This window comes from Rhinolophus sinicus, linkage group LG02 (assembly GCF_036562045.2).
Source record: "Rhinolophus sinicus isolate RSC01 linkage group LG02, ASM3656204v1, whole genome shotgun sequence".
Lineage (NCBI taxonomy): Eukaryota > Metazoa > Chordata > Mammalia > Chiroptera > Rhinolophidae > Rhinolophus > Rhinolophus sinicus.
In genome coordinates, this window is record NC_133752.1 from 81680518 (window position 1) to 82833950 (window position 1153433).

At 38.6% G+C, this 1153433-nt stretch overlaps 1 protein-coding gene across 18 annotated transcripts; it reads left to right on the forward strand.

Annotated features, from left to right (window-relative positions):
- The first annotated feature begins 107511 nt into the window (after window positions 1-107511).
- On the forward strand, window positions 107512-719595 carry PARD3 (par-3 family cell polarity regulator). Of its 18 annotated transcripts, none has more exons than XM_074324693.1 (25): window positions 107512-107915; window positions 207833-207934; window positions 346227-346407; window positions 381976-382154; window positions 403246-403377; window positions 444410-444501; window positions 446755-446838; window positions 463625-463750; window positions 464873-465255; window positions 469131-469270; window positions 472496-472624; window positions 474939-474977; window positions 487755-487943; window positions 489252-489425; window positions 499922-500072; window positions 506378-506567; window positions 512026-512177; window positions 513228-513272; window positions 518399-518626; window positions 532320-532551; window positions 562585-562695; window positions 580388-580630; window positions 701475-701595; window positions 711067-711194; window positions 717566-719595. In XM_074324693.1, the coding sequence occupies exons 1-25, from the start codon at window positions 107796-107798 to the stop codon at window positions 717960-717962; spliced, it is 4068 nt and encodes a 1355-aa protein (XP_074180794.1). In that variant the 5' UTR covers window positions 107512-107795; the 3' UTR covers window positions 717963-719595. The 18 variants fall into 18 exon arrangements, with proteins under 18 accessions (XP_074180794.1, XP_074180808.1, XP_074180793.1 ...); XM_074324692.1 differs by having other exon boundaries at window positions 107531-107915; window positions 499922-500081; window positions 512026-512174; XM_074324701.1 differs by having other exon boundaries at window positions 107531-107915; window positions 499922-500081; window positions 512026-512087.
- Window positions 719596-1153433: the final 433838 nt, after the last annotated feature.

Below are 1153433 nucleotides of genomic sequence, written 5' to 3' on the forward strand. Positions count from 1 at the left end.
TGGTTCCACCACTAGCTGGCTTGGTACTGAACAAGTATCATAACCTGCCTGGGTGTCCTCATCTGTTAAATGGTAGAGAATTGATCCAGATTAAATTTCAGTGTTTACTTACACTGTACCTCATTCCATGAAAAACTTGAAGTAACTAGTTGAACCAGATGATTTCTAAACTTTTTATGCTCTGAAATTTAAAATGTGTCATTTGCTATCTATGGCAGAAGTGTAAAAACGCACTTGCTTCACACATCCTTACAGTACATGACCACAGATTTGGGAAGGAGCAGGGCATGGGAGGAAGAACAAGTATCTCCTCATCTGCTTTTCCTTCTTCCCTCCCGGAATTCCTTTGCTTTCCTTTTGACAGCCCCTGGAGACAGGAAATCCTAGGAGGGCCAGCCTTTCTCTTACTTCTCCTTGGGCATACTACTAGTCCTCCATCTTCTGTGTGTATGAGAATCACCCAGGGAGCTTTTCAGAACTGAGAGTCTGATCCTTTCCCCTTCCAGTCTGATTCTGTCATCTGGGATGGGAACCAGAGATGGAATCAGGAACCACCCTGGGGGAATCTGAGGTGGGTGGTCTACAGACATCTTGACTTAGTTATTTGTTCTCCCCAATATTCTTTGTGCTGCTCCCTCTGTTTTTTTTGTTTTGTTTGTTTGTTTTGTTTGTTTGTTTGTTTTTTGATTCTGGTTCTCGATGGGACGGAAGAGGAGGCCCTTGCTGACTGCTCATGAATGATACCCTGCTCACTGGAGAGGGCTGAATAATGTCTGAATCAACGCCAACAAACATTTCATGATTTGTCATCTGGGACACCTGAGGGGGAGAGAGAACAGCATTGCAAACCACAAAGAACAAAAGGTGGGAGTAGCTCAGAGGTAAAGGAATCAAGTCAGAGACAGGAAAATGACGGGTTACATTTCCAGCATGTCCCATCATCTCCCAGCATCCTGTTTTCCTGGACGGTGACTGACGACACCGGCAACTGTGTCCTAGCCTTCGGTGGCGCAGTTGGAGCAAGTGCCCTAGGTACGACAGGAAAGCTCTCCTGGGGATGCACAGTCAGCCCATGTCCAGGTTGGCACCTGACTGGGAACCCCTCTGAAGTCAGTCAAATAATAAGCTCCTGTCAAGTTGTGCTCTTGTAGTGTTTGACAATGCTTTTCCCTGAAGGAAAGACTGGCCTTTAAAAGAAAAATGTTTCTGGCATTTAGTGAAAATTTTGTAACTGGATACTTTGTATCAGAAGAAGATGTAAATATTACTGGATCACAAGGGAAAAGTTAAATTCAATTTTACTCATTTCACACAACCCAGCAAAGAGAGTGCAATGGAAAGGGCTCAGATGGCTGTGATTCAGGCCTCTCTCAAAAGTATGCAAGCAACAGACACATCAGAATGGACAAGTCACAACGGCACATAACACTGGTGTTAAGATACTGTTGGGAGACCATAAGATATGCTGATACGGATGGAGGGAGCTGGAGAAGAGAGGTGAGAGAAGGGTCTGAAAAATAACTGCAGTTTCTTTCGCCTGAGTCAGTCAAGATTAACAACATGAGTTTCAGATATGACCTTCTTGGGCTGAGGCCCTGCTCCTTCTGCACAAACTTAGACAATCACCTAAACTCTCTGTGCTCAGCTTTAGCACCTATAACTTAAAGGCAATAGTATTAACATTCTATAGGGTTTATCTGAGTATTACACCAGTTAACAGATGCAGAGCGCGGCAGAAGGTTAGCATGCCATGAAGCGTAGCCCTCATGCAGAAGGAGTGGCAGCACACGACAGAAAAGTTATAATGAGGCCTTTAGTTGCAAAGCTTGGTTTTGAACAAGCCCAGATATGGTAGGTGAAAGGAGAGAATAGCTTCTGTCTTTCAATCAAGAAGGGAAGGTTTAATCAGCAATCAGCTAGTGAGAGAATGAAAAAACTGTTGTTTTCATCATCATTCTTTCCTTTTTTCAACATACGAGTTTAATGGATTTTTTTTCTCCAGAAAAGAATCCTCCTTTGGCCCACAAGCCCCCTTGGTTATTGTATCGTTTCTTTCTTCCATTTATAGCACAATTCTGGGGAAGGGCACATGCACCGTCCTCAGTGTGCTTCCTACCCTTCTCTACTGAGCGTGCTCCAGCCGGGCTCTGTCCCACGAAGGCCACTGTTGTCAAGGTCCCCAGTCACCTTCATGGGGCTACATCTGACCCTCAATTCTTAGTTCTCTCTTTCTTGATCTATCTATAGCTCTTGGAACAGTTGATCACTTCCTCTTCGTTACATGATTGTTTCCATTTCCTTTGGGGACACCACACTCCCTGATTTTCCTCCTGTCCCTGGCTGCTTCTTTTGTGTCTCCTGTGTTTTTCCTCCTTGCTCCCAAATTCCCTCCATTTGCTCAGGATGCTCAGGGCTGGTCATTGGTCCTCCTCACTTCTGCTGATTTGTCTAGTCTCCTGGCCACCTATAGAGTGATGCCTCCCACTTTCAGATCTCTAGCCAAGACCTGCCCCCCTAATTCCACACTGTATGACCAACTGCCTAGTTGAACATGCATCTCAAGCCTCCAACTTTTGCTCTTTCTCCCCAAACTTGCTATTCACATGACTTCTCATTTCAGTAACTATAACTCTATCCCTTTAGTTGCTGCTTTGGCCTAAATTGTGTCCCCCTTCTCCGCTCCCAATGTATATGTTGAAGCCCTAACCCTTTGTGACTGTATAGGAGATAGGGCCTTAAGGAGGTGACTGGGTCATAAGGGTGGAGCCCCTGTTGTCCTTATAAAACAAGAAGAGACACCAGAGATCTCTCTACCATGTGAGGACCCAGTGAGAAAGCAGCCATCCGCAAGCCACGAAGAGACCAAAAACCAACCCTGCTGGCAGCTTGATCTTGGACTTTCAGTTTCCAGAACTTTGAGCAATAAATGTCTGCTTTTTGAGCCCCCCAGTCTGTGGTGTTTTGCTATGGCAGCCAGAGCATAAAGTCACTCAGATCCAAAACCTTAAACATCACCCTTCATTCCTTTCTTTTTTTCACGTCCTATATTCAATCTGACAGCAAATCCTATCGAGTCTATCTTTAAAATGTAGACTTTTCCTACTACTTATCACTAACAGGATTCAGGCCGCTGGATAATTGCAGTATCAATGTAGCTGATCGCCTCGCTTTGGCTTATACCACCCCGACCCCAGTCTGTTAAATAGCAGCCAGAGCAATGCTTCGAGTGCTGAAATAGATTGTGTCACTTCTGTGCTAGACTACCTTCGACTGGCTTCTCATCTTGCTGAGAGAGCAGGATAATCTACAGGCCCTGGATGATAGCTACACTCTCCTCTCCCGCCATATTTACCACCTCCACCCACCGCTCTGACTTCCCTCACCCTACTTACTCTGGCTTTCCAGCTGTTCTTCGTGTGGATTTGCACATGCCTGTGTCTTTCCAAGGCTCGGCTCACATGCTGTCCTCTCAGGGAGGCCTTCCCTAACCACTGTTTAGATTTGCAGCCCCTCGCCCCACATTTCTCATCCCTGTTCCTGTTTTAATTTCTCCTCCACACTGTGACCATCTAACATTGTGTATAGCTTGCTTGCTTGCTTGTTTACTGTCTGTATTCTGCCACTAGACATGGGAACACAGGTTCCAGGAGGTAGGAATCATTTTCTATGTTATTCATTACTGTGCCTCCAATACTGAGAATAGGCCTGCCATAGTGTATCACCATATCTATCTATCTATCTATCTATCTATCTATCTATCTATCTATCTATCTATCTGAATGAATGTTTCTTTACGTTTTTTTCAGAGAGCTCAATTTTTTGAAGTAAAGTAGTTTTTAATATTAGTTTACATAACTCTCTTTAAATGAAGATTTTTCTCTTTAAAGAGTAATTAGCCCCGCAGGTGGCTGAATCCAGGCAGTTTGAGCCACAGGGTCACCTTGTAGCAGCAAACTCTTTGTTGCAGGCGAAGTCCTACAAGCAAAAGAAAAATCTTGAATACTGTGTTTACAAGCCTTAAGAAAAAATATTATAACAGTATTTTTTTTTAAAAAAGGTTGTGAGTATTAAAGGATGTTTTTATAACAAGTTAGTTGCGGCACTTAGTTATTCAGAAAAAACTCAGCCTTTTTACCTTCCACCTGGTCCCTGAAAAGTCTCCCTTAGGAACATGGAAAGTTTTCATTCTTCTGGGGTTGGAACACCTCTTAGAGAAACAGTATCTGGGGTTCTAACAGTCTCAGTGCAGTTGGGGGGTGGGCAGGGGAGGGAGGACTTACCTGTAGGAAAATAAAGGAAAATTACCCAGGAAAGCAGGGATTATGATTTCCTCCCCATGCCCTGCTGTGGTCCTGCTGAGAGCACTCTCCCAGGAGGCCCCTCGCAAGCAGTCTGGCTCAGGGCTTCTTCATCTGTCCACCAACCCCACTCCGACCCCTAAGAGGAAGCCTAACAGCTCGACACTGCAGCCAAGAAGTGTTCCTGGAACACCACGTGCTGATACGTTCTGCAGAAACCACTGACATTTTTTGTTTCAGAATCCCCCCTCCAGGAAAAGCCTTCTACAAAACAGATTTAAAATTATATAAAGTCACACACACAAAAATGTTCTTTCTGAAAAAGAGGCAGGCAGAGCCGGGGCTGCCTGACCTTTGTTGAGGGACGTCCTTAATTCACCCCGCCTGGACCTGCTTTATGAGTACAGGAACTGACCCTGGCAGCTTCTTTCTCTAAGGCCAGACGGTCCAGTGTGCCACCTGTGATAAGCCACCCTGCCTCCCATATTCCCGACTGAAGCTGGTTGTGGAGAGGCAGGCAGTCTCTGAGCTGGCTCCTGCCAACCAGCCCTGAGCTCTGAGGGCTGACTGACTCCAGTACACCCCTTTAAATGTGCTCTCTTGATGAATGCCTGTGCTCATTTCTTAAAACTTTCTGAAACAGGCTGTTAAAGTAACTGGTGACTTTAACCTTAAATGAAAAGGAGTATGAGAAAATATAATGGATGTTTATGTAGCATCTGTCGTCAAGAAACACGAAGCACTTCATATCCAGAGGAAGTCTTGAAATACAGTCCACAGACTCCAAAGGCCCAGGTTGCCTTCTGTCTCTTGCTATGGGACTCTGGGTGGATATAACTGATTTGTTTCGCTTCTTTACTATATTACTTAAATTTGTCACAGTATTACATGCATCTGGTTTAAATGATTCCAACAGAACAGAAGGGCTTCATGGAAAGCCACGGGGCCTTGCTCGACCTCTCTCCACCCTTCCCTCCATCTCTTCTCTCCATGCAGCTTATTGTCAGGGTACTTTTACACCGTCATGGTTAACATCCATGTTCTCCTTTAGAAAGTCAATGGCATCTGCTGTGCTCTATCTGTAGATTTATTTATTCCAAATATGTAAAACCAAGTGTTTGATATGCAAATGTCAATGCCTTTTAAGATCCCTAGGGTCTAACTCTTTGAGGACTGTGTCCTGTGATCACAAAACACAACCCTGGCATGGCCCACCCAGTTATCTTCCCATCATCCCCTTGGGGTGGCAGGAGTCTGGCAATGACAGATCCCATCATGTAAAGACTCTTCACGTATCTATGGCTTGTGACCAGGCTTACGAGGCACACAGAGCCGTTGTGCAATTACCCGGGAGGGAATTACTGACTATGACTTGCTTGCTGCCTTTCAATAAAAATCGGGAGAAGGAGTCCAGAGCTCAGTCTGGTTCAGGTCACCAGAATGGCCGGTATAGACTTCTGAACATGAGTTTGAAGCTGGGAGAGCTGGCAAAGGTAGAAAGGCAGGCTTCTGTTTAGTTGTCAGTGCCTGTTGATATCACCCTGCATTGGCAGCAAAAATAAAATAAAACAAAAAACAAAACAAAATAAAATAAAATAAAATAAAAATGGAAAGATTTCTCAATGCGCTTGATAGAAAAAGTACCTTTTAAACAAATGCAGAAATCCTTTTCATCACATAATGGTTATCAAGCACTCACACGCAGGCCATAACACAGTGAATACCAGCAAAGCAGGCGTGCTCCTGCTTCCAGTTTCACAGACTGGACCCCGAGCCACGCTTGATTCTTGGCTTTGCCCCTTAGGAGCTGCGGGCTCCTGTCAACTTAATCTCTGTAAGCCTATGTCCTAAGGTGTAAAGGGTACCTGCTTTATGTTTCTTGTGGGATGGTGAAACTAACATGCCCGCACCCTGTGCTACAGAGAGGGATGAAATAAATAGCTGTTCCTTCTCCTCTCCTACTCTTTCTTCTCTTATCCCAAGTAAATTTTCAGGGTTTTTACTCTAGTCGATCCTATTTCAGGCAGGGTTGGGCCAACAGCTGCAGACTGACTTTGCCTTCAAAAGCATTTTTTTCAACTAGAATTTCTGGAAAGAATTCCAGCTCTCTCTCCGTTCTGCTTTTACTGACTGGAATTTTTAAGTTTCAAGATATTTTACCTTTCCTAGGTGGGTTAAAAATAATAGGATTCTTTTTAATTTCTTGACTTGCAATACTATAAGCATTGAGAGATATGTGACTCTGAGTCAGTGCAAGCCTAGTGAGTTGGAGCGAGATTGAGATGGTAAAAATCCTGGTGTTTTATGATTATCTAGTAAGATGGAGATCTAGACTATGTGTATGAGGTCCACACGAGAAAGCATAATATCTGCATGGGCCTCATTTTAGTGTTAGGATTACTTTCTTGTCCAAGTTTTTAAAAGGTTTCCATGAGTAAGAAGACCTTTATATGATCCTTCCAGTTTCTATTGAGAGTGCATAAACAGACGTGATACCATGATCTCATCCATTAAAATATAGCTATCTCATCCATTAAAATCACACACATTTCCATTTAAAGCCTAGTGACCCTAACTGAAAGAAAGAAAGAAACATTATTGGTAGGTATGAATGTAGACAAAAATTACTGTCATCACTAAATAAGTCGTGCATTCAGAATTAATGAGCAATGAAATTACTCTTGTGCTTTTTCACTCACTTGATGTTTTAAAGTTCCATTTCTAGTTTTACAAACTCACTGAAGTACTCACAGGAAACTTTCAAGGCATCTTCAAACTTGCTTTTGTTATAACAATTAAAGGAAACATAATAGCCAGTTACTCAGAGTTCGGACCTCCAGGCATTGGGTTATCCTGGCGTTTTTGATTCGTTTCCTTTTATGACAATAACTGAAAATCTCTTTTTTTCCTCAATAAACTTTTTATTTAGAAAGTTTTAGATTTATAGAATTATTGCCAGGATAGTACAGAGAGTTTCATATACCCTTTGCTTAGTTTCCTCTGTTATAACATTTTATATTAGTATATTTTTCACAAATGATAAACTGATATCAATACATTATTATAAGATAAAATCCACACTTCATTCAGATTCCCTTATTTTTAAACTGATGTCTTGTTTTCTCTTCTAGTCCCATCAGGATACTGTAATATTATATTGTCATGTCTCCCGGAGCTTCTCCTGGTGAGTGTCTCGGACTTTCCTTGTTCATGACCTGGACAGTTTTGAGGAGTGGTGATCTGGTGTTTTGTAGAATGCTCCCTCTATTGGGGTTTGTCTGATGTTGTTCTTATGACCAAACTGGGGTTATAGGTTTTGAGGAGGAAGGTAAAGTGCCATACTCATCGCATCATGTCAAGGGTAGACACTAGCGACATGGATGACCAGTGTTGATGTTGACCTTGATCCTCTGGCATGAGGTAGCTGGTGTTTATCAGGTTTCTCCACTGTAAAGATACTCTTTTTTCTCTCTCTTTCTCTCCTCTTTTTATTTTTATCAGAAGAAAAACATCTCTCTCCTTGTTAAACTCATCCATAGCATTGCCTTCCTACCCATGGATATTTGTTGTGCTGAAGTTCTCTTATGGAGTTAAGAACAATTGTCTTTGAAAATTCCTGAGGACAATCTTTTTAAATACTGATCGTGTGTCTTTTAGCATCTTCTGGCTAAGACTTGGTGGATAGTAATGGTCATATTTTGGTGAGAAAATAGTGGAAAAAAATTTCTCAATAAATATTTAGCAAGTATGAAAGGTATTCTTGTGGCAGTTTGAGGTTACAATTATCATTATAATTTACTCCCTATGCTGGAAATGAGTTCTCTCATTCTAAAAAGAAACAATTCTCTTTAATAATAAAAATATGTTATTTAAGTAGCCTTCTGTGTTCCTCTGTATTAAATATATCTTCCTGCTAATGGCTGCTAAAAACTTACCATATTTCCTTTCTTATCTGTGGTAACTAAACTCTCTGGTGTGGCCCACTCTTTTTAGCCCAATAATTTCAGAGAGTGGAAGCCTGTCAGATGGAAGAACCAACAGGAAGATGGTTGGGAAGTACCCCATGACTGCACCCTATATCTGTCGTGTTCAGAGTAGTTTAAGCAGGAAGGGATTTATCATAGAGCATTAGATGACTGAAAGAGGCATTGTGGGGATGCCTAAAGTAGCAGGCTCTATGCTGAGCTTCTAGCTCTCAAGGCCACATTTCAGGAGGGGGTGCCAGGGGAGCCATTGTTCTTGTCACATAAGGAAGCCACCTGCAGAACTGGAAACCCTCCTCTGGAGTGGCTTGCACCAAAACCACCTGGCTGGGCTACCATGTGCACCAGCATTTGGAGGTCTTGTGTCCTGCCTCTATCCTCACATAACTCTATTCTAAATTCGAGTTTTGCATGACTGCATCTAATTAGCAGAACCTAAATCTCATCTAAAACTCTAGCTGTTACGGAGCTTGTGAGGGACCCTTTCCTGTTCTAGCTTCCAGTAAAGGAAGCATACTAGAACAAGGTTGGAATACGAGGTCTGATAATTAAGTTCGCGAACTCATCCTAGAAAAAGTGCTACACACCTCATTGCTGGATATCACTACAGTCATATTTAAAGTACTCCCCTTGGGAAGCTATGCCCTGACTCCAGCACCTAGTCCACACTTCAAAGCAATTTTGGAACTCTTTTTCTGGAATGGCCCTCAGAGCTGTCGTCATATTACCCTTGATGTCCCGAATGTCATCAAAATGTCTTCCTTTCAATCTTTCCTTTATCTCTGGGTAAAGAAAGAAGTCATTGGTGGCCAGATCAGGTGAGTTGGGAGGGTGTTCCAATACAGTTATTTGTTGACTGACTAAAAACTCCCTCACAGACAGTGTCGTCTGAGCTGGTGCATTGTTGTAATACAAGAGCCATGAATCGTTGGCGAAAAGTTCAGGTCATCTAACTTTTCCAAGTAGCCTTTTTAACACTTCCAAATAGTAAACTTTGTTAACTATTTGAACAGTTGGTACAAATTCATAATGAATAATCCCTCTGATATGAAAAAAGTTAGCAGCATTGTTGCAATAAGTTCGCAAACTTAATTGTCCGACCTCGTATATATGGAGTGAGCTCTAACAACATTGCTTCTCTGATGGGTAGGGCAACATGAGAAAAGATTTCCTAGGGCTACTGAAGGGATGGCGGGGATGGAGATGTCAATCCCAGAAAACTCTTCTTGATAAATGGAAGGTTGGACTAGTAGGTAGAGTGAGTTACACAGTTAAGGTCTTAGATCATGTCACAAAGGGTAAAGCACTAAGCTGAGGAGTGAGTGTCTGGGGCATCATGTGGTGGGAATCTAAATCAAATGAAGGGCAGACAATAAGTTTTCTTTTTCATGTTCTCTGTGATTAATTGGTAATGGCTTCTTGGAGCACTAAATTAAGAATTACTAAGTTCAATGGAGAAGAAAGTTATGATTTATTAGTAATATCTGCTATAGGCATAGGTAGGGGTGACATGAGTGTAAATTATTTACCATCTTTCTCATGATGGCCCCAGGACATCAGCACCTAGAAGCAGCTTATGATTTTCAAGCTCCTTGTCTATGTCCAAGAAGAAAGAGTGGGGTGGTCCTTGCACTGAGAGCCGGAGGTAGTTAGAGATGACTCATTCAGAGTGAGAGAGCAAGAGGGCAACACAAGGTCATTCCTGGGAGGAGGAAAGTGGTAGTGCTTGGAGGATGTCTAGACATTTTAACTCTTCAAGGAACACCATAAATGTTACACAAAATTATATGGAACCATTCATTTCAAAGTCAGCAATTTAAGAGATTTTTTTGGCAATGGGATAACTGAACTATTTATTTATTTAAGCACCACATGAAAGGGAGTGGTGGTAATTGACTTAAATAACAGAAATATCCATTCTGAGTTGATTCATAGTCTTAAATGATGTCAGCCAATGAAGAAGCCATGTTGGCTTCATTTTCAAACCCCAGATAGCAGCAAGATGGCTCTAGCAGCTCTAGTTTCACATCCTCCTCAACAATTTTAGGCTGTGGTTCAGTGAGTTCAGAATTCTGCACACACCAATCCGACTTTTAAATTCAATTAAGCATAAGAACAATATGAGTTATAATTTTTTTTCATATATCTGGACAAAATTACTAAAAGTAAAGTAGCCCAGAAATGGTACTATAGAAATTAAGTCTAAATAATTGTGAAGGATAATTAATAGCTGACTATTTCCAAATTGTTTTAGGATGTTAAAAGTTGTTCTTTAAAATTGCTCAAACAATCCACTATCAACCTAATTTTTACTTTGTATTTTCTCTTTTCTCGCTCATTTCTCTTCACTTTTTCTGTCCTTCACTCCAATGTCACATGACCACAATTTACAAGAGAAATATATAATGTTATTTTCAAAATACCATTTCCATTTCAAAATATACAATGTCATTTTCAAATACATGCTTGAGACAAAAAAAAAATCAAACTATAGAAGGAAATAAAGAAATATATAAAGAAAAACATGAAACCTCCTCCTCATACTCATTTCCAGAGGTAAAAACTTTAATAGAATATTTTTTTTAAATCTTGTCTATATGTTCCTTCATATCAATATAGAATTTACATATTTCTCTCAAAGAAAAATTAACTCAACCGGTTTGTTATATTATCCAAGAACAACCAAGTGAGAGAATACTTTTTAGGAAAATCAAATTTACTTTTAGCTATCTATCTATCATCTATCTATCTATCTATCTATCTATCTATCTATCTATCTATCTATCTATTATTTATCTATACACACAGAGATATGTATAATACAACCTTAAAAATTAATTCATTTAAACCTTTTTATGAAGGGAGAAGCAGTTATTAAATCATAACATATTATTACAGCTACTCTCACCAGTCACGCCCACTTTTCTTCATGGCAGGATGGTCGTCATTCACATCCCTAAGTAGCCATACATCAGCTCAGGCTTCTGAAGTCTTTTCATACTTCTTGATGGCACTGCTATTGCTAACTGCTCTAATACCTACTTTGTAATCAAGTGTTTGTTACTTAAATAATAATTTGAATTATATGGAAAATTATCTTTTGAATTTAATTTTAAAGAAGACTGCAGGGTGTGAATGACAGTGTCATAAGTCATGCTGAACGCGTTATCCAGGACAAGCCCCAGGCATTGGCGAGGCCATTGGGAATGAATGCTCTGTGGGGTAACCCCTGTTTTCCGTACAATTCTGGGTGAGTTGCCAAAGCCCTGAAAATGAAAAACAGCATACAGCTAAATCTTTGAAAGTGTCTCTAGACCACAAATTTAATTAAGTCCCAGTACAGCCCCGCCTCTTCCTGGATGATCCAGAAGGAGACTGAGTTCTCTCCCCATTGACAGGGACTTCCACAGGCTGCGGCTGCCCGCCCGCCCAGTGCCTGACCTCCCTGCATTTGTTTGCATCCTTCCACAGACATGTGCAGCTCGCTGTCAGGCCTATATCTAGGTTGGAAGAAGTACGGGTCCTGACAATTAAGTTCGGGAACTTCTTGCAACCATGTTGCTAACCTTTTTTTGACATCAGAGGGATTCTTCAGTATGAATTTGTACCAAGTGGACAAACAGGTAACCAACTTTACTATTCGGAAGTGTTAAAAAGGCTGCATGAAAAAATTACACGACCTGAACTTTTTGCCAACAATTCATGGCTCTTGCATCATGACAATGTACCAGCTTACACGGCACTGTTTGTGAGGGAGTTTTTAGTCAGGAAACAAATAACTCTATTGGAACACCCTCCCAACTCACCTGATCTGGCCACCAATGACTTCTTTACCCAAAGATAAAGGAAATATTGAAAGGAAGACATTTTGATGACATTCGGGACATCAAGGGTAATATGACGGCAGCTCTGATGGCCATTCCAGAAAAAGTTCCAAAATTGCTTTGAAGGATGGACTAGGCACTGGCGTCACCATATTTCGAAGGTGACCATAGTGGTATTCAGCACGAGGTATGTAGCACTTTTTCTAGGATGATTTTGTGAACTTAATTGTCAGACCTTGGTATGTGTTTCAATAGCAGAGCATTTTGAAAGTTTGAGGGCCAATTTCTTGGTAATTGAAATTGGTCTGTTTAACTTAATATTTTATTAAAACATTTGTTCCTACCTATATATTTTGTTAGGAGAAGGCTCCTCTAGCCGCCAAAATGTTTAATTTGTGGCTAACCTGGATAGTTGAAGTGATCTGTCAGCTTTGGCTTCAGTAGCTCCTTTGCCTTCCTGTACACCCTGGGGAGGTCGTGAGGGACCTGGCTCCTCTCCCTGAGAGCTCTTAGAGTCAGCTGGTTGGCTCTAACAGCAAACAAATGGCCATCAGGGCCTCCATCATGGGATGACCTCTGTTTGTTCTGGGTCCTCCTCACCAGGATGCCACACATCATGTAATCACAGGGCTGAGATTAGACCAGGCTTTATAAACCAAGCTCTCATCCAAGGCTTAATATTCGTGTTAAAGAAAAGGCAGAAAAAGAAATGGAAATACAGTGCAAGGGGAAATATCTAGTTACTTGTTTAAAGAAAAAGAAGTTGGTAAGATGGAAATGAATTCAGATTCTCTTCTTAAGACTTCAAGAATATACTTTAGAATCTTTCTTTCTTGGAACACATATTTCAACAGTTTCTTGTAAGATCTCATTTTCTACGTCACCATGTGACATCCTATAGAGTCAGGATTCGAGAAATTCAGCCAAACAGGTATATTTTAAATCGGATCCTGGGATGTTGATCAGAGCTGACTTTAGTGCAGGGAGCTCCGATTGCCTGGGGAGAGATGAGAGGCCTGGAGGCCCATCCAGGCGCTTACATTACCTAGGCACAGATGACATCAGGGGCTGGGGAAGGGGGAACACATTCCAGAGGCACCTTGCAAATGGAATTGACAGAGTTTGGCAGCTGATGGATGGGGAGGTGAGGGGTGAGGGGATGAGTAGTGGGGGGTGGGGAGGTGAAAGGAAGTACAAGTCAAATGTGGGGCCAAGGCCTTGGTGACCAGAGCACCTGTTACAGCACTAAAGCCCAGCACAATGGCGCTTTCATCAGATTCCATCCTCGTTGCTAGGATGTCACACATTGCCTAATGACAGGGCTGGGATTAGACCAGGCTTTCTAAGCCAAGCTCTCTTCCAAGGCTTAAGTGCATCTTTGAGGAGTCGCTCAGCATTGCAAACGTGCTGTATTATCTCCTACCCTTTAAAGACTCTGGCATCCCTCCCCCTTCCTTACTGGTACAAACATACGTCTCCGAAGGCTACTGCCCCATTTCCTCCTACTGTATACACCAGCCACACCACAGACACTGCCCCAGTAAGGTTACCTGGGACCACCACATGGCTAAATGGAATGGATCCTTTCCAGGCTCCTCTTGAATGACTCCTCAGCGTCAATCAGCAGAGGTGTGCCTCTCTCATTTATTCTCTCCCCCAGCCTCCCTCCCTCCATGTCCGAGGCAGCAGTCTCTGTCTCTTCACAGAGACAGCTTGTTGTCTGTGGGCAGCTTCTCAGAGCTCAACTGCAGACCATCTTTTCTTCTTACTGCACCCTCACCCCTCAGTAATTTATCTGCTTCCTCAGCTTCAAATGCCATCAACACACTGTCAAGGCCCAAAATATGTGTCCCCAGTTCCTCTTCTTTGAGCTCCAGGCCCACACAGCCAGCCGTCTCCTTCACATCTCTCCTTGGCTGTCTCACACATTTCAAACTAAACATGTCCCACATTTTGCCCTTGTCTCTCTACCTCACTCGCCCTGCACTCTGTTCCCTTCTGGTGTTTTCTATTTCTCACGACATCAATACTGGAGTTGCTCTTAACATTTTCCTCTCCTCCTATCCTGTACATTAACAAGTCCTACTGGTTTCATTTCCAAAATCCCCTTATACCAGACAGCCATACTCCATTTCCACCGCCACCATTGGTGTCCAAGAAACCATTTCTTGCCTGGACTATTGCATTGGCATTCTAACAGAGCTAACCTGGTCTCTTCTCCTGGCTGTATCACTATCGTCTTTATAACACAACCAGAAGAACTACTTAGGAAACAAATCTCATCATGTCACACCCCTTAAACCCTTGATTTAAAACACCAAACCTTTCACCAGTGTTTCAAGGACGGAATGCATTCTATTCCTGCGTCTGCAGCCTCTCTTTGAGCCACTTTCCCTGTGTGAACCATGCTCGAGCCACATCAGCCTCCTCCTGGCTCTTCAACTCAGAAACCCTCCCCTCCTTGAGGCCTTCGCACATGAGGCTCCCTATGCCCAGGACTCTCTTCTCCACACTTTGCAGGCAATTGGTTGTTCATCCTTTAAGTCTCACTTTAAGTGTCAGAGAACTCTCCCTAACTCCTCTGCCACTCCCCACATTCAATCCCCATGTAATCTCTCAGCATACCTTTTTCTTTTTCTTTTTTTTTTAAAGGTTTTTTATTAAAATATAGCTAACATAAATGTTATATTAGTTTCAGGTGTACACAATAGTTAGTCAATATTTATCTACCTAAAGAAGTGACCACCATAAATCCAGCAACCTTCTGATACCGTACTATGCCATCATAATATTACTGACTATATTTCCTATGCTGTACATGACATCCTCATGACTTATGTATTTTATACCTGGAAATTTATTCCCCAGTTGACATTCAATATTATTTTATATTAATTTCAAGTGTATAGAATAGTGGTTAAACATTTATATAATTTGAGGAGTGATCCCCCTGACTAGTCTAGTACCCACCTGGCCCTACAGATAGTTATTACCATATTATTGACTATATTCCCTATGCTTTATTTTACATCCCCATGACTATTTTGTAACTACCAGTGTATACTTCTTAATGCCTTCATCTTTTTCACCCTGTGCCCCAACCCCCTCCCATCTATCTCTCCAATAAATCTAGTAATCTAGTACTCATCTGACACCATACAAAGTTATTACAATATTATTGACTATATTCCTTATGTTATATCCTACATCCCCATGACTACTTTGTAACAACCAATTTCTACTTCTTAATCCCTTCCCCTTTTTTACTCATTTCCAACCTCCTTCTTGCCTGGCAACCATCAAAATGTTCTCTGTATCTGTGAGTTTGTTTCTGTTTCGTTTGTTTATTTTGCTCTTTAGATTCCACATATAAGTGAAATCACATTGCATCTGTCTTTCTCTGCCTGACATACTCCACTCAGCCCAGTACACTCCAGGAACACCCATGCCACTGCAGATGGCAAGAACCCATTCCCTTCCATGGCCGAGCAATATTCCATTGTATACATGTACCACCTCCTCTTTATCCATTGTTCGATCACCAGACACCCAGGCTACCTCCACATCTTGGCCATTGTAAACAATGCTGCAATGGACATATGAATGCACACGTCTCCTCGAAGTATTAAAAGCATTTTGGGTTTCTGTGGGTAATTATCCAGAAGTGGGATTACTGGGTCCTTCTTTGTCACTTGTTATAGACTTTGTTTTAAAGTCTGTTTTATCTGGTACAAGTATTGCTACTACAGTTTCCCAACCTCCCATTTTCATGAAATATCTTTTCCCACCCATCCCTTTACTTTCAGTCTGTGTGTGTCTTTTGATCTGAAATGAGTCTCTTATAGGCAGCGTATGTAAGGGTTTTGTTTTCTTATCTATTCAGCCACCCTATCTTTTGATTAGAACACTTAATCCATTTATACTTAAAGTAATTGTTAATAGTTATGTAGTTATTGCCATTTTATTGTTCATATTTATTATTGTTATTATTATTTTGTCTTAAAGAAGTCTCTCTAACATTCCTTGTAATACTGCTTTGGTGGCGATGAACTCCTTTGGCTTTTTCTTGTCTGGGAAGCTCTTTATCTGTCCACCAATTCCAGTAAATGACAGCCTTGCTGGGTAGAGTAATGTTGGTTGTAGGTCCTTGCTTTTCATCACATTGACTATTTCCTGCCAATCTCTTCTGGCCTGCAAAGTTTCTATTGAGAAATCAGCAGACAGTCTTACGGAATGTCCTTGTAGGCAACTAACTGTTTTTCTCTTGCTGCTTTTAAGATTCTCTCTTTGTCTTTAATGTTTGCCATTTTAATTATGATATTTTTTGGTATGGGCCTGTGTGGTTTCATCTTGTTTGGGACTCTCTGTGCTTCCTGGGTTTGTATATCTATTTCCTTTGCCAGGTTAGGGAAGTTTTCTGTCATTGTTTCTCCAAATATGTTTTTGATTCCTTGCTCTGTCTCTTCTCCTTCTGGTACTCCTATGATGTGAATGTAGATACGCTTGATGTTGTCCCAGAGGCCCCTCAAACTCTCCTCATTTTTTCGGATACTTTTTCTTTTTGCTATTGTGATGGGGTGTTTTCTGCCACTTTATCTTCTAAATCACTGATTCTATCCTCTGCTTCATCTAACTTACTGTTGATTCCTTCTAATGTATTCTTCATTTCAGTTATTGTATTCTTGATTTCTAACTGGTTCTTTTTAATGTTTTCTATTTCAATTTTATGTTTCTTATCTCTTTGTTAAAGTTCTCCCTGAGATCATTGAGCATCCTAATAACCCATGTTTGGAACTCTGCGTCGGTTGATTGCTTGTCTCCATTTAGTTTAGTTCTTTTTCTGTAGGTCAGTTTCGTTCTTTTATTTGGGACATGTTTCTTCGTCTCCCCATTTTGGCTGCCTCCCTGTGTTTGTTTCTATGTATTAGGTAGGGATGCTATGTCTCCCAGTCTTAGTAGAGTGGCCTTGTGTAGAAGGTGTGCTGTGGGGCTCAGTGGTGCAGTCTCCCTGGTCACCAGAGCCAGGTGCTCCAAGTGTGTCCCATGTGTGGGTTGCACGTGCCCTCCTGTTGTAGTTGAGGCTTGGTTGCTATTTGCACATGAATGGGAGGGATTGACCCTTCGGCTGATTGGTTGTGAAGACTGTGATTACAGTGGAAGAGCTGTTGTACAGGGGCTGACGCTACAGAACAGGGTTCACTTAGTGGGGCTCTGGTAGCTGCCCAGCCTACCCTCTGGGTGTGTCGTCCTTCAAGATGGCTGGGTGATGTTCTGGCCCAGTCCAAAGCTGTCCCCTGGGCCTGCCAGCCCACGGGCCTCCTGGGAGGGAGCCTCCAGCAGGCCAAGTTCAACCACAGTCTGTGCCCTGCCCAGGGCCACCTGTCATGTGCCACAAAGCAATCCAGAGAAGGCTGCCATCTGCTCTGCGCTCGGAGGTGCCTTGAGAGGCCAAGCTGTGAACCAAGCCAGCTGCTGTTAGTGCTGGGCTTAGGGCTATTCAGCCAGAGGTACAGGATGTGCTGAAGCCAGATGCTGCTTGTCTGGTTTTTCTGAACCTTTGAGAGATTTTAGGAAAGTACGTAGCATAAGCCAACACCGGCAGTTTACATGGAAAAGCCACTGGAAGCGGCTTGGGTGTGCCTAAAAGCTGAGTGGGGCAGGGTCTCAGGGAATTAGGGCGGGGCAGACTAAAGGTGATAGCCAGTTTGATGGACACTCAGATATGAGGTCTGCGTGCGTATGTGCGTCTGCACGCAGGAAGGGGGAGGGCTCAACAAAGAAACAATGGCTTCCACCGCCTCCTCCATTCACTCCATTCAGGAGAAAGCTGCCCCTCCATCCCTCAACCTTAAGGTAGGCAATTTGGTTCCTCCCTGTCTGTCCCTGGCACCTTTCGAGATGCTGTCTCAGCGCTGGAGGATAGAGGGATTGAGTCCGTCACCAGGTAAGTCCATGTGCGGGCCCTTTAAGAGCAGCGGCTGGGAGTGCAGCGTCCTCCATCTCACTCAGTCACAATATCCGCTGGTTTTTATGGACAGAAGATATGGCGACTCTTCTCCCTAGCACTGAAACCCTGGGCTATGACCCCTCGTTCCTCAGGGGGAGCCTCTGCAGCCAAAATATCCCTTCTGATTTTTAATGTTCACATGCAGCTGTGGGACCAGCCCATTCCGTGTCTCTGCCCCTCCTACCAGCCTTGAGGTGGCTTCTGTATGCTCATAGTTGTAGGGTTTCGGTTCAGCTAGACTTCAGGCGATTCTCAATGATGGTTGTTCTGTGGTTTAGTTGTAATTGGTGTGGTCCTGAGAGGAGGTTCGCACAGCATTTACCTACTCTGCCATCTTGACTGGAAATACCTTTTACTTTTTTTGGCAGCCCTTATCATATTTTGCAACTATATATTATGTGATTTTTTTTATATCTGTTTCCCTCATTAATTCCCTCTAATTAATAGATTTCTGTGTACTTTGTTCATGCTCTTGTTCACTGATAATAGGGATACAAAATTTTGCTAAATGAATGGGTAGTAAATGATTACTAATATGACTTATGTTTCACTCCAAGATTCTAGGAATAAGCTCATTTGTCTGAATAGGTGACATGGCACTCTACTGTCTGTTTTATTAGAATGGCTAGAGCAATGTGGGGCTCTATTTCAGGGCCAGTATTTTAGGAACGTATTCCCCCAAAATTACAGATTCACAGTTACCTCCAAATGTTTGGCCTCTTATCCCAATCGGTCGTTTTAATCCAGACACCTGCAAAATGGAAAGTAGACTCTCAGGGTCATTATGAGGCAGCCAGATGTTTAAACTAAGGTCATCTACCTGTAAGACCTTTCTTGCCATCTTTAGTTTTCCTGTTTTAGCTAAACTATTTCTTAGAGTTCTCCAGTTATCAGTTTAAAAAGTCCCAAAAGTAACATTAAAGATACAAACCTCCCAACAACATAACCTTACTTGGATCATCATAACTGATTTATGTGCTTCCTGACAGCAAGTCTTTTAAGAACGTTGTTGCGCTTTACTCCCTGGCTGTGGTACTGAGCGCTTCTGTATACAGGAATGCCAACATCACACAGAGTAATGTACCAACCTGAATTTACGAAACTTTACATCATTTATTTGATCCAACACCCTGAATTAAAATTATAATAAAATTAAAGGGAAGAGATGGCACCAGCTAAATGGGGAATTCTAAGCTGGTGGGGAAGTCAAACAAGTACTGGGCCCATTTCAGGGATGGTTGTTATACTTCTTGGCAAAGTCCAGTTCTCTGAGAGATTTCTTTCCCCATTTCATTTTAAGGTGGGTGAGCAAAATCAGGATTCCAGGACCACATTCAAGAAGGCCACAATTTTATCTACCTCTCACAGTAATTATTTTCTCTCCAGAAAGTTATCAGAGCCTAGGGCTTTGGCCTGGGCTGGGTCACAGTGGCTGGAGCTGGCCTGAAGCTTCAGGGCAGGAGCTGAGGAACAAAAGAGAGTGTCTAGGGACAGGTCGAATGAGATGGTTAATAAAGACCTCAAAAGTAGATAAATAAGGTTTTTTGTGTGCAGGAAGGTGGCTGGGAGCAGAGGCTGAGGAAGGACCTGAGGTACTGGGGCAGATGTGGAGCCTGGTTAGTTAGGACTCCGAGGCTGGCAGCCGCCTCCCTGGGAGTCCACCGTTAGGAGTCATGGTCATCAGCACCATGTTCTCTCAGCCAGTCTCCGTTTCCTCACTTGTGAAATGAGCACAGTACATCAGTTGGATATTCCTATGAGGGAGGAGTCCTAATGTCCTGTTTCATGCATTTGAAAGGTATGAAAGTTCTAGCCTGTGTCCCTGGTGCTAGAATTGCGGCAGGGGCCGAAGGAAGAACAAGTCCAAGGACAGAGTTGGCTATGAACATCCCCAGACATTAGACTTCACCTTGATGTCGCATGCTGCTCAGCACTCAGACAACCACCACAAGGGCAGTGTCTATTTGGACCAATGTGGGAACACGACCAGATCTGCTCTCTGCGGCTTTATCTGCCTTTGGTTGAGGCTGAACTGGCTTTGTGCCGCACACTTGCTAACAAGCCACAACTTCGAAAGCTGCAGGCAAACAGGACTGATTCATTTTTTAGCCTATTGATCAAGAATTATGAAAAAGTAGGCTACCGCAACTTTGCCTGCAATGCACGAATTTTAAAGGGGGAGGCTGCAAACTTACTGAACTTGAAAACTGCTCAGAGAATGTGTTCGGGAGAAATTACAGTCCTTGCAGACAAGGCTGTCTAGATTTCCACTTCCCACACAGTAGTGGCTGATCAAGTATTTGGGAAGGGCATCTTCATCTTTGGTGTGCTCCAAGGAGCTACTGGAATAGCAAATGCTTTTTGGTTAATTAGACTGTTTCAAATGAATTCTAGCAGGAAATTGAAAAGCCAGTGCCCTCTTTTCCTTCTCCAGCCTTCTCTACCCCTCAGTCAAAACTTCCAGCCTCTATCAAACAGAACTGCCCTGCTATTCATCACTGCTTGAAAAGGCAGCTGCCCAGCTTTGGTGGAGCCAGTGTTCCCAATCCCTTACCCACAACCCCATCAAGCGTGGGGAATTCCACCATTAAGGAGCTTTCTCTGGGGTTGCTTAGTCGCTCTGGAGCCGGTGTCTTAAAAGCACCGATGTGTGGCCAAAGGAGGATAATATTCAACACATCATTTTTGTTAGTCTAGGTTCAGAGATGACATTCACTAGCTGTTACCGGGAGAAGCAGGCAAGGGAGCAGGGAACACCTACTTACTGATGGGGTGTGGGGAAGGCTTAGGTGTATATGTTCCCATGGGAAGTGCTGAAACAGAGAGACAAATAGAATGTTGGGTAAAAAGACACGCAGAAAAACTTTATGGTGGTGGTGAGTCTCCCAAAGGATAATTTTCTTCTTAATTTTGCTTAAGGCCTCTAAATCTAAAATACAAAGTGGCAAATTCCTTGAAGGGCTGTTGTAACTGTGATGTAATGCACTGTTTAAAAGAGTCTACTGGTTGTAGTTCAGTTTGAATAGGATTCAACTGCTCATCTGTTTGCTGTTAAAAGTGTCATCTCCATCTTAATGTTCTTCAGCTTGAAGGAAATAAATTCTGGGTATGAAGGCAGATATACAAGGATGGCTTATGTACAATTGCTTTGGCTCAAGTTCAAGAACATTATGACTGCCTAATAAAACCCATGGGCTGTTTTCAGCTACTATAATATGTTGGTTTTCCATTTGGTTTTCCATTTAATCTCCTATAAATTTAGAAATTTAACATCTTTATTTTCTTCAGAATTTTTATACATAAAGTTTAATTACATGGTGTCCACATATTTTCAAAAACTGCTGTCATTATGTCTAGCTGTTGGAATCCAAGTGTAGAAATAAACAGGGTCAATATTATTTGGCATTTGCAAATCAGCAGGTGTATGCTCAGCGGGCTCAGTAACTAGGAAAAAGACATGATTGCTCTTTTGACCAATGGCACCTTCTTGAGTGGTAATAATGAACTTGATCTGTTGATCTGAAACTACACACAGAAAAACAAATAGAGAAAAGTCTTGGTTTTCATACATGGCACCCAAAGGACAATGGTTGATTTTTTAAATTCCTGTATCCGTTCTTCAAAAATCATTTTTAAAAGAGTTTTGCAATGAAAGTGTCTCCTGCAGTGAGGATCTTCCTGCAGAGCATATCTCTGAACTGGCCCAGCTCAGGGTTTGCAAGTGTTGGACGGGTCCCCCTCTGAGTAGCTCCCAGCAGGCTAGTTCTCACTGTCATCAGCGCATGTGCTGTGTTCAATGTGTTCAGCATGGTGTTATAAGCATTCATGAACCAGCAGGGTGTATGCTCAGGGGGGGCTGGGGGTACTAGAGGTCAAGAACTTGAAGTTTTATTCGATGATCATGGAGTGCCTATTTACTGAATGTCTATTTGTTGAGTGCCAGGCACTTTCTAGACACTTGAGATTGGCTGTGAACCAAAGAGAGATGTTCCTGCCCACGTGGAGCTTACATTTTAGTGAGGAGACAATAAACAATAAAATAAACTGAAAGGGCTAAATGCTATGGAGAAAACTATTAGTGAGGGGAATGGTGATGTGGGGCATGTGTTTACTAGTGCAGAAAAGTGAGTTGTTTCAATAGGCGTGACTACTTGTCCAGCCTGGCATAGGTAAACCTACCAGCCCTGGGGTCACAGCACTGTCCTTCCCTGCCTCTGGCCATCATCACGTGAAAGGTGCAGGGGAAGGTAACAAGGCAAGGTGATTTAGGGCACAATAGCCAGGAACTCCTGTGCCTCTCGACACCAGAAAACCCAGCAACATTTGTGGTCATAGTAGTTATGCATATTTTCTATAGGTTAGTAGCTTCTGAATCTGAGAGAGAGAGAGAGAGAGAGAAAGAGAGACCCCACTGAAAGACAAAATGGGTCAGTCGCAGACCTAATCCCAGTCCACATCACAGCATAAGTGTGATTAGGGTGGGCTAGTAAATGATTAGCAATCAGCTTTCTGAAAAAAGTTTGTATACATAAAGACTTTATTATAAACTTTACTGATATAAAGGATGTGTCACACACAATTTACAAATAATAATAAAATTTATTAATATTTATAATTTTAGTTATAAATTCCATATAGGCAATTAATTCTCACAGAATGGCTTCATTGATTTTTGTTAAACTCTTATGCAGTCTAAGGTTACAACTAATGAACAAATGTGGTTCCATTATGAATGTTGATTTGTATTTCCTTTATATAAACAAATAAGATGAAAGTGAAATAATGAAGCTGTATGTTGGAATGCCATTTATCTGTTCATCAATGATATGAGTGACTTATTTGCTGAATTGAATAATACCTCTTGAACACTGAAAAAATATTTCCTCAATTTTCTTTGCTTCTGACAATGTGACAGTTTTTTTCCTGTCATTTTCTTAAGTCTAGACAATCAACAAAAACATCAATCAAATCAAGCCCCAAATTGTAGTATTTGCTAATTTCCCAAGAGTAAATATGCCCACCATGGCTGATTTCAAGCTACCAAGTGGTCTCATTGAACATGACGTTGAGAAAATATGTGTGGTGGTATACCATTATATACCATTTCCACCATATGAATACAAAAAATATAGATAGCCTTGAGAGCATAGACAATAATAAAATGTAGTAAAATAATTAAGAAATGATGAATTTTGAATATTTATTACCTCTGTTTTTTATCTAATTTATTGAATTTTTTATATTGTGGTAAAATACGCACAATATAAAATTTGCCATCATTGCCAAAATTTGCCTGGAGCGTTTTCCCTTATGTTTTCTTCTAAGGTTTTTATAGCTTTAGGTTTTTGGTTAAGGTCTTTGATTCATGTTGAGTTAATTTTTGTATATGTTATAAGGTAATGATCCAACTTTATTCTTTTGCATGTGGATATCCACTTTTCTCAACATCATTTGTTGAAAAAACTGTCTTTTTCCCCATGGAATTGTCTTGGCACCATTATAAAAAAATTATTAGACCATATATACAAGAATTTATTTGTGGGCTTTTTATTTTATTACGTTGGTCTATATGTCTGTCTTTATGCCACTGATACACTGTTTTAATTATTGTACCTTTGAAATAAGTTTGAAATCAGAACATATGAGACCTCCAACTTTGTTCTTTTTCAAGATCATTTTAGCTATTTGGGATAATTTGAGTTTGAATTTTAGCATAGATTTTTCTATTTCTGCAAAAAATGACATTGACATTTTGACAGGGATAATATCAAATTTACAGATTGTTTCAGGTGGTATTGACATCTTAACAATCTTAAGTTTTCCAGTACATGAGCACAGGATGTCTTTCCAATCACTTGTGTCCTTTTAAATTTCTTTCAGCAACATTTTGTAGTGTTCAGTGTACAAGTCTTTCACCTCCTTTAGTAAATTTTTCCTAAGAGCTTTATTCTTTTAGATGCTATTGGAAATGAAATTACTTTCTTAATGTCTTTTTTGGATTATTCTTTTTTGGCATGTAGAAACACAACTGATTTTTGTGTTTTGATTTTGTATCCTGCTACTTTGCTGAATTCATTTATTAGTCTGAACAGGTTGTGTGTGTGTGTGTGTGTGTGTGTGTGTGTGTGTGTGTGTGTGTAATCTTCAGAGTTTTTAATATGTAAGATTATGCCATCTGTGAACAGAGATAATTTTACTTCTTTCCAATTTAGATGCTTTTATTTATTTTTCTTGCTTAATTGCTCTGGCTACGACTTGCAGCACTATGTTGAATAGAAGTGGTGAAAGTGAGCATCTGTATCTTGTTCCTGATCTTACAGGAAAAGCTTTTGATCTTTTACCATTGAATGTGATGTTTACTGTGGGCTTTTCATAAATGGCTTTCATTATGTTGAGGTTGTTTCCTTTTATGGAGTGTCTATCATGAAAGTGTTGAATTTTATCAAAGGCTTGTTTTGCATCAATACAGATGATCATGTTAATGTGGTGTAGCACATTAATTGATTTTTCTTATGTTGAAACATACTTGCATTATAGGATAAATTCCACTTCATCATGGTGTATAATCCTTTTAATGTGCTGTTGAATTCTCTTTGCTAGTATATTGTTGAGGATTTTTGTGCCTATATTCACTAGGGATATTGGTCTGTAGTTTTCTTTTCTTGTAGTGTGTTTGACTTCCATATTAGGGTAATATTGGCCTCATAGAATGAATCTGAACGTGTCCTTTCCTCTTTCAATATTTTTGGAATTAATTGAAATTTATATAAATTAACTTTTAACAGTGTCTGTGTTTAGCAATGAGTTTGAAAATTCTTGAAAACTTAACAGTGGGCTCTCCTGAGCAAGTACCAGAGCATCCATAGGCACGATCATGTCTGAAGTGTCCTAAAATGTTTGTTTTAACAAAATGATACATAGAAAAAGGAAAATAGACTAATGAGAGAACTATCTCTTATTTCCTGAGAAAAGAAATGCTTTTCCTAATGAGTACATATGCCCAACAAAAGATATGTACATAAACCCAACTAAACAATGTTTATTGCAACTATATTTATAATGGTTGAAACGTGAAAACAACTCAAATCTCCATCTGGAGTAGAATAGATAAGTAAATTGTATTGGACCTATACAATGGAATACTAACCCAGCCATGAAAATAAATGAACTTCAGCTGCATGTGACAATATGGATGAAGCTTATGTGTATAATCTTGAGTGAAAGGAGTAAGACATATAAAAAAAATACATATATTTTGATTCCATTTGTATAAAGTTCACAAAACTAATCCATGGTGGTAGAGTCAAGATACAGGTTACCTTTAGGGAGAGGGCATGAGGAAATCTTCTGGTTAACCAGAAATGTTCTGTATCTTGATCTGGGTGATTACATGAGAGTGTACATTTGTAAAAATTTGTTGAGCTGTACATTTAAGCTTTGTGCACTTCCCTGAACATACGTAATATTTCAATAAAAAGCTAACAAAATATCTTTCTTATTTCTTAATTAAACTTTTAAATTTGAAAAACTACAGCCTTATTCTAAGAAGCTAAAAACCAGAGTTCAAAGAGAAACATAACCATCCCCCTAGACTTATCTCTATCTTCTTTCCAGTGTTTACAGTTTTCTGTCTTCCTTCCACTCATTCTTGATGCTCATGAAAACTGGTACAAACATGGTCCCATCTAATTCAACTTTCAGAAAAGGAGCCTGAATCCAGCTTCTTCTCACCATCTGCACTAGTGTGACTGCAGGCCAAGCATGGTCATCTTTTGTTGATACTATTTCAGTCACTTCCTATTATGCATGGAATTGTATCCTTCCAAAATACATATGTTGAAGTCCTGCCCCGCTTCCCCATGTGACTGTATTTGGAGATAGGGTCTTTAAAAAGGTTAAATTAAAGTTAAATGAGGTCATAATCTAATATGACTGGTATCCTTATAAGAAGAGGATAGATGCGAGGGATGTGTCCTGGCAGAAGAAAGGCCACATGAGGGCACAAAGAAAAGGTAGCCACCTCTGCAAGCCAATGAGAGAGGTCTCAAGAGGAACCAACTTGCCAACACCTTGATCTTGAACTTCTAGCCTATGGAACTGTGAGGAAATAAATTTCTGTTAGTTAAGCCACCCAGTCTATGGTATTTTGTGATGGCAGCTGTGACGGACGACTATACCTGCTGACTGGTCTTCCTGCTTCTGCCTTTGCCCCCAGTAGTCTATTTGCAACACAGCAGCAAGGAGAGCCTGTTAAAGCGTGATCATGTCATGTCTCTCCTCTGCTGAAAACCTTATTTATTTCTTTTTTAAAAAAGGTTTTTATTAAAAATATAGCTAACACAATATTATATTAGTTTCAGGTGTACACCATAGCTATTCAACATTTATATACCTAAAGAAGTGATCATCATGATAAGTCCAGCAACCGTCTGATACTGTACCACATTATCACAATATTATTGATTATATTCCCTATGCTGTACATCACATCCCCATGACTTATTTGTTTTATACATGGAAATTTGGACCTTATTCCTCTTTACCTTTCCCCCCTTTTTAAATTTTTCAACTACAGTTGACATTCAATATTATTTTATATTAATTTCAGAGGTACAGCATAGTGGTTAGACATTTATATAATTTAAGAAGTGAACCCCTGACTAGTCTAGCACTCACCAGGCACTATGCATAGCTATTACCATAGTATTGACTCTATTCCCTATGCTTTACTTTACATCCCCATGACTATTTGGTAACTACCAATTTGTACTTATTAATCCCTTCACCTTTTTCACCCTGTCCCCCACCCCCTGCCATCTATCACCCCAATAAATCTAGTAGCCATCTGACACCATACATAGTTATTATAATATTATTGACTATATTCCTTATGCTGTACCCTACATCCCCATAACTACTTTGTAACAACCAATTTGTACTTCTTAACCTGTTTCCTCCTTTTCACCCACCCCCCCCCACCCCCCAACCATCTGGCAACCATCAAGATGTTTTCTGTATCTATGAGTTTGTTTCTGTTTTGTTTGTACATTTTGTTTTTTAGATTCCACATATAAGTGAAATCATATTGCATCTGTCGTTCTCTGATACTCTACTCAGCATAACACCCTCCAGGTCCATCCTTGTCATTGCAGATGGCAAGAACCCATTCGTTTCCATGGCCGAGCAATATTCCATTGTATATATGTACCACCTCCTCTTTATCCATTCTTTCATTGACAGACACCCAGGCTGCCTCCACATCTTGGCCATTGTAAACAACGCTGCAATGAACATATGGATGCACACGTCCACTTGAAGTAGCGTGTTGCGTTTCTTTGGATAAATACCCTGAAGTGGGATTACTGGGTCCTTCATTGTCCCTTCTTATAGCCTTTGTTTTAAAGTCTATTCTTTCCGGTAAAAGTATTTCTACCCAGCTTTTTTTTTTTTTTCCATTTTCATGAAATAACATTCTCCATCTCTTTACTTTTTGTCTGTGTGTGTCCGTCAAGCTGAAGTGAGTCTCTTGTATATAAGGGTTTTGTTTTCTTATCCATTCAGCCCTCCTATGTCTTTTGATTGGAGCATTTATTCCATCTACACTGAAAGGAATTGTTGATAGATATATACTATTACCATTTTATTATTTATAATTTTTGATTTTTTTTTTTTTCCATCTTAAGTCTTTCTAACATTCCTTGTAATACTGCTTTGGTGGTAATGAGCTCCTTTAGCTTTTTTTTGTCTGGGAAGCTCTTTATCTGTCCTTCAATATTACATTATAGCCTTGCTGTAGTCTTGGTTGTAGATCCTTGCTTTTCATAATGTTGAATACTTTGTGCCAATGTCTTCTGGCCTGCAAAGTTTCTTTCAAGAAATGAGCTCACAACCTTATGGGAGCTCCCTTAAAATTTACTGGTTGCCTTTCTCTTGCTGCTTTTAGGATTCTCTCTTTGTCTTTAACCTTTGCCATTTTAATTATAATGTGTCTTGGTGTGGGCCTGTTTAGGTTCATCCTGATTGGCACTCTGCATTTCCTGGACTTGTACGTCTATTTCCTTCACTAGGTTAGAAAAGCTTTTTAGTCATTATTTCTTCAAATAAGTTCTCAATTCCTTGCTTTCTCTCTTCTTCTTCTGGTACCCCAATGATGCAAATGTTGTTACACTTCAGATTTTTCCAGAGGTCTCTTGAACTGTCCTCATTTTCTTGTATTCTTTTTCTTTTTGCTGTTTTGATAGGGTGTTCTCTGCTACCTTGTCTTCCAAATCGCTGATTCAACCCTTGGTTTCATCTAGTCTGCTGGTGATTCCTTCTAGTACATTCTTCACTTCTGACTGGTTCTTTTTTATGGTTTCTGTGTCTTTTTTTGTGCTTGCTATCTCTTTGTTGAAGTTCTCACTAAGTTCCTTGAGCATCTTTATAACCATTGTTTGAATTTTATCTCTGGTAGTTTGCTTGCATTCATTTCTTTTTCTGGAGTTTCTCCAGTTGTTTTTCTAGAGTTTTCTCCCATTCTTTCATTTGGGACACATTTCTTTGTTTCCTCATTTTGGCTGCCTCCCTGTGTTTGTTTCTGTGTATAAGGTAAATCTGCTATGTCTCCCAGTCTTGGCCAGGTGGGCTTATGTAGTAGGTACCCTGTGAGGCCCTGGCACAGGCTCCCTGGTCACCTGAGTAAGGTGCTCCAGGACTGTCCCTTGTGTGGGTTGTGTGTCCCCTTCTGTTATAGTTGAGCCTTGATTGTTTTTGGCACACCAGTAGGTGGGATCAACTCTCAGGATGACTGGCTGTGGGGTTTAGCCACATCCACAGATTATGGGCTGCTGTGCAGGGGGCTTACCTCACTGAGTGGGATGTGCCCTGGCTGATTCTGGTGCCTGTTGCAACCACCCTTTGGGTATGTCACTTGTGGGACTAATTGGGCAGTGCTCTGTTGCGGTCTGATGCCAACCTCCAAGTATGTTGGTTCTGGGGCCTCTTGGGAGGGGCTCTGGTGCAGGCCCAGGTCATCTACTGCCTGTGACCAGCCAGGGGCTACCTGGTAGGAATTACAAAGTGATCTGCAGTTGTTTGCTGCTTGTGTTAAACCTGCAGGCATGTGTAAGAGGCCACACTGTGAACTGAGGACATCTGCCACAAGTACCAGACCTTGGGTAACTCTGCAAAAAACCAGGACACACGGAGGTCCTGCAGCCATCTGCCAGCTCCCTTAAGGTTCAGTCACTGATAGAGCCTTGTGCAGTATGCAAGTTGGGTGAGGCAGGGTCTCAGGGAGTCACTAGAGTGGGAAGAGCTATGGTCACCAGGTTAATGTAAATTCTTGTTTGGTGCCAGTGCTGAGCCTGGAATTACTCAGCAAAAGTCTCAGAGTACACCAAGGCCAGTTGCCACCCACCTGGGGCCTCCTGGGCTCTGATAGTTTTCCAAGAAAGAGTGCAATGCTAGTGGGGCTAGCTCCTCCCTGAGAAAGTGCCTCTGGCATTGGGGGAGTTGGGTGGGGTGGCGTCCCATTGGAGCTCACCAGACCAATCAGAATCAGATTTGGCCAAGTGGGAGAGGGCCCCACACCAGCCTGCTGCCTGCATGGGAGGGGAGGACCCCTGATAGGGAAAATGGCGATTGTCGTCTAGCCCTCACCTCAAAGCCACACATTTCAGTTTGACATCCATATGCTTCTGACACCCCCTGAGTCACTGTCTCTCCTCTGGGGTCCAGGGTGAGTGTCTGTGAGCAAGTGAGTCTGTGCGTGGGCTGTTTAAGAGGGCACCTGCGTTTCCCACAGCCTTCCATTTCACCCAGATGGTTGGAATGCCCACTGTTTTTCATAGCCAGATGTTGTAGGTACCCCTCTTTCTGGCACCAGTACACTGGGCTTGGGAACTTTGTTCTTTGGTGGGGAAACTTTGGCCAAGATATCTCTCTGGATTCTCAACTGCCGTGTGGAGGTTTGGGACCCATTCTGCATCTCTGCCCTTCCTACCAGTCTCGACATGGTTTCTTCATAGAACTTATGTTTGGCTAGACGTCGGATGATTCTCCTCGTTGATTGTTCTATGATTTAATTGTAATTTTAATGTGTTCATGGAAGAACAGAGGCACAGTGTTTACCTACTCAGCCATCTTGAATCTATTTCTCCTGCAGCTCAAGCCACAGCCCACGTCCTCACGCTGGCCACAGCCTTTGTTATTTGGCTCCTGCTCTTTGACCTCATCTACTGAACTTCCCCTTTTTTTCACGGGACTCCAACCACTGTGGCCTCTTTACTCTCTCTCAAACATGACAGCCATGTGCCTGTCCTAAGACTCTGGTGATGTCCTTTTGTCCTGAACACTGTTTGCCCAAATATCAGCGTGACTCACTACACATTTATCCTTCTCCTTCAGGGCGATCTTCAGTGACATTCTCTCAGTCAAGCATTCTGACCAAGCCATATAAAATAGCACACTCTACCCTCAGCCCAACACTCTCTGTCCCCTTATCCAACCTTATTTCTCTTCCCGATGCTTACTACCTTGTAACAATGTGCACATTTGCTTCCTTATTGTTTATTGTCTCAATTTGTTTATTCAATGAACAAAAGAATGAATGAGATTTCTTGATGTTCTTTCTATCTGTAAGTATCCTGCTGTAGTCTGATTTTACTCCAGAGGACTTCTGATGCAAGTCTAAGGGGGATGTTTATACAAAGCATTAGGAATGAAATCAGAAGATCAGGTTCCATGAGTTTCAGTGGGGTTTTATGAGACTGTGGGGCTCTTAGGACCTGGGAAGCAGCAAAAGATAACAGAGCATGAAAACGGTCCCTTCTTACTGCCTACGTATGTTTAAGTCGTATAAGCCAAGTAAACTGACTACTGTGCTCCCATCTTTGAGTAGGAAATAAATTTACGTGAATTGCACATCATTAACAAAACGTTGGTGCTGTGAATAGGGGACCAGCTGCTATTGGCCATAATTAAAATGGAGTGTTATGGCGTTATAATTCTGTTAAATGCAAATCCATCTTGCAGTGAGTGGGAACAAATGAAGAACGAATCTCATTAGACACAACTTCTTACTCAGACTGCTCCTTCCAATATAAAGAGGCCTCAAAGGCCACTTACTGTGTGCCTGGGAGATGCGGATGGAATTGCACTTCCTTTGACGTGTGTCACAGACAAGCAGCTGCACAGAGTGAAATAAAGCTCCTACCTCATCATATTTTCAGTGCTATTGGAAAATGAAGGAGGATGCACACAAGACACAGCTGTATTTCTGAGCAGTGGGCATTTAGCAACATCTAAGGGAGCTTCTTTGCCTTGTAAGCTCATTAGTATCTTCATAAGACTGATTATGCAATGATTAGTGGGTGGATCTGACGCCTCAGGAAAAGGGAATGAGAAGAAAGGGTAAGGGGGGCTCCTTTCTGAAGCAGCTGGGAAGTCCTATCAGGAGGCAGTAAACCCTGGAGAACAACTGATTACACAAAAGGAGAGCAGCTGAAAAGGAGCCTCTGGGGGCCACTGTCCCAGAGAGCCACCAAGCTGGCAGGCCTGAAAAGGCAGGGCTCCCCAAGCTGAGCTGTCAGCTGACAGCTGCAGCCACAGCCCCAAAAGACCTCCATAAGGTTGTTTTCCAGGGCCAAAGCTGGAAAAGTGTGTATGGTGGCCTTGAATCAGCTGTTTGGGTAATTCTGAGCATTTGGCATCACATCTGGTGTCAGTGATTTGGTTACTGTTTTACATATTTCATTTCACGTTGGGTATTAAGGGATGAAGCCAGTTGCCCACAGAGGCAGGGAGTGTGGAGAAAGAACCTGCTTCTGAGCAAGTCTTAGAATCACACGGTTAATAGGCTTCTGTTGCTCCCATCAAAACTTTGCTAATTGAATGTGGCTCAAGTCTGGGAATGCAGGGCTCTTCCTTCCTGTAATCATCACTGTATTCAGCCCTCTTGGTGGTGACCTCCTTGCTCTGACTGCCTTCCCATGGATGCTACGGAGCGCCAGGAAGTGACTGTCAGAGCATTACATTTTTTATGTCACTCGACCATAATTCAGTCCTGGCTCTGCAAAAAGAGAAACTCTCTAATGAATCTGAGTCATTGACACGTGATCATTTCATAAGAGTAGACGGTTAGATGAAAGACAGTCCGTAAATAGGAAGCACGGCTGTTATTATTACTAGACTCCACACGGGGGAGGGAAACTGTGATATTTAAGCAGTGGGTCTGAAGCAAAGAGTGTGGAATTCGGACCTGGGTTTGCCTTCAAGTTCTGCCTCTTGCAAGCTCTGTGGCTGTGACGAATCCCACAACCCCGGGTCCTCACCTGTGAGTGGGGAGAATGCTGGACATCAGATGGTTGCTGTGAGGTCCAATGAGCTGGCCTATGTGGATGCGCTTTGACAGCTGTCCATTCAATACACTCCTCATCCTGGAGGACTCCAAGGCTCTCCGTGGTGTGGGTGCTTGCTACGTGGCCCCTATTCTTCCTCAAACTATGTTGTTCCCCAACATAACTCTTCTCTCCCACCTCCACACCCTTCCTCACATTATCTTCCTCACCCATTTCCTAGCCACCTTCCAGATCCTACTCTCCCTAACCTTCAGCTGCAATCCATTCCTCCAGGAGAGGCCTCACTGATGTCTGAAGTTGTAATCTGTACACACCATTTAACACTCAGGAGTGACAGCACATCCTTCTCTACCCACCCCTGTGCATAATCCAAGTCCCCTTGAGTAAACTCCTAAGCCCCCAAAAGCAGAACTGTTGCTTGATGTACGCATCTGGCTGCAGTGGCCAGTTAGGAGGCTCCACAGAAACCAGGGCGTCTACTTTTCTGATGACAGGATTGAAATGGTTTTGTGGTAATTATATTAGAGTTTCACAGGGTTTCCTGTTATTCTCACCCAAGTTGGAATTAAAGTGACTACATTTGATAGGTGGCGGGACTATTATTCCCTGAAGAAAGCGAAGGCCCCAGGCTGGCCAGATGGCAGGGAAAGGAGGCTCCTTCCCACCCCTCTGCCAGCCCCAGCTGAGCTGTTTGCAGAGCTCCCGCTGAGTGGAGAGTGGGACAGCGAAAGCCAGAGAGCTCTTTTGTTTCCAGAGACAAGGGACTTATTGTGACTTTTCCTCTAATTCTAAAATATCTATTAAGCTTTCACAATGAGCCAAATACTATTTATAGGATATCTGATAAGATGGTTCTTGCTCCCGGAGTCAGTTTTAAAAGCGCAGTAATCATAGTTTTTTCGATAATAAAGAAATTTGTTTTCCCCATTGCAAATGGCTGAGCCCCGCCCAGGCTGTGGTTTCCAGCTGTGTGGACCCACAGGGGCTGCCTTTGGCAAAGTGGGGGAAGTAAACAGTGTGGTCTTTCCAGCCCCGGGTCTGGCAGTCAGGCATCCTTCCTGTTAGTGCCCTGCTGCTGGCCGTGCAGCCCCACCCTGTGCTCTGAACAAGCCTTTCCTCCCTAGGAAGCACTCTACACCCACCTCTCTCCAGACCCCTTCCATGGGTCATATTCTAAAAAATGAAGCTTTTCACTAATAGGATGAACCAGACAAAATGTAAAGCAAAAATGGTCAAATATCAGCAGTCTCACCTAATAGATGTCAGATGGAAAGAAACAGACGTACTACATAAGCTTAAGGGAACTTAGCTGTGATTGGGAACCCAGGCTTCAGAGTTAGGTAGGCCTGAGTTCGAATTCTGGTGCTACCTCTGTGGCTGTCCAGGATGAGTTTATTGTGCCCCTCAGTTATCAAGTGGAAATAATAATACCTACCTCAAAAATTTGCTGTGATCATCAAAGTTTGCAACTTGGAACGCTCTCAATAACTAATAGGCATGTACTACTGGTAAGTCTTGATGATATTTGGCAATGGAGCAGATCTTAGGTTGTAAGTCTTCCTTTGTCTGTTCGGAAGGTATGCTGAATGCTGAGTGCACACTATGTCAGCACTGTTCTAAGTCGTTGACATGCATTAATGTGTGTAAGCTTCATAATAATCCTCTGAGGTAGACACTACGATTGTTATTCCCATCTCACAGATAAGGAAATGGAGGCACAGAGAGGCAAGGTAATTTGCCCAAAGTCACACAGCTGGAAGGGGACAGGTCTGGGATTCAAATCCAGCCAGTCTGCCTCCAGAGACCACACACAAAATCTCCCTGCACCTTACTTCTCTCTGGTGCCTGTAATCTACTAGGATACAAACTTGATTTCAAAAGACTGTCTTATTAAAAAATGGGGAAAAGACCGTAACAAGCCTCTCATCAAAGAAGATATACAGATATATTTATTTAGTGGTAAATAAACATACGATAGGGTTCTGAGCATCATATGTCATTAGTGAATTGCAAATTAAAACAACAATGTGATACCACTATGTACCTTTTAGAATAACTACAATCCAAAACACTGATACTACGAAATGATGGTGAGGATATGGAGCAACAGTTACTCTCATTCACTGCTGATGGGAATGCAAGATGGCATAGCCACTTTGGAAGACAGTTTGACAATTTCTTACAAAACTAAACATACTATTACCAAACAATCCAACTATTGTGTTCCTTGGTATTTATCCAAATGAACTGAAAACTATGTCCAGAAAAAAAACCTGACCATGTGTGTTTATAGTAGCTTTATTTAACTGCCAAAACTTAGAAGCAATCAAGACGTCCTTTAGTAGGTGAATATATGAATAAAATGTGATATATCCAGACAATAGAATATTATTCAGCATGAAAAATAAATGTACTATCAAGCCATGAAAAGATATGGAGGAAGCATAAGTGCATATTTCTTTCCTTTTTTCAAAATTTTTTTTATTGGGGAGCAGTGTGTTTCTGTAGGGCCCATCAGCTCCAAGTCATTGTCCTTCAGTCTAGTTGTGGAGGGCGCAGCTCAGCTCCAAGTCCAGTCACTGTTTTCAATCTTTAGTTGCAGGGGGCACAGCCCACCATCCGATACAGAATTGAACTGGCAACCTTGTTGTTGAGAGCTCTCACTCTAACCAACTGAGCCATCCGCTGCCCCCTAAGTGCACATTTCTAAGTGAAAGAAGCTAATCTGAAAAGGCTCCATACGATGTGGTTCCAACTATATGACATTCTGGAAAGGCAAAACTATGGAGACACAAAAAGATCAGTGGTTGCCAGGAGGAAGGTGGAGAAAGGAATGAATAGGTGGCACACAGAGGATTTTTAGGGCAGTAAAACTATTCTGTATGATACTGTGGTGATAGATATTTGTCATTATACATTTGTTAAAATCATAGAATGTACAGCACCAAGAGTGAACCCTGAGGTAAACTACGGACTTTGGATAATGATGACATGTCAGTGTAGGTGCATCGATTGTAAAAAGTAAAAGTGTACCCTCTGGTGAAGGCTGCTAATCGTGGGGGAGCTTTTAGGTGTGTGTGAGCAGGAGTAAATGGGAAATCTCTATACATTTGCTCATTTTTGTTGTGAACCTAAAACTGCTCTAACAAATAGTCAATTTTTATTTTTTACTAAAAAATACTGCTTGGGGGATGCAAAGAAGACCACCATCCTGTTAAGTCCTCTAGGAATTAACTTCATCACTCAGAAAAAAAAAGAAATCCCTAACCCTAACTCAGAGTTTACAGTAAAAACATAACACCTTGCCAAAGCTATTTGCATGTTGATAAGTGAGAATTCCACGTTAATACATGATATTGAAACATGGAGCTGAGAAATGAGGAAGTTTCTAGGTATTAGAGTGGTCAGAATAGCTTTCTGGTAATCTAGGTCCAGGCTCTTTGTGTTTTAGTTATGTCTTTGACACACTTGTAAGCAAAATGGTGCATGGGTTCCTGTCAGGCAACCACATGTGAATGACTCAGAAGAGCTTTCTAAAAATCCAAGCTGTTAGTGAAATTAAGAAATTGAACACGTGTAGAAACATCAACACTGTGCCACTCAGAGGCAATCTTTAGGCACGTCTGATGTGGAACTAATAAACTCAGATGCTGAGTGCTGAAATATTCATTCTGTCCTTGGTTTCTTTCTTATATTACAGTATCAAAACTCAGGCGATGTAAGTCTGCTCAGTAAATTGATTTTGACTAACAATTTTAGGGCCTTAATGAAACTGGGCCACGCTTAAAAGAATTCAAATTTGAATAAAAATGGAAAATACCATGTAGATAGGATGATTCCAGGGAGTACCTCTCTTTGCCATCAAATGCTACTTCTGTTGTACCTGACGATACAAGGGAAAAGCTGGCTAACGGTTTATAAGCTAAAGTTTTTAAGTTCTGTCTTGAAGAATCTGAGAGCATCTTACTTAATAAGTCTGCTGAGTAAAAGCTCTTTCATTGTCTGTGTAGGAATACTGGCATTCAATCAGAGGATAACTCACTTTGTTATCTTTGGGATTTCTATTTTCTTTAACAGGTACTTCTTTCAAATCCTTTTACCCTTGTGAAGTAGTCAAACATAGATGTGGAAGCAAACTCACCATCCAGGACCCACCTTTTTTTTTTTTTTTTTTTCTTAAAACACCACAGAATTCTGAGGGATTTTTTCTTGTTTTACAATTCCTTTAGATGTATGTTGCTTGGGGTCAACATTTGCTTCCATTTTAATCCACATTTTACTAGACTGTTTTCCATGCTGACATGTTTGGTGCTCCTTAAGAGCCAGTTATATTCTCTTTCCATGAATAACTACTTTTGGAATCTAAAAGAATGTGTATAAATCACTCATATTCCTTTGACATCTTTAAGAAGTACTTGCTGTTTCTGAGATTTTCCTTCTTCTGGGGGGTCATTTGCATCTGAGTGGTGAAATATTTATTCTGTCCACTGACATTTGCATCTCAAAGCATTCTTGGCAGGCAGGGCAAGAAAACTCAATTACGATATGAAGAAAATTTATCTTACATATTCTTTAACAGGAAAAATAATACAAATTTTTAGTCTGGCATCAAGAGGCAAGTAGACATCATTAATGTGATTTTCCTGAAAATCTAATACCATTTCTCTACATACTACATTACTTTCTCTATTAATCTCATTAAGAAATGCTTAAGGAAATGGTTATCATTTCAACTACTTAATCATCTTCTCAAAACAATAAACAAGAATTTCCAGTCAAGATGGCAGAGTAGGTAAATACTAAACTTGTCTCCTCTCACGACCACATAAAAATTATGACTAAACTGCAGAACAACAATCATTGAGAATCACCTGAAGTCTAGCTGAACAGAAGTCCTACAACTAAGGACATATAGAAGAAGTCACGTCAAGACTGGTAGGAGGGGTGGAGATGCAGAACAGGCTGGTCTCACACAGGCTGGTCCCATACCGGATTAAAAACTGGAAGGCTGGGGCTGGCCCGGTGGCTCAGGCAGTTAGAGCTCCATGCTCCTAACTCCGAAGGCTGCCAGTTCGATTCCCACATGGGCCAGTGGGCTCTCAACCACAAGTTTGCCAGTTCAATTCCTCGAGTCCCACAAAGGATGATGGGCTCCGCACCCTGCAACTAAGGTTGAACACGGCACATTGAGCTGAGCTGCCTCCCAGATGGCTCAGATGGTTGGAGCGCGGGCTCTCAACCACAAAGTTGCTGGTTCGACTCCCGCAAGGGATGGTGGGCTGTGCCCCTGCAACTAGCAACGGCCACTGGACCTGGAGCTGAGCTAAGACTGAAAGAACAACAACTTGAAGCTGAACAGCACCCTCCACAACTGAGATTGAAAGGACAACAACTTGACTTGGAAAAAAGGCCTGGAAGTACACACTGTTCCCCAATAAAGTCCTGTTCCCCTTCCCCAATAAAATCTTTAAAAACAAGCAAACAAACAAACAAAAAACTGGAAGGCTAGCTTGGCTGCAGAGGTGCCTCTTGAGGACTGAGGGGTCCCACCCCCCACACCAGGCCCCCAGCCCAGGGATCCAGTGCCAGAAAGAGAAGCCCCCACAACCTCTGGCTATGAAAACAGCAGATATTGTGGCTCAGTGAGACAGAGGGCAACTGGAGTCCCAGATATTCCTCTTAAAGGGCCCATACATTGACTTACTCGCTGATAGACTCACTTGCTCTGAGCTCCACTGTTGGGACAGCAGCTCGAAGGGTGCCAGGGAAATACAGAGAGGAACTGAATTGTCTGGCCTAGGGCGAGGCCTAGGTAGGCAGCCTTCTCCCAGAGAGAAGTGCTGGTAGAATCCATTGCCTCTGTTGACCCCTCCCCCTTGCCAGTGTGCCTCCATAGCTGAATCTCCATCAACCTGGCTAAGGTTGTTTGCCCTCCTCTGGTGATTCCCTGAAACCCCACCCCACCAAAACTGTGAACCCATCCAAGCCACTTCCAGTAGCTTTTCTATCCGAACATCCTGCCTTCACCCCTGCTGCAGATTATCCTAAAATCTCTCAAAGATTCACAAACCTCAAACAGGCACCATCTAGCTTTGGCATGCCCCCCTGCCTCTTGCTAAGCAGCACCAAGCTCAGCACTAGCGGCAGCCAGCCTCAGTTCACAGCTTGGTCTCTTAAGGCACTTCCAAGCCCAGTGCAGGTGGCTGCCCTCTGTGGATTGCTTTGTGGCTCATGCCAGTGGCCCTGGGCAGGGCAAAGGCTGTAGCTGGACTTGGCCTGTGGCAGAGCCCCTCCCAGGAGGCCCAGTCTGGCATTCCCAGGGGCCAGCTTGGGATCCAGTGGAGCACCACCCATTGCCTCTGTGGGTGACACACCCAAAGGAAGACTGAGCAGGCACCAGTGCCCTGCTACAGTGAATCCTGCTCCATAGGTTCAGCCCCTGAACAACAGCTCCTCTACTGCAGTCATGGCCAGTCCTCACACCAATCAGCCAGAGGGTCAGTTCCACCCATTGACATGCCAACAGCAACCAAGATTCAACTATAACAGGAGGACACACACAAGCCACACAAGGGACACACCTGGAACACCCAGCTCTGGTGACCAGGGAGACTAGGATGCACAAAACACCTACTACATAAGGTCAATCAACTAAGACCAGGAGACATAGCAGCTCTACCTAATACATAGAAACAGACGCAGAGAAGAAGCCAAAATGAGAGGACAAAGAAACATGTCTCTAATGAAAGAACAGAACAAAGCTTCAGAAAAAGAACTAAACAAAATGGAGATAAGCAATCTACCAGATGCAGAATTCAAAACAATGGTTATAAGGATGCTCAATGATCTCAGGGAGAACTACAACAAAGAGATATGAAATATAAAAATGGAGATACAAAACATAAAAAAGAACCAGTCAGAAGCCAAGAATACAATAACTGAAATGAAGACTACATTAGATGGAATCAACAACAGACTAGAGGAAGCAGAGGACTGAACCAGCAATTCAGTAGTTAAGGTAGCAGAAAACACCCCATCAGAATAGCAAAAAGAAAAAAGAATAAATGAAAATGAAGATAGATTAAGTGGTCTCTGGGACAACATCAGGTGTACCAACATTCACATCATTGGAGTACTATTATAGAAGAAGAAGAAAGAGAGGAAGAAATTGAAAAGCTATTTGAAGAAATAATGACAGAAAACTTCCCTAACATGGTGAAGGAAATAGACATATAAGCTCAGACAGCACAGAGAGTCCTAAACAAGGTGAACCCAAAGAGGCCCACACCAAGACACATCATAATTAAAATGCTAAATATTAAAGATGAAAGAATCTTAAAAGCATCAAGAGAAAAGCAGTTCATTACCTACAAGTGAGCCTCCATAAGACTGTCAGCTGATTTTTCAACAGAAATTTTGCAAGCCATATGGGATTGGCACAAAATATTCAAAGTGATGAAAAGCAAGGACCTACAACCAAGATTATTCTACACAGCAAAGCTATCATTTAGAATCAAAGGACAGATAAAGAGCTTCCCAGACAAGAAAAAGCTAAGGGAGTTCATCAACACCAAGCCTGTATTAAAAGAAGTGTTAAGAGGATTTCCAAAAGAAGAAGGAGAAGGAGAAGAAGAAACAAGATCAAACATATGAATGATAAAATGGCAATAGCTATATATCTATCAACAATTACTTTAAATGTAAATGTATTAAAGGCTCCAATAAAAAGATATGGTGGCTGAATGAATAAGAAAACAAGACCCTTACATATGCTGCCTATAAGAGACTCACTTCAGATGGCACACATAGCCTGAAACTAAAGGGGTGGAAAAAGATATATCATGAAAATAGAAACAAAAAAACCAAAAGCTTGGGTAGCAATACTTATACCAGACAAAACAGACTTGAAAATAAAGGGTATAACAAGAGAAAAAGAAAAACCCAGTAATCCCACTTCTGGGTATATGAAGAAACCCAAAACATTACTTTGAGGGACATGTACATTCATATGTTCATTGCAGCATTTTTTACAATAGCCAAGATATGGATGCAACCTAAGTGTCCTTCATGGATGAATGGACAAAGTAGTGGTACACGTACGAGGTCTAACAATTCAGTTTGCGAACTCATCTTAGAAAAAGTGCTACATACCTCGTGCTGAATATCACTACGGTCACTTTTGAAGTACTCCCCTTGGGAAGCTATGCACCAACGCCAGTGCCTAGTCCACCCTTCAAAGCAATTTTGGAACTTTTTCTGGAATGGCCATCAGAGCTGCCGTCATATTACTCTTGATGTCCTGAATGTCATCAAAATGTCTTTCAATATTTCCTTTATCTTTGAGTAAATAAAGAAGTCATTGTGAGCCAGGTCAGCTGAGGAGGGAGGGTGTTCCAATACAGTTATTTGTTTACTGGCTAAAATGTCCCTCACAGACAGTGCCATGTGAGCTGATGCATTGTCGTAATGCAAGAGCCATGAATTGTTGGTGAAAAGTTCAGGTCATTTTGGTCTGAGTTTTTCACGCAGCCTTTTCAGCAGTTCCAAATAATAAACTTGGCTAACTGTTTGTCCAGTTGGTACAAATTCATAATGAATAATCCCTCTGATATCAAAAAAGTTTAGCAACATCGTTTTGACTCTTGATATGGACTGAGAATATTTTGGTTGTGGAGAATTGGCTGACTTCCATTGTGCACTTTGATGCTTTGTTTCTGGGTCATATTGGTATACCCATGTTTCATGACCAGTGATAACACGGCCCAAAACATTGTCTTGCCTCTCCAAATGGTCTTGGCAAACTTTGACTCTTCTTTGCTTTTGTTCATTGGTGAGCTTCTTTGAGACCATTTTTACACACACCTTTCTCATGCCAAGATTTTCAGTTAAGATTTTCTTAACTGTTTCTCTATCGATATTTACTTGGTCTGTTATGCTTCCCAGTTAGCCAATGATTTCAATGCACAGTTCAATGAATTTTTGCAATGTTTTCATCAGTTTTGCTCGTTAACTGGCCGCCCTGACCTCTCTTTATCAGTGACGTGTTCTCTCCCCTCAGAAAAACGTTTAATCCATTTGTACACTGCTGTTTTCTTCATAGTATTATTCCCACATACTTGGACTAACATGTCCCTGATTTCACTTCCACTCTTGCCAAGTTTAATGAGAAATTTAATGTTTGTTCACTGTTCTAATTCAAGCTCTGACATTCTCATGACGACACAAAAATATGCAACAACAATAATGAATGTCACTCAGCAAGACACCGCCACACATTGACACGAACACAGCTCTGAGACACTGATATACCAAGGTTATGAAACCTTACTGAGCTGTTTGTACAGTGCTGCCAATGTAAGTGCACAGTGGCAAGTTTGTGAACTTAATTGTCAGACCTCATATACAATGGAATATTATTCAGCCATAAAAAAGAATGAAATCTTGCCATCTGCAACAACATGGATGGACCTAGAGGATATTGTGCTGAGTGGAGTAAGTCAGACAGAGAAATGCCATATAATTATACTTATTTGTGAAATCTAAAGAACAAAATAAACAAACAAAACAGAAACAAACTCAGAGATAAGACACAGAGAACATTTCCATGATTGCCAGCTGGGAGGGAGTTGGGGTGGGATCAGTGAAAAAGAGAAAGGAATTATAAAGTACAAATTGGTAGTTACAAAAAGGTCGTAAGGATGTAGAGTATAGCATGGGGAATACAGTCAATAATATTGTAGTAACTATTTATGCTGCCGGGTAATGTAGTGATTTAACAGGGTGATCACTTTGTAAGTTACATAAATGTCTAATCACTATGTTGTACACCTGAAACTAATATAATGTATGTCAACTATAATTGAAAAAGTTGTTTAAAAAAAAGAAATTAAGAGACATAAAAAATGACAAACAAAATCTATTTTTTTATGAGACCGGGTCATGTTCTCCATGCGCATTTCTTATTGTGCTAGAATAATTTGGACAGATGGAGGCTAATTTGAAAATATATTCAGATGAAATTATGAGATGATAATTTTTAATCAGCAAGAGAAATGAGTTGTCCCTTTCACTCTTCCAAACCATACCACGAGAGAATCCCTCCCATGTGGGACAGGTGGTGAGCCATCAGGGGTGAGGTTGCACTAATGAGCTGAAGGTCCAGATTTGCAGGCTGTGGTCAGTGACGACAGTGCACGAGCACTGTCCCCATGAGTTCAGTCTGAGGAGTTCATGGAATGTCAGCCAAACAGCCTCAGTCGGTAGTTGGAATGAAACTTTTATAGTTGACGCAGCAAGATAGTCTTCTCAACTGTCACCTTTCCTAGAACCTCACAGGTGTGACACCTCTTCGCCAGGGTTCAAATCCAAGTAGTATATGGGTCTTACTACTTTGTGGCATGGAGCAGAGTTCCCTAAGTCCCTCCTGGCTGGGGTTGGCCTGGAGTGTGGAGCTTAGAGGTGAGAGGAAACTAGAGAGGTTGCAGCTGCCCGGGATGGCTGGGCCAGGAGGGCCTCCCTGCTCTGCCTAGGGCAGAGGGAGAGCTCTCAAGCCCTGCTCCACTGGTTTCAGGCTGTGGCTTCTCTCGAAGCACTGTGCCCATTCACTCTCTCCTTTGAACATTTACCTTTCCCAGGATGCCTTCCTGACATTGCACTGTTTCTTGTTACTTTTGAATTAGGCTGTTGACACTAAGTCAGCAAATACTGCTTTTTGTTTCATGGTGATAGAGTAGACCCTCTGTCTGCTCACTCATTTTATGTCACCAGAGATGATATTTAGAGAACAAGTATTGGGCACTTGGCAAATGCTTAGTAAACACAGATTGATCAATTGATTGACTGACTAACTGGTTGATTGATTGTAGACCCTGCTCTTTGCTTAGGTTACTGCAGCGCGTCCCTGTGAGGAGGGGGTGGTGTGCACCATGCATTTCATTTGAAGAATGGGCTGTACTGCAACTGGCCGAGTCTAGAAAATCTCTTTGTCCAAGAAGTCCAGCTCTGAGAAACCCACATTTGCATGATTACATCCAGAGGAGCCTTAAAGCGCTCAAGCCTCAGGGTTAAAAAGTCATGGGGAAAAGAGAATTCACTTTTGGCAGGCCCAGAGCGCTTGCAATCTTCGGTGGCTCAGGATCTTAGGCAACAAAACAAAAACTAGTGTTATAGGCTAGGTTCTGGCTGAATTAGCTAGTCAGAAACACGGTTGATTCCCCACCCCCCATGAGTTTCCTAGGTTCCTACTACAAGGAACTAGCAAGAGTGTGCATTTGAACAGCACAGAGAAAGTATAACTCTGTAAAAGAAACCATTGGTATTCTTGAACTTGCAGTGTTTATCTTTGTCTTTAGGTTTAATGTCAAACATTGAAGATCTGAATTTCATTGAAAGTCAGAGACATTTTTAGCTGCCATTTCTAGGCTCAAAGCTGATTCAATGAATGTATGGTTTTTGATTTTTGTATTTACAATGCCTGGCAAAAATAATTATACAGAGGAATGTTCTTTATTATATTTTTCTTATATAATAAAAGACAATTTGGTCAGGCTAATTGCTAAATTGAGCTTGTCCCTAATGAAGCTCAGCTGATTAATTTTAAAGGTTATTGACAATAAACATTTTTAGGAGTGTTTAACCAGGCTAATAGGTACTTTTAAAATAGAAATTTTATGATAACCACACTCTAAGCCTAATAAGTAAAAATATGCATTGTAAAGCCCCACCCATTATCCACAAAAGGAAAATTATAGCATACACACACACACACACACACGCACACACACGCACACACACACATCTATACACACATATTTATCTCTTTTTAGCTGAAATCCTGTAATTTGCTGCATTGATGATAGAACAAGAACAAATAAGGAAATGGTTTAGGCTCTGATGAAATTTTAGCAATAAAATATGTTAGAATGGCCTGTAGCACATTTAAATAAATTTTAAAGGAAAATCGCCCTGCTGGATATTGTAATTGATATAGATACATACATTCTGTTTTACTCTGTTTTCAAATGATTCAAATTCAGTTGCAGAGGGCTTCACCTCTAAAGAGCCAAGGCCTTCTTTAGCGATAAAACTATCATCCTTTTGTCAGGAGATACCAAAATCCATGTCACATATACCTGAAAAACATGAATGCTCAATTGGCTGGTTTTCCTGACGTAATAATAAAACGATCTGTTTTATAACATCTCATTTTTATCGTTTGCGGGATTGAGACTGGACTCGAACCAGAAAGACATCTGTTAGCAATTTGCAGGCTCTGCGTGGCCCATGGTTTTATAGGAGCTTCATCTGAAACTGATTCATTTGTTAAACAGTTAGCTAATGTAAGTGGGGGTGGGGGCAGCCATCTCCCCACTGGGGATCTGGAAAGAGTCTGGTTAGAGTTCCGGGCTCTGCCTCATAGCATCTGTCCTGATGAGCCCAGGGTTTAGGTGTTAGGCGGTAGAACTGCCCACTTTGGACTTGAGAATTGATGCTGAGAGTTTGGTCTCTTGCTTTGCCGTCCTATGTTTTCAATCTTCTCTTACTCTGACAAAGGGGTATATTCTGACTTGCCCTAAGAATGTTTCTCAAGTCATAAAATTGTACAACACCCATGCTCACATGCATGCTGGAACTAAATGGCAAAGCCTGACCCTTGGATTCCCACAGACCTGGCTTCACATCCAGATTGTTACAGTTCTGTGACCTTAGGGAAGTTAATTAACTTTCTCATTTACTTGTTTATAAAATGAACATAATAATGCCTGCATTGAGGAAGATGACGTAGGTAATGTTCGTGGAACAGAAAAGAGTATAATAAGGCCAGGGGACCCCCAACCCTCATTGCGCTGCTATGTATCAGAAGATCTATTTTAGGCCCTGGTGTTTGCACAAACCCATTCAGAGGACAAACTTCGAAATTAAGAGTTCGGGTAATTTCTTTTCCTTGATGCTAGAATGAAAACAGATGATAAGCCTGTTTTATACTTTCTTACTTGTGCAGCTCTGCTCCACCTAAAGAGCTGCACAGGCTTAAGGAGAAAGAGGGACATGGCAGAGGTACCTGTCACCTAGGTGAGTTTGAGAGAGTGGCTGGATTTCTCCGAGCTTTGATTTGTTTATCTATAAACTGTAGAGATTGACATCTAACGTGCAGAATCATTTTGAGATGACAAATAACATACAGACCATGAGTGGTTGCTGCTATTTTAACCCTCACATTGTTTCCTATTTCCAAGGACAGTTGGCCGTGCCTCAGAGGATGCTCCCTTGAGAAGAGAGGACAAACTAATCATGTGAAACAGTGACAACCTCCACAGGGAGCAGAAATACCAGCCAGCTGGACACATGGTCGTTTTCCAGGAACACATATTTCCAAATCATTGCATGATCTACTTTTGTTTGTTTTTTCCATCTACTCTCTGAGAGGGACAGGAAATTTAAACTCTGAGCCATACTCCTCTTCCCCAATCATCTGAATCCCCAGGAAACGCAAACACATTTTAATAAGCAGATCATTACAGCAACAAAAAATATATTTCAAGGCTAAATAAATATTCTCTTAGGGCTATTTGATTTTGTTGACTATAGTTTTCCCTTCTCTCCTATGTGATAGGTTGTATAAACTTAGGGCAAATCATAAAGTTCTTACTTAGGAGTCAGTAGCGCTCAAGGGAAATAAGGGGAGAACTGATTTTCTGAACAGTTAGCTCTGACGAGGCATGAATGTGTCTTTCAGCCTGAATCCACTCAGGACAAGACGGGTTTACTGCGACTGGCGTCCCGGCGTGTGTGTGCCAACTTGTGATACCCATTCCTCCGCGAACCAGAGGTCAGACATACCTAGTTTCTGTTCAGACCTATCACTCCCAGAAAGATTGTGAGAACAAAATCTGTACCTCAAATCGTTCTGACTCCCAGCAAATATTCTCCTAACTCAGCAGTTTCTCTGACTTTTCCATCAGCGCTTGATCTATTAGAAAGAATACGAGGTGAAGCCCCCACAGAGGGAGATCTGCCAGGTCTCACCAACACTGTAAGGAAAACAAATTCTTAAATGCATTTCTTGTCCTCTTAGAGGAAAGCCATAGAACGTTCAAGTCTCTTAACATTTGGTTTTTATCTTCACTTTCTCCTCAGTGCTTTACTACTCTTCTCATGTCCCCTGCCCCTATCCCGAGCCTTCACCTCCTTCATTTTATTTTTAGTTCCTCTTCTTCTGCTCTATTATCCTATTCCAATCAAGTTCCCCAAACTCTTGATGATGAAACTACCCACCAACTATGGCCACAGCCACACGTGCCCACCGAGCCATTCCCGCAGACATCACGCTCCCCTCAGATTGGCTCAGCCAGCTTGTTCTTTTATGGAGCCCTTATTGCCCACTCCCCAGGGGTAAACACTTCAGTTTCCTCTAGCTCTTTGTTCTAGTATTTACCTACTATTCCTATTTTTTTTTTACCTAGTATTCCTACTTTGCTATTTTTTTCATTTATCAAGTTTATGTGGAATCCCATTTTCTGGGTTGCATGTAGTTTTTCTTCATTTATGCTCTTGATTTGGAGGGAAAAGTCCTTTATTCTTGACAAAGAATGAATAGGAGATAAATTTGAGTCCCTGCAAAACTCACATTGGAGTCTTCTCTCAGATAGTATCATGCTCCTGGCCTGTCCATTCATATTGAAGAGCGAGGCCCTCAGGAAGGTATTTGGAAGTTCTCTGTATGCTCACGGAGCTTGTCTGCCCAGGAGCTTCCCTGTTGGATGACTAGGTGGCTTGTTCATTGGAGAGATGGCACCTGTCAGCATGTTCAGTGTATTAGGAAAAGAATCCTGCACTTGCTTGCCCTCCTCCCCGTTTCCAGGGGGCAACAGGGCATACTGCTAATATATTCTGAAACAAATTAGGAAAGAAACTTTTCAATCAATTTGAAAAGTTTCATTAAGTATTTCTGTGTTCAAACCTAAGGCTCACCCCTGCTTTCTCTCTGATGATCTCTTCCAAAGAATAGACTTCTGGTTTCTTGACATTTCGGTGGTGAGGATGGTGCCTTGGGGGTGGGGAGGGAGACAGTCATCTGATTTTTGGGTGGGGCAGTGAACTCCACCTTTCACTTCCTTGTCTTCAGGTTATAAGCCTTTTAGGGGTTCCGTGGAAAGAACCGGTGCTCTCTTTAGTAATTCCTCTGAAAACCCAACTATCAATCAAGTTTGTCACCTCTCACTTCTGCTGAATTAGCTCCACTCCTTCATTAGCTCTTAAGTGTGTTCAAATATTTCACCCACTGATATCTCCTCTACCAAAATATATAAACCCTTGTGGCTTTATATATATGTTTATTCCGAAAGGAGAAAGGACACATGTGTGTGGCTAATTAATCACCTTTAACCAGAAGCCTTAGATCTATTGACCTTGCAGAAGAAATTTCACCAACACTGGTGGTGACAGGATGGAAGGGGCAGAGGCTCCGCCACTTTGCCTGGTGAGCTGGAGAAGTTATTCTTCCAACTGAGGCAGGACAAAATTTTGTTTGTGGAACTTCCTTTCATTTTTTAGGCCTTCTCCTATTCAATCAGCCACGTTTATGGCTTTGGGCAAAGACGATCCAACAGAAAGGCAGAGAAAAGTCTTTAGGCTTGTGGTTTTCTAACCTGGGTCCAGAGACAGCTTGGGGCATCTGTGGGTAGGATTCAGAGTCCATGAAGTTGGATGGGAGAAATGTCGTATCTTTATTTTCAATAGCCGCTAACTTAAATTTGATACTTCCTTCCCTTATGAATGTTGCAGCAGACCACAGTGGTAATGGAACTATGACTTTGTTACCAGTAGAAATCACATACATTGGCATCTCTCATTATCATTTACACTTGTTCAAAATTGTAATCATTAGACTTGTTGCTGGATCTTATTATTCGATGGGTTAAAAAAGAAGCATTATGTAACAATTTAAATATTTTGATAAATATATTTCCATGTATTTGGCTTATTTAGTAAGCCAAAATCCTAAGCATTTTGTTTTTACATTTAAAAACATTTTCTGAGAAAAGGTCCATAGGTTTCACCAGACCCCCCGCCACCAAGTGTTTAAGAATCCTGCTTTAGAGTTTCAAGCGCTTCGCTTTTGGGGCTGCAAGAGTCTGAAGGGAGTCGAGCATAGAGAGTGCAGGACTGTGATTAGAGGAATGGGGGCTCCAATCAAAACTTGTTTGATTATAGAAATAAAAAAGTGTTACATTTCTTAACACCGAGTTAGCAAATGCAATTCACATCTAATGCTTTGCGACTAATGACTTTGGTTCATAATATGCAGGTCTGAATGTGTCCAAAAAACAGGCAGGAAGGCCTACAAAGGTATCTTTTTTGCTGAAGCTTTGTTTTGTTTTTTGTTTGTTTGTTTTGCTTTTGAGGGGTTGGTCGGTTGGCTGGTTGGTTTTTTGCAAGTGAACAAAATGAACAAGAGCACGGGATTGGCAGGCAGAGACCTGGGTTCTGGTTCCAGAATAGGTGGTCTTGTGGAATCATCCGACCTCAGATGGGAAGTTGGACTGGATGACTTTCAAGGTTCCTTCCATTTCTCCGGATCTATGAGATTGTAATAGAGCAAGTCACCGGTCAGGCCCCCAGGCCCATAAGAGCACGGGGCTCCAGCCCTGGCTGAGGATCCCAAGCCCCTTCATAAATGTGTCTCCTGGGGACAAGGTATATCCTAAATCAGGTGGTTCCCTATGTTCGTGAATCAAACTTGGGATGTTCCAGTGGAATAAAATCAATTTTAGTCCTAATTTATTTTGTGGCTTAAACTCAGGTGAACATTTCTTTATTTTGAGTATGCTGAGGAGATGAGGATAGTAGGGCTTATGACGTATGCCCACCAATCCTGAAGTGTCTTTGGATTTTGTTGTAAAGGTTGTACGAGCCATCAAGTACTCAGAAATAAAGCAATTCTCCTGTTGCTTTAAAAATGGCATTTGCCTCCTGCCACAGCCCTACGTGTTCTGATGCGATTATAACTCCAGTTTATGCCTAGCCCAGATTCTGAAAATTGACTGTCCAGGACAATCTGATCTCCTGTTTGTCTCATTTGCATGGCTTCTTTCTTCTACCCCAAGTGGAGGTGGTTGTAATCTGCCAGCATCATCTGAGGAAAGGCCCGTGCAAGTCTGAGCTTGCCTTCTGCGAGCTGCTGTTCATTCTGTGTCTTGCCTGAGGCAAACGAGAATGAACCTTCCCTAATCCTGGCATAGCCGAGATCTAAGAAGAGGTTACCCTCTGTTCTTTATAACACAAGGCTGAAATCTCCCAATTCTTTGCTTTCTCCCTTGTTTCTGTCTAAAAACCTGATTTTTTTTTCAGTGAAAATTCCCTGTGAAACCACATCTTTCTCCCCTCTCTTCTCCATGCACTTAACACAGGTAACTCTTTGCCACAGCCCAGGTGAGAGGAAAGGTGAACAGAATAACTTAAAAACAAACCAACTGACAAATCCAAACATAGTTACTGGTGAATATTCAAATATTCACATTTGTCCACATGCACACCTGTCAGAGGCCTGACGCTTTGGGGTGACAGCACTTCCCTGAGGCTGGACCCAAGCCAGCCAGGAGCAATTCTAGCCTGAAACAGAAGAACTGCTCAAGGAGGCTTCTTCCAAAGGGTAGTTCTGTCTGCAGGGTTCTCTTTTGAGCTCATTGCACACGTTCTGACCAGGTACAGGGCAGGGAGAGGGCTGTGGGCTAACCGGTAACTCTTGGCATGAAGACTTAGGCTTACAAGCACGTATTCAACCAAGTGCAGGTGAAAAGGGAAGCAATCCCTGAAATACTGGACAGGCAAGTGTGGACTGAGAGCCTGGCAGTCATGATTCTTAGGTGCCCCTGAGAATATGCTGATGTTACAACGACCCGCCACTGGTAGAAATACCAGATGACACTGATCCGCAGCCTCAGTGCTAACAGGCTGGCTGCTAACACTGTTGAAAGGCAGTCAAGCTGTGTAACACGAGGGACCCAGATACTTACAAGTCCCACCAATGTCCTTCTTCTTAACAGGTCACAGAGCCTCAGATGCCTTATTTGGTCTAGAAGTGAAGGAAACCCAAAATTGAAACCCACATATGTTACGCTGAAGGGCATCATCGTGCAGACACTGTAATCACCCACTACAGAAAGTTCATTTGTCTGAGTAGGCAGCCTGTCAGAGGCAGGCCTGGTGAACGAGGGCCAGGAATCACCCAGTTCTGAGGGCAAGTGCCGAACTGTCTGAAACTATTGGATACCACTTGAGGAGAAGAGGCAGTAGGTGCTGCCTGGCGAGAAAGGAATCCATGAGGGAATATGCTTCCTGAGAGTTTCAGGAAGGGTCCAGTGTTGGATCAGGCATTTGGAGAGTAATAGGCCAACAGCTGTGTCCAGAACAAACACCCAGGATGCATCTGAGATAACTGATCCAGAAGTAGAGTATTGTGTCAGGTTGTATTTTTCTAAACAGTGACCACAGAATCATTCTCAAATATTTTATATATTTAATTCTTTGAAAGTTGTTTGTTTTTATGATTTTTGCATTAATAACTGAGATCAAATTGAAATTTTCTTTGTGAAAAGATACAATCTCAGGCTTCAAAATCAAGGTTATATTTCCTAAAATGATCCCACAGTTTTCCTTCTTTTCAAAGCTTTGGGACTATTTAAGCAGAATTAAACACCACCTGCTTTTTAAAGATTTGGTAGAATATCCCTGTGAAACTAGTGGGGTGATTTTGAGGAAACTCTTTGACAACTTTCTGTCTTTCTTGTATGAAAATCAGTTTGTTTTGATTTTCTTTCTCTTATGGGGGTCAATTTTGTCAAATTATATTTTCCAAGAAAATTATGTTTCATCTAAGTTTTCAAATATACTTTCATGGAGTTAAGTAAATTAGTTTCTTATGCTTACTTTAATATATTTTTGTGGTTATTTTCCTCTTATTGTTTCTAACTTTGTAAATTGCATTTCTACTTTTTTTCCTTATTAGGTTAGCTAGTGCTTTATCTATTGCTTTTTTTTCTCCCCAAAGATTAAGCTTAGTACTTACTTGTTAAACTCTTTTGTTTTGTTTTCTAATTCAAGTTACAAAGTTCTGCTTTTTCTCTTATTGATTTCTTGTTTCCACTTTCCTTCAGATGATTTTGTTGTTCATTTTCTAAGCTAGATACTTGATTCGTTTGTTTTTCATTTATTTATTTATGGTATGTATGTATGTATGTATGTATGTATGTATGTATTTGTATGAATTTCCCTCTGAGTAGTGCTTTAGCAATATCTCATAGATTCTAATATGTAGGACATTTTTTAAAATTATTTTTTTATTATTGTCATTTTCTAGGAGTTCTGCAATTTAGGTTTATATTATGTGTTTATCCAGGAGTTGAGGGCTTTTTAAAAAGATTAAAATTCATTTAAGATAATTTTTAAAAATTTCTAGGTGGAAGGGAATTTTTGTTATCTGATTTTTTTTTAATTTATTGGGGTGACAATTGTTAGTAAAATTACATAGATTTCAGGTGTACAATTCTGTATTACATCATCTATAAATTCCATTGTGTGTTCACCACCCAGAGTCAGTTCTCCTTCCATCACCATATATTTGATCCCCCTTACCCTCATCTCCCACCCCCACCCCCTTACCCTCTGGGGTTATCTGATTTTTAAGATTAACCTATAGCTTTATTGCATAGTCATCAGAGAATGTTGCCTATGTTATTTCTACTTTTTGGAATTTATTGGTTTTCTTTGTGGCCTAATAATGGCCTTATTCATCAATATTCTTGAAAATAAGAATACTGTTATGTGCAGAGAAGAGAGTTTGATACATATATTAATTGGAGCTATCATAGTTAACATGTTATATGACAATTCTACACTTCTAATTTTATTTTACCGGCTTGATTTGTCATAAACCATAGAGTCAGGAATGAAAACAGTGTATTTCTGTTTATTTCTCCTTTTATCTCCTATTATTTCAAGTTTATGAGTGCTAGCCTTTTATTATTTTGGGCTTAGCAATTTATAACTGTTATATCTTCACTGTGAATTATACTCTTTAGCATTATAAGGTGCTTTTATTGGTCTTGCTTAACCACTTTTTTGGCCTGTATTCAACTTACCTAAAAAACCATGACCCCTGCTTTTTTGGGGGTGCATTTTCCCCTAATCTATCTTTACTTACCCTTTCATTTTAAAAATTCTGATTTCTGATTTGTTATAGTTGTGATAAGCTTTTGCTTTACAATTTAATCTGAAAATATCTTTCTCTTAGAACACTAACCCCATTTGTATTTGTAGCTGTGACTAAGTATATTTAGTCTTACTTATGTTATATTGTTTTATGTTATGATTTACTTTTAGAGTTTCTTTTTAAGTCAACATAATTCTGTTTTGTGTGTCTATTTGTTTGCTTTTGCTTTGTTTCTTATATGGAGTCTTTCTAATATTTAGGAAATAAGTATATTTTCTGGAAGATACCTTTATAATGGTAACTTTATATAATACCTTTAACCTCCTATTTATTTAGAAAGTATCTATTAGTTCCCTACTCTAAACAATACTGAAAATTAGTATGTTTTCTCTTTCTCCCCACCTACTACCACCTGATTTGGGACAATAATATAATATTTATTACCATTAATCTTTGTTCTTTCAATAGGTTTACAGTTTTGTTACCTGAGTTGTCCGTTGTTATGTCAGTTGTGGTCTAGGGAAACAGAAAGCATCCTAGAAAGTTTGAAAGAGAGAGAAATGGTTACACAGGTGGTAAGACTCCCTGAATGGAAATGGAAATGCTAAGAAGAGAACAGGACTCAAGAAACCCTGAGAATAGTAACAGCAAAAACTGCTACTTTCCCTAGGTGGACGGGAGCAGGTGGTGTTACTGAGTTAGGGGACCAGAGTTACCTGGCAGCAGCTGCCTCCTACGGGGGAGGCTGTCTGCTGGGAGCTCAAGCCCCAGAGGAGATGAAGCTGCTGCTGGAGATATTGCCCGAGGCTTCTGTCCTGCGCTGCCCTCCATCCTTCCACGTGTGCCTTCTCCTGGCTGGCCCAGCTGAAAGTCAGCAGGCACAGGAGTCAGAGCAGCACAGCTTGTGGGGATCAGCCCTCTTGTGATATGGAGCAGAGTAGCAAAGGGGAAAGGAGTGGATCTGAGAGCCAGCAGGCCAAGGACGGCGCAGCTTTAAGGGCATCCTTTGACTACTGCTTACCATGGATGGAGTAAAGTATTCAGAGAGCTTATTCTACTTCCCACTTATTTCTCCATTCCCTCTCCATTTGTATTGGTGGGGTCATTTCTGCATCGTCATGCATATAACATTTGCAGACTGCCCCCTCACCTCACCCCCCACAGTTGGTTTAGTCTTAGTTCCACGGTTCCATATAATACCCAGTTCTCACTGAGGGACCATTTGCCCTAGTTTTCCCAGTTATCTCTTACTTGACTAATGTTGTACCTTTCATCAAGGGTGTCTCAAGGCAACAATATACCTTGGGGTTTTTCACATTTAAAACAGTGTCTCTAGCCTCACACTTGAGGATAGTAACAGGCTGAATATAGCATTATTGTCCCTCTCTTTCCTTAAATGTCTTGCTGCTGTTCTGCTGTCTAATGGCCTGAAATACTGCTGTAATGAAATCCACAGCCAACTTGTCAATTTTCTCTGCTCCGTTTTTGCCATTTCACCATATAGATTCAAATCCTTTTTTATTTCAGGAAGGCTTGCTGAGTTTGTCTCGAAACATTTATTCCTTCCTATTGTTTTGATTTTCTTTCTCAGGAATTTCACTCTTGTGCCAGAATTCATAGAGTGGTGAGAGTAAGTTGCACTTCCAGAGTTTGGCTAAAGTCCTACGTTCCTAGGGCATAAGTAGACACTGCTAAAGGTACCTTGGCGAGATCTGTATCTTAAAGCCCCTTCCCAAGAGTCTGTCTGCCTGGGCTGGTGACCTTTACAAACAAGTCTATGTGGGGGAATACCACTAGATTTGGGAACTCAAAACGGGAGGGTCAAAAGTGACTGGTAAAGGTCGCATTGCCTGCTCTAAACTGCACCAACACCAGATTACAAGTGCTAGAGTCAAGAAAAACTTTTGTCTTGTCCACTGACCCCCACTCTGGAGGAGTCATGGGCAGCATAGTGAATGGGGGAAGACAAGGTAAGGTGGAGAAATAGTAAAAACACCATTACCCCTAACTTCCATGTAGGTTTCATAGACTGAATCAGGCCCAAGCTGTGGGGGAGGAAAGAAAGCTTTTAATTGGATGACATATTGCAGAATTTAATTTAATTTTTTTCTTTATGGATTTTTAAAGTATTATTTACATATAAAAATACCTGTGTTAAGTGTGCAGTTTGATAAATTTTGGTACTTGTACACAATCTTGGAATCATAACCACAATCACGGTGTAGAATGAATCCCTCATTCTAAGAAGTTTTCTCTTTTGCCTTCGTGATAATCCCCTCCTCTCACCTTTGGCCCCAGACAAACACTCATCTGCTGCTGTCACTATAGTTTTGCTTTTTCTATAATTTCATACAAATGGATCAGCCCCTACATACCCATAAACAGTTGTGCTTGATTTCTTTTCCTAAACCTAGTTTTGAGATTCATTGATGTCGTTGCATGGATTAAGGTTTCATTACTTTTTGTCACTGAATATTGTTCTATAGTATGAATATACAACTCACAGTTTATCCTTTCACAATTTGGTAGATATTTGGTTTGCTTCAGTTTAGGATTATTATGAATAATGCTACTCCAAATACTCATGTAACCATCTTTGTGTACTGCTTTATCATTTTCCAAAGTGGCTCTACCATTTTGCATTTCTACCAGCAAAGTATGAGATTCCAGTTTCTCCGCATCTTCACCAACATTTGGCATTGTCAGACTTTTATAATTCTAGTGGGTGTGTAGTTAGTTGTATTAGTTTCCTAGAGCTGCTATAATAAACTACCATAATCTGGGTGGCTTACAATAATAGAAATTTATTCTCTCACTGTTCTGGAGGTGAGAAGTATGAACTCAAGGTGTTGGCAGGGCCATGCTCCCTCTAAAACCTCTAGGAGAGGATCCATCCTTATCTTGCCCAGCTTCTGGTAACCCCAGGAATTCCTTGGCTTGTACTAGCATAACTCCAATCTCTGCCTCTGTCTTCACATGGCTGCGTTCCCTCTGTTTCTGTGTCTCTTCTCCTCTTTTTATGGGGACACCAACCACATTGAATTAAGGGTCCATCTTACTCCAGTATGACACCACTTTAATTATATCCATGACAAACATATTTCTGAATAAGGCCAAATTCTGAAGTACTGGTGGGTTAGGATAGGACTTAATCATATTTTGGGAGGGAACACAATTCAACCTATACAGTTGTAATATATTATTCAGGGTTTAATTTTATTTCTCCAATGACTAGTGATGTTCAGCATCTTTTTATGTCCTTATTCATTCTTTGTAGATCTTTGACTATTTTTCATTGGGTTGCTTGTCTTCTTAATATTGAGTTGTAAGAGTTCTTTATTCACACTGGATATAAACCCTTTGTTGGGTCTGTACTGTGCAAAATTCATCCAGCCTTTGGCCTTACATTTTTTGTTTTCTTAACTATCTCTTTTGAAAAGCAAGGTTTTATCCCTTTTATCAAGGTTTTCTCTTATAGTTTATGCATTTTGTAGCCTGTTTAAGAAATTTTTACCTGCCTCAATGTGACAAAGATTTTTTTTCCAGATATTTATTAGTTTTAACCAAGATTTAGTTTGGATTTAGTTTTAGTCAAGATTTCTCAACCTGGGCACTATTGGCATTTTTGACTGGATCATTCTTTGTTATGAAACACCTGAACATTGTAGAATGTTTAGCTGCATCCCTCGCCCCTACTCACTAGATGCCAATAGCATCTCCCCACTTGTGACAACCAAAAGTGCCTCCAGACATTGAAAAATATCCTTTGGGGGGCAAAATTCCTCAGTTTGAGGACTCAGGACACAGTTTGACTTAGGTCTGTGGTTAAAAAATTTCAAGTCAATTGTTATGTATGGTGTGAGGTAAGGATCGCGGGTTTCCTCTGCGGGCAGGCAGCCAATTGTTTCAGAACTCTTGGTTGAAAAAAATTATCTGTTTCACATTCAATTACACTGGCATCTTTGTCAAAAAGAAATAGACCCGGTCTGGCATGTAAGGAGTTTGGAAGTTGTCATTCTCATCCTCACAACATGAAAAAGACTAGACAAACCGAAAATCAACAGTTTTTCTTAGATTCATCAGATAATTGAAATCACAAGGCAAACTGCTACCCCTCCCCCTCCCAAATTAGAGACACAGACAGACAGAGGGATATAGAGAATCACATTTTTACTGGAGCAGAAGCCCAGCAGCAGAAATTGCTGCTGAAACCTATATCCAGGTAGGCAATTTTTATTTTATTATTTTCTTAAATTTTTTTCTTTTTAAAATGTTGGTTTTTATGATTTAATATCAAGCACTTCAAAAGTGTGTGAATGACTGTCACTCAGCTTTAGGAAACCCAAACCGTCCTCGCATCTCATATTTTTGAATGAAGTAACACAGATATAGATACAATTGAAGCCTCCCCTGTGGACTCCTCAACCCCATTTTCTTCCTACCTCTCCAGAGGAAAACAAACCAGATTTTGATATTTATCATTCTCATACGTGCTTTTATACTTTTAGTATATGTGTATATATCAGTCTTTGTTTTGCATGTTCTAAAACTATCAAATTTTGTCACATAGCACATATTGCTTGGCCATTTTAACTCATCATTATTTTTGAGATGTAGTCAAGTTAATACATACTTTGTATTAATTCATTTTAATAGCCAAATAACTACAGATATACCACAATTTATTTATCCATTTTCTAATGGACATTGGTTCTCAGTTTTCAAAATTAAAAACAATACTGCAATGAACTTTCTGTACATGTTTCCTGGAGTACACATGCAAAGCATTCCTGTGGAATGTAGTACCCAGAGATTGGGTTAGTGTACAAGCATCTTCAAGTAAATTAGCTGTTGCCAAACCACTCTCCAAAGCATAAGTTAAATTTTACTGCTGCTGGCAAAGGGAGCCCGTTGCTCCAGACCCAGCAACATGTGGAAGTGTCAGGGTTATTTTGTTTGGTTTAATTTTGATTTTTGCCCATCTGATGGCAGTAAAACTATATCTCAATGTTTTTAAATATGTAATTCTTTGATTACTAGTGAGATTAAGCACCTTTTCATGTGAATGACTACTCAGGGGTCTTCGTCTGTGAATTGCTCATGAATACCCTTTGATCATTTCCTGAATTATATGAAATCCTTTGCAAGAAATGTGGCATGTAAACTTAAGTTTGAATTTTACTGTACACAAATTTATCAATCTTTCCTTTTTGTATTTATGTCTACTCCAGTGTCATATTGTTTGCTTTTCTATAGCTTTAAAGTTCTTTTTTTTTTTTTTTTAATTTATAGATCTTTAATCCATTCTTCCTAACATAAGGAGTCTAGATAAACTGACAGCACAATTTGTGCTTCCACATCACTTGTACCATTTCATTGCAGGTTACTTTCACCTTTCAAAAGTGATATTTTTACCAGGAAGTTTGATTTTGATCTTGTGTCGCTATTCTAAGTACCTATCAGCTATAGCATGAGTATTTGTGTACCACATTTCTCTAAGAGTTTCAGAGATAATAATTTTCTTTCCCATTATCTTTGAATCTTAGCCTGTTAGCATCATCTACTCTAAAACTAATTTGAGGGCCGGCCTGGTGGCTCAGGTGGTTAAAGCTCCATGCTCCTAACTCCAAAGGCTTTAGGTTCAATTCCCACATGGGCCAGTGGGCTCTCAACCACAAGGTTGCTGGTTCAACTCCTTGAGTCCCACAAGTGATGGTGGGCTCCACCCCCTGCAACTAAGATTGAACACAGCACCTTGAGCTGAGCTACTGCTGAGCTCCCGGATGGCTCAGTTGGTTGGAGCGCGTCCTCTCAACCACAAGGTTGCCGGTTCGACTCCTGCAAGGGATGGTGGGCTGCGCCCCCTGCAACTAGAAAACGGCAACTGCACCTGGAGCTAAGCTGTACCCTCCACAACTAAAACTGAAAGGACAACAACTTGACTTATAAAAAAGGCCTGGAAGTACACACTGTTCCCCAATAAAGTCCAATAAAGTCCTGTTCCCCTTCCCCAATAAAATCTTTAAAAAAAAAAAAAAAACCAACTAATTTGATACTTTTATGTAATAGAAGAATCTTAATCTAAAGAGTAGTTTTCATATTCTAACAGAAGTTATAGTTGCATTGGTGTGATTCTGGTATAAGCATGAGTATTAAATCTCATTCCAAAACAGTATAGCAGACTTCCAATATTTGGATGTGTATTTTATATTCTTGGCATGTTTAATATACCCTCATGGATATAAGTACAATATATTGGGCAAAAAATCCCCTGTAGTGTAATTTAGCCAAAACAATTGAGAATATTTCAACATTAAATATAAAGCAGAACTAATAACTTTTTAACCATACTTGACTTGTAGTATGTACAATTTAGATCAATGGTAAATATCCAATAAGACTATAAAATATTCATAATAAAAGATTTCTTATTAAATATCAGTAAGCTTTTATATATCTATTCCTCTCAAACATAGGTTGTTTTCGCACCCATTCTTTATTGCCTCTTAACAGATAAGCATCATAATCAGATATTAAGAGTTTTAAGTAGACTCATTGGTACCCAGATAGTTTAATGTACCTAAATATATATTTTACACCAGAGTCAAAATTTAAGTCCCAGGGGCGGCTGGATAACTCAGTTGGTTAGAGTGTGGTGCTCTTAACAACAAGGTTGCCAGTTTGATTCCCAGATGGGCCACTGTGAGCTACGCCCTCCATAACTAGATTGAAACAACTACTTGACTTGGAGCTGATGAGTCCTGGAAAAATACACTTAAATAAATGAAAGCTTGTGCTCACTTCAGCAGCACATATAATAAAATAAATAAAAGTTTAAAAAAGAATTTAAGTCCCAGTGATTCCATGTCACTGTCTTGCTGAAATTCCATTAAAATGGTTGCCATTTTCCAGGGATTTAAAAAAAAAAAATCAGAGGAGATTTTGATTCACTTCAAATGTTTTTTGAGTATGTATTCTGGGCCAGGCATTAAGGATAAGGAAGTTATCCTGCTTTCATGGAGTTTACAATCTAGCAAAGAATCTAAGAATGATAAAATATTTTACTCTTTTCCTTTACTGCCTCTTACATTTTTCAAGTTGATTCTATAAACCATTTCTGTGGAGAAAAGTCAGCTTCCATCTTTAATTTGAAGAATCGTTTACCTTCATACATAAAAGAAAAGTGTTGGCATCAGCTATTGTATATCCAGAACTTACAGCACCCAAGAGTTACAGGCTGGGAAAGAAAGAAACTTCTTTCCCAGCCTTGTATTTCTCTGTTATCAGATGAATCCAGCATCTATTTGGGAATGAAGTTGAACTACAGACTCTATCAACTGCCTAGCAGCATCTCAACCCAATACCAACCAGAGAGACAGAGAAGGTAGGAAAATTTTAAACGTAAACAATGACTTGCTGGAGACTCAATGTGGACAAGTTTTGAGAGTTAAAACCTGTAGGACCCAGTCTTGGAGGGGACACACTTACATGAGTTTATTTCCAGGAACCCTACTAAGTTCTCACAGTGACGATCAGAGGTGAATCTCCTGGGGCTTCCAGCAGGGGAAGGGGAAGAGTAACCATTCTGAAATATGCTCAGACCTTTCTGTTCTTCTTAACAAGGACTTCCCTCACTGGAAACTAACCAACTAACCAGATCCTAACCAATCCAGGGGAAGGAAAATACTCAGCTTCAGCCTTCTACATGGAGACATGATACCCCTCTCAAAAATTAAATCAAATGGATCATAGAACTAAATGTAAAATGCAAAACTATAAACTCCTAGAAGATAACATAAGAGAAAATCTAGGTGGCTTTGGGTTTGGCCATGACTTTTATATACAATACCAAAAGCACAGTACATAAAGGGAAAAATTGATAAGTTGGACCTCATTCAAATTAATGAGGACCTCATTAAAATTAACTTCTTCTTTGAGAAAAATGCTATGAAGAGAATAAAATAGCATGCCACACTCTGGGAGAAAATATTTGTAAAACAGGTATCTAATAAAGGAGAAATATCCAAAATATACAAACTCTTAAAATTCAACAATAAGAAAACAAATAACCCAATTTAATAAGGGACAAAAGATCTGAATAGACATTTCACCAACGAAAATATACAGATAGCAAATAAGCACATGAAAAAACCCATGACGTAATATGTCATTAGGGAATTGAAATGAAAACAACAATGAGATACCACTACACTCCCAGTAGAATGGCCAAAACCCAAAAAACTGACAATACCAAATGCTAACAAGGATGTAGAATAACAGGGAGTCTCATTTTGCTGATAGGAATGAAAACTGGGACAGACACTTGGGAGAACAGTTGGCATTTTCTTACAAAACTAAACTCTTACCATATGATCCAGCAATCATGCTTGTTGGTATTTACCCAAAGGAGTGCGAAACTTATTTCCACACAAAAACCTGAACATGGATGTTTATAGCAGCTTTATTGATAATTGCCAAAACTTAAAAGCAACTAAAATATTCCTCAGTAGGTGAATGGATAAATGCACTGTGGTCCATCTAGACAATGGAACAATATTCAGTGTTAAAAAGAAATGAGCTATCAAGCCATGGAAACACATGGAAGAAGCGTAAGTGTATATTACTAAGTGAAAGAAACCAATCTAGAAAGGTTACATACTGTGTGATTCCAACTAAGTGACATTGTGGGAAAGGCAAAGTATGGAGACAGTAAAAAGATTGCGAGTTGCCAGGGGGAAGTGAAAGGAGGAACGAATAAGTGGAGCACAGGGGATTTTTAGGGTAGTTGAACTCTTCTGTGTTTTATGAAATGTATACGTATCATACATTTGTCAAAACCCCAGAATGTAGAACACAAACAGTGATGTAAACTGTGAACTTTAGTTAATAATAATGTATTAATACTAGTTCACAATATCCAGCTTCAGAATGGATAAGAAGTTTCATTACCCTTTGAGTGGGAGCAGATGGTTCTATCATGAAGTAGACAAATGGACCAGGTTTAACACCCACAACACATGAAGAGTAAATGTTTCTGAGGATAAAGGCAGACATTCTCTATCTTTACAGCATGTCGATTTCTGTTGCTCAGAAAGCTGGGACTGTACAGGAACACTGAGAAATCCAACAGGTATAACCTTACACAGTGTAAGTTCTCTTTGTTCTTTTCAAAATTGTTTTGGCTATTTGATCCTTTGCGTCTCCACATAAATTTTAAAATCATCTTGTTGATTTCTTCAAAAACGTATGTGAGGATTCTAAATGGGATGGCATTTAATCTATAGCTCAATTTAAGGAAAATTGACATTTCAACAATATTGAGTTTTTCAAAATATTAACATGGCATATCTCTCCGTTTATGTAGGTCTTGAGTAATTTCCCTTTGACGTGATTTGTAGTTTTCAGTTATATGTCTTCCATATATTTCTTTAATTTTATTCTTAAGTAGTTTTGGATATTATTTTATAGTTCTATAAATTGGTGTATTTCTTCATTGCCAATTAATAGTAATGTAATTGACTTTTAAAAATTGACCTTGTATCATGCAATCTTAATATCCACAAGTTCATTTATTAATCTACTGAATTTTTTAGATTTCATAGAGTTTTCTTCATTTTCAATCTGTGTGTGTGTGTGTGTGTGTGTGTGTGTGTGTGTGTGTGTGTGTGTGTACAGGATAGGATCTACAATACAGTGGAGAAGTATGAGAATGAACAAACTTGCCCTGGTCCTAATCTTCGGTAGGAAACCTTAAGCTTTTCACTATTGAATATAATGTTAGCTGTAGGTTTGCCACAGATGCCCCTAATCAGGATGAGATGAGTTCCCTTCTATTCATAGTTGGCTGAGAGTTTTCATTTATTATTTTGAAAAGTCATGAGTTAGAGTTAAATTTAGTCAAATTTTTTTTTGCATCTATTGAAATGGTTATATTTTATCCTCACTTCTATTAAAATGATGAATTATATTGATTAATTTTTGAATGTTAAACAAACTTGAACTCTCAGGATAAACCCCACTTGGGCATGATATATTATCCTTCTTATTTGTTGGATTCAATTTGTGAATATTTTGTTAAGATTTGTGTCTAAGAGTATTTTCTCAATCCATTGAGATTTTGCTTCCCGGCAATTGTCGTCAGTTTGGCTCAAATAAACTCTTATAAACTTTCAAAAAAAAAAAAAAAAGATTTATGTCAATATTCATGAAGGATATTAGTCTGTAGTCTTCTTTTCTTGTGATGTTTTTGTCTGATTTTGGAATCAGGTCTTTTGCATGTAACCCAGTATCTAACATTTCCAATGTTCTTCATTCTGGTTTTTGTGGTTTTTTTTTGTTTTGTTTTTCACTTTTTCTCCTTTTTCTTCTCTTCATTCTGTTTTGAAGAGTGGAGTTTATTTCATTTCTCTTCAGTCTAAAAAACTTCTTTTAACATTTCTTATGGTGTAGGTGTGATTGTGATAGATTCTCTTGGTTTTATCTTATCTGAAAGAGTCTTGTTTTCACCTTTATTCTTAAAGGATAGTTCTTCTGAATATAAAATTTAGGGTTGATAATTTTGTATTTCAGAACTTTAAAGATGCTCTTCCATTTTCTTCTGGCCTCCAGGGTTCCTGATTGGAAGTCAGTGATTAATGGAGTTCCTATTCCCCTCTATTTAACATATTGTTTTTCTTGTGCTGCTTTCAAAATCCTATTTACTTTTGTTTTTCAATATTTAAAAAAGGATTTTTATTAAAATATAGCTAACATACAATATCTTAGTTTCAGGTGTACATCATAGTTCAGCACCCACCTGACCTATACAGAGTTATTACTACATTATTGATTATATTCCCTGTGCTAAAGAAGTGATCACCCTGATAAGTCCAGCAACCATCTGACACTGTACCACGCTATCACAATATTATTGACTATATTTCTTATGCTGTATATTATATTCCCAAGACTTATTTGTTTTATATTTACTTTGAGCCTCTTATTCTTATTTCCCCCCCTTTTAAATTTTTCAATTAGACTTGACATTCAATATTATTTTATATTAGTTTCAGGTGTACAGCTTATGGTTAGACATTTATATAATTTAGCAAGTGATTCCCCTGACTAGTCTAGTGCCACCTGGCACTATACATAGTTATTACCATATTATTGATTATATTCCCTATAATTTACATCCCCATGACTGTTTTGTAGCCTTCCGTGTCTTTCAGCTTCCCACTGGACTGAACCAATGCGGGCACTGCCAGGAAGTGAATGAGAGGGTAGATGGAGGCCAGGTTACATGGATTCACCATGGCCCTCTACAAAATGTCACAGCTCCCATCAGAAAGCCCTCTCCATACAGTTCCGCACTCCTATTTCCGTAACTGCCTCTTTCCCCTGACGCCTCAGGCTTAGGAATAATAACAGCTCTTTGTGGTTTGTACCACCAAGGTAGTGTACTAACTCTTACTGATTTCCTTAAAACCATACAGGTAAACAACCCCTTTACTAAATTATCCTCACCACATAATTTTGAGTGTATTTTCACTTCATGCTAGGACTCTTGTAGACACATTCTCTTTCTCCTAAAAGGAGGTGAGGCTGAGTTTGCTAGCAGATACCAGACAGGTGAGCACAAATAGAGCCAAGAGGTAGAGATGAACCTGATAATGTCCTCTTAGTATGTGGACTCAGCTTACTCTGTTGCTCCCTCTGTTGTATCCCAGTCTTTCCAGAAATACGAACTAATAAATTTTCGTTTATGATTAATCTAATTTGAGATAGGGTCTATAGAATTTGTGGGGAGCCTGCTGGCTGCCTGTGAAGCACAGGAATATAATTCTCATCTTGACTATGAAATTGTATGTGGTCAGTGGCAAGTTACTTCATTTCTTGGTTTCTTTATCTTTATTACAGGTAAATGTTCACCTGCACCTACAAGACTATCATAGGGTATATTTAATTAAGGTCTTTGAAGCACAATATGTAGTATTATTTTGTGTTCAAGGTATTGGCAATGTAGTTCAAGATTTTAAAAGAAAAATTATTGGAGGAGTATTTATCATATTCCCTCAAGAGATCTAGAGCATTACATAGAAATTTCATGTATGTCTCCATGTGAGGGTATTGCTGAGGCCTAGGTACAGAGGACATGTTGAAAGAAAGAAAGACAGAAAGACAGAAAGACAGAAAGGAAGGAAGGAAGGAAGGAAGGAAGGAAGGAAGGAAGGAAGGAAGGAAGGAAGGAAGGAAGGAAGGAAGGAAGAAAGAAAGAAAGAGAAAGAGAGAGAGAGAAAGAAAGAAAGAAAGAAAGAAAGAAAGAAAGAAAGAAAGAAAGAAAGAAAGAAAGAAAATGCTCTCCATCTGAGTCCCTGGAAACTGGGTAGATCTTCTTTGATATATACCTGTTGCAGACACTGTGGTTTGCAAACTCAGTACTCATTCCCCCTTCTTCCTTGCTAACTTCCTTGCTTCCTTCTAATTTTGTTGGAAAACCAATATGCCCAGCCCATGTTATGGGGCATCATAGACCTAATCTAATCATTCCAGTCCATGTTTCCTACTACTCTACTCTCCCTAGAAGCTCAGGATGGCCACACGCCCAGACCTGGCCAATGACACTTAAGTGAAAATCTACAGGGCTAGTATAGAACATGTTTGCTCAACCTGGGCACGTTTGACATTTTGGACCACGTAATTCTTTGTTGTAGAGAGCTGTCTTATGCATTGTAGAATATTTAGCAGCAGCATCCCTGGCCCTTACCCACTAGACGTCAATAGCATCCCCTTAGTTGTGACAACCGCTAATGTCGCCAGACATTGGCAAGCATCTCCTGGGTAGTAAAATCACCTCCAGTTGAAAACTACTGTTTTAGAAGAAAGATCTTGCTTTGCTGAGTAAAAGGAACTAATGTGCCTGGTATGCCTTCTCTGTCTTTCCTCTTGCTTTGAACAAGGGTGTGAGGCTTGCAGCTGCAATAGTTATCTTGCACCCATGAGGAAAAGGCTAAAAAGTTCACCTTGAAGCCATTGCTAATTAACAGTATTTACGTCACTACACACGATTTTCTGAACCTTTAACCAAACACATTACTAAGTGATTGTACATGGGATGAAGTACACGTAGTGAATTAGGGAGAAGCATGCTCCTGTTTCAGTGAGCATTCAGCACTGAAAGTTGCCATATACAAGACCAAGATGTAAAAATTAATTGTATTTCTGTATACTAGCAACAGACAATTAGAAATTGAAATGAAAATTACCATTTATAATAGCATGGAAAAATATATAATACTTGAAAATAAATATGAAAAAATTATGTGTACACTGAAAACAAAACATGGCTGACAGGAAAGACTTGAATAAATGGAGAGATAAACTATGACTTCAGAAAACTCGGTATTGGTAAGATGTCAGTTGTCCTCAAATTGATCTGTAAGTTCGATACAATCCCTAAAAATCCCTGTAGGCATTTTTATATAAATTGACAGGCTGATTATGAAATTGTATAAAAATGTAAAAGAGCTAAAATAAGCAAAACATTGTTGAAAATAAGAATAGGTTGGAGGCCTTATACTACTTCATTTCAGACCTACCATAAGACGGTCAAGGCAACGTGGTGCTGGTGTGAAGACAGTCTTATAAATCCATGTAGCAGAGTAAAGAGTCCAGAAACAGATCCACATATACAGGGTTAATTTATTTTTGACAGAGGTACCAATTTAATTCAGTGTGGAATGTATAGTCTTTTCAACAAATGGTGCTAGAAAAACTGGACATTCCTATGGGAAAAAAAAGAACCACAACTCATCTCACACCATATACAAAAATTGACTTGAAATCCATTATAGACCTATCTGTAAAAGCTAACATGATTGAAGTCCTAGAAGAATACATAGAAGAAAGTCCCTGCTTACTTGAGTTGGGCAAAGATTCCTTAGGGGAAAAAAGCACAAACCACAAAAGAAAAGAATGGATAAATTGTACTTCATCGACTAAAAACTTCTGTTCCTTGAAAGACGTTATTAGAAAATGAAATGGCAAAATCCACAGTGAGGAGAAAATATTTGCAACCCATATGTCTGACAAAGAACAAGATCCAGAGTATATAAAGGACTTGCACAACTCAATAATGAGAAAGAAAAAAATCCCTAATTTTAAAATGGGCAAAAGATTTGAACTGACATTTCACACACACACACATAGACATAGGAATGGTCAATAAGTAGGGGCAAAGATGCTCAATATTATTAGTCATCAGACAAATATAAATTAAACCACAACGAAATACCTCCGCACACCCCCTAAAATGGCTAAAATAAAAGGACTGACCAAATCAAATGTTGACAAAACTGTAGAGACATAGGGACGTTCATGCCCTGCTGGAAGGGATGTACACTGTGATACGACCACTTTGAAAAACTGTTCAGCAATTTCTTACAAAGTTAAGAATAAGCTTATTATGTGACCCAGTAATTCCATTCCTAAGCATTGAACCAAGAAAAACAAACACATGTCCATAGAGACTTTTACATGAATAGTCCCAGTAGCTTTATTCATAATAGCCCCAAACTGGAAATCACTCCAATATCTATCAACTGGTAAATGGATACACAAATTGTGGTATGTCCATACAACAGAATATTACTCCGCAATAAAATGTAAAAAACTTATGATACACAGGGCATGAATTAGTCTCAAACGGAGACAGATGAGTGCAAAAGCAGACAGATGAAAAGAGTACATGCTATACGATTACATTTATAAGAAATTCTAGCAGAGGCAAAACTAATCTATAGTTGCTGTCCAGGTTTGGGGGGAGGATAGAATTTTCTGCAAAGGGGCACGAAAAAACTATTTGGAGTAATGGAAATATTCTATATCCTGATTATGGTGGTGATGGATACACAGATGTATAAATTGGTCAAAACTCACCTGTACACTTTAAATGGGTGCATTTCATTATAATTGATTTAAGAAAGATGATCAGATCTGGACTTCCTTCTGCTGTCTGGTCAGCTATAGGGAAAACTCTTGCCCTAACATGATGGGGGGAGGGAAGTGTCCTCCAGCCTGTGACTAGATGAGTAAGTCTATCTTATTAGGGGGAAATAGTAGGAGGTTGACCTGACTGCTGATCTAAACCATATTTTCTCATTATCAGCACTAAAAGAGATACTTTCTAAAGCACAATATAACTTACAAATTTAAACACATTTATTTCTGTCCTGATGTCTCATCCCCCTCACTCATGCTAGGATATAAGCTTTCATTTGCTTTTGTTCCTTGTGCCTGGCATATAGTTGGTATCTGTAAGATATAATAGATGCCCACCTGTCCTCATCTGTGTCTTATTTCTCCATCGTGTCCAAACTTAGAAGGGAAAGATGGGGTTGTTGCTTATTTGTCTCCTAAAGTGCCAGCAGCCTTCTCCTCCTACTGAAAATAATAACAATACACAGTAATAAGCCATACATTTGCCAACGTTTATTGGGTGTTGACTCTGTGCCAGGTTTACTATGTGTGAAAATGCTTATTTAACATTTTATCATTCAATCCTCGTAATAACCCAATGAAAAGGTGCTATATTTATTTGCATTTTGGAGTTGATAAAATCAAGGCGTAAAGAAGTAACTCACCCACAGTCATACAGTTAGAAAGTGGCAGAACTGGGTTTCGAATCCAAGCAATCAGATTCCAAATTGATGGCCTTATCCACAACTGCCTCCATTCTTGTCTGGCTCTAATCCATTCTCCACACAATAGCCTGAGCAATTTTTTTTTAAGGGAGATTTTATCAGGTCAGTTCTCTGCTGTAATTCCTTCAGTGGATCTTCATGATCCTAAGGAAAAATATAAACAAACAAAAATAAAAACAAATAAAATCTTCATATGGTTCATAGGACCCTGCATGCCCTGGCCTCTGCCATCCTTTTCAGTCTCATTGGAACCATTCTCTCCTCACTTACTAGTCCAGAGCCACACTCACCTTATTTTGGCCCTATTTGTCAGCTACGTCAAATGGCTTCCTGCCTCAGGACATTTGAAAATACTGTTTTCATTACACGAGAGGCTCCCCCCCTTCTGCTACCCCACACCCTTGGTTCTTCAGGCTTTGTTGAAATACTACAATTTTAGAGAGGCTTCTCTGCCCTCCTGTCCTTCAAATCCAACCATGTCTTCTAATCATTCTCTCTCATTTTAGCCTGTGCTTTACAGCCATGGCACTTACCACAAATTGAAATTATTTTCCCATTTCTGTGTGTAACTGGTATGACTTGTTCCACCAGCTTGGGGTTAAAATTAAGTTACAATGCTTTATTCTTCAAGTCAGAACTGGCTCTAGTGTCTACTTGCCAGATTTCCGGGACGCTTACTCCCTTCCATCAAATTGTCCAACAACTTCAAGGATTTACACTGAACTTGAAGGGTCCAGTCCTGATCCCAAATACCTGACAAGAGAATAAGCTGGTGCCTCTGATTAGTTCTGTAGTTCACTCGTTTGTTTGTTTGTTTTTTAAAGTGTTACTGCTTCCTTTGTTTTTAAAAACTGACGCTGTACTCTGAGATGGGTCAACTGTCCACTGGCCTTGGTCCACCTTTGTTGGCCGAGAGCTCACGCTTCAGGGGTCACTGTGCCAGGGTGAGCGTGTCCCAGGTAGCTCATTGGCTTAGCCCCAGGCTGAAGTAAGATTTGCTTCCAGACCGCAACCACCCTGTGACCGTAGGTCCCAGCACTGCACCCTCTCTCCAGCTGGTACAACCCCTTTGTGGCATGTGGTGACAGGTTCTGCTGGGATTCATTAGGCCCCCCCATCCGACGTCAGAGTGTAGACAGCTTACACTCTAGAGTCCTCAGTGGAATTCAGCGGCAGCTACCCTCTGGGAACACACCCTCTCTTTCCCTGTCAGGCTTACTTCTCCGTTGCCTCCACCTCTCCCCTGGGACAGCCTCCTTAGGAAAGCACCAACTGAGGAACCCTTGCTCATCTCAGGCCTGCTTCTGGGGGGGATCGAAGACACCCCGCCTCACTATGAGCTTCAGCATTCCAATATTCTCTCTGCCAGCAGATCTTTTGAAGCCGCCTCCATCTTAAAGGTTCTAAACTTCGCACCCACCTCAAGGTTTCCTTCGCTTTCATTCCAGGAAGTTTCTTGGTCCCTTTCAAGTCAGCCCACCTCCCCCACTTGCCTAAAGTAATTGGGAAAAGCAGCTTCCGTTAGACACACATTCGCCCTCCCATCAGGGCCACTCAAGTGACTCCTTCCAACACAAAGACAATTTGTTCCCAAGTAATTGAGTATGTTTAAAACAGAAACTGTGATAAACTTTTACGCTCATTTCAGATTAAAAAGAAATTAGCATTCCATCCCACTGCTTCCTATCTCCCGGTTTAAGTCTCACGTCCTCTGCTTTCCTATTGACCCAGGGCTTCCCACCACTCCTGGCATATGGTCAACGTTCAGTCAGTGTTTGTTGAATGAATGAATGAATGAGTCACCAGCTCCCAAATAAAACCAGTTCTATCAATAGGATGAGAAGTTTGAGAACCAAAGGATTAAGAGAATTATCTAATCTTATTAAAAGCTGATCATTGCTAGATATGTACATGCAGTTTTATATGTTGTCTTCTTCTTAATTTAAAGAAGAGTCCCTCTTTTTTATTTTAAACTATCAAGAAGGATTTCAGACATTCAAAATGGTATAAAAAACCAGTATAAGAAATACTCAGGAAATCCACCCTAGAGTTTAAGAAATAAACCAAAAGTAAAATAGGTGAAACCACTTGTGTACCCGTTCCCCTTTCCTTCCCACCAGAGGTAACCACTGTCCTGAATTTAACAAACTGCCACAGATCTAGAACCTTCACTCAGCTTGCCCCTCCCCAACCAGTCACATGTGATGAAACAAGGTGGATGCTTGACACACCTGGGACACAGCTGCTGCTTCTCAGGAATTTAGGATTGAGAGTCTGAGCTAATTTGCTGTGATGAGCACAACTGACAGGTCATGACAATTTTAGAGATTAGATCGTTTTTTGGGTGTGGCCATGATGAGAACCCTGTGTAAGAAGAATAGTGTGAAAAGTGTGGAGGGATGAAAACACAGAGTAGAGGAAAAGCTAAGGAGAGAGAGGGAAGGAGGGAGGAGAGAGTAGAGAAGGAGGAGGGAGGGAGGGAGAGGGAGAGGGGGAGAAGAGAGAGGGGCGTGGGGGAGAGGATTTGCCTTATTTTCAAGTAGTTTTCTATTTCCCTGTTCCAGCCTGCCTGCTTTTCCTAGTTTTCATTTGTGACAGTTCTTTACAAGCGTCCCATGATCTCCATTTTACTTGAACTGGTTTGGATGGGTTCTATCACTTTTAACTAGACAGTCCTTAAGATAAGCTTTCCCCAGAAGGAGAAGGAGAAGAGGGAGAAGGAGGAGGAGGAGGAGGGGGAGGAGGAGGAGGAGGAGGAGGAGGAGGAGGAGGAGGAGGGGGAGGAGGAGGAGGAGGAATTTTACTCACTAAGAATATAAGAATAAATGGGCGAAGTTCCTAGAATCATAAAATTTGGTTCATTTGCCAGATCCTCACTGAGCAGCTCCCACGTACCAGGCTTTGTGCCAATCTTTGATCCAACTTTCCAACTAGGTGCCCAAGCCGCTTGGTTTACGGGGACTTTTCCAGTTTTAGCACTGAAGTACTGTATCCTGGGAACCACCTCAGTCTGGGCAAAGTGGGGCCCTGAGTCGTGCTACTGCCTCCAAAGTAGGAACCCCACTCCAGTGTCCCTTATTGGTCTTCCAGCTGTTGATGTCACACAAGCATTTGATATCACACAAGGCTAGACTTGAATGGCTAGACAGTTCCTTGTGCTGAGTGTCATTCCATCTTCATATAGTCGCTACTGCCATATTCTGCTCTGGTTCTTCTTTTATAATATTTTATAGTATTTTTATATTTTTTTCAGTGTACCCTGAGATTAACTTATTCCTTTCTGACCAGGCATGTGCTGTAATTTAAGCGTGGATTAGTTATTTAGGTAATTAGTTATTACCCATCCCAGAGCAGACTCAAATAGGGTATTTTCCAGGCTCCAGCAATCCCCCTGGGGTGGTGACTGCATCAGTCTCTTCTTTGGGAGGAACTTTTGAGAACCCCCTTGATTTTTGGCCAAGTGATTCCAAAGTGGCAATACATGTGCCTCAGACTCCTTCATCTGTTCACCAAACATATCCACTGAACATCTGGCCCATAGACAAGTGGGGGAGAGGAGTCCTGAGTCATAAAAAATATAATGCAATGCCCTGAGGGCTAAATTCTACGAGAGAGGGACCCAGCGCTAATGGACTGAGGGGAAAGAGCAAGCGCAGGCAGCGGTGGCACTCAGCTCCCTGAGAATAAAGCACTGTCTGAAAAGCAACTGCCACGAAGCAGTCTTCTAAACTAGCAGACCAAGCACACTGTCGTCATTTTCCAATTTGACCAACTTTAACAAGTCAAACTTTTGGAGAGAGCATGAAGGCATTTTTGTTTCATTGTCAAGGCAAAGCACTTAGAGACCTCTGTCTGCACGTCCCTCCGGCCGTCTTCAGGCAGAGCTCTGCCTAGATATCATCTTGGTGGAGGCCTGCTCAGACCACCCTGTCGAAAATAGCACCCTGCAGCCATCATCCCCTCTCCCTTTATCAAGCTCTAGTTCTCTTCTTAGCGTTTCTCATCACCTAGTATATAGTTTTTGTTGGTTTAATCTCTTCCTTTGTCTCATTAGGAAGTAAGCGCCAAGAAAGCAGTGATATTATCTATGTTACTTTCTGCTCTATCTACAGGGCCTAAAACAATAGAAGGTATTCAATAAATATTTGTACAAGAATGAAGGAAGACAGATAAGTTTTAGTGGGAGAGGAAAGGTCTGGCATTGCTGAGGCAGAGCAAGGCCACGCAGGGTCTTTTACTTAGTTCCGCCACTTACTGGCTGAGTGACCTGAACAAGTCACTTAACTTCTCCGAACCTCAGTGTCCTCATCTGTCAAATGGTGATAATAACGGTACTTGTGGGCTTCAAAAAGTTGTTGGATTACAGGATGTCCTATGTAAATGGCTTAGCAAAATGCCTGGAGATGGGACAATGTGCCAAATAAATAGTAGCTATAATGATTGTACATAGTGTTTGCAGGTGAAGGGGTCAAAGCTCAGACTGGATGCTCTGGAGAAAGGTGATCCTCTTGCAGGGAGAGAAGGTGGGGGTCTTGGTAAAGCACAGAGTTGGGAGGCAGGGGGTCCAGGCTGGAGGTGCAGGTTGGTGGTTGATGATGGTTGGTGACCCAAGTCAAGTCTGCTCTGAAAACCAGTTTTTCATACCTGCGGACCTTACAGGGTTTCTTTGAGGATCAAAAGAAGTACTGTATATGAAGTTCCTTTTAAACCATAAATTGCTACATAAAGGCTCTTATTACGATCTCCCACTTTTGCCTGAGGCTGCCTATATAAACACTCGTCTGTCCTGTCCTTCTCAGTGAGGGCGTCCTGTCCTCCAGGGACTGGTATTCTAAGGGACTGTCCAAAGAAGAGCATTGCTCTATCTGCATCTATCTCTGCTCAAAAGACTCAGTTTCCCCAAAAACTTATTTTCTATTATTTTAGCCTATTTTAACACGAGCTATTAGAACAACAAATATACTTTTTTATTATTCTACTTTATCACATCATAATTCCTTAAGTAAATATTATTTGCTTTTGAAAAACGCCTAGTTTTTATAATGTAAACATTATCTTATCTGTTAATGCAATCCCTTTGTTCAGTTTGTTCTGTGTGTGTATGTATGTGTGTGTGTGTGTGTGTGTGTGTGTGTGTGTGTGTGTGTGTTATTACTTGGCTCATTTTTATTCCCGTAATGCTCTCCCTGGTCTCCACAGCATGATTATGAAATGGGGAATATTTTCCCTTTATCCATGATTATTCGTGCATTCATTCAATCATTTATTCATTCAACAAATATTTATGCAATGCCCACTATGTGCCAAGCACGGATGTATTGGAGGTAATGCAGCAAATGAAACGGATTTGAAACTAAGAACTATTGAGGAAAATAAAGCAGGGAAGCAGGTTAAAGGGATTTGACTGTAGGGGATCCCAACATTCACTGAGGGTGGCCTGGACAGGCCCACTGAGAAGGTGATGTTTTTGTAAACACTCAAGGGAGTCAGGGGACCAGTTCTAGTACATTGCAGAGGACCGCTCTGAGAAATGGGAACAGTAAGTGCAAAGGCCCTGCACAGTGACTTGGGTCAGAGATGGAGTCAGGGAGCAGAACGAAGAGGGGGAGTAGTGAGAGATGGGGTCATGCATGGGTATGGTGCAGGGCCTTGGGGCCACCGTCAAGACTTACGGGCAGCCATGGGTGGCTTCTGGTGAGAAGAAGGGCACAGTCAGGCATCTATGGGGACAGAGTCACCTCGGCTGCTCCATTGGCACTTGTCTGCAGCAGAGTTGTTGTTCAGCCAGCAGGCACTGGAACCTGGCGTGCGTTCTTGCATATTTTTATGTCACCTGTTGTGAAGGAGGCAAGGGTGTTGAATTCTGGATATCTGTAAGAATTGCCTTTTGGCACTGTTTAAAAACTGTTAGTGGTCTATACTGGAAATGTGATTCATTAGTATGACATCAATTAGTTTAAGTAATTCTTTTTCATATTAAAGGACCCAGGAGGCTAGTATTCCCTGTGGAAACTTCTCTCTAACGTTTCATCCCAAATTCCTCCCTCTGTTTCAACTAAGTCACTTTCTCCCACATGCAAACTCATCAGCTCTCCTTCTTGAGTCAGCTTCTCTCTGTGAGGCCTTCCCTTTCTTGAAGGCTGTGGCAGGACTCCTCTTTCCCAAAGGATGCCCCCCCCATCCCACCCAATCTTTGGCTCCCACCTTCATGGACAGTATACATGCAAATCCTCTGACTTGAAATGAAATAAAAATACTCTTTATGTTCTCTCCAAAAGTTTGACTTATAAAGTTGGTCAAATTTGAAAATGGCATTTAAAAAAGTCATTGAACTAAGTATGTACCCTCAGTGATTCCATCTGCTCCTTCAGGTGGGGTTTACGTAACACTGCGCTAGGTCCAGGCTATGTGCCTGTGGGACCCACAGCCCTGGGACCCCACCTGGTGTTCAGTTCTCATTGTTTGAAGTACCTTAGTAATTGGTCTAGCACACCTCCTTCACAAGTACTATTTTGCTGCTTTCTTTTAAAGTTCTTAGTAATAGGAGTGCTTTTTTCTTTTTCCTAAGAACAAATGCACAATCCACCTCGTGTCTCTTTTTCTCGTGTTGCATGTATTATATGTTGTTATGCTTTGTGTTCTTATTTTTTAAATACTTAAAAACAGAATAAACAGATCTACAGATTGTAGATACATGGCTATGAAGCCTTCTATTAGCCTGATTGTGGATGACAGTAATTCTACAAATTGATCACGTGTCACTGAATTTTGCCAACTTTCTGATACTCCTTACATTTTACTTCAGCATGTTTGTTCCTTGAATAAAATCAGGACATTTTGAAAATACAGATTAAACAATACTTATTTGCTGACCCAAACCAAACTGAGCCTACTTTTCCTTTTCCCCAGAGAATATAAAATGAGAGGGCCAAACTGTTATGGAAACTATATGGTTTTTCAAAGTTTGGGACAGGAAAAAACAACAATAAACCTTTTTCCTTTTCAGTTATGCTTTGCTCTCTTCACATTTTGTTATTGTTGTTTTTGCTTATGGTAAACAAAAAACACCTGAGAACAAACAATCACCTACAATGCACACAGGTGAAGTAGGATCTTGGAGGGACTTGACACAGAGGCCCCCCTCCAATCCCACTTCATTGCTTGATAGTTTTTGACCTTGGCCAAATCATATAAAGTCTCTGGACCCTAATTTTTTAAAAAATATAACATATTGTTTCTTCTTTCTGCAGAGCTACTGTAAGTTAGTGGTGGGGTGTGGGGAACCTGTGCTCCCAGTGGAGATAGAAAGGACTTACACACTGTAGCCGGAAACCCTCTCCTCTCCTGACTGGCAAGCCTGTACCTACTCCACACCGACTGCTAGAATGTCTTCCTGTCTTGTCTGTAGTCAGCAAACCCATGTTCATACTTCACGAAGCAGTATCACTTCCTTGTAAAGGCTCTGTGCAAACTACAAAGAGAAATAGTGTCAGGGATAATTAATACAATATTTTTTAACTCTTTCTTGAATTATATGAATTTTTCATCATTATCAGTTTCAGTTTTTCCAAAATTTATAAAAATTTTTAATATCGCTTGGTAAAGAGCTGCCCTTGCTAATTACTGTTGAAAATGTTTTTCTAACAAATACCAAACTAACATCTGCCTCTGTACTACCATGATCCCATTGTAAATCAAATTTAACAACCTGTAGAATAATCAAAGGTATAAGTAAAATAGCTGTACATTGTCGAGTGGTTTAGCAAGTTAAAAGTGGATCAGATCCTAGTAGGTGGCAATATATTGCTTGGGAACGTGATCTATCTTAATTGTACTTTAGTTACTATAATCCTAGGGAATTTTCTGGTCAAAAAATCTCCCAGGTTTCAAATTCTTCAATCCCTGTCTTACTAATAACTGTATTTATAATTTTTTTTTCTGTAAATAAAGAATATGATGAGGGAAAGCATTTGGAACATGATACATGCTTTTACAGAAAAATTACCAATTTTAAGCATTTAACTTGAAATGAAGATTAAACACCTTAGATAACTGTCTTCAATGGTCAGGAAGGTTATTTTGTTTTGTTTTGTTTTGATGTCATTCTGTCTTACTGCAAACTCAAAATCCTCCTGTGGGGTACTTTTATTAAGCAGGAAAACAAGACTAGATCTGAATTGATGCTTCCCTCTCAGCACCCTTCCCTTTCTTTATTTCAATCTCTTCAAATTCAAGATGCTTCTGAAGCACATAACATTTAATTTCTTTTTAAAGTCCACAAAATAAGTGAATTCTTTGCTGTTCAAAATTTAGCTTTTTGAAAGCAAGTGCTTCTACCAGGTTTTCCATAACTGTGGCTTTAACTGCATGAGACTTTTCCTGTTCTATTTGTGCTGACACGTTCTGAATTGACTTTTACATATGAGCTGATCCCTGTTCTCTCAATTTTACCAAGCACCATTCATGTAAAGTGATACTTTCACTCTGAAGGACTTCACATGGCCCAAGATTCCTACAAAACATGATACGAGTGTACCCCATATAGCTTTTGGACAGGTAGCTGCAGCTGTTGTATTGATAGTTCCTGAGAGAAATTAGATTTCTTTCCAGGTATAGAGACTAGAGATGCAAAGATACACCAGAAATTATTCATTTAGGTAATACATAAGCCATCTTCTCATTGATGCCAAAACTACCCAGATAAAGCAAGTGTTAAGAGAAAAGAAAACACTAATGAGCTACTTACTGTAGTATCTTGTCACTCACGTGTATTAGGCTTTCTTCCACCTACAGACTATCCCAGGCTCTGTTTTATGGTTTCTGAACACATGTGTTCTAACCTGTACTTGCTGCTATTTAGAATACAGATATTAATTACCTTTTGAACATTTCCCTGCTCCTTGATATAAGTCTCAAAGGCCCCCAAGCATTTCTCAATACTCAAGGCTTTTCTCTGGTTTTTCACAGCAGCAAAACTCAGGACTCTTCTTTCGTCATCATTCTGGTTAGAGGGACATTGATTAGTCCTCTAGCGAGAAGTACAGGAATGATGCTTCATCTGTCTGTACTTCATTCCCAGCTAGTGCAGACTTTCTCCCTCTGAGTTGAATAAAATAATCTGAATTCTAAACATCTTAAACATCTCTTTAACAGGATGGGTTCACACATGTCAGGGAGGTTCCTTCCCACTCTGAAGTCTGGCCAGTTCTTCTTTTGGAAACTACGGTCTACCTCTGTGAGGTAAACCCGCTGGGCTTATTCCCAGGACTAGGGTGAAGTGTGTGCTCTATTATGTTTTATTTTCATCTGTGGATCCTATCATTTTCCCCCTCTGATTATAAATTCCTCTAGGGGCCCTAAAATTGGCTCTGCAATTGTTATTGGTTTGTCAACTAATTTATTTCCTTCTTCCTTGTTTAAGGTTCAGGAAGTTGCTATTATAACGAATGAAATGCAGCCCTCAAAGGGTCTCTGAGAGCAAACAGAAGCCCCATTGAGAATGAAAATATCTCTTTAAGTGTTTGTGGAGGATGACTCAATCCTACCGCTTAAAAACAATTCATTTTAATAGAAATCATTATTTGTAACTTCATACATGTTATAGGACTTTTTGCTAATTATAATTTGTCATTTTATTACTGAAAGCTGCAGAGGGAGGGGTGTCTTATACAGTGGGAAAGAACAGAGTTGTTTAATTGAGGGAGTTCTTTAATTTCATTATTTTACTCATTCCTAGTAGTTGATCATTGAGCTAAAAATAAGTCAGAAAATAGTGGGAAAAGAAGAGAGCATAGTACCAGGCAAGAATAGATTTTCAGCAAATGTTTGCTAAATCAATGAATGAAAAAAGAGAAGAGGAACCCTGAAAATTTTAAAACAGGGTTATGATGGGCAGGATCTCAGAGCTTCTGGGATCAAATTCAATTTAAAACATTCAGACCATCCAGTTTTGAGCAGGAGCATGATTTTGTCATGGGGAAAATATGTGTTTCTTTTTTGAATACAATTCTGGAGAATGAAAAGATGGATGTTGAGAGAAAATGAATGAGATGAACAGAAGATGAAGGCAAAGAGGAAAAAATAGACTCTAATTTACTAAAAAGAAAGCTGACAGAAATCATTTAAATTTGCTCAGTTTTCTGTTTTTCTCTCTTCTTACTCCCTTTCCTTCTTTCTAGTATTTATACTAAGACGTCCAAAGGGAGATTTAAGAGCAATTTGGAAATATGTTAAGTAAGACAACACCAGGTGGCAAATAGCAATTTAATTCTCCTTGCCAACAGAGCTAAAGACTTAGAATGCTTTTTATTTGAAGAGCTTGGTAGGAGGACGGCCGGAGGTGGCTGAGGGAGGAAAAGCCAGTAAATGTGCTGTGGAAAAGGCAGCCCAGCGATTGATGAGGCTCTTACAAGACCTTTTAATACGTTCATTAATTCTTCCTTTCACCTGCTAGAAATTGGTTGTGCAGGCATTTAATGTGTTTTCTTTGAAGCAAATACTCACACAGGAGTTGTGTGCTGACATTGTGTGGCTTTGGATTTCAGGGAGGAGGCAGATGCCTCTCGGGAGGCAGGGCCTGCCATACCCATGAGAAGGTAGCTGGTTTCAGAGGCGGCTCCAAGAGCCATATTTGCCCTCCCAACCAAGTCAAGGGTGGTACTTGTTAATTTGCAAATATCATAAGGGATCTGCTTCTGAACTCTTTCTTGCATGTGTGTCCTATTTGATTTTTATCCAATGGGAAAATTGAATTTTTTGGAACCCTAAGCACATATTGTTGAGATAGTGGTAAATATATATCATTTAAGACAAACCAGAAGATCTAGCTGTTGATACTACTATTATTTCAGCTCCTCTACCCATTAGAACCTTCAGCCCCTGTCCTACTGCAGAGGCCAGTGAAGTTCTATATCTTCCCTCTCGCTCATAAGACTCCTGTCGTGCGGGGAAGCCTGCGGGGTCTCTGCTCCCGCTCCCCATACAAGAACGCAGGATATGGTGAGGCCAAAAAGGAACACCCACGGAGCCATAGGCAGGGGAGTCATACCACTACGGTCTCACTGGAGGCTGGGTTCACTGGACGTGCGACCTGCTGTCCCTTTTGTCTGCAACCCACCGATGACTCTCTTTCACTCTCCTCCACTCTCCTCCGTAGCCGCAGCAGTTATATTAGCGGCTAATTGGCTAACTGGCTACAGCTGACGGCCAATCAGCCACAGCTGACGGCCATCTACTACCCGAGCCAGCACTCCTCCACGTGAGGCCGAGAGCCTGTAAACTACTCTCTGGGGCTCTGTCCCCACAACTCCAGAGCCAAGTTCTCTTCCTTAGACCTCCTTACGCAACAGACAGTGAGACGATGAGAAAAGCCCAAACCTGAGTGCACTGAACTGAATTGTGAACTGGTTCCCTCTCTTTTGTGAAGTTCATTAGGTGGGAATTGAAAAAGCGGGTAGAAAATACCCTGCCACACACACACATACCAAGGGAATTGAATATAAAGAGAGAAATGTGCAAGTACAATGAAGAGAATTTCATAAGATTTGGACAGTGGGCAGTTGGGTGTCTGACCAAACCCTCCATTGTGAGAAAGGACGTGGTCTGACAGAGTGGTCCTCGGACCATCCAGAAATGCTGGCAGTGCTTTCCTCATCCACTCTGCTCTGTGGTCACACGGATTGTGTTGTTCTGGTTATGGGAAGACACCCCTCAGGTCTTAGGACAACTTGTGCCTGCAGGCACGCCGCCTGTCCCTGTGTGTTAGCGGGGAGTCAGCCTTGTCAAATTTTAGGCTCCACAACTCTAGGTCTGAAGATCTCACACTGTTTGGAATTTTCCTTTTCTGAAAAAGCAATATTAAGACTGATTTTAAATGCAGTTCTCAAAAGCCTTCCTCCCTTGTTTTGTATAAGCAAGGCACTAGGGATCCAACTGGAATCAAATCCTGTGCCGGTTGCTCAGTTTGCTCATCTATATGTGGGGTTAATAATAGAACTTCTGTCATAACTGAGTTTATGCATATAAAGCACTTACAATGCTTTTCTCCTAGTAAGCATCAAATGTATTTAACATTCGTTTATTATTATTAATATCATTCATTACCATGAGGTTTAAAACCTCTTGCTCTGCACTGTCTTACTACATTCTGTTGAGGAAGGGCCACAGCTAGAAATTATTCTACATTTCCCCAGAGATTTGTTTTCAAGACCTCACTTTGTTTCGCTAAAGCTGTAAAATAGCAAGAACTTCTGCATTTTACGGAGTCAGCCCAGAGCTCTACACTCACATTATACAATGACTGTCCAAGGCTCTAATGTAGCTGGCTCTTCTGTTATTTACGGAATGACGTGGTCGCTACACACAAAGCCAATTAGAGAAGGAAACGTTCATATAATTTAGGTTTCCAGTGTGAGATTTGTCTGGAAAATTGTTTCAAATCCCTAGGAATTTGCCTTTGGAAAAGAACTATTTTCTACTTTTCCAGAATTCTAGGTCTTGAAACTGTAGCTTATCCATAAGGAAAAAAAAACAAAGAGAAATACTCCAGCTTTCACTCATTTATCAATTCATCAAATATTTGTTGAGAACTTACTATGTCGTTTGCTAGGGGTTGGATGTCAAAAGATGAACAAGACATAATCAATTTTGAGGAACTTAAAGTAAGTTGGGGGGAAGCTCTATGAACATCAAAATATGGTGACGTGAGCTGTAAGCCAGACCTGAGGGCAGGGACGGGGGCTGAAAGGCTACATATTTCTTGAAGGATGAGTTGGAGTTTGCCAAAATGAAGACAGGAGAGAAGGCCATTCCAAAAAGAGGGTATAACATGTACAAGGGTTAAAAAGCAAAGACCTTGGATTATTGAGCAGATGGGTAAGAAGTTGGGGGTGACCAGGGCACAGTATCCTCTTTCTCTCTTCTGGCTAGGTTCATCCCACAAGCCATGCTCCTCAGGGCTGAGAGCAGTGATACCCACAACTCTGGTGCTCAGACCTACAGGGGTGCCACTAACTCATTTCCAAGAAGGACCACTGTGGGGACAGAACCCCAAAGTGCAGTTTCCAGGTTCTCGGCCTCATATAGAAAGGTGCTGGCTCAGGTAGTAAATGGCCATCAACTGTGATTGCATGGCCATCAGCTGTGGCTAGTTGGCCGTCAGCTGTAACCAGTGAGCCATTGGCCACTAATATAACTGCTGTGGCTATGCTAGCAGCAAATGGGGGCTAGCAAGAGGATGGTGGCTGAGCTATCAAGAGCAGATTGCAGAGAGGCGGATGCTGCCAGAGAGAATATAGTGGTATGACTCCCTTACTTATGGTTCCATGGGTGTCCCTTTTTGGCCTCACCGTATCCTGCGTTCTCTTGTGGGGAGCGGGAGCTGACACCCCGCAGGCCGCCCCGCATGACACCTGTGTTCTTGTGCAGGGAGCGGGAGCAGAGAACCCGCAGCCCGCCCCGCATGACAAATGGAGCAGCAAGCAGGGTCTCCTGCATGACGACCACCAGGGTTCAGGCCCCAGAAGCTTATAAACGATTCACCGGTGTGCAGTCATAGCATAAATGCCGCAGAGCTTGGGATGGTGGGACAGAGAGGAGATATTTGCAGGAGCCAGCGAGATTCACTGAAAGGGCCTAGGAGAGTGCAGATCCTAGGGGTGCACAAGAAGCTCTGGGGGTGAGAGGTGCAGGTTTGGGGCTGCAAAGTGCCTGTCATGTCTTTCCAAGGTTTTGAGTTTTGCCTTGTCCTGCAGGCGGGGTGAATGGTAGACTGTCTTTACACCTTTGCAGTGTAGAGAATGTTCAGGAAGAAAGAGGTCAAGACAGGAATTCATGTTTAGTTAGGATGTGGTTGCAATGCTTCCATGACTGTGAAGGTCTGAAGGGAGACGGTGGTACTAAAGATGGGGAGAGGGGTAGATAGAACTAGAGGTGTTTCTGAACCAGAAATGGCAGGGTCTTGTGATGTTGGAGGAAGGTGAGGAAGAAGGAACAGTTTTGCCAAGGATGGTGCTTGAGGAAAATCTGGGTGGAGTTGACCTGTTGGCGGCAGGAATCTCGGTGTGGAACTGGTAACAGCTGCAAGCAGCAACACAGAGCAGCCATGCGCCTGGCACTGAGCTCACTGCTGTTCATGGTTGGCGCAGTCAGCCCTGACTGCAACTCTGTGGGGGGCATGGTTATCCCCATTTATGAGAGGGGAACAGAGACCCAGAAAGGTGGAACAGCTGCACACGTTGGTACAGCTGGAAGTGACTGAGCCGGTGCTGGGACCTGCGACTGTCTTGCTCTTCCCTGCCCTGTACATTGGCTGCCCTTTCAGAATATCGAGAGGTAGTCCCGGTTTGAAATCCTGGACCGTTCCAGGATTTGGGGAGGGCAGGTCGGGCAGATCCACTAGGTACTGCATGAGTGACTGAGGAACCCCAGGCAAATGACTCACTGGAGAAAAGACACTGGGTGAGAGAAAAGGGTCCAGAAAGGAGGGGCTGGGTGCTCCTGATGTCCAGGCCTCACTGTCCCCAGGAGCTTGTACCAGTGCACTGCGCAGAGCAGGTGGCAAAAAGGAAAGGCCTGCTTCACGTGGGTCTCCATAAGACACTGTAGAAGGTTGGTGAAGGGAGGACATAGTGGTGGCCTCAGGCGGACTGGAGGCCTGAGGTGCAGGGTAGATAGAAGCATGGTGTGGCCCTTGTCAGGGCATTTGGACACCTGCGCATTAGCCCAGATGGCTTCAGCGGACAGCCAGAGGAAAACGACGTCTCCTTTCTAGCAGCCAAGAGGGTTCACTTCTTAAACAGACCCAAGACATTCTTGGGGGCTTCTCTGAACCAGTGAGGAATAACCTACCAGAAGCTGGGTTCTGACAACTCTGCCAGTGGACGGGGCCATGGACGTCATGCTTTGCTCCTGGAACCCTTCTTCCCCCTCAGGCGCATGCACGTGGCATAGCTGCTCAGTCAATAATAATAGTAATAATAATATCAATAATATCAATAATAATAGCCAACACCCCCTGAACATTTGCTCTATTTACATACATTATGTTGTTAACCCCCCAAATAACACTGAAAGGTAAATGCTATTATTGCCCCATCCACACAAGAGAGAATGGACAAGAAGTCCCTAAGTTCTGTCCTGAGTTAAAAGTTTATGAACCAAGAATCCTAAGCGTCATGTGATCATCACCCTGTTCTTATCGGAATACATGTTACAAATTCTAAGGCTGCTTTGAAGACAGTTAGTATGTTCTCCTTTTGTTGTCATTTGAAATTTGTATTCTCAGCTGACTGGATTTACCTCAAGCACTCTTGAGGTGTGAAGTGACATCACCACTTGATCAGCATCTGAAAACATGTTGGCTAATTTAAAAACTGGAGATTTCGAATGTGCTGCCTTAATTAGGTTTGACCTTTTGAGCACGCTGCGTGAGCACCCCGGGGAGACAGCCTGTTCTGCAATTTGTTTTTAAAACAAGCTCTGCAGTCTTGCGGGCTGAGAGGATTCTGTTTAGAGAGTGTACACTGTGAATCACAGTTTCAAAGGCAGACGACAATACGTATGTCAGCCAAGCAATTTGTAAAACTGGATTGTTGACAGAAATCCAGGAAACAGCAGAAAAACAACCAAACACAAAAACAGTCGAGTGTCTGTGTGGAAGCTGCAGTAACCAAGTGGAAGGAGCCCAGGGTGAAACGGATGACACGAGGGCACAGAGATTCCCGGGGGCAGTCTTGTTTTGAGAAGCTGAGAGGGCCGATGATCTGAGCCTTGAGAACAGTTGAGGAGCCCAGGCTGGGGGGCTCCCCTGCATTTGGTATGTAAACTGCCTTCACCTGCTGCTAATGTGGGTTACGTTCAGCATGGGAACAGGGAATGGAATGTTTCTTCAATTAGATTCTATGCGGTATTATTTTCATTAACTCGATCAGTACAAATCTCTTTACATCATTACTTTCATCTATTTCATGGTCTTTTTAATAATAATAACAGCAAAAACTAGCACTTATTGAGTTTCCTACCTTCAAAATGTATCCGAGTCTTCACTTGAAACCTATGTAATTTTACTAACCATTGTCATCCCAATGAATTTAATAAAGAAAGAAAGAAAACGTCAAAAAAAGAAACGTATCAGAGCCTCTCCATTCCTGATGGGAATGGAAGCGCCACGAGTGCAGGGATTTTTACCTATTCTGTTCGGTGATGTATTTACAGAACCTCTTAGAATATGCCTAGCACATGCTCATTAAATGCTCATTAAATGTTTGGTGATGCATGGATGGGAGAATCAATCTGTTTCACTTTGGCAGGCAATATTCTAAGTCCTTTAATTGATACATTTAACCTCCATCACAGTCCTATGTGGTAGGCATTTACTATTAGTCCTATTTTACAGATGAGCCAGCTGAGCCCCCCCCCCCACACACACACAAGTTAATTAGCTTGTCCAAGGTCACATGGTTGTAAATGGCCGAGGCAGAATCAAACCCGGGCAGTATGACTCCAGAATCCACTTTTCCATTCTGTTGGTCTTCAAGCTTCACATTTTCACTTTCAGTTTTTCCTCCATTTGCTTACATTGAGTTTCCTATAATATTCTTCTAACAGGTGGAACTATTTTGTATCAAAGCCTTCTTAACATGCAAAAGAAAACTTTATTTTGCTCTTTTTAAAGCATGTATCATTCAGTGTTCTTATGGTTCAAGCCAAAGGGCCCTGAATTAGTTTAGATGTAGAAAATAAAGATCAGAGAGTGATAATATTACCTGAAATTTATTTTTTCTTTTAAGAGACAATATAAGCCATTATGATTTTTTTTTAAATAAAAAACATTTATACTCAAGTTTTCTCTGTGGCACAATATATAAAATCATTTTTAAGAAGTAAGTAATATGAGCCAAAATTACCCAGGCCATAAAATTATAAATGTAAGTTTTCAATCCTTAATTTTTATATAACCTTACTAGTTCTTCAGGGCAATTTTATCTCATTAAAACAATCAGATATACGTAAGTGATACTGTGTTTAGAGAAGTACAGACTCATAACTAAAGAAAGAGATCAAAATATATTATTTAACTAAAAATTGCAGCTTGTGCTGAGTTATTATTTTCTCATGATACTCCTTGTAAATTGGATATGTTTCAGTTTATTTACTCAAGCAAAGGAAAATCAAGGACAACTTCTGTTTTACCACTGTTTTCTGTTGAGTTTGCTTAAGGAATTGTTCAGTTCAATTTTCAAAACATAATTAATTTACATTAGAGCATCCCATGTGAAAAAGCTCCACCCTTTACCTTCTCACCCGATTTCCTGTCATCTCCTAACCCTGGTGCCCACCCAGTTCATGAAACTCATTTTCCAGCTGTCACCATCCCCACAGATTTGTCATTCCTTTTGTATTTTGGAAGAGGATGGTAAGAGGAGGGAGCAAAACTTTTCTGAGTGTGTGACCATCTCTTTTACGTTTCTTGGGTCTTCTGACTACAATCCAGTCGCATTGAAAGCTTTTAAACCAAGCCCTTTATTAGTAGTAATTTTTGGAAGTTACACCAATTCCTCACAAAAAACTCACAATTTAGAGCCTAGACTTGTAAGAGAGATCTTAATAATCATCTCATACAATCTCTTAGGTAATTCAGAAATTGCTAACTCATTACTGAGTTATATCTGTAGAAAACCAAAGTTACAATTGCATTCTTAAGTTCTTGTAAAAATATTATTTTTCCTATTGGAAAATCTTTTATGATTAACATGGAAAAATATGGTTATATAATTGGTGTCTATCTCAAATTTAGCTGAGTTAGTGGAAACAACTCTTATGGAATTAGACGAAGGCTTTCTTGTTTTAGACAACCTCTCCCTTTCACTAGGTTTCTCAGACAGCGCCAATGTGAAATCTAAATCTTATTTAAATATGTGGAAAAATACACCATGAAATAGTCATATCCAAAAGCCCATTGCTATCCTACATGCTAATTTAGAAGGATCTCTCCCAGGAGAAAGCACTTTATCTCCTACTTTGGTTTTTCAAACAATGATCATGAACCCTGGTTGAATATTTATGTCTAACTTTAAGAGAAGGCTCTTCAGCAATTTTTTTTTTTTTTTTTTTGCAAGTGTAGTAGATTCTTCCTTTTTAAATGCAGACACTTCAGAAAAAACACATTTTCTTACTTGACAATGTTCATAAGTTTTGGTTCTGTCAAGTTTTCTTTTTAAAACCATTCAATTTTTATCTTTGATTTATTTTATGTTCCTTTGATTGGGTCTAAGGATATTTAAGTGCATGCAGACCTCAAATTTTCTAATCCAGATCTCTACATCTTTTAATTCTTAGGGGGAAAAATCATGTTCCTCTTCTGTTTCCCTAATTAACTAGACAAATCATGCCTGCTCTAAGGAACATTTCCCAGTATCTGCTAATATCTCTGCCCCTTCACATCCTGGGGTCGCTCTCTCCCCATCACTTAAAAGCTTATCTACACTGATCTAAGACTGATCCCCTCCTCTTGGCCCACATTGATCTTTCAGCTTTCCTTGGGAGGGGGAATTTTGATCATTGAAAATTAAATACCTCCAAATATGTGTCACTTCAATAATGAATATATTATAATAATTCACAATTTTTAAACTGGCTTAAGTGATGTACTACAAAGTTCTAAAAAGAGACCTGAGAGTAATATGGTGATAATAATACTGCTCATTTATTTTCCAAAGCTCCTGGGAAAATCAATCCACATGGTTACATTTGATAATATTGTACTTCGCAATCACAGAATATGGAGTATTGACTGTCATTTATAAAAGTGGATGATGGTAAAACTAAGGGCAGGATTCCATTCTATACAGGTTAACAATTCTATAGAGATTAAAACAAATTTAATTTACCAGCCTGTGTCTATTATTTCCTGTTTTGTTTTTTAATTTAATTTAAGGTATTTTTCCTTTTGTAGTCTTTCAGGTAGGGATATCATGTACAGACTTTGAATGGTGAAATAGCCTTGATTCTTCCCTTTCTTTTACTCTTTTAACCCAACAAATCTCAGGGATCTCGGATCATAACTCCAAAATATTTGTCATTTGTTTCCCACATGAAGGTTAGAAAGGAAGAAATACAGCTTTTATTGTGTATTGATGATATTGTCTACATAGAAAACCCAAAAGAATCTACAGAAAAGATATGGAAATCTATCAGACCATTTGGCTAGGTTGCAGAATACAAAGTCAAAGTACAAATGCCAATTGCATTTTTATACATCAGCAAAGCTAGTTAGAAAATACAATTTTGAAAAAAAAAAGATACCATTTACAGTAGCAGCAAAAGTACAAAGAGAGAAATTTTCCAGAATGAGCGAGCTCTTTATGAAAACATTTTAAAACTCTGTGGATTGACATTAAAGAAAGGCTAAATAAATAGAAAGATGTATTGTGTTCACAGATGGAGAGATTCAATATCAATTGTTCCCATACTCATCAAATCATTTTAAATAAGGTCCCAACAGGTCTCCCCAAATCTTTCTTCCTGGAACTTGACGAACTGATCCTAAAATGTATGAAGAAGAGCAAAGGGTGAAGAATGATCAAGAGACTCCTGAAGAAGTGCCTTGGTTTGTTATATCAAGATTTATTATAAAGCTATGGTAAAAAAGAACATTGGTATTGACACAAGGTTAGACAGACCAATGGAAGAGAATAGAAAACGCAGGAACAAATTAATACAAATATGGAAACTCTACTTGTGACAGGGCAGGTACTGCAGATCAGATCAGTGGGAAAAGGATGGATAATTCAATCAGTGCTGTTGAATCAATTGGCTACACATACAGAAGAAAATAAAGTTGAACTGCTTCCTCACACATTAAAAATCTATTCAAGATGAATGAAAGACTTAAAATTGAAAGATGAAACTAAAAAAATTTAGAAGACAAATATGAGAATGTAATTATAAATGCAGGGGAGATATAGATTGTTTAAATAAGACGCAAAAAGTATAAACTATAAGGGAAAATGATAAATTCAACTACATTAAAATAAAAATCTTTGCTCATTAAAAGGCAACTTAAGAGAGTACAAAAAACTCTGAGAGTAAAAAAACCCAACACAATACGAAAAAAACAAATAACACGATAGAAAATTGAAAATGGGCACAGGCATGATGATATACTTTACAGAACAGGAAACAGAAATGACCCATAAATATACGAAAAGTTGCACACTCTCATTTAGTAATCAAGGCAAGGAAAACTAAAACCAATTATAAGATACTAATACACACCCTCTAAAAAATAAAAAGTCTAACAATACTAAGTGTTGGAAAGAATGTGGAGAAATGGAAAATTCCATTTTGGAAAATAATTTGGCAGCGACTAGTGAAGTCAACCTGTGAAGAACCTATGACCAACGAGCTCTACTCCTAAAAATATGTCTTAGAGTATTTCTAGCACATGTGCACCAGGAGACTTATACAGCAAATCTATAGCAGACTTGTTCCTAACCAGAATACTGGAAACAACCCCAATGCCGTAACTAGATGGACAGATGGTAATTTGGTCATATAATGGTCATACATATCGCACAGCAAGAAAACGAACTACTGCAACATGCACCAACATGCTTGAATCTCAGTAATATATGTGCATTGAAGGGAGTATGTTATATACTATACACTATAAAATTTCATTTCTATAAAGTATAAAATAGGCAAAATTAATACGTTGCTTAGGGGTATGTACTTATTAGGTAAAACAAAGGAAAAGTGGGGAGGGGAATTTGACATTAAATTCAGGAAAGAGGAGTGAAAGCAGTTAAGAGACTTACTTAGAAACAAAGTAACTGGAAGGATCCGTTTCTTAGGGAGCAGTTACAGAGATGGTTATTATTATTCTTTAAGCTGCATATGTATATACAATTGCATAAAAGAGAAGCAGAGATGGAAGAATGAGAGAGAGAGAGAGAGAGAGAGAGAGAGAGAGAGAGAGAGAGAGACTTATATGCATTTTGCAACCTTGTCATGTGACATTCTGATATATTTATAATAAAATTTCCTTCTTTGTTTTCTAGTGTAATGGACTGAATTTTGTTTCTCTAAACTTCCTAGGGTGAAGTCCTAACCCCCCCGTACCTCAGAATGTGACTGTATTTGGAGGTAATTAAGTTAAAATGAGGTCATGAGGATGTACCTTAGTCTAATATGCCTAGTGTCTTTATTAGAAGAGGAGATTAGGACACAGACAGGTACAGAGAGAAGACAGTGTGAAGATACAAGGAGCTAGCCATCTACAAGCCGAAAAGAGAAGCCTCCGAAATGAACACTACCCACACCTTGATTTCGGACATCTACCCTCCAGAGTAGTGAGAAAATACCGTGCTGTTGTTTAAGCCACCCACCCTGTGGTACTTTGTTATGGCAGCCCTAGCAAACTAATACATCTTGTCTGAGTTGATTTCTGTTGTTTGCAGAGTACTGTAAGTGCACCTGCTGTGTAATTCTCAGGTGGTCATCACTGCTCCTGTTGTCCCTCTGCCTGGTATGCACCTTGCTCACCTGCCTCCCCAGCTCATGCCCATGGAGGCAGCCTTCTTTTTCCACCTCCAGGAAGCCTTTCATGTATTGTATGGATGTGTCCCTGCCTGGGGCTTTGAAGTTTCCCGTGCCTGCTTCTAGCATTACAAGGACCACCTTTGACTGGAACCTTTGTTTCTGTGTCTCTGTTCCCTAGACTATGAGCTCTTTGAGGACAGGCAGAGAACATTCTTCTCTGCCTTTTTAGTAAGTGCCTGGCACACGGTAGGTGCTCAGCAGCTGCTTCTTGGGTGCTGCAGTAGAAGAGTACAGACCATACCCAGGGAGGACTGTTTGGAAAAACACTAACAAGATCATCTAATGAGTCAACCCCTGTGTTATTCATTGCATTTGTATTTATTTGATTTTTCCTTGAAATATTGTATAAATTCTGAGGGGAGGGGGCATATTATACTAAAATGACTTTGCTTTTTTTTTTTTTTTAGTGTATTTTCCCTTAAAATGAAAAGCAAATGTCACCACTAATACCCTCTATTCCAGTTCCCAAAAGAAAGTACAGGATGAAAATCCTATGACTGATAACACATGAAGAGTGTATCCTTACACAGATATTTGACAACTGGTTATTCGATGATGTTCTCATTCAACAAATATTTACAAATGCCTACTCTGTACTGTACTGGGCACTGGGGATAGAAAACAAGACATTTCCCATGAAGCCCTGATTCTTGTGAGACAATGAACAAGAAAATATCAGATAATAATATGTACGTGCAGCGCAAATACTTAACATAGGTTATGGGGGTTCCTCCAGCCTGGATGGTCAGTGAAGCCCTGTCTGAGGAGCTAACATTTGAGCGGCAGCCTGATGACAAGAAGCAGACACATGAAAATCATTGGGAAGAGCCTTCCAGATGGAGGGGATAGAAAGTGCAGACAGAAAGCGGAGGCCAGTGCCGCGGAGTGCAGCGGGTGGTAGGGAGTAAATGTGGCGGGAGGTGGTAGGCAGAGACTAGATCATACAGGGTCTCTTGGGCTACCTGAGGCTATTCTAAGCGGGATGAAAAAACTCATTTAAAGAGTATTAAAAAGAGGAGTGGCAAAATGTGACTCATTTCTTAAAAGATCACCTGGCTCCTGTGTGGAGAATAGATGGCTGGGTGGGGGGGGCGGTTTGGGGAAGGCAGGTATGGGAACAGGGAGACGGAGCTGGTGGTGCTCCCAGAGAATCTGGAGAACACTGAGCAGACTCGGGGAACTTTGCAGGTGGACTCTGTACACTGTGAGGGGGAGGGGAATGGGGACTCAGGGTGATTTTCAGATTCACCCTGAGCAACTGGACATATGGTGGCGCCTTTTACTGTGACTCAGCCTGTGGGAGGAATGGATCTGGGGTGAGGGTGGGGTGAGTTATCCAGGGTTGTTTTTCGATTTCAAATGTCTTCTCTACATCCAGGAGGCAATGTCTTGTGAGCAGGTGAAAATAGGGGTCTGGGAATCAGACAAAAGGTGGGGCTGGATAACTATTCCCATCCCTCTATCTACCCATCTATCTGTCTCTGTCAGAGTCAAAGACATGGAGGCCATTGGAACCCATAGGACTGGCTGGGATTCTCTAGGCAGCCAGAGAAGAAAGACTTCAAGAGGAAGGAACAGGGTGAAGTGTTGTTGACGGTCAAGTAAGAAAAGACCATTGAATTTGGAAACATGGAAGTTATGTGTGACCTTGACAAGAGGGGTTTCAGTGGAATTGTGGAGACAAACATGGTTTGAGAAGGTTTATGAGAAAACGAGAAATGAGAGAGGATGGCAGGGCCAAACAAATCCTTCACAGAGTCTTGCTCTAAAGAGTAGCAAAAAGTGGGAGTGCTTTCTGGAGGGAGATGTGGGGACAATGGAAGGTGGTTGGGTTTGTGTTTCTTTGTTCAAGATATGAGATTCTGGAACTTGTTTGCATGCAATGGGAATGATTCCATAGAGAGGGAAATACTGAAGATGAAAAATTTGGAGACTCAAGTTCTTGAGACAAAAGGAGACAAAGACTATAGAATAAGAGTTATTGTCCACAAGAGTGTTATTTGAAATTCATTTTGAAAAAAACACAAAACAAAGTTATTCCATTACTTTAGACTGTAAAATAAACATTAATAATAATGACAATGGTAAGATTACTCATTTTATGAAGCAGGTTTTATTCAACTTACCTCAATGTCAGGTACTCTTTTGCTTTATGTACTTTATGACTCACACAACACTAATGAAAAATTTATTGTTTTAAAACAATTTTTACAAATCAGGAAGTTGAGGCTCAGAGAGTTTCCTTGGCTCGTGATGAATGGGTGACAGATCCAGGACCCGAATCCCAACTGGTCGATGCCAAAGAGCTTCTATTGCCAGTGATGCTCAGCCTCAGGTTTGGCCAAGTCCCCACCTCCTGCCACGCTCCGCCCACAGCCCCTCAGGGCTCTGTGGTTTAGTGTGTGTGATGATTGTCAAGATACGGGAATCTGTCACACTGTTCCGTTCTGTTCAGAAGCAGCCTCATATTTTTTTTCCATTTAAAATTATTATGTTTTCTCTCCCGTGACTAAAATGGTTACCACTGTTAATGCAAGTGCTATTTTCACATACCAGCCATTGCCGGAAAACAAAAAGTCCTGTAAAAATAAACATGATCTGTTTAGGACAAATTCTAGCAAGCTGTGTTTAAGGTTATTTATAGTTTCTAAAGGCTCTTGATTTGGACTTCCTCAATAAATCTGTATGTTTGCATTGCATCTGCTTGAGAACAAAGATGGTGTTTTTCGCTACTTCATATTTCCTTTGTAATTCTCTAAGAACTTGGTATGCAGGAAAGATGTTCACCAGAGGATCTGCTACCCAGTTGATGGAAAGTGTTTGTGGAAAGCTAAAACTCTCACTGAGTTTCCTCCTATCTAGGTCATGGAGAGCTGCAGGGAATGAGAGCTTTATTGAATTGGACCCTTGATTTAAAAAGCCTTCCTTCCATTTTTAACACCAATCTGGGGGATGACCAATTGCTAAGCTGTGAAAATGCGCTTTTCTTCTCGCGTGTATGCCACATAAGAGACTCTCGTTACCTGAGCATAAACATCTACTTGAATGAAACTCACTTCTAATGGGGAACAAAATTTCACAGTAATGAAATTTTTAGGTGTTGGATTGGGATTTATTAGGAAAAACGAACCTAGGTAATGTGGAAAAACTCTAAAATTTTTAAAACTTATATAATGAAGGTTTGGGTTATATCACGTTGTGATATAAGCTAAGTCTTAGACTAGACCAAGAACATATGATTCATTGGTTTGGGGAGAGGGTGAACTCTCCGGGCAGAGTTCTATAATAATATAGCACCTTTTGCTTTATGGCTGATTTTACCGTCTGATCATAAAAAGAATTGTGTTTACAAAAATATCCCCTAGCTGTAGCAGTTTTCCCAAGGGCCTTTCTTAATCTTTTGATGTTGAAATCATCCTTTTGAAGCACCTACCTGTCTTGCATCACCCTTCCAGATTCTTTCTTGAATTCTAATCCTGGCAGGTCCTCCCTGGTCAGAAGCTCTGCCTCTGACAAGAGCAATTCTCCAACATTGTTTCCATGAGATTTCACGTGATTGCAGTTCCACTCTGTGCACATCTGCCCCGGATGTTTACAACCTCCGATAATCAGATAGTTAACAATTATGACCTCGATGAATTGCATGGCGACAGAGACGTGAACCTTGAACAGAAAGACGTTATAATGGGCATGCAGGGCGCTTCATTACTGTCCTCGTGTTTGTTTGTTTGTTTTGCTTCCCTAAGCTATGTAATTTGGGAGCTAAGATAAAAATGTTTGCCCGTCCCTATTTAAAGACATGGGTGGAGGGAGAGGAGGAAAGAATTAGAATGATTTAAACTATTTGCTCTTGCTGCCTTTCCCATTGAGGTCTCTCGATGTTCCATATTTCTCCAGAATAACATCTTCCCTGCTGCTGCAACATGAACCCCATTCGTAACATTTCTTACCCACCCGCTTTGTTCCCCCAACCCCATGCATTGAGTGGGGAGGAAGGGAGACTTGCAGGGTCTGGAGGATAAAATTGCTTCTCCAATAGGCATTTGGACTCTTAAACAATGATGAGATGGATTTAGGCCCTGAGATGAGGTAGGAGGCTTGCACCTTTAGTCTCCATCCCATAATTTAAATTCTCAGGGCACCCTAGGGAGCAGGGTGTAGCTCTGCAGAGCAGCTAATTACAGCCCTTCAGGGAATGCCGTCCTGCTACCTCCAATCTCCCTCTCCACCACCTACCACCCCTCCACTCCCTAACCACCCACCGAATCACTGCAGCCTAGCCCAGGCCTGTAGTCACCATCTCCATTTCTCGGCCAAAGCCAAAACCTAGGTTAGAGGACCATTCTGTTTCAGGAGCACTGTCTTAAACTAGAACAGAATTCTTTTACATCTGCAAGTTATATGTTACCTGTGTTACCTGTTAACAATCTGTGTTAACAAGGTGGATCCATTTGTACTGACATGAAAGCTGTCCAAGATATATCAAGTGAAAAAAAACTGCAAAACTGTGTCCCTCATATGATAACATTTTGCTAAATTATTTATGTTTTCCTATATATTAATTCATGGAACTAGACATTAAATCAAGTTTCAAACGAATCGTCCAGGTATGGACACCAAATGGAGTGTGACACAGGCTGCCCTGGAGAAATCTTCAAAGTAGATGCTGCAAACTGGTTCTGGGATCCTCTTACTTATTTAGACAATACAGGAAAGTGGAGCCTACAGGGCTTTGGGAGGAAATTTATTTGAAGAGTTCTGCACCTGAGGGCCGGGAGTGGGAAAGTGCTAGTTAGGTCCTTCATCTGAAGACCGAAGAGGATGAGCTTCTGCAGACACAGAGCTTGGTTTGTGTTTCTTGAAGCTGGAGACTGCCATGGATTGGTGCCTGAGTCACCCCTGAGAAAGCAGATGGCGCTTGTGGCAGGACACAGAGAGTGGAAGGCTGTGTTTGAGAAGTAACTGTGCTCCTCCCATTGATCTGCATTCATGGACAGGGAATGGAGGACTGTTTCTTGTAGATCCTGGCCCAAGAGGGAGAGAGAGCCAGACTGCAGCCACTTAAAGCCCATTTTGGTTCCAAAAGGAGTGCTGGCGAGGGCCAGGGGCCTGCATCAGTGAGAGACCTGAGGCCTGAAGTGGGCTCTAGCCAGTTGTAGGAGAGGTGTCACCCAGGCCTGAGGGCCTAGCACGGGTCCTCCAAGATGCCTCAGAAACACTCTGGAGAGAAGGTGTTGGCTCTAAGTATCTGCCCTCTGAGAGAATGCCAGTCAGCAGCCAAGTAAGGAGGTCATCTGTGCCCCTCACCCCTTGATGTTGCCAAGTGAACATGTGGGGAAGAGGAGAAGAGAGAAGGAAAACCAGACCACACCACTTCCAGGAAAGGACAAGTCTTTCCTTTGAATGAAGGCTGAATCAATGAATAAAATCTTGGACAGGATACCAAATTTATGATTTGATAATATACACGTATTTCGTGATGGCGTGATAGTGTAGTACCTAAGAACTGAGGAAGAAAATTGAGAAGCCAGCTAGGTTTTAAGCCAGTGGTAGAGGAAAATTTCCAAACTGAATAAACTTGAATGGGTAGAAGGAAACAAAACATGGTGGAGTTTCCCTTACATTCTTTTGTTGTGCTTTATGGAAAGACTAGTTTCATAAACAAGGTGAGATGTCCGGAAAGAGGATGCACCAATGCTGGTTATCTCTGGAGGTGGAGACATGGGAGGTGTTCACTTTTTCTCTCATCTATTTCCATTATGTTTGATTTATAGAAGCAGGGCATGGTTACTTTTGCAATCAAAAAGCCATGATGATAAATGTGCCCATCTAAAATATTAAGGGGGAAGGAAAAATCACCGCCACCAGTGAAATATTATTGGCGAGAAAGAGAGCAAGCGGCAAAACAAAACAGCAATCATCATAGCGAACATTTGTAGACTGCAATGCGTTTTACAAAACATTTTCATTTTAATGATTTCATTTGATTGTTACAGCAACCCTAGAGTTACCGGTTTGAATTATTTACATTGTATAGATGTAGCAACAGTGTCACATCCCTTGGCCAACAACACTGCTAGTGAAGAGAAGGCTCAAATTCAAGTCTTCTGGCTGCACGTCCCATATTTTTCCTATTTCACAACACCAAGTGCTGCACTGCAAAGATATTTAGTTGTCAGGCAATATCCTCCCGGCCCACTCCCAATGGACTGCACATGGCGCCCTAGTGGACATGACATAATGAAGCCATGTCAGCACAGGCACGTTGACAAGACTCTTCTGAATCTTATTCCACATCCTTCTGTAAACACTGGAATCCTGACGTGTTTAACACCTCACCTTTCTCCCCACCTCCGAACTGATATTACTGCCGAATTCCAAACCTGTCAGTGACCCCATCATTTTGCCAAATGCACAGGTTCAAACTTCAGTTTTCTTTAATTTTTCTGTGTAATTTTATTCCATATTTGGTCATTTTTAAGTCTTTTTGCTTCTCTTTTAGAGGAACTCATGGATCTGTCCATAATCCATTTCCATGGATTGGACCCTCCCTCCTTGGTTTAGCCATATAATTTCCTAAGTGGCTCACTGCCAGCCATTCATTTTGTTTTAAAAAATCACTTTTTTCTGGAAGCTTTCTCTGACCACTTCTGACCACAGAGGCTTCTAGCCCTTGTGTTCCTGTGGGAACAACACACTGTATTATAATGGCCTGTTTATACCAGTCTCCAGCCAATCCCCCAGCAAGAAAAGGATATCCTTGAGGGCAGAGATTATGTCTCACCTTCTTATCACCATATTTAGCTTGGAAAAATACTAATTTCCCAATAAAAGTTGAATGAGTGAGTGAATAAAGTTTTCAGAAGACCCAAAGATCTATAGGGACACCTTCGGAGCATGTGAAATCTGGTTGTGCAGAAGTGGGCACAGGGGTGCTGGGTATCAGGAGAGGGAGGGAGATGGCCAAGGCACCAGGCCCTGGGCTGCGATCCAGTTATGCGGAGGGAGAGAACAGGCAGCCTGAGTATCGTTTCTTGACAGGTGAAGTAGAGACACCAGGAAAAAGAAGCTGGTTTCCGTGCTATGGCCTACACATTCCCACTCATTTCTGACTCTGGGCAGCTGTAGCCCCGTGGGAATGTTTCTGAGGGACCTGGGAGAAAGCATGGCTGCTCCATCTCTAGCTGTGGTAAGGGAGGTGGGTGAGCAAGCTCTGGACTCACCTCAGGGATTGGGGAGCAACCGGATGTCCCAGTGAGGATTGGGACAGGGGAGCTTCAGCAGTGCGGTGGAGACAGTGTGGTTACGTCCCAGAGGCAGTGACCACAAGTGGTCATAGCTGTGAGGGCAGCAGGGTGAGCCCAAGGCCCAAGCAGCTGCTGATGCTGCCGTCCCTCCGGGGGCAGATGCTCCCAGCTCAGGCGGAGGGTGCTCTCCCTAGTCCTAGCTGCAGGGGAGGGCAGTGCCATGCCATCCATGCCTGTCACCGTTTTGCCAGGATGGGGAGGCAGGGACCCGCCCACCTGACCTGACTCCTTTCCTCACCAGACGTTTTTCATGTTCCCCCTTAAAAAAAAAAATTATTTATTTAAGTGTATTTTTCCAGGACCCATCAGCTCCAAGTCAAGTAGCTGTTTAAATCTAGTTGTGGAGGGCGCAGCTCACAGTGGCCCATGTGGGCATCTAACTGGCAACCGTATTGTTAAGTGCACTGCACTCTAACCAACTGAGCTAACGGCCGGCCCCCCTCCTCGCCTCCCCCTCCCCATGATCCCACTCTTGTACTCTAAATCCTTCAGACTCCTCACTGACCACTGAATAAAAAGGAAATTTTAGCACGAAAGGCCCATCATTGGTCCCCCAACATACTTTTCACCCTTTACCTCCAGCCACTCACTTCCAACAATCCTCCACTTTCACAGGCCTGTCTGGTCATGACAGAGCTTCACAGAAAGGCTCCTGTGGCCCTGCCTCCTGCTCTCACTCGGTGGGACCCCCCACCAGGATGACTCAGCACCCACCCTCGGGATGCAGGGAAGGGAGCCCCACACTGGCGGAGCTGCGCAGGGACGCGGGGCAGCACAGGGAGGGTGCACGCGCACGTGCACCACACAGATTGCAACAGGCTGGCGTGTCTGAAGCAAGGAGGTCCTCAGTCCCCCTTCCCTGAGCCACCTCTCAGGTGCTAGTCAATGTTCATTTTGAAACTTCGGACACACTTTCCTTTGCCTCAGATGTTCTCTTGACGTTAATTGTAACTTGATTTCAATGACATAAAACTGGGTGGAGCGGGGTATACAATTTATTTTCTGTTACTTCTCCAGTACTCTGGGCCCCACACCCTAAGATGACCCAAAGTTCACTCATCCATCATGTAATTTATTCAATACATGAATGAACTTTTTCTGTGCTGGTTTCTAAGGGCTAACGTTAAGTAGGGTTATTAACGCCCTGGAAGTCAGTCCTGGGTCTCATTGGGAGACAGACCTGTGAACTAGTGGTTCTCAAACTTTAGCGTGCATCAGAATCACTAGGATGGCTTCTTAAAACACAGGTGGCTGGGTGCCATCCCCAGCATTTCTGATTCTGTAGCTGTGGCGGGGGGCCTGAAAGTCTGTCTCTCTACCGAGCTCCTGGTTGAGGCTGATGCTGCTGGCCCAGGGACTCCCTTTGAGGACCACTGCTGGAAACTCACACTCATGCTAAGAGTCTAGTTTGAGATACTAGAACATAAGCTGAGTAAGGGGACGGGTTTGTCCTCATTTTGTTCATGCCTGTGTCGCTAGGGCGTAGAACACCTGGCACATAGTAGACACTCAATAAACTGGTTGGATGAATGATAGAATTGTCTGCAAAATGTAATGGGAACCCCAAAGTGGAAGAAGTGTCCTTGCTGAGAGATTTTGATGACAGCTTCCAGAGGAGGTAATGCTAGAGAATGAATAGGAGTTGGTAATTCGAGAAGAGTGTTCTAGCCAGAGGACACAGCGCGTGGAGGCAGCCTGGCGTGGAGGTGTGAGAGCAACGCGGTGCTTGGCACACAAGTGTCTGCGCTTCTTTCTGACTCACCCCTTCCCCCGTCACTTCAGTTCTGACTTCGGCCTATGGTGACTTTTCCTCTTTCATTTTCATGACAACAAAGTGCTTTCTAAACTTAGATAGTGATAAGAATCAATCAGGATGCTGGCTAAAGATACAGACTTCAGAGCCCCGTATGACACCTACTGAATCAGAATCTGAAAGGGAAAGCCACGGGACTCTGAACGTTAAGAAGCATCCTCCGTGATTCTGGGTGATTAGCATTAGGCCACACTGCTTAAGAGGAACCTTAGAATTTCAATGTATTTTAAAATACAGTTCAAGGACTCTATTGTACAGATGCATTAGTTTTCTATTGTAATGTGACAAATTGCCACAGATTTACTGGCTTAAAACAACACACATTTATTACTACACAATTTCCGTGGGTCAGGACTTCAGGCCTAGCTCAGCTGTGTCCTCTGTTAGCTCAGGTCTCACGGGGTGATTTCAAGGTGTGAGCAGGGCTGCATTCTCACCTGGAGCGCCGATTAGGGAAAGACATGTTTCCAAACTCCTTCACTGTTGGCAGAATTCTCTTGCTTCCTGGTGGCTCTATGATGGAGGGCCTCAGCTTCTCACTTGCTCAGCTATAGTTGACCTCAGCCTTCAAAGGCACCCACAAGTCCCGCCTACCGGACCTCTCCATAGGCCGTTCTAAACCTGGCAGCTTGTTTCCTCAAGGCAGTGAAGAAGAGTCTCTCTCGTGTGCCAGGATGCAGACTTATATGATGGAACGTAATTACAGGAGGGACAGCCCATCACATGTGCCATACTGTATGGATTAGAAACAAGTTACAGGTTCTGCCCACATGCAAGGGGACAGGATGGTACAAGGGGGTAGCTCACTGGGGGTTGCTTTGGGGTGTACCTGCCCTAGAACATAAGGGAATAGAAGCTCTGAGAGATTAGCTTGTCAAAGTCCTAGAAGAAGGAGAGGCAAACGTGGAAGGAGAAATCTGATTTCTTGCTTCCAGCCAAATGTTATTTCTTCCCCACGCTGCCTCTCATCTGCTAATCACCATACATTGCTTTAAACCAGGGGTGTCAAAACTGCAGCCTGTGGGCCAACTGTGGTCCACAATCCATTGTTAATTGGCCTGCAGCAAATTCCAAAAATATATTTAGTTTACCTAAATAAACCAGGTGAGGCAATACGTACTTCACCTCGAGTGAGTGGCCCAGCTGTTTGTGTATTTTACCACATATGGCCCTTGGTAAAAAACGTTGAAAAAAGTTTGGACACCCCTGCTTTAAACCATGGTTAGCAAACTTTTCCTGTAAAGAGCCAGATACTAAACACTTTAGATTTTGTGGGCCATATGGTCTCTGTTACAACTTCTAGATTTTGCTGATGGTGCACAAAAGGCAGCCATAGATAATATGTAATAGGTGAGTATGCCTGATTTTCCCTAAATCTTTATTTATGGACACTGAAATTTGAATTTTATGTAATTTTCACGTTACAAAATATTATTCTTGTTTTGATTTTTTTTCCCCCTCAGCCATTTGAAAATGGAAAAACCATTTTTCGGTTCCAGGCCTCACAAAAAGAGGTGGTGAGTCAGATTTGGCCTGTGGGCTAAGCAGACAACTGTGCTTTTACAAGTACATGACTTTCTCTGTCGTGGAGCGGGCAGGCCCACTCCCCATAGATGCATCTGCCTGAGCAGCGCCCAGCACAGAGCCATGCACACAGGTGGCATTTACTATTTTAATAATAATAATAATAACTTAGGAATCATAATGACATCTACCTCAGGAGACTGCACTTTGAAGATGATGCCATAGATCTACGAGGTGAAAAAATTTTCCCCAAGTGATAAGTGTTTTGCTGGTCATTCGTGATTTAATTTATTTAACAAATTTGTGTTGAGCACCTGTTGTGTCCTAAGCACTGTCGTAAACACTGGGACCATAGTGGATAACAAAGTTGAAGAGATCTCTGCTCTCATGGAGCTTACGTGACTTAGAAAGAGATGCACAGCTAGTTAATAAGTAAGTAACTATAATGTTACCACCTGATATGTACTATGGAGAAAAATAAAGAAAGGGACAGGGGAAAGCTGTAGCCATTCTCTGTGATACAGTCAGGAAATGCAAAAGTGACGTTGGGCAGAGGCTTGAAGAAGGTGAGGGAGGAAGCCAAGCAGTTACTGGGATGAAGAGCATTCAGGCTGAGAGGAGGCGAATACAAAGGCCCTAAAGAAGGGAGCCTGTTTAAGGGGCCTGCAGGGAGGCCAGGACTCCTGGGGCAGAGTGAGCAAGGGAGAGTAGTAGAAAAGGCTGGGGATGAAGGACGGACCACAGAGACCGTTGCAAAGTATTGTAAGGACTCTGGTTTTATCTCTGAATGCAGTGGAGAGCGTCGCAGGGCTCTGAGCAGAGAAATGGGATGGTCTGGCTCACAAGATCACCCACTTGAGAGAAGGGCTAGATGAGGCGGGGAGATCTGGGATTGTTTCATCAGCATAAAGATTTCTTGCCTAGTTAGGGTTCTGTGGGTTCTGGGTCCAGGTACTCACCGAGGTAAAGCTCCCCAGCTGACACAAGCTTGTAGCTTAGATACTGAGCAGATGAAATTCCAAAGCACCAGAGCAAGCTTTTGAAATTGAATTCTGAGGTTAACAGAGTAATTTGACAGAGGAGGGAAGGATGATCCAGCCATTTAAAGTGAGGTACAGAGGATTAGCAGGGCTGGATGTGCACTGGCCCAGCTCACCTGAAATATTACACAAAATAGCATGGGCCCTGGACTTTGTTGCAAAGTAGCCTCACCACCACTCACCTCCTTTTCACATGAACAGGTCTGGCTCTGGGGGAAGAGGACTTTCCTCCTTCAGCGGGACAGGGTGGTGGGGGCCCTGCAGGGTTTTGGGCTGGTCACCCAGGTAGGCCCACAGCCCTGGAGGCACTCTGGGAGGGTCCTGCAGGGTTTGTTTAATTTCATCACAGTGACTCCGGGAAAAGCGTTCCCTTTACTCATCTTCATTATTTCAGGATTTGAGAATTTCAACCCTTTAATCTTGACAGGGTCAAGAAAAAGTATATTGTTCCAATTATCAATGAATTTTTTTCCTTTTCCTCTTTACTGAAGGAAACTGCTTAACCACATTTGTTAAATAGTCTTTAAAAGCTGATTCATATCCCCTTGCCAGAATTTCTGTAGAACTCAGATTTGTCTGAGCATTGGTGTGAGGTTCTATGTGAATTCATTTCATCCTTTTCCTTTTAATCATCAAAGGTTAAGTATCCTCTGGGAGAGGAGAGTCTCACTTCTTAAGAAATGATTAAAATCATTTCCTTGATCTGCTCCCATTCTCACATCATTTTCTCAACGTTTTTTAGAGTTAAAAAAAAAAAAAAGAAGAAGAAAAAGACGACTTGCAGTACTTTGTATTCCTGGTAGAACCCTGCCCACCTTGAAAAGAAAGCAGAATGCTCTTCTACCCAGCAGAGAGTCCTGATTCAGACTCTGAAATTCCACCAACAGCAGTCATTTCACTGCCTACACCTCTGGTTTCCTCAGCAACTTAGAAGGTCAGCACTCTAGGCCTCTCTAGAGAACTTGTCTCTGAACTTGGCTCCCCAAGATTCAACTGAAAGAACTGGTGTTTATAATGAAAGTATCACATGGAGACACCTCTCCACACTCCTGGATGCTCTGAGTACTGCTGGACCACTAGCGAGCAAGCGGCGTGGCTGCTTGTTTGACCTTCTTGCAGATTTGTCTTCAATAGAGTTAAGTTTTTAACATCACCAGCTGTACCAGCCTCCACCCTGAAAAAGATGGGCTGTCTCAGCAGGCTGATGCCACGCTGTCCTGTTGTTTCTGGGCATTGGAACAGGAGAGCAAGAATGGGGTGCACACTTTGGTGACTGCAGCTAATTTGCCAGTTGACGGCGACCTGGAATATTTTGAAAGTGGAGAATTGAATACATATGGTCTGTTGGGGGGGGGGATAAAAGTAAATCCTACCCCATCCTGTAATCGCAAGCTGGTGAGTAGGGTGCCACTGGATTACATTAGCCTCGAGGGTGAAGACACAGCATTGGATGCAGGGGAAAGGAGATGACCTGAGGAAGTCTGTTCTGTACAATTACTCCTGTTTTGAACCAAGTCACTCCCTGTACTTTTCATGTCTGATGACTGCTTTCAGCAAGTTGGGGGATCACGAAGGCTCCTCCTCTTTCTTATTCTTTTCCTTTCTTGTTTTTTTTCTCTTTCTTTCACTGGCATTACTCTTACCCATACAAATCATATGAGCTCATGCTTCATTAGAAAAACCACTGTTTTTAGACTTATGTTTAATGAAGCACAACAGAGAAGCTGTACTGAGCCTGAGTGCAGTTCTTATTCCCTTCAATCTTTGCATTGCATCCCAAACAGAGCTATACTATTATATGATTCATATCTATGTATGTCAGGAAGCCATCTTTCCCCTGCTCCTCCATATTCATTCACTCATGCATGCACTCATTCGTCAAACACTTACTGAGTAAATAGCAGGCGTCCGGATTTGTGAGAGCAATTCTGGGGAAGTTCTGTGAACAGCAGTCTCTGCCCTCAAAGAGCTCAATATATTTGTAAGTTCCTTGACAATGCATGTGGCTTCCAGCCATTAGCAATCCCATTCCCCGAAGCTCTGATGTCCACTATGGTAGCCACTAACCACAAGTAGCCATTGAGCTCTCTTACAATTCAGTGTTCGATGAATGAGTGAATGCATGAGTGAATAAATATGGAGGGCTGGTTCTGATCGAGATGTGCTATAAGTATAAACTACACACAAAATCGGGAAGAACTAGTAGGAGGAGTAAGTGTATAAAAAGTATTCATCAGTATTTTTAAAATGTTGATTATATATTGAAATGATAATATTTAGGATATAATGGGCTAAATAAAATAGATTATTAAAATTAATTTTATCTGCAGTTACTGGAAGATTTAGTTACAAATGTGGTTCGCTTTATGTTTCTCTTGGACAGCTTTACTCCAGGTGACTTACTTCCACCTCTCTCCCTCTATCTCAGAAGGAGTGAACATCTCCCCAGGGTACCCCCACTATCCCTAAGATGAAACACCTATCACACTCTGTTCACATTTGAAACCTTTTCCAGACTTGGCACCTTTTGAGGGAGAAACTTACGTACCCAACCTACAGTTCAGTGCTTGGTATAGCACAGACAGGCAGTAATTATTCGGTGAATACTGATGCAATTCTTTTTTTAGACTGAACTTGTGTGAGGTTAAGCATACAAGATTGTTAATATGATATTAAGTATAATATTTATGACTGTGTGAAATATCCTAAGGATAACTTCAATTTTCAAAGTATGACTGAGTTTTAAAAATTCCTGTAAGGATAAGACGTTGGGTAATAGAATACCACTCCTACACATGTGGGGTGTGCATTTATTTCATGGCGAACCTGAATGCTGCTGGATATCGTTGAAATTATAGTCCACGTTGTCACACCTGCCCATTTGCAGATGGGCACAAAGGCCAGGTGGATCCTGGAATGCTCTGGGGTTTTCACGGCCAATTGAATCAATCAACTGTAAAAGAGTACGGCAAGTAAGATAAGGGTCATAAGTTTTCACCTGAAATACGAAGAATTTAATAAATACGCAAGAAAATATTTATGTAACATTTGCCTCTTGACTTGAATGATTTTGCTTCTCTTTGGGACTAGGTTTGCTTTGATGCTTTTATCAGGCCAGAAGCAATTTGGTAAAGCTGAATACTTTGCAGATGTGAAGGTAGCCTGGCCCCAATGTAGCTTTATGGTTAGATGTTGGGCGAGTATATTAGTGCAAGTAAATTCATTATTTTTGAGGAAATTTTATGAATTTGACTCAAGACACCAAAGTGTCTATTACCTAAAATTAACACAGCATTACTTTTCCATCAATTATTAATGTAAAGGGAATCACTATATCTAGATAAACGGGGTAGATTTATATAAAGCTTTATCTGGTTAGTTGAGTAGACATTATAATTATTAATCCTATGAATCATAGTTTTGAAAAATTGTCTAAATCTTTATTAGCTATTGAATAGTGGAAGGAAATGATGTGAATAAGTGGTACACTTATATTCTGATGCTGCCTTTTATGAAGGCAGGCTTCCCTCCCCAGGAGTGTCATTAACATTTTGCGGGAACTTAATATTTAATGTCTTGAATTAGTTATCGGAGCTACCTTCTTCTAACCTCTATATTGTCTTTTTCTTACTCACTTTTATAATTCTGTAATATTTAGCCGGTGCTTTCCACATGGAAGGCCTTCTTTAACTGCATGTGGAATCTAACTGAAGTGAACTGAGTACAGGCCTGAGAACCGGGAGTCCTGGTGCAGTCACCGGACAGTTGTATCCCCAGGCCAGTTGTTTCTCTGAGCCTTGGCTTCTGCTCCCACTGTTCTCCCTTCCCCCAACATCATCACGCAGTTGCCCTGTCCTGACTTTGTTACCTTTCACCCACATTATGGTTACTGGACTCAACTACACTACACATTCCCATGTGGTGGCATGTACTAAATGTCTTAATACATTGTTTTATTTAATGCTCATAATTTATTAGGTGGAGGTCATCAACTCCACTTTTCAGGTGATAAAACTGAGGCTGGAGAAAGATTGAACACCATGTCTAAGGCATTAGTAAATGGTAGAGTCAGGATCGGAACCTAGATCCGTGTTATGTCTGATGTACTCTGGATATTCCCGAACTTGCCTTCTAATCAGAATTATTTTGAGAAAGCCCCACTCTAAACTAGTGCATTCCTTCCTCCCCAATGCATTAAAACAGAAACACCTATAATTAGCAGAAACTGTTGTTGTGAATCCAAGTATTAATACAAGAAGCAAGAAGACCTCGACAAGAGTTGTTGTCACAAACTTAACTATTGGGTTGAAAGGTTGAACATTGCAGCCACATGGAAGAGGAATATGATGAGTCTTTCCCCTGAATGTGTGGAAGGAAACCTGGATTTTATTTTTGGGTCTGTGTCAGCTTTCTCTGTGGTGTTGGGCAAGCGACTTCAGCATTCTGTCCTTATCAATATCCTGGGGTAAGATGGGGATGACGACACACAGCACTTTCTTATTGCACTGGTTTGCTAGGACAGATGATTGACTAGATTAGAGGAAGTACAATGTTTCATATCACATATCACACTGTACCTGGGGCAGGGAGAGGTGCAACGATTCTGGAGAGCAGATGGATCACTTTGTCCTGCTTCCTTATTTTAACATGAGAGGTGGAGTGGGATGCATGTATGGTCATCAGCTCTTCCTGCTCTAAATGCTGAAGTTCTACCTGAGCTCACAGAACTTGTTAATTGCTTTCACATATTCTAGAAACAACTGGCAAAATGAATTTACTATCGTTTGGGACACACACATGGGCCAATGGCACTTGACTGTCATTTGCTATTCTTGATACACAATAGCATACAGTTATTAAGGAATCACAGCCTACAGCTAAGGCAGAGATGAGCATCAGTCACTTTTCTTGGCTTGGTCTACATTCTTTTGAAATGTCCTAGGTCCCAGAGGCACTCGTTTTTCTTTGGGGGTGAGGTAGTGGTGCAGCAGGCGCATTGTGGAGATCCGCTCTCACATTTATATTGGTCATAAATTTGCATTAGGGTTGCTTGTGTTGCAGATTTTAAAGAAATAAAATGATTAGTATTGCTGATGTTTGAGTTCTACCTGTGGAAGCGGGTGGGTCACCACGAGCTCACAGGTAACTTGAAGGTAAATAGTGGACTCAGGAGCTAGGCCGATCGAGTCCGTCTCACGAGCCGCTCCGTAGAGCAGACGATTAATTTTTGCTTTTAGCGCTTAACAAGCTCTTCCAGGCCTTGTAGCCCAGGGAGCGAGCTAGTGCAAAACACTGCCAGGCTGCGGGAGTGGATTAGGGGTGTGTCTGTGTGTGTGGGGTCGTCCGCGGCGCAAGGCCCCGCTGGGGGAAGAACCTCCTGTCCCAGCCCTGTCCTTCCCTGTCCTCTCGGGGGACTTGGTGACCACTCCTCTCCAAATATCTCGGCACCCTGAATAAACAAACTGCTTTCTCCAGAAGCGATTTCACCCGGAACCCTCAGTCCGAGGAAGGGGATTAAAAGTGACAAAGAAAGGGGGACTTCGGAGAGACTCGGGGGCAAGAAGCAGGCATCCCCGAAGAGGGCTGGTGGGGGCGAGAGCAGCTCGCAGCACGCCTGGGTCTCGAGGGGCTGGAAGGGACCAGCGCCAGGACCGAGGGTCCGCTGAGCAGAGCGCGGGCGCCCGGGAAGGGGCGGGCCGAGCAGCGGGGGTCCCGGGGGCGCGCTCCGCCCCGCGCGGGGAGCGGCGGCCTCCCGCCGCACGTGCGCGGTGTTGTGCGCCTCCGCTCCTCCCCTCTCTCCTCTCTGTCTCTCTCTCGCTCACTCTCTCTCACACTCCCTCCCTGTCTCCCTCCCCTCGCCGTCGTCCCCTCCCCCGCCGTCCGAGCGCGAGCGCCGCATCGCCGGGGCCGCCGCCGCGGAGCGCGCGAGACGCCGAACAGGTGGCCAGAGCCGCAGGCGCCGCGGCGGGAGAGGCGAGGCGAGCCCGGGAGGCGAGGGCGGCCGGGCCGGGCATGCGAGCGGAGCGGCCCCCGGGCGCCGCCTGTCCGCGCCCCTAGCCGCCCGTCCAGTCGGCGGCCCCGCCGCGCCAGCCTCTAGCCTCCGGCGGTAGTCGCTCGGCGGCCGTCTGCGAGGGGCGCGGGGCTCGGGCTGGCCCTGGCGGCGGCGGCGGCATGAAAGTGACCGTGTGCTTCGGGAGGACCCGGGTGGTCGTGCCGTGCGGCGACGGCCACATGAAAGTTTTCAGCCTCATCCAGCAAGCGGTGACTCGCTACCGGAAGGCCATCGCCAAGGTGAGGGGCCGGGGGCGCGGGGCGCTGGATGGGGGCGGGAGAAGGAGGGGGAGGAAAGGGGGAGAGGGAAGGCGCCGGGATCAATATGGCGCTTCCTGGAAAGGGGAGGAGGGAGACGAGGGAGGCGGGGAAAGGGAAAGTGCGGCGGCCGCGGCGGCCTCGAGGCGCCCCCCGCCCCGGGCTCCTGGCCGCAAAGTTCTCCGTGCGGCAGGGCCCGCGAGCGCAGCCCCGACGACCGCGCCGGGCCCCGCGCCCCTGGGCGGGACGTCGCCCGCCTCTCCCCGGGGCTCCGGCCTCCGGGCCGGCGTGGTGACAGGCGCCCCTCGAGCTGCCCGAGGAGTGGAGCCGAACCCCGCGCGCGGCGCGGGCGCAGCCGGCCGGGACGCCTCTTATCGGCCGCAGCTGCTGCAGCGGTTGAAATCCAGCCCCAGGCCTCTCCCCGCTCCCAGGCCCGGCGGGCAAAGCTGGGAGAGGGAACTTTTTTGGTGGGAGGAGAGTTTAATTATTCCACACTCGCCGGGGAGTGGCAGCGTGTCTGCTGCTTCCACTGCCTTGGGTCCCGGCCGGGAAGGACCGCAGCGACGAACCCTTCCTTCTTGCCTCCGCGGGCGGCCCCGTGTTTGGGGGCTGCTGGTGGGGGTCTCCCGCCCGCGGTTGGAAAGGCGGCCGGGATAGAGACGCCTGCTCCTCCAGGTCGCGAGTTTCTTGGCTGAGCACAGGATCTCGGCGATTCTTGTTGCTCCTGTGCAAGACTCCTTTCAAAGTACAAGCCTGAAATCAGTTACTGAATTAAAAGTTTTCCTGCAAGGGCCTCAGCGTTTACCTTTCTGGAACTAGCTCCATATGGTGCCCACGCTGCGCAGCCTGGGCCTGATTTCGGAGTTGAGTAGATTTCCCTTTTTCTTGGTGGAGTGATAACATTGTCTCCACTTAACTGCATGCCGATACAATGTGTCAGAAGTGAAAAGGCATTTTGTTAATTGTTTTATCTTCTGTGTCTGTTTGACAACAGCCCATGCCTCCGAAATTTCTCTCAAGCACCTGAGGACATGTCCTTTGCAGTACAGTAATGTTTGGTGGAAAGCATATTCAACTTAAAAATTTTCCATTTGTTCCTCTTGATAGTGGAGAAGCCTGGCTCCTGGGGGCATTGGTTGGGGCAGCAGGTGAGGGAGAAAAACGCTTTGTCAGCCCAAGTGTATACAGGGCACTCAGAGTGACATTCCCCAATTTTCTCTGATATTAAGGGGGAAAAACTTTTTTACACTATTGTTTTTAGTATTTATAGAGAAAAAAACATAAATATAGTCTTTTAAAGATAATCTTGGGGACATTTAGGAACCTGACACAATGATGGAAAGTGTTGACTTTAACAGCTCTAAAATGTTCCTTACAATTGGTTAAACTCTTAATGGAAAATCAAATAAAATTAGTGGAAATTGGGCACCTGTTTATCTTGCAGTGCTGACCAGGGGGGAAATACACTCTAAACCTACATTTAGCCTTTTAAAGGGTTGTTTGTGAATGACAGTGTCTCTGAATATTCTAAGTCAGAAATCAGGTTCTCAGGAAACGAACAAATAAGTTTGAAAGGAAAGAGAAATACAATATTATATGCTTTGCAGTGTTGCTAGGTTCCTGATTGACATTTCCTTGCTCACATGCTTGAAATTTACATGTTTAAAATTAAAGTTACTTACATGATTAAACAAACACATGCTTAAAATCTGGCGTATTTCATTATGCATACAATGAACATTGCTTGAATAGCCTGTTTGGGAGACACAGATGTGGTTGTTTGATTAAGTCATTTGTTTGGTCCACAGAAATTATTAAACATTTACTATGTCCAAGGCATTGCTCTTGTTGCTGGATATCTAGGGGACCCACTGCTGGCTGCTTTCTGGAAATTGGATGTAAGAGTCTAGGACAAGAGGCTCCATGGCCAGCCCTCCAAGTGAAAGGCCAGTGGTGTGGACTGGCGTGTTGTGGAGTGGGGAGAAGAGGATAGATACCTCCTGGATGTTGGGTAGATGGAGTTGAGAGGTCTCGGTGATAGATTAGGACCTTTTAAAAAAGTATTAGTGGTGGTTGTTTCACAGTGCCCTGTGAGCACAGGAAAGGAAGTGCAGTTTTCTTGAGTGAGTCTGGGAAGCACTCCAAAGAGAAGGGGCATATGCACTGAGTTTTGAAGGAAAATACCGGGGGTGCCAAAAAAATGTACACAAGAGGACACTTTGGTCAACGTTGCTCAAGCAGTAGTTCTCCGTAACCAGAAGTGTCTGGACGCTGATGGTAACCACTTGGAGCACCTCTTGTAATTGCAGAAGTCCAACGTGACTTGTATTCATCTTTTGTTATAGGCATATATTGAGTATTAGAATTTTAATAGTTTTTCCCTTTCTTAAAATGAGCATACATTTTTTTGGCCCCCTTTTTATGATATTACCAGGTTGGGAAGGAAGGGAGAAAAGAAGGAAGGAAGATAGATTCTCAGGGTGGTGGTAGCATTGGAATTGGATAAAGTGAGAGGGAGGAGTCAGATGATTCAGGGGTTTGCAAAATTATGTAAACACTCTGTAAGTGCAGCTCGTTCAGCAGGTGAATTTTAGGATGGGCTTTGCAGCATACAAAGTTCTGTCATTGGAGCACAAGACTGTTGAACCTCAAATGTTGCAAGAACCTGAGTATCTTGTAGGTACATTTGTATTTTTTCCTTGTATCAAGTAATGGTTACAGTTAAACTTTAGTCCTTCTTTCCATTTCTCTTATCCCATTTCAAATGATTACGAAGCAAACATATTAACACTTGTTTTAACTTTTATTCTCTTATCTCTTCCTTACCCCCTTTTGTTTAATAGAACAAGATAAATTTTGTATGAAGAATTGGGTATCTGGGAAGCTGTAGAGTGGTGTTTAGGTTGCTAGGTGACATGTGGCATGACGAACTTCCATCTGGTGGGGAAAAATGTGGGAAGATCATGTTTATGACTTTGTATAAAAACCAACTAAGCCAAAGGGAGACAAAAAGGATAAGAAAGAAAGATCCCAAGTCGCTTTGGCCTTCTCTGCAGTAAGCATTTTGGGCTAATTTTTTTTGGCATTATATTTGAGCTGTTTTTCTCTTCAGGTTTAACAAATCAATTTTTTCTGGACAGTGGAGTGGCATGACTTAATGCCAGAAATGTCCTCAATAAGCAGATATTTGAAGGCTTATAGTTAGTCATAGCATTTTTTCTTCCTGTAGTGAGAAAAGGGTATTTCGCCTTAGGATCACTGACAGGTGAAAATACTTTGGCTGTTATCTCTATCCACCCATCCACATCCAGACCCTTTCAGGAGGGTGCTCAGCTGCCTGCTGAGAGCCACGTTACCTGGACTTCTCTCCAGTGCTTAGAAATGGAGGAGTGATTGCCTGCGTGAGTGTCTCTTCAGCTCTTGCCTGTGGCCTTCATGGTTCCTGGTGGACACAGTGCGGAGCGCCAGCTGCAGAGGCTTGTTAGTGTGGTGTCCTTGGTTTCTGAAGGCGTTACTAGATACTCCTTAATTCTGAGTGACTCAAGGCTGGTCCTGAGTGAAGCTTCCCGTTTTTCCCCTTGAGCATCTAAACTCTGCTTAGGAGGAAGATAAGAAAACCTCCATCTTTGTTTTAAAATAGGCCGCTATGTGCAAAATGTCATGCTCTGTAAAGAAATAGACTAAATTCTTGCCCTCAAGAAGCATATAATCTAGGAGACTGGAAAATTTTATAAAACTATAAATAACAGTAGGTGTTAGCATTAATTGGCAGCTGGGTGGTACTGATAGTAATTGCTTTTGGATTTCAGAGATGGGAGTGGTGATTATGGCAGTGGGGTGACCCCATTTAGTCAGGATGGTTTGCATAGGGTTTAGTGAGTGGGAAGGGTGGCCTTGATTTAGGGTAGTGCTTCCTAACTGGGTAGTGGAGTGACCTCACAAAGCACCTTCCTGGCTAAAGATGTTTTGGTTCTGTGAGTGCCGTGGAATCCAGGCATGGGAAATCTGGAAGAGAGTCTGCTTTCATTCTGAGAAAGGAAGGGGGAGGGCCGTCTAGGATGGGAAACAGGTGAACAGTGTGAATGAAGGTGTTTTGGGCTTTCAGGGCCCTTTTGGTTCTTGTGGAGCTTTCACGTCAGATGGTGGGTCAAGATCAAGCTGAGGAGGACTGGGGGTGCCAGGGCAGTGGCTGGGACTTTGTACAGTTTGGTGGTTCAGGAAGGACTGAGGTATTTGTGCAGGGCAGCGGCGTGGACAGGTGGTGCTCTGGGAAGAGAACTGGAGCAGCTGTGTCCAGGGGACCCGCCTTCAGTCTGAAGTAATGCTGCTGGTCGCTGAGTAATGTGAAGGGAAGAAGGGACTGAAGGGGAAAGAGGGAAGGAGGGACGGGAGTTGCTGGAACCTCTTAACTCTCTGGGCTGAGGATCGGGTTTGGAGACCTAGGTTTTTTTCACCCTTTAATCTTGGGTGAACCAACTCCATAGAGCCTCATTTTCCTCATCTCTAAAGTAGGACACTCCCTTGCAGGGTCAGAATGAGTACTGAGCAGGGTGATGAATGTGAAATCCCGCAGTACTGGAGCTGAGTCACTCATGTGTTTTTACTCACCAAAGAGTTTTACTCGCTGGGAAACTTTCCCAAGTATCCCGCCATTCCTGTTTGGGTTTTTCCTCTTTGCTTAAGCAGATGGTGTGTATTTTAATTAAAGAATAGGTAAAAATGTTACTATTTGCCCAAGCAGCACTATAATCAGAAGAGCAAATTGTGTGCGCATGTGTGTATATGAGGCAGGGAGTGTGTGAAAGCTGTAGATACTGGCATTGTTCTAGCTTGCTTATCTGGGCCTCTGGTTTTTTTTGGGCCACTGCTTCTGTCCCTCAAAGCATGTTAGAGTTAGTTAATAATTTGTTGTTATATTTTTAAAAAAGGTATCACCTTGAGTTTATAGACAGTAACTTATGAAAATGTGCTTTCCTTTTTTTTTTTTTTTTTGGTGGGGAGAGGACTGTTGATTACTAAAAATCATAAAAGTCATGGTTTTTATGAAAAATCTTGTGTCTGGTGTAAGATTTTTCAGTGAGTAGATGTATAACTGCATGTTGTTACACATTTACAAACTTACTGAAACTTTTAGGAAAATACATTGTTGCGGAGTTTGACAATCGAGGAAGAATAAAAATAGTGAGACAATAAATTTTATTAGCATTTTTTTGTCCTCCCTCTCAAAAAAAAAAAAAAAAAAAGAAAAAAGAAACATATTTGAAAGGCTGGTCTTTCCAAACTGCAGTCTCATTGTACTCTTCTGCTTAAGTGCCCCCGTGCCCAGAGGCCAGTCCCGCCACCTCAGGAGGACTTCCTGTCCTTGCAGGACCCCTCCTGCCTGCAGCCTCTCCCTCAGCAGACTCCTCCACCCCACACTCCATACTCTAGAACTTGCTTGCCCCTTCCTCACCTTGTTCTGGCATGTTCTGTTTCCTTTGCCTGGAATGCTTGCTTGCTCCCCCCATGTCTGTTGAACCTCAGCTGGCCCTGTCCCCGTCTGGCTGAGATTCTGAACTGCCCTTGGTCCTCTCCTGGGGACTTCCCGCACTGGCCTGGATGAAGGCGCTCCGTGGTATGGTACGATCGTGTGTGTAGATCAGAAGTGCTCCTTCCACCTGCAGGTGAAATGGGTGAAGACGATGGTCCTGCTTCAGTCTTACTTGGACAGCCAATATCCGCTACATAGTTGTCTTACAGGTTACATAGATACAAAGTTGCAAATAAACGCATTGCACATAGTCCTGCACAGAGAATACACTTTTATTAGGTTGGTGCAGAAGTAATTGCAGTTTAAAAGGTTAAAAATAATTGCAGAAACCACAATTACTTTTGCACCAACCTAATACTTCGATTACAACCTGCACTTGCTCATTTTAAGGACTTTCATGTTTGGTGTATTTGGTATATTGGCACAAAGCGCTTGTAATTGAAGCTAAGATTTAGTGTGATTTGGAGTACCTGGAGTTATTCTTCTGTGTCAAGTATTTTGAAGGAGCTCAGTCTGTTTTTTCAGACCAAGCAGAGGATAGTCCTGGGGTTTGAACTGGGTTGGGTTCAAGGCAGGTGGCCAGGGCAGTGTGGGAATCTGGCCCAAAACACACCTATACTCCGTCTGGCGCCTCTAATTCTGTCAGTTGGGATCCTTGGGAAAGGATCCAGGAGTAAATAGAAGAGTTTAGGATCTGAGATTTTGCAGAGAAAGTCTGGCTGAGGTGAAATGCTTTTTGGCTCAAGGTGAACATGGATAGATTGGTCATGAGGTGACATTTAAAGTCCCACGTGCACCACTAAGCCATAGACGGATCCTCTGTCTGTCCTGGGAGCTTTTACATCCTTGTGGAAGTGCAGGCAGGTTGGCGATTGCAAACACTCGGTAGATGATGGAGCCCTCTGCGTTTTTTCAAGGATGGAAAGAAATATGAAAAATTGGTCCAGGAAGGTACTTTCCAAGATTATTTTACATGGAGGGAGAGGGTGGTGATGGTAAGTTACACGGTGTGCTTTCCTTCTGTATGGCCACTCACACAACTGTCCTAGCTGAGACCAAAGTCAATGACAGAAGATAGCGCAGAGGCTCAGTATATTTTTGCAATTTTACCTATTTTGGGTATCTGTGCTATTTACATGGAAAACGGAAAAACAATTCTTTATGAAAAGAAATGCAGAGTTCTGCGAACATAGTAGAAAGGTGACTATTTTTGTCTTTTAGTCATTATTTTATCCTGTTTAAAATTTTTTCCATTTGGAAGAATTATGTAAAAATAACTTTTCTTCACAGCTTTGTGTCTTCTTGTGTCTGGCCATCTTTATGTGGTTTATGCCATTAAGTATTACTTTTGCTTACTCTTTTTTCCTCCATTAACTAATATGGGAACTTAGAAATAAAATTTCAAGCTTTATATTTAAAGGATGTGAAATGTCCATTACTTAATTTTTCTCTTAAAAATAGACTATAAAAATATGTAAACAAGATAAATGAAAACACATCTACACAAAAAAATGTACGTGAATGTTTACAGCAACATTATTCATAATAGCCCCAAATGGAAACAGTTTATATCTATCAACTGAACAAAATGCCGTCTATCCATACATTAGATTTTATGTAGCCATGGCAAGGACTGAAGGGCTGATACATGCTACAACATGAATGGAGCATGAAAATATGCTCTGGGAAAGGAAGCCAGTCACAAAAGCCCACATACTGTACGATTCCATATATACAAAATGACTAGAGTAGGCAAATCCATAAATACAGAAAGTAGAGTAGTGGTTGCCTAGGATTGGGGGTTCGGGGTACTGGAGAGTGACTGCTCATGGCTATGGGATTTTTGGGGTGATGAAAATGTTCTAAATTTAGATAGTGGCAATGGTCGCATGACTATGAATATACTAAAATCATGGAATTGTACACTTTAAATGGATGAATTTTATGGTATGTTATTATATCTCAATAAAGACGTTAAAAAAATAGACTGCATGAGCCACTGTGAATAAAACCCCATTTTAAGGTATTTTTATAGTTCTGAGAGTCCCATAAAACATGTACTTCTGTGTCAGATGCTCAGAAACCTCAGATGAAAGCTGGCTGTTTCTAGGAGTTTTCCATACAGTGTGTAAACCTGCTTTCTGCAGCCTACCCAGTCTCTTCTGTTGCTGTCTGGTCAGCTCTGGACTGCTGAGGCTCCACGTCCCCTGCTCTCTCCTTGTTATCCCCACTCCCTCCTTAAATGCTTCACCAGCTGTCCCCCTGTTCTCTCTCAGCCAGAGATTCCTTCCTGTCCAGCTCATCAGCTGACTTTGCCAAATGAAGGGTGATTAGGATGCCCCTTAATGGGAGAAGAGCTTTTACAGTGTTTGGTTTGGGTCCTCTGTACTTTTGAGCTTTGGCAAATCTCACAAGGTCTGTGAGCCTGTTTTCCGGTCTTCATCTTCCCACATGTGGAAGTTCTGGGCTGGGCTCCTGCTGTCAGTCCACTGAGTACAGGCACTCCTAGTCGGCTCCGTTGGTGATGGTGCTCGTGGGACTGTGACGCATGAGGGATGTGCACTGGTTTTCAGAGGAGCTGACAGGGTACATGCAGAATCTCTTACTCTACCCACCCTCCCCTTGAGACTCCTTTGCTTCCCTTACTTTGAAATGATAGGGCTTTCCCTCCAGGTCAAGCACATGCTGTTGAAAATTAGAGTATATTTTGCCTAGGGGTCCTTCAGAATTCCTGATTGTCTCAAGATCAGTATCTTTTAGGATAAATTACATGCTCAGAAATCTTCCCTTTGTGAAGTATAGCTAACTGTCGGTTATGTGTATACATAGACATACACATACATTCATGAAGTTGTTATTTTTATAGTGGTATAAATTTAAGTGGTTTCAGGGATGACAGATAGTATTATTTCCCCCACTTTTGATGTTTAATATTCAGATGCCGTAAGACAATGTTTTGGAACTCAGATTAATTTTTTTCTGGCATATGGCTTTTCTTGTTATTTGTATAGCATCTCTTTAAATTAGAAAACCAATCTGTATTATAGTGTTTACATTTCTGAAAAGGCCTCTTTGAGATATTTTTTAATAAAAATCAAAGTTTCCTTCTCTAACACTTCAGAAAACAACTCACTGTATATCTCAAAAGCCTAAGCTTGCTAACTACTAAAGATAGGTTGTGTTAACAGATTAAAAACACAAAGAAGTGAGGCCATTTTTATGTAGGTGGTTGATATGAGAATGGACTTTTCTATTTCTTTTAAGTATACAGTAAAAACTGGAAATAAATTTTTGTGTCTGTTTTGTAATTTTCTAAATTCATAATATTAAATCCAGAATTGAAAATTAAACCATTTTCCAGGGAACACACTTTCTTATACCACAAAGGCGTTTAAGATGTATAACTTATAATTCTGAAATGCAATGTGCAAAGTCATATGTGAACAATAGTTAGCCCAGTTCATGCCCAGCAGGGTTATGCTCTAAACTGAGATTGCTCTTGTTACAGCGAACAGCACCTGCGGAAGAGGGAGGTAAAGTGGACAGGATATTGCTTCCTGATGTACCACCACACAGGATATGAGTAATCACTAAATCCATTAAAGTTGAATGTAGGATTTGGTACCTATATCACTTTATTACAGATGTGGAAAAAACCTTTCAGACAAATCAAGAAGATCTATAAGTGAAAGTGCATCATTTGGATTGATATCTATGTAAACAACTACATCTGGAAGATGGTGGTATTTCAGCATTTGTACTGTCTGAGGGGTATGAAATCAGAATATTTTAAATTATGAGGGCACTCGCTATCAGGGATACTTATTTCAAGAAAACCTGGAAAGCTAATAAAACTCTGAATTTTCTATTGTGGGGTCAGTTTTATCTTTCATATTTTCTGATCCACTTTCTAAAACACAGATGTTTGCAAAAACACAATTAGCTGAAGGTAGAAAGCTTGGTGGTTTTTTCTCCTAGGAGGCGGGCTCGTAAAGAGTGACATACTCTGGACCAGGGTTCAGAAGAGCAGATTCCAACGTTTGTGTGTCTGAGCAAGAAGAATAACCCCTGTTAGCTCAGGATCCTTGGCTTCTAAATACCACCTCTTTCATGGGATTATTGTTAGGGTTCCAACAGAGGATGTCAAAAAAATTGTAGGAATTAAAATGGAGTTGATGTTAGCTGTACTGTTCTTTTGTTTTTGCTAAGGGTGGTTGCCAGTGATTTAGGCTCATTCGAATAAACTGTTCTAAATTGTTCCATCTTATTAGAACTGGTGTAGATGTGGGAAATTGAATGTGTGGCAAAACTGTTCTCCCTTACAAGATCATAGAAACATTCTTCCGCAATTTATGGGATAAAATCCCACTGCCACTCATTTAGCTGCTCCACAGATGTCCACAATGGAAGTGCTTTTCCAGTTTTTGGGTTTTGCCTCTAGTAGTTTTGAACTTCGGCAAGTCCTGTAAGTTCTGTGAGCCTCAGTTTTCCCATCTGGAGTTTGAGAATGTTCTCTTTTCTTGGCCGTAATAAAGATTAAGTGATTTAAGTAGATAATGCCACGGTCATGTAATAGACTCTTAGCCAATATTAGATCTTTTTCTTTAAATATAGATTAGGCACAATTTAATGGTTAATTCATAAAGTCAACTTGATTTTTATTTGATTTATGTGCCAAGTGTAATTATTCAAGGTGATTTGTTAAAGGTTACTTTTTTCCTTCTAAAAGTACTATAGAAATTGCAGTATTAGTATTTACTAACAAATCATTTGGAAATAGAGGAAAAAGAATGTTCTGATCACCTAAGAGTTAAAGCTGATTCTTTTGCAGATCAAGGAGAATTGTATTTGTGCAACTGTCTAAGTTGTGTGGCTTTTTTTTTTTTTTTTTTTTTTTTTTACGATTAGCCCTTGTTACTTTATAAAATAATTGCAGCTGCCATACTGCTAGATCAAAGGAAATTATGTAAAATGTCTTTGCTGTATTTACAGTACTTTAAAAGACATTGGTTAGGCATTTTCCATTAAAATCTCTTTTGAAATTTGGAAAGAATAAAACTAGAAACTGCAAATACTATTGATATCTGTAAAATGCACCGGTGTTTTAAAGACCGTTAGCACTTATTCACTAGTGGTTCTGAGAAAAACCTGAAGCTCAAAGAGACAGTCTGAGTTATGAAATAAAATGGGAAAGTCGACATTTTTGTGACCTCACTAACCCTTTATTATGTAGGCCTCTGTAATTCATGTGTCCATACACTTCTTTACCCTTCTGTGGATCTTAAGATGGTGATTTCGGGCAGCTAGAGCAGCAGTAAATGAACACAGAACATCTTTTGCTTAGGTAGGTGGTTGTAAGGGTTGACAGATGGATGTAAATTTTAATACCTTGAAGGTTCAGCTAAAGGCACCCAAAGCCAGTCATCCAAAGACCTCACTGAAGAAGTGACCTATTTATCATACGAAATAGGGTGTCTTGAAGACTTGCTCAGGTCCTGGGCATGGCACGTTCTTAGGACAGACTTGCCAAGTTATCAACAATGCGCTGGCTCTGTATTCGAGAGGACCACCTCCACTCACTCATGCTTTCCACACCACAATATTGAAAGTTGTTTTCCTTTCTTTGAGGGTCTTAAACATCTTATTAATTAAAATGGTGCTTTTTCTCCTTCTCCAATGTGTGTAGGGAAGTTGCTAAGTAGTGATTAAAATAATAAAGCTTATCTAGTTGTGCAGTGTTCACATTTTGACTTTGATCCCTTCCAGTATTTGTTTGTAAACATTGTTTCACATGTGTACATTTGAAATCCAAAGCTTTTGTTTAAGACTGGACATGAAAAAGGGATATATCAGCATGGGAGACTGGAATTTATATATATCTCTTCCCTTCACAACTTCCTGTGCTTTGCTAATGAAAGTGATGAATGGTGCTTTCAAAAACTTTCCAGAACACCCCAGCATTTTATAACAAAACTAGATAAGTAACTGTGGGGGATTTTCCTTTCCAGCTTTATTGAGGTGTAATGACAAATAAAAAGATTTTTAAAGTGTACAGTGTGATGATTTAATGTACTACATATACAGAGGGTGCCAAAAAAAGTATACACATTTTAAGAAAGCAAAAAACTATTAAAATTGTAATACTCAATATATACCGGTAACAAAAATGAATACCAGTCACGCGTGTACGTTTTTTTGGCACCCCTGGTATATACATTGTGGAGGGCTTCCCCACTGAGTTAATGAACACATCCTTCACCTCACATATTTACCTTATTATTTTATTTTATTTTTTGGTGAGAATGTTTACGTTTCCTCTCTTATCTGGGAGAGTTTTAGGCAGGTCCTAGTGTGTTTGACATGTGGGATTTTACGCTGAAGCAGAAGACTTTTTGGTCCTGGAGGAATGGTATTTTCAGCTCAGTCTTTGCTTCTGGTGCCATTACGCTTTTTAGGTCAGGGCTGATGACTAACTCTTGCACAAGAGGTGTGGTATCGGGGGCCTTGTGTATGTGCCCAGCAGGTTGGGGAGTTGTTGAGAAAGTACCTTTACTAGGGGTGCCTATCATATTTTCTCCTCCCAATTCATTGAGGGGCTTCAGAGAGGCAGGAGGAGAAGCTGGAAACAGTGATGTCAGGAAACAGTCACGGAAATACCATTATCAAGAGTAGTGGTGCACAGTCACTGGGCGTTTTGTGTATCAGGCTCAGGGCTTTATGTGTTTACTTCCATCCCACGGAGTGTGGTATCCATGGAATCCTGAGTGTCCAGGTGAGGATGCTTGGGTTAAAGAGGGTAAGAACTTTGCAGAAGGTTGCACATTTGATGCATGACTTGGCTTTCTCTGACTGCAGACCCTGCGCTGTGACTCTACACCGTGCCACGCTGATGTGGCGCATGCGTCTTTAGATGTTGCGAGTCTACAAGAAACGTAAACTGCCCATAGGAGAGGACAGGTTGTGTTCTGACTTGGGTTTGCTTGAATGGCTCGTGGATCTAGGGAAGAAGTGCACCTTTGGGATGAGCTAGTGGGGAGTGTCCTGCAGGTGACATGCAGGGTCTCTGGTCCCACTCCCCGCATAAGAACGCAGGACATGGTGAGGCCAAAAAGGAACACCCACGGAGCCATAAGTAGGGGAGTCATACCACTGTATTCTCACTGGCAGCATCCCCCTTTCTGCAATCCGCACTTGCCAGCCACCATCTTCTTGCTAGCCCCCCATTTGCTGCTGGCGTAGCCACAGCAGTTATATTAGTGGCTGATGGCTCACTAGTTACAGCTGACGGCCAGCTAGCCACAGCTGATGGCCATCCAATCACAGGTGATGGCCATTTACTACCTGAGCCAGCACCTTTCCATGTGAGGCCGAGAGCCTGGAAACTGCTCTCCTGGCTCTGTCCCCACAGGAGGGTGAAGGAGACTGGGCGAGCTGTTGGAGACCCTGCTACTCAGGTGTGGTTGCCACCAGCACCACTGGCATTGCTTGGAAGCTCGTTAGAAGTACAGAATCACGGACCATCCCACACTCTCTGTTACTAGAATCTGTGTTTTAACAGGGTCCCCGAGATGGTATCACAGCAGTTGCTCTTAACCCTGACGGCAAGTAGTAACACCTGAAAGATTTTTCAAAAACTGATGCCCGGTGTCCACATAAACCAAAGGAGTCTGATCTCCAGGGAGGGGTTGGATATTGGTGTTTCTACACAGCTTCTCAGTTCTCTGTGCAGCCAGCATGGAGAACTGCTGGGCTGCAACAACCTCCAGACCCTCTTGAGTTATTGTGTTAAGTGATGTGGGACCATGCTCCTCCTTTTAGCTGTGCACAGAAATGACCAGGATAGGAGCAGAGAGGATCTGCCAGGCTGCTCCAGGGCTTCTCGCTTATGTGACATTGGCTAGTCTGTGCGTTTTCATTTCTGGCTTTTGAAGTCACTCAGTTCTCCTGCCTGTTCATTTTGGGTTTTATTTGTGGGAACAATTGACAGCACCTATATTAGCTATTCCCTAGGTTTTATCTGTTCACTCTTAATGATGTCCAGTCTGAGTTTAATAACCACTCGACTAACAGAACTGGGTTCAGGCGTCCAGGAGGGGCAGTAAATAAGTGCGGTGGGATAGTAATGAGTGCGGTGAGCGGGGAGGAAAAGGTCAAGTCGAGTAAAATATGTGAGTGATTAACGTGGATCAGATGAGGTCCGCTGGGTGCCTATGACATACAGAAACAGGACAGCTAAGATCTGTGGTTTGAGGCAGAGCAGGAAAGGGCTGCTGAGCCGTGGGCTAAATAAATCCTCCTCTTGCTAGGGTTTCTTTTCAGCTTGTTTGCGGATACACATCTGTATGTTGGGGAAACAGTGCTGTGAGACACGACTGTAGGCTCCCTTTCATAAGGCCAGTAGGGGATTCCTTTTACCCACTCTTTTATGCATCTGGGAATATTCCCATTGACCAATTCCCACCCCCACACCAGGGCCGCCTCGCCGCTGCTGGCAAATTTGAGTATGTGCTTCTGGCCTGAGGCCTCTTGATCCTGAACGTGGGTCAGAGGATTTGCTTGCCCATGGGTCATTTTTATCATCTTCAACACAGCATTGTAATCTTTGTTTTTCCTGGCGACATGGCTCCTTATGGCCTATGTTTTTATATGTTTTATGTATTACGAAAAGTAGGGCACAGAGGACAGATGAGCAAGCTGCCATTCTTCGCACGGTAGACTGGGCTCGTGTGGCCACGCCTCCGCAGGCTTTTCCAGTTCTCCTTCCCTGCCTTCCGCCCGCGGTGCTGTCCACACAGCAATCTGAGAACCCAGCGCAATGCTCACAGTGTTGGTGCCACAACTGGCAAGAGCAGATTACAACAGGAAATAATTTCCCTCAGGGTGCTTTCAGAGCTGCGAAGTACAGTTCTTGGTAATGATATTTAAAACGTTGTCTTCAGATATACTGCAGCTATAAGAACTTACTAGTACTGAATTTTATAGACTTGAGAGAAATGCCCATGGAAGGAAGGATTTTCTTTCTTATTCAGCATTTTCCAGTAGCGTATAACCATGAGTTGATTAGTAGAGTTGTTGCTTGAAAATTAATGTGTGTTTAGATATTGGTTTATCACAAATCATCCAAACTTAAGGGCTTACATCAACAAGTATATAATGATAGCCCACGATTTTCTGGGTCAGGAATTTAGGCTGGGTTCAGCTGGGTGATTCTTCTGTTGCACTTGGGGTTACTGGGGGACATTCAGCTGGCAGATGACCTACTCTGGAGGGTCCTAGATGGCACCACTCACATGTCTGGTGCTTGGTGGGGGTAGCTAGAAGCTTGGGAACAGCTGGGGCTTATAGACTACAGCACCTACATGTGGAGTCTCCAGCATGGTCTCAGGGTGGGTGGACTTCTTATGCTGTGGCGCAGGGCTCCTAGAGAGTATGTTTGCAGGAACCAGGAAGAGGAAGCTGTCACTCTCTTCTGACTCATGCCTGAAAGCCAGCTCAGCATCATTATCCCTGTCTTCTATGTACCACATCAGTTACTAAGTGACCTAGGTTCTGGGGGACAGGACAGCAACTCTACTGCTCAATGCAAGGAGCGTCAAAGAACTCGTGGCCATCTTTATTCCTTCTTTGATATGTGTGCATGCAAGTGTGTGCATTGCATGTAACACCAAGCATTTCCTCTTTTCATTGTTACGTGTCGTTTTAAAATTGTCCTTTTCTTGATCTGGCCATGGGTAATAAAATGTATATCCTGAACTTTGGGAGCCAAAACTAAGAAGTAGTTTGTATTCATAATTCATGAGTCCAAAGATCTGGTGGCTTTCCTAGGCTGTACCGTGTTTCCCTGAAAATAAGGCCTAGCCAGGCAATCAGCTCTAATGCGTCTTTTGGAGCAAAAAATAATGTAAGACCCGATATTGTATTATGTTATGTTATGTTATGTTATGTTATGTTATGTTATATTATATTAATGTTATTTTATATTTATATTATGTTATGTTATATTATATTGTAAAGACCTGGTCTTATAGTAAAATAAGACTGGGTCTTATATTAATTTTTGCTCCAAAAGATACATTAGAGCTGATTGTCCGGCTAGGTCTTATTTTCGGGGAAACACATGGCATCGTAGAAAGAGATAATGAGAGATTTATGTGGCATCTTCTTCTGTGGTTCAGAGTGGTTGTGCCACTCATGATCCCTTTATTGGAATGTCCTGGGAGGTATAAGCTGTAGTTCCCCCGAGTTCATATCACGGATAAGGAAATGAGGTAATTCCATCAGTCTGCTAATGAACAGTGCTCAGAAGACAGCTCTTCTATGGACCTTTGTACTGATCAGAACTTGAGTTCTTAGGTAGGATTCTGGAAAATGGCGGAGATCGACTTTTATACATCTGGTGACATTTTAAATTATACACCGTTTGCCAAAGAAGTGTCATGTTCAAAGAACAGTGATTTTTCTAATGTGATTTGTTTCTTTCTTGTTTTTTGTTGGTAGATGCTGATAGGTATTGCGTCACAGGGATGTTTCCCTTTAATGGATTAAATTCTATGGACTCAGCAGAGACAGTGGAAAGGGTAAAGGTAGTTATGTGGCCACCCCTGTTGATTATGTGGCATGGACTGAGGGTGACGTTTGAAGTGGGAAGCCATTGTCCCCTGTGTGGTGTCGGTTCCTCCGTTCCCCCGTTGGGGGAGTATCTCCTTCTGCTTATCAGTGATTACATGGAATTTTCAAGGATAGTTTAACTATATGTTAAGTTACTTCGCCCTTGCTGTTTAGCGCCTAGTAAGGTGCACCTCCACTGTATACTCCAAATGTGGTATTGCTCACATTCATTCAGTTGTACTTAAAAGGAGATACTTTCCATGTAATTGAGAGGTATCAGGCTTTGGGAATACCCGGGTCCCATTTGTTCTGGCTGTCTCCTGGTTCGTGAGCATCTCCCCATGTGAAATGAACGTTTCCCTCAGTAAACTACCTAAGGACAGCTTTCAGCCCATGCTCTCCAGGACAGGGCGGTCCATGCTTCTGCGTGGCTTTGCAGGTCACATTACATTTATCAGCCTGCAAATGGACCCGGCCTACCTTTTCCCATTGGTCTTCCTTCCACCCCTTCTCTTCACTCCGCCCCATATGGTGACAGAACTGACTCTTGTGTTTCCCCAAAGTTGTACGGAGTTTCCCAGTTCCCTTTGCTGTGTGCACATTGTCCCCTGGCCTGGAATTCACCTTCGTTTTCCCTCTCACTGTGGTTTTTCCATTCTTTCCTCGGTACTGTTGCCGGAGCTATGGTTTTTGGCTCAGAAAGTTTAAGAGGCCTCCTGTTGCCACCAGGGCGGTCTTGTTCCCCTTCCCCCAATCCAGGGGCATTCAAGGCTGTGCTCTGGCCAGGCTTCTCTCCACCTGGGCACCACAGCCATTGCCTGAGCCTCTGCTGGGCCATCTTTCCACAGCCCTACGCACAGCCTAAATGGTGCCTTCCCGACCTCCCCACCCACAACCCAGAGATTCAAAAATAGATACTTTGAGTTAAAGGGATATAAATAATCACTATGCAAACATGTACTTTGTGACAAGAAGTTACCCCAATACTTTTGTCTGTGATATTATGTGTTTTATTACTTGTACATAATTAAAAGTGACTAATCTCTTAAGAGACAATGAGCTGATAACATCGAAAAGGATTTCTTAAATGTTCTTTAGCGTGAAATCATTCCAGCAGCCACTTCCACAAGAAACCCATAATGTCCCCGCCTTACACTGTGGACAGCTGTGGCTTGATGCACTGGATTTACTGTGCTCAGATGTCACCATAAAGATTATGGGTGGATATGCCAGTTCCGGGTGGTGGATGACTTGTCCATAAGGTGGATAAAGGAGAATGAAGTGTATCCTTTGTGGAAAATCAGGGAAACAGGGTCCTTGAAAACTGCAGGGCAACTATGACTAATGCTGTAGTTAATTAAGAAATATGCCTCTGGCTGTGTAGAGCCAAGAGGATTTTTTCTTTTTTTTCCCCTCTTTTATAGTTAAACCTAAATGAATATTGAGGTGTTTTTTCCTTTTTGCATTAGCCATACTCTGAGGAGGGGGGTCTGTGAAACATTGATAGTAGGAGAACAGGTGCTGTTATATTGATGAAAACATTATTGAATTGAGTGAGGAAAGAGAACTGGAGGCTTGAAACACCTTCACCTGCTTCTATAAATTCGGTAGACGCTTTGGACTCCATTCTGTCATCACAGGTCTTCTCGCTCCCAGTGTCGGGCGAAGCAGGAGATTGGGGAGAGCCTGTGAGAGCAAGTGCTTTCCCCAGATGTATCCCCCCGCTGCCCCAGAGGTGTCTGGAGAGGTTCGGGGGAAGTTACTTGAAGCTGGGAAATTGGGAAGCACAGGGGGAAGTCCCCACGGACCCCAAGGATGGCATTTCCGAGTGTGCAGGCTCGGGCGTCAGGCTGGGTGACATCACCATTTTAGCTCCCCGAGAAGGTGCGGAGGGGGCTTGCTGACAGGTGGGAACCTGTGCTGTCCTGTCTCCTGCTGCCTTACCTCAGTGTGTGTCCCTCATTCTTGTCTCTGACCAAGGAGAAGCAACTCTTTTGAAGAACTTGTCCTTTCAATCAGGGCACGGCATTGGCTTAGCCCACAACTTCCTGAGGAAAAGTGCCAGCCCAGGCCACAGGCGATGGCTGTGCTGATCGTTGCCTGCAGTGAGTGGGGGCTGGGTCGCCTTGTCACTGTCACTGCTATGAGGACCGCGTGCTGTTGCAGGCAGCAGGCTCCATGTCTTGGGAGCTTTGCAAGACTTGGTCACCAGCAGCACAGTGGAGCATTCAGGCTGACTCAGGTCGTGGAGACTCAGGCCAGCTGCTTCTGTCTATGCCTGTCAGGGTCATCCAGACTTAGCTTAGGGTGGTCCGATGCGTCTGGTGGCCTCCTGTGTGGCTGCTGCTCTGTGGTGACAGGTACACATTTTTATGCCTCTTAGAGTGGCGCAGAGTGTCTTAAAATGATAACGTCTGGCCAGATTGAGGAGTGCTCTTAATAGGAGTTGCATTTTGTGTTGCCTACAACACAAAATTAGAGGAGGAAGCATTTTAATTAGGTTGGTACAAAAGTAATTGTGGTTTAAAAGGTTAAAAATAATAGCAAAAACCGCAATTACTTTTGCACCAACCTAGTAGAATAGTTAGGCTCTCACTTGTTTTTGTTCCTTCAGTGGAGCTATTTTGTATTTTGTGATGCTTTCAAATTACCAACCGAAAAGTGTGCATGTGTATGGGCATGTCTGTGTATATGGTACGTCATCTGAGTGTGTGCGTGTCCGTGTGCACTCCATGTACATGAATGTGTGTCCGCATATGTGTGTGCGTTTGGGAAGCTGAGATGGAAGGGATTGTTGTTGCTGAACTGTTTGAGTTTTCCACTGAAAGACTTGGGATACATTTTACAGTCATAGGCTTTCTTTTGGTGTCTTTCAAGGAATACATTTTCATATGTAAATGTAGTTAGTTTTTGTATGGCTCAATAAATCTGTTTTTAAAAAAAATCCGTTTATATTGGTATACATTGTTGGAATATTTACAAAAAATTAACAGTAAAACTTTTCATCTTTTTATTATTATTATTATTTTTTGGATTAAGTCAGCTATCACGTGATTTTTCCTGCTTCGTTTTAAAGCGGGTACTGTTTACCCCTTTCCTGGTATTCCAGCTTCTCCTTTACTTAGACCCACTGCATTGCATTAGTGCTGGTTCTTCAGCAGGGCTGGCTCTGAGGGAAGTGTGTCTGATGGGGCACTTAAACCAGGGCAGTGAAGAGCTTGTTAGCCTTATCCTGGGGAAGGCAAAGCTTCCAAGTTTCCATTCTGTTACCTTCAGCCACTCTATCTTGGGTGCGCTGTGCTATTGCCAGTGAAATGATTTTAGCATCTTTCCCCCCGCCCCCCACCCTTGTGTATGCAGCAGCAGCATTGCTGCTGTGCATGCCTCCTTGGGGATCTGACTGATTGGTAAATTAGTGCCGGCAGAGGAAGTGGAAGACTGTGCAAGTGTGTTTTATTTAAACAAATACACTCTACAGTTTAATTTATTGGATTTTGTCCTTTGAATGAGAACACCACAAGAAATCCTATCACAGCCCAGAAATTGCTTGCTCATACCAGATCACAGGCTTCAGAGTGTGTTGCTGTTGCCTTTGAAAGCACATAAGTCTTTAATAAATGAGGCAATTTCCAGATTCATCAATAATTAACCAGGAATACGACAAGTTTTATCCCCACCCAAAGCTCCACAGTGTTTTAGACAGTCTGCTCCTGCAGATGAAACCTCTTTGTAGTTTCTGACTCAGCATCGCAGAGCACAGCCTTCTTCCACAGGGACTGGTTTGAGCGAGCATAATGAACGTTTTCCTGAAAAAAGGTTAAGCATTAATTGTTTACAATAAATACATATTATAGGAAATTTGGAATGTATAGACGGTCTTTACAGAAAAGGATAAGTCACCCATAATCTCGCCACCCAGAATAATCTCAAATTCGAGTATTTCTTTTTAGTCTGTCTTTCTGGTGTTTGTGTGTCTGTAAATACAGATACTCTTTTTTATATAGTTGAAATCATGATGCATATACAATTGTTCCCACTTTTCGTGCTGAATATATTTGCATTTTCCTGTGTCTTATGAAACTTACCACAATACATTTTAAAGGCTGTTTAATACTTCATTGTGTGGATATACGAGTATATACATAGTTAACTATTTGCCTGTTATTGGAAAGTTAGTTTGTCTCCCCATTTTTCACCATTTAAAAAAATATTGTAATAATCTTAGTGCATAACGTTTGGCCCACAGTTGGGGTTATTTATTTAAATTAAGTGCATAATTATTGGGTAGAAAGTCATGAACATTTTTAAGGCTCTCTGTTTATGCATTTTGCCGGTTTGCTTTCCAGAAAAGTTGCGCCAGTGTACACCTGGCCGGCCTGGGAGATTGCTCTCTGCTTTTGCCAGGAGACCAGCTAGGTCAGTGGGTGACAGTGCTGCTTCTGCTTGGCAGCTGTGCGTCCCTGGGCCCAGGAATGAGGTCTCCAGCCTCATTTTGATCATGTTAGCTGGGCTGTAATACCTACTTCTCCCTGAAGATCTAATGAGATACATGTATAAAGGGCCTGACCTCATGTCCACTGTTCAGATTCTTCCATGTTATGGAGAGAGTGATGCATTGCGAGATAAAAGGTAACTAACTACATCAGCTTGTTCTACACTTCTAGGGAGACAAACAAAGTGCCTCTTTGAACTGGGATTGTATGTAAAACAGTTTGAAAACCAATGTTTAATGTTCAGAAACTTTTTTTTCCCCTTGAGAGTGTTACATGAGGTGGAATTGAAAGGTTTCCTAGTGTCTAGATATTTCCCATCTGTCCACATGGCTGCCCATGACTTACAAGACACTTCTGAGAGTCTGGCTGGTTGGTGCTTTGTCAGTGTGTCAACTGGCCCTCTCCTCTGTGCTTTGATTGTGGGATGACATTTTTCACCACTGGATTATGACTGTGAAGGTCATCTTTTTTCAACTTTTAAGGTTTATACATTTTTTTTGGCTCCTTAGTCTTCAAGGATTTTTTCCATCTTTCGTGTGATACAGAAATGCTGAGTATGTGTAACATTGTTCATCCAGCTGCTTAAATGCTCTCAAACTTGATTTAGACTAGTTGTAAAATACATCTGCTCTTAGCAGTTTCCTTGACAATTCTTATTTGGCGACTCACCTTCTCATTGAGATAGATAACTTCCTCTGATTATCTGGTCAATGTTTTGTCTTCTGCTAAGATTATGCCATTTTTGGAATCATTAGTTTCTCCTTTTCTTTTGAATGTGTCACATTTCTTCCATTGTGTATGAAAACTGTGTCCTTGTTACCTGTTGTGTTTGAATTCATCTGTCCTTGTTTAGTACTGTTTACATGAGCTGGGTTTTATTTTGTATTCTTTAAGTGAACAACAGATTTATAGTGATTTTTGTTAAGTCTCCAAGGAATGAGAAAAGAATATAAGAAACCTAGAAATTTTTTGGTTACTTTACTCTGAGCTGGATGCGGTGCTAATTTTTAGACTAATTGTTTTAGAGAACTTTTAAAAAGCTTTGCAACTGTGTATGCCCTTTTTTTGGTGTTTTATCTGTCCGAAATAATGATGTGTTTTAAGTCATACCTTTTCTTTGAAGTCTACATGACTTTTTTTTTTGCACTTCTATACACAAATGTATATGTATGTGCATATTGGAAAGCAAATATATGTAGGATATTAAAACTCATTTTTAAGTGTTTAAAATGCCTGTAGGAAGCAGTGAGTGTCAGAAATGGATACGTTTTAAGTGGATCTTTTTATGTAAATAGAAACAGTCACTGGATCAGTGTGTGGCTCTCATACTCTGTTCCCTGTCATACACTGGCAAGTGTGCTCCATTCCTTTCTAATCCCCAGATGTAATGAGATGCCTCTGACTATAGTAGTTACTTCCAATTGCCATTCATGAAATTGTTGGTCAGCCCTCCCAGGTGGCCTTTGAGAATGTCAGAGCACTCCTACCATTCCCTGATAAGCCTATCTGCAGTTTCCCTTAGAAGGCCCATCCTGCCAGAAACCTTGTATTTTAACATCCAGTGCGATGTTGTTTGTTTATCTGGCCTAGTCCAGCATTGAATGCTGTGCTGTCACTTGGCCACTTTTAGTCTGTGATTATAGGTCAGAGCTTCGACCAGAACTCAGAGTGGTTGACAGAAGGTTGTTTGGGACACCCTTAGCTTCCACAGGATTATGGATTTCAAAGTGGAAAATTAAGGAAATAAGGAGAAAAGTATTTAAATCATGGTTTCGATTTCTGGAGTTTCAAAAGCATAACTAATACTTGTGCAAGTTTTTGGAGATTGAAGTCACTTGAGATTTGAAAAACCATTCATTGTTAAAAGGATAAAAATCATTCCTCATTTGTGTGTTTAAGTAAAAATACAACTTCACATCTCAGATAGCTTTGCTATGATGGACTGAAAGATTAACAACATTAGTATGAAACAATACTTTTTCTCATAAGTGTTCTTAGAACTCTTTGTTTAGTATTGAACAGTTTAATATTTGTTCCTATAAATTAATTTAAATAAATTTCAGTATCCATTTAAACTATTTCCCTCAGTTCTAAGGCAGTGATGCAGGTTAGTTGGTGATTAGATTTTTGATACCAGTGTTTTGAAGGGACATTAAGAGGTGAAAATTGACCTGAAACTAATAAAATAAAAAAAATAAAAAAAAATAAAAAAAATGAAAAATGCATTCAGTATTATTTTTACCATGGTTAAACCAGTTATATTTATAAAGTAAATAAAAATGCTAAGATGCCAGGAAACACATGCTATTGGCACAAAGTAGAAAATATGTCTTCCTTTTTTGGAAATATTAAAATGTGAACCTTTCTTGCCTTATACATGGTCCAGCTATTGAGTTCTGTATGGTTCAGTTAAGATAAAATGTATGCTTATTGTTCTATTATATATCAGTTAATAAAAAATTACCCCCCCCCCAGAAAAAAGGTGAAAATTGAGAGGAATGAGTACTAGCAAAACTGTTATTATGCATTTAACAGGGTTTTCATGCCAATCAACAGTAATGTTCCCAGCAGACAGTGTGGGAAAGTTTAAGATACTTTCCCAAAGTTCCACAAGATTAGATAGAAATGAAAAGACAGAAAAAGAGAAGGGAAGAAAATCTTTAAAAAAGTATATTTGAAAATACCAGAAGAAAGCTTATCTGCTCTGTGACTTGCTCTTTTGTTATTATCCAGCTCTTCACTGGGGGAAGTAAAACATCTAAGACAGTTGCTCCTTTTACTTCTACTAACTCATAGGGGTCGAGAGTTTTCTTTCTTTGATTTTTATATTTTGCTATTTATATCGTATAATTTAAATTACTATTAACTTTATACATAAATATTAGAATGAAAACTGTAGCTGTTTCAAAACACAACATGCATGTGTTATATATAGCCTGCTTCCAAATAGTAATTAATGTGTTGATTTGAAAACATGCTAAACCAATGATAGTGTTTGTTATAGACTGATGGGATATGGTGGGTCCCCTTTTTTGTTTTTCTAAAGTTTTTAGAAAGAAAAACTTTCTTGTTGATTGGTTACGTTTTTGTGATAAATTGAAACTGTGTAATCTCTTTTATTTTAAATGTGCTAGAGGACTTACTATAATCTTTAATAACATACACCTGAAGCTATTATTTCAAATAAAATTGAAGTCAATCAGAAATATTTAAAAGTTCAAATAAATGTACTTTAGAGAGAATATTAGAAACCAAAATTTCTGTATGGGAGTTTATCTTTTAATGGGAGTTATCATTTAATCTTTTATACTCCCAAATTAATGCTTTTTACCTGTCGTTCTTTAGATTTAAATAAGTTCAACTTGATTCAACCAAATCTTAAGTTTTAACACACTAACAAAGATGGTATTCTTAAAAACGTTTTAAACTAAACAAGGTGTAAATGCTTACTTTAACTCCTTCTTGGAGTGAAGCTGGCATATGGGGGAAAAATAAATTAACCTTTGTAAATTGTTGGATAAAGGAAACAGCATTTTTAAGTGTAGGGGAGGTAATTCCTAGTATTGCAGGTCTTCTCATCAGTCAGAAGTGGAGCAGTCAGTGCTTATGTTTTGATGTCATTGTGAGAACTGCAGTTATTTGTAAAGAACAGATGCAGAGCTAATCTTACCATTTTGAGATTATGAAGGATGGAGAGTTCCTAAATGAAGATTTTGCTCTGTGCTGCAGGGTTGATTGGGTATGTCTGGGTCCCTCGGAGGGCGTTGTGGTCCTCCTCCAAGATCCCATAGGTAGCTTTTCTAAAACTTGACTCCAGCCCCCAGTGGAGGAGGCTGGGTGCTGCCTCTGCTCAACTAGATGGTTTCAGAATCCTTAATGAATACAAGTACAGCTCTCCTCACACCGCTTGATCAAAATGCATTGGGGTTACACACTGTCTTTAAGTCAGGCCTCCGTAATATATTCATGACTTCTTTTGCTGTGATGCAGTTGTGTCCAGAAGCTAGTTAGGGTGATAATTGAAGGAAAATTATATAGTAATAGTCGAGTCAAGGTGCCTTCTCTTACTCTGCTCTCATTGCAAGTTAAAAACATCTAAAAATTACAGCATCCGTGTCACAGTTTCTCGCTTAGTGCCAGATTTAGGTATCACCTTTTAGAGTGCTTAAGCACTGCGAGAAAAAAATTCCGTTAATTATACAGTTTTGTTTTTCTGAAAAGTTCAAAACATCTCCACTGCTTAGGCCAGACAGTTCAGTTCTGGATGATTTAGTACATAGCTTGGTATTCTCCCACTGGGGCAAGTGGTGCTTGTTTTACTCCCCGGAACTATGAACTCAAGGTCAGTGAGGATGTTTTGTGTCTCTTAACACCATGTGTAGTACGGAAGGTGCTGAGCGCTGTACAGTTGAAATTGTTAATTTCGGTTCTACTCCATAAGGCATGGTATAGAGAATCCCATCCAACTTTGTTTTACATTCTATTCCAGAATCATACTAACCTATTCCTAAAAACACTTTCGGACTCTTGGGTTTATAAGTGTTTGCCAATTAGTTTTCCTTTTGAATCAAGTATTAGCTGTAAAAGACAGCTGCAATCCGGTGGGCCTCTTATTCTGCTTTTTGTTTTCCCGAATGTGGGAACCACCAGAAACCAATAGATGGGAAATGACTGAAGAGCCGACAGGAAATACCAGTTCCCCTCCCACCGCAGCTCATCCGAGGACTGTGGTGGCCCTGGTGGGGGTGGGGCGGGAGGGGCAAGTAACAGACCACCACAGCTGCCTTCTGCACAGGGTGTCTCTGTTACCTGACTAGCAATATCTGCAGCTGTGCAGGCTCTCAGAAATGGTTGGTGTCATCCAGATTCCTTCATTTGTGATTCTGTGAGCCTCTACACACAGGGGTGCTCATGCTGGCTTGGTGGAGGAGGGGTGCCCCCGTTCCCAAAGGTGTGAGCTTTGTTCGGATACTGAGCTGGAACTGAGAAGCCTGGGATGGAGCAGTGATCTGCCCCAAGTTCAAGAAGAGTGCAAAGTAACTGGAAATGTAGAAAACCCCGAGTTACTTTTATGTTTCCCCTCACAGCTATGTGAAATAGTATCTTGCAATTTAGCCTTAACATTGAGTTTCAGCTCCTTTTTATGCGCGGCCTGGTGAAGGTTTTCAGTATTTGCTTATTACAGTGTATTGTATCTCACATCTGCACTGGTTATCGTTCTTTGTTAGTTTATAAGTCATATTTCACCCAGAGAAACAGAACAGAAAAATACAGCAATTTTGGAATTGCAGCCCTCCTCCTTTTTATTTTAAAAAATACAGCTTCTGTAAAATCTATGGCAGGAGAGGAGATGTACCATCGTTCCTGGGGGTAACGCAGGCAGGAGACCAAAGAAGACTACATTTCTACTTTACAGCGATTTCATTAATGAATCCCAGTAGAGTTTTAGCAGCACACTGCAGGATTTCCTCCTATTGTGATTCTCAGTGACCTCCAAGAAACAAGTCCTTAGGCTAGCGTTGGTATGACATCTGTCTGATTAGAGGCTTGTAATAATTAGATGTTTATCACCAGAAAACATTGCCATAAAATTCATTGCTAGTGCAAGGGAAGTGCTGTGTACCTTATTATGTAATTGTAATTTTATAGTCCACAGCATTCCAAACTGTGTTGCGACTGTTGAGCTAAGTCCCGAAGAGGGCTACCATAAACCAATACTTAGACTTCAATAGGGAATGTTCTCAAAGCACCTAACAAATTATACCCACACTTCCATTGTTGAAAAGCGTATGGGTCTAGTGGAAGAAATGGAAAACCAGGAAAGTATTTGGTGATTGGCTTTTGAGGTTCAGTTAGGTAAAGGGCAAAATATATATTGTATAAAAGATGTAGCAGCAACTTTAAAACCATTCATATAAAAAATACAGAAGGAAAATAAATTCCACAGTTTTCCCCTGGGGATTACCGACAGGTGTAAGGCATCTTCTGTGAAAAAAAAGCTGATGGCGAGAAGAGAAGCAGGAGACAGTGATGGGGAATGTTGATGTCACATGTCACTCAGTGGCATGAAAGTCATTGTTTATGTTTAAGCATCTGGATCCAAAGAAGACAGGGATCCAAGAAAACCACTGAAGAATTTCCCTGTGTGTAGGAATGTTTTGGAACCGGCATGTCTTCCCCCAAGTGCAAAGTGAGGTAGCCATGTTGGATTTTTTTGTGTGTGTGAATCTCATCTGGATAATATATTCAGTTCTGCATTATATCTAATTGAAACACTACAGCAAATGAATGTCCTACTGCTTGCATTGTCTACACCTCACTTTAAGCCAGTGGGTTTCTTGTAGAAAATTCAGAAACGGGTGGTAGCTGCATAGTTGTGTTGTGTTATTTGGATGGTGAGTGCAACTTTATGCATATTAATGCTTATTGATTAAATATACTGTGTATGCTATAGGATGCTAGGTTGTTCTAAGTCAGAATCTGACAATTTTATTTGTCCGTCAGCTGTGGTGTGGCTATCTTTGTGAACAAAAATGCTGGTCTCCCTCGCTTGAAGGAAACTTGATGGGTGAAATGAAGATGCATTTTTAAAAAAGATGCACTAAGAAGAAAATCACACTAGGTCTTTTAAATAGAAAGCTCTTCATTAAAAGTGTGATTTTGTCCTTTATGTTAGTTCATATACGTACAATTTCTCATATAATTCATAAAATAGAATTCAGAGTAGTAAGGAAACTAAGAAGTTGTTTCTAAATGGTACCTTCTGAACAGTGTAGACAGATTTTCTTCACCGTATGTTTGCTAGAGGATAATCCTATAGTGATACACTCATCATCATTCAAAGGAGTCAGTTCTAAGGGTGAGTAGCTCTTACTGGAAAATACCTGGTTGGCCTGTTACCGTGTTTCCCTGAAAATAAGACCTAGCCGGACCATTAGCTCTAATGCGTCTTTTGGAGCAAAAATATAATAGTCATAGTAAAGTAAGACTGGGTCTTATACAATATGATATGATATGATATAATATAATACCGGGTCTTATGTTAATTTTTGCTCCAAAAGACGCATAAGAACTGACGGTCCGGCTAGGTCTTACATTTGGGGAAACACGGTACATGCTTCATTTTTACCTTCTTAGCAACACAGACTGAGTTGCTTCCCCTTCGTTTATGATACATAGTCCTCGCAGGCAGGAGCCTAAGGTGAGAGTGAGGCGGCACAGTGATGTTGCTATGTACGGGCCAGACAGGTGGGTTTGAACCAGCTCTTATCTTAGGACTGTCCTTGGCCCAAGGGGTTTACAATTAAACTGGCTGATAATCAGACCCAGAGATCGCCTGGTCCTCCTTCCCTGACTCCTCTGCCCATGTACAGATGAACACTTGGAGACCCTGCTAGCTTAAATGTATTTCCTAAAGCCACACACATTGGCTTTGAATTAAGTGAGTTTTGTTTCAAGTCTGGGTTCAATAATGAAAGGGTACTTAGATCTCCAAAAATTGCTAGTTCTTGTTTTTGAGTATGGTTTTGACCACATTGAATACCCAAAGATATTTGCTATTCGTTCACAGTTTCATTCACTACCTAACATAGTAATAGTAACTTGGGAAACTGTGAAAAGTTCCTTTGCTGACATTTCGCAACCATATTATAAAAAAAACAAGAGGCTGATTTCATGAGCCCAACTGTGAGGATTCCAGGGTAGGTAACAGTGTCCCTTGCTCTTGCCTGATGTTCATATTAGTCACTGGAATCTGCTTCTTTTCCTCCTCGTGACCCCCCTTCTCCCCCCAGTTTGATAAGATGGAGAAGGAACGAGCTTTGGAGGCATGTGGACCTGGGGTTTGGAACCATTTCTTGCCTGTGGGGCCTTGAGCAAGTTTATTCAACCACTGAGTTGCAGTTTTTTCCCTAAAAGGGCATGGCACTACTTACCTCCAAAAGATACTGGAGAATAAAGCTCTAAGTCAGAGCCACGCACGCCATGGGAGCCTAGTAGAGGTCTCTCACGTCCTTGGTGAGGTAGTGTTTTAATTTTCTGATCTTCTATTTTCATTATTGTTCTTCCGGAATCAGTAGCTGATTAACAAATGAACATCACCCAGAACCCCCATGTTGGTCTTCCCTCAGAACCCCCAATTCAGTGAGAAACGATGGCCACAGCGGTATCCTGGAGACGCTGGGAAGGCCTTCTTAACGTATCCCAGGCTGATGACAAGTAACAGCCTGGAAAGAAAACTTGACGTTGGAGGTGGATTTGGGTGAATGCTCCCAGAAGAGGGTCTGACAGTGGAGGGAAGGGCCTTGAAAGAGAGGTTTATTGTCTGGCCAGGAATTTGTACTTGCTTCCACGACCTGTGGCGAGTCTTTGAAAATTATCAAGTGGGGAAATGACGCCAGATTACGGAAAACACGTTGGGAGTTTTCTTCTTATTTATAATTATTTTTTGGAGAGACAGAGAGGCTACAAATTTTCTGCTCCTACCGTTGTTCCTTTTCTAGCTTGAAGGCTTGAAGTTCTTCGCTTATAAAAAAACAAAGAAAAAATGATTGGTTAATAGTAGCCTACATTCTCCACACCGAGGTTTTTCTCTTCTGTGCTCCAAATACAGTTTAGAACCTTACTTTCCTCCTCTATTTACTTAAAAAAAAAAAAGAAAAGTTCATACACATCAGCTAATTCTGGGGTTTATTTTCCTGATGAAGTTCTCTGTAGTTCATACAACATTTTTTGTTTCCTCCATGGCCACGTACCTGCCCCTCCAATTTGATACATTGTTTTAAAAACTGAGCTATCCAGTTAGATTAATTGCTTTGGCTGGTGCTATCTTATCTTTTCTCGGATTTTAGTGTCTCCTGTGCCACAAAAGCAATAATCTCTTTTAGGTGTGTAATTTCTTACACTTCTCAAAATTAGTTCTCTAGAGCCTAGAGATGGTGGTGTGCTGAGCTGATTATTCCTTTGTCTTGTTATTAGTTGCAAAATTATATTCTCAGTTTCTTCCAAGGTTCTTGATTACCTGACTGGTGGGTTATTTTTTGGTCAGAATTATTGATGAATGTGATTTTCTTCACACTTTTCCAAAATTTCTACAATGAGCCTATATTAATTTTGTTGAGGAACAAAGTTTTATTAATTAAAAAGAATGGAGTTGAGGATGCTAACTTTTCATATGGCTTCTTCAGACGTAGGTCAAGGGCTCCTAGGGCATGCTTTTAAAGTTCTCGAATGATCTCATACTTAGAGATTTTCCTTACATCATGATTCTGTGCAAATTTGTGGTTAAACAAATAAAAACAGTTGCATACATATCTTTGGTTTCTCTGGACAGTAAGCGGCAGGCTGTCACCACAAGGCTGTGTCTGTTTTGCTTGCCCCTTGTTTGCATCCAAATGTCTTAATGCTGCCACATGTATATACAGCATTTCCTCTTTTAATCAATTTTTTGAACAAAGGTTTCCTTTAATTGGCAGCCTTGTGTTCTGCTTGCCTGTGCAGTCTTGGTCTTGTAAAGAAGTTTGTTCTTGATGGTTAGTTTTGGTGTAATGGCATATAAAGGTTAGAGTACTGCTGTATTTTGAGCAGCTTCTCTGTCACATAACCTTGAACTACTGGGTACTATGCTACTTCTTTATATGTTGTACAAGTCTCCAGAACAAAGGAATTTTGGAGTTTAAAAGAAAAAAATCCCTGTTCTTTTTCCTCAAAATAGGTTTCCTTTCTCTTCCTGTCTGGCACTTACCTTCCAAGCAGTGATTTTTAAAGCGTAATTCTGAGAAGCCTTAAATGTCAATGCAAATCCTCTCTTGGATTCTTTTGTTTCAGGTACTTCCATTTTTGAAAAACTAAGCAAAATTTTAAGTTACTAAAATTTGGTATCTGTAAATGAAAAGTTAGTCTGAGGTTTGAGTTCAGTATTCTAAAGTCTGGATGTCACTTAATACTTGTCAAGATGGCAAAAACAATGACAAGCATGTACATGCAGCTAGTTTTAATTCAAGTAAAATTTGAGAAGAATGTTTTATCAGCATAAGATCAGTGTGGTCTATCGTTGGCCTTGGTTTTCAATTGCTGCTTTTGTTTTGCTTTTAAATTATAAATTCGTTCATTTACCTTCATCATTATCAATTTACAGTGACATTGTAGTATATACTTTTAACTTATGCCAACGTGACTCTAAATCTTTGCTTAAAAATAATTACCAATATGTATTTTTTTCATGCAAATTCCCTTAAGTATAAGCCAGACCCATTTATTCTGGTATTCAACCAAGGAAATAGCAACCTTTTCCAGCACTGCTGGAGAAATGGGCAGCATTGGGCTTTGTGAGAGAGGATGCAGTACTAGTCAGAAAACCACATCTGCTGTATTGTGTGGTCTGTGTAAGTCATTTTCAAGATAATTTTGTCTTTACCTTAGCATTGACTTTAGAAGCCAGGCCTTACATAACAGGTGACTCCATATATCGGGGGTGCCAAAAAAAAGTATACAAGTGGACACTTTGGTCAACGTTGCTCAAGCAGTAGTTCTCCGTAATCAGAAGTGTCTGGACGCTGATGGTAACCACTTGGAGCACCTCTTGTAACTACAGAAGTCAAACGTGACTTGTATTCATCTCCTGTTCTCGGTATATATTGAGTACTACCATTTTAATACAGTTTTCCTTTCTTAAAATGTGTATACGTTTTTTCTGGCATCCTTTGTACTTTGTTGTGAATTCTTTGGCTAAATCTACAGGGTGTAGTGATGTACTGTATTGTCTACAGTATTTTGGGGTTATAATTTCTAGTAATGAGAATTTAACTCAGATATGCTTTGTTGTTTATGAATCATCCATGACCCCACTTCTAAGTAGATGTATATTTTCACCCTCAATTTACGTAGTGACAGTCCGTTTTTGTCACTGAGTTTGTTCTCTGTTGGAAAGTAGTAATGGTTCAGAAATGTGGGCTGTGTTAAATAAATGGGGGGAGCCACAGGTTTAGAGTAAAGCAGTTTATTTCCCAGAAGTCGGAGTCCAGGGGCATGATGATAATGTTGTTTACTTACGAACATTCACCCAACTGATCAGTGATAGAATTAAGTCTCTTTTTCTAATATGAAAACTTCTAATTGAAAATGCAAGGCACTTACGGGGCACTTTGACTGTCAAATTAATGAGAACATTAAGAGCCCAACAGATGCTTGGCCAAAACATCCAAATGGGCAATTCACCAGGGAGGGAATTGACTAGTAAAAAGCCCTAGTATTCAAAGACTCACAAATGAAAGTGTTATCTTTTATCCTATTAAATTGTCGAAACCAAAAGTGCTCTACATGCCTGATGCTGCCAAGTCAAAGTGACCATTTGCACTTTGCTGGTGACATTGTGCAAGAGCGTATACGTCTTTGGAAAGCAATTTGGCAACATTATTAAGATCTACAAAAATGTGCCTTCCGCTGGCATAGTGTCTTCTGGGGTATTGTTTATTCCTAGGATACGGAAATTATGGGTGAGAATATTCAGCCAGCATTATTTAAATTGTGAAATCATCAGAAAAACTCCGAAGAGCCAACAACAGGAAAATTGTTATGTAAGCCCCAGTTTATACAGTAAAAGAAATAGTATGTAGCCATTAAATAGATATAAATAAAGACTGTATAGCAAAGTGAAAAAAGGTTGTGTTAGGTTAAGTGGAAAAAGATAGAAAAGTAAATGTACACTATAATTAGAACAATGTTAAACATGCTATAACTAAGGTAATACTTTAATGTTAAATAAACACTGTATAGCAAAGAGAAAAAAGGTTATGCTAGGTTAAGTAGAAAAATACAAAAGTAAATGTACACTATAATTAGAACAATGTTAAACGTGCTATAACTAAGGTAATACGTAAGTGTTACTTGTTGAGTGGTGGAGAGTTTATAGATGTAGTATCTACTTTTTTGTTTATAATTAAAGTCATCAAGGTAAAGAGAACATTAAATAATTAGATAAGGCTATGGTAGGATGAAAATGAGATGCTAGAATGACTTTATTTTGAATCCAAGGGAATGTGTCAGTTTCCTTTGGTGTGCCGCCTGTTTCTACTAGCAGTTCATTTGCTGTGTAAATTGATACAGCTTTCTTAGATGTCTTGGTATGAATGAGAAGTAGTTTTGGTAGTTACAGTAACATGTTGAAGCCATATTTTAAATCTCCAATTCCATCTGCTGACTGTGTCTGTATTTGCAAAAGTATTTATTGCTGTTTCACTTGCTCTATTGAGAATACAAGCTATAGAACCATGTAGAAATAGATTTTTTTCCTTAAGTATTTAGAGCAAATCTTTGAATCATCAAATGTTTTGACTCATACTTCTCATTGTAAGGCTTTGGATCATTTTTATTTTCTTTGTTTGCAAAGGTACTACCCTACCTTTGATAGAGTGTCAGTGGATATCAACATGTAAAAACAGAGTTGTAATTGATATGTTAATGACTCATGCTTTTAGGGCGTGTAAGGTATTTACTACATTTTTCTATAGTATACAACTCTCAAAGCTATCCAATCCTCACTTAATACCTAAAACCACACATGTTTGGATGATGGCTGAAATTTGCACAGATGCTTATTCATGCAGTCCAGGTAGATCTTTGCCAATAAAGAGGCATACCTACTCCATACATTGGTGATCTCCCAGTTATGTTTTTTATTTGCACATATTTTCCTTATTGTTCTAGAAGAAAGTTAAAATTACTTTACACAGCAAATGTAATGTTGATCAAAATACTTGGAAACGTTCAATAGCTGCTTGTTTTTCTCTATTGAGGAATTAGTGCATGAATCTTGAGCAATACATTTTCTGCATTTCTGTTTGCATTTGCTTTTGTGTATTTTAAGGCAGAGGTCCTTCATAGTTTAGTGACAGTTTTTCTATTTAAATTTACATTTATTGAAGAACAGCATCATTGAATGAAATTTGCTTTTTGGGAGATGAGGAAAATAAATGGAGGAGGAGCTAAGTTCTACTTGGGGGAGATTCTTTCCTGAGTCTTCAACTCTTTTTTATTTGGCTTCCTTAGTTCTTTACTTACTGGAGTCTCTCTGCGAGATATATGAAAAAAAAAAAAAAAAAAAAAAAAGGAAACCTGCATCTCCTGATTAAGCAAATATTTGTTGAGCACTTAGTAGGTACTTATACTTTGCGAGGTACTTATAGGTCTGTGGTGTCCTAGCACTTGTGTATTTTACAGGGTTATTTAGAAAACGAGATTAATCTTTGCTTTTAGAATGTAATAATTGACATGTTATATGTTACTAATACTAATAATTGGCAAGATCTAAGCTTTAAAAATTAGTGAGGGATATACTAACCTTATAAATAAAATATTTGATATAAAAAAATCTCAGTGAAGGACCTTTTTTTCTTCCCTCCCTCCAGAAAAGAAATAGTTTACCAATCTAGACTTGGATTGGGTGGGTCTAGGTACCAATTCAGAAAAAATTCCTTTTGTTGCAGGCTTAATCCATCATTACTTACTCTGCAGTGTATTTATTGATCTCCTACTGGGCTTATCATGTTATTTTATTCATTTTTCAATTTAAAATAAACTTTTAATAATTGAAGTATATGTACAGGGAGATGCACAAGTCTTAAGTGTACAGCTTGATGGAGTAACAAAGTGAATGCAGATGTATAATCACTGCGTAGATCAAGAAATAACGATAATGATGCCAGGAATAGAACTGCACTCAAAAAGTCCCCACCCTTCCCACCTGGTGTTCTTTCCAAGTCTTTATCCCACCATCTTTTCTCCACGGGCTTGCCATTTTAAAAGGCTTCAAAGTATAGTCATTGCCCTAATGGAACTTATGGTAGTTCACGAACAACAAGCGAAGAAGGCAAAGTGAGTGTCAGTGAACATGCATTCTCGGGAGTTTTGAGGACACGAAGAAAGTGGGACTTGGCCTTGAAGGTTAGGCGTTATTTGAGTAACAAATTCTAGGTCAGGAGACAAGTCTGAGCAAGTTGGAATATGCCAGCTCTTGTGAACTACAGCGAGAAGACCTGTGGCACACAGGGTAGTTGTGTCGGCAGTCATGGAAGGTGAGATGTGCAGATCTCACGTGCAGACTTGGAAATTTCTCCCTTATTCGCTAAGAAATGGGGGTCCAGTGAGGTTTTTGAATAGGTGAGATTTCTGATGATATTTTGGGAAGACAATGCTAGCAGGGACCTGTAGGATAAATTTCATTTAGAGAGGAAGGAGGCAGCAGACCTGTGGTAGGTACTGTTATGTCAGGTAGTGAGGTGATGGGCATCTGAACAAAGATGCCGGCGGGAATAGTAAGGGCCAGTGCAAGAGCATGGATGAGGTTTTTAATGCAACATGAGAGGAAGGAGGCAAAGAAGCATGTAGAATTTAGGCTGAGACAGGCATGAAGAATTATTCAATAATAATTACATTCCAGATCAGCAATCATTTTTGTAACCTTACATATCAATTTTCTTATCTGTAAACTACAGAATTAATCTGCAAGTTTCCTTAAACTTGAAAAGATTATCCCCTTTTATGTAGCCATGTCTTGTTTTCTGAGGACAGCCCTATTGTCAATTGGATATTATAGTACCATGTTTCCCCGAAAATAAGACCTAGTTGGGCAATCAGCTCTAATGCGTCTTTTGGAGCAAAAATTAATCTAAGACCTGGTCTTAATAAGACCGGGTATAATATAATGATATGATATGACATAATGTAATATAATACTAGGTATAATATAATATAATATCGGGTCTAACATAATATAATACTGGGTCTTATATTACTATTTGCTCCAAAAGATGCATTCAATCTGATTGTCCGGCTAGGTCTTATTTTTGGGGAAACATGTTAAGACAGTTGGGATTTTATCATTATGTGGGAAGTCCTAGTTTTGAGGGTTTTTTTTTCTGTCGATATTTTATTAAAAATTTTTTTGTTTGTTTTAAATGCCATACTGTCCTAGAGCAGTGCTTCTCAAAGTTTAACGTACACACTGGGGATCTTGTGAAAATGCAGGTTATGATTCAGCAGGTCTAGGGTGGGGACTGAGAGCCTCCTTTTCAAACAAGTTCCTGGGTGATGGCAGCGCCTCCGGACCTTCCTGGTCAGGAGTAGCAAGGCTCTGCAGAAGGGATGCTTCTGCTGAGGCTGCAGACTTGGAACATTTTATTTGGACAGTGGGAAGGAACTTCATTGCTCCAGATTTTTAGGGTTATTTTAATATTGCTGTGAAAGCAGATTTTGTTTGCACCGTGCTTTCCAAATTGCTGAAATATCAAAAAGAATACCTCCCCCTTTTCTTGAGCTTACACGATAGAACTATTAACATTTAGAAAAAGTTTTACCTATTAAAATAAACGTGACATTCGAATAGTGAGACTTTCTAATGTTGAAGAAATCTACATTGATTCATAATAGCTGCAAAATACAGTATGTTTCCAAATGTCTTTTGGCAATCTGCAATTCAGGGTAGACCCAAGAAAAATTAGGGTTTATTTTATAGTTTCAAATAAAATGGCTTCCTTTTGTTCTGAATCATGACAGGACAGTGGAATAAATTATCTTGTGAAAAATATTGGAATTACATTAGTGAACTGTTAAACATCAGTGTGTATCTATCATATTTTGCTGCCAAATGATTTGAAGTAAAAATGATTTTAGCTGCTAAGAAAGTAATCATGGGTAATGAATGAAAGTGTTCTTTCTTTGGGAGGTTGGCTCCTGAATATCTTTTAGAGCAATGCCTGTAAAGAGGCATTTTAAGTAAAGAAAGGGAAATACAGGGAAATCAATTTTAAAAACCGGTCACGAAAGCATTAAATTAGTCAAACTTTTAGCATCCATTTTCATTGAGTTGTCTGTGCATTTTGGAAAAATTTACTATGTTTATTGCTAACACTTAAGGTACTTTCATATATTTTTTTAATGTATTGGTAGTCTACCTTAAAAAGGCTGGCCTTATTAAATTAATTGATTTCTGCTTTTTTATTGTAGTAAGAATTCTTAAAGACGTTTGAAGCATGTGCTTCTTATGGAGTGTACATCCATTTCTGAAATGTGAAATCAAATATTTTGAAGTTCTGGTAATGTAATCACTTAGATTGTTTCCATTCACATTATTAATATAATTGAATTTCTCAGGGAACAGCTTGCGTTTTGCCAATTTTAGCATACTCGTAATTTCCTTTGTTCAAACATCGAGTGTAGTTACATTTGTCATGGCTATTTTAAAGAATTACTGGCTCAAGTTGTGCCATACGCCCTCGTGGCCACCACAAAACTGTGTGTATCCACATGAATGTCATTTGTTTACTGTAGTGAAGATACTCCTTTCACCCCAGTGCTGTTAGCTCTGACAGCTGCTGATGGTCCCGACTGCCTGCCAACTGCTTTAGCCACTCCTTCAATAGCAATTGTGGGAAATTTGGCCCCAACACAGGGTTTTAGAGAGATTAGCTGTTTTGAGAGCATGGACTTCAAACCTTGTGGTATGCACTGTGCTAACCCTGTTTTTTATCTTCTGATCCTGTTTATATCTAACCGTATTCACTTGGTTTATTCATTCAGTGCAGAGGGGCCTGAGAAAGTCTGTTTTGTGCAGGCATTACAATCCAATGTGACTTGAGCTTGGGTTTTGATATATTGCTGCTACAGTAGTGGCTGACGCATTATGGAGTAGGAGAGAGCAGAACCCCTTAGGAGCACCTTGTGGCACTTTGCCGGTCGTGGGGATGGATGTAGCCGTCCTACCGCCCAGACTGTTCCTTTGTGAAAGGGTTCCATGCCTTCTTACCACTGCCAAGGGCTGACCTGAAGTTGTTTCCAGGTATGACTGACCTTTGTTGGCTTATCTATCCTGAAACAGTGCCATTTTAATTTGCTGTATTTCTGTGAAGCTCCATTATACAAGGTCTGAGCTCGCCCTATGGAAAAACTCTTTTGTTTTTACCTAAAAAGGACAGGATGTTCATTTCTATCAGAACGGTTCTTTTAAGTATACCAGCCTGGGCATGTGTGTGTCGTTGCCTAAGCACCTATTGCTTCATAAGATACACCACAAAGTTGAAAAGAGGTCGTGAAAATTGTTTTTGGCTGCCATCAAAACCAGACGCCAAAGAAAAGCCAGCAAGTATTTGTCAGACTTACATGGGCAGGACTGGCTGACATTTTTCTTTCTTAGTTCTGTGTATATTTTGTTTTAAAAATCATTTTGCACTGTCAACACAGGGACACTAATACCCTGTAGACTGCATGGCAGTGACCTTGATGATGGTGATAACAGTAGCAGCAAACGTTAATTGTGCACACCCTGGGTGCCAGGCACAGTGTTCCACACGAGACCCCTTTAATCCACAGCAGTGCTGTGTGGTGAGTACCACTATTGCTGTTGTCCCCAGAACATGAACCAGGGAGGCTGCACAGTGGTGGGCGAAACAGCTGGAATGGGCAGAGCTGAGCTGTGTCTACCTTTGGGTTGTAATTGCCGTGTTGCATGGCTCCAGTATCCTCAGTACTTTGTCCACATAGGCTTTCAAAGGCCAGAAGATTTTAATCAAAGGAGTATAAGCTTTTAAACAGTATAAAATTACTTGAGAGTCCTGATGAAAATCATGAGTGCTTGCCTGTTTTAAAATGACAAATTTATTTATTTATTTATTTATCGGGGTGACAATTGTTAGTAAAATTACAGATTTCAGGTGTACAATTCTGTATTACATCATCTATAAATCCCATTGTGTGTTCATCACCCAGAGTCAGTTCTCCTTCCATCACCATATATTTGATCCCCCTTACCCTCATCTCCCACCCCCCACCCCCCTTACCCTCCGGTAACCACTAAACTATTGTCTGTGTCTATGAGTTTCTGTCATTAAAATGACAAATTTTAATACCCGGTCTCCCTTTGTTTCTTTCCTCCTTTCCCGCTTCCCTCTTCGCTTCCCTCCCTCTCCGTCTTTCAGAGGATCACTTCGGCTTCATTCCAGATAAACCTCATAGAGTTTTGGGGTTTTGAGTTCCCAGAGGAACATCACAAAGCTTCCCCCAATCCAATGACGTCAGACCTTAAAGATCACAGGGTCTGGGGACGGCATATCCACGGCCTCGTGCTGCCCAGATTTCCATCTCTGTGCTGGGTACTGAGGATGCGTCTCGCTCTCTGCCTGGAGTCTCCATAGAATCTCCGCAGTTCCAGGCAGCTAGCACCAGGCGATTGGAACTGGAGATGTAGTTTCGTTGCCCTGTCTAATTTACTCTCACAGGAAAACTAAATTAGGTTCCTGTGGTCTGTCCAGTTACATACCTAGTGTGTAGGAGGCGAGTTTGGACTCAGTGTCTAGTGCTTTCCACTCTGGTAGGCCACCTTGGTCCCCTTGGGATGAATCTCCAGCCATTTGAGTCGCCTGCTCATAAATGTCCATGGCTCCCTTTTACCTACAGACTGTTCCTTCTGACACTCAGGGCCTCTACAATGAAAAGTTGGGTGAAACACACTTGATCAAATCCAGATAACCTGTTATGTGCTGGGTGTTTGTAGGGGGTGCTGGGATGAGTCAGATTTTAAAGCTCTGTCTTCAAGGAGTTCAAGGTATAATAGTAACTCAGGAATGCTTAGAATACCAGGCAAAAAAGTGACCCTTTTAATCAGAGGTAGGAAGTGCTTTAGCCATTCAAAGGCATCAGGGGTGGTCATTGGTTGGTGATCATCAGAAAGACTTTTGAGGGAGATGGCATTGAGTGTATCTTAATAAAAACAGATATGTGGGCACGTTGGCTGGGACAGCTTGGGGGGCCACAGAGGTGGAGAGATGGCTTATGTTTGAGGTGCAGGAAATATTAATACTTAGCTGGGTAATGTAGCTTCAGGTGGAAGACTGGGAAATGACTGGTATCGTGTGATCGTCCTGAACATCGGCCTGTTAGCTGCTACTTCATTTAGGAAGTGATTGGGAGCCCTGGAAGATTTTTGAGCTGGGGAATTAAGTGACGGGGGCTGTATTTTAATAAAATAAAGCTGGCTGTGGTGGTCAGGGTGGATTCGAGCAGGGGGCTCCCTCCCGCCCATTTTGAATAAATGTCACTTTAGGAAAAAAGCTTTGGAGACTCAGCAGCTGGAGGGTTAGGTAAAGAGGCATGTAGAGCTCATAGGCCATTTTAGACACATGGATAGTCTAGGAAGTGGATGTACTGAGAAGAACTAGTGCATTTTGAAAATAAATGGCAGCAATTATAAATGACAAAGCTCGCATCTACTGAGTAAATTAGGAGGCACATTACAGAAAATTGTGTTTATAAGTGTGGAATGGTTCTGGGGTGTGTGCATATGTGCTTGTATATGTGTGAAGTTGATAAAAGTGGAACCGAAGAACACGATGAAGTTTTATACAAAGAACCAATTTATACTAATGATTTTTGTTCAATGTAATTCTTTCCAATTCTTCATAATCAATCTGTCAGGGTTAATGCCTGTGCTGATGTATTAAAAACAAAAGATCTTTGAGTTCTTTGGAGCATTTTGGTTGATTTTTCATGTTATGTAAAGTGCTAAAGTATTGTTCTATTTTTAACCTCAGAGAATTGAGAAAAATTGAAGCCAGTTCATTTGTATAATTGTTTTGGAGTTGAAATGATTTAATGGGAAGAGATCAATTCTGTATTCTCTTATTGCTGTTTTCCCCAGTTAATCATCATTATTGCTTGGTGAACAAGTCTCTGGTGACCTAAACCCCTCTTCCCAAATGCCTGCCTTCCTCCTTCCCTCTCTTTAGACACACACTCTCTTTTTCTTTCTTACCCTCACTCGTCCAGCTCTGTTATTTTTTAGGGAACCCTTAGCATCTCCAGTGTGCTTGTACTATAACATGTTGCTCTATGTATTTTAACCTGTGTCTATCCCTGTCAGACCATGAGCTCCTTGAGAGCAAAGGTCCTGTGCATTCTGACTTCACTGTGTGTGTGCTCAACAGATGTCCAACAAATAGATGACCTAATACAGATCCACAGTGACGTTTGGGTGGGCTTTTGGGAGTAAAATGAAAACTATTGTAGTTGCTGTAATATATGCAAACAACCCCGCTATGAGGGAGGCAGATAGTCCTATCCCTCCCCTATTTTATAGATTAGAAATGTGAGGCTTAGAGGGGTGAAGTGACTAGCCCATGTCACCCAGAAAATGTCAGAGGACTATAGAAAGGGTGCTGATGACCTGTTCATTTTCATACCTTAATACTTGTGAAACACCTTCAGCTACATTATTTCAAAGCACTGGTTGAGTACACAGTGCTGCATGAAACATTTGAGGGTATCCGATAAAGGTGACTCACGTGCTGGATATCAAGGGGCTTTCAGTGAAAAGGTAGCAGAATATGCAAATGTAGAACCCATAATAATGACAAGAGTCTGTCCCTAATGGAGGCAGTCTAATTGCAAAGTAGTTGTTGAAATTTTGGAGGGTGGGCAAAAGGTGGACCTAGTTCTTTTTCACCAGCACAGAATGGAAGCTATAGATGTGAATATGATGAGAGGGGGCACAGAATGAATGCGGGGCTGACTGCATTCTTTGGTGATGCTCAGTTTGGTGTTCTGTTTTCAGAGACTTTAAGTTAAGCCAGTTAAGGGCAGTATTTTAACTGAGAATGTGGTTGAGGGGCTGGGTAAATAACATTTGGTCAGGGCGGGGGTCTGAGAGCTGGGGCAGGGGCTATGTATGTGGTGTTATTGGATGTCCACCAGCTCTGAGCATATAGAAATCCTGAGATTCATCTGTGCCCTCAACACCAAAGCATGACTCAGAGCAGTACGTGGGCCAGCTTGGTTTTATGGAGAGTGAGGGTTTGTTGCCAGTGACATCAATTTGAGGTTGAGATAGGGTGGGAAAATGGCATTCATTGAGCTTTGGCAGGAAGCAGAAGTCAAAGGAATTTATTGATGGAAGCCTTGAAAGGGGAGGTGGTGAGCGTGAGTGTTCTCAGTTGCGTTGAGCGGTGTGTGCACCGAGGATGGTAATGAACTAGAGTTCAGTATTGAGAACTGGGTATTTACCTTTTGCTACCTGTGGGAATGGCACCCATTGCAGCTCTGTCACCGTGCTTGGGCTTGGCGCCACACCCTGATTGTGCTCAGCAGGTGGTGGCATGTGTGCAGGGCTTCAGCCAGGACTGGGAGTCGGGGACCATGCCATTTACCTCACTGCCATCCGGGGTGCAGAGAATGGAAGTGGGCCAGGTCTTTGTCACTCCGTTGTGACACTCTCAGAATAGCCATTCTAGGGCTGCATGTGGGAAACATGGACTTTTGAACGTCCTTGGAGCACTTACGTCCGGTTGAGTGATGGGACTGACAACATACGGAGACTAAGTTGAGAAAAATTTTGCATGTGTGTTTTAAAAATGAATTAATGCTTATAGAGATTGGAATCTCATTTATCATTTTATATTTTCATCTTTTTTTCTCACTGTCTTATGAATTTGGAGGTCACACTAGGATCATTTCCTGCTTTTAAAAGCATTAATGTTTTCTTAATATTATTTCAAGCATTCTTTTAATGGCTTTCATATTTCTTTGGATATATGTTTATGTAATTTTTCTAATTAGATATTTAATTTGTTTTTACAAATAACCCTGCACTGAACTTGTTTATATGTAAATACTTATCTAAATATACAATATTGTCTTTAGATTCCAAAAGAGGAATTATTGGGTTAAGAGAAATAAAGTTTATAAATATTGCCATGTTGCTTTTAAGGAAGACTGTACTTTTATAGTCCCACCTGCATACCAGCATTGTGTGAAAGTACATGCTTCATTCCACCTTTATTTAATGATATACTTTTTAAATTTTTGATAAATTTGTTCAAAAATTGTAATTTTAAAAAGTCTGCCATTGCCCTCTGTCTGCTTCCCGGAACTTTACTGAGGGAGGGTGTCCCCTGCAGAACTTGTATCCAACAGTGTTTTGGATTGCAGCAGTAACAGGGCTAGAACTATTTGTCAGCCAAAACCCCAATGAGACCTGGATGCCACTTTTCAAGATATTGCTTCTACTTGTATTAACAATAACTTGGTACTGAAGTTGCCTTTCATGAGCTCACTTAATGAGGTTCGATTTAAAAGACACAGTCAGTTGATCCTTCTCAGGCTGCACAGTGTTCTGGAGCATTCTGGAGGGCCCTCCAGAGCCGTGCTCCTCTCTTCCGTATTCCCTGAACACACCTTTCCAGAGGAAAAAGATGCAGCATTAACCAGCTGCTGTGCTAGCTAAGGGAGCAGCCCATCTGCCCCTCTCTATCTTGATATCCTGTTTCATTTTTTTCAGTGCACTTCTTGCCTGCTGAAGTTATCTTGTATCTTCGATTCTGTCCTGTGCCCCTAGAATCCAAGCTCTATTATACCTAACAAGTACTCAGTTTTTCTAATTCATGCTGTCTCCCCAGGATCGGGCCTGTAATAGGTGCTGAATATATATGTTCACTGAATGAACTCCATAGGCTTTCTGTTGTCTGTGGAAATGAGTACAGATTTTCACACCATCTTAAATTTGTCCCATGCTACTTTCGCAGACCATCTTCATGAATTACACTACTCTGAATCCCAGGAGCTGCTTCCTGGTGGCTGGGGTGCAGCTGCCGGGGTGGGGGTGGGGTGGGGGTGGGGTGGGGGTGGATGTCCTTGTCCTGGAATGCCTCCTTTCACACTGAGTCTCCGTCTGTGGAAATGTTTAGTCTTTAGGACCCATTTCAATTTTTTGCGTGTTTCTTCTACAAAATCTTTCAGAGCATCCTAACTAGCTGTAGCTCGCCTTTCTGAACTCCTGAAAGTCATGTTAATTGTCTGACAAATGCCTGTAACAGTAGTTCTCTCTCTGTCCCTTCATTTCAGGGACTCTTAGCTCATCCATAGCTCCTGGCCCAGTGCTTTACCAAAATGCCATTGAATGTTTCACTCAAAAGTCTTTATTTTCCACACTCCTTTTTTTCCTTTGAAAATTTTCTCAACATCTTCTCTCGTCTTACATCTTAAGTTGTATATACGTAATTTTGGTCAATTACATACTTAAAATCTTGGCCAAGATCTCGTCTCATTAGAATGCATACCTGTGTTTTTCCATTAACTTTTGCCCCAGGAGTTTCAAATGAGCTTTGGGGCTAGTAGCAAATGTAGATAATTGTTTCCTGATTAGGAGTCAGATTTGACACTTCCTATTGAAATATTTTGCTGTCGGGATATGAAGCAGATGGTCGCTTATGGCAGAACAGATGTTTGTGTTGAATCAGAGCATTTTAATCTGCTCTTGTCTCCTGAAGTGTTTCCCTTGGCAAATAACCACTTCTGACCTACTTGTTTCAGCTATGGGTGATCTTTTTCCCTACGAAGGGATTACACGAGCGTTACAAAGATATCGGATAAAATCTGGTGAATTAAACAAATAATTGAATGTTGGTTAATCCACACGCTTATTCCATGCAAGTACAATGTTTTGATTAACTAGTTAAGCAGTGATTCATTAGTAAGTATGCAGTTAGCATGAGCTATTGATTATAACATGTTAGTAAGGTAATTTCAATTAAATATAGTTTGATTCTTCAGATTATATGTTGAGTGGTGGTATCGGTGGTTAAAAGCATGGACTGGAGGTGGGCTGCCCAGTTTTGAGACTCGGTTCTGTCGTTTAAGACCTGTGTAAGCTTTAGGCAAAGGACTTAACACTACGTGCTTAGTTTCCTCATCTGTAAAATGGGAGGGCGAGGGAGGTAATAATATTTACTTTAAGGACTGAGTGAGGATTACCTGAATTAGCAGATGAAAAGTGCTGAGTGCTTTCTGGCTCATAATCACTACAGAAATGTTAGCTCTGTTGTTAATAATGTATCATCATTATCATTTGAGAAATAAGAGCTCTCACTGCCCAAGTACAAAGAACAAAGACTGGAGGAAGTACCAGATGTTAATAAGTGCCCTGCTGAAACCGATGCGTGGTCTGTTTACCTGATTTGGCTTTGTTTCTCTTTCTAAGGAGCTGGCTGGTTGAGCCAGCTGTCACCTGGGATGCGTAACGTCTGTGGGCTGCTTTAGTTTGAAAAGGTTTTTGGACATCTTGTTTAGGTTTGAGCCATTACTCTCAGACTGTATGTTATTTTTTGTTTGAGAATAGAGGTGTTGAATAAAGATATTAGAAAACCACTGTGTTGAAGTTGAACTGTACTTTTTTGGGGGTAGATATGCGTCTTTTTTCAGCGCTTGTGTAACTCCTTTTGGCCCGTATAATACCAAACATGGAGGAGAATGTGAAAGTCTTATAATTGGGAAATACGTGTTTTTCATCTTGAGGGTGGAACCTAGAACGATGAGGCCTGACCGCACCCTCCCAAACTTTTGAACCTGCTGGGAAGGTGAAGTGTGGTGTTGACAGTGTAGGCTATTTGGGAAGACACGTGTATTCTTCTGTGATAGCACTTTGACTGAGTGCTGTGTGTTGGCTAATAAAACACATGACAACAAGGTGCTCCTCTGGACGTGTCCTGTCTCAGAAGGATGTGGTACAGAGCCAGCATTGAGAAGGAGATGCTGCCCCACTCCCAGGCTCAGTTTTGCCTTCACGTTCTTTCCAGCAGCAGTTCTTACCATTTACCACTTCACATGCTGCCCTCAAGACAACCCAAACTACTATTTATTTCTTTATGGTAACTTTTCATGATGGAAATTTTCAAACCTAAGTAGAGAATAGAATAATGAGCTCTCGGGTACCCATCACCGAGCTTCAATAGCTATTAACACATGGCCAGTCTTGTGTTATCTGTAACTCCTTTCCCCACTCCTCTCTGCTCCTGCTGGATTATTTCAAAGGAAATCCCAGAAAATACATCATTTTTTCCCCTATAAATTCTTCTGTATGTATCACTCAAAGATAAGGATGCTTACAAAGTTTTTATTTTAAGCTGTGTTTTCCAGCCACCATTTTTCATTAATGGGGATTGCATTCGCTGGCTGAAGTAGATATGCTGGCTGTAACATGGCAAATGATTATATCATCTGTAGATTTTTGTAATTAGCAACCCAGATTTGGATGACATTCCCTCAGAAGCTTCAAAGGAATCCCAGGTTGCTCATTCTCCTGAAAGTTGGGCAGATGTCTGACCCCTATTGATAAATAAATTTCTATTGATTTCTTGAGAATTCTAAACCTGCAATGATATGTGACCACTGACTGGGGTAGCTCAGAGCTTCTTAAACAGAGTATAAGATGGGGAAGCCCCTCCTCAGGGAAGCCATGCATGAGAAGTCTCAGCGTGTTGTACAAATTTCATTTTTCAATTGTGAAATGGGGCGAAAATGGTCAGTCAGGAGCCATAGCCGATTGGTGATGGCCACTTGAACTGAAAGTGCAAATCTAGTGAGATTACTCCATTGACATTTTTTTGATCTCTTGACATTTAAAATATGTGGCTGGAAGGGATGAAGTCAGTGGAGGTGATTTAAATTCTGGAAATAAGATTCCACTGGAATAGTGGAGTTTGGAAGTAGTTCTGCACAGCAAACATGGTGCCACAGAAGCATACATTTGGGTTCCAGCAAAAGCATTGAGTCGGGATCTAGGAGATGTGGGTTCTAGTATCCATGTGTCGTCTCCTGAGTACCTAAGTGTACCGTGGCTACATACAGCTTTAGGTTTTCGCTTCCTCATTTGCAGGAGATGGGTTAGGAATGCGGTATAAATGAGATGAAGAGTCTTTGGCCTTCCTTGGCAAAGTGGAGTGGAGGGGATAGCGCGACAGACTTCCTTATTTTAAGCTGATGAGTTTAGAGTGGTGGGTCTCAACCCGGTGTGATTCAACATCTTTCTTTTTTCTTTTAATTTTTAAATAACTATCGATTCACAGGACGTTGTGCTGATAGTACAGAGTGCCCTTGTATTCTTCACCCAGCCTTCCCCGGTGGTCACAGGAATGCGATGGCTGACTGATGACTCATGAGAAAGTGTGTGGCATTGGCCACTCACCAGCACACACAGCATTGCTGCAATCATAGGCTCTTCCAGAAGGATAACCAATTCTTCAAATGTGCCAGGCCTCCTTTGCTCAGTTTATATGGTAACAGCATTTCTGAAACATTGAGTGCTATTAAAACTGGGAAGTAATACTTTGTGTTTATGTGTAAAACAGATTTCAGCTCAAGGCCTAGAAATGCATAAATAATTTCTGACTGTCGGAAATTAAAGACAGTTCCTTCCTTCTGGGAGACCGTCCACATGTTGCAGGATTTCTAGCGTTCTCGGACCTCTTCCACTACAGCCCAGCGGTGCCCCCCATCATTGTGACAATAGAACTTCCCAAACGCCTCACCAGGAGTAGAACCACTCCTCTGAGAACCACTAAGATAGAGGGACAAACAGGACTTCTCATGATGGCATCTATCCCTTATTGCTGGTGTTGGAGAGAAAATTCTGTGTATAGAGTGTTGGTTTGAACTGGTATGATGATATTGATGCTCTCATGTGCAGTGTTTTTTATTCTTAACAGTAATAATAGACCCCAGGTGGATGTTGTTTTTGCAAAGGAACGAATTGAGTGCTTTGAGTGGTAGTTGGCAGGTTTGCCACTTGCTGGAAGTGAGAGCTCTAGGGGGCCTCGCTATGGCTTGTCTTCTGTGAGGCAGAGCCTTGCCAGTTTCACCACAAATAGCCAGGGTCTCTTCGTCAGCAGCAAGGTCTTTTTCCTACCTCAATTACCCAAACTATTTCGTAGAACATAAAAATGTTTGCCAACTATTTAGTATTATATAGATGGAAAGAGACTTTAGAAAAGTAAAGTGTTTAGTAAAACAGGTTGCTGCTGCTCTAGGGTTTGGGGACTGAAATCTATTATAGGGGTGAAGTGGGTGACTTTTAGAGTCAGAGGCAGAATTAGAGGTTTCTACTTTTATGATTTTCTTTTTCAAAGATGAACGTTTTCAATGTCATTAAGAGAATGAGTATAAACTAAGGCAACGGAAGAGGCTTATTAAGTGAAATTGGATTCACCTTTATGGATGTGTGTACATGTCATGTATATGTATATGTCATGTGAATAAGTTCTGTGGGTTCTCAAGCAGCGTGTGAAAGCGACTGATTTGTGTGGATGGACTTTTCAAACCCCATCCTTGAGACCTCTTTCTCCCTAATTCATGTATCAAGACGTATGTAGTTCTTTTGGTGGCAGCACTTTGATCCTTTGGGATCCATCCTTTTCTTAATAGAAAGCAGTAGAGCCCTCCCCCCACCCAGTTTGGAGAAGAACAGTGCACAACAGCGCATAAGACATTAATAGTACGAGACATCATAGAAGGAAGGTATTTGTATTTGCTTAACATTGAGTCTTCAGCGAATTCTACTCATTTAAGTGTCGTGGAGGAATTCTAGAACCATTTCGTGTGAATTAGTAGAAGAAATGTGCCATTATTTGCCTCTGGAAATCTCTTAGGAGTTTTATAAGTTGGCTATATTTCTAAAAAGTCTCACTGATCATTTTTTAGAGTTAAAAATCATAAATCCGTATTGTTTAGTTTTAAACTACCATCAATACCAGAGTATGTATGTAACCTTTTTTTTTAATGTTTGAAAAATAGTCCAAATTAATTTGTGCTGTTTTTGTTTTCAGTAAGCTAAATACTTGAATACATCTGTGCCTTTGTTTTAAAGGTTGGTTGAACCTTATGCCCGAATAATGTTATATCTTCTGTGATGGGGTCCTATATAAAAATAGGTGTATTAATTATCTGTTCTAAGTTGATCTTTAAAGTCGAGGGAAAGCAGAAAGCTCAGCAGTATATGTGAGCTTCTCACTATGCTAAAACAGTAAACCACAGACTGTTCTTTTTTATGTCATACATGACACAAGTGACTTCTGAGTTGATACTGTGGGTGAGCCTCTGTTTAGTAATCCTCTTTAATACTAGTTTTTACCTCCGGTTATTATGGTGGCTGAAATCCTTGTACTTGTTGCTTGTTCAATCCATGGTGTTTGCTCAGAAGAATTTTGCTTTGGCCTTGGGTCAACTCTCGTTCTTTTTCTATGCTAATAATTTTTCTTTGCCTTCTTTTCTCTTGCCTTAAATTGGAATGTTTGATTGCTAAGAGTATCATCTCTAAATGACATGTTTGAGGCAGAAAGTTCTAGTTTATTTTCTCTTTTTGCTGAGGTGCTCTATAGATGGATGATTCTGGATGATTCTGACCAATGGTGTGATATTTTCCTTAAGTAGGATCACTTGTGAAACAATTCCGAAGAGTACATTGTATGTAGTAGACACTTAATTTTTACTGATTAAATTTATACATAGGTTTTCTTTGACGGTGATAGGATCATTTAAGGCCTAAACTTAGAGATTTAAAAGTGTTACTAAAAATCTTTTGCCAAATCTATACTGTATTACTTTTCTATACAGGTAGTATATTTCTTTGGTTTCTTATTAAAAATGAATAGTTAAGTCTTTAATATCCAATGCTCATTGAATTATTTCTATCCTCAGTATTGAGTTTTGATTAATGGGAGCCAGTAGTAAAGTATTTTCCCTTCTTCATTTATCTTAGTTTTCATTTATCTTCAGTGCCTGTGCTTTTATAGCTTTCTTTTTTTCCCTCTCTGCTCTTTTTGGGCAGCAGTGAGTATCAAAAGTCATCCTAGATGCAGAGAACAAACTGGTGGTTGCCAATGGGGGTGGCGTTGGGGGACAGGGTGAAAAAGGTGAAAGGATTAAGAAGTAAAAATTGGGAGTTACAAAATAGTCACGGGATATAAAATACAGCATGGGGAATGTAGTCGATAATATTGTAATAACTATGTATTTTGCCCGGTGGGTGCTAGACTTATCGAGGGGATCACTTCGTAAATTACGTCTAACTACTATGCTGTACACCTGAAATTAATACAAAATATGATTGAAAGTCAACTGTAATTGAAAAAAAAAGTCATCCTTAGTTTATCCTCTGTTTGCATAACCTATTCTGTCTGACACAGCCATCCATCAGGACTTGACTTAGCTGTTTCGGTCACACCCATTACAGTTTATACAATGGGGGATTTCCAGTGTTATTAAGCCTTCCTTGTCACCCATCACCAACCTAAGTTTGCCTAGGTTTAAGGTGTGCCCTCCCAGGGCATGGTGCTGGGACTCTAGTTCTTGCATTTTAGGTAGGACATGCTTTTAGGGATTTTTTTCTTCTGTGAATGAATAACAGTAAAATGAATTCAACCTCAGTGCTCCCAGGCTTAAAACACATTTACATATTATACTGCGTATAAGTTGAAGGTGCACAGTACTTGATTGCCTCAATTAGAAAATGATTCATAATTAGGTGTAGTTCTGTAGAGAGCATGACATAATAGAGGAAAAAGGAAATTGCAGGTGAAACAGTGACTCTCTTACTTAAAATTCGTTTGGCTCCCCTAATAGCCTTCATTTCAAAGCTCCTCTCCTGCAATTATGAGATATGATGTGGGGAGGTGGAGAAGCTGTGGAATAGTGCCACTTTCTAGCTGTATTACTTAGAAAATTTGCTTAGTCTCTCTGAACCTGGGTTTTCTGATTTTTAAAATGGGGAGAATACCACTTTTCTGGAGAGTTGCTGAAGGTTAATAAGAATGTATGAAATAACGTCTGGCATATGCGTGGTCATTGGTGGGTACTCCGAAACAGTTGGGGTGATTTTAAAACTCTTCATTCAGCTGACGTTTTCCATTGTCAGTGCTCAGCCCTGATTCTATGAGGTTTCGTTCAAGTGGCCCATGCAGATTATAGCTGTAGCATTTCCCAACATTTCATCCTTTAAGCAGATATTGGGCAACAGAGAAACAAATGAGTGCTTACAAAGGGGTCAGGAACGGAAGCAATTTAGGAGTGAAGATCAAAGGTAGGCTCATACCTGAGTTGCTAATAAGGAGGCTGGTTTAGGAAATTATATTTCATGCCTAAAAATTTAATGTCTAAAAAGGAGGCTTTGTCTTAAAAGAGAATTTTAGAACAGCGCAGTGAAGCACCCACAGGGAAGCAGTCAGTGCAGGGACAAAATGAGGCGTCATTTATTTGGTATTTTCCAGCTGTTGTCAGAAAATTGTGTCCCTTACAAGGTTAATTGGGGACCACAGTCTTGGGCATTGTACTAATTTGAGTGGGATTTACAGTGGTTTTCAGGACATACTGTTTTCTTAGAGATGATTTCTGTCTCCGTGAGTGGATAAGGAGACAGGAGAAGGGCAGGTTGTACCACGTCTGAGCTCATTGCTATAGCGAATTTCATTAACCAGATACTGTGTCACATGAGAGTGTAAACTTCAATTTCTTTTTTTTAGTTATGACTGATAATTACTTACAGAGTTCAGTCATGAGAACTCTATTTGAATCTATCACGCAAACAGCCTAGAAATATGTATTTTAGAAGTGAGGAAGTTTTAATGTAAATGAAGGCGCAAAGTAAAGGATTCAGAATGGCATCACAGACTTTGAAAATGGCTTTGGATAAAAAAAAAAAAAAGGTTGTAAATTCCAAAGGAGTCAAAGAAAAGCATTCGTTCACAGATATTCAAGAAAGTATGTCATTTGTGTTGTTTAGAAGCCTCCTTTTGGGAGAATGGCAGTACCTTTTTGTGACTTGAGTCTAAAACTTGACACTGAGATTCATGCAGAAAGTCAAGTAGAAGAATAAAATTTCAAGAGGAGGATGCAATAGATGAGAACCTATTACAGGTGTTCCCATCTGTTTTTTCAGCCTGGCAGTTCTTCAGAGACTGGGAGCTTTGCACTGTAAACGTTTTATTGGTTCAAAAGGTCAGAAATTGTCTTTAAAAAGATGCGTTTGGGGAGGGTAGGAGAAGGGAAGGAGTACGGTGGGGAGTACCCTTTCAGGGGTGTCCAGATGAGGACCCTGGTCCTTCTGCTGGTTTTGCCTAACATGGCACTGTGAGTTAGGTGCTTGCTTCCCTTTGAGCCCCTGATGAGTGACCGTGCTTATGTCCTTGATCATGGAGGAGCTCTCAATTCCCAGGACTAGAGCAAGAGGGACCCATGGATGCAATTCTCACTGTTCTCTTTGAGGCAGGTGAACACAGCCTGTCTTGAGTTTTGAGGTTAATGACTATTTGATGGAGTTGATTTGTCATCCTTATTTCAGTTTTGTAATTAGTTGATCAGGACAGAAAGGGGAAGAGCGACAAAAGCTTGCCGTACGTGTTTACAGTGGGAGTCATTTGATTAGAAACTGCTGACCTCAGAGGCCAGTGTAGGTTATCTGTTACCATCAAAGGAGCAGGTCCGGTCACAGTGGCGCTGAGTCCAGACACGCTCTCCAGTTACGGCTCTCACGAGCTACCATGTGAGCCTCGTGAAGGGAGGGTTCCCTATGTCAGCTGTGCCCTTAACCTGACCTCTAGTGCTGGACACAGCAGTTCTTACTGAAGCCGCCAGTCCCTTCTTTGCATCGGAAAACTTTTGTCTTTGGCCCACTCCACTTGTTTTAAGGACCTTGGGAGAATGACAGCACCACCATGATTGCAATCCTCAATTTGTTTATAAGCTTGAGGGATTTTTTGCATAGGATCCTGTGTCTTTGCAGTCAAACATATAGCTCTTTGCTAACAAACCCAACCCATGTTCTCAGTACTGTTGCTACCTTTGGCTTTAGTTGTCTCTTCCTGCTGTTAGCTAGCTACTCATGTCGTTTATTAAAAGGGGGAATTGCTTCTCATAGAAATGTTTATATGTGTGCTGTTTAAGTCTGTAATCCAACACAGTCTGAAATAGGTTTTAGAAGTTGGTGTGGTTTCAGTATAGCCTGATTCGTTCAGAGAAGCCTTGAATGTATAGATGTTAGTAGAAGATGGAAAAAGAAAATCTGCCTGATTTTGAAATCAGTGACTTTGAACAAGTGTGTATGTATAGGTAATGTGAAAAGGACAGATCCATTGCAACAAAACAGTCTTTATGGCACATAAGGTATTGAGTATGTTGTGTAGCCTTGTAGATGTATAGAAAATAGGTAAATATAAAATATGGTCTTTGCTTTCAAGGAACTTGGCTTATATTGGGAGGTATGGGACAAGATACAAGATGTCACCTACAGCAGGGGTTGTAGAAATAGCCATTATGACTTGGAAGACTTTTTATTGCTTTTATTGGTGAACAGATGCTTGTCTATTTCTCAATATATCAATGATTCAGCAACATTAAAGGAAAAAGAACACACACATTTATATGCTGTCTTTCCTTGGACAACTAATTTTTATTTCGTTTTCCCACAATATAAAAGCCACTTAGAGTATACTGTTCAGGAGGAGCCACTGTGGAAGGTTTTCCTTATAAGCGTGACCATTTTTGTTTTATTACCATGCTGTAAGTCTAAGAAGCACTCCTATTTTCAGATAGTCTCTAAAGTGTCCTTGCTTATAAATATCTGGTCCTGTGTTTTCAGTATTTTTTCACTAGCTCCCTCCTCCACCCCTGCTCCATCCCTTCCATCCCTTTTCCCTCACACTTTGAGGTCACTATTGTGCCCTGCTTTTCCACAGCGTGCTCTCCTGGGATTCTCTATTTCTCTCTAGGCTGGATTTGCTGGTCTAGAGATAGCAGGCGAGGATTTGAAGCAAAGGTCCTTCTGGATGTTATTAATGAAACATTTGAACGTCCAGATTTCACACAACTCTCTGCCATGCCTTGTGGGGATGGGCTCTTCTCAGGGAGTTCTCACGGGTCACAGGACTGGACTGAGACACTCGCCATGGAAAACAAATAGGGGCAGTGAGGAGGGAGGGGTAAATAATCTTGTTTTTAGGTGAGGCATGCCACCAAGTAGTTCAGCCCAGATCACATCGATTAGTAGAGGATTTTCTAGATTGGCAACTAAAAATGCTCATTCAGGGAGATCCATATACTTTAAAAGTATATGGATTAAAGTACATTCAATAGAACTTGCATTTTATGGTATGAAATAAAATGATGCATATGTTTCATTCAAGTGGGTAAGGATTTAAGGGAGAGGGGAGGAGAAGAAAATTTCCAAATTGATGAAAATTTAAAAATTTCCTTTTATGTAACCTTTGAGTCTTGGTCTGAAAATTTACTTGCAGTCCTCTGTGAAAAATTCATCATTCTCTAACTGGTATCCTATTGCAACTATTGTAAATAGCTAAATATTTACTTTGATCTCAATTGGCATTTTGATAAGCAGCAGTAAAATACAAAATGGTATTATTTGAAAAGAGTAGGAGTTACTTTATGTAGGTGTTACCACTCCATGTGATAAGGTCTTAGAAACTCTTGTCTGTGCTTTTGACGTTTTAAATGACTACATTCCACGGCCTCATTGGTGGTGATCTGGCTTACCTAGGAGGGTTTTGAAGGTAGTCTTAACTGGTGTGTGCAGTCAGCTGTGGCAGCTGGTGGGTTCACGGTTGACATCAGTTCACCTGTCCTTTCCAGGTTTGCCTGGAGCTTGCCGGCAAGCTTCTCCGTGGGTGTGCAGGCACTTGGTTTGTGTTTCCATTTGTCAGTCCAAGTGCCCTTGGGTCATGGGCAGTGTGTTATCCAGTTGTGCTCCTCAGTTGGATGTAGGGATTCCAGGTGGGAATTCCCGCCTGTTCTCAGGAATTCTTTTCGCTTCCCGTTCCCAAATCCTCAGATATAAACTGTTTTCTGTTCTCCACGATGAATCGTTTCCACAAAGTGACAGCTGGTACTACCAACCACTTGGGTTCAAGGAGCCGATTTTCCGACCAACTTCACTTGGGATTCGGGAATGGAAAAGTGAAAAAAATTCCCAAGAAAGGGGGGGAATTCCCGCCTGGAAACCCTAGTGATAAATAGGAAAAATGTCTAAGAGATACATTGTGAGTAGTATGTTTATTTCCCATTGTGGGTATTACTGGGTTCAAGGAGCCGATTTTCCCAATTTACCAACCAACTCTTCTTGGGATTTGGGAATGGGAAAGCAAAAAAAATTCCTGAGACCAGGCAGGAATTCCTGCCTGGAAACCCTAGTTGGGCGTGTGTGAAGAGCAGAGGATTCATTTGGACACAGGGCCAAGCTGGATTCTGAGGACTAGCCCTGAGGGCATATCCTTGGGGTGGGAGACGGCAACAGGCCGAGGATTCCCGGTGTGTCAAGAGGAGTTTTACCTGCTATTTTCTTCTACTCTCAATCATCTCAGGATGGAACATTTGGAAAACTAAGGAGTGGTAGAAGAAGAAAGAATTTCCACTCACTCTGAGCCCAATCCCTGTTAATATTTTGGTGCAGTAAGGATGGGCTTCCTTGCCGCAAAAGCTTTTGGCTGAAGTATTGTTCTCAGACAGCTCCTGGCTCTGAAGATGGAGAGAGTACCACACATCAAAGCACTGTCTTCCGGCAGTTACCGAATACCTATGTTTTTAGTGTGAAAGATAATAGTGTCCCCTTCCGATTAGGAACAGGTGTCTGTTGTAAGACGTCATGTACAAGATCTGGCACTTGCATTTTGTTTGAATTTCTTGTAAAGAGATTCCATTGATTTGAGGGACAGTAAGTATTTGATGTTAAGTGATTACACTTGATGACATAAAACAGTAAAATGCCACGACTGGTCTTCCTGTCAGTCACCTCCAACACACACACACACACACACACACACATTTTTTGCAAGATTTTATTAACCTTTGGTATGGCTTCAGGAGCATTTAAATGACTCCTCTTAAAAGTTTATCATGGAAATAGTAAAAAGGAACTGACTGAAGTTAGTAGTGCAGCGATCTGTGCTTGCTGCCGAATTGGGAATGCTGTCTGCACAACAGGCTGGCCTGAATATTTTCAAGTTGTCTTACAAAGATTTAAACTTGGGATGGAAAGGAGATAGCCCTTGTCATACATTTCTTCTAAGTGTGATTAGAAGATGAATCGTTCTCTTGTTAGCTCGTCCCCACTAATGCGTTACACTTTATAGGCACATTGAAAGCTGGGTTTTTCTTATTCCACGGGAAAATGTCTCATGAGAATAAATTGTTATTCTCTAAGAAAATGTGACTAAAATGTAGTGTACTGGGAATAGCATGATATTAGGGAATTAGGAGAGCTGCATGTCTCAGATGTGTCCCCGGCTTTATCTCCCTGCCTTGCAAGCACAGTGCTATGCCCATTAGAGGTGGTGGTGCTGTTTTAACCATCGTTAAAAGCCTCATCAGCACAGCATCCACACCATTTTTTATGGAATTATGTGCCTGGTACAAGGCTGAGTGTTTCTATTACATTTCACACTTACAACTCGGTGAAGGTGTCATCATCGTTTTGCAGGGGAAGGGATGGTCTTACAGAAGATAAGCAGCTTCTTCAAAGTCTTAGGTCAGCAGTGGGTGGCAGCCGTCTCTTGTCTGATAGCAAAACCTGTGCTTCTCTCTGGCCGCCCATTCGCAATTTACAGTACAAAAGAGTATAAGGACTGAACACCGATTCTTACGTCACTACCAAGAATAATCCAATTTGACATAAGAAAGTGTATAAACATTTAGACAACTTAGTACAGACAAGAAGTATAGGCTCTGTGCCCCCAACTCGTCTCCTCCATGTGTAAACATGTCCATTGTGTCGTCTGTATAGCTTTCAAGTTTTCTAGGCTTTTAGGAGTGTGTGTGTGTGTGTGTGTGTGTGTGTGTGTGTGTGAGAGAGAGAGAGAGAGAGAGAATGAATGAATGAATGAATGTCTAGTTTTCTAGAAGTGGAATTGCTGGGCCACTTTTCTTTTAGAAATCACTCCTTTCTGCTTTTGCTTGAACTGTCTTATCTTCTATAAATTAAGATATGGTTGACTCTCTTTCTGTATTCTATATTCTATTCCATTTGTTTATTTTTTTCTCCTTTCCTTCCAAACTTTTTAATTCTGATAAGCACTTCCAAATGGCTTTTGGTTTCCTAATTTTCCTGCATTTTCTGTTTGTTTTTCAAGATTATAACTTCAGACTCATTTTGTCAAAGCTGACTCATTCTACAAAAATAAAATAGAAATTCTGTTAATATTTAATTGGGAATGCATTGTAATTATAAATTATTTCAGAGGGGAGTTGATATCTTTAGCTAATTCTAATTAACTAACTAAAAAAAAATAAAAAATCCAAGAATATATATATACAGAGGGTGCCAAAAAAGTGTGCCAAAAAATGTATATACATTTTAAGAAAAGACTGTTGAAATTGTAATACTCAATATATACTGATAACAAAACATGAACACAGGTCACGTTTGACTTCTGCAGTTACAAGAGGTACTCAAAGTGGTTACCGTCAGCGTCCAGACACTTCTGATTACGGAGAACTACTGCTTAAGCAACATTGACCAAAGTGTCCACTTGTATACATTTTTTTTTTTGGCACCACTGGTATATAACTTCCCTTTTATGCCTTCTTTTTAGTCACTTCTTAGGGTTTTAAAGTTTAAATATCATGTAAGTTCAATACATGTATTAAGTGTTTCCTAGGTATTTAACCGTTTTGATTACTATTGTCAGCTTTTGCTCAATATATTTTTAGTCTGGTTATAGTTTATGTATAGGAAAGCAATTATTTTATTAAAATAATTTTTATAACCTTCATGAATTATCTTAGTTTTGTAGTAATTCATGTTATTCTTTTGGGCTTTCTGGCTGTACAATTTTATCATATGCTAATAATGATCATTTTGCTTCCTTCTATATTCATACTGTGTATTTACTTGTCAGTTTAGTTGCACTGGCCAGCACTTCCAGAATCGTGAAATAATAGGGTGTTAATAAGAATCGATACGTTAGATTAATGTTTGGGTATAAAGATCTCAAGAGCTACCATAAAAACATGTGACTGTCATATTTATAATTATTGAAATAAAGAAAAAATAAATTAAAAACAAAAATACATGGGTAAGGTAAGAGAGTAGGACTAGAGTTTGTGAGTAGCAAATAAAAGGAAAACCTAATGGAGGAAAATGAAAGTTGGTCATTATTGACTGGCTGCGCTCGATGCTGTGTTGCTACCTGTTGGTTCAGTTCGTGCTTCATCGTCAGTTAAACATCAGGCCCAGTGTCATATCTGACAGTACTACGAAGATAAGGAAGATAACCTCCTTTCAGGAGGTGCCTGTGACATAGAGGGTACTCTGTAAATGTATGTGAAAGGATAAACGAAGGGAAAATTCCTAGTAATTAGTGCAGCAGAAGTCTGGATGTTATGTGTCATGGAGGTACAAATTGTCGTAGGATTTTACAAGAAGGCCCCTCGTCCACCTTCACGGCTGCATTCCCTGCAAGAGAACAGAGCCTGGCACAGATTAGGTGCTCAGGTGTACGTTAATGGAGGATAGAAATCACTGCTCATGTTGTGGGTGGGGGGGAGGGTGCAGGGCGGTGAGCTAGGTTTTTGTTGGTAAGCAGTGGACGGAGAAGGAGAGGCTGTTACTTGAAATGGAAGAGTTTGATACAAGTGAACTATGAGAAGCAGGGTTGAGGGCAGATCTGTTTGATACAGAATGTTTGCAGAGGAGCGAGGGGTGGGAGTGGGGGGCACAGATGTGGCGGAGAGCAGAACTTCCTAACCCTAGCCGTGTGCAGGCAGTCTGGAGGCCACGGTGCAGATCGCAGCCTTTGTGTGGCTGGCTGGCTTAGGCACCTGGTCCCACATTTTCTACATTTTTCTATGATGTGCAAGACAGGACAGAGGGTCGTCTAGGTGATACCGCTACTTCCCGCCCTCCATACCTGCTGTTTGACCGAATTTGATTTAGATTTCATTGGTTATAGAACTATCTTGTGGCCAACTCAGCTACAAGGGATCCTGGAACGGCAAGAGATTTTAGCTTTTCCCGCCCCCTGAGGCAAAAACAACTAGAGACAAAGGGGCTTAGGAATCCATGTGGAGGCATTCAGTTGCAGGGACAACCACAGAACTATCCTAAAAAGCTGTTTTTGTAACTCATGTTCTTTCACTCAACGTCTTGGGAACATGTTCCAACATGTTTCACAAGTGCTTTTTCAGTCGTTGTTGGTTCTGGAGCCTTTGTTTTCAATGAACACTTGTGAGGGAGCCTGGTTTGAAGAACTGATGAAAATCACTGCTTTGGGGTGGAGAAGGTGTTCAGAGGAGAAGAGCCAAGATCGTCTGTTTGAGCCCCAAACTCTGTACCATAATGCCTCCTCTCTGGGACTCAGTTTGCGGGAGATGGGTCACTTATTGTGGAAGCCTCTTGAAGCTCAGTGAGAATCTTAACCAAGAGTACTTGTGACAGGAACATTGTGAAGTTACTGTTAGGGAGATTTGACTTTGCATTCATAGCTTCCAATAGTTTGCTTTTATTTTTTTGATAAAGGAGGAGAATAATATGTCCTTGAGCATATAAAAATGGTCTCCCTTATTAAAATACAAAATCCTGCAGGGCTTGGGCTAGTGGGAGACTCTAAAGAAGAATATCCAGGTGGGAAAGGATTTGGCACCTTAATCTTCCCCAGAGATAGTACCTCTTTCTAGAGTCCTCTCTGCTTTCTGCAGCCATGGTCACGTCTGCGTTTTGCAGCCACAGTCACACCCAGTTGCTGGAGCTCTTTAGAATCATAGCTCAGGTGATATTCCTTGTCCCCTTTCCTGATTTCTTAAAGCTAAAGGAAAAAACCAGGAAACTTAGTCAGAGAATGTAACCAACAGAAACCTTAGTTTACAAAGAACGGATTTCTGTCCAGTATCAGCGGAAAGCAGGAGTGAGAACCAAATTCTCTTTAGTGAAAGGTGCTTGGTTCCCACCAGAGCTTACCTTCTAATTCCTGCAGCGAAGGGCTGAGGATCAAAGCAGAGACGCGGACCGCCAGAACAGCACATCTCCTGAGCATGGCTAAGAGTTATTCTCCTCCTTGAAAGAGGAGATGGTTCCTTTTTAGTAAAAATGTCACTGAAATTTATTAATGGTGTATAAGTTAATTTCCCATTGACTCATTAATAGAAGTAAATAAGTTATTGTTTGTAAGAGGAGATTCCTAAAAACCTAGAAATAACATAGAAAGGAAATTGGGTATGTAGGTAGCCATTTTTCTGAGTTTCTTTCATAGTTTTTCACCTTTTTATAGTTAAAATCAATGACGGTGGCAGTTTTTATTCATTACAGATGTTTGTAATTATTTTTCTCTAGTTTATGTGAAGTTGGCTAAAATTTTGGGCTACTTATGGGCGTATTTGCAAAAGTACTTAGAAACCTAAATTTGAGACATTTGATTTTCATGGTTTTAAAAAATTATGTTGCCAATATTTTGAAAATAGTACTAAGACATTATTTTAGATAGTAGAGTTATTCTTATAGGCCGCTGTGCTATTTCCTTTATACACCAATAACAGTTACATGTAAGATCGTTTCTTCTGTGTGGGAAAAGAAGCCCGGCTCCAGTATTCCTTCTAAGTTGGAAGAAACTATTAAAGGAATTGTATGTTTTACCATGAAATTTATGAATGTGGGCACAGGGTATTTTTCGAATCCTTAATCTTTTAGAGCTTCTAAAATGCCCATGTGCCTGGGAGTGTATCTTGTTTTTGTGTGAATTTTTAGCACAGAGCTGCTTAGTGAAGTACTTTTAATAAACAGACTTTTGATAGGTTGTTATGGGTGGACGCTGGTTGCTTTTTGTTCAGTTATATCACAGTCTAATTTTGTATACATTGTTAAGTCCTCACACTGATGCTCTGAGGTGGGCGGTGTTATCCCTATTTTGATAGAAGACTGAATTGAAGCCTGGTGAGGTTAAGTAACTTGCAAAGTCTCTCAGGCCCTCTGGGTGAGAGAGGCAGGATTGGCTCCCAGAACCTGACTCTGGAGTTCTGGCTGGGAATGAGGAAGTCAGGTCCCTGGGCTGTGAGGGGAGGTGACCACTGATTGGATAGCACGTTGTGTAGAGGGGCTGTCAGCGTTGAGGGGAAAGGGAAACTGGGATTTCAACCTATTTGGGAAATTCAAGGTTTTATTACCTATTCTCCCCAAATGAGATGCTGTGTGCAAAAGGTAACATTTGTGGGAGCTTATCAGAGGAATTGCAGACCACACCTGACCTACACTATCAAAAACAATGTTAACAAGACTTTTGTGTTGGAACTTGCAAATCTTTGTAAAATGGGAATATTGATTGCTAACTCCAAAGTGATTTAAAAAAAATTAATTCATTTTACAGTTCTTTCTTACAATGGGAAACAAAAAGGGAGAAACTTTGGTGCTTGAAGAAAAACGTGTTGGATCTCCTTAAGGTGGTCATATTGGGATAGAGAGAGCATTTGTGGGTCCTGGTGATAAATACTTGACATTTGCAAACTGTTAGGAAGATTTGCTGACATTGCAAAACTGTAATCTGGTTTTTACAAAGATGTGAAGCTTTAGTTCTCTAGTTTTTAAACTACAAGTATAATATGGAATGGTCACTACATATGACTATTACTGTGTTAAAATATTAGCTAAGTTTGAAAAAAACTTAAATTTTTAAAAGTTGCGTGTATGGATTCTCAAGGCTATTCTTCTGGATCAGGGCAAATAATTGTGTTAGAAATTACATTATATCAGTATTATTTTTGTTACTGTTCCAGCTTTGATTTTTGAAGAGTAATAATCCCAAAAGGAAAAATGAGAGCTTTTTACGTAGAAAAATTTAAAGCTTAATAACAATCACACAATTACATATTTAAAATTTTAGAGATGTAGAAATGGCAGGCTTGCCCATGATTGCCGAGTCCCCTTGGACGGTACAACTCATCCCAGGATTGCCAGGTGCGCTTGTAGCCTCAGGTGGGACTTGGAGGTTTGGGTCCTCATCCCAGCCTCTCCACCAGCAATTTGTCAACTGATGGTCGTTGGCACCAATACAATGGCAACAGGACCCCCCAATTTGGAGTGTGGTGAAGAAGGAAACAGTGCAAACAGCGCAGCTGTGATCCAGCATGGCTGTTGGGCAGCTCAATAGTGTTACAGTTCAATTATAATGCAGCGTGGCTGTGGAACAGTACCGCTGCAGGCGGACCTCTGGCGATGAGGCCCCTCTCCAGATAGACAGTTCTGCTCGGTTCTCGTTTACTCTGGTCCATTCTTCTCCGCTCTGCCTTGCTCTGTTGTGTTCCAGTCCGGTCTGGTCCGCTTTGTCTGCTCTGCTCCAGACAGCCGTCTTGGGTGTTTCAGCTCCAGCCTGGGAAGCACAGCCCCCAGTTTTGTGTGGAAAGGAAAGTGCAGTCTTCTAGCTGGAGGGGACCTGACTTATGTAGACAGAAGTCCCCACCCCTGATCCCTGATTGGTTCATCCTCATATGGCCCAGGACTCTAGAGTCTCAGTTTGATGGGTCCAACAAACACTGTCCTGATTGATCTGAGTTGGGCAACTCTACTAAGATGTTAATGGGGATATAGCTATGCAGTTCCAGTTGGAAAGGGAAAGTCGCAATCCTGTTGGCTGAAATGTGATTCCAGGAACTCCTTTATAAGCGTTGTCTCAGAAGGCAGGAACACAGTGCAGGCAGGCAGTTCAGTGCACGCTTCTAGAACCCTGAAGTGTGGCTTGTATGAGAAGCCCCTATTTAGCAATAATTGCTAGGCTCTGTTTGTAAGCCCAGTTAGCCCCACAAGCCCTTCTTGGTCGATGGCTTCTTTTCTGGGGTCAACAAAATGATGGGCCAGAGTATGTGTATTCTTTTCTGAAATTAACCTCTTTGAGTCTTGCTTTTTTCCTCATTTGTACAATGGCAAGGTTGGTTTCTTGGTTACTGCTGTTAACTTTATGGGGTCAAGACAGAGACTGGGTGTCTGGGAGACACACAGCGTTCTTTTTACCTCTGCTTCCTTGAAGCTGACTCTCCATCCTGTCTGGAGGTGGAACATTGAGCTGAAGGTTGAAACGAAGAAGCAAGTGATAGGTATGGCGAGGTTTCTAGAAACCAAAGGTACCTGAGCTCCCTGGTGTGCAGAAATTTCTTCTGATCTCTGAGGGGAGTAGTGTGTCCTGTGATTATGATGAACATTTGGAGAAAAATTTTCTAAACTCTTTATCAGACAGGACCCTCAAATGATGCTGTTTTTATTTACATTTTTGACATTTTATGTGTTGTGGATTTTTGACATTAATTTTGATTTTTTGAAATATCTTGTTAAATACTTCTCATGACTACTGAGATTTTGGTACCCCTCCCCACCCCCACCCCCCTTAAATTTTGTTTCGGAGGCAGGTACCTCTTGTCTCACCCCAGTCCTGGCCCTGCTCCCATCATTGCCTTGTAAAGACTATAATTCTTTGTCGTTTGTTGTAAAAAGCAGTTATCAAAGCCAAGTAATTTGGAGGCTTAAACATGAGATTCCAGTGATATGCTGTTAAACAGATGCCTGTTTATGCCGATTTAGTGGCTGGGCAATAGCAGTTGTAAAAACCTGAGGTAAAGGCAGAGCCTCGTCTCGTCCCTTGGGGTGAAAGATGCCTTTTAGCCTTTCACTCCTGGAATGTAACTAACTATACTAAGCCAAGCCCTGGAGTTAACTTTTTAAAAGTTTTGTTCCTTTTGAGATGGTAAACGTAATGTCCTTGGTAGTAATTTCCTCCTAATGGTGAACCTGTTTTAGAACGGATTTGTCATGGAAATATTTCAAGGTTTACACAGAACATGCAAGTCTCCCCCAGCATGGTTAATGTTTGGAGAAAGAGAGCTGTCTGGCTCGTTGCCTTTAACTATAAAATTAAATTGCTGTGCTATCGATTATTTCTGAGTGACACCATGGAGAGCCATTAGATCGGGGTGAGATCACAGGAGTGAGGCTCACGTTGACTAGTCTGAGCAGCTGAGATTTCTGTGGCTCTGTCTGTCCTCTGGATGGGCCCAGGCCTGGCTGTTTATTGCTGCTTCCGCAGGCTCAGTGTCTGGGGATCTCTTCGACTAGCAGAGACATGCTTTTACTCGGAGCAGTTTTACAGGCGGCCGTGAGCATTGAGGGTGTCTGCCAGGGCCCCAGTGCGGCTATATATGGCAGGGAGAGGGTGGCAGTGGGAGGGGTACGGAGTCATCCCAGGTATTCACGTGGCCTGCTTGCTGGTGCTCTCAGACCAGCTAGCTGTGGTCCTCTTCCCTCCACCCACCGCCGCATTGATTTTTGACAGCTGATACACAGTTTGAATCTTTTTTAAACGGAAAAAGTCACTTCGACTTGACTCATTTGCCAGTCAGTAGTGTATGTAGACTTTGTCAAGGCTGTTTAGGATGTCTGGGTGGCTCAGAGAAAGTAGATTTTAGAGTGGGGAGAATTTGGCTATTTGCTTTTGTGGTTCTGTGCTCTGCTTTAGCTGGCAGAAGGTCTCAGGGTCTGAAATTCAGTGTAGATTTCAATCCATTTTGTAAGGCTCATGTGAAGTGTGGCCTTCTGTGTGGCAGATGCTGATTAAGTTGGGGCCTATTAGGATAGATTTATCTTACATTCAGTTGTACATTCACTGGGTCTGTCAAAGAAACGGGTCTGAAGTTGTGCCACCACCTTCTTTTTCAAGGTGACCAAGCTGTATTGAGTCTTTGGTTCTGAGCAGTGCAGACAAGAGAACTAAAGCCATCGACAGGTTGTGTGTCTGGTTCCTAGAAAAGCGCTCACATGGTAAAGACAACAGCAGACAAGCACCATGCCCAGGCGTGGGATTCTGCCATGGCTTTGGTTCTTTCTTGCAAATGTGGTCATGGGCCCTAGAAGTTCTCAGAGGTTTTCTGGTTGGGAGAAAGATACAATGGAAAAATGAGATGATGATAAAATCTGACTGCATATCTGCAAATATACCAGTTTCATTAAGCCATGATGTTTGTTTTGGGGAAAATTTTGTGTTAATAAATTATTTGCATTTATACTTCAATGTGTTTTTTTTAAAAGTTGAACACAAGAGTCGATGATATGAGACACCTACAGTATTATGTGCCCACCACATTGTCGATGTAGTGATGTTTCTACATAAATTGACTTTTAAAGTCCTTTTACATTTTAAACATTTTAAACCACCGTTTACCAATTATACTGTGAAGCCTGGATCCAAAAAGAAGATATATGTTAATTTTTAAAATATTTTGAATAAAGATTCTGTGTTTGAATCAGTAGGAGAGGGGAGGGAACATTCTAATATAAAAGAGGCTGGTAGGGAAGACATTTTGAAGCTTCAGAACAGATTGACCTGAAAGTGGAGGCGGGCTGGGGGAGGTGACAGGTGGCAGGAGTGGGAGGTGTGGGACTGATCCCCGGCTCCGAAAGAACAGTTCAGTTCTGAACGTACTTTTTATAGTCCTGTCAGGAACTCATGGTAAATCTCCATTTTGTTATAACTGGCAAAGGTGATTGACAAAGGAAGTTTGCTGGTGCCACTGCCACTGATTCAAAAGGCTGGGGGTGACTTTGAGATACTAGGGTCATGAAAGAAGCTGAATTCTAATGGTAAAATTTGTTTGTAAGGAGACCAGATCCTTTTTTAAAAAATCATTTTGCATTCAGAGCATCTGTGTCTCCTTGAATTAACGACTGTCACAGAATCGAGGAGGGCACTTAGAGTCATCTCCTGCCACTCATCTGAGAGCTTTTCCCAGTTTGATGCATCTGCCTCCTGGCTGTAATCTTGGAAGAGACACTGATGGTGGGAACCCTCTTCCTTGCTGAGTGCGTCCCTTACGCAGTAGTTTCATGTTTCCTTTTCTTCTCTTGGGGTGGAGTGGGGGGGGTGGGGGCTGCCTCTCAGCAGCGCCCCCTTTGTCTTTTCTCTCTCTTTAGCTAAAGTCAACTGACATCTTCCTCCCCCTTGTTTCTCTGTGAGTGTGCGCGCTGTGTCAGTGTGTGGGGTCCTGAGCCCTCATGGGGTCACTGCCCTCTCCTTCCGTGATTACCATCTGCCCATTCTGAGGTCTGTTCTGCTCTTATCGTTTCCCAATCCCTCTGAAAGAATGTAGAGAATATTTCCCACTAAGGGTCATGAGTATGTTTTGTGTTGTGTGTACAGTGACCCTCTATGTGTCAATTCGTGTTTAGTTCTAGGAAATCAGTTAAGAGAACAGTGCATGGACTTTTTATTTTCTGCTCTCACGTCAACATCATAGCACTAGTGAAATCAACTGTTCAGGATGCTTCCCTCAGTTCAGGGAAAGCTGTCAGACATGGTGTTGGGAACAGTGGGAGGTGGTGCCTGTAGGACAATCTCTAGGAGTCTGGCACAAGAGGAAGGGTTGTCAGGGACAGAGGTTCTGATGCCTTTTCTAACTCAACACAATTCCTGATATTGTTTCCCTTCTTCCCCTCTCTACCTGCACCTGTGGGATTTTAACAGTTTAACATAAAGCCAGCCAGTGGACTCTAACCTTGCTTAATCCTTCAGCCATACTTAAAAGGGTTGATTACTTCCTCTTTCTTGAACAGGCTTTGGTCCAGTATTTATTAACTGCATTTTAGAAATAAACTTTTAATTTTGGAATACTTTCAGATTTATACAAATGTTGCAAAGATATTTATTAGTTCCCTGGTGCCCCTCACCCAGGCCCTGCTGCGTTACCCTAGTGCATTTGTCACAACTAAACAGTGGCCTGTTACTTAACTAGACTCCATACTTCATTTGGTTTTCACCAGTTTTTCTGTTGAAGTTCTCTTTCTATTCTAGGATCCAACCCAGGGGACCACATTACATTTGGTCATCAACTGTATTTTAAGTAAACATTTACATACATATCAATGATTGGTGATTTTGTTTAAGGGGGTGGTGGGCAGAGTGAGATATCTTCTAACTAAAGTGTTTCCTTCCTTTTGTAGATATTTCATTCAGATATATCACTCATAACCATTCACTGAATAGCCCCGTTTGTACTTTTTCTGCTTTGATGTTTTGTAGTGCTGTGCAAATAAAATGAGCAATACTTTGTATGAAGTGGCAGTAGGTTCCCTTCCATTTTAATGGGGTTTTGAATACATAGCAGTTTTGATGGGCTAGGGAGCTGATTCAAAATGGGATTCTTCCTGTATTACCAGATGGGTCTAGTACCAGCTTTCCCGGTGGTACTTGTAAAAGCCTGCTCATTCTCTCCGGCTAGCTAATCAAAGTATTTTTCTTAAAATTATAGATGTGTGCATCACATAAGAGGGTTAGTCAACTGTGTGTGGTGGTGGGGGAGAGACAGTTGTATTTCTTAGTGACTTAAAGCTGGCATTAAAAAAAGAGAATAAAATAGAAAATATTCGAGTGCATTGCATGCAGTAAGACCCACAGCCTTTAGGACACAATTCAGAGTCTCAGCTTATTCAACAACACATTTGCATCGTCTTGCCTTCCTCTGGGGCCTTCGCTGAGGTGCAGCCTGAGGTCTGCCTTGATCACTAGTCTGCAGCCTGCTGTCTGTCCCAGGCTCCCTGGCTGTGACACGCCTTGTACTGGGGCCCTGTTTTCCTGGATGTGTATCAGGTGCCTTGCTGTGGTTTTCCCTCCCCAAATATGAGCTTGTTGAGGAAGGGGAAATGACTTTTACCTCTTTGGCCCAGGGTGAGTGCTGCTCAGTAGTATTTGTGGCAGATGTCTTCCCGGTCCCTGGTGGGGCCATGGTTCACTGCACGACTTCACCTGTCTTGAAGGCAAAACGTAGCCAGTACCTCGAGAAGAGCTTCCCACTTTTGACTATTGTTAGTGCAAAAATTGGAAATCCTCCTGGCCTGACCACATAATCACAGAATAAACTTGGGCTTCTGTTAAAAAGTGAAAAGCAAATTCTATGAGTGAGGTACCTTTGACCTCACAACTATTAGCTCAGCCACCTAAATAAATACGCTGTAGAATGAATTCTTGGGAGCAGGTTACACCATGCACCCTGTCCTCTGCTCCCACCCCTTCATGTTTCAGGACCAGATCTTGATCCCAGCTGGGTATATGCAGCGTGCCAACAGTAAGAGGGGAGGGAGACGTGACTTGTTGCCTCCACCCTTCTGGAATGTTGGAAGTAACCTGGTTTCAAAATAGTTCTTAAACTTTGTTTTCCGTAGTTGTCATTTTTTATGAATATAGACAATAGTGCAGATTCCTTATTTAAGCAAATCTATTTCTATCTCATTTCTTTTGTAACTTAATAAAAAATATCAACTCTAAGTTGAGTTGGAGCACACACATGTTATTAATGCCTGGGGGTGCATGGAAGGTGAACCTGCCTATTAAAGGAAACCATTTATCTATTCATGCATTTCTTCCACGACTCTTTATAAAGCATGCACTCTGTGCGAAAGCCTCATTCTAAGTGTTGGGGCTCTAGCAGTGAAGAGGAAACACAGCCCCTGATCTCATGCACGTGGCTTCTAGTCCAGCTGTGTGGACGATGGTGTCTGTCCCTGAGATTGCATGTCCGGGAAGGAGCAGGTTTGCAGGGGGCTCACGGCTGCATTTGGCTACATTGAGTTTCAGATACCAGCAGTGAATTTTTTGTTTTTGTAAAGGCCAAAATTCTGTGCTCATTTTCTCATGACCAGAGAAAATCATTACATCCTCTTAATTTTCTATTTTTATAAGTTTTGAAGTTTTGTTATTTTGTTGCAATATAATGATCATCTGTTTTTCTTTCTTTAAACATCATGTATGCATTAAATAAAAATGAATGTTTTGTTCGTCTCCTATTCATTGTGAGGGAGCGAGTCCTGCGCTAGGGTTATGGGGATGGCCAAATACATGACACCGGACACTGGACAGACGAGATTGATGGCAGTTTAATAGCCACATACACTCCGAGCGCAGGGGAGGAGAATGCCACGTGCCAGTCAGGAACACCTGGAGCCTCTCCTCGGGAACAGAGTGAACAGCAGGGGCTGTGGAGCAGGCTTTGTAGGATCTAGAGGGTGGGGTACTGTCTGGTTCCCACAAGAGGATGGGATTGGCTGGTTGGAATAATTCCATGGGCTGGCAGGGAGCTGAAGCCTGCTCCTCAGGGATAAGCAGGAACTGAGCCCTGTCCCTGTGATAAGGAGGATGGTTTGGCTGTAAGTTGCCTTTCCTGGATCAGAGTGGGAAAGGCAACAATAGTTGGGCCATTTTCAACCCTCCTGGTTTTCCAAATATCGAGGCAGCATATTATATCGGGCCTTATACCACATACTTGAATGAAAACATGCTTTATACTTAGTAAATGCTATATAGAATCGTTCCTACATTTTAGAAGGCAGTAAACTATTTGAGATCAATGCACAGATAATTACAATATCACGAAATATGTGCATATCATGGGAATGATGTAAGCTAGTGATGAGTGACAGGTGGTCCATCTAGCTTCTTGATATGCCGTGGCTTGTTCGGGGTCCAGAGGACTGATTGATTGATGGCCAGCAGCTCTGTGTGGCTGGATGGGAGGCCAGGGCTGAGGTGGCCTCTGGGAGCAGCCCCTCAGTGTGCATGGCTGACTCTAGATCTCTATGGGCTGCAGTCTGTTGTGGTTTTCCCTAGGGAGAATGTGTCCTCCTTGTGGAGCAGGCTCTGTTATGGGCCCAGGGGACTTTTCTTTCTGCATAAAATTTTAATTCATTTTATGGTTCTTGCTAAAAGGAAGAAAACATGCCTGAATAAAAAACTTAGTGTTTCAAATGTTGGTCTCTAGTTAATGATATGCATGCTGAAGTAATTAGGGATGAAATGTACTGATATCTGCACCTTACTTTGAAATGCATCACAAGTTAAGATGGAATAATGAATGGGTGGATTGGGGGATGGATAGATGGCTAGATTTGTGATACCGCAAACATGATAAACTGTTAAATGGGTACACGGATATTCATTGTACAGTCCTTTCAACTTTGTGTATGTTTGAATCGTTTTCTTAATACAATAGTGGGAGAAAAAAGTTTCAGAGTAAGTGGGATGTGTTTCATTAGTGGATAAAATTAGCATTAAAAGAGTCAACTATTTGAGTGCACATGTAGTTAACCTGTACAGTAGAATTTTTAAAATTTATGTTTGTGTGTAATACAGGGTTTCGCTGTACAAAATATATTTTATAGTTTGAATACACTAGCCTTAGGTACTTTCTTTGTAATAAAGAGTGCAGTGGTGTGAGGCTCCAGAGAGACGGAGCACATTCTGTAACCCAGCCTCCACGTCCTCAAGAGAAAGCTAGAATAAGCAAATGAGATCCAAAGTGTCTTACCTAACAGTGGAGTTTTGTTCAAGGGATTAATGTTGAAGAATTTAGCACAAGGATTAGTTCATACCTTAGGCACCAACTATTTCTGTCTTGTTTTAAATTTTAGGGAAAAGAAAGGGAAATCTTTCATTGATGGGTCAAAAAAATCAATGTGTATATTCAGTTGCACATACTGCATTTTCTTCAAAAAATTTTTTTTAAAGGGAAGAAAGAGAAAGAAGATGAAAGTAACTCTCGGTTATATTTTAGGACTTTCTCTCAAAAAGATAACTTTTGGGTATGATTTCAAAAGTCTTAACTGCATGTGTAAAATATTTAAGAAAACACACAGGAAGAAAAAAATCTATAATCTTATTACTCCAAAAAAAGTTTCTATTACACGCATGGGGTGTAGGCCATATTTAAAATATTTCATTAAAAAAATTGGGATTATACTACATATTATTGCCTTGCTGAGGTGATTACAGGAAAAGTATACTGACATCTGCCACTTAGTTTGTAATGAATAAAATAATAAAGTGGATTGTTTCAATTTTTTCCTGTTATAAGATATGTGGTGAGAATCCATCTGAATAAATAATTTCATACATTTAATTTAATTTCTTAGGCAAATTCTTTGAAGCCTCTTTGGTAAGGTTAGATAGCATTTTGATAGTCATTGCTGATGAAGTCATGGAGATGGAATGCTTGAAGTGTAAGCCAGATTTGCGGACTCCAGGCAGATTGGGTGAATTGGAACAGATCCTTTGAGGAGGAGGAAGAGTGGGAGATAAGGCAGAGGGTTTAGGTTGTGGTTAGTTATGTTGGCGTTCAATACCAGATTGAGTCTGGATTTCAGATTGCATCTAGTGAGCAGTCTGAGCAGTCTTGTACTCATCACGATATATTTCGTAATATCTCCTAGTATCCAGGTATCATAATTTATGTAACCATCCCTCTAATGATAATGATTAATTTCCCCCCAATATTCTGTTACAAATAACTATTGCTACGGAATCTTTACAGATCTATTCTGTGTGTGGGAGTGTTTCCTATAGGTTAAAGATGAAATGCTTGGAGCAAAGGAAATGCACATTTTATGTTTAAGATACTGACAAATTATATTAAAAAAGATAATTTATGCTCTCCACCTCTTGTGAATACTAAGTTATGTATGAATTTTTTTTGTTGATTTGGTAGTCAAATATCATCATTAATTTCCCTTAGTATTTGTTAGTATCATTATCTTATATGTTTATATCTTTTGCTCAGAATTTCCTGTTTATCCATTTTTCTTTTGGGTTGTTTTTCTAATGAGCCCTTTGTAATAGTAACTTTGTGATATGTATTGAAAATGTATTTTCTGTCTTTTCTCTGTCATTTATCTCTTTTTTTGATGGTGCATAACCTACTCTACAGAAATTTTAACTTTTGGCTTTTGGATTTTACATCTAGAGTCTTACTTGAAAAGGGCTTATTCACCCAAAATTGCAAAATTATTCTATATTTCTAAATCTAATAGTTTAGAAATAATAATAAACTTTTGAAATCTAATCTTGAATTAATCAGGAATCGATTATGTGTTTGGTAAGGTGGCAATCTCAGTTCTTTCCTGTATCACCTCTGCCCCCCCAAGTGTAGAGCCAATCATTTTAACACAGTATCTATAAAGTTTTTGTTTCATGTCTGTTTTGTTTTTAAAGTGCCCATGTATTTCTTATGTACAGTCAGGGCAAATCTTCACCAATGGGAATTTGACTGATCTTTAAGTTCAGAAGTGTATTGCCCAAGAGCTATTGTGAAGTACTTTGTTGATAGACTACGATGTGTTTACTTTTTTTGTGTTGTGTAATACTGATGCATTGCATTATAAACGTTTTTAAAAGGAATTTTTCTAAACCTGAAAAATAAATTGGAACTTTCTAAACCATAAATTTTTGCAGTTCATTCTTTATTATTTTTAAAATCACATGGTTTGCTTACATACTCTACACTTCTTTTTTTTTCTGAGTAAGTGATGTTTTAGCTATTTATGAAGGTCATTTTGTCTGTAGGAAATAAGTGGAGAATGGCTTTGATTTTACCTTTACAGAAGCGCAATTTATTTTGTGGATTGTAGTTAGTTGGATATTTGGGATTTTGAGAAAGAGGGTTTATATTAAGTTTGAATCTGCTTATTAGAACTGACACCTGGTAAAAACTGATCATACTTGTCACTAGTTTTTTTCCTAAGCTGGTTACTTTTTCTTATTAGTGACAACATGGAAATATGTTTGCATTAAAATCTTAGCTGGTAATGAACAATTTTTTTTCCCCCTCAAGTTTTGTCTTAAAGAGAAAGAACTCTTTGAGGAGTGGTTGGTTGTTATGGGATTTTCAATGCTAGCAGTTGCTGGCAGTGGTACTGGGACAGTTCAGATTCCATGTTCAATCAGGAAATGACTGGTTAGCAATGACTTGGTTAGTCATACTTTTACATGTGATTAATGGTGTTATCTTTGAACTTTGGTATAAAGTCTAAGTATCAGGGAAGCAAATGTTTCAGTGTAATAGTGAGACTTATGTTTGCGTTTGATAGAGACGTATTGCTGAGCACCTGTGTTTTTCCTGAGAAACTTTGCTTTCCTTGTCTAATCCCAGGGGACGCCTTTCTTGCAGTGTCACTTCATTTTCTCAAGAGAGCAGGAGACAGGGAGGTTCAAAGAATGGGTAGGAAGTGGGGTGACACTAGACCAGCTCTTCTAGAGGACCTTCTCTTCCCAGGAGGCCCTTGTCGGCCTGGTGCTGAAGGCAGGAGTGTTCTCGCTCATGCCCTGAGCTGTTTGTACTGAACCTCACCCACCTCATGCCTCACTGTGGGTCTGAGTACTGCTGAGGGAGGTGTGGGCTTCTCAAGGATGCTTGTCCATTTACCCGAAGGCTCAGCTCTGTTATTAAGACACATACAGATGTTACAGAGTATGAAATAAATTTTATATGCATTTTAAAGATAAAATTAAGATACTTCAAAGACTTTTTATACTGGGGGAGAAAAGAGTTGTGCATTCTTCCAGCATAGAATGTCCTCCACTTTACTGCTTTTCACATTTTCTTGAGAAGGAAAATGTGCGCTACATTACAGACCTGACTATTCTTTTATTGATGTTATTGGTGACGATTCGGTAGTTTGCATATCTCTGTGGTGGCATGTTGCTTGCCTCCAATTGCTCTTTGGTGGTGGTGGTAGGGCGTCTTTAGAATTAGAGGTAGGGAGAATATCCTGTGATCTAGTTTTTCAAGGAAGGATTAATAGCTGTGCTTTATTTTGCAAATAGCTATTCTTTTTGAGATTTAGTCTTGCAAAATATTTTTTCTCTTATTCTTACCAATTTTGAGAAGGTGAGAAAACGGTTTTGGGATTATTTCTCATTGTACTTGGCATTTAACAGGATTATTTCTTTGCTCCTCTCCTGTAAATATTTGCAAATTCATTACAGTATTAACGTCCCCTGTGGTTTAATTTTAAAATAAAGATTTAGGCAAAACATGTGTGGCATGCTGAAAAAAATATTGGACCAGTAATTAGGAGATAGAAATTTTTAGATCTTTGCATCCAATTACTATTTGATTTTGAGCCTTAACTTTTCTCAGTTGTTAGACAAACTCCAAAGTCTTTGCATTCACTTAAACTTCAGTGATTTTAATGGCAAATGATTGCTTTATATTCTTTTTGGCCTAAAAAATACTGTTTTATGAAGAACCTTAATTATATATAACTTAATCGCTATAGGTTTTTGTGTTGCTTCCAAACAAACTTGGAATAATAGTTCAGGTCATGTGATACCTGCTTAGCACCTAATTTAGTCTGTATGGGAGCAGAAAGTGTAACTTCAACAACTGTCTGTATGAGCAGTTAGTGTAAAGGACTCACGTAGAAGACTAACGTAAAAGAACAGTTCTTCAAGTAAGAGTTGAGTGAAATTTATAGGGCAATTGAGGATCTCATCCCAGATGACATGTTGTTTGCGTACAGATTGAAACAGCCCTGCCCTGTAGAAGAGCCCCTAACAGAAGATGATCAGTGATGGTTTCATATCTGACAGTTTTTGGATCAGAAGACCATGATAAAGCAGAGTGAAATACAGTAGGGTAAAGAAAGAGCTCATATTCTATAGATGTTTATAACAATGACTTAATCATGGACACATTCAAGGAGATAAAGTATCTTTATAATCTGCAGACCCTGCCTATGGAAATTTGTAGCTGTAAAATTCTTAAGTTTGGGGAACAAAGTTTGTGTAACTTACAATACTAGAGCTGTGTAACCAGATCAAATTATAGGCTGCTTTCCCCTTCTGCATTGCCTTTGGCATTAGGTCATTTTCCTTTAATGAGGAGATGTTAAAACAAGCATGCCTTTGAAATGCAATACTGGATTTATGAAAGAATGATTTTGAGAACATGATTTACTATGTCTCACACAGCATTCGTTTGGAGAATTCACCAGAGTAATTTCTTTCTGGTAATAGATATAGTTGTGGTTCTCATTTTAGGTGTCTGCGTGCTATGAAAGAGATCCCCTCCTTGCCTAGGCTGCTAGGACCCTCACATAATTATAGAGGACACTGCATAGAGTAACTTTGAATATTGTCTTTGGCTTCATCTTATTTTTCTAAATTTAATTTCTCTACTCTTGATTCATGATTATTAGAAAATAATCCTGTTGCATCATGCAAATTTGTAGCTGCATAGTGTAATATATATATAGGGTGCCAAAAAAAAGTACACACATTTTTAAGAAAGGAAAAAACTGTATTAAGATTGTAATACAATGAATGACGCTAGCATTCATTTGATTAAACGACATCTGTTGAGCGAACGGCAGACTACATATTGCTACCAGAATTCAATTCAACTTAGAAAAGTAGTACATAGATAACATCTCTTAAAATGTGTACATTTTTTTGGCACCCACTGGTATGTTAGTGAAACATTTTCACCCTGTAAACTAAACTGGTTAATTCTTTTTATATATTGCTGGATTTAATTTGCTATTATTTTGTTAAGGATTTTTGTATTTGTGTTCATGAGGGAGAATATATATGCCTATGATTTTGGTATGAGGTTTATGCTGGCCTTTCAAAATGAGTTGAGAAGTGTTCCCTCTTAGTTCTTGAAAGAGTTCTTATAAAAATTGGTATTAATTCTTCCTTAAATGTTTATAAGAGAACTCAACAGTAAAGCCATGTGAGCTTGGAGTTTTCTTTGTGGGAAAGTTTTAAATTATGAATCTATATTTAAAAACAAATATAGGGTTATACAAATTTTCTATATCTTCTTGCATCACTTGGTAACTTGTGTCATTGAAGGAATTGGTCATTTCATCTAATTTGTTAAATTTATCAACATAAAGTTGCTCATAATATTCCGTTATTATCCTTTTAATATCTGCATAATTTGTAGTGATGTCTCTGTTGCATTCCTGATACTGTAATTTCTCTTTTTCCGTGATTAGTATAGCTAGGGGGTTTATTAGTTTTATTAATTTTAATGGACCCAACTTTTGGTTTGGTTGATATTCTCTATTTGTCCATTTTCTATTTCATTGATTTCTCACTTAGCTTTATTATTTTCTTCTACTTAACTTTGGTTTAATTTGTTTGTCTTTTTTTTTTTTTTAAACTTCTTAAGGCAGGAACTTAGATAATTGTTTTTAAACCTTTCTTCTTATATAAGCCTTTAGAGCCACAAATTCCACATCAAACTTTAGCTGCAATCCACAAATTGTGATATGTTGAATTTTTATTATCATTTAGTTCAAAATATTTGTAATGTCCCTTGTGAGTTTTTTTAAACCCATCCAAACATTTGGAGATTCTCGAAGTATCTTTATTATGGATTTATAATTTAAATCTGTGGTTAGGGAGCATATGCTGTATTATTTCAATCCTTTGAAACTTGTTAAGACTTGTTTTGTGATTCAACATGTGGTCCTCTGAGTGAATGTTCCATGTGCATTTGAAACCCTTTTTGCCTCTTATTCTAGCTCGAAAAGGAAAGACCAGTTGAATTGAGAACAAAATGGCATTTTTCACCAGGCTGGAGTGTGAGAGTGATCAAGGCTTTCATGTCCTCTGTGACTTTGCTGCTGTATTTATGTGGGAGGTGTCCAGGACTCCCCTTGCATGTATGATTGACTGCAATGCTGTCATGATGAAACAGGAGGCAACTGTAGTCTACAGAAGGAAGATTACTTAATTGGTTCCCTCCTCAATGTGCAAATTCACTCACATTCTTTGGGCAACTGCAAAAATGATGAAAACATGATTTACTGAAATTTCGCTTTTTAGCAGTAGGTCTTTATGTAATACGTATACATGTTCTAAGGATGATGATTTCATAGGTGGATGAACTCATTTTGTTGTGAAATGACAATTTATGCATTGTACATTTTCTTCTTAAATACTAAAATTTGCTGCCTTGAACCCTTTCTGTTGTAACTTAGAATTTTGTAGCTGGAGTGAGGCAGGTAGACTAAATCACCCTGGGACAGTGAGGACGAAAATTATCATCATACGTTCCTATAGAAGTTATACTAGCAAGGGGACTCTATGAACAAATACAACCATTTGGCAACATAAATTAAATTTTGTTTTCTAGGGATATTGACCCAACTAAATTTCCCTAATTCCTAGACATTGTATTTTTTAAAAAGTACTTTCCTTGTCCTGGATTATGATAGATTTAAAATGACAAATCACAGCTATAGCCAAAAGGTATCACTTGTTCAATACTAATGTATTGTTCAGCACACATTTGGGCGAATAAAGGGCAAAGGAGGTACTTCTGTGAAAATTTGATTTCAACCCATCGTTGATTTACTAAGTAGTTGAAAGTTTTGAAATATTTACTATATTTTTTGGAAACCTTGGTAACTTAATTTTTTTTTAATTGTCTTTCAATGTAGGTTAATGTATTTTCCAGGCTCAGAAATTCTCACTTTCAACAGTCTGGCATCCCCACACCTGTACATTTATTTGTCCAGAAAGGCATTTTTAAAAGACGAGCCAAAAGTTTACAGGTGATACAGAGGTCAGAAGTAGCTTACATTTCCTAAGATAAGCCATGGTATTTCTGTATGTTATAAGATGCTCCATGAGTGATAACACTTAGCTTAGGTCAGGATATAGCCCTGAGAAAAATTTTTTTTTGAGCATTGCAAGAAACACACTACAATTCTTTATGAATTTCTTTATAGTTCAGATTCAGGCTATTAAAACCTATTAAAATTTTCCAAAACACATATTGACAAGCCCTTGATTGTGACAAAAGGGAGGCAAGGGGTTATGTTGGATGTGGTTTTTATCAGAAGGATCCTCCCTTTTTTCCTCCATCCTTTTAAATTTAATCTCTCCCTGGGGATGGATCACAGATGAGTCCATAACAGCCAGAGGGGAGCACAATGAGCTTCTGGGCTGCTGTCAGATTACTTTCTGGCTCCTCCAGGAGAACAGTCAGTGCATAATGAAGTTAATTTGTTGTGTGTGACTTTTTTAGTGTATTTTTAATTAAGTGGGAATGTTTTTGTCAAGGATGTGTCAGATTGGCTTATTGTCAGATTGGCTTATTGTGGGTGATCCTTCTACGTTAAATCAAGTTTTACTATTTGAAGATGTTTAACTTTCCTTTCACGTGTCGACTACTTCAGGTCCTCTCAAGAGGTTTTTAGTGAAAGCATTATATCTTTCAAAAGTAGGCTACTTTCAGCATTTTAAGGAATTCCATATGAGGATAATTTGATAATTTTCCCTAATGTGGGAACCCAAAATATTACATTCAATGTGACAAACTGTTTTAAACATTAATGAAATTAATGTACCTCCTGAAAATTTGGAATCTTTGCTGCTTCTAGGTAATGAGAAAGAAAAGTGGTATTCTGCTGGATAATAAAAACATTTTACTGTAGACTGCAATGACATCGTCTGATTTGGGAGCACTTAAAAATGCGCAACAAAGTGACATATTTACTGTCATCTGGTTAGTATTAGAACTGATGCAAGCGAATCATTTTAAAGTGGAGAGGCACCTTTAGGTGAGGAAATAATTTTCCATTCTTTTATTACTCATCTTTTAGTTTATGATTAAAGGGGGGGGCTACTAATGTGACTATTTTTCTAATCTGTGGAAATGTTCAGAATGACACTCACCCTGTGTCAGTCTTTTATAATAGAAATCTTTGCTGTTTTAAAGCATAAGTTTCCTAAAGGGTATTTGTGTGTATTTGAAGCACTATATAATTTTGTTAAATATCTGAAAACTAAAGCTTGAGAGCTTTTTCTAAAGACTATATTTTATTAATTATAGTACATTTTTAACTAGACTGAGGAAAAGGGAGAAGGAAGGGTGTTTCTCACCTCCGATTCATCATACACATTACTTAAGCCTCAAAACGCCGGTAATCTAATAAAATGCAGACTGAATGAACTTGGGCCTTGATCCAGAATGCATTGGGAAGGTCTCAGTGTTGTTGTCTTGTTGAACCTCATTTGTGAGCTATCAGGTGCCCACAGGCTGAGGCTGGAGGGGTTGGATGGGGGCGGTATGTGCCTGGGGGTGGGGTGAGATTGAATATTTTTGTCCTACTCCATAAGAAAAACTTTTAATTCTCAAACAAGAGTGTTTAACAACAGGGCTGGAAGAATTTTATTCTGGCATCAGTGTGTAGGATCAGGAATGGAGAAAGGAGAGAGACCAGGGACAGAAAGAAAAATCTAAAAGTCTTCAAGGTGCCTCATAAATAAATCATCATGTTTATAAACTTGGATAATTTTTGATTCAGAACACACACACACAGCAATCTCTCTTGTGGCTGTGTTCAGACTTGCTTCAGTGAAATGAATTTCGACCTCTTTACAAAGCACAGGGCTTTCCGGGAGGACGACCTGCTGGGGTCCTGTGGGGCTCACTCTGCCTGCAGAGAGGTGGTTTGGCCAGCATGCTCTGATAGTGTCTGTCATAGCCAGCCTGAGCAAATGAGAAGAAGCTGCCTAAAACACAAGAGGGTGCAGCCTCTCCTGAGGCCTGGGTGCCCAGGCAGGAGCGAGCTCACAGCCTTGCTCGCCTGGAGCAGCTGCTCCTCAGATGTGGTTTTTGCTCTCCAGTTTGCAGGAACCCACCCATCCTGCCCCTTTCATTTACTCTCTCGGTTCCCAAAGGCATGTGAACTTGGGACTCTGTGCCTACGTATTAAAGTCGACTTCTCAGAATGATGGAATGGCCCACCACACTGTGTGACTTGGGAATGAGTGGTCTGGATTTTGTGGGCTCAAAGGCTGGTATAATGCTAGGGGTAGTGGGGTCCTTAGATCTTGTACTGCCCCTTTATTATTACAGATGGGGAAACAGTCAGAGCTCTTAATTGCCAAATTCACATGCTAGTTTTTGGTCAAGCAGGGACTAGAGTTGATTCCCAGTGTGCAGAAAACACGTGCCAAGTTGAGACACTGTGTGGTGGGAGAAGCCCCTCTGAGACCTGTGCTCAGGGAGGAGCATATGAAGACGCAGTGCTGGCCTGTCTTACACATCTAAGAGACGGGAGCTTTTGTTTCAGAAAACACTGCTGAGAACGCAAGCAGTTATAACTGCGAGCTTTCAGAAGTTACACAGCATCTGGCTCAGAGACACTTGCCTGTTGATGGTTAAAACATTTAGGCAGAAGTCATGAGGTGCTAATTGATAACCTACACTGATCCCCTATAGTTGGGAAGAACTTTGACTCAATCCCAGTCTAGAGAAATTGATGCTTCAATACTGCATTTAGCTGCTACATGGCTTGGAACGAGGTTTTTGATTTTTTAATGAACCATGAGTGTGCTCACCTAAGACAATCAGTCCAAGCAAATAATGTCTTAGGTGTGCTAGAGAATTTGCATATTGGCCAAGTAGTGTGTTATTCAGTTGCAGTCCTAGTGCCAGGCTGTCCATCTGCATCCCTGGGTGGCTCATCCCGTTGGTCTGGGTTGCGGTGGCGGGTAGCTCGTTCAGAAAGCTCCCCAGGTGTTTATGATGAAGTCGGGATTGAGAATCACTGCTGTAGACCCTCATTCCATTTTGAGGTAGACAGACGCTAGGTATTTATGCCCCTAACAGAGTAGATTTTACAGTGTACAGTACTAGTCTGTGCAGTTGAGGGAGTTTTCTGAAAATCCTGGCTAATAATAATAGTAACTAATATTCACGGAGCAGTGACAAAATGCCTTAAGCTATTTTAAGTGCTTTAAAAGTTTCAACTCATTTAATTCTTTTAACTACTCTCGTTACATTTCTCAGATGAGGCAAGTAAGGTAGAGAGGGGTTACTTTTCTCCAGCGAGGTCCAGCACCTTCCCTCTTAACTCGTAGGCTCTGCTGCTGTGCTCAGTGAGCTAACGTTTTTGTGTGTGAGTAGCACAAGCCATACAGCCCGGGAAGCTGATGGTAAAGCTTTGGCGTTTCTCCCGTGTGGGCATTTACTCCACAGCACATCTCTGTCCCTTGGGTTTATGGTGTTCAGTCCAGAGGGTGATGTGCGGGAGTCCTGGAAGCCTCTGCTGCCACTGATAGCACAGCGAGGCTGACTCACCCCCAGAGCTCGTCCCCACCCCGTCCCCCACCCTTTGGTACCTGGTCTTCAGGATCAAGAATACAGCACAGCAATAAAGAGGAAAACAAAAATATCTCATGGTCTGGTCAGTTCTGATTTGTGGGTTTAATGCAAACTGGCCAATTTAGCTAATATATACATATATATTTACTGTAGCATTTTCTGTGGTTTGTGTAGTGTGATGATAAGCAAATTATTTTAAATATTTTATTGAGATTAGGAGCAGGGCAGTTCATTATATATAATTTATTTTTGATTAGCAAATTTGGAAAGGTATGAGCTTTAAAAACAACAACAACAAAAAACTAGCCATGTGAGAGAACTGAAGGGAAATAACTGCTCTCTCCATAATTACAAGCGAGTGCATGCTCACACATGCTTTTAAAAATGGGCATGATTTGGAAGTCCATTGTAATTTCACAGAGAAAGCCATGGATCTTAATGCAGCTTCCAGCTGTACTGCATTGGTTTTTTTTTCTTTTAAAAAGTGTATTATGTTGAAAAATATTTTAAACAACATAGGATTAATTTTGCAGCATTTTCAAATTGCCTGCTTAGTTTCTCACGAACACATGAGTTCCTCCTACTATTGGATTGCACTGGTCCCATCCTGGATGTGAAGTGCCAGCTCAGAATGGGCTTTTGCCTTGATGGGGTAAAGCACTGCTTTCCTCTCGAATAGGAACCTCCGTGCTCACAGAGTGCTCTCTGCTGGCGGCTTTGGGTTTTTAATTGTGGTCACACAGCCATCATGGTATAAGGGTAGAAGTAGGAACATGAACTTGAGAGTCAAAGGAGCCCCACAGCCTGGCCCCTACCCCAGCACCCCTCTGGTGTGTGGCCCACAGCGTAAGAAGGCCCCTGAGGAAAAAGCTGGGCCCTCTTCCTGGTCTGCAGAGTCGTCCAGCCTGGGGTCCTCCAGTCCCTCTCTGCTGCATCACTGTGGTCGATACTTGAGCATATTTTAAAACACGCTGTATGAGGATCATACAGAATTTATGAGGTGGTTGGGTTCTTTCATCCAAGCAGGGAACTGGCTATGGGAAGTAGGAAGTTTTAAAAATTTTTCTGAGATAGTAAAGCTGAGACTAATTATTATGATCTGATTACTGTCTAATACATTTTGGTTTTAAAAAGATTGTTTGAATGATACAGTAATCTGAGCTGAAAGAAGTTTATTTATCATGTTATCTGTGACAGACACTGAGTTTAAAATTCGGGGAGTCAGTAAGACACCATGTTCCTTCAAGGAAGGGGGGGAACCCAGATAGTCACAACAGACGTAATGACTTTGCTGGAGTGTGTGTGTGTTTAGTTGTCGTTGATGACTTTTCCTCCTAAGGTATTATTAGATACTTATGAATGGAGGGCATCCTCTACCCCTTTAAGTGGATGTACAAGGTGTGATCAAAAACTACGGTGAATGCTGCTGCCGAGTGCCATCCAACAGAAAGGCAGGGATCCTCAATATGGGAAGCGGTGCGTTGAACCTTGGTAACAGTGTGTGATAGGTTTCAGCTTGTTCAGTGCAGTCAATTGGGTGTGAGCTACGGTTGAGAGAAGGTGTGTTTTAAAGTGTGCCGTAAATCATCCTCCATCATGACAATGCTCTGTGTCACACATCGCTTCTGGTATATGGCAATTTCTGTCAAATAAAAACATTATGGTGTGTCCTCATCCATCTTATTTACTAGATCTAGCACCATGTGACTTCTGCCTCTTCTTCAAAGTCAAAATGATTCAGGACATCGAGGCAGCCACGACAGCACAACTAAAGACACTCACGAAAGAGGACTTCCAGAACTGCTTCAGAAAGTGGCAAGAACAATGGGATAAGTGTGTTCAAAGCGAGGGGGAATATTTTGAGGGAGATTAATGGCAATGTGTCTTTTACTGTAACGATTTTTTAAAAAAAATTTAAACATTCATCATATTGTTTGATCACAGCTTTTATATATTTGGCAAAAGGGAATATTGAATTAACATGCTAGCCATGGTTTGTCAAGATGACTCTGTGCTGGAAGTGGGTTTTAAAAATACTTTGTGATATCCCAAATGCAGAGGCAAACAATATGAATTTGAAAGTTTTTCAAATTGAGACCTTAGACAGCTTTTAGAGCTTGGGCAAGAAGACTCGTGCAGCAAATGTACACAGGAAGTGTGAGGCCTGATGTGTCCTGACATGAAGAGGGAGATGGAATCACCATGGGAGTACCATGTTAAATATCAATTTTAAGTTAACCTGCTCCCACTTGAGGTTTAGCAGCTAGCTCGTCTTTCAGTCCTTACTAGTCATAATACCTCCAAGGATGCTCTCTCTGTAGTTTACAGGGACCCTATGCAAAAGCATCGAGTCAGTTTATTTATTGTTGAAACTTAGAATAGGTGAACTGTAATTTGTTTTCCGTGTAGGTGATTTCCGTAGAAAGTACAAGGGTGAATGACAGGAGGGTGGTGGGTGAAATCTTACTTATTGCTATTTAGAAAATAATAAAGCCAGTGTTTTCTAGAAATAGAGTTTGTGTATTTGCATTTTAAGATATGCTTAACTGAACGCGGGTACAATCCAAATATACATTGTTTTTGTATAACTCAGATAAGCAATGATGCTTAATGCTTTATTTATATCTTCCATCAGATACTGAATCAACCTCCTTACTGGCTCTCTCATTTTCTTCTTTAATTTTGCCCTAATTGGTAAATGCTTGGAATTTGACAACTCCAGGACACGCCAGCCCACCAGTATCAGTTTGTGCTTTGAGATACGGAGCAGTGATGCCTTGCTCCCTGGTGACCCTGAGTGTAGTGACCCTCGTTACGTAAGCCATGACTTATGGACTGCAGACACTTGCAGGGAGGGCTCCCCTCCTCACAGTCTCCTCTGTCCAGCAGTGTGCTTGAGGGGGTGCCCCTCTGCAGAGGTGGGGGTGAAGGAGAAGGTCAGGTTCCTGCATTGTCCCAGCAGGTCACGTGTGCCTCTTAAGCATTCCTGCAGTGTTAGCTTCTATTATTGTTCTTCTTTTCACATGGTTTACTTTGCACTCCGTTCTTTCCATAATTGTTTAATTCTTTTCAAAGACAGCATGGAGATTCAGGAAAAAACAATTTGAAAATTAGACTTCTGTTATTTTTAGAACGCAATCTCCTCAGCTCTAGAATTGCTTTCTTTAGGTTGCCATTGGTCTTTCTAAAGTGTGACGTTGCTCGATGTTTGTGTATAAACCAACTCAATTTTGCTTCAGTATCCTACTCCCTTAGGTGAGTTTTTTCCAGGGTACTTTGAATATTTGGTGTAGATTTAGAATAAATTAATCACCCTTGTCAAGGTATTTATATTGCCATTTTGGAATGATGCAGCACAAAGTTTTATCAAATGCCCTCTAATTAGTTTGAAAGTGTTTTCTTTTACTTCATAACATTGTGACTTCTCATTAAATGAGAATGACAATTCTTAAAGATAAGTTATTTTATTTAAATTGGGATAGATTTCACCTTGCTAAAAATTTGGAACATTTTTACGACTTTAGTTGGGAAGAATTCTTAACACAGTACAAAATGACATTATTTCCAAGGCAATTTTTTTTCAAAAGTAAAAAAAAACACCAGAAAAAAATGAGTCTCAGTAATCCACACTGTATTTATTTACTTGAGGGAGAAATTGTTTTCTAACACACCTTGTATCACGAACTGAAATGTTGGTGCCAATCCCCTTGTTTGTTGGTCCATCCAAAATAGAAACAAGTTTTTGCAGGAATGTCATGTGACTGTGGGGCAGGCCTGTACCGGAATGCAGCTGAGGCTTTGAATCAAAACACATAGTCACCTGAACCACATGGGCTCTGCCTTTTGTGTGGCATCATAGATTTTCAGTACGAATGGTTTCTGTAATTCTGTTTCACATCATAGGGATGTACTAATTTTATGCTAATTAAGTCATATGTGTAGTATTCATTATTCAGCTGTGAAAGTTGGAAGTCTTGAACTTGCAGTTAAATTCTTTGTCCAAATCTGAAGTTGGCTTGAAATGTCTTAGCAGGAAGGAGAAGGGAAGAGGGGTCTATGGAAACACCTGATTGAGCAGATCTAACTAAGGAGGTGGGTTGTTTTGCACTCATATGAACACATTCGTGGCCTCAGCTGTCAGACGAATTTTGTTTTCTTTGTGTAGTCCTGTTCACGAGCTCTTTAGTCTTGATAAGCAGGAAGAGCTGCTATAATACTCTGAAGGAATGTTTGAAGGAACTGTTAAACAAATTTGAGGAATGAGAGTTTCATACAGAAGGGATTTTACCTTTAAGCAAAAGGAGGAATGGGAGGAGACTCACGATAATCACATAATCCTTAAAATTTTAGAATTAAAAATACTTTGTTTTGCGGTCTTCTAAAATGCTTTTTCCTCTTCAAATATCAAATTGTGGGTTCACATTTGCTGCTTCGGTTGGTGACATATTACCTTGTTTTAATAGTTGTTTAGAACAAAGGTGACACTTGAGATGACGTGAAAGGTAGGGCTTGTGCACCATCAGTTTTCACACAGGTCCAAAACATCTGCGTCAGCCTAGCCCTAGCACGGAGCTGGTGTGTAGCCAGCTTAGCTCACGGTACCAGCAGGAAGGCGAATGCAGTCAAAGACACGTGTGACGCTACGTGCTGTGTCCAGGCTTTACTCCCCGTTGTTCAAACATGCCATGCATAGTTTGGCCTCCTCACCTTGTGCTAAGATTTTCTCTGATGGAGATGAAACAATTCCTTCATGAAGTGTTCTTTGTCTTTCGTGTTTTTTGACTTTTTATAATTTCTGTACCGCTTGGTTGGAGTTTAATTGTGATAATTGGGTATTGTTGGTGAACTTTCCACATACCTACGGCTAGCCTCCCAAAATTGATCTTAAAGTCTCAGAGAACAGAGGTGTCATCATAGACTGGGCTGCACTCTCTTTATTTCAAAACACAGTGACTTGCAGTCTGAGTGGTAAGGTCTTCGTTGGCTGGTTGTGTGGAACGTGCCAGCCTGTCGTTATCTCCAGTAGCTGCAGTGTGCGCTCAGTGAGGGGATGTTTGTAGTCATTACAAGCTTCCGAGTGGATGGTCTTCCATATCAGTGGCTGGCCCTGCAGGCAGGACTCTCAGTAAGGTGCCTGGGGGCTGTGGCCCTGCCTCCTGCGTGTGCTTTTCTCCTGTGGGTGGAGCAGCCTTGTGGTTCTAACACCATCACCAGACTCTCTGGTGTGGAAAGCTGTTCCAGGCCCGTGGTATTTACAGAGCTTAGAACTCTGCTACTGTGAGGATACATGTTTATAAACATACATTTAACAGAGCTTGTTGTAGGAAAGGTGAGGCCGTTTTAATTTTGTATTACGAGTTGTTTTCAAGATCAAATTATAGTGGTCGGGGGAATGGTTACCTTATTTCCACTTAGCAAAGGGAAGCAGCCTGGAGTGTGTTTAACTTTCTTGATATAGCATCAGGGACTGGCTGAAAAGTGGATGAACTTCAGAGATAATCTAATCCCTTCATTTTACACACAAAGCCTCAGTGCCTGCGAAGAGGAAGTGACTTGTGCCCTGTCAGCCCACTTAGCAATTTCATTACCCTTTGTTGTGGCTGCTGATAGACAGGATACATGACAGGATAGATGCCTTTGTCATTAAAGTCCTGGTTTTCTTGGTGCATCTGTTCTATCTCTGCATCTTTAAAGCTTCACAAACTAGCTTTGCTTCTGTTTAGTTACCCCCACCCCTGTCCGATAAGTTTATAGTTACAAGTTTTATTGTTGTTTGAGGTAGTCCATTTCACACTTTAATTACCAGTTGTATAATTATGTTTTGCCTGAGTTCTCATAGAGCTAATCTGTTTCTTTGCTTCCATGAGTTTTTTCTTTTTAATTTTTTTTATCAGAAACTGCTTTTAACCATGCTACAGAATAGTAGCAGTACAGACTACTGTATTTGTGCTTGCTATGTTTTTAGTGCTTAATTTTTTTTTTTTTTTTTTGAGATGCTATGTAGCATCATTTCTTAGATGGAATAAACTGAAGGCACAGCTACCTAAATTTCAAATACTTCATAAGGGAAAACTTTGTAAGGACGGAGAACTAACCATGTATTTAAGGAATTAAGCAATTACATGACATTAGCATATGTAATCTCCTTTACATATATTTCATAAAGTATCTTGCAATCCTTGTTTAAATATTCCCCATTTCAAATGCATTTGAAATTAACCAGATGGGCCCAGATAAAGTCATGAGGCACATTAGGGACTTTTAGGAAAAATCTAAATGCCAACAAATTTTGAAACAAATAAGAAAGGGTACAGATTGGTCTTTAGTTTGAGATAACTAGTAATGTGTATTAATGAATGCTTTGGGGTGTGGGGTTATGTTTAAGAGTCCTTGTTGTGTCATATGCTAGACTGAAGATTCTAGGAGGGTAGAAACAATTTACTGCCGAGAACTGCCACAGAGTAGATGCTCCATAAATATTTGAATAAAGAATAATCTCCACAGTCCCATTGATGTGCGTGATGTTGGATCTGCCCGCAGTATCTGAGTGCGTGCTGAGATCTTGTCTCGTGAAGCCGAAGAATGGAAACACGGACCAGGGAGAGGCAAAAAGTTTTAAAAAGAGGATAGTTTATTAGAGGCAGGAGAAGAGGCTGCAGCTCCCAAGCGGGAGGGGGTCCCGAATGGGGGTGCCCATGACTGAGGCAAAAGCTCATACCTTGATACCTTCCCTTTGCCTGTTTGGGGAAGGGGAGCTGTTTGGAGAAGGGAACTGTTTGAAGAAGGGAACTGGTGCCTTCTAATGAAATTTGTCTACCAGGTTTATTCTGCTTGCCCATCCTGAAGGAATTAGCAAAGCAACCCACTCTTATCTATCAGGTCTGCTCCATTTGTCAGGCTAAAAAGAATTTTATGATTAACCTCAAGGCCTTGTTATATTATGTCCTGGAGCAAAGGAGTGATTTCAAAACCTGAAGTTTTAGGATATGGCTGTCTTTTGTTTGTTTTACCAGGGACCTACCTATCTATCTAGCAATCATACTAACTAACCTGCCTTACCATTAGGGTGATAAGTTATAACATGATAAACTTGCACGTCTTCAAGACATTGTTGTAAGTGCAGCAGAGATGTGGGGCAGAAGATAAAGTAGGATTGAAGACTGATATTGCTAAGAGATAGATGTTGTAGAAATTGAGATTTGGATAAGATTTCCCCAAGTGAAGAGATGGGGATGGCTTTCCAGGAGGGCACAAACAAGCGGTGGTAACAAGTTTGTGCAATAAGCAGATCTTACGGATGACTGGCTCATACTTCGGTGTATACGAATGTACATATATGTGCCCTTTGTTTGTATTGTTCCCTTTCCTGCTGAAAATCGTTCCTAACAGCTGACGCACGTTTCTAACAGCTGACGCACGTTCCGTGGTAATAAGACTCAGGTGCCTTATCTGGTCTTTGACAAATCTTTTGAAGATACCATCATGGATCCTGGTGTGACTGTGGTAGGAGTATCCTGGGAGGACAAGGGAGCCCCACCCCTGGCATCAGCAGTCCTGAGGAGACACTGGGGACAGTCTCCGGCATCCTTCCAGTGGTCTCAGTCCCATTCTAAGCACCGCTGTCTAGTGTACACTGCGTGGGGCCACCCACGCTCGTATTGCGATGTCGTGGTGCTGTGGGATATTCCGCCGGACCCCACGCAGTGGGGGATCTGCTGGATTTGGGAATAGGAGCAACAGGGGAGAGCCGGAATATCGTTTGCCCAGGCTTCCAAAGTGGAAGTCGGAGGTAGGTGCAAGTCCTCTGGCAAAACACACTGTTTCCTTACAGTCTCCTCTTCTGTATTAGTTCAGGAATATTTCTTCTGATGGTCATGTTGAGTATGGCCAGGGGTAAGGTATTAACTGTGTACTTTTAAGTAGCTTGACATAATTTCTTTAAGCAATATTGGGAGGTGGTTTGGGATTAGGTAATATGAGGGGAGGAGTGGAGAGCTTTAGGGTCAAGTTTGTGTTGGTTTGTTTGAAAATTCCAAGCTATTTAGAGTTTATCATGTTTTAGTGAGGTTTTCTTTCCAGGTCAGAGAAATTCCTTTTGATCTGAGTCAGCCTCTCTTGTTTGCTAGTTGAAAAGTAAATATGAGAGGGTAGGCTGTACTTTTGTTAAGCTGATTGACTAAGCTTAAGGATCTCTTAAGTTGGTTACTTCTTTTGTAGATACTAGAAAAACATTCACTGTTTTAGTTAGCTTTAAAGGATCTCATACAATAAAATAAGTAGTTAATGTCTTAGCTGCATTGTGCACTATGCCCCTGAAGGCGCAGGATGGGTCCCTACCTTCAGGTGCCTGAGGCCCTATTTTAATGTTCATGCATTGTTTTTTCTACAGCTTTGAATCCAGCACTGCCTAGTGCATGACTGAAATGAAATGCTTCTTAAATCTGTATGTCTTTGATAGGTAACATGATGTAAATCATTACTTCCTCATGTTAAAGTTAGTCAAATGTATTAGCTGGTGGGTGATACATTTTTTGTTATTTTTTTCCTCCAATCTAAGCCAAAGGAAAAAAAAAAAGGAATAAAAGAATAAAAAGGACTTAATCTCCATCAGTTTTTTCCTTCCAATTTGTACCCCTGCCTTTTAAAGCTGTTTTGATCCTCCTGCACTAGGCAATGCATCCAAGGGCATAGCACGAATTTAGAAGTTGGAGTGATGTCTGAGCTGAAACTGCCTTTCCTCTTCAGCTTTGTGTGTGATGGTCTCAGACAAGGTAGGGGTTCCTGTTCTTTAGTCCTCTCATCTACAAATGGAGCTGAACACATTCACCTTGAATGATTGTTGTGGAAACAGTCACATGTGAATGTGAGTGACCCACAAGAAAGTTTCCAGTAATGGATGTCCCCACCACTGGCCCCTTTGTAGAGTAAGGGCGCAGGAATGGAATGGGTCAGGAAGCGGGCACAGTGCCAGCTGCCTACTTCCATAGTGTTGATCGTGGCAAAACTTGGAGAGATTTAAGTCCTGGAGCTGAATATCCCATAGGTCCACATTGTTTTTTAGGGACTTGGGCTTGGATATATTGCATATGCACTACCTCACATTTTCCTTTCCGTTAGTATAACCTTCTCTTCACTGTCTAGTGGCTCATCAGGTACCAACACCCCTGTGCCCTTGCATGTTCTTACCAGGAATAGAGAGGGAAGAACTTGGTTGGCCAAGGTGAGCTTTTGTCTCGCCCTCTCTTTGCTGGGTAATAGGCAGGTTCACCCAGGCCTAAACTCATTTCTGCCGGGCATTCCAGGCCAGTGATGCCGGGCACTCAGCCTCTGGGGGTAAGATGAAGGTGCTTTTACTGGGATTCGGGTTCCTTTTCATTGCAGGGGGAAAATACCTGGATGTCTTCTTTCCCTACATCTGACATGTTGTCTGGAATGTCAGCTAGAATAATCACACAGCGTTTCTTGAGCCAGCCCTGGGAGTCAGAGGATAACAGGTGGATGGGGGGGTGGAGGGGGAGGCATTGATCCTGACATGGCACAGCACGTCCATGGCATTTCTTTGGGCAGTTAGGAGAGCACAAACCTGTGTTTGTGATTGTATTCTCTGAGAAACTCTTGTTTAATTGTTTCCATTTATCCAATAGGGTTATTTATTATAAAAACACAGTATTTATACAACATGGTGCTTTCTTCTTTGTTCTGTGCTAAAAAAAAAAAAAAAAGCAGAAGATGGATGGTCCCTGCCGTTGGGGAACTTATCTAGAGATAAACAAAGCTACACATGTGCAGCAACATAGGCTATTAAGTGACAAATATGTGGTCTGGATAAATTCTTTGGGGTTGGAGTACATTTCATAGAGGCTGTGGTTTTGATCTAGATTTGGAAAGGTACATACAGTTTGGGAAGTTGGAGCTGTAGGGATGGGAGAAGTCCAGATGTGTGGAATAAAATGAATAACAACAACAAAAAAAAACCCCAAGGATTAATCAATTCACTGAGCCAATATTTACTGAGCATCTACTCTGTCTCGGGGTGCTTGGGGTTTGTCAGTGAATAGAACAGTTGAAAACCAGATATGGTAAGCCAGCGCTAAGGCCTGTGATGGGAGGTGTGGAGAGCCAGGAAAAGCAGGCTGGGGAAGAGTGTTGAGTACTTGGCCAAGGATGTGGGGTTTTGACCTTTAGAATGTAGTCAGTCACTGAAAATTACTCATGTCACAGGACAGTGACGTGATGCAGTGGGTATTTTGTGAACATAGATGTGGCAGCAGGATGCAGGACAGGACTGAAAAGATAGGACTCTAGAAGCAATAATGAGTTAGAGGGCACATTATTGAGAACAAGAGATTAAGGAAAGGGAAAGGAAGAAAGGTCTTCACTAGTTATGCTGTTTAAGATGATAAAAATATAAAAAACGTACATATGTGTTTGTTATGGGAAGTCAGAACATATAGGCAAGGATTGCCCATTGTGTAGGCAGCTCTTGTCTTTTGTCTGTACCTATAGGTAGCACTGTCTTCAGACTGAAGATGATGCTTCCTTCACAGCATCCTGTGCACAGCGTTTTAATTGCTGTATAGTGTTTCACTGATTTAATCTACTCAGCCTAATTCTTATTGTTGGATATCTAGTAGTAGGTTTTCTACTCTCTATTTTGTTAAAATATCTGAGTTAACATATACATCTTGACTGTGTGTACACACATTTTACGTTCCTGGGTCAATGGGTATGTTCAATTTTAAGCATTTTGATGATATCAAATTCCATCTCCTTGTAGCGCCCACCCCCATCAAAATGTGTGTGACAGTTTAGAACTCAGGAGCAGCATGTGAGAATGCTGGCTTCCTGTACTCTTATGAACCCTGGGTCATTAAATTTGTTTAAAAGTCATCTGTTTTCCCAGTTTGTTAGGAAAAACTCAAACAGTGGTTGAGAGAGTCATACAAAGTACAGTTGTGTCAGTTGACTTCTGGTTGGATCTGGCCCGTGGGAGGTAGAGTGGGAAGTGGGTGATTATATCACAAGATAAGCCCTGGCATCGATTTTACTCTCTCTGCTTAGGCTGTGTCTCTGTCGGGGGCGCTGAGTCTCTTTCCTGAAGGCCCCTCTTCTGCCACAGCACCCTAGCCCTGGGCTCTGGGGACACCTCCCTTTATTCCTTTAGACAAGAGGTGGTGGTAACTTCCTGCTAGTCTGCGGATTTCCCCCACCCGACTGCCTTCCTTGTTTGAGTCTCAACTCTTACATTTTGTAAATGATTCTCTATATTAATTTCCCTCTGCTTAAAGTAGTTTGGATGATTTTTATTTTATTGGTTGCACTCTGAATGATACACACACACACACACACACACACTATATGCTACTTTAAAGTAGCAGGCATCATGACACTTTATCTAAATACTTTAACGTACCAGGATATTCTCCCACATATCCACAAAACTATTATCGTACCTAGGAAAATGAATGTTTTGCTATTAATAGTATTATCTAACATCAAATCCATATTAAATTTCCCCCAACTGTCTCCAAGATGTGTTTTACAGTGATTTTTTTTTTTTAACCTCAACAAAGATTCTGTCAAGGCTTACACCTTGAATGTGGTTATGCCTTCTTAGTCTGTATGCCAACAGTGCCTTAGTTGGTGTTTTTAAATGATATACTTTGAACATTTTCTCTTGGTAAAACGTTACAGAATAATAAATTGAACCCCTTTATCTAGATTTACGAATTTTTAACATTTTGCTAACATTTGCTTTCTTCGTGTGTGTATTAGTAATAATACTGTGCGTATGTATATATATTAGTAATACTACTACTATGACTACTAATACTAATTTCTGTGCTGAACATTTGAGATTAAACTGCAGATATTGTGACACTTTTCAACCTCTAAAGACTTCAGCGTTTATTAAACCCTAAATACAAGAATATACTTTTATATAATTACTGGATAGGAAATTTCCCAATTATTATACAGTTCTGTCACCTAATACAACAGATTTCATCAGTTGTCCCAGTGCTGTCGTTTTCACAGTTTTTTTCTGCAGATGCAGGATCCACTCTAGGATTTCCCATTGCGCTTAGATACCCGATGATATGAATCCTTTTTTTTTTTTTAAAAAAAGATACCAGTACAGTTGTAGTGTTAAAAGTGTCACGTTCTGGAGTTGTCCGATTGCTTCCTTGTGGTATCATTTAACTTGTTCTCTTTCCCCTGTGTCTTCTGCGGAGAAAGTTAGGTTTATGAGGTTTATGATTTGATTAGGTTAAAACAGAGGAGGATGGGGCTGCCAGTAGGAATGAAGTCAGGAAGTTATTTTTAGGGGGAAGATAAGGAAGATAGGTTTAATAAATTTGAATTAAAATAGGACTTGATGAAAACATCGCTCAGTCATCATTTATTCTCGCATGCCCTTTTACTCATTACATTAAAATGTCCCAGCAAGCTGTTAAAACTAGTTTCTTGGGGGGATTCAGACAGCTCCCAAGGTGACGTGCAGTGAGAGGTGGATGTTTGAGGCTGGGGTGTTGGGAGGGCTTTGGTCTAGAGATGCGGGTTTTACAGTCCTCTGCGTAGAGCTTGGAGTTGAACCGGTTCTGAGAAGCAGACTGACAGTCAGCACCAAAATTTATCTATCTGGTTATCACTGGAGACAAATACGCACGTGTATGTCCATGGTAACCATTTTTACGATGCAGTTACCAACATCTGTTTTAAGAAGTGCGAGTGAAAGCACTAAACCCATGGATTTATGAGCGGAACTATAATATGGAATAATACGCAGACGAAATGCCAAGTATTCCAGGCCCCGCCCCCTTCCCAGTCAGACTCCGAGTTCTCAGACGTGGGCGTCACGTGGGTCAGGATCGCCTGGAGGGCTGTTTGAACACAGATTGCAGGGGGGGGGGGGGCCCTCCTTGAGGATTTTCATTCAGAAGGACTGGGGTGGAGCTCAAGCCTTAGAATTTCTCATTAGTTGTCTGGTGATGGTGATGCTGGAAAGGAATCGCACTTTGAGAACCACTGTGTTAAATCGTGGATGGCATTAGGACATGTAATATTGTACTTTGGTGAGCAGTTTTTCAAACGTGATTTTTATATAACAGTCAAAACCTTTTTTTAAAATTAAAACTATTTTATGTACCGCCCCATTATGCAAAATAGAAAGAGATTGGGAGACGAGGCTGTAGCGAGAAGACAAGCAGCTCTGGCGCTGTTGTTTGAAAAGCGTCTGTGTGGGTCTGAGAAAGGGCGGGAAATGAATCTGCAGACCTAGGATGGATTTCTTGCTGACAGCATTTATTAACGTGACGTCTTGTCAGCAACTTCCCACTCTCTGAGTCTCCGTTTTCTCATCTGAACATAGGGATTACACATCCTCCCACCACATTAGATAGTGCACACGAATGCATCATTAAAACTGTAAAGCACTGCGCATGTGATTGGTGCGTTCTCCAGATCTTATTCTGGCCTTGGCTCTGTCTCGAGCCAGCTCTGTGATCTGAGGCCGTTTCCTCAGCGTATGTGCAGTGGCGCAAGAATTGTGGTGCATCCGTGACGAAAGGAATCTATATGTTGTTGCGACAGTTATGTAAGGCTTAGAGCTCAGTAATGGGCTGATTGCCCACATTACCAGGCTATGGGAGCTGATGTGCCAGTTGAAATAACCCAAAATGCCAGGAAGTTATTTCTTTGAGGTTGGAATTAACCTTTGGTGCCGTGCTGCCTTTTTCTTCTTTGATTGGCATATTAAATAAAGCCATCGTCGCTTCCAGGGAGGTTGCAGGTTTGTGGTGTGCTCTGTGTTCTGTTGTGCTGAGGTGTTGGTATGGGTGCTGGGTGTGGTTTGGAGTGGAAAAGTGAGGTGCAGAGGAGTGCATTTACTATTAAATGTTAGTAACTTTTCTCATGGTGATCGAGGCCATTATTTTATTGTTGAACATCAGCTGTGATTTCTGACTATCTGTGTATTATGCCTTTATTGAGAAGCAGCCCCCCCACCTCCAAAATCTATTTAATGTTCAGCAGTGTTGCTGTAATAAAGCTGATTAAAAACTAGGCATTTCAGAAATGGAACTGATTAAAGCATGTAAAGTCAACATTGCATGTATCACATCTATCTTGAAATACCAATGATACATTAAAAAAAGAGAACTTCAGAGTATATTTTTAAAATGTTTTGGTTTTGGTTTAAGTAAATTGGAGAGATACAAAAGAATCTAGAATGAGGCTCAATTCCTATCGGTTGTGCTTGTCTATTGACTTTAAAAATGAAATGTTTTCTATTTATGTCATTAACAGTGACTTTGTTTGTCTTGGCAACGTCATTATCCTTTGGCTGAGAGGCTGGACAGAGGCTAAACTTTAAGCTGTGTGCCATGCCCATGATTCTAAGGAATTTTTCAAACTGTTTCTCTTTGGTCTTTCTCTTCAGTATTATTATGTGCATAGTCAGGTGGTACAACTAGGATTGTGATGAAAAAAGCAGCTCTCTGAGACGTCACCTTTCCCATCTCTCGTGCCTGATTCTTTCGATATTTACCTCCACATTTCTGTGTAAATTGCTTATATTGTTTGTTTTTAAAATTTAGTTTGCTGTCATCTTTTGACTTAATGCAGAAGATTTAACCCTATTTTACTGCCCTGTGTATGCTTTGCCCCCACTCCTCTCACAGCCGCTTCTTGTATCTCTCGATCCGTCTGTCTGTCACACCCACACCCATCCTCGCCCCCCCAAACACTTTTTAGACTTCTTTCCCCCAAACATAGTTATAATTTTGATTAAATATTCGATGTTCACATTAGTTTCATTATTAAAAGTTACTCATACCTGAGCCATGTATGACAGAAGATACCTTGATTACTTTTTCTTTATTTCACAACTTTTATGTCTTCCCTGGAATGAACAGCATTTTTTCCTTTGGTTGGTCTTCTATGAATTTACAACTAATTCCACCACAGCTTTGCCAGTTGTTAAAGTAGCGTTTTATTATGTTCAGTTATGTTAAAACCTCTCTTGGCTTCGTCTTGAAGACACCTCACGTGGAGCATCTGGCCTGCTCCGATCTGGACGGCCGCCTTCACCTGGTGCACAGCCCACAGCCTGGGATCCATCTCTGCGACGTCTGGGGACTTTCTTCTGTGTTAGGTCCCCTGTTTTCATATGCCACCCATTCTCCTTCATAGTTTATTTTCTTGTTTTGTTAGAGCACTAACCTGAGGAAGTCACAGTGAGGGTAATTTTTTTTGGGTGGAGACATTGCATTTTTTAAACTGTCTTTTTTCTACTTCTACTCACACGTTTCTGATAGTTGTTGGGCAAGATGTACAGTCCTAACTCCTGGACCATTTCTCCTAGGAATTTTGAAGTCAGTGTTCCATTTCATCTAGATTTCAGTGTTACTCTTGAGAAGGTCAAACCCATTTTGATTCCTTATCCTTTCATTGTGATGCCTTGTTTATTGCTGTCTGGAAGCTTCCCTCTTTCCCTCACCCCCCAATCTTCTGTTTGTCTTCTGTGTGCTGATGTTCTGACCTGTCTACTCAGTTCGTTCACCTGTGAGGATCTGATTCTGCTAAAACCTCATCTCAAATCTTGTCTTCCCCACGTCTGAACTCACAAGGCGTTTTTATGTCTATTTTTCTGAAGACACGTGGTCTCCCTCTTTTTAACTGTTTGTCTTATCTGATCAATTTTAATTTCTCACAGTAGGGAATGATTGTTACTTTGCCCAGTCGGTGCTTTGTACATAGTAAACACTCAGTTGTTTTTTTTAACCAACATAAGATTTTCAGTTTTCTAGGCTTAGCATTTACACGTATCTTCTCACTTGAAAAATCTGACCTTTTACTGTATGCCACGGTCATGCAAGAGTAGGGCGCTGTTTCTAACTGCAGATACTTTTCTTGAAACTTGCGTGGGCGTAAAATATGCAGAGCTTTTGTATTGCCCAGGTCACAACTCACAAAAGCTCATTCTCTTGCTGTATAATGTGATGATTCTCTTTATGGAGAATAAGAGCTTTCCTGACGGTGGGAGAGGAGTCAGTTTTTCATTCGGACTTTTCCTGTACTATTTTCTCTTACTGTGTCCTGCAATGGAGTAGACATCAGGTCTTGCATCTGATCAAATAAACTTGCATCTGATCAAATCACCTATGCTTTCATTCTCAGCAGGTCTTAGAAATGTTCCCTCCACTGCCTTCCCAACCCGTTCTTCATCTGAATGAGGAACAGTGATTCTTGGGTGGTTTGTCTGTAGATTTCTTCTCGGGGCTCTGACCCATCTTTGGGGAACTTTGCCTGACTGGGACATTTGCTTCTTGGTAGATCTCTCTCCAGCCACTTGATGGATGAACTTCTTTCCTTGTTTATTGCTCATGTGTGTGATGGACTTTTGTTCATCATAATGTCAAATTATTGTTAGTGTTCACATCTTTGATTATTTTAAATGTGCACATCCTAAATGAGAAACATTCTTTTTTATTGAGCATTGTGTCATGTTTTTTTTTTTTTTAACCCAACGACAAGTATACTGATTGTAGAATTTGTGTTTTTGCTGTTTTTAAAAGTGGCTTGACGTCTTTTTGTTCAATTACATTTTTAAGTTTCTGTAGCCAGGGCAACTACGATTCTAGTATTATTATTTCAAACTTTCTAGTGTAAACTACCACGAAGTGTAATCAACATGGATGCTCTAACTTTTAGAAAACAATTTTCCCTGATGGGTACTTGACTATTCCCTTGAAAATACAGCAAGTACTCTATCTATTGAGAGAGATTAGTGTTAATGAAAGCTGCCAGTTAAAATCTCCTGAGAGACTGCTGTTCCAAAGAGTGTATTTCTCAAAATATCCTTCCTGGATTTTGTACTCTTGTGGGAGGAGATCATTTTTATGTGGCTGTCTCAAATCTGACTTTTTGTTGTTGCTGTGTGTGTGTGTGTGTGTGTGTGTGTGTGTTTAGTATCTTCTCTTGGGATTACTAATGATTTCCCCTCTGGGTTCCTTCTCTCCAAATAGTCATTTCCTTCCATTCAGCATGTTTTGTGGAGTGACATTTATTAACTGTCAGCCTGATAATTTGCTTTGGCATGGTGTTGTCATGGCTACTTGGCACAGCTGACCAGTGAATCAAGACCCCTCAACAACTGAATCTCAGAATTAGATAATTCTTGATCAGACAGTTGAAGGATTATAAGCCAAGTATATGGAGGATTTCAAGGAGGAGGGAGTGATATTAAATTCTGCTGATAGATCAAGGAAGATGAGTCTTGTGCACGGACCATTACACTCAGCAACATGGAGGCTATTGGTGACCTTGATGGACAGTTTGGGGAGTGCGGTGGGGAGGAAGCTGGATTGGCCTGGGGTTATGGGAAGAGAAAAATCTGAGAAAACAAATCTTTAAAAATTTTTGCTGTAAACAGGATCAGAGAATTGGTGTAGACATTAGATGGCAAAGAAGGGTCAACAGAAGGTTTTGTACTATTAATTTAGCATGTATAAAAATAAAATATTAACAGCCCTTAATGGCTCGCAGTTGACATCTGAGTACTGTTTTCCATACAGTGAAGCTGGAGATGGACTTTTAAACCTGTTTTGGGGTGTTCCGCTCAGGTATAGCTCTTGGAGAAGAGGATGATTGAGGAGACTTAATGGATAGGAAGGAGTAGCCTGGCGGATAAGGTGGGGCTCCAGGCACTGGAGGCACTGGGCATGGTGGGGAGGGCGTACCTTTGTGCAGGGCTTAATCCAGGCCACGTTTTAGAGGTCAGTCTTCTTCTGTGTGCATGAAAGTGTTTTGGAAATGAAAGCTGATATTTAAGTTGATTAGGCCATCCTACAGCTTGCTGGAGGGCAGGGAGAGGCAGGTGGATCTGGTCTCAGTGGCTGGGGAATGGTAGTTAGGGGATGCCTTTTCTTTGGTGACCCTCAGGGTGTTGATTATTCCCACTTTCCCTTGGAGAGTTAATACCATTTGGTACGGAAGAGTAGGAGTATAGTTTGCTTGGGACTTCGTTCTTTGATGGCTCAACAAATTTAGAAATGACAAATTCTGGAGCACTCAGACTCACAGCAGCTGGCTTCCCGTGGGCTCTCTGCGTGACACTGTCATCTGGGAACCATGCGGAGTGAGGCCCTGTGATCGAAAGGGACGCTGAGGGAGATGTGTAGTGTGGCATGTGGTGTGTCACACGTGTGTGTGTATTTACTCTCTGCATTTTGGGTGAATGAATGATTTGAGTGTTGAATCTCCTTTTAAAGAAGTCCAGATAGATGAGGGTGCAGAGTAACGATAGGTTATTTGCTTGGTAGTTTTTATGGTAATGTTTGGTGAGTTTGAGAATTAGAGTCTGAGCTGCTTTCTGTGCTGAATAAAAATGGCAAGGATTGGTAATTATGCATTTTTTATGAGAATTCCATTTTAGTAAGTCTTAGGCTTTAGAGATTCTCCTGGAGGGCTTCTTAAGGGGATGGATCCCCTCAACTCACCTGTGGTATGTCTGAGTCAGTAGATCTGGGGTAGGGTCTAGGAATCTTTATTTAACTATCATTACTGTTTCGTCTCCTCCCTCCCAGACGTTTCTTTAAGAAAGAACCATACTTAATATCACAGTTTAGATAAGAAAAATGGACTGTTAACTTGAACTTTTTGTTAGTAATTCTGTATTGTAGCTAATTGAGCAGCTAGCTAGTGCCAAAACATGCAATGTAGTGTATTTTCATTTGAGTGTACAAATGAGAACGATTATGAAAGTTTAAAAACAACTATGTTCTTCTCTTCAAATAATTTTAAAACATGTTTTGTTATTGTGTGTGTATATATATGCATGTACACATGTACACATAATAGATACCCCATGTAGAAGTGTATGAAATTGAAAATGAAGTCCTTTACTTCTAATTCCACTTTTCAGAGATAACCACTGCAAATTTTGGTGTGTATTTTTGTGTGCACATTTTTATATGCATGTATACAAGTGTATGTAATTTTGCTGTTACAAAAATAACCTGAAACCACACACATTGTTCTGAGCTTGCTTTGTTCACTTCCAGGCTTGTCCACGTTATCCCATGTCAGTGTGTTCGTGCCTGTTAGTAGGGAGTACTTTGAGCAAGCTCCGTTTATTCAGATAGGCTGTGACATTCGTTTTTCAGACATACACTGTGCATTGCTTGCTTATTAGAATATTTCTGTGGATTGGATTCAGAGGTGGGCAGTAAGGAGCCAAGCATACTTTAGAGAAATCAATATTTCTGAGGCAGTGCATTTTGCTGGTTTCTGCAGTTCCTATGCTAATAGTGTAGCAACATCTGGGCCAAAGGAAAGAGTGTGTATGAGTGACTCCATCATAAAGGAAAAGGAAAAACCACTCAACAGCAGAGATAGGGAGCGACCTGAATTTTCCATCAATTGCAGTGTTGTTGATGGGGTCGATTTCTTTCCATGGCAGGGAGTTCTTGCAGTTAAAATGGTTGCGTTTCCTGTTGGTGATGCTCACTGCCTGTATTTGATGTCTCTGTTCTTTTGTACAGGATCCAAGCTACTGGATACAGGTGCATCGACTGGAACACGGAGATGGAGGAATACTGGACCTTGATGACACCCTCTGTGATGTAGCGGATGATAAAGACAGAGTGAGTTCAAGTCCAGGGGAAGCTGCTCCGAGTGCATTTTGTGAAGGTTGGGGAGGGAGTGGATAGGTGGGAATACTTTCCTTTCTGTTTTTAGACACACACATGCATGCATGCACACGCTTTAAAGAACATTTGGGCCACTCACTCTGGTGTGTTTGTTTTATAACAAGTATCGTGAATCTTCTCTACCCTGAACTGTAGGGTATAATGTTTTTCTTGATACCTGGGATTCAGTGCTAAGTTTGGGGATTTTAAAATTGAAACTTTTAAAATGGAAATATCTTTGAATGGTTTTTTTGTGCCGTTTTTCTCCCTTATTTTAACCAAACGTAACATCTTCCCTGACAACTCAGGTCTGTCATGAAAATCACTGTGTTTCGATGGTCTCTGAGTTCTGATCCCCACACTGGCCCATCCAACCGGTCGGCCTGTGCGGTGCACTGCGTGGCTGCCAAACTAGCGTGCACCCCAGGGATCTCCCTTGTGTGCTGGGCTCTCAGGGCACCTTCCTTTCCTCCATGTTGCTCTGGGGGTGCTTTTACTGGAATGCCATCTTCTGTGTAGCCTGTGATTTTGGCATCATGAACGTGGCCTCCCACAAGGACTGGAGCGTTAGCCGGTACCCACCTTTGTGTCTGTACTCTTTGAGGGAAGGAGGAAGAGAAGAAGGAGGAAGAGGGGGAGGAATGACTCAACAATTTAAGAATTTGTGATAGGGTATTTGGCTCTGCATATAGAAGTCAGCAAATACTTTATTGTAACTGAGGTGATGAAACTTGAGCCAGCTTTGGCCACACCCTCTTTTGTGTTGACTTGCAACGCAATGATGGAAGGGCCCACAGCCCCATACACAGTTGTGTCATCAAGGCTGTGTAATCGCACAGGGTAGGTTAAACCAGAGCGGTTACATCATGGGGTTGGAAGATGGTAAATCGGCTGTGCTGTGGAGCTCCCCTTACTGGCCCTTTGCCTCCTCCTCCAGGCGTCCTTTCCTTGGCTAGGAGCCTGGTCAGCACAGCTGTTGTCTTGTTTCCTCCCGCATTAGCACAGTGCCTGCCTCAGAATGGGCGGATGTCTTATGTTTTCTTGAAACGTTAAGACAAACTTCAGGTACCAAATATTGTGTACCCTCAGGGATGTTTGATTCACTAACACCTGCCATGGTGGGATTTGTCCTTTGTAGCTTCTGTGGGCCAGGAGCACTTTGTGTCAAACATGCAGAACTTTTCTGCCCATTTATCATTTGCTGTTATTTCTCTTGGTGCCATTTGTCTGTTTCGGGTTTTTCAGTGAGCCAGGAATAGGTGACTGTCAAATCCTTTTCCTGCAATCCACATGAAGAGTGCCATCCAGAGACTTAAATTGTTGTCAATTTATTGTGCAGTTCAGCTCCAAAGCTTAAGACAACTAGAGAGATTTATGAAGGATTTAAATAGACGCCCTGTCTCAGCCGTAATATTAGTAAGAGATGAACTAATGTTGTATTGATCTTTCAATATTTCCCTCTCTCCCCTCCTTCCCTCCCTCCCTCCCTCCCCACTCCTTCCTTCCCTTCCTTCTTTCTGCCTCCCTCCCTCCCTGGGGGGGGGGTTCTGTAAAAGTAATATATCCTCTTATGAGAAAAAGTAAACATATAAAGAAGGAAATAAGCACCTGTAATCCCATTCCTGCCCAAAGCTTATAACTGTTAGAATTTGAGTGGGCTTTGCATCCTGACCCTTCTTTTTCTTTAGATATAGATACACACATTCTTTTTATTTTAAATAAAAAGGATTGAATAGTAGCTTGCTTTTTGTCTTTGAGTTGATTATAAATATATTTCTGTGTCCGTTAGCATCTAGAAGGCACCAAAATCTTTACATAAGGTTGCCTCTGAGATACGCCCAGCTCTGCTGTATTGCTTGGAATATCCTGCTGTGGGTGTTGGGTGGTTGTATGAGTGAGATTGGTGAGGCTGGAACCAGCGCTCTGAGGACACTGAGCTAAATGGACCCCTTCCGTTCAGCACCACGCACCAGTGCCTGAGAGGTGTATGAAATACAGGCCGCTCTTTCTCAGCCTTCTTCCCTGCGCTGCAGTCTAAATTGAGGTTACGTTGTGAGTAAGAAGAATACTGAGATACAGATATGCAGCAATATAATTAAACAAAAATCTTGTAACATGTATTGAGACTTATGGCCCAGTAAACGTCAATTTGGTGGCTGTTCCATGTGTACTTGAAAATAATGTGTATCCTGCAATTGTTGGGTTTGGGGTTCTATAAAGATCAGTTAGGTTAAGGTGGTTGATGTTCTTGTTTAGATATTTGGGGTAATTTGTTACTCAGCAATGAAAAATAATACAATTTACTTTAACACAGTTGTTAGATCACACAGAAAAACCTACGATAAGGCAAACTGTACAATCTTCTAAAATAGTTGCATATTAAAATCATAGGTTACTTATTAAATTGTGTTTTAGACTTTGTATTCTTGTGTAAATTTGACGATGAATCTATGTTTTCTAGAACCTTTTATTATATTTCCTATACAAGTTAAAAATCCTTTAACCTGAGAAAAATGTTTTAAATATTATTATGTGAAATAAGTTTTTAGACAGTTTTATATCATGTAGATTAAATTCAGTTTCCAAGTAGAAAAGCGCTCCAGAATACAGTCACCACGGACTGAAATAGCTTTAAATCATGATTTTAATTGCCCAGAAATTATATATATATATATATATATATATATATATATATATATATATATATGATTAATTAGAAATTTTTGAATGAGTTTTCTAGATTAAAGGGCCCATTTTATGTTGTAACTGTAAAAAAATAATGAATAATCCAGAATCACAATATCCAAATTCACAGGTATCGTTGGCTGCATTATTCAAACTGAGTGATTGTGTGTAGTCAGGTGTATGGCCCTTTTCCATGGCTCTGAAATTTGATTCTGACCTAATCATCCTGCAATGTTTTTTACTGTTTTTGGCAGCACCTCAGAGTAAAGATTTGACATCCGTGTTGCTTTTAAAATGGCTTTTTTTTAAATTTTAAAAAAATTACAGTTCTCCTAAACAATAAAATTCCTAAAAATAGTGTTCCGTTTTATGAAAACGCCCCGGACACTTGTTTAAAGTACAGATACCCAGCCCAGGGTAGTAGGATCTCCGTGAGCCAGGCCTGAGGGTCTGTGTTTTGTAATCTTCCATGTGGCACTGAGGCCATCTGTGCTTTGAAACCAGGGCCCTGCCATCAGTCTCTATAGTGGGGCAAATTCTCTCAAAGGTGCAAATTTTATACTTAGTCACTGTGACTTTGTAAAATTACAAAAAAATGTTTTTTTTTTTGTTTTGTTTGTTTTTGTTTTTTTTGGTTTTTTTTTTGTGGAGCAGAAGTAGGATTCAGAGGCAGTAATTCACATGATAGCAAAAGAAAATTCAAGTACTTTATCATAATTTTGCTCATGATCCTTTAATTACTGGAGTTCAGTGCACATCACTGAGAAAGTTTTCTTTCAGTGCCTATATAATTCTGATGACCAGGATTTACCCAAATTTGTTCAAAATGGTATGAGTGTGGGTTGTTTTGGGTTCTTAGAGTAGTTCTTGATTTTCTAAAATATAAAATATTCTAGTTTTACTTTGGGCATAAAACTGTGTCCTTTCTTAGTTTGTTCCCTCTCTACATTGTTGCTTTCTAGTAAGAGAAGAGAGAATCAGAGTGCATGTGTTGTCATGTATTTTATTTATTCTTAGTCCCTAATTCTCAGTTTTCTCAGTTCACACTTTGCCAAATTATGAAATACTGAAATGGTTTCCAAGTTATCTCTAGCACCATTTAGAACAGCAGTCATGCATTTGTGCTTGCGAGCTTTCCGAAGTGCTGAACTGAATTTTGTCTGAATTTCTTTCTAGTTCGGTCTTCATTATTTATTACTTATAATTTCAGTGAACATTCCCTCAGTTCTCCTCCGTAGGCTGGGTCACTCCTGTGTTTCCCTCTGGCTACTACAGTACATTTAGAAATTTCCAAATAAATTACAGAATAAAAGTACGTACTATTCACTTCCCTCTGTAGCCAGTCACCTGAGACTGGAAGGGTGTAAACAAAGATTCAGGCATAACTGAGCAGGAACTTAGAGTTGGGGAAATGCCATTGTGTGTGGATGATGAGCAAGAAGAAAGTCCTTTTCTTACACGTGTCATTGTCTTCTTTTTCATATCTTCGGTGCCGAAGACAATTAAAGATGAGGTATCAAGTATTTCCTTTGTCGTAGTTGGATGTAATTTTATTTTGACCAAAAATGATGTTATATTTACTATGTTTTTGCAATGACCTTGTGAAATATCTTCCATGTTTCTTGCTCTTTGTGAAGGAAGGGTTGAATGGAATAGCAATTCAACTCTTTTTGAAGGATTTGTACATGTAGACTGGGGTACAGGCACCGTGAAGGAGTGTTGTGGAGACTCTTGGCTGCTTTGGTTGGAAAGAACCGAGGATTGCCTGGGGGACAATCTCGCCAGTGTCCTGAGAAGAATGTTGAGAAAAAGAAACTCTTAAAATGCATTGGAATCGTGGGCAAGCAACAGTTTGCACATGCTGGATTAAAGCTAGCACAGAGGCATTTTATCACATTTTTTCATCATTCCTCTTGTTGATAGCTTCTAATAACTGCTGTAGTTTTGTGCCTCCAATGTTAATAATATTACTGCCCTGTCAGACGTTTTATATTACAATTTCTAAAATATGTGCTAATACAGTTTGCTTTTGAAATACATGAATGCCAGAAGTTTAAGGTAAGGAACACGCTTTAATTTGAAAAGCTGGCAATTTTTCCTTTTTTAGATGTTATTATTACCTGTACGTAAATCATTATGTTACTTGTTTTAGCAGCAAGTCATAAAAAAAGAAAATAATCGATGTCCAGCAAAGTGATGGTGTGAGTGAGTGTATCCTGCTTGTTTGTGGAAAACACGCGTACATATATACTTTAACAAAGGTGTTAAAGAATCTGTGCCCTCATTATTGATCATGTGGAGAGAAGCACTGTGTTATTTCTGTTCTGGAGACAGTCACAGTCTGTACATTTGTGGATGAGAATCCACATACATGTTTTTTGTATCTGGAATAAGGATCATTTAGGTGAATTTATTTGGTGATATTGGAATGAGCTCATAAAACATTAACAAGCCCTAGTTTGTTAAGGAATGGATTGCTGCTACAATTACAGTGCGAGTTAACAGCTTGTAATTGGTACAAATCTAAGTTAATTTCTTTAAAGGCTCTATTTTTCTCCTTATTTAGTGCATGACCACGTATGTGCCCGATAAGAGAAAGTTTTGAGATTTAAATTCCTTTGTTATCAAGACCAAAGCACTAAATTGCAGCATAGGGGTCAATTATTTTTAGCATGTCCATATTCTGGAGGGTAGAAGTGGTTGGGGAATTCGTGGGCTAACTTCCTTTTCATCCCCCCTCCTTTTTTGGGGACCTAATTACTTGTTGAGGACTTGGTCTATATACAGAAGACGATGCTGTTTTATTTTTGTAAGGGTATTCTTACTACTGTGAACTGAAGTTTCACAAAGAGGTGCTCTTTTGGTAAACAGAATTTTCAAAGATGCCCAACTTCCTGTAACCTTGAAATAGACAAGATTTTAAAACCAACTAAGTTATATGTTAATTACATCTCAGTGAAACATAAAAAACAAAAACCATAAACAACAGAAGTGAACCAACTAGAGTATGTTGTGAAAGACAGAAAAAAGCCATAGGAAAATGAATGCATCAGGCCCTATTTTATATATTATTGTCACGGATACTAATTTGTTAAGATTATGTATTGTAGTCCTTACAACGGTCGATCTGTAAACCCCCCCCCCAAAAAAAACACCCCAAAAATACCCAAATAAACCTACTGAATGAAGGAAAATCTCTGATCTGTGTGATGACTGTAGTTCACACTTGAGGCTTGGAGTAAATTATGTGTTAGTGAAAAGCAGTGATAACTGAAATACATAAGGTATTCTCATTTCACATAGATTATTTTACTAAACATGAGGAATTAAGTTAAATGTTTTACATGCCAAAAAGAATGGGTTGCAGAACAGTGCTTCCAGAGATATGGCATCATATACTTTTTCCAAATTTAAAATGATTGCAGAAATCATGTGCATTAGGTTGTGAAACCTCTTAGAATGTTTTAGTCTGGACAGTTTACACTGAGTTTTTTCCTTTGGGCAAATTCTGGTTTAATTTCCATAAGTTATAATGAATAATGATGTCTGCCTAAGATGTTTCATGGTCACCAACCTATTGGTGTTTACTCATCAGGTAGGTTAGTCATAGAATCTTTTATTCCTTGCTTCTCTTTAGGTGAAATGAATGCAGCCTTGGAGACCAGGCTTTTAATGTAGACATCTTTATCTTTCAGTCTTGAGGAAATGTACGTTTTAAAGAAGCAATGCTTTCTGAAAGCATACCCCACCATATGAAACCTCTCTATTTGCAGAAAAGTACATTATAGTGAAATACTTGTGAAAATACATTGTCTGAATCAAAAGGAATATGTTCTTTATGTGTAAGTACATACCCTAGTGTCTTTTGATGAACATTTGAGATTGAGATTAAATGGAATAGATGAATTAAAGCCTCAGTGTTGAACCAAAGCTAAGAGCCCTTTGTTCATTTGCATAAAGGTTAAGAAACGAATTTTTTCAAACCAGGGTGACTGAATAATAATAATTTAAAAGACAGCACGTATAATAATTTCCTTTGAAAGATAATAAGACTTTTGTCTCATTTTTAGTATTTCTAGTTAATTTAACTTGTTTACTGAGCACCAATTATGAGCTAGACATCGTGCTTTGTGCTATTACACAACATCAAATAAAGACAGACATGGTTCCTGCTTTCTTGGGCCTTATGATCTATTGTGAGAGAATTAAACAATCCCAGAAATTGAATGTGGAATTACTAGCATAAGAAAATGAATGGTCCTAGGAAAGATGTAACTGTATATCCTGACCAAGCTCAGGGTTTTGCAAGACTAGCCTGAAAAAAACAAAACCAAAACCAAAACTATCAAACTGAAATTTGAAGTACAGCTAAGTGAAAATTGAAGGGTTTTAGGTGATCAGATTTACATATGGGAGCAGTGTCCTGGCTGCAGTGTGAAGAATGAATGGGCAGGAGGCAGAATGGACAGAAGAAGGCCAGTTAGTAGGTTTCGTAATAGGAGGTGTGAGAGTGGAGGTTGGGCTAGGTGGAGATAATGGTGGGGAGTAGGCTGATTAGAGAGTGATTTAGTAGGTAAAATCAGATTGGTGATGGGGCCATTCAGCAAGGCAGGAAGAGCTGCAAGGTGGCCAGATTTGGGACAAGGTGGTAGGTGAAGGATTCAGTCTCGACTTTAGTTAGAGTTTGAGTGCCGTGGAGGTGTCACTTTAGGCAGTTGGATATTTGGAACTGAAGTGCAGATCAATTCATGAATCAGATAAAAATTTGTTAAAAGTCAGGTTAAAACGACATATAAAATACAGTCTAATTTTAGTAGAAATAATTAGGTACGTTGGAAAAAATTTGAAGAACAGACTGAAAAGTGTTGATAGTTATTTCTGAAAGTGAAGTGTCTGATTAACTGAGGCTATTTTTACTTTCCAATTAAACATTTCTCCTTAATTCTACTTTTGCCTAATTCCAATATGAAGAAAGCATTAGGCATTTGTAATGGTAGCTTAGAATAGAAACATTTTTTTTTTTTTTTAACTTTAGTATGAATTGGCATAGGGAAGGAATGATTAAGAGTTTGATAACCTGGAATTGAAATAATTTGTATAAATAGACTTCATTAACTAGATGACTTGATTAATTTCTTCCTTAATGGATTTACTTTAGATAGGCTCTAAAGAAGAAAATATTTAAATTAAATGCCAAGTAGAGCACCAAATGACTAATTAATTAATTCAAAGGGATTGTTTCCCAACATTTACACCTGTTATGGGTACTGGTTTGCCCACAGCTCATCAGTCTGTGGGTGGCTCTGTCGGAGATGCAGTACCAGCTGTAGCAGAGGTGTGGTGGTGAGGGCTATTAGTGGTAGGGCAGAGAGGAGAGGCTGGTCTCCCACGTAAGCATGCTGAGTGGTGGGGCTACTCAGAAGCAGTAGGAGTATTGAAGTTGGGGTCAGCCTGCACAATATCGGTGGGTCACAGCCTTCCTAGGAAAGGCAGTGAGGGCATGGCTTGTTAGGACCACCCACTGTGTAGGAAGTGGGGGACAGAGTCTCTTACACTTTCAGTTATCATATTAACTGTAGGCTTGTGCTCGTTTCCTGGTTTGCTGCACTGGTTTATGTTTCTTCCTCAGCCATGGGCCACTGCCTGTGTTTGTATCCTGGCTCCAGGACGCCTCTGCTTTATGAGCTTTGGCACAGTACTTAACTCTTTCTTACCTCAGTTTTCCCATTTCTAAATGGGGGATAATGATTGTACCCTACTTTGTAAGATCGTATTAAATTTAAACTTGAGAATTTGTGTTACGGTTTTAGCATTGTGCTTGGCAAAAATAAGTTCCAGCAAATGGTAATTGCTGTCACCATGATTGGTCACCATCAGTACCCCCGCCATCATTGAATTAGGCTGACTATTCACTCTTTTAACACCAGTTCCTAATGATTTAAAAACAACCCAGCCAGGCCATCTCATGTATTTGTTTTATAAAATGAGGTTCTATAGATAACTATTTGCTTATTTTTACATTTCTATCAATTGGAAGAGAGCTTGGCACATAATGAGTGCTCAGTAATATAATTAGAAAAAATACATTATTTATTTTCGACATCCTTAGAATTTGAGGGTTCCCAGTGTACTATCGATGTGTATATGCATGTGAACCAGAATAGAAGCAATGATCCCAGTTTTGACTTTTGGTATTTGGAAGACAACAGGGACTGTATCATTACAAAACAAAACAAAAATCAAAAACAAAGATTTGAAACCAGAAACAAAGGCAAAAAAAGCAAAAATAATCAAATGGAACGACATTAACTTAAGCTATTGTACAGCAAAAGAAACCATCAACAAAATGAAAAAGCAACCTAAGGAATGTGAGAAAATATTTGCAAACTATATGTCTGATAAGGGGTTAATATCCAAAAGATATAAGGATCTCAGACAACTCTATAGCGAAACACACAAACAAAAAAAGCAAACAACAAAATCAAACCTGATTAAATAGTGGACAAAGCACCAGACATACAAATGACCAACAGGTACATGAAAAGGTGCTCAACACCACTAATTATCAGGGAATTGCAAATCAAAACCACAATTAGGTATCATCTCTCACAGTTAAAATAGCTGTCATCAAAAAGATAAGAGATAACAAGTGTTGGCAAGGATGCAGAAAAAAGGGAACCCTAGTGAACCTGTTGATGGGAATGTAACTTGGTACAGCCACTATATAGGAAACAGTATGGCGATTCTTCAAAACAAAAAATGGAACTACCATATGACCCATCAATCCCACTTCTGGGTATATATCTAAAGGGAATGAAATCACTGTCTCAAAGAGATAGCTGCATTGCCATGTTTATTGCAGCATTATTCACAGTGGCCAACACATGGAAACAACCTATGTGTCCATCAATGGATGAATAGGTAAAGAAGTTGTGGTGTGTGTGTGTGTGTGTGTGTGTGTGTGTGTGTGTGTAAAATGGAATATTATTCAGACATGAAAAAGGACATACTGCTATTTGTGACAACATGGAATGTCCTTGAGGGCGTTATGTTAAATGAAGTAAGTCAGAGAAAGACAAATACTGTATGATCTCATGTGAAATCTAAAAACATTGAATTAATAGAAACAGAGACTAGACTGGAGGCTGGGGGTGGAGTGGGAGAAAAGGAGAGATTTTGGGCAAAGGATATAAACTTAAGATGAATGAATTCCAGAGATCTAATGTACAGCATAGTGAGTATAGTTAATAATATTGTATTATATAATACCTTTAAAAGTTGCTAAGAGGGTAGATCTTAAGTGTTCTCTACACAAAAAAGAAATGGTAATTGCTATGGTTGTACTCATTTTTTAATATATCAGTGTGTCAAATCAGCACAAAGAACATCTTAACAGTGTTACGTATTGATTGTATTTCAGTAAAGCTAGGGGGAAAGGGTAGGCCTTGTTTTACAGTTTTAAAATATTACCTGGTCAACAATGATAATTCTTTAGAAAAACAACACATTTCAAAACAAGTGCTCAGAATAAATGCCACCAAAGCTGCTTTATAATAAATTGCATCTTTAAAAATCTTTAGCTCAAGTCTTCCTTCGTCTCATCTCTTGAGTGAAACACGTAAAATCCAACTTTTCATATATGTAATAAAGCATTATCATCGTGCAAAGAAAAAAGAAACAGAAGAGGAGGGTAGATGACTGTTGGTTTCTTCTTCATTAATATTTTTTGAATAATATTGGAGATCTAATTTTAAATGATAAACAAGATCATGCTATTTATTCATTCACACATTTATTTATAGAGGATAGAAATCATGTAAAAAGTAGCATTTTTTTTCTCCTGGATTTTATAGGAAAAGAAGCAGATTCTGTACCTTTTGATCCTCCTGTAATTCCAGAATAAACCTACAAATATAGTAACTAAATTTTTGTTCAACCTTGTATGCTGCACACCTTTGTATCAATCCTGTAACATTAGGTGGTAGTGTCCCCATTTTTTAAAAAGAAGGAGAACCCAATATGTTTCCAGACTTACAGGTCTTTTTTACTCCTTTGGGCTACTGCCTAGCACTAAATAACAAACATTTTTTAGTTGGGGTTGGAGAAAGAAACTAGTTTGGCTATTAAAATATGTGGATTTGAACTTTCATTTTGTCAGATTACTCTGTTGTCTTATATGACTATTAAAATGTCAAAAGCTTAGTGTCATGTATGATTTGACCACAATTCACATTTATTGATGCCCCTTGTTCATATATATCAAACTAAAATTATAGCACTTTTTTGAGGAAAGTTTAAGCAGATCTTATGGATTCACTGATTCCTTCATTCAGTTCATTCTTCTGGTATTCATTCAACAAATGCTTTTCATTTCCTAATGTACTTGAGAAATAGCTGGAGGTACTGAGGATGTGTGGGGGGTGGAAGGAGTTCTCTAATATTCCAGTGCTTTCTTTGCAGTGAGAAAAATAGACTATGAAGGAAGTAAGTCTGGGATGTGCTAGAGAATAGGTGGCTGGGTAAGGGGTGGTACTTTCAGCTAGTTGAAAAGGACGTCTCTGAGCAGGAGACAGGTGGTCTGGACTTCAGTGGATAAGAAGGAGCCCAATCTTGGAACATCTGGGATCAGAGGACTCTAGGCAGAGGGAGCAGCTCATATAGCAACCTGTAATAGAAAAAGGTTGAGGTGTTCATGGAGCCACAGGGAATTATTATTGCTGATATGCAGTGAGCAACTGGGAGGGGGGAAATGTGTGAAATTGCCGAGGAAGATGTTGGGGTGTTATTAAAGGCTACACCAAGCAATTTCGAGATTTGATAGTAAACACAACAAAAAGCCACTGAACTGTCAAACTATAGAGTGATATAATTAGATGTATACTTTTAGAAGATTGCTTTGGGAAGAGTGCATTGTAGATGAGCAAGAAGGGGAGAAAGACCAGTGAGAAGGCTGCTGTCTAGTGAAGAGATGATGGTGCCTGAGCCTAAAGTAGACTTGGGGAAATATGAGTGGAGTTGAGATATGTTTTATAGTTAGAATTTCCAAGAGTTCAGGCTGTGAGGAATGAAGGCAGAGGGTGACTTTTGGCATTTTAACTGGAGCAAATTGGGTGGGGATATGGAGGCTCCCATTTATTACCAAAGGGGACAGGGAGGTTCTGTTTACTGTGGGAGGTTCATTTAAATAGAAAACTTGAGGAATGGAGTAAGGGTACAGGATTGAGGACAGTCAGTCTCTTTCCTATTGGAACATTTAACTGATCTCGAAATGCCTTTGAGACATCCAAGAAGAGATGTCAATTAGGTCATTGGACATGTAAGTCTGAAAGTCAAGGGAAAGATCAGAGTTGGAGATGGGAATTTGGAAATCACATTATATAGAACAGATGGTATTTAAAGACATGTGACACATAGTGTTTCCACATGGCAAAGATTTGCAATCATTCTAACCTAACAATCTTTGTTAGTTCCTCTGATGGTGGTGCACCCTTGACTCAATATTAGCCTTGACTGATGGAAAATACCAACAAATTTTAAATAGGAAATTAGTATGAAATGTGGAAAAGGAAGTCCTGTATCAAGACATTTGAATGAGAATAACATAAAATTTAGATTTTTGAGAAAAACTGAATTTAAAAGACTAAAAAGAGACAATGCAGGAATATTACTCCTCAGACGTGAGGCAGTGGTAGTATTATTTCTAAAATATGTACAGAAAACCACACTTAGAAAGCCCCTAGAAATGAATGAGTGTTATGGTAGACGAGTCTGATTTTAAATGGCAAGCAGTTGATTGCCACCCAGGAAAGACCATATTTAATATGATAAAGTCACATAGTGTAAAATTGGAAATTCACTTGGAATGAGGGAATTGTAGAATCTGTACACTGTATTTCAGAATTCTGATATTCCTTGCGTTGGAATGTATAGTGTATTGTTTGACTTATTTTCTTACTGAAAAATTGATAAACGATCCTTCCTTCTAGGGGGATAGTCAAGTGGTGACTGTTTGCTCTCAGGCATTTTGTGATTAGCAATAATAGGTAGTGTCAGTAGAGACTTCTCAGTTTTAGGAACTTGAGACTGAAGTGAAGTTGCAGCATCATTTTTGCAACAGCATCATTTTCTGTAGCCCATGTGCTTATTAAGCATCTATTCCGTTCCAGGCAGAACTTGAGATGTCGACGTGAGTATGGAATGCTTACCTTTAGGGAGCCCTTGTAAAATAGGAAGATGAAAACGCTAACACCATACTGGGGTGCCAAAAACATGTATACACGTGACTCGTATTCATCTTTTGTTCCTGGTATATATTGAGTATTACAATTTTAAGACAGTTTTTTCCTTTCTTAAAATGTGTATACATTTTTTGGCACCGTCTGTAGTTTTCAGCCACACAGTATTGTGCTATGTTCTATAATTTGGCTGTCTGTCATCTTTTTTTCTTTTTCTTTTTCTTTTTTTTTTATAGAATAAAAGTAATTCCAAGTACTTTTAAAGCAAGCAATACTCCACATACGGGTGGGAATATTCAAGCTGGATACGTGAGCAGGTCCAGGTCAGCTTCCCGGCCAGAAATGCTTCCCCACCTCTCATGCCAGTTCTGACTTTCCCTCTCTCCCAGAGAGGCAGTCTGATGTGAGGGTGCTCTGCCTTCAGTTAGATCAGCAACGACTTTGCTGAAGGACTACACTTGTTTTTTATTCCCAATCTGGAGCAGACCAATACTTTTGTGAAACACAAAGCAAATTAATTACAAGGAAAAATTGGCTTGTGTTTTGCTTCCTTTTATTTCATCTATAGAGTCAACAGACAGAATTATTCTGTCAGATTGCTATAAGAGTTTCCAAAAGCATACTGTATTTCTGTACTTAACTGGAGACGGGGTAATAACTTTCAGCAGCACTGTGATATGTAATTCTTTGTTCAATATTGTTGCCCTTAAACTTCCCATTTGTATTGTTTATCAGCTAGATGTTCTGGTGTAGGCTAATGTTTGGTTATGTATTTTCTTCAGTTTTGTAGTTTCTTTAATGATTGGTGGGTGTGTGTGTTTTAAAAATAATAATAATGGTATGTCTCTTGTTAAAAAAAATAGTAAGCTCTTAAGATCATTAGCTAAATTAAAAAATACTACCTTGAATGTACTACCTTTGAGTCCTCGGGTTACGCTTATGTATGTTCTAAAGCATTGAGTTTTGTGGGGCTCTAGTGTTGAAAGTATCATGAGCGTTAATTGTGTTGTGAATATTCATAATACTCAGTACTCACTAGAAGCCTAGTTCTCCATTTTCTCCTGTGTCTTACTTTCATGATCTCTCTTCACACTCAGCCTCAGTTCAGTTAGACCTGAGATAAAGTGAAGGGGAGACGCTCATGCTGCCTTTTAAAGGGACAGAAAAATTCCCTTCCACTCCTTTGTGGGACAGAAAGGCGGTCCAGACTCCTAACTCATTTTCTTGTGAATTTTGTCCTATATTTTTATGAGTAAAAAGTGCTTATTTGAGCATTTGATCACTGCATTTCTCATTCCTAGTGAGAAATTCATTAGACTCCTAATTCATTTTCTTATGAACATTTTTGTCCTATATTTTTATGAGTAAAAAGTACTTACTCGAGCATTTGATCATTGCATTTCTCATTCACTGGAAACAGAACATATTCACGGAGCTTAAAAAATGGTCCTGCGAAGAGGGCTCCTCTTTTGAAGTAGGAGTTGTGATTTGATTCTATCCTGTCACCTCTGTCTGTTTTGGCAGGGAATGAGTTAAAGAGACTTCTTTGAACCTGGTGTGTTTACTCACACCCTGCTAAGTGCAGGTGTGTTGTTACACCCTATTTTACTCCTGAGGAACTACCTCTGGCCTGTTGAACTGGTGAAGGTTGTTTTTATTTCGTGTGGTTGAGCCCTGCCCTGGTCTCCCTGGTGAGCCTGGATCACAGTTGTCAGATGCAAAATCCTGTGTCCACTGAGGGTTACTGATACGGGATGGGTTCTGTCCTGTATTTCCCACCGGTGTTCAGTTTATTACCCTTCCTAGAGGACTAAGCAAACACAGGTCGTACATATGTCAGGGTTTGAGGGCTTTATATTTGGAATCACTTTATTCTGTGGTTAGTTTGGGAATCAAGTCACTGTGGATTTTGCCCTTCTAATGGATTGAGATGGCAGACAGATTGAAGAGGAAACCTGCAAAGAAGTTTTACTCTCTTTCTGGTTCCTCTCGGAAAGATTCAGTGAAGGCGCTGAGATATTCAAGGTCATTGAACATCAAAAGAGCCACTTCAGAAATCAGCAAAAAGCAGGTTGGTGCAGAAATTTCTCATCCCTTTAAATTTCCTTTGGAGTGAAAAGTAATATCTTCTTTGTGTTTATTTCTTAATACTCTTCTGGATAATTTTCTTGGTTAATTTGAATATTTTTTTATAGCTTCATAAACATATTGATATTTTCTGTGCCATTAGTCTATTTGTGGATGTTTATTATTTATTTTTGTGTGTGTTTATTCATTTATTACATGGGTTTAAATTACTGTGTCACAGCACAGGCAGTCATAATGTTATTAGCAGATTCTGATTACTCATATGAAATCTACTGAAACTTTGTTTTAATCAGGACCCTCATGTTACCCAAATACCTCACTGAAAGCATTAGCTGACTTTTATGCATAAACAAAATATTAGAATAAAAGCTAATTAGTGTTTATATAATTTCATAGGTTTATTGTTCCATGGGACTATTTGGAATTAGACTTATTTTACCGAGGAAACAAACAAATACATTGGAGCTACTGAATGGAAATATAAATGGTTGTGTGCTTTCTTGATGTTTTGTTTCGCTATTTATGTGCTGAATACGTAATTTTAGGCTGTTCGAATAATGTATAGCATGTCTTTTAATAGTATTGTCTGTTAGAAATTAAAAGATTCCTTTTCTTAACATTAATATTTTTGGAGCTCTTTTTCAGTTATCAAACAATAGTAGGTATAAAGTAAAACTAACATCACACACAAAATGTGATCTTTTTTCCTTTATAGTCTATTTTTGGACAAGTGCCATGGTTGTATATACACCCCCCATCCCCACCCCCCCCACCAGTGGTCTTTTGGTAGAATGGTTACTTTTGACTTTCACTAAGAATTACTCATGAGATCCATGTTCCTACTGGATGAAGAATTGTGCTTTCAACATTACAGAAATATACCTCAAACTCTTATTTCCTTGTTATAAATCAAATCCAGCTCAAATATGTGGTATTTATCTAGCTAGTTTATGAATGATACGTGTTTTGGAACATCTCTCAATGGGTTCTAGAAGTGGACCCTGAAAAGTAATCCGTGTCTTCAATTTTACACTTATTTTTGTCCTCACATGTCTGCTAAATCGTCAGTAGTTTTAGTTTCATCTTCTTCCCTTCTTTTCTTTCTTATCATGGAGAATGTTGACATAGCAGAAAGAGCTCAAGTCTGAGAAATTCCAAATCTATTATATTTTCTCTAGCAGAAACCACATCCTTAGTAGATGTTTGTTGTTTAAGAATTCTCAACAATCTCGATTTATTTCAGTGTGAGTGTTTATGTTCAGATCAATGTAATTTGAGTTAAAGGCATAGTGTAAAAACCTGTTTTTAAGAAATTGAATCTTCTATGTAGAATATACAGAAAATAATACCAGAAATAAATGCGGAAATTAAAGATGCTGCTTTAATTGGTAGTTGTTTTTCTCTATCCACTTGAAGAAGCATCAAGCTGAAAACTCTGCTTGCTCTTGAGGATGGGGCCCTATGTGTTGGCATTTGATTGTTGAGAATTTAGATGAGTGTGTTGTCATTAAAACTTTCATGGCATTGTTTCTAGAAGTAGGGTGTTCACCTAGAGCTCTCTGCCCAAATCCAATTTGTTTAATTAAATTCTGCTGAGCATTTCTAACTGCCTGCCCTAACCTACTTCTAATTGCTGATTACTGTGTGCTGTTCTTGTAAACATGTTATAAAGGTTTGATTTCTGAGCTGTCGAATAAAATGATACGATTTTTTTTATCTGAAAGGTGAGAGGTGGTCTTTTGGAGGGTGCCCTGGGACACTTGCTCAATGAGACTTCCTTCCTGCACAAACTGGTCCTGTGTGTGGCAGTGTGTACACTGATGAAAGAGCAAGGCACTTCTGGTTTTCTGAGCAAGATGCAGCCCCTCTTTGGAGCATTGTTTCTCTGCTAGAAGGCAGTGTGTAACATTTGAGCAGCCATACAAGTTCAGTTTTGTGCATCTCTTTGCTTGAGGAAAGGTTTCCATAGACAGTACAAGTTTCAAAATTTTTGTTTTGTATTCTCTTTGGGTGGGGGTAGGGAGATTATAGAGGAAGTATAATTATAACCTCTGAGAGTTGTGAAGAGAATTGAGATCATGTATTAAATGGAAAAAAACAAACAAACTGAAAAGAAGCTGAAATGTCATATATTGGACAGTTCGCTGGGGCTAAGGCGAGGGATTCAATTTAAAGCTTGTATGATTGAAAAATTTGCCTCAGCAACAATGCAACATGGTTTTTAAAGTCAAGTGTTGAAATTCATGCATCAGAATGTGTGCACGATCCAGTGTGTGGATTTCAGTCATTTACTTCAACACCAACGCTGTGATTATTTATCTATATATCCGTATCTGTATGCTGACGTCTTCATCTTGATTATAGTATAGAAAATCACCGTGTGTGTGGAAGTCAGCAGAATGACACGTTCTGACAAGGTTGCTTAATGGTGGAAAACAATGATGCTAATTCAGAGTTAGATGATTTTTTAAGTTAAAGTAAAAGAAACCTTAAGAGCTTTAAGTTAGATACACAGTTTACAATTTATCTCTTAAAAAAGCCTTCCCTTGTAAGTAGAACACAGAACTCAAAATAATGCTGCCTTGATCTTTTAGGGCCTAAAGGTAATTATTTTGAACCTCCTTGATAGTTTTCCTCAGGTAAGAAGCAAAGGAAATTCGGTGGATTTTGTATTTAAAGTCTAGAGACTGGTAGTATCTACTGTGTTTCCCCGAAAATAAGACCTAGTCAGACAATCAGCTCTAATGCGTCTTTTGGAGCAAAAATTAATATAAGACCTGGTCTTATATAAAGACCCAGTCTTAACATTATAGTAAAATAAGACCGGGTCTTATATTAATTTTTGTTCCAAAAGACGCATTAGAGCTGATTGTCTGACTAGGTCTTATTTTCGGGGAAACAGGGTATCGTGGATGTGGTGTATTGTGTGTGTGTGTGTGTGTGTGTGTGTGTTTATGAAGATAACATACTAAGGTGTTTTGTCTTATAATTTTTTGTATTAAGAGCTACATGAAGAAGAATTACAGTTAATTGAAGTTTAGCTCTGTGTACACCAATTTGCATTTTTATACCGGTCATTCTCTCCACTGTAGACACTGCCACTTCTTGTCAATGAGAAAGTGCAGATATATCCAGGATAATTTGAAGTACATCACTGTTTGTCACAAAACACTAAAACACATGTTCTTGTTAAGTGCTGTGTTAGGAAACTACTTCCGAGTATGTGACAACTTAGGAATATAGAACACGTCTCCTGTTCTATAAAGTGGTTATAATCCAGGTTCCTTTTCTTTCCTTCCTTCCTTCCTTCCTTCCTTCCTTCCTTCCTTCCTTCCTTCCTTCCTTCCTTCCTTCCTTCCTTCCTTCCTTCCTTCCTTCCTTCCTTCCTTCCTTCCAATAGAGAATGACTTAAATTCTAAATAGAAAGTAGAATGTGTATGTGTGGATAACTTGGAGGAGCGTTTTATTTTCTTCGTTGCCAGAATAGCTTCCTAATCACAGCAGAAGTGACAGGGTGGGCTACTAATGTCACCCAGACGTAAAGGAGACGTGTGTCCTTGGTAAGTTTTGTGACATTGCTTTGTTGTGTAGATACTAAAATATTATTGAATTTGATTTCTTGTGTTGCAGAAATGATAATTCTTGCTTTTTTCACAACTTCGATGAGAAGTTCCTGAACTTAAATACAATTTATATTTTTAAGAGTAGTATATCATTTTTTAAATATTAAATTTAGCTTTACCCTATGTAATTAGGTGAAAATGTGCATATTGTAGTATTCAGACTATTAGTTTAAAAAAAAAAGAATTTGCTACTCTCAAATTATCCTATGGCAAAAAAATTTTCTTCCAAAACCATGCTCTGCTCAGACTGAGAGATTTCTGATTTGGATTGAAGCAAGCGCTCCTTAGTCGTTTTCAGGGAAATGTGCCGGGCATTAGGCGTTCATTGCCCTCCTCACTTCTCCGCTGCCATTTATTAAGTCATTTCATCTGAAATCACAGTCAAATTTAAACTAGGCTGAGATTATTTTGGATTTAATAATAGATTAATCCAGAGCGTTTAATAGCTAAATAATAAAAGGGAGTGAAGTGCATGCAGGTGATAAATTTCTGTGATGGAATTTATCATTCCAGAGCTATTCAAAAAAAGGCTGAATGCAGTTCTTTAGAAAGAATCAAGCAGGGCCACGTCTTCAGCTTTATTCTGTTCTCCATCTCTTACTCCAGATAGCAGTCTCACCATGTCACAAAACTAAGATAGGCTTTGGCAATCAAAGCTCAGAGAGTAAACAGTATGAAACATTGCTCATTTTGAATGAAACTTTAGATCACATAGTTAGAGCATTAATGTATGTATTTTTTGAAAGGCATCAGTTCTATAAGGGAGTGTATTAAAACAAAGTGGGTACTATGCAGTTGATCAGGTAGGGACGGTGTATGTAGTGCACTATTGTTGGTTATATGAGGTCACAGGGATGAGCTGTGTAAGGTTACAAACAATGACAATGCGTGCCAGCCGCATGCGAACATGGAGTTGCTTGGTTAGAGTGACTGGTGCTCAGCTGGTGGTAAATTTTTTGTTTACCTTTTTGGTTGTGAACTAAGTACACTGTAATTTATGTTAATTTGTGCTTTAAAAGTCTTCAATTTTGTACTTGATCATAAGGGTGGGTGAGAAAGATGAAAACTATGCATAAATAGTAGTGCTAGTGATGAAAGGGAGAGAGGTTAACTTTTGAATAAAAGCCATATGTAACTAAATCCTGGAAGTTTTCAGTGATATATCGATTTAGAGCTGTATCTTTAAAACCATAAAACATGTTGTTTTTTTTTTGTTTTGTTTTGTTTTTGAAATTCATGACCTACTTCTCTTTCCCCTTAGGAATACTACTTCTGAATTCTTATAGTAGTTACAGCTTGTGCAGTTAATGCTGATCTTTATAATGGTTGGAACGATTGACATTAGCTCTTAAAAGAATCAATTTTCTTTGATTGGGAAATACATATAATCATATTTTGGCAAGCCTTTTGCCCTTTCAGTTTCTACTAACCCTGATGTTTAAATTTATCTTGTAGCTTTATATGGTAACCATAGTCCCTTAGTATTTCCATTTTTCTTGAATTTAATTTTCACATGGAGTTTGAGATACTTATTGCTATGATGCATATGGTAAAATAATTTTTTTTTTACCACCACTATATTTTAAATATCAAGCACCAGACAACTTTAAAACAATTTTTAAATTGTTTGAACATTATGGAAGAGACAAATACATTCCTTGAGAAAGTAGGTTTTAAATTTGTCCTCTTCAAAGTTTGACTTGTGTGTATCACTTTGTATTTATTTTTCCTTATTGGAATTGGTATTTTTAATATAATTTGAATATCTACCTATACATGGGAGTTCTCTGACTCAAAACTACTTCTGAAAAGCAAACAGTAGTAACCTTTACTTTATCATTCATCTTCCCCTTTCATTGGAACCATGACTTCGTTATAGAAATAATATATATAGGCAACCCCAATAGCAGCTGTCTTATGCTATACCATGTTCCCCTAAAAATAAGACCTAGCTGGATCATCAGCTCTAATGTGTCTTTTGGAGCAAAAATTAATATGAGACCCAGTATAATACAATGTAATATAATTAATATAATATAATATAATATAATATAATATAGACTGGGTCTTATATTAATTTTTGCTCCAAAAAACGCATTAGAGCTGATGGTCCTGCTAGGTCTTACTTTCGGGGCAACACGGTATGTGATGCAGCCTAAACACTTCTTTCTTTTGATTTGAAGATTGTAATTCTTACTGAAGTATCAGTAACTTCTGAAAGCACGGCCATTGACAGGTGCCCTACATTCATCTAGCCAGATGCCTTTCGTATGACTTTCCGATGATTAGATGATTAGATTCATTCTAGTCTCAATTTTGTAAACCTTAATGGCTGCCCACATATTGTTTAACCAGTTGAAAAATGAGGAGACAGAAATGAATTATTTTGTAAGGTCTGGTTACACAAAATGTTAGGTTGCTAATGATCTCAGCCCTTCCCTGTGTTGGGCTGTATCTTAGAAACAAAGTTGAAAGCGTAAACAAATAATAAACAGAATTCCTTATGGATCAAATATTGTTGGGTTGTACTAAAATTTTTTATAGCTTGATTTGTGTTTAGATATTTAATCTAGGAATTCTCAACCTTGGGTTCAACCAGACATTTATAGGTACTCTAAAACATGCATCCCATCTGCCCGCCCCACGTACACTGAGACTACTCAGGATTTGCTGAATCAGAATCGCCACTAATGGGGGCTAGTTGGGTCCCTCACTCAAAAGTCCCCAAGAGTCTGGCCTAAACCACGGAACATTGCCAGGTGAAGAAACTGAGCTCTGGAGACGTCACTGGACTTACAGAAGATAATAGACCTATTTCGTGGCAGATGAGAGAGTAGAACTTAATGGTACTTGAGCATATTTCATGTGCTGAACCTGAGGAAGAAATTCGAAGCGTATGGCTCAGGGACCCGGGAATGACTGCAGGCTTGGTGAGCCAGTGCTCATGTTGGCTGATGTTTATGTGTTAGTCTTCCGGAAGGTGTCCATCATTTTCTGAGGCAGGTGAAGGAGCATCTACAGCTGTGTAGGTGTGACCAGGAGGCGAGGCACTCACTGTTCCTTACATCCCCATGCCAGAGGTGGTCTGTATCAGCAACACCAGCACAGGCATGCTGCCGTCCTGTGCGCCACAGTTTCAGAGTCAAGACTGAAGTACTTAACCTGGTTACTAATGAAGAACCTCTTAGCCCCTCTGATACAAAGTATGACTTTGTTAATAATAGTCGTTTTTTGGGTTATCTAACTTTGGGTAGCTTTTTCGTATAAAGCTTTGAGTAGGATATATAAGTAGCGTTGTGGTATAGTAGTATACATTTTTATTCTTCACAATAGAATTTTACTTGCGTCCTAGGACTGAAAGCCACATTTTAAATAAATCACTTGGGAATGTTTTTGTATCTATATTAAAGACCATCTGAGGAGTCAGATACCTTAGGTAAAATATTAAAAAAAATCATGTTTTGGTGTTGATACAACACTGAAATCATCAAAATATGGGAAAATGGGCATTTTGTCAAGGAACCCATTCTTTTTCATGAGTTCCCAGCTAATTATCACCTGCTTTTCTTACAAAGCATAGTTTCATTACTAGTAGTTACAGATATTTTTTCCCTTCCCTTTTTCTGTCTCCCTGTTTTCGTCTGTTGTATTCACTGCTGTAAAGCCACATTTGGCGGAAGAGAATTTTTTGTTTTTCTTCTTTCCCTCTCTCTTTCAGCTTTTCTAGGACTTTGAATTCTCTTGAAGCTACTCAAATGGGTATGAACTCTGATAGGTACTCTCTAGTGCAAATCTTCCATGGGAGATACAAGACTCCAGGGTGACCATGAAGCAGTTATTCTGAGCAGGTTATATCACAGAGAGGGCACCTATAAAATACCAGTAGAGACAATATTGCAATGAAGAGGGAAGGGTTCTTTGTAGGAAGGTATTTCCATGCTGGTAGAAACAGAAGTTTTTGATATGGCTAAGGAATGTACCTGAGCTGTGATTTATCTGGGCACTGGCCTGGAGCCTCGTTGTTGTAGGTTAGGTCTTAAACACTTATTTGTTGCTCAGCTGTTTCGTTACGTTTGATCTATGAACAAATAGCAATTACTCTTAAATGCATCTTTCCACCTTAACCATCTTAGACCACCTGGGGAAAATCTATATCCATTGCTAATCCTGTCAGGAAATTAAAAGGATGAAGGAGAGATGGGACAACATTAATGTACTGCAACTCCTTCTTTCCTTGGTTTTCAGAAAATTTTTGCTCCTCACTCCCTTATATGAAGGAGCATGAGAACACTACGCAGCAGATATTTTCTCTCTGAGGCCCCGCAAATGAGAGTAGAGCTCATGATGCATTGCTTTCAGCATTAGCCACAGCAGCTAAGATTCACGTTTTGTTTTATTTACCAAGACAAAGTCCACCTAAGCTGGGCGTTTGGCTGTCAGTCTTTGGGCTCATCACATTGGACTGGATGGAAAGGTAACTGTCTGGGGTTTGTCCCAGGCCACACCACCCATACACGCGTCCTTTAATGCTTAGATTTATCTGCAAATATTTCTCGAATTTGGCTAAGTACTGTACCATTACATCATTATGCATTTTTCAGTGCCAAAAATGCTGTCAGAAATCTTTTGTTTCATAATGTTCTCATGGCTCAGTGATTATAAGGTGACAACACGGTAGCCTCAGGTTTTTGCCCCACTATTGGTGTAGCCACAGTGAATGCCATTGCAGAGCAAGTCTCCATCAGTCTTCTCACTGTCAGCTTCTCGGTAGCTTTGGATGTTGATAAGTGTGTTTTATGAGACACTACAGTGTTTCCCCGAAAATAAGACCTAGCCGGACAATCAACTCTAATGCGTCTTTTGGAGCAAAAATTAATGTAAGACCCAGTCTTATTTTTGGGGAAATATGGTAGGGCTTATTTTATATTACGAGCATCCTGAAAAATCATGCCACGGCTTATTTTCCGGTTAGGTCTCATTTTCAGGGAAACACGGTATGGAATGACACTTGACGTGCAGTCCTTTGTTTAGAAGTGGAGTACTCCTTTCTGACCTATCAGCATTACTGTAACAGAAAGATTGCTTCTACCAGCTGGTTTGCCTTTGATGACTTTTTTCATTTTCATGTTTGGATTTTCTTCTTGGATTTCCAAACCAGTTTCTCAACCCATCTGTCAATAATCATGTTACGGACTAAGCTATTTATAATTAAGTTTAGAATGTTTCTGAAAGATCTGGAATAGATTTTTTCTTTCTTTCTTTGAGGTGGAGAATTCATGATGCCAGTTTGGCTTCAAGTTAGGTCCAAACAAGGTCTGATTCAAACTTGCATTTAGTTTTTGGACTCATCAATCCCATATTATGTGTGCTTGCCATACTCCCCCTCTTCCTGCCTTTAAGGATGAGGGAAGGTGAGTGAACCCAGAAGCAGAAGTAGGACAGGTGAGGAAGCCTTCAGTGGACAGCAGGAAGTGAAAACAAATCTAAGTATGTATCTAGTATTGAATTCATTCTGTTGAGTCATTTCTATAGTGCCACCTAGAGTCTAATAGCAATACTGAATTAACTGAGCTTTGACAAAGAACACAGAGAAATTGAAATGCTTAATTGTATTGTATTAGGAATCAGTAGTAACTGGAGTCAGCTGCAGCTTTTTGCTACTAGATTAGCCACATAATTAGTCAGTATATATTGTAGGAACGCACATTTTAGGGTTTCTAAAAAATCATTAATGCCTCAATAATATATCTTTTATATTTAAACATGGGTTTTTTGAGGACTGGCTTTTCAGATAAAGAAATTGTGTGATTTATGATAATTTGTTTCTTAGATGATTATCCTCTAGCTTATTTGATTTGCATACCTATTTTGAGAAATAGATTCTAGACATCTTTATTATTAATAACTTTCATAGGTTATACGAAGTACAGGAAAAGTTTATAGGAAAGTTTTCTTTTTAATTAAAAATATTTTTCCTGGTAATTGTGGTTTTACTTATGTTTTCCCTACATAGTAGGATGCCCTTCCTGAGAGGTGCTCATTTTCTCTTTGGGTATTCTCTCTCTCTCTCTCTCTCTCTCTCTCTCTCTCTCTCTCTCTCTCTATATATATATATATATATATATATATATGTATTACATACATACAGACATATATATATACACACTCAATATATACACACACATATTGCACATAAACACATGTAATTCATGAAGCAGTTCTGTACTACCTGCACATTCTGTATATACCACTACAGAAGAGTAGGTCAGAGTATGCTAAAGACCTACCGTGTTTCTCCAAAAATAAGACCTAGCTGGACAATCAGCTCTAAAGTATCTTTTGGAGCAAAAATTAATATAAGACCTGGTCTTATAAGACCAGGTATAGTATAATATAATACCGGGTCTTATATAATATAATATATAATATAATATACTACTGGGTCTTATATTAATTTTTGCTCCAAAATACGCATTAGAGCTGATTGTCCGGCTAGGTCTTATTTTCGCGGAAAGATGGTGCTAGTGAATTAGAAAAGGTATTCAGTGTTTTGCACAGAAAGGCTTACTTGGGATGTACCTCCGGATAGACAGCTGCAGCAAGCACTAATGTGGCTAAGAAAAAGGTTTTGATTGCATTCGTTATTGGTACAGCCATTGACATAACTAAATATACTAGCAGATTTTAGAATTGTTTTTGGGGAAAAAAAGTGGAAAGTACAATGTTCTGTGGAGGAATATAAGAATGATACAACTTCTTTACGATGTTTGACATGGCTGGAACCTCTCAGGTGGGGTGGGTCATAAATAGTGAGCTCATTTCCTTTTCAGAGTGCCAGTCTGTTACATCAGCATTTGCCTACAATCCTAGATGTTTGGAAGTAGAGAGAGGGGCATTTTGAGAATGAGAAACAGTGATTATGGAGAGAGAAAGGAGCCAAAGGTAACTTCTGCTATTCCAAGATGTCAGCTGAGGAGCTGTCTGAGCCTGTCTTAAAGAAAGTGAGCATATAGAGACAGTGGAAATGTAATGGCTGTATGCCACGTCAGAGGGGTAGTAGATTGGGGGAGGGGGGTTATCACTTTGTAAGGGGTATAAATGGTAAATGTCTATTGCAGTGTTTTGTACACATGAAACCATTAAAAGAAAAAAAAAGGTGAGCATAGACAAAGAAACATCATTCCCCTGACAGACGTAGCTCCCGTCAAGTGTTGGAGGCAGCACTGTGCCCTGCATTGTAGGCACTGAAACATGCCAACTGGTCAAGTGGCCTGTCTGACCCTCTCCCCAGGGGTGTGGGGTCTTCCAAGGACTTGCAGGATGCAAGCATGCCTCTTCCTTTGACTGCACTGCTCCGTGGTAAGGAACCTCTATGCAACACTGATTGTGCAAAATACTCCACCTTCCATTCAGAAGGGCTTATCTGAAGGTCATAGCCTCTTGTCTATGTTGTCACATTTCACTGTCAGCAGAGTCTCACCATTGGTTGAGCTGTTTGTCCAAGCTGTGGTAAGAGCTCTCATCTCTGTGATTCTGTGTCACTAAATCTGGAAGAAGGCCTAGATCATAATCCAGGCCCAATTTGGCTGTAGATGAATAAATAGATCACGTCTATTGTCTGCCTACCTCCTCCACCCCCCACCCCGCCTTTACTCCCTGCAAAGATTAGGCTTAATAGCTGTTACTTCCTGTTCTACATCCAAGAAGACAGGTTCCCCCTGTTTCTCTGCTATGACTTAACTCCTTCAGGGCCCTGAGTGGTGGTTAGCAACTCATTTTCCTTCCATCAAATGCTAGCAGTTTGGGGAAAAAACCAGGACCGTCATCAGTCCTGTTCAGTAAAAAAGTCGCTACATTTGCACTGTATGAATGTCCCAACTTCTTTATTTGTTATAGGATATTTGAAAGTAGGTTTTATTTCATAATGAGCTGTTCCTGTCTTAGTAACATACAAATTAGCTTTGTCAGCATGTTGGGTACATGAAATGTATCTTTTCCCTCCTTGTTTCTCAGGTAGAGGTATTATAGCTTCAAGTAAAAAGTTTTCACTGGCGATTCTCAGTATGTCTAGAAGGGCTATGTTATGTAAAAAGGTGAAAAACGTTTTTGTTACACTGAATCCTCGTATTATTTCCACCAGTCCAATTAATCATAATCCTAGCCCTTCTGCCACATGTAAAAAGCAGCTTTTGGTAGGTCATTTAATGTGTAGGAGAATGCCCATTATCAATTAAATTTTTAAAAGTTATAACTTATTTAAATTAGTTCTTTAGATCAGCAGATTCAGTTAAGTGCTAGCATTGGGCACGAAGGGCAAATGGGGATACAACAACAACAAAATGGTTTAAAATATTATAAAAGAGCACAATATTTCTGTATCCTGTTTTAAAATAATTTTCCACTCTGGAAACAGCTGAGCACACCTTTGTTGAGTGACTCACCTACCTGCATTCTCGCGGCACAGGAATGGCTGTCATATTTGGTACTAATTGGATCTGGCGTTGGCAGTTTTAGCCAAGGTATGCCTAATGGTGGCTGAACCTGCAGTTTATAACCCTGAGGGTCGTTTGTCCGGATGGCCGCTGGCATGTATTTGGGTCAGTGAGTGAATGATGACTACTTCTCACCTGTATCTTCATCGTGCCCAGGTGAGCTGTGCATTTCAGCCGCTGTGCCTTCTGGGTCTCTGTGTATAGAATGGCCTCACGGACCTGCCCTGTGCAGCTCCGTGGGAACCACCCCATACGCTACAGTGCCATGTGGCAGCCCTGTGTGCAGTTCTTTACATCTGTTTAAGCTCCTTTGGAAATACCTCATGCTTAAACTGTGCTCTGTGTTCTAAAGTTTTATTCTGCTTTAAATTGTCCATGTTTTGAGAAAAATAAACATATAGTATAGGCATTATGTATTAGTAGATATTATGTGTGGTTCAACCAAGCTTCTCTACTGTGGTAAACCGTAATTAAAAGGATTTTTAGAAATTGCTTTCAAATTTGAAATTAAACTACAAAGAGGTTTTATAATTATTAAAATTTTAAGTACTGGGAAGAACCTTAGAAACAATTGTTATCTGACTCCCTCATTTAATGGAAGAAATGCACGCCGGATGGGGTGTGTCGATTTGCTTGTCGGAGGCAGAGCCTTCTGTGGGGGGCAGATCTCCTGGTTCCTCGCTCTTTACTGTGTCTGCTTTTTAGGATCAGATTCCTTAGGGTGTAGACCAATGCTTAAATGTGCTTCTGTATTGCATTAATATCAACCAGTGAAGTGCATTTTTTGGGGTAAATTCTAACTAATAAAACTGTAGAAATTATGGAAGCAACTGAAGTGTCCTTCCATAGATGATTGGATAAAGAAGATGTGGTACTTATACACAATGGGATATTACTCAGCCTTCAGGAAAGATGAAATACTGCCATTTGTGACAATGTGGATGAATCTTGAGATTATTATGCTAAACAAAATAAGTCAGATGGAAAAAGTTGAGAACCATATGATTTCACTCATATGTGGGATATAAAACTGAAAGCAACACATGAACAAGACAAACAAACAAAAACTCATAGACACAGACAACAGTTTAGTGGTTACCAGAGCATAAGGGGGTAGAGGGTGGTAGAAGAGAGTAAAGGGGTCAAATATATGGTGATGGAAGGAGAACTGACTCTGGATGGCGAACACACAAGGCAATGTACAGAAGATGTATTATAGAATTGTACATTTGAAACCTATATAATTTTATTAACCAATGTCACCCCAATAAATTTAATAAAATAAAAAACAAAAAATTGTAGAAATTAAAATTTGAAAATAATATATATAACTTTGAGTTTCTATATGATATGATTATAATGGTGGCATACACGATTATAAGTGTTTTCTACATTATAACAAACTTGGTGTTCACCACTCTGTGAATGAATGGGTCCTGGTATTTTCTCCATTTTCTGGATTGAGGCACAGTGATGATTGGATTAGGCCGTAACCGCTCACCTCCTCAGCAGCCCTTTTTCCTCTGCTTTGCATGGCACTTCTGCCTGACCAGTTGCTCCCTAACCAGTGGGCTCTAGAGGTAGCCTGGAAGGAAGGAGGTGGCACTCGTTTTTTCTTGTTTGCTTGCTGTTCCTGTGATTGCCCCGCAGTGGCCATGAAGTGGCAGTTGATTAGTTTTCAGCTTTTTGTCTGGCAGCCCCCAAACCAGCCTCATTAGGCCTTCTTGGAGGTATCAACACCAAGCACACCCCGGCTCAAATATCCCAGCACCTGCTCTGCTTAGGCCCCCTCCTCTGGGCTCCTAGGGGACCGCACAGCCTGGCAGTGGCCCTGTCCAGGAAGTCCCTCTGCTGAGCTCCCCACATCTCAGCCCCAGCAGGCAGCACCCTTTCCTCTGAGGCTGGGTGCCAGCTGTGGGGACCCTCCTTCAAGCTCTAGGTTCTGCTAACCCCAGTCCCCTTTTCTGTTCTCCAGCTCCAGTGTTGCTAGGCGCTTCCAGTGTTCACCTGTTTCCCCCAGTCCTTATATTAAATTCTCTGTCAGGATTTCTGTTTGCCTTCCTGGATCCTGACTGTACTTTTGGTGGATATTAAAAGGTGTTCAGGATTAAGCAAATTAGATAATAAAATAATTCTGGTAAATATATCCTAAGTAATGTTGTGATTTAAACTAGTATCTAGTTATTAGTTAGTACTAGTACATGTTTTCAAATATTTAAAAAGGGTGTAAAACCCAAACAAAAAAAATGAAATGATGCCATTTCTTTTATTGATCTCCATAAAAGCTAAATGAAGCTGAAAGTAGGAGGTAGTCATGATATATTAGTAAAATCTTGTGGCTTTTGGGAAGGATGCTGATCTAATGAGAAGAAATGGATATCAGTTGATTTAAATGAGATCCAAGTGGACAAAAATTCTTTCATTACCAAATAAATTTCAAACTACTACTAATCTCTTTGTCTTAGTACCTACTTTTCTGTCCCTTTCTCACTCCAAAATTGATGGAACCGTGAAATGGACCTTGAAAGTGTGCTTGTTCTTTCTTATTCTGGCTTTTCTTATTTGTGCTGCTGCCAAGGATCTGAAAGACCTGGTCATTATTTGCAAAAGCTTAGGGTCAAAGTTTGCATCAGAACATAATTCCTCAGACAGAGAAAATGCAGAAATGTGACCGGTTGGCCATCCTCCCCCCCTCTGAGACACAGTTTTGAATGTTTAATAAAAGGCAGTTTCCTCACAACATGTTACATCCAACTTGCATGCATACCTTAGCTTGGTGCTTTTGCAATTTTCATGGAGCATCTGTTCTCCAATCGGAGAGCGCTAACAAGGCTTCAATACAGAGAGCAGTCAGGACAGTGGGGAGGTGCTGCTGTCAGGCTTTGACTTCTCCTGTGCTCTTGACTTATTATTCAGCACGTTAATTCTCAGTTCCCAGCATGTACATAATTAACGGGAAAGACTATCCAAAGAAGTTCAGCAGCCACAAGTAGGTCACCGTTACCAGATGTTTAATTATTGTCATTAGGAAGCATTTGGAAATACCTGGTGAGCTTTCTAAAAGCATAACAATAAGCAAATCCCTTTGGATTTTGACGGATTGGTTGTTTTGTATTGAACGATGATTAAAGTGATTACAGGCAAGCCCTAGTGCCTTCTTCGGAACGTCTTTATCAAAAAGAGGTAATAATTATGCTACACTCAATATGAAATACACGTCATCTTCCTTTTCATGTGTTCCCTGATTTCCTGCAACTGTGCCAAGTTTTAATTAATGTGCTTCAATAGTATGAAAACTTGAGCATCTATAATTATGTCTTTAGTAGGAATATTTAAATCTTTACTGACAATATATTTATCATATAACATTTCCTGGAGTTAAGGTCAGTTATCAGGAACCTTAAGAAAATAATTGGAGTGAAATGTTTTCCAGATTATTTTTTTAAATTTGAAAATTAAAACTAAAATATGAAATAGAAGATGCCAAGAGAAATCTCATGTTAGAGACTATAAAGAATTGGTTTACAACCACTGGGTTATCATCTGAGAGCAGTGGTGGTAAATCATTTTGGCAAAGGAAGAGAATCTTAAGGAAAGTATTCTTGTTTTTTACCTTTTTTTGCAATCTCAATTTTCTCATCATAATTTTTGACTTTACTGCTATGTGAGAGGGTTGTATTCAAGCTGTCCTTCTCGAATGCCTGTTTTTCAGCTTGCATTGAAGATTACACTAAAAAAGCTTTTGGTTTTTGAATTCAGTTGAGAGGAGCATAGGGAATCTCTGTATCTCTTTACTGCTTCCTCTCACTGCTTCTCTTTTGCCCTTAATCTTTGTTCATTCCTGTTCTTGTGGTTCATCTTCATGGAACTTAAGGTTTCTGTTAAGTTCAGTTTTGGTTAAGCCAAATTTCCTAGTGTCCAGTTAGCGTTAAGATGGACCCACTGGCTCCCCCTTGTGTCTACTCTGTGAATCGTCATTCCCAAGGCTCTGTGCCAAACGGCACAGAATGTAACTTGATCAGGGCTCTGCATTCTACCCTCTCTTGCAGGTTTCATAGTGCTATGCTGCACATGACACCCTCCTCCACTTCCATCCTGTGTGCTCGGGACAGACACAAGCTAGGATAATGCCTGTTGTCTTTTACAGATAAAAAGCACAAAATAAATTGATGTGCGCTAACATGTTAAAGAGATTTATAGACAAACACTGTGCAGTGTGAAAAAGTTGAACAGGTGGCCCTGGAAGAGATATTCATGTAAAGTCTTTATATTATATACAATTCCAACTCCAGTTTTTAGGAGTTTGTAATGGTTTGTAAGAAGCTAAGTTCACTTTTGTTTTGAACCGTATAACACAGGTAAGATTGCAGAGCGAGCATGTTAAAACATGCAAAAATCCCTTGTTTATTATATAAATGGCTCTTTTCTTAACAACAGGTTTGAATTGCAAATATTGTTCAAAGTTGTGTTCAAATGTTGGGTGGAGTGTTAGGTTCAGAAAAAGCATTTGTTGTATGCTCTTTATTTTCATACTAGGAAAGAATACAAGGTGATTTTTAAGCAATTAATTTTATTGTTCTTATTATAAGGCAGTTGGCATGTAGAAGGGGGAAGTAGATACAGACGTGAGCAATCAGGGACAGACTGTGACTTTAGAAAGAAGAGGTGAGGGTCAAAACATGTTTTGGACATCAGCGTGAAGGAAAGCATGCATGTGAAAAGGAGCGTCACGTACAAGGAATGACAGTGTCTTCATTAGAGAATAGCCAGGAAAGAGCCATAGAACGGGAGACCTTGAAAGCCAGACATTGGAGTTGAGTCTTGGTGTACCATGTGCTAGTGAGGTGAATGGCATGAGGGAAATGGAGAGAAAGGAAGTAAACAGACTATGTGATTGGATTTGGTGTGCAGTTTGATATAATTTAGCAGTACAGGAGTTCTCACGGAGCCATAGAGCTCTGTTTCTGCTTTTCCTCAATGAAACATTTGCTTTTCCACTGAGAGTCATAGATGTTTTTCCTTAGAAGGCTAGCAGTCCACCTTGGACTCGAGCACAGAATATGGGTTCAAATGTCTTAGGTTCAAATTCAGCCCAGCTACTTATTGGCTGTGTGACCTTGGGCAAGTTGCCCAACCTTTCAGTGCGCCTGTGAAATGGTGATAAATGTTTATTGCATGGGAGTTGTTGTAAGGGTGAAAACAGTGTTTGGTAGATGGTATCACCTTATACATGTTAGCTATTATTGTCATTTTTTTCTATTTGCATATCCTTTCCCAGAAGCCAGTAGTGGAGTTATTTTTACGGTGCTTTGAACTGTTTTTCCATAATTTTACTGGCACCAAATGTATTTGTCTTCATATAATCCCTATTTGAACCATGTACTCACATTCATATTTTTATAAGTTGTCAGGTTAATAATAGAGCAATGAATAAATATAAGGTGTGAATTGTTCTGTTAACTCCTGCCTGTGTGTTAATGAGAAGCAATTTATAAGGATCCTTCTATAATTGTGTGTGTGTGTCTGTGTACAAGGGCACAGATGTTTCTTTCCTAGATTTCGGTTCTTTCTGCCCTGTAATCATGTCTCCAGGTAGGATGCCACCGAGAGCAGAATCTTCCTTCATGGACCAGGTACTCAGCCAGCCCTGGGGTTTGCCAAGGTCACAAATTCAGTTTCCCTATGTATTTTCATATAGAGGGGTTCTCTTGGTTTGAGTCCCTTCCGCTCTCCCTTCCAAACTTCTTTTCATGGTCTCATGCTACACATGCTATTTTTATGTTCCTTTGTGGGGGGATTTTCTTTTCAGAGGAGGGAAAGTTTATCAAAACAGGGAAAAAGATGAAAAGATACGACTTTTTTGTCCTTAAACATGATGAACATATCTGTGGGGGATTGACGAAGACGTATTAAGGAGCATGTTGTGAGGGAAAATGTTTGGTGGGATTTTTCCACTGACCAAGAGGTCACAACGTTTAATTAAGGGTTTCAGAAGCACGTCAGACAGATATTTTCAGTGTATGTGAATCTGAAGGTTTTTTGCTTAAGTGGGTCTACTCCTAATTATCGTCTCCTTTTTAATGTTTGAACATAATTTGTTCCCTCCTAAAGAATGCAGACCTTATAACCTTGCCCAAAATATCATTTTTCTGATTATTAATCCTTATAGAAGAGCCTTCAAACCTTTCTCTTCCTTAAAAGTGATCTAGGCTAACACATGTTGTTTCCTCTTTAATGTGTGATTCATCTTTTTTTAATTTTTGCCATGCAATGCCTCTTTTCCAACTTTAGAGCGCTAAGGTTTGTCATTTAAATGAGCACTTCCACTTTAAGACTCTGCATTCCATTTGCTTAGCTCCCAAATTTTTATTGGAAATGCAAATCTCTATGTAACAAGCCAAGTCTAAGCCACTTACACAGTTTGTTATTTTATATATGAGCTCCTTGTTACAACCAAAGAGTTTGCATACTTGTTGGATGTAGTTGCAATTAGTTGCAATAAGCCTTGGGCATTAATATATTTCATTCTCTAGAATTTATGTCTGTCTGTCTTTTCCAAGTGTGATCTTCTGGTGACGGTCTGGGCTCACTGAGAGCGACGAGGCTCCGTGCCAGGTGAGTGGGAAAAACTGCATCCCACAGTGAGCACACACCGTGGACAGTGCACTGTAATGGTGTCAGGTTGTCTGCTGGATCCTTCCATGTCTGTAGTACTGTTTATTACTTGAAGGATATTGGCCATTTTGGAGTGTTACTGTTCTATCCTGTTTCCACCTCTGGGCTCAATATCATGTGGTTCTTCTGCAGAAAGTTTTAAGGTAGATGTGCTCCCTTTTTTCTGGGATCTAATGTTTGGTTTGGAAGAAAGTGAAGAGAGACCAAGTCTTCAAATGCTATAAGGACACAAGATTTGAAAAAAAAGGCATGACAGCATCTTGGGCCATCATCTTGTTCTCAGCCATCAGCCCAGACCACTCACGTATACGGACATGCTCCTTGATGCTCGTAGTTGGCGAGCAAAGTGGCTGGCTTGCTCTGAAAGCATGCACGTGTCTCCACGAATTTCAGCCAGTTGCTGGGGAATGCAGTGAGAACCAGGAGGAAGAAAGGCCGGTGGTGTGGGCCAGGCCCTGTGATAGACACTGGGGATTATTTGTTAAGCAAGAGTGGATACTGTGTCTGCTTCATGAACTTACTTCTACTTAGGCACTAGCCATGAATCGAATGATTGCACTTTGCATTACTAAAATTTGCAAGGAGGATGCTAAAGTCTAAAATGTGAAACAGGTTGTAAGTAACGAGTCAGTCCACTTTATTTTGCCAAGGAAACAAAACCCCAGAAAACCAAACGAAAAAAACACACCAAAACAACAACAACAAAAAACCAAACAAAATTATTATCCAGAATGAAGAGGGGCTAAAGACTTTAGTACGGTATGATTTTCCTAAAACCCGTGTCTTACACGGTATTAAAATTGCTCACAAAAGTCAACTTGTTGAGCTTTGCCTTTAGTGACCCCTCAGAACTGTTTGTCCTCAGAAGATGCAGCTGTTGGCATCGTCATTTCACATGTCCCTGCCAGGAGGCTGATCTCAGTGTTGTGCCAGTCCCAGAATCTGGGGAGCTGGATGTCTCCCAGCTGGTGTGCAGGCTTTGTGGGGCAGACACGTGCCGAAGAGGATTTCCTGAGTCACCCCTACCAGACGGGTTCCCCAGGGCACCACACGGGTTTGGCTGAGGAGAGCTCGAGGTTCAGTCAGGACACTACCCCTTCCTGAGCTTGGTGGGGACACCCCTGCATCTGACATCTGGCTCTAGGGTGGAGAGGGGACTTCAGCGATTCCTGGTGTAAGCCTTCTTCCTGTACGTGCCGGCGACTTCTCTCTGTGTAGTTCCCTTGTGTGCGGGTTGTAGAGCTGATTTGTGGGAAGATGTCCTCTGAACAGAGAATTAGCTGGTGTTATGTCCTTTTAGAAGGGAGTAGTGAGGGATTGTCATTGCTCAGTGGATAAGAGAAAGACTCTGATCTTACGAGAGAGTCGTGTGTCATTCTCTACTCAGACCATCACCACCACCAACAAAATACATGGGAAGTCTTTGGCTGTATCGATTTTTGCCATTTAGGGCAAAATATCTAATTTTTGGGAAAGGGACACGAGGAGCATGCTGTTTGTATTCCAGGGTTCTGTGCACACTGGTAGTCACCGTTCCTTGTATGCTCTGAGCATGTGTGACTGTGGTTACTAGCTAACATAAGGTTGAGTTTGCCAAAGTGTGACCAAGTGTGCTGATTCTTATACCCTTTTTATTTTTCATTTTAGTGTTCTTTTGTGCTTTCTAGCCTGAGTGCTGGCAGCACCTACGTTAATAAGTGCCTTGACTATGGAGACAATTTCTAAGAGTACAGCCAAAGACTCAGTGTTGGCGAGGTTTTTTCTGATCATTTAAGTAACTTAAGAAAATTCCGTCTCATCTTTAGGCTTCTTCCCCTGCTCAGGCACTCAGCTGCCACTGCACTTTAACTTGTCACCCATAAGATGTACTTGTCTTCTGGGCTTCACAAGTCACGTGCAAAGACGGGCTCATGGGGCGCCTTTGCACACTGCTTGTACAGACTTCTTTCAGAGGTGACTCGCTGGAGACTGTGAATCTTGGAAGCTCAGGAATCTGCTGAACTTGGTCCATTGAATACTTCATATACATAGCTCCACAGCCATCTTTAAGGAAGATTCACTTATAGTGACTGCAGTAAGTTGATCCTGGCCGTTCCCCAGAGGGCAGCAGGAATCTCAGCCCATCTAGGAAGTGGTAAACGATAGGCTGGGATAACCAGGCCTCTTCAAAGCTCTCTCTTGTAGGGACATAAATTTCCAGGTTTGCGTAGTGTTCTTTAGATCTCGCAGTATCAGGAGGTGCTCTTGGTCTTATCAGCAACTCCTCACAGCATCGCCAACATGAAAAGAGGAGCATTCACAAGAGCTCTTGGCATTTCCTTTAAGATGAAATCCATCAGCATTAAAAAAATCAACTGTAAAACATTCATGAAAGTTTTTGGAGTTCCTTTTAAGAATTTCTTTGAAGCTGACTTAACATTGTTGCATTTATTACAGTCACTCTGCAGTTCAACTTGGCTTTATGGGTTTTTAATCTTGGGTTCACATATGTGTTTTAAGATGATATAGTATTACATGAAGTTTTAGTCTGTTTATAAAAAGTCAGATGCAGTCCTCAGACCCATGTGCATGCCACATGGCAATATTAGGGTGAAGAAAGTGTTTCTATTGATAAACAAATATATTTGTGAATATTTGAGATTGATTTGCATATAGAGCTTCTATAAAGGTTTGGTGTAGCTCTACATGCACAGAGAAGAATAATGAACCATCGGGTCTCATTGTACCCTATTTGACGCTATTCTTTGAGGTTTATTTTAGGCTCCTGAAGCTGTGCTTAAATGCTCCCACCCGGACTGCCAGTTTCAAACACTAGGAAGTTAGGGCCCCAAATATGTTTATCATTGCTTGATTGAATATTTTCAGAAGCTGACACCTCCTAGGATTTCTCTCAAATAAGTGTTAGCAACTACTAATACTGGTTAGAAGACAAAAAGCGAAGCAATGCCTGCTTGTATAACAGGGAAATTAAGACAGAAGGTCAGTCTGGTGCACGGACTGCAGTAAGAACAGAGGAATTTTCAGAGTTGCTGATTTTTCTTTCTGGTATAGATCTGCTCCTGTGGGTTTGAAGAGAAGTCTTTCAAGTTTCCATTCTTACTGCCCCGGTACTATTTATATCCTGGTGTAGGACACCTTAAACCTTGTGGAATTGTATTGGTAGGACAGTTGACTTTGCAAAAGCTCTATGAAACCACCTCGTTTATTTAACCCATCCACGCTTCCATTCGTAATTGTAGATTACTGGATGCTCATAGTGTCCACGTCCAGGTGCCGGGCACAGAGAGAGGAAAGATGAGGGCATATGTCCTCATCAGCTGCACTTCAGCTTGTCGCTCGCAGTAAGTCACGGGCAGTGCAAAGGCTGAATGAGGGATTGTTCAAAATGTGATTCCCTTAGGTACAGACAAACCCGAGTGCCATGTGTAACACACTGTCTTGCTTCGTTTAAAGGGACTTACCCTCCCCTCCTTCCTTTGAAAGTAAACGACAGCAGTCAAGGTGAAAGGGAAAATTCATAAAGTGCTTTGCTTAAATAAAAGCACATGCTTTTACATTCCCCCCCCAAAATACACACCTGAGTGGGAGGTGATGTCAGAGATGTGAGGTGTATGGAAATTGGGAGAGGAAGACAGTGATTGTATAAAAGAACGTGCAATTATTGAATTAGAGATGAGACTGGGGAATGTTCCCATCTAAGTAATGACCAGTGTGTGCTTATGTGACGACTGGCCTGCGAGTGACATAAAGTACTAGGAGGACCTCCCTCACAGGCTATTAGTGGATGATGATCGTACTTGGTTTTATTGCCAAGTTACTGTTATGCTCTCGGAGGTATGAAGTGATATTAATGACCATGTTCAATGAGAAATAACACTTTATAGCACTGCTATCATTTAAACATATTAAAATATGTTGTAACGGGGAAGAACACCCTCGGGGAGAGAGATGAAAACTTAGGAGTGTAATGGGAAATGCAGTTGGGAAATTATTTGGACAGCAGAGAAAGCTTTAGGGCAAAATTTCAATAAGAAAGTACATTATTTTCTAAACTATTCATGAGGGAGGAGAGTTTCTTTTCATGTACCTGGACTTAATTATGGTTACCAAAAAAAAAAAAAAAAAAAAAAAATGGCTAAGTGTGGCCCCTCATCTGTACAAAAACAAAAATAAAAAGTTATTGATGATAGTTATTTAGGAAATACATAACTTATTTTTGGGCTGTAAGCATTTAGATAGTATAACCATGTTTTTAGTATTTCTATCTTGCTTCTTTCATAAAAACTGTTTTTGCACAGTGACTGTGTTTTGGGGGGTTATGTCCTCGTTACTGTAATGTGTACTCAAGGTCCAGTACTGTCCTACTGATTCTCCAGAGAGCTAATGAGTTAAATAGATTTCCTTTTCCGATTTTAGTCTAATGTTTTACACTCACTAGTAAAATATTATCTAACTATGTAACAGGAAAGAATTAGAGCTTGTCAAGTATTATAACACATTTTTATAGCTTGCTCTAAAAATCTGTTAATCAGTTGGTAACCTCCCCCTAATTGTTTCTACTTTTTTCCTCCCATGTTGTAGAGTTTTTATTCATTCATTGACCCAATATTTACAGAGGCTGCAGGAGTCAAGCTGTGCTCAGCCCAAAGAGAGGCAGCTGCCGTTGCCTGCCAGGGCCCCCTCCGATCCCCCCACCTCAGGTCCCTATGTACAGATAAGGGGCCTGTCTGGATCAAGTGCAAAGCCATTTGACAGAAGCAGTGGGGCTCTGTTTGAGGCCCGAGCTCCAGAGGCGGTGCTGGGCCCGTTACCACTTGGCACCAGGCCCACTGGGAACAGGGGGGCTCCAGGTGGTGGGCTTGGTCTTGCTGTCTCCCCACCCTCAGCACCTTGCAGAGGCTGAGGATGGCCACGTGGCAGGGAGAACTGAGTGGTGGCAGGGAGAGCTGAGTGGTGCCGGCGTCCTCCCTCCAGCCCTGTCTCTGCTGTCTCTCAGGGCACGGAGGCATGGTAACACTGCCAGGTTGGCCAGAGGCTCCGCAGAGTGCCAGGCTCCAGGGACGGAGCCCGGAGCACATGGCAGGCCCATGGCCAGGGCTACTGGTAGTTCTGCTCCTTTAAAACGGTGTTTCTTAACGTCTTCGTCAAAACATACGTTTACAAAAAATCCTTAGTTGCTTTTAGTGGCAGCATTGAGACTAGAGTCCTATTATCTTGGTTCTTCATTTCAGGGAATTTTCTTTCAGTCCTACTGTCTGCTTGCCTGATACCCCTCTGGGAAAATCAGGGACCACAAGGAAACTGAGTGTAATATGCAGGCTTGATTTTACTCATTTAAAATACGTATTTTTACCCTCACTCATTCAGCAAAGAAATTTCTTAAAATTCATAAACTATGTCAGAAATTGAATTCCAGTGTCCTTGTCACTGAGAACACGGTTGCACGAGCTGAGCTCCCTCCACATGCTCGTCAGTCAGGGAAGATTGTATGTGGCCACATGCAGAGACCACATAGTTCTTGTCCTACCCCCGAAACAACGTCCTCCAGAAATGAGCCAGACTGTCAAAGGGGTAGGTCTCTTAGTCTGTAGATTTGTTTTTGAAACAAGCTGCCAGGAAGAAATTCCAGGATTCCGTGTGCACTAGTGATGTGTGAGGCACTTAGTGTGCCTGGAACGTTGGATGTAGCCCCCCCCCCCCCACCAGCTGCCCTTGGCCATGTCAGCCTGCACCAGCCGCGCTGGGGCACCAGAAAATAAGCCTGCGCTCATGTCACAGCAGTCAGAAGATTATTGGAGCGCAGAGCTGGGCCCTCAGGACTTAGCTGCTACTTGTATGAAGCAGTTTTAAAATATTAAGCTTGGCAAACTCCCACTGAGCTGGGTAAAGACTTTGTGTCCTTTGGGTCCCTCCATGCTTTATGGGTTTCCAGCTGCAGGGCAGATGTCTCCCTTGGGCTGCAGTCTTAGGCAGTGGGATGTGTAGCTGGCAGGCTTGACTCTGGAAGCCCCCAAAGACACAGAGAAATGTTTTTCAATTTTGTTCTTTTGTCTCAGAGTTCAACATCCAGTCACTGTGGACAGCTTTGCAATGTTTTGCTGCCTAAAAAAAGTATGCGGGCAGTGAGTAGAATAAAAATCTGAAACACACACACGCGCACACACACACACACACACACACACACAGCTTTTTACTTTTGTATGTTTTGGAATTCTTTTTTAGATTTACATGAGAAATGTTATTTTAAAGTGTGGAGCCCTGAAGTCAGGAAGTTCCAGTAGTACTATATTTATAAATGTCAAAGCACAAATAGAATTAGAAAAGGCCTTTGTGCCCAGTTGACTTCTTTATTTTTTATTTCTGTTTGTAATGGACACTTGAATGTATTTAGACTATCTAAGACTATAATATACGTACATAGAATGTCTTGTTCCCTCACGGTACAAATGCATATTGCTTGAGCCCTTTCTCCCCCCGGCCCAGATTTATTGAGGTATAGTTAACATATAACATTGTGTAAGTCTAAGGTGTACAGCGTGATGTGATACATGTATATATATTGTGTAATGATTACCACACTAAGGTTAGTTAATATCCCTCACCTCACAGAATTACTTTTTTTTTTTGGGGTGGTGAGAACATTTAAGATCTACACACTTAGCAACTTTCAAGTATACGACATAGTATCGTGAACTATAGTCACCGTGCTGTACATTAGATCCCCAAAACTTATTCATCTTATAACTGGAAGTTTGTATTCTTTCCCCCATTTCTCCTACTCCCCAGTCTGTGCACCCACCAATCAACTCTGTTTCTCTGAGTTCCGCTTTTGTGTGTTCCATATCTAAGTGAGGCCATACATAATTTGTCTTCCTCTGTCTGACCTACTTCATTTAGCATAATGTCCTCAAGGCTCATCCATGTTTTTGCAAATGACAGTATTTCCTTCTTACTCATGGTTGAATAATAATCCATTTACATATATACCATATTTTCTTCATTTATCTGTCAACAGATACTTAAGTTGTTTCCATGCTATTGTAAATAATACTGTAATGAATATGGGAGTTCAGATATCTCTTTGAGATACTGATTTCATTTCCTACAGCTAAATACCCAGAAGTAGAATTGCTGGATCATATGGTAGCTCTATTTTTAATTTTTTGAGGAACCTCCATACTGTTTTCCATAGTGGCTGCACCAATTTACATTCCCACCAACAGTGCACAAGGGTTCCCCCTTAGCACATCTTCAGCAAACACTGGTCTTTTTAATGAACAGATGTGAGATGATATCTCATTATGGTTTTGATTGGCATTTCCCTGATGATTAGTGACGTTGAGCACCTTTTCATGTACCTGTTGGCCATCTGTATGTTTTCTTTGGAAAAATGTCTATTCATGTCCTTTGCCCATTTTTAAATCAGGTTTTTTTGTGTGTTTTTGTTTTCATTACTGAGTTGCATGAATTCCTTCTATGTTTTAGACATTAAACTCTTATCGGATATATAGTTTGGGAATATTTTCTCTCATTCTGTAGGTTGCCTTTTCATTTTGTTGATTGCTTCTTTTGCTGTGCAGAAGCTTTTTAATTTGATGTAGTTTCCCTTGTTTATTTTTTAATTTGTTGTTTATGGTGTCATATCCAAAAAAATAGTTGCTAAGACCCATGTCAAGGAGCTTTTTTCCTTATGTTGTCTTCTAGTAGTTTTATGGTTTCAGGTCTTACATTTAAGTCTTTATTCCATTTCGGGTTAATTTTTGTGAGTGGTGTAAGGTAGGTGTCCAATTTCATTCTTCTCTGTGAATTTCTGGTTTTCCCAGCACCATTTATCGGAGAGACTGTCTGTTCTCCATTGGGTATTCTTGGCTCCTTTGTCTACTATTAGTTTGAAAGTGCATATGAGGGTTTGTTTCTGAACGTTTGATTCTGTTTCATTAGTCTGTGTGTCTGTTTTTGTTTGGGTGCTTTACTATTTTGATTACTGTAGCTTTGTAATATAATTGCAAATCATGGAGTGTGATGCCTCCAGCTTTATTCTTTCTAGGATTGTTTTGGCTATTCAGGGTCTTTTGTGGTTCTACATGAATTTTAGGATTATTTTTCTATTTCTGTGAAAAATACCATTGGAATTTTGTTAGGGATTGCATTGAATCTATAGAGGACTTTGGGTGGTATGGACATTTTAACAGTATTAATTCTTGTATTTTATTAGGGTCTTTTTTCATTTGTTTCATCACTGTCTTGTAGTTTTCAGTGCATAGCTCTTTTACCTCCTTGGTTAAGTTTATACCTGTTTTATTGTATCTGATGCTACTGTAAGTTGGATTATTCTGTTTGTTTGTTTTTCAGATAGTTTGTTGTGAAATGCAACCAATTTTTGTATGCTGATTTTGAATCCTGCAACTTTATTGAATTTGTCTGTTAACACTAACATTTTTTTTTGGTGGAGTCTTTAGGGTTTGCTACATATAGTGTCATATCATCTGTAAACAGAGACAGCTTTACTTTTTCCTTTCCAATTCGGATTCCTTTTATTTATTTTCCTTTCCTAATTGCCTCAAGCTCTTTCTGTATAGGGATGAGCTCTGTATGTGTGGGGGCACCAGGCAAATCCCAGTCAGTGCAGAGGACACAGACAAGCCACTCACACTGTGACCATTGCACAGCTGAGTGTCACCGTCGTGGGGCTGAAGCTGTACAATTAGGACACATAAATGAACACTTGTCAGTGAAGCTGTCCCTGATATGGCTATTTTTAAACCAAAGAAACAGAAAGGAGTCACCAGGTGAAGGATAAGGGAAGGGAGGCCTGGGAGGGGGAGGCGGCTGAGGCAAGAGGGCTGTCCTCCTGCTGGAGCTGGGGAGACCGGCAGGGTTGGAGGCAGAGGAGAGCTCTCGCTCAAGGTGAGGCAGTGATGGCGGCTGGGCTGTCCATCCACTCAGCAGACATCTGAGTGACTGCTTGGCCCAGTGCCTTTCTAGGTTCAGTGAAAAAGCCACATTTCTGTGCTTGTGATCTTTGTGTTATAGAGGTGGGCAATTGGGCAGTTATCAAAATTGACATGCAGCATTTCAGGAGGGGAAATGTGCGGAGGACATGCGTAAACACTAGGGAAGGAGTGACTAGAAGTGTGGATGCTGTTTTAGATACTAGGTTGATTAAGTCCATTTTCTCTGATGGGAACGCATTTCAGCTAAGGCCCCTCTAGGCATATTAAGGTTGCTGGATCAATTAAAAGAGCACAGAAAGCCACTGAGGGGGTTACCAGGGAGTGACCAGATGTGTGTTTTAAAAAGGTAATATGGCTCCATTGTGGAAAGTCAGTGAAAAGGCTTGCAGAATCTAGGAGACAGAACAGGGTTGCTGTGACTGGCAATGGAGAGGGAAGAGGTCAGATTGGAAAATGATGCCATTTAGGAGGTAGATTGACTGGCCCTGGTGAACGACTGCTGGGGCCTCGGAGAGAAGGGTGTCAGCCTTCTGGCTGGTACAACTGAGACAGAGCGGAGCTTGGGCCCAAGGGTTTTGGATACATAGAGTGGATATGCCGTGTGGCACTCAGGTTACCCCACTGAGCAGGTAATCAGATTTGGGGCTCAGCGGAGAGATCTGGGCTGGAGAATGGCCTTGGATGTGACTGAAGAGCCGATGGCATTGTTGAGGGAGAGTGTGGGGAGGGTGAAGGTAAGACGGCCGCCAGCGTTCACTGCCAGCCCGAGGGTGGGCACCCGCTGCGGCGTGGGGCAGGAGAGACTGGACTGGGCACAATGAGAACTGAGGGCCTGTGGAGAGCAGGAGCCACAGGCTGCTGGGGACGAGCCAGGGTGGGAGGGGTGCAGAGTGAGTGGCAGGTGGGGAATTCGAGATTGCTGGACTGGGATTTGGCTGTGAAGGTCAGTAGCTGGGTTGGGTAGTGGCTGAAGAGGGAAGAGGACCCAGGGCTGTTTCTTTTGGGAGGTAGTAGAAAATTAAAGCATTTTTAGGAAGATCGGGGACAACTGAACATGTTTGCAGGGTAGTTGGAAGGATGGGTGGAGAGATAGAGGGGAGGACACAGAGCCTCGGCAGCGGGGTCGAGCACTGCCGCTCAGGGCTAGGACCTGGTGCACAGTGTCGTTTACTGTGTTTCACAGCCATTTGAGAAAGGTCTTGTATATGCCTGACAACCAAGGACACTTGCTCTTGGAGGTGTCTGCCCAGCTGGTAGGTGGGACCTCAGTGCTGCTGTTTCCCTTAAGCACTTGACCAGCATGTCTTGCCCTCCTTCCCCTCATCGCAACACACCATGGACATGCACTCAGTGCCATACAGGACAGGATTAAGGTTTAGTTAGCGGTTACCTGCTGAGACATTCCTAGGAGGCACCTGCCTCCCAGCAAGCGGGTCATTGCCCCGCTATACAGACGAAGGGACAGTCTCAGGTGGAGAACCGCTAGCACCGATCATGGCTGTGCACCTGTGGTGATGCAAGGCCCGGGCCATTGGAGCCAGGGATGTGGGGTCAGAGGGAGGGATGTGTGCTGAATGGGCCTGCTGTACCTCCCGCCTGTTTCCTGCCTGCTCAGGAGAGTCTAGAGGCGCCGAGACTCTCAGGTGGTGCCTGTTACCATTACTTAACCTGCCGGTAAAGGCCACTGTTAAGTGAAGGATTGGACTAGGCTGCAGAACTAGGCTGTCCACCTTTGCAGAGTTAGGCCCGAAGACAAAGACCAGCCAAAATCTTATCCCCCTGCGACAGCCCCTCCAGGGTCGCTGCTGGTTCCAAGTGCTGGCAGGCGTTTGCAGGATGGCTCAGCCGATTTCATTGCTTTGCAGCTTTGGCCTCTGTGGTTTCCTTGTTGGCTTCGGATGTGTGTTTAACACAAGTAAGAATTCAATATTGGAGTTTGTTTAATTATAAAGTACAGCATGCTCATGGCAAGGAAGTTATCCATCACAGGAGAATAGAAGGAAGATGCTTAAGTGCCCTAATCGCCACCCCTACGTCACTCCCCAGAATTATCATGGATAAGGTTTCTCTTGGTGTTTTGATTCAGAAATTTTACATGTACAGACAAGGCTACAATGTATAGTTTCTGTAATGAAAAAAATTTTAACATGTAATTTGGGTGTTTTTCTTGAGGAGCACATGTTCTGTTCTTTTTCTTTTTTTAAAAAATTTATTGGGGTGACAATTGTTAGTGAAATTACATAGATTTCAGGTGTACAATTCTGTATTACATCATCTATAAATCCCATTGTGTGTTCACCACCCAGAGTCAGTTCTCCTTCCATCACCATATATTTGATCCCCCTTACCCTCATCTCCCACCCCCCACCCCCCTTACCCTCTGGTAACCACTAAACTATTGTCTGTGTCTATGAGTTTTTGTTTCTCATTTGTTTGTCTTGTTCTTTTGCTGTTTTTGGTTTATATACCACATATCAGTGAAATCACATGGTTCTCTGCTTTTTCTCTATGACTTATTTCGCTCAGCATCATACTCGCAAGATCCATCCATGTTGTGTTCTGTTCTTTTTAATGATTGCAGAGTATTCCATGTTTATTTATCAGTTTCTGTCTTCCTCCTCTTTGTTTTCCATTAAAAAAAAAAAAAAAACCACTGCGTTGAACTTGTTTGAATATATCCCACAGAATATGTAACTGGCAATGGAATTGCTGGATCAGAGGGGGTGTGCGTTTAAAATTCGGATAGGTGTTGTCAAATTGTCCTCACTGCAAATGCCTTTCACCGGAGGACTTTTGAGGGCATCTAGAATCTAGCTTCCATGCAACCTCCTGGGCCAGGGATGAGGCAGGAGTTGCCGCTAAGTTTCTGTGGGATCCTTACTGCCCTGTGCAGCAGCTGGGCTAATTGCAGCCGCCCTCCCTTTTCTTTCTTAAACTGTACAAGAGGAAGGACATTTACTTCTGCCCTTAACATTGGAAGGTTTTGTTGAGGGAAGTGGATGGAAAGCCCAGCGTCTGTCGTCTCTCTGTATGTATGTCTTCATATAAACTCTAGTGTTGATCGAGTATGAGACATGTGCTTGGCAGGGTACGTACGTGGATTCTCATAACAACCTGCTCTTTCATTGCCGTTTCCCCTGCTTTACAGTCGGGGAAGCTGAGGCTGCAGTCCACTCTCCTGCTAAGTGGAGAAGCTGAGATCTGATTCTCACTCTTCCCCATGCTGATGGGGAGAGCTGCTTCAGGGGCTGCGTCAGTACTGTTTGTTTAAACGCATGTATTGTATTTTTTCTTGTATGTGTATTGAAAAGAGTGGTGGTCATAATATATACTGTATTTTCCCATGCACACTTTCAGGAAGAGGTTGTGTGTCATTTTTATCGACCCACTTTCATGCCTAATCATACCTTCTTTTGTAGATTAGAATGAATTTGAAACCAGAGAACATTTTAGATTTTATGCTAAAGACATGAGTACATTAGGCATCGTAAGAAATAGTATTTGAAATAACGTTGCAATGGCTATGTATTTCATATTTTATATTTCTTTTGTAAGAATTATGGCAAAATTTAATTTAATTTTCCCTGGTGGGAGAACTATAAATCATATAAATACTAACAAAGACAAAGATGTTTGTAGATGGCTGGACTCAATTTATAACTTATTTCCAAGTCAAAGCAAACCCACAGAAAGCCTAAGCTTTTAAACTGTTTTGGAGAACCAGGGTAAGGGGGCTAATAGAACACTAAATAGGTGAGCTGTTTTGTGGTGTTTTTATTTCAAAATACCCAGAAATGAAAAGCAGTCCTTTTGTTTTTAGGGTGTGAGTCACGCATGTTCCAGCAGAGGTCACTGCTGGTTTGTGATTGAGTGTAGTTACAAGCCTATGTCTGCAGTGCTTTCCAGAGGAAGTAGGTCTGAGTGGGATGAGAAAATAGTTAGATTTTATTTTCAAATGTTGTCATGAAAATTATTATAGGTGTCATAATAATATTTGTAAGGTATCTTAGAAGATAACTGTTTCATGCCTCCTAGATGTACTGAATATTTTACAGTTAGCTACTCACCACAGTTTCACACAACATGAGGATTAAGCCTAAAACATGACTTGATTCCCTACTTTGTCCCCCTCCCCTGAATTTGAGTTTTATAAAGGAAATTTTACTAGATATGAATTTGGGGGACAAATTTAATTTTTGGTATGATTTTAATACGTAGCAGAAAAGAAAGCATGACAAATCCTTGTTGATGGTTTCATGACTTCTTGTTGATTTTTAATTATTCCTAAATTTGAAGTATTCCTTAACCAGCTCGGAATCCTGGTAAATGGCTACATTTTAAATGGAGAATCATAGAGCTTAGTTAATTTTACTCTCCACCTTCCCTACTCCCCACAATGTCCGAATGATCTTTCTGTATATTCTTTGTCTACCCGGCTAACGTAGTCATTATAATCTGTGGACTTGGAATTGCCACTGTTTTCTTCAGTGTAAGAATACTGGGGTGCAATAAGTGTGTGTGTGTGTGCGCACGCGCACGCGTGTGTATGTGTGTTATATGTACACATATAGATCCTGTATATTTCTGCTGAAGTTTTTCAGTATGGAAAATTATTAAGTAATGTGCGAACATTCTGCATTTCTGAGATTTGAGTGTATTTCTTGCCTGCAAACTTGATTGTTTGATGCCTATAAACTACCACTGAATTTTTAGAAGAAATCACTTTATATTTTTATAGGTTAGCTTGTTTTTTTTTCTTTCATTAATTTCTGCCATGCTTTTTCTTACTTATTTCACATGCTTTTTTTTTCCCCTCCCCACTTGTTCTGTGCTTCTTTAGAAATGATGTGCTGGCAGCGTCCCCTAGAGGGCAGCACGACCGCGCCGCATGCTGCAGAGGTCCGCCTCGCTCGCTTTGCAGTTGGCAGGTGTGAGGGGCACTTGTGAGAACAAAGCACATTATTACTGAAGGCAGAAACCCCCAGTGACAGAGCATTGTAGTGAATTCAAATACACAATCCGGGAAATTCTCAGAGTCCCAGTGACTGGTCTCCACGGCAAGGCCTGATACACACGATCACTTGTAATTAAAAGTAACACTTGTGGATGGGGGTGAGCTAGATGTTAATGGATTCCTCACTGTGGAACTTCCAAAATCTGTGGCAAGCCTTTGGTAGTGAGTTCTTTTTTATCCCTTGAATACTTATGAGGCATAAAAATAAGAAGAGTTGTTGGGAGAAAGCTTGCTCTGGCTTCATCTTTGTTTTTGAAAAGAATGGAAAATACTTGCCAATAAAGGCATATGGATTACTTTATCCACCTTGCAAGGAACAGTGCTCATAGCACCTGATGGAGTCCTTGCTAACAGCTTTCTTTTATTTATTGAGTTCTGGAAAAAAACAGACACAAAACTGGACCATTTAATTGTTAAGTCTTTGCAAGAGGGTGTAAGTATAGTATTAGATTTGTTTTTATATCATTTGTGTAACTTGTGTCTTAGACATTATCTTGATTTTAAGTTCCTTTTCTTCAGGTTTTATGCCTTGTTTTCAACTATCTTATTGCATAACATAGAATTTTGAATGTGATGAGGTTTGGCAAACATTTGTCTAATAGGTTTTTATAATATGAGCAACTGCAAAATTCCTCCACCCGCCTTAATTTTCATGTTTAACATGCTTTTTCCAAATGGATGTGCCTGGCTTCTGATCTTCCTGTCTCCTGCCTGTCCAACACAGCAGCCACACCACCCTGCCCCACCTTTTCTTTATGTCCGAATCCTTGACGGGAGCATGCAGGCAGAGCATGCAGGCAAATTAACGCAGAGACAGAGCCCATTATGAAGTAAATCAGTTTATTCTGCTAATTGGTTGACAACATTGGGTTTGATGGGAACTGGCACATTATCTTCAGCATCACTATTCCTTTGACTCTTGGTGAGATTTTTATTTTTTATTCTCCTGCCTGGCAGAAGCAGTTGTGCAGTAACTGTCTCAGTTATTTGTCTCTTCCTTTCAAAGCCTCTCATGAGCGGCCCTCACAGTCTGGGTGGTGAGATTGGGCAAGGTGCCAGCAGTGAGTAAGTGTCAGGGGCGAGTGGGACTGCCACGGAGGGTCAATAAGAGGGGAGGTGTTGGCCGCAGGCCCTGATGGAGGGAGGGGGCCCCATGTGGAGGGGTGTGCGGGCTGGCGTGGCCTTAGATAACTGACGTGAGGTGGAGACGCCAAAACCCTGTTGGAGGGGAGGGGGCAGGGCTTGTATGTGGAAGTCCAGGGACCTGGGGCTGATTGTTGGTTTCGCTTAAACTGATGAAGACTTTCAACACATGTGAAGGCTGAAGTTTGTCTTTCAGTCAGAGTAAGAAAAACCATTTTCTTTTTTAAAAAAGAAGAACAATAAACTAGTAAAATAATTCTTACCATCATTAGAACCAAACTGAGAAACTATGATGTGATGTGGGGGCACGGGTAGTCTCTGTACCCACCAAGCCTGGGCTTGAGAGTCCGGTTTGCCACACGCTGTCACATTGGTGACCTCGAGTTCTTCCAGAACCTTCCCAGACTTGGTCCACTGATCTGTATAGTCTCCTCACATAGCTCATGTGAAGATTATTAGATTGTATTGATAAAAGTCCAGCACAGTATCTGGTACATTCCAGCAGGTGCTCCCACGTTTGTTTCCCTTTCACATCATCCTTTGTGACTGGATTAATAGCAATACAAAAGAATTAAAAGAAATAAATTGAGTATTTCCTGCATGCGGATTGACTGACCTCAAAGAATGAACAGTTGAGCAGACTTGATGGACGTATTCAGAATAATAGGTAACGTAATTTTGAGCCTTGGCTGTGTGCTAGGTACTGTTCTAAGTACTTTATTATCTCAGTCTTTTTCACCATCCTGTCAAGTTGGGACTCCTTACCACTGTTAGCCTCAGTTTACCTCTGAGGTCGCTCAGGACAGAGAGAAAGGGTTAAAAAACTTTCCTATGTTGGGGAAAGAAAGACTCAGGACTCCCCTGTCCCGCCCCAGGACCCAAGCCTCAACCATCATGCCCAATGCCTCTCGTTCACAAAGAAAGTGCAGAGCTGACTTGAGCAAAATTAGACTTAACTAATGCTTTCTGGCTACCACAGCTTGAAACACTACGCCTTTAGCATTTTTTCCTGCAAATCTAATGAATATAGGCCATGTGGTTGGGTACAAGTACCCATGAGGAAGCCTTTATTTGGTGTATGATGCTTCAGCTTGAGCAAATCACGTCACGTCCGTGGTCCTCAGCTCTTCTTCTGTTTTGAGCAGTGTATTAAATAGGGACATTGTGAAAGTATCTGAGCTGCTCTGCAACTACAATTGGGGCACTCCGTGGAGGACGTTAAAACACCTTTGTGTACGTTACCTTTAGTAATGCCATCTTAGCTTTGCCCTCACCTCGTGCATCTTCAGGAGTGAACCTTTGGCTTCTTGATGCCTTTTGTTACCAGCACGACAGCTTTAATCTTAACTAGAAATCACCCAACAAACTGAAAGGCTCCCAGTTCTGGAAATGGTATTTTGTGGCTTTCATTCAATCCGTAATGTATTTGAAAGCACCATCTTTAGGGTCTCTGCAAAAAACAAAGCTTCTTCATGTTTGATATGGAGTATTTTTTTTAAAATTTCAGTTACTCATTGTGAAGGGACTTTGAGCCATGTTTTTGTTTTTGTTTTTCCCTTCTTATTAAACAGAACAACTCTTAAAAACCTTGCACCTGTCCTGCTCTCAAAACTGTTTGTTCCGTTAAAGTCTGAGGTGTTTTTAAAAAATTATAAAAGTAGTACATGCTCATGGAAAAACAAAGAGACGTATGTAAAGTAGAAAATAAATTAAAATGCCTTAGTACCACACCCCTTCCTTAGGGAAAACACAATTATCGTTTTTGGGGTTGGGGCAGCATCTGTCTAGAAATCTCTGCACATATATGAACATTTTTAACCCACCCACACACACGGTTTCCTGTTATACATACTGTCATGCCAGTGCATCTTGGATATGTTTCCACATCAGCAAATATAGATTGATTTCATCTGTTAACAGCTCCTTAGTAATTAGGGGATAATTTCTTACACCCCTCCGCCCCCCTTATTCTAAAACAAGATGCTTTGGACACATTCCCATAGTTCTCCCACACCAGCTTCCTATGTTCAGTGCTCTTCCAATTCTGCTTCCGTTAGGAAGAGTTTCATCTCCTAATATCATCCACCTAGCATTTCATAGCTTTTGATTTGCCTGGGTGTTACCAACTACCTTTTTAATTAGGTCGCAGAACTCGAGCTGGAACTAGACAGGCAAATGCATTGAGTTTGGAATTGGGAGGTCAAGACACACGGAATAACCTTTTATTCAGCATCTCAAAACTGGAGCCTCCGTCTCAGGAGAACTTCTGGGGATGAAAGTTCTGCCCACTTATCTGGCCAACAACCCGGGCTCCCCTCTTGTATCCCCACTGTCCTCCTGGGCTCTTCGCTGAGTTGTGTCTGGCTACAGGACTCTACTCACCATTTAGATTTAATAGGAAGTGAAAAGATACTCAAACAACACGTTAGAAAAATCACAATCAAAATTATAATGGACTCCTTATATTTGAACCCATGTAAACATTCTAAATGTTTTGATGACAGTATAGCTTGGCAGGTTTATTTTCTAGAGCTGTATGCTACCAACAATTTGTATTTGTTTATAATCAGTACAGTTAGCTTTGGACTGCATAAGATTCTCATTTTCAAAATAGATACCTTTACGTAACCCATTTCAAATTTCTTTCTGAAAGCAGCATTTCTGAGTTTTATCTACCTGGGATAAATGCCATAGAAGCTGGTGTTGGCAGCATTACCTGTGATTATCTATGTCAAACTATTCATACCCCTTTGATTTACTTTGGTTTTCTGTATATTTTGTGTCAGCCCCTTCAAACCAAAGTGAATTCCTTTATGATAAGTAAGTCTACAGTGCTTATGGGACTGGCCACCCCTCAGCCTCCTAACTGACGTGAAGAATGTGATGGACCCTTTGACATAGGTTATGGAGTTGGATTCTGGGCGTGGGCAGATGGAAACAGGAGAAAACCCAGGAAATGAACTAGGTAGTCAGCAAAGAGCTAGTTGCTGTGCTTTTAGCAGATGAGTTTGTTTTCTTTTTTAACTGACAGCATTGTGAATTTTTAAGTCTCTTAGATTGATGTTTAAATATAAGTGCCCAGTTTAAATATAAGTGCCCAAGCCCAATACCAGCCCTGTGCTATGTGAAGTCAGAGCAGTGGGATGTTTTGTCTGTGTTTTTGCAATTCCTGTAATGCTGTATGTGTCAGTGACCTGGGCAGGCAGCTGGGGGAAGGTGGGGTCACTGGCACCATAGAAATAGAGAATGAGGCTCTCAGACCCTCTCTTACCACCATCCATCCCCTCCTCATGGTGAGGCTGACTGGGCCTTGGGAATTCTCTCTCTGTACTGGGGCCTTCTCATCTTACGCTGATTAGTATACTTGCTTTGACATCATTTACCTGTTCAGACCATACATGATTGTGTTTTTATACCAGATTTAGAAGATAACATGTTGGATTGCTTGTTGGAGAGCAGCAGGCAAGAGGCTGAATGGGGGTGCCTTTGGAAAGTTGGTCACACGGGCATTTTGCCTCAGTGTTTACTTCAGCCAGTTATGTAGGAATAACTCGTGGATGAGGAATGTTGGAAAATAAAGATCTTGGTTCACAGAAACCGCTCTGTGTGTGTGCTCCTGGTGCAGCCGTAAAGAAAGAGGCTGTGTGTCGATGGAGATGGCAGGCTGGCCGGTGGCTGTGGCTGGTCATGCATTTGGAGGTTGGGAACCTGGACGTATGAGGGAGGTGCTTCCTGCAGTGGGGCCTGGGGCTTTCTGCCATCCACGGGCAGGGTGATGTGACTGTGGTTTAAACCTTCATGAAGTCAAATAAGGCCTGGGAATGTATGCAAAAGGGAGTTTATTTTTCCTGTTTTGGGGATCACGGACTGGCTCTGTGCTGAGTAAGCTCAAGGCCCACAGGGAGTGGAAATGTTTTTATTTTCTAAAATCCTAAATTATCATTCCTGTGGCTGTCATTTTAGATCTCCTGTCCTATCCCCTCTCTCTTCACTCTCGTTTGATGACCTGGGTGTTAGGTAATGTATATAGGAGCTGCTGATGTATGTGGAGAATACAGACCAAGTTCAACTGACCACAGTGGGGACAGCTGCATGTGCTCTCCTGTATTTTATTTTATTTCATGCAGTAGGTATTTAAATAAGAGGTGTGATCAAACAGTACAGTGAATATTTAAATAAAATTATTACAGTAAAAGACACAGTGCCATTAATGCCCTTCAAAGTACTCCCCCTCGCTTCGAACACACCCCATCATTCTCGCCACTTTCAGAATAACAGCAAGCAGTTCTGGAAGTCTGCTTATGTGATTTTCTTTAGTTGCGCTGTCGTGGTGCCTCCATGTCCTGAATCATTTTGACTTTGGGGAAGAGCCAGAAGTTGCACGGTGCCACATCCAGTGAATAAGGTGGATGAGGACACACCGTAATGTTTTTATTTGATAGAACTTGCTATGTATTAGAAGCAGGGTGTGACACGGAGCTTGTCATGGAGGATGATTTAACGCACACTTTAAAATGCACCTTCTCTCAACCGTAGCTCACAGCTGACTGACTGCAGCGAACAAGTTGAAACTTGTCACACGCTGTTACTAAGGTTCCATGCACCACTTCCCATGTTGAAGATCCCTGCCTTTCTATTAGATGGCACTTGACAGCAGCATTCACCGTATTTTGTGATCACAATGGGAAGGCTCCTTGTCATGCATCACTTCTGGTGCGGCCATTTCTGTCAAATGAAAACATTACAGTATGTCCTCATCCACCTTATTCACGGGATCTGGTACCGTGTTACGTCTGGCTCTTCCCCACAGTCAAAATGACCATGAAAGGTAAATGTTTTGAATCGATTTTGGACATTGAGGCAGTCACAACAGTGCAACTAAAGACACTCACGAAAGAGGACTTCCAGAACTGCTTCAGAAAGTGGCAAGAATGATGGGATAAATGTGTTCAAAGTGAAGGGGAGTATTTTGAGGCGGATTAATGGCAATGTGTTTTTTTACTGTAATAAATTTTTAAAATTTAAACATTTACCGTAGTTTTTGATCACACCGTGTATAGACATGCTGAGTATAGTCCATATGGATACATCCTCTCTCTGTAGTATTTGCACAGTGAATAAATAAGCACTATGGACTATTGACTTCAGGAAAACAACCAATTATTCAAAAAAATAGTCTTATAATCGAATGAAAGCTGAGGGTCTTGAATATCTTGGTGTTTTTTTGTTTTAAATAGGTCACTAAACAGAGAGTTATGACATTATGACAAACAGATGATGTGTTTTATCTCAAGCATTTGAGCTACTGGGTGGTCTCTTTAATGGGTTCCAAATAATGCAGTGCAGTATTAATTCTGATCAATCTGTGTGCATACGTGTGAGACATGTGCAGCCGGGTCCTCGGTGAGGCTTCCCTCTAGCAGATTGGGGGTGATTTTCTTTCTGGGGTTGCAGTAAGTAGATGCTCTGAGCAGCAGAACAGTTTGGCATATCTGTACTCATTGACCTTCACTTGTGTGAGTGTGTAAATTAAGGGGGGAAGTCCCCCTTCGTGCTTTTGTACATGTGGACTGAAAGACTTCCTCTTTTTCTTTTTCTTTTTCTTTTTTTTTGGCAAGGGCTGTAAAGAGAGATCACATTAGTATAACCTTTGCCTCCTAAGGTGTGGATGAGTGCCTTGTGGTTGGAATTTAATTTTAACAGTTTTTATCAAACTGCTAAAAGATATTGAAAATGTTTAATATGAGAGTCAGGGGCAGTAAATCACACGCAGGCTTGTTAAAATAGAGGTGCACAGAGTACGGGTGCATGGAGCACGTGTTTCTGCCCAGGGACTTTTCAGGACTGCGCCAATTGGGTCCATTACTCTCACCTCATAACTCTGCAATATTAGATGGCTGGTAGAGCCCGTGGTGAAGGAGAGATTTAACACCCCTCTTTCCCCCTTTTGGGGGAGGCTGTAAAGACCTATTCTTTTACCCATTTGTAGGTCTTTTGGCTTTTCACAGGGATTTAAAAAAAATCATATTTGAAGTATATAGTTAAATAATATCGGTGTCACCTGTGACATTGAATGGTGGCTTGTGAACCTTACCATCTGTGATGCATTTTTTTTTTTTTCTTCTGGCTCTTCCTGTGGTTCCTCCCCTTTCTTTGTGTTTTTCCTTTTTGTTCTCCAGTTTTCCCCTTTGCCAAGATGCTATGTTCAGGACATCAGTATGACCCCTTGCTGTCATGGGTGCAGCCATCAGGGCTGGGAGCTTCGCTGTCGGAGCCCTTCCCTGCCTCGCCAGCTAGAGGGAGCCTCCTTAGGGCAGGGCTCCTCGTATCCCCGTCATCGGGGTCAGGGTGGTGCACTAGAGCCCTCATGCTAAATTTGGCCCCATCATTGGAACACAGCCCGCCCGTTCCTTCACGTACTGTCTGTGGCTGCTTTTCATGACCGTAGCAATGGCTGTTGTGGAGTCCGGGTGACAGAAGCTACGGGGCCTGCAAAGACTCACATACCTACTGTCTGGCCTTTTACAAGGAAAATTTGCCGATCCCTGACCTGAATCAGAGCAGGTATTCGGTAAATGTTGAGTGAATTAATATATGGCAAATTTCCCAATCAAGGTTAATTTAATATGGAAACAAAGCCCCGTCCCCTGGTACCTGGGCTACGTGTATGTCCTATAGTAAAGATGCATCAGAGTATGTGCTTGAGTTGAGGCCATGCGGACGAATCGTCCCATCACATCATTACTAAATGCAAACACTGTGTGAGCTCCCACGCAGTACCTCTCAATGGGAAAGGGGAAGAATTGGGGAAGGCAGCTGCTGGACTTCAGAAAACAACCCCAAGTAGTTCATTGAGGATGAGTCTTGTAATCTTGGCTACACAAGTCTCAAGAGAATTGGGCAGCTGATGGCAGGGCATGTGAACTCCGGTACCCCGTCCTGTCTGGGCTTCAGATCGAAAGGCAGGCTGTGCCAGAGAGAGAGCTGCCTAATGGGTGTGCAGACAGCTCTAGATGTTTCAAAAGACTGACCAAGCAACTTATGTGTGCCCACTCGTGCTCCCCGTTTCCTCCTGAAATCAGTCATCTTACTTCCCACATGAAACATTAAAAACGGTTTCAGAGTACTCTTAGATGGCCTATTAGTTTTGTAGGGATGCTGAAACAAAAGACCAAGAACTGCGTGGCCTAAACAACAGAAACTTATTGTCCCCCAGTTCTGAAGCCGAAGTCTGAAATCAAGGTGTTGGCAGGGTGTAGCTTGCTCTGACGGGTCCAGAGAGGATTGCTCTGCACCTAGTCCAGCGTCCTGTGGCCCCACACGTTCCCTGGCATGGAGAGACATAACTGCAGTTCCCCTTCTCTTCACATGGTGTTGTCTCTGTGTGTCTTCACATCATCTTCCCTCTGTGTCTGGCTCTGCATCCAAATTTCCCCCTTTCATAAGGATACCAGTTGTATTGGATATGGGCCCACCCTAATGACCTCATCCTAACGTAGTTACTTCTTGAAAGATCCCATCTCCAAATAAAGTCATATGCTGAGGAACTAAAGCTTAGGACTTCAGCATATCTTTTCTGGGGGAAATACAATTCCAAGCGTAATACATGGGTATCTCAGATCAAAATAGTTCAGAAGGATGTTTGGTTTCCAAAGCGGAGTCTTCTACAAATATGGCCAAGAGAGGAGCACGTGTCATTCTCGGAGCCTCGACAGTCGGGCATGATTGCCTCGGCTTCGTAGATCGGCTTACATGCTGATTACATTGGTTATGACATCTCTTTTTGGATATGCACTTTCAGTCATTAATATTTTTGGATGTGGTCAGAAAGAAGGAACTGTTTTTGAAAGCTTGCCCTGAAATTACAGGACACACAAGTATGTTAGATGTCAGGAGTATAACAGCGTTCTTCACATGTGTTTTGTCATTTCCTTGGCTAATTTTCAGATGCTTGTATCCAAATATGAGCTAGGGCCCTCAAACCAGTCAGAATTCTTTTCTTGATTTTATATTTTAGTCATAACATATTTAATGCGTGCTCTGTGAGTTTCAGAAAGTCTGTACTGGCAAATGTAGAGTTATGAGTTAATCACAGAATAATGTCCAATTATATTGTTTTCTCTTGTTTTTCCCCCTGTCCTCCTAGAAAGAAAGATTAGAAAGGACAAGCACTGTTCTCACAAAGAGAAAGGACAAGAGTGAGAGGGAGACACAGACAGACAGACAGATAGAGAAGCTACTTCCCCACACAGAGAGAGGAGGAGGAGGAGAGAGAAAGCAAGCACACAAGAGAGAGAGCGATTTCAAAATGGTTGCCAGTGCACCTGCCATTCCCCTCAATGAACATGTCTGAGAATGAGCTTTCAGTGGAGGTTTGCATCTGCTCTTCCCCCGAACCCAGCTCCTTCTGGCTGCCCTGTGTCAGCATTTGCTGAATGTAATTCCAGTGTTTACACATCTTTCTCGTCCCTTTATATCGGGGGGTAGGAGGAAGGGAGTTGTCTGTTATAACCCTTCAGCATAGACCAGTGGCTTCAAGTTTTAGGCAGCCAAACCAAGAGCAATCTGTTCTATTGCTGGGCAGTTTTAAGAGATTTAAGAAGATAATATTAAATAGAAAAGATCTTAGCCATCTGTCCTGATGTAGGCTTAACAACTTATCTCCAAATTAAGATCGGGTTCTGGTAAAGTTGACTTTTAATCTTACTTCGAATCCCCTTGATTGCATTGTTATCAAAATTAGAAGTTAAGTGCCCCCCCTTCAGATCTCATTAATGGGAAATAACTAAGCTTGGATTTCTGTAGGGTCAGCTTGGGTATCAGACCAAAGCACCACTCCAAGCCCAGACACCTGTTATGGGTCTGCGCCTGGAAAGGGACTCACCCTGACATGGTTTCACTAGAAACCAAGGCTTACACTGTGAACTGCCAGCTACATGGTTGGTGCTCAGTGTGTTCCTTAAGCTCCTTTCTGATCTTCAGTTGCCTAATCTTGTTACATGAGAACAGTTGTTCCTACCTCCCCTCCCTTTAAGAGTTACTAGGAGCCACCACGAGAACTGGAAAACACCAACATGTACCTGAATCAGTTCCCAAACTCAGAAATTCTCAATAAGGTGTCCGTGGAATCTCAGTGGCTGAGCTCAGCCAATGTGTAGACTCCACGTGATGTCGCCCTTCATGGGGAGAGTCTTCGTAGCCCATGGCTTAGAATTGTTGACACATGTGCTGGAGGCTGGTGACCCACGCCACTGGTCCAAGCCCTGAACAGCGGCTGTCCCCAGAAGGAGCCCTGGCCTCTGCCTGGGCGGGGTTGGGGTAATGCCGTGTGGGAGGCTTGTCCCTGCCCAGCTGGAGCCTTGCTGTGCGGCTGTGGAACGTGGTGCCTGGCGGCCGCAGTGCCCTGGTGGCCCTTACCTAGTTTGACATCAGAGTCGGGTGAGCAGCTGCTGCCATGGGGGTCTCTTTGGGTGCCTGCTTCCCAGAAGGGTCTGCACAGGGTAGGGTGTCAGCTTTGCAGCCTCTTGTCCTCCTGTCTGCAAGGGCCTGGGTGGGTCTTGCTGACGGCGTTGCCATCTGGACACACCTGTAACAGCTCCGAGGTCTCACCTGACCCCAGGATGACAGGGCTCACTGTTTCTTTGTTTGTATGAACTGGGACTCTATGCCAGCTGTGTGGCTTTGAGCATAAATGAACCTGTCTGAGAAGGCTCTGCCCCTTAGTTACCACGGCCCTTTCCTCTGTGGTTTTTCCAAAAAGTTCTTTCCTCACAGTTGTGGGACAGAGGTCAAAATATGAAGTTTATTATGTATAAGCTGCACATTATTGTCCAGCTGCTGGTTTCCCAACAGAGAGGGCCTTTTACACATTCTCCTGCCTCAAACAAGAGGGACACACGCACTGCAGTGGGGGACACAAACATGATGGAAAGCCGTTTGTCACTGAAGGACCGTGTGTTCGCCTTGGGAGATGACAGAAAACACGGACAGATCTTGTGCAGATGACAGCCGTGGGCATGTGCTGTTGTGCGAGTCTGTGGAGCAGTGCGTGTGACGCCAGGCAAGGAGGGCAGAGTCCAGCTGTGATTGTCTAACAGGCCTGTCTGGAGGAGGCAGAGCTTAGATCCTGGGGGTTGGAGATGGAGTGGATTATTCTTTTTGCTAAGATGTGCGCAGTTAAACATTTTTTTTCTAGCTCCTTTTGGTTAACTGTGGGAAGTGTAGTCTTGATGTTTTCCTCCTAACCACTTGTTTTGTTAGGACGGCAAAACACTCTTTTCCCAGATGTTTTAAATTCAGATTTCTTCTTTTGGATTAAAGTTGAAGATTTAAATTATTGAAAACTGAACTTGATTATTTTGGGGAGAGTTTGATAGCCTATTAAAAGATTATAGAAAATCCTCCTCTTTGGTTTAGTGGCACCATTGAATAATGCATCTCTGACGGGCATAAATAATCATGTGCCTGGAGAAATCAGGTCTGCTATAAATAGATGCTGTCAGACAGTGGTGAATGCAGTTCCTTCACATGTGGGAACAGCCTTCGGTGCTGTTCCGTGGCTTCTACTGTATGTGTTAACGACACAGCCGCGTGAAAGTATCAATTTTCACTTTTGGGCTGTTGAAGCTCAACTCATGTTCCCATATGCTTTTGTGTGTCTTAGTCGAGCCCTCTTGGGGTCGACTTTGGCTATGTCATCACTTTTCTCACTCTGCCTTCAGGGGCCAGAAACACCGGTTTCGCGTGTGACTTGCATACTCTCACACGTGGCTAAAGGGCCAGAAGAAGGAGACACCGCAGCCCATTTGGTAGGAAGCAAAGGAAATAAATGAAAAAGCAACTGAAAAAGCCTTATTCATACTCTTCACCAGTGATCATTTCAGGAAGATTATAAGAAATAATAAGGAGTGTGGCCTGTGCACTAAAAAACACCATCACCAATAAAACACAACCCCGGCAGTGCTGCCTTGCCGTGCTTTTTGTCCTAGCAAAATAATGTGATTTTCCCCAGAGCTCCTTTTTTTTTGTAAAAGGAACTAAACAACTGAGTAAAGTTTATCCGATAAATTCATTCAACTGCAATTGATTCAGTGTTTTTATATAGCCTGATGGGGGCTAATTGTATTTGATACCTTCCTTACAGTAAGATACCAACTCATTTTCCTCTCTTAAGCGACTTTGCCCCCCAACCTTAGAAGGTGGAAAAACATTCTTTTGTGACAAATGTTATCTAACTCATCCTTTTGTAACAATGGAAATGGCTAGCTTTTTAGGTAAAAATTGTAATGTAGAATTATTTTCAGAAATTTCGAAAAAGGAAACACATAGTTTCCTTCCAAACATATAATTTTCTTATTTGCTATCCCATTATTTAATTCATGATATCTGGAGGCTTTGGGTTTTAATTTAAAACAGCATTGGCCTACAAATCCAAAATTGATATTTGTGTACAATTTATGAAAAATGTATAAATCAGAAAAAAATGAAGTTCTTCAGAACAAATGATGATCTTGAATTTCTGTTCCTGGAATGTTTTCCAAATGATGTTCTATAAACGTATTTTTCCTTCTATATGTTTCTAATAGATGTATATCATTTTCCTGTTCAGAGGAGTTCTAATTCTTTGTTTTTAGCCAGGAATGTGGTCAGATATAATATGAGCTTGATTGGGGTTAAGTGAAATTCTCTAATTGAAAACAAATATGAGAATGGCCACCTTTAGAAGTACCTGGTTCTTCTACTGAATTTTACAAAATGCGTGGAAATTAAATAATGCATAAATAAATGCTGAGATTCATGTTGATTGAGAACTTTCTTCAGTGTGCACAGAATGTTATGTAAACCTGAGCACTGTGGATTGGATACTTGTTTTTATCAACATGCATTTCAGATGAAAGTATATTTAGGTTGACAACCGTTTTCTGGTTTGGGTATCATGAAATAGGTTTAATAAGAGAAAAATCTGACATTGAAATAAATTAAATTGGTGCACAATATGCCTGCATTTGTCCTTATTGGAATAGTCTGTCACAAAAACTTCCAGAGAATAAAAACATACCGTGCGCGCTGTTTTAGAAAGTATAGTGTTTAAATAAAAATTAACGTAATGGTTTGTGTGAAGCGGTGTGAAGGTAGGGGTGCTATTCATTTCAGATCATGGTGTGAAGGAAGGGATTTGGGTTCTATCTCAGGAGTTCTCTAGAACTCCTGTGCTGCTACCAATGCACAGATTCGTCATGCTGTAATGTGAAGTGTTAGAAACTTCTGATGCTTCACTGTGTCCTGCCAGATGAAATCTTCTTCTGTGCAGACCTTAGCATTCGCTGTGCGTCTCCTGCCATCTCTGTTCAGAGGTTTCTCACCAATGTGTCGTTGCTGAGGGGAGGCTGAGATCATGCCCTGGTCTCCTTGGGTAAACACATGATTCATGTGCTCACTTAAGTGCCAGGGAAGTTGTAGGCAACTCAGCTGGGTAATGACAAGAGAATGCACATGGCAATATGGTGATGTGGGGTCCCCCCCCCATTCTAGGATTTGAGTGCTTCTCATCTCATGCGTAGTTTTCATAAGGAAGGAGAGCTGGTTCATTGTTAGTGATTCAACTTTGAATCAGAAATTTCCCACTTCTCTTTCAAGCTTTTGAATCAGTTTAATTAAAGAGTGTCCTGAAATTGCAAGGTTTATCTGGAAGAGGTTTAAGCTGATAATGTGTAAGCAGAACTGAAAAGCAGAAACAAATTCTATTCCTTGGTTGATATATAATGCTCAATCCCAAATTCGATTTACTGTTTAATTCATCAAACAGCCCTATTGTTTTCTCCCACTGTCTTTTTAATAAGAAATTATATACATTTCAAATTAAAAGATAAATTTATGCTAATGTTGATTTTAGTTTGTTTATGTATGAAGGTTCTATGAAAGATTTTGTTTGCAAAATGGGTTATCCTCTTGGTTCAAAATATGAAATGGAGGAAGCATGAGAGAGAGCTTCGACATGACAAGTTATAGGGCTGATGAGGAAAACTTAGGGAAGTGGTAGCCAGATGAAACCGGAAAGGGGGCTGGGGTTATTGTGGACCTTACATATTACCCTAGCATTGAGGTGTGCACCTGTCATTGAGTTGGGAGGCAGAGGTGTGTGTGGCTCAAGTGGGTTAGAAAGGGAATGCCTCTGCCAGACAGAGATGTTGAGTAGGTGAAAAATATTAGACACGTAGAGATTAGTATTTTGGAGATCTAAGTAGAAATAATCAAGGAGATACCATAGCTAAAAAAGACATTTGAAGTTTTGAAATGTCATCTATTTTGAAATGGCTCATCTCTTTGTTGATTTAAACATACATTTGGTTCATTTTTGGGTCTGTTTTTTTGGGGGGTCCATTTTCCTTTAAAATGGATTCATCGGCATTTACCACAGTGCTATTCTTCCTTTTCTGAGTTGTCAGTTTCTCATTTCTACACTATGACTTACTTTGTCACTGTTATGGAAGTGTTCTCGCATGTTGGCTTCACTGGTGCAAGATGTCACTTGATGACACCAAGACTTGAGAAAAGCTATTTTAAGTGGGGTGGAAAAGGAATGTATTTCAGTTCTTAAAAGAGTCACTGAATTTTCAGACAAAGCTAATTTCTAAAGAGCTTGGACATTCTGTAACGTTGGGAAGTCTTAGGTTAAAAGCCTTTGGATTTCATTCTGGGTCTTTGTTTAAAGGTCATTGTTAGTGAATCATCAAATGCTTAATAAACAAATATAATCATTTGTTAAGTTCTTAACATTTTAAAATGAAGATTAGGAAATCTGAATTTCAGAGCAAGTGGTAGAAGAGTTGTGCTTTTTATTTGTTTAAAGCCCCAGGGTTATGGTTTACAGAGATCAGAGTTTCTAGGATCCTCTGTTGTAATACTAATGTAATTTTTGCGCCAGAGAATGTAGGTGAGTACCAATATTTAGAGAGCGGCTATAGATAATACTTTAAATAGTTTTCCTTTTTTAAAATTTTCTTTTAAATTTTACCTCTCAGAGTTTCACCCCCAAACTAAGAAGTTAAAAAAATTAAAAATAAAAATTTAGAGATATAATTTAGATCTCTTTGGGCTCTCTGAGTCCCTGGACTATAGCCCTTTATTCTTTTAGGGCGGCTATCCTTTTTGTGAGTTTAAATTGACAAAATCAGCCCTATCTCCCTTCCCTGTGTGAGCTGTTTTCAGTGCACAAAACAATTTGTCTAATATGACCTTGTGGGTGAAATTACTAGGCTACTTCTAGACAAACTGAAATGTACTTTAAAATACTTTCTTTTTCAAAGTTATATAAAAATATCAACCAGTATTAAAAATATTTTACGTGTATGTTAGACAATTTGAGTACGATTTAAAGAAAAATGATCTGGGTACAATGAGATAATTTGTTGATAAACGCTAGCATTCTTAATTAGTACACTTTTTTTGGGTCTCACCCACATTTTCTTTGAACTTTACAGTTTCTATTCCTTTTTCTCTCAGTCTTCTGACGAGTCATTGTCAGAGAATTTGATATTCTCAAATTTGCAATCTCCAGAGCTTCAGCTCTTATTAACTCTTCTTCAAGCCAGTTCTGAAATAATTTCCCAGAGGCACCTGCTCCTTCCTTTGAGAGAATTAGTCTTTCTATCCCAGGCAGTAGGGCATAAGAAGAGAGGTCCTGGGCTCCAGTGACTTATATTGGTTGACTTAAAATATCAGGAGCACTGTTTCCAAGAAGAAGCAATTTTTAAAGGAGGGAGAATATTTTTTTCTTTCCTCCAGATTTAGCTACTTGCCTCTGAAAGCTGAAACCAGCATGCAAACACACACATACCAGCATGTCTGAGTGAGTATGCATGTTCTCACTTTTCTTTGTTTATAAACTTTTCCTATAAGGACAGCCTCCCGGTATATATTCTTAGGGATTGGTGTAGTTTTAGTAACTTGTACAAATTGGTTCATAAAAGACTCTGCTGACCAGTGGAGCTTGACATTATAAATCTACAGCTTGTGATATAACAAATTTAAAATAAAAATTAATGAAGCCTTTAGAAAAAGATGCAAATGATTTTTGCACATTGACCTGAAATGGTTTCCTCCATAAACTCAGAAACTTGGAAGCTGATCTCCAGAGAACATTGGACTGAACACTATTTTTTAAACCTTTTTTTATTCTACAGGACACAAATTTGTTTGCTCCTTTCCAGTGGTGCCATATTGCCTGAATTTTCTTTTTCTTCTTATAATAGGCAGAAAAAATAAGAAGGCCACCCATTTGTTAATCCTCTGGATGCTGTGTGGTACTACATTGTAGGGTTGAACAATTATGATTAATTGTAAGCTGGACCATGTGCATTTCAGAGAGTGGATCATAATTAAATAAAACTTAATGATTTTAACATTGTGCTACTGGTATGTATTTATGATCCATAGCTCTGTTATTCCTACGAGATATGCTCTGTAATTGCACAGATGTTGAGCTCAAATTTTAAGTCATAAAAATGTTTTTTTGGACTACTTTCTAATGAAAATAAGGTTTATATATATGTTTGTATTTCATAAACTAGAACTAAGCAAGGTGAAAACTAAGAGCTGAATCAACAAGAAGGCCGGTGGTCCATAGCACGCCTTTGCACACACGCTTTAGTCAGGGCGCACGTTTGCTTTCGTGTGTGCTGTTCACTTTATGTATTATGCTTTTATACTTGCAATAAAAGTGCAAAAGTAAATTTATGCCAATGATTTAAAATACTTGAAGTGATTGAGCAATTGTAGGTTGGTACTGAGCATGCCTTTAAATTCAGAAAAAAAGTTATTTTGTGTGTTGGACTTAAAATACACATATTTATTCACATTTGTATTGTAAGTAGCTTTGGTTGATTTATTGCTGCCTGTGTGGGTTTAGGTTTCGTATAGCTGCTTGGAGAATTAAATACATTCACTTAAAGGAGTCATTACATTTAATTTTTATTTAAGATTAATTAGTATTGTTTACTTGATTGGCTGGTCAAGTACTTGATCCTCTGTCCCTCAGCTGGTTTCCAACTCACAATTGCTCAGTAATTTCACAGGCAAATAGCTTGTGTCCAGTATTCTTCTTTTACCCAGACTGAGAACAGTCCTCACACTGCCGTGTGGCTATGATTAGCAGTTAAGTCCATTCATGTGTCCGGTACTAGACACTAGAATTAAGAAGCTTTCTGCATCCATTATCTCATGAACTCTCACCACTGCCCTTTGGGGTAGGAACTGTTGCCTCAGTTTGGCAGATAAGGACCTTAATCATCTGAGTCTCTATGACTTGTCCAAGGTTGCACACAGCTCCTAGGAAGCTGAGTAGGACATTGCATACAGAGCACCCAGCATGTGCCTCTCTCGCTGTTAGCGTTTTACACCCATAATGCTGCGCATTTGGCAAAACTGCCCAAAGAGCTCAAAGCTCAAGATTTTTACCATTAATAATTAAAATTGTCTTATGCTTTTTTTTAAAAAAATTTAAATCATGGTTGTCCTCTTCTAAGAGAGAGTTTCTGACTGATAGGGAGGATATGGATATGATTAAGGATATTGGGGTCTATTTGAAAAAAGATTTTATATGTTAAAATTGTTTTTGATTTTTATAGTTTTAATGCATTTTAAACATAGCTTTAGAACACTTGGGCAATACATACAATTATATACATGCATTTCTAGCTTATATATGTATTTCATGTGTAGCTTACATGCTCTGTTTATAGATAGGTAGTATGTTGAACTACTGTATCTATTCTAAATGTTAGGCATTACATTTATTTTCCATCTTTACATGCATGGATTAAAATAAATTTTAATCAGTTATTAGCTTTCCCCCCTCATTAGAAATAGTAGGATTCTTGTGGTTGGTCCAAGATCCAGCTTTTTTTCTGGACCTCCTGTAAGTTTATTCTGATTTGCCCTATTAGAAGTTAATAAGGAAAGCATTCTGAAAATGGTATTAATCTTTTGATTTGCCAAGTTAATTTTTCTGGCCATGTTTGAATTTAAATTTGAAAAAGCACTAGGAAATCCTAAAATTACTCCCTTATGCTTCTTTCCTTGCCTTTCTCAGCACGGAGTGCTCTGTGTTTCTTTTGATGGTGTGGTTTTCCATCCAGTCTGCCTTCCAGTTTTGTTCAGATAATGCCTCTAGAAGGGTTACACTTTCTTGTCAAATGTTTTGTATTTCCAGAAAACTTTCACATTGACTAGTTTATTTCTTTTCCATTTTTATTTTGAGGACTACCGTTATTTAACAGTACACTACCTTCGCTGTTAGGCAAGGTTATGTTTTTAAAATGTCTACTGTAAGGTACAAAATTGTGATGGAAACGTTCATATTTATTATTACCTGTGTTTTCTAGTAGACACAGAATACCTCTGAAAGCGTAATTAATTTTCCCAGTCACCACAGAATTTTTTAATGCGAGCATTGAAGCATTATGAATGTAAGAATAAGCCAGTCCTTATTCTACCTAATTCTAGATTCATTGTTTTCTTCCATTTTTAGAACAGAGTTTGTCAAGCATCATGAAAATAGATTGATTTCAGCCCTCCTAAATTGTTCAGGGACTAGAATGTTTTCAGCAACTACATCTTTTTAAAAAAGAAAAGAAAACCACCTTTTTTTTTTCTGTCGTTGCATGAATGTATTTTTCTGGGTGCTGCTTACTTTCTAAAATCATGGAAGAGTTGAAAATTTCCTAATTTACTTTCAACACACATATACAGCTTAGTCAGTTTAAATTTGCAAATATAAGTGAGCCTTGTATATTTTAAATAACTAAAAGCTATGGGTGTTTTCTAATTGTTCTGTTGGGTAGCATACTTTATAAAACCTCAGATACAAGGTTCAGCAATTTCATTTTACTCAGAATCGATAAAGATTATGAACTGAAACAAAACATAATTCTACAACCAACATTGTCAAAAAAATAACTCCTACCCGTCTAGCGTATTCTAGGAAGTCCTTAATAAATATTCTTTAGTGAATGAATATAGTTCAACCATGATCATACTAGTTCCTCAGAATTTTCCTATCATTGATTCATTCTTTGTACAAATGGGCCTTTTTTTTATTTATTATTTTTACCTTTGACAATGAATGCAAGTCCGTATGTAACACTTTTTGGTTTATTTGAGAATTCCCCCACATATCCTCCAAGGCTGGATTTCTGTTACTGTTGTCTACATAATGATTTAGTTGTTTGAAGAGTGTCCTGTTCCCACAGTGCCCAAACAGTTTTGAATGACTACTGTCCTTTTCTATCGTTTTTTGAGTGGTGACACAATCTAACATATATGGCATGCTATTGGATGGAGGACTTGGAAGGAAGAACAGCCAGCGAGACAAAGTCAGCATCTGAGAACAAACCAGACACTTACTCAGGACTGGCCGTGTAACTTGCCAGGCATAGTACAAAATGAATGTGAAGGGCCCTTTGTTCAGAAATTGAGAATTTCAAGACCTTGACCAGAGCTTACACCAAGTGTGGGCTCTGTGGTAATGCACGCGTGTGGCCGGTACCATGAAGCCTGACCTGCTCCTACTCCCAAACCAGTGAAAACAAGCCCCCTGCATGCTTCTCACAAAGCTTTGAGTCTAGTGTTGGAGAGTAGAACGGGGTGGGGTTGACTTAGCTCTGTCCATGCTAAGTCTTTGAATTGGAGTTTTCCTTGCTAGGTAACCCCTGGCCCTCCCACCCACTGCAGAATGAGCTCTGAGGGGTGCCCAGTGACACACACAGACATGTCTCATGGGTGCCAAACGATGAATTTACTTTTCCTTCCTGTTTTTCAACACCTTTGGAACAGAAAAAGGATCATAAAAACAAATACTACCTAGGGTCAATGACGTTCAGCTTTGTCTAATTATTAGAATTTGTATATAACACAGAGTAAGTATCCCTTTCTTTTAATCTGGTCATTTCCATTCATACTGCTTTCCCGTTCCCAATGTCCCAGAGTGTTACTTAGTTATTCAACTGTTCTTTTAGCTGTTACACATTAAGAATTCCTAGTGTTGGCACAAAACCCATCTTGGGAGTACTCTCATCTTTATTATTTCTGATATGACTGTGAGTTGGTGTGGTGTTTAGCACATTTGTGAGTACCCTGGAGGGTTGTTTGCAAATATGAGTTGCATGTGTTGTGAATTTATAAAATGATAAAATATTTTTATGATTAGAATGTATCTGGAGTAATGACTATGTGGGTGGGATGGGGTGAAGCTCTGTCCTTTTAAAAACATCTATAAAATGCAGAAAACTTGGTACTTCCTTTTGAGAAACAGATTGGCCCCAAAGGTTAAGAATTGTGCCAAAGTAAATTTCTCAAGTTCGCCTGTCACCTCAAAAATAATGCATCTATTCACAAATCTGGACAACTCATTACATGTCCCAGCTGTGTTAGGGCTGTCCTTTTGACACTTAACTTTTATAGAAATGTAGCTTCTTTACCCCCTAAGACCCATGAAAAACCATCCATCCAAAAGAAATCCTGGAAAATCATGCTCCACAGCATGCTAACTTGATGAAGGGAATTAGGTAAAGCATGTTTTCTCCACTTCCAGCGTCATCTTTGTTCCCCGCCTCCTTCCTCTTCATTACTCTGCCTACGTTTGAGGTACTCATGCTCCCGTATTGCCTTACCCTCCCACCCCAAGCATATACCTTTAGACACCCACCTGCATATGTGTACATATATAATTTCTCCTATGAAAACTGGTAAGATGAATAAGAAATTACTTGCATTTGTTGATTTACTGCTTAGTTTCATAACTCACAGAGGTATATTTCACGTGGGCAGAATGTCCTTTGCTTTGGGGCTCTTTGTGTGAAATGAGTTTTCCATTTGGATTTCAAAGTAGCAGTTTTTTGGGGGTGGGGAATATAGATGATTTTTAAATTTCTTGTTCTTGAAGGTGTCTGGGACTAAAGACACCTTTGACGGTACCACCCTCCTGCAGGATTTGGATATAAAGAGAATGGGGAGTGTTGGACAGCTTTCTCTGTGTAACATGCCCTCTGGTTGTTGTCTTTCATTGAACTCGGAGCAGTGGCCTAAACCAACTTAGCATCTGCCTCTTTTCACTGTGACTCTACTTATATATGTTATGTTCACTGTATTTTATGTTTTTCTGTATATTTATGTTCTTTGTGTATTTTTATGTTTCCTTTCTTTCCCTGTCTCCCTCGACTCCCCATCTGACATGCTGGGGTGGGTGTCATGGCCTTACGCACCACTACATACTTCTGGTTATGAAGTCTTTGGCAGAGAAGTGAGTTTCAGGATCCCTCCTCTTTGCTAATTGCTTTGATAATTGAGGTTTCTCTCTCTGAGTTTCCAACTCTGATTGACTTGGGAGCCCCTTTCCCCAAACACAGGGTGAAACGCCCCATCCTGGACTGAGTAGCTCTTGACTGTTTGCTTTCTGTTTTGCGTCATTTTGGAGGGAACTAGGCAGAAGGCACCATCTTTGCAGATTAAACCCAGGCAAGTTACTATTGTGATTGGGCAAAGAGTATTAACCCCTGGGGCACTTGGAATGTGTCAGGTCTTCTCTGCCAAGGGCAAGATGCCATCAAGACAAAGAGGAGCTCTTAAGGGAAACAAGGATGCAACTTTATTAACACCAGAGCTGCAAAGCACTAGGCAGGTGGTCCTTTCTAATTTAAATTTGCGGCCCACTGCCGTGCTATCGCTTCACTCTGGGACACTTTGACAAGCTGCCAGCAAAGAGTAATTTTCCAAGCACAACATTTATTTTTTCTGATCCACTCCCTCAGGTTCTATATACTCTGCTTAATTTTGATACGTTGTCATTTGCTGCTCTTTACTTGACTGTACTTTCTAATTTCCATTAATCTCTAAACTGTCATGTTAAGGGATACAACATTTTGAAATTTAAAAACCACAGCATTACAACTCCCTTTCATTATACCTAACAATTTTTAAGTCCTGATGATCTGGGATAAATATTTTACATGTTTGGAACCTCAGTTTCTCTTTGTGTAATTCGTAGGCACATGTGGACAGTAGAGGAAAGCCTTTTAGAAAACCGAAGTATATGTATATGGATAGTGAAGGACTGAAGAGTTTTTAAGTGTCTATAAACCCATGAAATTGCTGCCCAGATTAAAATACAGAACACTTCCGTGCCTCGAAAGTTCCTGGGCCTATTTGGTCAGTGGGCAGTCATTGCCTCTACTCACTGTTCTGAGTTATCACTACAGGTTCGTTTTTCCTGTTTTTGAACTTCCAAGAATTGGGATAAAACATTGTACACTGTCTTGTTTCTGACTTCAGTTTGCTCATTTTTGTGTCTGTGAAATTTATCCATGTTGTTGGGTGTAGCAGCAGTTCATTTTGTGTAGTATTCTATTGTATGATTATGTCACACCCTTTTCTCCATTCTAGTGTTGATGGCTATTTGGATTGTTTTCAGTTTGGGGCTACTTCAGATCAGTGGTGGGTGTACCTAATGTATTTGACACCAGCATGGGTTTTTCTACTCCATCCTACTGTACAACAAAATTACTTTCATTAATAATTAAGACATGAAACACAGAATAACCACCAGAAAAGCGATGCAGTGAAAGCTTTCCTTCAGTGACACTTCAGTATTTAATCGTGTCAGTTAAAAAAATATTACAATGTAAAAATGGTAAAAAGAAATGGTTGAATAGTTTATAGTTATATTTAATTCCCCGTCCCCCCTCCCCCAAAAGCAAGCAGTGTATACTGACCTATATATTGGTCTGTCACAGTAATGAATAACAACGTTGTAGTTTGTTTTTGAGCCTTCTCCAATTTGATTAATTACTTTGTGAAAATTTATGTCAGTCATGTACCAGATTTGTCACTCTATATATAGTTCAATAGAGAACACTTACTAAAAATATTTTTAATTTTAAAAATTTTCTTTCACATAAAGCAAAAACCTCTATGTAAGTAAGTAGTTAGGAAAAGTCTTGAAAACAAGTTTGGCAGAGAGTCATAAATATCCCATTTCACAATAAATTGTAAGGATTGAAATGTCTTTGTTTCTTTGGGCATTATTCTTGTGAGTTTCAAATGATATCCCCACAGCTGAAAAATTTTAAGCAGAAAAGAAAAAGTCTGAGGGCCCACATAGAATAACAGAACTGAAAAAACTCCAGTGATATGTCTTCGTTATTGCAACCACTCTGCTATCGTTTTTTTAATTTAGATCTACCATCTAACTGAAGGAACATGTGGCACCACAGGGGTTGGAGAAACAAACTGAACCTAGTGCAAACTTGAATGGTCTCCCACTGTGAGAAATTTACTCACAGCGAATGTATGTAGTTGGGTGCCTGTGATAGTGGGCCGTGGGTGGAGGCAGGCCGCTCTGCAACTAGAGTTCTCTGCGTTAACCTCCATGTGACAAACAGTGCTTACTAAAGCATAAACAAAAATATGCTAATGTGAACTTTAAATTAAAATGGAAATTTGACAGAAACTATAATAATTATTTAAAACTTCCACCAAAAAAACTGATTATTTTGGGCTTTATCATTGACATTTGAAGTTGCTAGTACATGGTGATAATAGAAAGGACTTTTAGACTTTTTTTTTTTTTTTTAATTAATTATTTACAGGGCTTTTTTCAGTCTAGCCCTCATTGCCTGTACTGGGCGTACCATCTCTGCACCCCGCCCAGCCCTTGGCTCCCATTGCTGCCCTGAATGCGTGTCCTATGAACCTCCGTGTGCATGTCTGCTGGTGCATATGTGGGTGTTCCTTTTATCACATTCACCCAACACTTACCGCTGCTTTTTCATTTGAGACATTCCACGTGTTTTTCTGTAAATAACAAATTTGACTCTTCCTTTCTAATTCTTGCACCTTTTTTTCCTTCTTCGTGCCTTTTCTGCTGGCTAAGACCTCAGCACAGTGTTGAATACAAGCGCTGACAGTGAGTTCATGAACCCTGGGGAAACTGTTCTGTTTCTCACTACACACACGTTGCGTAGGGCAGGGTTTAAATCCCTCATAAAAATCCGCTCAGAAAAAACGAAGATTCTCGTGATCCGTTCGCAACGTGTTAAAAATGAAGGTTTTTTTTTTGTAAATACCATTTATCAGATTAAACAAGTTCCAAGAAAGCCTTTACAAAAAAAATTTACGGTAAAGGTAAAACATGGTTTTATTGTGTTTTCATGAACGTGTTATCATGGAAAAAGAAAGGGCTTTGAAATACCATAGACTTCAGCTTGAATTTTGGCCTTACTATCTGTGATCTTAATTTTTGGACCTGTAAACTAGAAAAGTAATACTGCATAAAGCTATTAAAATTATTGAAATAAAATTTGGTAATCTATGCAGAATCCCTACTGTTATGCTTTGATGTACAGATACACTCAGTAACTAGTCTGTATCCTTCACTTGTTGGCTATTTGCTCTGACATTAATTTGAAGAGGGTCATCAAGTTATTTTCAAAGTATAATTTTAAGTAGATTTGGTACACACAAACACTTAAAGCTAGCAATTCATATTCCTAGTAGGAAGTAGCTCTTGAGATTTAGTGGGGGATAGATTTTTCAGTTCCATACTGGCAGTCTAGATTTTAGTTATAAATGCCTGTTCTGGCCTAGTCTGCCAATGAGAGGAAGTGAACTGTTAATGTACATTTTATGAATTTGTATCCATATAATAAGTAACAGATGCAAAGAACTGGCATTTTGGATCATAGGGTGAGCCATGGAGTCAGGTCTATCCTAAATGATGGTTACCATCATTTGTTTAACCCCAATGCATCAGGCACTGCACTCACCTGGGTCTGTACTGTTGAATAAGACAGAATTTTAGCATTTAGCAGGGGATGAGCAGAATGTAGTGATGATGACAGTAATGGAGCGTTTAATCCAGTTGTGTTTTCTTTTTTTTTTGGGGTGGGGGTTGTGGGAGAAAGAAAGAGGTGATGGTGGTGAATGGGGAAAGCTTTCAGACTTGACCCCTGAATGTTGACTGAGTCCTTTAGGGGGAGGGGCAAGGGCATTCCTGGCAGAAAGCACAGTATTTACACTGGCAGAGGCTGTGCAATTGTTTTGTGTTGGTAACTCTTAAGTTGGTGTGCAGTTATGGGCCCCAAAGGGCCAGATGGGTAGAGTGGCTGACTAGGGTGGTAGGCAGGCCTGCCTTCTAAGCTGTCCTGAAAACTTGCGTTTTCGCATTGGGGAGTGTTCACATTTGCAATTTTAGATTGTCATGGTAGTAGTGTTGTCCCCTATGTTAGAAGTTGGTCATGACTCTTTACTCTTGGTACCCCCAGGGCTTATTAATGGCTTGTGACCTCTGCCCTAGTTCATTGCAGTTTTTCAAATGTATTTGGTGCTGGGTTACAACCCAGTTTACTCAAATCCTGGTGTAAATTGAAGCGTGCCTGATAATAGTTCAGTTAATAAATGTTTTGGAAAAAGAGCCTCATTCATGGACATGGTCTCCTCACTCACTTAACATTTTTTTTTTTCATTGTCATATTATCAAAAAAGTGCTCTGAAAACTTATAATGTTACATAAATTGAATGTTCTATTTATTTTTACCTCTGAATACTAAAATATGTTATTCCAGAGTGGACAGTTCCTTATAAAGCTGTATGTTTAATTTCAAACTGACATCTGGTGCCAATTTTATGTCCCAGCATTTTATTTATCTTAAAAATTCCAATTTCCCTATATTCGTAATATCTATTTTTCGTAATTGCATCTTTGTGTTCTTCCTTTCAGTGGGCATTATTTATTAAGCCTCACCTTCATTCTGCAGGAACTTCAGAGATTCCTTCTTGCTCTTTAGAACATATTAGAATGTCTTCTCTTTTTCAATGTCTTTATTGCGTAAATGATATGAATATGTGCATAATTAAACATATTATGACGTTCTTAGCTAAGGATTTCTTTTTGACTCTTGTAGACAGACATTTATGTGAAATGGTTGTTCCTTTTGTAAGTTGACAATTAAATGTCTTTGAAGTTTCCAAAAATGATTTCAGAGTTTGTGGATTGCAGTTTGACAAGTTCTTATAGAGATAGATGTAGGGTCTGCAAGAAAGTTGCTAATTTGGAATCATAACTAAACAAATAGTAATTGATAACACAATGGCAAAAATTGGAATCATATTTTCATTTGAGAACAATTATTTAGAATCACTGCTGACTGAAAGTCCTGTCAGCTTTCCTGTTCATGGGTACAGTGATTGCCCAGCTTGGCTCACCAGAGAATCAGCGGGAGGACAGGGGGACTGGTGAAAGACATACTATTTCTGGTACCCATGCCAGCCATCTTGATTTTCTCCTCTTCTCTCCACATGTGTACCCCAATTTACCACAACTTCATCTTCCCCACTCATAGAAAATTAGAATATTTCTTAGTTATTTTTTCTCAGAAACAATGTTTTACATCAGAGTGAAAATTGTTTTCCTAAACAAGTTGTTTGTTCTAAAACTTGGATAATTGCAAGCAAAAAAACATAATACAAGTATTTCACATATATTACATTTTATAATATATATAACAGTGTAACGCTGTATAGTATATAAATATAAGCAAACCCCCCAAATTAACAAATTACAAACATAGCAGAGGAGGTGCAGTTATGCCTCTGAGGAATATTGGGTTTTCTTAGCAGCCCGTGCTGGCCTTGTTCTGTTATCACCACAAATCCAGTGCTGCTGAGAACACAGCTGTTCTTGTTCTAGTATAATCCTGAATGCCTACCAGCTACTACCTTATTCCTTGCTCTAGCTTAACACCTCAGGGCTTTTTCCTTGACCATTCTGTTAGGAACAGTGTTTCTTTGATAAAGCAGATCCCTGGAATTGCTCTGGCTCTGGGTGTGCTAAATTTACCTTCTCTAAGTTTAAACTCTACAGCTGGGGGCAGTTTCTTCTTTATGTCCCTAAAGCTAGCTAAATCCTTATGCTTCTAAGCAATCTCTCTCTAGATTCCTTTCAGATGGAGATAGTATATTAAAAATTGCTAGTGCAAACCTGTGCCGTTCCTTGAGATTGCTGCAGAAAGGATTACACCAGCCCTTACATTAACCTCCCCCGCCCCTTTTTGTCACCTTCCCAAATCTAAAATTAGGTGAGCCACCTGTGGTGTGTATTGGCATTTTCTGAAAATTTTTGTACAGTAGCTCCCCCTTATCTGTGGTTTCAGTTTTCACAGTTTCAATTACCCACGGTCAATGGCGGTATGGAAATATTAAATAGAAAATTCTGGAAATAAACAGTTTTAAATTGTGTACCGTTCTGAGTAGCGTGATGAAACCTCTCGCCATCCTGCTCCATCCCAGTCGGGAGGCGAATCATCCCTTTGTCCAGAGTGTCCATGCTGCAGACACCCTCCTCTCCCCCGCCCCACTTGTTAGTCACCTAGTAGCCATCTTTGTTATCAAATTGATTTTGCAGTATCACAATGCTTGTGTTCCAGTAACCCTTGTTTTACTGAATAATGGCCCCAAAGTATAAGAGTAGTGATGCTGGAAATTCAGATATGCCAAAGAGAAGCCATAAAGGGGTTCCTTTAAGTGAAAAGGTATGTATGTATAGGAAAAAACATAGTTTGTATAGGGTTCAGTACTATCTGCAGTTTCAGGCATCAATGGGGGTCTTGGAACATATCCCCTGCAGATAAGGGGGGTGATACTCTATATTTAATAGAAGGAAAGTCCATACGCAAGTATGTTCAATTAAGCAAGCATAATTTCCCAAAAAGAGGCAAAAATTACGGTTGGATGAATGAATACTACTTGCAAGCTTGAATGCTCCCAAGATAATCTTCACAGACATGCCAGATCTCACCTGATCCATAGTGACTCTATAGTATTTAACTCGTGTTAGAGCTTGGGAGCAAAAGCAATACTTGGGACAAAATTTCATTCTTAAAGGATAATGTGGTATCTACTTCCACTTATAAATTGTTTTTCACTGAAAGAATTACTGTGCACTGTAAGGGTAAAATAAAGTTTTTATCCTCATCATGTGTTTGATATCTGAGCAAGAACAGGAAAAAGAAAACCAAGATAATGCTAATGGATAAACTGAGACAGAATATTTTTTAACCTAAATAATTAGCTTTTTCTATTGGAAATAATTAAGGAAAAAATAAAATTTTACTTTGTGTCTGTTTCAGTGGAAAAACTTAATGTATTACACTGTAGCATACATAAACTTTATTTTTGTCCTAAAAAGTTATTTAGTTATGATATCAAAGCCCTTCTTCTTTGAAGTACTTCAGATGGGTGAGATGGAAAAACATTCTCACAATGTCATTTGGAATATCATTGGGTACACCTAAGATATATAAGAAAATGTAGTGAAGTCAACTCGAAATTTAACCAGATTGGAGATACTGTGCCTTGTGAGGTGCTTTGTGGAGTGTTATCATATTTTGTAGTCCTTTTAGTCGATTTAGAAAGTTCTGGTTGTGAGCAAAAGGTCTTTATTCTTAGATTTCCTAAGGATTTGTTTAAACTCTGAATGAATACTCAGTAAACACTTAACATAAATATTTTGCAATGTAAATTTCTATTGTAAGTATATTTAGTATTTTTAATTTAGCAATCTTTGCCATGCTGAGAGAAAACTCTTCTCCCTCATTCCATAAGAATGACTTTTTAAAATGTAATCAGAGGCTGGTTTGACTTCTTTAAAAGTAGAACAGAAGAATGAAGACAGAATTTCACCAACTCTGGTCTTGAGCTGATATCCCGATATTCTTAGGGAATATTTTGACTTTTAAGACTCAGGAAGATCTCAGATATTCCTTCTGTGAACTCCAGCCTCAAGTTTAGTGGTTTGGATAAGAAATTAATAATAGTAATGATAATGATTCTTTTGCTGTGTGTTTACTGTCTGCTTGACTCTGTCCTGGGTGTTTTAAACTTTTGCTGTGTCTTAGTCACAAGGCGAACAGTCCTACGGTCCTTTGATGAAGAAGGTAAAGCTCAGACGGTCACTGCGCCAACATGTCCCCCATCTGAAGCACCAAGGCTGGGAGAAAAGTCTAGATCTGACTTGTTTGAAAACCCATTGTCCCTCCACTGTCCTTATTGCCTTCAGAAAGACTTATGGGTAGGATAATTGTATCTTTATAACTCCTGGGGTGACTTACTACCCATTTTTGAGTTTTTCTGGTCTCCAGCAAAGCCACGTAAGAGGACAGTTGAAGAGCTTTTTTATACAGGGTACAGTGATATGTGCATTTGTGTAAGTGGGTCACAGAGTTAAGAAAAAATCTTGGAGAAGCCCTTCTAGTGCTCTTCTTTGTAGCAGAAATGATTAATACACTTTTATTATGGCTTTCTAGTAGTTGGAAATATGAGTGTAAAGGTAGTAGTCTTTAAAAGTAATAAAAGTTTAAATATAATTACATGTAAATTGTGGGTCATTTCAAAGGCACCGTTTTTACAAATGGATTACACACATACTAGGTCGTTCAGACAGCATGCTTTGATTGAATGGAATGTCTTCGCTAACAGTCCATGTCCTCTGTGTTCTGTATTGTCTTTAGGGCATATGATTGTCTGTTAAGGTAACCTTTTCTGTGCTCTCTGTGAGGTGGGAAAGGAAGCTATAGTCTGAGTGCTTGGGAAGAGGCATAAGTCATAATCGTGGGCTATAATAAATGTAACGCCATGAAAAATGGTTTAGCTTCAAACAGCTGAGTAGCAGAAGCTTGTAAAACCATACCCTGCTATTCCTTTCTAGAGCCCCGATCATAGAAGAATTATCCATCTTTTTTAGCTGTGAGATTTTAAGGCTTCTTTCTCAAAATCTCCATTCTCTTGGCTTCTAGCAAGAAAGCAGTATCAAGTCTTAAATGACAGAAATGAATTCCTAAATAAGTCAAACTTTTTTGAGTTTTCACTGAATTTAAATAATAATGCTTATAGAAATGATAGCTCAGGTCTTGACTATGTCAGTGGGACTGAAATGACATGCTAAATTCGAAATGGCAGGCTCTCTGTTTCCCTGTCTGGGTAATCGCTGATAAAACATTAATCATCTCAAGGTTCTATTCAAGTCCATTGATGGAAATTGTGAAATGTAATTTAGCTTGAGGAATTGAATTAATGTTTTCTAATAGCTCTGAGGTATTTAGTGATTTATAGGTTCCATTGCTGGGAGGTGTGTTGTATGCGCATGTGTGTTTAATCTAAATAGGTGATTACAAATGATTCACATTGTGAATCATATAAATGTATATTAACTCTATAATTGGTAAATATTAATATGGCTTATTTGTGCCTCTCATTTTCACATTTACTGCTTTATATACCCAGTACAAAGTGTGCTCAATGAAGAACTACTTGTTGAATTGAAAAAAACACACTTTAAATATATTATACACGCATATATATATGTAGACAGTCATATTTATGTATATATGTTTTATTTTCAAGTAAGTTCAGATTTTATTCTAATTTGATTACTCATACTATGAACCTCTATCATATAAATAGTTTTTCCGTAAATCGTTTACCTCCCTTACAGCTCTTTTGTTATCTTTCAGCCTCCACTCTACCCCATAGCATTTTCCCCTCAAACCTGCATTAATAACATACTCAGATCTTTCTCACTGCTCATTTAAAAAAGTTGCAATATGATGCAGCTTCCATTTGTCTTTCATTTTGTTCACTTTTGCATCTATAGAATCTGAGCAGTTTCTGGCCCAGAGTAGGTATTTAGTAACCATTTATTAAATGAATATGGAAGAGGAAGAAGCAGAAAGCAGTTTCCCTAGATCCTAGGGAAGTCTAATTCTACTGACTCTGCCAGTAGAGTGTCACTTTGGACTAGTTATTTCATCTCTTAAGACTTTGCTCTTCTTCTTTTTTTTTTTTTTTTTTTTTTTGTTTCTTGGCAAAATAAGCATTATACCTATGTCATTGAATTGAGAGAGTTCAATGAGATTATATAAGTGAAATTCCGTATGCCTTAGAACATAGTAGGTTTCAATTGAAGGTTCTGTACTAGGTGCTGTGGGAGCATTCTAACAGAATGTGAATGGAACAGAGTGCATGCTAACGTTATTGTACATTCCAGTAGACAGGATATGTCAGTTATTCAATCTGTGTCATAGCATGTGTCCTTGTGTTGTCACCCAGGGAGATAAAATTAATGCCCCCAGTGATTCGAAGTAGGGAGGATTCACCTCCTGTTGTCACGGAATTTGTTGCATCAGTTCTATTATAGGCCAGTAATAGAATACAGGCAAGTTTAGAGTATTATGAACAAATGGCATGTAATGGTTCATTGGGAGGAGTGCATTATAAACCTGAAAAATAAGTTGCATCTGTATTGTGCAGGGCCTTGAGTTAAGGATAGGCAGTTTTCTCTTAACTTGGTGAATAGTTTGGCGTTTCTAAAGGTTGGGTCTGTGGTTTGGAGTAAAGGTTAGGGAGAAGAGGTTTGGAATCGGGGAGTGAAGAATGGGAGTGAGGTTGCTTCTTGGAATATATAGAAAACCTTGGTTTGTGTGTATTCCGAGTCATTGCTAGACTTCTTCTTGGCACAGTGACGCCATGGCTTTTCTTGGGGCTGTCACTGTCCATTGCATCTACTCTGAGGCCTGCTGTAGAGTACAAGGTCTTGTAATCATGACTGTATTGTCTTGTCCCTGAAGCAGCCATGCTCAGGTGTCAGGCTTGGTAACACTGAGTTCAGAAACTCCCAGCCCTGGCCTAACTCCCTCTGCTTATCTTGCACCAGTCGTCAGAACTTAACCCACCTATACTTTCGCCACACGGGGTTTCATTTTGTGCCTTGAGACCACCATGGTCGTTTCTAGACTAGGGCCTTGCGCTTGTTTGTCTCCCTGCTTGGAACTCTGTTCCCCCAATTTTAGAATTATGGGCTCCTCCTTGTCTTGGGGCTTGTCCTCGGTCATGCCATTCAGAGACATCTTTTCTGATCAACAAGTCAATCTCCATCACGTCCTCCTGTTTTAATTCTTTACTATCTGCTACTACCTTGTTAGTGTCCCATGTTTCCATGAGGGTAGCGTGTTTGGCTCTCTGCTGCCCCGTGTGTAGAATAGTGTTTGACATGTGGTAGGCACTCATGTGTTGGTTGGATGAGAGAGCAAATGAATGAAGACATTTAAGCCTCATTTTCCATGTTTTCTTACCCTTCCTTACCCCACTGATAGTTAATATAAAATCAGAAAGACCACATTAGAAACACTGTCTGAATTGTAGGTAATAGAGAGCCGTTGGACACGCATACAAATAAAGTAAGATATAGTTATTTTTTGGAAGAAGGTCCAGGCTCAAAAATGGATATTGCATTCCTGGACGTGGATGAAAGATGTGGCATGTGTCAGGTTGGGAGTGGCACGGGCCTGGGACAAGCTTGTCATCATGACTGGGGCTGGGGGTGGGGCGGGGCGGGGAGCTCTGGGTTTGGACAGAAGAATGGTTTGTGGGGCTTACTTTCTCCTGCTCCTTCGTGTCCTGGGAATGCAGACTCAATTTCTGGGCCAGAAGCAGTCATTTCAGGTGTCGATTAGGTCTGCAGTGTTAAAGGGAGGAAAGTTGGGAGACTTAATAAATAGCCACAGTAATTACAGAAAGATTTTTTTCAGGTATCTGAGTACTTTGCTTGAAGTAACTTCTCCCCTAGCTGCTCCTAGACATGAGGTTCGCTAGATTTACGAGGTTCTCGTTTGTATGCGGTGTGATCAAACAATATGGTGAATGTTTTAAAAAAAATTATTATAGTAAAAGACACATTGCAATTAATCCCCCTCAAAATAACCCCCCACCCTCACTTTGAACATATTTATCCCATCGTTCTTGCCACTTTCTGAAGCAGTTCTGGAAGCCCTCTTTCATGAGTGTCTTTAGTTGCGCTGTTGTGTCTGCCTCAATTGTCTTGAATCATTTTGACTTTGGGGCAGAGCCAGAAATCCCATGGTGCCAGATCTGGTGAATATGGTGGAGGAAGATACACTGTAGTGTCTAAGCTCGACCCTTGTCAGACAGACATCCTTAGCTGATGGCAAGAAGAAAGCTGTTTTCTTGATCATGATGGCTCCTTTGTCTAACACAAAGATCAAAGCTTGTGTGTACCTTGCTCTACTTTAGCTTAGTTTCCACCTATCACACCCTCTTCCCCATTTAAAAATTGTAAGGAACACAATTGTACTCTGAATCAATGAGAATGTGATCAACTATGGGTTGGTCACTATGACGATATTCAAATAAATGTTTGTGTCTTTTCTTTCTCCTTTCCCCCATATGGAAAATTGGAAACTAGGGAAAAACAAAGGGAGAATATACTTCATGTGTTCTGAAAAGAACATAGATGGAAAGTCAAATTTGATTTGTCACAATTTCTGGGACCTTTGAGTAGATATTCTGAGTCTTACTCCTCCTCCGTTAGCAGTAATTTTAAATTAGATTTGAAGAGTGGTTGATGAATAGCCCCAATTGCCATGTGCATATGAACCCCCTCTGGCTAATGTTACCCGCTGCCCATCTGCAGTGAAAAAAGAGACTTGAGAATGATACTCTGCTGAGATCATTTTTGTATATAAGGGATAATTATATCCATGTTAGTGAAACCCAGAGTGAGAGTGGCGATTGGCTTTTTGTGGAAAAAGTAAATGTATGAAATTTCCTAAGTGTATCCATACATTTCATAAGTGTATGAAGTGATGCTGGTTGGGTGGTGATGTTATAGTCTTTGTATAAATAATGGAAACAGAGGTCAGTATTGGGCCATCTTAAGACGACTTCCCTGCCATTCTCCTACTTCCTTCCAGCTTGCAAATTCTAGTGTGTTTAGCAACAGGCATTATGAGGAAATATTGAATATTACTGACATATATTCCTCTTTTATCTGGAATCACTGGGATATTCTGATGTCAAGCCAACTGGATAATTTTAAAAAGCAACACTGGATATCATTTCCCCCTTAGTGGAATTGTGAATTGAAGGTTGACAATCAACAATTAGTTCCTGGATGTTGTGAGAAAGAGGAAGAAACTGTATATTTATATGCTTTGGTTCTTTTTGAAATGTAATTGTATTAGTTTGCTAGGCTACCATAACAGAATACTGCAGAATGGGTGACTTAAACAATTGATACTTATTTTCTCACAATTCAGGAGGCCAGAAATCTGAGATCAAGGTGTTGGTTTCTTCTGAGGCTTCTCTCCTTGGATTGTAGATGTTCGTCTTCTCCCTGTGTCCTCATATGGTCTTCCCTCTGTGTTTGTCTTACTCCTCTTCTTATGACACCAATCATACTGGATTAGGGCCAATCCCAATGACCGATGTGAAGTTAATTACCTCTTTAAAGACCCTATTTCCAAATACAGTGACAGTCTGAAGTACTGGAAGTTAGGACTTCAACATACAAATTTTTTATTTTTATTTTTATTTATTTTTGGTGAGAGGCCGCAGCCTTTCACAGTGCTATACTTTTTTTTTAAGTGATTGTAAAACTCTTGTTAAATGAATTTAAGGGAAGGATAGACCAGCTCTGTTTAACTAAACTTCTTATACCGATTTCTGTGAAACAAAACACTTCATTAGTTACTGTTTAATATCACAGGTTGCTTGATTTTTGACCATTTGTCATGTTTCCTTCAGAGCATGTCATTTTTGAAGATACTGTGTATTTTAATGTAGAATGACTTTCAGTAGAGCAGTTCTCCTCAGGCTTTAACATGCATATTAGTACTATAGGGATTTTGCTAAGATGCAGATTTCATTTGAGTAAGTCTCGGATGGAGCCTGAGAGCCTGCCTCTAACATGTTCTCCAGGTGATACTGGTGGCCCGCAGACCATCTTGAGAAGCAGGGCCAGGATGGGCTGCACAATTTGCAGGTACCAGTGCAGAATGAAAATGTGAGTCCCTTGTTCAAAAATGATTACGATATTTGAGACTGTAACAACAGAGCATTAAACCAATTGTATAGGGCCCTGTGGCAATGCCCAAGAACCAGGTGTCCCTGAGCTGGTGTCACAGCGCTAATGGAAGTAATCGTAGTGCACTTATTTACACTGATTTGTCAAATGATTACTTTTTTGGCCAGTGATAAAATTCTTATACTTCTAACTAATGATGGCTTTATATTGTGTTTGCACAAACTACTCTCAGAACATGGGGAAGCGATATGCAGGAGATGCAAATAAAACCAGTTGCTCCTGACACTCTAAATATCTTTGTCTATAAAACAGAATATTGCCACCAACACCACTGTGATTATAATATATAACTTGTCCTTCCTTTGGAAACTGTCAAATGAATCTAGGCCATGACACATGAATTCCTCTGCCCAAATCATAAAGATTCTTCTGTGTCCTTGAGATTGCTTTTTTTTTTTTTTTTTTTAAAGATTTTATTGGGGAAGGGGAACAGGACTTTATTGGGGAACAGTGCGTACTTCCAGGCCTTTTTTTCAAGTCAAGTTGTTTTCCTTTCAATCTTAGTTGTGGAGGGTGCCGTTTAGCTTTCAGTTGTTATCCTTTCAGTCTTAGTTGTGGAAGGCGCAGCTCAGCTCCAGGTCCAGTTGCCGTTGCTAGTTGCAGGGGGCGCAGCCCACCATCCCTTGCGGGAGTCAAACCAGCAACCTTGTGGTTGAGAGGAAGCGCTCCAACCAACTGAGCCATCCGGGAGCTCAGTGGCAGCTCAGCTCACGGTGCGGTGTTCAATCATAGTTGCAGGGGGCGCTGCCCACCATCCCTTGCGGGACTTGAGGAGCCGAACTGGCAACCTTGTGGTTGAGAGCCCACTGGCCCATGTGGGAATCGAACCAGCAGCCTTTGGAGTTAGGAGCATGGAGCTCCAACCGCCTGAGCCACCGGGCTGGCCTGTGCCTGCTTTTTAATGGTAGTATTTTACTCTTGGAGAAAAATTCATTCCATTTTTCCAAGGTGAAGATGATGATGATCATCATACAAAAATTAATTCCAAAATGCTTGAGTGACACATACACATGGATTTGTCATTTTGTTTTCTACCAAAAAACACGTAGTCCTATATACGGAGTCATATGTCTTCAGACTGGTCCCCCATTTCTCCTGTTTCCCCTTCCCCTCCTTTACATTAAGGGAACTGTGTAGGCATGTATTTCTGGAAGCCAAAGAAATGTTTTTCATTTAAGATTAGCCCAGGGAGAAACCTCAGGTCTGATGAAAATAGTCAGGTGTGTTCCTACTCATCCTACGAGATTGCCTCTTGGTGCTTTTCCAAATTCTTGATACTGAGTTCCTTTAATCAAGTAATTATTTCTAAGAAAATGATCAAGTCATTATGTCTCTTATATTCTTATTTTCTTCCTACCTATTTCCCGTATCTTTATTTCCAGCTGTCCTATTTCTGTATCCTTCAATTTGGGCTGAAAACGAATCTGTGTTAAAGCATTAGTTATTACTTGATATTACGAATCCATTTTCTTCTCATGGATATTTGAATATCATGGGATTTTAGGGAAGATTTTTTAAAAAACAATTCTGATAAACACCATGTGGAGCACTCTGATTCTCTAGGTCTGGAATGATAGCCTGCATTTTTTAAACTATAAGTGATGTATTTATCTGGTTCAAAATTCAAAAGGGATAAGTAACACCACCATCTCCAAGCCGTTCAGCTTCTTCCTTGGAGACACTTGGTGGTGTATGTGTGTGTGTGGGGTGTGTGTGTGTCTGTGTGTGTCCGTGTATGTTCTTCTAGAGTTAGGTTAGGCTTAAATGAGCAAATATAATCACCCCTCCATGTTATTACAAACAACAAACTATTTTCATTGTTTGTTACCTTTTAAAAAATTATGTGAACTAGAACATCCTGGGTTTTTACCAAAGACAATACCTTCAGACTGTAACCAACTAAAGCAGAACAATTGGAACAATAGGAAGTACGTGTGCTCAGTGACCTGAAAGCACCTTCACAGACCGTGGTTATATTCTCCTATTTCTCACAATGTTGGTGTTATCTGTAGGCTTCCAGAGTTTTGACAAAAAAGAATTATTAGAGAACGTGGTGGGCCTTATTATTAGAAATAATAGAGAATTAGCAGGGGAAATTTAGTCGGGTGTTTTTAAAAAGAAAAATTAGCATCTAGTTAGCTTAATTTCAATTCCTAATAGACTGATGAAATAACATTAACAAGAATGCGTAAACATCTATAAGATAATGGAAGACGGACCAAAGACTTGAAAGTAGTAATTGTGTAAAAACCTGATTGCTTTGCTTGATAGCTTTACAGAATTACTTGATTTTTAAAAAGGCTGTAGATGTTAAATATCATGATTTTGAAAAAACATTTTTTTGTGTGTGTGGAAATCTTCCATACTATATTAACTGAATTGGATAAAGAAATGGTAAATGTGTAATAAACTGTTCAAATGGTAAATGTGTAATGATTATTACAAACATACCAAATTGAAGAGAACTACAGGGTAATGTGTATATATATATTTAATGATCTGGAACCATTACTTAAGCAGTATATTAATGAAAGCTACAGATAATGGTGAAAAGGGTGCCTTTTTTTTTTTTTTTTATGAGAATGAAGCAGTAGGGTCAAACATGCAAGTTTAGTATAACAGCAAAAGGTGAAATAGACTTCTTTGCAAATGGCTAACTGATGTATCCAGGGAGAAATAATCCATGGGATTAAAGGAAGGAAAAACCTAGTGACCAGATTACTTAGGAGATAGGTAGTAAAATCACAGTTGATTATTTCATGAATTAGATATGAACTTGAAGTACAATTAACCTAAAGTTTTTTAGTCCATATAATGAAAAAATATCAAGCTATAATCTAGGATTACTGTTACATATTTTGTCAGCCCAGTTATCCTCCCATCATTAGATGGCATTATGATTGGGCAAACCAAGGACTTGTGTGCTGCAATAAGGGTAATTTTCAAAAAAGGTGTGTTTCTCAACTGAGAACATAAAGAAAAAGTAGATATACATTGTAGAGACATACACGAAAATTCATTGAGTCAGATGATATTTGTTTTCATGTGATATTGGAATACTCAACATTTTGATAAGTTGGGCACCATGTAACTCTCTTCTTCAAAGTACTAAATACAGCTGCTCAAGGAGAGATGAAGTAGGACTAAGGAACCAGCACCTGAATGTTCTTTCCCATAGATACATATCATCCATATTTTACATGTTTAGGCTTAAGCTTAGAGAATTTGTAATGTCTTACCAAACGTGTTATAGATAGTAAGTGGCTGAAGTGAAATTGAAACCTATGGTTCTTTACTCTCCAAGCACAAATTTCTTTCCTTCTTACTACACCAGAAAAACCTTTGCATTGGAGCATTCTAGACAATATCAGTAGTTCATTCTTCATTTTAGGGAGCTGTATGGGGATACTATGTATACATGGACAAAGAAGAGGGTAAGATTTCAGTCTCTAAAGCAATAATGGTGGGTTGCCCTTTTGACTTAAAGAGTCTCACATCAATGAATGCATGTCTACCTTGGACCAAGAAAAATAATAGTTCGTATTATCAGTGAGACATGCTGGGCATCTTTGCATCTTCAAATATGTGTATCAAGCATAGGTTTTATAACCTGAATGATGCTAAGAATTTGTCATACTGTATGATTTATGTATACCAAAGGCTCTAATAAATAAAACATATAGAAATAGTAGCATTATTGATAGGAATTGAGCAGGTAGAGATGATGGAATTCAAATTAGTTCCTAATTTACCATGGTTTTTTTTAAATCAATTTTTTAGAAACTTTTGGAGAATTAAAGTAAGAAAATTGCAAAACACAATTCTTCTTCTGGTAGGGAAAATATTCTGTTTTCCTTTCTTGATTATTTTAACAGAGAATCAATACTAATATCATTTGTATTATCCTTTCGTGTTTACAAAGTAGATTCACATATATTCTCATATTTCATCTGTGCAGTGACCTCTGGAAGATAAGATGTCCTATTTATGTTTTTAATGTCTATTTCTTAACTCTGTCTAAAAGCAGATTGATTGAGCTCCATCTCCTCAGTTTAGAAGGCTGGTCTGGTTAACTGTTTGATGGAACATTTAAGAAGGCAGAGGAAAAGAAGAGACAGTGATTCTAAATATTAAAAACTACTCCTGAAATGATTTGGGTAGCAGTCTTACTCATTTTTCCAAAGGCTGCAAACAGAACAAAACCCAAAGAAAACAGCAAAAGCTGGGAGGTGGTGTGTCTCTGATCCTGTCACTTACAATAGCAGCTTTCTTGACTCTGCCTTTGAGAATAGTACACTTTGGATGTCTGCTTCCAAGGACAGCTGCTTTTTCTTCTCAGTGTTTTGTTGTTTCAATGGCGTATGCTTAAACTTGATTTATACTTCAGCATTAAAATGAAAGCTAAGATCTTTATATTTTTATTTTCATAATATTTTTATTTAATATTTAATAAATGCCTTCTGGTAAATTTTTTACTTTGTTAGGATTAAGTATACAGTTTATAACCCCAAATACGTCAAACAATGATAACAGTAGCTTAAACACGCTTAAAGTTTCGTATGTAAAAGAAGTGAAGCTGTTGGCAGTCCAGGGCTGGTATTGTATGATGGCCCCAACGTCAGAGAACCGGACACCTGTCTCCCTGAGGTGTCATCCTTGGCACATCCCCTGATGGCCCAAGGTGGCTGCGTAAGCGTCCACCATCAGGTTCGCATTCCACACAGCAGAAAGGAGGAGCGTAGGTGGTTTCCCTTCTCAGCTGGTTTTCTGAAGTATCAAATAGCATTCCTGCTTTTATGTAATGCTTTAGTTGTAGGACTAATGTGAAAACAGCCTGTTGCAAGGTGAGCACATACCTACCTCCTCAGCTGAAAATCAGGATTTCCTTACTGAGGAGGCAGAGGAGAACTGATTTTGGTGAAGCTCCTCTCAGTCTCTGTCACATAGAAGGTCTAACCCACCAGACCCGCAGTGAGGATACTTTGGGACAATCAATTCATTTACTTCGGGCTGTTCCAGTACAGATGTTGTGCATGATAGCTGCTCTTCATGTATAGGTGCATGTTTACTAGAATCACCACTTTGTTCTTTTAAATAAGTAGCACTGACACTCGATTTCTGTACTGCTTTGAATTTCCACATGATTTCTAAAGTCTTCAGGAGGAAATGCAAGCAGCATAAGACTAGAATAGTTAGTTCTCAGTGTGATTCCCCCCTCCCCCCCTTAATCTTTAGAGGAACTGAAAATTGCTTAGAGAACAGTGGGCAAAATGCCAGCTAGCCATTTTTTTTTAAGTATCTAAGATTATGCTTTAGAGAATAGAAGAAAATTCCAGAAACATTCTTAAGAAATTATTTCTTTCAAATGTGGTTTGGAACTGTAAAGGACAATATGTTTTGTAGCACAACTTTTAAGACAACTGAATTGGCAATAAATTCACATAACGAAACTTCGAGCAAGTCTTTATATTTCTACTGGGGAATTCCTTGGTTCTTGGTGTAAATTTTTAAATAGTTAATATCAGCTTTCTATTCCTTTAGTTGTGGAGCTAATGTGAAAGCAGCTTGCTGTGTTACAAAGAACGCCTCTAGTTAGCTAATGAATCAGCTCATGTGTTTCTGTTGTTGTCAGGCATGCTAAATAGTATTTTTTAGGCACCTGAGGGATTGCCTGTAATATTGTTATTGTGAGATTCTATTTCTCATCCATAACCAGTGAAATCCCTCCTTTCTAGCACTGCCTCTTATTATCCTCTCCCCCTCCAGTTCTGGTTCTTTCCCACAATCTGTTTTCATCAGGTTCAGCTTTACACCAAGAGAGTGAGTCTTGGTTTCTCAAAGACCTGGATCTTGGTTCTAGATTTCCCCCCAAAAATGTACAAAGTATAATTACTGTATAAAACTTGGCAAATTGATGTGTTGTTTGAGGTCTCAATACTTCCACATTTAAAGCAAGAGGTTGATTTAAGATACTGTTTTATTCCACTTCTGAAAGTCTAAAACTCTATGCAATGGCATTCTTTAATTAGCTAAAACAATTCCTAGTACCCATTTGACCAAGAATCCCAAATAAATATTTATATTTAAAGATGCTATCTTTAATCCATGTAGTTGATTAGTTTTTTAAACTAATAACTATAGTTATTAGCATTTTAAAACAAATTCAGTGTTTGATATTGAATAATTATTATGAGTTCAAGCATGTAAACTTTTAATTTTTTTAATATGTTACCAGTAGTTTATAGGAAAAAGCTGAAACAGAAATATTACTCCACACCCTCACCATATTCTCTATTTTTTCTTAGAAATTAAATGATAAATGTATTTGATCATTTAAGTCAGACGAAGAAGGATGAAAGAGTCACCTTATGAATTAGCAAATATCATATCGACCTCCTTGAAAACATTGAATTTTATTTCTATTCAAATAGTACATGCTTCATTTCCTGGCAGCTGCCATTGTTCTGAAGTTATGGAACCTGTTCTGCACACATTGTCTGTAAGTTGTTCTATTGTGGACCTTGTTTGCTCTTAGAATTATGGTGTGATCTTTATGTGCCTGAGCTTGATCATGATTTCAAGCTTAAAGATGTTAAATATGGGAAATTCCAAGTTTTTGGAATAGGTTTTAAGGAAAACAGCCAGGATTAGTTAAAAAGAAGGGAATATATACAACCGTTTAAAAAAGAAATCACATTTTACCGTTTTTAGCAAACAGATTAAAGCAAGAGGTTTTTATCAAGAATGTTTAACTGGGTGATTTAGAATTATTTTCTTTAGTGAAAATGGTGGCTATTATTTATTTAATGCCTACTGCCTGTCAATGAACGATTCTCTTTACAAAAATGTGTGTGTCTGTGTGTGTGTGTCTGTGTGTATGTATTTGTTTTTTTATTTCATCTTCACAAAAACTCTCAAGCAGAACCCATTTCATGGGTGAGGAAACCAAAGTCATCCAGGGTAAATTGCAGGTGGGCTCACCTGATCACGGAGTCAGTATGACTCATTCTCATGTGAGGTAATGCTTACACGCTGGGGTTTATTGAAAAAGATGTTTCTAAAGTGATTTAATAATTTGCGTCCTTGAATAAGCAGATCTCTTGAGATTGTGTATGCTTAGCATCCTTCCCCTTCCCTCTACCTCAGTACCTCTCCCTATAAATAGTATAAATTCAGCCTGAACTCATTCAGAAAAATCAGAAATTAAAAATTTTGTCCACGTAAAAGTCTGATTAGTGGATGTAACACAGTACATAATAATAAACTACTCTCAGAAATGTATGAAATGTGTGTTATCTTAGGGACTGAGTGCATTTGAAACCTGGAAGCATTGTGTGAGTTGAGAAAGACACAGGCTCTGTAGCAGAACCCGGGTTTGAATCCTGACTCTTAAGTACTTGATGTGTGATCACCTAGAGCCTCAGTTTCTTTATATGATAAACTGGCGAGCAGAACTCACCTCAGAGTTGTCAGGTGAAAATGAGATAAATGCACCTGCATGACAAGCATGGTGCTTGGCAAAATGTTAGTTGCTCTTTGATAATTCTATTGTTCCCTAGCATGGGAGTACCTTCTCAATCAACGAAAGGAAAATGACGTTTTAAGAATCTCTAAAACCCATAAATGAAGATTTACTCAATATTGGGAGTGTTTTTATAGCTTATTTGTAAAAGATCCTATAGAATTTCTCTAGAGTTTTTTTCAGTGTGCCCAGAATATAATTCAGTTTTGAATTTTATTCTTTTAAATAATTTAACATTTTCTGTGATATTTTTATTGAATAGTAGTTGAAGTATTCTGAGGAGGTGTTACATCTTTAAAAAGTTTATTCTAGTATCAGTTGACACATAAAATAAATGATTTCTATCCCTGAACAACAAACATAAAGCTTTGATTTAAAAATTAAAAATATATATATAAATACATTATTTTCTGGTAGTCTCTGCAGTTTTTATTAGGAAAAATTATTTCTCAGTTCTATTTCACAGACAGGGAAGACGAGTCATGTGATACTCATTTTACAAGAGCAATAGAGCGATGGATTTGGGCAGAGAAGGAAAAAGGTGTGAGGAGAAAAACATTGTGGATTCTCATTCAAATTGGATTCATTCTGCTGTGTTGTGTGGTGTTCAGAAGCAAGGGTAGCCATTTGAAACATTTTTAATTTTGATTCTGGGTTGTCATATTGTTCAGTGAATGTGACTGGAAAGGTGTCTTGTGCAGAGATGCTAATTTAAGAATGTTGTCAGTTTAAATGTTCCTAAGAGGATTAAACAAATTCCACAGCACAGAAATGGACATGTTTGGGAGATTTTTGTCTCAAATAATTTTCAGAAAACACACACGAATCATTTACTAGACTAAATATACGGGTATAGTAATGAGCTCCTATGACTGAACAGTCACTGAAGGAACTTCCTCTGTAGGCTTGGGCCCGGCCACATGAGCTGCACACCAAATTTTAATTAGAATTTATTTACAGCTAGAATCTGCTCCTGTGTTTTTCTCCCGAAGTTAATAATGAAGCATTCCTCCTTGCCTTGTCATTAGTATTCAGAGCTCCATCAGGCTGCAGTTCAAACTCTTTCCCTTGTTTTTGTCAGAGAAGATGATGGAGCAAGGTTGCTTAGAAACACTTAGCCACACTCTCAACGGGAATTATCAATCTGCTCGGTACGTTCACCTCCACATGCGGGGGAGAAAATTGAGTTTTGCTGCTGACGTTAATTGATTGCAAGTTGTTTTAGTGGGAGTATGATGTTGAAAACTAGATTTCCTTTCATTTTTATGCATTAGATGCAGAGAAGCAATACAGTAATACATTTTACTGTAACTAAAATTATCATAGAGGTGTCTAAATTTGGATTTGTGTGTTTTAGTATTCAGATCTTGACACCGGTCAGCTTACAGGATTATCTTTCGGGTTTGGAAACTGTTTCTGTAGTGATTTCTTGGGTTTCCAATAAATTCACACAGCCGTCTCCTTCAATAGAGTTCTGATTAGTGCAGTCGGGGAGTGACACACGAAATTCAGGGTGGGTGGAGGGGTGAAATGAAAACCAGCTGCCATCTGGTTACCTCTAATTTTATATGGTCCAAAAATGCTTTTGTCTTCTTTCTTTTCTCCTCCCCTCTCTTCTAGTCAGATAGCCGTCTTAAGAAATTTATTGCCCTAAAAGTAATGAATACAGTGTGTTTCTATGGATCATTTGATTTGAATTCATTTTTAAAGATTCTTAAAAGCTGAAACAAATGGGAACACTGCAGATGAGAGAAAGTTAGACAAGCCAACAAAGAAAACACCTCTCTGAGGTTGGGATGGGTCGGTTTGGAGTAAGGAAGAGAGGCCAGAGGCAAGCAAACAGTATTGTTTTGGATCTGTAGCTCTGGTCCTCAGTAGCACCTAAGCTAGCTTGTGTGTGTAAGACACAGTGTCCTTTGTCATAAGCTATTTTATTAAGGACTCCCATTGAAACGAATGGATTGATCTGGAGCGGCCATACCTTTTACTCTCTTGTCAAACATCTTTCATACTCGTTCTTAGTTATTGAAGACTACACATAAAAATCATCTGCCGAGCTTGACAACGCAATGCTCATTCCCAGGTTTGCTCTTTCCAGATTCTGACTTAGTGGAAAAGGTGCCGCAGCCCATCCCAGGTCTGCTTACTGGGAACCTGCAGGAAAAGACCCAAATACCTGATTTTTTTATAAGCGCTGTGATGCCTGATTGGTCGAGAAGCACTGCTCCTTTAAGTTAGGCGGTCTTGAGATAGGAGTTCTTGAGTCAGTCTGGGATTTCAGATTACAAAAAAGTCCATGGAGTGTGTTCTTTGTGTATGCGAGTAGGAGATGGGATCCAAAGTAATTTCTGTGACTACTAAAGTTTTCCACTAGAGCCAATTTTGAGGAAAAAGAAAAAGTCTACTACTTAATGGCTATGTCCTAAGGGTTTAAAGTCTCTTGGAAAGCATCTATGAGATCTCATTAAATAAATATTCTGGGATGTTGAATCCGATTTGTTAAGAATTTGTACATTCTCAGAATTTTATTTGTCTCTTTTAAAATACACTTAAGTAATCTTTTTCATTTTTATGACTATGTTCATATATAAAGGAGTCTTGTAGAAACTGATAGTGTCAGTGGTACCAGAATGGCCGATGGCTCTGAATGGCTGCTTAGGAACCTGGCTCTTCTGACAGTTTTTGCCGACAATCTTTGAAAGTCTTTCTTATTCCAAAGTTTATGGAGGTCCTCTAGGCTTACCACCATTCTTTCTTTTTAACATTTTATTAAATCTATTGGAGTGACACTGGTTAATAAAATTACATAGGTTTCAAGTGTACAATTCTGTAATGCATCATCTGTACATTGCATTGTGTGTTCACCACTCAAAGTCAAATCTCTTTCCGTCACCGTATATTTAATGAATATATCTTTACCCTTTTCTACCCCACCCCTTCCCCTCTGGTAACCACTATATTGTTGTCTGTATCTATGAGTTTTTGTTCATTGGCTTTTTTTATTGCGTTCTGTTTTATATCCCATGTATGGGTGAAATCATATGGGTCTTGACTTTTTCTGTCTGACTTAGTTTGCTTAGCATGATATTCTCAAGTCTATTGCCATTTTTTCTTGGGAGAGCATTTATTTGTCTGCAGGGGAGAGGGAACTTCCACGTCTTGGTTCTATGATTCTCTGTCTGAAGGCAGCGCTGGCATCAATGCTTTATTTATAGTGTCATAGTTTAATAAAGCCCCAAACAGTCTTGTAGGTAATTGGGCTTAAGTCTCTCACTTTTCATTTTCTAAACTAAGTGGCTTGAGTAAATTCTCCAAGCCCATTTTAATGAGCTTTCAGCCATATTATATCATCTTTTTACCAGGGCAGGTCCCTGTTTTGGAGTCACATGACTTTGAATTTTGCATGTGTGTTTGCTTCTTGGAAAATGCTGAGAACTACTGGGCTCCTTTTTTGTGTGCAGTGGGACACTGATTAGTGGATCATGCTGCATTGTGTGTTCCAGCCCCGGAGGGCATGTAAGGAAATAGGGACAAATGCCTTGATCTGATGATGGTCAGGTCAGAATCTTGGAAGAACAGATGTGTCTATTAATGTAACGGTGAATTTGAGGGAGGAATTTAGGAAGGTTTGACACAATTGAGATCACTGAGAATGTATGATTTTTACTGTTTTAAAGTAGTAGTATTTAATCCTTAGACCCTCTGCCCCTTTTTATAATAAATATTTGCTACTTTTCTTTTTGGTATCCTGTGATGAAATTCATAGAAAAATGTAATCTAACTATAAATGTAATAAATAGATAGAAAAATGAAATACCTAAATTCTTATAGGATATATTAATCTATAATGTTTACATTTGTAGGATATGTTATAGGCTAATTCATAACATATCAAAATAAGGGTAAATACAAAGGAAGTAACTTATAATAAAAATATCATTCTAAAATGTAAATGTTCAACTATAAACTAACCTAACTGGAAAACAAATGCCTTTACAATTTCAGAACATCCCCCTCCAGGAGGTGGCAAGGCTCCTTTTGAAGAACACGTTGTTTAAGGTTGTACTTCCTGATGGCATTTTATGTAAAGTGTATGCATGAAGCAAGTGCAATTCATGAACTATGTTGAAGTTGACTTTGTGAATTCCTTCAAAGCCACAACTAAAGCAGATCCTTGAAATTCCAGATGTTAACTATAGGGGCTATTTCCAACCTCCGAAATTTGTCATATCAGTGTATGGTATTACGTCCTCCCACAAACCATGTTAAATAAGGTAGAAGACTTTAAAGTGATTCCTTTAGGATATAAATAAGATGTAAAATAAGTCAGTATTTAAAAAAATTTTTTCCACCAAAATAAATTTTGTATTATGTTGCTTCATTAGATTAGGCAGCTTCACTATCACTTTTAATATAATAACTAATAGATTTATCTATCTTTTTTTTTTAAAGAAAATCATTTTATGAGGTCTTGTATAAGAGATGACAAGCAGAGAGTAGCAAAACCACAATGATGTGGTGCTGGTCAGTCTGAGGTTAACTCAGTCAGTACTTAATAATTCACCTTACCTTATTGTGCTTTTTTTTTCAGATCACATTTTAGCTGTTTCAGTTAGTTTCATTAGTAAGACAAATCTTTTTCTTACTTTGAGCATCAGTAATTTTCAAGATATCAAAAAATTTGTGGCAAACATTTAGAGTTGTTGCTTGCTTGAGTAATTCATAGTTCCACATATTCATATTTATTTCAATTTGAGAAATGTTTTTTCTTTGTGGAACTCCTCCTTGCTTGGATAATGCAAGGGCAAGTAATTTCTTACTGGATAGAGCATAATAATATTTGTTTGGTTTCTCCCACTAAATCTGTAGTTCTGCATTATTTTTCCTATTAGTTAACTTATAAAAACAAAACAAGTATTGTTGTTTACCTAAATAGCTAAACTTGTACAAATGATACACATCCAATTGGTCCAAATATGAATCCCTACATTATATGAGAGGGTAATTTTACAAGCCAGTGTTCCAAAAAGTTGAATTGCTGGTGCATTTATACTCGGTACATTAGCGTTCTTAATTGAATAAATCACTGATTTCTTCAACAAAAGTTTCAATTCCATCTGTTCTTTTGGTTTATTATTCTTTGGTGTGTCATTTGCTTTATTTCCCAAATATATAAGATTTTAGCTTTTGTCATTTAAAATTATTGCTAGTTTTCTTACCTCCCTCCTGCTGCAGAGAAAGCCTTGCTATTGTTCATGTTTAATGGTAGCTGATTTTCAATGCTTAATGCTACCTCACTGGGTAATAAAGACCAAATGAATTATATGCATAAAAGACTTAGAGCAATGCTTGGCCAATACCAAGTGCAGTACAAATGTTAGCTGCTTATATCATCATCATCATCATCATCAATCTGTTAATATCCTCATCTATATCAATCAATCATTATTATCCTTCTAGCCACTCAAGAAGAGGAAATTTAATATTCATAATATAAATTTTTGCCAAACGTTTAATCAGTTAAAATACTTTTTAAAAAAACATTGCTGTTAATAGGCCTGTAGTTGCTTCAGATGTCTGGTTTTGCATCTGCTGCTTGTTGATACAGGAGGGTGAATTTATATGGCCAGTGAGCTACAAGACACTTGATTCTGTAGTTCTGTGGTTCTCAGTGTGGTCTGGGGACCCCTGGAGTTCTCAGGACTCTTTTATGGTTCTTAGGGTCACAACTATTTTCTTAATAATGCTAAGATTTTATTTGTGTTTTCACTCCCATTCTCTCTAGAATGTACAGCGCATTTTTCTAGAAGCTGCACAATGTGCGGTGGCTTCCTTGCTCTGACAGTGTGCTGCGACCATGTGTGCTGGTCTATTCTTGTGTTTTAAATTTTTCTAAGTTTTAATTTCTAAAACGGGTAATATGGATAGATACAACCCACATGAACAAAAGCTTTATGGAGTTTTCAGTAATTTTTAAGAGCATAAAGATTCCTGAAGCATCTAACCTTTAGTCTCAACTGGTGAGGCGCAGGCCACAGCTCCTAGGTTGCACATGGCAAGCGGAGCTTTGAAACTCAGTTTGCTCATTGAGGCATTAGGATGAAAAAATTGAAAAACCTATTTTTGTGTTGTTACCTTTCATAGAATCCAGGATTTGAACATTTTAATACCTGAAGAGGAGTGCCAATTTTAATTCACATTTATCTAGTTGTAAGAATAAATTGCTATGCCCCCTCACTATTTGGGACTTCATAAGCTATTGGAGTTTTGAATAGAAACAAAAGCAGTCCCTCACATTTTAATTTTTCCTGACTAGCCTTTGTCCCTCACCTTTGCCACTGAGAAGAAGAAAAAGATTGCCAAGCACTGTGGCAAAGCAGGAAGGAAAGGCTTGCTTAACCAATGGTCAATGAATCCTCCCTCAGACAGCTATAGATGACCTTAGTTTCATCATCTTTTTATGGTAACAATTTTTCTACAGGTTTTGATAGCATTTAGTGATGTTGACTTGTGAAAAAATTACTGTCACTTATAACACAGTATTATATTTAGGCATTTTATTTTATGAGTCATTTTTCCTGCCATAATTTAGAAATACTTGAAAATCAAAAGCAAATGAAATGTTTTGTGTAAATTTTCTTGTGGTAATAAGATCGGCCCCTCTCCAAAGCACCATTGTCCTATAGAATGCTTTTGCAGTTCTCTCGAGATTCCATACACTGATGTTTAAACCTTAATGCAATAAAGTTTTTATTTTGCTCTTGGCTAATGTTGTCTACTTAAGAGAACTCTGCAAATAATTTGTTTGAAGGAAAATATGGTTTTTTTATTTTTCAATTACAGTAGACATTTAATACTATTTTATATTAGTTTCAGGTGTATAGCATGGTGGTTAGATGTTTGTATAATTTATGCAGTGATCCCCCTGATTAGTCTAGTACCCACCTGGCACCACACATAGTTATGACAATATTATTGACTATATTCCCTATGCTTTACTTTACATCCACATGACTACTTTGTGACTCCCAAGTTGTTATACTTCTTAATCCTTTTACCTTTTCATTCCAGCTCTCCAACTCCCCTCTCATCTGGCAATCATCAATTTAATCTCTGTATCTGTGAATCTGTTGCATTTTTGTTTGTTTGTTTATATTGTTCTTTTGATTCCATATATAAGGGAGATCATTTGGTATTTTTCTTTTCTCTGAGTTATTTCACTTAGCAGAATACCATCTGGGTCCATCCATCTTGTTGCTAATGGTAAGATTTCATTCTTTTTTATGGCTGAGTAATATTCCGTTGTATAAATGTACCACATCTTCTTTATCCAGTATATTGATAGACACTTCAGTTGCTTCTATATCTTTGCTATTGTAAATTACACTGCAGTGGACATACGGCCGCATATATATTTTCAAATTAGTGTTTTTGATTTCTTCAGTTAATACCCAGAAGTGGAATTGCTGGTTCATAACATAATTCTATTTTTAAGTTTTTGAGGAACCTCCAGACTGTTTTCTAGAGTGGCTGCACCAATTTGCAATCCCACCAACAGTGCACAAGGGTTCTCTTTTCTCCACATCCTCGCCAAACATTTGTTGTCTGTTGATTTGCTGATGACAGCCATTCTGACAGGAGTGAGGTGGTATGTCGTTGTGGTGTTTATTTGCATTTCTCTGATGATTAGTCATGTTGAGCATCTTTTCATATGTCTATTGGGCATCTGTATGTCCTCTTTGGAGAAATGTCTATTTAGGTCCTTTGCCCATTTTTAAATTTGATTGTTTGTTTTTTGGAGTTAAAAATTGTTATGCCTTAGATTATTTATAAAATATTGTTTATCTGGCATTTTAAAAGTTTTTCATATATTTTTAGGTAGTATGAAGATGACTTTGGTATACTAAGTTTAGGTTTGACTATTAATACCTATTAATTATTACTCACATGAAGGAATGATTCTTTGTTTTTGGATTGTATTAACATTTTCATTTGGAGATAATAATACACACTTAAATATAATTAAGCCTGTATCAGTTGAAGTATTTAATATTTAATACTAATAGAAAAAAAAGTTAGGAAAGTTAATTGATGTGGGGACAGAGCCAGGAGTGCAGTTTCCAGGCTCTCGGCCTCATGTGGAAAGGTGCTGGCTCAGGTAGTAAATGGCCATCAGCTGTGATTGCTGTAACCAGTGAGCCATTGGGCACTAATATAACTGCCGTGGCTACGCTAGCAGTAAATGGGGAGCTAGCAAGAAAATGGTGGCTGAGCGAGCAGGAGTGGATTGCTGTTAGCATGGCGGAGTGCGGGTTGCAGATTGCAGAGAAGTGGATGGCAGGTTTCAGACAGTGTGGCTCCTGCTTCCTGTGTCTCCAACCCAGCCGCCAGTGAGAGTATAGTGGTATGACTCCCCTACCTATGGCTCCATGGGTGTTCCTTTTTGGCCTTACCATGTCCTGCGTTCTTATGTGGGGAGTGGGACCAGAGACCCCGCAGGCTGCCCCACACGACAATTGGGCAGTTGACATTTGAGTGCATCCTTTTTACAGCTGAGGGCGTTGAAATTCAGAGAGATGAACTTGTCGGTAGCCAAATGGCCAGCAAGTTCTGGAGGAGGATTTTAGCTCTCATCTCTCTGACTCCAGTGTCTCTGTTCTTTAACTAGCAAGTTGCTGTATCTGAGAATAGAGTTGGTCACCCCCTGGCTCTGCCACCCTTTAGCTCCCTGACTATTAGTATATTATTATGACATTATTATTACAGTAGTATTCTTAGACTTCAGAGTTTTGTTATTTACGAAAACAATCTCTAAGTTTTTCTTAAAAAATAAAATCCCTTTTGTTTTTATCTTTTATTTCCTGAAAATCTCTTAAATGTGATTTGTGTTTTTTGTATAATTATCAGAGACCAGCTTTTTACATTGTATAGACGCTTTCAGAATGAACACGTTTTTGATACATAACCAAAGTATTTAAAATGGTGATGAATTAAAGCCTCTTCTGAGGGTGCCTCATTTGCCAGTAATGGAAACCTGACTATAAGATGGGTTGAACATAGAAGTGTGTTCATCGTGGTGGAGAACATTATTTATGTTTGTAATACTAACTTCAATTTGGTGAGTTTTGATTTAACTTTTATGTCCAATGAGAGTCCCAGCAGGATAAAATGCAATTAATTTTTCGGCAGTTACTAAAACTCCTTCTCTGTTCACCGGGAATCATAGATAAATAAGAGACTGGAGTGTTGATCCAGGGTGGTTACAGATGGAGCCTGGAAGGGAGAGATGAGGGAGCAAGTACATTTATTTCCCCACAGGAAGAGAAACGCAAAGTGAATGGAGGACAGTTGGTTTCCCTCCCTCTTAACCACCTATCGGTAGTTCTCATATGAACACAAACTTGATTATATTTGTTGGATGTAGAACTCTGTGTCATGTGCATTTTCGTAAACTAATCGTGCTTGCTAGCTTGATCCTACAATTACACACATCACACGACTCTGAGGACAGATGGCTGGAGCATAAATCTGGAATTGTTAATGTCAAGTCTGTTGCACTAGGCTTCTTGGTAAAATATTGATAGCTTAGTGTCCAGCTGTAACTGCTGGTTTCTGGTCTTCTTATTTTTATCTTATTGTTTAAATGAATAATGCCATTACTACTTTAAAAGCCACTGAGAAATTTTAAATTAAATTAAATTGTCAAAGTACATAACTGATGTTTGCATCCCTTTGTATTTGTGTTAATTAGTGATTTGTAAGCAGTGCTCTATGGATGAATTTAACCTCTGAATGTTTGAATTTCTGACTAGAGCAGTTGTTTAATATTAAAGTCAAATCAGTGTAAAAAGAAAATGCTGCCAAAGGACACAGTTTTCTTAATGTTTAAAACTATTTCAGAAATGACTTGGCAATTAAAAACTTTTTGTTACATTGATAATGCACATTCCACCCAAGCAACCATTCATATATCCACACATACATGTCTAGTGAATATTTTAATTTAAGATAGTCTGAACAATTTACCATTACTTTTGAAACGAGTGCTTGTCTATATTGATATTTAAAAAAGCAGATTAGTATTTCATTTTCAAAACACATACTAAATCAGTACATAGTGGAGTAAAAACATGTTATAGATGTTGATATTTACACTTTGTTGACTGTTTTTTTCTCTCCTGCTCATTAACTAGCAAGCCTCCTTTCAGGGAAGGTTGGCTCAACAAGATCTCATTAACCTCGTGTTTCCTTTGAGTGGTACACTATACTAACAGCTATAAATTGCATTTCCTGTTATTAGTTTCCTGTGTAGCAATCTTTCTTAACTAATTAATACTATTTATTTCCAACTCTTTATAATGGAAGTGACTATAAATAGTCAGAGAAGTTAAATTTTATCCTAAAATACATTAAAAAAAAAAATCCCTGGAAGTGTCTGAATAGTTTTAGAAATTTTTATTTTTATTTTTTTTATTCCTTAAAATAGTACATTCAAAAAAAGTTTTAATAATAACATTTAAATATATGTTTTTGTCTTAGAGCAATATTGGCTTTAACAGCAATCAGATCAGCATCTTGTGCTTTATTTGGCCCGCTGATGGAATGAGTGGTTGGTGCCAATTCTAAAAACACTTGGATTAATTTGTTTAATTAAAATCCAGATAGAATACTAGGGGACTTTTATGTGGTATTTTCTATTGTAAAAGCAAAAATGCATTTAGGAAAGAGAAAACTCATATTTAGAACATGCTTTTTTCTTTTTTGGGGGTTAATATACGGTAAATGTTGCATTAAGATCTGTTTTGCAGCGCTTTCTCCACCATTTTTGGTGTGATGGTCTCACTGCATTTCTTGAGCAATGCATTTACCACACTTTTACTCTTTATACCCCTGAATTGACCCCTTGTCTTTCCCCCCAACCCTATCTTTGCACTTGCCTGAGAGAAAGGACTAAGTGATGACCATGACCTAGTTTTTAAGGATTTTAATCTGTTTTTTTTTAACTTAGCCACAATCTATGTTTTGTTGTATGATTAAGCCTCTCAAAGGATGCATGTTTTTCCTCTTTGCAGATGCTTTTATATGACCTGTTTAGAAATGTCCCACAGAGGTGCTTCATGTTGTTTTCACATCGCTTTTAGGAACATCCAAGCTCTGTCTGTCAATCTCAGAAAAAAAAAGTTCAAAACTTCTTGTAAAATAGAAAATGTCATTAGGTGCTGTGCTGATAGGGCTGGGCATTTTTCCTCACCTCCACTGCAGGGTCCCCAAATACGGAAGGAGCCCCTTCCCTGCTTTATCCTTGGGGTGACCCTAGGATCAGTGGAATGTTTTGAGTTGGATTGTCAGTGGTCTGTTCAATGGACTGTGTTTAATCCTTGAACAATTAAGACTGAAATTTTCCTTTTGATAAAATGGAAAAACAAGTGAATCATGACTTTTACTGATTTTGTTTTTGCTATTTAGAAAATGGGACAAATAATGAAAAGGTAATTACAGCAATAATTTGAATCCTACATTTTTTGAAAGTTCTTCCCTGCCTTCCTCCCACCCCCCAACAGTAACCTGGTTAACCAATTAGTGTTGTAAGCTTACACATAATCTTAAAGGGAAGGGCCACTGTCCTTTTCACGTTTGAAAAGTGAATGCCAAAAATGTAGAACAGCTAAAGGAGAGGTTCCCAGGCGTATTATGCATCAAAATCACCTTTTAAATCCTAGATTTTAAGAATTGGGAATAAATGACCTAAAACAAAAAGTTACTAGAGAGCTACTTGTTTACTGAGTAAAGAAAAATATAATTAAATCTTTCAAAATTAGGTGTTTTATCTGGCCATCTGATCTTCAGTAGTGACTAGATGAACTGTCTTGATATAATTAGACTAGCTCTTATAATTGGATGTAATTGGACAATAAATTATCTTAGGTTTCTGGCCAGCATTTAATATTACTGATGGTTTGAATATATTTTCATGTTATTCATTTGATAGACAGTATTGTTTCACATTATGTGAGTGGGCTTGAGAGCCACTTTGTCTGAATTTAAACTTGTCTCCCAAACTTAACAGTTCTGTGTACTTGGACACGTTACTTGGCTTTTCTGAGCCTCAGTAGACTTATCTTTAAAATGGGAACAAGAAATATACCTACCTCATAAATTTGTTGTAAGAAATAAATGAATTACAGGGAGCATTTGAAAAGTGTTGTTTTTGTCAATAAAGTCATGAAAATTATATTAATGGCTTACAATCATAGACTGGGATAATAAAATATGTTTACATATTCTCACAAAACATAAGTGTCCCCAATGTCTATTCAATCAACCTATATAAGTGTAATAGAAAATTTACTTGAGAGATTCAAACAATAGAAAATCTGTACTTTGCATAATCTTAAAATATGGTGTAAAGTTCTGTTAATTATATAACTCAATCATGGTATAAAGTACCCAACTGTTTCTTTTCTCTGTCATCCTTGGTATGCAGGCGAGTTCTTCTCAGAATCACTAAAGGAGTGTAGCAGCTCCATCTCACACATTCCAGCTGTGGGAGCTGGCATCCTATCCTCAAAGCTCCCAGACTTCCTGATGACTTGTGGGCAGGCTATAACCCAGTCTCTTGCCTTTCCTAAACAAATCCTGAAAATGAAGTGAAATCATGAGTCACACAGCCAACCAGAGAAAAATACATACCTGAAAAAAAACTGGGGTTCAGTTATTGAGGAAGGAGGCTAGAAAGGATTTTGAGTTAACTAACATTGCTGTATCATTTTCATTCATATTATTAAATAGAACAATGTTTATGTATGAATTAAAAGGCTAGTATTTGCACACATATAACCAATTTACCAGAGGATGAGTTAAGTGCTCTGTGTGTGTGTGTGTGTGTGTGTGTGTGTGTGTGTGTATGTATATGTATATGTGCGTGTGTATATGTATATATAATTTCTCCTCATGAAAACCCTATGAGGTAAAATTGTTAATTTCATTTATGGATAGAGAGTGTCCATGGTCCAAGGTGATTGGAACCAGTAACTGTTGACAGATATGTGATCCTCCAAAGTTTAAGTTCTATCCATTATAACATGCAATTTCTTATTCCCATTGGGCATCAGGTTATTAAATTTTGCTCTTAATCTTACTTTATTATAATATTGATTTCCTTAGTTATTTTTGAAGACAGGTATGAATTTTGTGTATGAATAAAATCTGTATCCAATAGAATCTGCATCTTAATGTGTTCCATATTCTCACATTAGCAAAAAGTTTTCTAATGAATTAACTTTTATTAAATACAAATTGGGTGTAGAATTTGTGAAATGTTTCATAATATTTTATGCCCTACTATGTAAGTACTTCTGTTTAGCCCTGTGACTCCGTGGACTCATTCTAATACACATGTTTTAAACTCTTAATTTTTCAAGATGTTAAAAAAGTGCCCAGAGAGAGTTCATTTTTGTCTATACTTAATATATTATTTAGTTTATAACCTGGGTAACTGAAAGAATGGAGATACAAAATATGGTTCTATTTAGAAAGATAAATGATTGTAGTGTTATGGTTAGAATGGAGTAGAATTAACTGTTGTTCATGGAACTAGAAAGATGGATTCGTTTTTTAAAAATTAAAAAGAAATCATTACTTTTACGTTAAAAGACCATATTCCTCTTCTGCCTCCAGAAGATGATGATTCATGTGGTTAAAACTATTTATGTTCTGCTTGGTTAAAAAAAAAAAAAATTGGTTTTATAATAACGTTTTTAGAAATGATAGCTTTACAAAAATTAAAATGGTAATCCTTCCATAAAACTTCTGATAAGAGGCTTGGAAGACACAAGTAGAATGCACCTATAAAATAGTGTGTGTTTGAGCTGGTAATGCTGAAGACATAAGGGTATAGTAGGCCACAGATGGCTGTACTAAGAGAGGGAATGCCATAGACTCTAGTTCATGGTCCTCAATGTGCTTCACTGGTGGCTGGAATGTCTGATGTGGAGAATGATATTTTAACAGGTTTCCAGACTGTACCTGGTTTTAATGAATATCGTTTTGGGTAAGGATAAATGGAAATTGGAGCAGGCATATCAGATACCGAGTGTTTAAAATTAGAGGAAAAATGCAAAGCAATCGGTAAGCTTTTAACAGATAAGATTCCCATCATTTCACCTTTATAATTGGCACACTGAAGACTGTCTCAGGCTGGAGTAATGTAATTCCTACAACACAAAATGTTCGGGAGTAATGGTAAAGGGGATTTCTTCTTATCATTCCTCCTCCCACTACACCCCCCCCCCCCCCAAGAATGGAGTCAGGGTATAATTTGCATCAGAAATTTGGAATGATAAAATAATAATTCCTGGCCCCTCCTCTCTCGTAGGGTGGAACCTCAGCTGTTGTACAGCTGAGTAGCTATGCCACCTGTTTTCACCACTAAGTATTTTTTTGGCTTTAAAGTCTTACCCCAAACAGTGGTTTGAAGGAGCCCTCACCTGAGTACATGCCCACAGGGAAAGATCAGAGACTAATTTGACCTGAAATTCTGTTCAATTTTTGCATGCAAATGCTGAGTTAGTTCCAGATACCTCAACTGATCAAAATGAGGTGCTGACATTTTATTCCCCTAGTTATGCTTTGGAACTCATGAAAACATTCATGGGAACTCATGAAAATGATCATGATTTGTTAAACACCACTGTTTCAAAGGAAAAAGGCTTACAAGGAACTTAGTGGACATGCTGTGCCTTTTGCAGTTCCCTAACCCCTCCTCCCCAGCCAGATTATTCGGGGCAGGCCCCCAATCTTGAAAGGCTTTGTCTCCTTGGAATTTTAAAATAAAGCTCTTGCATCTGTTGACACTAACTTTCAAACACAGGAATTATTGTTAATGCTAGAGCCATTTATCAAAATAAAATTTGTATCCCTTATATATGATCAAATATCTGGAAGTACTTTTGGAAGCGTTCAGTGTCTGTGGGGAATTGCTTATGAGTTGTCCCACCCGTTCGAAGCACATGGTGGTGATGAGACTAACTTGTGTGATTTACTCACATAAGCTGACATGTTTATTTTGACAGAGTAAATTGTACAGTCAAATGTTATTTTAAAAGTTTTTTCCTTAATAAAATACATCTTCAGTTAATCCCACTTTGCTATGCTGTGTAGTAAAATAAATTCACTGTAGCTGATGATGTTACCAACATATTTTATATATATATATGTATATTTTATATATATATATGTATATATATAGATATATATAAATAAATATATATGTACACACACACACACACACACACACACACACACATCCTTGCATACCTAGGACAGGGCTGTTTTTAACCCATAAAAAGCAACATCACCGATTCAAGAATTAAAAAGATAAATGGAGAAAAAACATAACATGTAACTCAAAAAAGAGTGTATTTTCATTTAGATAGTTTTGGTTTTCTCTGACATTATACTAGGTTTACGTCCTTTTTTATTACCAAGTTCTACATATATAAGAAGCTTTGAACTATTTAATAAGCATGAGAATAAGACTAACGTATAAAAAAGTATGTGCTTTTCATAAGTATCTGTGATTTCTTTAAGATTTGCTGCTTGGCCTAGTTTTGAACAATAACTGTTCTGGGTTTGAGGAATACTATCAACATGTGCCAAAGTCCTAGTATGGAGTGTACTGAAAAAAATATTCAGAGTATAGTGATGTCAGCATTAGAAGTGCAATGAAAAGTGTCCCAAAATGCTGTTTTTTAGACTCTTGATTCCTTCTCCAGAATCATGGTGAGATACGGTTTTTTATATTTAAGTCTTAAAAATTAATTTATTTTTCCTGGGAAGTCAAACATTTACCAATATTTTGACTTACTCTGAAATTATATGCTCAGTAGGATATACTGGTTTTTATAATGCAGATAATTAAGGCACATGACCTATGTCAGTCTCTAATTTAAACTTAAAATTCTTTAGTCTACAAATGATATTTTGTTAAAGAAGAAACTTCTCTCTTCAGAGACTCGTTTTAAATGCCTGTTTCTATATAACATGAACAATCCCAGTTTAGCTCCCAGGATCATTTTAAATTACATTTATTGTATTCTTCACTTTGACAAGTGGTACCCACGTAAGCTCTAAAGTGCATTTTAGGTCAAATTATATTGCCGTCCTGGGAGTCATCTTTTTCATCAGTTATTGTGTGTCTTTCTGTTGGGTGAGTTACTCTATTTATTAAACTGTGAAATAATGATTTGCAGAGGAAATGGTGGCATTGTTGAGTGGGCATTTGCTTAAGGAATCTTGATTTGCTGGGATGTTAAAAAGGTAACAACCTTGGTTTTTCTTTTTGTTGTTACATGTCTATTCTGATGAGTAACTTAAGCAACTCAGGTAGAATTCACATCTCAGTGTTTCACTTTTCTTTTAGAAAGTATTGCGAAAGCTCTAGAAGCTTACAGTTTAAATAACATGGGGCTTAACGAACATCTCTGGCTCATTCTCTCGAGTTTATGATCTTTGCTTAAAAATACACAGGTAATTCTAGGTACTTAGCAGTTACAAATAGGCCAAGACATTCTACCTAAGAACTGGGGTATAGAAAATCATAACAACTTTGTATTAATTAACCTACCAGCCTTTTAATCTTGGATCAGTGAAAAATACTACTTTGCCAGTAAGATCAATTCAGTTAAATTGAGCTCTTGTAAGATGTGCACAATTAACTGAAACATAAGGCAGAGTATATGGTACCAATACAAAAAGACATATGGACGAAGGGCAGGGGAATTGAAAAGAGGGAGCGCTTTAGCACAGGGGCTCAAGAAAACTTAAGATTCTGACAAAGAAAAAGAGAGTCTTTTAATTCTAAGGGAGGAGTTTATTCCAGGCAGAGAGAATGATAGTAGATGTGTGGGTTTGGAAGCAGCGTGCCTTTATGTAATTAATTACTGGTTCAGTGTAATTGGAGCGAAAGGTAACTGTGCACATTTGCGAGGGAGGGGGCATCATGTAATAGAAGCTGAGGCACAGGCACTTTCTTTACAGTAGGATAGCTTTACTGTGTTGCAAATTTAGTGTTATAGAGTCCAGGGGACTGTCAGGAGATCAAACTCATTCCCAAATTACGTATGACTTAACACTTTGAAGAAATGAGTTGGTAGGAATGGGAAGTCATTTTATCAGTTATCCTAAAGATCAAGGCATTTACGTTAGTTTACTGTGTGATTTTTGCTTATAATACTATATGACTAATACAATGCAGTGGAATTTCTATTAGAAACTAAAGCTACTGAAAACTCTGTAGGAGCATCCACTCAAATTGGTTTTGCAATAAGCAAGTCATAAATGAACCCCTGAAATAGCAGTGCTAGATCATTTGGGGTGTAGCAATGAGCGATATAATGGCTCACTCAATATTTTTGAGCAAAGAGATGTGCAGTCCACATGCAGCAGCAAATAGAAGCTGAGAAATGTCTGTATCTTCTACAGGAAAATGTATTTGAAATGTCTTACTTTATCTATACCTATTATATACAGCCTGTAACACCATCTTTGATTGAGAACAGCAAATAATAATAATAATAGTAATTATTATTATTTTGTTGTATCTTTTGTATCTTCTAGGTTTTCTGATTGATACTTATTTTCTATGCATATACGATAGCCTTTCTGATGTGTTGGACACAGGATACAAACTTGAATACAGCACAATCCCTCTTTTTCACATAGCTTAGTAGATTCGAACCCACTTTTCTCTCCAAACCACTCAGAGATAAAAACACATTCTAATAGTAACAGTGACCTACTTTGGGAAAGGTGGAGAGAGGAGACCACAGAGTTGGTGGTGTTTGGTGACTGATGTTCCTCTATCCAGGGTGAAACATTGCTGTGCTAGTGGATGAGGGATAGAATTAACCCAACAGTTAACCTTCTTTTACCACCCTGTGCTCAGTGGTGGGGTGGGGTCAGGTATATCTATTTGTCAAGAAAGATTTTGTATGGGATATAAACAATCTGTGCACCAGAAATACCATTTTATAGATATTTAGGGCGAGGAGAGTTAATAACCCTTTAAGTTCATGGTTGGAACCGATATGGACACACACACACACACACACACACACACACACACACACACACTGGAACTTTGTTCATCCTACTTATCTTAAGCCAAGGGATTGAAGAATGGTAACACAGTTTGATATTAAATCTTTGTCGCACATCGGAAGTTAAAGGAAATTCAGTTGAGTTTCCTGATGTTTCACATAACAATCACCAAATCAAGTTAGCTTCAGTAGAAAAGAGTGAAACTGTAATGATACTTCAGGGGTTCTTCACACCCTCAACCAGTGAAGGAAGTTAATGGGAGCAGTAACTAGCAAGGCCTGAGGAACCCCAAAAGTACCTCTGCTCAGTCCCTGATTTACTGCTTTCTTCTGGAATTACGCTTTATTCTTCCTTCCCTAGAGCAGCTTTCTTTGCTTCTCTATTTCCATGTTACAATTTGTCTATCTCACCTCACTAACTTTTCCTTATGAGACTTCTAGCCTCTTTTGGTCCCTCAGCCCCACCTGCAGATTTTCTGGAGAGAGAATGCACTTACTTGGTCCTGTTTAGATCAGAGGTGCAGCCCGACCTCATCGGTTTGGGCAGAGGAGGGGGCCTGGGGCAGGGTGGTAGCGGTGATGATGGCAGCGCCTGTGGGTGAGGAGGCAGAGTCATGCAGAACACTTGTGTCACCCAAGGACCCACCCGTTTGGATGGTTGGGAGGTAGGTACTTAGGTATGAGCATGACGAGGTGTTTCTCAGAGAATGGGGGATGGCACCCGAACTTGGTGGGACTGGCCTTGTAAGATACAGATGATTACAAAAGACTGAAACAGATGGGGGGCATCAGAAAAAATAAGGATAGTAAAATAATAATGTAAGATAAACACTCGGGCATGGAAGCTACATGATCCACCTCCTTGGTTCAAGGCTTTCTAACAGTTAAAGCAAAAAGTAAAGTGTTCATTAGTCTGTGATCCTACACCTTTTCTTTGTTTGGTTCCTCAGTTATTTCTGATTTAAATTTTTTCTGGGAGATCATTTTCCCATATGTGCAATATGTAAGATTTTTGTCTTCTAATTGCATTTTAAAATAGAAGTAAAACTTTCCCAAATTTTTGTAAAGTAGAATAGTGGCAGGATCATTCTATTTGAATGGATTGGGGACCACGTAGTCCATGTCTTGAAAGCTAACATTTGAATTACTGTCCTTAAAAGGCTGTTTCTATCCATTTTCAACCAGTTAATAGAATCTCAAGTACTTGACTGAATGCCATCTAAATTTCTTACTATTAGTTTCCTAGATATTTCTGCACGAATGAATGCTTTTGGCTGCTTTTCTCATTGTAAATAGTTGGTACGATTTTAAATAAAAATATATCAATTCCTGCTATTAACGGTTTTAAAGCTCAGCAATTAAAAAAGTGGCCCCAATTCTATGAGAATCTGATTCATAATGAAAGGTTGTTGAGTTGTCATTGGCCTTAACTGTAACTAGGTAAGTTGGTATATTGTTTGTTTCAGTTTACATTATTATTATTTTTAACTATTAGGACTCTTCTGCTTAGAATGTAAAGTCTTTAAAGCATTAGAAATTTATGTTCTCCTCATTAGATTACTTAAGAATAAAGCTTGACTTCGAGACGTGCTAGGCATGCTACCTGTCCCTATTGTTTTAAAAAGGCGAGCATTAAAACGTTAGTACAAAGAAAGATCCTAAGCTCCCTTTATGCAGAATTTCTCACATTTCTTAGGTCACTGAACGCATTCGTCAACACTTCATTACTAACATGGACTATGAGTTAACGATGCACAAAGTTTAAAACCTCTAATATTCAATTAGAGGACCTATTAGCTTTGAAAGCAGTAAATAATAATTGGCATTCACTGAATTTTATATAGGATATACATGTTGTAGTTTTGGTTTAGAGTGCATATAGCATTTTGTGTTATGCTGTGAAACTCGATGTTCTGAGAATGGTTCTGAGACCCTTTTAGCATTTAACCTAAAGTCTCTTCCTGATTTTAATGTGGAATATTTCCTCCCTTTAATTGCTAACATGTTTTTCAAATATTTACACATGATTTTTAAGGTGCTAATTGGCACTAGAATAGCTGATGGATGGTAAACTGTTGGAATCAACATTAACTTAAAGCACATCCACAGTAAATTTTTGTATCCTGGCCTGGAATTGCTGGCATTTGTGCGTTAAATGCATCACTAGTCTAGCAGTAAAATACATAAAACAGCAGTAGGCAGTTTTAGTATTTACCTCACCAGAGCCTCAGGATGCCAGCCCCTGGGTCTGCCTTGGCAGAATTTGAGAGTCTTTTGTAGTATTGTAAACATTATGGTGAGGGTCTCACCCTTCTTTTGAACAAAACATTGCCTAGTTTTGTGTTACAGCTCATGTGGTCCATGGGGGTTAAAAACAAACAAAACACCACCATTCTTCTAAGACCCACGTATTTGATTAATGTAAGCTTTTGTATCTCACACTTGGTGTTTGTTTTATGCTTTTTTTCTTCCCCAAATGTCCTTCATTGTAATTTGCGATCATTAGCATGTTCTATGAAAAGCATGCGTTCCAGTACATCGAACGTGTCCCCTCAGCCAGGTCTCCTTGACATTCATCTGTTTATCCTCCCTTACCTTATCCTCCCTCACCTCTTTGTAGTTTTCCTGAGAATTTGCCATTTATCTAATAATACTATTTTGCAATTCTTCTGTTGTTGTTCAAAGATTTTCAAAGGCCTTATGTTCTCTAAATGCAAAACCTGGCAGGAAGCAATCCCCAGGCTCCTTGGGACCCTGTCTTGGGGACTGGGATTCAGTGGGTGGAGGAAGCCTGGGAGTCCCCTTCTAATGAGCCCCCTCACTGGTTCTCACCCAGGCACCACGTCTGGCAACCGTGCACTTTTAGTCATTTCCACGGCTCTGAATCTGGCTGCTGCTTGATGAAGCTTGATTGGTGGTGAAGTGCCCATACTCCTAAATCCTCACCAGGATCTCTCACCCAGGCTATGTTTAAGCTTGTTTTAAAGTGCCGTCACAAAGCATGGTTGTTTGGTTGTGTTACATAGTGTCGTTTTGTGGGGTATGTTCCTATTTGAAGTGCTGCTATATTTAAGGGCATAGAGTCACTTCAAGTCGTCATTGACACAAAGTTTCAGTAGGTTTTCCTGTTACGTTGTATTGATAGTTTGACGTTTTAAATGCTTTCTTAGTCCATTTACCCAAGCTGCCTTAAAGCTTAAAATCAGTTGTATAGTTAAAACACTCGTATATGATTCCTGAAAACTAAACTTAGATTTAAATAATTTTTTTTGGTGGAAATCGGATCTATATTTTGAAACACTAAGTCCAAAATGTGATTAAAGGTGTTTTTAGAGCTGTTGCTGTCCAAGACACAATGTTGAACATGCCCAGTTATGTGATGTCTTTCTTTAATCTCAGGCCATGACCGGTTCTTCTTTGTAGCAGGGACCAAACAGAAAAACAACCTTTGGGGTGACAGTAAAATCATACTGCCGCTATGTTGTGCTAAGAGATTTTTGTCTCTTTCCAATGCATTGAAACATCCTGGTGGCTTCTCCTGTGAGGTCCCTGTACCATCTGCCTGTCGCGTGGGTGCCCTGCCTCGTGGGGCCCTTTGGGGGCAACCTGGCTTGGCCTCTCCGCACTCCTGACTGGTGCCTCAGACGCCCAGCATCCTTGCTTGACCAAAGCTATCGCTGGACTATTTGCTCATTTTGGGGAACCTTTTGCCCCCCTGACCTGTGATGGTCCCTTTTGCTGGATTAATTCTTGCTTGGTCTCTGGAACTGGGTGGATGCTGTTTCCCACTTCGTCATACCTTCACCCCCAGCATTCTCCTTGATGTTTGTTTGGCTTTCAAATGTGTGTGCAGATGTATTGGGAGTACATTTCTGAGCCCTCTTGCTATGCCTCAAGCCTAGGGCTAGAGCAATTGAAAATCACAGTGGGGCAGAAGCACTCAGGCTCTTTCATCCTGAAATGACCTGTTACCCATATACATTTGGTGAGTGAGTGTACTCAGTGTGTTAAAACATGACTATGTATCATGTGTGTAACTTTGAAGGTAATTCGATGATTCGATTGTTTTAAGGCAAGTTAATTAAAAATAATTGACTTCCATGGATGGGGCTCTTGATGCGTGGCCATGATTCTGTCATCCCACCAGGCTTTTGGGAAAACCAACTAGTCAGTTGTATACACCTATCAGCATGAATCTTTCTTTCTTAGCCCCTTTGAGATATGGAAGTGCAAACTCAAGTGATTTTGAAATTTCATAAATTATGTATAATAATTTATATGAGATTATAAAAATAATTTCAGTTGATTCAGAGTCACTCCTTTTTACACACATTTTGAAGAAAATATTAAATCCTAACTTATTTCTGTAGCTGGCGCTCATGAGACCTAGACAAACATGAAAAAAATTTCTGTAGTACAGCATTCAATTGACATCTATAAGTAGAACTTTTGTTCATGTCCTAAAGTGAAGGGCCTGTATAGTAAAATAAATACGTCATCCCTGTGTTTCAGCTTGGGATGGTACAGACATAGGTGACAAATGAGTAGATTATTTAATGAAAAACATTCTGTTTTTGAGGTGACACCTTTTAAGATCATATTCCTGGTGTTTCATTTTTAAACCTATAATTAAAAGAGCACACAAAGATTTCTTTTTTCTGAGTTGGAAGAAAATCCTAATTATCTCCAAATATGGAGTGGTTGTAAAATATATAAGTCCCGACGAGGGACATTTTGTTTTTTCTTAAGCCTCTGTGGACATGATTCTCTTGAAATTTTTTATGCTACCCTGTAATTTTTTTTTTTTAAAGGAAGGATTTAGTTTCTCTATGTGGTATAGGTTCCAATACATGAAAAGTGGTTCGTGTTTGGCCGCGATCTGCATGTTACATGGTGATGTGCAGGGACTGGCCCTTTTTGTGCGTCTGTGTGTCCAGCCAGAGCTGGACGGACAGGTGCTCCGTCTGTTCATTTAAGGGACCAACAAGTGAACCATGACGTATTTCACAGAACTTGTGGGAGTTTCTTTTAACTAAGTTGGCTTAGATGTGAGATGGCCCCACAAAGTTCTTGCTTTATTATTAGATCATTGGCAACATCGATTGAACGCAGCGTGCTTCTTGTTGGCAGGAGTGTGCTTTTGTACGATGGATGGTGTCTGTGTGTTGACCTGTCTGGGCACGGTCATCCAGAAGGAGCGGAAGTGTGGACTGGCTCAGATATGTATGCTGTCCAGTCTCCATCACGAGAACCTTCCAGAGAGATCAGAGTCCCACAGCCTACTTCACCTGCACAAGGAGACAGTGCAACGGCATCCCCATCAAAAGATAGACACACAGTGATTTCACTTTTTGAGATAAAGTTTCTGATTATAGTGTTTCAGTGAAACGTATTCCTGTGTGAGCACAGTAGGATGATAATTTTAAAAGTAGCAACAAAATCCTTCAAAGCACATCGTTAACTAGTGTATAACTTCGGTGCATTTTAGGAGCTATTGTAAATGTTTTTGCTAAATGGCAACCACTGTAATGAAAAAGCAAAACTGCCTCAACGGGTGTAAGGATTGGCTAGCTTTTGACATACGGCAGAAAACCCATTTAAACAACAGTAACAAAAACTGATTCCATCTCATGTTGTTCTTTATATTGTGGATTGTGGGCTATGTTGTCAAGATTCAAAACAAAAGAAATTCTCACCTGTGTGAATACAGGAGCTGTGGATGAGAGGACATTTTATTTTTGACTTGATGGGGTGATTCATACATTCTAAGACTTTCAGAGGAGAAAGTTGTTTAAAGTAGACTTTGTTTATTATTTAAATAAGATTTTGTCGTCAAGTGCCCCAAATCAAAGGCAACCATTGAGTTCTGCTGAGATGCAAACCCATAGCATATCTAACAGGGCTTATCATTCAGAGGGTTTCTTATGTGGGAACCAGCACTACTGCAAGCAGTTTCTACCGTACTGGATTTTAAAAGATGTCGCAATTACTGTATGGAAAAAACACACTGGATCTAAGTTTTTATTGTTGCTGGAGGATATCAGCTAAAACCTTAAAAAACCTAACTTGAGATGGGAGTTATCTGATGGTTGTGGTGTAGTTTTCCTACTCCCGCCCACCAGCCTATCCAAACAACTTGGGTAGTTTGATTAGTTGGATGTAGCAGAAGCAAGGTCCAAGAATGGACATGCCATGATTAGTCCTGTCCTAGTAATTCAATGTTGACTGCTTCATATGGCCTAACTTTTGAGCATGTTCAACAGGAAATTGTATTCGGGATGTGATAGAAACCAAAGGAAGACTTGTTGGAAGTGACAGACATTTTATTCAAGGTATTTACAAAAGTAAAGCCAATCACAGGCTGCCTCTTCTTTGGCTGTTTCTTTAGGTCTTGCCATTGGTCTAGGAAACAGACAGGAATGGCACTTCCCACTTAGAAGGCGAGAGTGTTGAGGAACATTGGTCATAAACCACATTTATTGAGTGACTACTATGGGGTAAAACTTTAATGCTATTTGAGTAGTGAATTTCATGCTATTGTAAATAGAGAAACTTATGTAGCAAATGGGATGTAAAAATGAAAAGAAGGGAGAAAGAGATTGTTTTGACTTATAGAAAAACTGAGTTCCAGGGTTAATAGATGTTGCTTTCAAATAAGTTTTAAAGTACAGGCTGGCTAACTGGTATACCTTAAAAAATCAAATGGAAAGACTGTGCTTGATCACTAGAAACTGAGTTACCTGTGGATGCCAACCCCATTTTTTGGTCACCTTCTCATTAGCTTTTAGAGCCCATAGAAGCGCAACATTTATGAAGTCATGGGAAATTTTTCATGTTCAATGTAGGCTAATTTTTCAGTAGTTATTCGAACTGATGGTCAAAATTTGCTGGTTAATTAGCCATTTTTAAGCATAGTCACTGCCTGAAATGTTTTTCCTGTCTGTACAATGTATTTTTTTCTCTTATAATTAAACAATATTTTAATTTGAGTTGTCACTTAAGCAATAGATGTCAAGTTATGCAGTGAGAAGAAAGTTCTCACTAATAATCCATCTAACTGCAAATCCACCCAAGTGCTTACTGTTTACCCCCATCTTGATTATCATGTTTATGTAATATTAAGAGCTAAGCATGTGATTTCCTCATAGAGCTTAAAAGCTGTATGTCTCAATGTAATTTCTAGATGGATTCTTGGCAGTGATGTATATGTTTTATGTGTGCTGTGATTATCTCCATTCATAATTATTTAATACACATGGTATATGTAACATTTATAATCTTCCCAAGTGGAGAAATTATGTGACATAATTCTGGAAGATTATTTATGTTGTTTGTACTTCAGATGTATGGTAAAAAATGATGTGTGTCTAACTGTGAAATCCCACTGTTCTATTTTTAAATGATTGTGTAAAAATAAAGAAATGAAGCAGAGCAAGTAATCTTGTTTCTACATATTTCCTCTAGTAAATTACTGTAAATTGCTAATGTTCATTGATTTGACCTGGTAACGGAAACTGGCTGGCAATGGGAGCTTCCCTCTAACTTTCTGATGAACTATTTAATAATGTCACCCATTACATAAATTTGCACGAGGGTTTGAAAGTTTCATTAGCCATTGAGGACTAGGAAAATTTCTGTGTTCTTATGATCAAATATTGAATAATTAAATGTCATTCAGATAGCTTGTGAGAGTAAGGTAAAAATTAAAAAAATATGTTTTCTGCTTTTGTGTGTTTGAAAACCAGACAGCAGGCTAATAATTTCTTGCCTTTTCAGATTATTTCATTTGTGTTCTACAGTAATGACTGCATTTTATCTGGCTGTCAGGGGTCCTTGCTGGATGGTCTTAAATTCCATTGTGCTCATTCATTGTGTTTAGCCAGAAGAATACATTAAATATCCAAAAACAATATGAAGAAGAGGAAAGGCAACACAGTTAATTCCAGTGAAAATAAAAGCTATATACTTATTCCCAGTAGAACCCTGAAACTTGTTGATAAGATGGATATTAGTAATTGCTATGATAAGCAAAATACTTATTTTTCTTCATTATACAAAAATGTGTTCATTTAGTTTATTCAGTGTTTTGCAATAGTGAGTTTATTAAAATGTGCCACATTTTAACTGTTAATATAAAATGTTAACTTCAAAATTTAAAATAACTTTTCGTCATTATTTTAATATTAATATGTATGTTGATAATTTGCTATTTTCTAAAAGTATAGAGCATTTTTATTGCATTTATTTCCAATTTCATTTTATTATAAATACACTTTTTAATATTACAGACATGCTTATAATATAAGGAATTGCAAAACAGAGGAACACAAAGCAGAAAATATACCCCTGTAATTCTACAGTATTAAATATTTAATATAATTTGTTAATATTTTGGTGTATATTGTTTGGTCTTCCTTCCATGCCTATGGTTATATATTTTAATAGCTAGATAGGTTTTAAATGCTATGAATGTAGAGTGAGTAATATGTCTCCTATATTTAAGGGTGTTTTTCAAAATTTTTAATAGAACTATTACAAATATTTTTCAACATCCATGTTGATAGGTTCTTCCTGACATCTTGTCCATATGTTTATCTCTGTTAACAAGTGCATTCGGGCAGTGATGTTGTTTGGCCCTTGTGGCTCTCATGTTTATGAGGTTGAGGGAGATGCCACTTTAAAAACTGCTCGCAAAGTGCCTGTTAAGTTCCGTCTCTCCCATCTGGTCCCTTTAGGTTGGGGAAGTTGGGATTTTGGTTATAGATGAACCTGTCGGGGATACTTTGCCTTGATGCAGGCACAGGTGATCAAATTGCAAAAATGTCGAGGTGGTCCATGTAAAGTCAAATGCCATCTAAAATTCACACCTTGTCTATTTTTTGAGGACAGGATTAGCATCAGTGCATGTGGGGTTTTGAAGCACATGTAGTAGAGACTGAAATTACATCCTACTGGAACCTATTCATTTCCTAAAATGTTACATAGCTTATTGAGTGGATGAACTCAGGACTAGGAGAGCAGAAAGGGAGAGAAACACTTCTGGCCGATGGGCATGTAATTGTGGTTAATGGTGAACCTTGGCTTCGCTGTCTCTTAGTCTTGACTTAGTTAATATCACTAAGCCAGAGATGCTCCAGTGTGTGTGAGAGTAACAGTTCCTATGTCATCAAATTATTATGATTAAGTGAGCTAATTCATGGATGGTGCTTAGTACACTAAGTCTTAATAAACACTCGTTAGTCTTTGTTCTTGTCCTTTAGCCTCATCTTGTCATCTCTAGAAGATTAGGGTTGTGTTTCTCAAACTTGAGTTTGCCTGAGACTTTCCTGGATGGTTTGCGAAAACACAGATTCCCAGGCTCCAGCCCCAGAGTTTCTGATCCAGTTGGTCTGGGCTGGGGCCCGAGTATTTGCATTTCTAACAAGTTCCCAGGTAGTGCTGAAGCTACTTGCCAGGGACCGTCCTTTGAGCACTTCTGGGTTAGGACATTTTAAGGGCAGGTGTTATGTTGAACCAGTAAAGTATATAACCTTTTCTTTTTAACCACCTGCGTGATAACATTTAAATCAGTTTTGGGGCAAACTTATTGTTATCATATAGTCCCATTTTCTGCAAGTTTTCAAATTTGAGTTGTTTTGGATTACTATAGAAATTTAAAGCTAGAGTTATCTAATTATTTTAGAGCTACAGTTGATCTCAATTTTTGAAGACTTTGATAGCGTTTAAGGATATACTTAAGATATAAGTATAGCATGTCATATAAATATATAATATTCACTTAATTTTAATGAAAATTGTTTACTAAAGGTTGTTTTCCTCTGTGTGGACTCTGCGTGTATTTCTGATGGATCTAGTTCATTTGAACATGGGATTTTGTTTTTTCAGAATTTTAAAATGGGTACAACATTTAAAATAATATTAGATTGTGAGCTTTAGTTAATTTCTTTTTTAAGTTCCTTGTGAGAGATCTATAGGAACTAAGTTCCTTTTAATGGCATTATTTCTACCAGATGTTTAAAACAACTGGAATTAACAAAGTATTGTAATGAGTTGCCAGTAATCTGACATCATCGGGGAGAGTGAAGCTTCACTCATGTGATTTTCTTGATGAGTGCAAGACAGGGCAGGCACTGAATATATGGTGTTGACACTTAATTTAGCGCTCCTTCCACAAAGCTATTAAGTTGACTATTGACCTTCCGATAAAATTTCCTCGTAATGCAAATGATGAAAAAAATGCGTCCTAAGATGCTAGCTGTTGCTTCTGAAATAATTCACATGCCCTGAGATCTTATTTCAGTAATAGCAAGTATATCTACTTTTCTTTCAGTATAATAAGGATTCTTTTAAATATAATGACTACAGTTTATCAGACTGTGATTAAAAAATATTTTAAAGATAATCATTACCTTAGAACTTCATAGTCTGTTGTGTAGTCTCTCTTTCTTAGCAGTTAGAAAAGCAACTAGGAGCTTGTCTATGTTCAAGTCTTCAGCAGTCTGTTTTCCATAGTAATGGCTCTCTCTGTGAATAGGTTGCAGGTGGGAAGCTCAACAGTTTAAAAAAAAACACCAAAACTTTAAGTTGTGTTGTAGTTTGGGAAGCATGCATGGTGAATGGGAAGTAGGTTTCTGCTTGTATTTTCCAGTTTTAGTTCCCCTCCCCCCCTTATTTTTCTTTCTGCTTATCCCTTTCTCACTTCTCTTAGGTTTTTTTTTTTTTTTTTTTGTCAGCTATAGTCTAATTCTGGCATTTTCTGATCATGTGAGTGAGAGTTGTCTTATTGTTAAGAGTTCTTGTGTGGAAACTTGTGAAGTTTAAACAAAAAAATCTGAAAACCAATGGTTTATTTACAATGTGCATATCAGGAATTTATTACTTTCTGGTAAAAGGTTTACAAATTATCAGACTGTCCTCTCTATGTTTTTAAAATTTGTCACAAAATGCTTCATTGTCTTTCAGTTTCATAATTCTCTGCAGTGAGCAGACATCATTTTTTTTTTTTTATAATTAGGAGAAGAATATTTATAACCAACTTTTAACAGCATCCACAGAGAGACTATTCTTACACTCACTTTTTAAAGTATTAGCGGACTCCACTTTAGGCTATGCATATGTGATTCACGCGTATGTAATTCCTATAGGAGGAATCACAAATGGAGTGAACTACAGGGTTGGTTACTGGCCTTTAAACTCTTGATTGTCTCCTATAACAGGGTTCTCAACATTGGTACTGATGACATTTGGGATTGGATTGTTGTCTCTTGTGTGGGACTGTCCTGTACATTGTAGGGTGCTTAGTTTCCCTGACCTATACCAGCTAGATATCAATAGCACCCTTCTCCATTGTGACAATGAGAAGTCTTTAGACATTGCCAGTGTTCCTTAGAGCAAAATTGCCCCTCATTGAAAACCACTGCCTTAGAGTAAGAAGTACATTTCACTTGGCCCAGTGAGCAAATGTGTCAATGTACCCGCCCCTTCCTACCCTAAACAGTCTCACTGCTTGAAATGTATGTTAATATTTTCTATTCTATTTTTGTTCCATTTGGTTATTACATATCATTTTCTTTAAAATTAGTGCAAGGATTTTTTTTTTTTTTCTGGATAGAGTGGCACTTAGTATTCACTTAAAATTCTATGTGTGATAAAGGTTTACTGTTCTCATCTATATGGATTTTCTTAAAGGGAGGCACACCATGGTTGAAAAACATTATTTATTCTGTGTTTCCTTTTGATGTCTTGTGCAGAGATGACTCTGAAAACTCACTGCTGTTGAGTCCCCAGAACTGCCTAGTGACCCTCCTCCCTGTGATCTGACACCTGACACACCAGACAGATTGTTAATGGTGTTGTCTGAACTTGTGGTTGCCTCTGTTTAGGAGATAGAGGTTATGCTACCAGCATGAGATGGTTGTGCCATCTTGGGCTCAGGGAGTTTGTACAAGATTCACATTGAAGGTTTTCTGTGAATTCACAATTCATCTGTAGAGGATTCATAGAGTGAGAGAATTTTGTCCCTTTAGGACTATAAATTGGATCTTGTGGCATAAGGCTTTTGAGTCTCCTAATGAAGATGAGACAGATTTAAATTTTCATTTCTCTAAAGGAAGCTTGTATAAAGTTCTTTGGGAGTCTTTCCCTTCTCTTTGCATATCTGTTTCTTATGCAAATACTATGTGTGAAATATCAGTTATACTGCAGTTACGTACATGGTGAAGGTTTCTCTTAGGCAATAAATAAGAAATCTTCCAAGTGCCTTATAAATACTGCATTATGGTTAGAAAAGACACATTAACTTCCAAAAAGCCAACTTCTGAATTTTCTGTATTGTTTTGAATATGTCTTAATGGAATGTTTATTTAATTTTTTGAATGGTGGGCTTTTGTTTTTTGTTTTGTTTTGTGTTTGTGTGTGTACTTTAAAATTTTGCCTGTATCTTCAATTAAGGTTATAAGAGCTTGAGAAAAAGTTGCTATGGTGAATATTTTTTTAGGCTTGATGTCTCCGATTTAGGAATGGAAATCTAAACCTTCATTTTAAAAATTAGTTATTTGGAATTTTATTTTTCTCATATAAACAATATTATAGGTAATAGATTTCAGACTCAGTCAATATAAACTTGTTTAAACCGGAAAATAAAGGAATATGATATACATCTTTATGAATATAATGGAGTACTCATTTCCCGCCGCCTTGAGTTCTCATACTAGAGGAGGTTTAGCAGATGGTCTGTTTGGCGATTTTCCTTACCTATGTGATTTGAAATATAGCGCGTATTGAATCATACAGTGCTTTGGAGGATTCATTCATTCCTTCCGTAAATATTTACTTTGTACCTACTATGTGCAAGGCCCTGGTCTAGACCCTGGGGATGTAGCACTGATTAAAATGGGCGACAATGCCTGCCCTCATGCATGTTAGTGGCTGGGAGCTTAACCTCTGATTGAATGCACTGGGAATAGAGTAGAAGGGTTGTTTTTCAAGCCTTCCCATGTGGCTTGTCGTCTGATGGCAACCAGAACATTGGTTTGTGAAACTTCTACTCCGTGGACTCTGGCTCCCAGATTCTACCTCTACACTATCTGTTGTGCACTGGGACACCCCTTTTAAACGACAAGATCCTAAAGGTAGTCATGAATTCATTTTTGTCTTTGTAGTTTCAAGAGAACTTACTAATTTGTACTGTTTGCCAATTTCTGTGGTGTAAATACTCCACCATGGTCTAGTTCAAGAAGCCAAGGGGACATCACTGAGTGTGGAGTTTGGAAACACTGTTATACAACACTATACAGTATTTCCACCATACGGATGCAGCAGGCATAAATAACTTCGTACATAGTAGGAGTGACATGCAATAAAGCAATTTTACGTATGTGTTACCTTTTATTTTAATGTATTTAATTGTAATTTTGCATAATTTAATTTTTAGTAATGACTATATTAACAGCAGGCATTCAAGATTTCTGAAAATTGAACAATCAATCAGCTCTCGAGAGCCAGCCCTCGTTGGCTCCAGCACACCACCGGGAGCACCATCACTGTAATACCTTGTCTGAAATCCTTGTGGCCAGGTATTGGAATCCAAATTTGTTTTACTTTAGAAAGGCAATGTGAAAGATGCATCATAATATATAACACCTTCTGTGATGTCTCAGGCAGAACTCTGTAACCAAACCATTGATATTTCCGCAGCAAAATGTGAATATTCACTAATAGGTGAGTAAATACATATTAGAAATAATTTTCCATCCGTTTAGGTTAGGTTTTGCCAGCAAATGTGCATCTTACAAACTTATGAAAAAAATGTTCCTTTCTGGAGCATTTGATTTTGAAATTGTGGATAAAGCATTGGGAAGCTTTATTGTTGTAAATCAAGGTTTGTTATTCCAGGTCTGGAAGAACCTGTGTGTTTGCTTTCTCCATATGAAAGAGAATAGAAACTCGGCTGCTCTTCAGCTGGGATCATAGCTGCTGTGCGGGAGAGGCATGTGGCCCTTGCTTTTGTGCAGCTCCCCATTCCAGGAAGCCTCGTCCTGTGACTCCCTTCACCCTTCCATATTCATCCCATGCTTCATTCTTTCTGCCCAGCTTCTTGCTCCCACCTCCCCCAGCGATTCACACCAGTACCTCTGACTCTTCTGCCTCCTACACAACCTCCTGTTGCTGCTCTTTCCACCCTGTGTTTGGTGTATCCTGCCAAATCCTGATGATACTGAGAGCACAAAATCTAAAATCCGGCCCCCAAGGTCACACTCCAGGAAGTAGAATGAAACTTGCAGCTTACCTCTGAAGAGCAGATTCCAGCTGTGCAAATGCGTTTCTGAAAGTGCTTGAGATACTGACATTTGTATCTTTGCGGAGCTGCTTTTTCTCTCAAGTCCTATGATTGAGACAGCTTCAGTGAAACTCTCATCACTCCTAACCCATTTCTTTGCATACCTGTTGTGTCTTGTTTATCAATGAGCATATATCTGAGGGACTTCAGCTGTTGGTAGCATCCGAAAATGAAGTCTCGTTTGAGAACAGGAGGCCAGTCTTTCCGGAGTGCCTGTACATGGTTGTTTTTCAAGCTCCACTGGGAATATTTGACACCAGGAACTCTGAATGACTGATTTCAGGGGTTTTCCATTAATACTACCTTTCAGAGGGGAAACTGAACTTATATTTTAATCACATTATATAAAAGTTTATTTAGCCTTTCTTTCTTGGTGAAAAGTATTATAAAGATTTCACAATCCTGTTGAGCAACGTTCTATTTTATTAATGTATTAACTGAGAAAGAGAGTTCACATTTTGTGAAGTGACTTTTTTCCCCTCATAATTTACCACTTGCTGAAGTGTATTTTGTTGTCTGACAGTACTGAATCAGGTTAGTTTTCAGGGGGCAGCAATTTATAAATAATGTTCTTCTTTCAAAGAAAGAGCAACAGCCTATTAATGGTTTGTTTACATGAAGTTTGCTTTCATTTCTGGCAGTTTTGGTGTTAATTCTCTAATCAGATTCGTGTTTTACATTAGACACTAGTTTGGCCAGTTTGGGGTTTCTATTTCCCTTTCTTGTAGGCTAGTATGTAAAGATGTAAGAACTATTTTTAAATGCCTCAGCAGTGGCCTTTTCTGCATTTGCCGCTGTGCCTCTTGAGTAGTTACGGTCTGTGGGGTCTCTTGTGTGTGAGAGTGATCTCATTGCCCGAGTGGTTTCCAGCTTCTCGGTCATTAAGACATTTCCAGCATTTTCTATGGTTTCAGAGATAAAACTGTTGAGGAGTGTGGTCCCCACTGCACTCGTGGTCTGGGGTGGTCTGTCCTTCAGTCTGTGATACCCCGTGTCTCCTCCGTTAGTCTTCTGGTACTTTCTTTTTACCTTTATTTACAGGGTTGTTCCTCTCACCGTTTCTTTCAATCCCTTGGTCATTCATACTGTTATGTTTTAAATTCATTATGTTCTGTCCAAGGTGTGGACTATGTTGACTTCCTCAGATGGGAGCAGGGTGACCTGCTGAGAGCACTGTGCACTCCCGGAGGGACATGTGGATCCAGAATTCAGGATTCCACAGTGGTGGTGTTTTTCTGGCACAGACAGTGTTCTAAAAAAGATCGTGAGATGTTTTCAGGGCCTTCTATAAGGAAATGTGATGATCAATGAGAAATAATGGTTCTGTATGTTATTTCCTTTATATATAATGTCCTTATATAAGTTTTAGAAAATTCAGTGGTTAAATACATAAAGAGCTTAGTTCTTCTTCTGCTTGGATCCTTGGCATGTTTATGGCATTTGAGACATTGGTACTGGGGAGAAGTACTCCTTTCATAGATTGTGGGTTGTTATTATTATTTTTTTGAAGATTTTATTGGGGAAGGGGAACAGGACTTTCATTGGGGAACAGTGTGTACTTCCAGGACTTTTTTCCAAGTCAAGTTGTTTTCCTTTCAGTCTTAGTTGTGGAGGGCGCAGCTCAGCTCCAGGTCTAGTTGCCGTTGCTAGTTGCAGGGGGCACAGGCCACCATCCCTTGTGGGAGTCGAACCGGCAACTTTGTGGTTGAGAGGATGTGCTCCAACCAACTGAGCCATCCCCGAGGCAGCTCAGCTCAAGGTGCCGTGTTCAATCTTAGTTGCAGGGTCCCACTGTCCCTTGTGGGACTTGAGGAGTTGAACCGGCAACCTTGTGGTTGAGAGCCCACTGGCCCGTGTGGGAATCAAACCGGCAGCCTTCGGCGTTAGGAGCACGGAGCTGCAACCGCCTGAGCCACCGGGCCGGCACCTGAGGGGTGATTTTTAACATAGCCTTAGCTTTTCTTTAGATTTTCTTATGTTTGGTAAATTTGTGAGTCATGGTAGATTTGGAGATGTAATAACACGCAATGAATTAAATACCTTTAATATATATTTTTGTATTTGAGGAGGGGAGTAAAAACTTCAAATATTTAAAATATTATGCTATATTGAAGTCCTACTCACTGGCTCTGGTTTTTAGAACATAGGTATTAACTGTAGGTTGAGATGAATGGTGTGATTTATTAGTGAAGAATTCGGGTTGGATTATCTTTGGAACATTTCTTTCTCGGTGTAGGCTGTGAGAGGAGCTTGATTTTCTGGGTGTAAGCAAAGGGGAGAGGTTAGGGAAAGATGCCCAGAGGACTTGTAGTATATTAGCTGCTTATATTAACTTGCCTGCACTTTTCAATGGATTGCAAAACAGATATGATAAATGACATTAATTCACCATGTATTTACTGGGGCACCTTTTAGGCAGGAGCAGGGCAAGACACAAGATTAACGAAATAGACCCTTCCACAAGAAAATCAAGAACGGTTTACACAGGGTCGGCGCGGTGGCTCAAGCGGTTAGAGCTCCGTGCTCCTAACTCCGAAGGCTGCCGGTTCGATTCCCACATGGGCCAGTGGGCTCTCAACCACAAGGTTGCCGGTTCAATTCCTCGAGTCCCGCAAGGGATGGTGGGCTCTGCCCCCTGCAACTAGCAATGGCAACTGGACCTGGAGCTGAGCTGCGCCCTCCACAACTAAGATTGAAAGGACAACAACTTGACTTGGAAAAAAGGCCTGGAAGTACACACTGTTCCCCAATAAAGTCCTGTTCCCCTTCCCCCCACCAAAAAAGAAAAATTTAAAAAAAGAAAAAAAAAAGAACGGTTTACACAATCCTCATCTGTGAAGCATATTGTGAAGATGAATTTATCTGCTTGGTGTTACTTGAACAAATATTTGAGTGTATGTTTTGGACATCAGTGGACTAAAAATTCAGTTTATTCATATTCTTTTAATATCCATCCACTATTATTGAAATTATTGTGGCACTGGTGTGAAATACGTTTAAGTCCCACTTGTTGAAAAACGTGTATTGATGTAACTTTCCTTGAGAAAGTGCTAATATGCCTTCTGTGCTATTGAAATCCTACTAAGCACTGCTCCATGATACTTTCCCTTTTCCAGTTTCTCTGAAACCGTGTTTCCTTGAGTTTACTTACATTCTTGTGTCAAGAAATTCTTCTCAAATTTCTTCAAAACTGGAATTGGAGGAAGGGAAGAGACACCTGCAGTCTCAGCTTTGTCCAGGTTTTGGTCCTGATTTCCATACTTGCTCCACATGCAGACTGGGGTACTTCTCTAAGCTCACTGCTGCCACAACCACCTGCAGGCTGCTGTTGCCCAGTTATAGTCTTTAGTCTTGCCCCAGAGACTCCCATCTTGAGTTGTCTACTGGGAATGGGATACTGGATATACGGTAGTTTTACCTCAAACTGAGCGCATCATCTTTTGTCCCAAACTTCTTTGTTTTGTGGTTGTGCTCTGCCCCACCACCCAAGCCAAAAACCTGGACACATCAGATTCATCCCCTACTTCACCCACCCACCACCTACCAAATCCTTTTAAATAATTCTCAATTCTGCATTTTAATGATTATGCATTTTAATTGTGTTTTCACTTCAATGCCTTTCCATTAGTCTAGGTCCTCATGACTTTGTTATTGGATTAACAAGCTGGGAGTGTTTACCCTTCTAGTCCTTTCTTCACACTCCTTGAAATCTTCTGCAGAGTAAATGCAAAATAAATTGCTATGCATTCAAGGGTGCCCACACTTTTTAGGATGAAGTTCATAGGGCTCAACTTAATCCCAATGCCCTTCATCTTCCTCTGTGGACAACCTCAATCCCTTGAAATTCTCTCAAGTAATGTTAGTAATAGCTAACATTTAGTGAGGACTTGCTATTTTCAGGAACTATTCTGAGCAATTTGTCATAATGAAATAAGATGACACATGCAGCAATTGTCTTCAGGACAGAGACCTGGAGTCTTGAAGAAACTGCTCAGGTTAACCTACACAACTGGTGAGCCACGTTTCTGAGCCTTAACTCGTCTTGAAACAAGTCAAGATTAGCAACCTCCTGGGAATGAAATGAGTGGAGTTCACTACAAACGACAGGGTAAAAGTGACTACCTCCTGTCAGAGGTCAGCTACGGGAGGTTTTCTGTGAGCAGTAGATGACAGGAAAGCACAGGCTTTGGCTTTCCTCAGAATATATTTTCCTAAAAATTAACTTTCCAAACTTTGTGCTCGGCAAAATCCATTAGATGGCACTGGATTTCAGAAGATTTGCATTAAATTTCATTATTAAAGAAAGCAATTTGTGAATTCAGGGAAATGTTTAACTTGTAAGTTATTTCTTTTACCTGCCAGCTTATGGGGGAGAAATGATTGACACACAATTAGTATTCATTCTGTTTGCCTTTTTGAAAAAAACACACAAAAAAACAACATTGCTAAACAGTTATACTAATGAAGAATTGTTATAAAGAATTTTATTATTTAGTTACTTTTTGAATAAACCTGCCAGTTGAGTAAAATTAGCCTAATTTAATCAGCATTGTGTTGCATATTGAAGGTAATTTAGGCTAATGTCAAGGACACTGTTATCTCTTCTTTGTCGAAGGTATTGAAATAATGAGTGTAGCAAAAAGGAGTCAGCAAATGTTTGAAGTTTTTCATCTCTGCCTCTGGGTGGATATTTAAAAGTCACACTTTTCGTTTTTGCATGCAAATTAGACTGAGAGGCATTTTGTAATGTAACATTAGCGGTATATTTTCCAAACAAATTTGTTGAACTTTGATCTTTTGCTAATAGTGGCTTGTGGTTGTCAGAATGAATAGTGACTTTTTATTGCATATCATTATAAACTGAGCTTTCATTCTGAACTTGGAGTGAGTAGAAGTAGTGGGTTTGATACATCTTCATTGGAAAATAAATCATGGTTACACAGCAAATCTCAGTTCTTCTACCTCGGTTTCCTTAGGCCACTTTTTCCTCTTCTACCGCACTAGTTCCCCCAAAGACTTAACAGAACCATCTTTTTTCTTTTGAAGCAGTTAAACTCTCTTTTTTCCTGATGATGCTTTTAGATGGAATCTCAGGTATCAGTGGGGCCTAGTTCATACTGTGAAGTCAGCAGTTACAGAGATTACTAATTCCCAAGTGAGTCCTCTATGCAAGCGGCAAGTTGCCTTGGAAACAGGGCTAGTTCTTTGAGTTGGAAAATTATCATGTCTTTAAATGCCACAGATGATGATATGTTTACCTCTGCTGCACCATCTCTAGGTCTAACATTGTGCTGCGATGTTTACTGCCTAACTACTTCCCGGTACTGGTTGATTGACTTGAGCATAGCCAGATTTTCTTTCCTTGTGCTTTTAATTTTAAACACAATTTACAAAATTTAGAACAAAGGAAGTGATCCTTCAAATTTCTATTTTAGGATGGGAAGTTTTCCATTACTGATTGCCAAAAAGAAGTATTATAGTTCACTAGATTTGACGGGCAAGAAATTTTAGTGCTGAGTCATTTGTCACATGTTCAACAGCGGAATCCGTGATGGGTTGATTAGGGACAGATGCGAATGCCTGCGTTCCGTGAGATGCTCTTACGTAAGACTGATTTCTCCTTAAGTAAGGAGAAATGTGCCTGAAAGCACCTGACAAACTCCAGCACAGAGAGCTGAGTGGTACAAGCTGGTGGGAGAACGTGGCTGCAACTTGAGGCTTAAATCAGATTCTTACCTTCCTCTCATGTAAACATTTGTATCTTGCTGGTTGCATGGTGGGAGGAAGAATTGGGGGTGGTGTATGTGTCTGGAGACAAGGTTTTCAGATTAATGGAACGGGCCCTGGCTTAATTTACCTGGCTGGCTGAGGTGGTACAAAGACTCAATAGGGCCTTTCTAACCCAGGGGCTCAGCTCTGCTTTGTGGGCTCACCAAATAGAGGCAAAAATCCAGATGCACAAGAGAGCAGGGCGTGAGTTCTTGGCTTTCGAAGACTTGGTGATCCCACCTGGTGGTAATCAATGTGCCGGGTTTCCGTGCTGAGCAATCCCAGTGGCAGCTTCTCAATCCTTAGTTCTGGGGGTCAGGTGCTGGGGAAAGTTGAGGACGGTGACCTGGACTGGGGGGGGAATGAAGGTGGTAATGGCACGTCTTTTTCGGACAGAGATGGGAATGAACACTACACTCATACTTGCTCACCTAAGGTCCAGTAACGTTATGATTGGTGCGGTGGGTTTTAGTAGTGTGCTTTTAATTACAGGTTAGAGTAAGGCCTTGAAAGGCTGTGTGTGTGTGTGTGTGTGTGTGTGTGTGTGTGTGTGTGTGGTTTTGGCTTATCTCATTAGGCCCTATTTCCTATATGATGTTGGATTTTTGATTAATAAAACTTTTCCTTTTTTCTTTAACTTAGATCCCCAATCCCCAGACTGTGGCACTTATTGAAGGGGTTGCTCTTAATCAGTGCAGCTTATTCCTGATTTTTATTCCTGAATAACTATTCCTGAATTCATATGTAGTACATATGGTCAAACTAAACTGTCTATAGGTTAAAACACTTTGTTATTAAATCCTATTTCCATATCTTACTCACTTTTGGAGAGATATGTGTTGGAAGGTTGGCAGAGTGGCAAGGTGGGGAGGGCCAGCTGCCTCTAAAATTGGAAGCCATGGAGCTGGAAGTTGAGGCTGATTTGAGGTGGAGGCCCATAGCGCACTGGGAAAGGACGCCCCGCTCGCGGGCATTCTTAGGTCAGCCAGCGGGAAAAGTGGCTAGCCTTTGTGCTTGTGGCATTTTAGAGTTTCTTTCCAAGCTTTGAGTGTTTTTTATTTATTTATTTTTCAGTGGGCAAAATATATTTAATTCTTAAAATACTGATGAAGCAAGCACAGAATTAATCTTGCACATGTAGCATTTAAAGTTTTTTCAGAGGAAAGCTTGAGATTCTCCTTCTGTAGTGAGTGAGGTTTTATTGGCATAGCTTGTATTACTACTGTTACAAAACATTGGCCCAAATATATTTTTTTTCTACTGTTTTGTTTACTTGTCCAGTAAAACAGTAGCTCTATTTAAATGTTTTTAATGTACCTTTATAGCAAGGAAGGCTCAGAGAATGACTAAAGATTTAGTATTGTCTCTCTCTCATTAAAATAATTTCAGTCATCGGAAAACTTACAATTGATTTTAAAGTTTTTTTCCATGTCAACATAATAATTAGTTATTACATCATTACATTTGATTCTGAGGTTCATATTGCTGCTTTCCCAGTTTTACCTTGGTCTCTTTGAGTGAAAGCTGCATATCTCACGATGAAATCACAACAAATACCACCTCCGTTCATTTGGAGTCCACTTATCTATATGTGATTAGCCAATTTGGAATGATTTTGTTCTATCTTACGGTGCAGTCTTTCTTTTATTAACACCTGAGCAGTGGTGTAATGTAGTTGTAACCTCATGGATGAGTATAAATGGAACAGTGGCACATGGTCGTCGGGAAGGGGGAAGGGGGCTTACATTATATCTGACAAGTAGGTCAGCTAGCTTATGGCTATAGCATTTGCATATTTTCATCGTGCGTCGTTTGCGGTTGATGTACTGAAGGCTATTAGTTGAACATAACTCTTAAATTGGGAATCTAATTAGTCTGAGGATGAGTGGGTGATAGAGTTTGTCACCCTGAGGAGCAGCAGAATTAAATCCCAGCTCTGAAATGTAAGTATCAGGGCTGGGAACTGTCTTAGGTGAGTATATTTCACTGTGATTTCCAGATGAAATCTAGAAATTTTCCTTGAAGTGAAGAGAGGGTCGTAAAGATATATTCAAGTCCATAATATCTTTATTAGGACTTTATGTGTCCCAGTATTAACTTCTTAAAGGGTGCCATTAGCTCCTGTGGGACAGGTGACCTTTGACCATCAATAGGTGGGAGCTTATGATAGTGGTGGTCTCCTGGGTTCTTCAGGTGACAATGGGAATGTCATGCCCTCTCCTACATGATGTGTTGTTTGAGATGGCACTGGGAAAGACTTATCTCATCAAGTTCCCTTCATATGAGTAGATTATGCTAATCTGGTAACCATGCTAGTGCCTGTTTTCCTCTTATGTGTGTGCCACAGGTTTCCAGTGTACTTTATGGGAGACAAGTGAATTTTCTGTTAAAAAAGGGATGGATAAAGGGGAATAAAGGAACCTACATATAGCTTGATCTACTTTACCAGGTATTTACAAGGACATCCCTGAGTGAAAGGGCAGAAAAATGTAAAGGTACTGATATGTGTGATCCTAATTATAGAAATTCAGAGATTGACGTATGGGTAGGAAAAGTCATGTTTGGAATAATGATAGTTTAGAATTATATATTATGGAACAGCCTCACATCAGTTGTAATATAGACGTAGTTTCAGTTACTTGATTTTTATTGTTAATTTTTTAGAAACTTCTTGCACTGTGTTACAGTGCTCATATTTGGACTGCATTTTCTTTCTGTTGCATTCATTCTTTGTAGGCAGATCTTCTCATGAAATCTCCCTGCCATTGCTCAGAGATGTGTGTTACACAATGCCATCATTATTTTGTGATTCAAAAAAGCTTCACCATCAGAGTACTGTGTTGGGAAGAATATTGAAAATATGGCAGAGAGAGTTTCCCACTAGAACCACAATCAAGTGTTCTTTCTCTTCTGTGTTTCTTTGCTGATTTTATTTTGATATTGTAAACTAAATGATTCAATGGATTGTGTCTTACTCATTGATCCACTCATGTTCCTTAAGGTGAAGAAAGCGTCTTAAAGGTATCTTCAGAGTATTGTGGGTTTTAGTGTGTTTTTTCCTACGTGCTTTGGACCTTCTGCATGGCCAAAAATGTGAAGGCTTTCTGAACAATTATGTCTTTATTTCAGAGTCAGACAATTCCACATATTAGTGTTGAGAATACGAAAAACATTCATGAGACTAATCATCATCATCTTCTTCTTCTGGAAATGTTCAGTGTGGGCATAAAGAAATTGCCAGAAACAGAAAGAAAAATTGCTCAAGGGCGATGTCAACCAAGTGGCTTCTGAAGTATGTGGAGTCTGAGCCTAGAGGTCTTGAGATGCCACTTAGACAACTTACTTGACATAAGTCACCTGCCATTTTCCTGTATGAAAACAGAATCTATAAGATCTTTTCGTTCTTTCAAAAAACTCTTCTGATGTCACTGGCATGGAATTGTTTGTAATTACCTTGGTTACCCTTATGTTCAGAAATTTTTAGGTGGTGGTATCAAAATTGTGTGAATTTGGTAAGGTGGGTTATTGCCTTTGATTAATCAAGAATGAACAGAATCCTGTTCAAAGACCTGTAGGTGGTCATAGTGTGCAGCTTCCCAGTGGGCTGTGCCGTCGATATGTTAGATGTTCTAGGAGCAGGAGGACAGGGAAAAGATAGATTTGATTTCCAATCTCAGATTCATTGTGTACTTACTTATAGTTCTGCTCTGGTCATATTAATCTGGGTTGCAGTTTTCTTTAAAATGAAATATGAAACCCTGCTCTGTTTTTAGGTTAGCAGTTAGGAGGATGTAGTGCTACTTCAAAAGAATTTCATTTTGTGGTTATTGTGATTTTGTAATTTTCTAGCAAGGCTTCACCTTGCCTTTTCCTGTTTCCCTCCTTATTATTGCGGTATGGAAGAGCTTTGCATCAGTCTTGTTGCTCTAGAAACTGACCCTTGAATTTACAAAACTATGTAGAGGTGTGAACAAACAATATGGTGAATGTTTAAAAAAATTTATTACTGTAAAAGACATATTGACATTAATCCCCCGGAAAATGCTCACCCTCGCATTGAACAAACTTATCCCTTTGTTCTTGTCACTTTATGAAGCAGTTCTGGAAGTCCTCTTTCATGAGTGTCTTTAGTTGTGCTGTCTTGGATGCCTTGATGTCCTGAATTGATGCAAACCATTTACCTTTCACGGTCATTTTGACTTTGGGGAAGAGCCAGAAGTCACATGATGCCAGATCCAGTGAATAAGGTGGATGAGGACACACCATAATATTTTTATTTGACAGAAGTTTTTATCAGAAACAATGTGTGACATGGAGCATTGTCATGATGGAAGATGATTTACGGCACACTTTAAAACACACCTTCTCTCAACCATAGCTCATACCCGACTGCACCAAACAAGTTGAAACTTGTCACACATTGTTTCTAAGGTTCAACGTGCCACTTCCCATATTGAAGATCCGTGCCTTTTCATTGGATGGCACTCGGCAGCAGCATTCACTGTATGTTTTTTTTATCACACCTCGTATTTATCAACCTCCTCAATATAACTTAAAGTAGCTAATTGTAAATGTGTACTTGTTGTGTTCTGGAAGTGGATATAGCTTATCCCTTTACTTATCATAACAAGTCTAGGAGGGTAGACATTGGCACTATATTAATTTCCTCTTGTTGCTGTAACAAATTACTGCAAAGTAGAGGCTTAAAACACCACACATTTATTACCTTACAGTTCTGTAGGGTAGAAGTCTGGCATGGGTCTCACCAGGATAAAATCAAGTTGTGAGCAGAGCTGTGATTCTTTCTGGAGGCCCTAGGGGAGAATCCATTGCCTTCCCTTCTGGAGGCCCCCATGTTTCTTGGCTCATGGCTCCCTTTCTTCATTGCAAAATCAGCAGTCTCTCTAACTATTGTCATTCCTCTTTCTTGACACCACAGGGAAAGGTGCTCCACTTTTCCAGACTAGTGATTAGATGGGATCAGCTGATAATCCAGCGTAATCTGTCCCTTTTAATGTTCTTAACCTGCATCACATCTTCAGGTCCCTTTTGCCATGACAGGTTAGCACCCACAGGTTCTGGGGATTTGGGCATGGATGGTAATGGTCGTTATTCTGCCTACTACAACCACCATCCTCTTTTTTGAGATGAATAAAGTAAAGTGTAGAGATGGTAGAGAGGCCACTGGATTTATCAACAGCCATCCAAGAAGTAAGATCAGAGATGTTTTTGAATGTAGGTCTCTTCAATTGTGAATTCTATGCCCTTAGTCAAGTCGCTACATGCAATTGTGGGCTTTCAGCTCATCATTTTACCTATTAATTAAAAGGGACACCCTTGATCCACGTGGTTTATAACCATTTGAGTGTGATGTTTACAAAACGGGTTTTCTGTTGGAGGGTTCTGATGTTTCAGAGAGTTAAAATGACTTGTCCTGAGGTAGGTGGGAAATGTGTTGCCGAGACTGGAGTTTATTTCTACATGGGTTATCATGAGTGTTATGCTGAATTCAGCCTGTCTTTTCGCGTGGAGACTTGAGAAATGAATGGATCAGAAGAGATTAAGTAATAATTATTGAAAGAAAAAATGACTTTCAAAAATGAATTCACTTCATGGATAGCAGTAAAGGTTCCATCTGTTAAAATAATGGATTTGAGTCATGTTTCACAAATTTAAAAGCAGACATTGCCTTTATTTTTTTGAAGGGCATGATAGAGATTTTTAATATGTGATGTTTTTGTGAAGGTCTCATTTTATTTTGCTGTGTTACTATATGCTTGTAGAGTAGATTTTCTAAAATCATATATCCTTCCCAATTTAACACAAAATTACTTCATATCTGCACCTGGCACTTAAATTTTGGTTTAAAAGAAAGCTGTAGAATTGTGTGTTATTGGCATATTGCAGATCACCAACTGTGATTCTGCCACTGAAATTCAAACAGCATTTGTTCCTGACACAGTCCAGATTTCATAATACTTGTGTTTTTAAAAAATGCTGGAGATAATTATTGAACGTAATATACATGTAGAAGTTCTTCCATCATGTGTGGCATTTAAAGACTTATTCTTTATAATTTTCAATCTTTATTTTCAGTTTGTAGAAAGGACATGATTCTTGAGAAGAACATATCTTAGTGAAAAGTTAATAACAAATCTTAATTTCATTTGCTTCCATTTAAAATGCGCCAAAATAGCAAAACTTAGTATCTTCAAAATGCTTCTTGTAAGTCACACATCTTGTGAGAAGTCTGATGATATTAAAAATCAAGTACAGAAATTCGAAATCTTGATAAAGATCTTGTAATGGATATTGTTAGGCTTACCAGGGTTACCAAGGTACCTGCACTTTTAGTTTATTTCCCAAATTGAAAAGTATTGGAGGGATGAACAGTCTAGTGCAGGGTTGTCAAACTATGGCCCATGGGCCAAATTTCACCCACCGCATGCTGTATAAATAATAATTTGTTAACATCGTCATGCTGATTTATTTGTGTATTATCTATGGCTGCTTTTATGCTACAAGAGCTGAGTCAAATAGAGACTATGTGGATCGCACAGCTCCATAAATATTTGCTATCTGGCTCTTTTCAGAAAAAGTTTGCTGACTCCTCATGTGGCAGAATGTCTGTGTGACTAATACAGGGAGACGCTTATCAGTCAATGGTCAGATACACAGGCTGCTTTTATTAGTGTATATGGAAACTTCAGTGTATACATACAAACATCTTTCCATCTTTTTTTTTATAACTGCTAAGGATTTCTTTTCCCACTTAGGTTGCTTATTATAGTGTCGAGTGGTCCAACTATTTATTCATCCTACTTCAGTTTCTTCCGACCACTTATCCTCCCTCCAGATTGTTTCATCAGCTCATTATATATGATGCCACAGCAGGGTTCTGAGCTTCCTGTTTGTCTACATGTCTCCATGACCTTAGGATGCTTTTCTTTTTTGCCTTATGAATTGATGTTCTTGGAAATAGCATTTGTTCAAAATGACAGCACTTTCTATAAAATGAGGATTTTAGTTATAAATATTTCTCATATTCTGTACATTTATCTGACTGTCCTTTTTCAGCTGATAGGAGTATTGGCACTGAGAAAGCTTGAAATGGAGACAGAAGATGCAGTTTTTGTACAGTCATGATTCTGTTCTTGGAATGCTAAGTTTAACTTGCTAGATGTAGGATTGTAGGGTGAATGACCAAGTGGAATTGTTCCTTAGGACTTTATTACTCTTTATTATTCTTTGAGATTTTAAAGAGGGGCTGCCTGTTTAGTTATAAGAAGAAATAGATTGAATTTTAATTTTATGATACTTTGTAATGCTGTATTATAAAATTAAAAATTTTTAAATGTTTGAAATAATTTTATACTTAAGAAAAGTTGCAAAAATAGTACAGAGTGTTTCCATATATCCTTCATCTATATCTAATATTAACACTGGCAGAACCATAGTACAATTATCAAAGGTAGGAAACTAATAACATTGAGTCATTGCTATTAACTAATCTACAGATCTCATTTGAATTTTGCCTCTTTCCCACTAGTGTCCTTTCTTTTAAGCCCAGGATCCAGTCAAGGTCCTCACAATGCATGTAGTTCCTATTTCTCCTCAGTCTCCTCCAATTTACACAATTTCATCAGTCTTTCTTTTACTTTCATGACCTTGATAGTTTTAAAGAGGATGAGTTATTTTATAGAATGTCCCTCAATTTGGATTTGTCTGATGTTTCCTCATAATTAGATCAAAGTTATTCAGTTTTGGCAGGCATACCACAGAAGAAAGGTTGTATACTTCTCAGTGCATTTTTATCAGAGGGTGTTCATAATATCTTATTATTGATGATGTTAACCTTGGTAAAGTGGTGTCTGCCAAGTTTCTCCACTGCAAAGATACTTTTTTTTTCTCTTTAATCAAAAAGTATTTTATGAGGAGATACTTTGAGATACGCAAATATCCTGTTTCTCATCATATGCCCACCCATTAATTTTGTAGCTCTTGCCAGCAGCAGTTATTACTGTGGAGGTTGCCTAATGATGCTTTCTGTTTTCATCATTCCTTCTGTATTAATTGGAATGCTTCAATAAGGAAGTGCTGTCCATTCTCTACCATTTATTTATTTCTTCAATTATTTATTTATATCTTTATGGGCACATAGATATTTAGTTTATTTCCAGGTTATAATTCAGTAACATCATTATTTACTTGTTTACAAGTTGTCTCAGCTTTGGCTGTTGGGAGTTCCTTCAGGTCAGCACCTGATTCCCTTTGATGTGCCTCCATCATTTTTGAGTGCATCACAAGGTGTTCTAGGCTTGTCATGTTTTTTTATCAGCTCTCAACCTGGAGTTATGTTTCTAAGGAGTCCTAGTTCATTTATTGGAGAATTATATTAGAAACCAAGATCTGGGCACTTCTGTTCATTGGTACTGGGTGTCATTGCTTTTAGGACCTCTCTGTGGACATAGCTAAGAAATATATGTTTGTATACTACACATGCATTAACATCCATCTATACCTACCTACCTGCCTATAAAAACCATGAGTTCATATTGATGCCTCCAATACTTATCTAATACCACAGAATTTTTTTTCTTACTTGTAACTTCTGTTTCTGACCCTTATTATCTCTATATAGAGAATTTTGACCCTTATTATCTTCATTATCCCAGATATTTTTCTTTTCCATTTATTCCTGGTCCGTGGGTGGTGGTGGTGGTGTCATGGTAGTAGTAGTAGGGTGAGAATTTCTAAACTATACACTTGTGAGAAAGAAATACCAAATAGAATATTGCTTTGACAGTAATTTTTGTCTTTACCCTTACATTAAACAGTGAAAAAAGTTTTCCAAAGTCACTTGAGAAAAGTTCTTTTCTTCCCTAGCCCCTTCAGTTGGTTGTATTTTTCACTTGTAACACAGTTAGGTTTAGTTGTGTTCCATTTTAGATTCTTCCACCCTACCCTATCCTGGTTGATTTCAATTACTTATTTCTATTTTAGGTATTTGAATTATTATTATGGTTCTAAGCGTTAGTCGCAGAAAAATATATTCAGAAAAATGTCACTGCTCCATTATCTCCGTTATTTGTTTCCATTCTCTCTGTCTTTCAATCCTATTCCTAATAACTCCTTGTAGGCATCCAGTCTCATTAGTTATCTTTCGTATGTTTCTTTTGCACAGATGAGCTGATACATGTGTAGTTTTTAATATCCCCTTCTTCCTATATGAAGGGTACCTTATACTTTTGCTATATATACTATATATCATATATAAATATGTATTATATATACACAAATGCATTTTTATTTTCCACTTAATATATCATTTACAAAAAGATTTACATCAACCCCATCTCTTTTAGCATTCTGAGATTAAAAAAACATTATTTTTTTCACCTGTAGAATTTTAGATAGGAAATGCACAACTTAGAACTATAAAAGTAAAGCATCAAAATTCAGGGAAAGACTATTTCGTGAAGTTTTACTACCTAAAACATAATATTCCTAGGTGCATAAATATCAATATTGTTTTTCTGTAGATGTAAGTCAAATGTGGTGTGAAGTTTTTGGTAGTAATTTTAAATGCCTTCGTTTATAAATACAAATTCACCTTTTGTTTCTAGCTGGTAGCAGTGTTTGATGAGCAGGATCCACATCATGGAGGTGATGGCACCAGTGCCAGCTCCACAGGCACCCAGAGTCCAGAGATATTTGGCAGTGAGCTTGGAACGAACAATGTTTCAGCGTTTCAGCCTTATCAAGCAACAAGTGAAATTGAGGTCACACCTTCAGTCCTTCGTGCAAGTAAGTGAAAGCTCTGTCTTCTCTGCACGTTTCATCTTAATTTACAAGGATGCCAGCTTTTATTATCCAGCCATGCTCTTGTGAATGGAATTCATTATCTATTTCTATCAAAAATTGATTAAGTTTAGAACCTGGGCCAATGTCTTTTGCAAAAGAGGTCGACAAGATTCTTTACATTTTAATAGATTGGGCTTACTTTATTTCAGACTGGTGGAGTTTTAATTGCTCACTGAAGGTAAATAAGATAAGAGTTAAAGTTAGATTACCTGAATTCTTTTTAGTATATACTTCATCTGAATGCTAGAACAAGTCGAAATTAACCAGAGAGCTTCATATTGAAATAAAACATAGCATGTTTGATTGCCAGTCAACTTGGTTAAAACCATTACTTGAACTTTATATGAAGAGGAGGAGAAGAGACCTCAGGGCCATAGTTATCTTCAGGGGTCTGGAAGAGCTTTTGTTGGAATGCTCTCTGAAGGAAGGAAAGTGTAGGACACGGAGAGTTTATATTAGGAACCTAGCATCCAGGGGACTCACGTTCCAGTATGCTTGCTCGAAGAATTCTATCAGCCATTCCTAGAAGGTTTACTCAGAAAAATGAGCACCTTTGCTGGAAATCATACTTAGTTTTCCTTAAATTGTACAATCTTAAAAGTGAGCACTTGTTAAGAGTAAGAAGGTCCATTTCAAGAGCTTTGTAAGTTAAAAGTCATTTATCTGTTAGGCACATCTACTCAGAAACATTTAAATTTCTCAAGTAGAAAATTTAGTCTTGTGTCGTTTTACTGGTAGTCTTAAGTAGGTCTTAATACATGTAGATAGCGAATAATATAGAATAATATATCTATAAAATGTAAAATAATATATAGACGATAGGTAGATAATATTTAGAATATATAGTTTCTTTTTCTAAAATGCACCCTTATTCCTCCTTTTACATTGGTCGCAATCTGTAGCATTTTGGCAATTTGCTTTTAGATGTTCGTAAACTCCTTCTGCTTCCCCTGTCCCTTGAAGATATATGTGAGGAGAGCAAGGACAGAACACCAGTTTAGCTGTTAACAAACTGACGCTCCATCAGAAACCACAGGAAAAGTTTTCCATGTAGAGATGTAGAGAACGGAGGAGGCACGCTGCACGGTGGGCTGTGTAAGTGATGCCCTAGAGGATCATGGATGAATGCAGGCCCATGGTAACCCTCCCTACAATTGCTCTCTGTCATCTGGACAAGGCACGATTATAAGCGAGAACCAGGTACAATGAGAAAATGTTTCCAAGGAACATTATAGGTGTTTTAGGTAAACATTTCCTTATACCCAGAAGATTTAGCTTTGCTTGTGCACATGTACAAACAAATATATTTTAAAGTAATTTTGTAGCAATAACATTTGATTACTACATGGATATGCTTTTTAAAAATCTTATGTTGGATTCACTTTGGGCCCAGTTTTTCAAAAGGTGAAGTGTGTACTGTGTATCGTATACAAGGTAATATGTAAGTGGTATACAGGTTATTTTCTTTTATTATATACTAGGTCATTAAGTCCATGCTTTAATGATTGGAATAAGCTTGTGTATAAAAAGTGAATTGCCTTTGAGTTAAACAAGAATTTAATTAAATAATAGTACAGATATTCAGGTGCCTGATGTTTGGAATTTAGTGTCTTTATGTGAGTAATTATATGCTAATATATATAATTAAACAGAGCTTTTTGTTACTGTTGCAGCTTTTTATTCATGTATTTTATAACGCAAGATGCACTTTTAATTTAGCTGTGCCTTAAAGTGTTGGAGGAAAGCTCCATCCTGTCTTAACTGTAGGAAGAATTTGAATGGCATGCTTCCCATCAATTTTAACCTTTCGATTCCCCAGACTCAACAAAAATTCTAAACACCACCACCCACATTTGGCTGGCCCTATATATTAAAATTTAATTGTTGTTTTCAACCCCAAATATCTCCTTTTACCTTGATTTTATTAAGAAAAGGATGTTATAATTGAAGTATACATGCACACTGTCTTCCAGCCACCTGTGGGAAAATACACAAGTCTTATTTTTTTGCCCTGATTTTTATATGCTAAAATTATTTAGATATATGTGAGGCATCAGGTAAGTGCATGTTAAGCATCTACTAAATACAATGTTTGGTGACAATATAATTGTTACTCATTCTGTAGGAGTCATCAGTATATTAAGATGATTTTTCATATTGTATTAATACTGCTCATTCAAACATAAAACAACATTGATCTATGCTGGCCAGGCATTGTGCTGGGTGACAAGAATCCAGAGTTGAGTTGAAATAAGGCCTAGACCTTGTCATCCAGGCGTTTATGTGTAGTGGTTTTCCTTATTTACATATGTGGAAATAAAGATGCCAACAATATGCAGAGCTTTGCTTAGTTGAGGGATAATCAGCTCTAATAGGGCATGGTTAGTAAAGGATTTTAGATAAATAAACTCCTGATTTTTGTTTTGAAGAAAGAATGTGATAACTTTCCTATGTTTTCCAAGTATTCCTATGAATGAATTCACTCATATCCTTTGTTCCATAAAGAATTGATGGAAACTGAGAAAAATACTCATATACAACTCCCCCCCCCCCATTAAAACAGTGGATATTAGTTTGGATATTAAGGTAAAGCCTAGAAAGTTGCCACTAATTTGTCCTTGAGCTGTCTTGTAGTAGATACAAGAGCACTCTGATTTAGTTAAATCAGTGGTTCTCAAGTGGGAGTGATATTATCCCCTGAAGGACATTTGACAACGCCTGCAGGTATTATATTTTCGGTCGTCCCAACTGGGTAAGGTGGGGGGGATGCTGATACATCTGATCAAGGACAACGATGCTGCTAAACACCCTGCAAGGCACTGAATCGTCCCCCACATCAAGGAACTCTCAGCTCAGAGTGTCAGTACTGCTAAGATGGGAAAGCCCTGAATTAATGAATCGTTGCCCTTACCGTCAAAAGAGCAGTTCCCTAAGAAAAGCTGAATCGGAAATTTGAGAAGAATTTTCTTGAGCCCAGTATATTAACAATGTCTTGAATAATACCTTTAAACTGAAAGGCAAAGAATTAATGACTAGCTAACAACAGTATTGCTCAGAGTAGGTAACCAATAGACCATAACAACAATAAAGAAGGAATTATGGACAGTAGTACACAAAAATATTAGTATGCATGTAATTAATAGAACAAAAATATAAATTCTTCTGGATATCAAAAGAATGTGCTTTAAAAATTGAGAAAGTAAATAAAATAGACCACATAATGAAAGGCTGTTTATATAAAAGCTTCTATGTTAAAGAAATAAAGTAAAATAAGAAAATACTTTAACACTAATCTATTTTACATAAAAATAGGTGCTTATGAAGAAGGAAGGGAATAGGATGGAGGAAATGGGGTAGAAGCCAGATTTCTAATTCCTTCTTTTGTATATTGGGCATTGGCACCATATTATATTTTACATAATTATAAGATGATCACATTTTAACTTTTAAGATAAAATTCTTAATAACAGTATTTAATGATTGAATAATAACTTAATTGTTAAAATAAAAAAAATGACACAATATAAGTACATATCCAGTTGATGGCTCAGTCATTCAAGAGTAACTATTTCAAGTAACTAAAACATGATAATTTATAAATCCAAGGGATATGGAAGAAAAAGAACTGCCAAACAAGAATCCTAAAACTGTTTGTTGTTGGTAATTTTGATATTGTTAATCTTAGATTATTGGATGGATTTTATGAGATGAGGCAAATGAGGAATTATAATATTCAAATACTCTAATTTTGTTATTCATGTTGCCACTGAGGACCCAGGATACTTAGTATAGAAGAAAAGGGATGCATATATAAATTAGGGGAAAATAAAGTTTTATGAGCCTCAATTTGAATAGGACATATAATGAATCGGTCAATTTTATCACACACACACACACACACACACACACACACACAAGGCCATAGGAAGGGTCAGTCCTTTATATATTCACTAAAAGGATCTAGAACCAATGACCAACCCAGTAACTGAACATTCCGGATATCCAGACTGTGCTCTGGATATAGCATTTCTCATTAAAAGGAAACAGAGCTCCTTGGGAAGTGGCTGAATTCAGGTCTGGGCAGTAATTGTATGAGATGGTCCTGGGTCATTCTGTCATATTAGGAATTATGGATGCTACCAAAAGTTACTAGAGCTATGTCAGTAGGGCACCACAGTCAACTTGAGGCTGCCACTGGTGAAGAGGGACAGTTGCAACATCAGTAAGGATAATAATGCCCTGTTTCCCCAGAAGTAAGACCTAGCTGGACAATCAGTGCTAATGCGTCTTTTGGAGCAAAAATTAATATAAGACCCAGTCTTATTTTACTGTAATATAAGACCGGCTCTAATTAATATAATATAATATAATATAATATAATATAATATAATATAATATAATTAATATAATATAATTAATATAATATAATTAATATAATATAATATAATATAATATAATATAATATAATATAATTAATATAATATAATTAATATAATATAATTAATATAATATATAATATAATATATAATAATATAACATAATAATATAATATAATAATATAATATAATATAATATAATATAATATAATATATAATAATATAATATAATACTGGGTCTTATATTAATTTTTGCTCCAAAAGATGCATTAGAGCTGTTTGTCTGGCTAGGTCTTATTTTTGGGGAAACATAGTGGCAGTAAGTTCACACATTCATAATGATAACTAAGTAAGCAAGTAATGTAAAGTATGCTAGTGAACCAACTTATTATTTGAAAAACTGGTAAAATTGGTATCTAGTCTGCATTTCCATTATGAATGATATTACTGGGTAACCAAATAGTAGCTGTGGGGAAGTTTCTTTTAATAGAAGTATTCAAGCCAATAAATGAAGAAGTAATGATAGAATTAGAATATCACTATTTAGCAACTCCTAGTGAAATAATGGAGCTAGGCATTGATCACCAATCACTGGTAACGTAAAAATATAATAATAATAAATTAAGGCTAGTCCGCCAAGCATTGTGTACCTCCTGATGGAGGAATACAACACTTTCTCGAAAGTAGTCTTGACAAAAGAGACATAAATCTCATCAAACATCTAGACCCAACTGCCAATTTATAGGCAATACAGAGCTCTGGGAAGCATATTAACACCATGGGGATGCAATCATCCCCATCAAAACTGGGAAGCTGAACAAGACAAGCAACCCAGGTTCTTCAATAGATCAATAGCAAGGTGCGGAAACAGAGAGGGAATTTACAGATTAATAGATGCTTAGGAGACAAAGCATCTAAATTTAGGTATGTGGATCTTGTTTAAACCCCAATTTACATAAATCTTTAAAAAAAGTAATATTTATATGCTGATTGGTGAGTTGTATGCTGATTGGGTATTTGATATTAAGGAATTACTAATTAGACAGTAGATAGTTCGGAAAGAGTACAGGTGATGTCCGTCAGTCTGAACCCTTGGGTAACCTCTCTCAGCCTCCATTCCTTAATCTCTAAGTACCTACTTCAGAATTGTTGTGAATGAGATGTTTAGGGTCCTAATGCATTGCCTGACACATGATAAGCACTAGATTAATAGAAGGTTGTAGAATGTTGATGATAATGTCTCGAGTGCAGACTCACTTCTTACTGATTTTTAAAAGGGTTGAGAAGTTAGAGCATCCAAGTAACTAAGACCTATATTCTTGGATAGGACATACTGTGCTGCTCATCTTAGGGAGATGGGGTGGAATACTTTCGTACTGAGTGATAGAGAACCATTTTTCTCTTAACCTCACAGTTCTGTGATACACAGAAATGTTTCCCTTTTCAGTGTTCACATATCGAGGCTTAAAGAAACCTAATGTGCTCAGGCACACATTTCCTGTGGAAATCAGAGTCCAAGTCTTGTGATTTATTTTTACTATGATTTTTTGTTTGTTTTTAATTCACAAAGTCCTTTTATAGAGGTTAGACATTGTGAACTTAGAATGTTGGCCCGATTTCTTTTAACTCCAGAATTTTGATTTTTAATGTTTCTTCTGGAAAATCCAGACTGAAGATCCAAGATTCCTTTGAAAGTGGCATATGCCCTCGTAATGGTAAAATTTCTGGAAATAGTATTGCTATAAAAATTTTGAGGAACAACGTATCTGATTTATTAGATTTTTAAAAATCTTTTAACCTTTTAAATTTTTTCTAAGTTACAGTAATTTTCCAGTTAATTTTTATCCATTATGCACAAAATTTGTATGAGACGGTGCTGTTTAACTCATTGGTAAGATTTTACTAGCTTTCTAACTTTTAGAACTTAAAGAGATATCAATAATTGTTGCAAAAGGATCGTGTTATAAAATGAGCACACCCTCCTGAGCGCTTAACTTTTTTTTACCCAAGAACATATAGCTTGATTTTGTCTTGCTAGGATGTATATCCAAGATCTTTAGTTTAGAGATCTATCCCATTAACATTAACTGGTATTAGAATACTATTTTCTGGATTTGATTTAAATATATATTGAAACAGAAATAATATTTCTATTGTATTTCCTTTTAACTTGTGAAGTGGAGCATAGCATACAAATGGTATTCTCAGTATTTCAAATAATTGCCTTCTTACTGTGCAAGTTCTTTTCAGCATATAAAACTCATCCAGTTTTGTTGTGGATGCAATCTGATTATTACATGTTGACAAGGTCATATATCTATTAATTGGATTGGAGATGGGATACAAAATTGCTGTAATTATTGTAATTTTCTAGCTAATTGTAGGGTTGGTGGTGAATATTTTACTTCTGCAAAATGAAAAACAGTATTCCATCAGAAGTTGTTTGATGGGGGTTCAGACATTTTGTTTTATATCTTTGATGCTTTTTGCCCACAAAGTAACTCTTTTGTATTTTTTTGTGTATCATTTTCGCCTCTGAATGTCAGAGTGCTCATTGATGGGGATCAGTGAAAGCAGGCAAAGGAGGAGAGTGGAATAGTACTCTCAGCTACCTCTTTGTTCTGGTTGCCATGTTACCTTTATTGTTCTTTATAAATTGGAGTACTCTCCTTTCAGACCTATAATAAAGGTTGGATCGGTCACATCCAATTGGAAGAGGAATCCTCTTCTCTGCTCTCTTGTCACCTGTGTCCTACTTAGAAATACTCCCTGAAATGAGCATTTTTAATTAAATTCAGATTGTTTATGTGTTCTTTTTTGCATTGAAAATTAAATGAATTATTGGTCAGCCCACTTAAGTATTATAATATGGGGCTTACTTTGCATATTCTCTCTGTTGTGTTTTTGTTTTATTGAAGCTAAGCTGGCTTCCAAAGCTGGAAGCTGAATTGACATTTTAAAAATAATGTTATGTGCATGAGGTGAATGTGGTTGGAGGACTGTAGATGTGGGGTATGGGGGGGTCTGTATTCCTAAGGGGGTGTTGGGAGTTCAATGTAGAAGGTGGGAAAAGCAGACTGATGTTTATTCCCTGCTGAAATATAAACTGGAGACGCAGGTGAAAATTGCCAAACCTAATGAGCAATTGGGCAGATACGACGGGCTGTCAGGCGACAGCAGTTCAGCAGCAGGCACTCACACTAAGAACAAAAATGCTTGTTCCAGAGGACCACATTTAAATGCCATAAATAAAATCTTTTGCATTGATATTTGGTCTTACAAAGCAGCATATTTTATCCTTGCATTTTCCAATTAAATAGCCAGCAATCAACATCTGGCAACTTTGGTTGTAAAATTATTTTTAAACTTGCCTTTTCAGGTTTCACCCATAAAAAATGAACAAAATATATTTTCCCCATTAGAATATAAGTAGTATTAGGTTTTAAAACAGTAATAAAATGTAAGTGATCACTTGCTTCATTGGGCTGAAACATTTCATCTGTGGTCTTTAGGTTGGAACACTCCAAAGTAACATTATAGTCTTTTCAATGTACTGTGTCATTTCTGTCTGCCTACTTTACCCAAGAATCCTTTCCTTCCATTGAGCATATAAAATTTAGACATGTGCATGGCTTCTCCCCACTGTGACTTTCAGTACATTGTATCGCATAAGGGACATTTGGAAAAGCTTTTCACATCTTTATGGAATATAGCAGTCCCTTAGGAAACTTTCTGGGTCCACCTCCCCTATTTTTACCATTGGGAACTTGAGGGTGAATGAAATAAACTAACATTGTCTGTATTTAAAGCATAATCGCAGCTCACATTTTTCATATTCAAGACCAGTGGAGTTATTGTCAAAAATGCATGAATACTTACTGCGTGAGATCCCATTGTCGGTTTCTTTGTGTCATTTCCAAACACCTGACGGGTTCAAAGCATCTTTGCAGTTTCTATCTGGCATCAGTATTTCTCAGTTATCCTTTTACGGAATAAGCATTTGCCCCTTACATTATTTAATTACATCTCGGTGAAGCACTTCACATGTATGTGTTGGATATTTTATACTTAATGGTGACTATCAGTCAGTGGGTGAAGGAGGATTATTTATTAGACATTTCACGCCCCATGTCATCAGATAGGCTTTGGCCTGTAGTTAACATGTGATCCTTGGACAGTATTCATCTGGGAAGACTTCCCTGGAAGGGATTCACAGTGTCACCTGAGCAGGGTCCCTCCACCCTTGACGTGTGGCACTTTAGGTGGGGTCAGTGACAGGCTCCACCAGAAGTTGCCTCTGAAGTTATACCCAAACCATGTGAAACTGGATCGCTTGTGCACACAGCGCTGTGTCTCAGTCAAAACTTGCTGAATTCTTGGGAAGAACAGTTTTACAGATTTGTCCCTGAACCCCGCCCCTCGGAAAAAAAATGAAAGATTTCCCCATTACCCAATTACTTCTTCCTTCCTCACTTCTTTTTGTCTTTGTCTTTGACCCTGAGGTCTTGCCTTGAACTCTTCCCTTTGTGTGGGAATATACCTTATTTGCCCAATTATATTATCTCTTTATCAAATGCAGAAACAGTGACACTTGAAAATTTGTGATGGTAATATAGCTATGAATATATTAAGAAAGGTACAATTTAAATCAAGCCAGAAAGCCCATTTCCAAATTATTACATAGAGGAAATAATTGTATGAAAATGTTCTAGTAGATAAGATTAGATTGTAAACATGTTTCTTTTTCATCTTCCATTCCAAACCAGGTATCTAGGTTCTGTTTTCTATTAGCGTGTGTCAGAGAGAGACACATCTTGTGGATTGTTTTGTCAGCATGAAAGCCTGGCAGAGAAATCTTTTCTTCACTTTTTGCTGCACTTGATATAGATCTCTTGTTTACTTCTTGAGACTGTGTTTACTTATTTATTTTTTCATTGCTTTTAAGGTCAGAAATGGCTTTCCATTCCCAGTTCTGTTTGCCCCAGTCTGGCTCTGGTACCCAGCTGTAGATGAGCTTTGTATCTCAGAATCATTGTGTCGTTCCCAAATGGGGCAGGACCTAGAGGAAGCTACACGAAAGGCATAAGGTGCTTGGTAAATGTGCCTCTCATGTTTTATCCTCTTCGGACATTTCCCTGGAACCAACAACTAGTAGTTTCTGTGAGGGCCACATTTTAAAGAAGTCTAAATCAGTGTATTAATTCATGACATCATTTTGTGTTTACTAAATTTATAGTGACTTATACATTAATTTATTAAGTATTACGTATTAATTCATTGCCTACATATCAGCAAATAGTTCTCCTTAGTGAAGCACCTGAGTGCTGCAGTGTGTGCACATAGTGTGCCTTGCAAACGTGTCAGGGTACACGCGTGTATGTGTGCTTGAGGAACATTTGAGATAGGGTCACTAGTGCCTTTTCACCAGGAGATCTTTTTTGTGGAGCTCTTTCCGTGTCTTACTTTAACTATTTCCCAATTCGACATTGGCATTTGACAGCACTTAAATCAATCTGGAATTTTCATAGCTCCAAAAAGCAGATTCCGCTTCCATGACCTCACCTTCTGTTCTTTCCTCTTGGTCTCATGGATCCAAACCGTTGACCTAGCTTATTCTTAAGTACTGTCACTGCATTTGCAGCGTGGACTGCCTTTCTAGTTGTGCTCTGTCTCAAAGTTGTGGAACGTTTTGTGCACCCTACATTTTCTGTCTGTTTTAGGGATTAAGCAATCACTGTCTGTTATTTCAGGTCTTACGTGAAGAGTCAAAGGTAAATAGCAGCCAGCACAACAGCTTGTCACCTGTGCAGCAACTGTGTTCCTACCATATTACACACGTGTCTTTTTTCATGTCATAGAGTGGTTGGTACCCTAGTCACAATTTTAAAACATATGTAATATATATGTTGTATGTATATAAATACATGCACATAGCTGATATTTAGTGAGGCTGTCTATGGAAGGAATGTAGGCGTAGCATGTAATTTCAGGAAAATAAATCATTTTATGAAGATGATGCCCATGTATAAAGATGGAAAATTACAGCTGGACCAGTCTAGGAAGCCTCAGACCAACTATAATATGGAAAAGGCAGTAACCAAAGGGCATTTCAGAGCACTGCTAAGTTACTCAACCAGTCATCACATTTAATTAAAATGTCAGCTTGTGCCATGGCTGATCCATTGGCTAATTTGTTATTTAAATCAGCTCGAGAAGTATTTATTTTAAAAATAGAATTTGTGTTAATGCATTGGAAAAGAAGATTCTGTTGCTTGGCAGAGATGTTACAGCCTAAAGATTTATGACTCAGAACAAAAAAACCCAGCTGGTGATCTGTTTGCATAGTGGTATATATCTACTAATATTTGATAATAGCCAATCTTTTATGGCCAGAGTAAGGGACTTGAGAATGGGAGGCAGAAACAAGGTCACTGATGAATCAAAAATCATAGAACAGCACTGCACTCAATTCTGAGTATGGGTGTAGGACGCATGGGTAAGGTTTGGAGGCTCAGGCATCCACTCCGAGATGAGGGAGAGCTAGGTGGGCAGGGATACATATGTGCTGCAGCCAGACAAGTGACCAGTCTGCCTTCCTCATTTCTCTCCCTTAGCTAAGATTTGCCCCACCTCTTCTCTTCAAAATTAGGAACTTAGCTTAATTAGAGTTCATACATAGTTTAGCTGCCCTCAATTTTGAAGAGCAGGCTGTATGTAATTTTCTATATATGTATGTGCGTGTATATATATCTGTATTAGTTTTTTTTTTCCCCCTAACCCTAACTCCTAACCTCTGCCCTAACCATATATATAAATTTTCTATTCCTGGTATAACAAATTACCAAAAACTTAGTGGCTTAAAACAATACACAATTTCTTAACAGTTCTGTAAGTCAGGGTCCCATGTGGACCTCACTGAGTTGAAATCCATGGGATGCCAGGACTGTGCTCCTTTCTGGAGGCTCTAGGGAAGAGCCATTTCCTTGCCTTTTCCGACTACTAGAGGCGCCTTTGTTCCTCAGCTCATGGCCCCTTCTTCCATCTCCAACATCAGCAACCTTGCATCTCTTTGATCCTTCTTCTACAGTCACATCAAACTCTCTTCTGCCCTTCTCTCCCGTTTTTTAGGACTCGTGTGATTATATTGGGCCCACTTGGATAATCCAGGATAGCTACTCATGCCAAAGTCTTTACTGGAATCACATATGCAAAGTCCTTTTTGCCTTAAGGTACCATGGCAGGTTCTAGGGATTAGAATGTGGACATCTTTGGGGGCCAGTATTCCATCTGCCATTATATAGATATGTTTTAATAGTGTAGAGCAGTGTGAAAAAAATGACCACTTCCATTGCTTTGTGTATGATGGTATTGTCTTCCCTGATCAGGTGACTCAGGGGATGATAATAGCATCTGACCAATGACATTCCTGTGGTGGTTATTTTGATTTAAGTACTTTGGGAGGGAAAGTAATGAACAGTGGGGCAAAAGACATCATTCATATTTCTTTGAACCCGTTTTTTGTTTTTCTTAGGTGAGCCAAATGGAACAATTTTATAAAAATGAAACTCTAACTATGATTAATTATTGTTTGCTTGATAAAAATAATTGTTAACTAATTTGGTTGATATATATCTTCTTACATAATTAAAAGGAATTTTTATAATAGTTACTGAGTGTTATGCTTACACATGTAAATTTTTGATTATAAAAATTATGTACAACTTGTGAATACTAAAACATTGGGTAGTTTTGTTTTCTCACATGTACTCTCTTACTTGTTCTTCCCTTCTTCATGAGTTACTTTATTCGTTTTTTTAAGCTTCAAAATTTGTTGTAGATGTTTACTTTAGTTATGTTCTAGACGATTCCATAAAGGATCTGAACAATGACTTCTAGGATGATTACATAAACTGATGGAACTTATAAAATTGAATATAATTTTCAGTCTTGAAACTCTACAATAGCTACATTCTTGAGATATTTTAGAAGTTTCTAGTAATGCTGTTTTCAACAGAGACTAGTTCTAATCAGTCTTCATGAGCACATTCACCTAAAGACCTTTTTCCCCCCTATGATTTCACCTTATTTTTTTCTTTTGATAGTAAAGAAGTGGGTTCTTGGGCATTTATAAATCTTCTAAAGAATAATATTTTCTTAAATATAGTACTCTTGTCTATTTTTGTGTGTCCTTATATTCTGCTTTATTTTGTAGCTACTTATGTACCTCTCCAGCATCTAAATTATTATATAGCTAGAGTCACATCTTCATCATCTCTCTGTGCTTACAGCAGCTGGCTCAATAATTTGCCTTTAGGAAGTAAACTCCCTTTTCCCCTCAGCCCCATGAGACTGGCAGTATATCAAAAGGAAGGGAATAAAGTATGGACTTGGTCCGAGTTGGTTTAGAGGGGTAGATAGACAGTCTGTTCAATTCAGTTCAGGTTCTAGATAAAGCAATGTGATAAAAGACTATTCATATTTATTGAATATAACATTCCAACATTTCTAACTTCAGAGTTATAGTTGATATTTTAATTTATTTGCCACTCTGCTAGCATTCCTTTAGTTGGAATTTTTTTTTTTTATACTGAAGAAGTGCTTTATATTTTCCACTGAACACAGTTTTATATATATTTCAAATTTTTTACATTCTCCAAGATTGTAAATTTATATGGAAACCTCACAAATAATACATATGTTCTAAATTGGATATGCTTGATTAGTGGTCAGTGCAATACTGTTAGTGTATAAAAAATTGAGATCCTTAATTAGAAAAAATATCTACCGAAAGCATATCTAAAATGATTACTCTCTGGTTTATAGTTCTGTCATCCATCTTCATTCACTTCCTTTGTTATCAAGACATACTGAGTTGCTACATTTTTGTTACAATCTTAGTGTATGACTTGATTGCTTCAGGAGATAAGTTTGATTTAGGTTTAATAATTTCATAGTTGTGGTTATTATTCCTTACGAACTTTAAAGATAGAGTATAGACTTAGAGAAAAATTAAAAAAAATATTTTTGAACTAGACAAATTGAGTAATTGCTGGGGACGCAATTTTATTCTGAAGAACTTGGCCATTGTGGACATTGATTCCTCTTTACTCATCTGCAGTCGCTGATGCTTCGCCATCATTGGTAATAAAAATGTTGAAATGTGTAATTTACTTTCTTATGTGAGAGTCAGGATTGTCATGATGGAGGTGTGCTATAAGTGTCTGGGAAAGATGTGTGTGTGTGTGTGTGTGTGTGCACGCGTGTGTGTGTTGCAATGATTCCTTACCTTTATTTTTGTTTATTCACAGAAATTGTTTACTGACTGAAAACTGTGTTTTGATATAGGCTTTTTTACTTCAAATATCCATAGTAATATTAAAGAATATCATATGACATGAAGATACTGTTTATAAAGCTAATAAGACAGTTTTTCGACGTTATTACTATATTATGTTTCTAAATAAATTAAATGTTATTTTTTTAGTTTTCTTTATTTACTTTCATAAACTCTGTCCTTGAAATAAATACTCACACACCAAACACTTGCCACACACACACACACACACACACACAGACTTTTAAAGGGAGTTATTAATTAGATTAATTTAATAGTGAAGTCTTTCTACCTACATCTGGCTGCTTTTTATAATTTGCTCCTAAGTCCTATGGGTTTCAAGCTTCTAGTTTTTATGCTACTCACATTTGAAAATTTTGTTTTTTCCTGTCTACTCCTCTACTAATTTTATTGGTAAATAATATTTTTTGCGCATCTTTTAGTGATATATTTTAAGAACATCAAAATAATGTAAGAATAATTTTTACATTTCTTTACCATCACTTACCATGTATCACTTCATTGCTCTTTGAATTATTTTTCAAAAAGATTTACTAGGTGTGTGTGCGTAAAATGCAACTGCTTTATATATCTATTACTTGGTTATGATGAAATGTGCTTTATCTTTCTGAAAAAGAAATGAGACTACAGTAGTATTTGTTTCTTAACCTTTCCAAAGTCAAGGTGCATCTGAGTAAATGGGGTTCAGGTCACATCTAGACTGACTAATCATGCTAAGTTTCATGTTGCATCTTATAAGTCATTTAATTTGTGAGAAACAGCATTTTAGGAGGCTTAACTTAGCAAATCTTTTCAGTGAAACTGAACTTTTTCTGAATGAATATTATATAAAGTTGGCACAGCCTGTTCTAAAGAGATTTATTCAACTGTAGCACAGAAAATATTATAGGAATCATGATGAATATGCAACTTTAGGCAGCTTTCCTTTTTCTAATCATAGTTGGGGGGAAAAGACTGATATTTAGTATCATTATATTGCATATTTTTAACTTGTCTTTATAATTTTCTACCTTGAATGATCGTTTGTCTTTTGTTAAGCTTTTTTTTCTTTTTTATAGACAATCTCAAACATATACAAGACTAAAGAGAATAGTATAATGAAGCTCCATACCCACCTCTTAGGTCTAACAATGATCTATTTATGGCATATATTGCTTCATCTATATTCTAGTTTGAAGTAAAGTTTGAAGTAAATGCCAGACCTTATATAATTTCTTCTGAAAATATTTCAGTATTTATTTCTAAAAGACAAAAAAATTCTATATTCCCATGCTGTTTCAGAAAAGACAGACTTTCTTAATTCTCTGTAATATTTTTATTAAAATTACTCTGTAAATGCAGTTTTATATTTGGCTTGTTTAAATCAGGATCCAAAGAAAATTCATGCACTGCATTTGATTGGTATGTCTCTTTTAGTCTGTAGGTTCCACTTTTGTGAGAGAGAGAGTCAGTCTCTCTCTCTCTCTCTCCCCTTCTCTCTGCAGTTTATTAATTGAAATTGGTTTGTTTTCCTGTCTGGATTCATCTGAATCCATCCCGGTGGTATCTAGTTATTCTGTCCCCTGTGTTTCTTATAACCTGGTAGTTACTAGCTGTGGAATCTTGATTTGATTCTGGTTTGAATTTTTGACAGTAGCATCTCTAGGTAGTGTTGTATGGGTTCCATCAGGAGATGCATTGTTTCTCATTTTGTTATATTGGCAGCATTGGTGATTATTACCTAGATCTATAATTTTTTTATTTTTGCAACATGCTGTCTTTCATTTATTAGCTAGAATATTTCTGTGAAGAGAAAATTTTCCTTGTCACCTAGTCCGTTACCCTAAAGTACCCCTAGTGCAGGAAAGACAAAATTCCATCTTTCTTTACTAGTTTTCCAAATAATGAGTTGCTTTTCTAGCTTAACATCCTCCTGGTTTCTTTTTCTCTCCCCCCCCCCCCTTTTTTTTCAAAACAACTGTCATTACCAGCTGATAAACATTGACATAGTTATTGTTCTAATTTATTGTATTATTCCTATCCACGCTCAGATTGCCCGTATTTGTAGTCATGAGACTGTTCTAAACTGGCTCCTGAGTGATTCTGATAATAGCCTCCTTGCTTTCTTCCATGGCAATGTGTTCTGTGCTCAGCTTCTATATTTTCTGCCCCACGTCTTTAAGCAGTCCCTGTTTGTGGGAAAGGCCACTGTTTGGGTACATTGGTTTTATTTTGCTAAGCTTAAAATGTAATTAAAATCAAGAATGTCCTCGGCTGTAATTTCAGTTTTCAAAGTGTTATGTGAAAGTGTAGTGAATCTCTTCCTGATTATTTGAGGTGAATTTTTCTCAGGGCACTTCCAGTTTTCCATGGCAATTCCAGTTTTCCGTTATTTGGACTCTGCTGGACTGTTTAGGTAACTAGGAGACTGAAGTTTCTATGGGCGCTATGACAGTTTCTGTGGGCGCTATGACAGGTGATGAGGTCTTCCAGTTGGTGGGTGTCAGAAGCATCGATGGGCACTTTTGCTCCAAGACAGTAATCCTGTAGTAGGATGCCGGGACACACAGCCACCGCTGTGCTGGGATGGTAGGGGGTCCCCCAAAGGGCATTTGTATAATGACTTGGCAGCTAATGTAAGGTTTTTGTTTTGGTTCAGGTAGTAAAGTAGGAATGGTATTTTACTTAGGGATCTTAGCATTTTATATTTGCCTCTGGGGAAATTGAGTGGCCAGAAAATTGTGCTACATCCTTGCGATGTCTTGAGTAGGCCCAGTGTGAGGGAATCTGGTCATGGCCAGCATTCCCGAGTTTTGGAGAGGTTTTTCTTAGCGTGGTTGTGTGTGAGCGTGGTTGTGTCTGGCCCCAGTTCCCACAGTCTCACTAAGTCCTGTTGGCTTTGCATCCTGCATTTCATCTTCCGAGGCTGGCATCACTGGTTGTCTCTGGCGTGGGATGCACAGTCATTGAAATGTGGGAACAATATTAGAGCTTTGCCTATATCTTTATTATCTAATTTTAAAATTTACCATTTGTTGTATGAGTTTAATAATGTCTATGTTAGTAGAGTTGAGCATGCGTTTAAATGATAAATAAAAATGCTATTCTGCTGCATGCTCAAAAAGTTTTTGCTAATAGTGCTATCTTATCAGGAAATTGTGGAGCTAGCAGACCTGTCTTCTGGCTGATCTCTCTGCATCCCCTCTTGGGGCAACCCTTCAGTGCGTTCTGCAGTGAAACAAGAATGATTGTTGAAAATCCACATCTCTTCCTTCTACCCCCAGTACTTAACAACTTGCAATAGATTCCCCATATTTTTTTTAGTACAGCAAAGAATATTAGTGTGTTTGTTAAGGTTTACAAGAGCTAGCTTGTGTCTGTCTTCCCAGCCTCATCTCTTTCTACCCTAGAGGTAGCTCCCTTGGATGAATTGCTTGCATGGGTCTCAGGCCCGCCTAAATCTAAGCACCTGGATTCCCTTATGTGGTAAAGCTTCCTCACCGTCCTCACTGCTCACCTGGCTAACCTTGACTTATCCCTCAGGATAAGTAAGCATTGCTCTGCTAGGCCTTTCCTGTTTCTGTAGACTTTATGTGATCCTATAGTGCCTTATACCTTTGGTAACTCCAGAAGAAGAGGGAATTTATCTGGTTTCTCTAGATCTACCCGTGTACTGGTAAATGTTTAACAACTGAATCTCTGAAAAACAGAAAAGACTTGGTTTTGTGGACTTGCCCATTTCCATGGTGTAAATAGTCCCACCATAGCCAATTTCAGGTTACCAATGTCATGTCACTGAAAAAAGGTGGTAAGAGATCCATGATAGCACACCTTTATGTGGTATTTCCACCACACAGATGCCGACGTAGATGCATTGCGAGCATAGATGCTAATAAAATGTGATAAAATATTAATAATTGGAAAGTGAAGTGTTTTGAGTATTTATCTTTGTTTTTAATATAATTTATTTACTTGTATGCTTATATAATTTAATTTTTGATAGTGACTTAACCCATTCTTAAAAATTCCTGAAAAGTTAATCTGTTCTCATGAGATGATATGAGGCAGCTTTAGAAATTCCCTGTGTGAAGAACAAACAAGTCACATTTTTTGAATTGATTAAAACAGTGGAATAAGGCAGATATGATAGGTAGTTACTACAGACAATTCCGCTTATCAGGTACTTGGAGCAGTTTTAGGACAAATCCAGTGGAGGGAGGACGCAGAATCCATCTATAGGTTGTCAATATTTAGACACTGGCTGGATTGGTAGGGAGGTAAGGGAAGAAAACGTTCAAACAAATTTTGCCTATGATTTTATTAAAAATATGTATAACCTCCCTCCCACTTGGCTTTTTATTTTCATGTCTTTCTTGAGAGTCTGTGCCAATAGATGTGTAAAATGATGAAGATAAATACGAGTCATGACTTTCTATATTCCCAAACTCTTTTTGGTGATTACACCTTCCAGGATATGCAGTAGCACCACGGACTGTATGTTAAGGTGCCATCAGCGCCATCAGACATTTTAAACTGATGAGAAGTAAAGGAAGGGCTCTTTTTTTAAAAAAAATTTGTATTGGGGAACAGTGTGTTTCTCCAGGGCCCATCAGCTCCAAGTCATTGTCCTTCAATCTAGTTGTGGAGGAAGCAGCTCAGCTCCAAGTCCAGTCGCCTTTTTCAATCTTTAGTTGCAGGGGGCTCAGCCCACCATCCCATGCGGGTGAACTGGCAACCTTGTTGAGAGCTCTTGCTCTAACCAACTGAGCCATCTGGCCACCTCTCCAGAAGCTCAGTGGCAACTCGTCTTCAATCTAGTTGTGGAGGGCGCAGCTCACTGGTCCATGTCGGAATCGAACCTGCAACCCTGTTGTTCACAGCTTGCACTCTAACCAACTGAGTCATCTGGCTGCCCGGAAGGATTCTTTTCTTGTTTGCTCTTTTCTAGTGACTAAGCTGTCATATATATTTATTTAATGTTTATTTGTGGTATTTTAATTCAGTAAATGTGTTTTGACAGTGAGACAGCCTTCTGATAGCCGTATATTCTTAATGAATCTTGTGCTTAATTTATGAAGATTCTAAATACTATTTGTTTCCAATAGGAATTGATATTTTCTCTTTTTATAAATGTAAGCAAAAAAAGAGTGTGGTTTGTCAAATTTATTATTTAATTCCTCATGAAGATCCTCCATTTAGGTCATAATAATTTTTACCGTTAGTTTGCTTTAGAGCAAGTGAGATTTTTTGAAATCCACAGGTTTTGAAAGATTTGATGTTATTATTTTTTTCCTCATAAGGGAATACCAGTGTTTATTCCCAGGCCTATTATGAAATGTGTGCTGCATAATTGAAAGACTGTTGCTTGAAATAAGTTCCAATAAATTTATAAATTAATTTATAGATTCCAAGTTAACATATGCTGTTTGAGCACTATTAAGATCCAGACATGTTGGAAGAAAAGTACTTGTATATATTCTGTTAATTTGGATACTTTAAAACTTACTATCCTTTGTATAAGTATGTAGTTGACACTGTATAGACCTAATAATGTAATACACTGGTATCTATACCAGTATATTGGTATACTAGATATACCACTAGATATACTGGTGCTTTGGTTATCTAGCAGTCATGGATATATGTTGGTCACTAAAATAACAATAAGAACAATAATTAGGAAATAAAAATAGAGAATTGTGAACAAGGAAAGTGTAAGTTGGAGGTGAAAACTAAGAAAAGGAAAATTTTATCACTGTTTAATCTGTATCTGTACCATCTATCACGTAGTGTTCAGGTTCACAAAGCTTTGCTTCCTGGCAGGTAATGTGGAAAGGAAAGCAAGATCAATCTTTATATATTTCCTTCTTTATCAAACTTCCTGACCAAACACAAGCTTTGTCAGTCTCCTGACAGCCATACACATAATTTCAGTCCATCTACCCATGAGCTTCTTTTAAGATTTACTCTTTCATTTTTCTTTTAATGGCTATATTGCTTAAATTTTCTTTGAGCTGATCTTATATCATGTATGAAAGTGCTTGTTTCTGTGGAAGTGTATTGAATCCAGTGTTTTGAATATTAAATAGTTCGAGAATCTAGAGAATGAAAAGCAAAAAGAAAGGCAAATAAAAGTGACTTGAAATCAATTTGCAATAAGGTATTCACTAACATATATCTGCTATTTTATGGAATTTGCTTTTGAATTATCAACTTTTTCTGTTGTAACTTGCTTGTCTTGCATTATAATGGTTATTACATGAGAACAAGTATGTATAAAACAGAGGGGCGCATACCAGTGCATCTAGATACCCAAGGCAGCACCAGGCGAGCACCTGATTCATGATGGCAAGGTGGATCCAGCAAGGTTCAATGGCAGATGATTGGCTCTGGGGAATGAATTATAAAATATTAATCTTGCTTTGAGGGATAGACAAGATAGGAGGAAAAAATGGCGAACACATTCTTTCTCGGAAGTCCCATTTTGCTGTTCACTCCCTTAATTTATCATTCATTGAAGTGAATTATCAGAAGAGCACTATAGTGATATTTGCCTGCAGCTACTAAATTGATAGTTTTGCCTGAATTACTTAATCAATTCAACCTAAGTTCCCAAATTGATGAAGCATTTGACTGGAAAGACTATTTTGGTGAAAAATATAGACTGTTTCACAAGATTGCATTGACACATTGTGTGAAAGTATAGATTTAGGACATCCAACGCGTTTTTGTTAATCCAAGTAAATGTTCCTGACAGATATAAGAACAAATGCCATCATAGTCACAAAAACTGATGTAAAATGTAGACATTTTTAATAACCATGTAGTAGGACATTTTCAATAATATTTTCTAAAGGTTAACTGTCAAATTTTAGGTCCTATAAAGAAAAAAGTTTAAAATGGCTTAGCATACAGTATTTATTTTGTGAACAATGTTTCTAGACATAACAGCCCTTCTAATACTTTATTTCAAAAACTCAAAAGCGGTTAGAGACAGAAAGGTCTTTCAGATTGAATCTAAGCCCTTGTTGTTACAGATGAGGAAACTGTAGCCACGCGAGAATGTGGACAGCCCAGTGCTGCTTTAATCTGTGCTTTGAAATGTGTGGTTTACTGTTGGAATTAAGACCTAAGCACGTATGAGTTTGTCACTATGACAGAGAATGCCCAGGGACACACTTTATTCTATACCCCACGCCCTCCCACCCCCATCTTCCTCGGTGACTTGCTTCTTTTGTATGTTCAATCAATGTATAGTTATATTTGCATGGGAAACTAAGGAGGCATATTAGAAATTTATACTAATGTAGATAAATTTTGTAAAATCAAACAAGATTGATTACCATCCCTACTTAATTCAGAGCAAAGGAAGGGAATCTAATTTTTCTGTTTTCCACACCTCGTTTGCCGTAATGAAAATGACATTCTGCTTTGAATCATTTCAATGAAATGATTTTCAATATTGTTGTCTTTGTGACATTTTGACAATTAAAATATATTTTGCAAGCCTACTGGAAATGGTGCAATGCTTTTTTTCTTGTTTTTATTTTTTTCCTACTGGCTGTTCTTGTTGCCTAGGAAACCACTATTGGGTTGAATTCTGTTTGCTTGGTTGTCAGGCTGTCAGAGTTATGAGTAAAGTTCTTGGCTTTCTAGTTGTAAAAATGCTTCTTAAATATTAGAAATGGTTTATATTAAAGTGCTTTATCTCCTCAATTAAAAAGCAGCTAAGAATTGTTTGGTTTTCTTAAAATAATAAGGATTTCCCCCCCTTGATTATTAATGGAATTTTATTTTATATACAAATTCACAGTAGAATTTGAATTGTCACAGCGGATTAGTTCCAAATATAGCACCTTAATAAAAAAATTCTTATGTAAATGTTTGTTTGCTTTTTTGGGGATTTGTGGACATGTGTTATGATTCCCAAAATGTGCAAATATAAACATTAAAATATTACATAAAACATCTAGTGAGATCTTAGAAAATGCAGGTTATTTGCCCTATATCTGATAAGCTGAAAAACTATTCTTTCTATATAACATTTTCAAATTAAAGTTTAAATGGAAGCAGTAGAACTGCCTCGGATTGTATCCTTCCTTATGATTAAAAGTTAATATAACTGAGAATGCAAAATTAATGAATATTTAATTATATTTTTGTTTAGCTAAATTCAGCATCCTATAAAATTTTTTAATGTGTAAAAATTTTCAGAGATATGTATGTAGCTGCTGGGTCCTTGAAATGAGGCAGGGGTGACTGAGGAACTGAATTTAAATAGCCAGTGTGGCTAGTGACTACTGGGCCAGCAAAGATAGGGGCATTGCTACTCCAAGGTATTCCCCAGGGATTTGTTAGAATGCAGGTTCTCAGGCCCCATCCTGGACCTACTGAATCAGTGCATTTTTAAATTTATTTGGGGAGTATTAGGGAACAGTACGTTTTCCCACATGTACTGTTGTGACAAAGATGGATGTCACAAATCACTGTTTTTCAATCTAGTTGTGGGGGGTGCAGCTCATTGGAATCGAACCAGCAACCTTGGTGTTATGAGCACTGCGCTTCAACTACTGAGCCCGCCCACCGGAGCTCAGCTGCAAGCTCTAGCTGTTGTCTCTCACTGGTCCATGTGGGAATGGAACCTGCGAACTGGCAGCCTTGTTGTTAAGAGCTCACGCTCTAACCAACTGAGCCATCCGGCTGCCCTAGAATCTGCATTTTTAATAGGATCTCTTAGGATTGATATGCAATGCTCTCCAGTCTAGATTGGTTCCCAGTCTTGGCTGCACATTAGAATAGCCTGGGTCGCTTGTAACAATAATGCCTAGGTCTCATCCTAGACCTATTTTTCAGGATATATGGGTGGGGCCCTGGGAAGTAAAATATTTTACAAAACATTATTTTAATGACCAGTGAAGAGTTGGAACAGTGATGTAACTCAAATTGTGTAGACACAAGTGCAAGGTGGGATGGGAAGATCTTAAGTACTGACCTGGGTTTCCGATCTTTTGTTAAGGTCAAACATAGGAAGGGTGTAGGAAGAGAGAAAGAGAATTAGCTCTTATTTAGTGCTTAGTAAACGACAGGCATTATTATCATAATTGAATAAGTATTTAACTGAAAAGACTCTTTTGGTGAAAATATAGCCCATTTCACAAGATCAAAGTGTCATACTATCTGAAAATATGGATTTAACCCTATGTCCAACACATTTCTGTTAATCCAAATAAATGTTTCCTATGTAGATACGGAGTATGAAGCATTTAGTTTTATATACATATTTCTTGAGGTTCCCCCTCCCTTCAGTGTACCACTCTCCACTCCATCCCCCAAATTCCTTAATGATAAAATACATTATGATGAAGTTAAAAGCCTCATTTGTTTGACAGTCTTAGCCAAAGGAAGCTTATCTCATTCTTAAATTTTTTTTCATGACCTTTCATTTTACCTGTGGAAAATAATTGTAAAGATCCAAGCATCAGATGAGTAATTGGTTCAGGGATGGTGACTTTTCTTCCAGCTCTGAGGTTCAGTGTGAGTGAGTTCAGCTAATGTGCATTTACTGCTCTTTTGTGGTGAGATAACTATGATGGTAGATATTGGTGAGAAAGTTGCAGATCAGTCAGAGTCCCTATCTTAAATTCTTGGTGTTCAGGGATTCCACGCTCGCTGGAGAAGAGCGTATTTCTGTGGCCTGACTGTTGAGGCTTGGACTTTGTCTTCACCACTTACCAATAGGTTAACTTTAGTCAGGATACCTTAAACCTGTAGTATCACTTTCCCCACCTGTAAAATGAAAATAATAATATAACCGATTTTGTACCCTTATTCTGAGATTATGATCATAATGCGTTAAGGGTCTTGGCATATGCATGGCCCATAGTAAATGCTCAATAAATGTTAGTGATTATAGACTTAATTGATTTATTATAAACGATCAGGATGTGCTCACATATACATTACTCTCTCCTTAAGGAGAAGAATGGGTAGATTAGATGAGCTATGAAAGATTTCTGCACTTTGAAGGTAATATAAACAGACATGCAGCCATATGTTTCAGAACCATGAAGACTTATTGCTGCCTTGGAGCAACCAGTTGGTGCCAAATAGCTTTATTAATAGCCAGTATGTACAGGGCTGGCTCTGTGGTAAGGAATTAATTTGAAACTGGAACACTCAAGACAGACAAGTGGATAATGAGCTTTTTGAATGCTTTTGAAGTGTTTCTGTCATATTTTCACAGTATAAAATAGCATTTCTGCAATTTCCAGCAGCCCTGATTCTTTATGGTGCTTCTTTTTTCTTTATAACACTGATCACCACATGCACAGTCTCTCTGACCTTACCCGTTGTCTTTTGCTCATCACCTGAATGTAAAATCCTTGACGATTGCTTACTGTTAGCAGCTAGCAGAGAGCCTAGCACATAGTGGTGCTCAGTAGATACTTGTCTTGAATGAAAGAGTTTTAAGTCATTCTTATATAGCTTTTAGTACCATGAAGATTCAAGTTCAAGATGAAAAGGCTGTATATGAGCAAAATGAAGTATAGAGACTCTAGTGGAAGTTTAACACCTGAGAGTCAAGAAAAGTCTTGCCATTTTGAAATAGTCAATGATGGTTAATGTGCTAGTGAAATAACTATAAAGCCTAGTAAAGTAGATGACTTTATGTGTACATCCTTAAATAATAGAAAATTGGTGAATGAAATTAGTGAATCGCCAGTTCCCGGTTGGGAGGAAATGTTAAACTTTTGCATAGTACTATGGAATACAGGCTATAATAATAAAGGAATGGGAGAATAATGCTTATCAAAAGTTAACTTGACAGTTAGTGAGGTACTTGAAGCCTTAATAAAATACTGAAGACAGATGTCAAAGAAAAAGGATATTGAGCATTTAGAGAACGTCTCCAATGCATCAGTAATCAACATCATGTTTGAAAGACAAATTACTTGTGTGATGAAGTTGATAATTTCCAAATTTAATTACATGATTGTTGGACTAAATTGGTAAAGTGAAAGTAATATGAGGGGTTTGATATAGATACATATATAAAATTACATGTGAAGAATTAATTTAGATTTCTTGTACTCAAATATTCTCATAGGAGAGTAAACACTGCATGAAGGACAATAGTACAAAGTTAATAGTAAAAAAAAAAAAAAAAAAAATGTAAAATGTTGTGGGGATTCCTGGCCAGAGAGTTAGTTTATCACCATTATATGAAGCAACAATTCTTTGAGCTTTTCCCAGCAGAAATACCTATTTTTAAAAGTCCTCTGGACATCCAATATCTGTAATTGTTTCTTTGCTGATAAGATTCTCCTTATACTGGAGACAATCAATGTGAAAGGATAGAGATAGATGGATAGTTGTGTTTTTTTATTTATGCAATAACACTAATAAACATTTCCTAAGTGCCATTTACTGGGCTGGGAACTAGGATTGGAATCTCTTGAAATTAGTGATGGAGACAGACTAGAGAGCGCCAGTTCTGAACGGTGAAATTAACATGAGGCACGAGGTCGCTTTTGCTGTCTGAACCTCTTGGACTGCTTGGAGAAAACAGTCCCCGCCAGGTTGACCTTAGAGTGGGGAAGAGGGGCTGGAAAGGCCTGGCCTTTCTGGTTACTCCAGATCATTCTACCTGTATCTGAGCATAGGGTGGAGAGGTGTTGCTCAGACCACAGAGGGTAAGTTTCAGGGCTTAATGTGAGGTTCTCTGACCCAACCAGACCAGCCAAGAATTCTGAGTCATAACGTGTGGTTTGTGGTTTAGAAAAGGTGTTCCGGGTGTTTTCTAGAGGATGAATTGGAGGGGGCCAAGATTGGAGAGAAAGACTACATCGAGTTGAGGGGAGCCCATGAAGTAAGAAGTCCAGAGTGTTTTTTTAGCACAGCTAAAGGAATTTTTAGCATAGCATAACCTTGCTATCAGAGACTTAAATGTGGTCAGAACAGCAGCACGGTTGTCACTGGTACATTGGAAATGCAGAACTTTAAGTCTTCATGACACAAGACCTCCCGAATCATCTTACCAGGACCCCCTGGTGCATTGTGTACATGTTAAAGTTTGAGCATCTCTGCCTTACAAAACCCTGTTTTGGCTCACCCAGGCCTACCTCTCTTGCTCTTTCTCCAGTCACATCTTTACACTTTAGTCAGTTTCTTGCATTGCCATTCATTCTCTAGAATGAATGGCCTTTGCCCCTGCAGTTTTCTGTGCTGGCATGTTCTCTTTCTTTCTCCCCATCCCACTGGCCAAATGTCACCATCACCACCCCCAAGCAAAAACAAAAACAAGCATCAAAACTTCAGCTTTGATGTCTTACTTCCTTGTCTAAGTATATGACAATGAAAAGTGCCCTATTGTTCTCTAGGATTGTGTGTTAATGGGAGGCAGATCCTAAAACTTTCGAGGACTGTCTGGCAAATGCAATGATTGGAGCATGCAGGCTGTAAGAGGAGCACCTTGTCCGTGCAGAAGTGGTCAGAGGCTTTCTAAGAGAGGAGACTCAAGGGGTATGAAAGGACAGTAGGGAAATTGAGCAGTTTCTTTCCTCATGAAGTCTTTGCTGATAATGCTGGGAGGAAAGCGCCCCTCCTAAGCGCTCTGGTAGTGCTCTGTGCTTCTCATGAAGCCCCGCCATCACTGTAAAGGACTGGCTAAGGGCCTGCCTGCCTGCCTCCCTCCCCCGCCCCAAGCTGCAGACTCCCGCGGGCAGAGGCCAGGTCTGCCCTGCACATGGGAGATCCCAGCAACCCGGTGCTCAAAAATACCTGTTGATAAAGACAGGGAGGTTTAAGGCTCTCTTCGTCAGAGCTGTGTTAGTGGACTTGTGGGGCGGCAGCTAAATAATAATAGTGTGTTAAATATAAGGAGAGATGAAGCTGCCAGTTCTCCTTTGTTTATTAAGAAAGAAAAGATTGTTTATTTAGAAAGAAAAAAAAGGCAACAGAACAGTATCTGAAGAGGTGGTGTTTCTCTTTTAAAGATTTATGAGTCCATTATTCAACAAATGCCTATTAAGGAAGGTACAGTTGAGCCTCACTATTTGTAGAGGTTCCTGCAAATATTATTGAATCACCACTGTGCCTGCACCTTGTTGAGGTTGAACAAAAGATACTCTGCTTCTTGTTCCAGCACTCATATTGTAAACAGGTATCCTTTTCATGGTTTCATGGTCTATTTGGTGCTGTGTTTTTCACATTTTTGTGCTTTTTGGGGGGGTGATTTTTCTGTTGAAAGTGAACCCTACACATAAAAAGCACACAAGTCTTTGGTGCGTCTTATGGAGAAAATATACATGTTAGGTAAGCCTCATGCAGGCCTGAGTTTCAGTCCTGCTGGCTGTGAGTTTAATGTTAAGGAATCAACAAGTGTCTTTAGACAGAAACATGTATAAACACAGTTATTGCATTGATTGGTTGATGAAAACGTTGTGACCGGAGAAAGAGGCTCTAACCTAACCTGCAATTCCTCCTGGTTCAGTGTTTGCTGACTCAGGTTTGCAGCGACCTCATAGAACATGACTACGGTGGAGAACGCGAATCTACTGTATTTACTCTTCCAGGTACTGTTCTGGGCCTGGAGGGTCAAACAGTGAGGAAGACAGATGCAGTCCGTCCTCTTTGGATCTTAACACTCTCGTTGGGGCTCTTGGCTGTATGGAAATAGACAGGTAGCACATACACTGCTCAACACACATCTGTGAGGAGAAACATTATCAGTAACAATGATATAGATGCCCCCCCCCCATTTTTCTTTTCTTATTCATCTCCAAATTTTGTTCATTTTTTAAAGGAAAATAGCTCTTGCCTGCTCACACGCTCCCAAGTGCACCCTCATGCTCTATTTATCTGTTCATTGTTTCTGTAGAGGTCACATTCTCATGTTCTCAGCTTCAGTCCCTCATTCATTGCTCATTAAAGGTATTTTTCTAAAAGTACAAGGCAAACCAAAATGATTTTTCCACAGTATTCTCCCAAAGAATGTCTCTAGTGCCAGCTGTTCTAATAGTTTGTTTTACCCATCTGTGGTTATTTTCATCTGGGCACCTTGTATTTAGTACTCTTCTTACCTTCACCTTCTTTCTTTTACTAACGTTAAAAAAAAAAAATAAATCTGTCCTGGTCCAGTCACTGGGCAGGTGGTGATCTTTTACAGTATTTGTTTCTTTTTGAATGTGCAGAGTAATATTCATTTGGAGGAATTTTTTTGACATTGAACAATTCTCAAAAGACCCTTTGCCGCATAGTCATTATTTTAAAAATAACTATGAATATTAGTGTCTAGTAGATGCTTAACAAATGTTTGTTGATTGAAGCAGCCAGACTTTACACCTGCCATAGCCCCACAAAAACGGGATGATATGCGTGAAAGGGAAAAGATCACCTTGCATAGCATCGCTCTCTCTGCTCTTCCTCTGCCTGAGCACTGGCCCTGGGCCCTGGCAGGGGCTCAGGACTCTGACGTAACTGACCGCTTCCCCCTGAGCTGTAGCTGTCTTAGTAGAGGATTTGGGGACACTAAATTTTTATGTACAGGATTCAGTAGCTAATGCATATTTTTATAAGCAGGTGGTCATTTACATAATTGCCTCAGGCCTGGCCTTGCCCTCTGCTCCAGGAGACAGAAAGATAAAAGTGAAAGGCTTTTCACCTCTGAAGCCTATTTCTTACACACTTTAACCACTCTTTTTTTTTTTTTTTTTTTTTTTTACCCTCAGGGCATAATAAGAAAGGAACCCCTGAATATTAAATCTTGGGGAGTTTTTTTTATTCTTGCCTGATGTATTTTAACCAGCTTCTAAAATTTTCAGTTCCTGCTGTGTTTGTGTGTGTGAGTGTGTGTGTGTGTATGCAAGTGTATGGAAGGAGGGAAGGAGGGAGGGAGGTTACAATGAATAGAATGAACACTTGTTCTCCGGTTAAATAACTGGCTGATGCTATTAGAGGTAGGAACAAAGTGCAGTGGAGAAAGGCGCAGAGGGATTCCACTGGTACCCTGAGCTGCGTGGCTTCCTTATGCTCCTCCAGACTCACTGACCGTTCTGCCCAGGTGGTCAGGGCCGAGCTCTCCTGTGTTGTCAGCCAGGGTCTGTGCTCTCTGGCTTCTGCCTGAGCTGGACCTGGGGATGCACCTGCAGGGCATCGATGGGGAGTGGGAAGAGCACAAAGCCAGGCCTCCATCCTGGGCTCCCTCCTTGCCTGGCTCTGGTTTGCTGGGAGCTGGGTCCCTGCAGGGAAAGCCACAGCTCCCCTTGCCCTGGGGGTGGAAGGCCTCATGGGGACTTTATCCCTCGCTGCTTTTCCTTAATCCTGCCATGGATTTGTAAACAGTCTTTCCATTTAACTTAACTCAAATACCCCTTTATGAATCAGCCATTGTTTGCTACTGGTACACTAATATTGGAGGTGATGAACTTGAGGAGATGTATAGAGGAGATGAACTTGTATAGAGATGGGCGTGGCGGGGATGAAGGGTGATGCTAGCCAGCCTGTTCCCAGCGTTGCTCAAGCATGGAGTTGTCCTGCTGTGGGGCATGTTGAGGGAGCTGTCAAGAGTGCCTAGTACACAGGGGACACACGGTGTGTGTAGGGGCTGAGCCTAGGTCATGAGAAGACTGTTAGAGGAAATAGCTTAATGACACTCTGTAAGTCCCGATTGCTGCAAGCCTTGACATTGATTTCTCACTGGGGATTTTCTGTTAACTCTTTGGAGGGCATTTTTATTTTTTAAATTGAGTTAATTGTAGAATTCTCATGCAGTTGTAAGAAATACTACAGATATTCCTTTTATATTTCCCTCAACGGTAAGATTTTGGGAAAACTATAATATTTTGTCACAGCAACAGTATTAACATTGATGCTATATTCACCAATCGTATTCAGATTTCTCCACTTTTGTACTCATATGAGTATTTGGAGGGCTTTTGATCAAGGTGGTTATATTTTCAGTTTCAGAATGAGAGTACTACAATTTTAATATTAGAAAAGTTTTGGGTTTTCTTTGGAAACTTCATATGACATTAGAATACTACATATCTATTTTCCCCGTGACTTTCTTTTCCCTCCTTATAAGTATTTAAGATTCAGTGGAACTATTGAAGACATCCTGTTCTCTCTAGAAATGTATTTTAGACTCAACCTTTCTAAGAAAATCACCTGTTATCTCTAGTGAGGTGTAAGCACCTTGTGGATCTGACACATTTTAGTTCCTCCTGGACAGCATTGTGGTCACCTCCAAATTCTGCAGGGCAGGGAGGCAGTTATCAAGAACCTCAGGAACAGCTCCGTCACAGAGAGCAGTGTGACCTTTGACCAGCCCTTAAACTGTCTGGTCCTCAGTGCATGCATTTGTAAATGAGATATTTCAGTTTATCTCTAAGGCAACTTCCAAGTATAGTATTTTTTGTTTATTCCTTGTATATAAAAAATAGTTAATAACGGTGATAAAACTCATCACCTTCTCTCTGAGTCATTCACTGTTTTTTTAAAGCTTATTTCCTGCCTTGCCTTCCACAAATTTCTTCCAAGGATTTTACCTCAGAAGGTGAAATATACTACTGGTAAAGTGCCTTTATAAAAAAGGGGCAACATATATTGGAAGGTCAATTTTGCAATCCCGATGACAGGTTTTTATCTCATGGTGTGGATTAATAACTTGGTTCTTCTCACTGTGAGATGTGTCTTTAGGAAGTATATAATTGCCTCGAAGATTGAGGAGATGGTCTTCATTTTGCATGAAGTGTAATTATGCTGTTTGCATCGTAAGTCCTAATAGAACACGTGCAACGCGTATTATTTTTAGATTTGATTAAATATCTTGACAGTTTATGCTTGTCTTCTTGGAAAAGGTTTATTCATTGCCTTGAGTGGTTAAGTAATTTAGAAATTACCAGAAGAATAAAAGAAGAGAAGCCTTGGGAGGGCTTATTAGGAGTAGGGGCGGGATATTTAACAGTTAAAAATGTATATATCTGCCTCTTTAGTATTTACTCTAATTCATTATTATATTTGCCATTTCCCACTTATTGAAAAAGCACCCTACCTAGAGAAGCAAATCAATATTTACAGAGCACTAGTGCCACAGAGAGTTTGAAATCTCGTGATGAGGGTTTATTGCTGTTTTATCTGCTCTTCAAAGGCAGACAGACATCAAACAGTCTCCACCATCCTCTTGGTCCCAGTGACAATGCACCAGTGCCTGTGTGGTTCAGCCAGCAGCTTAATTATTGAAGATCATCATCTTTGAATTTTCTTTTTAATATTTCAGAGGATATTCTTTGAAAATCTATGTATTAAATAAATCAGAAGATGATGCGGCGAGAAAGTTTTGTCATGTTTTTAAATGCATCAATTTTCTTAAAATTGAGGGTGAGGAATTGCAATAAGAATGACCAAATTACCTTAATTGAGAAGCTCCTGTTATTTTCAATTACTGTGAGGAACAAGTAACATCAGATTATTAGTAATGATGAACTAGGCCCTGGGCCGCAGAAACATGAACAAATCATAGAGGAAAAGGCTCTATTCTCATTTGATTCGTCTGGGGCCAACACAGATTTGCATTCTTTGTTTTGTCAGGACAGTGAAAGGTGGGCAACCTGTTAGGTGTACCAGGCAGTGGTGTTTCATGGTTCATTTGGTTGATAAGTCCTAATGTTTATGGTGATCTCGTTCTTTAAAATCAGGCTCAGCTTGTCAGGAGGCCGCATGCTCTTTGTGGCTACTTCTGCACCATACCTGTAGCTCTCATGAGTTTTCCTTCTCCTGTGTTCCTTGTTTTGAGGCACCAGATAATGGTTGTTACGGCTTCGCAATGCTTTTATTTATTTATTTTAATAACTTTTTTCATAAATTGTTGTAAGTGCTGCTGGGATGAGATTTGGCAAGTGATCGCCGGTATAGAAGTATATGAACTTACGTGGCATCACACATATTTTTGCATGAAAAAGCTCTTCTGACACCATTAGTGCAGCCTCTGGTTTTATAGATTAGGAATTGAGGCCTGGAGAGGTAAACTGATTTACCAGGATTGCAAATCTAGCTCAGTGGTTCTTCCTGTGCGGTTTGTGGGTCCTTGGGAGTGACTGAGAGCATTTCAAGGAGACAGGACAAAGCTCTTTTCCATGGACTTACTAAAATATACTTTATGTTTTCCCCCGGGGTGACGTCTGCATCAGTGATGCCCAGGCACTGATGGGTAAAATGCAGGTCCCTTGGCACAAATCAAGACAGTGGCACCAAATGTATTCTTCACCCAACACACTAACGGTTTTTATTTTTCAAACAGCCATTTTTATCTGCTGTCCTTGATGAAGCAGCAAAAGTGATTACTTTTATTAAATCCTGACCCTTGAGTACAAAATTTAAAATTTTGTGTGACAAATGGGAGGTCGGCATAAAGTACTCCTACCTATTGAAGATCAATGGTTGTCTTGAGGAAAATTTTTATGTGATGGTTTGAGTTGTAAGCTGAAGTAGCCATTTTTTTTTTTTTTTAAATGGAATGCCATTTTTATTTGAAAGATGGACAGATAAACTGGTTATTCAGTCTTTGGTATCTTGAACAGTTTCTGGAAAATGAATGGAGTGAGCCTGTCGCTACATGGCAAATGACTGACAGTATTTGTAGCCAAAGATAAGCTTTAAGCTTTCTAGTGAAAATTAGATTTTGGAAAACATATAGTCCACCATGAGCATGACAACTTCCCAATATTTAACGACTTTTCTCATGAAATTGGTAGTGATTGTCCCATATGTGATTTACTGATATGGAGGAATGTATCAACATTTGGAACACTGGCATACCCAATTACTAATAGATTCCAAATAACTAATGTTACAGAATTTTTCATGGGTTAAAGAACCATTCAGAATGTGACACAGACAAGTAGATTTTAATGTAACAAAGAATGAAAAGCTTCCATTCCACATGGCAGCTAACCTTTGAGAAACTCTCATTTGTCAAGTTCTGGCCATGTGGCATGGGTCTTGCCTTTTGGACCTAGTTATGCTGTACTGTGAAAACTCAGCTCTTTCAGCACATTGCACTACAAGAAAACCTTGATTTCAAGGTCATTACGATGCCATTTGGCATTCTTTTGAGAACACATAGTTTACTTTTTAAATTGAATTCTGTTCCTTTTTTCATTAACCTGGTAATCAAATCTTGGATGCCTTCCTGAGTTTGACAGTGGACAGAGATGTAAACATGGGGCCTGAAATTGCTTGGGGGTACTTGGTGATAAAGTGGTACACATGAACGATCCAGACTCTATTTATATTAACTTCTTTTATAGATACCACTAAAATGAAAACAAAGTTTACTGTGTGAGGAACTCACGGGAAGGGTTGCCTAATAGCATGTCTCCTGGGGCATCCTTAGCACTGCAGTTTGCACAGTAAATGCTGCCTCGTGCCCTGCCCAAACATCTACCCGGAAGGGACAACTCACAGGGTCTGCAGTCCCCACTGTGACCCATCTTATTTCTCATCCCCTTTCTTGCCTGCATCGACCGTTTTGAGAGTTACAGGTACAAAAAGCTAAAATGCTAATTATTTTTGTCTGTTTCAGACAAACATATTACCACAATGATCACATTCCATCAGAAGATGAGGGTCTTAATTATTTATCTAATCTGAATCACGTATGCAATTTACTTCTGGGAAAAATTTCAGAAACAACTAGAGTAAGATGTTTTATTGTGTCTCAGGAAATTCAGTGAAATTATATAGTCCCTGAATTTATTTTGGGGTTGTAGTGTAGTTTTACATGGTTATGTTATTATTGTGGTAGACTTTTTGGTCATTGCATCTACCATTTTTAAAATATCTTTTTGTGAATAGTGCTTCTTTTATACCTGGGGCAGAGGGTGAGAGAGAAGGAGAGAGAGAGAGAGAGAGAGAGAGAGAGAAGGAGAGAGAGAGAGAGAGAGAGAGAGAGAGAGAGAGAAAGAGAGAGAGAGATCTTCAACAAGTAGATAATAAACAGAGAGAGAGAGAGAGAGAGATCTTCAACAAGTAGATACTAAACAGCCCTATAATTGGAAAGTAACAGAACCCATGTCCAAGGAGCAGTATTATAATTGCCCAGAAGTATTTTATTCTCCCCTTCCCCATTTTGTTGCTTTATTTTGAATTTTGTGAATCTGGGAACAATTTTGCTAATTGGGAAAAAACTTCTCTTATAGTAAGAGCATGTAGTATTAACACACATAGATTCTTAGATGTATATTTTTGTGAACCTATTTGAGAGCGACTATGTAGTTCTTAGTGTGTTTTATTTTTTGCTGCAGATTCTAAGCAGTGCGGGATGTCACAAGTTTCTACATACACTTAAAAATTGGAAATTATTCTTTGATAATTTTTATGTATGTTTTTCCTAGCAAATTAAGGTAACCACCAATTAATATTAAATGTTCAGCATATTTTTCCCCTGTGAATGTTACTCAGGCTTTATTTTTGTTATTAAATCCTCATGACGTAGAAACAAATGTTAAATGCAATATGATTATAATTCATATGCTTCTGATCATTTTTAATTTGCTTTAACGTCTTTGAGACTATTGGCTTGACAATGATTTAAATACAACATTCAATGTATGTAGTCTGTTTTTCTCATCTCAAGGATCTATGAGTCTGTATCTTGACCAATGCATTAGTGTTCCAGAAATGTTTCCTGTAGAGTAAATGATGAGTTTATTATATACCATTAAAGCTGTTTTTAGAGGCTTTTAATAAATGGTTAACTTGCATCCTAATTTTTGAAAACAGATTACACTAAACATAGTTTAACTGTCCTGTCTCATGTCTTTGAGTGATTTTGTCCAGTTGAGTGGGGCTTTTGGTTGTGATATAGACCCATGTGTTTTTATTCTTTTCTGTTTCTCCTCTACTGTAACAATGATTATATGTGCCAGAATGTTCTCAGTGCTACTGATAGAAATGTTAGCCTGAGTTTGTTATCGATTTTGTTATAGCAATTGCAAACAAACTCCTCATTTATATGATTAAAGTTACCAAAACACTGTCTTTCATGTAATTTTGTATGTGAGTATATGCCAGATATTACCTGCTTATTAGTGTATTACTTTCAAGATTTCTGTTATCTTAAAGATCTAAAATATGTTTGTGTTTTACACTTTTCATAATACTTTATTGAACAAAAGAAATATTTATTCAATAGAATTCTTTAATAGACTAGCCAAATACTGTTCAGATTCTGTATTTTTAATCCAGCAGATATGATTAAAAGTTGAATGAAATTTGTTTCATAGCTTACATTAATTTATATTTTAGAATATGACATTTTATTTAGAAATATTAGGATAGTAATAGCAGTAATGGTTATTTTACTCTCTGTTGAGTGCACACTATGTGTCAGGCACTATTTGAAGCATTTTATCTGATTCAGTTCTCACAATGCCCCTATGAAAGAAGTGCTATTTTATTGCTGTTTGTGTATGAATGGACTAGAGACAGAGGCTAGGTAGGCGGCTTGCCCAGAGGCACACACATAACGTTGTAACGATGCACATATACATGACCAGGTGGTCTGACTTCAGAGCAGGCTGTCCCACGCAGGCCACGTTTCTTTTGCCATGAAGTATTTTAAAGTAGCTAATGGAATATCTGTTTAGAATGCTGACCCACTGTCACCTTAAATTGTTACTCTATTCTTTAATCTTTGGGATTTAACTACCTTTATCCTAACATGTAGTTTTCAGACATTAGTTATCTTTAAAAAAACAAAACAAAACAAAAAAAGACGCTTTTATTTTTTTGTATTTGTAGATATGCCTCTTCATGTCCGACGAAGCAGTGACCCAGCTTTAATTGGCCTCTCAACTTCTGTCAGTGATAGTAATTTTTCCTCTGAAGAGCCTTCACGAAAAAATCCCACACGCTGGTCAACAACAGCTGGCTTTCTCAAGCAAAACACTGCTGGTAGCCCTAAAACCTGTGACAGGAAGGTAACCATTTCTACTTTGTCCCTTCTTAGTATCTTCACGATGGCCCTTTGTGTGTTTGCTTATCTACTTCTACACCAAAGTTCAGATAACTTTCCATTTTATATTGCCTTTGAATTTTCGGATACAGTTTGTGCTATATATGGTGTAAATTTATCCATTTTGGAACAGGTAGCATTCATATGATTAAAAATGAAAACTTTCGATATGAAATGTGTACGTGTGAAGTCCCTCTCTATCTTGTCTCCTGTCCTACCTCTCTTTCTCTTCATGGACAACCCCCTTGTTTGCTTTTTGCATGTTCCTTCAGGGATATTTTACACACATGTAAGCAGAGAGTCATACTGGCTCAGAAGGTACATTGAAGAAATTATAGCGTTATGGACTTTTAAAGTTGAAAGTGGACTCCATGGTCATTTATTTTTGAATACTCAGTTGGTAATTCTGTCTCCCTCCAATATGTACTGTCTAGTCTAGAATATAATATTTTGTTCTTTGACCTAATTTATTTTAGTCCATGACCTACTTATTTAGTCTAATACATACACTTATTTTAGTCTGCTTAGTTTAGTTTTTGCAATTTGTTTGTGAGTGCTCTTGTCATACACTTCTACAGAACCCGTATCATTCCCTTCTGTCATACTTCTAAGCTTTTACCCAATGAGCTTTAACCATGTTTGTGATTTTCACTGCTGATCCTATAGAATTGTTACCAGGAAATGACATTGAACTTCAGCTCTTCATCTTCTTGAAGGAATGAATTCAGTCAAGAGACAGAATTTTGTACAGAATAAAACAGCCAGAAATTTGTTAGCAAAAGACAGTGCCCTCCCAGACATGGAGCAGGCTGACCCACGGGAGGGAAGCAGCCTCACCTCAAGTTGCATGATGAAGGCTTTTATTTCTGTGGGTAGAACTGCCTCCCCCTCTCCCTTCTCTTATCTCTCTTTCTCCCCCTGAGGTGCCTAGTCCTCTGGCACTTAGCAGTGCATTTCTTTGATTTAGGGGCACGTGTAAACACATTCCTTAAAGGTATGTGTACACCTGGAATCCTGCTGGGCAGCTGCAAGGGGTCTTGACCCAAATAGGAGCTGCAGCCGGGGCTAAATCTCTCCTTCTGCTCATTTCTATCTGCCTACCCTGTTAGAATAAATGCTCACTAAATGTCTGTTGAATGAATTAATAAACCTTTTTCAATGTTAGCACAGTGTATATTGAAGACACATTTTGAGCATATATTGAGAAATGTGGAATTATACTAATCACATATTAATATTAAAATGAATGTAGCATGAAATTTGCTTGATTTATTTGTTCATCTACGGAAATACTTGTTTTAAATATTTCTTTTAACTTGGTTTTACATTTCAGCAAACTCTTTGCACTAATTCAAGTAAGAAAACAATTTATGTGATACATAAGTTTAAAGTGAGAAGCATCTATAAGGAGAAAACAGTGTACTGAAGTCTGATATTTTTGGATTAGGGGTCTAACTGTAAGGCTCACTCTTCTGAAACACTTTATTATTGAAAGTATTTTCTCATTGAGATTAGCTTGAAATTGTACAAGGCTTTATTATGCAGTAGACTGTCCAAAGAAGCAGAATTCAGTTTCTGAATAGGCCTCATGACATTTAGTTTGTTCAGAATGGACCTAATTTACACGGGTATTCATAAATGCATAAACAAGTCATGTTGGAGGTTTAAAAAAAATTCATTACTTTTTCAAAAGGTTTTTACTTAGTTGAAGGATAGTAGGTCAGACGTCATTGAGGTAATCGTTTTTTATAAAAAAACTTATTTGACATCTTGGATGTGTGAGTCAGCTTTGGTTGCAGCAAACAGAACCACAGTCGCTATTTTAAACGTAAAAGGACTTCCACTTAGAATATTTTTCTCAGAAGGTCATTGAAAGGGCTTGGAGAGCAGGCCCTGAGCTGGGCCTCAAGAACTTGTGAACAATGGTTACTATACATGTGGCCTGCCCAGGGAAGAAGGGGGGGGTTGCATTATGGGGAACTGGGATCTTCCCCCCTGCACCTGGCCCCTAGACACTGGCACTCTGTCTCCAAGTGTGCTCACCTTGCTGCTTATCACCTGTGAAGCTGGGAATTGAACCCAGAAATGCCTCAGAAAATTCTGTCATCTTCACAGCTGTACTTGCCAGTAGCAACAGCCTAAGAAAATTCCCTATTTCACAACCATCATTAAAATCTCAGACTGTTGAAGCCAGATGGGCGGAATGTAATTTGCATCCAGATCCTTATCTGCAGGGGAGCTGGGAAGTGGACTTCAGCCTCCCAGCCTCTGCAGCATGAGGAGGCCAGGAGGCGAAGAGGCCAGGAGGCCAGGAGGTGAGGAAGCCAGGAGTCTGCTCACTCCAGTGAATCACATCTACTACCCTGACTTTTTGTTTCACATAACACATATCTGTCATTGTAAAAAAGGGGGGACACTAATAGAATAGAACAAAATTAAGTTATCTATAATTCCCAATCTCAGCAACAGTGTTAGTGAACACACACACACACAGACACTCACACACACAGACACACACACACACAGACACACACACACACACACACACACACACACACACACACACAGTTGGGAGCCAAACTGGGTTTATATATTTGCATCCTGATTATTTCTACATTTTGTTTATATCATAGGGATTTCTCCTGGTGTGAATTTTATTAGAACATATTTTTAATGAATGCAAAATATTCCACTGATAGCGTGTACACTAATTTATTTATCATTCTTCTATTGTTAGACATTAATACATTTTCCATTTTTTCACATTATAAATATCAGTGCTGTGAGACAAAGTTGAATATAATTTTATTTGTTTTAAAAATGGTGACTTATTCAACAAGCTCTTTCCCTATTTAGAGTGGCATTTCATGTAGCTAAATGCTCTGTAGGAAAGGCCTTGATTTACATTTATATCTCTAGATGAAATCGTATTCACATACAATACTCGTAAAGGGTGTTCTGTAATGAATTTGGCTTTTGAATTATTTTTGGCTTTTTCAAATATCAATTTACTAAATTTGCTGTCTAAATTTTAGGGTTCTTATATTTTAGTCTGAGAGCTTTTTAACAGTATATACATAGCTGATTAAATTCTATTTTATATTGTTATGAAAAGATCTGTTCTTTTTCTTTCATTTATTTTAAAATTTTTATTTGTTTATTTCCCATTCCCTGCCCTCCTTCCCTTTATTTCCCATCTGCCCCTTTGGTAACTACCAGCTTGTTCTCTATAGCTCTGGACTTCATTCTGTTTTGTTTTATTTATTTTGTTTTTCTTAGATTTCACATATGAGTGAAATTATATGGTATTTGTCTTTCTCTGAGTTATTTTACTTAGCATAATAACCTCTAGGTCCAACCATGTTGTCATAAATGGCAAGATTTTGTTCTTTTTACTGCTGAATAATATTCCATTTTGTGTGTGAGAGAGAGAGAGAGAATATGTCACATCTTCTTGATCCATTCATCTGCTGATGGACATCGAGGTGGCTTCTAAATCTTGGCTGTTACTAGGAATGCTGCAATAAACATAGGGGTAAATATATCATCTTTTTGAATTAGTATTTTTGTTTTCTTTGGATAAATAACCAGAAGTGGAATTTCTGGATCATATGGTAGTTCTGTTTTTAATTTTTTTGAGGCATCTTCCTACTGTGTTCCATAGTTCCTGTACTAATTTACAATCCCTCCAGCAGTGTACAAGTGTTCCCTTTTCTCCACATTCTCGACAGCACTTGTTTATTTATTGATCATAGCCATTCAGACTGGGATGAGGTGATATCTCATTGCAGTTTTAATTTGCATTTCCCTGATGATCAGTGATAGTGAGCATTTTTTCATGTCTGTTGGCCATCTGTGTGTCCTCTTGGGACATTTCTCCCAATTCAGGTCCTCAGCCTATTTTTTAAATTAGATTGTTTTTATTAAATTGTATGAGTTCCTTATGTATTTTGGATATTAACCTCTTTTTGGATGTCACATTGGCAAATATCTTCTCCCATTCAGTAGTAGGTTGTCTTTTCATTTTGTTGATGGTTTCCTTTGCTGTGCAAAACCTTTTTAAGTGCCATTTATTTTGCTGCCCTTGACTGAGGAGACATATCCAAAAAGATATTGCTAAAACAGATAGATGTCAAAGAGTTTACTGCCTATGTTTTCTTCTAGGAGTTTTATGGTTTCAGGCCTTACATTTAATGATTTAATCCATTTTGAGCTTATTTTTGTATATGGTATAAGAAAGGGGTCCAGTTTCTTTTCTTTCTTTTATTTTCTTTTGCATACATGTGTCCAGTTTTCCTAGCACCACTTATTGAAGAGACTGCCTTCACCCCATTGTATATCGTTGCCTTCTTTGTTGTAAATTAATTGACCATATAAGCGAGGATTTATTTCTGAGCTCTCTGTTCTATTCCGTTGACCTATATATCTGTTTTTATGCCACTGCAATACTGTGCTGATCAGTGTAGCTTTGTTGTAGTTTGATATCAGGGAGTGTTATACCTCCCTCTTTATTCTTTCTTTTGTGGTTCCATATATTTAGGATTAGTTGTTTTAATTTCGAGGAGAATGCCATTGGTATTTTTATAGGGATTGCATAGAATCTGTATATTGCTTTAGGTAGTAAGGATATTTTCACACTATTAATACTTCTAATCCACAAGCAAGGTATATCTTTCCATTTATTTGTATCTCCTTCAATTTCTTTCTTCAGTGTCTTAAAGCTTTCAGAGTGCAGGTCTTTCACCTCTTTGGTAGAGTTTATTCCTAGGTATTTTGTTTTTTGATGTAGTTGTAAATAGGATTGTTTTCTTAATTTCTCCTTCTGGTTGTTTATTATGGGTGTTTAGAAATGCAACATATCTTTGTATGCTGATTCTGTATCCTGAAACTTTATTGAATTTATTTATTAGTTCTAATAGTTTTTTAGTGGTTTATTAGGGCTTTCTATATATAGTATTATATCATCTGCAAATAATGGGAGTTTTACTTCTTCCTTTCCGATTTGGATGTGTTTTATTTTTTTTTCTTCATTGATTGCTGTGGATAGACTTCCCATGTTTTCAGTATTCAGAAAGGATGCTTAGAGGTAACATATGTGCTGATCAGTATTAATTTCTTTTGAGTCTGTTGGCACTTACCAATGCTGGACAATTTCAAGATGTTATAAATCCTTATGAGTGTGTAGTGGCTTATATTTTCTGTGTAAACATATGGAAATAAATTAGCTAAGGGTTGGTTCATAGTCTTGTGATCCATTAATCTAATGGTTAGAATAAGTTGACATTCTTGCATAACTCATATACAAGGTTAACTGATTTCTATTCTTTCAAATTGAATAAGCAAAACAGTTCTAGAATAATGTCACCAATGAATTAAAATCACTTCTGAGCAGGAGCGTTCCATTCTGGTATGTTAGAATGCTACCATGTTGAACTCACTCCTATGGTTCAAAACCTCAGATGAGAGGTGGAGTCTTCCAAGTTAAGGTAGTTACAATATCTCATTCTGCTGTTAGTTTAGAAGACAGTGTAGGCAAATTATGATGCTACTAAAGCCAGATGAAAACTTGGAGAGACAAAGAGTTCTATGGGCTTCTGGATTTCTTAAAATTTTTCAAACTTTTATTTGGAGTTGAAATGTAGAAGGGACGATAGTCTTGGCTTTTTTCGTTGTTCTTTGGAACATTTACTCATTTCTGTTTTTCAGCATTTTGTGGATGACTGTCTTTTTCAACTCTTTTAGAGAACATTTTGTTTGCACTTTATGTAGAAAGTATCTTGCTAGAAAATGCATTTTCATTTGAGATTTTTACATGTGCTTAATATTATTTCATCTTGGGAAAGAATATTTCAATCAGTGTGAATACTTAAATCATTTTACCACCTCTTTAGTCATCCTTATTAAGTTGGTGTCCCTGCGAATATAGAATCCAACTAGTACATAGAGAGTGTTTGATTCATTCCATCAAGAACGATGTAATGAGGCACTTATCAGAATCAGCCTACCATGAAGTTTCAAGGGTAAAGTCTGTTCTATTTCATTATGCAGTAGTTATAAGCCATTGTTCCTTTCCCCCAGATAATGAGAGGTGTTGCTTTTCCAAGTTAAATTTGTCCTCCCCCATCAAAAAAAAAAGGAAAGAAAAGAAAAGAATATAGGTAGATTTAGCATGAAAACTGGATCTTGACTAATTTCCAAGAGGGATTCATACCTGATTAAGGAAAGGAAACGAAAGTTATAAGAGAACATATTTCATTGGCATTGTTAGTCCCCTTGTCCCAGTAAAAGAAAGACCTTGGAATGTTTCTGACCCCCTGGGCTTATTGTTTCTGTTTGATTTAGCTGCTTGGCATATTTGGTATGTTTTCCAATGTCCCTGATACATGTGCACTGTTGGAAAAGATACTGTCTGAATTATGTCTTTGTCATCTTTCCTCCCATTTCATTTAGAAGAGTTTTGAGATCTTCTAACTTAAAAAATATATGTTTTAATGAACATTTTTGAGAGTATATTTTAAGATTCCTAAAACATTTTATCTGGTAATGACTATTTGCTCTTTGTGTTTATAAATAATGGAAAGTATAAAGAAGTAGGTAAGCAATTTGGAATCTTGAAGATGAATAGTATTGGCAATTTGGTGTATTAACTTCAGGATTTCCGTGGAGTATAGCTCTGTATACATTATTTCCCTGAAAATAAGACCTAACCGGAAAACAAGCCCTAGCATGATTTTTCAAGATGACATTCCTTGAACAGAAGCCCTAATGCATCTTTTGGAGCAAAATTAATATAAGACCTGGTCTTATTTTCAGGGAAACATGGTAGCTGGTGGTTGTCCTTATTACCAGGGGGAGAATCATCCAACAAGTATAATTTTCTGCATTTTTTTCCTAATTTGAGTTACATTAAGAGCATTTTCCTATGTCTTATAATATTGATAGCTGGCAAAATGTTCTATTCTGTACTGATTTTGTTTGGGCAGTTGGTGTTTATTTGGTGATTCTTCTGCTGCTTGACATTTATTCTTTACCTTTTTTTCCCCCTCTTACAAGAAACCTTGAGAAGTACCCTTCAGAGAAGATCTTATAGATCAATTTATGTTGTCATCTCTGATTATTTTCTTGGAATAGATTTCTGAAGTAGACTTATTTGACCAAGGAAATGAACAATTTTAAAGCTAGTTGATAATTATTTCCCATAAATTCTTGAATAATGAAGTGATGTATAAAGCAGTGTGAGAAGCCCTAGGTGGGGTGAGCAGGGGATGAGAGGGGTGATGAGGAAGACAGAGAAGCAACTGGTACTGTCCCTGAGTCCCAGAGCTTACTGTCTTACCATATAGCTTAATGGTTCCATGTGTCTCTGTACCAGAATCACCTGTGAACTTTTAAAAGACGAAATACATACACTTACATCAACAAATTCCATAACTCACTTTAGGAAATTTGTGTGTGTTTATTTAAAGATGCCATGTTGATTCCAGGGCACAGCATTTTCTTTGAGAATGTGAGTCTATCTGAAAATGGAAAATGTGAATGCTTGTTAAAAGAGGACAAATAAAGTATAATGGTTCTTTTGAGATGCTTTCTTTTTAGGCTAATTTTTCTATAAAAACAGAATAGAACCTGGAACCATATTGGATTTTGTGACATTTCACTTCTTTTCACACTTAGATAGCTCAAATTTATCATTTTCAAATGAAAATAAATTATAATGATCTTTTTTGTCCTTTAAGAAAAGGTATTACAACAGCCTATTGAGATATTTGATACTGTTCTATCAATGCAAAACTAGAACAGGAAATATTTTTTCTATATAGAAGCTGTGATATAAATAATGTTTCTGTCTATTTTCCCTTTATGGACAACTCCCCCCCACTCGGCCATCTTATAGTTTAAAGTGCATTTGAACATATAAGGTTTAGACAGCAAATTCTCAGTATCATGTATGAAGTCATCAATGCTAATTCACACACATGGAACCTCTAGAAAATGCCTACTCCTTCTTTTGTTGAGCGTGAGAAAACTTTGGCAGTTGATATGCAGACAACATACTAGCAATTAAAATTTACCTATACTCCATGCTACCCTAAAACAGCTGCTTGTTCGTTCGTTCGTTCATTCATTCATTCATTCATTCATTCATTCATTCATTCAATCATTCATTCTAATATGATATTGTACATTTACTTTTTTCTGTGCTTCCTCATCCTCTCCTCTGCCCGTTGGCTTCTTAGTCTCTGCTTCTTCTCATTTATTCTTTCTCATGTATAAGGCCAGTCATATTGATAAATTTGAATATGCTATTTTATTTTTAAACTAGTACACTTGACCAATTGGCTCTTGGAAAAAAGTTGTCTCTTAGTTATTTACGAGCCAAATAACTGCCAGCTTTATAGTAACCATCTAAATTCTCAAAGGATTGGCTAAGATAGTTCTTTAAAAGCACATGTTTTTCTATGAGAGACCTATAGCTGTGTTTAATTTTCTGGGGCATTAGCTTCAAGAGAGATCCAGCTGAGACCTAAATCTTAGACTATTCTTCTGCAACGTTTGCATTTCCTGTGTAGACCAAAGGTTGTTGACACCAATTCTACTTCAACAGAAGTGCAGAATTGGGGGTGTGGTGAAGGGGGACACTTTATTTAGTGAAAACAGGTTAATTGTGATACAGTTCAATTGTGAAACAGCTCAGCTATGGAACTGGTTGGCTGTGTGACAGATCAGTTTGCAAACAGGGGAAATGCAATCAGGTGCTGCACTGAGGCAGAGGTAAAGCTGGCTTATAGAGAGCCCGACACTGGTGCCTGATAGGTTCATTTCTATGCAAATGAGGACTTCAACTCTGTGCAGTTTGATTGGTCCAAATAGCGGTGTCCTGATTGGTTGGCATGGAGTCACTCTGATTGGTTGGTAAAGATGCAAATGAGGTTATAGCTGTGCAACTCTGATTGGACAGAGAAGGTCTCAGTTGTATTGGTTGAAATAGGGGAACTCCTTAATGAGGATTGGCTCAGATGGCAGGAGCCCAGTGCAGTAGACTTGGCAGCCCAGTGTGTGGCTTTTACCTGAAGCATGGAGAGCAGGAGAGGCCTCTGTTTATCAATGGCTGCTAGGCTCTGTTTATCACTTTGAGCCCAATTTAGCCACCAGGTGTCCCTCTTAACAGCCGCATGTATTCTTGGGGTTGACACCTGATAAAGGCCTTCTATTTTTCATATTAAAAGATCCTAATTTGAATGCAGTCTAGTTATGTGCTTTCAGTAAGAGATGGTTATTATAATCACTGCTACAATAGGCCAACTTCAAGTGCCAAGCTCACCTAGTCTGAATTGTTAATAACCTAGTTTCATCTATTTTTCTGCTACATTTAGGAATATAATCTATCTTCACATGCTTTAAATATTATAATTTGTGTCCAAATTGTAAAATCCTAAGGTGCTATTGGCAAAATTTTTGAGCCTGGATGTGATATTTTTAGAGTTCATAAACCACTCCGGGAATATCAATTCAAAATAATGCCAGAATTCTTATAGAGCACCCTCAAAGTTACATATAGTACAGAGAGGAATATCACACCTGTTTTTCTGGACTTGGGGGAGAGGACCAAAAAATGGTATTGATTCAATTGATTCAAATATTTTGGACCCATTTCATCTTTTTTATTTCTATTTTTAATTTTTGATACTTTGGCTTATAAACCTACTTACTCTGAGTCGTGAAGTTAGATCTCGTTGCTTCATGTTCTGTTATTAACAAGAAAATTGTAAGAGGGGATTGCTTGGGACTAAAGCACCTGGTATGTGCATGTCAGCTGTTCTGGTAGCCTTGGTTTTAATTTGCAGGTGTTCTAGGTGCCGTCATGTTCTGGGCTGCTTTTGGAGAATTGAGTTTCAGTCAGGGTCTTTCAAGGTGGGTATAGAATGTTTTCCATTTATCCCATCTCTAAATTATATCTGTTTTAGAAGTTTTGATATTTCTAAGCAATGATAGCCACGTTGTTTTGAGTACTTGCATCTTGCCAGGCATTGTGATTGGTGTGTTATGTGTTCTATCTCATTTACTCACCCTCTGAAGGGTATGTGTTGTTGCTATTCCCATTTTATTGATGAAGAAGTAAAGCCTTGAAGAGTTTAAATATCTCACCTAATAGCTAAACCAATTGTTAATTTGATAACGTTGTGATATGATGACATGAACCTAGATTGTCCAGTTTCAAAAATTTTGTGCTCTTAACAAGTATGCCACCCACTTCCCATGTAGTTAAATATTTTAAACTGTAAAATATTACATAATAACTATCATATTTGTCCTTTAAATCTTTCTGTTAGGCAATCAAAATATGAATAGGAGAATAATGAGCATTTATTTATTATTAGCACTGGCATAATTTTTCAAAACCTCACCAAGTCTATATAATATTTTAACATCTTAAGTAAAAATAAGATAGCTTCATTAATATTACTTCTAATAATTTAATTAGTTAACAACTTGTCTTCATTTCTGTCTCCTTTTTTGGGGGAATTTTTTGTGTTTGTCTCTTTTCTCTAGTATCCAGATTGATGTTATTGTTATTGAGAAAGTATATACTCGGCCCTATTCTTGATATTTTATGTGCGTTGCTTAAAGTAGCGTAATAACAGCAAAGTAAATAATGATATAATCGGATTATAACCCAAAGATCAAAATGAATATCCATGAGACTATAACAATATTAGTAAATGATTGAATAAAAATTAAATGGGGGAAAGGGATAAAAATCCTTACAGAATTACAAATAAACTGTGTAATACTTCTTCTCCAGAGGTAAATAATTTTCCTCTCGAGAACTGGTTGCATTTAGTAGTTTGTTTCCAAGGAATAGAGGATGAGATGTGAAAAATGCTAACTTTATAGTAGAGAAGTGGTAGACTAACCTTATTAACCAAGTAATCAAGGTTGAAATCACTAGTGATACGTCATGGCGATGTCATGTCGTGACGATGTGTGTTACTTCACCTCAGTGGAATTTTCCCCACAAGTCATAACTTCAGTGTAATCACAAGGAATCTTCAGACAAACCAAAACTGAAGGACATTCTACACAATACTTGACCATTGTTCTTCAAGAATGTCATGGTTATAAAAAACCAAGAAAGAGTGAGAAACCGTCTCAGATAGGAGACTGAAGAGGCATGATGACTAACTGCAATCTGGGCTCCTGTCATGAAACAAAGACATGAGTAAAACAAAACAAAGCAAAAAGACTGGTGAATTGCAAATAAGTCTTTAGTTTAGTTAATAGTATTGTACCAGTGTTGATTTCTTAGTTTTGACAAATATGCCAAGGTTATATAAGATGTTAACATTGGAGGAAGTTGGGTGAAGAGTATATAGGGGTTCTGTGTACTGTCTTTGCACCTTTTATGTAAACCTAAACTTTTTCCAAAGTGAGAAGTTTTTGTCTTTTCTTTTAAATCCAGCTTTATAGGGTGGTTGTACCAACCACATTTTGTGCCAAGAATCAGAGATGGCAGTTGATGCACAGATAATTGAATGTACAGGACTAGGAATCAGCCACAGGTCTCTGAACCTTCTGACACATCTGGTCATTTCCTGAAATACATTTTTCTCTTTGGAAATGAGTTACATTAAAAGTTCTTCAACTGGTTTTATTGAATAGTAATTTTTGGTTGGCACTCTTCCCTATGACAAGTCTGAATTTGAGAAGTGCTTACCAGTTTTAAGCATACTGCATTCTCATACCTGGGTAACTCCCACTTTTGTCTTTAATTTTTGTGGAGACATTCTGGTGCAACAGCTGTTTTAGTTCCACTTCATTCAGATTATTAAGGGATTTTTTGGGGGGTGGGGGTTTCAGCAGTAATTACTCAAAAATTTCCCAGAATCACATTTTTAAATTATAACTTTCATTTATACTTTGGGGACTAAAATAGTTTCCTTGACAATTAATATCTTGCTCAGAGAATATGTTTTTTCTACTGATGGTGTTGAAAAGAAGGATTTAATTTTTAGAAGTTTGGGCCATCAATTTCTTTACGTTAAATGCTTCCTGTGTGGAGATGGAATTCTCCAGAAAAGTTATTATTGTATGAGAGGCAATACGTAGGATGGGATTATGATAAGTGAAAATGAACATTTTCAAAAATGTATCTGTGGAGATGGTTTACCTGAGGGAGCAATTTCACAATTAAGGGGAGAACTTTAAGAAAGCTAAATTGTTGACTGTACCTAGGGACTTCACGGAAATTAGCCAGTTCTGCTAATCCACCCCGTTATTGAAGTTACGATTATGAACTGAAAAGTCTAAGAAGGAAATGCTAATATTTACATATATATAACTAGCTAGTTATATATGGTGCAAATTTCACGATTTACAAATTTTTGTAATTTCTTTGAATATATATATATATATATATACACACACACACACACACACACACACACACACACACAAAATGTTGTTTTAAAATTAAGGTGAAAAATAGATAGATAAATGTAAGATTTGTTGCGTATTTAGAAAATGTGTAAGACTCGATATTTTGAAATTAGGCAACTACTGTAAATATTTTACATGCTCTCCCCCATCCCTAGCATCTGTTCCCTTCTTCTCTTTGTATACTATGCAAATTGCTTCCAATGCAAATGCTACTGTTATTTAGTTTTGAGATACAAACATGTACAGTTCTGTGTTTTGGAAAGAAAATGAAATATGGATGGGTATTTGTTGCCTTTAAGATAAGACATAGGTAACACTTTGTAAAATATTTTCAAATTGTTTCATATTTAAATTTACTTTTCAAAGTCAAGCCCAACATTAGTCAAATGTTGCTCTTTATCTTTTTCATGGTTTTAGAAAATGAGCCACGTTCTTCAAAATGTAATCTGACATGAAGTATTTATATTTTGTGTTTTCCTCATACCTTTCCGCTTGGTTGAAGGTCGCCCATTTTCTCTATTCCTGACATTTTCTGATTGTGGAATGCTTATGGCTATAGGACAGTTAAATGGTCATGTTGGTTTTTATGAAATACTGTGCAAGAAATAAAATGGGAGCTGTTGTTATTGCTGCTTCCCTTTTAGCTCTGTTCCTTCCCTCACTTCTCAGAGTCCAGATGGAGCTAACAATTTTGTAATTTGGCGAAATATTAAATTTACCTTGCCATCTACATCCTCCCCACCACCTTATGTTTGTTTCCTTCCTTCCGATATGGGAGATGATCCTTGTTATACCTGGCAAGAGATCATTGTAATTTAAAACAATTTTAAAACAGACGTTTTGCTCATGATTATTCCTTAAGACTATGTAGTATTTATTAAAGAACCAACCATCTTTAGTGTGAATATAATTTGTGATTCGAGATTATGTAATGGCTTTGCCCTACTTTATCTACAAGATCTCAGGAGATAGTTTCCTGTGGGAGGGGATCACTGTGCAGGAATGGCTGGATATCAGAACTTACCAGGTAAACTACAGTTCCTGGTTAGAGTGGGAGTGAGAGGTTTCTATTACTCAGAAATTGGACATTGAAAGTGGGTAATTATAACCATGGGAACCGGTTAGTCATCCTGATCTCCACGGAACATTTGTCATAACTTCTCTGACCCCATGTCTTCTTTCAGACATTAAGAGGTTAACCTGGATGTTCTCTAGGTTTTTCCTTTCAGCTTTAAAAGTCTGTATCTAAAGTTTTTCATGGCATTCTGAACTGTGGAAGTGGGTTAGGGACAACTGGGGAAATTGGTTCAAATAAGTAGCCTGAATGAGGCTGAGTTTTGCTGATCTCTCTCTTCTTCGTGGATTTCGTGGGCTGTCCCAAGAGCAGATCTGGGGGTTCAGAGAAATCTGCCTTCTGATGCTCACCTCTGGAGACATCATGGCCTTTGTAAAGCGACCTGCTCCTGTGAGAGATTTGACCAACCTTTTCTCCTATCAGATCCCTTTATGCTCAGAGCTGGATGCAGATCCACATTCTGGGGTTTACTTCTCTTGTCTGATAGGAAGCCTGGTAGCCAGGTACTGGCCAGTGGGAGGTATGTGAGACAAAACCACAATGCTACGCTTCTGGTTTTGTCAGCATTATCAACCTCAAAGATTTGCTGTATGACAGGAAACTTATTTGCAAAATTAATCATAATTCTCAAGTTATAATTCTCAAATAATACATATATGTTAAAGAGAGTTCCAGTGTGATTTTTATTTTCTGGCATATTGAACATGCTTGAGTTTTCCATTGATCTAAATGTAATTCTGTGGCCTAGAAGCGATTGAGCATGTATCGTAAAGACTGGAAAAGACATGAGTTCAGACATTTAGTTCAGATTTTTCAGGCCAGAATGAGTTTTAGGAATTATGTACCCTTAACATTTCAAAGGAAAAAAAACTAATAAAACTTGATGTACATGCTAGAAGATTTTATTTTGTACATTAATAAAAGGAAAATTTGCTTGGGTAAAGTACTGATTCTTGTTCAAAACTTAAACTCACTTTGTAAAGGAGATTAAGATAGAGATTTAAAAATAAAATATTTATTATGGAATTTGAGCTACAGAGATACTATAATAATAAATGTTTTATCATTCAAGATCTCAGGATTTTGACCCTTTCATTTAAAAATTTTTAAAAAGTGACAATGTTAGTATAGTCCATGTCTCTTGCTGCACATTCTATCGCACTTTAGTAGACTACGTGTCTGTTACTAATAGATATAGTCTACTAATAGACAAATTTTGTTTTGACAAAAATGTACGGATGTTCTCATTTCCTCTTTGTCTTGTCATAGTTCTGCTCAGAAGTAGAAACAAATTTATAAACACTCTGTCCTTTGTCTCTTCCATTCTCATTAATAATGATTAAGAATGTGGAAGAAAGCAACTATGGAGAATGAAAGTGAGACGTGTGCACGTACCAGTGTTTATGCTTATTCACAACAGGAATTACAGCCAATATGGAAATTGCTTGACCTCAGCTCAACATTAGGCATTACATGTAGGACATTGTTCACTGTGGATTTAAAATAATGCTTTTCAGTTTATTATACTTCAAAATAGCCATGTGTGTAGGATAAACAGTGATAAACATTGCATTTGGATTAAAATCCTGTTTGTTTTTATAAATGTCTTAAGAGGCATTGGTTTAAATGGATAGGGACTGTCTCACTTTCTGCCTTTTTTTACGTGTTGGTTATCAAACCTGTATTGTTTTGTGTGAGTTGATTTATCCGCCCCTCCCACCGCCCCATATCCCTCCCCTCATCTTGTTCTCATTTATTATCTAGAGATGATTTAAAAGTCAGAAAAATACATAGACAACAATCCTATTTACAGACCATTTTATAGTTGTTATCTTCTCCTAAGCTTTAGTCTTGGCATTGCTTCCAAGGTTGTGCTCTGGTGTAGCCATTAAAAGGCACAAAAGATAAACTCTGGCCCCAGAGAGGGAAGTGGGTCTGCTACATTGACTTATTATGATTACTGATGATTTCAGCAAACTTCGTGTAATTAAAAAAAATTGTCCTTAGCCATAGTTACTATTTTCACTTTAGTCTCATAATATCAGGTTAGACATCCTGAAAATGTTTCTTTGTTTTTCTGTATCCTTTCTTTGGTAAATAATAAAGTAGAAAACTGGATTCTTCTCTTTGACCACAATCAAAAAGTTGAAAAATACTATAAATTTAAAGTCCGAAAACCACATGTGAATATTTTAAAGCATAGGATGCATAGAGGATGTAAAAGTGAAATTTATATGCATCGCGTATTTAGTATTTCAAAATATAACACAATGCCTATTGATATTTTAAAAAGTGTTTGGAATTTTTACATTAAAACAGTGAAAAGGTACCTGAGTTTCCTATGCTAATATAGAAATATCCATTACTTCTGTAATGTTCAAGGAATATTCCTATATTTCTGCAACATAGGGTGTGAGCTTGCCAAGAAATCTGACCATCAGCTAAATAGCTGTTTCTGAGAGATAAAGCCTTGGAGCTGCAGCTTAGCATGCCAGGAATAAGCTTCTATCCCAAGGTATTGGTGGGTTCTGTGTGATTTTTATTGAATTGTAATTGGCTTGGGGAGGGTTGAGAGGGGAGAGAGGACAGTTACTGTCCCTACCCTGAAAGAGATTTATTCCGTAACCAGGGTACTGCTACCAGGGAGCAGTGAATTAATATGCATTTCTCAGCCTGGGTGGCTTTTGACACCTGATGATGTGGCAGTACATTTAGATGATAAGAAAAATCCCTGATCACAGCAGGAACATCTGTTTTTTTCTGGCAAGAGGAAAAGTTTCTTACCCAGCAGCAAAGCCGAGTGGCTGTTTGGGGCAGCCTCATAAGTGGAGGATTAATGTTATAATTAAAAAAGAAAAAAAAGTATTTCCTTATGGTATTTTTCTTAAATAATCTTTTCGATAAAGTACTGACTTTACTGTAATAAATTATTTTTTTCATTAGCAAATTTAGTGATCTTTAGGATTTTGCGTACTGGTACTACTGATAGATTTTTATAAGTCTAAAGAAAAAGGTTTGTATTTTTGCTTTGAAGTTTACCAACATAAAAATTGGAGGCATTAATTTGATCATAGAATAAAATCAATTTAAAATCACATTCTTCAATTTATTATAAATACCGCTCTAACTTGTTGCAAAAATATTAATGGCAGAAAATTTGCTGGTTTTGTTTTCTGTGTAGGTTATGAAATATAGGTTTTACAAATATATTTAACTTAAAAAATTTGACTTTTTTTTGTAGTTTAGTTTGATCCTTGAAAAATGAAGATAGTCTTACATAGGCATAGTTGAGACTATCATATTTTAAAAATCATTTACACTAAAAGAAATGTTTCCAAATTGAAAAAAGGTACTGTATACATTTTAATTAGAAAGAAGCATATATTGTGAAGTAAAAAATATATTGCATGTCATGGTGTTTATTAATGCACTCACATTGTAAGTACAGAATTACATCTTTATAGAACTATGTTCTCCATATGTACTTGATTTAAGCTTTGGACAAAATTATCAGCAAGATCATAGCTGAAATGCCAGTAATACCTGAATGATGCTATCAACAAAATAATGGATATGTTGCATAGCGATTAATAACAATGTATCTTAGAAATTCTTCACTTACCTTACAGTGACTGAAGATTACTGCAATTTACTTTTCACACATCACAAATAAATTAGTATATGAACTCATTATTGACTTTACCATAACACTGCTGAATTAGGAAAACATTTTTGTTATGAGGGGTTAATGTCAGTTTTACTTTTCTTATCAATTAACTTCTTAGAGTTGATTCTAAGAATATAAAATTGTATTATAGTATTTTTCAAGTAGAGTTCCAAAGGACTGACCTTTTGATCTGTGGCCCTTCATTTATATGATTACCCTGTGGTGGCCTCCTCCATGAATTACATATCATAATTGATGTACATGGATAAATGTCACACTTCTTTTTAGATGCAATTTGAAATCACATTTTCCACAGTCATTGCATACTGTAGGTGTGCCATTACATTGAAATAGGCATATAACAATGGTATACATCTTTTAGTATAAATTTAAAAGTACAATTACTACTTTTTAGTCAGAATACATTTTCACTGGTTTATCTTTTTACCTTTTAAATCATTCCCTTATCAATTTTTAAAAAAGATTTATTGGGGAATATTGGAGTACAGTGTGTTTCTCCAGGGCCCATCAGCTCCAAGTCAAGTCTTTGTCCTTCAGTCTGGTTGTGGAGGGCGCAGCTCAGCTCCAAGTCCAGGTGCTGTTTTCAATCTTTAGTTGTAGGGGGCACAGCCCACCATCCCATGGTGGGAATTGAACCGGCAACCCTCTTGTTCAGAGCTTGCGCTCTAACCAACTGAGCCATCCGGCCGTCCCCTTTATTAATGTTTAAAACAACTTATGAAGCATTCTTTTCAAGTGTTGGTCTTCTGAAACCGTGTGAAAATAGGAAACATATGTAATATTCCAGACAAACCCATGTACACTGGTGTGGGCCACTGAGGTCAGTGCTTGGCTTTGAAGGTGAACGCTGAGCTGCCGCCCAAGTTTCCCTGTAATAATGGAAATCGCAATTTTAAAAATTAAACTGAATTTAAAGTTAGAACTATAGCTAGAAGTACAAGTAGACTATAGTGGTAAAAAAATAGCATGGTATTATTAATTCTGTTGAGAATAGGGAGTGCTTCTTAGAGAAAGCAGCCTTTGAACTGGGTGTTGAAGAATGATACGTAGTTTTACAGAAGAAAGGTTCTTTCTTGGGAGTTGAGGCCCACAAAGATCATGAGTGAAGGTGAAGCGGTGTGTGGCCCAATAAGCACAGTTGTCTGCAGGTTCCCCATGTCACCTACAGTGCTTGTCCCAGGTGTGATGTTACCTAACATACATGGTAGAAAAATCTGCGGGAAGCCGCCGAGATCGTTGTTGGAGAAGATAAGCCACGCCAGGTCGTTAGAAGGGTGCTGTGATTCAGCTGAGAGACAAGTTGGTCCCGAACTAGGGTGATGGCCAGACTGTAAAATGTGGGCAGAGAACAGTGGGTTACCAAGATCTAGCGACTGTGGGGATTAGAGAGGGAAGAAAGAGGTGAGGAGGATTATGTCTGTTTTTCAGAAGGGTGCCAGAATTGATGAGTTTTCATTTTGGATCTATTGATTTTTGAGGTATCTTTGTGACACTGTGTTGGAGATTTAGATCATGAATTCAGGAAAAAGTTTAGCGTTGGTGACCTGTGCCTCGAAGTTTTCCAGAAGGAGGCTTTGAAATTGGACATTTTTGTGAGCTTGCGCAGTGAGACAATAGTAAGCAGTCCATAGATAGAGTCAGCGAGAGCCATTTAAGGGAAGAGGAATAGTGACAGAGATTCAAAAGAAATCAAAGGGAAATAACAGTAACTTCTCGACACCAAGAAAAGTGAGAATTTTGTGGCATCTGGTTTCTTCATTTTTAAGATTTTTCCCTTTTGCATGTGGTATTAGGTTACTGTCCATTTTACTATCCACTTTTTACTTATCAGTTTCAGCATCTTTGCCTGAATGAATTATTTCATTAGGAGTTGAAAATGGAGATTTAAAAAATGTTATTAATTATTCTGTTTTTACTACTTGGCATTTTTCTGAAAATACAGGCTTCTCCTCACCTACTGCCACTATGAGCTTCTCTGAAATACAGTTTTTATTGAGAAACAGAATAGATGTTTAATATCTTTTGTTTAATTATTCACTTTCAAAGAGTTGGTGTAGTAATTGCCTTAGAAGTGGAAAATGAATAGAAAAGCCTGGTCCCTACCCAGTGGTAGTTAGCCCCAAGATTCTTGACATAAAAACTCCACCTGTGTTTCTCCACACTTCCAATCCTTCTCTTCGTGGACATTTAAAGTTCTGTTATTAATACATTTATCTAACATTTTTTAATTGAATTTCTTGTCAGTAAGTTTTATGGACTATCATGTGAAACAGATAGTTTTGCTTTGTTCTGAAGTTATGTTCAAGTCTTAAGGAGGATCTCTTAGTATTTGGAGATACAGTGAACTTTGGTTTCTCCATTTGCTTCATTTTTTTTTCTTTAGATTTTGTTTCCGTCCTCTGTTTATTTTACAGTGTAGACATTCCTATGTGCAAGGTCAGTCCCGAATCCTCGGGCCTGGAGCGGCATCTGAATCTTACCAGCATTTCTCCCACACTTGTGTTATGCTCCGTGACAGCGTTCTTCAGCTGCACTAACCAGAAATACAGTTTTCCTAGTAAAAAGTACTTGCTGCTAATGTTTAGTACTACTGTTGAGTTTTAAAAGTTTATTTTTTGTAGGTTAATTAAAAAATACTTATAGAGTTTCATGCTAAAGTTAATAATGGTAAATATTTATAGATTAAAAATTTTTTTTTCGTATGTCACAGTGTTGACAGAGGTCCAAGACTATCAATTCATTTTTAAGTTTTATTCTCTGATGGAATTCATGAAGGAACAAAAGGCAATATCCTGGTCTATTGCTAAGGTCTATACAACAGAAACCTGTTATATTACACTTCCGTGTTTCTATGTTTGTATTTGCTGCTCATGGTCTAAGTAATGAAGAATCAGAATCAATCATGTGTATAATATGTAGCCAGACTACCTTTAGCACAATTAGTAAGGAGGATGTTTTGCTACTTCTCATAAAGTGGGACACTGATGTAAGTGGGTTGAAGTGAGGTTAACATTTTTAATTTGTTCTTGTATGAGATTCATTTTAGTTACTGAGCTAAAATGTTTGAGTGTCCTACCTTTGAATTCCTAGCCTTCTCATTTTTTTTCTGAACATTGAAATTAAGTTTTATAGTTCCAAAGCCAAAGGAAGTTATTTTAAGTTATTATTTAAAAGAAACACCCAGTATCATTTGGTTGCCCTGGGATATATTAAATAAACATTTATTAACTAGGTTTTTGTGGAAAGCTATCACTTGTCATAAGCATGTTGGGGTGAATAATTATGTGTATTATGTACCATGTATTGAGATAAATTAATTTTTTTTCTTTACTTGATATTTGAATTAATGCAGCCCAGAGGGTTTTAAGTGTCTTGCCCAAAGTCATAAAACTACCAAGATTTAAATAAGGAGCAATTCATTAGTCTTCCTTGTTTTAAACATGTTTGGTAAATTATAGAAACTACTCACAATATTATGTTCTAAGACTGGAAAGAAGAAGAAAAGAGAAAATGCCACGATTGAGAGATAGTGAATGTGTTGTGTGGAAATACTTTTTGTTTTCTGGTGCATATACTTGGCCTGGGATGTTGATGGGACGGAGTGCAGAGTTACCTTGATTTGTCTTCTTGTGGACATAGGTTGTGGCTACTTCCATGCTCCATCCCTGGTCCTAGGCAAGTGACCCCATTTCTGAGGTCTAATCTGGATGAAATGTCCTTAGTCAGCTATTTTGTATAAACTAGTAAAAATAAATATGTAGAATCATTTTTCTGCTACATTTGACAAACCAGGTACATCATGAATTTGCAAGGTCTGGAGTTTTACAAGACAACTTTTTGTTTCTTTTTTAATAGAAAGATGAAAACTACAGAAGCCTCCCTCGGGATACCAGTAACTGGTCGAACCAGTTCCAGAGAGACAATGCTCGCTCGTCTCTGAGTGCCAGTCACCCAATGGTGGACAAGTGGCTGGAGAAGCAAGAACAGGTAACATAAATGAATCCTTACACACGCATCATTGGTGTAACTTCCTAGTCCATACCCCAAAATATGTTCCCTCCCTTACAATGATGATTAAAGGTAAATTAGTCTAACAGACTTTAGTTAAATAATAGGCTCTATGTTGGAGTTTGTCTAACATTAATCAGGAATATTTATGTGGTGGCCCCTGACCAAAGATTTCTCGTAAGCAGTTACGAATATTTGCTATCGATTCTGAATGACGACTTCAGGGCATGTTATGTGGCTAAGGCATAGAGAGATGTTTAGCAGAGAATAATGCAGTTTATGAGTAGACTTTCAAGACTATTCGTGGGTTCTTCTCTTCATTCATAGGCAGTGAGTCAAAGGATCTGAAGAGGCAAATTAAAATTTTCTGTTACACCTGACTTCACGTTATAAGAGAAATATATGCCATAGTATTGATTCATAATTTAGATTGTTTGTCAGGTTTGGGGACGTATCCTTTCATAAGTGTCAAGGACCTATTTTTTTAGGTTTATACATCTTTAGAATTGTTTAGTTCACTCTGCATGGTAGCCATCTACAATTCATAAACTCAGAATAGTTTTCTACTGAGTATAAATCACGGCTTCCTGTCTTGGGAAGAATGTGCAAAGTTGTTACATCACTGTTAGAGAGGCTTTCTCTTCATGTGAAGACAGAATTTATCCGGTAAGTTTTGATGTATAAAAAATAAATTCTTCCAGTATTACTTTTTAAGGTCTTCATTATATATTGTTAGTCACAGTGTTTTCTTTGTATGGCAATGCCAGTGTTTTCTTTACAGTTTTAATAGTTTTGATATTAAAAATCCACTTTTTGGTTATTTCATTACTTATTTTCTTAAAATGTAGATACGGATGGAAAACTAGTGGAGTACTCAGTGAGAATGTTCTGTTGTTTATCTGTCCCAGTAATTTCTAAAATTATTAATAATTATATTGCCTAGATACTGGAATAGCTATTTTTCAATTTAGATTAATAATGTCAATGGAAAATACCGGAAGTGTTTTACTTAATCTCAATCTATGTTTTATAGCATAAACCTTCTGAAATAATTTTGTGTATGTGAGGTGTTCGAATATGAAATAATAGAAAAGGACAGTTTGCCTTTGATACCACTGATGATAAGGCAAAAGTATGATTTTCATCCTGTAATAAATGTTAGCATACAGAAAAATTGTGTGATAGGAATAATTTTAAATTAAAAAATGGAAGTTCTACTTAGGAAAAACATAATTTTCTCAAAATAATACAAACACTAATTGGTGTTATTATCTCATTAGTACTTTGAAGAACATGTTTTTAAGATTTAGATAGTTTAGCATCAGCCTAAAGTCAGACTGGCTGGTTACTAGCTATTTATTATATGATATTTGATACTCGATTTGGACATGTTGGTGAATTTGTCCACAGTTTCCTCGTTTATCAAATAGGGATAATCATAGAACCTGCCGCAGATGGTTGCTGTCAAGAGATGTAATACCTGCCAAGGAGCTAGAATCATGCCTGGCTAAAATTGGCTGCTACGTAATACTAGAAAATCTAGACTACATAATAAGAAAACGTTCTTTACTCATTAACAAGGGGCCTGGAGGAAGGGAATGTTGGGGTTCCATTTGCAGCTCAGTGATCTTACTGAGGATCCGGATCCTCTGTCTCTCTCTTCTGGGAGCCTCCACAGGGCTCCCTGTCCCTTACTGCCAGAGCCCCAACCAGCACAGCCTTGCACAGAGGAGGAGGAGCAGTGCCTTTTGCTTCTTTGTGGCTCTTTGGGACAGCAAATAAACCTTTCCCACAAGTCGCCACCCACAGATGCCCCTCCTGGTTTGTTATTGGGAATTGCATTACTTGTCTGCCCAGATTCCAAATCAAAGGGAGTAGAAGTACCACGGTTGGTTTAGACTAACTGAGTTTGACCTCCTGGGGCTGGGGTTGGGGTGTGGCAGTTTAACCTTCCTGCAGGTGTTAAACACACTTTTCTGAAACACAACTGCTCATCACTGAACATAATCGGCGTTCTGTTAAAGCCAGGAGGAAGGTACAGTTAGCTAAATATGCTAAATATGACATTTTTATTGTAGGATAAGGAGAAAAATTGGTCAGCCCAGAGTTTTAAAAATGTGATACACTTAATTATATTCTAAAAATATAACTTATCTTACTACTGTGGTGATAGATGTGTTTTTAAGGAAGTGATATAGTTTTTCTTTGTGAATTTTGTGTAAAATAGTTTCTTTTTTAAGCAGAAGGGATTTCATGGAGAAGCCACACACATATTATTTTTTTCCCGAAAAGACTAAGTCTTGATTTGTTTCTGTTGAAGTTATTTGAAGTATTCATTCCACGATCAGTTTTTAAAAATTTTTTTAGTAAGTACTTCCTTAATCTATATAGTCTAATTTAGATGAGATTAGCTATGATTCCTGAGCCTAAAAGCATCTTCCTTGGCTTACGTTTTAAAAATGGCAATTCATTCACTAAATTTAATGATTTCACATCAGCGGGATGATTAATTGGACTGAATCTTCTTAACTGGACAGGAATAGCAAAAACAAATCAAATTCATATTACAACTTTGGCTAAAAGTAAACACAATTGTTTGGGCTGAAGAGGACTAATAGGTTATGCTTCATACACCGGAAATCTAGTCCAGCTACTCTCAATTAATTGTGGATTGATTCTTTTAACTGTTCCCTGTGAGTCATCTAACTTTAATGGCCTGATGTCTCTTCTGTGGCTTTTTCTTCTCCTTAGTTCTTACCATTAAAAATATAATAAAGAGAATGGCATCACACAGAAAAAGAATGTTTTAATGGTTAAAAAAATCAACCCTCCATCTTTAAGATTTGGGATCACCAGGGTAGAACAGATGGCTGTCTTGCTTTAGTGATGCCATCTGGACTGAAGAGGTCAACAGAGTTCTAGATTTTACACACCTCCAGTGGTTTTGTGTTTGCTCTATTTCCTACTAGAGTTCTTGTCTCTCATTAGCTCTGTTTTTTGAAGGCAATTATGACCACATCAGCTTTGCCAGTGGGAATAAACAGTAGGGTTGAAAAGGAAAAAAGTGTGTGGAATGCTGAGCTAGCATGCACCTCTGGAAGCTGGAGGTGTCTTTTTTTGTGGGATTGGTCCTACATAAGAGGATATTGAATCTTCTTTCCCACTGTTAGAATATTGATGTTATACCTCTATACCCAAAAGTAGGTGATGTATCTTATTAGAACTCTGTACCAGCAAGCACTTGGAGTCATGCTCAACATTTTTTCCAAAAATAGTAGTCTTTCTTTTTCAGGGAGTGTTCACCTTGGTCCGACTAGCCGGTAGTGGAATCCTCTACCAGGTTCATCTCAGAAGGAAGAGGACTGTGTGTCTTTCAAACGATATCCTTATGTCAGTCTTGTGATTTCCTTTTTCTGAGAGATCTCAGAGGAAGCACAAAGGATTTGAAAAATAAATGGGTTGTTGTTGTGTGCCTTGACAAAGCTTTCATGCTTCCAGATTTTGACTCTGAGACCCAAGAAACAAACAAAGGCAACAAAGCCCTTATTTTTGATGTTTGGCAATGCTTTAAGGAATCTGAATTCCTTTTATTCATTACTATTTCCCTGACTCTGGTAGACTGTCGTTTAATGTTGATGGATAGATCATATGCTGACCTTGTTCTTACCTATATCCCCACCACTTATTGCAACTAACAAATCCCACGAAAGAGGAGGCAGGAACTTTACAATACTGATTGGAAGAATTTAGGACCAGAAAGTAGAGGGGCCTTAAGGGAAATTAAGCTAATTGGGAGGCTGCCATTTTCACTACCTTGTCTTGGTGAACAGGCCTGAAGCCAATTAACAGAAATAGCAAGGAGGTGCTAGGCACATTCCAGCCGCCACTTAAGCTTTCTTATAGGGGAATGGCTGCCCTGACCTTTAGAGAAAAATCCATGTTTTAGGGTTCTTTCTGTCAAGCAAAAACTTCATCTAATTGGCAGATTATCCTGAAGGAGGCACAGTGTGAGGAAAACTACCTTAAATGTTTGGTGATGACACAATTTGAGTGTGACGGTGACTGCTGTGCCCTCACCTTTGTACTCTCGCCTGCGAGTCCCACCATTCCGTGTCAAGTCTCAAAGTCTGAAAGCCAGGAGTTTTAAGAGCAATGACAGTGCCTTTTTTCTTATTTTTTGCATTTTTGTCACCGTCTCCAGTCAGGATGCTTTTGCTTCAGACTTTTTTCATGCAGAACAGAACATTTCTGACTTTTGCTCAGTTATTCCTCCTGAAATGAAGATGACTAATACAGGGATCGTGTCCGTTTTTGCGTTAGCCTGTATTTGCTGAGTGCTGGAAGTTAGGCGGAGAAAATAGATGAATGTTAAATAGAAAACATTTAAATAAAAGACTGCTAGAGGATAAATGCTTATCATTTGTCTTATTCTCAAAAAAGAATAGTCCAACTATTATAAAAGTATTATACTGATATTTTTGAAAATATGCATTATAGCTAATATTCACATGATACACAATGAGTATATTTATAAATCATGGAAAAGGTACGTTTCTATGAAAATTTGATTTTTACTTTTTATTATAACTTGATAAAGACGACGTTTTTTGAAGATCTAGGACAAAAGTAAATGTAAAAATATTAGAGCCTAGTTTGGATATGAATATATATATATATGGTAGTGAAGAAACATTTTAAACTTATCCAGATTTTACCTGGGGGTAGTTTATAGCAAATAATTAAGACAGTCAATAAGTAATTATGATACCAAGTTTTGCCTACTTTTCCTTGGTGTGATGAAATGATTTGGTGTGGGGTGATTAGGCCTTGAGTTCTGCTTCTCCACGTCTCCTCACAGTTGGTATATCCTCTGATCTGCCTCATGGGGGGAAGATTCCCTTCCTTTCCTAAGTGCTTACTAGCCTTTTATAAAAAATCTTATTTCACTAGCCCCAAGAACCACCTGGATGACATAAAGAAGTTGGTTTCCAGAATATGAAATGATCCTACTTCCTTAATTACAAAATTAGAAAATGGCTTCTTCAGAAATTTTATTATAACAGCCGTAAACTGATCAGTGAAATGACTGCAGGGTTATCCTCCTAAAACATGCAAAAGCTGTGGAAGTTTTGACATGGGACCAGACAGGGCTTCAGTGGTGTAGCCATCATTATTGGGACATAACATTAGGTTATGGTGCAGCCAAATAGTAATTGAAATGTATTTTGTTTGCTTATTCTTAGCCCACAGATATTGAGTAACCAAATGACTATTTGGATTAACTGGTTAAAAATAATCAAAGCCCCTTGCCTTCAAATTCTAAAATTCTACAGTTATCTATTGAAAGGAAGGGGATTTATTAGTATTATTTCTTCTTAATTGGCAAACTGTTGTAGAACTTGTGCAGAAGCTAACATAATTGTGTTTATCTCTAGTAATAGCAAATGGAGAAACTAAAAACATTAAGATTGTTTTAAAATTTAATTTTTATGATAAAATGCCAAAGGTGGTTTTTTTTTTTCATAGCAGAAAACTGTCATGTTACAATAAAACCAAAAATTATATCAAAACAACCTTTGAAGAGACTTGTCATGTCACCTGGCTATATCAATGCCAATGACATTATTTTTTATTCTTTGATAATAGGATGACTGCTACATGTCTTAAAATTATTTGTTTTAAAACATAGTGATTAAAGCATCGCTGTGTATGTGACACACACTGTTTTCCATAAGCCGTACATATTTCTATTTTTATTATCAAGGAACTGTGGACTTGAAGTGAAGAATAGGATTGCAACATAGTGGCTCTGGTGGACATTCTTCTGGAATGGACACACTAATTCCCTGGGGAGCCTTGCTAGCCAATATGCAGGGCGCCTTAGGGTGGTATTTTCTTTTGAGAGCGACACACAGCATTTTACCGTTACAGAAATTCAGGAGTAAAGAGAAACAGTGTGAGCCTAGGGGCTATGTGCCGGGATTGGAAACCTATCATCAGACCCGCAATCCACTGGTTGTGTGGCCTTATCTAAGTTGTATAAACTTTGCAAACTTCATTTTCACTGTGTATAAAATGGGGACAGTAATACCTGTTTAGCAGATACTGACTTTGAGTGTGAGAATTAAGTGATGTAGTACATGTGGAAATGCAGATCCCGTTTCTAGTGTAGTATTGTAGACACTTGTTAGACGCTACTTCCTTCCCATCTTTATTTTAGGCACGAATAGGCTTAATGGTTATACCTCAACCACTCTCTCTAGTATTGAGTAGCTAATTATTTTTCTTAAATAGTATTTTCTCCTTGGATCTTGGAAATACCATTTGGTATGCTGGGCTGGTTCATTTTCATCCCTGGTGTATTTGTAATGCCCTCATCATCCTTTCAGAATTGGATTCTCGCTTCTGTGGCATTTTATCAGAATTAGAATAAAATTTAATCTTTTAAAATCATCTCTGGTTCTTTTCTGAAGAACATAATCTGACACAAAAATGACATTAGTGCTAATCTCTGTGTCTGTCCATCTTTTCTATTCACTTTTGGTTTTGGCAAGCACATGTGGTTTTAGCACGATTAGATCTATGGATACCATTTAAGAATGCTAAGTGTCTTACCCGGGCTTCTGCTTGGTCACTGCTAAGCATCTGGGTCCCTTTCTAATATGAAGGGAGCTAGGGGGGCACAATGCTACTACTCATTGGCTTTTGGAGTGAGTTCTGCAGTTTCAAGGGTCTTGGTCAGTTCTCCTGTTCCTTTATTTATTGCTTTTTTGGCCTGTGGAGCTAAAAGCCTGTAAGCAGCAGGGAAGTGAGTCAGAAGTTCTCCTGAGTGAAAAATCTTTGGTGGTGTGTGGATTAACCTTCATGGGGAATCTGTCAGTAGCTGATGATTTTCTTGCTTAAGAATACAGCTGCTAGAACCAGACATTTAGAGCTTGCTCTGTGGATAAAGAGTCATTTTCATTTTTAGTTATGACCCTCAGGTGCCTCTTTATATTTTCATTGTAGGCTGTCTTAAAGATTTTTGTTGTGAGCTGTGCGACTAAGTATTACAATGAAAAGAATATGTGCTTTAATGCTCTCTTTATTCCCACCGATTTGTATGTTGCTTTCGAAAATTTTTTTATGTCTACCTACGTTCAGCGAGCAGTGGAACTGCTATTTTTTAAAATATACTAGTTAAGAGATTGCATTTACGTTTTCAGCCTTACGTATGTTGTTCTCACAGGAAATGTACCCATTTCCTGAAGACTTCCTGTAGAAATTGAATCACTCATAAGCCACTTCTAGTAGGAATGGTATGATCTAGGTAGCTCTACTTTTGTTTCATCAGTGTCAGACAGGCTTTTTTCAGCTACATTCTGAAATGGTCCTGAAAAATTGATATTTTAAGTGCTAAAACATTTTACCCAATGGATTTATGTTCTTTTCCCCATGGGCACGAGGATAGGCAGAGTTTTCATCGGGTCTGTATTTCTAAGAGCCGTTTCCCCCCCTTCACTTTTTTCTTTTTTCTCTGCTCTCATGGCTGAAAGGAGATTGTAGATCAGCTTTCTTTAGTAGCTGAATAAATTTTAAAGAAATTAAAGGACTGAAAATAAATATGAAGTTTCCACAACAGTCTCCTGATGATGTGGCGGCGTTCCGGGGTTTCATTTCATGTATTTTTGTTATTATGTTCCTTTATAATAAGCACATCTTCCTGTTTCTGTGTTTCTATTTATGTTCTATGTTTCTAGTTTTAGTAGATCAAACTTCATAAGATTGGAAGACTGAGCAATTTTTTTCTTTTTCTACAAATACTGTAATTCCCAAATTGTAAGGCAAAATTGCAATAGCGATGTTTATTGGAATTAAGTTAAACCCTTTAAGAAGACTAGTGTCTATCTTTGGTAATCCCTAATTCTCTGAAGTAATTCATTAACTGGCCCTCTTGTGACTAAACTTCATCCTCTGTTGAGAAAACGGAAGCGGTGTTATAGTAGTATCGTTGTGCTTCCACCATCACATTTACAAAACACCTGGGTTTGTGCTCTTCTCACACCTCCTTGGACTTCCCTGACCTCCCACAGGGCATCCATCTTCACCTGTATTCTGCTTGCCATCCCTTCCTTCTTAGTTTTAGGACTGAGAGAGAGAGAGAGAACTAGATCTTTCAGGTCAGCAAATACATGTATATGCTCAATTAATACATCCACCCTCCACCACAAGCCTTTGTCACCTGATTGCCTCTGCCAGACTTGCTGTCCCTCCCAATTCACAGATCTGGTTCCTTCTAATGTTTCATGTATCAAGTCACATCTTTCCCGCTCAGGGGAACTTCCTTAGTCCCCATGTTTGAAGGAGGGTGACATCCCTGTTGCCTTCCATTATTATTTCTTCTCTCACCATCCTTTTAACATTTATGAATTTAAATTAGTCCTTGCTTCTGTCTGTTTCCTCACACTAAAATGGCACAGGTCTTCTTTAGTGTGTGTTTGTAGCTCCTAGTAAGCCCCCATGTATTTTTGGGTGAATAAGTGTTTCATTAAATTGAAGGGAAAAAGTCCATAATGTCCTCACTTTTTCTGGTACCATGTATTATGGATATATCTTTATCGGGTGCACTAGATTGACCATTTATTTTATAATGCCAGGTGATAACTGTGATTTTTACTAATTACCATGTGAGCTAAAATCTGCAGATAGGTAAATGAAAGAAACCAGTTAAATATTAGGACATACACATATGCAAACCTTATAAAACACAGTCACACTTTTAAGTCATTGATGTTAGATGGAATTATTGCATGTACCTTAGCGCCTGCACATGGCAAAAAAGTCTGGAAAATGATTTCAGACTGACGGACCAACATAGGAGAAAAAAATTCTAAGTTCAGTCAAAGTAAAGCAATGAATGTTCCTACTTCAAATAACTTGATGATATGGTGCAGAGCATAGACGTCTTTATCCAAAAGTTTATTTAATCACTTTTGATCTTTCTCTGAGAACATCTTGTAATTGAAAGAACGTGGGCTCAAATGTTAACGGTGAGCACTGTCAGGCTGTTACCAGCAGCCTCTTCGTGTCCTAATGATTTCTCCTCTATCACAGTTGATCACAGTAGCCCTGGGAAAGCCACCTGAGTCTTTTGAGGCTTTGTTGAGGTCATGGGAGGGTCGGACCTGCTGTGAGTTACTTAAGTGAGGCTTTAGTGGGGCATGAGAAAAGAACGGCCCCCCAAAATGTTATAGGCCCACCATAGTCATCAATTCTGTTAGTGCTAAAAATATTTAATTACTTAAATAGTAAGAATATTTAGTTAGAAAATATTAAATTACTCTTTGTATTTATAACTAAAGTAACAGATAAATTTTCCATGTACTTGTGAAAACAATATTTGAAAAAGAATTTTATTTTATTTAATACTTTATAAGCGATTGAGTTGAAGGATATAGTTAATATTCTTTCTTGAATATATTATATATTTCATTTGAGAGCTGTTTTTTGTTGTTTTAATGTTTTTTTTCCTGAGAGTTCTGTGGTTATTTGTTTTCATTAGAATGAAGAATGAATTATACTATTACTCTTGGGACCCCAAGATGGCAAAAATTTATTTTGTTTTACAGGTGAATTTTCTTCTGCTAGCAATGGAGGTTTGGTGTTCAATATATAAAATATGCTTAGTATAAATTTTGCTATCATTAGCATATTATACTTAGTATATAGCTTTTTGATATTATTTTGTTCATTTAATGCTCTGAGTAAAGCTTCTCTTTTTATACACGGATATTTGATAGAATTGGATATTTGATTGGGTTTTAGAAATTATTTTCAAAGAGAGAAGTAATACTATCCTTTGCTTTTTTATGGAAATGCACAAAAAGTGTTTCAATTAAAGAAATTGATTTTGATATGATGACACAGCACAGGTTGTAGAGAATTTTATTTTTTTAAGTTGAGGGTGATAATTGTCCCTATTAATTCCTCATTATCCTCAGGGCTCATTAGAGCTCTATATGAGATAAGTGGTTAGAATTAGGGAGGCCTTTCCTGTTACCTTGGAAGCCACTATAACTCATTGGACTATATGGGGATTAGTTTGATAACGTGATTTCTTTTTTTATTTTTTAGATGTTATTTATTTGGGTTTTTTCAAAGGTAATACATTTAGAGTTCCAAAATCAAAGATTATATACAGGAATACAAAATGCTGCCTTTCAGTCCCCAGGTTGCCTCTCCATTTGCAACCACTGTTACTCATTTCTTGTGAATCCTTTCAAACAGTACCATTCTTTCATGAGCAAATGTGAAAATATATTCTCTTTTTACACGTTTACATAAATACTTGTCTACCATTTTCTGTGCTTTGAATTTTTGCTGAATATGGCTTGGCAATATTTACATATTGAAATATAAAAAGTATGTATTTTTGAAACAGTTTAATAACTTTCTTTTGTATAGATGGCTATTGTCTGCTTGTGCACATGCAGGTTGTTTGCAATCATTTGCTACTGCAAACAATAACTGCAGTGAATAACCTTATACATAAGCCATTTTGCACTGAGGATCTCTTAGCCAGATACGTACATTTGTGGCTTTTTACAAGAGTATATACATTTATAACTTGGATAGATGTTTCCAAACTGATGGTGGATCAAGTTATACTCCCACCAGCAATGCCCAAGAGACCCTGTTCACTACATGATGTTCCATGAAATCTATTAAACTGATTAGATATGTCTTTAAAATAGTTCCCTTTATACATTCTTTAAAGCAGAAGGCTGTTGACACAGTTGGCCAGCATATGAGCTGAAAGTAAGCATAAGCCATTCAATTCCTGCTCTTTTCCTCTAAGGAAAAGGAAGAGTTTTGGAAGGGGTGGCGTTCTTGTTTTAGAAAATTGAGTTCAGTTCTTTAGTATTAGCTCAAACGTAAATCACTCAGAAGTGCGTTAGCTACTTTTCTTCCTGGTCTCAATTTCTCTTGCTTAATTTCACTATTTTGCTCCCTCCCAAACCCCTAAGTTATTTGGAGACTGAGTGAGCACTGTCAGAGCTTGAATACAAAGGAGAGTTCAAAACCTACAAAAAAAAATATCCCTTTTTGAGTGGTAAATGTTTATTAAAACTATTGGTTTTTTTTTTTACTCGAGTGCAATAGATTATTAGTAAATTTGTACCATAATCTTATGGGAAAACATTGATAAGGATGAGTTTAAGAAATGTTTTCTTTTCATATCCCTGTGACTATTTTGTGACTACCAATTCGTACTTTCTAATTCCCTCACCTTCTCCTCCATCCCCACCCGCTTCCCATCTAGCAACCATCAGTTTTTTCTTTGTATCTCTGAGTCTGTTTCTGTTTTGTTCGCTCGTTTATTCTGTTCTTTAGATTCCACATGTAAGTATTTGTTTTTGTATTTGTTTTACTCAGTCTGACTTATTTCACTTAGCATAATATTCTCTAGGTCCATCCATGTTGTTGCAAATGGTAAGATTTCATTCTTCTTTATGGCTGAGTAATACTCCATTGTATAAATGTACCACAGTTTCTTTATCCAGTCGTCTATTGATGGGCATTTCAGTTGTTTCCATATCTTGGTCAAGACAGTATGGGGAATATAATCAGTAATGTTATAAAGGTTATATAGGGTGACAGATGGGTACTGGACTTATCAGGTGGATGAAACTGTGTCTGTGCCTGACTACTGCACTATACATCTGAAGTTGAAGTAGAATAATATTGAATGTCAACTATAAATAAACAAACAAATAAATAAAGTCACGGGATGTAAAGTACAGCATAGGGAATATAATCAATGGTATCGTAACAGCTGTATATAATGTCAGAGGGGTAGTAGATTTGGTTATCACTTTATAAGTAGTGTAAATGTCTAATTAGTACATTGTTTTGCATACCTGAAACTAATAAAAACATGTTTTTCTTTGGTTGCTTCCCTGTGAAAGCAACATTTTTTGTTACTGTTAAATACATAAAGTTCGCATGAGATTTTCTTTAGAGACTTTTTTCACCTTTAACATAACTTTCATGTTTTTCATATTTTAAATCTCAGATATTTCATAAATATTTTTCTATTATGAATTAGAATTACCACATACCCCAGTGCCCTCCCCTTCCCCCCACTACCCCTTTATATCCCATTTGAGGATAACTGGTCAATAATTGTTTTTATTTGCATAATTTGCTAGGATAGAGATGAGTTCAGTGATGGGAGAGGAAAAAGATGAGATTTTTTGTTTTCAATGGGTGGCTCACTAAATGCTTCTTGAAAGATATGAGATTTATGCTCAATTTGCAATAGTAACTTGTACACAAAAATTCTGTATGAGCAAAATCAATAGTTTTTCCCCCTTTAATGTATCTTAAGGTGAAGTGCCATTGGAATTTATTTCTATGTTAACGTTTCCCCCATTATACCTTAGACTGACTCTATATAATCGCATAAAACAATGCTCTTGAAAGACTTCAACGTCTTATCAAACTTAAAAAGGCTGTGTTGTCTTCAGTTACTGGGATTTGTTGGAGAGGCTCAGCTTCTCGAGATACAGGGTTTGTGTTGATGGAATTGGTATGTTTGGAGGTTGGAGAATTTTGGCCAACAGATATTTGTGTCCGATTTATAACCTTTCTCATTCCAGGAAGGACTATTGACAATTTAAATTCTCTTATTCTTTTATCACTTATTAGGATGAGGTATTCTTTCTCTTTCTTTCATTGTTCCATCATTTCATGGCTTAGATGAGTGTTTCAAGAGTCTTGGCTGATCAGAAAATGCTTTGTCTGTGTATGTACTGATTAGTTTACTCTGAAAAGTAACTAGTTTAGATTATTCTTATTATTTCAAAACTTCTTTCTTTCTGGTGCTTACAAAGTTGAGATGGTAAGGTGTTGGCACCTGCAATTACAAAAGAAAGTATCAGAGATAACTACAAATGCAGTGATTTCATTTTCTTCTTAATTTTTTTGTTATTTATAGCATCATAGACCAGAAATAGTTGCGCGCACACACACACACACACAGAGTAAACATTAATATTATATTCATTATACAAATCAAGTGTGAAATTTCTAAAATTGCATGTAAGTGTCTAGAAAGATGGAATGTATGTCCCCATGTAAATGTCCTTTACCATCCATTCCCTGACACACAGTTTTGGACACTTTATTTATGTCAGTTTTTCTATCTCTTACACATAGATAAAGTTGTTCTAATTTATTAAATGCCATGGTTGATAAAAATAGATACAGAATCTGACTGGCTCAGAGTAAAGCCTTGTGTAAATATGAGTATGTGTTGGCGTATGAATTTGGTGGTTCCCTAGAGGCTATTTTCACTAAAGAAAAGATAGCCCAGGATTCCGTTGCTCACATCTTTGACCACCCAGTGATATTTTCAGAATTATTCCTCACTTTTTCTATTTCTTTTCTCTGTACCTCCATTGCTGGAGATTCTCATTCTAAATGTCTCTCAAACCCACCCCTTCCTCTCCATCCCCAATTCTCCTTCCCAAGCTGAGGCTCCTCGGACATGGGTCACTGCAACAGCATTACAGCCGTCCGCCCTGTCACCTGTGTCTCCACCAAGGTCAGAGTGATGTGTGATAGCGAGCCCTGCTTACACCCTCTAGGGCTTTGACCATCCGCAGGAGCAGTGGGGGATGTAGTGGTTAATCTTAGACGCCTGAAGTCGGAATGACCTGGGTTGGAATTTCAAAGCATGTGTTATGCTGAGAAAATCCCTGAAGTTTCTAAGGCTCAAATCAGGTTTCATAACTCTCTAAAGCGTATTTCAGAGGATTTTGAGGATTAGATAATCAATTCATGTAAAACTTTTAAAATAGTACCTAACATACAGTAAACACTCAGTAAATGTTAGTTTTGATGCTGGTGTTTTGTTGTGGTTGAGTCTTCCTGACTTTCCTCCACTGACCAAATCCGAGCTGCTTCTCCAGGCCAATACCAGGGTTGCCAGCTCTACTGAACCATTCCGGTCTCTGGATTTGTCTTGCTCTTGCATCCTCTGGGCCTTTGCACACGCTGGCTGGCTCTTCCCTTTTCTCTTCCTAAGCCCTTTTGTTCTGGTCGCAACTTGGAGGTCTCCATCCTCAGGAGACTTCCTGACACGTACTACCTGGCACCCACTACCTTATCCACGTTCCTACCCCTGTCAAACCAAAGTAAGCAGTGTGTAGTCGCCTCTTCTTTTTCCATCATACCACTTACCACGTTGCATTTTAAGTATCTGTCTTTCTTTTTAATGAGGACATGACCCATTTCTATTTTTCACAGGTTTTGTTTCTTTGTTTATTTCAAGGAAGGCCTGACTATACTTCTGGAGGCATTAGATCTCTTCCACAACACTTGCTTCTAAGCATACTATACCATTAGTGAATACATTTGTAATTGTAAAGGGCTATCTGCTTGTAATTTGTGTATCTAAAAATGTTCTTCTCAAAACATTTTATAGCAGACATTTTGATTAAAAAAAAATCTTATTGCATAGATAGTATATCTTTCCTTACATTGAATTTTTAACTTTTCAAGAATCTCTTCTGGATTAAATTGGAGAAAGTTTGAGGGGAGGGCATGGAATGTTAGATTATATCAGCACAAATGTAGGCTTTTGGATTTATTCATATTTTAAGTCCCTTGAGGGACTAATTTTCCTGAGAACTTTGTATTTTAATCATAAACAGACCTAATTCAATAATACTTTCATAAACCTTTGGCTAAGACTTTGGCATTAATGTTCTGAACTCTTAGAAAAAGAAACATATTTTTGTAGGTCAGCCAAGGAAAATAGGTCTCAATTCAAATGAAAATAATGTGTTTGTTATTTTAAGGAGATTTTTCCATTGAGCTATGTGTTAAACTTTTTGCTAATTTAGTTTCTAATATTGGACATGACTTAGGCAGTGATTTGCAGTTTTTCTGTGGCTCAATATAATGACTATTTGAATTTTAAACTTTTCACTTTTCACTTGGGAGTAAGTTGTATTAGTATATAAATTATTATTTAATGGTTAACTTTTACTCATATTTTGTGGATTTTAATAAAAGGATGAGTCCTGTGTTTTACTTTCTTAAATATATTGGAAATGGAAATTATACAAAGAATTCTTGTTGACAGTGAAATTATTTTCTTTAAGGTACATGTACAGTTTTTCTCTGCTTTCACTAAGTGGTTGAACTAGTGCTTTGAATCTATTGCATCTCTGGAAAATTCCCACTTGGCTTCTCTGACATTCTATTTCTAAGCTCACTCATTGTATTATTTACAGAACTGTCTTCTGCTTTGCCTGCGTGCTTGCAGGTTATTTCTGTAGCTGGGGTTTTATATTTTCTTCCTTGGTATGACTTTCTAGTTTCTGTTCTTGTCCCTCCAGCCTAGCACTTACCACAAATACTATAGCTGATCACTTCCATGTAGAAGTCTTTGAAATATCTTTCATGTTCTCCCTAGTGTAATAGAGGGGAAGTGGCCCCTCGTCTAAAGGGCAATGTGAGTTGAAACCCCCTGTCCAGGAGCTGACTCGCCATCCAGCTGCGCAATACATTGCAGCCTCTGTATTCCAGAATGACGTCACCTCCTGTGAAATTGTGCATAATTTGCATTTGTTTCCCGGACCTAGAAAATTCCATGATTATCTGTGACTTTCTCATTTCTTGTAATTTTGCCATGAGTCTCCCAGGTTTCATACTTGTTTCTTTCTCTTCTAGTTCTTCATGTTTTATCTATTGCCAGGTGTCATATATTATACCTTCACGCACACACACACACACACACACACACACACATATATATATATATAATATATGTAGTATATATGTAATATATATAATATATTCTTTTATAGTATCTGTTGTAACTTCAGTCATACTCCTTTTGACTGGACTGATGTAATATTTGTCTTCTGCTACCATCTGTTCCTTCTTTAATCAATTCTGCATATTCCTATTTGCTTAATCTTTCAAATCACCACTGTTTTGTGTCACCTCCAAGTATAGAATCTTGAAGAAACTCCCTACTGCACTCTGGTTTAAAATTAAACTCATTAGCTTGGTATACTATGCACGCTGCAACCCAAATTCCCATTGAACTTTTTTAGGCTTTATCTCCTACCATGATCTCATTCCTTTTAAATAAATATTCTATTCCTTCTGCCTCAGATGTCCCCCACCTTTTGAATCAGCAGTGTGTCGTTACTTAATTCAATCTCTGATACCCGTGTATTGAAAGCTTGCTCTAAGACATCACCATGCTTGAAAGTAGGCTGGACTGGGGATATTAGTCAGGTAGACCAAAATTGGATCCTAGTTCGTACTTCCTAACTGGAATATTGAGTAAGCTTCTTCAGCTTCTAGTTTCCTGGAAGAGCAGAACCTGGGCTGAAATGTTATTTGATGAAAATGAATAGTCCAAAAATCTCTGCAAAAAAGAAGTGTGGTAAAATCTTGAGGAAGTCCGAATCATTTATTTCACTTATTGATTTTTCCGTAACACACCAGTCAGTTTTTGTCACATTACTTGGATGTTGTTTTTATTACAATGAGTAAAAGACATTCTGGTACTCCTTCTCTGTAGCACCCGATGGAAAAGTGGTGTCATCTGCCCACAGTAAGATGCTTAGATTGGATGCCCTCTGAGGGATTTATTAGCCTGACTCCCCGAGCCAACATTTCCTCATCTGAACAATTGGGGAAATTGCCTCTTTCTTCCTAATAGCTTTAATAATCATAACATAATGGTTAATGTCTTATGCTCTCAACCCAGCAAAAGTTAGATTTCTGTTGGCTTTAGCTGTGGGACCTTCGTCACACTGATTTGATTCTTTCCTGTTTCAATTTTCTTATTTGTAAAAATGACAGGTAATAGAACCTTTCTCATGGACTTTAGTAGGGATGATATAAAATCATTTGCTCAATATTCAGGAAGTTTTAGTTGTTTGAATTACATAATGTGTTAATCAAAACCTAATATAATATTTATTGTTATTCTCTGCCACTCACCCTGTCCTCACGATTGCTGCAAATTTTCTGTAGTGATGTTCTGTTCATTAAGATTCCAACCTGTTTTGTATCTATAAATATGAGGCTTTGTTGGATAGAATAATAAACAAATTATATACAACAGTCTATTCTGTCAAAAATTCTAGGTTATTATTATTGGTATTTGAAACAAATTTGTAGTATATAATCAGTATTCTCTTTGTGTTTTCCACACATATTAGGTGGTTATGCTTTTTATATAATTTTGTGTGTGTGTATATGTGTGTGTGTATATATGTGTATGTATATAGATATTATATATATACATATATATATATATAATATCCCTTGATAATTAAAATAGCCAAGATAGAATCAGCATATTTTTTTTGCTAGTACTAGAACTGTAAACACTTTAAATAAGATATTTTTAATATCTTAAGTAGTACTAGCATTATGACTAAGTTTGTCTTTCGTAAGCAAAACAGACTTATTTACTTGTAAACATTTTTATTTGTGGCTATAATACTTCTCATTTAGCTTGATGTTTTATTTAAATTTAAAAGAGGTATCTAAATTGAAGTAAACATAACTAAAACCTCAATTCATGAATATATTTCAGTTAGCTTAATTTATGAATATTTTAGCCAGCGTGTATGATATGTAAGTTTGCTCTTCAAGCTCTTGAGATTTTGCTAGTGCTTTCCTCCTCATTCAAACTAATAGTCTTTCTTTCTGTATTGTAACAACTCTGGCTTTAAGGTATAAAGGAATTTTTATGATATTTTCTATTCCACAATTTAGAATCTTTACACATCAAGTTAAATATATAAGCCTTTAGTCTGATTCTAAAAACTAAGAGTGTATCTTCTAAAATAAAATTTCCACATACACCCTTTGATTTTTAAAGAATTATTTACTGTGTATTCATACCACTGCCAGCCTACGCTATATTTGTTTTCCTTCTTTGGTTCAACATTTTTCATTTTGCTAACCAATTTTAGTTGAGTTTTCCAGAGTTAGTTTTATTCTGTGTGTGTGTGTGTGTGTGTGTGTGTGTGTGTTTACAAGATTACATAGTGTTTTTGCACAGTTTCTTTTAGTTTATAATTTTTATAGAACTAGTTCTTGCCCTTTCTCTGTCACTGATGGTTAGAATCAGTGGAGCCAGCAGCTCTGGTCCTTGCCTGGTCCCTTTGCCCAGTGGCTGGGTTCTGACCACTTGACCTTGGGCTCTTCTATATGGCAGCCTCCTTCTTCTATCTCAACAGTGAAGGGCCACATCACTTTCATCTTTATTTTGACTAATTAATTTGTGCATGTCTATCATTCACATCCAAAATTACCTTTTGAAATAAAAGCAATTTGTAGAATTTTAGGCATTTTTTAACAGTAAAACAATCATGGGTATTTGTGAGTAGAGAAGGGGATTTTGGTGACTTAGGGCTCTTTGCTAGGCCTGTTCATAAGACCAGTCTTCTAAGTCATACTGATTTAAAAATTCATATTAACTGGGGCAAGTGGAACTGGGAGAGGTTCTTCCTCAATGAAGCTTCCTGCCTTGAAAGTTGGGGCAGTCATAGAGGTTCACTGGGGCATGGTTTCATTGCCTGAAGTCACATTTTAGGAAGTTTCCCACCTAGCCTTCTTTGCTTGCCATTATATGTATATTTCTACTCCCTGCCCAGCTCTCCTTGCTTCCACATGCCAGTATAGGGCCTTTGACTATTTCTTCCTTCCTATGCCATCTAATTGCCACCCTACCCTGCCTACCCCCGCAAGATGCCCTGGATTAACCTCATTTTGCTCCCCCTCATGGTTATGAGTAATCTCTTAACTGGAACTTACTGAGGGCCTTCCACACTCTTCACATTGTGAGTAAGGTACATTTGCAAAAAGGAGCTTTCGTTTGAACAACATGCATATTTAGTAAATTTTAGTTCTTAAACTTAATGTGATAGGGTATTGTTATTTAGAAATATTAAAAAAATAAACATTAAAAAATAGTCATGTAAATATTGATACTTAAGTTGCCTTTTTAAAATTATAGAAGTGGATTCTGTAGCACTGGAACTATTTTTATTCTCTTTATTTCTTTTCGGGAAAAGAATGCTTTCTTCAAAGGGTCCTTTTAGTATGGAGTATGCCAAAAAGCTCATGCAAAGAGTAGATTCTCATTAAATATTTTTTCAGTTGTTTAATATTTATGTCCAAAATGCTACAAATAATGAAGAAACTCAATTTATTGAATGTTCACTATGCCTCAGGGGTTGTGTAAGCACTTAATATGCGTAATTTTGTGGATGAGGTAGGCATTACTAGTTCCATTTAAAGAAGAGGAAATGAGTCTTTTTACTAAACTGCTTGCATAATCTTGCCTACCTAGTAAGTGATGGAGATATAATTTAAAACCAGTTGCGTTTGATTCCAAAGCCAGTTCATTCTACAGTTGAAAATGTATTACTAAAATTGCCCTTTTGTTTTTGTTCAGTTTTTTCTGTAGTATTGACTATAGGCCCTGGTGCTCAGTATTGACCAAAATAGTTCCACCCCTGCTCTCAGATACTTTAGCCGACTGGGTCAGCAGAGGACCTGGGTCACTGTTGTGCGTGTGATGAAGTAACAGATTAGTGAACGGCATCATGTGAACGTTTCAGTGGATGTGACAGTTGGGCAGATATTCGGGGACTCCACCCCAAACACTAGGGCTGCTTTGGGTAAATCGGTGGTATTCACTTTGGGTCTTGAGGTTTACAGTGGTAACCTGCTAGAACCAGGTGGATTTTTGTTAATGAGTAATCTGGTATGTTGAGAGTTTAGTGTTCATGTGTGGACTGGATGGATATTAGAATTTAAATTGGGCCCAGGTTATGAAAGTACCCAAATATGTAATATGCAGAGACAATATTGGTGATGGTGAAAAGGGGTCGAGTCTGTTACATTGGTTCAAATACATATTTCTTTAACGATTAAAGTATACTGAACATTGATTTGAGAAGAAAAAGCCCTGTTAGGAGAATAAGAAGTAACATCCTAGATGTCCTCAACAGGCTGTTACAGTGGAGATAGAAAGAATAAACTGGATAGATATTAGGAGGTAGAATCACTTGGTCTTGAAATAATCGAAATGTGATTTTCTATGATTGAGACATTAAAAGTGGGTCACAGCAATTTCACTAGAACAGAGGGACACATATCAGATTTCTAGGGTGGTTGAGGAATAAATGGGAAGTAGAAAAGTGGAATGTTAAGAGAAATGAGGAAAGTGTTTTCTTTTTTTTAAATGACAGGAGGGATTGTTGCTTGCTTACCTGCTCATGGGAATAAGTCATTTACTCATTTGATAGGACTGTTTGCTTAAAGAGATCCTTGATTACCTTGCATTCGTGAGCCAGATCTCATCATGCTTCATATTTGATTAGTTCCTTCTGGAGTCTTTCAAAGACCCTTTTGGTTTCTATTGACCTAAATGGTTTTGTTTTACTGCAATATATCTTGCTGTTTCTTCCAACAGATTACTGTGACTATATTATAATAAAGAACATTGGGCTTGATTCTTATCCCAAGTGGTTCTATTAAAATCTCTGTTCAAGTTTAAGGAACTTTTTATTTTTATGTTTGTTTGTTGGAAAATATGATATGGCTTATGGTTTTATTTTTTTACCCTCTGCAATCATTGCTCTCTATATAATGAGATTATGGAACTGTTTATCATTAAATTTTAGCTTCTTTTTTCATTGTGTTTTTACTATTAGGTAAGACGTCAATGTATAAATCATTGTACCTTATGGTATACAAATATAGAAATGTGTGTGTGTGTGTGTATAGAGGGTGCCAAAAATGTATACACATTTTAAGAAAAAGCTATTAAAATTGTAATATTCAATATATACCAATAACAAAAGATGAACACAAGTCATATTTAACTTCTGCAATTATGGGAAGTGCTCAAAGTGGTTACCATCAGTGTCCAGACACTTCTGATTATGGTGAACGACTGCTTGAGCAACGTTGACCAAAGTGTCCACTTGTGTACATTGTGTGTGTGTGTACTTCTAAATAAAAGGGGATTTAATGATTAATGTGCAGTCTGTGGTGAGCTGCTTTTTGCTGGAATAATATTGCTTAGGGACTTCCTATGAATAGGAAGATAAAAATTGAACCAGGATTTCATGGTTTCTTCAGTTTCTCAGGAGATTATAACTTTGCCAGGTTGTTAATATTTGAACTGTAATAATAATTCTGTAAAAAAAAAAAAAAAGTCATTGTTATTTTAAGGTGGTCTGGAAAACCTGGATAATTGTTATATAATTTAACTCAATTTCTTAATACTCCACTTTTTATAAAAACAATAAAAACATAGGCTGGCTTTATTTTTAAAACCCCAAAGAGCCTGTGTGTGGTGTGTGTGTGTGTGTGTGTGTGTGTGTGTGTGTGTTTGTGTGTGTGTACATCTGTGTGTTGTATTTAATTAGGATAATTTTTGGTTAATAATGATTATAAGAATTGTCATTTCTTGAATTTAACTCTGCTAAACTTTTTAAAACTAAAGGCTCATACGTTTATTTTTTAATTGAGATAATAAGTGGCATATAACATTGTGTGAGTTTAAAGTGTATAAAGTGTTGATTTAATATGTTTATATATTGCAACGTGACCACCATAGCATTAGCCAACATATCTATCACATAATTATCTTTTTTTTTGTGGTGAGAACAATTAACATCTAGTTTCTTAGCAACTTTGAAGTTTATAATACAGTATTGCTGACCATAATCATTATTCTGTGCATTAGATCCTCAGTGCTCAGCTCTTTATATGCATTGTCCTTTATACACAGCCTATGAGGCAGAGTTTAGCATTATCATCCCCATTTTGTGCATGAGTCTTAAAAGTCATAAAACTTGCTAAAGGTCACACAGTAAATACAACATATTGCCTTCAAATCTAGGTCATTCTAGCTCTAAAACCCATGTATTATATAGTTTACTAGAATTGCATCCACAAAGATAGATTCTCCATAAACTGGTTCCCAAGGGTGGGGTGTGTGTTCCTGGATGTGTTTCTGGAAGTCTCTGAGGTCTGTTCCTGGCATCCACAGGCTCTGTTGGGATCTGGTCCTGTCTGGAACGCTTTCCCCAGACATGTCCTTGCTTAACGTTCCCGGCCCTTCACATCTTGGCTGATCTCTCCTTCTCACTGACACCTCTGTCTACAGCTTTAACTTGCTGCCCCTGCTGCATTCCCACTTTCTGCATTCCTAATTCAGCTTACCTTACTCAATTTTTAATAGCACTTTCTTACACACATGTAATTTACTTATTACATTTATTTTCTGTCCCTGCCTATTAAAATATAAGTTTCAGGAAGACAGAAATATCATCTGTTTAACTTGTGTGTCCCAGATGCCTAGGGCAGTGCTTGGTGCATCATAGGCATTCATTCATGGAATAAATAAATAAGCAGGTAGATGGACGAGAACTCCTGAATTGAAAAGGAAGACCATTTTGTTTTATGACCTTGCTCCTAGGAAAAGGGTTCATGGCTTCTATCAGGTTCTCACTTTATTAGATTGCACCCAGTGTCTAACCCAAAGGGTAGTGATTCATATGCTCATAAATTGAATTGGAAAAAAAGGAAACAAAAGCACTAATTCAAAAAGATATATGCACCTCCATGTTTATTGCATCATTATTTATAATAGCCAAAACTTTGTAGCAACTAAAGTGTCAGTGTGCAGCTTAAGTGTGTGTGCGTGCCCATGCACACACACGAATATTATTCAGCCATAAAAAAGGAAGAAAGAAATCTTGTCTTTTGCAACAACATGAATAGGCCTTGAGGGCATTATGCTAAATGAATTAAGTCAGACAGAGAAAGATTATTTGAGATAAAAAAACAAAAACAAAAAACAAACAAAAAAAAACTGAATGCATAGATACAGAGCAGATTGGTGGGTACCATAAGCAGGGTTGGCAAAATGAATGAAAGTGGTCAAAAGTTACAAATTTCCAGTTATAAAATAAGTAAGTCCTAGGGATATGAATATTATACAGCATGGTGACTATAGTTAATAATACTCTAATGTGTATTCGAAAATGTCTAAGAGGGTAGATTTTAAAAGTTCTCATCACAGAAAGAAAAATTATATAACTGCGTGGGATGGTGGATGTTAACTATCAAGACTTATTGTGGTGATTATTTCAGAATATATGCAAATACCTAATCGTTATGTTGTAGAAATGAAACTGATATGATGTTACATGTCAGCTATAGCTCAATTAAAAAAACGGGTGCCAGTTTTTCAGCTGTATATGATTTACAGAAATTGATAGTGTCAGGAACTAGTATATATTAGATCAGCTTAAACTTTTTCTTGAGATCATTTTGAAAAAATATATTGTGTTTCACATTTTAAAATTATAGATTGAAGAGTAAGAAAATCAGGTTGAACAATGTTAAAAGGTATATGATTTTGAATATCACTGTTTGAGACAACAGGTCAAACTGTGGGAGTTAATGCTACATAAATGTTATAAATACACATTTTAAATGACCAGGCATAGTCGATCTCTTCTTTCTGTGAATGTATACATGTCATGTGTCTCAATTCAATTCTAAAGACTTATTGTACATGTACAGTATGTAACAGACTGGGGCAGGCGTTGGCCATCGTCCGCTCAAAGACCAGCTTCCTGTCCTCAAGAATGGGACCCTGTAGGCACACTAGTGTACCGTAGGTTGGAGTAGAACTGATGAAAGCTTTTAGAAAGTGTATTTGGCAATATCCATCATTGATTTAAAAATTTTACCAATGGGAAGATTATCTACAGAAATATTTGTACATGGATAAGTATATTGTTGCAATAGAAAAATACTAGAAACAAGTTAGTAGTGTTTATTAATGGAGGAGTGGCTGTCACAATTATATTTGTACTATGAGATATTCTGGAGCCATTAAAACAATTGAGGTAACAGTATCTGTATTGGTACCAAAATTTCCAAAACATGTTAAGTCAAAAGAACAGGTTTCCCAGAGTATGTATAATGTTTCATTTCATATAGAAATTACACCTGAGTATATGGACATATTATGTATATATAGTCATAAAAAGGTAATTGGAGAGAATTTTTCTAAATTGCAACCATGATTAATTCTAAAGAAGGGGCTTGGATTAGAATTGTAGAGGTGAAATAAGACTTCCAAATTTTATTCTATATACTTTGGCACTAGTTTAATCTTTTATGAGATGACTTAATGGGGGGAAAACACCACCTATAATATTTTTAAAAATTTACTAAAGAGACATATGCACTGCAAAACTGAAGTGAGTTGGTTTCCTTTGTTTAAATAATGCTTCTTTGCATTGTTTCTCTGAAATTCTTCCTTCAGTACCCAACATCTTTAAAAATTACTTGATCAATTTTAAATTAATATTTTAATTAATAATTATGCTATTTTTTCATATTCAGTTTTATAAATGCATAGTGTTTTTATTAAATAGTTTCATATGCTGTTGGGGAAAAGGTTGGGATCACTTACCTTCTTAAAATGGAACACAACCAGATAAATGTCTTTATGTCTAGTTTTATCATTTGAAGGTGGTCACTCAATAAAGGCTAGTAAATTAAAGATTTTTAAACAGATTAATTTTCTGAAGAGCAGTAGTCATGGTTATTTAAATGTGCTTTTAATTTATTTGCTCCCATTTATGAGGCAAAAGATTAAGTCTGGTAGAATAACATTTATTTTACATTTCCATTAGGACTGTGGATAATGTCCAAAATAAAGAATATATAATAAGCACCATCCATGGTAATTCACTGTCTTGAGTTTCATGATAAACACTAAAATATTTACGTTTTAAATCTCAATGTTCATGATCTATCTAGCATGTAGTAGTATACTTTTTCTTTTTTTTTTTTGGAATTGGTATGTCTAAATCTTTGAAAATGTACAATTATAAAATAGATTTATTTTTGTAGACTTCAGAAAAACTTTTATAAGTATGCTTTTACTAAATAAAAGCTATATGTTTATTCTTTATAATTTGATTTTAGGTCTGCCTTGCTGCTTTCCACATTCTCTGAAAACCAAACCTTATCCTTTCTAGATTGGTCACTGGTCATTTCCCTCTGTGGAAACTTTTATGAAATGACATTGTAATCTGTGAAACCAAGGATGTTTTCAGTTGTACTGAAAAGTACCTGTGGAATCTCTGCGTCTAAATTTCTAATCTTTTGCAGTTTAAACTTAATCAATTCCTTCCCTCCTCTCTTACTCCCCCCTCCCAAAAAAAGAAATCAGAAAAGCTGAACAGAGTACAATTGGTAATTGAAAACAATTAAGACATATGCTCCCATCATTTCTTTACAAAAAATTCTCTAAAATAGACCTAGAAAATTGGATTCCATTTCCCATTTTTGAAAATAATTTATTATCTTGAAATCACCCTTAAGAATATTTGTGGCAACTTAATTTCAGTGCTTCAGTAATAACCATATAAGTCAATAAAGACAAATGTTAGCAGTTAGTGAACTTAGGTGAAGAGTATATATTGTTTTGAGTATATTCAGTTTTCTGTAGGTTTGAAATTTTTCATAAAAAATCTTGGGAAAAGGAAAGCGTATATAATTGAAGTTCTTTTCATTGTCTTTTAAACTACAAAGTAAATTCATTCTTACCTGAAGGTGACCATTGCAGTTCATGAAATAAAAAGTATTTCACAGTCCCAACCTATGATTGTTATTTCAGAAATACAAGGCCTCAAACTTGGGTATTTGTTCATCTGCAGTCACTTCTATTTGTTTATAGTCTCACCTTCCCCATTCTATCTCCAGGAAATGGATGTTGATGTTAATAGCTTAGGGTCTCGCCATGTTTTCAGTGTCCTTTAGCATTAGGTTGTTACCTTATTAACCCAGTGCATTCCAGGAGACCTAAACCTCAAGTATAGAACAGGGGAGTTAGGGAAAGAGTTGATGTCCCCAGTGTGAAGATGCCTGAGGAAGGCTGACCCCGGATGAGTGCTTAATGAGTTGCTGAGTTTGCTCACTGGAAGTGCTTATCTCTGTGGGCTGCCTTTTTCTGACCTGGCCTTATTTGATCAGGAAGTTCCTGTTGCTCATAACTCATGGTGGTTTCAGCAACTTCTCCCCCTGCTCTCCTTATACATGTGCAAAGTGTCTCAGGGATGGGGCTGTTCTCCGAGACCTTTGAGTGGTGTATCTAGTCCAGCTATATCTGCTCAGAGCATAGCTGACTGAAATGACAAGAGAGGTGATTGTGGGTGCTTGGCTCCAGCCCTGCCTGTGAGATGTTTTCCAGTAAACTGTTCTGCGCTTACACCTTGTGGTGCTGGTAATGTGTGTTTGTGCTCTTTACAGATTACCTACCCTGCTCCCAAGTAGCTGTCCTTTAAGTATGGTAGATTCACACATGCACACTTGATTCAGACGATTGATAGCTGTGTGACAAAGGATGGGTTACTTAACCACTCTGGGCAGCAGTTCTCTCTTTGTAAACAGGAATAGCACATACCTAGTTCCTGGCACATTTATGAAGATGTTTAACGTTATTACCACTCTCAACAAACGTTTTCCCTCTTCATACGCATGTGTATCCTCTGAGGTAATTGCTCCATATCAAGTTCTTTTCAGTGTTTAACTAAAATATCCATAAAGTAAAATGCTTTGTTCAGAATGTATGCCCTTAACAGGTATAATTATTCAACACTGAAAAGCAATTTTATGCTCAAGGCCACTGCTTTTAGGTATGTTGCTGAAGGGGAGAATTGGGGTGAAATGCAACCTGTGTTCTGCACCCCAAACTATGAACACTCCCTTTCTCGAGTCTCACTTAGGTACCAGGGAGGAACCAGAAACAATGCAGTGCCTCGTCCTTTTCTGCAATTCAGGTTGGGTGTTAGATAAGAATTGTCTTTTGCTGGTGATGGTGGTTATAAAGTCATGGTTCATAGTAACTCATTTATTAGTTGGCTCAAATAGTGTTTAAACATCTAATATATGAGTAACACTATTAGGATATAAAACAAAATTAAGCAATAATCTGGCTAAGTGTGATTAAGTGTCATAAGGAGTTTTGATACTTTATGTTCTTGAGAGCCTGTATTTATTACTAAGTACTCTTCTTTCTTTCTAATAGTACTCAACACCACATCACTAATCGCTCGCGTAGCTGCTGCCTATCTGATGGGGCACAGTGTTTGTATCACAGGTGTTGGCAAGCACTACAGAACCAAGTCTTTTATTTTTTTTTTGAGAGTCAATTGTTAGAAATTTATCAGTGCACTCCTGGTTGTATCACATCTTCACGCCAGTTCCTAGAAGTTATTTGTTATTCCTCCAAGTCTCGGCTTTGACAGTCCATTTATTGCATTAATATTCATCTTTCACCTGGAAGTTCGAACTTCTGGTTACCCTGAATGGATTTCTGCGTGTGTGTGTCCACCTGGTTTGCTTGCCCACCCGCAGCCCTCTGTCTGTGAGCCCCTAGAGGAGTGTAAGTAGGAGACATGCTTGGGTAGGTCTTTTCATGTTACATTTTCCCAGGGCTTTCTTAGTGGTATTACTTTGATAGAAATCCTAGGATTTTGACCTGAGGATGTGATTTAAAACTGACCCTTTCAAACTTTCCAGTCCTATGAGAGAAGCCCTGAGAGAAGGAAGGCAGGGCTGAGTGTTCTTTGGAATGTTTTATTGTTAACGGATTGTAGAGTTTTAAGTGTGTTGAGAAGAATCCTGCACCATAGCAGGACTCTCCTTAGGCATGTAGAGTACAATGTATGTTTTTCTGTTTTTAAAATATGATTTGTATCTCGATAGCATTTCTTTACGATGTCAGAAGACTTGAAGTCAGTAACTGGGTGTCTTTTGACCTGGTCAATCATGTGTGACTCAACTCCTTTAACCTTAGCTACATTTTAACGATTCATTTCAGAAGTTGGAATTTTATTAATATCTGACTTGCTTCCCTCAAGAATATTTATAGGCACAAAACCTGCAGTTCTATTTTTACAAAGGATTCTTATATGTAGAGGTGATTTTCAAAATGGTAGAGAACAGAGACAAAGCAAAATGAGAAGTGGGTTTCACATTTAATGTCCAATGGATGGCCAGAGCCCGAGAAATACAAGCCACTGATAGAGATCCGTGAATCAGACAAGGAGAGATCACAGAGAGAAAGAAAAGTCTGGACGGAAGGTCTAAGAGACTTATTTTAGAAGTTGCCTAATGACAGATTCCAGGTTTTAAATAGGAAACAGTATTTGGTATTCAAAAGATTTCTCAAATAAGGGAAAAAAGATAGCTCTGGGCCTTGAAAAGCTCATCTGAATAGCAAAAGGCTGAGCTGACTTTACAGGAAACCTGTGAAAAACTTCTCAATGTCCTTCCCTTTGCTTTGTCTTTATCTGAAGATAATGCACATTGTTCATATACATTAAACATGCACACTCTGGCGTGATAGCCTTAAATTGGTAGGTGTTGTGGCTTTTAAAAAATATACTTACTGTCTAATAAGTTAAATTTTATTTTAGTTTCTTATTAGTTACTTAAAGTCCATTTTCTACCGAATTGAGGTACTGCTAGGTAAACTTTTTGTCAAGAGAGAAAATTCCCCGTACTAGTAGTAGTCCAACTGCTACTACTAGTAGTAGTTCAACCTGGTCTGTTATTTGGAGAACATATAAGCAGACTAGTTGGTCCTCTTTGATCTGAACATTTCAGGAATAAATATTTCAAGAGTAAAACCGGTTTTATCCCTGAGTATGACCTAAATGAATATTTCAAACCTTTTATTTTTGTAACTGAAAGTAGCTATTATCTGTTGTGTTTTACATTTTTTTATTTGTCCTATTTATCATTGATGCATTCGTTTTGTACTAAAAATGTAAGGAATCTGTTACTCTGAAGGCATCTCTTTCTGGTAAATATTGATAAGGCAATCTTTCATATAAAATGAGCTGAAGTTTTTTAGTGCATTTGCAAATCATGAATTCTGGATTTAATTATATCCCAGGGGAACAACCTGAGGAAACCAAAAGTACTGACATAATTAGATCAGATTATGTAATCAAAAGCAAATGATGTGGTTATTAAACCTAATGAAATGATTTCCCAGCATTTATTTCATTTCTCTGATTCAAGAAATGTTACTAATAAGTAAGTGTGTTGAAATGGACATTCTAAGCAATCACCACTCCTAAACAGTCCTTTCCTCCAGACTGTTTTGCGTTGGAAATATTTCTAAAGGTTACACATTAGAGCAGATAGTTGATACTTTTTGAGACATAAATGAAAGGAAAGTGGGCAGGAAGTGTAGTGTGTGTCCTTATTAACGACCAGAAAGAAAGCAATGAAAGAAGCAAATTGCTTTTATAAAGTACTGTTTTCTTGTATCACCACCTCCATTTTACATAAGATGAAAATGAACCAAGGGTATTATGTGATCATTTCACAAATATAATGATATGTTCAGCCTCACTAGTAATCTTAATTTCAAATAGAAAAGCAACACGACTTCTTGTTGGTCTGATTAACCAAGGTGGTGTGTGTGTGTGTGTGTGTGTGTGTGTGTGTGTGTGTGTCTGTCTGTGCGCCCGTGTGTGCAGCCAGTCAAGAACTGAGAAGATTTTAGCCTGCCAGTTTCATTCATGGCTGCTGACAGAAGACATGAGACTCCCGATGAAGGATTTTATTCCTTTCAGCACAGCAAGTAGTACAAGCATCGGCATATTTGGTTTAGTTCCCTTCATCCCCCAAACCCATGGACGTGTCACCAGTGGGCCCAGTGGAGGCCTGCATGCTCTGGTTGATGTTACAGAAGAGGAACCCTGAGCTGAGGAAACTTGATTCTCCTGTAATGGGCAGATAGGATGCCTGCCCCTTGCTTGGCGGGGAGATACTATATCCGTTCTCAAGACGTGCAAATATGCGAGTCCCCTGGAGGATTGTCTTCTAGTACAGACAGTAAAAGCTGTGAAATGGACTATTTGAGATGAAGCTGGTTTGGTCCTTTTATAAAGTCATTTGGCACTAAGTACCTTAAAATAATCGTGTCATTTGAAACATTCTATTTTAGACTTTTTTCAAAGAAAATGACCTAAATATTGAAATATTTTTATTTAGAAATCCATAATCATTGACGCTTTAAAATGTGCTATGATAAGTGAATTGATGAAATATTAAGTCATTAAAAGTGATTTCTCTAAATTGAAATAAAATGATACATTAATTAAAATATATTTTATTACTATTACTGTATAAACAAAGAAAACCAATATGATTTCTGAAAACTGGAAGAAAATACCAAAGGTTAGATGAAATAGGTAGAAATCATCTAAGTACACTTTTGTCTTAGAGAGCATGTAAGACTTTAATTACTGTAACTAAACTTCTGTGTATAGAAGATAGACTTGTTTTTAACACCAAATGATGTGTTATACATCAAGTGTTAGTGGTCTTTTATTCATGTAGAAGGCAGTGTTGAACATCTTATTTATCACTTAATAGTGAGGAGGCTGTGTTGCAAGTATTTTACATTCATTAACTTACTGATCCTCATAGAAACTCAGTAGGTACTATTATTCTTCCCAAGTTATAAATGAGTAAACAAAGAGATTACATAATGTCTTTGAAATCATTCTGTGACCATAAGCCATGTTTTTAACCCCAGACTAAGGTGCCATACCAAATATTACACGTTTGATACTTTAAATTAGTGTCTTTGTTTAATGTCTTAATTTTTGTTTGGCATTTGTATCACATTCTGGACATTAAGGGCAGTGCAATAATACATAGCTAATTAGTTTTATTAATGCTAATCTATAAATTTATTATAAACTTTTGAACCATTATTTAAAATTGAGAATTCACACTAATTATCATTGCTATGAATCTTGTGTCAAACATATTAATAGGTTTCATTTTGTTTGAGAGAATACAATCTCTTGATCCCCAGGATATCTACCAACTAGCTTCTGCTTCATTAATTCAACTAGAAAATTGAGTGAAAGCAAGAGTTTTTTTGGAAAGCTGTTTACTTTATCCAAGTTATTTATTGGTTTCAAGTAAGTTATTGACCACATTTCACAATTATAATATTGCATTGGAAAGTAATCAACCAGTGCACACTCTAATACATATTTGCACAAATGGATTTTTTTTGTAGGACCCATGTGTTGCTCTTTACTTGTTTATTAACTATTTAAAATAATGAGGTGTAGGACTCTGGCACTGCAAAATGTTTTTTTTCAGGCCCTTCAAAATTAATTATGGTGAAATATGTATTTATCATCAGGGAAAAAGGGGTAAAAGTGCGTATCTTGCCACCTATTGAGAGCCTTGTTAGGTTTTTGTAGACCACAGAGCCCAGTGATGAATTTGGCTTCGTGTGACTCATCTTCACTCTTTCTTTGATTCTGTTTAATTGAAATTTCTTCTAGTTATCTATTTGCTATGGCATCAAAGCCGACTTTTTCTCATCTTAATCTTTTCTGCCATTCAGACTATTACATGGAAACATTGATTTTTTTTTTAAATCACTCTGCTTGACTTCTAGAACTGATTAAATATGATGTACATCAATATCAGTGAACAGTTCCGTCTTTGTACTTCCCTATAATGTTCTCTTTTTTTTAGGCCCTTGACTCTTTGCAGTCACTTTTTAGAGAAATTATAATGATATTATGTAATAAAAAGTAATTTATAAAATGTAAGTTATTTTTTTAATTAAAAAAATAGCCTTTATTTCTAAAAGATGTCATCCTTATTATATAAATTACAGACATGGTAAAAATCACTTGAAGTCCTGCCACTGGTAAGATTTCTTGATGTTTCTCCTAAAACGAAAATTTGCAAAACAAATATTTTAATAGTAATTCTTACTCTCTATATAATAAAAGTATGTTTACTATATGTTCAGAATTTAATATTTTTTTTGCAACATAAATGTGATTATGGCCTGACACTAACTTGTTGGCTGTGGTCACATTTATTACTTAATTGTCTGGGTCACTGTTCTATGAGTAAACATGGTGAAACTGAAGAACCACAGGCCTTGATGCAATTTTCAAAATCCCAACATGACACTGAAGAGAAATGTGAAATCTTTTTTAGGCCAAATTTACCTCATAGTAAGAATTCCTACTTTGTTGTGATAGTAAATGAAAAGGTACGTATAATTTGTGCATTCTGGATGTTTAGTAAACTTGATTCTTTTTTCCCTAAACATTTTATTTTTATATGTAAGGTGCTTTCTATGAGTCCATCACAGCAAACTTATGAGATAGATAAAGTTATTTTTTAAATTCAGATTTAAAAAGTAGGGTTTGATGAGATGAACAAGGACCTGGCAGAGGCAGGTTGTTCATTATACCTCTGCACACGCTGGGCAAATACAGTACGTTTCTAGATGTAATTTCATGTAGAGTGTTTAGTAAGCCTTGTTAATGAATATTTTGTATGTCAATAACACAGCTTTGGTATCCAAACGACATTGTGCTCAAATCATTGGGAACTTGTCCTGTGGTTATGTTGCTCAGTTAAGTTTAGAAAAAAGATTTTGCACATATTTAGTTCATTAAAAATCCCATATGGTTTTTGACATATGTTTAAGGGTTGAGCTAAGGATAAAATTAAGGTTGTACTGAGGACTAAAGAAAGAAGTAGGTTTTTTAGTAACCAGTGCATCATAAGTCAACATAATTAGAAATTATTATATTGATTTTTTGTTATAGATTTTGAAATTTGTAAATTTCTTGCCTTTTTAAGAAGTGATTCGTACTTATCAGTAACAAGAAATATTTGTTTAGATTTTTTGTTTATTTTTATTGATTTGAATAAATGTTTATCTAAAGATTATTTTAGTCCCTACCCTAATGAATCTATTAATTTTGAAATCATTATTAAGCCACAGGAAAATTGATTTTTTTGAGTGAGAAGTTGTGTGTGTGTGTGTGTGCGAGCGCGTGCGTGTGTGTATATATGGTATAATTATACATTACTTTTTAAAAATAATGGTGTTTTAAGATACCACAATAAGATAAGTATGGTTTACTTACCCATGTTATTACTTATTTCACTCAAAAAATGAAAAAAATTTTCGCCTCAATATAGTTTAGGATGTTATTGTTTAAAAGGCAAGATTGGTCAGATTACAAAACTGTATATTTTAACAATCCATAAGGCAGAGTATTTTTTCAGGCATGTTCGAAAGAAAACAAATTGGTGTTATTATGGTAAGCAAGCCACATTGGAAACCAGATTAATTAGACTGATTAAAACCCTGTTACCTAATGGGCTGCCATTTGGCTTTTCGAGTGTGGTGAAGGACTGAATGGTGCAGCTGCACTTCACGCAAAACAAGTGGCCTCGGTATTGCTGAGGTGGTGATAGATACCTGCGTTGTCATGTGTTTGGGATAAATCTGTGTAGGAATGAGGCAGATGATGCCAGGTGGGCTGCTGGGCTTAGTTATTGACTCAGTGATTGTTGGTAAGCGTTAATATATAAGCCTTCCTTTGTGTGTCATGGAGCACAGGAAAAGATGGAAGAAGAAAGAGGAGATTCCGTTATATGATTGGATGTTGGACTAAGTATCTTCCAATAAGGTTCCTCCTTGCTCTGCAATTCTAATAATCTATGAGACGCAGACTTACATTTTGGACCTTAATTTTGAGGTTCCACAATCCCACTCTGCATGTAACAGGTGCAAAGGTACATACTTTTTGTTTTTCTCTGTAGTTAGATTGCTTCCATAAGTCAACACCATCTGTTCATTTTCAAAAGACTCTTCTCTTGCCTTGGGTTGTGTGGACTCATGTTGTTGTGTGTGCTCCAAGACAGGAAATATTTCATTTCTATAGTAAATGGAAATTTCATGGACTGTGTTAAATACTATGTGTGCTGTTCCATTTAATCAGTATTAGTTTGAGAAGAGAATTTAGGAATCTGATTGTGGGGGATAAAGTTCACATATAATACTCAACATCACAGGTACTGAGATATATAATCCCAAATTATTTGATGTTGGGCTCTGAGGTCTGCAGAGCACAGTTTATATTATAATTTGCGACACTGTTAAAAGTATAATACTATTAATTTTCCTCTCCATATTTTTATTTTAGAAGGCATTTTTATTTTAAAAATCTTGTTTATTACCTGGTATTGTCTGTCCTTAAAAGTATTTGAATTTTTTTCATAAATGCTTTTGCTCTAGTGGGATATAGTGATCATGAAGTAAAATTATTCAACATTTTCTGATTTTATGTCTTTGAAAGGTTGCTGTAGATTCATCATTGTCAGTTTTGAAGCCACCTCCTCCCACATGTTTTCTGTTGTTTTCCAGGTTTGATGGGAAATTACTTTTCTCTGGAGATTTGACCAATTAATCAAGTAGTGGCAACATTAACACAAAAGCTTTCTGGAATCCTATTTGTGATACTTAGGGGACTCAGGGGCAGATTCCCCTTGGAATTATTTTCCATCGAGTATGATCCCCCCGAAACTCATTTAACTCCTGCTGTCAACATCCAAATAAATATTTCTCTGGAATACTATAATTCATTAATTGTTTACACGTCTTTCATTAAGTTTGGAAAATCTTGGAAATACTCTAAAAAGTATGAAAAAGACCATTTAGTTGAGCATTTTTGTAGAAATATAATTGAACCAATTAAATTATTTTACTGTTGAGAATAATATAAACAGTTAAGAAAAATTATAGTAAATTTGTTTAACACAGTGCCATCAGAACTCATTTCCTTTTGTGCTTCCTAAACATAAAAATCAAACATAGGTATGCTGGAAATTTAAGTAGGCAGGTATAACTAGTTTTTCATAAAATATTTTTTAAATGATAAATTATTTCTTGAAATTGTAGGCTTTTCTTTTCACGTAATACATATTTAAAATACTCAGTTCCTTGGACCTCAGTATGATAGATATGCAGGTGATTGATTTCTAGATGAAGTTTTAATTATGTTCCTTTAAAGCAGACGGTGTGCTTTGTTTTCCTTGTTTTGTAAACAAACCAGGTACAAAATTTGTCCTTTTAGTTTATATGGTGAATGATGGAGGCAGGATTCAACTTTTAAGTGTTGTAACTTCTAATCCTGTAGTCTTTGCATTGGCATCCCGTTAAGTTTTGTGTATCTTTTCTTTTAAATCTGTGAATGCATAGAAGGTATTTCATATTCAAGTAGGAAAAAATGCAATTAGATAATTTTTCAAAATGAAAAGATAGTTTAGCCAAATTTAGTTTTTTTAAATACATAGTTCATGTGAGTGCTTATGATTTCAGAATGTAGCATCTATTGGCTTTTTCAATTGAGGGTTTTTTCAACTGAGAGTTATCCTTGTATTGTTAGTATTATGGGAGAGAGTAAGGGTATTAATTTTTACTAGAAGCAGAGAACCAATAAGTTCACATAATGCTTTTATCTCCACTTGTCTAAAACAAATTTCTAACCTGATTTAAAACTCATCCTTATCAAATATACATTTTATCACAACTCTTTTCTCTCCTTTGACTCCATTTAAAAAAAATTTTTGCTTAGATCAATAAAATATGGTGTAAAGGGTTAACAAAATCTTTCCCTGTCCTTCTGTATGAATTTAAACTTTGGTTATTTTTTGGCTTCATTTTTCTAGAAGCCTGATAAAGTTTGCATCAACTACTTTTGTATGGTGAAAGTGATCTCTGATTGATAAATTTCATCTGCACTGGAAAAACTGTTAATATGCGACAAGCAGCTATGGATATGGTGTTGGTATAAGAGATATTGGTTTCTCTGAGGCTAGAGACTTGTAAGCCAGGGCAGTACTTGGAACCAGCTGATGTGAGTGTCTGTCCCTGCACCTGAGCTGTGAGCTGGGAGAACTACAAGGAGGGATCCTGGACAGCTGTGCAGACTGTTCCTCCCAAGGACATTTTCAAATATCTAGTCAGAATAAAAATAAATTAATAAACACTAGCAGGCTCTCTCTTCTGTTCCTTCTGGTTCCCTGTCCCTCTCCCCAGAGGCAGCAACTTTCAATTTACACAGATGTTTGTTGTGATATTTACTTCCATTTTTCTAAATAAATGGTTTATGACATCTGTTGACGTGCCTTTATGGAGGGTGAGAGATTTTCCTTTTATGCCACTTTCACTTTCCATGTTCCCATCTTTTCTGTATTGCTACATCAATAGCCAGTGTCACATTATATGGTAATTAAAGAATTGCTCCCTGCGTAACTAAGTTGGCACTCTGATTAAATATCCTCTCCTACACATTTTCTTTTGTTGTTCCTACAGCTAATTTGTTTGACTTCTTAAAAATTTGTTTTGTTTTCCCTTTACATATCTTTAATTCCCCCCGCTCACATGCACATTCTCTATGAGATTTGTCGAAATATTTCCCAATGTTCAAAAAATCAGACCAATTATTAATTTCTTTTTCTCATGAAGATTGATAACCCACACCTCTCCATCCTGCTGCTCTAATCTGAACTGGTTTCTGCTTCTCTGTGCTGTCTTTTCACTATATTCTGGGACTTTCCTTGGGTTCTGTCCATTGTTTTATTGAATTTCCTGGATTTTGCTGGAGCACATACCAAAATAGCTTTATATGAAAGAGTCCATGGGAAGTAAAGACTTTGCACGTCTGAAAAATATTTTTTCAACTTTCACACTTGCTTTTTTTTTTTTGTTTGGTTGAACAGAGTTCTACGCTGAAATATAAGTTTTTCCTTGACATAGGAAGTATGACTCTTTTATCTAATAGAATTTAATGTTATTGGTAGTTAATAACAATGAAGACATTTATCCTAGGGCATTTCTTAATGATTTTCCTAGGTTTAGTTTGCTACCGTGTTTCCCTGAAAATAAAACCTATCCGGACAATCAGCTCTAATGTGTCTTTTGGAGCAAAAATTAGTGTAAGACCTGATCATATTTTACTATAATATAAGACTGGGTCTTATATAATATAATGTAATGTAATATAAGACTGGGTCTTATATTAATTTTTGCTCCAAAAGATTCATTAGAGCTGATTGTCCAGGTAGGTCTTATTTTTGGGGAAGCACGGTAGTAATCATACAAATGCTATCATTTGACAATGCATAGGTTAAATTCGTTGTTCAGAAATAATTCTCCACAATTTTCTTGCATTTTTACACATCTTGTTCTGAACTATCCTTTCAAGGATGCGTGTATAGCAAAAAGCCTTGGAAGATAGGTGTGATGTCTTCATCCATTGAAATGAGCAGGCAAGCTTCCTATCTGTGTAAGAGATTTGGGTTCCCTAAGTATCACCTTGTGAGAATTTTAGCTTGAGGAACCAAAGCATGAAAGGATGATACTCTGACTAATGCTATTGCTGTAATAAACTGTCCTTTGTCTCTGACCCAGGAGTCTCATTTTTTCTGCCGGCATCCATAAAGCCATGGCAGGGTAACTTACGGGCTTTCATGTTGGGTAAAATCTTAGACCCTTTGCTGTAATTGATACCTATTTTCTCTTTGAAAATTTCCTCAATCAGCAGCCCACAGGGTTTTCCTCTTCCTGCCATTTACTTGATTGTATATAGCATTTAGTTTATATTTTTGAACATGTTTTCTCATTCCAAAGGCATTTTCCAGTGAAAGTACTTTGTATACTGTAAAGCACAACAAATGTCGGGTTTTATGAAAGTTTCTAAAAGGTAGATGATATATTCTGTATTTAAATCAGTAGTTAATATGTTTAATATATTTTTTTAATTTATTGGGGTGACAATTGTTAGTAAAATTACATAGATTTCAGGTGTACAATTCTGTATTACATCATCTATAATATGTTTAATATTAAATTGTATGGCCAAGCACAAAGTATGAGTGGATGGGTATGTATTTTTAAAATATCTTACAGTTATGTAACATTACCCTAAAACATTTATTGAGATATGTTTTATGTCAGATAGTGATCATTTATTTCTCTTTTCAATAACAGCTAATATTTACTGGAGAATTATTGTGTGTCAGACATCATCTTACTCATTTCACCTCATTTACCTAGGACTCAGTAGTTCTGGGAAGATATTTTTATTCCTATTTTATAGAGGAAGCATTATAAATATAGAAGGACTATATATACCTGCCAAATGACGTTAAATTGGCATATGATAGAGTTGGCACTCAAACCCAGATGTGTTTAATTCTCTAATCTGAGTTTCTAACCACTCTGCCTTTCTATAAAATGGAGAGGAGGGAAAGGTTTAAAAAGTTTATTGATTCACCTGTAAATCTTTTAACACTGTGTAGTTTAAATTAATACTATAGGTCTTCAATATTGATTTGACAAAAATAATAGCGAGATTCATTTACAGTAGTCTCCCCTTATCCACGGTTTTGCCTTCCATGGTTTCAGTCACCTGTGAACCACAGTCCAAAAATATTAAATGGAAGATTCCAGAAATAAACAATTTATAAGTGTTAAGTTGTGTGGCATCACACTTTGTTCCACTTGGGACATGACTCATCCCTTTGTCCAGTGTCTCCAGATTGTATATGCACCCTGCCCATTAGCCTATTAATTATTGTTGTTAATTTCTTACTGTGCCGAATTTATAAATTAAACTTCATCATAGATGTATATGTATAGGAAAAAACATAGTATATATGGGGTTTGGTACTTTTCTGTGGTTTCAGGCATCCACTGAGGGTCTTGGAATGTATCCCAGATCAGGGGTGATTACTGGACTATGGTTATAATGGAATTCAGTTTATAACTCTTGCTAAAAGTAACTGTGTTCAGTCACAGCTTTTTAAAAGTATAAAACAATAAAATAAAGCAATATGGAAGCTGATACTTACACACTCAGAAGTTGGGAAATTCTTAAGATGTGGTTCCCAGAGCATTTGCAGCTCAACCTCAGGGCAGTGAATGTTGCTATGTAAACTGAACACCGTACAAAGCTTCATGAAATAATATTCTGCAAGGTCTTGGGCGCCTGATAATGGGCACTGTGGGAACAATGAATGTGTACATTATCAGTCAGTTACTGTTTTATCATTGCAGTTTGGGGCATTTCATTTATGTGCTTCATTGTGCTACATAGGTGTTTCAACTGGTTATATATTGTGATTGCATTTCAGTGGTACTTAAATTATTAATGCATTTTAAAACAAAATGTCTTTAACTTGTAAGATTATCTTTTTTTCCCCATCTGATTTATAAATAATCACTTTGCTCGCCTCCCCTATTCCTATTCCCAAAGGAAAAACATAATTTTGGGAGTTGTTTACATTCAAAGTGTGGTTCCTAGGCAGGTTCAAGATGCTGCTTAACCTTTAAAATGTATTATGTGCTGGTGCTTTAAAGAGATAGATGACTAAGAAGTGCATATTAGAGCTTCTGGAAACATAGCATCATCAATCTTGAAGTAGCTTGGCTTCATGCAATGCCCTGCCATTGAGGTCCTAGGGAGCCCCTGTATAGCTCATAGAAAAACTGAGTGCATTCAGCTTCTTATTTTGGTAGATTCTCAGAGGAAATGCGAGCTGGATGTTACCAACTGTTCTGCCCTGCCTTAATATTGCTTCAATAATTTAAAATACTGTTTAACCCTGTATCTTGAACTTACAACCTTTGCTCATCATTTTCATTGATGTCTCTCTTGATATCCTAATATGTTTCTACTATGAGTCTTTCAAATACATGATTAAAAATATAAAATTTTTTCTCTAATGGTAGACTCTCATGTAGGTGGTTTAATGAGTTAGCATATGAACCACTGTTATCTAATTTATGTAGTAGAAAGGATAAACCTAACAAATTAAATGTATGCATATATATAAATTATATATACAAACTTCTAAGAAATAGGTTAAGTAAATTTTATTTAGTTGTATTTGGAAACTTACTACCCCAGAGATTCCTAGGGATGATTTTGTTTTCATTAGCAAAGTATTGACCTTTGGTCCAAGGTAAAACCCCCAGGAGCCTCGCAGCCACTGAGTTTGGAGATTCTGAATCTTTTCTAAATATTCTAATTTGGTTAATAAGACCATTGATATCAGTCAGGCGTGTTTATCATTATTCAAGTTATCCTGAGAAGCCAACTTAACCATCAGTGAACTCCTTAATGAAAAGACAATAACCAAGATTATAAAGTAAGGCATGTTCTTGGGTGACATTTCATTTATTTTTATGAACCATCACATTTATTCTACATGACACCTTTTGGGGTACCAGCATACTTACCCAATCCCAATATCTATAACATGTTGGAACATAATTTTTATAAAATGTTGCCTTTGTAAAAGAAAGGATACAAAGGTGGGTGTTGATTATATTGCTGTGTGTGCCTTTCCCTCTGCTTGGTCCTTCATTAACAGAAGTAAACAGAAGTGGTTCTTTACGAGTATAACTAAGATCTTAATGCATTTATGGATAATTAATAGTTGATTGGCTCAGGGTAACTATACAAAATTTCATAGGATGAAGGATTTGAATCAAGGATTGTACTTCATACTCCTTTTGACAAGCTGTGTTAGTGGAACTGAGGAACTGACAAATATGACTTGGAAGAGGTTGGTAGTCATTAAAGTTTATAATGGTCTCAACTGTGTAGTAAAAATTCTAAACATGGATCCTCTGTCATGTACATTTATTTATTAATATATTATAATATTATAATAACATATAATTACTTCCGAAAACATACACCAAAAAATGAAGTAAAATGATAAGAAAGTTCACATTAATTAGAAGTTATGTTTTCTTTTCTTATCACAGTGATGTTTTGTTCACCTCAGGGGATATGCGAACTCAGGAGACTATTGCTTTAAAATGCAGCTTTTCCATGTACACATACTCATCTTATCATCAAAGGTCATCTTCCCTGGGGGGGGGAAGACCTAATTATGACATCATCACGATGCCCCGTGGACTCCACTTTTATACAGTTTTCTTTCAACATTATAGAAATAAACGTAACTCAGAGTATACTTCTCTTTGTGTTCTGCTTCCTAGGATGAGGATGGAACAGAAGAAGACAACAGTCGTGTTGAACCCGTTGGACATGCCGACACTGGCTTGGAGAACATGCCCAACTTTTCTCTGGAGTGAGTTACTGATGGTTTTCACTAAATTTGTAGTATACATGTAGCATCGCTGATAGCAGCAAGTATTCCAAAAGCATATGGCATGCGGAATGTTTGGGCTGAGTTAAAATTTGCCTGGCATTGGTTTGTTGTCCAAAGAGCATCTTTCATCTATTGAGTTATTAATAATTATCTAATGTAAAAAGAATAGCATGGAAATTCACATGTACCTGTCTTGAGTTTCATGCCTTGGCAAATACTATTAAATTATAATATCAAATAGTATTTGACTGAAAATGTTTGTCATATTAACAGCACTGTAACTGTTTTCAGATTGCTTTGTATGTCAGTATTTTGGTCATTTGTTCTTCAACTTGGCTAAATAAAAAAAAATTGTAGACATACTTTACTTGACAAACTAGTTGGATCATGTAAACATTAGCCATTTTAGTATGTATGTGTGTGTATATATATATGTATAGTTTGAAAAAATAGAATCTCTCAAGATATTTGAAAATTAGAGGTCATTTATTAGAGACCTTGAACATGATTTTAAATATAAAAAGACAAAGTGAAACTTTCCTATATCATCACAACTGTACAATTATTTTAAATATTAGCATGTTTAAATGGAAAGGGTTTTCCAGACTTCTTCCTTTGATAGCTTAGAGCAGGGAGGGCAGTCATTCTGAAATTTTTCTTTGACTTTAGGTAAAAGTTAGAGGATCTAGATACTAACATTTGTATTTTTAATTCTGTCTTCTTTTAGTCTTCCAAGGGAAGGCTCTAAGAACTTCCTCAGTGAGATTAGGCTTTAGAATTAGATTATGTTTGGATATAGAGTAACCAGTGTTCTCTAAGTATTTACATTTACAAAATACTTGCCATGTCGTAATTTTTTTAGAATGAATGTACAATAAAAAAATTATTAAAGTAACCGTACTATTCTTAGTTGACAAACCAATCATTAAGCAGATTTTAAATGGTATATGATGTGAAATTCTATGAAAATACAAAAAAATTTAAATTCCATTTAAAGTGTTAATTTAGTATGGCAAAATTTTTATTTTGTCCTAATTATGTGTGTGATTAAATCTGTGCACATATTTTCCATTTTGTTTTTATTTGTTTGATATCCCTGTCTTTAATTTTCTTTAGTCCTTATATTATATAACCAGGACATTCATAGAATATAGGATAATTTCAGGTTATTATTTAGGAAATACAGTGGAAGAATTGCCATTTTCCATTATGTAGTGTGACCTTTGTCATTTATTTAAGCAAGTCCACCTTGCTTAAACTAGATGTTTAATTAAAATACTATATCCAAATGTTGATTGTTAGATGAGTACTGTTTAGACTTTTATACAATACACACACACACACACACACACACACACACACACACACAGAAACACACACACAACAGTCTGCAAAGAAAGTGGAATCTCATTTAAATGGTTTAGGAAATTTACAGTCTCTAAAATACACCCATTTTCATTAAATTCAGGCTTATTACTTAACAGTGAAGTAGTTATGTAATAGAAGTAATTTCTCGTTACTTCATATAAATAGCTTCCTGACTTTAAATTTCAATTACCGACACTTCTATGAACATTATTTGGGTTTTAGTAGATATCTATTCACTTTGAGAAAGAAGTTTCATAACCTGTACTTGCAACAGTTTAGGAAATGGTGACTTGGAATTGTTGTAGAATAGTGGGGAATCAGGATAGCTCGATCACATCTGACTGTCACCTACAGGGGCAAAAACTTTGATCTTATTGGATTATGGAAGACTCAACGATATGAGATATATAGGAGCACTGTGTAAATTATAAAAGTGCTTTTTAGCTGCAACACCTTCGCTGAGTTAATCTTCATTGCCCTTGAAAATAGATACTGGGATGGTACATTTTTAGTGGAATTCTAGAGATTTGACTTGCAAAATGGGTACTTAGGTTACATAGAAGAGTGGTCCGAGGGAAATGGTTTTATGTCATTTTTAATGTAGTTATTTCTGATGATTGCTCTCCCTCCATGCCATCAGACTAGAGGTCAGGTATGTAGTGTTTAACGTTGCCTTCATCACCATGCTTATATTCCAGAATGTGTATGTACACGCGTGTGTGCTTGGTGGGGTTTTTGTTTTGTTCTCTTTTGTTGCTTATTGTATGTCTGTGTTGCTGTGGCTTTTTGTTTTGTTCTGTTTTGGTTTGGTTTGGTTTGTTTACAGTCCATGTTCATGCTCCCTCATTCATCATTGTCTCACAGTGATATGGTAAAGCTCGTACACGTCCCCAACGATGGAGGGCCTCTGGGAATCCATGTAGTGCCTTTCAGTGCTCGAGGCGGCAGGTAACGTATCTTGGAGGTTTTTGATTGAATCATAATGTGCAGTGTTTTATCTTCAGTTTATGCTCAGATACACAATGGTGTTGATTTAGCATATGCTTAATGCAAACATTTTCATTTGGGGCAACTGCCACTTCGTTCATACATATATACATCATAATCATAGAAAGCACTTAGGCCGATGAGGAAACCTAGCATTTAAATTGTCCTAATAATTGTATTGTTCATCACATCTGTGCAGACATTTCACTTTGTTATCAATTGTTGATACACATTAGAGTCAGAACTTCAGATGAATTTGCAAAGTTAAGGGTGAACTTAAAAGCAATTTTCTGGAAAAATTTATCCAATAAAAATTATTTGCATAACTTAGGTAATGATCCATTTTATATTCATTTTTATGTTTATTTAATTCTTCATTTTACAACCTTTTTATAATTTTGTTTGACATTTTAAACAGTTAGACAAGCTATGGATTTATTTCCTACCATGTAGCCTGTGGATCCTTTCCTTCAGTAGTCTCTGTACATTCCAATGTCAAAATTTTGTACTGTTTGTTAATCAGACTTCATTACTTTATAGACCATATATCCTTCAAATATTATATGAGTTGCTTTTATTTTGCTGCTTTTTCTGTGAAAGAATTATTGTTTTTGTTTGTTTGTTTTAATATATTCAAATACACAGTATAACTTGATTTTGCAACAAATGGTTGATGGGCCTCTGTCATGGACAAGTGAGGTGCATTGCATCCTTCCCAGGAGCGTTAACCTAGGCACATTTAACTTGTTGGTGTTTAGTCACATCCTTTTTTATTTACCCATCTAATGATTACCCAGTGAAAGATGTTTATGAACTCTTTGGCTTTGTATTCTGAACTTCTTTCTTTTGTTGTTATTTTATTTACTAATTTTTTAGTTTAACTTTATTTACCCTGGGAGAATGGGAAGCTGAAAAGGTACTTTAGATCAAAGACTGAGATCTTAGAACATGGTTTGAACTCTGACCAAAGAATTATAAGCATATCATGAGTTGTAAAAGACAGATGCAGTACCACTTGCCAAGCTTGTGATTAAATTATTTATTTTTAAAGAATGGTTATTTGAACAATTGTACTGCCTTCCTGGTATGTGTTCCTAACTGTGGGAAGTCCAGATTTCATCTCTTTGGTAAAGTACTCTGTGGAATGTCTGGATGCTGAAACTTTGATTTACCTAGAACTCTGCTAGAGTATGAGACTTGAATGTTAATGTTATGTAGCAAGATGTGAAATTCACCTTGAAATTGGGAGTGTTGGTATATTCACAGAGTTGTAGTTACTGTCACTTGTTTCTTCCTCTTCTTCTTTTTAAAATTTTAAACTCTGAGAAGCATTGAAATTTCTTAAAAGAACTTTTAGTTAAACAAGCTTAGTTGTTTTCAAAATGGCTCTTGCCTGCATTTCCTTTAAAAATATAATTTAAAATAATCTCAAAAGTTAAATCTTTTTCCATTTATATCATAAGTAGAAAAAATAAGGTAAAATGCATGGATTATAGCTTCCCATTATTAACATGTCTTTAACTGCTTGTGGAATATGATTCATGGCAAATGAGATTTAATTGTGTATGTATCAGCTTTGAACCAGTATTTCAATGACAAACATGTTATTTTGTGTCATTTATTATACACTTCTCACCTCAGTGTAAAAGGATATTAAGACAAAATACATCGATGAAAAGCCTAAAGCAAAAGTAGAATAATATAGAAAAACCTACTATAGATTAATTCAATGGAAGGCATTTCCTAAAATCCACCGAAGTTACTGGTTCCCATGGTGTGTTTAGTTTCAATATACAGAATACATTTAAGTAGACACATATCCCTTTGCAGAACTAGAAGTTGTTTTTCAGCTGAATCATTTTTAATCCCTGTTGATTGGGCATTTAATGAAGAAAATCTCTTGTAGCTTTTCTATATAAGGGATAAAGAGATTAAGAAAATCAGATTTCCTATAAATCTTTAATAGGCATCACCAGTTTGCATACTGGGAAACAAAACAATTTTGTTTTTTTCCAACGCCTGTATATTGCGTCTTTAAGTTTCCTCATGGACTTGATAGTAATGGTTCTTCAGAGGTAGGTTGACTATGGGGGAGAAAAAGCAGGCAGCTGCTCAGAATCGTAGATACCAATCTTCAGAAGCCAGAAACACCTATCTCCCTTGTTCTCAGAAATGCTTCGAAGTAGATTCTTCTCATTCAGTTAGATACCTTCCCAAGGTTTTACCAGGTGAGAATTCCTATGTTAGGTGCTAGGAAACTAAGATGAACAGGACATAATCTTCCTCCAGGGATTTGCAGTCAAGGTGGAGTGATAGCCAAGAAATGACACAATTATAATTGTGTGACAAATGTTGATATAGTTATATAATAGGTACTTTGTGAACTGGTAGAGGAAGTATTGTTTGAATTAGATTACTGTAGCTGGCTTGTGGGGGAAGATATTTGAAATGTGATGATAGCTTATAAAGGAAACCACATCAACTCTATGGTGGCTGTAAGGGCAAATTAAGCAATTCCGTATAGCAGAAAGGAAGAAATTAAGTAGAACTCATGACAAAATTGCACATATATCTACTGGGAATACAAAAATACATATTCATGGGATGTAAGTAGAAATTTCCAAGAATAACTTCCCTTGTAAAAAATTCCAATCATACTTGGGCCTTCTCAGTTTTGGAGATACAACTAATTGAATACCACTTACCGAGTATTTACAGGCATACACAGCAGATCCTAGGATTACATCGTTTCATTCGATGTCGTTTTGTTATAATGTTGATGAGGTGCTGTAGGAACTTAACTCTTGTTTATATCAATTAGCCTGTGGTAGAATTGTTTCCTTATATGTCATTTCACTGCAGTTCCAAAAACTTATTGATGATGTTAAGTGAGGACTTGCTGTACCTCATTTTATCGCACTTCACCTATTGAGCTTTACAGATAATTGCATTTTTTACAAATTGAAGATGAGATTCTCCACTAGCAAAAAGATTATGACTTGCTGAAGGCTCAGATGGATGTTAGACATTTTTAGCAATAAAATATATTTTAATGAAGGTATGTACATTGTTTTTTTCAGATACAATGCTACTGTACAACCAATAGACTATAGTATAGTATAAACATAGCTTTTATATGCATTGGGAAACCAAAAAATTCACGTGACTCACTTTATATTGTGGTAGTCACTTTATTGTGGTGGTCTGGAACTGAATCTGCAGTATCTCCAAGGACTGCCTGTAATTTCATAAACGTGACACGTGAATGTCAGTGTTGCTTTCTGATTTAGATTTCAAAGTCAAAAAATATAAGGAACAATGCAGAATGGGGGTTATGTATCATAAACTAAAGCAAAACAATGCAGAACATCTAGAATATCAAATATAATTCTGGAATATAGGAAAAATGTGAAGTCAGTTTTAGATAAAAATTTAAAGCTACTAGGTATAATTATGGCCTGAGGGATAATAAAGTTTTTTTTTTTTTTTTTCATTTTTAATAAAGGTCTTTCTGGGCCTCCTTAAAAAGGCTGTTTCCTAGAGTAGGTCGGATGTTGCTCCTTGAATGGGGCATCCATGACAATTGGCATGTGGTTGATTATCCGCCTACCACAGCCTCATATCCTGAGAAATGGAGACAAATAGATGCTTAGAAAAGACAGTATTATCTTTCCTTTGATGCTGTTTGTCTAGTCATCATCTGTATGTTATTCAGAAATAAAGTTAACTGATCCCCGTCCAGAATTCTTTATTCATAGTTTTATTACCTTGAAATAAATTTTCACATCGTACATATAATTTCATTTCCTGCTGATTTGAATGTCAAACATAGCTTCCTTATTTAAATCACAAATGTTACTACTTTCAAAAAGTAAATAATTGTCTTATGGCAGAAAAACCATCTTTTTTTTTTAACATATTTTTATATTTCTATAATTTGGCCTATAGCTATTGCTTAGTAAGGGAATGAATGAACCTATGACTATCCAAAGTAGCTGTGGTATTACTATATTAGAAATAAAACAGTAAGGGTGTACCCTGGCTCAATAGTTGTTAATGACTTTTCCTGAAGATTTCTAATCACATAGGAGTATGATTATGATGTATTGTAATGCTAAGTATTTAAAAAGTAAGATACAGAAGAGCAATATAAGAATAATGGGTATACCAGAAGGAGAAGAGAGAGAGAAGAGACCAGAGAGCCTATGAAAACAAATAGTCGATGAAAACTTCCCAAACCTATGGAAAAAACTGGATTTTTGAAACCAAGAAGCAAACAGAACACCTAATTATCTCAATCCAAAAAGACCTTCTCCATATTAAAACTGTCAAAAATTAATAACAAAGAAATAATTCTCAAAGCAGCCAGGGAAAAGAAGACAGTCATCTAAAAAGGAAAGGCCAGTGGATTACCGTCAGATTTTTCTGCAGAAATTCTACAAACCAGGAGGGATTGGAATCAAATATTCAAACTATTAAAAGAGAGAAATTACCAGCCAAGAATAATGTATCCAGCCAAGTTATCCTTTATATGTGAAGGAATAATAAAGATTTTTACAGGCATGCCGAAGCTGAGGGAATTTTCCACCACAAGGCCTGTATTATAGGTAATATGGAAGGGAGTTATTCTACTTGAAAGAAAAAGACAAAACTATGAATAAGATGACTAACAGACAGAAGCAGGAAATGGCAACCAATGTTCAGAATAAGGCACTATGTACTTAAATATCATGTAAAGATTAAAGGAAGTAAAAACATAAAAAGCTAATTGCTAATGCAACTCAGAAATGAACTGAGCATAAATAGGGATAATTTGTGAGGAGAAGAGGTAAAGGTGTGAATTTGCAAAGTGGATTGGAGATAAGATGAATGTTGAAGAAAAAGGACTGTTGTATATATGAAACTTTCTTTTACTTAACTGAATGGTAACCACAGACAAAAGAATCAAGAACTGAGACACATAACATAAAAAAAGAAAAGAAAAAGAAACAGGAAAAAAATCATAGAATACCACCAAACTAAATTAACAGATAGAAACACAAGGCAAAGAAATAATGGAGACAATGAGCTACCAGACAGCAAAAGATAAAATGGCTATAGAAATCCTCATATATCAATAATCATCTTAAATGTAAATAGTTTGAACTCACTAATAAAAAGGCACAGAGTAGCAGAGTGGATCAACAAACAAAACCCAACCATATGCTGCCTTCAAGAGACATAACTCAGCTACAAGGACAAATATAGATTCAAAGTGAAAGGGTTGAAAATGATACTCCAAGCAAGTGATATCCAGGGAAAGGCGGGTATATTCATACTTATATCAGATGAAACAGACTTCAGGGTGAAAAAGATAACAAGAGACAAAGATGGACATTTCATAATGGTAAAGGGGACTATACAACTAGAAGACATAACAGTCATCAATATCTATGCTCTCAATCAGGGAGCACCACAATATATAAAGCAACTACTAAGAGAACTAAAGGGAGAAACTGACAAAAATAACTATAGTAGGGGACCTAAATACCCTATTGACAGCTTTGGATAGATCATCCAAACAGAAAATCAATAAGGAAATAGCCTTAAATGATACCTTAGACCAAATGGATATTATCAACATTTACAGGCCTTTCATCCCAGAAAACCAGATTATACACTCTTTTTCAGTGCACATGGAACATTCTCAAGGATAACTGTATATTTAGGCATAAAACTAGCCTCAATAAGTTTAAAAAGATTGAAATCATACCAAGTGTATTCTCTGACTACAGGGCTTTGAAATTGGAGATCAACTGCAAAAAGAAAGTATGAAAAATCACAAACATGTGGAGATTAAACAACATGCTACTAAAGAACGACTGGGTCCAAGGTGAGAAAAGATAAGATCAAAGGTTACATACCATATTTCCCCGAAAATAAGATCTAGCCAGACAATCAGCTCTAATGTGTTTTTGGAGCTAAAATTAATATAAGACCCGGTCTTATTTTACTATAATATAAGACTGGGTATAATATAATATAAGGCCGGGTATAATATAATGTAATATAATATAATACTGGGTCTTATATTAATTTTTGCTCCAAAAGAAGCATTAGAGCTGATTGTCCAGCTGGGTCTTATTTTCGGGGAAACATGGTAGAAACAAATGAGCATGAGAATACAACATATCAACTCTTTTGGGATGTAATGAAAGTGGTAATATGAGGGAAGTTTATATCCTTACAGTTCTGCCTCAAGAAACAAGAAAAATCCCAAATAAACCAGCTAACACTACATCTTTAAAAACTAGAAAAAGAAGAACAAATGAAGCCCAAAGTCAGCAGAAGTAAAGAAATAATATAAATTAGAGCAGAATTAATTGAAATGGATAGCAAAAAGACAGTGAAAAAAATTAATGTAACAAAGTGACAAAGAGCTGGTTGTTTGAAAAAAACTAATAAATTTAACAAACCCCTGGCTAGGCTCACTACAAAAAAATACAGAAAAGACTCAAATACAAAATCAGAAATGAAAGAGAAGTTATAATACATACCACAGAATACAAAAAGTTGTATAAGAATACTATGAAAGACTGTGCCACCAAACTCAATAATCTAGAAGAAGTGGACAAGTTCTTAGAAATATATAACCTTCCTAGACTGAATTCCGATGAAAATCTAAATAGACCAATAAACAGTAAGGAAATTGAAACAATCATCTAGAACCTGCCCAGAAGCAAAAGAGGAACAGATGGCTTAACCCATGAATTCTATCAAACGTTCGAAGAGGATTTAATACCTGTCCTTCTGAAACTCTTCGAAAAAAATTGAAGAAGAGGCGATACTTCCTAACTCATTTTACGAGGCCAACATTACCCTAATACTAAAAGCTGGTAAGGCTAGGACAAAAAAGAAAACTGCGGACCAATATGTGATGAATACAGATGCAAAAAATCCTAAACAAAATACTAGCAAATCGAATACAAGAATACGTTAAAACGATTATACATCATGGTCAAGTGGGGTTCATTCCAGGGGTGCAAGGATGGTTCAACATACAGAAATCAATCAATGTAAGATACCACATAAACAAAATTAAGGGTAAAAATCATACGATCATATCAATAGATGCAGAAAACATATTTGACAAGATACAACATCCATTTATGATTAAAACACTTAATAAAATGGGTATAGAAGGAAAGCACCTCAGCATAATAAAGGCCATATTTGAGAAATCCTCAGATAATATATACTTAATTGAGAAAAACTGAAAGCTTTTCCTCTAACATCAGGAACAGGATGAGGATGCCCCCCTCTCACCACTGTTATTCAACAGAGTACTGGAAGTCCTAGTCAGAGTAATCAGTCATGTGAAAGAAGTAAAAGGCATCCCAATTGGAATGAAGAAGTCCAATTGTCACTTTTTGCAGGCAACATGATTCTTTATGTAGAAACTCCTAAAGAGTCCACCAAAAAACTAGAAACAGTAAACAAATACAATAAAGTTGCAGGACACAAAACTCAGTGTACAAAAATCCTTTGCATTACTATATACCAACAATGAAATATCAAAAAAAGTGATGAAAAAAACTATTTTGCAATTGCAAAAAAAAGTGTAAAATACCTAGGAATAAACTTAACAAAGGATGTGAAGGATCGTACACTGAAAACTGTAAGACATCATGAAAAGAAATGGAAAGCTATTCCATGTTCATGGATTGGAAGAATCAACATAGTTAAATTGGCCATATTACTGAAAGCAATATAGAGATTTAATGCAATCCCCATCAAAATTACAGTGGAATTTTTTAAAGGAAATATAACAAAAAATCATCAGATTTGTATGGAATCACAAAAGACCCTGAATAACCAAAGCAATCCTGAGGAAAAACAAGGCTAGAGGTGTCACACTTTCTGATTTCAATTTATGCTACAAAGCAACACTAATCAAAACAGCCTGTTATTGGCAGAAAAACAGACATAGACCAATGGAATAGGATTGATAACCCAGAAATGAAGGCACAAATATATGGGCAAATGCTTTTGTACACATGAAAACATAGAAATGGCCAACAGATATATGAAAAGATGCCCAACTTCTCCAGATATTAGGGAAATGCAAATCAAAACCACAATGACATACCATCTCACACATGTTAGAATGGCTATTATCAACAAGACAAGTAATAACACGTATTGGAAAAGCCATGGAGAAAATGGAACCCTCATTCATTGCTGGTGGGAATATAAACTGGTACAGCCAATATGGAAAAAGAGTATGGAGGTTCCTGAAAAAATTAAGAATAGAATTATGTGAACCCAGCAATCCCTCTTCTGGGTAGTTACCCCCAAAATCTGAAAACTTTATCCGTAAATATACTTGTACCCCTATGTTCATTGTAGCATTATTCACAGTGGCCAAGACACGGAAACAACTGAAGTGTCCTTTGATGGATGATTGGTAAAGAAGTTGTGGTATGGAATATTACTCAGCCGTAAAGAAAGATGAAATACTGCCATTTGTGGCAACATGGATGGTTTTGAGATTATCATGCTAAGCGAAATAAGTCAGACAAAAAGTCAAAACCATATGATTTCACTCATATGTGGGTTATAAAACTGAATGCAACAAATGTTGACAATCAAACAAAAACTCATAGACACAGATAACACTTTAGTGGTGAAGAGCAGATAAGGGGGGAGGTAGCAGAGGGTAAATGGGGTCAAATATATGGTGATAGAAGGTGATTTGACTTTGGCTTCTGAACACACAATACAATATATAGATGATGTATTATAGAATTTTACACTTGAAACTTACACAATTTTATTTACCAATGTCATCCCAATAAATTTAATAAAATTAAAAGCAAGATATTAAATTGTATACAGAAATAGGAGCTGGGCTTATGATTTTTTTTATAAGATTCTACGTTTAGTTTTGAAGGGACTTAATGTCGAATTGAGAATTATGTTTATAAAACGTATCCATGCTGTTTAGAAACAACTTGATACATCTGTGCCACAGGAATTTAGAGGAAGTAGGGCTGTTGAATATTGGATACTGTGCAAATCCTCACTAAAGCAATGGCACTTGATCTGTTCCTTGAAGGAAATATAGGAATGATGCTAGTGACATCCTCGAAAGACATTCTTTCTAGAAAGAGAATACATGAAAGGAAGATGCTACATAAAATGTACGTAATTGCTTAGAAATAATGAGTCATTGATTGGAAACAGCATGTATTGGACAGTGGCACTGGAGAGGTTGTTAGAAAGCACTTTATGAATGCAGTGAGACTGTATTCAGTAAATAATGGAGAAATTATTGAAGTTTTTCAAGAAATATGATTGTTTTATTTTTTGAGTAACTATTATCCTACTTAGACTTCACAGTCTATCTTATAAAAGATATTGTAAATATTTCCCCTATGGAAACAAGTGTGGCTAAAGCATATTATTCTTAATAAATTGGCTAGCTTCTCTAGGTCTTTCCTTTAATGGACATTTCCCATCTGTATTCATTCTTCTTTATACTTAAACCTGGGTCCTTGGAATTTGCTTTCACAGGCCTTTTTCTTATGCAAATTGTAATTATATATTTGTGTTTATTAAGCAAGTTTTAAAAAGACCTAGAATCCACCAGGCACCACTCTCGATCTACGCATACCGTGAATGAGGAGTTGACAAACTCTGTGTGAAGGGTCCAATATCCAGTATTTTTGGCAGTGTGGGCCACTGAGTTTCTATTGCAGCATTAAATTCTGTCTTTGTAGCACAAAAGCAGCCGTAGACAATATATAACTAAATGAGTGTGGCTATGTTCTAATAAATTTTCATTTACAAAAAGTATGGCAGGCCGAATTTTGGCTCATGGGCTATAATTTGCCAGTCCTACCTTAGAGAGCCAAACAAAAATGCCTGCCATCATGGAGTTTACATTCTATTTGGTTGGTGCAAAAGTAATTGTGGTGTTTGCAATTGTTTTTAACCTTTTAAACCACAATTACTTTTGCACCAACCTAATAGTATTTTCATGTCTAAAATTCCTTTTCTGCTGTTTCCTGTTGATATTATTTGGGGCATGGGCAAAAGTCCAAAGTTTTATTTCCACTTACTAGTTAATAAGAAAGCCTCTTTATTGTAACTATATATTATTTCCCACCAACACTACACTCCTAATTCTAAGGAATTCCCAGGAAGAAAGGAAAAAAAAAGAAAACTTCCTTTAATGTTTTCTGATTAGTAACGTACTCAGTAAAACTCTTCTTCCTAATATCTGATTACCAGTCATGAGACTTAAGGAAAAATCTAGTCTTTAAATAGGAAAACAGCCCTTGGTAATGGGAGTACGGGTGGGGTGTGTGTGTGTGTCTAGTTTTCCACTACATACTGGCTTGTGCTGACAGTTGTCTTATTTACTACCTACTTCTCAGATGTACATCATTTGAATTGTCTGCTTAATTTTATCCTAAATGATTTTTTTAACCATCTATCCTTAATTTTATATTTAAAGTATTAGGTGAAGGGTCAACACCAAGCTTTTTAAATTTCTGTATTGAATTTATTTTGCATGACTTTTCTCCCTTGGCTTGTTTTCTTTCATTACTTGCCCATAAATTCCACTATCCAAGCTGAAAAGATTCACATACCTCAAAGAATATTTTATAATGTTCAAGATTTGAATTGAAATAAAAGAGACCCTATTGGAAAATATGTTTTCTTGTGATCAGATTATTACAAAACATGATTGAAATATAAATGTGTGTGTTTTCTGCATCATAGGTGTACATGTTGAATAATTTCCCTCTCAAATAAAAACTAAAGTTTTTATAAAGCTTTTATTCTGTCTATAAAAGTAAGAAGTATCTGTGGAAGGTCTTGAGAAGTCCTTACTCACCTACTTAATTATTTAGTCAAAATCTGAGCTTGGCTCCTCCTCCTAAGATTAGCATGGTTCTAATTATTGTTAGTTGTAACTCTTAGCTTACCTAACCTGTACTTTATTACTTTTTGGTCTCTATATAACACATGAAAAGCAAAATGTTCACTTTCTTTTCAGAATTTCTAGTTAGAAATGTATTATTTCTCTGTGTGAATCAATGACTCACTGACCCCAGGCTAAGTCTTCTTGTTACTGGCAGAGGTGTGTTAGGAACAGTCCAAGTTTTTAGGCCAGAGATACCTTGGGACAGAACCTGGTTCTGTCTTTTTAGCGTGGCCTGGGCAAGTTAGCTTCACTTATCCTCAGTCTTCACATCTGTGGGATGGGACACTCTTATGATTTTGCACAATTTAACGAAAAAAATACATATAATTATCAAATACGTGTAAAATACATTTATTGTGGTACTTGGTAGTGACAGCTGATAAGAATGATTATTTTCTGTTTTTCTTATCTTCCTGTATGTGTCTTAAAATTCCCTCCTAATTGCTTGGTGGTCTGGTTATTTAGGTAGGTGCTGATTAGATAATAGCAGAAAATAATTAGTTTTCTCTTCTCTCATGAATGTAAGATGAAATTTTACAGTTATATCATAAATTTGAGAATCCCAATGCACAGTTATTTAGTTAGTTGGGTGGGTATGTTAATGAAGAATACAGCCAATTTAAATTTCATGGAACTAGCTCAGATGTTAAGAAAAGCTTTCTTTGAGGTTTGTATATTTCCATTCACTGTAGAGTTTTAAAATTGAATATTACTTTTAATAGAAAAAAATATGCTCTCTGAACTTTGAGCACTCAGTTTTAATTTAATTACTTTAGGAAAAAACAATTTAACTTTATTTACTGAATCTGTTGCACTTTGTCTGAAAGTTTTCAATTGTGCATACTCAGCTGCAGACTTGTTCGTTCCAACAAAGGACCGTAATGAATGAATTTGTTTTTGAGAGTCACGTTGTACTTTACATTTAGATAATTGTTGCTTCTTAATGTAGTAATATGATGCCTGTCATTTCTCCCCTAATCTGAAGGAAATCTCTATTTACCTTTAGTTTTGCTCTAATTCATCTCATCCATTAAAATTTCTTTAAGAATCAAGATTTTATTTTAACTTGGAATTGCTCTAAGCTTTTTCCTGTGTGTGTCCACCAAGATGGTGGCCATAGTTCTCAGGGATCAAATGTAGGTCACCACCCATCCCTCATGTTGAGTACTCAGCGAGGTGAGAGGGTCTGGCTGATGAGACCCATTCTGCCCATTCCTACTCTTACTTCACTACTGTTGTGGTGTTTATACTGTGTCAGCTTTTATTAAGATGAATTATTACCATTTTCATACAGCTGGGTGGCAGTTGTGGGAATTTGCATTATCAAAGCAAAACTCAGACTCGCTCAGCTAATTTAGATGTCAATAAAACATTCGTTACTTATTTTCAGTTTTATCATTCATTGTAGTTTATACTTAGAAATGAAAATGCTAACATGTGTGACTGAGTTGGTTTTAATTAAGTATATAATTAGGCTAATGAACCTTGTAAAAAAGTAGTGGTGCAATCCTTAATATAATCTAAGCGGTTCAAAATCATGTACAGAGATGCAGTATTTCAGTGACTCCCTTTCCGTGATTGTATACTCCTTTTCCTGTTTTGGTGATTTTTTCTTTTGTTTTTGTAAGAAATATTATTCAAAAACCATGAGGAAAGGCTTAAAAGAAGTATGTGTATTTACAATTTTTTACTTGAGGAAAATTATTCGTGAGATTTGTACATAGTGGACATAGTAAATCTCCCCAGCCCCCACAACCTTTGGAAAAGGTATAGAAAGCAGTGGAAGATGAGTATGTTTGGGGATATTTCAGATTTATGAGAAAAAGAATCCATTTGCTCAAAAAGCATACGTGCCACATAGGGTTTACATTAGATTTACACGGGCGGTCAGGGAGGTTGTGTTTAACATCCCCTGAAACCCTACAGACACATCTTCATAACTCTGCTGTGCCACATTAATCAGCACACCAGGTTTTTTCTCCTACGTCTGTCAGCATAGCCTGTCTCTGTGGTTGGTTCTGCTCCTGGACTGTCCCCTCGAGCAGAGCTCACCCAGCTCCTCTTTTCCCTTTCCCCTGTGTTATTTTTTCAATCTTTTTGCAAAGTGGTTTCTTCTTCTGATGGAAAATGGTTGTCCCTAATAAGGAATCCTGGTACTAAAGAAGAAAAACTATTCTCTATTCCAGCATATTGACATACCAAAATGTTCTGAAGTTTATTACCTTCAGTTATTTTCTCTATGTAAAAGTGTTACAGGAACCACAACACCATAGATAGTCAATTCTTTATTACTTTAGAACAAATTTTAGTTGGTGGTTGAATTTGTACAGTATATGTCCCAAATTTGTTTTTGATTATACTATTTGAGATATCTTTTAATTGTAAGTAGGAGGTATAGAAATATATCTGCTTGCACACACAGTTTTCAGGAAGATGAAAGGATCTGTTATTACTTTCTGTTGATTTCCCTTCAGAGGGCACTTTTCATTCTTAGTCCAGCTGTTATGTTATCAGTTCAATTTTCTTGTGAAGTTTTTTGATAGCTCATTCCCATTCCTTTTGTAATCATTTTCACCTAGTGAAGCAAATGAGATAATTTTGCAGATTGTACCACTTTACTTTTAAATTAATCCATTCTTTTTGAGAGAATGATTTCTAATAATGTGGTCAAGTACTTAGAAATCAGCAGGCTACTAACTTCTCCTTAATTCAGTCTGTTTCATTGATTCCCTGATCACTTGCCTTGTCACTCAGGGTGAAATTCTTCCTCTTCTGCTCCCTTTCCCCTCCCCCCATTAGTTCTCTTGTCTCTAGTGTTGAGAAATAGGATTCTGAGATTTTTGCCCCTATTTTAAAGTTAGATTCTAAAGCCTCATTTAACAAACCTGTTATATTTTATGTAAGTGTGGCAGTTTATTTATCATTTGTTTCATTTTGTACTATATGTTAGGATTACTGATGCATTTGGTCATATATAAGGGCTTATTCAGAAAAACAAGCCATTCAATAATGAAGCATGTCATGTTTTTTTTTGCTTTAGATTATCATTCTAGAATGATTCCCAGAAAGAAAAAGTAAATTTAAAAAAGAAAAATGATTATCTAAATGAATATAAATCTATAGACTCATTCATCTGAAAAGTATTGATGCGACTTGTAGAATTAAATTACAGATTTCCGAGTTATATTATTTTAAATTGTTACGAATACTGAAAGGATCTATCAGGGATAAACTTATAAATTTAAATTATTAGTTAACTGCTAAGAATTTTGATTAAACGTAGTCTATGTATTTCTCTAAATATTCTGTGGGCTATTTTCAATACACAAAATGCTTTAGATTATATAAGAATATAATAATTATTACTCCCTTTAGGTTGCAGAATGTTGTAACTATATTGAGAAATATTCATGATTTCACCGATTAAAACATTAGCTGGGTAACTCTGCGTAGGACGTATTTTACTGCAGGGACAGAATGCATTCACTTTTAAAAGGTACTCTTGGTCTGTAGAGGCAGCTTTTAGCAAGCAGCGTGGCACCACATGTGTGGTTATGTTATGATAGCCTGTGGGTAGCTGAGTCATCTTTTCCTTTACGCTGTCCTTTTACATGGATGCTTTGATAGTAAAGTGGCCAAATGTCTTTTACTTATTCCAGTATTATCAGTAACTGATTTCATTTGGTTTCTCAAATTATTTTGTCCCATTCGACAGAGTCATAGCTATATCTTAATAATTTGATTCCTCTGATAGAACACTTTGTTCAGTTGCACATAGAAACAAACTTAAAAAATAGGGAAGCATAGGGAGATAGATTGTGGCCATAATGACTTTTTAAGAATAACTTAGTTATTGGTGTAGCACATTATGGAATCTCTTCCTTCTAAATATAGACCCAGACAGTTAAATTGCTCATGCAGCTATGTCAGTTTACTTTATTCTTTGAGCTCAGAGAATTTTTATATTTGTTTAGTTCAAATATATGGTAATAAGTAACTAAAAATTACCTACATAATATTGTTCTCACCAGTCCCTGAGATTTTTAGACTCTTACTAGTGGATAATTAATTAATCCTCAAATGGTAAAATTACAAAGGACGATTTAAACATCTAATTATTCTTAGAAGTTTGTAGACTTGACCGTACTAAAACTCAGTGCCTCTTTGCTGTATTTAATAACAAAAATTAGAATGAACTTAAATGATGACTCTATAAATATTTATGAAAGAAATAAGATTAAACTGCAAAATAACAAGCGGAAAAGGACCTTTGCCGCAATTCAATTTATTTCATTTCAGTCATATATTTAGTATAAATGACACCTTCATGAAAAAAAAGGATCTGAATCTAAATTTCATTTCACTTGTATTTTGTAAAAAGCATATTAGAAGTATGAGACTTGTTTGCCTCAGCTAAACTCAATCATCCGTTCATTCAGTTGTCATTTATCAAGATCTTACTACTAGCTAAGTGCTTGAGCATGTGTGGCTGAACCCCATCTTCCCTATCTTCCAGGAGCTTACAATGCAATAGTAGAGGTAAGGTGTGTCTATCAGTAACAATAACAGGGGAGTGAGATAAATGGCCACAGAACAGATAACAACAATTACTGTAAAAGAAGAAACTGTTTGGTTATCGGTCCACTGGAAAGTATATACAGGGCACTGCAAATTGTATGTATGACATTGGAAAATACTATATATAGGCTGTTGAAAATTATGGTATCTTCAGCTTTAATTTATGCAGGATTTGAAATTATAGTATCTATATGGGCATTTTTCCCCCTCTAAATATTAGGATTATGAAAGAGGATGCAAACTTTGGACAGGTCAAAAATAAGTTTAGAAAAATTTTGTCATGATTATGATACAGAATTTATGCCAACCATTAAGTAAATCACAGCATTAGAACTAAGTAAAGATTCCTATTCCTTACACTATGATTATAAAAGGTGTTTGCTGTTTGTCCCTGGGAGTGAAGAATATCCTTCCTGTCAGTCAAGTAGTGTTCTAGACCAAGTACACTAGTCATTTTTACTTTTTCTCCTCCACATTGGTCTCTACAAGTTCATTCAGGGTTTTCTTTCAACCTAAAGTTGAGTATGCGTTGAAGAGATGAATGGTAACTGGCATTATTTGAATCTGCCACTGGTTTTCTGCTGTTTTTCTTTAAGTGGGAATAATGGCAGCAAATTACTTACTTTTGGGAGATCTAACCAGTTTTGAAATTCAGAATATTAGGCACTATTAAATTCAGATGCCAAGAATGGCAACTCTTCTTTTTTGAAATCTCCCCTAGTTTGCTTTTCTTAATGTACAATGCGCTGAGGTGGCCTTTCCGCCTTACCTTTACTTTCATGGAAAGAAGTGAGTTGCCATCAGCAGTGTACCAGCTGGCTGAAAACAGAAAACTATCTGAGCTCTTCACAAATATATGTTCATCCATGCTCCACACTGTGATATCCACTGAGCCATCAGGCAAGCTCTGTTTGAAGCATTTTTAAGCATAGAGAGAAGTATACGGTTTGTTTCAGAAACGTAATGCTGACAAGCCAGAAACAATTTCTTGTATGTTTTGAGGGATCCATTTCTGCAAATCATTTATACTGTTTTGATTTTTGTGTGGTGCTATTTTAAAAATGTATAAATAGCGATTTAGTTCACCCGTTTATTAGGAAGTCTTTGTAAATATAAAACCAGCAATAAAGCAGTAGGGCATTGTACATGGTGGGAATATTACATGTGTAATGATTTGCATTCTTAATGTTCCAGAACCCTGGGGTTATTAGTAAAACGATTGGAGAAAGGTGGTAAAGCTGAACAAGAAAACCTTTTTCATGAGAACGATTGCATTGTCAGGATTAATGATGGCGACCTTCGAAACAGAAGATTTGAACAGTAAGTGTGTGCCTGTGACACAGCTGTGCTCTCATGCTTTCGGCGTGATCGAGTGCGGGCAGTTGAAATGCTTCCCACAACATGTCTGTGATCTCTGTCTTCATACTGGAGAGGAGTGTTTTCTGCCATTATCTAGCTTTTAAACATTTAATGAAACTCCAGGTAATTACTACCATTAGACTATATTTCAAAATGCTCTGTAATTGGTAGAGTGCTTCTTAAAATATTATGGGCCCAATTTAGGCTTTACAGTTTTGCTACTTTCTCACCTTTTGGAAAGTTCACCAGGATGCTAGCTTATATTATAATATACTTGAACTCACATTTCCAACTTTGTTGTATATAATGTCTCTCAGTACAAGTAAGCACACAATGCTCCTTTGAACCATAGTATTGTGATCTGCTCTGACTTTATTGTGATTCAGGTCTTATTCAATTAAAAAGCTAAAAGTTGTCCGGTTCTTATAAAACAAGGCAAGAGTGAGCAGACATAAGGACTACAGAACCAAAAAGAGATGGAGCGGCTTCTCTGGCTTCTTATGGAATAATAGCATTGGGCCAACAACCTCTAACATTCTGAGTCACTGAGGCAGCATGGGTGTTCTTGAGATTTTTGTACACACAGACTTGAATTAGTTTTGCCCATCACTAAGGAGTAGATGCTTTCTATTGTTTTCTAAGTATATTTATAGTAGATTTCTTTCTCCCAAAACTCAAATGGTCCATGTGTAAGTAACTATTTTATAATTTTTAAAAGCGGTGTTGGGTAATGTTGTAGAGAGAAGGTTGTATTTAATTTCTGTTAATAGTGAAATTAATACCTCTGTTGTGCTTAAAACCATTATTTAATGATTTACAGTGGAGAGCACAGTATTTTACCTGTAGTTGTGATAATTTTGTCATTTCTATGTAGAGAATGAGAAATTTGTATTTGGACCAACAGCTCTGCTTTTATCAGTGCTTGCAAACTTGATTGATAAATGGGATATTAGAATTTTGTTTTTCAGTTTCAACAAAGTCTGTCAGTTCTTGCTGCTTAATTAATATCCTAAGTTAAGCTCATAATATCTTCTGGTCTGCCAGTCTTAATTTGCTAATTTCCCATCTTTCTCTCAAACCCAGAGCACAACACATGTTTCGTCAGGCCATGCGTACACCCATCATTTGGTTCCATGTGGTTCCTGCAGCAAATAAGGAGCAGTATGAACAACTCTCCCAAAGTGAGAAGAACAATTACTATTCAAGCCGCTTCAGCCCTGACAGTCAGTATCCTGATAACAGAGGAGTGAACAGTGCAGGGCTTCAGGCTTTGCAGAGAATGCCCCGGGTGGCCCACCCAGTGGAGCACATCGACCCTCATCCACGACTACCTCACAGCACACAGCCCTCCGGGAAACCGCCGTCTGCACCAGCCCCAGCACCACAGAGTGTATTTAGTACAAATATAAGCAGTGGTTATAACACCAAAAAAATAGGCAAGAGACTTAATATCCAGCTTAAGAAAGGTACGGCCTATCTTGTTTTTGTTTGATGAAATTCATTGTAAAAGTCAACCCCCTAACCCAGAGCACCCTAAGTTTCATCCCATTTTGTCAAAGAAATGATGTGATACTATCGTGTTTTAAAAAGTATTTAACATTGTGTCTGAGTCATGGAAGAGGCCAAAATGGAAAACTATGCTTCCTGTACACAAGGATTTATCGTCTATGGGAAGGGGATAGTTAAAGAAATAAACTGATGTACAGTGGATGCAATAAAGAATTAGCAAGGCCCATTACAATGTCCTTTGTCACCTGAAGAAAGGGAAACAATGTAATATTCTGGAACAATGGCCTAGCTTTTCCACATTCTACCAGGAGCCACTCAAAGGAATCAATCACTTCCCACCACCAAAATAATGGGGTTGAAATGGAAGACCTCTAAAGTCCTCTTTGAGGGCTGTATTGGACATCAAGTGGGCCGATCAAAACAGTCAAATCCACACTGTTGTTTTGGGTTTAAATGTTACATCCTGAAACCATTTTCCTTTGTTGTTAATGATTTCACTTCAGTAGTAATGGCTACCTTCATCAGGTAAACTTATTTTTTAAAGCCTTATTCTCTGAACATTTTAATTTTTATATAGCAAAATGAATCTGAAAAACATAAAAAATACAGTTCAATGCTAGACTTGATTTTCTGATTTCCAACTGCTGTCCTCTCCTGGCACTGAGATACACTTTTGCTATTAATCATCTATTTTAGTTGATCATTTTGATATATTTTTAAATCGTGTCTTTCATAATGATGTCATTATAAGAATATTTCTCTTTTTATGAGCTCAACTAGTTCCCACAGTGAGATGGAAATGAATTCAAGATAGGTTTAGTGATTTCCTCAAGTCACGTGGCTGCTGTTGGCAGCAAATTCTTACTAGAACATATTCCATATCCTGACATTTAGACCATTTTCTTTCCATTTGGGGTAGGGTTTACAAGCTTGTAAACTCTGAGATTCCTATTTCCTTTCTAAATAATATTCTTACATTGAACTTTACGTGAACCACACGTTCCTTATTTCTGGTTCCTCGCTTTTAAGCTCCACATACTTGGTTGACGGGATCAAAAATTGACAGCTTTACTCCACTTTTGAAACCCATTACAAATACAGAGTCATAGCAGCGTAAACCTCTTTTAGCTCTGTTAATTCCTAATGAGCAAAATATCAGATCTCTTTCTTCCTTTTTCTTTACTCAGGCCCTAGTTTTTAAGCAAAAACATATTAAGAACCACAAATAGAGTTGTATGAAAGATAAAAATCTGCTTGGGGTTTCTCAACAAAGGAAAAATATTTTACTTGGCTATTGTCATAAAGATATTAGTTCATAAGTATCTTTGTTCTTTTACACAGGTACAGGCATATTTAATTTATTACAGTTTTTGACACAATTATTTTAGCTACATAAAATATGTATATTTTATGCTACAATGTAAACTTTTTAAATGAAGTGAAATTTTAGTACCCATTAAAAGAATGATTGTTTTGAATATAGAAACTAACATTTTTAATAGCGTTTGAAAAGCTATGATTACATTTTACATAAGCCAATTTAGAAAGACTACTCAACATAAGAAATATAGAAACAATGATTTTTTTTAAAACATTTTTCTGATCTTGAGTAATCTAAATGATGTATAGAGTCTGAGGTCTATCTTGATTTTAATTTGTTGACTGTGAGAATGTATGACAAAAGGTAAAAACTGCCTGTGCTTTCTTGACAGTACTTATAAATATTATATAAAAATATACTGAAGAGTACTGGTTGTCTTTGATCAGTACTAAATACAGCTATTTTAGTAATGACTGTATGAGAATTGAACAAGTTTTCATTGTAGTTAACATAATATTTTCCCCAATTATGTTACATTTAACATTTTTAATGAAGTACATCAAAAATATAAGGTATGTCAATATTAAACTTTAAATTGAGTTCAAAGTGAACTGACATACTTTGACAGAAGCTCTTCATAAACTGAGATCAATTCTAAGTACCTAAAAAGAGAAGCTTTCATTATAATGATTCTTTGGCATAATTTTCGAACTATGTCATATGACATTACAAAGTACAGTAGCTCCTATGTACTTGCTTCCATAATTATGATTTCTTAATATTTATTGCCATTTTGGCATTCTCAAATACTCTGCTCTTTTGTAGAAATTAGCTTTTTAAATAAAGTTAGAGGAGAAGGTCAGTAATCTGTTTCAGTCAGTGCAAAATGTTTTGTTGGCTTTGTTAAATGAAAATTGATATCTATTTATCTTTCTTTTAAAGGTCATTGCCTGAACTTTGAGCTTACAGATTTAGGGGTTACTGCTGATATTTTAATAATATGAAGGTCCATATAGCAGTTTTTATAGTTCATACAAATTAATATTGCAAAAGGAGAATAATTTAGAATTCTTTCTTAATAAATGTTATTGCAAGTCATTAGAGTTTCATGAAAGCACAGAGACATATGGAAAAGTCCCAGCAGAATAATTAGGAAAATTTCATAGAGACAATATGCCATTCAAGTCTTCACTCAGAAGATTTCAGTCCAGCACCTAATTGTGACTTTAGACTTGCAGGAAATGAATGTTTTGTTTGAACTTGAGAATATTTACAGTAGGTTTTGTTATAGTTGTAATTATTGAGTGTTTTCTTTATTTCTACTTTGTTTATTCTTTAACCCACTTTTTCTTTCATGTTTATTTGCCTATATTTGTTTGTTGGCTTATACCATTCTACTCTTGCTTATAGTTTTGTACTGAGTGCTGCATCAAATTAATGTATTCTTTAGATTTTTTGCTTTTACATATCTCTTTATTCTTCTCATAGTGGGCAAGTAGTTGTCCTAATACCATTTTAACTGAAATAGAACCTGATATCTTAAGTTTTTGAAAAGCTCTAGTAGAAATTAATCATTATTAGAAGTGTTATAAAAATTCCGTGATTCATTACAAATTTGTCATTATCTTCACATTTTTTCTTGGCTCATTTTGGCTTATTGCATGTTGGTTCTAGTGACATATAACCTTTTTCTACACTGTGTTAAGTGTATGAGAGTGCCTGTCAAGAAAGCTGCCAACGAACTTAGAATTTAAATTAAACAAACCAGCACAGTAATTTATAAATGCCTCATTAATTTCAGTACCTATAAATGTGATATGATGACCCTCAGTCTTGGTAGCTATGATCTGTGATGGGTTCTTCACTGGGTAATTTGCTCCTCCCCTTCTAACTCTCCTAAATCTGACCATGTATATTTCTCAAAAAATATACATCTGACCATGACCATGACATTTTTTCAGAAATATACATGGTCAGATTTAGGAGAGTTAGAAGAGAACTAGGCAAAGATAATATGGTTCATCCTGTCAGTGGGTTGCTGGGACTATTTTTCATCTTCCTGAATATTTTCTCTTCGTTTGCTCGACCACCTACCTGTCAAATCTAGATACCATTATTGTACAATAATAGCTGCTATTTGAGATACCATGGGTTTTAACAGAACTTTTTTGTGTAAAGAATTAATTTTTATAATCAAAGATTTAGACATTTAAAAACTTTTAGCAAGCGCATTTGTATATTTGTATATTACCTTTCATCTATCTGTCTTTGAGTAGATTCCCATTTTTTCTCAGACTAATGAATTTTGATAATTAAACCTTTCAGAACTTAGTCTATTTTGAAAAATCTATTACAACTTTTAACATATTAAAAGACATGTAGGCTATTGTAAAAGTTACAAAATGTCAAATTGATAGTTGAAAGTCATAACAAATCTTTTATGTATAATATATCTATAAAGTTCAAGATGTCTCATTGTATTTACTAAATTTTTTTCTGCTATATATTTAGGTACAGAAGGTTTGGGATTCAGCATCACTTCCCGAGATGTAACAATAGGTGGCTCAGCTCCAATTTATGTGAAAAACATCCTCCCCAGAGGGGCTGCCATCCAAGATGGCCGACTTAAGGCAGGAGATCGACTTATAGAGGTAAGTGACTTCTCTAAGTCAGAAGCTCCATAATTCTTGAAAAGTTATTTTTAATATTTTCATAAAATGTGAAACTAAATTATCTATTTTAGTGGAAGTATACATCATAAAACAATGTGTTTCTGCTTTACTTTTATATTGTTCCATGTTGTGTGATAAGAAATACCGTTTTGTTTAGAATACTTAAATTTTGAGTTACTCAGACATTTGGTTTATGAGATATCATTTTGTCATTATTTAAGTACAGTGTCTATTAGGTTGTATTTCTAGATGGGTTTAAATTTATGTCTGGCAATATAAAAATGTTATCTACTTTGTAATCCGAACTGAGACAAATGAAATTAGTGAAAATAGTGTGTCTTGATGAGAGGAACAAGGAAATTTTCAAATGGCAGCTTGGAACATGAATTGAGAAATAAAAATCAAATGTCAGAATAAAAGAAATAATTTTTCAAAATTTCCTTTCTGTAACTCATGAGTTTCCGTTCATTGGCCTTTGATGCTATCTTTGACATACATAAACATACAGAATTTCTATTTGTGTGAATTTTTGTGCATACAGAAATAAAGGGGAGAAGTATTGAGAAAAAATATACTTTATTAGCCTTTTTTTCATTGTTTTCATCAGAAAGTCATAGTCTGTATTCTTAGCAGCAGATAGTTTCCTAATTACTATTAGGTTGATGCAAAAGTAATTATGGTTTTTTACAGTTATTTTTAACCTTTTAAACCGCAACTACTTTTGCACTAACCTAATAGCTAGTATTCAAATTCTAATGTTAACGTACACTTTTATGACATTATCCTCTTTCCTTTACTTGTAGTTTCATACATAGTTTTGAACTCTCCAGATTGAGCTCTCCTAAAGATTTCTTGAAAAGTGTTAGAGCCAAGGAGTAACTTCCAGATTTTTTCCGCGTCTACGTTTTGGGCCTAGATGTCTTAAATCGTACTTCTTTCCTTTTTGTTTTGTTCATGTGGCAGCATTTTTTAAAGGGCCACTGCTAGAGGCTAAATATAAGGAAAAATTTGAGTATGAATTATATCTAAGGTGTTGTTTCTGGAAAGGGCCACCTGTCCTTGGGGTTTAAAGTGAGTACAGTTGACCCTTGAACAATGGGGGTAGGTAGGGCACACTCTCCCCCACCCCCATTCAGTTGAAAATCCCAATATAAAATTTTGACTCTCTAAAAACTTAGCTACTGATAGCTTACTGTTGATCAGAAGCCTTACTGATAACATAGTCGATTAACACATATTTTGTATATTATTTTATTATGTGCTGTATTCTTACAACAAAGCAAGCTAGATAAAAAAGTTATTAAGAAAACCATAAGGAAGAGAAAATACATTTACAGTACTGTACATATTTATTGAAAAATATCTGTGTGTAAGTAGACCTGCGCAGTTTAAACCCATGTTGGTCAAGGGTCAACCAAATTTGTAGTTGTAGCTTGTTTCACTCAGTAAGAGTCTCAGCTGTGATTTGAATCTTTATCTCTAAGTCCAAAATCTTTGCCTCTGTCCTTTTGTCCCAGACCTCCTCCTCTCCCTGCATCCCAAGTCCCCCACCTTCTTTCTTTCTAAAGGAAATCACTTTACTTTTGAGTCTCTCTTCCATCACATAATTGCTTTACTTTCAATACATCACAAAGACTTGTCTTCCTTTTTGAGCAATGGGAAGGGCCTGCAACTTGTGTTTCTTCACAGTTAGGCTTTATTTTCTATAGCTATCAACTTGCTTAAAACTGAAACTACATTTTCACTTGTTTTAAATCTGACTCTCTGGATCTGTAGTTATATCTATAGCAATATCAACATTTCTGTGGCAGTTTTTCCGAGTATCTGGATATCTGTAAGCATACATTATTAAAAAAATCAAGTGACTTTTTAATTATTATTGAGAACTTTTTTGCTTTCTCTGAACATGTTATTACTTATCTGTTTTTTGCAATCCCTTAATAGTAGTGTATTGAGCTATATAAAATGGTTTTTAGCAGAGGGAGAAGGGTTCCAAAACATATTCTAACTACAGGAAGATTTTGATATTACAATTTAAATAATATACCTAATTGCCTTAGATAAAATGTTATTTTTATCTAAAGAAAATAATATTGTGTGTGTGTGTGTGTGTGTGTGTGTGTGTGTAATTTTTATTGGGGGACAGTGTGTTTCTCCAGGGCTCATCAGCTCCAAGTCATTGTCCTTCAATCTAGTTGTGGAGAGCGTAGCTCAATTCCAAGTCCAGTTGCCATTTTTAATCTTTAGTTGCAGGGGGCACAGCCCACCATCCCATGTGGGAATTGAACCAGGGAACCTTGTTGAGAGCTCACGCTCTAACCAACTGAACCATCCGGCTGCCCCTCTGGATGCTCAGCGGCAGCTTGTTGTCTTCAATCTAATTGTGGAGGGCACAGCTCACTGGCCCATGTGTGATTCGAACCGGCAGCCCTGTTGTTGAGAGTCGGTGCTCTAACCACCTGAGCCATATGGCTGCACCTAGAATACTTTTTAAAAGCAACTTCCACTCTCATTTCTGTTGAGCATGTAGTGCTTTCTGATGATATTATACTTTCTACAAGATAAAAATGATGAGATTCCCTAGAAATTGGTTGTTTCAAATCCCCTTTTTTCTGGTAGAATTCTCTTAAAACATTGAGAGATATTAAGATAAAATATTGCTATCCCTGCAAAAATGTTATGATTAGTTTGTAGAGATTCTTCTTTAATGTTTGTTTGCCTTTTAGGGGTAAATGGTTATCTTCATAATTTTTAGTACAATTTCATTTAAAGTTAAAATATTTATACCAAAATATTTTTTAGTGTGTTTTCACTACCTACTGTAAAAGCCACACTTTTTTTTTCGTTGTAAGAAAACCTGTTACACAAAGCCAATTAAGATATCTCAGTTAAAAGCTATGAAGTTTTGTGTTAACTTGACATTTTAAGTATATTTGCTTATTACTCATTACTTGTTAATGCTCTGGTGGCTGTAGCTTTTGGTTTATTGATGAGCCCTGAAAGATTTACTACTTCGTATCTCACTTCTAGATACCCGGTCTGCATTTCCTTATTAGCCATAGTGGCCTGGTGGTTCTCAGATCATGCAGAATTTACCACGAAATGAGTTATGTTTCATAGCAGACACGATCAGTTCTTGAATGTGTGTCTTTTCTTCTATCCGTTTGCACAGAATTGCAGCTCAAAACTTTTTATTTGTTTTAGGTAAATGGAGTAGATTTAGCAGGCAAATCCCAAGAGGAAGTTGTTTCCCTGTTGAGAAGCACCAAGATGGAAGGGACTGTGAGCCTTCTGGTCTTTCGCCAAGAAGATGCCTTCCACCCAAGGGAACTGGTGTGTAAATGTAGAGCAGATGAAACTTTTCTGATGCACATGTGCCAGGGATCTGGGCTAGGTACCTGATGGCCAATGTTTATTGAGACATTTTCTAAGCAGTTTCTCTATTCTATGTGTCTTTCAACCTTTACTTAATAAAAACATTCTTTTCTCATATTTCCTTAGTTTTGGAAATAGATATCCACAATGTTGAGTGTAGGAGTATTTCAAAATCAAATTGCTGGGATATTTCCTAGGACAGCAAATGTTTATTACTGAATGCTTTCAGATGGACTGATTGAATACAGACACATCGATTAATTCATAACTGTCACTTCAAAGGCTGTTGTTGAAAGCTTGCCATATTCTCTACTACATATGACAAATCTTCATATTTCAGATTTTCATAGTACATGTAGCTAAGCCAAATAAAGATGCATGATTGTTGTATGAAATGGAGTACCTTAATTAAATGTTATTATTGAAAATAAAGAGACCTGAGTGTCAGTAAGCCCATGGCCATTAATTACTAATATAAACATTTGGAATGACAGATGAAATGAAAAGCCATTTGTTTTGCAAATTATTTTACTTTTTATACATACAGGTATCTCAATATAGCTAAATATTAGATAGGGTATTTCCATAGTATTGGAGTGAAGGAAATATGCATATTAAGTTGACATAGTTCTGAGTGTTTTTCTGCAAAAAGTGGTTTCCTTTATATATAACTGGAGGGGTCACCTTTATCTTTTGATGTGGTGTGAAGATTGTTTTACTTCAAGTACAAGTGGTATTTTAAATAATTCAAAAACTGATTCTAGTTGGGTTGTTTTATAACATTTGACGTCTCTTTCAGCTAGCTTTTATCTTTATCTAAAAAACAGTTAATCTGTATATACTAGAGTGGCAAGGCTTTAGGGGCACAGTTCCCAAATTTGTCCTATAGCTCTTAGGCTAATGCTTCAAGTATGAATGCGTCATGGTTAATAAAATGTTTCTTTTATTATAAATCAGATAAATTTTAGTTGTAGGAATATCCCATCCCTTGGTTAAAAACAGATCTAAAATTTACTGCGATTTCGTTGAAATTTTAGATTTTGATAAAGCTGAAAAATAAACACTTGCATTTTAAGTAGATTTTGAAAAATAGTAGAAAACTTTGTATTTCTATTTTAAAATGATTAATGCATTATTTCTCATTCAATTGAGTTTTCTTTTCCCCCTACTGTTATCCAATTTTGTGCTTAAAATGCCACCTGATCCTAAATCTGGAGATGTCTCTATTAAATTGTAAATTAGCACTTACAAAAACAACAACCAAGCTTTAGATAGGGTTTGATGGAGGTTTCATTCTTCCCCAGTATATCTGAGCCTGGCTGGGTAATGGCATTATTCGATTGCCAAAGCTCACACACTGCTCTTAAGCAGCCTTTCCAGAGTTAGTGCCAACATGCAGCCAGCTTAGGGTTATTCAGGTTCTTCTTGTCCAATTTTGATCTTCCAGGCTTCTGTCTTCCCCTTCTGCTGCCTACTTTTTTTTTTCTTGGTTATTTAATTTATTGCTTGTGAGCTTTTCATTAAGGAGTGAGCCAGTAGGCCGTCAGTCTGTTATTCATGTTGCAGCTGCTTTTCAAGATTTAAAAGACTGAAATTCTGAAAACTTAAAGTGGGCATGTAAAGTGATGTTTGAATCCAATTCACAAAACTCTTTTCCTCTGTTTGCGGTGTCTGCATTTAAATTCTGTGTCTGAAATTGAATACTTTTATGAATATGTGCCTTTTTTTATAAATCAACCTTATAACTATCTATGTCTTTAAAGCAATTCTGTAAATAGGTGAAAAAAATCACATTTCAAACCTGTGTAATATTTTATAATATAATACTTGTGTATAGTATAATATTTTATAGTATAATACAGCTAGACTGTTATTATCTAGTCTAGCTATCAAATTATAATATACCTTATAACAGACTTAGTTGGGAAAATTTTTAAAGAATTAGAAGCAGTGCTACGAATAGGAAAGCAGTTAGTTGAGATTTGTTTTCCTCCAAATAATAATTTCATGATGTACTATGAATGAGCAAGTAAAAACTTACATCTAGGGAAATTTCTTAAAACACACACACACAGCCACACAAGATAGTGTAACCGCACCAGGGAAATGTTTGGAAGGCAGAGTAACACATCAGCCAGAATATAATCACCCTCTATATGTTTTGTGGATTTTAAGAACCACCAAAATTTCTTTTAAAGTAAAGCTTTGTGTCCCTGTGTGTTGAAGATGGCTTTGGTCAGTCTGTATTTATGTTTTTCTTCAATTCTTCTAGAATGCAGAGCCAAGCCAGATGCAGATTCCAAAAGAAACGGTAAGAGTTTTGTCTTTTGTAGGATGCAGAGATGTTGAAAAGATAAATGGAACTATTTACTAATTAAATATTAAGTTAACTTGTCCTCCCTTTTCCTGGCTCATAATAGGTATTACATAGATTTATTAAATTCCAAAGCGGTCTTAAGGTTACTTACTGATACTATCCCAAATACAGAATATTTCGTGATTATTTTTGGGTCAGACAGGGATAAAAAAGAGAGAGCGATTAGAGTAGTTTTCTATTACCTGCGTAATAAGAGGGATCAAAAATTGGTGAACTTAGTAGTTTCACATATATGTAAAGGACTCCATGAGTTGTGAAATGCTGTAAGTGGCTACAAAGTGAAAAAAAAAGAAAATGATTCAGGCACAGAAAAAATAAGAAGGGCTAAAACTAAAAGCACAATAAAAATGTATCATAAGCAGGAAAAATAAAATGTCTAATTGAACTAGAATACTAGTTGTCTTAACTTATAAGTATTTTATTTATTATACGTTTGTATAGCATATTATAAGAGAGTGATTTCTCTTAATAAAAGTAAGTACTCACAGCTTTGATTAAAATGCAAACATAGTTATGCCCTGTTTAGAAGATAACCCTAATACAGACTGGAAATAAAGGAGTAAGTTGAGTTCTAGCAGGCTATACTAACATAAAAATAAGAATTGGCATATCAGTCTCTGAGCGTATCATTTTAGTGTGGATGCTCTGCATGGGGGAAAAAAGTGAGGGTGTCTATATTGATTCATAATATCATCTGGTAGAAATTCTAACAGTTAGGACCTATTACACATCAAAAACCATAGCATAAATCACATCATTCCCAAACTCTTGTAAGTAGAAAGAAAATTTAATAAAGCCATATCCACATGGGTGATACTAATATGCATTTTTCAAAAAATTGTCATATTTGGTAGACAAAAAAGGTAAGAATATGAAAAATTTGAATAACATAATTAACAAGTTTGAATTTTTTTTTGCACATTCATAGACAAACCTTGTACCTAAGAAGGAAACAAAATGTTATTTTCAAATATTACATAATTACAAAGATGGACGACAAATCAGACCTCAGAGGAAAAACAGTCAACAACCCTTGAAATTATTACGCGTTCATAAGTATGGGTTGTAGAAAATTCATAGCCTTAATTTTTTATTTCTAAAATCAGTAGGTTAGTGATAGCTATTTATACTCGCAGTGGTATTTGTGTGTGTGTGTGTGTGGTGGGGTGGGTTGAAAGCTGAGGAGAAATCGGACAGATTGATTCTAAAGAATAAGATGGGCACAAGAGTGTTTTATACTATTTTAAAAGACAATAATAATGACAAAAAGTACTGTAAAACTACAATAAAATAACATGATGTTATTAACGGAATAGACAGATCATTTAAACACATTAGTGATGATAGAAACAGATCTGGTGTGTATAAGTATGTGCATGTATGCTAAAGGTGGCATTTCAAAAAAGTGGTAAGGGATTTTTTTTAAATGTTTCAAGCAATTGGCCATTCACTTTAAAAAGTTACATTCCTTTTTGTTAACTATATGCTACAATAAATCCCAGTTGATTATGAAATTAAACCTGAAAAAAGTACTAAAAAGTATTCAGAGAAAATACATGAAACTCTTTGGATAGTAAATGTTGTCCAAGCGTGAAAAAGCCAAAATGTAATTAGATAGTAAATAGATTGATAGATTTTGTGTGTGTGTGTGTGTGTATGTGTGTGTGTACTTGTATAGCAATAACCATAACATGGAATAGTTACAAATTAAATGCTAGATGGGGGAAACATTTTGTAATGTGATCCCTGGGTAAAGAACTACTCCTTTGTTGTTAGAATCTTAATATCATAGAACTTTTTGGAAAACAGAATGACTTTGCACATAAACTACATCTGTTAATGCTTACGGCAATCTGAGATGGCAAATGATACTATAAGCAGTAAAGATAAGCATGTTCTTTCAAAATATTTAGTCAGTCCTGGTGAGGAAATTGATGATTAGCCCTGAACTTTTCAATCACTAAGGGGAAGCAGCAGCATTGGCTTTAAATGTGATATTCCATTGAGAATGCAAGGTCCATTCCAATCCACTCCTCACCCACGAGCCCTGTGTATTCATGACAGCATGCCAGAGCAAATGACAATTCAGTCTCCTTGACAAAGGAAGTATTAGACATACGCATACTGTCTGTTTTCCAATTACAAATGGAATTTTTTTCTGATGAGAGTTTTCCAAATAAATTAAAAACTTCGAAGAGTGTTTTTCAAATTTTTTTTATTTGGTTTCTTGTTTTAAAATTATCCTTTTACATCTGTGCCTCTCTTTCTGCTCTTGCTGTGTATGCAGTACCATTTTGTGTTGTTAAAGTCTTCATGTTAAACTTTTAATTTAAAAAATTGGCTTCCAGGGTCTCTGCCACTTTTTATACCTTTCGATGGCAAGTCATTAAATTCATTTAAGTCTTGAAGTTCTATGGTATTATTTAAATTTTCATGTGATTGTAAGCGCCTTAAAAACACGTATGTCATAAATCTTAATTCATTTGTTGGTTGGTTGATTGTTACAATGATCCATAACTGATTTAGTGTGAGAAATTAAAAAGAAAGTTCATTAGGTAGATGAGTAGGGTCAGTAGTTAACAGACCTTTTGAATTTTTATAATGTAAATTTCCTTTGCATCTTCTAAGTGTTGTATTAATTAATAAGAGTGGGAGATTAGAAACTCTAGTTTTAGGTTACCTATTCAAAATTGGATCGAAAAAGCTGAATTTTGCAGTAAAGTCTCACGGTCACTTGCTCCATGTCCTGAACAAACTCCTTTGCCTCTGAAAACCTTCTTCACTTGATATAGGGCACTCTCTTGTGGATATTCCGGTTAGATAAGTCATTCATGGGCATATTAAGGGTCTCCATAGAAACTGAACCAATAGGATGTGTGTATCTATAGGAAGATTTAGTATAACAAATTTTCTTGTGTGATGGTGGAAGCTAGCAAGGCTTGAGACCCAGGGAGCCGATGGTGCAGATGCAGATGGAAGTCAATCTACTGGAGACTTCCACCTTTCTCAGACAGGCCTTTCTGTTCTGTTCAGGCCTTTAACGGATTGGATGAGGCCACCCATATTTTGGAGGGCTTTCTGTTTTATTCAGAGTTTACCACTTTAAATATTAATCTCATCCAAAACACCTTCCAAGTTGACACCTAAAATTGATATCACAATAACATAATGAATTTACCTACTGGCCAGGTTTTGACTTCCCAAAGTGCTGGTTTCTTCTTGGGGTTTCAAATAGGAATAATGCAAGCTTGCTGAGTGAACCCTCCAAGAACTTTTCAGTAAGATCCTCCTAAGAATATAATTGTGTGTTAAACAAATCTAGGACTATGTGATAAAGTAGAGCTTTAGAAAATAATACAGTTTAGAGATCTAACTAGACCTTAGAGATAAGATATACTACATGCGTAAATGTCATTAACGCAAAATGTGTTTCACAAACAGTTAGTGGGTTCTCCCTATAGAACCTGCAGGGACACATTGGAGAGTCTTTTGGAACCTCCCTGAAGATCAGGAGGCATCTTGATAGGCTAACTTCAGAAAGTTGTAGCATTGATTCAGAAACTTGATGAGCAAGGCAATAAGCATGGTCATTAATAGGTTCATTTAACTAACGGTTGTAGTAGATCAAGTAAATGCTACCATATTGACCCCACTGTAAATTGAGAAAACAGTAGAAGAAATTAAAAAACAGTTCCATTTTCATTAGCATCAATAAAGTAAGATAAAATACTTTGGAATACATTTAAATAAAAAAGGTGAAAGATCTATACCCTGAAGACTGTAAGACAATGAATGATAAAAGAAGTTGAAGATGCCACAAGTAAATGGAAATATATTTCATGCTCATGCATTTGAAAAATTAATGTTAAAATGTCAGTTCTACCCAAAGTGTTCTACAGAATCACTGCAATCTCTATCAAAATTCTATGGCATTTTTCACAGAAATGAAAAAAAAATCCTAAAATTTACCTGGAACCCAAAAAAAACCCACGTGCCAAAGCAATCCTAAAAATGAGCAACAAAACTGAAGGCATCACATGTCCTTATTTCAAACTATATTATAAAGCTACAGAAATGAAAACAGTGTCGTATTGACATAAAAACAGATGCATAGATCATGGAACAGAATAGAGAGCCTGGAAATAAACACATATGTGTATCAATTTATGACAAAAAAGCAAAGAATATTTAGTGGGGAAAGGTCAATCTCTTCACTAAATGATGGTGAGAAAACTTGATAGTAGTATGCAAAAGAAGAAACTGGACCTCTATTTTATACTGTACACAAAATTCAACTCAAAATAGATTAAAGATTTGAATGTAAGACGTGAATCCATAAAACTCCTAGAAGAAAACATATGGGGTATGCTCCTTGACATTGGTCTTGGCAATGATTTTTTTAGATTTGACAAAAGCAAAGGCAACAAAAGAAAAATTAACAGATGGGACTAAATCAAATGTAAAAGCTTCTGCACAGCAAAGGAAACAATCAACAAAATTGAAAGGCAACCTATGGAATGAGAGAAAATATTTATAGATCATCTATATGATAGGAGGTTAATATCCAAAATATATAAAGAGCTCATATAACTCACTAGCAACAAAAATAAGTCATCTGATGAAGAAATGGGCAGAGGATCTGAATAAACATTTGTCTGAAAAAGACATACTAATGGCCAACAGCGAGTGAAAAAATGCTCAACATCACTAATCATCAGGGAAATGCGATTCAAAACCAGAATGCGGTATCACCTCATACCGGTTAGAATCACTTTCATCAAAAAGACAATAGTAAATAAATGTTGCTGAGGATGTGGAGAAAAGAGAACCCTTACACACTTAAATACACCCCCCCACACACACACACAATATACACACAATGGAATATTATTCAGCCATGAGAAAGAGGGACATCCTGCCATTTGTAACAATATGAATCGACCTTAAGGGCCTTATGCTAAGAGAAATAAGTCAGATAAAGACAAATGTTATATGATCTCACTTATATGTGGAATCTAAAAATGCTGAACTCATAGAAACAGAGACTAGGATAGTAGTACCCAAAATCTGGGGATTCGGCAGAAAGGGGAGATGTTGGTCAAAGAGTATAAGCTTCTAGTTAATAGGATGAATAAGTTCCGGGGAATCTCATGTACAGCATCGTGATTATAGTTAACAATGCTGTAGTATATACTTGAAAGTTGCTAAGACAATAGATGTTAAATGTTCTCACCACAAAAAATAATGGTAATTATGTGATTGGATGGAGGTGTTAGCTAATGCTATGGTGGTAATCATTTTTCAATATATGAGTCTATCAAATCAGCACTTTGTACACCTTAAACTAACACAATATTATATATCAGTTATATCTCAATAAAGCTGGGGGGAATAAAAGAAAATAGTTGAGTCAGAGAAAGCAAATAGGGAGCCTTATGGGGAAGTGAATTGTGAGTCATTATGTTTATCTAAACTTGGTACAAATTCATTGGGATGAACGCATCATCAAACACTTCTCTAGGTCTGTAATGTAGATTAATTTTGATACTCTAGAGAACATACATGAAAGTGTAAAAAACTTTCTAATTTGAGATTTTTTTGAAGACTTACACCATCATACACAAAATGTATGTTGTGTATGACCTTAATGGTTCGGTTTTGAGCATCACATGTTGCTGTTGTCACAAATAATTTTATAAAATGTATGCTACTTTTAGCACTTTAAATGATCAAACTTATCTTAAGCTTCTAACTCAATGAAATAAGTTTGAGTTCAAATGATTCAAACTTCTTTTTAATACTTAAAAATTATTATTATTATTATTATTATTATTATTATTTTAATTGGGGAATATCGGGGAACAGGGTGTTTCTTCAGGGCCCATCAGCTCCAAGTTGTTGTCCTTCAATCTAGTTGTGGAGGGTGCAGCTCACTGGCCCATGTGGGAATCGAACTCGCAACCCTGTTGTTCAGAGCTCACACTCTAACCAACTGAGCTATCTGGCCACCCCTCAAACTTTTTAAAAAACAATTTTATTCCAAAATTGGAATAGATTAATAATTTCATAATTTTACAAAAACAGTAATGATTTTGTCTAGTGAATCTCATATCAATGTTTAATGATTTCATTTGAAATTACTTACTGTTACTGTAGTAAGATAAGGATTTTTTAATGTTTGGTATGTTTTTCCCTTGGGAAATATATCTTAGTTATTTTTTATTGTCCTTTTGTGGTAAAATGACAAAGTTAATATCTTTAAAATTTATCATAATTTTTTTTTGGCTATTCAACTCTGAATTATTTTCAAGATTATGTTGGTAGTAATGTCTATTTTAAAAATAAAAATGGTATTAGATATAGAAAATAATTATTTTGGGTTAATTATTAGGTGTAGTATTCTGAAATGTCAGAATTTTCGGAAAAGTTTTAAGAATTGTATCAAGAACTCCAGTATACCCTTCACCCACTTCCCCTATTTGTTAATATTTTCCCACATTTGATGTATAATTTTCTTCCACTACTCCCCCACTTTTTTCCCCCACTACATAGTTTTTTGTGTATGAATTGAGACTAAATTGTAGACCTAACTTTCCTTTATCTGTAAATATTTCAGTGTATATATAAGAACAAGGATATTTTCTTATGTAGCCACATTATAGTTAATCAAAATCACAAAATTAGCATTGATTTAACAGTATTATTAATTGCCCCAATTAATGTTCTAATACATGCCGAAAGGAATGAAAGAATGGATGGACGGATAGTTGAATGAATACATAAAAATTAATATCTGGTCCAGATTCCAATTCAGGATCATATGTTGGATTTAGTTACGTCTCTTTAATCTCCCTTAATCTGAAACAAATCTTCAGTTTATATTTATTTTTCAGTTTTGAAGAACAAATTACTCTGAGAATGTGCCTCAATTTGGATTTGTGTGACATTTCTTTGATTGGTTAAGGATTTTTCTAGCTTAATATTATAGATGAATAACTATGAAACGTTTTTTCTCAGCATTTATATTATCAAGCAACAAATTTTTAAATTCTTTAAATTTTACTTATTTTATATCCACTATTTGAACTAGAAAAGAGCATAATCAAGCCAGATGTGACTTTTTAACTTTGCAAATAAGAATAATTAACCCTAAAATATCAGCACAAATAGCATGCATAAACATTCGTCTCACATATAGGATAAATTAAAATATTTAACTTGAAGAAACCTTGGAGTGTGACTTGAGGGTTATTTTTTATGCAAAAGAATCAAGGTAACTTTTCTGTTTTAAAAATCCTTCTCATTTAAAAACATTAATGCTAGTTACTATTTGTTATAACTGCATATTTAATTTTTGTATGTTGCATAAGTGTATCTCCCTTTGACTTCTGTAAGAACTTTTGTTAGGGCGGAGATTATGACGGTCACCTCCGTGGCATCATCGTTTTGTAAGAGCTGTCATAGCGTATTCATTCCTAGTCAGTCTGCCCCCTCCCAGCACAACATTTATAACTGTCCTCTTCTTTCCCCTTCCCACACCATGTTTTTGAAGAAGGAGACTTAAAGAAATGGCACGCAATGCGATTTTTATATTACAGAATGTAATGAATTGATGGTAGAAAATTCAGTCTAGCACAGAAAAGAAAAATGAAAGTCATCTGCAGTTTTGCGACTTCAGTGCCACATTTTGATGCACATTTTTTCATGATTTTCCTCTTTACCTATATAACTAACAATATCATATTCCAGACGCTAATGTAGCTAATAAATGTCATGTTCCAAGCAGAAGGAAAGACAGATATATCCCTTCCTCGTGAAACTTTCACGAACATAAGAAGACAGACATTAAACAGTTTCTAAGAACAGGATATCAAGGCTGATAGTAGGTGTGAAGTACTGGAAGTTATGAAAGCCCAAAGGCTAAAACCCAATTTCTTAGTCATAAATGTTTTTATGTTTCACTAAATGTTTTTTTTAAGACACATTAATAGCTGAATCGTATTCCATTGTGTAGGTGTATCTTAATCTACTTAATATCATACATTTAGGTTGTTTCGAATTTTAGCTGTTGTAATTAAAGCAGGAAACATCATAACAGTTAAATCTTTGTTCATGACTACAATTAGTTTTTTAATGACATATCACTAAAAGTTGTATTTCTGGGTTAAGCAATAAGCAAAATGAAGGAGCTTTGGATAAACATTATTAAATTGACTTCCATAGCATACCTTTTCCATATTTTCACCAGCAGTGACGAAAGTGCCTATTTCACCATGCCTTCTGCGTTCTTGGATATAATTACTTAAGATAGTTTTTAAAGCAATTTGGTAACTACTGTTGATTGCATATCTTTTGTTAAAAGTAAGATTGAACCTTTTGCTTATTTTTTGGTCCATTCATCTTTCTTTAATGTGTTGCTCATTCACATCCCTTTCCCATGAGTTAGTGGGAATGTTCATCTTTTGTTATTAATTTATCATGACTCATGCAATAAAGACATTAATTCTATGGAGAGGAGAAGGAGATAGAAATCAATTAATTATAGTGGAGCAATGAGCAGGAATAAACTCTGCTGTTATTTTTCTACTCACACTGTTAACACCTCTGACACCAGATGTTTTCTACACCAAACAGTTCTGACACTAAGTGCCTGGAGTTTGTGTAGACCCCCCAAGTTAAGGACTCAGTCCCATAAGACTGTCCCCCACTTCAGATGCCAATGTCAAGCAGTGGGTCCCCAAGTTGCACGCAGCTTCTGACTTGGCTACAACCTAGAGTTACCCACCATCTCCTTCGGTTCAATAATTTGCTAGGGCAACTCACAGAACCAGGAAAACAGCTTAGTTACTATTGCTTACTTATTACAAAGAATGTTTTAAAGGATAACCATTTGAGGAGATATTTAGGGTGAAGTCTGGAAGGTCCCAAGCTCCAGAGCCTCTGCTCCTGTGGAGTAGGGGTGTGTCACCATCTTGGTACGTGAATATGTTCATCAACTGGAAGCTCTTCAAACCTTGTATTTTGGGCATTTTCATGGAAGTTTCATCACATACAAATGATCGATTATTATCTTCATTTCCAGCCCCTCTACTCTCTCTGGAGAATGGAGGTGGGGTTCAGAGTTCCAAGCTTCTAATTATGGCTTGGTCTTTCTGGTGACCAGACCTGTCTGGGAGCCACCCAGAGTCACCTCATTAGAACAGAGGATGATCCTGTCACCCAGGAAATTTCAAGGAATGTCGGAGCTATGTGTCAGGAACTAGAACCAAAGATAAAAATAGTGTCAGGAATCATATATTTTACACACACACGCGCGCGCGCGCGCACACACACACACACACACATATTGAGGCTCAGAGATTTCTCATGATTATATTTGTGCTACTTAATATCATCCTTTTATTTCCTCTCATCGATATACCCACTTTGACAATTACCTACCGACTCAGAAAGGCCTGTGGGTCACTGTTGTTGGGGAGGAAGGAACGCACTGGGACTTGTGGTTCCCTTTGCTGTGTCACCATAGATGTAAGTGTGAATCTTTTCTGCTGTTCTGTGGATCGTAGGAAAGTAAATAGCTTTCTTTTATGCTGCCCATTCCGCAGTTTTGCCCTTTTAAATGCTCAACAAAAATTCCCTGTTTGGGCATTAAAAAGCCAAAATGCCAATAGAGTAGTGGGCAAAGGAAGAGCTGACTGGTTGCTTTGACTGGAAAAATCACTTGAGGTGTAGGTATGTACATGAGAGACATGATGTTGCTTGAGTAACATGATCAGGTAGAATTGGTTTGAGCAAATAAAAAAAACACAACACATTGTGTTTCTGTATAAAGAATTTGACTCAAGAAACTTGATAAAGTACAGAATCTGGAAGAAATAATCATCAAGGTTATAGAAAATTGGCTCTCCTTTGTGTCAGAATGAAAAGATACCTATACTATCAAGACTTTGTGAAATTCTACGTAATGCAGCGGCATTTAAAAATGGTTTTTGAGGAGCAAATTCTTTTTTAAATATTTTGGTGCCAGAGAGTTAAGTTCTAAAAGCTGGCATTAATTTCAATCTTACATCAAGAGCCAAATGTATTAGTCATGAAATATCAAAGGAAAAGGACCATCTCTCACTTAAATACTTTTAATGATAATAATGACTTAAGACTGGATAAGAAAGTTGAAAAATAATATTTCCATCCTGCAGCTTTCATAATAAATGAAATTTTACTGGGGAAGATACAATCTCCTTTAAGACAGGTTCAGAGTAGGGCATGTCAGGAAATCATTCTTGACCAAAAATTTTCTTCATATATTCTGTCAGCTACTTATCTTGATTTTTCAAAGAGAAAAAATGGGTATTTTTAAGCCTTAGTAAAATGTTAGGGAAATGTCAAAATCAGTAAACATTTAAAAAACAAATTGAAGATCCAAATCAGTAACTGACAATTAAGAACCTTCCAGATTTGAGGCAAATAAGCATACTAAATTATCAGACCCAAATGTGCCTAGCTAAGGACTGTCTTTGGTTTCCATGTCTTTTCAAATGCAACTTTCCCAGGAATATTAACACTGATTCACAAAGTAAGTTTTATCTTTCAGTTACTTCTGAATTTAAAGTAGGAGGGAACTGTAGTGTGTTTTGATACTATTTTGTATCTGAAACATCAAAATTTATAGTCATTAGTTAGTACTATTTAATTGTTTCAGACCACATGGATTAAAATGAAAAAAAAAGCTTATCGAGCAAACCAAGTATATAAATATATCGAGCAAACCAAGTATGTAAATATAAATATATAAGTATATAAATATAAAGGTATTTTACATAATAAATATGTGATATATCAATATTTTGATATGAGCACTTGATGTTTATTTCTACCCAATACATTGGTTTTATTTGAGCTATAATTATTCTCTAGAAATATTTTAAAAGTAAGAAAGGTTTTATAATAAGCTGGCTTAGGCTTTATTTTGACTTTGATACTGAAATTTGTTTACTTTGTGTAATTAACATCATTATTGCCCTGTGTCTTTTTAGGTTGTTCTTATTTTATATTCTTTATTATATAGTTTTCCTGTCCTTAGCATATTAGCAATTTAATTTTTTGAAATGTACCTTGTTCTTATAACTATGAGGCTGTCCTTTGAGCTGGTACAAAGCATATCCTACCATAAGATGTTAACATTGAATATTAGTCAATTGGGAACATCACTTTAAAAATTGCAGTATTAGAGATTTAAAAATAGCCTATCTCTTGTATTAAGAAAATCTAAAAATATAATTTCCTACTGGTGAATTCTGTACTTCCAGAAATCATTTCATGCAATTGAGGTATTTGTGGTTACATGTTAAATTCATTTAAAATTATGTTAATTTTGATTGTTATAACAAAATTTAAAAAATTTGTTGGGATACAAAGAATAAAATTATAGTCAACTCATATTTCCATTACTCTGCAATAGCCTCCCTTCATGTGTGTAATTGAGCCATTCTTTAAAAGCACAATCTTTAAAGGATGCATTCATTATAGTCCACCCTAATTATGTACCACTATATATTTAAACATTCTTTCATTATAATTTGAGAATTCCAGCTTGAATGACTAAGTGGATGCTGGGCAAATATTTCAAAATTTGTAAACAGGAGGAGAACTAGGTTGTAGGACAAGATGAGGCATTAGTTCTGATTTGAAGAGCTCCTGCTACATGTCCATTATGTGGTTGGAAATACTGCGTTTGAAAAGAATTCTGGCCTTCCTCTTTGGAGGTGACCAGTGTAGAGATCTAGGTGTTTGAAGTCTTGGCCGTGGGGGGATTACTCAGGAGAATCTCAGAAGGAATACTATTTCCTCTTCTGGAGTACAACATTTTCATTGACAGAATATGTCATCTCACTGCATTTCATCAGGTTATACTTTGAGCTTTCATTTCTTCCTTGCTTTCAGAAAGATGGGCAAGAGTTTGGGTAACTTAAATATGTTGTGTTTGGAAACAGTCTTTTAAGCACTTGATGACTGCCATTGCGAATCAAAGCTTGCATACGCAACTAATTAATTAAACAGTATTCCTTGAATAATATTTACCAGCTGTGTTATGTATGGTACAGTGTTGTGAAAAAATTTGCTCATGTTGTTTATCTCCACTTTGTCTCACAGATGTTGAAGGTTAAAACTCTCTAGTGGCTCTCTGAAAATGAATACCTTTTTCTACTGACTTTGTATCTTCAGGATTTGTTATTGTTTTGTGAATAAAATGATGCACCATTAGTCAACATCCAACTATTAATAACATTGAACATTCCTAATGAAAACAAGGGACAAATGAGTTATATTTGTTTATTTTGATTCCTGCTGTTCCTGTTTTCCCCTGTGGTTTGGAATATATAAACAGACTGAAAAAAATCCCGAACTCTAGGAGTCTACATGTCTTCAGTCCTTTCACTACATTTTTCTTCTGTTCTTTTGAGTGTGTTTTGAGAATCTGGTTTGGGTTTGTTTCAATATTGAAACAAATGCTGCATAAAAATATTAGCAGCTGGTTCCAGGAATCATCTGGAGGGGCTGCCGACGTACTGTTGTCATGGATCTTGTCATGGAACTTGGGTGGAAATACTGTGCGTGTTATGATTAAAGAACTGCTCATTAGCAGGCTTTAAAAATAACGGTGAGGAGGACACATTGGAATATAATGCGCTATGCAATTGTGTTCCCTCTTAGAAAGCAGAAGATGAGGACGTGGTTCTCACACCTGATGGCACCAGGGAATTTCTGACGTTTGAAGTTCCGCTGAACGATTCAGGATCAGCCGGTCTTGGTGTCAGTGTCAAAGGGAACCGGTCAAAAGAGAACCATGCAGATTTGGGCATCTTTGTCAAGTCCATTATCAATGGAGGAGCAGCATCTAAAGTAAGCAACTTTATTAAGCTTATGCCAATTAACAAAAATGTTTAATTCCAACCCTGTGCCTACCCTGTAGACTCTGTTTCCTCTACCCTCTTAGATTCTGTTTATGCAGCTTGTGAATTAAAGTGGCAAAAGACAGGTTAACAGTAGAAGAAGGTTACACACTTTGTTGAAGCTAATATTTTAAATTTATGTGTACAGGGGCTCCACAGAAAAGTGAAAACTGAAAAAGCTGTGAGACTTGGATGTTTATGTACCATTTTAGCAAAGGATGACACATTGTGGAGAAGTGATTAAAAAAGGAAAAGGGATTTGGGCTTCTAGGGGCTGTAAATTATGGGAATGTAAATATATGAGAATAACTAATGGCTTATTTATTTCATAAGATTTGTCCATGATGACTGACCTCAGTGCCATCTCTGTCTCTGATGTTGAGCGTTGCCCTCCCTTTTCCTGGTTTGGGAGAGGAGAGGGGACACCTTCACAAAAGGAAATATGTGTCTAGTGTTTAGGCAGAAAGGGGAGGGAGGGCAGAGAACACCTCCTGTGTCTGCCATTTCTCCATTGCCTTCAGCTCCAAATATTCCTTATGCTGAAGTGGTGTATTTTGGGGTGGCATATTCTGATATCCTGTAACACTTAACAACTGTTTTCTGGTTTCTTCTTAATACCCCATCCGTAATCAACTAGAATACATCTCAGTGATCTCTCCATTTGAGATGGAGTCCATGGCTTCAACTCCCCATTTTTTTTGTCTCACAGAATTTATAATGCATAGTCATTCTACTTAAATGAAGATAATCTTCTGTGCAAAGACTTAGTTTAGTTTCTGCCATAAAGCTGCCTTACAGTAAAGGTTCATTTTTTCCCCTCCCCTCCCGTGTGTAGGGGTCACTTATCCTATTTCCCAATCTAGAGGAAATTTCCTGACTGTTGAGGGGCCACTTTTCTCTCTGCACTTGTCTAATAGCCTTGAGCTTTTGCTTGTCTTGGGTTGCAAATAACCTCAATGGGTGTCTCTGAAAGCGAGAAAGTAATCACTTTGTGTCCTTTGAATTAGTATGCTATTTTGGTAAACAGATTATGATAATGACTTCATTTACAAATGGATAAATGATTGAAATAGGCACTGGCTCCCGCGACTGCTTATACATTATTATGCTAGTGTTCAATTGGGCAGATCCATTAGAATCAAAGCCCCTTATTTATTTTGCTTTGTTTTTATTTTTATTTTTTTTAAGTACAGGGAAATCAACTTCTTTTATAACAGACTATTTAATAGCCCTTTATTTTTACTTGTTTTCTTCACAGGATGGAAGGCTTCGGGTGAATGATCAGCTGATAGCAGTGAATGGAGAATCCCTGTTGGGCAAGACAAACCAAGACGCCATGGAAACCCTCAGAAGGTCCATGTCCACTGAAGGGAACAAGCGAGGAATGATCCAGCTCATTGTCGCGAGGCGAATAAGCAAGTGCATCAATGAGGTAAAGACTGAAAAATAAAAAGGAAAAAAGGCAGTAGCATTTGAAATTGAAATCAGACTGAGTTTCTGTCCTGACATGGGATAGAGAATGGCAAGTCCTGGGACTTTACATTTAAGCACTATACAGTTTCTTGGCTTGCTATAGTTTTATTGTATTGTCAGTGGGTTGTGATTTGATTTTTTTAATTCTGCCGTCAAAATATTTCTACTTATGCATTAGTATTTCTATTGCCAACTCAACAGGTAACAAGGGGATCTTAAAAACACCTTTAGCTGGGATCATACTTTCCTGCTCAGAGTCTACATTTCTTTTCTATTCAGCAGTGTTGTCCCTGGGAGGGAAAAACAGGAAAACAACAATTGCTTGTTCATTTGTTTATCTAAAATGGAGGCCTCTTACAAAGTCCCTAAGGGGAGTCTGTTTATCATGTGGCATTGTCAGAAGTGTAAGCTTCCATTTCTTTCTTCTAGCTCCACTTTCTCCTTCACTATAAAGTTGAGTATTTTCCCCTGAGTGCTTGCCTTTTCACTGAATCTATTGTATAATACTGTGGTTGGTTCAAAATATATTCTGCACTGTGTAATTAGGAGTGAGTAGGGATGGTATGATCATGTGTTTTCCCAAAAAAGTAAAAACATACTAAGTAAAAACATACATTCTTGTATAGAGGGGCACATTTGAAAAATTAGCTTAAAGTTAAAAAGAAATTATATGTATATAATTGATAATTAATATTGGAAGCTGAAAAAAAACACATTTCATAAATCTATTATAAATTATATGTCATCTACAGAAAATAGGTGGGGCCCAACAATTTACAAAGAGCAGTGGTTGTTGGAAATGTAAAGTTTGTTCCTATTGTTAACGATGCTCAAATTCCCACATTTTTAAATCAACTAAGAAAATTACTAGCAAATCGTACAAACTGAAAATGCTGTATAAATTGTCTGAGTGTTTTTCTTAATTTTAAAATCTATGTTCAATAATTATATAAAGCAAGCGTGACCATCACTCATCTGATCCCATAATACAATCACATTTTGAAACAAAAATGTACTCTTGAGCTCATTGGGTAGTTGATGTAGAGGTGACCAGTTGTTGAAAGGTTAATGACCATGGACTTACTTTTGTTATTATTTTTGTTTTCCAAGTGGAGAATGAGTTAACAGTAGTTAATTTTCACACCAACAAGAGAACAATGTAAGTGTAACCAAAAATCTAGAGTGTAAAACAGTGTGACATAACAACATTCACTTTTATAGTATAAATATGAAAGCTGATCCCTCAGATTAGGCTACTGGAATCGTTTTTACTGGTTGCCAAATCATTAACTGATCTTTTTAAAGAAAGCCCTGCAAGTGCTACATGAAAAATTCTCAACAGTAAGTTTACAAAATACATTGTTCTTACATTAGTTTTTTTCTGAAACTGAATGCCACAAACAGTGCATAGTCATTAAACAGATGTTTACTGAGCATCTACTATGTTCAGAAAATGTGTTAGATCCTGGGGATATGGAGGTGACTAAAATAGACAGAGTCCTTCTTTCTATGTTCTATTGGACAATATACCATATTTTGCCATGTATAATGGGCATTTTTTTGCCCAAATTTGTGAGGGAAAAATAAGGATGAGTATTATATATGGGTAGTACTAATTCTGTGTCTATATAAATGTTTTTAATTCTTTTATTTATGCTTATGAGTTAAAAGTATAACTGTAGAAATCAATAACGATATCCGTATGCAAAATAATACCCTGGACTATGATAATCGCTTTTGTTGAACTTATGACTAACTTGCAACAACGAAGAGTTCTTGGCTTTCTATAATGTGTATATATCGTAAATTTGTTCCTGGTACATAAATTTTCTTGTACCTTGTATCTGTTCTTGTGTTTTGTAATTATTTGTTACATAAAATTTCTTGTACCATAATATGTTAAAAATAAGTGCTAAAATTATTTTACAATACTGAAAACAAGTACCTAAACATAAACAATCATTTGAGTTAAAAAATTAAAGTGAAAGATTTTTTCCCCTGAAAGTTTGGCCCCAAAACATGGATGCGCACGCATTATACATGTGAGTGCATTATACATGGCAAAATATGGTATCATGCTTTTAGTCTCTTTAAAAACAAACTAAAATTAGTAACACTTTTCTGAGTTCTCCTTCAGAAGAAAACATTGAATATTATGGGGAGAGGGGGGACTTAAAATGTAAGAAATATACTGATGACCAGCGTCATGAGTCCAGATGTGCTTTCCTCTGATTCAGAAGATTCCCTATTGTTCCTCACACAGTAGCAAAGGAAACCTGTACCAGCTTGAAAGTGCTTTGAGAAAAGCACTGATTTTATTCCCTGTTGCCCTATAAAAGACATGAAATTGGTGTCCCACTGAAATATCTCTGTCTCATTCATTTCTGCATATGAATTTATGTGAATGGAATGATTTAAGTCAAGGAACAGCTGCAACAGACAATAGTAGACTTTAATATTCAGTATTTCTTATGGCATCATTTTCATACATTGCTAGTTATTACTATTTCTTAGGATAGAGTAAGCTTATAAAACAATTATATCAAAAAAAATCTTATCACAAGTGCTGTGCTTTCTTTGTAATAATAGCGAGAAGCTTTTTATACTGACAGAGTTTAACTAAAGAATTATGTGAAGACAGAAGAGCTCAGTTCAGCTTCCCATAAGGCTTAAGACATAATTTTGCTGCTGTTGTACTTATATTATATATTACCTTTGGAAAAACATCTCCCTGAATTACTGGGAGGGTGTGTGTAAATTATGTTACAGTAAATATTGATATAAGCATACGGTGTCCTGTCATGAATGAACCTCAAGCCAAATAAAGTGCTTGAGTTCTCTCCTCCTGGGTCTATTAGTCAGCCGTGTAGTCCAGTCTTTGACAGTATCACAAAGCTATATTTTACAAACACATCTTTAAATCAAGGGTTTGCATACTTAATTTCAAGCTAGAGAAGATGAGAATTTGCAAAAGAAAGTCTTTTGTACTTTGTCACATCTTCCCTTGTCCTTACATGTGGGAAGTACTATATATATTTTTTAGTATTTTTTAAAAATAAATTTGTCAAATCTCCCTACTAGGTATCAACTTACCCTGTGTTTCCCTAATATTTATGCCTCGATAGCACCTTTGAAATTTTCTCTGGAAGGCATTTCTAGTCAATTTTTTTGGACCTTTCAGGAAACCTTTTGGAATCTTTGAATGGCAGTCACCTCATTCTTGAATCATTTCTTAATTGCTCTCTCCATTTTTCTCCTACTTGACTCTAACTCTGGTCTCTCCTTTAAGCTTCCCCTTTTCTGCCTGTTCTTTATTGTTAGTGTTTGTCAAGGCTCTTCCTGGGCTGTTCTTCTCCTCTGCACATGCTCCCTGGGTGATCTTATTTCCTGGTCTTCAGGTACTGCCTGTGTTACGAGTCCCATAATCCCATTTCTGGCTCAGATCTCTATTCTCCTTCCAACTGACTGGAGATATTCACTGCCATGTCTTTCAGGCACCTAATTCCATGTTGCCCCAAACATTATTTATGCTTGTTTGTCCAAAGCCAGCTCCTCCTTGAGGTACTTCATCCACCGTAGTTCCCCATCCCTCCGTAAAGTCTGAGTCGGCGGGATCTAGTCCATCTGCCGTATTCCTATCTCTCCTTCATTGGCTTCCAACCCAGGACTGACATCTAAACGTGGACTGAATGATGGGGAAATAATCCTAGAGAATCTGGCAGTTTTAGAAGAGAAAGATAACTTAGTTACTATTAGAAACTGAAGTTCTAAGAAAACCTTCAGACAAGTAACAGAATTAACATTTTAACAGTGAGTCTGGATTTCCTTTGCTTTCCTTAGATCCAGTGCTCTCATTTAAGTGTATTTTAAAACATTCCTAAGCAATGGTTGTTTCTTAAAAAAAAAAAAAAAAGAAAAGAAAAGGAGAGAAAAGAGATGGCTTTCCCTTGTTTTGTGCCCCTGAAGGATGGGTTAATTTTTTGGGAGAAAAATGTCTTATGTCCTGTCATCCTTTTCCATTGGAAAGAACACATCAAGCAAGAGGCAGAAATGTTGGTATCACAACAAAGGAAGAGTTTGTTGAATACTTTGAAGGCAAGCGGAGGGAAATGAGAGCAAACACCTGACATTGTTCTTTGACTATTGAAAATTACTTGTGTATGAGAATTATGCTGACTTTACATGTTTTAAGGCAGTTAATATCTGTAGGAATTACTGTAGTAATATCTAGTAATTAATATCTGTAATAATTGAACATAGCTTCCTCTGTCAGACATAGTTCCATACAAAGCCCTATCTTAGTACAAGCAGTGTGTATGAACAGGTGAACTTCTGTGTTAGTCCCCGTACTGAAGGATATAGTCGTTAAGCCCTGCTTTAAAAAACGAATTCTCTCTCTAGGTTTACTCCTCTTAGAATTAGAAAGCTACATCAGAATAAGAAGGGGCCGAAGGTATCATTTATGATTCTCTTCATTTTATATATTAAAGAATAAATGTGAAGAGGTCAAGTGATTTGCTTAGTAGCTGCAAGGCCATGGTAGTGGCAGAGAAACTTGGAAGAACGGAATGGCGTCCATTCCTCTTATGCATGTGAGTGGGTGTAGTACACTGTAATTGTTTTGTTCAGGCAATTTATATTCTGGTTGCATTGGGAGGTAATATACAGTAAAAGCACAGGCTTTAGCATCAGACAGTCAGTTACATTCCGGGTCCGCCATGTACAAGCAAAGTGACGCTGGGCCCATCCTTTACTTCTCTGATCCTTGCACATATGGGGATGTGAAGGAAATTAAATGTGGTCCTGCATGAAGGCAGAACCTGAAACTGGACCCTACAACTCCAGCCACTCTTCTCCAACACCCAACCCTGTCTTTCTGTTCGTTGTTTAGTGTTTATGCCTCCTTTGGATATTAGTACTTTCTCAGTGTGTAATTTGAATCTACCGGTAGGTCAGTTTCTTTTGATTTCAGCATTGTACTGTTCCCTCAATTTTAAAGGCTTACTTCCAGGAGACCTAGTATGTATAAATCTCTGTCATTTAAGGAAAATCTGAGTCATTAACTTAGAAATAAATTAATGCATCCAATTATTCACCCAGGGTGTGCTCTGTGCCAGGCATTGGGGATAAAATAGAATAAATCCATAAAGACTGAAATGTTGAATAATAAGCTTGTGCCAGATACTAACTGGGACCCAGGTGTAAGTTTGCTGAAGGGGCTTAGGGCCATGTCTCTGCCAGCTTTTCAATGTGTTTATATGTGAGATGGTGGGACACATTTTCTTTATGTGAAAGACATCGTTTGACCCACTAATGCATACTTAGAACAACATGAGATTTTGCTAAACCCCTCAGAAATTGTATTAGATTTTCAAAGGAAAGCAAGAGTTTAACTTTTGCTAAAAAAAGAAGAGTGGGCCACGTATATAATGAAAAGCATATTCGTTGGACAATATCCAGTTTTTCTGTTGTTAGGTAGCATTTGTTATTTGCTGATTATAAAAGTGATATATGAATATTTGAATATCTTTTTAAAGAGCATACTATATTTACATTTTTAGAGATTGAGGTAATTTCCAATTTTTATAACTTGTAAATAAATTTATGATAAATATTGATTTACTTGATCTTTATTATTCACATAGCTTATTATTTTGCAAAGATAGTGACCACAAAGTGAAATAAACGGCCTGGTCAAAGAGTATAAGGTATTTTTTGTACTGTAATACACATTTCCGCATTACTTTAGAAGAAGACTATAGTTTCATGCTGCTAAGCAATGTGAGTTATCTTGCTGAATCCTAGAGGTAATTTTTCTTCAGTAGGTGGAAAGGCTTTCCTGTTTCCCCAGGGGAGCTGAAGAGCCCAACACAGCTACCACTACTCAGGACTGAATGGAGTCAGATTGAAGAACATTTTTGCACTTTAAACAAGCAACAAAGTGAAAATTGCAAATCATGTCTTTTGGTTTCTTTTTCTAATGAAGCTGAATTTTGATAAAAATTTAAAAATATATATTAAATTGAGGTGACATTGGTTAATAAAATTATGTAGGTTTCAAGTGTACAGTTCCGTGATATTAATACATCTGTACATTGCATTGTGTGTTCACCACCCAAAGTCAAATCTTCCGTCACCAAATATTTGACCCCCTTTACCCTTAACTATCTTCGCCCTCTGGTAACCACTAAACTCTTGTCTGTGTCTGTGATGTTTTTTGTTTGTCTCGTTTGTCTGTTGCTTTCAGTTTTATATCTCACAAATGAGTGAAATCATATGGTTCGCGACTTTTTCTGACTTACTTCACTTAGCATGATATTCTCAAGATTAATGCACGTTGTCACAAATGGTAGTATTTCATCTTTTCTTATGGCTTAGTAATATTCCATTGTATATACCTGGGGTGCCAAAAAAATGTATACACATTTTAAGTGATGTTATCTATGCTCAAGCAGTAGTTCGCCATAATCAGAAGTGTCTGGACTCTGATGGTAACCACTTTGAACATCTCTTGTAATTGCAGAAGTCAAATGTGACTTGTATTCATCTTTTGTTATCGGTATATTCAGTATTACAATTTTAATATAGTTTTTTATTTTCTTAAAATGTGTATACATTTTTTTGGCACCCTCTGTACCATATCATGTATGGAAGAATACTTCAGTTGTTTCCGTGTCTTGGCGACTATGAATAATGTTGCAATGAACATGGGGGCACACATATTTTTATGGATAAATCTTTTCAGATTTTTGGGGTAGATACCCAGAAGAGGGATTACTGGGTCATATGGTAATTTTATTCTTAATTTTTTGAGGAACCGTCATACTGTTTTCCATAGCAACTCTACCCATTTACATTCCCACCAACAGTGTATGAGGGTTCCTTTTTCTCCACAACGTCTCCAACACTTGTTATTACTTGTCTTGTTGATGATAGCCATTCTAACTGGTGTGGGGTGATAGCTCATTGTGGTTTTGATTTGCATTTCCCTAACAGCTGGTGAAATTGAGCTTTTTTGTATATATTTGTTGGCCATTTGTATGTCTTCGTGGGAGAAGTGTCCGTTTAGGTCCTCTGTCCATTTTTTTTAAATTGGATTTTTGTTGTTGTTGTTATTTAGTTGTATGAATTCTTTATATGTTTTGGATATTAGCCCCTTATTGGAGTTGTTTATAAATATTTTCTGCCATTTGATTGGTTGCCTCTTGTTGATGGTTTCTTTTGCTGAGCAGTAGCGTTTTAGTTTGATATAGTCCCATTTATTTATTTTTGTTTTTACTCCCCTTGTCTTTGAAGTCAAGTTCATAAAACCCTCTTTAAGACCATGGTCCATAAGTTTAGTACCTATGATTTCCTCTGTGCAAGTTATTATTTAGGTCTTTGAACCATTTTGAGTTAATTTGGGTATATAGTGACAGGTAGCAGTCTGGTTTCTTTCTTCTGTGCTTGGCTTTCCAGTTTTCCCAGCACCATTTATTGAAGAGGCTTTCTTTTTTCCATGATATGTTTTGGTCTTTATTGAAAATTATCTGCCCATATATATGTGACTGTATTTCTGGGGTATCCGTTCTGTTCCATTGGCCTGTGTGTCTGTTTTTCTGCCACTACCCTGCTGTTTTGATTATTGTCACTTTGTAGTATAATTTGAAGTCAGGGAGTGTGATACCTTTGGCCATGTGATTTTTTTTTTCCTCAGGATTGCTTTGGTTATTCAGAGTCAAATCTGATGATTTTTTGTTCTATTTATTTTTTTTATATGCCATTGGGATATAGATAAGAATTGCATTAAATCTGTATATGCCTTTGGGTAATATGGTCATTTTAACTATGTTGATTCTTCCATTTCATGAACATGGAATGTCTTTCCATTTTCTTGCGTCTTCAATTTCTTTTAATAATGTCTTGTAGTTTTCAGTGTATAGGTCCTTCACATCCTTTGTTAAGTTTATTCGTAGGTATTGTCTCTCACCATTGTTATGCAACATAGTATTGGAAGCCCTATCCAGAGCAATCAGGCAAGAGAAAAATAAAAAGCCTCTAGATTGGGCATGAGGAAGTCAAATTGTCGTTTTTTACAGATGACATGATTCTTTATATAGAAAACCCTAAAGATTCCACCAAAAAACTATTAGAAACAATAAACAAATACAGTTAAGTTCCAGGATACATAATCAGTGTACATATATCCATTGTGTTCCTATATACTAACAATGAAATTTCAGAAAAAAGAAACGAAAAAAACAATTCCCTTTGTAATTGCAATAAAGTTTTTATATAATAGGAGACGGAAGGGCTTGGAAAGAGCACACTTTATAGGAAGGCCTTGCTCTGCCTCCTCTGTATGCCACTGCCCCTCTAACACATTTGCATATGCTCATTTTCTAGCTTGCACGCGGGCATACACACACACACACACACACACACTCACACTCAAAAGATTTAAAATCAGGGTGTTTTTTTTTTAAGAAATTAAAAGGCATTGTATCTTCTGTTAAATATTTATGTAGTAGGCCATTAATGTCTTCATTTAAATCCGTCTTTTGAGATGTAAATTAGACATGGGTCGGGAGTCAGGGGAGGTGCGCACTCTTTCCCAGGAAAATGTTCGAGTGCAAGGTTCTATCTGAACAGACATCTTATAGTTGTTTTTTTCTCTAGAAAGCCTGCAGGTACTATTTTTTAAAATCAAATTTATATTTGACTTTTTAAAATGATAAAATAGCCTCCTGGGATATTTAGGGTTTTCTCATGAAGGAACTTGATGAAGATTTTACCATCTAGAAAACTGCAGTTATATAGTTCAATTAAATGTATTTGTTAAGCAAACTTGAGGATGTCTTATGTTGAAGTAAATCATTGTATAGTAAGCAGCTCTTGTGTATAGAGACTTGTATAGCAAGTCTCTTTAATGTATGTGCTTATTTTAAAAATTCAAACATACTTGTTCTTAATGGTACAGACTATTTTTTTGTTTGTTTGTTTTTGTTTTCACCTCCCCAAAGTACCTTGGAATTTAGGCATAGTATTCTTTCAGAAATTGTTATTTTATTCTTGTACATCAGAGACCTTGAGTATTTCATTTACTTTTCAGTAAAGCTGTCAGTTGTAATCTACAATTAAAAAAACAACAACGAATAAAACAAATTCTCATTTCACAATTTAAACCTTATTGTGTCTAATTCACTAGCCCTGCAAGTTTATTATTCTCCTGCAGTTGGACGTGCCTCCAATTGTAATTGTGTTGACCCTTCGATGCATTAAATCTTCCCAGTGCTTATCAAACTGGGAGAGATAAGTCTCCAATCCTGAACTTCATTAAATATCTCATTTATATTAAACAGATGATAGCTTCTAACAGAAGTAATAATTTGTTCAGGCGGAGGAACTGCCACAGTTATGCTTTCATCTGTTTGGAATGTGCATTCCCCTCTCTCGCTTTGCTGTGTTGTACTGGGCCACCTCTCCCCCTCAAGCCCTCTCGGCCTCTGGCTGCAATCCAGCACCAAAACATCATAAAGGTGTTAGTCCATGGGGTTAACCAGAGCCCACACCGGGAGGATTGTATTAGAGTTAAGTGTGATTTGTTCCTCCTTGAAGCAGATTTGTTTCAAGGCCTTACTAACATAGGGTTTTTTATTCATACTATTTTTAAGAAGAATATGACCTATAAGGCACAGCTGTTTTAAGGATGCCACGTACAATTTTATTCATGGCGATAGAAACTGACCTGTGTTCTTGGCTTATTTAGTAGATTATATGTGTTTGTGAAATACACATCTTTGCCTGCTTCATTCGAATATTTGGTCCTTACTTCTGTATAGTTTGTATTCTATTAAAGTGATTTTCTCAGTCATTCATTATCTCATGCTTACAATTACAATAAGAGAATAGGACAATTATTCCTCATGTCTCGCAGAAGAACTTTAAGCTTAGTATATTGTTCAAGACATCTGATCTGACTTGTGGTCCTTTGCAGTGGATGGTAATTTTACGGGCACACACATCCAAATGTGTGCTAATTGTCATGTACTTCCGTACTATAGATGTGAAAGTATAGGTAAGTCCCGGTTTCCGTTCTGATAAAGCATGCCTGGTGCGGGGCTGCATCTCATGAAGAATTCTGAATTAAATCATAACTTAAATTGACTTCAACAGATACAGTCAAATTGAAAAAATAACCAAGATAAATTTAAAAAAAAGAGAAGATTTTAATATACATATTTTTTCCTCCAATGGTGGAAATCTGACAGAACTTCATGGGAGGCACAGTGTAAAGTGGCACAGAAAGTTGGTCATTAGGCAGAGCTGTCATCACAAATTATTTTGGTACAGGGTGAAAAGTTCTAGTTCATTTGGTACCCAGTTGGATGCAGGCCTTGGGCAAGTTGTTATAATCCCCCCATGCTGCTAATGGGCCTCCAGTCCTGATTTTTGCTTGCCCCCCTTTCTCTACAGCTGAAGTCACCTGGGAGCCCCTCTGGACCTGAGCTGCCCATTGAAACGGTGTTGGATGACAGAGAACGAAGAATTTCCCATTCCCTCTACAGTGGGATTGAGGGGCTCGATGAATCACCCACAAGAAATGCTGCACTCAGTAGGATAATGGGTGAGTCAGGTAAAACTGTTTATCACATCTTATTTTTATGTTTAAACTGGTTCATGGAGAGGTTGTTAATGTAATATTAATGTAAAGGAGGCCCAGGTTTCCAAGAGGAAAAAGATCAGGTTCAGTATAATCATTCAGGAAGTGTTAATATAAAGAGTAAATCAATACATTGATTTTGTTAAGTGAGTTTTAGGTGCTATAACGTGGGAAGAAAGAAAGGGATCACATGGAAATGTTCCTCGTGATCAAGATATTCTCAGCTTGTTTGAGATAATAAGTGAATCCATGTTTTTTTAAACAATCAAAATGTAGTGGTTTATGACAAAAAGGATTCCGATGTTACATATTAGTCACAGTAACACTGTTTGGAAACAAAAAAAATATGAATGTACATACATACGTGTAGATGAGATAGTCACATTTGTTTGGTTTGCACTTAATAGGATGGTGCCATTTTTTAACTGCATCTCTACTTTTTCAAAGCCTCCATTTTAAAATCTTGAAACGAGTTTTTTGCATCCTTTGTTTGGATTCAGCGCCATGCTGTCTGCATGGCCCCCAGGGGTAATGAGGTCACTAGGACTTGTTCTGCAGCAGTGCAGCTTTCTACTCACAGATCCAGTTAATAAACACTTGCTTTGCCACAGGACTGTTGGATGTACTGAGTTGCTCATTTTGGGATTAGCTTGGGAGATTTCTAATTTAAAACACAGGAAGCTATTCTGATTAAAAGAGCACCTGACATAAAACACTTTTATTGCTGTTTTGTTTGGTTTTGCAAATCTCTGGTAGAAAGTAAAACTCTACATTTTACTCCATTTTGAGTACATATAGTATAGATTTAATACTATTCAAGTTTCCATTATAAGCTCCATTAGAGGAAGAATTTATTTCGTTCATCAGTGGATGTTTATGGAAAGCCTGCTATTGGCAATACATTGTATTTATACTTTTGCTGTAGATACAAAGATGAATAGGAACAATTTCTGCCTTCAAAGAACTTTCTACTGGGCATGGTAGGAAAAATACATAAACATGACTGCTAGAATTTTCTGTTCTTCCTCTAACCCCTCTAGCTTTCTAGTTTGGAAAAAATTGCTAAATTCTCAACTTCTTGTTTTGTCACACATAGAATTTAGTCATGCCAACTGTAGTTTTATTTTGTCAACATTTTTCCATTTGCCTCCTTGGCATAAGTGAAAATAGGAGAAGGATGGTAAAGATACCATCCTATGAGGTGACAGGCATTTCACATAATATATCACATTAATCTTTGCTTATTAATGATTACTCTCTTCACTGCTGTTCGATTTTCCATACTTTCTTGTATTGGATATAAAACTTTATCTGTTTTAAATACTTTTTTATTGATTAAAATTCAGACCCCTTGAAAGAGAGAGTGCATGTGTCCCTGGATGTGTGTGCATACAAAGTGATGTGCTGTAATTTCCCCTTTATTATAGGAACATAGGACTTGCCATACTGAATCAGACCATTGGTCCACCAGTTCCTGTAACCTGCGTCCTGCCTCCAATCCCTGAAGCTTCAGAGGAAGGCGAAAAACTAAAACTAAAAAAAAAAAAAATACCCCCCCAAAATTCATCTAGTGTGATGTATATGTGGGTTGAGGATTCCTTCATTTCTTTTTTATAGCCTGTTGCCCGACATTTTGTTAGCTATAGCTTCATTAGTCTGTTCAAGTTTGCATTGTAGTTGACATTGTTTTCCCTTCCCTCTGCTAGAGGTGTAATGGACTTTTATAACTCCAGATGCTTCACTCAGGGCAGTAACTTCCGTCCCAGTTCTGTGCTTTGTGATGTACTGTGCACACCTTTTTGGGCTGGGGGATGACAGTCTCTTTACCCTGGATGGTAGGCCAAATAGATGGTGAATGATGATATTTTCTTAAGACAGTTTTTTTTTTTTTATTGTGTTTTTTTTTTTTAATGTACTGAAAACTAGGGGATACCATATAATTTTACCCTGAGAAATGCATACACATAATTTGATTTATCTTGAGTTTTGAAAATTTGCGAATTTCCTCAGTCTTCGTCAGTTTCTATTCCAATATCATTGGCCCTAACAAACAAATACTGTTTAAGTCAGTTCTCACTTGAAGTTAGAAATCCTACAAAAGATGTTACCTTGCAACAAAATACCAAAACAGGGTACCAAATATAAGATATTAGAGTACTGAATTTCTATTAACCTAATCTAATAGTAATAGTATTTATTGGTTTGCATAGTATCTCGGTACATGGAAATTTCTCAGACAGATCTTGTTTGGTTAATGATTATCTTCCATACATTTAGAGTAACTCCTTTGTAAACACTAGTAGAGGTGGTGGCGTTTCCTTCATCATCTGCTGTGATTCAGATAGAAATTTGTACTGAAATTCCATCGGATTACATTACGAAATGATTCATTTTATGCAAACGGTGAATTTTCACATAGAATATTCTTCATGTAGGACTGTAGACCAAAAGGAGCTTTGAGGCTTTCTGATTTAAATCTGATTTAAATGAACACATGTCCCAGGAGAGAAGCTTCTAACAAGTTCATAAAAAAATGCAAGAGATGTTAGAGTTGGAAGGAGGTCACATATCATCAGCCACACTTTCCCACTTAACAGATAAAGGAAATGGTCTCAAGGTCACATGATGATTTTTATTTTGGTTTTATTTCCTATTTCTAAAAATAGCCCTCTCTGGGGAATACTGAGATCACACAATGTGTGGCATTCATTCTTTATTAACTCAATTATAAGTATATACATCTTGAAGCAAAAGGCATTAGACAGTCTCCAGAATCTATTTCATTCTGGCAACCACTGTGATCTAAAAATCAAAGGAGTTAATCTGTGAAAACCACCTCAGAAATCATGTTTTCCAACCCACTTACCTTCTGGTCAGGGGAGCTATGGTCCAAAGAAATGAAGTGATAAGTCTGAAACCTCAGAGTTTCTGTGCTTCTGAACCAACATTACAGTGTATGTTTTTGTGAGTCATGAGTCCCATGTTACTCATACCTGGTCCACCACCTTAGCTTTTGGTGGAGTCAGCCAGATTTGTGTCCATAGGCAAGATGTCTTCAAATGTCATCCATATTGGTGGACTCTTCCACTATGTGGATTTTAGAAGAATCATCCTGGACATTCATCAAAAAGAAATCTGTAGTGAGCCTGCATAGGATTTCTTTCTTTTAAAAGCCTTAAAAATATTTCACAAATTGTTGAACTGTCTTAATAATAATAATAATAATAAATACTAGGCAGAGCTAATTTAACCAACATGTTCACTTTATAAAATCACAAGTTGGCATTAGGAGTGTGGAACCTTACATTTTTCCCACATTTTAATCTGAAGAAATTTTATGTTTCAAAGCAAAATTGCAATCTGTTGTATCAATTTTAGAATTTAATCTCAGTAGCTATTATATTCATACATTTGTGGTGAGTTTAAAAAAGATAATTATGTTCATATTTGTCTTGTTAGAAATCCAACATAGAAAAATGGAACATTAATGTTTTTATTGTGAGTCCAATCACTGGAAGATTTGTCCTCATTTCATCTGTTTTTAGTGTCATGTGTGGCATTACCTTCTATGTAAATGTACCAATGAATAAATGTCTAGTGAACAGTCATTCTGAATCTCTTTGTTTCACTCCTCTAAAAGATATTGACTGGTTTAATTGTTATTATTGTTGGTTAACTAGTTGAGGAAAACGGAATATTTATCCATTGTAAAACTGATCAAAGCCTTCTCAAGCCACCCGTTGTAGGTTTCACATTTATGATGTGCCAAGTACCAGCAAACATAATTAAAAGGTATTGACTAGGTGGAGTTTAGTACCATATGTAGTCAGATAATTTAGTCAGCCATTACCCCCAATGTATTTCTGAAGCTAGATTGCAAAGCTATATTCCTAGCAAGCATGGAAAATACGAATTCTCAAATCATGGGTGAGGACAAAAACACTAAATTGTTATCTTACTATTAGGGACATTTCTTTCAATTTATTTATATATAAAATTTTGTATCACTTAAGGTACAATGTCTCTACTCAAAACAACATAATATAAAAAAGGATTGTCATACAGAGAACCATTCAATGCTCCATATTGCTTATTAGGCTATTTCTCAAAATATACTGTGTAAACCCAAGAGTTTTAGTTTTGTGTTAAGAAGTGATGTGGTATAATTGCACCATAATATTTCCGTCTAATAAATTTTGCCTGTGTGAGGAATCGGCACTTAATGCTGTGATGTGTGCCTTGTCGGTGGTGAGCTGTCAGGGAGAATTCTGGTTTTGTCATTTTGTGCACTTTTGGGGGAAAAAAGTGTGTCTTGAGAAGGAAATTTTTTTTGAGTAATAGTGTTAGAATGTCTGACCTTATTTGTGACTGATATTTTATTGAACAGATTTCTGTCTTTCTGTACTAATATCCTAAAACTCTAGTAGGAATACATGGACTTGAATTCAGGAAAGGGAAATTATTAAGTATAAAATTTGATTTACATTTCTATCATGAGCATTCATAAAAAGTTGCTAGTTTTTGGTTTATCAAAATGGATGCATTTAAAATCAAAATAGAGTGTTTTCTTGATAAAATGCTGAGTGGAGGTTTCAGTGAACATGTAGTGTTTCTATAATAGAGTAGCTGATACTAAATAATGAATGCATTTGAAATTTATAGCAAGTTGACTCTTGTGGGTTGTCCTGAAAAGATATATATCAACTTAATTTTTGCTCCATTGTTGAAATGTCTAGAATAATATATATATATATTTTTTTTTAAATCCTTCAAGCTTACAAATGCCATTCCAAATTTTCCAAAATAATGTTAAAACAAAATTTATCAGTTCTACATTCTTATGAATGTTTACTTTAAAAACTAGATCTACGACTGATGCTAAAATGTTTAATAAACTTTTCTATACATTGCTGTTGTGCTATATAAAAAATAATTTGTAATAAAGGAAAAGTACACCCTGTGTAAAATGGTGGCAATATTGGTTTAAGTGCAGCAATCCTTTTTATTTGGGTAGGAACCAAATAAATGAAGGGCCTTTTATTAGGAAGGCCCAAGGTAAAAATTGTCAATTCACCTTGCTTTGTTGGGAAAGTCAGGCTAATGGGCCTTCATAATCTGTGAGTGTGGTCTCCCCCAAGATATTGATGTGTACAAACGTTTTGTCCACAGTTACTGCTCAGAAGAAGTATGGCACAAGTTTTGGGGAGGAAGCCAGAAGAACTATAGGCATTTGGGGAAGGAAGATGGCATTATTTGGACCCCAGCTTTATCTTTTAAGGATTTAGAGCCTTGAATCGTAATTTTGTCTCAAGAAATATAAATGCCTGTCATGTTGATCTGTGAACCTGACCAGATATTCCTGGAAGAAACTGATCAGTGTAGACAGTTCTGGGTCTTTCCTTACCAATAACACTATATGCTAACTGAATAAATCAAAATTTACAGGCTCCCCTGTCTTGACCTGCAAACCTCGGGGCTGCCTTCAGATTCTAATCTTTGCTCTGCCATCTTCCCCCAAGGCCTTGGTTCTGCACGTATTCATCTTTGAAATGTCACCTGAATGCACCATGGGCATTTCTCTGTCATGCATTTAATGATGGTGCTGCGGCTGTCTCAAATCAATGGCATCATTTCTTCTAGCAGAAAAGACCTATTCATCATTCAAAATCCAACTCTGATTTTAACTTTTGTTAAGATTCCCAGCATCCTCTGTGTCCAGCTACCTAGGCAATGCCAGCACTAATGAATGCCACAGTACTTTCAGCACATCACTCACAGGGTCAATCAATGATCACTTTGGATATGTCCATCTCCTTCTCTAGGGTGTGAGCTGTTTAGGGGCACTGATTAAGTCTTTCTTACATACCTGCTATGTGAATGAATGAGTGAATGATTGATGTAAGTTTGCAGGGTTTCCCTCCACATTTCCTGGTAAAATTTTTCAAGGGACTTGTACAACTCAGAAACTGTAACGTTTTCATATTAGAAGACATTCTGGAGATCATCTCTGGCTTTAAACCCAGAGAAATTGAATACTCTGCCCAGGGCTACACAGCTCTAGTGGCAGAGGAAGGAATAGACTTGAGGTCTCCATTTGATATTCATTTATGAAAAATAAATTTGCTTAATTCTGTTTTGTTCTACCAGGTTGAGCAGATGTTTGGAAATTCAGACTTTTTCTGATGTAGCAAAGTATTACTATTAATAAACCTAAGATGGAGCACGAGTCTAGAATTTCTTTTCTTTTCTTTTTTTTTTCCACCTGGCAGGTAAATACCAGCTGTCTCCCACAGTGAATATGCCCCAGGATGACACTGTCATTATTGAAGATGACAGGTTACCAGTGCTTCCTCCGCATCTCTCTGACCAGTCATCTTCCAGCTCGCATGATGATGTGGGATTCGTGACAACGGACGCTGGCCCCTGGGCTAAGGCCGCAGTCAGCGATTCAGCAGATTGGTAAGATCACACTACAGAGTTGGAAGACATTAGTGAATGGCAGTCACACCTTATTTCATGTTTAAATGGTCTATCACTGAGCATAATTAATCAGCCTACCCTGAAAACCTTGGTTTTTTGGTGTGTTTTTTTATAGCAGTGTTCTTTTTTTATGGTTTTAAAACTCTTAATTATCACTCTTTTAATAAAAGATTCCCTTCAACCCCATAAATTTGCCCAATTGCTATAGACTTTCCAGGGCTATACTTAATGATTTATCCAAAACAACAACAAAACTACTACTAACCACAAAACCCTATTCATTTGTTAAGTTTCACTGTTCATTATTTTATATCTGTGTTAATTTGATGAGTTGTTTTTCTATTGAGTAAATAAATTCTAAGCAAACCCCTAAGGTGACTCAGTTTGTCACAATTAGGTGACTGGCCAAATTAATAGTTGATATGTTCTGGGAATGGGAAGGTGTTTTGTTTTTTAAGAGAGCTGTAACTATTCTTTTGAGAATGCTTTGTACTTGCTTATAGCATTGTGACTTTGGGGGTAATCTAATTGCTACTTTTTTCTCCTGTATCTTTCAAAACAAAAGAGAGCTTTTGATATTGTTGAGCCAATATGTGGCCCATGAATGTGCATCTTCATTTGCATGCCCAGTAATTATATAAATCAATAAGCAATAGGAAAGTGCCTCCTAGCAATGACCTTGTAAGGTTGTAGTAACAACACAAACCATGTAAAGCGTTATACCAGAATTTTCTTATTGCCCTTTTCCTGGGGTCTTTTATGAACACATTAGCAAAATGATATTTAAATGTTGTAGCATTGTTTCTTCACCACTTACCCATTTCTGTTTCTTATTCTTCCCCAGACTTGTGTCACCATCAAATATTAGATAGGAGTCCAGGGGACTCGCATTTATTTGTGTTAACATTTTAGTGACGATCTTAACAAAGTAAACCACTCCCCCACTCCTTTCCTCCCACTCCACCCACGAGCACACAAAAATGCAGCTCGTTTATCTGTCAATTCTGCAGAGGTTCTCTTAGAACAATCTCACCTGTTATTTGGACCCTTGAAAAGTCAATCTCTATCATTCTTTTCTTTTCTTTTTTAATTCTCTTATTGAAAACACAGGATTTAAAAATAGAGCTACACTCAAGCCTGCATGATAATAGCTTATCTGTGAACGCATTTTTTGTGTGTGTGTGGTTCAACTTAGATGGGGAAGCTACAGTGTCAAGTCCCATTGGAAATCCGCAGATGCCTTTGTATTTACTGCTGCAGTTTATATCCCTTTTGGAAAGTGAAAGCAACAATGGAGAAAGCAAGGGTTAGATATTTGCAATATTCATCTTAGGGACCAAAGCCTTTGAATCTCCACCATGATGAGAAATTATGAAGGTGGCCAGAGGAATAGATCTGTTTGAGGCCTTATAAAGGGCCGTATTGGTGACAATAAATAAATAACAAGCAGGGATCGCTTGTGGCATTAATTTCCCTAAGGGGATTCATAAAATGGTGAGGACTTGTGTGATTTTGGTGTGGGGGATGTGGGCAAGGAAAGGAATATGAATAGAGGGTTATCTAAACAAGAATTCAGCTGTTCTGAATCATATCAGAAAATGTAAGCTTTTCCAGCCTGACAGTATCTCCCTAATCCTTGATGAAAATGTTATGAAAACAAAAGCGCAATAAGACAGGATTAATAACTGGAATTTTAATAACATTGGGGGTCAGGATATATGGTTACATTCTTTGAAGAATCAGCTGTCAGTCCTGCAGTCTAACTTAAGTATTCTAGTGTACTGTTTATTGTGTCTGAAATTAGTTTTATGGGTATATTGATAGGGAAGAATTAATTATGTCATGATTTAAGAATATTTGGTTATCTTAGGACTCTTATTAACTCACAAGCTCATTTGACATTTTAAATTGTGTATGTTTACAGTTCACTGCACAGTTGTGAAAAGCTAAACATGGCAAATGGCTAAACTTTTAATTCGTTAACTAATAGAATATACTTTTTTCAATCCACTAATTGATTTAGGGAACATTAACAATGTTTTTAAGGGGAAAAAGTAAAACAGCAGATTCTAATTTTAGTGACAACTTAACTTCAGAGGGTATGAAATTAGTTTAAAAAGTATGACAATATGTGGTTTTTAGCTAACATTAGCTACAACTATTTGTACGAATGTTTTAAAATTTTTTTACCAATAATTTCTATTAAAATTGTGTTTCAAATTCATTCTGTTCACTAATTTGATGCCTATTGGAGTTCAAGTTTTAAAATATTCCACATGATACAAAAAAGGATCGATATGCATATGCAGAATGGTTGAAGAGATCAACTTTCAACATATAAAAGAATTAATCTTACTGAAACTACATTTTTTTAGAGTTTAACGTTGCAAATTGGGTCATAGTTTTTATGGGTTTCTCCTAAAATGGGTTTTAATTTTTCACTTCTAGGACTGCGTTTTTGAATTGGGATGTGCTCTGGAAATTATAAGCATAGTATAGTAAGCATAGTGGTATATGAATACTATATAAGCATATATATATACATATGTATAAGAAATATGCATAAGCAATATATAATTATATGAGTATATATAACGTCTACTATAGCTAAACATGCATGCATAGTATAGTTGACCCTTGAACATCAAGGGTTTGAACTGTGTGGGACCACTTATGTGTGGATATTTTTCAATAAATACCTGTTCTGTTTTCCATCTCTGGTTGGGAGTCTGCAGATATGGAGGGCTGCCTGTATGCATTATTGCCATTTTAAAGAGGACTTGGGCACCCGTGGATTTTGGTATCCGTGGAGGGTCCTGGAACCAAATCCTCATGGATACTGAGGGACAACTTAAATTTTGGGGGAGTCAAAAGTTAAACATGGGTTTTCACCTGTGTGGTGGGTGAGCACCCCTAACCCCCATGTGGTTCAAGGATCAACTGTATATTAGCAGAGTAGTATGTGAAGGGGCACTGAAGGCTTGAGATACACATGACCCTGCTTCTTTCTGGAGCATCATATTTACAGGAAAAATAGGATATATTAAAAATGAAGTGATTTAGTATAGAATGGAGACAAAATTATTAGGATATACATGGTGTTTTACAAAAAAAAATTTTTTCTTGCCTTGGGCTAAACTCCTACTCATTCCTGTGGATACATCTTTTCTCGGTACCTGGGCCAGGACTAAGGTGAGGCAAGCTGGGTGCCCAGGGTTCAGAAATGTAAGGAGGTACACACTCTCAGGTGTGAACTCTGAGCTTGCATGACCCTGAGAGTGAGTGCTTACTTACATTCTGAGCCCTAGGTACCTACCTTGCCTCATCCCAGGGGCCCTGCTCTGTATTTTGTGGGAAAGATTGAGACGTATTGTTCAGTTCCTTTGTGTGGTTTTTAAGGACCCTATTTCTGTTAGCATAATTTGTATTACTTTGATAATTTGAGATAGAAAGTCATTGTTGGGTAATAAGTTATTTTGTATAGCAATTTACAAAGGACTTTCACCTTACATCATTGAATTCTCTCATCGACCTTATAAGATGGATGAGGCAACTACCATGTTTGCCCGAAAATAAGAACTAGCCGGACAATCTGCTCTAATGCATCTTTTAGAGCAAAAATTAATATAAGACCTGGTATTATACTATATTATATTATATTATATTATATTATATTATATTATATTATATTATATTATATTATTCCCCCTCTTATATAATAGTAAAATAAGACCAGGTCTTTATTAATTTTTGCTCCAAAAGATGCAGTAGAGCTGATTATCTGGCTAGGTCTTATTTTCAGGGAAACACAGTAATATTCTCTTTATTGAACATTTTAAGACATATAGGCTCAGTACATTTCAGGTCATTTAACCTGATGTCCAAACATTTTCCTTGATGTTTTCCTTTCACCATTTTTGGTTTAGCTCTTCTGTGAGAACCAGTTATATTTTATGCACAGTAAATTGCAGCTAATCTTCTGATGTGTATCCAAACCAGATCACTGTCCTGTTCCCAATATGGAAGGTAATTCTCATAAAGCTGTAAAGGGCTTGAGAAGCTTGCTTCCGTCAGAAGTACAAGGAAACCTGTCATAAACAGCTGACATCCCATGTTTCCCTGAAAATAAGCCCTAGCCAAACCATCGGCTCTAATGCGTTTCTGGAGCAAAACTTAATATAAGACCCGGTCTTATTTTACTATAATATAAGACCTGGTCTAATAATATAATATAATATATACTATAATATATAATAGAATAGAATAGAATACTGGGTCTTATATTAATTTTTGCTCCAAAAGACGCATTAGAGCTGATTGTCCAGCTAGGTCTGATTTTGGGGGAAACGAGAGTGGAAGTAGCTCCCTCACATTCTAGTAGGTTTAATTAGCTGTGGAGGGACGTTCTCCTATCTGGCCAGATAGATAAGGTGGCACGGTGAGGATAGAAGAGAGCTATTTATTATCTCAATGTGCCTACCACAGAGAAAAATAATTTTCATTGTATGGACGTGCTCAGAACATCTGGTAGTGCTTTTTAAAGTGTTCACTGGATTTTACAAATAGGCATGACTTTGTGTCATCCCCTGCCATTTCTGTTGGGAAAACACTTCCAGCTGTATCCTGTTACCAATGATTTGCCATATGCTTCATCCTCTCTACTTGAGTTACTGTTGGTGTCACCAAATCAAATGTCATCTCGTCTCAGTCATATTTTTCCTGACTCCCTCAAAACCATTCTGTCATCTCTGCATCCACAGCTTCTGTTATATACTTCTGGTTTTCCTAGGAATTTGTAGAGAACAGAGATCTTTTCCTAGTTATTCTTTTGACTTTGGTACCCAGCACCATACCTTAGTCAGAATAGATTGTAATAAAGATGTGTTAAGTTCGTCTTCTCATTGATTAATATTAGAGAGAAACTAAATCTTTATGAAACTAGATGTTGTAAAGGTGGATTGTTCTTTTCTGAAACACAAGATAAAGGGTGTATAAGAAAACTAGAACATACCCTTTTTAAAACTTCTATTGGATTTCAAGTCATAGAGTCACTTATTTGCTGCCAATATTAATATTAATATATGAAAGTTTTCCTCAAGCATTCAATCACTCCAATGTCTGAAATATATAAGGTTTATTTTTGAGTATCACTTAGAAATAATGAAATATTGTCAAATAGAATAAGGAAACTGTGAGAGGGAAATAGAGGAGGAGAGAACTCACATGGAGAAAGAATTACTAAATGTAAATATTGTATTTTCCCATTACTTCCTGTGTACAGCCAGTTTTTCTTAATGAATTATATTTGTATTATTTAGTTTAAGTATTTCTGAGGATAGACACACGTTCATCCACACATGTATATATGAACTTCCCTAAATTGGATGTCTTGTAATTTTAGTAAATATTTTTATGTTTATCTTTCTCTTCACACCAGCTCTTTGAGTCCTGATGTTGATCCAGTTCTTGCTTTTCAACGAGAAGGATTTGGACGCCAGAGTATGTCAGAAAAACGCACAAAGCAATTTTCAGATGCCAGTCAATTGGATTTCGTTAAAACACGAAAATCAAAAAGCATGGATTTAGGTAGTGAGTACAATCTCCATGAATCTTTATCTAAATAAGATTTAGATGCTTTCAGATTAAAATTGATGGTCCCAAACACATGTCTGTTTACTTTGAGCAAGAGAAAATAAATGTGAACTGTGGCAATTTGGCAAAAATTAGTTTTTCTCTGAGTTTGAGATAACCATATTTCTCATAAGCAGCATGTTTATATAATGTGGAATATGTTACTATATATGTTTTCTGCTAAGAAAAGAAACAAACACATGTTCATATCATGCTATATTCATGTATCTACTTGAAACAATGAAATGTTTAACATTTTGGCTATTGATAAACCAATTTCATTGAAATAATATTTGGTTGGTTGTGGCATTCTTAAACTAAAAGAAAAAGTTTTGGAGTGAAATCATTATCTCAATCCATGTCTAGAATTTGGTTACTTCATGATATCTTTGTTTCATTGCTGTTCTTCAAGGTTTATTTAATAGAAATTCTTATATGTTGGTAATTAAGGCATTTAATGGAAGTAATACTTTGAAAGAATATTTATTGTAGAAAGTATTTGAAGCAGATGAGAGTAGGAAGGTAACCATAATTGTTCAATCAAACACCAATCAGGTAGTGTCTCTTTTTAAATCCAAATACACCAAAACAAACAAACAAACAAACAAATAAAGTAAAACAATCAGATCTATAAACTGATTGATTTTGAAAACCTTTGTTAATCAACTATAACTTATTTATGTTGTTCTCTGGTGGCTGTACTTTCAAGACTAAAAGCATTAATTTATTACATGCATAAAATAAAAATTTGGCGATGCATTGCCTTGCCTAATTATGATATGCTAACAAATAAATAACACACGTGTCTGTGAAATGAAATGACTGGCATATTGCATGGAGACACTGCTTCTCTCCCCCTTTTTTGATTATGAATGTTTGCTTGATGTTTCATATTATTTGCATGAACTATTAAGAATTATCACATAACTGAAGCGATCTGGGAATGGTTAAAGCATGTTGGGCTGTGGGACTAACTGGGCTAACCATTATACATTTACCTTTTAACAGTAGCTGACGAGACTAAACTCAGTACAGTGGATGACCAGAAAGCAGGTAAGAATGGACCGTTAGACTGTTGCCATAGAGACTGTGGTCCAAGGAGCTTATCATAATTATAGAGCTGCCAGTCATAATGCTTGTACACATAAATATTCCAGTCTTGCAGGGATGTTTTCATTGTAGGAAATCAAATTGTACAAGAAAAGAAAAAGTTTTCTGTTAGAAGAAATTTATCAGTGTAGTACATCTAAATCGAAATATAATTTAGTGCTTCAAAAATGCTTAAACAGTCTAGATTTTCTTAATTATATTTGTGTAGGAATGTTTTGTCACAATTGAAAAAAATATCAAAATCCTGAAAACATGATCCCTTGGGTAGACTCTTTTTATAACTTAATTTATTTGATGCCTAGATTAACATCCCAAAAAAGATTCTCCAAGTGGTGACTTTGATTTGAATCGTAATAGCACAAATGTAAATATTTTTCACTGAAGGACAATGTCCAGTAATTGCTATCATTAGTCACTCAGAAAACCTTCATTTTTTTTTGAATGCAAGAATTAGCTTATAGTTACCTAACATTGAATTAGACTGTACAATATAAATGGCTCCTTATCATAACTTTGTGAACCTGTTTTAAAGGGTTTTTGTTTTTTGTTTTTGTTTTGTTTTAACTATTTAGGGCTTGCTTCTAAAATGCTGCCTAAATCATTCCAAAGAAACAATGGATTACATTGAACTGGGGTTTGCATTATAGTCTATTTTACTTACTATATTAGTTTATGAAAATAATGAAAGGAAAGTTTTTATGTGTAATTAAAGGAATGTGCTTTGTACAATTGAGCATTGATAATTTATTACTATTAGGTTGGAATAGTGTTTTAATTATTGTAGATCCAGGATGATGTATTAGTTACACCGCTACCACTAATTAACTTCAATTCACCCTTTTAACCTATGGTAGTAATTAGTTTTATCCTGCTTGAAAAATTTGTATCCCACATACATATGTAAAGATTATTGTGGACATGGTTGAAATTTCCACATTCTGTAGAGTAACAGATCTATTGTAAAAATTACAGACAATCAATCATAGGATTAACCGTAGTACAAAGCAATTAACTCTAGCCTCAGCCCTTACTAAGTAGTTATTTCTCTCATCAAACATAAACTTCATGAAATTTTGAAACAGGGCTAAAGAAAAACATTTTTTTGATAGTTCACATATGTAAACTAGTTATTAGATTTTGGAGTTATTAGTGGTCAGTATTTTTAAAGAAGTAACCAGTGTCCACGTTAATGTTCATAAAAGCCAAATGGAACAGCTGAGGTTAAAGAACATGAATTTATACACTATGCCAATTAGGTAAACTAAGGAAAGTATTTAATTCAACCAACTCATTATTACTAAAAGGAAAAGAACAATTTATGTGATAAAAAAATAATATGGATATACAGATTTTAAATTAAAACATTACATAACTTTATGGTGAGAAGGCAAATTTTATAATCTAATTGAATCATGTGTTTACATGGTGTTTCATCATATTAGATTCTAGATATAAAGAGCATTTTTTTTCTTTGCACTATGTGCAATTTGTTCTACCAGATTAAATTGGAGAAACTTGGGACAAAAATTATTACATAGATGCTAAATTTTCTGTTTTTTTTTTTCTTCTTTCTTCATTTATTTGAATTGTCAAGATAATTATGATTCTACAATTTGGTCCCAAGGTTTTGGGTAGATTCATAAAGGCATTGTAGCGTAGCATAGATCATCTGTCTTGCATAAGCCTTTCATAATGAAATTAGAATTCCATTTCCTTTTGCCCTTGCAAAGCCGTCTTCTACTTTTTTTCTCAGTGAGAGGGTTATTAGCAGGTAGGAGTAGACAAATAGACCTAGGAAAAATAGTCTGATTATGATTTCCCTTTTATTCCTGGGTTTAGGGATATTATGTAGTATTTTGGGGTAACTACTTTCTGAAAGAAAAGAGAAAACAGGAATAAAAGAGAAGTGGGTTTGTAATGGTTTAATCCTTGAATATAAGAAATAAACAAAATATCCTAATGACTTAAAAGATTTATATAAGAGCTTTAAAATGTCATTTTAAAATTTAAAGACATTGATATTTTTGTGTGTAAAGTTAATCTTTTGCCCATACTTTAGTAGAGAAACAAATTTTCTATTTTCATTGCTAGTAAATGTTGAGTTTTTAGTATTAGGATCTCAGTAACGCTCATACAGAAATCTTAAAATGTTACTTAATAAAACCTTTGTTTAAGTTTTTTTTGACAAGTGTAGTACTTAAATGTATGATAACCATGCTCCAAATCAAGAGTAAGAAAACTTTCTGTAAAAGACCAGATAGTAAATATTTACGTCGGCCTTGGCGACCAGTCTCTGTAACAGTTACTTAATTCTGATGTAGTTTGAAAGCAGCCATAGAATACTGTGTTTCCCCGAAAATAAGACCTAGCCGGGCAGTCAGCTCTAATGCATCTTTTGGAGCAAAAATTAATGTAAGACCCAGTCTTATTTTATTATAAGACTGGGTCTTATAATATAATATAATTAATATATAATACAATATAATATAATACAATATAATTTGATACCGGGTATCATATAATATAATAGTATAAGACCTGTCTTATATTAATTTTTGCTCCAGAAGACGCCTTAGAGCTGATTGTCCGGCTAGGTCTTATTTTCGGGGAAACACAGTATATATAAACAAATCGGCATGGCTGTGTTCCAGAAGAATTTTTCATATTTAGCCCATGGTATGCTGATCCCTGTTACAGATTCACAAGTTGTAGATGTTGACTTTTTGTATAACATTTTATTATGAAAATTTTCAACCATATATAGAGACGATAGTTTATATACCCAATGACTACCCATATACCTAATACTCACCATTGATACTTATCAATATTTTGACAAAATGTTATTCTACAGAATTACGAATTTAGAAAAAAATAATAGGTAAACTCTGAATTACACTTACAAAATATCTATTGCTTACTTAGTTATACTTTCATCATTGTTTATCTTCCCAGATTAGTCTGCTTATGTATTTTAATAAATACATATATTTATATACACATGTACACTTATATATACATATAAACTTATATACATTTATATATGTATACATTTATTTTAATAGTCGTGCTATTTCTGAAATTCATTATTAAAGTTTTTAGTTCTCTGAGTACATTATGCCAAATCTCAGCTAATTTTTCATAAAGAAAAGATTAATATACATCAATGATGTTTTTATAATTTTTACTGGACGCATGAAATTTTTATTCACGAGAGAGATCAAATAAATGTACACACATACATACATATATACATACACATCCTTCGTGAACCTAAGAAAGCACCAAGTATTTGTCTTATAAATGTTTATAGAACACAAATGCAGCTAGTGAGTTATGAAAACTGATAAGAGATTATATATTCAGAAGAAAATCTTCCCAATTAATTCTAGGGCATATAAAGGTAGATGTCTGTGCCCAGGATGATTTTTAGTTCCTAGATTTCTTACTTTTTGTTCAATTCTTTGGAACAAAATTCATTTTCCTTCCTATGACATGACTCTTATGGGTATTTAAAACATGAACTTGTCAAAAGTTATAGCGCTATCAAGAGAAAAAGTAAGGTTGGTCATCCTAGAGAGATAGTTTATATGATTTTTTTGTCATAAAATAATCAAATGTATACACAACTGCATTGAGAAAGTTAAATAAATCATCTTTTTCTCCCAAGCACAATAATTTATGGAAAATTATTTCTTCATTAGAATCATCTGTCTGCTTTTCTGCCTGTTACATTTTTAATGTATTTATTCTAACTTAAAACTGCTACCCCACTGTGATAATTAAGTGAAAGATGTAATGTAAATAAATCTTAAAAAGGTAATTTTTCTTTTGACTTTCTCAATTTAATTTTTATTGTTTTACACTCAGCCATAGTCATAACTATGGGTCTTCTAGGTGATAATATGCCAAAGCTACTCCTTAATTATTGATCGATATGTGGGCCGATGACCTCACATAGAGATAATTTATGTAGTCTCTCCTACCCTCTCATTTTTTTGCACCTGTCTTTTTAACAGTGTAAGAGAAGAACTAGTTCTATACCCTGGATTGTCCAAGTGGTAGTGTGGAGCTGGTATTTCAGTCATCTAGAAGCTAGATTTGTCTACCTTTGAGTCCCAGGTCAGGCAGTAGTAGATGAGACTGCCTTACTTGGTTAAAGAAATCTGTTTGAATTGCCCTCTAAAGCTTGGTGCTGGTGGCATTATCTTAGGCTTTCCTGCCCGAGATCCTCAAGAAATAGAGCCCAATTTTCAATTCCCTGAATCCTCCCCTGCAATCTTACTGAAATGTTTTTGATAATTGTTAAGCCTTCTTCCTTCTGTTCATCACTTGTTTCTCAAGCAGACACTATTCCCAAGCCTGGAGGTGTAAGTCCTCATATCAACTCTATTTAGTTTCTCCTCCTTTACTTCTCTCTAGAGAGAGCCCATATGTAATTTGTTTCTGTGCAAAGCTTTCCATAGAATGTTAATGTTGCCCAGAATTAGATTTCTGTCTGGTGTCAGGGTGCCCTAATGGTATTGGTGACATGTAGTCTTTTGTGCTCTCTTTACTTACGAGTTGTGTGAATCTGCACTATAACAAGGAAGAGACTTGATGAAGCTCATTGATATGAAACTTTAACTGCTGTTGTAAATAATTTTAAACTGTCAAAACTCATTTCAGTTAAGAAGATACTCTTGGTTGCTTACCTTACCCTTCTTATCATTTCTGCTCTTCAAGTGAGCTTCTGGGTTATTCTGGTTCTTTTAGATTATTTACATAATTTGGAGCAAATGATTTGGCAAAAATTTCCTCTGTTGAGCTAAAAATGGAAACTAGTAACTTAGAAGTTTTCCTAATGAAAATAGGGAAAATAGACAAAATTTAATATATGGTTGTGAAAAATAAAAATTAGTCACTATTACTTTATTGACTTTTTATACCTTTTCCATCCACATTTTAGAACTCCTCATTGAATGAATTATTTGTTTATGTCTCTGATGTTTTCCACAATTCGTAGGTGTTCAGGAACATAATTTGCACCACTAATTGCAACTAACATTTTGTTTTTGTAAACCTCCAAGGTTCCCCCAGCAGAGATGTGGGACCTTCCCTGGGTCTGAAGAAGTCAAGTTCGTTAGAGAGTCTGCAGACAGCAGTCGCTGAGGTGACTTTGAATGGGGACATTCCTTTCCATCGCCCACGACCACGGATAATCAGAGGAAGGGGATGCAATGAGAGCTTCAGAGCTGCCATTGACAAGTCTTACGATAAACCCACAGTAGATGATGATGATGAAGGCATGGAAACATGTAAGTTTTTAATGTCTAAAAGAAAACAATGACAAATAGCTCTGTAAAGCAGCAGTTCTTAGAGTGTGCTCCAGGGAACCCGGGGGTTCCAAGTATCTGTCACGGGGATCTATGAAGTCTAAACTATTTTCATAATAATAATAATAAGATGTTACTTACCTTTTTATTCTCATTCTCTCACAAGTTTATAGTGGGGTTTTCTAGAGGCAACATGTCATGTGATAGTGCAATAGATTGATTGAATGCAAAGCAGGTAGAAGAATCTGTCTTTTTAGCCAGGTGGTAACGTGATTTGCTACCATATAAAACAGTGCCATTGTTCTCACTAATTGTTTTTGGAAAATACAGTTATTTTTTGTAGTAATATAATTTCTGTTAACATGAAATTAGTTTTTTATGAAGTAGTTAATTTTAAACTTTCTCAGTATTAATTCAGTAAATTTTAATAAATACAGAGGGTGGCAAAAAAAGTATACAAGTGGACATTTTGGTCAATGTTGCTCAAGCAGTAGTTCACCGTAATCAGAACTATCTGGACACTGATGGTAACCACTTTGAGCACCTCTTGTAATTGTAGAAGTCAAACATAACTTGTATTCATCCTTTATTTTTAGTACATATTCTTACAATTTTAATAGTTTTTTTCCTTTCTTAAAATGTATATACATTTTTTTGGCACCCTCTGTATAATACACATAACGTTTTTGAGATTTAATGATTTTATTAAAGGTATCCTGAGACCAACATGTTTGAAAACCACTGTTGTATAGTACATCTGTGTGATGTCTGCAATGACTATATGTAATACATAATTTTGAAAATGTTTTGTTTTTATGAATTAATCTTGCTTTCCTTGAACTGAGCTAGCAAGATACGTTTGAGTGTGTGTGTATTTCCAAATTGCAAAATATTATAAGTCAAGGTAATTGAAAGTCAAAGGTTAATATGAATGAGCAATGTGTTTTCCATAGTATATTGAGAAAAAAAATTGACATTTATAAATATGTACAAATATATGCTTAAGGGAGTTATCCAACATTTATGGTATAAATATAACCTTTCAATTTAAAAATGAGGAAAAAGTAGTCTACTTAGAAGAGAAAGGACTTAGGAGTTCTAACAGTAAAAAGTGTTGATTAGCTTATATTGTTCATAACTACTAATTTACATTGTAGTTTTTTAACTTCAACTGTGACCTTTCCCATCTAATCATTGTAAGAAAATTTGGAGACACCACCACTTGAAGTTAAAGCAAAGACCAGAGATAATTTAAGTGGATCATAAATTATTTGCAATTTACCTCTTGGGAAGACCGCTTCTCACCCATACCTAAGGAAAATTGTGGTGGGGAAGAAGAGTTGTAAATAAAAATCATATTCTGAGGAGATTAAAGCAAAGTTATGTAATTTTTGCCCATCGCATATAATGTTTGGGAAAGTGAATATTGCTGCCCTAATATAACATGTAAAGCAAAACGCAGGGGGAAGATTGCTACACCTCCTCCCCCTCCCAGTTCTCCGTCTAAATCTGGACAGTTTTTTCACTGCATCCAGCCAGTGATTTCAAATATATGCAGCCTCTTCTTGCCAGATGAAGAACATATTTCCTGTTTTTGCTGCCAAGCCTGGTCTCCAACATCCTGAGTCATATGAGCTTTCAACCCTCGTGAGTTTTCTCCCATTGTATCCATGGTTCCTTGCCATCCTAACCAATATGACTTGTGCAACCTCCTTGGGTAGGAACCCTGTCACTCACGGGTGTTGCCTCTGTCTGTCCTGATTGTGTATTTAATAAGAGACATAGTGCTGCGGCCCTCAGTGTTTTTGTAAGCATCTACAATTTATGATGCTTCTGAACCTTTTTCTTGTTCTTGTAAAATATTTAAATTCCCTTATGAAATGCAGTTTTTTCACATATGTTACTCATTTCAAATGCAACAAGGGAGGTGATCCTTGTCAGTAAAGGGCACGTTCTTAATTCTATAGGGACAGCCTCCAGAGTTGCCCAGTTTAGATGTGAACATCTAAATGTGTTCCTATAGAAGCTTAGTGTCCTTTTTAAATTGGAAATAACAGATTTGAGTATATTAAAACTTATTCATCCAACTATTAAGATAAAAACAAAACAACTAAATAGACAGATTGCAATTTCTGAACTAAAAGTAAAGTTCTGGACAGGATCCAGCAATGGCACTTGTGACACGAGCACCTACAACCACCAAGTGCTGTGTTTTCCAAAGTCCTGATTTTATTTTATTTTTTTCAGACCAGTCTTCTAACTTTGGATATAACAAAAGAAAGGCAACTATTGCACATTTCAAATTTTTGCAATTTGTTGAAATTGAATTAATAAGTGGAGCAAACAGTGAATTGGAATTTAGACGATTTACATCCTAGTCCGTATTCTTCTAACCATTGTGGGATTTTAGTCAAACCACTTAAAATCCTCGAGCTTTAATGTCTTCATTTGTAAAAGTGAAGATTTGGACAACTAGGTCATTGATTTTCAGATTGTGTGTGGTGACGTCTGGTCAGGAAGGGTCCCTCAGAGGTTTGGGGGTAATCAGGAAGCAAATAGGGGCTGAACAAGTGGGATTCTGCAAAGGCCAGTAGCTTCCCTCTTCCCCCTGCTGTCAGCACTTCTCTGCCTTAACAGTTGTGGGTGTTAAAATCACTTTTAATATGTTGTGGTTCTTTGTAAGGTTTAATTTTTAAAAAAGGGTAGTTTGCTGTTATTCACAAAATGTTTGAAAAGCTCCGGTTCTATTAGATGGTTTCTGAGGTCCCTTCTAGTTTTCACATATGATTCTGTGTGCGCCTGTTCAGTTACCTACCTAATTTCTGCCTGCTACCCTCTCTCACCTCTGTCAGGTCCACAAAGGAAGACGCCACCATGTCTGTTTTATTCCTACAGAACCAAGCCCAGGGCTTGGCAAATCATAGGATTCAATTTATATCAACCATTGAGCTCCTGCATGACACATACTATTGTGTGCCTGAGAGAGAGGGCGAGAGTGGAGGGGAGAGAGAAGGTGAGACAGGGAGAGAGAGACACTTTCAGTATGCAATAAGCAGGATGGTTGTGACATTTTTCTGTTCCGGTTTGCGTCCCACACTGGACCTGCATGCACAAGACCTCCATACCTCAGCAAACTCTTTGTTTTTCTAAATATAGATATAGATAGATAGATAGATAGACATAGAGATAGATAGACATAGAGATAGATATATCTTTGTATCTCTCAAGGCCTGTGTTACTGCTCGTGGTCATTAGACTGTCACCATAATATGTGTCTAGAGACAAAAAAGTGTTTTATGGCTCCAGGCATGAGCTAGAAGGTGGCCCAGTTGGCTCTTCCTTTAGTTTCCTCAGTGCCATCTTTTGCAGGGTCTGGCTTGTGGGTTTTCGTGACATGGTCTGCACACTTCCTGTCACTGTGCCTTCGCAGAATCTGCGTTCTTGTTTCTGGTTGTGCTCCTCAATCCTCCTCTTTGCAGCACCATCCCTTGTTGTGTGCCAGCATCCCGCCATTGTCTGTGCTCTGTGTGACTCTGTGGCAGAGGGCGCTTTCCTGTGCTGTGGTATGACTCAGCTACAGCTTCCTGTGGCAATGGAAATGCTGGATGATGATTGAACGTGGCTCTGAGAAGAGGACCACTGTCTCAGCAGACCATTTTTTTGTTATCCAGGACATCCTGTAAGGATGTAGTCAGTGTACCCTAGAAACTGGGATGGGGAGGGGGCTATTGTTGAAAAGCTGCATAAAGCGGGAGCCAGTGTCTGTTGGCAAGGACAGAGAGTTACCTGTTTTCTCCTGTCACTGAGCCCTTTTCCTCCTTACAAGTAAGACACTTAGGCATGGGCGCGGTTGATTGTGCTTGTCACTTGAGTTGAGTACCTCCCCAGTGGCTCTATTTCATGGCTCTGAACAGGCTTTCCTCTTCTCAGCAGTGTTGAAATCATGGCATTGGCACAACACTGGGGGCCAAGAGACTGGGGCAGGATCCATGTGGTATCTGGTATCTGTCATCTTCTGTAACACTTACGTTCTTCCTGTGGAGATGGCAGAAGCCAGCGTTTTTGTCTCTCATTTAATCCATCTGGCTTCTCCATGTTGTGTGTCTGTCTGGATCAAGATGGAGCTTTGTACTCTGGGACCCATTATCTCTGAGGCCCTACCTGTGTTTGACAGGTCAAGGCATCTACAATCTGCTCCCTCTTCTATGCAAATTCCATGCCCTGCCTGGCTCTCAGCAAGTAGCTTTTATATCCCCCATCATAAATCAGTTTTCGTTGCTACCAAGAAAATGCATGCAATAACATTTCTTTGTTTTCTTTTTGAAAAATATATAGTTCCTTTTTTTTTTCTCTCAGTTGAACAGTTGCTAAACTGTAAGTAAGCCTTACTATCAATTAAGTAACAACGTTTTGTTGGGGTCACGGAAGTGAAATCCAGCAAAACCAAATACTAGTCTATTAATTGCACCTATTGATTTTAAGATATATCTAGTTTCGAATTTTAAATGTGGAAACCTGTATGCCTTGAAAACAGACAAATTGTTTTTGAGTGGCTTGCCTACTTTTTTATAGTACTTTCATTAGGAGATAAGAAAAAAAGCATTCTCTACAATATGCATCACTTAGGTTAGCAGTATGAGATTGGAAGAAACTAAATTTACGTTAGTAAATCAGTTAATCTGAGAGCTTCCAAGGGAATTATTCTTTGTTTTATTAGCTACAAAATAGCATATTGCATTTAATATCTCAGATTTTCTACTTTCAGCATTCTGCACAGTTCTAGCCACCTTCTGTTACTACCTATTTGAGTAAAAATAATGTAAGCTAAGTCTAATTTTATCTTACGTAGAACCCTTAGATTATAGTAAATATGTGAAAGAATTCAGAACATGGGTTTCAAAGTCAAAGAACTTTGTAAAAGATTTCCTATTTGGTTACTATTTTGATGAACAATTGGATATTCATCTATAAAAATATTCTTTTTCCTGAAATGCTAGGAATAAGAGTAACCTGCCCTAGTCTTTTTATACTAATTTGTATACTTAAATATCACCTGCAGTTTAAAAACAAAAAAAAGGAGCTTTGGTTGATTTTAGGAGGTTTCTGAATGCAGTATGTGTGTAAGCGTGTAAAGTAGCTGGAGCTGCTCCATACATTCCTTTTGCTACATGAAAAGTGAGGCCCAAAGAGCAACGAAAAGTCACATCTGAAGTATTTGAATTATAAACTCCTCATTTTAACCATTTTCTTAATAAGAAAAAGCATTTAAATAGTTGCCCAAGATCATACTTAGGAACTGAATCATAGAATGCATACCTTGTGAGTATCAGTCCTGTGATTTTTCTAGAACTTTAAACTTCCAAAGGGAAAAGCCCCTTACACTAAAACCACTTTAAATTACTTGTGTATTAATGAGTTGTGGCACTTAAAATCTGATACTGGGAAGCAGTATAAACTGACACTGAGAAGCAGCATAGTTAGGGGCCACTGTAGTGCACAGGTCCCCACTCAGCCCCTGTGGTATCAGAGTGAAGAGGGAGGTAGGAAGAGAAGGTTCTAGGAAGAGGTGTTGGCTGAGGTGAGTGCAGGTGCCTGAGTGGTCTTCGGTGGGGGTGCGTAAGGAACATACGAAACATGTGGAATGCGGATCATCTCTGGACTGCCGTACTTCTATTAGGTTGATGTGTGGTGTGCTGGTGAAAACACAGCGAGGAATGAGATTTAAGATGTATGCAGAGAATAGATCACTGACAGCCTAGTTTAAATTACTTGTATTTTACGCTAAGGACTTTAAGAGCATTTGAAGAATTTCAAGTAAAAGAATATGATTGTTGGGGGCCCTGGGATACAGGATGGGTTATCAAGGATGGGATGTAAGTAGCAGTGTTGGTGGCAAGAAGATCAGTTACATGATAGTATGCAATAATCCAGGTGAATAATGATGCTTGGCAATGCCAGGGGACAGGAAGAAAGTGCATTTATACGCGTAGCCTCTCACATGCAAAGACAGATGATGATGGGATTTTTCTCATTAGCACTTCCAGGCTCAGAAACTTAGAATCATCAACTCACTGTGTAATCACTCCATTACCAGGCTTTCTTAATCCCCCCCACCCCCCCCCCGAAATCTCCTAATTTCACTCCTTCTATCCCATTTAGTCCAAATCCTTATTATTTAATATCTGAGGTTATTGTCACGACCTCCTAACTGGTCTTACTGTCGCTAGCTTTGCTGAGGAAGCTCCCTAATCATGTTCTTGTTCTCACAGCCCTCTCCCCGCTCCCACCAGCTTCCTCTCCCAGACCATGCATTCTAGGTGAGGTCTGTCTTTTTACTGCCCCTGAACTTCCCCCACCCTTTTATGTGTACATTACACTGTCATCTTCCTTCTTCACGAAACATTTCTTTAAGCCATCTGGTTTTCTCTAGACTTTCTAAAGCTCTAATAGATTGCATACAGTGTGCCTGAGACTTCTTGTTATAAAGTATTTTTTTAACATCAAGAAATTTTTGTTTGTGCTCCAATATGGATTGTGGAAACTGGGAGTTAGGAACACTGGCTTTTGAGGGGGCAGTCATTTTGAATTATCAATAAATAACAAAATAGAGCATTGCTAGCCATTCACTATTTTATCACATTTGCATGTTTTTGTTGTTATTTATTTTGGTTTTGTTTCTCCACTTAAAAAAGTCATAGCAGTGGCCTGAAACATCTTTCCTTGATGCTGTCAATAATATTTGATACCAAGCTCACTTCTTGATTAAAATAAAAGTTTAGTGGCAATTTCAACATTAGGGTTATGAGTGCTCTCATTTTGATTCCATAACCAGTCCACTCGGTCTGTTGGAAGAAAGCCGTCGGCTTCAATATACATTATCCGCATGGGCTAGAAACAGTAGCCATTGCTGACCATTATTTGAATGTAAAAATCAATTAGACACCAAAAGCAAATCTGCAAGTGTTCAGAAAATTGAGGGTCTGACCCTCATTGTACTTGTTTTGCAGCATTTTCTTGGAAAGAGTGGGATAATGGAGGTGACGTTCTACCAATATCTTCACAAGCATTTTACCTGTTTCATTTGGAGGGAACATTAAAAAGAAGTTTAGAATGTAGAGTAGAAGTGAAGAATGGTGATTTTGGTGTTAAGTGTTAAATTCTTTGGAATAATGATCTTATTATTTTTGTCCTTCCACTCCTTACCCCAACATAAACTGAAGGTTTTTTTCTTTTCTTTTTTTTGCTTTTGTTGTTTTAATGAAATAAATGTACTTTTAGAATAGAGTGTCTTAGGAATCTTTTTGAACTTTCCTCCAGTTGCTGAAACATCTATAATACCACTGATAAACGTCACCTGTTTCTTTCATATCTTTTTCTTCTTCCACGGTCATACTCTTAGTTCTTCATCTTATAAGTCATTATTCCCACCCCACATTTAGTATAAAAGCTTCTTAGTGCTACGTGTTTCATGCCAGTTTTATATGTGTGGTTTCTCTTTTGTAAGTGTTCCAAAAACGCTAAATTTTTCCATTGCCAAGAGCTCATCGTTCTAATGTTAAAAGTCAGAGTCCAGAAAAGCAGATCCTGTTATTCGACACCATCTGTATCACTAGCTGTTCATTTCCTACATCTTTCTTCCTTTTCCAAAGTCAAAATATTCAATTAAAATCAGAAACAAAAATAATATTTATGTCCCCAAACTTCTCAAATTCTACACAGAACTTTGCAATGCCTGGGAGTCCAGTCCTCACTTATTTTTATGACACTGCATTTTACTTAACGTTAATCAATAGAAATCGGTAGCGGTCAGTGGCTTTGCTAAATCTAGTGACATTTTCCATTACTAATGTCTGTTTCAACTTACTCATTTTATTTGTGTTAAGAGGATAGACTCTAATGACCGAGCCTGTGTACAATTATTATGTTTAATCCTTTGTCTTCCAAAGTAAATTATAAGTTACTCAAGAATATTTGTTTCAATCACTAGGTATTTGTAATACTGGAATAATTCTCTATGAATAGGAAGCAATAAAGGATAGTTTTTTCATATGGTTGGCTATTTGTTCAACTATTCTGTCATTCACTCAATCAATATTTAATAACACCTCTTTGGGCTGTCCACAGAGGCGAGTACTTGTTTATGGGTGAATAAGAAGTAATAGTGTCATTTTTCCTTTGTACTCCTCTGTTTATACCTATTGGTCAATTCATTTAATTCTAGTAACAAGTCTATACAAATCCTTTAATTTTAGTAAAACTGTCAGAGTTGCCTCGAATGACATTAATTGCTAAATCTTGTACTTGTGATAAATAGCACTGTACATATTCCACACATGCTCTAAAGTTTGATTTATACAAGGTACTTATTTAGCATGCTTTCAGCTGCGTTTAATAGAAAATCCAACTTAGACCAGCTCAAACATTTAGGAAACACATTGTCCTACATAACTGAGTTCTAGAGTTGGGCAGTTTCAGGGCATTATTGATTCTGTGGCCTACTGGTATTACCAAAGACCCAACATCTTTCTGCTTCTTTAGCTACACTGTCCACAATTAGCTTATCGAGAAGGTAACTGTAGGGCGCAGGCATTTTACTTTCTTGTTCATATCCAACAGGAGGAAGTGCGCCATCTTCCCAAGCATGGAATATGTCCGTTTCGGCTGATGGGGCCACTCTGGGTCTAATAACATTGGACTAATATCAACCAAGTAGGCACCTATAGGTTGGTGTAAATATAATAATGAAATTACCCCTTGGAGCTAGATTGCATTTCTGAACCATATCAGAGTTCCATTAGGAAGAAGAAAAGGGAAATGGATTTTGGATAAGCAGCCAGCAGAGATCAATAGTAGCATTGCTTCTCAATGGGGAAAAAAAAAAGACTAATGACCATGTGCCATGTGACTTAGAGTCAACTTTTGACAATAAAATGTTTGTGATGACTAGAAATATTTATGGCATAAGCTACAGAATTTTGAGTTTCAATTGAAACCTACAGCCATTTTCTCCATTATCATTAACATATAAGTGCCCAATTTTTTCCAAACTTCTTGGTGACCCAGTGCTAACATGATACCTTGCAGAACTGAGTAGCTTAATTTGTAACATGGATTAGAATTTTAATTGAGCTACATTTGCATGTGTTAAAAACATGGTAATTAGGTATGTCTTAATTGCAGAATGACTGCTACATTAAAAAGAAATAAGCAGCTTCATGTTACACCTTTTAAAAAAGAAACTTGAGAGAATCTTTATAGGTAATCACATGGGAAAGTGGCTGATAGTTCAGTGCATAGAGTAGGTTAAAATAGGCATAAATGTTAGGCAAAAATAGAAATTTTTATTTGTTTGGAAGAAGATAATAATCGTTCTTTGTGTAGGCTATCTGCAAAAGGAAAGCAAATAATCTGTAAAGATGAGCAAAATTAAAGAGAAAATGTAAAATTTACATATCATTTAAAATAGTAAATTATCTAAATGTAGGTTTATGATTAGTTCTTACATTGTAATTTACTGTATGAACACAATAGATCAAGCCATTTACTGCTAATATATTACCAGTACTTTTTGTACATGAAAAATTATTTATATGATTTTCTTATTTTATTAGTTTAAGGGAATACAAATGTGTACCTTATTATAAAGCTAGTATTAACTGTACTGTTTTGTTTTAAAACTTGAAAATAACCTGACTAGTATATCAGTGACGTTGGGGTGGGGTATACACACACACACACACACACACACACACAAAGCATGTGTAACCAATTTATTTAGGTTTTTAAAAACCACAGTTATCTTGCATAGGGATATGGTAAATTAAGATATTCTTATTTTTTCCTATCAAATAATTTTAGAGTTTGAAGCATATATAATGTGATACTTTAAAAGAACATCTTATGTTTGTACATATGAAGCCACATATTGCTAAATATTTTTAATTAGTTGGCATTCAAAGGGATTGGTTAAATCAGTACACCCCCAGAAGAATTTCTGTGGTAATGTATTATCTAAATTAGAACGTTCAAAATAAGTGTAAAGAATCTCAAATATGCATGTATCATCTTAAATAGTCCACTTGCTTGGGGCCGGAATCTGAGCTAAGATTTTTTATTTTATAAAATGAGATTACAAAACGCAAAGTTAATAAATGATTTAATACTGATTTTCTCTGTTTCACCCAATGTAGAAAATAATTTGTATTACATACTCCAGAAAATTATTGTGACTATGAAAAGAATTGGCAACAAATGTGACTTCAGCATATAGTTAGTTGTGAAGGCTCTGCCTTTATCCTGTTACCGAGCCAAGAGCAGACATATGCCCCTTGCACTTCTGCCAAAACTGTTAGGCAGAAAACTAGCAGAATTGCTACTGATACTTCCATTCATGATTTATGATAATGGTTGCTGTGGAAGACTAAGTCATTTACATTTATTGGGCTCGCTTTTTGTTTATAGTTTTCAGACATTTGGAGAGGGTTGTAAAATCCATTAGATGATACATATAGTACTAACAATAATAACATAAAAATATACTAGACACTGATAAGTAAACCAAGTACAGGTGACCTTGAACACCACAGGTTTGAACTGCACAAGTCCACTTATACGAGGATATGTTTCAGTAAATAAACACAGTCCTATAAGTGTATTTTCTCTCATGATTTTCTTAATGACATTTTCTTTAGCTTATTTTATTGTAATAATACAGTATATAATACATATAGTATACAAAATATGTGTTAATTGGCAGTTTATGTTCATTGGTAAGGCTTTCAGTTAACAGTAGGCTATTAGTAGTTCAGTTTTGGGGAAGTTAAGTTATATGCGGATTTTCAAGTGTGTGGGGATCGGTGCCTTTAACCTCCACGTTGTTCAAGGATTAACTAATTGTACAATGGGCCTTCCTAGTGTTACTGTAGTTGGTGTGTGGCTAGTTTTGTCAGGCTTGATTAGAGGAGAGGAGGCATTGTTCTGAAGCTAGAGGAATGGTGATACCCAGAGATTGAACAAACGCTTGTTTGGTCGGTATGCAGTCGTGAGTCAGCAGTCCTTCATTTAAACAATCATTGATGAGCAGCTGCTGTCTACCTGGCATTCCTCAATTTATAAGCTTAGAGAATGGGAGACAAACATGTAATCATGTCACATGAGAAGTACAATAATAAAAGTTTGTACAAAGATTTATGGGAATATAGACAAAAGGAGTTTTGCATGTTGGGAATGTTAGAAAATCTAGTAGCATCCATCTATTTACCGTAAGTATACCAACAGACCTAGGTTGGTAGGTCCTGAGAACTTTTGAGAACTGTTTTATAATGATTTGGTCGACTATCTCAAAGTTGAGGCCACACCTATTTCCCAAAGGGTTGAAGCAGTGGTTGGCAATCAGATAAAGGACAGTCGTGTTAAGGGTGTTGACAAGATGCTGCAACCCTGCTACAGCTACATTTACATTCTCTTGGGGGTTGAGGGGGGCTCTCATTTGAAAGGCTTCATATAATTAGCAAGCTCCCGGGACAATAGGCCAGGATATTCTTTCTCTGGTCTGTGTAAACCACAAAAAAAGGGCAGGCGTAGCATTTATTTGCCAGGCTACAAATTTTCACTAGCCATGCCTATCTGAAACTTGTAACTGGCTACTTCTAACAAGCCTGTACAATTCCTATTTACAGATTAATTGACAGAGAGGAAAAGAAGCAAAATGTTAAAAATCTACCACGTCCCCTGGAGGAGGAAGGTAGCTCACAATTAGATAACCAAGTACAGAGGGAGGTTAGCCTTTCTCAAGTTGTGTCTCTGGTTCTTAGCCTGTCCTAGACTCACTTCACATTGGACCTAGCTTTTAGAGTGATGTCATTCATCTGAGCCACAAGTCACGGCGCGAAATGACTGCGCAGGATTGACAACAGGGTTCTGAAATCCATTACTGACTGCTGGACTTATCTTCTGGGCAGACTGTGTAGTGACTGGATGGTAGATTACTGAAATCCCTGCTGTGTGAAGTGTGGAATCGAACATTCACAGAGTTGACCAAAGAAACGCATGCAGGTCTTGCTAAGTACAACTGTACAAGGATATAATAGTAAAAAGAACCCCAGACTGGGAGTGTGCTGGCCCCAAACCTTTTGTTTCCTCAGCAGGTAATGGAAAAAGTTGGTCTAAATGACCTCCACAGTACCTTCAGGATTTAGATGTGGTAATATTTTTACTCTTTGGCCAGACCTAGGGTATGATCTGCTGAGATGGGAAAAGTGTTGGCTCATGTTTTCAACCAGATGTTTCAACAAAAGAATTCTACACCTTTTTTTGAGTATTATGGTAAATACCTGGTGTTGTTTTAAAAAACTGTATTACTTGGATGTAGTCATGTCAACATTTGATAGTCTCTTCTCAGATGTGGGAGGGTTTAGTATCAGAACACTAAGATACTGAGATTGTTTTGACTCGTCTTATTATACTTTTGATATTGTGTATTGCTAACTTAGGTTCCCCTTACTGATAGAGAAGCAAGACTGAATTTAACTGAAAGACGTATTAACTTGATTTAGAGGTCAGTTCTTTTTGAAAGATTGGGAAGAAGTCTAACTGTTCTATTTGGTTCTGTATTTGAAGAAAACCTAAAAAGTACTGATTCATACTTTATTTGTTGATGCAGGAAAAAGAAAAAAAATGACCTCAGAATTAAATGGGTAACTCGAAGACTCAGTAAATCTTACTATATTTGGAAGTAAAACCTTAGACAATTAATCTCATAAAAGATTTATGAGAATGGCTGTTAATATGTACATCTATTTCTTCCTAGTTAATATAGAAATTCTTAAAGTTCTTTTGGTAGGTGGAAACCCGCTTTAATTACTTGTCATTCTTTCGAATGCAAACAGTTTGGGGTATTGAATTGCCATTGGACCATATACCTATGAAATGTGGTTCAAAGGATGGAATACTGTTATTACTAAGTAGAGCTTTTATCTGCAAAGTTCAGCAGAGTGTAAGGTTATTGAATCACACATTTTCATAGCTCTATCCACCTCTATTCACCTGCATTGTGTAGACTGCCATGCAAAATTGTTTAGGATTAGAACATATAGTACCATTGACTTACAATGTTGGTCAAATGACAGTATAAAAAGAAGCTGCAGAGGCTACGAAGGTCCAGTCTTAAGTGTGCCGAAATCACAAACAGACATATTTAGGAGCCTGAGGAAGCAAGCCATTGTGCCTACTAGTGAATGGCGTAGTCGAACCCATTAATGAGGGGCCAGGGTGGATCCACTTCATCCTTACTCAAGAGCAGAGGAGGCACTTGGGGAGGGGCTACTTGTTTTCTTTTCCTTTTGCAAATAAAGTAAATAGGACCCTTATTGGTCTGTGCTGTGTGATGAGGGCCAGCTAGTCCCTGCAGCAATACATGCTCTGTCTCAAGGAGGGTATGACCCTGAGTGAGCACCTGGCTGGGAAGCGGCTGCTCTCTGACTATTGTAATCACCCACATCACATAGTATGTTCTCATTCTGCTCAAAAGCAAACAGCATTGCAACCCATGTTATGGCAGAGACATAAAGTAGAAAATGTAGGAAAATGAAATCCTCACATATGTTTTAGCTTCTTTCCTTTTGTACTTTTGGTTCACTGTATTCCTTATCTTTTTTTATTTTTTCCCCCCTTTTAGTGGAAGAAGACACAGAAGAAAGTTCAAGATCGGGGAGAGAGTCTGTGTCCACAGCCAGTGACCAGCCTTCACATTCTCTGGAGAGACAAATGAATGGAAACCAAGAGAAAGGCGATAAGACTGATAGGAGAAAGGATAAAACTGGAAAAGAGAAGAAGAAAGATAGAGATAAGGAAAAGGATAAAATGAAAGCCAAGAAGGGAATGCTGAAGGGTTTGGGAGACATGTTCAGGTAAGTCTTTGCCACCCCAAACCAGATCATCCCACAACGTATGTGTGAGATTAATAAATACTGAAAGCACAGATTTGAAAACATTATTTGAGGTCAGCCAAAATCCTTTCTAATTTCTAGCCTCAGTTATTGCATTTTTACTCTTTAGGATTTCACTTTCATTATTTCAGACCATTTTAGCCTTAAAGATGATACCTTGCCAACCACGGAAATGCTGTGCTTGAGGAAGGAGGGGCAAGTCTGTATCTTAGGCCTGAGAGTAACAGCCCCATTGAGACAAAGGGCTATTAAAGCAGTGTTTGTTCTTTTATGAATGTGAACAATGGTTCATTATTTAAATTTAACATAGAGCTCAAGTTGGTGGTAGCATTTAAAGGTTCATTAAAAACAAGACTAATAAAAAAATGTTGCAAATAGGGCTTCAATTAAGCTGTGTTGATTAATTTAATACTTATTACTTCGGTCTGTAAAGATTTCATTAAATGTAGTCTCTGGCTGTTTCCTGACAGCAGTTTTTGTGTCCCTAAATTATACTCTAAGATTACTTAGCATATCATTTTTTACAAATCATTGCTACACAATAAAAGTGACAAGTTGCTCAGAAGTTGCACTGAAACTCCCACATAAATGTTCTTAGATAGGTGATTTATAATATTCAGGTATTTAATGGGAAATATAAAGATTACTCGATTGTTCCATAAATTAAACCCCTAAACATATCAAGATGATGGTTTAAATTTGAAAACATACAGCATAGCCACTTGACTCTTCAAAAAGTAGTTATCCTGCATTATGAATACCTTCTTTTTAACTTTTATAATTGTAAAATGTGAATGAGCTTTTATTTTCGTAGAATTTCTTGATTGATGGTGCTGAGGTTGACCTCAATAACTCAGGGAGTTACAGATAAGCCAGACCGGTGAAGTTGAGGACTCAGGGCCCAGCTTTCAGGCTACATAGCACAACAGATGTGTTCTGTAGATGTCTGATTAAGTCAAGTGCATGGAAGAAGTAAACTATAGATTGGAGAAAACACAAAGTCTGGCCTATTAGCAGTGTCAACTTTAATTTAAATACAACTGGATTTCCATTTCCAGTGCTTCAGAACATCGGGATTTCCATAGTTTTACATTAGAGTTTTTCTTGTTTATATGCTGACCTTCTGAATGCCTTTTCAGTCGGATCATCTTTCTTCATTATATTTCATGTCCAAGATCACTTACGGGGTGAAATTGCTCTAATTGCCACTTTATTTCAGTTTCTGTGTTAGCCAGGGGGCTTTTCATTCCGTATATGCAAACTGACAGCTCATAAACTGGCACCTATATAACATACAGAAATAAGGTTGTTGCCATCAATTAAAATTTGAGGAATTTGTGCAATTGTCTTCTTTAAATTAGAGAATATGAAAAGGGAGAAAGCCTCCCTTGAGACTTATGCATCCGACTTGGAGCCCAGTCTCATTTCCAGGGTTTCTCCTGAAGTCTTATTGAAAGCTGATGGCTTGTTAGTTTTCATTCATTAGTCAGCATTTATCTGATAGATACAGTGCTCTGTTCTTCTCATGGAATAGAAAATAAGCAAACTTTCAGTTTGTTTATAAATTATTTTAATTGTAAATTATTTTTTCTGTAACGTGGAATTCCAGAATGAGATCTTATGATCAAATTTTCTTTTGGGGGCCAGAGGAGTGGAGAGTGTGGAGCCCATTGGGAAATGTATGTTGTTTCAAAGGGAGTCTGAATTACAGCCCAACCCACCTCCCTTTTTGGTGAAAGCTCTGTAAAGTACTATATGATGATTTTTTTCTAGATCAAATTCTATAGCTTGTACCCATAACCTATAGGGAAAGCCAGCTTTGTGATGAAGTTGACCTATTTATAACTTCAGAGGCCTGCATATTCTTGAAAATCAGCTTCTATATTTAGGTGCAGGGGCTGAAGGTTTTTTCTGAAAACGAACTTCGTATTCTCTCAGTGTTTAAGAATGGCTAGTAAGAAAATCATAGATATCTACCTTTTCTGGGTATATAGCATATAAATGGTTTGTTAGTCAGCTCACATTGGCTTGTGAAAGCCAATTGTTTAATTTTTAGAAAATTTGCCAACCAGTTATGGTTAAAACATAACCATTACTAACAAATAAGTTCTATAAAATATTCAAAATTCATCACTTTCTAATGATTTTATTACACGTTACTATTTATACCAATTGTGTTGGCATGATATTAATACTGTATATACCACTGTGAAGCTCTCCCAGCTCCACCTTCAGTGACATTATGCTGTGAGCTTAAAATCAGCCCTGTTGTGCGTACATACACCACGGAAGTGTGCGAATTCCACAAAACTGAGCTTTTTCTCTGAGGAGAGCAACACACCATTGTCGGGGAGGAAAAAATAAATGTCCTTCGACTTTTCTAAGATCTTTTGGCTGGACAAATAAATCAAATAAACATGAGATATATTAACGGGAAGATAACCCAATTTATTATATATGTACATATGGGGGTTCCTTAAGAATATGAGACCTGCCATCTTTAACAGTGGGACACAGAGAGGACTTGGATCAAAGGGGCCTTGCTAGGTTTCTCCCTGTCTGTCACACTTAGTTCATCTTAATCTATAGTTTTCTATAATAGCTCCTTCTTGGAGCAGGTCCTCTATCTAAATTTTTCAGGCCAGTAGTGGGAAGATCAAAGGTTCTCTTGAGTCTTTTGTTTCTTAAACATAATCAGCTTAAAATAATCAGTATCTTAAAAAGGGCATACTTTTGTGTGGCAAACTCTGTTTCCCTTTACCACCACATGGAGAATGTAAGTATATCTTAAGCAGAGTTGCAGTATCTTGTCTAGTTCTCTTGATCATGGCTGTCTTCTGTCTGATTGCAAACCAGTGCTTCATCGCTTTGGGAAATGGCTTTGAAGCTTGTCAAATACGGTGGTACCTTGGTTTCTGAACATAATCCATTCCAGAAGACTGTTTGAGTTCTGAAACGTTCGAAAACCGAGGCACCTTTTCCCCATAGAAAATAATGCAAAATGGATTAATCTGTTCCAGACCATTAACATCAACCCCTAAAACTGCAAATTTAGCATGAATTTTACTATCTAATGATACCATAGATCCATAAAATTTATGGTGTTCATAAACTGAAATGTTGGTCAACTGAGACGTTCGAAAACCGAGGTACCACTATACTGCTTCTGGTATTGAGAATAATTTATTAAGCATAAAATAAGCTTTTCTTTTGTTTTACTAATGGCTCTTAATTATTCCTTCATTATTATGCTCCTTAGTATTTGAGAAGATCTTAAAGCATTGTTAGATTTTTCAAAACAACTTTTGAATCTATCTATTTGAGGTTAATAGACTATCAGGTTGATGTTAAAATATAACATAAGGAATATAGTAAGATTTTAAAATTAGTTGCTAACTTTCTCTGTGTTCTTTTAAATAGGATGTGATTTCCTTAGCAGGGTTTGCTTTTAAATAGCTTGATTAAACTATATACATGCATATACATTTCTTAGAACAGTTTATAAGGAGATTCAAATATGGCTGGCCAACGTTGGCCTGAAGTACAAAGAGGGTTGTGTGTGTGTGTGCACATGTGTGTGTATTTCTGTGTGTGTGTGTGTGTGTGTGTGTGTGTGTGATGATTTTGTTTGCTTTTTGGTTCAGATAACAAAGAAAAGGCTAGGGTTAGGGACATGAGCTATTTGGAGTCTAGCTTTCTAAGTATATGAGCCTTTTCTCTTTAGTTGCTTGAGGAAATAATAGTATGTTTTCCTTCAAAGACAGGGTCACAATCCCCCCACCCCCTCAAACCAACAACAACAACAAAAACCCCGCACACTCTGTTCCTACCCCTATAGGGTTCCTGTGATTTTGGGTTAAGTTTGATGAGGGTCAAATAGATGGACCACATTTTAAAAACCCTAACAGAAGAAACCATGACCCATTCAGTAGGTATTTTAATTCAATGGTATATACAAATGATTTGGTATTCTGTTTCACACATTGAATGGTATTTGCAAAAATGATTTAATTATTGATAATCAGCTCTAGGAATGATTGTCATGAGTCTTATGAATCACTCTTTTGTTTATAAATTATGGAGTACATGAAGTGTAAAGTTGCTTTAACGCAAGTTTTAAATCTATAAGGAATCAAATAACAAATGTAAAGTGTATCACGTTTGTATGAATTTCTCCTTGTTCATACAACATCTTTTGCACATAAGGAGATCCTACTGCCTTAATTAAAATGACTTTGTATTTAAGAAACCTACTGTGCTTACTAAACAGGTAAACACGATGTGTTAATGTAATCATTCTGAGTGCAAAGTGCAGAGCAGAGGGAGGGTCTGAAATTTTGACTCTGTATATGTTTGATTCTCAGATGCTTGGCTAGTCAAATTTAATGCTATAAAATATTTCCCAGAATTCTGCGATTGTATGAAATTGTCACTAAAGAGGGAACTAAGTCTATACTTCGGAAGGGGAGAGATCTATTGTTTAATGTTTTAAATGTGTTCATTTTTAAGTGAAATCAGCAGCATTGTTAAGCAACATGCTTTTGCCCTGGTTTTTGCCCATCTCCAAATTGAAATAATCAACAAGATTATAAAATCCTGTGTTTAGGACAATATTTTCAGATATTAAGCATTTAAAATTGCATATTCCCCTTTCAGCCCTGGAGTAAAGGCAATTTGTTGTTGCTTTGCCTGAAAAATAAGAATTATTGTCATTTGAATGTCCTAGAGTTGTGTGTACTCTAAAACTGAAGATTCTTAGAACTAACCTTATTGTTCATGTCTCAGATCTATTTGTGTTGTTGTCTATATGTGATAGCCGAGAGTTTATTACTATGGAAAGCCAAAGCAAAAGTAATGTTGCAATATTACCATTAAAGTTGAATCCTCCAATTACATTTAAAATGATGACTTGGGTCCCTGCAGCATTGTTTTATTCAGTTCTGTAAAAGGAAATAGATAATTTAGTTTGAAACCTTGTTTGGTTGAAATCAGATACACTACACTCTTTCCCTTTTTAGAATGGAATAGTTTTCAGAACATGAGGCACACGATCAGATTTTAAAACTTAATGTTGTAGCTGGATTACACCTTTTAGGCTCTTGAGAGAATAACAAACACGATTGATTATTGCTTCTTCCCTTACCTGTACATACTAACTGTGTGTCTGTACCGTGTTTCTCGTTTAGCCTTGCCAAACTGAAGCCTGAGAAGAGATGAACAACAAACCAGATTCAAAAATGGCTTGAGAAGCACATATTGCACAGTCGTTTTTTTTTAAAAAAAAAAACCACAACAACAATAAATCTGCTTTTAATGAATTCTTAGTGGCTGTTGACGAATTTTGTTTACGACATCAGCAGTTTTGATGGTTTAGTAATTTCCATATTAATCAATTTGAAACTTTCTGATTTTGATTTCAATCTTGGGGGTTTAAATTACTGCTTGAAAAGGCAGAAAAGTGATTTTTCCTATCATTTTTTATTAGCCCCTTTTCATAGTGGAAAACCATAGTCCTAGCTGCTGGCGTATTCAGAAGTCATCAGCACACACCAATCGGATGTTAGAATCAGTGCTTTCAAAGTTATATAATGTACCATTTTGGTTTTGTGTGGCCAGGCACACAAGCAGGCGGAGAATTAACAGTTCAAGAGCAGTGAGGTATGTCTGTTGGGATAGTCACCCGTCAGGTGGTGAACAAGTGGGCCAGTACGAAAGTGACTCTTGGGCAAAGTTTAGTGCCTTCCTGGGTTACAGAGTTTCTACAAAAAAGGGGTTAGGAAAATAAATATCTGTGCTCAGAGATGGCTGAACCAGCAGGTTCTTCCAATGGGAAAAAGTAGAGATACTTTGGCCAGTAATCCTTGAGGTTTGCTGAGACCACAGGGAATGAGGGCATACACTCTTTTATAAAAGTGTTTCTGGCAAGAGTCTGTCTGCCAAGTGTTCTAATCACAGATCCAAATGCTGGTCCAGGTGGATCGCAGACTGTCCTTAATTTAGAATGAAGCTTTCTGCCTGTAAGAATTAGTCTTCGGTCTTTATGCCTTTTCGGATTTCAGACAAAGACTATTTAGCTAGCTCTGTTTTCTGAACATGTTAGGGTTGCATCCCACTTAAAAATAAGTGTGATGAAAAAGCAAAGCATTTAATAAAGTGTATTGTGGAATTGGGTCGCGTGCCATGAGGAGCACTTTGCTCTGCTCTGACAAGGTAGCAGCTTGCCATTTCACCCTCGCTTCTGACCGCCGCCAAGCAAAAGCCCTCGCTTATAGAAAGGAGGCACACAAAACAGCGTTTATTTGTTCGTGTCAGAAGTATCAAGACTTGTAGTTTTTATGACTCAGGCCTAATTGCCATGTGGATTAATGTGACCAGGTTCACGTTGGTAAAATTAAATGGCATCCGGTGCAATCTGCTGGTGACTTGGGGAATGCAGTTAAAATAAATATGTAAAAAATTGTCCCCATCTAAATGAAACACAAGAACAGCACTTTGACATAGAAAAGAAAGAATTTGAAAAGAGCAATTTTGCATAATTTTGTTTTCTTGTTTGTCATCTGGACTGAGAACAGCTCTGTTCTATCAGGACACATATTGGGAGGTTTCCTTGGAGTAATTTTCAGATTTGTAAATCCCAAGAACTTAATGTATGCGTCTTTTAATTTGAATGGAAACAGAGGTTCCCATTTTTAATACAGGAAAATAAATGTCAGGTTGACCTGTTAGCAAAGAAAATTCCTAGGGTAGCTGCCATCATATTCTTCAAGTGTTCTTCTTTTCCTTGTTAGCAGTTTTAAGTAGAGAGCTTCTGACATCTACAGCACGGAAGCTGACTGCAAAGGAAGCCAGAGGAGGCACAAAGCATGACAGCTAGGCCTTCCGAAGACCTTTCTGACGGTTTTTAACGTTTCTTTTCCATAGACCTTCAGCATGAATATAGAATGCAAGTGTCAAGGATGACACCTACTTTATAGCCCCTGTAAAGCAAACCTTTTCGTAAAAGAAATTTTTGACAGTTCTGAGATGCTAAGTCAATTTCAATTCCAGACTGGGTAGAAAATGGAATCTTTTTTTTCTACAATTGATGTGAAAATTGAAGGCTAGTGACTATTCACTTTCTAATAACACAGGGTAAATAAATACTATCACACCATTGAAAAATGTACGGGAAGACAGGCTCGGCTAATGACATTTATCACAGCATATATTGGAAATATTATATCTGATGCTTTTTTATTGGTTACCATTACAAACTCTATATCTTTTACATTAAAAATAATGGATCAGTACCTGTTATTTCTAAATGCATTTTTATCAAGCCACAAATTATTGTGTAAGGGTAATTGTTTGATCCTTCCAAATAGTCTTTTAAAGGATTCACTGGGGAAGTGACCTCTTTCATAATTGAATGTAGGATGGTTTTCTTCTGACCTATGTTTAATAATAGCCAATTGAGAAACAGAAGACTAAAATTGGATTAAATTTCATATCATAGTGAAATAACTATGTCTCGTGTTAACCTTTCTACATAACATTTTGTTTGGGGATGGATGAACCAGCCATGCTTTATACTAAGGCCTGCTCATTCTTCCCACAGTTCTTTCTTCTCTCTCCCCCATCATCAGTGATTGCCTTTCTCTTCAGAATCATTCATTTTGTTTTACATTAGGCTATTTCCTCCATCTTAGAGAAAGGTCTTTCTTCCCCTACCTGCCCATCCCATTGCTGCCTCATTTTCTCTCCCAGTCTTCAGACCAAACCCTCAGATACATTTGTACTTGCATACATCTGTTTCCTGTTCTCTGTTAAACTCCCTTCAATGAAACCTTCCTCACTTTGCTCCACAAAACCTGCTGTCATCCGGGTCACCCGTGGCCCCTTCATGGGTGAGTGTTCCCCGTGCCTTCTCACCCTGTCCCTGGGACGGCAAGTGTACTTGGGTACACCGATTCTTGCTCTGCTTTGAGACCACCTTCCCAGCTCTCCTCCTTCTTCTCAGCTCACTCCATTTCTGCCTCCTTTGCCAATTCTGTGTCTTGCTCTACAGATAATGCACTATCCCAATGCTCGGTCCTTACTTAGTCCCCTTCTCCTTTTCTCTTTTCAGTAACACAGAATATTTATATTCTTAGGAAATAGAGCCTCAGGGCTCTAAATACAGCCTACATGCTGATGACTCCCAGATTCACATCTGCTGCTTGGATGTCCACCTTGAATTCTAGATTTGTAGGTCTTGCCATATTCTTGCCATGTTTATTCAAATATCGCCCAGGCATCTGAAACGTAACATGATCGAGCTCAGTTGCAGATATTTTGCTCAGAAATTCTCTCATTCCTCCCTTTCTCAGTTAAGGGCAGATCTCTTTTTTAGTTAGGTTCAAAACCATGTAGTAATTCTTGACTCCTATTTTTTTTCCTTATGCCCCACATTTAACTTGTTGATGTTCAAAATCCAAAGCCCATTTGATCTGTTTGCAACACATACCTCTAATCCTAGCACTTTTCAGCACCCCCAATGCTGCTGCCATCGTCCAGTGAGGAAGCCCTCATCTTCTCTCCTCCTGGTTATTGGCAGTAGCGCTCCCACTATCCATGTTTTCACATGGTGTCTTCTTCACACCACAGCTAGAGGTCACGCCATTTCCCTCCTCTCTTCAATTCCCAGTAGCCTGCTGAGTCACTCCTAGTAAAAGCCAAAATCCTTAGAGTCACCTGGTGTACCCTGCAGCACTTGCTCCCAACCCCCAACCTCTCTGACCTCATTCCTTCTCTTTCCTTTGCTGGCTTCCCTGTAGCTACACTGGCCGCCTCTTTTCTGGCCCTGGCAGCCCCACGAGAGCCTTTGTCCTTGCCCATCCGTCTACCCAGAATACCCACAGGTTCTCTCTTGTACCTTTAACATCTTTACTCAAATGTCAGCCTTCCGGGGTGTCAACCCAGCACTGCAGACTGTGCTCCCTCCCTCCATCCCCCTTGACACTTCCTGTCCCACTTTCTGACCACTTGCTTTGTATTTACCACCACTGAACACATGCTATCTCCCACTTACTTGGGTTATAGTAATAATAAGTTGAGAGTAGAGGGCTTGTTAACCCTGTTTTCCCCTGCTCTATCCCCAGCAGACTGCCTGGTGTGTAGTCAGTGCCCAGTAATGGAACACATGCCGAGTTGCCCACACCCCTTCAGTGCATCCCCCAATGTCCAGCAGCCAGTTTCTGCCTCTTCCCGAGGCCACTCTGAAGCCTTGGAATGAAGCGCTGCTTCTCTGTGCAGGACCGCTAGACGTGCCCAGGAATGATACCTCCTCAGAGCAGCCCTCAGTCATGACCCAAGCATGCCAGTGTAAGCGTCCTCCAGTCCCCGTGGCCCTCAGACATACAACGCTAAGGCGTAACTCTGCACCCTTAGCCCTGAAATTGTGGTTCTTAGACCAGGAGCACGAGAGCACCTGGAGCCTGTTAGACGTGCAGAGTCCCAGGCCCCACTGACACGGAATCTGTAGTCGAACATCCGGGGAGGCCCTGTCGTACCTCCCACCCACTCCCAGAGTCGGCCTGTGGGGTTGAGCTCCCCTTGCCCACAGCACTAACAGGCTTGAGGACGCTCCTGGGCTGCCTTTCCTCCCCTCTATCACATCTCCACTTCCCCACCAGTATTTCTTACAGTGCCGTTAAATCACTGCCCTGAATCCCTGTCTCAGATCAGCTCCTAGTGAAATCCAGACTAAGATACGTGTTTGTTGAGCAACTGAATAAATAAATAAAATTTCTAGAGTGTGTGTGGGTGGGGGGCAGGAGTGTATGTGAGGAATTTCTATGTGGAGTAATTTTGCAAGTTATAACACCTTGTCACACCAGGGCAATGTTGGTGTATGTTCTCATCTATGAAAGATGAGGTCACTTCCAAAGGCAGCCTGTGACTGAGGAGGCAGTTCCTGGAGAGCAGACCTTGTCTGACCTTCCACAGATTTATATCACGTTCTTTGGCTTGTTGAAATTACCATGTTCTCTGTTCTTAATAGCCATAAGTGATTTCATTATTGTCTGTTACAGCAGATTTGCAAAAGATATGATTTCTAAATGAAATTCATTTCGGGCATTCCCCAACCTTTAGGCTAGGAGTTGTATGTATAGTTGAGGGATCATAGATTCAAGCAAGGAATACTTAAGATTGCCCTATTCATGTCTTCCTAAGCCTCAAAATGTCAGGCTCGAGGAGATAGTATAAGATTCTGTCCCCAGAAGAAGTCAGAAACTTGGCTTTCGTTGTCACAAGCTTTGTGAGCAGCTGCTGCTTAGGGAATGAGCTGGTAAAACCCCTCCTCTCTCTGAACGCCACCCCCAGGGCAGTGTACAGACTGCCTCACCTATAGGTGGTGCTCTGGAGCTTTCTCATTCTTCTCACCAGCCCCTTGTGGACACTGCTGAGCGCCTGGGGCCCAGCCTACCCCTGTGGCCTGGAAGCTTCCTGACACCTACCTGTGTCTTGACTGGGGGTGGGACAACCTCACCTCTTCAGTTTCTTTTCTCATATTATCTGTAGTATTTATAACATAACTTGCATTTCTTTTGTATTGAAAACATTATTTCTCTCTCTTTGGTTCTATAACAATTCCAGTTCATGAAAACAGAAAATAAAGGACTAAATTTGTATTCTCTGTTCATACAAAGAAACAGAGACTTTGAAATGAACTACACTGACACAAATGAACTGCAAAATACCCCTGTTTTCTGCCTTAAGGTTTCTCTAGTTCTGCTCTCCCAGCTGACGTATAAGGTTATCCATTATCACTTCTTAGTCCACATTTCTGATTGTGTTGGGTAATATGCTGTCATGATGACTTCTCTAGGAGAAGAACGTTCCTCACATAGCGCATAGTTCACATTTAGCATTCACTGAATGTTAGTACCGCTGGGCAGTCTGCTAAGAAGGTTATTTTTCAATAACCCACTTAATCCTTATAGTAATCCTAAGGTAGGTGCTCTTTTAGCCCCATTTTATGGATGAAGAAACTAAACACACAGGTTCGGGAGGTAAACTCATTACCAAGCTCTCACAGTGGTTGAGCGGTGAAGCCACAAGGAATGAATGCACTTTTGGATTCAGGATACTGGTCCACCTCTAAGGTCATGTTCCTACCCCCTCTGCTGCTAAAACAGCCTTCTTCCAGTGTGTTCTGCTACCCCCAAACTTGTGTGGGAGCCAAGGTTGCTAGTACGTCAATCACGTGAGATGGCATTGCCATTGTGTGCTATGGAAAATATAGATCCCGGGAAATGTGGATGTTAGTATCTTTTGAACTTGACTTTCATTTTTGTTCCTATCCTATTTGATTTCTGTAGCTTTCTGTGTCTATGGTCCTTATTCTTTCCAAAATCACTTTTTTAAGGACTTGGGAATTTTATTGTTAATTTAAAAATTACCAACTGCCACATCTCCTTCCCCAAGACTGACTCTCAAACCTGTTTATTCTGTATCAGGAAAGCTACAGGAAAGTGACCGCCTACTTGTTTTTCCCCCAAGATGGCTGTACAGTCCTATAAATGTCGCCTTGCCTGTTCCTATACCTCATTTTCCCCATCCCTTTCTACACACCTTCTTGTACCTCCGCTCTTGTTTCACTGCTGCTTTTTCTTTTCTTTCACCCTATTAAAATAAGTGTGAGGCCATTCTTCTTTCTCAGAATGTGTTCCAAGTCTACTTCCTCCCCTAATCCACTGGTGTTTTCTGTCTTCCTCTAACTTGAACCCTGTCGGTGTCCCCACATCAGCAAGCCTGCCTGACCCTTGGATGTGCTTCAGAGGCCAGGCTCCGCTTTAGGGCCCTGTCCCCACCGACACTTCAGCCTCCCTCGGAGTCGCCTGCCTCTTGGGCTCATCTGCCCATGCGTCTGTCTGGGATCCTCAGACCTGGCCTTGGGTAATTTCCACTGCTGCTTGTCGGGAAATAATTTCTTATCTAATTGCTGCTTTAATAACTTATTTTCATCATTAGGAAAACATCTCAAATTTATTTTAGACTTCCTATAATTTCAGGTTTCTTTTTTATTTTATCTCCTTTTAGAATGCAGTGCTTTTTAAAACCTTTTTTAATTGAGAAAATGATAGCATCTACTTAATTTATTTCAGTATAGGTTGATTCTGGAAGAGTTATAAGACAGTACACTTGAGACCAACTGTAGATAGGTACTCGAACGGGCTGGAAATCTCCCTTAGGTGTTCTTTCTAGAGCGTAGCAACAGCCAGTTGCCTGATGTTACATGGAACACAGGGGCAATGCACTGGTAATCATTTATGCAGAACGCTCTCTGCTGCACACCTGAGTTGTCCTAGACCTGCTGGGGAAAACACAATTGCCCTAAAATAAACTTGGTTTGCTGTGTCGCAACATTCAGGTAAGTATAAATGAGCAGTAAACCTCCTGATGGGCAATCATATTTCAGCACTTAATGATAAGTATCTTATTAAAGATTAACTTTTGCTGCTCCTTTGCCAATTGGCAGGTGAGAGCAGCAGATCTGGAGCCAAAGGAGGCTACAGCTTGTGAAGTGTAGCCTGCTGAGTACGTTCCGCAGCTCGGTGCTTCTGGCTGGAAAGGCCAGTAACCTAGTGTTGGGCGGGTGTGGGCGTCTGGCCCTGGTTATCTCTCAAGGGAACAGCTTCGTTCCCTTATCCAGTCCCCTTCTAGCCCCGCTGTCCGCTGCAGTGTCACGGGACTCAGAAGCAAGCACAGTAGGTACAGGCATAGACACACCCGGGCAGTGAAGTAAGTTGAGTGTTTTACTCACCTGGCAAAATGTTTCTAACAATGAGCAGGTGGATTTTTTTCAAGTCTCGTTGTAGAATGTCTATGATTTTGTAGTAATTGTACGGTAAAGCCATTAACTCGCACATTCCCCTGATATTTCCTGGAGGCCTACTATATGTATGCTAAGCGTCATGATAGGTGCAAGGATGCTAGTGGTGGGTGGGACGGAGAGAAGACAGGCACTCAGCAAGCAGGTACCATGAAAGGGGCTGTGGGCATGGATGTGCAAACGCAGAGCAAGTGGACCTCACCCAGACTAAGGGTCAGAGTCAGCTTCCCTGCAGAAGCTAATGTGTCCCCTAAGAGCCACAAGAGGTTTTGAATGCTCTCTCTGAAGTGGGTTCTAAGGGAAAGGAGCATTTTGCATTGGGGTATTCAAACTTTTTTTGCCATGGTCTGCAGTAAGAAATACGTTCCACCTTGCAACCCCCTGTACAGACACATACAGCGGTAACTAAAACATAGCACAAGGTAACGTGTGCCTTTCCTCTCTCTGATGCGTTCTGATGGACGTTGCTGAGAGGCAGCAGAGAACAGTGGTTAAGGCTGGACTCTGAAGTTGTACAGTGTGGCTCCAAATCCCAGTTGTACATTCACCAGCCTTGTGTTTGGGGAAAGTTAATGAACATCTCTGTGCTTTTTTTCAATTGTAAAGTATAGATAATACGGCACCTGCTTCTCAGGGTTGTTTTGAATCTAAAATGAGTTCATATATACGCAGCTCTTTAGAACCCCTCCTTGTACAAAGAATGCACTGTGTAAATACTGCTGTATTTGTTACTACTGTTATTCTATAATTCATTTAAAAAAATAGTAGGTGAGTCTCACCAAACCAATTTTACATCTTTAATGGGTTGCAGCACATAATTTGAAAAATACTGTTTCGGAGGTGGCCATCGTCTAGGCTTGTGGTGGGTGGCGGGGAGGAGCCTGCAAGTGCTGAAGAAGCAGACTGGCCTGGTCCTAAGGATAATGGGAAGCCATGCCAGAGAAGGGCTGGATAAAATTTACAGTTTTTTAGAAAATTAAAAGGTTACTGTAACCACAGTATGTAGAGTAAACGAAAGGGCTAAACCAGAGTGAATGCCAGGAACAGGTAGCTGTTGTGAAAATCATGACCAGAAATGGTGGTGGCTGTGGGGACAGATTTTATATAGATATAGATATAGATATATAGATATATAGATCTCTCTCTCTCTCTCTCTCTCTCTCTCTCTCTCTCTCTCTATATATATATATATATATATATATATATATATATATATATATATATATATATATATAAATATATATAAATTTTTTTTCCCCCAGAAGGAAGCTAGGGGACTTTATTTGGTTAGATGTAAAAAACAAGAGAGAAGGCACAGTAGGAAGTAATTTCCATGGTTTTGGCCTCATCACCTGGGTGGATAGTCACAAACTGACTTGGAAACACTGGAGGAGGGTCATCGTTGGAGGAAACGGCATATGTTGAATCTGATTTTTACTTGTCTGCGATCTGCTCAAATGGAGGTGACTGGTGGTCAGATGAGAGCGCGGGGCTGGCCCGAAAAGGTGATACTTGACCCCATGGCAGTAGTAGTGGAGGGATTGTCTGGGAAGTGTGCACAGGAGAGGAGAAACAGGCTAAAGCCAGAGTTCTGCGGACTCTGCACATATGGGGGGCAGCTCAGAGTGGGGAGTCGGCCGGCGGAAGGAGGTGTTGGTGACTGAGAAGAGGCCTGTGTAGAGAGAGCAGGAAAACCAGAAGAGGGCGGTCATGAAAGCCAAGGCTAGAGTATGTGTTTTATTCATCAGAAGGCCGTGGTCAACAGTGTTCCTGCTGAGAGGACAAAGGTACTCATGGCCTTGGCTGCGGGGGAATTATGAATGTCAGTAGATGTTACTGGGCCAATTTTGAATGGTTACCCATTGTTACGTGATGTAGTTTAGTGTTTCTGGATGATGCCGCTACAGACAGAATCTGCTGATGCTAATGTTTGTTCCAAGGTAAGGATATCATATGTTAATTTTGATTTTAAGAAGCAAAGCTCCTTTTCCCCCCAACACTCCCTATACAAACACAGAAACCTGTGCCAGCTTTCCATATTTATTTTTGAGTAATAGAAATGACAATTAAGTGACATACTCATCCCAAGTGTGGATTTTCACAAAGGATTGTAGACATCAGGATATAAGGAATTATTTTTCTAAATTATTACCAAAATATAACTTGGAGGAAAAATAAATTTAATGATAAGCTTTATTGATACGGGATCACTTCTTACCTTCACTGGTGAGAGAATTAATCATTCATCCACTAGCTGTTTCTCTTTTCTCTTGTGCTGGCAGTTGTGGTATTCACCGGAGAGGGTGTGGGTCATGAGGACATCAGCTACTCTCTAACAGTAGTAGTTCCAGTTTTCACTTATGTTTATAAAGCAAGAAGAGTACTTAGATCAGTTAAATAGAGTGTTAAGCAAAGTGCCAGCTTATAATTACCTTTTTTAAAACCTTTTTGTTTGTTTGTTTGTTTGTTTTGGTGACATTTAGTCATTATAACCCATAACCCAGGACTCCTTACTCTATACTTGCATACATGTTCAGACTGTTTTCCTAGGACTGATTTTCCCAAGGTTCGTGAATGTTTTCATTCCTGTGGCTTCAAAAAAAAAAATGAAATAAACTGTGATTTGCAGATATCTTTATTTTTCAAGGTAATACTGGTCATCTTTTAAGTTCTATCCAAGGGGATATAAAGTGTTGGGTGTGTCCAGACTATTAATGCTTTACATAGACTATTGAAATTGGTATACTGATTATACCCAAGATTTTAGTTTGTTGGTGTTTTCCGAAGGGTTCCTAGCTGTGCTCGGCTTGCATGAATTATTTTTTAAAAAATATTTTTATTATTTTTACATGCATTTTTAATATGAATCATTCTATGTATTATGCACTTTATAGTCGTTGATGCATTCAAAAATATTTCAATTAGATTTCTTTCTGCAAATATATTTCCCAGGAAAGTGTAGAATTTTATGTATTTCCTGCTCTGACACAATTTGGATTTCTTTTATATTTTCAATAATAAAATATTATAGACAGACTATTATTTTTAAAAAGTAGAAAATGTAACTAGTTAGCTATTGTTTGGCCATAGTCAGATACCATTACAATCTTTAAATAGGTTATTACTAAGATTTTAGATCTGCCTTTTCAATTTTAATAAACAGAAAAAATTTATGAAAACATTTTTCCTATGGAACTCTGTCTTGGAAAGTTCCCATATTTAAATATAGTTTTATCCATATGGGTCTTATTATCTTTACTGTCAAAATTCTATACTTTTACTCTTAGAGTAGACCCCTGTCTATTTAGTTTGGCAAAACTCCTTTGAACATTATTTTTCTTGTGAGATGGAAGATATATACTTCACTAAAGCAGAATTTTCATACTATTCCGTTAGTCAATGGAAAAGGATCTAGTCTTTTAGAAGTGTCCTCTACTGTTCTGTATACATGCAGCTGATAGGCAGCCATCTAATTAGAGAGAAACCCCTATTAACAGTCAAAATAAAAGAAAGTGTGTTAAACCCTGTTCACTCACCAACTGGAGAGTACCTGGATAGTACCAGAAACAATGGAAAGAAAGTCATTTCTGAGTCATGGAATATTGCTTTCTTCTAGTCTTCATACTGAAGGTCGTTGTCAGCTAGAATGGCAGTGTTGACCTGAATAGATGGGGCTTCAATTTGGTGGTTATTTTCAGTTGTCTCAATTAATTCTGCTCTTACCGTTTTGGAAGGCTGTTGGCTCCATCTTGCCCTCTGTTGGCCACCATGATTGACTTTGAGGAGAAAGTTGCTGAACTATAGGACTGAACCACTGAAGTATTGATGTGAAGATGGGATCATTTACAAAGATGTTGCAGATATATTCTCCTTTTCTCTGGGAAGCCAAATTTATAAAAAGGAACACCTCTTCTTGCCTTTTTAGCTCCATGATTTTATCAGTGAGAAATTGTTTTAGTTGTAACACAGACCCAGGTAACTGTGGTTTAAACAAGGCAGCACTTACTTTTCTCTAATTTAAAAGACGTCTGGAGATTGGCAGTCCAAGGCTTGTATGGTGGCCCGAGTGTCACCAGTGTCACTACCTTCTTTTTTATTCAGCCACCCTTAATATGTATTTTACTTTTTTAATTGTGGTAAAGTACACACAACATTTACCATCTCATTCATTTTTAAGTGTACTGTTCAGTGGTATTAAATTGTTGTGCATCCATCACCACCATCCATTTCCAAAAGTCTTTTCATTTTTCAAAATAGAAACTCTGTGCCCTTTAAACGCTAAACCCATTTACCCTTTTCCTATTCCTTTCTATGTTCTGTCTTTCTGAATTTGACTACGCTAGTTACTTCATTTAAGTGGAATCATACAGTGATTTTTTTTTAAATTTTATTTTATTAAATTTATTGGGGTGACAATTGTTAGTAAAATTACATAGATTTCAGGTGTACAATTCTGTATTACATCATCTATAAATCCCATTGTGTGTTCATCACCCAGAGTCAGTTCTCCTTCCATCACCATATATTTGATCCCCCTTACCCTCATCTCCCACCCCCCACTCCCCTTACCCTCTGGCAACCACTAAACTATTATCTGTGTCTATGAGTTTCTGTTTCTCATTTGTTTGTCTTGTTCTTTTGTTGTTTTTGGTTTATATACCACATATCAGTGAAATCACATGGTTCTCTGCTTTTTCTGTCTGACTTATTTCGCTCAGCAATACTCTCTCAAGATCCATCCATGTTGTCACAAATGTTCCTATATCATCTTTTCTTACCGCCGAATAGTAAGTGGAATCATACAGTGATTATCTTTTTGTCACTGGTTTACATCACTTAGCATAATGTCCTCAAGGTTCATCCATGTTGTAGTGTCAGAATTTCCTTCCTTTTTAAGGCTGAATAACATTCCATTGTGAGTATAGACCACATTTTGTTTATCCATTTGACCACTGACAGACGCAGTTTACTCTCACCTTTTGGCTATTGTGACTAATGCTGCTATGAACATGAGTGTCTTCCCATGTATGTCTGTCCTCCCTGTCACTTTGTGGTTACAACTCTAGCCATCTTGTCAGAATTCTAAGCAGGAACAGGAAGAGGCAATTTCTAGTGGTGTCAGTCCCCATTTTAAGGATTTTTGCCAGAAGTCCCATCATCTACTTTTATGAACCAGAAACTAAGAGTCACAATGATAATAAAATAGTTAATATTTATGGAGTGCTTATATGTGCCAACATACAGGAAGTGTATAATTCATTGAATTCTCAAAATTAGATTATGAGGGTGGCTGCATTTTATCAAAGAAGAATTGAGACTCTAAGAGGTTGAGTTACCAGCACAGTGAGTCCCATGGCTCTGCGTCACCTCGCTAGTAAGAGATTTGACTCAGGAATCTGGCTGCAATGTTTATGCTCTTTACTGTTTCTTCCGTTCCTGTTTTCCAAGGAGGCTGGGAAACGTAGTTTTATCTCAAATAGGCATGTTTCCTTTCCCTACCAAACCAGGGTTCCACTTCTAAGGAAGAAGAGGAGAATGGATATGGGGTAGACAACTAGGAGTACCTGCTGTGGAGTGCCTTCTCCTGGGACCTGCCTCTCCAGCTCTCTGGTTCTGAAGCCAGGTGGCCTCAGGCCTCTGAAATTGCAGCTGCTTTGTAGGCCTGGGCTGTTGTCCACGCTCACTCTATTGTGCTGGCCAAGCCCATCCACCACCAGCCAGATCATTTTGGCTTAACCAAAAAGACAGGGAGTAGAGCACAAATACTGTGAAACATTATATCTGCCACTTAAAGTGGCCATGATCTTTCCAACTTGGGGAGCCCAGAGGACCTCTCACCTGGAAGTGGAGGAGGGATGAATATATAAGTATTTTTCTTAGAAAATTCTTCTGTTTTTTTTAGTGAGTGAGGATTTCTTCCAGCAGTGTGTGCTACATATTTAAAAACACAATTATATTTCATTTGCTACTAATTTTTTATAGACAGTATTTTTATTATTATTTAATAGTTCCAGTTGTCACACACCAAATAACCCATGTCTTTCTGATTTCTGTTTTATTTTTAGTACAAGCTCTTAATCAGTTTTCTCATATTGATTATACTTACTTAGGTGCCTTTTTATTCTGCTGGTTTTTATGGATACATTCTCCAAATGTATTCTTGGGTTACAGCATACGGATCTTGTCTTCTAAGATTCAGATGGTCATCTTCATTCAATGTTAACCATCTCAGTAGAAAGAGACTTGTTTCTTCAGTGTTTAGGAAGTAATCCTGAAATAAATGGAGCATGTGCGGGTGAAGACCAATGTACCTTCCACTTTGCTTTTAATCCTCTTCTTCATAAATAATAAAGATATGATTTTGAACTTAGTTGTCTTCAACACTCACCTAGTGGTGTTCATCCTCCAGGGTTTTGACCTTTGACAGTCTCTGGTCACTTATTTGGTTGTCACAATTGGGAAGAGGGTACTACTCACATGTAATGGCTGGAGGCCAAGGATGCTGCTAAGCATCCTGTGATGTACAAGAGAGCCGCCCCCCAAACCCCTTATAGGATTATCTGGCCCAAAATTTCACTGATGCCAAAGTTGAGAAACCCTGCCCCACCCAGTCTCAACTACTGTGTGACGTGTAATTTTATTGATCTTCAGAGAAGTTCCCCTAGTTCTTCAGTGTTTTGTGTCTGAGTGTCGTCAGGTCCATCCATCAGCGACATGTCTATGTCTTTTATTCTGTGTGGAGGAACACTACACCATGCATTTTGGTGAACACTTAAGAGTTAAAATTACATGGACCACTCTCCAGGATTTTACAGGCTAGTTAGTATTGCCACATTTAGGATGCTTACATAATAATCTTTCTTAATGTTTATTTTTTAATATGATTTCGGTGTAATAAATAAGGATTTACTTTAATTCATGAACTCTTAACATAAATCAACATGAAGAATCTGCGAGGCATTCGAAGAGGTTGAGGTCAGTTTGAGAAGGAGAAGGGTATTCTGTAGTAGAAAGAATTTGGGATTTAGAGTTTGAAGCTCTTTCATGCCAACCCAGTCGTGGCATTTAACCTATCAGCCTCAGTTTCCTCATTTCCACAGTCTTTACATTTCATTTTAAGAACTAACTGAAAGGATGTGTATGGAAAGTTTTTTGAAATGTTAAGGTATTATACCTCTGTCAACTCGTTATTTGTTATGTTCGTTTCTCATGGGCTTTTCTTTCATTAGATTAATTATTTCTGCGTTAGATAGATAGATAATCTGAGAGCTTCTGCTAAAAAGACATATGGGTCATTTCTATCCTTTGGGGTAGAAATATATGTACTGTCCTCAATGAAGTGGGGTTTGCTAATACACCATGATATATACACTAGTGTGGACCAGACAGTTTCAAACTTCAGCCAAGGAAAAGCAACATAATGATATCCTGTCAGAGCAACTGGGAGACTTGAGAATGTGCACTGATATTAGCGGTATTGGCTCTGGTTGCTGGACAGCTAATTGGACAGACACGTCGTGTGCTTCCAGAGCCCTGCTTTTTGGCTTGTGCTTGCTAGCAAGTTGGTGGAGCCTCAGACCACACAGCAGGCAGTGAAGACGTGACATTCTTAGGAGATGGAAATGAGTTGGGATGAGAGGAATTCCAGGCCAGTACACAAATCAACAAGTTCTATATTTGAACCCTTGTTGAACTATTTAGTCAAATAAGGGAAAATGTGGTGGTTTGCATTTGTCGAATTTCATGTTCCCTTTCACTTGAGCATGCTGATTGGAGATAAGACACGTAACAACAGGTCTTCTCATTCCAAGCCCTGTCACTGGTCCCTAAAACCATCCCCAAATTTCAGATCCTTGTTACTAGCTGGGTTCTAATCACAGTTGAGTCATGAGTAACATGCACAGCTCTGCATGCTGGCAGAGTGAAATCGCAGCACAGAAGAGTGAAGAATCTTTTCTGGAAAAGAGAGTGATTGCCGTATTTTGGTGCCACATGATCATCTTGTTTACTTATTAAATGTTTATGTGTTAAATGCAAGCACACTGATTTTAACCAAATATATGACCGTTAGTCCCTTGTCCTGTAAGAGGGTAGTGTGATTCAGGTGGACAGTGCGTGTTGCCATGGGTAGGGGCAGACTCTGCAGGAATCCGCTCTCTTCTCTGTTCTAAGAATTAGGTGTAGCCTCCAGCTCACCTCAGTGTGCCGCCAGAGCCCAATATGCAAATCAACTGAAAGGTAAAACATGGAAATCTGCACCTCTTAAATTACTCTGTAGAGATCACTCTTTGAGAGACGGGAATCAACAGAAATTGTTTCCTATCATCCACAGAAAAACTTACTGAATGACACCTTAACTTACTGATATGATAATGAGATCTTTGGGGAAGTTTTCTTCTTTCAGAGTTTCCAGGAGCTTTACAAAAAGTCTGTTCCCCTCCATTCCCCACACTTCAGTGACCGTATTCTGTGTCTGTCACTTTCATTTGCTCTGTAAACATAAGGATAAGAACATTTGTGAGGGTATTTCAGCTACACCGGTAACTAGGTCTCCATCAATAGTTAAAACATTGAATTTGAATCCCAGTACATATTTAATTGAGGGTGAAAATTTATGACTCAGAAAAGATATCTGTAACTTGTGTATGTGTTTACATTACCTCATACACATTTACAACCTGCATGCCAATTTGATTATCAGATAGGCAACTGGTAACAGAAATGATTAGGATTATCTGTGTTACTAAATACCTTTCATTCTTTGTCCTAATAGAAAAAAGGTGTATAGTAAAATACTATTCTACCTTTTTCTTCTTTCAACTGTGCTTTTTAAATAGATGTGTTTTTTGACTTAGGTCTCATTAGCATTTCTCACGGGGACTGCCTTTGGGGCAGTACCACTTACTAAATTGTTCTGATGCTTTAGGAAAAGGAAAACCATGGTAACCAGATGCAGGGTATGATAATTTGCCTCTGACCTGGCAAAGTGTTGGGTTTAACAAAAGAAGCTTAATAGAAATGTTCAAATTGACCCTTCTCATCACTTGGGCTGCTTAGAGCTCAATCAATCTCTCATTATTATCAGAGTTATTTGGGTAAAGGCAGCAGTGATAGTAGTTTTCATAATCACTTCTTGAGCCAAATGTAATTTGCAATTTGTGGTATTGTATTATGAAACAATAATGCATTAAAATGAACAGAGCAAGAATTAGGAGTATACTAGTAAAGAAAGGAAACAGAGGCGTAGTTGTGTGAAAGACATTCTCCACATTATTTTAAGTGGACACGGCTGATTTCAATGCCAAATTAAACATTTAGAAAAATCAGAATTATGTGTTGTTTTTACTATGTTTAAATGTGTGTATGTATATTTAAATTATATGTATAATAATATGCATATTTATTATAAAGTCATGATGGTTAGAGGGGGACCAAAAATATAATTTGCATATTTATTTGAGTTTGCATGTTTGGCTTTATGGGGTTAGTGTGGTTTCATTACCTGTGTGGGAATGTTTTGAAAAAAAATAAGGTATATCAAGCCTTATAAAAATCCTGTATGGAGCAGTAATTACTAATTGACTGCTTCTCACAAAGGGGGAGTTTATTTGTACAGAAAATATGTCATGTGGTCTATGAACTAGCTGATTGATACCTGAAAAGCTTGAACATCATAATTAAGAAATACTTCCTCATCTTCTGTCGTTCTACTTGAAAGTCTCTAAGTATAGATTATTTTTAGAGTTATTTAGGTATTTATCTTGTGTTTTGAAGGATTACTGTGTTTGCTTTGGTTCTTTTTTCTTAAGTCTTTGTATCTGGATCCGTGTGTGTGTGTGTGTGGGGGGGGGGTTTGTTTTGTTTCTAAAGTCTTCGGAGTTTACAGTGATTCTTATAAAGTCAAAACTGATAATATGCTGGTTCAGTTTCTTAATTGTTGATTTAATATTTCCTTGTTCCATATCCTTCGAGGACTCCTGAAGTGGAGGGTTACTAGGCATATTGGTGCATCCTTGATTAGATAACATAGGCTGTGCTGGGCAAGAGTGCACTTAGGAGGACATTGAATGGGAGTCCTGAGCAGGATATGTTGTTCATTAAGGTTACAATGTACATGTAAAGGCTGTTCTAGCTTAGCTGAGTAGAAGCTATTATTTCCTTAAAAAGAAGAAAGTCACTTATTTTTTCCTGGATGCCAGGCAACAGAAATTTAGTTTATTAAATCTAATCAGACTAGCACTGATGAAAACTGCACACAATCAAATAATGATTCTCAAGTTTGTGAATTTCCTTTTAAAGAGAACCCCTGCTAAACTCCACCAACTTAAAACTGCATCCGATTTTACAAAAGTACTAGCAAGTTGTCATCTACCTTTTCCTAAGACTCCCTTCTCATCATTGTTGATTACCAAGATTTTTTTGTTGTTATTGTTGTTTTTTCTTTTGCCTAAATAAGAGCTTTCTGCTCTTCATAATCAGCCTTCTCTTCCCTAATTCATCCAGCATTGCCACAAATGACTGCTGAGCAAATTAGTACACTATCATGGGCTCGGTTTCTTAAAATGTCACTAAAATATGTAAGATCCTGTATGGGAACGACATATTAGAAACGATGTACTTTTTTCCCCCTCATTTATAAAATGGAGGCAGAGGCACAAAAACTAGGGCCAGAAACCATGAGCACATCATTATAAAAGATAAATGCATGCAGTGAATTCTTGCTGTTTTACCCTGTGATTGGCTTTGGGCAGTTTGACATGCTTCTGCTGTTGCCTGGCAGCATTTGCATATGTCAGTACAGACAAATTGACTTTTGGAGTATAATTGCATTTAGAAATATTGGCAATGATTTAGGAATGGGTACATGGGCAGCTTTTATGATCTTTTCCAATGGTTAGGATCAGTTGTGTCCAGATTCCTAGCCTTTATATACAAGTTCCATTTGGGAACAATGTCCTCTGGATCTTATCGGCAGTGCAAAATTTATCTCCTTTACTTCAACAAAGGTGATTTAACCAGCTGCTCTCAGTAAAATAGAGTAGACTGACTGTCGTTGACCCCTACAATTTTTGAGGTGGCTGGGGGTGGTAAGGTAAAGAGAGTCTTGGGTCTGAATTCTGCCTTTGCGATTTCTTCCTATGTGACCCGCTAAATCATTAGATTATCCGCGGCTTCCTGAGGTGGCCCCTAAACAGCAGGATGATAACACTTCCCTCACACACTGGTCGTGGGAGTCAACGAGAGCAAGTCCCCAACAAGAATTCAATAAGTTCGAGTTAAGTATAATTAAATAACCAAAAGAGCCTTCAGTTGGTGCTCAATTATTTGTCTCAGTTAGGATTCACAGGAAATGAACTTCATAGGTCTGGGAATTTCATTTTCTCTAGGAGTATCCAAATTGAGAGCCACTGAGATAGCTTACTGTTAGGTGGGTGCAAAAGTCATTGCGGTGTTTGCCTTTTTTTTTTAACCTTTCAAACCACAGTGACTTTTGCACCAACCTAGTAGCTTGCATTGCGGCTTCGGACACCACTATACACCTCCTGAGCCTCAATTTTCTTGTCTGTCAAATGAAGACATTGGACAGGATGACTAATCTCTAGACTCTGATTTTCAGAATCATGTGCCCATATATTTTCAGTGTATGTGGACAAAAATGCAATAAGACACAATACAAAGATATATAGCTATATTTTTTTCCCCTCTAGTTAATATTTAGAGCAGTTACCTATTGGGGCTTTAAGGCAAAAATAAGTTCATAATTGTGTTAGAAACCAGAGTGATGGATTGACGGAAGTCAAAGATCATACCAAGAATGTGGAAAAAGACTGAAATCAATTGACAAAGATTTTCTAGAGAAACTTGGATCAGAAGCCGTTTAGGAAAGTATGATTCGAAGGACAATAGAGGAACGATGTTAACAGGTCATGATACTGCTTTGGTTTGAGTTAACAATGTGTTCCTGAGGCTTGCAGAGAACTGGATTGGGACAGAGGGAGGACAGAGTATGTGATTTTTACTGTAGAGGATTTTGAACTAGGCTAACTAGGTGGGTGGTATCTCTCAAGGATCTTTAGGGCAAATGGCAGTGTTTTATCACAGCAGGCAGTAGTCAAAGGTTAGTACAATGGCTGAACATACACATGTGTCTACCAGAAACAACAGGAAGGTTCCAGAAAGAGATGGAAAAAGGAAGTGATGGAATCATATGCTAGTGCAAATATATTAGAAAGGAGAGGCAACATACATGGCAGGGTACTGAGTTAGATGACGGTGTTGACCACTCCATAGCAGGAGCTGGGTGTTGGGGGAGGATGGATGGCTTTTGAATTCTCATTTGACCCATGTTCAATTCTCTTCCTCAGCCAAGCAGTATCAGTTAATCTAACATCTCTTAAGATAAACGGTAAGACAAGTATTGTAGAAAAGCCCTCCTTATATATGAAGACCTTGGTAATACCAGATTTCTAGGTGACATTTCAGTGAGATGTTTTTGAAGAAAATATTTTTTTAGATATTATTCCTAAAGCTTATAAGATAATTGCTTCTGGATATTCTATTCATCTATTTTTAAGTATGGGAGCAGATTCTCGAAACTTCACTGTCTTGTTTTTAAATATGTTATTAAGAAAAACCATTTCATTGCAAAACCAATTATATTTTTCTTTTATTTATAGCAAGGTGCTGTGTGTTATCATTCAGCATATTTTTTCTAAACAGTTCTAATTTTATTAACAGTATAAAATACAGTAAAATATTTCAAAGTCATTTATATTTTGGAGAGAATTAGGTTAATTTACTAAAAACCAAAATGCTGGTTTAATAGCACAAAACTCTTAACACAAGTTAATTTTTAATGACAGTTCTTTGCATATAACAGTAATAGAATTGTGTTGCCATCCTTTCTTGCTGTTGGTTTGTTTGCTTTTTGCTTTCCCCATTCATCAACAAGTGCCTGTTTCTCCCATCATTTTTTACCGCAATAATAAATATGGCTGATCTGGCAGACGTGAGTGATCTCATTTGTAAGGCATCATAGTAAAGCCCATTTAGCAGATTACTTTGAGATTACTTTAGCTGAATGAAAACATTGCTATGTCCTTTATGAAGGAAGCCATATGGTTAAGAAATGTTACAATCAATTCTACTCTGATAAGACAGAGCTCATCTACTGTATCTTTCTGTGAATGAGTCTTCAGTGTCTTGTTGGCATTTTTTACAGTGTACCTTCTCTCTCAATGTGGCAATAGCACTAAAGCGATTTTTTTTTTCTATCAACTTTTCTCAAGCTCCCTATTTTCTTTTGGTCTTCACTTGAAAAAACAAAATAAACAAAGGGTCTATGTGACCATTTTCTATTTCAGCGTCATACCTAGTGAGTGATAGAGTTTTCCATTTGAACATTTGTGTGGGTCAGTCAGAAGGTAGTTCATAAAAATGATCTCTGCTGAGAATTGGTTTGCTTCCTGAACACACTATTAGGACAATATTTTTTCAGCTATGCTGCTCCTTCTAAAGTGACCCATTTGAAATTTATCTGTGGCTTTTAAAAGTTAAAATAAATCTTATTGTGATCTTCAAAGTTTTTAAGTATCTTGCTATTAAATGATGTCATCATACGTTGATTACTGATTTCAGCTGTGAAACTAACTTTTTGAGAACATATATAGCTGAAATTTTTCAGTGACTTATCCCTGCTTTTTAGGAAGAATTAAGCAAATATAAATTAAAAGAACACTAGAAAATATTGGCAAATGGAGTGAATAAGGGTGTAGCTACTTTATTTTTCCCTTTTATATTCTAGAATGGTTGGCCAGTTTTTTTCATTTACAATCATTTTTTCATTTTGTCAAAAAATTACAGCTGAGGGATCCATTTTTACCCCAATTATAGAGTAATATGCTATGGTTTTATAGTATGCCTTAAAGAAGTTACATAATTTATTAACTTAAGCAGGTATTAAGGGAAATGTCCCAATGCTAATCTTTAAACATTTTATCTGTGAATACTTTTTCATTCATTAATCTTGAATCTATAATTTAAAAAAGGAAAGTATACGGTAACAGTTTGATAATAAATTTACAAATAATAAAATAGTATGTTCTGGTGATTAGGGGACAGTCTAGGAAACTAATATTTTAATACCTAATATGATGAAAAAAGATGTGGTTGTTAAATATGAGTCAGGATTCTATTTTCTTTTAATCATGTGTATGTAAGATGAAAAGCTGAAAGTTGATAGACTGAGATATAAAACTAAAACTTTCTTTACAAAGTAGGACCAAGACCATTTTTTAAAAGATTTTAACATAGCTAATTAAACCCAATATTTGGTTTGGGGCTGAAAAATATCTAAACTTTTAAAACATGGAAAAATCACTCTCAATTTTTCCTCATATTATTAACTCAAAGAGAAGATATACATGATCTCCTTATGAGATCAAACAGTACCTTTGGTACAAATAATGTATCTCGTGTCACTGCACAGTGTTTCTCAAATATGATATAGAGTAAATGTCTGTAGTCTAGAATGTGAACCAGCACATTGTCTTTAAAAACAAAACAAGTCAATATGTATCATTTGCAGCATTGTATCATTTCAAGAACATTTATGAATTAAAAACTAAATGATTAAAATATTTTACCTTTAGCAGTACCTAGTTATAAATTAAATATCATGTATTAAGATTTGAACTTAGACTTTTCTTTTTTTAAGATTTTTATTTAAAAATATAGCTAACATATAACATTATATCAGTTTCAGGTGTACACTATAGTTGTTATGTTTATATAACTAAAGTGATCGCCAAAAGTCCAGCAATCATCTCACACCGGTGGTACTGTGCTATCGCAACACTGGGGATGCCAAAAAATATATACATATATGACTTGTATTTGTTTTTTGTTATTGGTATATATTGAGTATTAGCATTTTCATACAGTTTTTTTCCTTTCTTAAAATGTGTATAATTTTTTTGGCACCATCTATATTATTGACTATATTCCCTATGCTGTACGTTACATCCCCATGACTTCTTTGTGTTATACATGGAAATTTGAACCTCTTATTCTCCTTCACCTTTTCCCCGCTTTTAAAATTTTTCAAGTACAGTTAACATTTAATACTATTTTATATTAATTTCAGGTGTACAGCATAGTGGTTAGACATTTGCGTAATTTAAGAAGTGATCCCCCTGACTATTCTAGTACCCACCTAGCACTATACATAGCTATTACCATAGTATTGACTCTATTCCCTATGCTTTACTTTATATCCCATGACTATTTTGTAACTACAAATTTCTACTTAATCCCTTTACCTTTTTCACTCTGTTCCCCAATCCCGCTTCCATCTGTCATCCTGGTAAATCTAGTACCCATCTGACAACATACATAGTTATTACAATATTATCGACTATATTCCTTATGCTATACACTATATCCCCATAATTACTTTGTAACAACCAATTTGTACTTAATCCCTTCCCCTTTTTCACCCAGCCCCTTAACCCCCCTCCCATCTGGCAGCCATCAAATGTTCTCTGTATCTATGAGTTTATTTCTGTTTTGTTTATTTTGTTCTTTAGATTTCACATATAAAATCAATCATTATGCTTAACTTTTAAAATTAAGGAAAGGTAAAGGAGTCTGGACTCAAGTTCTTGGGGATTCTTTTCTTGTTTCCTTTTTCCTTTTTTTTTGCGATGTAGTGGTCTTCCAATTTTTAAGTAACATTAAAATTCAAGATTAGATTTACTTTATAGAAATTAATTTTACAGCCAGTTTTGAGTACTATGTAGTAATATACATACTTTTTTAAAGGAATGGGTGGTCGTGGTATTTTAACTTTTCTAATTTACCACTTTAAGAATATTTTCCCTTCCTTATTTGTATACCTCTTTGCATGCAAAGTGTTACTTTAGTTAGCATATGAGATATTCCCACGTTCATTTCACATATAGACCAGTATTTGACATCAGATTTGTATTAATAAAATAACGACTTATGCTACCACCCAAGCCATTAGGTGAATACTTTTTGCTCCTTTATTTCAACTTTGGGCCTCTCCTTTTATTTCTCTTTTTCTCATATGATTGTCACCAAAAGCTGGATTCCCATGTGGTTCTCAGATAGAAATACTCAATATTCTTTACATATTTATAAATGCATAGTTGAGTAACTGCCTATAAAAGATTTCTTTTTTGAAACATCTGGTGACCAAATCACTATAAATGAAGATTATTTGAGGATATGTATCACATGCGTTCCAGAGAACATGGTCTTTTATGGGAAAACAACAGAGCATGAAAAATAATTGATACCAAGTCTGAGGTTTCTGAGGTATTTTGGATGCCAGAAGGAGATACTGTTAGTGTTTTCTTATTGAGCCTCACGTTCGGTGCCCATCTGTGGAAGTTTGTACGGACTGTTTGTGAATCATGCGTGTGTTCCTCATATTTGTTTTTTTATCAGATATAGATTTCTCAACTCAAAGAGTCCACCATTGGCAATTGCCTTTCATCAGATTTAGGAAAAGAATTTGATGGGAATACCTTAAAGCTTTCAATTTTGTAAGCTAAAAGTATGATAGTACTGTAAATTACCCTTTGTACTTTAAACCTTGCAAACATGGCCTCTTTGTCAGTAATAAACTATGATGAATGTTTCCAGTAAATCTGACTATAAAAATACGAATAGTTGTTTATGGAGAGGTTATTAAACAGGTGATTGTGGATTCTTATTCTTTAGTCCTAAGAGAAAACCATTCCAATGCAGATGCTCATCTTCCCGAAGATAAAGTATTCGGCACGCAGTCCTATATGTTTATTAATTATTTGTTTCATAAGGATGAACTCAAGGTTTTTGTTATTGTTGTTGTTTATTTTTGTTTAGCAAAAGAAGAGTGGGTATTGAGGCCATTTTCCAAAAGTGTTTTCCCTGGAAAGTTCTAATCAAAAAGGAATAAAATAATATATTTAAATATATTAATACTGGACAAACGTAGGGAATCACAGGAGACATTTTGGCCCTCATTTTGAGGACGCTCACATGTCATTGGTTACATATGTCTTTATCACAAAAAAAAGGAGAACTCATTTTGTATATATTGACAAGTTAGAATTTTTTGTTGTCAACAGGTTTGGCAAACATCGAAAAGATGACAAGATTGAGAAAACGGGTAAAATAAAAATACAGGACTCCCTTACATCAGAAGAGGAGAGAATACGAATGAAGCAGGAGCAGGAGAGGTAGACTTCAGTTATTTGATTAAACCTCAGTAGATGGAGGTTCTTTTTCTTCTTTCTGCTCTTTTTTTTTTTTAAATGTAAAGAATTTGCATTCAACTGATTTTTATTTTTTTCTGTGTCAATGCAAATACTGATTGTTGTGGGAGGAATACAATGTAAAGAAAGATTAAAAGAAAAACCTTACATTTATTTGAGGCATTAAAGTGAATTTTATTGATTTTTAGTTAAGATATTTTACACAGGAGACAGTAGGGCATTAGATGCATAAAGTAATAGTGAATTTACGATCACTTTTAAAATCACAAAGAAATATATAAAATCCTGTTTCATTCATCTATGAGTATGTAGTCTATTATAACAATTTTTAATAAGCACTCATCTGGAAATAAAACTATTTGAATTTTTATAACTCATTAAAATATTTTGATTTATAATAAGAATTGAGGGGGCTGTTAGTTTTTTACTATATTGTTTTCCTTTCAAACTGACATTTAATTCTTTTTTTCTCTTATTTATCATCACATTTTGTGACATTTTTTACTTAAATTTTATTCCATTTCTTATAAAAAGATTGTTATTGTTGGGGAGGAAAAATTTCTCTTCTACCCTTCTAGATTTTTCTGGCTGGTCTAAAAATTAAATTGACCTGTGACAGATTAGCAGGAGAAATTAAGTTAAATTACGCATGGGGCTTCCATAAAAATATGAGGCCTCCAGGTAGTCAGGCAATCAAGGCTTATACATATTTTGAGATAAGGAGAAGAGGATAGGTGTCTGGGACTTCAAAGGGGAGGCAGACAATTTACAGGAAGATGGAAAAACAAATGTTTGGTCAACAAATGTTTGTCACACCCTGCAGAGACAAGGAAACACACACAGGACTTTGAACAACCCGGCCTTACTAATAAGTTCCCCAGTTTTCCACACCTGATCCATATTCTTCATAGTTATCTCTGGTGATAGTTCTCTTCCTAGACCAAGCCCTCTATCTAAATTCTTTTAGGCCGTTAAGGGGGAGGTGAAAGCTCTTCCTGAGTCTTTTGGGCCACAGTTGTCTTCAGCTCAGGATGATTTGCATGCCAAAGTGGCACTTTCTGAGTAGATTGTTCTAAACCCCTACATTGTCTATTGTTGAATCATTCCATGTTGAGAACCCAAAGGCCAATGAAATGGAAAGGAATGAAGAGTTACTTTAAGTAGATACTTGAAAACTATTTTTATAAGTGATTAGAATCGTTCTCATTATAATTCTCGGGATGGGAAAGCACCTCACAATTTTGTTATTACAATTTACGGGCCTACAGTGAATGCCTCTGTATCATCACATTTCATTTTCAGAGCTGCCTCAGAAGAGATAGTGTGTCTGTTTTATAATCTAGGATGTAAGGGAGTTTCTAGTGTCTTGACCAAGGTTATAAAGCAAATTATTATCTGTAGCTAGTATTACAGTTCAGCATCTTTAGGGCAGAGTCCAGTATTCCTACTACAACTCTAGATCCATGGCACTTTTGCTCTTACGTTACACAGTGAATGAAAGAACTAAAAATAATATCCTACCACAGTTTTCTATAAAAGCTATTCATGTTTAGACATGTTTCCATTCATTTTTAATACTGCTGAGGTTTCTTCTTTTAGCTAGGATAATTACTCTGATTCTCTGTTTGTAGCTTTTCAAAACATAAAATATTTAAGTGGGAAAAAATATGGACTTCTAATTTGTGATGCAAGTCTGGGTTTATTCCACTATTTCTTCCCCAATTTTTATTTTCTAAATATCATTCTACCTGTCTTAATTTCTAGGACTCTCTCTAATCCTCACTAATATGGGATCCCCAAACTTATTAATAAACTTACCATTTTTAAGCCAAGGCACACAGTATCCCTTAGCTGTGTAATATGGCATTTAGTCACTTAGTACTATCAGCTTCTATCCTAAGAGACTTTCTTGTCCCTAAAGGAAGAGTATATATTAGGTAAATGTATGAACTCAGATTTATCCACAGGCAAATATGTGATTTGATTAGAGAACAATCTGAGCGATAGAAATATTATACTTCTTCCCTATCGTGATGCCAGCCAAAGGGAATAGCTTCATTAATCCTGTACCATTTTTCATATTCTAAATATTCCTTCTTTATAGTTTAAGATTATGGCTGTGTTTCATTGCAGAATTCTATCAATATTTTTCAAAATACTTTTATAATGCATAGTCAAATATTTCCAGCCAGACAATGATTTTTACATAATGGTTTCACTTGTATTATTAATTTGCCTAAGGCACAGTTCACTTCTCAGTTTTGCTTTTAATCTCCACCTCTATACCTTTAATAGTGCAATACTTCTGGGAACTACTAGGTAGATCATAATGAATTTACAACATCCAGGAGGCCTAAGAAAAAAAATCTTTTAGGGTCAAGGAACAAGTGAATGGTCCATTAAAAAATCAATTAGCTTCATAATTTAAGAAAACTATTATACTTTGACTTTGTATTTTAATAAGAATTTTTACAAGTATGTTTTTTTTAAAACTCATGGGTCTTATAATAGGGCAAGTGAATGCATGAATTACTTAAGTGGAGCGTGTTTAGTGCTTGTTATTTTGATGGAGCAAGCCTTTTGTATGTCCTTTCTATTCTGTCTGTTGGCATTGGCCAAGCTCCTTTTGAGACTGGAAACTGCAACTTCTTTGGGAAGAATTTGATTGGAGAAATAGATAAAAGTAAATAAACCACTGCTGATATTCTCATCACTTCACTGCTGATTAGTCATAAAGCATCCCCTGCAACATTATTTACCACTGTAGCTATGAGTTCCAAAAATTATTTTGACTAATTCCATATAAAACTTGACATTCCTTAGTTATTAGTTATGACATGTCTACATACCAAAATAGTATTTGTCCGTACACATCCTTACAGTCAAGGCATAAATATTGAAAAAATATAAATGTTACTCAAGATATAAATATTGAAAAATTAAAAGGACAATGGACATAATTTAAAATGTTTTCCTTCCACGTTAATATCTATTGAGATCGTGAAAGTGAATTAGATTCTTTTTAGCGTGGTTCTGAGATTGAATTTGACTTCATTCTTGCTAACTTCCTCCTCTTCCCTTTCACTCACTGCCATCACTGGGAGATGAGTCATGAATACATGCTGTCCACAGAGGACAATGTATGAGGAAGATCGCTGCATGGATCTGTTCTCTGGTCACACTAGTCCTGCCCTGTCACAGACTTGAGCCTGCATGCCTGAGGTCTCTTGAGAAGGGGGGAATCTGTGGATGATGCCAAGGGTGGAGTTAGCTGGCCCCGTGATGTGCTATTTTGACTTCCAGTTCTGAGCTTTGAGCCTAGGTACACCAGCCTTTCAGAGATGCTGTTGGCCACATTTTGGCCTAGGCGGGGAAATGAAGCAAAGCAATTCGTGTTTGGAGTTAAGGTGTGAATTCAGTGCTTACTGCCTCTTACTGGTTCTTCTTTTTGGCATGCCCAGGGACGGAGCCCCTATTGATTTATTTCCACTATGTGAACGATTGGACTCCAAACCCTAAGTAGAACATGTTCAGTTAAATGATCTATGTATCTTCAGGTCCACTTAGCTTCCATTATGAAGCACAGTGATAGATTTTTCTGTTGACCAACTGTCAGAAGTAACATTTTGGCTTTCTTTTGTGTTATTGCTCCAGTGATATCTCCACTTACGGTTTTAATAGTTGCTGTATAAACAGTGTAGTGCAGGGTTTCCCAAAAAAGTGTTCAGCAGCGGAAGGGGGTTCCATGTGCAAATATGTTTAAGAAATACTCAGTTAAACCAATTTATGCATATTTCCTTACTCCGTTATTTCTCAAAACCCTAATTATGTTAAGGTACATTATAAGTCATCAAGATAGGAATAGACAATCAACCTTTGGCTCCTGGTCGAACCATATCCATCCCCCTCACTCATCTAACTGACTGTGGAGGTCTGTTGATTGTTTTCTAGATCCATGAGCAAGTTTAGAGCCAGGTTTCAGCTGCCTCTACTTCATGGCTTCTGTTTTGTGTACTTGTGAATCTTAGTCCTGTGCCATCTTTCTTTTTCAGTTTTCTCTTTCCCACATGTTTCTCACCTGTTTAAAACACATACATTTTAAGGTCTAATTCTAAATTTATTCTAACTCTAAATCTGTAGAAAATTTGAAAAAAAAATAAGGAAACAAAAACTTATCTGTACTAATACCACTGTTATCATACTGGTTTATGCCATTCTATTTTTTTTCCTATAAAAAATACATATTTCCTCACATACTTACTTTTAAAAAGTTAACATGTACTTTCATTTTGATTTATTTTGCACTTTTACACATTCTTAGAAAATCATGTTAAATGCTTTCTGGAATAAGGCCAAGTCTGTATAAACGGAGGATGAGAAAGAAGAACAGAAAGAAGGAAAGAAGGTCTCAAAGATGAAATATTAGCTGTGCTCTCTGGCCAAACTCCCCCAACTCTAAAATAATACTTACCTCATATGTTACTCATTCTATTAAATGAGATTTATAATGTTAACTGGCTTGCATTTTGTAGTTACTCAGCAAGGGATACCTATTATGATTTTATCTGTATCTACCTAGTAAGTTGTGCTTGGAAATATTTCCAAAGGGGATTGAATTCTTGTATGAAGACATGAAAAAGTTAATGAACTTCTTATAAAATTCTCCCAGTATATGAAAGGTATTTATAAATCTGCTAAGAAAATGTATGGCTTGAAATATTCCATTATTCAAAGTGATAATCACCATTCAAAGCCTTGCATTTTAAATACTAGGCCTACGTGGTGTAATCCCAGTTTTTGGTGTATCATTTAGCAAGCGTTTATGACATTTCTGCATTTGGTTCAAATTCACTGGTATTTCTCTTTTCAGTTTTACCGTTCCCATTATCTGCTTTGAGTAATTAGTTTAAATTTTCATAAAAACTTTTTTGTAATGTCTCTTAGTTGGTAAGGTCCTATTTGGCAGATGACATACGTTCACTTGTTTTTTGCAGAAGTTAACTTTTTTGTTATATACCATATAATGTAGTAATAAAGTTTAAAGTGCATGAATAAAAAGTTAGTGAAAGCACAGGAGAAACAATCTATGTAGCAATAATAGGTGCATTCCCTATGTGTCTAAAGCAAAAAAAAGTTTTTGCTCATTTGACATAAAACTTAGTTTCGGGTTCCCAGAATTCTGACATTAGAATTCAGATAATCCAGATAACCTTTTCATTTAGGTCACACATTGTCATTCAAACAAAGCTTGATTTTTTATTGAAAAATATATTTTTCTATACTATAGCAGAGTTTTTCATATTTTCTCTGACCTCTTGAACCTTTTAGGAAAGTCAACTCTAAGTGGGATTAGTTTTAGCAAGCATTTATTAATATATTTATTAAATTCCCATATCTATCTATATATCTATATCTATGTCTATATCTTTGTATCTCCATCTCTGTCTCAGTATCTCTATCTCTACTTAGCTATGTCTAACTAGATCATGTTTATCATACAGGTGAACAAAAATTTTTAAGTTTGTTAACTTGCACAAATTAAGTCTTAAGTGTGCACGCACACTGATTTTATTGAAAGGCTGTAATTGGAGTAGGAAAATGCGGTTCTGTTATTCATGAGAGCTGTCTTAGGTGTATTTGGGATTGTAGCACCTCTTTGAGTAGGAAAAATTTGTAGGTGCTTTGATACTTGGGAAAGCCCAAACATAATGTGAATGAATGAATATCTGTGAGTGTGTGTGTTTGTGTGTGTGTGTGTGTGTGTGTGTGTGTGTTTTGGTTAGTGAAATATTATTCTAGCATTTTATTAGTAAGTATAAAAGAGAAGTTTTTATTGTTGAACAATATATTGAATACACAATGTAATATATAATTTATTATTATTATTGTTATTGTTATTGTTATTATATTCCCTTTCTCAGGGATCCTTTCCTTTGTTAAGAAGGGGGAAAGATTTTAATATGTTAACATTAAAAAATTGATATAAAACAATATAATCAATTGTGAAAATAGGTGACTGTGGAGCTTTGGGAAGGGGAGAGATTGATCGGGCTAGAGTTAATAATAAATACTTCATAAAGATGATAATTTGGGGTCTAGGTCTAGCTCCCAAGAACTTATGAATTTAGCAAAATGGAAATATTCTATACCCACAGTGAGGTTTCCTATCCTTACCCTCACACAAAGGTCTCCGAAGGAGTGGTGGGGGGCGGGGGCACATGCATTCTTTTAACTGCTTATATTCTTTAAAAATTTTGGTTCTGTTAGTGGTTAGTAGTATTTCTATAAAAGCTTTATTTGTTTTTTATCTCTTTTACAACTTTTAACCATTTTATATTTTAAAACTGGTATCTCATTTTAGCATTAAGGGATGAAATTTAACTTTTCCTCCCACCTAGTATAAGATATGATAAAGAACAAAAACTCAGTTCATGGAAATTTGAAGGTCAAATTGGCTTTATTGAATGATTCATGAATTGGGCAGCATCCCATCTAGCAAGTAGAGAGGTTCTCTGAGGAGCTGTGCAAACAGAAGGGTTTTATAGGAAATTGAGCTGGACAAGAAAACCATTAGTAAAAGAATAGAAGGGACTGTTCCAGGCAAGGTTACCTTCCTTTAGGAGAAGTTGGGGTTCTTATCAGGCAGATTGTCTCAGCTTCCTTTGAGGGACATGGAAAGGGCCCACGTGAACGATTGCTTCATTGGTGTTGACTAGAAGATTCTAGAAGATCGATTAAGATTACATTCCCAGAGAAGGTTGAAACTGCAGTTGAGTCAGGTATTAATTAAGTCTAAGTTTGGTGTCATGGGCTTTAGCACAAGTGGCTCCATTTTGGGCCTCTGGTCTTTTTTCCTTAGCAGGTACCACTGTGGATTTCAGCAACTCACATTCTTCCCTTGAAATGGAATTGTACCTTCAAAACAGTTGTTCTTAAACTCAAGCAATTTTTTTAAGGATCCATTTCGAATGTGTAAGGCTTTTCTTCCCAAGGAACTTCTACTTCAATATTACAAAGATACTAACATCCCACTTAAAGTTATGACATTTTTGCTATTGATGTTTTTTGTTGTTGATGATGTTTTTATTGTTACTGAAATGGAATATTTTACATATTTTTTAAAGTAAGAAATTTAGTTAAATCTTGTCCCTCATTTGAGAATTCAGCATAGACACCAAATTGGCAGCTTCTATGTTGGTAGGTGGCAGTTGCTAGATTGACCTAGCAGGGTAAGTTAAAGCACTGATGAGTCGAGCCGCAGTGTTTCTGAAGTCTGCCATTTACTGAAGTGTTTTGAGGGACAAATAGAGGATTTCATCAGATGACTAAAAACTGCTTTAAACTGAACTGTTCCAGTTGTCTTGTAGCTTAAATTTTATTCTGCCATGAATTTGGGTTTTAGTTGATGAATTTCAGTAATACTGATTTTTTTATTTTTAGAGAGAGGAAATACTATTGGGAAAAGATCCAGGAACTTTCTTCCTAGAATTAGGTTTCTAGATGACAGTATAATAAGTTGTGGGTAAAATGTTTCCCCAAAGAGTTGATTGCAAGATCTTAAACATTGTTTTGAAGGTGGTTAACAATGGTCTAATATGCAGTAATCTGAAATTTATTTTTAAAAATTTTATTAAATTAATATTAGTATATGTTATCTTCTGTAGACGTTAACAGCATTTTTTAGAACTTAAAATCATTAAAGGTCAATTTCTGTTTCTTAAGAGTTTTTTGAAAAAATACACCATTGGTAACTTTATGTAGCAAAGCTTCATAAGCTTTGGAGTTAGAAGTATTTTGGATATAATGGAGTAATTTAAGTCCACCATCGATTTTTTTCATCCTGAGGAGTTGGTCACTCAATAGTGTTTCTCATGCCTTACACCTTTTTTGGATGTATCAAGACAGTACTTAACAGTCATAAAAAAGTTACTTTCATCTTACTCTACTGCAATTAGTGCTAAAAGCCATTTATTGTAAAAGCAAAAATCCTAATGAATAGAAATGTTACAAGAACAGAAGTTTTGTATGTTTTATCTTCGTTGTGCATCATCCATCTTAATTACAGAAAAGGGTGGTGAACACTGCGACAAGAGTCTGGAATTGAAATCATTAATTGATGTCAAGCTAAAGAGACTGTTAGCATGAATTTAGTGACAGCAGGAAAGAAATTAACCTTATTACTTTAGTATATTACATTATTTTGTGTATTATTTTCTATGCAGGTTCAAGACAATTTCATTATCATAATGGAAAAGACTTTTTTTAACAAAAAGGAAAGGTGTGAATATTTATGTTTCAACATAACAAATTGAAATGATAAATTCTTTGTTAACCTTTTTAGAGTCTTAGTAAAAAGTTCTAATTGTAGTTTCAATTTTTTTAAATTTTTTTTTCAATTTCAAGGCTAGGGAAATAGTCCATGAAGAGGTTGCCCCACGACGTCAGTTGGTCCAGTTGTCTGTAATCCTTTAAATTTCAGAATAGTTCTCATTTATAACTAGGAAGGGCTTTCTGAAATGCTTAAAGCAGTATGTATTTATTTCTTATGCTAAGTTTTGGGCTAATGACTTTTGTCATTGCTGAGGTTTGGCCTGAGATAAATGGGTGGGATAATGCTAAACAACAACCTAACTGTTCAGAGAAAGGAATGACTCTTATATCTTAGAGATAATTTGTGACCTAAGGGTCACAATAAAAGAATAGAAGGGGTGTTCTTTTATAGCAGTGACCATCTGGAACCATTAAGGGCTCAACTGCAAGATATATTATCTTTTTTAAGAGTTTCCTTAAGAAACTATGCTATTTTTATTAGGTAACCAAAAATGTTTTCTCCCCTCAGCCAATTATTTCTTTCCTGAAATAAGTTCCTCCATAAACAATGAAAACATACAACATGTAAATATAACTCTTTTGTTGTATTACAAAGTCTCTTTTCTCACTTTATAATAAGCAAGATATTCAAGTCTAAAAGTACATAATAAAGAAAATAATTTGTGTCTTTTCATAATTTGACTGCAAATTGTCACGAAAATTCACAAAACCCACAATGTGTTCCTAGTTTTAAAAATCTACTTTTCTGTGTCATTTGCACAGCAAGCTTCATTAGACATACAGTAAGTGTATGTCTAGTTTTGTAAGAAACTTAAAGTTCTAGAATGAACTTTAAGATGCATATTAGTTCAGGCTAGTAATCAGATTTGTTAGCCTTTGCCAGCACTACTCTCGTCTTTGTCCTCCACAGGTATGCTGTAGTTTTATTCTAATGTTTTCATCACAAGTGTGAGCCACCTGGGTGGAAAAGAGGGGTGCAAACAGCTTTTATAACTTTGGAGATAAATTCATTGGTGATGACAAAACAAACAATAAAAATATCATTTCTTTTGTTGTTGGAGTTTAGAAAAAATGTTTCTAGAAGGTAACATTGATGTGACTGTAATGTGTGTTGGATTCAATGCTTAGAGGCAATTAGTAAGAATGTGTAAATTTGGGTAAAAGAAAGCAATTGAGAACTGGGCTTTATGAATAGTACCTCATGCTGCTGAGCATTTCTCCTGAGCAATTGACTTGGTAGAAATTGACCCCCAATGACCATTTCTTTCTCTGATTTGAAACAAAAGCACATTCTAGTCTCCATCCCATCAATAATATAATGAAACTGATGTGCAAGAAGTTTGGTGAGACTAGGTTCATGCTTCCCTGGAGATGAGAATGTTCATATTTTCTTTTTGTGATGGCCTCCTTTCTTAACAGGGCTGCACTTTCCAACTTAAGTAAGCTGGATTATCTTCACTTTCAATGAACTAAAGTTCAAGCACCATAGGGTTCACTCATTTATAAACCAATCTGTCGCTCCCTTGATTTCAGGAGGTTCTCTAAATTCTGAACTTCTGGCTTTATTTCTATTGTAGTCCTCCAAATTTCTTCAGGTTCCCAAACTTCAAGACTTTCGTGAATGCCCAGTCACCCTGGATATTACCTATAAGATTAGGTGATTGTCCGATATAACCAAAAATAGTAGTAAAGTGGATTGTCAGATAAGTGATCATAATTGAGCTTCAAGTTAATATCCCATTGAGTGGAAGAAAAGAAGTCATTTCCCTTACTCTGTAGTTGCTTTGTATGAATAGAGTCAAAAACACAGTATAGTACAAAGAATAAAATTATCTCTGAATTACCTGAACTTTTCATCATGGATACGAGTATTTAATATTTAGTGGTAATCAGCTTTTATAACATCCTTCACTGTCATTGTTCTAAATGAATGAAGTTGAGTATAACAAAAAATCTAGTATAAATTAGGTAAATTTGACATTAGATTTTGAGTTGCTATTTTTGTTACAGAGACTGTATATGGGACTTAGGTATATTAGATTCTAGGCCTCTCCTGATAAAAATTTCTAATTTTCCAATATTCTCTTTTAAGGTAAGAAAGGCATTGGTTCTCAACTCGGGAAATAAGATCTTATCCTAGAGAGGTTTGGGGAATAGATGAACCAATTTTTGTTGCCCTGATGGCTGGGAGACACTGATTGGTGATATGTGACTGGAACCAGTTGTGTAAGAAAGTTCTGAACAACCACAAATTGTCCTTTCTCAATTGTCACTGGGCCCCTTTTGAGAAGCTCTGAGCAAAGTGAATTTTAAGTACTTCCATTTTATACCTGGGAAATAAGGGAAATTAGAGCAATTTGACCTGGTGGGTCCAAAATTTGGAAAACAAGACTGACATAATAGGGATAAAAGAGAAAAACAAGAGAGAAAAATTAAAATTTTGCTTGCAATGCTATGTGACCATATTCCAGCTTTTGAAAAACAAACAAATAAACTTTATTTTGAAATATCTTTAGATTTTTAGGAAGTTGCACAGATGGTACAGAGAGGTCTTGTGTACCCTTCATCCAGTTTCCCTCAACAGCTACAACTTACATGACTACAATACAATGTCAAAACCAGGAAGTTGACATTGGCACCGTGTGTGTATATGGTTCTGTGTCATTGTAGCACATAGATTCATGTGACCACCACTGCCATGAAGAGGCAGAACTATTCCATCACGAAGATCGTCATGCTTCTATATATAGTGAAACCCACCCCTCTGCTCCCACCACAGCTAACCCCCAACAACCACTAACCCGTTCACCATGTCTGTAAGTTTGTCATTGTGAGAATGTTATAGAAACAAAATCTTATAGTATGCAACCTTTCAGATTGACTTTTTTTTCCACATAGCTTAATGCCCTTGAGATCAACTCAAGTTGCCATGTGTATCAGTAGTCTGTTCATTTGTATTTCTGAGTAGGAGTCTGTGATGTGTATGTACCTGAGTTTCTTAATCATTTACCTTTTGTAGGACATTTTGGCTATTTCCAGTTGTTAAATATTAGAAATATCTATGAACAATTGTGTCCAGGATTTTGTGTGGACTTAAATTTTCATTTATTTGGGATAAATGCCCAGCTGTGCGATTGCTGAGTGTTACAGTAAGTGTATGTCTAGTTTTGTAAGAAACTGTCAGACTGTTTTCCAGAGTGTCTGTACCATTTTACATTTCCAACAGCAATGTGTGAGAGATCCTGTTTTCCTGATTCCTTGCCAGCATTTGATATTATCACTTTTCTTTTTTTAATTTTAGCTGATCTAATAGGTGTGTAGTGATAGCTTATTGTGGTCTCAGATTTGCATTTCCCTAATGGCTGGTGATGTTGAACATCTCTTCATGATTTTATTTGTCATCTGTGTATTCTTTTCAGAGAAATATTGCTTCACATCTTTTGAGTTTTGAGTTTTCTTTGTATATTCTGGACATGACTCCTTTGTCAAATATGTGATCTGAAAACATTTTCTTGAAGTCCTGTCTTTTCATTCTCTTAATAGAGTTTTTCACAAAAATGCTTTTAATTTTGATAATGTTCAATTTATGTGGGGTTTTTTTTTCTTTTATGGGTCATGCTTTTGATATCATTTCTAAGAATTCTTCACCAAGCACTAGGTCCTAAAGCTTTTATGTTTTCTTCCAAAGATTTATAGTTTTACATTTAAATCTGTGATCCATTTTGAGCTAATTTTTGTATAAGGTGTGAAGTTTAAATTCAGGGTGTTTTTTGTGTGTTTGTTTTGTTTTGTTTTAGTTTTTGTCTGTGGATATCTAATTGTTCCAGCACTATTTGTAAAAAAAAAAAATGCTATTTTATTCCATTGCATTGTGTTTGCACAATTGTGATAATCAGTTGGTCATGTTTATTGGCTATTTCTGGGTTTTTAATTCTGTTGCATTGATCTGTGTGTCTGTCCCTCCACAGAAACCACAGAGTCTTGATTACTATAGTGATATTACAAGTCTTGCAATCAGGGAGTGTGACTGCTCCCACCTCATTGTTCTTTTCCATAATTGCTTAGCTATTCTATCTATCCTTTGCCTTTCCATTTAAATTTACAAATAATCTTGTCTATATCTACAAGAATCTTGCTGAGATTTTTATAGGAGTTACATTAAACCTATATATAACCCTGGAAAGAATTGACTTCTTTTTTTCTTTTTGAGTGAATCTTTTATTTTTATAAAGCATATTAGAATTTATTTTTTTAAGATTTTTTTAAATTTAAAATGTTTTTCAGTTATAGTTGACATTCAGTATTATTTATATTAGTTTCAGGTGTACAGTATAGTGGTAGACATTTATATAATTTATGAAGTGATTCCTCAGTAAATCTAGCACCCACCTGGCACAATACATAGTTATTACAATATTACTGACTGTATTACCTATACTGTACTTTACATCCCCATGACTATTTTGTAACTACCAATTTGTACTTCTTAATCCCTTCACCTTTTTCACTCAGTCCCGAACCCCCATTCCATCTGGTAACCATCAGTTTGTTCCCTTTATCTATAAGTCTGTTTCTGTTTTGTTTGTTCATTTATTTTATTTTTTAGATTCCACATATAAGTGAGATCATATGTTTTTGTCTTTCTGTGTGACTTATTTCACTTAGCATGATATTCTCTAGGTCCATCCATGTTGTTGCAAATGGTAAGATTTCATTCTTTCTTATGGTAGAGTAATACGCCATTGTATATATGTATTACATCTTCTTTACCCAGCCTATTGATGGACATTTCAGTTGCTTCCATATCTTGGCTATTGTAAGTAACACTGCAGTGAACATAGGGGTGCGTATATCTTTTCAAAGTAGTGTTTTGGATTTTTTCCGATAAATGGCCAGGAGTGAAATTTCTAGGTCATAAGGTAATTCTATTTTTAATTTTTTGAGGACCCACCAAACCGTTTGCAGTCCCACCAACAGTGCATGAGGTTTCTCTTTTCTCCATCCACATCCTCATCTATACTTGTATTTTTATTTATTGATGATAGCCATTCTGACAGTTGTGAGGTGATAGCTCATTGTGGTTTTAATTTGCGTTTCTCTGATGATTAGAGATGTTGAGCATCTTTTCATGTGTCTATTGGCAATGTATATGTCTTTTTTTGGAGAAATGTCTATTTAGGGCCTCTGCCCATTTTTTAATTGGACTGTTTGGTTTTTTTCATGTTGAGTTGTATGAGTTCTTTATAAATTTTGGATATTAACCCCTTATCAGATGTATCATTGACAAATAATCTGTTCCCATTCAGTAAGATGTGTTTTCATTTTGTTGACGGTTTCCTTTGCTGTGAAAAAAAACTTTTTATGTTGATGTTGTCCCATTTATTTATTTTTTTATTTTGTTGTCTTTGCCTGAGGAGATAAATCAGAAAAAAAAAAAAAAAAATATTACTAAGGGCAATGTCGGACAGTTTACTGCCTATGTTTTCTTCCAGATCTGTATGGTTTGGATCTTACATTTAAGTCTTTAATCCATTTTGAGTTTATTCTTGTATATAGAGTAAGTAGGTGGTCCAGTTTCTTTTCTTTTCTTCTTCTTTTTTTTGTTTTGTTTTTTTTTGCATATATCTGTCTAGTTTTCCCAGCACCATTTAATGAACAGACTGTCTATACTCCATTGTATACTCTTGTCTCCTTTGTCATAGAGTAAATGACCGTATAGATGTGAGTTTATTTCTGGGCTCTCCATTCTGTTCTGGTGATGTATGTGTCTGTTTTTATGCCAATACCATTCTGTTTTGATTACTATGGCTTTGTATTATAGTTTGATATCAGTTAGCATTATACCTCCAACTTTGTTTTTCTTTCTCAAGATTGCCATGGCTATTCAGAGTCTTTTACGGTTCCTATAAATTTTGGATTATTTGTCCTAGTTCTGTGAAGAATGCCTTGGTATTTTAATAGGGATTGTATTGAATCTATAGGTTGCTTTGGTTAGTAAGGACATTGCAACTATATTAGTCTTCCTATCCATGAGCAGGGTATATGCTTCCATTTATTTGTGTCTTCTTCAATTTCTTTCTTGAATGTCTTATAATTTTTCGAGTACAGGTATTTTACCTCCTTGGTTAAATTTATTCCTACGTATTTTATTTTTTGATGCAATTATAAATGAGATTGTTTTCTTCATTTCTCTTTCTGATAGTTCATTATTGATGTATAAAAATGCAAACGATTTCTGAATATTAATTTTGTATCCTGCTATTACTGAATTCATGTATTAGATATTCGTTCTAATAGTTTTTGGTGGATTTTTTGGTACTCTGTATAGTATCATGTCATCTGTAAATGATGAGTTTTACTTCTTCTTTTCCAATCTGCATGCTTTTTATTTCTTTTTCTTGTCTGGTTGCTGTGGCTAGGATTTCCAGAAAATTGACTTCTTTACTATGTTGAGTCTTTCATCTATAATCACAGTATGTCTCTGTCTTTTTAAGATCTTCTTTGATTTCTTTCATCAGCATTGTGTGATTTCCAGCATATAAGCTCTGGACTTGTTTTGTTACATTTATATCTGTATATTTTTATACATTTCTATAAACCAACCTTTAGTTTGTTTATATTTATGTATCTATACATTTCATTTTTAGTGATTATAAATGGCAGTATATTTTCATTTCAACTTCCATGTTCATTGCCAGCATATAGAAATTCAGTGGATTTTTGTATGTTAATGTTGTATCCTGTTACCTTGCTGAACTTGCTTTTTAGTTCTAGAAGTTTTTGTAGCTTCCTTGGGGTTTTCTATATAGATCATGGTGTCATCTACAAATAAGAATGGTTTTATTTCTTCCTTTTTAATCTGTATGCTATTTATTTCATTTTGTAGCGTATTGCATTGTCTAGAATTTCCAGTGCTACACTGAATTACAGTGATGGGAACAGATCTCGTTACCTTTCTCCTAATCTTAAGGGAAGCATTCAGTCTTTCTCCATTATGTATGATGTTACCAATAGGCTTTTTTATAGCTGCTCTTTATCAAGTTTAAGAAGTTAGTTCTTCTATATTACTCGTTTTTTTAGAGTTTCTGTCATGGTGGGTGTGTAATTTTAGCAGAGGCTTTTTCTTTCTCAATTGATATAAGCATGTGATTTTAATCTTTAGCTTATTAATATAGTAAATTACATTGATTTATTTTTTTGTAAATATTTTTTTATTGGGGAAGGGGAACAGTGTGTATTTCCAGGATTTTATTGGAGAACAGTGCGTTTTTTTCCCAGGACCCATCAGCTCTAAGTCAAGTTGTTGTCCTTCAATCTTAGTTGTGGAGGGCACAGCTCAGGTTCAAGACCAGTCACCGTTTTCCATCTTAGTTGCAAGGGGCACACCCACCATCCCATGTGGGAGTCAAACCGGCAACCTTATGGTTAAGAGCAGGCGCTTTAACCAACTGAGCCATCCGGCCTCCCACCAGGAGCTCAGTGGCAGCTCAGCTCAAGTTGTTTCAATCTAGTTGCAGAGGGCACAGCTCACAAGCCCATGTAGGAAGCTAACCGGCAATTCTGTTGCTCAGAGCTCGCGCTCTAACCAACTGAGCCATCCGGCCACCCACATTAATTGATTTTTGAATGTTGAACCAGGCTTACATTCCCATATAAAACATCACTTGGTCATAGTTTGTTTTATATATTGCTAAATTCTATTTGCTAATATTTTGTTAAGGATTTTTATTCCTATATTCATGAGGGATTTCAGTTTATAGTTTTCTTTTTCTTTTTTTTTGTTCTGTTCATCTCATTTTTGTATCTTTTCTGTATTCTTTTGAGTATATATTTATATGTTATTTATGCAAGCAGTGGTCTATTTCAAATATGGAAAAAGCAAATAATTTTGCAGTAAAATATTAAACTCAGTCTAAAACATTGTTTAATATAAACAAGACTTCATTTTTAAGTAAACATTTGTATTTGTAATTATGTTTTCCTTACACATGATCAAAAACATTTTCCTTATCAAACACCATCAAAAATCATCAAAATTCTATTTTTAGATAAATAAGATTGACTTAGAACATAAATTATATCAATATATTATTGATTGAAGAGGATTTTGTACTAACTAGCTTAATAAAATCTTAGGAAATATTTAAATACATCTTAAGCAAAAGTAGTTATTTAAGGTCAGTTCCTTAGTTATAGCACAGGCAACTTTTACTTCAGAATTTGATTGGATACATGCCTTCTTGTCGTTTATCTCAGGATTTGCCAGTTCTGTATACATCACATAAAATTGAAATTGGTGTCATTAAACGAGATCTTTTTTGCCATTAGTAAAGCATTATAGTGTGGATTCATATTTAAGCTTCATAGTATGTTGAATGTGTATGTTATATTTATAATTAATAATATTTATAAATTATGCACCCACTCATGAAAGTGTACATATATAGTATGTGTGTGTGTAACTTTAAAAAAATCACTTCTTGCCTTAAAAGAGTTCATGACTAAAACCCAAGTGAATGCCTAAAACTATCTTTTCCTGGTAAATTATTAAACCTAGTTAATAAATGAAAATTTAAATTAAGATGTAAATCATGACTATATGTTATTGACATGAACATAAGCTATCTGAAATTATTTTTTTAAATATTTTTTTTATTTTTTTTTATTGGGGAAGGGGAACAGGACTTTATTGGGGAACAGTGTGTACTTTCAGGCCTTTTTTCCAAGTTCAGTTGTTGTCCTTTCAATCTTAGTTGTGGAGGGTGCCATTCAGCTTCAAGTTGTTGTCCTTTCAGTCTTAGTTGTGGAGGGCGCAGCTCAGCTCCAGGTCCAATTGCCCATTGCTAGTTGCAGGGGGCGCAGCCCACCATCCCTTGCGGGAGTCGAACCGGCAACCTTGTGGTTAAGAGAACGTGCTCCAACCAACTGAGCCATCCGGGAGCTCAGCGGCAGCTCAGCTCAAGGTGCCGTGTTCAATCTTAGTTGCAGGGGGCGCTGCCCACCATCCCTTGTGGGACTCGAGGAGTTGAACCGGCAACCTTGTGGTTGAGAGCCCACTGGCCCATGTGGGAATCAGACCAGCAGCCTTTGGAGTTAGGAGCATGGAGCTCTAATCGCCTGAGCCACCAGACCAGCCCCTGAAATGATTATTTTTGAGCATCCATGGCATTACCTTGACAATCTAAAATGAGTATAACATTTATACTATCAATTTTATTATAGTTGTATAAAATGAAATGTGTTTTACAACATATTTTGATGAATGTTTCTATACGCAGTTCTTAAAGCAGGCTTCTCTTATTCCAATTTTGTAATAATTTTACAGGATTCAAGCCAAAACTCGAGAATTTAGAGAGCGACAAGCTCGAGAACGTGACTATGCTGAAATCCAAGACTTTCATCGGACACTTGGCTGTGATGATGAGTTGATGTATGGAGCAATTTCGTCTTATGAGGGTTCCATGACTCTCAACGCCAGACCTCAGAGCCCAAGAGAAGGACATATGATGGATGCTTTGTATGCCCAAGTAAAGAAGCCACGGAATTCCAAATCTTCACCTGTAGACAGGTAGGCTCCAGGAGGAATCAGAGTATTGCTTCCAAATCAACTTTTATATAGTGTTTGACAAGGGAGTAGATTGTTCATCAGTCCTCACACCAGAACTGCCTTTTATTAACAGCCTTTTAAAAAGTCATTGTGTCTAAAAGTATTGAGTTTACACAAATTGAAGCCTAAGGGAAGGAGGGAGCAACACAGGTTTTGATAGTTTTTCTAATGATTCCAACATATTTCATCTTTTTCTCAGGAATGTTCTTAAACTGGAGAACTAATCTTTAGTTTATGACTCAAATAAGAAGTGAACTTGAAATTATGGCTCTTCTGCTTAAGTCATATTTCCTTTTATTACTAGGAAATCCTCTAGTTGTGGTAATTAAATAAATGGGTAATGACATGATTTGTTCTAATTGTGATTTATTTAGAAGGACCACTTTTTTTGATGACATGATTTAATATTATGAAAGAATTAGTGAATGAGATGTACAGTATAGCCAATCTTCAACTTGGTTGTTAATAGCCACAGACCACAGATCGGATTGTAGATCAGCGTAGCACTAAATAGTGCAGTGTTGACTGTATGTTGATGGCTACATATTTCTTTCAAATTTTAGCTGAAACAATTTAAAAATAGATGTTTTCCCACCCCTTCCTCCATATATTCAAACACTATAAAAATTTTGTTCACAAGGAAAATAATACTCATTTCTTTTTATTTGGAACATATGCATGTTATTGTCATAAAAAATACGCTAATCCCATCACTTCTTATAATGATTTCTTATCATTGTTGCTCTGTAAGGGAGCTGGGCTTTCAACATTAAAAATATCAAATTTCACTTAAAACTAGTGGTTCTCAAACTTTAGCATGCAACAGCGTCACCTGGAGAACTTCTATAAACACAGGTCAATTAACCTAGATTTTGATTCAGTCAGTCTGGAGTGGAGCCTGAGAATTTGCATTTCTAACAATTCCCCATGTCTGATGCTAGTATGACTGGTCTATCCCTGCAAGACTATCCCTGCAAGACCAGAGATGTACTGAAATTATTTCATCTATAGCACCCACGTGTTATTGGCTGCTACGTTTTGCTAGTCTATGTTTTAGTTATTTACTGCCCGCTATCCAACTATTTTTAGTAAAGATTTGCAAATGAACAGTTAACCCTAGGCAAACCCATAAGGGGGCATTTTAAAGAACAGCAAAAGGAGAAGCAGATCGTAAGGTAAAACATTATAGTCAGATATTTGTTCTGTTGTTTCCTTTTTTTGCTTTTTGTTGGGTTTTGTTTATTGTTTTGTGAAAATCGATTTGATGTTGAGTGTAATGAGCGAATAAATTAACATAGGAGGCTTATGGTTGATTTAAAACTCCTTTGGTGTGATCACCTAGAAAGTTCGCAGTACTTAGACTAACAAAGATACATTGGGATTCAAGGACTAGGATTATTATCAGTGATGGTGACATTTTCTTAAAACATTTCTTACTGGGTTTTTGTCGCTTGTTGAAGGTCAAATAGCATTTGAAGGCCATGACTATCCCACTGGAAGTGTTTTCTTGGGAGAAAGGACAGTAGAAACACTGGTGTTGCCAGTTCGTAACTTAGAAAAACTAAAAGAAAATTAGTTAATGTGTTATTGATCATTGATAAAAGCATTAATCATTTTCAGCACCTTTTATATCTCTTTTGAAAATCTAAAAAAACAGTGGATGTGCTTGTCGAAGTTGTTCGGATGGCTCAGAAGTGCCTCCTGACTTGAGAGATGGTAGTAAGAAGGGATCTTTCTAGCTCGAGGTCCAGAAATGGTTATTTAAACCGCAGGGCCCCCAAAAGTCTAAATTTCTCCTGAAGATTTGTGCCAATTTCCAAAACGGCTTACCTGCTCCAAGCCCCGTCTGTTACTGGGCTCCAGCACCCTGGCTGCATCTCGACTGTGCGCCATGATGAACTCACCCTGACTTCAGCTCCCTCACTAATTTCCATCAAAAACTCACTCAGCATTGGAACATTGGGGGGGGGGGGAAAACACTCAGCAGAACACTCCAGATAAGACTTAAGTCATGGAAATGAATCACAGCAAGCAATGAACAGCTTAAAATCACATCACAGACATCACTGTATTCAGAAGCCCCCCTTAGCCTCACGCAGGCACAGCCTAGACAGCGTCTGTCAGGGATTGTACAGTTCTGTGCACTTGTGCCCCCACAGGATGATTGGACTAGAGCATTTCTAAGACACTTCCAACACATGAGAGAGATCATTTAGCTTTTTTGAAAAAGGATCACAGAAACCCAAGTTTAGTTTTTTGTAATTTTTTTGTGCAGAGTGTAAGATGCCCATTAAACAATGATATTACCAACCCCAAAAGTTAGGACTTGTTGCAACTGTGAAGTACCTCACCAACCAGGAACTGAATATGAATTTGACTTAGAAATAATGGCATCACCTCTGTTGTCTTGTTTTTTTTTTCCCAGAAAGAAAGCTATAGAGAAGTGTTTCTCAGACTTGAGTAGTGTAGAGACACTTTTTAAAGGAAAGACAATCTCTTGATACTGCAGTATAGAATTAAATTGTTTTGATCATAGTGTTATTTAAATATGTATAAAAATAAAATAAGACTAAACTCCTTCTGTTTACAGCTGTTATACAAATATAAAACCAAACGTCTTTACAAATTAAATACAAACAAAACAGCAAAAGCATTATATTCAAATGAGTAACATTAATTTAATGTGGCTGATAATTTTTTTAAAATCTAAACTCTTGCACAAATCATGAATATGGTGGTGGCTGCTCCATGGCAGGTTCATTTGAGTTTGTTGGCCTTCCCACACAAGCCACGGGCTGACTCAGTTCACCCTTCACTATTCTCAAATTTCTGCAGTTTCTTGCTTGTCTGTATCCAGTGGTCTTTGGCCTGTATGCTACATCGATACATCATTTATGCAGGAAGTCCACCTTGCTTCTATTATTTTTGATAGAAATGGAAGTGAATAGACAGTGAAAGTAGCATTTCTTGGTGCCTCCATATCTATAAACTTAAATTCAGACTGTGAAATACCACATTTATAAGATGGCCTATAATATGCTTCTATTAACTCTTTAAAAAGAGCCATTCATTTGGGAACATAAAACTTGAAGAATATGAAGAATATACCCAATAAAGAAACTTCCATCAACTAAGTAAATTTCACCAAAATCTGCAATAGGTGCGTGAAGAGCTTTTACTATTCAAATTTTTGGATTTCATGGGAGTCCAGGCAGTCAGGTGACAGTCTGAAGATAGTCTATTCTCTTTTCTTCCTTACTTAATAGAATCCTAATTTTGTTCTGGCTGCTAATGTGCCCAGCTAAAAATTTCAGAATCCCAGGCTCCCTTACAGTAAGCGGTGACCATGTAACGTTGTTCTGACTAATGAGTTAGAAGCGGATGTAGGATGGGGCTTCCTACAAAACTAGTTTTTTCCTATGGATCTGAATCAGTTTATTCCTTTTGGCATTTCCCTTCTCCCTTCCTGGAATCTTCCTGGATGGGTGCTCCAAAGTGGGGTGCATCTAGCCACCCTGCGGATGAAGGCCGCATGGAGGAAGAGGGAAACAGCCTGGTCCCTTGAGCAGCTGTTACAATCCTGGCCTGACTCCCCTCTGTTCCTTGTTGTCTGTGGAACTGAGCCCCTTGCTTGTTTAAGTCGGCTTCCATCAGGCTTCCGTTCCATGGAGCCAATACCGTTCTGAGGGTAGGGAGCCCAAAGGGAATCCTTCTTTTCAGAACATAGGTGGAGAAGTATCCCCTGGTCAAATCATTTCCACAGTATTTTGTAAAATTAAGCAATGTATGAAAGTCTCCATTGTTGCTCAGTTAGCTCTTCCACCTTTCATTTTATTTAGCCTCCACTTAAAGAAATGCTATCCATCAAATGTTTGCTGGCATAGATCCTTAACTCTGATACACTGCTGTCTGCAGGCAACTCCTACCACTAGCAACAATTCTGCTGTAAAGTGGGAGGAAGTTGAATATAATGTACAAGAGCATCAGCTATGGAGGCACATGGCCTGAGTTTGATTCTGGGCTCTTCACCATCAGCTGTGTAAATTCTATGCTTCATTTTCCTCATCTGCAAAATGGGAATAACAGTGGTAGTTACCTCATTAGCCTTTGGGAGGACTAAGTCTGTTAGCACATATAAAGCACTTAGCACTGTGCCTGGTCCACCGTAAGCACTATTTAAGTCTTTGATGTTGTTATTGTTAGTTAGAAAATGAATGTTTACGCTCAGGAGAGCACAGCATCCCCACCTGGATGCACAAACGAACAAGGAACAAAAGTGAAATGAATACAGTTAGGTTTTATTCCTTATATTTAGCATGCATATAAAGAGTGTGGGGAAGCAATTGTGCTGATACCTCTTCAGTCATTAAGTAGCTTGGTCTCTAAGTATTTGCCATAAATCACGTCGTATCATGAACAGTTTCTCTTTAAATTAGGACTTACTGAGTTCAGTATGAGACACTCCAGATTGTTTCTACAGTATCAATACTTGGAATAAACGAAAGTGCCGACTACTATAAAATGGCTTACTTGAGAGTGAGTAGAGGGTAGTGGTGTAAAAACGTGATCTCTCAATTGATTTCAGTCTGTCCTTTGACAATTTGAAAGTCTCCATTTTGTACTTTTATGAAAGTCTTTGAAGCTCTTCATGTTCTACTTTCATGAAATTCTTGTTGATTCCAAGCTTGTGATGCTTCATGGAGATAATGGAAACTTGAACTTCTCGAACCTTGTCTAAAATTTTGACATTTCTATTTATATCACTGTCTCCAGGCAGGCAGGCAGGAATCGTGAGTTAAAAAAAAATTAAAATTAAATTTATTGGGGTAGCATTGGTTAGTAACGTATAAATTTCATGTGTACACCTTTATAATACAGCATCTGTATACTCCATTGGGGGCTCACCACCTGAAGAAGAGTCTCCTCCCATCGCCATGTATTTGACTCCCTTTATCCTCTTCATCCTCCCCCACCCCCTTCCCATCTGGTAACCACCATTCTGTTGTCTGTATCTGTGAGTGTGTTTGTTCAGTCATTGCTTTTGTTTTTATCCCACATATGAGTGAAATTATATGGTTCTTGTCCTTTTCCATCTGTCTTATTTCATTTAGCATGATAATCTTAAGATCCATTCATATTTTTGCAAATGGCAATATTTCATCTTTGTTCTGGCTGAGTAGTATTCATTTCTCTCTCTCTCATATATATATATATATATATATATATATATATATATATATATATATATATATATATGTATATTATCTTCTTTATCTAATTACTGGTTGAAGGACACTTAGGTTGTTTCCATGTCTTTCTATTGTGAATAATGCTGCAATGAACATAGGAGTACATATATTTTTGCAATAGTGTTTTCAAAATTTTCAGGTAGATACCGAAAAGAGACATTGCTGGGTCATATGGTGTCTCTATTCCTAATATTTTGAGGACGCTGCATACTGTTTTCCATAGTGGCTGCATCAATTTACATTTCCACTAGCAGTATTTGAGGGTTCCCTTTTTTCCAAATCCTCTCCAACAGTTGTTATTTCTTGTCTTATTGATAATAGCCATTCTAACAGGTGTGAGGTGGTATCTCATTAAGCTTTGATTTGCATTTCCCGTAAAACTAGTGATGTTGAGCATTTTTTTGTATACCTGCTGGCCATCTGTATGTCTTCCTTGGAAAAGTGTCTATTCAGATCTTCTGCCCATTTTTAAAATTGGCTTGTTTGTTTTATTTATCATTGAGTTGTATAAGTTCTTTATATATTTTGGATATTAGTCCCTTACTGGAGGTATCAATTGTAAGTATCTTCTCCATTCAGTTGGTTGGCTTTTTGTTTTGTTGATAGTTTCTTTTGCTGTGCAGCTTTTTAGTTTGATGCAGTCAATTTGTTTATTTCTGCTTTTAATTCCCTTGCTTTTGGAGTAAAGTTCACAAACTTCCTCTGAAAACAAGGTCCATCAGTTTAGTGCCTGTGTTTTCTTCTATTTATTTTATTGTTTCAGTTCTTATATTCAAGTTTTTAATCAATTTTTAGCTAATTTCTGTGAATGGTGTTAGGTAGCAATCTAGTTTCTGTTGCATGTGGCTTTCCAGTTTTCTTTCCCAACACCATTTATTGAGGAGGCTTTCCTTTCTCCATTGTATATTTTGGCTGCTTTGTCAAAATTAGTTGCCCACATATGTGTAGGTTTATTTCTGGGCTCTTAATTCTGTTCCCTGGTGAATTCTACCAAAAGATTTAATACCTATCCTTCTCAAACTCTTCCAAAAAACTGAAGAAGAGGGAACACTTCCCAACTCATTTTACGAGGCTAACATTACCCTGATACCAAAACCTGGCAAAGACAACACACCAAAAAGAAAATTACAGGCCAATATCATAAACATAGATCAAAAGTCCTAAATGAAATATTAGAAATTCAGTACAACAATACATTAAAAGATTAATTCATCACAATCAAGTGGGGTTCATTCCAAGGATGCAAGGGTAGTTCAACATATCTAAATTAATCAATGTGATACACCACATAAAAGATAAAAATCATATGATCATATTAATAGTTGAAGAAAAAGCATGTGACAAGATACAACAATCCATTTATGATTAAAACACTCAATAAAATGTGTTTAGAAGGAAAGTACCTTAACATAATAAAGGCCATATACGAGAAATCCTCAGCTAATATCGTACTTAATTATGAAAAACTGAAAGTTTTTCCTCTAAAATCAGGAACAAAACAGGATGCCCACTCTTGCCAGTATTATTCAACCTAATAGTGGACGTCCTAGCCAAAGTAATCCATTAAGAAAAAGAAATAAAATGTATCCAAATTGGGAATGAAGAAGTAAAACGGTCACTATTTACAAATGACACAATTCTATATATTGAAATCCCTGAAGACTCCACCAAAAGACTATTAGAAACAATAAACAAATACAGTAAAGTTGCAGGATACAAAATCAATGTACAAAAATCCGTTGTATCCTATATACCAACAATAAAATAGAAAAAGAAAACAATCCCATTTACAATTGCAACAAAAAAGGATAAAATAGCTAAGAAAAAACTTAACAAATGAAGTGAAACATTGATATACTTTTCACTACAAGACTCTGTAGTGAAAGAAATTGAAGAAGACACAAAGAAATGGAAAGATATTTCATATTCATGGATTAGAGGAATCAACATAGTTAAATTAAATGGCCATATTACCTAAAGCAATGTAAAGATTTTATGAAATCCCCATCAAAATGCCAATGGCACTTTTCACAGAAATAGAAAAGAAAAAAAAATCCTCAGATTTGAATGGAATCACAAAAGACTCTGAGTAGCCAAAGCAATCCTGACAAAAAAGAACAAAACTGGAGGTACCACACTTCCCGACTTCAACCTATATTACAAAGTTACAATAATCAAAACAGTATGGTATTGGCAGGAATCATGATCTTAAGAACTCTCACAGACAGTTTTTTAGAACAGTGATTTTTAAACATTTTAGCACGTGTACAAAGGACCTGGAGTCCTTCTCACAAATGTAGTTTTGTTGACCTCCCCTCATAAGTATTCTGACTCAGTAGAACTGGTGTGGGACTGAGAACCCACATTTTCAACAAGTACCTCAGTTGACTAGTGCAACCAGTTCATACACCCTTTGAAAAGCACTATTCTCGGGCTAATGAAAAAACAAATTGGAACTCCAGTATAAGTTACTTTATTAAGGTCTCTTAACAGTGAAGCTGTGAAATAATTTATAATTTCCATACTAGACACAGTTTTATCTTGACATTCATAAATTCCCATTGTTCACCTACTTGAATAATTATTTTATTTAAAAGGTCAACCTACAGTTGTGGTATTTCTAAACTTTATTCAGTGTTTTTTGACAACCGAAATATTTCTTTTCATGTAAGGTATACAATTTGAATTTGAAAGTATAGTATGCTCTGAATTCTAAGAAATAATGAAATGCTGGTCAATATTTTTTTTAACTTGAGGACACCATGTAATTCATATTTTTATATCCAGATTCTCGAATCTGTAGTTAAAACTCCACAGAGAGACAGCTCTAATAGACATTTGCTGACTGTCACTATGCAATCATTTGCCACCAAGAGTGCATTGTACTCAAATATAATTGAAGTAAAATAGGTACTGTGCTGCTATAAATCTAAATAGCAGGAAAATAGTAGGCTAGACTCCCCCAGCTTGCTGAGGACACCTTAATGGAAAAATAAATGCCATAATCATATGCTTTTTGCATGCATTTTACCACTAAAGAGAAAATGTCGATTTTAAAAGAAAAGACCTTTGTGAACTTGTTTTTCCCCCATTAAAACTGGAATCCAGCTGTGTCAAAAGGAAGTCTGGCAAACACAGTACAAAACTAATTTTCTTAGATACAGGCAGTTATTAAACATGTGCTCTTTTAAAAATGTTGGGCCATATAACTAAGTTGTATTTGCTATTCAAAAAGTCAAATACCACGTTGTTTAGTTTATTTACTTGGTATTATTTATCTCTGCTTTTCTTGGAATGTGAGAAAGTAATTCTCAAATGTAATGAATCTCGTTGTCATAAGAGTTTTACAAGTTGGTGCCATTGCTAATGAATGTGCTCTACCTCATCTCAGTGTCTTTAGCTATTCATTTCTCACCATGGCCAGCTCTGTGCACTTCAGCAAATGTTCCAGACTTTGTTGTTCCCTTCCACATGCCTCTCATCTCCACACCTCCCACCCACCTACATCTCCCTACTTGCTAAAGATCAGCTTTCCTTGTTCCAGACCAGCTCTGTGAATACTCTGCCCATTCCCATCCAACCCCTGCAAGGAGCCTGCTCTATCAGCCTTCTCTTAGTCCCTTCTTCAGCCTGTGCCTCTGCTGGCACTTCCACATAGCTGGTAAACATGCTGATGTCTTTATCATCTGTTTTAAAAAAAACAACAAAAAACTGTTTTAGCCTCTAACCATTTTCTGCCCATTTTTTCCTCTTCACGTATAATCCAAACTTCTTGAAAGATTAATCTAGATTTCTTATAGACTGCTGTATCTTCTTTCTCATATCTTGTTCACTAAATGTGGTAGGCAGAATAATAGTTCCCCAAAGATATGTGACGTCATACAGCAAAAGGACATTGTACATCTGATGAAGTTAAGGATCTTAAAATAGGGAAATTTTCCTGGGAAAGACAGATAAGCCTAGTGTAGTCTTTGTAAGTGAAGGAGAGGGAAGGAGACTCAAAGTCAGAGAGAGATGTGAAGATTCTAGGCTACTAGGAATGCAAGTCGAATCTAGAAGCCAGAAAAGGCAAGGAAGCAGATTCTCTTCTAGCGCTTCCAGAAGGAACTGTCAACTGATTTTGGCCCAGTGAAAGCCATTTTAGACTTTTGACCCCCAGAGCTAAAATAAAGTTGTGTTATCTTAAGGCAGTAAGTTTGTGGGAATCGGTGACAGCAGCCATTTGTGTTAGTTCCCTAATGCACTCCTAGATTCCTGATTCAATAAGCACTTCCGTTCTTTCCATTTTGGATCATTCTGGGGCATTTCTAAAACCGTGCTCTTCTTCGTACTATCTCTTGCTTCCTCCTTCCTTACTGATTATTTCTTAACAGTCTCTTTAAACATTCTCTTCCACTTGCCCTTGAATTTTGGATTCCCTGGGAAAATAGCTATGTACCACTGATTCCCTGGGGGTTATTTTTGGGTAAAGTTCTCACTGCCATGCGGCACTGGGTGATGCACTAGCCCAGCCCTCTCCTTGAAGCCCCAGATTCTTGGACCTCAGTGCCAGCTGGGAATGCATGCTTCCTGTGTCTCTCAGGCACCCAAACCCAAACTTTCCCAAACCAAATTCATCACTTTTCATTCCAAACCTCCTCGAGTTTCATGGGCCTAATCTCGGAGAATGCTGTCACCACCCACACATCTGCTGAAGCCATAAGCCTTTCTTTTGCATCCAGCCTCCCTCCCCCACACCAGTCAAGTACAATCCTACCAATTTTACATTCTAAATCACTCCAAATCTTTTCTCTCCTTCTGTACCACTGCACATGGATACTGGCAGTAGTCTCCTAACTCTCCGCTCTGCTTCCAGCCTTGTTCTCCTCAAATCCCTTCTTTACCCAGTAGCTGAAATTTCTTATCTAAGATAAAAATGATAACTCATTCACTTGTTTAAAATTATTCTGTGGAGGCTTATCGTCTCCATAGCACAGTCTAAGCCCTCAGCACGGTTATCTATGGGCCTCTAAGACCTCCCTTTTCAGCCTCATCCCTAATTATAAGAGACTGTGTGTCATACTGGTTCACATCATACCGTCCTAACAGAGGAGAAGTCTTAAAGTATAAATCCAACTTCATCTAATACATGCGTGAATTAAGTGGCTCTTGGGTGTTATATGTTCTGCAAATGTTAAATTTTGGTGAGTGAAAACAAGCAATCACCATCCATTAAGCTATTCTAATATAGTTAGAGATGCAGCAATTAAATTAAAGGCTGAGGTGACATAAACAAACCAACAAATGAAATCTTGAAAGTAATGAAGCTATAAATAAGGTCATGGCTAATTTTAAAGCCTTCTTGTTTAATTCTTTTTGTTGATTAACATTGCCTGAAACCACAATTTGTTTGTAGAAGTACTGTGTAATGGGGTTGTTTTTTTATATATTTATTTTAGCCTTAGAGAAAGTTTAAATATTCTGTAGAAATATGAGGATAAGCAAAATGTATTTCAGACCTTGATAGTAGTTATCAAGCAAATCGTTTTCCAGCAGAGTGTGTTCGTTTTTGATGTACTGTCTTTTTCTTGGCGGGGCACCGGAATTTGGGGGCTTTGCTGATGAGCTAGCCACACTGTGGTCAAAATCTCCTTGAGCTGCTTGGTATTTTGTTAGATTTTCTCCTTCTAACAGAAGCTCCAAGATCCTGCTTTACCTGAAGTTTGGCATGATAACTCATCTTATTATCTGACCCACCTTGCTGGTTCTCCTGTCAGACAGTCCAAACCCATGGATTCAAGTACCAATCTTACTGGTATTTAGTGGTCTTATGTTGGTGTTATTTTCCTTCTTGCTCCTGGACAAGGATGAAATATCAATCAACTATTAATATAAATTCATGAGGATTTATATGAATCCCTGTTGTGAGATGCATTTTCAACTTCTTGGGAGACTTTATCAAGACTTGAATCCAAAATCCATTTTTAAATTAACTTCCCAGATGTTCTAGAGCTTTTCCTTGGGCACCACAAGCCCTCAGTGTAGATAACTACTTTTTTAATAATCTTTTTTGGGGTGACCGGTTAGCTCAGTTGGTTGGAGCGTGGTGCTAGTAGCACCAAGGCTGCCGGTTTGATCCCTGAATGGGCCCCTGTGAGCTGCGCCCTCCTTAAAAAACATAATAAAAAATTAAAATAAATAAAGAATGCCATCCACTCCTATTTTTAAAAAGTAATCTTTTTTGTTTTTAAAATACAGTTGACATACAATATTATATAAGTTTCAGGTGTACAATATAGTGATTAGACATTTATATAACTGATTAGGTGATCACCCTGATAAATCTAGTACCCATCTGACACCATACATAATTATTATAATACTACTGGCTCTATTCCCCGTACTATACTCTACATTGTAACTACTAATTTGTACTTCTTATTCCCTCTACCCCTTCACCCATCTCTTCCAACCCCATCCTCAATCCAGCAACCATTAAAATGCTCTCTGTATCTATGAGCTTGTTTCTGTTTTGTTTGTTCATTTATCCTGTTTTCTAGATTCTACATATAAGTGAGATCATATGGAATTTGTGTTTCTCTGTCTGACTTACTCCACTCAGCACAATACCCTCTAGGGTATTTTTCCATTCTGTATTATATTCTGGACCCCATTCTGTATTATATTCTTTTTCCATTCTGTATTATATTCTGGACCCTCTAGGTCCATCCATGTTGTTACAGGTGACGAGATTGTATTCGTTTTATGGCTGAGTAATACTGCATTGCATGTATGTAGCACTCCTTTTTTATCCATTCATCCATTGATGGATACTCAGGCTGCCTCTCCATATGTCTATGGCGCTTTTCAAGCTGCTACTCCAGCACTGGTGCTCAGAGCGAGTCTGTCAGAGAGTAAGTCATGTGTGGTCCCTTTAACAGGAACACCTGGGACTCCAGATGCCCTCTGTCTCACTCAGCCACAGTCTCCATGGGTTTTCCCAGCCAGAACTTGTGGGGACTTCTTTTCTTGGTACTGGAACCCTGGGCGGGGGAGCCTGGTGTGAGGTTGGGATTCCTCACTGTTCAGAGGGGACCTCCACAGCCAAGATATCCCTCCCGATTTTTAATGATCACACATCAGTGTGGGACCAGCCTGTTCCTCATCTCTGCTTCTACCAGTCTTGACATGGCTTCTTCTGTATGTCCTTATTTAGAGGACTTCTGTTCAGATAGACTTCAGGCGATTCTCAATAATGGTTGTTCTGTAGTTCGGTTGTCATTTTGAGGTGGTTGTGGGAGGAGGCGAGCACAGTATTTGCCTACTCTGCCATCTTGTCCAGAAGCCTCACATAAGTCATGTTGAATACTGCCTGGCACATGAGAAGAGTTCAGTAGGCATGGTGGTGGTGGTGTTGTTATTATTATTCCACCACCACCTTCACTACCAAGCTCATCTATATTCTTGAGTTCTGGGATATTGAGAAGCTAAATTTTGCCGCCTAAATTGTTTTTGCATGAGTATGACATATGATGATTCTGTATTTTTTTAGTATCTTTCGTGTGTAAAAACCTATTTTAGGCTTTTCAACTTTTATTTTGATGCTACAGTCAATGTCTGCAGCTTTTTACCTTAGATACTGGTGCTAAAATGTGCACTGCTATGGACATTTGATTAACTTCTGTAATTAGGAAGCAATGTAGTCTGCAGAAATTTGGTATAGTGCTTAGCTTGAATAGCCACAGATTCTTTTCCAGAATGGGAGACTGAGGCTTGTGATATGAGAGGACATGAATGAAGATGCTGCAGGCCTGGGGCTGGAGTCAGCTCTCCCTCAGCCTGGGATGCAGCCGGTGGATGTTCCCACCTTCGGAGGGACTATTTACTGCTTCCCTCTGGGAAGCACAAAGTGAAATAATAAGGCCATTTTAAATAGCTCTGTGATATATTAAAATAAAAACTACTCTGTAATTGCATAACATTAGTATTAAACATTGGTATTATAAATGCCTTGTATTCATTATATGGTAATTAATTAAAATAAGGTCCAATGTTAATAAATATTTAGTGTAGAGTGTTATCGATGTTTTATTTATGGTAAACGAGAAATGTCTCAAGTGATTTTTTTCTTTTCGTTCTCAGCTTAGAAATGATGAATGAAATTTTGAAAAAGTCTAGATTTTTCTCTTCTATGATATGTCTTTTCCTGGCACATTTTGTCCTTTTACCTGGGATCAACTATATACATACCTCACAAAATGATGTCTCATTATACTCAAGGATAGCTAATGCCTGTCAAGGAATAAATGAATGCGTTTGAGTTGTTTTAATTAGCTAGGTGTGATTTAAAGGTTGCTGAAATCAAAAAGGCTTCTTCATTTTTCATCAATAATCACTTACCTTAATATTTCATTAGAACCTGCTGATTTGCAGACCTCCTTCTGGGCTTTGATTCATTATGACTGCAGACATAATTTAACTTTCCCTCTTTTTCCATTCTGTATTATATTCTTTCATCTCCGAGACACTGCTAAGATGTTTCCAATATTCACAGGGTTGCTAATTGATCCAACTTTTTTTTAAACTGTACTTAAAGCTAAGAGTTCTAGGCTGTGGAAAGCTCTGTGTGTGTGCGCGTGTGCGTGCGTGTGTGTGTGTGTGTGTGTGTGTGTGTGTTTAGGCAGTTTTCTTTCATCATGCGAACAGCTGGTCATAACATGGACATTTTCTGTTTCATATGTTCTGAGAATAAGGACTGATTTATCATACGGAAAAGTCAGGAAGTAAATAGCTGGGACACGTCCTTAGACCAAGCCATGAATCTGAAAGAACAAAGCATCTACGTGTGGCATACTCAGCAGATGAGATCACTATCTGCATGGACCTTGGTTTCAGAACCCCTCTCTGGTTGCTTTAGATGGAGACTCACACTTGGCCTCGGATGCACAGCCTGCCTGTGTATCTTCAGGTAGCAGCACTGTGCCAGGCTTCTGTGCTGCCACCTAGGGAGCGCTGCTCTGTCACAGTGAAGCTGAGAGCCTGGCCCTCATGTTAATGTGATGCGAGTGCAGCACAGAGCCATCCTTCTTCCTAAATTGTCCACTGACTGTATGTGACCGATCACAACCAGAGTCAGCCCAGACAGGATGGGGAATCTGATTGCAACCTCTTCAAAACCAAAATTCCAAGCACCTCTCCTTAAACGCATGGATAGGTTCTAGGTGTGTTTTTTGTTTTGTTTTGTTTTAGAAGCAGTTAATCTAGAACATGGAAAGATACCCAGTACAGATTGAGATTCGGACAGCTAATGCTGGCAATGACAAAAATAAATGGATGAATAGATAGATATTTTCATTTTTTCCAGATTAGTTATGAAATACCGAATTTGTCTTCTACAGCCATGTTAAGCAATTTGTATAAAGTACATACTGTTAACTTTCACTAGCTATACCAATGTTGATGCTAAATTGCTAAATGTTAAGAAATAAAATTTGTGCCCTTAAACATTTGGAATATGTGCATGTGTGCAGAATTAGAAATATTTTCATTGCACTGGAACCTTTCTTACCTTTTTAATATTTCCAAGAAAACTTACTGCTAACTTTCCTCATGTCTGAGATTTCTATTCCAGAAACATGTCTAAAAAAATTAATGACCCACCAGTAGATATATAAATATCTACTTATAGAGAATTAAAAGAGCACTTAGTGTAAGGAAATATTAGCTACCATTAAAAATTATTAGTCCTTGTTCACCCAGAGCTACTCTTTGCATTTTGCTTAGCTTTGGAATGTGTGTTGATAACTCCTCCCATAAAATATGTGCTTTATTGTTTCATATTGAAGTTACCATGACTTGCTTTCCATGATTATTTGTTTCAATAATTCGATTCTTTGCTTATGATACTCTTCGGGATTCTGGGGAAAAGTTTTAAGATAAGAGTATATATTATCTCTTTACTGGACTTTTCCTTTATCTTTGTGATCCTCTCGACAGACAGCTTCCATTCCACATGCGGAGCAAGTGCAGCCAGGTGACACAGTAGACCCAGGTGGCTTTATAGTCACATGTTGATTCTGCCACTTACTTGGATGTTTGGCACGTTATTTAACCTCTGTGAGCCTCATTAAATTCATCTGTATTTAAAATTTTTTGTCCCATTGTTAGACCATATGTCAGCTGTGTCTTGATTTTTGTATGTAGAAAATATGTTCTTTATAACCATGTTTCATGATTTGCGTTAGAAACTGTTGAGGCTAAAAGAGAACTACAGATTCAGTCTCTGATAGTAATGCTCTTCCAGTCTTTTGGGAGAACAACAGACGGACTTAAATAACACAACCGGTTTTATTGACCATGCTGTTTATTTTAATAGCTAGACCAGAATGGTTTGATTGACTTTTTAAAAATCTGGTATGTTTTTTACCATATGGACAAGGCCATATCTAGGGTGCCAAGCTAATAAGCCTTCTTTCCTTTGCCAGTGAACCATGAAAGTTGTTAGCGAAATGTTTTATTTCAAATTGATCCATTTTCCAAGCTCTTGGTGATATAAGCACCCATCTTAAGAGATAAAATACAGATTATCATTCATCAGTTGCTGGAAATTTGTTGCACCAAAGGACTGTAGGCAACCAGTATGTGAAATGATCTAGAAAGGAATGTACACAGTGTGCATGGAGGTGCCTAAAAGTGTTATAAAACTACCCTAAATCAGGGTAGTTGCTATAATGTGGGTATACAGTACAGGTTGCTTTCATTAAATGGTGGTGTAACACTTGAAGAATTTAAAACCCCACCAGCCCAGATAGGAACAACTTATGTGAAAAAAATAACTTCCAGGGAACAATAAGATGAAAAATTTCAGGCACTCTTACAGTGCCAGAAATTGGGCCCATTCTCCCCAGCTGGAGGAAAAGACCTCATGGAATATATTGGCTGAGCAAACTGAATATTTATTCAGTCAGGAAAGGTCGCATCTTGGAAATGGGGCTAAATTAGGCCTTAGCATGAAGGCTACTCTGAACCCAACCTAAAAGAGATTAAAAAGCAACGTAAAAATAAGAAACAATCAGGCAGTAATTTAGTGCCCTGCCAGGAAAGATCCAACACTCTTAAAAAATACAAGACCTAGCCTCAACGACATAAAATTCAGAGTGTCTGACATCCAATGAAAAATTATCAGACGTAAGAAGAAGAAAAATGTGATCTACAACCAGGAGAAATAAGTCAATAGAAAAGATTCAGAAAGGATAATGATGATGGAAATAGAGGAAAAGGGACTTTTTAGAAGCTACCTTAGGTTTAGTGTATATGCTAAAAGATGTAAAGGAAAAACAGGAGGAGAGAAATGAAAGGTACAAATTCTTTGATTGTACCGAGGAGGGTAAGAATGCAATGAATACTTAAGAACTGATTAGATTAGAAGACAACCTAATACTGTTATATAATTTGATTGTTATACACAGGAATTAGTGGTATTCTGATTCAGAATGATTTGTCTACTGAGGCCTTTATAAAAACGAGAAAACAGTCATCCTACTTTAAACCTTGACTGTTTAAAAAAATATGTTACTTCTAAGTGATAAAGTTGCATATATATGTATGTATTCCCCCATCTCCACCCCTTGGTAAATTTCTTAAGGCAGTGACCTGATATATCCTCCTACTGATAATGTTGGATTCCAGTCCAGGTATCAGAAGGAAACAAAGAGTGTAGGTTATTTTGAGACCCTTCAACATCTCCACTCTTATCTGTTTTTTTCCTGTGCAGATATTCAGACACTACTGGGCACTATGTTTAACTAGAGACAACATTTTGCTGATTTCCTTGAAATGTTTCCTGAGTAAAAAACACATTATTCCTTAATCAGCTTCTTTTGAGATGTCTGTTTACACTAAACAACATCCTATTCCAATTAGTTTCAGATTCTAAGCAAAAGCTCTGGCAATTAAACATTGTCTGCTGGAGCATCCTGTTAGCGTACCTCAGTATTGCAGTTGAGGTGCAGTAGAAACAATATTAAGTTTATTAGCACGATTATCAACTTAATTGATCAGCCACATAAAAGGACCATATACTGATATGAGGAATTTTTTTTCTGTCCAACTGAAACGCTGTGTATTTGGGAAACTTAACACCTCTATTTCCTCATCTGTAAACATGAAATAACTATATACAAATAAATGATAGTAATCACTGTCTTGTAGGGTTGTATGGGATAAATGAGATAATATAGATAAAACATTTGGTATAGTGCCTACTTGCAGTATTATAAGTGTATTTAATTGTGGTGCAGGTCAAATCTCATGACAAAAATACATTAGGATAAAAAAGTACTTCTAATGAGTAGATCTTTAAAATTCAGTGAGTACCACAGTTACGTGCAGAAGCATTCAGTTTTGGCAGATTGTAAAATTTTGGACAACTTCTTGGACTTCATTTTAAATGCAGTTTAACTGCTGGCCAAACTGTGGAGTAAACAAAATGAAACAATCCTTGAACGTGACATATTGGGCGTCATACTGAATATATGTTGCATATCTGTAATAACAATTTGTATCTTCCGAGTGTTCTCCAGGTATTGTGTTGTGAATGTGGGCATCAAGCATTTCAAACTTGGACTGTTAGTAGATGAACCACTGTAACATTAATTGGCAATAGAATTTATTTCATAATGTGTGTGATCTGTTGCCGTGGTAAAATAGATTATTTTTAGATTCCCATATAAAATTGTGTTCTCACTAGTTAATTATAATTGGCTCTGTATGTAACACAAATTTTACATATTTTATGTTATTGGGAACATTAGTGTAACAGGAATTAACAAGATAGAAATGCAAATATCTTTTCTTATTTCTTAAACTGCAGTTGCAAACTGAGAATTGGCTCTGTAAATTATTTTTAGTATGCACACTTTTAACAAGGTCCTTAAAGTGGTAATCATTTCTACATTTCCACCGTCGAGGGATGGTGATGGTTTGACAGCTACCATGTTTCCCAAAAAATAAGACCTAGCCAGACCATCAGCTCTAATGTGTCTTTTGTAGCAAAAATTAATATAAGACTCGGTCTTATTTTACTATAATATAAGACTGGGTATAATATAATATAATATAATATAATATAATATAATATAATATAATATAATATAAGACTAGGTCTTATATTAATTTTTACTCCAAAAGATGCATTAGAGCTGATGGTCCGGCTAGGTCTTTTTAGAGCTGGAAGGAACCTGATCTAACAGGCCTTAGTTAACAGAAGGTGTAATAAAGGGGTGAGGGTACATATGAAGGTGGTTGCTGCTATGTCTTTTTTTCTTTTTAAAGAAGTCTTGATACCATGGCAAGAATCCCCGACCTGGAGTCAGGAAACCTCCCAGGCAGTGGGGCCACTGGCTTCAAATAGATGTCCCACTGTGTATGAGTCATCTGATTGTCAGTAGCCTCTTTACAAATTTATAAAACAGGAATAATCACACCTGGTTTCCAATTACAGAAGGAAGATAATACTAATCAAATAAATACATTTGTGAAAGCATTCTTTAACATATAAAGCTCTACCTGTGTGTTGTATCATACTATTAGGTTGGTGAAAAAGCAATTGGGGTTTTTGCAATTATTTTTAACCTTTTAAACCACAATTAAAGGTTAAAAACAATTGCAAAAACCGCAATTGCTTTTTCACCAACCTAATATTATATTACCCCTATTGACCGCTAGAATTGTGGAGTAAGCACGCTAATTCCAAGGGAAGACATATATGATAACAACTTTGAAAAGTAGAGCACACCTTCCCATGCCAGCGGGTTCTTGGAAAGCTCCTAGATTTAGATATTTCTGTTTATAAGTGATACCCAGGGAAGGGTCTTAATGGACTTGAAATGAGAAGGAATTTTTGGAAAAGAACTCAATATGCACAATATAGGCATATTAAGCAGATTTAGTTCAGAGTTAAATTACGCAGACACAGCTATTTGTGAGTAAGCAAACAATGCACGTGTGATTTAAATGTTTACCATCCTTTCTCATTTAGAACCTAGTAAAGATGCTCTCCTCTGGGATGTCTGCATCCATTTCCTCTGAATTCCACGTTGGCCTTATTATTCCCACTGGCCCTGGTGGTTGTGGCACCTTCGGGTGTGTCTGTTGCCATTTTCCCATTTGGTAGATTCTTGTGAAACAGCTCCGTGTCCCTTCATTGCAGTGATGATAGAGACATTTTGACCCTGCTGTGTGTTAAGTGGTCGCTTTCCTGCTTCCTTCGTCCATCATCTACTTCGGTGCTGCTTTCCACTCTTCTGTTTTGTTCTTTTGTTTCTTCTGTTGTTGGTCCAGCCTCACCTTTTCGTTGCTGTGCGCTGTGAACACTCTGCTCTACTTCTGCTGAGGGCTGCAGGCTGAATGTGCTGGGCCAGGGCCCCCCACTGCCCCGCCCTGGGCCACTGCTCTCCGGCACTCTATCTCTTTATCCAGCAACACTGACCTCCTCGGAGCTCCTAGACTGGGCCATTAGGAGTGAAGTGTTCGCGTGCTAGTGCCTCTGCACTTGTCATTTCATGGGCTGAGTGCCCTGCCCTGGACCTTGACGTGATGCCTTCTTCCCATCAACCAGGCTCAGCTCATAGTTCCCAGCGCAGTCTTTCCTGACGTCCAGTCTAAAGCAGCAGACCACCACCCCCGCCTCACCCTCTCTAGCTTGTTCCCTTCTTTAATCCTTTGCATACATGTATCCCTATCTCAAATTGCCCTATTCATTCATGTGTTTTATTATTTCTATTTCTGCCCTCTTGAATATTACTCTACAGGAGCAGAGAACCCATCTGCCTTGGCTACCTTCTGTGTGTCTGTAAACTCCTAACAGTGGCTGGCAAGCAGTAGGTGTTAGCTGATATTTATTTAATGTATGTATGTATGTATGTGTGTGTATGGACAGATGTTTGTGTGTATATTTGTATGTCTATATGTATATATATTTGCATGTATGTGTGTTTGGATGTGTGTATATTTGTATGTTTATGTGTTTATGTGTGCAGATGCCTACTTGTATGTGTATGTGTACATGTATGTCTGTGGGGGGTGAGCTCCCCACCCCTGCTCCCTTTCTGTGTTGGGTAAGCATTCTCAGTCTGCCCCTCTGTGCTGTCTGCTCTGGTTCCTCAGTTTACAGTTTTGAACTCTGCCTGATGGGAGGGGCTATTTGCCTACCCTCAGAAAATCCTGCTGGGTAGGGGTAGGTGACTCCTGTATGTGCCAGCAAGACAACACGACCAGGAACAAAGCAGGTCCTCTGTGATGCTTTCTATTTCTTGTTTTTAAAGTACCTCCATTTTACTAAACCCCAAATCTTACCTTGCCTCACAATAGCTATATATAAAATGCTATTAATCAAAGATGTTGCTCTTAATCCTTCGTGAATGCCTTCTAGAAAAATTCTTATTCCATCATGTTTAATGGAGAGCTTCTGAAAACTTTTATCATTGAATCAACGTACATTAATAATATGGTTCCTTTCACTGAACCTTATAATTACCTGAATATTAAAGTAATACTTTTAAAATGAAACTTAGAAAATACAGAAAAGGAAAAGATCATCCACCCCAAAACAATAATTGTTAACACGTAGAGTATATTCTTAGATGTACACACACAAATCGACATTTGCATAGTGTACTTATTCAAAACTAAAAATAGAATTATATTGTACATAACCCTTTAGAAACCTGTCTTTTTAGTTAATATGTCACAATCATCTTTGCATGACAGTAAGTATTCTCTTCCAAAAGTATTTTTTAAATGGTTGTGCAGTTTCATTTTATGGATTTATCTTGCTTAATTGCTTACCCTAAGTTTAATCCTCAGTTTTCTCATCTATAAAAAGGACTACTAATCCTGCCCAAAATAGTCTTAGGGAATTAAAGGAGACGACACACATAAAGCACTGAGAACAGTGCCTGTCATATGGTAAGTGCTCAGTGATCATTACCTGCTGTTTCTATTTGTCCATTTCTTACTATCTTTTAACAACTTAAAATGCTCTGTGATCTAGCCTACTACAAATACCGTATGTCATTGTATTTTATCAGTAAAATACTTTTAAACTCTAAACATAAATATTTTCTTTGTTTTCAAATAACATAATCAAAAGATGGGAGAGTATTTCTTATTAAGGCTAACCCTAAATTAAAAACACTTTGGTTTCATAAAAGCAATTGCCTCAGTGGTTTCCATCTGAGAGTAGAAGTTCGTCTCACATCCCTCATTTTGGCCTCTGCCACCTCTTCCACTTGACCTTCTTGTACAGGTTATTCTTCATCTTTGGTGCTGATTCCCACCAGGCTATTTCAGGAAGCATCCCAGGAGCCCCCTTCCACAGTCCCTCGATGTGCTCTTCTCCTTGATTCTCTTATTTCTTATCCCCTTCATGGGTTTTTGGGTATTAGACTGAAAACATTGTCTATTAGTGTTGAATAATTCACCAATAGTCTTTAAGAGTGCATGTGATCTTATGTAAAATGTTTAATTTAAAGTCAACTTTCTTGTTTTGAATCTTTTCTCTGATTAGGTTAAGCATGAAAGTCAACAAATTTACAACTCATGTTGAACTGTCTGTTATTTTTGATCATTTTTTAAAATATCCTTTATTTCCAATAAAGGTCTATTCACCTTTTAAAATAATATCAAAGTTAAATTTCTATCTGAAGTTATGTATATTCAAAATATATATATTTACGGTTGCACGATGCAGTTATGAAGGGTTGGAAACAAAATGCTGTTTAGGCTTTAATTAAGTTGACACAATGCGCATATTACTTTTTCCTCCATTTCATGAGTTACTCACAAGCTTTCTTAAAAGGGGCGGGGTAGGTAGAGAATATATTTCTTCAAAGTAGAGTCACCTTCGAAGTGAATGTCTCTTCCCTTGACTACTGTTTCTCAGGGAAGATTTAGGGTTCTGTACTGCATAGTGTTTTAAAAAGCATTTCCTCTGATTTTGAAAATATTTTCTTGTTGTTTTTTTTTGGTTTTTTTCCATATTTCTCTTTTGTAGTCTAAACCAATTGTTGGCTTCCAGCTTCTTTGTCCTGGGCCCCTATGTTTGGGAGAGATTTGGGACTGAAGGAGTTTGTTAGCCCGACTGACACTTGTATTGTTTGAGTGGAACTGGCTATTGAAAAATGCTCACATAAAACCTCAGCCATTCCTTTATTAATGCATTAAAGATCCTGACAAAATTTAAAGCCCAGGAGAGCCTGTTGAGGCTATGAAATGCACCCTGGGTTTTGAGGAAGAAGTGAACACATTTATAGCTTTAATTACTCATTTGGGATACTGCAGTCTGTTGCCAAAGCCAGTTATCATCAGCTTTGATTAGAAATCAGGAAAGACAGCTGCTGAAATGCAGAGTGAAAAGAATTATATTGGATTAGAAAGGCGTTCTTTTGAATCTGAAAGAGAACGAAAGCATCTTTGGGAAACAACTGAATATGCATTTATTTTAATAGAGGTAGTACAGTACATTGTAGGTTGAAGTGGTTTTTATTATTAAATTAAGTGCCTTTGTTCAGTTCATCTAGATTTTCCTATTGGCTGCTGTAGTCTTTTTCCTCTTTTAACTCCATTTTGATGCAGTGTTACATCCCTATTTGTGGGTTGAAATGTGTCAGTATTCATAAACTAAATTCATGAACCATCTTCCCAATCATTTGGGCTGATGAAATACCATTTACCAGTGTGAAGCCAAGCCAGGAGAGGCATATAAAATAACGCATTCAAATGCTAAGCTTAAAAAGGCAATGCTCCTCATTCCCAATCCTGTGTGCATGGAGGAGTCCTACGCTGAGCCTTATTATTTTAGCGATGTAATTTTGGATTATAGTGTATATTGGAATAATGTCATATGCAAATACTCCTAAGTAAATCAAAATGTCAGAATTAAATTCACACGTACATCTTCATAGTTTGTAAAATCAAAAGATGTGTCGCGAAGATTTGCTTTCCGCATTTGAAAGCTATTTGAGATATTGTATAGCAACTTAAAGTAGGCTGAATCCTCCTATGTTTAGTTAAACTTTGTTAAACAGCAGCATTCCTTCTATTTCTACAAAAGATGATCCCATTGCTTAAAAAATATACATAAACAATGTATATAAAAGTCTTTCTATCCCTTAAATAACTATATAAGCACTCAGAAATGGCTGTATTTATATTCATATTTACAGGGGAGTAAACATTTATGCAAATACACTAAGAAAAATTATCAAACACTTTGTCTCCATGTGGTGCTCTAGCTTCAAAGTAGAGCTGAGAATTTTCACCCAATTATTTAACTCTAGGCAGTATAATGCTTAAACAAAACAAAGATAACATTCTGTACCTACACAATGGATCAAAACAGCTTCCTTCATCCTCACTTTAGGCCATCTGTTTAAAAGAAACTAAAAACCCTCAGGAAGCAAGCCTCTAATCTGTGGTTAAGAGTTTAAAGACACATGCTCGTTCTGACAACCAGCCCAGTGTACCCAGCGCTGTAATAGGTTTTGTATTAGCTGTAAAAGGCTACATGACTTGACCTCAGCATCTGTCAGTTACAGCGTCTCTGTTCTTAGTAGGAATTTAAAAATTCTGTTTGCAGAGCATTGAATTCTACGTTAGTTTAACATCAATTATCATAAATATTGGCAATACTATTTTTAGGAGCTAAATTATTCTCACAGTTTCCAAATGCTTTAAGAATCATAATTCTCAGCCCACTCTTAGCCCCCTTGATGAAAGGAGCCACAGATATGTGCCAATAACATGTTTGCATGATGTATGAGTCGTCATTCAGCCTTATTGGAGAATAGACTTGATTGCTGCTAGAGAATGGTGAAAGTCTTTAGCCCACATTATTCCTTCTTGAGTCTCACTAAAACTTTTGAAAATTTTATCTTGGTTCAGAGATTTTTGGCATCTGTTAACACGTTCAGTCTTTGAGCATCCATCAGCTTGGGTCTAGAGCCATTCCTTCCTGTGAACTAGTATTTCAAGACTATCGGGGTGCAGGGCAGCTTTTACATAGTACTAAACAGAAAAAAACAACAAAAGGCATCTACTTTACTAGAGGAGAAAGAATATTTTTCATTATGAAAGCTTTTAATTATTTATCATATACTCATTACAGGAAAATGCCCTTATTTTTAGTCTTATATTTGACATTATCTGTTCTTTATTATCATTGTGGGAAAGCTCTAGGAAAAGCAGTATTAAAACTGCACTGATCAGGTAGCCCTGGAAACTGAAGCAGGGTAGGGGTGAGGAGTAAAAGTAAGTTTCAGTGTCTGCGTGGAAAAATAAATAGATGATCTATTACTTGATATCATTTTCTTTGATTCATATTGTGTCACTGAACCATAGGCTGTGTAGATTTTGGAATCTAGTCATTAACTTGCCAGAATATGTTCTCTCTCTATTTCCCTAGATCATAAATCATAGAATATTCATATGCTAGCCATCATAGATCCTAATACTGGCCATAGATACTTGGACTGGGCATAATCTCCAAGATTTTTTCTATCTCTGTTTCTAGCACTTAGTATTCACCAATTACCAAAGAGATGACATTATCATACTGGCACCCTTTAGCTGTACAGGATTTTCTTGGTTTCTCTGTCTCCATTAATATAAACACCTTTAAAAGTATATGAATGTTCTTATCTGATTGGACACTTTTAGAGGGAACTATTGTGTTTGGGAGCATTTCAGCCGGAAAATGCATTGAAGTGGATATTGTCAGATATTTTCTTAGAACAAATCAAAATCATTTAATACTATGTAATATATAAAAGATATACAAATGCAAAACCAATTATTGTAACCTTCACTCGTGTAAATACTCATCACTGAGTCATACTGAGACCAATAAGACCTCAAAAAGACCTCAAGTGAATATCACTAGTCAGAACTCAGCAAAATGTGACTCCATGCCAGTCACATTCACACACACACACACACACACACACACACACACACACTTGTTAGTTTATGTCAGTCATTAGAACTCAGTAACTAAAAGGCAGTGGTAGTAAATGTGGCATTTTATAAGCATATAAATGAATTAGAAAAAAGGCACATTATCCACAAATAGTGACCAGTTGTAAACAATGCCATATCCATCACTAAAATATTTATGAGTAGGAGAGAACATGACAAAGGCAAACAGTTTGAATCAGGTTCTGTAAAAAGCTCAAGTGGAAGATTCTGGAAAGATGCCTGAAATCTCACCAGCTGCTGAGCGGATTCTGACCCAGGTCATCTTCGCGCCTAGCAGCAATTTGGGCTGACTTCGCAGATCTCTCGTCTGCCTCTTCCTTAGCTCATCAAACAGCAGATTTTATATTTTCAGGAAAACTGGTGGCATTCCAACCTCTGGAATTAAGAGTTCTTATAGTTCTACAACATAATAATCTTACTTTAAAATATGAATGCAGAAAATAAAGCAAAAGTTAATAAATTCACATTAAGTAGGAGAAAAAACTGAAACAGTGGTCTGAATTATAGAATCTTAAAATAATAGTAATTTAATTACTTTCAGATCCTTGGAGAAATTGCTTTGACAAATAGGTAAGGAAAACTTACAAACAGCACATCAGTTGATAAATAAGGCAATGTTTCTTAAGAATCCTCCCTGGACTGGTATTTTTAAGTGGTTTTCTCCCTGATGTGTATGTATGTTATTAATTTGCCTAGCAATATCTTTTTTTATAAGAAGTAAAGAGAGATATTTTGATTCTGAAATCATTTGTGGTGTTTGGAAGTCATTCATTTATAGAAACATTGTAGGAATGGTAGTCATTCATTTATTCATTCATTCATGCATTTTTTTCATTGAACAAACAGGTCATTGTACTGGGCACTCAGTGGTAAGTTCAACAAAGTCCCTGCCTTTTATATCTGGGGGTTGGAGTTAACTACAAAAATTTTAAATGATGATTTAATTACAGATTATGGTGAGGATATAATCAGGGTACAGAAATACTTTAAAAGGAAAAATATATTTTTGTTTTTTGAAAAGATGCCATTTGGGCTGAACCCTGAGGATGCAAAAAAGTCAGACATGGAGGAAAGAGCAGTTTAGGCAGAGGAGCTATGTGAACTAAGTGAAAGGCAGGGGAAAGTTCAGCATGTTCCAGAAGCTAGAAGGTAGCCAGTGTGGAGTGGGATAAAATCGTAGAGGTATGTGTAAATTGAACCTACTGGGCAAAGCTCACAAGATGAGTTTTATTCAAGGTGTCACGGGGGAACCATTATAATGCATTTTAGATTGTGAACACACTCTGGTTTATGATTTTTAAAATACCTCAATGACTGCTGTGTGGAAAGTAGATTATAAGGTGCGTGTATCAGCCAGGAGAACAGAAACAACACTAGGTATTTCAAACAGGTGGGACTTAGTACAGGGGCTTGCTTACACAGGGGTTGCTAGAGGAAAAAGGTAACACAGAAGTATCAAGAGATAATAAGTGCAGGGAGCAGCTCCCACAGCACAGAGCGGAGCATGAAAGGGTGGCTTTGGAGCTGAGAGCTGCTAGGTAAATACCCAACCCTGTGGCCAGTAGCAGGCACTGCAAACCTGTTGCGTCTGTTCTAGAGATCAAGGGAGGCTAGGACTAGGTGGTGGGATGGAAAATGAATAGATTTGAGAGATATTGTGGAGCTAGAATCAAGACCTGCTGTGGTGGATTGGTTTTATTGAGTAGGAAACCAAGATTAAACCCCAAGCTTCTGATTTGAACAAGTGAATGTTTGCTGGCACTGCTTATTGAGGGGGGAAACCAAGAGGAGCAGGTATAGGAGAAATATCAATGGTGAATTTAGAACATGGGAAGTGTGAGACATCAAGTGAACCGTTCAATATGTGAGTACGGTGGCCCAGATGTATAAGCCAAATACAAGTGTGGGAAACATCAACTTTCAGATGGTGTTTAAAACTACGGAAATGGGCGATAACACCTAGGAAGAAGATGAAGAAAGAGAAGTGCTATTTCTGAACCCTGGGGAATCTCCATTGTAGAGAGTTCAGTGCAGGAGTGGGAGACAGCAGAGGAAACTGACGCAGGATAGGAAGACGGTAAGAGGAAAATCAAGAGAATGTGGTACTATGGAAACTAAGACAGAACGGGGGCAGTGGTCAGTTGTTTCTAATGAGGAAGTGGAGTAAAATGTGGACAGAATGATGACCGTAGATTCAGCCACATGAAGACGTTTGGCTACATCCCTAATGGCATGGAAGGCGGAAGAGTTTACAGAAGTCAAGGGCGCTGCATTCTGATACAGAGTCCTAGGGAACATAAAAACCAAATTGTTTCCTCAGCTCAGGGCCCCAAGCAGAGCTGGCCAAAACAGGGTCTTCATATGTGACCCGAATACCTTGGTGTCCCAAGGTCGTGTTCCTAGCATTGATTCTATACCTGCCATCACTCAAAGATCCCACCTACTCTTCCAAGTTGTTTTTTCTACATAATAATTTGGGTACCAAGTGGTTATTGACATTGCACAGCATCCATTAATTATTTTTATGACCAACTTTCTTCAGTCATACTCCTCAATAAATGAGGAAAACTCCATTCACGAGTCTAAAAGTCATTTTGTTTGGAAAATCTCAGAACCTATGTTGAGACTTGATTTCTTTTAAGCTCTAACGAAAAGCTTGCCTTTCCTAAGTGCCAAAGTGAAGCCCGCATTGCCGCATTTGCGGGTTTCCTAAACTCGGTAGGTCTTCTCTGGGAGGCCAAAGGTCAGAAAAGGTACTGTAACCTTTTCAAGCTTTCCTTCCTGTCTGACATATCCAGGTCAAGCCATCTTTACGGAATATATAGGGTGATAAAACTGCAATTGATTGGAGTTTTGGGAAGCCAATGTTTTGTCAGTTTTATCAGTCCCCTAATATCCCATCTGGACTAAAAGCATTAATTTAGATTTTGCTATTGTATATGTATAAGACATTTTTTTCTAGTGATATTGTCTCAGTGGCAATAATATCTGCCTCTGCCTTTGGACCAAGATTGGAATAAGCGCTGTTTGCTAAATGATCAATTAATATCTGAACCTTTATTAGATTTCTGTGTAATGCCTAACATAGCACTGAGGGTTTCAGACTATCATCTCTTCTTATATAAGTTATCTTTCAGTTTGCTTTGCTACCATAATTAGAGGGCTAAGAGCAGAAGTCCTATTTCTTGGTTAAAGTGCTATTTTTATAGCAAGACAAAACATGCATTGTTTTACTTTACTTATCAACAGGCCACACTGCTGTTCAGTAAGGTTGTGTTTAATAAGTATGTTCTCTTGGGCCAAAATGTCAAATATATCCCTAATGAGTTCAGTGACATCACCGAGCATGCTCACATTCCTTGCCAATAGTCGGCATTGTTGGAGCAGATTACATTAGCTGTCGTTCAAGCACAGATGCCAAGGTCAGGGCATTAACAAACAAGAGAGCCTCGGAAGAAAAGATGAAGATTTAAAGCAAAGTCTGTCCATGTCAGAGAACAATGGGCAACTGTTTAGAGAAGAGTGGCGGAGACTCGCCAGAGAACGCATTTGCCTCAGACACGTTTTCTGTGTGTCTCTGCCCTGTGAAAATCGTGTAAGTCAGTGATGGACCTGAGAGATGATCATCTTTAAGCCACAACTGCCACTGTGAATGTTGAATTTTGGAATATGCCGCAGACAGCCCTGACATTCTAAAATTGATTGAAATTTTATGACCTTCAGAGGTAACTAGTATATTTCCAGCTAGTGTGACTTCTGGAAATAATAAAGTTCAGCGACCAAAAGTTGATTCTTCATTGCAAGTTGTTCATGAATAAGTTCGTTTGTCTTTTAAGATTATAACACTAAAGCATGTGTCAAATAAAGGGAGAAAAGCACACACACACACACACACACATTTCTGGTAAGAATGGAGTTTATAATTTCATTTATTCCAAGAAATGATGTTGTTTATTTGTGTGTTTGTGGATCTCTAAAACTAATTTGGCAAACGTAGGCAGATTTTTGTGGCTAGGATGAGCCTCTCCTTTTGGCTACAGCTGGAGTAACCTAACAATGGAAAGCAACCCCAAGGGAGATTTTTTTTTTTTTTAAGTTATTGCTTGTGCACTTTCCCTTCTGTTTTCCAACCTTGTTTTCATTTTACAGAGAATAGAATAGGGGGGTTTTGTCTTCCATGTGGCTGGTTTGCATTGAGAAGTGAAAGGCCAAAATGGCACAAGACATCACCAGTATTAAGTTGACTAAAAAAAACTTAATGAGGAGGAGACAGAGCCATTCCCGGTCTACACTCAAGTGTAGAGGGAGTTGCGAGACATGGAAAGCTTCCAGTCTGTTTCTTCCCTAAACAAACACCTAGATATTGGCCATATTGAAGTGTCGTTTTTACTATTGCTTTTTGACAGATGTAAACAAAACGCTTAGCTTTACCAACATGTGTGGAGAAGGAAATCTGTCTTCATATGGTAGTCTGGGGAGAGAATGGAATCGGTTTGCAGCGTTTCCAGTATGAGCTGGTGCTGGGGTCTGGACGAGGCTGTGCCTGGCATTTCTCTCTGGTCAGGAAATGGACAGGTTGAGGCTCTCCTGGTTTCTGTGACTGGGTTGGTTTATGTATGTTTTTCATGATCCTTTAGAGTCTTTGATTTATGGTTGCTCAATGTATTAAATAGAGCCAAAAGGCCACATTGTTTCCTCAGCTCAGGGCCTACCCAGAACTGGATGAGGAAAAGTTACTCGTATTTGACAATCTGAGTTTTCTGTCTCACCTCACAGCTGACCAAATGCATAAATATGAACCAAAGCAATGGTGTCTTCAAACTACCCACATGTAAATAGGAATTAACATGAAAGCCACGTGATAAGTAAGGGCCTGTGGATGCATAGTTTGCACTTAACACTTTTCTCATGTGACCAAAGGTGTCCAAATGGGCAAATTGGATGAATCATTTAAAAATGAAAGAAATGTTTCTTTGTAGCATCAACACTTCATTCATTCCTTTGGTCATTTGTTCATTTATTGCCGAACAACAAAAGTGGATTAGGTGTGTTGCAAGAAATAATGCGGCAGGGCATGGTTTGTGATCTTGAGTTTCTAATCTGGTTGCAGACAACACACACGCACACACACACAACCCAACTGGAGAAGAATGACAAAGGGACAGATGAATAAGAGCAAAATTAAAGAAGCATATTTGGTCTTCATGTTCATGGAGGAACAGACGCAAAGTGCTCTGGAGAACAGGAGGGAGGCAGGGTATTCATGTAGAAAGACTCCTAGTAGCTGAAGCCCAGAAATGGGGCTTTGGAGCCCACTTACCAGGTGTGTTAGTGGCATGGAGAGTTGTTTTGGAGGGGAAGGCTTTAGACTAAAAGGTACAGGAGAGCCAGTTGCTGGAGGTTTTGCAGCTGAGGAAACACTGCTAGTATATATACCTCTTCATCTCATCTGTTTCATGAGCAAGAGAGACCGGGGGACTTGAGTAATTTGGATATAAAGAGAAAGAAAGCACAGTCACAGGCAAGGTAAGGTGACTGTAGAAATGAAAAGCAGAAAGGAGAGAGAATTCAAAATGATGCGTGGTAACTCTCCAGGCACAAAACACGTTTTTAACAAAGATGAAGGGGAAAAGAGTTTCACGCCATGCAGGGTATTAGCAAATTTTGGGGACATGATGTTCATTCTTTATTCATTTGTGTGAAAGTTTTTGTCATGCACCAGACTAATTCAACAACTGTACTGCCTAAAAATCTTTCTCATGCCTTCCTATTTTCATGCTAACCAATAATTTTTAATAGCTTTATTGAGATATTATTTACGTGCCATAAAATTCACCGGTTTGAAGTATCCAATTTAATTATTTTTAGTAAATGTATAGCATTGTGTAACTATCATTATAAATCAGTTTTAGGCAATTTACATCATCCCTGAAAGAGCCCTCAGGTCTATTGGCTGTTATTCCCTATTCTCACCCCCAGCCTCAGGCAACTGCTTATCCACTTTATGTCTTTATAGATTTGCCTTTTCTGGACATTTCATAATCATATAAGTGGAACTATAAAACTTTTTTTTCATTTTGTTCTTTTAAGTTGGCTCGATGTGTTCAGATTCATCCATATTATAGCATATATCAATAGTTTCTTTTTGTTGCTTCATAATATTCTTTTGTGTGGCTACACTACATTTTGTTTATTCAGTCACCAGTAGATAGATATTTGGATTTTTCCAGTGTGGGGCTATTATAAATAGTGCTGTTATGAACTTTTGCCTACAAGTTTTTGGGTGGACACGTTTCATTTCTCTTGGGCAGATACCCAGGAGTGGTATTGCTGGGTTGTATGGTAAGTTTGTGTTGAACTTTTCGAGAAACTGCCACACTGTTTTTCAAAGTGGCTGTACAATTTTATATTTCTACCTGCAATATATGAACGTTCTATTTTGTTCACATCCTCACCAACACTTGTTATTGTCTGTTTTTGTTTGTTTGTTTGTTTGTTTTTGTTGTTGTTTATAGCCATCCTAGTGGATGAATGTGAAGTAATATCTTAGGATCTTAATTTTCATTTCCCTAATAACTAATGATGTTGAACATCTTTGCGTGTGCTATTATTAGCCATTTGCATATCTTTTTTGGTAAACCATTCATATATTTTGCCTGTGTTTTAATAAGGTTGGTTGTATTTTTATTGAGTTATAAGAGTCCTTTGCTTATTCAGGATATAAATAAATACTTTAATATATCAATATTCCACACAGCCTGTGGCTTGTTGTTTTTCTTAACGATGTCTTTTGAAGGGCAAAAGTTCTTAATTTTGATGATTCCAATTTATCAGTTTTTCTTTTCTTGATCCAGCTTTGGGTGTCACACCTAAGAATTCTTTGCCTAACCCAAGACCGTGAATATTTTCTCTTATGTTTTCTTCTAGAAGTTTTAGTTTTAGCTCTCACATTTAGGTCTGTGGTCCATTTTCATGTGTAGTGTGAAGTAAAGGACTAAAGTCATCTTGTTTGCATCTGAACATCCTAACCAATAGTTAAGTCAAAATACCTAAGAATCTGCCCGGCAACATTTCTCATCCTTCGTAACCCATCTGGGATATTGACGTTCTCCATGATTTCCATGTCCTCTCTTCTTCACTCTCATAGATCTTGCTCCTTCCCTATCTCTTTGTACGTTTGTCTGTTGTTGAATGAAAGCCCTATTGTCATGATGTGTTTATGTCTGTCTTCCCCATTAGAATATGAGCCTTTTCGTCTCTGTATCCTGGTGCTTGAAACATAATAGGATCTAAAATATTTGGGGTTGAATTTGATTAAATAGCAACCTCTGTGATCCTTGAAAATCTCTTTCTCTATCTCTCTCTCAAAATTTAAAACATGCTAGCATTTGAAACAACAATGACAACAGTCCAGGGAACCAGCTTGTTCAGGAAAAGGAATAAATCATTCTAGCTGACAGTACCCAGATTTCTGCAGAGCTGCTTTGTAGCTTTCTGAGAGAGACATATAAAAAGGGACAGTGATTTGATGGGATTTGAACAGGGTGATGGATAACTGCTACAGTCCTAATGAAATAGCATATCTAAGAAAACCTGGAAACTCTCAGACAACAGCAGACGTGAGACTGGTTCCATCTCTATTATTTATTTGCAGTCATTCTGTGCTCTGTTCTGCTCAGGGCTTTCCTTGTCCCTATTGATCACAGAGACACGCCCTTTTCCTTCTCCCTGTCCTGCATCCTCCCTAGTGTGGCACTTGAGACACAGTTTTCTTCCTCCACAAGGTGAGACAACAACCAGTGCCTTAGGGTTTATTTTAAATTTGCTCCAAAAAAGATTTGTTTATAGTATTGCTTTATAATCAGGTGAGGAAAATTTAGCTTACTTTCTCCACAGATATTTATTGAGGATTTAGTACATATTAAGTATTAAGCTTTTTGCCCTATGCCCTGTAGAAGACACACAGACACACACACACACACACACACACTCACACTTGAATGGACCTGGCCCTTCCCCCAAGGGGGGTTTTCAATATGTTTAAAACATTGATGAAAGAGGAAGAAATATTGCCCCAGTTCTCCCGTGTGCCCCTGTGAAATCTTGTGAGATTTTTCCAGATCTGACTGAGAAATAATCTTTCCATATTGTCAACTTAAGCAGGATTCAGTGAGCGATGTATTTGGACATTGATCTTCTTAACTATGTCTTATGAAAAGCTTTAAAGTCAATCTCTTCATGTTTGTTGTTTTGAGACAGGAATATAAGGGTAGTAATGATTAAGAATTGGCATAGGCTCTCAGAATGAGACTTCTCCCCCCTGAGGCTGACTTGCACACGAGTTTGAACCATATCAAACTGTAGGGATCAAATACATTCTCAGGGTTTAACAAGAAGCTCCTTAATATCTACCTTTATTTCCTCACCTCTTATCTAGTTTAAAACATGGAGTTTAGAATAATGATTAGGCTGGGATTTAGAGCTACAAAGACCTAGGTTGGAATCTTGGGCTGTGTGTCCTTGAGTGTATTACATGACTTCTCTGAGCCCTAGTTTTTCTGTTCTGTAAAAATGGTGTACACATCTGTCTCATAGAGATGTTATAAAGGTTAACTAAGGAATACATAGGAGGTGTGTAGAGCTAAGCCTCACACATAGTAAGTTCTTAAAAAAATAACTGTCCTTAATGTTTTTAACTATTTCTGTGCTGAGACGAACTTGATTATGCCAAGCCTGTGTTATCTCTCCGTAGTATTCTGTGCCTCATATACTGTTCCTTGCTTTGATTTTTTTTGTGTGCTTTAGATTTCTTATTATAGAAGTAATATATTATAGAAACGGTCAAACTTATCTCCCATTCCATTCACCTTCCCTCATTAAATCCATATTCAAGTGCCCCCATTGATATAGTTTATTTTTGATCCAGGATACAATTACATTTATGTATTGCATTTGGTTGCAATATCATTTTTAGTTTCTTCTGATCTAGAGCATTCTCTCCTCTCCATTCCCTTTGTATATCTTTCTTGATGGGGCTATTAGTGCAGAGTCCAGGCCAACTGTCTCATATACTGTTCTGTATTGTGGATGTGCCTGGTTGTTTCCTTCCTGATGACGTGGAGCGCTGTGAGATTATGGGAAGGTGTGGTCTGCAGACACAGGTGCATTTCCCGCTCTGCTTCTTGTTTCATCTGTGATGTCACATATACTACTTGGTCTCCCAGAACTTGCTTTGCATCTAAAACATACACCACAGAGGATGGTTATGAGTTCCCATGAGATGATTTATGTAAAGGCCTATTGCTTCCAGGCACATGGTAGACCCACAGAGAAGCAGCCAGACAGCAGAGGGGTATTGGTTAGGTAGGAGAAAGGAGAAGCCGGTGGGCCTTGAGAGGATAGGAGGGGAGAGAGAGCTCCCGAAATGAGGGCAGCCAAGGGTAACAAATGCCTAGGAGGGTTGGGATTGTTGTTTTTCTTTCAGTCATTTATCGTGCTGTGACTTAGAGTCCAGAAGAAGCAGCCTAGCTGAGAATGAGACTGAGGCAGCAGATTATGAGGGGCTGCTAGAGCAGAAAATTCCCCTTTGACAATAGAAGGTAGGTAGAGCCATTGCTGGTGCTTCTGTTCTCAGAGCTAAAATGGTGGTCCAGTTCTGGCCCTTTCTGGGCCCAATGGATGTTGCAGACCTGAGATAGCCTTCAGGTAGGTGAGAAGCATACTCTCTCCTTCACTACCACCAGATGGATCTCTCCCTCTCTCAGTGGGTTGTTATCCTGGTTTTGCCAGAAAGCTGCTGCTATGACTGTTGATTCTGTTACTACATTTTTTTGCAGGAGCTGTAGGGTATATGGAAGGTTATCTCATATGCTGTCCTGTATTGCGGATGTGCCTGGTTGTTTTCTCATGACCTGGGAGCGCTGTGAGATTACGGGAAGGGATGGTCTGCAGACACAGGTGCATTTCCCACTCTGCCTCTTGTTTCATCTGTGATGTCACATATACTACTTGGTCTCCCAGAACCTGCTCAGCATATTAAATATACACCACAGAGGGTTCCTAAATCTTTAAAGTGTCTCCCCATTTGGAGACTAATGTCATCAGTCCGCAGTAGCCCCTTATTTCTGCTGCTTTCTGCAAAAACGGCAGCTCCTAGTCCTCCTTGGGCAAGCCTGTTTTTCTTAGGTCATGCCAAGGACAAAGGCTTGTACTCAGATAACTGGCTCATGGTCACTGCCGGCTACATGGTTCATAAGGCTCAGTGTAAAATGAAAACACTGGCCTCCTTATTCAAAATTCAAGAAAAAAGTGCCATTGAAGATACAAAAATAAAAAGCTTGTTCCTTTTTTCCATAGTCTCTTTTCTGATTTGTCATGATGTTTTTCATTTGCTATTGAATGTTCTAAGTAAAGAAACATTGAAATTCTAAATTATTAGCGTGAATTTTACCATTCATCTTTGGATTGTGCAATGCCAGTTTTTTTATTGTGGTAAAAGCCACCTAAAATTTACCATCTTTCCCATTTTTAAGTGTAGAGCCCAGCAGTGCTAAGTACATTCCCGTCGTTGTGATTGGTGCCGAATAGAAGAGCATTTAATGGGTATGCAGAACCACTGAGATTACATAATTCACAGTAGCTCATCCATGTGTATGTGTTGTATTATCAACAGTAGTGAAACACTGCACAAAATTAGCTCTCTTGTTGTTATTTTGTTCCTTGATAGTTGCAGTTTCTACCATCGCTCTCTACATTTCTCTTACCAGTGAATAGGGACTAAGAGGAAAAGAACTTGGGATTGTCCAGTCTTTCCCTTTGCTTCTGTGTCATCCTTTACATGGTGTGTTTGGCTAATGACAGGGCTCCTTGGTCATTCGCATTTTGTAGAACGCCACTGCCTTCTTTCTGTATTCAAAGCAAGTTCTGGTTGGAATGGGGAGAGTGTCCTTTGGGGCTGTCAGATGGAAAATGCAGATGGTTAAGGAGGAATCGTGATGCATGGACATTGCCGGGACCTGCTCTCCTCACACCACCTCCATTGTCCCGTCAGACTTCACTTATATGAGGTCAAAGATAGAACACTAAGTGTTTTCGATGGCGACAGCAGAGCCCTTCTGCATGTGGGGTCCTGTGTGACTGCCCGAGGTGCACTCCCGTGGAGCTGGCCCTGCTCAGGGCAGACACTTCACACAGCACTGAAGGCCGGGAAGACACTGGGGACTGCAGGACTTTTGAGAGCCCCTTCTGTCATACTGCTTGGACTCTGTCCCCCAAAGTCCGGCTCACCTCTTTCCTCACTTTTCCCACGCTCACCTCTTCCCTCACTTTCATAGCTCCCCGCTTCATATCCCAGAGGTAATGTGGCAAGAGGTATGATTGGATTTGCTTTGTTAATCAGAATACATCTAACGAATGCAAACTGTTTTGTGAATCATAGAACTATAATTTTATATAAGATGCGTAAAGCATTAGTTACTCCAGGAATATTTTATTGAATACATGCTAGGAGATGCAAAGAATATTCATACGTAACTGTGACCTAAGAAGAAAGTATCACCAGTTTTGCTGAGGAGATTGAGGCCTCAGGTAGGTAGGGTGAAATCTGACATTTCTCAGATACATTATAGGCTCCTGGATTCTGATTTTAGAGCTTTGTCAATCATCCCCTAATCAGAGGGCTGAAAGAAAACTCCATTTTCTGCCAAGAGTCACCAGCCTCCTCTGAAGTAGTTCATGTTTGAATATAAACCTGTATAGGCAAAAAGCACCCTAGGAGGTACCGAGTGCAATTCAAGTGCAGGAAAATACTCATTATTTTGAAGGTTGCAATTGGACTTCAAAAGTTTGACTGCCCCTTTTGCTTACTTCTGGAAAAGTAAGTGCACGATTTTCCCAACATATTTTTTGAAAAGCTATCAGAAGCTTCATATTTAAAAAAAAAAAAAAAAAATGTAGTGTGTCACTCCCCATTGTCTCTGTAGTTCCCCTGTGATTGAACATTTTAATCCGCTGTTTTTGTGCTTTAAAGATTTTTCATTTGATTTACAACTTGTAGGAGTGGAGTTGCAGTGAGTAATCAGGGAGAATGCCATAAAGAGGACAAAAGGAAGGTGAAACACAGCGTTAATAATTTAGTTTCAATAACCTTAAAAGGTTTACTGTTCACTTTTAACCTTGTATCCCAAAAAGCAAGCTACTGCAGTGAATCATAAAAATGTTTTTTTTAATTTGCAAGTCATTTATTTAAGTACGCTTACAGGGACTGATGTATTCCTTAACAAAAAGGTCAGGAAGCGACAGCAGCTGCTGCCTCTTTGAGATTGCTTTGCCTTTGATGGGAAGATCTTAGGTTTAAACTCTGTAGTGTCTTGTTTTCAAAAATTAATGTGATTATTATAGTGTCACATTATTAATTTAATAACATTTTAGTTAGTTCTGGGCAAATCAAAAGAAACTCACACTGGCATAGAGGCAAGAAGAGCATAGCAGGGTTGGGGACAAATTGACTAAGAGATTTACAGGTGATATTTAAAACCTAATGTCAAAACTAGGGGGCAGGCTGGGGTCACGCTTGGCGAGGAACTTTAAAACACCTGCAAAGTAGAATTTGAACATCTCAGGAGGACTGCTAAATTAACAGAGAGGTTTTCCACCCAGATCTCATTACCAACCCTGTTAAAACAATCCCTGTTGAACATTATACTACATCATTGCATAGAAAATCACCAGGTGTGTAAAGGTGAGCTTTGTTTCATCATTGGGTGGGGGGTGGGGGGGTACATATTCCAGCTAACATGAAAGAGCTAAAGGCACATTTCTTCAGGGTCCTTCCTCGTCATTAATTAAGAATATGTACCATAATATATGGAACCAGTTTTTCTGGAATTCTTGTTTTATTTTGGTAATAATGTGAGTCCTTGCGTAACGTCTTCCATAGGTTCTGTGACTTTAAGTAAAAGGACATCTAAGGAAACCAATTTTACACAGGCTGATTGGTAGACACCAGAGTTAAGTTCCTGTGATATCTCACCAATGTTGAACTAAAGGATGTTATTCGAGGACCTGCTGTATTTTGTTTCTCAGTTTCCCAGGAGGTATTTTCCAACACTTCCTCCTGCTGGGCCCTCCACGCAGTTGGGAGATAAGCCACCCGTGTTGCCTTGTGTGATTAACCTCAAGGAACAAGAGCAGCTGAGACTATCTAGCACTCCAGAAGGAAGGGTATTAGATCTCATTTTGATTTTGATGTTTTAAATGGGGAGACCCAATTGAGAAGGGGAATTGGTAATTCCTAAACCAGCAATGGATTTTGCTTTTTAAGGGGAGCATTTAAAACGGCTTCTTCCTCCTTGTCGTGGCCTGTGAATACTGTAGCTATTTTAGGCCCATGCCCACAACTTCCTCCTACAATGATTTGAACTGCTCATTCACTCTTAGTTTATGGACTTCGGAATGCACACTCTGGCAAGCTGAGCTGGAATGAGAACGTGGGTGGCAACCACAGCTTTCCTATGGGTTCCCTGGGCCAGTTCTGTTCTTTCACCTTCTGAGTTGGATACGTTTATAGTCAGGGCCTCCAACAGTCAATATAGCACTGTTGTGCCAGTTCGAAAAAGCACACCCTCTTCCAGAATCATGTTTCCTCTCTCTCTCTCTCTGTAGCATTTTATTAATGTGGGACGCTTATTGTCACTTGCTAGAAAATTGTCACCACGGTGACAGATGGACATTGTTGTGGATGGAGCCCACTTCGTCATGCCACTCTTACGCAGTGCGCAGCCTGGCAGCTGTATGAGAATTGTGAGAAAGGGCTTCAGAATCAAAATCCTGGCTCTGCTACTGTTACATGGCCTTCAGCAAAGTGTTCAATCTCTGAACCTGTGTCCTTATCTGGTAGTAATGAGAGCAGCCCATCCCTGCCACGTAGGTACAAGTGCCACACACGTACACACAGAAGGACATCAGTTTCTATCTTTTCTGTGGTTAGGCCCCTGTCTTATTGTCAGTACTCACTTCCTGAAAAGAGAATTTCGATACTTCATGAATTTTCCTGCCAGTGTACTCCTGAGTGGCACTGATGGGCCAGTGACCATTGGCACTTGTGACGGGCTCCATTGAAAGTGAATAAATATATATATATATACATATATATACATACATACACACACGCACATACACATATATGTATATATTTGCTGTTGCTATCTCTAATGTCAGGTGGGTTTTTTTGTTTGCTTTTTGGGGTATTACTCTGAGTGCTTACTACAAGACAGAAAACTTTGTCATTGTTAAATCTTAGCTTGCCACCATTCTCTTTTAAGATTAATGAAAGTGCCGTTAAACATGTAAAATTTTGATAGATAGCCATCTTAAAATATTGAACTTCAGGTATCTACCAAATAGCAAAACTCTTTAGCATTAGTGTTCATGATCTAACGAGTTATTTTTTCACCAGTGGACTAGTATGTGTTAAGTCAAGGCATAGCCTTGTGTGTTGGCATAAGCTACGGGATGAGATCCCTGAAGACTAGAATTTGGGAGACAGATTGTTCACGTGTCCCCTTCTCCCCGCTGTCTTCTCCTTGCAGCCCTGCCTTGCACACTTTGGGCCCTCAGTGCATTACTGGTGAATCTCAGTAGGTCCCTAACTGTCATTCCTCTGTGCTCTGGGCAGCAGCACTGACTTGAGTTCTTCCGATTGGACTCTCAACTCTCTTGATTGGAAATTTTTTGGATGTTTCAGCTCTTCTGAGAGTTTCCCTTTCCGCCCATATTTGGCACATCTTCCTCACTATTTTGCCTTAGAAAATGTTGGGCTAGTTTCAGTTAAATAGGGGAGCCCTCGATTAATTTCCAAAAGCAAACTGGATTCTAAAATATCCTTATTGTCGGTCATTCTTAGATGCCACTGGTTACAGAATGAAGCAGCCTTCCTTCCCCTTTCCTCTCTTTCTTGCATACTAATCCTCCATGTCTCCCTCCCTTCTATCTGTCCTCCAGGCCTCCCGCTTCATCCCTGTCCTCCATGCCCTCTCCATCCATAAGGTGGGATTGAATCACCTGTTACACCTCTGTTAAAGGTCGTTTTAAGGATGAATGATAATGAATTGTCCTTTCCAAAGGCGTACGAAAGTATTGAGACTTGTACAAATGGAGTGTTTTTTATAAGTGTGGAAAAAGATCTGTGCCCTTCCTTTTCTGATAATTAAAAGACAACTTGCACCAGTACTGCAGGCAGTATCAGGTAGTTAGCACTCACTATCTTCCAAGTGATGACAGTATATCTAGCTGTGCCTTCCTGGAGAAAGTGAGCGAGCGTGCACTCAGGGACAAGAAGGCGTGAGGTGACTTCCCCCAGCCTGAGGGTGACGTCTCAGGCAAGGCCAAGACTCATGGATTTCTGACCCTAATCTTCCATGCTCGAAATAGTTTCCTTCCCCAACCCACCAATAGTTTGCCACCCAAACTATTCTGAGGAAGAAGAATGATGTTTTGATGGATCCTTTTTGAGGTGTCATAACTAAAGAAGTCATTTGTCTGAAATATCGTTAAGGAAGAAACAAATATTTATTTGAAATGAAGAGTTTCCATTTCTCAGAAGAATGCTGTTGGATGGGGGTGATTATCCCCTGTTTAAAGATGCCATGATCTCAGAACATGTGAACCAAAACAGTTTCCTCTAACGTGTAATTGGCTGTAGTGTTAATCTCTATGTCCATAGTCAGAAAAATCACCATTATAGTTTTCACATGTGAGGGAAGTCAGACGTGCCTTGTTTACATTACTGCCATTTATAAAACATTTAAAACAGCTATTCTGCTGAATAAACATTCAAGAGCCTGAAGGATAAGCATATCACTTAAACTTCTTAAGACTAAACTTTCCAAATCATTTCCTGCCAGAGGGACCCAACAGCAAAATTGCAAAGTCTGTGCCCCGAGATGAGATAGGCCGAATTAGATTAAGCAGCTTACTGTTGACATGTCTATTGATCTGGGTTCAGTGCAGCTTCCTGTCTCTGCCAGCAGTCAGATTGTGGTATACAATAACACAGTGGCCTGGTTTATGTGAAATTGGGGGCTCCAAGCATCAATTACTCCAGGAAGGCAGTGGCACTGGGAGATAAGGTTAAGCTGCTTGCAGTGTTTAAGACCGCTAAAATCCAAGCAACATATTTGCTGTCTAACGTGTTGCTTATAAATTTGACAGTGTTCCATTTATAAAATTTCCAAAGATCATCCAGTGTTACTCTCTGCAAGTAGTAGTACAAATAGCATTATGAATGCTTATTGTTAAAGCAGTGTAACCCACTTGCTCAATTTCATGCGTGTTTCTTAATTATTTGCATAAAGATAATGAACTGGGTGGCAGGACATCAGGAATGTTGTGTTGCCATCTTAGACCATCAGCTGTGCCCAAATGAGAGTATGTAAGAAATGATGTCAGCCATTTGACTCAGATATTTTGTTTTCTTTTTTCCAATTGAATAGATTCCGTCTACTATCTTCTTTTGTACCATGTTTCCTCGAAAGTAAGACCTACCCCGAATATAAGCCCCAGTTAAGATCATCAGCCAGACAGATGCATTTAGTACATTATGACGATGTTCCAGAAGAAGATGACATGACTGTATTTGAATAAATGTAGATTGTTGTACATGAAAAAATAAGACATCGCCTGAAAGTATGCCCAAATGCATCTTTTGGAGCAAAAATTAATATAAGACCTGGTGTTATTTTCGGGGAAATATGGTATAAGACCCGGTCTTATTTTCAGGGTAACACAGTACTATATTAATAACCACTCGTGTTTTTAGAGAGCTCTCTTTTACTAAATACAAATACTACATCTTGAGTACAGAAAACAGAGAGAATACAGAAAAGCATAAGAAAAATTGCAAATGTCACCACCCAATGATAATTATTATGTGTTTTTGGATACAGGTTTTTCAGGTATTACTTTTAAATATGTCTCTCCCTGTTGCGTTCATATACACACATGCATACATTTCTTTTCTTTACTAAATGCTTATTTGTGAAATTTATTTATTTATTTACTTATTTATTTATGTTAAAGGAAAAATATGTCTTAACATAAAGGAAATTTATGTTAAAGGAAAAATATGTCTTTGCTTAGAAGATTCTTACCATTTACCTCACTTCACACTTTGTAGAAAGGACAGCAGTTGAACCTGTGTTTATATACTTCTGCAGAGAGTAACAGAAAGGCATTTTTATAATCCATGAAGTTAGGACTCCTGAAAAATCTTGATGGGTCAACTCTTGAGGTCTGTTCACACAAGTTGTTAAGTTTCATGCTTAAAATGTAACTCTTTATTCATATAAGAGTTTTTCATAGAGCAAATTCCATGCTTTCTAGTGAGACATATGTGCTATGAATTGGATAAAAGGATAATTTTTTGAAAGTGACATTTCAGCTTGCCTATCATGACATTTTATGTATTTTTCAATACACATTCATCTGAGAGATATCTCCCTTACTTTATTACAGGTAGAAACAGAGCTTTATATAAAATTTAGGAAATCCCTCAAATACAGTACTGATGGAAACCAGACCTGGAAATTTGACAAGTCTGAGCACATTTTACTAATTTAATTGCATTTTCCAGTTTGACCTCCTGAGATTGGTACCGTCCTCAATAAGACTTTGTAACATTCACACCATTCTGTTCTGTTTTATACCTTCTAAGAGTGATATAAAATGAATGTGTTTAAAGTATATTTGGCATTTATTGGCATAGTTTTAGGTTTTATCTTTTAATGAGATTTTAATTTGTTTTATTGTAAAATTTATGAAAGTGCCTGGAATGCCAGTAGGCAAGAGGGACCTAATAAGTAAAACGGGCCATTACAATTAATGCTAATTTGACATCCATTAGCAAAGCTAGTGTAACTTCCTGACTAGGTTTGATCCTTAAAGGAACCAGGCCTGATCATTTTAGATTTTTCAAGTGGCCTAGACTTTTTGAAGTGCTGAAAACTCATCTCATAGTCTTCCTTTACTAAAAAGTCCTGACTTTGTAAAGTTTGTAATTGTCTTCAAAATGCCATTTTCTGGTGTTAGACTTCTCCTGAGAAAGAATTATTAAAGTCTTCTCCCTGTCTCGGGCATTCATTATATGGTAACTTTAAATACACAACTACACTTTTTTTTCCTCATTTACACAGTGGTGGTAGCAGCTAGGAGAGCAGATGGGAGAACCATGTTTGTTCTTCTCTCCTCTATGCACAGAACAGGCACCCCCACCCCACAGTGCTTGAAACCATAAGGCCTTTGTGGTCAATTTACCTTGTAACCCATGATGTGGAAGGAAGGAGCACTGAATTCTTTCATAAGAGTTGCATGTATAGCCTGATTAATAATACCAGTGATTCATGATGGCTCTCTGAAATCACAAACACTCACCCACACCCAATTTATGGACCTCAAAAGAGTCCATATATAAAAATTAGCTTGAAAAGTTACCCTGTAAGAAATCAAGATAAGTTGAAAAATATATAACAGGAAAAAGTCAATGCTTTTTCATTATCAAATGAAACAGTCATAAAATGGGACCAGCATTGGCTACTTCCATTCATCCTCTCAGCGTTTGTTTGTCCCTTATCCTTGTTATTTAATAGCCATCTTATCTCCACTACAGGATGGTGAACCCTGTGAGGGCCTCCCTCTTTGCATCCCCCACTCAATCGAACCAAACAGGAGGCCATACACTTATAATCCTCAGTAAACGTGCATTTGTTCATTGATTGAATCAAGTTAGGCCAGTGGGTTTTCTAGATCTGAGTAGAATGTAGGGAGTGAGGATGAAATAGAGGTTGGCTTCATCTGATAGAAAAGCTGGGGAGTTTTGTGAGAACCTAACATAGAATGAAGAACAAAGAGAAACCAGTGAAGTTTTAGGTTGGTTTAAGATGATTTTTAAGAGTGGAATAGAAGAAGAAAGACACTGGAGATGAAGGGGCATTCAAAGAGAATGTCCTGATGATTCTTACAAGCCTGAGAGTTGGGGGAAGTGTTGGTGAAGATAAGACATCTCTTTTCTGGACTCTTTCAAGAGCTTCCTAAATTATTTTTAGTCATGACTTCCCCTCTTCCAATCCATCCTCAATGTGAGGGTTTTCTAATCAGGTTGCATTCCTGATTCATTAATAGCCTTTCTTAGTGTCCTTCACCACCCATTAGCCAAAATGTTAGATCTCAGCATTTTACAATGAACTGAGGTCCATCCACTGTACTCTTGTCCCACCGCTGCAGCCTAACCCATAGCATCCCCCAGTATCTCCCAGGATCCCTTGGTACCCCATCCAAACTCTCCCATTGACCCTCCCATCATTCCCTACTCCACGAGGTGCTAAAGGACTAACACGAAATGCTGAGGTCTTGTCTGCTTTATGTATTTAATATTTTATGGTTATTCATTGGGAGTTGTTTCCCTGTCTAAATCAGGCCCTCTTCTGAATATCTCGGTAGCCCTCACAGCCTAGCAAAGTATTCTAACTTTTGAATGAGGGAAACAAATCTGAAAAACAAGGAGGGAGAAAATAAAATAATGATGCTAATTTGGGCTACAGGAGATTGCCATCAGGGAGCAGGCTAGAACAATGTGAAAGATGGAAGACTGCTTATGGGGGTGTTGACAGCCACAGGATCCAGAAGAGTGGGCCTAGATAACAGGACTTTAAATTCTGACATGAGTTTATTAGAGATGTTTTAAAATACGTATGGTGAAGTTGTGGAAATATAGGGAAACAAAAGCATGGAGGAAGGAACAATTATGAGTGTCAGATTCCCCAGTGTGGCTCATCTGATAGCGTGATAAATTCAGTTGGGATGATAGTGAATTGAGCACCCTTAAGTAAGTAGACACAAGAATGTGAGGAATGGGCAGGAAGAAATACACATCGGAGCAATATATGGGAGCAAAAAACAAAGGTAGTCTAGGGCCCTGTAAGATTCTAAATAAATAACATATTCCATGGTGTACCAAAAAGTGGCCTCTTCTGTTGATGGAAAAGAGGAATTGCAGTGTCCTTGAATGCCCAACAGCAGGAGCCATGAGGGGGTGCTGGGGGACGGAGAAGAGTGGAGATGCTCATGCGCCGATAGAGAATGAGGCTCCCGGCAAAAGGGACAGACAGACATCTGTACTCAGTTTCCCCCTGGAACTTTGCTTCCTGCTCTTTTTCCTTTTTCTTTTTTTATTAAATTAAAGTTTATTGGGGTGACAGTGGTCAACAGAACTACATAGGTTTCAAGTGTACAATTCTATAATACATCATCTATGCATTGCATTATGTGTCCACCAGCTAGAGTCAGTTCTTCCATCACCATATATTTGATCCCTTTTACACTCATCTACCACCCTCCTCCCCCGTTACCCTCTGGTAACCACTGAACTGTTGTCTGTGTCTATGAGTTTTTGTTTCTCTGTTTGTCTTGTTCCTCTGTTGCTTTCAGTTTTATATCCTACATGAGTGAAGTCATATGGTTCTCGATTTTTTCTGTCTGACTTATTTCACTTAGCATAATAGTCTCAAGATCCATCCATGTTGTCACAAATGGCATTATTTCATCTTATGACCGAATAGTATTCCATTGTGTATATAAACCACATCTTCTTTATCCAGTCATCTGTCAAAGGACATTTTGGTTGTTTCCATGTCTTGGCCACTGTAAATAATGCTGCAGTGAACATCAGAGCACATATATCTTTATGGATAAATGTTTTCAGATTTTTTTGGGCAGACACCCAGGAGAGGGATTGCTGGGTCATGTGGTAATTCTAGTCTTAATTTTTTAAGGAACCTCCACACTGCTTTCCATAATGGCTGCACCAGTCTGCATTCCCACCAACAGTGTATGAGGGTTCCTTTTTCTCCGCAGCTCCTGCTCTTTTTTCTTACTTCTACCTCTGTCTTTTCCTGTTTTGCCTTTGTCTTCACTCTTCTCTGCTTATGCTTTCCCCAGATTCTGAGCATTTCTAAGTGTATAGTCATTTCCTATTATCATGACTCTGATCTTAAAGAGGAAACACACTTTGTAGGAGGTGACTGGCAGAAAGGAAAGGGCCTGCTTGGGCTTTGGGGTCAAATTGGCCAGAACTGGGCCTAAATCCTTATTCGGCCACTTCCTGTCTTTAGGATCCAACACACATTTCCTCATCTATTGGTTGGGGGTGATTACACTGACCTCACAGAAATGTAAGAGTTAAGAGTCAATGGAAGAGAACGAACATTTATGAGTGTTTATAATGTATCAGTCACGGGCCAAAGAGTTGTGTATCCATTCTCATGACAACGCAGTGAAGTAGGTGTGATTAAATGAGACAACACACCTAAGTACCTTGATACATCACGTAGGAAGCAGTACATTGTCACATTTTCCTATTATTGGGGGAGGGGAACCACAGAAGGGTGTGGCACCATACCCTTTATCACCACATTGTGTTGAAAAATTAAGTCAAGAAGAAATTGTCTATGAATGGCCACTGTGGACTGAATTCTAGTTTTCTTAGCAATCAGACGGTTGAGCTCATCCTGGACCTCCACATGTCCTGGGCAGTGACTCAGGCAGCGGCTGGGATGGTAATGAGGTGGGTCAGTCCCATTTCACAGTTGAGGCATCTTCACAGGTAGCAAGTTGGTGATAATTAATATCTATTATGTCGGTCAAGACAGAATGATAAATTATTTCCACTTTGTACTGCTGGGTATGTCTTTTCTTCATATATAGCTAGAGAAGCCATAACAACTTGAGTTGTTCAAGATGCTACAGGAGCCGTTGTCTTCGATGCAGAGGGGTGTCCTACAAGAAATACTTTCCATCTCCACTGGTCTCATCAAATGCCTCATTCAGCATTCACACAAAAAGTATGTGGGGCAATCCACCTATGAAAGAGCAGTTCTCATACATGTTAATATGTCACCGAGGAATGAAACCACAATGTTACTGAACAGAGGAAAGAAATAAAACCCAAGTACTCCAAACATTCTTCCAGTTCCTCTTTCCTGTACCACCTACACACACACATATGCACAGCACACATGAGTGCACACACGAGTGCACACACGCACAACCCATTTTTACATTTATTATGGTAGCAGAAGAGATGTGTGAGATATTAATTTATGTTATATGTTGGGAAATCTTTAGTCCTGGCCTTGCATTGAGCACATATCACAAAAAGACAATGTCATGCAGATGTTTACATTTTTATATGAATTCTACAAAATCTTCCTATCCCTTCAATGTGTGGATAATTTTAGAAAAAATATATGTTAAATATACAATGAATCTAATCTCCACTAGGTAGGATTTTTGGTAACTGAGGATGTAGTTTGCATATAAGTGATAATCAAACTGAGTACCTATTTTGGATTTCTGTCCATAAATATCTTACCTGATACAGTGTTATTACCACAATTTTGTGATAAAAATAATAATGTTAATGATAACTAATAATAGCTAACATTTATTAAGTGCTTTCTCTTGCAAGAATTTGCATGCATTTTCTCATTTAATTTTCACAGCATCCCTGTAAAGTGGGTACTTTTTTTTTTTTAACTTTCCTATCCACAGACTTTACAGAGACTTAGAGATGTGACTCAGCCAAGATCCCAAAGCTAATAAGTGGTGGCGCCAGCATTTCAATATATGTGTCTCAAACTCCAGTTTCTTTGTTCTTGGTTAAGAAAACAGTTGAGAAATATTTTCCCTATTTATAAAAGATGTTAAATTTTGACTCTGATGGTAGCTCTTCCACAGCACATTAATATTTAACGTTAATTTTAATGTCAGTTATCTCTCAAAGAACAAAATCAGCTATGCTTTATTTCTCACAATACTTCTCTTACTTGCCCAAAGTCTAATACTGGCACTAATGACATCTCCATATCAATTGTACCCCTCTTTCATTTCTAGACTATTTAATAGTATGATATTAAAAAACGATAAGTACTATTGAATCCTTTGGGTTCCTGATAACCAAATAATCCTCCTATTAAATAGTCTACTAGACTTTTGATGAGAAGATGTTTCCTGTGAAATGAAATTTGTTTCTCATTAAAACAACTAGTGCATTCAGATGTTATTCATCTCTTGACCCAAGAAGTGGAATTTAAAGGAATCAGGGATTGTTAGGTTACCAAAAGCAAAAATATCTGAAGTCATTTTTTTTCCTTCTAGTTAATTTTAAATGACAAGATTAAAGCGTACTTTGTTTTAATTTTTTTGTCAAAATACTTGTGAAAATATAGTTTGCATTAAAATAGTCATCCTCAAATAATGCTACTTTCCCCCTTTAATCAGAATATTCATATATATCAGAGAAGTACATTTTTGAAAGTTTAAAGAACTTGAGATATTTAAATTCTTGAGAAAGTTTTAATATGTTTTTATAGCGGTTTCCAATGTTAAGTATTTATTGAAGAATGGTGGACTCCCTTTATAATTTGTCTAAATTCAAAACCTGTGACCAAATGTCTGCAGTGTCCTCAGAGAATGTGTCCTGAACCCTGCTGATAGCTCAGAGCAGCGTAAGATTCTGGTGGCTGTTGGCTCTGTGAGGTTTGTGCACCAAGTGGCCATTGTGGAAGGTCTCGTGTTTGTAAAGGACCAGTTGCTGGGTACACAGCTCACTGTGCTTTTGCCCTGAGAAAGGAACCAGGAAACATCCCGTCATGCACCGCACATTCCCGCTGCTGCATCTACTGCCACTCGTCTCTGCCTGATCCGTTATCTTTAACCCTGTACAAAAGGATGCTGACAAGAAATGGGCTGTAGGTGTGCCTATAGCATGACGGGTGGTCTATAATCAGCAGCCTTGTTAAAAACGTATGTAAAAGGCTGGCTTCCCTCTGGTGGTGTTGGCAAGGATTTCGAAGATGGAAGGCAGAAAGGATATCTTTAGTAATGTTAGATGAGAACTCACTAATACTGGAGTTCCCGTCTTGAACAACTGAATAGTCATGCAAAACCTCTGTCATTTGGTTCAGCTTCCAGCATTCGGGCCACCTGCAGGCAATCTTCCCTTATGCGTCATTCTTATTGGCAGTTACTTTTCTTTGCTAAAATACTTCTTCTTTAATGAATGCTATTATTTGCACTTTAGAGAATGGCTCGTTACTCCTGATTTGACTTGTGTCCATGACAGAGGCTGATTTTTTAAAAAAATGATACATATAAGAAAAATAGTAAATCTTATGTTCATGGCAGTGTGTTTCTAAAAAATGCAATTCTGCTGATTTATGGCTAAAAGCCAGCTCATTAATTAGCAAATGTACTTACAATTGTTTTACACCATAGAGAATATTCAAGCTTTGAAAAATTGGAAAAGTATATTCTTTGTATGAGAATCCCAGGCATATTTTGTCCATAGAGAGCTCATTACTTTTTTCTCTCTTATGAAAAGTTAGATCACTGCCTCTTCACATAAAATATTTTTCTGAAAAAGAACAGGAGGCATACTTTTTGTTGTTGTTTTAAAATCAGCCATTTGAACTTTTCTAATAAAGCTTCAGTGTCCACTCTGAGGGGAATTTATATCACCTTAAAAACTGGAAACATACTGGTTATTTTTAATCAAAGTTGGCATTGAGAAATTTAAAATGAAACCCATTTGATAAATATCAGTTGGGAATTGCTGTAAGTTTTCCTGTGTGTCTTTATTAGTGTGTGCTTTGGGGGATTTGTAAAAACAGGGAAAAAATCATCTTTTCTTGGTAAAAGTAAAGGTCGTATATACATTTAAACTTTCAGTGATTCTGGGCCTTATTTATGTAACTAGCTTTGTCCTGAGTGAGTGAAACTCAATCCTTGGTGTCCCAGCCTGCAGTGACCTCTGACCCTCCATCTGAGGACCAGGGGACAATTGTGCTCCACCCACTTTGAAAATGTTTTTACTGGAAGCCCCAGGGCTGGACTTTCACTTTTTCTCCATCCTGTCCTGACTTGTTTCTATTAAATTAGCTTGCAGGAGATCAGCCACATCTCCCAACACTTAGTAAGGGTTGCTTATTGAAAATGCTGCTGTGCTTATTTTTATTTATTTTATTGCTTTTTCTTTTGTTTACCCAAGAGTTGCAAAACAAACAACCATTTGAATGGGAGATAATCAGAAGACTGAATCTTAATGAATCAGGAGTCCCTCTATAAGATAAAGTGAGAATATATTTTAGGAGCGAATTGCTGCTGTAAATTTAATAAGTTTATTTCTCCAGTTAAATTGTAAACAGGGAAGCATTCCCAGCCCCAATGCACCAAACACACAGATTAACATACCTGCAGGCAGGGACACACCATGGCAGATGGTGGCTTAAGGCTGAGCACAGGGTGACAACCAGATGCCTGTGGGTTGATGAAACTCTGTAGAGTCCAATATTGATCCTTATCCTTTGGAATTATAGGGAGATATCACTGTTTTTCTGTATGTTCAAGAGACCTTATTCCAGAATCATACAAATGGAACAAGCCCTAGGGGCTTGACAAGTCTCAGTAGCAGAAGGAAGGGCATAAACGGGGCATTGGGGGTCTCATTCAAGGCAAATGCCATCTAGTTCCTGTTTACTGACAGTGCTGGATTTGCTGGAACACTGATAGCTAGACACCTGAGACCTTTTAGGCTAGTTTCATACCCTTATGTGCTAAAAATCTGGAATTACTAGCCAGGGGGCCATAGAGCTCTTGACCAGCCAGCTCAATGTTCTTTCATGCCCTGTCTCTCTACCATTGTGTCAGGCACACTTTTGCTTGTCTCACCCAACAGCCACCTCTCACACCTGCCTCTACCCTCCTTGTTCTCTCTTCCATGAGACTGAAGTGAGGATGCAGTGAAATAAAGCGTGGGGTTGACCATCAAGTTGTATACCTGTGAAAGGGTCCTTTTCCTCATCCATTCCTCCCTCTCACCCCTCCTGTCACAATGTGGCTGCTCCTCCTCCCACCCTCAGCATTAGTCCTCAGCCAGGGCCTAGTGGGGTTTGGTGACAGCAGCCCTCAGATGGCCAACCCCATGGGGAGGGGGGACTCTATGTAGAGCACACACCACCACTGTGTGCTGCCTATTCCCAGTCAAAATAGCCACGGCAGAAACCAACCACAGGATATGTTGTGTTTACTGGACCCCAGATGAGCTTTAAAAAGTGAGGAGCCCCAAGGAACAGCCTCAGGAGGTGAGTCCTTGCATTTCTTTAAGACTCAGCCGCTGCTTACTTCACCTGCCAGGCTTTCACTTACTTCCTCTGTCACTGCGCCCTCTTTTCCTGCCATCTCCCCTTACTGCCTGGGGGTTGGCATTCTTCTCCAAAATCCAAGACCCTCTCCTTGCCTTTGCTTCCAATACCTTACTAGTCATGTGTGACTACAGTCCATGGATTCACTTCTGAAAACCGATCAAGAGAATGGGAAGAATGTTTGTTGGTTTGTTTGTTTGTTTACTTTTTTTAAACACTACAAAAAGATTTACATACTTTGTTAATTTGTTTTCTAACACGCTGAAAAGTTTTGCCTCAATTACACCTGGACTGTGTAGCATTTAAGAGAATTCAGGCCAGCATAGGAATATTTTAAAATTGAGTTCGGATTTCAGTATAACAAACTATTTATAGTCAGATTTAGGCAAGTGCAACATCAAGTGTTAAGATCTCAGCTCCTGCTTGATTCTCGCCTGAAAGTTCCGGTGACTTCAGCATCAGCTGTTTCTTAGTTGAGAAACACAAAATCAAAGATTTCTTTTCATTGTTAACTATATAATATACCTAATTGATTTCACTGCAGCCCTGAGGCAGCTGTTGACGAAATGTGCTTATGATGCAAAGGTTTACAGTGTGTTGTTTTCCAATTTTTTGAAAATAATTTTCCCCAGACTCAAATTACACCTTACATTTGCTGTAATGATGCCGGTACAATTATTTTGCTTAATTATGGTCGACGGTCTAAACCTACCTTTCCTTTGAGTCATTGAAAGTTTTATTGCAGTTCTTTAGTATGATTATAAAAATTAATGGGCTTGCAATTAGATACAAGAGAAGCAAATCCGCAGGGTGCCCCCAAAAACAATTGTTGTTCTTATGAAGTTACATATTTCTGACCAGAAAGCCATAATATAGATGGCATGAGTTGAAAAATCTTATGCTGGCTAATGTCCACATCAAGAAAAATAATTTGAAAATTAGTTAAGATCCTCTTGTAACTTACATTGAAAACATAACATGTTATCATCATTGAAATCAATACTATGAATAGATGTTGATATGTTTACTTTCCATGTACCTTCCATTTTCTAAATGAGATCTAGGCTTAGTCAGTACACTTACTATTCAGAAACCTCTAATCAATGGATAGAACAGAACACTCATGAATATTCTAACTACAATCTAGGTACCATTGATTTTTAATCATAACTTGAGAGACATCTTTGACTCATTCAGAACATTCTTTCAAACAGGTCAAACATCTCCCAAACTTCTCTTGCATATGAACAAAACAGTTTTCACATCACCCCTATTTCATAACTTGAGACTATTTCTCTACTGTAGCAAAACCAGTCATTGATATATATCAACAGAACTCAAGTGTGTGGATTCCGGGCGGTGATTTCTCTGACTATATTTGGGAACGCTCGCTTCAGACACTTTGCAGATGATGCAGAAGGCTTGGAGTCAGTAGGGGTTTTACCAACTTCAGAGCTGCCATTCATTTGATGTGTGTCTAAAATGAGAATTTCTCTGTAGGAGCAAGTGGTGATTGTTACTCTCTTTTGCCTTCATTCTTCAGTTGCTTGGCCTACACATTGAAGTGTTTTGCTGTTCTATCTCATGGTAGAGGCAGAGAGAAACAGAGCTCTTTTGCATTACACCCACTCCAACAATGACCTTCAAAATTACACTGTCATGATGTCTTGGCTCAGGCAGAAGGAAAAACTGGAGATGTGTACATTGGGGCTGCAGCTGGCAGCAGGGCCTGGATGGTGGGGCAGGCGATGTCAGCAGAAGGTAGCTGTGCCCATTGGGTTGTATTCAAATGCAGGCCTCAGTGGATTCAAGCTCTGGCCACTCAGATGCCAGACATTCTCAGTCAAGGCCGGCTCAGGGTAGCCGTTGGCACTGAGCGGATCTACTATTTTATTACTTTCTGGATCTAAGCCACTTGTCTTTCATGTGTGTATCACAGTAAGAGAAACAGATGTCTGTATTGTGCCTTAAATATTTCCAGGAAAAGTAACATATTAAACACATATTTAGAACTATTTTCCTTTTTTCTTCTGTTATTAACTTAGAGATAAACTCATAAAATGAACGGATTTTACAATGTAAGTTGATTGTATCAATGCATATAAAGAGTGCCACATATGCAAAAACATGACTTGGAATAAAAGGAAGAGAAAGTTTTTCTTACTGAGTTTCCAGATATGTTAGGAAATAGTTTTGGCTGCCTGCTCTGGCCCTGGTTCTGGGATCTGCTGTGAGACATGGTGAAGTCACTTAGCTTCTCTGTACCTGTTTTATTCTTCATTTATACAGTGTGATGTTTGGACAGGAAATGATGCTTCGTTCTTCCAAAAAGTGGATCTCCATCTTAGTAAGCTCTTTCATACTTCTCATCTGTAAAATGGTAAAGGGATGTGTAATGAATGCGCTTGAAAAGTCTTTAAAATATGCTGGAAGTTCTCTAATCCTTCTTGCCAATAGCACTGATGCTCTGAGGGGAGGATCTTGTCCTTCAGCTTTGTCTGCCTGGTCCCTGGCCCACCCATCAGCATAAGTGAGTACTCATTGAGTGTTTGCTAAACGGACCCACCCTTCTTCCCTTTGGTTGTTTTGGTGATGGAAGCCCTGCAATCGGATTATGGGGTACTTCCGTGAGTCTCTTGATGTATTAAAATTTATTTTAAAAATTAATTTTAACTATGTGAAAATTCATTTTATTTTAAAATTATTGTGTAATCATTTTATTTTTAGTTTTTTAATTTTATTTAATTTCTTGATGTACTAAAATTCATTTTATTTTTTTAAGAGTTGACATTTTTGATGTACAGCTTTGTGTATCTTAACACACACAACTACAAAAAAGTCAATTTTACTCTATGTTGATTTAAAATAAAAATAAAAAGTCTCCCCTTTTGAAAGAGTCACTGTCAGTACTCTGAAGAGATCAGTCAGCAGCTGAAACTTCTCTCTCCAAAATATGCTAGCCTCCTATTATAAGTGACTTTTCATTTATTTCTAATTGTTAATTGTATTTCTCTTTGGTTTTCTAATAATTTATTTAAATACAGTTTTATATGTGCTGAGCTCAGGAACTTCCTTTGTTATATAATATTGTTTTTAAATAATGAGAGAATACCGATTTTCTTTCAAGAAGGTTCTCATGGTGGAAATAAAATGTGATTTATCAGCGTTTTCTGAGAAGTAGCCCCTAACGGGAGTATTAGTGAATGGTATTCTTTGAGTGTCCCATGTGCCAGACACTGCTGGCTGTGGAACATAGGTTCCTGTATTTCATCCTCAGAACTCCCTCGAAGGATGTGAGTGTATCCTTCTTAGACAGGTGAGAAATGAGAGACTGAGAGCAGCCTCAGAGGGAGTCCTTGTGGGGACAGAGGCAACTCTGGAACCCAATTCTCTCTGTCTCCAAATCCCATGCCGTTCCCATTCTAGCCTGCCTCTCTATGAACAGATGCAGTTTAAAAAGATAATTTGGCAGGTGAGTGTGTGTGTGTGTGTGTGTGTGTGTGTGTGTGTGTACCTGCACACACAGGTGCTCACGTATATATTGGAGAGAAAAAGGGGAGGTTTGCCAAGAAGTTTGTTCGACATCTGCCCTGTTTCTGAAATAGCAAAGGCAGATGTAGGGACATTCACACTCGTCTAGACTCTTGTGTTGACCATCACAGCTGAAAAACCACCCACTGTTGTAGCCCTGGTATCTGCGTGTGTGTGAGCTTTTGTTCCATAATGCAGCCATAGCCTAGTATGGAAAGAGCCAGTAGCCTAGTAACTAATGCTTTGTCCCCTCCTTCCTTTTGTCACTACTCAGTGTCATTGATGCTCAGTCTCCCAGCGAACTCCTGTTCTTTATTGTCTATCTGAACGGTTGGACCAGCACTGATGAGCTATCGATACCTTATCAGAATTCAATGAGTACTAATCTTGTGACGGATGGGCAGGCCTGTTAACAGTTTCTTTTTCTGATACATACAGACAAAGACTCCTCGCCTACAGATGAGCAATAGGCAAATAGATCCCATGTGCTGCCACGAGTTCATTTCCTGATGTGTTTCTTTTCTCTTGGGAGGTATTAACTCCCTTAGTTTTTGGCAAAAGTTCTGCAGGGCAGCAGCCGCCCTCTTCTAACCTCCTCTCTCAATCGGCAACTTTCGCCCATCCCTAAATAAGTGAACTGTCTGTAGGAAATTGGATTTACTTTTTCTGTTGCTAAGAGGTTTGGGAAATCAACGTCATTGGGGTCTTGCTCATCCCGACGATGACTCTCTGGGTGAGATTAGGCCAGTTCTTTAACCTGTCTAAACTGTCCTATTCTATGAAAGAAAAATCACGGTGTTCCTTCTCTCGTGGGGATGGTTTTGAGAATTAAGTGAGACAATGAACATAAACTGCTTTAACATAGCTACAGATCAATAAGTTATCATTATCATCACTGTTTGTAACAAAGATCCATATGATCGTAGCCTCAGAGATAGTTCATTTATACAATTCCACTTTTTCTGAGCAGGCCTTTCCTTACCAGTCCCATTTCATGGATGTCTTGATGATTTCCTTACCTCATGGAAATTCAGGATATAGACATAATGTCCTGGAATCACTAGATCGTTTTTCATGGATGCAATATTCTGCCTTTTGTTGGGCTACACAGTTGCTACTCATACTTGAATAGTCTTTGCTGTTAAAGAGCCTAAGAGTGCCAGGCAGAACTAGGTTCTAAGAACTCACTCCCTTCTTTTGGCCCAGCTACTTATTCTTCTTTAAGGTAAGGGTCTTCTGATGAGTTGCTCAGAAGAAGAAGGTTGCATCTTCTCTTCTTAAAATTAGGAGGGAAGTCCTATTGCTCTACACTCGATAGGAAGGTGAGGTTTTAATACTTTGATTGCTTTATTTTATTCATGTTGTCATTCAGTTTTCCTCAACACAACAGGGGGGCCTTTGCTAGCAGGTAACTGAATTAGGGGCACCCTCAGTGGCTGTGGAGCAGAGCAAAGCTCCCTGGTCACCCCCCTGAAACCCGGACCTTGGCCTTGTTAATTCTGGGCCCTGCCTGCACTAACCAGCCACAGGGGATTGTCAGCTTAGAGCATTCCTTATTATCTCGTCCTTACACCAATACTTCTGGGAAGGCCCTCTGTCCGATTCTGTTCTCCTTTGTGGCATGTCTGTGGCTTCTCCAGGCTGAGGCCGATCCTTACTTAATTTAAATAGTCCCCCGTCACATGGAGGACATTTGTATAGAGAACAGCTATCAACTTACTGCCCAAATCGTAAATTCAAGGGATGGGGTTTAATCTGGCAATTTGGTTTTTCCTTTGTATTTGCCTGTTTTATGACACCTTTTCAAGGAATTAACTGCTCTTGACAATTTTGTAATCTATAAAGAGCTATCAGGGGTGCTTTTGTGGTTCAGTTGACTGTTGCAAAACAAAATGACAGCCAGTGAAAATTTTCAACCAAAATAAAATAATTTTATTTTTTTAATAATAAAAGGAATAGTGTTTATTATAAAAACCTCAAAATGCAGGAAAGCATAAAGAAAAAAATAAAGATGATCCCATGTCCTTTCAATGTCCTTCTAGGGCCATTGTTCCAGATCCCTCTTTATACATGCCGATCAGTGATTTCAAATGGACGTTCTTCTAGATTTTATATTAATTTCAGTTAAAAATCAGTATTCAGGTAGAACTTACTGATTGATATAGGATAAATCTTTCACTGAGTCACTAGCTGAATGTTGACCATAAGGAAAAAAGACCAAAACAGTAAAATCATAATTGTCAGGATTATCAATGATTTTTATTTTCTTCTTTCTATATATCTATGTTATCTAAATTTATTATGGTCTTTTGATAACAAAAATAAAGTGAGTTTAAAATTTAAGTGCCTAGAAATATTGTATGAGCTTGGCAGATAGAATTTTTTTCACAGTATTAATTACTGCTCCCTCTTCTAAAATCTTGCTGCTATCATTATTGGTTAAGAGCTACATGGTGAATGTCAAGGTCCAAAAGCATTTCTTACTCTTTTTATTAAAGAATAAGTTTCACATTCTTCTGTAGTAGGAGTTAAGGTTACACAGTAAGTGATAGTGGAGAATTCAAGCAAATAACTAGTTAATTTGTGTTAAAAAATACTTGTATGTGTTAACCTGGAGTCCTGAATTTGCTAGTTCACTCAGTATACACCTGGTAAGAGAGAAAGTCTAGAGTGATTTTTATGTCCCAAAGTAATTAAACACAAACTAATGATGTTTACATTATTGAAGGTTTGACAAAGGAATACATGCCAGGAACTTGGAGGTTGGTGGGGTTTTTTGTTTGTTTGTTTATTTGGTTTGGTTTTGAGGTGGGCAGGTGGTCTGTGTTTTTTCTTAGAGGAAAATAAAAGTTCGGTCTGTACTGAGCGCCGATGGGACAAAAACCAGGAGGTTGAAGGTTTCATTCCGTTTCTGGTCCAATCAGTCCCTCAGACGGAGTAATTAAAACATTAAGACCATCTGTGCATACTCAGAAGCCAACTAAATCTTGAAAACAAGCATTTCTCCTAAGAATACAGAGATAGTACTTGCTCACCACAATAAGTTGTTGAAGATTATGAGCTAGATGCTTGTGTGTGTGTGTGTGTGTTAAATTCCTTTAAATTAGGAATAGAATACATAGTTTCAAGACACTGAACTACTCAAATTAATTTAATTTACTTTGGAGCTGAGCGTTTTCTCATCAGTGAGTGCAGATGGGAAAGTACGAGTCGATAAAGTATAATTTATATCTGCTTCCAGATGCAACCAGCCATTTCATAAGATGGACACACAAGGCCCACATTTTATAGTAACACCAGTAACAAAAGAATTAGCCTAGGGTGGCACCTCATAGGATGTCACACAGATACTGGTTTTAGCTCTGGTCTTCCTCGTCTATAGTAACCGGAACAGAAAGTGTACAAAGTGTTTGTAACTTAAAGAATAGTGTAGGTCAAAAGTAAGTAATAAGAAAAGTCACTATCATGATCTACCTGACTGAATGAGTTCTAAGCTTCCCAGAAGAGCTTGTTTATTTCACACATTGTTCAATTTAAGATGCAAGGTAGGATCATGCCTATATTGTATCAAAAATCGTCACACACACCAAAACTAGTTTACGATACGAAGAAATTCAGAGATATTAAGAATGAAGGTGATACAAAAGTGACCCTCAAAGTTTTGCTGTTTAATTAGATTTGATAGCGTATAAACTAGCACAATTCAGTGCACTCTATATAAAGCATTATGTCACAAAGGTGAGATGTAGTCATTACACACTGTGTCACCCCATGGGGCACTGTGACACTGGACTCTGTCTGGGATACTTATTTCTAGAAAGTGTAGATAAGGGGGCTCCCAAGCCAGCAACCAGACTGATTAAGAGGATGGGAAGAGTCATGATGAGAACAAATTAAATGACATAAGAATGAATAATTAAGTAAAGAGGGGAGTGAGGTAAGTTTAATGTATATCAGTTCTCTTGTAGCTAATATTTCTTGAAAGTGTAGTCTGTGCACCAGGCTCTGCATGAGCACTTATGGAGATTCATCAGCTTTTACAACATTGCACTTTCACAACTCTGTGAGTTACCACCGTTCTCCATATTTAATACATCAGGAAATTAAGGTTTAGAGAGACGGTAAATGAGCTGGCCCAAGATTTCATAGTTAGTGAGTGGCAGGGTTTTTTGTTTGTGGGTGATGCAAGTATATGTTTTTGTGTATACATACTAGAACCTCTCCTATTTTATTTGCCGACATCATGCACTTCTTCCTAAAATTTTGTTTGGAATGTTTGTGCCCATCTCCATGACTCTGAATACATTTTAAGTATTGCTTCTTATGGCACCTTGTGTCCCTTCTCTGTTTTCATGTAACATATGATCCTTTATAATCTTAGTTATATAAATATCAGGGATGCCAAAAAAATGTATACAAGTGGACACTTTTGTCAACGTTGCTCAAGCAGTAGTTCATTGTAATCAGAAGTGTCTGGACGCTGATGGTAACTACTCTGAGCACCTCTTGTAATTGCAGAAGTCAAACATGACTTGTATTCATCTTTTGTTTTTGGTATATATTCAATATTACAATTTTAGTAGTTTTTTCCCTTCTTAAAATGGGTATACATTTTTTTGGCACCCTCTGTATATCTTGTGTCCTAAGCTAGAGCTAATTTCTTAGGGATGATAAATGTGACTCCTGTCCCAATACATAAATACTCTATAAATGTTTGTTTTTGATGTGTTTACATAGGAGTTGTCTGTTTGAAAGGATTTTTCTCTGACAAGCACCTAGTGTGTTGCTGTGTACTCTCAGTTAATATTCATTTTAGGAGATAAGTGTGCATGCACGTGTGTGTGAGTGTGTGTGTGTGTGTGTGTGTGTGTGTGTGTGTTCATAGCAGGCAGTCTATGAAGGTGTGTATGTTGCATTATGCTCACAGAATGCCTGTTCTCAGTGCTAGATGCTGCTTGAACAGCACAGAAAAGAGTAGAGACCTTGCTCAGTGTGCTGAAGGAAGTTCACTATCAGTGCCAAGGATCTTATTATTTGTCTGAGTATGAAAATGGACACATTAAAAAATTAAGTTTTTTAATGAAAATTTAAGGAGGAAACCACAAACATTGGAGAAATGTATGTTTAACTTTTTTGCAACTTACTGTATCTCATGAATTATTGACATGCTTTTCCTTAAACGATACTGTTTGGCATTATTTATTTGTAAAATAAAACAATTTGGATTCTCCCGTTAGCTCAGCATAGCGTTTTTCTGCTAGACCAAAAGTAACAAATCTGTTTTACAAATAAGCATATGTGGAAATTTTAACGTACTAGATAACTTCATCCAATTTTAGTTTCTCTAATACATATAATCACACCTGCTGTAAAATTTTAGTTTGCAAAGTTTTCTTAAGCATTTCAATAAAAATATGTTTTCTTTTGCTACAATTCCATTGGTATTCTTTAGAGACTACAGGTGATAACTTAGATGCAATTCACAGTCAGTCCCCCATTATCCAGCTCACAGTGCTTTGACAGTGAGAGGAGAAAAGTGTTTGTTTAAAAAATTAAACATAGCTTTGGCATGTTACAAGATATTCATAGTGATTCCTTGAATTATTTTAGGAAACTCAGTGCTCACTGATTTCCAGAGACCACAGTTGACATATAAATTCTCTAATTTGTTTACTTTAGAGAGATCATCTCAAGTGCAGCATCTGTTTTTGCTTTTTCTGTGAGATCTTGGTTTTATATCAGGAGGACTGAGGCACAGGGAAGTCACGTGACTAACTTGGGCCCACACAGGAAGCTCCTGAAAGTGCTGTGTCAGGAACTTCCTCCAAATGGTGGTGCCTGGTGGTGCCTGGCCTCCGTTACTGCTCTGCAGAGGCAACTTCCATGTCTAGCTTTTCAGCTGTTTTTCAAGGATAAACTCAATCTGCCAGATAACATTATTTTCCAACTACGCTCTAATTTTGCTTAGGTATGTCTTATTTTGGACAGGCAGCTTTCTTCTGTGAAGCTCAGAGCAGTAACCTAAAATTATTTTCAATATGTAGAGGGGAGAGCCTTCTGTATGTGCAGCGGTTATTTATGAAGCTTGGGTAGGAGAGCTCCCTGCCATATTCCAATGAAATTAGAGAGATAAAATTTTAACATTGAAGGTACTTATATTGTAAGTGTTTTCTACCATTTTGCTCCCTCAGCAGTCCTTGCAGAAATGGCCGCTGCAGGAAATCTATTCCCAGAGCCCTGTCTGAGCCCATGCTCAGTGTCACAGGGAGAAGAGGAGGGCCCCATATTCTGTGATGTTAGTAGAAATACAAGGCATTGAAAACCAGGGAAGTATCAACAACTTCCATCTCTAAAAAATAAACAACTGAATTTTCTCACATTAATAGTGGCCCTAACTGGTCCTACAGCTTTTAGTTAGCGCTCATCCCTTCAGGTGTAGGGACGGCAGAATTGTTGTGCATATAAATTCAAGCTCAAGAGAAGAGAGGGATGTGGAGAAAATCCAATTAGCTGCAGTGAAAGTCATACAGAATAAACTACGCGTCGCTAAAAGAAATAGTTTTTAAATTGGATGAATCTTCAGATTAGAGTTGATAAAACATGTCCTTACTGTATAAGAAGATGCACTTTGCACAAATAATATTTTTTTAGAAAGCATCGTATGCTTGAGGGATGTTTCATGTTCTTATTAAGAGGGCGATTAGAAGTTTGGAGACTTTTTCATCCCTGTTATTAACTTGCAGGGGAAAAATCTTCCTATTGCTGTATTCATTAAATGGATCTCTGTGTGTACAAATTTTAAAAATAGTCTTGAAAGTACTATATGTAAGCAAGGAAAAAGTACACTGTTTGTTTCCTCATAGAAATGACATTTTTATTTAGGGAAAAATCTATGAATTTACAATCTCTCCCTTTCTAGGTTTTTCAACATTTCTTGCAAATTATATGTAAATGAATGCAAATAAGCAGTCCTCACTAGCAGGCTGCTTAGGAGTATAACATGCATAAAATTAAGATGCTGAGAGAAACGTGCATCTAATTAAGGTAGCATGTAAAGAAATGTTTAAATTCAAATTAGATACTTCAGTGGAAAAAATTACTTGTTTAATTCAAAAGGTGTTTTGTATAATTCAGGGAAGACTTGTCCTTAGCAGTGTTCCCATTCCCTTCAAAAATCAGTTTTAGGAGCTCATGCTGGCTACATTACATTTTAAAATTGGGTTTTAAGCTAAGAGTTAGAATGCCATAAAAATGTGATTTAGTTTTAATGCTTTTACCTGTAACACAGATGAGGGAGGTAGGAGTGATCTTTAGAGCATGAGAGTGGTGGGTGTAGGGATCACTGTTTCTATCCCATGCACATGAAGCCACCATGGTACTTTCATGTAATGGGTTCATAGAAAGCCTTCAGACATGCAGACCACAGCCAGCTTGTTACTCCTAGACCCTAAGAAGGTTTTTTGTGCAACACAGGAAGGGCACCACCCATGCCATCCACAGTGCCTGCCACGCTGTTCCATCCAGGAGATACCTTCACTCTCAGGGTAGCATCGGGCATCTTCCAACCCTGCCAGGGAGAGAAGAAGAGGAAAGGAATTTGATCTCCAGCTATAAGTCTTTAGTTTAAATACGTGGAAGACATGTTTGCAAAGCATAAAGCAATAAGGAAATTATTGAATAATTTAATATCTGTGTTGAGAAATGATATAAGATTGATGCTGTTTCCATCCCAGATACAACAACCTAAAGGGCAAACAGAAAAACAGACGGGAAAGTGGTTTATGCTCTTTTCCAAATGTTTGACTTTGAAAGTGTTCTACAAAGTTTCACTTCACATGGGGAGAGTTCTTGTTTTCTACCGAACTGTGTGTTCAGACCAAGTTTGCTGATTTCAACAGAGGCCATGTTTCAGTCCTCATGTTTTAGCCCAGAATGTCTATTGCCTGGCTTCAAAGATAAAATAATTTCTTATTATGAAACAGTTTTGATCACATATAATGAACTAAACTCTGTTAGACTTGTGTTCCATCATCTGAAATTCCTGTCTGTGTCTGACATGGGGAATTAGAAGGTGATGCTGATACTGTCATTCTTCATTTGGAATGTTGGATCTGTTCTCTCTTTTTAGCAGGGACAGAGCTCCCTCTGAATCAGTGCCAACCTTCTTTTCAACTTCCCTCCCCTTCTGTCTCAGTTCCCATCCCCACCACCACCCCCAGGCTAAAGCACATACTATACTTCTTTTTTAAATATTTTTTATGTTTTAATTATAGTTGACATACAATATTGTGTTAGTTTCAGGTGTACAGCATAATGATTAGACATTTGAATAACTTACAAACTGACTACTTCAATAAATCCAATATTCACCAACACCATACATAGTTATTAGAATACTATTGACTGTATTTCCCATACTGTATTCTACATCCCCATGACTATTTTGTAACTACCAATTTGTACTTCTTAATCCACTTCCCCCTTCACCCATCTCCCCAACACCACCCCCACCACCACATCTGGCAACCATCAAAATGCTCTGTATCTAAGAGCTTGTTTCTGTTTTGTTTGTTTGTTTATCCTGCTCTCTAGATTCCACATATAACTGAAATCATATAACATTTGTCTTTCTCTATCTGACTTACTCCACTCAGCACAATACCCTTTAGGTCCATCCATGTTGTTGCAGATGGCAAGATTTCATTCTTTTTTATGGCTGAGGAATATTCCATTGTGTATATGTACCACCTCTTCTTTATCCATGCATCCATTCAGGGACACCCAGGTTGCCTCCATATCTTGACTATTGTAAAAATGCTTCAATGAACATGTGTATGCACATGTCCCTTTGAAGTACTGTTTTTGGTTTTTTTGGATAAATAACGAGAAACAGCATTACTGGGTATTTATCTTTGTCTCTTGTTATAGAACCCTTGTTTTAAAGCCTATTTTGTCTGGTATAAGTATTGCTACCTCAGATTTTTGCTTGTTTATTTCTATTTTCATGAAATGTCTTTTTTCCATCCCTTTACTTTTAGTTTGTGTGTGTGTCTTTCAATCTGAAGTGAATCTCTTGTAGGCAGCATATGTAAGGGTCTTGTTTTCTTATCCATTCAGCCACTCTATCTTTTGATTGGAGCATTTCATCCATTTACATTTAAAGTAATTGTTGATAGACATGTAGTTATTGCCATTTTATTATTCATATTTTTTCTTTTCTTCTCCTTCTTCTTCTTCTTCTTCTTCTTCTTCTTCTTCTTCTTCTTCTTCTTCTTCTTCTTCTTCTTCTTCTTCTTCTTCTCTTTCCCTTACCCCTTCCCCTACCTCTTCCCCTTCCCCTTCTTCTTCAAGAAGCCCCTTTAAATTTCTTATAGTACTGGTTTAGTAGTGATGAACTGCTTTAGCTTTTTTCTTGTCTGGGAAGATCTTTATCTGTCCTTCGATTCTAAATGATAGCTTTGCTGGGTAGAGTAATCTTGGTTGCAGGTCCTTGCTTTTCATTGTTTGAATATTTCATGTCAGTCCCTTCTGGCATGAAAAGTTTCTTTTGAAAAATCAGCTGACAATCTTATGGGTGCTCCCTTGTAGGCAACTAACTGCGTTTTTCTTGCTGCTTTTACGATCCTCTCTTTGTCTTTACGTTTTGGCATTTTAATTATGATGGGTCTTGGTGTAGATCTCTTTGGATTCACCTTGTTTGGAACTCTATGTGCTTCCTGGGCTTCTGTGTCTATTTCCTTCCTCAGCATAGGGAAGTTTTCCATCATTATTCCTTCCAATAGGTTTCCAATTCCTTGCTCTCTCTCTCTCTTCTTCTTTGGGTACCCATATGACGCAAATGTTGGTATAGTTCATTGTTGTCCCAAGGACCCTTAAACTCGCTTCATTTTGGGAGGGGGCATTCTTTTTTCTTTTTGCTGTTCTGATTGGGTGTTCTGCTACCTTATCTTATAAATTGCTGATTTGATCCTATGCTTCATCTAATCTACTGTTGATTTTTTTCTAATGTATTCTTCATTTTAGTTGTTGTATTCTTGATTTCTGACTGATTCTTTATTATGTTTTCTATCTTCTTTTTTATGTTTTCTATCTCTTTGTTGAAGTTCTCACTGAGATCATTCAGCATCCTTGTAACCAGTATTTTGAACTCTGCGTCTATTAGATTGCTACCTCTATTTTGTTTAGTTCTTTTTCTGGAGCTTGTTCTGTTTTTTCATTTGGGATATGTTTCTTTGTCTCCCTATCTTGGCTGCCTCCCTGTGTTTGTTTCTATGTATTAGGTAGAGCTTCTGTGTCTCCCAGTCTTAGTAGAGTGGCCTTAAGTAGTATGTGTGGGGCCTAGTAGTAGGTATGATATGTGTGGGGCCTAGTAGCACAATCTCTATGGTCACTTGAGCCAGGTGCTCCAGGTGTGTCCCTTGTGTCAGTTGTGTGTGCCCTCCTGTTGCAATTGAGCCTTGGTTGCTGTTTGCATATCAGTGGGAGAGATTGGCTCTCAGGCTGATTAGTTGTTAGTACTGGCTGCGATGGCAATGGAGGAATTGTTGTGCAGGAGCTGAACCTGCAGAGCAGGATTTGCTTTAGCAGGGTTCTGCTGTCTTCCCTGTCTCTGCCCTTTGAGTGTATCTTTTGTGGAGGTCGTTGGGTGGTACTCTGGTGTGGTCTGAAGCTGGGCACCAGGTTTGTTGGTTCTGGGGACTTTTGGGAGAGACTGTGTTGCAAGCCAAGGTCAACCGCTGCCTATGTCCTGCCCAAGGCAATTTGGTTGAGCTACAAATTGATCTTCAGATTATTACCACTTGTGTTGGGCTTGGATGTGCCTGGGAGAGGCTCAGTTTTGAACTGAATCCAGCTGCCACTAGTGCTGTACTTGGAGCTGCTTATCAAGAGGTACTAGACATGCTGAGGCCAGATGCTACTTGTTTGGGGTTGTGAGCCTTTGAGAGATTTTAGGAAAGTCCACAGCATGGGCCAAGACAGGCCATTTGTATGGAAAAACCATTGGAAGTAGCTTGGGTCGGGGAGGGGGGGGTTGTCACACATTGGGTGGGACAGGGTCTCAGGGAATCACCAGGGCAGGGCAAAAGGTGTTAGCTAGATTGATGGAGAGTCAGATGTGGCACACACATGGGTAGGAGGACGGCTTAACAGAGGAACAATGGCTTTTGCCAGTCTGGGAGAAAGCTGCCGCTCTAGCCCTCGTCCTGAAGCCAGACAATTCAATTGTTTCCCCTATGTCCCTCACTCCTTTTGAGCTGGTGCTGCAATGCTGGAGCTCTGGGTGAGTGAGTCCATCAGCAAGTAAGTCCATGCATTGGCCCTTTAAGAGGAGCACCTAGGACTGCAGCCACCCTCCATCACATTTAGCCACAAATCTCTGCTGTTTTTCATAGCTTGAAGTGGTGGGGACTTCTCTTTCCCACACTGGATCCCTGGGCTGGGGAGCCTGGTGTGAAGCTGGGATACTTCGCTCTTCAGGGGGCACCTCCAAAGCCAAGACATCCCTCCTTATTTTTAATTGCCAGGGGGTGTGAGACCAGCCCATTCTGACTTCCCTTCTCCCCTACCCCAGCCTTGACATGGTTTGTTTTTGTATCCTTAGTTTTAGGACTTCTGTTCAGCTAGACTTCAGGCGATTCTCAATGAGAGTTTTTCTATAATTTACTTGTAATTTTGATGTGGTCATGAGAGGAAGCGAGCACAGCATTTCCGTATACCACCTTCTTGACTGGAACTTCACCATACTGAGCCTTTAGATTGTGAATTGGAAAACGACTTCTGGTTGAAGTCTATTTTCAAATATCTAATAAGTCATTTTAGGTATAATCAGAAGGTCACTGTGGTTCATGTTTCCACCTTGGGCCAGAGGATTTTTCTTATATGGACCATGGAATATGCCTTCCTATCTGTTAGATCCCTTCTTCTCCCTTTCTGATTCCTTGGTACTTTCAGTGACTGCCTCTCAACCAATTGGTTGTTCCAGTGTTTGCTATATTCACAGCACAAGATACATCGAGCTCTCCACCTGGAGTCTTTTACCTGCTGGTTTCACATTCAACACAGTTAATATATCCCAATTCAACACTTGCTCCCAAGCTGCTCACTTCCTACTCCATCTCTTCTGGTTAATGATGCTATAATCTGCCCTCCTTTCCTTCCAAATTGCCAATACTATAGCTTAGGCCTTTTGTATTTCTTACCTCAGCTTATTGCAGTAACCTCCTAACTTCTCTCCCTACAACTCATCACATACCTCTCTACTCTTTTTTCACAATGTTGACAAAACAGTTTTTTCTTAAAACACAATCTCTGTCACATCCCTGATTAAAGGATGTCTGATGACCCATCATCCTTTTTTGGTGTGGAATGGTCTGGGTTCTACTAATCATCTCACGCTATCCTATCTCACCTTCTGTCTCCAACCTAGTTAATCTACAGGACTTACAGTACGCCATGTCGTTTATATTTCTATGCCTTTGCATATCCTGTTTTCTCTGCCTGAAATGCTTCTTCCCAACTGGCATCTTCCATGTCTGCCTGGAAAACTGCTAATCATCTTCCTACTCCTCTGAAAGTTTTTCCTTCTCTCACCGTCCCAGGCTGAATTTGGCATGCTCTCTTTTGTTGCACTCCAGGCCTCTGGTTATGGCATTCATCACACCGTATTCTAAATTCCTGTTTTGTCTGTTTCCCTATTAGCCTGTGAGCTCCTAAGGGCAGGAATTGTATTGGATGACAAGACTAGAGTAGTAGTTCTCAAGCTTTTTGGTCTCAGGATTCTATTACACCCTTAAAAATTACTGAGGCCCTCAAAGAACTTTTTGTTTATTTTGTGGGTAAACATCTTCTGATATTTACCATATTTGAAATGTAAACAGAGAAAATTTTAAGTGTTTTATTAGTTCCTTTAAAATCAAGCACAGTAAATTCATTATATGGTACTATAAATGATACATTTTTATATAAAATAACTATACTTCAAAATAAAAAACATGTACTGAGAAGATTGGCATTGTTTTACATTTTTACAAAGCTCTTTAATGTCTAGTGTATTAAGAGAACACAGCTAGATTTTCATAACTGCATTTATGAATACATTCAATGGATTGTTTTGTTTAATGTATATGAAGACCATACACCTCAACTGTGGACAGTTTTCTCCACCAAAACTTAGCAAGTGGTAGTTTCTTACGTGCTATTGTAATGTGAAACCCAAAAGCACAGGAATGGACATTACAATGTCACCTTAAAATTATTGCTCTCTCCTGCTTTCAAGTCCTTTTTTTACCCTGATATGATTCAGTTACACCATGCGTTGGTTATTTGGAAAACAGGAGTCCACTTAATTAAAACGATCTTCCAAATGATAATACGTTTATACAATAAGAAAAACTAACAGAAATCTATAAGTATTGGAAGCTATCAAAGTCATGATGGTAGATACAAGTTTTCCAAAGTTCTAATTTTTACTTAAAAGCTCAAATTTTATCATTGACAACAAATTTTATCAGTAGCTTTCCTCAAAGGGATAGATCCACTTCATTCATTTTCAAGAAAATGCCTTTTAATTACCTAAGGTCTGAATAACAGGTTTTTGTCAGTCGTTCTTTTGAAGTAAAAATGGTGTTCTGTGAAAAAAACATGGCTGGTTCAGCTTGCAGTTCAGTCGCACAAGTACTTATCCTGCAGACATCAACCTTCAGTATGTAACAGAACTGTTTTATGTGTATTTGCTTTCTCATGACAGAATATCTAAAAGATGTGTACTCAGGGTCAAGATTTACTAAAATTAATATTTACTGCTTCATCAGGGTACGCTGAAGTGAAACTGACATTTATTTTCCTTCAAGGGCTTGGAGGGGAAGAGTACAGTGATCACCAATATTGTTTGGTGCCAAATCAGTGGTTGTTTTCCCCACCCTTGCCCACTGCCTTTGTGCTATCAGTGCAAATGTTAATCCAGTGCAGAAAACAAATAATGTCTTAGTATTTTTATAAAACAGTCTGACCTTTGCAATGATCTTGGCGATGTCCAGGAGTCCACAGACCACCCTTGGAATGGCAGTGGACTGGAGTCAGGCGGGGGCTCTTTACCCAGGGCTGCAGAATGAGTTGGTGCTGTGCTGGGAAGGGCGTGGGGACATTTATACTTTAGGGTGACGGTAGTGGCAGCAGATTAGAACTTCTGGAAAGTTGGGAAAATGGAACTGGACATCATTGCCAAAAACTAGCCATGTTTTTTTGACTTGCCAGATGAATGTATAAGATTGAGTAAGCCACAAATTCTTAAACACATTCATCTGCATGAATGTACTAGGTTGAAGGTATTTCTGGGTGTTCTTATTTCTACTCTGTGGGGGTGACTCAGTGGGTGAATCCTGGGCATATGTACACGTGTATCTGTGTACATGAAGCTTGGATGTACATGCATCATTGGCTCATTGGCCTCCCAGGTCGTTACTTTCTGGATCAGTTTGTCTTTGTGTTTTATCATCAGCAGTACATTTCCTGGTCTGTACGCATTCATCCTGTATCATATGTGGAAAACATTTGTTTACCATGGAGACCTCCCACTCAGTAGAGGCGTGGGAGACTCATTACTTAGTTAGAAGGTCTAGGTCAATATGATATTCAGAAGTAGTCACAAATTATTCTGCCTTGGGTAGTAATGCTTGCTGAGGACTCCATTCTGGAGCCCTACCTCTCTGTTGATCTCTTTAAAAACACTAACAAATGACAATGAATCTTCAAACTCAGCTGATTCCATTGTGATTGATCTGAGCCCATTTTTAAGGTAATTGATGATATTGCTGTAGTTGAGTCTGTTAGTGCAAATAATTATTAATCAATATGCTCTCAGCTCTTACTTCAGAAGATAATTCTAACACATGATTTATTCTGAACATTTCACTTGAGCTACGTTTACAAGAGGAAAATCAATTGGCAAGTGGTCTAAAGCACTTTAATTATCTGCAGCTCCATGTTCCTTTCTCAGCCATATTTACCCGGGTAACTTGCTGTCCCTTTCTGGCAAGGGTGACAGGAAGTTTTTCATTGCCATGATAGAAAGATAATATATGCCTCATCTTTGGTTGACCAAGTTGACTTAAAGTGATTTAGTTAAATGCCTTAAAACCAAAGTGTTGTGGCTTTACTTCGGAGAGTATAGTTAGCATTGCCCTGGTACAAGAAGGAACATCTTGCCCATTTCTATTCAGTTGGAAAGCAGTTTACTCTTGTGGATAGTGGATGTTGTGTAAGTCCATTTACCCTGAAAACATGGGGAGACTGGAATCATGGAAAGCAGATGAAGGTGTGACGCATTTTACGGGCTAGGCTTATAGTACTCTCTGCATTGTTGCTATTGTTGAAGATGCCTTGTGGCGTCCTTATGCTGAGGCTTTCCAGCCTGGGATTTGTTGTTTTTCAGGCAATGTCTTGGTGAACATTGTGGTTTGATATTTTTCTCTGTGAGAAGAGATGCAGGAGAAAATAATCAGCACCAGGAATGAGCCTGCCTTTGTTCCCTAGTGGAACGTCCAAGCATCTGTTTTTGTTGTACTTGTGGAGGGTACAGGAATGTGTGGGCCTTGGCCTGAGACTTCTCGGCATGATTCTAACAGATGGGGATTTTAAATGACGGTTCCCTGATTGTCATTGTGGAGGCCCTCCACCCAGCATTAGATGCTGTCACACTTCTTAACCAACACTGTGCTTCTTGCCGCTACTGCAGCAGATCTAAGTGGCAAAATGTGACGGCATCCAGCAGCCTTCGGGGCCACTTCTTTACCTACCTCTACTCCCTGCCCCCACGCCCTCCTGGGACCTCCAAAACGTGGGCCCAAGACCTCACATACCAATAAACTGAAATTCCAACTCATTGTTAACAACTGGTCCAGTGTCATGTCTCCAGAAGGTAATGTTCTTAAGTGGAATAGAGTTCATACTATCAATTAAACGGTGGGGGAGAGGAAAGGTGGGTTCTGAAGGGGCTTGGGATTTTTCAGGAGCTAACTGAGTGAGCATTTTTGGAATGTCTGGCTTAGAATTAGCACTACAGGGAAGATCAAGAAAAACAAAGCCCTGCTTCTGTACACAGGAAGTCCCAGGCTTATTAGGGAGGTAGGAGTGGAGAAGTGAGACTAAGACACTACGGATATGATGTCATATGGAAGAGAAGCACTGACACCAGAAGGGCCCGAGACAGGCCCTTGACATCCAGAGAAGAGGAAGGAGAGGCTTGTGGACAGGACTGGCTGATATCATCCATGGGCCCTTGAGGTCACCACTGCTTGTATCCCCTCCGTCCCCTCCCCCACCCACTCCCCTCAGTGTTCTCCAAGAGCAGCAGCTCACTCTGGGCTGGTCAGAGGGAAGCTGAGGCATAAAAGCTGGGGCCAACCATGGTCTTTGTGGTGACTTCTTCCAGAATGACTCAGAGTTGCCAGAGGAGTCCAGGAGACCTTATACCAAAGAGATGCGATTGAGTTTCAGAATGGCTAGGGGACAACTCATATTCCAGCTCATCGTAGATGTTTAGAAATCTTTCTGACTTGGAAGCTGTCGTGTTTTATGAATGTTGTGTCACCGTTACTAGAACATTCCTCCCACCCCACTCCTCCTGTATTTCTTCTCTCACAAGTTGCCTCCCTCCTTGCTCATCATTTGAGTAAAAGTAGTGAGAGGGCCTACCTTCTACAAGTCTTGGCAGCTCCCAAGTGCAGGTTGTGCACCTTGACTAGCTCCATGAGTCTCAGGCATGTCACTCAACTACTTTGAGGCAAGGTTTTCCTGTCTGGAAAATGGGTATAACACTTTACTCATGGGGTTGTGAAAATTCAATGAGGCAAATTTTAAAGCACGCTCTAAACTATAAAACTCCCCAATGAAATGTATACACATATGTATATATGTAACATAATATATAAGGTGTTACTTACTTTTTTAATGTTGTTATTCCTCCTTACCTACTGCTAGTCTGGGGCCTGTCAACATTTCTATAACTGTTTTAGTTCAAGATGAAGCGCTGAGTTGTTTTAGTCACTGTTTGCCCTGTCCTTTTCTTACCAAAATGACTTAAATATCCTAGAACTGAAATGTGAGAAGTAATAAAACTGAAATGTGAGAGGTAAAAATATCCTAAAAATAAATGCCATGTATGTGTTGGTACTTCAACAAGTACTATATCCAGTAAATGAAGGATTTACTTAAAATGATTTCTTCCATTCCTTTTTGTTTTTGTTTCTGTGTTTAATATATAAGAAGATGAATGTAAAGCCTTTTTTCCTAACTGTGTTTGGAGAGCTATATGACAACTTTGCTCCTAACATTGTGTCATACTAATGACATGATATGAAAGACAGTGTTCTTTAGGACAAATGAATGGAATTCTCAAAGACCAATAAAAGTTGCCAAAGACATGTGTGGATTAGGCCCCAGGGCAATGCTTACATAACCTCACAACTGTTTTCTCAGGTTTGAAGTGAAAGTAACAGAGATAAGGGCAGAAACTACACGTGTAAACATGACATATTAATAGCTGACCCAATCTACATAACAAAATAAACCAGGGGTCTAGCTCCTAAAAGTGATAGCCATGGTGTCGAATATCCTGTTCCCCTTGATTCCACAGCATGGGGCTATGGCAGGTGAAACACAGCATTTGTTTAAACAGAACAAAGGAAGACCGCAAAACATTCAAGGGCAGGAAGTGGCAATAAATACGACATGTAGTGGGATCCTCAGGACCTGGAGGTGAGCAGAATGCAATCACTCAAGTGGAATTCTGCCAGGGCCTCTGAGTCCCATCAAGGGACACAGTGAACTTTCTAAAAAGTTGAGACCTCTGTCTTATCTCCTCCCAAAGATGAGAAAGTGACATGTGAAACTCCTTTCTGGAGGTGGAATTTGTTTTTAATGATAGGTTCTGATCTCTTTTGCAGGCTTTGAACATGAGAATCAAGCCTCCAAAATTAGCTCCTTGAGGGGGGGAAAAAAAACCAAAACCCGCAGGCCTGCAACACAGGCTGATATGCAGGCATTGGTGATCCGGGGTTGTAAACCAACAATCTCTTTAACAGAGGAAGACCTAGTTAAGGAGACTTTGGTTTTCTTATAAGACATGCATAAGTGCTCTGGGCAGTCTGCCCCATTGGAAAACAGAACAATGCTAATAATTTGCATTTATATAATACCCCTTGGCTTGTGGATCTACGGATACTTTGCAAACATTAATTCCCTAAACCCCTGTGAGTCAGGGGGTGTCATCAGTAACTAATCGTGAAAGAGGGCCAGTGATTTTTGCCAGAGTGGATATGCAAGTTAGAGAACACTGCGGGCTTGGGAGCTGAGCAGGTGGAGTGGAATTTTTATGAGAAAGAACAACAAAGGTAGAATGTTGATCAGCCTGTGAGGGAAATAAACCTGGATATTATGATCAGGGCTGAAGATCTAACACCTAACAATTTAGTTTCCTTTCTGTGATTCCAGGCATGTGTTGTGAAGTATGCTCTGTGCCTATTTTGTCTCTTGCTGCTCCCTCTTCATTTTCAAAGCCCTGCTTATATTGGGTTTGAAACCCCAGCATAAAGCTCTGGGCTCAGTTCACCTGTGCCCCGTACATGAGGACATGTATCAGCCAGACCATATGGAAATCAGTATTTCTATAGCTGTTTTAGTGGTTCATTCAAAGATTCATCCATTCATTGATTTATTTACTCAATCATTACTTTATTTGACAAACACAGGTTTTTGAGTTTTTGCTCCCTGTTAGACATTGAAATATCCCTAAGAATTTGCTTGCATGTGAGGAAAGCACTTCCTTATTCATGGTCTAGGGCAGGGGTGTCCAAACTGCGGCCCGTGGGCCAACTACGGCCCGCAATCCATTTTTTTATTGGCTCGCAGCAAATTCCAAAAATATATTTAGTTTACTTAAATAAACCAGGTGAAGCAATACGTACTTCACCTCGAGTGAGTGGCCCGGCTGTTTGTGTATTTTACCGAATATGGGCCTTGGTGAAAAACGTTGAAAAAAGTTTGGACACCCCTGGTCTAAGGGTTCAGTGCTATTTTCTTTATTCTCTTTATGTCATGTGAGCATTTTTGTTTCCCCAGTTTATCTGATGTAGATGTTAAGATCATTGGGATGTTTCTGCATTTTGGATGTAATTTACCAATAAACATATTTACTTGAATTTCTTATGAGAAAGACACGGCATAGACAATAGTAATGATGTGGCATAAAAGAGCCCATTATGTGTGTAGTTAAATCTCACTGATTCTGGCCTGTTAGATAGAAGGCCTGTCAGAATTTGTGAAAAGTTCAAATTTTAACTATTTTTTTAAAGAAAATTCTTTAAAGACGTGTAGTTTGAAGCTAGACCAACAAAGTGCTCCTTCCTGATGGTACTAAGGGAATTTGCTTGTGCTGAATAGGTGAGATTTGGTCATGATCTGGCCTGGGTCACATGGAATGGATGGGTGCTTCTGAAGTGCTGGAGAAACAATTACAGCAGTTGTTTCTTACAATAGATTCCCATTCTGTTAGATTTTCAGAAAACTCAAGTAATTTGCAGAACGACCCTTTCTAGATTACTTCAATCTAGCCAACTTCAATCTAGCCCTTTCCAAGTTATAAGAATTAGTGGTATATGAATTTTTTTAAATTAAAGTTTATTGGGGTGACACTTGTTAGTAAAGTTACATAGATTTCAGGTATACAATTCTGTAATATGTCATCTATATATCACACTGTGTGTTCACCACCCAGAGTCAGTTCTCTTTCCATGACCATGTATTTGATCCCCTTCACACTCATCTTGAGACGTGTTCAGTGTTCACGCACATGTATGTCTCTACTATGGTATAAGTCCGATGAAATGGATTCATCATTTCCATGTTACTCTTTAGTTAACTAGTTTGCTATGGCTCCCAAAGTCCTGGCTCGAGCTGGCTGTCAGGACAGCAACCCAGGTGTGGACTCAGGAAGGGAGAGCTCTGTTTGGTGTGTGTGAAAGATCAAACATGCCAGGGCTGGACTGTTCCCAGCAAGACACACACTTTCTTTCAGGCTGTTGCCAGCTGGTTTTGCTGTGCGGTAGTGTTAAGCTTTACAGATTGAAAACATCTGGCTTTTCATCAGCCTTGTGTACTCAGGAGAGAAGTGTTAGCCGAAGTAAATTCACCAAATTCTTATCTGGCTCATTTAGTTGACCAAAATGTAATACACTGGGACAATTTCTGAAGACGAATCTTGTTACCAACTGTGCAACTTCTTTCTGCCCTTACCCGGCCTTTGGAAGAATCTTCATTTTAAAATTTGGAGCTAAGCCTTTATTGGGAGATCTCAAATACCATGTTGTAGCGATTTCGGAAGGTACCAAGAGTCATTTGCATCGAGGTCACACACAATGTTTCCTGTAGGAACTTCCTGAATTAGGAAGATTCAGAGGCGCCCGTTGTAACCAGATGTCAGCGGGTTCCAAAAAGAGGACTTGTGACCTGTTGCTCTTAAGAGCTGTAGATGTCTGGTGTTAACTGATTTCTGAGGAAATAAAGAGAAGAAAATGTGTAAACAGTAGAAAAGTTGTATTTATCTACTAGACACAGACTGAGAAACAAATGTAAATTGTGGCGAGAGGGCTCTTTTGGTCTCCTTTGCCTTTTGAAAGCATCCTTTATGATTTTGTATCTCATTTCTTCTGCAGCACTTTACATGGGTAGGGAAGCCCTTTCCCCAAGGGAGGGAAATTTCGAGACTGAAGATCAATTTAAATCTCCCTTTGAATTTAGCATATGAATGTTTTGTAACTTGCAAAATGGACATGACACATTCATATTTTTGAGCAGCAATATACAAACCAAACATTTGTTAATTGGTTCATAGCTTCCCACTGAGTTAAGACTTCAGAGCTGACTGATCAGTGTTTATAATTGGTCAGTTGTTGTCATTGATCTTAGCACTTCAGCTTTAAGTGTCTCAAGAAGTTAATGACCTGTTAAAACAAAACCCACTAGAGAAAGTTCTTCTTAAGAGAGGCCGGTAAAAGCCAGGACTATTTATATTGTGTCAGCAGTAATGTTGCATACCTATTATGTGTCAGGTATATATCAGCACAATAATCCTATCAAAATGGTAGTAATTATCCTCGGTTTTACATTGAGGCTCAGAGAGGTGAAGCATCTGGCCCCGGGTTGCACAGCTAGTAAGTTCCGATGTTAATTGCCCTCCTGGTAACCAAAAATATATTAGAGCCTAGGTAGTAATCTTGGATTACTTAGCATAGCTCCTCCTCTAGTGCTGAAGAGCTCAGAGGATGGAAAGGAAGCTGATATCCGTGAACATGCAGAGTGGTACTGAGCTGGACACTCTTCCCCTTGCTGATGATGCTTTCGCCACTGAGGCTTTTCTTCTGGTCCCCAAGGACATTTGTTGTTATATGCTACCTCACCAAAATGGCACCTCAGCCATGTGAGAGAGACCCGGCTCCCTGCAGACATTGAGAATTAGCTTCCCTCATTTCTCTACCTGCCTGTCATTGGCGTCTCATATTATTAAGGAGTTTGAAACATAGTCTGGCCTAAACATACCTGCTCCCCTGCCCATGTGCCTCTTCTGTTCTTTTCTGTGTTCCTACAGGAAGCAGTTGAAAAACAGGCCCTGTTAAACATGCAATGTGATTCTGTTTGACGGATACTGCTTTTTCATTGCTTTTTACCTTGGACTTGGTCTTGCCCTTTCATAAGCCTGAATACGCATGTGGTGTAGGTTTGCTGGATTACAGTTAGATCTCAGCTAGAAGATAATTTCATTTAGAGCAGATACAGCCAAGCATATGGTATTTGGTATGAGTTATGTGAAGAAAGTCAAGTTATATTACGAACACATGAGTTCTGAGTTTCTTTTTGGTCTGGGGACATTTATTTATCTTGGATTGTTACAGAGATTTTCTGGACTATTTTTCTATAATTACCTTGATTAATATTTAAGTGGTGTGTTTACATTTTGGGTTGATTTATATGAAACTTTGCTTTTCCTCCACAAAAACACTCAGGTTTCTCATGTTACCCCCATGATAGAAACCATTCTGTCTGCTCTGTGCCTTCCCCATTCAAGGCTCTCCCAAGTTGACAAATGGTAGTGTATTCACCCATATTTTGCGAAGCAGCAGCAGTCACATAGCCGGAATGTTCCACCAGAGGGCTATCTTTCCAGATTCCCATGCTATTTATAGATACCTCTACTTAGGGCCTCTGTGACGGGCAGTAAATTTTAGAATATAGTCTTTAACTTGTGTGTGTGTGTGTGTATGTGCGTGCTTGCAAATGAATTTCCTATGTGTTATTTCTGTGTTAGAAGGGCAGGGAGAAATATCAACATTCCCCCCACCCCCTGCCCCTTAGCGATTTTCCTTACTTTCCCTCTCGCCCAGTTCCTATGAAAGGTGAGGCCCTGGGGCGGCATCAGTGTTTGCCTGGCTGTCTGGGTAATACAGGGCCCTCAGCCATTGCTCAGCTTCAGGCACCCGGCATTGAGTCCTCACTCCCATGCTTGTTTCTGATCACATCCTAACCAAATCATTTAACTTCTTAGCACCTCAATTCCATCTGTAATAAAACATGTATAATAATACACTGGCTGTTCTCAAAATTATAAAAGCACTGTATTAGCTGACTATTATGTAAATTCTGGGAAGTTAAAATTATTATATCCATTATCACCAACCTTGTTTTCCCTCATTCGACCACAAAGCGTTCTTTTTTGGAGTTGACAAATGTTCATCCTTTTGCAGACCCCAACCCCCAGGCCTCAAGGTCCAACATTTCGTGATGAGTGTAGATGGAGGCAGGACCGGTCCATTCTACACTGTGGTGGCAGATAATGCAATAGACGCCATTCAGTAGGGAGTCAGGAGGATCTGTGAGGTCTACTTATCCCTGTTTTTCCTTAGGAGAAATTCTCACGATAAAAGTCAGGGTTTATGAAACGTGCTCTCTCTCATGGGTTTCTTTATTTCACAGGGACATTAAAATTCATTATCTTGTCCTGAAAAAATGTTGGCACCCACGTCTTTAAGGTCTGGTGGAAAGTGGGTTGTGAGCTGTTGACTGAGCTGACGTGTTCCAGGAACACCTTGACTTAAATTAATCTCCCCTTTTGGTGCTGAAGTCTTAGGATTTCCATTTGCTGAACTTGGATTTATAAGTAAAAGAAACCAACTTTGCTATAGGTAATTATGTTAGAAGACAGTTTGTTGATGTCATTGTTCATTTTATTAGAGAAGGCTCAGCTTATTCATGATGCATCTTTTATCCCTGTCTCTATCCGTGCACAACTTACACAGACGTGCAGCCAAAAAAAGGTGTTGTGCTAATTAGATCACTTTTATTCAACATAAAAATTTTACTTATATGTTATTTTTTTATAGCAAAAACAGAAAATACTTTTGCAGACATGGATGGGTATACTGAAGGCTACGTTTTAGTATTATAGTGTTTCAGGACCAATGATAGCAATTTGTGTAAATAGCTTCATAAGGTCTGAAGCCCTTGAAGAAATTAGAGCGGCTGAGGGCTAGAAATCCCCATCAGGGAAAAGAAACACTGCATGCAGCAGATTAAGGGGTGAGGGCCAAGGAAGTGAGGACTCCTCCCTTCTGGTGTCGCTCTGTTAACTGCGAGGGCGGATGTCTCAGGATTTTTAAAGCAGCTGTGATGTGCCCCAGACTGGTGCAGGCTTCCTGCCTTTTCAAGGGAACTTCTTGATCATGCATTCAACTAAAACGAGGCGGCTGGAAACAGTTCTTGTGTTCTAATTGCCCAGTGGGTTGAGGTTTGGGGACAATAAGTGGATATCACGGAAGGGTCAGGCTTGAAAGCTGGCAACCCAGTGAGCAGACCAAATCAGAGAGAATGGAGGATGGCTTTTTTTTTTTTAATTGTTTTGTCTAAGATAGAGGTTTTCTTTCTTAAACATTTTGAAATCTGGTTGATGAATACTTGTCACATTGATTTGGGGGTATTTGTCTTATCTATTATCTTATTTCATCAGATCATGAATGAAAATCACAGCTCTAAAAGAGGTTTAGACCAAGTATTGTCCCACAAAAGGGATAATAGCACAGGAGCGGTGAAGGGCGGAGAGTGGGCGAGAGGAAAGGTGCAGGGCAGAGCTGTTCAAGTTGCTTGTGGTATTTCCTGCTGCTGCCTTCAACATCTGCTGTGCTGGAGTGCAATTTTAAATATTTGGTATATTCTTTAAATACCACAAGACCTTTTGCTACTTTCTTGCCTTCAGCATGTCTATATATACCAGCCTTAGATTTTAAGATCAAGACATTTATAATAAAAACAAATAGTGGCATAGGTTCCTTTAACCCCACTCTTCCTAAGGAAGGATTTTTAAAGAGGAAAATAACCTTGATTGTGTACAATTACAAATCACTTCCCACTAACAGTCTAGTAACCCAGGAAATTCAGTTGCTTTGTTGTTTAGGGTTTTATGATTGGCTGACGATATTAATCCCTGTAGCGGGGTATACCATTTGCAAGCTTGTGTTTTTCCGGGGGGGAGGGGTTGTTTTGTTTTAATTGTAGTCATTTTGGGATATGATTGCACCAGCCTTTGCAACACCCAAATCCCTTACCCCAGAAATCCAGGCTGCTTCCAAGGCTGCTGATGATGCTGGAGAGAGTGATTGGCAAGCCAGGATGGGGGCGGGGAAAGGATTGCAGGGACTGGTACAGGTGGCAGGAGCTGCCCCAGAGACAAAACACAACACCACTGGGCCCATTATTTAGGTTGGAAATACGTAAGAAAACCTTTCCTCAAAGTGGAAACAATAAACAAATTATCTACTTCCACAATCAGCTAATTGAGGCTGTCTCTCAATAAACAAGTGGTTTTCTGCTAACAAGCACTTTTATGAATTTAACCTCCAGTGCTCTTCTGCCCTTCCCCCATTTTACTTATGCTCACTAAAATTTTTCTTAATTACATTACATATTAGTAGTACTTAATGTCCCTATTTTTGCATCATTTTGGCTTAAAGGTCCATGACTGTCATTTGATTGCAGGGCATAGTTTTGTTTGTTTGTTTGTTTGTTTTGTTTTTAAATTGGAATTAAAATTAAATTGATTCAACTCTTTTTATTTTCTTGGATGTAATAAATCAAGAAAAGGAAGTGGCAACCGCTGCAGCCCCAAGGCATACAAAACTTAGTCATTTTAGGAGCAAGGCAATAGCCTCCTTTTTTATAATAACACCTTATTTTAAAATTATGGCAAGTTAGAAGGATTCTTTTTAGTTCAAAAATATGAAATAAAGTTGTAGAGAAACAGATTTGTGAGATATTTGAATTATCTACCATTTTTCTATTTCTGGATTGTTTTAAACCAGTGTATGAAGGATGCTCAGTGACTGAAGTCATTATTTGGAAATTATCTCTTTTTTTTTTTGGAAATTATCTTAATGCAGTGAGAGGAAGAATGGTATAAGTATGAAGAATATAATACGAAAACTTAATCACCTGTTTTCTGTTTAGCAGTTATAAAGGGTTTTAAATGAATTGACACGGGGGGATTTAACACTTAAATTGTTAATACAATTTTACTTCAAAATTCTCAGTCATCCCATAAAACTGATTGTTTTAAATTCCCTTTCTTATATGTCCTGTATTATTCACTCTGTATTACCTTCTAATTCAAGGGAAAGGAGTAGCTTTATTAGACTTCTCGAAATCCAGAATATTCATTTATTATAAATTGTCTGATACTTAAATATCTCAATAAAGTATCCCATTGCTTGCCTGAGGAATATTTTTCCCCAAGTGAAAATATGTCTTATTTTATGTGATTGTGATGATGAAATTGCTTAATACAATTTTTGAATCAAAAATTCATGTAGACAATTTAAATGTGCAAGTTTATGATCAAATCTCTGGAGCCCCTGCACTGGCATATGGAAGCACATTTAAGTTTATTTTTAATTTCCTTTATGACTGGGCATGGTTTCTTTCGGTTCAGACACGTGCATATTCAGTTGCATAAATGCGCATGCATGCACGCACACACGCACGTGCACACATTCACAAGCAGAAAGCATAAACAGGACTTTTCCGGGTTATCAAGGCAATTTTCTGAATGAGCTGCAAAACTGAAATTAATGTCTTTCTTTGGAGTCATCAAGAACACAAGTCCATCATCTGCCAGCCCGGCCTGATGCTTAACTCTCCACGAAGTTAACATGGATTTTGTATATAAGGGCACATACTCGGGGATACAAGCGATTCTTTTGACTGTGTGCGGTTAAACCCATAATGGTACATGCTCTGATTTAATTAGCTGTCATAATAATATGATGCAGCCAGATTTATATAATTAATAATAGTGATGCTGGTAATAGCTTTGCCATTATAGATGCCAGAGACTCCAAAGTGTCAGATTAAGCATTTGTATTGTTTGAAAAATACAATGAATTTTAAATCAATTTTGAAGTTAATTTGTATTAAAAATAAAATAAAGCACTTCAATACTGCGCTTTCCTGTGATAACTAAGAAGGTAGCTCTGCATTATCAGTGTCATTTTTTTTTTTTTTTGCTCAATAAAATTGTATATAGAACCTAGGTATATAAAACTGATCAAACCAATTTTATTTTTTTAATATAAATTTAGTTTTAAGGTCAGAGATATTACATTTTATTTTTATGCTTAATACCAGTCATTGAGAATTTTGAGTCACCTCTATAGAATCTTAGGTTTCAGAGAAACAAAGTTTGATAAACGTCCATCTAATGGATGGTATCCCAGGTCTTTAATTTGATGATTTTTCTTATTTTCTCCACAATCTAAATTTCTACCTGATATTGTCCTTTTAATACCAGGCAGACAGGTTGACTCACTGTGCCCTGAGCCTCAGGGTTTCATGACTCCACATCCCCAACCTGGAATGCTGTTCCCCTCCTCATTTTTCCTGACCTTCAGTGCACACCTCAAACACTTCTTTGTTTTAATTAATACCATTTCACAACATCTCTTCGTTAACATCTTTGGCTCTGTAAAGTCACTTAACTGCTTATATGTGTGTGCCCTGTCTTCCCAGTCAGATTGCACATTTCTTTGGTTTAAAAATAAGAGGAAAAAAAATGCACTCTCCCAAACTTAGCCTAGCATGATGCTGTGAATATAATTGCTGCTTGACTAATACTTGAAGGATGAAATTCTGACAGTCAGATCTTTCAAAAAAAATTCATTTTGCGCTGTCCTACTTGACTAGATAGCACTGAAGTTTCTTTTTGTTTGGCCATATGTAAGCCTGGATACATTTTCGCAGATGTATCCATTATTATGCTTGGTGACATTTCTGATACGGAGATCTAATGGTCAACCCACCCGACCAGCACACATGACATTGCTTCCACAACCAACCATGTAACATTCTGATAGGAGGAAATGCTTCCTTTCCTTGCCTGAGGGGGTCAGCAGAATCTTCCTGGGACTCCCTTGATGATAGGAACTATGGCTTTGGGGCTTCCACTGCAGAAGAACTCAAAGCAGGGAAAGGAGCCAATAGCTAGGATCCTCAGGGCCCCATCAACTTGTTGACCTTCATTTGCTGTGATAAGAGAACCTTGTGTGTCTGTTTGCCCAGGTGCTCAAATGTGGAAAATGAAAGGCAGTGACTGGGTGGCTGTGTGAGGGGGTATTTCAGAAGCAGGGAATGACCTTGCCCTTAGGGAGGCCGTCCAATATATGTCTTCCTGCCAAAAAAGTGAGAATAATTGTTTGGAAGTTGGAGGGTTTGACAAACACTCTTCCTTGCTTTGCTGTTTGTTCTGGTATGTGTGTAAAAGTAAACAGCTTCTCTGCTTTAGTTTACCCAAGAGGAAAAGGATAGTATTCTTCATCATAACAAGTTTCCTATAAAGTTGCATGTATGAAAAATGGGCCCATTCCATCCCTGGGGAGGAAAGAAATTCCAAAGTTTTCATCAAGGCCTTGTGGATAAGTACTGAACGTTCCCTTAGAACAACGGATGTTTCCTTACCCAGCTCAGACAGTCATCCCCGCTCCTCAATCCCTACGTGCAGTTGACAAAGAGACCTGGATTTGTTACAACTTGAAGAGCCTGGATTCTAACACTGTGGAAATGGGTCTGGCTGTCTGTATGGCCTTGGTTTGCCAGTACTCTATATGGTTATAGAAGACATGCAGTTTATTTCAGAGTCAACTAAGAAAACATATTGAGGACCTCTGGGAAATTCAGAAGGAAAAACACACAGTCCACACCCTCACAGGGATTAAAATCTAGTTGTGAAAATAAGGCATCCATATGTGAAAAATCAATGCATGCAATGGGACTAAACAATTCTGCTAATTAATCATGTGGTAAACACTAAAGTGCTTGAATGCAAAACAGGGCATATCTCTGATGTCTGAAGTGATTTGGAAAATTTTTATGAACGGATTCCCAGTTGGACTAGGATATAAAGTAGTAGCAGAGCTGGTAATGATGAATATTTATTGTTTCTTATTTGTTTTCTCATTGTTCACGTGTAACAATGAGGACATTACTCATTACTTCTAATCAGTGTATATTGTTCTATAAATTTCACAGCGATTACCTATACCTTTGGAGCAGGATATTTTAATTCCCATTGATGTAATTTTACTTCGATTATATATATATTTTTCTGGTCATCAAACAAATCGGAATCTCAGGAAGCTCGGAGATATGTAACAGTATAAATGACTTGTGTGGTGAGTGGTGACAGCAGATGAGTGACCTAAGTCCTGGCTACTCAGATGTGGCCTGTGGACTAGCAGCACCGTGTCACCTGGGAGCTTGTTATAAACACAGCAGAACCTCAGGCCACACCTGAGACCTGCTTTATCAGAATCACATTTGCAAGATCCCAAAATAACACATGTAGATATTCAGTGTTAGGAATCAGTTGTCTCAGTTATTCACACTGGGCATTTAGTGTTCCATTCTCATCCGATTCTGTTGGAGCTCTTTACCAAATTGTGAAGGTGGGCGTTTAATCGCTATATATGTAGTTTTCCCTGAGCATGACACATTATTTAACAGAACAAAGGTTTGTAGCATTTTGGATGAATGATTCTGGCCATTTTCTCAGCACTTGGAGTTTTTCAAATTCAAACCATGTTTTGGAAAACACTATTTTCCCTTTTATATCTAAGTCCATATGAATTCAATTTTGTGGGAAATTTAAGCCACATGTTTCTGATTCATTTACACTTAACCCTTGAGAAGGTTGTGTTACAACAGCAATTGCCTGTCCAAAAAATCTCAGTCTTTTAGGAAATCCTTCATAAGGGCAGAGAGATGGGGAAAAGGGAAGTGGGGAAAGACCCCAGAGAAGTTGGGGTTTGGCTTCAGGACTCTGAACCTGGAAGCAGGTTCTCTGTGTGAATGGCTTCTGTTTTACACATCTTTAGCCGGGGTGGGGGAGGGTGACTGTACAGTCAGTCTCATGTGCTGAAAAGAACCAGGGACATACATAGGTCATGCAGGATAGACAAAAGCCATATTTTTACTAGCCACACAATAATATTTCTCCCCCTCTCTTCTACTGATTGTATTCATATCACTTTATGCGATTTCTGTATTTTGACACCCCAGAGACCTTGTCCATATTTAGTATTAATCAACTTCTTAGCTAGCGATGCTGACAGAGAAGGAGAGGATCGCATGCTACACATAGGTGCTGGGAAAACCTCGATGGGTGAGGACCTTAAAAGAGCGACTTAATTATCTTTACTTTGAGTATTATAGTTTGATCTGATGTATAACCGGAGAATTTTTAAAAAATTGGTTTCTTTTTGCCTCATGGTAAAATGGGAATTTCAGCTTGTCAAATCATACATTAAGTAAGTGACTTCTTTTTTTATTGATTGATGGATAGAATATAAATATATGTATACATATGAGAATGTATGTTGTGAATAAAGAGTGAGTGTTTATGGTGGGAGAAAACAATGATCAAATTAATCATGTTTTCTGTTTAGGCACCTATCCCTGCATTTGGTTTGTTTGTTTAGATAAGGGGACTTGGCTTGATTACAGTTCTTTGTAGCCATTGGTAAACGAAAAGGCATTTGAATTCCACGTCTAACACATTATTCCAAGCAGCCAACAAATACATATTCATATGCCAGATGCTCTAATCAAGGCTGAAGGTCTTACTTAAATATTTTACAAAGCAACGTTGGTGCTAGAAGGCAAATAGAATGCTAGCAGAGAGTGATTTTGCCAGTTTCCCCTGCTGTAAGCTTTGCGTGATCGTCTTTGGTTGTGGCATGTAATGTCTTCAAACATGCTGTGCCCTTTATCTAGAAAGAAAGCCTTTCTCCTGCGTCATCAGCTGTCTCTTTCCTTCCAGGGTCACCTGATGTCAATCCGTGAGCCTTCTCTATGCCCTCTGTCTAGGGTCAGGGTCCACCATCTGTGCTTCCCACACATTCTGGGCTTACCTCTGTCCTAACATTTGTCACTCTGGTGTGTAATTAACTGTTCATGTGCCTGTCTTCCCAGGGTAGTGATCTGTCCCTTGTAGTTTTATACCCACTACCCAACACAAGTGAATAAACCTGTGACTTACATGGTACCTGTTCTAAACCAGCTGTTAAAAGCCAAACATTTTCTAATGATGCCAAATTTAAACTTTGAGCTTGTGGGATTGAGTTTGTTAAGGATTCTGCAGAGGACTCTAGTGTTGTATGTGCGTGTCATACAGAAACTGACCTTTGCTTCTCTGAGTCTTGTCTGGGTTCCTCCTGGCTGGCCACCTCACAGATGCCCACTGTGGTCACGGGAGTCTGTGCGATGGAATATGGCAGCTCCCTGTGATCAGCAAGGCTAGGAAAAGAATCCTAGCAGATGGACCAAGGAGCCTTTGTTCAGTCCTTGGAAGTTCATGCTCTGTGGATTCCATTAGGCTAGTTATGCTCTGCCCCTCACTTGCTCCATTCTTTAGGTTGTTGAAAATGCATCCCAGTTTTAAAGACTTTCACAGATGATATTTTCACAGTTTCTTTCTGTCACCTATTCCATTATTTGTTTTAGTAAGTCTTGATGTCAGAAATGTATTCTTTTTCTTTTATCTAAATCCCCAAATGCCCATTTTCCTCCATTCAGTTCCCAGTAGAGAGGGGAACAGCTGACCCCTCAAAGTTTTCTTCTCTATCCATCTCTTGGATCATGTGTCATCTCCTTAGGGTTTCCAAAAGTTTCTCATTATATTTGTGAGTGAAAATAAAACTTGAACTTTCAACTCCAAGTTTATCGCCAGAATATCCAGCTTCCTTTATCACCTCTTGCTCTCCTGTGCATCTTTTCCTGGATGCATGTTGTTTTCTTTTGTCACCATCATGGGAAACCGAACGTACTCCTACGTATACTCTGTTCTGCATTTAGTCTTCCTCTGCAATTGTAAGCTTCTTGAAAGCAAAGACTCCTGAGTCCCTTTTGTATTTCCTGAAGCGCATGGTACATAGACATGGAATTTTCAGCAGCTGCTCCTTTCTTTCACATACCTAGCCCCACTTTATCTGAAATTGATTATAAAAATATAGCTGTAAACTTAACTCCTACTCATAGGGAAAAGTTTGTATATAGAAGAGGATTTTAAAAAAAGAAGTTTGGCACCAAAATTTAATGTCTCAAGCACAAAGTGCAAAAGAAGGTTCTGTAGTATACATTTCAGTTCTTTATTTATCAACAGGCAACAGATATTTCTAGGTAGCATTAAAGCATCATCCATTAAGTGCATTTCTGGGGGTGCAATCTAATATAAAAAGTGGATTTGTCAGTATTACAGATAATTAGGATAACAGTAACACCAATAATTACTGTGAGAGGATTTTGTGTGGCATAATTAATGCCCTCCCACTATTTAGAAATTCTTGGATGAAAGAAGATACAGAAGTGGGAGTTTGGATGTTGAAAAGACAAAAGCAAACTGTGTTTGAAAGAAGTTACCAAATATCATGTTCTATGAGCACAGATTATCAAAACCTCAGGACACAGCTGCTGGTGATAGATGCTCTTTTCAGTAACTACCTTGGAGCCAATGAACCCTGTGCAGGGAGAGCCTGTCAGGACAGAGTGGAGCCCAACAAGCTCATGCTTACTTACCAAACCGTGTGCCAGTCCTGGAGACTCTCCCACATGTCTCAGAAAGTATTAGGCTAAATGGTACCACATAGCTACATGAGGACCTATTTAACATCTAAACCAAACTTTGGCAAAGCTCACAACCATGTTCTCAGTTCTCTGGATTAAAGAAAAAAATAAAAAATCAGAAATTCATTTTAAAATTAGTGTGTGTTATGACATGTTTATACTAAATTTTGCAGGGGAAAAAAAGACATTTAAATCAAAGTATGCGGCAAGGGAATTATCCACTAAGCTTTCAAACCAAATATAAAAATATTACTAAACAGCTGTCTCTGAAACTTGGTGTATAGTCTGTCATGTATTAAATTATTAACCTTTCTGTTGGAGGAGGCATTTTTCATAAAATATTTAAGCTATGCATCTCAGAACTCTATTTCGGCAAGTGATACCAAAGTTATAAAATGAAGATAGCGTACATGGTACAGTTCTGTCAAATATTTAGCCTTTTCATTAAGGAATAAAGAAGAAAAGAAAAACCCAACATCAAGCTATTACTAGTGGCATGACCTTTGCTCGCAAAGATCCGTGTTTCAACAGAACACTCTTGAACCCCTGGGAGCAGTGAGGGCCGAAGGGCAACCCTTTCTGTTAATGGTGGTACATGATTTTAGGACGTAGGGTCAGTGGATATTTCACTTTATTGTACCCAAGGACACAAAGATGTAGCTATAAAAATAATTAAACTAGAAAACAAATTAAAATGTAATAAATCCTTTAAAACTACCTTACATTCCCAGCGCAGAGACATGACATGTTCAACCATAAACAAGTTATTCTCTTTGAAGGTGGCAGAATAAGTTTAGACTATATCACAGAGAAATGACCCGTGAGGAAGACATTTTTCTGTGTTTCTCGGTTCTGCTTTCTAATTTTTTTTTTTCATTTCCGAAGATGTTCTCCTTTCCATTTACCCGAATATTTTTCTTTTCTATTTTCTGCTACTCACCGCAGACATAATTTCTTGATTTGAGGTTTGTAAAAATATTTTTTGAGAGACTGAAGAAGTCTTGCCACTTATGGATCACCTTTTCACGCACGCCACTCAGTACTGTTCCTCGTGTGGATGGTGATAATGAAAAGGCATTCCCGGGAGCCTAACTGTGCCTGGCACAGGATGGCGCCTGGCACTACAACCCATCACACACCAGTGTGCATGTGCCGGCAGAATCGAGCAGTGATGGTTGATCGAATGTTCCTAGTGACCGGAGGTGTTCAGTATAGTTTTGAGCTAAGGATAATTTATTATTGTCAAACTTTTTGGAAGTAAAATCTGAATGAATAATAATCAGAGAACAGTATTTAGTTGGTCATTGTGGATAAGTGGGAAATTTCTGCAGCCACACTCAGCTGCTCTCCTGTCTGAGGTCATTGCCTCAGACATGCAGATAAGCCCGCTAGCAGCAGATTTAAGGAGGGCAGAGAAACCCAGCTGACAGTGTGGCTCGTGGAAATTCTGTAGTGGTGCAGCGGGTTTGTGTCATCACTGCCCAGACAAATTGGTCGTGCTTGTTTTATTTGTTCTCACAAATCACTCTCTTAATTAGCCTGATAGTTTTGTTTTGCAAATAGTGACCCCAACAGGGTGTATTGTTTCAAATGGATTATTCAAAATGTTAATATTGAATTAGGCCAGCCACCCTTTCTTAACTAGAAATGGAGAAAAACACAGCTTACAAATATCTTTAAGGTTTACTTTTAGTATCTGCTTTTTAAAAAAGAAGTATGTAGGGAGAATTATAAGTTGGGTAGTGTGTGTGTGTGTGTGTGTGTGTGTGTGTGTGTGTGTGTGTGTTAGGGGCAGTGTTTGCATAGTACAATTGACTCTTAAACAACATGGGTTTGAACTGCATGGGTCGACTTACATGCAGATTTGTTTTTCAATAAATGGTGTAAATGTATTTTATCTTCCTTAGGATTTTCTTAATATTTTCTTTGGATTACTTTGTTGTAAAAATACAATATATAATATATATAACATACAAAAATATGTGTTAATCGACTATTTATGGTATTGGTTGGGCTTTCAGTCAACAGTGGCTGTTAACAAAGTTTTGGGGGAGTCATAAGTCAGACAAAAAAAGTCGAGAACCATGTGATTTCACTGATATGTGGGATATAAAACTGAAAACAACAAAAAAACAAGACAAACAAATGAAGAAACAAAACTCATAGACACAGACAATAGTTTAGTGGTTACCAGAGGATAAGAGGGGGAAGCGGGTGGTAGATGAGGGTAAAGGGGATCAAATATATGGTGATGGAAGGAGAACTGACTCTGGGTGGTGAACACACAATGTATAAGAATTGTACACCTTAAATCTATGTAACTTTGCTAACAATTGTCACCCCAATAAACTTTAAAAAAAGTTATATATAGATTTTCAACTGTGTGTGGGGTTCATTCCCCTAACCCCCGTGTTGTTTAAGGGTCAGATATACTTTGTGAATGGACTTTCTTTCAGAGGAATAAAGGGGCTCAGGCTTTCCTAGCCATGGACTTAGAGTCATTGAAGCTTTCTGAGCTCTTTTCAATGCAAGTGAAATTTCTGGTATTTCCATCTGTCAGGGTCAAAATAAAATTTTATCTTGAGACTCTGGAAGAAGTAACATCAGTCAGTACTTTTTGAGGAAGCACGTAGTCAATGCTTTGGAACACACCAAGCTTTATTACTAAATTTAATTTTGCTTTCCAATTAATTTTATCCTATACAATGGTTTTTCAAAGCTTAACATTTTGTCAACAATAAAGTAAACTCCCTTGTTTCTGCCTCATATCTTTGAGTCCAGCTCATTGAATGGGAGGGATTAGGGAAAGAAATAAAAAAATTGCTGATTTTAAAGACAGAATGGTGATAACATTAACTAATACAGGGATAAAAGAAGTAGGGGAAGCTTTGTGGAGAAAGATTTCATTTTTGTATGTAACAGGTTCACAATGTTGTCAACATATCCAGGTGAGATACCAGCAGGCAATTAGAATGATGGATGTGGTTTTTAAAAGAGAGGTCAGAGCTGGATCAGTAGGTTCCACGGCATGAAAAATGATTACTGATGTCACGGGATAGACCAGCCTATGGATGCAGTAAATAGAGAGAGATAAAAGATAAGTAATACTTTGGGGGTACTCCTCAACAAATATGAAGAATTTATGTTTTACCCAAGGAAAGAGAGTAGGGTCAATTTTTACAAGAAATATGAAGACCAAAAAGAGGCCACTCACTTTCTTAAGCTCTTAGAAAATCATTTGAGAATAGAATACAAGCTACTGAAGCCAAGTTGCTGGAAGTTGAGAAGACAGGGTGAAGTGAGGGAGTGGCGTGTAATGATTCTCATGCAATGTTGGGTATAAAAGAGTAGAGCTGAAACTTGGTATTTATAACTCGATTGAATAAGAAGGTCAAGGAAAGGTTATGAAGCTGAGATAAATCAACCCCAACGAAGGAGGCATTGATGATATAAGAGGAAAGTAATTCATGCAGTGAAGTCCTAATGACTCATCCAGAATGAGTGAGGGTGGAGAAGGAGCTGTGCTGGCAGGTGGGTGGCAGAGGCTGTAAAATTAGAGACACAAAAGACAGAGCTATCCTTGTGAAAAGACAAGAACACTTTTTCCTCTTGGGCCGTGATGGAGCTTGTGCCCGTATGCACCGTGCATAATGCCAGGTATTCAGTAAGATTTCCGTGAACACATGTGTCTGGCTTTTAAACTTTCTCATTTTCCTGAATTTAATATGTGTAAAACTTGGTATCTGCATATCGAAAGGGAAGTGGAAAAGTTGGCAAGCTTAACAGGCAGTACTGGGGATGGAAGAGAGGCTCCATGGGAAAGTTAGAGAATTGGGATTTACTCAGCTTAAGGAAAGGAGAAAACCGGATGGAAAACTAGTTCTTATTCTCCTAAACACAAAGGGTTTTATGAGGATGAGTCTGACCAGTTTTTCCCTGCTCTTCTAGAGGCCAAAATAAGGGGAAATGAATTTAAATTAAAGGGATCTTTTTTTTTTTAATCTGTGTTTTAGAAACAATTTGATGAAATGTTGGAGTGGGATTCTAATAGGGCCTATAGTGAATCCTAAAAAAAAAAAAAAAAAAAAAAAGACTCTTCTGTTTTAAATAACTTATATTTAATTGGCTGAAGTCAAATTTCTTGAAAACTTTCCAGTTAGTGACTTTATAACTTCTATGGATGACTTTAGTTTGTTTCAGGAATGCTACTACTTGCTTTTTTAAACCCAAAGGACTAGGGAAATAAAATACTGTGTGTGTGTGTGTGTGTGTGTGTGTGTGTGTGTCCATCCAACTAGGAAGGAAACAAAAAGTACTTTTTTCTGAATTTCGGAAAAAGAACAACGTCTTTACATATGAATTAGTTTAAAATAGTTTGCACACAGTGAAACTACAAGTCATCTTCAGCAATGGCTATAGAACAAGTCTGCAGAACTTGTCATTGAAATTTGCTTAAATGTTTCTCAAAGTGGGGGGAAAAACACTCACACACAAAAAAACACTGGTCTCTAGTTCATCATTCAGATCTCTGTTTCTGACCATGATTCTGTCTTGTCTTATATTTTGGTGAGAATAATTCAACAAGTGCTATTCTGCATTGAAAGCTTTAAAATATTATTTTCTAGACTATTCAGATATATTATAGAATATATTTGTTAAAAGTGTATTCTTGTGGTATTGAAATAATCCATCTTCGGTTGATTCCTGGAGGTTACAAGAATTACGGCAGTCGCACGCAGAAGTTATAGGCGCTTGCCCATGCAAAAATAAACTGGGATTGGGGTCCTATGTATTTAATGATGTTTATAGCTCAATGAAAAACATCCACATTTGAGATAAACAGAAACTTTTCCACTCATCTTTTACAAGTTAATCAAAAACAGAAGGAATTTTTTATAGCCATTCCTTCCTTTTCTTCATTATTTGGTAGCTCTTTGTTTCAAATTTCCAGCCTTCCATGAAGTTATTTACTTCTCTGCTTTAGGCAAAGGCAGTATTAGTGATTTGCTACCCATTGCCTTCCACAAGTTGACCCACGGTGTGTGGTGTTTTAATTAACCATTTTTCAGTCCACGTTTACCCTTTATATTTTAAGAAAACACTAATTATGTAAAGTAACAAATGGGATAGTAATCCAGTTTAGTTACTTTGCTCCTTGCTACTTCTTTCCCTCAGGTAATTTATTGTTTTTGGAACCCTTTGGTATGAATAACAAGAATCCATTACTTCAGAGTGCTGTTGTTATTCATTGGACTTCCTCTCATCCAGATCCTTGCTATAAAACTTCCTTGATTCTGGTTCTGTTGTCCTAGTAGCCCTCCCACGGCAGTGCTTGAGCAGATCGTATCTTCTGAAATCCTTTAAAGCACAGGTCGGTAAACTCTGGGGTCTGCAAACTGGGGTATGCAAACTAAACTTTGTTTAGGTGTTGTCTGTGGCTACGCTACAGAGGCAGAGTTGAATAGTTGAAACAAACTATTTGCTAGTTGGCACTTTGTGGAAAATGCTTCCTAATGGTTTTCTATCACACACTGTATGTTATTTGGCCCCTATCTTTCTAGTTTCATCTCCCACTTTCTTTCACTCGCTGGTTGGGCGTCCTGTGTCCTAGCCAAACTGATACACCTTTTTTTTTTTCAATCTAACTACAACATCTTCCCTATGTTATCTTTCATCTCCTGCCCTTTCCTGATCTCTTCAAATTCTACTTCAGTTTTAAGATCTAACACACGTGCTTCCTCACCCAGGAACTCTTACCTGAAGCCATCAGAATACACTACTCTTGATCTAATCTTCTATCCTGCACTTTGTGGGTACTTCCTATTCCATTCCACAGATTGTCCGTGAGCACAGACCTCTCCTTCAGACTTAATTCCAAGATGAGGGCTCAGCCTCTCCTGGGCGTGGTTGCTCTGAGTCCCAGCATGGGTGTAGGGCTGAAACCCCCATTATTAGTGTAAGTGGTGACAAATCACTTATTCCTGAAGTGGGAAATAACACATTAAATCACCTGATAATCACAAAAACATTTAAATTAGTCTGCAGTGATGTGTGAAGCACACCCCCATGTGCATTGCTGAGAGTATGAGCCTATTTCTGCCCTGATGGAGTCTTGGATGGTTCTTAGCTATGTGTGCTGTGCCTTCCTTTAGGACTCAGCTTGCCAGTTTTTGGAAGGGTTTCTGGCTCTGAAATTGTTGGGTTTCAGATTCTCATGTGTTGGTGCCTCTAGACGAGCAGCTCACCCCAGAGCTGGGGGTTGAGTCTGAATTCTCACAGTCCTGTCACAAGTGTGTGGCCAAGCTGATCACTTTAAATGCATATCATTCTCATTGCTTGTGGGGTCCTTCTAGCTCATCAGGTCAACTTCTGGTGGAGTTCCCTTGCTAATCATTTCAATTTATTTCATGAATCAGGTGAATGTTGCAAGCTTAGCTCAATCCTGGCACACTTCATTTTTCTCCTTCCTGGCACATGACACAATTGCAGGTAAAATTTATTATCTGCACAGTTGCTCCTTCAGGACAGGAAATGTACCTGCTCTAGGCATCACTCTATACTCAGCACATAGCATAATAGGATCTGAGAAAAGGCATATACTAACATATATACATGAATATATAATCTCATGTCTTTCCTACTTTAGGGATTATGCCTTATTCATCCTTACATTCCCGATAGGTGTAACATAGTGCCTTTCACGCAATGTACACTGTAGAAATGTTTGAATAAATCCATTCCTTATCCTCATTGAATTTCAATTGAGTACTACCTCTCAATTCATGCGAACTCTCTTTTATGATGCTTCTCCCTAGTTTGCACTGGCCTGGAAATGAGCCTCACACGGGGTGATTAAGTCTTCCTCCACGTGTTCCCTCAGTTGGGCCTGTGCACTAGAAGCCACCCCAAAAGGCACTCTTCTCCTTTCCCGACGAGTGTTGCAGTAAGTTACTGGCTGCCCTGTCCTTTAGTGCCCTGGTCAGTAACTGCACACTGAACGAACAGAGTTTACATGTTGGCAAGAAGTCTGGGGATACGCACTCTGTTCTCTTGCTTTCTTTTTTCCATTAGAAAGCAATTGCTTTGAACACCAAAAAATGATTACAGAAGATTATACCTTTTAAAGGCAATCTCTGCATCTTGTTCAGTGTGAGAACACAGTCTGTAAAACGTAGTGTGACTCGCACAGCAATTACTCACCTTGTTAGATCTAATTTCAGCATGCCTCAATTGCCCATTATTTTAGCACATTTTTTCAAATGTACCAAACAGCAGTGTTGCAACTGCAGTTCTCAAGTCTGTTGGTGCCTACGGATTGTACTAAGCTGTATACTCTTTTTTCAATATAAGCACTTAGAGGACACTGAGATTAACCTATTATGTTTATTGAAGTCTTATTAGTTCTGCATAATTATATCTTGTATTTAGTATAGTGAATCTTCCAAATAACCAAAGTTTACTACTTTTCAGAACCAAAATTTCTTCCAATATTATCTTTAGTATTTAATGGGAATTCTTTTGAAGTAGATTGAATGATTCCCTAACTGCTTCAGCAGTGTAGTCAAAGGCTAATTGAACCTTACTTCATGGCTCTAGGTCATTTGTTTCCATTGATTATTTCACTGGGTTATGAAGCTGATTACACCTATACTAACTAATTTTGTGACTTAATAAGATTATTAAAATATTTTATCCTTCTTATAAGACTTCCTCTATAGTCATCCATGATTTTTCACTTCTACTGTTGCCCCTTGAGGCTGTTTATTATGCTCTCTCATTTTAATTACAAGTTCTTGGGTGAGTGTTAAGTTGCCTATATTCCATATAGAACCCACTCCTCGTGTGAAGGCAGTATTGTATAGTGATTAAAAGTGTGCACTCTAGGTTTTAATCCCAGTTCTGCTGTTGATCTTCAGTATGTTACTTAATCTTTTCAGTTCTGTCCACACTTACCTCATCTATTAAATGGGCTTAATAGTACTCACTTTCTAGAACTGTGAGGATTAGATGCATTGGACAGTGCCTAGTGGAAAGAACCAAGCAGCTGTGTTAGCCGTTTTGTTGTGGGTTACCCTAATGAATACGCTTGCTCAGAGACCTGATTTTTACCATGTTCTTGGTTTGGGGATTTACCACTAGCATAGACTGTAAACTTGGAATTTGCTCTTCAGATTATCTTGTCTCCCACATTATTTAGATTACCCTACCCTTTTCTAGGAGTCGCACAGATGTAGACTGAATAAAGTCAACCTTTCTACCTGTGTGATTTAAATCGTTAGTTATCCTAAACCAGCGTTAACAGTTGTTTGCACATCTGCCTGTGTGCACACACTGTCAAGTATTGTGAATAACTACCATATACACCTACCCTGAACTACAGCATCGCGTGCTTCCCTCACACCAACTCTTCTAGTACTCAAGGAACCCATCAGTAGCTGTGGAGGCTAAAGAGGACATTTGTAACTTTCTCCAGGTCTTACAGCCGGTAAGAGATAGAATGGAATCTAAACTTAGGTCTTTCCCAAACCTTACAGTGAACTTGATTCTCGCCTCCTCTACCCCTCAGAGAACATGCAGCTGTTCACATAACACCATTCACCGCAGGTCTAGTTGAGAGGGATTGCTTGTTACCAATGACAAAATCCCACAATGAAACTCGATGGTTGTTTGGTTCCATAAACTCTATTTCTCTTTCAAGACTTGAGAATGCCAAACGTCACAATTTACTGGTTAATCTTAGAAATACCTGATGGAATAAAACAGTCAGGATCAGCATCTCCAAATTCTTATCTGCTCCGAAGCCTTCTGACCTCACCTCTCCACTCCTCTTTAATAGGTTTAAGGGCAACACTGTATGGAAGCCATCTGCCACATTTGACTCTTTTTAACTTTCAATTAATTAAAATTAAATGAAATTAAAAATTCCATTTCTCCACTGAATTAGCTCATGGGTCTGAATTAGCTGAGACCCATGTAGAACTGTTCCATCATGGCAGAAAGTTCTGTGGGACAGGGTAGAGGGATATTCCGAGACTCATGACACTCACACACTATGACTAGCTAAGGTTTGGGACCTTGTTTCCTTGTTGGTCCACTGTGGTCCACAGGACAGGATCTCAGGTGAGCCCCAAGGCTTCAGAATGCAGCCTGGCTAACCAGAGTCAGGGCTGAGCACGAGCTACTTTTCTGTTCTGGGCCCTGCCTGCTTCTTGCTGTTCTTAACCACGCTGGCTACATGAAATGGAAGAAGAAAGAGAATCAAACACGTGGAAGCTATTCAAGAAAACCACAGGAGTGGAGAAGCCAAAGAGAGAATAAACCTGACAGTGATTTCACCAGAAGATTCTAGGTTATTTAGCTTCTTCCATGAATGTTATTTCCAACCTTATGGGGGTTAATGCCTCTACTTTGACTTTGAGTGCATGCTCGAAACTTCTCTCTCGAACTGAATGAGAGATGGACAACTTTTAGGTTTTAAACCATGAATCACCTCCCATTGTCAGGTTATGAAATCATCTTAGTAGATTGCCATCAGCAATTTTTGAAGAGAACAATGTAGAATAGGATAGAAAATATTAGAGTATATTAGAAATAGAAGTGGTTTTACTTCATAATCTCTATTTCAGTTATATATTTATGTACATTTGTACTGGTTGCTATGTAAACTATACTTTTATCGTGGGCTGTGGTCAAAGTCTGAATAATATTTGGTTAGAACTGTAGTTCACAGCATAAATAGAATTCTTTTTCTAATTTTCCGATGACTATTTCTATAATGTTACACTTTGTCATATGTTTTATGTCATCATTTTGTGGGTATTAGAACCATGAAAAATAATTGCTTCATTTGGGTGTGTGTGGTTAAGAGGGGGGAACCCTGTAGAGGAAGATGATGGTCTCAAATTTTTATGAGTCACGAGTTTGGAAATCTTGGAAATATACGGTAGAAAGAGTTCTATTGTGAAATTTGCAGATGTGAGTAGAAGGGATCCTTTCTGGTTGGTTGTATGGGGGAAATATAGTATATATACTCACGGCATTCTGTGTTGGGAGGTGCAGATACAGAACATAAATTTTTGTAATGCAAAACTTTTTAAATGGGAGAAAAGAGTGATAAGAGGTTTTCATGCATTCTGCAAATTCAGGGAGCCCTTATTTGCCTGACATTCGGATCCGGGCTAAGGAAACAAAGATGACCACGACAAGGTCTCTCCCTTCTAAAAGCTGGCTGCCTAATTCCAGAGAGAGACAAGTCCAGCTACACATACAACGCAGAATGAGAATAAGACCACTGAGCACAGAGGCCTGGTGGCCGTAGATGCGATTTACTTGGTTAGCAGAAGGGTATTTCATCCTTGGGCCCTTGCCTTGTCCAAACCGGAATCTTCTATCCCACATCACCCTCATCATCCCCACCAAGTTTTGAAACTCTCAGCCCTTGATAACTTGTTTTTGTGTAAGGTTCACTGAGATCGGAGCACAGCTATTCACAGGATTTATAAGTAGCTATAAAATGAGAGTTTAGAATTCAGTTTGAATCTTTTCACTTAATAATTATGTTCATGATTCAGCACAGGTTTTGATTTTGGGTTTTTTTTTTTTTTTTGGTTGTTTTTTTTTGTGTTGCGTTCATACTCAAGGGCTGTTTTTTTCTTTTTCCCTCCTTTTTTCCACTGGAAGAATGCTAACAGGAATAAATTGAGAGGGACGAGCCTTCATTGTCACCTTTTTTCTTCGCTTAGGTATTTATAGCAAGATTAAATGTACAAAAACTAGTTTTCCCATTGATGTAAACCAAAGATATATGGAATTTAGTAAGTGCCTGGGCGGTGGTTTGGTCTAATGAGAAGAGTGTCAAAATGGCAGCCCAGCGAGTTGGAGCCCAGCTGAGCCCGGCACGGCCGTTGTGGGGGGCTGTTCCTCATAGAAGTGGAAGTGGCTGTTTCTAGTGCCTGCACTGCTGCCAAGGACTTGCATGGGGGCGGGATGTAGGTAGGACCTTCTCAGGCAGAATCTTGACTGGCAACTCTCAGCTGTCACTTCTGCGTTTTCTTGAGGGAGCACTTGCCACTAAGCCCTTCCCTTTTAACTCCTTGCCCCATGTTGACCATTGAGTTCCAATTTAAAAATTAGGACATGTAGTTTGACCATGAGCAGACTGTTATGGGTATTGAATATTTGAAGTTGTGGATGTCCAGCAAAATCTAGGACCTGTGGCTGCTCTATACAAATATGAAAATCATACCTTCCATTTCATGCTTATTTGTTGCCTCTAGGTCGTGTGCCTTGCATAGCCTTGCCCCCCTCCTGCTCAAAGGGCTGTCTCAAAGTTATCAGAGTGGGAAGCAGCTCCCGGTCCGAGGTTTGGGCCACAACCCTTTTGGACTATGCTAAACAGCTGTTTGTAACACAGTCGCACAGCAGCTCATTATGAATGGCAGTGTTGCCTCTGCCTCCTACTTCTGACATCATGGCCAGTACCTTGTCCCACCACACAGATGCTCATTTCTCAGAGGACCTGTATATCCACCAGTGCCCACCTCCTCTACTGAACTTCTTTCATTGGCCCTGTTGCTGCTGCCATGAGAGCCAAAAAAAATGAATATCTACAATATACATACACATATATTGGGGATGCCAAAAAAATGTAACACATGACTTGTATTCATCTTTTGTTATCAGTATATATTATTACAATGTTAATACAGTTTTTTTCCTTTCTTAAAATGTGTGTACATTTTTTTGGGCACCCTCTGTGTATGTATACATACACACACATTCTCAAAGGGTTCTTGGTTTCTGAGGATGGAGAAGGGGAAAAACTTCATGAAGCAAAAATGTCCAAAGATTAATCTTCTGCCTTGGCCCACCTGTATCTGGCTCTGTATCTGCAGAGGTTCCTGTGTCTCAGGTTCATGAGTCATTGCTGGGCCCTGCAGACCCGGCACTGCCTCTGTGTCCCCAGATGCAGGCTCTGGGTTTTGCCTTTTCCAATATGCTAAGTCTCATCCCTTAGCTTTCCAGCTTCTGAAGGCCCATCTTTCATTTACTGTGGTCTCCTCTCTTGTCATTCTCTTTATCCTTGTGGTTTTAAGACTCATCGTTTCTGTGTTACCGCGTTAGTGGGGTTTTAGAAGTGAGCTGAGCCATGTATGTGTGTTCAGTCTGTCACGTTTGATTGGAGGTCTCAGCAGCTTCTTTTTAGGAATAATCAGCATCCACTCAGGGACCCCAGAACCACTGGCTGCTTCTTAAACCTGCCTCACCAGCATGCAGACCCATCTCTCAGCCTGGGTGACACCCGTTCCTCACTGCAAGCCCATCCCAAATTCAAGAAGTCTGTGAAAATGAATCTGGCCCACGCTCCACCTTGTCCTTAAGAATTGATCACCCCCTCCTGTTACTTTCACAAAAAAACAGGCATTACCTTCATCACTTAAGACCTTATCTATTATTATGTTACCTGATTGTTGAGTGTAGGAGCCACTTTTCACATCTTTGTATTCTCAACAATTTACATAGTACCTGGCACTTAATAGGTGCTTTATAAATAATGATAGGAATTGATGTTACATATTACAAATTACAGAACTATGTTACAGCAGTTTTAAGTCTCAACTAATCTTCCCACATTAACTGGGGGAAAACAAAACAAAACATTTTCAACCACAACCAATGAGCACCAATACCTGAAGCTAACTACTGCGTGGGTGTGTGTGTGTGTCTTGTGGGGAAGGGGGAGGGTGCAAAGAAATAACCCACGTTCTCCAGCCGCCTCTGCCACTCTTTCTCTCACAATTAAAAAGGAGAGGTGGTGTGGGAAAGAGGGGGGCACTGTCTGGGAAGAAACAATCTCTTGAGTAAATGTGCTTTTGTTGTCCTCAAGGTAAGTGTGGCTCGGGCATTCAGCAACTGGAAGTAATTTTCACTGCTCACCTGTCTGCTGTTGTTCCTTGTCGATGAGGAAAATCAGGGGATGCCTCTCTGGGATTGTCTGTATCAGCCCTCGCTCAGAATCTAAGCAGACTCAGTTCCAGGCATCATTCCCTGCGTCCACAGCCGGAGGGCTAGAGTACGGGTGCTGAGGGGATTCACCATGGCTGTAAAATTGGCAGCACTTCTTTTCCTTCAAATGTACTGAGGAGTTTCACTTGTATCTGCCCAACACATTATTTTATGTTTCCATGCAGAACTTTTTTTATTGAAACCACATTATAGTTTCCCCTCTCACAGACCATCCCCACCACTGTACACACTGTCATTTCAGTGGCAAGTCAGTTTGTCAGAAAACTCTAATTGCGTTATATGTGAGAACATTAAACTGCAATAAATTTATGTACGCAGCTGCTCCATTACTGGAGAACAAGTTTTATCTCCTAATAAATTGGTGTTTCTTTTTAGTGTCAACTAAAACTAAAATTTACACCCGAGGAAGTGAACCTTAACATTAAATAATTACTTCAATGCCACTAGTGGTAAGAAAGGGTACTCACCACCCAATTCTCAAAAGGCTGGAGCAAGGGAAATGGTTGTTTCTTCTGTTAATTGTTTCTGGAAAGCATAATTGCACAGTGGCTTTAATTGAAATAGGAATAGAACCTATGCCCTTTTAAAGCAGATACTGTAAATAGTGTCATCTTGGTATGAGTTACACCATAAGGGAAAAGACTAAAAGCTTACTTATGTTGGAAAGTAAGTGGAGGGGAGATTTGCTTTGGTGGTTTGTCTGGAGTTGCATTTAAGATAATGGAATAGATGCTTAAAATTCTCTAGACTTTGATTAATATTTAATTCATCTTTTCTACAAGACTTTGAATGAAACAGACTACTAATAAAAGACACAACTTGGACAAAGGTGTTATACAGTTTTGACTTAACTTTCAGAGGATTTGAATTAAAATGTCCAAAGGCTGGTTTTCTTATTTTGGCATTTAATATACCTCAAATACGGTACTTTTTTAGGAATGATGTACATTAAAGGCTGATCCCATCTGGGATAAATAAGAAGGAGTATCATGTTTACTTTAAATTCATATTATGAACTAAGAGTTTATTATACACACACGAGTATGTGTGTGTGTGTGTGTGTGTGTGTGTGAGAGAGAGAGAGAGAGAGAGAGAGAGAGAGAGAGAGAGAGAGAGAGAAAGGTGATCTAATTCAAGTATGGCACAGATGAGAAAGCTTTTCCTCCAATGTCTCTGCATCAGGAAGACATAAGCAATAGAGTATTAACACATGAGCCACCCTGGAGTAGCCCTGAGCTAAGAACCCACATACTTGCATTGTCCTAAGTCTCCCATCTCCTAGCTTGTTGACCTTGGCGTGTCACTTTATCTCTCTAGGCCTCAATTTCCTTATCGATAAAGTGAAGGAATTGGTCCCGATGATCTCAGAGCTACTTTATAATTGGAATATTCTTTCATTCTCAAAGCTATGGTCCTATTATCATGGAGTAGAGGCTACAGCATAAGATTTTGTTTGATCAGTTATTCATTCCATACCATGTAATTAACCCTTGAATTTTCCTTTCTTTGCTTGTAACCGTCCTTCATCGCCAGTGTCTGAACGGAGGACAGAAAAACAAACAGGTCAAGTACAGATTGGGTATTATTCTATGCCAGTTCTATCAGTTATTTGGAAAATGATCGGGTAGTCTTTATTTTAAAGCCAGTTTTTTTAAATGGCATTGAATAAAATATTAAATGCCATGATAGAGATCAAAACACACTCAACAACTTAATTGAACAATCTATGCATGATGTCCTGGCTATAGGATTTTGGAAGAGTTCTGAAGTTGATGGAATGGTTTCTCTGAAAGTCTCTGCTAGCTACAGGGAAACTTTTTGCAACGTAAAAGAACGAGACTGTGAAAAGTCATATTGGGTCTCCAGGGTGAAATTAAAACTTTTAACTAGAAGATTTTGTGGTCTTAGTCCTCCACAAAGCCATTATAGGTTTAAAAAAACAACGCAAAAGTATTATAATATTTAGTTGGCATGTTCATTTCATTCCAAATTTCTAAAAATTCTTTAGCACTATATGTATTGTATAGAATCTTGTGTTCTCTTATATAACACAGACTAAATTTAAACCCGTTTTATAGCACATGCAGTCAACTTTTACTATTAAAATTACTATTAAAATTTAGAGTTATTATATCTATGCTTATGGGATCCATTGTTGCTAGCTGTATCATGGAGCCAACTCTCGGTCAGAAACATGACTTCCAATCATTACATTGTTCCTGTGGAAAATGTGATCCACTTTATGATGTGGTTTCTAGGAACATATTGTGGTGAAAAGAGAATGCCACATTTTTTAAAATTTAAGCTTTTCAACCCTCTATATCATCAGTCGTCTTGGCAAGATGTGAACAATGTGTCTTAGATTGACACATGTTCATGGACTGGAGTTGAGTGGGGTCACAGCCCCTCCCCCAAGTGCATACAAAAGGAATGACACACATATACGTCAAACTTAAGCTTTAATTGGAAAATTTACTACGCGTATATACACTCATGTTCTGGGAATGAGAATTTTATTTAAAATGTTATAAAAAGATCTCTCTTTGCTTCATTGACAAACATATTGATCCTCCAAATATAGACAACAACCGGCGTTACTGAGAAACCTGGCTTTTTCCTCTGTTTCTCTATCTAGATGTCATTTTTCTTCAATGTATTCAGTGTTTATGACATTCCTGTTCTGTGCTCAGCACTGGGTTAGATGCTTTGTTATACATTATCTCACGTTACTCACATACGCGTAAGCCAAATACTAGTATTTCTATTAGAAGAATCAGAAGAAATAACTGTTCTAAATAGGAATAGAAATTCTAGGCTGTATACTCCACACTCAGTAGAGGGGTCATTGTGATGCTCTAGAAGCTGTGGTTCGTGATGTAAAATTGATGCATGTAGGAGTTATGACCACCTAGTTTCCAAAAAACTATTTGAAGCAGTTTTTAAAAAATAGCTATTAAAACAAAGTTTTAAAGGGCACAGAAAGATAAAAGATATATGAGGAAATTGGTGTACGTAATTATAATTGGACGCTAAGTTTATCTCAGAGTTTCCTGGTAGCCAAGGCAAAAAGAACAACATAAAATCCTTACTCTGTAACAAAAGGAAATGTATGAGTTTATGTGGCATGCTCTCAGTAACACTAAACCCCAGGAGTCATTTTTAGCATACATACTTGTACAATGGAAATTATGTAACAAAATGACCGTTTTTAAATGAGGTGTTTAAGATTCACTCACCAATGTTCTTACGATCAATTGTGTGATAAATAGAAAACATATGCGATCATCTGTAGAAATATCTTTGCTGGCATTATATTGTAGGAGTAATTTATTTATATATATATATATATATATACACACACACACACACACACACACATATACTTTCTGAAATAAAATTGTGTAACAAACTGATTTATGTTTGCAAATATAGGGTTGTAAAAAACACAGAAATCTTCACAGTATGACCTTTTGTCACATGACTTTTGACCAAAGTTGAAGATACAACATTATATTGTAAAGATATTTTTCTGGGAATTTAAGCTAATATAACCTAGAAGTATTTAGCTTTCTGGATCGATATTCTTGGTCTCATTATTAATAGTAAATGTTCATGGAGAATTTTGTAAATCCAAAAGAAAGGGGAGACTACCAGGAAAGGGAGAATTTTGTTTCAGGTCCCTCTCAGGAAATTCATTAACAATTTCTACCTAAAATTGCAAAATCAGTTTAAGATTAATGTTTTTATCCCATGATTTTAAAGAAAAAACACTCAAACTGTCATTGATTATTTTGATCACCACTTTTGGCAGTATTGATTTTATCAAATACCGTACTACCACCATTTTTCATCAGTTTTAAGATTCCTATTTCTTCGGTTTAAAATCTCTGATATCAAGATGTTTGTTACAGTCAATATCAGTTTATTTGGCAGAATTTTATTTGTCTCTTAGAGATGTACAAAATGTATCCTGATCAACGGTTTCTTAAATTTAATGAAATGCATTTATAATTGTATACTTCATACCTACTTCTTACATTTTAGTTCAGTTTACAACACAGAAAACAGACCATATTAATTAAAAAACAAAAACAAAAAGTTTAATTCTGGCAACAAAGGGGTAGAGGATTACTTCTCTGAACTTCTTGATGTGTAAAAAGCTCATAGTGTTTCATTTTACTGGAAAGATGGAGAATCAGCACCTTAACTGAATCCAGGTTGTAATAAGCATTAGTGTCATACAAATTTGTGTTTATCAAAAACATCCTCAAGTTTATTAAATGTTATATGTTTTAACCACCTATTCTATACACTACATACCTCTTCATAAAGCTCTTGAGATAATGTCATGCCAGGACCATGGAGATGACATTTTGATGTCAAAACAAAATAGTGTATTAGAAACCTATAGAAACAATGTTGCAGTGACAAAATGAAATGTCAGTGGAGGTCTATTGTAGCATAATGCCATAACAAAATGTCAGCCAAAATCCATGGAGACACTATTATGATATCAAAATGAAACAATATCAGTGCCAGTCTGTAGAGACATTACAATATGAGAAAAGACAAAACAAAATGAGGCCTGTGACTTCTGAGTCTCAATGTAGCCTCATGTCAGATAATGGGCTTGTGACAAACATGGGTAAAATTTCAGTATGTATTTTCTAAATCTTTTTTTTTTCATCTCAAAAAAATATCCCTAACTGGTTCTTTAGAATAAATGTCTATGTTAGAATATTGCTGATATTTATATTGAAATCCATTCCTATGTTTATATCTATGTCAATGTCAATGTCAATGTTTGTATCTGTCTGTATTCATTCTGGACTTCTGTTGCTACTGCATACATAATTAGTTCTATCTGGTCTTGGCTTAGCTTCCTTGCACACTAGTACTTGGATGGTTGAACATAAAAGTTCAGGAAAGGCAGTGTTACAGTTTGCTTGGAAAGGGTCCTACTGAGTTTTAACAGATGCGTTGCTCCATTCCTTTCTCCTCTGTGCTCAGGTGTAAGCTGGCATTTGCCCTGCCTTCGTGAGCCTTCAGGCATCAAGGCTGGTTTTGAAATGTGCACCTGAATTTCTGTATCCTTTGTTTCTTCTACTCATGATTCAGCAGCACCTTGGAGGAGTGCTACTCTACCTGTTTTCCAGCATTTTGATATTAATTGAAAGATCAAGAATTCTATGTTTATTGCAGAAAAACAAATCTTAATGGAAATCTATAATCATGTTATATTAAGATTTTTATTCCCTAAAAGAAAGTTATTTAAGCTAGTAAAGCATCAAATTAAACTCTTAGAAAATTTTAGACATAGAGAAGTGAAAATTTTACCATATCAATCAACTTACAAATGTCAAAAGGTTTTTTTATCCACATTTTAAACAATCTGTATCTGGAATTAAATATTATTGATTTTTTTTTCAAAATTGGGAAGTCCCCAAAATTGAGAAAGGAAAAAGTCAAACTAGAGAAAATAATTTGTTTTATGAATACTGTGCCTACAAAAGAAGTAAAGATTTTTTTTCTCATTTTATTCTGCTACAGTATAATTTTAAATCATGTTTAAGCAATGATACAATGAAGTCTCAATTAACTAGAAGCAAACCAAGCAAACACACAATTAGACAGTGTGTTTGAAAATTGATTACAGTTTTTAGAAGAAACAGGTAGGTGCCTACAAAAGTATTGGTATTGTGATTTGTCAAAAAAATAATCAGTGAGACAACAAAAAAGGCTTTGGAGTAATATTCTGTAATCAACAGAGTTAGATTCAGCTCATTTCCCCCCTCTATTTCTACTCAGTACTCAGTAATGAAAACTAAAGGTCATGAAAATCTTACAACTTTTTTAAAAAGTTAAATGATAGCCATTTTCTTTCCAAGATGGAAGAGATTTTCATGCTTTCTAGAAGGATTTTCAAACTCAAGGGCTGAAACAAACAAATCAAAAGGGCTTTTGCTAAACTATTAGTTCATCAGAATGTCAACTGTTTCTTTTACGATTATGATTTTTTTTGAGATCTTATACCAGGTTCAATTTGCTTATATTAATTCACATGTACTAGCCACAAAAGTATACCTTCTAGAAAATGACATTAACTTTGTATGGTGGAGATGTATTGGAATTATAGTCTCAAAGTATGCTCTATAGCTGAGGTAGGACCACACTGTGGGAAAAGTCATGAAACATTCTTTATCAGAAGTATCAGTGGAATAATTTTAAGAGATCCAAAGAGAGGTGGTCACTATTTAGCAGGAGAATTAAGAATGGAGGCCAGCAAATATTGAAATAGAGGGTTAAAAATTATAAGCCATAATCACTACATTGACCAATAGGTGTAAACTTGTGTAATAAACATCTACAGTGAAACTGTAAGTTTCATCACATGGCAAAGAAAACTATTTGAAGTATAATTCCAAAATATATGTTTCTGTGGGGTAAAGTTTGGAGGACAACATTTGAGGGAAGGCCTTAATTATGGAAGTCAGAGACAAAAACAGCAATCTTAAGAGTAGAACTTGGAAGGAACAGAAAATACAGGGAAGAGAAGAGAAAATATTTAAAAACTGTAAGTAAAATACCCACCATGAAATAAGAGAAGATACTACCATCATCACAAATGAACAGAAGGTTATTAGAAAGGATTATTAAGAAAATATGAATGAACTCTTAGAAAATAATAAATATGATAGCAGTATCAAACACAATAGAGGGGGCTTGGTAAATAAGGTTGAGGAAATTTCCTAAAAAGGAAAACATGAGATATATACAAAGAACAATATTGTGGGAAAGAAAGAGAAAGAAAAATCAAAAGTTCATTTTGGGAGGTCCAGCATATAATTAATATGCTTTCTAGAAAGAGAAAACAGAGATAATGATGGAGAGATTATTAGAGAAATAATGTAAGAAAATTTCCCAGACCTAGAGAACTTAAGATTCTAAGTTGAAGAATTACCTAGTGTCCAGAAAAATGAATTTTAAAAGAGGAAACAGAATTGTAAAGTTCCGTAATACCAGAAATAAAGAGACGTTCCTTTTAAAAAGTATACAATAAAGAGTTGGGAATCAGAATGTTAGGTTTCTCAATGGCAATATTGGAAGCTAGAAGACAATGGAGCCATACCTTCAAATATTGAAGGGTGATGTTTTCTAATCTGTAATTCCATACCTAACGAAACTGTCAATGAGTGGTGATGGTAGAATAGATATATTTCAAGTATGCAAAGATACAAAATTGTTGACTTCTAATGTATCTCCTCGTAGGAAGCTACAGAATGGGTGCTGTAACAAATCCCAGGGTGATGATAAAGGGAGGTGGCAGGACTTCGGATATGTGGAGAACTAGAGAACCAGGGTACATTAGAGCAGGTGGGAGGAGTGCTTGAGGTCAGAGGGCTCCAAGAAAAAAATTGGAATTGATAAGTTATGATGGGTTTGATCTTATAGAAATTTCTACTAAAAGGCTATAGAGAGGGAATAAATATTTGCGAAAGACATATTGTAGTGGACTGTTAATCAAAATGTTCAAGGAACTCTTAAAACTCGACAATAAGAAAACCAACAACCCTTAACAGGCACATCACGGAAAAACAGATATACAGATGCTCCACAGAAAAAAGATATACAGATGTGGAAAGATGCTCCACATCATGTGTCATGCAAATTAAAACCACAGTGAGATACCACTACACACCTATTAGAATGGCCAAAATCCAGAACACTGACAACACCAAGTGCTGACAAGGGTTTGGAGCAACAGGAACTGTTTCATTGCTGGTGAGAATGAAAAATGGTACAGGTACTTTGGAATTCAGTTAGGCGTTTCTTACAAAAGTGAACATGCTCTTATCATACAAATCCAACAGTGGTGCTCCTCGGTATTTGTCCGCAGAGTCAAAAACTTATGTTCACAGAAAAACTTAAAACATGGATCATGTGTATAGTAGCTCTATTCATAATTGCCAAAACTTGGAAGAATCCAAGTTGTCCTTCAGTATATGAATGGATAAGTAAACTGTGATACATCCAGACAATATAATATTATTCAGAGTTAAAAAGAATGAGTTATCAAGCCATGGAAAGACATGGCAGAACCTTAAATGCATATTATTAAGTGAAATAAACCATTCTGAAAAGGCTACATACTGTATGAATCCAACTGTTGGACATTCTGGAAAAGACACAACTATAGAGACAGTGAAAAGATGAGTGGTTGCTGGGGCCGGGAGGATGAATAGGCAGAACACAGAGGATTTTTAGTTCAGGGAAACAACACTGTATGGTACCATAATGATGGATACATGTCATTATACAAGTGTCCAAACCTATAGAATGTACAACACCAAGAGTGCACCTTCAGGTAAACTATGGACTTTGGCTGATTATGATGTGTCCATGTAGGTTCATCAGTCGTGACAAATGTCCCACTCAAGTGAAAGATGTTGATCATGGGGGAGGCTATGCGTGTGTGGGGCAGGGAGAGTATGGCAGATCTCAGTTACCTTCCCCTCAGTTTTCCTTGGAACTTAAAACTGCTCTAAAAAGTAAAGTCTTTTTTTAAAAGAGTGGAAAAATTAGAGACAGGCTCTAAGAAAACTAAGCAAAAGAAAGACCAACGATGTCCTAGAAGAAAGGAAATGTAATCATAGTGCTCCACTTGAATCAGCAGTGAACAGTTTTTATATAAATAATGTAGATACTAAAAAAATAATTTAAAAGTCGTGCTATAATATGTTGGGAGGATGTGGGAGGAGGAACTGGGATTCCAGGGTGTACGAGAGCCACTGTGTCATGTACCGTCATGGGAAGTCAACAGATAATGTTTAAAATTAATGAATCAGGAGATAGTGGTATAAATATGTTATTCAGAAAGATGCAGTTACATACCATTGATATTTGGTTAGATATGGATAATTGTTAAATCCTTAACTTTTGTGAGATGGATCATATCGATAATTTACTTTTAATAATATTGAGTATTGAGTATTAAAAATTACTAAATGAAAGAAAATGAGCCACTAAATGAAACAAAAATGAATCATCTACGAGACTGTATTACAAATCAGGAATTTAAATTGATCCATGCCAAGTATCTCAAGTTGAGTTAAGAAGAAATTTCATAGGAAACAGCTAAAAGCCTTAAAAGTGTTTTTCTTGGGATTGGGTAACCAGAGGGACAACACAAAGCAAGAGATTCTTTTATTTTAAAACTTTTAGTTATTATAGCATTTTAAAATATAGACTATACATAGTAACTATTCCTTTGAAAAAATGTAATTTACAAAAGAATGATAAAAGCCATTTTCAAAATCTATCAATAATGTCAAACCAATATGTTCATACTTTTTGTGTTTTTCAGCAAACATAAAATGAGAAGTTAAATTGATTGACATTTCTATCTCATTTATTCCCTCTATCCAGATAGATTATTTGTAAGTTGGGACAAGGCCAGATCTTGAATAGAAGAAAAGCCTAGAAAATTATTAATTATTAATTATTAATTTAATTAGGAGCATACATAGAATTTAAAAAATGATCCGTCAAAAAATATTCTAACAATCTTAGAAAATTTAAAAATCAATAATACATACCAATTTTTCATTAGGCACATCCCACATTTTTTTTTTTTTTTTTTTTTACAAAACTAATCAAAGTATGTTCCTACTTTTATTCTAGTTCTCAAAAACATTTCAGATTTAGCCACTTATAAAGCCTACAGGCACTATGTCTCTTGTTACATTATTTTCCATTTTAAGTCATTTCAGGAAAGCCATATAGAATTTAGCCATAATTTAGAATTATAACATGATTCTTAAGTACTTCATTGTATTGGAATTTTTATATTTAAAAAAACATAGCTTAGTTTTGTATAGTATTTTGCAATTATGCTTTCATTAAAGACAGAGAATGCAAAAACAAAGAAAATGTTAGCCTTGAATTCTGTGCTCATTTCATGATTAAAGAATTAAAATAATGGTTCCATAGTTAGTTTCTATGCTTGTCTGATAACACCTCTCTAATATGAAAAATAACATGGTAATCATTTTATTTTGTCATCAAAACCTACCCGGTTTTATAATTTTATTTCCAGTGCTTTTTTTTATTTCGAATTTTCTTAATGTATTCCTGATTTTTGCTCTTCTTTCAGTTCTTCAAGATTTTCACCTGTAATATTGAATTCCTTTTACTCTTTCTTCAGACACCCAAATGCATATTGTCATTTGAAGCACAGACTTTAACTGTGGGCCACAACCTGCTAACCTTTACATTCCCAGTGGCTTTATTGAATGAATAGTATTAGGCTGGTGCAAAAGTAATTGCGGTTTAAAAGGTTAAAAATAATTGCCAAAACCACAATTACTTTTATACCAACCTAATATAATGCATAAATTTTCTTCAGCTCTCTAACCTATTAGAATACCTTGTATGTCCTTGCCATATATTAGAGCATGAAAATCACACGATCTATGAAAAAGTAAGTGCATTTTGGGCATTAACCCCAAATTATAACTGCTTCTTACAATGTAAAAACAAAACAAAAACAAGCAAACAACTGGCATATGTGGTTTCTTATAGGCAGTAACATTATATTTTCACGAATGCATTTAAATTCATAGGCATACCTGGAAAACATTTTCTGTCCCATGCGTTATTCATTTAAAGCTACACAGTAGCCAACTAGGGAATCAGGAAGACTCAAGAGGCACAAAACTCTGCTTCTGCCCCGGCCTTTTGCCCATTCTCTTTCCCAGGGGCCTGTGGAAGTTCAATTTGGATTTTACCACCATCTGGGGTTTTAGGCTCTAACATTCACTCTTACAATATTCAAATGTCATTTGTTTAAAAAGGTTTATTAGAATATGATTTCTGAAACAGCTTTGATAATTAGTTTTATAACAATAGTTTATTAAAGCTTGCTAAATAATACTACTTTTATGCTGGGTTTTAAGCCAATGCCTCATTGGAGGTGTGACAGCAATAGATTTACAATCCTTTCAGGTAGAAACCAACTTGGATTGTCTGTGAAATTTACAAGTCAGGAATAGCTACCTCAGGCTTGCAAGAGAATGTCTTTGTGTGTGTGTTTATTGTCGCATCCTGAAATTATGTATGTCTGTGCACGTGTGTGTTCTTTGTAGCTGGAGGAATTCCCCTCGAAAAAGTAAAACTAAATTTTTCTCACTCCTGCCTGAGACCCGTGACAGGCTAATAAGGAAGAGTGATGATAGTAATAAAATGGGGTGAGGGGTGCATTCCTGAGATTTTGTTGCTTATAAAATGATAGCCCTGTTACTGAATGACCACAGAGGGACTGAGTAAGATCCATCCCTGAGTCTTTGTGATGGAGAGAGGTGACCCTCCCTGTGACTCATCATCTCAGAAGCAAATGCAGTATTAACAGTTTGGTGACCACCTTTTTAACCCAGAGAACATAGCTGTATGTTTTTAATTTGTTATGATTTATTACACTGAAATTGGTGTGAAATGGACAACAAATCTTGGGTGTCAGAATCTGAAAATCAGTTTTATTAGCCTAGGAATGTGAGTGCCTTTGGGATTTGCATAAGTTTCTCATAATTCTTTTCATAGCACAGATGATGAGTAAAACTGAAAATAAACTGAAAATGACATGATATTTCATAAGCTCATTTCACATGTACACATAGACACATATAAATATAGAATTTAGCTTCACTTTAGACTTTCTCTATACTGTGAGGTGACTTCTATATGCCCACAGAAATATTTGTCTAAAAAAGTTAAAGTAAATATTAATACCATTTGTTATATCTCAAAAATGTCTGGGATTATCTATAGAAAAATTTAGACCTTATAACAAGGTTTTTCTTTTTTACCAACTTTATTTTTTCACTGTTCAAACTTGGAAGACAGAATTTATGTCTACATACCAATATTAAAAAATGCTAAGATTGATGAAAAAGCTATCCTTGTTAGAAACTAACTTTGCATGCATAATTAATTTGAGCTCCGCATTCCTACTTCACAACCAGAAGAGAAATTGAATTCAGGTGTTTGGTGAACATATGGGGGATTTACTGTGAATTTATGACCTGTAGTTTGAGTGTAAAACCCCAAGATACTTGCTGATAAAACTTAATGAAGCTTGTGCAGAGGAGCTATTTTTATTTGTACTTTGGTAATTGATACATTTCTTGGTTTAACCCTCCCACCCTTTCCCCCATTGCTCATAAATCTTCCAGACTGAGAAAGAGATCCATGGTAGAAAGCCCCAGTCTTAAACCAGGTTGCTCTAATGCTTACCTAATCTGAAAGTTCAGAGTTCACTTTTCCACAGCATTTTAGGATGTACCTTCTTTCCCTTTTAAGTTAGCCATTTATACTTCCCTGTCTGCAGAGGTGACTGGAGGCAAACCCATGCACCCCGGGAGGAAGTGCTCTAGGTTCTTTTAAGAGATGCACAGATCTCACAGAGTTTACACCACTTTACTCTGTCTTAAGTAAGCAAAGATGGTGGCACGATGTAGCTCACCATTAAAATGTAGGCAACAAATTCATTACCATGTAAAGATTTTCTCCCCAAGAATAAGCAGGCACACTTTCAAGGGAGAGGAACCTGTCACACACACCCTAGCAATATCTCTCTTCTTCTCTGTCTGTACCTAGGATTTTACAAAGAATGCTCCTCATTTGAGTGCCAGGAAAGAAAACACATGACAAACGCTCCATTTTAACATACGGGGTGTAATGGGTTTAATGAGAAACCTGTGTTTGCTCACTAATTTACAGCAATTAAGAGCTCAGTTCTGACATCTGTAGATTATAACTATTTGGCGATTACAAGATTAGGTATGTTTTATGGAATTGCTAATCAGTGCAGAAAAACACCAAAGTGAGAAGAATATTGTTTACCTGTTGTCTCTGAAATGGCGTCTTTCCTAGTGGTCGTGCTGGCAACCCTTTTTTAGTTAGTTCAGTGACATTCTCCCCCCAATGCTTTAGCCATCACTGTTCAAGAACTTGTTTGTACCCACTTTATCATGCTGACAATCTGTCTGTTTTGAAAGGATTACAACTCTGTACATCAGTGCATGACATCACAGTAAGACATTGCTTAATGATCTGAGACGTTTGTGGTCACTGCTGGCTGCCTATTTCTAAAGCTACATGATGCGTCTGCCCTACATATGTTTTTTCCAGTGTCACTTTTTGAGTATTCCAGTCCTAGTGTCTGTTTTAAATGACATGCATGAAATAGCTGAAATTTAGAGTCGCCATTGATACAATTAAAAGGCAGTAAAAGTCTCCCCTTTAAGGATACAAGAAGAATTGGTAATTGGGCAAGGAAGGGAAAGGTGCTCTAAGCTTTCTCCCATGACAATGTTTCAAAAAATTATAGTACTCTTGAAGAGTGGGCTGTTTACATAATGTACTGGATCTTTAGCCTTTCCATTTGTATAACTCCCACGCAAGTCAATAAAGTGATACATTTCCCTCAGCTAAGTGATCAAAATGCAGGCACCTCCTGTGAAGGTTGCATCATTCCCTAAAGACATCATCAAGGCTTGGAGAAGTCAGAATTCAGGAAGACAGGATCTTTGAGAGTAAATGGAGTCCTGGAAATTTGAATATACTACTTTCTCCTTTCTGCGTGTGTGGGATACAGACCATAATGAGGTTTCAGAAGTCTTGACTGTGGAATCCTAGAATCTAGGAGGCCATCAGACTTTGAAGCATTGGCCAGTGAAGGAGAAAGAGTTCCTTAAGCAGAGAAGTTGGCAGTTAGCGGAACTCGACCATATAATATTCCCTGTGGTCTGTGCGTGGAACACCTGGGGCAGTAATCGAAGTACAACAGGAAAAAGCTTTCAGTGTGGAGTTTCATTGTTTCCAAGATTTCAAGATATAATTTGGAAATTTACTTTTGTTATTTTTTCAAGTGGGAAAAGAATAATGTCCTTTTGCATCCCCAGTAATTGGATGCCGAATGCAGGTGTGAAATTCACTGGCATTTGGAATAGAATTTTATTCTTAGGCACAAAAGTAAATTCCTAGGGCTGAGAACTAAATGGCAAAAATAAAAAGGCTGAAGATGTACCCTGATATGGTTAATGAAAATCTTTACTGTGTACCTAATCTTTTATAAATTGGGGATTTGAAGGACATTTGTTAACTCATGGACCCTTGGAAAACTAAGTACAACCAGTTTTAAAATCTAACTAATTTTTCACCACTAATATCTCCTTGTGAGTTGTGTTTGGACCCAGATCCCAGCAGGTCACCAGTCTCTGCCTGAAAGACAAACTAGGAGTGAGCCCTTGAGTTCAGTTTTTACCAAAGGACCTGGTTGGCAGGTCTGTTTTCACCACATTCCAAGAAGACACCCACATTGCTGCTTTGGTCTCATGAGGGCTGATTTTCAGAGGTCACAGAACCAGAGTGGGGTGTTGTGAGAGAAGTGATGGGTTGACAAAAGGAGTCACCCTAAGCAACTGGATAGATTTCCATGGGGTGTTCGTGGCTATGGTGACTGGTGTTCATTGGAAAGCACATTTGATTATTTTCATGTGTTAAGTTCTGGCAGTGAGTGACATTCTTCAGTGACATCTTCTGCAATTGTATTTACTTTGTACAATTTTTTCAGAGATCAGAACTTTGGAGTGACTAACCATATAAATGATACCATATACATGGTAAAATGTAGTCATAAAATATGATTCCTGTCTTTTCTTCTGCTCTTCTAACCAACATGCTTTTGCAACAGGCAATATTTGTTTGGTTACAATTGTGGGCAGCACATAGTTCTGTGGGCTTCTAGAACACTTTGTTTCATTAAGTATGTTCAACCTCCCTCCCCCAACATTGTGTAAGGTAGGTGATTTAGTGGTGCTAATGGTGGGAAGGGGGGAGGTGTGTGTTTAAAGGGAGGAAGGTTTAGGGAGTTTGTTATCTTTTGTTGCAATGACACACAAGAGCACAAACCCCCCATGCAATCACATTCCAAAGCCCTATTGGCATCACATCCACTAACATCACATTGGCTAAATCAAGTCACATGGCCAAGGCCAACATCAGTGGATATTAGTTTTCTATTGCTTCATAACAGAGGAACAGACTTAGCAGCTGAAAACACCACCCATTTGTTATATCTGTTTCTGTGGGTCTGGAGTCTGGCAAAGGCTTAGCTGAATACTCTGCTCCGGGTCTCATCCAGGTGCAATCAAGGTGTCAGCCAGGCTGGGGTCTTACTTGGAGGCCCCCGTGGGCAGTGTTTACTTCTCTGCTTGTGGAGTGTGGTTGGCAACATTCTTTGTAACCATAGGATTGGGGCAGCTTTCTTCTTCAAAGCCAGAAAGGAGTGAGACGGACTAGCAAGATGGATACTGTTCTATAATGATGTCAATGTAATCATTCTTTGACCTTTGTCACATTTCATTGCCTAGAAGACAGTCACACGCTGCCCATACTCAAGGGTGGGGTTTGCACAAAGCTGTGAGTACCAGGAGGCACGGATCATGGGCCCACCTTAAAGTCTGTACATCAGAAATATTTATTGAACAATTTACCCTGCCACAGGGACGTAGCATTATATATATACATATGTATATATGATATGCATATACTGTGTTTCTCCAAAAATAAGACCTAGCCAGACAATCAGCTCTAATGTGTCTTTTGGAGCAAAAATTAATATAAGACCTGGTATTATATTATATACTGTATATACTATATATTATATATATCTTAAATTTATACCATCATCACTATATATACATATGTATATACATATATATATATGGAAAAGTTTCAAGGCTGTGGAATTTGATTTCTTTGACATACTAGTAGACTTGCCAAGATGGAAAGAAAAGGAGAGGGTATTACAGAAAGAAAGAGATGAACAAATGTATTTCTCTCTCCTTTGGTAGCTTGTAGAGATTATAATCATCTCCCTCTCTGAACACCATTGAAAGTCTGCTCTGATTCATTCCCTCCCTTCTGTTTTCCTTCCTTATTCCCTTTCATTTTTTCTTCCTTCTATGGAAAGGAGAGTATATACCAAGATGGTACCCCCTGTTCAAAAAAATGCGGTTCTCCCTTCCATTGAATTCTGGATTTTAATGCTAGCCCTCTATTCCAGTTTTCCAGGTATCCTTTGCATCATTAAAAATGTAAATGTTACAGTATTTTTAGTCCATGAAGAATTAATCAGTCACATTATAAACTCCTCTCTCTCAGCATATATGGGTCTGAAAAAGATACTAGGTCAGACCTCAAGCTTGCAGGGCAATATACTCAGGGTTTGACAGATCAGAGGGAGCTGACAATTTAGGAGAAGGAAAACTATGGACAATGCCCAGTTGTGGTTGTTTTTCAATATTTGTTTCTTGGGACTGTTACTGGGAGACCACTGGCCTTGTCTTGGTGCAGTGACAGTAAATAGCCTAGAAAAACACCATAGAAAATAGGCAGCAGCTGCAGAATATAAAGTAGAGAGTGCAAGCTAGCAGGCAACAGACTTTTTTGGGGGGGTGGGGGGCTCACCTAGGATTAAAAGAATAAATAAGCCAACATTAAAAATTTGGGGGTGGGGAGGAATTGTGGTTCTGATCTCTCTTTTAAAAAAGTAGAAGGCAACACCAGGCCCGTATCCCTTCAGGCCAAAAATCTGCTGGAACCAAGTAATGACATCCCCTTCTAGACCAAGGATATTACTCCCATTTGTCACAGAATGTTCGTGGGCCCTTCCAGTGCAGTGGGGTCTCCTTCACTCTTTAGTTAATTGCTGTGCAGGCATTGGAATTTGTCCCAACTACTATGAAGCCTGAGGGCATTGTTTTCATATTGGCCATGTGACACCTGCAGTGCTTTCGAATATATGCAGATTCCTGAGCCCTGCCCTGGACTGACTGAATCCAAAGCTCTCCAGGGGAATCTCAGTCAGTCAGCATTTTTAAACAAGCACTCTGGATGACTCTCATACACATTGTGTGTGTACGTGAGAACCACTGTTGTGAAGTTTCTTTTGTCACTCCCTCTACCTAAAGAGATGGCTGGATTGTCATCCTGTGGGGGCAGGTGCAGGAGGGCTGCAGTCAGCATCAATTGGTATGTTCCGCCACATTGCGAAGCACATTGCAGTCAGTAGTCCAATCGGAAGGTTCTAAAGCCTAGTACACCTTATGATCTGCTTCTGACAGGAGGGGATACAATCCGCTTGGTAATTATGGATGGGAAAGATTAGAGTTCCACACTTCAGGATGGTCATGTGCATGCTGGGTTATGTGTGTGATCCAACCTACCCTTCCTTAACGCTGACGGAAAATGTGCCACATTGTTACTGAACCAAAATTAACCCTCTTCATTTAGTTTATACACACACACACACACACACACACACACAGACACACACACTATTATAATGTATATGTAATACATATATAATATTACATATTGTATATATAACATATATATATACACACACATATACATACAGGCGCATGTGCGTGTATAAAAGAAAGTTCTAGTTGGGCTACAAATACCAATTATAAGGGGAGGCTAAGTGTTAGTGTTGGACTTAACTGTGTGTGAATTTTTTATGCCAAAAGCATCTCTATAATTACCCTCCTCACCCCTCCTGTCTGTAGACTGTTGTTAAATTATGATTTACTGACTCCTCATTAAGAGTTTTATTGTCTCACTCACCCATCTGATCAGCTTAGGTGGTATATTTATTATATTCCTCACAAAAAAATAATGAGCAACTTCAAGTTGGCAATGAACCTAAATGTGAGTTGATTGGGGTGTGCAGCCACCACTGCTAATGAATATTTAAATTTTCCTTTGGCTTTCTTGGCAGTAGACCTAACCAAGAACTTGAGAAGTCTAAATGTGAGTTATTGGCCCATTATAGACTGGCCTGAGAAACAGTACCGAGCGGCAGCAATGGCTTCACCTCGTGAAGCCAGGATTTCACCTTCAGACTGCCAATTGTTGTTCCCCAAGGATGCTGGATGGTCTTCCAGCCTTTGGAAGCCATCATCAATCATGAAAACCACTGCAGCCTACTTTCCAATTTCAACCCTGAGAGTGGATTTCCTAGTCTTAGGCAATTTGATTGGTGTTCTCTAGGTGTAGGAAGAGAAGCAAGGAAAAGAAAGTGAAACAGTGGTCTCAGCAGCTGCTCACATTTGGAAATAAGGGCAGAAGTGACTTCCCAGAACGCCTTTTATATCATGAAAAACACTAGTCACCAGAATTTAAAATGAAGGACATTGGGTCCACTTCCCTTATTGGGAGATGTACTTTCGATCAATCACAAATAGTAGGAAGTCAGTTTTCATCACTGCTTTGGACTTCATGAACCCAATAATTATGGTATTGAAACTGTCTGTGCTAAGTGAAAATAATAGACAAATTTTTCTAGTTAGGCTTGGAAAATACTTTGTCAGTCAAGCCTCTTACAATCCTATTAAAAGCTATGAAGTATGCCAGGAGCAAAAAAAAGGCACAGCTGGAAAGATGTCAATAAGATTAATGAATGTTCACTTTCCTATCTCTGTCTTCGGAATGTAGCGACCCTCATGCCTTCACCATCACATTTTCACATAGAGAGTAAGGAGTTCTACAGATTGGGCCTTACATTGGGAATCCTATACTGAACATGTATTTGTTTGAACCAATATGTTTTAAAAGCCACCAGGAATAGGACCCTGCCTGGAGCAAGCGTGTAGAGGGCAAGTTTTGAAGCTGTACCAAATGTGGGCTGATTGTCAAGTAGCACATTTTACAGTAACTTTAAGCGCAGTAACCTTTAATGTTCTCAGGCTAATCAGTTCAAAAGATTTGTCAGAAGAACAGAGGGAAGACAAGCTTGTATTAAGTGGGAAAATAATCAAGTTGAATGCATTGACAAGATGTTAGGAAGCTCTAATGAAATCGAGAGAAACATAAAGGTGATAGGGACCCACCTAGTAGATTAAATGGAAGACTATCTCATATTCATGGACAATGTTATGATATTACTGTGGTCCTACACATGAACGTTCTGAATTTCAGACTTTTAAGCCTTTGGAATTCTTCAAGATATGTGGAATTATATGAAGACATATGTTAGTGTGAGAATTTTATACACTCTACTATGACAGACTTTCTCTTTCCGAGCTACCTCTCACAAATTACTTTACCCAGGGGTGTGTGCAGCCACAAGACCTCTGATCCACACTGAGAAACCAGGGCAACGTGTTTTCAATGAAGAGACCTAATCTTCCCAATAGCTTACAGCTTCCCGTTCTGCTGGCAGCTTAGAGGGCATATGTGATAAATATAAGACGCCGTCCTTGTCTTCTAAAGAAATCAGAAGTTCTGTGCGGGGCACAGTGTATGCCTCGTGTGCTGCTTGAATCGCTTTCCTGATTTGAGGCAACTTAGTGCTCAGGAATGGAGGAGACCAAAAGTGGGGTGAGATTTAAGATCAGTTTAAGTTTGGTCACCTATACTACTCTTGCAAAATATTGTTTTCTAAATTCATATGATTTTATCATGGAGGGGTTTTGGAGTCTGATAGGGGTTTTACTAAGTGATACAACATGGCATAATGGAATGAGGGCTGGACTAAAAGCCAGAAAGATCTGGATTCTTGTCTCACTTTCTTCAGTGGGAAGCTGGAGGGGCTTCAAAAAAGTCACTTATATTCTTTGAATGTCAGTTTCTACATTTGTAAGTGTGTGTGTGTGTGTGTGTGTGTGTAAGAGAGAGAGAGAGAGAGAGAGAGAGAGAGAGAGAGAGAGAGAGAGAGAGAGAGACTGCCTTCTGCACCTATCTTATAAGCTTTTTGTGAGGATAAATTCAATGCTATAAAATAAAAGAAGGCACCATCATTATTAACTACCTGGGTATAGCAAACTACCACCTGAAGTTATTTTAAAAATGCTTTTCATTTATGCTGTGAGAGTTGCATTTTGTGTATAGCCCTCTGTCTGATAAGTCATAAATAGGAACTTCATATAATGGCATTATGTGAATAATACTGTGCATTTCTGAGCCCATATTGTATGGTATTCTCTCACTTGATTGTTACAAATATGATATTTAGAGTAAAAATGATTCTTATATCCACTTCATATGTATAAAGGAACTGCAGCTCAGCAGCATTAAGTGCCTTGGTCTAAGAAAGTGGAGGAAGTAGGACTGGACCCTGGTATTTCTAACTTTTAATGCAATGTCCTTTCCAAAAAGAAAAAAAAAAAATTGCTGCCAACACCTTGCCAGATTACAGAAAGGAAATGAGGGTTTTAAAGACTGCATAAAAAAGGAATGTCTAAAAATACTGCTCACCCTTTTCAATATCTGTCTGAAATAACTTCAATAAGTCTTAATCATAAGAACAAAATGAAAACATATTTTAAATGCACAGATACTGTTTTAAAAAATTATCTTCCTCTTAAATAGCATCATTTCATAGCAAGAGGCCATATTTTTGTAGCAACTCTAAGTCACATATTGTATTTCTGATGGGTGTTCATTGTTGCCCCTTCTCTCTTTTAGCAACAGATCAACTCCTAGCAACCATGATCGGATACAGCGTCTACGGCAAGAATTCCAGCAAGCAAAGCAGGATGAAGATGTAGAGGACAGGAGACGTACCTATAGCTTTGAACAACCCTGGGTGAGTATCTGTTTCTTGGGCACAGTGGATAGTTCTGCAACTTCCTGCAGTAAAAGCCAGTACGCTATGACCTCAGTCCTTTATGAAATGAGACAAGGTGGAGCCAAATTCCTTTGACCTTTAACATACTGACCTTTACCTCATTTCCATCTGGGTTTCATCATTGCTAATTTCATTTTCTATCTTGTTGCACCATCTGTCCGTTGCACAATAGGTTTCATTTGCCTTATGACAAGAGATAGCAAAAGTATTCTTGCTCTCGATTATGCATTTTTTAAGTTCAATAAATATTTTTCTATATATATTTTCCTCAGAATCAGAGCCAGAATAAATTAGTTCAACACATGTCTATTGTGTATCTACCATCCACAAACTACAGTATTTAGTAATTCTTATTCCTTTATTTTCCCTCAGCCCCCTTCTGTATTTGCTGAATCCCTCTTGTTTATCTGCATAGATCCCTGTTCTAGTCCATCTTCCGCACAGCCAAACTGTGAATGGCTTTTCAATGCCTACAAATTCCAGTCCAAATCCCCCAGTGTGGCCTGTTAACCCCCCTCAGTCCAGCCCCAAATTCATGCTACCATCTCATGTTATGTGTTAAAGATAATAGCACTTCTGGGAATGGGAGACATTGGAGCAGACTAGGGGATTCAAGATGATGGGAATTTTGAAGAATCTCTTTGGAAACTTAGGAGAGTCAATTAGGGATTCATAAATAGGCTGCTTGAGGCAGGAAAATCTAGCTGAGGGTATTAGTAAAGTCCAATCAACATGGTAATGGGACCATAGCCAAGAATATTTAGAGGACTGGGAATAGAAAAAACAATTTTTTAGATTAATTCTGTGGTGGGGATTGGCAAGACAGACATGGCAGAAAGTCAAGGAAGGCACTCGAGAGTTCTGGTGAGAATCCTGGTGACAGTCGCCGAGTCTGGGTAGGACGGTAGGTACGGCCCAAGGAAGGATTGCCCTGATTGCCTAGGAAGCCTCAAGAAGGGCCGTTAGTCTAGGGTGTTACAAAGCCTAGGAGGCTGTGCTCAAAACAATGCATTCTTTGCAGTCCAGACTGTGGAGGTGGCCCAGGTCTAGGTGAGGTGGAAGTTTAAGGTGTGCCACGCATGCAGGTGTGTTCCTGAAGTAGAGGAGAGAGTAGTGTCCAAAAAGTTAATGAGTTCAGTTCGAAATGTTGGGAATATAATTACAGTAGATACTTGGGAGAGTAGAGGCAGAAGGAAGAATGGTGTCAGGAGAGTCTTAAAGTACAAAAAAATGATCCTGTTTTACTTGGGGAAGGGTGAATGACCCAGCTAACATAGAACTTAGAGGTTGGTTGTGTTGTAGGCTGGAGAAAGGTAGAGATGCAGTAGGGCACTTTAATGCTAGATTGAAGGTTTGAAGAAGGATAGAATTAGGATGGAACACTGTCCCGCTATCTGGGTGACCTGGCCCTCTAGGCGTCAGTTGGAGTGGATGGTTGAGTGTTCGTTATTAAATCCCTTGTCAAAATCAAAACTTAAGAGGAAGCTGAGTGGGTAAAGTAAAGCAGATGCAAGTAAAACTTCTCCAAATGTGGTCCAAAGACTGGCATCTTCAGTATTGTCTGGGAGCTTGTTATAAATGCACTTTCTTGGTCCTGCATCAGACCTTCTAGATCGGAACTGCTGTGGGTGGGGCCCAGGAATCTGTATTTAGCAAGCACTCCACGTCCTTCTGAAACATGTTCAACTTTGAGATGCACTGCTATGGAGTTTATATCACCTGAGATCCTTTTTGGTCCTAAAACCCAACAGCTTTAATGTACTCTACAGAAAGCTATAAAGGTTTTTGATCGTGGTATTTAGCGATCAAATTGTAGTTTGTAGAAGATGAATTTTGTGAATAAAAGGAGAAGAAACAGAAGCAGCACTAGTCTGAAGGACTTCTCCTTAGTTCAGGTGAGAAGATGAAGGCTTAGAACAGGTAGTTGGCAATACGAGACCAGCATCAAGGAGTAAAAACTCCTCCTGAAATCAATCCTCACCTGACTTTGGGATGTTACAAAACAAATTCGGCAGATTTAATGTCTAAGAAAATCTCTAATTGTCTGTGCAACGAGATAACTATTAATGTTATTTTTAATAAAGTATGTAGCTTATTTTTCTAGATGATCAAGTAAATTGAGTCATTTCCATGTAACAACATAACAAAATTATATTAATCTACTTATGTTGTTTGGCCTAATTGACTCAATCTATTCCTAATAGGTTTCTTAAAGCAGGACTCTTTCATGTTATGCGCAAAACATCCTTAACTGTGTATATTGAAAAGAATAATGAGTACAGTGGCAACCTGAAGGGAAAAAACAGCAACTCCACAAGGCAATGGCTGTCACGCACACACTGTTCCAACCTGCAGAATCCCTCTTGGGTTTTTCATTCCCCATCCCGTAGCACGAGAGGCAACGTTAACACCATTTCACTTTACCTGGGAATGTGGATTTCAAACCAGCATAGTCACACCATTTATTCTTTAATTACTTAATTCATCAAGTTTCTTGAATGATTACTGTGTTCAAGCCATTGGGTTTCGTGCTGGAAAAGAAAGATGAGAAAAAAGGCTGCCCTTAGAACGCTACAGTACAGCTCGTTTATGATAGGGGTACGCGTGAACCATTAAGCATAGGGGAACCAGGCCCAAATAAATCGTGGGTGGTCAGGAAATGCTTGAAAAGACACATCTTTGAAGTTGCAGTATATTTTAAATGTCAAACTTTGAGGAACATGTTTGGGAACCAAGATTGATTGAATTGATTTCTGGTTGATGACACTGTATCTACATGCAAGATTTCCACATTTGTATCAGACTGAATGAACATTTCCAACTTCCCATAGCTCTAGATGTTTTTCATTGGGAGATGTGGAAATGATCTGACATCCATTTTGGTTTATTTGTTTATTTATTTTTTTGAATGGGGGCTCAGAATAGCTTGGCATATGTTTCTGTTATTTACTTAATATGAACAATCATGTTGGGAAAAATGTTTGAGAAAATCTTGTACATTTAGAAACTCAGCTACTGAAGGTCATAGGTCAAATTGTATAGCAACATGCCATGGCAACTTTAGACAAACAGCTTGGCTTGTATTGCCATTTCCTATAATGAGTGAGCAGGGAATTATTTGGATGACAGGATGATTGCCTTAGGAATTGAATAATTTCCTAAATTGTGGGTCAAAAGTTGACCTTTTTATTTATTTATTTTATTTTCCAACAAGTGGGATCTTGCTGTATACCCTGCATTTTACTGATCATGTAAATAAGCTTAAAATGACTGTAGTTCTACTTAGTATATTAATTTTCATACCAATCCTAATTGATACCCTACCCTACTAAGAGCTGCTCAGTTGTTCAAAATGTAGCGTGGTCTATGGTTTTTATTGTGTGTTTTACAAAATGAGCTTTGAGGATCCTGGAATCTTTTTTCTTTTCCCATATATATTGTAACCTTGAAAGGTCACTGTGTTTGGAAAGGATGAGACCATGATCTCACCAACTGGAATGGTTTGTAATCATTTTAGTTTTAAGGAACCACAAGCTCATCTTCAAGCTGTGTGTACAGCTTCGGCCATATTAGTTGAAATCATCATGCTTGTCAGAAATGCCCACACACAAAGTGCAACCAGATGTGTCATATAGAAAACTATCCCAGCCAATTATTTGACATACAGAGAGAGATGCTGCAGAACATTCATCCAAGTAGCCCTTTTCAATTCATCCATTTTCAAAATGTTCTCTCTAAACTCTAGCAATACAGAATGCACCTGTTCCTGGGCTTTTGTTCAAAATAATGTTTGGTCCTGAGGGAGCTGATTTGTGGCACAAAAGGTCTTTAGATGAGCAGAGGCCCAGAAAATTTCCTTAGCTCCGTAATTGAACTGAGTCCTCTCCTAAGTTGAGTAAGAGAAGAAGCAGAAAAAGGAACTTCTTCCCCACGTATTGCCAGGTGCAACATAAATAAAGCAGCGAGTTGCTTTAAATCTTTCTTAAGGTAATGGAACAATAGCTGAGGTTAGGGTTATTATCACAGAGCTCTGATATGGAGAGGACTTAGTGTTGCTTTTAAAAGAATTAAATTGCAGGCTGCAGACATAAGTACAGTGTGCTGCTAAAACTTTGCAGATACCTGCGTGTTGCCCACAAGGAGACTTGCTGGCTGAGATGCCTGATAGATGGGATAATGGACCCTTTAATAGCTGTATTGCTAAATCCTTCCCATCCCCGGTTGGTAGTGACTGAAAGTAGTTTAGTCCTTCAGAGAGAAAATTGATCCTCTGCAATGTGAATATCCTCTTCTCCTCCAAGCTTTCTTTCCAGCTGTCTTTAAACAAAACAAAACAAATCTGACCTTTTATTCATTTTCCTGTCTTGAACTTTTAATGGCTCCTCTTACCATTTTAGGGTTTCTCCTGCTTTAATTAGAGAACCGCTCTACAGTACATAGCCACCCTGCACCCCTAGATTGCCTTTCCTGTACCTGGGGAATTTGAGATAATGATGGTTTTCTTTTTGTTGCCATCTTTTTCAAGATTTCAAGGGTATCTGCTGTCATTTCCTCATAGTGGACATCCATGCTTTGACTCAAAATACACCTTCTTCGTTGACAGCCTTGCAGTAGTGTTACTCTAGTTCAGATTGGGTGGATGTCACCTCCCTTGGAAGTTGACCTGGAAAAAGCCATTCCTGCAGCAAAGGGATACCTCTTTACGCATAGAAAAAGCCTTTGTGCTGCTGCCAAGTAGGCCCCTTCCTTGTAGCTCTGGGACCCATCCTTCTGGTCAAGGCCTCCATGACCCATGGCCCATCTTACCCACAGAGGCTTGGGGTGGTGGAGATGCATAAGGCGTCCAGACTAGAGGGCTGGCTTGTTCGTAGAGCTGCCCCTTTATTTTCAATGCAGCTGCTGCTGAAGGTGGTAGGAAACAGACCCAAACACTGGTTGGGAAGGATGAGATGAAGACAAATAGTATGTTAAGCCCAAAACATGTATTTATAAAAACTTCATGAGGGAAATTGGTATGCTTTGCAGATTTTTCAGCTATTACTCACATCATTAGTAGCAATTAAGCTTTTCAACATTCAGAACCCACAAGAGTTCAATCAATAATTGTCTAAGTATAGTGTGTGATGGGGTAGAGGTGGAGGGCTGGGAAGGCAGGCTCAACAGACAAAAGTTAACTTTGTTTTCACTAAAAGTTATAAATTAGCCTACTATAGAAAATAATCACCAATATTAGCAATGGCCACTTTTAAACAGAGTAAACAATTTACACTCTTCATATGATTCAATGCCATAAAAATTATTTTTACCCTCTACCAAATCTTGAAATTTTATTTGTATATCAAAATTTTGAATTTATATTAGGGTTACAGCACATTTCAATGGTTAAAATAAGGATTCTAAATCTCAAAGGGATAATAGCATTATTTTTGTTATCGACCTCATCATTCTCGTCATGTGCTTCATCATAGGTTTTCATGCAAAGCACACACACTTTTTAAATTCTATTTTTGCTTTCTATACATGCCCTTGGGTAGCTGTGAAATTAAAAAAAAAAATTACTCATAATTTAAGTAGAAAACCCACCTGAAATGATCATTTATAAGAATATCACATGCGTGTGTATATGTGAATATATACAAATACCTACACAAATGTGCTTACAGACTATTTTTCTTATCTATATGAAGAAAAATTAGAGTATTTAAAAATTATCAAATATTTTATGTAAATATGAATAACACAGTAATGAATTTTTTTTCATAAGTGACACATACACTTTAATATTAACCTCTTAGCTTACCTAGTTCTCATTAGTACTGAAACTTTCTACTGTATATGTTTAGTTTTGTTCTTTCTTTAGTCTATTAATTACTAACAGTTTTGGTTTTGTATTTTAATTTTTTTATATTGCCTGTTTTTATTTTGGAAAAATAAGAATGGTTTTATTTCATTGAGAAAAATGCTTAATGACTTAATTTAGTGAAACACTATATGGAAGATATTTTCTACATTTTGTTTTACACTAATAAGTGACACCAAACTGTGTAGCTTTCCCAAGCTTTGTATAAGTTTTTAGATAGTATAAATAGTATCTCTTTATAATCATGATAAAGACCAGTAATTTGTAGCTCATGTACAAAAGCAACATGCATAGTTTTCACTTGGGATTTAAACATCAGCCACGATGAGATTCATATATCATGGTTTTCCAGTGTACTCTCTGTTAGATATTCATGTATTGTTTCATCTTACAACCTCTATCATTGTGTCCTGGGCAACCTGAGCAATAGTTTTACTTGAAAGGTCATTGATTGTCCCCAATTTCATCACAAACAAGGCCAGGATTATTTGTAATTTGCACTCTTAAAACAGAGTGATTGCCTTGTTATCTGTTGAACCTCCAGATTTATTCCAATCATGCTTTACCTGTGTCTTTTCCTCTTTAGATGTTACTTTGTTGTTGTTGTTACTGATGCTGTTTTCTTTGAAAACATGCACTTCTCTCTGGGGTTACAGATTATGTCTTTCTTCATTTCTGTCTGTGTTTTTGTGATTTGGGGCTCTGGATACATTATTCTATTTCTGCCGTAGGGATGGAAAACCACAGTATTTAAAAGTCAGGATTGTCGATTGTAGTTCTGTTCCCACAATTTACATTTTTATGAGATCTTCATTGAAGTCATGAATCAGGTTATTTTTGATTCATGCCAAGTTTAAAACTTTCCAGATGAACTTATTTAGTTATTGCTTTAAACGGGTCATGTATATACAATCTTCCTGGAAATCTGCGGCCCAGTGAAGTTTCATGTTAGAGATAAGGGTGATTTTTTTAAATAACCTACCCTTTTGTATGCTCTGCAAAGAGAAATGGAGTAAAATACTAATGGTAAGCCTGAGGTTCACATTTCATCATAGTGAGCATAATAGTATGAAATGTGTCCGTTTGCTGATACCAACCTCATTCACTCATTTTAAGTTTTTAGATCCCGTTTGATGATAATTTCATTGTTGGAGTTCATCAGAATCCAATAGATGCCAGCTGCTGATAAGGTCTGGGGTGAACAGTGTCTGAAAACACAGTTAGGGAAACCAAAGCCCTTCAACTTTTGTTTTCTTTTCCTTTCTCTGTCAGAATCCAATTTGCAGGCTTCTGGGAGAAACAACTTAAAAATACACCTGAAATTTCTACAAGACCTTGCATTTTCTTTTCACATCTCCACAAGCGGTGTGTCACAGAACAGCATGAGCTTACAAAACCGGTTACTGAATCTTGCTGCAGAATCCTTCAAGACTGCTTGACACATGTATATACTTTATTCTGAGTGCAAAGGAAAGGAGAAGCTGATTGTTTTTGTGGCCGTAAAGGAAATTGTGTAGCGTTTTCTTGCTTTGCTTTCCCTGTGTCCAGTGGCTTCTCTCAGGCTTCCCTAGGCTGCCCATAAACATGAGAACAGCTCAGTTTTCCATTTGGCCAGCCTCATCAAGTATAATGGAAAAAAATGTCTGTCTTTAATGTAGTTGATGCACACTTGGTTGATGCTTTGTTTGCATAAGCAGAACTCACTCAGTGAAGTGTTTTCCTTGCTGAAGGCACCACGGATGTTATTTGACCGGTGGTGTGGAGCAGGTCTCTGAACACACATTTGTTCCAAAGAGTGTGGTTATAAACATCCACTAGTAGAGACTGGGGTATTGTAAAGCCTAATCTCTTCACACATTATTTTTGTATCGGGATATTTTTAATATGTTCACTGACTATTCCCTTACGCTTTGAAATTTTTGTCCTGTATGTTGCCGTATTATTACTTACTGACAAATAAGATAATGTTGGCTAGGCAGAAAGAGGACAATAGATAATGCTTTCTTTCTTTTCACACAAAAGCCAACCACAGGAGCCATTCTTTAAGTAACAAGCCCACAAGTTGTCATGCAGCTCTCCAAATGAATGCTAAGACTCTGTTATTTTAGAAAATTATTATCAAGTCAAAGTCTCCCATTGGCTTTCAGCTCTAAAAGAAAATCAATAACTTGTTTTTAACAGACTTTCTTTGCTTAGAATTCGCCTGTTGCATAGCACCAAGAGGAACAGAGGTTAGCATGTACCAAAAGGATTATTTGAGAGTGTATGCCACTGATGCTATGATAAACCATGGTTGGGTGTTTGTTAAGTTAGAGGCATCATTGTCTATTCTGAGCAGGGCTACTTTCATTTCAAAAGGCCAGATCTAGAAGGTGAGTGAAAACCTACCACTGAGAAGCCGGAGCATTCTCAGGGCTTGATCTGAGCAGCACAATGTACATACCGTGTTTCCCCGAAAATAAGACCTCGCCGGACCATCAGCTCTAATGTGTCTTTTGGAGCAAAAATTACTATAAGACCCAGTATTATATTATATTATATTATATTATATTATATTATATTATATTATATTAATTATATTATTATATTATATTATATTATATTATATTATATTATATTATATTATATTATATTATATTATATTATACCTGGTGTTATAGTAAAATAAGACTGGGTCTTTTATTAATTTTTTCTCCAAAAGACACATTAGAGCTATGGTCCGGCTAGATCTTATTTTTGGGGAAACACAATACACATCCAATGTGTGATTCATGCGAGAGACAGCCACCAGCAGGTGACCTGCTGACCAAAGTACTTAGCCAGAAGGATCGAACGTTTCTCTATAGGATATAATTAACCTGGATAAAAATGCCATTTCATAACCTCTAAGGCAAAATGTCTTATCTCATAACCAAACCAAGTAGCCATTAGCTCTCAGGTTTATTCTTTTGATAAGCATTTCTCTTCCCCATTGGCTACCATCTGTGGACTGGAGGAGACCTATACATGGCTAATGGTGCCTCATTTCAGCTTAATCTTGGTTCAAAATTTAACTGTCATCCTTTAGGAAAAGGAAGATCAGCTTATATTGTATCCTACTGGTAGACTAAAATAAGTAACTACCGAAAACATTCACCAGCATGGCTAATTTTCAAGTGTGCACCCATAAACTTTCCCACTTTTGTAAATTATTGTAACAATTTTTTAAATGTGTTTGTTTGTTTGGCATTGACTTCTAGTTTTCTGAGCATCCCTCCTCCTCTCTATCTGCCGTATATACAGGGATGCAAACTGGTATCTAACGTCAGTATTTGCCAAGCCTCATTAGGAAGACTTAGGAAGGTTGACCTCTCAATTTCAAACCATTCTACAGCTATAATCAAAATGTGAGATGATTGTTTGGGGCTCAGAGGAGCAATTAGATGTCTCTGTTCTCAAACTTGAGAACATTGCACTTGATTTTTGAAAAATTTCACAGAATTTGCATAATGTCTCGTAGTCAATCTACAAGAAACGATGTGATCACATAATTCCTTTCTCATTAACTATTTTGCATTTCCCTCCTTCAGCCCAACTCCCGACCGTCAGCACAGAGTGGCAGGCACTCGGTGTCCGTGGAGGTGCAGATGCAGCGCCAGCGGCAAGAGGAGCGCGAGAGCTTCCAGCAGGCCCAGCGCCAGTACAGCTCCCTGCCCCGGTACGATGCTCACACCCTCCCAGTCCTTTAGCACATCCCTCCTTCCAAAATTACACTGGCTTCTGCACATCACACTAGGTGGTCAGAGAGGAACCGCAAGTGGGTGGTGGTGGGGGCATTGCTTAGCTTAGAGGCCGCCTTACTCCGTGGCAAGCAGACTGGAAAGAAAGGTGTTTCAGGAGATACCGACGTTTTTACCTGAAAGCTCCCTAACTGAGAGCAAAGTGGCATGTCATATGCGTACTGGGGCTTAGGGATTGGACCTAGAGTATAGTATTGGATCTGCTGCCCCCTGTGTGGTGGACAAGACAGTTTCCTCACTGGAAAATGGGAAGATAACTCTTATTTTGCTTAGCTCATAGGGTAACTAGACTAACTGATACTTTGTACATCTAGAGCTTTGTGGAAGGATAGAGGTGAATGCTCCATGCTCCATACTTAGGTAGGGTGCAAACCTCCCTCTCTGGCTGTCCTGCCAGTCCCACGTTTGCTCTTCATTGGTCCTCAGAACATCTCAGAGTGCCCACCTCTTAGCTGACAGCCAAGCCAGAGGGTTTATCTGCTGGGCTCCTCACATGGAGGTACCTCTGTTCCGCAGTTGTCTGCCAAAGGCCTGAAAAGCGCTCAGGTGACTCAGCCCTACTGCATTCAATTGAGGGCCACTTTTTCATCTCATATTTCCTCCATGCATAGTAAAGAATAAACGTATTTAAAAACATTCAGCTTTCCAAATTTCCCCAAATAAGTCACTCCTATAATCACAATTCCTACAGGCGTTTGTCCTTCGATTTCAAAACGAGGTCACAAAAACATTTTGGGTAGAAAAAACTCCGCTTACCACGTTTCTATCAACTGTTTTGAATTTGAGCAGAACCACTTTTAGGGGGAGGGCAAATGCTTATCTGTGTAAACATAATTGACCAATATAAAAGTGATCTTGATTCAATTTCTAATAAAGATGAGTCCCTTTAAATGTTAAATAATCACTATAATAACCCTGAGGGACTTGACCACAGTAACACTAGTCCCCAAGGGAATGTCGATGTGAATGAAAATCTATACCCAGATGAGGACCATTATTGTAGTAGCTTGTTCATTCACTTCTCCTTTTTCAGTTCATAAAGCTATATCTCCTTTCAGGAATAATTTTGTTTTTAAATAGAATTATTTTTTTCTTTTAGTAGGATAACAGACAGGCCTTGGAGATCATCTTGTCTAGTAAGGGAACAGCTCAGAAAGATTAAGCAACTTTCCCTAAAGTTACACAGCCAGCAAGTAATTCTGCCAGAATTCAAACCCAAACCTGCCCATGCCCTTTCTAATCATTATTTTATATGGCTTATTGCTACCAAGAGCTTTTGTTCCCAGGTTTGGAGTATTAACAGGTATAAGTGTGCTCTACTGCCCTGAGCATTTGGAAGGAGGCCACTGTATGAATCAACCCAATGCATCAACTGCGGAACACTTCAAGGATTATGCGTAAAGGTTCTCTGTGAAGTCCCTTCTCCTAGCCTGCTGGCTTGCCTTCCATCAGACAGCTGAGTGTGATCATGTGGCTGAATTGCCATGCTGAGTGTGGCCCTGCTTTCAGAGCCACACAAGTGGCCCAAGCCCGTATGAATATATTGTCTGTGTGAGCACCAGTATCTTAGTCTGTTTGCAAATTGTTTGGCTTCGTGTACTTTAGTTGTATTTGACAGTATTTATAAAAGATGGAGGAGAAATGTAATACAGTGTATATAAGAAGAGGATTGAGTTGGGAAATGCACCAGACTAAGGAAGGGAAATAGGAAAGATGGTGGCAGGACAGAGACTGTAGGGTCCCAGTCCCCAGGAAAAGGGCAAAGATCGGTGTGGTGCTTCCATTGAATTTCTCCTGGTCACATTGCATAGTCGCCCAATGTTCCAAATGGATTCTTTTGTCCTGGCATTCCTCTCCCCTTCTTCACTCTCCACCTCTCCTTTTCCACCATCTCCTTTCTGCTTCCCTTCGTTTCCCTCTCCTTCTAAAGCACCTGGTAAGAGTACCTGTATTTCCATGGAGAAGAGGGTTGCTGTTATTGGTATTGCTGCTGCCATTTTGTATTTCCCTAAATAACTAAAATATTCCCTCTGGGTAATTGTGATTCCCTTATTATTAGCCATTTGATTCTGTGTAGATATAAGAAAAACAGAAACCCCCAAATGAAAGAGTTGTGTTAAGTTTAGGCAAGTGGGGCTGGTAGGCCTCTACGCCATGTTTTCTTCTGTTGGAGAATCATTTCTCAGTGTGAACCTTTCTGTGCGTGAGGAAGATTAGGAATGTGGAGACTCATGCCCAGCTTGATTCCTAGCCGAGCGGCACCACTCAGCAGCAGGCTGAGTGCAGAAACCTGAAGGAAGGTAAAGAAATCAAACAGGAGGTCAGAGGGGGACTGCGGCAGCCTGCATGAGCTGCAGTCCAATCCAAGTTTCTGACATGTGATATTCTTCAAAGACACTTGACCTCTGCTTTTCAGATGTTGACAATTAGCAGAGTTTTGTCTAAACAAGTTGGTATGGCATTTAATACCAAAAAGATTTCACACACAAAAATAGTTCAGTTGCCAAGTGCAGTATAAAATAAAACAAATGGTCAAGACTTTGTATCCGTCACACTAGATAAGGTGGTTTGAATTAGAGGGATGTGTGTGAGCCAGAGTAGTTTGTAAATTCTGACTGTAATGAAGGATAACTATAGGCAGAATTCAAGTTTCATTTTGAAAGGTCAATAAGAAACATTAGCCAGGTGGTAACACTAGTTCTGAAGGAAAGGGGACCTGAGTGGCCTCACACTTGATTCTCTATCAGACTGAGATTTCTATTTTTATTTTTTAAATTCCGAAGTTAGTTTTCTTTTCTCTTTTTCACTTTCTTTTTTTTAAATCTTTTTAATTCCTAAATTACTTCTTTTATTTAGTATCCAAAAGACAGCTCTCAAACTAAGCCGAAGTATGTTCAGTCATAGTCACTGACAGACTTACCGTTTCCCCGAAAATAAGACCTAGCCGGACAATCAGCTCTAATGCGTCTGTTGGAGCAAAAATTAATGTAAGATCCGGTATTATTTTACTATGGTATAAGACTGGGTCTTATATAATATAATATAAGACTGGGTCATATATTAGTTTTTGCTCCAACAGATGCATTAGAGCTGATTGTCCGGCTGGGTCTTATTTTCGGGGAAACACACTATTTAAGATCCTTTGTTAAGTATTTTTCTTTATTTTCTTTCCCTGCTCTCTCTCCATTTCCCCTTCGTCTTTCCCCCTCCCTTGGTTTCATGCCTATGGGTGTCTCACTTCTTTGCATTATACGCCTCACTTCCTGGCTGTGTCCCCACACCCTGACATGGTCTCTACACCACACAAGGCCCATTTGTTAGGTCTCTGAGCTGCTTGTCAACTGGTCAGCCTTGGTCTTTACACCTTTCTTCATCCATCTGTGTCCTCCTCACCTCGGTGGATAACTGGCTGCCCTCAGGCATTGGGTCTTCTACATGGTGATAGTCTTCAGAGTGCATTGGAGGTGGTTGTGATCATTGAGACTGTTACTGCCAAACCAGGGTATGTGCTTTCAGTGGATTCAGAAATCTCCAGTGAGCTCAGTCCAAGACCAAACAATCCTGTGTGTTGGTTGTAAAGAAATTCAGTGGAAAGAAGTTGACATTTTCTTGCTACTGTTGTTACTTTGGCCTGTGCACAATCATGGAACCGTTGAGAGCGCCCTTGTCATCTCTGCAGAACTGTTTGTGGACTTGCCCTCACTTAGTGAGGTTCTTCAGTGATTTTCTAGTGCCTTTCTCTCCTCCTTGTCTCTATGCAACCCATCTGACAAAGGAAGATAAAGCTAATATGTTGTTTATTTTTCTTCTTCGGTTAGAAAGTTGCCCCCAAAACCCAAAGCCTCCACTTTGAAGGCAAAGTTACGTTGCCTTCAGATTACTCTTCCAACACCCAATAGTCAACCAGTTAGTCTGTGCCACACTTTTCTAAATATTTTACATGTGTGATTTTATTTATTGCTCCCTCACAACCCTATGAGGGTAGATACTATGCCTGTTTCACAGATGAGGCAATTGGGCCCAGAGAGCACAACCCTGCCAGCATCACAAAGCTGGCAAGTGACAGACTCAGGAGTCGAATCCTTGTCTGCCTGATCCTAAGCCACTGTCCCACTATGCCCAGTGCCTGGGCAACTAGTTTTGTAGTGTAGGAAACTCTTATTGTCTGTTGCTTTCTTGTGTTTCTCTGTGATTTGCTCATTTCTTGTCTTTTAATCAAGAACTATTGATACCACTAGCTTCCTTAACCAAGGAAGTGTGTGTGTGTGTGTGTGTGTGTGTGTGTGTGTGTGTGTGTGTGTTTACATGTATATATATATCTAGGTGTATGCACGTAATTTCTCCACATATCTTGCTTCAAACCTCAGAGAGGTCTGTTTCCTTCTCTGTATACTGATTAATTTGAAGAAAAGTTTAGCTACAAGAAATTCTTTCTCCCACATCATAATGTCCATTCCTAACACACCTTTAGTGAATTCTCAGTGTGTTTAAGTTTAGAAAGACTCTATCTTCCTGGAATGTTTCAAAATTAAAGTGATAGTACGTGACTTCCATAGAGTGCAGCTTCAGGCTTCCCAGAGTTGGGGAGTGGGGTGTGGAGAGGGCTAGTGGCTCTCAGCAGGCCAAGGATAAGAAAGAGGTGAAATGTCCACAGCCTGTTTCTGGTTATCTTTAAATTGATAAGTAACTCATGATGGAATCCCACTTGTGTTGCTGTAATGTCAGTAACAAGTTCATTGTTTTAATTAAAGTTTCATGATTAATGTCAAATCCCTGGTTGCATGCTGGCACTTTCCATCATTTCTGTCTCTGGGCAGATTAATTTATGACTTTTTAAGTGAAGATAATCAGTACTTTAGGCAAATAAACTATTCCATCAAATGTAAGGATTCTTGCCTGGGCTGATTGTACAAACAGTCTGACTCCCATTAAAAGAGAACCAGAGAGATATACTGTAGGCTGCTCAATTAATCATAGTCACATCCAGAGATGGTGCTGGACATTAGTTCATTTGCCTTATTAAAAATATCCCTGACTGCATTTTAGGCCGTATGGAAAATGGGCAGATTTCATCCCAAACCATATTGAGGGCACTTCCAAATATAAAAAATGCAAATTGCTTCATTCCTATGCAAGACCCACTGACTGCACAGACCCTCTTTTTCCTCTGCAGGAGTCCTTTTGAACATTCCGTCATGTTGTGTGTGTTGATGCGAAAGGCTGAGCAATACATACTGTCGCCAAATGATGTTCTTATTGATAAATGGAGCAATATATTCTGTTTTATTACTCAATTCTCTCTACCTCTCTTCCATTTTCAAGGCTGAAAATTAGGGCATGTCTTCCTTTCTGGCACAAAATTGTTTTACTTTATCATAGCCAATCTTATTGTAAATTCATAACAGTATCTAGAGACTTGATGGTAAATTAAAGACGTTTCAAAACAATAATGTTTCCTGAAAGTGATGTGCAACTTTATTGCACAAGTGATAAGAATTTGAAATTTCAATATGACTCTGATTTATTCCCCTATCCTCTGGTGAGCCAAGTGAGTTTAGTAGGTTCTCCTGGCCTTTGGTGAGGGTTGACTATGCAGGAAAATGGTGCTTACTCTCCAGACGTCCAGGTTCTACAGTCTTCATGAGCCTGTATTCTGAGGAGTGACAGTTGCTGATGTGTACAACTCGAAAGCCGGGCCTTGAAGGACTGCCTGTTGCATTTTTAATCCTAAAGGAGTCTAGACTTAAATCTTTCATGACTGCACTCATATTGTAACCCATTACATGTACTTCCTATTAGCTAGCATCTCTGGCATTATGGTGGCAACTTGTGTAACTTATTTGTTTGGCTTGTTTAGAATTGAATTGTAACATTCTAAAGTGAGCAAGTATTGCTGGGGTAGAAGCTGCCAAAGCTCTAATCCTCTACACAACATCTTGCCAATGTGTCTAAATTACAGGGGATATATGGTATCCTATGCAGAACAGATAGCACCTACCCAGACACAGAAGGAGGACTTTATTTCTGAGAGCTGACTCTGTTAGTTCTAGCTCCTATTTAGCCCTTGTTTGTTCACTTGTCTAAGACTTGAGCTTGCTGAGGGCAGTCATGTTTTCATCCTCCACGTCCCCATCACAGAATCTGGCACATGAGTAGATCTCAATAATATTTGTTGAAGTATTGAAATGCATATTGCCCCTCACCCCTTCCCCCCCTCACTCCTTCCTTCCTCATTTTCTCTCTCCCCTTCTCCCAGTCCTTACACTGACCTGTGGACTTTGCTTTCTAGGCAAAGTAGGAAAAACGCCAGCTCTGTCTCCCAGGATTCTTGGGAGCAGAACTACTCACCTGGGGAAGGCTTCCAGAGTGCCAAGGAGAACCCCAGGTACTCCAGCTACCAAGGCTCCAGGAACGGCTACCTGGGTGGGCACGGCTTTAACGCCAGGGTGATGCTGGAGACCCAGGAGCTCCTTCGCCAGGAACAGAGGCGTAAAGAGCAACAGATGAAGAAGCAGCCTCCTCCTCCCGAGGGGCTCAACAACTATGACTCATATAAGAAAGTCCAGGACCCCAGTTACACTCCTCCCAAGGGGCCCTTCCGACAGGACGTGCCCCCTTCCCCTTCTCAGGTTGCTAGGCTGAACAGACTCCAGACTCCTGAGAAAGGGCGGCCCTTCTATTCCTGAGCAAGAGAAGAGCGGATGCTTCGTGTCATGCAATAAAGGACATTTTCCTATGAAGACTTGTATTTTGGGAGTTTTTTGAAAAACCTCGAGGGTACCATGGAATATGTCTGTTGTTGGTATCAGTGCCTTTAAGCAGTATGGGCAAAGAGATGGAAGGCCTTAATGTCTTTGCCAATATGTCTCAAGTATTTTGTGGAAGGATTTCCCACCATCTGACAATCATCTGCTCGAAACATTCATATGCTCTGCATCTCTCTGGAGGACCAGGAATTCTTGGCCCAACTCAGGAGATTCATGGCTTTGTGTTACAGCCCCATACAACCAGAGGTGACAGATTACCTTGAAGATAAGGTAACATTGATTCCTCTTTTTTCCCTTTAAGTTTTATGAGAGGGGACATCTCCGTCTCTGGTGGGTGAAAGAGGGTGACATATGCCAGAAATCGGGGCTTTCTGGTGCTTCACAGCCCAATCATTTATGGTTACTTTATAATCGGTATGGTTGTCCCTTTTCTTTCTCAGCTCCTTGTAACAGGAAAGTTCCTTCATGCTATTAAGAAGCTAAGCCATATTCCAACACTGTCTGGTTGTCATGGGGGTCCTTTTGTAACTGCCTTATAACTCAACAGTACCAATAAAGTGATCATTCTAGTCTGAGTTTATGAATACACTTGTTCAGTCATGTTCCTGATACATGTGTGGAGTCACCACAGCTCTGCCTAGGGAACGTGGGAGACGGGAGGGACCCCTGCGGGGGAAGGACTGGGCCTGCCCATCAGCCCTGTGTATATCGTGATGTGGGAGGTGGTTCTAAGAAAAGAATTCTCCCAGGATGAGCTTCTGGCCCAGTACATCCCCATAATTATTTTAATTAGTTTTTGATTGACAGGTTGGCAGGAAGGGCATAGGGTGGGACAAAGATAAATCAGACAGTCGTTCAGGGATTCTAAGAACTCATCTGCTCTCTACCATTTATAAAATCAGTTGGGATTGACGTGTGTTTGGTGCATCCGCGTGCTGTATCTCTGCCTGGCGATGCCATCCATGCTACTAAATAATTCTGCCATGAAACAGAAAAGACAAATAAGGAAAAAACCGTTATATATCACAAAGAGCACATTGTAGTGTCCCCAAACAGTGGTAACAAAAGATGGTTCTCATGTCACTATTTTCATGTGCATGTGGGTCACGAGGACCTCGGTTGCTCCCATGTTTTCCTCTGTTGGTCTCAACATTATGTGCTGTAAACCAGGGATGGGTTGCTAAAGTGCCTGCGAATCCCTACGTGAAAAAAAGCTTGAGACGAAAGCTCAGCATACCATGTATTAAGAAAAAAGAAAAAAAAAAGACATATACTGATATGCCTATTTTTTTTTTACTGACACATTGTATTTTTGTGTCCACTTGTTTTTAGAAATATGTGAAGTGTCCATACACGAACCTATGTCTCTTTTGCATTTCTGTGTAATGGTTCTATTTGTTTATTACGTGCGGCGATGTTTCAATGGCATTACCAATGTAAGTGTGGTGACCTTGAATGACAGTGGCTCTTTCTCACAGCCTTCCCTGAGCTATGAGAAACAGCTTGTTCTGTACATATGAGACTTCTAATAAAAGGCATATTTCTTCCTGTTGTTTGTGGTATCTGTAGTATTCCTGTGGAAACTCTCCTAGCTGGGTTTTTGTGTTAAGTATTTTAGCAGATGTGTTTTTTTTCATATTTAGCCAAAGTTGAAAGTTTCCTCATATCTATCTGTGTGCAGAAATGGAAATGGGTGATTGATTGCTTATTTGAACACCTGAGGAGAGAGGGGACAGGAAAGAGAGAAGGACCTTCTTAATGAGTCCCCTGGAAAGCCCAGGCTGCCAAAAGAAGCCTGAAGAATTCTGGATTGAAGAAGCCAATACGCTAGAACAAAAGAAAAATTAGAAAAGCACATAGAATTTTTATTATTGCCCTTTTGACCCCTTTGGATCATTTCAGCAAGCCAAATGTTTTGATTGAGTCCTAGCCTTGTGTACAATGAACCCAGAGAAGTGTCCAAATTCTAATCCACTTCCAATACTAACCTGGTTCTTATTTCCCAGATTGTGACATAAGGCTTTGCTAATTCTTTCAGGTGGACACTCATTAATATTTTTATGGTACTTTGATGGCATGAAGGGCAATACATCGTAGGTATGTCTTGTGCACAGGTGTAAGTGTGGTCCCCATCCAAAGGGCAAGATTTGCAAAGACCTGTTGAAAATACCCTCCATGCAGAGGGCCTGGCATCAGTTGGTTGTTGTAGCAGCCCTCATCCTGTCACTCAATCAAATTCTATCACCTCAGGACTCCTAATGAGAGGTGTATAGCAAGCCAAGGAAATATAATAACGTCTTTGGTTCATATATGCATGCAAGGTGTGGGAAAGTAGGGAAGGAAGATGGACAGATTTGTTAATTTTCTCACTGACCAGGAGGCCCACAGCAAATGCCAAAATTCAAAGGTTATTTATCTCAACTGACAGAAATGGAGCAGAGAGGTAATACTGAATGTCGTGGGGACCCAAATCACAAAAGGATTTGTAGATTAAAACTGACAATTTGAGCCGCTGTGAGAAGTAGGAACAGATATGGGGCAGCATAGAAGTGAGAATATGCGCTATGAAGCAATCTTGTCAAAATGAACTGACCTCTGGCTCCAGAACACTTCACAAGGACTTGCACGGATCACTGGAAGAGAGTGTCCACGGGAAGAACCTGCACGTCCACGGTGCTCTGTTCCGACCAGCAGGGAGACGTCCCAAGTCACAAAACGGGGCAGGTAGCAACCCCAGGGACCACACTCAGATGAGGATGGAAGTGGAGTAATTCAACTGTCCCTCAGCAAAGATGGTCCCCCTATTACATTATCACCACTCTTAGTCCATTAAGACTATATATAGCCTTATAAAGATTTATATATAAATATAAAGTATAAAGATAATATTATGTGACACATCTATATTATATGTAATCTAAGCACCGCCGCCCACCCCCTGTGGTCAGTTAGACCACTGACCACTCAGAGGTCAAATCACTGACAACTGCCTGGGCTGTCCCACAAGCGGGAAGGAGTGTTGGACCTGGGCTGCTCAGGTTTTCTGCCAAGGAAGTCAAATCCATCACATCAGAGACAATAAACCACATGAATCTTCTGCCTCTCTGAGTGGGAGAAATTTGTTATATTGGAAACCCTTTCTGAAAAGGGACAGAAAATCGGAAACGGAGCTGACCACTTTGTCAATATTGTGCTTGGGCATTGTCCGCCACCATGAGTCTGAAAATGAGGCCAAAGAAAGAGACCAGGAGTCACTGAGAATTCTCTGTCCATGTCATTGCCTGTGGTTTACCTGGATATGGTGGTCATCTTCTGGACTGCTCCCCTTCATTCACTAGCTTTTTATTAGACAGTACATGTTTGTATCTACATATGTGTGTATGTGTGTGTGTATGGAGGGTTATATATATATAACAGGCATATATAGCATGTATCTATAATTCTATATGTCAGTTCTTTTTTTTTTTTTTTTTTCCACGACGATCACTCTGTTGATGACATGTCAGGTAAGGAGATAATCTTTTCTTCAGAAACAGGATATCTTAATAAGGCAGCTAATAAGAACATTCACAGGTCAGAAAGTGAGAGTGACTGAGATGCTTTAATGGAAAACTACCTTCAGCTCTGATAATGATTAGATCACAAACCTGGTTGAATTAAATTGACTTTTTTTTCTTTTTTAATTTGTGGAGAATGAGGGTTGTAAATCTGAGCTTTTTTTTTTTTTTTTTTAACAAGAAACTGATATTTTACTTTAGGTCTCATGGGAAAAAATGGGAGATTGTCACTGCACTCCACATGGAAGGAACTTATTTTCCATGCGTGGGTGCTTCCCTCCAAAACTCTTCACTTTCTTGCCAGCATTCATTTCCATCCTCTTCCTTTTTCCCTCAGCTTTCATATTCCATTCAGCACAGTAAAAACCAATGGGTGTTCTTTATAAACGTAGTTTCTTTCGGTTAAACCTTATAGTATAGAATTTTGATTTTGAAGCATTTCATTATGTGTCCTATTGCTCAAACATCCTTTGCTAAGGAGGAAATCACCTTTCCTCACAAGTATTTCTTTTTTTCTTTCCTGATTTCAGATTTCAATGATCATGTTTTCCTCATTTCTAATTATTTTAAAGCAAGTTATATGCACATTAGCCTGTCCCTCATCCGGTGGATCTAGTCCATACTGGACGCAGGAGAAAAGTGCAAGAAACAAGAAGAAGCCCTCCCACGGTGAGGTTGAACAGTTACTCCTCTTTCATCTTGAGCACTTGTTTGCTCACAGGATCAATGAAATGGGTGAAAAACACACTTTTCTGAATTGCTCAACTAACTGCTGAGTCACCTCACACTGTTGTTGGTTTACAAAAAACATTTAGAGTTTGTTCCCAGACTCTACGAATATCTCACGATACTCTGACTCTCCTGGGGTGTCACCAACCTTGGAGGATCAACTGCTAGAAGGTGGTGCTGGTGGCAGGAGCCTTCTGTCTCTGAGGCAAGATTGCTGCTTTGCTGGGAGACTCCTCCTGAAACTGAAGTTTGGCTTCCATGAGGGGTTTTATGATGCAAATATTTTAAGTACAACTTTGAAGATTTTGCCATTAAAAACAGTCTCACATGGCTCAGGGCCCAGCAGACTGCAAACTACAAGGGGGAAGAGTGCCATATATTGCTGGCAAGTGACAGGAAGGAAAGCAACACAAATTTCTAAACCAGTCATGACCTTGGCTAATGATCTGGTTTCAGGGTGAGGTTAATATCTGACTTGCTTTTATTCAGCTCTAGTTGTCAGCAGCAACATACTTATCACAGTTGTTTATGTTGGGATGAAATGGGTAAGAACATCAGCCTTTCAACCCAGAGACCAGTCACATTAGGGCTTGCCAATGAATGTGGGGTATTTTGAAATAATACAAACCTTTGAACTTGTCTTGTGAAGCCTCAAAGGGAATTTGCCCTGCACATGCCCTGACTTGCAACTCCATTTCCAAACTTTCCTTAGTTTTATCTGCTTGGCTTGCCTCCCATCTGAGCCCAAGGATCTGGTGCTCTGGTCCAAGTAACCAAAGCTTTTCCACAAATCCCGCAATCAGAGCCCACAAGCTGGCCCTGGCTGATTTATTCATAGAGCACTTTACAATTTGCACTGTGTTCTCATCGTTTCTTTTTGAGCCCCTAAACCTTGTGAAGCAGGTTAGAGAAATGATAGTCCAATTTTACACATGAGGAAACTCCCAGAGTTTGTGACTTGCCATTTGGTGAGCAGCCCCATCAGATCATAAAACCCATTGTCCTGAGTGCAGTCCACCTTTGTGGTGTAAAAGAAACGTGTTTCTCTTATAGCCGTTTCAAATTACTTACCGTAATGTAATTTATAAAGAGTTCTGAAATTTGTAAGGCCTTGGAAAATAAATTTTACTTGATCAATCAGTACTATTTCTATACACTAGAATACGTATATATCATATATTATACATATCGTATACATTATATGATACGAATACAATGGTTTATTCACACTTTAGGTCCAGTGTGTTGTAAATTTCAAATGCCTATTGAACTAGACAATACGAGGTTTCCATGTGGATTTGCGGACCCACTGGGTCCCTTGTTGGTAACCACTGTTCCATGCTTTAGATCCTTTGCTTCACTATTTAAACCTCTCAGACTAGAAGGTATTCATTTCTAAGCCATGTTTTCATGTTGAGAAAAAGAGTCATGTGATTGAAGACAATGACATTTTTAAAAATGTATGAAATAAGTAGGATCCGGAGCATGAGGAAAGTAGAACGCAGTAGACGCAGAGTGGCCACAACAAAAAGCCAGTCGTAGCAGTTGAATTTCTGTAGCAGATGCAAAAGAGACCCTAAATGCTAATACAAAATAGAAAAGATCACTAGGAGATTGTGAAACAATAACAACTTGCATTAAATCATCAGCTGTTTTCAGCACAGATGGGAAAAACCTGTTGTAAAATGTTGTAAGACATTTGCAGCGGGTTTCAAGCTGAACATGCATTAAAAACATTCTTAAGCTCTTCACATTGGGAATAAAAATGTAAATCATTTTTAGTGAGGATTTTTTTCTTTACCTATCATTTTTCTTTGTATTTATTTTATTTTTGGTAAGGAGATGACATAGTAATAGCCAAGGGGAAATGATCCATTTACAGAGTTGGATAGATAAAATTTATCTCAAAGAGGCAGAATATTAATTATACATAGAAAGAAACTTTTAGCTCTGAGACATTCTCAGTGAAACGAGTGACTTATTTCACTCAAGATCCTAATCAAACACAGTAACAGTATCTCAGAGAAAAACACTGGCAGTTCCTGAGCATGTTTCAGAACTGCGGGCAGAGTTTGGGCAGCTCACCAGGACCAGGCAGCCCTCCTGGGAAGCTCACTGGGGTTGAAGGCCCCCTGCTTTGCTCAGAGGATTGTGTCCACTCTCTGCAGGCAGAGGGGTGTCTCCTTCTTGCTTCTTTAAGTAGACTGCAGAGTTGTGAGGCAGGAGCCAGGAGCTGATGCTCCAAGACCCTCTCCTCTGATCTCGTGCCCCTAGAGAAGAGACGTAGACAGTCACAGACTCAGTGTCTGCAAGAACTGGCTGGCCTAAGGAAACGAGTTTCCAATAACTAATCCAGCTGAAGGAGGCACTTCCCTTGGCTCCAGCTCTGTTTCCCGTAAGTCAGGAAATGTTCTCTCCATTCATTAGGGGATGGCTCATCAGGGACTTCTAATTTCTGATTGGTTACTTCATATACTCTGCTGGTATCTTCTGCTGCCGATCTTCAGTCCTTTTAGGTTTCCCTCGGGATTAATTGAAAATCGTGGATATCTTGTTTGCGTGATTTGTTCAAGGTATTTGTAAAGCCATGAAGAGGCCAATATTGATTTTTAAAGCAGTTGCCAGTTTATATGACCTGAAATGTAGAATGTAGAGTCAGTTTAGAAAAAAAATAATTATCTCATATTCATTCATTCATTCATTCATTCATTCATTCATTCATTCATTCATTCATTCATAGCTCCCAGTGTATAAGTGCTCTACTAGATGCCGGGAATACTCCAGTGAATAACGCAGTCTTAGTCTAATGGGGAGTAGCTATATAACATTCAGAGGATGATACTTAACATGAAGAGAATACGGTAGGGTTAGGAGATAGGAATGAAAAGATGTGGGGGGACTGCTATTTCAAGCAGAGTAGACAGACATCACAGTTGAGCTGAGATCTGAAGGAGCAGAAGGAGCCATACAGCTGTTGGAAGGAAGAGCGTGCCTGAGGAAGAAGCTGCAAGAGGAAGCACCTGAGGCGGCAGCGTGCCTGGTCTATTCAAAGAACAGTAAGGAGTCCAGGCTTTGCGTTTTGTCAGGTGAGGGTGACTGAAGAAGACACGAGCAAGAGAGTTCATTACGATAATGATAGAAGGTGGATAAGGAGAAAAATGGGAACAAGAGTCAGGTAAGGACACAAAACAATGTTGGTCAATGAACTGGGGTCAAAGAATGCTTGGGGTTGGAGGATTAGAGAGGTCAGTTAGTGCGGTGCTCTACATAGAGATTCTGGGGGAGGATTGATAGGTGTTACTGTGGGAGTGGGTAATGTGAGACAGAAGGCAAGATCGGTGGAGGTGAGCAGTCGAGGAACGGAGACCAGTATGTTAGGAGGGTATCCTTCATCAGTATTGAAATCAACAACAATAGCAATGTGGTTGTAAGACAATGATTTAAGTGCTAAAATCTTCACAGATGATAATCTATAGACGACTACCACAAAGAGTGAAATAACACATTATAGCTAATTAGCAGCTTCAAAGCAGCTAGGGGTTTAGGGAGAAGGGCAGAACAATGACCTGGGAGAACCAATAAGGAGTAAGAGAGACATATATCCTATTTCCAAGATCAAAATATGCCCTGTATGAGGCATATTTGGGAAGCCACACTTGGGAAGGCTGCAGGTGCCATTCTGAGCAAGAAGTGGGTGGTGGATGGGAAAAGCCCTTTAGAGATGTCAGACCACCTACGAGGGGGATCTAGAGGAGGGATCTTGGGCTTCTTCTGAGGTCTGAAGTAAAAAGGGATGCAGAGCACAATGATGTTCTGTGGTCTCTGAGGGAGAGGTCAAAATTCAATTCTAACCATTGCCTTCTCAGATGCTGAGATGCAGTCTTGCAAGGAGCATGATGGGTCCCTTTGCCTCCCTTTGCCTACGGGCTGGCTGCTATGACTTCTTGCATCACAGCAGCCCAAATTCTGAAACCCACTTCTTGCCGTGTGTGTCTGTGTCTTGACCATAGGCATATTTATATTCATTCATTCATTCATTCATTCATTCATCCAGGAGCTAATATACACCAGACAATGTGCTGTCACCGCACATTCAGTGGTGAACTAGGGAACCTGATGGTCACATAAAAATTACATTCCAAAGGCAAAAGGAAACATTAATTAAATAAACATACTAATACAGGCATACCTCACTTTATTGCGCTTCACTTTATTGTGCTTTGTAGGTATTGCTTTTTTTTTTAAAGAAAAGAAGGTTTGTAACAACCCTACATCTAGCAACTCTATGGGCACCATTTTCCAATAGCGTTTGCTTACTTTGTGTCTCTCTGTCACATTGTGGTAATTCTCACAATAGTTCCAACTTTTTCATTATTATTATATTTGTTATGCTGATGTATGATCAGTGATCTTTGATATTACCATTAATTGTTGAGGCACCACAAACTGCACCCATTTAAGAGGGTGAACTTAATAGCTCAATGTTGCGTGTGCTCTGACTGCTCCACTGACTGGCCATTCCCTGTCGCTCTCTCCTCAGGCCTCCATATTCCCTGAGACACACTATTGATATTAGGCCAATTAACAACCCTACAATGGCCTCTACGTGTTCAAGTGAAAGGAAGAGTTGCGCATCTCTCACTTTACATCAAAAGCTGGAAATGATTAAGCTTAGTGAGAAAGGCATGTTAAAAGCTGAGATAGGCTGAAAGCTAGGTCTCATGTGCCAAACAGTTAGCCAAGTTGTAAAAATAAAGCAGTGGCAGGCTTTGAGAGGATGAGTCCAATTCTGAAAGAAGTTCCGCTGTGAGTAAAATGCTATCAAGCAGCATCATACGCTGCAGAGAAATCATTCGTGAAAGGAAGAGTCAATCAATGCAGCAAACTCCATTGCTGTCTTATTTTAAGAAATTGTCACAGCCACCCCAACCTTCAGCAACCACCATCCTGATCAGTCAGCACCACCAACATCAAAGCAAGGCCCGCCACCAACAAAAAGAGTGTTACTCACTGAAGTCTCAGATGATGGCTAGCATTTTTCAGCAATATGGTATATTTTAATTAAGATACATACATTGGGTATTTTTTAGACATAATGCTATTACATACTTAACAGAGTACAGTATAGTGTAAACATAACTTTTATAAGCACTGGGAAACCAAAAATATTGTGTGACTCACTTTATTGTGATGTTTGCTTTATTGTGCTTGTCTGGAACTGAACCTGCAGTATCTCTGAGGTGTGCCTGTGGGTGTAGTCTGTTAAACTGTAACAAGTACTCGCAAAACAAAGTTGTTGTAAGAGGATAACAGGAAGACAGGACATAGTCAAGAGGGGGTATAGTTAAGTATTGTGAGGCATGACATGTAAGCTGAGACTTGAAGGATTCTGAAAACCAACAAGAATTTGACAGTGTATCAAGAGCCTAGAAACTTCATATCCTATGAATTGAGGTTTTATTTCCTAAAATCTACCTAATGAAACAACCCAAAAAGTGAACAGAGATTTTATACCCAAAGCTGTTTTTTTAAAAAAATGACATTGTTTGTTTTTTTAAAAAATTGGATTTACACATGCAAAAATAGGGAAATGGCTAAGTAAATTATGATATAAAATGTACTGGTACATATGTTATCGGTTATTAGAATTAATGTTTATGAATACATTTCATCAACATGGAAATATAATCACAATATGATGTTCAAGAAAAAAGTGGGATATCAAATTGTGCTCACATCCTGAATGACTGCATATGTAAATGCACACACGTTCAGACAATTAAGTTCGTGAACTTTCCACCATGGCCTTGTGTGTGTGTGGGGGGGGGTGGGGGGGAGAGAGAGAAAGAGAGAGAGAAAAGAAATGCCACCAAAATTAACAGTTATTGCTGAGTGTTTGGATTAGGGAGTCGGATATGTATTTACTTATTGATTTGTATCTCCATTAAAATAAAGACAGTCACTTTATTTAAAAAAAAAAAAAGTGACAGGGAACCAGGACAGAAATCCTTTAGAAATAAGGAAGAGTGACATAATGGGATCGATAATAAGATGGTTGTGGTGGGTGACAGAGTCTGTGGCAGACTCAAAGATGAGGAGAGTTTGAGGAGAGGAGAAAGGCCTGGCACTGTACTAGGATAAAGAAAGATGCCTGCCCTGGCTCTCGGCCCAGAACTGTGAGGAACGTGGCAGGCAGCTGGCTACCGGGTACACAGGCTGTAGGGAAGCCATTCCTCAGAGACCTGGGTCCACAGTTGAGGCTGAGAATATGGAGGCTTTGCTGTTGCGAATCGGGCAGTAGAGTCCTGAAGCACTGGGGAGGGGGTTTAACTAGGGAATAGCTGAGCTGAGGACAAAGTAGAGGATGCACAGAACTTTATAAGGGTTAGAGTGTTAGGGAGGAAGAGCGCCCTAGGAATCTGGGGCTTCTAGTGGTGACTGCCATAAACAGGAAAAATGGGAGGCAAGTCCATGATATAGGGGTGTGGGGAGAATAGTGTTCTGTGGCTCTCTCTTAACCCCTGTTAACGGTGGCAAAGAGATCTGGGGGAGCTCTAAGCCTGGGCCCCCCTCTTAACTCCCATTGAAGGGAGGAAGGCCTGGGAGGCATGGCCTTCACACCAGGACACTGGGCTCACTTTTGACTCTTGTTGTGGGGCGTTCCCAGGACCCCTAGTGGATTGATTTGAGGGTGTCTAGGGAAGCCAGCCTGAGGAACAAGCAAGGGACAGATAGGATAAGAGAAACATTTCAGGCAAATTAACTGCACAACATACGCAGATAGAATGGACAGGAAGATTAGTGGAAAGATGGGAGGCCATACAGTATCAATAATTGCAGAAACCCGAAGACATGCAACTGAGTTTCTTGGAGGGCACCTTGGTTTAGCTTGAGGATTAATGAGTTACCTGCTCAAGCCGTTTGGTGGTGGTGATGCATTTGTGCATTTTGTCGGTATATTGACATGATCCTCTCTCAGTAAAATAGTGTGTGTATCAGTCTGGGCCTCTGAGAAGCAGACACCAAGATGAGATTGGCTGTATGATAGATTAATTGCAGAGAGTGCTGGTGAGGGATAATAGGGATGGAGCCAGAGGAACCTGGAAGAGCCATCAGATCATGATATGATTCTGAGGGCTGTGAAGAGGAGAGGGAAGGAAGAAAGGCCACACACTAAATGAATCTAGGAAAGTTTGATAAGGTCCCTGGGGAGTCCTGGAGCCAAAGTCACCCCTCAGAGCGTCCCCGGAACAAGTTTGCCTTAATATCCTGCTGCACTGCTGGCTGGGAGAAGGTCATGGAAAGCACAGCCTGATACAAAGACAGGGATGGATTTCAGAGGGCAGCAACCAGGACCCTCACTCAGTCAACTACACTCAGTCTGGAGAGGATCCTAGAGGCCCCCCTCCATAGCTGCCAGGCCTTGGGTTAACTCCCCGTCGCCATGACGCCGTGCTCACATGCATTCCATCTACCGCCCAATAGACTTGGTGTGGGCCCAACCACGCCCTCCTGGTTGGGATGCCTCCCCATTCAGTTAGCACATCTTAGAACATGGTTGGTACTGGGTGCAGGACATAGGTATACTGTTTTACCATGTGTGACTTCAGTTCTTTCTTTTTTTCTTGAAATAGTTATGTTATAAATTTTACAGTATGGTAATACCTCAACAGTACAATAAATGTAGTTTAAATGTAGTGTGTATAGGAACTTAAGTTTTTTCTCAATAAATCCTGCCATGCAGATCATGAAGGTTCTGACAAGTGAAGATCTCTTCTCTGACACAATTTAATATTCTACTTAATATTAAGAGTGATAACCAAAGTTGGAAATATTGCTGATGTAGAATTAGAATGTGTCACGTTTTAATCAGTCCCTTTTCATGAGAGTCTTCTTGTGCCATGGTATGTTACAAGAAGTCCTGAGAAAGAAGATGAGTTTTAATACTATCTCCAACTGGGTGACATTTGACAAAACTTTGAGTTTTCTTCTTTATAGACGGGGAGGAGTAGATAGTTTTATTTACTTTGTACCTGAAACAGGTCCCTTCCCTGTTCCTCCCCATCCCCAAGTTATTGCCAATTGGCTCCTGTCTACAAATAACTTGATCTCTTCCTAATTAGCAGCCATTTCATGTCCTTTGGGGATCATTGACCAAAATTATTTTGACTGCTCTGCAAATCTCGTACTTAGTGGGAATTTGTTTGTATTGACCAGTGACTTAAACTAGAGAAAATAATAGAGAAACTACCTGCCATTGAACGGGTATGAGAGAAATTTGGCAGAGTTTTTTGTTTTTTCTTTTTTTTTCTTTCTTTCCTTTCTTATAAAAAAGCTGGCACAATACAGAGGAGTCCAAGAAGTTTTCTAAACCCTCAGGTTGATTCAGGAACAAAAGTCTTACATCCTGTTTGCCTTTTAATCAATTCAGTAGCTAGAAAAAGTACAAGTTCTCTTACAGTGATAAGCTTTTGGCCTGATCTTTTCTACTGGCCTTTATCAAAAGATTCTAAAGTTTAACTAGAAAAAGAATTGTTTAAAAGCTCAGCTTTTACTATACAGGAAACAAGAGCTCTCACTTAGCTGCTGGTTGATCTCTGGGGTGGAGAGTGGGACCCTGGAGCAGGAGCTTCCTGCAGACAACAGAGGTTCTCAGCAGGGTAGAGACCACCCCAGGATCCCTCTTCTCCCATTTATGGCCGAAATCACAACTTTTCCAGAAGGTGTCTACCAGGTGACTGTATTTTCACTAGAGCTCAAATTGAGAGTGAGCCAGAGACACAGAGAACTCATCTAACGTACTGGGATTTAAGCTACAAGTTTTCCAGCTCATCCTGGAGAAGATAAAGAGATGGGACAAGGAATGGGTGCCTGGCAGTGATGCAATTCTTTGAATCCAGAGATGACAAGAAGCTGAGGAGTCTAGAGCCATATGATTACTATTTAATAATGTTGGCCATCAGGAGACCATCAAAGATTCATATTCTGCTCAGGAGTGCCAACTTTCCTTTCGAGTGTTGGAGAGACTGGCATAAATGCTGGCGCTGGCCGATGGCCTCTTGGCACAGGTGGGAGTATTGATCACCCTTGAAGGGTAGGAAATGTTGCTCCCTCTCTGATTAAAAGTTTCTTACAAAGGAGTACAAAGGCCTAAGGTGGTGGGCACGGTTAATAGCCTACATTAAAGAAACCTCTACATTAAGGAGTATCTGTTGCCAGCATCCACGTTCTGACTGTTGCCACAGTGTAACTTTAATGGATCCATTATTGCTCTTTTTTTCCTTTCAGATGCTGTATCCTTTAGGCTGACTTAATCATCATGCATCTTCTCTTCGCCCATTTTCTTTATAAACTTTTCTTTGCTACATCTATGGTTTTTCCTGTGAAAATGGGACCATCAGCTGGAAAAGACCCATGAATACTAGGATTTTTAGGGCCACACATGTTAATTCCCCTTGTGGTGAATCTGAAGGTGACAGCCCCAAAGAGATATTGCAACACCTTACAAAGTGATTCGTCCACATGCTGCAGGGCTCAGGTCCATTTCAATCCTGATGAGACTTTGGCCCATTGTTTTGAAAACACTTGGAGCCCTTCAGTACCCCATTAATGCATCCTGAATCCCTGACCTTGGGCTAGTTCCAAGGCATGGTTCTGATGCTTAAATCTCCATATTGATCTTTGCACCCAGTTAACCTCCCAGTATCATGCTTTAGGCTCATTTCTGGCTTTGATTTTACCTCTACCCTAAGCAAGTCCTTGTTTGGTGACTCATGTTCCACTATCCTTTAGTTTGACCAAGTAGCTCAGCTGCATCCTTCCAGTGTACTCCAGGCTTAGATCACACACTGCTGTCCCCAGGTGGCACCAGGGGCACTACAATCATCACTTCTGATGGGTTAACTTTGTGCATATAATTGACCATGAAATTAACCTGGCTCCTACTGTTTTTTTTGTGTGTTTTTTTCTTATAGTAGACACTCAATAAATGTTTGAGTGAATGCTTTGCATGAAACTTTATTTAAAGGAATTAAAATTTTTTGCTGTAGTGTTTTTCTAATTTTCCTTTTTCAACTTAAAGCAAACATGTAGTGTTGAGAGAGAGAGAGAGAGAGAGAGAGAGAGAGAGAAGAGAAGAGAAGAGAAGAGAAGAGAAGAGAAGAGAAGAGAAGAGATGAGATGTCGGTGTGAGGCTGAGGTAGAAAAACATTAAAAACACAAATACTTCTAGATTGTTGAGTGACTTTATTTGGGAGTTATCCCTAATGAAATGTAACATGTTTTAATAAACTTGGGTTCATGGAATATTGATGGACCCCCTCCATCTTGGGTTTGATTGAGATCCCTTTGTTCATCCCTGAAATGTTGGTATCCCCCTGGGATCGTCCTGGGCCCTCTTCTCTTCTCTCACTCTGTCCCCTTCTTGTCCAGTCTCTTCTACTGCCGCCTACATGTTGAAGACACCCAGCTCCAATATCTCTGGGTCTCTCAGTTCTCTTTTGGTCTTCACTTCGACCTGCTTGCTCCTCTCTGTGGCCCAAGGAGCCACTGCTTATGCTGCTGGTGCCCTCTGTGAATTCCCCAGTGCCTGTGCCCAGGTCCTGGTTCCCTGGAGCCCTCAGTGTCCCCCTACCCCCCCAGAGCTCACTGTGTCCCTCCCATTGTCTGCGTAGTATTGTTCCCAGCTTTGCTTGTGCACAATTTAGTACCCTGTGAAGGAGCATGGGCCTGAGTCAGCTGACTTGGGTTTCAATCCCAACTTTGTCGCTTCCACACGGGCAATTCTTGGATTTTTAATCCCTTCAATCCTCAGGACCCGTATGTGGGAAATAGGGACAGTAACACTACCGACCTCAAAGAGTGGTTAAGAGGATTGATTGATAATGCAACTGAGTGGTTCCATGCTTAAAACAAAATAAGTGCCCCCCAAATGTTAGTTGTTGTTGTTCCTCTTCTTCACAGATTCCTTTGTAAAAGCGTCTCCTTACGTTCTCCCTGACAGTCGCCTTCTGCCTATGGCGCTCAGAAGAGAGTTTATAGGGATGTTCAGAAAACTATATTCTAAACAGACGGTCACTGTGCTCTGCTCTCCTGTTTCCTCTTCTCCAGCAGAAGCTTTTGATGTCGACTGACTGTTGGGAACTTTGGTCTTCAATTCATCACACGCTTGGAGCTCCTGCACCCAGGCTGAGCCCCTGTCTCAACAATCTCTCCAGTATTATGGATTCTGCTCTTACTCCAGGAGCCGAGACCAACACCCTTGTTCCCAGAAGAGCCTGCTCTCCTTGCCAGTTTGCCAATCACTGACAGCAGCATTGCTCCCCGAGGACTAGGGGAACGCAGTCAGGATATTTACTTGGACTGCTTTTTAGGTTTGTTATGTTTCTGAGGGAATTTCCCAACATGTTTATATGGTAGTTTGCTTAAATAACTTTAAAATCATAATTTGTTTTTGAAGCATATTATTCTCCTTAAGTTCCATAGATTATGAAGATTATCTGGTGTCTTGGGAAGTTGTTGTCTTTTAGAGTAATTTAATTTCATACCGTGGAGAACAATTGGGAACTGTCTAGGGGACACACTAAAAATCCTATTAAGTCTATTCATTCTTTAATTTTTCTGATTTTGCAGCTCACTGAGAATACGGTTCCAGGTAAGAGAAAATTCGTCCATTACCAGCTTGCACAGATGTTGCAAAAATTCTCAAATGACTCCTTGATTTTGTTTTGGTTTCCTTTCTTTTGCAACAAGCAGGGCTCCCTCCTTGAAAGCAGCATGTAGAAGAAGGCCCGCCTTGAGTGAGGTGTGTCCAGTGCATAGGGACACACGGGGACTGAAAACACAGCCACTCTGACCCTGAGTAGTCCCTGCTGGTCAGGACCAGGCGGTCCTGGGGCCAAGAGGTGACTTTCTACACTGTTCAGTGCCATCTGCACTTGGAGTTTCCACTTGGGGCTGTATCCTGAAGCCAGACCAACCTTCCTCAGAGCCCACATTCTAAGTCATTCTGCAGCTGAGTCTCATAGGTCTTGATGGTCTAGGACAAAATGTCCAACATTTTTGCTTGGCTTTGAGGTTTCTCATGACCCAGACTACCTTTCCAGCCTTTTCTCCATTATGTCCCATTCTCAACTTCTTCTCCTTATCAAATCACATCCTGCATTCCTGTCTGGTCCTTGGGACCCCAACACTACTCTGTACTGAAAGGTCTCCGTCCCCACTCCCCTCACCATCTGCCTGAGTCCTATTTGCTCTTCAAAGTCTGACTCAATTTCTATCTCCTTCCTATGGAACTCTCGCTGGCCACTCCAGCCTTGTGATTTCTCCCCGCACAGAGCTCTTCGATTGTATATTCTACCCATCAAGTACCTCTCATGTTTGGTTTTCGTTATTGGTAATGTTTTTGTGTGCTCACATCTTATTGGTATCACTGGGCTGTCAGTGGCCTGGAGGCAAAGACTGTGCTTTGTGGTTTCCTCAGGGTGGCTTCTCTGAAGTGTTCTTGACTCACGGATTAATTGAAAGCAAGTCCAGAATCTTTGGGAAGCTGTCAGCTTGTCAATCCTGTAATTCCCTGCCTAACAGCAGTGCAGAAAGGTACCCAGATAGAATCAGTTTCGTTCTGATTGAGGGATAAGAACTAGTTCAAATCAATTCAGCACATATTGAGCAGGTACTACGGGCTGCACACTAGGCCAGATATTTAAAATAAAATAAAAATATCTTGGATACAGTTCCTACCTTCAAACAGCCAACTGTTTAAGAGATGTCATTTCCAACACGAAACAATGAGGAAACAATTAAGCCAAAAATAAAAGATAATATCCATTAAAGTGCTAAATTGATTGTACTCCAAAATTGAGATGTGTGCAACAGGTAGAAAGTGGTGTGGGTTCTGAGATAAAAGGGAGGTCAGAGAGAGGAAACACAAAGCAAAGCCTCATGGGTTACGGGCTCAGAGAAGTTTTAGGGAAGAGGACAGGATGGCAGTGCTTTCTGTCAGAAAGACAGCAAATACCTGAAAACATGGGGTACGGGAGACAAAAGGATTGAGTGCTAGTTATGATGCCAACTCATTTATTCCTCACCGTCCCTGCAAGGCATACCTTATCTTCCTAGCACAGAGGAAGACTCACTAAGAGAGGTGAAGCAACTTGCCCACACACAGGTCATACCTGGCAGCCTGAGTTGCAAACCAAGCCCACACTCTCTGTCCGTCACCAGGCCATCTGGAGCGCTGAGTGTGAGGGCCGAACTGTGAGAGAGGACGCTTGCACTGGAGCAGCCCCCGGACATCAGGACTCACTCTTCTCCTGAGATGCAGTTTAGAAAGAAGTGACCGATTTAGGAACGAGACCTGTTCTGGCTGCTTCTACAGTAGCCCACTATGTCCGTCTGGTATTCACTTCCTGTGTGGCCCCTCCTCTTGTCTGCTGACTACGCCTAGTGAATAAATTGCAGCAGAAGTGAAGGGGTGTTTCTTCCACTATGAGGTTATAATAGACTGTGACCTTTCTCTCTCTCTCTCTCTCTCTCTCTCTCCCCCCCCCTCTCCCACATCTCCTCTGATATGATAGGCTGCCATACAGAGGGACCCACATGACAAGGAACTGAGAGCCTCCTCAGTCCAGCACATGAGGAACTGAATGCTGTTGGCAGCCATGCAAGTGAGCAGGTCCTTCCCCAGGACCTTGCTCTCAGATGGTAGCACAGCCTCTGCCGACATCATAATGGCAGCCTTGTCAGAGACCCTGAAATAGAGAACCCGGCTAAGTCTTAGCTAGATTCCCAACCCACAGAACCTGTGAGACAACAAGTACTGTTCAGGAGGAATTCCTCGGGGAGCCATATTTAAATTATATAAGACCCTTTTCAAATGTGGTTTCCCCTATAACTGAAATCTGACCTGTCATTAGATACTTCAAGCATTATTCGCTTCAATTGAATTAGACAATTTAAAAAATACTATGTGAATGGCATGCTGAGCCATATGTTTGTGGTGCCCCTCTTATCAATCCTTGGTCACCAATAGGTGCTTCTGTTAGGGGAATTCTGTTGGGAATTCTAAGGTGATTCTCTACTATCAGAAATTCTGGAAAGAGGCTAGAGAATCCGCATTTATAAAAGCACGTCACATACAGCAATATTCTGTTTTGGTATAGATGATAGATACTTCATGAAAATGTATTAAGCTGTACAGTTATGGCTTGTGTATTTTTCTACATTATATAAAAAGATTACTTAAAAACCATTGCCAGGAAAAAAATTGTTGCCAGTTGATTCTAAGGTGTACCACATTTGAGATACATCAGTCTACGTAATCATCATTTAAAAGGAACAGACAATAATTGCTAATATTTATTATTGCACTGTTCTGTGCTTTAAATACATTAATGCACAATAGCCCTATGAGGTAAATGTTATAACAGTATCCATTTTACAGATGCGAAAAACCAAGCACAGAGAGGTTTATTATTTGTCCAAGGTCACACAGCTAGTGAGTGGTGGGGCCAGGATTCAGACCTAGACATTGTGGCTCTATGTAGAGTCAGACAGTGGTCTCAACTATGACAAAATTAGATGCTGAATCAGGACAGTCTGAAAACTAGCTGAGAGAAGTGGCTCACATGGTCTAATCACGGGGCTCTAGTTGCTTAAATTCCCCTCGGGAGCTGTCCCACTGGGTCCTTCTCTCTCTCTTTCAAGCATTTCAGCCTTGGACATGGGCAGAACGATCATTAAAGAGTTGCACAATTGAAGCAAGAGGGGACCAAAGACCCCTCTGTGAAAGGCCCTTGCTGCTACCTACTTCTCTGTTGCCCTGCCATCTCAGTGCAGCTCTCTGCATGGCCATTTTAGAGAGAGCGTTGCAGCTTTTTGCAGGCCTGTGGCAGTGCACACACCATCTGCTTCCTACTTCTGGTGGAGGAGGGTGGAACAGGCCCCCTCTAGTTGATTTGATGTTCCTTGTCTGGGATCAGCCCCAGACACCAGTGCTCTGTCAATTCCCTGCACGCCACCTGTGGCGTCGTTTACTCCCCAGCCCAGGCTCACAGGCTCATCAACAGCTTCCCCCTCTTTGGCAGGTATGTCTTATGGACAGAAGTGGATTCACCAGCAGGCTCATAAAGCTTCAGTTCCAGGGTCCCTTCCTTGCAAGACTCCTAAGATCCTTTGCCCTGTAGGATATTCATAAATGTGTTCTTTTCATAGAGAGAGCTCCCTAACTGTATGGTTTTCATATGCCTCAAAACCTAGATTTGCCCAAGAAATCCTTCCAGATGTTGTCTCCAAAGATGAAACTTCCAGTCTTCCTCTTCCTTAGCATGGCACTGAGGGCCTCTGTGACTGGTCCTCATGTACTCTTCTCTCTGCCCTGCTTCCCTCCTCCTCGCTGGGCCTGCATGCTCTGTACTGGATTCCCAAGCCACTTTCCCTGGGGTGAGAATGAGAGCCAGGTTTCAAATTCCCTTTACTTCTGGCCCAGAACAACAGGTACAGCCTGCTTAGCCCTGGTTCCTGGAACCCAACCAGGTCCATTTGCTAAAGCAAGGAGGCCTGACACCCAGATTCCACCTCCCTTCCCCTGCCATCTTCCCACCCTGTGTCCCCAACCCCCAGCCTTCCAGAGACGTGTGTTATATTCTTAGGACGAATGCAAAGATTAGGATGTATAAGTGCCCTGCAGCTGATTTAAGCTTCCAGGTTACACACAAATTGTAAGTTGCTGTGGAGGAAGAGGCTATCGTATCATTATCTAGGACATGAATTGTGGTGGAATTTTGTGATAAAGGTATGCAGTAAATCATTTTTTTCTGCCCTGGACTTTGTCCAATTGCAATGTAGAGGAATTGTTTTCTGAATAACCATTCACAAATTTCAACAATTGTTCACTCTTGATTTTAAAAGTCTCTGTGCATGAATAAAATCATGCTTTATGCAGAATTTTTCTGCAGTTTTGTTGACTAAAATATTACTAATCTAATTTCCTATTAAAAAACTCATTTCCAGCATTGCAGAGCTGAAAGGTGCTACCAACCATTTAGTCTTCAATTTACATACAACAAATCCTATAAACTGATGGGGGTTTTTACACAAGGGTGGCTACAAGCAATTACATGGGCAAAGAAATATTTTAGTCCAGAGCTATGTGTTGTGTTAATTTCATCTGGTGAACTCCCATTGAGATTTCTCCTATTGTTAAATTGCCTATTGATGTGGAATTTGAGAGGAAACTCCACCAAATACAGCAATTCAATGTTATAATGCTGTTTGTGCTCTAGCATTTTCCTTTTAATTGTAATTTGGGAAATTGAGGTTTGTTGAAAAAGAAAAGAATGCATCAGACTAGAATAATGTATTCCATTTCCCCTCCCTCAGCACCATGACAAAGTAGAATATTCTCTAGGTAAAGTTTTGATTTGGAAAGGCCTGAAAAAAGTCCTGATGTCACAACAGAGATTGAACCAGGGCTCTGGAGTAGACTGGATCTAGTCATGCCTGATGTGGAGAAAGCACAGGGTCTGAGCTGCTGGCCTGGGAGCGGTGTGGCTATTGAGGAGGGTTCAAGGGGAGATTTCAAAAGCTAACTCCAGGTCAAGGGGAAATATAGTCACAGATGCTGCAGGCTCAGGTGTGGTCAGGGTAGTGGATCTCCATCCATCCATCCATCCATCCATCCATCCATCCATCCATCCATCCATTACTGAATGTTAAACTTATATTATGTCCCTACTTTTGTATCTAGTGTTTTAGAAGATGCAAAGTAAATATTTTAAATTCATTCATTCATTCATTCAACAAACACTCAGGGACCATATATGTTCCTGGCCATGTGGTAGGTGCCAAGGACACAAATATGAAAGATGGAGCCCTGTTCTTCAAGACCACACAAGCCAATCAATCCTTACAGAAGACCCTAGTACATGCTATTATAGAGGGATGGTGAGTGCAGAGTAGGTCTAAACAGAGTGTGAGTGTGGGAAAGAGAAAGAGTGATGGCCAAGAAAACTTTCTAGAGAAAGTAATAAATGTTTAAGTTGAATCTTCAAGGATAAACAGGAGGCAGTTCTAGGAAAAGTATGAAATACATATGTTTTAAAAACGGCTTTATTGAGGCATAAATGATATACTGCACATATTGAAAAGATATAATTGATAAGCTTTGCCATGTGTTTGCACCTGTGAAAATACCATCACAATGAAGATAATGAGCCTGCTACCAGTGTTGCTACCAGAAATTTCCTCATGCCCCTTTGTAATTCCTTCTTGCTGTTCTCGCTGTCCCCAGGCACTGATATATTTTCTGCCAATACAGATTATTCTATAGTTTCTAGGATTTTATGTAAGTGAAATTATATACCATGTTTCCCCAAAAATAAGACTTAACCGGAAAATAAGCCCTAGCATGATTTTTCAGGATGACATCCCCTGAACATAAGCCCTAATGCATTTCTTGGAGCAAAAATTGATACAAGACCCGGTCTTATTTTGGTGGAAACATGGTAGTATGTATTTTTTCTTTTGTCTGGCTTCTTTCACTCAGCCTAATTATTCTGAAACTTTTCCATGTTGTATGTATCCATAATTCACTCCTTTTTGGTGGACTACTATTTCATCATATGGACACACCATCATTTGCTTATTCAGTTGTTGATGGACGTTTGGGCTATTATAAATAAAGCTGCGATGAACATTGTTGTACAAGTCTTTGCACGGAAGTAGCTTTCTTTTCTCTTGACTAAATACCTTAGGAGTGAAATGGCTAGATCTTATGGTAAGTGTGTGTTTAACTTTTTCAGAAACTGCCAAGCTGTTTCTGAAGTCGCTGTACAAGTTTACAACCCATCGGCAGTGTAGGGGACTTCCGTTTCTTCTATATCCTTATAAAAGGCATATGTTTTTTGTCTGCCACTGAAAATGAAGGAACCCAAGGTTCTGAGAGTTGAGTGAATGGGGCAGTGAGGCACAGAAGTCCCTGACTGTCACCCTCTGCGTGGCCACCAGGTCACCTGGCTTCCCATCAATTCAGCTTAGTTATACTTAGAACAAGAGCAGCTTGGTGGCTTGTGCTGGAAGCTTCACTGAGCCCATGGCGGCCCTGCCGTCACACAGTGCGGAGCCCAGGCTGCAGCTTTTGTTAAACAGCTCTTCCTAGAAAAGCCGGTGAACTATAGACACTGCCCCTTTATCTTTTTTCCTCAGGAGAGGTTTCAGTTTTATCTACCTTCCAGGACTCAAATCCTTCCCAAATGTATGCATCTGTCATGGAGGAGGATTACAGAAAACAGCTCACATGATGTCCCAAAGCCTGCCTTGCATACATTTTTCCCTTTAAGCTGGCCAGCCACCCACCTTGCTTTGTCCTGAATCTGACTACATAATCACACTCCAGTGGTTTGGCAGAGCAGACAGGCAAATAAAAGACTCCTGCTATTTCCCTTTGACCAGCTTTTACTTCAGAAACCTTTTTAACCCAATTTTAACTGACATTTTCTATCAGCATTTGAAACTGTGGTGATTGAAAGAGCAAATGTGTGCTCCACAACATACCTCCAAAATAAGGGAGATTATTATATTTAATCCCCACCCTTAACTTCAGCCTTGGACCCAAAAGGCGGGAACAGCCAACAACAAAAATTAAGAAGAAAACACCGCAACGCTGGATGTGTCTGTCCAAAAAATGTCATCGTCTGATTTGCCAAATAACTGGGCATGAGTTTTCTGAGTATTGAACCAGGAGCAGTGTTCTATTTTCTCTTTCCACAACCGCCCTGAGCAACCCATATCACTTTCTTTGATATTCTCTCCACAGTTCCCTGGCTTCCTTCTTCTGGGGAATTTTTGTTCAATTTGCATTTTTGTCTTTGTACCCATGGATCTCCAGGGATTGGGCTTATGGGAAATATGCTAATAGAGGAAATCAGAAAATTGAAAGGTGATGTTTGTAATCACACAGCCCGTGGTGAGGTTTCCTTTTGAAATTTGGTATAATGGTCGCATAGCCCACGTGGAGATGCTGGGGAAAGTAACCCTGACCTTCCCTTGCCCAAAAGAGAGCCAGGAACCCTAGAGAAGGGCATCCTGCAATGCTGCATCAAGCCCAGAAGCTCCACTTGGGGCAGGGAGGCCAAGGGACAAAATAGGCTGCTATTGCCAGGGAAAGTAGCTGTGATGTCGAAATTTTATGTTTTTTGTCAAATTTCCCAAGATTTGCCTTTTAATGAGTCTCGTCCTCCTGGAACGTTTTCCTGTATTGCTTCATGTCTAGATGCAGTAAGAAAGAGAAGGAATTGGTGAAAATTGTGGTGCTAGAATGTTAACTAGCACTGTTAAGACCTCAGTGACCCTCATCCAAACCCCTGATCTACAAATCTGAAAACAAGCCCCATGACAGCCTCATCCATTTTCTTTAGCTTGTTGATTTACAAACTATGTGCATAAGAGTTGGCCATAAATTACTATGAGGTAAGAGCAAATCCACCATCAAAGAAAAACATGACACATTTGAGCCAACAGAACACACTGCCCTAAAAGGAAAGCCTTACAGATGATCTCCCCAGCAGTTTGAGCAGCAGCAGCATTTTCATGAGTACGGCATTGTGAATTGACTTTGGAATGGAGCTGTCATATTGTCTACCTGCTCCGTACCTTTCAGTTCCCAGTTCTTCTGAACTTGACTTGCCATGACCACAACTCTACCATCCTGCTCTCTTTGTCCTTTCAATAAACATGTAGAGCTCCCACTGTTCAGCAAGGATGCTCTTTGCATCCTTTCAGAGACTGTTTATTTTGCTAACTTGATTCAGTGTCGTCCTTCAGATTTCTCACACAGAGGATCTGTTTAGCCCATCCCACGTTTTTTGAAGCAAACATCATTGACCAACAGAGACATTGGCTTGCCTGTGGATTGATTGTCAACTAATAATCCAATATGATGTGGCTGCAGAGAGAGGCTGTGTTACCTAACATGTGGTTGCTTGAAGACTTCCCTTCAATGGATACTGTGAGTGGGGCCAGCTCTGGGACAGATAACTTCAACACCGTTGTATGTGGGGATAGCAGGAAAGTGTATCTAATGTCTTTCTCCTCAATTTACAAAATGCCCAACATGTTTGTAAAGAAAACAGAGAGACCCAACCAACACCTGGGTGTAGTCCTTGTAGAGGGATAAAATCTAATGTTTCAATCTGTTGGTTCCTAAATAATGCCCAGATTTTCATTCAATTCCTTCTTTTTCTCATAAAACAAAGGTTCTTAAAGTAACCAGCAATCTTCATTCAACTATTGAGTCCCAACTACATGTGAGGCACTGTGCACTGTCCGGATGATCCTTAACAAATGACAAAGAACATTTTGCTACGTGATCTCAAAGGACAAGTATTTTTTTTGTAGAGGCTGCATCTTTCTTTACAAATAAGATTTGATTTCAAAAGGTAAATGATTGTTGGTTCCTACACAAATCAAATAGTCCTACATACTTTAAGAACTTAAAAAAGGAAATAAAATCAGCCATAATAAATAATACTATGGTCCATTTTCCACATTTGGAGTCTTCTTATCCTGCTCTCTCTTGGGTATGAGTAAAGGACAGAGAAGCAGAGAGTGAATTGTTTTTCCTGGGGCTGTGCAGTTACCATGGATCCATTCTCAGCATCCATTCTATCTCAGATTTGGAGTTTAATCGGATCATGGCAATCCCATTCATCTTTGCCAGGTTGACAAGGAAGGGGTCTAAGACTTGATTCTGGCCAATGAGACATGAAGCAAAGAAGAGAGCATGCCCTTTGTGTTTCTGGACATAGCTGTGTGTATTCGTCTGCTAGGGTGGCCTTAAGAAAGTACCAGACTGAGTGACTTATACAACAAACTCTTATTGTTTCACAAGTCTGGAAGCCAAAAGTCAAAGTTCAAGATGTTGACAGTTGATTTCTTTTGAAGCCTCTCTCCTTGCATTGTAGATTATAGTCTTTTCTCCATATCTTCACATGGTCTTTTTTGTGTGTGATTTGTCCCAATCTTGTTTTCTTATAAAGACACTACTATGATTAGAGCCAACCTTAATAATCTTGTTTTGCCTTAATTACCTTTTTAAAGACCCAATCTCCAAATATAGTCACATTCTGAAATACTATGGGTTAGGACTTCAATAGATGAATTTTGGGGGATGCAATTCATCCCATACACCATGTCGGATGTAATGCCTGCAACTGCTGCAGCCATTTTGCATCAGCCCAAGGATGAGTCCAACACAACACATGATGGAGGTCGAGCAGGAAAAGAGCAGAACCAGGGAGCCAGAGGCCTGATGTGCCTTCACTGTTCTACACCCTGACAAGTGGAATGACATTTTTCTTCATTTGATTATCCAGTTTGAATTGCAGTTTTCAAAGGCATCTTAGGGAGACAGACATAAAATGTCCGATGTGACAATGTAAGCAATCGGCATTTATAGGGTTGCTCTGGAGGGAAGAGGGGTGCACACTGTGTTTCTTCCTCTTTTACTGGCTTTGATTTCTTGTGAGCTCATGCCAACAACCACTGGATGTCTCTTCAACCCTATTCCTCCCTGGCCACAGCATCAATGGTGTCTCATGGTGGTGCCTGAGTCCTTGCCTACACTCTGGGCCACAGTCCATTTTCTCCTAGACTGCACACTCCAAGAAGGCAAGGACAACATGGTGTCCCTTCGACGGTTTTACTGTGCTGTGTGTGAAGTGAATTGAATTTCCTTCACTTTGCTTTTCCTGCCAGGTCTTGTGTTACACGGAGGGGGTAACAGTGATTAAGACAAGTTAGCTCCACAAAGCAGAGGTTCTGAGCATTTTCAATATACAGAAACGTGGGCGGTGCTACCACAGTAAGAAGTAACAAAAATAAGCACAGGTTGTTCTGAAAGCACATGGGAAGGACATCTTACCAAAGTTGGGGTTCAGGGAAGGATCCTGGAGCAAGTGCCTCTGTTCTATTCTGTAACCCCCATCCCAGACAAAAGTTGCAGATGGAGGGAGGGAAACGAGGACTCCTTTCTAGCCTTTCCCTGCACTCAGAGTCCACCCAGAGTCTCCACAGGTCTTCATGCAGAAGAATTCCAGTCTGCTAAGTCCCTCCTCCCAGACGGAGTCATTCCCAAATTTAGTCCCAGGAAATTTCCCTCAGGATAAGGGCAGCTGCCAGCAGCTCAGGGATGGGATTTCAGTTGTGGAAAAAAAAAAGAGCTCTGAGGACATCATGTTATACCCATGAAAATGGTGTCAAGAAGCACAAGATGGAGGTGGCTCCAGAATCAGAGAAAGTACGAGGAGGCTTGAGATTGTGTGGGGACAATCTGGGCCTTCAGGTTGCTTTGTGACAGTGAGTGTACTACAGGTCCTCTGGGCTCCCTACACCACTCTTGCCTCAGATTGTCTTCCAGTATCAGTAGTCAGTGGTGGTGCTGCCCTTGGCACCCACCCCCTGTGGGGTGCCAGCCATTCTGTGGCCAGGGAGGACAGCCCATGTGGAGTGTGGACCTTGGAGACTTGTTCGTGTCAAGGGCAGAATATGTGTCTGGCGGGAAGTCCTAAATCAGAACTTCGAGTCTGGATTTTCTGCTAATCTGATGCTTTTCCTCTGGCTGCATAATAATATTGTCTTGGTTGCTGAGAAACCCTCTTTTAATTGAACATTGGGGTGAGTGGCTATAGCATGATAATATACCATGCAGATGTCGGTAGAATAGCACAGTGCTCAAGTGACAATCTGGCCGTTTCTCACAATGAGTTTGGCATAATACACAAGTGACTTTCCAGATTTTCATCACAGGGTGCTGAGGCAGTGATTTCTAACTGCAAATGCAAGATTTCCTCCCCGGGTCTGTGACATGGCCATGCACGGCGCTCTTCATGCCTATAACCAAACTCAGCTTTGTTTTAGAGGCTGATATTTTGTGGGCTATTAGTCTGAATGAACCACTATCCTAATGATTAGATCATTATAATGGTGCATTAGTTTGAAGCAGGGTAATGAAATATTGTTACCTCAATAGAGCTGGCTCTCTATTATGGACTTGATCTCATAATCCCTGCTTAACAGAGGCAGACTTGGTTTCTTTTGTAATAAAGAGCGAGTACCTGATTGAAGATCTCTTTGGAGAAAGGACTTTAGTGTCATTTAAAAAGCTTAAAGTTTAATATTCCTAATAGTGATTGCTTTCCATTTTGTTTTTCACAACTGAGAGACATTGTTTGGCTAAATCTCTAGGGGAAAGTGAGAGACAAATAATCCCAACTCTGAATGCCCTGATAAAATTAATGTGTTCTTTTACTTTAGACACAGAAGGAGGTTCATGCATTGTTTGCCAGACAATTTTCTAGCACACAGATATAGTGAGCTGCAAGATTGGGTTCATATCTGTTTGCTGAGAAATCAGATATAAGCACAGGTCGAGTTGAGGGTGTCCATTAGTGCAATACCTCAAGTAGCTGGGGTTTTTTTCTCACTTTGATGGGCTAGTTTTAGTGTTTAAAATGTGGCCTGAATAACATGAAAATAGTCAAAAAGTTGGCATTTAAAAATCTTTTACTAGATAGAATTTGAGTTGTGCTTTTAAAAAATGGGAGTTATATCTTCTCTCTGTTCCCCTGAAAGCAGGTGGTATTCCGTCTGTGACAGCCAAGGTTCTTTGGTTGCAAGCAACAGCAGCTCTGTTGAGCATCTGAAAAGGAATTTATTGAAATGATACTGAGGGACTCATATATCTAAAAAAACATCTGAACAACCAGGGAGGGACCCAGAAGAACATGGACTAGGGTACCTAGGGAACACCTAAATCTGAATGCAGTTGCTTCAACCACTTCCTGTATTTTTATTACTTTGTGTGAGATTCAAATATCAGGTGAGAGTAATTTGTTCAATTGCTTTAAGAGACACTCAAAAATTTCTATGTAGGAGGGACTTATAGGGGTGATATAGTCAGAATGCTCTATGGCAGCACATGGCCTACAGCCATTTTGTGGAGACAGGGATATGACAGGGCTTATGGAAGATTTCTTTCAGTGACTTGTTGTCATGCGGGGTCTCTGGTCCTGCTCCCCATATAAGAACGCAGGATGTGGTGAGGCCAAAAAGGAACACCAACGGAGCCACGGATGGGGGGTTCACACCACTACAGTCTCGCTGGTGGCTGGGTTGGAGACACAGAAAGTAGGTTCCACGTGATGCGCAATCCGCCGTGCGCTTCTCTGCCAACCAACCCACCCACCAACCCCCTAGCATAGCCACGGAAGTTATATTAGTGACTAATGGTTAACCGGTAACAGCTGATGGCCACCCAGCCACAGTGGATGGCCATTTGATTGCAGCTGGTGGCCATCTAATAACCAAGCTAACACCTTTCCACGTGAGACTGAGAGCCTGGAAACTGCTCTCTGGGACTCTGTCCCCATACTTGTAATGCCTGAAGTCACTTTTTAGTGCCAAGACCACATACCTACCCCTCGGCCAATGATCGTGTAGTGCACCTTGACTGATAATTCCTTCGAGACTGAGAAAAGGAGAACAACAGATTCCTCTATCTCATCTTTGTTAAGTATTTTGGTAAATTCTCATGATTCAGGTCTCTAGGGCCTCAAATTATAGCTGTTCCTTCTATCTAGAGCAGTGCCTGCTGTCTCCATGGCAATACTATTGCTTGTCTACTCAACATCCATTTCCAATGCTTTTCTCTGCTGGCAGAAGCCACTTCTCACAAAAGACTAAAAAAATGCCAAATATTTATTTCGGCATTCTCTCCTGCAGTCAGATCACGTGACCTAATTCTGGCCAATTAAACACAAGGAGAGTCTCAGAAAGGCTTTGCTCTGGTACAGACATGATGCTGCAAACTGTGGTCACCATATTGGGGACCCAGGGACAAGTCCAAAGTGGAGCATCAGTGAGAAGAGCATAGCAGATTTAAGTCTTTGGTGACTTATTGTCCTGCTGAATTAATGAAACCTGAAACAACTGTCTCTAGGCCTCTTACTAAGTGGAATAATAAGTGCCCCTCACATTAAAGTTATTTTAATAGGGTGTAGTATTATGTGCAGCTAAAGCATCCTAATTCAAACATTAGGAAAACATTAAGCTACCCTCAGTGGGTCTGGTCCTCACGAGAGTCAAGTACAAGAGGGAGTTAAGAGTCCCAGATGGAGTTCCTCCATGGGTCCCCCAAGAGCAAAGGCCAGGTGCAGTCAGCAACCCCCCTTCCTTCAAGACCCTCTCTCTGACGTTTCCTCCCTGAGCAGTTGACAGCTCCTCACTGGCTCCTTCCTCTGTCCTAGTCTTCTTTGAGGTGAGGATTCAGCTGGGCATGGGGGTTGAGGAAACTTCTCAGGGGAGCAGATATTGTGGACTGATGTCTTCATGTGAACCTGGCTCCTTACCATCCCAAAGGGGTGTTAGGAAGGCTGCTCTTTGGCCTTGCCTGTTCCTCGGCCTCAGGTCCTGCCAAACCTGTCATCACGGCTAAAGCTGCTCGTCATCTGTCCTTAGGCGGATCCTCACCCTGGTCTATGTGCCAGTCCTCACTCTGGATAGAAGGGGTTTAAGAACTTGGCATCACATCCCTTTTTCTACTCATGCAGCTTTGACCTTGGACCACATCTGGTCCTAATAACTGCTTTTATTTGTCCCTGGAACTCAGTTTTGGTTGTGTATATATATTCTCAAAACTGGATGTTGTCTAGCTCTGTAGACTAAGTTCCATCTGAGCAATACGACCAGCAGCCCAGTTCCCTGGGAGCCTGGTGGGAGAAGCCCAGCCCTGCATGCAACGTGCTGGCTACAGCCGTGCTTCCTCCTGCCCTTCTCCTCTTACACTTGCAACTGCTCCGCGGCTTGGGCTTCTGAATTTCTCTTGTCTCTCAGCTCCTTCCTGTCCACAGTATGAATGAGGATTGTTGGGCTAACGGAGACCCAAATGCATGGCATAAAAGATTAAGGGTTTGTTCACTCACATAAAGAAAAGCTTGGAGGTAAGCAGTCCACGCCTGCTGTGGTACTTTCAGAGTCGTAGAGAACTCAAGCTCCTTCCGTCTTTCTGTTTGGCTTTAAGATGATTCTGAGATCTTCAGCTTTCTAAGATGGCTACAGGAACTCTCCCATTATGTCCGTATTCTAACCATGAAGAAGAAAGGACAGGACCAGCAGCTATAGAGGGGCTCCCAGAAATTCCATTCAGTGATTTTCATTTGTATCTCCTCTGCCCACTCCTAACTCCTAGCCAAATAGGGTTGGCGTGAGGTTACTAGGGAAGAGGGGAGATTGGATGCTGGTAAAGCACCCCACACTCTCTGTGGTACCTTAACTTTTTCTGCCTATAGAAACTGATGCTGACTGCTGGCTGGGGGGTGGGGTGGGCACATGTGCTCTCTAGCAGTACCCTGGCAACCCTGTGCCAGCCTCTTTCCTTCCTCCTCCACTGTCCCAGGTGATAATGTGGCCCCCTGAGTCTGCTTCACACTAGTGGGAAGACCTAGTTCTAGGATCCAGTCCCCTCCTAAACTACCTCTCCAATAATGGCTCATTGGGCTGGCCCCTGGCTCTTTGACCAAAATAGCTGTGAGCATCTCTGACCTTAACAGCACCTGACACTGTGTGAATACCACTCAGGTGGTATTTCTGGGTATATGCTCGAGAGTGACATTTAACTGTACAGAATGGCCTTGAGACTTGACCTGACTAGAAAGGGCAAGTGCATCTGACTACCTAAGCTTCTGGAGAAGACCATAATAAAAGTCCAAAATGACAATAAGTTTTCATGTAGATCAAGCTGGGAAAGTAAACTTGATGAAAGAAACCATCTTTGCAATGGATGCTTCTGTGTTACTCATGCCCCCACATGTCCCACTGTGATCTGGTGTTAATAAATACAAGAGAAGCATGAACCACAGTTGCCATTCTCACACAGCTGCTGATATTTGTTTATTAATCACCAAACCTTAATAATAGTTGAATTTCCCTTTTGAGGGAATTAGGATGTTTTCAACAAACTTCAGGTTTTGACTTTCCCTCTATCACCAAGAATTCTGGTTGACAGTGTTTTCACAAGTTTTCCAAAATGGGTACTACATCGCTGGGCTGGGAAATGTGAACCTTGTTCAAAAAGCATTAGTTCATTTTCTAATTACTTCTAGTGAACGTTTTGTTTCTGGCAATCTGGCCCCAACCTTCCAATCCTATGTGGTTGGGTAGCAGGTAGGGCCTGACTTCTAAGAATGTTTCAAGGCCATTTATTCCCTCTCCCCACTTCCTGGCAAATGTGGAGCAGGTATAGGACCCAGGCCTGAGAATCACACACCCTTGGTTGGATGTAGAACTTTGAGGAGGTAAATCAAAGGCAGAGTAAGAATTGAAAAGGTATCTATGACGACAGGAGTCCAGCAGCACTGGCCTCACTTGGGAGCCAGCAGCAGTGCTGAGTATCTTCTGGTGGTGGTGATGGGGTGATGGGAACATAAAATGAGAGGACCCTGTGGTGTACTTGGCTCTGTTCCCTGCTCTCTGCCTTCTATTCCATTTGCCAAACCTTGTTCTCTAGTTTTGTTCTCAGAGTCTATGAGCTCCTTGATAGCCTTATATTAAATCCCTTTATAGCTTAAACGAACTGAACTTGTTATCTGTTCCTTGCAACAAGGAACAGTCATGGGCACATATTACATTAGGCTTCTTATATTGGGACTATTTTTTCCTCAGCTGTTCTTCACAATGGGTTGTTCCTCCCTCGGTGTGTGCCTCTAACACTTTGTAGAGGAAGTGGAGGCTGCCCTGGGTCTTGGAGGAGAGAGAGGAAAAGGGGTCAGGAGAAAAAAGCAGTGTTAACGAAGCTGTGGTGGCAGGAACCAGCAAAGCGTGCATGTGAGACTGGGAAGAGAGCACCGGATTCTAGTGGCAGGTATGCACTGGAGGCATGAAAAAGAGAGATGGGTGTGCAAAGAGCCAGGATAGAAATGGCACTACAGTACTGCAGAAACTGAGAAGGGGAGACAGATTTCTGAATGGGGAACTGACCTGCAGACAGGAAAGCTAATAAAGATAAGTCAGGCAGTAGGTCTTAAAAACCCAATTCCTGAGTCTCAGCCTGGGAAACTAGATGGCCAAACAATACCTGGTGAGACATCCACTGTGTCACAATGCTTCCATGTGTCCTGGTGTAGAGTTAATTAGATGGGGGCCATATAGGGTGGTATGTTAGCCCAGTAGAAGGAAGAGACCTCTCAAGGATTTGACCTTCACCATGGACTTGGCCCCTTTATAAGGCTGAGATCTCCATTACACAGAGCGTGTAAGCCATCCAGGACGGCCAGCCTGTCTGTCACATGGATGATGTAAGGGCAAAGCCAACCTGGGAGGAAAAATGGATGTGACTTCAAAGGTCAATTTAACTTCTGAGAATCAATTAGTTCATGAAATAGGGAGCCATCCAGATTTTAAAAACATGCAACAACATTATTCGCATGTAATAAAAATCCCTGTGCACAAATCAATATGCATGTTATAAGAATATATCGGGGGTGCCCAAAAAAATGTATACAAGTGTACTCTTTGGTCAATGTTGCTCAAGCAGTAGTTTGCCATAATCTGAAGTGTCTGGACGCTGATGGTAACCACTTTGAGCACCTCTTGTAATTGTAGAAGTCAAACGTGACTTGTATTCATCTTTTGTTATCGGTATATATTGAATATTGTAATTTTAATATAGTTTTCCTTTCTTAAAATGTGTATATGTTTTTTGGCATCCTCTGTATATTTTGTAAGATTATATACACATTAAACACAATTGAATGACTTTCAGTTGGGAGTAGGGAACTAAGAGTGGTATATGAGGATGAAAGGGAATAAATAAATTAATTAGTTGAGACGGGAAAGAGAAAGATGAGATCCAAATACACAGTTTTTCATTTTTTTTGTTTTGTTTTGTTTTTGTTTTTTTGTATTCTTATATAAAAGACATGAAATAATGGAATGCCAGTTTCTGATTTAGTTGGTAGAATAAACTCTTCAGTAGTCAGCAGTGGGAATCTTACTTTTAAACTCTCATTATTTTGAAGAATACTAAATTTGGATTATAAAAATTTCTTTTATACTGTGACATTATTATTTATTAAAGCTATCAAAACAGAAACATTGCTCCTGATACTGTCATGTCCCAACTGGCTCTCTATCTGAGAACCCCATAACTCACATCCCTGCCGCCACAGTGTGCTTTCGTTTGCTCTTCATGATTACAGAAGAGAGAAAATATGTTTTTAAAATTTGTTTTAGTTGGTTTTTCTGGGACAATTTTCTCAAATAGTTTTTCACAATTACCTATATCATCAGGGAAATGTAATAATCCTTAAAAGACTGTATCGTTACACAGTGTATTTGACTTTTAAAAAGAGGAGGGGAATTCTCCCCTTCCACCTCATGAGATTCACTCTTTCCTGACACATAGGAAAAGCTGGATTGTAAAACTGCTTTAATAAGCCACCTCAGCTAATTCAGCTTCAGTTAATTTAAAAGGAGATGTGAAAGGGTTCCCATGAAAAACTTGGCATTCAGATTCCTTACTAGAGTGCCCTCTCTAGTCACTTTCTTGGCTCTTTGTTCAGACAACCCATAGGGGCTTACTTTCCTTCTGCTCAAAGTGCATTCTTTACAACTGTGCTGCTGTGCCACAGAAAGGTTGCCAGTATACAGACTGTTAATTATCCGTCCACCACAAGGTAGGTACAGAGAGTGAGGGTCTAAAACTTGTATAGCAACTTGACATTTCTGTAACATCTAAGCGCATGATCAGTGTACTTCACTTGATGAACAAGTTATAAACCAAAGGTCTAGTACATGACAGACTGGAAATTTAAAAAAACACAAAATCTGAAACCTGGTCCTTCACATCAGAGAATTTGAGAATTACTGCTTTGGAATTTCCTTTAAGGAAAGTATGCTGTGGATAAGCTCTTCAGATTTTACTTGCATATTTGGAAGATTGTTTCACTGACTGTAGAATTCTACGTTGATGGTAATTTTCTTCAGTACATGAAACATATTTTCCATTGGCTTTCAGCTTGTAGTCTTATTTTTGAGAAGTCAGCTGTCAGTCTAACTGTACCCTTTTTACTTTCTTACTATTTTTAGACGTTCCCTTTGCCTTTAGTTTTCTGCAGTTCTATTGTGATGTATGGAGGTGTGAATCTTTTTTAGTTACTCTACTTGGGATTTTTTTTGTATTCCTTAAATCTGTAATTTGGCATCTTTTATTATTCTGGAAACTACTCAGTTATTATTTCTTATACACTGGTAATTCCACTTCTTTCTTCTTCCCTTTTGAAATATCAAATGAAGTACATATCGTACATTATCAGTTTATTCTCTATGTCTCTTAACCTTACTTTTCTATTTTCCATCTCTTTGGTTCCGTGTGCCACATTCTGGATACTGTTTCCTGATTTTTAATATATGAACATACTATGTTGTTAATTATTGTCTGATAATTCCAATATCTGAAGTCTCTTTCTGACATCTCTTGCTCTCTCGGTCCGTCATGGTGTCTTGATTCCTTATTTGCCCGGTTATCGTTAACTAAATGCTAGTCATTGCTGTGAAAATTACTTTTGGGAATTATTTGAGGTCTCGCATGAAGATACCTTCCTGCACAAAGAGTTCATGTTTGCTTTATGTGTACATTACTACTAATCTCAGATACTTAAACCAAGTATAAGACTTGAGATAATATGAACTTAGAGGCAAATCTAAGGTTTTGGTTACTCCTGGGTCACTGTTACCCTAAGACTGTGCTGTGCCTCTTTGGGGCCACCACACCTTTTGTAATCTATGGACTATGATTTATTTTCTTCTTCATCACAAACTTATCAGAATGAAAATTTATATTTGCCCAGATTAGCAAATGCTCTCAGGGCATACATGCTTCTTTGCTCACTTGTCTCTCTGGGAAGCAGATTCCTTTTTAATCACATTTTTAAGAAGGCCGTTTTTAAATTTTAGTCAGCAAATTTTGGTTGTTTTCAGTGGGATGATTGGTCCAAATAACTCGTCTTACTATTCCCCAAAATAAGAATGCAACTTGTATTTGTAATTTGGAGCAGGGAAATGACTAATGTCAGAGGTACTTCAGGAATGGTCAGCAGGAGAGAAAGACCATTGGAGTGAGACACTGGAGGCAGTCATGCAGAAGAGGAATTTTACTTACCCTTGTTGCTTCATAACACAAAACAAAGTCCATGCTTTGACTTTTTGGGTCACTTGGGCATTATGCCACAAATGTAATATTGGGTGGGGTAAAATTCAATCTATCCGTCCATCTCACAGAATTTGTGGACATTTTCCAGTCTGTCCTAGAAAATATTTTTAAAAACAATTTAGAATTTCCATGCTCATTAAATCAAAACGTTCATTTTCTTTAGAAGAACCTATGTATCTGAAAGAGGGGTACCCAGGTTTTATTCCCCACACTACAGATTGTGGGCTGGAATTGCAAGCTATGGGGCCAGTTCGTTTGCAATTCCAGGTTTGGTTCCTTGAGTAAACAGACTTGCCTCAAATGAAAGTTGCCAAAATGTTATATTACATAAACAGTAGCACTCTACAGCAGTCTTTCTCAAAGGTTATAGCATGTACAAATCCCCTGGAAATCTTATTAAAATGCAGATTATGAGTCAGTAGGTGTGGGGTGGGGCCAGAGATTCTGCTTTTTAAAATAAGCTCCCAGGTGATCTCCGTGCCGCTGGTTCCCAGACCACAGTTTAACTAGCAAGGCCTAGAGCTCAGAACGTTTCACAGTGAACCTGGATCTCTGTTCATTCCCTTTACCAGGTTTTCCCCGCACACAGAAGAATTTTTTGAATTTAATAAGAACTAGAATATCAAGAGAGGAGCCATCTCAGTTGGCAATGCAATTAAGTATTTATAGCTGCACAGCAGGCACATCGTCTCACAACTGGGATGATCTCCCCAGGGCCCAGAAATGTGGATAAAGCAGAATGCATTGCGATCCTCTGTGGAAGCAGAACCCCAAACCAAAATTAGTCAGCAGTTTCACATTTTACTTTCGTCGAACTAATGAATGGTTGTTTTAGTTTTCTTTTCTTGTTCCCCCACCCCAGATCAATCATTTTGTTTTTATTTTAATCAACTCTCTCCATCTTAATCCTTGCTTCTAAGAAAACACGTTCATTTGAAAATCTTCATCTTTTAGTTAAGCACATAGTTAGATGGGGAGGAGCATGAGGGATAGGGTTGAAGAGGGGTTTCTTCCTGTATGAAGTCAGATCCGCCATTAGCAGGGCTGCCCGTGTCACACTGCCTATAAGTCTCTATTCTTCTTTCCCCTGTTTGCTTGATGGGGTCTTTCTAATACCTGAACTGAAGCAATCTATAAGTCAGTGACATGTGGAGAACGGAAAGATGCTGGAAATCTCAGACCCAGACTTAGGTGAGGAGTCTCCTTAACAGGCCCCACTAACCTGGTGACAGGTGGGGTCGCCGTGCTCAAAGATCAGCACGGATGGGGAGGAAGGCAGGTCCGCCCGTCTGTACTAGGAGTGAAGAGAGTCGCAAAGTAAGGCTCCAGATAGTAAATCTAAGCCACCCATTGGATTCTCCAGCCTCCAGAAGTGTGAGATTTGAGGAGCCCTAGATGGGCACGGGGAAAAGAAAAGGGGTGCTGCTGGGGACTAGATGGCATGTTGTTGGGGAACTTCTCTCATGACAGGCTGGAAGAAGCTAAGTGCTCCAGGCTGCTCAACCTATTTACTCTGCTCTCCAGCACTGCGCCCTCCCTCTCACTTGTTTGGGGGCTTCTTGTGAGTGAGGTGGTGCCAAGTTTGCACGCTCACAGTCAGCACCTGGAACCTCGCTACTCCAAGTGTGGTCTGTGCTCCACAGCATCAGCAGCATCTGGGGCTTCTTAGGAGTGAAGGTTTTCAGGCCTCGTCCCAGGCTTCCTGAATCAAGATCTGAATTTTAACAAGATCCCCTAGTGGCTTGTATGCACATTAACATTTGAGAAATGCTGACGCAGAGACCAGGTAAGTAGTTCTAACTGAAGATGCCCTTCCTTGACCAAGTTTATAGAACTGACCCTGTGGTCTGGCCAGGAAAGCAGACAAGGGCTCTTGGTAATGTCTTTCCTAAGGCAGAAGGACTTCGCATGGAAACCCAAGGCTATGGACCCAGTGTTTGTATGGACTCATCCTCATGCTCTGACTTGTGATTTGGAGTTGCCTGAGTTTTGTCACTTTGATGTAATGAGATAAATATATGGTGTTGGATTCTCTTACTCCCTCCTTACTAGACCATTCCAGAAATAGTCATCCATAAGCTGTAGGGGAGTTGAGATGAAAACTTTTGGAACATGAAATCTTGGTCCAAATGGGATTTTTGCTGGTGTTACTAATTAAGATTCTCTTCAAAACTAGGCCAACCCCACGCTATCCAGTTGGCAGTGTGTTTAGAATCCCTCTGTAAACACGCAGTGGCTTGTACAAATAGGGAGGCTTTACTTTCCCATCATAAAGAGAGCCTGAAATAAATACCAGACGACTCTACACATTTGTCTTTGCCGTAAAAATAGTGGAATTCATTGAGAGCTGCCTCACTGCAACGAAACAGGATACAGGCTGGCCAGTTAATTGGCCATGGGAGCCAGCTGGTGGGCTTTGCTCTAACTGCAGAAGGGAGGCCAGGCTCAGCTTTGCTTTCAGAGTGTTTAAAGCTTTGCATTTAGGTGATGGTAGCATTCACATAGAGTAAAGGTGGTGGCCTGATTTTCATGAATGAATCTGAGTAAGTCCTCTGTAGTTGACCTTCAGGAAAAACTCCTCCCAAAACTTTAATGGCTGGTGCCTGGTATCACAGTGCTTCTCTCTGAGACAGAAATCATCATCATCAACTCCTGACTTCTGTATTGTTGGGTCAGAGAAAGGAAGATGGGAGTGACATACTTTTTTTCTTTTAGTTTATTAGAGGAGGTGTATGGGCCTTTTTAGGCCCATACAGCCTAAAAAGCCACAGAGCTGGATGGAGCTGGGACTGGAAGAGCCAGAAGTAAGCAAACTACATCAGCCAAGTGCTTTGAATATTGTATAAGCAAATAATCATTTGTTGACTGAACAACTGATTCTCCACAAGTACAGAGATTTATTTGTCATGTTCTTCTCTGTATACTCAGAGTCAAGACCAGTGCCTGTTATGAAGCAGATTCTCAATAAATATTTGTTGAATGGATGAATAGATTGAACTCTAAAGTCCATTTTGCCTATGTAACCTTTTGCATCTCTGCCCATGTCACACTGCCTACAAGTCTCTATTCTTATTTCCCCTGCTTACTTGATGGGGTCTTTCTAATACCTGAACTGAACCAAAAAATATTGCTTATGTTAAGGGTCATCACTTATCTATCAAATCAGGACATGAAGATAGGGGCTAGAATCCAGTTTTATCCAATTTACAGTCTTCTTTTAAACAATAGCTATTAGGCATTCTCCTTTGCAAATTTGTTAAGAGCTAATGTAAGTACATATAAGAACAGCTCACAAAATTGTAAACAATTTAACCTGGTTACTCAGCACTGCTCAGGTGCTATATAAAGACAGATGGGTTTAGGCATTAGAATTGCTTGGACAAAGAAGCCATATGACAGTGAAGTCCTAAAATTCTGCCCAATCGTGTTTATTCTGGAGCTGAGGCAGTGGCTCGGGCTGATGGCGGGAGTCAGAGAGAAGGCAGAGGGCATCCAGCATGGGCAGTGGGGACTAATGTGTCTCTTCCTGCTGCATGCAGGCTGGGAAGCAGGCAGGAGTCAGGTCCCAACCAGTACTGGGGTGTGATTCCAGGAGCAGGGAAGAGGAGAGCCAGTCACTCCTCACCTTCCCAGGTTGGGAGAGAGACAATGTGCCTTGACGTCAAAGTGACTTAGTGACTTTGCACAATTCACAGGTGCTGGAATGGGAGAAAGGATTTCTTTTTGACCCTTGCAACAATGAAAATACCTCCATGTTTTTCCTCTTAGATCCTCCTTACTAAGGGAGGATCGTTTGTCCAACTCAGTGAGGGGTACCAGGGAGAGAGGCCTATCTGGCCTCCATCCAGGGTTAGGAAGATAAAGTACTAATGACATTCCTAGCTGTGTGAACTTGACCAAGAGCCTCAGCTCCTCTGAGTTTCAGGTAATTATATTTCCTTTGATAAACACCTTATTGTGTTATTGTGAATATTTGGGGCAGCAACGTCAGGCATACAGTAATGACAACTTCTGCCATGTATTGAGCATCTGCTATTATCCTGACCTAAACACTGAGAATTAACCATATAGATTACAAAGGGAGTTATCATCCTTATGTGCTTTCTGGGTATCATTTCAGTAGGAGGAGATACAACAAGTGCTTCTTTGCATAACCCAACTTTCTTTTGAAGCCTTCACTTGTGCTATGATAATAGGCACACAACCAGGCCAGTTCTGTGGTTCAGCATCACTACCTCTTTCCTAGAGCCCACACAGGTAGGATCAGAGGCTAAATTTGAATGATTCTCTGTGTGTACATGTGAGTGTATGTGCATGTGTACATGCATATGTATGTGTGTGTTTTGAAACATTCCCTAGATAATTCTGTTACGCTTTTTTGGCTTAGACTCACTATTCAGGAAGCCCCACTGTTGTTTTAATTTATGCAAAGTCCTTTTCGAATTTACCTCCCCTACCTAATTCCTTTAAAATATCTTTCGAAAAAAATCTCAAACTTAAAGAAAAGTGGCAAATACATTTATTTTCTGGAGCTCTTTGAGAGCCAGTTGGCAACTTAAGGCTCCATCATTCCTAGATGCTTTAGTGTGTATTTCCTACAAATAAGGACATTCTTCTGTATAACCGCAATGCAGCCATCAAAATTGGGATACTAACCATGATACATTTCTACAATTTAATCTCCTGACCTCATTCCACTTTTACCAGTTGTCCCAATAATAGCTTGTATAGCCAAAGGATACAATCCAAAATCATGCATTGCATTTAGTTGTGATGCCACAAGTCTGGAACATTTTCTCAGTCTTTGACTCATGCTTCAGATCTTGAAGTTTTTGAAGTCTCGTATATATTCTACAGCCTCGTAGAATATAAAATCTTCCTCAAATTGGGTTTGTCTGATGTGTCCTCATGATAAGACTTGGGACATGTATTTTTGGCAGAAATATCAGAAGTGATGCTGTGTTCTTCTCAACATATCCTACCAGCAGGTATGCAAATTTAATTTGCCCCTTTAATGATGGTATTCACTTAGTCACTTCATTATGGTATCTGCAAGCCTTCTCCACACTAAATTTATTCCTGTACCTTTTGTAATTAATAAGCATTTTGAAGGGAACAATTTGAAACTATGTACATATCCTGTTACTCAATAAAATTCCAATTTATGTATAAGTGCATCAATATGAATTCATGTCTTTGCTATTTATTGTGTTATGATCCATTGCTAACATCACGTATTTTCATTCACCAATTGTCCTAGACTTGGTGAGCAGAAGCTCCTTCAGCTGCTTTCTATGACATTTTGACATGCCTCCAATCATTATATGAACACTTCCTTCTTTTCTGGCATAATTAGATGTTTCTGATTCATTATTGCTTTTCCTGCCCTAGCCATGGAATCACCCTTTTTTTTTCAGGGAGCCCTGGTTCCTTTTGGTGGAGAAGGTTGTGAAGACGTCCATATCTGGCTTCTAGGTGTACTTATTGCTATTGGAAAGTTGCTTTCTCAGTGAACAGAAATAGGGTATAAATGTGTGTAGGGAATAAATATATGTCCATGCAAACACTCCCATAAATATATATATGGATACATACATATGGATACACACATTTACCACTATATCTATGTTCTATGACTTTATATCTATCTATCCATCTGTTTTGAAAACCCCAAGGAATCACATCAGTACCTCCAATTCCAATCTAACACCATGGCGTTCATTCTAGTTTCCTCATTTGCCCTACTTGTAACTGCCTTCTCAGGCAGTGAAAAACCTGAATCCCATTGTCCTTTGCACATTTGCTTATTCACTCAATCTTTCTGTATGTATTCAATCTTCAGTGAAGCCATCCCCACATGATACCTCTTGACTCCACTTGAGCTCCAATCCCCTGGGCTGAACTGCTGCTACTGCCTCTCGTGTGGATGCCCTCCTTGACCTGCTTGAACTCTGACATCCTTTGTAGGTGACATCTATGCAGATGTTCCCCTCATCCTCCTCAGCTTCTTCACCTGGGCCACTGTGACCCCTCCCCTCCATCCCTTGCTCTGTTCACCTAATGGCTCCAGGACTGGAGAGTTCAGGAAAGGAAAGGAATAGGAAGGACCATACCAGGTTTTTATGAATTGGAATATGAGCCTTTGCTTAGCTTAGTTTGAATCAGCCCTCAAATCGAGCGGGTTCCAACCCTATCCCCAGGATGAGGTGGAATCCCAGGGCTACGCTAGGATTCCCTTGCTGGGGTGTTAGGGGACAAGCACACTCTGCATTTCTGCCAAGTTCACCATCAGGAGCAAAGATTTTCTTCCCCAACGTCATGTTGTTCATCAATCTCATTTCTACTGCTCTTGTCACTGTTTTCTCTTCTTTGCTTATGCTTCCCAAATCCAACAAACAAACAAAACTTTCACAATCTTCAATGCCTTTAGGCTGATGCAGTGGGAAAGGATTATGAACCTTAGAAAGAAAAAAGCAAAAATAAAAGTCATTTTCAACCTAAGCGTTACCCAGAAAGCTACCATTTCACTCAACCTCATTTTCATTTCTGGTGTTTTCTGTCTTGCTACAGCCAGCCCATCCCTAAGGGAACTTCCAGTCATAATTGCTGTTGAAGAGCTTTATACCCCTTTTGGGTGGGTTCCATAATCATCCAGGCTGGCCCCACATCACATATTAAATCAGCGTGAGGAGGGCCTCTGATGGGAGTCATTATCCCAGGTCACCTTTGTGCTTTTTTGCCTACCAGCTTCTTGTTTCATGGCAACATTCTTCATCCATTTCAGGACAGGGCTTCCACTTAAAAGTATGGTCATGCCTACTTGTGTTCAGAAGTGTGAAATCAAAGTAGATGTTTGGTAAAAGCTTCCTGAAATAATAGGGACTTTTGACTGTCGTTTTCGCATAATTTCTTTCAAAAGCATTACTGATGCATGGTAAGTGATGTAGGCAGAGCTCCTTGAAGTGGGAGGAATGGTATTTACAAAATCCTTAGTTGTTGACGTTAGCTTCCTGGATTTTTTTTTCTTTTAAACAAATCTTAATGGAACACATGACATGACAAAATACTCTGAAAGCATCTGAAACACAAGATCCACCCACACCCGCCTCCAGATAGCATCTCGACACGTCTGGATCCTTGTTTTCAGCGGGTGTCTCCAGGGCTGACTCATGCTCTGCTCTGCGCTCAGGGTCTCACTGCTCATTCCCACACACCCTCCTCTCTCTCCTTGACATAATCGGGTAATCGGGCAAGGCCAAGCAAGTGCCCTCCCAGCTGTTCTGAACCCCTGGAACTTCTCTCAAATGGATTTGGCTTTTGAATAGTGCCTAGAGGGAAGAATTTCCCAGCACTGGATTTACATTATTTTCCTGCTGTGCTTTAGATATCATTTTAAAAATTCCATTCACACTATGAGAGGAAATCATTTCAAGAAAATAAAGGGTTGGAAAGCTATCTTCTCTGCACACCTGTAATTCCCACTCTGCCCCACTGTCAGCAAATCAAAGAATCTGGCCAGCAGACGTGAGCTGGAATGACCTTCTCCAGAGGTGTCAAAGATGATTTTTAAAAAACACAGTAGGAGGCAAATGTAGCTTCCTCAGATTGCTTCATTCCTCTCTCTATGTAGATAGGAAAGTTGCCTCTCCAAGTTGGATGAAATGTGTTCACGTTAGGACTGTGGTCTTAGGACTCAGTCTGTAAGCCACTGGTTTTCAGTAAGAGAAATCTGGGTGGCAAGACAGCATGGCTGATCATGTGAGGCAGTTGACAGCAATGCAGGCTTTACCTGAAAATGAGGGGCAGACTTATCCCAAACCTTCCTCAAGCTGGGGAAATACAAGACATCAAGAACATCAGTGCCCCAATCACCTGAGGGAAGCTGGGGCCTCAATGTCATAATTTTCACAAAGCTGATTCGGTTGGCAGATAGCAAAGTGCTTAAATTAAATCCAGCTCAGTCAAGTGTGTCTGAGAATCCCTCGAAGAGATGCTTACAGAAGTGATCAATATGGTCGGATGCTGATTCTTAACAGGGCTGATTTTCAGACTGGTGTGGAGAACAAACTCCTATATCTTATGATAAAGTGGTCATTCTTTCTGTGTGTACCTGCTCCTTGTAGGTAGAAGTGTCAGTGGACCAAGCTGCCCTAGTGAGCTGGTCTAGCAGGAAGGCCTTGTCCTTGGCCATGGGACATATCCACATTGCCAGACTGATAACTGAAAGAGTTGGGGACATTTTTTTATCCCTATTGTCTGCCTATATGATGCACCTCCTATAACCTTATCATTCCCACATGTAATGGGAAAATAATGTAATGGAAAGAGTTGTGGAAAACCAATTTAATATTCTTGATTCTTTTACTTAAAAATAAACACAAGAACCCACCAAGCAGATGATAGTCATCTACCATCATTATTTTGGGTTCTTAAATATTTCTTTCACTGGCTAATTCTCAATGCCCTACATTTCTATCACCAGGCAACATTTTAATGTTAAGATATCACAGGTGTTAGAATGCAATCTGGCTCATGTTACAAAATGTTGGTACTTTTCTAATCCTGTCAAGCCAGCCAAAGCAGTCCCCAAAAGAATGGTAAAGGAGGCAGGCACTCTTTGGGTAGGAGATGGAAGGGAAAGCCTATACCTGGGTCAAAGGAGGCCAACCCTTCAAGGCAGATGCTCTGAAGTAGTGTCATCTCCTGAACAGCTGGCTTCTTGCTTGTTTGCCGTGGGTCTGGATACTGCACCTAGAGTCCCTCTCCCAAGGTCATATTGTGGCATAGATAGGACAAAATTTCATGGAGTTTGCCTACTTCCCTGTCTTCTGCCCCATCCATCTCTCTGAGTGCTGGTGTATGGACTACATAAGCGTTATAGACAGAGTTTGTCAAAGGAGTTCTTAGACATATACATGAACTCGAGGTTTCTAGTCCTGAGCAGGAAATGGGAGCTGCGTAGAGGGATGAATGTTCTTTTGGAAGGAGAATACGTTCCCATAGCTGTCTTATACCTGCCAAGCCCAGTGACGTTCTCTGAAGTGTATGACAGGACTCAATAATCACTTGTGACTTTCGGTGTTCAGGCGCAACTCCCAGCGGGGAAGTCTGTTGTGGATGTAAGAGAAGGCGTCTGCTAACATTTTGCCCTTGAGGGTTGGTGTGAAGGGAAAATCATGCAAAATTTTTTCTGCTTTGACTCTGTGATTCTGTGGCAACGAAGAATCCGGTGAAAGATAGAACAACTAAGACTGCGCAGCTTTGAGGTGGGGGAGGGAGGAAGAGCAGGAGGAGGCATAATAGGATTTATTTGGGACTGTATTTGGCTCTTCACTTTTGTCTCTGGGATCTGAAGTAGGAACTTGAGAATGGGCTGTGGATTTGGATCTGAGTGAGAGTGTTATTGGTTGTGTATAGAGAACAGTTTTGGACAAGAGAGGGAAAAGGTGTCCGGATATCCTATTGTCTGGGTATTTTCAACCTTGTCTTGTTAATAACACTGTGATGTTTCTCCACCCCATTTCGAACAATGGAACACTAAGACAACATTTCGTTCGAATTGTGCTCTGTGTGTATTGTAATAATGTGATGGGGAATCCTCAAAGGCTCAGAAGCTCGTCTCTGGGACTGTCTGCATGCTTGAGATGGGGCGGAGAGGCCCTGTGTTTGCCCGTCTCCGTCTCCATCTGCGAGGCTGACTGCACAGTGGAGACACACACTGAATGTGTGGCAGATGGCCAGACTGCTCTCGAGTTCGCAGTAGTATCTGGATATTTACATATACACAAACATGCCCGGAGCAGCTGTCTGTCCTTGTGTTTCCCTGGCAAAATGGGAGATGGGGCCCCCTAGGTCAGTAGCCCTGGGCCATTGTCACTGCCTCCCCGCCCCCCACCCTGCAGTTCTTTCTGACAGCAACGGACAAGGTAGAAGCCCCACGAGGACCTCACTCTAAGGGCCCAGGAAGCCATCCTTCACTTTGAGCACACTAAGTGGTGCAGTTGGGGAGACAGATTGGAGATAAGGAGGGTGAGTGAGACAGTGTAGTTAGTTATTGATCTCAGTGCATTTGAGACTCCAAAGAATGTAACCAGATGCTCCACGCAGCACCCTGATTTGAACTTCAGAAGACGAACTGCAATTAGCCCAGTATCCCTTACACTCGTATGCTTTCTTCTACATCAATATAGTTTGATGGTAAATTACTTGATTAAAAGATAATATGTGACGGGAAGCTGTGGAGGAGAGGGGCATTTATCTATGATTGAATATGAATGAGACAAATTGATGAGGATTTTACTTATGAATTTAATATAATCGACATAGTCTCTGTTATAGGAAAGATTGTAAAGACGTTTAACAAGTACTTGCTTATCGATGTCCTCATCAAAAGGCGTTGCAGAGCTGGGTGGCTGTCACCCTCTCAGCTGAACATGCATGCTTAGTGGCCAGGGTTCCTGTTAAGAATTCACCCTGTAAAAGTGATGACATTGACACGGGTATGCATGTAAATATTACAATTTGTGATTGAACGATGAATACCTATGGAAATGGCAGGACTTTCCTGGCCGGCTGCTACCACTGTGATAAACACTTTTGTCTTTCTCCAAGTTGCCCAGCACAGCTGCCTCTATGCTCAGAATGAAAGTAGTTGTCACCCAGAAGAATGGTCCTGCACTGTCTGGTGGATACTTCTTCTCTGCTGGGGGATGGCCTATCTCACCTGGATCCCCTGATAATGTCTTATGGTATATCCCAAACTAATTAGGCTCTAAGATGACCACCCCTTCAGTTCATGCTCACATCTCCAGGCAATTATTTCAAGTGCTGCACTGCACTAGCCTTGTGGGTCCGGAGGGGTCTTCAGCAGTGGGGCCCCTGCTTTACCTGGGACCACTCCTCTCCCAGGACCCTCAGGCCCTTGGCAGAGCGCTGGTCACCAGCACAGACCACCTTCCCTTTTATAAACTTTCTGTTGGAGTCTTTGCTTCTTTTCTGGCCACAGACCACAGCCAGAGTACCCTAGCCCATCGCAGCTGGCTTCTCTGATTTTCAGAATTGGGAAGCAAGGCCCTAGATTTGCCCTGGAAATTGGCATGCTTCCTCTGTAGAATTACACCTAGGGGGTCATGGGGATGCCTGCCTTCAGCCTCAAGTGTTTCTCCTGGACTTTCCTCAGTGGGCACCTAGTGGGCACCTGCTGGCTGTACAATTGTTTAACTGAGAAACAGCCAGTTATTCCTCTTGTAAGAGTGAAAGCAGCTCCAAAGTTACTTCTTGACTATCCCTAGAGAAAGAGAAGGGCTGACCATTGATTTAACACTCTGCTCTCTCAGTACCTTGTGTTGACCATCAAGAATAAAGCAGAACTCTCCTGAATGAGGAATGGTGTTTGCATCTGAAAGGCAGTAGATCTAAACATGTCCACCGTGTTCCTAAATGCCACCCGTGACAGCCTGCTTGCCCTTGTCTTAGCAGGCTCCAGATGTTCCCACTCTTTCCTCATCCCTCTACCATCTGTCACAGCCGTGCCCATCTCCAGGGCCTGCGTAAATCACAGCTCTCTTTGGGGAGTCATACTGAAGCCTTTCATCTGCCCGTACACTACTGATGGGGCCTTCCTTTGCCCTCTCATGGCTCTCCACTTACTCTACACAATAAATGTCATTTTTGTTCTTGTCTAGACACACTAAAATATAATTTCCTTGAGGAAGGGGCATTGTTTGGCTCTTTCAAGTGCCTCCCTCCCCTGGCCCAGCCCAAATCATCCCCTGCATGTTATGCAGCTGGTGTCATGCAAATGTTGACTGAGTTCCGCCCAAGCAGCACCTGTGGGCAGCCAGAAAAACTGACAGGAAGTGATATGCATGGGAGTGCCAAGGAAGTCCAGGGCAGCCTGGGAATCCTGCAGTGGTGTCATCCTCGGTGAGCTGGAGAGGCATCATTGAGGGGCTTAGGTGACAGTCTTCTTTTTGTCAGTGACATTCTGTATGGGCTTGGGAAATTAATTTTCTGTTATTGATAACAACAATCATAATAGTTCCCATGTTAGGGTTTACTTCAATAATCTCGTTTCATCCATACAAGGAAGCTAGTCAGTAAGAAATGTTATCATTTCTGCTTTTCAGAGGAAACAGAAGCTCAGAATTTATATAGCTAGTCATTGTGGAGCTTCGATTCACATGCATGTGTGTCTGTTATGCTTCTATCACTTCAAACTGCCTCCTGCTGGCCTCTTTGGGACTCTATTGTTAAATAGCTTCTAAGTTCCAGGATCCCATGATGTCCTGAGTGGTGTGGTCAGTGGGAACCAGGAAAGAGACCAGGCTCTGCTGTCATGTTAGCCACCCTTACAGAAGAGGGCTCTGACAGTGTTCTTTCTTCCTCTTGCCACCAGAGTTGGCCTTGACTGCTACAGCGGGCAGAGTTTATACCCGCCATTTATCTCTCTATAGTCAGTTCCAGTTCTTGGTAGAATTTGTTGATGTACAATTTTATGAAGATACAAAAAGTGGGAGTTAATGAGAAATACTGAATGTACACTGTGAAATAAGAGCTTCAGTTTGCTACTTACCTAACTTAACCAAAACCATATACAATAATCATTTGTATGGTTGATATATTAGTCCCCTGTTGCCACTGTAACAACTCACCACAAATTTAGTGACTTAAAACAACATGTTTACCCTCCTACAGTTCTGGAGTCTCCAATCACGGAGTGAGAAGACCTGGTTCCTTCTGGAGGCTCCAGGGGAAAGATCTGTTCCTTGTCACTTCCAGCTTCTAGAGGCTGCCACATTCCTTGGCCGTGGCTTGCAGCCACATCACTCCAATCTCTGCTTCCATCGTCACATGGCCTTCTCTTTCTTTTGACCTTATTGCCTCCCTCTCTTACGAGGACCCATGTGATTATATTTAGGGCCCACCCAAATAATCCAGGATCATCTTCCATCTCAAGATCCTTAATTTTTCACATCTTCAAAGTCTCTTTTGCCACATAAAGTAATATTCACAGATTCTGGGGTTAGGACTTGGCTATCTTTGGGTGCAGGATTCTGTTTCTCCAGGCCCTTGAGGACTGCTGTGTGCCCTGGAGTTTTTCAGTTAACTGTTATTTGGAAACTAAGCGATAAGCATCCTTATGTATTACAGGGTGGAGAATTTTATAGGCTGGAATTTCTTGAACAAAAATTAGAGTGAGAACAGAAAACTATCCTTCTAGTTGCTTCCACAACTGGCAAGGGAAATCTGGGCGGTTTGGTGCTCTCAGGTCCTATGATTTCATGTGGTCAAGGATGAAGTGGTCACTTCCAGCTGGAAGGTGGGCAGTATGTGATGGGGCATGGGAGGTGGGGAGAGAGCAGCCAGGGAAACAAGGGCATTTGTTTCTCCCTAACTTTTACTTTGAAAAAAAAACAAAACAAAAAAATCTACGGAATACTTAAAAGATAATATAATGCTCTAGATTTACTAACCATTATCATTTAGCCACATTTGTTTTCACTCACTCACACATTTGTGTATGTATATGTATATATACATATGTGTGTGTGTGTGTATAGGTATATATATATGCTTTTCTTTTTTCCTGAAAATAAGTTGAAGATGCCATGACACTTCACCCCCAAATACTTTAGAGTTCATCTCCCAAAACTAAGGATGTCACTTACATAACCACACTACTATTATCACAACTAAGTAAACTATAAATTCTATAATCACATTTAGTAATATAGCTCATATTCATATTTCTCCAACTCCCCAAAGATTTCTTTTGTAGCTTATGTGCATAAGAGGGAAATGTTTTGGATAGATATATGTATTTTTAGAGTAGAAAAATTAGAGGAGTGAGAGAGAGTGATGCCTGGAGGGGATTGTTGGGAATGTTTTTGGTGTAAATTACTCTGTGAGAGTCATGCCCTGCCATTGTCATGATATCTATTTTGTAAATTATTTTCATGGATTCTGGCATCAGAATGTTTCTTTGAAAGCAAGTCCACATTAAGACAAAGTCTTAAGAGACTCCAGCAATTTTTTTTTTTTGGTGGAGAGATTACATAGGCTAGGATAATAATAGCTATTCTTAATATTTAATCTAGTGGTTCTCGGACTTTAGGGTTCTTAAGAATCACTTAGAGTATTTGTTAAAAGCACAGATCATTGGCCTTTTTCACCAAGTGATTCTGATTTCCTTGGCCTGGGGAAGGGCCCAGAAAGCTGCAGTTTTTGCAGGGGATTCTGATACTTCAAGAAAGAATGACTTAATCAGTTAGGCCTGTTAGAGGTATACTTAAAAAATAATTCCTTCAGAGTCAAGAATGTACAGCTTTTAATTCCAAGTGAGTGATTCACTAATGATGGGATTTTAGGCAAAAAATTACTCTTTCTCTCGTATACACACACACACACACACACACACACACACACACACACACACTCAGCCACTTGCTCACTTGTGCAGAGATAATGTTTTGAAGTGATTAAGGGCTTTCCTACCTGTCCTATGTCATGTGAATAACTGCTCCACTCAAGTATAATTTTGGAAAGGCCACTGTGAGATGAAAATCAAGCATACCAAAAAGTAACAAGCAATATGACATTTTAAAATTGTGCTTTAATGAAAGGAGCCCAAGTCGAGGGTGTCTTTCCCAGACCACTCTTTTCTGATCACCAGGAAAAAAGCCTGGATTGGACGACCAGGTAGAAGGAAAACTTTTCAAATATATACATATTAGTCATAGAAAAATAAAGTCAGGGTGAGAATCTTCAATAGACTACTAGAAAGGCTCCCACTTACTCCTGGAAAAGCTTCTTCTGTACGTAATGAGGATGCAGGGTTTATCTAAAAATACATATCTAAGATGAAAACCATGCCCCTGTCACTCTGTGAGCGTTATCTTGAAATAGAACAGCGTTATGTCATTGGGGGTTCCTGGGTGGACCATCCTTGGGGTGTTCCTATTGAAACATATTGGACCATGTCATCTCACAGAACAGAAATAAAACCTTCTGGCACTTTCACAGGGGGTGAAATATGGTGCGACAACAATATTATGGCATCCCGGAGACTTTTTCAACAGACTTGGCACCTCAGGGATGTGGTTTCCCAGTGGTGAAGCCTCCAGTGTTGGGAGGAGTCCAGGGCAGGAATCACGGGGCCAGGTATGATTCCAAGAGAGACATTTTTCAGAACTGAACGATTTTTTGAAAGAAGAAATTAGAAAGCTTAAGGAGCCTAAAGAGACTATTTAAAAGAGATATGAATACTTAGTCTGGATTAGAATTTACAGTCCAGGGAGGGATGAAGTGAATTATCTCTGCATCTTGAGTTCTTTTTTTTTTCCTTTTTTTAAAGAAATGATTTGCTAAAATATTTTCCATGTACAATTACTCAGAGTAGTGATGCCATTGGGGAAGAACCGGCCAGCTGGTTGTGTAATAGTAATAAGCACTCTGAAGTTTTGTCTGAGTGGAAATATAACTGTATTAATTAAGATTCAGATGGATTTACTAGTGTCTACATGTCTATAAATGCCTATGCTCTGATGACTTGGATAAGTTTAAAAGCCTGTAGGAAAATATTTGATGCATTTCAAGAATTTGCCATTTCATGCGTATGCTAAATAAAACCCAGTAACACTAAAATTTGCCATAGGATAATATTTTTGAGCTATGAAACAATGAAACAACTGTCCCCCAGTCTTTCCTCCGCATTTTTTCTTGTCCCTGATTCAAGCTGTTGGACTATTCTGTGATGGTTGGCTCTTGAAGGGAAAATGAAAGTAGAAAGCAGAGAAAAAGACACCTCTTTTTAAAAAAAGAACATTTTAATGGAAAAGGCAAAGACTCAATCTAAGCAAGACTGTGAGAGAACCTCATGGGAAAGAGCTCATCCTCCCCACCACATCCCCCTCTCCCTGGCGTTTGCACTAGGACAGATGTCCACGCTGAGAGAGAGGGGGTAGATGCAGTGAGAGGTGGTAGATGCACTGAGAGGCTGGAGGGTCCATGAGAAGGGACCAGAGAGATGGGGCAAGATTGGTGCACACACTGCCAAGCCTCACCTGGGGCGAAACACGGCCAGGACCCATCCCACAGTACTCAGCTGGTGGGGACTTTTTGTATCCTCTCTAATGCCTATCAGTCTGATTAACTCCAGGTGGAGCGCTTCCCTTAAAATATCCCTGAAAATGTTTTAGAGAAAAATGGGTCTCTGGACACCTATCCAGGCAGCAAAAGGGCAGAGAACACTCCTTTACTTGTACTTGGCTGGGCTCAGTAACAGGCTGGAGGCTCCCCTGAATCAGTACAATATACAGCACATTCCTTTACATAGACACCTCATGCACCTGAATGTTCCCTGTCATGGTGCCGTTTTTGTATCAATATATTGATGTTGGAGGTGAGAGAGTAGATACTTGATTTCTTGTAGTTCATTAACAGCTGAAATAAGTATCTCTACGAGGGGAAGCTTTTTCTTAAACATAGATATCATCAGATCATTTCCAACGGAAAATCATTTGGGGATCCCCAAGACATGTCCCAAGGATGAGGTGGGTCCTTGACAGCCGGGCCCACTGCATCATTCCAGCCACTTCTCATCATCTACACAGCCTCCACTGGAGGCACATTAGATTAGCCACTGCTCCCCAAGAGCTCACCCTTCCGTGCCTTTGCTCATGAGCTTCCTCTGCTGGTTCTTCCTTACTCTCTCTTACCCTACTCTGGTCCACCCAACACTCTCCCGACCCCCAACCACACCATGCACACACCTGACAGGAAAATCTTAGCCCTCACTCAGAGCACAGGGAAACATCCGTTTCGAAATCGACCTTACCCTGCCTCCATCCACCAACCCCACCGCCCAGGAGAATCATGCTAGTGAGCATAGCAGTACTTGGGTCCCCACACATCTTTATGAATTGTAAATCCATCTTTCTCACAACAGAGTTGCGCTCCCTGAGAGCAGACACTGTCCTTTTCCTTCTGGCCTTGCACCTGGCACAGAGGTTTGTACATAGTCATTACTCATTTGGTGTTTGTTGAGTTTAATTGAAATAAATCTTTGATGGTTACTGACTTATATGGATATATGTCACATATAAGATATGTATTGTATTCTTTCAAATGGTTCAAGAGTAATCTAATTAACAAGATTCCAGGAGGTATCCTGTGGGGAAGGTAGTTCCCTAACAGTCTTTCAGTGATGCTTGAAAATTCATCACAGTTTCTATTTTCATACCAAATATTTCAATAGCCAGTTTTAGAGCATCATCTACGTGCTACATACTGCCCACGATTACCCTTTGTTCTTCCACTGTGCCAAAGAGAGATTAGGTGGTTAGGTGGTGGCAAGGAAGTGAAGAAGGGAATGTAGGAAGCTTACTGACTTTGAGTCCTTCTTTTTGCCATTCCTATCCAGTTCCCAGTGTCCCAAATATTCCAAGGTGAGAGGAAATTTGGGATGTTCTCCAGGGAAAGAGACTAGTCACCATGGTGCAGAAATCTGTGACTGTTGGCAAAGCTCAGCCCAAAGTAAGTTAGTGCCTTTGTGCTTCTGCAAGGAAGGTCATCTGAGAACGGAGAGGAGATTTATATCATGCAGAATAAGAAGTGGGCAGCAAGAGTGAGAAGTGAGCTTTTACATCCTGTGCTTGGCATGAAGCCTCTAGAAGTGACAGACATTCCAGGTCTTTTGCTTAAGACCTGATTGAGTCATTTTTGGCCAGAGAAGCTCTGCAGCAGGGAAAATTTTGGCAAACTTTCATGCTCCTTTGCCGCAGATGGAAGTCATATTTCCATAGATAGAGGGCGGTTAGGATGGTGAACTAGTCTCAAAAAAAGAAACTCAAAGCCTGGGTGCCCACCTTCAAACTCTCTATATTCCAATACAAAGCTGGCCCCCTGCCTGACACTGCGCAGAAAGTCACCACGACTGGGACATGGTCCTTATCCTTACAGAGTCTATATAACTGATGCAGAGAAGAGGAGTGGTGTGCACCAGCAATTCATCAACTACCATAATGAAGAGTTGAGTGCCAAAATAAATGGCTGTCCTTTCCACTGTCTTATCACTTGCTTGGCTTGTGGGATATACTAAAATGCAGGCCTGTGTGAGCAGAGCCCAAGGGAGGCCTTGATTCCTTAGCTACAACTTATCTCCTATCTGCTCACCAGCCACTGCCACGTCACATTGCTGGACACAGTCCCACAGGAACATCTGCTGTGCCCAGAGCAAAGCCCAGGGGGAAAGCAGCTGCTCAGCAGCCACAAGCCTGATGAGTCGGAACCTCTCCACAGACACTGCTTGTGCTTGTAGCCACTGATGTGATGGCATAGACAGTAAGAGGAAAATCATTGTGAAACATTCGAACATTTCTAACTGCCATCAGGTACTCAGACTCCAAGTTCAGTCATCTGTGTCTCTTGCCGGTCTGTAAGTAGACGAGTTCTTGCACCCATAAGCCCAACAGGGTGTCTTTGGCCTGTGTGTTCCTGGTTGTGTAAAATCACCAACTGGTTCTTTCAGGATTAATTCTTCCCTTTCCTCCATTTATCTTGATCTTCATCTTTCTTTCATCAAATTGCTTACTTCTCCTTTGTTACTCCAGCCCTTCGTAAGATCATTTTCATTCCCACCCCTTTTTAAAAATGATGGAACTATTTTTCAGGACTTGATACTTACACATGAGAATAGAGAACAGAAAGAGAAAAGAGACGGTTGTTCACCTGTGTATACAAGACCCTCAGGCAAAGCTGAGTTGATCATTACAGCAAATCCTCATAGACATTGTTCTTTGTTCTAAACTCTAGGGCAGTGCTGAGGGGTGAGACTCTGAGGGGAGGAAGTGGGAACCTGTCCAAGCTCACGGTACCGGTGGCATATTTGTAAGTTTGGTAGACAAGGAAATTTTCCCCTTCTGACATTTTTTCAGTTTTATTACTCAGAAAGTCAGCGCTGTTCCCCGGGCAGAAGCAGCTGCTCCCAGGTTCTGTGCCAGGGCCTGGAAATTCCTACCTAGCAGGGGAACTCATGTGGTGCCCCTCACGCCCATGTTACGTCCTCTTTCTCCTGCCGATTGGCTCCACAGTGGGACAGGCCTCCACACATGGACACAGTGACACTGTTCTACTGCGGGAGAGGGAGCACAGATAGCTTTGACTGACTCATGTCTACCACAGAGGCCACCGAGGTGTTAGAGTGAGGTTAATCCCAGGGACTCAGAAGCAAATATGAACTTCCTTCATGGTAGGTCTTTTCCTATAAGTTCTAGGATGTTAGGTATTGGGAGTGTGGAAGTGAAGGGATGACGTGTCAATCAACTCACACTGTCCTTTCTGATAATGACACTAAGGGACAGAGGATGGTAAACTACTTGGGGGAGGCCACTGTGCTTATCAATTTTGTGAATGTCCCACAGCAATTGAGACAGGTCTTTGCTTAGAGTAGACATTTGGTGCGTATTAAAAAAAAAAAAAAAAAGGATATTGGCACCATATTTAATTCATGTGCTCATTCATTCATTGATTCCATAAACACGTACTGAGAGTCTACCATGAACAAGGTCATCATGCTTTTTGGGTGGGATTGAGCACACTCACCTGGGCTAACATGAAAACTTTACAGTGTTGGGGACCCAGGATCCTCCTGTCTAGTTGCTCTGTTACCCCTATGGCTTTGGTGTTATCTACACTATGCAAGGTGGTTTACACTTTAGTCTACATGTCAGCTCTCAGGAGGCAGGGGAAGAGGAGAGGAAGGCATGCCTCTCCTTTTGAGGGCATGGTCCACATCACTTCTGCTACATCCCATTACCCAGAACTTAGTCACATGGCCACTCCCAGCTGCAAGGAGGCTGGGATATGCACTGTTTATTCCACAATGGTCCACCCAGCTAAAAACTGGGCATCCTATCAGGAAAAGAAGAAGTTATTTGGGAGCAATTAGCAGTCTCTCTCACAGTATCCACTTGGGCCACTAAAATATCCCTGTGATTTCTTCTTGCCTCACAGACCACACCCAGCCCTTGCCTATAAGAGGCCATCCTAAAGTACCACTGAGTCACTGCACCCAGCTCAAAGTCTAGGATCACTGGGTGACATACAGTCGTGTCTGTCACATTTAAATGAGACTCCTGTATATAGTAAAAACAAGTCATCTATTTTCTCCTTACATGTAACATACAATGATAATCAAATTATATTAAAATTAATTGCAGTAAAAACTGTAGATTAATTATGGTAAAAAGTTCCATTTAGAAAACAAAACAGGAAACACACAATGGTCATTGATCCATAACAAGGATCAAATTCCTCCAGGCAGACATAGCAATAACTTCCACTGTGGCTTTGCAGGCATTTCCTTGGCAAGCACCCCCGGGAGCCCCTGGTGACAAGGAGCCTGAGCCCCTGACAATTTCTCAGAGCGAGTGGCAAACCAGCTTGGAAATTTTATCTGTGAGTAAAAAACTGTTATTCCAGGTGCCTTTGACAGCAGAGAAACCTAAATCTCAAGTAATACAGTGCTTTAAAACATTTTTTTAAAGACACTGAGACCCAGAGAGATTCATCCATAGCATTCTTGGCCATCAGAACTTTTTTTATGTCAAGTGAGAGAAACCCATGTCAAGTAAGCGCATGTGTGAGGGGGATGTAATGGCTCATGGACCCAAACTATGGATCTAGGCCTCAGAATGATGGGATTGGAGCTGGACAGTCACTGGGTCTTCTCATTCTCCTGCCTCTGCTGCTCTCAGTATGTCAGCATCCTGCTTTCCGCCTATAAATCTGCTACTGCTACATGGAGGGAAACATGGCCACTGGTGGCTCCAGATTCCATTTCAGAGCACAGTGACCCATCTTCTCTTAGTTCAAAATCAGAACTTCCTAGGTCAGAGCTCTGGTAGGCTGGCTTGGGTCACGTGCAGTGAGCCCTATGATCAACAACCCCACTGGCAGCGCTTGCCAGAGTGGGAAGGAGAAGCATTGCCCAGAAGAAACAGGGGAGAAGGCTGGGCAAACACGAGTGGGTGCCTCCTATAGACGAGAGGGTGGACCCTGAGAACTGATTCAAGTCTTCTGATCCCCGATCTAGTATGCTTCCCAACATTCATCTTGTCTTCTGTCGTTTGTCTTAGTCCATTTTTATTTCCATGTCAGTGGTGTCTGACGTAGTTAATTTTGGTTGGGTTTGAGCTGTCGCATTTCAAGTTCAGCAAGGATACACAAGTATCAGGTAATAATCCTTCTCAGTCTTGGGACCCAGTAATACTGCTAACAGGCAGAACTACGAACATGCTGACTTACTTTCCTAACGTAATAATACTCTGGCAGCTTAAGCATTACTTATTGATGTTTGACCTAATAAAGCTGACCCGTTTAAGTTTCCCTGGTCTCCAAGGACATTATCCTAACTGTGGGGAATTTAAAAAGTTTTGTTGTCGTTAATTAAGTAAGTTTAACATCTTTTCAGAAATGTACTTTGCAATCACCTTGCGGGGCCTGAATAATATGGGCATCTTCTGTTACAGACTGTGTGGAAGTATACTCCAAAGCCTGAGGACTCTTACAGTCGGCTGGAGACTGTGGCAAAGGATTGCTGGCCCCATCCACGAGCATCGAAAGATGCAGTGGGTTAATTCAAGTACCCAGGAGGCTAACAAGGAAAACAAGCAGTAAAACTCTGGACGGAAGAAAGGAAGCTAGCAAACAATAAAAAATGGCAGGAAGGCTCCCATCCCATCTGTAACCCATTAGAATGTTGCGAACCATTTTTCCAGAATATTTTTCCGGTGTTGTTTGCAGCTTCTGTGCTTGTTAGGAAGAGCCCATTTGGGAACAAGGACAGTGCAATTGAGTAAACAGACCTCTTTTAGGCATGCCAGGCCCTGGGAATGTCTTTGAAGGGTCTTGCTGGGGTTGGTAATAAAATCACAGATAAGAACAAACAACTATTAATAAGTATGTGCCCTTAAACCAACTCCCATAAAACTGATCTTCTAAAAACACAGCGTGTTTAAAATTAGAAATAGAGCTTTTAGATGAATTAGTGAAATAAATTTATTTTTTCATGTGACACTTGCTAATTCTTGTTCCACTGATAGATCAAAATGCTAAATAGTCTGCATTTTAGTTAATGGTATGGGAAAAATGTCTTTTAAATTTTTTACTTGTGCAGAGGTTACTTATACCAGGGGTGCCAAAATAAATGTATACACATGACTTGTATTCATCTTTTGTTACCGGTATATATTATTACAACTTTAATACAGCTTTTTCCTTTCTTAAAAATGTGTATACATTTTTTTTTTGGCACCCTCTGTATTTTGTCTGGTAGAGCTCACAATTCCTGGCCTAAAAGCAGGAATTAAATAGGCTAGGTGGGAATATTTCTGTGACATTCACCCAAGTTGCTTAACTATTATAGAATTCAGCTGGAATAATTAAGAAATATTGAATCAAGGAAATTGGATCTAGGAAATTTAAACAATATTGTCTTTTAAAAATGAACATATAATTCTTTCGAAGTATAAAAATGATTTTCATTTTTTAAAAAGTCAAATTCTAGGAGATCATCAAGAAAATTGCTCTTAAGAGGGATGTGAAGAAACTTGTTTATATTCTTGTTTAAAATTTTTATTTCCACTTAAATGTGTTTTCAGATATATCTTTCCTGGGAGAAAAGGGATATGTATGGTCATTTTAAAAATAAACAGGATTTGGGAATGCCTTTGAAACCTGCAAAGTTTGCTACAGGAAGTGTTTGTGTGTCCCTTCCCAGGGACTAGACAGATGAAACCCTGAGTCCAGTGCTCTCTGGTCCTGCCCCCAGGTTCTCATGTTTTGGCTGAGGAAGAATAATTTCATAAGCTGCAGTAGAACGTCACAGGCTTTGGGATCTGACAATCGATTCATGCTTTGAGATATTCTGCTGCAGGAGTGTGTACTTCTGCTTACCGTGGGTGAGTCAGTTAACCAATGGGACCACAGAGTCCTCACCTGTAAAATGTGGAAACCCCAGGATCGTTGGGCTGATAAAACAAGGAAATGTATGTGTGGGGGCAGAGCCCCAGAAAGTAGTTTCCAGGCTCTCGGCCTCACATAGACAGGTGCTGGTTCAGGTAGTAAATGGCCATCAACTGTGATTGTATGGTCATCAGCTGTGGCTAGTTGGCCGTCAGCTGTAACCAGTGAGCCATTGGCCACTAATATAACTGCTGTGGCTATGCTAGCAGAGAAGGAGAGGAGAAGAGAGAGAAGAATGGGGGCTAGCAAGAAGATGGCGGCTGGGCTGGCAAGTGTGGATGGCGGTTTGCGGACAGTGTGGATCCAGCCTCCAGTGAGAGTATAGTGCCGCCAGAGAGAATATAGTGGTATGACTCCCCTACCTATGGCTCCGTGGGTGTTCCTTTTTGGCCTCACCATATCCTGTGTTCTTGTGTGGGGAGCGGGAGCAGAGACCCCGCAGGCCGCCCCGCACGACAGTATGCTAAGTGTTTGGCCATAAGAAGTTTTCAATAGTGTTTCTGTTATTATTATCACAACTATTACTATGAGTCAGGATCTCATCTGGATCTAGGACTCTACTGCCTGCAGGGAGCTGGCCACAGGCGTTTATGTGTCAGTTCTCAGCTGGGACGGCTTCCTTCTCCCCGACCAAGGTCCAGCTGAGCAGCCGCTTCCCATTGCTTGTGGAGATTTTGGAGCCATGGCATCGAGTTTGTTTTTCATCTTAGCTTTTCCCGTCCAGCTCGGTTTGATTGGGAACAGGCACTCCTCTTGCCACCTGTCAGGGGAATGCCTTTGCCAGAGAAGAAGGTCTGCTTCCTGCTCTCTCATGCACTAGCCCGTCAGCTGTTTCTCATTGCCTCACCTGTAGGGCTTTAGGCCAGACTTACTGAGGATTGGTGCAACCAAGGTGAGAAGAGAATAAAAGCATATGGTCTTGGGGGCAGGCTGTTGTCTTGGCATCAGGATTCTGTCTCTCTCTCTTGTCTGCATGTCCACTTTCCAGCTAATTGTGCCCTTGCCCTTCTTGTAGGGATGTGGGCTGCTAATACACTGTCTGTTTCTCCATGCCCTGTCCTGTTCTGCTGCTGCAATCCCTAACAATTTTTGGACTCTGCATTTCTGGCCTTGACTTGAATTTTCTAACCGCCATCTTGAATGGTTTTTGCTTGTTCAGTTTCTGAACACATTGCTGCCTGAGTCTCCTTCCCCTTCTCCATGAGCTTTTCCTCACCCTTTCCCCACTCAGAGAGGGCAATTGGAGTAAACCAGTTGAAGACAATGAGTATTGTGTGGAAACACCAGGAGCTTTCCAAAAATGCAGATCTGAATTTGACTCCTAGCTCAGCCACTTACTTGCCCTAGGGCACTAGATAAGTTGCTTAACCCCTCTGAGCCCCAGTTCTTTTGTAAAGTCACAACAGCCGTAGCTCATAAGTGCCCCTTGCATGTGGTAAGCAACACATGACTATGTGTCTCCATCAGGAGATTGGCTCAATAATTGATAAAATGTCACAAAAGGCCTGACTCTGTGAACCAACAGTGAAAAAGATAATTGTTATATTATTCAAATTAAATCAAGATTCGTGTCACAGCCATTTGCTGTTTGGGTGAAAAATATTACCATTTTCAAAATGTTCCATTTAGGGAAAAGATCTGTTTCTGCTTCTACAAAGCCAGGCTTAGACTATGACCCAGGAATCTGGATTGAGCAGCATGGTGACTGTCAGTGTGGTGACAGATATGTGTGAATAGGCTTACTGCAAGTTTGTCCATTAGCCACGGAGTGCAATAGAGGCAGACACTAGCACCGAGCATCAGGAAGGTATCGGACACGCTTGCCTTTTCTTTCCTTTACAGTTCTTTCTTTAAAATTGTATCTTGTATTCTGTAACTTCCTAATGGTTTGTAAGTGGGCCAATGAATCTCAATTGAACACTTTACTCAATACTTATATAAGAAAAATGGAATTGTGGTATACCAAAATCTCTATTACATTAGGAGATATTCAGAAAGAAAATCAAAATCTCCAGCTTCTGTAACTAGGAATCTCCTGTAACGTAACAGAAGTTCCCTTAAATTATGACAGAGCTTCATTAGCGTTGTAGGGCTTTAGGGTCACGCAGAGATAATTCAACCATATTATTAACAGTAGAACTTATGTCCCTTCCTTACAGTGTATGGATTATTTGGGACCCTGTTCTTTTTTTCTGCCTCTGTATTCCTATAAAGAAGATTTAGATTATATACTACAGCTGATTTGAAAGAACTCCATTCAGTCAAGCATTTAATATTGAGTTATTACCCAAGCCTGACTCTAAGAAATAGACATTGATCCTGCCCCTGAAGGTGGCACTGGAAGAAACAGTGGTATTTTCTGTTCAGAAAGAAGCTGGCAATATTTTCTAGTCCTCTGTGCTTCAGTGGCACAGAGGTGGCACCCTTATTAAGCTCTAGGCTACATTCCTAGAGAAACTACCACCCAGTCCTGAAAATGAAAGGCGACGTCTTGAGACATACTGCTCATGATAATCTCTTTCAAAATTAACACAGATAAAGGTCTCCAACTGCTATCAAGGCAACTTATGACAGAGATGAATGTAAGCAATACCCTGTTAAGTATATCCATTAATCACTATTTTTAGAATTTTTTTATAAGTAGGGTTTTCTATTTTTTAGTTGTAGTTTGCCTTTGAACAAAGCTCTTTGGTTAACTATTTATGCAGCTGTAGAGGCAACTAACCCTTCCTCTTCCATGGATTCAGCCAATAGTGCTAATGGAATTCTCACATCTTAGCTCACACGCAGGCAGACCAGCTATCTCTGCATTGATGAGATGATTCTTGGTATCTCACCAGAATCATTGAAAGACATTTATTAGGCAGTGACTTGGGTATGGTGCTTTATATGACATGGCCACATAGGAAGCAGAGAAGTATTTGCTTTCTGTGCTTTGTTTTACCATTTTTGAAAATCTAGTAGAAGGTGAGGGTTATATTCCACTGGTGATGCCGATTGGAATAAGATTAGTATTGCCAGATAGTGATATGAAGGAATATCCTGTTTTTATTTCCCCCCATTTGTGTGCTTGTCAAACTACATAGTTGAGCCATAGTTTGACTCAGAATACCAGTAAGTAAAAATGTGTCGATATGTGCGTGTGTGCGTGCACATGTGCATGGGGACCCACATGGACATATATTTATGTACATTAGCCATGATGTACAAACAACGTCTCAGCTCTGCAAAGGTACAAAGTAATTGCCATTCTCCAAAGTACATTCTAGAGATCTTAGACAACATATTATATGACTAGGAATCTGCAAAGAACATCCCTGAATCTGAAGGATAGCTTCCATTACAATGGGTCAGAATTGTCCTTGATCTATCACATTCTCCTCTTTCTTGGCAGATGTATTCTCTTACTGCTCCCTTTAAACTTTGGGCTACAATTGCTATGAGTTTGGCTCCTGACCTAAAGGGAAGCACAACTGAAGCTCCTGGCTGACTCAGAACTTTGTCTCCATGTGAAGATTACTGCAGGGTCTCCTGGACATTGGTGCCTAAGGATGATAGTCAGATCTGTCTGCTCACTGCCATGTCTTAACTTCAGAAAACTGAACTCTCGACCATCCCCTCACTTCCATCTCCAATGTTAATAGAAAGGCCATAATATATGTTTAGTGTTTCCTTCTTTGTTGACTGTCTTGCTTTGTTGAGGCTTCCATTCTCCAGTGCCCTGGTTATGTTCCTTTTTGGCCTAAGGTTTTATGGAATATTTTTTGCTGTGGTGCCTTCCTGAGTGGCATGTTCCATTATTTAGTGTCTAATGTCTTGGACATTAGACAGGCTGCAAGTGCAAGCTGAGAGATAGTCCCCCTCTAAGGCCCTTCTGTGTCTTCCAAGGCTTTCGGTTCATCATTTACGTACCATCATGTACTTTGGCTGTGAGGAAAGACCAAGCAACACAATGACTATGTAGAAATGCCAAAGGCAACTCAAATGATATATTTTTAAGAGAATAATTCTCTTCCTCTGATATATTAAAATGACTTTGGGACCATAGTTTCCAAAACTTGGCTGTGGGTTCCAGTCCAACATAAGAGGTTCTTAAGCTCCCCTCCTCTCATGAGCACATCAAATCTACAACCATACATGAAACAATTTTCTCTAGAAAGATCCAGAAACTAGCTGAGTGACTTTTATGCATTGGGTAAATGAGAAGAAAAAAAAAATCACATCAAAATGGATAGGAAGCTCTGAGATATATTTTATTCTTGCCATAATCCAAAAGCCCACAAAGCAACATATAGTCAGGAGGGAACTCACAACTCCTAACTTCTTCCTGAGTAGAAAGGGTTTAGACCCAACATGTTGTGCCCAGCTTTTCAGACTTCCACCTGAAGGGCACACCCCCAACACACCTAGCTCTGAAGGCCAACAGGGATTGCATCCAAGATAACTACCAAACTATAGCAACCAAAGAAACCATTCTTAATGGAATTTCAAGGTCTCTCAATGGCTGTCCTCACAAGACTTAATGCAAAGGGACCAAAAAGGCATCCTCATCTCTCAGTCTTTCCTGTAAGAGGCTTATTTATGGATCTTAAAAACTGCAACCTCAGGGTCAGGCTCCTATTTTAGCACACATATAGAGGCCAACACTGATCCTCCCAGGAGACAAGGAAGGCCAGTGGGAACCATCTCTGTGCTTTCTCTCTGTGCTGCTCCAGGTAGCTTGTAATCTCCCTGAAAGGAGCTTATACATATGTCTGGTGCCTCAGCTTTTGTGGCTTCCATCCAGCAGACATAATCCTTAAAACTGCCTGGCTCTGGTGGCCAATATGGCTTGTGTTTTCAGTCTCACAGGACTGTAGCAAACAAAGAAACAGTTAAGGCTAGCAATACCTACCCGCAAGCTCAGTGCAGAGAGAACAGACAGAACTCCCGACTCCAAGTCTGTCTCTGAAAGAGGTATATGCATACTTTAAATGCTTCTGCCTGACGATCTGCATCTAGGTGCTGACTGAGATCCTCCTTTTTGGGACACTGACAGGTCTTGGCATACCCTCAACTACTTGGACCCACACAGAAGGTGGTTTGGTCAATTACAAATGTATGAGAGACAACCAAAAGCTAAAGCTGAGATGCATAATAAGGTTCACCTCCTGCAGGACACTACGCCATAAAAACTAGAGAGGTGACTGTTTTATCTAATGTACAGAAAGCAACACAGAGAGTCAAGGAAAGTGAAGAAATAAAGGGATATGCTGCAAACAAAAGAACAAAATAAAAATTCCAGAAACACATCTTAATGAAATAGAGATCGATAACTTTTTAAAAAAATCTCTGTTAATGTGTTAAAAACAATGGTCATAAAAATGCTCACCAAGGTCAAGAGAACAATACATAAACAAAGTGAGAGCTTTAACATAGACAGAAAATATAAGAAAGTATCAAATGGAAATCACAGAGCTGAAGAATACAATAACTAAACTAAAAAAAACTTGACAGAGGTGTTCAAAAGGAGACTAGATCAAATGGAAGAAAAAATCAGTAAACTTGAAGACAGGGCAGTGGAATTCATCCAATCAGAGGAGCAAAAAGAGAAAAGAATAAAAAGGAATGAAGATAGATAGCTTGACAACTTATAGGACACCATCATGTGGACCAATTTGCATTATAAGTATCCCAGAAGGAGAAGAAAGAGAAAAGGGAGTAGAAAGCTTATTTGAAAAAATAATGGCTGAAAACTTCCTTAATCTAGGAAAAGAAACAGATATCCACATCCAGGAAGTCGAGTTCCAAAAAGATCAATCCAGAACTACAAACTTAGACAAATTATAATTAGATTGTCAAAAGTTAAAGATAAGGAGAGGATCTTAAAAGCAGCAAGAGAGAAACAAAATATTATGTACAAGGGAACCCTCAAAAGACTACCATCAGGTTTTTCAGCAGAAACTTTGTATGCCAGAGAGGAGTGGTGTAATATATTCAAAATGCTAAAAGAAAAAGAAAAGACACCAAACAAGAATACTGTTCCAGGCAAGTTGTTCTCTATAATTGAAGGAAAGATGAAGAGTTTTCCAGACAAATAAAAGCTGAATGAGTTCATCACCACCAGACTGACTTTACAAGAAATGTAATGGGACTTCTTCAAAATGAAATGCAAGGATGCTAATTTGTAACAAGAAAGTATAAATCTCACTGGTAACTGTAAATATATAGTTAAATTCAGAATATTCTGATGTAATGACGGTGGGTAAATCACAAATAAATATAGTATGAAGGTTAACAAACAAAAGTAGTAAAAATAACTAACTACTATGATTTGTTAATGGATATATGAGATAAAAAGATACAAATTGTGGTATCACAAGCATAAAACATGGGAGGGCAAGATTAAAAATGTAGACTTTTAGTATATGTACAAACTTAAGTTGTTATCAGCTCAAAATAGACTCTTATAAATGTAAGACGTTATAACCCTCATGGTAATCACAAGCAAAAACCTATAAAGATACAAAAATTATTAAAGAGAAACAAATCTAAACAAACTGCAACAGAAAATCATCAAATCACAAAGAAAGCGACAAAGAGCAGAAAAAAGAAATTACAAAATAGCCAGAAAACAATTAATAACATGGCAATAATAAGTCCATACTTATCAATAATTAATTTTAATGTAAATAGACTAACTTCTTCAATCAAAAGACAGAGTGGCTGAATGGATAAAAAAAAAACAAGACCCAACTATATCTGCCTATAAGAGACTCACTTTAGCTATAAGGACACACACAGACTGAGAGTGAAGAGATGGAAAAAGATATTTAATGCAAATAGAAACCAAAAGAAAGCAGAGGTAGCTATATTTATATCAGACAAAACAGATTTTAAGACAAAAACTATAAGAGACAAAGTAAGTCATTAAATAATTATAAAAGGGTCGATCCATCAAAAGGATATAACATTTGTAAAAATTTATACACCCAACACAGGAGCATCTAAATATATGAAACAAATATTAACAGACCTGAAGGGAGAAATAAACAGGAATACAATAGTTGGGAACTTCCATACCCCACTTTCAACAAGGGATAGATCATCCAGACAGAAAATCAATAAGGAAGCATTAGACTTAAACAACACATTAGTGCAGATGGACTTAATGGGCACTAACAAAACATTCCTTCCAACAGCAGCAGAATACACATTCTTCTCAAGTGCATGTGGAATGTTATCCAGAATAGATCATATATTAGGCCACAGAACAAGTCTTAATAAAGTTAAGAAGATCAAAATCATATCAAGCATCTTTTCTGAGCACAGCGTTATACAATGAGAAATAAATTACAAGAAGAAAATGGAAAATTCACAAATATGTAGAGATTAGACAGCAACTGAGAAATCAAAAGAGAAATGAAAAAATACTTTGAGACAAATGAAATTGTAAATACAACATACCTAAATTCATGGGATGCAGCAAAAGCAATTCTCAGAGGGAAGTTCATAGTGATAAATACCTACATTAAGAAAAAAGAAAGAGCTCAAATAAACAACTTAACGTTATACCTAAAGGAACTAGTAAAAGAAGAACAAACTAAGTCCAAAATTAGTAGAAGGAAGGAAATCACAGAGGTCACAGTGAAAATAAATGAAATAGAGACTAAAAGATGACAGAAAATATCAATAAAACTAAGACCTGATTTTTTTAAAAGATAAACAAAATATACAAAACTTTAGCTCAGCTTACCAAGCAAAAAGAGAGATGACTCAAATAAATAAAATTAGAAATAAAAAGGAGACATTACAACTAATACCACAAAAATACAAAAGAACACAAGAGACTACTATGAACAATTAATATGGCAAAAATCAGACAACCTAGAAATAATGGAAATACTAGAAACATACAACCTACCAAGACTAAATCACGGAGACACAAAAAATCTGAAATGGCCACTTACTAATAAGGAGATGGAGTCAGTAATCAAAAATCATCTAACAAAGAAAAGCTCAGGACCAGATATCAAACATATAAATAATTAATACCTATGTTAGCTATATTTTGATAAAACTCTTTTAAAAACTTAAAAAATAATTGATACCAATCCTCTCAAACTCCCCCCCCCCACCACCGCGACCTCCTTCCCCCAAAAAATAAATAAATAAAAGAGGAGGGAACACTTTGAACACAAAACTTTTTGAACAAAAACTGGACAAGAAAAATACAAGAAAAGAAAAGAAAATTACAGGCCAATATCCCTGATGAAAATAGATGCAAAAAGCCTCAAGAAAATGTTAGCAAACTGAATCACCATAACAACAAAATGAAGGATAAAATTATGATCATCTCAACAGATTCAGGAAAAGCACTTGACAAAATTCCACATCCTTTCTGATAAAAACTCAGCAAACAATATAAAGGAAACACACCTCAACATAACGAAGGCCAAATATGACAAGCCCACAATAATATCATACTCAATGGGGAAATGTTGAAATCTTTTCTTCTAAGCTTGGGAACAAGACAATAATGCCCTCTCTCACCAATTTTATTCAACTAGGAAATCCTAGTCAGAACATTTAGGCAAGAAAATAAGTAAAAGACTTTTAAATCAGAAAGGAAAAAGTAAAACTTCTCTGTTTTCATATGACATGGTATTATATATAGAATACCCTAAACAGTCCATCAAAAATCTGTTAGAACTGATAAACAAATCCATTAAAATTGCCAGATACAACATCAACATAAAAAAATCAGTTGCATTTGTGTACACTAATAACAAACTATTAAAAAGAGAAATTAAAAAAATATCCCATTTATAATTGCCTCAAAAAGAATAAAATACTATTTTTAACCAAGGAGGTGAAGGATCTATACACTGAAAACTATAAAATATTGATGAAAGAAACTGAGAAGATACAAATAAATGTGAAGAGATTCTGTACTCATGGATTAGAAGAATTAATATTGTTAAACTGTCCATACTATCTACAGTTTCAATGAAACCTTATCAAAAGATAAAGGGATTAAGAAGTACAAATTGGTACTTACAAAATAGACATGGGGATGTAAAGTAAAGCATAGGGAATATAGTAAATAATATTGTAATAACTATGTATAGTCCCAGGTAGTTACTAGACTTATCAGGGGGATCACTTCATCAATTATATAAATATCTAACCACTATGCCGTACACATGAAACGAATATAAAATCATACTGAATGTCAACTATAACTGAAAAAAAAAAAATCCAATGGCATATTTCACAGGTATAGAAAAGGAAGTCCTAAAAATTGTGTGGAACTATAAAATATCCTGAATAGCTAAAGCAATCTTGAGAAAGAAGAACAGAGCTGGAAGCACCACACTTCTTGACTTCAAGCTATATTATGAAGTTATAATAATGAAAACATTATGGTATTGTTGTAAAAACAGAACACATAGATCAATGGAACAGAATAGAGAGCCTAAAAATAAACCCATGCATATATGGTCAATGAATTTACAACAAAGGAGCCAAGAACATACAATGAGAAAAGAACAATCTCTTCAGTAAATGTTTGTGGAAAAGCGAGAAAGCCACATACAACAGAATGAATCTGGACCTCTATTTTATACTATATAAAACAAACAAACAAAAAAAACCAAAACACCTCAAAATGATGACTGGAACATAAGAACAAAATCTTAAAACTTCTAGAAGAAATCATAGGTCCTTGGCATTGGTCTTGGTAATGATTTTTTGGATTTGACACCAAAAGCAAAAGTAACATAAACAAATGTAAACAAAAATAAAAAGCTTCTGTACAGCAAAGGAAACTATCAAGAAAATGAAAAAGCAAGCTACGTAAGAAAATATTTGCAAATTATATATCTGATAAGCGATTCATCTCTGAAATATATAAAAACTGATACAACCCAATAGCAAACAGAACAAAACAAAAACAAAACAAAAGAAAACAAAAATAAAAAACAAACAAACAAGCAAACAAAAACACCAAATAATTTGATTTAAAAAAAGGAGCAAAGAATCTGAAGAGACAATTTCCAAAGAAGATAATGGCCAACAAGTAAATGAAAAGGTGCTCAACATCATTATTCATCAGGGAAACATAAATTAAAACCACAATGTGATATCACCTCACATCTGTTAGAATAACTATTATAAAAAAACAAAAAACAAACAAACAAAAAAACCCAAGAAATAACAAGTGTTAGTGAGGATGTGGAGAAAACGGAACATAGCCACTATGGAAAATAGTACAAAAGTTTCTCAAAAAATTAAAAGTAGAACTACCATATCATCCAGCAATTTCACTTCTAGATATATATCGGAGGAAATGAAATCACTATCTTGAGGAGATGTCTGAACCCTCATGTTCACTGCAGCATTATTTACTATAGCCAAGACTTGGAAATAACCTAAGAGTCCACTGACATATGAATGGAAAAAGAAGATACAGTATATACAACCATAAAAAAGAAGGAAATCCTGCCATTTGCGTCAGCATGGATGAATGTTAAGAGCATTATGCTAAATTTAATAAATCAGACATAGAAAGACAAACACTGTATGATCTCACTAATAATGCGGAATCTGAAAAACAAACAAACAAACAAACAAACAGGGAACAGATTGGTGGTTGCCGGAGGTAGGACTTGGGGGTGGGAGAAATGGGTAAAGCTGGTCGAAAGGCACAAACTTTGAATTATAGACAAATAAATCCTTGAGATGTAATGTATAACATGGTGAATATAGTTAGCAATACAGTTGACCCTTGAAGTTTGAACTGTGTATAAATGGACCTGTGCAGTTCAAACCTGTGTTGTTCAAGTGTCAATTGTAGTTTCTGTTTGTGGGTGGGAATCTGCATATAGGAAGGGTTGACTTAAGTTCAGCGTGGATTTTTGACTGTGTGCATCGGGGGCATACCTAACACTGGCATTGTTCAAGGGTCAACTGTACTATATTATATATTTGAAAGTTGCTAACATAGTAAATGTAAAAAATTCTCATCACAAGAAAAAATTTTAATTATGTGAGGTGATGGATGTTAATTAAACTTGTTGTAATCTTTTATATATATAATATATATGATGAACTTTATACATACATAATATATATAATATATATAACATTGTGTACCTTAAACTATGTTTATTTCAATTACATCTCAATAACATGGCCATTGGAACAAATTATAGTAAAAGATACAAAAAAAATTCTGTACTCTCATTGGTACTTCTGGTGACCTGTTCTTTTACTTGCTCTCTGGTTTAAGCTCAACTCTTTTCAGATCCAGTCCTGTCCACTGGGGAGGGACCTTGGCTTGCTTCACTGTCTATGGGTGTGCCATTCTCTATAATTCCTGTCTGTTATCTGATTCTTTCCCACTACAGCCCATCTGGTCCCTGGATTTCATTCCTGGATTTCACTTCCTCCACCACAAAGGAGAACCACATCGCCCAAGGTAGGTTATTTATTGACACAAAACTCAGGTCCAAACATCCAAAGGTTGTAGTTCATATAGATTATTAGCTAGATTTGCCTGATACTTTGTGAGTCTTTTGGAAGGCAAATATCCCTGGACATTTTACAGAATTTTGTTGGCAGGATTAAGCTTATGGATCGGTTAAGATGGCAATGCTATGAGGTGTGATGTGAAGACAAGTGATAACTTGCCCTATACAGTAAAAAACAGAAATTGTATTGCTCTGGCATGTCATGGTGTTCAAATTCACTACATTTCTTTGCTCTAAAGGATTGATGTTCTCTGTTAAAATGCAAATGTATTAGCTGAGAAAGTTTATACATAGTATGGAGGAAAGTATGCCAGACCAGGTATGAGCAAATTTTGTTTTAGCCCTTCCTTGCTGAGCGACATTTATATGGAAACACAGAGAACTAGGGCAAACAAAGGAATTTTTTTTTTTTTGGGGGGGAAGGGGAACAGGACTTTATTGGGGAACGGTGTGTACTTCCAGGACTTTTTTCCAAGTCAAGTTGTTGTCCTTTCAATCTTAGTTGTGGAGGGCGCAGCTCAGCTCCAGGTCTAGTTGCCATTGTTAGTTGTAGGGGTCACATCCCCCCACCCCTTACAGGAGTCGAACTGGCAACCTTATGGTTGAGAGCCCGCGCTCCAACCAACTGAGCCGTCTGGCAGATGGCACTGGCCCATGTGGGAATCAAACCACCGGCAGCCTTCAGCGTTAGGAGCATGGAGCTCCAAGCGCCTGAGCCACCGGGCTGGCCCCAGAAAGGAACCTTAAAGGCAGGTAGTGATGTTTTCTACTCAGTGTATAAAATTTCCCTAAAACCTCCTCAAAAGTTTCCAATGACAGGGATTACCAAGTGAGCCACATTATTCATTTAAAAGCCCTTTCTTATTGAGACCAAGTCAGCTTTCTGGTATCCTTCATGTGATTGTCACCTTTTCTCTTTTCCAACTCAAACACCCTCAATCCCTTCAACCTTTCTCTTCATGCCCTGTTTTCTGTCCCTGATGTGCTTATTTCTGCTAAATGGAAGGAAACAGGATGTTCGCACTGCTCATCATAGGTGACCTAAGAAGCAAAGAGAGGGCAGGTACATCACTGCTCTTGACATTTGAGAGCCCAATTTTGCATTAACTTATGGGGAGCCACATCATATTTCCATTTCTTTTTAGTTAAAACCAACTACAGCCTCTAGATCTTTTCCTGGAGAGCTATTAAAATCTCCCTTCCCATGGGGGAGCAGAGTTTGAGGCCCAGCAGGATTTTAAATTTATCTCAAGTACCTTTATCTTAATGTTGAGCAAGTGACAGGTTTTTCAAAATCAGTTTTCTCATCTCCAAAATGATAATAATGGCACCTCTTCTGTCCACCACTCATTCCTGCTGTGTGAAAAAAGAGGTGGTGTATGTGAAGGATGCAGGGTGCCTGTGTTAGTGCCAGCTTCAAGCCATGGGTGGTGGCTTCCTGAAGTGCTGTATTGAGATGATTTCTGAGCACCTATCCGGATCTATCCGGAAGTAGAACTGATTTATTTATGCTGTCTGCCGCGGAGTGAGTGTGTGTGTGTGTGTGTACATGTGTGTGTGCGCACACACACACATCATTCTTGACACAGATTTGTCATACTTATACCGGAAATATTATCATTATTTCACAGGAAATATTATCATTATTAATTCATTAACATTGGAACACGTATTAATCATCCAACTTGCATTAGAAGGCAGGTACATTTTGATAAAAAAGGAGCACAGCACATTACACAGAAAGGTTTTTCAGCTGGAGACCCAAGGACATTGTGGGGTAGAGGTGGGAGGGAAGGTCACTAAAAGGAGGGAAAGGAAAGTCATAATTCAATTCATTTACCTCAAATTTAATTCTAGGAACAGTCCTAAGCTGGAAACACGGGTTCTAGCAGGCAGCCCTTACAAGGACTTTAGACCAGGGGTTGCAAACTCTAATGCCTGCAGGAGATACCCTGGTAACATCAGTGAGGAGGTGGACCAGGGAAGGTGTATGGAGAGCTGGGGACTGGGGTGAACTGCAGAGTACACGCTCCATTCAAAGGGAGCAGGCAGGCCCTAACTTCAGCCACGTGCTGTCAGAAGTGATTATGGGCTCACTGTTACCAGAACACTCTACTTTAAGAGAAGCTGAAAATCTGGCATTTTATGTAAAATATTCTATTTTAAAATGTTGACTCAATTAAAAAAAACAACTGCCGATTCAACAAAACACATCTGTGGGCCAGATTCAGCCTCTAGCTGCCAATTTGGGACCTCTGTTCTAGATGGCACTAGAAAAGGAAGAATTAACTCTTATTAACAAACGCTTACATATGTGCAATGAAATCTCATTAATTCGGGCCAACAGACAATTACTACCCACCAAAAGCCCCAGGTTAGCAGACGTAGATTTGGCCTACAGCAATCTCAGATTGCAGTAGAGAGTAATACTTTCAAGACACAAATGATTGTAGGTAAGCTAGAAACAGTAAGTGCCACAAAAAAATACAATGGAAATGCTATGAGGAATTTTTTGAGGGAGGCTTGGGCGTGTTGATGGAGAGGAGCTGGTAGTGGGCGGCAATAGCGTTGGAGGTGGGCCTCGTGGAACAGAAGGATTTCCAGAGAGGAAACATGATGGACAGAAGCCAGGTGAAAAATGTGGGTTTAATTTGTTAAAAAGTGAGCAGTCTAGTTTGCTTGGGACTTAGAGAGAGCACATAGAGGAACAGTAAACTGGAAAGTCGGATATAAAAGTCAAGTTATGGAGGGCCCTGAAGACACGTCAGAGAAGTTTCTCATTCAACAGGCAATGGGGGGGGGGGGCATTAGAGCTTCTAAGCAGGAGAAACATGAGTGGAGGTGGACTTCAGGCCCAAGCATAGCACATTCAAGAGGCAGAATGTAAATGACTAATTAGAAACCTGTTGTAGTGTTGGGAAAGAGTAAGAATGTTCTAAACTAGAATGGCGGATGTATCCTAGAAGACAGGGAAAGTTGTGAGCAAAATGGTGGAGATAAAATAGATGTGATTTTTCAACAGATTGAACACAGGGACCAAAAGGGAAATGAAAAATTATTCCCCTGGTTTGAAATGGCAAAAATGAAGGAATAGAGGAATTAGGAGGTGGGGAAGTGGGAGGTCAGTGAAAAGTTCAGCTGTTTCATCTTGAGTTTAAGATGTGTGCAGTTGATGAAGTTACAGAAGCAAAGTATACAGGTAACATGTGGTTTTGGTGTGAGTGACAGAGGTCACTGTGAGAGACAGAGAGAGAGGGATGGAGGGAGGAAGAGAGAGAGGGGGCTGAGAGAGAGAGAGAGAGAGAGAGAGAGAGAGAGAGAGAGAGAATAGAGCAGTCCAGAGCTTGAGGAAGCAGTTGAAGGAGATAAGGTTTGGCATGGAAGTGATGAAGGTGTGAGGATGGGGTCCTTGACAGGGGTTGGAGAGAAAAGAGAGAAAGAGTGAGGACAGGAGCAGAGCTGTCTGTGGACCAGACCTTGGAGGATGTGAGCAGGTGGGTGTGAGCAGGAGGAAAAGGACTCAGGCAATTAGCCCTCTAGGATGCAAGAGGAAAGCCAGCAGAATGCTAGAACCCAGAGGCTGATGGAAACTAGTGAGAGAGGCAGTGTTAGCTGTTGCTAGTACTGTGAAGAGGTCTGGAAGGAGAGCTCTACAATTTGGGTTTTAGTCATCACTCTACTAAATTATTCTCAATGAGGCTTCCAATGACCTCTATGTCCTTAAACCCAATGGCTGTATTTTAATCTTATTTATCAGTAGTAGTCAGCACTATTAATATCTTTTTCCTTCTTGGAACATTCTCTTCCTTTGTTTTCATGAGATCACACTCAGTTTTCCTTTTATTCTTTTCAACTTCTTCCCCCAAACATTGTTAAATATTACTGTTAATTAGGTTTTTGTCCTTGTTCTCTTCTTGCTTTCTTGCTTCTGTACTCCAGTGACTTCAGTTGCCATTTGTATGTTAATGACTCCCAGATCCCATCTCCAAGTCAGAGCTTTGGTCTGATCTGCAGACCCACATTGCCAATTAATTGCCAAGTAAACATCTCTAGTTGGATGTTTCACAAGTATGTTGAAGTCAACACCATGAAAATATAATTTTATCTCTTGCCCTCCTAGACGCCCCTCTTCACAACTCCACAAAACCATTACCTTCTTTGTTCTCAATTGCAGTGAATGATGCTACTGACCCAGTTACCCAAGGCAGAACCCTGGGCATTATCCTCAACTTCTCTACCTACTCACCCCCATATTTAACCAATTATTTACTCCTAGAGATCTTTCCTCAATGTCTGAGAGCCTGAGCACTTTTCTTTATCTCCACAGTAACTATCCTGGCCCAAGTCACCATCTTCTCATGCTCCAGCTGCTCTCCCTATGCCAAGTCTTGACCATCTTCCATTTATTTTCGACTTTATAGCTTCATAGCATTTGATCATTTTATGGAATCAAATGATCCATAGGAAATGTCAATGGATTTTCCCATCACTCACAAGGTAAAGTCCAAACTTCTTAACGTGGCTCATAAGATCTTGGCATGATCTTGCCACTGCTTGTTTCTCTTTTCCTTCCTTCCTTCCTTCCTTCCTTCCTTCCTTCCTTCCTTCCTTCCTTCCTTCCTTCCTTCCTTCCCTCCTTTCTCCTTCCCTGCCTCCCTCCCTTCCTTCCTTCTTTCCATCTCTCCCCATTTTATAGCTTTGTACTCTAGTTCAGCTTAAAATTGTTCCTCTAACAACATGCTCTTTCTTCCCGCCTCACTTTTATATGACCAGTTCCTTCTGCCTTGACAAAGGGAATTCTCCCTGGACAAAACTATGACTTCTTGCTAGATGCTACTACTCCTTCAGACTTCAGTTAAGATACTCCTTTTTTGGGGGTGGGGTTGGGGGGGTGAGTTCCTGAGGCCAAGAAAGCATTCTGCTCTTCTCTATAAAATGACCATTGAGTCACAGTTGCTTATATAATTCTGCTCCTTTCTCCTAAATTGTAACCTAGTTTACAATTTTTCTTGAATCTAGAGTGTAGTATATTGCCTGGAATACAATAGCTTCTTAGTAAATATTTGTTGAATTGGTTACAAATGAACTATTAGCTTTGGTAGATAAAAGATAGATGGTGACATGAATAGCCAATTCAATAGGATGGTTTGGATATTTTTTCACCTTGTAAGATTTTTAAAAGATTATGGGTCTTGGGGAAATGAATCAGTGACTGAAGCCTAACTTTGTCACTAATTAGATGGGGTAAAATCTGTTTCAGTAACCAAGACACAGAATCACAGATTACATTTTAAAGAAATGTAATTTTTACATTTTAAAGAAATGTAAAAAAACAAGAAATTTTTATTGTTTTAAAGCACCAAAGTATATAGTTACCAAAATGAATACAAGGATTTATAACTAACTCAGAAATTTGAATCAAATAGATGCACATGAAGTGCAAAAAAAAAAAAAGCACAAACAAAAAAAACCCTTTCATCAATCATTTTCTGAGTCTTGTTTGTCATCCGCTATTCGTTTGTCAGCAAATACTTTTTCTTATAGACTGTACAAATATATACTTTTGGATAACATTTGATTGCAAACAAATAAGAATCATAGACTATTAATTCTTAAAAGGCATTTAAAGATCATCTAATGTAAATTCCTGACTTTGCAGTTGAGTAATGAAGTTTTGCCTATTTAACAAAATACCTTATATACATCTATTTAATCAACGGATATTTATTTATTACTCACCATGCAAGGTATTGTGCTACGTACAGTTGGGGGAGTTTCAAAAATAGATGACATTAATCACTTACGTTATCTCGTTTTAATGGTTTCTGTGTCAGTTAGTTTACCACCTTCTCTGAAAGCACGATAAGTTTACATAAACAGACAACTAACTACCAGTTGGGGGGAAGTACAAGTTAATGTTAGAGATAAGAGCTGTGGGAAGGAAGGAAGAGAATAGCGATGTTGGGCTGGGCCAGTCAGGAAAAGGCTTGAAAATTATTAGGAAACTTCACAGTAAACCATGTCACTCCCAGAATCTACGCTTTTTCTACTTAATGTATTTTCCCTGCACATCAAGTAAACAATCACATATTCCCAGAAGGGACGAGAGTAACGCTGAGGCAGAATTCAGATGTGACAGAGGAGTAAGAAGCGGATGTGATGGACAAGCTGGTTAAATGTGCATAGAATGAGGTTTCCTAGGTTGAGTCCGTTGTGGAAGCTTCACTTTGTCAAGGTACGTAGCAGGCAGTCATTAAGATGCTGAGAGAATAAATTGTTCTTCTGTTTATAATAGTACAGGAAAGGCTAAATTACATTTCTCATTTGCCTTATTAAGCCCTAGCTTATTTTTAAGTTAATTGCTTGGATTCTCTGACGTGTCAGCACTATCTTCTCAGCTGTTGACCTTTTCTCTCCTACTTTCTCCTCATCAGAGCTAGAAACACACTCTCAAGGAAAACAATTTGAAAAATATTCATCAAATCACAGTTTCAATTTATCAGGGTATATGTCTAGACTTTTCTGTTGGTTTCACTTTCTGGGATGATGCCCTAAAGGTCTATTTAGTTTGGAAGGAGTGTCCCCCAGTCTGTTCCTGATGGTGATGCCATTAAATGACCCAGGATTGAGAGAAGCCATATATTGTTTCCCACAGCCATACACCTTGATCATAAAAACTGAAAAATGTGGAAGGGTTTATTTGTAGGTCTGAAGACAGCGAAATCCTTTAGTGAAACTGAGGTTTGAGTTACTGATTTCTTCATAGATATAATTAGTAGATTTTTCACGTTTGGCTGTCAAATCTCAATCTTGTGCCCTTATGTCCATTTTTGTTTGTTTGTTTTCCAACATCTCCACCAGTTGTATCTCACATTTTAAAGAATGGCCTTCTGCTGGTTAATGTGTTATTGGAGGAATGGTAGCATTTAGGATCCAATCTAACTTTTTGTCATGATCGGTCCACTAACTCATCTCATTCCATATTCTCACTTTTTAAGTGGAATTGAGGATTGTATTTGGCACATACAGCAGCCTGGCAGACAGGCAGGATCTAAACATATGTATAGAAGAGGGTTGAATTTTGAACTGGTAGTGACTCCTATCGGTCAGCTCTTTGATGCTGCTGCTGTCAATATGATTTGTTTTCTAGGAGCTGACTTACTAAACGTGTATTTAGAAGTGGTAGTTACTTTTTAATTAGTAATGGTACAAAAACAAAACTGAAATGTAAGATAGATAAATTACTTCAGAATTTAGTGTTTATTCATAAGTGTCCAATTGTATGTTGAACAGCAATTGTGCTTTATTCTTAGAATGCATCATATTAATAAGGAAAGAGCTCTGTCTCTTGAAATGGTTTTGCCCTGCAAAGTGGTGTGCATCCAGTGGTGGAATGTGGAGACTGTTAGGTTTGGGGGTCGGGGGAAAGACCCCTTAAGGTGAGCGTTTAACTGAGTGTTGGGAGCAGCTGCGAAAGATTCTCCTTTCTTTGGAGCTCCTTGTGCGGCTACATTGGCCTTTTTAGATTGTTCTAAATCACTTGTGACTGTTCTTTCAGATTTTTTATTTTGGGAGACCACGCTCTCTTCCTGAAACACTCATACTTCTGGCTCTGATTTCCTACCTTTTTTTCCCTCTGGTCTCTTTGACAATACCAGGCAAAATCAGATCATTGCCTTGTCCGCTTATATTCTTGGCTGACAAGATTTAATTACGAACTTGTGTATTCCTTTGAGGGATAATACTTATTGGGCATAATTAGGTGGAGAGAAGTTGTCTTTGAACTACTTTTCCAGAAGTACTGAGGAATTTCGGTGAAGCCTTGAAATTGGGTTCCCATTTGACCAGAGACATGTGCTCCTGTAGTCACCCTGGCCATGGTCACCATTTCTCGCATATTGGATTTGACCCTACAACCCTGCATCATTAGCATTGTTTTTGAAACAACTGCGCTAACCCAGTCACGGCACTCATGACTTTGTTATGCTAGTCCAACTGCCCCAGAAAGGAAATGATTTCTGCTCAATTACTTGTGAATCGTGATTCCTCTGTCCAACGAAAGGGATCATGGTATCTATTACTTTGTACAGATGGAATTTATACCTTTTTATTTTATTAATCAGAGAACACTTTTTAGGTCTTAATATCACAAATGAGAATGTGTGTATCTTGTTATATTTGGTGGAATTTAATTCCCGTGTGTAGCAGTCTTTCTTAACCAAACCATTCCCATAATTTTGTTTAAAAATTATATTTTAAAGTAGTCTCAGAAATTAGGAAGGCCATTGAATGTTTGAATGCTTGTTTGCTAAAGCAAGCTGCATGCGTACCCCTCTTCTCTTATGGGAAGTTTTCTCCCCAAGACACAAATGATCTATCTCAGAATGAAAATCGGAGAGATGGAGTAGGGAAACGGAGTGATTGAGACATCGAGGACACTGGAGAGAACTCTGTTCTTCCAGGATTTTCTATGTGATTCATGAACTGTTACGCAGCAGAAACAGTCCTAGAGTCAGTGTCATAGTGGGAAGAGCCCGCTTGATCCTTAAGAGGCCCACGCACGTCGTTCACCTCAATTAAAATACTCTGGCTATGACGCCCATAAAATAGAGCTTTAGGAGAGAACAGCTTAATACGGAGCCTCCCTCGCCTCTCAAGGACAATGAGTGGTATCCACTTGGCCGCAGTTAGAAGCCACTTCTGCAGGGAACTCTGGCCATGCTGACCTTGCACGGCTCAGTCTCCTCCATCTTGGGGATCCCTGGCTCAGTGATGCATCCTTCCTTCCCTGCCACGTTGCTGATGATCCTGACACTTCAGACAAGCCCAGCTGATTTCTCCGGCTGACCTCATTCCCTTCATCTCACCCGCTGAGTAGAGTGGCGGCAATGTTTACCATATACTGTTCTGGGATGTCATTTAGAAATAATCCTAAGCTCGCCCAGTGAATATTGATAAGATACCTTTGGAATGAGATAAAAATGTGGTAAAGGAAGCATATCTTTCCAATGTGATAAAGACCTTTAGGATATGTGATAAAATGTGATAAAAGTATGCCATTATTGAGAAGACCCGTCTGTGATGGGCCCAGCACTAGGGGGTCGGGGGACAAGGGAGGGTGCTTATTGTTTGAATCTGCTCTTTCAAAGGTTTGGGGCCTTTCATTTGTGTTTCTATGGGGAAAGCTCTTTGAAGGTCATGTTTGAATTAAAAGCTGTATTTATTATCTGTTTTGCCATGTTATCTATATTACAATTGCATATCGAGTTTGGAAGCCCAGTATCTCCTGAAGGTAGTTACTTTCTAATTCCACTTTATCCTACCCTCTGGTGTAGTATTTGTCAGTACATGTTTGCATCTGCTGGGGCTGATAAGGTAGAAACTGCTACCTGACTAACATTATTATAGTTCTCTTGTCTAACCTCTCCTGGCTAGTTTGAAATGATTATCGCCTCTGGACTCTAGTCATCTGCTAAAAGATAACACAGCGTCTGGCTGCAGCACCTCCCTCATCACTTTGAAGTAATGGTGGCTCCAGATATTACCAGCCAATGGGACATCCTAGTCACTGTGAGAACAAGAAGGGAAAGGATCTGAGGGAGGGGCCAGAGCAGGATTAAAATGAACAGGGTGAGTACTCTTTTTATAACCAAAAGCCAGGAGCTCACTCCTTGTTCAGATTTCAGAGCTGGTAATTAATGTCTCATTTGAAAGTAGTGCTACTGTAGGGCTTTTTTTGTAGTAGGTGCAGGAATAGGTAAGCCTGAGGTCAAGAGCAGCATTCTTGAACTGACCTTGTTATGGAAATATTTTCTAACTATATCTAACTCTTTTAATTTGGGACAGAAGTGATAATATTAATAACAGCTAATATTTAAGTCCACTGTACCATTTGCCAAGCATTATAGTTGTTTTTTTTTTTTTTAATTTATTTTTTAAATTTATTGGGGTGACAATTGTTAGTAAAATTACATAGATTTCAGGTGTACAATTCTGTATTACATCATCTATAAATCCCATTGTGTGTTCACCACGCAGAGACAGTTCTCCTTCCATCACCATATATTTGATCTCCCTTACCCTCATCTCCCACTCCCCACCCCCCTTACATTATAGTTTACATTACTCTTTGAAACAACGAATGAAGCAGACCCTGCGAAAATCACCATTTTACAGATGATGAAAGCAGAGCTTTGCTTAAAAAATTAAGTGACAAGTCTAATTTTGCACAGATGTATGAGAGAGATGAATTGAATGCACACAATCCTTACACTTTTCTCAGTGGAGTTTCTTATGGCACCTTCCACGTCTAGAAGAGATAACGTCACTTCTAAACGCAGCCTTCCATAAGCAGTGGAAGAATCTGAGGGATTGACTCATAGGTTTTTATTCTCCTAACTTTATTGACATATAACTGTGCAAGTTTAAAGTGCACAACATGTTAAATTAATACATGTATATATTGCAAAATGGTTACTACCATAGCATTAGCCAAAACCTCTATCATGTCACATAATTTCCGTTTCTTCTTTTGTGGTGAGAACATTTAAGATCTACTCTCTTAGCAACTTTCAAGTATACAGTACAGTGTTATCAACTATAATCATGGTGCTGTGCAATAGATCCCCAAAACATATTCATCTTACAATTGAAAATTTGTGCTCTTTGACCAGCATCTCCCCATTCCTCTCCACACACAGCCCCTGGTAACCACCATTTATTTTACTCTCTGTTTCTATGAATTTGGCTTGTTGAGATTCTCTATATAGGTGATGTCATCCACTATTTATCTTTTTCTCTCTCTCTTATTTCATATAGCATAATGCCTTCAAGTTCCTTCCATGTTGTTGCAAATGACAGGATTTCTTTCTTTCTTTATGACTGAATAATATTTCATTATATACTACGTCTTTTTTTATCCATTCATCTGTTGATAGACACTTAGGTTGTTTCTCTATTTTGGCTATTGTGAATAATGCTGCAATAAACATGGGGGTGTAGGTATCTCTTTGAGATCGTGTTTTCCTTTTCTTTGAATATAGATCCAGAAATGGGATTATTAGATGATATTGTCAATTTTTTTGAAAACCTCCATACTGTGTTCCATAGGGTCTGTACCAATTTACATCCCCACCAACAGTGCACAAGGCTTCCCTTTGCTTCGCGTCTTCACCAACACGTGTTAACTCTTGTCTTTTTGATGATAAGTGTTCTAACAGGTGTGAAGTGAGAGCTCATCGTGGTTTTGATTTGCATTTCCCTGATGACCAATGATTTTGTGGATCTTCTCATGTACCTATTGGCCATCTCTATGTCTTCTTTGGAAAAATGTGTTTCAGTTCCTCTGCTCAGTTTTTAATCAGATTGTTTGTTTTCCCTTTTTTCCTGTAGATTTGCATGAGTTTTTAATGTATTTTCAATATTAACCCCTTATCAGATACATGATTTATAAATATTTTTTCTCATTCTGTAGCATGCCTTCTCATTTTGTTGATTATTTCTTTCGCTGTGCAGAACACTTATAGTTTTTTGAGAATCTGGAGAAAATTCATAATGAGATAAAGAGAGCAAGGTCAAGTTGTAACCCATCACTATCTTCATGTCCCCTTCTGCCTGATACTGCAGTAGAATGATTACATTTAGTTCCCTTTTGAGCTGAGGGATAGCAACTGCTCATTATAAAATGTAAATGTGTTGTGAAATAAAAATTATTTCTAAAACAGACTTGCTTCTTAGTTACTTCCATGTCCCCTTTTCAAACCTCCATTTTTCTTAATGATCACTGGCTAGATTTAAAAATCAGTATAGAACTGAGCCCTAACTATGTGGCAGGCCATATTATCTCATTTAATTTCCATTTACAGATGAAGAATTGAAGCCTAGAGAAGGTAAATGACTTTCCCAAGCTTGGATGTGAGGACTCTTCAGTCTGATACAGTGCCTGCCATCAGTCCTCCCATCACCAGCTCCATCACGCTGGGCTGAGGGGGAACAGACAGACCAAGTGTGTGCTCTGTGATGGCGATTCTGTGTGTGCAACATGTGGTCAGAATGCTCAAAAATAGCATTGGCTTTTGTTCTGAGAACTTCTTTCTCTAAGGTGTTTTTCTTTCCTTGAAGGTGTATAGACCCAGAAAAACAGATACAATTTCTATAAGCTTGATGAGGATCTTGAGGTTTTTTTTGAAAAAACAGATTACTGTTTCTTTGTTTTTAAATTAAGGTGGGATCAAAATTTTTCTAGAATTTCCAGTTTGTGGGGAAAAGTACAGCCATAGTTTATTCTAGTAATAAAAGTATGTCGTGGCATATATAGAGAAAATGCCACACAAAGACAGCTATTATAGAGTTACCACTTGGCACAACAGTAAGTACTATAGTTTCCAGATCTGTCTGATTGCAGATGAGCTTGGCATGGGTTTAAGTCCTTTGCATGAGGTTTCCAGAGGACTCATGGCTGGAGTGGAGGGGTTTTAATTTCCGCCTTTACTTTCTGTCTTTGCCCTCCACTCAGAAACCATACTAGGGGGAGAGTGAAGCAGAGAAAGAAAGGAGTGTATTCCTTCCAAAACATACACACACACATTGCCATCTTGGCCCCAACACACTAAGCCTATCTTTTTCTATGATCCAAGGGAAAGCGTGGAGTATAGAAAACCCACTGAGAGAAAAACATCTTCAAAGAAAACTCATTTCTCAGAAGAATGTCAAAGGGTGAGGAGTGAGGCAGAAAAATTCCTTGAATTTTTGTTTTCCTTTTAAATGCTATTTCCCTTTGCTAAGGGTTAAAGGGAATGCTGTCTTTTGCCTTTCTTCCTATGCATTATAGTTATTTGTTCATTAGCCTTCAATTCTTAGGTTTCTAAATATAAGATACTTTAGAAATGCAAAGTATTTGTTATTAATGTTCATCATTACTTGTGTTTTTAAATTTTCAAAAAGTAATCATATTCATCTTGTTTATATATTTTCTTCTCTTAGCTCATTTCTGCTTTAATGGTGATTTTATTTGATAATTTAAAATTTCTTTGCTCCTTACTACTGAATGTAAAAAGGGAAAAAAATTACTGTTTCTACTAAAAAGATGTCTCTATTTCACTCAGAGCTGTCACTTTTACTTGTAAGATAAGATTATTTTAAATGGAATGAAATTCTGTAAAGCTGACTGCACTAAGACATACTGACATGCAGTGACAAGAGGAAACTTTTATTTCTGACTGAAATCAAAACATGGAGCATATATTTTACTAACCTTGTAAATAATTTTAAAAGAATAAGACCACAAAACTGCCCATAAAATTCTCATTCTCGCTTCTCTTCACTGGAACATTTTTTGTCATTTAAACTGATAACATTTACAATACTAAAGTAGTTAACAGAGAATATTAATAGAATGCTGTCTTGTACTCCCAATAAAATAAAAATAAAAAATACCATTTTAGAGATCTAGAGGTAATCTAAGTTAACAGAGGTTTTTATGCATACTGAAACAAGAACTTTTTAGACTTTGATTTGTCTCTTTCTTGCTCACATTGTTTATAGCTAGCTCCCACGCTAGTAGATGTAAGGAAAGAAAGACCCAGTAAAATACAGTGTACAGAATTTTCAGTTGTGGAGAAACGTCATTCAAATTGTTTGTAATGATTTGTAATGAAACTTTGGAAATGTGCTAGTCTGTGTTATTAGACAAATGAGTCTATTCAAACATACTTTTAGATTGTATTACTCTGCTCAAACTATTGTAAGGCAAGATGGAATGTAAAATAGACTTTTGTGATTAAATGTTTAGCTCAAGAGCTTAAACCAGCCATTAAACAATGCTATTGATGAGTATAGTAATAACACTTATGGTAAAGGTAAAAATAAAGATTCAATGGGTATTTCAGCATTGAATGGGGGAAATAGGTCAATTACTTTTTTTTAAACATTGTATCATTTAATTTGGTATGTTTTATACCTGTCATTATAATGATGATTAAGGAAGATATTCTTCAATTATGCAAACTTGTTTGCTTTGGTCTTCTCCTGCACATCCTGCCTTCACTCCCATTGTAGGTCTCACTGTCCCAATCTTTGGGGGCATACTGTCTGTTCAGGATGGAGGGATGAAGGGCAGCAAATTTGGGAGACAGTACATCTAGCCTAAGTTCCTTGGTGATCCCTTAGTCTTCCTCTTCATCCATCTTTGGCAACTTCTTTCTCTGTTCTGCCCCACAATCAGTATACTTTGGAGTGTAGGAGAGATTTTGTTCCCAAGAAGAAATTTTGTGTACTAGAAGTATTATACAGGCAATTTCTCTTTAACACTCTGCTGCTTTTCATTTCCACTAAGTTTAGAACATGACCTGGAGAATTTTTAAGAGTATATTAGCACTTGCTATGATTTGTAAACCTATAGCAAAATTCTTTTACTTTGCAATATATATATATTAAAGTTACTCTATTTTCCTTTGGAGAATATATGAGAAGAAGAGACACAAACAACCTCTAGCTTGATATATACTCTTAGGTGAGCATATTATAAATCTCACCTGCACTTTAGTCTAACAATTCAGGTTTCTACAAATGATTATTTTTATTATTTTTTGCTCTTTTTTTAAGAAAATAAAGTATATTGGGGCGACAATGGTTAATAAAGTTACATAGGTTTCAAATGCACAATTCTGTAATACATCATCCATCTATCACATTGTGTACTCACTACCAGAGTTAGTTCCCCTTCTATCACCAAATGATTATTTAAAGTTATTCTTTCCATAGATGGAGTGACTGATAGAAAAGTTGAATAACCAGTAAATATATACAAAGGAAAATGGGTTAACCAGTTAATATAATGAAAATTATTATTGCTTTTACTATTTTCATTAGGGTGTTATTAATTTATTCCTTCAATAAACATTCATAAAACTCTATTTATAAAGGGACATTGAGTGGGAAATACAAAGAATAGTGTAATGTGGTCTCTGCTTCTGAAGTTTGCAGAAATGACCCTCTAAAAGGCACAATGTGATCAAATGTTATCAGAAAGGTATGTACAATATGCAATGGAGGGTTAGAGGAGAGAGAAATTATTTTCAATGGAGATGAGTTGAGTTACACGTTAAAGAAGTGAAATTTGAGCTAGGTGCTATTTTTATTGAGGTATAATTGACATATAACATTACATTAGTTTCAGGTGTTTAACATATGATTTGATATTTGTGTATATTGCAAAATGATTGCCACAATAAGTCTAGTTAACATCTGTCTCATTAATCATCGGTCTTGTGTGAGCTGGGTCTGAACAGATAATCTGGTGGACATTTATTGTTTTACTTCCCAGCATCCTTTCTTTTTTTTCCTATAACATCTCTGGACTTTGGGGAATTGAGCCTTTTCCTTCTTTTGGTCACTGTCGCCTGGGTTGTCTTCAACCTTCTGCTCCAGAAATGGATCATGTCATCCATGCTTGAGCCGTTCACTACTTTGCATCCTCTTAGCTGTGATTGGCTCCAGGATAATGTCACCTGCGATGACCTAATCAGAGTGAATATTGGAGTTTTCCAGGAGTGATTGGGAAAAAAATTTTTCTACCTTTCCACTGGTTTTGATATTGTGACCATATAAGGCTGGAATTGTTGCAGAACTTAGAGTTGATGGGAGAGAAACTGAGTTCTGAGGATGCTGTGTGAGCTTCTGTATCAAGCCTCATGCAAAGCCTGAATCACTGGATTTTTAAATTATTGTTTTATTTTATTGTTTTGTTAGCCTGGGATGGATTTTATGTCTCTTACACCACCAACAACAAAAAGTTTTAGCGAATGCATATTCAGGTAGGATTTAGACAGGAAGCAATTGGATGAGGACAATCAATTTTAAGGGAACAGATTGAAAGCAAAAGACCAACTGTAGAAAATACAGGGCTTATTGAGGGAAGGTAGATAGTACAATTTGGTGGGATTTCAGAATACATGACGGTGAATAGGAAAGACAATTTGTTTGGTATTTAGTTATGGAAGATTTTGAATTCTTGATCAAAAATTTTATTTGGGAGGCAATAGATAAAAGTGAAATACTATAAGAGAGAAATAAGTATATCCGAGCTTCATGGAGAATATTAGATGGATTTAATGAGGCAACACTTGGGGGTGGGCAGAATAGTTAGACATTTGCAATAAGACATGGGAAGTTAACAAGATAAATGTGATCACTCTGCAGAACCAGGATGGACTTTCACCCCAAATTTGGTTTTGATATTGAGATTGATGATGCCACACGCACACATATACATCAAGAGGGACAAGAAAGTTCATTACTCGCTTGATGAGGCTTTTTGGGGGCGAGCGGAGCAGCTCCCAAGCACATCTAAAACAGGCTTGAGAGAGCAGGCAAAGGGAGATGGGCTTGGAGTTTTCATGGTAGTTAGGGGTGGGAATGGAAATGGTTCTTATGTGTGGTTTGAACTTCTCACCAGCACCAAAAGAGGATCATCTGGGATTTATTATCAGCTTTACCAAATAAATAGATGTGTGGATAAAGCTGTTTGACATGTGCGAATAAGGAGTTTGGGGACACCCATGTGGTTATATCTTGTGGTCAGGACCTTGGGTTTGAGACTTAGGCATATATTTAGCAATTAGCCTTAAAGATGTGGTGGAAGTAGATAAAATGGCCAAAGAAAAGAAATAAAAGAGATAAGAGGAGAAAGAATAAAATTTTGAGAGCCTGCCAAAAAGTAGAAATTGCCTGAGTGTGCATAGAGAAGAATAAGACAGAGAAAAGCATGGAGGAAAAAGAAGCTTTGTTGGACCAAGGGACAGAGAATGTTTCACGGTGGAGGAATAAATATTTTCAAATGGTACAGAGAAATTAAGGGGATGAGAATGAGAAATTGGAGTATTCATTGGTCACTGAACATCTTTGAGATAGGAGATGATTTTGGAATGGTAGGTGTAGACAGTTTTAGAAAGAGTAGAAAACTCCATGGTTGGTAAATGTAGACTACTCTTTCAAGAATTTTGTTGGCAAGGAAGATAGAGATGACAGTAGATATATAAAGTAGCCAAATAAAGAATACTTTTTTAAAACTTAAAAAAAGTATATAATGGGCAGATCTGAACATATTTTATAGAGAGTAAGAAAACGGCATCTGGCAAGAGAAAGAAATTAAAGAAAAAGGAAAGAAAATAATGAATTTAGATAGAACCAAAAACGAGCAGGAAAGATTGGTTAAGTTCATGAGAGATGGAGTAAGTTTTGTAAAGCAGATACTTCTTTTGAAATATGAAGCATTGAGGAAAGCATGGGTAGAGGATGCAGGATATTGGGTATAGTGAGCACAGCTGTGTGTGTGTGTGTGTGTGTGTGTGTGTGTGTGTGTGTGTGTGCGTGTGTGTGTAAGTAGAGGCCCAAGTACAAGGTGTGACAATTAACTTAATGAATCTGTTGCAATAATGTTGCTAACCCTTTTTTACTATCAGAGGGATTATTCATTATGTATTTGTGCCAACTGGACAAACAGTTAACCAAGTTTACTATTTGGATGTGCTGAAAAGGCTGAGTGACAAAGTTAGATGACCTGAACTTTTCACCAACAATTCATGGCTCTTGCATCATGACAATGGACTACCTCACAGGGCACTGTTTGTGAGGGAGTTTTTAGCCAGTAAACAAATAACTGTATTGGAATCCTACTCACCTGATCTGGCCCCCAATGTCTTCTTTTTTACCTGAAGATAAAGGAAATATTGAAAGGAAGACATTTTGATGACATTGAGGATATCAAGGTTAATAGGATGGCAGCTCTGATGGCCATTCCAGAAAAAAAGTTCCAAAATTGCTTTGAAGGGTAGACTAGAAGCTGATATAGGTGCATAGCTTCCCCAGTGGAGTATTTTGAAGGTAACCATAGTGATATTCAGCAATGAGGTATGTAGCACTTTTTCTAGGATGAGTTTGGGAACTCTATTGTCATGCCTTAGTATTTCCTAGAAAGTCAAAACCAATATAGGGTTTGAGTCCAATGGGACTTGAATAGCAACTTTGGGAAAGCCGATAAGAAGTAAAGATGGATAAAAACATTGCCAAGCAAGGCATAGTACCAAATAAAAGGTAATCATATTTAATGTTTAATTTTCAATGAATCACACAGTAGACTCCTCTGATCTGAAAGAGTAGTCAACAGTTAAGAAAAAGCAGGATTATGGAGGGGGCAGGGGTCTATCTAGGGTTAAGAATTTACAACATGAGAAGACAGAAGGACAAGTGAATAAGGGAGTTGAAGATTATGCAGAGCAATTCATTAAAATGATGGGGATTCGAGAAGGTGAAGGAATTAAGACAGGATAGGGGGGCAGATGATCTGGAAGAAAAGGGAAAAAGCTAGATACTAGTGTTCATGAGTAAAGAGTACGTTTAGTGTAACTGAAGGAATGAGGGATATGGAAGGACAGGACGCCACTGGGATATCATAATTAGAGACTTAAAGAAATGGGAGGGGGTCAGAGTATTGGTGTGTTGCTAATCTGGACAGTGGAATGTGAACACATATGGCTCAGGTTAGGAATGTTGAGGAACCATGAGGAGTTGTCCCTGGCTGTGTTGGAAGAACAGAAGGGAGGATTGTGAGCCAGAAGGTCAAGTACAGAAGAGGGTCCCAGGGCTTAGCCACCACGGACAGAGTGAGCCTGTAGAGAACTAAAGCAGAGTACGATTAGGGTGTAAGCACAAAAGGAGTTGACGTCAAAGTGGAGTTTCAATCTTGGGGATTGATGGTTATAGCCTACAAAAAGGAGGCCAGCTGAGAAGAGTTAGCTTTATGGGATGAGTATAGAGAAGTGCTTAGTCAGACCACTGTGGCTGGAGGAATGCATATCGTTCACTAAGGCCAAAGGTCCGAATGGAAGAGACAGGGGTCTTGGTTTCAACTACTAAGTTTTAAATACTTGAAGCTGAAGTAGTAGGGGTGAGGATGTGACATGGAAGAAACATCAGGGACAGGCCAAGGAACAGTAGACCTCTGAAAACTTGCTTTCAAAGTTCACTCTATCAACATGTGTTGAATACCTACTTACTGTGCAGTAGTAGTAGTAGTAAGGGTCATAGTCATGTGACAACTACTTTTTATTATGTGGCTTTCCATAAGCAAGACATCATGCTGTATATCACCTTATTTAATCCTCCTTATAATTCCAGGATGAAGAACTGCTATTGTTCCATTGCGTAGAAAAAAGAACTAAGATTTACATAAACTAAGCCACCTCATCATGGCTGCACAGCCAGGACAAAACCAGTTCTGTGTGACTCCAAGCCCCTGTTCGTACTCATTAGACGACTTCGCTTTGCACATGCTAAGTAGTTAGGGAACAGTGATGAATATGACAATTTCTGTTTTAAAGAAAGCCGTATCTAGTGGTTGAGGGTTGACTCTCTTCACATTCATCACTCATCTCAGAACGTTTAGAAATATTTTGAGCAATATTTGCCTTGATATGATTAGGCCTTTTAAAATTTTATTCCTTAGCTAATGGCATTCTAAAATATCCTTTTGTCTCTGGTGTTTGAAAATCCAATTCACTCTGTAGACTGACTATAAATGCAAATAAGAGCATTGATTTCCTCATTTCATCACCTCTAGAGAACAATTCATAAAGCACGGAAGTTCTAACTAGTCAATCAATAGTCACTACTTAAATCGGAGATTCAAAGAATAGTCTATTATTAAAAAGTGTTCATCTAAAGATGATGTTAAATGAAAATAAAGGAACTAATCTGGCTCATGATCCATATTCAGCTTCAGGAAATAGTCTGGAGGAAAGGGTTCTGTTAACTGTATTTAGAGCTTTTCCTGTTTCTGGTTCCTGCCTGAGGAGAAGTGGGGAAAATCCAATTTCTCAAAAGCCACTTAAGGATTATTAAGCAATTCATGAAAACAAGGGTAAGCTGTGCTGTTGGCAGGGCGTTTCCCCCACTGTGATGTACAAACCAGAATTGGTGTTCAGCTATTTGTCTCATTTTGGTTTATATTTGACTGTGGAATAAATACAGATCTGTGTGAAATATTCACTGCATAGACCAAGACAACCAGACTCATTAATTATTGGAAATGCTATTATCTTACCCAATTTGTAATCCTATTTCTGTAGTTAGTTACGTAATTTCACCCGACACAGAAAAGGAAACTTTGACCTGAATTACATTTAAAATGAGCCTTTCACTAAATCAGGAAGAAAGATATTTTTTTCTTCTTAATGAATCATAATTGGAAGGCTGTAATAGGTGCAAGTGTGAATATGTGTTAGAGGAAATAAGAATGCCATTCATTATTTCAAGTAATTCAAATATTAAAGCCCTACTTTGTCACTCCAAGTTGGGGTTTCAGTTGGACCATTACTCATGTTTGTCTATTATTGTGTTCTTAAATTCAAGATGCTTTTAGTGCTGGCATTTCTGAAATCTAATTCTTCATCTAGATGAAAATCTAAAACCCAGGAGCTTGTGATTTGCTCAAATCTCTCAGTAGCAGGTTTATGAATTGAACTTGGAACTTTGGTTCTTAGTCCAAAATTCATTCCATTGTATCTTCTTCTTTCCCCAAGAATGATTCGGTAAAATGGAAAGATGACTTGGCAATCAGGTCCATGGCAATTCTATTCTTCTTTCTCATCAGCAAGATATCTGTAGATAAGGTATGTAAGGAGACCGGTGAGACTGCCTGGAGCCGATACAGTTCCTTCTCTTCCTTAGTTCATGGAAATTTCCTTTAGATAAACAAAGAACAGTATGTGTTAAGCATTTTGCTGTCTGTATTTTGAAAAAGCACGGAGAATAGAATGCTACATTTATAAGGGAAATGCTGCATTTATAAGGAGATTGTGTGACATTTTGCAAAGTGCTATTCTTTAATGTTGAACTGAAATACTTAATCTCATATATACTTACAAGCAATAACTAGATTTAGGCTGTAAATTAAGTGCTTTGCTGTTTGTACAAGCGCTGGCCTCCACTTGGACAGAGAAGCATGGTAGACGCTGAAGGGTGCTGCATGGAGCACTTCTGAGCCAAACACTCTTTCTCTGGCTGGCCATTACGACCTGAAATCTCAAATTTAGAGTCAGTTTTTTTTCTGGAATGTTAAAAGTCCATTAGTAGCATGCAAATATCCCTGGAAGAGGTAAAATACTGAACACAAAATACTGTATATTTTGCTGCATTAGCTATAAGCACCTTAGTAAGGATGGGTCTAGCTTTCCCCATTAGGGGAAATTTCTACTGAAGGGGAAGGCACCAAAGATAAGTTTTGCCTATTTAACAATTTTGCCTAAAGCTGAAACTGAGTATTACTATGAATAATAAGTGAAAATAGCTTAAATTCCATTAGTAACATGATTCCAGCCAATAGATTCTATACCAGGAGGGGATGCTATTATAAATCATTATTATTTTATGTTAAGAAAATGAATACACCGATGTTTACAGCAAGGGAAAATGCAAGCCAGCGTTCACCTTTCCTCCTGAGGAAAGTGATGAACTGGTATGCATTTAGAAAGTGCTGAATGTCTTCTGAGTCTAACCAACTTCGTCCCTTCCTAAAATATCCATATGTGAATTAGGCACTTGGCAGATTTTTTTTTTTTAACTCAGCATTTACTGATCTTAAAAAGATTTGCTAGTGTAAAAATATACCTTACCTTTGAAAGAAACCTGTTATAAGAAAAGCTGTGAACAAAATGCATTCTGTTTGTCAGACATGTTGAAAATGGCTTATTTCATTGAAAGGTGTTTCTTTCCTTCTTTTGTCTCCTTTTCCTATTTTCTTTTCTTTTTTCTTTTTTCAGTTCAGGTACAATGCAACTTAACAGGTAGATGGCCAAATATTCTCCCTGCCACTGTCCTTTACCTATGTCTTCTTTCTCAACGTTTTCTTTCCTGAAAGGACCCAGCATTAGCTAACTAGATAATGGAAAAGGGTAGTGTTGGTCTTTAGCCCCTTGTAGTATGAGAACTGTGTGAAGCAAAGACCACAGTTTTTTTTCTTTTCTTCTTACTTCTTGGTACTTAGTGGGTGGTAGATCCTTAATATTTCTGATATGAATAGTTAATCTAATAATCTAGTTTGCACAAGCCCAATATACAATAAATTTCCAAAGTTAAAAAAAAGTGGATCTATTAAAATCAAGAAGGAAAAATTTAGTATTATTTTGCTATTCAATGCCTGTCATACAACAACAAATCAATCTCCGTTGGATATAGAAAACCAAATATTTGATATGCATAAAATGGTATAAATAAAGGTTTTTCTGTGATCCATTTGCCAAAACGTACAAACCTGAAAACTGCAAAATACTTGTCTCTAGGCTTGTGTGCCTACTGTGGGTGAGCAAACTGGAAAGCTGCTTTCTTCTTTACTCAGTAAGTCAACTCTACCTGGTAAAATTAGGACAGAAATCAGGATATAAAAAAACAATTTGTGAAATATTTTTTGTGTCCTAAGTATTTAGGTAGAATATCACTTTTTTCTTCTGAATAACACTAACGATTTGTCTTTGTGTCATTTAGACCTTTCCCAACTTGTGTGCAATAGATGAATCATGTATGATGTTATGCCTCGGTGATTCACATAGCTAAACTCGGGTAAATATTTGATTGTTTTCTTTTTTAATATAATAGGGACTAAGCGGGGAGAAGATTTTTTAGGTGGGTATTTTGGAAGACATTTTTAGCCAAGGTACAAGTGAATAGATTACTTCAGAGCATTGGGCATTAGAAGAGACCACTTTGTTTCACTTTATATGTTGAAGGCAAGACGTTAACACAGGGATGTTAAGGCAGAGACTGTCCATTAACAGACCAGCTAACCAGAAAGGGGGAAGATGGGCCAACTGGGAGAGCTGTTGATTCTAGATGCACATAGCTGATAGTCAACTAATTTTGTATACGCTACCTGTACCCAGGGACCAGAACCTGTTCTCCTTATAAATTATCATTCTGATGTATCAGATATCAGAACATTTCATACTTCAGAGACCCAATAACATACTCTTACTAAAATTTTTCTATTATGTCAGGGTAAATGGAGCCAAGAACAAATAACGTATTCCTTACAAGAGATCACAACTCATGCTATGCAATGGGAAGGCAAAAGTTTCTTATCAGATAAATATTTGCTCAACTGATGTTAGTCTGAAACTGCCTGACATTGTAAGCAATTTTGTAGGAAATGGGCATACTTCTTATTCCCAAAACCACACAAAATTAAGATGAGTAAAAATGTTGTAGCCTGAAGGCACCTTTGAAAACAAAGACCAAATGTGGACCCGACTGAAATTTGGCTACACCCTTTTCCTAGAACAGCTTCTGTGGACCACAGATGGGGTGCTGTGGCTTTCCTCACCTCTACAGGGTTCTGCTGTCTGCTGGAGGGAGCAGTGGGCATTAGCCTCCAGGACTGGTAAAATGTGTATTTAACCAGGATAGCTCTATTTCAGAGGGATTAGAGAGTGGCCAGGAAGGCAGCAGGACCATCTGCTGTGGCTTGATGTCTGGGCCTGACAAGACCCCTTCCTATTGGCCAGGCATTGCCCCTCAAGTTCTGTGCATGTGGCAATCTTCTCAGAGCCAGAATGATCAGCCTCTTGTTTTGTACTATTTCATATGAACATTTCCTCTTCCAAGCATGAGGTGATTGTGTGAGAACTGGAGAAAGAAGAGAACTGAGTATGATGTGGATAGAGTAGCACTTTGTTTAAGAAGTGAAGGACAAAAATTTGTGCACATTGTCTAGTTCCGTTATTTCCAGTATTTTAAAAGTTTCTAATAGTCTTTGACATCATGATGCTTTTCACGCTACTCTTTTTTCTGCAAGTCCTTTGAGAAACCTATAGACACACACACACACACACAATTAATTTTGTCATGAGAAATTTGAGATAATTACAAAATTAGAGTATAGCCAAGGATGTTTTCATTTATTTCATGCATCATCAAGAAGTTTCTGTGGTTTTGTTGATTGATTGATTTTAAGGGATATTTTCTACCACAAAGTAAATATAAATAGATAGGTTTTTCTCCTTCATGAGGATTTTAATGCCAAGTCCACTTTGATTGATTCTCTTCCATTCACGTACTTGCATTTTGTAGCAAATAAAATTTTAATCTGTGGGCTCTTCCTGGTATCTATGCATTTTGCTGACAATGAGTTGTTTGGAAGGAGTTAGCAATTGGTTGTGTTATAGCTGGGAAAGAGGTGAAGAGATACCTCAAAACTATTGTAAGTCGACTGTATTGTTTCCTGGGACATAAAGACTTGAGTTGAGAAAAAAAGTACCTACATCATCTTTTAAATAAAAATACTATTTTCCAGTGAGTGGGAGGAAATGGGATGAATTTTCAGAGTTGAATCAAATTAAAAGAGATTTGGGAAAGAGTGTCTCTGGCTTAAAAAGATAAAAGCCATTTATTTTACTATAAAAACACAAATTTCATCTTTTTTTAGTTCATTACAGGCTCTACCCTTTATCAAAGTGGACGAAACTGCAATATCACAGCAAAGCCATCTGCCTCTTGTTGTTGGTGTGGTAAGGATGGCTCAGACAATAAGTCACAGACAAGCATAGTGCTAACCACTACTGAGCACAATTTACGACTGGATGGTTTCATTGTTCTTAGTCAGATATCAGGAACCTGGAATAAACATAAAAATAAAATTTCCAGGAAAAATAATCTGCTAATTAAACTCAGCAAGGTGAAAACTGTCATCATTTAGAACCATCTTCACTCACATCCATATCCCATTTCCCACATGGTACTTGGACTTTCGTTCCCATTTACCACAGGCCTCCAAAGACTACTTCAATCATGTTTTAACCATTGGTTCTTATCCCCAATGTTCTTCACTTGCTGCCTTGTGAAACTGGTTAAGCTAATACATGTTCATTTTTCCCTACTACATTCCTAGATACAGTCTCCAAAAACTGCTTCCCCTTTATATGTCATGCATATCTTCCCAACTGTTCTCACATGCATTCAGCTAGCCAATGCTTTTTAACTAAGGTGTCTTTAGAACATTTATTGTGCATTCAACAGATGGAATAAGACTGTTGACTTTAGCTGTCTCTAACAACCTCTGTGGATGGTGATGGGGGGATGCATTGCTGAAAGAGCAGGGGTAGAGGGAGGGGAAGAAGGTTCTAGAATCATCAGCAGTAGTGTTGGCATTCCTGGAGGTGGGGGGGAAGGGAGAAGAAGGTAAAGTGTGGAAAGAAAATGGATGGGTTATTACACAATTAATTAGGCATTTTCTATTTTAAGGAACAGACTCACTCAGGATAGATGTCAACTAGTATTGAGGCCATGGAAATAGGCATAGATCAAGTGCTTTCTTAAGATCTGCACAATTTCTTTGTCATGACGTGTCTCCTTCCCTTTGTTCCATTCTACTATTGATACCAACTGAACATTCCCTGTATGTCCAGCTTAAATCTCCAAAAACCATCTGGTTAGCTATTTACCTTTGACCCTGTTGGTCAGGGCTATGCATAACACAAAGCTGGGTCCTGGGTGGGATGCCTCCGTTTGTCTTATCACACTGGTCATCTCTAGACAAAGAGCAGCCCCAGTGTAGTGCTGAGTGGTAGTGGAGGGCAGGCCAGTTAGCTGCAGGTGGAACAGAACTATGATTGGCTCTATCAACATCTCAACACTGTTCAATTCAGGGGATGTGCAATGTGTTGCACACACACACACACACACAAAATGGAGAGAACACAGGCATTATGGTATTTTGGTCAAAGGAGCAAATGTTAGAAATTTTGATAATGAAAGAGGTGAGGAATTCTGTTGGGGCATATTTTGGAAGAGATAAAGATAGTTGGATGGAATGGTAGAATTACATCTTAGGTTAGGGAAAGAGGAGTTTAGGTCACACTGGGGGAGGGTATTTGAGGTATATTTTAGAGCCAGAAAGAGGCTTGAAGATCAGGAGCAAGGGTGAATGCACAATATTTCTACCTCCTCTGTGGCGTGCACTTGGAGACTTGGTCTATACCCAGTTCTCTGCTATGAGTTCCTACAAGGGCAGGTGATTCCTTGCCCTCTAACAATCTTCCATGGAAATATTAAAGAAAGGATATTTTCTCTTCTAAGAATCCTGAGGGTTTGGGGCTGCATTCTGTAAAGGAGATTGGGAGGGGAACAGGAGAGATTTTCTTGGGTGGACTATTTTCACTGCTTTACTTTGTGTTGCAGATTGAGTCATTCCTACAGCCTTTCACCTGTTGGGCCCTTATCTAGGTTGGGGCCATGCTTTACAGTAACTACACTGACGTTTTCTTAAGTGAGGAAAAATATTTCATAATTAAGAAGTACAAAAGCTTTAACTAACCTTTCATAGGCAACTAGAGGCATTACTCCAAACATAGTCATTTTATTAATATAAAACCCTAAGATATTAATATGAGTGCAATGTGAACTGAAAAAAAAAAAGGATGATTGAACAGTATATGCCTTTTTGCCTCTTAATGATATTCTGGGAATGATGTTTTGGTAGAGAAAAGTAAAATATTTCATTAAAATTTCATCTGCACATGAAAACTAAATTCTATGTGCAGAAAATATGATCTTTGCACAATATATTATTTGTAGGCACTGACATTTCAGTTTCCTCAGACACAGGTGAGGTCTGTTCATCACTCTATGAAGCCATATGTGTAGGTAGTTTCTTAATAGATATTCTTACATGAGGAATTCTTGCTAAAAGTTAAAATGAAGAGCTGTAATGCAGGTAATCTTCCTCCTTCTAAACCAAATAAGTTACTTAAATGGTCACATGTGTAATAATTTTCTGGGCACTTTAAACTGATAGGTATCCAGTTTGGCTCGAACCACATACATGTGGGATAGAGCGTGGGATGGAACTGGCACCTTGAATAAATGTGCTTGCATTATTTTATTTTTCTATTTCGCATTTTAAAAATTCAGTACAACTGTTATAAGACTTATTTTTGTCATATATGAAGCCAATTAAAATTTAAGCTGGACCAATTCAATAAAAATGAATTTGGCAAATATAATCAACACAGAAAATGGAAGCAAAATGTGCATTCAGTCAAAAAAAATTACACATTTTCTTGCTCCAATGAGTGAGGCTATTGGGGTAGGATATTCTTGGCATTTGTTCATTTAAAGATAAGGATAACTTCCTTCACACAGTCCTGCAAGCATGATGCAATGTGAATTTCATCAAAGGCTGTGTAATTCTGTAAACACGTTCTTGGAAGTTAAAGAGATTCTTACCCATCCTCACGTAATTTTGCATGCAACCTCCATCAACGAGCATCCTAATTTGTGTTGGATGAATGATGTCTTTTTCTAATTAGGCAGATGCTTCCATTTTAGCTGAGGACCAGAAGACAATGTCTAACTGAGCTGTTTTTGTTTTTGTTTTTGTTTTGGACAGTGCCAGAATTAGCCTTGAAATTTAGTCTCCTGATTGACTCATGTCCTAATTAAAGCCCAATTTGATTGATTTTGCTCATGCCTTCCATAGGAAACAGAACTACTTCCCACATTCGCAGCATGCTGGATTTGCTGACATCTCCTGATTCCCTTGATATGTTCTGACAGTCATAGCCCTCCACACAGAAGCTCTGTCACACAGAAGCCCAGTCTGTAGCCGAGTGTGTGTTCTCTTTAGCTCCAACTCTGACAGATCATCCTACCTTTCCTTTTGTTATTCCTTTGTTGTAATATATATTTCAATATAGTTACAAAACAGAATCTCACAAAGGAAATACAGTGATACTGATAGTTTTCATTACTTTAGTAGTTTACATAAAGGAGAAAAATCGCTTCCAGAATCTGAGTAAGTGGAAGATGGTCTCTTCCCTGACCCTCAAGCACTCCAGCTTACTTTTAGCTTTGAAGGCTTGGAAAGTCCTATTATCCTAAAAATTAAATTGGCTTAGTCTAATGCATACAGATGGCAATGCCTTGTCCTGGTTATAGCTGTCATTTTCTTCCTTAAAAGTGAGGAGGGGAAAGTATCATCAGCTCACCCACAACTCATAACTTACATCAGAAAGGTGAGCACTATGCAGAGAGTAAGAAAGTCTGTCTGCTGTAATGCAGCAGCATAAAATAAGATCCTTTCTTTTCTGGGAAAAAGAGTTTTCCATGTAACTCATCACCTAGATTACTCCAAACATACCTTTAGTTTTAGGGAAAAAGAAATCAGATTTGTATCTGTTAAAGATACCATCATTTGTAATACAGAATTGTACATCTGAAATCTACATAACTTTACTAAAAATGGTCACCCCAATAAGCTTTAATTAAAAAAAAAGAGACCATCATTTATAAACTTTCATGCTTGAATAAAGAAGGCATGATGTTGGTAGAGTCACTGGTTAGATTATCTCCCCAACTTTTTACACTAAATATATTGAGAGTCCATCCATCCTCTGGTCTAATTTAGCATCAACCTTCCTCCTGAGAGCCCATCCATTTCTCTTACAGCATGTCCAGCCCTCCATTCTACATCCAGTTTATCTCTTTCTACCAAAGACAAGGTCTTTACCTCATCTTCTTAGCGTTTGTTAAATGTTTATTGAATAAATGCATGGACTTTTATAAATAGGAAAAGCATTTCATCAACATCTTCAAATAATGTATATGTTATACTGCTTCATTTAACATGTATACAGTGAAGACATCTATTCTGGGTCTGGCTTCTTATTGTAAAGGTCTAATAAATTCATAGCTTCAAATGTAGTCCAAGGTTGTGCATTTTTCATTAGATAATGCAAATGAGGTGAACAGAGAAATGATCACACTTCAGCTTATGGAGGGGAGAGATGCTCACTTAGCAAGCACCTCCACCAGCAGATTGCTGAACATTCTCTGAGTTTATTTTATAGTGTGCGTAGGCCCACTTTGCTGGCGGAAGGCAATTGAGACAAACATTGCCAGAAATCTGGAATAACGTTATTGGTGCTATAGAGGAAAACTTTCTTTTAGGTCACCATGTAGATCTATTTTGGCTATGTTTCAAGCCTGCATTTATGCCTGGGTCAATAACAGGAAAAAGAAATCTGTTATTAATTATTATAATTTGAAAAGAAGTTAAAATTGACCTCCAGCAATCTGTCTTGGCAGCATAAAGACTTCTACCACTCAAATTTCTGGAACTTGTCTTAGCACAAACATTATCTGCTGACCACACTGGGATGTTTTCTTTATAAAGATATATGCAGCTCTATGTAATTCCTATGTTCCAGGAAAGGTGGTGTAAAGGATTTTTTTTTCTTTTTTTCTTTTTTTTTTGTAAATGGAACTCTACTTTAAGGTGTTTAAGAAATGGTCCTCTGTAAAGGAGTCAGTCCTATGGCATAGTAAAACTCCATCTGAAAGTAAATTCAGATTTGAAAATACCAATTTTACCTGAAATGACATGCTTCTGTTCTTGAAGATAAATAACCATTTGGTTACAGACAGCAGAATTAAGTAATTTCAGGAAATGAATTACCATATTGACCTTGTGTAGACCTAGGATGATAGCTTGCCAAGATGGGGCCAGTGCCAAGTTCCTGTCTCATTTATATAATTTAGCCTGCACCTATTCTTCTGATTTATGATCAACTTGCTTTGATAAAACAGATTGTTTGAGTTATATTTAATTGAATGTACATTTCTTCTACTTTTCTTTTTTAAGTGTGGGTCCGCTGGAGGGTGGAGTCTAAAGGACACTTGTCCTTGAGCATGGACACAGGCTGTGCGATTGAAAGACTTAACAAATAACAATGTGCCTAGTGGAAAGTTGGAATAGATGGTCCTCCGCTTCCCTTCATGCCTTGCAGCTCTGCTCTCATGTTCCAGAAGAAATGGAAACCCCATCCATACAAAGGTCTTGCCCTGAACATTAATATGGGCCCAGTGTTCACCTATCACTCCTAGAGCCACCATCTTCCCATAAATGTGAGCCCTGTGGCGGAAATACCCTCTGGGCACACAGATATTCGAATCTATTTGTAAAGCTGTCCTAGCCTAAGTTGCCAAACAGGCAAACCTGAGCAGAAACCTCCCTAAGATAACATAATGTTCTCCTTGCAATCCTGCCCTACCCTGAATTAGCTCAGCATTTTGTTCGAATATCTATTATACCATTTCTCATAGCTTGCCTTGGTTATAGCTATCTGTGTATGTATCTGTCTACCCCTTTCTCCACAAGCCTTTGTACTTTCATAGACAGGGACCAGGTCTCACTCATCTCTTCATTCCTCACAGATTCTACAGCAGTTCACCTAGAGTAGGGACTCCATAAGTGTCTGACAGGTTTTAGTTTTGCTACTATTTCCTTTGTTTGTCTTCAATTTTCTTAAAAATTGCTTGAAATATATTATAGTGTCATTATAATTGAATTTTTAAAAAGACAACATGTCAAGAACACAGCAGAATTAATTTTGCTGAATACAAATCTATTCCCTATTTCAACTGCACAGAAGGTCATGTTTGTAGAAATTATGCTTTTCTTCTTTTTATATCTCCAGCACAATGCATTGTTTTTGGCACATAGTAGCTACTGAAGACATTATTTGAATAAACAAAAGAATTTAGATGTGCTATATGCCAGACATCATGCTAGGTGCTGGAGATATACATGAAATGAATTCTGCCCTAAAGGAATTCAGAGTTTACTAGATGATGACAAGGGCATCAATATCTGCAGTTTGTTTAGAGCTTTACTTTATATTTGTAGAGAGCTTTTAATAAAAGTTGCTTTCAATTACATGATTTTACTTGATCTCACAATTTAGTGAGGTTGTCAGTGCACTAACTTCTTGCTTGTTCAAAGTTTTAACTACTTTCCCACTTTCTTTAAATAAAGATAGTTTCCTATTATTTTGATGTATCTTTATTATAGATAACACAGGAATAGAGTTTGAGATTTCTGGGCAAGATGGCAGAGTAGGTAAATGCTGTGCTTACGTCTTCTCACCACCACATTAAAATTACAACTAAACTGCAGAACAACAACAACCGTCATTAAAAATCACCTGAAGTCTAGATGAACTGAAGCCCTACAACTAAGAATGTGTTACAGATGAAGCCACCTAGAGACTGGTAGGATGGGCGAAGACACAGAATGGGCTGATCTCACACCTGCGTGTGACAGTTAAAAATCAGAAGAAATATCTCCACTGTGGAAGTCCCCTCCAAAGTAGTAAGGGGTCCCAGCACCATACATGGCTTCCCAGCCCATGATTTCTGGGAGAGAAGTCCCCATAACTTCTGGTCATGAAAATCAGTGGAGATTGTGGCTGAGTGAGATGGAGGGTGGCTGTAGTCCCAGGCACTCCTCTTAAAGGGCCTGCACATGGACTCAATCACTGACAGACTAACTTGCCCTGAGCTCCAGTGCTGAGGCAGCAGGTGGGAAGATACCAGGGACATACAGGGAAGAACTGAGTTGTCTGGTTTCAAGGCAAGGGCTGAAGGAGCAGCTTCCTACCAGACGGAGAAGCTGGTGGAAGCCATTGTTTCTTTGTTGAGTCCTCTCCCTTTCTGATGTGCAGATGCAGGTGACCACCTTATCTGAGTCTCCATCAACCTGGCTAACACCATTTGTTCACCCAGCGCTGGTGATTCTGAGACCTTACCCAACCCAACATTCAAGCACAACCAAGCTACTTCCAGTGGCTTTTCTGTACAAACAGCCTATCTTAGCTTATGCTGAAGACTTTCTTAAAACCTCTCAAAGGTTCACAAAACCCAATAAGCAGTATGTGGCTTCAGCTTGTATCTCTGCCTAAGCAATCCTAAGCCTGACACTGACAACAGCTGGCCTTGGTTCATGGCTTGGCCTCTCAAGGCACCTCCAAGTACAGCACAGGTGGTCGCCATCTGCAGAATGCTTTGTGGCTCATGCCAGGTGACCCTGGGGAGAACACATGCTGTGGCTGAACTTGGCCTGCTACAAGTCTCTTCCCAGGAGGCCCCAGGAATGGCACGCCCAATTGCCAGCTTCAGACCAAGCTGAAGCATCACCTAGCTACCTCCAAGGACAACACACCCAAAAGGCAGATTGAGCCAGCACCAAAGCCTTACTAAAGCAAATCCTGCTTTGTAGGGTCAGTCCCTGCACACAATTCCTGCACTATAGTCATGGTCAGTCTTCACAACCAGTGAGCCCAAGGGTCAATCCTTCTCATTGACATGCAAACAACAATCAAGGCTCACATATAACAGGAGGACACACATAACCCACATAAGAGACACACCTAGAGCAACCAGCTCTGGTGACTACGGAGACTGCACCACTGGACCCCACAGGACAACTACTACATAAGATCACTCTACCAAGAATGGGAGACATAGCATCCCTACCTAGTACATAGAAAGAAACATAAGGAGGCTGCCAAAATGGGGAGACAAAGAAACATGTCCCAAATGAAAGAAGAGAACAAAGCTGTAGAAAAAGAAATAAATAAAATGGAGGCAAGCAATCTACGCAAGATTCAAACACAGAGTTCAAACACTTGTTATAAGGATGCTCAATGATCTCAGTGAGAACATCAATAAAGAGATAGAAAACATAAAAATGGAGATGGAAAACAGAAAAAAAATAACTAGTCAGAAATCAAGAATACAATTACTGAAATGAAGAATACATTAGAAGGAATCAACAGTAGATAAGATGAAGCAGAGGATTAAATCAGGGATTTAGAAGAAGGTAGCAGAAAATACCCTATCAAAACAGCAAAAAGAATTCAAAAAACTGAGGACAGTTTAAGGGGCCTCTGGGACAATATCAAGCATACCAACATTCACATTATAGGGATAACAGAAGGAGAAGAGAGAGAGCAAGGAATTGAAAACCTATTTGAAGAAATAATGATGGAAAACTTCCCTAACCTGGTGAGGGAAATGGATATTCAAGCCCAGGAAGCACAGAAAGTCCCAAACAAGATGAACTCAAAGAGGCCCACATTAAGACACATCATAATTAAAATGCCAAAGGTTTAAAGACTAAGAAAAAATTTTAAAAGCAGCAAAAGAAAAGCAGTTAGTTATCTACAAGGGAGCTCCCATAAGATTATCAGCTGATTTCTCAACAAAAACTTTGCAGATTAGAAGAAATCGACACAAAATATTCAAAGTGATGAAAAGCAAGGATCTACAACCAAGATTACCCAGCAAAGCTATCATTTAGAATCAAAGGATAGATAAAGAGCTTTCCATACAAGAAAGAGTTAAAGTTTTTTTTTTTTTTTTTTTTTAATCAACAGCATACCAATATTACAAGGAATCTTAGAGGGACTTCTTTAAGAATAAATAAATAAATAAATAAATAAATAAATAAATATGAATAATAAAATGACAATAAACACACATCTATCAACAATTATTTTAAATGTAAATGCTTCAATCAAAAGACATAGGGTGGCTGAATGGATAAGAAAATAAGACCCTTACTTATGATGCCTACAGGAGACTCACTTCAGATTGAAAGGCAGACACAGATTGAAAACAAAGGGATGGAAAAAAATATTTCATAAAAATGGAAACAAAGAAACAAAAAATCTGGGATAGCAATACTCATACCAGACAAAATAGACCTTAAAACAAAGGCTATAATAATAGACCAAGAAGGATCTAGTAATCCTACTTCTGGGTATTTATGCAAAGAAACCCATAACACTGCTTCAAGGGGACATGTGCACCCATATGTTCATCACAGCAGCATTGTTTACAATAGCCAAGATGTGGAGGCAACCTGGGTGTCCTTGAATTAATGAATGGATAAAGAAGAGGTGGTAAATATAAGCAACGGAATATTACTCAGACATAAAAAAAAAAAAAAAAAGAAAGAATAAAATCTTGCCCTCTGCAACCACATGAATGGACCTAGAGGGTATTATGCTGAGTGGAGTAAATCAAACAGAGAAAGACTAAAGTCAGACAGAGAAAGACTAATGTTATATGGTTTCACTTCTAAATGGAATCTAAAGATCAAAATGAACAAACAAAAGAAAAGAAACAAACTCATAGATCCAGAGAACATTTTAATGGTTGTGAGATGGAAGCGTAGTTAGGGATGGGTGAAAAGTGGAAGGGATGAAGAAGTACACATTTGCTGTTAAACAATAGTCATAGGGATACAGGGAATAGCATAAGGAATATAGTTAACTATATTTTGTGTCAGATGGGTACTAGATTTATTGGGGTGGTAGATGGGAGGAGGGTTGGGAGATGGTGAAAAAAGTGAAGGAAGTAAGAAACACAAATTGGTAGTTACAAAATAGTCATGGGGATGCAAATTAAAACATAGGGAATATAATCAATAATATGGTAATAATTATGCATAGTGTCAGGTGGGTACTAGACTAGTCAGGGTGATCACTTCTTAAATCATATAAATGTCTAACCACTATGCTGTATATCTGAAAGTAATATAAAATAATATTGAATGTCAACTGTAATTGAAAAATTTTAGAAAAGGGGGGGATGTGAAGAGGAATAGAGTTTTAAATTTCCAGGTATAAAACAAAGAAGTCTTGGGGATGTAGTATACAGCATCGGGAATATAGTCAATAATATTGTGATAGCGTGGTACACTGTCAGATGGTTGCTGGACTTATCATGATGATCACTTCTTTAGGTATATAAATGTTTAATAACTATGGTGTATACCTGAAACTGATATAATATTGTATGTTAACTATATTTTAATAAAACTCTTAAAAAATTTAAAAAAAGAAAACAGAAATTTTAAAAACAGCAAGATCTATATTTACGTATCTGTGTGTATGTATATATGAGGTCTGCCAATTAAGTTTGTGAATTCATCTTAGTAAAAGTGCTACATATCTCATTGCTGAATATCACTATGGTCACCTTTGAAGTACTCCCCTTGGGAAGCTATGCATCGATGCCAGTGCCTAGTTCACCCTTCAAAGCAATTTTGGAACTCTTTTTCTGGAATGGCCATAAGATCTGTCATCGTATTACAGTTGATGTCTTGAATATCATCAAAATGTCTTCCTTTCAATATTTTCTTTGTCTTCAGGTGAAGAAAGAAGTCATTGGGGGCCAGATTAGGGGAGTAGGGAGAGTGTTCCAATACAGTTATTGTTTACTGGCTAAAAACTCCCTCACAGACAGTGTTGTGTGAGCTGGTGCATTGTTGTGATGCAAGAGCCATGAATTGCTGGTGAAAAGTTCAGGTGGTCTAACTTTTTCACGCAGCCTTTTGAGCACTTCCAGATAGTAAACTTGGTTAACTGTTTGCCCAGTTGGTACAAATTCATAATGAATCATCTCTCTGATATCAAAAAAAGGTTAGCACATCATTGCAACAAGTTTGCAAACATGTCAGATCTCATACATACTCATACATTCTATATTTTACTTTCAGGCCTTTGTCCTGAAGCCATCTATGCTTTTTACATAAACATGGATTGATACCCAGAGTTCCAAGCTTTGTCAGAGGTTTTGGTGAATATAAAGTTAAACAGGAAATTTTCTGTTCTCAAACTTACAATTAAGTAAGCGAGTCAAAATTGAATCAATAATTACAGTGGAGACCTGTGTGGAAGAAGCACTTTTTATAGAAACAAAATAAATGTGAACTGAGATAGGCTGAAAACTGGGGAAAAGCTATAGTTGAAGTCCAAGAGAAGAGAGAATTTCAACTACTGAGAGTTCAAGATTGCCCACCACACATCATATACAAAAATTAACTCAAAATGGATCAAAGCTCCAAATGTAATAGCCAAAACTATAAACTCTAAGAAGGAATTATATGGGAAAATGTTGATGACCTTGAATAAGGTAGAGTTTCTTAGCTAGGATACCAAAGTACAAGCAACAAAACAAAAAATAAATAAATTGGACTTCATCAAAGTTAAACACTTTTGCTCTTAATAGGACACCATGAAAAAAGTAAAAATAGAACCCACAGAATAGGAGAAAAAAGTTGCAAATGATGCATTTCATAGTAGATTTGGATTTAGAATACATAAAGAATCTTACAACTCAATAATAAAAATATATATAGAAAAGCGCTCAGTATCATTAGTCATCAGGGAAATGCAAATCAAAACCACAAGAGATACCACTCCATACCCACAAGGATGGCTATAGTAAGAAAGACAGACAATAGCGAGTGTTGGTAAGGATGTGGAGAAATTGGAATCCTATACACTGATGGATGGAATGTAAAATGATGCAGCCACTTTGGAAAACAGTCTGGCAGTTTCTCAAAAGGTTGAAAATAGAGTTACCATATGACTAAGCAATTACATTTTTAGGTATATACCCCAGATAAAAGAAAGCATATGTCCACACAAAAATGTGCACACACAAATGGTGGTAGCAGCATTGTTCATAACAGCCAAAAAGTGGAAACAGCACTAATATCCATCAACTGATGGATCAATAAATAAAATGTGGTATATTCATACAACGAAATATTACTTGGCCATAAAAGGAACAAAATAACGATCCATACTACAACATGGATAAACCATGAAAACACTGACCTCAGTGAAAGTAGCCAGTCACAGAAAACACACATTATATGATTTTTTGTTCCATACATGTGAAATGTCCAGAAAAGGCCAGTCTATAGAGGCAGAAATTGGATTAATGGTTGCTCTGGGCTGAGGAGGGGGATGAAGAGAATGGAGTTCACTGCTAAAGGGTCTGGGCTTTCTTTCGGGGTAATAAAAATGTTCTAGAATTGATTTTGGTGATGGGTTGCACAATTATGAGTATACTAAAAAACCATTAAATTATGCACTTTTAAATGGGTGAATTGTATGGTATATGAATTATATCTCAAGAAAGCTGTTACCAAAAGAAACAAAAACAAAAACCTAAGAACAACAAATGAAAAAAAGAATATCAATTCTACATAGTAGTCAATAAAATGAGGATTTAAATTTTTCCCTTGAGTTAGCAAAATGGTGGTAGAAATCTTGGAAAGAACAGTTTTTTTTGAGGCAAAAGCCAGACTTGAGATGTTAGTAAGCAAAAGAGGTAAAAACTGAGGCCAAGTGTTGATGTTTTTTAGGTAGCTTGGCTCTGAAAAGAAAAGTAAAGGATGGCAGCCAGAATGGACAGGAGATAAAAAACAAACAAACAAACAAAAACAAAAATCCCATCCTTTTTGAGATGGAAGAAACTGAGTTGTTTTGAGGCCAACAGAAGGCTGAAACTACAATGGTCAGTAGTAATGAATTGATGGAGCAGCGTCAAGGAATGGGATAAGATGGTCTGGAAAGCATTACTGCTTCCAATGAATCAGCAAGGGAGGACAAAAGGACAGCACTGATAATGTGAGGGGTTTTTTGTTTTTCATTTTCCTGAGGGAATTAGGAGCATTTTGGAATGAGCAGGGAGCAAGCACTACCTTAGTGGACGTGGATAACCATAACTCAAAGCAAGTCTGTGTGACTGGGCAGGTCTCCCCAGTGGGGCTTCGAAACCCAGGAGTAGAACCAAAGACCCCTGATGCAAAAATTTGGGTTAGTCCAAGGCTGGCATCATAGGACAGTGGGGGATGGTGGACCAGGGGCCAGATGATGGAAGGATTGCTAGAGAATGAAGGGTATACTACCTGGAGGGGGAAAAGGGAGGATGGAAAGGAATTGATTAGGATGTAAAATGGAGAGTTAGGGGACTGGAGTAGAAATACATTTAAAGAATAGGCGTATGGGGAGCAAGAATATGACCATAATAACAGGAGATTTTGATCAATAAATGCATTATTAGATTTTAAGATTTAGAAGACAAAAAAAAATAAAATCTGGCTAATAAGATCCAGAGTGATCATGAAAGTAGGTTGCCAAGTAGGATGGAGGGGCATTGGAATTCCAGAAACTCAAAACCCATAAACCAGGTGAGTGGAGGTCTAGGACACTCATGCCATCCAGGAAGATTGAGTAGAACTAGGGTAGAGAGAAACATGGCAACGCAGGTGCCCAAATGCTCCATGCATGTGTGGGGGTCGCTGAAATATCAGCAGATAACAGTGACTAGAATGGACAGAATGATCATGTTGTTTATGCCATCTTTAATTTTCTCTTAATATTACAAATGTTTTCCTTGTTATTATCTACTTTATAAGCATAAGTTTTGTAACTGATGGTTATAACATAATTTATGTATTCCTTGTTGCATTTAAATTTTTTCCCAATTTTTCACTATTAAAACTAATGCTATGCTATGGTAAATATAACTTAGTCTCTTTTCTAATTGCACATATACTTACAAACAAATTTGAAGATACTTTTGAATTCAAACAATTGTTCTGCTTTTTATTTAACAACTGATCAAATTTAGTCAAATCACTTTGCTGGTTCATTAAATTAATTTAATTTCAACCATTCAAGAAATAGGCCCTGCTCTTTTTTTGTGCTTTCAGATTCTCAGTCCACTAGGAGACAGTGGTGCGTAGATAGATAGGTAGATGGGTCCTCAGCACTTCATAAAGGGCAATTAGGTATTTTTATGGTTTCCAAATTGAGAAGAAGTTTTCTGACTGTAGCCCAGCGACTCTGCCAGATCTGATCTGTGAGGTAATCCAACCTGTAAATTAGAACTTCAGGGACAAATATGTCTGAGTATATGATAATTTTTGTAGCAACATATGATTAATGTGTCCTGATGAGAAACATTATAAGTTAATTTTTGAGTTAATTGTTGGAAAATCAGAAGAGCGGTATGTGAGTCCAGAAATCCCAGTAAATCAATGGAAACATAGGCTTTAAGGAGGGCAGCAGAACGCAGTGAAAGACAAATTTATTTCAGAAGATAGACTGAAGAGATTATCAGGAAGAAATTTTCAACCAAAGTCAGTGGAGGAGGTACTTCTGTATTTCATATTGGGAGATAAAAGGGAAAAAGGAGAGAGGGTCAACAGAAATTTAGCATGTTCTGGGAATAAAAACTGGACACAACTATATGACAAAGGACCTAACCTTTACTACAAACCTGTTATTTGCCAGGCATATTAATAAATTATTTTATCCTCACAATGACTATGTAATAGAGGTATTCTCATCAATTAGGATTAGGTTTGGCTGCCTATAAGAGAAAACTCAAAACAAGGCCGGCTCAACCATACAGTGTTTATTCTCTCAGCTATATCCATGTGAATGAGTCAGTCCAGGGAAGATGTGGCTGCTCCGTGGTATCACAACAGACCCAGGCACCAGCTTTTCCCCCCAATATTCTTAGTGTGTAGCTTCATTTTAAAGATCCCAAGATGACTGCTGGAGTTCCAGCCATCATATCTAAGTTCCAAGCATCAGGAAGGAGGGACTGAAATTCCCCTAACTTACCTGCTTTTAATAAGTCTTCCCAGAATGTGAATTGGTACAGCCACTATAGAAAACAGCATGGAGTTTTCTCAAGAAATTAAAAGTAAAACTACCATATGATTCAATAATCTCACTTCTGGGTATGTATCTGAAGGAAATGAAATCACTATCTCAAAGAGATATCTGCACCCCCATGTGCATTATTCACAATAGTTGAGACTTGGAAATAGCCTAAGTGTCCTTCCACGGATGAATGGATAAAGAAAATGTGAATGTGTATATATAGGCCACATTTACACAAATTGCCACATGGAACACACACACACACACACACACACACACACAAAATTGAATATTATTCAACCATAAAAGGAAGGAAATCTTACCAATTGCAACAATACGAATGAAACTTGAGGGGATTATGGTAAGTGAAATAAGTCAGACAGACAACGACAAACACTGTGATCTCACTTATATATGGACTCTAAAAAAGCCGAACTGATAGAAATAGAGAGCAGATTGGTGGTTGCCAGGGGTGGGGGATAGGGAGCAGAGGAAATGGGGTGTTGGTCAGAAGGTACAAATTTCCAGTTATAAGGTGAACATTTCTGGGGATACCTTGTATAGCATAGATCCCAATTTACAATACTGTGTTATATACACACAGTTCCCAAGTTACAATAGTTTGACTTATGATTTTTTGACTTTATGAAGGTGTGAAAGCAATATACATTCAGTAGAAACTGTATTTCAAATTCTGAATTTTGAATTTTACTCGGGCTAGTGACGTGTAGGTACCATACTCTTAGGGGGGTGGGCAGCAGCTGTGAGCTGCAGCGCCCAGTCAGCCATGTAATCACGGGGGTAAACAACCGATACTCTCAAGTGTACTGAGTTGCCAGTGGTTTTTGGATATTCTGTTTTGTGTTTTCACATCCCATCGTATCTATAAAATGCCTGTTTCTGTCTCCTGCTCCTGGAGAGAAGAAGCAGAAGGCAATTACAGATGCGTCTCGACTTATGATGGTGTTACATCCAGAAAAAGTAAGTGTTCTGAGCACGGTTAAGATAGGCTCAGCTAAGCTATGATGTTCGGTAGCTTAGGTGTATGAAATGCATTTTCAATTTGTGATATTTTCAATTTAGGATGGGTTTATCAGGACATAACCCTGTCTTAAGTTGAGGAACATCTGTACTTGAAAGTTGCTAAGAGAATAGATCTTAAGTGTTTTTACCACACACACACACTCACACACACACACACACACACACACACACACACACAAAGGTAATTATGTGAGGTGACGAATGTGTTAACTAACCTTATTGTGGTAATCATTCCATAATATTATGTGTGTGTATCAAATCATCATATTGCACACCTTACATCTATACAATGTTGTATGTCAACTATATAGCAATAGAGCTGGTAAAAGAAAGAATACTTAACAGAAATCCCACAACAATTTTCCTACATAAGGCCAAATCTAGCTGCAAGGGAAACTAACTTTATCATTCACTAGATACAACGTCTCCCCAAATGAAAAACGGGGTTCTGATAGTAAGGATGAAGGGGAGAACAAATATTGGGTAGTTAACTAGCATTCTTTGACACTTCACTCTCCCATCTTCTTTCTGTATTTGTAGAAAGTAGGGCTCAGTGCATTGCCAAGGTCACGGGGCTAACAAATGAAGGTGTCAGGATTAGAATACAAGCCTGTCTTGCTTCAGAGCCAAGTCTACTTTCATTATGTGGCACTAACTCTCAACAAAAGACACTTTTCTCATAGAGAATAAGACAGTAGGTCCATGATCAAAAAAAAAAAAAAAAAAAAAAAAAATCAGATTCAAGAGGTTGTGGCTAAGAGGTTGTGAACTGCTCCTCATCTCCTTAAATGGATAAAGGTAGATTCTGGCCTGCATATTATTTTTCATCTTCAAAATAGTCTTCCTTTTTAGTCTTTGAGCAATTCTACTTCTAGAAATTTCATGTATGGATTAATTTAAATGGGTGTAAAGATTTATGTACTTGGGCATTCACTGAAGCTTTATTTATAATAGTGGAAAATTAAAAACAACCAAAATATCCAACAAAAGAAATTGGTTAAATAGTGGAATACTGGAACATCCATATGGTAGAACACATTGCAATCATTAGAAATCATGTTCTTCAAGAATATGCACGTGAAAAAGCTCATAGGTTATGTAAAATGGATTATAAAACAATAATCACTAAGGTCCCAGTTTTGTATATATGTGTACAGAAGCATGGAAAGAAATCTGGAAGAATAAGCATCAGAATGTTAATAGTGGTTCTTTTATAGATGTGGGATCATTAATTATTCTGCTTTTTATTAAGCTTTTCTGAATTTTCCAAATTTCTATAATAAATATGTATTACGGTAGTAATCAGAAAAAGCTCACAAGCGTTATTTGGAAATATGCTTCATTCTTAGGAAAACAGTTTTGTTATTCTCAAGATGACTGGCTTAGATGTTTTGCATTGTCAAAGTGCTAGCATGAAGAAGGTTACAGCAGATTGACTCTAATAAATATTTATTGAGTACCAATAGTGTAAGTTATCATTCTGGGAATTGAGTGAGTGGCTGGGGAGAGAGTATGAGCTACAAAGATGAACAAGCCATGGTTCCTGTCCCCAGAGAGGTCTCTCTGAGAAAGGCTGTGCTTGAAAGGTGATGGTCATAGGAAAGAGCTGCAGGCCCTTGTAGGGTGACTGCCAAGGCAGAAAGGCCATGATGTATGACTGCACTTAAGAATGCAATAAACATGTAATCTGGCTATTAAAAGCACACATTTCCCATTTTTCCAGATGCCAGGTGTAGTGCACACAGACTAAAGTCAGCCTGGGCTGTTTATGAGCAGAGTTACCCACCTGGTCTCTTAAATGAGCCATAGAATCATGATTGTGAGAACTGATCTTTCCAAGTAAGACAGGCATCTTGACTCTAGATGATAAGGACAACAAGAATAAAATTAACACATGACTTAACCCACTGATGGATTGAGGACTCTATGCTGTTTCTATATAGCTAATAAAGTTTCTCTATGCAATGAATTGGTCAGTAATTCAATCCTGGCACCATAATTTATCAGGGTTTTGGAAAACAAAAAGCAAAAAACACAATTTCTTATTTGTTGGAATTAGTGAGAATTCTGAGCCTGGTTTGGTATGAGAGCAGGTAGAATCCAGGGCATATACCTCCTTTTTTGAGACCCAAATTTTTAATAACCTTTGTATTTTTCAATTACAGATGACATACAATATTATATTAGTTTCAGGTATACAATATAGTGATTAGATGTTTATATAACTTATGAAGTGATCTCCCCAATAAGTCTAGTGCCCACCCGATACCATATAGTTATTAAAATATTATTGACTTATGCTATACCCTATATCCCCAAGACTATTTTGTAGCTACCAATTTGTACATCTTAATACCCTCCGCATTTACAACCACCCTCCCGACCCCCCTCCCATCTGGTAACCATCAAAATGTTCTCTGTATCTATGAGTCTGTTTCCGTTTTGTTTATTTTGTTTTTTATATTCCACATATAAGTGAAATCACAGATAGTTTGTCTTTTTGTGTTTGACTTATTTCACTGAGCATAATATCCTCTAGGTCCATTAATGTTGTTGCAGATGGCAAGATTTAATTCTTTTTTAATGGCTGAGTAGTATTTCATTATATACTGGGGGTGCCAAATATATATATATATATATATATATATATATATATATATATATATATACATACATTTTAAGAGATGGTCAGTGTTGCTTAAGCAGTAGTTTGCTGTAATCAAAAGTGTCTGGATGCTGATGGTAACCACTTTGAGCATCTCTTTTAATGGCAGAACTCAAACGTGACTTGTATTCATCTTTTGTTACTGGTATATATTGAGTAAATGTGTAAGATTTTTTTTTTTTTGGCACCCTCTGTATATATACCACCTCTTCTTTATGCTTTCATCCATTCAGAGAAACCCAGGATGCCTTCATATCTTGGCTATTGTAAACAATGCTACAATGAACATATGAATGCACAAATACCCTCAAAGTAGCGTTTTGGGTTTCTTCAGATAAATACCCAGAAGTGGGATTGCTGGGTCCTTCTTTGTCTCTTATTGTAGCCTTTGTTTTAAAGTCTATTTTGTCTGGTATAAGTATTGCTACCACAGATTTTATTTTCATTTCTATCTTCATGAACTATCTTTTTCCATCCATTTACTTTCTATTTGTGTGTGTCTTTTGATCTGAAGTGAGTCTCTTGTAGGCAGCATATGTAAGAGTCTTGTCTTCTTATTCATTCAGCCACCCTATGTCTTTTGATTGGAACCTTTAATCCATTTACAATTTAAGCAATTGTTGATAGATATGTAGTTAAGGCCATTTAGTTATTCATATCTTTTATCATTTTTTTTCTTCTTCATCTTCTTAAAGAAATCCCTCTAAGATTCTTTGTAACACGGGTTGGTTCTTGATAATTTCCTTTATAATTTTCTTGTCTGGGAAGCTCTTTATCTGTCCTTCAGTACTAACTGATAGCTTTACTGTGTAGAGTAATTTTGTTTGTAGTTCCTTGCTCTTCATGAGAAATTAGCTGACAGTCTAATGGGAGCTCCCTTTTATGTAACAAATTGCTTTTCTTTTGCTGCTTTTAGGATTCTCTCTTTGTCTTTAACCTTGGGTATTTCAATTATGATGTGTCTTGGTGTGGGCCTCTGTGGGTTCATCTTCTTTGGGACTCTGTGCTTTCTTGGCTTGTATGTCTATTTCCTTCCCAAATTAGGGAAGTTTTCTGCCACTATTTTTTTCAAATAAGTTTTCAATTCCTTGCTCTTACTCTTCTTCTGTTACCCCTATAATGTGAATGTTGATATACTTGATATTGTCCCAGAGGCCCCTTAAACTGCCCTCAATCTTTTTTTATTTTGTTTTCTTTTTGCTGTTCTGATTGGATGTCCTATGCTATCTTATCTTCCAAATTACTGATTCGATCCTTTGCTTCATCTAATCTACTGTTGATTTTCTCCAATGTATTCTTCATTTCAATTGTTGTATTCTTGATTTCTAACTGGTTCTTTTTTATATTTTCTATCTCCCTTTTTATGTTTTGTATCTCTTTGTTGAAATTCTCAGTGAGATCATTGGGCATCTTTATAACCAGTGTTTTGAACTCTCTATCTGGTAGATTGCTTGTCTCCGTTTTGTTTAGTTCTTTTTCTGGAACTTTGTTCTATTCTTTCATTTGGGACATGTTTCTTTGTCTCTTCCTTTTGACTGCCTCCCTGTGTTTGTTTCTATGTGCTAGGTAGGGCATCTATGTCTCCTAGTCTTGGTGGAGTGACCTTATGTATTAGGTGTCCTGTGGGGTCCAGTTGTGCAGTCTGCCTGGTCACCATAACCAGGTGCTCCAGATGTGTCCCTGTGTGGGTTGTGTGTGTCCTCCTGTTATAGGCTGGCCTTGGCTGCTGTTTGCATGACAGTGGGATTGATTGGCCCTCCGGCTCATTGGTTGTGAGAACTGCCCATGACTACAGTGGAGGAGCTAGTGTGCAGGGGCTGACCCTATGGAGCATGATTCACTTTAGCATGGCTCTGGTGCCTGCCCAGTCTGCCCTTTGGGTGTGTCATCCATAAAGGCAGCTGGGTGATGCTCCATTTTGTTTCCAAGGGGGCCTCACTGGGTGTGCCTACCCTAGGGCCTCCTGGAAGGGCCCCTTGCCATAGACTAAGTTTAGCTGCAGCCTATGCTCTGCCCAGGGCCACCTGGCATGAACCTCAAATCTATCAGCAGAAAGCCACCTCACATGCTGAACTTGGAGTTGCCTTGAAAATCAAAGCCATGAACTGAGTTATAAGTACCAAGCTTGGGGTTGTTCAGCAAGAGGTATAGGGCATGCTGAGGCCAGATGCTGCTCATCTGGGTTTTGTGAACTTTTGAGAGATTTTTAGGAAAGTGCACAGCGTGCACCAAACAAGCTGTTTGTATGGAAAAGCCACTGGAAGTGGCTTGAGTAGATCTGCAAGTTGAGTGGGGCTGTGTCTCAGGGAATCACCAGGGTGGGCCAATGGTGTAAGTTAGTTTGATGGAGTCTCAGGTATGGTGCCCAACTGTGTCTGCATGCTGGGTGGGAGGAAGGCTCAACCAAGAATTAGTATCTTCTGCCAGCACTTCTGTCTGGAGAAAATTGCGCCTCTAGCTCTTGCTCTGGAGCCAGAAAATTCAGTTCCTCCCCATATGTCCCTGGCACCTTTCGAGCTGCTGCTCTTGTTGCTAGAGCTCAGAGCGAGTGAGTCCATCAGTGAGTAAGTTCATGTGAAGGCCGTTTAAATGGAGCACCTGGGACTCAAGCCAACCTCTGTCTCACCCCGGCACAATCTCCACTGGTTTGCATACCAGAAGTTCTGGGGACTCCTTTTTCTGGCACTGGAACCCTGGCTAGGAAGACTGGTGTGGGGCTGAGACCTTTTGTTCCTCTGGTGGGGAGGGACCTCCACAGCCCAGATACCCCTTTAAGTTTAACTGCCACCTGTTGGTATGTGACCAGCCTGTCCCACATCTCTGCTTTTCCTACCAGTCTTGAGGTAGCTTCTTCTGAATGTCCTTAGTTGTGGTCATTTTCTTCAGCAAGATTTCAAGTGATTCTCAATGATGGTCATTCTATAGTTCAGCTGTCTTTTTGAATTTTTTTGTTGTTTTTGAGAGGAGGCAAGCACTGTGTTTAGCCTCCATCTGGTGGAAATTCTTCCACCAGATTTATTTTTCTGTGGTTTTTCACAATTCTGCCTTTGGCCCTGGGGTGAGTACTTCATGTAGCAGGGTCCTTAAAACCAGCTGGAGGAAATCCTCATCCTCTTCCTCTGCTCTTGCCCAAAATTCACCTTGAGGACCAAATCTTTAGCAAACTCTGAGGGAGGCTTTGCTTTTCTCCATACATATACTATTCATATCCCATGCCATCAGTGATTATGGCTTGGAAATAATTTCTTTCTAGGTTTGTTTGTTTCTTTCTTAGTATTCTTTCTGTTTCTTAGTATTCTCTAGGTTTGTATCCACAGTTTTTGTTGTTGTTGTTGTTGTTTTTTGTTTATTTTTCATTTCTCTGGTTAGATGATTAAATTCCTGACCAGATCAGAGTGAAAAGGGTTCTTTCAATGGGGAGAGGCATTGATCATCTTATAGACTTCTGTCTTACATCCTGCCTCATGGTAGGAGTTGGGGGATGGAGGCAGGTGGTGAAAAAAGAGGTGGTGGGTGAATGGCTAACCTTATCACTTCCATTGTCAAAGTAATGACACTTTGACATACATTTCCTTAATACATTTTTTTAAATGTGATCTGGTTTTGGGAAATATCACACCTGATCCAGCACACCTGTCTTTTAAAATTATTCTTTAAAACAATTTAGCCAACTCATTGCCCTATTCAATACCTTTTTCCTCTAAACATAAATTGAGTACCCTTTGAACCCTTTCCTTCCATTCTTTCTTCCAGGAAATTAGACCATATGTTTTCTTGGTTAGGAATTGCTATCCTTGAGTTCTCTTTCATAACAGATAAGCAGTTTCTAACTACCTTTGAAGTGCAGGAAAGATCCAGGCCTTTACAGGGACAGGGAGGAAATGTGGTGAGAATTGAGGTGCAAATGTAATAATGTATGCTCCTGTGAGAGTGCTCAGTATATGACCCTCAGTTGTTGAGTCTCAGGGTTTTGTGACCTACACTCATGACCTGCTGGAGCAGGGTATGCTCTTCATCAGGTACTTATTTGCAACAAATATTGCCAAGCCACAGGGCATTCAAATGGGTATCCTGGTTATCATCAGATCATTTTTTTCCTCTATAACGTGGGGAAAATACCTTACAGGGCTGTTGTAATGGTCCCTATAGTGGCACTTAGGAGGCACTAACTACTGTAATGAAATAAACATTGATGCTTTTTGTTCAAGTCAACTAAAAGGCAAAGGTATTTTTTTAAGTAAAATTCTGCTTTTAAACTCTACTAAATATTGCAAAATTGACATTTAATGAAATAAATGTCTCATTGTTTTGTGATTGAAGTAATCTTTTATTATGCTAAAGTGGAACCTTATGTTAAGCAGTCCAAATGGTGGAGGAGGAATAGCTTGGGTTTACGCATCTGCTAGGCCCCAGTCTTACTCTTTCTTCCACCTCTTAGGAGCTGTGGGATGTTGGACAAGCTAAATAACTTTTCACACCTCAGTTTCTTCCTTTGTAAAATGTATTTTCATCTTTCCCCCCCATGGGCCAGCGGTGTGTTATATCAAACTGTGTTTCCGGTGAGAGTTATCTCCACTTCCAGTGTCTGAGCCTCACATGGGGCAGCTCCAGCATTTATACTTTGAGTGCAAACCCAGGCCCAGGACTCCCAGCAGACACCCAGAGGGCAAATAGTCCTCCTGAAAATTAACATTATACTGATTACGGATGATAGTTGGGTGGATCTGTATTTGAACAGGTAAAATGTAATCTGGAGAACTCAGGGATTAAAAATAAATCTGCTTTCTGTATTTAATCATAATCATTTTGTGTTGTCCTCTATCCTTGGGTAAAGGATAAAGTGCATTCAAGTTTCCTGTAAAATGTTCTAAGTCCAGGGAGGAAGGAAATGGAAGAGGGAGACCCTCGGCAGGAAATGTTCCAAGTTAATTTGGGTGGAAAAAGCAGCACATGGTATCCCAGAGTACCATGTGGCTCCAATCAGAGCATGGTGGCTGTTAGCACTTTGTTTTTTTAAGCTAAGTTGCCTTTCTGTTTGTGTGGGTACATTTGGCTTGACACTATTTCAAAGCATTTGTTTGAGACATTTCAAACACAGCAATTTAATGAGTGGCAATAAAAATATCTTCATTCACGCAATGTCTTTGGTTATTCATATAGTGTGTGTGTGTGTGTGTGTGTGTGTGTGTGTGTGTGTGATGGAACAGGGGACACATACTAAACCTGATAAGCTCAGGGGAGTCCTGCATGGTGGACCTTACAAACCCAGAGACAAAAATAACCACACAGGGTGGTCTGAATATAAAAATTTTTAACAAAAACTGGTTATAATGGGTAGTTATGTCCTAGGCCTGTAACTTCCTTGACAAGGGTCAATGTTTAATTTTGAAATTGTCTACTGTGTTTGTGCATATAAAATAACACACTTTTGAAATATTAGAGTCATCTTTTCTAGACCTCTTTAAGGCACAACCACCTATACCAGAGTGGGAGACCATATTGCTAACTTGTTTCACAAAGACCATCTCTATGCACTGTAAATATAAACTCTCCTGTACCTACCAATGTAAAAAAAAAAAAAAGCTTTGCTTTATCCTGCCTCCCTAATCTACCACCAATAATTTTCATATATCCTTCCTTACCTTTCCTCCTTTGATTGTAATGTGTAAAATAAGCTGCAAAAACTGCCATTCCCCAGAGCAATATCTCAATCCATTGAGATTTTGCTTCCCATCAATTGCCATCAGTTTGGCTTAAATAAACTCTTATAAGACTTTTTTTCTTAGGCTGGACATTCTTTCATCAACATATGTATTAATATTTTGTGGTTTTTCTGGATGTACAATGATTTGAGTATAATTGCAGGAAAATGCACCATGAACAAGTCACTAGGAAAAAAAGACAGGGCTGCTATTGTAATTATTGCTACAGATGGTTAATATCTTAAAAAGCACACCATTTCCTATATAACGGTTGCATTATTGAAGCACTGTGGTCTCAATCCAGACAACTTACCTGTAGGTTTCCATATCAGGCAGTGGTAGAGGTATGTATTTTTCTTCTAACACATCCATTCAACTTGTGTTAAACTTTATATGTGAACAGATTGCTTTGATATGAGATTTAAAGAAACTACCGTGTTAGGTGAAGGATGATAATGAGCTTTTATTTAATTCTAAAAGAGTAGGTTAAAATTTTGGAAAACTGTAATATATGGACAAGGACTACATTGGAATTGTGTCATCAGTAAAAAGATGGGTATTTATTATTCCCTCTTGTGCAATCTTCACTCAGCCTTAACCATATGTCAAGTGGTTAGATCATTCTTGAAGCATAGATCATGGGGTTAAAAATGGAAGGTAAATGACTCAATCCTTTGTTTTTAAGTGAGTCTAATGGTTTGGACCTGTCCAGGGACAAATCAGGCAATCCACCTGGGATTTTTCTAGGCATCTCTTGAGTAAGCCTCATATCCATGATGGAAGGACAGAGATGATTTGCCTGGTTGCCTGACTTCACAAAATTTGGTGAAATGTGAATTGCCCCTTCTCAATCTTGGGGTGCCCATGGGATAGGGACATGAATGTAGGACTTGCCCCAGGCTTGGGAATGAGGAGAATTCCTGGCCTTCATTGGGCCAGTAGAGTACCTGTTCCAGGAATTTGGGATTAAGATTGGGAAAACTAGTTACATTGAGCAATCCTTTCTTACAACCAAAGCTGTCTAGAGAAAAACAATGGTGAAATAACTAGGTAGCATCTTCCAAATTTGTGTCCCACAAAATATGAGACTTAAAAGATACTGAAGAGGAAGGAAAGGGATATAAGTTCAAATACATTTAGAAAATGCTGTATGCTAAGTTCTTTTTTGGATACTCAAAATGAACATTAACACATGAGAGCTTCTGAGAAAGCAACAGCAATACAGGATCAATTTGTCCTTGCTCAAAGCGGTGTTTTCAAGTTTAGTTGAATCCTTTATTTGTGTAACCATGCTAGTATATTACAAGCCTATGGACAATTCTCTAGAAACTGTTACACTTTGCATTTGACTTAAAGCCAGTAATAAGACAAGAATATGTCCTATTATCTCTAGAACTTTTTGTCAGTGCAGTAAACTGGAGAAGGAGTTTGGCAGAGGGAGATATAACCACTGGAAAAGAGAAATTAAGTAATCATTATCAGGAGAAACCCCAAAATAATCGATTAGAAAAAACTAGATGTAATAACACTATTATAGGTAGTGAGTTAAAAAATAATCACCAAAGCCAAAAGCTTTCTTGTATACCAGATAAAGTGGCAATCAGATAAAATGCATTTGGAAAAAAGAGTCTAATTTATAACAGCAACAAGAAAACAACTCTTAAAAGTTAACTTTGCAAGAAATATCTGTGATTTACATGCAGAAGACAAGCAAATATTGCGAAGGAGGCATGAAGGAAAGCATGAATAAATGAAAAGCAAACTGTTCCTGGTCAGAGAACAAATATTGTACAAAATATTTACCGCTCACAAATCTATTTATAGATTGAACTCAATCCAAATCAAATCACAATGGGCTTTGGATTCTGAACTGATCTGTGAAAATCCCATAAATTATCAAATCCATTGGTTTTCTCTCCTAAATATTTTGTGTCTCTGCATGTTATGTCATCTCTTCTATCATCCAGACAATTACCATTTCTTGGATTGCCTCCTAACTGGTCTACTGTTTCAACTATTGCTGACTGTAGCCCTGATTTATTTTTTTGTTAAACAACAATAATAAGGGGGATGAATATCTGTTCTTGGAACTCCAGTGCTCAAAATCCTTCCATAGCTTCTCATTGCACTTAAAATAAGAGCTCTATCATCCTATAGTCTACAAGGTCCTATATCACATAGCTCCCACTGACCTCACCAATCACATCTTGACTCCTGCCCCTGACACATTCCATACTCTGGGCATGGCGGTTTTAGTTTCCTAAATGACAGTGTGTTCCCACCTCAAAGTTTTCACTATTCCATCTGCTTGAATATCTCTCTCTTCCTATTCTCCTGGTTATGTCTTTGCTGTCCTTTAAAAACCTGTTCAACATCATATATTTCAAGGAAGACTTTAGTGCATCACCTCTTATTTAATTTTATGTCTCTATATTGCTTTAAAGAATGTGCCAGAATTCTATTTAATGATATGCATAATTATATGATTAAAGAATATACATCCTGCCAAAATATAAGCCCCATGTATGCAGACTTCCTTGACTTATTCAACTGTATATTCTTTCATCTATCACAATTTCTTGCATTAGCAGGTACTCTAGTTTTGTGGAATATTGAATGGAAATAAGCAAAAAAATAACTGAAGAGTAGTAGAGGACATACAGTAACAGATAAACATGAAAAAACTGTAAAGATTAAAACAATATATTGCTTGTATCAGAAGAATAAAAAATTACTAAAACAGCATATAAACCTCAGTAACAAATCCTAGTATAGATAAATTTGGTGTCTGATAAAAATAACATACTACTAGGTAAAGTAAGATTTATTTAATATATGGTGCTAAAACAACTGGTTAACTTTTTGGATTAAAAATGTGGAGCTCTACCTCCTGGATAACAAAATAAACTCCAAATAAAAGAAAACAGCATTTCCTAAATGTACTCAAAGGAACACTAACCTGTGGGGTTGTAATAGAATTAACATGAAAAAACAGTTCTATGGCTACATAAGTTTTGGAAGTGCCAAATTAAACTAAATTAAACTGGTTTCTTACTGCAAAAATTCTAAAAATGATGCTAATGTGCATTGTGATTTCACAAGTTGTATTATAATGCTGCATTGGGCATAATTATGTAAAACTATTTTTATTTTTAAATATAACACCAATTTGGGAAATTTGGATTAAAAACTCTAAAAAACTACGATAATTCCAAGGAACATTTTTAAAATTTTGGTATTAGAAAGGCTTGCTAAATAATATCAAAGATAGAACTCCAAAAGTAGAATTGAATCATTGAGGGTGCTTTGGCTATATAAACAACAGGAATTCTCTCGGATTAACTGAGTATAGTAGACTCTAATATAGTTTCCAAATATTTTCTATTTCTCCTTTGGGAAAGGTTATATTTCTCTGCCTCCGTAACATCTGGCTTGGCCATGTAACTTGCTTTGACCAAAGAAAAGTGTGCTATTTCTGGGCAGAAAATTTCAAACAGATTTAACTTACTATTTTCCCTGCTGCAATAACCATGAAAGCATGTATTAATATTAAAGTTCTGTCAGCAGGGGTCCTACATGGCTTTGAGGAGCTGAGTTTTCTTGAGAGCACAGAAGTTGAGTGAGAAAGAACTGTGGTAAGCTTTGTTGTGTTCTTTGTTACCTTACTGCAGCCTTACTTACACTGACTGATTCAGTAAGGAAAGAGATAGTCATTGGATTAATATCAAGAACTCACAGAGTGGATGCTCAGATATAGGCAGGCTTGGTAGATGGCATTTACTGTAAGAGCTTTGGAGACTAGGACATCGAAATTATAGGAATAATTTTGTAGCCAAAAACAGTATGGTCAGGACACTTCAACCGGAGTTGGATGAAGAATTCAAACCTTTTTCAGTTTCTTTTTCCTCAGCTAAAAATTTAAATTTCAAAGAGAGCATGTCTTATGGGCCTAATTTTTTTTATTACATATCCACCCTCTGGCTAAGGAAGGTGGGGCTTATAATTACAATCCCACTAGACTATACCCAATGGGAGTAGAGAAAGGAATTTGGAGTGCTGGTTAAGAAGAGGGAATGGATGCTGGCAAGTAAGATACGAACATTTACTACCTAAAAATCAATGGATTTGGCCATTAAAAATTGGGCACATGAGAAAACACCTTTTAATACAATTAAAGAGAAAACGAACAAAAAATATTTTTGACATGTGTGAGAGCAAAAGGCTGATATCCTAATGTATAAACATACAAATGAAAAGTAAAAAAAGACTACATTAATAGAAAAAAGACCATACCAAGGCAAAAGACTTAAACAAGAATTTCCAAAATATGAACTATAAACAACCAGAAAATTTGAAAAATGTCCAACTTGCCATCATTCAAAGAAATGCAAATTAAAACAATGAGATATTTTTTATCTTTCAAAATTTTCAAAATTGATACTACTCTCTTTTAAAAGGAGGAGGAAATATCCCCAGATTAATATCAGATTACAGAGAAAACAATATTTTCTCAAACTCTGGGATAAGTGTAAGTTACCCAATCTTTACGTAGAACCATTTGGTTGTATATATTCAAGCTTTATAATGCTTAAAAACCTTTGACTAACTAATTCCACTTTAAAGAATTTAACCTAAGGAAATAGCCTTAATTTGGGCAATTTATTTACAGGAATGTTTATTTTAATGAAAAATTTAGAAATAACATTAGTGACCAATTATAGGGAATTTGTAAAATAAATTATGGTGTATCAGTAAAACAGAAATGATGTTTTAGAAAACTACTAATGACATGGAAGGCCATTCATGTTACATTATTAATGATGTCAAAAAACCATGTTATGTATCAGGTACTATAAAATGCCAACTAAGTAGAAAAATATATAGTGTGATGATATAATAAAGTGTTAGTGAATTATTTGTCACATGGTCTTTAAATGATGATATAAAGTTTTTTCTTTGTGTTTTCTGTATTTCTCAATTGTTCTATAATAAACTGTAAATTTTGCCAACAAAACCTAACTAAGAAATGTTAACAAAATGCATACTTTTAGTACATTTTAAGAAGCTATTCATTAACAATAATATGCACTTCATAGTTTTCAGGTACTTTCTTTGTCAGGAAATTTTTGCCCAATTTTTAAAAGAAAAATACTGTTTTTACAAATGATCGGATATTACTCTTGGAAAGTTGCCTTCCTTTTTGAAGAATGCATATACGCTTGCCATTTGTTTCTATTAGTCCAGGAGACTTATTTCTCCATGGATTTATGCTTATATTTATTTTCTACCTCTGTTTATATGACTATATGACAATGGATGTTTCTGTAGAAACTTCCTGGTTTTGTTTGGTTTTATGTCACTGCTTCAGTCATCATTAGAAATGCAGAAATATAAGCAAATGTGGCCCAAATTCTACAATTAGTATAATATGTCCAATGATATGTGTGCACACACTTATATATGTCACACATACATAAAATAAACAATACAAGTTTCCAGTTAATAAAGTCCTAAGTAAATAACATATATGATAGGGACTGTTAGCATTCTGAGAAGATGGCGTGTCATCAAAAGGGACTTTAAAGGCTATTGCTTCACAATATAGAAAGATAATTCAGATATGAAATATTATTACAGATTGCTGTTGTGAAGAGAGAATAAGCTATATAGTAAACCTATATTTGAAAGTTTATTCTCAAAAATCACTGTTCCATGTCTGGTTCCAGAAGTGTGCTATATCTAGGAATAATTTATTTTAGGCAATACGTGCATTCCAGAAAAGTCAGGTGAAGTGTTATTTGTTCAGTTAAAATTATTTCCATAACATCTGTAATTTAGAATCACTCCAGGGTTATTCTGATAATCATCGGAAAATTTAAGAAAGAAGCCAATCTATTTTCATCATTAGAAAAGAATTAAAATAAAGAACCATATGATTCAATTTGCCCATTTTTCCTTCGTCTTCATTGCTGAAGATCTTGTCCCTAGATCTTGCCCTGTCTCAAACTAGGAGAGTGTTCTAATAATTTTCATCTCTCCTACATCATCATTTTCTCCTTGCCAGTAGATTACTCCCATCAGCATACAAATATGTGATTATTTCTCTCATTTTAGAAAAAAACAAAAAACACTCTCTAGAGACCATTTCTCTTATTGCTACCAGTCTGTTTCTCGTCTGTTCTTTTTAATAAAAGCTGTGAGTTTCCCATACACACTCTAATTTGCCTCAATTCATTCTCTCTTGTATCTCCTTCTTTAGGCTTTTGCTCACACCATTTAACAAAAACTTTCATTATCAAGGTCACCAACGACCTCCATGTTTGTTGCTAATTCCAATGGTCCATTCTTAGCCATCTTTTTGTCTGACCTACAGCATCTCTTAACACAGTTGTCTATGCTCTCTTCCTTGATGCATTTTGTGATTTGACTTCCGTACTCCACTTTCCTGGTTTTCCCCCTTCCTGACTAACTAACCCTTCTCAGACACTTTTGCTGGTTTTTCTTTAGAGAAACCCACCTCTAAACAGTCAAGTGTTCCCAGGCTCAATCCTCAGACCATTCTCTTCTCTGTCTCTATACATTGCCTTTATTATTCATTCAGTTCCATAGCTTTAAGTATCATTTACTCAGAGATCAATACCAATTTATACCTTTGGTTGTAACCTCTATCCTGAACTCCAGACTCTATATTTAACACTCGATTAAGCACTCTACTTAGATGTCTACTATGTACCACAAACCAAACAAGTAAAAACAAAAATTTTAATATTTCCCTTCAAACCCATTTTTCCCATGATCTTAACATCCCAGCCTACCAATGGAAACCACTGCCTTCTGGTTACTCATCTTAGATCTCTCTGCTTCTCTTATTCCAAATATTGTCTGTAAGAAAATCTTACAGCTGCATTTTCAACACTTACCCTGTGTGTGACTAGTTTTCATCCATTCTACTATGATGGCCCAAGACACCATTATCCCTTTTATATCTAAGAAGCATCCTAACTGTTGTCATTTATTCTTCCCTTACTTCCCCACCCCCAACTACACTCAACATGGCAGTCAAAGTCATCAACAAATCCGCTCATGTTACCTCTCTGTTCAAACTCCAAAATCTTTTCTCTTTACTTAACTGAAAGGCCCTGTAGGACCCCACGTATTCTGTTCCTCCTCCCCATTATCTATTTGATGGCATCTCTTGCCACTCTCCCCACTGCTTCCTCCATTTTGACTAAACCCGTCTTCCTGCTCCTTTATGACACTAATCAGATTCCCGGGTCAGAGCCTTTGAACCTGTTTTCCCGTGTTTGAAACATGCTTCCCATAGAAATCAAAGTAGCTTACTCCCTCATGTTATTCTCTTTACTCGTATGTCACATCCTCAGAGTGTCTTTCTTTGGCCATTCTAAACAAAATTACAAACTTCAGCCTAAGGCTTCTTTTACCCCTTCTATACATTTTTTTTTTAAGTGTCTACCACTTGATTATATTCAACATAAAGACAGAGATTTTAGGCTGCTTCTTCCCATAATTAAATCATTCATTCATTTATATATTTGTTTTAAATCACCCAACGAGTTGAACATTGGGATTCCAAAGATAAATAAGACATAATGCCCAAAACTTCATACTGTACTGGGAAAAATAAAGAAATAAATACAGAAAAACATAATCTTAATTCCTGCACATTATTCTTAGTATTAGATCTTTACCTCAAATAAATAGAGGTTTCTAAAATAGAGGTTAATATTTTTGTGAATGAGCTGACATGTTATTTTTCTTATTTGAATCTTTTTGTGAGGAATTCTCTTGTAAACTATAAGCATTTTCTAGTCCAATTACAAACTATCGTGCCTGGATGGACCTTCAGATGGGATCTCAAACAGTTATTTTATAGAACCGAAGAATTTGCCATCCAGAAGTAACATCTCAATAAGAATAATGATGACTATTATTTATTGGATGTTATTATCTACCAGATACCATGCTAAACATTTTGCATGCATTATTGCATATAATATTTACAACAACCTCATGAGTTGGATAATAGTATTGCCTCACTTTTATAGATGATGAGAACTGAGGGTCAGGGAGTAATTTGCTGATGTTGTAAGTGGTAGAGCTTCTGGTCCCACCAAGGTTTGTCTTATTTATTAAGTTCAGGCTCTTGACAAAGCAAGAAGCTACACTTGCCCACAGTGTTTCACAGGTAATTCACAGATTGGGACCGGAAACCCTTTTTCTGATTCCCACTCTAATGCTTTTTCCACAGAAAATTACTATTTTTGTGTCAAAAGTTTTTTCTATGGTGGTTTTATTTTTTTGTATATTAATATGTACAGATATACTAAATCCTACACAAAAACAACTATGTTAGTGGTTATACTATGGCCATTCTTTCTCATCCACTTTTCAATGATTTAGAAATAAGAGAGAGAATTGAGATGGAGTCACATCTTTATAACAATGTCAATAGTCTCTTTTGTTTATGTGTCATTAAGCCAACTTTCTGCCGGAGAGCGAGCCATCTTAAACAGGTCAATAGTACAAGAGCAATGAAGTAACTCTACCAGATCAATGTATATTGTACATGACTGTTTACATATAAACACACACTGAATTGTACAACAGTTTGCTATAACCAGAGAAAATGATCGTAAAAGTTTTTCCTTTCCTTGCATCACTCAAAAAATCGCTTACTCTTTTAATGACAGAACAATCTGTGTATTTTTGCAATCGCAGTAAGTAGCTGTAGACAGCATTGTGATAACATCAATAGAAGCACAGTATGGTAATGTAAAATTAATGAGCGAGATGGCAAGCTTCTTTCTAGGCAAATTGCACTTTATAATACAGTGCATCCTTTCAATTAATCTGTTCTCAGGAACCAGAGAATGTGGGTATTGCGATGAAGTGCACATACGAAGATGTGGGAGTAACTAAGGAAGATGGTTGCTATTGATAGACAATGTACAATGGATGCGTATAAGATATAAAGAACTATGCCTTTACTCTTTTTGAACTTATTTGTTGATTCTCTCATAGCAGCAACATAACTGAAACTTAACTGACTGGTATTTAGTAAAATAAATAATCAAATAAAGTAAACGAATATGTAAATGTTATCCCAAGTTTTAATTCCAAAAATTGTGTATATTCAATGACTAGCAAGACTAGAAAAATGCATAAAGACCTAACCTTACTTGCCATAGTAATTATCACTTCTATCACTGAGGCTGAGATTCTGATTTCCCTGCCTAGTGTCAAGATCCAAATCTCTTAATAAATACTAAACTAGAATTTTAATAAGGAGGGCTGTAGTGTGCTTTTAAACTCGCAGGTCCAGAGGTGTTAAATTGCAAAAAATCAAAAAAGATCAGGAAGAATCTTTAGAAAGCAAATTTTTATAAACTATACAAACTGTGTTTTCTCAAAATCATTCAATAGGGATAATCTGAGTGAAGGACAGAAGTGTGATGTGATATTCCATTCAGATTTGGTGTGGTTTCCAAGAAAATACTGTTCTGTGGGGCTTGTCATAATTGCCACGTGATTTTCTTCTCTCTAAATGATGGTTTCTTTTAATATATTTGTGGATTAATACACAGCGATGTAGAAAATTGTTTATGAATGTAGTTAACTAGCTTTCAAATGTTTATTGTTTAAAGCTTTTTTATATGCCAATTGTAAGAAATAGAAAAATAATGTATGTGTAAATACAATAGAAAATTATTTGTAATGTTACTGCCCAGAGAAAAGCACTCTGGCTATTTTGATATATTGACCTTCTAGATATTTTAGGCATTTGCATTCATGACAGTGAAGGGCTTTTCCTTTTCTTTCACATACTCAGTCCTCTGTAGCACTGTCCCATATAAGTTATAAATTACATAACAAAAAGAAATCTTTGATGTGGCTGAGAAAAATAAGTCAGTGATTCTTTTAGCACATTGGAGTTACACTGAAAGATGGCTTTTCATCATAAAAATATTGTTTTATTTTCCCTTGTAAATATTTCACTCTGAGGCTTGACTGGGATGGGAAAACCCAACTGGAAGGAAGCACTTGAGTGAAGGATTTAAGTGATCAAGGGCATCTTAAGGGGTGTGGTGGGAGAAGTGAGGTTGGACTGGTTTGTGCTCATACACTTTGCCCCAGGAATTCTTTGATGGGACTCCTAGGTGGGAAGGGACTCGGTGGTGGTGAGAAAAAGTAACGACTTTATTTGCATCATTCTCTGAACTTTAATACATGCTTGAGAAACTAACAATTAGACATCTATTAATAGGTTATATTATTAATTCATCCAAATGGTTTAAATTTTTTTCAATTGCAATTTACATTCAATATTATAGTAGCTTCAAGTGGCACCCTAGTGGTTAGACATTTATATAAGTTATAAAGTGCTCACCCCCAGAAGTCTAGTACCCACCTGACACCCTACATAGTTATTACAGTATTATTGACTATGTTCCCTATGCTGTACCTTACATCCCTGTGACTATTTTGTAACTGCCAATTTGTATTTCTTAATCCATTCCCCTTTTTCAACCAGTTTCCCAACCCCCTCCAATCTGGCCGCCATCAGTTTGTTCTCTCGTATCTATGAGTTTGTTTCTGTTTTGTTTGTTCATTTATTGTGTTTATTAGATTTCACATGTGCAAAATTAAATATGTACAAAAATTAAAACACAAATATGGTAATTATAATGCTTTGGATAGGAGACACCATTATATACTTGATATATAATCTGAGAAGATAAAGAGGAAGAGACTATTTCTGATTGAAATTGGAGGAAAAGCTTAAACAATAAAGACACTTGGGGTAGTGAGGGAAAGATGGGGATTGAGGGTTTGGGGGGCAATTGCTGTTTTCAATCAGCATACTACTGACTCATTAGTTTTCCTTTTTTACTTGATTGACTAGACTTGTCTCTAGTGCTCAGAAAGATAGCTAAGAATAAGCTCCCTGAATGAAGAGTAAGTTCAGAAGACAATAGTGGGGGTAAGCTTTAGAGAAGCCAGACTGGGATTCAAATACAACCTCTATCACTTTTAAAGTTGTAAAATTTGGGAACATTGCTAACATTCTTTGAGTTACTTTCATCAATCAAATTGACATGTCTTCCTCAGAATGTTGTTAACAGGTGTTAAATGCAACAGCAGGTATTAAATACACCATCCCATATAATGTCTGATGCTGATCAATTATTATTTTTCTTGCTTCTTGGCCCAAACTGCCTTTCCTACTAACAGAAGCGGATGCGAGGAGGCTTAGGGAGACAAGGCTTAAGGTGTCACTTTTCTCTCCTCTGTTCCCACTAAAGATCTCCACGGCTGCTTTGGGTGTGTGTGTGTTTCTTGAAGTTACAGCCCCATTTGAGAGGGGATCCTTCTGCCAGAGGCAAGGTGGGCTTCATGTGAGGGTGATCTCAGAAGAGCCCTGGGCTTGGTTTCAGGCAACAGTGGTTGCCACCTGAGACTCTTAATAATTTTTGAAATAGGGGCCTGGTGTTTCATGTTGGTCTGGCCGACCCAAAGTATGTCCTGGCCAGAGGATGTTCACTTGGTGGCATGGGTACTATTTTCTTCCTCTTTCCAAAGGGATAACTCACTCAGAGGTGGTGAAAATGAGGGAGGGAGATGAGAAAGACACATGGGAAACCCTTTTTTTGGTGTGACAGGAAAAAAAAAAGAAAAAAACATACTTTCTACTGAGGTTTACTTGGTCAGTGAAAGCATTGTGGAAAGTCAGGATGAATATTTAAGTATATTCCTTCTCTCCTTTACATTACATATTTGGAGCCTTAAAACATATGTATTCACATATCCTTAAACATCAACCAAATAATACAGCTGCCAAAGGATTTCAATATTTTAGGACACATTTGTTTCTTTTACATTTTGTTGATGTCTAAACCCAATCCTTTAAACTGAAAATTCCCTCATCTAATTTAATTTATTCACATCTTTGCATTGACTATCTGAGTGGTTTTTTATGATGGGTTATACCGAAGCTTTGTTTCCAGCCTCTAAAAGCAAAGACCAAAGCCCCACAGAATATTTTCACTGAAGAGACAAGCCATAGGTATTTCAATAAACTTGCCTATTTATTTTGTTTAACCTGGGCACTGCCACCTAGGAAACTGCTCCCTGGCTGAATGAACAAACACTAGAAAATTACTGTGCTTTTGAAGTCTTCGACCCCTGCCTGATGCTAGCCCAGGATTTGGGGGTCAGAATGGAAGCCAGTGTGAAGGGAGTTGCCATGAAGAGTCAGAGTCAAAACTAAGACTCATGAACAATGAAACACAGCTGACAAGGTTCATTGAAAGCAAAAGTGCTATAAAATATAGGTAGATGCTTTGTCAGAGTCTCTACTTTCTGTCTGGAGAAAATTTCAAAGATCTTGAAGAGCCAGAAAAAAGGCATCAAGATAAGTGTGAGCCTAGGAGCCTGCTCTGTGACATTGCAGCTCCTTAAAGACCCAGGGGTTGAGGCTGAAAGAAGAGAGAGAAACAGAGCTCTTCCTTGGTTAATCTCCCCTGACCCAGGCTTACCACCAATAAAATGAAGCTCAGTGTTGGAGGGAAAAAAAAAGGATCAGATGAAAGATTTTATTTTGATTTTCCTCTGGATTTCTCACCAGACTAAGGATTGAAATGCCAAAATTACCATGTGAAAGCTTAGTCACTGGATACTGTCTCCAAATTTAAAACAAAACAAATGGCATCATCATAAACCTCTTTACCATAGTTCAAAAAAATTTTGAGCCTGGTGTCGTAAAGCAAGAAGTTTGGATAAGCATCTAAAAATTTTAATTAAATGAATTAGTGGACATGAAAATACTTTGCAAAGTATAAAGTATTTAATTTCCTAGTGGTATCAGTATTAATTAAAATCAATTAAACTTCTATTTGAAGCTTGTGAGAAATATGCAAATTGTTCTTAGATATAGTACTTCATTGGAGGATAAAAGTAGTTTTTATCAGGGAAGAAAAACAAACAGGAACCTACTAGGAACCAGGAAATCAGGATTACTGTAAAATTCAAAAACAAAGTGATGCTGGTTCAAGTTAATTCCTGAAAACTAAAAGATGAACATTCATGCCTAATTTTAAAAAGGAGGGAAAAGTTTTACATTGGAATGCTGACAAACCAACAGGAGGCTATCAACTGGTTTGGAAAATGAAGAACAAAGTTAGTAGCGTGTTGCTAGGCAACAGATTTCTAAGCTGAGTTCTCATTTCTTAAAGGTCTGGTGCAATGTTTTGGTTTTGTACATACTAGCTCTTTATTTACTTATTCATTGTGAATCAGAATGGCTGTTCTCAGAATAAGACTGGCTAAGCCAGAAAGAGCACAATTGCAGGCAGTTAGAATATGACGAGGAAGCCAAAAGTTAGGCATGTAATAAGCATTTGCTATGTGGGGTGAAGTAATGTCTCTCTAATGCCACTCAGACCAGGAAAAAAAAAAAAAGTTTTACATGACCAAGACAATTCTTAATTAGAGCTGCAAATCAAAGAGAATTATAGATGACCAATAAAAATTTATTGCAAAAGATAAAATGACTCACTTAAGACAAATGGCCAAGAGGCTGACCGCAAAGAGAGGGAAGAGTTGTCTTTTGGAAAAGGATCCCGGATGTGTGTTCAAGGGTCATGACCCACAGGAGGCTGTGCCTTATAGGTCATCACTTCACAAACATACAAGATGGGTCGCTGCCAATTCTCAGGTGTGGACTCCAACCCCACAATGGAGGAGCTCACAGAGGGCAGATAAGACACAGCCTCATGAACGGGTCTGACTGAAGGAGATGGAATCTGTGGTCTTTGAGATGAAAGTTCCTCTGTGTCCCTCTCACAACAGAGCCACTTCATCAACTTTCCTAATGTGGGATCAGACTTAAAGCTAGAGGGAGGGAAGGAAAACACTTTTGGTGCTTGAGAAAAAGGGGAGGATTTGATTAATGTACAGCTAGGGAGTGAACCAGTTCTCAGGGAAAATAATCTTTGATCAATGGTATGAAGAAGCATCTTTCAAACCTCCCAGATTCCAGTCACTTTCAAAGGCACAGAAAGAAGCTGATTCAGAGCACAGCTGTGGTTATTAACAACAAAACCGAAACAAAACAAAAAAGGGAAAAGAAAAACTCTGTGAAATATCATTTCAAATGGATTACCTGAAACAGCAACAAATGAATAATGTTTCCCATCACAATTCACCTCAAAACGGGAGAGGCAATGTTTGAGCCACTGTGTTGGAATGAACACAGGTCTTCTGGGAGAGCAAAGGAAAATTTTGTTATTGGTTGTCTTTTTCCTATAGAACAATGCCTGTGTCTGTGCTAGGTGGGCATCCTCTAAAACAGGGATGTCCAAACTGCGGCCTGCGGGCCAACTGCGGCCCGCGATCCATTTTTTATTGGCCTGCAGCAAATTCCAAAAATATATTTAGTTTACTTAAATAAACAAGGTGAGGCAATATGTACTTCACCTCGGGGAGTGAGTGGCCCGGCTGTTTGTATATTTCACCGCATATGGCCTTGGTGAAAAACGCTGAAAAAAGTTTGGACACCCCTGCTCTAAAAAGAGCAAGTTGACCTATCAAACGTTAGGAAGGAAACTAACTTTGATCAATCGCCTATTGTGTGTAAGACACTGTCACATGGGTTATCTGATTTAAAAGGCTTTTTTTTTTCCCTGAGAATTTATACTACATGAAATTTCTTAGCGAAAACATGAATTCTCTGTCCTTACACTAACAACTGATGGGCAGATGCATTAGAGAGTGTGTAATCATTTCATCTCATGTACATGACGTGTAATTTGTTCAAATGGATCCTTTTGAACTAAAATGTCGGTTTTTCATGTCAGCTTTTTCTAGAAATGTGTTTTGGCCCTTGATTATTTTCTTTCTGTTTAACAGCCAAGCATTAATGTAAAGGTTTTAGATGTTTGACTTATCTGTTCCAATGATCTATATGAAGTACTGCACATACATGTAGATTTTTTTCTTTAACTCTTTGTGGTTTCTCTTCAGAAGATACAAACGTATTATTACAGGAACTCAGATTCCTTCAATCTGTGGGCCTATGTGGCTCATCCATAACTAGCTGCTAAAATGTTACTGACTTTTCTCTTACTCATTTGTCTTTACTATTGCTTGATACCTATCTGCTTAATTTGCTACTGCTACACTCAAAACTTTTAAGAAGTTTTCCAGCAAAACTGGGCAATATTTATAAAGTCTGTTCCCCTTTGCCATTCAGAAAAGCAACTGTTTCTGCATTTTTACATACCTGTCCAGTGAAGTAAATCTGAGTCGCCACCAGTAGCTCTATGGAGAGCTGCCTATGGTAAGGACCCCGCCACTGATAATTCTCTATTGCCGCTTGTTCTGCTCATGTTGGATCTGCAGGGTATCTTAGGCAAGGCCCAAACGCTTAGGCGGATGATTCTTCCAACCACAGCTGCCTGTCAAAGCAAGCTGTGGGGTGTGACTAAGCTGTGCAAGGACAGCAGCCTACTTGACTAGCACTTTCATGACCCCACCTCAGGAGCAGGCTCCTCAGCCTGAATCCAAGAGAGCCCCTGTGGTTCCTAGAACTGCTTTGACTAGATGGAGACAGAGTCCAGATTCACACAAAGCACCACGTGTTACCCCAGGGCTCAGGTCTGTTGACTTTCAGGCGCGATTCTTGGTCCGCGCGCTGGTCAGCATTTTTCCAAGCACCCGTTGATTGCCTTCATATGGTTTTTCACTCTGCTTCCTGGAGCAGCGGTTGTCAGGGTACTACTGCTGAGAGAGCATAAATCAGTGACAGCTCTCACTCCTTTATCTCCAGTGAGGATCTCTGACTGTGAGAAGGGCCTCTGGTTGATAACCAAATGTATTGATCAGGGCCTGCTGGAGTCTGGCTTAATGCATATGCCGAAAGGGAGTGTGTCATTACGTGTGGAGCTAAATAGTTCATTTTCTTCTGTGGGATAGAATAAAATCACTCAATGAAGCATTTGGGATTGAAGATCACAATAGCTGAGTAGCTATGGAAGAAAAAAAATTAAGTTTTCCAGAATTGATTGCAATATTTCTAAAGCTATTCTTTATCCTTTCACAAAATCAAACTTTCCATTTGGACTTGTCAGTGTTCGCTTTTAGTGAAACCTGTTTTTACGGTTCATTTTGATTAATGGAAAGGAGTCGTTTTATTTTTCTTCACTGTAATAAAAATCAAGCTGTCTTACGGTGCCCTTCAAAATAGAAATCAAGAGGTGATTTGAACAGAATATTAATATTGCTCTTTTAAAGTTCTGGGTTTTTTTTCTACCCTGGTTTAATAAACTACATTTTAAGCTGATCTCCTTTCTAGAATGCAATCTACATTTTGTGAAAATACGAGTGTTTATGAACTTGATCACAATCTTTCATACGTTCTTTTCTATTTACAGATAGCAGAGAGAAGGACGGCTGTAGCTCATTCTTTGTGTAGTGTGTGTGCTTGAATAGGCCAGACAGAAAGTGTGATTAGATGAATTTGGGTATCTCCATCACTTTATTGTAGCTATTGTTATAGTTTAGAATTCGTGGGGCATAATTTTTAATTCAAGACTGCAGAGTGGATTTCTCCCTTTTAAAGAATGATTTCTCAGTTTCCAGTGATAAGGTTGTTTAGACTCAGGCAGTGACCCAACAAGGAACGCAATGGAATATACTTTGTACTACACTGTGATTTAATTTAATCCCATCCTACGGCAAATCTTAAAACTTTTGCCAGTTATGATATCTTCCAGAAGCTCTGAGGCCCTCTCAGTTTCTTTAACAGGCATCAGGATTGTTTTGATGACTTTTCCTTAAAATCTTTTTTACCTGAGCATTCTGAGCTTTCTTCTGCCATCAAGTTTGCCTCAACCAGTCCATTCAAATCATATTTCTCAACCTTTTTTCCATTAATATTCTCCCTCCTCCCTGAGACTTTTTAGACATTTTTTCCCTAACTGCTCCCTTTCCACATGAAATTTTAATACCTCAGACATATTGTATGTCTGTTTATATACTGCAGCCCTTTGTATAACCACAAACCATTGTAATGCTAAGTTTTTGCCTCCCAAAAACCAATTTTCAACACCTTGGGGCAATATCACACCCCTCCACACACGTATTAAAATATATACTCAACATTCTACTACAAAGTAAATGTTGCATTGTTTCCTTAAGTCATTACATGTGGTAGAGCCTTTTGAAACGCTTGGCTACTGGTTGAAATAGACTTGTTATACTTGTATATTTGCATTAAAATTGATGTATTTTGTAAGTGTACCTCCTCCTGGTAATATCGGCACCGGGGGTGCAGGGTTGTTGGGGGCAGTGAGAATATGGCTGGACTCAAGCTGGACATCAGAAAATTGTTCTCAGCCTACAGGTATATCATCAGAATTTAGCCCAATCCACTATGGAAATGAAAGTGCCTTCCGCTAAGCCTTGTCTGCATATTGCTCTCTATTTTGTGGGGTTTCCTCCATGGCTTAAAGGTAACAGGAATTTTCTCGCTCCCAACCTTCTTAATCTATTCAGCTCGATTCTGACACTTTCAACCATAAAGATGTAATTTTTCTTTCTTTACTCACTTAGGTCTACTGTGTTGATTTTTTGGTATTGAAGAAGGAAAATACAGAAGAATAGGAAAGAAAGAGTAAAGGGGAAGAGAGGAAGAAGTAGGAGGAGACACTAGGAAATGCATTATAAAGTACCTGATCTGAGGTAGATGGAAATAAAGGAAAGAGTTTGGGAATTGTTCTAAAAGCCTTGTAGACCAAAATCTTCTCTTTCCAACAAGACTTTGCTAATCCACATCCGTATTATACAATGGGGTATAAATTATGAAAAATGTACTTATGAGGAGGTTAAGTGACTTGCCCAAGGTTACACAGCCAGTAACCTATAGAACCCAAACTTGAACTGGTTTTGGAGATCATGTAGAACTGGTTTTGGAGACCTTTGCCTTTACACCAAGAACCTGCCCAGGTTTCCCAGATAGTTCCCTTTGCCTAGCCCCACCTTTTTAAAATTGATGTGACTTCCTGGAACAATGTTTTTCAAATTATCCTTAGCAGAGCTCTTGGGTGATGTTGCTCAACTTTTAGAGTTTCAAAGAATTCCTCCAAACTCTCATTTAAAATGCAGATTCTCATGTTCCATGCCTGAGAGAAGAAGATCTAGAGGTTCTAAGTGGAACCCAGAAAACTGTCATTCTAATAAGTACTCCTATGACTGTCCTTCAGGTGGCCTCTGTAACCTTTTGTCCTGGGCACTTGCGCTCATTTCACTTGGAGCAACTTCGTATGGTGTCTGTTACATTATTGGGCTTCTGCCTAAGATTTCCTTCAAGGTGAAGATACTTCATCCATGATGATGAGTCAGAAAACCACTGCTCTCACTGGAGGTCATGGGGCTCTTTTTGGGAACACTATGACAAATCAGTTTTGATTAATAAATTACCAACAATTATAAGTACAGAAATATGTATATATTTTATGTGTGTTATTTTATTTGCTTTCTGCCTGATTGGGCTAACTACCAAAATCCGTACAATACAATGATATTTTAAAAGTGCAGAATGAATTATAAAGGGAAAATTGGTTAGAAAAATAAGATAATGGTGGGATATAGTTATATAAATTATGTGCTGTATAATCCAATATGCTTGCTAGAGCTGAGTAAATAGGCATGTGAACTTTCTAACTGCTCAAGCAAAGAGACAAGTTATCTGTGTTATGGTCCTTTGTGTAAGCCATTTGTCCAGAAAGAGTACATCTGTTCCTATGATCAGGACCCCTGGAAAATTGCCCCCATTGTAAGATAACCATGTATGCTGTTCTGGGTGGCATCTCCACAGTAAACCCAAGTGTGATGTTCATTTGCCATTTCTAATACTCCCCGTGTGTCATTTGATAGTAAGAGCAACCTATCCAAGGGCAGAAATGAGGAAGTCAGTTACTCCACTCTCCAATGGTCAAGGATGCATTTTAAAGCAGCTAGACCTTAGGAGGTGGTTTGCACACTATGGCCAGTGGGTCAAATGGAAATTTATTTGTATTTAAAAATGGTTGAAAAACTATTTCATGAAATGGAAAAATTATATAAAATCCAAATTTCAGTGTCCATAAATAAAATTTCATTGGAATTCATTATACTCATTTATTCACATACTTTCTGTGCCTACTATGTGCTACAACAGCAGTTACATAGTTGTGACAGAGACCATATGGCTTAAAAAGCCTAACGTATTTACTAGCTGGTCCTTTACAGATAAAGTTTGCCCTGATTTAAATTATTGACTAAAGGATGGACTACATATCCCTCAGTCTTGTTTTTCTCTACTGAGTTTTGCTCACTGCAGAGAGGCTGAGTTAAAAGTTATAATCCTTGATGGGTATATAAAGTACATGTTGCTACTTTTCCTCCTATTAAAGGAGACACATATATTTAAATAGTCAGTTGAGCCTGTGGGCAGAGAGATCACCCCACTTGCGATACATGTTTGTGATATAAAACTACAATCATGAGAGCACATATTCATGGGAAAAGACACAAGCTGTTGAACAAGCAGCATCAGCTGTTACTGAGTTCCCCTTTGATCATTTGCTATTTGTTCATCCATTTTGTCTTCTGCCAATGTATTCTAATGGACATGTGGGGAGGGATCACCAAGGGTTTAAGAACACCTAACTTGACAATCAGTAACTCTAACTTGTCCCTAGAAATTGTTTGTGTCTAACATTATTGGATTTTGCTTGTGGAATATTTTGGCCCAGCTTGTGGAGCATTATTATTTGATGGAAATAGTTTGAGAATGACCAGTGTAAAACAGAAGTGGACTCTAACTCCTTTATTGCAAGACTGGTGCCTGGAATTTTACATGGGAAGGAGAGTGGAGAAGTGACTCCATTACCAACCAACAACCATATAATTTTATCACAATAATTAATTTTACACAGTCCGGGTGCCTGGATATGTATGTTCTTAAAAGTGCAAAATGTAAACATCACTAATAAGTCTGTTTGAGGTTGGTTAGCGTAAACATACACCCGTCTCCTGAACATACGAGTCAGTCAGGCAATAAAATTCTTAGGATCCTCTTTTTCATATAGTAGATTAGAAAAGTTGGGCAGGGTATTTTCTTCCTAATAATGTTCTGAAGGTGTACAGAAAGCTGTTCTGGCTTCAGCTGTCAATCTGGTTTTAGAAACGTCACCAATAATTTGTAGCCTGGAAGTGTTTGACTTGTGGACCCCTGGTGCTAATTGGATCCACTGATTTCTGCAAAATCCCCACCTGTCATCAGCTCAGCAGTAGGTATGATATTGAAGCTCTAATGAACCCAAGGATAACTTTAAATAGCCAATCTGATTTCTTTTAATTTTATTACTGGACAAAAAGTTTGGATTTTTAGGGAGGGAACTATGTTGTTTTATAGTCTCTTACAACTCTTCATCAGGACCCAAGCTGTTTAAGGAGTTCAAGTTTTATCCTGGAGGACATGCCATTCTTGTAGAAAGGTTAGAATTTAAGAACTCCATTAGGTGGAGTGTAGTCAGAACCTGCAGGAAAAATGACTCTGTTCTCTCTGGAATTCTTGTTAACTAAACTGACTTGTTTCACAGCAGCAGCAGGAAAATCCATTCCGGGGAGTGGGGAGCAGGTGACCTGAGGCTCTGGGTTCCGCCTGTGTTGTTTTGCTTCGGTAGCTGTTCTCTTTGGTGCTACAGTTTCAGAGCCGCATTCACTTGCAACCTGTTTTATATCGTCGTGGGAGTTCCCTGTCTCTAAAAGCAGACAGTGTCCTGTCACAGGGTACTGTCCTCTGGGGGAAACAAGAATACATTTGGATGAGCTCCAGCATACATCGCTGGTTCTTTGATACCACAAAAGAAGCTCCTAGTGGCCTTCTCGCAGCAGGGCACTCACATGGGCTGGTTACAATGGAGGGAACTTGGGCTGCTCTGTCCAGATGTCACCACCTCCCATTGGACTGAAGAGCTGTGGTCTTTGTCAGAATATTCTCCTTACATTGTCTAGGCCAGAAAAAAAAAAGTGTTATATTCTTATGTTTAGCTAGATGGGGAGAACCCCTCTCTACCCTAAACATACCCCTTACCTACCTGAAAATCCCACAAGAACCCCAATGTTCTTATGAAATTTTGTGTTAATAATTGTTAAGAAGCAGTTTGCTTTTACAGCAATGAAGAACTTGAGCACCAGCAGGGAAAACACACTAGCATCCCATTATGCCATTTGCCCAAACTAGCAATTTATTACCCTATTCCCATAAACCAGGGCCAATAACTATCAACTGGAATAATTCAACCAATGATAGTCTTGTTCATGGAGCCCCAGGGCCCTTGCTATGGCTTTCATCCATGCACCAAAATAGACAAGCGAGGAAAGACTTGTTAAGTCATGCAGCCTGGTCATCCGATCCCAGTGCATATTCCCTCTGCTATGTCTTTTTGATGCCCTGACTCGCCTGGATTTGAATAATGCCAGCAACAGGACTTCAGTGTCTTCCTTTGGGAGTTGATAATATATTCTCTTCTTGATTTCAGCATTTAAAAAATGTCTTGGTTTATTCAATAGCTCTTGGGAATGCCTGAGCTAGCTCTCACTTTACAGCACCCTCACTCATTCTTCTCTTGGTATTTTTTGAGATTTACCCTTCAGGGAGATGTGGGGTGTCTTCTAGCTCTGCTTGGTAATCATCCTTCTGTTAAAACTCTGTCTGCTTTGGATTCCTTTGTGATGTGAGCTTTCCTTCACCTCCACTGTTTTGTAGCTGCGTAGCTATGAATTCTCTTCATTTATTTCTCAGCTTATTCACTCTTCATGCTGTAAATATGTCAATAAGAAAGAAAAGGAACACGGGAAGAAAGAGTGTGGATGAGGAGAGCGCCTGGCTAAGGGTACAATGAGTCAATGGTTGGTCTTAGGGCTGATTTGGAGTCAGAGTCACCAAAATGGAGAAAAGACTGGAGATGCCGGCTTTCCAAGATCTGAGATGGAAACTGTGAAACTGAAAAACGGGCTCCTGCAATCCTGCCACCTGTCATTTTTTTTTTTTTTGGATCAAATTGCTGGCCTGGATTTTTAGCTTGAACTAGTTTCCTTTCAGGACCCTCTTTCTTATCTTTGTTCTCTCTTCTTACTATGCCTGTAGTTTTTTCTGTAACCACAGACTATAATATTAGGGCTGGGCCTCCTTGAGATCATCCCGTGCAAACCCCTTAAATTAGATATGAAGAAACAGGCCACAGAGAGGTGGTGACTTCTTCAAGGTCACACAGCAAGCTGGTAGAGGAGCTGAGACTAGATACCCATCTCCTGAATTCCAGGCCAAAGCTGTCTTCTCTAATGGATATAGCTGGTTCAATCTGTTGAATTCAGCAAAAGGCAACTTCTGTTGAAGGAGTTTCTGCCATGTGTGCTCAGAAAGTAATGGTGTGCATCAATTTGCCAGAGAGAAATGGCAAGTGAAAAACTCAGGGCACTGAGAGAGGAAATGTCAGATAAACCTTCTATTAGCTTTATTCTTTTGTAGGAAAACTGAAGTCAACATAGCACGCAACACCAAATTAAGTGATTTGACTTGGAAGATACAGTCATTAACATCTGGGTTTTTATCCCCTTCATAATTAAAGGCATTTCTCTCATTCTCTCTCTTTTTTTCTTTTTAATAATGAAGAATAAAATTTTGAGATGGGTGTTCCAAGCATTATTTAATCATCCAAAGTTTCTTTACCTATGATGCCTGAACAGGTGATAAATAATTGGCTAACTGGAATTTGGAATTTGGAATAAAATATTTTAAGTAGATCCTATGGTAGACGGCAATGTGTATAACTAATAATAAGGTGACAGCCCCTGGTTTTAAATTCCTGAGCTCTGTTACTGCTTATAATTTGCCCTTGAGCTGTCCTGTGGTATGTTACCCAACTATTGTTTTGTTTCATTGACAAGGGCATGTGAAAATAGACTATTAGAAGATGTGGTATCCATACATTAAGACTTCTCTCAACCATAAAAATACTTTTTTAAGGTGTTAATTATATAATCTACTGATTCTTAATCTTAAACTATTATCCACTAATGGCAGTGAATCAAAATAAAGGTGAGGAAAGGTACTTATGTTCTATTTTGGTCATGAATACTTGAAACTAAGAACCTGTTCTATGTCTCATGATACAAAATGTAAAAAGAAAGGAAAGCAACTAAAAATTTCCCCAAAGATCTATGTGGCTTCATGGTCTAGCTTTGGTTCCTGTAACATTAAAATACTACTTCTAAAGTCATTGAATATTGTCAATATCCTCTGCCTAAGAAATCAACAAACTGTAAAGCAGATTGAATCAAACATTCAGACAAGATTTTTTTTTTCTCCTGAGTCTTTTGGTTCTTAAAAACAACCAACTTATAATAATCAATATCCCAAAGAAGCATATTTTGGGGTAGCAAACTCTACTTGCCCTCATGAGATACACACAATTGATTCCTTGAATTTAGCCTCTAACAACTTTCATTCTTAGACTGAAAAAGCAATGAAGAAAAAGCCTCCTTGTTCCTTTCTCATCTGCTCTTGGCTCTTAGCTATCAACTCCGAGAATCTCTATTCAACTTATGGACAAAGAAGGGGTTCTGTGGAAAGTAACCTCACAGGGTGATCTGATCATAAATTCCTAACTGGGCAGGTCGTGGTGGGTAGTCACTCCCAAAGGTGCATAACTTTTCAGTAAAAGCCTTATCTTTGTTTTAAATAAGCACTGTCCATTGTTTCTGTGCATCTAGATTAACACACCATGTTTCCCCGAAAATAAGACCTAGCTGGACCATCAGCTCTAATGCATCTTTTGGAGCAAAAATTAATATAAGAACCTGTCTTATTTTAATATAACATAAAACTGGGTATATATAATATAATATAATATAATATAATATAATATAATATAATATCGGATTAAATTAATATAAGACCGGGTCTTATATTAATTTTTGCTCCAAACGACGCATTAGACATGATGGTCTGGCTAGGTCTTATTTTCAGGGAAACATGGTACCTTTGAATGTCCACTTTCAGACTCCTCCTTCTAATGCATGACCATCCTCAAGAAAGCAAATAATCTTAACTGCGCTGTAATCCAATCCCTGCCTTGTTTTCTCTTACCTTCATATGATTTTCCCTACTTCTTTCCTTAATCTCAAATGCATAAAAGAAACTGCAAACCATTATTCTCCAGAGCATTTTTCTCATTCTGTTGAGCTCTTGCTTCCAGTCATATCCTCTGTTTGGCTCAGATAAACTCTTATAGAAATTCTCTACAGATTTGGTTGTTTTTTACATCAATAAACTTACCAGAATTCTCCAATATGAGAAACTGACTTGCAGTTCTTGTGTGGCAAACCCATGAATATCTCCTGTACAACCCTGGTTACCTAAAAGGGAAGAGTTTTATTGGAGCATTAAGTGTATATAAATTAATAGAACTATAAACGTGTGCTTACAGGTCCTGAAGTAATAATTTGGTGTTCTAGAACATTTTCTCAGCAATAAATGGACTCTGAAGTCAGTCAGATCTACATTACAAATCCAGCTTTGTTAGGTGAGTGACCTTAAAAACAAGTACTTAACTCTTCTATACTTCACTTACTTGCATCTGTAAAATGAAAATGATAATTAATAGAATTCACCACATGGGGTTGTGAAGATGAAATGAGATGATTCATGTAAAGCTCTAATACAGTGCTTCATAAATATGATATGTTATTACACCATTACTAAGTCAAGAAGTACAAGATCTAGCAATAGACTATGCTGCTCCCTCAAATTTATCCCGAGACTCTAATTTAGCCTGTCATTGGAGAGGAGCATTCTAGAATGGCATTTACAGGAAGGCATAAGGAAAACCCAAAACATTAATGTTAAATAAGTTGTTTTCATTCCTCCCCAAGTATATTTCATAAGATTAGAATTTGATCGAGAAAGACAGCCATTTTGGGGTCTCTTGAGCGCCTACACTTTCTGCTTGGCGTAAGGCTCTGGTGGCTCTTTACCTGGGCCACTTCTCAGAGTTGTGTTTGAGGTTGGCAACCTTTAGACATAAGATCACATCTCTCCTCAGACAAAGAGTAGACAGGCTTGCTTCCTGTTTAAAAGCAGTGGGGTCTCCAAGCTCAATGCTCCTCAGCAGTGATACAGACATGCTGTGTGTACAATGTCCATCAGAATCCACATAGCTTCATACCCATGGCATTTAGGGGGGCAAGAGGACCAATGAAAACATGTGGTGCTGGCGCTGCTTGCTGTGCTGTAATAAAGTCTCTTGTCTCTGCCCCTGGAAACTTGTGCTTTCTATAAACATCCATGATGCAAGAATAAGCTAATCTATCGGCTTGCAGGGAGGGCAAAATCCCAGATTCAACACTGTCCCTTTCTCAAGGTATGAGGATTATATCAAGAATATATCCACACTCAGTACCGACCCATAAAATCTGATCCTCATTCTTTTGAACTTCTTTCTGGAAAAGTTCCATCAAGGAAGGATGTGCCAGCACTGTTGTGCTCAAGGGCTGTATCCAGGTGTTTTCACACGTGCTCTTGAGGACTGATTCAGGAACAGGCACTGACACATATGGCATTTAACACTCGGGAAAAATGATGATGAGTGTTTCTGTCTGTTTCTGCAGATAATTTTTCATCACTTCTTGTTGCTTGTAAAAGAAACTACAAACTCCTTTCCAAGAGACATATCACTCTCTTTATGACTTTCCTACTATGAAAATCTCATCCTTTGACATTCCCCTTCCCCCCTCTCCATGTTACAGGTAAATAGAACAATTACATTATTCATCATACATTTATGCACTCAACAAATGTCCACTGAAAGCACATGATACAGCAGACCTTGTGATAGAACTGGGGCAAAGCAGTGACTAAATGGGTCCCACTGTTCTGTTCTCTCTGGAACAGGCACACCCTTCTGAATGCTCTGTTATCTGCTCTCCCTTCTCTGATAAATACTCACATATGTCCTACATGATTTCCCTTAGGATCCTCCTGCTCCCAGAAATCTTCTCTGACCCTGAATCTCAAGTTTCCTTCCTTTGTGCTACTCCACCATCAAAGGAATATCTCCACCATAGGAATGGTCGCCCTTATTTTAGTTAATAATTTACTTTTGTGACGTGCTTTCTCTACCCCTCACTTCCACTCAACACTCCACTTAAGTTCAGTGTTCTTTCCAACTTTAATGCAGGATCTATGTCTTATTCATATTTTTTATCCTTAGGGCCTTGCACACTATCTGACATAGAGTAAACATTCAATAAATATTTTTCAGAATCAATGAATGATTAATTCACTAAGGCTCCACACTGTTGATTTTTGGTTACCCGATATGCAGAGTTATAGATTTATACAATGGTAGGGCTGAGAGAGTTTTGCAAGACCATTTCTATCTCTCCACATCACTGATAGAGCATTTCCTAGTTGAATCACAGGAAGCCATACAAACACCAGATACCCAGTGTTCAAGCAGCAGAAAACCTGTGAACAGAAATAATAATAACTGAAGTAGGAGGAGATACTTCAGTTGAACAGCTAGTCTAAGTGAAGCAAGTTCGCAGAACTGGTGGGAGGTTTGTGTAAAGATAAATTATGTAGAAGTCTGTTCTATTTTGCTGAGCTCAAGCTTCAGCGTCAAAAGCTATAAAACATTCACTCCACTGTGAGCTTGGTGATGAATCCTGAGGTACTCATCTTCCATCTTACAGGACATGTGTACGGGGATGCACAATACATGACTACAAGGTGAGGTGAGAAGAATTGTTCAAGACTAGAGTACAATGTCTGACATATTCAAATGGAGAGGGAAGTGGGAGAAAATGGTTTTAATCAGGTAAATGGAAGTGGGCCTTGAGTCCGTGGCGCATAGAGGAGCTAGACTTAAGGTTACAGTCATGAGGCAGGCAGGAAGGAAAGCAGTTTGTTCCTCTAGAGGAAACTAACTTTTATTCTCCTCCGATGTATCTTCTCTTTTCATTACCTCTTGCTTTTCCTTTTCTTCTCTCCTTGTGTTTCTTCCACAGAAATTGCAGTTAGTCTTTGGCATCAGTTCAGTTCTTTAAAATGCAGCCACCTGGGAGTGTTAGGGAGCATACGCTCTTAATCTTCTTATGAGTTGTATTTAGAGTCAGTTAAGTTCTACCAGAATGGATCTGGCCAAGAAATATCCAACAACTTGTGGAATATGATTAAACTCTGATGAAGGCAATTGTTAAGCTGAGAAGTGACTTTTCTCACTGACAATTCATGACCGGGCCTGTCTGATGTTTGAAGTACTTCCTTCACCTGCTGATTTGCTTCTTTAACTGATGGCTACTGTCCTCAATAGGCCTTTCAGCCCATCAGCTGATAACTGTTAAAACTGGTCAAAAAGGAAAAACAAAATACGAGTTTTTCATGTCCAATGATAAAAAAGAAAATTCTCCCTTGATGTATCAACCAAGGTTTAATGATCTTGAACCAGGACTATTAAACAAGTACTTTGTAAGATAGAAAGTGAGGTGTTAATAAAGCTTCAGATGTTTACAAATGCAAAGCAATGACTATAAGGTTAGATTTTATATCTTCAAACACAATCTACAAGGAAGTACTCAATCCCTGTGTCCTAGGCCATTTTGGCTCTGGGCTACAGCACTGCTCAGGGGTGACTACACCCAGAACTTATTTTATTACATGCACTTGTTTATTATCTGTATTCTTCGATAAATTTACAAGTAATGAAAATGAAAGTCTTCTGATAAATACATATTTACAGTTCATTATATAGAAAGTTAACAAATAAAATATTTTTATTCCAGTAAACTATTGTATCCTATTACACATGATCCTTTGTTCATGTACAATTTTACTTTAAATGCTTTTTTCTCTCATTTTCCTGATTCCTCTTTCTTTTTCGGTCAGGGAAACCTGTTTATTGATAAAAACCTAATAAATGTTGGGTAAGCACAAGGCCTGAACTACCCAAGGGAAGGAGGAGAGACTGAGAGCAACTAAGTGAATTTCAGGCTTGTCTTCTGTTCAGGAAGCGAAATTCTCAGAATTTGAAGCTAATGTGCCCAGCAAGGAAAGCATCCTAACTTCTTTGTTTCTATATTTTCAACTTCTTTTTAATCATAATTAGTTTTATCAGAAACTCCTAATTTCCTTTTTATATGCATTTTTAATAGGATTTGATACATTTTTAAGTACCTCTACTCAATCATCTAGCAAGTATTTTTTCCTGAAGCCATGTCAAAATTTATAATGAAATTTGATATAATTTTAAATATTTGATAGATTTTAAATTTTTGAATAGTTTATATATTACATAGTAAAATATTCAGAACATATAAAGGATATATATGAAAAGTAAACCTTTACCCATCCCCTGCTCCTCGGTTTCCCATCTCCAGTTCTCCTTTCCAGAGATAAGCATGATTACTCATTTCTTACGTATCCTTTCAGACAAACACACACATATGCATAATATTTACACTCGCTCCTCCCCCTTTACACAAATGTAATATATTGCACTGTTCTGAATTTTGTTTTCCTCACATATCTACACAACTCAGAAAATGTTCCAAATCAGTACATACAGAAGTACTGTCTCATTTTTATAGCTGTGCTTTATCCCATTGTATGGAAATATAATAATTTATCCAACCAATTCCTTACTGATGAACATTTAGGCTGTTTCCAATATTTTACTATTACCCTCCATTCTGCAGTGGCTATATTTGTCCATATATCTTTGCACATACATGTGGGATTATCTATAGGATAAAGTACTGGATTCAAATTGCCTGGTCAAAGGGAATACAGCACATTTCACTTTTGGTAGTTATTGCCAAATTGCCCTCTAAAGATGTTTCCCCAATTTATAGTCACAATAATATGGTTTGAGAATATGAGTTTCTTTTAAAAATGTGAACCTTTTGTAAAGAGGGGTAACCTGCTCAATATTTGCCACTGTATCTTGCAATCAGCAACTAAATGAATCTACCAGACACTAAATATAATTAAGAGCCAATTACAGTTACTACTGAAATTAGTCAGTGCAATGCTCCTTCTCACCTTTCCCAGCTGATTAAATGTATACTTAATATCCATGCCTCAACTTGCAATCTTGGGAGTGTTTAGTGGCTGCACACAGAACATTTGACAGCTATGCTTATTGACAGGAGAGAGAGTGTTCTGTGCATTTTAGACAAATAAAGGTCAATGTTTTAAGCCTGATGCTGTTTTGTTAGATAAGTATTTAAACTGTGATCTTATATCTCAAAATTCAGCACAATATTAAACATGATGGTGAGGTCAGCAAGTGTTTCTATTGTTGCCTAAAACTGTCTACACTTTTGATGTTGGCTCATAATCAGATCATTTAGACTCAGCCTGAAACAATTCTGTCTTCTTTTAACATGTCAGTAAAAAATAAAAAATGGTTTTAAATTTTGATTTTAGAATTAGGAATGTTAGTTTTATTACTACTACTACTACTACTACGACAACTACTACTACTATTAACGGAGTAAATATTTTATAATGAATTCCTTACATGTAATTATTTTTACATATTTGGAAATTCTCAATTTTCACACAAGGCTCCCTTTTTTCTTTCTGATGTTACAAACAAGCCCATCATCTTCTCTGAAAGCTGAGGTAAATTCTTGTACCTTGCTTTGTCAATTTGGCTCAGTGCTTTGACCTCTCTGGACATTAGTTTGCCATCTACATTTGGGGGTCAGTGTTTTCTTGATGGGATGTAGCAGCATATGACACAAAAACCTAATGGTACAAATAAAAAATTTTCAGTTATGTAAAAATAACAACTTCCAAGGAATTCATTAAAAATATGTATTCCATTAATTAAAATCTTTAACATTCCTAATTCTAAAGTCAGAAGCTAAAGCCATTCTTGCTTTTTATTGACAGGTTAAAAGCAGTCAACTTGTCAGTGAAACTTCTGTGTTGCTGAGTGCCAAGCAAATATCCTTACTTAGCATAGTAATGATCCATTAAATACCATAGAAAGCCATGATCACAATTCTTCTATTCTTCTATTTCTATATTTATAAACTACTTTCTTTATTACTCTTTCTTCTCCTAACCTTACCTTTTGATAAGTCACTCCTCACTTCATAATCACTCTGCCCATCAAAATTAAGTCAGACATATATCAAATTAAACTTATCTCACCCAAATTACCTTCTCCTCCAAGAGTTCCCTGTGTCAGTAAATAATGTCACCATGCATCCAGTGGCACATGTTAACACTTTCTTCTCTCTCCTTTGCCCTTCCTAGATAGTCTATCAGTCATCAGATACTGTTGATTCTGGCTCCAAAATATCTCTCCAACCTATCCACTTCTCTTCATCTTTACTGCACCATCCTACTCTTACCTGGACATAGGCTGCGAAATGTTATCCCCACATTACTTCTGTTAATTCCAGGTCATTTTTCTACATAAAGAATGCAAGAGTAAAATTTCTATTTCAGGCCATGGTAAATTAACATGAATGACATTGACCTTTTCACATGAAAAACTAAAAGACTCAAAAAATATGTGAGACAAAAGTTCTCAAAACATTGATGAAACTTAGAAACTGCAACTCTAGACCTGGCCCCTGCTGCATGATGCACTTTCCTGAGTGTAGGGTGCAAGGCAACATGGGGCAGGATGGTGTTTTAACAATTAAACTGTGTGGAGATCTAGGAACCTACAAGATCAACAAGCAGACTCCAAACAAGCAAATTTGGTTATTGTCGCCATCCAGTGTACTTCAGCCCTGTGACTGGACTGCAAAAAGCTGGGTGTACTTCCATGATGGTATTTCCCGCCATGAACTACTGGCCACAGAGATGGCTAAAGTCTTGAAAACCAAATTGGACTTATCTTTTCTGGCCCAGTCTGGAAAAGACACTTGATGTGCAACCTAATTCTAAAGACATTAAAAACTATAAAGCCGAGATCCCAGCTTTATTCTGCAGCTGAATGTCTAGTTTGTTCCATTCCTGCTTTGAGGACAATTGCATTCTGTGTTACAGTTCTGTGAAAAGAATATATCACCTCCCACCCTACCTGTCACTTTAGATATTTGATTTCCATAGTATTTTTGGATGTATTGTCTAGACATTAGGCCACCAGGCAATACAGACTGAGGTAAGTAATACAAAGGAAACAAGAGTCCAATGAAAGACCTAGCTTATTATGTGGAGAAGGTTTTCAGGTCATGATGCAAAGAAGGAAAGCCACACAGAGCCTAGTAGTCTCTCTGAGTTAAGGAGAGGGAAGCTGGGAACACAGGTGATTTCACAGGACAGAATACCAGAGAGGAGACAGCTACAGAGAGAGAGAGAGAGAGAGAGAGAGAACACTGGAGATCTGCTGGGTGTCCTACTCAAGTGTTCAGCTGAATAATGATTGCATGTTTGTGAGGAAACTATTCAGGACTGAGGAAGAACTAGTCAAATGGGTTAGAATGAAAAATACCCAGAGCTCAATTAGGGCAGCAAGAATGCCCACTCCTAGCAGTTAGGATAGAACACCTCATAGTTTATGGTTCACTGTGCTCAGAAGGGTATTGTTTAAGTCATGAAAAAAGTTCTGTCTAGACATAATGCTTCACTGGTACTACCTAACAATCCTTAAAAGTAATACCCAATAGAATCAGACTATTTCCAAGTAATTTGACCATATATCAGAAAAAAATGAAAGAAAATTTAAGGAATGCAGAAATATTAAGCAGTCAATAGGTAGGAATCACAATGTCTGGTATCCAATCAAAAATTACCAAGCATACAAAAAAAAAAAAAAAAAATGCAGGGACATACAACACATAACGATGATAAAAATCAAAACTGACTCATGTTAGAATTAGTAAACAGGGACATTGAAATAGTTGTTATAACTTTATTTAAAATGATAAAAAAGCTAGAGAAAGATTGAATATATGAAATGGAGACATACAGAATATGAAATATTTAAAAAAGGACCAATTCAAACTTCTAGAGATGAAGTCTACAATGTCTGAGGTGAAAAATTCATAGGATGTGGTTTACAGCAGATTAGACATTGAAAAGTAAAAGATTAGTGAGCTTGCGGACATAGCAGTAGAAACTATCCAAAATGAAACAAAGAGAAAACAGAATTAAAAAAAAGAAAAAAAAAAGAAAGAAAAAGGAGCGCACCAGTGAGTTCTGGGACAACCTTAAGATGTCTAATATTATGTAATTAGGTTAGGACAGAAAAATTATTTGAAGAAATAATGGCCGAATATTTTCAAATTATATGGAAAGTAAAAATAAGATCCAAGAAACTTTAAAAACAAGAGACATGAAAAAAACCTACATCAAGGTACATCATAATCAAGTTGTGATAAAGAGAATATATTAAAAATAGCAGTGGAAAAGGACACATTGAATGAAGAAAAACAAAGAAAAGTAATTTTCTCCCCAGAAACAATGCAAGTGAAACCATGGGGCAACATCATTAAAGCTCTCAAAGACAAAATCTGTCAACTTAGAGTCTTCAGCAGTGAAAACATCATCTTTGAAAGATAAAAGCACATAAAGATTTATTCAGACAGACAAAGCTAAAAAAATTATTAGTAATACTACAAGAAATGTTAGAGGAAGTCCTTTAAGCAGAGGAAAATGATTCCAGATGGAGATCTATATCTATACAAAGAAAAGAGGAGCCCAGAAAATGGTGACTTTGCAGATAGTATAAAGAGCTTCTTACAATTATTTAAATCTCTTGAAAAAATAATCTACTGCTTAAAACAATAACAACATATTGTGGATTATATATCATATGTAGAAATAAAATTTACGACAATAATAACATAAAGGCTGAAAGGAAGTATACTGTTGCAAGATCCTTACTATACATGCGTGAAGTGGCATAATATCATTTAAGGATAGGTTCTGATAAGCTAAGGATATATATTATACTATAAACCTTAAAACAGTTACTAAAATAATGCCACAGAGAGTTATAGCTAATACAAATTTTGGAGTGTCAGGAAGTAAGAACAATGGAAAGAGCAGAAATAGATGTACCTAAAAGAGACCACCTTTTTCATGAGTTTTATAAATTAAATCTGATGGCTGAAACAAAAATTGTAACACCACCTGATATTTAAGACAATGATATTCAAAAGTGGGAAGGGGGAAGGTCAAGGGACCTAAATGGAAGCAAGGTTTCTAACCTTCACTTGAAGTTGGTAAAAAAAAAAAAAAAAATTAATTAAAAAAATCAAAAAACAAAAAACAACAACAAAAAAAATATATATAGTGTTCATCTATTTGTGTCACCATATATATGCATACTTATGTATATATAAAATATATATTTGTATGCATATATGTATGTATATATTAATATATACATGTATAAATATATTTATATTAAATATATATTTAAATATATACACATATACATACATTCAAAACAACTAATAGGAAAAATATACACAAAGCACTCAAAGCACTATAAACAAATCAACATGGGATCTTAAATTAATTTGGGTAAGAATATGAAAGGATCTTCCATAATGCAGCTGTTATATGAAAACATCTGTCCCATTCAAATAATCAGAGAATTTCACAACTGGGAGATCATTTAGTTCAGTGTTTGTCAATCATTAACATTTATTTTAATCACCTGATAATCTTTTTGTAATCCAAATTTTAACCGATTAGGTCCGGTGTGAGACATAAGATTCTGAATTCCAGACAAGTTGCTGATCCAAGGACCACACTTTGAGTAGCAAGCATTTATTTCAATCCCTTTCTCTGATACTTGAGGAATATACAAGGCCCTTCTGGCTTTTTAGAGCATTGCAATGACTGTTGAGGACCTAAAACCCCTGGACCTGAGTTTTAGTAATAGCAATTCCACAAACTCTTATCATGGAGATCTCTGGTCTGACCTTATTTGCAGCCTTTCCTGGGTCATGGTTTTAAATATTCCTTCAATTCTGTGATGATATGGAAAAATACTTTCAATGAATTTCTTCCTTTTTTTATTTTCTTTTTGGCTTTAGCTATTCAGAGTCAGTTTTTGTTGCATATGATCAAAAGAACCTTCACTAACATAGGCTGTGGGTTGGACTTGGAGTGCAAAGAAATGTATCATATTTGCATTACAAGAAAGTAAGTTCTTCTTCCCCTGGGATATAGCAATTGAGATATTTTTGTAAAAGTTAACAGAAGCCCACTGGTGACTCAGAAATATTCTTCTCCAATATAACCTCTCATCTTCTAGGCTCCTATCCAACTTCCTAATTGATCTCTCCATTTGAATATCTAATGAACATCCTGAAGTTAATATATCCAAAACAAAAGCTAATTGTCTGCAGCAAATGGCACCAGCTTTCATGTATTGCTCAGATGAAAACCTAGAAATCATCCTGATTTCTCTTTTTCCTTTCCCAAATCCAATCGATTAGTAGGTTCTATCAGTTCTACCTTAAAATATGGCCAGAATCCAACCATTTGCCATCTGAACTGCTTCATTTTACTTTAAACCACCATTCTCTCTCCCTTGGAAAACTACAGTAACCTCCGAAATACACTTTCTCCTTCTATTCTACTTTTGCCACATGGTACCAGCGTGATTCTTTTAAAATGTAAACCAGATCATGTTACTTTCATGCTCAAAACCTGTCAGTAGCTTCTCATCACACCAAGAACAAAATCCAAACACCTACCATGATCCACAAAATTTTATGTGATCTGACCCTTGACTGAACTACGTACTTCAGTTTCTTCTACTCTCCTTGCATATCCTGCTCCAGCGATTCTGGTCACCTTGTTATGTCTCCACCTAGACAATAAGTTTCAGAAGACAGGGATTTTTTTCTTTTTTATTCACAGTTATATTTCCAGTGCTGAACGCAATGCTTGACACAGAATAGATGTCAATTAATAATTCTTAAACTAAGAGAATTATTAAAATCCTAATTCAAAAGATAGCAGAGAAAAAGGAAAAGGGAGCAAGAAATAAATGGGCCAAATAAATAGTAAAAGGATAGCTATAACTACACTATTTAACAAGAAATAGATGGGACAAACAAAAACAAGTAATGAGATGGTAGATATAACGCAACCATTTCTATACATAATTACATTAAATCACAATGGCCTAACACTACAATTAAAAGGCAGAAATTGCCAGATGGAATAAAAAAGCAATGATAACTATATGCTGTCTAGAAGAAATGTAGTTTAACTACAAAGACATAATTCGGTTAACAGTAGAAGTATGGAAAAAGATATATCATGCTAACACTAATCATAAGAAAGCTTCAGTGGCTATATTAATATCAGACAAAGCAGTTTTCAGAGCAAAGGACATTAGCAGGATAAAAAAGTTCATTTCATAATGATAACTGGGTCAATTCATTACAGAACACAACCATTATAAGTATTAATGCATCTAATAACAGAACTTCAAAATATCGGAAACAAAAACTGATAGAACTACAAGGATAAATAAACAAATCTCAAAGAGCATCATAAAAAGACTGACATACAAATGGCCCCCAAATTTTGACAAAGTTGCAAAGGCATTTCGGAGGAAAAAGGACAGTCCTTCCAACTAGTTTCCAACTGGAACAAATGGATAACAATATGTACGAAAATAAATACCAGTTCACACCTTGCACCATATACAAAAAATAATTATAAATAGATCACAGGCATAAATATAAAACATAGAATTATAAAACCTGTAGAAGGAAACTTCTGTCATTACAGGAGAAGATCTGTGATTTTTGGTTAGGCAAAGATTTCTTACATATAGCATCAAAAGCACAATCCCTAAAAGAAAGAAATTTGATAAATTAGATTTCATCAATTTAAGAACTCTGCTCTTTGAAAGCCCTTTAAGGAGAATGAAAAGACAACATTAACAGGGAGAAGTGTGTTCAAAATATATAAAGAAGTTTCAAAACTCAGTAATAAGAAGATAAACAGCCAAAATCAAAATGAGCAAAATATTTTAATAGACATTTCACCAAAGAAGAAGATATTTGGATGGTAGATAAACTCGTGGAAACATGCTGAACATAGGGAAATGCAAATTAAAACCACAATTACATACCACTACACACCGATTACAATGTCTGAATTTGAAAAGACTGATGACACCATATATTGGCAAGGGTGTGGAGCAACTGGAACTCTCATATTTTGCTGTTGGGAATGTACATGCATAAACCCTTTAGAAACAGCCTGTCAGTTTCTTTCTTTTTTTTTTTTTTTTTTTAAATTTTATTTTATTAAACTGATTGGGGTGACAATTGTTAGTAAAATTACATAGATTTCAGGTGCACAATTCTGTATTACATCATCTATAAATCCCATTGTGTGTTCATCACCCAGAGTCAGTTCTCCTTCCATCACCATATATTCTATCCCCCTTACCCTCATCTCCCACCCCCCACCCCCCACTGATATGTGGTATATAAACCAAAAACAACAAAAGAACAAGACAAACAAATGAGAAACAGAAACTCATAGACACAGACAATAGTTTAGTGGTTGCCAGAGGGTAAGCCTGTCAGTTTCTTAAAGATACACCTACTAAATGAGCCAGCCGCCTCTCTCCTAGAAATGACAATATATATTCAGATAAAGATTTATACACAAATGTTCCTAGCAGCTTTATCTGTAATAATGCCAAACAGGAAACAACTGTGATGTCCATCAACAGGTGAATGGATAAATAAACTCTGGTATCTCCATACAACCAAATACTGCTCAGCAATAAAGAGAATGGATTATCGATATTTGCAAAAACATGGATGAATCTCAAAATAATTACACTGAGTGAAAGAATCCAGACAAAAAAGAATTTACACTATATAATTGTATTTATATAAAATTCTAGAAAATACAAACTAACCTGTAGTGAAACAAGCGAGAGCAGTTGTTGCCTGAGGGTTGGAATGAGTTGGAGGAGGAGAGGTACAAGAAGGAGGGATTACAAAAGAACATGAAGAATTTATCTGGGTGATGGATATATTCATTATCTTGACTGTGGTGATGATGGATATATACATAAATCAAAACTTATCAATTGTACACTTTAATTATACCTCAATATGTTTTTCAAAAACAAAATAAGATTTGACCTATTTGAATGTCTCATATGCTGCCATTTGACTTACCAATATTTTTTAAAGACTGTGTCTCTTTATTACAATGCAATTATACATTCTTGAAAGTATCAGTGGATCAAATTCACAACCTTATAAAATATATAAACAAAGAGACCTTTGGGATTCTGTAATAATTTGTTTAGGTAAAGAAATTAAACCGGATGGGGTAAATTGATGTGGCCCAAATTATACAAGAATTCAGTGTGTCTACACTCACAAAACTGAAAGTTTTGGTTTCCTGCCACCCATAAAGGTAAGTTAAAATGACATATTAAAAAACGGTTGTTGCATTGATGTGGTCTCAATCTTGATTGCGTGATAGTACATCCACTGGTTGAAAAATTCAAACAATCTTTTTAATAGTTGTTGAGTCTGGCACAAAATAACCAATAGTTTCATTTGACCATACATTTCAATCAAAATATTTTGGTATATGCTATAGTCCATATTTGTGGTTTTAAAAGGAATGCATTTAATATATTTAATATTTGCTTCTGTGCAAATTAGAAAAGGGCATAGTTTCCTCAGAAAATTGTCATAATATGCTGTTTTTGATTTGTTTACGATCAAAAGGCTTTCTCCGTCTGCTGGAGAATGGTCATTATAAATAGATAAATAAATCTGTAATTTTTTTGAATGTGAATGACACCCTATAGAGTTTTGAATGATGGATGCCCTAGACGTACATTTATCAGAAAAAGGAATGTACCATGAAGGTATTAGAAGTTTAACTTCCATAATTTCAAAAAAGGCATTTAAGTATTATTAACTCTGAAACTAATCTTCCTCAACTGGTAAACAGAAGTGTATTCTCATACCAATGTACATAAAAGTAACTTTTGAACTAATTTTGTTTACATTGAAGTCTTTCGAACATTTGGGAGTTAGAGACAAGACTTTTCTCCGTCTTTAGGGAGAAGTGCTTTAAACCTTGTCTTTTATAAATTTAATGTATGTAAATAAACAAGTTCAATTATATTTTAGAAAAAAATTTGCAGTAACATTTTTTCTAGTTTAAGATGACTAAGGATGAGGTAATGGCTTAGCAACATGTTTTAGTTAAGCCTGCACTCAAGAGAATTTGGTTTGTGTCCCAGCTCTACAGTTGGGCCAAGAAAAGTAATTACAGTGATTAATAATAATATTTGATTTTCTAGTCCCCAACCCCACTCCTCAGAGCTGGTATTATCTGGGGGCAGAGAAACAAATTGCAGGAAGGAAGTGAGAAGTATGTCCTACCATTTGAATTCCTAGGCATTACATAGTCTCAAAGCTGCCATTGCAAATTCTGCCTGTGTCACCCCATGAATTTTTACATGGGGTGTTCAGTTTCTTGTTTTCCTGGTCACCCTGGAACTGAGAGCAGAGCAGAGGTGATGTTTTCACTTTAGGAACAAATTTTAATTAATACCCCCTTAAAGGGCACCTCCTCATGTTTTTAAGTGCTGTTAAGGAATTTGTAAGTGGTGATAGAGAGAGAGTGCAGATGCAAATGAATCAGGGCCTCTGTTTTGAAAACCACAAATGAAACAAAACAAAAATAACACATCCTTCATCCTTAACATGAGAAAAGGATCTCCTGTTCTCATCTCTGGTCAAATTCTGAGGGACAATACAAGAAGAGTTCTAAGATGCCCAATGTTTAATATAGACAAATAAATGAAAAGAGAGAAAAGAAAAAAAAAAAAAACCTGCACAGGGCAAGGCTGGGTTTCAAGACTCCAGTAGCCTTCAGCTCTGTCACTACCAGGAGGAGTTGCTATGGGAACCATTGCGAAAGATTAAATATATCAAGAGTACATGATTGTGAAAAATGGGTGGGAAAAGGAATTATGTTAATGTTGAGATGATGGTTCTTCTATTTGTGGGTTTTTCACATTTTTTTTCTAAATCACATACAAAAATTCCTTCACAAACATGGAACTCATTAACAAATAAGTCTCTGTTGTATGCTAAACAGAGAAAATGAAATGTTCATATTTCACAGTAAAAATTAAAGGGTTCTGATTTTTTGTAGTGCTTTCTTGTTTTCTGACCCCAGCATCACTTTTTTGGAGCAAACGCTGCCATCTCCCCTTCACTGGTAAAATAACCTCCATTGGGCTGTGTTGACAGAGGGGTCTGGAGCAGGTCAACGTGGGACTCCCCACTTTTCCTCTCACCTTACCATCCATCACAAACACCATATTTATTTTATCTCTAAGATCTGGAAAAACATTTTTTAACCCTGTTGCTTATTGCAATTTTCCTTAGAAAAAATTTGTCGGGAGAGTCAAAACTAGAAAGAGGAGTCTCTCAAGAACGTTCCTTAAAGTAATGTAAATGCTGTGATGTAAGTATTCACAAAGTTCAGAATTTTTCAACGGATGCTTTCTTCATCTTATTATTATTAGGGTGAATTTTTCTCCATCTCTGAAAAGTCAGTTCTTGACTCTCCCCTCCCAAGCAGGGAAAGTTGGACCTGAAGGTTTCAGTAACTCATTCACGGATCCTGGTCACTGGGAGGTGGAACTGAAACTCCCACTGTCAGCTCATCGTTTCATCTTTGGCCACGTTGCTCCTTTACTCTGTTGAAAGAATTTATTTATTTTAAGAAGTAAGATTACAATTAGAAAAGTCTGTTGTTTGTTAATTTTAAATCAACTCTTCAGATGAGGTAGGTTTCTAGAGAATTACAGGAAAGTATGTCCCTCTTTTGCAATTATTATGGGTCATGTTTCAAAGGAAATCTCAGTAAGGAACATATTGCACTTTTTTGTTTGCTTTGCCTTTTCCCACAGCACAGAACGTCACCCTTTATTATTGCTGTCACAGTTGGCTGAAGAAGAGCTGTATGTCCAATAGATGATGCTCTCCAAAGATTTATTCTATACAACAAACATTCTGTCCTGGAGAAACAGTCCAACAAGAAATTCATTTTTAAAAACTGCAATACCTACCACATAGAGATACATTTAACTTGATATTTTGAAAATTAAGAAGTTGACTCTGTGTTCATGCTTTTTAAAATGTGGTTTCACACTATTTCAAATCCCTAAATTTCTCACTTTAAAAATAATTGACAACCAGGAGAAAGGAGAAGGTGCGTTGTAGCCACCTCTCCAGCTTGGGTCTCCAGAATAGATGTGACCCTTGCAGCATCCCAAGGGAGCCTAAAGGCTGCTTCCTTGGTCCAATGTTGCTCTGGGGCTGTTTTAGAAATGTGAGGGTGGGGAGGGACATCAAAGACTGGGAGATGGCCCCCTGGCTGCAAGACAAGAGGTAATCTATAGATAAGAGTTTTGTTGGGGGAAAAAATGATCAACACGTTTTCTTTTCTTAATTAATAAATAACACTAAACAACAATGAGCAATACCAAACCTGACATGGAGCAAAAGGCCACTAGGTGCCGTTTGCTCCTCAGACAAGAAAGAGCATGTTGACCATCTTCCTTTGAGGCCACTGGAGAACATGGACTGTCATCTGAATAAAGGCTTTTCCTGTTCACAACGGCTCACTAGCTAAAGGGCACAGTGAATAAATGCTTTCATCATACCTACAGTTTTGGGAGATGGCAGAAAGCAAAGTAATAACTGATATCCCTTTGATTTAGCAGTTAAGGGTCTTTGAGGACTGTGGCCAGTGGCAGTAGTGTTCTCCTAGTCAAGAGTCACCAGCTGTTCTCCCCCAGCCCTTTTTTATGAAGCACGTTTTTGTCTTTTCAGCACTAGAGACATGCCCATATGGATTACAGGAAGATGAGAGTTTAGTAATTAAATTAATCTCACCACCACCCTTTGCTGCAGGGCTTTGAAAAGAACATATTACATGCATACACCGTGTTCCTTTTATAGGTTTGTTCTGAATGATCTCTGTGGAAGGAAATCAAATGCAAAGTCTCATTTTAAGGCATTTAAGACCAGAGGTTTACATCCAACACACTTTTGTTGCATTTGTGGGTATTTTCCTCTGAAAGTGCTGTCAATTGTCACTTCATTTGATTCTTTTCAAGCGTAGCTTGGCAGTGATGCTGACCACATCAATTTCATATTCTCTTTTGTCTGACTCAAGGATATCAGACACTGTTTCATCTTAATGAGGTCTAGTTCTACTCCTATTACCAGGCTATTTTCCTCTGATAAATCACAGTGTCTTTGGTGTCATTGCCCCTGTAATAGCAGGCAGTTGGAGAGCGAATGATGCTCCCAAACTCCCATGTTTCTTTCCTAACTGAGCTATTGCTCTAATGCCAAGCTGCCTGGTCTCACGATCTTGAGCAAATGCCTAGCCTGTGGATTTCCCTGTGTCATGACTGGGCTTGCCCCTCACAGATGCTCTGAGTTGTGGTGTGAAACGAGGTCATCTTAAGAAGATACCACATGTGGCTCACTTGAAAGGTTTTCTGCCTCCTGTGAAGGGCCACATAGGAAAGCTTTTCTCTCTGGTTTCTAAGAAGTGCCAAAGCAGGCCAAAGAGACTGTTTTCCCCCTAAAGGATTGAGTTAAATAAATGAAAAAGCAATGGCAAACTTTCGCTTCCCTAAATTATGCACCCAAAAGAAAATTCTGATGGACATTTATTCACTCATCATTCAATATTAATTGAGTTCCAACTTTGGAAAAGACATTGTTTTAATTGATATGTAGGCTACCCAGTTGACTGGCCTTGCACACTTGGTGGGATTAGAACCTCATCTGGGTGGGGTCAGAGAGATATTTCCACTGGAGGAAACAGTGTGAGCACTGGCAAAGAGATGGGGAAGTACAGAATTTGTATGGGATAAGGACGTTTGGGAAGGCACAGTGAGATCCACAGATACCACAATTTACTCTCATAGGTAAAAGAAAAACAAGACTTCTAAAATCAGAGGTGAGCTTTAGGAATATAAAACTTAGTTCCATCCAAACTATTCCAACTCTTCCCGAAGTGTCTAGACTGAAGGAGATTTGAGTTTAATAATTGAAGTGATGATGCGATGATGACCTGACTTAAGGCAATAGCTGAGAGACAGTGAAGACTGAGATATGGGGTTGAGATTTCAGAAATATCACTAAGGGGACTGCATTTCTTAAAAGTTCCCCAAGTGATATATGTGGAAGGAAGATTGGGGGACATTGTTCAACATTTTTCAATGGCTTATTTTCAAGATCATACCTAGGGAGGGTTACCTGAATGATACGAAGTCCAACCATTTTGCTAGATACACAAAATTTTCTTCTTGGATTAAATCAGATGAGGGTACAGCTGTTTTTTTGGAAGGCATTGTTCTACCACCTCTTGGCATTCTCCAACTGTGTTCTCCTCTAGGGTGGAGCATGGGCCTACAATGATGGATGTATAGAATGCAAGTCTATTAAAAGTCATTATTATACTATGTAAGAAAGCTATTCAGAATATTATATTGTCTCTCAACTGACCCATGTAAAAATTCTCACTCAGGTTTTAGTACCAGTACTGGGACTAATTGAGAAACTAATTTTAAAAAAAGCTTCAAATAGTCTTCCCTCTCTGGGTTGGCAGCTAGAAAATGCAGATTCTCGTTTATAGAAGACTTCTGATAAAGTGTACTTATGACAATTATTTTTTTATTTTTCCTAATTTTCTTGATTTGTTTTTAAAAGTATTATATGAACTTATGTAAGTCACATCAAATCACCTAGGAATAAGAAGTGACATAAACAAGAAATAAAATGTAGTTACGGAAAACACTTAATCTTTCAAAGTATTCTAGGCTAAATATTCTTGAACTTTCTTCCTTTTTTTTCCCCCAAGGGTTGAAACTCTGAGTCATAGTATCATTCATTTACTGGAATCTACAATAGAAAAACAATATTTGAGAAAATTTCTAGACTTTGTAGAGGGCCAGATATGTTTCCAGCTCATATTGTATTTTGGCATTGTCTTGTGTGACCAGTTACCAGATAGTTATTTAAAGAAAGTTTCCAAATGTAAATACGAAAGAAAGGATTTGGCAATTTTGGAACTCAGGAATTCCAAACAAAATGAGGACAGAACATTAAGTTTTTGTGATGCAGAAATTCTGATATCAAGAGCTATAAAACAATACAAATTTGAAAAAAAAGTTTCTGTTTTCTCATGTACACAGAGAGACACATACTACATATTGGAAAATAGTTCTGTGCTATATATATTTAAACTAATTTTTTTCTTTCAGGGAAATTTTGTCAAAACTTTGCATACCCAATTTCACTTAGAAAATATATGCATTAATCCCAGAGTCAAATACATCTGCAAATAGTTGAAAATCAAACAGTTCATGCCACTTACACTGCCAAAGTGACACCCCATTTAAATTTTTCATAAATGTTTTCCAGATTTGCAAATCCTCTTTGATGTTTTAAATTTAAATTTAATGAACAAGTGCTGAAATGGTTTTACAGTGGAAGTAAAGCTTTTCAACCACTAGCTAAAGTGGTTGTCTCACTCAGATCACCTGGGGACAGAAGTTTTAGATGGCCAAAAAGAATATACCTGTCTGGGAGTCATTGACTATTTCACTTAAATGTATTGTGTATGTCCTTGCAATTTCCCTTTGAGAGCACCTGATCCCATCACCACCAAATCAAGTTCAACACCAAACAAAGCCAATGTGTTGAACAAGCTCAGTTCTCTTCCGGAGCTGTGATTCTCGATTCTCTTGACAGGTGTTCAGAAGTCTCCAGGGACTTTTAATAGGCCTAGATATAAACCATTGCTTGTGAAGAAGAGGGGAGAAAATCCTGGTATAATATGCAGGGATATCTTGAGTTGTGTCTTAAAGACTGAGAACATAAAAAAGTGGAATAACAGGGCTTTCCATTAATTTAGAGAAGAGTTAAAAAATTTGTGTATATATTTGAACCAAACTTTTCCCATTATGATGCTTGTGACAGAAATGATTCTCTCACAAAGAGTCAACAATGATCATGAGTCCTTTCCCCTGGATCTTGGGAACATGGGCCCCATTGGACAGACTGATGTTTCTCACCTACAAGCAAGTCAACATCATTTTCTACAAAGAGGCCTAACAGAATACAGTAAGTCCTTATTTAGCATTGTTGATAGGTTCTTGGAACTGCAGCAAAACAATGTATAGTGAAACCAATTTTACCACAGATCAAACTGATACAAACAAGAGTTAAGTTCCTACATCATCTTATCAATGTTATAACAAATGATATTATTCGAGGATCTGCTGTATATCATTGCAATGCCTGCTAAAGGAACATGGAGATTGACTTTCCCATAATATTCCAGTCTTGAATATTAACTAAGCTCTCTTACAGAAATGCATCTATCTACAGTACCAGCAACATTGACATAACCTGGGAGTTTGTTAGACATGCAAATGTACTGGCTCCACCTCAGACCAACTAAATCTGAATCTCTGGACTTGAGGCCCTCCCCACCCCTACTGACCCATGTGTGATAACAGGTGATTATGGCAGATGTTGGCCACTGACTGGAGGCTGCCGTCTTCTCCCTGGGCTCTTCATGCCTTTGGTATTGGCTTCTGCCAGTGTCCTGCTCTCAGCTGTCTTCGATATGGAACCCACATTCAAAGACTGTCCCTGGTGATGGCTGTCGTGCGGGGAGTCCAGCGGGGTCTCTGCTCCCGCTCCCCACAAGAGAACGCAGGACATGGTGAGGCCAAAAAGGAACACCCACGAAGCCATAGGTAGGGGAGTCATACCACTATACTCTCGCTGGCGGCATCCACCTCTCTGCAATCCGCTCTTGTTAGCTCAGCCACCATCTTCTTGCTAGCCCCCATTTTTTCTCTTTCTGCTAGCGTAGCCACAGCAGATATATTAGTGGACAATGGCTCACTGGTTACAGCTAACGGCCAACTAGCCACAGCTGATGGCCATTTACTACCTGAGCCAGCACCTGTCTATGTGAGGCCGAGAGCCTGGAAACTACTTTCTGGGGCTCTGCCCCCACAATGGCTTTCAGCTATTCCCTCCCAGCTGGTACATGCCCCTCATGCCACCAACAATGCAATGCATCCTCCATTGTTTCTTTCTAACATTGGGGCCACTTTATGCTTCTTCCTATTGATGGGGGAGAAGAACCTGTAACTATTCCTGGAAGCAGAAAGTAAAATACCCCTTCAATAAAAAGCTTTACTTTTCATATCTCAACTTCCACTATCATATACTTCAATGGCTTTTTCTCACTTATTTTGTTCTTAGTCACAAAACTTGAATAACTCACCTCCCTAGTGGCAGGGGAGGAACATTATCCACTTTAAAAACTACATAAAAAACTTAAATAATCGTCAACATTCAGCAGGATTGTGTTTGTAACTATTTTGACAGAGACCAGAGCCATTCTTTCTCTGGTAGTCCAGGGTTCCTGCAGGTGAGAGCTGGTGAGGCAGTGCTGGCTGAACGTGTTCTGTTTTCCATTCTGACATCCAAACAACTGGCCTGTTTTTCACCTCTGCTTGCTATAGTGGAACCAGTTGTCCTGCTTTGGCCCAAATTCCTGGTGTCCTTAATGTATGTATATGTGTGCCTGCAAGTATAAATACTGGGTAACAAAATGGAGAAAGAAATAGAAAATCCGACAATATCCTCAGTAAGACTCTCTGAAGTACATGCTGAGGCTAGCAGTTGAGTCTTCAAAAGGAAACTTTGGGGTTGTGTAGAATGTGGCTGAACATTTGGAAGTAAAGGTTGTTTCCTGGTCCTTTCATTAGGACCTCAAATTCGTCATGGTTATATAGAATACTTCCCAACATTGTTTTGAAGATGTTAAAGAATTTATCCTCCGCCTCCACCTACTCCCCAAAAAAGTTTAGAGTAAGGTCAAAGGGTTAATTGCATTCCTCCTTTTGAATATACAAATTAATGAATTTATTTCTCAAGAGCTGGCTTTAATTATTAGTCATATGGAAGATTTTGGATCCTAACTTGGGAATCAGGATATTACGTCGTCTTTCTATCAGACTGTTTTGAGCCCTAGCAGACTGATCCAATTAATTGCTCCTTCCCACTTATTGCTGCCTTTTGTGAGCCATTATTCTGCCTCTTTTGAACTCGACTTCCTGCTCACCACTCAACCTTCACAGTCACACACAAATACTCTTTCTTTTCCCTTTGCCATTATCTTGAACTCTTTTGGTTTAAATATCTTTCCAAACCCTTGAAGAAACTCTTGAATTGCATAAAGGCTGTCACCTGTGTGCTGTGTTTTCCAGAAAAAAAAATGTGTTGTTCATTGTAACGCCAGTGATTTCTCAGACCATAATTAGCTCATCTGTCAAGTGCAATTAAAACTGTCACCTTTGCGGGGTCACAAATCAGCTCAGTAGCTGATCCTTCTACCTACCTTTCCTTGAAAGCTTGGAAATGTGCACAGTGCTATTTATCTTTTTCAATGCAATGTTCCCATCCAGCCTGGAAGACAAGAAAGTGCTTGCAGGTAACATGCAACCAATCAGCTTTGTCCTGACACTTCTCCCTGAAAACATGACAGTGATCTTAAAGCTGGTGTCACAAATAACGGGCTACTTCTGTTCATGAGGAAGCTATGATAAAGAGAAAGTTTTAATTATTTTAGAGTTGTTTTCTTAGTCTGTTGTCTGGCTGTTACAACAAAATACTATAGACTGGATAGCTTATAAGCAACAGAAATTTATTTCTCACAGTTCTGGAGGCCAAAGTCCAAGATCAAGGTGTCTGGTGAGAGCCCACTTCCTGGTTCTTGGACAGATGCCTTTTTTTGGTGTCCTCACATAGCAGACGATGGCAAGAGAGCTTGCTGAGGCCTTTATCAGGGCACTAATCTTATTCATGACTGCTTCACCCTCATGCACCTCCCAGAGGCCCCACCTCCTAAAACCATCACATTTTGGGGTAGGTTTTAACATACAAATTTGGGAGGGACATTAATATTTTGCCTATAGATGTTGGGTATTAATATATGCATTTTAGAGAATTAATGGATGTTCTAAGTACTACGCTGTCTGTAAAAACACGTCTAAGTATTTGGGGAAATGAACAAAACTAAAACGAAGACTAAGGAAGGAAAAGATGCTTATAACTAACCCCAAGAGTCTTCTTGATGATGAAATGGAGGAAGCCCAAGGGGTGCACTTAACCATGGTTGTGCCAAGGTTGACCTTCACGGTCCTTTTCCCTCTCTTTTTAGTGAGTCTAACACCATCAGCATTTCCTCCCCACCCCTTTTCTGCCCATTTTGCTCCTTTTGCCCTTCATCTCCACCCTCACCCTTGCTCTCCACAGGCCTTAGATACTCAGTTACTCACCAATGGTTAGAGCCTTAGTGACTATGACTGTATGTCACTCTTCTTTCTCAGATTTTTGCATTTTAACAGAAGAAAGTGTTTCTGCCTGGAAGTTTCGTGAAGGCAAAGAACTCAGGTGCATAATGGATGGCAGTCAGTATGTGTTGACTGATTGCTGCAGTTGTGAATGGTTGCTCTTTGGGTCTCATGATGGGCCACTGGGAGAGTTAATGTTGGGCTGTAGGTGGTGCTGAACAAGGATCTTTGGGATGTATTTTAGCTCATACTCAAAATAGAGAAGCTGATTCTGTGTGACTGTGAGTGGTAAGCTTCCCTCAGGTTAGCTTTGGAAATCAGGTGAAGCCTGAAGTGCATGCAGGGAAGAGGAGGCAGGGAAGTCCTACAGCAGCTACAGTTGGCTCCCTCCTTCATGCCCTTCTGTATTTTGTCATTCTATTAAGTGATGGGTTGGAAAGAGGGAGAGAGATCCGGTCTGGGCTTGGGGTGGGCAGTCTCAGGGATGGAACTACGTTTCTTCCATCAAGCTCAGCCACCAAGCTGGCCATTCTCCAAATCTCATTGGCTTGCAATTCTGCAATTCACAGCTGTATCCTGTGGTATCACCTTCACAGCTTTACTAGCCCACACTGGCAAAGCCACTGATGAGCTGCAGGGAAGGCCCACAGAAATCAAAGAGCCAAGCGAGCCCTGGGTGGGAAAAAGACACTACTTTGCTGTCAATGAGCAAGAGAGAACCAATCAGGGCTTTCTGAAGCAAGACAAAGATCGCCAGCTCCTGGAGTACCAGGAGGGTCTTTCTGAGTGGCTGTCATATGACCTTTCTTTGTACCGAATATTACTCTCTTTGCTCTTGGTTTCTGTACTTCACATCCTTGTGTATGACTGGGTGGAGATTGCTTTGTGCTTTGTGTATGATATAAAGGATTTTCACACCACAGGCTTTCCATGTGTGTTTTTATTAGACACTAAAGGAACAATATAAAGATTAAAATATTTATATGACTTTTAGAGTATTGTGTGAGGATTATGATAATTATGGAGTACTTCTTTACATAGATCTCCAAAAACCAAGCCTGTTTAAAAGATAACCTGTTGTTGTTTTTTTTTCCTAACTCATTTTAGTTCAGTTCTCACTGTATCTAGGAAGTCTTTGTTATGTTCTTTCTTTGGTATACAATGAAAAACCTTTTCTCTGATCCTTTTGTGCATGGGAGAATAAATTGTCTTGCATAATTATAGTTTAAATTTTTTATTGTGGCTGATTTTTTATATGAACGATTAAATTGCCATTGCCTGAACCTTACATCTGAAAGTGTTCCTCAGTCATGGTTTGCATATTGGTCCAGAGCAGAACTGTCCAGTAGAAATTTCTGCGACGATGGAAATTTCTTTGTTGTCCAATATGGTGGCCATGGGGCACATGTGGCTACCAAGCCCTTGAAATATGGCTAAAGTAATTGAGACTCTACATTTTTAATTTCATTGAATCAGCCACTGGTGACTACTGTTTACCATAATGGATAGTGCAGGCCCAGAGGTTGAATGATGACCTGTGGTCATGTGAATGGAGTGATTTCAGAAGTATCAGGAAGGGCTCTTTTCCCAAAATCACTGCCTCACCCACCAGCTTATAATGCATGGAATAGCTTCAAAAGCAACAAAGCTGCTTATGGACTAAATTTTGTGCCTCCCCTCATTCCTCAAATTCATATGTTGAAATCCCAACCCTCAGTGTGATGGCATTAGGAAGTGGGGACTTAGGGAGGTAATTAGGTCATGAGGGTAAGCCCTCATGAATGGGATTAGTGCCCTTGTAAGAAGAGACATGAACGAGTGTGCTTGTACTCTCTGCCATATGAGGACACACCTGATGACCTCTGCAAATCAGGAAGAGGGTCCTTACCAGAATCTGACTATGCTGGCACCCTATTCTCATACTTAGCCTCCAGAACTGTGAGAAATAAATGTTTGTTGTTTAAGCAACTCAGTCTTTGTAATTTGTTACAGCAGACAGAGCTGACTAGGATAAAAGCCTTATGTGCAAGTATCGTGGGACATAGATTCTTGCTAAGGTTGGGGTGGTGGTGGTGGTTCTAAAGTAAAGGAAGACCTGGCTTTCCATAAATCATGCAAGAAAATCAGACCTCTTACTTTAGAGCTACTATGCCTTGTTAAAGATGCATTGCTGTATCTGATCACAAGAGAAATGCAGGGTGATTCTCATGAACGACTAGAGAAGGGAGGAAGGTGTGAGCCAGATCACAGTGTTTCTGAACTGGCCAGTGAAAGGGGACAGAAGTGGCATCATGAAAGAGAAAAAGGGTGAGGCCAAGACAAAACCAAATAATTCATACTCTTACCCTGTCTTGTCCCCTAGGCTGAGAAGAGAATGTTGTGGGAGGATTGCAAATAGCCACTGGGCCCAGAGCAAAGCTTCCTTGGCCTGACCATCTCTGACAGGGGCAACAAATGGGCGGATTAGTTCCTCCCTTAATGTATTCTTCTTTTTTTTTTTTTTGGATTTCTAGCTTCTTTTGAAAAATGGAAAGATCTGACAATACTTGGTCACATTTCCACAGGCTACAGTTGACTTAAGGAAGAACTTCCCTCTTTAGTTATGGCATAGACACACCCTAGTTCACCCTCGTCCCCACCACCTGAGTCTATATTTTTCTGAGGGCAGGAATTGCGTTTTATTTATTTATAATAGGTTGGAGCAAAAGTAATTGCGCTTTAAAGGGTTAAAAATAATGGCAAAAACCGCAATTACTTTCGCACCAACTTCATGTTTAGTACTTCCCTCAGAAGACCAGCTCCAGCAGCCTCTCCATGAATATTTGAGGACTAAATGGAAGGGTGTCTCAGCTGTGTTTTCCCACCTTAGCTAACTCAGATCCTGTCTCTGCTCCCTTCTGCCTGTGGGGAAATCATTTGATCAGGAAGGCAGAGTTGTTAGTTCCTCATCTCCTTTTTTTTTCTTTGAAGGTTCTCAGTGCGTGAAAGGGACAGTGAGAGGGATTTTAAATGCCTTAGCTGCCAACTTGTTTGAGAACAACACAAAAGAATGCTAAAGTTGAAAGATGCCCAGGCTTTTTACGAATGATTTATGAATTCCATTAGCTGGAACTCATTTTACGTTATCCTTGGCAGCTGGCTTGAGTAAAGGTGAAGGGTAACTCAGAAATTTTTGAAATTCACTGACAGAGGTGGAATGTCCTTTTTCTCATCTACTTATTTATTTATAGTTAAAAGCTAAATATTGCGTATGGGATTTCTCTATTCTACTCCCATCTCTGCTTGCTCAACTCACTCCCTCCTTTCTACCTCCATCCTCTACCATCACTCCTGTGGCAAAATTATTTTCTTTGAAAATGAAAGGCCATGATTCTTCATATTCTTCAAATTATTAATCCTGCTTAGCTCTGCAGCCAAGGGAACGTTAGTGAAAAGCATTTCAGATGATATATTCACTAGGAAGGGTTAGAAAAAACTGACCCTTCATGAAAGGAGGACTCAGATTTGAGAGTTGACATCTTACTCATACTCTTTATTGGTAGAGTACAGAAAATTTTATTGACCAAGCTAAAAAATCGATAACATGAATACCATAATATTTTCCATGTACACTGGTGTAAAAAAAAGCTCTAAAACCATTCTAAGCTCTTTTAAGTAAGGATGCTATATAAACATGAATTGTTAATATCATTACAGTTCCCCATTTCTTTTCTGCCACTGACAACTTTTTGTACAAGTACCCACTCTTATCTTCTGCTATCACCTAACCTCTCAAGAAATGAGAGAAAGAAAGAAAAAAAAAAGTTTTTGGAGAAATAACCATTGTCTATAATTTAGCTGTTAAAACATGCTGCTAGTTTCAGGAGGAAAAACAAAACAAAACAAAACTATTTACAACAGTTGATGAACTGAAGCTTTGTGCTCAAGGAGAGATTCAAATTGTTGGACATCCGGTGTAATAAGCCACGTCTGGCAGCAGGGTGCTTGGATTCTTGGATTCAGAAATTTCATTACTTTAAAAAACAGTCATAGGTTCATTTTGATCACATAATTAATTGAGCAGGGCAGTACTTTTGGTGCTTTAAAAAATATTCTTGGATTTTGCCAGTGGTTGCTATAGTTCATTAATAGAAGTTATGCTCTATGATATAATTACATCGCGTTCTGCCTATTTTATTAAGTAAATTCTAGGTGGCAGGAAGGGTTTCAATTTAACTAAGCTTTCTGGAGCTCCTGCTTCTTCAGGTCTCTTATACTTTTCATCCTTTATTTATATCTGCCTTTCATTGAGTTCAATCTTTCCTATAATTGAGGCTAATGAATATATGTTCATATTTTCTCCCTTTCTCCACTCTCATTCATTTAAGTAATGGGTACTGATTGATACTTATTAGTGAGTAATACTGTGCTAGCTGCCTTGGAATCTTAGCTTACACAGACCCACCCACTCCCCATTCCTGGCTCTGACCTCTTTTCATACTGCAGTTCTGTCTTTAAGACTAAACTTGAATGCTTGGTTCTTCCCCCAAATGACACATATCTGAGACAGTTTCCTTATGTCCTTCATTGGTGACATAGCCATCCTGGTCACATGGGCTTGTAACCTCAGTGACCTTGTAGTTTCCTCCTCTCTCACTCCTCAGGCCCAACTCATATCCTTTGTTCTGTTTCTACCACCTGTCCCTCATCTCCAGCTCCACTGTCACCTGTGACTCAGACCTTCACTTGACTTGAGTATTACTCAACAGCCTCCAAGCTGCTGTCTGCTTTGTGTCCTTCCTATTTCCAATCTGATCCATTTGCACGGTCAGATTCATCTTTCTAAGATTCCTGCTCTGATTATGACAATAATCAGGAGTGCTCAGAACTCACCCATGGCTCCCTTTTGTGTACAGAGTAGTCTACGTCCCTTGGCATGGAAGTCAGACCAACCAAGGTAGGACACCCAGATTGCTTTTCCAACTTCTCTCCTGCCCCTTCTCATTACACCAACTCCCATTCTTGCCCTCAGTGCCTTTGCTGCTATTCCTCTGTCCCACATCCTTCCTCTTCCCACAGCCCTACGTGATGAGTCCACATTCTGCCTCTTCAAAATCGTGCTCAAGTGCTGCCTTCTTCATACAGTTCTTTCAAACTTCCTAGTTACAAGTGATCTTTTTCCTTCTGGGTCCCTATAACATAATATTGAATAAGTTGAATGTATTTGGATTGAAACAATATTATTTGATGGAGACCTAATGATACTGTATTGTTTCTCAAACCAGCACTCCCTAGCTTTGTCTAAAACCCAAACTCACTTTACATTTACTTCTACGGTCCACTGGCAGGCAAATTTTGACAAAGACGTGTCATTCCTTCGTTTCCCTCACTGTGCCACACAGATGATGTTCACCTTGTCATGATTAACCACTACATTATGGCGATGCACTTTCACCGTCATTATGAAGTAGTTATGAGACAACCATTCTTTGGCATGCTGCCGGTCGAGCCTCAGCCATGTGCAGAACAGACCCCTGGCGTGGGGTGGGGGTAGGGGGATCAGAGGCAGCTAGAGGAGATGACTGGGCAGGAAGTTGTGCTTGTGAGACTTTAAGCAGAAGTTAAAAGGAGCAGCTATGGCAAGGACAATGCAAGTCAGGTGCCACAGAAAAGGTTTCTTCTAGGCAGATGGCCTTTGTTGCCAAGCTGACTAAAACAAGTTTCTCTCTTAACAGGATGACTCAGATCTTCCCTTTTAATTCCAGCTAGGGGCTTAGGGAAAGGAGACTTTCAGCCCTTTTATGAGGAATATATTTGACTTGCGCATGTTTTTGTCTCTGGGTTAACAATGAATAATGAGGTAAACTATATCTTGGAATGACTATAACTTCCAGTGCACTGAACAATGCCCTGGTAATCAGGAAAAGTGACCGTCTCCTGTAAATGATCTGCATGGATTGTTTATCTCTATAAAACTATTCTTTCAATTTCTACCAGCTGTCCTGAAATTAAAGAATTTTGTAACTTCTACAGATATTAAGATTGTGTTTTGCAGCTCTTTGCCAAGTTGAAACAAACATTCTCTTCTTTGGCCTCTTAGCATCCCATGTGCAACTAATTTTGCTGCAAAAGTTTGTTGCCACTTTTATATTTTGGCTCTAAATAAAACTTTTTTTCAAAATGAGAAATTTTGGTGAGGAAACCCATGAACTTAAGGGTCTACTTTTATGAGTGTAATAGGACTAAGTTCTCTTTAAAAAAAAAAAATAAATAAATAAATAAATAAATAAATAAATAAATAAATAAAAAGCAAGCATTTTGGCACTTCAAACCTCATCAACCAGATTTGATCCCAGATAGTATCAGGCTTATCTTGAGTAGGAAAATGCCAAAGGCTCAAGTGCTATAAGACTCAGAGAGCATTTTCACTCATCAGGAGGCTGGTTAAGCTTATTATTTGCTATCCAAAAGTTTCAGGTACTTATTCACCTGGGCTAAACTTGAAAACAGTAAAGGGAGAAAAGAAATGTGCTCCTAATTGAAAGCCCCAAGGAAATTGAGTCAACAAAGTAGAGATGGACACTATTTGGTGCAAGTTGAAGAGCAAAGCTTTTCTGCCAAGACTCTGTGGCCTGGGAAGGCTCATTTCCCATCATCCCTTGAGACCAACGATTTCCAACACCACATTTACAGAAGATCAGCCATGTTTTCACACCTGGTTAAGTGTCCATATTTCCTTGCATCTAAATAAGTGAGTTTGATACGTATCTTTTCACTCAAATACTTGACTTCTCAGGAGAACTATCCAGCAGTCTGATTCTAGAGTTGCTCAGCTCCGAATCTCAGGTTTGTTCAGTACCCACAAAGGACCCTGATGCATGCCAAGGAAAACAGCACACCAGCTGTATCTTTGCTAGTGTGGTGCAAACTTTCAAATATTATTTAAAATCACCACTTATAGAAAGAAATAGAAATTTCGGCCATATTGGTATTTTTTAATGAAGGCCAGTTAGTTAAATATCTCTCTCCAAATTGATACTTTTTGTTCCACTGGCTGTGGTTCCCCCCAATTTATTAAACCCCTCAACTTTTCTTTAACATAAATCACTTCTATTTTCCTACAGAAATTACAAAGTTACGGTATTTACCGAAAAAAAATGTGGATGAATTCTCTGAAAATCACTTCTATGATAAACTATTCTGTTATTTTTATTAGTTTATTCACAACTGTGTATTGATGGTGGAAATTATAATTAACACAGTGCTATGACTGGGCAAGAGAGGCGCTTTTATTTAAAGAAAAATGGGTCATATCTTGAATGATCTGAGACTAGTGTAAATTCCCATTTTCAGTCTTACTATACCTGTTTCTGGAAAGGTGAGGTTGGGAAAGACAACAGATGGTGGGGGAACATTTAAAGAACACACATGTCTTCACTCTTTCCTTGAAGTATCTTAAAATCAAAACACATTTTTAAAATTTTATTCCAAAAGCAATGTTTCCTTATCTCTTCTGTGAATTCAGTATTTTTCAACCCAAGAGAAGGTAGGAGATGAGATGTGGAACTTTAGCAGCCAAGATAAACAATCTTCCATTAAACTGAAATATTTTGTGGCACTGGCAAGCCTCCTCAACTTACTGGGAGGTTTGCTAAGGGACGGTGGGAATGGAGAGTTAAATCAACAAGGGATTTCTAACTTGAGATTTTGCCAACGTTTCTTTTGTATTAAACAATTACAATTCAGGGCTTTTCAGCCAACTACAGTATCTTCATCTAAATGATTCCATTATTTAACCTTATACGCATACTGCATGACTCACTGTATATTTTTCCTAGCTTGGTCATATAATATTGTCTCTTGGTAAAGGGAAGTTGCCAGACACTTACCCTTTTGCACATGTCACCTCAAGACTCTTCACTTTTCTGTAAGGTGTGTTGTGCCTTTGTTATTTCTTTAGATTTTTTTTTCTCTGCCTTTTCACTCTACTGCTGATAGCTCCTGAATATAACCAGAAGTTTCAGTGCATGACGGTCCTTTTAAGGGCACTTATATGTCTGTAGTGTAAATGTAAATAAATAAGCCAGAGAATCCCAAAGTCAAGGGAAACATTCAGAAGAGCAGAGCTCTCAATTGAAGCCAGAATTCTAGTTCTCTCTGCAGGAAGATTATGCAGTGCTTAGGGAGAAAGGTGGAAAGACACAGGAATGGAAATTGAAGCTTTCTTCAGAAATTTGAGTCCCAGTATCCAAAGGTCTATGGGGAATTGCCAATAATTTATATTCCAGGCAAAGAAAGGATTTTGGCTTGTTCCATTGAACAACTCCAAGTTAAGAAGGGGAGGGCTCCTCATTATTCTTTTCCATTTGTACAACTCAGGACAGACGTGAGGTCTCCACTGATCTTTTTCTACAACCTCAGGTCACAGAACACTCTGGGCTCTCTCCACTCTGGTTTTCATATTCCATTTTTTTTCCTTACTGCTTGTTGGTAGAATTGTTGGAAACCTTCTGAAAAGCTATTGTTTGTTCTTATTTCCTTTATTATTTTACCCCCACACAGAGCCTTTTCTCTGAGGAGCTCAGGACCACATGCCACAATTAAAGGACTTAATTTGAAGTTCAATTATGCCTTGCTGGGTCAGTGATCTGTGAGCCGAATTATCGAGACCTGCTGATGACCCGACAAGGAGAAAGCCAACCAGGACAATTGGAAACAGTAAGAAGTGAAGGAAATGTGGAAATACTAAGATGGGTTTGTGAGAGGAGGAATTGCAAGGAGCCAAAGGGTCAATGGGAGGTCAAAATGTAGTCAAGGGGCCTATTAAAAACTTACTGGAGGAAAGGAACCCAGAAAGGTTTGGGAAAGCCACTAAAGAGGTGCAATTTAGTTGAGAGGGAGGAGAAGGAATTTTCCACTGCGTAACTATTCAGAGCCAGGCTGAGATACACAAAATATGCCCAAGTCCTGACTTTTCACTGATAATACTTCCTTTTTAAAACTTTTTCACATTCAAGTGACCAGAGGATGTGAAAAATGATTGTTTAGTAGTAATATTAACTGATAATATTATTATGTATTGATAATAACAATAGTAAATTAGTTTACATTATTAATTACATTACAATATGATGGACTAAACATGCATGGTTGCCCATATTCCCTCCCAAGTGCTTCAGAGCTGACAGTAAATAATTTTAAAAGGTTTAAGGTCAAAGGACAAAGAGACTAAGTGAGGAATCAGAGTGAACTACAAGTGCTAATGAAATTTCAGAGGATGGAAAGCAGAGAGGGAATTGGAAAGAGTTTTACCTGAAATCTATGTGTCTTCAGAGAGAAATGTCAATGAAGTGGGTCCTTTTATTATTTCATAGAATCTGGGACAGGCTCAAGATTTGGCAGGAAAGGTACTTTAGCATCTGGAAACTCTGTTCATAGAGTAGTTAGAACCCCATCTCTTCTTTCTCCCACCCTGTCTGGTGACTATTTTATCCAACCTGAGCAGGAAACAGGCATAGTCTCTGCAGAAATTTCAGCACAGAATCTAGATTCTGGTTCACCGAAGGAACTAAAGGCAGGGCATGTTGTAATAGCAAGAGCAGAGAGATTCAGTGAATATGTCTTACTGAGAGATGTGTCTACCTACCCCCAACTCCCTCAGCTGCTGGAGGTCCCCAGCACCCTGGCAGTAACTGGAGATTGGAGAATTTCTCGCTAGAGAAATTGATTGGCCCAAGAAAAAAGACTTTCTGATATTGATATTTGGGATCATCCAGTGAAATAGCTGGTCCCTATTTACAAAGCTCATAAGCCCCACTGAGGCACACTGAGCTTCTAATTAGCTCTCTAGTTCCTCTCCCTTAAATCTGAGTAACAGGTAAGAATCACTAATTCCTTAGGAGAGACTCCCACATGAAATGTAAAACAAACCAAAAGATAGAGAAGAAAACTAAAACAAAACAAAACAAAACAAATACCCCAATAATTATTATCCTCAGAAAGAGAAGGAAGATACTGCATTTATGAGATAAGAACAGTATACAGTGGGAAAACTGGAAAGAGCTGTTGGAAATTAAAAATAGTAAAATTAAAATAAAGTATTTAATAAATAGGCAAAAAGATAAAGTTAAAAATTGTTCAAAAAGTAGAAGAAAAACCAAACATAATTTTTATTCTTATAAAAGGGGAAAATGATAAGAAAAGTAAAGGCTCAATCCATTAAGTAAAATATCTGATAAATTCCAGAAGGAGAGACAAAGGAGAAAATTATCAAGGATATAATTCAAGAAAAAGTTTTAAAACTAAATGATATGAATTTCTACACTGAGACTCCAAATTAATAAATTAAAAACAAACAAAGCAAAACAAAATGCCCGATACTCATTATTATTAAATTCCAGAGCAACCAGAATAAAAAGAAAACCCTAAAAGCTTCTACAGATTAAAAAAAAACAAAAAAACAAAACAAAATCACACACACGGGACTGAGTTTTAGAATTGCACCAACCTTCTTAGTAACAACAGTGGATGTTGGAAAAACAATGTAACAATGCCCTTAAAATTCTGGAGGAAATGTTTTCCAACTTGGAATTCTGTATCAAATAGAATGAGCAAATAAAAGTAAGGCTTTTTAAAGACATATTAAAGTTTCAAAACAGTCACCTTCTATACATTTTTTTCCTAAAGAAGCTACTGATTGGTTGTCCTAGTAAGACAAAGGAATAAATAAAGAAAAAGATAGGAGAGATCAAGAAACTGTACAGAAAAAGAAAAAAAAGAAGTACTCAGTTAATGATGAAGAGAAGGTGTAAGGGTGAAACTTAAGAAATCAATAACTTAGTAAGCCTATAGCTTGATTCACCTTATAGTTTCAGCTGTTTTCTCTTTGTTTCTGTCCCTCACTGTCCGATTTAATAGCTCTGCTTTCCCAAGGTTACATGCATACCTTGTTAACCTAGCTAATCAGTAGAACACCAAATTGCAAGAAACTGAGTCAGCTCTCAGCCCAGCAGGAACCACAACCAGACTGCAATTCTTGACTGCGATTCTCTGTCAGAGGACATATGAATCACCCATAAGACCGGGTTTGAGATAACCATCTTGGAACAAACCAGACCCAAGGAGATGTTCTCCCAGACGAGTCACGTGACTGACCCACTTTTCCTTTTTTCCTCTTCTTCCTGTGTACCTGTAAAACCTTCTGACCCTTCTAGGAACGGGAGGTGCACTTTGGACAGGAGTCTGTCATTCTCCCAGAATGCCGGCATTCTGAATAAGCCTGCTTTTCTTTCCACCAACCTTGTCTCTCGATTTTTGACTTTTTCAAGCGGCAGGCAGCTGGAACTTAGGGTAACAAAGACACAAAAGTGCAGCTGGGCAAAAAGTAACAACAGAACAGATTAGAGCAGGAAACAGAGAGCTCCAGGAGAGAAGAATCAAAAAAAGTTAGTATTCTTGATATACGTGGCCATATGAGGAGGCTCCCTACCCCCATTTCTGTCAAAGATTCATTTAGTGATGGGGCATAGAAAACTAATCAAACAAACAAACCAAACTGAGGCAATTATTAACTGAAAAAAAATTATATGAAGAAGGAAATGTCATCAGCTAAAAAGCTGAAAACTGCTGCTGCTCGGGAGCAGGATCGAAAACAAAGGGTAGACAGAGGTGAGGGGAGACAACTACTATTCATGACAAACTTTGTAGCACCACTTTACTTTTTAAATTATGTACAAATATTAACTTCATAAAACAGGCCATCTAATGCTATACTATGCGTTAGGCACTATTTTTCATAACTTTACGTGAATTATGGTTTTCAATTCTCACATAATTATTGTATAAGGTAGGTACCTTACTTTCCTCATTGAAAGCTATAAGGCAGACATAGAACTTCAGACACAGAGCGGTTAAGAAAATTGCTTCAGTTTACACAGCTAGTAGGTATCATAAATAAGCTATGAACTCAGGCAGCTGACTGAGTGTTTTGGCTGATTCTTTTGATACTTGCTTCCATTTTTCTAAATAATATGCCCTGATATATCAATTAAATTCATTATTAAATTCAGCCCTGATATATCAATTTCCTATTAAAACTGGTGAAGTTTCAACTCTCTTATACCAATACACATACACACGCAACAGAAGCTGTGCTTGTAATCAATATTGTGTTCTACTTCTCAGTCCACATGTATGCAATGGTTAGGTAGCTTGAAATTGTATACTTTAGCATGTCAATGCTTCATAAAAGCACGCTTCTAGTAAATGCAAAAGTTAAAGAACTTAAGATCAGGACGGATGGGAAATGGTTTTAAAGGGGATAGAAATAAGACAATTCAAAAGTATGGACCCCTGTACGTTAGTCTAATGCTGTTGGGCCAGGAGGTGGCAGAGCTGGGGCCTCAAGCCAAGTCTCGCAATTCAATATGAAATGCTCGTCCATGTCACAGAAGAACCCATCTGGAGACTGGTTATTATGTGCCAGGCAGAGCACTAGACATAAGTAGTTCTGTGTTTTTGTCGTCCACACTGCTGGGTGAATCTAGGAAAATAATGTAACTTCTTTGAAGTCAGAACCATGAAATTGCCATAGAAATCACTCCACGCCTCTCTGGATGATTTTGAATAATTCTGAATAAAATAAATGTAAATCACGGTGCTAATGCTATGTGTATCTTACATGCAGAGTCAGAATTACTGCCTGGTTATTTATTTACATATGCAGATACATTATTTGGGGGGTGATCACTAGTGAAGTTGAAATTTTTGATTTCAGCCACTTTTACTTTGTTTGCTTTTAGATCTAAAGAAGGAAGATATTCTGCCCTGATGTTGTCAAATGTTTGCTATAAGGAGAGTGCAGAGGGTATATCTGTCCTTCTTTTGATTTTCACAGGAAAATTTAGCAAGAACCCACAGCATAGAGGTGTTAGGGACCAGACAATTTCCACATACCTTCCACTCTGTCTCACCTTCCTGGTGCCCTGAGTTATCTCTTTAGGACCAGCTCTGATTTTGAGATTGAATATTTTTAGCCTTATTGCCTAAGTAATTACTTGTACAAACTTGTAAACCCTGGGCATTGAACAGGTCTAGACTTGCCCCTGCATTTGGTGTATTTCATTCTGCATTCTCAGCAGGATGGAAATTTACACAGCAAAGATCATGGTGTAGACATGAGATTATAAAACTTTATATACTGTCGGTGCCTTTGACTCTATAAAAATTGGTTTTCATGTCCCACTTCGATTTCGCACCAGACTAGGAAGGGCTGAACTCTAGGTCCTGAGGAGCTCTCTTGACTTCTCAACCACAAACTCATGTCAACTGAAATCTTAGAAGTGGCTTCAAGCAGTATGGTTTCGATACTGGGCAATGCTTTCCTCAAGGAAGCCCTTAATCATTTTCACAATTCACTTTCCAAACTACCCCATCCTTGTAAGCCAATGAGACTAAACAGCATCAGCTGCTGGCTTAGAGTAGTTTCTCTAATGGCTGTATTAATATTTCTGTATTCTCACCTCCTTCCTCTGGAGGCATCAGCTTGCATGACTGGAGCTATTAGTTCCACCCAACACTTTAGTCTAGGGCAAGCCATAGACAGGTGATATGGAAGACAGATGTTTCTGAATCCATATTCACAAGCTTTAGACTATATCAAACACCTAAGGAAAGAGTTATTGTTCTCTGTCACTTATACATTCAGAATTTGGGTTTAGTTGAAGTTTGAGACATGAACAAGCCACCTGCCCGTGGATAATAGAATATTCCAGCTATCTTGTCTCCCCTGTATTTCTCTGTTTCTGTTTATTGCTCCATTTTTCTCTCCCTCTCCTAGCAATATAGCTCAATACTGTGATACTTCTGTTGTGTTAGGTTTTCCCTTTTTAGAGAGCTCAGTTATGAGCTCATATTTTAGATTTGTATTTTAAATTGCTTTATTTTTAACCTGGATCTTGGTTTCATTCAACAAATTAAACTACAGCATTAGAATAGTAAATCATTTCACAGTTAAGGAATTTTTTTTCACCAAAACAAAAATCCAATGCAAAAATACTTCTATATGCTCCTTAGAATCATTTGTTGTGTTAAAGCTTTCACCCAAACCAATTTCTAGATCTTAATAATGACCTTTATTAGATGTTTTCAACTTATGAATACTTTTTTGACATATGGACATAGCTTTAAGAGAAATACATCTGAGTAGGGGAGACTGAGATTTCTGGCCTATCTTGATTTGAAGTTCAAATAGTTTGTTTGGGTTAGACTCAGAGTAGAAAATGAAAATCAGTCATTTTTTAGTAACTCTCTTCTTCATCTTGGCTCCCAAACTCTTTCTACAGAAGCCTATGGTGGCTTTTTAAAATCAGGAACACCAAAAACAGAACTATAAGAAGCTGTGTGGAGAATGGTGGTGTCTATAGTTTAAATTGAGATTCTTCACACAGGTGATTCTTTCAATAACAGTCTAATTTAAAACCCATTGGATGCCTTTAAAGTCATTGCCAGTACAGTTTATTTGATATGTGGTTACTGGTAAAGATAATACCTTTGTTATTGAGGAGTTGGTTTTTTCTCACTTGTCTACTTCCTTTGCTTAGGGAAACCTCACTTCTTATTAGTACAAGTATTTTCACTTAAACAGAGGCTTGGGGAGAAATTTGTGGTTTTTAAAGATCCATCTCTTGACCTGTTACCACTAAATGTTTTTATTAAATCTTCCCACTGACATCGGTTCCTGATTTCCAATTAGGTAGTTGAGCTCACATTGATGCACCTTAGAGGAGAGGTGAGTCTGGCTATAGGATGAAGATGAAAGACTGTACCTTTCCTCTGTGATATAGCAGCTCTTCATGTTGTGTCCACTCAGATTCTTATGACATCACGACTCTTTAATGAAACCGGGTAGGAGATTTGCAACCCGAAAGCATGGTCATGTGACAGGGAGGACAGTATGTATGAGGTGTGATAATAAAATGCAGTGAATGATCTACTGAGTGCCATCCAATGGAATGGCAAGGATGTTCAATACGGGAAATGGTGCATTGAACCTTAGTAACAGTGTGTAAGAATTTTGAACTTGCTCAGTGCCGTCAGTCGGGTGTGAGCCACGATTGAGAGAAGGTGTGTTTTAAAGTGTGCTGTAAATCAGGGACCATGAACAACTCATTAACATGAAATGGGCAAATTGTTTCATCCTCCATCATGACAATGCTCTTTGTCACACATTGCTTCTGGTATGGCAATTTCTGTCAAATAAAACATTACAGTTTGTCTTCATCCACTTGTACTATGCGACTTCTGGCTCTTCCCCAAAGTCAAAATGACCATGAAAGGGAAATGTTTCTAATTGATTCAGGACAATTGAGGCAGCCATGGCAGCACAACTGAAGATACTCCAAAAGAGGACTCCCAGAACTGCTTCAGAAAGTGGCAAGAATGATGGGAAAACTGTGTTTGAAGCAAGGGGGAGTATTTTGAGGAGCTTTAAAGGCAATGTGTCTTTTACTGTAATAATTTAAAAAAAATTAAACATTCACTTTTTTTTATCACACTTCTTCATATGGTGTGTTTTAGGGACACAGGTCCTCAGAGGGAGAGGCTCAAACAAACTACAATATTTATTCACAAGTGAGATCAGTTAAAATGAGCATTTCAAGTTGCCTTAGGAAGAACAAGAAGTCATGCAGAGCAGCCTGGGAGCAGGATGGTGGGAAGGGTTTTGGGTGGCCTCACTTTCTCCTTTTGTGTAGCTGTGTACATTTCTGTCAGCGCATGTGAAAATCAGGGGTGTGCCAGCTGATCATAAACAACATTTAAATTTCCACCTCATCTATTTTACCCGATGATGAATTGGGTAGGATGCAGATAAAAGAAAAGAGGGGCAGAGGGAGATAAGCAATGCAACAAAGGCAACAGAGCTGGTTCAAGGCTGTTTAAAAGCTCTGGAGAAGGGCATGGTTCTGGTATGGCTCCCTGATACCTCTCATCTTTGTTCCCACAGCCCTGAGGACCTCCTTCTGCTCCTTTCTAGTTGTCAACTCCCATTCATCCAACTGTACTGTCCTGAGATGAAGTGCAGCCTCCTGAAAACTATGCACAAGGCCCTTCATGATTTGATTGCTTCTTACGACCAGTTTTCCAGCTAACTAACCCCACATTGCTCTCTAAGTGCCAGCCACACTAAGTGTGTTTCAGCTATTCTGACATACTTTCTCTCACCTCCAGGCTCCTATATATTCTTCATTTTTCTTCTCTTCCCAGTACCTAGGGTCAGAGCACTGCTTCAGTTTCATATGGAGAAATGTGTAAACATACCATTCTCTCTTAGAGATTCTGATTCCAAAGATTGGGAGAGAGAAATCCCAGAATATGTAGTTCCAAAGGCACTCCTGGAAATTCTGAAAAGCAGTTAAGTTTGGAAACCAGGTGTAGACGTCACTTCTCCAGGAAGCTACCCTGATCTGCCCCTCAGACTCTAACTTGTTCCCCTCCAAAATGAACTGCAATGTCTTTAATTGTATGTCTCCCCAATAAATGCCAACTTCGTGAGGGGCAGGGACTCTTGTCTGGATTTGAAGTGGTTTACAAAATGTTGAATTGAGTAGAAACTTCCTTCTTCTCCTGTTCTTGCTAAAACACAAGCAAACTCCTTTTTGGTTAGTGTTTGGTGGTTTTTAATGAAACAGGATTTAAAACAAGTAAGACATTAGGAAAATTACAAAACTGCAAAAAAAAAAAAATTTACAAAAGCTGGTAATTTTGGTCCTTGGTTGTTGTTTAAATTTGAATGATACCAGACCCACACTTGCTTAATGTTGTGTGTGTGTGTGTGTGTGTGTGTGTTCAAGATTCACTTCAGTGAAATCTTGCTTGTTATACACACACTTTTCTGATAGATTCTGCTAGGATTAAGAAACAAAAGCTGATGAAGTCTGCGAGATTCTATAGTCATAATCTTCCTTTGCTCCCCACTGTCCCATTTTTAGCAGACCCTTGCTTCTAGAAGTCTCCTGAGCTAAATTCATCTCAGGGGTGCTGAGAGAACCAACATCTGATACAAATTCTTATTTCTCAGCAAGTATGGAAGACACAGTTTTATGTTATTAGCTGTTATTTTTGTTGATGCAGATGCTATTATCTGATTTAAACACTGAAGGGATGGTTTTATTGTGTTTGTGTGCTGGAGGCTAAAAAAAAAAAGGACAAAAATGCCAGCACCATTTTGGAAAGGAAAGCATCTAATAATTAAGTATACTTTCCCAGAGAGCGGAAGAGCAGATGTTCTGTCTCTTTCATGAAGTGGGAGGGTGTGGAGACTTAGGGGAGTTGTACCCAGAGCACATTTCATAATCGTAAAACGTCAAGGGGTTTGAGGAAAATCCCTAAACATGGGAGGTCTGGTTGGGGTGAATTCATTCTTATACAGCAACACAAAAGGGAATTTACCACATTTTTTTGGCAATCATGTATTTTTGAATTATTTTCTCCAAACTCTCAAGATGTGAAAGATTGTTATCACTACAAATTAATAATGTTTGTGAAATTGAGCAAAAAAACCATCCTTTTTTACTTGGCTAAGACAGTTTTACTGAGTAAATTATTACAGTGATTTCCATAACAGCCTACCATGCACAAGAAAAGTTAGGCCACAATGGAAACTCAAGCCAACTTTGGAGGAAAAACCGTTAACAATAGTAGGTGAAAAAGAATGGAAATTCTTCTTATTCTAGTTCATGTAAAGTGATTCTGAAACAGGTAAGACTATGAGAGTCATCTGAGGAACTTTTCAAAGGCACTCCTGCCTTCTCTCATCCCCTTTCAAAGGATGGACACGTGTAATTTGAAAAGACTCCTGAATTAAATCCAACATGATCTCTCCACTCTACTCAAGCACTTTCTTCTTTAATTTTAGAACCAGTGCTATAAAATATAAACTGTTGAAGAAAATGCACTTTCTTATGGCTCTTTTAGAGGGAGGATGAGTTGATTTCTCTGATACACCATCCTATGACCAGCCTCTGAAATCGCTCCATGATCCTCATTCTGTTCAGACAGATCAGCCTCTAAAAGTGAAGACAAACACTTCTTACTTCCTCAGACACTTGATTCAGAGTATCAGCAGCTCATTTTGTGTGCTGACTCCATGATTAAATTCCCTTTCAATCATTTATAATGTTATTCTTTTCTGATCTCTCTTGCAGTGAACTGGAAATATCTGTATATCTGAAATCTTCTGTAACTGACATAAATCTTCAAAGTTATCCAACTTTTAGATTTGGAAAGAGCATGAGAGATTGTCTTTCGCGATTTTTCAGGAAGTTATTTTATAGTATCCTAGTCAGTTGCTGCTTATATATTTTCAAAAATTAGGCGCCCATTACCTCACGTGGAAGTGCATTTTGTTTTTGGAGAGTGCACTATTGAGCCAAACGACATGCATTGCTCTTCTTAAGGTCTTCAGTTCTTCAATGAATCTTAGAGACAAATGGCATGTCCTCTCTCAATAATATCTCATGAGTCCCAAATCAAACTTCAGTTTGCTTAGGAGTAGAACACATTCACATTTAGTAATCACAGACTTCATGCCCTCTGCTGAATTTGATTTTTCAGTAGGTTACCAATTCTTCTGGTAATCGAGCAGTCTTCTTCGTGATGTTCACATGACCCTCCTGTGGCAGCCAGAGCAGGGCAGGGCAAGACGAGGCTTCTGTAATCCATAGCTGGGTCAAGGTAAAACTTCAAAGACTGGCTGCGCTGGAGGAGATGATCCCGGTCACCCTATGGGACAGCCCAGCAGGCCTGGCTACAACCTTAATTTCTCATATACTCCACAGGACACCAGGTCAAACTGTGGGTCAGTTCTGTGCAACAACAATGAAAACATGACAGTTGAACATTTGGTGTCATGTAGAACGGATATCTGCTCACTGAATTTTCCACTATCATCTGGTGGTTTTGGCACTACTGGGCTGCAGTTTTTTTTTTGTGTGTGTGTGCAGAACAGCCACTTGCTGTCTGGGCTTCTGTGGTCATTTCTCACATTTCTGCTCCAGAAATTTTTGCACTCAGTAAATATATTTTTACTGTTAAGACTAAACTTTCTTACTTTTCAATTAAATAATTAGACCCATCTCTTCTCTAAATACCTAGACTTCTTAAAAACACTGGTGTGATTCTGTTTCCTTACTAATATTTACAATTTTCTATCATCTAAATTCTTACTTCTTATTCTGTTTATCCCCTTCACTTAATAAAGATTTCAGAGACTCTCTCTACTGTAGTTCCTTCCAAAATTCCATGTGTTTGAGTTGGATGAGCTTTCTGATAAAAAGATGCCACGTGGAGGTTCCTTTGCCTGTATCGCGGGAGACACTATGTGGCTTGAAAACAAGACCAAGCCAGAAGGACTGGTGATTCTTAAAGTGGTTTGCCTGTGCTCTGTGTGACTCTCAACACTGTGGTTTGAATTGTCTTCCCGAAAAAGACATGTTGAAATCCTAATTGCAGAACCTGTGAATGCGACCTTATTTGGAAATAGGTATGTTTATAGATGTAATCAAGTTATGATGTGATCATACTAGTCAAATTGGTCATATTGGATTATGACACAGGTCCTAATCTAATGACTGGTGTCCTTCTAAGAAGAAGAGAAGAGACAGACAAACAGACACAGGGGAGAAGTCCGTATGAAGATGGAAGCAGACATTGGAGTGATGCAGCTACAAGTCAGGGAGCACTAAGGATGCTGGTACCACCAGAAGCTAGGAAGCGGTAAGGAAGGCTTTTCCATAGAGCCTTCGGGGGGAGATTGCCTCGTCCACAGCTAGATTTCAGAGTTCTAGCCTCCAGTGTCCATTGTTTTAAGCCACCAAGTTGTGGTCCTGTGTTACAGCAGCCACAGGAGATAATATAGCGCTCAAAAAGGGCTATCAGTTTCCTTGACTAAAGAGGAAGTAACTTGGAACTCCCGTTTGCCTCTTCCTGGTGTTAGAGGCAGAGACTGGAAGGAAGAGTCAAAATATCCAGGTCTTGTGACTCTGAGCAATCACTTACCCTGTGAGCCTCAGGCTTAACTCACTCCTTCACTCCCTCACCCAGTAAGTGTCTGCAGAGTGTGTCTGAGTCCTGGGATGGAGTGCTGGCCCTTTATGAGTTTTCATCCTGGTAGGTGAAGACAGACAATAAACAGGGGAAAAGGTGGAAAACAAAACAAAACAACAATAACGATGATGTCATTGCAAATATTGTTCAGTGTTAGGGAAACAACAATAGTGTCCCTGGATCCAGGCATAGCTCTTAAAATCTTTGCAGTCTCCAGAGTGATGGGTATCTTTTGTATGCTAATGAAACGACTAGCTGCTGAGGAACCCTAGATTGTTTCAGGATGGAGGCCAGTCACCAGAAAGACCACAGAATAAAAAGATGCAACTTTTAGCCCCAACCCCAAAATGGGAAGCGGGGAGAGGCTAGCGATGAAGCTAATCACCAATGGCCAATGATTTATTTAATCACGCCTACATAATGAAACCTCCACACAAACTCCTCCAGGTTGGTGAGCACATTGAGGTGGTGGACAGGTGAGGCGTCTGAAAAGGACATGAAAGCCCCACACCCTTCCCCCAACAACTTGCCTTGTGCATCTCTTCCACTTGACTATCCCTGAGTTGTATCCTTTATGACAAACTAGTAATAGCAAGTAAAGTGTCTTTCTGAGTTCTGTGAGCCATTCCAGAACATTATCTAACCTACAAGGATGGTGTTGTGGGAACCCTCTGACTGCGCAGACAAGCCAAAGAGAAGTATGGGTAACCTGGAGGCCCAAGATATGCAACTGGCCTGTGAAGTGAGGCAGTCTTGTGAGACTGAGCCCTTCAACCTGTGGGGTCTGAGAGTGTCAGAATTCAGAATTTTAGGACACCTCGTTGCTGTCTGGAGAGTTGGAGAATTGATTAGCATGAGGGAAAAAAATCCACACATTTGGTGTCACAAGTATCGTGAGTGAAAACAAACCAGAATGAGGATTGAGAGTAAGCGTGAAAGACTCTCGGGTGAGTTGGAAAAGCCACTCTGAGGAAGCAAAAAGAACTTGGGGAAGGAGTGAGCCACGCAATGTTCTAGTGGAAGAGTATGCTAGGCAGAGGGAACCTCACGTTGCAAAGGCCCTGGATTGGGAATGCGCTTGGTGTGAGGCAAGAATGGAAAGCATGTTGGATGGTTGGAATGAAGGAGGTAGAATAGAAAGAGCAAATAGGGAGGTGGTGGGATGGTGGGGGGTGGAAGGATAGAGGATGAGTTCAAAGAGCTGGCCTCTAAGGCTCAGGTCCTGAGGACCTTACCAGTTATAATAAGGAGTCTAGATTTTTTAAAAGTCTGATGAGAAGTCTTTGATTAATGGTGTGTGTGTATTTAACATTCTAATCTGTCAAATGAAAAATCAAATGTTTGCATAATTTTTTAATAGAGGTTAAGCTTTAAAATAAAAGAGTAACATCCCTGAATATAATTACAGACCTGTAAGATGATTCACAGATAGGCCATTCTCTTGACTTTTCTCTAAGTCATGAGAAGTTGAGCCTCATCCCTGCTGCGTTCCTTCCTATAAGGAGAGCTCAGTGAGGGGACTCCGGGTCTCCCCTGACTACTGTCCTGGCTCAGAGGAGAGTCTGGGATGCTCAAAAGTGGCATCATTAAAGAGCCCTAGACTTTCAATAGGTATTGAGTGTCTGCTCTGTGGCAGGCACGATGCTCTGCCAGGGTTATAACAATGAAATCACACGTGGTCCCTCCCTTAAGGAATGCAGTCCGATAAGGGTGTCAGACAGTCCTTATGCAGCGAGAACAGCGTACAGAGAAGGATGTAGTGGGTATTTGGGAAGCATACAGAAGGGGCACCTAAAGCAGAAGGGAGGCCTCACCTTTCCCCCACAGAAATGTCTTGAGAACAAGGTGACATAATCCAATCCACTTTACAGATGGTCTCAGCAGAGAGGGCTTTGACATGAGATGAAAAACTCCATTATTTAGGTCCTTGGGAAGGGGAGACCAGTTATTGGGAGTATTCTGGTGTCTTTTGCTGTCTTTGTTTTAGAAACGGGAGAAAGGTTTCTGTCAATCTTTTTAACTTCTAGGTTTAATCTAAATATGATTTTTTTCTGCTGTGCAAACGATTATGCTGCTCTGTAATCGTATGCAGGTGGAATGCTGGAAACTGTATCTATTCCCTCATTATCATGTAAATCCTATTTTTGAATATTTCAATGTCACTATACATTTTTTCCCCTTAAGTTTCTTTTCTATTATGCCTGGGGGAGATATCATCAATTGATTTTTCTTTTCTTTTTATTTTTTTACCTTTAGCTTAGTAAATCTCAAGTTCGCAGAGAGCTGTATTTGGAGATTCTATCCTTATTGTGTAGGTGCCGTTGGCAGGCGAGACTCCTAAGGCAGCAGCGGATGCTGCTGACAAGGCAGCCCCAGCAGAGGAGCACATAGAAGAAACCAAGACGGCGACACAAGTGCGCAGAATCAGTCCATGTCCCTGAGTTGGTTTGTGTTTCAAATTGCCCCATTATAAGTTGAGAGATGGCCCAGCCAAAGAAGATTGGGGGATGGAGAGCTGAATAACTGCTGTTCTCAACAGAAATAATTCCTGGAAGTGGTGGCAGATAAATAGTTAGGTGGAGAAATGGATGACTAAGTGTGTATTTCCCAAAATAGATGGGTTGCCCTCTGTCTTTATTAACATCTAATGGGCTAGTTTGCTTGTTTAAATTTATGAGAGAGTAAATTCAGGCAGAAAAAAAAAACAGAACAAGAGATGTGGACTTTTAAAGTGACTTTTTTTTTTTTTTTAGCAGAGGTGCACAGGCCAAATCTGATGACAAAAGGTTTGGGCAGCTTTTGCAAAGCATTTTGCTGGTATGGAAACTGGCAGGAGTCTGTGCCTGGCTCCAGAAAAACAGACATTTCCATCAGTGTTGTTCAAAGAAATGGCATGGATAAAGTGTTGGGCTCTGGGAACCTGTTCCAAGATAGGCTGTGTAAACATGAGAATTTCTTAGACGTCCATGAGATTTTCGAGGTTAGTATATCCACCAGACAGGCTGGGTTAAACTATGGTGATAAGTGACCCCTACATCTCAGTAGTTTAAAAAAACAAGGTGTATTTCCTGTCCATGCACTTGTCCATTTTCTTTTCTGCTTTATCCTACCTCTAGGACCCAGTCTGATAGAACAACCACCAGCTAAGAAATGGCTGGTCAATGAGGCAGAGGGAAGAAAGAGAGAACAGCATGCTTCTGACACTGGCTTTCTGAGCTTCCGTCTGGAAGGGACACGTATCACTCCTATTCCCTTTACTGGTCTGAGCAAACCACAGGGCCACACATCTGATGAGGAGGGCAAGGAATTGAAATCCTACCATGTGATTAGAAGAAAATCCAGAAAGCTTTGCTAGACCGCAGTAATGACTTTCACAGCTATAAATAATGCACATAGGCCAACTATGGACAGCCCGTGGAGATGATGGTGAAACTCAGATAGCCTTTCCTCATTTCTTGTGAGTGTGAGTGTGTGTGTGTGTGTGTGTGCGCGCGCGTGCGCGCATGCAAAAGTGAAGAACTAAGGTTGAATATAGGCAACTTTAAGGAAAGATTGAAAAAAAAACAACTTATCCCCTCTCTATCCCCAGCGTCCCGATAAACCTCTTACACATCCTGGCGCTTAAATATAATAGAATTGTTTATGTTCTAAGAACCCCTGTTGCTGGGCTGAAAACAAGCTGGGGCAGCTTCGAGATATGACTGAAGAGCTTTTTTGAGCCAATGAGAAGTAATGAGAAGGAGATTGGAATTGAACTGTCTTACTCAGGAGGTGGGAAGGCAGCTGTCCACTCAGGACCCCAGCAGGAAGCATGGTGGCTTGGGGAGAAACAGAAAGGCTTTCCTGGGAGGAAAGCAAGTCCCACCCTCTGGGTGTCTAATTTTGCATAATGATTTCATCTGGCACAGAAGGAATTGGGAGAAATGAGCATATTTTCTGCACTCTTCACCCAGAGAGTAATCCTTAAAAAAAGAGTGATCATTTTTCACACATCTTCTTGGATCTACCAATCTTTCACATGATTATTGCTTTACTGAGATTGCAAACTGTTCTTGAATCCGAGCTGATATATCAGCCACTGGCTCCCAGGCAGCCAAGGAGAAATTGACAGTTTGCATATCACTGGGTTAGCTACAGATTAATTAAAGCTTCCTCCTTTTGTTATTCACATGGGTTTTTGTGAATCATGCTGTTTACAAATAGGCTAAATCCAAATGCCACACTTGCATGTGAATGTCTAGATCCAGGCACATTCTTAATTGCTGGGTTCAATGAAAGAGGGAGCTGGTGGACAGAGATGGAGAGTATAATGAGCTGGAAGAACTATATAGTTCAGTTTTCTATAAAATAACTTCAAGAGCTACATAAACTTACCCTTGCTAACTGAAGTTTCTGGAAGCCAAATGTCTGAAATATATTAACTATAAGTTTGCCTGTGTTCATAGTCATTTCCTCAAATTTTACTTTTTAGTCCTTAGAATATCAACATAAGCAGCTTATCTTGTGTAAAATCTGAGATTCATTACTTGCATATATGAACATGGGGGGAAATATAAAGAAACAACCTAAAACTAAAAAAAAAAAAATGAAATTTTTTTTCTAAACAGTAGGAGGATAGAATCTTTTTAATCTGTCAATCAGATGTTGTTGTGCCCAAAGAGCAAAGCTACTCTATTGTGTTTCATTTTACCACATAATTCCTTTGTTAAAAATGGAATAGATTTGTGAAGTCTACTCATATCAAATTTTAATGATTGCTCATTAGACATGTTTGAATGAGATTAATGTCAATTTCAAATATACATGAATCAACCCCACATGATCCCCCACTAATTAGAAAAATGTTTCAGAGTTTCTGGCTATAATCTAAGTTGTTCAGACTGATGAACACTTCAAGACCATTTTCTATGGTTATATTCACATTTGTTAGCACAGCTGTAATTTTTTCTGGATAGCCAGACATGATGTACTACATAAAAGGAGCTGCTGTATGTTGGCCTTTGGTGACGTGGTCCTGAGGTGTGGGGCAGGGGGAGCGTCCTATAGTCCTGTTATTAGGTCTCAACGTTAGTGAGCCTGAATATGACTCTGGATATGAACTTCACAAGTTCTTCTCAGTCTCCATCCCCGGTCCCTTACATGGGAGAGGGTGGTGGGCAGGAGTGGAGTAATTCTCTTCCCCCAGTAGGTTAGGCTCTGATAAAACTCCAGCAGGTCAGGCGCTGGTAAATTAGTTTCTCCTGAGGGCAGATCTTGTTAATAGAACAGAGTGCTCTGGAGTATTTTAAAGTGGTTCTCTTTCCTTCCCTGCTGAATGCTGTGGGAGCAGAGCCCCAGAAAGTAGTTTCCAGACTCTCAGCCTCACATAGACAGGTGCTGGCTCAGGTAGTAAATGGCCATCAGCTGTGATGGGATGGCCATCAGCTGTGGCTAGTTGGCCGTCAGCTGTAACCAGTGAGCCATTGGCCACTAATATAACTGCTGTGGCTACGCTAGCAAGGAGAGAGAAAGAATGGGGGCTAGCAAGAAGATGGTGGCTGGGCTAGCAAGAGCGGATTGCAGAGAGGCGGATGCCGCCAGCGAGAATATAGTGGTATGACTCCCCTACTTATGGCTCCGTGGGTGTTCCTTTTTGGCCTCACCATGTCCTGCGTTCTTATGCGGGGAGCGGGAGCAGAGACCCCGCAGGCCGTCCTACATTACAAATGCATATAGCAACTTTTCTCTGATAGTCACAGTGAGAACTTGGTAGAACTCTAGGAGGTGAATTCACAAAAGTGTGGGAGCCACCCTCTGACTGGGTCTCCCAAGAGATTTCAACTCTCAGATTTGTCACACTGAGCCTCCAGCAATTCAACTGAAATTCAGTCCGTTACAGCTCAGGTTTTCCTACCCACCACTGGCTCCCAGGGAGGCTGCTGCTTGTGGGTTTCTACTCCAGTAACTTGTGAATCTCTGCATTCACCTATCAGTTTGGAGGGCAGCGGTTTGTCCTGTTGCCTCCCTTCTCTTTTGGGTCTAAGAAGAGTTGTTGGTTTTGCGGTTTGTTCAGCTTTTTGTTAGGATGGAGAGACCACTTCCAAGCTTCTTACATGCAGGGCTGGAAAGTGGAAGTTAGTCAGTAAATTTGAAATCAAGTTTATGCGGTGCCTATCTTGCATGGTGAACCCATGTGAAAGTCCAAATCTAGAAAGGATCATAGCTCTTATTGACTTTTTCACCATCATATCCCTAGTACTTAGCACTCTGCCTAGTGCGAAACAATTGTTCAGCAAACATTTGTTGACTGACTAGCTGGCAGGTCTGAAAAGACGGTTTTCCAACAGTCAGGAAGAGTTCTGGCTGCTCTTGGGCAAGCCAGCAGAGTAGATGATTTAAGGCATAACCATCCAGCATCTGATGACACTAGGATGGGGCATAAAACGGACAATGGGGAAAAAAGTGAGACAAAATGAAGTGGAAAAAAATAGAAAAGGAAAGCAAAGAATGGAAAGAATTCAAGATCATGGAGAACTGCAGAGCCAATCTCTATTTTCTCAGGTGGCTTTGAGCATCACACCTATGCGGCCTAAGCTTGGACGAAGAGCCCAGCTCCCAAAGATCTGAAACCCGGACCCACACATCAAGCACCTTCCTCACCCTCATTGACTGGCACAGCTAAGATAGATTTTGACATCAGCATTGCTAAAGGTACAGTTATGGAGTACATCAGCTAAACGGGGTCACTTTTGAGAGTGTAAGGGGTGCTCTTAAGAATTACTATGGGACATGGGGCAACTGTGTTTCCTGGAACTACTGGGGGGTAGGGTTACTCTACTACTAGCCCATTCTACCTGTAGGTAATTTTTTGGTTTTGGCCTGAAATATAGTTAATAGCAATAGGACCAATAAGTGTGTGATATCACGTACCATCAGTAAATTTAGATAGTTTAATTTTTTTTTACTTCTGTTACTCGAGAACATGTATACATACCGTACATATATCTTTCTTACCACCCCCGAGTTTGAAACACTCTCTCCTTTCTCTGTCTTCTCTATTTTTTCCTCCCACTTTGTACTAGAGTTATATGTGTACCTATCTTTCCTCTTCACTAGATATTTTATTGTTTGAGGGCAAAACCACACACTTTTTTTCTTGTTTTTTGTTTTTTTTTTAATCTTTAACTCCATTAGAAGTACTAATGTAAATGTGATTTTGATAAACATGAAAAGCAGAAACATAGATCTAAAGAAATAATGATTTGGGAATAAGAACGCTTATTTACTTTGACCTTAAGGGGGCAAAGGTATTTTGAAATGCTCTGTTTTCTAATGAACCTTTGAAAGCCAATTTTTGTCAAATGAGTTTACATCTAAATTTTAGCTCTGTTGACAGTTAACGCAGGGGTCTTTTATCTATGCTTAATGTCATTAGCTATATCCTGCCATCGATCTAAGGGAAAAACTCCCTATTGAAATCAGTGGGGAGTTCTATGTAAAAATCAATGGCAGGATATGGCCTGTAAGAATAGTGGTTACTATAAGCTTTCAGCTGTGAGGTCGCCATAAATGTTACTTCAGGGTAACCCTTGAGACCATGTTCAAAAACAACAATGAAAAAAAATTGCTATTCTTTAGAAGGGGGAGAAAATGGCAGGAAGGAAATAGCACATGTTTGTACAGGATAATCTACAAGTTCCCATAGTTTAGCAACAGACTTGCTTTGTCTTTTCAACATTTTCAAAGAAAAATCCATGGAAAAAGACAAATGCTTTAAAAAAAACCTATATCCCTTGATTAGAAAATAAGTGCATATTTCCATACATAATTACACAAATCAGCTCATCCCTCCTTGTTCATACACTAGCCCTTGGCTCACACTTATATACTCTGCTTGCAAAGGCAAAATTTGCATATCAAGGATGAGAGGAGGAAGGAATAAAAGGGTGTTGTCTCTCAATGATAAAGACCTTGTGTTTTCCAGGCAGTAAAATATCTGAAAAGTAAATTCTAGAATAGTTGGAGAAAAAAGTATGGGCCATCTAGCATGAAATACTGCAAACTTTTTATTTCTGATTGGTTATTTTGGTAAAAAAAAATGCCTCCCTGAGTGCATGTGGAATATTTCTTGTACAAACTGAGTATGGTAATTAGTACCGGTCCCCAAGTAGACATTATAGTTTCACTAACAGAGGATCCACTCTTATCTCACTCTTATAGTACTTTTGGACATAAGGAACACGTGAGGGCTAAAGTTTAGGTTCTGATATTATGTGTACCTCGCCATCTGGGGAAACCAGGGGGGCATCAAATGGTCTAACTGCAATTTCCCCTCCCCACCTTGCTCCTGCAGATAAGGTCCCTTAACCAAACAAATCTCCTCATCATGGGGTCGCGCCAGTTCTTGCTTATTCCTGAGTAGTGAGTTTCAGTTCCCTGACAGTCTCAGCAACTATTCAAACAAGCCAATCACATCCTCACACAGGAACCAGGGCCCACTTCATCCTCTTGATACTGCAGAGCGGGTTCACAGCCCCTCTGGCTATTTACTCTGTTCCTGACTGCAACCCACATGTATTCCCATGGGGCACGTGGTGCTCTTCCCTGGGATGTGAGTACATGTAACACATAAACTACTATTGCTCTCATCTGTTCAGTGTCAGGTGTCATGTATTTAGTTATCTCTATCTCCCAAAGGTGGGAACTCCTCTCTTACCAGTAGAGTGAAGAGGAGACAATAAAAACAATTCCCTAAAAGGTAGGTTGAATTTAGAAGTGGTTCCCTATATCCTTAGATGTAATTACCTTAATTAAAATGTAAATAGTAGAGCATGAACATCTTAAAACTAATAATTAATATCACCATGAGTAATGTTTGAAAAGGAGACACATATTTGGAAGATCTAAAAGGAATAATGCAATGAAAGATAGTTTGATATACAGGGCCTAATATATAGGGAAAATGGTAGAAAGGCATTGGCAATAAAAGAATTACAAAATGAAAGCAAGTTAAAGATATAATATGAGGTGAAAAATTTTGAAAGAAGTTAAAACACCCATGCTTGCAGGATGGAGGAGACAGAAGTTCAAGAATTCTGCCTGCCTACCATTTTGCCCAGCATTAGTAGATCCTTGAAGTTTTGCTCAATGATTGATTAATATGGAGGAATTTAGAGAGATAATAGGAAGATTAGGAGGTGGCTTAGCTCTGAAGCAATTCTATGTACTTATTAAAAAGACTGTGTTTGGTGATGATAATGGACTTCTGAAGTAGTAGAGGTTAAATTCAACAAACTATGAGGCATATGTCTGTTGTCATCCATTCATTTCATGAGGCAGTGAGCTGGCTTGGGATGGAGAGGTAGGATGATTCTCACAGTCTTGATACAATCAAGCTAGAGTCAGTTTAGCTTGTATTTATTGAACACATCATATAACAATATATACTTACTATATCAAACACAGGGCTAGGCTGCATGTGTTAATCATTTGTGGGAAGAATTACAGTGTAAGGTACTGTTCTTGTTCTCAACTAACTTACAGTCTCTCTGGGAAGCAAAATGGGGCCATGCTATGAGTCAAAGGGAGGCTTATGTTCTGGTCACCAATGGCCAGCATGGCAGTCATCAAATTAATTTCACGTGTCATTTGGGTACTGAATGGATTGGCCTCTTTCAGGTGTGGTCATACCTGTAGGTACGTGTGGGGACAGAGCCCCAGAAAGTAGTTTACAGGCTCTCGGCCTCACGTGGAGGAGTGCTGGCTCGGGTAGTAGATGGCCGTCAGCTGTGGCTGATTGGCCGTCAGCTGTAGCCAGTTAGCCAATTAGCCGCTAATATAACTGCTGTGGCTACGCGAGAAGGGAGAAAGAGAAGGATGGGGCTAGCAAGGAGATGGCGGCTGGGCTGGCAAGCGTGGATGGCGGTTTGCGGACAGTGTGGATCCAGCCTCCAGTGAGAGTATAGTGCCGCCAGAGAGAATATAGTGGTATGACTCCCCTACCTATGGCTCCGTGGGTGTTCCTTTTTGGCCTCACCGTATCCTGCGTTCTTGTATGGGGAGCGGGAGCAGAGACCCCGCCAGATGCCCTGCACGACAAATGGTGCAGCGAGCAGGGTCTCCCGCACGACAGTACGTCTACCATAGAACTGAACAGGAGGCCTATGATTTTAGTGTTTTTATTTCATTCACAAGACCAATGATGGAAATAATTCTGACAATGAGCGAAGAAATAATAAGAATTAAATTTAGATAAGGATGTTTAGACAGGGTGGAAGGGTGCGGTCATTATGAGCAAGGTCTTTGGGGCGAAGCCGATAGGATAGGTAGAACTCTGATTCTTGTGCCTGTGTTCTGAACTCCCCAAGTCTCTATTTCTTACACTTGAAGCAAGCACACTAACTAATGCATCTCACAGACTTGTGGTGAAGACCAAAGGAGATCACCTTTGTGCCTAGTGTATAGTGAGAAGTGTTCAACAAAGGCTGCTACATTTTCTGGTCAACATGATTCAGTAGGTAAACACTGTGCTTGACTCCTCTCATGGCTACATCAAAGTTAAAACTAAGTTACAAAGCAACCATCATTGAGAATTGCTTGAAGTCTAGCTGAATAGAAGCCCTACAACTAGGAACATACAGAAGACGATACCTTGAGACTGTTAGGAGGTGTAGAGACATAGAACAGGCTGGTTCCACACCCATGTGTGGCAGTTAAAAATTGAGAGTGATATCTTGGCTGTGGAGGTACACCCCAAAGGAAGGAAGGATCCCAGCCCCAGACCAGGCTCTCAGCCAAGGGTTTTAGTGTAGGAAAGAGATGGCCCCACAGATTCTGGCTGTACACATCATAATTAAAATGCCAAAGGTTAAAGACAAAGAGAGAATCTTAAAAGCAACAAGAGAAAAGCAGTTAGTTACCTATAACAGAGCTCCCATAAGACTATCAGCTGAACATGGGGGACTACATCAAACTAAAAAGTTTTTTCACAGCAAAGGAAACCATCAATAAAACAAAAAGGCATCCTGAGTGGGAGAAGATATTTGTCAATGATATATCTGATAACGGGTTAATATTCCAAATGTATGAAAAAACTCATACAACTCAATACCAAAAAAACAAACAACCCTATTAAAAAACGGGCAGAGGACACAAAGAGACATTTCTCTAAAGAGGACATACAGATGGCTAACGGACATATGAAAAAATACTTAACATCGTTAATCATTAGAGAACTGCAAATAAAAGCCACAATGAGATACAAGCTCACTTCTGTCAGAATGGCAATCATTAAAATAAATCAACAAATAACAAGTGTTGGCAAGGATGTGGAGAAAAGGGAACCTTCATGCACTGTGGGTGGGATTGCAGATTGGTGTAGCCCCTATGAAAAACAGTATGGAAGTACCTCAAAAAATTGAAAATGGAACTACCCAGGAATTCCACACCTGGCTATCTATCCAAAGTAATCCAAAACACTAATCCAAAAAAATATGAGCACCCCTCTGTTTATAGCAGCACTATTCACAATAGCCAAGATATGGAAACAACAAAATTTCCCATCAATAGTCGACTGGATAAAGAAACTGTGGTACATTTATACAATGGAGTATTACTCGGATATAAAAAAGAATGAGATTTCACCACTTGCAACAACATGGGAGGACCTTGAGAATATTATGCTAAATGAAATAAGTCAGACTGAGAAAGACAAATACCATATGACCTCACTTATATGTGGAATCTAAAGAACAGAATAAATGAGCAAACAAAACAGAAATAGACTCAGAGATATAGAAAAACAAACAAAACAAACCTGTTGGTTGCTAGATGAGAGGGGGGAAAGGATGGGGAAGAAGGCGAAGGGATTAGAAAGAGCAAATTAGTAGACACAATATAGTCATGGGGATATGAAATACAAAATGGGGAATATAATCAACAGTGTTGTAAAGATTATGTAAGGTGCCAGCTGGGCACTGGACTTTTCAAGGGGGTCACTTCAGAGACTGCGTAGATGCCTGACCAATGCACTGTACAACTGAAGATGAAATAGAATAATATTGTATGTCAATAAGAATATAACGAAAGTATATATATATATAGTCATGGGAGGTGGAGTATAGCATAAGGAAGATAGTCAATGGTATTGTAACAGCTATATAAGATGTCAGAGGGGGTAGTAGCTTGGGGGTGGGGGGTTATCAATTGGAGAGGGGTATAAATGTGCAATTATTATGTTGCTTTGTACGCCTGAAACTAAAAAAAAAAAAAAAAAAAGGACTATAACCTGATTTCTTGACAGAAACTTTACAGGCCAGAAGGGATTGGCACAAAATATTCAAAGTGATGAAAAGCAAGGACATACAACCAAGATTACTCTATCCAGAAAAGCTATCACTTAGAATCATATGATAAAGAGCTTCCCAGACAAGAAAAAGCAAAAGGATTTTATCACCACCAAACCACTATTACAAGAAATATTAAAGGGATGAGTACTGGGAGATCCAAGATGGCGGAGAAAATAAATGCTGTGCCTGCTTCCTTCCATGAATAAATTAAAATTACGACTAAATTATACAACAATCAACCTGGAGAATCATCTGAAGTCTGGTTGAACAGAAGTTTTATAACTAAGGATACAAAGAAGAAACCATGTTGAGACTGGTAGGAGGGGTGGAGGTGCAGAACTGCTAACCCCAAACCTCTGTGTGGCAGTTGAGAACTAGGAAGGATATCTCAGCCACAGAGGTTCCCCCCAGAGAAGTGAGGCACCCCAGCCCCACAACGGACTTCCCAGCTCAGAGTACTGGTGCTGGGGAGATGAGCCCCCACAACATCTGGTTGTGAAAAACAGTGGGGATTCTGACCACCCAGGCGGATGGAAGGCAGCAGGAAACCCATGCGTCCTCTTAAAGACTCCCTCACTCCCAGGCATTCACCTTGAGCGCCAGCGGAAGGACAGTAACTCAGGGGATATCAGAGACATACGGGGTTGACTGAGTAACAACCCAATTGGGTGTTACTGTGGGCTGGAGGCCAGCTGGAATCTTCCCTATTTGAGGTCCTCTTTCCAAGCAGCCAGCAGGAGGACTCCATCGTTCCTGTATTGAGCCTTCCCCATACACTAACGGACAAATCTGAATCTGACTGGTCAGGTGAGCTCTACAGCTCCTCCCTGCTGACTCATTGGCACTCCACCCCACCCAAACCCAGAGGCACTTTTCTCCAAGAGTAACTAGCCTACCCACATTGCACTCTTTCTTGGAAAACTGTCAGAGTCCGACAGATCCCAGGCAGGAAGCAACTGGCCTCAGTGTGCTCTGAGACTTTTGCTGAGTAACTTCAGGCTCAGCATTGGCACCAAACCAGAATTTACATTAACCTGGTTGGTTACTCTTTCCACTCTAGTGACTCCCTGAGACACTGCCTTACCCAACTTGCATACTGCACAAAGCTTTCATAGTAGATGAACCTTAAGGGAGCTGGCAGGTGGCAGCAGGTCTCAAGGGGTCCTGGCATTTTGTAAAGCTACCCCAGCCCTGATACTGGTGGCAGACATCCTTGGTTTGCAGTGTGGCCTCTCCTACACGCCTCCAGGGTTAGCACAGAGAGTAAACAATTGAGAGCTTTGTAGCTCTTACCAGGTAGTCCCCAGCCAGTCACAGGCAGTGGGGTGACCTGAGCCTGCACCAGAGCCCCTCCCAAAAGGTGCCAGAACCAACATACTTGGATATTGGCTTCAAACAACAGCAGGGCACTGCCCAATTAGCCCCACAAGCCGCAAACCCAAAGGGCGGTTTCAACAGCACCAGAGCCCGCTGGGGCGAATTCCACTCAGTGGCATAAGTGCCCTGCACAGCAGTCTAGAAGCTGTGGATGTGGCCAAACCCCACGGCCAATCAGCCTGAGGGTCAATCCCACCCATTGATTTGCCAATAGCAAGCAAGGCTCAACAACAACAGGAGGGCACATACGACCCACACAAGGGACACTCCTGGAGCACCTGGCTCAGGTGACCAGGGAAACTGTGCTACTGGGCCCCACAGGGGCACCTACTACAATAAAGCCACCTAGCCAAGACTGGGGGATGAAGCAGATCTACCTAATACATAGAGACAAACAGAGAGGCAGCCAAAATGAGGAAACAAAGAAATACATCTCAAGTGAAGAACAGGAGAAAACTCTAGAAAAAGAACTAAACAAAATGGAGGCAAACAACCTACCAAAGACAGAGATCAAAACAATGGTTTATAAGGATGTTCAACAAACTTAGTGAGAACTTCAACAAAGAGATAGCAAGCATAAAAACGGCAGAGAAACCACAAAAAAGAACCAGTCAAAAGTGAAGAATACAATAACTGAAGTGAAGAATGTACTAGAAGGAATCACCAGCAGACCCAATGAAGCAGAGACTCGAATCAACAATTTGGAAGACAAGGTAGCAGAAAACACCCAGTAGAAACAGCAAAGGCAAAAAAACAAACAAACAACAAAAAACAAATAAACAAACAAAAAAACTAAAAAGAATAAAATTAAAAAAAAAAAAGACAGTTTAAGAGACCTCTGGAACAACATCAAGCATAACAGCATTCTCATCAATGGGGTACCAGAAGCAGAAGAGAGAAAGCAAGAGGTTGACAACCTATTGGAAGAAATAATGATTGAAAACTTTCTAACCTGGCAAAGGAAATAGACATACAAGTTCAGGAAGTGCAGAGAGTCCCAAAGAAAATGAACCCAAAGAGGCCCACACCAAGACACATTATAATTAGAATGACAAAGGTTAAAGACATGAGAGAATCCTAAAAGTAACAAGAGAAAAGCAACCAGTAACTTATAAGGAAGCTTCCATACAATTGTCAGGTGATTTCTCAACAGAAACTTTGCAGGCCAGAAGGGAGTGGCAGGAAATATTCAACGTGATTACAAACAAGGATGCATAACTAAGATTACTCTACCCAGCAAAGCTATCAATTAGATCGAAGAACAAATAAAGAGCTTCCCAGACATGAAAAAGCTAAAGGAGTTCATCATCACCAAACCAGTATTACCTGGAATGTTAGAGGGACTTCTTTAAGATGAAAAAAAAAACCACACACACAAAAAAACAAAACAAACAAACAAAAAAAACCAAGAGATCAAAATTATGAATAATAAAATCTCAATAGCTACATATCTATCAACAATTGCTTTAAATGTAAATGGATTAAATGCTCCACTCAAAACACATAGGGTGGCTGAATGGATAAGAAAACAAAACCCTTACATATGTTGCTTACGAGGAGACTCACTTTAGATTGAAAGACATGTACAGATGGAAAGTAAAGGGATAAATAAAGTTATTTCATGAAAATGGAAACAAAAAAATTTTAAAAGCTGAGGTAGCAATACTTATTTCAGACAAAATAGACTTTAAAACAATGGCTGTAACCAGAGACAAAGAAGGACTCAGTAATCCTACTTCTGGATATTTATCTGAAGAAACCCAAATGCTACTTTGAGGGGACATGTGCATCCATATGTTCATTGCAGCATTATTTACAATAGTCAGGATGTCGAGGCAGCCTGGGTATCCATCGATGAATGAATAAGGAGGTGGTATATATATACAATGGAATATTGTTTGACCATGGGTAGGAATGAGTTCTTGCCATTTGTGGTGGCATGGATAGACCTGGAGGGTACTGTGCTGAGTAGAGTAAGTCAGGCAGAGAAAGACAGATACAGTGTGATGTTGCTTATATATGGAATCTAAAGAACAAAATAAACAAACAAAACAGAAACAAACTCATAGATATTGAGACCATATCGATGGTTGCCAGATGGGAGGGGAGTTGGGGATGAGTGGAAAACGGAAAGAGATTAAGAAGTACAATTTGGTTGTTACACACTAATCATGGGGGTATAGGATATAGCATGAGGAATATAGTCAATAATATTGTAATCATTGTGTATAGTGTCAGATGGGTACTAGATTTGTTGTGGTCATAGATGGGAGAGGGTTGGGGGGCTGGTGTAAAAGATGAAGGAAGTAATAAGCACAAACTGATAGTTACGAAATAGTCATGGGGATATAAAGTAAAGCATAGAAAATATAGTCAATAATATGGTAATAACTATGTATAGTGACAGGTGGGTACTAGACTAGTCAGGGAGATCACTTCTTAAATTATACAAATGTCTAACAACTATATACTGAAATTAATATAAAATAATATTGAATATTAACTGTAATTGAAAAATTAAAAAAAGAGGGAAAAGGTGAAGGAGGATAAGAGGTTTAAATTTCCACGTATTAAACAAATAAGTCATGGGGATGTAATGTACAGTATAAGGAATATATTCAATAATATTGTGATAGCGTGGTACCGTGTCAGATGGTTGCTGGATCTGTCATGGGGATCACTTCTTTAGGTATATAAATGCTGAATAACTATGGTATACACCTGAAACTAATATAATGTTGTATGTTAGCTATGTTTTAATAAAAATCTTTAAAAAAAAATAAAGAAACGTTAAAGGGACTTCTTGAAGAAGAAGAAAAAAAAGATTGAAAATATGAATAATAAAATGGCAATAACTACGTATCCATCAACAATTACTAACTGTCAATGGATTAACTGCTCCAATGAAAAGACATAAGGTGGCTAACTGGATAGGAAAACAAGACCCTTACATATGCTGCCTATCAGAGACTTACCTCAGATCGAAAGACACACACAGACTGAAAATAAAGGGATGAAAATAGATATTTCATGTGGGGAAAAAAAAAAAAAGCTGGGGTAGCAATACTTACACCAGACAAAATTAGACTAAAACAAATGCTGTAAAAAGAGACAAATGAGGACCCAGTAATTCCACTTCTGGGTATTTATCCAAAGAAATACAAAACACTGCTTCGAAGGGACATGTGCATTCATATGTTCATTGCAGTATTTTTTATTTACAAAAGCCAAGATGTGAAAGCGACCTGGGTGTCCATCAGTGAATGAATGGATAAAGAAGAGGAGGTATATACATAAAATGTAATATTACTCAGCCATACAAATGAATAAATTTTTGTCATCTGCACAACATGGATGGACATAAAGCTTATTACGCCGAGTGGAGTACGTCAGACAAAGACAAATGCCATGTGATTTCACTTGTATGTGGAATCTAAAGAAGAAGATAAATGAACAAACAAAACAGAAACAAACTCGGAGCTATAGAAGATTTTGAGGGTTGGCAGATGGAAGGGAGCCTGCAGGGCAGGGGTGAAAAACGGGAAGGGATTAAGAAGTACAAATTGGTAGTTACAAAATAGTCATGGGGATGTAAGGAATAGCACAATGAATACAGTCAATAATATTGTAACAACTATGTATGGTGTTCGATAGGTACTAGATTTATTGTGGTGATAGATGGGAGGGGGTTTGGGTGACAGGGTGAAAAAGGTGAAGGGATTAAGAAGTACAAATTGGTAGTTACAAAATAGTCAGGAGCATGTAAAATATAGCATAAGGAATATAGTCAGTAAAGTTGTACTATGTATGGTCTCAGATTGGTACTAGATTTATCAGGGTGATCACCTGGTAAGTTATATAAATGTCTAATCACTCTTTTGTATACCTGAAATTAATAAATTGTATGTGAACTGTAATTGTAAAATAAAATAAAGAAACTGTTTTTTTTAAAATAAAGGATGCTACAAATATGTGAGCTTAGGTAGACTCTGACTGTGGTTAGGTAGTCATTGTGTGCAAATACAGAATCCAGGAATTTTAATATATATTAGCCTGAGAAAATGAATTCTTTACAAAGTGTAGCACTTTACAAAGTGCTACAGACTGAAATTTAATGCTTTTCTAATTTGTAAACTAACCCATCTTCTTATTTTAAATTTGTTATTAATAAAATATAATGATCTTAAGCACACAACACAAACTAGGGGCTGGCCGTCATTCAGTGCCATTATATTTTATGTGCTTAACATGTCTGGCACACAGTAATTGCACAGGAGATGATAGCCTTCACTGTTGTGGTGGCTGCTTGTTATTTGGTGATTTCCTTTTATGGCTGTATTATCTAAATGATGTAAAAGAAAAAAAAAAAAAAAAAGAAACCTTAGTCCTGGTGTGGCTTAAAATGTGTTCTGTCTCTTTTCACTTCAAAAAACAACTGAATTTTGGTTCTGGTCAAATTTGACCAGAGTGGTGTGCTAATAACTTCAATTTCAGGCAGCTTGCTTTTGAAATTGTGTTGGTGTCAAATATGTAGGATAATGTAGATGGTTTACAGATTAATTTTATTATAATCAAGGGTGTTCTCCTCTGGTAAAAATGATTGTATTCACACCTATACCCTAAGACACAATTGTGGATTCGATTTTATGCCTAATGTAGTGTTCATTATTTTAATTTAGTACTTAAATTAATGGTTTCTTATTTACATAAGCCTATACTCCTCTTCAAACACTGTTTTCGTAAGGCTTGCACTAGAGGTTTTTAGAGCAAATTATAACCTAAGGCTGTCTTTATGATGTTGCCTTCTAGAACCCTGTGGGGAAGGAGATAGGACATACATAAATAAATAAATAGATGCTGTCAAACATCCAAATAAAAATGTGAAATATTCAATTTAAAAAATGAGTATTTTATCTATATGGTGCCAAAGCACCCAGATTTTTGGCTGTCTTTGAATATGGGTGGGCGTCGAGAGTTAAATAGACAGAGCCTGAGCTGGCTTCGTATTTTTGCCTTTTATCTGGAGTTAGAAAATTATCCAGACCTGTGTTCTGCAGCCTTGAGTACGGGCATGACTGCACCCCGCTGTTTTTTCTGCCCAGTGATTTTTCTCTACTCCAGTGCTCCCAACCATTTCTCTCTCTGGGAAATTTTCTCTCTTGTCTACAAAGACCAAGAGGGCTTCCGAGAGGCACAGAGTCTCACTTTTCTCTTTTGGCTGGTTTGGTGGTAAGCTGAGCCACTGTCTTTTTCTCTCACAACGGATATAGGGAAACGTCATTTGCATTTCAAAGTAAAATACGTAAACACTCACACACAGACAAATTCAGGAATTCTGATTTCCTTAAGAATGGGAACAGTTTGGGTAATGGTTACGAATTCAAAAGATGATTAAAATATTCAGGCTGGTTATGATAATAGCCACCATCGTGCGAGTGCTCTCTGGGACTTACTGTTCAGATTATTGCATTATTTTTTCATAACATTTTTCCTATGAGATAATGGCTACTAATTAACCCCAGTTTATGATGATTAAACTGGGCTCAGAGAGGTTAAATAATTTGTCCAAGATCACACAGCTAAAAAATGATAAGAGTCGAGGGTCTGCCTGATTCTAAGTCTGCTTTCTTTCCTATTTTTTGTTACTGTGTTCTGATAGAATCTTGACTGTTTTGCAAATATGATCTCTAGTCCTATAGGAGGTAAATTTACATGTGGTAGTTTACAGAGAGTTTTCTTTTGTAACCCATGCTTCATTTTGCTTAAAAAAAAGTGTTGTCCCGTTGTCCTGTGAGGGTTTCCAACATGTTCCCTGAAGAAGTACCTCCTACCTGCCTGAGAATCATCTGTGTATCACCCTCAGGGGAGATTTGGTCAACCTTTGCTTTCTACAAATTATATTACCAAAAACAATTTGTCTCAAATATATAAAAAAGTTACTTTATAGCTTTTTGAAATTATTTCCCCATCCTACACAGAATTCTGATAAACCTCTCCTTAACTAAGAGACCTCGTCTCTGCATACTCACAACTCATACTACTTGAGATACTTTGGTTTCAAGCTGAAGTATAAAGTATTATTATTGATAATGTAAGATAAAAGATAATATAAGAGAACACGTTTCTTCTCCCTCACCTGGGCATTGCATACAGAAGATTTTTGTTCTGAACCCTAAAAGCCATGAGCCAAATTTCACAGTGAGGAAGCTAGTGGAAATGTGGGAATTGGTGAGTTTGCATCTAGCATCGTTGCTAGAAAAGCAAAGCACGTGTTCCTTGTATAGTAAATCAAAGATTACGTGGAGGCATCTGCATCATGTCATTTGAGGGACCACCACAAATGTTGCTTGGTACAGAGTCTCTGCACAACTCCAGGGGGATATTGCTTGATTTATGTTGTGCAGTACATAATGTATACAACTGTATACAGCAGGCCTGCTAGCACTAACATTAGCTCCAGCTCAGGTCTCTGAGAGTATCTGAGCCTCTGTCCTTCCTGATGAAGATGAGGGTGTTTGTTTTCCTATATGTGAGACAATAGAAAATATATATGTACATACTATTGCCTGCACAGAGGCCTGGCACAGAGCTCCTAAGACCTTGTAATTTCCTAACAGGTGAGAGTACTAAAAGCATTTTTTGGTCTAATATTTGGTCTTTGACCCCAGTTCCTGACCTGAGCTCCTAAATCCCTTGGAATTTCCTGGGTCATAGGAGTGTCCTCTGTTCTAAGGAGGTGACTCTAAGGATTGGTTCCTGCATGGGGGCTGGTCACCCAAAAGACAAGCCATGATTAGAAGCTTGAATTTTCTGCTCTACTCCCCCATTCTTCAGAGGGAGGAAAGAGGCTAGAAATGGAGTCAATGATCAATCATAATTACATGAGGAAGCCTCCATAAAATACCAATAATATGAGGTTCTGGGGACTCCCAGGTGAGCGAACACATCACACCATGGAGGTGACCCCAACTCCACAGGTGACAGAAGCTCCTGTGCTTGGGGCCTTCCTAAATCCCACTGTATATATCTCTTCGTCTGGCTATTTATCTGTATCCTTTATCATATCCTTTAATAAACTGGCAAACATAAGTAAATGTTTCCCTAAGTTCTGCAAGCCATGCTAGAAAATTAATTGAATTTGAAGAGAGAGGGGGTCATGGGAACCTCTGATTTGTAGCCAAGTTGGACAGAAGTTGTGGGTAACCTGGGGACTTATTACTTGAGATTGGCATCTGAAGTGGGACTGAGCATTTAACCTGTGGGATCTAATGCTGTCTCCAGGTAGGTAGTGTCAGAATTGAGTGAAATTGTGGGACACCCAGCTGGTGTTGCAGAATTGCCAAGTGTAGGGGAAACCCCCACACATCTGCTGTCAGAAGTGTTGTGAGTATGTATTGTGTGAGAGTCAAGGAGAAACACAGGAGGGAAGGTGGGGTTTTTTTCCCCACCCAATACAATACAGATGTGTTCTCTTAGAAGAGTAACTTATGAATCTATTAATTACTGTTATCCTAGAGCAAATTCTGAATAATGGGAGTTGGAAACTAGTCAAAATCAAGCGGAGAAGGGCAGACCTAAATTTGGCTCCACGTGGAAAGACCCTGAGAGAACAAGGAATAGCACTGACTGCTAGGAGCTGAGAGAAGAAATGGGAGGGACAAGGGACAATTTTCGATTGCTAGAATCAAACGTCCTTCTCTGAGAATTTGGCCTGGGTTCTGTGAGTCAGCCATGTCCTGCTTGCTCTTCTTTACTCTTTCCAAAAGACTGTGCCTCATTAGAGGCCTTTTGATGGAATATTGGTATGGCTAGAATGTTCATACACTGGAAAGGGAAAAGCTCTTGAGCTTTAGAAACATATGAAGCACAAATTACTAAAATATTTCTAGGGTACCTGCTGTGAGACAGGCCCAGGAGACATAACTGAAAATAGTATCAGGGAGAAGCCTTTACATGCCCTTGGCAATTTCATTTAGTGCCCAGGTAGTCCATTCTTTTCCTCATCAACATCGCAAACCTGGAGGATTAACGTTCTCTGTAGCTCACACTGAGGTGTCGAGACATCTTCATGTTCCTCTCACGTGGGACAGGCTCCTCCAGAGTGGGGTTATTCTGGGGGTTAAGTGGGGACTGTGATTGCAAAGAGCTGTCCCATCTACAAGGAACCCAGGGTGAGGGTGGGCACAAGGAAGTCCCTGTGCTGAGACTACTGGAAGGGGGTGCAAGCATGTATCGGAGAAGTAAATTCTTTGTTTGGATTATCTTATCTTCTGTGGCATTTTATGTGGTCTGGAGTGCTTGACATTGGTGTAAGTCTTTCTATGTGACAGAAACATACGCATGCGTTCTCAGTATAGGAAGTGGAAATAAAAGATTTCTGGGGTATCTACTGTGTGACTGGCCTGGGAGATACAACAAAAATGGCAGAGTCCTAATATTGGTGAGACTGCACATGTTAAGGTGTTTTTATATGTTATGTGCTGGATCTCAGTAAAATCATTAAGGTTTGGTGTAAAATGTAGCTCACGTGATCTGGATGTCAGGACATTTCAAAATCAGAATAAAGGGATGACAGATAAACTTTTTCAAAATATAAATGAAATGATTCTCAGAAGCTGTTAATACTGATTGAAAGGTTCTTGCCGAAGGCAGACAGATATAAAAAGTCTACTAGCTGGTACGTAAGCCAAAGAAATAGTAGGAGTCCAGGATGCTGACTGGTGGGAACAGAAAGCACCCACACCCAGGCTTCCAGTGGTGCACATTTCATTTGCATTTGCTCTTCCATCGTATTCATTAGCACAATTTTACTGTAGCAGGAGGCTTTTTCCCAGGCAAATAACTTCATTGCTCACTCTAGGAACACTTTACAGGACCTATCAGCTCTATGATAGAACGCATAGTTTTCATACCAAGTTTGAACCCTTCACCTAAAATTCCTCTCCTTGCCTTTCCCACCAATCCTAACCTATCACAGCACGTTCTTCACTCAGTCCTCATCAAGCATCCCGCTCCACTGTCCCCTCACAGAAAGACCCACCTGTAACCCGAAGAGATTCAGAATATACCAAAGTAGAGTTATTGCTTTTTTTTTTTCCCCCCTGAACTCTCCTTATCTGTCTAATAGCAGAGTCCCCCCAAATAATTCAACTGTCATAAATCCCCTCCCTGGGAGTTTTGCAACCAGGGAAGATTGGCTCCTATCACTGGATGTGGGAAATCAGAAATCAGCACTGGTAAAAGAAATCACCTAAACAATCACAAAACTATCCTATTTCCCATTTATTCTCCAAATGGCCTGTTTGTCTTTCCTGAAAGTTATTTGTTTTTCCATTAGTGTCCTTTCTCCCTACCTTCTCTTCTCCTATTAAGATGCTAATTAAGCTCTGAATTCTGTCTTTTTGAATAACAATTTTCTGCTAACTCTCACATACTTATATCTTTTCTCTTGTTAATTTGTTGTAGTTTAATTTGCAGGCCTCCAGTGTTGAACCTAAGAGGGTAGAGGAAAATTTTTCCTCCCTGACAATCCAAACTCTAAATCTCAATAAAATTCAACCTTGTCCTTCCCACTCCAAAATGCTGTTGAACTTCCATGGAAGTGGTGTTCTTCAGTCTCACCTTATCAACACGGTAATATTTAAAGAGTGAGCACTTAACTCTGCATTTGAAAAATTGGTGAGAAACTTCTTATATGGTAGAAAGACTCTGTTGCAATATTATTATCCCTCTGGAAATCACAGAAAAAAATTTCTTTTAGTCAGGAGACAGGCCTTAAAACTGTTTGAAAAAGATTTGTTCCAGAAATAAAAAAAGGTTAATTTGTGGTATGTGAAAACTGTTGGAAGTTAAAGGTATTGGCGGAAAGGGATAGAATTTTTTATTAGATCCCAAATAGAGATGGAGTGCTGTGTTTTGATTTGGAAGGTACTAAATACCCTATATGATAGCAATTCTGCTATTAAACAGTTAGTTTGAAGACTGAGTATAGCTCATCCTTCACAAAGTCAGATCACAGCATTTTGCCTAAATTGAATCCATAAAACACTGGGGCAGAGTTCATTAAAAAATTTGCCATAGCTGAGTTGGTTGCTTCATCTGCTCCCCTGAATGCTAATACTGTGGTATGTAACAGAGGCAGCTTGTGCATAATGGGGGGCCCTGACCCTGTCGTCTTCTAAGGGGCTCAGGAGTACACAGGAAAAGCTGAAGAGTAAGCTTTTAGGAACAGATGTACATCTGGGTTTCCTGGGAACTAGTTACAATCTTCTTCAATCCGGCAACAATAATGTGTAGAACATTTTTCTGCCTTATAGGTTAGTTAAAATGGTAGCCCGATTCTGTTCTTCCCTGTAATAAGAAGACTGTTATTTCAACAGGCAGCCAAGAAGGTCAGCCTAGTTCCAGAGCCACTGATTGGTGTTTCCATCAGAGGAATGGTACAATTAAAATAGTTATTATTTTTCCATGATAATAAAAATTGGCTACCTAGAAGGAAACAGATGGATTTTTTGCTTTGAGTTTGCAAAGGTTTAGTACAGAAAATGTAAAGAACATGGTTGTTGATAGTGTTAGATTTAGCAGGCATCTATAGAACAAGTAACAAAATTAATCAGAAGATAAACTAATTAGTAAGAAAAATATGAAGAACTCATAGTATGCTTTGAAATGGCATGCTTATAGTATCTTTTGGAAGAGTCAAGCCAATTTTACTAGGTATGCTAAAATTACTCAACAAAAATGATTTTAAAATCTTCCAAGTATTTTAAATGGCTTAAGTTTTATTAACTTCATTCACAGATATAATAAAGACAATACAAACAATGTTAAGAGCAGTTCTGTGGCAAGAAATGATATAATACAGATAAGGAAAATTAAATTATGGCCTTGTAAGATTCAATCTCAGGTACCTTAGAGAATTGGCACTAGGACTGGTTATCAGGCCTAAGAAATGATGAAATTGCCCTTAAGGGGTTGTACTGCATGGAAACCAAAATGACATCAAGCTTCGATAATTCAATTATAGGGAAGGCTGAGTATGATGGGTTTGTTTCCAATAGAACACAAGAGAGTTCTGGTTGGTGTCTTAATTGCTGTTTTAAAATAATGAAGAGAACTGAAAAAAAAAAAAATCAGTTTTCTTCATATTTGTCCAAAAAAGCAAAGTTGAATGTAAGTATTTGACAGTTGACACAAAAGATGCTTTGTTTGGGGAAACATCAGAAGGTAGGCTATTAAGGGCTGGAATAATACCAAGGAGCCTCAAAAAGAGAAAGGGAAAGCATGAGAAATAAATAGGCAGCAATGAGGAGGCCAGATAGCGCTAAGGTGTGCTGGACACAATGGTTCTTTTCTTCTCCCAGGACATTTGAGATTCTAATGAGAACAACTCCATCCTGCTCACACTCCAGCCCAGTGAAGAATGTGACTTTCAGCAAGAATGGGCAATGAGGAAGTCTTTTGCAAATAAGCCTAATGGGCAGTCAGTTCCACTCCTGCTGAAATTCCCAAGATCCACAGTAAGGTCTGTTTCTGAGCAGGAAAACCCAAGCCTCCTGTATGCGCATCCCCTCACCCCGCCCCAATTTCCCAACTATTTTATTAGGTTAAGAGTAGCAAGGCAAGTCTTGAAAGCATGTTTCCCAAAGCCATATTGTTAGAAGGCTTTAGGCATTGTCTCCCCAATTAAAGACATCTGGACTTACTGAATTTTAGATTGAATTTTACTAAATTGTTTAAATGTCAAGCAGATACAGCTCCACCGTGTCCTTGGAAACATGGAATCTTCTAAGCTTCGACTCTACCCTCTGTCTGTTAAAAAAGAGGGGTTGGGGTGGTGAGGGGAGCCCAGTCTGATCAACAGCTACTTCTTGAGCTTATGCCATGTATTTGGTTCGGTGGCATGGATCATTATAGATTTATGACGTCTGTTTTCGAGAAGCTTATAACAATGTGGGATTAGCACTACTTGGCTTTTCCAGAAGTCTCTTGTCTGTTGAATGATTGGATTGTTCATTATAGAATTTACCAACAAGATCCATCATGTCTTTAGTGAAAAATATCAATAGACAATGCCTTAAAATTGTTTGAATCCCTGGTCTTAAAACCCTCACCTCACTCTTGTCACAAACCCTGGACTGTCGTATTGTGATTATTATTCAGTTCCAATCAAGCCCTTGATTTGAAAAACCCACCTATAAACGAAACTTCAAATTCTCCATAATCCAGACCTGCCCTTTTCTTTCCAAGACCCTATCAGAGCTCTCTGGAGGCCATGTTCTCCTTCACTGCAGCAAGCAATAAATACAGCTTTGTCTCATCAAGAAGTCATGTTGGCGACAGGGGTTATACCCACAAACAAATGACAGTAAGTGCTGGGGTTGGAATTCAACACCAGCTTTTTCTGGCTCGAATGCCTACTCTTACCTTAACAGCTACATAGAATGCTTCTCCTGAGTGAATGGTTCTGGGATTAGGACTTCTGGGAGAGATTTGAACAAAAATAAAACGTTGTGACCAAAAAGCAAACAAGAAACCTCTAGAGTCAAACCAACACCTGAAAGTTATTCCACCCAGGCAATTTTCTGTTGCATTAGACACAAGTCTATGTGATTATGTAACAGAAAATTGACTGTGCAAAATAACTGTAATTGCACCATCTGACATGTAAACTACATGAGAAAATAGTGAATTCCTTTTAAATAAATACCTTATAAAGGAATAAAGGGGAGAAGTAGATACATATAGGTCCCACTTTGATTTTTTGCTGACAAATACCCTTTGTCAATATTGTCTTCCCAGCTCTTCATTTTAAAAGGCATCACTGTTCTTTTTGTTTGTATCCTGTTTGCTGTCTGGTACAATTACAGAGTAAATTAGGTTGGATACCACAATATGCATTATGTTATTCACTCTAGTGTAAGCTGTAGTTAGGTTTGTAAGAAATTTCTATTGTAACCCCAAGTTTCACTCCATTGAAACTTTCCAAAACATTATCCTTTGGGGATAAGAATTTCCTTACTTTTTTTAGACCAAATATCTTTTTTTTTTTTTCTTTTTGAAACATGAGAAAAAGATTGCCTGCAGCTGCTTCTGAGTTATTGGTGAATTAAATCAAAGAATCTATTTTCATTGTAGAATACTTTGTTTTATAACCTCTGCAAAACTCAACTAATAAAAGTTATCCCAACAGAAACCCTCATAACACTTAGAGTTATGTAAAAGGCAAATTTATTACTATTTTCTGATTATTCTAGTTTCCAGGTGGAAAAAACAAAACTACCCTACTTCATTAAGATAATAAAGCAAATGACTAATTCAATAAATTCCAAATACTCAGCCTCTGTAAAAAAAGGCAACACAATTCATTTATTGACAAATATTAACTAAGCACCTACTTTGTGCCAATCACATTTAATCTCTCCATTACCCCTGTGAACTAGATACTGCTTTTGCAGATGAAAATACTGAAGCATAAAGTGATACAAATTAGAAGAACAATGAGATAAAATTAACATTTTTAGTAAATTAATCTAAAATAATTAATTTTATTCATTCCGTGAACATTGACTGAGCACCTACTTTGTGCCATTGGGGCTACGAAGGTGAGGGAGACAAACATGCCCTTATCGACATTACAAGCATTTCAACTGTAGAGGCCAAGTATCTATAAACTGAAAAATGTATATGGCATCTAATTCTATGCTTGGTTCTGTGAAGGATACAGTCTTATCAGGGCAGGTCAGGGAACAAGGACACCTTACATGATATAGTGAAAGAACAAGTAACAATGTGAAGAGAATAGTAATTATAACCTGTACAAAAATTCAAATTCCAGTTATCTTGAAATTGCAGCTTTGAAAAGGCATGATTCTAATAAGGCTGCGGCTGACCTAGGAATCATGATGTTAATTTTAGAGCTAGATGTAATTGTAGAGGTGGATAATCTGGTTTTATTTTTAAACTCTACTTCTAGATGTCCATACATGCCCTTCTAGGTATGATCGGGGAAGAATGTGGACAGGAAAAAGAAAGCAGGGAGAAAACGAAAGAAGGCACTGTTCTCCATTTCAATAAGAACAATTCTATTATCTATTTTACGTATTAGTTTCTAATATTATTGGAAGAGAGGACTCTAAAAAAATGCCATTTCAAAACCATTTATCTGTTTTAAATGCCTCCTGTGTAACCCTTATATCTACTATATCATTTCCTTTTGTTTTGGGGTGAATGCAGAAACAGGATTAACTAGTGAATGGTCAAGACAAGAATTTCAGATGAGATCATAATGCAAATTGTTATTGTACAGATCTTACGAATTAATTTCAGTATTGAAGAAGTCAAGAGAGACATGCAGTTCAAGAGCCATGGGTTCATGCACTTCATTCACAAGGAACTTCAAATTAGAGATAGAGCTAGGAGATAAAACTTCATTTCGGGAAGACCTTGCAAGAAACTCCTCACTACAAAGGACGGCCTCCTATGTGTGCAATCACTGGACCCAAGATAATCATCCGTCTTGTTCAAAAGCATCAAAGGAAACCAGTCTGATCACTTTTCTTCATTTTCCAGAGAAAACCATGTGAGTCGAGGACGATCTGGATCGGAAGCTTCTCTACTGTCAGATTAAAAGATGTTGTCAGACCCATGTATAAAATACCCAGGACCAAAGGGCAATTTATCAAGATTAGGAAAGTTCTTTAATCATGTAAGCCCAGATGTTTAAAAGAAACCATACTCTTCAAGAGACACAGACCCTTCTTGCAAGAGGGAGCATATTACTTCCTACAATACTCTGCAGCTTTGGAAATGACCACTAACTCTCTTTCAACTTACACAACATCTAAATCCACACCTGTGCCTATGACTAGTGGGGACTCATCGCCCTGGTTATGGGTAATGTGCTCTATGTCAGATCTGGACCATCCAAGATGGTTAGGAATAAGAGACAAGAACCTCTCAGGGCAGGACAAGGTATTCATAACTATCTGTGTCTCTGGTGCCAAATACTTAGTACAAAATAAATAGTTATTGAATAAATTAATGAGTGCATAGGAGTATTACAGATCAAGTAAGTACTACACTGAAGATGAAGGTTGTGATGGGACAGAAGGAGAGAAAAGATAACCAAGGAAACAGAAGGACATTCAATGCACTAAACACAAGGAACTGGAAAATGGGACAAAGTTTATCTCCCGCGGGAAGTCTCTCATATACTATGCCGAGTGGGAAAAAGCTATAGGTATCTTCCCTGCTTATAGCCTGTCCAGGCCAGAGGACTCAAAGGCTGCAGTAGTGCAGTAGTTCCCTGAGTTGCCAAGTTGATCCCAAACATGAAATAAATCCCCTGTTTGGGGCCACTTGAATAGCATAAAGCTTCATCTTAATCTAGTTGTTTTTATCCAAAGATATGATCTAGGTCCCACACAGTGTAATAGACTATGCTTGGATTTGGTGAAGCAATACGAAAACAGGCTGAACCATGCTTGTAATAAAGTTGGCCATAGAGTCAGCCCTGTACTACTCCTTGTGTACTATGAGGGAACCCTTTATAAAGAAGATGTCCCCTCCATGTCCTGTCATGCATTCTGAAAGGTCTCCACTGAGCAGCATGGTGCAGTGAAATGAGCACTGGATTAGCCATCAAACCTACCTAATTTGTATCCCAGATTTGCCACTTATGAGCTGTATGAACTTGGACAAACTCCTTATCTCTCTACACTTTAATTTGGAACATTGGAGAATAATCACTATTTAGTAGGGTTATTATGAAGTTTAAGCAAAAGAGTATATGAAGCCCTGACCCATGGCAGTTATTCAACTCACACTGTTATTGTTATTAATTCATTACCTTGGCCTATGACGACAATTTGGTCCACAAAAACCACTGTTAAAAGATTTGAGAGAGGTCAGTACTTAAGCCTTGGTTAGCACCTCAGCCAGAATTAGTCATTAGTAACCAGGAAGAGGATGCATCATTGAACCAGGAGTGGAGACTAGGAGCCAAAAGGACACTTCTGTTTGCTCATTATGGATTTCCCTGTCATTTTCTTCTGATTTTCAGGAGCCAGCCTCTTCTCTAGGCAAATTTGCTTTTTTTCCAGGCAGCAAGAAATTGCACAGGTTATGTGTGAAGCCACTGCCTGTGGCTCCAAACTGCCCTTCCTTCTGCTCGCATGTTCCTGTGAAAATGTGGTAACGAGGTTAGTGCAAGTCTCCAGGGCTGCAATCCTAGTTCACGGGGACCCTTTAAATGTGACTGAACCCCCTAAGCCAGACTCTTCACTTCAGTTTCAATACTTACAAACCCTAATAGAAATTCTCATCAATCTCATAGTTTGTCTAGGGGAATTAGAGTACACAAAGGCTTTTAAAGTCTTTGTTAATAAAAAGGAATAAATAAAAATAAAGTTGTCATGTGTTTCCATCGTACTAATCATGGGAAAAGCCTGTTTTGCTCTTTATTCCTCTAATAGCAAAATCTTATCAAGAATCCTCTTTTGTAAGATTGGAATATGAACCCTTTAAACTACCTTAGGCATCCTGCCAGCTCTTAAGACTGAAAACATGTTTTTAGAACACATTTTCCAATAATATTACTCCGTAGAAATAGTTTATAGGATTCCTGAAATTGTTGGTCAGAATGTTTCCATAGTTTTGTGTGATGTAGATGTCAACTCAGGAAGCTTTTTACTAATAATTCAAAACTGAATAAAGTACCACAAAACAGTGATTTTACTTACATGTTCTACATCAGGCAAAAAAAAATTCCTGTAATGAAATAAATACCAATTTTCATGCATGGACTCTATCTAAAATTTTTTGACTCTATTTTGAGAAATGTATGGAGTATGGTCTGATTATTATACTTAAGGAGAAGGTGAAACTTTGTCTTACCTTAGTGTCTTAAATGGAATTTGTAGCCTTCTTTGATGCAAAAATAATGTAAAATAAGGTAATCTTAAAGTGAAAATGTTTTGAATTGCTATTAGAGAATGGGATTTCAGGAACTGTGTCTAAATACTATCCCAGATAAGCCATATCTTTTCTGAATTGTTGAATTAATACAAGTGAATATCATTTACAAAATTTCATAGAAATAACACACACAAAATAGATAGCCTACCTTTTTTATTTTATTATTTTTTTTTTTTATTAGTTTCAGGTGCACAAGACAAAGCAAAACTTAGACGTTTATCATTTATATCCCTCACACTGTGTGAACCCCCCTCCCCCCATCCACTATCCCTCTGTACGTTCCCCAAATTAATTTTCAAACCCCCATGACCATCTTGTGGTTACCGACTATTTTTCAAAACCTCTCACCTTCCCCTTATCCCCAACCCCCCGCCCCTCTAGCAACCTTCTGTTTTTCCTCCATGTTTCCAAAACTGTCTCTGATTAGTTCATTCACTTATTCTTTTCTTTAGATTCCGCATATAAGTGAGATCATATGGTATTTGTCTTTCTCTTTCTGACTTATTTCACTTAACATAATGTTCTCTAGGTCCATCCATGTTGTTGCAAATGGTAAGATTTCTTTCTTCTTTATGGCTGCGTAATACTCCATTGTATAAATGTACCACAGTTTCTTAATCCAGTCATCTACTGATGGGCATTTCGGTTGTTTCCAGGTCTTGGCTATTGTGTATAGTGCTGCAATAAACATAGGAGTGCATAAAGATTTTTGAATTGGAGTTTTGGATTTCTCCGGATAGATACCTAGGAGTGGGATTGCTGGATCATAAGGTAGTTCCATTTTCAGATTTTTGAGATACCTCCAAACTGTTTTCCATAGTGGCTGCACCAATCTGCATTCCCACCAACAGTGCACCAGCGTTCCCTTTTCTCCACATCCACGCCAGCACTTGTTGTTTGTTGATTTATTGATGATAGCCATCTTGACTGGGGTGAGGTGGTATCTCATTGTGGTTTTATTTGCATTTCTCTGATGGTTAGTGAGGTTGAACATTTCTTCATATGTCTGTTTGCCATCTGTATGTCCTTTTTAGAAAAATGTCTCTTCATGTCCTCTGCCCATTTTTTAATTGGGTTGTTTGCTTTTTGGAGTTGAGATGAGTGAGTTTTTTATAAATTTGTGATATTAACCCCTTATCAGATATATCATTGGCAAATATCTTTTCCCATTCAGTAGGATCCCTTTTTGTTTTATTGATGGTTTCCTTTGCTGTGAAAAAGCTTTTTAGTTTGATGTAATCCCACATGTTTATTTTTTCTCTTACTTCCCTTGCACGAGGGGCTATATTAGTAAAAATCTTACTCCGGGTAATGTCTGTGAAGTTTCTTCCTATATTTTCTTCTAGGAATTTTATGGTTTCAGATCTTACATTTAAATCTTTAAGCCATTTTGAATTTATTTTTGTATGTGGTGTAAGGAGGTGATCCAGCTTCATCTTTTTGCATGTGTCTGTCCAAGTTTCCCAGCACCATTTATTGAATAGACTGTCTTTACCCCACCGTACATTCTTGCTTCCATTGTCATAGATTAAATGGCCATATAGGCATGGATTTATTTCTGGACTCTCTATTCTGTTCCATTGATCTATGGGTCTGTTTTTATGCCAGTACCATGCTGTTTTGATTACTGTAGCCTTGTAGTATAATTTGAAGTCAGGTATTGTTATACCTCCCACTTTGTTCTTATTTCTCAAGATTGTTGAAGATATCCGGGGTCTTTTGTTATCCCATATAAATTTTAGGATTATATGTTCTATTTCTGTGAAAAATGTCGTTGGTAGTTTGATAGGAATTGCGTTGAATATATATATTGCCTTAGGCAGTATGGACATTTTAACTATATTAATTCTTCCTATCCATGAACATGGTATGTGTTTCCATCTATTTGTATCTTCTTTCATTTCTTTCTTCAGTGTCTTATAATTTTCTGAGTACAGATCTTTTACTTCTTTGGTTAAATTTATTCCCAGGTATTTTATAGTCTTTGGAGCAATTGTAAATGGAATTGCTTTTTTAATTTCTCCTTCTGATGTTTTATTATTGGTATATACAAATGCAACTGATTTCTGAATATTAATTTTGTATCCTGCTACTTTACTAAATTCATCTATCAGCTCTAATAGTTTCTTGGTGGAGTCTTTAGGGTTCTCTAAATATAGTATCATATCATCTGCATATAATGACAGTTTTACTTCCTCCTTACCGATTTGGATGCCTTTTATTTCTTTTTCTTATCTGATTGCTGTGGCTAGAACTTCCAGCACTATGTTGAATAGAAGTGGAGAAAGTGGGCAACCTTACCTTGTTCCTGATTTTAAGGGGAATGATAGCCTACCTTTTAATTGAACTTTGGAAATGTTGTAAATAAAAATTATTTTAATAAGGCAAATCTCTACAAAATTTTCAGTTCCTGGTTTGATTTTATTGTGCATTGTGTACCATGTGAAAATATGAATACCTTTATGAATATCTTCATTTTAATCATTTTTATATCTGTTTATTTTTCACCTGAAAATTGCTTTACTAAGAATGATTGTGATTAACTGAGACTGAAAGTAAAAATGACCACAGGGTTATCTATATTCTGTTTTATCATTGTATTGTATAAATATTCATTATTTAATTATAGGCATTCCAAAAGTAATGATATTTCATTTTATCGTATGGTTTTTAGCATAGTTGTTTGATTTTTCAGGTATGATCTTTTCTACAAGGGTATTTTTTGAGCAGGTGTTCATTTAAGTGGGCTTCATTGCTTTTGTTACTTTTTACATCAAATTAGACTCCTAAAGCAAGAGATTCTAAAAATGTTTGGCCTTAACAATCTAACTATTTTAATTATACCATTTAAATAGGCTTAAATGCAGTTAACTCATATTTAACCAAAATAAATCTTTCAAGAACAAACATAAATGGAAACTCCAAAAGTCCGCATGCCAATTGCTACTGGAAAGTAAACTCCCCCCAAAGCACAAGTAAAATATACACATGTGAATAGAAAACAAAAAAACACCTCCCATTATTTGTAGGGGAAGAAAAACACTATTTCTTTTAACAGTAATGTCTAACCATAGTCACTTTCTCTCAATAGTTTACTGACATGGATGTTTTCCTAAATTTATTTTAAAAGGACTTTAAGAAGGATTCTTTGTTTTGGTCTTTGAATCAAAATTATATATTCACGTAGCCTAACTCAGTGTATCTTGACCCATGTCACAATGATGTCTTTACAATATTCATGGTCAAATAAAAAATTCAGAATGTTTGATTCATCCTTGTGGACTTTCATAATCCATTTTCTCTCCTGCATGTGCTTCCAGCATCTGCAAATCCTTTGACTAACTAGACTGGCCTGTAAATGTGAAACTTGGGTCTCAGTGTGGTAGGACTATTCTAGAAGGTAATTTAGTATTTGCCTCTTGACCTGAAAAAGAAACTTACTTTTTCCAGGGGGTGACCTTAGTCTTAGGCTAGATAGATGCCTCCTAGGAATGTGTTTGATCTGTTTTTGAGAAATGATCCAATTTAAGAGTTGATCTCTCTCTCAAACCAGTGGGAGAACGGGAGGGTCTACCTCAGTACCATTTGTCACATCATGAAAATTCTCCTGGATGTCTACCATGAACTTGAAGAACAAGTAGTCAGCTGCTAATCATTTCGAGCCTGGTGCCAGGCCAGAAAGGCTGCTCTGAATGAGTGCTCTGAAATTGGTATAGAAATGAAAGAATTAGAATCAGACCCCTTATAAATCACAATGTCACGAAAGTTACAAAAATGAGTACGTCTCACATGTACTGAGAAAGAAATTATAGGTATGCACTTTACATGCATTCAATCTAGGCATTTGTAGTTCATGTGATAAGAGAATATAAAAAAGCCTATTGTTAGCTACTAGGAAGGAAGTTTCAGGAATATCTAGGTTATTGCTGTTTATTTTGATTCTCATTGTTTTCAGGCAGGTGTTTGGCCCCTTCTTGCCAGGCAGCCTGGCATTTTGTTGCTTTTTTTTTTTTTTATCGGGAAACATATTTTAACATCTGCAAGTCATTTGTAACCAGGCGATCAGCATCAGGTTTTCATGTATCTTCTGCCATTCTCTAACCCATGACAAATACATTGATTTACCATGACAAACTTCCCAAAGTTTCTGTCTTTAGCGGTGACTTACAACAAGTTTACTAAACAAATGCAATCTTGCTGCTCTCTGCTTGAGCTGGGAAAAAAGTTCTCCATTTTGTTGTCCATATAATATCATTAAATTTGGAACCCAAAGACTTATTTCGCAGGAAGAGCCACTATCAATTTGCCTAGTTAGAGAAATAATTTTTAAATGGTCTTCTATTGTAGGTTTACTGTATTTTCACACACTGTGTAAAAACAAACAAAAAAACATAAAATTTGTATTTTGAAAAATTATGAAAACTTATAAAATTTCTCTCTGGTATGTGTCTAACAAACTTTTCTTGCATATAGTCATGTACCACATAACAATGTGTTGTGGTCTGAGGGACCACATATACAACAGTAGTCTCATGAGATTATAATGAAACTGAAAAATTCCTATTGCCTTGAGAAGTTGTGGCCTTTCTAATGTAGCACAATGTATTCCTCGTGTATCTGTGATGCTATTGTAAACAAACCTACTGTGCTGCCAGTCGTATAAAAGCATAGACATACCATTACAGTAGTAGGCTGTACCATCTAGGTGTCAGTGCACTCTATGATGTTTGCACAATGACGAAATTGCCTAACAATGTATTTCTCAGAACGTATTCCCATCAGTAAGTGGCACATGACTGTAAACTAATAAAGTCAGGTAAAATGATGGAAGCAAGATGAACTCTTCCAAGCCAGCCCATTGGGAAGAGGAAACATGGACACCAAAGCTCTTACTGAATAGTAGGACAATTTTCTGTTAAGCACAACAATTCACACAACCTGCATCCAAATGTGTCATAGTTTCAATGTAGAGTTAAAGGTCATGGCAGATGAGAAAAAAGGAAATGGAAAACAAGTATCAGCGAAGGACAACTGACATGTAAGTAGTGAGAGCTGAAGCAAAGTAAAGAAAGGCAAGAAAAGAAATGTGAGGCAGAGAAGTAGACAAAGAAGATTCAAGTATTAGAGGATCAAGTATGTAGACATATGTCTTTTTATTCAGGGTCTTGAAAAGGCCAAGCATTAAGAGGTGAGTAAAACAAAAATAGGAGAGAGAGAGAATACTTAAGTTAGACATGAAAGATGGTCAAAATATGTCAATGGCTAATGTCTGGAATAATGAGAAAGACTCATCAAACTATTAGTGTTAGGAGGGAGGGGACCTGATACAAGGCATCCAAACTGAGACATGGGAACCATGTACTTCAAGGTCAGAGGCAACAGAAAGTAGATGGTCTACCTGGGTATCACTTAGCTGAAGATAAGCCCAGAACCACAAGTTCTTGGTTAGTTTAACTTATATATTTAAGTAGCGCTTTTGGTATCCCCCCAAAGACTGTTTTTTGCTTAATGATTTCTTACACTGCTTGCAGGATCTCTAAACTCAATTAGTGTGTGCACAAATTCCTTCAACTCCCTTTTCAATTTGGCTTTAGATAGAGAAAGGGAACACGAGGACAGTGAAAAGGGGGTTCTAAGTCACTTAAGAGTACAGATAATGAATATCCTTTGAAGTCCCCCATGAAGCAGAACATGTTTATGCCTACAGATAGCCAACTTAATCTCTTGGATGTTTGACTAGGCTATAACTGAATTTGCAATGCATTGGAAGAGTGTGATTATTATCTCGTCTCAATTTTCCTGGTCATATTAACTGTAAATAAACACAGAATCAGCTGATGATATTAACTTTAGAGATCTTTCTTGAGTGGTTGTAAGTACAATATTTCCAAATGCCCTGGACTAAACTGGAACATTGTAAATGTTTATGATGAGAATTTGTCATTTTTAATTACTCAAAGCATATGATTGTAAAATGCCTAATACCATGCTTATAAAATCCCAAATTCATGAGTTAAATTATTAAAACCTTCTCCTTCTCTCTCAATATTAATTATCTATCTATCTATCTATCTATCTATCTATCTATCTATCTATTATCTATCTATATAATTAAGCCAAACTGCTTTTTTCCCTAATTGGACCAGACCAATAGTATTATATAGAATTCTGGCCAAGAAATAGTCTGTCACAGCACTTTTGTTAATAATGCCAAATATTCTTGCCCAGGGGAGGGAAGGATGCTTTCCAGACATAATCTTTCTACAGTATAATGAAGCTGAAATTGTTCCTTTTGTGTCAGGATAGTATCAAAAGCAAGAAAGCGTCTGATTTCATCCATCTTGACAAACCAAAGGTGCTACTTATACTTCTTTTATATTTTTGAAGTTCTCATCTATTTCACTTTGTCAGAGCTATCTCAATGGGTGCAGAAAAGTCATATAGAGGTGTCATGATTCCTAATGGTCACACCTACTGTTGAAAAATATGTGGACCCTCCAGCTCTTAGAACAAGATGAACAAGGGCTCTTTTGATATGTCCCAGACATTTTGCTTCTCTGTAGTTTCTAATAGAGAGGAAGGGTGAGGGTTAGGGACAAACTGTAAATTATAAATTATAGGAATCCGTTTGGAGTCTCATATCTAAACTTGGTATAATGAATGCAACATTTTTCTATGGACCAGGTTTTTGTAGCATTAAAGCTTATATATTAAGAATTAGTTGAAACATCTCATCTCTGTTTCTCAGTTCATTTCCAGTGTCTCTGTTTTGGTATAAGGAAAGACAGCAGATGGTGTTCACTTATAGTGTGTGAAAATTTCTACAACCAAACGGGTCAAGAATTGCCTTCTGTTGAGTCCAACAAAAGGTCATTAACCAAATTTCATTCTCACCTGAGCCAGGATTTGCTTATCTTTGCTTACGATTCTGCCCAAACTGGAAACTGGACTGTGCTGCCCAGGCTCATCGGAGGTTGAAGCTAAATTCTAATTCCTGTCCACTGGTTGTTGATTGAATAATCAGGCATGAATTCATTCTTGCCAAGACGCTGGGGGACAGAGAGCAAAGAAGAGCATAGGAGGAAAAATAGAGGAAACCATTATAAAACTTGTTTTAACTTTAAGTCATAAACACTTGGTTCTGAAAGAAATATCGAGGAAATAATGTGAACATACATTTGTAGTAAAAGTTAAGTGATAGAGTTTGTCAGGACTGCCCAGGATGGAAAGACCAGATGAGTTGGGGATGGCTTTCTATCTTCTTCTGCCCTCACCAATTTCTCTCATCTCAAAACTCAGCAGGACCTCAGCATTGTGTGCACTATGGCAGTTTATATTGCTTTTAGTTTTTCAATTCTTAGCACATGTAAACAGTTAAATACTAGCTCTACCTGCCCTGCAAAACTGTAAGCTCAGAGAGTAAGAAACACTTTCTGTTTAATGTTATGTTTCCTGCAGAGCAAAGCACAGGACTCTGCACATTCAATGCAAAAAAGAAAAAAGAAAGAAATGAAAACAGAAACAAAAGAAAAATCCCCATTCAGTGAGAATGGGGAAAACAGTGATTCAAGATATCAAAAATCTTAAGAATGAAAATAATAAATAAGAGCATCTTTTTATCAAGATGTCCGATGTTAGTACAAGGAGAAGGCACCAAAATCATAGTCCCTCTGTCTATGTTTCTTTTAGGCCAGTTATGTATTCTCTTTGCAACATCACACATGTCCTCCCTCTTCACACATGACTTTTTTCTTCTTTTTCTGGTTTTTTATTTTGATATAATTTTATATGTAATTAGAGGTTGTAAATATGGTCCAAAGAACTTCTGAGTACCCTTTATCAAGAATATCACTTATTGATTACCTTTTACCCCATTTGTTTTATCATTTGCCACCTCCCCCTCTTCTATCTTTCGGAAGGGACATTTGAAAGTAAAGAGCAGACATATCGTGGTGACTCCTAAATATGTCAGTGTATATTCTCTAGAACAAGGAAATTCTTTTACATGTGCACATCTCTGTACACAGTATAAATATCACAATTAGGAAATACAACATTGGCACAATAATATTATTTGATCCATAATCCATGTACAATTTGTATCAATTGACCTGATCATGTCCTTTCCAGGACTACTTTTCTCTGTCCTGGGTCCAACTCAGGGTGATGAATTCCATTTAGTTGTCACATCATTTTAGTCTCCTTTTTCTGGAGCCATTCCCTAGTCTGTCTTTGTTTTTCATGTCCTTGCCATTTTTGAAGAGTACAGGACAGTTATTTAATAAAATATCCATCAATGTATGTTTAGCTGATGAATAGATTCAATGTTATGAATTTTTGGTAGTAATAGCACAGAAATGATCTTGTATCCTTCTTAGTGCCATCATATAAGGAGGCACATCACGTACATTGTCCCGTTATTGGTGATGTTATCTTGGATTATTTGGTTATGGTGATGACTGCCAGGTTTCTCCTCACATGTAGCTTTTTAGGGGTCTTAATTAGAGAATGTAAATCATAAAGGTATAGTTGAAAGAATCAATAATTATGAAGGACAGTTTGGAAGATAAGTAAGTCATTTCATCCTTTTAAATGCTCTAAAATTGACACTTGTTTAAAACCATCCATAAGAAAACTGTATATCTGGGCCAAAATAGGCTGTTTATGTATAGGATTGCTTTACATGACTGCATTTGGTTTTGTGTCATTGGGCTCTTTTGTATAATACAGAATTTGTCTGATCTTTGTCCTATGTTCCTGACACAGAGCTTCTAAGACCCTTGAAATTTCCCAAGGGATAGGAGTGTCTTTATTATTCATGACTCCCCTGGATCACTTTTAGTTTATGCTAATGAGATGGCTCAGGATGAGAGCTGGTCACTAGAAAGACCAACCATGTGATTAGAGACTTGGGGCTTTAAGGCAACCAACCTTCAGGGAGGGAGCAACGGGGTATGGATTGAGTTGTCAATCATGCCTATGTAATGAGACCTCAATGAAAACTCTGGACTCTGAGGTTCAGTAGTGCTTCCTGGTTGGTGACCACATCCATATGCTGGCAGGGTGACAAACCCGAATTCCACAGGGTAGGTTTGTATTCAAGACCCTCTAAGACCTTGTCTCAGGTGATCACTCATTTGGCTGGTCCTGATTTGTACCCTTTATATTAAAACTGGAATCATTAGTATAGTGCTTTTCTGAGTTCTGAGAGTTCTAGTGAATTATCACACCTGATGGGGGTCATGGGAACCTCCTGGATTTTCCAGTTGGACAAAAGTGCAGGTGCCCTGAAGATGGCACTTGTGGCTGACATCTGAAGTGAGGGCATTCTTGTGTACTCTGCCAATTAACTGGAGTGTCTGTGCTAACTCCCACTGGTTAGCCCTAGAATTGAATGACAATATAGCAGTTGATGTTAGAAGAGGTTCTTATATAGTGGGACATCACATAAGTTTATCATGATACTTGAATTTTATAACAAACTTTCAGTTATGAATGTATATATATATATGTGCATATATATATATATATATGAATGAATATATATACATATATAGTCAATTATGATTATATATGTATATAAAATAAATTATGTATACATGTAAAAATGGATTATAAATATAATCCATAAATGAAACTTTAAATGAAAAAATAAAATTGGAATTTTAAACAAAAGAATAAAATTGTTACAGAATAGTTTTATTTCTTAATTTAGTGAAAACACTGATCCAAGGTAACAATAAAAAATTCTGATCTTCCATGTTTACTTGTTAATGAAGTGCCAAATATTAACCTAAATAAAAACTACAGTTGGTCTTGCCATTTTATTTGAGGAAACTGATAAGTGATTGGTAGGAATTATTCCAAGGAACGACTGCGTAAGTTTATTCAACCATGATTTGCTTTGGCTGGATTGTACTCATGCATGCTAGGTAATAATCAGTGTTCTACCAAATGAGAAAGCTTCACAGTGGAGGAAGGAAGTAGGCCCTTCTACACTTTTTTCCCATTTTAGGTCAATATGTGAGCATTTAAAAAAGTTGTGCAAAGATTTCTAGGGATGGAAAAAGCTCAAGTGATTCAAAGTTTGTTGCCGTATCTTTGGTAAGGATTATACTCAAACCATCTCAGGAAAACGTCAGCTTGTAGTTAAAATAAAAAGTGTAGCGATACCTGGAATTAGCCATATTCCTCTCTTGCTCAGCCTTTGCTGCTGACCAGGTAAACCAGAACTGAGCTCTTTACTCAGACTCTTCTCTGGAACATGAGGCAGAGAGGGCAGCCAAGGGGGGCCATCGGGAAAAACACAGAGGAGGGGTTCATTTTGGCCATCCACTATTAAGGGAGAGAGACTTCTCTTAAACACATCCTTTCTATGGGGAGGTATTTTCTAAGACCATATAGAGGGTTCTAGCACTAAGGCCATGTAGAGCAGTATCTGATTTTATAATCTAAATTCAGACCCTCCTTCTGGGCACTTTGGGCCTCGCTTGCTGACCTGGACTTTTTTGGTGATCTGCTGTCATAATGAACTGAACATTCCTGACCTGCTCTCTGTGAAAACTGAGTGGTGTCTGGAACACAGAGAATTTTCTCTAGTTAGTTTGTGGCAGAGATGGGAAGAGAAAGTATTGACTACCTACTCTGTGCCAGAAGCAGTCATCTCATTTAATTCTTAACCCATACTTGTGAAGTAGATTTCTTTAATTCCTTTGCTCATTCATTTATTAAACAAATATTTAGCAAATACCTACTATGTGCTGTGCAGAGTGCTGTAACTCAGTGGTCCTGGCCTTCTGGGATCTTGTAGTCTTATGTACTTCATCATTCATATGACTTTAATAAAATTTTAATTAATTTGGAGCTTTAGAATATGTATGTAATAAAACTAGTATACAGGAAGATAATAAATAAAATATGTATGAGGGAGGGTAGAAGAAAAAAGCAAATTATTTGCTTTCTCTACATTTTCACAAAAAGGAAGGGAATGTAAAAAAAACACGTGTGATTTATTTATTTTATTTTTAAAGTTTTACTTATTTAAAAAAAATGAAATATATTTCACATATAGCAGTATCTGTGACTTTTCAAAATGCCCCCAGTGGGCCTTGAAGTCACCTCTGTTACCTGATAATACTTGGCCTCTGAGACTTTCCCTTAATCATACTCCAGTGAACTTTATTTCAAGATCAGCCTATCTATTTCATAGGACTGATCTCCTTCCAGACTTCAGATGGGAAATGTCAGCCCTCCTGTCAACATCCCTAACATTTAAATTCTTGGGATACCAGAGATACTCCAAGGGAACAGACAGGAATTGACTGTGTGGACACATTACTCTCCCAAACGCCATTGGGAAGAGGCAAGGAGAGGTCTTCTCAACCATTTTATAATAGCAAAGTAGGCCAATAAACAGATGATACATTTCCTTGCTAAAGGGTTTAGTGGGCATGTAAAACAGAAAGAAGTAAGATTTATAGTATTCATAGAATGATTCAATTGATTTTCAGTCTACAAGTTTGAGAAAGAAATTCCTATAGTCACGGGCAGCAGGGACTGACCAGCATTCTGGGCTTTGGAGAGGCTGGGCTTCTTTATCAAACAGACTTCAAATTTACTAATACTGCAAAGGCCACATTTGCCAAAGTGGAGGTGTTTTGACATGTCCTGAATATGACACTCTCCAAAATGGCATCTCTGTAGAAGTCCGTCCTTCAGCCTGGCCCTAGGTGGCACAGAAAACTGGCATCACTTTCATGTGAAATGATCCTTCCCGAGTCATTATATTTGAATGTGCGAACTTGTCCTGTGATTTCATACGGCCGCTTGCTCCTTTGCTGACTCATAAGAAATTGTCGAGGTTGTTTGCTGTGTCATGAGGAATCATCCCTCGTCTGGCCGGCATGCAGAACGAATGCTTTGATCTGATTAGCAGGGCTTACAGTAATTTGTGGAGTGCTAAATTAAGCTTGGCGACAGCCTCCAGGGGCAGGAGGACTTGCCCTGCTGCCCACGGGGCTGCCCACAGACACACAGACAGCAGAAGACAGGTGATGCAGAACTTAGGAAAAGATGCCATTTCAGAACTGATAATAAAAATGTCCAGATGAGCTTGTGAAGAGATTGAGAGGGATGGTGGTGATTATAGCATGCAATATTATGAAAAGGCTGGGAGGAGGAGGGAGCTGTTTTCTCAGGAGACTAAGACCTGAAGAGACTGCTGAAGAGATACTGTATTTGTCACAGCAAGAACAATCAGTATGCTGGCATTTGGACTCTAGTGACAGGGATGAAAATGAGATTCTGTGAAAGGCGTATCAGAGTCAATAGGCAGGAGGCGGCTGTGGCAGAAAGGATGAAACAACCAAATTGAGACAATTTGCTGAAGAAAGTGAAATTGCCAATAATTGCCTCAAACTGAATGTGTGCCTAAGTGGGGGAAGTGGGGTACTTAGCAGAAATAAGGGGGAGCTCAGTCTTCATCATGGTGAGAATGCCTGCGAGACACTTGGGTAGCTTACTGCCCAGAGGGAGACAATGACTTTCAGGTTTGTGAGAGCATTGGGTCTGGCACATGGGTTTACTTTTTCTTTTATAACTTAACCTGGCTCAGTGTGACCTTGCTCTGTGCTGCCATTATATGAGATCAAGACTGAGCCATGGGTGAGAAAGTTTGTAAGAGGTTGACACTTGGTGACATATTTCAGCAGAGCTCTGTTAACTAGAAATAAGGGGAGACCTATGGTTTACCTGAGGCCACCTTGTGTGTGACTTCTGGATTTCAAATATCAATAAGCTGTAACCTGGTGCACCTGCAACAAATCACATCCGTTGTTATTTGCATGTCAGCCAGAGAATGCCCATCTCACACAGGGCCATAGGTGAGTGTTAAGTCATGATAATACCAATAATTCTTAAATTTCGAAGGCAAGTATATAGTGGAACTCCACAAACATCAGGTAAATGACAACATGATGTTCTAATGAGGTAGGAAACGGGCAGGAACTATTTCCCTGTATTAGCTGGAGGGTTGAAGACACAGGTTAAGTGAATTGTCAAAGGTTAAACAATAATGACAGATAGATTCCCTCTCACCTACCTCAAAAACTGGATTTTTCTTGGCGCTGATGTTATTTTCTATATGAATTATGTTCATTGAAACCTGTATTTGGAGACCACCTGCTCAATCCAGTCTCAGGAAGCTTTTAACAGGCATTAAATGGGAATAGAACCTCTTTTAGAGGCCAGAAAGACCACTTCTTAGAGGAAAATAAATCTTTAATAGGAAATACGCCCTGAGGCTTCTGGGGGCCTAGGAAGTACAAAATCTCTTGGGGAAGCTTGACTCAGTTTACGCACACACACACACACACACACACACGCGCGCATACACACACACACACACACATGCGCATGTGCACGCGTGCACACACGTAAGCACACACATTTTCCTAAACTGTTTAAAGCTCATACAGAGCTATAAGGGTTGGTGGTTACATATGGAGCCCCAGGATCTCATTTCATGAGCCACCTTAAAGATCATTTGAGAGTCAGTTATAAAAGATTGCCACGGGGCAAGCACACCAGTGTGGAGCAAGGAGAAGAGAATGGAAAGCTCATCACCAGACAGACTTGGGAATGTGGAGTTAGAGAGAAAAGGTGGCAGAGTGCCAGTATTTAAAAGAACAAATGATGCCTTTTCGGCCACAGAAGCCTGGGGCAGTGTTAATGGTTTATGGAAAGGCCACTGTGCTAGTAATGGCCATTGTCAAAATTGGATTCAATTTAGCAGTAACACAATAACTAAATATTATGGTCATTTTTGAGCATAAACTTTACATATATTTTAAGACAAGATCATTATCCCAAAACTGCTTTAGAAAATAGTACTGCCTGATTATACAGGAAGATCGTATTTTTTATTATTCTAAATTAGTTCCCAGATACTGTGTAGGCCTCTCTCTTTTGAACAGCTACCTTTCATCTTCCCTAACTCATGCCTTATCTACAATTCCGTAGAAATAATGTGTACTGAGATCTGTATTAAGTGACTACCTGTTCGACCCATCTCAGAAAGCCTGTCATGGACATTCAGGGGCAATATTACATTCAGCCCTCCATACACAAGGGTTCTGCATCTGCAAATTCAATCAACTGTGGACAGAAAATTTTAAGAAAAAGAAATGTGATGTCGTTGATGATGTATACTATCTAGTTAGGCCTATGATGGTTGTGTTTGTACTGAACATGTACAGGCTTTTTTCCTTCTTCTCAATATTCCCTAAACAATGCAGTATAACAACTATTTACACAGCATTTACATTGTATTAGGTATTATTAATATAAGTGATTTAAGAGACGATTTAAAGTATATGGGAGGATTACATAAGCTATATGCGAATACTATGCCATTTTTGACATAAAGGATTTTAGCATCTGTGATTTTTTGTATGGGGAGGGTGTCCTGGAACGAATCCCCCGTGCATGCAGAGGGACAACTGTACTTCTTTAAGGTGACAGTAAACTCATTTTTATAGGAAAATAGGTCCTTAGTAAAAAACCATCTCCCGAGACAGCTGGTATCTCCACTCCTCATTTTGTTTCTAAAGAGGAATTGCGTGTTGATTATTGCAAAGATATGCCAGAGATAACAAATTTTGCATGTATCAAAATTTAGTTCCCAGGGAGAAATCTTAAAACTTTTCATTAACTTTTTTTAAATTTTTGTCCCTTTTTGTTGTTTACTTAGGCAATTTATGACAACCGAGGTTTTTATCATCTATAAGCCCACTATTTAAGAGCCTTTGGCTCTAAAATGCCAAACAAGTGGAAGAATAGTGAAAAATTAGAATGTCCAGAAGTTTTCAACGCCTTTATTTTACATGTAAAAACCCAGTCATGGCCCATTTGCATTATCTTCTAATTTTATGCAACCATCATTGCCCCCAGTGACTATCTGCTCTCCTGTGGAACAGCAGGGCTGTGAGGCCCTGAGAGATGACTCTGCCTAGTTTAGCCCTGTGTCACTCAGACCTCAAGAGGGTATGGACACAGAGCCACTGCCTGGGTTTGAATCGTGGTTCCATCTCTGACTCCCTCTGTGACCATGGGTAACTGACTTAGTCTCCCTGTACCTGAGTGTCTTCATCCACAAAATGGAAATAACATTAGTACCTACCTCTTACAGCTGTTGGGAGAGTTCAGAGGTGCCACGTGCATAGCACTAGAACGTGTGTGGCTGAGTTCACTGCCATCATTTTAACTATTATTAGTGTCTCACTTGATTACCAATTTACATTTATGGCATCTCTTCTGCTAATTTTCTGGGGCTCTGGAGTACCTCTCTGATCTACTGCTCTCTTTCTTTTCCTTGGGAATATGTGCAGAACGTAAGTATTGCTATTGAAATAAAATATAGCTTCAAAGGCTACACACAGCAGCATGTTTGTTTGTAGCATTAACTATTCCAATAAATAGTTGGTCAAAGGTCCCTTATTAGGGCCAACTTTTGCTCTTTAATATCATTTCAGAATTTCACTGATAAATCATGGCTAAGTCAGAACTTGGATATTTGCATAAACACACTCAGTCCCACTCACATGTAGAAGATAGCTTTTATGAGCTGGAAAAGCCTCCAAGTAAACTTTCTTGAGTAATTGGATTACAAGCCATCGAGAGTACATCTGTGTCCTCCTGTCACAGCATAGCCCTCACATAGATGCTGCAGTGACCACATGTCTTTCTTTTTTGGTAAAGAATCAGCTGTATAGAGGATGCACCCTAAAAGCCCAACTCCTGAAAGCCACATCTGTCAGGTCATAGCAGTGGTGACCAGAGCTTCCGCTTCAGCTCCAGGAAGGGCTGGGCAGTGTGAGGGTTTGTTCTGTCCTCTCAGGACCCCACCCCCCAAACTTCCTCTCCCCCTCTCATTCTTGGATGCTCAGTGGCTCCCACCCTGATGGACCCTCAGGAAGTATCCAGGGCTCTGCCTCTGTTCTGATCTCATTGTCCATCAAAACACACTTGTTTTCTCACCTGCCCCCTTAAGAGTCTGTACTCTGCTAGGAATAATCTGATAAACTAAATCTAGTCGCCATAGACTATGTGTGTGTGTGTGTGTGTGTAAGCAGCACAAGTGCAGGGGTTGCAAAAGACATTGATGGTTGAGCCTATTAAGTGCCCAGATTTAATATACATTTTAGCAAATGTTGATGATGCCTTAATCCAAAAACATAGAATCACTTAAAGGGGTATAGTGTCAGAATTGGTTGGGGAAACTTGTTCAAGGAAGTGTATCTATTATCTCTCAAAAATGACATCAGAGAACAAATGCTACATACACCAAATCTAAAGGTCCTGGTTGACCTAAGCTTCGTGAACATGGATAAAAAATTGTTAAGTGCTTCATTATTGGAGGGGACCTTAAATATGGCTCGGAGACACATAGTGCCAGAGTTTTGATGCTGGACCAGGGCTTTCAGACTTGCTTTGTGCATTAACTTCATTGAGGAATGTCCCATGTTCTTAGGAGCAACAGTAGCCACTCTGTCCTGCCTCCCGTCCCCTAGGCATCCGGCCTTGAGGAGAAATTGGAAGCGATAATAGGCCTCCTTCCAGCTCCTCCGTCTCTGGTTAAGAATCACATACTTAGGCCAATTGGTTTTGAGTCTTAGTTATGCCACTCGCCAGCTAGGGACTTTGGTTATTTAACCTTTCTGAGTTTCCTAATCTGAAAAACAGGGACCACAATATCTAACTCACGGTGTTGTTAAAAGTAAATGACATAACATAGGCAAATTGCCTGGCACAGTGTGCGTATTCCTACAACTTTAGTTCCGTTTTCCATGGAGTCCAGTCCCCCTTGGCAGAAACGAGGCCTTGGGAGGTCGATTTACTCATCACATCAACAAAGATATTTCTATGCATCAGCTTATTGCTTCTCTCAAATTATGGCTGATTGGTCAAGTTAATCCACAACAAACTCTACTTTCCAGAAAGAAAGGGGACATGATTTGCACTACAGTATACGCTTCAGGTCCCAGGATAGATGGGCGCTTTCAGGCCAGCAACTTCTGACAAATTACGTCCAACACAAGTATGGTAATTTTGTGACAATTGTTACTCTTCTGGAAGTTGAGATGAGACAACCAAATATATAATTTTCGTGATTCAACTTTTCTGTACCACATTATTATCTTTAAATAGAAAATAATGTACAAACAAAATGGTTAGGTACTCTTTTTTTATTCCCACTCTTTTCCTGTGAGGTCTCTCTCTTCAAACTCCTCTAGTAGACAGTCTTCAAGAGAAATTGTCTACAAAGTGCTGCTCTCAAATATTAAGGGCGAAAGTTTCAATTGGTCTTCTTTCCCTGTCGCCCTGTTATTTACAGGTACTGATTCTAAATGCAAAAATTCTAATTTACTAGTGTAATTACCCAATTTATATGCACAAAGGTGGGCTGCCACTCAAAAATTAATGCAGCCCCAAATACCGCAGTTGAGGCCAGTTCAAATGTGATTCTCACTTAACACATTCAGACCTGGCTGGGAATTCTGATGGCTAAATTATTTTAGTTATGCCACATCTCTTAATTTTATGTCAGTGCCACGATGAGAAATCTAGATTTGATCTTGTAGGGGGTAGAAAGCTTAGGTGAATTCTTCAGGAAGGTAATATGATAGGATTGGAATTTTTGCAAAACGAATCTGCTAGGGCCGTGCAGGATGGTGAGTGGATCCTGTAGTCTGGAGACGCGTGAAGAGGCTATTGTCACTGAAGCAATGAGTGTGGGCTGGGGACGATGGCCTGGAGATCTGGAAGAGAGACACATCTAGGGGGTGGCAGGTGGATAAATGCTGCTAATGGCTTAATGTTCATGCTGACTGACATGACTGTAAGAATCTCAAATTGCCTCAGAAAATAATACAGGTGGCCTTTGGCTGCAGGGAGAAGTGATTTAAGAATTCCTTCTAGGGAGTGAACAGTAAGCTTGGGAAGGACATGGTCTTTGGTAGCAGGAACCACATCTCATCCATTCCTGTGTTCCCTGTACTATTTTACACAGTTTTGACCTGAGTGCATAGATGCTCAGTAAAAAATTTAGTGGATAATTGACTGAATGACATGGGAACATTTGAATAATATAGCCATAACGCAAGGCAGACCCAGGATGGCTGGTTTAGAGTTTTTCTATTGAAGGTTTACACAACTCACAATTTGAGCTATGTAAAATGGTCAGTTAATAGAAGATATGCAAGTACAGCGTGTTCTAAGGAATATTTTTCTGTGGTGCAGTTCTATTCTCTGGCAAACTTGACCCACTTGTCTGTGTGTGTTTGCGCTGCTGGCTTTCCCTCACTCTCCTGTTAGGATAACAGCAAAAGAAAGCAGAACAGGGTGTCTCTAAACCTGAGTTGCTATGGCTGTGTTACGAGGCAGAAAGAAAACCACTTCACCTGGGAGCCACATGGATTGAACACTGTGAAGTCACACTCATGAAGCCCTATTAAAACAGAACCACTGTTTCCCCTGAACTCCATTCTGCATCTGGAATGTGCTTGTTGGCGCCCAGGGATGGCAGGGGACAGCTGGCAACTCATCAAATGACAACCAAGTGGACACCATAAGCCCTGAAGTTATGCAACACTCATATCTGCCCTGAGTTTATAACTACCTGTTAAAAGCTGCCTTGGTACTAGAGTAAGTTCTATCTTTGGGCCTGGCAAGCTTTTTTTAAGCTCTGAAAACTACTTGCCATTTAGCTAGGCAAGCATCCAAAGATGGACACTTGAAATAACCACATCTACTGGATTTGCTTTGTGAGTGGCCTGAAAAGAGGAAATTTCCCCTTTTCTTTTCTCTCCTTTCTGTCATCACTCTCTTTTTCCTTTTGGTTTGCTACCACGTGGGCCTAGTGGTGCTCATTAAACAATCTGTATAAATTTAACATCAAATGATTAATGATTTCCCTGCCAAATGTAAGGAGACAATTGCACTAAATCCGTCCAATATCAAAAGCATATTTAAAAGTCTAATTTATCAGTAACATGCCTGGCTTTTCGATTCCCTTTGATTTGCTTTTTTTTCCCTACCAACTTAGGAGACTTTCAGCCCTGGTTGATTCTTTCCTGACTCCCCATGTATGTGGGCATTTGGGCTCCTTTAGAACAGAAGCATGGCCGTGAGAGCAAGTAGTGTACAAGGTCAGAACGTGCCCTTTCTGTTGTGGCAAGACAGACATGGGAGCATGACTGGCGGGGCTAAGAGCAACCTCCCAAACCAGCCTGTTTATCTTCACGGGTCACGTTTGAGGAATTCTCTCTATCCCACTTTCCTGATAGGCAGAGTAAATTCCAAACCCGAGGCAATACTTTGAAGGTTATGGGAAAAATAAATACTTTAGTGTCTGCAAATAATCCTTTCTTGCTACAAGAAAAATATATCTATTAATAAAATAAAAACTGTTGTGCAAATATTTCTTTAAAGAGAGGCAATAAAAATGACAAGGTGCTTTATACGAAGGCCTCCAGCCCATTGTAAACGTCCTGAGTCGCTACAAATGCTGTATTAACCCAAGTAAAGCGCTTGTGGGACAGGAGCTCACGAGACATGGGCCCTGAGAAACAGGGTTTGAGGGGAGGGGTCCTGGTGAGAAAGGCATCCACTTCAGTGCATTCGCCTCACGCCTCACTCCTTTGAGCTAAGAAGGGAGTGGAATGAAATAATTAGAGTATCCTGGTGTCAGCTGGTGTGAATAAAATTTGAGGTAGTAACTGTCATCTTTTTAAGCTCTAACAGCCAGAAAGCTTATTGTTAGATCTATAACTGGGGAAATACTAGATGTCAAATATCTACTTTTCACTTTCTTTCTCTTCAGCATATCCTTTACACCTTCCCCACCCCCCACCCCCAGTTCCCTTCTCATCTACTTATCCTGAGCACCAAAGCCCCTTCAAGGTATTGAAGATTCTCAGAGGAACAAAGTCTGGTTCAGACTAAGACACTCTGGCCCACAGGCGGGGCAGAGAGGTAGGTGGCCAGGTAAGGGGGTGGGGGTGGGGGTGGACAGAGCTACAAAGACTATGACCCTAGGTCCAGGCAAAATGTCGTAATTATAAATATACAAAAAACCTAGGATTAGTTAGCAGTGGCAGATATTGGCCAAAAGAGAAAACACTGCACAGCACTCTTTTGGGGCATGATCCTTTTATTTCTGTTTTCATTCTTGTTTTGTGTAGGCCTTTACTTTAGAAAGTAATAGATATACATGCTTTTTATTTTATTAATAGATGTAGTTTTCTTGTAGCAAGAAAGGATCTCTTGCAGACACAAAAATATTTATTTTTTTCAAAGCTTTCAAAGTGGGCTCTGGGGTTTGGAATTCACTTTCCCTATAAGGAAAATGGAATAGAGAAAATTCTTCATTTTACGCTCTGTTACTGTAAATGTAAACATAACCATAATTAGCATCATCATCACATCAGCTATTTTGAGCGCTTATTTTTCTGTCAGTCCCTGGGCTAGGGCCTTTGGTACAGAATCCTGTTGAATCTTCTATTTTAAAGATGAGGAAACAGAGGCTCAACTAGTTTAATTTGTCGAAGGTCCCAAGAAATTCACACCAGGGCTCCCTTGCATGGAAGCCCAAGCACCTCTTGCCTTCACCACTCTCAGGTCACAGTGGGGCTGCCCCCACCAGCAGTGCAGTTTTAGGGAAGCTATTGCCTCCCCTTCTCTCCAGACCCCTCCTTCCATTCCCTCCCTTACTCTTCCCTACTCATTGGTTGATTCTTAAACATAAATGTCCCTCCTTTATTGTCCTTAAAGTGAGTTTGTGTCAGGGATTTGTTTGGTATTGTTTTTCCTGATATCAGAGTTTGGAGAGCGTTTGGTGAGAAGAGATAGAAAAGACACTAGAAGCCTGAAGGAAGCAGGGCCAGAGGTACGACAGGGAAAGAGGCACAGAGCCCGGAACTCTGAAGGACAAGCTTTCAGTCCTTCCCACTTTTATGGAGGGCAGCTTTGCTGCTGACCAAGGGGACGCTTTCTCCTAAGCCCAGTATTGAACTTAACACTGATATTTGAAGGGTGAAAACAAGAAGAAAGAGGGAAAAAAGAAACCAGAGAACATTTGGGTAATATATTTGGAAACTGTGTTTTTCCGCAGAAATTATAAGATTTTTTTTTAAGCCAGTTTTTTCCTATGTTGGCCTTAAATGTACCCATTAATTAATTCATTAATTAATTAATGTAGTACATGAGAGAAGCAGTTTTAAAATATGCATTAATTTATTAAATTGAACAGCAACTAATAGTTGCAAATATAATCAATGCTCCATGGGTACATTTGAAAAGTCTACAGATGAATGTTTCCAAATTTTGTGTAACATTAGAGCAAGTCCTCATCTTTAAAACGTTCCTCTTGCTGGCTTTGCTGGTATTTTTGAATACAAACAAGTGGACATAATTAAAACATTTGAAAACTGTGACTCGTGGGGACTGCTCCCCTTAGTATCTAAACTTGAGGGACCAGATTGTTTTCATTTCCTGGCTTTGTAGGTAGAGTGATATTTGAAACTGCTACAGTAAATGTTTCAAAGGTAGTATTAAGGGGTTAATAAACTGAAATTTTAAAGATATAAACGTATCTTTAGATAGAGTCACAAAAGGCTCAGGCTAGTTTGAGAAAATTGGAGCTTGCAGTTTTTAAAATATAACAATTAGAAGTCCAGTAAATATCTTTAGGAGATGCTGAGTGGTAAAAGCAAATCTTCATCTATAAGACTAAAAATGTTAAAAATGCATATTTATCTCCTCACTATAATATATGTAAATGGTAGACATGGAAAATGCAGAAGAATATAAAGGATGTTTTTAATAGAATTATTCATAATCCTACCACAGCAGAGAAAAACACATGCATATACACAAAGTAACTATATGGCATGGTATTAAATATACAATTATGTGCCCAGATCTTTCCACTTAACATTTTTTTCTTGAACATTTACCATAACATTAACCATATATCAGAAATATAATTTTTGAAGACCGAATAGATTATTATCTTGTCGATATCCAAAAATTACTATTATCAATACTCCATTGTATGCCACTTAGGGTTTCCAATTTTTGGTTAGTATAAATAACCCTAGTAAACAATCTTATTACATTCATTTATATTTATGTATGTATTTGTGTATAGTTAGATAGATAAATAGATAATTTTCTTGGAATTCAATCTAGTAGCGTAATTCAAAGATTATGAGCATTTTTGCAATCCAAGTTTGAATCCTAGGTCAGTTTTTGAAAGTCATCAAGCCAGAAGTTGCTGATTTGTAGCCAGTTTCCTTTGGCGAGGGTGGACCATGATAATGGGCCTTTCCAATTTACGATGAGTATTATTGTCCCAATTGGCAGATACAAGCCTCTGTGAGTTTGGCAGTGCTGGGTTCCATCCAAGGCTTATTTTACCTCCACCTGCCCAGAGTTTATTATGAACCCTGAATGAAGGCCCATCCATCCACAATGAGCTCCTGGAGGGCAGAGGAAACAATGGTGGCTGTTGAGATGCTGGCTGGATATGTCAACTTTATGCAGACGGCTGTGTCTCTTATTCAGTTCACCAGCTGCCCCTGGAGAGGCAAATGAACTGCTCACCCCTCAAGTGTCCTTCTTATCTGCATGGGGGAGAAGGATAATGAATGTCTACTAGATGAAGCAATTAATCTTTAGATAAATAAGAACTAACGTGGGAAGACCGTCTGTAAAAGATGCTGTATTCTATTTTTGGCCAAACGTGAGCATCTATAGATAAATTGCTCTGTCTACTGCACATCCAGATTTTTGCCACCTGTGAATTTAATTGAGTCAGTATCTAAATACCAGTTTAGGTAATATGCTCGTTTATAAAGTTGGTGCCTGTGATTTATCCTTATAACAAGAAGTAGATGGTTTTCTTTTGATTTTCAGCTTTAAAAAAGTGGATAGTGTACTTTCAGCGAGTTTAAAGTTTACCGGAGGGCAGTGACCTGGGTCACTGGTCACTTTGTACATGCATCTGTTTTTCTCTGGGTCACAAATAAATGTGCCTCTCTGTTTTCAATTATTAAATTATTTTCAGTGTTGGAAGGAGCCTCTGTTCCAGCAGCTGTTGCTTCCCCAGACTGCCCTCAAACGGCAGCTCTGCCATGGTGGCCCATGTGCAATTCAGGTATATAGACCACACAGACTAGGGAAAGGATGTGTGTGGGGATGCAGCAGTTGGCAGTGTCAGCGGAAAAAAAATTCAGGCATTTAACAATCATGATTGCACTCAGAACTTTCATGCGAGGTATCCACACTGTCCAAAAAGCACCGTTTCACTTCAGCAAGATGAAATTCACCATGTTTCTCTCTGTGGTTTATGTTGGAAGATAACAGATTCAGGCTATGCACTCCATGAAGGGACAGCCAGTGTCTCCTTTCTCTCCCTCTACCCCCAGAGTTCAGCACTTGGCTGAACCCACACTATGATTGGGAATCCATGGGAAAGGCCTTTAAAATAACAAATATGGTCCACGGCACTCAGATATGTCTAGGAAAAATAACCTGGTAAGAGATGCCTTCACTGACTCATTTTGAAGCAGGACACTGAAGCCACAGCAATTTTATTCCCTTTAGTATGTATATTAAAATTAAAATGAGAACACATTTTCTAAAAATTTGCTCATTCCAGGTAATCTTTCTGCAAAACACAAAACATCACACATAAGTCTCTTACCCTTTGTCATTGAATCAAGGAGTTGTTATGTACATTGAGAGCTCTTTCCTGTTCTTCAGCCCTTTAGTAAGCGAATGACCAAATCACTCAGGAGAGGTGAGGCTATCTACTTTGCTCTCAAAGAGCCCCAAGGTAATATAAAGTATTAGCAAGCATGGGAAGAAATGGGTTCTCTAATACACTGCAGATATAAGTTGGTAATTACAGCATTGTCTATAATAGAAAAAAATAAAAACAGCCTAAATATCTATCAGGGAACAGCTGAATAAACTATTTAGATCCATATTATGAAATACTTTGCAAAAGTTGGGTCAATATATACTGATATGGAAAGATTAGCAGATGCATATTTTTGGAATAAAAATGATAATATAGAATAATATATATAACAAGTTAATATCTATTACATGCAAATGGAATGCTACCTATCAAGATATATGTACTGATGGTGTGTGTGTGTGTGTGTGTGTGTGTGTGTGTGTAAGAAAAAAATCTGGAAAAGTACAGAGGAAATTGACTAATGTGTTTCACACTTTTTGAAACAGAAATTAGGTGAAGTGGGGGAGAGTGTGGCCTAGAGGAACTTCAGCTTTATTTGTAATGTTTAAAATTTGGATAACTAGTATTTATTTATTACTTATATATTTTATTTACTACTTTTAATTTACTTTTGATGTTATGTTATTACTTTATGATAGTATTTACTTATTAATTTATTTACTACTTACATATTTTTAATACAGAAAGGAAAAGCTCTCCACAGCAAGGTATACAGCAAGTGCTCAATATATGTTGTCATAGATATGTGATGTGATCAAAAAGTACTGTGAATGTTTAAATTAAAAAAAAAATTTACTACAGTAAAAGACACATTGCCATTAATCCCCCTCAAAATACTCCTCCTTACTTCAAACACACTTATCCCATTATTCTTGCCACTTTCTGAAACAATTCTGGAAGTCCTCTTTCGTAAGTGTCTTTAGTTGCACTGTCCTGGCTGCCTCTATGTCCTGATTCAATTCCAAACTTTTTTTTCATGGTCATTTTGACATTGGGGAAGAACCAGAAGTCACATGGTGCCAGATCCGGTGAATAAGATGGATGAGGACACATCGTAATATTTTATTTGACAGAAATCTCCATATCAGAAGTGCTGTGTGACACGGAGCCTTCCTGTTGTGATCATTAAATACAGTGAATGCTGCTGCTGAGTGCCATCCACCAGAGAGGCAGGGATCTTCTATACGGGAAGCAGCACATCAAACCTTAGTGTGTGACAAGTTTCAACTTGTTCAGTGCAGTGAGTTGGGTGTGAGCTTTGGTTGAGAGAAGGTGTGTTTTAAAGTGGGCTGTAAATCATCCTTTATCATGACAACACCCCGTGCCACACATGGCAATTTCTGCCAAATAAAAACAATACAGCGTGTCCCCATGCACCTTATTCATCGGATATGGCACCATGTGACTTCTGGCTTTTCTCCAAAGTCAAAATGATTCAGGATGTTGAGGCAGCCATGAGAGCACAACTAAAGAAACTCACAAAAGAGGACTTCCAGAACTGCTTCAGAAAGTGGCAAGAATGATGAGATAAGTGTGTTCTAAACAAGGGGGAGTATTTTGAGGTGGATTAATGGCAATGTATCTTTTACTGTAATAAATTCTTTTTATTTAAACATTCACCGTATTGTTTGATCACACCTTGTATTGCTAAATGGTTGAGCAGTTTCCGTGATTATTGTTCCTTGATCACAGATCTTCTTCCCTTTGTCAAGCTGAAATCTTTCAGTTTTAGCTTGAGCTTATGCTGTTTTCCGGCTTTGCCCTCCTGTTGGGCATTTGAAACTTCAAAGAACACAGTCAGCATTTCCTGCCTGTTGCCAGTCCTCTGATCAGCTGGCTTCATATTCTGCAGACTTCCCTTTCTCCACTGGTGGGGAGAAACTTCTCAGCTTCTGGATCTCACAGCAATTGGCTTATTGTTCTGCTCACTGGCAACCAGTGCACTGACTCATGCTAGGTCTTAATATAAGCCCTCACAGACAGGGTCTCTTTACATCTTATCAATAGAATACAGGAATGGTCCCTGTTGACTGAGAGAAAGAAATTAAGATTTATATTTCTTTTTGAAAATGATTGATGCTGGGAAAGAGTGTCCATATTGAACATGAGCTGTGAAACTATTCTGTGGACAATTGGCTCTCCGCAGCTCATTGCATATCAATATATATGTGCAAATTTAGAGATTTAACAACTCAAGCCAAACATACTTATCTACCCACAGTGGGAAAAAAATGTTCACAGTGGATTATGTTAACTGTCGATCCAAGTTCTTTTTAACACATGAAAACAGCTGTCTTACTTTTCTCATAAGTCAGCAGCTCGCAGAATTCTATTACCTGAGTCAAATTTAACACTTTTTTTTTTTTAAAGTGATGAGCTTTATGATGAGAGACAAATGGAAGATTCTGTCTCTGGGTGGTGACAAGAGGGCAGGGAAGAGCATGATAAATCTCTTAGAAACTATTCATAGAGAAGAAGGCAAGGTGCCTAAGTTTTTAATTTCACTACTTGGCCCTGCTGGGTTCCTCACATCAAATAATGATGTTAGTCTCACTCTTGTCCCCACCAGTTGAACCCCACAATGTTAAAATGATAGCACCAACAAGTTCTAGAAGTTTCCCTTCTTGGGTAATTTGCTAACATTTAGTGATTTCCACCCATATAAACTGATGAAAAGCTGATGTTAAATAGAATGTAGTACCAGAAAATAGCAGAAGAGATAGGAGTTCTTGTGAGTAAAACATCATTCCTCTGGCCATTCTGTCTCAGACCCACTGGATCTACTTCCAGTCCATTGGCCTCCCTACCAGCTAAGTCTCCAGTGGAAGCTCCACCCACAGAGTGTCCTGGTTAGGTACTGTCTCCTCCTTCCTGCAATGAGAGCAAAGGCCATCTCCAGACTGGGATCCACCACTGTAATTTCTCCTTCAGGTCCTGATGGGGGATTCCCAGAAGGGATTGACTTCCTTATTCCCTGTACCTTCCTTCCATCCCAGGGAAGACTTGAGAAGACACAACCCACCTCCTCCCAAGTCAGGGTTGTCTGAACTATGAAGGACTCATTCTGCCCATGAATTTTCCAGGGCCCTGGAGTTACTAACAAGTCAAACTAATTGCGAATATTCTTGTTATTTTGTCTGTGTCTTTTTAGACACTGTATTATAAACATGTAGCCAATTGTATGTTCAATGTGTTCCAGCGGTCCTATGAAACTATGTATCTGAGGGGAGAGTTGAAGACATTCAAACTCTACACTTTGAAAGTGGGATGAGCAGGCTGTTAGCGCCAAGCAATCAACAATGGCTTCATGTGGGATGTCCTGTCTGCAGCGTTGGAAAACAGGAGTGGAGCTGGGGCAGAACAGCCTCTCCTCCCATGCTGGGAGGCTGCTTCAGTCACACATCTGTCAGGATTGCTGCAGAGGCCTCTTGGTTTCCCAGCTTCTCCTCTCTTGCTATCTCTCCCATGTCTTTCCCCAGTTCCTTTGTGTTGCCCACTGAGTAATCATAAAAGTATACATAATATTGGTATACAGAGATCCTTAGCTACAATCTGCCTTACCATCAATGGTGGGATGAATTGTGTCCTCCAAAAAGAGTCAAGTCCCATTGCTGATGCCTGTGAATGTGACCTTATTTAGAAATAGTGTCTCTGCAGATGTAATTAGTTGAGGTGAGGTTATATTAGAGAATGGGGTGAGCCCCAAATCCAATATGACTGCTGGCCTTGTAAGAAGAGGAGACACAGAGACACTCACTCAGAGGGAGGAAGGTCATGTGACTGCAGAGACAGAAATTGATTGCTGCAACTACAAGCCAAGGGACGCCAGAGATTGTCAGGAGCCACCTGAAGCTACCAGAAGCTAGAAGACAAGCATGGAACTAATTCTTCCTCAGAGCTTCCAGAAAGAACCAACCCTGTTTTCACCTTGATTTTGAACCTCCGGAGCTGTGACACAATGAGTTTCTGTTGTTTTAAGCCACCCAGTTTGCAGTAATTTGTTATAGGAAAATAATGCACCACCTCCACCTTCCTCCTCATCTTGAACCCACCATAGTAGACACTCCTCTGCACACGTCAGCCTCTCCTCAGTTACCTGTGTCTCACCAGGGTCTTTATCTTCAGGGTCTATCACTGGAAACCACAGAGAATGGAAGATCAGAACAAAAGGCAGTCAGATTTTCTCAGATCCTAATGACCTCTGACCAATAAAGCATCTGCTTCTCAGATGGAGAAACTTAGCTGGTCAGGTAAAAGATATATAATATAAATTGAAGCCAATAATAAAATAGACAAGTGCACATTCTCTAACATAATGTCCGTGTAGCCTTTTGCCATGGAATTTAAGTGTTTGTGGTCAATATTGACCACAGGGGAAATCGGGGTATGTGAGTGTAGTAAGATAGGGTGCCCCAGAAGATGGGTGTCCTCAGAAGAAGGCTGTTTTTGATCAGGTTATGTAAGAGTGGAATGACCGACATCCCAACCAGAGGAAACAGTCACATTAGGTAACTGCTCACAGTTCTACCATTGTGGACTGAGACCAAGTCCACGGTCAAATACGGCTTCCACTTTGAAGGTGAAGTTTTGTAGCTGGAACAACAGGAAATTGAAATACATTTCCATTTCTTTTCGTTTCTTTCTTTTGCTCTCTCCAGCTATCCACAAGCAGTGACTTTCCCTGATTTCAGTTCAAGGAGATGCGACAAAGTTTCTTAAGGAGGCATTTATAGACATATATAGAAAGAAAGAACGAATACACAGTTGAATGAATGAATAAGTGAATGAAGGAATGGAAGTGTTTAAAACCCTACATTAATATGCTGAAGCTTCTCAACATGATGTCTTTCCCAGGGCAAGAATATGAAGAGAAGGTACGTTGGTGGGCGGTGCTCCTGTGGGAGCCGGTGTGCTGACTGGGATCTGAGAAGAACAGCAACTCCCTCACCCAGAACAGCGGGCACTTCTTTCGCTGGTTAGGGAGAAACATTTTTTCAGAAATTATGAAGGGTTTTGTCTTCATGAAGTTATGGCTTTTTTTTTTTTCATTTGCATAGTTCGAGGTCCCCCCCCCACCCCACTCCCCCGCACTCCAGGCTATATCCATATATCCATGGGATCTGTGGACCTAATTGTGAACAAAACTTCTGATATTCCATGCAGCCAGCCTTTGCCCACACATTTGCTCTTTCAGAGGGATTTGAACTTTCTCCAGCTTGGGCACAGTACAAAGTGCAACTTCATTTCAAAATCAGAACTAAACATTGGATCCAATTTCATCTGCCAGCCCTGGAGAAAACTGGGTACACTGCCCTTGCATGCATCTTCCTTAGTGATTGTCTCATTATCTATTTCTGAGCTATGTGGAAACAATTTCCTATGTGAACACACACCCCCTACACACACACAGAGTCATGTACATTGATGCTTATTTTCTACAGGGACAAAAATATGTAACTGGCGGGCAGGTCTATTTTATCATTTAATTCACTCCATTGAAGTACGATTCTACCCACACCATCAGCTCAATCTGGAAGCCGCCTGAGCACAGGGGAGTGAGCCCCGTTTTAGCACAAGGCAGCAGGCAATGCTGCAGTCTGAGCAGCCAAAGTATTTAGTGTTGCATTTGTTGTCGATTTAGAAAACAAACAAATGTGTATTGACGTAAAGCGATCTAAAAATTCAATTTGGGCATACTGACTTTTTCACACTTAGGCATCAGAGAGTAGCTGAGAAATGAAAGATTGAACCAATAATGGATATGTGCCAGCCTATGGTTGTAATGCTCATTGGAAGGCTTCTCATCTGTGTCTATCAGTTTTATCCCAAAGAAAGCGCTCTGGTTGGTGCTTTGAATGTTTTAAGGGGAGTGGATGAACACAAATGCTTGTGTTTCAGTACAACTGTTTTTCTCCTACAACCCTTCCACTCTATCAGGATGCACACAGAGGGATCGCTGTGAAATCTGCTCCCATACTCTCTAGTTCACCAGACACCTGGCAGACACCTGGAACTACATTTCGTAAGCCAGTGTAGCCTGCATCGTAGGGCAAATTAGAAATGATGGGAAATTTAAGAAGCCACTGTTTGGTGCGGGCCTCCCAAATGAAGCTGTTACTTTCTGATACGTAGATGAATTAATCTAGGGATTCCCAATCTTTTGAGAATTGTCAGACTTTATTATCAGGGTTGTGCTATCCTCAACTCACCCTGTCTTTTTGAAAGCTTATTTTTAGACTCATTAATTAGAATATCTAAAGAATTAAAATTGTTTTTATCTCTTGAGGTAGTTTATAAAAATGTGGGAATTTTCTGTGTTACAATCATGGGAATCCTTCTATCCTGGGACCACATCAAGGTGGCATAATGCTGCTCTGTTATCTTTTTGTGATTCAGGAAGAGCTGCCATTCTGTAAAACTGGGTATTATTCAGCACAGGTGCTTCTTTGTACACACACCAAATAATATGGTCCCCAAATAAGAAGCGACTGTTGCTTAATGCATTGAGCTAAAGGGGGGAATCGTAGGTTCTGAGGAGATAGGCCTCTGTGGGTTGAAGTCCCCTCAGTTTGGGTTTTCTTTTTGAGGAACTGTTTTCATTATATCTTCAATGGCCTAGAACTCATAAGAAACTGAAAAAGCAATACATTGATGTTCTTTTTGGAGATGTCTTGTTTGACTGCATTTGTTTAGTAAAGAGATACAAGAAAATGTTGAAAAGGCTATAAATACTTGGGAGGACTTGTTATCTCCCTCTGAAATTGGCAGATTTCTAACCTCAAAAGGAACCCAGATGTATAACAGTGTATATTGTTGGGTTTTTGTGTGGTTTTCTTTTTTTTTTTTTTTGGTGGTGGTGGTTGGAGGGGTGGTGTTGCACACAGCACCGTTTCTCAGTTTTCAGGGTCTGAAAGATGGCTTTCTGATGTTGGTGTTCTAACAAATATTGAGTGCAGTCTGCTTGGGTAGCTTCAGTAACTCTAAGCTGTAAAATAAAACAAGAAGGTTTGTATTGTTGGCATTTTCATAATGAGAAAATAGTTTAAAAGCATTCTCTTTTACCCAGATTTGAACTTTTTTATAAGTTTAGGAGAGTATATCATATTCATTGAAAGGTTATAAACATGCTTCCTATTTCTTAAGCCATATGGAATGCATGATTAAACGAACTGAGAAAACATATAACAGTGCCTACAAAATTATTTTTATTGTATTTGATGCATTAAAACAGAAATAGGATATGCTGAAATTGAGGCTAGTGATGACTTCCTTCTGGATTCTACTGTTAGTGTGTGTTTATCAAATGCCAACCATACAAGCAAACTATGAATCAGTCATTTTGGTGGGGAAAAAAAGTGGGCCAAACCAATTGCTTGGCCTTATATAGATAAAATGATTGGTTCAATGACCTAATTTTTTGCTAGCCAGTAGGTTGTCACGATGTCATATAGCTACAGTCCAAATTAGTTTTGGGGGCAGAGTAGACAAAAAATTGAAAAGGCTATCTGACTAGCGCCTTTGTTTTTTCTACTTTTAGTATTATTTCACTTGCTTTTCTCTCTGTTGAGGACAATGTGATTCTCCCAAGCTCAGGAGGAATGAGTCACCTTCCAATACTCTTTTATAGTCTGATCTGCACCAAGATGAGAACAGAGGAAAAAGAAAAAAGAAAATCTCACCTTATAGATTCACAAATTCTGCTTTTGCCGTATGATCACCTAAACACCTATAAATTTTCTCATTTGATATTTAATGTTGGTTTATAAAAAACTGAAATTCAAAGGGATATATAAATATAGTTCTGTTCAATGATTAAAGTTGTAACATGGGGCCCCAGTTTGGCCCTATAGATACCTGACGTGATTCTGTTAGGCATCTAGTTGCCTGATGGGCAGAAATCATCCTGGGGAAAGTCTCAGCCTAATCAAGGTATGTATCAAGGCATGTGGAAGAGCATTTTAATGGCACCATACTATGTTACTCTAATTTCATTCACCCAAGCCCCCAAGGGCTCAAGCAGCAGTCTTAGGAAGAGGAAGCAACAATAAATAGTTGAGTGACAAAGAAAAGAACTGTTTCTCTAAGAGCCCTGTGACACACACTGGGCGTCACGGCCTTCTGGCCGATGCGATAACACAGCACGAGAGTGTATGGAGGGCACTGTCTCCCTTTACGCTTACCGTTGGGACATGAAACAGCTCCAGCGAAAGGTCTTTTTCTGTGCCTTTGCTACAGCACTGTAACAGCACATCACAGGTGCTGACAGTTAGATACATTTTTAATGACCATTGCAGTCTTCCGTGACATCTCAGAAGCATCATAATGGCAGTGGTGCCTTATTGGCACTGGTGGAAGGGTCAATCCCACTGGCATTACTGTAGCACTGGCAACTTTTGTTTTTAGAGCAAGTGGTGGCATCTCAGCAAGAAGCCAGGCTAAAGGATAATGGCAGGTGCCACAAGTTCGTGAACTTGTTGCAACAATGTTGCTAATCTTTTTTGATATCAGAGGGGTTATTCGTTGTGAATTTGTACCAATTGGACAAACAGTTAACTAAGTTTACTGTTTGAAAGTGTTGAAAAGGCTGCGTGAAAAAGTTAGATGATCTGAACTGTTCCCCAACAATTCATGGCTCTTGCATCACGACAATGCACCAGCTCACATGGCACTGTCTGTGAGGGAGTTTTTAGCCAGTAAACAAATAACTGTATTGGAACACCCTCCCTACTCACCTTATCTGGCCCCCAGTGACTTCTTTCTTTACCTGAAGATAAAGGAAATATTGAAAGGAAGGCATTTAAAACATTTTTATTGGGGAACAACAGTGTGTTTTCCCAGGACCCATCAGCTCCAAGTCAAGTCGATTTCAATCTAGTGGAAGGCACGGCTCACTGGCCCATGTGGGAATCGAACCGGTGACCTTGGTGTTATGAGCACTGTGCTCTAACCAACTGAGCCAACCAGCTGCCCTGAAAAGAAGACATTTTGATGACATTTAGGACATCAAAGGTAATATGATGACAGCTGTGATAGCCATTCCAGAAAAATAGTTCCAAAAAAGTTTTGAAGGGTGGACTAGGCACTAAGTTGCACTGGTGTCAGTGCATAGCTTCCAAAGGGGAGTACTTCAAAGGTGACCGTAGTGATACTCAGCAAAGAGGTATGCAGCACTTTTTCTAGGATGAGTTCACGAACTTAATTGTTCATGAACTTATTATCTGAGATGGGTCAAACACCCAGAAAATAATCTCCGAGTCCTCTAGGAGGGAACATGAGGATTTGAGGGAACAGGCTATTCTGAGGATTTGGGTGGTTGAGAAGAGTAGAAACAGAGAAATACCATTTTGTCACAATTAGAGAGACCCTATCGTTGTTCCTGTGCCTGGTGTGGTGTCACAGAACATGAGCCATGTTTCAAACAAATGCACTAAGTTGCTCTGAAAAGCAATGGATTTCTTGTATCCCAATCTGTTGGCAAGAATTACTTTTTGAAAATTTGAGAAGAAACTCTTTTAGTGCAGAATTACTGTCAAAACTGTGTTATCTTGTCAACCAGGGTGTCAATTAAACTGGGCTTGAAGAAGCATGTTTGTAGCTCCCCATCATATAGGTCTCTTGGAATTTCAGGCAGCAATCCTTTATAGACAGTGAACGTAGCATTTCTATCATAATGTGAGAATGGATATCATATGCTCTGCCTTCCTGAGGGGGAGAAAAATATTCTCTAATGTTTTCCAGAAATGACACTGTTTTTCGTTATCTGGTGCATTTCATGTCTGTCGTTCAGCTCAGTGTGCTGGATTCAGATCACAGCGGTTGTCTCCACAGGCTGCAGTGGGGCACCAGCGTTTTTCCTCTGCTATGAGTTTGGAAAATACATGTCCATATCTCTTGAGAAAAGCAAACAACACTAAATTCTTCTCTCCTGTCTTTTCACCTTACCCTCTGCCACCTCATTTACTAGATGACAAGAATGTTAGTTCAGTCTTGAAAACATATCCCCAGAAATACAAAATTGACATTGAAATAATGGACATAGCTAAGGTGTCATAAGCATTTCATTTACCATAATTCACTATTTAGAAATCAACCTGGTTCTTGAAGGGATTTTGCAAAATATAATCTCACAGTACATTTTAAGACAGAAGGAGGCCATATGGTCTATCCAAACCCATCCACCTGTCTGTCTAATGTTTGTATCATGGAATTTTTTTTTCCTTTTCTGGTTCTTCTTTGAATATACTCTCAGTTGCATGTTTCATTGTTGCCTTTGGTGGACAATTTCACACATTAATTATTCTCTGCATAAAGAAGTTGGGTACTATTTTTTTTTCTCTTCCTAAAGGCTGACTATGACTAACTTGAATCTTATAATAGCAGGTGGGCAGTTAATTGGGAAATGAAAGCAACCCAACACTAATTTGCAGGAGCGTTCAGATTTCATGAGTAATTGCCATGTAAAAGGTAACGTGGTAGCGGGCTCAATGAAGCTGAACAACAGACAATGTCTAAATATGGTCGTGGCATTTGTGACATATGTGCTTTGCCTAGAGGTATAGCAAAAGAGAAGGGTTGTTTCTGGATGTAAATGTGGAATCAAAGACATAGGACATTTTTTCGAAGGAAAGTAAAAGCAAATGGGACGGTGTGATTTTAGTAGAGTCAGATATGCTCTCCGAGCTGAAATGACTTTTCTCATCACGGAGGCTGGGGTGTTGCTATTGCACTGCTTGGTTGAGTGTGGGTACGGTTTCCTGAGGCTAACTTTCTCTTCCCTAAGCAATGAGGGCCTGTGTGCTGCAATCTTGAGGAAAGAGTCCGCATTTTATGCTCTCTATAGCCTATGCAGGACTTAGGAGAGTGCTTTGCAGATAACAGGTTCTCATTAAACAGAAGGTTGTTTGATGGAGATACGGACGGTGGAGGTGTTCCGGGCCATCCTGAAGGGTGTGTCTAGACGGACACTTCTGAGCCACCTATTGATCTAACCTAGCACCAACTCTAACCAGAAAGGTAAAGAATCAGTTCATTTTCTAATCCTTTCTTCTGTATGTCTCTACCCTCTACCCTCCTTACTGTCTACCCTTCCGTCAGTTTTAATCCTGGATATTGAAGTGTTCTCACCCCAAAATGAAACTGGATAATCAAGTCATGTTCCTGGGGAAAACAAGGAAACATAGAGTTTTACTGGATTCTTTGACAAAGGCTACTTCCTGTGTAAGAGAGCTTACAAAATTAGCCTGAGGATATGTGATTGTGGACCAGAGATGGGAATACTTTAGCTGGGATATCTCCTTGAGTGCAGTTTGGACTAGAAGCCCAACAGCTTTGGGGCCATATTGTCAGATAGCCCAGAAGCCTATTTTATATCCATAGACATCTCCCTGAGGGTGAAGAGATAGCATCCATAACTGACTGCTGTGTTTGGCTGGGATACAGCTTCGAATTCTGCCATGTGGTGCCAGGGGCTCCTGACCAAGTCACAGCCAAGAGAGGACACAGTGGTCTCAAGGAAATGAGGAGGTGGTTGGTCACTGAGACATAGAGAATGTGTGTGGACTGAGGAAACTGACTTTAATGGGGGTATTTAAAGCATATGGGAAAGCATTTGGAAGAATCACAATTTTACTGCTGGCTCCCCAGGTCCCTAAGAAAAGATTCAGAAAAGGTCTCTTTCCCACTTGTGAATTGTGAAATAAACACAGCTCCAGGGGGGTGCGTGGGTGTGTGTACATATTAATATTCCAGGGCTATGGGTAATATTGACACCAATGATTTTTAAAGTATTTGTAATTTCTACTCGACTCTGACTCATCTGAAATTGGTGTGCTGCAAATCCTTAAAGGCTGCCAGATTCCTTTTGAAAGGAAATGATTCTTCCCATTGCCTTTCAAAGTCAGCTCTCCTGGGTTTAGCCAAGTGCTGTATTTCAATGTGTTGATATCACTAAAGGAGACGAAGAGGAAGTTTTCCTCTGAGTAGGGGATAGAGGAGGCCAGGAGAGTAACTGCAGCCACATTAGAGAGGAAACGTGCCTGCCGACTTAGCTGGGGCTTTTGTAGCCTCACCATTTACCAACAATTTACTAAATGCCTTTGCTAAACTGCATCTTTTTTCTGTTCCCATTGTTCTAAGTAACAGAAACAAGCCAGCATGGCACTGTCATCTATGTCAATAATGGTCACAAAATCGCTTTTCTCCTGCAGCACACTGCCTGCAAACCATAAAGGAGTGTAGTGAAGCACCCGAGCAAATTACCCTCCCAAACTCATCTCAATAACGTTTTCCCCTCATATATGCAAAATACAGATGAATATTTACAACATCCAGGAATAGGTATCACAGGATGAAAAAAAATCCTGATGCAACCAACCCACCCCAAACCTGTAAGTGTAATAATCATTCTCAAAATGCTCCCCAAACAAATTGTTCTGGCTCCCGTTGCCCGGCAACCATCCCACTGTAGTATTCTGCCCGGGCACATATGAAGTGGGCTGTCTTCTCTGCTCAGAGTGTGCACAATCATAATAACAGCAACAATGGAAAGTAAGATGTGAGGAGGTTAAAAAGTCAGGGTCGGAAGTGCAGGTTGCTGTGGCCCTAAAATCAATTTAAAGCATTATTTGTGACATTTTTTCTGTGTTCCATCGCTTGATGCTAGTCTTGCAACGAACCACCTCATCAGACTTTGGGGGCGATGGGACCTTGGGATTTCAGTAGTGTCAGGTCAATTTCTACCCACCAGTGTAGTGTCACCTGTGAAGCAGGCCATTATCGAGGCTTTTGAGAATCTCAAAACTGTGAAGCCTTGAGCGGAGAGAGAGGAGGAAGGAAGTTCCTGGGGCTCCTGTGCTATTCAGCGGCCCTGACAGGACTCGCTGATGGCTATAGCTGGTCCAAGTGCAACTGGCTCATGCTCCTCCCTTAGAGAAAAGCTGCCCTGTGTGGTGGGCTAAGACATTATTCCTAAGGTACAGAAATCATTTTTTATTCATCTTTCTAACAGATAGATATGTAGAAAAGAAAGAAAAAGAAAGGAATCACATAAAATAATGTATTTCCATACGAGCCTAATCATTGGTCTTAGTAGAGTTGTGGAAGTATTGGGGGGGGGGGGGATAGCATACTCAGGCCAAACCAGCTGGACCTGACCTCTGGCATCGTTCTGAATATCACTGGACGTTTCATTGTATGTCTAGATGTTTTTAGATGGTATGGTGGATATAAAGAGTAGATGAGAATTTATAATTGTGATTTTACTTATTTATTGGTTATTAATTTTTTGATACAGTTAAGCAGTTTAGTCAACAAAACTCATAAATATTTTGGGGGCGATTATTTCATAATTGCTTCATCTGTGACTAGTGTGAGCCAAATATTGACAAGACACCTGAAACTACCACATACAATTTTCCCCAATACCTCTTTGATTTTGAAGCCTCTCCTGTTCTTTAGTGAGTTCCATTCCTCAGAATAATATTTAAGCCCCTTATTTAACAACTTTCCAGTATATCCCTGAGTTATCTTTCTAAGCTCCCCTCGGTGAGTCCCAGGCTCAACGAAATCAAAGGTGCAGGCTGATAGAATAGAAACCACATTGCCAGGGGTTGGGCATCGAGTCCCAGTCTCCGTTCTCTCCAAATCAGCTGTGTGGCTACTGGCAAGTACCTTAACTTCTCTTGGTTTTTGTTTCCTTCTAAGCACAATGAAGAAGTGAGACCACGTGCTTTCTAAGATCCTGCACAGGCAAACCCTGGAGAACATTGTGTTGTACAATGCTGACTATATTTTCCTTTTAGATACTTTCTTTTCTTGGCTTTCATGATGTCACTTCCTCCTAGTTTTCCTTCTATTCCTCTAATGCTTCTTCTTCTTTGTTTCTTCTGTAATGCTTCCTCTAGTCAACCCTTCAATATTGGTACTACCTGTCCTCAGCAATCCCCTCCTTCACTTTCCTGAATGAGCTCCATCCTGACCACAACTGTGTCATGTCGTCGCCAACAAGTGTCAACACTCCGGTACAGACATGACCACTCTCACAGTCTCCCAGCTAGATTCCCTGCCTTGAGGAAGGTTGTCTGCCCACCTCTGCGTCCTTCCTTTCGGCTGCCAGTGTCATCTCTGAAAGGTGAGGTGTGATCAAGGCCCTTTCTTTTCCAAAATCTTTCTCTGTTTCATTGTAGCCTACTAGATAAAGTCTGATTTCCTTAGCATGACCTACAAGGCCCTTTGTGATTGGAACTGTCTTATTTCTCCCAATCCATCTGTTGCTTCAGGACGATGGTTTACTTTGAGGTGTGATTCCCTCTGCCTAAAATAACTTTATTTACTCTTACCCCCGCCCCCGCCGCCTCATGCTCTCCTAATGACCTCGCTGTGCCTATTGTAGCAGCATTTTCTGCATTATTTTGTAATTTTCTGTGCATGTGTGTTTCCTACCACAAGACTGGGAGCTGCTTGAGGCTTAGCACTTTTATAAGCTTAGATCAGTTCTGGCAGGAAGTTGGGGGTTTATGTAAACATTCATTGAGTGAACAGTTGAATCTGTATGGTTTATTTACTCGCCTCTAAATGGGCCTTGAGCTTTTCTTGAATGTCCTCTCTATTTTCCCCTGACTTTGCACATGTAATATTCAAATTTGAAGACCTAGTTCTTTCCTTCCCTACCCTTTCCAGTCAGCCTGACCTAAAGAATCAAGTCCATTTTCAGAAAGAGCTTATTATATGTTATTTTTTTTTAATAATTAGTGCTCCCCACACTCTTAGCTCTTACTCCCCAAGTAAGTTATTAGAACTTATTTTGTGTTGCTCACAATAATGTGTGAAACATTGGTCGTCAGAAAGTATTTTTTTCTGTATTGATTATAACTAATGATCCTGTTTTATTAATGACAGATTTGTCTTTTCCATTTAGTGCTATTTTTATCCCACCAGAGAGAGGTGAGAGATTTTCAGTCCACCACTCTTATTTTAGTGATGAGGAATGGAGTTGGTATGATTTTTTTTCCCCCACTAAAACTCTGCTTCCCTTGCTTATCTTTTAATACTGAAAAAAAAAATAATGCAAGATGTCCTAATGACATTACAGAAAATATTGTCATGGCAAGCATTTATATTAAAGATATTCTAGTCTTGTCTGTGCTTTCACAGTACGCCCATTTTAATTAATCTTACAACAGGAACTCAGACAAACTTTTGTTCTCAAAGCAACAATATTAAAAGACAGGCTCCAATTGCTTTGGAATGGCTTTGGAAAGCTGATGTAGAAGAAGGTGTATTATTAAGGTGAACTGGTTGCTTAAGAGCTATTATTATTCATGATGGCCCTTCAGAAGCCTAATATGTTTTCAGAAGCTTATGCAAAGATTATTGCTACATTTCTGTGGTCAGTGGAAAAGCCCAGGGTGAAATCTGAGACTAGGAACAAGTGAATCTTTTTAAAAAATAAGATTTGGGTTGGGATGAAATCCCACAGTGGACTGGAAATTTCTTGGAACTTATATAACCTCCCTCTCAGGAGACTTTCAGAGCTCCCTGCCAGATTGCAAATATCAAGACGATGGACTTTCTGGGGGATTTCTGTGCTCTATTTCTGAGTCTGACAAAAGCAAAGGTAAACAGTTATGCAAAAAAAAAAAAAGGTAATCAAATTCCCTTGGGCCAGAACAGAGCCTGGACTGGAGTTTAGTGTATATGGTTTATTTGTTTATTTTAATTTTTAAATATTCCATTTTTTTTTTTCAATTACAGCTGACATACAATATTACGTTAGTTTCAGGTGTACAACATAGTGATTCGACATTTATATAACTTACAAAGTGATTACCCCGATAAATCTAGTGCCCATCTGACACCATACATAGTTTTTATAATAGTATTGACTATATCCCAGATGCTATGCTTTATATCCCCATGACTATTTTGTAATGACCAAGTTGTACTTCTTAATCCATTCCCCTTTTTCACCCATGCCCCTAAATGCTTCCAATTTGGCAAGCCCTCTGGCAAAATAAAAAAAGTTTTCTTTATCTATGGGTTTGTTTCTGTTTTATTTGTTTATTTTGTTTTTTAGATTCTACATATAAGTGAAATAATGTTCTCTCTATCTGACCTAATTCATGTAGCATGATGCCCCTAGGTTCATCCATGTTGTTGCAGATGGCAAGATTTCATTCTTTTTTATGAATGAGCAATATTCCATTGTATATATGTACCACCTCTTCTTTATCCATTCATCTATTGATGGACATATAAGTTGCTTCCATATCTTGACTTTTGTTTCTTCACATACCAGTAAATACCCACAAGTAAAGTTATTGTTCCTTCTTTTCTCTTATTATAGCCTTTGTTTTAAAGTCTCTTTTGTATGATATAAGTATTGCTACCTAAGCTTTCATTTTTGTTTTCTTCTATTTTCATAAAATATCTTTTCCATCCCTTTACTTTCAGTTTGTGTGTGTCTTTTGATCTGAAGTGAGTCTCTCGTAGGCAGCATAGGTAAGGGTCTTGTTTTCTTATCCATTTAGCCACTCTATATTTTTGATTGAAGCATTTTATCCATTTACATTTAAAGTAATTATTGATAGATATGTAGTTATTGTCATTTTATTATTCATATTTTTTATCTTTTTTTTCCTTCTTCTTCTCCTCCTCCTCCTCTTCCTCCTCCTCCTTCTTTTTCTTCTTCTTCTTCTTCTTAGAAGTCCCTTTAACATCTCTTGTAATACTGTTTTGGTGTTGATGATCTCCTTTATCTTTTTGTTGTCTGGGAAGCTCTTTATCTGTCCTTCGATTCTAAATGATAGCTTTGCTGGGTAGAGTAATCTTGGTTCTAGGTCCTTGATTTTCATCACTTTAAATATTTTGTGACAATCCTTTGCAGCCTGCAAAATTTCTATTGAGAAATCAGCTGACAGTCCTATGGGAGCTCCCTTGTAGGTAACTAACTGCTTTTGTCTTGCTGCTTTTAAGATTCTTTCTTTTTTTTTTTAACCCTTGGCATTTTAATTATGATATGTTTCCCTGTGGGCCTCTTTGAATTCATTTTGTTTGGGGCTTTCTGTGCTTTCTGGGCTTATATGTCTATTTCCTTCACTCACCCGGTTTGGGAAATTTTCAGTCATTATTTGTTCAAATAGGTCTTCATTTCCTCCTGATAGTTCTATGATGCAAATATTGGTACACTTGTTGTTGTCCCAAAGGCCGCTTAAACTGTCCTCGTATTTTTTAGATTCTTTTTGTCATTCTGATTGGGTGTTGTCTGCTACCTTAATTCCAAACTGCTGATTCATTTAATCTACTGTTAATTCCATCTAATATATTCTTCATTTCAGTTATTGTATTCTTGATTTCTGACTAGTTCTTTTTTATGTTTCCTATCTCCATTTTTATGTTTCCTATCTCTTTGTTGAAGTTCTCACTGAGATCATTGAGCATCCTTATAATCAGTGTTTTGAATTCTGCATCTAGTAGATTGCACGTCTCCATTTTGTTTAGTTCTTTTTCTGGAGCTTTGTTCCATTCATTCATTTGGGACATGTTTCTTTATCTCCTCATTTCGGCTGCCTCCCTGTGTTTGTTTCTATGTACAAGGTAGGTCTGCTATATCTCTCAGTCTTAGTAGAGTGGCCCTATGTAGTAATTGTCCTGTGAGGTCTATTGGTACAATCTCCCTGATCACCTGAGCTAGGTGCTCCAGGTGTGTTCACTGTGTGTGTTGTGTGTGCCCTCCTATTGTAGTTGAGCCTTGTTTGCTGTTGGCACATCAGTGGGAGGGATTGACCCTCAGGCTGATTTGTTGTGAGTACTGGCCGTGATTATATTGGAGGAGCTATTGTGCAGGGGCTGACCCTACTGCGCAAGATTTGCTTTAGTGAGGCTCTGGTGCCTGCCAAGTCTGCCCTTTGGGCGTGTCATTTGTGGAGGTGGTTAGGTGGTGCTCGTGTGTGGTCTGAAGTTGGCCATGGGGTGTGTTGTTTCCGTGGTCTTGGGAGGGGCTCTGATGAAGGTCAAGGTCAACTGCCACCTATTCCCATGCCTGAGGCCATTTGGTATGAGCTACAAAGAAATATGTAGATGGTTGCCACTTGTCCTGGACTTGGAGATACCTGGGAGAAGCTAAACTGTGAACTGGGTCTGGCTGCTGCTAGTGCCAAGCTTGGGGCTGCCTAACAAGAGGTACAGAGCATGGCAAGACCAGAAGCTTTTTCTCTGGGGATTGGGAACTTTTGAGAGATTTTTAGGAAAGTCTGCACCTTGATCTAAGACAGGCCATTTGTATGGAAAAAGCACTGGAAGTGGCTTTATTGGGTCCGCAAGTTGGGTGGATGTTAGCTAGGCTGATGGAGACTAAGATATGGCACCTGCCCAAGAGTGCAGCACAGGTTGGGGGAGAGTTCAACAGGAAACAATGGCTTCTGCTAGCATTTCTGTCTGGGAGAAAGCTGCCCCTCCAGCCCTCACCTTAAAGCCAGGCAATTCAGTTCCTCCTGGTATGTCCCTGGTGACTTTCAAGTTGTTACCCCAGCACTGGAGCTCAGAGAGAGTGAATCCATCGGCAGTACATCCCTGCATGGGCCCTTTGAGAGGAATGCCGGGACTCCAGCATCCATTCATCTAACTCAGTTCCAATCTCCACTGGTTTTCAGACCCAGAAGTTATGGAGACTTTTCTCCCCAGCATTGAAACCATTGGCTGGGGAGCTTGTTGTGGGACTAGGAACCCTCACTCCTCCTGTGGCACCTCCACAGCAGATATCCATCCCAGCTTATTTCACGTCTCCATTCCTCCTTCCAGTCTCCACATGGCTTCTTCGGTATGTCCTTAGTTATACGACTTCTGTTCAGGTGATTCTCAATGATGGTTGTTCTGTAGTTTGGTTGTAATTTTGATTTGGTCTTGTGAAGAGTTGAACAAGCTTTAAATTACTCCACCATCTTGACTAGAAGCCCTGAGTGTCTATTTAGCACTTAAATTCATTGAACAAAATTTTAGGGCTTGGCAAAGATTATATTCGGATACCCACGGAAAGGAAAATAAGTTACTCATCATTTTAAGAATTATCATTAACCATTTCTTTAAGTGCTTTTAACATGATATGCAATATTTTATATCAGCCTCAACTTTTAATTGTATAACATCTAATTGGTCAAATACATTCAGCTGTCAATCTCAAAATTACCTTCTGTCTTCCAACTCCTTAGGTTAAGACAGTTTACTAGAAAAGTTCAAAGGACATCTCGAAAGACTTTATTGACTAAAAGATGTGATAGGAAGAGATATGGCAAAAGAACCAAACTATATTCTGATTTTTTTGACTTGTTATATGCACAAACTTGGTTCATAAAAGTTGGGCCTTGATACTACATTTTTCATATATTAAATATAACTTTGTTTTCACTATGTGTGATAAGTAAAATTAATAAAATTCCCATACTCCTCTTAGCTGATGGCACTAGAGAGCTAAACTCACAAGCTGCAGCAGTGAATGATAATCTGAAGAAACTAGATTCCTGATAGGCTGCAAAGTCACAGTTGCTATTCCCATGTGTGCTACTCTGTTGTTTTGATACTGAGGTGGTTTAGACTCATCCATCACTCAGGGCAAACAAAATGCCTGGTCTGCATCTTTCAAATGAAATCTGAAAATCCAGTGATTTTGTATGATTTTGCTGGTGTGTGGCTCAAGGCAATCTCTCTTGTTCAGGGAGGTATTGGGTTTGACCATGACCAGGAGAATCTGAAGATTCATGGCCATGGCATGGAAGGCCTTTTCAGTACATCAAGCAATCCCATGTTGTAGGTGGGTTTCAGCTGCCCAATGACAGCTACCAGAGCCACCCATCCCTCAAAGTCTACTGAATTTAAAGTTCTATTCAAGACTTTCCTCATTAAATGTCTTCATATAGCAAAACCCAGCAATGTTCTGAGACACCAAGACACAGCATAAAGTTACTGTGGTCTCTGCTTGTAGAAACAGAATATGACTTCATAAAGTCCCATATATATATAATATATATAATCTTCCCTTAAATGTAACCTAAATATCTGGCCAGCCTCTTCTATCACTGTTACCTTCTCTTGACTATTAGTGTGGACCCCATGCTTCTACTGGCCAGGGAGCTCTGCTCCTCACTCTAGTTGACACTATGCCATGTTTTACATGTCACTTGGTCCACTCCTTCACTTTGGGTTGCTTTTTTTTTTTTTTACTCTATTGTACTTCAAAAATGTTCCTTCCTATGCCCAACTTTGCAAATTTGTTTTCTTTCCAGTTTCAACTCACTTAGTTCTGGCTACACCAATTCTTAGAGCCACCCACCTGCGCTTTCACATCATTCAAGTTTCTATTGCAAGTAATATAAACCACCCTTCGGTAGCTCAAGCAAAAGAAGGAATTCATTGGAAGGATAGTGGGATGTGTCATAGAATTCTAGGAAGAGCTGAACAGTTAAAATTTCAGAAGGAAGGAAGAAGGGCAGCTTTAGTGACTTCAGCAGCAAGACAACATAAACTTCTTTACTCGAGTATCACCACTAATATTATTTAGCTGAAAGGACTCCCACCTGATGACAGATTTGATTGAAAATTCAATTTCCCCACAAAGAATAATCTTATTGACCCAACTTCCTAATCCTGCATGAAGCACTTAGATATCAGAGATATATTTGCTTTCTCTGCAGAGAGATCTGGGCATCAGACTCATTTGCCTGACAAAGAGGAATTGTTGTGAGCTGAGAAGATACCCCAGCATAATGAGTTCTTCATACAACCAGAACTCAGTCCCACTATTTTTACCTGCTTTTTGTAGTATACATTTTTAAAAAATATGTTTCTTTTCTGGGCTAGAATGTAAAGCTCTCCATGGTGAATTGGGGCTGTGTGTCCTTGCTTTCATCCCACTTAACTGGTGAGCTTCCAGTAGAAGCCTGACTAGCCAAGCCAGCTAACAAACACTATGCCAACTCTCGGATGATAAGTTTCACTTAGCTGCTATTCCTTCACTAAATCTAATACTTAATAAATACCCACTGTACACCAAGATACATGTAAAGCGTTGGGTATTTAAAGATAAATTAGACATAACCATTGTTCTGAAGACATATAATCTAGTAGACTTTCTGTGTGATTAATATTTAGGGGATATTTTAATAAACAAATACTTTAAACAAATCATTGTCAGACCATTTTGAGGGTTGTTAGAAGCTGGGAAGTTTATACTTGGGTTATCATGTGGATTCCACTTCCAGCAAACATTTATTCAGGAAATCATCATAAAACACAGGATTCTGATCGACTATTTTTCCCTGGGTCCACCCTTAAAATAGTGTTTTTGGTTACCATTTATCAAACATGCCATTTGAAGCTAATATATACATATATATATAATATATATTTCTAACTATCCAATATAACATTGGAAGCCTGTCTATATTTCTGCACTTAGTTATCCACATTTCTGGATTGTGTTTATAGGTGTTATTTTAGAGTTTTGTGCTGCTCTAGTATTATAAATATATGGGCTTTTCTGTGATTCAGAGATCTTACTGCGTTTACATGAAAACTGTTAGATTAGAAAGAGACTCTGGAGTAAGGTAGACATGGGTTTAAAGCTTCTCTTTATTGATTACTAGCTTTATGACTTTGGACAAGTTACTTTCTGAGCCTTGGTTTCTTTATCTGAAAAAATGGGATAATAATACTTCCTTCACACGGTTGTTGTGGGAAATAAATGAGATAATGTATATGAAAGGGCCTGACAAATAGCAGAAAAATCAGTGTACATTTCCTTGCCTCCCACAAGGTGTAACCACAAGCCTTCTCCCCTGGGCCTGCTTCTTCCCACAGCTGTTCCCTTGCCTGCAATGACAAGCAGACCAAGAAGGGTGAGTGATGGGCTCCTATTACTTCCAAGGCAGTCTATCTTGATGCTTTCCAGTGATTCCTGAGGGTGTATGGCCACAGGTAGTCAAACTCTGGGTATTCTAAACATAAACTATACAATTATATCCCTGTATGTAGCTTTGTATACTCTCCAGAGGCTTACCATATATTTTGTTTCAACATGAAGATAAAGATGCATAATGTAAGGAACTGCCGCAGGTTAATCAATCAGTGGCCCATCTGATGGTTTCTATTTCTTTAAACAAGTGGGTGAAGAAACATATTTGGCCTTGGGAGTCCACTCAGTTGGTGGCAATCGCAAACGGCTTTATTAAAGTTGGTGGCAGTCGCAAATGGCTTTAATAAATGAAAGAGATATTTTGGCATAGCCCACTGAGGCAAATGAAAACTAATGCCAGCATTTTAGAGTACATTAGGTACTCTACTTTAATTGCTTTTTATGAATGGGGAGCATACAGGAAATGGAATTTTAACTTGTATATATAAGCTATGCTATTGAAGGAGAAGGTCTTTGTGACCTTATGGATTTGAGAAAAAACTTTATAGGGCATAGCTGAACTTGGCATAAAAGTTGTCCCATAGCAGACATTGCTGCTATTTGATGCATGCTGTCATTTCGTAGAGAAGCAACACAAGAACACCTGATTGATATCCTATATGTGCATTTGCCAACAAATCAGGCTGAGTTGAGCTGGAACCGTGTGGTGTTCAGAAGCCATAGAAACATAATCAGTTTGTATTCTGTCTCCCACGGTGAGTTCTAGGGCTGGCGATAGCTTTAACTGTTTTTATATCTCTCGTTTGATAATCAGACACAGACTACATGTTAGACATACTGACGTATTCTATGTCAAGCTTCAGGGGCTTCCAGTATAAATTAAGAAGAAAATTCTAGAATAAAATTGGCATTTCATTTTCAGCAAAGCAGGGAGTAGGCATGAAGAACATGTCTGGGATGCAGGCTGGGTAACTTCTTCTCTTTAGCTCCGTTATCATCTTCTGTAGCACTTCATGTGCTGCTACACCCTCACATACATTCTTTGATGATAGAACTTCCTCTTTATTTTGACTGTGGGTGCCCATGACTTATTCTAAAGATGCCCTCAGTGCATTGTGCCTTCTGAATCACAGCTGTGGTGCAGTTACATCTCCGTCTCTGCTGACGTAATTCTCAGACCATTTTGGTTACTCAAAGATAAGCAGCTTGATATGTGTATCAAGCAATCTAATCCTCTGTTTCCATTCCCCAAAATGAGTTCATTCCTCACAGTATATAAATAGATAATTGATATAGATTTAACATATCATATGCCTGAAAAATCTGATACATACACACAGCATATGAGAAGCCACATGGTACAATGAAAAAAGCATTAGACAAAAAAAAAAAAAAGACGTAGGACTTTGCTTCTAACTAGTCATGTAATGTTCAGTAAATAAATAACATATCCTCTCTGAACCACTCATTTCTATCTATTAAATTTAATAAACAAGATATAGAAATCAACTGAGATAATCTATTAAAAGTATTTGAAAACTATTAAGACCTGTATAAATGGGAGGCAATATTTTAGTACTTGCTTTGACTCAAGCACATTGATGGCCACTATGAAAGATGAATAAATCAAAATGACTTGCATGATTAATTATTAAATATATGTATATATATACACATATAAGATAATATACACATATAAGACATATATACACATATGTAAGTATATATACACATATAAGATAATTAGTCATGCAAGTCATTATAAACTGATGCAGTCAGATGGCATACATCATGATAATAGTTCAAAACAATTGAAATGCTGTAAACTTTAGATGACTATGTAAGCATAAAATGTTATTAGCAATAAACATTATCATCATGTTTACCACTTCCCCAACATAAAGATTATTTAGGGATTATCTCTGTTCGTCTTCTCCTAGTTTAGGTTCAAGATAAGTCTACATATATATCCCTCATTTATTTAGTACCTTTATATGTCTTGATTACTATTATATCCCAACACCTAAAAAATGTCTCAATAAATGTCATCGAATGAAAGGATGAATCAATTAATAAATCCATGAGAAAAGAAGAAGCTTTTCATTTAGGTCCACGCATTTTGAAATTTGTGGAAAAAAATAAAAACCATGAAGAAGGACTGGCACACACACACACACACACACACACACACACACACACACACAAGCTTGATCATATGGAGACATATCAGAATTAAAGAGGGCAAGTATGGGGGACTAGCAGGCAGATTTTGCAAAGCTCTCCAGATTCTCTGTTAATCTCTCACATCCATTGGGAACCACTTGTCTAACATATTTCAGTGCTCTCCCCTCTCTAAACATGGTATTCCAGCAAAATGGCAATCTTTCCTGGACAATCTCCTGCCTTCTGATTTTTCCTAATTCCTTTCAGCTGCCTAGAACCTCATGCTATTAAGACTTCCTTAAGGTTAGTGTGTGAATTTAGGTCTGATTGTATAATAAATTTTCTTAACCTGAATATTATTCTGAAAATAATTGGAGGTATGTGCACAAAGCAAACTCTTAACCGATTTCTGTTTACCTCTTGCTGGCAATGATCAGTTCAAATGGAGTTGTTTTCCATGAAGATAAACTACTCTAATCTGTTTCACTGTAATAGTTAACCCCTCAGGCCAGAGCATATGGTTGTCATTGTGCAGCTGTGCCGATAGAATAGTTTGGACCTTCTGAATGTTTGACCCATTTTCATATAATTGCTGACCACCCATTATCTGTAAAGGTTAATCAATTTTCTCTTTCCTTCTTATTTTCTAAGGAACAAAAGCTGCCCTCCCTTCCTTATTGCAAACAGTGTGAGAAAAAACAAAAAAGTAGAATAAGAGGGTGTTGCATTGTCTCCTGTCTGTCTGTGTTTGAGCTACAGCTGTTTCCCCTCCCCTGACTGTTTTCAAATAGTATTTCTGCAAAAAGGCATTAAAAAAAAAAAAAAAAGATGTTGCACATGAAACCCAAACAAATCACAATCTTCAAGGACAAGGCATTGCAAAACGGCTTACATCCCAAAATGAGAACAGATATGGTTGGAAATTAAAACAACCTTTTTTATTTTAAGTGAAAATACTAGCAGATGTCACAAGAAACATATGGAAATAGCCACAGACAAATAGAGAGCACTATTTGTGTGTGGACTCAGAGCGGAGGAAACATTCACCGTGGACTGTTGGGGAGAACAATGAGCCAGCCTGGGTTAGGATTGCTGCAAAAGTTTGCTGAGTCCTGAATCTTGCCCTGATGAACCAACATTAACAGTCTTTCTTTTTTTTTTTTTTAACATGTATGTTTATTCTTTTTCTTTTTTTTCTTTCTTTCTTTCTTTTTTTTTTTTAATTGGGTAACTGTATTTTTTCCAGGGCCCATCAGCTCCAAGTCAAGTTGTCCTTCAATCTAGTTGTGGAGGGCACAGCTCAGATCCGACTCCAGTCACTGGTGCAGGGGGTGCAGCCCAACATTCCATGTGGGAATTGAACTGGCAACCCTGTTGTTAAGAGCTCACGCTCTAACCAACTGAGCCATTCGGCTGCCCCATTAACAGTCTTGACTCAGTAATTTAAATGTTTCTTGTCAGGCAGTTTCAGGACACTATCAATAATTCTACTTATTTCACAATAGATTGATCCCAGATATCTTTGTAAATGTGCTCACCATTGAATTTGTGCATTGTTATATTTGTACACTGTTCAAATCTCAGAGTGAAACAAAATTAATAGGCAGAAAAAAAATGGGATATGAACATGTTGTCCACAAGTCTTTTCCCACTCCAGAGGTCTCCCAACCCTGTGCTAGCTTGTTAATTTATTGTTACCGCTTGTCTGTCAAACAAAGAATATATTACATAGTTTTCTAAAGCAAAATTTTAACATTTTCCCAATTTCCAAAAATATGACTGATGTTATTTTGGTAGAGGTATTTTTCCCCCCTGAAAATGTCAGTAATATAGTAAATGTTCTCTTGCCCATGTGCCACATGAAATAATGCTATTACGTGATATAGAGAAGGCAATCACAAGTCATCTTTCCTTATGTGATATTTACCCTTCCCAAATAGTTCACTGGGGGCCATGCCAGGAATAAAATGCTTTCTAGATACAAAAGCATTGTTTCTAAGCATGAAAAAGCCCTGAAACCCAGACTGACATTCAAGTTTGAGGTACTATGAACATGTGGAAAAATAGGATTTTACACAGTGACAACACCAATAAGAGTTCCGAAAGGCATGCTTGTAATGAAAGAGTTCCATTTGGAACAGCCCAGATTGTGGACTAAAATGGGCTCCATGTGGCAGAGTATATTTGTGAATGAAGTGCCTTTCAATGAGGAAAAATCAATTTTAACAGCTCATTTATTGATGAAACCAAGTCTAGTCTCAGCAGTTAGAGTGCTTTCTTGGAACAAGGGCTAGTGGATTCATCTGTCTCACCTTAACGGATGAAAGAAAAGCTTCTCATAAAAAATGTTTATGGCTCCTCTGCTACTGGAGCTTGGATGAGCTAATATTTGATAATTAGTTAACAGGGGATTAGGGAAACTTAGAATGCCTACTAACATTTCCCATGCTTGTTGGGTTCTGTGGAGTTAAGTTTGTTCAAATATGCCTAAAAATGAATGCTGTAATGGTCGAACAGTGGCTTCATTTAACATCTTCACTCCATTAAGCTTCCTCAGCTCTACACTTTGCTTTGGTTATACCGGTTTATTTAACCATCCCAACACTGTACCTGGCATTTTCCCACCTCCAAGTCTGAACTTACAGTGTGACTGGCACCCCCTGGAGGTATGTGATGAACAACCGGATGCAGTGCCCATGTACAGATCATTTTTCCTGGTGCCAGGTACCTTCTCCCCTTCCTTCTCAGATGAAGGCCTGCTCATCTCCCTGATTACAGCTCTTTGGTGAAGTCCGTCCTAACACATCTAGCATGAACTCCTCTCTCATATCTATGATTACCTCAGTCATTACTTTGGCACAGACCATGCTTTGTTAGCTGTGTACATGTATCTATTGAAAGTCATGAATTGATTGGAAGCACCAAGAGAGAGTCAGAATACATTTTTGCTTCCTAGTAATGTACAAGCTTGCTCCACCTTAGTTTCTGGCACCAGGCCAAAAATCTAGACATCATTCTTGCTCTTTCACTTTTTATTACTTGCCTATGTCCAAAAAGCAAATCCAACTCTGTGATCAAGTACATGTCTAGTCTTACCTCTTTCCATCATGTCATTGGCTATGTCCCTTGACCAAGCCACCATCCTTTCTCACCTAGACCATTGCTTCTGCTTTTACTCATTTCCCTCAATAATCCACCTTCCACACATCCTCTTTCTCCACTCCTGCCTAAAACACCCCAATACTTTTTCATTACAATTAGAGTGAAATTAAAAAGTTGCATAGGCTATGTTTGACATTTTTTAGTGGCCTAGAATCTGAATCCCCTAACTAATTGTATGAGTCTTAGTGTGAGATGGGACGATGCCTCCTCTGGGCGTTAGTGTGAGACCCGGTAGTGGCTTAGTTGCTTTCTCAGGTGACTGAACCCACCTTGAACTATGTTAAATGAGGCTGAGATAGGATATACTTTGGTAAAATAAAAAGTAAGGAATTCAAATTCTTCAGAGTTAAAAATGCAGCAGTAAATTATTCTTGTAACTTGGCCTGCTTTTTCATTTTTCTACTTGAGAGGGCCTTGGAGACATTTTTGATGAAGGCCTCGAGAAACTGGTAAAAAATACCATCATCTTTGAAAACATGCTAGTGCTTTTTTTCTGTGAGCCCTACAGTTAAAATACCTCATTTCAATGTGGCCAGAAGGATCTTGGGTAAACAATTATGAGTAACAACCAGAGAGACAGTGGGAAAGGTGACCATGATGGGCTGCAGTCTTTCCTGGTGAGCAGAATGGTTTGACCAACAGAGACATGGAATAGTAGTTAATTTTAATGGATTCTAAGAGTGATAGAGATAGACATTCCTTTAAAATCCCACTTTATATTAAAGACCTTATTTATATTAAGTAGAAAACAAAACTCTGGGACTCATGAATAAAGGTCTGAATTAAGCCACATTGAGAGAATCAAACCTTGTCATTCTATTCCCAGAACTGTGCTAGGGCTGGATCCCTTTAAGTGAAGGGAAAGGACAGAATCCTTGAGAACTGTGCAATAAAATCACAAGTTGGGACAATGAAACATCCTCCTAGCTTTTCTCAGAGAAATGTGAGGCTATTAATCAGGATAACTGTGTACTGAGGCAAAGGAAATACCCATCCATTCTAGGAGCCATTAAACATTGGCTTCAGCTAACATTAATTTTTGGAGCCCAAAATAACACTGCAGTTTACCAAGCAAAGTGAAGAATTGTAGGGGGTCAGTAATTCAGTCAACAAACATTTATTGAACATCTAGTGTGTGATAAGCTCTGTTCCAAATGCAGGAAATACAGTGGTGAGCAAGAGAGTCTCCTTAAAGAGCTCGTATTATAGTGGAGAAAAGAGGTAATAAATAAATAAATAAATAAATAAATAAATAAATAAATAAACAAACAAACAAACACATAAATACATAAATACATAAATTTCAGGAATAGATAGATGCTCTGAGAAGGATTAAAGATGGAAGACACTATAGAATGATTTGAAGCAGTTCCTGCAGAGTAATATTTGAATTGGATCCTGCATTTTGAGGAAGACACCATCATGGAAAACAGCTCCAAACAAAGAAAACATGATCAAGGATCTTGAGGTAAAACAAGTGTGTTATAGTCTCCAGGGAGAGAAATAAAGCTAATGGAGATTACAGTATATTGAAGATGGGGCGAATGGAAAGAGTTGATATGAGAGGATTAGGTAGGAGCCAGAAGAAACTTTAAGGCTATAGTAAGTTTGGATTTTATTGCACAGTCTTTATCTGATAGCCATTGAAGAATCTGAATGGAGAGCCATTTGTGAATTTTAGGCATGGGACTCACATGATTTGATTTGTGTTTTAAAAAATTGCCCTCAGTTCTGGAGGGGTAGAGTATGGACTGTAGGCAGACAAGAGTAGAAATAGTAAAAACTGATTTCACTGATGTGTGGGATATAAAACTGAAAGCAACAAAAGGACAAGACAAACAAATTAAAAAACAAAAACTAATAGACATAGACAACAGTTTAGTGGTCACCATAAGGTAAGAGGGGAGGAGGATGGTAAAGGAGGGTAAACGGGGTCAAATATATGGTGATGGAAGGAGAACTGACTCTGGGTGGTGAACACACAATGTGATATATAGATGATGTATTACAGAAGTGTACACTTGAAACCTACGTAACTTTACTAACCATTGTCACTTCAATAAACTTTAATAAAAAACAACAACAACTACATAGTGGCCTATAACATTAGTCAAAGAAGAAATGATAATGGTATAGACAAGTGTTGTAGCAGTAGTGTTGTGTAATGTGATCAGGTTTGAGGTATATTTTGTAGGTAGAACTTATGGATAGATGAAATATGGACATGGGAGTAAAATATAGAATAATTACAAGATTTTAATCTGAGAAACTACATAGACGGTGGGAGCCTTGCTTGGGAAAGATCAAGTTTGCCCAGTGGGAAGTAGAAATCAACTTCAGTTGACCCTTGAACAACGCAGTGGTTAAGTGCACTGATAGCACATATGGTCAAAAATCTGCATACAACTTTTGGTTTTCCCCAAACTTAACTACTAAGAGCCAAATGTTGCCTGGAAGCCTTACTGATAATACAGACACTTAACACATATTTTGTATGTTATATGTATTGCATATTGTATTCTTACAAAAAGTAGGCTAGAGAAAAGAAAATGTTATTAAGAAAGTCATATAGTAGAGAAAATACATTTAAAGTGCTGTATGTGTTTATGGAAAAAAATCCACGTGTAAGTGGACCTGTCAATTTCAAACCTGTGTTGTTCAAGGGTAAACTATATTCTCTCTTATTAGTATAAGATGCTTAGTAACATCTAAATGGAGATATGTAGTAGGAGAATATATGGGCTCAGAGGAGAGGTTCAAATATATATAACATCTCTTAAAATGTGTATACAATTTTTGGCACCCCTGGTGTGTGTGTGTGTGTGTGTGTGTGTGTGTGTGTGTGTGTGTGTATCACACACACATACATATACACACATATACATATGTGTATTATTTAGAGTCATGGGTTGGGTAAGATCACTTAAGGAGAAAGTATACATGGAAAAGAGAAGAGAATTGAGCACCAAACAGCGTCCTGGAACACTTGGCACGCTGACAGATCTGCAAGAGATGAAGAAGCTATTAAAGCTGGATAAAAAGCAGTAGGTCAGGTGATACATTTTTTTACCCACGCCTGACTTATTATGACCCAGTGGGAATGTAAACCTGTCCCATGAATTTTTCTAAGTCTAAACACATAAAAGTTAAAATAGTAACATCCACCTCTGACAGAATCTGTGCATCTTTGCTCCCTGATCTGTGAAGGGGGCACCGAGTGACTATCCCTGGGTATCCTCTTTACCAAAACAGTATTACAAAAGCAATCCTACACCATATTGAAGATGGGGGAATGGAAAGAGTTAATTAATATGAGAGGATTAGGTAGGAGCCGGAAGAAACTTGTAGGCTATAATGAGTTCAGAGACCTAAAAAATATACAGGTATAGTAATTTTTATTACATCCTAATTTCATGTTTCAATGTGGCTTATTGATAGGTCTTCGAGGATAATAGTATATATTATGATATTATTATTATATTAATTGAATAGTGACTCTAATTTTATTTGCTGTTGCAGATATGTTTTCTTTAGTGAAGCAATTTATTGCATCCCTGGCACCTAGTTAATAGTATTAAGTAAAAGAATATTTTTTTTCAGTCTCATTAAACAAAGAACACCAGAATTTTTGTTCTCATCTGTCTGAAAGCTATTATAATACACATTCACAAATTTGCCTCAGAGTTTTTAATTTAACTCTATCTCTGGGCCACAATATGGTCCAGAAATCTATCGATCTCTTCATCCCACACAGCACCATGCTGATCCATTAAATTTCTAGTGTTTTGCTGCTGGCACCTAGAAAACTCAAAGTAGCAGATCTACATGCATCAATAAGACACAAGCAAATCAGAGCATCTGAGATAAATCCCATGAACACATAGGGCACAGCCCCCTTGGTGACATTGGGGGGACTTTTAACTTTCAGGTGCTCCTGACCAAAGTGTGCTTTTTGCTTCTATCGCTAAGAGGGGCCCTCTTTGGATGTTGGAAGTAATCTATACAATATTTCTGTGTACCGCTCTAATCCATTTCCAAGGTGAATTGAAAGACTTGAGTGGAAAGTACAGCAAGTGATTGATTTCTGGTCAACGCAAGCTGGGGGACAAGCAGTTTAACTAACTCACTCCTCACAGCTCAGCAGAATTCTGGTGGTTCAAGTGCCTTAGAAAAGGAATACCACATGAAACACTGGCAACAACTAATGAGAAATCACTAAAACTTCGGAACAAAATCATGCATTTTTTAGCAACTAGGTATTCTACTAAAAAAAAAAAAAAATCTTTTTTTATACTGGGCTTTGGTACAGATTGAATGCCTGATCACAGACACCAAGTGACCACGTGATGCATGTTCTCCATCATGGAGTAAATGTTATCTGACCCCCATTGCCATAAAACCAGGCATGCCCAGTATATCTTTGTCATATGAATATGAAAATAGAATTTATGAGACAGGGACTAAGCAGGTGGTGAAATCACAGGTCAATTACATAAGCACGTGGATCACATTCCCACTGTAGCTACTCCCACCTCACTGCTTCTCCCTCTCTAATCTGCCTCATGACCCCATAGGAGGTCCCTATGAAAAGATGGCTACAGAGGAGCAATTTTTAATCTTGGCTTAACGATGGCTCTAAGTGTGAGTGTGCTGGAAATGGACTGTAGTGTTGTTATAGCTGCATTTATCACAGGTGGTTCCTGCAAGAAGTGGAAAAAAGAACATCTTTCCAGCACAAATTAACTGAGAAGAATATCTCATACTACACTGCCAGAAAGGAGAGAGGAACTGAGATAAGACTCTTACCTGCTTATGCACAGTGGTGAATGGTGTGGTACCACAGTTGGATGCTGGGAAGGAAAACTATTAGAAGACTAGTGACAATGAGGTTTGGAGGCCAGCATGTGGATGGACCTGTTGGAATGGGTCCAGAATGAGATATTTAGTTCTCAGACCAATGCTTACCAAAAGGTTTCCACAACAGAAACATGCCTCAATTATTAAGTTGTTCAGGTGAGTGTCCTTGTGGGCATTATTAACCTCATTGCTCAGCTATTTTAGACACCTCCATGGGGTCATGACCAAAGTGACATGGGGGCAGGGATGAGGAAGAGCATAGCTTCAACAGCTTGGATGTTGTGTTACTAAAGTTCACCTGGATACCACCATCCCTAATAAGCATCAGTGAACAATCTTGAAACCCTGATATATTATAGTATTATATCCCCAGAGTGGGGGTATAGGCAGACAGCAGTAGTCTGGTGGAAGGCTTTCCATCTTGGAGCAGAAATTGTCACTATTGTCTAATGCACCGCATTGCTTTTCATCCAGGAACTCATTTATAGACATAAAAAAAAGAAAGCAAGGCAGTTTTTAGAGTTGCTAGTTCTATCATGTACTCCTATTCCCCACAAGCACCTGCCTTTATAACATGACAGAATGGTCTATCAGATATGGTCTATCAAATATCGCCTCCTTAAAGACGCTTTCCCTGACCACCCAAGTAACTATCCCATTGCCCTGTTTTACCTCTTGTCCTACATCTATTTCTATCCAATTTCTGTTTCATTACTTTAAAAAAAATCAGTTTCCTCATTAGAATGAAAACTAGATAAAGTTGAACCAATCCAGTTTTATCCAGCACCATATCTATAGCACCTAGAACAGTCTTTGAAAAATAAAATGTTTAATAAATATTTTAATGAATAAATTACTGAATAGAATGGACAGTTAGGACCCAATACATATTTAATTAACCATTGGAAACTAAAGGCCCAAATCACTTACAAACTATAATAGTAAGGATACAATTTCCCCTTCTGATAGGCCAATTTGATTTCTGGTCAGGAAACTTAAAATCCTCGAAGTTGTAATAGCTGGGAACAAATTTAAGAATAAATAATACATGCATCCGTTTTCTTAGAGCCCATTATTTGCAGAACATTATGCTAGATAGCAGGAAATATATTGATGAATGCAACGTGACTGTACTCAAGTAAGTTTTAACTGAGCAGAGAAAACACAGAAAATGGTGACAGACAGAAATAAGGCACGTAAGGAATTCTGTGTGCACAAAGAGGAAGTAGCCATTTATTCAGCTGAGATGGGAAAATCAGAAAGGTTTTGTGGAAGAGGCAATACATGAGGTAGGACTTGAAAAAGATGTAGGCAGAGGCAAAACACGGTGTGTTTAGAGAATGGGTGATCTAAAAATATAGAGATTGGTCAGAGGTTTTGGACAGATCACTCAAGACTTTTGACATCACACTCAGGTAGACGACTCCATTGTGGAGGGAATGGGAAAAGAACAGCAATGATTTGTTAGGAAAGGTCTAATACCGTCTGATCTGTGTCTCAGGTGTCATGGCGAGGGATAGATTATTAGCGAGGGAAGAGAATCGAGACAAGAAAACCAATTAGGGGATTAATCTGATAGATCAGGAGTGAAATGAAGCCAGTGGACTTGGACTAGGCCCATGACAGACAGGATAAGTGAAGGGGTTGGATGGATAGATATTAAGAGAGGTTTTGTAATTGGATTTGACAATGTATTGTATGTTGATGGATTGAGAGAAAGCATAGTCTAAATTAACTTTCATAGTTCCAGTCTGGGTGATTTGAGGATGGATGCTAAATGATGAGAATACAGGAGAAAATCAGGGATCTTGTGGAAGATAAACTCAATTTAGCTAATTCTAGTTTGAAGATCAATAGCATATCTGTCTTCTTATGCCAAGAAGGCATGTGAAAATTTGGGATGAACGTTCGGATGGAAGTTCAGTCTGGTGATAGAGTTTTGAAGTAATAATAAATACTATACTATACCGAAATTAAAGAGAGGAGAATGTCAACACTTAACAATAAACAGGAAAATGAGATTAAGACAGCAATCGGGTTTGCCCTAACCAAATGGCAAAGTGGAAATATGTATCATCGATCCTCCCAACCCTGCTTTACTATCTTTTTACCCCATGGTTCTTTCTTCTTTTTCTTCCTCAAGCTTTAATCATAGCTGTCTTATCTGTCTTATGGGGAGAAAAGAAACTAAACATACCAACTTGAACTTATAACTTTGATTAATGCAGGTTCCTACTCAAATACCATTAATGAGTCTATGCACCAATGTCCCAATTTTTTATATAGCATTCAGAGTTTTCCCTGATGTGGCTACCATCTAACTTTATATCCACTGGCATCAGTTGTCTTCCATCCACACACCCCTATGCTCCATGCTGACTTTCCTACTTTGGAGCCTTTGCTCCAGCTGCTGCTTGTACCTGGTATTCCCTTCCTTTCCTTATCCATCCATTGGGGCCTGCACATACTTCAAGGATTTGACGTCTTCCCAGGTTTTTCCCCACTCCAAACTCCCTCACTTGATGGACTCCTCACAATCTTGTCTATATTTCTGTCAGAGCATTTGCCTGTGGTCTTTGTTATCTATACACCTTTGTCTCTCAATAGACTGTAGCTTTAGAGGATTGAAACTTATTTCCCTTTGTGCTCTATAGTGGCTTTCTCAAGACTGAGCACAGCAGTGATGAGATGGGTGTTTTTTGAAATGAGAGAGAAAAATAATTGCATCATGGCATACTCTGCCTCTGTTGTTTCCCTTTCTAAGTCCGACTGATGTGATATGATGATAGGAAACATCACTGAACTCCCATAAACACGTGGAAAGTTCTCTGATATTGCTTCATTCTCTGGGCAGATTACTTTCAGAAAAGAGAGAGAAGGAAACGCACAAAATGTATTAGGTTCAGGGACTGGAGGGAACCTCATTATTTTTAATGTCTCAGTAAAAGATCTTTTTTTCTCTCTACATTTACCAGACTAATTCAAATAATGTCTTTTAAACAATTAATTCTAGTTTCAAGAGCATTCTACTCTGCAGTTTGTCCAGGATTAAGTGACCATTAGAAGGCATTAGCTTTGAAATGAGTGCCCTAATTACTTCTGAAAGTTAGCAATAAAAGTCCAAATTTCAGAGACATCAGCATCCTTGCAGTCTTGGCTGCTTTTGATATACCTTTCTGTCTTCCTACCATGGAAAATGTCAGTCAGAGGGAAGCACTTGTGTGATTTGATACCTGCCGATTTAATTCTGTATTAGAGAAAAGTTACTTGCCCCAGCTCTGGAAAATACAATACATGAAAAGAAATTAAAATGTGGAGAGTTGACTCTAGACCACCTGTAGAACATGCCATGAAACATGATGGTATAGATGGGCTACAAATGGTGCATCTCCCATTGCAAAGCCATGGAGTTTGGTTACGACTTAAAAAGAGTATTGTAGGCACAGTGATTCTCTGTGGTGTGTGTGTTTATTCTAGCAGCAATGTCATGTCAATCTGCTGTCTGAGTTCAGACTATACAGCTGTTGGTAGAGACCCGGTGGATGTTCTGTTCCTAAGTCTAGGGGTAGCAGACGTCCTCAGACCCTAACACATTCTCTTTTCAAGGTGGGGATCGATTTTGTCATTAACCCTGCTCAGGGGAGGGTTGCTGGGCTGTACTTGTATGGCTGATGGAGCAGATTTCTCTCAACAGAACAGTTTTATTCATCCTATGTGTTTGCACATGTTAGGTAGAAGTGTTGGCAGGGCTCACCGCCTTAATGTCTACTTTATAGGCAATTACTTACAGCTTCCATGTCCGCCTGTGGAAACGCAGGTGTTCTCAAAAAGGGTTCTTTACTGTGTGGGTGGAAGCTTCTCATATTTACTGCTTCCCCTTCCCCTCTGCTGGAGTGTAAGATCTTGCTTGTTGCAACCCTTAGGGGAACAGTACAGGATTGTGAATGCTTTGGTGGAGAGGGGGAGGACAGGGCTTGGGATCATTTAGACTGCTCTGTAAAGATTTTGAAGTTCAGGAATCAGTCATTTTTCTCTTTCGCTTTTTTTTTTTAATTTAATTTTTAAATTATTTTTATTTTAAGTATAGTTGACATACAATATTATATTAATTTCAGGTGTACAACATAGTAATTCGACATTTATGTATTCCCTTAGCTTTTGCTCTAAACGATAGCAGCTGCTATTTCTCAGGTTAACATAGCTTTCCCACATCTCCTCGCTAATAAGGGGGTTTGGAGGCCATTCACTTGAATGAACTTACTGGGTAGTCTGATCAGGGATGTTTTTTCCACTCATGGAATGGACAGTAGGAAGTTCAAAGGGGGGAATGTCAGTCTCGCTGAGTAGGACTCCATAGTCCCACACTCCTGCCTGAAGAAACTGGCTGTGTCCATTTACTGCTGTGGGACATTAGACATCTTCCTCATTTGTAAAACCCATGTCACAGTCTCCATGTGATGACTAAATGAGATAATGTGTGTGGATTTATTACATTGATGAGCACATAGTCAAGAAATCCCGGGTTGACTATTAGCAGCAATAACAACAATGAAGAGACTCTGTTGCCCAGTTATCAGAAGCTTCACAAAGGAGAGAGGCATCCAAAGGAGGAAACACAGAGAAACAGCATCACTGTCTCCATATTGCTTTTTTGTTAGGAGTCCGGACTTTAATCACATGAAACCATATTAACTTCAGAGCACCACCGTAGGCAGATGCTCAGCACTGTATTTGCTGGCCTAATGAAGCCTTTGATGTGGTTTGCCCAGGTTGCATAGGTACCCTACCTTTAATCACGGGAACACAGTGAAAGTAACACACCAGATTCCCTTTCATCTCAAAGTATTCTTATAGCATGATTTTAGAAGTAAATACCTAGGCATATTATTTTTGCCTTTCTACCAAATTAGAAGCAGGTGAAAGGATGCTATTTTGTGGCCTTTGCCACAAGAAGATGAGTTGCCCAGATAAAAGAAATATATTTTTTCTTCAAAATTTATGTATTTCTCTGAACTCCAGCAGTTTTTGAATGAGCTCAGAGCTAGGAAACTTAAAAGTTTTGGAAACTGTAGGCATTGTACCCTGGAAACTGATTTCCACTCCTTCAAAAAAGGTTGTCAAATGCAAGAATGTTATGAATTCATCATTCATTAATAATATCACCCCACCAGGAAATTTTCTGTTCCTCACCTTATCCACCAATGAAAAAAATTTACAAGACCTACATTATTCCATTTATTTTATGGTTATAATCAAATATAATTTGCAACTTTGGTTTGTAATGCATTCAGATTGACTTAGAACATGATGGAAAAGAACAAGCTTGATTCATACTTGAGCTTTGCTAAGGACTAGAATTCCCCAGATAGTTTTCTCTCATTATGTAGGGCACGGTTATGTTGCAGAGACCTCTCTGGAATCCCAGGGGAAGACTTCCTCTCATTAGGCACATCCCAGTGAGCACCAGTGACGAGAGTGTGACACACTACAGATCTGTAAGCTGGGAGAAGAATGATCAAGATTTCAAAAATTGAAATCTTTTGAGTATATTGGCTAGAGATTTTTTTTATCTTCAAATCCTTCAATGCAAAAAAGAAGTAGAGGGTGATAATTCAAAACTGAAGATTGTTGCTGTGAATTGGTAGTGGCAACAATATGGTCAAGGTCTGTTTTTCACAGTTGAGTTCACACTTATTTCAGGGCTAGGGGAAATGTGTTTTGAAATAAATCCAAACTCATTCAGACATTGTAAGCATGAGATCTGAATGGAGATTCTTTCCTTCTGATATTAGGAGCTTCATTCAGGATATAGCCTCTCTGCCTTTCCTACCTAAGATCCTCTAGCAAACTGGAAGTAGATGCTTATTCTCTTTGGCTTTCCACAAGACCAACTTCCAAATATTCTCCCACCTGCCCTGTTGGCTGGAGTACCAGATTCTAACTAAGTCTTTGCAAATTCAGGTAGTCACTTTTTGTGACAAAGCCATGCCTAAGAAGATTGCTTAGCCCATGACACAGTCGTATTCCTGAGTCCCCATCCCTGAAACCTAGGCAGTTCTGTTCCTGGCACTCAGCCCCTATAATGAGACTATGGGCTTTGTTCAGATGGTATTCACATGAACAGGTGAGTGATCCAAGGAAATTGTTGCCCTGCTTAAAACAATAGTAACATTCAACGGTGTCTTTTCAACACGGACCCTATCAGGGCTGCAGTCACAAAATCTATCTCCTTGGTATAGCAAGTACTAACTACCCTGGTCGATTAAAAAGGCCAAGGTTAGATTTTTGGTAAAGACAGCAGAGTAGATAAATGCTGTTCTTGCCTTCTCCCATGACCACATTACAATTACAACTAAACTATAGAACAACCATCACTGAGAACTTCCTGAAGTCTAGCTGAACCAATTTCCTACAACTAAGGATATACAGAAGAAACCACATAGAGGTGGCAAGAGGGACAGAGAAGAAAAATGAGCTGGTATCACAACCACATGTGGTGGTTAAAAATCAGGAGGGATATCTCAGCTGCGGAGGCACCCCCTGAGGAGTGAGGGTTCCCAACCTCACACTGGTCTCACTATCCCAGGGTTCCAGTGCCAGAAAGAGAAGTCCCCATAACTTCTGGCTCTGAAAACCACAGAGATTGTGGCTGAATGAGATGGAGAGTGGCTGGAGTCTCACGTATTCCTCTTAAAGGGCCGACACGTGAACTTACACACTGATGGATTCACTTGATCTGACCTCAAGTCACTGAATTGTCTGGCTCCAGGGTGAGGGTTGGAGAGGCAGTTTTCTCACAGAGAGAAGTGCTGGCAGAAGCTATTGTTCCTTTGTTGAGTCCTCCCCCCACCAATCCTGCAAGCATATGCAGGTACCATATCTGAGAATACATCACCTTGGCTAACACTGCTCGCCCTTCCCTGGTGATCCCCTGAGACCCCACCGCACCCAATGTGTGGGCACACCCAAGCTGAATCCAGTGGCTTTTCTATACATATAGCCTGTCTTGCTAAAGCTGTGAAATTTCCTTAAATCTCTCAAAGGTTCACAAAGCCCAAACAAGGAGCTTCTGGCCTCAGTATGTCCCATACCTCTTGCTAAGCAGCCCCAAGACTGGCACTATTCACAGCAGCAGCCTGTCTTTATTCACAGCTTAATCTCTCTTGGGTACCTTCAAGCCCAGCACAAGTGTTCAGCATCTTCAGATCACTTTGTAGCTCAGACCAAGTGGCCCCAGGCAGGGCATAGGCAGTGGCTGACTTTGGCTTGCACCCTTTCAGGAGGCCCCAGGACCAACACACCCAGGGGGCCAGCTTCAGACCACAAGAGAACAGCATCCAACCAACACCACAAATAACACAGCCAAAGATGAGACTTAGCAGGCACCAGAGCCCTACTAAAACAAATCCTGATATGTATTGTTGGCCCCTGCACAACAATTCCTCCACTGTAGTCATGGCCAGTCCTCATAACCAATCAGCCTGAAGGTCAATCCCTCCCATTGATGTGCAAACAGCAAACAAGGCTTAACTACAACAGGAGGGCGCACAACACACAACCCATAGAAGGGACAAACACTTGGAGCACCCTGCTCAAGTGACCAGGGAGACTGCATCACTGGGCTCCATAGGACACCTAATACATAAGGTCACTCTACCAAGACAGATAGACATAAAAGCCCTACCTAATATACAGAAACAAATAGGGAGGCAGCCAAAATGAGAAGACAAATAAACATATCCCAAATGAAAGATCAGGACAAAGTTCCAGAAAAAGAACTAAACAAAATGGAGACAGGCAATCTACCAGATGCAGAATTCAAAATACTGGTTATAAGGATGCTCAATGATCTCAGGGAGAACTTCAACAAAAAGATAGGTAACATAAAAATGGAGATGGAAAACATAAAAGAGAACCAGTCAGAAATCAAGAATATAATAACTGAAATAAAGAATACATTAGATGGAACTGAAAGTAGTTTAGATGAAGGAGAGAACTGAATCAGCAATTTGGGAATAAAGTAGCAGAAAACACCAATCAGAAGAGTAAAAAGAAAAAAAAATAATTTTAAAAAATGAGGATGGTGTAAGGGGCCTCTGGGGCAACATCGAGCATACCAACATTTGCCTCATAGAGGTACCAGTAGGAGAAGAGAGAGAGAGAGAGAGCAAGGAATTCATAATTAAAATGTTAAAGGTCAAAGATGAAGAGAGAATCTTAAAAGCAGCAAGAGAAAGGCAGTTTGTTACCTACAAGAGAGCTCCCGTAGGACTGTCAGCTGATTTCTCAACAGAAAATATGCAGTCCAGAAGGGACTGGCACAAAATATTCAAAGTGATGAAAAGCCAGGATCTACAACTGAGATTACTCTACCCAGCCAGCTATCGTGTAGAATTGAAGGATAGATAAAGAGTTTCCCAGAAAATCAAAAGCTAAAGGATTTCATCACCACCAAACCAGTATTACAAAAAACGTTAAAGGGACTTCTTGGAGGAGAAGAAGAAGAAGGAGAAGAAGAAGAAGGAGAAGGAGGAGGAGGAGGAGGAGGAGGAGAGGGAAGGGGAAATGGAAGGGGAAGGGGAAGAAGAAGAAAGAGAAGGCAAAGGAGGAGGAAGAAGAGGAAGAGAAGGAGGAAGAGGAGAAAGAGGTGGAGAAGACGAAGAAAAGATAAAAAACTATGAATAATAAATGTAAATAACTACATATGTACCAACAGTTACTTTAACTATTAATGGATTAAATGCTCCAATCAAAAGAGAGCGTGGCTGAGTGGATAAGAAAACAAGATCCTCACATGCACTGCCTACAAGAGACTCACTTCAGATCAAAAGACACACAGAGTGAACGTAAATGAATGAAAAACAGATATTTCATGAAAATTAAAAAACAAAACAAACAAACAAAAAACTGGGGTAGCAATACTTATACCAGACAAAATAAACTTTTTAAAAAAGGTTATAACAATGGACAAAGAAGGACCCAGTAATCCTACTTCTGGGTATTTATCCAAAGAAATCCAAAACACTAATTCGAAAAGACATAGCTACATTTACTGTTTACAATAGCCAAGATATGGAAGCAACCTAAGTGTCCATGGGTAGAAGAATGACTAAGGAAGAGATGGTACATATACACAAGGGAATATTTCACTGTAGAAAGGAAAGAAATATTGCCATCTGCAACAACACGGATGGATCTAGACGATATTATGCTAAGTGATGTAAGTCATACAGAGAATGACAAACATTGTATGATTTCAGTTATATGTGGAATCTTAAAAACAAAATAATCAAACAAACAAAATGAAAACAAACTCACGATACGGAGAACATTTTGATGGTTGCCACATGGGATGGTATGGGTGAAAAGGGGGAAAAGATTAAGAAGTACATATTGGTAGTTATAAAATAGTAATGAGGATGTAAACTATAGCATAGGGAGTATAGTCAATAATATAACTATGTATGGTGTCAGATGGATACTAGATTTATTGGGGTGATCACTTCATAAGTTATATAAATGTCTAATCACTATTTAGACACTTCAAAATAAAATAATATTGGATGTCAACTGTAATTGAAAAAAATATTTTAAAATAAGAATAAAAAGAAATAAAGAGGCCATGGTTAGTACAGTATTCTGACTCAGCTGACTTTGTTCAATTGGGTGAGAGACCTTGAACCCTGGTTCTTTTATTTGGCTACCTCTCTTGAATTGGCTGATTCCTTTAGTATATTTCACCTTGACTAGACACTGCAAGGTGTCCTGTCTTAGAAGATTTGGGGCCAGTAGAGTCTACCTCAAACCTATCTCTATCAATATCTGCAAGATGAATCTTACCTATACTGGCAGGATATTCCTTAGTCACCTTCAGAAATTCTTCCTCTCTGCTTTTTCTCTCCCTCTTTTCCAGTCTGTGCCCTTGGATTTAGAATCATGAACATTTAACCAAATGCTCCATGCCTCAGCACCTTGCAGAGACAAATAAGTAATATAAATATTTATATTTAAACATTCTTGCTCTTGTTCTTGTAAAGCCAAACTCCATTCCACCTTCCACCTTATCCCCTCAAGTCTGGGGCATCACACAAGCAACCAAATAGTTATGACTTTACATGTGTCCTATTTAGTGCCTCATCATTTATATGCTCTGGTTCTGAACCCACCTGAAAAAGCCTCTGTGCTGACTCTGGGTGGTGAACACACAATGTGATATATAGATGATGTGTTACAGAATTGTACACCTGAAACCTATGTAACTGTACTAACCACTGTCACCCCAATAAACTTTAATTAAAAATAAATAAATAGAGTAAATTAAATTAAATTAAACTCTTTTGCTGAGAATAAAAGAAGAAGTCTCTGTGCTGAGAGGTTGTCCAGAGTACTGATGTTCAAAGATGCCTAAATTTCTGATGTATGAAGTACCAGAAGTGATGGGCCCTAAACCCTCCATCAGTTCATGCCTTCAACCCTTCCCTGCATTGGACTCAATGCCAATCATGACATTTATTTTGGGGTAGATATCGTTCTACCCTGTTCTCAGGTAGTCCTGTGCAAATCAAATAACACAACAACAATAATGAAAAAATCTCCTCTTCTTTCCAACAAAAAGCATGGAATACCCCTGCATATTAATTAATATAAATGAATACCTGAAATTGTCACCAGTGCCCTCATTCTAGAGACAGCCAAAGCAGAATCCCACCAGTGGTTTGGCTAGCAGTCCTTGTTACAGACAACTGCCCCATGTACAGGGCAGAAATTGTCTGGCTGCTTAAAAACACTTATCAGGCCTGCTCTTCTCTCTAGGTGATTGTTATAAATTAAATTGGGTACACCTAAAATTCATATGTTAATCCCTAATGTGACTATATTTGAAGAGGGGCTGTTAAGGAAGTAATTAAGGTTAAATGAGGTCCTAAGGGTGAGGCTCTCATCTGATAGGATGGGTGTCCTTATAAGAAGAGGAAGAGACACCAGAGATCTCTATCTCTCTCCACATTCCCACCCAGAGGAGAGCCACATGCAGACACACTGAGATGGCTAGCCATCTACAAGCCAGGAAGAGAGATCTCACCAGACACTATTCCTGCCGGCATCTGCACCTTGATCTTGAACTACCAGCCTCCAGAAATGTCAGAAAATGCATTTCTGTTATTTAAACCACCCAGTCTGGGGTCATTATCTTGTGATGGCAGCCCAAGCGGACTAAGACAGGAATACTCCTTATTTGTTTGTGTGTGGCAATAGGTAGTGGAAGGGGCAGGGCTCAGGCCCTTGGGTGCAGACGTGTGGATTTTCTTAAACCAGGATCGTAGTAACAGGAGACAGGAGTAAAGGGATCATAAACAACGCCTTGCCATTGCACAGGGACTTGTCCCTTTCAAATGGCTTTCATGTAGGATATTTCATTTGGTTCTCATAATACCTTTATGACCCGTTGCAGGAATCAGGGCACTTTATTGACATTTTACAGATGATGAAACTGAGGTATAAAAAAGGTCATACAATTTATGTAATCTGTCTGAAATCCCACTGAGAGTTTGTACTCCAGACCTATTGAATGCCACCCAATCCAGTATTCTTTTCACTATGCAAGAGTATTTCTAAGTGGATTAGGTCAAAGGACGTATGTTGGGCTGGCAAAAAAATTCAATTCTTTTTTGTTTTTATTTCAGCATCTGTATGATGGCCAATTTGCCCCAATTCATATTCATAGAATAGCCAGAGAGAAGCTGTGAAAGGGCTCAGTTGGGTCGTTTATTTGGAGGACAAGATGATAACTGCAGGAAATGGCTACAATGATGCCAAAAATGTAAGCCTGTGGCAACCCAATGGAGGGTGAAACTGACAGATGAGGAAGGCTGAGCCTCTGGTGGGAGCTGCTGTGACATCCTCCAGTACGCCCTCATGGCTGTTAGACTGCTCTGGGAACTCTCGCCATTGCCGGTCCCTGCTAGGGTTTCTTTGGCTTTCCATTCTGTGATTCTCCATCCCAGGGAACCGGGTAACATCGTTTAAGGCCTGAGGGTCATAAACCTGTGTGTTCTCTGTAGCCTCACCTATGGACTCACTGAATCCTTTGCATAACTAGGATGTTTTCCTCTCCACATGTGCCTGGCAGCAGCACAACTCTGGGAGCACTTCATTTTCAAAAGAGCTTTTACATAGGTGATCAAAGTTGCAAAGAATAGGACTCCAAATTCACTCAGGCTCTTTCACATCTTAACAAGGACAACCTCATAGGTTCACTTTATTTTCCCTCTTGTGTAATACAGTGGTTGAAATAAGACACTCGGAGCCCAACTGCCTGGCTTTGAATCCAGCTCTGACACTTACTGGCTTGTGTGACCTTGAGCAAGTTACTAAACCTTCCTACTCCTGAATTGTCCTCATCTGTAAAATGAGGATGAAAGTATCACCTCTTCTTACAGATGATGTAAAGATTACATGGGCTAATATGTAAAGTGCTTAGAACAGGTCCTGCTATATAGTAAGTGCTACGTAACTGTTAGCTATTATTATCACCGTCACTAATGTTTATCCAGTAGTTTCTACTAAGTCAAATCTTGCCTGATATATGTAGAACATTTTCCTATGTAACTAATTTTCCTATCTACCTTAGTCAATAACGTGCATTAGGATTATTTTTAAGCTTACACCCTTACTCTTGGTCCTTCCAGTTTTAATTTTGTTAACTTCCTTCTTAGTTACTCCCCATTTATATAATTTTTTAAATTTACTTCTTTTATATTCTTTCCTCTTAAATTATTTTCAATATACAAAAGTTGGCAAGATTTAGTCCAGTGAGAACCCTCTAGACCTCTTCTAAACTCCACTGCACTCATATTTATCACCATGTGTCATCACACCACCTCACTGACATTGTCAGTGCTACGGTCTACATCTGATAACTTTTCTGAGTTCTGCACAATGCTTTGCATGCAGTAATTATTTAGAAATTAAATGGGAATTGATTTGTTCCCATCCTATCTGCGTATTACATTTTTATGTCTAAAATGTTTATCTCTGAATAATTGCCAAGTCAATTCTATTGATACTTAATATAGTTAATGTACACCTGATGACACAAAAACCCTTCACAGAGAGAGATATGTGTCGTATTACTTTAATTTTGGAGGCTGATTGCCCCTATGGCTAAGTTTCTTTCTCCTTCTAATTTGGCCACCAGCCTTCCCATACCTCAACTAGAAGGAAAGCTTCTTGAGAGCCAACATCTTGTGGAAACTGTATGCTGACGTATCTCTGGTACTTAGGATAGTGGAGTGGTAAACATTGTTAGTTGCCTATCTATTGTTCTTGTTTCCTTTCCAACACAACCATGATTATTATCTGATATCTTGTGCTTCAGAAAATTCTAGGCTCTCACCCTGACCCAGAAGGTGTACTGTAATCATTCTAAGTCAATCCTAGATTTTCTTATTCTTGTTCTTTGTGATTGATTTAGGAATGGGCATATTCTGTGCTTTTGCAACAATTGTCCTTGCCTTGTAAAAGACCAATGTGATGCCTGGATCTGTGGCAGCCATCTTAGTATCATGAGGCAGCCTGCTTAAGACCACCATAATGATGTCAGAGTGAGAAGGAGAGACTGTGGGGCTTTGACAACATCACTGAGCTATTACTGATAAACCAACCTTGGAACCACCACATCCACAGGCTTCTTTTGTGAGACAACATATTCCCATAGCTGTTTAAGCCACTTTTAATTGGGTCTTAGTTTTCCACACTAAAAGCATTCTGACCCAGGAGCCATGCCATAAATATTTGTTAACTTACTGACTGATGAAACCTGCCTTCATTCATGTCATATTGGTGAACTAAAGTTGTAAATTGTTTAATAGAAGAGACAGCTAATTCTGGTGGAAAAAGCAACAACATTATTTAAGGAATCAAGAAAACTGATTGCTTTTTATGTTGTTTTAGGTCTTTTAGGTCTTGACTGGTGAAGTAAAGTTGATGGGTGAGGAGTTTCTGAATCTTGAAAAATCACACTAAGAAAAAATTTCCAACAACTTTTTACTGGCACTTTTTAGTTGAATTATAGATTTAAATTGGCCAGTGCTCAAAATACTGCACTTGCTAAGGTGGCCGTGGAGGGTGAGCTCTCCTCTGGCCAGCACTGCGGCAAGAAGTGTAACCGTCTGCCTCAGCAGCTAAAGCACCAGTCTCTGAGGGAGGGCGCTGAGGCCCGTGGTCACATCTGGTCACCTCTAGGTGTGTCACCAATGGAAACATGGGGCAGAAACCATTAATGGGGATGGTATTCCATCAGTAGCCTTGCAGCCATTTGCAGCCCACGTAAGATCATTTTTATTCTCTTTCCACATCACCATTGTCAGGTGTTCTTTACCTGCCTGCACAAGCTGTACGAGTTTGAACAACCACAGCTCTGTCCCATGAAGGAAAGCAGGATCCGGCATAGAGCATTCACTTCAGTCTGTTCTGGTCTAGTCAACAGAAGGACTTTTGACGATTGATCCATTTGCAGCTTTGCTTTCTCACCTGCAATGTTGCAGTAAGTTTGTATCTACTCAACTCTCTTGTTGTGCCTCCTTTCTGCTCATACACTGCATTGGACACAGAGCCGACCACGGCACTGCTCTGCTTACAGTCCTTTCATGGCGCCTCATTATCTGTGGAGACATGTAAACACCAATGCCTGGCTCCATCTGGAATCTGTCTTTCTCTCTAGATTCTTTTTTCCTCCTCATCCCCCACAGACAAAACCACCCACTTCAAACTACCTGTAGCTTCCAGAACATGACGTGTTCCTAAGACCTCCTGGGAAGAATTTCCTGATCCCTTCTTGCAGAAGTAGAGTTTCCCTTCACTCTGCTTTACTTCCTTCTAATCATCATGATCATACTAATCACTTTGTTGTATGATGGTTTCTTTGTCTCTTGTCCCCACTATGTTCTGAGCATCTCAGGGTCAGGACTTGGTCCTGCCCATCTTTGTAGCATCTGTGTCCAGAACAGGGCTTAGCATATACTAGGTGCACCCATGCTGTTTTCGGTTTGAGTTGAAGTACATCAAATTGAAAAAAAAAAAAACATTGCAAATGAAACACCTGCAGTAATTTCTGATGCAAGCAGGTTTGTTATGGGCTTCTTTGTAAGGATCTTGGCAATCCAGAATATGAACCAGACAGTAACTCCTTTGCAGGTTAGTGTCTAACAGTACATGTTAAACAGAGAAAGAGAATTTGAGAAATTAAGACAACAAATATACAGAAGCACTACTGATTGATCCAAAAATAATCCAATGTCCTGTCATTCCCTCATTCTTTGTCCTAACATTCAGACCACTGGAATAATTTCTCAAACTACTCCTTTCTTATTAGAGCTCAAATGGGTTAATTAGTTTTCTTTCATCATATATTTTACTTCAGAATTTAGAGACAGACATATGGGGTAATGAAATTGCACGATCTCCTAAGAAATCTAAGTCCTTGACTGACTGTGAAACCAGAACATTTGCTGTTTTTTGCCTAACGTTTCTTCTATCCCCATTTGGGAAAGTACCATATGATTCTGATATCTCTTCCCAGCTTCCTTTGTGAACTAAAGGGCAAAGTTTTAACTCAATAATTTTAGCACTGTCTCCCTCCCCTGTCGATAAACAACACTTTTTTTGCTTTCTTTTGGGAACTCCCTGTCTCTTTGATCACCTATCATTCAATCCTGTCCTTTCAGGAACTTTCTCAGGAATATCATTTGGGTTTATCTTGGAAAGATGCACCTGGAGTCTGGAAGGGTGGTCTCCCAAGGATCCTATAGATCAAATCTTTCCCAGTATTTTGTCCAATGGATAACAGGATCTTTCTCACTCCTCAATTGTCGTTGTAAAAGGAAAACTGGCCATCTCTTTGTGGGGAAGGAAAAACATTGAGTTGCTAAGAAATCTGAACATGATTCATTCGTTTGTATTCCTCTCTTTTATGTTCACTTCTGCAGTTTTTGTAAGGTGGGTAAGTTGAGGTGACTTTGAGTAACTGTTTTCTTAATCTATAGATTTTTCGGAAAGTACACATTCCCTTTGCCCTGGTTACCACGCCTAAACTCAGAAACTATACTTAGATATTTTATACAGAAACATTTTCATTAGTGCTTAATAAAAGAATGCTACAGCTAATAGAGGGATAGAGAGGTGACAAGTAATTGATGTTTTTGCCTTAGCTGCATGGGATGGTAATCTATCTCTGAGAGGATGGTGTACCTATATAGCTTGCCTGGTGTGGACACAATTTAAAAGGTCTATGGAATGCCCAGGAACCTTGTGTCATTCAGCAGTTTGACATCTTTAGGAAAGCTATACCTACATATTTCAGTTTTTTAATTTTTTTACTAAAGTGTCTCACCAGTTTGCTTCAGGGAATTGGTTTCCAGATAGTGAAAAACAGAAAAGAAGAAAGAAAGAAAGAAAGAAAGAAAGAAAGAAAGAAAGAAAGAAAGAAAGAAAGAAAGAAAGAAAGAAAGAAAGAAAGAAAGAAAGAAAGAAAGAAAGAGAAAGGAATGATGAACAGTTGTCATGTGCTTTAGCTCCCAAGCACGAAATTGGGGCTCAGGCCAGAGGAGTGAATTTTCTTTGGGTCTAGGCCAAAGAAATGAAGCCCCAAGAATCCAGTCTTTGGATGTCATTATCTAACAAGCCAAAGAAAATGGATGATACGATGCTGACTAAAGGAGATAAATTTTGCTCTGTAATTTATGTGAACATCAACTAACAGTTAAAATACCTATTAAAATCAGTATCAAATTGTCCAACAATGTGGACAGTGGGAACAGAGATAATGCACACAGATCCTGTGCAGTAATAAGGAGTTTGGTCTAGATACTCTGGCAATGATCATTAATTTTGCTATGTTTTGATTTAGTGTTTGTGTTAATGTATTCTAGTATGTCTGAGAATATGAAAGTAACACCTGGTGTGCTCTGTGCAAATGCTTCTCCGCTTCAGGAGGAAAGCCAAAAGGGACACACAGCTGAACCTGAAGCATCATTATAAATAAGCTCCAGGGAATAGACTCCTCAGATTTCTGAGAATAAAACAAAGTCAGAGAAAATATACAAATACAATAAGCCTTTCTCATATGCAAGACATACCTTTAAGGAAATATTATGCTCAGAAGTTTGTTTTGGGGCAGTTTGTGAACCAAACCAGGCTTTAATTGCGTATCTTTGTTTACATGCAAATACCCTCAAAACACACACAGGCGCGCACACACACACGCACACAATTTGCAAGTAGAGGCAGTGAGGCCAATTAAAAAATGCTCATGTTCAGAGGTTTAATTTTGCTGATATGTCAAGACAGTTAAAATGTGGATATTCCTTCTAGAATTATGCCTGTGAGAGCCAGGCACACCATACACTTCGATAGATAAGTGTCCTCGTGAAGGCGAAGCTGTTGACTTCATGTTCCTTGAAGCAATTGCTTCAGCAACCAGTGCCTCTGAGATCAGCATTACCGTCCTTTTGTGTAATTGAGAGCTGGCAATTCACGCATTTAGCTTATGACATAAGAGTCTCTAAAAAGAATAGGGAAGCCAAGAAGCAGTCCTTTTCTTGGAGAAACACAGTATCCTCACGATAAGAAAAGCTGCTAGATTACTTTAAGTTTCTGGTATTTCCTAGATCTGCATGAAATCTAATAGAGGAAGATATATTGACTTTTGGGATGTTTTTGCACAAGACTATCCAAAATCCATTTCATCCTTTTATTCCATTTTTACTTAAAAAAAAAAAAAAAAAAAAAAAGTAGCAACTCAGTTTCATTCAAGTCTAGTTTGCCCCTGCCACCCGTTAGAATTCATCACCAGTGATAAGACAACTAATCACTCTGTACCATTCTCATTGCTCTACTCATCTTACAAACACATGGGTATTGCTGGTGGATATTTCTAAGACATAATATGAGAAAGAGACAATGCACCATTTTTCCTGCTGATGTCTTGAGTGGCAAAATGGTTCCCTGTTTGTCACATTCTCAGGGCTAGAAGGTCCTGCTAGCAATCTCCGCCTTCCCCTGGAAATGAAAGGCGATAATATGCAATCCATGAATTTAATATACATTGAAAATGCATTCCTGGCGTAACAAGAGAGCTGAGTATTCACCCGGAGTTCTCAGGTGCAGTAGGAAAATGCCGTGGTCTGTTGAGCTCACATTCTGGCTGATTAATACACTGTTAAATGCTGTTTGGAGCACTGCCAGGGAAAGTATAAACAGCAAAAGAACTTACTCTATAAGTATCTGTCTTTTTGCCAAATCGTACAAGGAAAATGTGTCTAAGAAAAAAAAAAGGATGGGAGGATGTGTTTTTATTACATGTATGCTCATCAGATTCCAGCTCTGTAAAACCCATTAACAACAACATGAAATATTTAAAATCAGCAGCAATCACCTTGGTTGGTTGCTGATTTACAAGATTAAAAACATTCTGAACTGAAGATGAAGGTGCATTAATAAACACAGGTTCCTGAAAGAATCCTTGGTGATTACTTGGCTGTTCTATTCAGCGAGGAGGCTCAACATCTCATAGAAAAATGTCAGCGCGTAAGTGAGGAGGAGGTGTTGATACTTAACAATGTCCCGAGGAAATTGAGAGGCTGTTTAATAGTCATTGTGAAGACCCCTAAAAACTATCAGTGCTTGTTTGAAAGTCCCTGGCGTGCATTGATCCAGCGGCAGGACAAGGTTTTCCAGATAAACATGCATTGTGAGGGCCTTCTCAGTGTTAGGGAAAACAGCCTCGTTATTCCGTGCCTACTTGGTTTTGTAACTCATAGTTCCTGGAACACAGGAAAGTCCTAGCACCAACATAGAGGGCAGGCTCTGTCGTCATCCCCACAGCTAATACTTACTCCATGCCACACGCCATTCTGAGTGTTTAGAGAGATGAATGCCTTTAATCTTCTCAACAACCTCATCAGTAGATACTGTCATTATCCCTTCTACAGAGACACAAACTGAGGCTTCCAGAGGTTGAGTAATTTGTGGAAGAAGTTCTCACAGCCAGTCCATGCTGCAGATGGGACCCAAACCTACCTGGTTGGCTTTGAATACCACAGCCAGCCCCCTGAGATCCAGGAGCAGGCCCCCGGCACCCAGTACTGCTGCGACATATCAGGTCTTACCCTTGGGGAGCTCAACGTGAAATGATCTTCTGTTGTTTGTCCTTTTCTAAAATGTATCATGTTGGAGGAAAAAGAAAGTCTCAAACCATTAGAACCTTTGTTTAGCAGTATTGGAAATGAAATAATATGGCAGCTGCATAATAAGTATACATAAAAATGGAAAAAGGAAAGTGGAAGATGGCAGGTTGGGGTCGGTTTTAAAGAACAGATGCCTGAGTATGAGGTGTGATCAAACAATACTGTGAATGTTTAAATAAAAAAAGGTTATTACAGTGAAAGACACAGTGCCATTAATCCACCTCAAGATACCCTCCTCGCTTCGAACACTCTTATTTCTTCAAGCTTGCCATTTTCTGAAGCAGTTCTGGAAGTCCTCTTTCATGAGTGTCTCTAGTTGTGCTGTTCTGGCTGCCTCGATGGCCTGAATCGACTCAAAACGTTTTCCAATCATGGTCATTTTGACTTTGGGGAAGAGCCAGAAGTTGCATGGTGCCAGATCCGGTGAATAAGGTGGATGAGGGCACACTGTAATATTTTAATTTTATAGAAATGGCCATACCAGAAGCAATGTGGGACATGGAGCCTTTCCTTTGTGATCAAAGAATATAGTGAATGCTGCTACCGAGTGCCATCCAACGGAAAGGCAGGGATCTTCAATAAGAGAAGCAGTACATCGAACCTTAGTAACATTGTGTGACAAGTTTCAACTTGTTCAGTGCAGTCAGTCAGGTGTGAGCTTTGGTTGAGAGGAGGTGTGTCTTAAAGTGTGCTGTAAATCATCCTCCATCATGACAATGCTTTGTGTCACAATCACTTCTGATACGGCAATTTCTGTCAAATAAAAACATCACGGTGTGCCCTCATCCACCTTATTCACTGGATCTGGCACCATGAGACTTCTGGCTCTTCCCCAAAGTCAAAATGACCATGAAAGGAAAACGTTTTGAATTGATTCAGGACATTGAGGCAGCCACCACAGTGCAACTAAAGACACTCACAAAAAAGGACTTCCAGAACTGCTTCAGAAAGTGGCAAGAACGATGGGATAAGTGTACTTGAAGCAAGGGGGAGTATTTTGAGGGGGATTAATGGCAATATGTCATTTACTATAATAAATTTTAAAAATTTAAACATTCACTGTGTTGTTTGATCACGCCTCGTATACATGTGTTTATGTTTATGAAACTCACCAGGGTCTCAAGATCAGCAGATGTCTAAATGTTCCACTGGGGATGTTCCATTTGGTGTCTGGAAGGTAGATAAAGGTCAAGAAATGATAAAATCAGGAATGCAATCGAAGAAGGCCATACCTTCATCCATTTTCATACCCCAAAGCGCCTGCAGGATCGGGCTCCTTCTATCTCAGTGAGTGCCTCGTGGCCACAGTGATTTTCCACTATGGTACATGGTGGCAGGAATGTCTATTTTATAAAACTTTCATAGGCTTATATGTCTCTTGCCACTGAAGAATCTCTGGATTTTTAAGGGTTACAAACCATTTTAACTCTTTATAATACTTTGAGGCCACTGCACTTCAGTAGGGCCTGCCTGGACCCAAAGGGAGAAGATCACAGAATTTTCAGTGAAAATGAGCTGAAGGGGACAAGCTCAGGGCACCCCAAGGTGTGCTGTTCCAGTGTCTAACTTCATGTTGCTCTTACGTGCCAAATGTCACCTGAACATTTGCAAACTGATTCCTTTGTGCTTTTGTTTTATTTTAGTTTGGCTTTCTAAGTAGTTCCACGTCTAGCTGAGGCAAATTGCCAAGCAAAGAAAAAAAATTGCCTTATAAAGTGAGGCCCACTGTCTCTGAGGCAGCTAGGTGTCTTAGCAGCCCCACACTAAGCACCCCAAGAAATCTCCTTGTTGCTGTGCTCCCATGGCTTAGATGGTCCCTCCAGATGCCACCCACAACCCCATTACACCTTTCACTCATGCTTTGTGTCTTGTAGCTTCTCACCTCAACCTGTCTTTAACAACCACTTTGAACTACTGCCTCTTCTAGGTGTCTCATCGGGCTTTCAGTCACAGCTTTGTCCTAGATGATGTCTCTGGCTCAGTTGTGATACCTCCTTCTAAAGCTGTTCTACCCCATGAGCCAGGACTTGAGATCTCAGCCCAGCAACTATTGTTCTGAGAGGGAAGTTAGAAAAATGCACATCAGGATGGGGTTTCATTTTCTTTACATGCCAGAGTTTATCAACAGAAAGAAGCTGCTGGAAATCACTCTGGAATCATTGATGAGAGCCCAGGGTATTGTTATTAAGCTATGTAGTGACTTGTAGTAGCCTCTGCCCTTCACTAGCTAGCTCACTGGACACCCCCTCTTGTTGAGTGATTTCTTGATTTTCTCCCTGTTCTGGTACCACAGTTATACATCTCATTCAGCCAGATGCTCAAGCTTTTCTCCCTGCACGTACCAGCAATACCAGAGAACCACCAAAACATCCCCCAATGGTCCTTTCCAAACCTCAGACCAATACTATGTTTAACTGAAAGGTAAGAACTTTTCCAGAATTGAGGACTCAGTACAAATATTGTATTATATAAACTGATTACATTTTTAATTTTGGTTTCAAATAAGTTCAGCCAAACCTATATGAAGATATACTGGGGCATGGGAACCTGTTCTAGTAAGACTGCTGTAAGAGGGTCAGACCCAGGTGTTCCACTGGGAGGAACTGAAATAAATGACTCTTTTTAGTTTTTTGTAAGTTATCTCATACCAGAAAAAATGTGACTTGATAAATTATTCTTCGATCACATAGTCCGGTAGTGCAGTGAGGGAGCAAATGAACAGGAGACATGCTGCTTCTTGTGTTAGTGGGTTGTGTTAGTGACCACGTTTATACAGATGGTTTTAACTGACAAGTCTACGGAAGTAGTCCGTGATCCAATGAAAGCCTACTTCAGGGATTTCAGAACCCAGTGTTTACCCTACTTCAGAGACCCACGTTAATGAAAAGAGCTACAGTGATGAGACTAAACTCTATGTCAAGGACAGCTGGACACTACCTCCTTTAATGCCTGCACTAACCCAGAGGTGAAAATATTTGTCCGCTCCATTTGCAGAGAAGGAAGCTGCCATTGTTCAGGTGAAATGCCTTGCTTATGGTGACATGCTGATGTGCAGGAGAGTCAGCCGACTAACCGTTTTCTCTTGTTTCAAAGCTTATGTTCTCCCACTGAGGTTGGAAAGCTACTCAGTCTCCTATTCTAGCTGTGCATGCGACAGAATTGGGAAATCTCGCCTGAGTGTAGAGGCAAGAGAAATTACAAGGCCTCTTTGACCAAGTGCTTTGGGTGGGAAACCTTGAACTTAGTGCGGCCCTCTTTGGAAGCACAGTGGACAGTTGTTTTGGTTAATGACTTTGGGGCTGTTCAGCATCCCCCTGTTCAGGGGTCCTCTATCGTGTGCACTTTTGGTGGGATATGGTGCTCTGCCTCCCACTACAGAAAGCAGAGAGAAGGCGGGAGGACTTCCCTCTGCTTGAAGACCAAGACGTAAGCATGTGTGTGGCCCTGGTCTGGTCAATTAGAATTTCCTGTCTGGGATCTTGAAATAAAGCTAGTGTTACATGACAAAGGGTGGATAGAAACTGTCATGGCAGTAAGTGGCTGTGGCAGCTTCCTAGACAGAATGTTTCTGCTGAGACGTACTTCTCATGCTTCCGGCTTCACGGACTGCCCAAACTGCCTGAGTTCCCACACTCTGAATTGGCTCCGCAGCCACGCTCTGCTTCAGGAGCCCTCAGCATCCTTGCACAGAATTTCTCTCCTGGCTTTTTCTTTTTTAAGAGCCACTTTTTCTTTTGCTGAATTAAGAGCCAGCCATCTTCTTCATGTTGGGGGCAGTGCTGTGTCTTCCAAGTCACCAAAGAGGAACTCTCACTCCTTAACTCCTGGGAGTTATATCCCCAAGTAGCTGGGGTTGAGTTTAGCTAAAGTCTTGAGTTCTGAAGTATAATATTCTTTTGTAGACTCAGTCTAGCCTTTTAAACTTGATTTTGTTCAAAATTATATCAAAATGATAAAATGTTTGCTTTTGACATTCTCAAGTGACAAAATGGAACTTCACATTTATAAAAATCACTCCACATAGAATTTGAATAAAAAGAATCAAAGTACATATGATAAGGCTTTGGTGAACCCAATCTTCCCTTTTTTTTGCCTGAATTTCAATATTCTGGCATTGTGTTAAGTTCCTTTTTACCCTCAATAACAACTTAAAGAAATGACTGTTTTTACTTTTTTGTGTTAGTTCATATCAGGAAAAATGTGATTTGATAAATTATTCTTCAAATATTCAGCTCTCTCCTCAGAGTTTGAAAGAACCTGTCACAATTCCCAAAATGTTAATGCTAAAACAGCCATGAAGAGAAGCACATGCCCAGGGCTAGAGCAAGCAAGCTAAACTAACGAGAACCAAGTAAAAGGCTGAAACGGAAATATACACATAAATGTATATACATGTATGGATGTATGGATGTACACACATATGTGTACATATATGTGCAAATATAGTAGATGTTTGTAAAATTTTTTGTTTGCTTTTTTGATGAGCTTTAATGGAACTTAAATTGATACAATTTCTGCATTAAGCAAATAAAATGTCTTAAATGTTGAGAAACTCCTGATGGAAACCTTGCTCCTTCAATTTTGAGGAACAACTTCCTTCTCCTGGAAGTCACTGGACTGGAAATGAAGAAGCTGAGTCCCTGAGCAGGTTTGTTTAAAACATTTTAGCTCAGTGGCGGTGTAGACCTGAGTTTGTTTCCTCACATGGGAGATGAAGGGTTAGGGTCTTTATTGAACTTTCTAGCTCTAAAACTTTTGAGTCTATAATTTATGAAAATTTATGAAATTTGAGTCTGTAATTTATGAAAATACGCTGGGTGTGAATTCTCCTGCAGCTGCTGTTGTTCATGCACCTGACTGGTTCTTCCCTGGATGGTGAAGGGACTATGTACACTAAGTAGCCTTTCCCCACATGTGCTTTGCTGCCTCTCACTCCCCACACATCTGCTGCATGAGGCACGCAGGAAGACATGGGCTGTGGGTATGGCTTCTGAGTGGTGGTTGAGCCATCAAAGTCTGAGCCAGGGAACCCAGAATCCATGCTTCCCATGCCATTGAAGTATTTCTGTCATGAGGTCATTCTCTCACCACTTAAAATGTTAACATTCCATACATCTACATGGAAAATCACAAATACTTAAAACGAAAACAAAGTATGTCATTCATGATACCAACAAGGAACAGATGGCTCACTCAAATTAGGAAATTTCAAAGAAGGTTTGCTTACAAAGGGACTCTTTATAAAAATGTGGGGAAGCACCAGTAATATTGCAGTAACCTGGGGTTAATAGCAGCAAAGTAACTATCATGGCTAAGGAAAAAAGGGGAGGGAGTGGTGTCTGAATTCTTAAGACTTATAGAGGATACCTTCTGGAGAGGAGCAGTGACATTTGTTGAGCAACAGAAATAGCCCAAGGCACTATCTCAGAAAGGGAGCCAAGGGGAATAAATAACCTGAGCATACTCGCCTCCCCCCTTCTTATCTTCTGCCAAGGCTCTTCCCTGTCTAAACCCAGCTGGAAGCCAAGAGAAGGAGAGTCCATTGATGGACTCCACATTCATCAGCCTTCTGAGGCAGGAAGGAAGGTGGAGAAGGATGGAGAGTAGGTCTGGAGGATCAAAGACAGCCAGCACACAAGGAAAAAAACAAACATGACTTAGGGGAAAAATGTTTTCAAACTCTTTTGTTAGGTAACTATAACCTTAAATCTGTAGTTATATAAAAAGAATATTGCATTTGTTTAGCCTTTTGTTATGTGGACCTGGGATGTAGTCCATATAACATGGACTGGGAGAAAAGAGTACCCATGAGCATCCAACAATGACATCAACATCTAGTGGATGAGAGTGAAAATAAGTTAAAAGGGTCCAAATGACTTCCTGGTCAGCAGGACAAGAAAAATACCAATGGGTATTTGTCTATCTGTGGAAGCAATATGCTAGTCAACAATTAGTGTGGGGCTCTAGAAACATAGAAACAGGTGGGGGTCTTGGAGGCAAGATTTTGGCAGTGCTGATTTCAGCTCCGTACAGGAGAGAGAGTGCTTTGCCCACAGAAGGAACTGAGTGCTCAGCATTCTGCTGCAGAGAGGGACACACCTCAGCCACCTGCAGCTCCCACGAAACCCTTTGTCTTGAGTACACAATCTTCCAGCAGCTCTCGTTCTGATCTGTCTCTATTTGTAGTGTGGATACAAAGTGAGAATATTCTGAGGTGACCTGTTTTGTCTGAGATGGTGCTTATGTTTTTAATGACAAATGAACACTTTGGTGTTCTGCTTATTTTTACAGACCTATGGGCGTGACTGCAGTCAGCACGCCCCTGCGTGATGGGTCTGCTCCTGTGTACCGACCACGCAGTTTTCTGAGTCTCTGAAGCCGAGGGCCAGAGTGTGGACCTCGACATTCCTGAGGCTCTTGGAGAGCTGAAATGCCATTTCCCTGGGGGACGGGGGGTTAGGAGCATTGCCCTTTTACCTGTGGGAACTTCCATCTACTTCCTGTCTAACGTCACTTTCATAAATGCTCTCTCATTCGATCTTTACAACAACCCTCTGAGAATGACGATTGCATTCTTATTTATCGATGGCTACTAACCAAAGGTCAGAAAAGAGAAGTCAATAGACCAAGGTTACATAACCAGTGGGTTGCAGAGGGACATCTTGAAGTCAGGTCTCCTGACTAAAATAATGTCACTGGTAGCAATAGCTTAAGTGTATTAAGAAATCAATATGTACTAGGCATTTTTTAAAGAGTTTTAAAAGCATTAACTCATCTGTCTCTCAAACAACTCCATGAATGAACTTATTATTATCCCTGTTTAGCATGTGAGAAAAATGCAGCCAGAGAACTAAGTAGCTTGCCCAACATCATGGAGTTACTAGAGCAGTGAGTTTTCAACTCCAGGCAGTCTGAGTCAGGACGCCACCACTTCTGCACAGTGCCCTAGGGTTCAGACTGAGAGACAGGGGTCGGCATCAGAAGGAAACGGAGAAGTGGGGAACAAGTGAATTCAGACTAAGGCAACTGTTAGAGGGTTGATGAGTTTATATGTTAATTGTAGATCTTAACTAATCATTTACTTTTCAGCTCTCTGAATTCAATACTGCTTACCTAGTCTGTCAGATTATCTGATAATTTAAGTCCAGCCCTGTTACCCATTTGAATGAACACTACAGGAGGTTCAAGAGGTTACGTTACTAAAAACAGAAACTTAGTGTTTTGCTTTGTTTGGTTTTGGGGATTCCAGATGTCTATTTATAGTATTTATGGAACCAGGAAGTGCTAATATAACAGGAAAGTGATGGGCAGAGTAATTTGATACCAAAGAAATCAGGAAGTCCTGGAACCTGTTGAAAAAAGATGGTTGTTGGAACATTTCTGCTTGACTTTTTTCCCCCTAGTCCAATTAAAGTGTTGGCTTGTGAGAGGTTTTGTAAAGGATGAAACTGACAATACATTTTAACTTTTACCTGGGCCATGGCGATGCCAGATGGTAGAACATCTAGCTTATGTTGAAGTAACAGACTGTATTTCACAGCCCCTTCTTTCCACACAAGAGCACTATTTGCTTTTCTCATTTCAGTGCTGTGAACTTATTTTTACATGGTGATCCTATAAGACTTTGAGTAATAAAATATGTCAGCACCCTTGTGGAGTACTATCAACCATGTTGGTCACTAGCTACATGTAACTATTTAAGTTTAAGTGAAATGCAATTAAATTAAATTAAATATAGTAAGAATTCAGTTCATCACTTGCACTAGCCACATTTGAAGTTGCTCCATAGCCTCCTATACTGGCATTGGCTAGTGCCTACTGCATTGAACAGACAAGATACAGGACATTTCAGTTGTCAGGGAACATTCTATTGGAGAGCCATGGACAGAGCCTGATCTCAATTGCGAAGAAGAAGCAAACATTCAAAGTGGGTAGATATGATATGTATACACAATGGAATACTACTCAGCAATAAAAAAGAAGGAAGTCTTGGTATATGCGATAACGTGGATGAAGCTTAAGGCTATTATGTTGATTAAAATAAGTCAGAGAAAGACAAATATTATATAATTTCACTTTTAGGTGGAATCTGAAAAACAAGACAAACAAACCAAAGAAGAAACTCATCCATACAGAGAACAGATTGGTTGTCAGAGGGGAAGGGGATCAGGAGTATGTCAAATGGGTGAGGAGAGTCAATTGTGATGGATGGTAAATAGACTTATTGTGGTGGTCACTTTGTAGTGTATACAGAGAATTATTATGTTGTACACTTGAAACTACTATAATGGTATATACCAATTTTACCTCAATTAAAGATTTAAAAAAAGCAGGTGGAGATGGGTTTTCCCTGGGAAAGGCCTCTTTCCTGGATTCATGACCAGAATAGCAAGACATCTGTAAATCTCAGAGAGCAAGCCAGTTCTGGTAGACTCTGAATGTTGTATTGTGGAAGCTAGGATATCTATATCTCAGGTACTCTCTGTGTGTCTACCCTCTTATTCCCTGTTATATTACTAATGCGTGTTAGGAAGTTGGAGCCTTTATTAGCCGCATAATCAGGAACCAGGCAGAGGGGCCTTGGGACACAGCTGGATTTGAGCATCTAGTTGTGAAGTAGCAATAATAGTAATACTCAAAAAAGAGACCCCCAGGGGAGGTGAAACTTGGGAGAGGGATGGAGGGACCTCGATCTGCCTGCCCTTCACATTGCCTGAAAATCCCCTTCAAGAGTGGAACCAGGAGATTCTGGATTCCATTTCTTTATCAGAATCTGTGTTCTCTTTGTAAGAAGCCACATCACCATCACCTCCGATACTCTCTGCCTCTATCAAGGCAAAATGGGCTCAGGGTAATTCCTATAAATCAATGATTCTATAAACTTAGACCATACATTACAATCATCTGGAAACTTTTAAAGCCCCCAACACTCAAACTGTACCTTGGACTAATTGAATACAGATCTCTGGGGTAGATGGTGGGCAGCAGTGTTGTTTTAGACTCCCCAGGTCATTCTAATGTGCAGCTAAGGCTGAGAAATTGTACAAGCTATTGAGAATCCCTTTTCTTCACAGAACAGAGTTACCTCAACACATATTCCATAACCTTTCCTCCTTCCCTCAGTTTGACAATAATATGAAAGCCCTTAATATCTATTAAGGTGATCTGTCTTGATAGCGGTAAAGTAGAAAGAACTTGGAATCAGGAGTCAGTGCATTAGTGTTTAGTCCAAGCTCTTCATCAAAGAGCTATTATCTTATGCAAGCTGCCTCACCTCTGCATTGTCATTTCCTCACCTGGAACCTGCAGGAGTTAGACTCAAAGAACTCTAACCTCCCTCATGTTGTACACTGTTTTCCAAAGACTGTACCAAGGACCCTGTTCCATGAGTGGGCAGAGGTTATACCTTTGATGATGGAACTGTGTACAGACTAAGCATTTAGAGATAAAGAGACCTTTTCTCCTTTGATGCTCCATGGTGGCCAGTTCTATGCCTCCTTGTGCATAATAGGCACTTACTGATGCTGGCTGGATGACTGCATTTTAGGTTATTGATGAGTCAACTTTATGGACAAAATAAGCAGTCTTGTTATAAGTCTGGGTAGTTAGATGCAGTGTTTCTCTGGGGCAGCAAGTCAGCCACCTCTCTGCCACCTTTGTTCCCTGTGACTACAAGAGTCTGAGTGGTAGTGTGGCACACAGGACAGAGCTTGGGAACAGGACTAAAGATGCTGCCGCTCAATTGAACTTGGCCATGATGCATGCTGGGGCTCCCAGTACGCTGCCCTCCCTCATGAGATTGGCTCAAGAACTAAGTATAGCTGAGCCTACCAGTTAAAATAGCAAAACCCAAAGCTGTTTCAGGATGACCAGGGAGACTGGGATCCTCTCCTTTATCTGCTGCTAACTAGCTGTATGAACTTGGTTACGAAAACACAAAACAAAGCAAAACAAAAAATCTCTTTGTACATCAGTTTTCTTCTCTTTAAAATAAGCTCCTTGGGTCATGTGATTCTAAGATCTTTTCCAAATCTAAAACTGTATGAAAGAACATTTTCTTTGGAAAGCTAGCCTTGTTATTATTCAATGGCCATTTTTTTCAAAGTGCTTGACAATAGATTTTGTGATTATTTCCTCTGTCTTTCCTCCCTAACTTCCTATGTAAAGAAGCTAAACTTAGAAGTCTAGGTTTTTCAGGGTCATTTTTTTTTTCCTTCCGTTTAGAAAAAGAAACTAAGTTGTTCCATTCGTGCTTTGGTCAAATCGTTTACCCTTCAAAAACAATCTTTAAAATCATAGCTGATGATCCTGAAATTACTCCGGACATGTTCTTAAGTGTGTATAGTTCAAGTTGCCAATCCTGGAATGGATTTTAACCGTTTCTTTTCTTTTCTTTCCTTTTCGTTTTTTTTCCCTTTGCCTCATTTTCCTTTCTTCTATGTCAGGGTTTCCCTGCTATAGGCTAAAATAGAATATACTGACTTTTATTGTCATCTGCCAGCAATTTTCCCCATTCCTTAATACTGAGGTTCTCAAAGTGTGGTCCCATGTCCAGTAGGCTCAGCATTATCTGGAAACTTGATAGAAATGCAACTTATCAGGCAATTCCAGACCACAGAATAATCAGTCTGTTCTAAGTGTTAAGGTGATTCTGATACAAGCTAAATTTGAGAATTTGAGAACTACTATGCTAATAAAAGACAGTTTTTCTTACCCTTCTCTTTCTTACTATAGTTCCCTATTTCCTTATATAACACATCGAAAGATTATGAGATTATTTCTTTTTAAACCTTTCGAAAATGGAGTTCTATTTTCTGCATTGACTTTTCTTATTCTGGCCCTAAAAGACCTATTCATTTCTCTTCTTTATTGAATGGCTTCCTTTTCTCTTTCTCTGGCTTGCTCATAGAATAAGTTTATCATCTGGCGTGAATTAAATGAAATGCAACCTAATAGGTGGCTGCTGAATATTTTTATAAAACTCTGGAGTCCTGCTACTCCAAGTGTGGCCTTGGCTCAGCACCATCACCATCAGCATCACTGAAGCTGGCTGGTTCCATCAAATCTGTCTCCACCCCACTGTCCTAAATCAGAATCCGCATTCTAACAAAATCTCCAGGTGATTAATCTACCACTAAAATTTGAGATGCACTGCTCTAAAAGTATATCTCAGACCTTAAGGGGAATGATTGTTTCAGAGTTGAGATAAAGTTGAAAATTTTAGCCAAGCAGTCAGATTTTATCTCCAAGGTAATCATATTCTTATATTTGGTTACATGAGCTTTGTTATGATAGCAAAGAAGTTTTCCTTTATACTTTATCTGAAATAAAAGGATTATACACATACTAATCAATAAAAAAAGATTTTCATTTTTCTATATAGGACTATATTTACCTAAGGATGGAATGACAGAAAAGAAGATCTAGGTGTAGTTAAAGGAAAGATAATTAGAAGGAACTTGCCAGCGTTGTGATATAAACTGCTCAGTCAAGGAAATGACATAGATAATGTCATTGTAAAGCGATTACAAAGTTGTTCTAGAGGCAGGAATGGTTCTGTGGGAGTACAGTATAATAATAACAATCATTGCAGTGTATTTACTGAATAGATTCTAAATGTCAGGCACTTTGCTATGCAGTTTACCCCCATTATCTCACATAATGTCCACAAAAACCAGATGAGGTAGATGTTACTATTTCCCTATTTTATACAGGAGGAACATGAAGATTGGAGAGGGGAAGGGGTAAATAACTAAACATGGACATTCATTCCAGATAGTTTTGATTGCTCTTACTATTTTAATTAGGGAACTATTGGTGGCAGTAGCAGATAAAATCTCAAGTTTCAATGGCTCATGAAAAATTCAGTCGTATTTATGTGAAGTTCCAAAAGGGTGTTCCTGAATCACGGAGGGCTCTTTTTCAAGCACAGTTTTGGTAATCCAACTTCTTTCATTCTTGTAGCTCTGTCGTATTCCACATCTGTTTTCTAGGACCAACCTGCATCTGTATCATACCAGTTCGAGAAAAAAAGTGCAAGGGGCATGCGTGAGGGGGATTTCTTAATGGGTCAGACTAGAACATCTTTCATTACTTCCATTCACACTCCATTGGCTTGAATTTTAGGGAGGTTGGGCATACGGTCAATCCCAGAAAGAAACAGGTTGGTGAACAGGTCTCCACCAAACAACCTGCCTGAGTTCATGAAAGTAGCTTACACTGCTTGCTAACTTTACCTTATTCATCTGTGAAATGGGAATAATTATACCTGCATCTTCAGGAAGTTGTTAGAATGAAATTGCCTAACCACTATAACTATTGCAATGTGGGGCTGATTCAGTCTTGATAATTCTCTAGTTCAGAAGATACAGACTCAAAACTTACTCTGATCTTATTGAGGACAAAGAAATGACAGAGACATTGGAATTAAGTGAAAGTATCACTGAGGTGTCCAGTGGAGCAAGGAAATTAAATATACAGTGGTTAGGCATAAACACTGGATTTGAGGAAAGTAGATTTCAAAGACTTCAAAGAAAATATGTTACAGTTTCCTGGTTACAGACTATAAACGTGAACGTGGCTTATGATGGAGGGAAGGATCTAAGAGGAAAGCAAATTCTGACAACACAATCATACATGATTCCATTGAGGAAGAAAAGGAGAGAGTCAGTGTCCAAAGAAATCTTTGTTGCTCTTTACAGTGTTCTCTGATAAAAGGGCATGTGCAAAATATGGGAGCCAGGATACCCTCAATAAAATTATCAAAGAGCATCATGTGTCAGGAAAAGCTAAAAGCAAAGGCAACAGAAACAACTTTTCCTTCTGTTCCGAGAAGAGGCAGCAAGGAACCAGGCCACATGATTGTAGCAGATGGTGTGAAGTCAACAGCTGTCAGAGAATAGAGCCTCTCAGTCCCATTTTGCTTCCATATTCTCATTCAAGAAATGGGAAGGATGGAAAACTAGTTAGGCAAAGCGATCATCTATCCTCTAAAATGGGTCCAGACCCCTAGTCTGACGTGAATTACCTCCTAGTGTTTACGAGAATTTACATATTGAGAGTCCAGAGACTGGAAATGGGCAAATGCTTTGATTTTCAAAAAGCAGAGAAAGGGAGGTAATTGCAACTCCGGTTTAGTAAGCTTAATAGAGACCCAGAGCAATCCCCAAAACAGATGATTCATGTGAGAGCTTATGAGTACTTTGAGAAATAGTGGGATGCCTGAGGAGCAGAATGGTTTCACTCAGATCAAACTTAGCTTGTTTCCCCTAGAATGTACCACACTCTTAACATAAGTTGGTTTCAGCAAAGAATTTGACAAAGTATAGCAAAGTGCTTGGCACAGAACAGGTGCTCAATTAATAATTTTTAAATTAATTATGAGTTCCTTAGGAAGAAGATAAACAATGATTTGATAATAAAGTTATTTGGAATTATGCAGCTTGAATAATGGATCTATGTCTAAATGGAGGAAGGTCTTTACCAGTATATCTTTCTTGACCTTGTATGGAACTGGACTTGGCCTTGGAATGGGCATGGAATGAAGACATGGAAGATAAACATGTCAAATCTAGGAAGCATGTGCCCAGTTTCAGGAAGCAATAGCTGCTCAATTCCCTAAAGAAGTTAACTTGGTTGCAGTACTGTATCAACGTCTGGAAACCACAGAACATCAGCAAACTTGAAAGTGTTCAAGTAGGCAATGGTGAGGACGAGAAGGTAGAGATCGGGCCATATGAAAAATGATAAAAGGGAAAAGTGTTGGCGTGGATGTGAAGAACCCTCATGCACCATTGGGATTGCAAATTGTTACAGCCACTATGGAAAACAGTATGAAGGTTTTACAAAAATTAAAAATATGACCTAGCAATTCCACTCCTGGGTATTTTATCCAAAGTAATTCAAAAAGACACATGCGCCCCTATGTCCATTGCAACATTATTTACAATAACCAAGATATGGAAGCAACGTAGGTGTCCATTGATAGATGATTAGATAAAGAAGAGGTGGTACATATACACAGTGGAATCTTACTTAGCCATGAAAAAGAATTAAACCTTACCATTTGTGACAACATGGATAGACCTAGAGGGTGTTATGCTAAGTGAAATAAGTCAGACACAGAAGGACAAATACTGTATGATTTCACTTATACAAGTGTAATCCAAAAAAATCAATGCAAATGGACAAACAAAACAAAACAGAAACAGACTTACAGATACAGAGGACAAACTAATGGTTGCCAGAGAGGAAGTGGTTGGGGACAAAGGGGAAAAAAACAGTAAAGGGGAATAAGAGGTACAAATTTCCCATTATAAAATAAATAAGTCAGGGATATAATGTGCAGCATTGGGAATAGAGTCAATAATATTGTAATACCTTATATGATGACAGATGGTTACTAGACAGAATGGTGATCACTTTGTTAGGTATATTAATGTTGGATAACTATGTCATACACCTGAAATTAATATAATATTGTATATTAACTATTTTTTAACTAAAAAGTAAAAAAGGGACAAGGGTTGTTTCGTTTGGATAGAGAAGACTGGAGGTTGGGGAGTGTATAGTTACTCTCCATATGCACTAAAGACTATGGAGGGCAGGACTATGACTGATGCATGAGCTATAGGGATTCTAATCTTAGTCAATGTACAGAAGACTTATTCATAAAAAGCATAAGGAGTCTCCCCAAAATAGTGCTCTCCCTGTGGTCCGAATGGCCACCTTTCAGCAATGTGTCATAGATTATTCCAGCTGTGGATAAGAAGTGGAAGTAAACACCCCTAACATTTCTCAAACCAAAAGCCAAGGTGGTCCTAGAATCTTCTCTGTCACTCTTTGTCCTCCTTTCTGATAGAGATGAGGTGCTCAGTGTGCAGCAGCTGGTTGCACTGGGACGCCAAGGCTGCCGACTCACAGTTCTGCCTGCCTTGTCTGCAGCGTTGTGAGGAACAGCACATATGTGCCACTTCCATAATGCATGCCACCTCCAGGGGAGAGACACCTCTGACAGCTGGCCAGGGAAGAGCCCCGATGTCAACTGTCAAAGCACCCAATAGTCTGCACTTTCAAGCAAGGGAAATGAGATTTCACTACAGCAGTAAGAGAGCAGACAGTATGTTCAAAGCTAAACTAATGTTAAATAAGTTCCTTAAATTTATATGATACTGAGAGTTCTCCTAGGCAGGCAAATATAATCATTATGAAGGTGATAGTTACAATTAATAGCATATTATTAGTGTAGTGGTAAATATTGTAATCTTTGTGTTTGGTTTGAACAACCTGTGGGCTCTCCCCCTTTTCCATACGTTTCTCCTTAACCACCATAAATCACCTTCCCAATTCATTACTACCTCCTGTTGCTAAGGTCTCTTTTTATGGGGATCAAAATCAGAAAATTTGAGTATTGGGTAACTCTAAATGAGTACTTTAAAACAAAATGTCAACATAGATTTGATATATCCTCAAATGGAACCCAGACATTGAGCCTGAAGCTGATGCAAACATAGTGATGTGAGATTCATATTTATACAAGAACCAGTGTCTGTCTCAGTGTACCATTAAAATCCAGCAGTGAAAAATTTTGGCATCATTGCACTGCGCTCTACATGTGATTCAAAGCATTTTGACTTCCTTCTTTGCAGATTTTCCTTTTCTAATTTTAACTCCAAGATTTGCTTCAAGCCATCTACCATTCCATGAGATTCTGGAAGTTAGGGTTGAATTTTCAATCATTCTTTTATCCCCTACATGGCCTGGTACAATACCTAACTTATGGGAACTTGATAATTATTTGTTCAAAAAATGGACAAATGGCTGAGTAAGTGATATTTTATTGAATCAATTGATCTCCAACAGAATCAGAGAGCCTCAATGGTTAAACGACCGTTAAAAAAGTTATTTGAATCTTTAATCCCCTCTTCACCATCTCTGCCAAGTACTTTTTATTTTGAGATAGTTACTCGTACTCTAGCACTTAGTTCCAGCTTTGGATGACTTAGACTATGTAAAGTTCTTTATGTTGATATAATGTAGCTCCCTGGAGTTTCCATTCATAGTGTTCATGGTCCTGTCATTGGGGCCGTACAGCAGGAGTCTCATCCTCTGTCACTTTACAGCCTCCACAAAATTGATGAAAGATATTATGAAACCCAAGTACCTCCTCTTTCCCCAGTAAATACCCTGGATTCTTCATCCATTCCCCATGAAACATGTTTTCACAGGTACCTTCACTATACTATGGTGCATGTTCCCTTTGGTCTGGCCATTTCATTGGCCGGAATGGAAACGGATGCTCCCAGAACTCCAGACAGAAGAGGACCTACTGGTGCCCCCTCCAATCCCTTATTCGGGCTGTTCTCTTTTTATTAACGTGGCCTCATCCCACTTTATTTTTCAATGCGACCTCCTGTGCTCTTGGCTCATATGAAGCTTACTTTCAACATAAAAACCTTTTATCTTTTTTGTTCGTACTAAGTCACATCTTCCCTATATCACATTGCTCAGTTTATTTATTTTTTAATACAGATGGAAGGTTTTACATTTATCACTGTTATATTGCATCTTGTGAGATTTGGTTCATCATATCAGTCTGTCAAGAACTTATTGAGCTGGTTCCATAACTCCACGTTTTTCTGTTCTTGTAGACCTTGTGTGAGCTTCAGAGCAAATAAAGCCACCCTATGTTTTCATCTAAGTCACCGAGTCTATTGTCTAGGACATAACAATGGATTTTGAGTATTTTTTTTCACCTTTCAAATCGTTTGGCTAGAATGTATTAAGCTATCCTTATTTGTGTTCCTCCTCTTCCTCTGTTATTTCTTATGTTTCTATTATCTGTAAATGTAGTGACCTGAAATAACAACCATTTCATTGATGCTCACTGGTGATGGCTTAGGAATTTGGACAGGGCACAGCAGGATGGCTTGGCTCTGTTCTGCCATGTCTGGGGCCTCAGCTGGGAAGATGTGAATGGCTGCCAGTGACTCAAAAAGCTGGGACCTGAAATTACCTAGAGGCGTCCTCACCCACACGTCTGGCACATGGGCTCAGCTGGAGCCATCCCTGAGCATTGGCACGTGGTGTCTCTGCTGTAGCTCGGGCTTCTCACACACAGCATGGGGCTGGGTCCAAGAAGAAGCATCCAGTGAGAGAAGGTTCTAAGAAAATGAAGGGAGGGGGAAGCTGCATGGCCTTTCTCTGACCTCAGAACTTTCAAAGCTTTATTCTATTGGTTTAAGCAGCTAGAAGCCTGCCCAAATTCAAAGGAAAAGGACCCATACCCTCCCTCCAGTGGAAGTCTTGCCAAAGCAATTGGGGTCATTTTTCTGAAAAAAACACATCTGACTGGCATCTGATTGTTAGCTTTCCAAATCTATTGACTCTTATAAGAGTACGTTTTAATTAAGGTTTTCTTCGAAAAGGTAAAGCGAAAATGAACCCACATAAGAATTGTGTATTTGAGATGCTCAACCCCATATGGAGATTTTGTTTGTTTGTTTGCTGTAGTGTCTCACTTTTGGGGCATATTTAAAGATCAGTAGAATATTTAAAAGCACTGTATTTGGAGGGTTGAGTACATTATAGTGGCATGGGATATTCAAGGCCTTAATGAATCATGCCTATGATTTCTGTTCTTCATTAATGCCTTCTTTGTAAGTGGTTTGATTCTTGAGCCTGAACATCCCCACTCACCCCAAGTTGCTGCTAAAGGCAGAAGCTCCAGCTAATGGGGAGAGCTGCAGGTGGAGGAAATGTGCTGCTCTGTGGCAGGAGAGCTCAGGGCACAGAGGCCTTGCTGAAGCCCTTACAACCTCTCTGCATTAATTCTGTGGGAAGGAAGAAATCAAGAGCAACAGGCGGCCTTTCCACTTCATGGGTAGCTCATGATAAGTCCACCAGAAAAGTAACATGCAGGGAAAATATTAAGGCTGAAGGGAAAGATGTCCATGTGATAGTCATAGGAAATAGCAGCATCAGGAAAGAAACATGACAAAACAAAGACATTTAAAAAATCTTAAAACTAAATTTTATCTAAGTAGTCTTAGCCAGATTTCATATATTTTTATCATTCCATGATAGTACCATTCAAGACCCTTGTTCTCAAAGGAGACTCTGAACATTGTCACCATGTCCAACAGCAGCATGGGCGACAGTGACAGTTTTAGAAGACGAGTTCCAAGAGGCCATGGGTTCTGTCTGTTGGTACAGTGAACAGACAGCATCATCTTATACTAATCTCTTCTTTGAGATAAAATGGAAATGATAACGGATTGTGTGGGTTGGCCAGCTCACACTGGCCACAGCTCAGAAATGTGCCTGACTAATTGTCTGGATGTAAAAAATCATTGTCATTTTCCTGTCAGAGTTTGTTATGTTTCAGTCCTCAGTGCAACTTAGTAGCTTCTAGACAAACATTCTCCTCAGAACATATGTTTGAGGGGGCAGGAGAATGTTCCTTGAGAGTTCTGTGATGAAAACGCAGCTTAGGATTCCAAGCATTTCCTTTAAGAGATTCAAGCCTTAACAGACCATTTTAATTAAAGTTCTCTAGACAGGAGGCAGAAAAACAAGATTAACCAAAATGAATATAACCTGCATGGAGCGGTGAAAAAGACCCATGCAGGGATGTAGCATTATACTGCACATTTTTGGGAAACAAATCAATATGTAGTCCACCAACAAAACACGAACTGCCGAAAGATAAAAGTTAAAAATACCACATCAAGCGGGCTTGAGGCACAGGTTTATTTGAAATGTACATCTTTATTGACTTACAAATTCACTTTAACAAGAGATTCGTTTTTCTATGAAGGGCATGTTGATGATTGTCCTGTGGTTTTCAATTAATAAGTTCACAGTTAACAGTTTTTAAGTACACTGAATCATGTAAATTTCCATATCACAGCAGCTAATTTATTTGTTTATTGTGGTATAGCAGGCACAACATGAATCCGGTTTTGAAATCAATTCCAAGGAAAGCAGATGATTTTTGCAGGGCAGACAATATGTAATGAAGACCCTCAAACCTCTCCCCTGCTATTATTGCATCTAGAGTGGGTTTCATGCTGCCACAGGAAGCTGAAGGGTAAAGAACCCATGTTAATATCCACACTGACAAATCGGGAGAATTTAGTCCTGTTTCTGTGTGACTGCCTATGATTCACTGTTATCTTTTATTTATGATTACACAATTTTTTCTTTGAGAGCTCTTAATGTATTCACAGACACACAAACACAAGGACCATTAAGTTACAAGCTGGGTTTATTTATCGTTTGCAGCTAGCTCATATGGTATGGCGATACTGAACAGCGTTTGAATTTTAAGATTTAATACCCGCATTTCCTCTTTTCCTGCACCTTGTCCCAGATCCAGGCATACACAGGAAATTTTGCTCTGACTTTAGGAAGCTGATTCTTCATAGAATGCTTTAGGATTAAGGAGGATCCTTTTTTAAGGACCAGATGTTGAAAAAGTTTCTAAAAGCAATAATAGAAAATAGCCTGGGGGAAGAGTAGGGAGATAAAGGAAGAGAAGGGTTAGGAAGACAGAAAGTATATGGAGAGAAGAGACAGGAAGGACTATTAGAAAGTTCTGACACTATTCTTTCAAAAAAGAGAATTCATAATGATGATCTCTTGCTTTGAAATGAATAAGTGAATAAACATTTGATAATTTCAACTAGCAAAAAGCACAGACCTTGAAGAAAAAGTGACACAAAAGCATTGCAAGATAAAATTGAATAAAATGTCCTTAGTTAATTTGAAAATTTCAATACACTCTTGAAATTGCTGGCAACCAAAAGAAACCTCACAGCCATGCACACTGGAATTTTCTTTTCCTGTGTGTTCGTGCGGATGGTGTAATTGCATATTGGAATGTATATGCTAGTATTTATACTGGCCTTGAATGTGTTATTCTTGGACACTTTTCTTATGTAAGCTATTAATGTTAACACTTTCTCCCAATGCAATATGAGCTACCATAAGCGTTTTATTCTTAAAGAAGCTTAATTTCTTTATATTTAGTGTTCCATGAACATAATGAGGAGAACCCATTTTTGTCCTTTCCCAGAGCTATCATTTAAAGCAGCCCCCACCTTCCACATGTTTGCCCCATCTGTCTCCCTTCAAGTCTGCCTTTGTTCTGAAGCGGAAAAAATGCGCAAAGTAGAGATGAAAAACATGGAAACCACCACAGATTTAAAAGTATTTGAATAATGCTCTTAAAAGTGGTTTAATTTGGGATTCTTGAAAAAATAAAATTCAGATGTAAATAAGCTAAGTATGAATGGATCTTGTTTCAATATAGGGACTAGTTTTTCCAGAAAGCTGGACACTCGTACTGTTGCTCTCAACTCAGGTTCTGTGATGAATCAGAATTAATGGCTCTGAAAAAATTAAGCCTGGTAGTTGACCATTCTTCTTCATGCAGGCCACAGGGCTTTGGAACACAAAGTTAGCTCTTGTGATTTGCATATATGTGTACTCCATCATGATTTCCAAGCAGAGAATATATAATCTGCAATAGGACTCCATATTACTTTACTTTAAATACACTAGAACCAACATAAAATTAGTCATAGCATTCTTTAGTTACCTTTACTCCAAGTTCCCGAAGTCTGGTAGAAAAAGGACTGAATACTGAATAGAATGATTTGGTTCAATAGACCAATATTGGCAAGGAATTTGGGAAGTAGAAGAAATGCCTATTCAATGCTTTGAATTAGTGCTCAAGAAATGGTAATTCACTGACAGTGTGGATTATGGCCATTTGATTTACTCAGCACAAGTGCAATGCTGACACGTGAAGCATGAAGGGAAGGCACCTAGCTTGTGCTCATGTAGGTTTCTTTTTTGCATTCTGTCTCGAGAATGCCCTCAATGGTACCCATGGTGAAGGTGGGAAGCTGCTCTTGCCACCTGCTAATTAGTCATTTTACACAGGTTACATACTCATGTTACATAAACCAAGACCCAGCTGCCTATGGGCAAAATGTCTGGAATTAAAAGTCATGTGGATCACATTAAACTCACAATTAAGAATTGCCAATTCCTCATGTATTAGGAGATTTACAGAGCTGTGCTAACCAACATTTGTGATACAAAATTTTAAATTATATTTTCATATATCAACAGGCTACTTAAAAAATTGGAAGGGATTCTGAATCTAGATTGTTAGTACTTTCATGCCAGATAGTTCTTTTCAGTGCATAATTTGCTCTTTGGTGAGTGGCTAGATTATTACTGACTCTTTTAAAGAAGAGATTGATGGAGTATAACACTCACTTCCCAGAAATTCATAGTGTCGTCCAGGTGGGCAAAAGAGGGTACTAATATGAGTACACAGGTTGTTTTCAATTCCAAACAATCTAGGAGAATCACTGGTTCTTTGGGTAACTTAGGACAAAGAAGTAGTTTCTGGTACATATGCAATGAGATTAATGGCAATAAGTGAATTTAATATTTTTTATATGGACAAAAGGGACTCATGAGTTTTGGGATGCAGGATGAGGTGTTGTTTGGTATTTGAGGGTATGAAGGTTGTGGTAGACACTTCAAGAGTTAAAAAATTCAAGAGAAAACTAATAGGGAGGTTTAAGGAGGCTGAAAAAAGTGGAAATCAGCCCATTCTTAGAGGATGTGGACAGCCAAGTTCCTGACTGATTCTAGCCTGGATGTCCTCTAAATAGCTCTACCTTCTGAGAGTCTGGGATTACAAAATAGTAAACAAAATGGGGATAAGAAATACCTAATAAAAATAATTATGAAAAAGGGCTGTGAAGGTTAAATTTAACAATGAATATAAAGTGCTTGGCACAGGGCCTAGCAGGTAATAAGTGTGCACTATTGTTATTATTAGATAACCATTCATAAATAGTAACTATTTCTATTATTAGATAACTATCATTAACAAGATATAATGATTATATTACTATTGTTAATTATTACAATAATCATTCTACAAGGAGAAAGAATAATAGGCTTGGAGTTCCTGGGAGCATTTCTGACTAAGTGCTGGTCTTTAAAAATTATGGTCATCAGAAAGACTTCCTAGTTCCCCTCTAGCTAGAAGTACCTACTCAGTCCTTATTGTTTTCCACCATTGCAAGATTTTGCTCTTAGGAATCTCAAGTGGATTAGAGAGAGAATGGGCCAAACAATGCTTTTGGACGTGTAGTCCGAGAGCCTCAGGGAACCTGACTCATGCTATCTATGGCAAGATGCCTGGGCTATGGACATTTCCAGGTTGTTTGGAAGCTCTAGTGTGGGAAAGGAGTTATCTCCCCTTCCCACAGTAAATAAAACTCTTTTCTTCTCCCAGCTGCATCCAAGGTTATATCCCCTGGAATACCCACCAGATACATCGGCGTCCTCCTCTCCTAGGTTTTCTTTCCTTAATCACAAAGGGCTAGAGAGAAGCCTATAGATGTGACCTATAACAACGCTCAGTATCTAAACTGAGTAGGGGAACATCCTCCCAAATAGAAAGACAACATTCCTAAATGCCAGGAATGTTCCTCTAATGCTGAGAAAAAAGGGACCATAGTAAATAGGCTTTACTGTATCAGTCAACCGAAGCTTGTTAAATGTCCACAACGTGAAGTCACAGTGGAATCTAGGGAGCTGAGAATGGGGTTGGCATTGGGGGGTAGATGGTTGGAGGGGGCTATGTTATAGGGGGATATACATAACTAAAAGTCATAATTCTTACCCCCAATAACTTCAATCTAGGTGACTTATATATTTGCAATGCCCCCCGAAAACTCTAAGAAAATGTTTTTTTTTACCCTAAGTAATCCTACAATTTTAGGTGCTACATTGATATCTTCTTTTGGCCTTTCTTGAACTTGGAAATTCCTATGTTCACATCTAAATGCACATCATGCTCTAATTAGTTACTTTTGTAAAATGGAATCACCTGTCTTCATCACCAGACTACAAACCTCAAGTATCTTTGATTCTTCTTCCTGTCTTCCCCTAAAGTCAGACATCTGCCAAGTCAGGTAGATTGTTAATCTACAGGGTCTGTCTAGTATTAATACCTCTTTGCTATTTCCAATTCCATTATCTTAGTTCTTACACTTACAACTTTTATTCCAAACTGTTCTTCTCATCTTCCATTTCTATTTGTCCCAATCCTACCTACCCCAATTGTCAAGATCAATCTTTTTAATATATTGATTGAAATATGATCAAAAAGGAGAAGTCACACTCCTAAAGCTGAGCAGTCAGTATCCTGGTAAGCAAAACCAGCTTTTATAAATTTGTCTGTCGCAAATTAACTTATCAGAACTTTGGCACTCTTGGATGAAAGGTTGTAGCTGAGTTTCTGAATCCTCAATGTTTGAACTATGTGATGACCCTCATTGAGATGTAATAGCCATATGAGCCTTAGGCCAAAACACCACTCTCCTGATATTGTAATGCTGAAGTAATAAACACTTTGATCACAGTACTAATTTTTTTAAATCTATGTATTCTCAACAACTCATTAACTAGGCATGAATATTTGATTTTGTAGAGTACCTAGTACATAGTGGCTGCTTTAATAGTAATTATTGTTATAAATATTGTTAAGATTGGGGTCCCCTTGCTGTTTGTATCTTAATCCTGAAAATGTAATATCAACTGGTCCTCTCCCAAAATTTTATTCGTTTTATGTCAGTCTCAAACGTCAGTTTCATTTTTTGCCTATAATCCAAAAACAAGAGAAATTGCAAAAATCTCATTCGAAGTAGAGGAGAAAGGGGCAGTCAGTCACTGACCTTGGAGCCACCTTTGCCATTTTCTTTTCATTGGCACAAATAAGGGAAATACTGAGCCAGGTTCCTACAAGACATGTTGAGACTTGTTCCTATATCACCTCTTTCTTCCTACTAATAATCACCCTTCCCCCTCTAGAGAAAGAGTTTGCTCTAAGTGCTTGAAAATGCATTAGGAAAAAAAAAAAAAAAAAAAAAGACACAAAAAAACAGCTCTGACTTCTCTTCTCTTGAGCAAAGGGCTTCAGTCCCTAGATGAAAACCTGGGTCAGTAGAAAAGGACCAAGACAGGCATTCCTTTCCCCAAAGAAACAACATGTCTGAAGCCATTTTGCATTCCAGTGAGTTCTTCTCATAATGAGCTCCACTAAATGTAGTCAATAGGCAGAAAGGAGAGGAGAAGTAGGAGGGAGGATTTTAAAACACATGGGGGAGCTTTACTGCAGGGGAAGTTTATAGGTTGGCAGTGAATGGACAGCTTGAGCCCAAGGTGCAAGTCCCTGATCTATTGGACCGGAGAAGCCCTGGGCCTGGAGTCTGTGCCTTCAGTTGGGAAGGACCTTCGGGATAGTCCTCATCCACTTCTGGGCAATTGGGTCGTGGCCTTGATTTGGCTTCCTTTCAGTCTGCTGATGTCAGTACCTCCTTGTCTTCTGCCCAAAATCTGTTCCTGTCCTGCCATCCCACTGACTCACTGTAATTTACAAGCATGTGGGGGTGGAGAGAGGGCTGAATCCAGAAGCAGGAGGCCAGCCTTCTTGTTTTTGTGCCACAGCTGACCTTCTATGGGGCCGTGGGTAAGTTGCTTAGCCCTGAACCTTCCTTGTCTCTTCATCTGCTACAATAGAGGTAATAACAAGTAAGTCACCTAACAAGTAGCATCTCTGTGAAACCAAGTCAGATAATGGAAGCGACAGTATAGAGTATTGTGCACATAGGAGGCATTTTTTTGATGTCCTTTCATTTAAACTGTCAGTTTCCTTTTCTCTCAGATAGGACTAATAATACAAACACACTTCAGGGGGTGTACTTCAGCTAATAAACACAAGATTTGCCCCTTAATGAATAGAATAGGGAATGTGTGGAGCAATCAAATCCAAGCAGGCACAGCTGCTTATTTAGTATCCACTTTAGAAAACAACAACTTGAATCTAGACACTGCAGACCTCTTTAATAAATATCTTCTTAATTGTCTGAGCAATTTCAAACCTTAGGCAGAAGGACAAGGCCAGTGAATCAATGTTTGAGTGAGAGAGGGTGGTCAGGTACCTGGATTTCTACAGGCACATCTATATACAGCATCATGTTTCATGGCCAAATTACAGATACCCAGAGCTCATGCTAAGAAGTATCAGCGCTGATACTAGAAGCAGGAGTGGGGGAAACTTACTTCATCATGTGCAGGCCAGCTGCCAATAGGGAAGAGAGAATGAGCCAGGATGTAGAGAAGAACATCCCTTGGCTTGAATTTGAAATGTTTCTCCAAAGGACAGAAGAGGTGGGAAAAGCCCAAAGAAGGAATTTGGAGGTCAGTTTAAGGAAGGATCTTTCTCATAAAGAAAAATTTGCTTTTAAGTTTTCAAACTTTTCTTTTACATTTCGTTTTGCAAATACCCTTTGAAAGTTCTCATCTGATTGGGTTATTGTGAGGGTAAAGACTGGTCCAAGGTCAAGCAAGGAGAAACAAGGGACCCATGGTAACAAGATGGTATGATGTGGCAACTTCTCTAGAAGAAATAATATGGGACAAGAGGTTGGCAAGCTGGTATGTGGGCCAAGTTTGTGAGACAACTTTTGGAGCAAGGGAGTTGAGACAGTAACATTCTTCTCGTAGACACAGGTCCTTTGCAAGCTCCTCCTTTCCTTTTACACTGGAGAGCTATTACACTCCAGCAACAGCCAGACAGCTGCAGGATCCTGACAGGAACTCCCAGGTGAGCTCTGATTTGCTTCCCTTTCATCAAGAAGCCCAGCCCAGGAGAGAACATGGTAGTAAAGATGGGAAACTTCTGTGGAGCTTTTATTTTAGTTATCTCCAAAGCTATTCTTGAGGCTAATTCCACTTTGAAACAAGTTTAAAATTTCTGGGAATTTTCTAGACATATACATGACAAAGGACTAGTATTCCAAATATAAAAAGAGCTTCTGTAGCTCAATAATCACAAGACAAAATCCTAATTTAAAAAAGATGGTCCAAAGATTTGAACAGATATTTTACAAAATAACTTATACAAAGTCCAGTAAAAAACACATGAAAATGAGATCAATACTACCAATCAGGAGAAAGCAACTTAAATTAACAGTGATATACTAGTGCCCACTAGAATGGTGAAAATGAAAAAAAGACTGACTACACCAACTGTTGGTGAGGAAATGGAACTACCAGAATTCTCATACACTGCTGGTGGGTATATAAAATAGTATGACTACTTTGGGAAATTATTAATAATTTCTTAGAAAGATGATCATGCATTTAACTTTGACCCAGCAGTTTTATAACCAGATGTTCATCCAAAAAACAAACAACAAAAAAGCAAAACAAAACAAAAAGTCCAAGAAAAGCCTTATGCAAGAATGTTCATAGCAGTTTTATTCAAATAACAGCATCATCAACAAGAAAAACTGAAAACAGCACAGGTATCCATGAACATGAGAGTGGGTGAACAGGCTGTTATGTAGTCTTACAATAAAATATAACTTGGCAATAAAAAGGAATAAACTACTGATCCATGCAACAACATGGATGAATCTCAAAAACATGCTGAGCGACAGATGCCAACGCAAAAGAGTACTTACTGCATGATTCCCTTTACATGAAGTTCTTGAAGAGGCAAAACAAATTTATAGTGACAGAAATCAGAAAAGTGGTTTCTTCTGGGGAAAGAGAGTTAACTAAGAAAGAGCATGAAGGAATGGAGGGTTGGAATTGTACTCTCTATACATTGGACTGTGAACTACATGAATACACACATTTGTCAAAATTGTCTTAATTTCAGTTGCTATAACAAATTACAATATACTGGGTGGCACAAACCACATAAATATACTTCTCAAAGTTCTGGTAGCTGGGAAATCTAAGATCAATGTGCCAACACATTCACTTCTGCTGAGAGCCTGTTTCCTGATTTGCAGATGACTGTCTTCTCCTTGTGTCCTCACATGGCACAGAGCACAGAGCGGAAGCACAGAGCACAGAGCAGAAGCACACTCTCTCACGTCTCTTTTTATAAGGGCACTAATCGCATCACTAGGGCTCCACCCTCACGACTTAATCACGTCCCAAACGTCCCAACTTCTAATACCATCACATTGGGGGTTAAGATTTCAATATATAAATTTTGGGAGGACACACAAATATCCAAATCATAACAGTGATAAATGTTCCACCAAAAAACTGTGAAATACCCTTTTCACTGCAGGTACATTATAACTCAAAAAATTAAGGGGGGACACAAATGCATACCTGGGGCTACAATTCTCTCCCTAAGATTAAACGTATTCCTTCCATCATGGATTACTTTTTAACATTTTAAAAACTCCAGCCAAGGCCAAAGTCATCTCTGAAGTGTGAACGCAAACCGAAGTGAACCATTCCAAGTGAGACTGCAATATCCTTCTTAAACGACCACAAATACTGCAAGTTGAAATTAGGAGGCGAGCACATGTACCTATCACTTAAGGTTAGGAGGCTAGCTGACGGGTCAGCTCTACAAATAGGTCACTAGGAAATCTTAGGTATGTCACTTCACCACTTTACTCTCTCTAGGCTGTATGTCCTCACTTGTTTGTTTGTTTTTTTCAAAGTATGGCCTAAAGTTTAATAGATTTTTTTTTTCTTCTAGTTCTACTAATGTCACAGAATTACCGAATGATAGATTTGGAATGAATATATTTATAACTGCTTTTTTCTTATCTTGTAGGTTGCAGCTTATGTATTATTTTCTCCAAGAGGAATATCCTGATTACCTAATTTGATATATAGGTTCCCTACTTTTTCTCTGTCATTACAGTCTGTTTATGCTATTTTAATTCTAAAAAATTCTAATGATATATTTACTGTTTTTATCAGGTTGAAGCTAACAAAATATGAAAAGCATGGGATATTAAGACAAGTTGGGTTTATCCCAGGAATGAAAGGCTGGCCTATCATTTAAAAGATATTGAACTGGTTAAAACAAAAAACAAAAACAAACAAAAAAATTTAAAAACATTGTATCAGCTATAATAAGTGACAAAGAGGGACATTACATAATGATAAAGAGATCAATCCGACAAGGGGATATAACCCTTATAAACATTTATGCACCCAACACAGGAACACCAAAATGTATAAAACAAATATTGACCAATATAAAGGAGGAGATCTACAGTACTACAATCATAGTAGGAGACTTTAACACCACATTGACACCAATGGACAGATCACATAGACAGAAAATCAAGAAGGAAACAGAGGCCTTAAATGGCACACTAGACCAGATGGATTTAATTGACATTATTAAAGTATTTCACCCTAAAGAAGCAGACCACACATTCTTTGCAAGTAAACATGGAACATTTTCCAAGATAGACCACATGTTAGGCCACAAAACAAGTCTCACTAAATTTAAGAACATTAAAATCATATCAGGCATCTTGTTTGAACACAATGGTACGAAACCAGAAATCAGGCACAAGAAAAAACCTGAAAAACATGGAGGCTAAATAACATGTTACTAAATAATGAATGGGTTAACACAAGATCAAGAAAGAAATCAAAACATGCCTTGATACAAATAAAAATGAAAATACAATGACCCCAAATCTGTGGGACACAGCGAAAGCAGTCCTAAGAGGGAAATTCATAGAGGTTCAAGCCTACCTCAAGAAACAAGCAAAATCTCAAATACGCAATGTATTAATTTAAAGGAACTAGAAAAAGAACAGCAAACAAAGCCTAATATGAGTAGAAAGAAAGAAATAATAAAGATGAGAGTGGAAATAAACAAAATACAGTCAGAAAAAAACATTACATACAATGGAGGAAAGACAGCCTCTTCAATAAATGGTGCAGGGAGAATTGGATAACCACGTGCAAAAGAATGAAACTAGACTGCTATTTGTCACCATGTACCAAAATTAATTCAAAATGGATCAAAGCCTTAAGCATAAGACCTGACACAATAAACTGCATAGAAGAAAACATAGGTACTAAACCTATGGACCTTGGGTTCAAAGAGCATTTTATGAATTTGACTCCAAAGGCAATGGAAGTAAAAGCTAAAATAAACGATTGGGACTATATGAAACTTAAAAGCTTCTGCACACCAAAAGAAACCATCAACAAAATAAAGAGGCCACCAACTGAATGGGAGAAGATTTTTGCAAACAGTGCCTCCGATAAGGGGCTAATATCCAGAATATACAAGGAACTCATGAAACTCAACAACAAAAAAACAAACAACCCAATTGAAAAATGGGCAGAGGACCTGAAGAGACATTTCTCCAAAGAGGACATACAAATGGCAAATAGACATATGAAAAAATGCTCAAAATCACTAATCATCAGAGAAATGCAAATAAAAACCACAATGAGATATCACCTCACCCCAGTCAGAATGGCTATCATCAACAAGACAAATAGTAACAAATGTTGGAGAGGCTGTGGAGAAAAAGGAACCCTCATATACTGTTGGTGGGAATGCAGACTGGTGCAGCCGTTATGGAAGGCAGTATGGAGGTTCCTCAAAATATTACGAATAGAATTGCCATATGACCCAACAATCCCTCTCCTGGGTATCTACCCAAAAAATCTGAAAACATTTGTACATAAAGACACGTGTGCTCCAATGTTCACTGCAGTTTTGTTTACGGTGGCCAAGACATGGAAACAACCAAAATGTCCTTCGATAGATGAATGGATAAAGAAGTTGTGGTATATATACACAATGGAATACTATTCGGCAGTAAGAAAAGATGATATAGGAACATTTGTGACAACATGGATGGATCTTGAGAGTGTAATGCTGAGCGAAATAAGTCAGACAGAAAAAGCAGAGAACCATGTGATTTCACTGATATGTGGTATATAAACCAAAAACAACAAAAGAACAAGACAAACAAATGAGAAACAGAAACTCATAGACACAGACAATAGTTTAGTGGTCACCAGAGGGTAAGGGGAGTGGGGGTGGGAGATGAGGGTAAGGGGGATCAAATATATGGTGATGGAAGGAGACTGACTCTGGGGTGGTGAACACACAATGGGATTTATAGATGATGCAATACAGAATTGTACACCTGAAATCTATGTAATTTTACTAACAATTGTCACCCCAATAAATTTAAAAAATAAATTAAAAAAAAAAGAAAAAAATCATTACAAAAGCTCAATGACACTAAGAGCTGGTTCTTTGAAAAGATCAACAAAATTTATAAACATTTAGCCATAGTCATCAAGAAAAAAAGGGACAGGACCCAAATAAATAAATCAAAAATGAAAAAGAAGAAGTGACAACTGACACCACAGAAATACAAAGGATTATGAGAAAATATTACAAACAATTATGTGCCAACAAATTGAATAGTCTGGTAGAAATAAATACATTTCTAGAAATATACAATCTTCCAAGAGTGAATTAAGAAGAAACAGAAAATCTGAACACACTGATTACTACTAACAAAATCAGTAACCAGAAAACTCCCCAAAAACAAAAGTCCTGGACTTCACAAGTGAATTTTACCAAACATTCAAAGAAGAATTAACACCTATTCTTTTCAAACTATTTCACAAACTTCAAGAGGAAGGAAAGTTCCCTCACTTATTTTACAAGGCCACCATTATCCTGATTCCAAAACTGGACAAAGACATTACAAAAAACAAACAAACAAACAAACAAACAAACAAAAACATATATATATATACCAATATTCCTGATGCACATAGATGCAAAAATACTCAACAAAATATTAGGAAACTGAATACTGCCATACATTAAAAAGATCTGACACCATGATCAAGTGAGATTTATTCTAGGGATGCAGGGTTGGTTAATATCTGCAAATCAATTAATGTGATACACCACATAAACAAAATGAAAGACAAAAATCATATTATCATATCAATAGATACAGAAAAAGCATTTGAGAGAGACCAACATCCATTTATGATAAAAACTCTTAGCAAAGTGGAAACAGAGGGTAGATACCTCAACATAATAAAGCCTGTATATGACAAACCTACAGCTAACATCATACTCAATGGTGAAAAGATAAAAGTGTTCTCCTTAAGATCAGGAACAAGACAAGGGTGCCTACTTTCACCATATTTTTGTCCAACATAGTATTGGAAGTCTTAGTCACAGCAGTCACACAAGAAAAAGAAGTAAAAGTCATCCAAATTGGAAAGGAAGAATTAAAACCATCATTATTTGCAGATAACCTGATACTACATAGGGAGAAAAATACCACCAAAAAGCTATTAGAACTGATAATCATATGAATTCAGAAAAGTAGCAGGATACAAAATCAATATTCAGAAATCAGTTGCATTTTTATACACCAGTAATGAACTGTTTGTCAGAAAGAGAACTTAAGAAAACATCCCAACTCACCCTGCCCTTCAGCTGAAAGATTTTAACTACTACAGTATGGATGCTCCATGACCTTCCTCCTTTTCACCTCTCCATCCATCCCCTTGTCACTCCCCTTTCTGACCCCATAATCTGGGCAGACTGAGACATCTGCAGATTCCTGTGGCCTCTAGGCTCTCATCTGAGGTCTCTCCATGAGCTGTTGCTTCTTCCTGCTTTTCCTCCCCACCCTATTCCCAAACTGAACCCTTATCACTCTTTAAAAAAAAGAAAACAATTGCATTTACAATTGCATCAGAAAAAAAAATACCTAAGAATAAGTTTCACCAAGGAGGTAAAAAGACCTGTAGTTGAAAAACGATAAGATCCTAAAAAAAGAAATTAAAGAAGATACAAAAATAATGGAAGCATATATCACTCTCACGGATAGGAAGAATTATCATTGTTAAAATGTCCTACCCAAAGCAATCTATAGATTCAGTGCAATCGCTATCAAAATACCAATGACATTTTTCACAGAACTAGAAAAAATAATCTTAGAATTTATACGAAACCACACAAGATCCCAAATATCCACAGCAATCTTGAGAAAAAAGAACAAAGGGGGAGGTATCATGCTACCTGATATCAAACTACACAACAAGACCATAGTAATCAAAACAGCATGATACTGGTATAATAACAGACACAGATCAATGGAACAGAATAGAGAGCCCAGAAATAAACTCACACCTATATGGTCATTTAAGGTATAACAAAGGAGGCAAGAACATACAGTGGGTAAAGACAGTCTATTCAATAAATGGTGTTGGGAAAGCTGGACAAATAGATGCAAAAAAAAAAAAAAGAAAAGAAAGAAAAGAAAAAAGAAACTGGACCACCTTCTTGCATCCTATATAAGAATAAACTCAAAATGGGCTAGACGTAAACATAAGACTTGAAACCGTGCAACTCCTGGAAAAAAAAGAACAACAAAAAAACAATGTAGGCAGTAAACTCTCTGGCATTGCTCATAGTAATATTTTTTTTTTTCTGATCTATCTCCTTGAACAAGGGAAACAAAAGAAAAATAAACAAATGGGACTACATCAAACTAAAAATTTTTGCACAGCAAAGAAAAACCACCAACAAAATGGAAAGAAGGGCTACTGAATGGGAAAGATATTTGCCAATGATATATCTGATAAGAGGTTAATATCCAAAATTTATAGAGAACTCATACAACACCACACCAAAAAGAGCAAGCAATCCATTTGAAAAATGGGCAGAGGACCTGAGTAGACATTTATCCAAAGAGGACATACAGATGGCCAATACACATGAAAGGATGCTCAAAGTCACTAATCATTGGAGAAATGCATATAAAAACCAGAATGAGATACCACCTCACTCCTGTCAGAATGGCTATCATCAATAAATCCAGACAACAAGTGCTGGCGAGGATATGTAGAAAAAAGAACCCTTGAGCACTATTCGTGAGATTGCAAATTGGCGCAGCCACCATAGAAAACAGTATGGAAGATTTTCAACAAATTAAAAATAGAGCTACCCAGCAATTCCACTTCTGGGTTTTCACATGAAGGAATCCAAAACACTAATTCAAAAAGGTATAGGAACACCTATGTTCATTGCAGCACTATTTACAATAGCCAAGATATGGAATCAACCCAAGTTCCCATTAATAGACGATTGAATAAAGAAGAAGTTACACACACACGCACACACACGCACACACACGCACACGCACACACACACACACACACACACACAATGGAATATTACTCAGCCATAAAAAATAATGGAATAGTACCATTTGATACAACATGGATGGACCTAGAGGGTATTATACTAAGTGAAATAAGTCAGACTGAGAAAGACCAATATCATATGATCTCACTAAAGAACAAAACAAAAAAAAATTTAAGAACAAAATAAACGAAGAAACAAAACTGAAACAGACACAGAGATACAGAGGACAAACTAATGGTAGCCAGAGGGGAGGGGCGTGAGGTAACTGGGTGAAAAAGTGAAGGCATTAAGAAGTACAAATTGGAAGATAAGGGGGATCAAATATATGGTGATGGAAGGAGAACTGACTCTGGGTGGTGAACACACAATGGGATTTATAGATGATGTAATACAGAGCTGTACACCGGAAATCTATGTAATTTTATTAACAATTGTCACCCCAATAAATTTTAAAAAATAATAAAATAAAAATAAAGGTCAGATATGACAAAAAAAATACAAATTCTTAGCTACAAAATAGTCATGGGATGTAAAGTACAGCATAAAGAATATAGTCAATAATGGTACAACTATGCATAGTGCCGGGGTGGTATACTAGACTAATCGAGGGATCACTATATAAATTATATAAATGTCTAACCACTATGCTGTACACATGAGACTAATATGAAATAATAATAAATGTCAACTGTAACTGAAAAAAAATAATTTGAAAAATGTGTGTGTGTGTGTGTGTGTGTGTGTGTGTACTAGAAAAAAATATCAACCTCAGTCTCAGTACTATAATGCAGAGTGTCTGCCATGTAGTCTGTGCTCAGTAAATGGTACTCATTCATTTCACTGTTATTAACTGTGATTCCCAGAGCAGTTCTACTTGGTATGGTATAATGTCAAACTCATTTTATTGATGAATAAACAGTAGCTTCGAGAGAATAAGTGGTTTCTCTGAGAATACAGAACTAGTAAGTGACAGAGATAAAATTTGAACCCTGATCTGTTCAACTCCAAACTCTGACTCTTTTTTTAACTCCCTTGGGGAAAGGAGGTGGTATCTGCATTAGCATCACCAAAAGGTGCAGTACCTCCGTCCAGGGACCATACTATTACTCTTGTTGCCACCCCAATTCACAGGGACACATCCAAGGGAAGTGTGTAGCTTGTGAACATAAAACCCAAGGTGACTCCCACTTTGAAGGTGTGAGTGTACAGCTTAGAGCCTTTCTATTCCCCTGGAGAGAGCCTGGAAGATTCCAGCCCTCATTTTGAAAATCCCTTCCTCAATCTGGCTCACCTCTCAACTCAACTATCATTAATTAATTAACATGGATGGATAACTTTCTACCTCCTAACTTACTGATAAAAAATGTGGAATAAATTCAGACTGGTTATTCAAATAATGATAAAAATGGAATTTTCTTTCTTTCTTTTCTTTTTTTTTTTTTTTTTTTTACAGCTATGCCCTTACATTACTTCCAGAGAGAATTTGACATTGATGGGCGTGTGCTTATTAATAGGAATATTGTAATTTCCAAACCAAATTATGAAGAAAAAAGTCTACAAATCAAAATATGCAGGAAAGGTTTCAAAAGGCTATTTGCTACTCATTAGATGCTATGTAAACTGTGAAATATACTATAATAAATAATAAATACAGAAAATCAAGTTAAAAAACAATGTAGGGTTTATGACGTGTAGAAGTAAATGTACAAAAATAATAGCATGGGGATAGAAGTACACAGTACACTGTTATAAATTGCTTAGATAGTACATGAATTGATTATATTACTACCTCAAGATAAAATGAAAATAGTTCAAGTTGTATAGAGAAATTAAAAAAATATATAAAACAGCTAAAAAGTAAATAGTGGAGATGTAACAGAATGCTAAAAATACTCAATTAATTCAAAGTAAGGCAGGAACAAAGGATAAGGGACAATAAAATAAGTACAATAAGCAGAAAATATGCAGCACTATGGTAGATTTAAACCATACTTGGTCTGTGTTACATTAAATGTAAATGTACTGAAATTAAAAGGCAGAGACTGTCAGCCTAGACTAAAAAGCAAAGCCCAGCTATGTGCTATTTGCAAGATTAATACTTTACAATTGTATAAATGTAAAATAATAGAAAATGGAAGGTCATGCAAACAATAATCATAAGAAAGCTAGAGTGGATATATTGACATTAGATAAAATGAACTTCAAATGAAGAAATATTATCAAGGGTAAAGAGTGACATTTCATAATGATAAAAAATTCTTTAAGGAGAAATAACCATCATAACTATGTATTTACCTAATGACAGAACTTTGGCTAAATATAGCAAATTTTCACAGAAGTCTTTAAGAAAGAGACAAATTGATAAGAATATTTGCTAATTTTACCATCCTTGTTCTGTACCAGATAGAACAAGTAGACAAAAAATCATTAAGGATATAAAAGACATGAACCACATTGCCAACTAAATTGACCTAATTGATATTTTCAGCATACTTCACTCACTGGCAGTAGAATATACATTTTTAAGTGCATTGGAACATTCATCATGATTAACTAAATACTGAGCCATAAAATGTCTCAGTAAATTTAAAAGGATTGAGATTTAAAAGGATGTTCTTGACCACATTGGAATTAAATTAGAAACATATATCAGAAAAATATCTAGAATATTCTCCAAATATTTGGAAATTAAACAACAAACTTCTAGAGAAGAAGTTACAAAGAAAGATGGAAAACTTTAAGTTAAATTAAAATAAAAACACAATACAAAAAAATTGTAGGATGCAACTCAATTGTTAGTTAGAGGAAGATTTAAGGGTTTAAATGCTTATATTAAAATAAAGAAAAAGCAAAATCAATGATTTAAGCCTCCATTAAGGATATGCTAGAAAAAGAAGAGCAAGTTAAACTCTTAGAAGAAATAAAATAATAGCAATGAACCAAAAGACAAAAACAGAGAGAGAAGCAATGAAACTCAATGATAGTTCGTTGTAAAAAAAAAAAAAAAAAAAAAAAATCACTAACTTTATAAACCATTCATTTGACTCATCAAAATAAAAGAAGAATTAACCAATAACATGAATAAAGGGGACATAACTGTAGATATTAGAGGCATTAAAAGAATAATGAGGGGATGAGGGGAGAGGCAATCCAAGATGGAGGAATAGATAAACACTGTGCCTACTTCCTTCAGTGAACAAATTAAAATTACAACCAAATTATAGAACAATCCACCTGGAGACCCATCTGAAGTGTAGCCAAACCGAAGTTTTATAACTAAGGATATAAAGAAGAAGTCACGTCGAGACTGGTAGGAGGGGTGGAGACACGGAACTGGCTAACCCCAAACCTCCGTGTGGAGATTGAAAACCAGGAGGGATACCTCGGCTGCTGAGATTCCCCCAAGAAGAGTGAGAAACCCAAGCACCACACTGTCCTCCCCAGCTCAGAGTATTGGTGCTGGGAAGAAAAGCCCCCAGAAGGTCAGGCTGTGAAAAACAGTGGATAATCTGATCATCCAGGTAGAAAAGAAGGCAGCTGGAAACCCAGGCATCCTCTTAAAAGGCTCATGCACAAACTCTCTTACCCCCAGGCACTCGCCTTGGGCTCCAGCGGAGGGTCAGTATCTCCAGGGGGTGTCAGAGACATGCGGAGGACAAACTGAGTTGTGATGCTTCAGATTGAAGGCTGGAGGAGAGTCGCCATTTCCCTGTGTGGAGGCCTTCCTCCTGTGCAGCCAGCAGGCAGGCACCATCTTTCCTGTGTTGAACCCGCCCCCTACACTTCTGGCCAAATCTGAATCTGATTGGTCTGGTGAACTGCACATTTCTGCTCTGCTGACTCACTGGGACTCTACTGCACCGAACTCCCCCAATGCTGGAGGTGCTTTCTCCAAGAGCAGCCAGCCCCACCCACTGGCTTGGAAACATCAGAATCCGACAGATGCCAGGTGAGCAGTGACTGGCCTTGGTGTGCTCTGAGACTTATGCTGAGTAGCTTCAAACTCAGCACTGGCACCAAATCAAAATTCACATTAACCAGGTGACCACAACTCTTCACACTCTAGTGACTCCCTGAGACCCAACTTGTGTACCAGTACCACATGAGGCTTTATAAATGGCAGAATCTTAAGGAATTCAGCAGGTGGCAGCAGGCCTTGGAGTGTCCTGGCATTTTGCAGAGCAACAGTAGACCAGGTACTGGTGGCAGACATCCTCGGTTCCAAGTGTGGCCTCTCCCACATTCCTCCATGGTTAGCAGAGGCAGCGAACAACTGGGTGTCACTTTGTAGCTCTTATCAGATAGTCCCCAGACAGTCACAGGCAATGGGCAACCTGGGCCTGCACTGGCACTCCTCACAAGAGGGCCCAGAATGAACATACTTGGAGGTTGGCTTCAGACACAGTAGAGCACTGCTCAATTAGCCCCACAAGCAGCACACCAAAAGGGAGGGCTTAACAGGCCCCAGAGCCTACCAGGAGAATACAACTCAGTGGAGTAGGTCCCCCGACCAGCAGCTTGTAAGCTGTAGATGTGGTCAAACTCTACCCCAGTCAGTCTGAGGGTCAATCCCACACACTGATATGCCAATAGAATCCAAGGCTCAACTATAACAGGGGGGCACACACAACCCACATAAGGGACACTCCTGGAGCACCTGGTGCAGGTGACCAGGGAGACTGTCACTGGGCCTCACAGGGCACCTACTACATAAGGCCACCTGGCCAAGACTGGGAGACAGCAGATCTACCTAATACATAGAAACAAACAGAGAGGCAGCCAAAATGAGGAAACAAAGAAATGTGTCCCAAATGAAAGAAGAGGCGAAAAATCCAGGAAAAGGACCTAAGTGAAATGGAAGCAAGAAACCTACCCGATACAGAGTTCAAAACAATGGTTATAAGGATGTTCTTGCATCATAACAGTGCACCAGCTCACATGGCACCATCTGTGAGGGAGTTTTTAGCCAGTAAACAAATAACAGTATTGGAACACCCTCCCTACTCACCTGATCTGGCCCTGATGACTTCTTTCTTTACCTGAAGATAAAGGAAATATTGAAAGGAAGGCATTTTGATGACATGCGGGACATCAAGGCTAATATGATGACAGCTCTGATGGCCATTCCAGAAAGAGTTCCAAAATTGCTTTAAAGAGTGAACTAGGTGCTGGCATCAGTGCATAGCTTCCCAAGGGGAGTACTTCGAAGGTGACTGTAGTGATATTCAGCAATGGGATATGTAACACTTTTTCTAGGATGAGTTCGCAAACTTAATTGTCTGACCTTTGTGTGCGTGTGTGTGTGTGTGTGTGTGTGTGTGTGTGTATGCGTGTGTGTGTGTGTCACATCTTCTTTTATCAATTCAGCTATTGATGGACAATTAGGTTTTTTCATATCTTGGCTATTATGAATAATGCTTCAATGAATGTGGGAATTCAGATAATCTCTTTGAGATACTGATTTTGTTTCCTTTGTGTATATACTCAGAAGTGGAACTGGTAGATTATATGGTAGTTCTATTTTTAATTTTTTGTGGAATCTCCATAGTGTTTTGCATATACTTTCATAGTGTTTTGCAATTTACTTTCTCCACATCCTTGCCAACACTTGTTATCACTTATTGTTTGATAAAAGCCATCCTAACAGGTGTAAACTGATATATCATTATGATTTTGGTTTTCATTTCCTTGTTGATCAATGGTTCTGTGTTGGTTTTTATGCACCTATTGGCCATTTGTATGTCTTCTTTGGAAAAATGTCTATTCAGGTTCTTTGCCCATTTTTTAATTGTTTTGTTTTGTTTGCTTGTTTCTTGCTGTTGAGTTTTATTAGTTTTTTTATATATGAGAATATTGGATATCAACACTTTATCAGATAGATGGTTTATTGTTTTTGATGCTATTGTAAATGAGGTTGTTTTCTTAATTTCTTTTTCTGATAGTTTATTGTTAGTGTATAGAAACACAACTGATCTTCTTTGTATATTGATTTCATATCCTGCAACATTACAGTTCATTTATTAGTTCTAACACATTTTTTGTTGTTCTTTTTAGGGTTTTCTATACATAAGATCACATCATCTGCAAATAGACAATTTTTCTTCTTCCTATTTGATTTGGAAACCTTTTATTTCTTTTTCTTGCTTTGTTGTTCTAGCTGGGACTTCTGTACTATGTTAAATAGAAGTGGAAAGAGTAGGTACTCTTGTCTTTTCCGGATAGTAGAGGAAAAGCTTTCTGCTTTTTGCCATTGAATATGATGTTAGCTGTCAGTTTGTCATATGCAGCCTTTATTATGTTGAGGTACATTCCTTTTATACCTAATTTGCTGAGAGTTTTTATCATGAAATGATGGTGAATGTTGTCAAATGTTTTTATGCATCTGTTTAGATAAACATGTATCTCTTTATTCTATTAATGTGTTATATCAAGCTTACTGATTTACGTATGTTGAACTATCCTTGCAGCCCAGGGATTAATTTAACTTGATCATAGTATATGATACTTTTAATGGAAAGATAGTTTTTTTCAACAAATTCTGCTGGAGTGTCTGGATATACACATGGTAAAATGTAAAAATATGTATCTTGATTCTTGACTCACATCATACTCCAAAATTAATTGGAATTGGATCATCAACCTAAATGAAAAAGTTAAATCTATAAAGTTTCTAGAACACATGCTGACAAACCTAGTCCACTGGCCAAATATGGCCATGTACATTTATTTATGTATTGACAATGGATGCTTTTGTGTTACAATGACAGAGCTGAGTAATATCAACGGTCACCATTTGGCCCTTAAAAGATAATATTGATTATCTTGCCCTTTACAGAAAAAGTTTGCTGACCACTGATCTAAACAAGTAAATATCTTAATAACTTTGAAAGAAGGAAAGGTTTCTTAGATAGGACACAAAAGTCACTAACAATAAAAAATAAGTAGTGGATTTTATTAAAATTAAAAGTATCTATTCTTCTAAAGGCACCATCAAGAAAATGAATAGGGAAGGAAGAAACTGGGAGAAAGTTATCTATAATATCTATACCTAATGAGAAACTGTTACCCAGAATATGTAAAATACTTGCACAATGCAATAATAAATAAAATGATCACACATAAAAATGTGCAAACACTTGAACAGACACTTAAAAATAAGATGAATAAATGATCAATAAATATATGAAATATATTCAACATGATTAGTTACCAGTACTCAGCAAAACTGGTAAAATTAAGATAACTGACAATACCAAATGCTGGGAAGGATGTAGAATAAATAGAATGCTCATATATTGAATAGTGGGAGTAGATTTAAAATGGTCTGACCACTTTGGAAAAACAGTTTGACAGTTTATCACAAAGTTACAAATATACTTATAAGCATCCAGCAATTGTATTTTAAGGTAGTTATTCAGGAGAAATGAAACAAAAAGTTGAACTCACATGTTTATGAAAGCTTTATTTTTAATAGAAAAAATAAACCACTCAAATAGTTATCAATTGTGAACAGAAACAAAATGTGATAATTCATACAATGGTATATTACTCAGCTATAAAAAGGAACAGACTATTGATACATACAGAGATATTAATGAATCTCAGAAACATTGTACTTAGTGAAAGAAGCCTCACCCAAAAGAGTATGGTGCTGTATGATTCAATTCATATAAAATTCTAGAAAAATCAGATTAATCTATATGTGACCAAAAAAACGTCGGTTTGGGAGCTGGGGGTAGGGGGTAGGTTGAAATTGACTGCAAAAAAAAAATAAAAATAACAGGGACTTTTTAGAGTTTTGAAAATGTTCTATATGCTAATTGGGGTATTGGGTACATGAATGTATATCTCAGACCAAACTTATTGACCTTACTGAGCCCACTTTAAATTTTAGATATGCCCATTTCATTGTAAAGCAATCTTAATGTTGCTTTATAAAAAGCATTGCCTTCTGCTGTATTCATTTTCTAAGCCTTGGATTGGTCACCTCATACTCCTGCCCTGCGATTTAGGTAGGTCTGTATGTAGCAGAATTAGGGAGCAGCCTTCCATCTACCTGAGAAACTTTCTGTTAATATCCAGTAGTCACCAGCACGCTGGGGAAGAAATTATGCCTATTTGCACCATCCATACCTGCAGAAGTCTTTGGCATATATTCTGGAACAGACTGAAGGAAACTCTCCTGCTTGGATTTATGTCAAACTCCTTTTGTTTAGTACTCTGTGATCATTAAAAGTGGCTCTGTTTTCTTTAAATAAAATTTGTTGGCTTAGAGACAATAATTAGATCATTTCTCTGAGGTCAACCGAACCGGTATTTACTAAGTCCCCAAGTCTAGTTTTCTGGACATTCTGCAGCCCTGAAAGCTGGGAGCCATCAACCCTGAGCAGGTGAAGATGATCTGTGAGGGAGACAAGGTTCTAAACCAACAGCAACTAGAAACTGGTACTTAGGAATATAAGCTAAAAATCAGGCTATGCAAGATATTCTAAGGGTTTTAGGAATTCAGAGAACTGGAAAAGCATCCTCAGTTGGGTAGTCATAAATTTTTATGAAGGAGATGAAATTTAAGTAAGTTTGGAGCAACCTCAATCCCTTAGATGTTCTTCCTGGGACCATTAGTCTATCTCTTGGGTCATTTCAGGATCTCTTCTCCGGAACCCACAGGAAAAATGGGGTCGTTTCATAACAAAGCTGCTGGTGCTAGGGTATGCCTGAGAGAGTTTACTGAAGAAGTAGGCAAAATGAGTCTCTTTCTGGATCACAGCTGGGAAATTTTGCGGGGATCCGGAGAACAGTTTTCTACTTTGGAGTTTGTTTTTGTCATCTTAATTTCCATTTTCTTGCTGTGTAGCTCAGCATGCCACAGGAATATCAAGATTCTGGGAATTACAAAAGAAAGCTCTTAGGAGGTAAATTTTCTTGCTGGATCTGGTAGGATGAAAAAGAGTCACATGTACCCGGACAGAATGCAAGATTTATAAGTAGGCATAATTATTAATAGTATAGAACATGCTAGGAACATCATATGTTATGTTAGTCTTCTACCTCTCAGGTTCATTAGGCCCCCCCTTCTATAATAATTAAGGTAAAGGAGCTCCAAAAGTGAAACTGGGAAAATATACTCTACCTGTCAATATTTACTTCATAAGAATATCAAAGCTCCAAGGGTTAATATTTCTCTTTGGGCTAATCATTATTACATCTGATATTGGTTGCCCTATATTGAAACAGGTGCTTATAGCCAAGTGAAGTGCAGCTTCCATTAACTTATTATGAGCATGAACACACCTCATCTTCACTCAGTTGTACAGGACCGAGGGTAATTGAAAATAATTACTGTTGTTCTTGGTAAGGTTTACCACGACAATACGATAATTCTAAGTTTCTAAAGAATATAGGCTATTATAGATACTATCACATCTTCCAAATGACCTATCCTAGCATTCTTATAAAGACCTCCAAATTTAATTTGTTAATTAAGGAGGTGTTTATAGGAACCCAAAATTTAGCTCTAAATATACTACCTAGAAGAGGATAACATATTAATCCTCTTTTGAATTCATCAGAGTAACTAATTTTGTCTGATGGAGAGACCGGACTTGAGAAAAAGGGTGACAGGTCCTTAAGCTAACATTTTCTTTTGTACCAACATTGCCCACCCATAGACCAGATCTCCAGGGGCCAGAACATTTGAGCCCCATATACTTTAATCTAATTTGAGAAAATTATTTAGAGCCCTATTCGGTGGTGATGACGGTGGTAGTTTTTCTTATTCTTCTTCTCTTCCTTCCTCCTTCCCCCTTCTCCTCCTCTTCCTTCTCTTTCTTCCTCTCCCTCTCCATCTCCTTCCTCTTCTTCTACAATCTTCTCTTTGTTAATACCGGTTCTGCTAGCTTTTTTACTCTTTGGCCCTGATTCTAATTTTCTAGCACTATTTTTATTCCTTGGGATTTACAGTACTTATTCATTTGCTTGGATTTCTTTCTAAAGGAGAAGATTAGTTTCACTTCTGACTCCCTATCTTAACTATTTAGGACACTAAGTTTATGCTATTACAGCTCTGGTTCCAAACACCAAATTCAAAGACCACTTACATTTCTGGCCTCTTTCTAGGTAGGAGAGTGAGGGACTGAATACACAGGACAGATAAGGTTAGAAGGTTTAGAGGGCACTGGAGAGATCGAGGCAGAAATATTCATGTGGAGACAAGAGCACCAGGCCCAAGGGAAGGGTGTGAGGCCAACTTGATCTGGTATCAGGTACATGGCTTTTATCACTAGGAAAACGAAGAATTGATTCATTGCCTTTCAAATTTTCCTAATAGGGCAACAAGTTGACTTCAGGAGTGAAAATAAAATCCAAAAGGTAATTCATAGTTTTATGTGTCAAATTGGTACTAAAACAATAGATGATTTTTCAATGACATATACTCATAGGATGAGAGTGAACATTTATCATTTAAAAATGGTGATATCATCTAGTCATATATTGGTTCAAAATATTCAGTACACTCTATCTTCCTGGAAAATAAGTTAAGTTAGAGAGGTAAAGACAGAGAGAGAGAACGAGAGACAGAGTCAGAGAGAAAACTCTGACATTCATTCTGGATCTGGCTGAGCTACTCCCCAAACTCATTTTACTTACTCACTAAAGTAGAGATAGTTCAAAGATTATAATAGGATTTAACATTCATTCATTCATTCATTCATTCATTCATTCATTCATTCTTGAAAATAAGACTAGAACACAAAATCTGACCTAGCAGCCAGATGGCTGGTTGGGGACGGTGGTAGAAGAAATGAGGAGGAGGGGCAAGCAGAGGAGGAGGACAGCGCTCATGGCGGGAGTGGCTGCACCAGCAGAGAACATGTACTGAGTGCTCACTCCATGCCAGGCCCTGTCCTCAGTGCTCTCCACGTGTTCTCTCATTTAGCAGTTTGGAGCCTCTCTCTGTGCTCTAGAGGATTTGGGTCGTTCATAGGTCAATGAAGGCAGCAGGTGAATTCAGCAATTCAATGACAGAGTTAAGAAGGAGCGAAGACCTCTTCAACTATTCTTTTGTTGGGGAAAGTTGCAAGACATGAAGACCCACAGCTGCTGAGGTCATGCCTTTGAGCCCTTTACTCCTCCGCTTCCCAGTTGCTTTTATGGTGTATGATAAATGAGTCTGTTTAAAACTCTGCCTCACGTAGATCTTTAACATCCAGATTCTGTTTACTTTGGCGGGTTGGGGAAGAAGAACAAGAGGGAAAATGTACAATAGAAGGAAAATGGGTAAAATTGACTTCCAACATCTGGTTAAAGAAATATTTCTCTGATATTTTCCCCAAAAAGGGTACCTACCAAATTAACTTGCTATATATTCCCTTCTCATATAGAACCCAAGTGAAGAAAGGCATCGGGATACAATAGGGAGAGGGTAGAGAGCAGAGTAAAGGGGGTATGAAAACAGTTTTTTAGTCTTTGTTGTTTCTATAGTATTATGCTAACTTGTTGTTCCTCCTGGAAGATTATTTATAACTTTATCAGAGTTTTTCTCCTCTTTATTCACCTACGTTGTCACCACCCACATTTTGACGGGGTCTTGGGGACTCCTTTGTGCCATGTTCTCTCATTTTACTTCTGTTTCACTAGTCATCAGCAATGTGCACATTTTCGTGTCTGGAGGTTAAGAATTCCTTGACTAACACTTGCGCAATCTAGCAGATTACTTAGAAGAGGCTTACAACTTAAGAGTATGTAGCAGGGTTATACACTCAGCTTTTTCCAGTGTAAAATATTAAGTGGGAATTAGTGATTTCATAGTATGAATATTTTTTCCAAGGTTTTCAAGTCTTACTCCATATTAGCCTAGCTTCTTCTGTGCTCAGCTATTTAAATCGGTCTTATCTTCTGGTTGCCTCCATTTTCCCTCCTCTCTCCAGCTAGGATTCTTTTTCTTTGCCCTCCTGGAATTAAGCCTGTCTTTCTAGCTGCCTGTCCAACCCAGACAACATGACTTTTTGAGCCCTGATTGAGGATTTGAACCTGAGTGCCATGCAGGGTCTCTGGTCCTGCCCCCCGCACAAGAACTCAGGATATGGTGAGGCCAAACAAGAACACCCACAGAGCTATGGATGGGGTTTCATACCATTATAGTCTCTATGGCAGCTTGTCGACACAAAAGCAAACATCTGCCAGTACCCCAATGAGGGGTCTTCCTGCTGAGAAGAGAACTTTGCCCTGGCTAAGGGATCTCACTGGCGGCTGGGCAAGACACAGGAAGTAGGATCAACACGATCCATAATCCACCGTCCACTTCTCTGCCAACCAACCAACCTGCCGGCGTAGCCACAGCAGTTATATTAGTGGCTAATGGCTAACCAGTAACAGCTGATGGCCAACTAGTTACAGCTGATGGCCATCTACTACCCGAGCCAGCACCTTTCCACATGAAGTTGAGAGCCTAGAAACTGCTCTCTGGGACTCTGTCCCCACACTGAGATACTCCTCCCTATCACAGAAAGCTCCCCCTAGACTTTCAGTCCTTCTTTACTCCTATAAAATTAACATAGTGGAAGTAAGGGAAAATAACTGGGTTTTGAAGGAAACCAAATTTCAAACATGGTTCTACATACACTAGCTGTATGAGTTTTGAAAAGTCACTTCACCAATCTGGGCAAATCACTTATCTGATATATAATGGAGATGGCCTAGCTGGATGGTATTTAAGATACCTTCCAGCTGTAGCATCTTAGGATATGTGTGACTAGCCTTTAACTGGCATTATTTAAGTAGCTTCCACATAAAGGTTATACCATTAATATTGTTAGAGAAATGATGCATCTTCAGATCTATTTTGGCTTGAGCAGGGTATGTATAAATAAACATATAAACATACAGATAATTTAGAAGCCTTCCTTGCAAAAACACAGTACAATTTTTTTATAATTTGGCATGTTGTTAAAGATACGGAAAAATACGGGGAAATTATGCCTTCTCTTCTCCACATTGTACGGTTCAGTCCAAAAGAGACCTTGTATAACCTAGCCTATGACATGGGCATTATTTCTGTCCCAGTTCCCACTGCACCTTGAATTCTGTTCCATCTTTTTCTTCTCTGGTCTACCCACAACAGATGTTTTGTTGGTGTTTTTATGTTAAAAGCGGAGAGAAAGAATGGGACCTTTGTGAGACCTGATAGTGACAACAATGTTGGCCAATTGATGGCCTGCCCAAGAGCTACTTAAGTAAGTACTAGGGTCCCCATCTGATGGATGGGCTCACTGTGTTAGCCGCTCACCCCACAGCTGATGCTCAGACACAGGTCCTTCTGGGGTCACAGGCCGTCATTCTGCCCAAGAGAACTTTGCCCTGGCTGAGGGATCACTGCTGAGCCTGTCTCAGCAAGGAGTCTCGCTATCAAAGCTTTTTATTTGTCTGGTAACCAGTGTTGACACCATGTATTTCTCAGGAGGTGAGTTTTGTTTTTTTTCTGGACATCATCTTTGTGACAGTGGGTATTGCAGTCATGACAGTAACACACATGTAATTGAGGTAACAGTAGGCTCTTTGAGCCTAATGAAGGTAGATATGGTTGCGGTTGCAAGATCTGGGGGAGTGGGCCCAGACATCTTGTCAGTGGCCATTAACTATCCCCCGGCCTCTGCATTTCCCTTTCCATTCTGTCTTAGAGCTTTGTTTCAGACAAGTTGCCTGTGGCAGTGGGTTGGGAAGATGACTCTGAAGGGACTTCAGCCCACACAGGGACATGTGTGACAAATTATCCTGACAGGGCTGCCACTACAATATTAGCAGCTCGTTAGACGAGATGGGTGAAACTCATCTCAGCTTTGATCAATTTTCTGCTAGCATTTCAGGGCTTTAAAAAAATTCCATCTTCCCCAATCCCTCCCTCCTCCACCACTAATTTTTCCTAATTTTTTATTGTTTAGGCCACACTTGGCAGGACTTTCCAAGGATTCACAGAATCTTGTAACAGACTGAGCAAGCCTTGCAAGAGTTTATGCCCAGTTTTAGGAGGAAGAAAGGGAACATGAACCAGCATTTTTACATTTGTACTTGAAGAAACAAAGAAACAAAGAGCTTGGATGATATAATCTCCAAGGATCTAGCCAACTCTCACACTTCATGATTCTATGAGGAGTGTTGGAAGACAGGGTGAGGAGAAGGAAGGCCTGTACTCACACTCTTTCCTCTGCCTGGGAAATCTTGGAGCTAGAAAGACCAACAGAGAATGGCCAGTCCAACCATGTGGCTGATGAAGTCCCTGATATAGATGTGATAAAGATCTGGTCCTTCCGATTTTCAATCAGGTGTCCCTTTCACTTGACTGTATCACTACAAGAGAAAATAATAAAAAGTGAATGTATTAGCTAGGGTTCTCCAGAGAAACACAACCAATAAGAGATGTGTGTGTGTGTGTGTGTGTGTGTGTGTGTGTGTAGGCATGTGCACACACACACACACATGCAAAGATTTCTTTTAAAAAATTCGTTCATGTGATTGTGGGGACTGGCAAGTCACAAATCATAAAGCAAGCTAACAGGCTGGAAACTCAGATAAGAGTTGATGCTGCAGTCCTGTGGCAGAATTTCTGCTCTAGGAAACCTCAGTATTTGCAATGCTGGCCTTCAACAGATTGGATGAGGCCCACCTATATTATTGAGGGTAATTGCCTTTACTTTTGTAGGTGTTAATTACATCTACAAACTCTTCATAGCAACACTTAAGCTAGTGTTTGCTTAAATATCTGTGTGCTATCACCTAGCCAAATTGACACACAAAATTAACCATCATAGCAATCAAACATGTACCTACCTTGTATAATATACCTTTTCTAATAAGAGCAAAGACACATGTAGGGCTTACCATGTGCCAGAAACAGGTCTAAGATTTTAAAAATAGATAGTTTATCCTCATTATTTGTAGATTCTGCATATGCCAATTCACCTATTCGCTAAAATGTACTTGTAACCACAAGTTAATACTTATAGTGCTTTCATGGTGATTCATGGACATGGCTGAAAGACCTGAGTTGTCAGAGGTGCACATTTTCAGCTGAGGTGGAACAGAGTGGCACTCTGCCTTCTTGTTTCAGCTTTCATACTGTAAACAAGTGTCCTTTTGCCGTCTATTTAGTGCCACTTTTTTTTTTTTTTTTTTTTTTTGCATTTTTGTGCTTTTTTGGGGGTAGTTCTGCTGTTTAAAATGGCCCCAAGCATAGTGCTGAAGTGCTGTCTGGTGTTCCTAAGCACGAAAAGGCTGTGATGTGCCTTAGGAGAAAATAATAATACATGTGTCAGATTAGCTTTGTTCAGGCATGAGTTGTAGTGCTGTTGGCAGTGAGTTCAATGTTAATGAGTCAACAATATATATTAAATAAGGTGTCTTTAAATAAAAACTCACATAAAACAAAATTATGTGTTGGTCGATTGATGAAAATGTGACCAGAGGCTCATGGGAAACTAACCCTGTGTGTCTTCTAGGAGCCGTGGTTCAGTATTTTCTAATTCAGAGTTCTTTGCAACTTTATAGAATATGAGTACCACAAATAACTACAGATAATGAGAATAAACAGTATATTAACGTGTTTAATCCTAGAACAATTATTTCCATTTTGGAAGTGAGAACTCGGAAGCACAGAGAAGTGAAATAGATGCTGGAGTTGTGATTCAAATCTAGGCATACTTACTATTCAGGTTCCAGGATCTATGCCCCAACCACTACACTGTTCTGTATCTCTGTAATGGCTCTCCAAATATTAATTTCTATTTATGCCTTTTATCTTTGCTTATCCTTTTATATGTTATGTCTTGTCACACTTTCCTGAATTTCAATGTTCTGTGAGTCTTCTTTTTCCCCCCTTTTGGTATTATAATGCCCTTAAAAATGGAAATATGCAGAACAACAGAAGAAAAATTAAACAAAAAGAAATAAGAAAACTTGGGAATTTTCTGGAACTTCTGGGCCTTGATGACAAGCCAGTACAGAGACAGACAAGGAAGGGAGACAAACGCTGACTGAGTTGGGAGTATTAAGTCAGGAGCAAAAGAAGACAGGTTAAAATTTGTTTGTGTCTATTCCCACAAGGCATTTTAATTGTATGTCACTTAAAATTTAATGTTTTATCTCTCCCTCTCTTCACGAGTTGTATTTCTGGATAATGTAAACTGGGCAAAACACAGCAAGACAGCTCACTTTCCAAAGACTTTTATTTACCTGTGCTGTGAGGCATGGTGCAGAGTTCCAGCCTGTGAGAATTTTATTGTGTTTGAGGAAATAGAATAAAAGCAATAATTGTAATGCAATAGTGGAGAAATTTCAGACAGAGGGAACCTGGTGGACAAAGATACAGAGACAGGGAAGTGTATGACTTGCTTCAGGAAAGTCAAGTAATACACTATGATTAGAACAGGAAAGTGTGAGGGTCAAGGCCATTGCTCTGCAAAATACCAAAAGACAACATGTAATTCATTGTCTTCCAGTGAATAGAATTTTCTGGAGTTTTCTAGTGCACAAAATGAGAGGCTGAATAGGGAGGCCCTGGTTAACTTTGGAAAGGGGGATCCATATTATTTTTCTCTTTTCATGTTATGTAGAAGATTTAAAGGGGCAAATGACAATTGATTTGCCCATTATTAAAAAAAAAAAAAAAGCTATATATTTTCCTGGATCAGCAAAACTGTCAACTAGAGATAATATAATATGTTTGTAACTATTCCCATGATATCTGCTTGAAATAACACTACTGGCGGTAAATTGAAAATGCCTAGTCATAGAGTCTCCACATGCATGACAGATAAGTGCTTAGACTTAAGGTCAAGAACCAGGTCAGAAAAGCAGCCTTTCCAAATATTTAAGCATTTTCAGCTTGAAATGCATAGGTCCTTGGAATATGCTCTGTGAAAGCTGGAAAGCCTTTAGAGAAATTCTAGGCTCTGATACAAATGAGGCAAAATATCTTTGCAAATTCGACCTTGTGCAGCAACAGAACAAGAGCTAGAACTCAGGTCTCTGGCTTTTAATATGGCATTCTTTCCTCTCCACTGACCTTCCATTGAAATAAATAACAATAATAAACTTTCACACTCTTTTACAGGGATCACGCTCTTTTAGCAGGACCAATTTTTTCCTCAATATTTTTTCTTTTCTGTTTTCCGTTGCCTCAATTTAATCTCAGGTTTGTACTGGAACTAAATCCAAAAGGATAAAATACCATGAGAAGTTTTGTTCAGCTTGCTGCAGCCTGGCCAGAGACAGGAAATACTAGAAACCATGAGAGAGAGCCTGTTCTGACGAGAATTCCAGCAGAGCTTGGTTCGATTTAAGCAAGTTCCAAAACAAAAGAAAAATCCTTACATGATCCGCCAACATTTTTGGGGTACCCCTCCAAAACAAACAGAATTTACATCTTTAGAGAGTCCCCCATGTCTGGAGCCCATCCATTGCCCGAGTTCCCCTGGCAGCCCCTCCCTCTGTATTAGAAGAGGATTCGTGATGGGAAGACACAGTTATGTGGACCTTTTGTGAGTCTGCAGCTTGTCACAAGCCTCATGGGTAACTCCAACAGCGAGCTTTTTCCAAAGACTTTAACATTGAAAACCATTGAGTTTCATTTTTCTTGTGCTGGGTAATATGCCAACATTAATTGATACGATGCTGTCATTCTCTTACCCTGTAAAAGAAAATCACTACAAGCTCATGGCTTAATCTGTGTTCATAAGAGACGTAAAAAAAGCTATAACTCCAAAAAAGAGAGGTGAGATTGTTAATCACCCTGTCAGTACAAAAAGACTACTTTCTGCTGCACAGTTGTTCACTGACATAAGACAAATTTGAAGACATCCAACTCTCATCTATGCTCCAGAGGCCATATTGTTTTGCAGACGGTGGAATAAATAAAATATTTCCCAAAGAGTGAACACGTGCAGAAAAGAGCAGAGTGTGAGGATATGCTGTGGTAATACAGACTAGCCAGATGTTAGTGCTGGCCTCCACTCACTGGAATCTGATTGACATTGGGGTTGGGTTTCTCCAGCTGTTTGGAAGAGCTACATGGGAAGTCAACTCTTTCCCAAGACTAAAGGGGGCCACCTGCAAAATATCTACTTCATGGCCATTGGGATTTATATTGTGTGTATTTCTGGGATCTTGGATCCTTATTTTTCAATGTTATAAAATGTTATAAAAAGGATTACAGATTTATCAGCAAGCAGATCTCTTAAAGAGAGCTCTGTCTTATTTCCACCATGGAATGTGCTTAGAGTGTCAGCAGGATCCTGCTGCGTGTACACTTAATATTTAGTTTCAGCATAATTTGAACTGTGGATGGCATGTACTGAAGCCAGCAACCTAACAAAAAGCATGCACACGTGTGTATGTGTGTGTTTATAAATGTGGATGCATATTGTGAACAAGTTACTGCAAATGGAAACCATCCATAAAACTATCCACTGTAGCCAATGGAACACTCACTAATTAGAATCATTTCTGGAAACTATTGTTTCAGGAAGTGGTAGTTCCAGGAAGCCTTGTAGATTTTATTTATTTATGTATTTATTTATGTAGATTTTTATCATTGCAGCCTTGGCTAAAATTAGCATCATGAAGCAAGGACAGCAAAATTGCATACTTTAAATGTGCCTTAAAACTGAGCATTAGTTATAAGAAAACACCAGCTAACTCAGTATTCAAAATCAGCAACTCTGGTAAAAACAACAACAACAACAACAACAACAACACAGAAATCTGGACCTTATGTATGGATTAGTTGGATAAATTTACCTTTACATTATCTACAAAATAAGGGATTTGGGAGTAAATTGTGAATGCTAATTAAATTTCAGGCCAATGTTTAAAGAGAACAAACTGGTTTCAAACAGACCCTTAAGCATTTCAGAAGCAGCTATTTACATATAAGCAATTAATGGCTGAATTACAAATCATTCTTATCTGTTCATTAAAACAAGCTCCCCAGGACCTCTATTAGACTTTAAAAAAAATCTAGATCTATAAATTTTATACATTTGTAAATAGAAACACATTGTGCTATTCACCCTTCACTAATTCAGATTGTCCTTTTTGACAGTCTGAGTGAGAAAGGTTTCCTCTTGCTCTCGGAGCAGGAACAGCTCTTAGCGATAACACAAACATTGATCTCTGATGTCTTGGGGATTTGGAAATGGCCTCCTCAGAGGACACAAGTATGGACAGGAGACAGAGCTGCTTATGTGGTGTAATTTAAGGGGCGCATTTTGTCTCCAAATATGTCCCCACTTGCATCTCCAGCATTGCACGTTTCTATGATTGGACTCATTTGAATGAAGGCCAATAGCTTTTTCAAAGGGTCCCTGTTCAAATGACCACATCTTCTCAGAGGAGGGCAGACACCAGGGCAGCAGGACTCAGGGCAGAGGTGGGTAGGAAAGAAATGTGGTTGTGGAGGGAAGGTCTGGACCTTGGGGTCTTCATTCCCAGGGCTGAGAAGAGCACAGATATAAATCCTGATAGCCTAATGGTATCAGGTGTCCAGGAAACATGAAGAAAGGAAGTGTTAAGAACAACTTCTATCTAATTCATAACTGAGCTGAAGATCAGCATTGGTTCTAACAGCCTAGGTAATCTTCATGTTTCCCAGGGAGCTGGCTGCAGGGATTATTTCTACCCTTCTAGCCTTTCCTATATCAAGTCTGAGGCACCTTCTCTGCCTCACACCAGACCCTTCAAGGCAGCTTTTTCTAGTTTGTGGAAAGCTCTTTAAAATCCTGAGAGCTTGCCTTTAAGGATCTGTATGCTCTCTAGGGGGATATTTTATCACCTCTGATCAAGCATGGCTCTCTCTTCTGTATAAATCTCCCAACTTCTGTAAGAAAGTTTTCCAAAATTAAAATTCAAGTCCAAGCAGAGTATTTCTGGGATACTATGAAATACAGTCAGCAACTGTAATATTTCACATGCTGAGAAGTCAAATACATAAAAAGTCCATGCATTTATAGGACCTAGTGAACATATACACATTGTCCAAAGATATTCTTTTAAATGTTATTTTAACCTGAGGTGATGTATCTAAAAACAAAAACAAAACAAAACAAACAAAAAAACATATGAACATATATCTAAGTAGATGTCTTCAAACATAATTACCTATTGACCAGTCATCTTTTCCACTTAAAAGAAAAAGAATATCTCTTAAAGGAAATCGTAGTTTCCCTTAGAGAAGGTAAGTGAGAATTTTACTTCCATTGCACGTGTTCTTGTCTAATCTTAGAAGAGACTTTATCCTCTCAGGCAGTTGTGGGTGAGGTGAGAGGTGATTCACTTTGCCATCTTTCCTAACTGGACCATTTCTATGAATGACCAATCCTTACAAATTGTTCACTATTTATATAACTACCATTTTTTGTTGCATTCCTTTTCTATAAAATCAACTGTTGATTTTTATTCCTGTGGTATTTCTACTCAGTGCATTGAGATCTGTGATTGTTCTGAGGTCCTGTTAGACATGTGGGAAGGGGGTGGTAACCTTTCTTAGAGAACTCTGGCATGTCAGGGCAAATTTTCTATGCATCTGATCCCTGTCCCCCTACCCATCTCAGAAATGATGAAAAGGATTTTTGAGATTGCTAATTAGGCCCTCAGGACACTCAGTTAGGACTCTTAAGATTCTTGCAGAAAGAAAGAAGAACAAAATTGTCCAACTAGATGGAGGTGAGGGAAGTGAATTATATTGTCTCTAGAAAGCCAAGAACTTATCATGTGGTAGAGAGATTTGAGGTGCATGCCTCCCTTTTCAGGATATGAGTCTGTGGTTAGAGGGAACATTTTGGGGGGTTATTCAGCATGACCTCAGTCTTTTCCTTCATCAGAACAAATGCTGAGTTGCTGAGTGTGCCCGTAACAGAAGCACCTGCCAGGATGAGCAGTGGGACACGTTGGCAGCAACCTGGAGAACAAAGCAGCCCAGGCCACCACGTCCTCTCAGTAGAGAGACTTAGAATTTGGTACCAAAGCAGGTTGGGCCTCAGCAACAAACAAAACACCTGATGATCCCCAGGCTGAAAGAGTCTGAGAAACCAGGAGATAGATATCATACGATGTTGTCTAAATCCAAACATAAATGTAACACAATAAGACTTAAACTACACATTATAGAAGATCTCACCATCTATTATTCTTGATCCCCTAAATCAGGCAGACCTAGCAGGGCAGGAGGAAACAAAACTCTGTTGTCCCTAAGCCGAAGTCTGCTTTTCACTGTGGTTTGGAACTTGAAAGTGGATTTCATTGTTTATAACCTAACACACCCTCAGTGCTAGTATGCTGCTAATCTGATTTGATTCCTAAAGGAAAGGTGCCAAAGGTGAGAATGTCAAGTGTCAATCAGCAGGTTGGTGTGAAATATGCCTATACAAACGTATGGAGCTTTATCTCTAAACTTATGTTTCTCTTTGGCATTTGGAAAACTGAAATCCAACCTGAAATGGTTATGCCCTGAGCCTTAGGAGCAATAACTGAGCACATCCTCCCCACATGTCACCCACTCTCCCTGGCCCTGCCTATAGACAGTGTCTGACTCTTGAACCTCTAGCAGATCTAATTGCAGCTGATGTAATGATGCCCAGTCATTAGAACAGTTGTCTCATGAACTTTAGGAATGAACTTGAACATTAAGATCAAGAACTTTGTTTATTTTCCAAAGTTGCCCAATTTTGCAACCTACCCTCACAATACCCACCAAAAAGAAAAAAAAAAAAAAATATGGTGACAATCAGAAGCAAAAACAAATGCACTAATTTTACCCAAGGACTCATTGAAGAGTTGTTCAAGCCAATATACATATTTTGAAATGAACATCATTTTTTTTTTAGCCAAAATAATCTTTAAATGTTTCTTAGCAGACTTATTTTCCTTGTCTTTCTCCATCTTTTTTCCCTAAAGATTGCTGGCCTTAATTTTTAGGTTATGTCACTTTGCTCACGGTAGAGTTTTGCACTAGAAACTATCCTATGTTTAGTTAGAAGCATGTCTTCATCTGATTCAGGAAAAGTCTGACCACGACCATAAAGAAAATATTTTGACTTAAAGACATTTCTGTAAGATTCCTCAGAAATTTTGCCAGTTAGTGATTAAGGCAGCCTGATTACAAATATCAAATTAGACATAGCTCACTGAATCAGGTGCATTGTGGGTTTGATATGGCGACTACTTAAGGAAGGAACTAAGCATTACATGGTGTCAGCATCTAATCAGGAACCAAATTTGTCCTGTGTGACGATGTGCAGCAATTTTTAAAGCCAGTGTCTTCTGCCCAAATGCCTCGACCTTTGTTGTCAGCAGAGCACGTGAAAATATCAGATAAAAAAAAGTCCCAAGTCTTGGCTCCAGTCCGGTGAGGTGTTGGAGGCTATGCTAACTTGAGAGAAAAATCCTTCAGCTGGAGCATAAAACAGTTTATCTGTCACTGTGGTCATGTTTTATTGAAGAAATAGATTATCCCAAGAAATGTGTACTGTTTATCGTTCTGTCAGGTGGAAGGGTTGTTTCTAGGTCACATAACTTCCTTATTGTCAAATATGCAGCCCCAGCTTTGAATCTTCCCCAAGAAGACGGCTCAGGTCCTGAAGCCCAGGCTCTCAACCTCTTCATTCATTCACCAGCCATTGACTGAGCACCAGGGATGTGCCAAGACATGTTAAATCTGGTTAGGAAAACAGAAAATAGAACACAGTCCTTCCTCATGGTCTGGCTGAGGACACAGACACAGAAACAGGTAATTATTCGTTTGAACAGTATGAAATTGACATTTTCATGTCAAAAATGATCAATATTGGCAACTTTCATAAAACAATAGAACTAACCACAGTTTTTGTTGTTTGTGTTTAGCATAAGAAAAGGACACTTAAACTGGACAGTGTGGAGTGCGGAAGAAGGTAGGTAGCTGGGTACCCTTGCTGGAGGAAACTTGGTCACAAAAGATGAAGAGGATGTGGACTGTGCATGTGAGGAGAACCTTCTGGAACAGATTGCCTTTAGAAAATTATCCTGAAGAGACCCTTAGTTATTTGATCAGAGAAGTTGCTCAAAAAGAGAAGAATATTGGAACAAAAGTGCTGATGCCCTAAGTGCTGACACTGAAGCTACAAGTGTCTAATTGACCCCTTGCTTTCTTTGCTCTTAACCTGCCCAGCGTGTTCCCGCAGCCTCTACCTACAGCCTCTATCCACCCACCTTGGTCCCTGGAGCCAGCTCACTGACCAGCAATGTTTATGATAACAGGTAAAGACATTGAACACCTTATGAATTCACAGTCATGTTGTATGAGGACCTCTACTGCTTCCTGAGAGTGGCCTTACCAGAGGTGGTTTTGACTTTTACTTTGGGAAAAAGTTCTTATGCCTAGTAATTGGATTCTAAGCCCTGCTCTGTTGATTCAAGTTTGATGACTCCAGGCCTATGAGCACTGACTTTGGCTGGATTTACTATTGGCTTCACCCTGGCAAAATCTTTTGGTTTTCATTTCCTGACTTTCAGAAACTCTCCTCCTAATCCAGCTGGCTCCTGCCATGTATGAATCAGGCTCCATTCTCTGGTTCTGCTTTCTGTTCTGAGTGGGCAATCTCAAATCCTGAAAAAAGCCATTGTGAAGGTCTAACTCAAGAGCACAGGGACTAAAGCATATTGAGTTAGACTCCAATAAACCCTTGAAGCAACTCAGGGTTCTCTTAAAGTACATTGAGAGTATATTACCACATCCGTGTCTGGGAAGCCCCTGATGGTTCAGGTTGCCAATGGTTTCACTTTACACTCTGTGGCTTACCACACAGACAGTATTATGGGGGAGAAGAGCAGGGTTTCAGCCTAATAATTCATTAGAACTCGAAAACTTGTGGCTCATGAAGATAAAAGGTTGTATACATACACATTTGTGGATACACATTGCCACTGAATGATGAGAAAAGAAATATGACAGTTAAGAGGAATTATACCCTCCAGACATACTATTTATTGAATGCCTCCTCATTACAGAGAGGTTAGACTTATTGGACTTAATGTTTCTGAAGGTTACATCCAATCTATGATTCTGTGACTTGAAAAAGTTTCCCCCCGCCCCCAAATGTGAACTAGAACTTCTTGTTACCTAACTTCACGAGGTTATGTGACAAATGAGTCCTATTATTACCTGTTCTATGAAACATGTGCTGCATTTTGGGGTGTATTTTAACTCATGTATTACTCTAAGCTTTTAATCATTTCAAGAAAGAACTGTGACCCATGGATAAAACCAGCAGAATATGGTTGTAGAAGGTGGCCCAGAACCCTGGTTGATGACGTGCTTTGAGATATAGTTGGCGAGGACCTTTGGGGCCACCCTACTTGTATTTTTAACTGGTGTCAAGGAGTAATCACTTACTGGGTGGATAAACACATTTTGATGCCTTATTCTTACCTTTTTAGTAAAGTCTACCAGGAACTTGTTTTTTATGATGATAAGATGCATCCCAAATTACTCTAAAGATGATATTGATTTTCCTGCAAATAATAAATCCAGCCACAGGAGAACCATAAAACTTCAAGTTGTTGTTTCAGTGAGTGTTACCGTGTAATGTCAGTGGCTTTGGTTTTTATTTAATTTTGTGATTAAAGTTTTTATTGATTTCCCTGCAGGGTAGAATATATCAATACCTTTGCTTTCAAAGGACCATTCAGTACTAAGAAAAAACATAAAAGGATTCAGCTACAGAAAAATGGGGCTTTATTTTAAAATTTAAGAAACTGCCACTATAAATCCTCAAGGTATATCTTTGGAACTAATTTTGGATGGAGCTACGCAGCCTTATGTGTGGAGCTAGTCCCTCAAGGTATGTATCAGTGGGTTCATAGGCCTATGAAATTTAGTTGAGAAATACTTAGCTAGTAGTTACTAGAGCTAGTACTATTTTGCCAGGAGCTGATGCACCAGCTGGTGAATCACCCTCCACATTACCATAAATTGTGTGTGCTCCTTCCTGTCCACCAACAAAGGAGTAGCCTGGCGATGCCCAACCGATGGAGGCCCTGTGGGCAACTTTGTGAGTGTAAGAGATTGTTCTTTTCAGAAGTTGTATCACTGAGAAACACAGTCAATGCTGAGACTGAATCTCTGACTAAGGATGGACCCAAATGATTCTAGAGCATCTACAAAACCATATAGGAAATGTGTGCTTCTGTTAAAGTTAGAAAGGGCCACATAAGTCTCAAAGTCATTCAGATTTGCGTGCTGTCTTCTTCTCTGCTCAGGCTTGGGAACCTGACAGGGTGCCTTCCCCTCGGTGGAATGGGCATGCGGGACATTCCCTTAAGTCTGAACTACTTCCAATTACTCAGATCCACTGGTTATAAATCCTTACCACTTATAATTAGGGTTAGTATTTCACGTGACCTTTTACCTGATTCTCCTGACAGTACCAATGGGTAAGGATTTTCCTGGCCTTATTCCACTGACTGGGAAACTAAGACTTGGCTGAATGCTAAAGATGTATTTCATGACCTACGGTTAGCAAAAATTAAACCTTGGTCACTTGGTTACTGACCCTGTCCTCCCTTCTACTATACTGAGTTTACATTAATCAACTAGCCTTCTCCACTTATTGGCACTGGCCGATCAGTGTGACTGGTTTTGCTGTTGGAGTTGATGGGTTTTTCTGGTGTGGTAGGATCATGGGGGCCAGGTTACCCACCACTCTGCCCTCTGCATACTGGTCCACATGCACACTTCTGTCTTTCCAGTGACCAGGGGCACTATACCTCAGAGCAGGGACTGTTGTAGCAGAGAGGCAGGGCATCCTTCCACACAGGAGAAATGAAAATGAGGACAAAGCACCCGCCTGGCAGATTTCACCAGCCACCAAATAGGCTGCAATCAGAAAGACACAGCAGTTTTGACTCCCCTCTCCTCCCTCCACAAAATAAATAAATAAATAAATAATATCCTCCTTTGTTTGAAATCCCAACCAATTTCCAAAAGAATAAGACAGAATGATCCTAAAATTGTAATCAAGTGCACTGCAGTGGGGGGAGGGGGCAGGAAATGGAGTTAGATGGCTGTTCATCAATGAAAACAATATCAAAAAGGAGGCCCTGTCCTCTGGCCTCACAACAGTCATCTCACCTTTGCTGCTTCATCTTGCTTTGAGAAAAACAGAGAGAAAGGAAAACCTGAATTTAAGTCAAAGAATAAGGAGGAAATTCATGTTTGATTCTCACTACTGGAAACTAAATCCATATTCAGGTTCTCATTTCATCTCTCAGACCATTCATTTGAACACGAGTGTGACCAAGGTCCATGGTGAGCAGAGCAGCCCTGAGTCACTGCAGGGCTTCAATTCTGAGGATTCACTCTGCCAGGGGCAGCGAGGTCAGACCAACCGCACGACAAGCCATTGTCTACTGGTGTAGAGTCATATGAGAGAGGCCATATGACAAACCAAACTGAGAAGAGAGGCGACTAAAAATATTTCCCCACTATGTGGAGGGGAAGTTCCAGTATTAATGACTTCTTTGGATTAAAATATGGTTGATACAACAGTAAAATGTTAAATGGTAGAGATATTGCCTGAAGTTAATATTGCCCATCAACTCTGAATACTGGTTGAATTAAGTAATCATATTATTCCTTTATATTTCTCCAAAAGATTGCAACACATTGACACTTAAGGGAAGTGAAGGAGAAATGGTCTGCAACCTTTGCTTGCCGTCAGGGTCCTTCACTATCTAAAGTGAGGGAATAGTGGGAGGGAAGGTGACAAAACGAAACAAAACAAAACACAAGAAAAGTGATCTGAAGAATGCTAAGGGAGACATAATTTAGCTTCCAATGAGTCCTCGGTTGGGTAACTTGGATTTTCCTAACTGGGCCAAGCTGGTCCTGTTTCTCATAGCTGTTGTGAAAATCAGCACTGTAGGAGCCCTTGGGCTTTTTTTCAAAATACCCTGAGATTAGGCCAAAGAAAAGGGCAGAGATGGTGTTGTTGGGACAACTGCCAAGACAAAGAAACTTTTAGATTTCTAGGGACAAGAGGCCATGTGAAAGGAATTCTCTCTCTCTCTCTCTCTCTCTCTCTCTCTCTCTCTCTTTCTTTCTCTCTCTCTCTCTCTCACTCACACACACATACAGACATACATGCACGCGCTTGCGCCCTCAAATACAACAGAGGATATATATGTGCATGTGGCTGGCAGAAGTTTGATTAATTAGCTAGCAGCATCAGCTTTAAATTAAAACAATTTCCAATGTAGAGGGAGAAAACACGAATGGGACACAATCTTCAAATGAGCACATGAACAGTAAATGGGGAATTAGAGGCAAAGCCATTTCGAAAAGTGAATCCAGACCATCTGGAGCTGAGGACTGGAGGAGTCAACGAAGCTGCAAGCATCTGGGATGCTAAGAGTTTCCTCTTGTGGATGGGGGCACGGAGGGTGTGGTGAGAGGCAGGAGCAAGGGATGAAAGCCAACCCATCAACAGGTCTGGCGGCAGGGCCAGATGGCTTCCTACCCATGGGCTTGGTTCTCGTGACAGCGGAGTGGGGTGAGAGGGGAGCTGAGCAGCCCCGTGGTCTCCCTGAAGACAATGAGGAGAAACAGACCCTGGGGTAGCTGGCTCCCGAGCCTGCTTCTGGCCTGCAGATCTGAATGCCAAGTCTCCCCGGACAGGAAATGAGTGAGACTCCACGGAGAATAGTTTGGGGATTGGAGAGGAAATCATTGACCCTGGCAACAATAGGATGCAGCAAGGGCGGGGGTAGAGGAAAGAGTTTGTTTGCTTAATGTTGATCTATTAAAGGTCGGTGATAAATGTTTGCAGAAGTCCTGGGCTGCACACACAGAACTTCAGAGGACCAAAGGGATCAGGTTCCCTGTGTGCGGCCCAAGGGATCTGGGGTTGTTTAGAGCTGAAAGAGCCGCTGTGATCCCTGCTGCTCAGCCGTCCCCTTGCTTCTCCCCTTGCCCAGGCAGCCTTCCCCCAAGTAAGACAAAATGTTGGCATCATTTTGTAATTCACGCATGGTTTATTATTTCTTAGCTCAGACCAGGCAGCCAGAACTTGATTCCCAATTCTTTACAAAGTTTATGGGATGATGCCTTGGGCAAGTTGCCTTAGTTTTCATCTGCAAACTGGAAATAAGTTCATAGAATATTTAAAGCACTTAGCACCTTACCCAATACTAAATAACTGCTTCATACGTGGTAGCCATTCTAGGTCATTGTTAGCATTACCATTTATTCCAATCATTTCCTGTTATAAACACACTTCAATAATATCTTCATATATAAACCTTTGGCCAGATTTCTGATTATTTCTCCAGTGTAAGTCTCTGAAAGTGGTACACTAAATCCAAGGATATAAACTTTTTGGAGGTGTTTGATAACATTGCAAGATTATTTCCCATCGTGATTGTACCCACATCTCTCCCCACAGTCCTTGAATGGGGACACCGATAGAAGAGCCTTGATGACACCAGGTTGTGCCATTTTAATTCATTCCATCAGCACATATTTACTATGTGCTGCATAGGTATTGTTCTGGGCACTTGAGATATAGCCACCACCACCAATAAAACAAATTTCCTGTCCTCAAGGCACTCAGGTCCTGTGAGAAGACAGACAAAAATAAAGAAATAAGTGCACAGTGTGCTGTTGTGCAGTGTTTAAGTCATATGAAGAAAGTGAAGCAGGGTGGGGTGATGCTATTTTGGACGGGGTGCTATCTATCTCATTTAGATAGAAAATGACACTTGAGCCCAGCACAGAATGAAATAAAGCTTGGTGAAGATCCAAAAAAACAGCATTCTGGGCAGCTAAAGAGCCGGTCCAAGGGCATTGAGGTTGGCACTAATCCATAATTTCAAGGGCTGGCAAGGTGGCTAGGGTGAGCAGAGCAGTCAGAAGACGGAGGAGAGTATGTGCATGGAGCAGCAGCCAGTGGGCAGCAGGTGATGGAAGGTTGTTCTTAGTGGGAAGCGAGCCCTGCGAAGGCTCCAAAGAGGGGAGGGCGTCCATGTGTCTCAGGTTATTTCAGGATCACTCCGGCTGTTGCATGCATCCTAGATGAAACTATAGGGCAGCAAGTATGGAAACAAAACTAGTTAAGGGGCTAGCTACTTAATGCTAACTTTGTAGACCAGAAAAATATTTCTCCTTTTAATCTGCATTTGTGATTAGTTGTGAAGCTGCATTTTCCATATAGTTATTGGACATTTGCATTGAGCCTTCTGGACTGAATTTAGCCCTCTCATAGGATCACCCCTGCTCTGCCATCAGTGGGGTGGAGACTTTTCAGCTCCCACCCTTCAGAGAACTTTAAAGCAGGGCCTGGAAAGTTCCATCCAGTCTCTAGTCTACGTAGTCTCCTACTTGGAGACATTTGGGGGAGTTTTGTGGTTCTGTTTCTAGTTTCTCCCACTGTTTTTTAACAGCCTACTTTTAAAATATGTCCTTTATTAAGCTGTGATTGCGCAAATCGGGGGATGGGATGAGTTTGGATGTATTAAGCTGAAAATTCAGGCTGGATAAATATTACATTGGGATTTACTCTTTTATTACGCTTTTAATCTTTCTGTGAATGCTTTTTCAAGAACTGCTGCCATCTCAGGAATGGAGAATCATTCAGCATCATGCTCTTTAAATGCAAAAAAACTACTAGATAAACCGAATCTTTAAAATAACTAAATGAAAGTGTGCATTTGTTATGCAACATCACACAAGTGTTCCATTGGCACACCTTCCTAATGGCTTCTTTATGCAAACGTTATCGCCTCTGTGCCATTTTCTACTTCTGCTGTTTCCAGTACATTTATTTCAATGAAGATTCAGGAAAACCTGTGAAGGAATTAGAAAGACTGGCCCTTTTCCTCATGCTTCAGTGTGTGCATCTACATGAAGAACTTGTCTAAACTATCATGGACGAAATCCGGAAGGGGCGCACCCTCCCTGCGATTTATATGCCTGCAAAAATGCCACACATAGGCAATCCATTTCGGTGTTTAAAATTCTTGCGGAAATAGTTAATTAAATGCATAGAACCAGAGCTTAAATTGAATCTGGTCTTGGGAAGAGCTTCACTTCAGGTCCCATTGATAGGTTTGGTATATTTGTCAGGGGCAAGAACTCTCTACTGGCTGATCTCCATAGTGTGGGATGAACGGCTTTTCCAATCTCTGTTTTCTGATTCCTTTGTGATGGAGAGCTGTAATGAAAGCACACCGACTTGATTAGTGGTGCCTTTCCACGAGTCCTCGTGTTTTTGTCAAATTCCATTTTGTTTGGAGTTTACTCAGTGCTGCATAAGAAAGCCTTGTCCATTACAGACATTTTGCTTTTATTCACTTATTTCAACGTTTTCACTAATGTCTGACACAGAAAGAGATGACTGCCTTTGAGAAGATGAACTTGGTACTTTTTCAGTTATGTTCCTTTTTTCACAATCTACCCTAAGATATGGCCACTAGGAGTACATGGAGTGAAAAGGGAGGCCACTGGACCTGACTGTACTCTGACCCTGAACCTCTTCTACGAAACCCAAACACGTAGAAAGTCAACCCATTAGCATTAATGCACAGGAGCTAGTTGGTTTAGTGCACAGGTTCTAATTTTTCTTTTCATGCCTGACACTATTTATCTGAGCAACATACTCACATTAATAACATCTCTCACTTCCAGGAGGTAAGGTAGTACAACTGAGAGGTTAGGAGTCACGTTTCCATCATCCATGGACATGAAAATGAAGGAACTGTTCAGATCCTTCAAACCCTACTCAGTGTTTATTGTTCTATAAGCAGCATTTCTACAAATAGCTAAAGTGAGAGATCTATATATATATATATATATATATATATATATATATATACACATATATACATATATAGAGATACCCTTATATATTTATGTATGTTTACATTTATTCAATAATAATATATATTATGTATAATTTTAATTAATTTCAAAAATATTACCTGCAATTTTATTATATTATAAATATATTAAATCATAAATAAAATATGAATAAATCTGAATGTTATAGGAATATTATGTATCATTAAGGACCTAGAACATTCAGACTTATTCATATTTTACTTATGTTTTAACATATTTATAACATAGAAGGAATTGTGGCTAATATTTATTTCTGGAAAAATTAATTTAACTTTATTGACTATACATATTTCTTTGTCACAGTTGTCTTTTTGGATTGCTTAGATAAAGCATCTACCTTTGTCAGAGAACCATAACCATCTATTCCATAAATGGTGAGGCTTCTCACATTCTAAAATTCTTATACAATGCAGATTATTTCCATTGTTTACATCTTTAGTGGAAGTACACTGTCTTACTCAAGCTATAAATTGATTTTAGAAGTGGAGTGATAAACAGAGATTTTATTTCTAAATTCAGTAAGAGGGTTTACTTGCTGGGCCTTGGTGGACTTTCTCTTCTAGTAAGACCCATATACTTGGAATAATGGTTTTGAGTAAGCATTTGGAAGGTGTTTATAGGAATGTTCCCTTCTGGTAATGAAAGTTGTAACATTTTTTTAGGTGTACATTTTTTTTTTAATTTGAAAAATGCATAGATATTATTAACGTAAAGCAGGGGTTGGGAAAATATGTCCCCAGACCAAATTTGGTGCACCACCTGCTTTTGTAAATAAAGTTCCATTGGAGTACATTCACAGCCTTCATTTATATAACCAAATGGCCCTCAAAGGCTAAAATGTTTACTAACAGGTTCTTTAGGAAAAACAGTTGCTGTCACCTGATCTAAACTGTATTGGGTAAAATAAAGACCAAGGTAATAAAAGAGAAAAATAAAAAAAAGTGAACAACATTTGTTTTGAGACCAGATATGGAATGGAGTTAAAAAAAAAAAAAAAAAAAAAAAGTCTCGTCTCCACAGCATTCGGACATTTACCCTCAGTTGCAGCTCCCCTCTCATAATCACATGCTTCATGGAAATAAAAATATGTGCCTTCCTAGGTCAGCCATGAGTGCTCCGTCCCATTTCCTTTAGGATGCCTTGGAGAGCCCTGTGCAGCCAGGTGAGCATGCGCTACCCCCTGAACCCCAGTGTGAGGGGGCGTTTTGTTACTGTAGGCAAAAAGAATAGGGCAGTGGGGAGGGGGAGGAAGGAAAGGAGGAAGTGTGGGCAAACAAAGAAGGGAGGAGATGAGATCATCCTTAAGAAAAAGTGCAGTCACCGGCCCAGCCAGAACTAGATTTCGGTGGCCTAGAGCGGATCCAGGACTCCATCTTGTCCCTCAGGGGAACTTTAGCTAATTATAATGGATTATAATATTACTAGCATTGCAGTTAGGAAAAATCTCCACTCCCCCTGTACCATCATGACAGTGCTGACAAGAGCTAAATAAGGACAAAAATTCCACCTCCCGTTGGGAAAGAGTGGTCAGCGAGGACCTGCTTAGGGATGCCTATAATGCCACCTCTAAATTGTGACTATTTTGTGCCCTCATTTAAGAAGTAATAAATTTCTAAGCCTCTTTGCTCTTTGGCACAATTGCTCTTCTCCAGGCCTGCCTGCTCTTCTAGAGAGTGTACCATCCCCTTTTTAATAAATTCACCCCTGCTTGGCTTGTTTGGTGTATCCTTGAATTCCTTCCTGTGACAATAAAAAGAACCCATTTTTTTCAGCAACAATTTCACCAGGAACCAAGAATATGGAACACTGTGAGTTCTCTGATGAAGGTAGAAACATGATATCCTTCTTATTTCTAAGTCCAGAATCTAAATTATCTTTCAACATAGCACCTTCTATGTTTTCTGGAAACTGCTACTTCACTTGCAACCCAAAGAACTGAGCCCATTTTGTGAAACTGGAAGAACTCTTTAAAGTACTTTTTAGCCACTGTAACCAGGAGTTCAGTGTGCCATGCTCTACCACGGAAACAGTCTCTCTAGATTAAAATCGACTTTGATGGACAATGAGAGAAGCCTGGCATTGTGACAAGTAGTGGGGTTAAGACATTGGGACAAAAGCCAGGAGATCTAGGTTGTCATCCCAGCTTCGTCACTGGTGAGCTGTTTGATTCTGGGCTGGTCACGTTGAACCTCTGCTTTCTTATCTATAATTTCTCATCTGGAATAGAAATGCCTATCCTATCTCCTAAGTCCAATTGTCAAGAGGATAAAATGAAAGGGGGATCACAAATTTTTGTGTAATGATTGGCACTAGCCTGGTGTTTAGTTCAGGAACCAACCATATTTGATTTGAGGAATCATATTGAGAGGCTTGTTTGATATTAATTGAGGCAGATTCCAGATACTGGGCATGCCAGGACATCCAGAGACCTGTGTGGAAGGGAATACATTTGGGATAGACAGGACAAGGGGCTGGGAAGTTAGCTAAGATGCAGGCTGGGCCCTTTAAGGAAGCCAGGTGATCTCGTGCTGAGTGAAGGCAGGTGTTTTCCAGTGAGTCAGCACTTAGGGTCTGGAAGGGAAAGAGTCCTCTCATAAGAGGATTCCAGTCACAAGTAGGAGATAGGGAGTAAAGATCTCTACCTTCTGAGAGAGGTTGGAGCTGAGTATCAGATCAAAGTGAAACAGAATTCTGACTAAGACTCCAAACTCCAGGCAATCAAGAGGGACAGGTCAGCACGTGGAATGGAGGTAAGAAAGGAAAGCTGTACTTTGTGAGTCGCCTTGGTTCCCCGGGGGGACTGTCTGGCAGCAAAACCAATTCCAAATCCCATCTCCCCATGAGCACAGGCAGTTGGCATGTTTCTGCTTTGATTAGAGCCACAGGAGTTGTCTTGTCTGAGAGGCCCAAGCAGAAAACCCCTCACCCAAATATAAGTCCCTCACTGGCTGAGCCTTGTGTAAATATTTCAAGATTTTGACTCTTTTCCGTTCAAATGTCAGAAACATTTGAACATTTCTGAGAGTTTCTCAAAAAAAAAAAAGGTAAATCACCGGGAAGATAGCACATTAAACCATTAACAGCCATTTCTACTTTAAAGTGAATTTACTTCATTCGGTTTTCTCCTTCCATCAGTATAGCACTGAGGAAATGAAATAGAGAATAGGCAGCTTATTAAACACTGATGATAAACTTCACCTATTTGCATTTTGTGATTGTCCTTGTGGAAAAGGCTACCGGGCACAGGTGTGAGTTGAGTCCTACACGAGCTTTGAGTGGACAGGTAATGGCTGCCTATCAGCTATAGTGCAGAGATGGGGCTTCCCAAAGGGGCAACTAATTGCAATTGCTCTGCCTGGAGGAGACATCTTTTTCTAAGCCTCACAAAGGCATCCTAGGGCTTGAAAATAATCAGGGAAGCAAAATTGCCATAGGCCCTATTGAATGGTTCTGGCTGACTGCTTTCCAGACTGCAAGGTCAGGAGAATGCGGAGGAATTCTGGTTCTTATAGAGCTGGCCCCCTCTGCAGAGAGCGGGGAGTTGAGGGGAGTACTTACTTTCTCTTTTGCTGCCTGGAGTTCATAAAGAAAGGGGGCCCAGGCTGTCAGAAGTTCAGATCAGCCAGGAAGCCACCAGCTACTTTCAAAGACTCTTATTTTCAGTGTAAGTTTCCAAGTGATAATAACATCTCTCAGTATCGAGACTTTGAGAATGAATTTGCAGCTCCCCAGTGATGGCTAAAACACCATCAAAAAGTGTGACAGTCCCCTGCACATCCAGCTCAGTCAGAGGAAAATGGATCACACTCACAGAGAACAAAAATTGCAAAGCAGGCATCCCAGAACAAACTGCAATTATAACCCAGGAAAACAATCCACCAAATTTCTGTCGTCTACAGAAAATATGCTGGGCTAATTTTCTGCTGAAAGACAGTGTGCCTGTGCTAAACTGGTTTCATTAACCCAATTGGAAAAAATAATTTTGCAGTTTACATGGGGCTTAAGAATGTAATTAATACAATTCATAAAAGGTCAATGCCATGTTGCAGAAGTTAGCCCCCACTGGAGATTGGAGGTAGTTTGCTTTGAAGAGAGTTCCTATGCCTGAAATTCCAATAGCCAACATTGCCTTCCTTCTTGGAGGGCCATTCTCATCTTTATCATCAGTAAAACTAGACTTGCATTGCCTTTCTCATAAGCGTTTCTTTACTAGTCCCCTCTCCCCAGTCAACCTGCCCTCCAGGGGTAGATGCTGTCATTTGGATGAACATAAAATAATTTTTTTTTTTTTAAATTTTATTGGGGAACAGTGTGTTTTTCCAGGACCCATCAGCTCCAAGTCAAGTCATTGTTTTCAATCTTGTTGTGGAGGGTGCAGCTCACTGGTCCATGTGGGAATCGAACCAGTGACCTTGGCGTTATGGGCACTGCACTCTAACTAGCTGAGACAACCAGCCTCCCCAAAAGAATTCTTTAAGATTAGAGTTCAGGGATGGAGTCAGGAAGAACTAATGTCACCATGCACTTTACTTTTCTACTAGAGTTCTTGTGGTGTGTGCTCATGTCTTAAGAGGTTCGTTGAGTGCTTAAGGCCTGGATTTCCCTTACCCACAGGAAAGAGTTACTAGGTCTGGCCTTTAAAAAACTTAGGTCCAACCAGAGACTATCTGGAATTTGGGGGAGGGGGAAGGAGTTTGAGTTTTGTCTACTGGTGAGGTAAGGGACCTGAAAACTTTTGAGAGGGAGGGGATGTGTCAAATGCCCTGAATGAAGCCAGCAACGGCAAGTACAGCAGTAACTATGGGATCCCTCCTCCCAAAGCTAAGGAAGAACCAGGAGGCCACCCCTGGCCCCCAAGGAGAAGAAAATGGATGGCTTTGGCACCTCAACTGACTTGTGCTGTCAGACCTGTGTTGTTTTGGATAATAGTCTTTGGGAGGAAGACAGAGTCTTTTGCAAAGTTCTGCAGGAGAAGCAGGAAGCTGGGCTAAGTCAAGTCCACCCCTTTAGAAATAAAGACCTTTCCCTGCTCTGACTAGTTATTCAGGAGAGATCATCTGCTGGGTCAGAATTTTCCTGGACTTCTACTCTGGGAAGAATTTGTTGGGAGAACAGATACTTGGAGTTTCTGGAAGGAAGGGATGGAGGTTGACTAGTCAGAGAATCAGTTTTGGAGGGTTTGCTACAGTTGAGTACTTAGTGTACTTGTCCTCTTGGAAAGATTTGAGCAGCTCTTTGCATTTGGGAATCAGAGATAAATGAGGGTGACAAGACTGATAAGGTGGCAACTAATTAAACAAGGACTAAAGAGAAAGCACAATGACTGGTCCGTTGGAGTAGTACTGATGTGGTAGATTAAAAATAGACCCACCCTCAGAATAGCCTCTGCAACCAGTGAGTGTTATCTGATTTGGGAAAGGGGGTCTTTGCAGATATGGTTTTGTTAAGGATCCTGAGATAAAGAGACAATCCTGGATTATCTAGGTGGGCCCTAAATGCCATCATAAGTATCCTTATAAGAGAGGAGAAGATGGACACACAGGGGAGATGGCATGTGACTATGGAACAGAGAGATGCAGCCATAAGCCAAGGAATGTTGTTAGACACCAGAAGCTGGAAGGGGCAAGGAAACATTCTCTCCTAGAGCCTCTGGAGGGAGGTCAGCCATGCCAATACTTTGATTTTGGACTTTTAGCCTCCAGCACTGTGAGAAAAAGAATTTCAGTTGTCGTAAGCCATCAAGTTTGTGGTAATTCGTTACAGCAGCTACAGTAGACTAATACAGCAGGGTAATGAGAGCATGCTGTGGTGTCACCCGACACAATCTAACTGGGTGAGGACCAGGGAAGGCTTCCAAAAGAGGTGATGCTCCTGCTGAGATTTCAGGGTAAGCTCTGAGTATATTCAGGAGACGGGGAAGGAAAATAAATATTCTAGGCAGACAAAAGAGTATGTGTGAAAACCTGTAGCCAAGACAAAGCATGGTGTAGTCTCCACAGTGAGGACATGGTGGCAAAAGATCATGCTGACAGACAGATGTGTCATGTGAAAGAGAGTGTAGACCTCAAGAAAACTACTGCGGGGTCGTAAGCAGACAGTGTCCTGATCAGGTGTAAGTTACCTGAAGATCTCTTTGGAAGCCTAAATTAAAGGAGTTGAAAAAGAGAGATGTACAACTGGGCAAGATGATTAGGCAGAAAAATTGGCAGGAGATGGATGGGGAAAGATTAGGGAAGGGAAGGAGTGAAGATTGATGTCCAGTTTCTGGATTAAGAACTGGATTGGTGACGATCCTTGTTACTGAGAAAAGGAATGAAGGAGATAAACAGGGTTTCCAGTAGAAAGGGCAGTTGGGAACAAAATTATTGCCCCAGGCAAAGCTTATCTTATGGATGGTCAGTCAAAGCAAAATCTTTTTTTTTTTTTTTTAATTTATTGGGGTGACAATTGTTAGTAAAATTACATAGATTTCAGGTGTACAATTCTGTATTACATCATCTTTAAATCCCATTGTGTGTTCACCACCCAGAGTCAGTTCTCCTTCCATCACCATATATTTGATCCCACTTAACCTCATCTCCCACCCCCCCACCCCCCACCCCCCTTACCCTCTGGTAACCACTAAACTATTGTCTGTGTCTATGAATTTCTGTTTCTCATTTGTTTGTCTTGTTCTTTTGTTGTTTTTGGTTTATATACCACATATCAGTGAAATCATATGGTTCTCTGCTTTTTCTGTCTGACTTATTTCGCTCAGCATTACACTCTCAAGATCCATCCATGTTGTCACAAATGTTCCTATATCATCTTTTCTTACCGCCGAATAGTATTCCATTGTGTATATATACCACAACTTCTTTATCCATTCATCTATCGAAGGACATTTTGGTTGTTTCCATGTCTTGGCCACCGTAAACAAAGCTGCAATGAACATTGGAGCACACGTGTCTTTATGTATAAAATTTTCAGATTTTTTGGGTAGATACCCAGGAGAGGGATTGCTGGGTCATAGGGTAATTCTGTTCGTAATTTTTTGAGGAACCTCCACATGCCTTCCATAACAGCTGCACCAGTCTGCATTCCCACCAACAGTGTATGAGGGTTATTTTTTTCTCCACAACTTCTCCAACACTTGTTACTATTTGTCTTGTTGATGATAGCCATTCTGACTGGGGTGAGGTGATATCTCATTGTGGTTTTTATTTGCATTTCTCTGATGATTAGTGATGTTGAGCATTTTTTCATATGTCTATTTGCCATTTGTATGTCCTCTTTGGAGAAATGTCTCTTTAGGTCCTCTGCCCATTTTTCAATTGGGTTGTTTGTTTTTTTGTTGTTGAGTTTCATGAGTTCCTGTATATTTTGGATATTAGCCCCTTATCGGAGGACATGATGCTATATATAGAAAACCCTAAAGACTCCACCAAAAAGCTATTAGAAACAATCAACGAATACAGTAAAGTTGCCGGCTACAAAATCAACGTACAAAAGTCCATTGCTTTCCTATGTACTAACAATGAAATCTCAGAAAAAGAAACACAAAAAACAATTCCTTTTGCAACAGCAGCAAAAAGAATAAAATACCTAGGAATAAACTTAACCAAGGATGGGAAAGACCTATATGCTGAAAACTATAAGACTTTTTTGAAAGAAATTGAAGAAGACACAAAGAAATGGAAAGACATTCCGTGCTCATGGATTGGAAGAATCAACATAGTTAAAATGGCCATATTACCCAAAGCAATATACAGATTCAATGCAATCCCCATCAAAATCCCAATGGCATTTTTTAAAGAAATAGAACAAAAAATCATCAGATTTGTCTGGAAACACAAAAGACCCCGAATAGCCAAAGCAATCTTAAGAAAAAAGAACAATATTGGAGGTATTACACTTCCTGACTTTAGCTTGTACTATAGGGCTACAATCATCAAAACAGCATGGTATTGGCAGAAAAACAGACACATAGACCAATGGAATAGAATTGAGAACCCAGAAATAAAACCACATAAATATGGACAGATAATTTTTGACAAAGAAGCTAAAAACATACAATGGAGCAAAGACAGCCTCTTCAATAAATGGTGCTGGGAGAATTGGATAACCATGTGCAAAAGAATGAAACTGGACTGCTATTTGTCACCATGTACCAAAATTAATTCAAAATGGATCAAAGACTTAAGCATAAGACCTGACACAATAAACTGCCTAGAAGAAAACATAGATACTAAACTAATGGACCTTGGGTTCAAAGAGCATTTTATGAATTTGACTCCAAAGGCAATGGAAGTAAAAGCTAAAATAAACGAATGGGACTATATGAAACTTAAAAGCTTCTGCACAGCAAAAGAAACCATCGACAAAATAAAGAGGCAACCAGTTGAATGGGAGAAGATTTTTCAAAGCAAAATCTTACGTGACCTCCAGACTTTCCCTCTTTGGCCCTCCCACAGTTCCAGCAATATCCATATTATTTATTATTTGGGGATTACAACACCAAAATTCATGTTAATGTGTAAACACTACTTTGGAAAGAGACTTGGTTTACCATGACTAACCTTACATGCTTCAGTATGAACTAGATTATCAGCTTGGCCCTCTGGCAAAAGGAGCCCTTGGGAATGGAAGGAAGGCAGGTAAATATTTCCTGGGGTGGTGGGGGTGTGTGTGTCAGAAGTCACCACTGGCTCTTATTGGTAAGGCAGGTGAGAACACATTGGAAGGCTCAAGGGGATATCATAAAGACATGGTTGGGGAATCCTGAAAAAAGGTGGAGATAAGGTGAGCTTAAAGGAAAACATTTCATAAATAGTTAAAGCTTTATATCTTTCCTACTCTAAGCATGTGGAAATGGACAGGGTCCTGAGCGTAGCAATATCTGTACAGACATTAGAAAAATGGCCACACCCAAAGTTTAAAGTGTCCTCTGGTAAAATTGTCCTAATGTGTGATAAGAGGAAAGAGAAGAAGCAATGCATTAAAAATGAGCTTTATTTATGAAGGGGATCAGAATATGCCACCCCAAGTCTGCAACTGTGGCATAAGGATAGTTTTGTGCTGAAGGCAATTGAGAAGCAGCAGACTCTGAAAGAGCTCTCTGCCATCCCCTATTTACCCAAAAGGTATTTTCCCTTATGTCTCCCATACCAGGAGAAGGAAAAATAATCATTACCACTGGAGTATTAAAGTCAGCAGTGAGATGGGTCTACACAAAGAAATCTTACCAAGCTAATCCTTGTATCCTATTCATTTCCCCATATATTTAGTTTCCCACAATTTACTGCTCTGAGAAGCCAAACCCCTTTTCCTTTCTCTTGTTACTTCTCCACAAGTTTATTATTCTTTATTAAAATGGAACATAAACCCCCCACATCAAACCCCCTCTTTGGATCGTCACCTCTTTTTTATGAATGTTTCCATGCATGTAAACTTAAAATATTAACATCAAATAATATTTCGCCTTTCCCCCATTAATCTGTCTTTTGTCAGTTTCATTCACAGATCTCAGCTACTAAATATAAGAGGATAGAAGAAAAGTTTTTTCCCTCCCCTACCCCCTATAAGATTTGCACATTGTTTTTCAGTGCTGAAGTGCTTTTCAATAGGAGAAATAGTCACCCTACTTCCTAATGTTTCTACACAGTCTTATATTTTTAAAAGCCTTCTCTTTTTTGTTTCAAATTTAATTATTGCTGTGAGTTGAAAGAAAAATAAAAGTAACTCTTCAGACTCTAAAAGTCTGTTGCTAGTGCTATGACATATCTGAGGATCATGAAATATCTGGATCCTGAAGGAAACGGAAATGTCAACCGGATTTTATTGTGGCTGAGTTTGAATTAATTAGCCACACGACTAAATCGTAATTGTTTAGTCATCTTCTTTTCCCTAACATTTTCCTAACACCTTTTTGAACTTCTCTCAAGCAAACCAGTGTGGCAGAGTGCTCCAAGGGCTTCTGGTTCCAGGGCTCATGTCCTCAAAGAGTCACCTCTGATTTTACCCCCTCTGGGTGGACAGTTCAGTACCAGCTTCCACTCGCATCCTACGATGAGTCTTTGCCTCAAGCATAGGCTTCCTGCTTCATTCCTGTCCCCTGGGCTCCTCCAACACTGGCAGGGGATTACTCTGCCTGGTGCACCTGTGCAGCCTGGTGTTAACACCCCCAGACATCACTTTCAACCAAAGGGGTGTGGGCACCGAGCAATGAATGCTTCTGCTTCCCATGCTTTGGATGGACAATTTTGGGAGGGAAATTGTCAAGGATTTCCCCTCACCCCCATTGCCTGCAGAGATGACCTCAACACATTTTTATATTAGCTCTTTCTACTTCCCCGTCTCATTCTTCCTGCACCTATAACTCCTGCTCCTTTGGATGACCTCCCAAATAAACTACCTGTACAAAGTCCTTTTCCCAGGGAAAGCCAAGCTAAATCATACTATGAAAAGTGTACAAGAATTATTCAGCAAACATAAGTTCCAGTTGCTCTGTCACCATCAGAGGCAAATCATTTAATTTTCACTGATCTTTGTTTCCATTTATGTAAAATGAAGGCATTAGACTAATCTCTGTGGTTCTCGTTCTTTCACATATTCACTTATTCACTCATTTTTCATTCATGTATTCTTTCATTCACAGTTCCTTCATTCACTCGTTTTCATTCTTCATTCATTTATCCATCTACTCTTATTGTCATTCATTCATTCATTTTTATTCATTCATTTACTCTATTCTTACATATATTTTTATTCATTTACTAACTTATCCAATTGATTACTAATTGATATTAACTGATTTTAAAGCAGTCACTAATTCTTTTATCTATTCATTTTTCATCCATCCATTCATTTTTTCAGTCATTTAGTGTTTCATGCTTTGATTCTTTATGCTTTAGTTTTGTCTTATAGTTCTTCTTTCACTCTTCCTACCCTTCTTTCTTTTCTTCGTTCTTTAATTCTTTCTTCCTCTCTCTCCTTTCTTTCTCAACAACTGAGAATTTACTAAATTACCAGCCAGTAATCTATAATTATTTGAAATAACACTGCTTGGCGAGTAATCACTTCTATGGATCAGAGATACATCAAAGAGATCTGTGAGGGTAAAAAAACAAAAAAAAACAACAGAGTGGGTTCCCCATACTATAAATGGGGAAAATATATATTCCAAATTCAGGTATCATCATGTGTTTCTAATAGAGATCCTCTCTGATCATTTGCTGTAATTTATAAAGGCCGTAAGAAATCCTATTTTATAGGGAGGGAATAAAATTGTGTCTGGTGGTTTCTAGGAATACAAAAGTAATTCAACAGCTATGGGAGATTATACTCATATCATCTAAATATTTATATATTAAAAAACCAGATAAATACCCAACTGAAAATGCAAAATAGAATATAATTGTACACATGCTTTCTCCCAGGAGAAAGTCTCATTTTCAAAGGTATCTATTTACTAACATTTATGTAAAAAGTAAAGATTCTTAAATATTTTGTGAGTATATATTTATAATTAAGTATATGTTGACATGTGTGTACATACCACATACATATTATATATATATATATATATTTACATATATATATATAATATGGTGCTGAAAACAATTATTTTCAAAGCATTATGATCAAATTTTTCACATTATAAAGGTTATTTAAATTATTGAATTGGTAAATTAGTAATTGAAGATTTGAAATAATGTGTCGAGATATAATCTCCATGCATTTACACTCCCACAGACACAATTCTCAAACTTTAAAGAATGAGGTAAAATGTGTCTGTGATTTCCTAAGTTTTTTAAATTAAATTGTAAAAATCTTATTTATTACCAATATTTTGTAATATGTCCACATGCAGAAAATTACATGAAATGTAAATGTACACTTTACTCAGTTATTAAAGAATGAACACTGTTGTAATCATCACCTAGCTCAAAAAAGAGACCATTGACAATGAAGGGGACCAGAGTTTTCCACCCACCCTAAAATAGGCCTTTTGTGATACTGATTTTACCTGGTTGTTTTTAAGAAACAAAAGACTCAAAGAACCTTTGATCCTCCCCCTTTACCTGCCTGCCTAAAGGAATTCAGATTAAAAAAAAAATGCTTCAGGGAATCTTAGCATATCCACCTTAGCACATACCGTGTCTCCCCGAAAATATGACCGAGCTGGACAATCAGCTCTAGTGCATCTTTTGGAGCAAAAATTAATATAAGAACTGATATTATATCATGCTATTTTATATTATATTAAAGACCCGATCTTATATTAAAATAAGACCCGTTCTTACATTACAGTAAAATAAGACCGGGTCTTATAGTAATTTTTGCTCCAAAAGATGCATTAGAGCTGATTGTCCAGCCAGGTCTTATTTTCATGGAAACACAGTGTGAATTAAGTGTGGCAGACAGGGAATAAAGTCTGTGTCCCATTGTTGCTGGGGGGGCCCAGCAAGAATTTGTTTGCCACATGTTTGCTCTTTCTCCTCTACCTGTGAATTGCCTACATTCCCTTTGAAATCCCAGACCCCTGTCTCCCTTTCCTTAGTCCCAAATGGCATATAAGCCTCAACTGTCCAATGTGTCCTTCAAGCTCATATTTTTATGGAACCCCCAAATGTACATGTGTACTAAATTTTGTCATTTTCTCCTGTTAATCTGTCTCATGCTAACTTGATTATTAGTCCAGCCAGAACTTAGAAAGATGGGAGGCTAATTATTTTTCAGAGGCAGTAACATGCACACAACCTTTGGATTGCAACATCCTGTAAGCCCTGTGGTTCTCCTTCCCAGTCAAGGTGCCTCTGGCCTTGAGACTGACTTTTATGGTAATTAGGTCCTTGCTTGTCTTCATATGGTTTTTGTGTTTTTTAATTTGATATAAATGGAATCACACAGTATTTATTACTTTTTGTCTGGCTATTACAATGAACATAATGTTTGTGAGATTTACCTGCCTTTTCTGTATACGCCTACATTGTTCATTTTAATTCTAGTACAATATTCCATTGAGTGAATTTACTGCAATTTATTTATCCATTCTTCTGTTCCTAGACATTTGAGTTTTTCCAAGTATCTGGTTGCTATAAAAAATGTTCCTATGAATTTCTTGTATATGTGTCTGGAGGATAAATACAAAGGTTTCTCTAGGACATTCTTTAGGGTAGAATTGCTTGGTCATGGGGTATAAGTATTGTGGACTTCAGTAAAAAGTAACAAACTGTTTTCAAAAGTAGTTTTATACCCCAACCAACTGCGTATGAGAGTTCTCCTTGCTTCACATCCTTGTCAACATTTGTTACTGTCAATTTTTTAAATTTTATCAATTTGGGGATAGAGGTGGTACTTCACTATAGTTTTAATTTGTATTTTTCTGGTGACTAATGATATCAAAGTGCTTTCTATGGTTTTATTCACCATTTGGATATCCTCTTTTATGAAGTTCTTTTGAAGCGTCTTGGCTATTTTCTACTGGGCTTTTTGTCCCTTTGATTTTGATTTGAGTTTTCCAAAGAAATGTATTCTAAATATGTAAAATGTATTTTGTTGTGTATATGTGTTTCTTTTACAATAGTATCAGAAATTACATAAAACACAGGAATACAGCTAATAAAAAGTGTGCAGTACCTCTGTATAGAAAACCATAACACAGGATTCAGAAAAATTAAAGAAAACCTTAGTAAGTAGAGAGATACAGAGTATTCTTGTATTAGAAGAGTAGTGTTACAGACTTGTATTCTCCCCCAAATTGTTTTGTAGTTGCAATGCAATTCCTTTTAAAATATCAATTTCTTTCTTTCTTTCTTTCTTTCTTTCTTTCTTTCTTTCTTTCTTTCTTTCTTTCTTTCTTTGTGGAATTTGGCAAACTTATTATAAAATTTATATGGAAAAAGAAAGGGAAACATAAATAGCCAAGATATTTGAGGAGGAGGAAAAGGAGGGGGAGAGGGAGGGGGAGGAGGAAGGCAGACTTGCTCTACCAGATATCAAGGCTCATTGGAAATTACAACAAATAAAGTAGTGTGTTACTGGTACAAGAACAAGTGGATAGATCAGTGGAACAGAATAGAAAATCCACATACAGCCAGAAACTTGCTGTGTAGCAAAGGTGACACGGCAGAGTCATGGTGAAAGGACTCTGTTTATTAACTTCTTAATAAACAATGCTGGGACAAATGAATATCCATATTGGAAAAAATAAGTTCCAAGTAGATTCTTGACCTAAGTGTCAAAGCTAAAAGAGGGGAGCTTTTAGAAGATAATATAAGAGGATATTTTTATGACCTTAAAGTATGGAAATATTTTTTAAACAGAACAGAAAAAACTGCTAACTAAAAAGAAAAAGATCACCAAATTGTTCATCAAAGGACACCTTTAAGAGTGTGAAAAGCAAGTCACAAAATAGAGAAAAAATTGTAGCTATTTTTATTGTAAATCTTTCCAAAAACTATGCTCCTTTTTCTTGTGTTTGTTTTGTTTTGTTTTTGTTGTGTTTTTTTTTTAAAGTAAATGCCCTGAATAAAATATTTTAGTCCTGTATGAAAGTGGGACTTATGGGGTAATTCATTTATTTCTCAGATGCAGAAAAGTATCCCTGTGTTTTTTGGAAGTGTTTTCCTCCTTGGAAATTTCCGGAAGATGCAAGTTATACCTCAGTCCATGTTTCCTTCCTTTCTTGGATTGATCTTTTTCATTCTTTCCTATAGACCAGAACTTGTAGGGGACTTTCAACTTATTCGGCAGTGGTAAACCTTCTTAGAGAGGCACTGATGTGCACACAGCCTTTCGATTTCAACAAAGAACCTGCCAAATTTTTCTCGCTTTCCCTTCTCATGAAGATTGCAAGGTCTGGGGTCAGTTAATCAGAAGACAGGAAATTTACTGACTATTCCTTTGATGATGTGTTTTTTTTTAATATAAAAGCTGGTATACCTGATAACTCATCAGACATCTAAGTCCCTGTGTTCACAAACTAGTGATTGGGCAAGACACCTTCACTGTAATTTGTTTTTATAAAACCAGGCTGCAAAGCCGCCATCTTTTCTTTCTGCACATCTGCACATGATAAATTATTTCTATTCCCTTTAATCCATTTTTTATTATTCTTCAAAAATATCTCATGCTTTTTATCCCCGGTGTTGTCGAAAATAAATCCTTGCCGAGACTCAGCTCTATTGTCAGGAGGCCAGCATCACGCAGGACAGCCATTTCCTCGAGTTAATGAATTAGTAAATTAGCAAGTGGTGAGTTGAAATTAGATAATTGCCTTAACTTAAAACTCTATGTATTCACAAAGCCCATTAACTGGAAAAAATATTTATTGTCACTGACATTTTCATGCACTTGGTGTTTCTGGGCTTTAGTGCTGACCTCTAAAGAGAGAAAGGGAGAGGGGTTTTGAGTGTCTGGTTTTCTGCTGTGCCAGCCATGAGTATATCAGCAACAGACCCATTTAGGCTCTTCATATAACCTTCCACCTGGAGCTAATACGTTTTTATTTCATTTACATGCTGGTGGTAAGACTGCAGTAATTCCCTGCTCTCCTATAGCCAGCTCTTTACTCTCTAGTACCCTGAGGAATTAAATGGATGTTTGTAATTTTCCCCCATTATGGAGAATGCTCTCAAATTGCATTACAAATAAAGAATAATATTGAATGCTGATACAAAACCCTTCTTCAGGCACTCTCCAAGCCTTCATTAATTAAGTCTTACAAACATCCTGTCACTTTGGTAAATTTACCACCCATTTTAGAACATCAAGCCTGATAACTTGAGGAAAGATCATTTGGATAGAAGAAAATTAACAATGTGGCATACTTTCAAAATCATCAGAGGAGTGAAAATGGTCAGCTATGAGTATGTGATGTAAGAGATTGGACTGTGACTCTCTGGGAGGACTGAATGCTTCTCTGAGGACCATTGCTTACATGGTGTGAGACACTCGATTGGGCAGAGTAGGTAGCAAGTCCTTGCATCCTGCAATGTGGAAAGCAGAGTAAGGCCACGAAATTTCCAGTGAGGTAGACTACAGTGGTTTCTGCAGGCAGGGACACCATTTTCTCTAGAAAATGGTTCTGTCCTTATTTCCATTCTCTGGAAGCCATGAAGTATTACAGTTGTACTCAAATTTTAGGTGCAAATAAACCCGAAAAGTTTTCTAGAAATCCAGATTCCAGGACTTCACCTCCAAGATTCTCTTTGGGGTAGTATAGGTCTGACCATAGGAATTTACTTTAAAAATAAACCAAAACAACAACAACGAAAAAACACCCAGATGAGTCTAATACAAATGATCCCAGTTGCTGAAACTGAAAATGTGGACTGTAGCTTGGAAAGTTTTGAAACAGGTATTTTTTATCTTCTGCCTTCTGTTAAAGAACTAGAGAGTTCATCCTGTGGTATAACTGATTTTGATCAGCACTGCCTACCAAGGCCTGCTCAAATGAATTAACTATAAAATGTTCTCTCAGATCACCTAAGCAAATTAATATGCTAGATGACATTGTTTAGTACTTTGGAAAAAGTCTGCCACAAACAGCAATTTAAGGTTAGCTGAACTGGTTATCCTTTATCTCTAACTCACCAAGCAGCAAGTTTTAGGCTTCAGACCTGATCAAAAGTCAATTGGCCAGTTGGTAATTGTCCGAGGCCTGATGTGTTCTGAGACCTGTTCCAGATGCCATGCTCAGAGCTTATAGTCTGGTGGGTGTCACAGAAGATGTGTATTTGGAAAAGACAAAAGGGACATTTAAAAAATTATAAATGCAAAGAAATGCATATCCCACAAAATCTGGTGACACAGGTCTGAAACAGTCTTTCTGACTCTTCCTTAGCAGGGACTTCCACAGGAAACCATAGTGAAACAAAATGGCAGTCACTGTTCAAATCTCAGCCGCTATTCAGGGCACTCCTGTGATCAACTTATTTATGGTATAGACCCAGAATAAATGTTTCAAGTGTATCTGGATATGAAAACATCCAAAGTGATGCTAATGTGTAGTTGTATCATTAAATGTGTATGCCTATGTATTGGGAATAGGAGCTTCAAGTGCTCTTTCTGTGTATGATACATAAACAAAGCTTTGCTTCACTCATGCTTGATCCAAATTTTTCTGTTTGTTTGTTTTCCTCTATAAATTGGAATTGGATTATAGAGCTCGCTTGTTTTGTCAGTTTAGTTAGCATTATTAGTCTTAGAAGGAGACCAGTAAGTATAAAAATAAACTAGTGAATATGAATGTGTACACGGTATATACATTCACTCTCATGGGGACATATGAGGTTTGTATTGTTTTGTTTATTTTTTAATGTGCATTCATTGGCATTCTTTTTTTCAACATTAAAAACATATTTTCTATATGACTTGTTACAGGATAATCAACCTCTATTTTTTTTTTAAATTATGTTGATTTGGTAAATTACAATAAACTATTTTGCAGAATAAAAATGTTAGGTCATTTTGAAACTGTAAGATTTTAATTTTAGCAATTTCTAGAAATGTTCCAATGTATTCAATCAATAAGCAGTAGAACACTTAAATAACCATCTCAGAATTATCTCTCAGGTCCTCCACACATCTTTCTAAATCTCTATTAGTTTTTAAAAAGTCTTTAAGAAAGATAGGCTTGAATTATGTCGTAAGTAGAAGAATCTCTAGCTACTGTAGCAGAGAGGAATTGTCAGTGGAAAAGCATCACCTCCTTCCACCCACTCCCATCTCCCCCTGCCATGACCTGGTGGAGCTTCCCGTCTCACACTTCTCCAGTCCTCCTCTACCCACTCTGATCCCGTCTACTTGGTCAAACAGATACTTACCATTCCCCATACATACCAGGCTATTTCTTCACACACCTATGCCATGGTTTCCACTTCACTTCACCTAAAATGTCTGCTTTTTTCTCACCCCCACATGTCTACTTGTCATTCATATTTAGTGCAAAAGTCATGAACTTCATGAAACATTTCTTGGAATTGTTCTGGCCTTCCCATGGGCTTTTGTCCCTTGGGTTCTATTGTGACCAAGCTATCCCAGCCTCTATAACAGTTTGTGCAGGGATGTGTCTATCTTCTTGTTATCCTATTATGTAAGTTCCTTTAAAGGAAAAACTCTATCTCATTCATCTTTGTAGCAGCAGAACCAAGAATGTTCTGATGCTTGGTAGATGAGGAACATACATTGGTGAAGGCATACATGAATAAATCAACGGTAAGATACAGATAAGGAAGCCAAAGCCAAGTATACCCTCTGTGTACCAAAAGGAACTAACTGCACTATGAAATTCAATCACCACATGTTATTTTTATAAAGAACAGCTGTGTGCCAGGTTATAAAGCTCTACTTTCAAATACATTGTGAAATGAGTTAACTAAATTTTACAGTATGCCCATATTAAAGATAAAATTAAGGTGGAAAGGCAAGAGAATATCTAATTACTAGCCATCTTTGTTACAGACCATAAAAAAGTAAGTGACACACAGTACTTCCTTCAGTTTTTCTAGATTTTGAATTTCTGTATTTTGTGACTTGTGTGTAGTAAATGGTTAGGACATATTTGTTGTAGGATGAATGAATGAATGAATGAATGAATGAATGAATGAATACTCTGATGTTGTGCATCTCTCAGGAAGAAATTGATTCCATTTTGCAAACATGGGCACTGTAGTAATAACGTTTGAACTAAATTAAGCTTCCTCATTTATTTGTATTTTTCATAGGACCCACTCAATGTATAATCTTCAGGTTTCTTAATATATTGGTGCAGCTGGTTATATGAGGGTTTCTTCTACTGGGTCATCCTGAATATATCTTCATGTTTACAATTTCCCCCTGATGATAGTGTAATGGTGGAAGCTAATTTTTCTTTTTACTTTTAATGTTTTTAGGCAGAAAACAGAGATATTTAATAGTACATTATTTATTCCTGCATCTCAGGGGAAGGAGGGTACAAGAGGACGTGTTTGTGAATGTAATATAGTGTGGATTAAGGTATGAGAAGCTTTTTATCATGGATAGTCTCATTACAGATGTTGCCAGCACCTGTTGAGGATGAACTGCATTAGAGAAATGTCTCCTCAACTCGCCCCATTTGGGTTTCTCTTTACATTACTGTTCTAAACCCTGTCCTTCCAGGGCTCCTCCTTTGGAACGCAGCTTTGCTCTCTGTTGAAACTTGGCAAACAAAATCTCAGCTTGGGAACAGTCTCTTCCTTCTGTTTCTTCATCTCCCCCACCCTTTGTTTAATTCTTCCCAGAATTGCCCAACTGCATTTAATTGAGTACACATTTTTCTACATGAAAAATATAACAATTAAATCTTGATCCCCCTCCTTTATTTTAGTCTTCTTCTAATTAAAGAATTGTTTTGATTACTTCCCCTACTAATCCCTCAAAAAAAAAAAAAAAAGAAAGAAAGAAAGAAAGAAACTTTAAAATAAGTAGTGACATCTCAAATACTCTGGAATAAATTATTTGCAAGCTCAGATTTAAGAGAGGGTCAAATCCTTTCCTTGGTGTCAGACAAAAGTCTTTTATTTATTTATTTATTTTTTAGAGGATGAAAATCCAGATTAAAGTTGTTAAGCAGCTTCCAAGAATGCTCAGGTCCTGCTTCCAAGTGAAAGTCTAACTGCCCAGAATCTGCACGCTACACACACAAGTGTAGGCAGTGGGCCAGGGCCAGTTCTTGCTTTGTCTGACCCTGTGAAGCATTTGTTTTGGGGGAGCCGGTGGTGCAGTGCTGCCTTCTTTAAGGGCACATCACCTGTGAGCTGCCATAAGTGCAGTCTCTGGACGAACTTTTATCATCATGAAAGTGTTTCAGCAGAATTAGTGCCTCCCAAACACACCTCACACACCTATGCCACCATGCTGTCCTGATCTCCCCTCATCTTAACTCTCCTTCCACTCCCAGCTGTGACCACCACTTTCAGCCACTGTGAAATTCTCCGTGCACTCAGGGCATCTCTAAGCTTTGTGGGCCCAGTACCATCTCCAAACCCTAGTGCCTGGAGAAGATTATGCCATATCCTCCACCTCCTTCTCACCTCACCCTTCCGTTGGCTGACATTCTTCACTCAATCTTCATCTACAGCCTTGATAAGCTGTTGAAAAATAGATTAAAATAAACACAATGATTAACTCAGGACCAGACCAAAGAAGCTATCATCACTTCAAATCATAAATTCTAACATCTCACTTTCTAATCATGAACTTCTGTCCTTCCAAGTCTTTCTCTCTCAGTCATACCCTGGTCAGATGTGTACTTCCATCTTCCCAAGTTTTCCAGATCATTTATCAGCTTTTTCTAATCAGCCTCCAATTTTGATTTTCTCTGTTCAGCCTAGAATCCAGTATCTAGCTCTCTCTCATACCACTTAGCAGCACCATTCCCAGTTGTTTTGCCCTTATTATTTCTGCTGAGTAAATGCCAAACCAGCTATCTGCCTTCTCTTCTCCTATATCCAGGCCTATTCTGTTCCCTGTAGGAAACATATAGAGCAATAGGTCCATCTTTCTGCATTTCCATCTTCTCCTACCTGAGCTGGTAATCCTTCTGTTTGATTAATTCTTTCTTTTCATTTCTTATGAGGTTCCCTCAAGCACTACCTCTATTCATCCCCTTTCCGTAATGCCTTCCCCATCATTCCCAGGTGATGACTTTATTTCCACTATCATAAAGGAAAATAGCTGTTATCAACCAATCTACTTCCTGTTTTCCAGGAGAATATGTTTATCTGCATCCATATAGACCATTTCCTTTTTCCTTCCCACTTCAATGGAAGAGTTGTCCTGATCCAAGCTCCTTCAGCTTCCCAAAAACCTTACTCCAACATCTGAATTCCAATGACTCCTTGTCTCCTCTCTCCCTCCTTTACCCATATTTTCCTTTTCTCTCCTTCCCTGTAAAGCCACTGTTCTTGAAAAGAGTCTCCGTTTACTGACTCCACTGTGTCACTTTCCATTTACTGTTCAGCTAATGGCCCTCAGGCTTCTCCAGCACTCCATGTCTCCACCGAAAAATGTTCTCAACAAAGTTACTAGTAGTATTTGAGCTGCTAAATCCAGTTATACACTTTTGGTCCTTATTTTACTTAACCTTTCTGAGTCACTGCTGGATATCCTCTGTGTGCTCCTCTACATCTCCTATCCTACTTCTGTACCCTCCTCTATGTGCTGAGAAGCTAAACTCTACCAGTTGCTTCAATAACCTTCTTTGTCCTCTAGCTGCCAGTTGGGTTTGGCCAACGGGGAGCCTCAGTGTTAAAGACCAAGATTAAGATCATCCACACCCTTGTGTTCCCAGTTACTATTACAGATGTGAAAGGTGGTCTGTGAAGAAGGCAGATAGAAAAAAAAAAAAAAAAGGAATCATTTGAATTATGGTATTGGAAGAGAGCACTACAATCCTCTGGAAAGACAAATAAGAGTGTCCTAGAGCAAATTAAGCCTGGAACATCGCTGAAGGAAAACATGACAAAACTGAAGCTATCATGGGAATGTAGGGTCATTTGGAAAATACCATGATGCTGGGAAAAATAGAAGGCAGAAGGAAAAGGGAAAGACCAAATATGAGATGAATTGACTCCATAAAAGAAGCCACTGGCATGAGTGTACAGGAGATGAGCAGGGCTTCTGAGGACAGGACATGGTGGACATCACTCACTCATAGGGTCCCCAGGAGTTGAAGCTGACTCAATAGCATGTAACACACACAAGCCCCAGCAAACGATAGGAGAGAGGGTAAAGGGCCAGGCTGGGTATAGTTCTCACTTTTTTCCAGTGGGCATGCCAAGGTAGGCTGCTGCCCTTGACAGAAGTCACAGCTCCTCTTAAGGAATCCTCTCCATACAGCTCTATCTATCTATTATCTATCTATCTATCTATCTATCTATCTATCTATCTATCATCTATTGATCAATCAATCTATCGATCAATCGATCTATCCTAGGGTCACAGTAGCAATCCTTTCCTTTCAGTTATCCTGGCCTAAAGGTGCTAAATGATCCCACTCTTTGCTGTTACCTGTCACTGTGTATTATCTTTGAGTTTCCTACACCTGCCCACATCTTTGTACATAATCCCTTTACTAAACTCTCCTCTGGTTTCCTCTTTTCAGGGGTGTCATCTCTTTCCCACCAGGACCAGGACCATATAAGGTAATTTAACACTGCCAACCACCCAGTCCCTCTTTGGTCTTATAATGGTATCTCTTGTTCTCCTCCTCATCTTCTGGCTCTGCCTATCTGCCGCATTTGGACAGCACCTGAGTATGATGCTTAAAGAAATGGGCTCTGGAGCCAGATCGGTGTTATGGCTGTGGCACGGATGAGCTGTATAACCTTATAAAGTTCCCAAACCTCTCTGTGTCTCAGTATTCTCATCTATAAATGGTGGGTAGAAAGCTTGTCTACTTCAGAGTGTTGTTATGAAGGTGAAATGGGTCAAAACATGTAAACACTTAGAATAGTGTCTGGCTCACAGTAAACAAACCATAACGGCTGATTGTTGTGTCCTTATTACTGATAACTCTCGTTTCTCTTCTTCCAGTTGCCCTCTCATTGTTGGTGCTACCCAGGGTCTTCTCTGCAGCCACCTTCCTGTTTGCTATTTTAAAATATCACTGGATGATCTATTATGATAAATATCATAGTTAACATGTATTGTACCCTTCCTATGTAGTTGGCAGTGTATTATGTGTCATCAAATTTGCACATAATTCTCATATAGGCTCTGGGTTGGGCAACTCAACAGCCTCCCTGAGCCTCAGTTTCCTCCTCTGTGACATGGGAATGATGTTAGAACCTAGCCGATAAAGGCTTTTTGTATGAATTTGATGACCTAATACCAAAAAAGAAAAAACAAAAACAAAAAAAATACCCTTATCAGCTAGATACTAGGATCAACCCCACATTATAGAAGTGTTAAGGCATAGGGATGTAGAGTTACTTCCCAAGGTCGCAGAACGGGACAACGCTGGCATTTGAATCCAGCCAGGCTGACTCCAGGCTCATGTATGAAGCAAGGAGTAACGTGGGTAAAGTCTAGTTCCCCTACACAGGAAAAAAACCTCAAGAAGTGGTAAATATATGAGCTTTTGAAATCAGCCCCATAATTTCCTAAAATGCTAATGAAAACATTTGCATTGTCTAATGGGTGAGGACCTAGGCAACACCCCGGCTTGTCTATTGTGTTCACATAGATGACAAATCAAACTGGGCATTACTTGCTAGGTTCCACCATTTTCCAAACCCAGTGAATTGAGAAAAAGAAACAAATAGGCTAGATATTCCTCAAGCACATATCTCTACTTTGGGCATCTGGTTCACACTAACTTCAAAGGGAGTAATTGCTCAACTGGAATTAAGGGAAACCGGACCCAGAAGAGCTGGGCTTGAAGAACATCGATAATGACAAGAAACGGAGTCTGGGAAATTGGCTTGAATAATCTGCAGTGTGCTTTTTAGCAATATACATGATTAAGTTTTCCTTGTAAAGTGAGATTTTTTTCTATCTCACAAGTGTCTCCTTAAACAATGTTTTTAATTAGAACCCTTGTTTTCTTTTATTTCTTTATTAGGGAAGCTCCACACTTAGCCTGACATTAGAATGTTCTTAGAAATAAACAGTTTCCATAAGAGCAAAATTTCTTCATAAGATCATTACTGTTATGTTGTGTGGGAAATGCAATAGCATCTCTGGGAATTGAATGCTGTCAAGAGTCTATTTCAGTAATATGTGACACTCTCCTGTAAAATCAGCACTGTCTCCATTTGCTGCTACTTTGAAGGAAATAAGAGGGGACACGCGCACCCCCAACACTGATTAAATTAAAAGGCATTTTCTTGCACCAATAGATAAATTATTTTTCAGAAACAGAGCTGTTTTTTAACAGAATCCTCTGGTGATTTTTGGTTGAAACTTGTGGTAAAAAATTGCCGTCCTAGCAGAGTGAGAGAGATCACCGCAAAATGAAAACACTCCCACTCTTGTCAAATGGGATTCCAGCTTTCCTTTTTATTTTTCTTTCATTTGAGGACTTCGGAGAATGAGAAGAGAACCTGTCAAGATGAGCCGCCCTTTCCACTACACAGAATTTTAAATTTCTGTGGTGTTATGTACAATTTATTAGTTCACAGCTTCCTTGAAAACTGACCGTCAGAAAAGCCCATGACGCTCAACATGGTCAGTACTGGGGCCCATCCTGGGCCTGGGGCAGACCCCTCCCCACCTCTCTCAATGACTCATGTGTAATATAACATCTGAGTGTGAATATGAGCATTTTAATATGAAAAGGATTGATTTTTGCCACAGACATGGGATTCTAATGATTGGAAACAATATATTGATTTTTTTTTTTTTTAATTAAAGCTATCTTCCCACTCATAATGGAAGGTCTTGCCCTTTGTGAAATTTATATCCATAGTCCTTGCATGATGTCTGCAATTACAACTCCCAATGGCTAGCACCACATTTGGAAAGGAGAAAGGATTAAAAGGAGAGGAATTATTCTCACTCTTTTCTTGGTAACAGGCTTTTAGTGCTGGTCAAAGGTGGCTGATGGAAGGCTGGATGAATGTTGAAGTGTCTCGGCCCCACAAGGGTGGACAAATTCCCCAGGGTGTCCAGGCTGCTGCTAATTCATGATCTCAGAGTTCCCTTTATCCTTGTACTGTTCTTTGAAGCATCTGGAAGAGGCCAATAAAGACAATTCACTTTTGAAAAATGGTTTAAATTTAGTCCCGTTTGATCAGTGTCCCTTCCCATCACCAACATCATTCAAATGCTGTCACTGGGATCTAGTCCCCAGATCCCCACAGGCAAGAGTCTAGTTCTGCCCAGGCTGACTTAAGGCAAACCGTAAAACAGGAAACTGGTAAAGATTTATTTGGGGCCCATGTCAGCCCTCTGCCATTCTCAGCACTTACTTCCCTCTCCTCCACCATATATGCACATGAATCAGGGTTACAGCTGTTTGAGACCTCCTAGGATATTACAAGGATCTGAGTCAAGTCCTTTGCTTTACACATGAAGACACTGAGCCCAGAAAACTAAGTCACATGCCCAGGCTTGTTCCTGGCAGAGCCAGAACAACATGCGTTCTCTTATTTCCAGTCCAATGTCCTTTTTCCTAGATCACATTCCTTCAAGCCACAAATACGACAGAAAATTTTCCCCACATTCTCTTGGTGACTTACAATCGGTCTATGGTAGGCTTTCACGTGGCTCTAATGTTGGCCACGACTCCGTCCCTCATCTCTTGTTTAGCTCCCCCTTTCCCATCCCTCCTTCCCACCACCTGCAAATTCAGCACCCTGGATTCCTCCCTCCTACCCCCACTGCTCCCTTGGTGTCCCATCTGGTCTTTCTCTCCCCATCCCCAAAGCACCTCCTTTCTCCTATCTTTTTCTTTCTGAATTTATCCACACTTAACTATCCGTAACATATGGAGACAGGGCACACTGAGTAAGGAGCCCCATGTGCTAATGCTGGCTGCCACATACTGCCTTTGTTACTCTTTTGATTATTAGATTTCTCATCAGCAAGAATAGATTATGTCCACTTAACTCTTGGGTAAATATCAGCTAAAATAATGTTTATGAAAATGTATGTAAACTAAGAAATACTCCCAAACATTAAGAATTATTATGATTATCCATCCCGCGTGGACCTTACCAACTGATTTAAGAACCTAGGCAATCATAAATAGATAACAGCTATGAATGAATCAGTATTTATCCTGCCTGAGTGACGTATTTGCCCCATGGCAGTGTCTGAAGAAGGCAAAGTAACTGCCCGGTGGGTGACTCTAATGGAGGTATGGCGGGCACCAGTTCAGGACCTGGAGGAGATTTTTTCCAGCTCTAGAAATCCCCGCCTATGAGCACTCTTACTCCATCATGCTCAAGGCAAGCATTTGTCTCAAGAGAAATAAAATGGGTTGGGGGAAGAAAGACAGTAGCCTAAAGATTCACATTCCAGAAAAGAGAAGGGCTTTCTTAAAGTGAAAAATGTGACAACTATAAAGAACAAAGTCAGAGCCGTAATTAGTTCCATGACCCCTGAGATTTGGGACCTGATGTCGTCTTCACCTCCAGGCTTAACCATTGCAGGTGACTTAAAATATAGTTGCGCAAACTGGTTTGTTGACTCAAACACAGACCCCAAGTTAGGCAAGACCATGACTGGAGTATTAAGAAGCCTTTATGACATCAGAAATACATCTGAAAATGAAATCACTTCTCAGGTATTTTATTCCTTGGTGTGGTAAGGTTTGTTATTGCATTTCTTTACCCAGTTTGATATGAGAAATGAGTTGAGAGAGTGCTGGGTCTTTTGTTTCACAAACCTAGGATTATCCATGTGCTGAAACCCTTGTGCGAGGTAAGCTCCCAGCCTCTGAATGAAGGGAGCGGGTGAAGAGCAGTGAGCTAGGTAGCAGGCTGCCTTCTCTGGCTCTTCAGCAACTCAGACCAACTCTGGAAATTTCCTGGAAATGAAGGCCCCATCAGGTGAACAGCTGAGCCAAGGGGTGTCTTCAAATATTTGTTTCTTTTTATGGTGGTGGCAAACATGCCTTCGGGGACCACTAAGCAGGTAACAGGCCACAACATTTTCTAGCATGTGGATGCAGTAAGTCCCTACTGTCTACTGCTCACATGCTCCCCCATAATTGTACTTTATGTCCACTGTCCAAATTCCCTATCGAAACTCACTCCTGTTCCTCTTTGCAAAAATATTGAAATTTCTTTCTTCCTCTATTATTCCTGTGTCTCCTAGTGTCTTGCTTACTGCAATGTATTTTTGTTTTGTTGTTGTTGTTGACAAAAATGGGTTTGCCTAATTTTACTTATTCAATAAATTCAATTTCTTCTAATATGACATAAGAAACACAGGATCACATACAGAACCTCTTCCAAGGCCCAGTTTTCATTCCTGTTACTTAACCCGGTAGTATTTCCTTTCATTGGAAAATTTTTCTTCAGATTCACACCACCCATCTCATCCCCAGTTATCATACCACACAGGCCTTACACATTTTTTTATCTCCATACCAGAAGGCTCTCTTCTGTGTTTTCACCATGTTCTTCCCCTCTCTCAGCAGATACGTCCCCATCACATGGGTCCAATTCACATTCTGACCCAGGGCTACACTGTCTGTGACTTAACACATTATCTAGCTGATCTCTTAAAATGCTAAGAAATCATCTCTGGACTTCTAGACAAGTACGATTTGAAGTATCTGTTCACAGTGGTCAATAGGACATTTTACTGGGGTGAAAGGTGTGTGTTCCCTATGTTACCTACCCGCTGCAGGTAATCTTGGAAGCAGGGATGGCCTAGGGAAAAAAGAAAGAACTACCAACCTGGAAGAAACCTCATAATGGAAGAGAAAGTGTTCTCTTCCCTCCATCTTCCCCAATCATGTGGAAGTTCCACTACAGCCATTGTAGATGAGCCACGTGACCACGATAACAGCAGCTTTGTTTTTAAACACAAAGTTGTAGTAAAGTTGATCTACTTCAGAATGTAGTGAATTTAGATTTGTTTTTAAAAGAGAGTCTTTAGATTATTCTGCATTTTAAACTGATGAGCAAATCCCCATAAGTGGAAACTTGAAATTACCTTGAACCATTACCAGATCAAATACAAGATAGAGTGGTAAGGGACACACAGGAAGCAGTAGCTAATGCATTCCTACAAGTGTTAAAAAGACAACTCACATTATCATCTTCTTTAAATGCACCATGATGCATTGGGTCCCATGTATGGATATACATGGCTTTCCATATGCCCAAGTTTGGATGTAATAATTGCAGACCAATGTGGGGAATTTGAACACTCATTCCAGAATTGAGAGTGACATTTTCACTTGGTCACCATTACGAAAATTGTATATAATGAAAAATATGAGTTGATTTGATATCCTCATGCAAAGAAGCAATTACATATAGTTTTTAAGTGTTAAAACTGCAGTGTGATTTGAGTACTGTGAACGAAAAGACATCCAGCCTAAGAGAAAGCTTATAAGAGTTTATATGAGGCAAACTGACAGCAATTGCCAGGAAGCAAAGTCTCAATGGATTGAGAAAATGCTCTAGAAAATGGCCATTTTGCAACTTATTTTATACATTAGAATCAAAGGACGAAGGTTACATGAAATCCACTGATTGTAGATGAAGGGGGTGGGAGAAAGCAAAGCAGGGAAATCTCTGGGATTGGATGAAAAGCAAAATGGAGAGACACACACTTCCTTTACATTGCTGGGTACAGGATAGTTAATAGCATTTTACAGCACATAGAGATGGTATTTGGGGAACAAGATAACAATGAGAGATTTTGTAGTTTCCTGCTCTGGTGTGATGGGTTGTGCCCCTTGGGGGGCCAGAAAAAGGGATTACTCTGACATTCCAAAGGGTATGTTATCTTAGATGCAAAAAAACAACAGACAGGCTCACTTAAGGTAAAGATTGATCTTTGTCAAGGAAGCTACAGGCCAAGGATATGACTTCCCGGCATGGCCCACCTTAGTTAGGAACTTTTATGTTCACGCCATCCTATGTGGTTATTTTCAGTCTCCTGAACTTGTCAGGTTTAACATGTGGCCCCTTTTCCATCCTCAGTACTATAGGCACTCTGTGGAGGGAGAAGATCAGTAATCTGTGAGGGGAGACCGTTTTTTACCTTCTGATTATGGTGACCTCAACAGAAAGTTGGTCACTTCTGAAGGGTAATAAAAGTCATCTATTAGTGTCCACGCTATTCCTGCTAAAGGCAGACAAGGATTAAGTGATCTTTTGATGTTTAATTCAAGCCTCTAGCAGCAAGTATTCTCTGTTTATCTGAAAATAGTATATAGCCATGCTTTAAAAGAGATAGACAGGTGGGTGACTTCACTCATAGGAGTGACAGATGTACCAGGCTAAAGGAAAGCAACTTGGAGAGGAGTATTTTGAAAGGGAAATCCCTTTGATTAGGCTTTCAAATTACTGAGTTAATGTCTTCATTAAATTCATGACTCTTACTAATAGAATCCTGAGTTTATGAATTGAAAATAGTGCTAATAGGAGTCAGGTTTGATAACCTGTGACTGTGGGAAAAACGTGTTCCTGTGTGAATAGTCTAGAAGAGGTGAAGAAAAAGTGGTAGTTCATGGAAGGACATGACTCTGTCTTGGGAGAGTGTTTTCTGAGGCTTCTAGAACAAGTAGAAGTACGTCATGTAGTTGCCGCCAGGACTGTTTCCTCAGGCAGAACCAAGCATTGGGAGGAGATTTCAAAAAATAATCCATCGACATTGCAAAGACCTGGATTGTAATCTGTTCATTATATCCTAAGATTTCAGTTATCTAGTCTGAAAAATTACAATCTGGGACTAGATCATTATATTTCCAAAGGGCAGATTTTTCTATCAGTAACAAGAATGAATGAGGCATGCTGTGGAACTGGCTAGATCTTTCTAAAGCTACAAATCTACAGTGCTGCAATCAAAAACATTTTGAGTAGCAAAAACCACTTACTTAAAAATAGTAAAGGAAGGTAGCTGCTGTGCCATTTTTTTTGGCGGAAGGACAAACCTTGATAGAGAATGATACTTATAAAAAGTAAATAATCTGAGGGTTTATTTCTGCGTTGAATGTGTTTGTATTATAGTCATTCTAAAATTAGATTTCTCTCCAAAGGTGGTTTTCCACGGAAGGCATCTTATTTGAATGTAAAGATGATACTGGATAACAATTTAGTGATCAGAATTTGGCAGTGGTTTCTTTTCAGCTTCTAGTGGGCTGATGTTCAACTGAGAGCCACCTCCATCTGTTGTGCTGAGTAGAGGGAAAGAGGCAAGAAACTAAGAAAAACTTCCCCAACATAGGCGAATCCACTCTGGTCTCACCTACTCTCTATATCACTAGAGAAAATAGCTACCGGGTCTGAGAGAAAAAAAGAATAGCAACTCCCTCGCATATATGTGCCATTTCAACTGGCATCTCTTCTGCAAAGAGATTCCAAGAATCCTAGAAAGCAATGGACTTGGAAACTCTATTTTCTCATTCTTTGTTTCAATGTGATCAGCAAATCCAAATGTGTATAAATGACACATGTTTGGAGGACTCCAGTATGAATGAACCCAGTATGAAGTGCAGTTCAGGCTACTGCCGTTCTCAGCTTAGAAGCAGACACATCCCTGCCCAGGAGAGCTGCAATCTAAACTGACAAGACAGAACACTGGCGTTAAGGAAGTAAATCGTCTTCAGATCAATTCTAAGAAGCTTCCATTTAAGACAGGATTCATGAGTTAGGTGTAAAATGAATCAGCAATACTGTTCTTTCTCTCTTGCCTTTAAGCTGGTACCACAGTCATATGACAGCCTCACTGCTATTATTTTTGCAATGATTTTCTGCACTTGGGATTTCTGTTTTCCAAATTTTTGAGCATTTATGTAAAGACTCCCAGCCTTTACTTCCAGGCTGGACTACAATATTTTTGAGGAAGATTGCCGTCTTATCCTTCTTTCACTCCTTAAAAGCATGCAAGACCGTGCTAGCAAGCATGCTCAATACATGCTTCACGAGACTACTAATCACCAACCCTGCCGTACCCTATTATCTTTCTCTAGACCAAGGATTCGCAGATGTCAGTCACCTGGCTAGGGCCATTCTAATTGAAGTTTCCCTTAAGCTTCAGTGAAATGAGATAAATGAAGGCGATGAAATAGCTCTTCATAAAAGTGAATGTATTCTGTCTAGAGGACTAGTGTATTCTAAAATTATGTTTTGCTTCTATTTTGGTACTGAAATGTCCTTTCTTTTGTAAAAATAATGATGATAGTAGATGGTAATTACCTGTTTTTTGTTTCATATACTTAGTTAACAGATTAAAAATCTCAGCAATCCTATGTTTTACTCCCATTTCCCTTATTCCTTCTTAAATGTTATTAGTCCATAAAACTCAAACATCTGGGAAGCCCTGTTTTAGAGGGCAGGATTCTTGATTTTTGTTTGTTTGTTTAACCATGTACATGTAATACTATGTAGCTTGGGTTAATTTTCCCAGTAATGGTCCCTATCACTGCTGCCAGATTCCCTCCTTCTGAGCAATATCAGAGTTTAATTAGTAGAAATTCAGAAGTATCCACACCTTTGAGTAGACCCCTCTTGACAAGTCAGGCTGAGCTGTGGGATTTGCTTGAGCCAATGGGACAACAGCAAATCTGACACAAGCAGGCATTTGAAAAGTGCTTGCACATTAAACTTGCCCTCTAGCTATGATTGGAACCCTGCCACTGCCATGCTTAGAAGCCTGGGCTAGCCTGATGGACAGGCACATGGCCCAGTTACCCTGTTGCCCTAGTCAACAACCAGCCTACAACCCTGTGAGTGAGGCCACTGTTAAGCCATATTTAGACCAGGAGCAGAAACCTTACCTTAAAAGCCATCTTGTCTTGATCCTGTCTTGCTTAATCTTCTAAAGACCTGTGATCAGCAGGTCGCACAGCGACCTGGGGCCAGGTTGTGGAGCGGGAGGGCTTGGTCACACCCTGAAACCCTTTGTCAATGAAAACCCCCCGAAGCATTGAAGGGGGAACAGCCTCGTTTACACACTCCTATAAAACTCCACACCCCTCTTTGCTCAGAGAGGTTATGGTCTTTTCTAGCCTGACCTCCCGCAGCTCAAACATGCCAAATAAATTCTAATAGACCAATCTTGGTCTCCTGAGACTCATTCCTCTGGCCGTGCCTGACAGCCGTTGGGACCAGCCAGCCTCCCTCCAGCTTACCAAGTGAGCACAGATACACCTGTGAGCCCAGCAGAGCCCACACAAGAACTGCTCGGCAGAATAGTGCGCTAAATAAGCAGTTGTTGCCTTAAGCCACTATGTTTTGGGGTGGTTGGTTATGTGACAATAGGTAATTGACATAGTGACAGTGCCGAGTCTTCAAAAGATTGTGAAGAATATCTGAGACACACAATAATATCTTGGACGCATAAAGACACAAAAGGATATGACAAAATCCACTGGCTAAAGGTGAATTTGGACTCTCAGGTCTGTCTGCTCTCAAGACTTACATGTCTCTTCCCAGAGCAGGAACCTACTACAATGCCTGGATTTTAGGAGTCAGTAGATCAACATCGTTTGAATAAATCCAATGCCACCTACTGTGATCAGAGCCAGCCTAGTGACAAGAATGACCCACTGAATGTGATTTGGAGGTTGTAGGAAAGGCTCCTTTTCGCCACACATCTCCTTGATTAATACTTGAAATTTCAACATCAGCAATTTGTTCTCTGTGCTGAAATTGTGCTCCCCATGAGGCCTTTTAAAAATGCAAACATTTCTGGCTTGGTTAGCATACTGTCATCCTCTTCCTGTGAATGGTTTTATCAGATACCTCAGTCACCAGGGGTCAATGTTGGGGTGAGAGTAAACAGCAGAAAAGAGAAGTAATGCTGAAAGGATTGTGACAAGGCCCCAGTGACCAAACAGGGTGCCAAATGTTCTTCCCACTGTTGCTGAGTCAGCTCTGCTTCCTGAGAAGAGCACCAGCTGAGTGGAATTGCCCACAACAAGAAGAGAAATGGAATCTGCCTGGCTTTAGACTCTTGCCCTGGGGCTGGGGATGGCGGATGTGAGAAAACATTCATTATCTCCCAGTATTAGCATTTCCCTTGGAAGGCCTCATCTGCTTCTTTGTACCCCTAAAGCAACATTTTCCCAATACCTGTAAGGGTGTACACAGGCCCTCTATTCTCGGCTCCATTTTCCATTATCACACCCTGGATATCTTTCTCTACTTTTTCTTAGACTCTTTGGATACGAATTGGCTTTGCCAACATGCAGAACTACAGTGACAAAAGCCACGGAGGGGACAGACCAGTGGGATACATGGCTTGCTGCTGCCAGATTCCTCCTTTCTGAGCATTATCTGAGTTTAATGAGTTGAAACTCCCAAGTATAATTAGCATGCGGCTTAAGATACTACTCTGTGTACGCAATTGAATTGAATTTACAGCTTGAACAATTGCATTTACATGTTCAACCCAATGTTTGTCTTTGTTGGTTCTAAAAGTCTCCATTCATATTTATCTAAAAAACCTTAGTGAGGCCAAAGATCATTTGTAAAGAGTTAGGGTGTTGGATCATCTCTGCTTGAGTTAGAAAGTGAGTTTGTAAAATGCAAACTTGGAAATTGCGTAAAAGACTTTTTAGGCTTGCTGATGATGTGAGACACTTATCCACTTTCTGAACATATAGCCTTAAGTCTGAAAAGAATGCTACTCTGTTGCTTAATACGGCAACCTGAAGCCTCCTGGGGTGTAAAGTACTTAGCATAATTAAAATGCTGACTGTTCTTGAAGAGGGAAGGTGGGTTTTGTTTTAAGATTGCAAGTGGCATTTCCAAGTGACTTTGAGTTGGGACCATCTTGATAGTATAGGGTATCTTGCATTCTGCCATCCTCAAATTGCAGGCATAGCCAACTAAAAGTGCTTGTGAGAGACAGTGTAATTCCATACACTCATTCCCTAGAGTATACCCAGACATAGAGGAGTATATCTCTTCCTTCCTTTCCCCACCCCCTTCTTTATTAAGCTAAAGCAGTGCGGGAACAAGACAATGTTTGCAAAGCTGAGCCCTTCCTTCCCAGGCATTTGGAGCAAAGATTCTGAAGACCTGTGATCTCATCCTCAAGCCTCACAGGCACACCTAGAGGAACTGCATGGGTTGGCTCTGTGCCATTGACATCTGACTTCAGCTGAGACTTCTGTGCCTTTTGGCTTTCTTTGTATCACTGTTTCTCAAAATAGAAAATGTATAGATTGACCCTCTTTCCAGAAAAACAGTCCATTGATTTCAGTGTTGAATTATAATATTACTTAAATTTTTACAAACATTAAAATACGTATAGTTTCAAAATAATGAAACAAATCTGCAAATAAAATAGAAAAAACTTATAAAACCAATGACATTCAAATTAACAACTTTAATTTAAACAGATGCCCGATCTTGTTTGGCAGAAACCGTATCGCCTGCATATGAACCTGTAGGGACAGCTGCTGTCATGTTCTGCTCAGCTTGCTGTCTAGGCTACCAGTGGGATCATGTGATGACTCAGTCCTTGCCTCACTTTTCTGTGTCAGAATGAAAGTGAGTTGTTTTTTCTATAGCACACTGAGCCATCGGTCTTTCATGACATGAATGTCCATTTATGTACCAAGCCTGCCTCTGTTCTTCCTGCACTAGCCCATGGCCGTTAATGTCACGGTGCTTTAACAGAGAGTGAGAACAATAGATGGGAGAAGCTGTGGTCACTCAGGCAAGGGGATCATTCCCCTGGAAGGAAGCCCTGCCTCTGTGAAAAAGCTCTAGACTTTGGGGTTCCAATCTTCAGAGGTGAGGGATTTGGGGACTGATGCCAGACATGCTTCCTCTTGGTCAGGTGAACTGTCCCAAGGACACATTTGAAAATAGCCACTGCCCGCACAGGCTCATCTATTCCAAGTGACAGCAAAGGGCAGACAGCAGTGTCGGATATAGTTTCTCTGCCACAAATGACACCTGGTTTACCCCCGGAGGATTCCAATTGTCTGTGGCCCTCATAGAACCATGATGCTCATTGACCTTCTCTCCACAGACCTTCGTCTTGGAAGACAGAGTCCTCATCGTTTGCAGGTCCAATGCCACTTCCAAGACTATGCTGTTCCTCTCTCCTGCTCCTTGACATGAAAAGTGCATGCCCCATCTATTCCATCATTCCTTGGCTCTTCCTGTTGGTGACACTTACCCCGTCTCCGATCAGAATCTCTCAGTCATATACCTGAGAATCAGCTCGTAGTCCTCAACACCTCTAATCCTCTTGGCATTTTTATTTTTTTTTTATGATTTCATTTGTGCTGCTAATTTAGCAACCAAACCTTGAGGCTCTTAGACTCCCTAATCATCAGTGGACCTTCACCACCCCTTCATTTCAACCATCTCCTCAAGTGACTGCTGTGTGCTCCCTGCTATCACTCAGAACTCTTCTACCTCTGAAAACTTAAGTTTCCATATCTTACTGTCTGGTTATAAATCTCTAAATTTACCCTGATCTTTGACCTCATCCAAACATCTGTGATTAATTTATTCCATTCTACTACTTTATCTAAACTTTACATCTTTCTACACTGAACTTCTTAGACCATTACATCCACTACTCATTTGCCAAAACTCTCAGTTCCTTTGATGGAACAAATACCCCATTTTGAACTCCAACTCCAAATCAACTTAACTGCGTGACTTCCATGTCTCCTTATATCACAATCCTCTTAGACTGGTGATGCTGATTTATAAACCTCAAGTAGATTCAAAGCTGCCCAGTGTTCTTCATATATCTCTCTTTCTTATTCTTAGCTCCACAGGCATTCATTCTTTACTTCTTGCTTCCTGATTTAAGAGAAGAGAAGCATTTACCCACCTTCTTATCATTCCCACAATACTAATCCTAACCTAGGTCTAATTTCTCCACCTCTACTCTGGATCAAATACTTCACTGCCTGTGGAAAGACTTTGTTATTCATCAGTTATCCCTTTTGTCTCCTATAGATTCGGTCTCTTTCTATTGTCATCTTTCTATTGGCATTCCAACACACTCAAGTTTATCCTATGTTTAAATAAAAATTAAATGCTCATTCAGTCTCCTGCCCCCTTTAACTATCATCTTCTCTTTCTTCTTCTCTTCACTAGTAGATCCATTGAAAGAGGTGTCCACTTACATTGTCTTTACTTAATCCCCTGTCATTCACTCCTTAATTCATGGCTTCTGGCTGCCATGAATGGTGCAAAATTCAACCCATCTTTGCACCAAAATAGCTCTTGCATCTTGTCTTCCTGTCCCTAAATCCAAGCAGGCTTTCATTCCTTATCTGACTGTCTTGTCTGTGACACTGTAGAACACTCCCACCTATTCAACACTCAACCTTAGCTTCTGTGACACTGCACTCTCATGGCTTCCTACCTCTCTAGCTGCTGTTTCTTTATATAATCTTCATCTTTGTTTCTTTACCTTTGGGGGTTCTTGGGATTCTCTCTTGGGTCCCTTTTCTCTTCATAGTTAGTATATCCTTACTGGGAAGTCTCAATAACTGCAGTGATCTCAAGCTGTTGAAGACCTATAGAAGCAGCAAAGATGGATTTTTGAATTCCAGACAGGAGAATGCAATTCAGAGGGGAGGGATGATCCCCAGTAGTTTCGTCTCTGGGGACATTTTCAGTTTCATCTCTGGGGACATGTCTGGGCTGAGACTGTGGATTACACGTGGAGTGACCTATTCAGAGGCACTCTCCTAAAGGAAAGAGAAACTAGTGAGGTTTATGATGTTTGTAGGAGGCTGAAATGACGTATTAGAAACTTAGAAAATCCAAAAGGTGGCTTATTTTTCTCATAGGACATTTTCTCATAAGATGGCATGTATGTGGTGAATTAAAAATAGACACAATTTCTTAGAGATTTCTCTAATTGAGAGTTGGGATCTATGTCCCTACCCTTGAATCTGAGCAGGCTAAGAGACTGCTCTGACAAATACAATACTACAGTAACAATGCTGTAACAAATTCTAATACCAGGCTTTAAGAGATCTGCAGCTTCCTTTTCCTGCCTCTTAGAACTCAGACGCCGTGCTGTGGGAATGTCCAAACAGCTCAGGGAGAAGCCCATGTAGAGCAGAACCTCAGCCAACAGCTTCAGCTAAGCTCTCAGCCAACAGACAGCAGCAAGTTGCCAGACAAGTGAGCAAGCCATCATGGAACGGAGGCTTCCAAACCCAGCTGGGGCATTCCAGCTGATGCCCCGTAGAACAGCGATGAGACATCTCTTTCAAGCCCTACCCAAAATGTAGACTCATAATCAAAATAATTGTTGCTCTTTTAAGCACCCCCAAACTTTTAGGGTGATTTGTTAGGCAGTAGTACATAACTGGAATAGCATAAAAGTCTTGCAAACAATGCCAAATGCTTTTCAAAGACTCAGTGAAATCTTCCATGATCTTAGGAGGCTTAGAGCAGAAAGTTTCCCTAGAAAAAGGTAGCCTGCCACAAATACCCAGGCTGTCTCCTCCTCAAGTAATTTACTGAAGTACTAGTTTCAGGGATTCTGGTGAGAGTTGGAGAAGAAGTAGGGTATTGAAGAGGGAAGCAAGAGACAAAAGAACTAACTCCAAAACATTTGAAATGCAGAATCGAATTCCCTGCAGTCTTTTAGGGCTGAGGAGATAGAAATCTGTCAGACTCTTAATCAGAAAACTTAGAAGGGCCACTCCCCAGTCCCTCCTGAAAAAAAAGTTGGGTAAAAGATGAAATTAGTCACCCTGAAACTACTAACCACCCCTGTGTGAGTTCAGTGTATGACTGGATCACAGGCAATTACCCCATTACCTTATCTATCTAACAGAAAAATAGGAGGAAATACTAACTGGTGAAAGATGTCATCTGGAGCTTTTGTGACTTTTTTATGGAGACTGTCTAGCATATTATCAAACTTACTAGACTACTGAAGATACAACAATATGTGACCTACCCTCAGGGGATAATAAGAGGCACAGAAAGAAGGCATATGAGGAGACCAATAGGCATAAGAGACATGGAAAGAGGCATAAATGGAGACTCACAGAAAAACCAGGCCTGGACACATAGAGACAGGGCTTTAAAATAATTACGATAAATAAGTTAAAGAAAATATAAGAAATGATGTACAAAATGGGTAAAAATGAAGAATTTCAACAGAGGATTGTAATCCATTAAAAAGAACTAATGGATGATCTAGAAATGTAAAATAACAGTATTCAAAATTAAGATCTTTTTGGATGGGTTTAAAATAAGACTGGAAACAGCAAAAAACAAGATTAATGAACTCAAAGATGGATCAATAAGAAACAAAGTGAAGCACAGAGTCTGGGGTGGGAGGAAAGAATGGAGTAAACATATAACACATAAGAGAAATGTGGGATTCAGTGTGAAGTACTAACATATGTGTGAGTGGAATTCTAGGAGGAGATAGAGAACAGTTTCAAAGAAATATTTGAAGTGATAATTGCTGAGATTTTTCAAAATGACTGAAGACATAAGCCAATAGATTCCTAAAACTCAGTGGGCCCTAAGTAAAATAAATACAAAGAAACCACTTCTACCATGTTTCCCCGAAAATAAGACCTAGCTGGACAATCAGCTCTAATGCGTCTTTTGGAGCAAAAATTAACATAAGACCCAGTAGTATATTATATTATATTATATATTATATTATATTATATTATATTATATTATATTATATTATATTATATTATAATTATATTTATATTATATTATATTTATATTATATATTATATCATATTACATGACATTATATTATATTAGACCTGGTCTTATAGTAAAATAAGACCGGGTCTTATACTAATTTTTGCTCCAAAAGACACGTTAGAGCTGATTGTCCGGCTAGGTCTTGTTTTCAGGGAAACAGCGTAGTTAGTTCACAGTCAAATTTCTAAAACTCCAAAACGAAGAAAAAAAATCTTTAGAGTAGCCTGAGAAATAAGGCCTTACATTTAAATGAAGGACAATAAAATTGATGGCTGACATTTCAATGAAATCATGGAAGCCAATGACAATGGAATGACACTTTAAAGTGCTAAAGTTAAAAAAAAAAGTTAAAATTCTATGAGAAAATGGCAGTAAAATGGATATCAAAATTGAAGGGACAAACAAAGGCATTTTCAGAGAAACAGAAGTTGAGAAAAATTTTCTCCAAGCCACTAGAACTATAAGAAATATTAAATAAAGTTCTTTAAGCTGAAGGCAAATGGTTCTGGATAGAAGCATAGAACTGGAAGAAGAATAAAAAACTCTAAAATTTGTAAATATAAGGATAAATATAAAATGATATTGATAGTTTATAGCAAAATTAAGGATAATATCTGTGGGTGAATGATGTATATAGAAGTAGAATATACTACACAAATGATGGGGAGGTAAATGGCGATAACTTGTAAACTTCTTGCATTGCTTGGAAAGTAATAAATATATTAACTTAAAGTAGACTGTAATAAGTTAAGTCTGCAGATTATACAATGACGTAAAACTAGACAATTAATTACAGAGAAACATTAAATATATATTTAATTAATCTAAAAGAATGAAATTCAGGGACAATAAAGGAATAAAACACTAAAAAGTACAAATTGTGGAGAAATAGAACTGAGTCACACCCAGAAAATTCATCCTTAAACTATTAAATCAAACCATTTAATTGTGTTATTGAATATCTGTCAGAGTGAATGTGGAAACTGATAGATGGTCATCTGAATTTACTGGGTGGGGACCAACAAATGCAACATGTAGTCACTTCTGCTGCCTCTTAATCAGTTGCATGCACAGTACCCACCATGGACATTTGGGTGTCCCCAGACTGGAACAGGCTGCCCGAAATTAGACATGCCCTAGCATTATTCAAAAATGCCGTTCTGGAGTTCTGGTCTTATATATGTTTCTCCCTCAGACTGTGAGCTATATTTGTCTTGTGCTCAGTCTTCAGAAATTGCTTTTGCTGTTGGGCCTCATTTCTTACCTAAGGACTGCCCTTTGTTTTACATACACCTGATTGAGTAAAAGACATTTAAATTACTGTGACTGCTGTCTTTTGTGTGGAAAGTATTGACATTCAACACCTGAAAAGGGGCGAGAGCAGAATGCCTAGCAAGCAGTCAGAGTGGCATCATTACACAAGTGAAAAAATAAATAGGATTGTAGACTTAAATCCAATTATATCAGTAATTACATTAAAATGAACATTATCGGACAGGATAAGAAAAGGAACTATAAGTTCTTAATAATACACTTTATTTTTTTTAGATTTTTATTAAAAATATAGTTAGCATACAATATTATATGAGTTTCAGGTGTACACCATAGTTATTCAACATTTATGTATGTAAAGAAGTGATCACCATGATAAATCTAGAACCATCTGACAACATACTGTGTTATCACAATATTATTGACTGAATTCCCCATGCTGCGTGTTACATCCCATGACTTGTTTTATACCTGGAAATTTGAACCTCTTATTCCCCTTTACCTTTTTTCCCCTATTAAATTTTTCAATTACAGTCAATACTCAATATTATTTTGTATTAATTTCAGGTGTACAGCATAGTGCTTAGACGTTTGTATAATTTAAGAAGTGATCTCTCTGACTAGTCTAGTACTCTCCTGGCACTATACATTGCTGTTACCACATTATTGACTATATTCTCCATGTTTTAGTTTACATCCCCATGACTATTTTGTAACTACCAAGTTGTACTTTTTAATGTCTTCGCCTTTTTCACCTGTCCCCCCCCCCCGTCTATCACGCTGATAAATCTGGTACCCATCTGAAACCATATATATAGTTACTACAATATTATTCATTATATTCTTTCTGCTATATGCTACATCCCCATGACTATTTTCTAAGAACCAATTTGTACTTTTTAATCCTTTTCCATTTTGCAGCCACCCCCTCAACCCCCTCCTATCAGACAACCATCAAAATGTTCTTTGTATCTACAAATGTGTTTCTGTTTTGTTTGTTTGTTTATTTTGTTCTTTAGATTCCACATATAAGTGAAATCACATTGCATCTGTTTTTCTCTGTCTGACATACTCCACTCAATGCAATACCCACCAGGTCCATTCATGACACCGCTGATGGCAAAAACCCATTCCCATCCATGGCTAAACACTATTCAATTATTATATGTACCACCTCCTCTTTATCCATTCTTCCATCAACAGGCACCCAGGCTACTTCCACATCTTGGCTATTGTAAATAATGCTGCAATGAACATATGGATGCATATGTCCCCTCAAAGCAGCATTTTGGGTTTCTTCAGATGAATACCCAGAAGTGGGATTACTGGGTCCTTCTTTGTCTCTTGGTATAGCCTTTGTTTTAAAGACTATTTTGTCTAGTATAAGTATTGCTACCCCAGATTTTTTTTTTCCATTTCCATTTTCATGAAATTTCTTTTTCCATCCCTTTCCTTTCAGTCTCTGTGTGTCTTTCAATCTGAAGTGAGTCTCTAGTAGGCAGCATATATGAGGGTTTTGCTTTCTTAGCCATTCAGCCACCCTATGTTTTGATCAAAGCATTTGATCCATTTAAATTGAAAGTAATTGTTGATAGATATATAACTATTGCCATTTTATTATTCATATTTTTTATCTCCCCCCCACCCCCCTTAAAGAGTCCTTCTAACATTCCTTGTAATACTGATTTGGTGATGAACTCATTTAGTGTTTTCTTGTCTGGGAAGCAGTTTATTTGTTCTTTGACTCTAAATTATAGTTTTGCTGGGCACAGTAATCTTGGTTGTAGATGCTTGTTTTTCAACAATTTGAATGTTTCTTGCCAATCCTTTCTGTCCTGCAAAGTTCCTGTTGAGAAATCAGCTGACTGTCTTATGGCAGCTCCTTTGTAGGTAACTAACTGCTTTTGTCTTGCTGCTTTTAAGATTCTCTCTTTGTCTTTAACCTTTGGCATTTTAATTATGTTGTGTCTTGGTGTGGGCCTCTTTGTGTTTATCTTGTTGGAGGACTTTATGTGATTCCTTGGCTTGTGTGACTATTTCCTTCACCAGATTGGGGAAGTTTTCTGTCATTATATCTTTATGGGTTAGCAATGAGATCAAGAAAAAAAAAAATCAAAAGATACCTTGAGACAAATGAAAACAAAAACACAACAATCCAAAATCTATGGGATACTGTGAAAACAGTCCTAATAGTGAAATTCAAAGCAATACAGGCCTACTTCAAGAAAGAAGAAAAATCTCAAATGCACAATGTCACCTAACATCAAAAGGAAAAAGAACAACCAAAAACAAACAAACAAAAAAAGCCCAAAGTGAGTAGAAGAAAGGAAATAATAAAGATCATAATGAAAATAAATGAAATAGAGTTTTGTTTTTTGTTTTTTAAATAAACACTACAAAAGATCATTGAAATAAAGCTGGTTCTTTGAAAAGATAAACAAAATTGATTAACCTTTAAAAAGATTCATCAAGAAAAAAAGAGAGGACTCAAATAAATAAAATCAGAAATAAAAGAGGAGAAGTTACAACACCATAGAAATACAGATTATAAGAATATATTATGAACAACAGTATGCCCACAAATTAGACAATCTGGAAAAAATGGCTAGATTCCTAGAAATATACACTATTTCAAGACTGAGTCAAGAAGAAACAGAAAATTTGAACAGACTGATGATTACTAACAAAATTGAATAAGTAAAAAAAACACTCCCAACAAACAAAAGTACTGGTTCTAAGAGCTTCACAGGTAAATTTTACCAAACATTCAAAAAACAATTAATACCTATCCTTCTCAAAGTGTACCAAAAAGTTCAAGAGGATGGGGAACTCCTGATTCCAAAGCCAGGAAAGACTGTAGGAAAAAGAAAATTATAGGCCAATATCCCTGATGAAAACTGATGCAAAAATCCTCAACAGACTATTACCAAACCGAATTTAGTAAAACATTAAAAAGACATACACCATGATCAAGTGGGGTTTATTCCTGGATGCAAGGTTGGTGCAGTATCCACATATCAATTAATGTAATACACCACGTAAACAAAATGGAAGATAAAAATCATATGATCTTATAAATAGATGAAGAAAAAGCATTTGACAATATCCAGCATGCATTTATGACAAAAAAAATTTTAGCAAAGTGGGAATAGAGAGAACACATCTCAACATAATAAAGCCCATATAGAATAAACCCACAGCTAACATCATACCCAATAGTGAAAGCTAAAAGTGTTCTCCTTAAGACCAAGAAGAAGATAAGTATGCCCACTTTCACCACTTTTATTAAAGTATTTCAAAAGTATTAAAAGTCCTAGCAGTAATCAGACAAAAAAAGAAACAAAAGGCATCCAAGTTGGAAAGGAAGAAGTAAAACTGTCATTACTTGCAAATGACATGATACTATGTATAGAGAAAGAATCCACCAAAAAACTTTTGATACTGATAAATGAATTCAGTAAAATAGCAAAATACAAAATCAATATTCAGAAATCAGTTTCATTTTATACACCAATGATAAACAGTCAGAAAAAGAAATTAAGGAGCAATCCCATTTATAATTGAATTTAAAAAGATACCTAGGAATAAATTTATCCAAGGAGGTAAGAGACTTGTGCTCAAAAAACTATAGATCCTGAAGAAAGAAATGGAAGAAGTTACAAATAAATGGAAGCATATACAATGTTTATGGATAGAAAGAATTAATATAGTTAAAATGTCCATACTACCCAAAGCAATCTATAGATTCAGTACAATCCCTATCAAAATACCAATGACATTTTTCACAGAACTAGAAAAAATAATCTTAAAATTTATATGGAACAACAAAATACCCCGAATAGTCACAGCAATCTTGAAAAAGAAAAAGAACAGTTGGAAGCATCACACTACCTGATATTGAACTACACTACAAGGCCATAGTAGTCAAAATAGCATGGCACTGGCATAAATACAGACACACAGATCAATGGAACAGAATAGAGAGGTGAGAAATAAACCCACAACTATATGGCCATTTAATCTATGACAAAGGAGGCAAGAACATACAATGAGGTAAAGACAGTCTATTCAATAAATAGTGTTGGGAAAACTGGACAAATACATGCAAAAAAAAAAAAAAAAAAAAAGAAAGGAACTAGATCACCTTCTTACAGTGCCAGGTGGGTAGTAGACTAATTGGAGGATTAAAAATTATATAAATGTCTAACCATTGTGCAATACACCTGAAACTAATATAAAATAATATTGAATGTCAACTATAACTTAAAAATAATAAATAATTTAAAAAATAATTAAAAATTAAAATAAAAATCCTTCCCACAAAGAAAAACCCAGGCTCAGATGGTTTTATTCATAAATTTTTCCAAATAAGAAAGAAACAATGCCAAACTTAAATAAACACTTCCAGGAAATAGAAAAGACTAAATATTTCTTAACATTTTTATTAAACCATCATAGCCTTGATATTAAAACCAAACAAGGAAATTGCAAAATAAATGAATAAACATATATGGAAAGAGAGGAGAGAGATAGAGAGAGAGAGAGAGAGAGAGAGAGAGAGAGAGAGAGAGAGAGAGAGAGAGTATGAAAAATGAAAAAGAACAAATTAATTCTATAAGCAAAAAGTGGATAAACCTCACTGATATAATGTTGAGTGAAAGAATTCAGGCACCGAAGATTCAAGACTGTAGTATTGCATTTGTATGACCTTCCAAAACCAGGCACAGCCAATATGTGGCTGAGATAAGAACAGCAGTTACTTCTGTGTGTGGAGTATCAGCTCGGGGCTGCACGGGTTCTATGTCATGACCTGCATAGTGGATACAGGTGCATGCATATGTAAAAAATCATCAAGCTGTGTTCCTAAGATTTGTGCATTTTACTATGTTTGAGTTATACATCAGAAACAAAAATACTGTCACTGGGCTTATGTTTTCTAAATCTATTGACTCTTGTATCTCTTCTTGGTTTGGTGAAAAGACAACCCATCACTTCCTCAACCAATAAAGATGCAGTGAACTACTTTTAGATTGAGACAGTTTATTGTAGAAAAGAACAGCAGCCAAAGGTGTTAACTTCCCATAATCCTTGTCCAACACACCAAAAAGGATGACGCTGAAACAAAAGGTGCAGATGACAACAGTGTGAGTAATGGAATATGCAATTGCAAGGAGCCAAATCTAGCCTTCAGCTAAGTGGGTTTATATTATGGAGCTCTATTCTAAGGGGTGAGACAGGAAGCCTCCTACCTCAACAGTACTTTGGCTGTGATGGGAAAGTCTCATGACAGCCTCCTGGGAAAGATAGGGAAGCAAGTGGGGGATGGAAATGGAAGATGGACTCAGAACAGGTCCCCACAGGCCTCCCATCTCCTGTTCTCAGAGGATTACAAGGCTTCCTGCCAAGAATCAGATTAAATCTGGTTCTGCCTGTGTGCCATTACCTGTGTGTCTATGTGGATCTGTGCATGGTTGCCAGGGTGCCATGGTGAAGCCATCCCCCTACAGCTTTCAGACCTGTGAATCCGGCTTTCTACCTGAAATATCTCTAGGGATTTCTATGGGCCCTCAAATTTTCAGAACTGTGTTGTTCTCCAAACTCCCAAGGCCAAAAGGCCAAACCACCTCCAAATCCAGAAATGAGGTGTGACGCTTAACCTTTCCATCTCCATCTAACCTACCCTTCTTCCAGTATGATCTGTGTGAATGGCACTAGCACCCTCCCCATTGTGAAAGCTAGGATCTCGAGTCGTCTATTTAATTTTTGTATCCAACCCAAATCACCAAGTTCTCTGGAGTTTTACCTTTTAAGTATCTCTTGTATGCATCCAGTTCTCTTCATTTCCATTCCCACCACACGGGCTTCCTGCCCCCTCATGTTCCTTCTATCAGGACTTGGCACGTGCTGTCTCTTCTAACTGGAACGACCTTTCCTCTTAGACATGAATCTTTCAGATTCTCAGCCCAAGTTACTTTTACAAGGAAGCCTTTCTGTGATCTCCCAAATGTAGTCAGTTTTTCCAGTTACAGATTCATATTTATTTTAAATTATGCCCTCTTATACAACTGTGTACCCTTTGTAGCTCTTACCTCAAATACAATTTTATATGCCCTTGTGTCATATTTGATTAGACTACAAGTTTCATGAAAACACAGAACGTGATGTTTTTATTACCAACACCAAGCACAGCACTTAGTACAAAGTAGGTACTTAATATATAATTATTGAAAAGGTAAATAAGTAGTAATTATATTTTTGTGTAATTGATTGTGTAATGTCTCCCTTCCCTCCAAAAGGGCAGGAAACACCTCAGGGCAAAGTGCTAAGCAAACAGTTCTCAATATATATATATATTCTGAATGAATGAATAAAAGTGAATGGTGAGTACCTGGAAACTGTGGAAACGATAAAAGGGAATGCAGGCAGTAGACTTAGGTTGAGATGTGGCTTTGGTATGTAGCAACCGAAGACCAGGCTTCTTTGGCAAGAACACACTTGCTCAGGTTCCACTTGCAATTTAATGCGGCATCTAGTACTTCAGTCCAAAGCAGAGTAAGTTCATCATTTAGGCACCATGGCACAGCCAAGAGGAGATACATCTGGAGATGGAAGCAATCTTTCCATTCGGCTTTCCAACCTTTCATGCAGCCTCTTCCCCCCCCCCCCCCCCGACCCCCAGCAATAAGGTCAATACAGATTGGAGGAGGGCTGGTGCAGATGACAATGTCACCCCTCTGTACACATTTAGAATAGGTTCAGTTGAACACGGAAACTAACCTGGAAGGGAGAATTAAAGGGAGAAGAGTTAAGAAAGGATAAAGCAGATACTGATCAGAGAGGGAGTTCTGGGGGAGTGTGGGAAAGGCAGCTCCATCTGCTATGTCTAGCTAATGTAAGAGAATAGTTTTAAGATCTAATTGTACATGGATCTCTGTTTTGTGTGTGTGTTTTTTTATTTGTTTGTTTTTGTTGTTATTGGTTTTTTGTTTTGTTTTATTATTAGCTGAGGAACTGTTTCCTTGTCTCAGATGTAAGGAAGTGAAGCTAGTCCTTTGAGGATAGAGCAGTGTTCTCAAGGCTTTTGTTGTTGTTTTGTAAATACACACACCCATTTTAGGTAACTACAACCCCCCCACACACACACACTTCCTGCTCAAGTCCAACAGATCTTTCTAGAAGGTTGTGTTTCCCTGGGTAGCTATTTCACCCATTTTGTGTGTTGGAGTGTTTTTAGGCTTCTTAAATACTATTCTTCTGTTGCAAATACTAATTTTCTTTTTCTTTCCTGTAGTGTGGTCCAGGCTTTTTTTAGCTATATAAAGGAAAGCCAAAAGAAAGGTTTGTGTGCTGTGCTTGAGGCCCTAATACAGAGTGCGTGATAACAGAAGGAAGATATGACCCCTAGGGGAAGTTGAAATTTCAGGGGACAGTTAGGCCTACTTGCTGATCCACTTCCCACCATTCCCCATCTTGTGATTCTCCCTTCACGTACCTACGTTTAGGGGTGACATACACTATATGGATAGAAGTATAGGCCTTTTAGAATTTAATTTTTTTGTTAGCCATCAGGGGAAACAAATTGGGGAGAGCATGATATAAAAGTAGCAAATGAGGAGACAAGTGAGGATTCTCACAGTTATGGTTTTTATTGGGTCTTGCATCATTCTTGCCTCTTTTTTGCTCTCTGCTTTTATTTCCGAGGATGAGACATCCTGAACATTCCCCTCTTTTCAACATAAAGGAAAAAAACAAAACAACAACAATAAAAAAAAAACATGCAGATTCCTTCCTTTTTGGCTATCAAGCTGCCTTTGGGCAGTTTTCCTTTTTGTGCAGTGGTTTTTGTTTTGTTTTGTTTTGTTTTTCTTGTGCCACTGTTTATTTTGTAGACAATACATAAATATAATCTTCACTCAATATCACTCACAATAGTATAGCTTAAAGACAGAAAAATATGTAGACATCAGGGTCTCCCCTAAATATAAAAATGTAATAACATTCATTTTTTATAGTCCAGGGTCAAACGAACAGGGAAAGCCTGGTCTAAATTCTGATATGTAAATTGTCTTAGATCCTCTTCTACCTCCTCCTTTGACATTTTGCCCTCCTACTTTACGCCCTCACTCAGCCCTTCTTCTTTTTATTTTTAAATCAAATATACAGTTTCTTTTATCTTTTTTTTTTAATTTATTGGGGTGACAATTGTTAGTAAAATTACATAGATTTCAGGTGTACAATTCTGTATTACATCATCTATAAATCCCATTGTGTGTTCACCACCCAGAGTCAGTTCTCCTTCCATCACCATATATTGGATTCCCCTTACCCTGTACAGTGGGTTTTGATTAATACACACAGGAGACTCCTCTTTGGGATTTCCTCACACTGATTTAGCCATTATTATCCATTTAATACTTCCATTTAAAAGAGTTTATCAAATTTATTTTAGTCTCCTAATGGGCTGGAACTCAGAATTGGTCAGAAGAAGAGTAAGAACTGGATGGGATAACATAAGATGATGTTTCTCAAACGAACAAAAAGACCGAAGATTCTCGAATGACTGTGTGTGAAATAACTGAGCCTCTGAATATGAAAGCTATTCTTTTTAATTCTCTTTCAATCCTTTTAATTACTCAAAGAGAAATGCTCATTTTAGTTCTGGAGAATCATTACTACCTCTGTAACCCATGTTAATCTACCATTTAAACAAAGAAAGTTATCTTAGGCTCAGGGAAGACTACAATGTTATCAGTATTTTTTCAGTTTTCATATTCATTATTGGTACCACGTAGTAGTAACCAGTGGTGCTAGTTTTTCACTTATTCATTTAACCAAAGATGGGTATCTACTTTGTGCCATGTGTACCACCCGAAGGAATTGGAATTTTTTCCTGAAAATCTCAGGAAACCACTGTGGGATTTCACACAGAGGAATAATGTGGCTAGATGTCCTCTTAGAAAAATTAAGCTACTTCTCTTTGAACTCTCCATTTTTAAAAATCCCAATCTATTGAAGTGTTCTAAAATTGGTAAGAACCAAAACAATACAAAACATCTCTTTTTCCCACCATTAGCTACTCTCCAATAAAGCACAATTCTCTATCTTCAACTTTCTGCTCTTCAAGTCTGTGCCAAGAAAGACTGTCCAAACTTAATGCAAAATCATAGTTATTGGAGTACAACTTCAGGCCACCTCATCGCTCACGATTTCCACTCTTCATCCCTTGCAAAGCTGACTCAGAGTCTTTGTCCTGTTGGCTGGCTGCCATAATTCTCCGAGAGACCTAGGGTAGCTCTAACTCTTCCTGTTGTATAAATGAGGAAACAGACTGCCCCAAGGTGGCGGAGCCCACGCTTAACTTAATATATTTTCATTTTGGTTGCTCCTCCCACTACACGACAGGGCCATTAAAGATAAAGGAACTGTTGTCCCCTGGGACTCTCAGCTTTCTGGGTATTTTCCTCACAGTGGGTCTTCCACAGCGGCGCGTGACTGGGATCTCACACCCTGTGGAGCTTCCTCGATTGGTTTCCCTTAATGACTTGACTTTACCCTTCTCCTCCTTGTCCACATTAAAGAACACTGGTGAAAAGACAACTTACATTTCACTTTTATACTTCCAGTGATTTTTCCTACCTCTTTTCAGTAGGGTTCAGTGATAATGTCAAAACTCGGTAATAGTAGCTCTGTCTTGCTCACCTTGTGCTTTCCTCCCAGCATCTTTAGATGTCATTACAGACCTGGTTTGTAGGGTGGATGCTCTTTGCTAATTTTCCCTGCTTCACTTTCCCTCCTCTGAGAAGCAGATTATTACTGTACTAAATGCCTTGAGCAAAACTTAATTCATCCCAGGGATTCACATCTGTAAAGCAAGCAGGGATGGGGAGAGCTGTTTGAAATGAATAAGAGCTGAAGCGTACACAGTTAAAAAAAAAAAAAAAAAAAAAGACAGAGAAGTGGGCTGACATCTCTCTCTCTCATTGTGAAGGAATTAAGGTGGTTTTAATTATCTCACCTGGCTTTAGTTATTTCATTTATTTTTGTTCCCTATTGTTTCCTTTATATAGCTAATATGACAGCGTAAGGTTGGGAGGTATCATCTGGATTTTTCCCTTTAGGAGTTGAAGAGCCTCAGATTAAAAAGTAAAAATCACAGTTCAAAATATTCATAAAAATGTGATGATAAGAGCAGAGACTTAAGTTACTATCCATACAGTCATGTATAGATGCCAGCAGTAATAACTGAAGACGCAGGAATGGATATCTTACACTTTTTTTGAACAAAGTAAGTGGATTTCTAATGTGATCTGATGTGGAAAAAAGATGTAGTTATTGAAGGGATTGGTATGTTATCGTGGAATGTAGTCTCAAATCCATCCTGCACCTCTGGCCATCCACATACACAAAACAGTGAGCTGTCTGGGGACGTGGCAGTTTCTTTTGCTGAATAAAATATATACATGTTCCAGCACAAACAGCTAACTTCTGCTTCTTGGCCTTTATTCTGCGATGATGGCTGGCATCAGTTTAATATTTACTGTTTTCTCCTCTGAGGAACTCTGACCTGATTGGGAGCAGGGAAAGGAATTTTTCTACAGGTCTTTTTTTTCTCTCAGTTGCTGAATACCTGAAAATTCTTCTGAGGTAAAGACCCAGACAGCAGCCTTAAGTGTGGAGTACTTTAAGGGAAAACTTGAAGGAGAAGAGAGTGAATAATATATTGCAAAGGGGAGCCAATCCAGGGAACTAGAAATCATTACTCCAAACCCTGGGTCAGAGGCATACAGTGACACAAGGGAAATGGAGACACCTTGCATGTATGTGCCTTGGGGCTGAGACCAACAGGGAAGGAGAGCAGCCCTTTCTCAGCCTTTAGGGAAAGAGAAAGGGGCCAGCATGAAGCCATACAGACCACCTAAAGGGAGGAGGACCAGGGTGGATGGGCCCTGCTGTTGTGTGTCTGTTCACTTCCGCTGGATGGAAATCGCTTGGCTACTTTTTTTTTTCCCCCCCAGAATCTACAAGCACAGAGAGAAAAGGTAATGGGCAGAAAATGCAAGCTGTATCAGACTCTGATAGGATTGGACTAGGGAGGCAGCGATGGGCTCTCACCCTGATCCTGGTTCCAAGATCCGAGAGCAGCCGGAAAACAAGAGGACTTTCTTGAGTGTTAAGTCACCTGTCTCATGGATGAGACACATTTCCAAAGGCCTGGGCATGCAGCGTGTCCTTGGTGACCTGTCACGTGATTGTGATTGAAAATAGGACACCCACAGTGTAGCTGTCCCAGGGCTCTCCACACCAGTAGGGAACACTCAGAGGGATGCAGAAAATCTCTTCTCCCTTTGGAAACATCAAAGGCAAATCAAAGAAATTACTTTCAATCTGATCCTTATAACTGAATGCTCCACTGATTAGGATAAGCATGGGACAAACACATTAGTGTCTATATAAAATGGCTTTTGGGAAAGTAAGATTTGATCTACTCAGCTGAATGATCATTATAGGCTATAATCAGTAAAACCAAATTTCACAGCAAATGGGACACTTGCTATTCACACCCAGCTCAGGGGAGCTGTGTGTGGACATGATGTGGGAGGAAGAAAAGAATTCAATCCTGCAAAAATGTTCCATCTCTTTCTGTGCAGCCACATGGACAGTGTGATTTCATTTTCTCAGGCATTGTTCATACTGGTGGTCTTACTAGTCAGAATGAGCCATCTGAGCTGGTTTGGGGAATCTGGGCTGAGCTTTTGGCTTCCAGCTAAAGTCAGGGCTGTGCAGATGTGGCTGGCTGCTGAGAGCAGGTCTGCACATGTCCCTGTTATCTAGGTGAACACAGGTAAGCACTGTGCCTCAATAAAAGGCACATCAAGGGAGTGGTCATGATCAGATTACCCTCCAGAGTCAATTTACAGCAAATCCACCGCTGCTGAATCCCAAAGCTGAACATCTAAAGAACTTCATGGGTTATGTCCAGTCACGGTTGTTTATCAAGCTGTTGGAAGTAAAAAGGAACTTTTCTTTATAAGAATAGGCTGCACAGTTTAAAGACTCTCAATGTGGGCTTTTTAAAGACGTAGCATTATTTTTCTCTAAATCTTGTACAAATTACAAATATTTTCAACTGGAGGAAAGGAACCTCCCTGTTTTTCAGTAAAACTCCCTTCCTTTTGATTTCTAAATGTTGTCATCGGGGATAAAAATCAGAGCAGCCATGGTACACTGACAAGCAGGGTGAGCTTGCCAATTCTGGGCAAGCAGGTATGGATGCCTGACTGAGTTGTAATGAGGAAACAAACCTCGATAAATATTTTGGATTAATAGCATGTCCCACCTCTGAGTGTGTCTCTCAGGGAAATAGCCCCCACCACTGTCCACGGCGGCCATCAGCCCATCTCTGTCCACTGTAGTCATTGGAAAAAAATTCTTTCTGTGAAGCCCTGATCAGCTTTACTATGCCGCCCACCTCTTCACAAAGGAGACATGAATTTTAAAATGTCTTTGCCCTGGAGCATAAAGCACTATATTTAAACACAGTATTTGCCAAATTTAAATACAAGGTTGATGTGTATTCTTGAGTGGCAATAGGAACAAATATATCCCATATATACGAAAGTATGACAATTAAGTTCGTGAACTCACCCTAGAAAAAGTGCTACATACTCATTGCTGAATATCACTAGGGTCACTTTCAAAGTACTCGCCTTGGGAAGCTATGCACTGATGCCAGTTCCTACTCTACCCTTCAAAGCAATTTTGGAACTCTTTGTCTGGAATGGCCAACAGGGTTGTCATCATATTACCCTTGATGTCCTGAATGTCATCAAAATGTCTTCCTTTCAATATTTCCTTTATCTTCAGGTAAAGAAAGAAGTCATTGGGGATGAGATCAAGTGAGTAGGGAGAGTGTTTTCCAATAGTTATTTGTTTACTGTCTAAAACCTCCCTCAGAGACAGTGCCGTGTGAGCTGGTGCATTGTCATGATGGAAAAGCCTTGAATTGTTGGTGAAAAGTTCAGGTCGTCTAACTTTTTCACAGTCTTTTCAGCACTTCCAAATAGTAAACTTTGTTAATTCACAATGAATAATCCCTCTGATATCAAAAAAGAATCGCGAATTTACACAGGATTTTAATGACTGGCCCCAAAACTTGCTTCACTAAATGCCTGTATAATGGGTCAATATAAGAAACAGTCTAGTGAAAGTCTTGATAGTCATGACAGTTTACTATAATAATATTGTTCTGATGACAAATTATGTCCACTTTATGCACAGAGGAAAATTTCTATTTGGTCTTGGAATGAAGAACAGTAAGTTTTGTAAATGACTAGATTTTCATTTTCAAGATGGCAATTACAAACCTTTGAACCAATGTATAGTCCATTAAATAAGTCAATTTTTCTTAATTTTATTCCAAGTTTCATTTTATGTCACTGTCATAATTCTATTTTCTCTCAATTTTAAAAATCAGCCTTATTAAGGTATGATTTATATACAACAAAATTCACCAATTTTAAGAGTAAAATTCAATGAGTTTTGACAAATGTGTAGAATTGTGTAACTACCATCACTCTGATGACATATACATTTCCATCACCCCAAAAATGTTCCCTAGTACTCATTTTCCATCTCTATTCCCCATCTCCAGGCCTTAGAAACCACTGATCTAGTGCTACAGTTTTGCCTTTTCTAGAATTTCATATGAATAGAATCATACAAACTTTTGTATCTGGCCTCTTTCACTTAGCATAACACTTTTCAGAAGTATCTGTGTTGTTGGATATATCAGGAGTTCATTCCTTTTTATTGCTAAACACTAATTCCATTGTGTGAACAGACAGATATGCTAATATAGACTGATTGCACTTTGGGGTTATTATAAATAAAGCTGCTTTGAACATTAATTTACAAGTCTTTGTGTGAACATGTATTTTCCATTATCTTGGGTAAATATGTAGAAATGGGATCATTGGCTCATATATTAAGTGCATGTTTAACTGTATAAGAACTGCCAAATTGTTTTCCAAGTTGGTTGTACCCTTTTGCATTTAATCAATAACATATGGAGTGATGTCATAGGAATGGCGGCAGCAGGGTGCACTTTTTAAGTTCTCCTCCGGATCTTATCACAAATGGGACATCTATAACCCATCAAAGGACTCTCTGCTCATCATGCAGAACAGCTAAGAGACTCGTGCAAGGATTACTTGAAGGTGGGCAAATTGGGCAGGCAGGGGAAGAGGGAAGGGAACAGAGTGGAGACGCAGTCCGCATGAGTGGCTGTGGAAACGCGGCTGGCATCCGCAGCTGCAGAGACGCAGGGATTCCAGGACGGAACAGAGAACACAAAAGCCAGGAGGTGGGCTCTTTCCCTGCATCCCACAGCTGATCTCTCCCGGCGAGGGGGCAGCATATCCAGCATTGGAGGCAATAACCTCAGCTGAGACCTCCAGTTGGGCCCTAGGCCGGACAAAGGACACAAACTCCATAACTGGGCTCCTCTCCCCGCTCTTCCAATCCTACCCCTGCCCTTCCAGAGACTTAAACTTGCCCCTGATCTGAGGAGTAGTGTCAGATTACAGAGGAGCCTTAGTGCTCAGGCTCTGGGAAGACTGACCTGCAGCTCTGTCCCAGGGAAGAGGCTGGGAAGAGTGTGATTTTTGCTGGGCCAGGAGAGAAGAGACTCCTCCACCCCCGGCCCCCACCCTTTCTGACCTGCCTAGAGCAAGACAATTACAACTGCAGAGGCACTCCCAGGGATCAGCAGTAGGCGTCAGACGCAGCTCTGGGCTTTCAGCAGCTCAGAAATCTCCCGCCCACCACACACACACACACACACACACACACACACGGAATAACTGCCCTAAGACTCAGGAGAACTGGACGCAGAGCTGGTGGTGCTACTCTAAGTGCGCATATGTGCAGGCAAGGGCAGAAAAGCACTGACTTTGTAGAAACTACCATCCAGACCCCTCAGCCCCATGCATCTAAATCTGCAGTCCCAATGTCACTCTGGGCACCAGGTGACCAGCTCTGCCTGCACAATACACAGAAGACTCTTTGGTACAGCAGAGGACAACCTGGAGATTACTTGGTGGGCTTAAGCCAAGACTGGTGCTGCTTTTTTGTTTTGTTTTGTTTTGTTTTGTCTTTATATCTTTGATATCTTTGCCTGTGTTGAGTGTGATTTGTTGGTTGTTTTTACATGTGAATGTATTTGATTTTTTCTTTGTTGTTGTTGTTGTTGTGCTTGGTGATTTGCTTTGTTCTGAAATTGCCCTACCAGGGCCCAGCTTAAGAGGCACAAGATTCAACACACCCAGAGGCCAACTCCAGACCAAACCAGAGTACTACCGGGTTTGACCTACAAGTGACACACCCAGAGGGAATTCTCTACAGGCACAAGAGCCCATAGAGGCCAAACCTCATTTAAGTGGTCAACCCTCACGCAGCAGAACACCCTGCGGTGGGCAGAGCCACGTCTCACAACTAGTCAGCCTAGGAGTTAACCCCACCTACTCACAAGCGAAAGCAATTAAAGATCTTCTTTAACAGGACAATATACACAACACAAGAGTCACCTTTGGAGCATACGCAGAGGAGAAGAACGAAGTAGTGCAAGTCAAATATAAAGGACACATACTACATAAGATAACCCAGCAAGTACTAAGAACTCTAGGGGATCTACCTAATACATCAAAGCAAACACAGAGAGTCAGCCAGAATGGGGAACAAAGAAACATGTCCCAAATAAAAGAATAGAAGAAACCTCCAGAAATGGAACCAAATGAAACAGAGGTAACCAACCTATCAGAGACAGAGTTCAGAACACTGATGATAAGAATGTTTAAGGAGCTTAGAGACAACATAAAGAAGGATAGAGAAATCATAATGAACAACCAGTTAGAAATAAAAAACACAATTACTGAAATAAAGAACTAAATTGAAGGAAATAACAGCATGTTAGATGAAGCAGAGGATCGAATCAGTGACTTAGAAGACAAGTTAGCAGAGATCACCCAAACAGAACAACAAAAAGAAAAAAGAATGAAAAACAATGAAGATGGTTTAAGAGACCTCTGGGATAACATCAAGCGCAACAACATGCACATCATAGGAATACCAGAAGGTGAAGAGAGGAAGCAAGGGATTGAGAACATATTTGAAGTAATAATGTCTGAAAACTTCCCTAACCTGATGAAGGAAACCAACATACAAGCCCAGGAAGTGCAGAGAGTTCCAACCAGGATAAACCCAAACAGATCCACACCAAAACACATTATAGTTAAAATGGCAAAGGTTAAAGACAAAGAGAGAATCCTAAAAGCAGCAAGAGAAAGACAGAGGGTTACATAAAAGGAACTCCCATAAGACTATCAAATGACTTTTCTACAGAAACATTGAAGGCCAGGAGGGAGTGGCAGGAGATACTCAAAGTGATGGAAAACAAAGGCCTACAACCTAGATTGCTTTATCCAGCAAGGCTATCATTTAAAGTTGATGGAGAGATAAAGAGCTTCCCAGAAAAGAATAAGCTAAAGGAATTTATTACCACCAAGCCAGCATTGCAAGAAATACTAAAAGGACTTCTGTAAATAGAAGAAAGATGAAAACAATCTAACTACAAATTTAAAAATGGCAATAACTATGTACCTATCAATAATCACTTTAAATGTAAATGGATTAAATGCTCCAATCAAGAGACATAGGGTGGCTGAGTGGATAAGAAAGCAAGACCCTTGTATATGCTGTATACAAGAGACTCACCTCAGATCAAAAGACACACACAGGCTGAAAGTGAAGGGTTGGAGTAAGATATTTCATGCAAATGGAAATGAGAAAAAGCTGGAGTTGCAATACTTATATCTGACAAAATAGACTTTAAAATGAAGAACATATTAAAAGACAAAGATGGGCACTATATAATAATAAAGGGATCGATCCGACAAGAGGACATAACCCTAGTAAACATCTATGCACCCAACATAGGAGCACCTAAATATATAAAACAGATATTGACTGACATAAAGACAGAGATCAACAGTAACACTATCATAGTAGGGGACTTCAACACACCTCTGACAACAAGGGACAGGTCTTCCAGACAGAAAATCAATATGGAAACAACAGCCTTAAATGACACATTGGACCACTTGGATTTAATCGATATTTTCAGAGCATTTCACCCCAAAGCTGCAGAATACACGTTCTTCTCAAGCACACATGGAACATTTTCCAGGATAGACCATATGTTAGGCCACAAAACAAGTCTTGATAAATTTAAGAAAATTGAAATCATATCAATTGTCTTCTCTGACCACAGTGCTATGAAATTAGAAATGAACTACAGGAAAATAACTGGAAGACACACCACTTCATGGAGGCTGAATAACATGTTACTAAATAATAAATGGGTCAACCAGGAGATCAAGGAAGAAATCAAAAGATATCTCGAGACAAATGAAAATGAAAACACGACAACCCAAAATCTATGGGATGCCGTGAATGTAGTCCTAAGAGGGAAATTCATAGCATTGCAGGCCTACCTAAAGAAACAAGAAAAATCACTAATCAACAGTTTGTCTTCACACTTAAGGGATCTGGAAAAAGAACAGCAAAATAATCCCAAAGGGAGCACAAGGAAGGAGATAATAAAGATCAGAGCGGAAATAAATGAAATAGAAACCAGAAAAACAATACAAAAGATCAATGAATCCAAGAGTTGGTTCTTAGAGAAGATAAACAAAATTGACAAACCTTTAGCCAGACTCATTAGAAAAGAGAGAGAGAGGACCCAAATTAATAAAATCAGAAATGAAAAAGGAGAAGTGACAACAGAAATACAAAAAATTTTAAGAAATTACTATGAGCAACTATATGCCAACAAATTTGACAATCTGGAAGAAATGGACAATTTTCTAGAGGCGTACAACCTTCCAAGGCTAACTCAAGAAGAAACAGAAAACCTGAATAGACTGATTACCACCAGGAAATTGAATCAGTAATCAACAATCTCCCAACAAACAAAAGCCCTGGACCAGATGGCTTTACAGGTGAATTTTACAAAACGTTCAAAAAGAATTATCACCTATTCTCCTCAAGCTCTTCCAAAAATCCAGAAGGAGGAAGGCTCCCAAACACTTTTATGAAGCCACTATCACCCTGATCCCAAAATCAGACAAAGACACCACAAAAAAGAAAACTACAGGCCGATATCTCTAATGAACATAGATGCAAAAATCCTCAACAAAATATTAGCGAACAGAATTCAGCAATACATTAAAAAGATCATACACCATGATCAAGTGGGATTCATCCCTGGTATGCAAGGGTGGTTCAACATCAAATCAATTAATGTGATACACCACATTAACAAAATGAAAAATAAAAATCACATGATCATATCAATAGATGCAGAAAAAGCATTTGATAAAATCCAGTAGCCATTTATGATAAAAACCCTTAAGAAAGTGGGAATAGAGGGATCATATCTTAGCATAATAAAGGCCATATATGATAAACCCACAGCTAACATCATACTCAATGGGGAAGAGCTAAAACCATTCCCCTTAGATCAGGAACAAGGCAAGTTTGCCCATTTTCTCCACTTCTATTCAACATAGTGCTGGAAGTTCTAGCCACAGCAATCAGACAAGAAAAAGAAATAAAAGGCATCCAAATTGGTAAGGAGGAAGTAAAATTGCAGGTGACATGACACTATATGTAGAGAACCCTAAAGACTCCACCAAGAAACTATTAGAGATGATAGATGAATTTAGTAAAGTAGCAGGATACAAAATTAATATTCAGAAATCAGTTACATTTGTATATACCAATAATAAACATCAGAAGGAGAAATTAAAAAAAAAAAATCCCATTTACAATTGCTCCAAAGACTATAAAATACCTGGGAATAAATTTAACCAAAGAAGTAAAAGATCTGTACTCAGAAAATTATAAGACACTGAAGAAAGAAATGAAAGAAGATACAAATAGATGGAAACACATACCATGTTCATGGATAGGAAGAATTAATATAGTTAAAATGTCCATACTGCCTAAGACAATATACATATTCAACGCAATTCCTATCAAACTACCAATGACGTTTTTCACAGAAATAGAACATATAATCCTAAAATTTATATGGGACCATAAAAGACCCCAGATAGCCTCAGCATTCTTGAGAAATAAGAACAAAGTGGGAGTTATAACAATACCTGACATCAAATTATACTACAAGTCTACAGTAATCAAAACAGCATGGTACTGGCATAAAAACAGACACATAGATCAATGGAACAGAATAGAAAATCCAGAAATAAATCCATGCTTATATGGCCATTTAATCTATGACAATGTACGGTGGGGTAAAGACAGTCTATTCAATAAATGGTGCTGGGAAACCTGGACAGACACATCCAAAAAAATGAAGCTGGACCACCTCCTTACACCATATACAAAAATAAATTCAAAATGGCTTAAAGACTTAAATGTAAGATCTGAAACCATAAAATTCCTAGAAGAAAATATAGGAAGAAACTTCACAGACATTACCCAGAGTAAGATTTTTACTGAAATATCCTCTCGCGTGACGGAAGTAAGAGAAAAAATAAACATGTGGGATTATATCAAACTAAAAAGTTTTTTCACAGCAAAGGAAACCATCAATAAAACAAAAAGGGATCCTACTGAATGGGAAAAGATATTTGCCAATGATATATCGGATAAGGGGTTAATATCACAAATTTATAAAAAAGTCACTCAACTCAACTCCAAAAAAACAAATAACCCAATTAAAAAATGGGCAGGGGACATGAAGAGACATTTTTCTAAAAAGGACATACAGATGGCAAACAGACATATGAAGAAATGCTTAACCTCACTAACCATCAGAGTAATGCAAATAAAAACCACAATGACATACCACCTCACCCCAGTCAAAATGGCTATCATCAATAAATCAACAAACAACAAGTGCTGGATGTGGAGAAAAGGGAACGCTTGTGCACTGTTGGTGGGATTGCAGATTGGTGCAGCCACTATGGAAAACAGTATGGAGGTATCTCAAAAATCTGAAAATGGAACTACCTTATGATCCAGCAATTCCACTCCTAGGTATCTATCTGGAGAAATCCAAAACTCTAATTCAAAAAACTTTATACACTTCTATGTTTATTGCAGCACTATACACAATAGCCAAGACATGGAAACAACCGAAATGCCCATCGGTAGATGACTGGATTAAGAAACTGTGGTACATTTATACAATGGAGTATTACGCAGCCATAAAAAAGAAAGAAATCTTACCATTTGCAATGATATGGATGGACCTAGAGAACATTATGTTAAGTGAAATGAGTCAGACAGAGAAAGACAAATACCATATGATCTCACTTATATGTGGAATCTAAAGAAAAGAATAAGTGAATTAACTAATCAGAAACAGTTTTGGAGACATAGAGGAAAAAACTGAGGGTTGCTAGATGGGAGGGGTGGGTGGGGATAAGGGGGAAGGTGAGGGGATTAGAAAACAGTCAGTAACCACAAGATGGCCACGGGGTTTTGAAAATTAATTTGGGGAACATAATCAATAATGTAAAAATTTTGTAGGGTATCCGATGGACATGTGTCCCATTTGGGAGACCACCTCAGGGATGATGTAGATGCCTGATCACTGCAATGTACACCTGAAGCTAAACAATAATGAATGCCAACTATAATTATATATATATATATATATATATATATATATATATATATATATGTATATGTGTGTGTGTATGCATGTGTATGTGTGTATATACTTTCAAGAAGCAGAGTACAGCATTAGGAATAGAGACAGTGGAAATGTAATGGCTCTGTGCGATATCAGAGGGATAGTGGATTGGGGAGGGATATTCACACAGTGTGAGGGATATAAATGATAAACGTCTAAGTATTACTTTGTCTTGTGCACCTGAAACTAATTAAAAAATAAATTAATTAATTAAATAAAATGATATATGAGCCTTCCAGTGGTTCCGTATTCTTGGCAACACATGGTATTGTCAGTGTTTTTCACTTTAGATATTCTAGTGTACATGTAGTTTATTGTGGTTTTAATTTGTATTTTCCAATGTTTATTGATGTTAAGTATATTTTCATGTTATTTGTCGTCCATATATATTCTTTAGTGAAGAGTCTGGTCAAAACTATTGCTTCCACCATCTTTTAAATTGGGCTGTCCTCCCATCTTTTAAATTGGCCTGTTTGTCTTATTACTATTAAATTGTAAGAGTTCTTTATATGTTCTGCATATATTCTGAATATGTGTTTTGCAAATGTTTTCTCTCAGTCTGTTTCTTGCCTTTTCGTATCCTTAACAAAGCATTTTCAAAAGCAAAAGTTTTACATTTTGATAAAGTCTAATTTATAAAATTATTTTACAGTTCACGATTTTTATATCCTAAAAAATCTTTGCCTAACCCATTCTAAAGATTGTGTCATATTCTCTTCTAGAAATTCTACAGGTTTTGATTTTACATTTAGATCTATGACCCATTTTGAGACAGCTTTGGTATGTGGTATGAAATAAGAGTCCAAGTTCATTTTTTACACATTAATATTCAAATGTCACAGCATCATTTATTGAAAGAAAAATACTTTCTCCTTATTTTTGCACCGTTAATGAAAAACCAATAGACCATATGTGCATACATTTGTTTTTGGACTCTACACCACTTCAGTAACTTACATGTAGCCTTATACTATGTATTGAAATTAGGTTGTGTGTGTCCTCCAACTTTATTTTTCCAAATTATTTTAGGTATTCTAAGTCCTTTACATATCTATACACATTTTTGAATCAGCTTATCAATTTTTACTAAAAAAATTTCTAAATCCTCATGGGGTTTTGATTGAAATCACATTGAATCCGTATGGCAGACAAGAAAATATGCCTCATGGACCTCCTGCTACAGGAAGGTTAATTGACCAGGGCCCCAGATGCTATCCTTTGAAATCCACTGTTACATTTTGGGCCAAGATCACAACACCCATAGGCTGCTCCCCAGTCAACGACTGAGTGTGGAGATACTAAAGGAGACTCATTTCTGGGAGACATGGAAAACCTGTTTTGATCAATTTAAACTCAAGGAATCTCATTATCTTTGTTGAAACTTCCTTAGATTGCATGACACCCTAGGACAATTCTCTCTCTTTCCTTCACTTGGGTTCTGGTGCTCTTGACCTTAGAGGTAGCCAGGTCCTAAAGGATCCTGTAACATCATGATAAGTATATTCTGTGACAGTTCCATCACTCTTCCTCAAAGTGACCTGTAGCCATTTATTCAGTTGAACATACACTGTGGAAAGGGGAAAAAAGAAATTTCAGGAACTAAGTTAGAATGACATTGATACCCAGAGACTCAAACCATCATAACTCCCCCATTAGAGTGGGGGCCTGAGAGAACGAGGTAATAATAAATGGAGTCCTGGTTAAAGTGCAGCCAACAGTGTCCCCCCTCCCCCGAATCTATGGACCCACCTCATGTCACTCTCCAGTTCTTGATGCATTGTTGGAATTGATATACTTAGCAGTTGGAGTAACCCAACATTGTACCCTTGGTCTGTGGAGTAAATTTTTTTTTTTTTTTTTTTTAATAATGAGAAAAGCCAAATGGAATTAATTATCTGATACTGTGGGTGGATTAGAGATTTGCAACCTGAAAGATTCAGGGAGGTGGTCCCTATCATCTCAATTTTCATTCACCAGTCTTGGCCCTGCAGAAACCAGATAGATATTGAAGAATGCCTTAGACTATGGAAGACTTAACCAAGGAGCAGCCTCATTACAGCTGCTATGCCCACTGTGGTATTACAGTCAGCCCCCCAAATCCACGGGTTCCATACCTGTGGATTCAACCAACCACAGATCAAAAATAAAAATAAAAAGTAAAAACAAGTTACATTTTTGCTAACGCATATTATGTCATTAGGCCTATGATTGTTGCCTCTGTACTGAACATGTACAGACTTTTTTCTTGTCATTATTCCCCAAGCAATACAGTATAGAAACTACTTACATAGCATTTGCATTGTATTAAGAATTATAAGTATTGTAGAGATTATTTAAATTATACGGAAGAATGTGCATAGGTTATATGCAAATACTATGCCACAGCATATAATGAATTTGAGCATCTATGGATTTGGGTACCCACGAGGGTCCTGGAACCAATCCTCTGTGGATACAGAGGGCCAACTGTACTGATAAAACAGATGAATAAGGCCTCAGATATATGAAATACAGCCATTGGTTTACAGAGGTGTTCTTTCCATTCCAATTAGGAAATGGATCAGAAACACTTCTTCTTCATGTGAGAAGGACAATAGCCATTTATAGATGTTTTCCAGGCTTGTGTTAATCCTCCTGCTCTCACTCATAATATAGTCTGAAGCAGTCTAGACCATCCTGACACTCCACAAGTCACACTGTCATGCCAACATCATGCTGTTGGGGCAAATGAGGAAGAAGTGGCAGTACGTTGGAGGCCTGAGTGTGTCACATGTGCTCTAGAGGGTGGGAGAAAAACCCTCTGAAGATTCAATGGACAATTCAGTGAAGTTTAAGTGTCCATTGGTAAAGTCATGCTCGGGATACCCTTTTTAAAGAAAAATGCAAATTACAACAACTTGAATCCTTCACACAGAAAAAGAACTATGGTGCCTCAGATGTCTCTTTGGGTTCTGGCTGCCACACGTTTCACACCTGGGAAAACTGCACCAGCCCATGAACTAGGTAACAAAGAAGGTTGCCTGCTTTGAATAGCACCCAGAGCAGGAAAGAGCACTGCATCCGGTCCAGACCATGATGCCCTCAGCACTGCCCCTGGGATCATCTAATCAAGCAGATCCTATGTTTTAGGAATTGTCAGTGGGAAAAAGATGATGCAGTGTGGAGCTTATGACAAGCTCTAATAGGAGAAGGTAGGACATCCTTGGCAGAGAATGGCATGCCTTGGAAAACAGTCCCTGGTATGTCACTGGGCCCTACTAGAGATGGAACGCTGAACAATGGAACTCCAAGTAATCATGAATCCAGAACTTGAAAGTATGAGCTGGGTTCTCTGAGACCTTCCAAGTCCTAAAGTCAATGGAAAATAGTTTTCAAATGCCTCACACTAAATGCTGTGTGCTAGCACATTGAACTCTCATTTCCCAAGCCTATCTTACTACTGTTGGCTTTGAATATTCAACTTGTCAGCAACAGACCCCAATACTGAGTCCCTGACAAGCCATGGAGAGACCAACAGGTCCTGTGGTGGTGAGTGGACCGTATCAGGCTCTTCCCATCCTGGGAGGGCCAGAGTTTTGTCCTCAAAGGGTTATATATCTGCTCTACCTATCGGTTTGCTCTTCTGCCTGCAGAGCTTCAGCTGTTGAAGCAGCTCTCGATGCCCCATGCTGGCTGCTATGTGGACAACAGGCTGTACTGAGCAAGGTTTAAGGCTAGGAGACCATTTTGGGGGCTGTGACAGTAGCCCAGATAATAGTTGATAAGAAATAATGGTTGTGTGGCAATAGAGATAGTGAGGTAATAGGAATCAGGTTTAAACAAATAACTATAAAGTAAACACTATATTAAGATAAAAGCTAACTTTCTTCTACGGAATCTCAGGCCCGTGTTTTTACATTTTAATAGTCAATATGTTCTCCCTGGTTATCCTGTGACTCAATGAATCCTTTGATAAAATTGCAAACAATGATTCAGGGTTCCACAGTCACAAAGAAAGCCAGGCACATATCTAGTGGCTATGTGCCCAGAAAGGGTGTTACTCTTGGCAAATTGAACCAGAGCAATTTCCAAAGTAGTATTTATTCTTTTTCAAATTATGCACACAGCAACTGTCTGGGTGAACTGACTTCTGTAACCCATGCACTAATGTGTAGGTAGGCTTATAATTTGGAGCACTCACTTACGAAATCCTGAAATGAAGGTTCTTTTAGAAGTGTTGACTCATCCCCTGGCACTTCTGAATGTATCCATTTAACACACCAATTAGTAATTCTAAATTGCTTCTAAATTCTGCAGGTGATTTTCTGATGAAATGTTGCTTTGCTAATTCTAGTGGGTGTTGTTTAGAATTTGGCTTTGCACTGAAAATAGTTTTGATTTTGTTTTTGATAAAAAGGGAAACTATTCAAAAAGGTTCAACCAACTGAATATTGTCTAGCTATACTGTTGTGACTCCACCACAGTCTACTAATCTACGAGATTTACATGCAAATATGGCACTCCTGCGTGGACACATTTCACATTTGTAGAAAGCAAATCCCTGGCCCAGGATAGCTTCTGAAAGAAACCCTTGCTTTTAACCATCTATATACAATTCCCCCCAAACATGCATAAGATATACAACACGATACACAGGGCATACAATGCAGCATGTATAGATTTATTTCACCATCTAGTATTTTCCCAAGAGAGATTAATTTCCTGCTGTGAATGCCTACTACTTTACGGCCAAATTTTTGTAATATTCTTCATTGTCACATCCTTTTATGTCATTCTCACTGTTTCACAGAAAAAAAAGTTTTTATCAAAGACTTACATGGTTTTATTTTCTCCATTAACATTTATTACATACAAATTATTTGACTTAAAAAGTTTGGAGCTCCTCAGCCAGGACTATATTTTCCAAAACTGAAGAATCAAGACACACATTCTGAATGGTGATATCAACAGTTTAACACATTTGAAATTTCAAAATATGGATAATAGATCTCTCAATTCTCTCCCTCTTTCCTAATTCTCTCCTTTTCTGGCTCTTGTTGTCTTCTCCATCGATCCCTATTTTCATATTCCTCCGATTTCTTTTGATCCCCCAATCTCACACACACACACACACACACACACACACACACACACACACAGAGACACACACCTCATAATTTTGTATATTCTCTTTCATTTAGCATTTTGCTTATCTCTCTACCTTTCCTCTATTTCATTTCTTCTCCTTCCATTCCTCATTTTAAGACTGAGGTATTCAAGCAGGACTCTGTGGACTCATTAAGAATAAGAAGGATGGACCAGATTTTGGTATCTTCCAAACTGGAGAAGATTTCTAACACTTCCTTCGGGGAAGAAAGGAAACAGTAAAGTCAGCAATGTTAGTAAATTTTTGGGTTCCAGGAATTAAATGAAAAACTAATTCTTGATATTTAAGACCTTGGGGATTAGGACTCAGGACATAGCACCAATGGACACAGAATTTCCATTTTTAATAGATTTATTCATAAGTTTTAATCACAGTTACCATTCTGAATAACATAGCAGGAAGAAAATTTGTTTGTTTTTAAGTAAAAAATTTATGGAAATATAATACACATAGAGAAGAGCACATGAATAATAAATGTACAACATATTGAATTTTCTCGAAGTTAGTGATCCTTTTTACCAGGTCAAAAGCACAGGACATTACTAGGCCTCTAGATTCCCCGAACTTGCCCCTTCCCATCATTAAGTCCCACCAAAAGTAGCAAGTGTCCGAAATCCCCTCATGAGTGATTAGTTTGGCCAGTTTCTGAGTTTTATATAAATAAAATTGCATAGTATATATGTTTTTGATCCTTTTCTTTTGCATAACATTATTTTGTGAGAGCCATTCCTATTGTTAAGGTATAGACATAATTTATCCCCTTCTCACCGTTTTATTGTAGTCAATCATATAAATATCTCACAACTTATTTATTTCTTCTATTATTGATAGATATTTGGTGGTTTCCAGTTTTCTGGTTATTATAAATAAAGCTTCTATTAATGTTCTTATACATGTCTTTTGGTATAAACATATATGCAGTTTTGTCAGGCATTTATGTAGAAATGGAGATGCTAGGTCATAGAATATGTGTAGTTTAGTTTTAATAAACACTGCCACACAGTTTTTTAAGGTGGTTGTACAGATTCACAACCCTGCCAGAGGTACATGAGAATTCTGACTGTTCCACACCCTTGCCAATACTTGGATTATCCTGTCCTTTTTATCATCAGTTACTCTGTCGTCTGTTGGTTGTGTAGAAGTAATTCAACTTGGTTCTACTTTTTATTTGTCTCCTGACTATATTTTCCTATGGTTATTGACAATTTAGGTATTTGTTTCTGTAAAGTGTTTGTTCACTTCTTTGTCCATTTCTCTATTGTGCTGTTTGTCTTTTCTTCTTGGTTTGTGAGAACGTAGGAGCCAGCCTCTAACATTGCCTCCAATGATCCTCATCTCCTGTATTCTTGCCTTTGTGTACCTCTCTCTTCAGTGTGCCCTGAATCTAGTGACTCACATCTGATGAATAGAATATGGCAAAGGTAATGAGATTACATTTGCCATTAGGTTTACATAAAGACAGTAACTTCTGTCTTACTGGTTCTCTCTCTCTCTCAGAGCTTTTGCTTAGGAGAAGCCAACTGGTGTGTTGTGAGCTGCCTTATAGAGAAGCCCACTGGCGTGTCCAGGTAACAGCCAGCGAGCACAGTGAGCTTGGAAAAAGAGTCTGCTCTAGTCAGGCCTTGAGATAACTGTAACCCCAGCGGACAGCTCCACTACAACCTCATGACAGACCCTGAGCTGGAGGCACTCAGCTAAACCACACTAGGATTCCTGACCCACCGAAACTATTAGATAATAACTGCTTGTTTTAAGTCACTAATTTTGCGATAATTTGTTTTTAAGTAATAGATACATAACAAAAGGAGATCTTTATATATCCTGTGTATAGATAGGTCCTTTGCCCTGTATGTGTATTGTGAACATCTTCTCCCACTCTTGGCCTTTTTTTCCTCATTATTGATTCTTTTGATAAGCATAAGTTCTTAATTTTTCATATACGGCAATTACTATACTCTTTTATGATGAGTGTGACATATTCTATTTAAGAACTTTTAAGAGATCTTTGCTTACCCAAAAGTCATGGCAATCATCCTCAATTCCTATATTTTCAAAAGAAAAAAAACTCATTAATCCAAATACAATGTATGTTTCCAAATAATCACATTATATTACATAACATTTATTGACAATTACTAAGGGAAAAGCACCATGTTGGATGCTCTTGCTACATAATATGATTCAGACTCACAAGGGACTATGTAGAAGAGTATGAGACCTTTTAAAGTCTTCACCGTTTATTATTTATTTACTGATTACTTCCTTGACACAAGCTTGCCATTTTGGGGTTCTAACTTGTCTAAGGTATTTTCTGTCTTAATGAGGCAATGAGAAGGGGGCCAGTGTGTTTGAAATTAATCAATTTGGCTCATAAAACTGTTGATGTTCCTTTCTGTTCCTTTGGTTTCTGTGCAGTAATTTGAAGTAGTTTCAGAGTTCCAAGTAATAGAAGGTGCTCTGGGCTTCAGATGTGGGGTCTTCTTGTCCAGGGATGAACATTGTTTAGTCATGTGAACTTGGGCAACTCATTTCACTTCTTTAACTGTGTTTCTGAAGTTGATGTTTTCCTTTCCTGAGCACCGAACATTTTGTCTTTTTAATAGTCCTTTGATTTTTCCCTGGAGGTGACCTCTTTACCATTAGGCACAGTGTTGGTGGCACAGGTCAGGAGAACTGCCCTTCTGTGAGAAAGACAGCTGTGTCCTGGGAGACTCCTCCCAACGCCTTCTCCCCTCCACAGCATTGCCAAGGAACACGTACATACCCAAGCCTCGCTAATCAGAAATTCGTTGTTATGACGCAATGGGGTGAGGTAAAATTGGGTATGAACTTCTTTTAGTTCGTTCATTCTAGTGGGATAGACCGCCATCCGAGTAGTTCGTGTCCTGTTTCCACCTCTGCATGTAGTTCCTTGTGAGGATTGAACTATATGAGGTAGCTAAAGCAACTAGCACAGTACCTTTCCCTTAGTAATTAATAAATGTTATGTATCATGTTGCGATTATTAGGAAACATATCTTCTATTCTGGTTAATGAGTTTTTCTTTTGAAAATACAACAATAAAAGTTGTGTAGTTCTACTTTAATCTTCATTACATTTGTATTTGGCAAACCAGGTCAGCTCCTTTGGGTGTCTGATTCATGCTTTAATTCAAGACTTTCATTATTACTGAAGGCCTTGTCTCTCTAAGTAACCAAGTGTATAGAATGTAGAAAAACTTAGAATAACTAGAAACAGCTGTTGATTGATTTCAAGGGCACTTGTGTGCATATGTGCTGTTTTTCTCCTTATAGACTATAGTATCTAGTGTCTGTTAACAATTTGACAGATACATGTTTAATTATTGAATGTTCTCATTCTGAATATCCTGTTGGATCTTAGGTGTTAAACTTTTTGACTTAAATCTTTATATTCTTTGAATGGAGCAACATTGGAGATGACAGGGTCAGGGTGATTACCCAACCTGTTTATATGTGTGCTTCTATATAAATATTTTTGTGTCCAAATTCTCTCATAACTACTGTCTTTACCTTCACCTTTTTTCCCCCCGAAAGTATTTAAGGCAGGGGTCAGGGGGGAGTTAGTGAAGAAGATAGAAGGCCCTAGGGAGAGGATGAAGAGGAGAAATGGGGCCAGGACAAGAAGAAAGCCCCTGATCTTTATAGCTCATAGGCCTGTGACAGCCCCACAACCTGTTGTCTATGCCCTGCTCCCTCAAGCGCCCCCTCCTAAGGCCAGGGCTACTCATTCTGTCATCAGATCATCTAGGCCTGCTGGTGGACCAGGGCTGGCTGACACCCTGCAGAGGGGAGGGAGGGACAACTTGCAGACAAGACAGAGGGAGAGCGGCAGCCACAGCCACAGGCCATCAGGGAAGGGGACTTGGGGAAAGGCAGACAGTCCAAGTACCCTTCAAGCTTATGCTGCATAGAGACTGCTGATGAATAAAGGCTGTCCCTAAACATTTGGGGAATAAAACACCAAAAGAACAGAACAAAAAGCAATCTTTTGCTGGAGCAATAACTCTGTCACTTTCTCTTTGGTATGAAGTGTGATGATCAAATCACAAGCTGTACCTCACATCTCCACAGAAAACACGTCATCTGTGAGCAGAAACACCAGTTCAGTTTGAGGCTCCAGGCTTGGGCTTTGTCCCAGCTGAAGCAAATTCCAGGTTTTCCTTGCAGTGCAGGCACCTCAGGCCAGGAGGGGAGCAGTGGTCCCAGCTGGCCCCATGGTTTCCTGATTGTCCCATACCACAGGCCTCTGCTGTGGCTCCCCCGGACCTGACCTCTAGTACTCTATAGCTATTTCTATCTAGACTTGGACATAGCTCTTTCTCTCTTAGAAGCAAAGGTTCATACAAATTCTATAGAAGACAATAAAGGACAAAAGTTGGGAATTTTTCTTAGGAAACTGATGAAGATTCTAAAGAACATAGAACAAAGATTGCCCAAAGAGCAACTGCTAATGTGTAGAAATCAATGTTCTGAAGCTCAGGTTAATTACAATCTGATGGCACATTATGTCAGCAGGAATGTTCCCCCATCTCTCCTCTCCACCGCTCCCACTTCTTGAGCTTGAATGCTGAATTCAGATATCTAAAGACCAAGCCTCATGTGGATGGAATTTTCTAGTGGACTTTTATTTCCTCCTCCTAGAGGCTTCTTCCTAGTTTCCTCTCCAGAAACACCTCCTGGTTATCCCCTCTGATTCTTTATTATGCAATATATTTGTGTTGCAACTGCCCTGGTTACAATGAGTTCAGCTCTGCTTCCTGGCTCCTGAATGAGGTCCAGGAAATTCCTTTTCTTGGTTTTAAGCCATCTGCATGGATCTTGAAACCATCTATGTATCACAGGTTTCGAAGAACCTAAGTTCCTATGTCTACTCTTGGCTGACCTAATTCTTACTGCCCTGGTTAACTAGTATAAATCAGAATCTTTTGGACGGCTTATTAAAAGCACAGATGCCTGAGCTCCACCCCTAGAGTTTCTGATTCAGTAAATTTGATTGGGGGTCAAAAGTCTGCATTTCTATGCAGCAAGTTCCCAGGAGATGCTGAAGCTGCTGGTCAAAGACCACACTGTGCAATCTGCTGGTTTATAGCCTCACTACGCAAAATGCATAGGAACAACCTGGGAGATTTTTAGGTATGCAGAACATGGGATCCCACCCTGGACAAACAGAAGCAGAATCTGCATTTCAACAAGGTTTCCAAGTGCTTTGTACAAGTCAAAAGTAGGTACGACACTTGGTCCTTATGAAATGGAGGCACTTATACCAGCAGTGTGCCAGGGACGCACACATGGCAGTTTAAAACATTATTTTTATGTTAAAATGAATATGGGTATATTATTATGTGCATGGGGTGGCATGCATATTTCACAAAGCTTTTTCAAATGAAAACAAGAAAGGGTGAAGAAACTTCTGATTTATAGCAGGTAATTTCAATCTTAACCCCCGAGGATTTGGGGCATGTGCAATTACCACCCTCCCTTATGAATAATTACATTAGAAGCTTTGAGAAGCTGGACTTCGTTTTCCTGTTTCTGAAAGTTGGCATCCGGACTTGATGCTATTAATCATGATGTGGCTTTTTTTTTTTCCTAATGACATGACTTTAATAGTGGCTGTCTCTTCACTGAGGAACAGCACGTGATATGTTCTTGTCATAACTAACAGAAGACTTCTCTTTTAGTTGGAGGTTTGGTTATCTGATTGGACTTCTCCCTGTTCCCTATTTCAAGCCTAAGTTTCCAGTTATTGCGTCTCTCCTGAGCTCTGAGGAGTGGTTTCCCACTCCTCCCTTCGCAACTTCCCTCCCCACAAAGCATTGACTGTTTTCAAAATCCTGTTTTACTCAGAATTACAATATTAAGCATTTTTATGGATGCAGCAATAATAATAGACAACACTATGAGAAAGGCTGTCCTGTGTTCTCTCACAATAACTCTGACATGTTTCCCTAGAGAGTTTGGTTGATTCTGCTTTGGTGGACATCTAAAGAGATGTAGTAACCAGTGAAGAAGCCCTAGCAATGAAACTAGAAGTCAGAGGCTTATCAATTCCTTAGAAGATGATAAAAAGATACAGAGAAAAAAACTGTGGAGTTATATGTTGGAGAAAGAGGTAAATGCGTAGGAATTCATGAAAAGTTGTATTTGAACTTTGATAGTGAAATCATACCCAATAAAATCCCTTGCCAACAACCACTGTTGCATTTGAACTTATGACTCTACAACATGGGAGAGAGCAGAAAGACTACAATAGTTTATTTTAATATTCCAGTACACAAATAACAGCCTTAAAAAAAGATCATTATTATTATAGATTTTCTTATAGATGAAGAATCCTATTTAGAACTGTATGGAACGTCTTTCTGAGTATAGCTGATATTAGTGATGAAATAGGGGTCACAGGATGAAAGAGTCACAGGGGACTGTGGTTGAAAACTTTGTACTTGTTCATTTTATTTGGTCTTGATACAAAACAGCTCAAGTGGTAAAAGCTCTTCTCAGTCACCAAGGAATCGTAGCTGTGAATAAGTAGCTGTGAATTTGAGAAGGAAATGTTTTATGAAGAATGAAGTTTCATAGAATGTTCTGGATTATGGCTGTCTTAGGGCTCACTTAGGAACGTGGGCTCCACAGGAGGCACTTACACGCCAATCTAAGCCACATTGCATGGAAAGGGCTAAAATGCCGGAATTTCCTTCCCTTGTCATAACTGCCCTTTCCCTGCCTAGATTATGCCCCTCCCTAAACACTTCCAGCCGTTTCATCCTGATGTATATGAATTAAATTGGAATTTTTTTGGTAGTTTATCAACTAATTTACAGTTTTAAAATTGTTGAAGAAACAGATGCTGGTCATTTACAAGGAACAGAGTGGAAATACATAGTGATGAAATTTCCTATAGAGCTAAAGAAATGGACATTGTCCTGCAAAGGACAACGGCTTTCCAAGTTTTGGGTTTTTCACCATGAGATCAACACTCACCAGATTTCAGAACTCAAGAAATTTTCAGACAATGTAATGCTTGTTTTGCAGCAAAGAGCAGATTTGTTACAGCCTTTCCCTTTGCATCTTTGCTGTGCAAGTTTGAAACTGCGTTACTGATACCCCCTTCTCCAAGTAGGGTGTAATTTCACGAGAAAAATCATTCCATGGCCTAATAATAGCTGCATGAAATCTGACATTGTTGGGATTTTCAGAAGGCAAAATACAGAAGATAATAGAAGTTTACTGGTTATGCATGTTGGGTCTAATTTTGATGTCCTCATTATTACATCAAATGTGATAACTTCATTATATTCCATGCCCATTATTTAATAACAAAGAAGCAGAGACAAGCTCTTAAAAGGAAAACTGTTCATTTTGAATAATGATCTAGGCCTCAAAGAAAGCAACATCGCTTCCTCTTTGCTCACACATGCTCTTGGGGGGACCAAGAAACCTGCAGGGAATGAAGCTGCCTGTGAGGACAGAACCAGGAATACAGTTTCCAGGCACTCGCCCTCACGTGGAAAGGTGCTCACTCAGGTAGTAAATGGCCATCAATTGTGATTGGATGGCCATCAGCTGTGGCTAGTTGGCCGTCAGCTGTAACCAGTGAGCCATTGGCCACTAATATAACTGCTGTGGCTACGCTAACAGAAAATGGGGACCAGGAAGAAGATGGTGGCTGAGCTGGCAAGCGTGGATTGCAGTTAGCAAGTGGGGTTGGTTGGGTGGTAGAAAAACGGACGGCAGGTTGCAGATCGTGTGGCTCCTGTTTCCTGTGTCTCCAACCCAGCCGCCAGCAAGACTATAGTGGTATGACTCCCCTACCTATGGCTCCGTGGGTGTTCCTTTTTGGCCTCACCATATCCTGCGTTCTTATGTGGGGAGCTGGACTAGAGACTCCACACGCTGCCCCGCATGACACTGCCCAACATTCACTGAGCACAGAAGTCACCTGAGGTCCTGCGGGCTCAGAGGGTGGCCAGAGAAAAACACTCCTCTCCTGGAGGGCGGTTGTATAAATTGCTATCAGAGGGCATTTGGTACCATCTATTTATTAAAATAGTGGTGTCGGGATCCCCATGTTTCTTGTGGCAAGGAAAGGGGTCACATCTAGGGTTCCTCCTTGAGGAAACTAGAGCAACATAAAAATCGGCTCTACTCTGCCTCACTGCATGGGTGGTTTGCAACGTCTTTCCTCTCAGTAAGTCTTGGTATCAAAAGTGCTGAGCACAAACAAAAGCTTGGCCCAGCTTCCTGGCCTTTTTCAGTTCTGTGTCTTTCTTTTCTTGAATAAAGAGATTGGGGACTTTTTTGTGAGTACGCTTAGGTGAAAGACCCTGACAGATTCCTTTTCAAATGCCCAGGAAATAATCTGTCTTATAAAGAGTCACATTGACATCATAAAAAAATAAAATAAAATAACAAAATATAATTAAATTATATAAAAAACAGGCAGAATGTATCCTAAAGACACTAACAACAATAGTATTTGAGTGGGAAAATAGATGAAAAAATGTTTCATGTGAAACCCAGACCACACTCAATTCTTTTGATGTAATTAAAAACCTTTCAGTCGGGCTTTGTGGGTTTGGCTTTTCCATGATTTCTGTAGAGTATTTCCACCAGAATGCTGGAGTTCTGGGAAGCCTGCAGCATGTCCGATGTGCTGAGTGATACGGAGCTGGCTAATGTGGTTCCTGGAAGAAGTAATGCCTTTTCTCTACGTGCTGCTTCTATTCTGACACACCTCAGACCACTCAACATACTCCTTATAGATCTGGGTTAAAAGCCATTTACTAGCCCCTGAAGTGCAGCTATCACTCATGTGACTGTCTGTTTTTGAGAATCTATGAGATGATGCATGACCAGGTTGTATTTGACAGAGACCTTAGATTTCATTTGTGAATACTTTTTCATTAAAAAAACAAGATGTAACAATATTAAAAAATATTGAGAAGTAACATAACTCATTCCAACACTGTTGCTACCATTTTTGTTTATTACACATGTTCATGTTTTACATAGCAGCAATCATAGTACCTTTTTTAACTCTGCTTTCTTTAAATAACACTTCATCACATTTTTCACATTGCTGCATATTTTTCTTATCTATTTCTCTCTGTGACTGCATGCTAATTCATTGTGTAATATACCCACATTGTCCTATCATTGGATTTCAGAGTGTATCTTTTTCCCCCCTCATGTTGATAATGTTATTGAGAATATTCTGCCTTCATAGAGATTTTCCTTCCACTAAATTATTTTCTTAGGCTAAAGTTTCAGGAATGAAATTACTAGGACAAATATATGACCATCTTTGTTGGTTTGTCTATGCTGTGTTATATTGCTTTCCCAAATAACTTTATACCACTTTACAGTGCAAATAGAAATATAGCAGTAAATGTATAAAACAGTTTTTTAGTAAATTCCTGATAGAATTTTTGCTAATTCAGATAAAAACAGTTCCTCAAGTTTGATTTAGTGTGCACTTATTTGGTTATACTTGTGAAAATATAAATTATTTCCATGTGTTCATTTGTATTTCCTCTTGTACCAATTATCAGAGTGACATATTTTGTAATTTCTGCTATGAACTGAATCCATCAGTTTTATAATGGGATCTGGGGAAGCTGCACAGCTGACTAGGTCTCCATAATCTACCTCCTTCTTCCATTATCTTGAGGAATGGCTTCAGGATGATATTTTTGACTCATAGATATTACTAAACAATTACCTGGGCCAATTGTTGGCTGGGTCCATCCTACTGTGGAGAAAGTTGTCAGCAGAAATAGCCTCAAGCCAGTTTTCTAAGTGGAATAGAAACAGTTTTACCAGGGAAGTACAAGTAGAAGTATTCAGCTATTTAAGGCGCATATCTTAGCAGCAGAGCTCATCTTTCCCAGCACAGGATATAATCTTATTTAAAAACCTCTATCATGATGGTAGTCTAATCAGCTAGTGCTCCCCCAACCACAAACTCTGTCACTGCTCCCAAGTCCAACCGGTATCCTGACTGCCCAGCCCAATTCTCAACATGCAGCAGGTGTGTAATAATTATTTGATAAATGAACAAATAAAAGAATGGAAGCATGTGATTACAAAATTACTCTTACTCCAACTGGGAGATGAGAAGAAGATAAAGGTTCTTTATTGAATCTATTACCAAGCTTACCTTTCTTACGTGCCAGGAGCCCAGCTGCTACGAAGCAGGGAGAAAAACTTGAGTTCAGTTGAAATCTTGGTCAGAAACAATAATGGACACTCGCTTTTGAGATTTAACTCAGTCTTTTTTGTAGAATTTCTGTCTTTTAGATTGGTCTCCTATCTCCTGGCTAGTCTGTTAGATGCTATTCAGGGCACAGGGAGTGGCTGGCCTGACTGTGTCACTGGAGGAACAAGGCCCCTGAGCTGGGACCTGCCGCTGATCCCTCTCTGGCAGACAGTTCGGATCCATGTTCCAGCAATGCTCTCGGTCACTGTGGCTGATGAACTTGGAGCCCCTTGCTGCTTAGCTTGCTCAGGGCCCTGGGAATTTGGCCTTTTCCCAGCAATTGATGGTGCTGTAGATGCTGCTGAGTGTCTGACACATCTTCCATCTGTCCCCTGGCCCAGCCTGCCTGCCTCCCAGGCCCCTCAGCAGGCCACCCTCCCACCCAAGGAATCAAGACATAAGAAGAACACTACCCAGTCCTTTTTCACTGCATGCCCACCCTGCTCCCACTGAGAACAAACCAATCTCCATCATCTAAACAGGGGGTCTTCAATAACATGGACCACCTTAAAAAACAAGGACAGTATTTACTTTCATAAGATGTTTGACTTCAAAATGCCATTGTATTTATGTTTATTTGCATTGCTGTTAAACAAAACCAACTTTTGTAATTATCTTTTGAAATTAGGCTGCTATTAAAGTTGGTCTGATTTTCCTGAGCCTGTGCAATAGGGCAGTGGGCAGGCATTGGCAGTGAACCAGGAGGTAGAAGAACCTGCTGCCCCAGATCTGCCGTCTTCTGAGGGTCAATCCTCTCACAGAGGTTCAGGAGCCTAGTGTTTCACTGGGAGCTGTTGATGAAGGCAACCAAAGGTTTTTTGGCCCCCAGGGAGGCACACACCCCTTGGACCTTAGAAACACGTCGTCTCTGGCTTGAGAGTGAAACTGGAGTTCAGAGAAATGCTTCTGAATAAACTTCCACCAAGTGAAATGTGAGCCATTGGAGACCACTTATGTTTTCTCAGAGGGTAAACACCAACCAGGGTGGCCATGTGAAGGCTGATCGGGCTCAGTCAAGAAAGAACGTGTCTGTGCCCGCTGCCTGCCCCTAACAGACCTAGGAAAATAGAAAAGGTTCCTGGAGTCCAAGATGGGAGGGTGCAGGGTGCAGAGACTGCCCCTTCACCTCCTGTGAGCAACACTTCTCCTTATTATATAATTTTCCCCCAAGTCTGCTCAATAGGCAAAATGTGTGCTAAAGAGGCTTTCCTTCGCCAAAATACAATTTTTTGCACATCATGATTAGCAGAACCTTCTTCTACACACCAAGAGTCTATGATCAGCCTTGATTATTCAGCAGTAGGAGGTCAGGGATGGGTCACTGTGTTTCCTATCTCATCCTCTTCCTCTTTTCCCATCAAATGATAATCACCATGATTCTCAAATTCTAAATTCACTACAGGCTGATTTGCCCCATTTGCCACTTATCCAACAAATTTGCAGCAAGACACTCTTGGGAACTTCTTTTTGGTTTGCATTGTGGTCCTCCACATCTTAGAATAAATGAAGACTGAGCTGGTGGGAATGCAGGATTATTTGTTGTGTGACTGGGTAAATCTCAGGCTAAAGATGGATGTGGTGGTGGCAGATACGGACATTGGAGTATGGTGACATCCATGACCCTTCTTTACCTGCCTACCTGTGAACTACCCACTAGCCCTTCTAGATAAACAGTGTTGCAATGCCAGGACAAGCAGTTGGAAGAGAGTTGTAGAATGCTGTAATGGGTACTTCTGCTTTGCAAATGATGGAGGAAGCTGGGACACAGGGAGCTGATTGTCCTTTGCAGACTCAGTGGGTCAGGCTCGCTGCCATTCTCATGCAGCAAATCATGGGGTCTGAATTCTTCTGGGGCATGTGTGATAGGCACCAGCTTGCCCTGTCAAGGAGCTCTAACCTGAGTCAATGCCAAGATTTCATGAACTTACCCGCAGGATTTGTCCCCAGGCCCTGTTATTTCCTATTTAATTTTTATTTTTTCTTCCATTTTAGACTTCTCTCCCTTTTTTCCATTTCTCTACCTTGATTATTTGATATTATGTCAACCACCGACAACCCAAACTATTCATGAATGTTTTCCTAAAAATGTCTTAGCTAGCAAGACAATCATTCATTAACTGTTGTCCTGGCAAACTCTGTTTCTCCAATATTTACTTGCCACAACTCCAAGTGCCCTGCCTTGGGCATTAATCTACCTGGACTGATCAGGCATTTGATTCTTCTACCTTAATTCCTTTTTGAATTCTTCTTTTTATACCGAAAACTACCTCCCCTGTATTCCATCCCTTCAACCTCTGACCATCTGGTTCAATACAATGAAGTAAAATATTTACAGACAATGAATAGTAGCATATATCTGTTTTAATTGGTGATATGATGCCTTAACCCAAGCAAGTGAGTCCAATCAAGGAATTTCAGACTTTCAGGCAGCCAATGGGTGGATGGCGCTGAATATGTCAGTTTTTTTCAGGGTCCCTTAACTCCCATTTGCTACCTCAGTGCCGCCTACTCCAATTATGCATAGGGTATCTTAATCATCTGTCACACACACTCTTGTCCCAGACTCACATGTGTGGTCACATTTTCCAACCAGCAAAGATACATGATCTAGCAAAAAGGAACTTTTTCTTATCAATGTATTGATAGAACAAAGAGAAATGTATAACAATAGTTTATTTAGGTACAGAATAAAAGCATTCTTATTAAAGAGTAAAAAAGATATAGGAAATTGAAACTTTCTCTGAATATTAAAGATATATGATTGTTTGGTTGCTACATCAAGTTATGATGCTACAGTGCTATGTAAAATGAAAGCCTTGGGTCCAGAGACCTATGTTTTTATCACAGCAATGTCAGTAACATGATATGTGACACAACAAGTCCTTTAACACCTGTGGGCGTCCTCTCCCTTATCTTCTAAGCAAGAGAGACAATGTAGTATAAGATACACAGTGTTGTCTTTGACATCAGACAGACCTCAGTTTCCATCCTGGCTCTGCCATGTATCAAGCAGTGTGACCTTAAGCAGGTAACTTATCCCATCTCTGAGCTGCAGTTTCCTCATCTGTAAAATAGAGATAATATTAGTATTCATCTCATTGCGCAACATATATTATGATAGACACATGATAAGTGTTCAGTAAATGGTAGCTATAAGTATAAAATTAATAAAATATTGTGATTAGATTGTGTGAATTGAAAGTTATTTTTATATCAATCTATTTATTAAGAGAGAAAGTAGAGGAAATAAGAGGAAATGTTTACAGCTTATGAACTGTGGGGAGCCATGGTTAC

Excerpts from the sequence above, each read along its gene's own strand:
- PARD3 (XM_074324691.1), top strand. The coding sequence starts at position 107,796 with ATGAAAGTGACCGTGTGCTTCGGGAGGACCCGGGTGGTCGTGCCGTGC. Across the intron at positions 465,256-469,130 it reads TAATATCCAGCTTAAGAAAG|GTACAGAAGGTTTGGGATTC; the intron begins GTACGGCCTATC and ends CTATATATTTAG. Across the intron at positions 513,273-518,398 it reads AGTGGATGACCAGAAAGCAG|GTTCCCCCAGCAGAGATGTG; the intron begins GTAAGAATGGAC and ends TAAACCTCCAAG.